This window comes from Prionailurus viverrinus, chromosome B4 (assembly GCF_022837055.1).
Source record: "Prionailurus viverrinus isolate Anna chromosome B4, UM_Priviv_1.0, whole genome shotgun sequence".
Classification (NCBI taxonomy): domain Eukaryota; kingdom Metazoa; phylum Chordata; class Mammalia; order Carnivora; family Felidae; genus Prionailurus; species Prionailurus viverrinus.
In genome coordinates, this window is record NC_062567.1 from 32,810,290 (window position 1) to 33,787,741 (window position 977,452).

The 977,452-nt window shown below is 39.8% G+C and overlaps 6 protein-coding genes, 2 non-coding genes and 4 pseudogenes across 20 annotated transcripts; 7 read left to right on the forward strand and 5 right to left on the reverse strand.

Moving 5' to 3' along the window:
- The first annotated feature begins 6,204 nt into the window (after nt 1-6,204).
- Nucleotides 6,205-117,828, forward strand: CACNA2D4 (calcium voltage-gated channel auxiliary subunit alpha2delta 4). The gene is made up of 38 exons (XM_047866840.1): nt 6,205-6,380; nt 10,160-10,241; nt 12,019-12,135; nt 17,645-17,704; nt 19,858-20,020; nt 20,383-20,514; nt 30,450-30,510; nt 31,170-31,320; nt 33,064-33,138; nt 34,049-34,138; nt 34,248-34,361; nt 34,838-34,916; nt 36,391-36,524; nt 38,269-38,346; nt 39,135-39,215; nt 39,793-39,867; nt 42,972-43,058; nt 43,599-43,670; nt 54,710-54,771; nt 56,043-56,110; nt 58,368-58,413; nt 58,507-58,604; nt 60,897-60,990; nt 69,084-69,179; nt 71,229-71,356; nt 75,001-75,081; nt 101,976-102,037; nt 103,018-103,062; nt 103,227-103,289; nt 110,288-110,358; nt 110,746-110,821; nt 111,345-111,397; nt 111,752-111,807; nt 112,123-112,143; nt 114,662-114,779; nt 116,417-116,529; nt 116,852-116,934; nt 117,722-117,828. Exons 1-38 carry the CDS (start codon nt 6,205-6,207, stop codon nt 117,824-117,826), a joined length of 3,366 nt encoding a protein of 1,121 aa, XP_047722796.1. The 3' UTR covers nt 117,827-117,828.
- Nucleotides 78,485-87,126, reverse strand: LRTM2 (leucine rich repeats and transmembrane domains 2). The gene is made up of 4 exons (XM_047866841.1): nt 87,060-87,126; nt 83,850-84,440; nt 80,420-80,897; nt 78,485-79,420 (listed from the first exon to the last, which is right to left on the reverse strand). The coding sequence occupies exons 1-3, from the start codon at nt 87,124-87,126 to the stop codon at nt 80,443-80,445; spliced, it is 1,113 nt and encodes a 370-aa protein (XP_047722797.1). The 3' UTR covers nt 78,485-79,420; nt 80,420-80,442.
- A 4,390-nt stretch (nt 117,829-122,218) lies between the features above and the next one.
- On the reverse strand, nt 122,219-201,908 carry ADIPOR2 (adiponectin receptor 2). 4 transcript variants are annotated; one of them, XM_047866675.1, is made up of 8 exons: nt 201,518-201,908; nt 160,347-160,603; nt 137,926-138,045; nt 133,078-133,249; nt 129,573-129,759; nt 129,128-129,315; nt 126,857-127,050; nt 122,219-125,073 (listed from the first exon to the last, which is right to left on the reverse strand). In XM_047866675.1, exons 2-8 carry the CDS (start codon nt 160,515-160,517, stop codon nt 124,945-124,947), a joined length of 1,161 nt encoding a protein of 386 aa, XP_047722631.1. In that variant the 5' UTR covers nt 160,518-160,603; nt 201,518-201,908; the 3' UTR covers nt 122,219-124,944. The 4 variants fall into 4 exon arrangements, with proteins under 4 accessions (XP_047722631.1, XP_047722628.1, XP_047722630.1 ...); XM_047866672.1 differs by lacking the exon at nt 201,518-201,908 and adding an exon at nt 199,319-199,492; XM_047866674.1 differs by lacking the exon at nt 201,518-201,908 and adding an exon at nt 199,252-199,492.
- LOC125170546 (protein SDA1 homolog) lies at nt 192,369-197,150 on the forward strand (annotated as a pseudogene).
- A 61,831-nt stretch (nt 201,909-263,739) lies between the features above and the next one.
- On the reverse strand, nt 263,740-369,661 carry WNT5B (Wnt family member 5B). The gene is made up of 5 exons (XM_047867898.1): nt 369,060-369,661; nt 277,344-277,501; nt 275,868-276,115; nt 270,156-270,448; nt 263,740-265,140 (listed from the first exon to the last, which is right to left on the reverse strand). The coding sequence occupies exons 1-5, from the start codon at nt 369,063-369,065 to the stop codon at nt 264,682-264,684; spliced, it is 1,164 nt and encodes a 387-aa protein (XP_047723854.1). The 5' UTR covers nt 369,066-369,661; the 3' UTR covers nt 263,740-264,681.
- Nucleotides 307,391-313,579, forward strand: LOC125169773 (RNA transcription, translation and transport factor protein-like; annotated as a pseudogene).
- Nucleotides 313,003-320,274, forward strand: FBXL14 (F-box and leucine rich repeat protein 14). 5 transcript variants are annotated; one of them, XM_047867897.1, is made up of 3 exons: nt 313,005-313,920; nt 314,022-315,029; nt 316,422-317,776. In XM_047867897.1, the coding sequence occupies exons 2-3, from the start codon at nt 314,095-314,097 to the stop codon at nt 316,507-316,509; spliced, it is 1,023 nt and encodes a 340-aa protein (XP_047723853.1). In that variant the 5' UTR covers nt 313,005-313,920; nt 314,022-314,094; the 3' UTR covers nt 316,510-317,776. The 5 variants fall into 5 exon arrangements, with proteins under 5 accessions (XP_047723849.1, XP_047723850.1, XP_047723853.1 ...); XM_047867893.1 differs by having other exon boundaries at nt 313,003-315,029; nt 316,422-317,774; XM_047867894.1 differs by lacking the exon at nt 316,422-317,776 and adding an exon at nt 320,080-320,274 and having other exon boundaries at nt 313,004-315,029.
- Nucleotides 369,662-399,041: 29,380 nt separating the features above from the next.
- On the reverse strand, nt 399,042-931,309 carry ERC1 (ELKS/RAB6-interacting/CAST family member 1). Of its 6 annotated transcripts, XM_047866438.1 has the most exons (20): nt 901,291-901,301; nt 900,220-900,226; nt 889,990-890,617; nt 837,977-838,393; nt 821,235-821,309; nt 814,499-814,654; nt 813,159-813,242; nt 809,417-809,584; nt 787,936-788,103; nt 753,079-753,216; nt 751,569-751,709; nt 749,527-749,667; nt 739,256-739,449; nt 700,860-700,995; nt 680,747-680,878; nt 636,689-636,849; nt 532,523-532,667; nt 492,696-492,794; nt 444,585-444,773; nt 399,042-404,684 (listed from the first exon to the last, which is right to left on the reverse strand). In XM_047866438.1, exons 3-20 carry the CDS (start codon nt 890,491-890,493, stop codon nt 404,547-404,549), a joined length of 3,186 nt encoding a protein of 1,061 aa, XP_047722394.1. In that variant the 5' UTR covers nt 890,494-890,617; nt 900,220-900,226; nt 901,291-901,301; the 3' UTR covers nt 399,042-404,546. The 6 variants fall into 6 exon arrangements, with proteins under 6 accessions (XP_047722394.1, XP_047722392.1, XP_047722391.1 ...); XM_047866436.1 differs by lacking the exons at nt 900,220-900,226; nt 901,291-901,301 and adding an exon at nt 931,148-931,309 and having other exon boundaries at nt 889,990-890,814; XM_047866435.1 differs by lacking the exons at nt 900,220-900,226; nt 901,291-901,301 and adding an exon at nt 931,065-931,309 and having other exon boundaries at nt 889,990-890,814.
- On the forward strand, nt 467,606-467,956 carry LOC125170156 (40S ribosomal protein S26-like; annotated as a pseudogene).
- Nucleotides 707,436-707,542, reverse strand: LOC125171372 (U6 spliceosomal RNA). Its single transcript, XR_007154291.1, has one exon. It is a non-coding gene; the product is annotated as a U6 spliceosomal RNA (small nuclear RNA).
- Nucleotides 931,310-933,165: 1,856 nt separating the features above from the next.
- Nucleotides 933,166-933,268, forward strand: LOC125171402 (U6 spliceosomal RNA). Its single transcript, XR_007154318.1, has one exon. It is a non-coding gene; the product is annotated as a U6 spliceosomal RNA (small nuclear RNA).
- An 11,803-nt stretch (nt 933,269-945,071) lies between these two features.
- LOC125170547 (WD repeat-containing protein 31-like) lies at nt 945,072-946,154 on the forward strand (annotated as a pseudogene).
- The last annotated feature ends 31,298 nt before the right edge of the window (nt 946,155-977,452 follow it).

Here is a 977,452-nt window from a genome sequence, read left to right on the forward strand (position 1 = left end):
CATTGCTCAGACAGGAAGAGCCCAGAGATGAGTGAGCTCCAACCTAAGCTTAGTCCTTGAGGAGCTAGTGGACCAACTCCACAGGGACAGTCACCAATAATGTAAAGAAAGTGTGTGTGGAGAAGAGGGGGAGAGTGGGAGTGGGGAGGCAGGGAAAGGGGACAAGGGAAGAAGAGGGCAGGATGCACACCCTAAAGAGGAGAGCTTGGGAATTCTCACTGACCAGTGCTCACTGAGCGATAGACAAAGAAGTACACTTGTAGTCTGTGCACAAAGGAGCTTAGCACAGATACATGACTCTTTTATATCTTTTTCTTCCCTGTTTCTTTTCCTTCCCACCCCCCTGTTCCCCTGTACTGCCACACCCATAAATCGGTACTTTCCAATAGATGTGGACTTGCAGCAGGGGAGATTTGAGTTATATTTTAGAAAGAACTAATATAATCCCTTCATAATTTAGGTATAATCTAACTTTTCTTCAGCCTCATCTCCTACAGCACCTTTCTCACCTCACTTACCCCCAACCCTTCCACCCTTGCCATCCTCCCTTATCCCTCACCCTACCACCCTCACAGTGGTGGTTTTAAAACATGTCTGCAAATTTTTGACCCTCTTGCCATTGAGAGGTAGGGTCTGTGTCTCCTCCCTTTGATAATTAACTAACCAATAAAACACAATTGAGGTGATGCTCTGGGACTTCCATGACCATAAAAGACAATACAATAACCAGTATATTCTCTTGGGATTCTAACTCTTGGACTCCAGTCACCATGCTGTAAGGAAACCCAAGCTGTCCACGAAGAGGAAGTCTGAGCAGCCATGTGGAGGAAAACTGAGTCTCCTAGCCCTCAGCCTGAGCTGGGTTCCTAGCCAATAGTCGACACCGACTTGCCACCTTGGAAGTGGATCTTCCAGCCCCATTAAGCTGTCCTGCTGACACCTCATGGAAGAGTCTTCCCTGCTGGGCCCTGCCCAAAATGCACATTCATTAACTAAATAATATATTGATTTATTTTAAGCCACTAAGTATAACTTAGTATACAGTTATGGATATCTGATATTTTGACTATTTTCCAACAAGTGTATACAACATAACATGACCATGGTTTCCTACTCTTGTTCCTTCTGTTTCTTGTATGCTGTCTGTTCCTTATAACTATCCATTGAGTAGTCTCCAATTGGTGAACTCTATTCATCATTTAAAGCCCAAGTCAAGGGACACTTGGCTGGTTCAGTTGGAGGAGCATGCAACTCTTAATCTCGGGGTCGTGAGTTTGAGCCCACGTTGGGTGTAGAGACTACTTAAATAAATAAAACTTTAAAAAAATAAATAAAGACTTGGGAATGCAAGCTGGTGCACTCTGGAAAACAGTATGGAGGTTCCTCAAAAAATTAAAAATAGAACTACCCTACGACCCAGCAATTGCACTACTAGGTATTTATCCAAGGGATACAGGTGTGCTGTTTTGAAGAGACATATGCACCCCAATGTTTATAGCAGCACTATCAACAATAGCCAAAGTATGGAAAGAGCCTAAATTTCCATCAATGGATAAATGGATAAAGAAGATCTATAGATATAGATATAGATATAGATATAGATATAGATATAGACATAGACATAGACATAGGTATAGATATAGATAGATATAGATATAGATAGATATAGATATAGATATAGATATAGACATAGACATAGACATAGGTATAGATATAGATATAGATATAGATAGATATAGATATAGATATAGATATAGATATAGATACACACACACACACACACACACACAATGGAGTATTACTCAGCAATCAAAAAGAATGAAATCTTGCCATTTGCAACTACGTGGATGGAACTGAAGGGTATTATGCTAAGCGAAATTAGTCAGAGAAAGACAAATATCATATGACTTCACTCATATGAGGACTTTAAGAGACAAAACAGATGAACACAAGGGAAGGGAAACAAAAATAATATAAAAACAGGGAGGGGGACAAAACATAAGAGACTCTTAAATATGGAGAACAAACAGAGGGTTACTGGAGGTGTTGAGGGAGGGAGGATGGGCCAAATGGGTAAGGGACATTAAGGAATCTACTCCTGAAATCATTGTTGCACTATATGCTAACTAATTTGGATGTAAGTTTAAATAAATAAATAAATAAATAAATAAATAAATAAATAACGCCTAATTCAAATGCCTCTTTCACTGTGAAGGCTTCCCTAAAACTTCCCTCCTCCTTTTTCCCCACCATAAGGAGAGAATAATGTCCCCTCTACTACATTGCCAAATACTTCGCTTATGCATCACAGCACTTAGCTCCCTAAGCTGTTGTTTTGAGATCGGCCTTCCTGTAAAGACTCTGAGCCCTATCTCATGAACCATGTCCAATCTTCATGCCAGCTCTATGCATCATATCTCCAGTGCCTGGTGCCAAGATGCCCCAGGAAAGTGGGTTAGGATGGATTGATTAAATTGTGGGGGGTTTGATATGAAACACTGACCAAGAGAAAGTTGCAATACTCCTTCTCTTATGGCCCTTAAAAATAAAGCCACGGGGCACCTGGGTGGCACAGTTGGTTAAGTGTCCAAGTCTTGATTTCAGCTCAGGACATGATCTCACGGTTGTGAGATTGAGTCCCATGTGGAGCTCTGAGCTGAGTGTGGAGCCTCCTTGGGATTCTCCCACTCCCTCTCCCTCTGCCCCTCTCCCCCACTTGCTCTGTCTCTCAAAATAAATAAACTTAAAAAAAATAAAGCCACAACATCAGTTCTCTCCTAGCCAGCATGAATATGCCATCCTGGCCTGCAGCTAAGGGATGAGCCCCTGAAGGTTCTGAGTTTCAAACATCTGTCTTAAGGACTGATCATTCCCTTAGCTCTATGCTCTGCTCCCATGCTTCATTTTATTCCTACTAAGACATCTCTTCTCTGGAGTTATTCGGCTCCCAAGTCCTCTGCCCTCCCTTACTCCCCCGCTCCCACCACAATCCGTAGTGTTTCCCAATATCATGCAGTATACCTCTGGGTCATAGTCCTAATGAGCAAAATGGGCCAGAGTAAACAATGATACAAAGCAATTATTTTAGAGTTATTTAAAAGGTATTTTTCTCTAGACAGCTGGTTAGGCACTTGCAGAGTGAAATACCTCAGTAGGTTATTCAAAATACATCACTTTCAGGAGCACTGATGCATAGGGCCACTTGTACCCCAATGTTCATAGCAGCACTCTCAACAATAGCCAAATTATGGAAAGAGCCTAAATGTCCATCAACTGATGAATGGATAAAGAAATTGTGGTTTATATACACAATGGAATATTACGTGGCAATGAGAAAAAATGAAATATGGCCTTTTGTAGCAACGTGGATGGAACTGGAGAGTGTGATGCTAAGTGAAATAAGCCATACAGAGAAAGACAGATACCATATGGTTTCACTCTTATGTGGATCCTGAGAAACTTAACAGGAACCCATGGGGGAGGGGAAGGAAAAAAAAAAAAGAGGTTAGAATGGGAGAGAGCCAAAGCATAAGAGACCGTTAAAAACTGAGAACAAACTGAGGGTTGATGGGGGATGGGAGGGAGGAGAGGGTGGGTGATAGGTATTGAGGAGGGCACCTTTTGGGATGAGCACTGGGTGTTGTATGGAAACCAATTTGTCAATAAATTTCATAAAAAAAAAACCATAATATGAAAAAAAAAATACATCACTTTCCTTTACTCACCATTGTAACATCAGTGTTTTTCTTTACAAGAACCTTGAGGTCTTCCCAAGCAAATCTAAAGGGCCAGGTAGGACCTGGGCCACTGTTGTATCTGTGAAGTGAGCAAAAGTTTCTATGTAGCTCCATGCCTATCCCGTTAGAAGAAGTCAGTGCCTTCAGTGAGCAGGTGCCACAAAGGGGTCAGGGGCCAGATGCTGTGGGGTCAGAAGCTTGCAAAATTTCGGGGTGGTTATCTATAGAAAAGGAATGCAAATTATAAATACAAAAATAGATATTAAAGTGAACATTTATTTAGAATGAAAAAAATCACTTGAAACTACACATTTTAAGGTGATGAATACTACAGAAATCATAAACCTAGAAAAAGTACGTGTTCTTATTTATTAATTGTCCCGTAAGCCTGTGTAGTACTTTTTTCTAAATTTGCTATGATTTGTATTTTTTAAATGTGCAAACTTCATCTGAAATTAGGCATTCATAGAAACAATTCAAATGCGTTTAAAAATCGTCTGCCATGTTATGTTGAACCAAATAATTGCGTAACCAGATTACTCTGATGCTACAACATTGACTTATTGATAAATCTGTGTAGGAGTTCTGTCACTAGAACACTTGCTTCTTCAGGCATTTCTCTGCGTTGGTGGCAATTTTGTGTGCCACTTTGCTGGAACCCGCAGATTTTGTCAGGACAAGATGTATCAGATCCACTAAGAAGCACCGATACGTGTTCTGTGTAAGCTGAGACTTCACATGCAGTGCCCGTGTAGCACCAGTACCAGACTGGGCCCACAAACACAACAGTTTTGGTCAAATTATGTTTTGTGTAATCCCCATCAGAAGAGAAGACAATATAAGCTATATTTATAATTACATACATTCAACATTGACTACTTTCCTAACAAGAGAGAACTGTTTTGGCCAGGCCTTGATAAGAACCAAATCCTCTTCTGGCAATTTTACTTGTTTGATCATTGGAAGAATCTGCAAGACTAGCTTCTGGCTCAAAGTATTTCCAAACCTTATTTTTCCCTCCCCTCCCACATACTTCCAATGGTGGGTGCTGTAGGACATTCACACCATGATAAACTTAGGCTGCACCTGCACATCCTGATGAACAGTGTAGGCACTGGCAGTGATGAGAGTGTTCCTGGAAACCATTCCTATACCCGGATGGTTGCAGATAAGTTATCTATACATGGAAGTGACAGTGAGCTACAGAAATATATCTCTCTAAGCCCAAATTAAATGTTTCCCCAATTCAACTTCCTCTTAGCTGGATCCCCGAAATGCCCACAGGCACTCAAAACATCACCCAACTAAAGGAAAATCAGACAGAGAAGTTGGAATGGAAAGAGACAGAGCTATTAACCACTTGTACTTGGACAATCTTACTTTTGCATATATTAACGCAACATTTGGGTACAGGAACATGCTGCCCCTCAGGGAGGGGCCCTGAAGCTTCATCAGCTTCCCAGCTTCCCAGCTTCCCTGGTCCTTAGCCTAGGACCAGGAGCACATGGGGGAGATGGGGGCCATAGGATATTGACATTATCTATGACCTCATCAAAAGGCAGCAGGCCTGGAGCCAGAGTTACAGTCTCAGCTCCGTCCCCAAGCCTCCCTGTGCCTCAAGAGCCCCCTGAAAACAGGGATGATGACACTGAACTCCCAGAGTGGCTCTAAGATTTAAAACACCAATTTGTTACATCTTTTTTTTAAGTTTATTTATTAATTTTGAGAGTGGGGGGAGGGGTAGAGAGAGGAGGAGGAGGAGAGACAGAGAGAGAGAGAGAGAGAGAGAGAGAATCCCAAGCAGGCTCCATGCTGTCAGTGCAGAGCCCAGCACAGGGCTCAGTCTCACGAACCTGAGATCATGACCTGAGCTGAAATCAAGAGTCAGACCCTTAACCAACTGAATGACTCAGGCACCCAATTTGTTCCTTCTCTTGATAAGTAAGAGCACTGGACAGATGCCCCCTGTTGTTCTCAGGCCAGTGTCACAGTCTTCTCCTCCCCTTGGGTCCAGAAGAAACAAGTCTACAGGAACAGGGCTGTCTCTTTAAAGTTCTGGCCCCTAATGGAATGAACCCAGTCCTGTCTTCTCAAATCAGGGTAATCCTGCTGAGGTCATTTCTGCCACCTCCTCCTCCCTGCTGTCAGGCAGGGGATTAGAGGAGAGGCCAATGGATTAACGGGTTCATTTTGTCACAACCACCCCCCTCAGACCATCAGCCCCCTCCTGGAGCCTGCTGGTCAGGTGGGGCGGCTCCTCTGTGCACTGTACTCTGTAGGCAGAGAGAAACCCCCACCCCTGCCAAGCGTTGCAGCCAAGACAAGACAAAGCTGGGAACCCCAGGCTTGCCAGGAAGGCAGAAGGCCTGGGGCTGTCCCAAGGATCTAGGTGACAGGCAGACAGAGCTGGCGGTTGGAGACTGCTCTCTTCTCTCCCTGCCTTCACCCCGAGCCCAGCAGAGACACCATGCCAGGACTCCCCAGGTTCCACTTAGACACCAGCGCCCCCCACAGCAGGAGGCCCTGCCACCAATGGCCAGGGTCCTGGGCCTCCTTGCAGAAGACCGTGGTCATCCTGTGCCTGCTACTCTCCAGTACTTCTCTGTCCCCCACACACGCGCAGACCGAGATTCCTCTGGAAACGTAAGCATCAAGTTCACCCCAACCCTCTAAAATCTTCTGGCCCTTTCCTCCCTTCCTTCCCCCTGTAGAGCTCAATCCTCTGTCCACCTTCCCACCTGGACCTCTAGCTTCCCTCAGGGCTCCCCCTGGGGGTTTCCACTCTCCCTTTCCCTCCCTTCTTCCCACATTCTGCCATTCAGGAGCCCCACCTGCCACTCCTCACACCTGCTGACTTCAGGCAGAACTGAAGTGAGGGTCCTCATTCCTCTGGTTGGCAAGCAGCATCTCAAGCTCCTGCAGGCCCGATGGATGCTCCTTCCAGGATAATCGCTGCCATTACGCCCCTGGCAGTGGGAGATGTGCTAGCTCAAAATGATCGTCGTGGCTCCCCAAGGATTTGTTGGGAAATTTGTGTTTTGACATTCTGAAAGGGTAAAGCAGTTCTAAACCAACAAAATGGCTCATGCAACCGGGAGCTGAGTAAAATTGGACTTTGGTCACCTTAGTCTTCCCTTCTGCCTCCTTCCAGGCCCCCTTCTACATTCTGTCAATCAGCCCAGCTCCAGGAAAGAATCTGCTCTCAGTCATTTACATTTTGGTATAAAGTTTAATTGCTGTGCAACCTCTCTGAGAGTGTCTAGTTTTCTGTCCTTTGATCATGTGGTCCTATTAAGAAATGCCGATGTATGTGGGGAGCAGAGAACTCTAGAGTAAAGGGGGCAGCTTGCTCAGTCCATATCTAAGCCCAGCTACTCACGACCAGCAAAATAGGCTACCAGAGCCAGCTGTCAACCTCATTTCTTAACAGAAGTGGAGACAGGGAGGACAAACAATGCACATTATGTCTAGCTTTGTTGAGCAATGGATTTGAGCAGCCTTGTTTACACTGGATTGTATAACCTCTACTTTTTCTATGCCTAGTACAGCATTAGGTGCTTTATAAATAATATATTTACTCCACACAGCAATGCAATGAGGTGGGTGATAGCTTCCCTATTCTGTACTTGAGGAAATAAGCTCAGAGAGGTTGGATGACCTCCCCAAGTTCACACAGGCAGTAAACGGAAGTGCCAGAATCTAAACTCAAGTCAGTTTGGCCTGTGCTTCACCTGTTGCTGGGCTATAAGACTATCTGTTGCTGAGGGAGATGTTGAGAATAAGTTTCAAGCCCCAGAATACACAACAAAATTGTAGAAGGGGAACTCCAGGAATAGGCTGAGTGCTGAGTAAAGATGCTGGAATCCAGGTCTTTGTTGAGGAGAATGGCAGACTGGACCATCTACTTAGAAACCTCCACGTTGGCTGAGATTATTAGCCCTCAAACCTGCCTGTATCTGCACCTGCCTCTTCCTGGGAGCTGGACCTCTGCCAGGCCCTTGACAAAACCCCACCTCTCTCTCCTGCTGAATCCTCTTCCACCCCGATGACATTTCATCTCCCTTGTGTCCAGCTGTGCCCTTGCTTCCTGCTCAGCCCTCAGCCTCCACCACCTGCCCAGGCTTCTACTGCCCTCCCAAAACTGTTCCCATCGAGATCTCCAAAGATCTCTTCCCTGCCCAACCCAGTAGACATTCCTGGCTCCATCTCCCTGGACTCTCTTTTACTTGAATCTCAATGCCTCAACTTCCATTAACATTGTGCTCCTCTGGGACTCCTTGGGCACCTGAGCTGACCTTCTGTCCTCCTCAAGCAATTCTTTCCCTTTTCCTGCCCCCCAGATTGTTGGTGCCTCCCAGGGTTTTTCATCAACTCACAGGTCTTCTCATGCTCCACACTCTCCTTGAGAGAGCCCATATACCTTCAGAGTTTCAACTCTACCTATGTACTAATGACTCTCAGCCCTATCTCTACTTGTTAGACTCACATACCATTGCCTGTGGACAGCTCTTTCTAAATATCTTGTGAGGTTTTAAGTTTAAGTTTGTGTCTTCCAAGATATAATGCAATTGGTACCTTCTGGAGTTGTGCAGTGCACAACATATCCTACAGCACTCAGTAGCTTTGCAACAGGAACCTCACATTTATATATCCCAAGAGACACTCATCACCTTCCACCCTCTCAAACTTGTTCCTCCTGATCTTCCTGATAATTCTCAATAGCACCACCATCAGCTCAACTACCCAAGCTAGAAACCTGAAGTCATTTTTGACCCCTCCAAGCTCTTCTATACTCTCTACCTAGAAATCTCTTTGGCAGGCTAAACTCTCCCAAACTTCTTTTACTTTTCTTTCTTTTCTGTGCTTTTCTTTCTTCCCTCCTTTCTTTCTTTCTTTGGGTGACAGGGAGAGTATGAGCAGGGAAGAAGGGCAGAAGGAGAGAGTGAGAATCCTAAGCAGGCTCTACACCCAGCACAGAGCCCAATGTGGGGCTCGAACCCTTGCTGTGAGATCATGAGCTGAAATCAAGAGTTGAATGCTCAACTTACTGAACCACCCAGGTGCCTAAACTCTCCCAAACTTCTAACACTGAACTCAGATCCCACTTGTCCCAAGAAGCCTCCTGGTACCACCACTACCCTCCCCAGCCCTTTGCAGGGCTGGGATCAGCCCTGCAATGGCACCCCTCCCCTTCAAACATGTATTATGCTATCTGTATATGGAGGGGTGTCCTTCTAACTGAGGGTTTTACAAAGATGAGGAAGGACCGTGATATGACTGCAGTGCTGTGCACAATGGCTGGCACACAGTAGGACCTTAATAATTATTGGTTGAGTGATTGAATTAATGTGGACCTTGACAGGATCATGAGGGTAAGCTCCTTTTGCTCCATCTGGAGAGGCTCTGACACAGTCCTATGTATTCTCCCCAGGATGCCACCAGCCTGCCCAGGTGGCAGGATCTTGGTGCACTTCTGGGGACGGATCAGAGGTCAGGGCTTCTCTACTAGGCTGCCTGCACCCAGGGTGAGGGGTTGCTTCCTCACACCCTCCCTGTCTGGCCTGCTTTCTGCCCCACAAAAGCAGCTCAGAGCCTCTTCCTCTGTCCCTGGCCTCATGTCCCCTCTGAAGTTTCAACAGAGGATTTGGCAGCCAGTCGTGACCTTGAGCAAGGCACACTGAAGGGCACAGCCCATTAAGAAGCTGCAGTGGTGCCGGGGCGCCTGTGTAGCTCAAGTCAGTTCAGCATCCAACTCTTGATTTCAGCTCAGGTGATGATCTCAAGGTTCCTGGGATCAGCCCTGCAATGGGTTCTGTGCTAATGGTGCAGAGCCTGCTTGCAATTGTCTCCCTCCCTCTCTCTCTCTCTCTCTCTCTGCTCCACCTCTGTGCTCTCTCTCTCTCTCTCTCTCTCTCTCAGAATAAATAAGCATTAAAAAAAAAAGTTGCAGTGCTACCAAACAGTTCCTGTTTCCACCCTCAGTATTCTCCCCACCCTGGTCTGGGCCTGTCCATAACCTCTTCCCTTTCTCTCCTCTCTGTTCTCCACCCACAAACCAGAACCCTTAGGGGTTTGGGATCAGGGTTTGCTTCCCAGTTCATCTGCCCTGCCCTGAGGGCAGCTGCTGTGCCCCCAAAAGGTCCTCTAGGTCTCCTGCCTGGACCAGGAGGGATGGTAGCTCTTTGTGGGTGTTTCTGGGTGTAGGTGGTGTGTACGTGCATCCATGTATGTATGTGGGTCTCTCTATGTGCCATGTGTGTCTCTGTGTGTGTATCAGCGTGTGTGTGTGTGTGTGTGTGTGTGTACACGCTGGTGTTCTATGTGCATGTGTGTGTGCATATATGTGTGTGCATATATGTGTCTCCATATCTGTGTGTCTGTGTGGTGCATGTGTATACACATGTACTTTCATTCCCCGGCAGAGTGAAGCTGTGGGCAGACACCTTCGGCAGGGACCTATATGACACCGTGACCAAATACTCGGGCTCTCTCTTGCTGCAGAAGGTCAGTAACCCCCTTCCAGGGAGCTCACAGGGGGCAGTCAGTCAGGGACTTCCTCCTGATGGAGAAGCAGAGTTCTCAAGTCCCCAATGTCCATGCTGTAAGGGGTCTTAGAGATTAATCCATTCACCTCATTTGCAGATGGGGAAACTGAGGACCGGGGAGGGAATGATTTGCCCAAGTCACAGATCAAGTCAGTGGGGGCGGTACTGTGAAGTGGCCAAGAGCACAGTGTAGTGTCAGCTCAGATGCCCCAAAGGCTGATGCCAGCATGCTGTTAGAGAGATGGGGGTGTGTGGCTATGAAGAAGAAAAGGGAGAGGGAGCAGGTGTAGGCAGAGTGGGATGCTCGCCTGACTGTGAAGGGTATGCAGAGGAAGGAGAAAGGGGTAAGTATCCTGCAGGTGCTTGGGCAGTAGAAGGAGATGAGAGGGCCTATGGCCTCTGCAGACAGAGCTTCCCTTACCTCCAGTTCTCAGGACCTCCAGCCCTGCCGCAGCGCTGCCAACCGCCCACACCGGCCCTCGCTGAGGCCTAGCCCGTGCATGGCTCAGGGCGGGAAGCAGTGTCTGATGGACAGGATGTTGCACCAGCTCCCTCTACGCCTTTATTTATTAATTGCTTTTTGAGCAGATTGACACCAAGCTTGTCCTCTCATTGGATTATAAACAACCTCATTCTCTCTAATGTTTATAACTTCCAGACTGGTTTTAGTAATAGCTTGCCATCCTTTATTATTACCATTTGCTAAGAGCTTTATATTCACGCTTTAATTCATTAGGTGAGTACGATCTTCACCATTTTCTAAATGTTGCTAAGAGTAAACCCCCAGGGTTTTATGCCTTCGCAAGGCCACGCTGCAGCCCTTTCCTCCGGCCCGCTGGTCCTTGGCTGGCGGGAGTGGACCGGACCGGAAGTCCTGCGCTCCCTGCAGGCCGCTCCAGCAATGACAACTCAGACCCTTTAAGCTCACTTGGAGCTTCTACATTGCAAAGCACTTTACTCATTTGTGCCTTCCAACCCCGGGTGAGGGAGATACAGCAGTAATTACGTCGCCTCGCCGTTTTGGGTAAAAGCATTCTAGAGCCTGCTCTAAAGCCGTGCAAATGTGACGTTTTGTAGATGAGGAAACTAAGTAACTCGACTGTCACATGACCACTAGCTGGCCAAACTGGGTCATTAGACACACGCCAGGTGAAAGATTATCTCCTGCGGGCCCAGAGAGTAGATTTGATCCCAGCTCTCTTAATTCCTAGGCCTACTGGCAGTTCTTTGGGCAACCTGCAGCTGCTGCCAAGCTCTGCCCCAGCAGTGAGAATCTCAGTTCACATGGATGTGAGAAGGGGCCACACTGATACCACTAGGTGTCAGGGAAAGATAAACTGATGTCTCACAGTCCCTGTGAGCAGCCCAAGGGAGGCAGCATGACTGCACAAAAAACATGGAATTCTGGGCGCTCTCCAGAATTCCAGGATGAGGTTCTCCATTCACTAGCTGTGTGACCTTGGTCAAGTTTGTTGACCTCTCTGAGCCTCAGTCTACTCCCTTTTAAGGATATTAACCACAACATCTCCAGAGTTCCTGGAACAGAGAGGACATTTGATAAGAGACAACTATTAATGTTAGTGGGGGAGATTATACAAGAAGGGGAGGGCCTGTCCTTGCCTCTAGTCCAGTCAACAAGACTTCACAGGTGTGAATACACTAGTTGGGAGGTTGGAGGCCACACATAATCATGTACAAGACCACAGGTGCCCATCTCTCCCACTTCCCCTACACAGAAATACAAGGATGTGGAGTCCAGTCTGAGGATCAAGGAGGTGGATGGCTTGGAGCTGGTGAGGAAGTTCTCAGAGGACATGGAAACCATGCTACGCAGGAAGGTGGAGGCTGTCAAGGTACTCCAGGTCCTATGATTTGTGGGGGTTCCATCCCAGGGCCCGTGACACCAAAATGACACTCAGTGTTGTGGCCCTGCATCCTCTTTCCCACACCATCCTCTTCCTACCTTATGAGTGTCTGCTTTGTATCCCCATGAGCCTAAAGATCCTTGTAACGGAGAAAATGATGGCAAGCAAGGGGAGCGAGAAGGGGCCTGAGATTTGAGTTCTGCCTTAGGGAACAATGTCCAATACAATAGGATCAACCTACAGTGTTAAGAGGGACTCCGCATCACAACCTCACATTCAGAGACTGGCAAAGAACAGGTACAGAGTGAGGTCTTAGGAGTCAGCTGCTGAATGAACAGGTGGATGGCTGGATGGCTAGTGGGTGGGAGGGAATATAGCTAGATGGAGAGCTCAAAAAGCGAAGCTCCTTCATCTCCTCTCCCTTCTGTCCTCTCCCCTTTTCTCCTTCCCCTACTCCTCCCCCCACCTTCTCCTCCTCTGTATGCCAACCCATCCGCCATGGCTCTCGAGTGCTCAGAGGGCCATCCAGACAGCAGAAGTACTTATAGTGCTGGGCCTCATGCACAGGTGATTCCCTCACTGCACATCCACCAAGCCTGGCTTGGCCCTGCTAGAAACAGAATGTGTCCCTTCCCTAGCATGAAGGGACTGCCCTGATATCTGTGGGGATTTGGTTGCTTGGAGAGACATAGTTCCTGATCCACCCATCCAGACATCTGGCCATCCAAAACCAGTGTTGTCCCCAAAAGGACTCCCTTTGGGGAGCCAGGAAAACAAGGAGAGAGGAGATGGAGCTTGGTGGTAGGTTGTGCAGGAGAGGCTGAGGACAGGGGTTAGGGAGAGATCTGGCAGTGCTGACAAAGCAAGCTGCAGCCTGACCAGGGTCCTGCCCGGCTCCCCACATCCCCATCAAAGCCCACTGCCTGGGAAGCATCAGTGTCAAAGTCACTGAGAACTTCTTTCCCACAAGTGACAATTTGCAGCCTCTTTTCTATAGCTTAGGGGCAAGGGATCTCAGCATCAGAGAAGATACTTGGGGACTGGAAAGCCCATCCTGGACAGTAGGGGGACAGTGACCTCACATACAACCAACGTGGGCAGTAACGCTTGCCTCCTTCCATCTTCAGTGTTGTTTAAAACATCTCTCTGGGCACAGATGTTGGGCCCTTCCATGGGGATGCCCTGTGGAATTTCTTCATCACATCCTAGGATTTGGTGCTTGAATTATTTGACGCAATATACAGTTATATGAATAGAGACCCGGAGAGGCTTAGTAACTTGCCCCCTAAAAAAGCCAGAATAGGAGCTCAAGTCTTTTTTATTCCCCAGGTTTATTGAGGTGTAATTGACAATAAAAAATTATAGGGGCGCCTGGGTGGCGCAGTCGGTTAAGCATCCGACTTCAGCCAGGTCACGATCTCGCGGTCCGTGAGTTCGAGCCCCGCGTCGGGCTCTGGGTTGATGGCTCAGAGCCTGGAGCCTGTTTCCGATTCTGTGACTCCCTCTCTCTCTGCCCCTCCCCCGTTCATGCTCTGTCTCTCTCTGTCCCAAAAATAAATAAACGTTGAAAAAAAAAAAATTAAAAAAAAAAAAATTATGTATATTTAAGGTGTGCAACCTGATTACCCAATAATATACATATACATTGTGAAATATTCACCTCAACCAAGCCAACCAACATCCATACCTCGCACTTTTCCTTTCTCCCTTCCTCCTTCCCTCCCTTTCTGCCTCTTTGCCTGCCTGCCTTCCTTCCTTCCTTCCTTCCTTCCTTCCTTCCTTCCCCCGCTCCTTTCCTTCCTTCCTCCCTCCCTCCTTCCTTTATTTATTTATGTGTGATGAGAACACCCAAGATCTACCCTCTTAGCAACCCTCAAGAATGCCAACATTCAAAACTGCCAACTAAAGTCATATTGCTGTACATCAGTTCTCTACAACTTATTATCTTGCATAACTGAAACTTTATACCCTTTGACCAACATCTCCCCATTTTGCCTTTCCCCCATCAGCTCTTGGTAACTGTTTCTATGAGTTTGATTAGTTTAGATTCCACATATAAATGATATTATACAATATTTGTCTTTCTGTATCTAGCTTATTTCACTTAGCATAATGTCTTTCAAGTTTACCCATGTTGTTGCAAGTAGAACGGTTTTCCTTTAAGGCTGAATAAAGATAGAATAGAGAGAGAGAGAGAGAGAGAGAGAGATCACGTTGACTAACATTTAGGTTGTTTCCCTATTATTGGTATTATCTTCAGTGAAATGGGAGTGCAGATATCTTTTTGAGATCCTGATTTCATTTACTTTGATATGTACTCAGAAGTGGGATTGCTGGATCATATGATAGTTCTATTTTTAAGTTTTTGGGGAATGTCCATGCTGTTTTCCATATGGTAGTACCAATTTATATTCCCACCAACAACGCAGGGATTCTCTTTTCTCCGCAGCCTCACCAACACTTGTTATCTTATGTCTTTCTAATAACAGCCTTCTAACAGGTATGCAGTAGTATCTCATTTGTGGTTTTGATTTGCATTTCCCTGATGATTTGTGAAATTGAGTACCTTTTCATATATCTGTTGCTCATTTGTATGTCTTCTTTGGGGAGCGCCTATTCAGGTCCTTTGACTTTTTTTTTTTTTTAACATTACTCAGTGCTCATCAAGTTGTACACTCTTAATCCCCTTCACCTATTTTACCCATCCCCCACTCACCTCCCCTCTGGTAACTGTCAGTTTGTTTCCTATAGTTAATAGCCTTTTGTTGTTGTTGTTGGTTTCTTTTTTTGTTTGTTTGCTTTGTTTCTGAAATTCCACATATGAGTAAAATCATATGGTATTTGTCTTTCTCTGACTTATATCACTTGGTATTATACCCTCTAAGTCCATCCATGTTGTTGCAAATGACAAGATTTCATTCTTTTTTATGACTAATATTCCATTGTACACACACCACATCTTCTTTATCTATTCATCTATCAGTGGACAGTTGGGTTGCTTCCGTATCTTGGCTATTGTAAGTAATGCTGTAATAAACCTAGGAATGCGTATATCATTTTGAATTAGTGTTTTTCTTTTCTTTTCTTTTTTGAGTTCTGGAGGTGGATGGTGGTGATGAATTAGTGTCTTTATTTTTTTTTTGGTAAATACCCAGTAGTGGAATTACTAAATCATCTGGTAATTTTATTTTTAATTTTCTGAGGAATCTCCATACTATTTTCCACAATGGCTGCACCAGTTTACACTCCCACCACCAGTGCACAAAAGTTCCCTTCTCGCCACATCTTCATCAGTACTTGTTATTTCTTGTGTTTTTTATTTTAGCCATTCTGACAGATACAAAGATATATCTCATTGTGGTTTTAGTCTGCGTTTTCCTGATTATTAGTAATGTTGAGCATCTTTTCATGTGTCTGTTGCCCATCTGTATGTCTTCTTTGGAAAAATGTCTATTCAGTTCTTCTGCCCATTTTTAATTGTATTATTTGGGTTTTTTTTCTGTTGCCTTGTATAAATTCTTTATATATTTTGGATATTAAGCCCTTATCAGATATCATTTGCAAATATCTTTCCCATTTGGTAGGTTGCCTTTTTGTTTTGTTGATGGTTTCCTTCACTGTGCAAATCCTTTTATTTTAGTGTGGTCCCAATAGTTTAATTTTGCTTTTGTTTCACTTGCCAGAGGAGACCTATATAGAAAAATGTTTTTGTGGTGAATGTCAAAGAAATTATTCCCTGTGTTTTCTTCTAGGAATTTTATACTTTCAGGCCTCACATTTAGGTCTTTAATCCATTTTGAGTTTATTTTTGTGTATAATGTAAGTGGTCCAGTTTCATTCTTTTGCATGTAGCTCTCCAGTTTTGCCAACCATAGGTTCACTCTGTTGATTGTTTCCTTTGCTGTGCAGAAGCTTTCTGGTTTGATGCAATCCCCTTTCTATTTTTGCTTTTTGTCTGTGTTTTGGGTGTCACACGCTCCCCCAAAAGACCAGTGACAAGAAACTTTTTCTCTATGCTTTCTAGTAATTTTATAATTTCAGGTCTTGCATTTAAGTCTTTATTTTGAGTTGTTTGTATTTGGTATAAGATAAGGATCCAATTTAATTCTTCTGCATGTGAATATTCAGTTTTCCTAACACCATCTATTAAACAGACTATTTTTTTCACCATTGTGTGTACTTAGCACCCTTCAAGATCAGTTGTTTTAAATGCTGGATTAGAGGTGCATGTGTATTAAGTGTCTGACTTCAGCTCAGATCATGATCTCATAGTTTGTGAGTTTGAGCTCTGTGTCAGGCAGCCTGGAGACTGCTTTGGAATCTGTGTCTCCCTCTCTCTCTGCCCCTCTCCTGAGCTTATGCTTTCTCTCTCTCTCTCCAAAATAAATAAATAAAACATTTAAAAAATTTTTAAATAAATGTATGGATTTATTTCTGGGCTCTCTATTCTCAAATTATTTCATTTGTCTATATGTTTTTTCTGCCAATACCAACTGTTTTGATTATTGTAGTTTTGCAATATATTTTGAAATCAGGAAGTGTGATGCCTCCAGCTTTGTTCTCCTTACCCAACATTGTTTTTGGCTATTCATGGTCTTTTGTGGTTCCACATGAGTTTTATGGTGGTTTTTTTTTCTGTTTCTGTAAAGAATGATATTGGGATTTTGATAGGGGTTGCACTGAATTTGTAGACTGCTTTGAGTAGTATGGACCTTTTAACAATATTAATTCATCCAATCCATAAAAAGGGATCTTTCCATTATCTGTGTCTTCTTTAATTTCCTTACTTCCCATCATGTTCTGTAATGCTGACATCCTTCTTTAAAAAAAATTATGGTAAATACACATAATATAAAATTTACTATTTTTACCATTTTAAAATGTACAATCCTGTGGCATTAGATACACTCTATGCATCTATGCAACTCCGATCACCACCGAGTTCCAGAACTTTTCATTACTTCCAGACTGAAACCCTATACCCATTAAGCAGTCACTCTCACTCCCCAGCTCCCAGAAACCACTAATCTGCTTTTTGTCAATAGATTTTCCATTTGAATATTTCACAAAAATGGAATCATATAGTATGTAACTTTCTATATCTGGAGTCTTTCACTTAGCTTATTATAGGTCATACAGAATAGCTTTACTGCCCTAAAAAATTGTCTGTTTTCTGCCTATTCATCTCTCCCTCCCCCAAACCTCTGGCTAACACTGATCTTTTTACTGTTTCCATAGTTTTTCTTTTCCATAATGTCATAATGTCATGTAGTTGGAATGCAGCAGGTAACCTTTTCAGACTGGCATCTTTCACTTAATAACATGCATTTACCTTATGGCTATTGTGAATAGTGCTGCTACAAACATTTGTGCACAGGTTAGTGTTTGAGTACCTGTTTTCAGTTCTCTTGGGTATATTCTTAGGAGTAGAAATTGTTGAAGACCTACTGGCCTTGTTTTGCCCATTCATTCTCCCCTTTGTGTTTCCATCCTTCAGAATCTGGTAGAGGCTGCTGAGGAGGCTGACCTGAACCATGAATTCAATGAATCGCTGGTGGTGAGTCCTGCTCCCAGAGCTGCTGCTGGGAGGGTATGATGACTAATCACTAAACCCCCGCCAAGAGCCAGGGTCCCTTGGGTATAAGATACAGAGGGGTGGGGGAAGGTAGACAGTCCAGCACCATCTTTTAATGTGCATAGGATATGTATGACCATATAATAGCTTGATTCTGAAATACTCTCCAGTCTTTTCAGAAGAGATTTATGGACCAGATAGGAGAGAAAATTTTCAAGACTTTTCAAGACTTCCATAAACATTTTTTGCCCAACCACCATGTGCTAGCCTCTGGATAGATAAAAAGTCAAGAAGCTCATAGACCAAATAACTCTAGCATGAGGCATATGTAACAAGTCCATGAGAGTTGGTAAACAGAGTTACAAGAATGCAGAAGGGAAGGAGTAGAGGCTCAGAAAGTCCTGCAGACAGGGTGGCATTAGGACCAGCCTCAGGCTGAGTGGGATTTGAACAGGAAAGGCATGGAGAAGCTGAGGGAAAAGAAAAGACACTGAAATAGGAAAACACAAGATAGAGGAAATTGTGAATGGTCAGTTCTGTATGTCCAGGGGATGGTGAAGTAGAAAGTGACTGTGGACAGATAGGAATCTGGCCTCAACTCAGCCTGGAATGTCACAGACTGAAGGGTTTGAGCAGGGGAGGGACACAGCTGGATTTGTGCTTTAGAAAGCTCTTGTACCAAAATGATTCTTCATCCTGATTTGGGACATCAGTTCATTTAGTCGGCCCTTAAACTGGGTAGGTGCATTCAGTTCACACTGAATTGTATCTAGCTGAACTCCCAACTGCTCTTCATCAGCTTGAATGGCATACCCACTCTTTCTCTGAATTTCCTGTTTGATTAGAACCTGTAAAGTTCTATGGGAAAGGTCCATGAGTTTCCTCTTGTATTGTGCAATTTTGGCCATAGTTGTGGTTTGATTCTTCTGTAATTAGCTAATCTTCAGATATGATATCTAATCTGGTCTGCTGTTGCTTAGTCATCTGATCTTGAAACTTCAGTCTTCGAAGAAGTTTTTTGAAACCCACCATGAGTACCAGAATTAACTTTTCAGAATCAGGGTTATTCACCTTGGCTTGTTCCCAGATAATAGGATCAACACCAGCAGGAGGATAAATGTATGTCAGTTTTTATATATTTGTGAATTCATCTGTGGGAGGAGTAAAGGAAATCCAGGAGTATTTAATGATTGTGGTTTTCATTCTATAAAGATTTGAAAATATTTTTTATATTATTTTACTTATTTGGAATTTACAGAACACACTTAAGCAATTAGGATATAACAAAACTACATTTTATCATTTTTTCATTTTTGCAACTTTTTTGCTTTAAAAAGCAAATCTGTCCTTAGACCTTTTTATTTCTAAAAAAATGATGAAAACTTAAATCAATTATCGATTGTAAAAAAAGAAAGAAAGAAAGAAAGAAAGAAAGAAAGAAAGAAAGCTCTTGCAGTCAGCAGTATTGTGGTGTGGGGCAAGACATAGGGTGCCCTGAGGGGGCTGTTCAAGATGTGAACCAGGTGGTGTAGAGGGAGTGGGGTAGGTCTGATCATGGCTCTAAGTGTGGTATTCCAAGTAGACCCTTTAACACTACATGCTAGAGGCAGAGAGCACACTGCTGGCTCCTCAGAGGGACACGGGGGCCACAGACCCTGCCTCGGGCCCAGGCTGAAGGCTGTTTTCTAAAGAGAGAAGCCTCACCTCTCAGGACCCACCACTCTGGGTTCCTAGGAGCCCTCCTACACTGGAAGAAAATTGATGGTGCCCATGAGGCTGCCCCTGTCTCTTTACTTCACCTTGGACCTCTACCTACCCGTCTCTGGCTCTGATCTGGTCATGCCCACACATGACAAAGTGGAGAACTGAGGCAGTAATCTAGACAACTTACATCAAAAACCAAGTGAATCAACCATGCTCTCCAACTGTCTGGGATCTGTATTTGTCCAAATGTGTAATACAGGTCACTGCCTCAGTTGTCCATGGATGTTGCTTGTATGGATGCTGTCAGCCCGTCTGACCCCACCTCTTACATCTGAGCGCTCTGATCTGTGCCATTTCTCTTTCTCTTTCTCACCTTGTATGTCTCTTGTGTCCACACTGTCTCTGTGCTGCTATTTTCTTTCCACCCCTAGTTTAACTATTACAACTCTGTCCTGATCAACGAGAGGGATGAGAATGGCAATTACGTGGAGCTGGGGGCTGAGTTTGTCCTTGAATCCAATGCGCACTTCAGCAATCTGATGGTGAACACCTCCATCAGCAGCGTGCAGCTGCCCACGAACGTGTACAACAAAGGTAGCTCCTTTGCCCCACCCCGCAACCTGGCACTCTCTCTTAACAGTTTGTAGTTGTTAGGTGGTACTGGTGAGTTTTAAAGATTTGCCTCCATTTTCCTGAGAAGACTTGAGGAGTCTAATCTGATTCTCCAACCTCCTTGACTGGGGAGAACAAGAAAAAGTATTCTACGCCAGTTTCGGCTGGAAGAAAACTCAGCATTCCTGGATTAGAGGGTGTGAGTGTGGCTCGCCAAATGCAATGTAGCAGAAAGTTGTAAACAACAGCACTGCAGGCTGCGTGTGTGTTTGGCAGGTGAAAGATGGTCACTGTTTCTTCTGATTTAGTTTCTCTGCAGTTCTTTCTATAATTTCAACTTTTAGACCCAGACATTTTAAATGGAGTCTACATGTCTGAAGCTTTGAACACTGTTTTTGTGGAGAATTTCCAAAGAGACCCGACACTGACATGGCAATATTTTGGCAGCTCCACTGGATTCTTCAGGATCTATCCAGGTAGGGATATCAGGAGGCATCTCCGTGGTCTTCTGAGCTTTTCTGGGACAAAGGCAATAAAGACATTGAAGATGGGCCCTGGCACTCAGATCCCCAGTAAATGGACACCCCTCCTGTCCAAAAGCATCTCCAACCCACATTTTGACACCCTTCACAACATGATAAGCACATTTACAATAAATAGCTGTTGAATGAATGAATGAATGAATGAATGAATGAATGAAACTATCAAACACCATGGTAACTAATCACAAAATGCCCACATTAAACTCTTGTCCTATGAAAATCACTGTGGAACATGCAAAGGAAGATAAAACAATTCTGGATCTTAAGAAGTTTACATTCTAATTGGAGAAATGGAGCATATTCACTTGAAGTTTTCAACAGCAATGCACAAAGTGTCACCAGTTAGTATGTGATTAGTGGCAAACTTAATAGATGGCACGGGAAAAGTCCCTTGTCCATCAATAAAAGTAGAAAACAGAAACATCTACCACGAGGTTTGCATTTTACTCCAACCCATTTTTATATTTTAGCACACTCCTGAAAGTCTTGAAGTTGCCCTGTTTTTCTGAGACAGGAAATCAGAAGTCCTAAAAGACCCTTCTGTGTCCCCAGGCTGGAAAAGCTAATTCTTCTGCAGGAAGACACAGGGATCTTAGAACTCACACACAGGGTTTTAGCATGCCCCTGTTTCTCTGCCCAAATCCACAACCAGTCACTTTCTTTCTCTGCTCTCTGCAGCCTCAACAAGCAAGCTCATCCCTCTTCCTTAGAACAGCCCTTAAAATGCTTGAAGACAACTCACATGTCCCTCAGGTCTTCTTCAGGGTCCAATTCCTGCACATTTCTGCCACATCCAGAGACATCAACTTGTGTGCAGACAAAACAGTCCAGATATGGCCCATCAGTCTATGAAGAGGGGAGGCAACTTCTCACATCCGCACCCACATTTATAGATATATATCAGCCCTTAGGTGCACAGTATTGGGGTGACCATAATCCATGGTCATGGTACACTGTTCTCATGGGTCCATGCAGGCCTATTTCTGTGTTTTTTTATTTTTATTTATAATACAGTGAATGCTTGTATTTACATCACCAACGCAAAAACTAGAATGTTACCAAACCTCTATTTACTTATGTGCTCCTCCTCTGGCCTCTGCCCCTCTGACTTCTCCCTGATTTCACCCCCTTCAACTGACCAGGTAACAACTATTCTCCACTTTGAACTTATCCCTCTATTTGACTTTTTTGGCTCTCTGCTTAGTTTTATATCATTTTTACAAACACACAGACATCTCCCTAAACAATATATTGTTTTGTTTTGCTTGTTTTTAAAATTTATTAAACTGGTTTTGAGTATAGACTTTCAGAGTTTGCTTTTTCATTCAGTATTATACTAGCAAGATTCATCTGGACTGTCACATATGTCACATATGTACTTTGTCATTTTTTTCTATATCATATTCTTGTGGGCCAATATGGCAGTTTATTCATCCTCCTGATCCTATCTGGGTTGTTTGCAATTTTTTGTTTTTCTTCTCTGTTTTTTTTTTCCTTTTAAGAACAGTGTTGCTATGAATGTTCTTATACATGTCTCCTGAGACATATTCTGAGAATTTCTCTTGGGTATGTACCTAGGAATGGAATTGCTAGGTTATGAGATATGTGACTGTTCAACTATGACAAGAAAGTGCAAAATTGTTCTCCAAAATACTTGTACCAATTATATTCCCACCAGTCATGAATAAGAGAGTCTGTTGACCCACATTTTCTGAAATCCTGGGTATTGTTAAACATTAAAAGATTTTGTTAATAACCCTTTAGTATAAAATGGTATTTCACTGGTCTGGCATTGCATTTGGCTGATCAGTTGTGAAGCTGAGTATCTCTTTCTTCATATGTCATGTATTGTATGTATTTCTTCTTCTGTGAATGCCTATTATGGCATTTGTCTAATTATCTATTAACTTTTCCAATGTTAATCCATCCTTACATTGATATGAAAACATAACTTGATCATAGTAAATTAGTCTTTTGTGCATTGCTGGATTTAGTTTATTAATGATCTTGTTTGGGATTTTTTTGCACTCATGAGTGAAATGGTCTTGTAAATTTTTTTTCTTATACTGTCTTTGGTTTTCAAAATTATAGTAGGTTCAAAAAATAAACTGGGAAGTATTCCTTCTTTTTCTGGTTCTTAGAAGTATTTAAATAAGTTAGACTGATCCTTTCCTTGAAAAGTTTGTTAGGATTCATCTATAAAACCATATAGACCTGATGTTTTCTTTATGGGGATATTTTAAATTACCACTTCAATATATTTAATACTTGCAAGACTCATAAGATTTTCTATTTCTTCTTACTTTGGTAAAATTCTTTTTCTAAGAATCCATCCCTTTCATCTGGGTTTTCAAAACTATTTCCAGGAAGCTATTATTCTATCATCTTTTTAATCCCTGCTGTATCTATAATTATGTCCCCTTTTATCTATAGTATTACTCATTTTTTTCTTCATTATCCTGCCACTGGTTTCTCTATTTTGTTAGGTAGGAATCATCTTTTGTCTTCGTGGACTGCTCTCTATTGCATCTTTGTTCTCCAAGTCATCTGTTTCAGCTCTGAGCTTATCTCCTGTTTTCCCTTTCCTTGAGTGTGTTCTACTGTTCTTCTTTCTAACTTATTAAATTGGACATTTAGCTTTAATTTTAAGCCTTTCTTTATGTCTAAAATAAGCATTTATGGCAATACCTTGGCCCTAGAAGCTCCACTTTTGCTGCATCTCACAGGTGCAGTTAGTAGTGGTTTTTAAAATTTTTAATCATGGTAAAATACATATAACATAAAATGTGCCACCCTAACTTATAAAATGGAATTATGATTGATATATATTATATTAGTTTCAGGCATACAACATAATGATTCAATATTTTTATACATTATGAAATGATCACCTAGAAAGGTCTAGTTACCCTCTGTTACTATACAAAGTTATTACAATATTATTGACTATATTCCCTATGTTGTACATTACATACTTGTGACTTATTTATTTTATAATTGGAACTTTGTACCTCTCAATCCCCTTCACCTCTTTTGCCCATTTCCCAACCCCTTCCCTCTGGCAACCACCAGTTTGTTCTCTGTATCTATGAGTCTTTTTCTGGTTTTTGTTTGTTCATTTGTTTTTAGATTCCACATATATGGTATTTGTTTTTCTCTGACTTATTTCACTTAGCATAATACTCTCTAGCTCCATCCATGTCTTTGCAAATGGCAAGATTTCATTCTTTTTATGGCTGAGTACTATCCTATTGTATATATACACCACATCTTCATTATCCATTCACATATTGATGAACACTTGGGTTGCTTCCATATCTTGACTATTGTGAAGAGTGCTGCAATGAAAATAGGGGTGCATATATCTTTTCAAATTAGCATTTTATTTTCTTCAAATAAGTATCTAGATGTGGAATTGCTGGATTGTATGGTAGTCCTGTTTTTAATTTTTTGAGGAGCCTCCATACTGTCTTCCAGAGTAGCTGCACCTATTTACATTCCCCGCCGAGAGTGCATAAGGGTTCCCTTTTCTCCATATTCTTACCAGCACTTGTTATTTCTTGTCTTTTTGATAATGGTTATTCTGGCAGGTGTGAGGTGGTATCTTACTATGGTTTTGATTTGCACTTCCCAGATGATTAGTGATGTTGAGCATCTTTTCATGTGTCGATTGGGCATCTCTTTGGAAAAATGTCTGTTCAAGTCCTCTGCACATTTTTTAATCACGTTGGTTTTTTTGTTGAATTTTGTAAGTGTTTTTGATATATTTTGGATATCAACTCCTTACTATATATCACTTGCAAATATCTTCTCTCATTTAGTAGGTTGCCTTTTGTTGATGATTTCCTTCACTGAAAAATTTTTTTATTTTGATGTAGTCCCATTTTTATTCTTATTTTTTTATTTTAGAGATAGAAGGACCACAGGTGAGCCCAAGTTGGAGAGAGGGGCAGAGGGAAAGGATGAGGGAGAATTTCAAGTAGGCTCTATGCTCAGTGCAGAGCCCAATGCGGAGCTTGATCCCATGACCCTGGGATCATGACCTGAGCTGAAATCAAGAGTTGGACACTCAACCAACTGAACCACCCAGGTGTCCTGATATAGTCCCGTTTTATTTTTATTTTTGTTGCCTTGCTGAGGAGACCTATCCAAAAAAAATATTGTTAAGACTGATGAACTTATTGCCTATGTTTTCTTCTAGGAATTTTATGGTTTTAGGTCTTACATTTAGGTATTGAATTTATTTTGAGTTTATTTTTTTATATGGTGTAAGAAAGTGGTCTGGCTTCATTCTTTTGCACTTATCTGTCCAGGTTTCCCAGCACCATTTATTGAAGAAATCATCTTTTCCCCATTGTATGTTCTTGCTTCCTTTATTGTAGATTAATTAACTATATAATTGTGAATTTATTTCTGGGCTCTCCGTCCTATTCCATTGATCTATATGTCTATTTTGTGTCAATGCCATACTGTTTTGGTTACTATAGCTTTGTAGTATAGTTTGAAATCAGAGCAATTGATTCTTCCAGCCTTGTTCTTTCTCAAGATTGCTTTGGCGATTTGGGGGGTCTTTTGCTGTTCCATACAAATTTTAGTATTATTTGTATTAGTCCATCCTACCTACCTTTAAGTGTATGATTCAGTGGCATTAAGTACATTCATAATATTTTGCAACTATCACCACCATCCATCTCCAGAGCTGTCTTAATCTTACAAGATTGGAACTCTACCAATTTGAAAAAATAACTCACCGTCCCTTTTTCCTCTCAGCCTCTGGCAACCACCATTCTTCTTTCTATCTCTCTGAATTTGACTACTCTAAGTATCTTGTATAAGTGGAATCCTACAATATTTGTCTTTTTATGCCTGGCTTATTTAACTTAGTGTAATGCCCTCCAGATTCATCCATGTTGTAACATATGTCAGAATCTCCATCCTTTATAAGGCTGAATAATATTTCATTGTATGATAGATCACATTTTATTTACTCATTCATCTGAAGATGGACACTTGAGCTGCTGCTTCTACATTTTAGCTATTGTGGATAATGCTACTATGAACAGAGATGTACAAATACCTGCTTGAGACCCTGGTTTTGGTTATTTTGGGTATGACCTGAGAGGTGGAATTCCTGGGTCATATAGCAATTCTGTTTTCAATTTTTGGAGGAACATCCATACTGTTTTCCATAGTAATTATACCATTTTACATTTCTACCAAGTGCATAAGGGTTCCAATTCCTCCCCATCCTTGTCATGTGAAAAAAAAAAAATTGAGAGTAGCCATCTTAAGGATATGAGTGGTATTTCATCATGGTTTCGATTTGCATTTTCTTAATGATTAGGGATGGTGAGCATCTTCCCACCTGCTTATTGGCCATTGTGTGTCTTCTTTGGAAAAATGTCTGTTCAAGTCCTTTGCCTATTTTTGAATTGGATTGTTTGCTTTTGTTGTTCTTTAGTTGTAGTTCTTTATATTTGGTAGATATTAACCTCTTATCAGATAAATAATTTGCAGATATCTTCCATTCTGTGGTTCTCTTTTCACTCTATTGATTGTGTCCTCTCATACACAGAAGTTATTGCCTGTGTTTTTTGTGTTATGGTAGTGTTTAAATTATCATTTGCTTCTAAATATTGTTAAATTTCCTTGCGATTTCTTCTTTGATCTTTTAGTTATTTAAAAGCGTATTATAGGGGTGCCTGTGTGGCTCAGTCAGTTGAGCATTCCACTCTCAATTTCAGCTCAGGTCATGATCATGGGGTCATGGGATCAAGCTCCATGTCAGGCTCCATACTTAGCATGGAGCTTATTTGGGATTCTCTCTCTATATATATATAATATAAAAATTTTTTTAATTTATAAAATTTCTAAATATGTAAGTATTTTATACTTATCTTTTTTAAATATGAAATTTATTGTCAAATTGGTTTCCATACAACACCCAGTGCTCATCCCAAAATATGCCCTCTTCAGTACCCATCACCCACCCTCCCCTCCCTCCCACCCCCCATCAACCCTCAGATCGTTCTCAGTTTTTAAGAGTCTCTTATGGTTTGGCTCCCTCCCTCTCTAATTTTTTTTTCCTTCCCCTCCCCCATGGTCTTCTGTTAAGTTTGTCAGGATCCACGTATGAGTGAAAACATATGGTATCTGTCTTTCTCTGCCTGACTTATTTCACTTAGCATAACACTCTCCAGTTCCATCCATGTTGCTACAAAAGGCCATATTTCATTCTTTCTCATTGCCAAGTAGTATTCCATTGTGTATATAAACCACAATTTCTTTATCCATTCATCAGTTGATGGACATTTAGGCTCTTTCTATAATTTGGCTATTGTTGAAAGTGCTGCTATAAACATTGGGGTACAAGTGCCCCTATGCATTAGCACTCCTGTATCTCTTAGGTAAATTCCTAGCAGTGCTATTGGGTCCTAAGGTAGATCTATTTTTAATTTTTTGAGGAACCTCCACACTGTTTTCCAGAGTGGCTGCACCAGTTTGCATTCCCACCAACAGTGCAAGAGCGTTCCCATTTCTCCACATATACTTATCTTTTTATTATAAATTTCTAATTCAATTTATTTGCATTCAGAAAACATGGCATATGTGGTACTGATTTATGTGAAGTTAGTTGAGATGCCATCAAGTACGTCATCAAACTTTATAAGTATTCCATATGTGCTTGAGAAGAATATGTGTGCTCTAATTGTTGGATGAAAAATTCTGCATATGTTGGTAATCAAGCTTGTTAATTGCATTGTTTAAATTTTCTATTTCTTTGCTGATTTATGTCTGCTTGACTCTCTTTAGTCCCTTTGACGCTTTTTGTTTTAAACCTATTTTGTCTCATATCCACAGAGTGATACCAGTTTGCTCTTGGTTAGTATTTGGGTAATACATATTTTTTGCCTCCTTTTACTTCCAACCATCTATGTCATTTTCCTTTAATCATATGTCTTGAAAATAGCTCATAGCTTTTCAATTTTTATCCAGACTGACAATGTCTTTTACTGGTTGGCAAGTTAAACTTGTTTACATTTATTGTATTGAAATTTGTAAACATGCTATTATATGATATTTAAAATTTTTATTGGTTCTTCTATTTTTATGTTTCCTCTTTCCCCTTTGTTTGTCTTTTTCAGAGATTGGCATTTTTGATAAATATCTCCTTCCCTCATTACTTCTCTATTTTTCTATCAGTTTAGAACTTATCCTTCTGTTTCTTTTAGTAATTACCCCTGAAATTTTATCAGGCATACTTAACACATGATGTTAAAAGTAAATAATATTTTTACTCTTCCTCCAGTCACAAAAGAGCTTTAGGACTCGTGCTTACGTCCACTTCTCCCACCTTGGCTTCCATTCTATTGTCATGTAATATATCCCTTTTTTGATCCCCACAAATTAGATACTATGCTGTTACTTGAGACAGACCTGCCTATTTGGAATGGACTCTTTGTTTACTATTTTATTTGCCCACCATTCCTTCATGCATCCCAAGCTGTCTTTTCAAGATCCTTTTCCTTCTTGAAGTAAATGTCAGAAGTTCCTTTCCGGTGGGTCTCTTGGTGGTAAATTGCTCCTGCTTTGTTTATCTATAACCGCTTTATTTTATCCCCACTTTTTTGTTTTGCTTTTTAATTCATCCTTTTTTATTCTTAGGAGTTACACAAATCATTTCCTGTTGTCATCTCATTTAAACAGAAAAGGCCAAGTCTTTTTTTTTTTTTTTTTTTGGAGAGGAGTGACTAAGCCTGCATTTGATGACACACCCCTGAGAAATAGCACAGAGAAACTAGAAACCCCCAAGCAGATTTCAGAAAACACTGTTGTTCTCTATCAAAACTGTTGTATTCTCTAATGATTGTTTGGCTGGGAATGCATTTCTAAATTCACAATTATTTTCTCTCAACACCTTAAAACTGTGTTTCTACTGTCTTCTGACTTCCATTGATGTTGTGAAAATCTGCTATCAATTTAACTGCTGTTCCTTTGTAAGCATTCTCGCTTTTCTGGCTGTTTTCAAGGTATGTATGTATGTATGTATGTATTCGCCCTCGGAGTTATGCGGTTTCACTACTATGTGTCTACATGTGGATATCTTATTTATCCTGCTTGGGATATGCTGTGCCTTCTAGATCTATGGATTCAGACTGTTTCTCAGTCCTAGAGCATTTGCCAACATCAGTTCTGTGACCATTGTTTTTCCTTGCGCTCTCCCTTTTCTCTTTCTACAGCCCCAGCCAGATATATATTAGACCTTCTCATTCTAGTCTCTGGGAGAATCTTTCAAATGCATGGATTTTCTCTTATGCAGACCTCTGTCTGCATAATTCGTTATGCATTTTTTTCAACATTTAGAAAAATGTTCCATATTCTTAAGGCTGTTTCTTTGTTCCTAATCACTTCTTGTTATTTATTTTTCCTGATGATTTCTCCAACATAGCTATCTTCTACTTTGTATTTGGTAGTTTCAATACCTGTAATCCTTGGGAGGATACAGCTGATAGTTCTTGCTTCTGCTGACTCTCACTCACACTGCCTGTTTCTTGTGTTTTTGGTAATCTTTACCTGTGAGACCACACCATTTCAAGAGTCAAGCTTCCCCCCAAGAGGACCACTTCTGTTTCTTCTTGGAGTTGAGGGTACCCCCACCAGGACCACTAAACCCCTCTTCCAAGGTTTTGGTTCAGAACTGAGAACCTTAGACACAGTTTCTCCTCCTCATTATTGTTCTAAGGATCAGATTCCCCACACCTGTGCTTCTGCTATAGGAATGTGTCCTTTGGAAAGCCCTACTTCTCACAGCTGCCTTCAGGTCTACATAAGAGCCATTGTTACTCAAGCTGTCACCATGCTGTGGTCCTGTTTCTTCCTTCCAGGCCTTGGCTCCTGGCTGCCCGGGCCCCTGCCTCTCACTCTTGAAACTCGGCTTTCACTTGTTTGGTTTTGGGGGCATGATCACTGAAAACATCTCCTACCTTTGAGACAAGCAATGCTTCAGAGGGTGTACCTCATCTGAAGTCTAACTGTTATGGAAAAGGATGATCCCTTGGAGCTTCTAGACATTCGTGATACTGACACAACCTTTTTTGTAGCCCAAACATAACCAACTACACTTTCACCTGTTATTTTTAATCTCCTTATTTTGAACTCACTATTCCCAACCATTAAAATCTTTCAAAAGAGATTCTATCATTGGTCATGTCAGTGTTATCTGTGCATTGTGTACATTTATCCAAGTTTTTGATCAGATGAATAAGACAAAAGCATTCTGTGAGTGCTCAAGGTAAGACCTTTCGTACTCATTCATTCATTTTTCATTCAAGTAACAAACATTTATTGAGCATCAACTCTGCTAGGTACTATGTTAGACACTATACTAGGCCCTGGAATCCTTGACTTCAAGGAGCTTACAGTCTTATAGCCAAATCACTTCTCCTAGCGATCTTAATTAAGCTGAGTAAAGCGGGTGAGCTAGAGAACAGAGTACCTGGCTGTTTATCGCTCTGTCCATGTTTTGCTGATGGTAGTGGATGTTAACTGTCATACCTCCTTCAAGCTTCCCCTTCTACAACTTGATGTGAGGTTCAGTCACAAATGGGTCCCAGGTATCACATTTTGAGGGGCCTGTAAAAGTAACCCCAACTCTGGGTCTGGGCAGTGTTGGTGGTAGGTATCCCTCCATAAGTTGCCCTTCCTCCTTGCCTGCTGCCTCAGTTTACAGGGTGTGATCTAGTGGTCCCACACCTGCTGTCCAGGTCCACTGCTGGCCCTGCCTTGGGGGTGGCCAAACTGGACATTCTGTGCTCTTTACTGAGTGCTCTTTATTGAGCTGGTAAAAGAACCAGCCCTTATTTCCCCAGGCATCAAATGGACGCCTGATGAGAATGGAGTCATTGCCTTTGACTGCAGAAATCGTGGCTGGTAAGAGCTCCAGGGGAACGGTGTCTGGTGCTGGTATCTCTCTTATAACCTTTGGGTTCTGCCCAGTTCTCCTCCAGTCACTGCCCAACCCCCACCACCAGCCAAGGGCCTCAGGTGTGTAGAACCTGAACCCAATGCAAAAGCAGGAAGAGTTGCCAGCTGTATTTCCCTTCTCTGCAGCTGCTCTTGCTCTAGGATTCATCACATTTGTCTTTCTTACCCCAAACCTCCTTCCAGCACATTGAGCTGTCTCCAAATCAACCCTCTGCCACACTCTCCCCTCCCTTCACACCCCTCCTCTGGCAGATTTGTAATGGAATCTGAGGGTGAAATCCAGCTTTCTCCCTTCCTGCTGCCTGTCCCTCCAGGACCCTGGCTGGTCCAAAACAAAAAGGACAAGGGTTACCACCGGGAATGAACCTTCCTCCCACCTGATACATCCATTAGATGAGCACAGTCCCAACTTTTGACCCCAAAATGGCTTTAGAACTGTGCTGAGTGGTTATGGGACATGATAAAAGCTAGCATTGATGGATCATTGCCCTGAACCTTGGGTACACCTGAGCCACAATCTGAATAGAAATAACAAGAGATTCAGTTGGGTGGCTGTTCTGGCTTTAGTTTTCCCATTATTGGCCTGTGCTTTCTTTCTGTTAAAGGTATATACAAGCTGCTACTTCTCCCAAGGACATAGTGATTGTAGTGGATACGAGTGGCAGCATGAAGGGGCTGCGGATGACTATCGCCAAGCACACCATCTCCACCATCCTGGACACACTGGGGGAGAATGATTTTGTTAATATCATTGCGGTAAATGTGCCTTCCTATTCTAGAATAGCTTTCCCCAGAAAAAAAAAAAACCTTTCTGCCTGCACTAGAATGACCTATACGTACAATCACTTGATGCTTCACACTGTAGAATGATTCTCTTCTCTGAAGCTGGGGCTTCTAACCTAAACTGGACCAAGGGTGGGCTTTAAGGGATCCACAGAGTTTCTGAAATTGTGTGTAAAATGTGTGCATCCACTTTTCTGATTCCACAGATTTCATCAATTTCTCAGATGAGTCTGAGAATAAAAATTAAGAGACACTTGCCCTGAGCAGATACTTAACTCACCCCCATCCATGTGCTCTTGACTGGTACCCATCACTGGAACAGCCTCTCCATTATGCTTAGGATGAGTGAGCCCTGCGCTCTTGCTTTTTACATTCCCAGTCCCCCATCTTCTTCGTCCCACCAAATCCAGACACATTAGAAGGGGAATGTAGGTAGTGGACGCTAGAAAGGGACCAGCAGACCTTGGTCCTTCTTGCATGGCAAATCTTCCTGAGGATAGCTCTAGACAGGATAGGTCTTCCTGTCCTAGAAAAATAATGAAGGAGAGGGATGAAGCAGAAAGAAATGGGAAGATAACAAGTCAGAAGAATGCTTTCAATGCAATGAAAGAGCAGACCAGTTCAGCCCTCCAAGGAGGCAGAGTTGACTGCCACCTTGGGGGCATCAATTTGAAGGCACCTGATCCAAAGCTTTCCCCATCATTCTGTCACATTGCTGAAAATGCTTGTCTTCAATGGAATTTATATATCTAGTAAAGAAATACCAAGGCAAAATGGTCTAACTTCAAAATGTTCATCCTGGAGGCATAAGAAGGGCCCCTCCCCCATCTCCGAATTGCTCCCCTGAGGCCTGCATCATTTACCCACCCACACCACCCCTGGACCTCGCCCTCCCCAGCTCCACCACCATTCCATCCCTAGACATGACCTGCAGCAGTGACAGGACAGTTACAAGGACAGGCCTCAGTCTTCCACAAGAGTGGGAGTGTGCTCCTCCTGCAGAGCCTGCCCCACCTTTCTCCCAACCCTTCTCCTGCTTTTGGGGAGGAGAGGCAGGAGAAACATTTGTTCCCTACATTCCCCAAGAACACCCCAGCACTTGCCCTAGAATCTGCCTGCACTCCTACCACCATGTCACCATCATCTCCCTTTCTCTTCCTCTTGTATTTAAACAGAAGTAGATTAAAGACATCTTCAAGATTTGAATTCTAACTATAGGGAAATGGAGAGATTAAGAAAAAGAGGGCAGTAGTCATTCATTTCCCCCCTTCCCATTCCCTGTTGACAGCTAGAGGATCTTGATCATAAATGCAAGACAAAAGGTAAAAGAATTCAGTTCCTAATGCCTATACCCAGGCATTGGGGAGGGGTCAGAACACAGAAGAACTAGAAGGCTCTGGGATTCTTGTGGAAGGCACTTTGTCTTGTCCTAAGGGCGGAGACCAAAGGAATTCTCTCAGTGCCTTCAGGTTCTCTGTGTATTCTAGGAGATGGACATCACTCAGCCATCTGAGAAGACCAAGACCAGGATTTGAGGAGAATTTTTAGAGTTAAAGCCCCACTGTTCTCTGTACCCCCTTCTCTCTACTCAGAAAAACTGCCAGAAGCATAGGTACTCCAAGATAATATTACACAGGTGCCAAGTTAGCCTGTGAGTTTCCTGAGCTTCCAAACTGATCATATCTGTTCTGTACCCTCTGCCCTCTGCAACTACAGTACAGTGACTACATCCATTACATCGAGCCTTGTTTTAAAGGGATCCTTGTCCAGGCAGATCGGGACAATCGAGAGGTGAGTGTCCACCATAGGTGAGTGCCTGATGCTTCTGAACCCCTGCTTGATTAGGATGGTGGGCAGTTACCTGAACAGACCCCCTGATGGCCCCCTTTACTTATTCCCATTGCACTTGGAAAGAGGGAAAAGCAGTTACCCATGTAAATACCCCCAAGAAATTGCCTCATAAATATGCTGCCTGCTTATCAGAATAGTGAGCAAAGAGAGACCTCCCATCCAAAGGAAATCTCACTTATTCAGAACTGCTTTTTCACTCTGTGGATTATCCATGACTCAGTTTCCCTCTTTGCCTCCTCTGTGGGTCTTTCCACTGTATCAGTCCTCATGAAGAACTTCCCCAAAAGGAAGAGAAGTTCAAACCCATTGGATTGAGTCTTTCTCAAAGGCCAAGGAGGAGAGGATGTGGTAACTTTTTTGAAAGGAAAAGTTTGCAGGTCACAGATCCTTCTTTCTGTGACTGGAGAATTTGAGTTTGGCTTCTTCTTGAATCCCAGCCTCGGGTTGGACACTGGAGCCCCTGGTGACCTCCATGGTTTCTTCTGTGAAATGCTCACCATTGGGTTATGTAGGTCTGGGTGCTGAGGATGCTGGGGATCTGGGCATTGGTTCCCAGCAGGTCTGCCTGAACTGTCCTCCCTGCTCTGGATGGGCTCACACTTGGCATTTCCTTCCAGTAGTGGGGATGTGTTTGCACCTAGCCACTTGCACTCTTTCTGTTTATCTTGGGGGCATTTAAGAAACATCTGTTGTAGGGTCCAGCCATGAAATTAGCTGGATCATGAAGAGATGGATCCTGTAGTCATGTTCTGGGCAAATAGCTCTAAACAGCCTCTGAAATTAAGACCACAGATGAAGGTTCCTTGGCCATCAATCCACTGACTCTCCTCTAATTTCTTACCCATGATAGCATTTCAAACAGCTGGTAGATGAGCTGATGGTCAAGGGTGTGGGGGTCGTGAACCAAGCCTTGACTGAAGCCTTCCAGATCCTGAAGCAGGTACCGACACCTGGTGAAGCTCCAGGAGAGTAAAGGGTTAGGAGACGGGGTGGAGGTGTGGGGGGGACAGTTGGGCTGTAGTCATGTTACCTGTCCTTTCCCCACACAGTTCCAAGAGGCCCGGCAAGGAAGCCTCTGCAACCAGGCCATCATGCTGATCACCGATGGGGCTGTGGAAGACTATGAGCCAGTATTTGAGAAGTACAACTGGCCTGACCGCAAGGTTACCCTTCTGGTGGAAGTCAAGGGGGCAGGGGAAGGGGCCAAGGGAAGCGTTCTCTTACTGCCTGCATAGGATAACCAGTGGTGCCCAGAAAAACCAGGCCTGCCCTGAGTTCAAATGTCCTGCTCCATTAGACACATTAGTAAATGTCCCAGATTGGTGTTCCAAAATTATGGTGACCCTAGGCACAGAGGACTCATGTGAGAAAGTGTTCTGGGTGAGAGACCAGATGTGGTGTTCAGATGAAAACTGTCAGGCTGTGACCCTCCACGCTATACCTGGCTCACATTACCATGGTCCTGGCAAGTCCCATTGCTGCCTAGGCCTCAGGGTCCTTTCTGGTCAAAAGGATGAGAGTGGAGAATTCAAAGTCAGCAAAATGCTTGACCTGACATCCAAGGCTCACATAAATAATATTAACACTACTTATGGCCAGGATCTATGTCTGCTGAGTGCATCTGTGTCTTGTGGATTAGGTTCGAGTTTTCACTTATCTGATTGGAAGAGAAGTGACTTTTGCTGACCGCATGAAGTGGATTGCATGCAACAACAAAGGTAGGTGGTGTGTGAGCACAGCTGCTTGCAGCCTGCACCCAGTCATTGGAGGTTCTGAGCCATGGTTCCTGTATTGGGGCCTTACAGAGGTACTGTGTCAAGATAACAGTATCTGCCCCTCCTTCTAACTTGGAAAAATCTAGACAAAATGTAGATTGCCCCAGGAACCCTTGAGTAAATACATGATTACCCCTGCAGGACTCTAACTTATAAAGTCACCTGAAATGAAACTGAGAGGTCACCTGTCCAGTGTTTGCAGAAGAGAAAATTCTCTCTTCAAATAAAGCCTGTATGAATCATAATACAGACAGAGTGATGCAGGGGTGAGACCTACAGTTTAAATGTCAGTTCTTTCTGATGTCTAGCCTCCATTCCTCTGTTGCAAATTAAGTCCATTTACTCTGGTTCTGCTTCCAGACAAAGCAGAGGGTCATAATTTTCTTTAGAATAATGTTTTGGGTGCAGTCCTCATCTGTCTCTGGCCAGAGCCAAAGATCTGGGCTGTGCAATGCAACTTGGTCCCTATTGATTCGACCAAAGTTTATTGAGAATGTACTGTCATGCCTGGCAAAGTTTCCAAATTGTGGTCAGGATGGACTCAGTCTTGCTCTTGTTGCTGTCCAGTAGAGCAAACAGACAAATCAGCCATCAGTGGTGATATAAACTGTAAGGGCAGAGCCCCTTACAGGGGCTGGGAGAGTGATGGGAGAGGCACTTCCCCCATTTGGAGGTGGCAGGGAGGGCTTCCTAAAGGAAAAAGTGTCTATGCTGAGATATAGAGAACGGTAGGAGTCAGCCAACATAGAGAGCATTAAAGAGTGTTCCAGAGAGAGTGAAGATCATGTTCAAAGGGTGTGAGATAAGAGCATGCTGGGAATGGAAAGCAGTTTCACTTTTTGGAGGGTGGAATGAATGTTTTGTGGGAAGTGATGCACAATGAGACCAGACAGGTAAACATGTACTAAGGCATTCAGAGCCTTATAAGCCATTTGCTCTTTTAAATATCACTGTGGCTACAACCAAAAGTCTATAGCACCCCTCCCTATAAACAAGGAAGGACAGTAGTCAGAGATAGGGGGGGTTAGGGGACACCAAGCTACTGTCTTAGACTGGACCCCAATACAGAGCTGCCTGCAGGAGGGGGTGCTCTTGGGAGGTGACCCTGTAAGGAACTGAGGAGGGCATAATCATGAGAGGGAAAAAGAGCCACAAGGCCCCTGCTGCTCCTGTGGCATTTCTGGACTGAGAAGTCCCCCCACAGTTCTCCCAGATTAAGGCAGCACCACTGGCCTCCAGCTGCCCGCGGGAAAGGACACAACCTTGGGGGAAGTAGTTCCCTGTGGCCCAGGGCAGCTCCCAGTGAGAGCCCAACCTGTAAGCTGAGAGCAGCTGGGGGAGCATTTGTGGGCCCTGCAGAGTGATTCCAAGTTGAACCCCCAGCTTTTCACAACCACACAACCCTTTCCTCTGCCAGGCTACTATACACAGATCTCCACACTGGCAGATGCACAGGAGAATGTGATGGAGTACCTGCACGTGCTCAGCCGCCCCATGGTCATCAACCATGACCATGACATCACCTGGACAGAAGCCTACATGGACAGCAAGGTGGGGGCCTGACCCTGATCCAGAGTTAGGGGCCCCAGGTAGTAATAGGTAACTTCCTGGGTCAGGAGAGGGGTGAGCAGAGCACCTCCTCAGGAGATGGCATGAAGGGGTGAATACCTTCAGCCCACTAGAAGACCCATTGTCTGTATGTTACCCCCAAAGGCCCAGAAACCCCGTGAGCAGACATGCCCAAGGCTATTCTCCATGGATAGAACCCCTTTTCTCCAGACTTGTGTCTCCCTTCTTCCCATTGTCCTCACCTCCCTCATTGTTCTTCTCTCCTACCTGTTTCAGGAAGAAAGGTAGCCAACCAGTAATTCAAGATACTATGGCTTCATCAGGTGCTCCCCTTCCTGCACTTTCAGAGACTGCCTGTGGGTTGCAGTGATTTACACAAAGGAATAGATAGCCAAAGTAGATGAGATGTGTGGGGGCAAGAGGGACCTTCCTGGCACTTTTCAAATCATATCACATACATAGCCACCTGCTTCAGTGGTAAAGTCTCAGACTGGGATTGAGAGAGACCTGAACATAGTGGCTTAAATAAGAGAAAAGTGTACTTCTCTCTCATGTAAAAGAACTTTAGAGGTGGCATCCCAGAGCTGATGAGGAACTTCCTGGTCATCAGGGACCCAGGCTGCTTCTTGCATCCCCTTGGTCAACCCCAGGGTCCTCCTGGTTCCAGTAGCTACTAAAACATTAGTTACCTGAAACTACTCACTTTCAGAAAACCTTACTTCCAAACTCTAAAGTGAAAAATCAGATGATGAAGGGGAAGAGACTTGATGGTTAATGATCTATGCATAGTATAATGAATATAGACAATATCTTACTATAATTATGTAATGTAAAATACATCACTACAATGGCAATCATGTGACAATATGTAAATGTATCAAAGCAACACCATAAGTTTACACAATATTATATGTCAAATATATTCAATTTTTTAAAAGTTATTCATTCTCCAAGAAAGTATACTATAGACTTCCATGGCTCAGCACCCTCCTTTGGTTGATCCTGATGAAGATCACACATATTAAACATACCTGTGCATGCCACCTGTGAGGACCTATCTTCATGATAAAGTGGGGTGCTTGTGCAGAGCCCCTTCCAAGGAGGCTGAAGGAGGCTGCACAATGAGATGAGGCAGTCAGGGAGGAGGGCCATTTGGGAGGTGTGGAATGATGTGGCTCTGGTGTTCTGAGTGACGAAGAGGTTGTGGGTCTGTCCCATGTGTGTTGGGAGTGACCCTGAGGTCAGCTACAACTATGCCTGCCCTTGAGCTATGCTTCCTCATGCATGTGCTTGTGTTTGTAGGTGGCTCTGTGTCAATGTCCTTCTCCCTCTTAACTGCCCTGGGCTGTCATTTGGATCCATAGCAGAGATTTCTGGGCATGTGTGTGATGTGCCCCTTCCATGGCTCATGCTCATCGTTGGCATGGCCAAGACAAGAGTACTTCATGAGCATGTTTGGGACCTGGGTTGTGGGCTCTGGAGTTTTGACACTTGTCCTGGTTTAGGACTATCATTGCTAAGAGACACTGGCCTGGTCCCCTTTCCAGCCCACCTCTCTCCTTCAGCATTTCTGCCAGCTGTCCTTTTGCAGAGAAGGGGAACCTCACTTGTGGTTTCGTCTTCCTGTTGGAAGGTGACACTTCAGCAATAGTTGACATTGGTGACTGTGGGTCCTCCACACTATGGACTCTGAGATCTCTGTCCTTTGCTCTTTCCTCCCTGGCAGTTATTCACTTCACAGGCACAGAGCTTGATGCTCCTCACCACTGTGGCCATGCCAGTCTTCAGCAAGAAGAATGAAACGGTGAGTGGCTGCTCTCTCAGAAGTTCCAGCAGATTTTAAAAGTTGGGGTCCCTGGCTGGCATCATTAGACCAATGGTTCTTGATTGGATGGGCATCAGAACCACCTCAGAAGGGTTTTATATTCAGATTCCAAGCCCTATGCCCAACCATTTATATCAGAATCTCTTGGTTGGGAGGGGAGTGAGGGTGGGAGGTGGAGTGGGGTCCATACTTCCCAAACTCACCCCTTGATTCTGCTTAGTCATTTTGGGGTTGTCTTATTTTTATGCACGTGGGACCACTGTCCTGAGGATATAAGGCTATAAAAGTCACCTGCCAACTTTCTGGCAAAACAACATTTAGCCTACCAGTTTGGACAGCCTCTAATTTGTAAAGGCCTCTGGTAAAGGACTTTCTAGAACCTTCCATCCTCTATCTGGTCAGAAAATGTTTCCTTATAGGCCTTGTGTGTTCAGAGCATCCATAGATTATGGTCCTTCAGATTCTGATACTCAGCCTCTGCTATGAAAATTAATATTTTATTCAACTTTGTATTTCTTTTAAATATTATGATTTAAATATTAATACTGGAAATTAATCTTCCCTGCAGCTGAGATTTCTCCTGGGGCCTCTTCCAGTAGGTTCTAGATTTTTATTCCAGAGAGCTCAGCCTAAAATCCAACTGCAGAGGAAGGGTCATATAAGGAAGTGGCTTATATCTTCCAGGTTCTGGGAAGGCCAAGGGTCCAGTCCAGCCTTGTGCACAGGGAAGCCTGGCCTCCCCCTGAACCAGGTATTTTTCTTTCCAGCGATCCCATGGCATTCTCCTGGGTGTGGTGGGCTCTGATGTGGCCCTGAGAGAGCTGATGAAACTGGCACCCCGGTACAAGGTGAGCCTGGATAAGATGCCTGAGTGGGGGGTCACAGGCTCCCTGGGAGCTGTGCTACCAGGCTCAGGAGTCTTTTTGCAGGCATTGCAGCCAAGCCCAGAGTTGGGATGGGGCCCCTCAATCCCACCCCACAGAGAAGTACAGGCACTGAGCCTGGTGGCAGTGGTTTGGATTTCTGGGACCCTGTGTCACCACCAGCTCTGACTTGCTCTGTGGGCTTCAGAAAGTTCTTTCCCTTCCTGGTGCCTCAGTTTTCAATCTGCTCCTCCATGCCATGCAGTCCTGTTTGGGGAACAAATGAGATTAAATCATCAAAGCACCTAGATAGAGCATGTGATGGGGAAGAGGCTGAGTAATGATATGCATTATTGTGGCTGCTACAAACACTAAAACTTAGAAAGGAATTCAGAATCAATGGCTAGAAGCATTATGCTGGCTCAGTTATATTCTTATTTGAAAAACTCACTGCTGTGAGCTGCCATCTTTAATAGTCCTGCAATCCAACCCTCACCCAGCTCCAGTTCTCCAGCCCAAACAACAGGTCTGACACCCCTCAATCCCTGTTGTTTTTTGGCAGCTCGGAGTGCATGGATATGCCTTTTTGAACACTAACAATGGCTACATTCTCTCACATCCTGACCTCCGACCCCTGGTAGGTACAGATCTTACTTGCATTGGGATCTTAACTATATGGGATTTGGGGACAGTTCATAAAATCAGTTAAAACAATGAACATACATTGGGCTCCATTTAAGAACCCAATGGATAAGAAAAAAAATTTAAGTCATGGTTTCTGTCTTCAAACTGTTTGTAATCTAGCAGGAAAGACAAAACAAAAAAATAGGTGAACTGATTAATGAACAGTCCAGAAAGCATATAATGAAATGTGCAGTTTTCCCTGAAGGACAAGCTTCCACTTACATTCCTGTCACTGCCTCAGTTGCTCCACACTCCTCTTGGAGTCTTACAGTGGTATCAGCAGAACTCCAGGGACTGCCCCCTCCTCAAGGGGGTGTGAACATTGAGTTAACAATAAAAATGGCAAGGGAAGAGTCTCATGAGAGGTGGGGGGGAGGGGCAGTAAAGCTGAGGCTCCCCAGAGTTTGTCTTGGGATGATATGTTCCTTAGCACTCCTGCCTCCTTCCTAGCTTGCTCCATCTTGATGCATGGGGCTGGGAACATTTTCACATGCATTCAACAGAACAACTGATGACCAAAAAAGTTGCATCATTCTATCTAAAAGTTCTGCCTCCAGGGCTAGGGGCTCCCTGATGCCTCTGGTCTGGGCACTTGGCTGCTATTGATGACAATGGCCACACCTTTCAGTGTGATTGTTCAGGGAAGTAGGAAGAAGGCAGTTAAGTCCTACAGGAACCTTAGCCCTTTCCCCTTAAAGTCTCACACTAAATTGAAATGGCAGCTGAAGACAATACCAAGCAGAGCATCTTTGTGAGAACTTACTAAGGGGCTCATCTGCCCCAGGTACCACTTGAAGAAATCATTCTAAGCCAAATTCCATTTCAATTTGGTTCAGATAGATACTGAGTGTCCATAAAGCAAATGACTGAGCTATTGAAGGCAAAATATAGAAGTTCATAGTAGAGATCAGGGCACACTGGAAGCCATGTTGTCTTCCCAATTCAGACTCTACTGGGCAAGCATCTGAACCCATAATGGGTCACTGACCTCTACCAGTGGGTTCTATAGGGAGCATTCCCAGTGGCAATAAGATGATTCACTAGGAAAAAAAAATAATATGTCAATCATGGAGCTGACTTGTAAAATTGAAGGGCAATGGTCAGAAACTCATCAGTCACCATCTATATAATCTAGATGAATATAAGACTTCACCCAATCAATTAATATTGTGGACCTACTGGGTGCCTGACCTTATAACACTCTGAGAATACTATAAACAGAAGGTTATATCTAATTAAGGAAATAGAGTATACACAAATAGACTTGAACAAATGAAATGATTAGAGAAAAATAGTATGTAGAATATTATTACATAACAAACATTATTATGTAAAGCCACCATGATGAGATTCCTAAGGAAAGCACTATCAATTTGTGGTAGGTATTAAGAAGAATAACAGTTAAGTTAAAAAATAAAAATAATAGAGGATTTGCCTAGTAATAAACTGAAAGTGGATCAAGAGCCATACTTCTGGCCTGAAATCTCTCTGTCTGTGCTCCAAGTTATACAAAGTAGAACTGTGGTTTTAATAAAATGAGCTAAAGATGATCTTTCATGTATCATCAGGAATTAGAAAATAGAAATGAATGACGAGTATTGCACCTTACTCAAAAGAAACAGATCTGGTGTAAAATATGGCAGGGCAGGGCTGTTTGCTATAAGCACAGCATCACCAAGGCCAAGAACAGAAGCATCATCCAAGCATGGGTGCAGAGAAAAAGAGAAGAATGAAAGAATACTACTGGGGCCATCATCATGCAAATCTCCCAGAAATAAGGTGACACTTTCTTGAAAAAAGAAAAAACTGGCAGAAGCAAGATACACAGTGATAGGGGACTTCAGTCTTTTAAGCATCTTCAGGGCCCCATTCTGCTAAAAGTAGACCCTCTGATTAATTCTTAATTTACCCTGACAATAAACCATCCTGTTTCCTTTTTTGACCTATTATTAAACTAAACCTGGAAAGTGCTGCCAACCTAGTAGCAGATACCTTGACAATATCTGTCTTGGTATCAGAGAGAGGGTGGCAGGGAGAGATGGAAGTCAGGGCCAAAAAACAACAACATTCAAAGACTTGATTAATGGCTCTATGTCAAGCTGGAGGGAGGTCTTTATTAGGCAGTGTAGAATCTGCCTGTCCTTGGCTTTGTCCCATTCAAGAATTCAATCAACAAGATGAAAACATAGAAATCAGATGACACCAAGTCTGGAAGGTGTGGATAATACATTAAGGGAGGAAATTAGTATTCAGGCAGTATTATAAACAATGGACTGAAACTAACAAGATGAATATATTAGGATGCATGGAAAGTTCTGCAAAATATTCAATGCTCAAGCATAATATTGAAAAGATGCAATTTAACAGTGTACCATGTGAGGAAGGCCAAGGGCACTTAACTGACTGAAAACTCTATTTGGGCCATTAGGGCAGTGTAGCTGCCCTGAAAATCCAGTAGAATCAGAGGCAGCAGTCAAAGCCATACGATATTTTGGTCCACACAGGTCACACCCACACTACACTGGTCAGAACCCCATCTAAAATATTGACTTTCGTCCTGGGCACTTCATTTTGGGAATGGCATGGACAAAGTAGAGCATATTCAGAGGGACCTGAGGGATCTACAACCTGAGAATGTTTAGCTTATAGAAGTGAAGTCAGGAGTAACAAGCACCTTCCAAACCTTAAGAGTTGTCAGGTGGAAAACATTATGTGCAGCTCCAGGGAAAGAATAAGACCAATGGGTAAAAGTAACAAGGAGCCAGATTTCAGCTCTGTATGGGGAAGAGCTTTCTAACGATTTAGAGCTGTCCAAAACCAAAACAGGCTGACTCACAAAATAGGGAGCTCCTCATCATGGGAAATACTCACTCAGAGGCCGTGAGACCATCTGTCACAAATTTTGGGAAGGGAAATGCTGCATCAGCTGGAAGGTTGACCCAGATAACCTTTAAAGAATCACTGAGATTCTTTGATTTTATGAATATATCTGTAAGGCTTTATAGCAGGGTCTTATGTTTTAACCTCATGTCTTTCTTCATGACCTGCCCACTCCAGTACAGAGACGGGAAGAAACTCAAACCCAAACCTAACTACAACAGCGTGGATCTCTCTGAAGTGGAGTGGGAAGACCGAGCTGAAACCGTGAGTGGGGAAAGCAGGAGAAATAGAAGCTGGTGTAGCTCTACAGCCAGTACTCAGGCCAGCTGTGGGGCCATGAGCTCTGAGACCACCCTGTTCCTCCCCATGGAGGCTTTCCAAGTCCAGACCAGAAGCAGTTCTGTATTACTGCTGTAATAACATAGCAATATCTTACTGAATCCCAGGGGGTGCTGAGGCTGAATGAGCCATGTCTGGAGCACAGAGGCTGAGCTCCAGTGGTATTTCATTCTGACTTTTGGGGTCAATAGCTCATTCAGAAAAAATTGTGTCTCAGTAATATGGCACTATGTTCTCTCATACATCAGTGTACTTGGGAGCATTATCTTGGTGAATGTCTGGAACTATAAGCTGAGTGGAACCTAGAATCATATCTATGTTCCCTCCTGTGTATTCTGCTTAAAGGAAAAAGGGAAGAACTGAAACTATTCCTAGGGATCACCTCCAGTCTGGTCAATAAAGCTCAGTGCCTTCTGCCCTCCAGTGTGAGCCAGGGAACTAATACCATTATCTTTCCTCTTGAAGCTGAGAACAGCCATGATCAATGGGGAAACAGGGTCTCTCTCTATGGACGTGAAGGTTCCACTGGACAAAGGGGTAAGGTGCTCGAAGGAAAGAACCAGGGTCTGGTACCAGGAAGGCAGCTTCCCAGTTGTTTGAGATTTGGGGAGGTGACAAGGGACTTTGACCTAGCTTAATTAGAGCTTAAGTCTTGAGTGCTTGCTGTAGTCTATGGGGCTTGACTAGAGAGTATATCCAAAATGTGCATCAACCCCAGAGAAAACATCAGGCCACAAAATGATCAGTTCTTTGGAGACTACCAAGAGAAGCAGTAGGTTTAGCTCAAGGCATTTACAGCGCTTTTTTCTTCCTGATGCTGCCTGCTATTTGGCTCTTTTGTTGTTTGTTATGGAAAGGGGAAAAGCGACAGTTAATTTTATAAATTGTTAGCAACTCTTGAAATCGTGTTATATGGGAAGAGGTTGAAAATAATTGCCACTCCTTAGAGCTGATTTTCATCCACTGTAACCACAGATAGTCAAGAATCAATACACTCACTGATGCCATTGCTGTCTTCCCAGATCTACACATCATTTATAAAAGATCATTTCATCTTCTCATTTAAAAGGTTCCACTGCATTTGTGGTGAATTTTCATTGTCCCTTGACATATTTACAAATGTCACCTCCTCCCTCACAACCACCCCCACCTCCTCCTCTTGTTGCCCATCTGCCTCAGCTAAAAGAACACAGGCATCTGTCTGCAACAATTAGACCCAAGTTCTTCCACAAACACAAACCTCCATGGAAGCCAAACAAGAAAGCATTGGAAAGGAAAAGCAATTCATTGCATTCCCTTTAGACACATGGGCTGAATTTCACTGGGACCAGTATCTGATTTCTGTGGCAGTTGCCTGCTTTTTATAAGCTCTCGGCTGAGAAGAGCCTCCTTTAGGCAGACTGGACAATATCAATGATGTCACCAGTTATAGCAGCTCTTTCTCCTGATCCAAAAGAGTAAAGGTTTCTTCCATGTACCTCCACCTTTATCCCAACAGACTCCTGCTTACATGCATGAAGGAGCTCTTCCTTAGCCCAGCCCAACCAAAACATTTCAGGTAGCTGTAATGAAAATTTTAACATGCACATGGCAGACAGCAACTCCCAGATAGATTGGAATATAGCTATACTATATCTAATGCAGACTGACTTACAAAGTAGGTACAGTGTGTCTTCTATTCTTTCCTCCCAATGCCCAATGTTCTCATGCTGCCTTCACACTTCTCAAAGCCACCAATTGAGCAAGAGTTCTAACCAGATCCAGACAGTCTGAACTTCTCCTCAAATTTCTGCCCATCCCTTTGAAATGTGTCCATTGCTGATAATAAACCATCCAGGTCAAATGTGCTATTTAACAAAAGCTTCCAGACATGTGGGTGCTTTAACATGAAGTAGGGTGACGCTGATCATGATCATGATATAATGCACATTTCATAGCACATAGGTGTTCATGCCTTACTACTATTACTACTAAAAATAATAGTGGTAGCTAACATTTATTTGAAACTCGACTAAGCATGTTATAAGTATTCACTTAACATTCACAATCCTATGAAGTATATAATATCCTATCCCCATTTTATAGATGAGGAAATTTAGAGAGGCTAAAAACTTGCCCAGTCATCTAGATGATTAATTGCAAAGCCCTCATGTGTCTGATTCTAGACCACATGCTCTTTTTTTTTTCTGAGAGAGAGAGAGAGAGAGAGAGAGAGAGAGAGAGAGAATCTTAAGCAGGCTCCGCACCCAGACTGGAGCCCGACATGGAGCTTGATTCCACGACCCTGGGATCGTGACCTGAGCTGATTTCAAGAGTCAGATGCTTAACCAACTGAGCCACTTAGGCACCCCTAGACCCCACACTCTTAACCACTAATGTTTAAGGCTTTTTTGTAGGAGTAGCCCTGAATTCTCTACTCACTCTCCAGCCTTAAAGACTTCCCAAGAGTCTCTTTAGAATTCTGTTTCCATCTTTAAAATTCATTGTCTTCTCCTATCCCTCCACCTCATTATATCATAACTCAACTCTAATCTTTCATCTCTTTACTTCCATGCTCAGAAGCCATCACACCTGCACTGTGTGTGTAGGACATTTTGCTATGTGGCCACTACTGTGGTATCCAGCCTCCTGCTGCTCTGATCTATTATGAGGCCACTCTGCGATGTTGCTACATTTTTTTCACTACCAATTGCTCTGTCTGCCCAATGTGTCTTCTCTTTTTAAGAGTCACAGACAGTTCCATTGTTTTCTCGCCTGCCACTCTATCCCATCCTTCGCAGCTCAGTGGTGTGTCTCACCTCACAAACTCGTTCCTCACTAGAAACACTCTTCATATCTAGGCCAAGGAAAGCTTTCTTAAAGCATTGTGGGAATATCTGTCATCATTCAAGCCATCCTTCTGGCAGGTGTAGTTTGTTTTGTTGTTTTCTCTAGGGGATTTTACATGTATCCTTACTTCCCATGGATCAATTTAGACCTTTTTTCCTAAACACCAGACAGGTAAGTATGGTGGCATTCACAAGACAGTAATGGCAACCCAGCAAGATTTAGAGCAGGGCTCACAAACTCAAAAACCTATGGGGTCAGATAGGCTGTGTTCAGAAATGTGAGTAATAGAGACAAGCCTCAGTATTTGTGGTTCTGGGAACTGAAGAGTTACATGTATCATCTAAAGGAGACAACTAATAATCTGTATTTTTTAATGTGCATTTAATTCCAAAAATATTGAAAACACAATCTGGGCCAATATCTAAGATATCAAATTGAAAGGAGTCCAGCTTTGGCTTGTAGGCCTCCTATTGGCCATTTTGATAGCTGTCTGTTTTCCCCAAAATGTGGACCAGTAATAGGTATCATAATTTCTAAACCATCAGTAGCATCCTGGACAGATATCCTAAGACATCCTAAGAAAAGACAGGGACACCTAAGTGGCTTAGTCAGTTGAGTGTCCAACTCTTGGTTTCAGCTCAGGTCATGATCATGGGATCAAGCCCTGCATCAGGCTCCTCACTGAGCATAGAGTCTGCTTAAGAGTCTCTCTCTCTCTCTCTCTCTCTCTCTCTCTCTCTCTCTTTCTCTTTCCCTTTCTCTTTCTCTCTCCCCCACTCACACACACACTCTCAAAGAATAAAATGAAGGAAGGAATGAAGTTCATTAGTTTAATTTAAAACTTTATTTTAAAAAAAAGAAAAAGAAAGAAAAAACAGGTAAAATATCCTGAAGTATCTTATCTGGCACGTTTTATCATTTTCATCTTGTTTGATAGTTTAGAACAAATAATTAGCAGTGGGAGAGGAAGAAAGACAGACAGTGTTCTTTACTAGCCTTTAGATTTTTCCAAGTTAGCCCTGCTGATGGGTGCATGGTGTATACACACACACACACACACACACACACACACACACCAGCAACTGACATAGTCAGTTAGGACAGATTTGCCGCATATTCCTCCAGTACCTTCTAATCCCTATGCACTGGATTCAGGGGGGTAGCTCTGTAGCACTTTCTCATTCTCTCTGTGTGTTACACACTCATTCACTTTTTTTCCAGCAAAGGAAGGCAATCTATTAAAGGAGGAGATTGTTCTGACACCTCTTTACTCATATTTTCCAAACCTCTCCAATTCTTTCTTTCTGTTAACAAGATTCAGAGACAGCACCACTCCTCTCTTCCTTTTGCCTCAGCCTTAAAAGATTATCTCAAAGTTATGATTCTAGTTATGAGGGAGCAGCTTGAAATAGACTAATTCTCCAGTATATAACAATTATAAATTTGAACAAAATATTAAAAAACAAACATTTAAGGACATGCGAAAGTGGCCAAAAGCAGGCAGAAGCAAGGGTTGAAGAAGCTTCAACCCTTGAATCAAGAGAACTACACTGGGTTAAACACACATTTATGTGTTTTTTTTTTCTTAAGGGATGCCCCAGTCTGTTTAAATGAAATAGCTATAATTCAAGCAGAAAGCTATAGTTACCATCTTGAAGTATCAACTAACAGAACTTGGGCTCTCAGAGTGTATTGAAATTAAAGAAAATACCCTAGAAATAAGGGATCCTACAGGTGGGCTGGCCCTAATATATGTAAACAAACTCCTCTCAAATTCTTGACTGACCTTAAAGTACATATACGCAGGGGAGACTCTACCCAGGGGAAAGCAACAGTTGAAAGAGTTGAAAATCAGAACAAGGATTTCAACTGTTGCCTATGGTAATGAAGACAGTTTGGAGTCTAAGTCACACCAAGGTGAAGAGGCATGGTAAATACCTCAGGATTTTCTTTGAAAGCACAGAAGAGTTATACTTTAGGAGCAAAAACTATGTCCCAAGACCAAGAGATTCACTCTAGACCTAAAGACAAAGTTGAAACAGACCCACCCTAACAAAAATGTAAATCCAAGCCTCCACATGCTCAAGGTGATCAGCTAATTATTTATCTGCTGATTAAAATAAAAATCAACACTTGTCAGAGGAAAACAAGGTATCTCCAACCTATTCTTTACAATAGCCAGTATAGCATAAAAATTAGCAGGTGCATGAAGAAAAAGGAAAATGTGGCACATAGTTAAAAGAAAAAGCAGTCTTAGAAACTGACCCAGAGATGACCAGTTGTTGGATTAGAAGGACTTTATAGCAGATATAACACATTTGCACAAGGAATTAAAGAGCAGTCAGAATGAGTGAATAAATGGAGAGTCTCAGCAGAGAAATGGTTGGGGTTTAATCAAAGTAGGTCCACTACAAGTGATATGAATATAGGGTTTTACTCCAGGGGTTAAACATTATGAGATTGTTATTGCTGGTAAAGAAGTTTGTAAGGCTGGTGTCTCTGCATCTAGTGGTGAGTTTGAAGTCATCATAGGTCAGTAGGACTAGCGATTTAAAAGGAAAGCTGGATGAAATGGTGGGGGGGGAGGTGGTGGTGCAGGAGAGGGAACAAGAACAGACTGAAACCCATGAGGAAAAATAGGAAGCATAAGCACAACTAAAACCCACATCTGTCTCTCACTACCTCTAATCTCAAGGATATGGGCAATCTGCAAGAAAGAGCTAATGCCATTCTTGTGGAGCTGCACAGTCACCAGGCTCAGATCTCAGGAAAGCTGAAGGAGGAGATCCGGTGGCAGCTGGGGAAAGTTTCTGTTGGGAAAGCCCAGAGATCAGAGCAAGCTGCAAGTGCTCGATATGCTATACTTACCTTTAGCGTGTAAAATGGCTGCTACTTCCCTTCTGCCTTACAAATCTCATGCAAACTTCTCTCTTGGCCAGCCCTAACTTGGAACCATTCAGGGAAGTAAGTCTGGAAATGTAGATCCAGCTTAGTTAATTTGACACAGTATATAAAACCACCACAGAACCAAGTGGAAATTCTAAAACTGATGAGTACAATATCTGAAATGAAATTTTTACTGGATGGGCTTATCAGCAGTTGGAGGAAAAAAGGACAGTGAATTTGAAGACAGATAAATAGAAATTATCCATTCTGAAGAACAAAGAAAATTTTGAAAAAATGTTTGAAAAAAAATTATCCCTCAGTTACCTATGGTCTGGCATTATGTCCTTAGAATCCCAGAAGAAGGGAGAAGGAATGGAACAAAGGTATTTGCAAAAAAGAATGCCCCAGATATCTTGAATTTGGTGAAAAACATCACCCAGAAGATATAAAATTTTCAGCAACCCCCCAAGCAGATAAAAAGAAAAAGAAACCACATCTAGGCTCACCATAATATACCAGCTGAAAATCAAAGATATAGGAAAGTCTTAAAAGAAGCTAGAGGAAAGCAGTAATAAAATTATGGCTGACTTCTCATCAAAAACAATATAAAATAAAATGTTTTAAATGCCAAAAGGAAAAAAAAAACTCTCAACCCAAATTTCTATGTATGGAGAAAATATCCTCCCAAAAGATGTGTATTTAGACATTTTCTTATAAAAGAGAACAGAGTTTATCACCATCAGATCTGCCCTATAAGAAATGCTTAAGGAAGTTCTTGAGGCTGAAGAAAAATGACACAGATGGAAACTCAGATCTATATGAGGAAATGAACAGCACTGGAAATGGTAAATGTGTGCACTAATATGAGACTTTTTTTGAACTCCTCAAAAAGACAACTATTTAAAGCAAAGGTTTTGACATTGTATTGTAGGGCTTATAATGTACCCAAGTATAAGATAAATGGCAATGATAGCACATAGTGGAATTATCCCAAGAATGTAAGGCTAGTTTAACATTCAAAAAAGTCAGTCAATTAATGTAATTCATTACATTAACAGCATAAGGGAAAAGCGCCATATGGTCATCTCAATAGATGCTGAAAAAGCATTTGACAAAATTTAACTGGAAACAAAAGGAAACTTCTTCAATCTGGTAAAAGGCATCTATGAAAAGGCTAACTTTAAATGGTGGAATATTAAACACTTTCTCCCGAAAAGTGTGAACAAAGGAAAGATGTCTGCTTTCACCACCTCTGTTCAACATTGCACTGGACCCTGCAAGGATCTATCCTTACAATAGGTAAGGAAACAAAAGGCACAAAAATTACAAAGGAAGAAGTAAAACTGTCTTTATTCATAGACAAGATGATTGTTTACACAGAAAATTCCAAGAATCTGCAAAACAACTACTAGAACTAACAGATAAATTTAGCAAGTTGACAGAACACAAGATCAATACTATAAAAATCAATTGCATTATATATATCAGCAAACAATTGGAAATAAATTATTTTTAATTTCAAATTTCAATAGCATCAAACAACATAAAAAACTTACGAATAAATTTAACAAAGTCATATATGACCTCTACGCTCAAAACTGCATAATGTTGCAGAAAGAATGTCAAAAAGTTAAATTAATAAAAAGATATAACCATGTTTACAGGTTGTTAGTCAATATTGCTAAGTCATCCATTCTCCATCCATCAGACTTACCAGTAGATCCAATACAATCCCAATCAAAATTTGAACAGACTTATGCTAGATATAGCATAAGAAGTGAACAGGAGAAGGTGATTCTAAAACCTATATGAAAATGTAAAGGACCTAAATAATGCCCAAAATGACCTTGAAAAATAAGAACAAATTTAGATGTTTCGTACTATGTGATTTCAAAACTGACTGTAAAGCTATAGTAGCCAAGCAGGGTGGTATTGACATAAAAATAGACAAAATAGGGGCACCTGGGTGGCTCAGTCAGTTAAGCTCCTGTGACTCTTGATCTCAGCTTAGGTCGTGATCTCATGGTTCATGAGATCGAGCCCCACACTGGGCTCTGCACTGACAGCACAGATCCTGCTTGGGATTCTTTCCCTCTCTCTGTCCCTCCCCTGCTTGTGCTCTCTAAACAAACAAACAAACAAACAAAAAGAACCCAGAATAGACGAAGGGATAGAGAATCCAGAAATAAACTTACATATTGTCAACTGATTTTCAACAAAGCCACCTTGTCAAATCAATGTAGAAAGGAAGGTCTTTTTAACAAATGGTGCTGGAACTACTAAATAAATGTATGAAAAAAATAAATAGTGAGCCATATCTCACACCATAAAAAAAATTAACTTGAGGGGCACCTTCATGGCTCAGTCAGTTGAGTGTAGGATTCTTGATTTCAGGTCAGGCCATGGTCTCACACAGTTCATGGACTTGAGCCCTATGACGGGCTCCAGCCACTCTGGCAGTGCACAGCCTGCTTGAGATTCTCACTCTCCCTCTCTCTCTGCTCCTCCCCTGCTCTCTCTCAAAATGAATAAACTTAAAAAAAATTTTAAAGAAAAATTAATTTGAAATGGATCATAGCCTCAATGTAAAAGCAATAATTGTTAGTCTTCTATAAGAAAACATAGAAGATCTTTATGACCTGAAGTTATCCAAAGTTTTCTCTTTTTTTTTAAGTTTATTTATTTACTTTGAGAGAGAGGGGGGTGGGGAAGAGCAGAGAGAGAGGGAGAGAAAATCCCAAGCAGGCTCCACACTGTCAGCATAGAGCCCAGTGTGGGGCTTAGTCTCACGAACTGTGAGATCATGACCTGAGTCAAAACCAAGAGTCGGAAGCTTGACCGACTGAACCACCCAGGCACCCTTATCCAAAGATTTCTTAGATAAAACATGAAGAACACGAAACATAAAATAAGATTTGATAAATTGTATTTCATCAAAAGCAACAAGTTCTGCTCATCAAAAGGCACCATTAAGAAAATGAAAAAGCAAGGCTCAGACTGTGTCCAGAATACATAAAGAACTTGTACAGATTGTTAACAAAAAGACTAACAACCCAATAAAAAATGGGCAAAATACTTGAGCAGACCCTATTCATCCTTAGTCATCAAGGAAATGCAAACTAAAGCTGCAGTCAGATTCCATTCCATACCTTCTGCTAGAATTTAAAGGACAGATAACACCACATCCTGGCAAAGATGTAGAGAAATTGGAACTCATATATTGCTAGTGGAAGTATAATAAAAACAACTTTGGAAGATTGTTTGGCAGTTTTTTATGAAGGCAAACACTTTTAGCATATCACCCAGAAATTCCATTCCTAGGTATTTATCAGGCAAAATAAAAACATGTCCACAAGAAGACTTGTCAATAATATTTGGAGCAGCTAAAGCTGCTCAGTATAGCCCCACACTGGAAACACTCCAGATGCCCATCAATAGGTGTAAAGGCAAGCTGGCATGCCCACACACTGGAGCGCTACTTAGCAACAGAAGGAAACACACTGCTGATACACACAACAACACGGGTGGTCTTAAAGATGTTATGTTGTGCAAAAGAAGCCAAGCACAAAAGGTACACACTGCAAGGACAGACAAACCTAATGTAAAGTGATAGAATTCAGAACAGAGTTCACCCTTGGAGGGGTGGGGTGGGGATGGGCTGGAAGGAGGCAAAGAGATTTTTAGAAGATGCAAACATTCCATATCTTGCCTGGGGAGGTAACTACATGGGTATATATATATATATATTTATCAAAACTAATGGAAGAATATACTTAAGATCTGTACATTTTGCCTTTTTCTTTAATAAATCAAAAAAGGAGGGGCCCCTGGGTGGCTCAGTCAGTTAAGCGTCCGACTCTTGGTTTCAGCCCAGGTCATGATCTTGCGGTTTCATAAGGTCAAGCCCCGCATTGGGCTCTGCACTGGCAGCATGAGGCATGCTTAGGATTCTCACTCTCCCTCTCTCTCTGTGCCCCGCCCCAACTTGCACTGTCTCTGTCTCTCTCAAAATAAATTTTAAAAAATCAAAAAAGGAAAAATTTTATTTTTTTTCAATATATGAAGTTTATTGTCAAATTGGTTTCCATACAACACCCAGTGCTCATCCCAAAAGGTGCCCTCCTCAATACCCATCACCCACCCTCCCTTCCCTCCCACCCCCCATCAACCCTCAGTTTGTTCTCAGTTTTTAAGAGTCTCTTATGCTTTGGCTCTCTTCCACTCTTCCCTCTTTTTTTCCTTCCCCTCCCCCATGGGTTTCTGTTAAGTTTCTCAGGATCCACATAAGAGTGAAACCACATGGTATCTGTCTTTCTCTGCATGGCTTATTTCACTTAGCATCACACTCTCCAATTCCATCCATGTTGCTACAAAGGGCCATATTTCATTCTTTCTCATTGCCACATAGTACTCCATTGTGTATATAAACCACAATTTTTTTATCCATTCATCAGTTGATGGACATTTAGTCTCTTTCCATAATTTGGCTATTGTTGAGAGTGCTGCTATAAACATTGGGGTACAAGTGCCCCTATGCATCAATACTCCTGTATCCCTTGGGTAAATTCCTAGCAGAGCTATTGCTGGGTCATAGGGTAGGTCTATTTTTAATTTTTTGAGGAACCTCCACACTGTTTAAAAAAGGAAAAATTTTAAAGGTAATCTCCAGTTCTGACGCTCAAGCCAGCCCCATCTTGGAACACCGGGCTCCTGAGGCCACCACAGCCCTTCCTGGCCCCTGACTGCCCCAGCACCACTGTGAGGGAGGCTCTGACTGAGACAGTGGAGGCAGGAACATTGTGGGATGAGGCTGGTGCTGGAGAACTGTTCATTCAGGTTTGATCTAAAGCTGGTTTCTTCCAGAAACAAACTTTTTTGCCACCCAAATTCCACTGCACCCCCTTCGGACATCTTATTCTAAAAGCCAGAAAGAAGTGAAGGGAATAAGAACATGTGGCTTTCCCAACAGCATAAACTTCTCATGGACAGGACAATCCACAGGACTTCAGACCCCAGAGCAAATCCTGCTCTTCCCTGGACCCACCCCTATCCATTGAAGTCACACTCACCACCTCATGGCAGCCTTATGCATGGGGTGCTATTATTAATCCTGATTTACAAATGAGAATTCTGAAGCTTAGAATTGAAGTGAAACAGCTCACCCAAGAGCACACAGCTTGTAAGTGGCCTAGCTGGCTCTAAATCCAGGTCTGCCTGATGCCCAGCCCAGGCCCTGAACCACCGTGTGAACTACCTGATGCCCTAACTTACACAATTCTACTGAAACTGAAAAGATGGCAGCTTTGAAAGGAAAAAGAAGTTGTAAAAGAGTGCCGTAGCCCTGGGAAGGGGTTAGTGGAGGGAATCATGCTCCCTCTCCCTCGGCTGTATTCCAGAAAGGGGGAGGTTGTAGGTGGGTCATACACAAATGAGCTCCAGAAGCTTTTAGCACCAGCTGGTCCTGTATGAACCCTAGCATCGCTGTCCACACCTGCACTGTTCAATACAGTAGCCACTAGCCATGCTGGCTATCTAAATTTATATGAACTCAACTAAAACTTAAAACTTCAGTCCCTCAGTTGCACATTTCAAGCACACAATAGCCTCACATGGCTAACAGCCACTTCGTGGGACAGCAAGGGTGTAGACATTGGTCCTTTAATCAGGCAGCCCCAAGGCTACAGCCTGCTGGGCCTGGTGGTCAACAAGGTGAGGCATGCCCCTGGCAGTCAGGGAAAGGGGTCAGAGGTGAAGGAAGTGGCACAGAGACAATGAAAGCCAAGGGCATTAGGTGAGGAGGTAAGTGGCATGGTCAGGCACTTCTCTCTCCAGCAAACCTCCTTTTCTTTTCTCTCTTTCAGAAGAGAGTTCTTTTCCTGACCAATGACTACTTCTTCACAGACATCAGTGACACACCTTTCAGGTGAGGGACCCATGTTTTATTTGGAAGGGAGAGGTGGGATGGCTGGAACATAAATTCCAATAACTCCAAGCAGAAATTCCAGGTCTGGGGAATGAATTTACTCATATTTAGTTGGCAATTTTATGGTAACAGAAAAAAACCCCAGGCTTGCCTTCAGGAAACTTGAGGTCTAGACCTGCTTTGCCAGTGTATCCTACTTTGCAGGGTCTGGAGCCAAACTGCCTGGGTTTGGGTCCCAATTGCACCCCTAGCAGGCTGTGTGACCTTAGTCAAGTTACTTAACTTCTCTTTGCCTTTGACTCTTGTTTGTAAAATGAAGGTAAAAATAGTAACTACTTCTTTGTGGTTTGTAGGACATAATCTACTTAAAGATCTTAAAGCGATGCAATGTAAAAGATTGTAAGATGAAAGATCAAATCTGAAAATCTCTTTGGTTCCTTCCAACTGTTGTCAACATGAGGCATTATACAGCTTAGGAAACAAATAGCCCTTATCTCTGAATTACCTCATTTCTCAATAAAGTGTGGTGCCCAACCTGACTGCTCATTAGAATACCTGAGGAATTTTGCAAAACTGTCAATGCCCTGGCTCCATCCAAACAAATGAACTCAGAATTTCTAGGATATACCTGTAATTCAGATATTCAGCAAACATTAACAACAGTGTTCTACTAGGAGAGAGAGGAGGGCATGGTGGTGTTCACCAGGCAGGAAAGCAGTCTCCTATTTGTGAAAGCCTGTGAGACATAGAAACCTCTCCACATTTCAGGAGGTCCCTGAGAGGTTTTGGATGAATCTTGTCTAAAATGGTAGGTGATGGGGCATCTGGGTGGCTCAGTTAGTTGATCGTCCAACTTCGACTCAGGTCATGATCTCACAGCTCATGGGTTCGAGCCCCGCGTCAGGCTCTGTGCTGACAGCTCAGAGCCTGGAGCCTGCTTTGGGTCTGTGTCTCCCTCTCTCTCTGTGTCCCTAACCCACTCACATTCTGTCTCTGTCTCTCTCAAAAATAAGTAAACATTAAAAAAATTTTTTTTAATAAATAAAATTAAATGGTAGGTGATGGGGCTCTTGACCTACAGAACTGAGAGTCCTTCTCAGGAAGAGAGGTTGATGGAAGCATAGAAGTGCTGCTTTAGTTCTAGAGGAGACAACTTGTGAGGCCAGGGGCAACATTCATAGAGTCCAAGTTGCTGAAGGCCAAGGAAGTAGGCTGGACATTGTTTGGCCCTTGTTGTTGTTGAGCACTTGTGTTCTCTGTTCTCCCCATAGCCTGGGAGTGGTGCTGTCCAGGGGCCATGGAGAGTACATCCTCCTGGGGAACACAACTGTGGAAGAAGGTGGGTCTGTGCCCAGTACTGGTGGGCAGTGTGGGAGGAAAATGGATTCTCCTGGGACACTGAGCAGGGCCAGCCTGGGGCAGAGCCAGAGTCTCCCAGGTCCTGGACTTGAGCAAACTCTCAGAGCAAGGCTGCCTGGTGAGAAGGGGTCTGTGTGTCCTGTGTGCCAGGGCTGCAGGATCTGCCAGTCGGTTGTCAAAGCCGGCAAAGCCTAGGACTTGCCATTGTGGAAAGCTTTGGTGGACCAGAAGAGGTAGGTCAACGGTTTATGTTTCTTCTTTGAACAAAGCTGAATTTCACCTAAGTCATGACAAAGGAGGCCGGAAAGAGTAAAGGAGCAAATCTGTAGCCGTTGGATAAGGCTAACAAAACAAAGTACCACCAACTGGGTGGCATAAGCAAAAGAAATGCTTTCTCTTGCAGTTCTGGAGGCCATGCCCCCTCCAACACCTCCAGAGCAGGATCCTTCCTGGCCTCTACCTCCTGATAGCCCCAGGCATTTCTTGACTTGAAGCTACAGTTCTTCAGTCTCTGTCCTCACCATCACATGTAGCTTCTCATCTGTGTCTCTCTATTTAACCTTGTACAAGGACACCAGTCATATTGGATTAGGGCCCACCCTAATGACTTCATCTTAACTTGATACGTGCCATGACATTATCTCCAAATAAGGTCACATTCACAAGTACTGGGGTTCATACATCAACATATCTTTTGGGGGGGACACAGCTGAACCCATAGTAGGGAACTTATGGGAAGTGAACTGAGAGGGACAGCAAGGAATGGTGGGGAAGGATGGGGGACAAGGTCCCCACCCTCCCTAACCCAACCTGTTCTTTACTTACAGCTGCCTGAGCACGTTGAGAGAACAAAACTAATATCCGGGATTCAGGGATATCTCAGGAAGTCCTGGGATGGTTTGGTCACAGTTCCATTTAACACCCACATTCTGTCCATTCTTCCTTTATCATCTCTTGAGTGCATCTCATGTCTCCATATCCCTGCCATCACCCTAGTCATTGTCACCTCTTTCCTGGATAACCACAGCAGCCTCCAACTGGTCTCCCTGCCTCTCTCTTCCTGTAAATCTCTGCCAGAGAGATCCATCTAGAAATGCCAGATCAGATTGTGTCACCACTAAATGACCTTTAATGGCCTTCTAGGGTTTTTTTCTATTTTTGGTCATTTCTCCATGCACTAAGCTTTAAGATCTTCCCATGTGCTTTGCTCTCCCCTGAAATGCTCTCTTCTCCAGTGCCCACCCTCTTATCCCACCTAACTTGGACCCACTCTTCATGTCCCAGTGTAGATGTCACTTTTCCAGCAGCTGTCCTTGGCAGACCCCCGTGCCCAGCCACATGCTCCCATGTGACCCCTGCATTCACCCTTTCACAGCATACATCCATGGCATTAGACCACACTCCTTCCCTGTCTTCCACTGTCCCCAAAACGATCAAACTCCCTGGGCCCCCATGGTGCATTCTCTCTTCCTATACTTTTCTTTCCGTACTTAGATATTCTCAGGGCACATTCCTGCAGGGGACAGGGGACAGAGACCAACTTCCGTGGGTGAGACCAACCAGTGATCCAAGGACTTGGAATTATGGACTCAACCAGGCTTACTGTGGGGAAAGGAGCATCACCCTGTAGCTATTTGCCTTATGTCTATGTCAGTCCAGTACCCATTTTAATGACTCCACAAATTTCCCCTTGGTATTCCTATCATCCTTTCCTTCAATTTAACAAACCTCAATTGAGCACCTATTTTTGAGGACTGAGTAGGTGCTCAGTAGGGCAATTGTTCATTTACTCATTCAATCAACAAACATACACTGAGCACACGGTTAGTGTAGGTACAGCAAGAGGCTACAGAGATTACACAAAACATACTTGGCCCATCTCTGAGTTCTACTTTTGACTGGCCACTTAACTCAGTTGGGTACAATGCAGACAATGAAGCAAAAACCACTGGTTTCAAAGTATCAGCTCTTTGAGAGATCCAAATAGGTGGGATTTGGACACAAGACAATGGGAAGAGAAAGCATTTCAGGAAGCAGGAGCAACATGGACAAAGGCATGATTTGTACAAACCCAGCACCATCCTATGGGTTGAGTCCCTACTCCGAGCTGAGAACAAGGAAGAATAAAACCCAGTCCTTCCCTAGAGAAGCTTCCTGGCAGTTGTTTGTAAACAATTCAGGTGCACATTCTCACAACAGTGGCTGAGCACCGTACTGAGTGTGAACTCTGGTTTCAGGCCTGCATGACTTGCTTCACCCAGATCTGACCCTAGCCAGTGACTGGTAAGTGGGAAATTCGCTGTTCACGAAGAGTAGAGAATGGGAAGGAGAAAGGTGGAATTTTCTTGAGGTAACATTGATTCTCCTGGGCTCCAGGATCTACTGCATCACAGATATCGACCCAGACCATCGGAAGCTCAGCCAGCTGGAGGCCATAGTCCGCTTCCTGACAGGGGAGGACCCAGATCTGGAGTGTGAGTGCTGACCCCACCCACTGAGGACTTTCTTTTTTCTTTTTTTCTTTCTTTCTTTACTTATTTATTTACTTTATTTATTTTTTTAATTTACATCCAAGTTAGTTAACATATAGTGCAATAATGGTTTCAGGAGTAGAATCTAGTGATTTGTCCCTTATGTATAACACCCAGTGCTCATCCCAACAGGTGTCTTCCTTAATGACCCTTATCCATTTAGCCCATCCTCCCACCCATAACCTCTCCAGCAACCCTCAGTTTGTTCTCTGTATTTTAAGAGTCTCTTATGTTTTGTCTACTTTTTTCTTTTTTTAAAAATTTGATTACATGTTTTAATATGCCATTTATCAAAAATAATATAAGAAATTTAAGTGAAATAAAAAAAAAATACACTAACCTTGATGGGTAAGGTCTTGACGTGTGGTTTTTTTAAAGTGTTGACTTGTTGACATCTTATCACATTCATTATCACTGTCAACTTTTTTTAGTTCTAATTAACATAAGTATTATATTAGTGTCAGGTGTACAATATAGTAATTCAACAACTCTATATATTACTCAGTGATCATCATGATAAATGTACTCTTTAATCCCCATCACCTATTTCACCGATCCCCCACCCACCTCCCCTCTGGTAACCAAGTTCTCTGTATTTCAGAGTCTGGTTTTTGTCTGCCTATTTTTTCTTTGTTTTGCTTCTTAAATTGCATATATGAGTGGAGTCATGTGGTATTTGTCTTTCTCTGGCTTATTTCACTCAGCATTATACTCTCTAGATCCATCCATATTGTTGCAAATGGCAAGATTTCACTCTTTTTTATGGCTAAGCCACTGAGGACTTTACTTACTGCCAAGCTTATCCCTGGAACTTACCCATGGCTTAGGGAGAACAGGGAGATTTTCAAAGAAAAAGGCAGAACTAGCCTCCCTATGGGACCACGAAGTTGTCTAAGTTCCTGGCACTGTGGCAGCATGAGTGTGTCCCCATGTCAGGGACTGAGATTGCTTTAAGCCTCTTTCACCAGGCACTGTTAAGCCTTCAGAGAGACACTCACACAGTGTAAGGGCATCAGCAGCCTGCCCCTAGATCTGTCCCTACTACCATCTAGCTGATACTGATGCTCTGTACTCTAAAGTCCTCATCTCAGCAAAGTAGAGCATTTGGCCAGATGGCATCTTGTAGCCTGTGGTCTGTGAGAGTTTTCCAGTGCCTGGCTCTCAGGCTAAACTTAAATTCCCCAACACAGATGCAACTGGTGAAACCACAGGGCCACACCCTCAGCAGGGTCCCTCTTCTTCCTCTTTGGAAGAGGGACACACAAATGTCACCCCTAAGACAGGACCTTGCTTCCATGCTGGCCCAAAAGGGCACTCATTTGTGCATTCACTCACTCCATCAGTAATCAGTACTGAGCATGTACTTTGTGCCATGCCTGGGGTAGGCACTGAAGCTACAGAGATGACCCAGATGAGTCCCTTATTCTCATGGAGCTTGTAATCTAGTGGAGAAACCACACAACAAAGAAGCAAGCATGTGTGTGTAGGTGTAGGTTATTCCAAATTGTGGTAAGTGCCATGAGTAGGATACTGTATGGGATCCTATAGAGCGCCCAACTCTGTCAGGTAGTGTTACTTATGCTGAGGATAAAAAAGAGTGACCCGAGTGCCTTCACAGGTACAGGGTCTGTTTTGGGGGCGATGACAGAGGTGATGACTGCACATCATTGTGAATGTACTAAATGCCACTGAGTTGTATACTTTAAATTGGTTGATTTTATGTTACATAGATTTCACCTAAATAAAAGTAGATAATTTTTCTAAAGAGAGAGGGAAAAGAGCCACACATGCAAAGAGTTGGGGGAAAGCATCCAGACCAGGGAACAGCATGCAGAAAGGCTCTGAAGCAAATTCACGTGCACAGAACTGGCAAAAGGCCAGTGTGTTGGGAGGGTGATGATCAAGTTGCAGACTGATGGCAGCAGAAAGGAGAGGTAGCCTGGGCTCAGGGCAAGGTCTGATGTCCCTGAGAGATTCTAATCTCACGGAATACCAGAACTGGGAAGAGCCTTAGAAATCAGTTCTGCTCACATGTTGTTTGGGATTGAGGATGTGAAGGCTGAGGGAGACGACATGATTTCTTCAAGCTCACATAGATGGTTTTATGTGTCCCAGATACATGTTTATGAGACACATCCCATTCCCTGAAGTCGGGATTCCTTACAAAGGTGGATGAGCTGTATTCAACATCATAGAGGAAATAAGTGGTTTGGTCTCCTTTTATTTTGTCCCCAGGCGATGAGGAGCTGGTGCGGGAGGTACTGCTTGATGCGGTGGTGACGGCCCCCATGGAAGCCTACTGGACAGCGATGGCTCTCAACACCTCTGAGTATGTCAGTCCAGGGTGGGGCTGAGGGTTCTGTGGAGCGAAGCAGCTCCAGCCCATAGGATTCCCTTGACTGAGTCAGGGTCCCTCCCACTTCCTGGCTGGCAGCTCAGGAGACAACTGGGTCCAAGATGAAGGTGATGACAGTGGGCAGACATGGGAGGAGTGAGAGCTTCCTTCACATGGGCCCCAGTAAAGCAGGGACTTGGCACAGCTTCCACATCCCACATGTGCTGCTGCTCTCCCCTCTGGAAAAGCACCAAATGTGGGTCCCCCTGGCATAGCTCCAGATCCCCCACCCACACTGAAGCAGCCCCGTTCCAAGAACACCTCTCTCTCGGGGCTGGTCTGTAGCTGTGTAAGCCTGTTTGCCAAGTACCCTGGAAAGAGTGGTTCAAGCAGGACCCAATTTCCAGCACATAAGGTCAAGACACTATGAAGTACAAACCTGGCCTTTACCAGTGCCTTAGATTTCCTCACTCCCTTTGCTGATATTTATCTTGTGCTATCAGGTTTAGTGAATAGGTAGAAAGAAGAAATGAATGGTGTGTGTGCGCGCACGTGTGTGTGTGTGTGTGTGTGTGCTTGCGCACGCATGTGTGTTGGGAGGGTACAAGATATTAATGAGGTTAAGAATACAGTGGACTACACCTTGTTCCTGAATAGGAAGATTCAACGTTAACATCATGAAGATGTCAAACTCCCCTAAGACACTCAAGTTAATTAATGCTCTCCTAAAGAAAAGAATAGAATTTTGTATGAAACAACCACTTATTTAAAAAAGCAAGATGCAGACTACTGTGTACAGTTTGAAACCATTTCTATAAAAAGGAGGGAAAACAGTATATCTGTACGTGTGTGTGCGCGTGTGCATGTGTGTGTATAAAGTCTATGAAAGTCCAAATAAGAAATAGTTCACTGTATAACTTATAACAGTTTGGTATAATTTTGAACCATGTAAATGTATTACATATACAAAATTAAATGAGGCTAGAAAAAATAAAAAGAATATAGCAGGCCAGGCACTAAGTACTTAGTGTATATTAACCTCATAACCACCTTCCAATGTAGGTACTATCATTATCCCCATCTTACAGATGAGGAAACCAAGGTAAGGTGTGATAAACAACTTGCCCAAGGTCATATGCCTTACAAGTGGTGAAGTTGGAGTCAAACCAGGCAGTCAGGGGATTGGATCACTGGTTTGGCGAGAAGGGGCATGATCTTCATCTTTCCAAGTTCAGAGATTAACCAGAGACATTTTTTAAAAAATTTTTCTTTAATGTTTATTTATTTTTGACAGAGAGAGAGAGACAGAGCATGAGCAGGGAAGGGGCAGAGAGAGAGGGAGACAGAGAATTGGAAGCAGGCTCCAGGCTCTGAGCTGTCAGCACAGACCCGACACGGGGCTTGAACTCACGGACTGTGAGATCATGACCCAAGCTGAAGTCGGACGCTCAACCGACTGAGCCACTCAGGTGCCCCATAGCCAGAGACGTTTTTAATGTTGAGAAACACTGAAGAATAAATATTCTTAACCAAGGTGTATATTAGAAAAGAAGACCTGGAGAATTAATATAAAATAGCATATTAATAAAGCTAGGGTGATAAGTCATATAATCACTCTCATAGATGCAGAAAGATATTTGAACAAATGTTAATATCCATGCATGTTTTTAAAAACTAATCAATAAAGTTAAAATTGACCTAAGCATGAAAGTCAACATCTGAACGGGGCTAGAGGCTCTCTTAACTAAAGACAAGACTAAGATAGGCATTCCCATATCCTTATTACTATTTAACAAGGTCGGAAGGTATTAGTCAGTGCAACCAAACAAGAGAATGCACCTAGAAGCAATGAGAAGGGAAAGGGAGAAGTAAATTATCTCTAAGAAGGTGATATGATTATATTTCTGGAAACCCCAGAAGAATTTATAGGAAAGCTAGTAAAACAATAACAGAATTTAGTTAAGTAATAGTTTATAATATGAACATCCAAAAATTAATATCCTTTACCTATAAAAACAAAATTAAACTTAAAATATCATTAGAGAACTCCTATTTAAGAGGGCAAAAAATAAAATGTAATCAAACACCTAGGTATAAACTATAAGAAATATCCCAAAACTTACATAAGGAAAATATTAAAACACTCCTAGAAGACACAAACATAGTCTTGAACAAATGGGGAGGTATTCAGTGTTTTTGGATAGGAAGAATCAACATCACAAAGACATTGATCCTCCTTAGATTAATTTGTAAGTTTAATGCAACCCCAATAAAAACATAATCAGTATTTTTATGGATCCAGATAAACTGATTATAAAGTTTATTTGAAAGAATAGTCAAGAAATTCCTGAAAAAGAAAAGCAACAAAGGAAGTTTTGTGCTCCCAGGGTATTAAAACATGTAATTTATGAAGTGTAGTACTGACACATGAATAGAAAGGCAGACGAAGAGGAAAAAATAGAAAATCCAGAAATTCATCTAAAGGCATGTGGAAATTCAGTATATGACAAAGACATCATGTCAAACCAGTGAGAGGAAAAAAATGGACTCTTTAATAACTGATTTGAGAGCCATCTGGAGAATGATAAAATTGTATTATTTCCTCACACCATACACCTGGACAAAGTCCAAATGACTCAGAGATTTAAATGTAAAAAATGAAACCATATAAGTACTAAAAAAAAAAAAAATGAGCCAGTTGCTCTAAAATCTAGGAATTAGGAAATCTTTCCCAATGATGACTCAAACTTCAGAAACAAGAGAATGACTGATAAATTTAACAACATAAAAATGTTTATTTGGCAACAATAAAAACATAAGCAAAGTGAAAACATAAATGACAAACCAGAAAAATGTTTGCAACTTAAAAAACAAAAGATTACAATCTTTTATTCTCAAAAAATGAAGAACTTCGAAAATAGAGAAGTAAAAGACCAACCACTTTATAGGAAAAATTACCAAGGTATATGGACAGTTCTGAGAATATATACAAATAGTCCTTAAATATATGATAAAATGGTCAATATAGCTCATAATAAAAGGAATTCGTATTAAACGGTACCAAGATTATATTCATCACTCATCAGATTGATAACCATCTAAGTTTGTTGACATGCACTACCGGCAAGGCTATGGGGAATCAGGCTCTTGTATATTGTCAATGGGTATACACAATGTTTCAAGGGCTATGGAGAAGAACTTGGCAATATCTAACAAGTTAAAAATGCATTTACACTTTGACTCAGCAAGACCACTTCTAGGAACATATTCCAAAGATACACTAATAAAAATAGGAAAAGATATATACATGAGCTTTTTGTTACAGCTCCATTTAGTGAAAGATAGGAAATAACCTACATCCATCAGCAGGAGCCTAGTTAAATAAACCATGGTAGATCCACATAATGGAATACTATGTAACTGTAAAAAATGAGAAATCTATAAACGGTTATGGAATGGTCTCATCAATGGAGAAAAGTGTGTATAACACTTCCACTATTTATTTAAAAAGAGGAAATTCAAATATATTTTCATAGTTACACATATATAAACATAGACACATGTATGTACATATGCACACATGTATGTTTAATGGAACAATAAACAAGCAAACAAAAGTTACTTTAGGGAGAGTGAAAGACAGGCTTATAAATATGCTTTATTTTGCATATTTGACTTTGGAACGATGTAAATGCTTTATATCATTATAAAACAAAATTAAATTTTAAAAAATGAGCTCTAGGGGCACCTGGATGGCTCAGTCAGTTGAGCGTCCAACTTCAGCTCAGGTCATGATCTCACAGTCCATGAGTTCGAGCCCCGCGTCAGGCTCTGTGCTGACAGCTCAGAACCTGGAGCCTGCTTCCAATTCTGTGTCTCCCTCTCTCTCTGCCCCTAAACCACTCATGCTCTGTCTCTCTCTGTCTCAAAAATAAAAACATTAAAAAAATAAAATAAAATAAAAAATAAAAAATAAGCTCTAAAAATTGAAAACAAAAGAAACAAATAAACCTGTGTATCAAGTTCATGAAATAACTGTACATAGATGAATTCCCTCAACGGACTTAAAAACACACACCATAAACAATAAATAAAATCATAAACCATGCTCAATAACCACATTGCTAGAAACAACATTGGCACTGTTATTCTCAAACTATATAGATGGGTAGGGCAAATAGTATTGTGTTAATGTCATTAGGAACCAAGGTTTTCAACAAACAAAAAAAGAGATGCAAATTTTTTAAATCAAAGAAGTTAAGATGTACTGCTGAATACGAATTGGAAATATCAATGAACTCATGATTATTTTCTCTGAAAGAAACAAAAAGGATATCCTAGCCCTGTACACTGAAAAGACCAACCTCAGTGAGCATCCCAGACCCAGATTGTGGACTTTCAATGTGCATATTAAGAAATTCTTATTAAAATGAGTCAGCGATCCTTGGAGAAATGTCTGATTTCAGGACAGTGACAAATGTACAAAATGAGCCAGGAGTATCTTGTCATAACCAGAAGCAAGAAGTTACTGAAGACTATAATGAGATTGTGCCAGTGAGACCCCAGAGCCAACTGGAAGCGACTCTCACTGGTTAAAGGTGGAAAAATTAGAGCAGCAAAAGCAATGACAACTGTAGTGGATTAAAACATATTAAGTATGCTAAAATCCTGTGTTCACAATGATACTGGGGAGAAAAAAAGACTTTTGGTCATCTTCAGAAGATGTTAGGAAACCAACTCATTATTCTAAACTAAGTAAACAGAGAGACAATTATTTATCCTGGCTCTCCTGTAGAAGCTGCATCTCAGGATAACCAAATATTGATGAGGAGAAGTCTATCTTTAATCAAGTATTTCAGGTACAAATAAAATAAGGAAGAATCCTGTCTTGCAACCTCTGGTCAATGAGAGAGTGCGCCTCTTGACAAAGAACACAGCACCTATAACTCAAACCTATGTCAAACCCATAGCTCTAACTGCTAGTTTATAAGAAATACATGGGACAAGAGAGCATGCTAAATAACACCACAGCATCATGATCAGCTAAACCCAGAATGCAGAAACTCTACAGAACCAACAACCTACTTCAGCAAATAAATTGCAAAGAGAAGAAGAGAGGGAAAGAAGAGAAAGGAAGGTTGAAAGTGACTAAACATGACTGATAACAAGTATGGGGTTCCTTTTGGGGATGATGAAAATGTTCTAAAATAGACTGGTGATGGCCATACAACTCTGTGAATACACTAAAAACCGTTTAATTGCACACTTTAAATGGATGAACTGTATGGCAAGTGGATTACAGTTCAATAAATATCTAAATTGAGATTGAGAAATGAGAGAGAGAGAGAGAGAGAGAGATGAGAAAAAAAAAGAGACATATGAACTGTGGACCTTAGTCTGATTCTTATACAAATAAGCTTTAAAAAAGTCATGAGGATTGTGGATTATTGGATTATTTGATGCTATTAAGGAATTGTGGATTTTTTTAGATGTGATAATGTCATTAATGATTTTTTCCATTCCTTATATTTTAATGATAGAAATTAAAATATTTATTAATGAAATGATATCTGAGATTTGCCTCAAAATAATCTGAGGGCTGCAGGAGGCTGTAGATGAAACAATATTGGCATAGACTGGTAATTGTTGAAGCTAATTTATGGGTGCAGGAGTCTCATTAGACTATTCTGTACTACTTTTGAGTAAAAAATTGCATCAGGCAGATTTTCAGAGAAAGAGTCTCTTGGGCCCCACCCCTGGAAATTCTGGTTACTACAACATCAGAGGTGGGCAGGCAGTCCCATCTGCATCTCCAGACCTTGGTGCTTTTCCAGAATGTAGACCAAGTGTTTCAACCCAGCTCCAGGTACTATCAGTTGATATTGCATGGTGCAACCTTCTTCACAACATTCCTTTAGGGATACCCTAATAGCCATAGAGCTGAGCCTTGATTAAAAAAAAAAAAAAACCCAGGGTGCCTGGGTGGCTCAGTCAATTAAGCATCTGACTCTTGATTTTGGTTCAATCAAGATCTCAGCATTCAGGAGTTCAAGCCCTGCGTCAGGCTTGACTACTTTATACACTCACTAAAACCGCTAATCTAGGTACTAAGAGAAATTAGGTAGTCTCCTGCAGCAAATTGGGCTAGGCATATGAATATTAATAAAGTTAGAAGTAATTAAATAAAAACCATATATAACAAGCCCACAGCTAATAGCATATTCAGTAGTAAAAACGATGAAAAGCTGAAAGCTCTTGCTCTAAGATCAGGAACAAGGGGCTCTTACCACTGTTACTCAACATAGTAGTGGAAGTCCTAGCCAAGCAAGAAAAAGAACAAAATGAAAAGGCAGCCTATGAAATGGGAGAAAATATTTGAAAATTATATCTGATAAGGGGTTAATAACCAAAATATATTTTTAAAAACTCACACAACTCAATAACAATAAAACAATCTGATTTTTTTAAAAGGGCAGAGGAACTGAATAGACATTTTTCCAGAGAAAAACCTACAGATGGCCAACTGATGCATGAAAAAGTTCTCAACATCAGTAATCATCAGGGAAATGCAAATCAAAAACACAGTGAGGTATCACCTCACATGTTAGAATGTTATCAGAAAGACATAAGACAAGTGTTGGCAAGGATATGGAGAAAAGGAAACCCCTGTGCACCATTGGAATGTGAATTGGTGCACCCACTATAAACAACAGTTTGGAGGTTCTTCAAAAAATTAATAATAGAACTATCCAGCAATCTCACTTCTGGTTATCTATCCAAAGGAAATGAAACCATTATCTTGAAGACATATCTACACCCCCATGTTCATTGCAGCATTATTTATAATAGCCAAGATATGGAAACAACATGTCATCACTGGACGAATGGACAAAGAAGATGTGGTATATATATATATATATATATATATGAAGATATATTATTCAGCCATGAAGAAGAAGGAAATCCTGCCCTTTATGACAACGTAGATGAACCCTGAAGGCATTATGCTAAGTGAAACAAGCCAGACAGAGGAAGATAGATACTACATCATATCACTTATATGGAGAATCTATAAAAGAATAAAATAAAGTCAAACCCATAGAAACAGAGAGAAGAAAAGTGATTGTTGTGAGCTGGTTGGGTGAAGATAGGTCAGTACAAAGTTTAAACTACAAGCCACATAAGGCCTCAGGATCTAATGTAAAACATGGTGACTGTAGTTGATTAACACAGTATTGTATAATTGAAATTAGCTAAGAGAATATTCTCAAATAATCTCACCCCCCCAAAAAAGATAAAAATACCTAATATGATGGATGTGTTAATTAACTAGATGGGAAGAGTCCTTTCACAATATATCAAATAACCATGATGAACACTTAAAAATTTTACAATTGTATATCAGTTATACCTCAAAAAAGCTGAAATTAAAAAAAAAAGAGGTGATGACTCCCACCCCTGGTGCCATCATCGCAGAAGTATGGCTTTGAGACCATAAGAAAAACTAGTTACACTCCAGCTAGCGAATGGATTTTCTTTCTCAAATCTTGCTGGCAAGGTTATAAAGTTCACTGGGTTCCCATAGGTAGATGTAGACAATCTACAATTCTTTCACAATTCAATAATAAGGTAAACATGTGAAAAGGGCTTTAAAGCTGTGAAGTGTCATGTATGTGTCAGTCATGAGAAGTTCCTGTTCCTGAGGTCCCAGGACAAAATCTCTGTTCCTGAATTCCTTCTGTCCTCCAGAGCCAACTCCCCTAAAACCTGGATGGACAAATTAGGAGCAAAAAAAAAAAAAAAAGCAGAAAGGCAGAGGCCCAAGGGACCCCATTAACAAGGGAAGATGCTGCCCAGGGGAGCCAGGTCAACCAGATGTAACAAACATGATGCTCACAGAGGATGGCCAGTGCATGTGTGTACAACCCCCTGAGCAAGCAACGTGTCTGTCCATTTCATGCTCCCCATCCCGAAGATCAGGCCAGGAACTAGGAGAGGCCCACAGGTCTTCCCGTGCCCCCAATGCCCTCTTCTTAGTCCTGTCACTGCACTGCATGATAATGACACCTGTTCTGTCTGCTTCACAGCGAGTCCGAGCAGGTGGTGGACATGGCATTCCTGGGCACCCGGGCTGGCCTCCTCAGAAGCAGCTTATTTGTAGGCTCCGAGAAGGTCTCCGACAAGTGAGTCATGCTGGAGAGGGAGCGGGATCCCCGAAAGGTGTTCCTGTGGCATGTCGTCAGGCTGACTCTTGGAGTCCAGCAATGCAGGGAGGGTGGAAAGGTTATGGCTTGCAGATTGGGAGGGTCAGAAAAGTAACTCTTCCACCAGGTTTTAGATGCATCCTGGAGGTATCCCCAAGAAAGAAGGGACAGCAGCCCAGTCAGAGAAGAGAGTGGATGAGACTAAAGTTGGAAGGGTTAATCACTTCCATAAAGGGAAAACCAGAAGTTGTTTTTCCCACTGGGACCAGTGTCTATGTGACAAGCAAAATTATTTGGCTGTGTCCCCTTTTTTGTTAACAACTTACATATCCCCTAAACCGGGGGTATTTTCCCCCATCCCCACCCCAGGGACATTTGGCAATGTCTGCAGACATTTTTGGTTGTCACAGTTAGGGGATGGGGGCTTGCTACTGGCATCTAGTGGGCAGAGGCCAGGGATGCTGTTAAACATCCTCACAACAATTATTTGGCCTAAAATGTCAATAGTGCTGCTCTCAGCAAAGCCTACATTTTGGGAGACCAGGTTGCCAGGGTGTCCTCCCCACCAAATACTGAAGCAAGGGGAGGATGGGAGAACAGAGCCACCTGCCACTCCACAAACCACCAGACTCAAATAGGCAGAGGCCACCAGGCACTTGGAGGAGAACAGTGAGGAGGCACCTCACAGTCTCCCATCCACACATGGCTGCTCTCACTGAATCCAAGCACACTGGGCCGCAGAGTGCCATCTTTAAGCTTCTTCCAGGACTCTGACAGATCCATACTTGCTTGAAAGCTGAGGCCTTCTAGGAAAACAAAGTTGCTTCTCCCTCACCCACTTCCCCTCACTCCCAGAGAGGTGAACAGAGGAGAGTGCTGTCTCGCTAACCCTTTCCATGGCCCTGTCAGAGACACAGCAAATGACTCAATGGACCAAATCTAGTAGGTAAACTGTAGATTCACTCTAAGGCCTTGAGCAGTGTGGGGAAGTGACCTCCCCACACTTACTACCCCTCCTGCTCTCCACCCACTTGTACTTCCTCATCCGCTTACACTTCCACCCCCACACAGAAAATGACATCCATGTCATTGCTGGCCAAAGTTGGACAGGGTGAACCACACCTGGCAGTAGGAAGGGAATAAAAGCATCCTTCGTATTTCCCTAAATCCTCTCTGAAAGGCTTCTATGAATGGAAGAGGAAAATCTCAATACAGAGAGACCCTCCTGGCTTACAAACACAGCCACCACAAATGGCCGCATGGGCACCATGCAACTCCAGAGGTCTCCCTTCACCTAGACCATGATACACCTGGCCGCTCAGGAATTGTGCAGGAGAGCTTCTTTTGAATATGTAAGCCAAGCACTCTTAAAATCAAACTTCAATTATCCACCTTGTGGGTTATCCACAGTGTCTTTTTTAATCCACAAACCAGCTTTTCTCCCTGCCTCCCACTCTGCTTCTGGACCAACACTCCCTTCTGCTGGCTGCTGTGTGTTCAGGGAATGCAAAACCATAATTAGCAAGGTAAAGCTGTTCAAAAAAAAAAGATAACTCATAATGCATTCTAAACCCTGGAGGCAATGACTTTTGAAGTAACCATTTGGGGGGAATCTATGCCCTTCTATTAGTGCAGTGATAGAATTGACTATATGGTTTCCCCATTCAGACATGCTGATTAACCAGACAAAAGGAAATTAGGCTATATCCCAAAGAAATAAACCCTGCAGGCAAAGGAGTTTTCATTAAAAAAAAAAAAGTGTTCTTTCACAATACAGGCTCTATACCTCCTCCACCTACTAATATGTCATCAGGTACAACAGCATTTGATTCTGGAAAAGGCAGGAATTGCTGGGGAACATTGTGTGGGGTAAAACTAGTTTAGGGGCTAATGTTTTCTACCTGCAACTCTACCAAGGCAGAGATGAATCTCTCTTCTTGGCCCAGCCAAGATGACCTTGTGTAAAAAGAAAGAGGGATGAACATATTCCCAGATTTAGGGGGAGGTACCAAATCTTTCTCCTTGCAGAAAGTTCCTGACTCCTGAGGATGAAGCCAGCATATTCACCATGGACCACTTCCCTCTGTGGTATCGACAGGCTGCTGAGCATCCTGCTGGCAGCTTTGTCTTCAATCTCCGATCAGCAGAGGCACCAGGTGATTGGCACCCCTGTGCTCCTGGGGCTGAGCTGGGACCAGGGCATGTCTCTTCCTGAGGCTTTTGGTGGGAAACAGGAGCAGACATGGAAAAGAATGTCCACACCTCGGGGTCCAACCTTCCCTCCTGACACCTGTCAGCAACTTGGGAAAGCTTACTCATGCCTTATCACACAATTGGCTTCTACTCTGAATATAGGACAGATCATTTTATCTCCTCTCCAGCAGCCAAAGTTGGTCCCTAAAAATCCAGCATGGCACAAAGGAAGAAATTTGACCCAAAAGTCAAGAAGAGCTGGATTCTAGCCCAAAGTCCAAACAGGTGGATATTAGAAAAGTTTGTCTTTAACATTCTTCTATTTCTAAACATCTATTTTTGAAAATGTCTTAAACCACCCAGATGAAAGTAACAGACCTTATTCCATCAGAGGACTTCTGTACTTACCAAGTTCACTGCCCCCATCGCACTTCTGCCCAGAGAAAGCAGACTGATCTCCACTCCCTTGGGGTCTCCCAGGAAGGGCAACATTGGGCTCCCCGTCTGCTCCTCAGGAACTCCCAGTAATAATTGGGTGCCTCCTGGCTGGTAGGCCACTGGAGGCTCAAGGGGTAGGAAGCGTGGCAACTAAGATTGGTCCCATGGACCAAGCTACAAAATCCCTACTCGTCCAAGGCCCAGGAAAGGTTTCAGAGCTGCAGGCACCCAACTCTCAACCCCCAGACCCCACTCTGAAAAATAGCCCAAGAAAAGTTAAGTGACTTTAACAGAGCACCAAGAAAATTGCAAAATGTTTAGAACAGAAAGGGACTTTGGAGGATGCAAGGCTTCACTTTCTTAATGTACACTCAAAGGATTCTATGGCCCAGAGAGGTTAAGGGACTCATCCAGGGGTCCAAGAGTCTGCAGCAGAGCAAGCTCTCCACCAGGTCACCTTGGGGGAAACTGACCCTAGCACAGTGGAGCAAGAGGGCCTAGAAATATCCATGTCCAGGTCAGAGTGCAAAGAGATAGAGAAAGAGAGGGAGGAGGGGGAGGAGAGGGAGGGAGAGAGGGAGGAGGAGAAAGAGAAGGGGGAGGAGGGGGAAAAGGGAAGGAGGGTGAAGGAGAGGAGGAGGAGAAGAAGGGGAAGAGAGAGGAGGATGAGAAAGAGGGGCAGGGGAAAGGAGAGAAGGAAGAGAAGGAGGGGAGGAGGGGAAGAGGGAGAGGTAGAGAACTCAGCTGAGTCCACCTGGAATGGAAATGTCCTTTCACCAAAACCCTCCAGCCACCACTTCCACCAAAACCATCCTCAGCTTCCTGATGAAGAAATTCCCTGAGCTGACAGCTGGGGAGACCCAGGAGGTCCACCTCTATGTCCTTTTGACTCCTTCTTCACCTTGTGCCTAAGCTCACCTCTCCATCCCATGCCTGTTCCCCTCACTGAATGCAACACTAATAGGCTTTACAAAATGTTATAGAGCATATAACTCATTTAATCTGCACAACTCTGTAAATGTTGTTATTCTCTTCTTGCACAGGAAAAATTTCAGGCTCAGAGAGGTTCTGTGACTTGCCCAGGATCATGCAGCTAGAGAGCCACACAAGCCAGGCTAAACCCAAGTTCTACCCACCTTAAGTATAAGCCAGGAGGGGTTAGAGGAAGGGAGTCCCAGTGAAAGCTTACAGGGGAGGCTCACAAAGCCAAGGTGATGGTCCCCTCCCCACATTGCCCCCCAGAGCCAGAAAGAGGCAGCTCTTTCTTCCTGTCGCCTTCTATAGCAGGATCAAGGGCTCCCCAAGGAGGGCTTCCTGCAAGGTCCTGGGGAGGTTCTCTAGAGTGAAGCTCTGGCCCCCCACCCCCAGTCCATGATGATGGCTCCCTCCTACCAGCATTGTCACTGGGCCCATGCCTGAAGGCTGCTGGGGTTGCTTTTTGTGGCGGTGAGGTAGGAGGGCGGTGGGTGGGGAACCAAGCCGCAAGGAGAAGAGAGGGAAGCTGGCAACCCAGAAGGGGGGACGGTTGAGTAGGGAGGCAGGAGCTTGCTCTCTTTTCACACCCTCGCTTGCTGCTTTAGCTCCTGCCTATGCTTAGAGACACGTGGACACCTCTGCACACTCCATTCTCCCCCAAGGGAAAAGACAACAACAGCTTCATTGTAATGGGGAGTGGGTACCCCGAGGAGGTGGAGGAGTCCCTCCAGGGTGAGTGGAGTCTTCGCTCTGCCTCTGCAGGCTGACTCTGTTGCCCTTTGCCTGAGGCCTGGTGGGCTGAGTTCTGCCCACACAGAGCCATCCTTTGCAACCAGTCCCTGAGAAATCTGCCAGCACAGAGCAGTCTCACCAATGCCCAGGTGCCTCAGGCTCATCACTCCTGCTTCTAGACATTTCTAGAGGCAAGGTGAGGAAGCTGACTTTTGTGTTTATTGTGGTTTTATCATGGCAAATTCCTCGGATCAAGGACAACGCTACATATTGTAAGTTGCTAGTATCAGAGTAATTTTGGGTTTCTGTGCGATATTTGATTATAGCGAGGTGCAATAGATGAGCTTAGCAAAAGAGATATGAGAAAACAGTGGTTAATTTAAGTTCTGCTATAGCAGACGATTTCCACACGAGCTTCTCATGACCTATTTGTTTCGAGCAACATTTGATATATAAAGACATTCTAACAAGATAGCACTTGATAAAATTTTTCCCCTTTCTTGGAATTTTTAGTAATGGAAATTGGCCTGTGGACAAGAATGCTTTGAAAAGCGAAGCCATGTCCCTGGACTGATGAAAATTAAAAAGCCCGAGGTCAGATACTAGCCCATGTCTTGGAGCCAGAAAGCTCTGTTTTAATGTAGAGTTGAAACTGCCACGTGAATTTTGCACCTGTGGTGGCCAGATTCTCTTAGAAAAGGTGGGGGTAGCAGCTCAAGGCAAGCCCCTTGCCCTTCAAGAGCCCAGCAGAGTGTCCCAGAAGCACACCAACCATCTGCAAAGCGAAAGACATGGCTTGATAACGGGGTGGTGGTGGCAGGTTGGCCACCAATGACCAGGATTTATGGAGTGCCTCAGAGGTGTCAGGCACTAGCCAGCCTTCTGTGCCTGGTGCAGCCCTGGCATCCGGCCTCCAGAGGGGCTGGCTGTCAGTGTCACCCTGACTCATGTGACTGTTGAAGGACAACCCAGGATCAGCCACTGCCGAGTCCTGGAACGCAGCCTGTCCTTCTGCTAGAAAGAATCATTTGACGCAAGGCAAGTCTTCTGAGTGGAGCATGTGCTGAGAGGGTCACAGCAGTGTCCCTGAGCTCAAGCGAGGCAACAACCAGCAGACAGTTGCTGCCCTGAGACAGAGCAAACTCACAGTGTCCTTGTGACATGGACAACACTGCATTGTCCAGGTGGGCAGGGGCTGTGGTGTATTTATCTGTCAGGTTCAGATCCGCACAGGAGGGGCAGTGCCTGACACTCAGGAGGCGCTCTGCAAAGACCAGTGGTTGATGGTAACAGAGCCACCATGGCAACAACTTCCCCAAACACTGCCCCCTTTGCCCCAACTTATTCAAGGAATGCCCTCACCTGGTATTTATGTTGTCTTTTCAGCCTACCCAATCACTACCCAACGACAGGCTCTTCCTCAGGTACTGAGAACTTGACTTAGCAATTTTTGTTTCCCCAGAAAGTCCAGGCCAGCCAATGGTAGTAACAGCAAGCACTGCTGTGGCCGTGACGGTGGACAAGAAGACAGCTATCGCTGCAGGTAGGAGCCGCCCTTTGCACCACCATGGTCGAGGAGCTGTGAGTCAATTTCAAGAATATGGCACACAGTAATAGCAAGAGGACCCTACCTATGGTCTGCAAGTGACACAGCCTCAGCCCATAAGTTTTCCCAAGTGAAATGTGGGACTAAGGGAGAAAGGAGTCCTCCCAAGCCATTTTGGTTATAAAACCATAAAATCTTAGATCCAAAAGAGTTTAGGAAGTAAAATGAAGTTCAGACAGGTTAAGAGATCTGCTCCAGGTTGCACAGGACAGAGACTGCAACCCAGACCTCCTCACCACCCCTCTCTGCTACTTCCCGCTTCCATCACCTTGGGTCTAGCATCCTTCTGTGGAGAGAGCTGGGCCTGTGACTGAGACCCTAAAGTAAGAGCCCGGGACGCATGCTCAATATGTGCCAGGCACCTCGGAAACTGCTTCCTGGGCGCATCTCCTTCAGCCCTCAGGGTGGTCCAATGAAGCCGATACTTTTGGCTTCATTTTACAGATAAAGAAACTGAGACATAGAAAAATTATTTGCCCAAAGTCACCTAGCTAATAATTAATGAAGCTAGAATTTGAACTCAGGTTGCCTCTCTTTAAGCCCCAGCTTCTTACCCCATGTTGCCATTTGCCACAAATGTGATGAGAGTACCCAATGACCCTCCCACACTGCCCTGACTTGGTAGTTTCTTGGTATCTAAAAGAGTCCTTTGCATGGGTGCCTCCTTGCCTGAGTGCCGTCAGGCCTGTGTGGTGAAGCCCTCAGCCCTCAATATAAATCCTCGCTTCGGTTTCCATGTCTCAGAGCCAGCTGTGTTCTGCAAAGCTGTGCAATCCAGTGGGCAGTCAAGCATCAGCCACCACAGGTCCTGTCCTGCCTCACCAGGGGCCCAGAGCCATGTGAAAGGGCTCCAGCAGCTAGAGCAGGCAGGGGCAGGCAGGGGTGGTGCGCCTTGTCCCTCAAAGTTGGATTCAGGGCAAAAGAGGTGGGAGGAGCAAGCTAGGGTCTGGCAGAGATTGTCCAAGCCTGTCTTACTGCCTGAAGAAACACCAGCACCACTACAGGTGGTGGCCTTCAGGATGTACCGCTACAGCATTTGGAAGGGGCCATCTCAGCCACCTTTTTAAACTCAGGCCACAGTGTGCTAACTCCAGACCCATTTCTAGGCCAAAACTGGACCTGAACTTGTCTCCCTAAAGACTATTCTGTGGTCCCAGCTGAAATCTGTGCCTGTCCTGCTCCCTGTGATATGGACCTTCTAGCTCCTGCTAGACTTGAGAGTCTAGAAACCACAGGGGACAGGGGTCAGGCTGCCGGCTGCATTCTCCTGCACTCTCCAATCATTTGGTATCATTTTTAACTCAGAGCTGAATCAGAGCCTCCAGGGGTTGCCATAGAAACTGTGTCCTGGTGCCTCCGGTTTAACTCACTGCAGACAATGGCTCTGATGCTCTGGGATGCATGGATTGATAGGAAAAGAGTGAAGCACTGGAGACCTTATACTTCAACTTTTTGGGGAGTGTCTCCTTTTGCAATTTCCCTTCCATGGCAAATGGCTCAACCTCCCTGATACTGGGGCCAGAGGAGGCCAATAGTTGAAAGCAGAGTAGGCAGCTTATTTGCTATCCTGACAGTTTCATCCCTTGGAAATAAGTGGCACCATGTGCATGTGAGCTGCAGGACCAGGTGAGCAAGGTGGCTGCCGGGCGGGCTGCATGTGTGATTTTGCACACTGAGCAAAGGAAGAAGGTAGGAGACAGGTACTCAGACCAGCTACGGGGACCGGCTACATGCCAGATGTATGCATAATGACACGGGTTCACACAGAAGGGCAGATGAATAAAGAGGGATCATTTTGATCTTAAGCAGGTGGTTTATCAACTGTTTATGCAGAAGTTCTAGGAATCTTTTTGATCAGGATCCAGTTTCGATTTCCCATGCCCTCCAGACCTACTTGGAGAATATTGCCCAGCATAATGATGGTGGCACCATAAATTGCAAGTGTGTTTCTCTAGCACGTGTCCTGTAGTACACACATGCCCCTGCCTAGAGGCCTTTAGCGACGAGCCTGCTGTCTGGAGCCGCACGAGGGCTCCTCCACTTACTCTGCCTACATGCAAATAGGCCTAGCTGTCAGACCTGTGTGTGTACATGCACAGCAGTGACGTGCATGACACACCTATGCATTCCCCAGGCCTGTGCCAGGCTGCTGAGGGACCTTGGTCTCTGCTTCTGCAGCAGGGCTTGGGGAGTACTGTCTCTTGGGTCTGATACACCTGTTAGGCTTCAGGAGGCAGCACCCCACAATTATCACTGCCTCTGAAAAGCAAACAGCCCGGCTCTGCTGGGAGTCCAGCTGAATGCCAGGAAGGGGCCTGGATGGCTCACTTCTCCCTAGGGCTTGCTCCTGGCTCACTGGGATATCATCCAAAGGAAAGCTCCTAGGAAGAAGAAAATTCTGTCTTGGTCTCTGATGACTAATGAACCATAGAGCCCAGGCCCAATTAGCCAGAGGCCGGTCCAGGCCGGAAGATGAGTCACTCCAGCTTGGGATGGATGAACAACCCCAGAGATCTGGCCCTCTGGCTCATCTCCCCTCCCGGTCTCCCAGCCCCAGCCTCCAGTTTATAATTCTGGTCCTGTCCCACCACTGAACCTGCTCAGTCCTGTGGAAGATCATATTTGTAAGCTCAGAGTGTCATCTGCCTGTCCCTAAAGTCAGTCTTGAAGGTGCAAGAGGATAATAGTTTAAAAGGGATTCCTCTTTCACGTTAGCAACACCCCCAATCTCACCAAAGCTGATAAAACCTAACCAATAGCTCTTGGAGAGCCCTGCCCCCACCTCCCATCACACAGTGGTGTCCTCTGGGCAAATGCATGCCTTCCTACCACATCCACTCATCTGTCCTTGACTGTCACAGTAGATGAGCACACAAAGGGCTCGGAGCAGTGACAGGTCTCCAGCTGACCTTCACTGCCCGGTGCTACATGGAGACCCAATCTGAGGCTCACGTACCCATACTGTGAAGCCAGCACATGGGTGACTTGTCACACTCGGCTACAGAACCCATTCTAACCCAGGACTCAGGACCCTCCACATCTCTCCTGGCAGTGCCCCAAGGCATTCCCTCAGGCAGGAGTTTCCTGTCTGTCTTATGGAGGTCTGGACACTGGGGTGACATCTTGAAGCAATTTTTGCAGCTGCCTGGGGAGGTCAGGGCACAGGAAGCCACTCTCCCAGCACCTACATGCCCTCCCCACCCAAGGAAACCAGGAGGTACGTAGGAAAATACAGTCTTTATTGTTCTTCTGAAACAACAAACCAGAAATATAATTTTGCCTTTAAAAATCTTCTGTCTCTGGCTGAAGGTACCACCATTGACAACACCCACCCCTCCCCTCTCTTTCCCTTAGAAAATGCCTAGATCTGGTATTAGCTGGAAAGAAGGAAGACTGTGCCCCCAGCCTCAGGAGACATGTTTAGCAGCCTGCTAAGCAGCATTCCCTGCCTTCCCCCACAACATCCTTCACCTACCATGGTCCTCTATGAGGTGGAAGGATCGAGGGGTGCAAGGCAAGGTGGACATGCCCTGTCCTTCCCTGTTCCTCTTCAGACCCTTGACCTCAGTGTTCCAGTGGCCTCTTCCCAGGCCACCACCAAGACTCCTGTCTTGGAGCCAGAAACCAGCCTGATGCCTCCCGACCCTCCAAAAGCCTTGGAAAACTTGTGTCCAGCAGAGGGAGACCTAGTACTCATCTGAGATCAGACTTGCAGGAGGGCACAGACCTACAAGAGGGTACTAGTGACCCCCAAACCCCATACAGCCATCTTCTCACCTGCCGCCCCTTTTGTGTAGGCTGCTAGTAACAAGCAGGCCCCCTGGCCCATGCTCTGGTTTGGAGCCCAGTCCAGGTGCAATTAAAACCTCCAGAAAGCCAGACTGAGCACGTAAAACCCTGGGAAAGGGACCCCACAACTGAGGCTTCTGAGCAGAATGTGGCAGCCCTCTCTCTGCCCCTGGGGTCTGCTTGGAATATGCTGGCAGGCAGTGAGCTTTGGTGAGGGCCACCTGCTTTCCCAAGATGCCACCAATCATGACCCAATCCCCGCCCCAAGGTCCCAGGACTAGAGCTGCTTAAGATGGAGGGGTGAGGGGTACAGAGCAATGGTTCTTGGGCTGCAGGCTATAGGAGTGGAACTGGTGGGTGTCCCCATGGGGCCTGGCAGTGATGATGTCCTTAGCGCTGAAGAAATGCCCAGTGGTATATGTGCCTGGGCTCCCGGGAGGCTGCCATCCACACATGCTGTAGCTTCAAGGCCTCTGGGCCGGTGTCCCTGGAAAACCCAGCAGGAGAGGTGTGAGAGGGTTACCATGGTGACAGGCAGTCTCATCCAGCAGCACCACTTTGGCCCACTTCAGAGGATCTCAAAGGAAGCCTTGTGTTGTCAGTGTGTGCTTCTCCCCCTGTTGACTTGAGAAGATTGCGGTGAGCAAGCAAAAGGTTCTGTGGCCTGAGGGCTAGAGATCCAAGGGGAAACATGTCTCTACTGCCCAAGTTCTCATGACCTGTGTCCATGTGATTCTGTGTGTGTATGTGTGTGAGAGAGAGAGAGAAAGAGGGAGAGAGAGACAGACAAGACAGAGACCAAGAAAGAGAGAGATTTCCAATAGATATAATTGCGCTGGTGATGCTGAGTGTGTGTGAGAGTGGATAAGTGAATCCAGGAGCAATGCAGTCGGTGTGGCCTATAGCAGATAGAGAGACCTAATGGCTTCAGCAGAGGGGGTGTGTTATAATCATGTTTCTTAGAGCTGGGTCCAGATGCCATGGCTGGTGTGATTGTACATTAGTACTAGCAGTTGAAAGCCGGACCCAACTCCGACACTAAGGGCAGCTGAAAATATATTCCTGGCTTAGAAGAGGGTCACAGAAGTTGACCCTTGGCCCCCCTATCACTTCCTCCCCACCCCTAATGCAGATGAGGTGCTATGAGCAGGAGGTAGGGAGAGTCACCCAGTCTACAGACAGGGCAGGAAGGGCAACAGGGGAACACTGAGTCCAGAAGCCTCCACTTGCACACATATCCTTTCTTCCCTATGGCCAGAAGCTTAGGGAGATCCCTCAGGTGTTCCAGAGACTTGGCTCAGAAAGGAGCATGAGCAGGAGCCTTTAGCACAAGGGTGGCTTCCGCAGAGACTTGGAAGTTCATGGAGACAGCTGCACTGTGGCTTGTTTGCTGGAGGGATGGGGAGGAGGGGGGGGGGGCTATGGTGGAGGGAAGGGCAAGCCCTTACTGAAGCAATCCCCAGCGTGCTCTCCCAGCCCATCCTACCTAGGCCAAGTGGGGCTGGGCTCTCACGCCACAGAAGAGATCTGCTTCTGGTCTTCATGCTCACCCTCCGGGTCCCCCATTAGGGGCTGCCTCTTCTTGAGCTCCCGGTGGTACTTGGCCATAAGGGAGGCATAGATGCAGCCATAGGCAGCAGCCACCACCATCATGATGCAGACAATGCCACAGACAACCCCCGCGATGATCACCGTGCCGATGGCCCGCCTCACGCTCACCGGCCGATACCTCTGCTTCTGGGGGCAAGCAGTGCTGGGCTCGGGCTCGGGCTCAGCCCCTGGCTTCGGTTTAGCAGGTTCAGGGCTTGCCTTGGTACAGGGTGGCCCAGGAATATCCAGCCCAGCTGAGCTATTCTCATCCTCCAGCTGGGAGCAGTAGTTGAACATCTCCATGGGGACCACACGCATGTCCTTCCCCCTCAGTTCCTTAGGTAAGGTGCAGGCAAGCTGGTCCAGGCGCCCCCCTGCATCCAGGGAGAAAAAAAGGAGGAGATGACGAGACGTGCAGAACCTGGACTCCCTCTCCCCATCCCCAGAAAGCCCAGAAGGTCTAGTTTCTATCAGGAATGCAGTCAGTCCTGAAATCACATCAATAGGAGAGGAAGAGAGAAGAAAAACTAGCATTTATTAAGCCAAGGATCATGATAGGTGAGGTACATATATCATGTCATTTCATCTACACAGAAGCCATATGAAATGGATATTACCATTATTCCCATTTTAGAGCAGCACACAACCATTTCAGTCAAGCCTGCTCCCTCCAGTGTCAAACTGATGCACAAGAGTAAGGCAATGCTTATATATGGAGGTACTCAGGGAAGAGTTGACAATGCAAAGATAGAGCCAAGAACCCTGCCCAGGCTATAATTCTTCTCTTCTCCTTGCCCCTGAATCTGCCCGTTCACTATCTGTAAACCCAGGGCACTGTTCTCCACAGTATCTAATTACTCCAGAGCTCCTCCCTCTCACAAACAGGACAAGTTAAAGCCACTGTCACAGTGACCACGCTTCCATGCAGAACCTTTTGGTTGCCCAAGACCACCTATTTGGAGAAAAAAGGTCGGGTGATAATGTTTTCCTTTTCCTTTTTAAGAGCAACTATAACCCATTAGCACCCCAACCACAGCATCTCTGAGTGAAGCAGCATCTTGAAAGGAAATCCTGAAAACCCATGAGGGCAAAGGAGAGAGGGCCAGTGCTAATGAGGGGGTGTGGGCAGCAATAGGTGCATGGGCTAATCACAACAATAGTGATAGCCACACAATGGTGAAGTCCTGAGGGCATGTAGATGAAGAACATGGGTGGGGTAAGAGAGAAAGTAGCTGAGGAGAATCCCCTAGGATGTCAAAGTCAGATTTTGGCATTCTATCCACTTCCAGGCAAGGGACACCCCCCCCCCTTCTAAATGGCTCCTGCTAAATGTGCTCCTGCCAGTCCATCACTCCCAGGTCCATCTCCCAGCACAGCTGCTGCAAGCCTTCTCATACAACAGATATGCTTCTCCTGGGATGCTGATGAAAACACCCTGGGATTTTTTTTTAAAGAAATGCAAGGTTGAAAACAACTATACTATTGAAATTTCCAAAAATATATATTCCCATTCCATGCCTTTTTGTGCTGAGAATTTAGTTCCTGATGACTATATGAAAGGACAAGGACATTCCCTTGGGATAACACATGGGTCTGAAGACACCTGGTCTCTAGTTCCCCTATGCCACTGACTGCCTGGGTGACCTATGGCAGGTCTTACATCCAGTGAAATGTGTCTAAGAGCCACCTTTGTACAGGCACGAACTGGGTGCTGAGATGGGGACAACCTCACCTTCCTGCTCCAAAACCTGAGGTTGAATCATCTTGCACAAATTATTTAATTTAATTGCATTTGAGTCTTGTTTTCTTGGCCATAAAATAAGAACAGCTAACTCACTTAACTGCTATAGGGATTAAACAGATAATGTACATGAAAAAATATTTGTAAACTGGAAACTATATTAATTATTTCCCAACTCACAAAAATGGGAGAAATTATCATAGTGACTAATATTTTATGGCACTTTACAGTTTGTAAAATTTAATTAACTAACACATGAGAATATCACCCAAATAATTGAGATGGTGGCTGGATATGAAACAAAAGGAGTAAGACTGAGGAAAAGCATTAACACTCTTCATATTGATTCACTCATTCAGCAAATATTCATGGAGCGTCTACTTTGTGCTGGGCACAAATTATGTCTTATTAAGTCCATTTGCTATTATGGATATTACTAACAAATGAACAAATAAGTGAATAGGTTTCATGGAGGACTTACTTTATGCTAAGTACTTGTCAAGACACTTTTTGTGCATTACTATTTAATCCTCACAATGATTCTATGAGGTAGGTGTTATTTGCCCCATTTTACAGATGAGAACACTACCACAAAGAGGTTTCTCAGGATCCCACAGCTAGTAAGTGAGTGACAGGGCCACACATCAAACCCAGATCTGGCACTTTTAACCATTATGCTCACTTCTTTGCCCTCCTTTTCCATTCCATTTTATAGTCATTCTAGAACTTTCCCAGGTTAACAAAAAGGGGAAGGGAAAAGAGTAAAACTAAAGATAGGTGGGGGCACCTGGGTGGCCCAGTCAGTTGAGCATCTGATTTCTGCTCAGGTCATGATCTCACAGTTTGTGAGTTTGAGCCCCGCATTGGGTTCTGTGCTGACTGCTCAGAGTCTGGAGCCTGCTTCAGATTCTGTGTCTCCTTCTCCCACTGGCTCCTCCCCCACCTGCACTCTCTCTCTCTCTCTCTCTCTCTCTCAGAGATAAATAAACATTAAAAAAACCTAAAGACAGTTGGCTTATTAAAGCTTTGAATATAAAACTTCTTGAGACAGAGAGTTGAGATCATCATCAAAGTGAAAATTTGGTTTTATCTGTGGATTTAAATTACATTCCACACTCCTGAAACTGTAGATATTTAAGAAGGTATTGTATTATTCAGAAGAGCAAGGGTGTTTTTTCTTCCTCCTATCATGCCGGGGAAGCCCAGAGGCATACCTGGTGGGATGCAGAGAAAAATTATACTGAGTCTTTAAGTTGCCTCATGAAACCTACAGAAGTGAGATCAAGTTACAGTGAGTCAGTCTAAAAGAAAAAGAACAGGAAGGAGGCTGGGAGCTGGGAGGGGTACACAGGGAAGAAAGCGTATCAGTAGAACAGGAGGGAAAGCAGCACGGGCCTCTCAGCCCTGCTGATGATTTGGAACCGAGGCTGAGACTCTTCCAGCCAGCCCTGCTGGTAGAGAGGTAGGACCACCCCCTTCTCCCTGGACCTCAGCCCTGAGTCAGCGCTCAGCCTCCAGGAAGTGTGTTGGGCCAGGGGGTGACCCTCCCAATTCCTCACACCCAGGCAGGACTAGCTGTGCTTACCTCGGTAGGAAAACCACTCCATCCAGTGCTTGAAATCACGTAGGTTACAGTCGCATTCCCAGGGATTGTCCCCAACCTGCAGCAGCTGCAGGCTTGCGAGGGGTTCAAATGTCAGCCGGTCCAGGTTCTGCAGACGGTTGGAGCGAAGTGATAGGGAGCGCAGAGCCGGGAGTCCATCGAAAAGGCCAGGGGGCAGCTGGGCCAGGCCGTTGATGGACAGGTCCAGGTGGCGAAGCAGGGGCGAGTGCTGCAGCAGGTCCCTGTCCAGGGTCCTGATGCTGTTATTGCGCAGCTGCAGCTCTGTAAGATTCGTCAGGTCCCGGAAAATGGAACGGGGCAGCTGGTCCAGGAAGTTGTTGGATAGGTCCAGCCGTTGCAGGCTGGACAGATTGGCGAATGCCCAGCTAGGCAGGGCACTCAGCTTATTGTTCAAGAGTAAGAGGGTTCGGGTGGCAGCGGGCAAGTCCGGGGGCACCATGGTGAGGCCTAAGCCACTGCAGTCCACCTCCAGGCTGCGGCTGTCACACTTACAGGAGAAGGGGCAGGCAGGGAGGGCCTCCACAGCATACAGGGTGATCCAGCAGGTGATCCCTGGAGGGGAAGAGAACAAAGAGGTGGAAAGAAAGCAACAGGCTGGGGGTTATCACCTCCTGCTTCTATGCCCTCCTTTCTAATTTGTATCATAATGGCCTCTTGACTTTATCTGTTTTGGCCCAAGCCACAGTCAATACACAAACCTTTACTGACCACATAAAAAGATAATTAACAAACCCAAAGCAGGTCTATTTTATTGGACATCACACAGTGTCAGTAGGGCTTCTTGCCTCCCAGCATATCTGGCAAAAGAATCCCTTTAGTGGAGTACAGTCCTGCAGAATGGCAGACCTGAGTCCAGAAGACAAGCAATGTTGTTCCACAAAAATGTCCCAGCTTGCAGGGCCTCCCATGGTTGATCTTCTTGGGAGTTTGGGCCCACTGACACCATAGATGTTGACAAAATAAAGGATCTAGTAGTCAAAGAAGCCTCCTCCCTTGTTCCTCTCCCAGTGTCACAGAGAAGGATTCTCTTTCCAAAAGAAAATGGCCACACTACTGCTTCCTTCTCCTCTGTACCCCCACCCCAACTTGGAGCTGTACTAGGCTAAGACATGCCATGCATGGAAGCATGAAGACCAGAAGCTTGAGCCCATCTACAGTCCCACTCCAGAGACCACTGTGGAAATGATGAGGATAAGATGCACAATTCCACTTCCCTGCTGAGGAAGACTTGGGCACAAGCCACTTCACACCATAGGTCCAGAAGTTTCCTATTTATTCTCATTCTAAAACCTGCCATGAACTTAGGCTGGGTTCCTGTTCCTAAGGGCTGCAGAATGGACCCATTAACAGCATTCCATTAGTGGTCCCATATTTTGCCCAGGACCCCTCTGAGTAAGCTCAGAGCCTAGTCTGGGGAAGGGCTGGGGGGTGGGAGAGGGGCCTAAAAGAACAATCACAACAGAGCAGTTCATCCTATTGCCCAGCAGCCCTTTTTCAGAGTGACTGCGAAAGTTAAGTGTCTTCCTGAGTATCAGAGAAGCTTGCTCACTGTGAAAGAGTTTTCTCTTTCTCATCCCTGGGATGAGCTCAAAATAGTTCAACTTCACTAAGTCAGCACCCGGTCTGGCAAATTACTGGCCCCATCTTGGATGTGGGATTCATGCATATCTGACAGCACGTGGGAGGCTGTAGAGGGCCAGGGGTGGGAGTGCCCTTTTGTGCTCTCTCTCTTCCATTCATGGCATGTCTTAGGCTAGTGCAGCTCCAGGTGTAGGGGTGCAGAAGGGAAGGAAGAAGTAGTGTGGCCATTTTCTTTTGGAAAGAGAAGCCCAGAGGAAAGACCCTAGCCAGGGAAGTGGCAGAGAAGTTCAGACCCAGTTCGTGGCCCAGGTGGCCCCACCCAGACAGGCAGCAGCCACCCTGACTTGAGTGCCTGAATGAATCTGTGTCTGGTAGATGTCCGACTGTCTGGTGTCCTTAAGAGCAGAGCTTGAAGGAACAGTAGGGGACTGCCCACCCCTCCACACACACACACACACACACACACACACACACACATACCTGCAGGGTCACTGACAGCTGAGAAGCAGACTGCAAGGCTGACACCTGAGCCTCTTCATTCTCAGGGGGAAATGAGCACAGTCATGGCCATGGGAGCCAACTGGTAACCCTCCCTGGCCACATGTGGACACCTGCTGCTACCTGTCACCCTCTTACCCCTCTGAGTCCATCTGCTGCCAGGTCAGCCTGCCCCCACACTCCCCCCACTATGCCATTTGAAAATCAACATTCTTCAGACTTTACTTTCCACAGGAAAAAATTCAATCCATCCAGCTTCCCTCTCAAAAGGATCAACATAACCAGAAGCCATTATTCTCCCCACCCCTGAGAAATTCAGGGTGACATAAAAGCTCTGGTGACAAGAAAACATAATCCTGTATTGCAAGGTGTTGAATGATTCCAGAATGAGGTTGAAAGGGGATCTGAGCAGCTCGGGGATCAGCCATTCTCACATGATGAATAATTCAGGCTGCTTATGTAGTGGGGCAACCACATCACAGGACTGACCTTACGAGGGGAGAAGTCAGGCAGAATAATGTCTTTTAGGACTATGTCTTACCTCTTAACCACACAGCCTTGGGCAAACTGGTCCTTACAGACCTCAGCCCTCTCCCTCATGTGACGAGAATTCTCAGGGCTTCTTTCAACCTGACAACTTAAAGCCTTTCTTATGGGAAATGGACGCCTCAGTCTCCTCAGAAGGAGGGGTGGGACCCAACCTGTAAGGTCCTTCCAACACCACGACCCAGGAGCTCTCTAGCTCCCTCCATTTCAGAGCTGGGAAGTCTGAGGCAGAAGAGAAGTCTCCAGGCTCACCCAGCCAATGGAAGAAAAGAGGGAGACTCGCCATTAGAACAAAAGGACTCTCCTAAACTGGACTTCTGGGCACAGGAACAGACTCACCTAGGAAAACAGGTCCACCCATCATGGCCTCCAGCTCCCAATGTAACCACTAAAGCTCTCAGCGTCCACTCTTCCTTTGCCACAGATGCGTAGCATGGGCAAGATTTTAGAGGGCAACCTCTGGCCGCCAGAGCCCCCTGCAGCCTGGCATGCATCCCTGCACGCCAGGCTAGCCCCTGCCGCTTGCCCCCACCCCATGGTACTCACAGTAAATCTGCCTCCACAGCACGGCAAGCCCGGTCCTTTGCTCGGGGCCACTGCCCCGGGCCAGCATGGTGAATGCCACAGCTCTCAAGGCCCTGAACCTCTGGGGAGAGAGGAGCCTCTCGGTGTGTGCTGTCAGTCCTGAGAGAGAGAGAGAAAGAGAGTGGTGAGCAGGCACTCGAGGCCCCATTCCAGCCCAGGGGTTAGGGAGAGGGCCAGGTGTCTCTTTACACTCCTTGTCGTCCCCTCTCCTGTTCTTCTCAGCTCAGCTATGGTTCCCTGGGGGGTGGGGGTGGGGTGGGTACGAGGGGCAGGGAAGCCAGGAATCCTTCCACTTCCCTGGGTGACTGGGGAGGCAAGGAGGGCAGGCTCCGGCCTTTGGCATAGCACTGGGCTCCGTGTGTGGGACTCTTCTGCATCCTCTCCCCTGTCTCTCTTGTTGTCTCTCTGGTGTGTTGATCTCTAAAATGTTTTGGGAACATTTTATGGTCTCCTTTGTGGGCTTTCCCCCATGTCACAGATGGGGAAATTGAGGGATCTGTCTACCAGGTAAGCAGAGTGAGGCCATAGTGACACTGTTGCCAGGCCCGGTGCTGCTCTTACCATGGCCCCCGAGGAGGCAGAGTCTGCTGCTGAGTCAGGTGTGCAGCCTGGGCCTCGCTCTTGCTGCCGGATGGCCTCCTGCTTCCCCTCCACCTTTGCCTGAGAGGTGAGGTGCAGTGCTCTGTCTTCCGCCCGCTGGGCTATAATAAGACTCATCAGCTCAGGGAGTTCATGCAGCAGCTGTCTATGCAGGAGACAGGGGCAGGAAGGAGAAGAGGAGATTTTGGAGCACAGGGAGGGCTAGGAGTGGCCCTGGGGCTGCAAGAAGGCAGATTTCTCTCGCAGATGATGAAAGAGGGGTACTCACCCTGTCTAGGGTCTCAGGACCTGCCCTGCCCCAACTCTATGGCTAATAAGAGGGATACGGGCCCTCCTCTGGTCCTCATTTCCTTCCAGATATGGCTAAGGCCCTTAGACAGAGGCCAGAGCCTCCACTCTCCCAGCCCCAGCAGAGGAATGGGAGAGGAGACTGTGGTGGGCTGCCCTGCAGCAGGATGGGACAAGGTGGGGAAGGGGACAGGGGAAGGGAAGACCCTGCCCACAGCCCAGCCCCTCTGGCTCCCAAAGGGCACCGTCCTCTCAGCCCACTGCTTCTGGCTGGCTCCTCTGGTTTCCTGCTGCAGCCTTCCCTCTCCTCGCCCCCTCCCCTGCCCCCATCCTCCGGAGCCAGGGGCAGAGTTAAGCAGGCAGCTGAGGAGGTGGAATGGGCTGCTGGGAAGCTAATGCGTTCAGCTCTGAAGTCTCTGCACCCAGTGAAGCGGGTTTCCCTCAGGCATTTCAGGTCCTGCTGCAGCTCCTGGTGTCTCTCACTGCCTCCCCAGCTCCCACTCTTGAATCCAGCTGCCTCTGGTGACAAAACCCACATAAAACACAGCGACCCCTGCGAGAACTTCAGCTGTACTACCAGCAAGAGCAGCCTGGTGTGTGGGGGTCTTGGCTTTGCCTTCCCCCCACCGCTCCACCGGGGTGGGGGGGGATTCCAGGTTGTACAGGCCTCCCAGAAGCTGGCAGAGACAGCCACAAAAACTGGCCCCTGACATGGGGCGTGGGGAACAGCCAGATTCCCCACACTGCCTCTTGGCTGAGGTGTGAAGAAGCCTAGAGCAGCTCAGGTATCTTCTCCAGCTGTTCTCTCAGGGCCAGGCCCCCATAGGCTCCTAGTTCAGAAGCCCAGGCAGGCAGAACTCCTAGTTTCCTTCTGGTCCATCACTCCCTAGCTGTGCAACCTTAAACAAACCCGTACACTCTCTGAGCTCCAATTATCTTATCTCTAAAAGTGGTGATCGTAATACTTCATGGGCGGAATCTCTGTGTGGATCCATTTAATTAAGGGAGGAGAGTTAGCATTTACTATATTTAGTACACATTACCTTAGGAGAGAATTCAGGCGAATGTGCCCAGCTTGGACTTGAGCCCATGATAGATGTGAGGAAACACCAGTTCCCTTCTTCTGTGGGTAGGGGAGAGCAGCTTGCAACAGCTCTAGGTAATGTCTCCTTCCTGGTCCCACCAACCTCACGCATGTGTTTACTTCTCTATTCCTGAGCAGATGGGCCATCACATGATGCTCATGGCCAGACACCCCACACACACAGGCTTCACAGACTTCCATTGCAGATGACAGTGTCCAGCCTCTCTGTGTCCCTCAGGCCCTGACCCTCAGAACGATCTGTTTCTCCAGCAAGAACCCTCACATCCAGAGCTCACAGCACCCACACAATATTAGGCAGCTTGGTGGCCATCCAAGGCACAGAGATGAGGACCAACTTGCTCAGGGTCACACACTAGATCAGAGATAGGTCATGGGCTTCTGAGTCTGGCTGCTCATCCACTCCCTGGCAACTGTGGGGTCTTAAGGGAAGACACATATGTCAGGGCAGGGTGCACATAGGCTCCCAGACACGTGTGTGGAGCTTCCAACATAGCACCTGGTGCAAACACACACCCACAGAGAGCTGTGCAGTTAGGCACGTGCTCACACACACACACACACACACGCACACGCGTGCACACACACATGCCCTGCCAGCAGCCCTCCAGCCCTCCTCTTCAGATGCCAACAGTCAGCACAGTGAGATGCCTGGCAGGTCCCAGAAGCCCCCAGCGGACAGATGTACAGGGGCACCTACAGCCTAGAAGGGAGGTCTAAGGAAAACCCTGAAGGGCAACCTCTACCACAGGACTTTTTCTATACCCAGACCCACAAGGGTGCTGGAGACCCAATCCAGGCCTCCGCTCTGCTCTTTCCAGCTTTCTGCAAGGAGACAGGTGGCAGAGAATCCCTCTCACCCAAGCCCAGGCCCTATGTCCACCTGAACCTCCTCCCCTCTTTCAAGCAGGTTCTCCTTTTCCACCCCACTTACCCCTCCCTGACCTCAGTGTCACCCCCATGGTGAGCCGAGGAGTTGACCAGCAAGCACCCATCAGTGGAGACAGTGGCCTGGAGTAGGTCCTGATGCCCCATCCCCAGACTTAGACAATGTCACCTATACAAGGCAAGTCAGGCAAGTTGCCACAATGCAGACCCATAGACATCATCTTTCGAGGTGGCAGGGCACTGTTGACCCTAGTATCTCTGGAGATACGTGATGAAAACAAAATCCCCCAGGCCCATGGGTGGGGGATGGGGGCTTCACCTGTGCTCCCTAGGGAGCTGGCCCTGCCTCCGTGGGCACCATGGAAGTGACCTTTAGGCAGATTTGGGGCTAGAACCCAGCACTTCCTGGCTCCTTGGCCTTTTGCCCACAAGCACACCTCCAACCAGAGAACCCCTTCCTACCCCCAGAAGTATCTAGCCTCATCAAGAAAGGGGGTGACCTACATTAGGAGAGCAGCTGCTGCAGCAGGCGCTGGCCGGCTGCTGGAATAAATTTACACTGTCTGAGAGGGAAGTCCCACCCAGGATAGAGAATGAAGGACAGAAGAGAGCAGGGAGGTCCTGCCAGAAAGATCTATCTCCAAGTCCTACAGCTTCCTGGCTCTGGATGCCAGACCTGCTCCTAATCATCATGGGACTCACTGTCCCAGTCCCAGAGACAGAGACACCAGAGAGAGGGGCTGGGCCCCAGCAGGAAACCCCTGCCTCCTTTGCCAGCCTGTGCTGAGAGAACCAGGATTGGAGGATGGGGCCAAGGAGCTACAAGCAATCAGACGGAGAACCCCTGAGAACCCTTTGCTACTCGGCATGGTCCATGGGCCTCACCTAGGCATTTCTTAGATGTGGAATCTCAGGTCCCACCCTGGTCCAAATGAATTAGAATCTGAATTTTAACAAGATCCCAAGCTTGAGAAGCACAAGACGAGATTGCTTCTCCCCCAGCAGGCCCCAGCACCTCCCAGGAGGCCATGCCAGTCAGTCTCTGGAAGCCAGGCCCCATCTCGGAAGCGTCAGTGACCTGGGCCGAGTGGGGAGGATACTGACACTGGCACCCCCTTCAAAAAGCCTCTGTATGGGAAGAAGCGATGACCATAGCCACAAACGTCTGTGTATAGTGTCCTTGGTCGTCATAACAACTCTCTGAGGTTGGTATTACTTTTAACACCATTTTTGCAGATGGGGGAAACTAAGGCAAAGGAAATTAAGTAATTTGCCTCTGGATAGGCCCTGGAAGAATGAATACAGCTTTGGGTTCAAGCAGTCTGGTGACAAAGCTACTAACTCAGCTGCCTTTATAGGCTTCTCAGGCTGTTCTGTTCCTGGTCTGTTTACACACGGAGGTTCCGGGTATAAGAAGGAAAAGGCAGAAAAGGGAGATGCAACCTTTCACTTATACAGTACTTCACAGTTTACACAGCATTCCCTCACCCACTGTCTCACTGGATCTGAGGAGGCAGAGGTTTAATGCCCCTCCTCCTGATGAAGAAACAGGGTCTGTGAGGTCCTGGACTCAGACACAAGCCCAGTCTCCCCCTCCCAGCCCCTCCTTCCAGTAGCATCATAGATGTAGGGAGAAGCCCCAGGTGGCCAAGATCTTAGGAAAGGAAGGGAAGGGGGCTTTCTAGAAACCTTCCGGCAGAAGGTTGGGTGCTGAGGTGAGGAGGGTAGGCTGGGAGCTCCAGGGAAGCCAGGGGTGGAGGATAGTGATAGAATGAGAGGCAGCAATAAGAGCAGAAGGTTCCACGTGCTCCTGCTGAGCTGAGTGGGTGCAGCATCCCCTGGAGACTGGGAGTGGGGGCTGCTTCCCGGGTGGGGCACCTCACCTCAGCCCCCTGGGCGAGGAGCAGCCAGCCAGAGCCCCCAAATCCGAGTGCTCAGGTTAGGTCGGTGCAGAGCCATGGCCTCTCTGTGCTTCTGCCCCTTCAATTCCTCCTACAGACAGAGATAATCCTCCAAGTGGAGCTGCCTCAGACCCCAGCTAGAAATCTCCAGCACACCCACCAGCAGCCTGGTGTCCACACCCTTCCCCTGATGCCTCTGTCACGTCCATCTCCCCAAGTCAAGTGTCCAAACCATACAACTGCTTAATGCCTATTGTACCTCAACCCAGGGTTCCTGACTCCTGGGACATCATGCTGTCCCTGCCATTCACCTCCACTGGTATCTCTCCCTTTGGTCAAGTATCCCTAGTTGAGGACAAGGCTTCTGCACGCCCTCAGCATCCAAGACTCACAGGACTTACAAGCAGAAAGGGACTTCGTAGTCGCCTGTGCACCCACTTCACTCTGCAGAAAGGTGAAGGTCACAGGCGGGTGAGAAGCACCAAGAGGGTGAGAGGCACCTGCACCGCAGAGCGGCCTGAGCTGAGCCCTGTTTGGTGGGGACTGTGCAGGGCTGGGCTCTGCACCTGCTGCCTCCAGTCTGGCCATCTGGGCCCTTCCAAGAGACATTCTCAGTCTCTTCCTGCCTGTCACCCCCATAACATACACTGCCCAGGCAGCACGGAAGCAGGTTTTTTTTAATCTCTCTATCTGTACTTGGAACAGGCAAACCTTCCTGGTTCATTTCAAAATGCATACCCCATTCTCACCCCCAGCTTCCTGCATCCTGGTTTCCTTGTTGAATATTCCTGATCCCAAACAGATCCTCTGCTAATCAGAACAGAAACACCCCCTGAGTCGTTCCTCACCGGAGCCCCTCTCCGTTGTGAACAAACTAAGCACGTTCATTGAGGTCATGGATCTGGGCTCAGGCCATGGCCTTGGGTCCATTGAGGTAATGGATCTGGGCTCAGGCCATGGCCTTGGGTCAGGGCGGTGGGGGTGGGGAGGGGGACAGAAGAGGCTTGATCTGGGCAGAAGGAGGGAGAACCCAAGAAGAGAGACTGCCTCCGCTCCAAGTCCTTCCTCCCCAGACACCCCAACATTACATAAAGGCCCTCCCCTGCCTCCTCCCCATGATACCCATTCCACCAAAAACAGCCCAGTAGGGCCCCTTGGCTTTAGTGCCTAGGAAATGGGAATAAGGTTTGCTTATCTGGGCCCCAGACACAGCTTCCAGCCAAACCCCAAAGAAACCAGATCGGTTGCTTAAGAAACCTCCCTCCTTCTCCTGCCACCCCCAGGCTGGCTTTCCTGGGCTCCCTCTTTTGGCAGTGCCCGAGACTGAGACTGTGGCAGCGGGGAGGTGGGGTGGGAAAAGCAGGAAGCTGCTTCGGGTTTCCCTCCTGCTGGACTTCCCCCGCCCCCTCCACGTGCTCACCCTCCCCTCCCCTCCCCCAGCCTATGTAGTTATCTAAGCTGCCGGGTGTCAATCTGAGTCATGCCAAGGCAATGCCCAATGCGCCCTGACAGCCAGGTGCCACCCTCACCATCACCCCCAGAAACTCTGAAAAGCTTAGCTCAAGGAAAAGACAAAGCAGTCACTGGAACTGAGCTGGGTGGTCTGGACTCCTGGTCAGACTACCCTCTCTGCATTGTCAAAATGGGCCTCGGGGCTGCTGAGAGCAGCTTTCCTGATACAACTCAGGGTGTCTATGCCCCACTGGGTTGGGAAACCAGGTAGGAATGGCTTGGCAATATACCACCCTCTCCCCCTAAGCTGAGTCCACAATTCCCACCATGGCATAAGGCTTCTGAACCCATTTATGGATAGAGGACCTGGTGTGTAGCTGGGGGACACCCCGAGCGAATTCTCACAAGCCTGGATCCATCCCCTGCCCCTGGGACCCTGGAGGGCTGGGAGCAAGGCCTCAGGCTCACCAACGAAGAGCTGCAAGGCTTTTCTCCATCGTCCACTCCCAGCCACGCCCCCACCAGGGAGGCTTCCCCCACAGCCGCGTGGACCCATGTCCATGTAGGGAAGAGCTCCACTGCACCCTGTACAAGGGCAGCTTCCTGAAGGCCGACAATCCCGTGCTGAGGGCATCCTGCAGAGAGGCTGCCCCAGGTCTATTCCCAGACCTCAAACAGCATAGTCCTCCAGCCTGCCATCCCCCCCCACCCCGCCCCACCAAGCTGTCCTCTGTACCAGCCCTGTCACCAGCATCCCTTTCCATAGCACCCAAGCTCCTCAGGCTGTGTCCGCGAGCCGGGCAGGCAGACGGCACAGGGCTCTCGGCTGGCACTCCCCGTGCTGCGGGGATTGGTTTCTATGCCCCCCAGGGCCTGTCATCTGGCACTGGCACTGCCCTCCTCTCCCCTCCCCTTCCCCAGCTGCCCCCTCCCCAGCAGAATCCCAGCTCACGTCCCCAATGCTGTGATGTCAGAGTACCCCTGGGTCCTGTATCTTTGGGTTGCCCAGATGTCCGGTACTGAGCACTTCCCCAACCCCAGCCATCGCTCCCAGGCAGCAGGCAACAGCCACTGTCTGTGCAGGGCCAGGAGACCCAGCAAAGATGGGCCCTGTTCCCTGTGACCCAGCCACCCTGCAGCCCCACCTGCCCTTCATTCCTTCTCTCCAGAGGACAGCACTTACCTTTCTTCACCCTGACCGCAAGCTCCTTAAATCAGGTAGCTCTTAGCCGTCCAGCGAGCCCCTCCTGGGATTCCTGGAGAAATCCAGACAGCACTGCCCAGCGGAGCGCTGGGGGCACTGAGTCTCCAGTCGCCCGGCCGGGAGCAGGGACCTGGCACGCAGCGCACAGCACGGGGGAGAAGGAATGCCTGCCGCAGCTGCCAGGGGGACGGGGCTGCTGGGTCAATAGCAAACTGAGAAGGAAAGAGGGAGGGACAGAGGGAGACCGATAGGAAAGGGGAAGAAAGGGAGAGGAGGGGAGCGCGCGCGTGTGCGCGCGAGCGAAGAGACGGAGCAATGGAGTGACAGCTGGGGGTACATCTGTGATGACAGCGACAGTAGCACACACAGGCGCCGCGCGCACAGGCGCACACACACCGGAGGCGCTTGCGGCCAGAGGGCAGCGCTCACCCTTGAAATGCTCACATTTCGGTGGAAAAAAGCACCTATGGATTAACCGCTTCCAACTCGAAAGGAGGAAAGCTGTTGAAAGCCCTTGTACCCTGTACCTCCATCTTCCTTCCCCAATGTCCTCCAAGCTCTCCCTGCCCCGACCGCCGCCCCCCTCTCCTGTCTCTCCCCTTCCCTTTGGAGAAAGAGGGCCAGGACCCAGAGGGCAGAGAGGCCCCTAGGAGGCTGGGTCTGTCTCCCGTTCAGAGATCTGCAGGGGATCCATCCTGCCTGTGGAAAAGGAAAAACTAAACCCTTTTCCCGGTCAAAGGGTGATTTATTCCAGAGAGGGTCATTGGAGGGGTGCACAGGACAGCCCATATGCCTGGCAGTCCTCCAGAAAGGGGCCCTGAGCCACACAGAGCTAGTGTCATGGTCACACATAGATCACTGAGCTTCAGTGACCCCAGACTAGGGCTATTTAAGGAAGTAAAATGCCAAGGCTGACAGGCTGAGAACTAAGGGGACTGGAGCTGGTTGACAGGTTGTCTGTAGTACCCTGGGGTGAGCCCTGGAGGAACCAGGGGTAAATGCAGCCCCGCCCCATCTGACTTGGCTTCTTTAGGCTCCTTGTTCTTATCTAGATGAGGTAGGCTTGCAGAAGGGAAGAGACTGGTATTCAAGAACTCAGAGGCCTCGTTGCTAACCAATCAGGACAAAGAAGTTGAGGAAATTGATATTCCAAGAGATGGCAAGTGTCTGATCCAAAGGCAAAAGACACCAGCAACTAAGCCAGAGGAGGAGTCCCAGCCTGGGGCACAGACCCCTAAGTGACCCTTCCTTGCATCTCTTAAAATCTGCCTGACAAGCAGGTGGCATGGCACATTGATAATATATGTCAGGGGTATCCCGGTGTCCCTCTTCCACTTTACCTGTGTTCCTTGGGGGATTCACCATCAGGACTGGGGCAGAGGTGAGGGTCAGGTCGAGAAACCCCCAAGATGCCTCTGACAGATGCTCCTGCACCATCTTTTCTGTCTGCCCTGCTGCACAACACAGCAGCAGAGGCTCAGACCACTGTTCCAGGAGGAAAGAGGGCATCTTCTACCTGGGAATTCACCTACACAGAGGTCAAGTGCATCCTATCCTTCAAGGCTAACTGCACCCACTTACCTCTAAACAGATCTTGGCTCTCCCAGCTCCTTCCCTGAGTCTGAAACACCCTCCGTCCCCATGGGTAGCCTCCCCCTTCTTAAAAGCTCAGCCAGAAAGTCACCACCTTTACCAAGTTTCCCTGTCCGGTCCACAGACTTGACCTTCTCCAATCTATGGCCTTTCTTTGGGGCACCCTTGCGGTTCATATCACAGAAAATGTACAGCAGCTTTCTGTGGGATGGCTTATCTTCTTTCATATACTATGAGCTGTATCAGAAAATGAACTCTGCCTCTCCCACACCCCAGTACATTCTTGTCAGCTGAATCAGGGCTAGAAGGGAAGAAAGAGCCCAAGCCTAGGCATCAGGAGACCCAGAGTCTAGACTCTGCTGCTCATTAACTAGCTATTAGCTAGTTAATGAACCTGACAGCCCTGGGCCTTATTTTCCTGCTCTATAGAATGAGGAGGGAGAATGATTGAGATCTTGGGTCTCCCTTCTGTTACTGGCACTCTATGACCTTGAGCATCTGCTGGAAAACCAACCTGTAGGGTAAAAGATGGGCCCCTCCTAATCTCACAGCTCTTGATCAGTTAAACGCTCTCCAGGCTGAGTTATCAAGGCAGAGAGGGGGGAAGGACAAAGTAGCTATGAGAGCTAGGGGGTAAAGTGTGGAGGTGCTGGGAGAATGGCTCCCAACAGGGATCATTTCTGTGTGTGTGTGTGTGTGTGTGTGTGTGCACAGCTGCTTTGTTTTGCCATCTGTAATGACAAAGCAGCACTGAGGTGACAGCCAGGACCCCGAGCAGATAGGTACATCTTGATAAGCCATCTGCTGCCTGTGGCCTTATTGAGGCTTTTTGTTAGGTTGTCTGACAGTCAAGGGAATGTTAAAGAAAAGCTGCTTCGGAGGAAGGCACAAGATCATTGTGGAGGAGAGATCCTTGTGCAGAAGCAGGGGAGAGAGGAAAGGCAGGAGGAGGCCAGGGGAGGGAGAAGAATAGGCACGGCTAGGGGCAGGAGGAAGGAGCATCATTTCTCTGCCTCTGTCAGGTTGTAGTGGGACCTGGGGTCCAACATCTGTCTCTGAAACAGGGACCAATCACGCACAGAAAAGAGGGGGTCTCTTAATAACCCACTGGGGGTGGCAGCCCAGAGAGGCCAGTGCTGCACATTCCCATGGCCCCTTTGCTTGGATTTCTCTTCACCACTAGTTCTGTGCCTGCCTGCAAACATAATACCATGAAGTATTATCTCCTGCACACAGCAGGCTTATAGGAGGCACTAAGAGGGGGGTGACCCCCTGGTGCTCCCCTGAGACAGGCGTCCAGTGAGGTTCTGACAGTCGACCACCTGAGCAAGCAGAACAGGGACCCAAGGGCCACCTTGGCAGGTCTCCCAGGAGAGAAGCCTGGACTCTCGCAGTGTCTGGGGTGGAAAAGTACAGTTTGGGTTGTAAGGCAGGAATTGAACAGGATTTGAAATGATGAACAGCAGAACAGACGATTTGTTGTTGAAGATGCTCCCGTGATCCTCACTACCTCCCCCACTCTATACCAGCCCCTGCTGTCAGGATCTAGCAGATCCTACCATGAGGAAGCTCTTTTTGTCTCCCCTAAAGTCCCTGTTTCTTAGTGGGCTCCCTCCTAGGCCTTCAGGGGAATCAGAGCACAGCTAAACCTCTAGGGTCTCAAGTCCAGATCTGTAAGAGGCCAGGCTCCATATGGGAGGAAGGAGCTCAGCTCAGTCCTAAGCCCTAAAGGTAAGGGATGAGATGGCAAGATCTTGTAGAATTTGCTTCCCAGTCAAGTGGCTGACTCAATGGAATTCACAAATATTTACTTAATTCAAAAAATAGTTATGGTGGGGAGCCTGGGTGGCTCAGTCAGTTAAGCATCTGACTCTTGGTTTCAGCTCAGGTCATGATCTCATGGTTTATGAGTTCGAGCCCTGCGTCGGGCTCTGCACTGATAGTGCAGAGCCTGCTTGGGATTCTCTCTCTGTCCCTCTCTCTCTGCCCCTCCCCTGCTCTCTCTCTCTCTCTCAAGAATAAATAAAATTTTTAAAAACTTAAAAAAATGTTTATGGACGGGCGCCTGGGTGGCTCAGTTGGTTAAGCTTCCTACTTTGGCTCAGGTCATGATCTTGTGGTTCTGTAATTTGAGCCCCACATTGGGCTCTGTGCTGACAGCTTGGAGCCTGGAGCCTGCTTCGGATTCTGTGTCTCCCTTTCTCTTCCCCTCCCCTGCTTGTGTTCTCTCTCTCTCTCTCTCTCTCTCAAAAATAAAACATTAAAAAAAATTTTTTAATGTTTATGGAGCCCCACAGTATGTTAAGTATTATACTAGGTGCAGGGATCAGAACTCACTCCCTCTTCCCTACTCTTAGCCCCATGCTAATAAGGTGAGGCAGGCAATAAATGGGAATAAAATAAATCTGTTGCTGAGAAACTAAAAGTGATGAAATAGAGAGTGGAGGGTGAAGGAGTGGTCTGCTCTGTCTGGAGAGGTCAGAGAAAGCCTCTCTAGGAGGCAATGTTTGGGCTAAGATCCGATGATGAGAAGGAGCCAGCCATGTAAAGTTCTAGGGGAAGAGCATTCCAGGAAGGAAGCACAGCTTTGATGCACAGCCATTTAAGGGAGAAGATGATTCAGGTTGAAATCAGAGAGAATGGCAGGGCAGGCTCCTGTGGGGCTTTGAGGCCATATTACAGAGGAGTTTAGATTTTGTTCCAAAACCAGTGGAAAGGCACTGGAAGGTTTTAAGCAAGGGAGTGACATGACTTGATCTTCAGAAAGATCATTGCTATGGCTATTGGGGAATGGAGGGCAGAGAGGCAGGGAGACTGCTTAGGGATCTAGCACATTAATCCAAGTGAGGGATGTTGGTCTGGCCCAGGGTGGTAGCAGCAGAGGGTGGAGTAGATAGACTTACAGTGTTTTGGAATAAGGGCTGCCGAACTTGGATGGAAGAAGGGAACATGAGAATGATTAAGTGGAATATGCCCCAAACGGAAAAGTCTCAAGGAAGGTCACATTTGGGGGAGGAAAAGCCAGAGTTCAGTTGTGAACATGTGAAGTTTGAAATGCTTCTTGGTGACCCAAGTGGAGATGTAGGCAGTTGGAATGTCCTCAATTCTGCAAAGGACACCCAGATGCAAAGGACCTGGAGCTCGCCTTAGAAGAGCTTCTGGTCCAGTTGTGAGACGGAACCTAGGGGAGAGACAATCTGCTTGGTTCCCCACTCCTCCCATTTCTAGCCAAGAGCCTCAAAAACCTGTTTCATTAGGGAAAAACTAACTCCCACCCTCTCAAGCCTCTCTGTGTTAGAATCACAGAATTTCTTCTGGCTCTGGAATGTCATGATTCCATGAGAATTGGCTCTGAGCAGGCAGGTAGAAGGGCAGGGTCTTCCTCTAGGAATCGTCTGAAATCTCTTTGACTATGGAAGCCAAGGACAAGGGTCAGTGGCCCAAAGATCTGATCATTCTAAGCATTAGTGTGACTCCTCTCTGACAATTTTTAGAAAGTTTCTTCCTTCACTCAGCTTTCTTTTGTTGGTGAAAGAAATGGTCTAAAATGAATATCATGGGTGGTCTTAAAAGGAAGAAAGGGAGAGAAAGAAGTCACCTGCAAGTTTAGAGGGAAGCATGGAAGGGAGGATAGGGTGTGGTCACCAGCGCTGGACTCTCCAGCACAAGCCTCGTGTGTTGATCATGTGCTGTGTCAGTGCATCTCTCGTCTTTGTCATGACCAAGAAGTGGGTGTGCCTGCGCCCTTCCCACCCCTCCTCTTAGTCATCAGACCTTGCAGCCCAAAGAAGTGCACAAAGAACTCAAATGTTCCTATATCATAGAACCTGTTCCAGAAGGCTAGCCAAAGTTCCAGCCACAGAAGTACCATGAGACTCCAAAGAAGGGGAGGGGCTTCTCGGGGCCTTGGTTTCATCATCTGTAAATTCATGTATCTAGAATTGCATTGTCCAGTATGGTGGCCATCAGCCACATGTAGCTATTTAAATTTAATTAAAATTAAATTAAAAATCTAAAATTCAGGCCCTCAGTCATACCAGCCACATTTCAAGGGCTCAATAGCCACATGTGTCTAGTGGCTACTGTATGAAACAGTGCAGGTCCAGAACAGAAAGTTCAATCAGATAGCATTGCTTTACAACAGTGGTTCCCAAAATATGGTCTCTGGGCCAGTAGCATCAACATCATCTAGAAACACTTTAGAATTGCAAATTCTCAGGCCTCACCCCTCTCATACCTCACCCCTCTCAGGCCTCTCAGGCCTCACCCCTCTCACCTCTCATACTAAATGAGAGACTCTAGGGACAGGGGAAAACCTTCCAGATGATTCTAATGCATGCCAAAGTTTGAGAACCAAGGCTCTAGTGTAAAATAATATTCTCCTCCATTATCTGTTTGAGCCTCAACAATCTTATACTCATTCTGCCTTCCTAGGGCGAGTATAATCATGGCTCATTTTGTAACTGAAGAAACAAATCCAAAGATCACAGTCTTGGCAAACCCAGGGCCAGAACTCTGGCCCCTTGACCCTTCCTTGTCTCATTTTTTTTTTCATAATATTTGTCTAGGATCATTCCATATTGAAAAAACAAAAAAATACAATTCTGTATCTTTGTGCCATTCTAGAACTCCAGCCCATTTAGAAGAGCCTGTTGCTGAGTTTTGGCAAGTCAGAATGGTCACAATGGAAGATCTCTCCAATGAGTGGTCATTGGGGTGCCTAGAATGTCTCATGAATATAGTATAACAGTCAGGAGCTCAGATCCACGCCCACTGTGCTGATGAGGGGACCGCAGCCCCGGGTGGGAGAGTGCTTGACTAGAGAACAAACAGTTAAGAGTCTTAGGAACAGACCCAGCTGAGTCCCGGTTCTGCCTTTAGGGGCTGGGTGACTTAGGCAAGCACATCACCTCTGCAAGCCTCCATTTCCTCAGCTGTGAAGTCCGAATAAGAATAGAACTGGTCTGCTGTGTGGATGAAATAAGCTCATGGATGTGAAGGTGACTGGCACTCAAAATTTTCAATATTATTATACCAGACGGTAGGAAGTCGACCTAGTTTTTTTATTCCTTTTCTTTTCAATATAACCTGCCTTTTTGTTATGCTCTCTGACCTCAGATTTCTCTTAGCATGTGAGCTCCAGCTCGCATCCTCTGAGCCTGTTTGGGAACCAAAGAGGCACAGGTGGCCCTTGGATGTGGCATCATCAAGAGTAGCTTTTGCCAGTTGGTAGCATCTCTAGTTTTCTGGAACCTACTTGGGTAAACCTGATCGTACCTTTCAGCAAGGAAAGAGACTTCTTACAAAGTGGGGGAGACCCTGAGCAGGAATGGGGTACAAGACAGGCTGTTATGTCAGGCTTGAAATCTAGAAAGCTCCATGAAGGGCGCTGAATTCCAGTCTCAGCCTACCACTTCTGGTCCGATGACCTTGAACAAATGGCTCAGTCTCTCTGCCTGTTTTTCCATCTGTGGGAAAAGGGAGAATGATGTGCCTAGTGCACCTGCCTCAATTTTCCCAAGATCAGAGGAGAGTGCTGTCCTCATCGTTCTGTAGAACCTGGGACTCATCTTTCTCTTGAGCATTTTCTGGTGTTGCCTGCTGTGGAGAGACAGAAGCCACCAGCCGGTCTGCTTTTCTCCCCACTCCCACTCCACAGGAGCCTCAGCTCTCAAGCACACTGCCATCTGACTCAGCTCGATGCTACCTCTCCCCTCAGTTCCTGCTGATGCACCTCCTCTCTCTGACTTGGATCTATTTTTTTCTCTCACTGTCTCTTCCCTCCCACCAACCCCCTCCCCAAAAAACACGCCCATGGTCTTGCCCTCCCTCTTCCCACTTCCTTGTAGCGGTGGGAGTCCAAATGAGGCTGGAGTTCCTACAACGCACGTTCTGGGCAGCGACCCGGCAGGTGGGTGTGAAGGTGCCAGGTCAGGGCCAGAGGATTGGCCGACACCTTGGGATGAGGAAGGCCCGCTCCCTCGGGCAGCCCCCACCGCCTCTTGGCCCACCTCCTGGGCCCTCAGTCCGCTGTCCCAGATCCCTTCCTTCTCTGCCTGGCTCAGTTCCCTGCACCTCAGCATGTGGACTCCTGACCTTCCTCACCAGGGGCTCTGTCTCAGCTCAGACCCAGAGAAAGGGCAGGACACAATGCTCCCACCTGCCCTGCCCCATCAGGCAGAGGAGAGAGCACCCCTCGTCCCTCCAGCCAAGACCCAGGCTTTGACTGCTGTCCATCCTGTGCTTCCCACTCCACCCCATCCTTCCCCACCTCTGCTCTTCCTCCCCGGAGCCTGGAGCCCTCGCACTGGGCTCTTCCCCCACTTCCTGGGTCTCCTCACTGTCTTCCTCAAGCTCCTCTGGCCAGAATCTTCCCCTCTGTGCCATGGCCCCCCCATCTGTGTGTTGCTGCATCCTCCCTTTGAGTGGGTTTAGGAAACCACAGAATGAAGATGGAAGGGATAGGAGGGGAAGGGGCACCAGCCCCATAACCTAGCAGCACCCTTCACATCAGGTGGGATCACAAAGAACAGGAGCCTCTGAAGCCACCCCATGAGGCTTCCAGTGCCCCCCTCACACATGGGCTGCAGTGGCCATGGCCCCTCAGACAAGGCTGAACCCGCCAGCAAGGGCCTGCTTCTCCTTGCCCTGACCCCACTAACACAGCTTCACACGTGCATCACACCACACGTATACACCACACATGCACACATGCACACTGCACACAGACGCCCTACACATACAACACACACACGGCATACATACCACATATACCATACACACACACCAAACACATACAGTATAAACCCCACATCAGTATACGAATATAACACACACACAACACCATACAGATGCACATACACAGTTTACAATTTCTCCTCTTCCTTCCAGTGTGGCACTGTGGAGGGGCCATGCCCAGAGAGCTGCCAGGACAGTGTAAGTTCTTCCACGGACCCCCCAACCACATCCTTCCCTGAAGTGCTGGGCCACACTGCGTGCCTCTACACTGGACACGCAGGCCTGCCTTCCTGAACGCCGGGACGGGCACATTACCCAGGGGTCATGGCCCAGCCATGACCTCCTCCTGGGTTTCTCTCCAGCACCTGGACTGCTTCGTCATCGACAACAACGGGTTCATCCTGATCTCAGAGAGGTCCCAGGAGGTAAGGCATTGGGAAGTAGAATTAGGGGGCAATCAAGTCATCTGGCAGCCAGGACAGCCAGGGGAAGGAAGTAATCCTGGCTTAGAGCATATGAGAGTAAATGGTCTGAAGAAAACAGAGTCTCTTCTTGAAACCAAGTCCATATAGCAAGATCACAAAATTCAGACACTGTTCCACTTGGGTGGTCAGAGAAAATGTTACTTCTTATTTTGTCTGTACCTCATCTGGCCTCATCCCATGGTTGGTAGAGAATCTGCCCACATGATGAGGAGAGGCAAGACCAAACTCCACCTCAGGGTAGCGTGTATCCTGTGCCGAGGCCGTGCCGCTGACTCCCAGAGTCCACACACCCTTGTACTGCCCATCGCCCCACTGCCCTCCGTCATGTCCCCTCCCCGCTTAGTCCATTCAGGCCACTGCAACATGAACAGACTGTGTGGCTCATCCACAGCTGGAATTTATTTCTCAGGGTTCTTGAGGCCAGATGTCAGAAGCCAGGGTGCCCGTGTGTTCAGGTGAGGGCCCTCTTCCAGGGCACAGATTTCTCATGGTATCCTCACATGGCACAAAGGGCAAGGGAGCTCTGGGGGTCTCTTTGATAAAGGCACTGATCCCATTCCTATTCTACCCAGATCACATTTGCTCACAAGTTGGTACAACTTTGGATATTTGTAAAAACAAATAGAGACATATTTTATAAAGTATGTGTTTATTTAGCTTATTTACCCCTATTTTCTCAACTATTATAACATTGTATGTACTTTTAAAAGCCATCCCAAATCCTTTATAGAATGAAGCAGGGTGTAAATGAAATGAAATTTAATCTCATAATAGGGTTGGGACCATCCAGAAGCTCCTCCAGAGCCGCAAGCCCCCAGTGTGTTTGGTTACCCCGGCCTCTGACACTCCGGTGCTTCCACTGCCTCCCTTCCCCCACTTAGGGGCCCCACACCACCGCCACCATCATCTCTGGTAGTGGTATTAGTCTCATTTTGTCCTGGAGTTAAAACTGAGGCTGCAAGGTGAGGTTAGCAACCTGAAAACCAACAGCTGCAGAAAAGTCAGACTTTGAGCCTAGAAATACGAGTGAAGGGCAGTGACAGTGACCAGGGAGATAAGGCCTTCTCTGGGGGGGCGTGGCAGACCGCAAGCCCCAGCCTCCGGGTGGTCCTCCTGTGGCCTGGGCACCCACCCCAGGCTGCTCTGTTACTGCTTGGGGCAGAGTTCATTCACTTTGCTGCGCTTGGCTGAGTCTGATGGAATTAGGACCGATGCCTCTAGGACGCTGAATGCCAAGGCCAGGCATCCCAACCCCCAGATTAAACTCCAAGGCTGGTGCCAGGGCTCTGGGAGCAGTGTCTTGACAGAGCTCCTCTTTCCTCACTCTGGACAACTCTCGCCCTGTGACCGGAGCTGTGTCAGGTTAGGAGAGGGCCGGAAGGGAGGCACCAATGGTATAGCAGCACCAGGCACAACACACACACCACACACACCAGGCACAACACACACTTGGTTACTACATGGAGAATCAAACTGGCCTAAAGGTAAGAGAGGCCTGGAAGAAGCAGGGACTGGGCTGGAAGGTGAGTGGAAACACAGTGGTGGAAAGCGGGTGCTGATGCTGTAGATCAGCTCTCTATCCATCCATTTTTGCTTTTTGTTTTAACTCCTCCATTCAACAACTCTATAACAGTTATCTGTTGCATGTAACAATTTACCCCAACATGTAGTGGCTTAAAGCCACCTGACTTACTGTCCCACAGTTCTTGGGCGTGGCTTAGCTAGCTGATTCTGGCTCAGGGTCTGTCATACAGCTGAAAGGAAGGTATCAGCCAGGGCTGTGTACTCATGTCAAGGCTTGGCTAGAGGACGGTCATCTTCCAAGTTCACTCACATGGTCAGTTACCACATGGGCCTCTCCACAGGACAGCTCACAACATGGCAACTTGGTTCATCAGAGTGAGCAAGCCAAGAAGAGCCAGAGACAGAGAGAGTGAGAACAAGGTGGAAGTCACTGTTTCCTGGAACCTAGTTTCAGATGCGACATCCCATCACTTTTACTATATTTTATTCACTAGAAGCAAGTTACCATATCCAACCTACCAAGGAGCCATTACAGAAGTGTTCTACCATAAACCCCTTCCCCTTCCCCAAACACACCCAAGTGCTGTCAAGGACCACATGGTCTGGCCCTTCATCCAACTCATTCATTTCCCCCCCCCCCTTTTACTCCTAAGCCTCCAAGTGTTGGGGGTAGGGGTACTGGAAGCAGCAGCAGCAGAAATACAAGTTAACAGAAATACAAGTTCTCGGGCCCTACCCAGACTAAGGGAATCAGAAAGTCTGGGGTGGGGCCCACCAACTGCGATGTGACAAGGCCTCTGATGATTCTGATGTGTGATAAAGTCTGAGAGCCACTTCCTAGGCCTTAATGCCAGCTGCTGTTGATCTGGATGCACTTTCCCAACTGGGCTAATGTGCCAGAAGGTCCAGACTACTCCTTGTCCCTGCTGAGGTCCATCCAGGGACCGGAGGAGAGAAGACTGTCACTGCTCTGGATGCAAAGATTCTTCCCAAAGTCCCTCCCAGCCCTTCCTCACTGCGGCCCTCCTGCCCAGCAAATAATGTGAGTGCAATGCCCAAAGGCACCATCTGTGGTCTGCCTGAGGGAGGGGCAGCCTGAATCTCTCCTGGCCCTGGTGGTGTTCCAGTCCTGCTGATTAGACATTTGGTCCCACTGAGCCTCTCTTCCAGCTCAGGGCTCATTCTTTTAATAAAGAACTACAGATGACAGGATTACAGCCCTCTGTTGGGGCCTAGAAAGAGAAGCAGACAGCTGGGGCCAAGAAAGTGACAACAGCTCTATAGATCTTTGTAATGTTTACACTGGATCTGTCACCCTGGATTTGGGGACTACAAGTCCTGTCATTTGCCTGTGGGTAGCACCCACAGAGGAGAGCTTCAAAGTGGACCTCAAAGGGACAGCAAAGGTAAAAAATCAGATGCCCCATCATGATGTCTTTCCCTGAGGACTTGAATCTCTCAGAAGGAATGCGCCCCTCTACCCCCAGCCCAAAATGCTGAGCTTATCCTCAGACCAGGGCCTCTGATGTGCCTGTCTTGAGCCTCAGCTCCTGTTTTCCTTGGCTTCCCCTTCTCCTTCCCTGCCTTCCTACACACCTACCAAGAAAGTGCTTCCCACTGTCTTCCAGTCATACTCCCAGTGCAGTGGGTACGGTGGACACAGTGCAGGAGAAACCTCCAGCCTCCCTGCCTGGCTCATGCTTCTGACCGTGCCGCTCCAGCCCCCATCCCTCACCACCTGCCTCAGCACATCCCAGGCTCCCCCAGGCTCTGGCAGCAGAGCCTTCCTGGGGTCAGGGCAGCCTCATTTGGGCAGCTCAGGCTGGGTGTCTCTAGAGAAAAATTCAGCTGGCCACCTGCCCCAGAGATGACCCATCACAGCAGAGGACCTCTGGGTGCCTCTCTCCAAAGTGGTGCTAATGGCCACTCCTCCACATGCTTCCCTGGTCCCACTGTGGGGCCAAAGGTACTTGTCAAGAGACTGAGAAGCTCAGAGGAAACAGGCAGGGCTGTACAGTAGTAAGGAACAAAAAGAAATTGGTCCTCATGAGGAGCCACACACAGTGACTTCACTCTGGTAACTCATTTAATCCTCACACCCTTTAATTTTTTAGCGAAGAAACTGAGGCTGTCCCTGGGTAAAAGGCTGTGAGACATTTGCCCCATTCCAGAGTCAAGGGCTCCCCCACTCACCCTCTGGCCTCCCTTCCCTCTGGGGATAGTAGCTTCACACAGGCATGCAAATTAGCCTATGCACAGGGCTGCTGCTCAGTCAGCAGGAATACTCATCAGTTCTGCCCCCTCTGCCACCACCTGCCCCATCTGCTTCCTGCTCGAGGCCCTGGGTGGTACCTCACAGGACCCCATCTCACTCCAGCCTCATAACAGACAGGAAACACAGAAAGCCCCAGGCCCTTTGGATGCAGTCCCAGAGCTCAGGCAGTCCAAAGGACATTGCTTATCTGTGGACTGTCCCCTGTACAAGTGGAGCCCTGAACTGCTGTGAGCAAACCTAGATGGCATGGGGACCTGGAGCTTCCAGAGACCCTGTACTGTGCTGTGGGTGGACAGAGGCAGGAGACCCTGTGCTGTGCTGTGCTGTGCTGTGCTTTGGGTGCTATGCCACAGTCAGTCTGGGGGACCTAAACTGACAAGGGTACTCAAGTTTGAGTGTTTCAACTTGGGCTTTGCAGGGTCAGGAACTAAATCAGTTTACCTATTTGAGGCACTGATTCACTCTGATGAAGCTCAAATGAAACTATCAGCACAGAATAGTGTTCTGCTGTCAGGAATAGTGCTCCCACTACAGTGTTTTTTATGTGGGTTTTTTTTTAACTTATTTTTGAGAGCAGAGGAGAGGCAGAGAGAGAGAGAGACAGACAGACAGAATCCGAAGCAGGTTCCAGGCTCTGAGCTGTCAGCATAGAGCCCACTTGGGGCTTGAACCCAGGAACTGCGAGATCATGAACTGAGCCAAAGTTGGCTGCTTAACTGACTAAGTTACCCAGGCGCCCCTACAGTGTTTTAAACAAATTAAAGGTTTATTCTCTCATGTGAAAGAATAGAGAAAAGTAGCCCAGGCCTGGTATGGTGTGGTCACCAGGTGTCCCCATCCTCAAGATCACAACATGGACATAGGGGTTCCTGCCTTCTTGTCCACTTTCCAGACAGGAAGAAGGGGGAGGTCAACAGCCATGAATGAGGTGCTTCAGCAGATCTCCCTTTAAACAGATTCCCAGAAGTCTCACCCAGGAACTTTGCTCACATTTCATTGGCCAGCCCTAGCTGCAGGGGAGTCTGGGAAATGTAGTGTTTTAGCGAACACATTGCTACCGTAATACAAGTCAGGATTGCCTTACCTAAAGAAGAAGGGGAGGATGGATATGCTCTGCCAGAGTGACATATCCTAGAAAGTCACTCTGTGTATGTGTAGGTACAGAGGAGGACACGTTTTTCCCAGTGTCCAGGAGCTTGTCTTCTCAGAATCAAGTGTCTGAACAACAAAGAGAGATAAAGGGACAGCCTTGTGGGAATTTGGGCCGGCAGCTTCATCAGGAGCCTCTTTTCCATCCCGCTGCACTTTCCTAGCAAGAGTACTCAGATCACTCATTCATCCCCCTGTCCATTCACTCACACATTCCTTCAGCAAATACATGCTGAATAGTGACCATGAACAAGACACTGTGTGGTCTATGAGAAGCCAGGAGGTGGATGTCTGCCCTGGAGGATCTCGCTGTCTAGTAATGCAGGAATGCACAGACACCTGGTCACTGGAACAGCAAAATTTAGCAAACCGCAGCTGACGGAGAGGGATGACTTGAACTGGAGGGACTCCAGGTGGGTTCAGGGCTGCACTGTGAGGAACAGCAGGACTGGATGCCTCTCACCTTTTCACTTGCTGTTCCTTCCCTTAAGTCCCTCAGCCCCTCTCTGCTGTCCCCTGTGTTCTGGCCTCAGAACACAATGAGCCTCTGGCCAAAGAAAGCACAGAGCTCAGAAAAGCCTGAGTGTCTCATTGTATCCAGCTCTCTCATGGCTACTGCCTCACGCCTTAGTCATTAGCCTCTAGGTTTCCAAGTGCAGAGGAGGGATGCCATCAACTTCAGCTGGAGAGGGGAGAAAGAAAGACTTCTTAGAGGAGGACAAGTAAAGCTCCTTGGAGTGGGACTGAGGAAGGGTCATTGAGGCAGAGAGAAGAGCCAAGGCCTGGAGCATCTCCTGTCATATGGCCACCACATACAGAGCACTCACTGTGTGCCAGATGCATGGTACACATTATCCCCTAACCTACCCATGGCCACACAGTGGGCAGTGCCAGAGCCAGGATCTGAGTCAAAATCCAGTGCCTAAGTCCAGACTCTTTCACTCTGCCATGCTGAGAAATCGGCAGAAGAGGCCAGGGCAGGTGAGGAGGTCGGTGTAGGGGTGCAGCTGGAGGGCAGTCTGGAGCCAGAGCACAGCAGGCTTGGGTGTCAACCAACGTGGGGGGACTTTGCAGGCTTGGAGGATACCGCCTAGCCTGGCACACTGGCACATTGGTGCTCACCAGTGCTGGCTGATTGGGTAATGGAGGGACGGAGCAGGAAGGAGACCAAATCCCAGCTGTATTTGAGAAAGGTTGTCTGGCAGCAGGGCTGGGGACTGGGAGACAGCCCAGTTGGGAGGGTGGAGTGAGCTGCCGTTGACAAAGGTCTGGGTTAAGTCACTGTCCACGAGTCAGAAGGTGAATGACAAACCTGCAGGGCACACTGGTAACTGGAAAGGTGGGGGGAGTGGGGAGGGAAAATCAAAGGCAGCTCCAGAGTTCCGAAAACAGGATTTGGCCGAGTGATAAGGATGCCAGTGTGAGAGACAGAACTCTGCTTTTGAGCCTTTTTAGACCATGATTCACAGAAAGAAATACATGTTACATCTGATCTAGGACATACACATGCACCAGATACAACAAACCAAATTTCACAAAACCTTGTTTAACCTGACTGCATGCAGTTCACATGAAATTGTTCAAAAGAATTCTGTGCCTAAAAAAAAATCAGACTGCAACCCCCATATTGATTTCATGGCCAACTAATGGATTACAACTTAGAGTTTAAAAAGGACTGAGAATATGGCAGGGGAGCAGGTTAAAGAGGGAAGGGCCAGGTGGAATGGATACAGTTCTGATTATATTGAAAGGAATCTGAGGGGAAACCCAACCAGCAACTAGTCTGGAGCTCAGAAATGAGCCTGGCCTAATGTGGGGGACCTAGAAGTCCTCATCCAGCTCCAGCTCCCTCCCTCCTCTCACCACCCATCTCTCACGCCCCCTCCTCCTCCATCTTTTCCCTCCCCTTGTTCTCCCCCTCTCTCCCTCCCTCCCTCTCCATCCATTCTTTCCTTCCTCTCTCCCTCTCCCCCCTCTCTCTCCCTCACAGATGGGAAGATTCCTGGGGGAGGTGGATGGCGCTCTCATGACCCAGCTGCTCAGCATGGGGGTGTTCAGCCAGTAAGTGGGACATGCTTCTCCCCAGACTGAATACACACAGAAAAGGCAGGAGCTGATGCTAAATGGTCCCGACAGATATCGGGATCCTGACCTCAAAAACCCATAGTAAAAGCCCCAAAGAGCTCCCAAAGCAACCTTTCTGAAGCCAGGGACTTGACATGAGGTGGAGAGGGGTATAAGGTCATATGGGCCCTTAGAGGGAAAACCAAATTTGCTGTTCAACTTCTTTAAAGCAAAGTGCCGAGATGTAATTTTCTGATCTGCCTATCCTAACCCATGCACCCTCATGAATCCTGGTGAATGAAAACCCTGCAGCAAACTTCCCCTGGGTGGGGGCAGGGAATAGGGGAAGGTCTGGACTCCCCAGATTCTGTTTCTGATTTTCAGAGTGACTATGTATGACTACCAGGCCATGTGCAAACCATCAAATCACCACCACAGCGCTGCCCGGCCCCTGGTCAGCGTAAGTGTTACCCCAGACTTTCCTCCCACCTGGTAGCCCCAGGACCCCACTCTTGACTCTGATCAGAAAGTCCTGTCCAACCTCTTCCCACACCCCTGCTCCCTGTTCTCAGCCTGTCCCCTGCCCCCAGGTCTTCTCTCTGGGGCTTCAGGGAATTGTTCTGGCAGCTCGTGAGATAACCAGGGATCTCTGGCAGAGAAAGACCACATAGCTCCTTTCTTGCTTTGTTCCTAACCTCAGTTGCTAGTGCTTTCACTAGCACCAGAAACCTAATTGGCTCATCAGGAAGAGAACTTCACTAGTCTTCTAGATGGGCATTGTCTAACCCCAAGTGTCTGCCCTACAATAGAAATTTATTGGATAACTCAGTTATAAATGTTCCCTCTGCTGGGAAGGGGTGGGGGGTGGTGGCAGCAGGAGGGGGATCCCCCCCCCTCCGTGGTCGTTAATGGTGGTGCTGAGGGGAGCCCTCGCCAGGGTCCTGGGTTCCTGGGCTTAACTGTGTGTCCCCTTTCCTTCCCAGCCAATCTCTGCCCTCCTGACTGCTACCAGGTGGCTAGTGAATGAGCTCTTGCTGTGAGTGGGGTCTGCATCTGGGACAGGGGGTGGGGCCCTGGGGGAACTTCATGCAAGTGTGGCTTATGAGGGAGCCCTTTGAGCAGGAGCTGTCCAAAGTCCCCACAACCCCAGAGGAGGCAGGCAAGATCCCTGGGTGGAACTGGCCGGGGATGTATGATGCTTGCCTCCTTACACTCTGCTGCCAGAGGTTGTGAGGCTCTCTGTTCACCTACGAGCCTCAGGCAGGGAGAGGGTGTCCTGGAGGAGAGGGGCTTGACCAGGGGCCATCAGGGAGCTCTGGTGCTCCAGCCGGCTGAGGGCCCAGCTGGGGAGGACATGCAGGTCTCTGGGATTCTGCTCTGCATCTGACAGGCTCCTGCTCGAGTGGAGTGCCTGGGGCTCCTGGCGTGCAGACAGCAAGGCCGAGGGTGAGTATACAGGACCACAAAAGGGAGTGCTTACTATCAAAGCCATTTCAATAGAATCTGCCACTTCTGGGCGGATGACAGAGGGGATGGGGACTATGGAAAGTCCATTGCTCACCTCTCACGTGCTGGGCCATCTCTCACTCATCACCTCCCTGTCACTCCTGGCTCCCCTCACCTCTCTGTGTGACATCACACCATCTTGGGACACCCACTGCTCCATGTGACATCATTCATCCCATGTGACATCACCACCCATGCCATCCTGCCCTCATGGAACATCATGCCCACCCTGTGCTGGGCCTCACATCTGGACAGCCAAAGCGGTCTTCCATCAGTGTAAGTAGCATTCACTGGGGAGCCTGGGAGTGTGGGGGGTATGGGAGGGACTGCAAAGGGCCTGTCTTCAGCTCTCCATCCCAGGCGTGCATTTAAGAAAGGCTGAGCTCTCTTCACTGGGGACACCCTAACTCAGAGGGCCTCTCCCAACCTAAAGCCCCATTCCTCACGGGGCAGCGGGACAGCCCAGATCTTATCCCACACAAGTACAGTCCTACCCCAGGGGAACCACCTCCTTGGGTAGGAACATTTATGATTCCAAGTGGAAAAGGATGAGCAGCCACCAAATCTCCTTGCAGAGCAAGAAACAGTGATGCCTCCAGCTCAGGTGTCCACCGAGCCCTCAGCAGCGCTCAGGGTTGAAGGCATGGTAGGTGGAGGCCTTGGTCTGGTCACAGGAACACTCTGGGGACAGTACATCTCCTGTGACCTTGTATCTGAGGACAGTGTCCTCCAAAGGCCTGATCACAAGTCAAAGATCAGCTGTGACTCTAGACTGCCCCCCTCCCAGGAGAGTGCAGCCACTTGATCTTTAAATGCAAAAAGGAAGCTAGTGGCTTCCACTTGCCTGGCTAACATGGGGTTCCCCTACCACACAGGACTGTCTTGCTTTAGCCAGTTTTACTCAATTCTCCATGTTAATAGAGCCTTTGCCATGGGGTTCTGGAACATTGCCACTGCCTGGGCTGCACTCCCCACCCCATTTTTGTTAAGACTTTGGCTTCCTGATGGTGTCTGTGACAGGAACCAGGAACCATGTGTCACAACCCATTTAGAAACAGGTCCCTCCTCCCCTCTGCATGGGAACACAAGGTGAGGGACACAGCTCCCCTCCTTATATTTCTCTCTCTGCCAGCAGCTGCATCTTGCAAAAACTGGGAATGATCTCCCTCAATCTGCTTGTTCAGAATTTTTCATCTTCAGGGCAGCTGTCCCTGGAGCTTCTCCCTCCTGCCTAGGAGGCCTGGTCTGGCCACTCATCCATGTCCTCAGTGAATAGCGCTGGACTTGGGAGTCCAAGGACATGGATGAGTGAGGCCCTGATGCCCTTTCCCGGCTGCATGGGAGCCACTTCACCCTATTGTGGCTGGCATTGTTACTATCATTGTCACTGAGATAACCTACCCACACAAAGGGGCTCAGGTGACAGGCTTAGGGGACAAAGCCAGTGCAACTGGCCCCTGGAAGGAGTGGAGCCAGTCCTGAGTCTTCTGCAAGCTTTAGCCAGAGCACCCACTCTCAGATTCCAAGGGGGCCCAGACAGCCACACTGCCCAGCAGGAGCCCTTGAAGGTCTGGTGGAACCTGACCGAATATATAGACACCCAACTTCTCTGCCTGCAGACTCCCCTCCCCTCCCCTTCAAGGTCTAGTGGGAAGTTTCTGGGTCTGGGAGTTTAGGAGACCTATAGCTCTCCTACTAACCCTGAGACCTACTAACCTATGTAATCCTGACCTAGGAATCTATCAAATGGGAGTGATATTGCCCACCCCTACCCCCCTATTTCACAGATAGGCCCTGAGAGCAGAAGGAAAGGCATGAGAAGTGCCTGGAAGAAATAGAAGTGCGGTTAACAAAACAGTGCTGCTATTTTGAACAGAAATAATGTCACTCAGCCTGTGAACCAGCCTTGTTTTGCTTTTGCTCACCTCAGGAGCAAATGTGGGCCCTTTAGGACTGGGCTTCCTGGGCCTCAACTTTTCCTTTTGCAGAGTCCTGTTCACTCATCCTTTGTCCCCTTCTGAGTGAATTCAAGTGTACCACACAGATACTAAGGAGCCCAAAAGGCTGTGGCTCCTGGGCTTAAGCAGCTCTGGGCACTGGAACCTCCCCTGCCGGTTCTCTCCCAGTCCCCGGCAGTCAGGCACTCAGCCCTTGCTGCTCTGCTCATAACTGGACACAGGGGTAAGACAGCAAGCCTAGGGCTTGTCCGGGAGCTGCATATGGAGAGCACTGTAGCTAGACTTGAGAAATGTCACCTGTACACAATGGGAATGGGAGGGCTGATAGCATTAAGGGACCAAAGTCTCCCGCAGCCACCCCTTGGCACTCCTACTACTCACCTCTCGGACCCTGGATGTCAGTGCTCATGGGCACCTTCAAGGGGTCCACTTCCACCCCTCCTCCCAACCAACCAGCTTACATTGAGGATCAGGCTTCCAAAGAGAGGAGGTGGTTTTTTCCAAGGTCACAGGGCTAGTTTGCTAATCACACACAACTGAGAGCCGAGGCCCCCAACGCCTTCTCTGCTGCCCTTTCCACTGTGATATCATTTGCTCCATTTATTCTGTTCCTTTTCCTTCCCTGTCTTCCTCCCACCCAACCTCTCCTCTACAAGCCCTGAGAACTTCTGACAAGGGGGCCATCTGCATGCACATGGACAAAGGGGCGTTTCATTGCATAGGGACTGCACCTGCCCTGGCAGTGCTGAAGCAGAGACCCCCACAGGCATGGCTTCTTGAGGCCCTCCCAATTCAGCAACACCCCATTACCCATGTGTGACTCTGTCTCTCTGCAGCCCACAAGCACAAGAAACAGGACATGCTGCAGCCCTGTGACACACAGTACCCCGTGTTTGTGCACCAGACGGCCATCCAGGAGACCAACGGGGCCATCGAGTGTGGGGCCTGCCAGAAGTAAGACCCAAGGGCAGCTCCCAGGGTCCCCAGCCATGCTCCCAGGGTCTTTGCCTCTCACTTGCCTTAGTGAAGGAAACACAGCCTGTTGCAGAGGGCAGGCCAGCTGGGGGCGCTGATCGGTTCTGTGTGCTGCTGTCTTAGGGAACCTGGGGAGAGCTGGTCCAGAGGCCAAATCCAGGCCCACCCACCCCACCACAGCCTCCCAAGTCATGCCACACAGAAGAAAGGCTCCCACAACCTCTCTCGGTGACCCCCTCAGTGTGGATCTCACTCACACCTGCATAGCCCACAGCAGCTCAGTGTCAGGGCCAGGCAAGCTTGGCTGCATCTGCAAGCCCTTGGAAGTCAAGGATAGCTTTGAGGAAAGAAACCAGTCAGCTCTCCCTCAGAAATCTCTGTGCAGAGAAACTGGCAAGCTTGAAGGTGTTCTCAGGAGTGGGTGGGCTAGAAGAGGGCTTGTAGCGTTGTCACCTGGCCTCTCCACTCCTGGGCCTGGAGCCTGTGTGTGGTCCTGCCTAGACTCAGGCCTTCTCCCCTGTACAGACCACTAGATCTGACCAGCTCTGCCAAGCCCTGGCCCAGGAGGGCAGGAAGGCCTGACAGAAAGTTCTCTCCTGCTGACTCCCACCCCGACCTCAAGGACCTCCCAAAAACCCCTGCCATTACCAGGGGCTTCCCAAGATGTACCTTAGAGCCCTAGACCTCAAGCAAATTATTTTATAGTGTAGCACCTGAGACTGTGGTGTGAGATAGTCAGACCTACTAGTGTGCAATGCCTGGGATTTTAATCTCACCACAGCAGCTTTCTTGGAAATATTGTTATTTATCTCAAAGTCTTGTTATGAGGATAAAGTAAAAGGTATGGTATAAGGCAAAGACTTTATAGAGTAGACAGATTTGAGTTAAAAAACTAACTCTGCTACTTCCTAGTTGTGTAATCTTGGGCAAGTTATTTAACCACTTCTAGCCTGTTCTCTCAGCTACAAACAGGAATAATACCAACCTCATACAGAGTGGTGAAAGTTAAATATATATGCGCGCGCGCGTGTGTGTGTGTGTGTGTGTGTGTAAAATCATCCACCCCAATAGGAAATGCTCAAGAAGTGGCAGCTACTGTTATATAATGTGCCAGGCCTAGTGCACAAGCTTTCCCTAAACCTTCACTCCCTCCCTCTGGTGGGGCTCCGGGCTGTGTGCAGGTGTGCTGTGTGTGCCACCTTGTGGCCAAGCCTGAGCACTGCATCTTCCCAACAAGGCCTGGCCTCCGCCGTCATCCAAAGCAAGGACAGCCACACATCCCTATTTGCTTGGGACAGTCTTGATTTATGCTTGTTGTCCCTGCATATATTAATAACAACTCCTTTCACTCTCAAAATGTCCCAGTTTGGACTTCCTCACCTTTGATCTGCTAGAAAGGAGCAGTACAACTGCAAAGGCTTGTGGGTAAAATAAGCCAAAAGTCCTGAGTTCCTTGCCTAGGACTGTCCCTGCAGTCATGATCTGACCTGCCTCATGTTTCTGTTCCTTCCTCTGCCAGCCCAACTCCACACTAAGTCTCCAGAAATTCTCTCCCTAGAAACTCAATGTGATGCTTGCCATAGAGAAGTTTCATGACCCATCTCTCTCTGCTGCAGGATATTTGTGATGCAACAGATTCCCAGTAGTAACCTTCTCCTCCTGGTGACAGACCCCACCTGTGACTGTAGCATCTTCCCACTAATCCTGCAGGAGGCTACAGAAGTCAAATATATCCTTCCAATCCTCCACGATATGCCAGCTGAGGGAAGGGTGGAGGTGAAGGAGACGTCACTGAGGGGCTCAGATTTTGAGAAGCCGAGGCCAGCTTCCCTCACCGTCAGCATCCCACCCTCCCCCACAGAGCATTGTGATTTGTTCTCCAGCCTTCCACCCCACTCCGACCCCCCACCCCTGGGTGCTGCCTCTGACCTTAGAAGCCACTTGCAAGACAGCTGGTCCCACCAAGGGGAGTTTCTTCCTGAACTTAGTCTCTAGAATCTCCAGAATCCATTCCTGTCATGAGGTGTTCACCTTAACAGTGAATTCTTCACATAATGCCTCTGTCAAGTGTGACAGGATGCGCTCCCAGAAGCTTCGCAGGAGACCAGATTCCTGCCATGCCTTCCATCCAGAGGTGAGGGCTGGAGGGGAGATAAGGGGCGGGGCTTGGTCTTCATCCCCAAATCCTCAGCTCTGGGACTGTGCCAAGGCACTTGCAGATAGGAGTGCTTCTGGACACTTATGAACATAACCGTACACGTGATCTCTGTGGAATACATTTGTGCATGTGCATTTACATTTAGGCCCCTGTGTCATTCAAATACTAAGTCAACCAGGAGCCAAGGATACTCTTACAAGGAGGGCCAAATTTCCCAGGGTATGGGCCCTCAGTGGTTTAAAACCCAGCTTCCCCATATTGCCGTTCTTACTACTGCACTTAGCTCCAAATGATCTGATCAAATAGAAGAAACCATTATATGCATAATACTAATGGTGACCAACATTAATTGAGCACCCACTATGTAAGGTGCTTTTAGCTTATGGCCTTAACCTGGGTGCTTTATACATAGTATTGTCTTTGCTGAATATGACTGCCACAAATTATCCACCTCAAAGAAACTTCCAGAGTTGATGGCTTCCCTAAAGTCATTCTTAGGCATGGCCCCACAGCCACTCCAAGACTAGGGACAAGCAGAGGCTTGAACCCAGTTTTGGTCTGAGTGTACAGACTCTACTTTTCCCTACAAGGCAAACAGCCTAAAGGTGCCAGTGCTTCCTCCATTTTCTGGAACTTCCCTCTTACTCTAGGTTTTTGGTTCCTATTAGTCCCAGAGACCCTCCTCCCTACTCCTTGTCTCCTCTGGTGGGGATGGTTGCCTCATCTTGAATGCTACCCTTTCATCTCTGCTCTGGGTTCACAGGAAAATGCCCAGGACTGTGGTGGCACCTCGGACCTCTCAGCCTCGCTCCCCACGCTCCTGCTGCCTCTGTGTGCCTGGGTCCTTCCACCCCAGTTGCTGCGGTGACACCTGCCCAATCTGACCTCTGTTTTGATGAGATGGTCCTTGCAGAGATATTCTAAAGAGTCAAAAACTGGTGTGGGATCCACCTCACTACACCTGGGTTATCACCCAGGTCACTGTTCATCTCAATCTTAGGCTAATGGTCCCTGCCTCCTGAGCTTCCTGGACAGAACCAGAAACCACTTCTCAAAGACCTTCCAGGGTGTCTAGTACCATCCACCCCAAGTCTCGATGGGCATCCTCCCATCCTTCCTACCTCCTCTTCAGGAGCCCAGCATGAGCTCAACTTGGACGAAGACAAAAGAATTCAATTCCATCTATTTTCCAGAAGTCCAGAGCCAGCCAAGGGTCAGCTGTTTCTAATGAACCTGGTCGGACTTTGGAAGAATCCAAGAACTTAAAGGTACTGAGAAAGAGGGGCAGAATGAGGCCAACAGCAGAAAATGAGATGAAGAACATGCTTCATCAACCTGAAATACAGCTTTCTCAAAATGAGATGCATGGTAGAGGGTAGCTCAATTTCCTAGCTGCTACTCAAAAAAGTTGTGTGTGCGTGTGAGAGAGAAACAGAGAGAAAGAGAAAAAGAGACAGAGAGAAGGCAGGAAAGTAAATAGTAATGGGAAAAACTCTTTTCCTACAGGTATTAAATCCTTTTATATTACTGTGGTATATGCAAACTATTGCCATTAAAAAACTTCTAAAAATGTCTTTACAAAGCTCTAACATACAGGAACTTTTGTATCTAAGAAAATGCCAATAGGGTAAAATATACAGCTGCTGCACTAGAAGGTGATGTAAGTGGCGTAAGTATAGATGTAGCTGTAGCCAAGCATAGAGGTCCCAGAAAAAAGAACAGTCCTTCACAGTGGACTGGTGAGGGGTCTCCTGAGGGGTAGCTCCAGACTCCGCAGGAGGTCCAGGTCCCATGGCAGTCTTTTTCTAGCCACTAATCGGTGCAAGACATTACCAGACTCTATCCCTCGGGTTGGAACTTCGGGGAACATTCCAATATGCAAAGCAAAGTCCACTGAGAGGGGAGCTCTAGCTAGCTAAGAACTTATCCACATGCACAACTCCCCGCAGGAGTCTCAAGGCCCTGGAGCTTCCTCCTCCTTCTCCCTCAGACCTGGCTCCTGAGAGACAGCAGTCTCCACTGTGAGAGCAATATTAAAGATAGAACCATGTAGAAATCTTTAGGTGGCCTCAGATCTTTAAATTTAACCAACCTCCAATGAGGAGGTCCAGCCAAATCCCATGACAGGCACAGACAGCATGCAGGGCCTCAGGGAACCCTTCCTTCCAGTCCTCCAGAATTCAGAGTACAAGCTTCCCACCAGCAAATAGTGCCATTTCCCTAGAGTAGGCTGACTCTGTATGGCCTTGTTCATGCAGTGTTTGTAACATGCCTTGTATTATTGATTACCTGACGTTGTTTTCACCATTTAGTCTCACAAGCCTGCGAGGTAGGCATTAACAGCCCCATTTATAGTTGAAGAAATCGAGCCTCAGAGAAGACAGTGACTCAAGCTCACTTGCTCAGCCAGTTTAAGTGGCAAAATAAATAATGCTAGGAATGGCCAAGGCTTACAGGTACCTGGTAACAGGTATTGACTCAGTTAATCCTCACAACAACCCTCTGAAGTAGGTACTGCTATTAGCTCCGTATTATAGAAGCACAGAGTTGAAAATTGACTGCCAATTACTGAAAGAGGTTTATGAAGTTTGAGTACGATATTCATGTAATGTGCTGGGCATATAGTAAGCATGAATTACATGTTAACTACTATTATTCTATTCCCTCATTTTGTGAAGGTGGGGCCAAGATATGACACTTTGGATGCCAAGAATAACATGCAAAGATCACAGGTGTCTGTCTGCCTGGCACAGGTGGTTAAGAAAGCATCAGGGAACCCTTTCTCCAGCCCCCTCGATTGCCACCACCTTCATGATAAGACTTCACTGTGACAGGCATGGCAACATGAACACTTCCTGTTGCTCCAGCAACACCCCCCTGCCCCCCCCCCCCCACCCAACCAGGACCCATGGCCTTCCCTCTGCCTTTCTTTGTCTGTTTCTGGCCTCCAACAGGATCCAACCTCTACTACCAACTCCCAGACACAGGCTGCTTGTCTTTCTCCCTAAAACAGCAAGCCTGTCTTTTGAAAGGCCTGTCTTCCCTGCCCAACCAGGGAGAGCATTTTCAGGCAAATTTATCAACCATCTCAGCTCTGTAATTTAAAAACCAAGATTAGAAGTACTGGGGCAGTGGGGGTGAACAGGTGGCTCAGTTGGTTAAGTGTGCATCTGATTTCAGCTCAGGTCATGATCTCATGGTTCATGAACTCAAGCCCCGCGTCGGGCTCTGTGCTGACAGCTCAGAGCCTGGAGCCTGCTTTAGATTCTCTGACTCCCTCTTTCTCTGCCCCTGCCCTGCTCACGCTCTCTTTCTCTCTCTCAAAAATAAAAAAAATTAAAAATTAATTAAAAGAAAAAAAAAAGAAGTGCTGGGGCAGCTCCTGGCCTTGTTTTGTCTGCTTCATCCCCATGCCTCTGCATGGCCAAGAGGAGACCATAAAATTGGGAAATCACTTTTAGAACCAATGGAAGGAATGAACTACTTCTGATAACTAGCCTTGTTCCTCGCCTGGCAGAACAGAATGTTCTCTTGAGCTCCTGAGGTCAAAACTATTCCTTTCTTCTTTTAACAGAATAAAGGACAGCAGGTGGCAGCCTAGCCCAAGCTAAAGAGCCATCATTTTGATTTCAGAGGAACAAAGTTAAAACCAAAGTCATTTAATAAAGAACAAGATTCTGGAAGACAGAATCTTGACATTTCTTTACAATGTTGCACGCCTTTGGATGACCAGTAACTCAAAGCTGCTTTCAGATCCTTTCTCAGTACCAGTGATACATTAACTAGTAGATCCACCTAATAATTTTGTACATTTTAATAGAAGTGCTTTCAGGTTAAGAGTTCACTACTTCATAATGCTAAGTGAAGTTTTGGTTTAGGAGGACAAGGAAATGGACATATCTTAAAGCCAGAAAAGTAAATACAGGGAAGAGGGTGACAAAAGGGAGGGATCAGATTAAGAGTTTGGCAGAAATGCCAGCCAATCACTATGTAAACTTTGAGAAATGTTAATCTCAGTGAAAGATGCAAAGAATAGAAGCCCATTTTAACAGGTGAGAAAAGGTGCATTAGGAAAATAAAACGACTCTTCCTAGGTCACTGGCAAATGGCAGAACCTGACTCTGAACTACCTCTTTTTTCAGGTAAGCATAGCCAAGGCAAGGGATGGTAGTGGGCCATAATGAGAGGCTTTCATGTTCGTGCAGCTAGATTTCCTGTTTCCTCAGTTTCCCCTAGGCCATCACAAGTAGAAGTTACAAGAGGCAAACTGACCTTGTTTCCACCAAGTCAAAAAGTTGAAGGCAGAAAAACTTTGCACATTAGGAAACAGGGAGCAGTGGTCAACAGTTCATGACCAGTGAGGGAAGGAAAATACAGAATGTGCTGTAACTGAAGCACAATATTCTAGAGACAAGGATATTATTTCTGGGATAACTTTAAAGCAACATTGCCAGGAGCTTCTTTAGGGAACTCAGAGCCCTAGCAGTCTGTAAAGTCAAAATTCAAACTTACCCTTTATTTCCTTTATAATATCCACAGAAATCACCTGAGAAAGGGAGCATATAGACCGTTTTCAGCAAAAGACTAGGAAAAAATCAAGTGTTTTTTTTTTTTAAAGGCCTCAGAAGAGAATGCAATCCAGTGTTCTATACACAGATAATATATAGGGAAACCCTAAAGTTAGATCTATACTTAAAAACGAGAATTCAAATATTGGAAATTCCCCTTGCAAAACAATTTACCCAAGGCAAAGGGGTTGGGATTCCTCTTTTGTAAATTACACAAAGGGTTAACAAATCCCAAAACCTTTAAGTCAACATACATGAGACTATTTAACCCAAACTTTCTTCTTATTGTGAAGAGTGCTGGCACAAGAGACTCAGACCTGGCCTTTCTGAGCTTCAGTCTCCTCATCCAGGAAATGAGGGAATAATACTGATCTGTTCACAGGGAGGTGGTTACAGGTATCTGAGATGTCAAGAGTCCTTCAACAGAAACTTTCCCATGAAGTGTCCATTATGTTAGGTATTATTCTTATAAACTTTAACCATAAATTGAGAACTGGCCTTGGAGTTAGCTCTCCCCTCCATTCTAACCTGGTCCCAGTTGTCATGAAAGTTTAAGAAAGGTCAGGAAAAGTGAGTTGGGCATACTTTGACTTATACACTGAGAATGGGAAGTCTCTGAAGATAAGCTTCAGTGTCTAAATTAAGGCTTCAAGGGAGGTAAGCTGAACCAGTAAAAAAGTACACAACAAAAGTTGATATTCCATTTGGTTCTTTTTATTAGAAGTTGAGAATACAGCAAGTAAGGGAAATCCCATGATGAATGGAACCATCACACAGAGGCCTCTCTGGAACGCCAACCTTCTATGATCCCCAAAAATGTGCTTTGTGGCTTCAGCAATTTATAAAGGGGGAAGGGGAAAATACTGAAAAAGGCCACTATTTAATGGTGAATGAAGCTGCAGAGGTCCTAACCAGCCTAGGGCCAACAAAGAAAATTAAAAATCTGCACAGAGCAAGCAAGCCTCTGATGCTGAGAGTAAGGCATTCAGGCGCCAACCTGGTGAGAGTTCTCAGCAAGCACTGTGAAGACCAAGTGCACAGTGAGGCTACTGGTAGTGAGTTGCACATAGACACACACATATAAATGGGCGCACACACCCACACACGCGCGCACACACACCCTAAAGAGGGAGATTTTTACTGAATTATGCATCATTGATGTTAATTTCATTTTTCCTAACAGTTTGTGCTATATTGAACCAGATTCAGCTCCTCCTTTGGGGTGTGGGGTGACTGGGCCCGGAAACTGCTACTTCTGTTGGTGTTGTTACAGGGCTGCATCTTACACCCTGTATCCCAAAGTGCATGACCGAAGAGCAAATCTGGCTTCTGATATGTGCTGTTGCTTCCATGAGACTAAGTGAGCTTTCTTCCCGATGGCCACTGACCTGCTGGGCTGTTCCCTCAAAGGGAGTAATACTGTTCTTTATGTTGTCAGGCACTGCACCAATCTTGTCACCCACTCAGTCTTTTGCTGGGTCCCCTAGCACCCAGGGCAGTTACCTTATTCAGAACCAAAACACTCAAGTTCCTTCCAAGTTCTACCAGTGGAGTCCTTCTTCCTGGTTCCCAGCTTTTACTGGAGATTGGAAGGGGAGAGAAAGGAGAATAATGACCAAGGAAACTCATTACTGAAAAGGAGGCCCTCCCCATATTCCCAAGCACCTATTTGGTGCCAGTCCCTGTGCTCAGGGCCTCAACGTTTCCCTCTAAAGCCCACAATCCCCAGGGTGTAACTCAATCACCTGGAGTCTTGGATGATAGCAAGTAACCTAAGACTCAAGTGCTATTTCGGTGGTTTGCCTATGAGCCAAGCTCAGGGTTCTATGAACCAGAACCTTCCCCTACCACTCTCCCTGAGGGTACCTCTGGGGCACGAAAACTCATTTTTCTATTCCTGGTAGCTCTTTAAAGATACAGATTAAGGACTGTACCAGATTCCCTGGCAGTAACAAACAACTTTCTTTTAAAACTTCCCATCATGCTATCCCCCAAAACTGGGGTTCAGAGAATACTGAAAACTCCATGGAGGGTACTGGACTTTGCTTTTATAAGAGTTCCAATGGCCTTCTTGTTCGAAGGACAGCTGATATGTGTATCACAAACTAGGCTTACTAAGCGATGCGAGAGGTGAAATTCATCTTTCCTGATCTAAAGGAAGCATTCTCCAACCTATGTAAATGAGCTCAGGAGGCACCTGGACAAGTCAGAATCTCTTTTGTAGCTGGCTCCATGCCAGAAACTGTGATGCCAGGGAAAGGTCCATTTACATTCCCAAGAGGAAGAAAGGTAGTTAGGGCAGTGACTTTAACAGAAGGAAATTTCTAGGGCATTCCAGAGCTCTATAGCAAGGATATGGAAAACTCACATCCCTTCAATCAGATAAAAATCACCACAAAATTGAATAGGATGCCAGGAAGTAATCAGATCAGGACATTTCCAGAGCTCCTCCTACTGTCTCCACTACCCCTTTGCTGGCATAACTGATTTTCCCAAGTAGATGGCTCTACTTTTTAGAAGGGGTCACTATCAGCACAACCAGTCAGTCTCTCAAATGATACCTTAACTAGAGCCTTTATCTAACACATCCTGTTAGCCTCACGTGCTGCTTCCACTGAGAAAACACATACAGCTTCCCTCTACCACAGGACTCTCAAAAGCTCTCAGACATGAGAGTGGTCATGTGATCACTGGGTTAGGGCTGTACTTTCTGCCCCCCAGGGTCCAAGGTATGTCAGCCTTTAGAAGGCACCTTGGTGTACCAGGGCATTATACATTCTGGGGCCATCACCTGAACCTCCTACAGTCACCTTGTGCAAAATTGAAACAGTGTGTGGTACTTGCATGTTTCATTCTATACAAAAATTCCCTTCCCTCCCCTACCCCTATGTTTTAAACATTTATATAAATTCTTATTTAAACAGTAAGTTAGAAATCTTATTTACATTAATTTCTTTGTTCTCCCAAAAGAGCATCTAAAATCACATTCCCACCCTTTAATAGGATACAAATGTTCACCTAAATTTGTTTGTATTACTGATTTAAGGAGAGAGAAAGGGAGAACAAACCACCAGCTAAACTGTTTTCCCATCTTCTACAAATAAATATGAACACGGATCAGAAGCCAGTTTGCCAAGGGTCTTGCAGAGCCCTCAACTGATAGATCCCAAGTATAAGTCAAGGTCTGGGCCATTTCTCCTTTTCTCCAAATTGATGCACTCCATCCTTTGAGGTATGATTTATTTTTGTTTTTCTCTTCTGAGCCATGTACCAGGTGGAGCCCCAGGGGCATCACAAAGCCCATGAGGCTGTCAAAGTTTTGGGGCTCCTCTGGCACTGGCATCGATGGCCAGTAAGAGAGGCCTGCAGGTACCACAGGCCTTGGTTCAGGGTCACAGTCCCTGGCTTCTGGAAGGTGTCACAGTGCATCTTCTTCACTGCAGCCTCCGCCGATCATGAAACGGAACTCCTGGAGGTTTGAGACACCGTGGAAGTGAACGAAAGCGCCAGCAACCACAAAGATGTGAAACAGCTGATGAGAGTGAAACTGGAGGCAAGGGGGAGTGGGGAGGGGGAGAGAAATCCATTCGTTATTAAAGTCTGCTAAAGAGTTTTCAGATCATTTGTGCTGAGCAGGGCAGGGAATGGAGGTGACAGAGCTCAAATTCGAAGTGTCCACAAATCTTGGAACATCCATTAGGCATATCACATTCTGCTGAACTGAAGGCTAGCCATCCCCAAAGAAATCAAGGTGCTGCCACTAAGTTTTAACCATGATGATTTGCACACATAACACTGGAGTATCTGGTGAACTCAGAGGCAAATGACATACACATACTCTTGCCAACAGACATCAAAGGCCCAAGGATTCCTCCTTGCCCAGCAATGGACTGCAGTTAGACATGGGGAGGTTTTTCTCATTGCTGATGGAGATTTTTATCATGGACTGAATAAAGCACCAGAGCTATGGCCATTTAAATGTTGCTCTCTCCCAGAAAAACTACAGGGATTTCTAGGATTAGGCAGAAGGTCAAAACATATGTCTGCTCAGCTCTAAGAGTCTGGAATTACATGAACATACTGTATCAAAAGACTAGGGAAGCCAGGGCCTTTTAATTCCTTCTCAAATAAGAAATTGGTCTATAAGCATGTGATGTTTTTTTCTGACTTAATCTGTTCTTTTGAATGCTAGTTCATTTCTTAAAAGGGGCTATCAATTGCTCAGTGCACCAAACATCACTTCAAAAATTACACTATTCTCTCATTATACTCTCAAAATGAAAAAGTACAGTTGCAAAAACAGTATTCATCAAGGGAAAGATATTGATTTTAAAGGTGTAAACTAGAAGTACCCACAAGTCACATCCCAAGAAAGGTTTCCTAGGAAACCAATGGGGATTCATTCTCCCAAAAGTGGGGGGAGAATTATCTCCATAATCAACATCAAAATGACAATGAGGCAATCTCCAAAAGATAAATTAACTAATTTGAACCTGAAAGATTGCCTAAATTAGTATTATCTTCATTTTAGGAGGACTAAATTAAACTCTGAAGACTAGGTGATCAACTTAGCCTACAATAATCAGCAACAGGTTTGAGGAACAGAATTCCAAAGGTCAGACTTCATATCCAACAACACTCCAATTCTATACCTATTGAAAATGTTTCAGGCCAATTTCAGTTATAAAATTTTCCATCTGTTGGTCCCTTCTATTTCTTTTCATCCCTTTTTCCTTCTCTCTTAACCACAATCTAGTTAACTCTACCTCCTATTGTAACCAAACACACATATACACACTCAATCTCTCATTACAAATCACTGCGTTTTAGTATCAAAAAGGACTCTGGTAAAAACTCTAGTCCATCACCCTCATTTTACAAATGAGGAAACCAAAACAAACTAAATGCATGGCCAATTCAGTGTAGTATACAGGAGCACAGATTCTGATATCAGACTAGCCTGATTCAAATTCTGCTCCTACCACCCAGGAGTAACTTGTCCTAATGTTGCTAGTCTCCCTAAACCACATTTCCTAATCTGTAAAATGAAAACATTAATAAAAGTTGCCATACCTTATACGGCCGATGTATTAAAATGAGGTAATCTATGTAAAGTGCTCACCCAGTACCATGCCAACACCAAGTTAGTGCTCAGTAGAAGTCATCACTGTACTTATCCAGAGAAACACTAATGAGGGATAGTTACAACTAGAATACAGGTCTCTCAATTCTTAGTCTAAAACTTTTTCAATTATTTCACTCCCCGGTCTTCCAATAACAAACTAACAGATATGTATGTATACACACTAACTGCCCCTGATCATACTTACCCAGATATCACACTTTCCGGGAAAGAAGCGTTCAGGGATGCGGGCAGCATACAGGGCAGCGCCTGTGATATAGAGGCTGGCCATCAGCATCAGCCAGCCAATCTGCCCAATGGTGGCAGCCTTCAGGAATCCCTCCGAGATGACATAGTGAAAGGTAGGAATGATTCCACTCAGGCCAAGGCCCAAAAACACTCCTAGCAATCATAAGAACAGAATAAAGCAAAAATGCAGAAGAGAAATAAGGAAGAAGAAGTCAATATTAAAATACAGTACTAGTAATTCTACAAACAATATTTCAAGTATGATGCAACACTGGCTTCTTGTTTGAAAGGAAAAAGGTTCTTCAAACTCTTGGACACTGCCACACCAGACAGCACAGCTAAGTTCTAAAAGACAGATCTATTTACAAATGCAAGGAGCCTCCCGCTAAGAGATGCTTAGTTTAACAAGTCAGCAGTCCTCAAAGGGTACAGAATTGTGTCGCTAAGGGTTTCAGGAATAGACAGTTCTAGGAGTTTGTTTAAACTTCCCTAAATGTTGCCTCTTTATAGACAAAGATTGCAAAACAGAGCAGTTTTACATATTTTATCTTCCCTGCGAAACACCAGATATTCCTGGCGTTTAAGCAGAGTGAAAGGGTGGAGGTGGCAACTGGGCGGAGGGGAGGGCACGACTGCTCCTGAAAGCTCCCAGGCCCAAAAAGTACCAATCCAGTACAGAAATCTATCAGAATCACTCCACCACAGCCCTACTGCTTTCCAGATCATTTATAGCAGTGTTTTTCAAACTTCTGGATAGGACCTAGGTTATAAGATCAACTAAGTGATCTCAATCAACAATTTTTTTTTAAGTGAACTAAAACAAAGTAAAAATTACCAGACTGTCATAAATAGAATGTTAAGTAAAAGTCTGTAAAAAGCTGAGTAATTGATATGTGTGTGAACTTATGAATATATACACAAATATGTGTCCATCAAAACACCACAGGAACACCTCTCAGCAGCCAGTAACTGCTCCTACATTTTGACACAGTTAAAAATGATCTTTAACTCTCAAAATACAAGAGGCATATTGCTTGCTTTGGACATTACCAAATACACTGCTGGTGCGCAGCAATATATGTATACACATACATCTCTAAGAGAAGAGGAAAATGGCAATACTCCTCACAGAAGAAAAATCATCATGATCCTGTTTCACTTGTTATTTCCCTCTACGTGTTAAATAAAGGCTCTACTGGTCTTTCCTATCATTCTTGGAAGTCAGAGCCTCAGGAACTTGGTTCTTCTGATTTGTATCACAGCAGAATGTTTCTTATCTCACATGCTTAAGCAGGCTTAGCACCACAGTTAAGTACTACTGGACGCCAATCCTGACCACTGGTTATCTGCTCATATAATCACTTAAAAAGGGAAGTTGGTAGACTGTTGCTAACAGTGGTCATTAACAAGAAGTTAAATTCTAACTTCTAACCTTCTAGGTAACCGTAGAAGAACCGCAGCTTGGATTTTAATACTCAATGTTTTGTTTTTGTTTTTTTAAAGGTCAAAAGAAAACATACTCCTTTTACTACTAATTGTTCATTCTCAGCACCAGGCTTGGCACTGTGGATAGAAAACTGAAGACATGGTTCTGGCTACAAGGAGTCCCCAGGCTACTGGGAGACAAAAACATGTCTCTCTGAACTCCACACTTCTACAGGAAAGCTCAGCCAAGGCCTTTTGGCTTTCCATATGATCTCCAGCTAAACAAGCCATTATCCTAAATATAAAAAGCCTCTTTATCCTTACATCAGAAGAGATGTATGGTGCCTACTTGAGTAGAATACAATCAGTATGGAGTGAAGTTTTTATTTACCTAAGCAGTACACATGTTAGAATAAAAATATAAAACAAAACAAAACAAAAAATGATAACAACAACAAAAGAACAAATCACTAAAAAAAAAAGTATACTCCAAGCTGACAGACTAAGAATAATCATTGTTTTACAAAGGTTACAGAGCCACTTGCTGCCTTATGGACAGCATATAGTCATAAACTCAAGTGAATTACAAAATATATACATCAGCTCATAAAGCTCACAATACCCTAAACTCTAGTGCTTTAAGATAACTGATGAACACTACTACATAAAAAGCCCTCGAAGAATAGAAACTATGACTTATTTATATTTGCATCACAAGTACACAGCATAAGACTTGCCAAGTAGGCCTTTAATAAATGACTGGTAAATAAATCAATGTCCAATGCAAAACTCCCGTATCTCTTACCTGCTCTTACTCCTCGATACTGAGGGGTAGCAAACATGTCCCACTGGGAAACTATGATGGCCGCAATGCCCAGCACACAGATGACAATCAAGTAGATGAAGCAAGGTTGTGGATTACAGTAGAAAGAATAATACAGCCATGGAACAAAACTTCCCATAATCAGAAGAGCAATACCAGAGTAATCCAGTCTAAATTAAGAAAAAAAAATCCATTTGATGTTAAAAAGTACTGCCCACTACAGGTTCCAATTAATCCCCTATGACATGAGCTAGCAGTAACAGCCAAGAGGCAAACTAGGATGCTTGCTTTAAATTAAAAACTAAATAAATAATTTTTTTTTAAGTTTTCTTCAGATGGTATCAAGAATTCTGCCTACTCTACTGGATGTTTTTCCCTAACCACTGACTCTAATATTTGATTACAATGTAGGCTTTCAGATACGTACTTAGAGAAGAGCCGGGAGACCCCTTCTGAGTGGCAGTAGACTGTGTGGAAGAGCCATGAAAAAGAAAGGCAGAGAATGGCCCCCAAGAAGAATAATCCAAAGACCACCTTCTCTTGCAGAGGGGCCACAAAGGAGATGTTTGGGCGAAACATATAAAAGATCCCCAGGCACAGGAAGAATACACAACCTATGAAAAGAGTGTGGGGAGAGAAAAGATTATCCTTGTGAAGAAACAGTGCTGTATATTCATTAGGCTTTCAGTCCTTCACAATCATAATGATATCTAAATCAAAAGTTCCATAAGAAAAATGTTCCAAATAACTGAGGCTTATCCAAAATTTTGGTCTACTTCATACATGGTTGGTTGGTACCCTATACTCCTCAGCCTCAAAAAATGAGTTTGTAGAATACAGTAACTTATTTATCTAACAGCATAATCAAAAAAAAATACAATGCTGCTACTTCTTAGAAGGCTAAATTATTCCACTTCTACCTCTAGATCTAGTATAAAATTTCATTTAGAAAGTTTTTGGTGGGGCACCTGGGTGGCTCAGTCAGTTAAGTGCCTGACTGCTGATTATGGCTCAGGTCATGATTTCATGAATTTTGAGTTTGAACCCCATGTTGGTCTCTGCACTGACAGAGCAGAGCCTGCTTGGGATTCTGTCTCTCCCTCTCTCTCTCTGCCCCTCCCCCATTCACATTCTTTCTCAAAATAAATAAACTTAAAGAAAGAAAGAAAGAACAAAAGAAAGAAAGAAAGAAAGAACAAAAGAAAGAAAGAAAGAAAGAAAGAAGAGAAAGAAAGTAAGTTAGTTAGTTTTTAGCACATATATTGGAGTCCAGCTTTCAAAGGTCCATTTTATGTTTGCTTTGCAATGAATTCTAATACCTCCAAACCCTGGCAAGACATACAGCTTTCCTCCACCAACAGGTGTCAAGGAATATTATGCTTCTCTGGTCCTGTCCATTGACCCAATAGATTCAAAAGTTAAGGACAATAAATTATGCCCATTTATGTTATTTCATAACCAGTTTTTCAACTGCTCTTTTTCACAATGAGATACATGTTTTTATTACTTAGGGAAAGGCCACTTAACACAAGGAAGGCACAGAAATTAAGAAGTTAAACATCTGCTCCCTCTCTCTCTGTCCCTCCCCCACACATGCGGTCTCCCTCTCTCTCAAATATAAACAAACATTAAAAAAAAGAGAGAGGGGCGCCTGGGTGGCGCAGTCGGTTAAGTGTCCGACTTCAGCCAGGTCACGATCTCGCAGTCCGTGAGTTCGAGCCCCGCGTCGGGCTCTGGGCTGATGGCTCAGAGCCTGGAGCCTGTTTCCGATTCTGTGTCTCCCTCTCTCTCTGCCCCTCCCCCATTCATGCTCTGTCTCTCTTTGTCCCAAAAATAAATAAAAAACGTTGAAAAAAAAATAAAAAAAAAAATAAAAAAAATAAAAAAAGAGAGAAGTTAAACATGTGCTATGTGACTGACTATTCAATCTATTTAATAAATCTTTTACCCCTGAGTTGGAAGTCAGCAACAAGCTGGATTTGATTCTCTATTCCACTCTTACTACACTAGCAGGCAGGAACTTGGAGACACAATGGAAGCCAAATGTGTGATATGAAATGCAAGTCAAATCGGGTAAACCAGAAAAGATTTAACATATTCACAATGTTATGCGACCATCACTATTATTTAATTTCAGAATATTTTCATCACCCCAAAAAGGAGCCTATACCTATTACATTCATCTCCCACTCCCCATTACCCCACAGCCTTAGACAACCACAATCTACTGTGTCTGTGGATTTTCCCATTCTGGGCATTTCATGTGTATGGATCATACAGTCTGGCTTATGCCACTTAGCATAATGTTTCAAGTCTCACCTATGCTGCAGCACATATCAGTACTTCATCTCTTTTTACGGTGAAATAATACTTCATTTGTATGGATATACCACATCCTGTTTACCCATTCACCAGCTGAAAGATGTTTGGATTGTTTCTACTTTTCAACTATTACAAATAATGTTGCTAAAAACATTTGTATACATGTTTTTGTATGAACATGTTTTCAATATTCTCGAGTACCTAACTAAGGAGCAGAACTGCTAGTGACTCAGTTTAACTTTCTGAGGAAGTGCCAAACTGTTTTCCATAAAGACGGAACAATTTTACATTCCTACCAGCAATGTATGAGAGTTGTAATTTTTCTACATCCTTGCCAAGATTTGTTATTTTCCATTTTCTTGATTATAGCCATTCTAGTGAGTATAAAGTGGTATCTCATTACATTTTTCAAAGTTTTTGATTTGCATTTCCCAAAATGACTAATGATGTTGAGCATCATTTTTTTTTAACTGAAACAGAGTTGACACTTCAGCATCTTTCCATGTGTTTACTGGCCATTTGTAGATCTTTGGAGAAATGTCTATTCAGATGCTTGTCCTTTTCTTGTTTAGTTGTAGAAAGTTATTTACTAGATCCTCATCAGTTGTATGATTTGCAAATATTTTCTCCCATTTTGTGGGTGATCTTTCCACTTTCTTGATAATGTCCTTTGACATACAAAAGTTTTTAACTTTGAGAAAGTCCAACTTATCTATTTTTAATTTGGTTGCCTGTGCCAAATTTAGGCATCAATTCTAAGAAACTGTCACCTAATTCAAGGTCACAAAGATTTACATCTGTGTTTTTGCCTAGGTTCTATAGTTTTAGTTTAGGTCTTTGATCCATTTTGAGTTACTTTTGTATATGGAGTGAGGTAGAGGTCCAACTTGATTCTTTTACATATAATTACTCAGTTTTCCTGAATACCATTTGTTGAAAAGATTAATCTTCCCTCATTGTACCCTTTCTTTAATATGCAATCATGATGGGAAAAAAATTATAGATCACATTCTACTTCAAGTGAAACTAAAATTGTGAATATTTTAAGTAATGACTTTGAAAAATCAGGGTTTTTTTAAATGTTTATTTTTATTTTTGAGAAAGACAGAGACAGAGTGCAAGCAGGTAAGGGCAGAGAGAGGGAGACACAGAATCCAAAGCAGGCTCCAGGCTCTGAGTTGTCAACACAGAGAGCAACACGGGGCTCGAACTCACAAACTGTGAGATCATGACCTGAGCCTAAGTTGGACGCTCAACTGACTGAGCCACCTAGGCTCCCCCAAAATCAGCTTATTTCTATTAAATAACCACCCTCCTCACATTGTTCATTAAAATATTATACACATTTTGTATAGCAAAATGGCCTTGGCCTGGTTCAAGGACACTGTTGACAATCTAAGTAGAGAAAAATATGACTCAGCTATAATAAAATCAAAGTGCAAATTAGGATAACCACAGAGTAAACCAATAAGAAATTATCATTAGAAATTCAGAAAACAAAATGGCAAGTCCCAAATACATTTTAAGTTTTATCCTTAACCCTCAAATACATGGGGGGAAAAAAAATATATAGTGAATCACTAATTCCTGACACCATTGATATTACATACCCAAGAGATGGGTCCAGATGTTTCCTGTCTCTGTGTGTATTCTGAAAATGCTCTTAAAACAGGCCCGGAAAGAAGGCATTGGGGGCCGATGTCCATGTAAAAGGAAATCATTATCCTTGAGCCAGTCTGGTAGTACATCATGAGGGATTACTCGCCATCGGCCTTCCCATACCTGGAATAAGAGTATCAAATACGTATGTGGTTGTGTCAACATAGCAACACTGGTTGCCCTAAAGGAGTGGTTTCAAGCTTGGTTTCAGTCTGGCTAAAGGCAGGGTGAGAGGTCCACATATACAAACTCTCCTTCCTTCATTATCCACAACAAACTTTACCTCTGAAAATTCCCTGTGGTATCAAATATGACCGTTCTTATATTTAATATTTCTGTTGGTGGAAAAAAGAAGTACAGTTGCCCCTGAATGTGGGTTTGAAATGCATGGGTCAACTTATATGCAGATTTTTTACAGTACAGTCCTATAAATGAATTTTCTCTTCCTTATGATGTTCTTAGTAACATTTTCTTTCTCTAGCTTACCTTATTGTAAGAATACAGTATAGTTGAGTTTATGTTATTGGTAAGGCTTCCAGTAACAGAACCCTATTAATAGTTAAGTTGGTATACAGAATTGATGTAAAGAACAAAGGCAAAAGAAAAAAGTAAATTTCCTTACAACTTACAGCCCACTGACAAGTACTTGGGACAGGCAGAGTGGCCTTCTTCCCGGAACTCACTGATCTCAATGTTAATACTTTGCAAGAGGCAAAAGGCAACCTTAACTTGACATTAGCCTGAACTCCAGGATCCTATAAGTCTTCTTTAACATATGAAGATCCCTTTGGAAACTTTATCTTTACCCACTCTGCAAGATACATATTAGCAATCACCCTCCAAGCATATGGCCCACTGATATATATCTGAAGGGTCTCATGACAAGTGGTTTTACTAGGCAGTAGTAAATGATCTTTTCTTAATAGCAGCTAGTCCCTCAAGGTCCTGGAAATCTTGCTCCCAAATTCCTTAGAGACTTATGCTATCCCTAACCTCCTCCCAACTTAAAAGTATATAATCAGTCACTCATAACCCCAATGCAGCTCTTTCTGCCCACAGGTCCTATCCCGTGCTTTAATAAAACAAACCACCTTTTTTGCACCAAAGATGTCTCAAGATTTCTTTCTTGAACATTTGCTCCTGGACCCCAACAACATATCAGAATCACTTTTGTGTCTTCTGCTAAAATCTCTCCCTCTCCCTTCTCTTCCTACCACAACAAACACGATGAAGAAAGAGCACAGCAGTCAAAATTTTGGATCTCGGTTATTAACTAGTTGAAGGAGCTTTAATCAGAAAATCACCAAGGGGTGCCTGGGTGGCTCAGTCAGTTAAGCGTCTGACTTCGGCCCAGGTCATGATCTCACAGTTCGTGAGTTCGAGCCCCGCTCTGTGCTGACAGCTTAGAATCTGGAGCCTGCTTTGGATTCTGTGTCTCCCTCTCTCTCTCTCTCTCTCTACCCCTCCCCAGTTCAAGCTCGCACTCTGTCTCTGTCAAAAATAAACTTAAAAAAAAAGAAAAAGAAAATCACCAAGCTTCAGTTTCCTCATTTATAAAATGAAGGTAACAATACTTTGATTACTTCCTAAGGATCAAATGAAATAACCCAAAGCAAGCCCCAGCATCCACCCCACAGGTGGTATGTAATCCTGACCATCCCCAGAGGGTATTTATTACCTACCTAAGAGTTAGTGACTAATCCACCCTCAATCATGCTGGAGAGATGGCAAAGAAACTCAACCTTCACTGCCCTTCAAGTCTCGTCACCACCTCCCCTTCTCCCTTTTTCTTCACTGTCCCTCCCCCAAAGACTCTAACAGGAAAGGGTCAGGAATTTGGTACTCTTCCTTAAAATAAGTTTGTCAACCTCTGCACTGTTTCTTTTAATGTCTCTCAGCTCAGAGAGCACACATCACAAGGATCACTTAATCCTGAACTAACTTTATTTCTACTAACCAGAAGGATACAAGGAAAAATGCCAGGTACGTGGTCGACCTACAGGCTTCAGGTTCAGACAATGACCCCCACACTTATCCCCCAGGGTTCTTGTGACAAATAACACGGCTATGCTATACAAACTTGGCGCGCTCTCTCTCTCTCTCTCTCTCTACTATGCAAAATGACTTTTGTTCCACATCTTCCTGTTCTCTGCTATCCTTAATCCTTCTTACTGAAATACATTTATAAAAGAACTGATCTTCTGTGTAACTCCAAAGGAAATGAGAACAATTTAAGAGTAGACGTGGCCCTCTTAACACTATTGAAACTCACTCACTCTCTAGCCTCCCCACTTCCTGTCTCACCTTCTAACTCAAACTGTGAGGCCTGCACTTACGGGTGCAAATCTGACCATTCCATGCTTGTTCATAACATACAGTAAAAAAATAATAATGCCAAAAGACTAATCTAGATTTTTAATGTCTACTGGTATAAGGACTTTCTGGAGAGAAAGAGAACATTCCAAGATACTGAATTTCTTTTATCTAATTTTTACTTGAAAAAAGATAGTTACTGTTAATGTTAACTTTATAAGATGCTACTCTGTTTCACTTTGGGAGAATTTTATATTCTAACAGGGAGAGAAAAAGAGAAATCAATCCTCACAACTGCTCCGTAGTTCACAATATGCAAACAGCTCTGTGTGACCATATGAAAAGTGCTATTGTGTTATCCCACACAGTCAAAATGAACACTTTCTGCAGTCAGAAAGAATATGTTGAGTTTCTTACTAGTTGTATTTGCATATAATATCAATTTTTTTCTCCACTGTTTCTAAACAAACATTCTAACGGACTAAACTGAGCCAAGGTGATATACTTTCATAATTATACTGAAATTAGTGTCATATTCAACTGACATTGCAACCTCAATTCTCAACTTGGGAGTCCATCCAAATGCCAACCCAAACAGGCATCCTCTTTTACCTCTCCATCGTAAAAAGGATAGGATCACAGCTTAGGCAAATACATATTCATTTATAAGCAGAACAAAGGCACTGCATATAAGAAACATCTGAGCAATGGTCCACTGGATTCGTATTAGACCATTAACGCACAAAACATTTATTCTTAATTGAAGGCTGGGAAAAAAGAGACCATGATCAAACTTGGACACTCAATAAAGATTTTATGATTTTATTTCCCCTATTCCTATAAGAAAAGCTTTTCCAAAAGGGATAGTAAGTATACGAGCAAGGCCACAGGACACTTCATTTAACTACTGTTTACTTGCTTCCAATACAAGAAAAAAATTTTTTCTAGTGTCAAGTACACTCAGGTGCACTACGGCAGCAGGTGAAGCAAGCCTGGAGAATGTCATGTCACAGGAAGCCCCTTCAGACCACTCTCACAGACAAACTCTAGAGGGTGATAAGGGAATGGTAATAATTTTTGTGCTCCATTCAGTTTTCTTCAGTAAATCATAGTTTGGAGCAAACAAATGCCCTAGTTATTCTCCCATTAGCTGTTACACTGTAAGTTTTATTTGCTTTATTCTTTACTTAGTTCAGAAAAAGAGAATAAAAAAGAATAAAAGAGAATAGGACCCCACTGATCTATAAATATTAAAAATTCCTAATGGCCCAGACACTATCCAACTTTGAGAGATTTACCATCAAATTTGCTTGTTGAAAAACAAAATGTATCTTCTATATACTTTTGTATTCATTCTCCTAAGACAGCAATCACTAGAAAGAATGCATTGTTTTGCTTGGCTTTTTGCTATGGTTTTGCTTGGTTTTTTCTTCACCAATTTTCAAACACTGATTAAAATTTCCTAGGCTCTAAGTAGACCCATAAATATTTATACCCCTCCCTCACCACTCTTCATCCATCCCTTTATCTTAGAAGGGGTGTCTATAATGTCCTCTTCTCATCCTCTTCTCCAAAGGATACTGTTCTAGAGTCAACTGGCCCCAATTATTTCTACCACCACTGTGAATATAAGCAAACCTAATTTAGTTTTCAGGATCCAAGACCACAGGCATAAAAAGTCTTGGTTTCATGAAACCCATGAAAAAGCTAAGAGTCACAAAAATTTCTCTCTAAATGATCAAGAGTTCTCCAGAAATATTTAACAAATGAATTTATTTACACATACAATCATAAATTGACTTATGACTTTAGATCTGTCAGAGCCCTATCTAATGATCAGATTATCAAGTAGCTGTAAATTTACCAGTGTCCCTATTTTCTCTAAGAAAGCACCCCCAATTCCAGTTACCGATTTAGAAGGAAAAAAATCCCCACAATAGGTCTTAAAGAATCAGATAATGTGTTAGAAGAAAAACTTTAGAGACTGAAAACATGCCAGCTAAATTGGAAATCCTGGATGTTCATGAAAACCAGGAAATTTCTATCTAAAGAGTAGTTTGATTAGCCAAATAATCTTTAGCAAAATTAGCACATTTGCCATCACAGTCAAATAACAAAAGAGATTCAAGGCACTTGGGACTTCAGTATCTCTAGGCATCATCTCCAACCCCCCCCCCCCCCACACACACACACACAACTTTCATCCTGTCTTATCTAAACTATCAACAAGACATCTATTCTGTTAACTTACATCAGGAAACACTTGTTAATAGATGGATATTCTAGTTTTATCACAACCTTATCATGGCTGCTGCAGGCAAACAAATGTAATTTGTCTTAAAAAGGGTTAAAGTCATGATATTGTTTCTGTCTCCATTTTGCTACAGATTATCCCCAGAGTAAACCAAAGGCAGCTCTCCTTAAAGGTTTCTGTTTGGGAAGGGTTAAATATATAGCATAGGAATAACAAGAAACTGTCATCTTACCTTACAAACAAATTCTTCCATTCTTTCCATAGCATGATGTGCTTGTAAAAGAGGGGATATACCCATAAACCCCTCATCTTCCTGAGAAACCTCATCATTGCACTCATGTTCCTCAGAGATCTGTAAGGCAATCAAAGAAACAGTCAGGGACAGAGACCAGGACCAAATGAAAGAATCAATACACTTTCTTTGAAAAACTATAAATGAAATAATTCTCTCTTAAGGTCAAAGCAAAGCCTCAAACAAGTAACAATATAGGAAGTAAAGTCAGTTTATTATAGAATTAGGACTATTAAAAATGAACAACAGTTAATTCTTCTCTAACAGACAAATGAAATACAAGAGCATTCCTATGTTTGTTTTAGTAGCGAATTCCTGGGGTAGCTTGAATGGTTCATTTTTTGTTTTAAGAATATATTCACAGTTCACATATTATGACTATAAAATTGATAAATTACTGAGGGGAAAATCTCCAGGAACCCCACCTAGTGTATATAAAATAAATAATTGTAATGCAATGTGCTAAGTGCTCTAGAGAGAAAAAAGGGGAAAAAAAAGAAAAAAATTTTACTCAATTCTTAAGATATGCCAAGCATAAAAGAAAGGACTTTATAAAGGCCATCTAACTTAATCCTGACAGCCACTTTATCATTAGATAAGTTTTCTTATCCCCACTTAACATATAAAGAACATTAGGCAAAAAGGTTAAATAAGTTGCCTAAGGTTAAGACTAATAAAGTGAAAAAGTAAAAACCCCCCACCCACTGCCTTTCTACATTCTTGACAAAATGAAGAAAGAAATGATAATCTGGTTAGACCTTAAGAAATAAATCACTAAAATTAAGACTTCTGTTTCCAGATGAAGCTTCTACTAGACAGAAGGATACTGTGAGAAGGGCAACTGACCAGAAGTCAGAAGACCTAAGTCTGGTTTTGCCACTAATATCCATGGAACTTTATATAGGTCTCTCAACCTTTCTGAGCCTCAAGTTCCTCATTTCTAATCTAAAAGAGGAGTTTAAAACTAAACAATCTCTACAGTTTTCCCTATTCTCTAAAATTCTGATATTCTGCAACTTCGTGAATAAATGAAAGCACAAGAGAACGGTAACTCCATATCTAATAAGTCTGCTAGATACATAGTACTGCTAACATACCTGCATGAAGAAATGAAATGACCTTCTACCTCCAGTCAGAAAACTGGTAAAGGATGAACATGTAGGCACAATAGGTAATCTACCACAACACTTGAATTTGGACATGTTTAAAATGAAATCCTAAGATTTTATTTTCCTACTCTTTACTCTTCAAGATAACTAGGGGCTTAGTATTAAGACACATGTAAGACATGTTACATACCCAATCTCAACTGTTAAAAAATTATCTTCTCCAAGAAATCTATCTTGACTCTGCTTCTCTACAATTCTTACTTATAAAACACCCTCTCTTCATTACTTACCTAAACCTTATTGTCTGTCCTTCGGTGCCCAGTTTCTGATGATTGCCACTTTCCCCCAAGGCACTTTTAGTTTGCTTCTCCCATTCCCAGAAAATTTTATTAACCTAGATATACTACATGTTTATGTGCTATGGCTCTTCGGAGGGCTACAAACCACTGTAATATTTAAGGCTTTTTCAAATCCCCCTCAATCAAGAAGCAGTTTTCACCAGAGAATGTATATGCCCTAATCCATAGCAACTGCCTCCCTTTCTGAACTTCTCTAACACTTGAAGGCTGCAGCTCTCATTTGACAACGAATATAATATCTGATTTACAGCTCGTCTCATTGACTTATACTGTTTTATTTCGTGTTTGACTGGATTTTACTTTTTTAGTGTATCATTTCCTAAACAAAACTTTAAGTGTCTTTGTGGTCTTCTTTCCCATGGCCCCGAGAACAGTTCTCTGTAATATGTTATATACTTCATGGTGGCCTCAATTAATTAATTAATGCTTTAAAATTTTTTCAACAAAAATTGTTAAAGGATTGTGCCTAATAAAACATAAGATTAAAATGATAAACTTCATTAAAACATCAAATACAGGGCACCCAGGTGGCTCTGTCGGTTAAGCGTCTGACTTCAGCTCAGGTCATGATCTCTCGGCTTTTGAGTTCAAGCCCTGAGTGAGTCAGACTCTGTGCTGACAGCTCAGAGCCTGGAACCTGCTTCAGATTCTGTGTCTCCCTCTCTGTGCTCCTTTCTCGCTCCCACTCTCTCTCAAAAATAAATAATAAAAAAATGTTTTTAATCAATTATATGAAAACTGAAAATAGATAATAGTTTAAAATGATTGGCAGACTGATTTTAAAGTATAAAATATAAATTTATATATAAAATGTAAAACAGCTCAAATATTTATACATGTTCAACATGTATTTAATTCTTCACAAAGAGTAACAGAAACAAAGATTCAGTCTGGACTTTCTCACAAATAAATTATGCTAGCAGTTTCTAATGAAACTACAGATGAGCACATAAAGTAGAACTATAGTTGAATGTTTCCTGTACTATCATAAGTAAAATCCTATGAAAAGTTGTAGACCTGTCTGACATATCAATGGGATTACTTACAACCAGTTAGTTTTGAGTATCAGGCTAATAATGCATTTGGATCCACAGAAGACTACTGATAGGAAAAGGTAAGCCAGCCTCCCTGGCAAACTAAAATCATTTTACGCACTTAATCTTAAATTATAGACTAGATAAGAAAGAAATGAGGATAAGGTGACCTTTCTCCATAGGTACTCACCACTATACCCATATACAGAAAAGAGAGATGAATGGTTCAACTTCCCAATCATGGGGAGGGAAGAGGAATAATGACCCTGTTGCTGGGGAAGAAACAGGTTCACTCACATCTTCAGTAAAGCTAATACATGTTTACTGAAAGAAAACAAGTACATTCAGAATGCAAGATGTATGGTCTAAGTCAAATACCAACTAGTGTACAAAAACACTGTTTATACATTTAGTCAAATATTTTTTTAGGAAAAGGTGGCTTGCCATAATGGATTAAGAGTGAGTCTGAAGTCAGCTAAACAGTGACTACTGATAAATTCTATCATCTTTGACAAGATTATATTTAAAGCATCAGTTTCCTTACCTGTGAAATGATTTTAACAATATTGTACCTACAATACAGAAGTTTTCAGGATCAAAGATAATAAATAAAAAGAAACTATCACAGGGCCCAGGACTCAGAAGGCAAGAAATAAATGATGGTCCTTACTATTATGATGATGGGCTAGGTACTGAGAACATTAAAGTTAGTTATCACAACCTAGTGGAGAAGCCATGCATGTAAGTAAATACAGCAAGGAACTAATGAACAGTATGAACTGTATGAAAAAGGTCTGATGCAAATAGAAAAATATTTAACTTTGGCACTGCTGGGAAGTTTTCTAGAAAAGTAACATCTGAACCAAGCCCTGGAAAACGTGTAAGAATCTGGAGCAGAGGAAAAGTAGGACAACCATAAAGGCTGTTCTCTTTATCTGACTTAATACCTTGAAAATTCAGAGACCTGGGAGCACGGCGGGGGGGGGGGGGGGGGGGACAAACACAAAACTAAAGTTCAGGGCAACCTGGTTTCAAATGTCTCTTTTGTGATTTTTTTTTTTTGTCTAAGGAAGTTTACAAAATGCTTAACTATATACTTCAACAAATACAGTTAAAAGAGTCCAGGTTTTAGAGTCAGAGGCCTGGAAGAAATGGCCTATTCATTTCAACCAATACACCATATTATACATTTCAAAAAGAATTTTGGATGATAAAAAATATTGCACCAGGACTCTAGAGATCTGCATTTTAGGCCTCAATCGTCTAGGCTTACTTACTACCAAACCCTCCACTGCCTTGTACCTTTGACCCTTCATTCTAGCTATGCTGAACATTTAACAGGTTTAGACACCAGTACACACCAGTACATACTCGATACATGTTGGCTATTATTGGTACTATTCCCTAAAAGCATCATGCTATTTACTTCTGTGTCTTCACATCTGCTGTTCCTTCTGTCCAGAATGTCCTTAGGCTTTTCTCTTAGTTAACTCTGAAACTCAAATTTTACCTCCCTAGATGCCCAGTTGAAATTAGAGTTGCTCCCATAGTACACTCCACAATCACATAGCACTTAGAATAAATGTATCAATATACTTGTCTGTCCTTCTGACTAGAGTGTCAGCTGCTTAAAGGCAGACACTATGTCTTATCTTTGTATTCCAAGAGTGCTAATACATACTTTAAAAAAAAAAAAAAACCCAGAAACATCTGCAGAAAATTGATGCATCTTTTTAAAAAATTTTTTTAATGTTTGCTTATTTTTGAGAGACAGCGAGAGACAGACAGAACGAACAAGCAGGGGAGGGGCAGAGAGAGAGGGAGACACAGAATCTGAAGCAGGCTCCAGGCTCTGAGCTGTCAGCACACAGCCCCCACAAACGGTGAGATCATGACCTGAGCCGAAGTTGGACGCTTAACCGACTGAGCCACCCAGGCGCCCCAATTAATGCATGTATCTTTACTAAAACTAAATGACTCTTGGTATTCCCTCCATTCTGATATTCCAGGAACCAAGTTTAGGTACTTGGAAGAAAGTTGGGACTTTTTTTTTGAGAGAGAGAGAGAGAGAAAGAGGGGGCATATGGGGTGGGGGGAAGAGGGGATCTCACAAACCGTGAGATCATGATCTGAGCAGAAATCAACAATCAGATGCTTAACTGATTAAGCACCTTAACCAGGTGCCCCAGGTGGGACTATTTAATAGGAAACAGTAGTGTGTCAGAAGGAAAAGCTTACGAGGTAGGGGGCAGGGTTGGGGTTGTGGGGAAGCAGGCTAAATTAGTTCAGTTTGAAGCAGTTAAAGGTCCAATATAGAGGTCAGTACTAAGATGACAGATTTAGAAATCACTTTTGTGAAAAGACTACTGAAGTTGAAGTGGCTGAGATAGAAGAGTAAATTCAGGATGTGTTTACCACAATCTATTGCAACTACTTGGGCATTATTACAAAGTAAGGACAGCAAAACAGAATCGTTACTTATTGTGTACTAACCACATCCCAGACACTGTACTAAGTGCTTTCACAAATTAAGTAATCAAATCCTCAACAACTTTCTGGGATGAGTATTTCCATCCCCATTTTATGATATGGAAATCCAGACCAAGTGTGGTACATAAAGAAATGGAATCTAAGGGAAGTTACACAGCCCTAAGTGATACCCTGATTCCCAACCTAATGACATTATCTTACATAGATGAATTAAATTCCTTGTCAATTTCTATCATGCATTTTTTTTAAACTAATATTACAAATATGGCCATCATGTGGGGGTCTGTTAAATGTTTCTGATGTTTAAAGAAGGAAGGGGTTATTCTTGAACCAGCAAGTCCATTCCTAAGTATACAGCTAACAGAAATGTTTCTATATGTTCACCAGAAGTACTAGAATATTCACAGAAATACTATTTATAATAGCCTGAAACTTGAAACAACCCAACTAGCCTTTAATAATAGAATAAAGGTGTTATAGTCACACAAAGAAAAGCTATAGATAGAAAAGTAAAAATGAACAAACTATAGCTACACAAAGTACAAATGAATTTAATGTACATAATACTGAATGAAAGAAGCCAGATACAAGAGTACATATTGAATGGTTCAGATGACATAAAGTACAAAGACAGGCAAAACTAATCTATACATTAGAAATCAAGATAATAGTTACCTCTGGGAAAGGGATAGGCAGGCATCACTATGATGGAGGGAAGGTATTAAGGGGGCCTCTAGGGATACTGGTTACACAAGTAGTGTCCAGTTTATAAAAATTTACTGAACTACTCACTTATGACATATCCACTTTTCTGTATGCATATTATATACTTCAATAAGGTTTTTTTTGTTTTTTCTTTCTCAAAAAATTTGGGAAATGATGCAGAAGGGATTAGACATTCAAATCCAGGTCTCTCTGAACTCAAAACTCTGGGTTTTGGGGTTTTTTTTCCCTTTTACCGAACTGCTTCCTTTGAGATTATCTACTGAAGCACAGAAATGGCTTCACTAAATAAAACCAAATTTGGTAAAAGTGATAAAAGTAGCTATTAAGTAGGGCTATTTAAGCAAAGATACCTAATTAGGTCAATCTATGAAAAACTAATTATGACCCTCATTCAAGTTTTATCCTCTAACAAGAGTTAAAACTACAGGGGGGTTGAGGAAACTTTAGATATCACCTAGTTCCAACAACTTCATTTCAATATTAAGAAAATGAGGCCCAAAGAAATAAAATTGGCAAAAACCACACAACTGGCTGGCAGCAGACCAGGACTAAAACGCAGGTTCAATCATTCATTCATTTTTTTTCCTTACTTACTGAGCAAATACAATATTCCCAGACTATTTAGGTGCTGAACATAGAACATAGACATTCAGGGCGCCTGGGTGGCTCAGTCTGTTAAGTGTCCAACTTTGGCTTGGTTCATGATCTCATGGTTCGTGAGTTTGAGCCCCACATCGAGCTCTGTGCTGACAGCTCAGAGACTAGAGCCTATTTCGGATTCTGTGTCTCCCTCTCTCTGCCCCTCCCCTGCTTGTGCGCTCTCTCTCTCTCTCTCTCTCTCTCTCTCTCTCTCTGTGTCTCTCTCTCAAAAATAAACATAAAACAATTACAAAAAAAAAAAAAAGAACACAGACATGTTCAGGTTAGTGAAAACATAACAAAGTCAATTTTTTTAAAGATGATTACAAAGTCTAATAAGAACAATATCCAACAGATTATGTCCTGTTCTTTGGATTGGGCAATCTTCCTTTTTAAGGTGAAACTTAAGCAAATCTTTTCTTTCTGACACAAATACAGGCCTCCAGTGATGTACCGTATCCAACATTTGTAAGTACTTTCCATGTACCAGGCATTGTTCTCACTGCTTTACAGGTCCTATGCTCACTACAACACTGCGAGACAAAGTACATGTTATCAGATACTCCATTTACAGAAAAGGACACATTTAGTTACTCTGGGCCAAGGTTTACTCTGCTGAAGTTCCATCAGTCTAGAACTATACACATGTATCATGAAAAGGAAAAGGCTATAATCGCTTGTTCTCAAATTTTAAGTGTGCCCCAGAATCATGTGAGGGAGTTTGTGAAAACTAGATTCCTATTGCAGAGATTTTAATTTTAAAGTACAACCGGGGATGAGGCACTGACCTCCCACGTAGTCAAAAATCCTATATAACTTCTGACTCCTCAAAAACTTAACTACTAACAGTCTACTATGGATCAAAAGCCTTAAAAATAACATAAACATTTGACTAACACATTATTGTATGTTACATACTGTATTCTTACAACGAAGTAGGCTAAAGAGTTATTTAAAAAGAGAATATATATACATTTATAGTACTAGTACTACATAGATCAAAAATCTCTATATAAGTGGACCCACACAGTTTAAATCTGTATTGTTTTTCTTTTCTTTTCTTTTTAACATTTACTTATTTATTTTGAGGGAGAGAGAGTGCAAGCACAGGGGAGGGGCAGAGTAAGAGGGAGAGCGAGAATCCCAAGCAGGCTCAGCACTATCAGTGCAGAGCCTGATGTGGGGCTTGATCTCATGAATGGGGAGATCATGACATGAACCAAAATCAACAAAGGGACACTTAATCGACTGAGTCACGCAGACGTCCCTAAACCCGTATTGTTTAAGGGTCAACTGTATTTGATTTCCAGTACAGTCCTCTTTCTTTTTTTTTTTTTTTTTAATTTAAAAAAAAAAAAATTTTTTTTTTCAACATTTATTTATTTTGGGGACAGCGAGAGAGCATGAACGGGGGAGGGGCAGAGAGAGAGGGAGACACAGAATCGGAAACAGGCTCCAGGCTCTGAGCCATCAGCCCAGAGCCTGACGCGGGGCTCGAACTCCCGGACCGCGAGATCGTGACCTGGCTGAAGTCGGACGCTTAACCGACTGCGCCACCCAGGCGCCCCAGTACAGTCCTCTTTCTTAAACCATTTTGCTTCTTAAGGAATCAAGCAGATTAACCTCTCCATTCCCTCAAATAAAGGACTCCCATAAACAGGGAAATGAATGTAACTGTGCACACAGATATTTCAATTGACGCTAAGAGTCAATTCTACAATTACAATGGATCACTACCACTTGTCAGTCTCTTTTCCCACAATTTTGACCATCTATGAAAACAGTGTCCTTGAAAATGTATTAAAGGCAAATAAGCAAACTGCCAAATCACACTTTTGACAATAAACCAGTGAAAAGAAAAACTCCAGCCCCTGTGAAGTATGTGATCCTCCAATAAGAGTCCCTGTGTATTAACTCACATAAATTCAATGGAACCTCAGTTCCATCACCTGTAAAACAGATACTATTAATACCTACTCTATAAGGCTCCTCTAGGAATGAATGAGATATGTGCAAGAGAGCTTAGAAAGTTGCCTCATACATTACATAGGCTCAATAAATATGAGCTATCATTCTTCTGATAAATAATAAGAATGCACTTATTTTATCAAAGATTAAATAAGTGTGTTAACTAATTTTCCCTGATCATCAAAATAGCATACCCCAATATTCTCTTTCTATACATCTCTTTATGGAAACTACTTGAGACAATTTAGACCTAGAATGCTATATTGGCTACTGATAAACTCATTCACCTATATGTTATACGCCTACCATGGATCAAAAAGACTGGTCTAGGATCTGAGGATGGGGTGAGCAAAAGGCAAGATTCTTTCCACTATGGAACACAGTCTACAAGCAAAAATAATTACTAAACATCTATCTAATGATAGAAATACATAATTACAAGCTGTGATATGTATTGTGATGAAATATAAAAGTTAGGATTAAAGATAAGAATGGGAAAGATGAAATAGAATAAATTAGGGAATAGAGAATTTGTGAAAGGTTTCTCTAAGGAAATAATACTTAACCTGAATACTAAAGAATAAGCAGCAATTAGCCAGAGGTGTGGATCTACAAACACCCCAGGCAAAGAAAACAGCCATGTTTGAAGACTCTCAAGCTGGAAAGAGCCTAGCCTGTTTAAGGAACTGAAATAAGGCCAGTGTGGTTGAGGCTCACTGACCAAGGAGGAGAACACTGTGAAATAAACTTAGGCAGAGAGGTGAGATCATCAGAGTCCTGAAGATTATGGAAAAGAGTGGGGTTTTTGTCCTAAGTGCAATGAGAAGCAAATGATTTTCTAAAAATGGAAATGGCTAATAAACTGCATTTTTAAGAGTTCTCTTAGGGGTGCCTGGGTGGTTCAGTCAGATGAGTGTGCAACTCTTGATTTCAGCTCAGGTCATGATCTCAGGGTTGTGGGATCGAGCCCCACATTGGGCTCTGCACTGGGCATGGAACCTGCTTAAGATTCTCTCTCTCTCCTTCCCTCTGCCCCTCTCCCCTGCTCACACTCTCTCAAACAAACAAATAAATGAAAGCATTCTCCTTTGCAATTGTGTGAAGAATACACTGGACAAGAACAAACAAAACAGAAAGCCCTGTTAGAAGATCTAGCCCAATATTCCAATATTCCAGATGGGAGATGACAGAAGCTTAGTGACAGTGTAAGTGAAAAGAAATGGATCATTAAAAGTTGAACAGACACAACCTGAGTTTTGTAATAGATTTGAATTCGGTTTCTACTTCCAAAGTCTTCAAAGAGGTTAAATAATTAAAATCTTCAGCCACAGCTAACCTAGGAAGGTCTCCTGATAAAAACTCAAGAGTCAACTGTGACCACAATGAGATGCCACTTCACACCCACTAGGATGGCTATATTCAAAAAGCAGATAAAAATAAGTGCTGGGCAGGACATGGAAAAAATGGAACCCTCAAACATTGCTAGTAGGGATGTAAAATGGTACAGTTGCTATAGAAAACAATCTGGCAGTTCCTCAAAATGTTAAACAGAGTTAACACATGGCCCAGTGAAAAATCACTCCTGTGTCTATACCCAAGAGAAATGAAATCTTATGTGCACACAAAAACTTCTACATGAATGTTCATATCAATATACTCAATAAAGTATAATATGTCCATACAATGGAATATTACTCAGCCATAAAAGAGAATGAAGTTCTTTTTTTTTTTTTTTAATTTTTTTTTTCAACGTTTATTTATTTTTGGGACAGAGAGAGACAGGGCATGAACGGGGGAGGGGCAGAGAAAAAGGGAGACACAGAATCAGAAACAGGCTCCAGGCTCTGAGCCATCAGCCCAGAGCCTGACGCGGGGCTCGAACTCCCGGACCGCAAGATCATGATCTGGCTGAAGTCGGACGCCCAACCGACTGCGCCACCCAGGCGCCCCAAAGAAAATGAAGTTCTAATATGCAAACAACATAAATGAATCTTGAAAACATTATGCTAAGTAAAAGAGCTGGTCATAAAACACCACACATCGTGTGATTCCATTATATAAAAAGTTCAGAACAGGAAAATCCATGGAGACAGAAAGTAAACTGGAAATTAGCTGTCTAGGCTTGGGGTGTGGGAACAGGGTATAACAGCTAATGGCTAAGAGGTTTCTTCTAGAGATGATAAAAATGTTCTAGATTAATTGTTGTGATGGTTGCACAATTCTGTGAATATACTGAAACTTTTGAATTATACACTTTAGGATGTTATTTATATATGAATTATTTCAATATTTTTTAAGAGTCAACTGTGAGTAAGTGTGACATTTTCCTTTAACAAACAGCAAATAAATTCAACTTGATTTCCCAAATATTCCTCGGAGAACATGTATAGATTTGTCTTTTTGTAAATCATGTTTCTGAGAAGTTTTTAGTACATTTTAAGTAAAACAGAACTATAACTTTAGGCACTAGTTTTTAAACAGAAGTGAGCATCTTAATCACTTGTGAAGCTTTTAAAAACTACATTCATCCAGGACCCAAATATGCTGATTTAGTAGGTTAGAATTAAATCCTGGCATTTGTGTTTATTTTCCTTAAAGGGCCATAGGCGATCAGATAAGCATTCCTAACAGATTCACTGACTTAAAGGAACCTGTTGATATACACTTGAACATAAAGACATATCACCCTGTAATGGATTACAACTGCCTTTAACCCATTTTTTTTTATAAATTCAGAATTTCACTTTTTATTTTAAAAAAAAAGACACTCCTGTTATCTTTTCTATTACATTTTTATTCTTATGCACAATTGGCATTTAATGTACGTAGAGAGTCTAATGGAAACTGCCACATTTTTTAAAAGCCTATGCAATCTATTTAAGTTGTACATCTTTAAAAGAGGGAACATATAGACAAAGAAAATAATGCAAAATTATCAGAAATGTGGAAGACCGCACCATGATAACGTTAGGTTTATTTAATTTCAAAGTAAGCAAAAAAATCCATTGAAAGGTTAGAATGCATCTGAGAGGCAAAATTGTCCTGGCCTGACAAAAAATAAGGTGTGTGCAACAATTCTGTCAAAATACAAGTACCAATAGTTGAATCTAACCTCTGGGTTCAACATAAATACTCAGGCAGAGTTTGGAATTGAGAAATATGAAGTCAACCTGCTGCCAATTTTTATAAAGGCAGCTTTGTTCAGAAGAGAGTGCAGAGGACTAATTAATTAGCACATGCTCTCGTATACATGTGACCTTAGACAAATTACTCTTAAACTTTCTAAATCTTACTTTTATCCACTTTTTAAGAGATCATATCTGTTCTTCCTATTTCAGAGGGCAATCTTGAGAAGCAAATTAGATGTTTGTGAAAGTGCTACATACAAATTTAAGGCACTATCATAATTTAGAAGGATACTCTCCATCTGCTAACAGTTCACATACTTCCACTTCAAAACTGGAAATTTCAAGAAATTAGTCCTTCCTTCAAAAACAAACAAAAAATTAGTGTATGGAAATCATTAAGTCCCTTGAAGATATTAAGTTAATATTTTGTGTTTAATTCCAGTCTCAAAATTACAGTTTTCTGTAACTCTACCTTCCTTCTTTTCTAATTCCCATGATTATTCTATACTAATAACCCTGAAATTAGCAGCAAGGAACAGTGCTGTATATAGAGCAATGAATGAAGAGGAAGGGCCAAGGGAGAACTAGCACAGCAGAAAACTTTTCATTGCTTAAATGATCCACTAAGTTTTCTATCAAAACTATCTCCGAAGTAGGTAGTACCTACAGATGGACTGGTTTTTTCAGAAACCACCTTCTTTTTTTCAGCAAAGAACTTCTACACCAAAGCGAAATAATATATAAAGGGCAAAGGAACAAAAAGACACAATTTCCTCATTAGTAAATTGAGGAAGGTAAACAAGATGGCTTCAAAAGAGACTGTAACATTCCACAATCTATGGATCTGATTCTCTCAAATCCATGATTCCTCACAGAAAATCTGTTACAACAGATAGGAAGAAAGAAATGGTTTTGTTCAGGCTATTGGCTTCTGGATTAACTTAGAGTAAAGGAAAATGAAATACAGGTTTTCAAGGCAATAGAATGAGTTCATTCATAAGGATGAAAAAAAATCACATTCACTTAATTATCTGTTAATGAAACAAAGAGCACAAACATTGTATTTAGAAGATACCACTCTATCAAATGAAGATGATAAACAAACATACATAGTATAATGAGAAACAGATAACCACTGTGAATCTGACACAAAAGGGCAGGATGGATAAATTCTCAACTCTAAAAACATTTTACTGTCTCATAATTAATATTATAAACAGAATTTTGTTGCCATTCTTAATCTCAGTCAAATTGGCTAGTCTGAAATTCCTTCTAGTTTTACAATTCCTTAGCTTCAATAAGAACATGCATCAGTTTTAAATATAGTTAAGAAAATAATAATAATTTTAAAAAATAAATATAATTAAGAAACAGTGGTACATTAAAAATCATACAGTGGTACAGCTACTGACAATTCAATTATCTCTAAGATGACTAAAGAGAATCTCAAGTCTCACACTCTAAAACAAAAGTCTTGATTCCTCCCCCACTTTCAAAAAGTTTTTTATTTCTTTATTTTAATGTAATCTCCACACCCAGCGTGGGGCTCAAATTCACGACCCCAAGGACTGAGAGTCACACGTTCTTCCGACTGAGCCAACCAGGCACCCCTTGATTCCCCTTTTTAAACCTGCTCACTTTACCAATCCCACCCAGTTTTTGCTGAGTTAAAATATCCAATAATCATCCTTGATTCCCCTCTTTTCCTCACTGTCCACATCAAACCCACCAGAAAGTCCTGCTGACTTGACCTCCAAAATATATTCAGAATTTATCCACTTCCATTTCTGCTGCTACTATCACCCTGTTTCAAGCTAACATGGAATACTGGAATATATTCTCACCTGGAATGTTCTATAGGCTCCTGTCCTTCCATTCTGTCTTTTCACAATTCATTCTCCACAGTGAGTCATCTTTTCAAAATCATCAATCCCGGGACACCTGGGTGGCTCAGTTGATTAAGCGTCTGACTTCGGCTCAGGTCGTGATCTAACATTTGTGGGTTCGAGCCCCACGCCAGACTCTGCGCTGACAGCTCAGAGCCCGGAGCCTGCTCTGGATTCTGTGTCTCCCTCTCTCTGTCCCTCCCCTGCTCATGCTGTCTCTCTCTCTCTCAACAATAAACAAATAAATAAAATCACCAATCCCTACCCCCTGTTTAAACACCCCAAAGGCTGCCTACTTTCTGGTGGATTTTATTAAAATAAAATCTAAGCTTTTTCTATACACCTATAGAATCCTGGTCCCTCTCTGGCCTACTGACCTCATTTCACTCTTCCTTCTTGCTCCTCATGCTCTAATTGCACTGGTCTTTCAGTCCGGGGGGGGGGGGGGGGGGAGGAGGAGGAAATAGGAGGAAACAGCAGAAGCAGAGGGAGGAAAGGACCTCTGTACTAGCTTGTTTCTTCTATCTGGAAATACTCTTCCCCTAAGGTCTTTGCTGGTTCCTTATCATTCAGGCTTCACTTCAAACACGCTTTCCTTAACTATATCTAAAGAATTGCTGGGGGTGGTGGAGGGAGTAGGTAGAGCACAGAGGATTTTTAGGGCACTGAAACTATTCTGTATAATATAATGATGGATATATACATATCATTATACATTTGTCCAAATCCATAATATATACAATGTCAAGAGTAAACCTTGGGTAATTACAATTTGTCAATATAGGCTCATCAACTTTAACAAAGGTAGCACTCTGGTTGGGGATGGTGACAGTGAGGGAAGCTATGTATATGTGCAGGCAGGAAGACGGCAGGAAATCTCTATATTTTCCCCTCAATTTTTCTGTGAATCTAAAAACTATTCTAAAAAAATAAAATCTTAATAAAAACTAATTCTTTTAAATCACCTCACCTCATTACCTTAGCATACTTTTCTCCTTGTAGCACTTATCACTGTTTGTAATTATCTTATTCATTTATGTGTTTCACGGATTTATTGCCCATGTCTTCCCTACCTCTGCACTGGCACCATGCAGGGAAAAATTGTGGCTCTGACCCATCACCATATTCCTAGCACTTAGAAAGGCAGCTGGTCCAGACAGGGCCACCATATTCTACCCTCTAGGCTGTACACAGCACAACTTAAGATGGATCATTCACATGGATTATGATTTGATGAAAATCTCTTGGAGGTTTGCAAAAAACCAGACCTGGATCTGAAAAATGTATTCCTACAATACTTCCATTAATAAAACTATAATATTTCTAGATATGCTAATGCAACAATGTGCTACCAACGTAGCCAGAACATAGGTTAGGTTTCTCAACCTTGGCACTTACGTACTTGGCTAGGTAATTCTTTGCTGTGGAGGCTGTCTATGCATTGTAGGATGTTTAGTAGCATCCCTGGCCTCTACCCACAAGATGCTAGTAGCATAAATTCGCTAGTTTTAACAACCAAAAATGACTCCAGACACTGCAAAATATTTCCTGGGAGTCACAACTGCCCCAAATTGTAAACCACTGGAATGGTCACTTGGGCTTACACCATCTCAGTTTTCTCATCTATAACACACAAAGGCTCAACTTATCAAAGAGGCTCAACATATCATAGTCAGTTCAACTGTACACACTCGTTTACATCATCTGAAGAAACCTCTGGATATTTACACAACTAAGTTTTTTTTGTTTTTTTTAACCCAATGCTCATTATTTGAATTTAGGGCAACAAAGTGGTATAGCAAAGCAAGCATCAAATCTAAAAACTAAAAGAATTTTCACAAATCTTCACATTATTCATACAACATGCATATAGAAGATATACACAATGTTATTTTGCTCTTTTCCAAAGAAACTGATGCACTGAAAAATTCTGCAAAGTCATAATTAGGAGTTCGATAAATAGAAGAACCTAGATCTTCCAATTGTCATTCCAATATTCTGTGGTACAAGAAAATTATCTCCAGCATGTGGCGCAACACTGAAAACTTATTATATGAAGTATGATAACCTATATAAAGATACTGGGATAGGGAATGCCTTTTTCCTTTAGAAACTGTGGCAGATCATATTAAAGTTCTCAATTATTCACTTACTCCTTCCCCTCAGAGGAATATAATCCCACCCCATTGTCATTGGACCTAGCTACATGACTGCTTTGGCCAATGGAACATAAGTAAATGTAACACACATCATATATGAGCAGGAACTTTGAATGCAAATGCAATTTGGTTTGTTCTCTGGGACTTTTGCAATCTGCCACAAGAACATGTGCCAACCAGCCTCCTTCAACCTGGGTCCCAGAATGGATTCACAGAGCTGACCTGCAACAGACCGGCAACACAGACTAGTAACATTTTACCTACTGCCCTCATGTATGTTTGTATTGTTGTAAAATCACTGAACTTCTGGAGTATTTAGTTTCTGCAGCAAAAGCAGACTAACACAGGGATGTACTTTTTTGAGTACACAAACATTAAAATACTTACATAACTCTGAATTTCAGTGTATAGGACCTTATAAGTTGTTCCCTCTCCCTCCCTTTCTCTACACACACACACGCACACACACAGAAACTTTTGCTTTTCTTTAACATTATTCAATATACATATTATGAATGTTTTCAGAGATAAAAAAATTATCAGAACATCTGTCTGCACTGAAGACAGTTGTTTTAAAATTCTCAATTCACATTTCAATATTTAAATACCACAAAGATGGCTCAGTTGGTTGAGCGTCCAGCTTCAGCTCAGGTCATGATCTCAGTTTACGAGTTTGAACCCCACATCAGGCTCGCTGCTCTCAGCCTATCAGTGCAAAGCCCACTTTGGATCCTCTGACCCCCTCTCTCTGCCCCTCCTTGGCCTGTGCTCTCCCCAAAATAAATAAATAACTAAAAAATAAAAAAATAAATACCACAAAGATAAGCATAGTATAACTACCAAGTACACAGAATCCAGGAAAAAGTGTTCACAAATCTAGAGAGTTGGAATATAGTAGGCCTGTGTCCTCCAAATTAGTCTTACTATTCCTTTTATAGTCAAAAAAACACCAAAAAATAAATACTTGTATCTACACGTTTGCCATCAGCAGACTAAAATGTACTCATTTATAAAAGGAATAAGCAAAAAATTAAAGGCTTTATGTAATTTTATTATTATTCTATATGGGAAACCAGAAAGTTTAAAATAATTTCAGCACACAGGAAACACACTTGGAAAAAAAGCTCACATGTTTTTTTACATGACAGAGAAAGGACTGCTTAGTACACATGCCATTGAATACTCATCACCTGCTATTCACAATCTGACCTACTCCAAGGTCTGGCTTCTGTTCCCACTCCTCCACCAAAACAGCTCTTAAGTTCACCAATGACCACCATGTTGCTGGAACCAGTGGTCACTAGCCTATACTTTTTGTCCACGATTTCTTTAGCAGCAGTAGAAATAAACCAATCACTGCTCCCTTCCCTCCTTCTTGAAACACTTTTCTTAATTTTTGTGATATTACACTTTCCTGAGTTTCCTCCTACCTTATAGGCTTGTTGTCTTTAGCTTCCTTCCTCTACTTGCTTTCTCTCTTTGAAATGCCCTGTGAATGCTGGTGTTCTTCAAGCTAGATCTTAGGACTCTTAAGTAACCTTAACCATTTCAACAGTTTTAAATATCAGCTACACTGCAGCTACTTCCTAAATAATTACTTCAAGCCCAGGCCACTCTTAGGAATGCCACACTCCTACCCAACTATCTTCTAGACACAGCCAGTAAGATGTCTCACATACATTTCCTATTTTTTTTTTTAATTTTTTTTTCACGTTTATTTACTTTTGAGACAGAGAGACAGAGCATGAACGGGGGAGGGTCAGAGAGAGAGGGAGACACAGAATCTGAAACAGGCTCCAGGCTCTGAGCTGTCAGCACAGAGCCTGACGCGGGGCTCGAACTCACGGACGGCGAGATCATGACCTGAGCCGAAGTCGGACGCTTAACCGACTGAGCCACCCAGGCGCCCCCATACATTTCCTATTTTTTTGTAAGTTTATTTATTTTGAGAGAAAGAGAATATGAGCAGAGGAGGGGCAGAGAGAGAGGGAGAGAGAGAATCCCAAGCAGGCTCCAGCACGGAGCCCAAAGCAGGTGAGATCGTGACCTGAGCCGAAATCAAGAGTCAGATGCTCAACTGAATGAGTCCCTGCGTTTCATATTTAACACAGCCAAAAGCAAACTTGATCCTCCCATTTATACCTACTTCACCTCTAAACTTATCCTCTAGTTCTTCCCATCTCAAAATACAGATTCTTACCTCAGCAATCTAAATATTCACATCATACCCCAGACTCATTCTTGTCATTTCCTTCTCTTCTCCCTTAACCCATCACATCCAATCTACCAGCAAACTGTCAACTCTATCCCCAAGGCATAGTTCAAATGTATCCACTTCCTGCCAACCAACAATCACCATCAACCCAGACAGAATAAGCTACTCTCATGAATTTCTGTAGCAGCCTTCTGACTCATCCCCAAGTTTCTCTCCCCACCAACAGCCCCCAAAATCTGTCTTCACATCAGAGCCAAAAAGTGATCTTTTCAGAACGTAAATAAGATTCTATCACTCCCTTGCTTAAAACTTTCCAATAGCCTCCAATGTACTTTCTCCATATCATGGTCTACAAAGGTCCTACTACATTTTTTCCTCATCTCTTACCATCCTCCCCATTATCCACTGACCACACTTCTTAAATATGCCAAGATTTTTTTCAGATTCAAGGCGTTGAACACACTACTCCTATTATTCGAAATGCCCTATACATACTTCCTCCTTTCCTCTTCCCTCACTTTCAACCAGCCTTTACTAAGCATTCAGTTACATAATCACTTTTAGAAACTGCCAGAGGTACTACTTATCACCATCAGTTCTTTAAATTAGTTATGGGTATATTCCAGATTAGTTCGATGTGGGGCACCTGGCTAGCTCAGTTGGTAGAGCCTGTAACTCTTGATCTTGGAGTTGTAAGTTTGAGTCCCACCCACATTGGGTGTAGAGATTAAACATAAAATCTTAAAAAAAAAAAAAAAAAAGGCATAGTTCAATGTGTACATTCTAGAAACCCTTGAGAATATTTCTTAATATCAAAAACTTGATAAAAATGTAGAATCCTATCACAACTGGAAATGAAAACAGGCATCAACTATTATCCTATTATATATGACAAAAAATAAATCCAGGCAAATTAAATAACTTGCCTATTTTATAAGGCTAAATGATAGGTCTTCTGACCCTGTGTTCAGTAAACTAGTCAACCCTCTTCCAATTCTGTTTATGACATTTCCACTTTCTTTAAGATAACCTCAATCATTAAAAAAAAAAAAAAGTCCTGAAATTCATATGGGATGACAAAGGGCCTCAAAAGTCAAAACAGTCTTGAGAAAGAGCAAAGCTGGAAATATCCCACTTCCTTCAAAACATACTACAAAAGTACAGTAATCAAAATAGTACGGTACTGGCATAAAGACAGACATATATATAAACCAACAGAACAGAATCAAGAGCCCAGAAACAGATTCATGCATATGTAGTCAAATGATCTTCAGCAAGAACAGCAACACTATATAATAGGAAAGAGACTATACAATCTCCTCAATAAATGGTGCTGGAAAACTGTATTACCTACATGCAAAAGAGTAAAACCGGACCCTTATCTTACATAACATAAAAAAAACAATTCAAAATGACTGAACTCAAAAAAAAACTTAAATGTAAGACCTGAAACTACAAATTTCCTTGAAGAAAATATAGAGAAATAGTTTCATAATATTGATCTTGGCAATGATTTCTTGGGTATGACACCAAAAGCACAAATAATAAAAGCAAAAATTAGACAATTTGGAGAATGTCACACTAAAAAGCTACTACACGGCAACAACAGAAAAATCAACAGAATGAAAAGATAACCTACAGAATAGGAGAAAATACCTGCAAACCATATATCTGATAAGGAGTTAATATCTAAAATACATGTAACTCAGCAGGGGGTAGGGGGCCTCAATCACTTTATACTGGCTTAAAAAAATGGGCAAAGTATATGAACAGACATTTCTTCAAAGACACATACTGGTATATGAAAAGGATGCTCAACATCACTAACATCAAAGAAACCTATCACAAAACTACAATGATGTTCCACATCACATCTGTTATGATAGCCATTATCAAAAAAGAAAATAGTAGGTATTGGCGAGGATATGGAAAAATTAGACCCTTTGTGCTCTATTGACATGAATGTAAAATGATGCAGCTCCTATGGAAAACAGTATGGAAGTCCCTCAAAAAAAAAGTAAAAATAGAACTCTTATGACCCAGTAATCCTACTTCTGGGTATTTATGCAAAAGAACTGAAAACATTATTGGTAGCATTATTCACAATAGCCAAGACATGGAAAAAAACCTAAATGTCAATCAGTGGATGGATGGATAAAAGCAATGTGGTATATACCTACAATGGAATATTATTTAGCCTTAAGAAAGAAGCCTCGGGGCACCTGGGTGGCTCAGTTGGTTGAGCGTCCGACTTCAGCTCAGGTCATGATCTCATACTCTGTGAGTTTGAGCCCTGCATCAGGCTCTGTGCTGACAGCTCAGAGCCTGGAGCCTGCTTCAGATTCTGTATCTGCCCCTCTCTCTGCCCCTCCCCTGCTCATGCTCTGTCTCTGTCTCAAAAATAAATAAAAACATTTAAAAAAAAAAAAAAAGAAAGAAGCCTCATCATATGTTACAACATGCACAAACTTTGAGGATATGATGCTAAATGAAATAAGCCAGTAATAGAAAGCAAGATACTGTATGATTCCACTTATACAAGGTGTCTAAAGTGGTCAAACTCATAAAAGCAGAAAGCAGAATAGTGGTTGCCAAGGGCTAGCGAGGGCAGAGAAAAATGGGGAGTTGCTATTCAATGGCTATAGAGTTTCAGTCATGTAAGATGAAAAAGTTCTAGAGATCCAATGTGCATATAGTTAGCAATAATGTACCATACACTTAAAAAATGTGTTAAGAGGGTAGATTTCATGTTGTGCTCACTATAATAAAAAGAAAAAAAAAAAAAAAAAGATAACCCCAGTCACTCATCCAAGCTTAGTAACATTGCTTAGGCCTTAGCAGCAAATGAGGAAAACAGCTGGCTCAGCTTGGATAGGGAAGTCTTAGTTGCTAGTACTTATTACAGTAAAATGGCAGCAAGAAGGCAAGGTCTTAAGTGTTGATACAAGTTCTTGACCCAGATTATCTGGTCAACTTTTTAAAAAAAAATAATAATGCTGGCTTAAAAGCCAAATTGTATCATATGTAGTGTAGGCAAACAGCTTTTTTTTTTAATCCTACTAATCTGTCCTGTGTATGTATGGGTATATACACCCACATGCATGCAAATAATCCTTCACCATAGTACAACCTAGCCAAGAAGATAAAGCTGACTTATAAAGAAAGTGTTACCAAGAACAGAAGAAATACTTTAAATTTCCTATTCTGTACCTATACTGCTACAATGCTCTGATGAAATTCTTATAAAAGACCTGAAAGGACAAGACAACCCTCTGGAGTTCAAACCAACACCACTATTACCCACACAACCAATGTATGTCTTAGGACGGTACAGATGCAATTTGGAGTAGAGGCTTTCAAAATGTTTTTAGCTACAACTCACATGTATGTATTTTTCATATCTGTATACATATCTATATAAAACTAAACAATTTCATCAAATAACATAGTTTAAATGAACATTACTACATATATGCACCTCTTTGTTCTATTTTGCTGCTTAATATTTTAAACACAGTGTACAGTACCAAAATTTCACAAACCACTAATGGACACAACCTAGTTTTAGAAACATTGTACTAGAGCCACAACACTGAACACATGCTACGTGATTCAAAGTTACAAAGCATATAGCTAAATATCTATAATAAGGGCTTATAGTATACAAATATTTTACTATATTTTTTAATAGTTATTTATTCTTGAGGGAGAGAGAGCATGAGCAGAGGAAGGACAGAGGATTGGAAGCAGGCTCTGCACTGAGAGCAGAGAGCCCAATGCAGGGCTCAAACTCACAAACTGTGAGATCGTGACCTGAGCTGAAATCAGATGGTCAACCAACTGAGCTAGCCAGGTGCCCCTATAATAAGGACTTTCTGATGCTGTTCACAAACACTTATGCCTTCGCTCTCTAGGTAGATGTGCTTAAATAATTTAAAAGCTGCTCTTTTCTCTGGGAAGTAAAAGGAAAGATTAAAACCTACCTTCTGTTCCCAGAATTCTAATGACTCCCAAGGTATGCACTGGAGATAAACCATATTTGGAGAAGCATTTCCAGCACAGAGTTAGAATTTCTCAAAATTTAAATGATAATGTCGTAACTAAAATACAGTTTATGGGTGTCTGGGTGGCTCAGTCAGTTAAGCAACCAACTTCGGCTCAGGTCATGCTCTCACGGTCATGGGTTCAAGCCCCACGTAGGGCTCTGTGCAGACAGCTCAGGGCTTAGAGCCTGCTTCGGATTCTGTGTCTCCCTCTCTCTCTCTACCCCTCATCTGCTTGCTCTCTTTCTCTCAAAAATACATAAAACATTTTTAAAAATTAAAAAATAAATAATAAAATAAAGTTGAATTATAAAGACTAAATAGTAACTACAAAAACCCATTTCCCTTCTCAAACAAAATAAAGCAGATAAAGTATGATTTTAAGTGTCAGCAGAAAAGGATTGTAAAATCAAAGAATACCTAGCCAATTTAAAAATGGGACTTCAAATCATCTTGAACAAAAACAAAAACAAATATGCTCAAGATTCCTTTTCAAAACCCCATCCTCTCTCCAGCAATGTCCCATACATTTTTTTTAATATCCTCCTTCCAACCACATTCCCATAAACTTTGTTTTACTTACCATCCTTCCCCCTTTAACTTACTTTTTTATGATACGAAGAAAGAACAGATGCCTCTAAAATAGGCTCCAAATTTCCTTGGTGGTTGTCATTATCACTTTTCCTTGTACCATCAAGTTGGTGCCCTTTTCTGAGCCTTATATCTGGCTCTGAAGTCCTGCTGCACCCCAATCGGTTTTCTGCTGTCTGGTTCATGGGACAATCAAGCCTTTCTTACAAAGAGATGTTTCTTTCTGTCCCTTCTTCTTGGGAGGATGGATTTTCTGGATACTGAGTTGACTCTAAGGAGAGGAAAGTTATGAATTAACATATTTTAAATAAACACATTAAATGAGTGCTGGAGGAAGACACAGGTTATGTTATTATACACTCAAACAAAAGAATGCTAAGCAATCATTAAGAAAAATAAAACAATGTATATAATATCTAGGAAAGATTGCCAAAATCTATTTGTAAATAAAAAAAAGCAGTATACAAGACAATGCAGATAATGTTCCCAGAAGTTATAGAACTATAACTGTATATGTACACAGAGTAATTATTGGAAAATACTCAAAACTGTGCTTGGTACACAGAGAAGAACTTATGGTCTCAAGTGAGAATTCAAATTGGACTAAAAATCGGCCAACTATTTGTTTAACAAATCATTTTGTTCTGTCTGCATTTTTTTTTTTTTTTACAATATGCCATTACTGTTTCAAATATACTATTTTACAATATACCATTACTTTTTCAATGAAAAACATACCTATCTGCAGAAAGAATACAGCTGGGTCTTACATATCTAATCTCATTTAAACATCACAATGACCCTACAGGGTATATTTTTTGTGTTTCTACTTTTCAGGTAAGGAAACAAAAATTCACCATACTTTGTATGAAACAGGACAAAGTCTGTGACTTTTATAGCACATATTATTGGTAATATTTTGCATATAAATTGCTTAAACGTCTGACATTTCAGTATTTGAGTTGTTTTGAATTCTAACTAGACTACTCTGGAAGGCAAGAAACTCAGGACCAGAGAAAGCATACTCCTTTTACATTCCTTGAGTTCCCAGAAAGTACTATGCACATGAATGTTTAATGAATATATGATAAATAATATTTAAATGTTCTTTGTGTAAAAACACTTCCAGAAATCATCACTATCTCTCTAAACTAGACTGTAGTACGTTTCCTAGGTGCTAAATTATTTCAAGTCCTTGACCCTCTTAACTCACACGCAAAACTTAATTTAGACATGTAGTTATATATACTAATAAGGTCATTATCACAGCCAATCCAACTAGAAACACTAAAACATGATAAAGCGAGGGTATGTGTTATGCTATAAATCCCATGAGATTCAAAGTTCTTACTGGGGAAAAGGAGGAGTAGGGCAAAGTGGAAGGGCCTGGATATTATAAAAAGAAGGTAAAATGTGGATCTGGTTTTCATATATATGGGTACTAACACTAAGAATCAGTCCTAGAATTCAAACTGGACTAAAAATTAGCCAACTATACGTTTAACAAATCATTTGAGTTTGCTTCAGGATTTCTCTAAGGGCTTTCAAAGTTCTGGAGCAAGAACAAATACAAATCTTTAAGATCACCAAAACTTAGCACGTTCCTATCACATAAGGACCTAAGCAAGCATATTAATAATATTGAGATTATAAACTATGCTATTAATGCCAAATTCTGAAAGAGAAAACAATGTTAATGATTTCTGTTTATTTATGTACACTTCACAAAGCTATTTCACACCCACCATTTCATTTGGTTTCAGGGAAGAGGAAGCTAACATTTACTGCAGATCAACAATTCAACAAAGTTAAATTCCATACCAGAGAATTTACATGTGGTATCTCACATAACCCTAATATATAGCCCCCTGGGATATTTTATCTCTCATTTTATAGATGTGGAAACTGAGACTTGGAGATTAGTTAATTTATTCAAGACCATTAGTCAAGAGGAGCAGCTGGAATTTATATCCAGGTCTTTCTGGCCTGCACAATATCCATGTTCTTTCTATACCCAAAAGATTAAGATTGGGGGGGAAAAAAAAGATAAAAACTTGAACCCTAAAGTCATTTGGCTCACATGGCAAGTAAACTACAGAATCAGAATCTTTATTCACAAATTGTAGCAAGTAAAATAAAGTTTACTGCAAAGTAGCCTTGAAATATGACCACACTAAACTTCTCATAAGTGGGAGCTATACATGGAGGAGTATTGCTCATTTATGAGAATATAAATGGAATGTTCTATTAAGTTAGAATTGTTTTGTAATCCACAACTCAGAAAGAAAAAAAAAAAGCAAATAATAAGAAATAAGTTTTCCAGGGGCACAGTCGACTAAGCTCTCTGATTTCAGCTTAGATCATGATCTCGGGGTTTGTGAGTTTGAGTCTTGCGTCCGGCTCTGCACTGACAGTACGAAGTCTGCTTGGGATTCTCTTCTGTCTCCCTCTCTTTCTGCCCTTCCCCTCGCTCACCAGCACTCTCTCGCAAAATAAATAAACAGAAAAGAAAAAAGAAAAAGAAAAAGAAAAAGGAAAGGAAAGGAAAGGAAAGGAAAGGAAAGGAAAGGAAAAGAAAGGAAAAGAAAGGAAAAGAAAGGAAAAGAAAGGAAAAGAAAGGAAAAAGGGAAGAAGGGGAAGGAAGGGAAAAGGGAAGGGGAAGGAAGGGAAAGGGGAAGGGAGAGTAGAGTGGCAGGAGCAGGGAGGAGGAAGAAAATCTTAGGTCTGTCCCACCAAATATCTTATAGATCTTCTGCTGCATGGCCTTCATAAAAGAAACACCATGACAACTGGAGTTACTCCTAGAATGAAAGACTAGTTCAATACAGGTAAATCCATCAATGTAATACATCACATTAATAAAATGAAGGAAAAATACATAAGCATCACAACTGATGCAGAAAAAACACTTGACAAGATTCAACACCTTTTCATGATAAAAACACTCAGTAAAACAGGAAGAGAAGGAAATGTTCACATAAGTCATATATGAAAAAAACCATAGCAAACATCATAATAGTGAAAGACTTAAAACTTTTTCTCTAAGATCAGAATTTTGTACTTCGTGAATCTGTTCCAATATAAATTTAATAATTCTAAAAATTAATAAAAAATGAAAATAGTCACAAGCACTAAATATAGTTTTTACTACCAAAATCATTAAGTATAGGTACCTTTTAAGATTTTCCAAGTATTCAGGGGTGCCTGGGTGGCTCAGTAGGTTAAGTGTCTGGCTCAGGTCATGATCTCACAGTTCGTGGGTTCGGGCCCCACACTGGGTTCTGTGCTGGCAGCTCAGAGCCTGAAGCCTGCTTTGGATCTGTGTCTCCCTCTCTCTCTGCCCCTCCTCTGCTCATGCTCTCTTTCTCTCCCTCAAAAATAAGTAAACATTAAAAAAAATAAAATTTTCCAAGTATTCAGAACATAAAAGAAAATTAAGCATTCCTTTCTGCATTTTTTTTTTTAGAGAGAGAAGCGCACGCACTTACAAGCAGGGGAGACAGGCAGAAGGAGAGAGAAAGAGGGAGAGGGAGAGGGAGAGGAGGAGAGGGAGGGAGGGAGGGAGGGAGGGGGGGAGAGGGAGAGAGGGAGAGAGGGAGAGAGGGAGGGAGGGAGGGAGGGAGGGAGGGAGGGAGGGAGAGAGAGAGAGAGAGAGAGAGAGAGAATCTCAAGCAAGCTCGACACTCAAGTGTAAAACGCTCAATCCCATGACCTTGGGATCACGACCTGAGCCAAGGTCAAGAGTCTGACACTCAAACGAGCCACCCAGGCACCCCACCTTTCCATATTTTATATAAACTGTCCTATAACCTCTGAGTCTGAAACAATTATAAAACTGATCATGAAATGACAACTCCAAAGGTCACATTTTTAATGTAATAAAAAAAGTTACATTATTTTATATATATAACTTTTGTACATAGTATAGCCTATTCATCACATACAGCTCTTAAGCCAGACCTTTATACAGATAGAAATCACCAAAAATGATCAATTTTTAGTTTTAACAATTCAAAATAACACCTACCAATAACAGTATGTGGATATCTGAGTTAGATGTTTCACAGAATTTGAGCTATTGCCTGCCAATGCCACTTGACAAATTTGGGGCTGTCATAAATCTCTTTCAACAAGCAGTATTTTTTAATGATTTTCTAAGAGCTGTACTTTGCAAATGCCTTTAGAATTGCTATAATCTCCAGGGGAGGAGTCAACATGGTGGAGAAGTAGGGGGACCCAAAGTTCCCTCATCCCTCAAACACAGCAATATTAAGGCCAGAAGACTGGGAATTCCAGGAATCTGGGCTACAGTGACAGAAACATCTCCAGGGACCCATGGGACAACTAGGCAGGCTATAGGTGTGTGATTGCAAACTAGGAGAGATAAAACGGGTGGCACAGGCACAGACGGGAGGTTTCCCCTCGGTGGAAAGACAAAAGGAAGAGAAAGGGAGGCTGTGGAAACGTAGGACTGTATTTGGACAAGAGAAAAACCACAGACCTGGGAACAGAAAAAAAAGAAGGAACCAATTTCTACCTCATTCTAGGGTGGCAGGGCTTTCTCCAGACTGGAGCCACCCTGTGCACGCACCTGGGGAGGAGGGGAGCCAGCCCCAGTCTCCGTAGCCAGCTCAGAGGCACAGTCAGAGACAACAATCCTCTCCCTTGAATGCTGTGGGAAGAAGGCAAAAAGCCATTCCAAGAACAAAAGACTCTGCAGGTTCCTGCCAACCAGAGGCCCCTTACCAGCTGAGCAGAGTAGTGCTACCCCAGAACTGGGGCGCAGAGCAGGATCCTTTAAGACGTCCAACAAACCTGCTCACTCATGCCCGCCTAGCACTGTGAGGAGCCAGAGGCCCTTTGTTGGCTTCTGGAGTGGCACTTCCCCAGAACCAGGGCACTTGGAGCGGGATCCTTTAAGATATCGGGGTTTGAATCCCAGCCAAGCACTCTGGAGGTGCAGGAGACTGTGGAGCACACTTGCCCAGCACAGTGAGGATGGCCTGAACAGAGTGGTTTGGGACACCCGGTCCAGGGGGAAAGAGACTGGGATATCGCCATTTTTCTCCCCATCACCAACAAGGTGGGGCTTCAGGGAACGGATGAGGGGCCCACAGTGGAGGCGGGACCACCTACACCAAACCACACCCCTCTGGGCCTGGTAACTGCATGTCTACCTGAGCAAGATTGACAATGACCAGACCAGACAGACCCTCCTCCAGACCAGCACTGCCACCAGTTCCAAGGCACCATCAGATACCAGTCCAGCATTTTTGCATTTTCTGATTTGATTCTTGCAATTCTTATTTTATATATACATATAAGATAATATGTATCTTTTTCCTTCTTTCTTTTCTTCTGCTTATTCCTTCCCCTCTCTATTCTGGTTACTAAGGTTATTGAGTTGTTTAAGCAGACATTTTTAATCTATTCTTTTTACACCTCTTCTGTATCTCCTTCTTTATTTTCCTCTCTCTCTCTCTCTCTCTCTCTCTCTCTCTGTCTGGATTAAGCCATATAGTTTCTCTGATTCTCTGCCTGGTCAACTTTTTTTTTGTTTGTTTTCTTTTTCTCTACCCGTCATTTCTCTTTTTGTATGGGATAGCCTTCTTCTACCACACCCCCCTTTTTCTTTTTTTTAAATTTTTTCCAGGGCTACTTCGATGAACAAATCAAAGCTTACCTGGTGGAAGGCCCAAACCACCACTACAAGTAGGAAGATAAAGCACCCAGAGTCACAACAACAGACAGCACTCAACACACTCCAAAAACACCTCCTAAAGGACCAGGCCCTGGATAGTGTATGACCCCATTTTAATATAATAGTGCTTCCAGATGTAGGACACATAATAAGCTTTTAAAACACATAAGGTACAGAAAACTACCCAAAATGAAAAAATGGAAGAATTCTCCTCAAAAGAAATTCTAGGAAGAAATGACAAGAGAGGAAGAAATGACAGCTAGAGATTTTAGATTAATAGTCATAAGATTAATAGCTGGGCTTGAAAAAAGTGTAGAAGACAGCAGAGAATCTATTGCTGCAGAGATCAAGGAACTAAGGAATAGTCACAATGAATTCAGAAATGCTGTAAATGAGGTTCAAAATAAACCAGACGCAGTGACATCAAGGATGGAGAAAGCAGAGGGGAGAATAAGTGAAATAGAAGATAAAATTATGGAAAACGATGAAGCCAAGAAAGAGATAAGAAAATACCATACCACAAGGGGAGAATTAGAGAACGAAGTGATTCAATGACACGTAGTAATATCCATATAAGAATTCCAAAAGAAGAGCAAGAAAAGGGGGCAGAAGGTTTATTTGAACACAATTATAGCTGAGAACGTCTCTAAGTTGGGGAAGGAGGCAGACATCCATATCCAGGAGGCACAAAGAACTCCCTTCAGATTCAACAAGAATAAGTCTTCTCCAAGGCATTTCATAGTGAAATTGGCAAAATACAAAGATAAAAAGGTAATTCTGAAAGCAGCCAGACACAAACAGCCCTTAATCTACAAGGGTAGACACATAAGGGTAGTAGCAGACCTGTCCACTGAAACTTGGCAGGCCAGAAGGGAGGGGCAGGAAATATTCAATGTGCTGAATAGGAAAAATATGCAGCCAAGAATCCTTTATCCAGCAAAGCTGTTATTCAGAATAGACGGAGAGATAAAGGTTCCCAGACAAAAAATTAAGGAGTTCATGACCACTAAACCAGCCCTGCAAGAGATCCTAATGGGGACTCTGTGAGTGGAATGCTACAAAGACCACAAGGGACCAGAGACATCACCACAAGCATTAAACCTACAGATAACACAATGACTCTAAATCCGTATCTTTCAATAATGCTGAATGTAAATGAATTAAATGCTGCAATCAAAAGATACAGGGTATCAGAATGGATAAAAAAAAAAAGATCCATCTATATGCTATCTATGAGACTCATTTTAGACCTGAAAACACCTTCAGATTGAAAGTGAGAAGATGGAGAACCATTATCATGCTACTGGAAGTCAAAACAAAGCTGGAGTAGCCATACTTAGACAAACTAGATTTTAAACTAAAGGCTGTAACAAGAGATGAAAAAGGGCATTATATCATAATTACAGGGTCTATCCATCAAGATAAGTCAACAATCACAAATGTTTACACCCCCAACTTGGAGGCACCCAAATATATAAATCAATTAATCACAAACATAAGCAATCTTATTGGTAAGAATACAGTAATTGCAGGGGACCTTAATACTCCACTTACAACAATGGACAGATCCTCTAGGCAGAAAATCAATAAAGAAATAATGGCCTTGAATGATACACTGGACCAGATGGATTTGACAGATATATTAAGAACTATTCATCCAAAAGCAGAATACACATTCTTCTCAAGTGCACATGGAACATCCTCCAAGATAGATCATATACTGGGTCACAAAATAGCCCTCAATAAATATAAAAGAATTGAGATCATACCATGCATATTTTCAGATCACAATGCTATGAAACTTAAAATCAACCACAAGAAAAAATTTGGAAAACCCCCAAATGCATGGAGGTTAAAGAACATTTCTTCAGAAAAAGAACCAAGCAATTAAAGAAGAAATTTAAAAATATACGAAAGCAAATGAAAATGAAAACATGACAGTCCAAAGGCAGTCTTAAGGGGAAAATACATTGCCATCCAGGCCTATCTCAAGAAACAAGAAAAATCTCAAACACAAAATCTAACCATACACCTAAAGGAACTAGAAGCACAACAGCAAAGAAACCCCAAAGCCAGCAGAAGAAGAGAAATAATAAAGAGTAGAGCAGAAATAAATAATATAGAATAAAAAAAAAAAAAAAACCAGCAGAACGGATCAATGAATTTAAGAGCTGGTTTTTTGGAAAAATAAACAAAACTGATAAACCCCTAGCCAGAATTCTCAAAAAGAAAAGAGAACCCAAATAGATGAAATCACAAATGAAAGAGGAGCGATCACAACCAACACCACAGAAATACATTAGAGAATACTATGAAAAAGCATGCCAACAAACTGGACAACCTGGAAGAAATGGACAAATTCCTAGATACCCACACACTACCAAAACTCAAACAGGAAGAAATAGAAAATTTGAAAAGACCCATAACCAACAAAGAAATTCAATCAGTTATCAAAAATCTCCCAACAAATAAAAGTCCTGGGATGACTTCCCAGGGGAATTCTACCAGACATTTAAAGCAGAGTTAAATCTCTATCTTCTCAAGCTGTTCCAAAAAAACAGAAACGGAAGGAAAGCTTCCAGACTCATTCTATGAAGCCAGCATTACAGTGATTCCCAAACCAGAGAACCCACTAAAAAGGACAATTACAGGCCAATATCACTCAGGAACATGGATGAAAAAATTATCAACAAGATACTTGCAAATCGAACTCAACAGTATATTAAAAGAATTATTCACCATGATCAAGTGGGATTCATTCCTGGGCTGCAGAGCTGGTTCAATACTTGCAAATCAATCCATGTGATACATCACATTAATAGAATAAAGGATAAGAACCATATGATCCTATCAACAGGTGCAGAAAAAGCATCTGACAACATACAGCATCCTTTCTTAATAAAAACCCTCAAGAAAATCGGGATAGAAGGAACATATATCATAAAAAGCCCATGAAAAGCCCATAGCCAATATCATCCTCAATGTGGAAAACCAGAGTTTTCCCCAAGATCAGGAACATGACAGGAACACGGCAGGAATGCACTCTCACCACTGTTGTTTAACATAGTGTTGGAAGTCCTAGCCTCAGCAGACAACAGAATGAAATAAAGGGTATCCAAATTGGCAAAGAAGTCAAACTTTCACTTTTCGCAGATGACATGATACTCTACATGGAAAACCCGTAAGACTCCACCAAAAAGCTGCTAGAACTGATATGTGAATTCAGCAAAGTCACAGGATACAAAATCAATGTACAGAAATCAGCTGCATTTCTATACATCAACAATAAAGCAACAGAAAGAGAAATCAAGAAATTGAGCCGATTTACAATTGCACCAAGAACCATAAAATACCTAGGAATAAACCTAACCAAAGATGTAGAAGATCTGTATGCTGAAAACTATAGAAAACTTATGAAAGAAACTGAAGACACAAAGAAATGGAAAAACATTCCATGCTCATAGATTGGGAGAACAAATATAGTTAAAATGTCAATACTACCCAAAGCAATCTACACATTCAATCCCAACCAAAATCGCACCGGCATTCTTCTCAAAGCTAGAACAAACAATTGTAAAATTTATATGGAACCACAAAAGACCCCGAATAGCCAAAGTAATGTTGAAAAAGAAAACTAAAGTGGAGGCATCACAATCCCAGGCTTTAGCCTCTACTACAAAGCTGTAATTATCAAGACAGTACAGTATTGGCACAAAACAGACACGTAGACCAATGGAATAGAACAGAGAACACAGAACTGGACCTACAAATACATGCCCAACTAATCTTTGACAAAGCAGGAAAGAGTATCCAATGGAATAAAGACAGTCTCTTCAGCAAATGGTGCTGGAAGAACTGGACAACACATGCAGAAGAATGAAACTGGACCACTTTCTTACACCATACACAAAAACAAACTCAAAATGGATGAAAGACCTAAATGTGAGACAGGAAACCATCAAAACCCTAGAAGAGAAAACAGGCAACAACTTCTTTGACCTCAACCGCAGCAACTTCTTACTCAACCCGTCTCTGAAGGCAGGAGAAATAAAAGCAAAAATTAACTATTGGGACCCCCTCAAGATAAAAAGCTGCACTGCAAAGGAAACAATCAACAAAACTAAAAGATAACCGACAGAATGGAAGAAGGTATTTGCAAATGACTTATGGATAAAGGGTTAGTATCCAAAATCTATAAAGAACTTATCAAACTAAACACATGAAAAATAATTCAGTGAAGAAGTGGGCAGAAGACATGAATAGACACTTTTCCAAAGAAGACATCCAGATGGCCAACAGACACAAGAAAAGATGCTTAACATCACTCATCATCAGCGAAATACAAATCAAAACCACAATGAGATACCACCTCACACCTGTCAGAGTGGCTAAAATTAACTCAAGAAACAACAGATGGTGGCAAGGATGCACAGAGAGGATCTCTTTTGCACTACTGGTGGGAACACAAACTGGTGCAGCCTCTCTGGAAAAGTGTGGAGGTTCCTCAAAAAATTAAAAATAGAACTATCCTATGACCTAGGCAACTGCACTACTAGAAATTTATCCAAAAGATACAGGAGTGCTAATTCATAGGGCCATTTATACCCCAATATTAATAGCAGTACTTTCAACAATAGCCAAATCATGGAAAGAGCCCAAATGTCCATCAACTGATGAATGGATAAAGAAGATGTGGTTTATATATACAATGGAATACTACTTGGCAAAGAGAAAGAATGAAATCCTGCCATTTGCAATGACACGAATGGAACTGGAAGGTATTATGCTAAGTGAAGCAAGTCAGTCAGAGAAAGAGATATTATATGTTTTCACTCATAGGTGGAACTTGAGAAAATTAACAGAAGACCATGGGGGAAGGTAAGGGGAAAAAATTGTTTCAAACAGAGAGGGAGGCAAACACATAAAAGACTCTTAAATACAGAGAACAAACTGAGAGTTGGGGGGGGGGGGGGGGGGACAGAGCAGAGATGGAAATGAGTGATGGGCACTGAGGAGGGCACTTGTTGGGATGAGCACTGGATGTTGTATGTAAGCAATAAAGCACGGGAATCTACCCCCGAAACCAAGAGCACACTGTATACAATGTACGTTAGCTAACTTGACAATAAATATTTAAAAAAAAAAAAAAAAAAAGGAAAGAAAGAATTGCTACAATCTCCCTGAATAAGAAAGTAACACAACTAAACCCTTCAATTGCCTACTTTTCATAAGGAAAGTAAAACAAAACTTGGTGGTCTTGAGATAAAGAAGGCTGCTATCATATTAACCTTACTTTTGTACATTCCATTCAGAACCTCGAATTACTAAATGCTTTCTTCTAGTAGGTGCCTATCTTATGGCTGGGGGACCTAAGCCTCAGAGGTAGAGATCTAACAACGGAAGTAAGTAGCAAAAATCAGATCCAGATCTCACAACTGACACCCAATGAGTTCAAATTCTTGGTATTAGAATGTTTCAATTCTCAAAAAGACCATCTTAATCTATTAAAGCTCATCTTTACCTATCATTATGTTATATACCATACCTACTTTCACCTAAGGGCTGTTCCACTTTAAAAACATTTACCTTGGAATAAAGAGCTCTATCTCTAAAGAAAATCACTTAATGGCATTCATGGTCATTCCATTAAACCTGACATTTATTATTTTATAAGACTCTCCAAGGCTTTTTAGTTCCAGACAGGTTATTTGTCCCAAAGGTACACTTTCTGGCAAAGTATGAATGCCCTACATGTTTTCTAGTGATTCCTAGCCTGTCAGTTGGCCACTGAATTAAATAAACCAAACCACTGTTTATTAACCTTATATTTTCCTGCTTAATGATTTAAGGCTTTACCTTTCTAAGTTATACTCTTCAACTTGCTGATTCAACAATCAACTTGCTAATACTATAGATTTACTTGCCTTAGAGGATAGTATTACACAACATTATTGCTAAAGATATTCCTCCCTTATCTCAAATCGCCATATCCAATCCATTAGCAAATGGTATAGATTTTACCTCCAAAATACCTCTCAAATTATTTCCATTTCTTTTCCTTTCCTCTGTCACACTTCTTAAGCCAGGTTATCCAGTATTCTCTGACCAAGAACACTTTTGATAGGGGCACCCAGGTGGCTCAGTTCATTAAGTATCCGACTCCTGATTTCAGCTCAGGTCATGATCTCAGGGTTCATGAGTTCAAGCCCCGCATTGGTCTCTGTGCTGACAGCACAGAGCCTGCTTGGGATTCTCTCTCTTCCTTTCTCTCTGGCCCTTTCCCACTCACGCTCACTCGCTCTCAAAATAAATAAACTTAAGAAAATAAAATTTAATTTGAAAAAAAAAAAGCATACTTTTGATAATCCCCTAACGGGTCTCCCTGTCTTATACCTACAGTCCTCTATACAATGGCCAAAGTGCTCTTTCAAACAGAAAAATCATACCAATTATCCCACTAAAATCCTTCCAGTACATTTTATTCCTTGTGCAAAGGAAAACCAAAATCTTTTCCATAATCTCCACAAGGTCCTTCATGATTTTGCCCCTGTCAATCTCTCCAATTTAACTCATAAAGCTCACTCATCGGTTCACTTACTCTTTTAATCCTTGTCTATACCAATCTTGATCATCTTCAGGACCTGGAAAAAGACCTGATCCCTAGAGTCACCTTTTGTAAAAACTCTTACATGACCATTCTTACCTAACACAGCATTACCCCATCCTCCATACCAGTCACTGATAGCACTTTACACTGTTTAATTTCCTTCATAGCACTTCCCACTCTCAAATCATATTTTTACTTGTTCCCTTTTTTATTATCTATCTTGCCCCACTAAACCATCAGTTCCAAAAGTGTTAAACCTGGTCTGTCCTGTTCACCACATGTATCTCTAACAGTGTCTGTCATATAGTACACCCTCAAAATTTATTTATTTCTCTTTCAACTCAATTACTGCCCCTTCCCTCCCCTCCTCCCCAAAAGAAGCCTTTATGGAAGTTATTTTCCCCACCAAAAAAAAAAAAAAAAAAAATTTTTATGGCAGTATAAAATTAAACAAGAAATCTTGAAGAGAATCTCTTTCAAAAAATGTTATTCTTTAAAACAAGTGACCTACCCCCAAATATATTTGAGATGGGTTTTTTATTGTTACTAATTAATGTAACTATTTATTCTTATTTTTAAGAAAAATATTCCTTTGCTCTTAAAAGGAAATATAAATCTGAAGAGTTAGAGAAAAAAATCCATGAAAATGGCTTCATCATTCAACACAGAAGAAAATCTCATCTCTTAAATGTACCCACTCCATTAATAAGCATGCTTATGAAGCTGCCAGATAGTTTTGAGTAGCAGAGTTTATCCACCCTCAAAAGGTGATGGTGGGAAGAAAGGAGAAACCAGCATAACTAGCAATTTGAGATAAGATGGTTTCTGCTGGCTGGAGAATTCACCTAATATAGTATTTTATTCTTTTAGGTTCTGGAATTCTTCCAGACACACTTTAAACAAAAACAGTAAGAGAGGGAGGAAAATACAAACTCCCTAGGCAGGGGGAGAAAGGGTTGTTTTGTTTTCTCTAAAACAAGAAATGACAGAATTGGAGCTTTATTGGCTGACATGACAAATTAAATACAATCTGTAAATAAAACAAAGTAATAAAACTCATCAAGGTGTGCCCATAAGGGAATAACACATTAAAATCAAGTAGTGATAATACTCTAACATTTACTTCCACCACTGAATAGGAAAAAAAAAAAAAAATTTAAGTGAATTTGACACCTGAAAACTCTAATAAGACACTGACCAAATCTTAAATTCCAAGTATGAATATGGAAAAGTGTTGGAGTAATGCTGTCTTTAAAAGTCAGTATAACAAACCGTGTTTTTTGCATTACAGGAAAACTAATCACTCACTGACTTCTTTAAGGACCCATACTTCTATTTGGTAAACTTGGAAATTATTATAACTAATACCATGAAGACAACTAGGTACCAACTCTAGAGGGAATGGACTAATTTTGAAACAATTCAGCAGAAAACCTAAAGCCTGGTAACAAACATACATTTTCTATATGACAAATTATTAATACTCTTTGCTTAAAAAAAAAAAATCCCCAAGTCTCTTGGGTGCTCTCTTTAAAAACAAAAACAAATACAACTTCAACTATGAAAAGCACACTGAAATATACTTAAACGATCTGTCTGAAGAACAAGTATTTAGACATTGAATATCTAACAAAAGGAGACCACCATTTCAAACAGAAATATACATTATTTAATATAAACATATGTTGTCAAGTATCCTTTATCTGATTTATTCTTCATAACCACTGTAAAGATTCAATACTTCCCATCTACAGATGAGGAATCTGAGGCTCAGACAGGTTGAGCAGGTAACTCAAAGCCTCACAGCTGGCAAATGGAAAAAGAGAGTTCAAACTCAGGTGTTTCACACTTTCCAGTCAGCTATGGTGCTCTAAGTGGAAATGAAAATAGACCAACAATACGCACAGTAACTCTGACCAAATTTTTTGTGCCAAAAATAGGGTGCAAGGTTTAACTAGAAATATATTTTCCTGATTTTAAGTTTATTTAGTTATTTTGAAAGAAAGAGAAAGCACACATGGGGGCAGGGTAGAGAGAGACAGAGAGAGAGAATCCCAAGCAGGCTCTGCACTCAGCAAGGAGCCCAAGACAGGGCTTGATCTCACAAGTGTGAGATCACGACCTGAGCCGATATCAAAATCACACACTTAACCGAATGAACCACTGAGATGCCTCTGTATTTTCCTAACTTTAAATTTCTATATTTGAAATGCAGCTCCAAAAAATCTAATAACCTACAAAAAAAATTTTTTTGATTCAGTAATTCTATTGATATTGATATTTAAAACTTGCAAAAAAAGAAGTTAATGCAGGTCTCAAGAGTCTAATTACTCTTAGGGCTATCTCCAAGAGCATGCTATCTCAAGGAAATCCTGTTTCCCCACCTATAAAAAGCAGTATTTGTGAAAAAAATCTTATTTAATTACACTAAATGCACATTTAGTGTTCTAAAGTAATCAAGAACAGAAGATACAGATAACAAACATCAATTTTTGAACAAAAAAACCCACAGTATCATCACTTTCTTAAGGGAAACCATTGAGAAGCTTAAAAGCTAAACAGTTAGACCTTAGAATTACACATAACCTGGTATTACTCTTGTTTAGATAGCAATATAAACTGCAGTAAACCTCAAATCTACATAGAACAAGACCTGCAGACCTAGTTATATACCAAGAATTATCTAAAAAACAGCCATGACTCCTTGACCTAAAATCCTACTCTTTCAAATTTCTCTTTGAAACTGATACTAAAGCAATACAAAAACAGGAAAATCCATATGCACAAAGGTATTTATTTTGGGGAGAAAAAAAAGCAATTAACCATTCTTGTGTTTTTTTATTAGAATATTAAATAACATTTAGAAATGTATGAACAGTTTATTTATGGTACCTTAAAATTAAAGAACAAGATAAAATGCTTATCACAATTAGATAAAAATAAGCTTTACAGCTATATAAAAATGTGTGTGTATAATACAAAAGTTTAAAAGGCAATTTACAGGGGCGCCTGGGTGGCGCAGTGGGTTAAGCGTCTGACTTCAGCCAGGTCATGATCTCGCGGGCTCCGTGAGTTCGAGCCCCGCGTCGGGCTCTGGGCTGATGGCTCAGAGCCTGGAGCTTGTTTCCGACTCTGTGTCTCCCTCTCTCTCTGCCCCTCCCCCGTTCATGCTCTGTCTCTCTCTGTCCCAAAAATAAATAAACGTTGAAAAAAAAAATTTTTTAAAGGCAATTTACCAAAATGAGTTGAAAACTTACATCCATGCAAAAAGCTACACAAATAGTTTATAGTAGCTTTATTCACAATTGCCAAAAGTTGTAGCAACCACATGTTCTTCAATAGGTGAATAAACTATGATACATCAATACAACAAAACATTACTCAATAAAAAAAAAAAAAATAAGCTATTAAGTCATGCAAAGAAACTTACATAGAGGAAATTTTACTAAATGGAAAGAAGCCATTCTAAAAGGCTACATACTATATGATTTCAAAGCTGACATTCTGAAAAAGGCAAAATTAGGGAGACAGTAAAAAGATGAGTGATTAACAGGAGTTCATGGGAAAGAGAGATGAATAGGTGGAGCACAGGACATTTTTAGGGCAGTAAATTATTCTGTATGATCCTGTAATGGTGGATACATACACACATTTGTCACAACCCACACAAAGAATAAACCCTACTGTAAACTGTGGAATTTAGTTAATATTAACATTTATATTGGCACATCAAACATAACAAACATACCATACTAATGAAAGATACTAATACTAGATGAAACTGGAGGAAATGAGAGGGTATATGGGAACTCTGTATTTTCCACTCAATTTTTCTAAAAACTTAAAATTGCTCGAAAAAAACACAAGGTACTAATTTTTTTAAAAAGAAACTTTGACAAAAACAAATATAAAAAAACTAAAATCATTCAGATAGAGTAGTGGATTAATCAGTGATATTTTTTTCCTTTTAGAATTGGTTATTTTCATGTATTATATTTAGCAACACATAAGCCATGAAATATAATTCTAGCAATGTCTGAAGTAGCTGCCCAGTCCCCAAACAGAAATCAATTCACTCCTAGTTTTACCTACATAAAACTGCACACAAATTATCCATCTGTGATTTTTTTAATTGTCCTCAATTTGGAATAAAAAAAAAAGTTGAGTGGCAGCTTTCAACTATTACACCACATATTGAGGGGTAGAGGGGGAAGATGTGAGGAATCTATATAATTGCCAGCTAATTTCAGTCACTTAGTGACTACGAATGACTAATGATTTCAGTGGAAAGTGAAGAATTTGATGTGAACAGTAGGGACATATGCCTCCCTCAAATTTTTAAGACTTTAGAAGAAATGTCTTAAACTTAAACTTTTACTCATCTCTTACTTAGTTTATAATTACCACAAAATCATCCACAGACTACAACTCAACTGATGACAAGATACCACATAGTTATGATGAAAACCAACACTGAAAATAAATGTCCAACTTGGTCTATCACATTTTTCAAAGCTAGAGATTTATCTCAACACCACTTTAACTGTTTTCTATAGATAGGACTTTATACATCAATTTCTTAAAAGTTCAATATAAAGTCCAATCTAAATCATTGTAAACATTTCCAAAATCATTTTATTATCTGAGTTAACATGATCAGTTAAGTCATGCAAACATCATGAAAAATCTTACAATCTAATATGTTGCTTAAAAAGGAATCGACAGAGAGTGATATCAACAAGAAGGAACAGGAGTTTTCAGCACTCATTTCCCACGAAACAGCAATTTTGATAATTGCCCATGGACTAGAGTACCTTTGTGGGAACCCTGGAGTCCCAGAGAGGTCTCATAAGCTCTTTGGAAGAAAAAAATCTGCAAGTAAGTACACTGAAGAAAGTAAAAAGAACAGTTACAACTTCACCAATGGCATACTTTCCCTAAAGCAGCACAAATCAGTGCCAAGAAAGAATCCTTCCACCTGTGATTTCTACCACAGGGGAAAGTGAGAACAAAATGAGCACCCACTTCCCCAGATCTACAGGATGCTGCTCAGGGGCCCCTTCATTCTCATTCCACCCAGAACACTGAGACAAAGCAGGGAAGGGAAACAGGGCTCACAGCAACTAGGGCACAGAATTCAATAAAGTGCCATGGATGTTACTGACCACTCACAGGCTCCAGCAAGAGGCCTACCGACAAACCTCATAAGACACATTACCTGAAGATAACCCCAACTAGGCCCCATGTGCCCCCAGCACTCCATGTGCTGTTCCCCAATGAAACCAGCTCACGCAAAACACTGAAAATCATAGACAAAGCAATCACAGATGGCTGGCTCAACTCTCCTGGATTGAAAGATGGTACACGGCCTTCAAAACTTCAGGGCACTGCCCTAGGAAAAAAAAATGGGAGCCTTTCAGTATAAACAACAAAATTGCTTTTTAAGGAAACTCAGTGACCTACATGAGAGCACAGATAAACAACTCAATGAAATCAGAAAAAGACATAAAAACGAGAAGTTCAACAAAAATATAGAAATCACAAAAAATAATCCAACACTAATTCTGGGGCTGAAGAATACAATAAATAAAATGAAAACTGCAATAAAAACTTCAAAAGCATATTCAATCAAACACAACAAAGAATCTCTGAGCTCAAACATGTCATTTCAAATTACTGAGTCAGAGAAGAAAAAAGAAAAACAAGTGAAAAACAATGAAAAAAACTTACAGGAATTATGGGCTACCATCAAATGAACCAAAATACCCATAGTGGGAGTCCCAGAAAGAAAAGAGGGAGAAAAAAGGCAGAAAACTTATTTAAAGAAACAATGGCAGAGAGGTGCCTACGTGTCTCAGTTGGTTAAGCGTCCATCTCTTGACTTCAGCTCAGGTCACGATCTCACAGTTTGTGGGTTCAAGACTCCAAGTCAGGCTCTGCATGGACAGCGCAGAGTCAACTTTGGATTCTCTCTCTCTCCTCGCTCTCTGCCCCTCTGCCATTCGTGCACATGCTCACACTCTCTCTCAAAATAAATAAATAAACTTAAAAAAAAATTAACGGAACAATGCCTGAAACTTCCCGTATTATGGGAAGGATATAGACCTCTAGATACTTGAGGCTCAGAGGTCCCCAAATAGGACCAATCCTAAAATGATTACACAACAACACATTATAACCAAATCTCAAAAGTTAAAGACAAAATGAGAAGTTCGAAATCAGAAAGAGAAAAGCAACTCATGATATACAAGGAAACCTCCATAAGGCAATAAGCAGATTTCTCAGCAGAAACTCTGCAGGCCAAGAGAAAATGGGATGACATATTAAAAATGCTAAAAGAAAACAAAAACAAAAAACCATCTTCACCAACAATACCCAGCAAAACAGTCCTTCAGAAACAAATGAGAGATAAAGACTTTCCCAAACAAAAGCTGAGGGAGTTCTTCACCACCACACCTGCCTTACAAGAAATGCTAAAAAGAGTTCTTCAAACTGAAATGAAAGGATACTAATTAATAACATGAAAACATATGAAATTATAACACTCACTGGCAAAGGCAAGTATAGACTCAAATACAGAATACTCTAATAGTTTAATGATGTTGTGGGCATCACTTTTAACTTTAAAAGTTATAAAACAAAACTATTAAAAATAACTCTAGAAGCACCTGGGTGGCTCAGATGGTTAAGTGTCAATTATATTAATATGTAATATTAATATATATTAATATTAAGTGTCAATATATATTAAAACATAATATTAATATATATTACATATAATTATAATAACTGTTAATAATTACTTGACATTATGTTCAGTAAAATAAGCCAGACACAGATCAACAAATATCGCATGAGCTCACTTAACATTTGTCATCTAAAAAAGTCAAACTCAAAAAACAGAAAGAATGGTGGTTGCCAGGGGCTGGGTAGTACAGGACACAGAGAGAGGTTAATCAAAGGGTGCAAAGTTTCGGTTACATAGGATGAGTAAGTTCTGGAGATCTAATATACAACACGGTGATTACAGTTAATAATGTTGTATTGTATACTTGAATATTGTATACTTGAATACTTGTATATATACTTAACATTGTATATTAAGACGGTAAATCTTAAGTGTTTTTACTAGACAGATAGATAAGGGAGGGGGAGGTAACTGTCAGTTGATAGATGTGTCAATTACTGGACTGTGGTAACCACCTTACAAAATGTGTATGTGTGTATACATATAAATATAAAGCTAAAGGAGGGCAGAGAACAAATCTACATAGCAGGACTGGTCACAATGGGTGAAAAGCTAAAAGAACAGACGAATGGATAAACAAAATGTGGTATAATCATAATATGGATTATTCTTCAGCCATAAAAAGAAATGAAATTCTAATACATGCTATAACATGAACCAATGTTGTAAACATTATGCTATGTACTAAATAAACCAGACCAAACACAAAAGACAAATATTGTATGGTTCCACTTTCATGAGGTTACTGGAATAGGCAAATTCACAGAGACTGAAAGTAAAACAGAAGTTACCAGAAGGAATGGAAAGGAAGGAGTAGGAGTTATTAATTGGTACATATTTTCTTAGGATGATGAAAAAGTTCTGGAAATGGTGGGGATGGTTACACAACATGTAAATGTATTTAATGAATTGTACACTTAACAAAGGGTTAAAATGGGGACATGTGGGTGGCTCAGTCAGTGTAGCGTCCGACTCAACTTCAGCTCAGGTCATGATCTCACGATTCAGGAAATCAAGCACTGCTTTGGGCTCTGCGCTGACCTGTAGAGCCTGCTTGCAATTCTCTCTTTCCCTCTCTCTGCCCCTCCCCCAACTTGTGCTCACTTTCTCCCTCTCTCTCAAAGTAAACATTTTTTTTAATGGTTAAAATGTAAATTTTATTTTTTTTCACAATAAAAAAAAAAAAAGTAAGGAAGTACTGACACATGCTACAACATTTCTCCCAAAAAAAAATGTTCAAGGTTTTATAGAGGGGGTTTGCCAATCACAATAGATGAAAGGTATTCTGTGCAAAGAGCATATGCAAACAAGAATAGTAAGGTCTATTCAAAAATTAGAGGACAAGGGACAGATTCAAGATATACTCAGTAGAGAAATATCAACACTGGATGACTGATTAAATGAGGGTCAATGAAGAATACAAAGACATTAGATGACTCAGGTTTTTTGCTTAGGCAGTTAAGTGTATTTAGAGAATACCATTCATTGAGATGAAGGGATGTTAAAGGGGAAAGTAATGAATTTGTTTTTGGAAATGAAGTTTGAAGTAACAAATATTCAGCTGATATCAGGAAGCACAAATTAAGAAAAGAGAATAAGCTTGAAAATAGTACTGGGTGTTAACCAGTAACAAAAGTGATCTAACATAGTTACCAGCCTAACAACAGTGGCCAAAATCCTTTAAAAAGAAGTGAGGGACAAAAATGAAAGTGAAGAATCCAGGAGAATACCAAATATTACATGATGGACTGGAACCTAGATCTCTTGACTCCCAGGCAAATGTACTAACACCAGGTTGCCTTTCTAATGGAAAAGCAATGGAAAATTTTAAATTCCCACTTCATAGACTTCACTTTCCCTTCAAATAATACTGCATAAAGTTATTACACTGCTTAAAAACACCGAGGTTACTTACATGAACCTCAAAAGCAATTTCTTCTACCTGAAGAAATTGCTAACTTAATTGTTTGACACTTCAGGTCTAGAAATATAACTCTATTCTAGGAAATGTATTTTTTAAAAAACAGTAGTTTGCATGTTGCATAAGGGCAAGGATTCCTGTTTTGTTCACTGCTGAAACACAAATTGCAAGATATACAGGAGACATTCAATATAGGTTTCTTGAATGAACGAATAAATGTCCCATTCTCTAGGGGGACAAATGGAAAAAAGAAAAGGATTTAAAATTATTTATATTTAATCATAAGTTGGGCTTGTTATTAGATATTAGTATGATGTATTACTTCACCTATTTTGTGATTTTGATTTTTATGTTGCCCTCAACTTTAAAAGAACAGGCAAGATGTGGAAAACAGTATGGTAGTTCCCTCAAAAAAATTAAAAATAGAATCACTATATGATCTAGCGATTCTATTTCTGGGTATACACTCAAAAGAATTCAAAGCAGGGTCCAGGAGAGACATTTATACACTCATATTCATAACAGCGTTACTTATAACAGCTAACACATGGAAGCAACCCAAGTGTCTTATCAATGAATCAATAATATAGTCTATACATACAAAATACTACTTAGCCTCAAAAAGGAAGGAAATTCTGACACACACTACAACCTGGATGAACTGTGGCATTTTGCTAAGTGAAATAAGCCAATCACAAAGAACAAATGCTACATGATTCTACTTGTATGAGAGAACTTATTAAAGTAGTCAAAATCACAGAGAGAGAAAATAGAATGATGGTATCCAGGGTTTGGGGGGTGGGGGGGGACAGGGAATTACTGCTTAATTTATAGTTTCCATTTTGTAAGATGAAAAGAATTCTATAGATAAATGGCTGCACAAAATGTACAACATGACTGCACATTTTTAAAATGTGTAGTAAAAAAGACAGTAAATTTTACATACATTTTACAATTTTTTAATTAGGGAGAAAAAAAACAATCCCAAAAAGTAATACACTGTATGATTCCATTTTTATGACATCCTTGAAATAACAAAAATACAGAAATGGAGAACAGACTAGTGGTTGTCAGGACTTAAGGAAGGCATAGGAGTGAGAAGTGGATACGGTCATAAAAGGTCACCATGAAAGATCCTTGGGTTAACAGAATTGTTCTGTATCTTGGGGCGCCTAGGGGGCTCAGTCAAGCGTCTGACTGTTGATTTTGGCTCAGGTCATGATCTCACAGTCGAAAGATCAAGTCCCATGTGGGGCTTTGCGTTCAGCATGGAGCCTGCTTAAGATTCTTTCTCTGCCCCCTCCCTGCTCTGTAAACTAAATTTCAAAATTAAAAAAAAAAATTGTCCTGTATCTTAAAAATGTCAGTATCATAAAAAGAAAAAACAATGTCAGTATCATGATTACAATATTACACTAGATATAGTTTTGTAAGATTTTAGCAGTGGGAGAAACTAGGCAAAGTGTATGGGGATCTCTGTATCATTTCTTACAACTGCACATGCGCCTACAATTATCTCCAACAGAAAAGTTTAATTCAAAAAAAAAGAGAGAAAGCAGGCAAGTCCAGCTCCACAGTTTTATACATAATACTCCACACCAGAAATTTCAATGCAAGGAGTGGAAAATCATGCAAATAGTTTCCGATAAAAATACATACCCAATGCTAATAGCACCTCGGTAGTAATTTCTAAAAAAAAATCTCATCAATACATTTCACCAAATAATGGCGACCATAATGATAATAAAAACAAGAGTAACAGGTTCCTCAAAAGTTCCTCAAAAAGGTAAACAGAATTACTGTGATTCAGCAATTCCACTCCTGGACATATACTAAAAATTGAAAACAAGAATTCAAATAGATACTTGTATACCAATACTCCCAATAGACAAAACATGGAAACTAGCATCCATGGACAAATGAATGGATAAACAAAATGTAATATAAACACGTAATGAAATGGGGTGCCTGGGTGGCTCAGTCGGTTAAGCGTCCGACTTTCGCTCAGGTCATGATCTCCAGGTTCCTGAATTCAAGCCCCATGTCGGGATCTGTGCTGACAGCTTGGAGCAAGGAGCCTGCTTCGGATTCTGTGTCTCCCTCTCTCTCTGCCCCTCCCCCATGCGTACTCTCTTCCTCTCTCTCTTTCTCAAAAATAAAACATTAAAAATTTTTTAAAAACATACAATGAAATATTAAGCTATTAATAAATAACAAAAGAGGATTAAGTTTGGATTCATGGTTCAATTGACAGAACACAGATTATCAGGGCTAGTGAGAGGGGGTAATGGCGAGTTATTGCTAATGGTTAGTTTTTGTTTTAGGTGATTCAAAAGTTTTGGAATAGTTACTGGTAAAGGTTACACAACATTGTAAATATATTAAACATTAATGAAATATAAACTTAAAAATGCTCAAAATAGTAAACTTCATATGTATATTTTATCACAGTAAGAAAAATGGTAATAGCAACTACAGCTTATTTAGTGTTTACGATACACCAGGCACTGTGTCTTTTAAGTAATATACAAGAATTAATTCAGTTAAAACTCTGTGAGATATGAGATGGGTACTATCAATCCCCACTTTATAGATGAGGACATAAAGCAAAACAGTCTGAGTAACTAACACACAACTAGTAACTGGTGAGCTAAAATTTCAATCTAGTGCTCTAGTGCTCTTATTAATCAATGCTACTTCTATAGTTTTATTAATAAATGATTAATATTAGCAAAGAGAAAGCTCAATTCACTGATCCCTACTTGGGGAATAAATGAAAAGAAATTTAAAAATTGTAAGTCAAATTACCATTAAAAACTGGATGAATAAAGAAAATAGAAATATATTTCAAAAAAACATGCTCAGCTTAGAGCCCATAAAGTCCACAGCCTGTAAAATATAGAAAAAGGTACCAAATTAAAGTTTTAAGAACTGTGAAATAAGATGTCAAGGCTGCAATCCAGAAAAATATACTACAGTACTGCATTGCCTCTTTGCTAATAAACTTTTTATTGATGTAAAAAATACATTCAAGAAAGCACATAGAGTTCACAAAGATCACAAAGCATAAATGTCACATAACCAGCAAGGAACAACATTCTAGTATCCAGAGGACACCTCTCCCCCATCACTGTACTGTTCTGTAAGTATTAATTTTAAGAGATCAACCACTTTCCCTGCAGTTAGTGTGACAGAAATCTTCCATCCGAATTCTGTAAAAACTTAAGCCAGTCAAGTAACACACATCAGTAGTTCATTGATAGTGGTTAAAAAGGAAAAAGCTAAGGGTCAAAAGAAAATTTAGCACCTTTAATATCCTTACTGATCCTACTGATGGAATAAACTATTCCATCCTAAAAAATAATCCCATTCCATTAGTTGAACAACTAAATCTGAACAATTTGTATCCACTCACTATATTTTACTTCACAATGAAGTCTGAAAGAGGAGGTAATAAGGGACACAACATACCAATACTTCCATGTAGAACATTTTGTACCATTCAGGTTTCCAATAAAGGAAAAGCATGAATTTGATATCAGGAATCTCATTAACCATGCACCAACTTCAAAGGCATACCTCAGTGTGGAATGATAGACCACAGAATAGTTTCAGTATACAACTTTCCAGTCACTTTGAAATTGGCTACTTTCACCTTAGAGGAAGCCAACAAAAACCTGGGGACATATTTGGCAGCCTGTCCTCTACCACTGAATAATCTAATTATAGAACTAGAAAGTGATGCTCCTAGATTTCAACTATTACACCCTACTCACTGTGTCCCAACTAATACAAAGAGACACTGCACTACTGGCCCTCAGAATCTGAAGACTTAATATACTAATTTTTAACAACTTCAAAGGTCCATGGCAGATAGCAAATTAATGTGTAAAAGAGTCAACAATCTCCATGTCATGCATAGTTGTGAGAACTGAATAAGCTAACAGAGGCAAAGCACCAAGAATTAACTTAAATCATGCCCTGTGAGGTTGGCAATAGAATGAGATCACTAGTGAGAAAGCCCAGCTAAATACCACACACCAAGTGGCGATAGTCATATTTGAAGATTGTGAAGTTTCTGGTCACAACAAACACTAATGACAAACCAGTATTAAAAAGACACCTTAGGGGTACCTGGGTGACTCAGTCAGTTAAGCACCCGACTTGGGCTCAGGTCATGATTTCTTGGTTCGGGAGTTTGAGTCCCGCGATGGGCTCTGTGCTGACAGCTCAGAGCCTGGAGCCTGCTTGATTCTGTCTGTGTCTCTCTCTCTCTCTCTCTCTCTCTCTCTCTCTCTCAAGAATAAACATTAAAAAATTTTTTTTAATTTAAAAAACCACCTTAATGCCATTTCATTAAATTTGTGCATTTCTTTCTGCCATTTTTTTATTTGGAAGATGAGGTACCCATAGTATACAAAAGAATTAGCTAAGTATAAATGTAGTGTTTAAACTAAATGGCGGAAGCCCTAGCTTATAACCACATAATGAAATGCAAAAGTATGGAAATAACTAACCAATACCTACTCTTCTCTCACTAAGCAATATAAAGAATCAAACCCAATACATAATTTCAAAATATGTGATGGGTTCAATTCTTTATACCAAGTGGAAATCATTCAATAGATTCTCAAAGGTCTCCAAAGATGAGGCTCTCCCACAAGCATTTCTTCAAATATTTAATACTCCTTAAGGTCTAGAAATCCATAGTATTCAGGATGAATATCAAAAGACATCATCATTTTAGTTTTCCACAATGATAATATCCATTAGTTTGCTGCAAATCATTATTGTTAATTCAACTTTGACCAATCCAGGCTAAATAATTCTTATTCATTAAGCTTTTCCATAAAGGACTCATTTTTTAATTTCTGATCATTTCCTGGAGACTTTACTAGACTCTATCCAATTTTTTCATATCCTATCTAGCATAAGAAGCTCAAAATTAGATACAATATTATTAAAATGTTTACATAATACTCTTCACAATTATTACCATGTGATATGTGATGCAACATATACCTATAAAACATTATTTAGGCACCAAAGAACGTAATAAGAGCTGTCATAATACACTCAACAAGTCCTACTAATTCAGTCTTCAAAACATAGTCCAAATCTACCCATTTCTATTACTTTCTGGTTTCAGCCAGAAAATAAAATCTCTCTCACCTGTCCTAATACACTAGCCTATAAAGATCTCCTTGGTTCCATCTTTGTTACCCAACTATCCCCATTCCTTATGCTTCAGAATCCAGAATCCACTACTCACACAGCAGTCACAGTGATCTTTATCAAAAGGCACCCCCTTGTTTTGAGCCCTCCAATAACTTTCCTTTATAACTAGAAAACCTTTATCCTGGCTTACAAAACCTTAATTGATTTTAGCCCTACCTTTGACCTCTTCTTGTACCACTGTCCCCCTTGCACACTACATTGCATCCACTGACCTGTCCCTCTAACACTCCAAAAGCTCAAAGGGCTTTATGTCACCAGGTTTCCCAAAGCCTGGAATGCTCATCCCTCTGATCATCCCCATTGCAGGCTCCTTCTACACATGCTGATCTCAATTTAAAAGTCACCTACTCAAAGAATCCTTCTGTCTACACAATCTAAATTGGCACCTCCTAACTCAACTTACTCCTTACCACATGACCTTTTAATCTCTTTCTTGTCTGTGAGATTTTTGTTTACTACTGCTCTTTTCCCATTAGAATGAAAGCCCCTGAGAGAACAGACATTGTCTTCTTTATTCCTATATTCCTAGCACCTAAAACAGCAACTGGCACACACTAACTGTATTCAAAAAAAGTATTTGCCAAATAAATGTATAGGGAATTACTACTCAAACTTTGTAAGTTCAGGGGCAGAAATTAATTTCCCTGACCTCCCCAGGCTCCTAACACTAACTCCTTTATTCTTATTAATGTTTTTATTATAGCACCTGTCACAATTTACTGCATTTATCCATTTACATGTTTGCCTTCCCCTCCTGGAAACTTCTTAGGGTCAGAAAACCTTTAGAATCCATTTTTGTTTCATAACACGGATGCAAAGTAGGAACTCAAAACCTTTGTTGGATGTGTAGGAGGAGGAGAAAGAGGAGGAGAAGAACAGGAGGAGAAAGAGGAGGAGTACTTACTACATGCAAAGAACATTTCCCATGAATTATCTCTTTAATCTTTACAATAATCCTGGGGGATAGGTACAATTATTTCCTCCATTTTGGAAATGACAAAACCCCCAGGAAACTTCTAAATAACTTGCCTGAGTTAACTATATTTACAAGTGGCAAACTAACCTACCTAATCAACCTACTCTGCCTAACACCCAAGTCAATGCTCTTATTCACAACCCTCTGTTTCCATGAAACATAAGCTCTACTAAATGCATACTACTTAAATGCCAAAATCAGGAGTTTGAACACTGATAATATGTTGTACTTTACAACAACGTTGAAAATATTAAGAAAGTCAAAAAATAGGGAAGAACATAGAGCCTTGCTACATACCAGAACCAATGAAACGACTGATTAAAATTGGAATTCTTCCCCAGACACTCAAAACATTTCTGAGTAGAAAAATGTCAATAAAACAAAACTGGAATGGGGTCGGTGGGGGAAGTGACTGATAAAATGGGAAAAGTTCCCAACATATGCTACTGATACAGCCCTTAAGAAAATGGTACAGCTGACAACTGAGAAGAAGAAATATCTCAATTTTTAAGATAAGCATTCTCAAGCCTTCATGTTCATAAAACCTTAACTGCTATAAACACAAAGAAACATTTCAAATCAAACAGTTTATTTTTTAAAATTTACTTTGAATAGGGGAGCCTGGGTGGCTCAGTTGGTTAAGCATCTGACTTCAGCCCAGGTCATGATCTCACAGCTCGTGGGTTCGAGCCCTGCATCAGGCTCTATCTATGCTGACAGCTCAGGGAGCCTGTTTTAGATTCTGTGTCTCCCTCACTCTTTCCCCCTCCCCCACTCACACTGTCTCTCTCAAAAATAAAAACATTAAAAAAAATTTTTTTTAATTATTTTGAATATATAAAGACAGGCAGGGGCGCCTGGGTGGCGCAGTCGGTTGAGCGTCTGACTTCAGCCAGGTCATGATCTCGCGGTCCGTGAGTTCGAGCCCCGCGTCGGGCTCTGGGCTGATGGCTCAGAGCCTGGAGCCTGTTTCCGATTCTGTGTCTCCCTCTCTCTCTGCCCCTCGCCCGTTCATGCTCTGTCTCTCTCTGTCCCAAAAATAAATAAACGTTGAAAAAAATTAAAAAAAAAAAAAAAAGACAGGCAACACTTTGAATCATTTACACTACTTTTTTTTTTTGGCCCTAGCATGAAGTAGGCCAACTTTTAAGTAAAATCACATGGAACCTGTTCTAACTGCCATATCCCACTTGACCAACTTTCTTGAGGGGAAAAAAAAAAAAAAACCAAATCCCATCATCATGTGAATGACAGTTGGGGGAAAAGTCAGTGGAGCAGACCACACAACTGGTCTATTGTTATGCCTAATGCAAATCTTCCTATAAAGATTTCTAAAGTGATAAAAAGATGCCAACTTATTTGCTGCACTGCTACTTTATAGGCCTTTCCACTAGTTATCAAGTCCACTTTGGCATAAAAAATCCTTCAGCAATGTTTGCAAAAATTCACAGAACTGTACCTCTAAAAAAAGGGTGAATCTTATAGAGTGTAAACTATACTCAATAAATTTGACTTTTTAAAAAGCTAAACCATAAACATGACCAAAAAAGTTTCTACTCCTCAGTAAAAAAAAAATCTGAATTTATTTTGTCAAATTCCCAAAATATAAAGTCAAGTTCTAAGCCTTTAAGAAACAGAATTGGAGGGAAGACACTGGACTTATGCTATATGTATTATATACTGTACCATTACAATAAAGTAAGCTAGAGGAAAAAAAAGGTTATTAAGAAAATCATAAGAGAAAATACATTTACAGTACTGCACTACAAAAAATTCACGTATTAAGTAGACCTGCACAGTTCAAACCCATGTAGTTCAAAGGTCAACTATATTCTGAAGTTTCAAGTATCAAGATGTCAATGGAACACCTGCTTATCTGGTTTCCAAAGTCTGTGGATATTAACCAGCAATGCAAAAGACAGAAATCTGTTTCCTCAAAGTGTATCCTTAAACTGCACACCAGTTCTATTACAAAAGTGGTTGAGAAAAATGACATGGGTGAGATCTACAAATATGCTCTGTATCTATCTACTCCTCTAGGTTGTACTTCTGAATCAAGTAATCGCTCAATCATTTCCTCTTGCCCAGAAGTCACAAACTTGAACATGTGAAACAGCCTGAGTAAAGACAAAGGCTGTTACTGTGTTGAACCAAAACTGCTTAAATGATTAACAATTCAAATTCTAAAACACACTGTTAAATGGTGCTGTAATAACTGATTATGCATATAAAAAATTAGATTAAATCTGTAGTAACTGATTATGCATACAAAAAATTAAATTAGATCGCTGCCTCCTATTATATAAAAATACCTTTTTTTTTTCAGGCAAAATATTCAAAACATTTTTTCAAAAACTTTTAGAAATATGGAAGACTCTTAATGACCTTGGGGTATGGAATAGATTTCTTAAGACACAAAGGACACAAATAAGGAAAATGGTGATAGATTTAATAATCATTTATATTCAACAAAACCATATAAAAAGTTAACAAATAAACCACATAGCTTGGAAGAAAATATTTGCAATTCATTTAGCAGACACAACTAAAATATTTAATAAGCTCCTATAATCAATTTAAAAAGACAAAGGAATAGGCAGGACAGGTAGCAGATAGTCAATTCAAGAAATGGAAACTTGAATAGTCACTCAACAATTGAAACATGTTCAATCTCATAATTAATCAAGAAAAATAAAGATGATATGATACTTTTCTGTAAAAATATCTGATTTGTAAACACATAAACAAATCTGGCAATGCCATGGATCCTAATGATTTGGAAACAGCAAATTCTCATATTCTCGTGCTAAAATAAAGTGGCACAATTTGGGAGGATAATTAGGCAATCTATGACATAGTTAAAAGTTCCCATAATCTCCATAATCTCCAATCCAATAACTTCATTTCTGGGTAATTTTCACTTCATTTCAAACTTAGTAACCACAGGGGCACCTGGGTGGCTCAGTCAGTTAAGTATCTGACTTCAGCTCAGGTCATGATTTCCCGGTCTGTGAGTCTGAGGCCTGCATCAGGCTCTGGGCTGATAGCTCAGAGCCTGAAGTCTACTTTGGATTCTGTGTCTCCCTCTCTCTCTCTGTCCCTCCCAGCTCAGGCTCTGTCTCTCTCTCTCAAAAATAAATAAACATTAAAAAAAAAAAATTGTAATAAACTTAAAAAAACACTTAGTAACCACATAGATACACATACACAAAAAGAAACAAAATTTTCACAAAACATTTTATCCATACTGCCTGTAATACAACCTAATACTTTTCTATCCTATTTTAATTCCTGATTAAAACTGATTTCAGAACCCATTAATGGCTTCCAACATGCAGTTTAGAAAACCTGCCAAAGAGCTGAAATATGTGCACAAGGATTCCTAATCAGGAATGTTCAACGTAGCATTGTTTTTAAAAGAGGAAAAATTGGAAACAACCTAAATACCTATCAACATGATAAATTAAAAATGGATGTATTCATATAATAATGTAATTGTACCCCAGATAAAAGTGATGACTATAATTAGGCTGAACCACAGGAAACTGTCATTCTTGTAGGTCAAAAATGGTAATGTATCAACAGTTTCATATGAATCTAAAAGACATGTTTCATGGGGTGCTTGGGTGGCTCAGTTGGTTAAGCCTCCAACTTTAGCTTAGGTCATGATCTCATAGTTCATGAGTTCCAGCCCTACATGAGGCTCTCCACATCGGGCTCTACGCTGTCAGCCCAAAAGCCCAATTTGGATCTTCAGTCTCCCTATCTCTCTGCCCCTCCCACACTGTCATGCAGGCTCGCTCTCTAAGATAAATTTAAAAAAATTAAAAATAGGGGCACCTGGGTGGCTCAGTCGGTTGAGCATCCGACTTCGGCTCAGGTCATGATCTCGCGGTTTGTGAGTTCGAGCCCCGCGTCGGGCTCTGTGCTGACAGCTCAGAGCCTGGAGCCTGCTTCGCATTCTGTGTCTCCTCCTCTCTTTGCCCCTCCCCTGGTCATGCTCTGTCTCTCTGTCTCTCAATAATAAATAAACGTTAAAAAAAAAAATTTTTTTTTAATAAATAAATACAGACATTTCATGAAAAACAAGTTACAGAATATGCAGAACGTTGTTTACATCAAGTTTGAAAATATGCAATATTATGATTTGTTTATAAATGTATTTCTATGCAGTTATTACATAAAAATTGGCATTAGGAATGATCAACACCAAATTCATGATAATCATTACTTCTGTAAAGAAACTGAAATGTAATCCAAGAAGGTGCTTCAACTGTATGTGCAATTTTTTTCTTAAAAAAATGGAAATGAGAAAAATGTTAAGATTTAATACAGCTGTAGAGTAGATACATGAATGTTAATTATATTGGTCTCTGTATTCTGAATGTTTGAAGTATTTTGAAGAAAAAAAAATCTGTTAGCCAAATAAAAAACACATGTGCAGCCCAAATTCAAACCAAACCCCATAAAAAATTTCTTCCATTGGCTTGAAATGCTAATGCTTGGTCCTAGCCCTTTAACTAGGGCCTCTAGCAAAAACAAACAACAAACAAAAAATTAAAGAAACAGCTTTTTATGTAATTCCCAATTTAAACAGTTCTTTAAAATCTGTCAAGAGAAGATTTACCCCTGGAAAATTGGTCTTATTCCTCCTTCCAGTTTAGTGCTATGTATTTTACCATATTTCCATTTTTACCTTTGCTGCCAAGAAAACCCAAATCCAAATTTTATTCTTAGTCATTGAATTATGTTTCCTCCTTTTCCTCCTTATATTTTATTACATTTCTGGATGAAATTGGATATAAATAAATTCCAAGAAAATAAAAGTAACCCTCTTGTTCCAACATGGTAAAGATTTTACTACCACCACTTTCTTCCCTGACCCAAGGAATGTACAGATACAATTATGTATATATGCTCTCACTAAAGTAAGATTTCGGGGCACACAGGATTAAAGTGAATATGCTGCCAGTGAAAAATAATCAGCAATATACTAACAAAAAAATGCATACAAAAGGTCTAGCTGGCCAAAATTTAATAAGGTAATTAAGTTTGTCTCTTCGAGACCATATGCTTTATATGCTTTGTTTTCTAGTACATAACGTGGAAAATACAGAAGTCCAAAAAGAATATGCAATACTGTAAGTCAGCTATTAAAAATATCTTATTTTTCTGTGCTCTTACATCAAAAAACTTCAATTGTCCTTTCCCACAGTTATTTTCCGCATGTCTGAAGACATTCTGGCGGTTTCCAGAATTTAGCTTCACTTTTTCTTCTGTCTGGACACTTAAAATGTCTGAGTAAGTCAGGCTATATAATCACTTAATCAGCATACATCCCTTCTAACGCATGGTATACTACGAAACAGAAAAATCAAAACCATGGGTCACGTGAAACAAATCCTCTATTTAACCCATTTAACTTCCAAAACTGAATACTAAATGTACTTATTAAATAGATTAGGTTAATTATTCCTAACAAACAGGTTCTAGGATATCAATCAGCCTTATTTCATTTTAGAATTAAAAGAGGAGATAAAGCTGCAATTTTTCAAGTTTGTATTTCACAAAGACTTTGAAAAGGTTATTTTTAACAGAATTGAAGCACTTCACTTAGCAAAAGAATACAATCCAATTTAGGTTTTAAAAAGACCATTTACTCCCTACTTGCTATACACCAAGACTGCTGTTTGATATAAAGAAAGCTATCCTCTCTTTACCCTCAAGAAATATATAATCTACTGGCCATCACTCAGATTTTTTTAAGAGGGGTGGCAAAATCACACTGCTTTCAAGGGCTAAGTAGGAAATCTTAATAGATGAACAGATCTAAGAAAGTACTAGGAAGAGTAACTACAGAATGTAAGCACCACCTAAAATAATTCTAAATCAACTTCAATGCAAATCTCAGTAGAGATTTTCAAACTGCAACCAAATAAACCCAGCAAAGAACTGGCAAAGTTGGTGACGTTTATGGCACCAATTGGTCACTGCTACCCAGAACATCTAGACAACTTTCCTCAAGAGTTGAAAGATCTGCTCTCCTACAATTACACTATCTTGAACACAGATCTTCCAATAACATTTTGCAAATCTTTGATCTCTGGGAGAAGAATCTGATCAACCCATCAAGTTTGCTCTTTTTTTCTTTTTGAGAGAGAGAAAGAGAGCAATTAAGAGAGAGAGCACACAAGAGTGAGCAGGGAAGAGGCAGAGGGTGGAGAGAGAGAATCTTAAATCTATATGCCTAGCACAGAGCCAATGTGGGGCTCAATGTCATGACCATAAGATAATGACCTGAGCTGAAATCAGGAGTTGGACGCTTAACTGCCACCCAGGCACCCCACTACTGTTCTTCTTTTAACTTCTACATTGCCATATAAGCTTCTAAGATTTTATACACTCATTTGTAACAGAATAGAATAGAACTGTGAAATACTGGGGCATCTGGGTGACTCAGTTAAGCATCCAACTCTTGATCTCAGGGTTGTGAGTTCATGCCCCTCATTGGACTCTGCACTGGCCATGATGCCTCCTTAAAAACAATAAAAGAGGGGTTTTGGGTGGCTCAGTCAGTTAAGTATCAGGACTTGGCTCAGGTCATGATCTCACAGTTCATGGGTTCCAGCCCTACATCCAGCTGTGTGCTGATAGCACAAAGCCTGGAGCCTGCTTCGGATTCTGTGTCTCTCTCTGCCCCTCTCCCACTCATGCTTTGTCTCTCTGCCTCTCAAAAATAAATAAGTGTTAAAAAAAAAATTTAAAAAAAAAAAGAAAAAAGTGTAAAATACAAGAATACTAGATGGCTCAGTCGGCTAAGAGTCCGACTTTGGCTCAGGTCATGATCTCATGGTTTGTGGGTTCGAGCCCCGCATCGGACTCTGTGCTGACAACTCAGAGCCTGAAGCCTGCTTCAGACCCTGTGTCTCCCTCTCTCTCTGCCCCTCTCCTGCTCATGCTTCTCTCTCAAAAATCAACAAACATTAAAAAATTTTTTTAAAAAAGAGCCCGACTTCAGCTCAGGTCATGATGTCACAGCTCGTGAGTTCCAGCCCTGCATGGGACTCTCTGCTGTCAGTGCAGAGCCCACTTCAGATCCTCTGTCTCCCTCTCTCTCTCTGCCCCTCCCCAACGCTCTCTCTCTCTCTCAAAAATAAACAAACATTAAAACAAGAAGAAGAAGAAAGTGAATATACTATTGCAGAATTCCATATGCACATTTTAAGAGACAGCAATGCAACTGTAGCCAAGATATCTTTGAAAGTGATGACTGAACTCCAGAAGAAACATCTGAAATGATGCCAAGACTGCCAGTGTTATCACAATTCATGCTTCTCTAAGGTCACCAAAGTATTAGTTGCTACCTTGACCTTCCTCCTAGGAAAAAAAGAACAAGAGAAACAGGACAGTGACTAAGAATCTTAGTGCAGTATGCCATAAGGAAAACAGGCTCCAAATACAAGGAAAGGTTGAAAAGGTTACGGAAGTGCTTAGAAACAAAAGAAGAGAAAAAAACAGAGGTGTTTAACTTCTCAGCTATCCATTTGAGTCCTGATTCCCCAAGGTTTTGCAGAAATACTATTGCCGCTAAGGAGCTCTAAAGAGATACTCTACAAACTTATCTCCAGATTGGTGGGAATTCATGAGCTTTTTCTAATTTCTATCCCTTTGTGCAAAGGTTTCTATAGCAGCACCAAAGAGAAGGAGCAAGATCCTTCTGTTTGTGCACAAACATCTCATAAGCTGGTAGTCCCAGAAATCAGTCATTGCTCATAATTGAGGCCACCCATTTTGTTGTGGACAAGAACTCTGAGGAAATCATGACAGTAGGAATCAATGAAGGAGATTCTAAGAAAAAGATAACCGCTCAATGACTCCATTTCCCCAAATCCTGGCCTAGTATAAAACACTCAAAGTAAAGAATCTGATGATGTCTGCTGCAACTTTGACTCAGTTCTTCTGACCAATGAATTTCTCAGATGCAGAAGAAATTCCAGGGTAAGACTAGATAAAATCAAGAGTACAAGGATATGGAGAATTAGATGCTAAAGCTTATATTCTAGGAACAGAAGTGTTGGAAATTGAGAAAGAGGAAGAGAACAAAAAAGATGCATGGGGAAGTAGCTGTCTCAGTGAGGCAGAGAATGCTAATGGTAAATAGGCTGACGTGTTATCACGCTTCCAACGAAGAACAGCAACAAAATCTCCAAGAAGCTGAACAGCTTCAAGGAGGAGCCAGAATGTCCAATCAAAAAATAAGCATTCCTTCAGAGAAAAGCAACTGACACTATAACATAAACTTTTGAAAAAGAAAAAAACAGAATGAAGTAACTTTCAAGCAACTCTTCCATTCCAAGAAGACTGTTAAATATGTGTCATTAATCTGAAAATTAGTGAAACAATGATGTTCATTTGCATTAAAAAGTCCGGAAGCACTGTATTTTGAAAACCACAAAGCACACTATAGAACAATGACTGGTTGAATCCCTTTTTAAAAAACAACTCTGCAACACAAAGAGGAGCCCTATTATAATCAGATTTTAATTAATGACAATGTAACAATATTGGTTCATCAATTGTAACAAATATGCCACATTAATACATGTTATTAATAAGGGAAAACAGAGTAGGTGATATGGGAACTTTCTATACCATGCATAGAAATTTCTGTAAACCTAAAACTTCTCTAAAAAATGAAGTCTATTAATTTTTTTAAGACCTGCACATGTGGACAGATTTGGGAGTAAACATTTGTATAAGCAGACAAAGAGGTGGCAATCTCTATATCAAACTATTAACAGTGGGTTTCTACGGAGAGTGAAACTGAAATAAAGTGTGTAACAAATTTCTACATCATGTACCCCTGGACTGTCTAAACTTTCTACCCTGAGCAGAAAGGCTCTGTAGCATATTGGGAGCCTGGGTCCTAAAACCAGACTGCATGGATTTAAATCCCAACTCCACTATTAACTAGCTGACAAACTTGGGCAGTTAATTTCTCTGTACCTCAGTTTCCTCATCTTCAGATATGGATACTAGTACATGTCTCTACAGAGCTGCTGCAGGTAAGTTGATACACGTAAAGTATTGGAAAAGTACCAGTACACCAGAAGTGCTCCCACCACCACCATCACCATCAAGCATCTTTCATTCTTGATTTTATTTTTATCTTAACTGGTAAACAAATTAGGAAAACCTGGTTCATCCAGCCCCTTTCCGGTGAGCTCTTTGATGCAGAAGTACAAATGTATTCAATAGCGATGTAACAATAATCTGAGTTTGGGGGCACCTGGCAGGCTACATCGGTAGAGCATATGACTCTTTATCTCAGGGTCATGAGTTGAGCTCCAGGTTAGGCATGGAGCCTACTTAAAATAAAATAAACAAATACACAAATAAATATAAATAAATAGACAATGAGGGTTTTTTTTAAACCAGATTACAAACCAACACTTAACAGTATGAGCCCATTTATACAAAAACAACTAACAGATTCTATAAGAATAATCACAAAAACAAACCCTTCTGAGTGGTGTGATTCTAGACAATTTTTGCTTTCTTCTTTATACTTTTCTGATTCATTTTAACTTTCTATACGGGGCGCCTGGGTGGCTCAGTCGGTTGAGCGTTAGACTTCAGCTCAGGTCATGATCTCGCGGTCCCTGAGTTCCAGCCTTGTGTCGGGCTCTGTGCTGATAGCTCAGAGCCTGGAGCCTGGAGCCTGCTTCGGATTCTGTGTCTCCCACGCTGTCTGCCCCTCCCCCACTCACACTCTGTCTCTCTCACTCTCAAAAAATGAATAAATGTTGAAAAAAATTTTTTAAAAATTTTCTACATTACATATGCATGATTTTTAATAAAATAAACTAGGAGTCAGCAAGCTTTTTCTATTAAGGACCAGAGAATACATATTTTAGGCTCTGCAGGCCATACGAGTCTCTGTCCCACTACTCACTCAGTTCTACCCTTACACTGCAAAAGCAACCACAAACAACATCAAAATGAATACATACAACTATATCCCAATAAAAACTTAATTTACAAAAACAGCTAGCAAAAGTTGCCCCACAAGCCATAAAGTCTGTTCCCGGAGATAAAAAATAAAATTGTTTTCATTTTGGAAAACCTGATGTGATTTATACCAAAGAAAGTGCATCAGCTAAATTGATACCATTTGTGGGGAAAAAAAAAAAAAAAAAAAAAATCCACCCATTTACTTATTCATAGTCTAGGAATAGAAAAAGACAAACTCTTAGGCTCTGGAAATCCTTTTCTCATCCCTAACATTCAGGTAAGAAGAGAAAATTTGCTACTAAATAGCCTATAAAGTGTAGATATAAACATATACTGGTGGGTATGTAGTTACAAATAGAAGCTAAAAGAAACGTCTTTCATATTTAAATCAATCTGAAATGTTTTCAAAGTTTGCAATAATTCACCACCAAGCAGCTGCCAACACATGTGCAGAAGTCCCAACTACTGATGAAATTATTTTAGTTACAGATCATCACAGTCAGCACTCTGACATATTTATGAGAAAGCATGAAAATATCTATGAACAACAGCAGTAGAAATGAAATTTCTATAAAATAAATACTATGGATGAAAATTTTCATTTCTATGAAATGAGAAAGTAGAAAAATCTATCAAATTCTAACAAAAAAAGTCAGAGGGTGGTAAAAGGAGACATAGAGGTGGCCTTTGGATAAGAGAACACTTCAAACTTCAGAAATAAGTTTAAGATCTCCCCTCCAAAATTAAAGCTTTGCGTTGAAGGAAATTATTTTTAACATTTCACTGAAAAGTTCTGTGATCAAATTATTTTAAATGTTACAACAGATTTCTTCAAATTTTAAACAGTTTCTTGGGGATGGGGGCACTGTTTTTGGAAGAGATTTAATGGGGCTAACATAAGGCTGAGAAATCCAGCATCTAAAAATAAAAATATTAAAAGGCCAGTGTACTAAAAAAAATGCCAACAACCTGCACTGAAGTCATCATACCCAGTAAAATTCCAATCTGACATTTGAATCCTTCTACCAAAAGTCACAGTTGGGCCGTCTCATAAAGTCAAATTCCAGAGACAAACGTATTTGTACTTAATGTCAAAAACCAAAAAGAGGAAAAAAAAAAAAAGTTACCTGACAGTTTCCAATCCAAACTCTCTCATGGACCCCTAGATGAACTGATTTAAACCCTGTTAGCATCAGTTTTAAAAGAAGCAATGACAGACGAAAGGCCAAACCAGTTTTGGGAAAACAGGGCCCAAGGTACTAACTATTCCAAGTAGGTTGCCTGAAGCGCCACCAAAGAAAAGGTAAAGAAAATCTTCCTACCCCAGGGACTAGAAAAGTAGCACTAAGCAGATCCCATTCGAAGCCTGCCACCAAAGAAATTCCTAGAGCTAATAAGAGACAAAAATGAAGAAAGGGAGGGCAGATTCTCTCGGTGGGCAGTAAGGCAGGGCAACTGCACGCGAAGGGGAGAAGAGCTGAGACAGTGCTCCGGACGCTGTATCAGGAGGGGCGAGGCAGGTGGTGGGCGCCAGGCGCCACAGACAGCGGTTGAAAGGAGGGCGGCTCCAGGCCCCTCTCGGTCGGTCCCCCCGGTCACAGCACAGCACGCCGTGCAGGGCGACAGGTCAGGTAAGGAGGCCGAGTTGAAGGCTGGGACGGAGCGCGCGCTCCCCGGCCCGCGCCGGGGACACTCTCCCCCTCAGAGCCCTCACCTCCTTCTCGACCCCGGGCTCTCCCTCTTCTCCCCTGAAACGGCGCTCACACTCCAGAGACCCTCACCCAGAGCTTGTCGCCGCCTCGCCGCGCGTCTCGGACTCCTCTGGAACCAGAGCTGAGGGGAGGGGGAGGAGGGGGGAGCGGAGGAGGGAGGGGACCGAACCCGGGGTAGCCGCGCCGCTGCCGCCGCCGCGATACCGCGTCTGGGATCGTGCTCGCGCCGCCGCGACCGCCGCCGCCGCGTCTTCCCGCCCCCACGACTGCACGTCGCCGTGACGCGCATCGCACGAGGCGGTTCGAACCAATAAAGTCAGAGCTAGTGCGCAGGCGCGCTGGCCAAAACCGGAAACTGCTCTTCTGACCGCTCTAGAACGTGGTGGCATCTTGGGAGTTGTGGTTCGGCCAGGAACTCAACGAAAACAGTACTGAGAAAGTGCTCCGCGGGCGCTCACACAAATCTCCTTCGTTTTCTTTCTCCCATAGAAAGCGGAAGCATTTAGATCAGAAGAGGCAGGGGCCCGCCCGGCTAGGGGACGCTTTTTCCGGTCTCTATGGATACGGGCTACACACCTTGGGCGGAAGCCAAAATTTTGGGATTTTTAGGGTGGTTCGTGTTTCTGCCAACGGCCAGTATATTGCTAGGCGTCGTCTGTGAGAGCTTCCGAAATAAATCCGAAAGTATTAGCCAAGTCTTGTGCAAGACAATAGCGTTTACCTTTTATTACCTTGTTAAGGTATTACGATTTATGCCTTCTAAAAAACAAATGTGAACCCACTCACTCTTAAAATACATGTAATTCGGACTAATTTGTAAAATGTTTTTAACGTAATAGCAGATCACTATAGCAGAAATGTAATAGCAGAAACTAATCTGGCATTAAATACTGTGTCTATTTCCCAGAATGAGTGAGTTTCTATTGAGCTCTAACTTCTAAGAAACCAAGAATGGTTTGGTTACATACTTATTCTATAAGAAAAGAAAGTAAAAGCTCCCCACCCCCCAGCCAAAAGTTCGCTTTTTCACTAACCGGAAAAATTAAAAAAAAAAAAAAAAAAAAAAAAAAAAAGGTTTTCGCTTTTCCGAAATGGTAATTGTTTCTTTGTTTTTGCCTTGGCTTTGGAAAGGCTTCAGTGAGAACACTGTACTTTCGGATAGCCAGGTGAAATCGGTTGGCATAGAAAAATGTGTTTCTCACGTTCAGTTATAAGATGAATTTATCACACTCTGAAGAGGTAATTGCCTTAACTGTCAAAACTCTTGTTATTGATATAGAGGAAATCCATAAGCTTTCAAGAACACTTATGCCCATACCTTGCTTGTCCTTCCCTGAACCACAGCAGGAGAAAACAAAGAATTCTGGAAAAACCTGCACAGACCTCATAACCAAAAGGCCTAGAGTCTAATGTATGAGGAACCCGCCCCTAAAAAAAATAGGGAACTCTTCAAGCCTGGAAATGTAAATTCTAAGAAGTGATTAAAGTCACTAAAATCACGAGGAGCATGAATAAAATGCTCTTAATACGATAAATTAGGCCACCCAGTTAAGGTTGCAAGAGATAAAATTAATGCAAATAAGATTATAGAAATTAAAAGAATAAATTCCCTTCAAGGAGTAGTTTACACTGAAAATGTAAATTTTTTAAATTTACATATTTTTTAAATTTACATAATTTGTAAAAGATATAACAGTAATGACCTGTTTTTCCAGGTAAAGACATAAAGCTTTTGAGATTGATATCAAGGAAGACATTGATACACTTCCACAGCACATTAGAAATGAAACACAGACACCTTTGGATGGCAAATTTGACCCGGTATACCAAATCACATAGGGAAAAGATGAGAAGAACAAGAGCCTGAGAGTTAATAAAAGGTCTGCTAAAGGGAACAGAGCTATATAAAAAAGACAATTAGAAAAGATCCAAGATCTCAAATTTTTTCTCAAAGCATTCTTCTCTTTTAATGATTTGCTTTGACAAAATGCTCAACTCAAAGAAACTTTCTCTGGAACAGTCCATTGTGTGCTAAAATATGTGAGAAAGAGTGTTATTTTCCCACCAAGATTTTACCTCCCATTCTCTGTCACCTTGATCCCATTCCCAGATCACTACTGCCAATTCTTGATGTTCACAATGATAAACCACTTCATTTCCTCAGAATGCTCACACCTTCTCAGCTATTGAGGGTGTTGCCAACATACTTCACCTGAGTGACATTCCCCTGAGGCCCATGTCCATACTGGCTTCACCCATATCCCTTACCTAAATGTCACCATTAAATGTTCCAAAGCAGATTTCTCAGGACTCTCTCCCAGGCTGTACTTCAGTTGCTAATCTTTATATATTATGACTCGCTGTCCAAAAACCAAGGAGAATTCAGGACAATTCTGTGTCTTCAGTGTCAGCTGTGGATCTTTAGAATCTCTGCTGTCTCCATTCTTAAAGTGTCACACTTCCCCACCACAGGAGAGTGGAGTTCTTCATCTTCCACAGCACCAAGAAGAGTCCCTTCCACCCCTACTCTCCATACCAGTCACCAATGACACAATAGTGCCTGTGGCACAGCTAGTCTGATGTAGTCATCTCAACAATTATCAGATATTGTTGACAAAGAGAATGCATCACTGGGTGAGTAACGTTCATAATCTAGTTGTAGCCATCCCAGAATGAGGCTTGAGTGACATTACAATATGTTGCCAAAATGTTGATATTGGACTCGTTGGAGGAGCAGGCTTAGGTTCCATTGTGATATGTGAGTCAATAGCCAATGGGAATTGAAGTTGTATCTAAAATGACAAGCAAATGAAGGTACAGCTTTCAAATTCTAAAGGGTAAGAAAAAAGTACTCTACACTCCATTGTGAACTTAAACTTGAGTTCACAACTGGTTTTTGTTACTTCTATAAAGAAAAGAAGAATTATTTCATTCATTATTTTCCTAATCAGAACAATTGCTATTTTCAAGAAGAAAAAAGGCCAAATTATCTGCTAGAGAAAACCAAAATTAGCAGTCTTCTTTGAGAGAACTGTTTGTATGACTTTCCCCAAAAGATTACAAAGGAAATCAGCTTCATTATTACAAAATACCTAAAACCAGCTAAACTCTTCTTTTGTCCCTCAAGATCTATAAGCTTTTGAAATATGAACATTAGAACTGAAGGAAAAAAATCTGGACAATATAGAAGTTGGACCATAAAAAAAAGGATAAACCAAAAGTAAATGCAAGACATGTCAAATCAGTCCCTGTGTCTGTGTCATATACATGTTGTAGGAGAGGAGAGATTGTCCTCTTATGTTCCATGGCTGGCATATGAATTAAACTGACATAGAATAGATTAGAAGGAGAAAAGTATGCAAATGTATTTAATATTTTTCATGTACACAGGAATCTTCAGAAAGAAAATGAAGACCTGAAGATGACTTTAGACACAAAAGCTTATATACTTTTTACACAAAAAATGAAGAACTCTAGGGATGTAGCAAGATCAAGGGGCTTGCACTAAGAACAATAAACTGTGGGAAAATGACTAGGAACTGTAGTGGAGAAGCTAAGGGTTACTTTAGCAAGTTGTATATGTCCACTTGGGCATTGAATCCCGATCTCTGATATGAACTTAAGTGATGGATGTCAACTAAACTTTTCGTGGTGATCATTTCGCAATGTATACATATATCCAATCATTATGTTGTGCACCTGAAAGTTATACAATGTTAAAATGTCAATTATATCTTGATAAAACTGGGAGAAAAAAAAAGAATGTTCTCTTCCTGGTACAGAAAGACTACCTTTCTCATAGGAAATTTATGGCCTGCTTTTAGGTTAAAAGGGACAGGGTAGAGTGCTTCGTTCATTTGCTGTTTCTCAAGTACTCTCAGCTCAAAATAATCAACATGCCAAAGTTTCATATTTTGGAGTGGCATGTTCTGAACCCCTCCAATGCAAAACAGTCAAATGCAGCCAGCTAATTGGAGTTTGAAGCATTAGGAATCAATGGTGTTAGTTGCTTTAAAAATTATCTAGTAATCTAGGGGTGCCTGCATGGCTCCGTCAGTTAAGCATCTGACTCTTGATTTCGGCTCAGGTCATGATCTCACAGTTTGTGAGTTTGAGCCCACATCAGGCTCTGCACTGATAGTACAGGGCCTGCTTGGGATTCTCTCTCTCTCCCTCTCTGTCTGCCCCTCCCCCACTCATGCGTTCTCACACTCTGTCTCAAAATAAACATTAAAAAAAAAAATAAAAATAGGGGCGCCTGGGTGGCTCAGTCGGTTGGGCATCCAACTTCAGCTCAGGTCATGATCTTGTGGTTCATGAGTTCGAGCCCCACATCAGACTCTGTGCAGACAGCTCAGAGCCTGGAACCTGCTTCTGATTCTGGGTCTCCCTCTCTCTCTGCCCCTCCCCCATTCTCTCTCTCTCTCTCTCTCTCAAAAATAAATAAACATTAAAAATTTTTTAATTAAAAAAATAAGAAAATAAAAATAATCTAGTAATCTATATGGCAAAATTAGAGTGAAAAACAAATATCTGCATTCTTGCTTAATTACAATTGAAATGATATCAAACATTTATTGATAAATATCACATTAGTCTGAAAGTTTTCAAGGAGTCCATTTTAAACACTTAGAGAAACATCACAACACACTAAATTCCCATTTAAGCCACATTTTTGTAAAGTTTAAAACTGAGGATAAAGAGCAGTATAAACGTCCTCATAACTACATAAATTACGATAGAAGCTCCACAAACACAGGTTAGGTAACATAGTCCTGGAGAATGAGCATATGACTGGGAACATTATTACCAGCTGTGCTGCAAACTGACTCCCTGTTTAACTATGACCTATACACAGTTCTTGTCAAGCTTTGATATCTTCATTAGTAAAATGAGGATGTCTATTAATACATTTTATTAATGGACAGAGAAAGAAACATACAACTTTATGAATGTGCTTGCTGGTGGGAAGGGGTGGAAAATAGATCTGGGAACTAAGAATTCACCTTCATTGGTAATAATTCATTTCTCCTATATGGAGAAAGATAAAGCAAATGACAAAATGTTTAACATTTATTAACCCTGGGTCGTGTGCGCGTGGATGTGTGTGAGAGTCTTCTTTAAACATTTTTTGTAGTTTATAAAAATCAACTTTATTGAACTACGCTTTACATACAATAAAATGCACCAATTTTTTGTGCACAGTTCAAATAACGGAATTTTTTTCAGCTTTATTGATGTATATTGAACAAATAAAATCATAAAATATTTAAAGTTTACAACCTGACAATTTGATATACATGTACATTGTGAAAGGATTCCCCCACACACACAGTGAGTTAACACATACATCACCTCACATAATTACGTGTGTGTGTGCGTGCGTGTGTGTGTGTGTGTGTGTGTGTGTGTGTGTGAAAAGATTTAAGTTCTATTCTCTTAGCAAGTTTCACTGATATAGTATAACAACCGTGGTGACCATGTTATAATTTAGATCCTCAGACCTTACTCATAACAGAAAGTTTGTACTCTTTTACCAACCTCTCCCTATTTCCCCTACCCTACAGCCCCTGGCAACCTCTCTTCTACTCTATGATTTTACAAGTTCAACTTTTTTTAGATTCCACGTGTAAGTGATACCATGCAGCAGTATTTGTATTTCTCTGTCTAGCTTATTTCACTTAGCATAATGAACTCCAGCTTTACCCATGTTTAGCAAGTGACAAGATTTTCTTCTTTTTAAGGCTGATAATATTCCATTGTGCATGTGTTCATGTTTGTTTATATATACATATATATGTATATACATATATATACCACATATCCTTGATCCATTCATCCATTGATAGACACTTAAGTTGTTTCCACATCTTGGCTACTGTGGATAATTTTACAATGAACACAGGGGTGCAAATATCTCTTCAAGATAATGGTTTTGTTTCCTTTGGATATACATCCAGAAGTGGGATAGCTGGACCATATGGTAGTTCTACTTTTAATTTCCTAAGGAACCACTATAATGATTTATATTTCTACCAGCATTGTACAAGAGTTCCCTTTTCTCCATATTCTTCACAGCACTTGTTAGCTCCTGTATTTTTGAGAATAACCATCCTAATAGGTGTGAGGTTATATCTTGGAGTTTTTATTTGCATTTCTCTGAAGGTTAGTGATGTTGAGCCTTTTATGTATTTGTCATCCATTTGTATGTCTTCTTTGGAAAAATGTATATTCAGGTCCTTTGCCCATTTTGAAATTGGGTTACTTTTTTTTTTTTTTTTTTGCTATTAGCTTGTAGGAGTCCCTTCTATATATTTTTTAAGTTTATTTGTTTATTTGAGAGAGAAAGTGCACACAAGCCAGGGAAGGGCAGAGAGAGAAGGAGAGAGACTCTCAAGCACGCTCTGCACTGTTAGGGTGGAGCTGAACACGGGGCCAAACCCACAAACCACAAGATCACGACCCCAGCCGAAATCAAGTGTCAATCACTTAACCTAGTGAGCCACCCAGGCACCCCTATATATTAGATATTGGCCACTTATCAGATATGTGGTTTCCAATATTTTATACCCTTTCATAGGTTGCCTTTTTATTTTTTTTTTTTAAGTTTTTTTTTTTTCCAACGTTTTTTATTTTATTTTTTGGGACAGAGAGAGACAGAGCATGAACGGGGGAGGGGCAGAGAGAGAGGGAGACACAGAATCTGAAGCAGGCTCCAGGCTCTGAGCTGTCAGCACAGAGCCTGACGCGGGACTCGAACTCACAGACCGCGAGATCGTGACCTGGCTGAAGTCGGACGCTTAACCGACTGCACCACCCAGGCGCCCCTGTTGCCTTTTTATTTTGTTGGTGGTTTCATTTGCTGAACAGAAGCTTTTTAATTTAATGTAATCCAACTTGCTTATTTTTGCTTTTGTTGCCTTTAGTTTTTGGTGTCAAATCCAAAATATCACTGCAAAGACAAATGTCAAGGAGCTTATCCTCCATGTTTTCTTCTAGGAGTTCTATGATTTCAGGTCTTATTGTCAAGTCTTTAATACATTTGGAGTTGATTTTTCTATGTGGTGTGAGATAATGTTCCAATTTCATTCTTTTGCATGTGGATATCCAGTTTTTCCAACTTCATTTATTTTTTTTAGTTAAAACTTTTTTTAAAATTTATATATATAGAGAGAGAGAGAGAACGTTCAAGCAGGGGAGAAGGGGAGAGGGGGAGAGAAAATCTCAAGCAGGCTCCATGCTCAGTGCAGAACCCCATGCGGAGTTCGATCCCACAACCCTGGGATCATGACCTGAGCCAAAATAAAGAGTCAGTTGCTCAACCAACTGAGTCACCCAGCCACCCTTCCAATATATTAGAGAGACTATCCTTTTCTCCTTGTATATTGGCTTCCTTGTCAAAAATTAATTTAGCATATATGCATGGTTTTTTTCTGTGCTCTCTATTCTGTTCTATTGATCTATGTGCCTCTTTTTATGCCAATACTATACAATACTATATAGCTTTATCATATAGTATATATTATATGTAGTATAATCAGGAAGCATGATCCCTCCAGCTTTATTCTTCTTGCTCAAGACTGTTTGGCTATTCAGTATCTTTTGTGATTCCATACAAATTTTAGGATTGTTTTTCTATTTCTGTGAAAAATGCCATTGGAAATTTGATAGAGATTATATTAAATCTGTAGATCACTTTGGATACTATGCACATTTTAACAATATTAATTCTTCCAATCTGTAAGCATGAAATATCTTTCAATTTATTTGTGTTGTCTTCAATTTTTTTCATCAATGCCTTACAGTTTTCAGCATATAGAACTTTTACCTCCTTGATTAAATTTACTCCTAAGTATTTTATTCTTTTTGATGCTATGAAAAATGAGATTGTTTTCTTAATTTTCTCTTAGTTTATTGTTAAGGTATAGAAATGCAATTGATTTTTGTATACTGATTTTTTTTATCCTGTAAATTTGCTGAATTCATTGATTAGTTCTAGCAGATTTTGGAAGGAGTCTTTTGGATTTTCTACATACAAGGTCATGTCATGTACACATAGAGACAATTTCACTTCTTCTGGATGCCTTTTATTTCTTTTTCTTGCTTAATTGCTCCAAGACTTCTAGTACTGTGTTGAATAAAAGTGGCAAGAGTGGCATGCTTGTCTTGTTCCTGATCTTAGAGAAAAGCTTTCAGCTTTTTACAATTGAGTATGATGTTATCTGTGGGCTTAATAATGGCCTTTATTATGATGAAGTACATACCTTCTATACCAAGTTTGTTGGGAGTTTTGTGAAATGTTTTTTCTGTATCTATTGATACGTCATATGATTTTTGTCTTTCATTTTGTTAATGTAGTGTATCACATTGACTGATTTATGGATGTTGAATCATTCTTGCAACTCTGGAATAAATCCCACTTGATCATGGAGTTTGATCCTTTAAATGCACTAATTTGGTTTGCTAGTATTTGTTCAGGACTTTTGCACTTACATTCTTTAGTGATATTGGCCTCTAATTTTCTTTTCATGCAGTGTCCTTGTCTGGCTTTGGTATCAAAGTTATGCTGGCCTCATAAAAGTAGGGAACTGTTTCTCCCTATAATTTTTGGAAAACTTAAAGAAGAAGAGATATTAATTTTTCTTTAAATATTTGGTAGAATTCACTAGTGAAGCCATCTCATCCTGGATTTTTGTTTACTGGGAGGTATTTGATTACTGATTCAATCTCTTTAGAGAGATTGGTCTCTTCACATATTCTATTTCTTTACAATTCAGGCTTAAGAATGTATCCATTTCTTCTAGGTTGTCCAATTCATTGGCATATGATTATGATTACTCATAGTAGTCTCTTTTTTATTTTAAAGTTCATTTTTTTTATTTTGAGAGAGAGAGAGAGAGGGAGAGAGACAGAGAGAGAGAATCCCAAGCAGACCCACACTTGGTGCCCCTTGTTCATAATAGTCTCTTATGATCCTTTGTATTTGTGTGGTATCAGTTGTAACTCCACTTTTATTTATAATTTTGTTTGCACTCTCTATCCTTCTTATGATAAATATAGCTAAAAGTTTGTGGATTTTGTTTATCTTTTCAAAAAAAAACAGCTCTCAGTTTCATTTATTTTTTCTGTTATCTTTTTAGATCCTTTATTTTCACTGTGATTTTTATTCCTTTCTTCCTTCTACAAAGTTAGATTGTTTAATGGAGAGCTTTCTTTTTTCTTTCTTTTAAAAAAAATTTTAACTTTATTTATTTATTTTTGAGAGAGACAGAGAGAGAGAGACAGAGAGAGAGAGAGAGAGTACACAGAAGCAGGGGAGGGGCAGAGAGAAGGAAAAACAGAATCCCATGCAGGCTATGCACTATCAGTGCACAGCCCGATGCGGGGCTCAAACCCACAAACAATGAAATCATGACCTGAGCTGAGACCAAGAGTTGGATGCTTAACCAACTGTGCCACCCAGGTTCCCCCTTTCTTTTTTCTTACTATAGGCATTTATCACTATGGATTTCCTTCTTAAAACTGCTTTCTGGGGCGCCTGGGTGGCGCAGTCGGTTAAGCGTCCGACTTCAGCCAGGTCATGATCTCGCGGTCCGTGAGTTCGAGCCCCGCGTCGGGCTCTGGGCTGATGGCTCAGAGCCTGGGGCCTGTTTCCGATTCTGTGTCTCCCTCTCTCTCTGCCCCTCCCCCGTTCATGCTCTGTCTCTCTCTGTCCCAAAAATAAATAAACGTTGAAAAAAAAAATTAAAAAAAAAAAAAAGAACTGCTTTTGCTGCATCACATAAGGTTTAGTGTGTTTATTTCCATTTTCATTTGTCTCAAGATACTTTTTAATCTTTATTTTTGAGAGAGAGAGAGAGAGAGAGAGAGAGAGAGTGAGGAGGGAGAGGCAGAGAGAGAGGGAGACACAGAATCTGAAGCAGGCTCCAGCCTCTGAGCTATCAGCACAGAGCCCAATGAGGGGCTTGAACCCACAAACTGCGAGATCGTGACCTGAGCCAAAGTCAGACACTTAACCGACTGAGGCACCCAGGCACCCCTCATTTGTCTCAAGATATTTTTTTATTTCTCTCTTAATTTACTTGATCCATTGGTTGTTCAGTAGCATGTTGTTTACAAGACCAGTGCTCTAACCCCTGAGCTATGGAGCCCAGTAGCATGTTGTTTAATCTCCACATATTGGGTTAATTTTCAGTTTTCTTCCTGTAATTGATTTCTAGTTTTGTACCATTATGCTCAGAAAAGATGCTTGATATGATTTAAATTTTCTTAAAGTTTTTAAGACTTGTTTTGTGGCTTAAAATAAAATCTACCCTGGAGAATGTTCCATGTGTGCTGGAGAAGTTCCATGTGCACTGTGTATTCTGCTGCTATTCAATGAAATGTTCTGTAAAATGCCTATTAGATCCATCTGATGAAATATATAGTTTAAATCCAATGTTTCTGTATTGATTTTCTGTCTGGATGTTCCATCCATTGTTGAAAGTAGAGTACTGAAGTTGCCTACTATTATTGTATTGCTGCTATCTCTTTTTCCCTTATTAACATGTTAATATTTGCTTTATATATTTAAGTTCTCCTATGTTGGGAGCATAAGTATTTACTAATGTTATATCATCTTGATGAATTGACCGTTTTATATAAAAGGCTTATATATAAGCCTTTTATATAAAACAGACAAATTTCCAGAAACAGATGTAAATGACACTACAGAGAAAAGTAATTAACCTGATCAAATTCAAAATAAGGGTCATAAAGATGCTCACCAAGATCAGGAGACTAATGCATGAACAAAGTGAGAATTTTAACAAAGATTTTTAAAATATTAAAAAGTACCAAACAGAGGCACCTGGCTGGCTCAGTTGGAAGAGCATGAGACTCTTGATCTCAAGGTTGTGAGTTCAAGGCTTATATAATGGCTTATGTCTCTTGTTACTGTCTTTGGTTTAAAGTCTGTTTCCTGATATAAGTATAGTTTAGCTCTACTTTCTTTGGGTTTCCACTTGCATGCAATATCTTTTTCCATCTCTGCACTTTCAAGCTATGTGCGTCCTTAAACTTGAAATGAGTCTCTTGTAGGCAGCATAGAGATGGGTGTTGTTTTTATGCATTCAACCAGTCTATATCTTTTGATTGGAGAATCTAGTCCATTCACATTTAAAGTAATTATTGAAAGACAAGAACTTACTATTGCCATTTTGTTCATTGTTTTCTGGTTGTTTTATAATTCTTTTATTTCTTTTGTCCCTTCCTTTGTGTTTTAATAATTTACTTTTTAATTGAAGTATAGCTGACATACAATGTTACATGAGTTTTCAGGTGTACATGTGATATAATTATTTTCTATCAGCACCATGAATATGTCATGCCACTCCCTTCTGACTTGCAAAGTTTCTGCTGAAAAATCTGCTGATACTATCACGGGGGCTCCTTTGTTCATAACAAGTTGCTTTTCTCTTGCTGCTTTTAAGATTCTCTCCTGTCTTTAACTTTTGACAGTTTAATTATAATGTGAGTTGGTATGGGTCTCTTTGGTTTACCTTTTTGGAATGCTCTAGGTTTCCTGGATCTGGATATTCGTGTATTTCTCCAGGTTTGAGAAGCTGTTAGCCATTATTTCTCTGAATAAGCTTTCTGACTTTTTCTGTCTCTCTTCTCCTTCTGGGACCCCTATTATGTATATATTAGTCTGCCTGATGATATCTCATAAGTCCTTTAAAGAATCTTTACTTTTTTCATTCTTTTTTCTTCTTGCTACTCTGGATGAATTCCACTGCCCTGCCTTCTAGTTTTTCTGATCTTTTTTTCTATTTGATGTAATCTTTTGTCAAACCTCTCTATTGAAATTTTCAGTTTAGTTATAGTATTCTTCAGCTCCATATTTTTTGTTTTGTACTTTTATTTTACTTTTTTAGTAATCTCTGCACCCGTCATGGGGCTAGAACTCACAACCTTGAGATCAAGAGTCTCATGCTCTTCCAACTGAGCCAGCCAGGTGCCTCTGTTTGGTACTTTTTAATATTTTAAAAATCTTTGTTAAAATTCTCACTTTGTTCATGCATTAGTCTCCTGATCTTGGTGAGCATCTTTATGACCCTTATTTTGAATTTGATCAGGTTAATTACTTTTTTCTGTAGTGTCACTTACATCTGTTTCTGGAAATTTGTCTGTTTTTTTAAACATATTTCTTTTTCTTCATTTTCCTTGATTCTCTGTGTTGGTTTCTGTATATTAGATAAGACAGCCACCTTTTCCAATTTTGACAGAGTGGTCCCATGTAGGAAGCCAACCTTGTCAATCAGCCTGGCCTGAGCTCCTGGTTGTCTCCCAAACCTGTGTGATTATCCAAGCCACCTTCTTTGTTCTTAGTGGCTCCCAGCAGTTGAGAGTGTGCCAAGACCCATCAGTGCCCCAAAGGGGAGGATCTCATTCAGCACCTAGATAAGGGCTGATTGGGAGCCAGACCCTCAGGCAGGAGATAAAAAAGTATGTAGTTAAGGGGTGCCTGGGTGGCTCAGTTGGTTAGGCGTCCAACTTTGGCTCAGATCATGATCTCACAGTTTGTGAGTTTGAGCCCCACATCAGGCTCTGTGCTGGCAGTTCGGAGCCTGGAGCCTGCCTCAGATTCTATGTCTCCCTCTCTCTGCCCCTCCCCTGCTCATGCTCTGTCTCTCTTTGTCTCTCAAAAATAAATAAACACTTAAAAAATTAGAAAAAAGAAAATATGTAGTTAAGCCCCTTCCAGGGAGAAACTAGGATATGGGCATTTTTGTTTGCTCCTTCTGCACTGGGCCCAAGTCTAAAATTACAAGGAGATAACTCTTGCACCCATGAAGAGCTGCTTCTTGTTTGCTATAGTCCTGTGGGACTTACAAATGTAAATCCCATTGGCTCTGAGAGTCAGGTAATCTAGACACCTGTGCCTTGGGCAACAGCTGAAAAAGTTGGGGCACAGTGTGTACACACTGACTCAAGGGGAATACTGGTGACTTGGAGGGGGCTGGAGAGAGAGAGTGGGGGAGGTGTCCACCAGTTTCCCTGGTCTCTGGGGAGGTCACAGTCAGCCTCTAGATGTGTGCTAAATTAGAAGCTTGACCCTCAGGAAATAGCTTTCAAAGTATACAAATGGACCCCTTTCAGGAAAAGGCTGATATATATACAAATTTTTGCCTTTTTCTGCTCCAAGCCTGGGGGGATAGCTGTTGAGTGCTAACTGCCAGTTAAGACTGCTTCTTTGTTTGCTATATTCTTTTTTTTTTTAACGTTTATTCATTTTTGAGAGATAGAGAGAGACAGAGCATGAGTGGGGAAGGGGCAGAGAGAGGGAGACCCAGAATCCGAACAAAGCAGGCTCCAGGCTCCAGGCTGTCAGCACAGAGCCTGATGTGGGGCTTGAACTCATAAACTGCGAGATCATGACCCAAGCTGAAGTCAGACACTCAACCAACTGAGCCACCCAGGCACCCCTGTTTGCTATATTCTTGAGGGTTTTGTGGATGCAAGCCTCATTGGCTTTCAGAGCTAGGTGCTTTGGGAGCCCATCCTTCAGGTGGAAATCTTAAAAGCTAGGGCACTAAATGTGAAGTCCAAATCCTTTGCTCTTCAGGGAGAAGCTAGAAGTTGGGAGTTCCCTCCCCATGGTGTAATGTTGTGCTGGGGGTGAGATTAATAGTAAGAGTGTATTTCGCCCTTACCTGCACATTCTGATGTGAGTATTTTCTCATTCACCCAATGTATAGGTAGTTTCTGGATTTCTTTCAGTCGTATTGCTCTGTGTGTAGCTATGCACTTGGTGTGTCCATGAGAGGAGAGGAGTTCAGCAGTCATCCAGTTCAAATGAGTTTTGACAAAGGTATACACTCATGGAAGCATCACTTCAATCAAAATATAGAATGTTCCAACACCCCCCTCCCAAATTCCCTCATTCCCCTTTGAGTCAATAGCCCCCTCCCAAACCAGGCAAGCACTGATCTTTCTGTCACTGCAGATTAGTTTTGCCTCTTCTAGAATTCCAAATCAGTGGAATCCTGCAGTATGTATTCCTTTGTGTCTGGCTTCTTTCACTCAACATAACGTTTTGGAGATTCATTCATGTTTTTGTACGTATCAGTACTTCATTCCTTTCTAGTGCTAAATAGTATGCATATATCACAGTTTCACCTATTCACCCATTGATGAATGTTTGGGTAATTTCCAGTTATTGACTGCTATGAATAAAAGCTGCTATGAACATTTATATATAAATCTTTGAAAAGACATATGCTTTCACTTCTTTTGGATAAATACCTAGGACTGGAATAGGTGAGTTATATGGTAAGTTTGTGTTTCTTGCATAGAACTTCTTTGCCCAAATAAAAAGCAAGCAGGATATATTTTTTAAGAATTTCAGGGTTACATAATATTCCAAAGTTACAAAGAGTTGTTTTCATTTAGTCTCTCATTTACTGTGAGAATGGAAATAGAAACAGAAAAGTTTACATTACTTTAAAAACATAGAGTAATATGAGGCACCTGGGTGGCTCAGTCCGTTGAACATCCAACTCTTGATTTCTGCTCAGGTCATGATCTCACAGTTTGTGAGTTTGAGCCCTGCATCAGACTGTGCACTGACAGCATGGAGCCTATTTGGGATTCTCTCTCTCCCTCTTTCTCTGCCCCTTCCTTGCTCAAGTTGTCTCTCTCTCAAAATAAATAAAGTTTAAAAATAAATAGATACAAAACATAAAAACACAGTAATAAAGCTCTGTGTTAAAAAGCTACAAATACTGGAGGGAGGCAGGACAGGAAACAGAGGTAAAAAATCAATAAAGATAAAATTAATCTCATAAGTGATTTAGACACAACTGCTAGTAAAAATCTGTCAGCTTTTTATTAAGAAAAAATTCAAGACAACATCTGTTCTGCTTAGTGACTACTTAAGCAATCACCCACACAGAGAAAACTGCAAGCCAGTAAGAAAAAGAAAAAAGAGCATTTATTGTGCTAAAGGAGGTTTCTTAATCTTGAAATATCTTGATGATGTACAGTTAAACTCAGAACTTACAACCAAGTGCTTAGGGTAAGTTGATAAGAATTCTCTCATCAGGTTACCCAGTATGAATTCCCGAGCCCTTGAGGTTGCAATTTAGTGAAGAGACATTTTGCAGAAATAAGTGCCAAGAACTGACAGGCATTTACCATGAAAGAAACAGGACTGATCTGGAATTAAATTCCAATAAATGTGATCAAATAGTCACTGAGAGTGAGGCTGGAAATTGGGGGTTGTTCTCACAGCATTGTTTCTCAAATATTTTTCTTTTTCTATTTTTTTGGGTTTTTTTTTTGTTTTGTTTTTAAGTAAAAGCAAACTTAGTAAGAAAAGGGGGCTCTGGCAAAACACACACACACACACACACACACACACACACACACACAATCCCTACAGAAAAAGTGCCTAAACCATTGAAAGTCTTACTCACTCTTCTCAAATTTTCTCTTTGTTTAATAGTTTCATATGCTTTGGGTATCATCAGCCAAGGTTAGCCATGCCTGGCATACTACTGACAGGCCCCAAACAAATGTAGAATAGAAGAACAAAGGGAAGAAAGAAAGTAAAGAGAGAAAGAGAAAAGAAAGCAAAAAGAAAAGCTGAAGGTGGTGTAAGGTAGCCACCTCAGGTAGCTATCAAGGCAAGTAAGCCATATACTTTTAAAAGATAGAATTGCTTTCTTCTTTCCCAGCAAATGAAAGAAATAGGTGAAAGGTTATCAGTTTTGTGTGTTTGTACATAATTAACATTGGAGAGCTTCTTAAGAATGTTGATTCACAAACACTATCTCCAGAGATTCTATTTCATTAACTCTCTGGTAGGCCCCAGAAATCAAATTTACCAGTCAGATACCATATTTTCTGATGCCATGGGCTCCACACAGGCTTAGTCTCATGGACATACAGCCTGTGCCATTGCACAGGGCTCTGTGCTCAAAAGGACTCTTCACTTGTGTTTAATGCTCTCTTGTAGCTGTTGAAATTCTTACTTTTGAACAAGAGACCCTTCCCACTGGGTCTTGACAATTATGTAGTTGGTCCTGTCCCCATGGACCACACTTTGAAAAACATGCAATAGAGTTTAGACCTTAGGCTTCAATCTTTCACTACTGAAAATATTCAGGCAACTATCTATAGGTCTATTGGATTTTAAGACTGACAGATACCCAGCATCTGAATAAAATCGCTTTACACAATTTCTACTTGGCACTCTTGGATCAGGGGTTCCTAAGTGGGTTTGTTTCCAGAGGGACAGCCCAGGGAGAGAAGTAGCCATTATTACAGGAAGCAAATTCCTGGGGGCAGTTGTTACAGATATTGGAAATTATTTGCTCAAGGAAGAAAGAAAAAAAAAGGTAGAGACCTCAAAAATAATACAAGGAGAACATCACTCTCAGGCATTTGAGGGGAGGCAAAATTGACCCAACAAAGGTGCACAGATAACCCTGAGATTCAATTGTCAAAAGAAAACTTTGGTCATCAAAAGCTAGAAAAAGTTAAAGACCTTTGGAATAAATTTTCATCTAATCTAATTCACCTAACCCTTTCAGCAGTAGAGATAAGTGGGTAGAGATGGGGACTTAAAGAAAATGTTTGTCAGATTGTCACAGTATTTTATAGGAGCACTGGGACCAAAAAACTTTGACTGCCAATCAAAAGTTCCCATTTCCCCATTCAATGTTTACTATTGGTAAACCATCAACAATGCACATTCCATGGGGTAAAAAAACAACCGAGGCAGTGAGTCAGTTCCATTCCAGGCTAAAAAATAGAACCAGTGCACATGTTAGTTAAATCTAAGAGTCAAAATGCAACTTGAATACACTCATCTCAGCTGTCAAATAAGATTACCCAGGCTTAAGAGCCTAGCTATCCTTAAAGTAGAATGAGAAAAGCTGTATTAGCTTCACCCAAAATGGTCAGCTGGTTATTCAACATTTCTTATAGTTGCTCATTTTTATTCACTCTTAAGTGGCTTTGGGAAGATATAAGTCATCATGATTTTCACCATCGTTATCATCAATGCCACATGCATGTAATAATTATAAAAACAATAGCTAATATAGATAGACTATGTACTATGTGCTGAGCATTTTCTGAGCTATTTATACATATATATTATATATTTTACATATATATTAATATACATATGTATATATTAATATATATATATTAAGTCATGTAATCCTTACCACAACCCCATGACACAGTACCATTGTTATCTCCATTTTACAGATGAGGAAACTGATCACAGAGAGGTTAAGTGACTTGTTTAAGGTCACACGGCTATTACATAGCAGAGCCAAGAGTCAAACACAGGGACTATGACTATATTACTCAAGCACTTAACCACTAGACAAAGTAGCAAAGAGCACTAGTCAGGGAGCTTAATGAAGCAAAGCAAACAGAGTTGTTTGGAACATTTTTGGGGTTATGGACTCCTTTGAGAATCTATATCCCTCAGAAAAATAAATATATACAGCACATATTTACAAACTGTCAGAGGACTGCCTTTGTTCCTCCAAGACTATACATTTACCTTTATGACTCAATCTCAGGCTAAAAATGCCTACTCCAGACACTAATTATTTAAAATTGTAAAATAGCTATAACTGCCAAAGACAAAAATAAATTAAAAATCTAATGGTGGGGCACCTGGGTGGCTCAGTCAGTTGAGCAATGGGCTCTTGATTTTGGCTTAGGTTATGATCCCCCAGGGTTATGGGATCGAGTCCCACATAGCGCTTTGAGTGTGGAACCTGCTTAAGATTCTCTGTCTCTCTTTCTGTGTGTGTGTCTCTCTCTCTCTACCCCCTTTCCTCCACTCACGCTCTTTCTCTGTCTGTAAATAAATAAATAAATAGAAAAATCTAATGGTTCTGTGAAGTGTGGACTCAGACCATTAATAAAACTGTAAGCCTTATGCTTGTACCATATCATCAAATCCAAGAACAGCCTATTTTTAAATAACAAACTTTTTTTTAGTGTTTATTTTCAGAGAGAGAGAGAGAGAGAGAGAGAGCCCGCATGTGCACACAAACATGGGAAGGGCAGAGAGAGAGAGGGAGAGAGAGAATCCTAAGCAGGCTCCGTGCCATCAGCTCAGAGCCCAACACGGTGTTCAATCTCACCAACTGTGAGATCACAACCTGAGCCAAAATCAAGAGTTGGACACTTAACCAGGTGCCCCTAAACAACAAACTTTAAAGCTTTTTATCAACTGCCAAATTATCTCAAAATGAAAGAACAAATCACTGTAATTTCTAGCATGTAACATGGTACTTACCTATACTAAGTGCCAATAAATGTTGATAGAGAAGAAAAGGGAGAAAAGGAAGGTAAAAGTATCTTAATGTTCCTTAGTAGTGTAGTAAATGTGATTCCAAAATATCATTCAACTTTTTTTTTTTTAAGATTCTTTTGAAGTAATCTCTACACCCAATATGAGGCTCGAATTCACAACCCCAAGATCAAGAGTTGTATGTTCCACTGGCTAAACCAGCCGGGCACCCCTCAGCTCCTTTTTAATAGTATTCACCTATTCAAATATTTATTTAATAAGATTTGTTGAATATTTATTATGTAATATAAACCATGCTAGGCATCAAGGGTATGAATTTAAAAGGCACTGAGGAACAAACACACCAAAAATGTGAAATCTGTGAAATGCAAGTTGTCACATGATGAACAAAGCTAGCAATTAGAAAAACACACAAAAGAATATATAAAGGTTGAAAGCAAAATCTACATAGGTGTTGCAAATCTGGTAAGGGAACATCAATGTTTGCCTTTACTTTCCAAGTTCTTTCTTCCCTCAGTCCACACCCACACCTTGACAACTCATTCTCACAATTAAGTTATTTGAGTTTTGCTCCAATAAACTTCTTAGCTTGATAGTTCTATTGCTTTTCATTAGTTCACTCATTAATTAAATACTAAATGTGGCATTTCTGAATAGCAGGTGTCCATTTAAATTTAGCCAATTAAGGGGCACCTGAGTGGCTCAGTCAGTTAAGCGGCTGACTTTGGCTCAGGTCATGATCTCGTGGTTTGTGAGTTCGAGCCTTGGGCTTGCTGCTGTCAGCACAGAGCCTGCTTCAGTTCCTCTGTCTCCTTCTCTCTCTCTGCCCCTTCCCTGCCTCACACTCTGTCTCTCTCTCTCAAAAATAAATAAACATTAAAAAAATAATAAATAAATAATTTAAAAAATTAATTTAGCCAATTAAAAACCAAGTTAGAAAACAACCCACAACAATTTGGGGAAGGGAGACTCATACTCAGGACACGTGTATGACAATAACCTTAGAATATACCAGGGTATTGAGAAAACAAGTGCAAACCAAGACAGTTTAGGTTGTTATCATGCCAGCTAGACATATGACCCAGTAGAAACAGGTGATTAAATTGGCCTGCTAAGAAATTTGGTGAAGAAAGTCCAGATCAATGATTTCAGAAGATCTTGTTAACAATAGAAGCAAACAACAGGGGACCCCTTAAAACTCTTACTGCTGATGCTAAGAACAGTTGTTTATACTCTGTAGAGCAATGGATCTCTCTGTTTCGCTCTACTTTCCCTGTTTTTTTTTTTTAATTTTTTTTAATGTTTATTTTTGAGGGAGAGAGGAAGAGAGTGAGCAGGGGAGGGGCAGAAAGAGATGGAGACACAGGCTCCAGGCTCTGAGTTGTCAGCACAGAGCCTGACGTGGGGCTCAAACCCATGAATCATGACCTGAGCCAAAGTCAGATGCTCAACTGACTGATCCACTTAGGCACCCCTCTATTTTTCCTGTTTTAAAACTATTTTTCAAGCTGTACTGATGCATGTTTTTCAAGTCTGGGTTCAATCACAGGAAAGCTCTAACTAGCTCAACAGGCTAATGAGCAGACATTTTATAAATAGCATGTCTGAGAGTTCATAATCCTACTCCATTGGGAAGCAACTTAGCTCTAGAGAATGCTATCATTTGTCTATAACAGCATCTTTTGTCAGCCCCAATTTGGTTAATAACTACAATTATGCTTTGGTCATTTCAGCAGCTCTGAGTCTTTGTCAGGCCTTACCCCTATTATGTGCCTTCATACCTTCTTCTTGGGCTACTGCAATAAGTTCCTAATTGGTCTCTCTGCTATCAGTCTCACCACCCTCTAAACCATTCTATATGTTACTGCCAAGAGTAACCTTTAAAATGAACCAAGTTTGAAAACTTTCAAAGACTTTCAAAGTCCAAATTCCCTTAAGCTGACAGCCAAGGCCCTCCACATTCTGTCACTAATTTACTATTCCAGAAATTTGCTCACATCATTTCCTGTACCATGTACCGTGTATTCCCAGACTATGTCCTCCACTCTCTGCCTCTCTGCCTTTCCTTCTTTTGGAAAACCTTAGCTTCCTACTAACTTATTAAGAAGTCCTTTCTAATACTGCAGCTAAAAATGGGCACCCTTTTTGCAGTTTTACCCATCATTAAAAGCTAATTCATAAATTTTATGGTATGTATTTTACCACAATTCAAAACTTGTTTAAATTAACACACATACACACAGTTAATTAATAACCTTCAAATTTGGCAAGTTGGCAGACTAGATGTCCTGAAATTTCTCCTGTGAGGAATACCTAGAACTGCTGAATAAATTCAAAAGCTTTCTTTTAAATGCAACACTGAATACTCAAGAAAGAAATTTAATTACTCAGATTTCACAAAGGGAATGAAAACCACTGTAGTAAATGTGAATTAAAGCTTAACTTTCCCCTGAAGATAGGGAACAGGGAAAAGAAAAAAGTCTTCCCTGAGAAATTAATAACCTTACAATAACCATGTAAGCCTAAGATTTAAATGTAGAACAATATTATTGATGCTAAAAAATAAGCATTTTAAAATTATAAACTATCTAAAAGAAAAATGTAAGAACAATAATAAATGAAACAAGAACAAGTAGAAATGCAAAAAAATAAAATTTCTAAAAATAATAAACAATCATTTAGTGAATAAGTTGAACAGCAGATTAGATATAGCTAAAGAGAAAATCAAAAGACTGGCTGGATTAACCTAGAAGACATCACAGATGAGAGAGAAAGAATAGACTTTTAGAGAAAAGAGGAATATATGTTCATTATAAGTCTAATAAAAGGTGATCTAGAAGGAGAAAAGGGAGAAGAGAAGATGGTGGCAGAGTAGGAGGACCCTAGACTCACCTTGTCCCATGAATACAACTAGATAACTACCAAATCATCCTAAATACTCTAGAAATTGATCTGAAGACTGGCAGAACAAACTCTACAACTAAAGGTAGAGAAGAGGTCACATTGAAGAAGGTAGGAAGTGCAGAGATGTGGTTTGGGAAAGAAACAGATTGTGGCTGCTGCAGTGAGGAGGGAGCTATGGACTCAGAGAAGGGCAAGAGATAAACTAGCACACAAAGGAGCACACAAGGAAAACAAATCCCTGTAGCAACTGGCCTGGAAAGAAAGAGAACCCAAATTTTGCAAATTCTTGCAACCAATGGGGCTTAAAGCCTGGAGTTTTAAAGGTCAGTGTGCTTGGCTCTAGGAGAGCTCAGAGGCTATTGGGGCTGTTCTTAGAGAGAAGGCAAGCAAACAACCCATGGACATACAACATGGAAACAGCAATCTGAAGAGTATCCCAGGCACACAGTGGTGAGGACAGTTGCTCATATCGGAGCATGTCCCAGAGAGGCAGCATACATAGAGGGACCCCTCCGGAAACAAAGGAGCTAGCTGATACCATTTCCCTCTCCCCCAACTCAGCATAAATACAGAGCCACCTGCAGGTACCAGCACAGTGCCCACACTTGCTACCTAACTTGCTTACACCAAGCCTCTTCCCCCATGCTCCAGAAAACCACTCTTCCCAGTCAGACCTGCCTCAGTCCCAGTGTGGTGGGACCCTCCCCCAGAAGACCAGCCCACACCCTTCCCAACACAAAGTCTCCTGACTCAAGAGTTTTGTGAGCCCTTTGTTGTGGTGGTAGCAATGGGTCTCATTTCACAAGCTGACCAGAGCACACATAGTTAAACTCACCATATTCAGGCCAGGGACCAAACACTGCCCACACAGGCAAAGAGAGCCTCTGCAAATGACTGGCCAAAAGGATAAAGTGGCCAGGACACAACAGCAGAACACATGCAGCACACATTGGAGGCACCTTCAGAAGTGTCAGGCCCTGTGGAAAAGAGGACATTACACTGCAGGGCACTAGAGGACCTCTTCTTCATAAAGCCATTAAACTCAAGAACAGGAGATGTAACTGACTTTCCTAACACAGAGAAACTGGCACAGAGATTTAGACAAAATGAGAAGACAGAGGAATTTGTCCCAAACAAAAGAACAGGACAAAGCTGTGGCCAAAGACCTAAGCAAAACAGATATAAGTAACATGCCTGATAGAGAACTTAAAGCAATGGTCATGAAGATACTCACTGGACTTGAGAAAAAGTGGAGAGCATGAGTGAGACCCTTAACACAGAAATACAGAATAACAGGGGCACCTGGGTGGCTCAGTTGGTAAGTGTCTGACTTTGGCTCAGGTCATGATCTCACTGTTTGTGGGTTCAAGCCCCACATTGGGCTCTGTGCTGACAGCTCAGAGCCTGGAGCCTGCTTTGATTCTTTATCTCCCTCTCTCTCTGCCCCTCCCCCATTTTCTCTCTCTCTATCAAAAATAAATAAACATTAAAAAAAAGAAATATGGAGTGACAAAACACAGATAAAGGACTCAATAGATGAAATGGGAAACATACTTGATGGAATGAACAGCAGGCTGGAAGAAGCAGAGGAACAAATTAATGACCCAGAAGACAAAGTGATGGAAAATAATCAAGCTGAATGAAAGAGAAGAAGGAATTATGCAAAACAAGATTAGACTTAGAGAACTCAGCGACTCCATCAAATGTAGTAACATTCATATTATAGGAGTCCCAGAAGAAGAGAGAGAAAGCAGGCAGAGAATTTATTTGAAGAAATAACAGCTGGAAGCTTTCCTAATCTGGAGAAGGAAACAGATATCCAGATCCAGGACTCACAGAGAACCACTATCAACACATATTGTAATTAAAATGGCAAAAATATAATGATAAAGAAAAAAATATTAAAAGTTGAAAGACAATAAAGACAGTAACATGCAAAGGAAACTCCATGAAGCTATCGGTGGATTCTTCAACAGGAACTTTCCAAGCCAGAAAGGACTAACATGATACATTCAAAGTGCTGAAAGGGAAAAACTTGCAGCCAAGGATATTCTATCCAACAAGGCTATCATTCAAAATAGATAAAGAATTCCCCAGAAATATAAAAACTAAAGGAGTTCATGAACACTATCTAGCCCTGCAGGAAATACTAAAGGAGACTCTTTTTGAGAAGAAAGACCAAAAAATGACAATATGAAGTTGGAAACACAAAAGCAGTAAAATGAATATTTCTGTAAAAAATCAGTTAAGGGACTCACAAAATAAAAGGATGTATAATATGACAAAATATACCTAAAACATGGAGAGGAAAGGAGTAAAGAATGAGTTCAAACTTCAATGACCAACAACCTAATATAGACTGCTATATGTAGAAGATATTGTATACAAACCAAATGGTAACCACAAATCAAAAACCAGTAACAAATATGCAAAGAATAAAGAGAAAAAAATCCAAATATATCACTAAAGAAAATGAGCAAACCAGGAAAGAGAGAAAGATAAGAAAGGGTCAGAGAAAACCTTCAGAAACAACCATATAACAAGTAATAAAATGGCAATAAATACATATCTATCAATAATTACTTTGAATATAAATGGACTAGGTGCTCCAATCAAAAGACATAGGATGACAGAATAGATCAAAAAACAAGATCCATCTCTATGCTGCCTACAAGAGACTCATTTTAGATCTAAAGATACATGCAGGAGCACTTGGGTGACTCAGTTGGGTAAGTGTCCAATTCTTGGTTTTGGCTCTGGTGATGGTCTCACAGTCGTGGGATCGAGCCCTGTGTTGGGTTCCACACTAAGCACGGAGCCTGCTTAAGATTTGCTCTCCCAGGGGCACCTGGGTGGCTCAGTTGGTTAAGTGTCCAACTCTTGGTTTCAGCTCAGGTCATGATCTTATGGTTTTGTGAGTTTGAGCCCCACATCAGGCTCTGCATTGGCAGTGTGGAGCCTGCTTGAGATATTCTCTCTCTCTCTCTCTCTCTCTCTCTCTGCCTCTCCCCTACTCGTGCTGTCTCAGTCTCTCTCAAATAAATAAATAAAATTTAAAAAAAGATCCTCCCCCCCAAAAAAAGAAAGATTTTCTCTCTTCCTCTCTCTTTGCCCCTCACCCCCCTCTTCTCTCTGTCTCTCTTTCTCAAAATAAATAAACATTTTTTTTTAAAAAGGAATTTAAAAAATACATGGAAACAAATGAAAATGAAAACACAACAGTTCAAAAACTTTGAGACTCAGTTGGTTAAAGGTCCACCTTCAGCTCAGGCCATGATTTTATGGTTCATAAGTTTGAGCCCCGCATCAGGCTTTGTACTGTCAGCTCAGAGACTGCTTGAGATCCTCTGTCTCCCTCTCTCTATGCCCTTCCCCATTCATGATCTCTCTCTCTCTCTTTCAAAAATAAACAAACATAAAAAAAACACCTTTGGGACACAGCACAAGCAGTTCTAAGAAGGAAGTGTTTAGCAATATAGGCCTCCCTCAAAAGGCAAGAAAAATCTCAAATAAATAACCTAAACTTACACTGAAAGGAGCTAGAAAAAGAACAAAAACAACAACAACAACAAACTAAAACTAGCAGAAGGAAGTAAATAATAAAGATTAGAGCAGAAATAAATGATATAAAACTAAAAAATACAATAGGACAGATCAATGAAACCAGGACCTAGTTCTTTGAAAAAAATCAATGAAATTGATAAACCACTACCCAGACTTATCAAGCAAAAAAAAAGACCCAAGGAAATAAAATCACAAATTGCAGAGGAAAAATAACAACCAACACCATAGAAATACAAACAATTATAAGAGAATATTATGGGGGCACCTGAGTGGCTCCAACTCTTGATTTCAGCTCAGGTGATGATCTCACAGTTCATGGGTTCAGACCCCACATTGGGCTCTGTGCTGAGAGTGTGGAGCCTGATTGGGATTCTGCCTCTCCCTCTCTCTCTCACTCTCTCTCTCTCTCTCTGCTTCTTCTCCCACCCTCAAAAATAAATAAACTTTTTTTCAAAAAAGAGAATATTATGAAAAACTATATGGCAACATATTGGACAACCTAAAAGAAATGGATAAATTCCTAGAAACATACAAACTACCAAAACTGAAACAAGAATAAATAGAAAATTTGAACAGACCCATAACCAGCAAATAAATTGAATCAGTAATCAAAACTTTTGAAACAAAGAAAAGTCCAGGGCCAGATAACTTCCCAGGGGGATTCCACCAGACATTTAAAGAAGAGTTAATATCTATTCTTCTCAAACTTTTCCAAAAAATAGAAATGGAAGGAAAACTTCCAAACTCATTCTATGAGGCCAGCATTACCTTGATTCCAAAACCAAACAAAGACTCCACTAAAAAGGAGAATTACATGGGGTGCCTGGGTGGCTCAGTCAGTTGAGCGTCCGACTTTGGCTCAGGTCATGAGCTCACAGTTCGTGAGTTCGAGCCCCACGTCAGGCTCTGTGCTGACAGCTCAGAGCCTGGAGCCTGCTTCGGATTCTGTGTCTCCCTCTCTCTCTGCTCTTCCCCTGCTCACATGCTGTCTCTCTCTCAAAAATAAATAAAGATTAAAAAAAAAAAAAGGAGAATTACAGGCCAATATCCTTAATGAACATGGATGCAAAAATTCTCAACAAGATACTAGTAAATCGAATTGAACAGTACATTTAAAAGAATTATTCACCACGATCAAGTGGGATTTATTCCTGGGCTGGTGGTGTGGTTCAATATCTTAATCAATCAATGTGATATACCACATTAATAAAAGAAAGGATAAGGACCATGTGATACTCTCAATAGATGCAGACAAAGCATTTGTCAAAATATAGCATGAATTCTTGATAAAAACCATCAACAAGGTAGGGACAGAAGGAACATACCTCAATATCATAAAGGCCATATATGAAAGACCCACAGCTAATATCATCCTCAACAGGGAAAAAATGAGAGCTTTTCCTCTATGGTCAGGAAGAAGAAAGGAATGTCCACTCTTACCACTGTTATTTATCATAGTACTGGAAGTCTCTAGCCTCAGCAATTAGACAGCAGAAAGAAATAAAAGGTGTCCAAATTGGAAAGGAAGAAATCAAACTTTTCACTATTCACAGACAACATGATACTCAATGTAGAAAACCCAAAAGACTCCACCAAGAAATTGCTAGAACTGATACATAAATTCAGCAAAGTTCCAGGATATAAAATCAACATACAGAAATCTGTTGCATTTCTATAACCAATAATGCAGCAGCAGAAAGAGAAATTAAGAAGGCAATCCTCATTTACAATTGCACCAAAAACCATAAGATACCTAGGAATAGACCTAACCAAAGAGGTAAAAGATCTGTACTCTGAAAACTATAGAACACTTATGAAAGAAATTGAACAGGATGCAAAGAAATGAAAAGATATCCCATGCTTATGAATTAGAAGAACAAATATTGTTAAAATCTCTATACTACTCAAAGCGATCTACACATTTAATGCAATCTCTATCAAAATACCACCAGCATTTTTCCCTGAGCTAGAACAAACAATACTAAAATTTGTATGGAACCACAAAAGACACTGAATAGCCAAAATAATATTGAAAAAAAGCAGGGGCGCCTGGGTGGCTCAATTGGTTAAGCGTCCAACTTCAGCTTAGGTCATGTTCTCACGGTCTGTGTTCGAGCCCCAGGTTGGGCTCTGTGCTGACAGCTCAGGGCCTGGAGCCTGCTTTGGATTTTCCCTCCCTCTCTGCCCCTCCCCCACTTGTGCTCTGTCTCTCAGAAATAAACATTTTTTTTAATTATAAAGAAAAAATATTTTAAAAAAAGAAAAGAAAAGAAAATCTGGAGGCATCACAAGCTGTAGTCATCAAGACAACATGGTACTGGCATAAAAACAGACACATGCATCTGTGAAACAGAATAGAATACCCAGAAATGGACCCACAACTATATGGTCAACAATCTTCAACAAAGCAGGAAAGAATATCCAGTAGAAAAAAGACAGTTTCTTCAACAAATGGTGTTCAAAAAACAAACTGGACAACAACATGCAGAAGCATGAAACTGGACCACTTTCTTATACCACACAGAAATATAAATTCAAAATGGATAAAAGACCTAAATGTGAGACAGGAAACCATCAAAATCATATAGGAGAATACATACAACAACCTCTTTGACCTCAACCATAGTAACTTCTTATTACACACATCTCTAGAGGCAAGAGAAACAAAAGCAAAAATGAACTATTGGGACTTCATCAAGATGAAAATCTTCTGCACGGTGAAGGAAAAAATCAACAAAACTAAAAAACAATCTATGGAATGGGAGAACGTATTTGTAACTGACATATCTGATAAAGGGTTAATATCCAAAACACATAAAGAACTTATCCAATTCACCACCCAAAAAATAAATAATCCAGTAATAAATAGGCAGAAGTGGGTCACCTGGGTGGCTCAGTCAGTTAAGCATCTGACGCTTGGTTTTGGCTCAGGTTGTGATCTCAAGGTTCATAGGCTCAAGCCCCACATTGGGCTTTGCATTGGCAGTGTGGAACCTGCTTGGGATTTTCTCTCTCCCTCTCTCTGCCCCTTCCCTGCTTGTACCCATGTGCACATACTCTAAATAAATAAATAAATAAATAAATAAATTTTTTAAAAAAGAAAGAAATAGGCAGAAGACATGAACAGACATTTTCCCAAAGACATCCAGATGGCTAACAGACACATGAAAAGATGCTCAACATCACTCATAATCACGGAAATGAAAATCAAAACCATGATGAAATACCACCTCACCCCTGTCAGAATGGCTAAAATTAACAACACAGGAAACAATAGATGTTGGCAAGGATGTGGAGAAAGGAGAACCCTCTTACCCTGCTGGTCAGAATGCAAATTGGTACAATCACTCTGGAAAACAGTATGGAGTTTCCTCAAAAAGTTAACAATAGAACTACCCTATGACCCAGTAATTGCACTACTATGTATTTACCCAAAGGATACAAAATACTGATTCAAAAGGGTACATGCACCCTGATGTTTATAGCAGGCATTATTAACAATAGTCAAATTATGGAAATACCTCGAATGTCCATGGACTGATGAATGGATAAAGAAGTGGTGTACATACAGACACACACACACACACACACACACACACACACACACAGTGGAACATCACTCAGATATCAAAAAGAATGAAACCTTTCCATTTGCAATGACATGGATGAAGCTAGAATGTATTATGCTAAACAAAATAAGTCAGTCAGAGAAAGACAAATACCATATGATCTCACTCATATGTGGAATTTAAGAAACAAACCAGATGAACATAGGGGGGAAGAGAGAGAGGGAAGCAACCCATAAGAGATTCTTAACTACAGAGAACAGACAGGGTTGATGGAGGAAGGTGGGTAGGGGATGGGCTAAGTGGGTGATGGGTATTAAGGAGGGCACTGGGTTGTGATGCCAGTTGTGATGTTGTGATAAGCACTGGGTGTTATTGTAATTGATTAATCACTAAATTCTACACCTAAAACCAATTTTACTGTATATGTTAACTAACTATAATTTAAATAAAAACTTGGGAAGGGGTGCCTGGGTGGCTCAAGTCAGTTAAGCATCTGACACTGGCTCAGGTCATGATCTCACGGTTCATGAGTTCAAGCCCCATGTCGGACTCTGTGCTGACAGCTCGGAGCCTGCAGCCTGCTTCAGATTCTGTGTGTCCCTCTCTCTGCTCCTCCCCCACTCATGCTCTGTCTCTGTCTCTCTCCTCCTCTCAAAAATAAACATTAAAAAAAAAAACTTGGGGAAAAAAATCCCAACAAACAAAAATCTAGGACCAGATGGCTTCACAGACAAATTCTGCCAAATATTTAAAGAAGAGTTAATACCTATTCTTCTCAAACTATTCCAAAAGACAGAAAAAGAAGAAAATATCCAAATTCATTGTATGAGGCCAGCATTACCTTGATACAAAAACTGGATAAAGGCACCACATAAAAAAAGAAAACTACAGGCCAATATTTCTGAAGAGCATAGATGCAAAATTCCTCAAAAAAATGCTAGCAAACCAAACCCAACAATACATTTTAAAAAACATTCACCATGATCAAGTGGGTTTTATGCCTGGGTTGCCAGGGTGGTTCAATATTTGCAAATCAATCAATGTGACACATCACATCAATAAGAGAAAGGATAAGTATCATATGATGGTGGGGCACCTGGGTGGCTCAGTGGGTAAAGCATCTGACTTCGGCTCATGTCATGATCTCACAGTTTGGAAGTTTGAGCCCCGCATCGAGCTCTGCACTGACAATGAAGAGCCTGCTTGGGATTCTCTCTCTGCCTCTCTCTGCCCCTCCCCCACTTGTTTTCTCTCTCTCTCTCTCTCTCTCTCTCTCTCTCTGTCTCTGTCTCTCCCCTTTTCCCTCTCTCTCTCACAAAATAAATTAAAAAAAGAGAATTGTATGCTTGTTTCAATAGATACAGACAAAGCATTTGACAAAGTACAACATCCATTCATGATAAAAACCCTCAACAAAGTAAGTTTAGAAGCAACATACCTCAACATAATAAAGGCCTTATAGAAAAAACCCATAGCTAACATCATCCTCAATGGGGAAAAACTGAGAGCCTTTCCCCTAAAGTCAGGAACAAGACTAAGATGTCCACTGTCACCATATTTATTCAACATAGTACTGGAAGTCCTAGCCACAGCAATCAGACAACAAAAAGAAATAAAAGGAATCCAAACAGGCAAGGAAGAAGTCAAACTTTCACTATTGCAGATGACGTGACACTATATATAGAAAACCTCAAAGACTCCAGCAAAAATATACTAGAACTGATAAGCAAATTGAGTAAAGTCACATGGTACGAAATCATTCTACAGAAATCTGTTGCATGATTGTATACCAATATTGAAGCAGCAGAAAGAGAAATTAAGAAGACAATCCCCATTTACAGTTACAATAAGATACCTAGAAATAAACTTAAGCAAAGAGGTGAAAGGCCTGTGCTCTGAAAACTATAAAGCACTGATGAAAGAAATTGAAAACGGCACAAAGAAATGGAAAAATAACCCATGCTCATGGATGGGAAGAACAATTGTCTATATAACCCAAAGCAATCTACACATTTAATGCAATCCCTATCAAAATATCAACAACACTTTTTACAGAACTAGAACAAATAATCCTAAACTTTGTAGGGAAACACAAAAGATCCTGAATGGCCAAAGAAATTTTGAAAAAGCAACGCAAAGCTGGAGGCATCACAACTCCAAAATTTAAGTTATGTATTACAAAGTTGAAGTAATCAGAATGGACATATAGGTCACAAAAACAGACATATAGATCAATAGAACAGAATAGAATAGAAAGCCCAGAAATAAATCCCTGATTATGTGGTCAATTAACCTTTGACAAAGCAGGAAAGAATATCCAATGAGAAAAAGACAGTCTCCTCAACAGATAGTGTTAGGAAAACTGGACAGCAACATGCAAAAGAATGAAACTGAACTACTGTCTTACACCATACACAAAAATCTATTCAAAACGGATTACAGACCTCAGTGCAAGACATGAAACCAGGAGCGCCTGGGTGGCTCAGTTGGTTAAGCCTCTGACTTTGACTCGGATCATAATCTCACAGCTAATGATTTTGAGGCCTGAATCGGGTTCTGTGCTGACATCTCAGAGCCTGCTTTGGATCCTCTGTCTCCCTGTCTCTGCCCCACTCATGTTCTCTCTCTCTCTCAAAAATAAATAAACATTAAAAAAAAAAAAAGACCTGAAACCATAAAAATCCTCAAAGACAGCACGGTCTGTAATTTCTCTGACACTAGCCTTAGCAACTCTTTTCTAGATAGGGTCCCCAGAGGCAAGGGAAATAATAATAAACTATCGGGACTACAGAAAAAAAAAAAAAAAAGAAAGAAAGAAAGAAAGAAAAGAAAAGAAAAAGCTCAGTGAAGGAAATAATCAACAAAACTAAAAGGCAACCTTTGGAATGGGAGAAGATGGTTGCAAATGACATATCTGATAAAAGGGTTAGTATCGAAAATATATAAAGAGCTTGTAAAACCCAATACCCAAAAAACAAATAATTCAGTTAAAAAATGGGCAGAGGGGCACCTGGGTGGCTCAGTCAGTTAAGCAACCTACTTCAGCTCAGGTCATGACCTTGAGGTTTGTGAGTTTGAGCCCCTCGTGGGGCTCTGTGCTGACAACTCGGAGCCTGGAGCCTGCTTCGGATTCTGTGTATCCTGCTCTCTCTCTGCCCTTCCCATGCTCATGCTCTGTCTCTCTCTGTCTCTCAATAATAAATAAACGTTAAAAAAAATTTTTTTTTAATGGGCAGAAGACATGAATAGAGCAGCAAATTTTGGGTAGCCACACACCCAGAGGCTACAGAAATGCTCTCGGGGAATGTAGCCCGGGGATGCCATCTTTGCACTGTCCCTTGGCCTTGCTACAGTTTTCTGGTACTTCCCAGAAAGGACTCATCTGGAGTCCTGATTTTTGCAACTGTCTCCAAGGAGACACTTTCAGATTTCCTGATCTGGAGGCCAGCAAGGTTAACCTTTATGGTACCACAGGACTGTATATATTTGCATACCTTTAAAGCTGCTGCCTGAGGGTCTACTTTCCAATTAGCCTGAAATTAGGGGCTGAGACTGTCCCTCTGGAACTGGAAGCCTCTCAATAACTGGGACCTATCAGGAATAAATCAGGTTGGGGTGCCTGGGTGGCTCAGGCAGTTGAGTGACCGATTTCGGCTCAGGTCATGATCTCACGATCTGTGGGTTCGAGCCCCATATTGGACTCTGCTAGCAGCTCAGAGCCTGGAACCTTCTTCAGATTCTGTGTCTCCCTCTCTCTCTGCCCCTACCCTGCTTGCACTCTATCTCTCTCTCTTTCAAAAATAAACATTAAAAAAATTTTTTTTTAAAGGAATAAATCAGGTTGCTTAGACAATCACTAAAGTTGGAGAAACAACCAAGAACTAAGGCAAAGTTAAACGATAGGTTTTCTTTCCTACAAAAGGCCACTCCTTTAAGACTGGAAAAGATAGCTGTTTCACCTAATGTATAGAAAGAGAGAGTTAAGCAAAATAAGGAGACTGGGGTATATTCCCTAAAAAAGAACAGGATAAAACCCCAGAGGTGAAAAATCTTAATGAAACAAAGATAAGTAATTTACCTGATAAAGAATTCAGGATAATGATCATAAAGATGCTCACTGAACTCAGGAGAAGAATGGATGAACACAGTGAGAACTTCAACAAACAGACAGAAAATATAATAAAGTACCGAACAGAAGTTACAGAACTAAAGAGTACAATAACGGCACTGAAAAAATACATTAGAGGGGTATAACAGCAGACTCGATGAAGCAGAAGAAAGAATCAGTGAGCTGTAAAAGAGGGAAGTAGAACTCATCCAATCAGAGTAGCAAGAAGAAAAATTAATTTTAAAAAGTGAGACAAGGAGTTGCAGCAAGATGGCGGCTTAGGAGGACGCTGGGCTCACCGCACGTCCTGCTGATCACTTAGATTCCATCTACACCTGCCTAAATAACCCAGAAAACCGCCAGAGGATTAGCAGAACGGAGTCGCCGGAGCCAAACGCAGACGAGAGGCCCATGGAAGAGGGTAGGAAGGGCGGCGAGGCGGTGCGCGCTCCACGGACTGGCGGGAGGGAGCCGGGGCGGAGGGGTGGCTCGCAGGCCAAGCAGAGCCCCCGAGTCTGGCTTGCAAAAGCGGAGGGGCCGGGTAGACTGTGTTCCTACAGCAAGCGTGACTTAGCGTCTGGGAGGTCATAAATTAACAGCTCTGCTCGGAAAGCGGGAAGGCTGGAGGACAAAGGGAGGGAGAGCTGCTGAGCCCCCTGACAACAGAGCTCAGTTTGGTGGGGAACAAAGGCGCTCGCCAGCGCCATTTCCCCCGCCCATCCCCCAGCCGAAATCCCAAAGGGAACCGGTTCCTGCCAGGGAACTTGCTCGCTCCGCGCAAACACCCAACTCTGCGCTTCGGCGGAGCCAAACCTCCAGCAGCGGATCTGACTCCCTCCCGCTGCCACAGGGCCCCTCCTGAAGTGGATCACCTAAGGAGAAGCGATCTAAGCCTGCCCCTCATGCCCCCGAGCACCTTGCCTACCCACCCCAGCTAATACGCCAGATCCCCAGCATCACAAGCCTGGCAGGGTGCAAGTAGCCCAGACGAGCCACACCACCCCACAGTGAATCCCACCCCTAGGAGAGGGGAAGAGAAGGCACACACCAGTCTGACTGTGGCCCCAGCGGTGGGCTGGGGGCAGACATCAGGTCTGACTGCGGCCCCGCCCACCAACTCCAGTTATACACCACAGCACAGGGGAAGTGCCCTGCAGGTCCTCACCACGCCAGGGACTATCCAAAATGACCAAGCGGAAGAACTCCCCTCAGAAGAATCTCCAGGAAATAACAACAGCTAATGAGCTGATCAAAAAGGATTTAAATAATATAACAGAAAGTGAATTTAGAATAATAGTCATAAAATTAATCGCTGGGCTTGAAAACAGTATACAGGACAGCAGAGAATCTCTTGCTACAGAGATCAAGGGACTAAGGAACAGTCACGAGGAGCTGAAAAACGCTTTAAACGAAATGCATAACAAAATGGAAACCACCACAGCTCGGCTTGAAGAGGCAGAGGAGAGAATAGGTGAACTAGAAGATAAAGTTATGGAAAAAGAGGAAGCTGAGAAAAAGAGAGATAAAAAAATCCAGGAGTATGAGGGGAAAATTAGAGAATTAAGTGATACACTAAAAAGAAATAATATACGCATAATTGGTATCCCAGAGGAGGAAGAGAGAGGGAAAGGTGCTGAAGGGGTACTTGAAGAAATCATAGCTGAGAACTTCCCTGAACTGGGGAAGGAAAAAGGCATTGAAATCCAAGAGGCACAGAGAACTCCCTTCAGACGTAACTTGAATCGATCTTCTGCACGACATATCATAGTGAAACTGGCAAAATACAAGGATAAAGAGAAAATTCTGAAAGCAGCAAGGGGTAAACGTGCCCTCACATATAAAGGGAGACCTATAAGACTCGTGACTGATCTCTCTTTTGAAACTTGGCAGGCCAGAAAGAATTGGCACGAGATTTTCAGGGTGCTAGACAGAAAAAATATGCAGCCAAGAATCCTTTATCCAGCAAGTCTGTCATTTAGAATAGGAGAGATAAAGGTCTTCCCAAACAAACAAAAACTGAAGGAATTTGTCACCACTAAACCAGCCCTACAAGAGATCCTAAGGGGGACCCTGTGAGACAAAGTCCCAGAGACATCACTATAAGCATAAAACATACAGACATCACAATGACTCTAAACCCGTATCTTTCTATAATAACACTGAATGTAAATGGATTAAATGCACCAACCAAAAGACATAGGGTATCAGAATGGATAAAAACACAAGACCCATCTATTTGCTGTCTACAAGAGACTCATTTTAGACCTGAGGACACCTTTAGATTGAGAGTGAGGGGATGGAGAACTATTTATCATGCGACTGGAAGGCAAAAGAAAGCTGGAGTAGCCATACTTATATCAGACAAACTAGACTTTAAATTAAAGGCTGTAACAAGAGATGAAGAAGGACATTATATAATAGTTACAGGGTCTATCCATCAGGAAGAGCTAACAATTATAAATGTCTATGCACCGAATACCAGAGCCCCCAAATATATAAAACAATTACTCATAAACATAAGCAACCTTATTGATAAGAATGTGGTAATTGCAGGGGACTTTAATACACCACTTACAGAAATGGATAGATCATCTAGACACACGGTCAATAAAGAAACAAGGGCCCTGAATGAGACATTGGATCAGATGGACTTGACAGATATATTTAGAACTCTGCATTCCAAAGCAACAGAATATACTTTCTTCTCGAGTGCACATGGAACATTCTCCAAGATAGATCATATACTGGGTCACAAAACAGCCCTTCATAAGTTTACAAGAATTGAAATTATACCATGCTTACTTTCAGACCACAATGCTATGAAGCTTGAAATCAACCACAGAAAAAAGTCTGGAAAACCTCCAAAAGCATGGAGGTTAAAGAACACCCTACTAACGAATGAGTGGGTCAACCAGGCAATTAGAGAAGAAATTAAAAAATATATGGAAACAAACGAAAATGAAAATACAACAATCCAAACGCTTTGGGACGCAGCAAAGGCAGTCCTGAGAGGAAAATACATTGCAATCCAGGCCTATCTCAAGAAACAAGAAAAATCCCAAATACAAAATCTAACAGCACACCTAAAGGAACTAGAAGCAGAACAGCAAAGGCAGCCTAAGCCCAGCAGAAGAAGAGAAATAATAAAGATCAGAGCAGAAATAAACAATATAGAAACTAAAAAAACTGTAGAGCAGATCAACGAAACCAAGAGTTGGTTTTTTGAAAAAATAAACAAAATTGACAAACCTCTAGCCAGGCTTCTCAAAAAGAAAAGGGAGATGACCCAAATAGATAAAATCATGAATGAAAATGGAATTATTACAACCAATCCCTCAGAGATACAAACAATTATCAGGGAATACTATGAAAACTTATATGCCAACAAATTGGACAACCTGGAAGAAATGGACAAATTCCTGAACACCCACACTCTTCCAAAACTCAATCAGGAGGAAATAGAAAGCTTGAACAGACCCATAACCAGCGAAGAAATTGAATTGGTCATCAAAAATCTCCCAACAAATCAGAGTCCAGGACCAGATGGCTTCCCAGGGGAGTTCTACCAGACGTTTAAAGCAGAGATAATACCTATCCTTCTCAAGCTATTCCAAGAAATAGAAAGGGAAGGAACACTTCCAGACTCATTCTATGAAGCCAGTATTACTTTGATTCCTAAACCAGACAGAGACCCAGTAAAAAAAGAGAACTACAGGCCAATATCCCTGATGAATATGGATGCAAAAATTCTCAATAAGATACTAGCAAATCGAATTCAACGGCATATAAAAAGAATTATTCACCATGATCAAGTGGGATTCATTCCTGGGATGCAGGGCTGGTTCAACATTCGCAAATCAATCAACGTGATACATCACATTAACAAAAAAAGAGAGAAGAACCATATGATCCTGTCAATCGATGCAGAAAAGGCCTTTGACAAAATCCAGCACCCTTTCTTAATAAAAACCCTTGAGAAAGTCGGGATAGAAGGAACATACTTAAAGATCATAAAAGCCATTTATGAAAAGCCCACAGCTAACATCATCCTCAACGGGGAAAAACTGAAAGCTTTTTCCCTGAGATCAGGAACACGACAAGGATGCCCACTCTCACCGCTGCTGTTTAACATAGTGCTGGAAGTTCTAGCATCAGCAATCAGACAACAAAAGGAAATCAAAGGCATCAAAATTGGCAAAGATGAAGTCAAGCTTTGGCTTTTTGCAGATGACATGATATTATACATGGAAAATCCGATAGACTCCACCAAAAGTCTGCTAGAACTGATACAGGAATTCAGCAAAGTTGCAGGATACAAAATCAATGTACAGAAATCAGTTGCATTCTTATACACTAACAATGAAGCAACAGAAAGACAAATAAAGAAACTGATCCCATTCACAATTGCACCAAGAAGCATAAAATACCTAGGAATAAATCTAACCAAAGATGTAAAGGATCTGTATGCTGAAAACTATAGAAAGCTTATGAAGGAAATTGAAGAAGATTTAAAGAAATGGAAAGACATTCCCTGCTCATGGATTGGAAAAATAAATATTGTCAAAATGTCAATACTACCCAAAGCTATCTACACATTCAATGCAATCCCAATCAAAATTGCACCAGCATTCTTCTCGAAACTAGAACAAGCAATCCTAAAATTCATATGGAACCACAAAAGGCCCCGAATAGCCAAAGGAATTTTGAAGAAGAAGACCAAAGCAGGAGGCATCACAATCCCAGACTTTAGCCTCTACTACAAAGCTGTCATCATCAAGACAGCATGGTATTGGCACCAAAACAGACACATAGACCAATGGAATAGAATAGAAACCCCAGAACTAGACCCACAAACGTATGGCCAACTCATCTTTGACAAAGCAGGAAAGAACATCCAATGGAAAAAAGACAGCCTCTTTAACAAATGGTGCTGGGAGAACTGGACAGCAACATGCAGAAGGTTGAAACTAGACCACTTTCTCACACCATTCACAAAAATAAACTCAAAATGGATAAAGGACCTAAATGTGAGACAGGAAACCATCCAAACCTTAGAGGAGAAAGCAGGAAAAGACCTCTCTGACCTCAGCCGTAGCAATCTCTTACTCGACACATCCCCAAAGGCAAGGGAATTAAAAGCAAAAGTGAATTACTGGGACCTTATGAAGATAAAAAGCTTCTGCACAGCAAAGGAAACAACCAACAAAACTAAAAGGCAACCAACGGAATGGGAAAAGATATTCGCAAATGACATATCGGACAAAGGGCTAGTATCCAAAATCTATAAAGAGCTCACCAAACTCCACACCCAAAAAACAAATAACCCATTGAAGAAATGGGCAGAAAACATGAATAGACACTTCTCTAAAGAAGACATCCGGATGGCCAACAGGCACATGAAAAGACGTTCAGCGTCGCTCCTTATCAGGGAAATACAAATCAAAACCACACTCAGGTATCACCTCACGCCAGTCAGAGTGGCCAAAATGAACAAATCAGGAGACTATAGATGCTGGAGAGGATGTGGAGAAACGGGAACCCTCTTGCACTGTTGGTGGGAATGCAAATTGGTGCAGCCGCTCTGGAAAGCAGTGTGGAGGTTCCTCAGAAAATTAAAAATAGACCTACCCTATGACCCAGCAATAGCACTGCTAGGAATTTATCCAAGGGATACAGGAGCACTGATGCATAGGGCCACTTGTACCCCAATGTTCATAGCAGCACTCTCAACAATAGCCAAATTATGGAAAGAGCCTAAATGTCCATCAACTGATGAATGGATAAAGAAATTGTGGTTTATATACACAATGGAGTACTACGTGGCAATGAGAAAAAATGAAATATGGCCTTTTGTAGCAATGTGGATGGAACTGGAGAGTGTGATGCTAAGTGAAATAAGCCATACAGAGAAAGACAGATACCATATGGTTTCACTCTTATGTGGATCCTGAGAAACTTAACAGGAACCCATGGGGGAGGGGAAAAAAAAAAAAAAAGAGGTTAGAATGGGAGAGAGCCAAAGCATAAGAGACTGTTAAAAACTGAGAACAAACTGAGGGTTGATGGGGGGTGGGAGGGAGGAGAGGGTGGGTGATGGGTATTGAGGAGGGCACCTTTTGGGATGAGCACTGGGTGTTGTATGGAAACCAATTTGTCAATAAATTTCAGAAAAAAAAAAAAAGTGAGACAACATCACGCAGAATAACATCTGCATTAGAGGGGTCCCAAAAGGAGAAGAGAGAGGAGAAAGGAGCAGAAAATTTCTTTGAAAAAATAATAGCTGAAATATTCCCTAACTTGGGGAAGGAAACAAACGTCCAGGTCCAGGAAAGCCAAAAGACTTCCAAAAAAGATAAACCCAGAGAGAGCCACACCGAGACACATTATAATTAAAATGTCAAGAGTTAATGGGGCGCCTGGGTGGCTCGGTCGGTTAGGCGTCCGACTTCGGCTCAGGTCATGATCTCGCGGTCTGTGAAATAGAGCCCTGCGTCGGGCTCTGTGCTGACAGCTCAGAGCCTGGAGCCTGTTTCAGATTCTGTGTCTCCCTCTCTCTCTGGCCCTCCCCCGTTCATGCTCTGTCTGTCTCTGTCTCAAAAATAAATAAACGTTAAAAAAAAAATTTTTTTTTTTAATGTCAAGAGTTAAAGATGAAGAGAAAATCTTAAAAGCAGCAAGAGAAAAAACAAAGCACAATGTGAAAAAGAAATGCTGTGCCAGAATGGAGTGTCCTGATATATTCAAAAGTGCTGAAGGGGAAAATCTTCCAACCAGGAGCACTCAATTTGGCAAGGTTATCATTCAGAATTAAAGGAGAGATAAAGAGGGGCACCTGACTGGCCCAGTCAGTAGAACCTGTGACTCTCAGTCTCAGGGGGGTAAATTCAAGCCCCATGTTAGGAATGGAACCTACTTTAAAAAAAAAAAAAAAAAAAAGAGTAAAGGAGAGATAAAGAGCTTTTCAGACAAACAAAAGCTAAAGGATTATTTCATCACCACTAAACTGGTCCTACACGAAATGTTAAAGGAATTTCTTTAAGCTAAAAAAAAGGGGGGAGGGGGGCACAAATTAGTAAGAAGAAAACACACGAGAGTAAAATTCCAATATAAGTATATAGTAAAGGTAGTGGGTTGATCACTTACAAAGCTAGCATGAAGGTTAAAAGGCAAAAGTAGCAAAAATAACTATAACCACAATAATTAGCTTAGGGATGTACAAAATAAAAAGATGTAAATTGTGATGTCAAAAAGCAATCTATTTTAAGTTGATAACAAGTTTGAATGCATTCTAAAACTCTACATTCTTAGTCCCTCTCCATAACTTTTTATATTTTTGATGTCACATTTTGCATTTGATAGCAAAGAAATACAGGGAATCATAAGACACTACTATGAACAATTATATGCCAACACATTTGACAACCTGGGAAAAAACAGAAACATTGTTAGAAACATATAGTCTTCCAATACTGATTCATAAAGAAATAGAAAATCTGAATAGGTCAATTACTGCAAAGGATTTTTTGAAGTGGTAACTAGACATTGTGGTGATCATTTTGCAATATATACAAATGTCAAATCATGTTGTGTATCTGAAAACTAATATGTTGTACATCTAAAAACTATACTTCAATTAAAAATTTTTTTAACATTTATTTATTTTTGAGAGACAGAGAGTGAGTGGAGGAGGAGCAGAGAGAGAGGGAGACACAGAATCTGAAGCAGGCTCCAGGCTCTGAGCTGTCAGCAGAGTCCAACAGGGGGCTTGAACCCATGAACTGAATCAAAATCATATGCTTAACCGACTGAGCCACCCAGGTGCCCCTGCTATAAATTGCAAAACATAATGTGTTTTGAGGTAAGCAAGTTACAGTAGAATACATTCAATATGATCTCACTTACACAAAAGTTGAAAAAAAATAGATCTCAAAAACACATAGACTAGGCAAACCATAAGAGACTCTTAAACACAGGAAACAGAGGGTTGCTGGAGGGGTGTTGAGTGGGGGGTGAGCTAAATGAGTGATGGGCATTAAGGAGGACACTTGTTGGGATGAGCACTGGGTGTTCTATGTAAGTGATGAATCACAAAATTCTACTCCTGAAACCATTATTACACTGTATGTTAACTAACTTGGATTTAAATAAAATTAAAAAGAAAATAAACATATACTATCAAAAGAACACACACGTGGGCACGCCTGGTTGGCTCATAGTTAAAAGTGTCCAACTTCAGCTCAGGTCATGATCTCACAGTTTTTGAGTTGCAGCCCCGCAACAGGCTCTCTGCTGTCAGCACAGGTCAGCACAGCTGTCAGCACAGTGTCTGATCCTCTTTCCCCCTCTCTCTGCCTCTACCCTGCTCATGCATGCTCTCTCTCTCTCACTCTCTCAGACACATACACGCACACACACACTCACACACACGAACTAAAACCAAGTGGCAAAACAACCTGAACAGTAAAATGGCATTGATTTGAATTAAAAAGAACTTATCTGCTCATGGGATGGAAAGGGAGAGGGAAAAGAACTAAGAGTCATGGTTAAAGGGACTTTAGCTACATTCATAATGTTTTATTTCTCTGCAGGAAAAAAGATAAAGCACGTAAGACAAAAATTTAACAGAAATCTTGGATTGTGAGAGTAGAGGTGTTTGTTATACTATTTGTGTTTTCTATATTATTATCTGTGCTTGAATTTTAAAAATATATTATAAATGTCTGAAAATTATATACGTGTTTTAGAAAGAAGAATTAGGGAGTCTAAAGAGCAATCTAAAGTTTTGGCCTAATGTCATCTATGTTCTATAAATAATCCTTGCTAGCATGTGGATTTTCTTGGAGCTATCCACCTGCTCCATGGGAGGACATACACCAATTTTGCTCTCCATCCTCCTATTTCTAGATTCTGACCAAGTTGATCCACATTTTCAGATTTCCTCTCCTCACAAATTTAACTCCAGAATAGAATTCAGGGTAAGTTAGAAAAAAAACATTCTATTTGCAGTGCAAAGATAACATCACGAATTAAGGTGAAATGTTTATCTTGCACTTATTTTTTATATTTGCTATACTTACATTGTCATAGTAAAAGTGTATTCTGTTTCAGATATGTAGGTTTGTGGGCAAGAGTACAGCCAAGTGTTAAGTAGACCAAAGGAACTGAAGAAACAGATCCAGTGACAGAGGCTGGATCTAAAAAGGGCAGCATCCAAGGGTTAGGGCAAGTTCAGCTGTAGTTAGGACAGATATCAGCCCTTAGGACAAAGGACAGATGATTATTTGGCAGTTGGAATACACCAGCTCTGTTAAAACTGTTGGGTGTTGGGTCAGATTAAAGGTCAGGCTGTGGCAATAGTGCTATTGCTTGTGATCTGACCACTTACATCAGGATGCTAGCAGATATACAGAACCAATATTCTGAGGGAGTGATTTGGTAAGGACTAGTGAAGATTATAAGACTATATCCTGCGAGCTTACTAAGGATTTTTGCATTGGTTGGGACCTGTTTAGTGCCTAATAATAGAAACTCACATAATTGGGTGGCATTAACTTCAGATGCAATGTGATCAAAGGTTTAAATGATACACTCACAACTCTTTTTCACTGGCCATCTATGTTAGTCACTTTTGCTGTAAACATGTTTTGTAGCAAGTTAGCCCCCTCACCTCAATGCTATGTAACAAGTAACTCAAAATCTCAGTGGCCTACAACAATGAAAATTTATTTCTTGCTGACAAGTCTGTAGATTGGCTATGTTTAAGCTAATATTGGCTGGTCATGGATGGGCTTAGCTGGATTACAGTCTTCAGGTTAGCTACAGATCTGCTCCATGTGTTCATCCTGGGACCAAAGCAGAGGGATGAACAGCTATCTGTTCTTTCCATGGGAGAGAGCAGAAGATCCAAAATTGTTGGTGGAAACTCATAAGGCCTCAGCTTAGAATGGGCGCACTGGTCATTTCTTTCTTTTTTTTTTTTTTATGTTTGTTTATTTTTGAGAGAGAGACAGAGAGACAGAGTGTGAGCAGGGGAGGGGCAGAGAGAGAGGGAGACACAGAACTCAAAGCAGGCTCCAGGCTCCATGCTGTCAGCACAGAGCCTGATGTGGGGCTTGAACTCATAAACCATGAAATCATGACCTGAGCCGAAGATGCTTAACAGACTGAGCCACCCAGGAGCCCCTGCACTGGTCATTTTCATCCCTGCTCTACTGGTCAAAATAAGTCATATGGCCAAGTCCAAAGTCAATGGGCACAGATGTAATTCCATTTACTCTAGTGGGAGGCAATGCAAAGTCAAATGGCAAAAGATTAGAGAGAGAGAGATGGATAGAGATAGATGATAGGTAAATAGATAAATCTATCTCTCTCTATATATATATAATTTCAAATTAAGCATGAAGATTTGGAAGCTATAATCCAATCCACCACTCACTCTATCTCTGAACTTTCCTTGCCTCTGCTTGGCTTCCCTAGCATGTAGGCTCTGTTGCCAAAGTCAAGATGGCTGTTAACTGTTCCTGTCTCACTTTCCCCAAGCTCAGCAGTCCTAATGGATAGAGAACATCTTTCCAGGTAACTTTAGTTAAAAAAAAAAAAGTCTAAGAAGAGTTCTGATTGGGCTGGCATGGGTTTTATCTATTCCTGAACTGACTGCCACCACTAAGGAAGATAGGGCCCTCTGATTGGCCAGCCTAGGCCACACACCTTTCGCACTTTATTATCCAGGGATTAGGAGGAGGTCTTCATAGCCTCACCAGGATCACATAAAACTTTAGAGGGGTCCTTAAAGGAACCAATATGGAAAGACAGACACTGCAGTCTTTAATCTCAGTAGGAAACTAGAAGCCTAGACAGGGAAACCAAGTAAAAACCCAGCCCTATGGCATCAATGTGAAAAAACTAGGAAGGAACAGCAGACCCTTGAGCACCAGAGTTACAGCAATGGGACTTAGGCTGAAGCTTCTGTGTACTTCTTATCCCTACTGTGGACCTGAGATAGGCCTGGTAGAGACATAGAACTCCAGGAACATCCAGCTTTAGGAGCAACTGGGAGGAAAAACAATGTGTGTTTAGCTGTATTGGTAAAGTTAAAATGCTGGGGTTTTTAAAGGTGAAAAAGTACATCTGAATCTTAGGGAAAAGCTATACTGTGCCAGCTTCAAGATTCAGACATTGGTGCCAGTGAGAACCACAGGGTAAAATGAACACTGCACTTACAGGTGTAAATACACTGGGGCCAACGTGGCAGACCTTTTACCAGATGTCAGGAGTAGACTTGTGACTCACAACACTGTCCTGAACACTAGTAACACACCAACAACTTCATACTGCAAAACAAAAGAAAACAAAACAAACCAACTATAATTTAGTTGAAGTGAGAAACTTAACAAGCAAAGTCTTTCCAAATGAGTTGTAAACTATATCATTTCTTAAATTAATGGAATGAAGTCTAAACCTCCAGTGGTTTGTAAATTATGTGCTCAGCAAATATAAGGTGAATGAATGAACAAATCATCAGGATTCCCTCCGTTAACCGGTTTTGTGGAAGACCTGTACCAGTAATGAGAAAAATGTAGGGATAAAAATAGAGAATAGGGGGAGAGAGTGCCTGTCTGAGGGACGTTATAAAGAATTGCTTGCAGTGGAAACAAAGTCCGGCACTATTAGCTTTGGAAGTGAGTGAAGAGGAGGTGACAACTGTGGTTGCTCCAAGATAAAGAGGCTTTTGCCTCCAGGCAAAGTCTTCAAGGAAAGCTTTAAAGGGCCCAAACAGGTCCATGAATCCCCTTTCTGGTTTGGTTCATTCTCCCTCCTTAAGGAGCTGATTCTCCTCCACCCTCAAATCTTCAGCCCACAGGAGATGTGATATTAGTACTTGCCTCTCCATGTTCTTCAGAAAGAGAGTCGGATTGGAGTGTGGAAGAAGCCAAGTATCCCCTGTAGCCTGAATGTTTGGAGGTAGTAAGAGTATAGAATGAGCCCTGTTTTTTCTAACACCAGAAGAAATAAGATGTGTTGAGGGGTTCTTTGGTCTATGAAAGCAAAAGCTTGTGATGTTTCTGATAATTAGAGATTATTTGAAGGTAATACGAAAACAACAACAACAAAAACAAAACAAAAAGAACAAAAACACAAAAAACAAAAAAGCTAATGTGTCAAGGATTCAAATTGTACCCAATTGCTGTAATAGTCTGTTTCTCCCCAATCCTCCTCCCTGAGCCAGAGCTCCCATTTGTAAGACAAATAAACGCCAACTGAAATAAAAGTTCTTTTTAGACAAGGGTCAAGGCAGATTAGAAATATTCTAGCTAGGTTTCCCAATCAAAGATGGGTATTTCAATTTCTCTCTAGTCAGAGTCCAATGGCAGGGATGTTTCCATGCCATTAGGCCATGTACGGATCCCGTGGTGCTGAGTGGGAGGCTCAGGGACCAGAGCACAGGCCTGGGCTGGGCACACCAAATGGGCCCTGTCATTGGTAGAGGAAGTATAGGGTGACATGCCACAGGACACCTTGGCTCTCACTCAGACTGTTATTTTGAATAACAAGAGCACAATAAAGTGGGCTAATCAGTGTTGGGGCAAGCAGGGATTGGGTCATGGCTACACAAAGTTACAAAACCAGCATTTGGCTGGCATAAGTAGACAGCAATATCACTTTCAGATACCAGACTCCCTCTGCCCTAGTTCTGTTCAAAGTCCAGAAACCAGGACTCTCCCTAAAGTCTAGAGCTTGAGATATGCTCACTCACACATATTATGACACTGTCTTCGAAAGGAAATTCAGTTAGGACACTGGTGGAAAGGTCAAAAAGCAGTGAAATGTCATTCACCTGAACATTACCAATGGATAGTTGCTGTGTGGAAGGAGTGAGGGGCCGGGGGGAGGTCCTCCCACAGTTGCAATGTTTCTCCCCTCTTGGCCATTACAGAAAACAGAAATGGTTTCATTTGGTTCATCCAATGGTTCATTGGATGTTTCCACCTGTGTGAAGGAAATCTGAGTAAGGCTCACTGTCTTCATCACTTAAGAGCTGTTTGTTTAGTTTAGTTTTGTTGTTATATATATATATATATATATAGTTATGTTAATAGCTCACGCATGCACGCCTGTTTATGTCTGAATGTCAGAGTTGTAACTCACACTCTCATCAAAAAATTTATAGAGAAAAAAATAAAGGAGGGTTTGGTTAAGGTTCATGAGGCAATAATAAGACCGGTTAAGCATTGCACCTTTTTTTTTTTTTTAAGTTTATTCATTTACTATTTGAGAGAGAGAGAGAGGAGCACACAAGTAGGGGAGGGGCAGAGAGAGAGACAGACAGACAGACAGACAGACAGACAGAATCTGAAGCAGGCTCCAGGCTCTGAGCTGTCAGAACAGAATCCTATGTGGGTCTCGAACTCAGGAATGGTGAGATATGAGCTGAGCTGAAGTCTGAGTCTTAACCGATGGAGCCACCCAGGTGCTCCACATAGCACCTTTAATGACTAGTTAATGGTTTTATGCTTGTCAGGACTGTCAGCTCGGTAGGCAACTTCTTTTTTTTAATTGTCGTAAAATGTACATCACATAAGATTTATCATTTTAATCATTTCTAAGCATACAGTTCAGTGCAGTAAGTACATTCACATTGCCGTGACTCCATCACCACCATGCATTTCCAGAACTTTTTCATTTCCAACTGAATCTCTGTTCCCATTAAACACGAATTCCCCATCCCCTACTCCCACCTCATCCCTGGCAACCTGCAGTCTACTCTCTGTCTCTTCTGACTACTGTAGGTCCCTCATAGAAGTGGAACCACATGGTATCTGTCCTTTTGTGACTGGTCTGTTTCACTTAGCATAACGTCTTCAGGGTTCATCCATGTTTGTCATAAGGTTTTCATAGTTTATTTTCCATTGATTAGACTGTTTTGTTTTCTTGCTGAGGACTCTGACTTGAAAACAGAATAACTATCTGAAAGTTTGCCTGGCCATGGGCTTCCTTTTCACTCCCTAAAATATACTTGTCTTTGCCATACTGGACATTTTTCAGTGTTTTTTCCTGCCTGTGCACTACATAACTGGTGTGGTAATAGCTGCTCCCGGCTCTTGGCAGGGGTTGAGGGTGTGCACCCCATCTTTCCCCTTCTCTCTCTCCTCAGGCAAAGACTTCAGAGAACCAAAAGATGCCCTTTCTTCTCTTGGTAAAGTCGAGGCAACTCCAGATCTAGAGGGCAGGCAATGCTTATCTTGCTCTCTAAGCAGAGCTGGCTCTTAACACATGCTTTTTGTTTGCTCTTTATGATTATTAAGTAATACACTCACATGGGTAAATATATACAGAGTCAGAATGTGCAGTGAAAAATTAATCTCCTTCCCACCCCTCACCCACTTCCTTGTTCCCCTTGCCAGCGATCAACCATTGTCACCTTGTCTATCTTTCCAGAGATGGTTCCATGTAACCAAGCACACAGGTGCCTTTTTTTTTACACAAAAGATATCACCTTATACCCACTGATCTATATCATGCCTTCTGGAAAAATACAGAAAAGTAGGAGGCAATACACAAAGTTTCAGAGCTGATGAGAATGCTTAGTCATAACGGTTTTTTTTCTTACATAAATGAGGTAAAATGTTACAGAGAAAGTTGAAATAGTCTAAGACCAAAAAAAAAAAAAATTTCTATGATCTTCACAGTCAATCCTGCCCTCCTCCTCCCATCCAGTGCTATCATGAATTTGTTATATCCTTTCAGTAAGCTTGTATATTTTCACATGCATTCATAGATATGCCCATGAACCATTTTGTGTATTTTTCAATTTATATAATAGCCATGTTTAATATTCATTCCCTCTATTGATAGGCATTTAGGTTCTTTCAGACTTTTCCTCCCCAAATAATGATGTAAGAAGGTTTTTTGTGCAAACATCTTTGTATACACATATGTTTAGGATAATTCTATAGAGGTGGGTTCACTGGATCAAAAGATGCGTGTATTTTTATTTTGATAGATTATTCCAAAGTTGTGGTACCAATTTTTACTCCAACTAACAATGCATGGAGTACCTGTTTCTCCACATCCTCTCTCACACAGTGATTTATCAAAAAATTGTTCATCTTTACTCATCTATTAGGTGAAAAATTACATCTCTTATAATTTGAATTTACATTTCTTTCGTTAAAAATGAAGTTGACCAGGGGCACCTGGGTGGCTCAGTCAGTTAAGTCTCCAACTCTTGACTTCAGCTCAGGTCATGCTTTCACAGTTCCTGAGGGTTCAAGCCCCCACTTCAGGCTCTACACTGGTGCTGTTGGCACGGAGCCTGCTTGGGAGTCTCTGTCTCCCTCTCTCTCTGCCTCTCTCCACCTCGTGCTCTTGGTGTCTCTCTCTCTTAAAAATAAATAATAAATAAACATTTTTAAAAATGAGGTTGATCAATTATTTATGGTTTGAAAGCCATCTGTATTTCTTCTTTTATGATTTTTTGAAGGTCCTTTGCCCATTTTTCTTTTGGTTTTGTCATGATATACACTACAAATATTTTCTCATTTATTGTGTGTGTTTTGATTTGCCTTCATTATTTTTGCCACATGGAAATTTTAATTTGTATGCAATCAACTTAACAATCTTTATGACAGCTTTAAAGTGATGATACATTTATTGCTTTCTCTTCCTTCTCTGTCTCTCCTACCTTCTCATTTTGTCCAAATACCAAAATTAATCTGATACCAGTCTAACCAAAAGCTCACCTCATATTCCTGGGTCTAGGGTTAGATCAACAGGAGGAAGTCACCCAGAGTTAAGCCATGTGAACCCTGGAGGTTTGACATAATCACAGAGGCACCAGTTGGCTTTGGCTCAGCTTTGCCCTGGTGTGCATTTAAAGGGTGTCCTAAATTGGGGCGCCTGGGTGGCTCAGTCGGTTGAGCGTGTGACTTCGGCTCAGGTCATGATCTCGTGGTCCGTGGGTTCAGGCCCCGTGTCGGGCTCTGTGCTGACAGCTCAGAGCCTGGAGCCTGTTTCAGATTCTGTGTCTCCCTCTTTCTCTGACCCTCCCCTGTTCATGCTCTCTCTCTGTCTCAAAAATAAATAAATGTTAAAAAAAATTTTTTTTAAGTAAATAAATAAAGGGTGTCCAAATCAATCTGAAGCACTGACACATCTGGGACTTTTTACAATCTGGGGGTGCACCCACAGCCACGCTGGTCTGCTTAGACTGCTTCTGCCCTAGTCTGAGCTACGCCCTTGCAGGCGTTACAAGGAGGCTGACACGGGAGCTAGGATCGTGGTGACCCATTGCTTCTTTTTTATTCTTTTCATTGGAGCCAGTTTCTCACTGTCAGAGAAAATGAAAATGAACTTTATGGTGTTGACTGGAATTGGAATATGGCTATCAATGCAAACGCGCAATTTCTAATTCCTAGAGAAAGCCATAAAGGTAAATACAGGTGTACAGGTGAGTGCGCAACTAGGAATTTGCTTTAGTGTATTCTTTGAAGGTTTCACCCACACACATCCTTTTCATTTTTTTCGTCAAATCCTTCTTCCCTAGTTTGTAAAGACAAACTGCCCTGGTCAGCTATTTCCTTTGCTCTTTCCATATCTCTTCTATCACAAATACAAAGGGCTGCACAAAACATCATTATTTAAGCATTGAGTATTAAAAAATAAGACTGAAAAAAAAAGATCATTAGTTGTTCTGGACTGAGTGGTGTATTCCCTCATCGTTCTTGCCTTCAACGGCGCTTCTCAGTAGAAGGTTCCAATCTGGGGGCGCCTGGGTGGCTCAGTCGGTTAAGCGGCTGACTTCGTCTCAGGTCATGATATCGCAGTCTGTGAGTTCAAGCCCCGCATCGGGCTCTGTGCTGACAGCTCAGAGCCTGGAGCCTGTTTCAGATTCTGTGTCTCCCTCTCTTTGACCCTCCCCTGTTCATGCTCTGTCTCTCACTGTCTCAAAAATAAATTTAAAAAACGTTAAAAAAAATTAAAAAAAAAAAAAAGAAGGTTCCAATCTGAACCTTCTACTAGCCCTTAGCATGGCTGCACCCTCCCTAGAAATATTTACCCCTAAGCAACTTCCCTCCTCCTTTCTTTCTTTCCTCCCTCCCTTCCACAAATGTTTACTGAGCTTTTAACATGTGTCAGTCACATGTGCCGTGAACTGGTGCTGTATCCAACAGATCCAAGCACTGTCTTCAGCACCTGTACAATCTAGCAGACATAACATAATGAATCACTGGGGCACCTGGGTGGCTCAGTCGGTTAAGCGACCGACTTCGGCTCAGGTCATGATCTCGCGGTTTGTGAGTTCGAGCCCCGCGTCGGGCTCTGTGCTGACAGCTTGGAGCCTGCTTGGGATTCTGTGTCTCCGTCTCTCTCTGCCTCTCCCCCACTTGTGCTCTGTCTCTCTCTATCAAAAATAAGTAAAGTGTTGAAAAAAAGTAAAAAGAAAACACCATAACAAATCACTAAATAAACTTCCTTCCAGTAGCCAATCCCTCACTGGAACAGGGGTTATTAGCAGGTCCCAACTGTAGCCTCAAGATATACAGACACCTCCACTACACATGATGAGGGGGATCTAGTGGAGGTGTGGACAAAATCCCATTGGGACCTTCCTTGAATTCTCTCTTCTCCACAGTGAAGGCTGTCGGGGAGGAAGAGTGAAGTTAATGGACAATTCTGGAGGGAGAAGGGGTTGCGAAATGGCAGGAATTCGTGTTGCCCCCAGTCTCAGGGCCAGGGCAGAGCAGCATCAGCGGAGAGGATGAGGACACCAGTGGGGGGGCAGTGGGGGGGCAGGGGTGAGAAACCGAAGAGGGGAGAGGGGCACATCTGAGGAGAAGAGAGGTCCAGCCACAGGAGTCTGTCTGAGGGCGAATGCCTAGGTCTGTGGTTTTTCTGCAGCAAACCACAGCAGGAGAAAGGAACAGAGAGAAATCAGACAGTGGGTGGCCAAGGTAAGGAGTAACCATTCAAGGTCATGCCCCGGGAAAGCACTTTGAGCATTTGAAAGCTGTTTTTATACAGGTGCAAAAGACCCTTTCTACCCTGCAGGGGTCAGGAATTGGATCTGAGAAGGCTCTTTGCCCCAGTGGGAGAGAAAGTGAGGTGTATTTCCTCAATGGCTGGATGCCACCAGCTCACCCCTGTAAGTCACACGCTGCTGAGTGCTGCTTCTCAACAAGATGGCCAGTGGAAGGTGGAATCTGAGGGTGCCGGTGGGGTGGGGTGCTCATGACTGGCCATGAGGTTCTGAGAGCAGAAAATGAGGGCAGGCGAGGGCAGACAGCCAGGAAGTGTAGTAATGAGAGCACGGGGCACGTTTGGAAGCCATGAGGGCGAGGCAGGGGAGCTGGGGCTCAGGGATCCAAAGGGATCTAGGCTTTGAAACTGCCAGATAATACAAAAATCAGGGGACAAGTTCCACAGGTGTGGCCAGCTTGTGAGTTGCCAACATGGCCCAGCTTACTGTCAGGAGACTGGCTGGGAGGAAGAGGTAGCCATGTGCCTCAATCCCACTGCCTTTGCAGAGGAACCCCCAGGTGCGGAGAGGGGAAGGTCTGACTGGAGGTTTTGCTGGCTAGTTCTGAAATTGTGGGGTATGCATGCAGCACCTCCCCCTCCTCAAGCCCCTTAGCATAGGGGCATGAGAGAAAGAAGAGCCTTTACCCTAGAAAGCTTTTCTTTCTTTCTTTCTTTCTTTTTTTTTTTTTTTTTTTTTTTTTTTTTTGATAGAGGGCTCAACTGAGCAAAGGGCAAAGAGAGAGAGAAGGAGAATCCCAGGAGAGGCAAAGAGAGAGAGAGAGAGAGAGAGAGAAGTGGGGCTCCCCCAAAACAGAGCTGGAATTCACCTGATGGGGACTTTAACTCACGAACTGTGAGGTCAAAACCTAAGCTAAAGTCAGATGCTTCATGCCTGAGCCACCCAGGCACCCTAGCAAGTTTTCAACTGAGGACATTGTCAAGGAAATTCCAGAATTCACTTAAGGCAAGAAGGAGTGAGAATGTTTTACAAAAAACAACTTAAGCCTCTATAAGATTTTCATGGAATCTTCTGGATGCTTTCCCTAGAACCAGAGTGAAGTTTAAGCTTCAGGGTGTCTCTCTTGCTATTCATAATTTGGTATTCATAATTTTTTTTATTGTCTCCCCCACCTCCATTGTATAGCCTTTAACTCCCACAAAAATCTTAATCTATGTCTGCCTAGAACTCTACAAATTGGGATTTGGAAAAAGCCCGGGTTCTATAAATGAGTCCTGGGGACGTAATGACAGCGTGATGGCTGTGGTTAACACTGCTCTATGCGGTTCATCTAAAAGTTGCTAAGAGGGTAGATCCTAAAAGTTCTCATTATGAGGAAAAAAAGCATTTTGTCTTTTTCTTTCTTTCTTTTTTTTTTTTTTTTTGGTATCTATCTGAGATGATGGGCGTTAACTAAACTTACTGTGGCAATTATTATACAACATAGGTAAGTCAGGTCATTATGCTGTATACCTTAAACTTGTACGGTACTTATGCCAATGATGTTTTCTTAAAAAGCTGACATAGAAATAAATAAAACTCTCTACATGAAATGCAAAAAAGAAAGAAAGAAAAGAAAAAGAAAGAAATGCAAAAAAGAAAGAAAGAAAGAAACTCTCTACATGAAATGCAAAAAAAAGATAACCTCAGTGTTTTGATTTCCAAACAGTTTCTCTACTCCTGTATTGTCAAAAGACAGGAGAGGGGTGCCTGGTTGGCTTAGTCGGTAGAACATGCTACTCTCAATCTTGGGGTTGTGAGTTTGAGCCCCATGCTGGGTGTAGAGATTACTTAAAAATAAAATCTTAAAAAAAAAGATAAGGAGGAAAAATGATAAGTGTGCTACGTGGGAGTTAATTTTTTCTAAACATTGTTAGCCTGAATAGTATCTGAAGGTGTGCTACTATGACCTCAGTGGAGGTCACGGTTACCCAATATTCTTCAGCTCAGAGCAAAGGTTAGGTGACACGTAAGGACGTGTGGCTGTCACATGCACAGGCCATGTTCCTCTGGACAGGTCTGGACCTGTCTTTTATGTTTATGCGTCCCTAACAAACACTAGGAGTTGAGTTTCTAAACACACCCCACTCTGTAGGGGTGACATGCTAACCACCTCCCTGTCCTGAGAATTGTGACAGCTGAACAGCCATTGTTTGTACAGAATGTCCCCAACTCATGAATGGGCATTGTTTTCAGAAAGGGAATTTGTAAGTCAAATGTTTAGAATTGGGAGGCATTTCCCCTAGATAAACAAGGGAATGTGTAATCTTAATTATTCAGAACAGCCCAAGAGAACTTCCTGTGTCCTTGAAATCATCATTTGTACAAGGGTAACACAACCTCCCCCACCCCAGCCCCGGATAACTATCCCTCTGAGGGATAACTATCCCTCAGAAAATGCCTTCCAACGTCCAACCTGAGATCCTGAGAATCTTCTTCCCCCATCAGAGAACTTTTCTGGAGGGTGGGGGCACTTCCCAGATTCTCAGCCCTCTGTGTGACTGCCACAGCGTGGGATGGAGGCCACAGAAAAGAAAGAGTTATGAGCAGCGTGGCCAGAACCTGAAGAAGGTAGAGTAAATCCCACAATTCCTCTGAGCATCTGGCTCCCCGTCCACATCTTCTGAGAGCCCCAAGGATAACCCTACTTTCCTTCTGCTTCTAGTCCAGGTTTCTTGGTCCTTTTGAGGTTTCCTAAGGTCTTTGTACCCCAGAAACAATGGTAAGCGGACTGGAGATTTAAAAAATGGCTCCCTTTTGAAGAAGAGCGGGTTTTCTACTTAATTTTGAATTTTCACGTTTTTGAAATTCTAATTTATAAACATTCACTTATTTTTCAGTTAATGACCCTCTCAGGAAAGACCAAAGTTGACACAGGAAAGAACGGTGGATTTCCGGGTATACAAAAGACTAAAGAAATCCAGGTGAGATTCCTTACAGATGTAGTTGGCTTCAATCAAGAGATGATTCCCAAGATCTTACATGTCATAATTCTGTACTTTTTAAAAATCATGCTTTCTTTGCTTTTGCCTCGATACAGTCTCAATGTATCTATACCAATATCTCAATCTCTCAAAGGATTATATTTCACAAAAGGTTTTCACATCCATTATCTTATTTGAGGTAAAGATATTATTATCCCTGTTTTATTGCCAGGGAAACTGCATGAGATCACTTAGCTAGTTGCTTGGGAAGCCAAGTATCTGCACCAGATCTGTGCCCTTGCTAATGTTTTTTTAGAGGTTGGCTAATTCCCTAAGGGAGGCAGGACTCACAGAGTTGAGTAGCTGAGCTGAGTCTCCAGAGTGTGTCTGGTTTTCTCCCTGTCCCCAGATTGTACTAAATTCTCCCAAACATCTAAATGTATCTTATTTTCTTAACTTTCTTAGGGAATGAGATCTATAATTCTCAGTTACCTGTCCTGGTGACAAATAGCCTCTGTCTGGCTATTCTATATCCACCTTGGGATTTTTTTTGTTACAAAAAAAAAAAAAGTTTGTTTGGCAGAAGAAGTGTTTTTTACTACTTTGTTGGGAAAACGCAATAGAAGGCTTAGAAACAGGGATTGGGTCAGTTCACAACACTCCACAGCATAACTGAAATAACTGACACCAGAATGGATTGTGTGCATTTTCAACATTACTTCCTCATCTTCTGTGGCAGCTAAGCCTTACACAACCCCTGAGTGGTAGGTAGAGCTGGCCAGGAGCTGATAAGCAAGCTAACGCCTGGAAGCCTGATGTTTTTGTCTAAGGTTCTTACACAAATTGTCAACAGAGCTGATGAGAATTCTGGTCTCTGGCCCCGGGTTTCCATGCCCATCAAAAGTTCATATTGACTCTACAGGTTAACCAAGTTTTTATCGGGGTGAGTTCTTAATTTGGTGCCAAACCCAAATTCAGGACTGCTGAAACAGAAACAGAGATGCTCCCTGGGGACTTTGCTTAGAGAACACAAAGCCCCAGTTGGCTTCTGCCAGTCGGTCCTGGGGCAGAGCCAGCCAGTGTGTGCAACTGTTCAGTTCAGCAGAGCTTTGCCCTGCTCTGGCCGGCATGGGAACCCACAACGTTCAGAGGCTTCTCTTGAGCTCTTATCTCTCAGGTCTGCCCAGATCTGCACACAAGGCGCGTAGTCTTGTACAATCTGAGAGCAGTGCTGCTTGTGCATGCTGTGTCTGGTGCAACTCTCCAAAACTAGGGGAGTCAACTGACCACAGTAGAGATTAGAAACAGGTCTAGGAGGTTACACTTACACATCTTCTCATGTAGGAGGATCTGGGGACAGACTGTACTGCTCTTAGTCTCTTGGGAGATTCTAATCCGGGACAGTTTACCAGTCTCCCTCCCAGTTCACCCTTTTTCTTTCTCTTTTTAGGCCTTTGTCAAATGTAGGGGAGAATTCTTTTTTTTAAAGTTTATTTATTTTTGAGAGAGAGTGAGAGAGAGCACATATGTGCAGGAGGGATGGAGAGAGAGGGGGAGAGACAGAGAATCCCAAGAAGATGTGGCACTGAAAGCATGGAACCCAATGCGGGACTCGAACTCAGGAACCACGAGACGTGACCTGAGCCAAAATGAAGAGTCCGATGCTTAACTGACTGAGCCACTCAGGCACCCCTCCCAGTTGACTCTTGAGTGTGTAGACATTGATGATTGACTCTGAATTCCCATCCTCAGACCTCTAACACCCTGGGACTTGGGTCACACTTCTAAGCCCAACTGTTCCTGCCAATAGCCAATCTTACTGCATGGAACACTTGGGTGTAGTCAGACATGGTAACCTATCAGCAATTCCCAAACCTTGCTGGTGAGCACAATCACCCCAGGGGTTTTTTTAAAACACAGGTTCCGAGGCCCCACCCCAGATTCACTCAGCGGTATCCCTAGGTCTAGATCCTGAGAGTCCCAAGTTTTCAATTCAGCCAGATCGAGGGCAAGCAATGAGGAACCAGTGCCTAGCAAGCAATGAACTCCCTCCTTACCAGCACCACCAAAAGGGGAACATAACTGCTTATTTCACTGTTTCCACACACTAGAGAGAGCATTGCTTCAGACTGAACTCAAAATAACCAGCTGCAATCCAAGCTCTGCTCGATGTCCGTTTCAAGCTTCCTCTCCTGTGACACTAAACCCCATCTTGCTTTGACCAGGGCTCCTTTCTCTCCGAGCAGCTGGATGATGGGGAACCCCAAGAGCTGCTCACTCCACAGCACTCCCCTACTCTTGCTCTGAGCCCAGATGCCCGGGTGAGCCACTCCCTTGGGCACACCTGGCAAGTGTGATGAGAAGAGCTCCACGTTCTCACTTGGCATCAAAACACCCTCTGTGTCCTGCCCTCAGTGTCCTGCCCTCAGTGTCACTGTCCCCACAGTGCCTCTGACCCCATTGTGGAGCACACAGCCTCCACGCTTTGACTGGTCTGGTCAAGGGCCAAGGCTATACTGGGTTTGGAGATGGGGCCTTTCAAATGGCTGAATGGGTCACGTAATTCAAAAGTATTTCAGATTGTCTCCTTTCCTTGTGATAGAAATTACTTCTTTGTGAAGAAGAATTAAGTCCTGGCATAGAGACTGGACAGCTGGAAGAGCACCTGGGGAACGGAAGTTCAGAAGCTCAGCTCATGGTTTTGTCTGTTTGCCATCAGACATTTTTAGAGCCCTTGTGAATTGTAAAGACCACTATTATTCAAAACCTCAGACTCCTAATACCTGGGAAAGGCAATGGAAAGAGAGTTTTCCTTTGGGTAAATACAGGGGAAGCAGCAGAGAAGAGAATTGCCTCCGAGGCCCCTTCCTGAGGACTGGCCAGATTTCCACCCTGCTGGTAGGGAAAGGACATTTCTGCCAGGAGACTTGGCTGCTTTTTGACTGGAAAGGAAATTCCTGGAGAGAGACTTTACTGTTCCAAGGCTTTTGAGATACAAGGGAATCCCAGTAACCAAGGATCATGGGGAAGGCCAGAAAGCTGATGCATCCAGTCCTGAGAGCTCAGGCCATCTCCTCAAAGGAAGAGATGCTGCTCTGGCCTTGGGGGATGAAGGCCAGCACAGGGACTGACTCATAAACCCGGGAACTGTGTGACTCCCCTTCCCACCCCTGCTCTCCCACCAGCCAATCCCCATTCTTTCCTCTGTTCATAGACCCTGTAGGTCCATAGAAGGGCAAGCAATGAGCAACTTGACTTGTCCCCTTCCCCTCAGACCTGTCCTTAATAATTGAAAGGAAGGGTATTTTTTTCTTTTAAAGCTCCACATTAAGGCTGGTACAGTTCCTCCTCTCCCTCTTAGCACTTGGGATTTGACACATGAAACCTACCCATTGTTCATCTGTACGGCTCATCCCCTTTCCATGAAGAGTCCATCTCACCGCCTCCTGCCAGCTTGGTGCTTTCTCCAAGGGCCACAATGTCTCACCTAGCCTGAGGGCTTAAGTCCTAATGCTGTGTTACTTACATTGCCAGAACAAATTAAGATTCACAAAGAAAAAAAAAAACTGGGGTGCCTGGCTGGCTCAGTTGGTACAACACATGACTTGATTTCAGGGTTGTGAGTTGAAGCCCCATGTCAGGTGTGGAGCTTATTTAAAAAAAAAAAAAAAGCCACTTCTCTTGTGTACAATGACCCCACCACAAAGGCAGCTCTGTAATTCATACTGTGAGTTGCCTAGTTAGTTGCACTGTCCTAGACATGTAACTCCCCAAGTTCAGCAATACACAGCTCTCTCTTTGCTTCAACACGTACATAAATATACTCTGGTCATTTTGTGCCTGATTTCCTGTAATTGGCTCTGTATGCTTTGTCCTTTTACTTTATCTTTTCAATTTTTTTTAAAGATTTTATTTTTCAATACTCCCTGCACCCGACATGGGACTCAAACTCACAACCCTGAGATCAAAAGAGATCAAGAGTCACATGCTCTACCAACAGAGCTGGCCAGGCACCCCCGTCCTTTGACTTCAGATTTGAGATCACCAAGTTCCTTCCACCGTGTGCCCCATCAAAAGAAATTTCCTCAGTCGCTCTTCTCATCCAAAATTCATGCTGGCTAGATGAGGAAGATTACTGTACACACCTTGAGACTTAAAAGGAAATAGGCACCTCTTATTTCAGGTGACTAGATGCTATAATTACCCAGAAACCCACTAAGGAACCAGAAAGAGCTCTGGTGTCAGCATCAATTATTAGCTGTGTGAGTCAAATGATATTACATAGCCTCTCTGAGTCTTAGTTTTGCCATCTGTCACATGTGGATAATAATGCCTAGCTTACAGAGGTACTGAGAGAATTATGTGTAATATATATAAAGCAGCCAGTATACAGTAAACACTAGATAATTGGTAGCTATAATTATTCCCCACGTCTATAATGATAACCTTCAAGCAAAGCATGCAAAGTATTTCGCAGCACAGAAACTACTTAAGAGCAAGGAATAAACTTTGGCTAAAGGCATGCCCAGTATGCAACCACTTCCCTGACCCACACTCCATTGTCATCACTCAAGTTCAGTGGCCCAGCCAAGCAGGACTAGGCATTGTCCTCATAGTTTCCTTCTCCCTCCCCCAATGGTTGCTTGATTTAAATTTTTTTTTTTTTTACCAGTGGGGAAGAGGGGCAGAGGGAGAGAGAGAAAGAGAATCCCAAGCAGCTACATGCTCAGCACAGAGCCCAACATGGGGCTTGATCCCACAAGCCTGTGATCATGACCTGAGCCAAAACCAAGAGGTGTACATTCAACCAACTGAGCCACCCAAGCAGCCCGGTTGCTTGATTTTTTAATCTCATGGTTTCCTTAACTCTATTACTTTCCACACTCATCTCTAAAAATAAGTAAAATAACACCTCTTTCCAAATTGGTTCAAACAAACAAATAAAAATCTAAAAGTCAGATTTCGTTTGGTGTTCAGATTTCGTTTCTGCCATTAATTCACCAGGACCCCATTGCCCAACTGTTGAACTAAGGTGTGAGCCATGCAGACGTCTGGCTAGAACTGGTAAAACAGCGACCCCGTGTGGTCAGACAGAAGCACAGCCCAGCGCCCAGAGGGAGCCTCATGAGCCCACAGTCTTGGCGCCGGCGGATGAGCGTTAGATCTGTCAGTCAGAATGTCAAATGAGGCAGGAAACATAGCACCTTGCAAGTGTGAGAGGAATTACTTTCTACCTTACAAATGGGTCTTCCCTGTCCGCAGCTCAAGATCTGAAGGCTGGATGGCTTGTGCTCTCAAAGCAAAAAGGACAAAAGAAGGCTGGCCACAGGGCATGGGTAAAGTTTGAGATGTTTGCTGTGTCACTTCTTGGGAGGTATGGAAGATTTACAGAAAAATCTTGTAATCCTTATCTCTCATACGTATCCTTTTTGTTTTTATCTCTTACATGTTCTTTTTGGCGTGTACTTAGACTTCGAAGAACTAGGGAAAGTATGAAGGAAGCATTTGACATTGTAGTTACACCACCAAAAGGAAGATATCTTTAAATCATTAACAGGAATGGCTGACTCTTCAAATAGAGTTCAGTGTAAAAAAAATTGCTACGTCTGCGGGATGGAATGTCAGCCAGGCGTTGTCACTGAGTCTCATCTAGTCATCTGCTTCTTACCATCCTCATCTCCTCTGTGTCTGTCAGACACATCAATGGGCATCCATCTCATCCCTGCAGTGATTTAGGGAACAGGAGCCTTCCTCTTCACACTGTTGGGCTCAGGTTTTTACCTCTTTGAGAAGAGTCTCAGGACTTGTCCCATAATTATGCATTTCCACAGATAAAAGGGCGAATTGCCTAGGTTATTTCAGAAAAACAAACAAACAAACAAACACCTAGGTATTTCCATGCACAACAACAAGCTAGATTATACATGCTGTCTGATCTGTCATCAGGGAAATTGATGGAGGAAGGAGTGGCTTCTCCTGCTTGGATGAATTCCTTTTTTTTTTTTTTTTTTTTTTTTTACTTTTAAAAAATATTTATTTTGAGAGTGAGAGAGAGAGCAGGGGAGGTGCAGAGAGAAGGAGAGAGAGAATCCCAAGGAGGCTCCACACTGCCAGCACAGAGCCTGATTCAGGGGCTCAAACCCATGAACTGTGAGATCATGACCCTAGCTGAAATCAAGAGTCCGATGCTTAACTGACTGAGCCACCCAGGTGCCCCTTGGATGAATTCATAAACTCCTCTACTTCATTGACCCTGAACCACTGTAAGGTCACAGGATGGTGGAGAGAGCCCTGGCCCAGGAATTTGGCATAAGGTTTAGGAGAGATTCAGAGTCACTTCCCATGGCTGGAGCTGGAGCTTGTTAACTCAGATTCTGTTGGCTGCCACGTTTCCCCATGAGGGGCAGAGGAAGCTGGTCTGCAGAGGCACAGAGGAGAGCAGACCACAGAGAAGAGTGAGGAGGAGGGAGAGAGAGCCAAGGTATCTGCCTTCAGCCCCACAAAGACCCTGGAGTCAATGAGACTCTCCTAACTCTTATACTACCTGACTCCCTTTAAACTGATTCAAGTTGATTTTTGCTGCTTACAACTGTGAGAGCACAAACTACACAATGGCCTGGGCAGTTAATCTCATCTGTTCAGTAAGAATCATCATTCATTCATTCATTCAGAAAATATTTACTGAATATTCCTCTGCGCTAGGCACTTTTTAAAGTTCTGGGAGACATAGCTGGAAGCACGGGAGATTTTTCAAAATCCTTTCTTCATGAAACTTCTCTTCCACTTAAACAGTCTCTGGAAATGGTATAAGTATATGAGAGAAGATATAAACTTCAAATCATGTACTAGCCAAAGGACTGATTGACCCAACAGATAGGGCACACGCCAGGCATCTTAGAAAATGTACTGGAGGGCCAGGGACACTTAAAACAATATTCATTCCTTTTAGCTTTACAATATGATTGGATTAAAAAAGGTTCACCCTTGCCATTTGCAACTACGTGGATGGAACTGGAGGGTATTATGCTAAGCGAAATTAGAGAAAGACAAATATCATATGACTTCACTCATATGAGGACTTTAAGATACAAAACAGATGAACATAAGGGAAGGGAAGCAAAAATAATATAAAAACAGGGAGGGGGACAAAACATAAGACACTCTTAAATATGGAGAACAAACAGAGGGTTACTGGAGGAGGTGTGGGAGGGGGATGGGCTAAATGGGTAAGGGGCACTAAGGAATCTACTCCTGAAATCATTGTTGCACTATATGCTAACTTGGATGTAAATTTAAAAAATAAATTAAATAAAATGGTTAAAAAAAAAAAAGCTTCACCCTTTCTATAGTGTCTTTTCTTTTACATCTTAGGCCCTTTCCGATGCTTTGCTGATAGGCCCCACACCTAGACAAACTCTCTTGATAGATACTGTGATTTCCTACCTGCTTTGGCTGTGGACAGCTTCAGTCTATTTTCAGTTATCATGGGGAGCAGCAGATAATACACATAAGTGACACATTAAATTCACAGATAATTTTAAAATCTAATTTTAGCCACTCCTTTTCCCACTCATTTATCAAAACTACTTAGGAGGCCCAAATGAACTGATTTGGTTCTATCTTCTGTTGCTGCCTCTGGTAGAGTTGCAAATGAACAGATTGAAGAGCAAAAGGCAGGCAGCAGGAGGGAGAAAGCAAAGAATGTGGATAATCTACAGGATGAATGCCCAAACTCTCAATCTAGAAAATTAACCGTGGGAGAGCTCAGTCTTCCCTGTTGCCTGTCTGACCCTCATATCTCCCTACTTATGGGCAAATTACCCATAGTTCTCATGTAAAACCAGGAATGAAAGCAGCCTTTACTTATTGTTTTGGTATAAATACAGCACAGGGATTCCTTCGCTATAAAGGAGTAAGAAAAATATTTAGCAAGCATGTCTCTGGTGGCCCTTCTCAGCTTCCCAACATCCCTTCTAGAGATAGGAAGTTTGTCATCACTAGCCAACCAAGGCACAAAGATTTCCAATAAAGATGGACAATCCACATCCTGCAACATCTCAGCCAGAAAAAATGATGGTTATTTTTACTTTTTTTTTTTTTTTACAGCTTCCTTGCCTCAAGTGCCTCCCCATCTCTCTTCCCAAATTAATGAAAAACATTCATTCCTGTGTGCATGGGTGTGCATGAGCACGCATGCACATGCCCACACACCCACCCACAGACACACATACACACACTGAAGTTCTCCCAAAATACATGTGACCAGTGTCAGTGGGGTCTGGCTATGCGTCAGAGCCTGTTTTAAGATGGAAATGACTATTTTCTTCCACCTTCTCTGGATCGTGTGGCTCTCTGCCCAAGAAATAGATTTCTTTTTTGATAAGCTACTGCAGCTGTGAGATCTGTATCTCGTGGAGCAATCTCAACCACAGATGTCTTGCTAGCTCCTAGAACTCCAGCAAATGACAAAGCTTAAGTAAGACAGTGAGCAGAGCAGAATTTCAGAAGCAATAACTAATTTGGGGTTTTAATACAAATAGCAGGTTTTGTCTCTGACCTCAGAGGATAGGCAGCGGATGACCACTGAGTTCTCCAAATTAAGGTTTCGAATCCAAGTTCTTGAGAGACTTGCATCAGAACGGTTTTATGAATGTAGGCCCACCCTCATCTTAACCCTGGTTGTGACTGCGTTCCTACCCTCTTATCTACTTTTTTAAAAAATGTTTTTTAATGTTTATTCATTTTTGAGAGACAGAGAGAGACAGAGTATGAGTGGGGAAGGGGCAGAGAGAGGAGACACAGAATCGTAAGAAAACTCCAGGCTCTGAGCTGTCAGCACAGAGCCCGACGCAGGGCTCAAACTCACGAACTGCGAGATCATGACCTGAGCTGAAGTTGGACACTCAACCGACTGAGCGACCCAGGCGTCGCCCCCCGCTTATCTACTTTTAAGTGGAGGCAGTCAGACATACCTTTCTCCGAATTTTATCTTGAAGACAAGGTGAATACATGCAGACAGTTAAGCAAATATGACCGTACTATATTTGTAATAGATCTGTAGGTTTCCCCCGACCAGTCCTAGGCAGAAGAGGGAGGTAGAACATCCCAAGGCAAATCGGTTCTGCTCTATGCCAGAATGTTCTTTCCCCTCTCAATAAAAAGGATCCCTGAGATGGTTAGGACTGCTTGGTCCAGGCATTACATCCAATGCAGTACACTTTCAGTTAGACTCTAGGTTAACCATAATAAATTTCAGGTACCAGGAAATAATCCTGCACAGCGTTGCTGAGACGACTCAGATGCCCGTCTCCCTGTGGATGTTGGGCTCGCTTTTACTGACCGTAGGTCCAGTGTAGTGTCTGGAACACCAGCAGAGGATCCCCTCAGGGTCTTGTTAAAGGTTCAGACAGTTGTTCTGGCTCCACTCCAGACCAACTGAATAAAAATCTCTGATGCTCGAGGCCCAGGCCTCTGCATTTTTACACACACTAGACTTTGGGACCTACTCAAGATTTGGAGGCCCTTATCTGGAAACCCAGGAGCAGGAGATCTGACTGCCACCTTCTGTTCCTGCTCGAACACTGTGTGGTTCTGAGCAGAATCTCACTTTCTTAGGTTGGTATTTTCCAGCCACATTCCTACAGCATTACTGGTCACAACACAGACAACCGCCAATTCATCAGGATTTAACAAGCATGTAACTATTACTCCATCCCAATCTATTTTGAAGGTTAAATCTTTCCTAACCTTGGTGGTCAACGGGTGCAACAGTCACATTGGTATTGGAACATATGACTTGCTTTCTCAAGAAAACATTTAATATTTACTCAATCCCCTTGCCATGACTCTGCAGGAAAACCTCAACACAACAGGGACGATCTATCTCCTTTTCACGAACGTGAAAGTCACTTTTTGTGGACCAGTCACTCTCACCTAATTTCCTGAAGTTTCTAAAGATGAATTGGATTTCAGCTCTTAGACACTTTGAGCACCTGACATAAGGTAACTCTCCAGGAGTTAAAACAGTGATGTAGGAAATAATGCCAGCCAGTGTTTCAAAACCCTTATTGTTATGGCTGGTCTGTGTGACCACGTTAGTTTGGCTAAATGCCAACTAATGAAGATGAGGACACAGCGTTGATCTTGTGTATGCCAGATGAGTTCAATCTCTTTTTCATGGACTACTCATCTTGAAAATGTCAACCAAAGGAATCTGAGTAATAGTGTGAGGAGCAGTTACTAGTGAAATAACCCTAGGTCTGGTGTTCTTTGATGTCGAGTCAGAAGGTTCTTTAGGTACTGAAGATACAAGCAGTATACATGGCCATGAATACCCTCAGACAGAACCTCTTTTACATTGTTTTGCAATATAATTTGTTCATTACAACCCAAAACTCCTTTAATTCCATTATTTCCCCAGAAGTAAACTTTTCTAGAATAAAACTGGTGTTTTTATGTGGTTACTTACTGGGTCACCTGCAGGCTAGCCACTCCGTTGCACCTGGATCAATGTGTCTCCCATAACTACTTCCTCCTGTTCTAGAATACAACATCTCCCTTTGTGGATCACCCCTGAACTCTGTCTCCCTCTCTCTCCCGTCTCCACATCCTGGAGTCCAAGACAGGAGATCGCAACATAGAGAAGGCTGCAGAGAGTGTCCCCATCACCTGTGCTTTACCAAGGACCCAGTGACCAAACCAGGGATAACTGGGTGGGCTGTAAAATGGAAGAAGGGAAGGTAGACATGAGGTTTAAACTGAAATCTCTGAATTCTTTGCTTATAATTGTGATATTTTTTTTCATAATAGTAATGCTAATAGCTATCATTTATGAGTATTTAACTTTGGGCTAACCCTTGGGGAGAGTGCTTAAATGCATAAACTTACTTAATTTTCATACTATTCTGTCTCCAACCACCAGGCTAGAGTTCTAAAGCATTTCCATACCCTTACCTTCTCCCATACGTGCACCGTGGAGCAGGGTTCTAAGGATCAGATCAAACATAAAAGGAGACTCATGAAACATAATCGCATGTCCAAAAAGGAAAGGGAGAGAAATTCCAGTGAAGGGTATTTAATATCAGAGAGAAACTGTACATCTGGGGCAGAGATGAAAAGATGGTGCTGGGCCAGCGGAGCCTGACTTGGCCACGTGCCCTGTCATTGGTGGGGCCCCCGTGATGGAGGAAGTGACAGCAACACCCCAGCTGCCCCTCCCTGCGGGAGCACAGTGCAATGTTTGCTTGGTCCAGTTACGCTCCTGGCTCTCTGCAGCTGTGGCACAAATACTCCGTTCACATCTCTCCTAACAAGTCAGGCCAAGGGACTCGCTTTCCCCTCGGCGCAGGGAATGGGTGGCAGGAGCTAGTGAACTGTGGAGGGAGAATAATTCTCGCTGGAAAGTCAGGCCCAGGAGTCTGGGGAGATGCAGGTCTACTTCGTGGCCACCGGTCAGAGATGACATAGGACCTGTCCTCGTTCCTGTAACTGTGGATTCTGCAAGGGTGCACATAAACCCAAGGGTAAGCAAGCCCTGGGCCTCTTACAGAAATGATCGGTTTTCTGGACAAGACCCTGAGGATGCGATGGTTTGAGCTGAGTTCTGCCACCTTGCACAGGGCCTCCTGGCTAACGACGGGGGTCACAGGGCGGCTGTCCACCCAGCAAAGACTCCAGACTTCAGACAAAAGCATCTTCTCCATGTAACCACCATGAGTCTCCTCGAGGCCGTGGTGGCCTGACAGTGAATATCCCCGAGTCCCTACCCACTGCGACGACCCACCAGAGGGAGGGGGAGAATCCCCTTTCCCCACCCACCCAGAATAGAGAACCAGCACAGTTCAATCCTCAAAGGTCTCCAGCGTCTCTTAAATAAGCTTTCCTTTCCATTTTCTTCTTTTAATTATTTATCATCCATCCATTTATTTATACAAATATAAAATAGATTTATATAGATTTCTATAATATAAACTTTGTGAGGCAGAGCAGAGGCGAGGCCAGAGGAGTGGGCCCTCGCTGGCTATTTGCACACATACTGGTCGACGATCTCAGTGCATTTCCTGCACTTGACGAAGCAGCACCAGTGGAACTTGCAGTGACAGCGCTCCACCTGGACACTCTTGAACTGGTCGTAGCCACGGCCACAGCACATGAGCTCGCAGCCGTCCATGCCCTCCGAGGTCTTGTTGCAGAGGCGGCCCTGAGTGCCCAGGGAGCCTGTGGTCTCGTTGCGCAGGCAGTAGTCAGGGCTGGCGTCCACGTAGACCAGGTCCTCCGGGGTGGGCTGGTTGAAGCGGCTGTTGACCAGCTCCAGCTTGCCTTTGCGGGTGATGCGCATGGCGGCCGCGCTGTCGTACTTCTCCTTCAGCTGGTCCCCCACCTTGCGGAACTCGGCCAGCTGCAGCCAGCACGTCTTGAGGCTGCAGGACCCTGAGACGCCGTGGCATTTACAGGCCACGTCTGCCATCTTATACACAGCCTGAGGGGAGGAGAAAGGAGGCAATGAGAGGGAGCATGCTGCTGGAAGATGTCAAGAGGGTGGCTGGGGGTGCCACAGGCCAAATACTGAAGATGGCTAATGGTTGGGGAGGTGAGGATTAGTTTTTCAAAAGTATAGAAAGATCTTTCCAGGATCCTCAGTCACCCAGATCGAAAGTGGATAAAGGGAGCACCGCATAGAAAAACACAGGGGAGGCAGTGTCTGTGTCTGATCAGCTAGAAGGATGGCATCTGGTGCACTTGCCCTTTCTACTTTGCCCATTTCTTTTTTGTGCTTTTTTTTTTGAGAGAGAAAGGGGGCATAAATGAGTGAGGGGTGGGCGAGGGATGGAGAGACACAGAAGTGGGGCTCAAGCTCACAAACCGTGAGATCATGACCTGAGCCAAAGTCAGATGCTTAACCAACCGAGCCACCCAGGTGCTCCCTTTTTCCCATTGCTTATTACTTGAAACTTGTTATGATCAATGTGTCATCTTTACCATCAGGAAAACAGGGATATTTCTATCTTGACCAAAGTCTCAGACAAACAAACACAAACCAGCAAACAGTGTCCAGCTTTTGCATCATATGGAATACAATCGGGGAAAAAAAAAATCCAGTCGTACTGCTAGCCTGTCACAGAAACTGCTGGCATGGCCCTGGTTAGCAAAAAGCTCTCTCTGACTCTGCCAAATCCCCTAAGAACTAAACAGTCCCTTTTTCTGTGTTAACATTTGGTCCTCAACTCCACAGTCACAGGGGCCTCGCCACACACCACACGGTGTTTGTGAACAAGACCGTTTTCTTGCACCACAGCACCCGCAGACCCCCCCCCGGAGGGACTGAGTGTGGAAGCAGAGAGGTAAGGCCCTGTGCACTGCAAGTGTAGGTCAGTGGGCCCACTAACAGAGGTGATGTATTTGAAAACAAATCCCTGAAGCCACTGAACCACAACAATGTGGAGTGGATTTGAACTTGGGTTATCCCAAATCAAAATTTTAAAAGCAGGCGCAGACCAAAAAGCTGCTTACAAAGTGCTTTTCAATGAAAGCATACTGATGCATTGTGTCCAATAGCCCTGGAGGCAGGCCCGGGTGTACAGATGGCAAGATAAAAATGCAAGCCCGCTGCAAAACATTTTCTTATGCCACAGCTATTGTCATGGACGGAGTCGGGACTCATTTTTTCAAGGGTTTCTCTAGGATTTCTTTTCAAGAGTCCCCAGATTGTGTCTTTATTCAGCACTGTGCAGAGACCACTGCAGGTGCAAGAAATAGCTTAACCATCATCAGCTCATCTTACTTTTGTCAAAACTCTTCCTGATTTTTTTTCTGGTGTGGAATTATCCCCACTATTTTGTGGTGGAGGAACTGAAGCTCTAGAGAGGCTCAGTAATTTGGCCAGGGCCACCCAGAAGGGAGTCAGGATGACTAGCACTTTTGCACTCCAATCTTGGGGCTTAAAAACAGCTTAGGGTGGAGAAGGAAGGAGCCTCCTCCCCAGCGTTAAAGGACCAGCACTTGGCTGGCAGCTCCAGGCCCAGGGCATAAAGGAACCAACACCCCATTCCAACAGGCACTTCAAAGACAGGGTCTGCAATTACCCTCTTCTGGCACAAATCCCCCAGTCTGAGCCGGGGCCTGACATTCCTCTGGAAATGGTCCTCGGTTTGGAGAGGGAGGTCAGGCATCTGGTGCTGCTGGAAAGAGGAAACATTAAGGGCCTAAAACCGTATACCCCACCACTAAGTGACCAAGGGAACAGGATAAGCATCTCTACTGGAAGCAAACACTTAGGGAGATTTGGGGAAGGAGAGCCGGAGACGACTCCGCAGAGTAAGAACGGAGCTTTCGTAAAACAAATCCAAGAGGAAGAGTGTCACGGATCTTCACTATGCAGACATTCATTCCACCCTTCATCTATGGAGACACTGTAATATTTGTATATTCAAATAGTTTACTATTGATAATATATATAAGCTCCTCTTACAGGAAAGGGGGGGGGGCGGAAATCTCAATGTTTAGCCTTTTCTGCTAACTGAAAAAGCAACAAAGTTTTAAAATATTTTCTTGGTTCTACATCTTGCTCCTTGGCAAAGCCCTAAGTCCCTCTTCTGCACTAATGGTGTGACTGAGCTTGGTAACTGATAGGAATGTCACAAGAATTAGGCAGCTTTTATCTGGAAAATGCTTAAGCCCTTGAGTGACAAGGCAGTATCAACCCACTGCTCTTGCCATCGATGTCTAGAATGGGGTTACTAGAGACTCTCAAAGGCCAAGAGAAATTGCTTGCAAAGTATGCCCAAGATTTATTCTGTGGCCAACATGTCAGATCCTAGATAGTCTGTTAAAAAAATGGTTTGGGGCTCCTGGCTGGCTCAGTCGGCGGAGTGTGCAACTCTTGATCTTGGGGCTGTTGTGAGTTTGAACCTCATGTTAAGTGTAGAGATTACTTAAAAGTAAAATCTTTAATTGGTCGTAGAATACGAGTGCAGGAAATTTTCAATCCCTGCCGCCATTTTAGTCTTTCTTAAGGAACTGTTTGTGTAGGTGTGAGAAGGTGGGAGGTGAATACCTTTGGCCTCAGATGGTGATTGATGGCAGAGGCCTGCTCCTCAGAGAGGGGAGAAAAAATAGAGAGGGACAGGAATTCCCAACCTGGAGCAGACAGGAGCAAAGGGAGAGATAAAGGCTGTGGAAGAGGTGTGGAGACTGGAGGAAGGGGGCCCAAAGGCAGGGAGACAGACAGAGGAAGACAGGAAAGGTGTGTAAGTGAGAAACAAGGCAGATGGAAGGAAGGTTTGCCAAGATAAGGGCCAGAACAAACAAACAAACAATTAAGGGCAATAAAATGAGGAGCCAGCAGAAGTGGGGTCAAGACTGTGACTGAAATGGAGTCCAGATTAGGATGAATGCCTAGTCACCTCAGCATCTGCCACAATGCCCCAAGGATAGCACAGAGCAGAGACGGGAAACAGCCTTCCATGAATTTGACCTCTTCCTAGGAGGCAATACGGGGGCTTTGCTCTGCACATTTGCATGCGCCCACTCATGTAAAGCACAGTGAGTGTTGTTTCAAAGAGCTATAGATGGAATCCCTGTCCTCAGGAAGTCACAGCCAGTGGGATGAGGTAGAGTAAGGAATACCTCAAGAAACATAGCAACTGCTCTACTGTGGTTCAGAGGCAGAGAGACTACTAATTATGGGGGGTGGGGAAGATTTTAAGGAGTAGGTGCTGTTCGAAGTGGGATCTTGAAAAATGGATAGAATCTGGGCATTCAGGAGATAAAGTGAAGATCCTAACCTTTTTTGCCAAATGTCTCATGGTAGATACGCAAAGAGTGGCAAGCAGACTGCCAAACAGAGACAAAGTCCTGGGGGACAGTGGAAGGAAGTGGCCCTGGAGATGCCCTGAGAATGGAAGATCATCTAAGACAGTGCTGGTCTCTCTGCTCTGGTTTGTACTGGAGCAACACCCAGAATTCCTAACATCACCACAGATTAATACCACCCCCCACACCCAGATCCATAACCACCCCCCCAACCCCAGATTCAGCCTCCGGGTATGGGCTTTGTAAGAAAGACAGTGGCCAAGTAACCAATTCTAATTTCAACTTGACATCACACTATTGATGATACTAAGTTTACACAAGTGCACCATGTTCTACCAAGCCAACATCACAGATCCCAGTTCCTATAAAAGACATTTCAGTTCCGTTTATTGAATATGTGTTCCTATGAAACATGAGTTGATTTTTTTAAGTTGATAAACTTTTTAAGAAATACATCCATATCCTATTGCTGAATCACCAATGAACCAACATTAAATTTCTCAATTTATTTCTTCTCAAGAAGCTGCTGGCCCCACTGTTTAATGGGTTCATCTCTGGTGTCCCTACAGTACCTTGCAAACTGGCTTGATGCAGACCTGAGTGCAGACAGAGCTCCCAGAAAGAAGTCTGTGTGGTTTCCTAAGAGGTCTGCAGTCCCCTCGCCCTGTGCCAGGAGGGACTCCCACCACCCAGTGCTCAGACCTCAGACCTCTCTAGGAGGAGACCTGGACGCACATCCACACTCCCCTGCACACGGGATGTACCAAACCAGCAGAAGGAGAGCTTCTGCCCCAGCGAGCCCTCTGGTTTCCTGCAGCAGAGACAGATCATGTCGGGAGCAGCAAAGGGAAGGGGAGGCAGAGCATGTGCTCAGCGGTGAGGCCTTCATGAGCGAGGGGCAGGCAGAGAAGGCCCGTGCTCCTCAGCACACCACAAAGGAAAGCTAGAGCCATCGCCCAGGTATGCTCTGCATGTGCAATAAACCACGCTCACCTCAAACCCCACATTATAGTTTCCACTGAAACGGAGGCTCACCCAGGTATGCTCTGCATGTGCAATAAACCACGCTCACCTCAAACCCCACATTATAGTTTCCACTGAAATGGAGGCTCACCCAACAGTCACGTCTCACATCACATTGGTGACACAGCCTTGAGAAGGTGGTTACCCATCCTGCTTCCACTCATGCACAGAACTGTGTTTGATGTTAGCACTTGCACGTGCTTTTGGATTGGGCTTCTGGATACGCATGGTGGCAGCTCTTAAAAGTCAGCTCTGCTTTTACCTGAGCCTCCAACAAATCATAAACCCTTGGCTAGGTCAAATGGCCTAAACTTCCCACCATCCTATCTGCTCACGTTACAAAGGAAGGGCAGACAAGAACTCTACTCTGTATGCCTGGAATCCTGATGGCAAGGAGCCTCCTAAGTCCCATAGGGACAGATGTCCTGTGAAAAATAAATGAGGTTTATAAAAATTACACCTGCATGTGTCTGTCGGGAAACAGAGCCTTGTGAAATGGAATGGGGCATTAATGCAGGAATCCAGGTCAGCCACGGTAGGTAAGAATCACCATGGTCAGACCTACCCCCTTTTTCACAGCCAGGCCACTGTTCCTGGCTCAGCCCAGGAAGAAGCCAGGGACCCCACGGTATGTGTGGAGGTGGGAGAGCTCCAGCTTACCCTCCGACCCGCCTCATTGTTCTGCAGGTTCATGAGTACTCGGCCCTGCTCCTCCGACCCCTTGGCAAAGTTCTTCTCCCGCTCGCGGGCATCCACGAACTCCTTAGCAAAGCGGTAGCCATATTCCACATTGTCCCCACAGCCGCCCCACAGCCAGTCCCGGGGAAGGTCCTTGGGCCGCGCTGTCCGGCTGCAGCCACACGTGGAGAGCTCACCCTCGCGGCAAGCTCGGCTGATGGCGTTCACCACGCCTGCCGCGCTCACTGCGTAGGTGAAGGCCGTCTCCCGGCTCCCTGCAAGAGAAGGCAAGAGAGGTGGTGAAGGATGCCAGCTCTCTGGGAAGGCCCCTTCCTTCCTTCTGTCTCTCCTGGACCCAACACCATCGCCTGGGCCTTAATACTCCAGGGGAAATGATGTCAGGAGAAGCACCTTTCACTTCCCATGGCTCTAATGGTCAGAAACTTCTCCTGATAATGAGCATAAATTTGCCTTCTCGGCCCTGTGAACACACACAGTAGAATGAACCCCTCCAGCCTTGGCCCACACTAACATCCATTCCAGGGAAGGGTACATAGCCAGCAGATTCCTAGGAGGCAGACCTAAGTGGAGGGGACAGTGGGCATTAAGGAGTTTATAGAACCTGTGGGAGGAAGATGAGACAGAGTAGCAATCATGGGACCAATAGTAAGACTGTATCCTAACACAAACCTCTCCCTCACAGATGCCAAGTTCTCACCACTCTATGGGCCATGCATCTGCCTTTTTTATTGCTGCCACTATCTAGTTAGATAGTGGCAAAGACCAGGAGTAGAAGTGAACCCAAGTTACAATGTCCAGGATCATCCAAGCTGTTTCCCTCTGTCTTCTATGGGGTCCACACTGCCTCCCAACTCATGAGCACTGGGAAACCACATCTATAGGATCCTCAGCATGGTCTCTCCAAATATCCAAATCATTCCCAGTAGAAAATCTGAACTGTATTCCTCTAACCACTTAAAAACTCATATGATGTAGGAGCGCCTGGGTGGCTCAGTCGGTTGAGCGTCCAACTTGATTTCGGCTCAGGTCATGATCCCAGGGTTGTGGGACCGAGCCCCACATCAGGCTCAGCATGGGCTGTGCACTGAGCATGGAGCCTGCTTGGGATTCTCCCTCTCTCATTCTCTCTCTGCCCCTCCCTCACTTGCATGCACACTCCCCACCCCCAAAATAAATAAATAAACTTAAAAAGAGATCATGGGGCGCCTGGGTGGCGCAGTCGGTTGAGCGTCCGACTTCAGCCAGGTCACGATCTCGCGGTCCGGGAGTTCGAGCCCCGCGTCAGGCTCTGGGCTGATGGCTCGGAGCCTGGAGCCTGTTTCCCATTCTGTGTCTCCCTCTCTCTCTGCCCCTCCCCCGTTCATGCTCTGTCTCTCTCTGTCCCCAAAATAAATAAACATTGAAAAAAAATTAAAAAAAAAAAAAAAAGAAGTTTAAAAAAAAAAAAAAAAAAAAAAGAGATCTTACTGAGATTAACAAAACAAAACAAAAACACAAAAAACTCCCGTTATGTTCCACTTCAATAAAAAAATGTTATGAAAAAATAATATTCAGCCACTAGGGAAATGCAAATCAAAATCACAGTGAGATACCACTGTGCACTCATGAGGATGGCTATAATCAAAAAAGCAATAGTAAGGTGCCTGGCTGCCTCAGTGAGTACAGCATGTGACTCCTGATCTCGGGATTGTAAGTTCAAGCCCCACAGTGGGTGTAGAGATGACTTAAAAAAAAATAAAAGCTTTAAAAAAAAAGGCACTAGTAACAAGTTGGTGAGGATATGAGGAAGCTGGAATGCTCATGTAGTCCTAGTGGGAACCTTAAGCTTTGGAAAACAGTCTGGCAGCTCCTCACAAGGTTAAACACAGAATCACCATATGACCTAGCAATTCCACTCTTAAGATATATCCAGGATAAATAAAAATACACTCACACAAAAACTTATACATGCATGTTCAATGAAGCATTATTCATCATAGCCAAAAAAATGGAAAGAGCTCATATTGTCCATCAGTGGATGAATGGGTAAACTCAAGGTGGCATTATCCAAGCGGTGGAATATTATTTAGCCATACAAAGTAATCGAGTGCTGGTACAAGCTGCAATGTGGATGAACCTTGACTCATTATACTGAGTGAATCACTTAACATTTTTTAAAAGATTTTATTTTTCAGTAATCTCTACACCCAACATAGGGCTGGAACCCACAACCCCGAGATCAAAAGTCACATGCTCCACCAACTGAGCCAGCCAGGTGCCCCTAGCATTTGGCATCTGTACTAAACCAGATACAAAAGACCACATAGTGTATGATCTCATTTATATGAAATGTCCATAATAAGAAAATTCATAGAGGCAGAAGATTTGTGATGGCCTAGGGTTTCAGCAGAAGGGGAAGGAGGGAGAGTGATTACTAACGGGTATGCAGGTTTTTTCATAGGGTTACAAAAATGTTCTGGAATTGGACAGTGGCGATGGCTGCACAATCCTCTGAATATACACCAACCTGTATGTACTCTTTAAAATGGTGATTGTACAGCATGTGAATTCTGTTTCAGTAAGGCTGTCATAATAAATACCACTCATAAAAACTCAGGTATGGAAGAAAAGGGCTAGGTTCTTAGCAAGAATCTGAGATCCAATCTTGATCTCAGGGATTAAACTAGGCAGAATCTTCTGTTCTCCATTTCCTCCTCTCTTGAGTCTTGTGGTCAGAAGCAGACATCCCATAATCCTGTCTTGGCAGGTGGACAGGGAAGTGGCCTGCATTCATCAATAGGTCTAGAGTGATCTCTCAACTTTGCCCTATTTCTCAATTTCTGGGCAGGACACGGTGAAGCTTGCAACCAGACCAGACTGGGCAAGTCAGTGTTTCTCAAGTAACCAGGGGTCAGCTTCTGGTCAGATGTGGACTAGGAGCCACGCAAGAAAAACCCAGGTGATGCAGGAAGTCACTCTCATGATTCAGCCATCAAGCTCAACATGTAGTCAGTGCTGAAACCACTGGAGCTTTATCTAATCTAGGGTAGTCAGACTATGAGAATGAGCAACCAGGATGCTAGGGTGACCAAAAGGCCTTTAGGGAGGAGGGCCTAGGCCCCTCTTTGAGGGATCCATGTCTAAGAAGTCTTGCTAAAATGGAGCCTCAAGCCCCTGACTGGGCCTTCTGGGACAGGAAGGAGCCTCTGATCTGCAGCCCAATGACAACCCACCCACCGTGAGTCTTCCTTTCATGCGTTTTTCAGGGGAGCAGGCTGGATTTTCAAGGCAACCTATCCCATCCCATCATCTATTAATGACTCTACTCACCAGAATATTCTTTCTTACAGTAAGTTGAAAAATGCCTCCCTATAACTTCCACCCACTGGAGCTACACTGTCTAATCCCTTTCCGTTTGACAGCCTTTCAGCTTTTGAAAACAACTGATACGCTTTTTATGTTTTCTCTTTTCCAGGCTACACGTCTGATTTCTTCCTCGGTTTTTTAGGAAACATGCTTTTCAGAGCCAAATCACTCCTCCCAGAACTGCCTTTCAAAATAACGTACCTGCAACTGAGCGTAATACTGCAGCCACTATGTGCTCTGATGGTCCTGGTCTGTCCTGATGGTTTCAGATCCCAGTCTGTCCTCAAGTGGATTAGCTGTCCTTGCAATTACTCTGCCTCTTTTGGTTGGGGGCATCATTAGGTACTGAGTGTGGGTAGCTCCGCATTCAGGGGGAGCATTTGGGTCCTCCGACAGGCCTGGTTAGTACAGACCATAGTGCCATTCCAGAAAGCAAGACATGATGCAAGGCTTCAGAATGGACGAGCAAGGTGGGGAGTTTCTCTATATGTGGAACAACTCAGAGTGGAAACTCAAACCATCTCAAGTAAAAAGTCTAAGAAACCAGCAGCCATGGAACTGCTGGAGATACCTGCCATCTATTCCCTAGAAAGAGACAGCAGGACAGTTCCATGCTCTCTGTCTCTGCTCCACACCCACTGCCAGGAAGGTGCCCCCATGTTCCCCTGACCAAGGCTGGGGGCAGTGTCAGTAGCTCCCTCCAAGCTACTCTGCTGCCCTCTGCTGGTGGAGTCTTGCAGCAGCTTCAAAAAAGGCAGGACTTTCTGGGAAGTTGTAACACAAGATAGCAGACAGAAGACTCACTAGGAGCCACCCTGGGCCCAAGGGGATGACTGGAGGATAACTTCCTGGGTAGTATAAATCTGTCTGCAGGGAAGCTACAAAAAGAAACTGTGGAAAGAAGGCAAGCGGAGGGTTCCATTTGTAACAGAATAGCATACAGAGACAATGGTAGGATCTGCTTTCATAGGTCATTCCCCCAATCAAATCTGGATTCTTTCCTGAAGTAAAGCTCAATTCTTGGCCTTCACTCAAACAAAATTACACATGAAAAGGATCTAGCCAATGTCAGGCACACATGAGGTCCCAAAGAAACAGGAGTTCCCTTACAGTGATTAGTGGATGCCTCTCTCTATACCTGGGTCTCCTACTTTCCTCCCCCAGAACCCAGAGCAGGCAGTGCTGCTAAGACTTCACCATATACCGAGTGTATTTAGAAGAATCAATAAACTACAAACAATTCTCACTTAACCCATTCTTTTTTAGGAAAACTGCCTGATAAGACTGTTGCAGGAACACATGAGAATTCCTTGTATGGCCCTTGAGTGAATACTGAAGGAAGGAAGAGAACAGCAAGGTTCAGAGCATACTTTCCCCTGGTCCTCGCTTGTCAATATGGGGCAGGAGAGGTAGGGAAAAGGGTCAGGAAGGAGAGGTCTTCCAAACACCCTGCTTGCTGCTAAAAGCATTCTTTGGGGGAAAACTCAGCCTCAGGTAATTCCGGAATGCCATCCTTGGAGGAGAAACTTTTTTGGGAGAATGGCAGACAGAAGAATACAGTGCTCTAACACCTTCCTTTTATGGCCCTGGGGATCAGACCCAGTAGAATAGGGCCGGATTTCTCAATTTCTTGCCAGGGAGAGGAGGATTGCATTTCAAAAGGACCTAAAACAATTAGACCCCAGATCACACCTCCATCCATGCAATAGGGCAGCCAGAGGGTCCAAGTGGGAGAGGGGAAGGGACAGGAATCCAGGAAGAGGTGGCCTCTCCTCTTTCTTCTGGGTCTGTCCCCTTCCCCCACTTTCACACACATCCCCTTTGGAATGAAAAAGCCAGGACTGGATCTGGGTCAGGTTAATGATAGCTATCAGCAATTTGGCTCAAAGTGTCTATCTCTCTCAGGGTCCAAGTGGAAGAGGCAAAAGTCATACAGGCTTTTTTGGTTTTCTACCCAATGCTGCCACCAGAGCAGGAGCACGGGAGCTGCCCTGTGCTGGGGCGAAGGGCAGTGGTGGCAGGCAGTCTTGCTAATCCACTCTAACTCAGCTCGGCTGTTCTGCCACCTTCCTCGAGTGAGGAAGTTTGGTTGTCCCAAACAGGATGAGGCCAGCAGCGGAGCACCAGCTGAGCACTGAGCTGTGCCACCCACACATCATCCGAGACTCTGCTTCCTGAGTGCTTCCCCGTCGCCTTGCACACTGCTTCCCAGCCTCGAGAGAACTGGACGCTTGTGAGGGCTCTCCGCACCAGTCCCGAGGTACTTGCACCCAGGCCGGGTGAGCCCAGTTCCTTTAGCCAGGGAGGCCTGGCTGGGAGGCCTCTTACCTATCTGCATGACTCTCCCGAAGACAGACGTGTTGTCCACGATGCTGCAGTTCCAACGCCTCTGCCGGAACTGGTACTGGCACTCCTTGATGCCTGTCTTGGCTCCCTCCCCTATGTAGGCCATGTGCTCCTGGTACAGTTGGCACAGCTTTCTCTGGCCAGGGGACAGCCCGGGAAGCTGGCTGCACACGGGCTGGGCACCGATGATAAACACCTCGGGTCTCTGCACCGGGTTCACAGCTAATGACCTACAGCAGAGATCCAGAAAGCAGAAAAAAGGCCAAGGAGTGAGCATATGCCATGTGCAGCATTAAGTCATTCATTCAACGCATTTATCACACACTTTCTTTCTGTGTACAGGGCCCTGTACTAAGGGCTTGGGAAGAAAAATTGGTAAAACAGAGCACCTGCCTTCAAAGGGCAACGGAGGAAAACTGAGGCACGGCCACAGATGACGCGTGAGATGTCAAATGCCAAAGGCAGACTTGAACTTCTGCATCCACAGTGATCAGATAGAGAAAGAGCTCTTACAGCTGGAGAGAAGCTTTTACAAGGTGATGGTGTGAACCGGGTCTTAAAAGGGGGAGGGCGGGGGACAGGCAGAGAAGGTGACAGAGAGGGCAGAGGACATTGATTCCAAGCAGAGGACAGAAACGGCCAAACCTCAACAGGAGAGCACGTGACTTGTTCAAGGGGTAGGGGCGACTTGTTCACTTTAGCCCAAGTGCAGGATATGTGATGGAAAGTGAAAAACTCCTTGAAATAGAACTTCCCTTATGCCTCGAAAACAGAAGCCAATTTTCATACATCACAACATAGTCTAAATGTTTTCACTTCCATATCCCACCCACAAATCCCCTAACCCACTCTATCAGTTCACGGGCTCTCCCTTTGGCTCCATCCTCTACCAGATATAGTAAAGTGTTCAGTTAAATTTGCCATCAGAATAAAAATGTGAGCGGGGCGGGGGGGGGGGGTTCAGACCATGCAAAATAGGTGGGGTGTGCCTGCCATTTCCATGTTGACTTGCCAATGACATTAGTCTTCAAAACAAAAAAGAAAGCCATGCACAGTCCTGCATATCTCTCAATTTCTCATCTGGTCATCAGACTTCTAAAATAGGAATTCTATTCTCCTTGCCCCCACCAGAAAAAAAAAAAATCAATATCCTTATTGATCCAAGAGCAACACAAGAGCTATTTCTAACAACCCATGAGGACGGAGGAAGGTCCAGGAAAAGGGGAATGCAGACAGGATCAGAGGAAAACACCAGATGAACTAATCCTTTATTCTTGGTGAACCTTTACCTCTGGGGGCCTGTGAGAGAAAAAGCTGTCCTAGTTTTCCTGGGATAAAAGCAGTCCTCAGGATTCCTACGAATAAAGGAATGATCACAACACACGGTGACCCTTCTCCACATTTAATTACCAAAGGAGGCGTAGGTTGTAGAGAAGGACTTCAGCCCCTCTCACTCACCACCAGGAGCTGGCTTCGGCCGGAAGCTGAGCCCAGCTGGACAGCAGTGCAGCGGCGAGCAGCAGCAGACTGGGCATGGTCGGCCTCGGCCTCGGCCTCGGCCCTCCCCAGTGCCCTGGGAAGACCCCGGGGGCAGTCGGCTTCTGAAATGGGGCTCCCTGGAGAAAGCAGAACAGAGAGAGAATCAATGTGGAAATGGAGCAGATGAGGCAGGACCAGGGGAGAGGAGGAGGGAAGCACAAAGGATGAGCTCTGGGTGGGTCTAATGTCAAGTTCTGCTCTCCCCCCCCCCCCACCTCCCCCAAAGAAATTCAGCCTCTTTCCAACCTCCATTTCTTACTGCTACTCTGCTCACCATAGGAGCCTCCAAGTCTCTTACCCCAAACTGTGGGAACCCTACTCAGGACCTAATTCCAAAGGAAACAATGAGCTGAGAAACTAGAAAAGAGAAATAAAAACAAGTCATTCCAAGAATGGTGGCTCCGTGCACCATGAAGGAGGATGCTTTGGTTACTGCAGCAGACACCTGCCGTTCCCCAACATCCAAAGAAACCAGGGTATCCATCGCCTCCTCTCTCTATGTCTCACTGCAGTCAGAGGCTCTCCTTCGCGGGCTAAGAACAATTGGTCAGTTGGATTTACCTATAGCCAAATAGGTGTCTTCCCTCCCAATCTGTACTCTTCTCACTCCAAGAAAGTTCCCACATTCCAGCATTCCCACATTCCCATTACCAGGAATATAGCAGACAGAAGGGCGAGGATTTTGCACCTTCTCAAGACAACTTCTCTGAGAAATGTGAAAGCCACAGCTAGCCGTGTGCCCCTAAAGCTCCTGCGGATGAGGCGGTGTCTTCCTGGGTGGCCTCTTTCCCCTCCTGTGCGCTGTGGCCCTGGAAGGGCAGCCAGGAGCACAGACAGCAACAGTGGGGCACAGCCAGCTTTGGTCTGCAACTTTTGCCTCAAATGTCTGTGCCCAGGATGCATCTTCCAGAAGCAATGACCCCTTCCCTAGTAGCTCAAGAGCTTCCCACATCTTTGCCATATTTTTTGTAACTGACGCCTGTGCCTGTATCCGCGAAAGAACACCTTTCCTCCAGCCCTTGGAAACATACGAAAAATCGTTGCTTCTGGATCCTGGAGTAAGTCTATAAAAACACACCCCCTCCCATTCACCCCCCACCCCCATCTCGTTTCTCCCTTAGCTTCCATCCAGGGCGTGACCCCACATCCCCAATGAGTCTTCTTCCCAGGACCCCTTAACACCTCCGACTCTACACGCGCAAACACACATCGGCGCGTACGCTCCACGCCGCCCCCGCCTCATCTCACCGCACTGCTCCCGCAGCCCTGGGTCTCCAGGCTCTCCGGGAGGGGGCGGCAGGTGCTTCGGGTCATCAGCCTAGGAGATATTTTTGTCCTGGGGCCACCAAGAGAGGAAGGTGGCCTGAGCAGGATCCAGGGAAGCTGGGCCACAGCCTGGTCCCCACCCCCTTTTGGTTTTCCTTCTTGAGATCTCAGCTGGGGCGGGAGCACCAACAGGCAGGTGTGTGGGGCCGGCAGGGGGCAGATCAAAGAAGAAACTTGCTCCTTTCCCCTTTGTCATGCAGAGCCAGCTCGGAAATGATCCGGCCTCTAGCCCGCTGACTAACAGCTCCCCACACCCTACTTTCCTAACAGACCTCTCCTCCTCTAAAGGATGCCCCCTCCCCCTCTCCCCTCTACCCCCCATAAATCCTCCCCCTCCCTCAGGGCAGGAGGTCTGTGAATGCACCGACTGGAACCAAGAGAGATGGAGCAGAGATAGGGCTGGCACCAGAAGCTAATGGCTTTATGGAGGGGAGGGAACCAGGTCCAGAGTGGGGAGGACCAGAGAAGAGCTTCAAAGAGTTTCCTTGTGCAAACATCCTCAACTCCACCTACCAGTCCTTCTTGGGGACTGAGGAGTCAGAGCTGCCCCCATTCCCTGTGGTCCTCCTCCCTCCCCCAACCCCGCCTTCCCACCGCCCTGCCTTTTGCAAAGCCCCTGCTCCTGCCTGCCCCACATACATCCTCATACATTTCCACTGCCAGAGTGCTCAGTCGTGTCTCCCCACGGGTGACACTTCTTATCCCCAGGGATGCCCCCCTCATACCAGCGTCTCTCACTTCTGTCACACCTTTTCTTCAAGCTCCTGTGAAATCTTTCTGGTTCTGCAAATCCTAGGTTCAACTGAGGCCATGGCGGGGGGGGGGGGGGGGGGGGGGGGGGGTACTGTTTCTGAGCCAAGGACAGGAGTCAGTGCCTGCTAATGGTCACTGTGGCTTTGACTCCCCAGTGACAGGCCAGCTAAGGCCAAACTTCCCAATAGCTTCTAATCCCGCCCCTCGCAAACAAGAGCTGAGACCGGACTCAGACACGGACTGAGATAGGACTCACTGCTGACAGCTGTTCCTACCACCCTGCGCTCTCCATCAAACTCTCAGCTCATTAAAAAAAATATATGTTAAAAACTTGAAAAAGAAAAGAAAAAAGATGGTAGCACATGTGGGGACTTCTTTCTCTGTCTTCCAGATACATGACACCTGAAACTGAACCCCAACGCCCTCCCCCCAGGATGCTCTCACTCAGGATGCAGGCAGACGTGAGCTGCCCTCTGCATGGTCACAAAACTCCAGGGCCACTCTGCCCTCACTTACATTCTTTGCTTTCCTTGTGCGGAGCTAGGAGGAGAAGAGAGAAGATTGGGGATTGGTTTCATCAGCATGGGCAGCATAGAAACTTCTGCCTCAATCCCACTGGGGTGGAAGGAAGCTGAGCAGGGACTCATGGTTTGGTCTTAATGAGTGAGACACATTGAAAGCTCGGTTTGTGGGTCATTGGTGAGTTTTACAGGAGGACTCAACCAAGGGATGCTGTCCTCTGCATAGGAAGAAAGAGCTAGTAAATACTGAAAAGACAGGGAAGGGAATTCCTTGTGCTGCCTTTTGTCATAACTACAGATCTCCTCAGAGAACCAAAGCAGCTCCCCTTCCTAGGAGAGGTGAATGTCATGTCAAACAACAAAGTTAAGCACGAGAGAATCCAGGGTCTCTGTCCTTCAGTAGTAGAGGTTCGGGGATGGGAGAGATGCTTCCAGAGGGCCAGAAGGAGCTGGTCAGACATCTGCTCTGCCCTACTTCTTCAGTCAGTTATTCATTCATTCATTAAAGTCATTAATCAGATGCACACAGGGGGCCTAGTATGTGCCAGCTACAGCTCTAAGTGCCAGGGATATAGCAGGGAACAAGTGAACACCCGATGTGTTAGGGGACAAGGATCAAGAATAGTAAGGGGTGATGGCTTACATTATTTAGGGTCCTTTATGGAATCTAAGGAAAGCCCTACTCTGCAATGTCTGCCCAGCCCACCTCTCTTCAAACTGCTATGGGGACAGGCAGGTGGCGAGGGGGTGGGGGTGGGAGAGACGCCGCTGCACATCCCAGACCCTGCTGTGCCATGTCTCAGGTCCCTTACTGAGATGTGATGCCCACCTTTACCCAACCAGAGGGGTGCATATTTGAATACAGGGCTCCAGGTCCTCTTCCTTTTGCTGGGTGGACTCAGTCACCAATTTGCATTCCTTTAAGTGGCCACATGCAGTTAGTCCAGAGATAGGAGACCAAGGAGAGAGACGTGGGCAAGGGGGCTGACCCCAGCCAGGCTGTCCTCAAAGGGACACCTCCGTGCTTCCACACACACACCTCAGAGCAGTCAGCAAGGGCTGAAACCATGAGAACCCCATCCAGTTGGCAAGGGTTTGACATGGTCATGAGCTGTTCACAAAAGCCACCACCACCGGGTGTTCAGGACTGACCTGCCCCAGAGCCTGAGGACTCAAGTGACATACAGGAGTCGCACATGAAATGGTGTCACATCCCACACCTGCCCTCTTGCCCCAGACAGGCACCTCACACCTAGAAACCTACCCAGAAATAACCAACAGCCTCCATGGGAGCCTTTTCCTGGTTGCCACTGGCTAATTCTTTCTGTGTGACCCAAGGAGGAGCTATGGAATGTGTAATTACAAAATACATTTGCAGGGTGCCTGGCTGGGGTCACTAGGTAGAACCTGGGACTCTTGATGTTGGGGCTGTGAGTCCAAGCTAGAGTGTGGACTCTACATAAAAAATACATTTATAGGGCGCCTGGGTGGCTCAGTCAGTTAAGCATCTGACGTCAGATCAGGTCATGATCTCACAGTTCGGTTCGTGAGCTTGAGCCTCGCATGGGGCTCTGTGCTGACAGCTCGGAGCCTGGAGCCTGCTTTGGATTCTGTGTCCCCCTCTCTCTCTGCCCCTCCCCCACTTGCACTCTGTCTCTATCTCTCTCTTTATCACTATCTATCACTCTCTGTCTCTCTCCAAAAAAATTAATAATAAACATTAAAAAATACATTTCCAATGTTGTTAACATTCCTGACATAACAAGAGAGACCCTCTTAACAGTCTTTGGGAAGGGAATGCCTCCTTTTGTGACCTTCTAGCTGCACTCATGTCCAGGTATCTGCCAGTTATTGGATGATCTCCATGGCGGTGCAGGGGTGGGGGAGGGAAGGGACAGGAGTGATAGACCCTTCTCCTCTCCCCGTGGCTGCTTTTACCACTGTAGAGAGAGATTCTTTTTTTTTTTTAATGTTTATTTATTTATTTTGACAGAGAGGAAGAGAGAGGATCGCAAGCAGACTCTGTCAAGCGCAGAGCCTGATGCAGGGCTCTATCCCACAAACTGTGAGATTATGACCTGAGCTGAAATCAAGAGTCAGACCATTAACCAACTGAGCCACCCAGGTGCCCCTGTAGAGAAAGATTCTTTATGGATCTCGAAACACTTGACAAGCACCTCCTAAAAGGCACTTGGTTCGCATATTTCCTTTCCTTGTTTTCAGTAAGTGCTCACCCTCCTTACACAGACCAGTTCTCTGTGGTCTAACCCATGGCTCCCACATAACCCATGTTAAAATACTAATCCTAAAATACTAATTGTGCATCTTAGTATTCCCATTTGAGGACCTACAGTGGTTCCCAGGTCTTCAATCATTCTAAACTTCCCAGCCTGGCATCATTTTATATTTCATCCTTCTCCTGAAATTCCTGCTATGGGATATCTTTTCCAGTCTCCCTCTGCTCCTAGAATAAGCCCTCTTTTCTCTCAAGCCCTCCTACTGATCCTCTTCCCAGGATGCTTTCTCATCTACAGCAATACTTCCAAATCCGTGCTCAAGATTCACTTCCTCCATAAAGCTGTCTTTGATTAATCCCACGCCATGAAAATCTTTCCATTGATTTGGGACTTCCTCAGCACCTGTGAAGACAGGGAACTAGTCTGCAGCACCCCATCCCACACAGGCTGTCTTGGTACTGTGCATATTTCTTCCAGTAGATCCAAAGCTCCCTGAAGGTCAGAACTCACCTCCCCTACTTTCCTGTATGCCCCCATTGTGGCTGGTATAGTTTTACTAGATAATAAAAAAAAGGCTCTTGGTTGATAGCCTGTGACAATACTAAATATGAGTGAACACTTACTGACACTTCCTACATGCACTGAGCCAAACATTTTACATCCAATTCTCCCATTTATTCTTCACTAAAATTCTATGTGGTATATGCCATTATTATCCTCACTTTGAGTATAGGGAAACTAAGGTATAAAGAGGTTAAGAAACTTGCTCATACAGCAAGTGAAGGCTAGACCCTGGCTTGGAATCCAGATCTTTCTACTTCTCCCCAAACACAGGCAAATATATCCCATGCTTGGTAGTTACCCTGTCACTGGAACATAACACCTCTCCGCTTTGTTTTTGTTCTTTCCACCATTGTCCTGCTACTGGGGCTGTGAACAGTATGACTGTCAGATCACAACATCCTGATATATAGGAAGTAGCACAAAAAGGAATGTTTATCAAAAAAAGGCTGATTGCAAAGTTACTAGTATAAGTGTGCACACACACACACATACACACACACACATACACACACACAAAGTGTGTTTGGGGGGAATCCAGACTTCTCTTCATCCAAAATGATATCTGGATTGTGAATAGGTCTGGCTGTTTAAAGTTGGAGATACTAAAATAGAAAAATAGAGGCGCCTGGGTGGCTCAGTCAGCTAAGCATCTGACTTCAGCTTCATGATCTCATGGTTCTTGAGTTCAAGCCCGGCGTTGGGCTCTGTGCTGACAGCTCAAAGCCTGGAGCCTGCTTCAGATTCTGTGTCTCTCTTTCTCTCTCTCTCTCTCTCTCTCTCTCTGTTTCTCTCTGCCCCTCCCCCACTCACACTCTGTCTCTCTCAAACATGAATAAACGTTAAAAGAAAATTTTTTAAATAAAATAAAACAGAAAAATAGTTTTTAGAGAGCTGGAGTTTATGTATATGTTGGGTGGGAAAAGACAAACCAAGAGATAAACGTCAGGAAAGACGGCATGATGTGAGGTGCTCATGGGAAACCCTGGCAGAGGTGAGGAGCAGAGTGGTTATGTGAAGAAATGTAAAGTTCGGAGAGAGCATGGAAAGAAGTTTTAGATGCCTCATAGCAGAGAAGCTAAGGGGCTATGTCTATTTGAGAGCATAAAATTGCATTACCTTTCAATGACTGTAGCTACCTAGAAGCTCCTTTCAAAACTCATATTTGACCATGTGACTCCCCTGCTTACAACCCTTCAAAGGTTCCCCACCTCCTAAAGGATGAAATCAAAACTCACCACATTATGCAAGGCTTTGCAAAAATCTGACCCTTGTCAACCTTTCCATCCTATTTTGGTTTTCACTTTGTGCTCCAGAAACTGCAAACTGCTATGTATACTTCCTTACCCACCCCTCATGCTGTTTCTCCCCTCTGTGCCTTGCTGACTTCTGGGAATTGTTCCCTTCTCTCTGTGCAGATCAGGCTCCTTTGTCCTGAGGTCACACCTTCAAAGAAACTTTCCCTGCCCGTCCTATCCAGAGAATGGCTCCACCTCCATCATCCTCTCCCTAGCTTCTTCCATGTTTTTGTCACAGCATTTACTATAAGGCGGCATAATTTGGCATGCTACCCGTTTATTTGTATTTTGTTTCTTTCCAACGGTCTTGTTCACCATTTTCTCCCCGGTGGTTAGGAGCATACCCCAAGGGTAACTGGAAGGTGCTCAGTAAGTCTTTGCCAACTGAACAAGAAAAGCCCTCTTTGGCTCCCACGAAAATAGAAGGCAGGCCATCAAGGCCAGCCTCTCGTGGAGACAAAGGAGCCCTTTTGGCTTCCATATGGCCCAGCCCACAAAAAAGCTGTTTCTACTGACGTATCTATCCCCTTAATTGGGGACAGAAAATTTCAAGGTGCTTTGAGAAAGGTAGGAGAGGTACTGCAATAAATAAGGACTTCAGAGGCTCCCGTGTGGCTCAGCTGGTTAAGCATCTGACTTTGATCTAGGCTCAGGTCACGACCTCATGGTTCATGGGTTTGAGCTCTGTGTCGGGCTCTTTGCTGACAGCACGGAGCCTGCTTGGGATTCTCTCTCTCTTTCTCTCTGCCCTCCCCTGCTGGTGCTCTCTCTCTCTCACAATAAAAAAAAAAAACAAAAAACAAAAAAAAACACATTTTTTAAAAAAAGAAAGAAGGGCTTCAATGATTTCCAGTGTTCTCAGAATCATTCTTATTCATTAAATTTATGTAGTCCCTCTGAACACGGTTACTGAATTCCCACTAGGCATTCATTATCAATGGCCCAGGAAAACTCTCCTGATCTCTGGCTTCTGGTTTCACCCTGCAAGAATGGGACCTGAAGGCAATAATCAGTCACCTTTTGACAGTGAATTGATGGTTGGGGAAATCCTCCCAGAGAGTCAAGAAGCGCAGAAGTTGAGACACGGATAGACCACCCTCTTCTCTTCTTTCATGATCTTGCTCCATCTTGCTAGTTCTCTACCAATTCTCTCCCTGGATCCAGGCCTAGAATCTTGCTGCCCATTTTGACTCCTCCCTGTCCTTTACCCTCCAGGCCAAACCAATTGTCAAGTTCTCTTGACTGTGTCTCCATAGTATTTACAGCACATATTTTCTCCTCTCTTTCCTGCTGTCAGACTCTGAGCTACTACAAGGACCTGTGAATTGCCTCCTTTCCCTTCAACAATTTGTAAGTGTCTTTTTCCTAATTCTTATCTATTTAATAATGGAATGAATTCCTTCTGCCCCCAGTCCTCTAATTTCCAAGGTAATAGCCAGCTACCAGAAGTACGGTCCCCAGACTAACAGTATCAGTATCAGTTGGAAACTGATTAGATACACAAATTCTCAAGCCCCACCCAGACCTATTGAATCTGAAACTCTGAGGGTGGTGCCTAGCAATCTGTTTAAACAGGCCCTCCAAGCAATTTTTTTTAAGTAGGCTTCACACTCAGCGTGGAGTCCAGTGCAGGGCTTGAAAACTCTCCATCCTGAGATCAAGACCTGAGCTGAGATCAAGAGTCTTAACTGAGCCACCCAGGCACCTCCAGGTGATTCTGATGGACAATAAAATTTGAGAACCACTGCCCTAAAGCAGTCTGTAGTACTATGGAATTAATTAACGCAGCAAATCTTTCAAGGAACATGTATCTATTTTAATGACAAATTTCTACCTGTCAGTTCCTTAAAGCAGTGGTTCCTTACCTGGGGGGCCACAGAACCACAGAACATATGCAAACCAAGCATTACCTCTGGAATGAATAAATATGTCCACCTACTTTTACTGCAATGGTCTACATGTATGTAGACCCTTGTAATTAATCAAATACTAATTCATTTAAAAGTGTTACCGATGGAGGATCCTGGGTGGCTCAGTCTGTTGAGCATCCATCCAACTCTTGATTTTTTTCTCAGGTCATGATCTCACAGTTTCATGAGTTCCAGCCCCATGTCAGGCTCTGCCTGGCCACATAGAGCGTCTCTCTCCCTCCCTCCCTCTTTGCCCCTCCCCTGCTCGTGCTCTCTCAAAATAAATAAATAAACAAAAAAAATTTTTAAGTGTTACTGATGATTGTGGTAATGGTTGCACAACTCCAGGAATATATTATAAAACACTCAATTGTATACTTTATACAAGTGAGCTGTATGGTCAATAAAACTGTTACATTTTTTTTTAAATTTTTTTTTCAACGTTTATTTTTTTTTGGGACAGAGAGAGACAGAGCATGAACGGGGGAGGGGCAGAGAGAGAGGGAGACACAGAATCGGAAACAGGCTCCAGGCTCTGAGCCATCAGCCCAGAGCCTGACGTGGGGCTCGAACTCACAGACCGCGAGATCGTGACCTGGCTGAAGTCAGAGGCTTAACCGACTGCGCCACCCAGGCGCCCCAACTGTTACATTTTTTAAAAAACATTCATTTATTTTTGGGAGAGAGAGAAAAAGGGAAGGAGGGGCAGAGAGAGAGGGGGACAGAGGATCCAAAGTGGCTCCATACTGACAGCAGAGAGCCCAATGTGGGGCTCGAACTCACAAACCGTGAGATCATGACCTGAGCCGAAATCAAGAGTTGGACACTTAACCAACTGAGCCACCCAGGCTCCTCAGTTACCATTTTAAAAAAGTGTTCCTGGGGCTCCTAGGTGGCTCAGTTGGTTAAGTGTCCAACTTCAGCTCAGGTTATGATCTCATGGTTCGTGGGTTCAATCCCCGTGTCGGGCTCTGTGCTGACAGTTCAGAGAGCCTGGAGCCTGCTTCGGATTCTGTGTCTCCCTCTCTCTCTGCCCCTTCCCCACTCACACTCTTTTTCTCTCTCTCTCTCTCGAAAATAAATAAACCTTCTAAAAAAAAACAAACCAAAAAAAGTGTTCCTGATGAGGCAGCAATTCCATTTTCCTGGAGACATCTGCCCACGTGCACACCAGGACACATGTCAAGAATAGCTGTGCTATTAGCAGTTTCATACTGGAAGCAACACACATATCCATCAACAATGGATGGACCAATTAATTGTGATATATTAACACAATGAAATATTAGGCAGTGATGAAAATGAATGAACTACAGTTCCATGCAACAGCATGCATGAATCTTACAAACATCATGTTGAGAAGAAGCAAAAGGATATATAACAAAAGGATATATAAACTATGATTCCATTTACAGCGAAACTATATTGTTTAGGGACCCATACATGGGTGGCTAAGCCAGAGAGAAAAGCAGGGAAACAATTATGGTAACTGTCATCAAGAGAATGGTTTCCTTAAGGGTGGAAAGGGAATTGTGAGGAGAAGAGGACATAAGAGAATTAATTTCTGGAGCACCAGCAATGTTCTATTTCTCAACCTGGGTAATGGGTACATGGCAGTTCCCTTTATAACAACTTAAGTTGTGGGTATACACTCCATGCACTGTTCTGTATAGGTTATGTTATACAACAAAAAATATTGTAAGATAACAAAAAATTGGGTGCCTTGCTGGCTCAGTTGGCAGAGCATGTGACCCTTGATCTGGAGGTCAGGAGTTCAAGCCCCATGTTGGACCTAAAGGGTAGTTTTTAAAAAAATAAAATAAAATGAGAAAAAAATCTCATTAATACCTAATGAGGGGATCTTTATGTATTTTCTTAGTGGAAAGTACAACTATAGTCTCATGGGGCACATGACCTTTTGGTGGGGAGCTTAAAAGAGGGTCCTCATACTCAAAGAGAAACCTCTGCCTTAAATGCATGTTCAACAATTTAGGCACAGAGACAAGCACCTAGGATAACTATTTGAGGGAGGTTCAGTGCAAACCACATGGGTACTGTACACGGAGTACAAGGCCTGGATTAACTATACATGTAACAGCAGCTGCCATGACCATGCCAGGGGCTGGCTCAGCATTTTGTTTCTTCTCTTCTCACTCCAGGAAATGCAGATCTGGCAAAATCACCTTCTGGCAAAACCAGCGCTGTCTCCTCCCCTTTTATTTTTTCTTCCAATATTTACCATTTAGTCCTATAGCTAGCTGTTTCTCTTATATGGATTTTTTAAATTTATTTTGAGAGAGACAGAGAGAGCACAAGTGATCGGGGGAAGGGCAGAGAGAGAGAAAGAGAGTCTCAAGCAGGTAAGCTGTCAGCACAGAGCCCGACGCGCACGTTCAAACTCACAAACTGTGAGATCGTGACCTGAGCCGAAGTCAGATTCTTAACTGACTGAGCCACCAGGTGCCCCCCAAAAATATATTCTTAAAGTAGTGATGAAAGATGAATGCAATTATGTACCCAAGACTTGATCAGACAATCCTGCAACCTCTCAAAAGAATCCCCAGGTGCTCATCTTTCTTCTCAGCTCAATTAACATAGCCTTTCCCCGCCAGCCTTAATTATTTCTCCCAAGGGTCTCTCTCTCTCTCTCTCTCTCTCTAGGTGTCTCTAGTTCTTCCAGGCTTTTCTCAATGAATCCTCTCAGCCCGAAGTCAGAGCATTCTTTTGTGTGATCTACTTTCCTGAGGCTTGGTAGAGATGAAAATTAAAAAATATTTTTGGGGGGGCGCCTGGGTGGCTCAGTCGGTTGAGCGTCCAACTTCAGCTCAGGTCATGATCTCGCGGTTCGTGAGTTCAAGCCCCGCGTCAGGCTCTGGGCTGAGGGCTCAGAGCCTGGAGCCTGTTTCAGATTCTGTGTCTCCCTCTCTCTCTCTGACCCTCCCCCATTCATGCTCTGTCTCTCTCTGTCTCAAAAATAAATAAACGTTAAAAAAAAAATTTTTTTTTTTTTAATATTTTTTGGGGGGCGCCTGGGTGGCTCAGTCAGTTAAGCGTCTGACTTCGGCTCAGGTCATGATCTCACAGTTTGTGAGTTCCAGCCCCGCGTCGGGCCCTGTGCTGACAGCTCAGAACTTGGAGCCTGCTTCGGATTCTGTGTCTCCCTCTCTCTCTGCCCCTTGTCTGCTCATGCTCTGTCTCTCTCTGTCTCAAAAATAAATAAAGCATTTAAAAATATATATTTTTTTGGAGCAGGTATCCCAGCTACCAACATATTGCTCATCTCCCAAATATTGTGTGTGTTTTGTTTCTCTCATTTGCAGGAGAAATAATGCCCTGGGGACGGGGGATGAAGGGGATTAGAAGGGGGCAGGAGCTCGATGAGATTTTAATTCTAGCCCTCAAGAAAAATGCAAAACTGCCCATCCTCAAAACTGTGTTTGCCATTCCCGATGAGAAATTTCCCACAATGTGGGAAATATGGAGCAAAATGGATGCAATCACAGCACAGGATGACAAGGACACAGAAATAGATCCTGAGGCCTCCACACTAAAATCTAGTTCTTGATGTTTCAGAGAAAAATGATTCCTGAGTCTCCAGTTTCTAGTGTCTGGAGAAGTGTGAAAGTGGCCTCTCCTACTGGGCGAGAATAACCCCACACCCCAGGCAGAGCAAATCCCAGAGACTTCAGGCCCTGTGTGGTTCCCAGATGTGGCCCATCCCAGCTGACTCTTCCTCATCTGTTACAGTTGGGGGGGTGGGGGTGGGCAGAGGAAATCAGTCATTTCCCTGGGGACCAAGCAGAACCTCATCAGAAGTCTTATTCTGCACAGAAGATAAGAAAGGAATTTTTCCTTCTCCTAAATCCTGAATAATTTCAAAAGATGTTCTAGCAAAGAAGGCAGAAAAGGTATAGCCACAGATCGGTGTGGTACAGGAAATTGTTCAAGAAGCATGGCAGCCATGGGTGTGGACTTTGTTTCAAGAGACTTAGGGAGTTGAGGCGAAAGCTGTCTGGATGCACTCATCTTTCTTCAAAGTAACCTATTTTCACTGGGTCTGGTCCTATGGGGAAAAAAATTTTCCTGGGAAATTGCCACCCACTTCTGCAAATTTCCTGGCTTGGATAGTGAAAGAAGCAAAGAAATAGAATTCTGGATCCCCATCCTGGGCGGGGTGATGACCTCTCTATGCCACAGGCTAATGAGAATAAAAATGTATCTTGTGCTGTTAAGTAAACGTGTTCCTGTTTTTGCAAACTGAAGTGTATTGTAAAAAAACCTGGGGCAATCTTACTGTTTAAAAAAGCAGGATCACCAACTGGCAGACAACAAAATCTCTTTGGCCAACACAATATTTTTAAATTTGGGGAATATGACTGCCTCGGTGAGTGGGTGAGAGGTACACAGCCCTCCTCATCTCCCCAAATCCCTGCTGTTTTCTATTGCATCTCTCCTGGCTGCTTCACAAACTCATCCTGCTTGTCAGGTGCCCAAAGGCTTTTAAGTATGCCACTGTTAGTTAAAGGAACTGTAATATGTGTATTATATATTATAATTATATATATTACATATACAACAGTCATTTTACTAATTGAGTAGTCATTCTGAACTATTTATAAATCTGGATTTGCACACATGGAGTTTTAGGAACACAGTTATTCTAGTTCTTCTTTTCTTCTAAACAGTTCTGTAATTTCATCCCAGGAACTAAGTTTGGATGAGAATTTATTGCCTCACCTCATTCTAGTCTTCTTGCTCTCTTGGAATCTTACTGAAGCTGCCAACCTTAGGCTTCAAAAATTGGCAATTTCCAAATGGAAAATAGGATAGTTACTTCGTTTTTTATAAACAAGTGGGAGGTGACTATTACAGTGGAAAGAACAGCAGAAGCAGCCGCCCTAGATCCAGAGGCCTTGAGTGGTGAGTGCCAGGGCCTGTCTTCCAGCTGTCCCGGGTCAGGTGTGCCCGGAAGGAGGAAGGACTGGCTGGCAGGGCTCCAATGGCAGTGTGGGAACAGACAGACTGCAAGCTAATTCCCCCCCAGAGCTTACTGCTCATGCAGAAATGACACTTCGACGCTTTTTTTTTAAGTTTATTTATTTATTTTGAGAGAGAGACAGAGTGAAGAGACGGGGGAGAGAGAGAGAGAGAGAGAAAGAGAGAGAGAGAATCCCAAGCAGGCTCTGTACTGTCAGTGAGGAGCCTGACACGGGGCTCAAACTCACGAACCGTGAGATCATGACCCGATCATGACCCCAGAGAAATCGAGTCTGACGCTCAACCGACTGAGCCACCCGGGCACCCCTACACTTCGTTTTTATGTGGGGGGAAACCAATAACTAACTTATGCGGGTCTACCTATTACTCACCCTAGCTGTTATTCCTGCGTTTCAAACTGACCCTTAGGTGGTGCTGTGGCTCAAAGGGAAGAAGTGCCAGGCAGCTTTCTAATGAAAACCATAGACAGAAATCCTTCAGTCCCTCTCAGATGCAACCTCACTTCCTTCCTCACCAGGTGAGAAGCCACGCCAGCCACCTTTCTCACCTCCGCTGATGCTGAACACATGCCCATCTCCTTCACCACCGCTGGAGTCTCTGCCAGCCGTCTTCAGGCCACGTTTGTGGGCCTCACAGGTTCTGATTTGGGGAATTCAATAAAATCCAATTCTGAGGCTTCTTCAGGAAAAAGCATGATCACCAAATTCAGGCCTGGGCATGTTAAAGAGGCTTTTGGTTTACCGCTGAGATTCTTTCATTTCTTTTATGGCTCTGCCAGGCCTCTTTCACAGAGCTCCAACCCTCTTGCTAAATGGCTCCCAATTGCTGCCTGCTTCCCTGGTGAAGGTTGCAGTGATGGACGCCAAGCCTCAGGGTCTGGGCCACCTCAGCTCAGGGCTCCGCAGAAAATGGAGGCAATGCACAAATGGCCCCCGGCAAGCACCCTGAATTCAGCAGCCATTCGATGAATGTTAAATGTTCATCATTTCACACATATTTATTGTGGGCCTGCTGAGCACCTAGCACTATATAGGAGATTATAATAAATTATTAAGATGTTACTCTCCCAGGAGCTCGATATCACTGTCTTGTCCAGTATGGTAGCCACTGGCCACATGTGGCTTTTCAATAGGACATTTCCATCATCACAAAAAATTTATGGATGGTGCTGGTCTAGAGTGGAAGCTAAGCAAATAAACAAATTATTACTCATATGAAACCAAAAGCTCCATTTGAAGTCTACTATTTAAGGTTGGCACAACAAAGGCTGTAATAGAGGGAACATGTAAACTATGGGCACTTGAGTCAGGGCAACTAACTCTGGAACCCATGGCCCAGGACCAACATCCCACCTACCAGCTAGGGATATAGACATTTTCTACTTCAATGACAACCTCCACTCATCATCTTTAGAGTTGTCATTAGGAAAAGGAGACAATGTAATGAAGCAGGAAACAATTTTTCATGATCAGAACTAAATGAGTAGCTATTTTACATTTGCTACTCAAGAAAAAAGGAAAAAGTTCAGACCCAGTGAAAATGCCAGAAAGTAATGTAAATGGAATTCTTTCTGTGACTCCAATTCAAATCAATAATATATATTTTTTAATGTTTATTTATATTTGAGAGAGAGAGTGCGAACAGGGGAGGGGTAAAGAGAGAGAGACACAGAATCCGAAACAGGCTCCATGTTGTCAGCACAGAGCCTGACACGGGCCTCGAACCCACAAAGATCTCGAACCCATGAGATCATGACCTGAGCTGAAGTCAGATGCTTAACCAATCGAGCCACCTAGGCGCCCCCAAATCAATAAATATTACTGAGCACCTACCAGATCTTACTCAAAGAGTAAGAGAAATTGTTATAATCTTGTAGACTTGAGACAAGACATGTACGAGTTACAATATTTAGACGAGTGACATGTTACAATGGAGATACCAACTGCTATCCAATTGTTATGCTAATATTTGTATCCAAGTATTAGTTCTACAATCAACTTATTAATTCCAAAGGAGGGCATTCTTCATGATAGAAGTGGTATTTGAACTTGTCCCTAAGAGGACAGGCAGAATTCCCACAAGTGGAGATGGAAGAGGGAGACCCTCCCATTGGGCAAAGGTGCAGAGGCCTGAAAACACATGACACATTCTAAGAATGAGAATTACATCACACAACAATTTCATGTCCACAGAGAAAGGGAGAGAGAGAGAGGGAGGGAGAGGAGTGGGAGAGAGAGAGAGAGAGGGAAAACAAAGCCAAAATGCAAAGAAAAACAAATCATTAATTTTTGGTGAAGCAGGACCTTCATACTGGGACTTGCCCATGGAAGACTTTGAGGTCCCACCTGGGAGTTTGGGCTTTATTCTGTAATCCTAGGAACCATCAAAGGCATTTAAACAGAAGAGAGGCATCATCAGATCTGTATTTAGGAAAACTGCTTATAGTTTGCCAGCAATAATGATTGATGGAGTATAGAGGATGAGAGTCTAAGGGTTGAGAGCCCAGCTGGGAGGACTAATCCAGCAGAAACATGATAGAAAGAGGGGCAGAAAGAGAACACTGTCAGCCTGAGTGGAAAGAAGGGGAGGAGGTGTGGTCTGTGCATTATGCAGCCATGAGAATAATGAATGTTAGTGATGGAATCAACCACCAGTACAGGCCCTCAGACCACTTGCCTTTGGTCACTATTGAATTGAAATAAAAAATACTGATGATAGTATATGTGCATGTGGCTTTGGGGAGATCCCACTATTTAAAAAAATTGTTTTTCAATATTTATTTTGAGAGACAGAGAGAGATAGAGCGTGAGTGGAGGAGGGGTAAAGAGAGAGACACACACACACAGAATCTGAGGCAGGCTCCAGGCTCTGAGCTGTCAGCACAGAGCCCAACATGGGCTCAAACTCATAGAGTGTGAGATCATGACCTGAGTTGAAGTCAGATGCCCAACTGACTGAGCCACGCAGGTGCCCCAGAACAGTTTTGATATCCATGAAATCTGGCCATCTTGCAAATACATGTCATTGATCAAAAAGTCACCACTACTAAAGAAATAAACAGCTTGAGGTATGTATAACACCTCGAATGAGTCTGCAGAAATACCTATATCAAAATTAACAAAAAATTATAGTTAATAGTAGAAATAGGGGTGCCTGGCTGGCTCAGTTGGTGGAGCATGTGACTCTTTATCTCAGAGTTGTAAGCTTGAGACTCACATTAGATTAAGAGATTCCTTAAAAATAATTTTTTTAAAGTTCATTTATTTATTTTGAGAGAGAGAGAGAGAGCAAGAGAGCAGGGGAGGGGCAGAGAGAGAGGGAGAGAGAGAATCCCAAGCAGGCTCCATGCTGTCAGCGCAGAGTCTGATTTGGGGCTCCAACTCACACACTGTGAAATCCGACCTGAGCCAAAACCAAGAGTCAGACACTTAACCGACTGAGCCACCCAGGCACCCCTTAAAAACAATCTTTACAAAAAATAGTAGAAATAATTATCAATAACTTCTACACTCCTGGGTTTGTGTGTATATACACATATATGTATATTTGCCTAAGAAGATACTTCACCCCATATGCTGTCTTCCTACTTTGGACCCTCAAAGTTATTCATGGCAGAGCTCACTTAACAGTCACCGAAACCGCACATGGCTTGACTACATCCTCCAGCCTCCACCGCACTAAGATGCCATCATGTGATTGGGTTCTTTCTAATGGAATGTTAGAAGAAATGATGTCTACCACTTCCATGCCTGGCCCACAAAATCCACCCACAAATAGTCATCCATGCTCGCTTTCCTTCTTTCACCTTGATGCAGATAAGCATAGTGGCTTTCTATTTTTTTTTTTTTAATGCTTATTTTTGAGAGAGACAGAGACAGAATGCGAGTGGCTTAGGGGCAGAGAGAGAGGAAGACACAGAATCCAAAGCAGGCTCCAGGCTCTGAGCTGTCAGCACAGAGCCCGATGCGGGGCTTGAACCCACGAGCTGTGAGATCATGACCTGAGCCGAAGTCGGACGCTCAACCGACTAAGCCACCCAGGCGCCCCAAGTATAGTGGCTTTCAAAGTGAGAGCTAAGGGTAGAGTCACAAGACAGGCCCTAAAATTACCCCTTGGAGAACTGCCTGCCAATAAGGAACATGCATTTTGCCTTTTACTTGGGCTAGAAACAAACTTTGATGGTTTTAGAGCCAACTTACATTGGGGTGTTTGTTCATTACAGAAGCTAACATTTACCTTAACAGAAACTCTGCCTGATGTTAGAATCATCCATATACTTTTAAAATATCCCCCTTTTGGACTGTAAACATCTTATTTTTATTTATAATTGCTCAAGTGGTTTCTAACTAAGACTATCAAAGGGACTTCAATTACAGATAGATTACTATCCTCATTAAAAATATATAGAGGTATCCAGCCACTCAGTCACATAAAGGACAGATTGAGTGAAGGTAACAATGCCTGAATTCCTGTTCTTTGAGGTCTATGACATTTTGTCTGCCTAGAAAGATAGTAAAGCACAACATCCTTGAGGTATTAAAAAAGACAAAAAAAGTTGAATCCTGTATTAAGCTCTTTATCTACAGCAAGGTCTAAATAACAGCCCATGATATTTTACGAATGCAGTCCCAGCTCTTCATAACTGTGCGACCCTAGACAAGTCACACAGCTACTCTAGGTCCCTGATTTCTCAATTACAGAATAAAAGGTTGAACTGTACGATTCCTAACGTCTTTTGCAGCCCCTAACATCTCTGGCATCTATTGGCCAGTCCACCAATCCAGCTAAATTGGCTCATTAAGTACATTGGGCAATTTATTGCTCTTTCAAAATAAACTATTTTTAAGATTTCCAACCTTTAATGAAAATAAAGCCTAATAAAATACTAGACTAGGTTATAGTTTTAAATGACAAAAGGTAATTAAGATATTTAGATAGTGTCATTAAAAAAAATCTTTTCTCATAATAGGTGAAAATGCCTATCTGATTTTAAACTGCATTTCTTTGATTATTAGTGAGGGTATATACACTGTTAGATGGTTATAGACATTTGTATTTCCTCTTTCATAGGTCATTTAGTTTTAAGACTAGAACACTGGCAGTAGGATCACAGAAGAGGATATTATTGCCGGCATCTTTCAGCCAGTGGCCAACTAAAGGGGCATAAAGTGTCTTGCCCACAACTGTCACCAGCTCAACCGACAGAACTGTAGGGCTCCTCGCATTGGTTCAGCCCTATGCCTCCCAGAGTATGCCTGCCTTTTATTATGTGTCCAATTCAATGGAATAAAAGTAGCTGCAAGCATAGCATTGTGGGGTTCCATATTTATTCTCTTTCTGTGACAGCCGCATCCAATTTTCTCAGTTGAGAAGTCAAAGGGGTTACAAATTCCACTCAGGACCTGGAAATCCAGCTGGGCTGTTAGAGCTTCTTTCTACTTCTCCATGAATAAAGATTCTATGGAGAGGCCCTAAACCAACAATGCTGCTAATGATGTATGAGGCAGATGGGTCCTCAAACTCAACTGGCCAAGGAGACACTGGCTTTGCCCAGCAAACTCTCACACAAAAATTTGTTTTTGCCAAAAGAAACCCTGTAACTAGATATGTGCTAAAGTCACACAGAGAACGGAAGTGTTGAATCAGAAGGCATTTTTTGGCTCCGCTGCTTTCCTGAGCGTAACCAGGCTCTGTGGCCACAGCACTGTCCTGACATCACCCTTCTGTGTCCAGGTGATACAGTACATGTGCAGCGATTCAAATGATGGAAAAAAACAACTCTCTCCTGCCATCTGGGTTCTATCAGCAAAATAAAACAACACTGTGGGTTTCAAAAGCATTTAGAGATTTTGTTTAAAAAACAGATTTAAAACACTGACACAGAGGGGAATTCTAATGAGGATCCTCTGCAAAAAAATGCCCAGTAGCCAGTGCCACCGAGCTCAAATCAAGAAAACATTAGCAGGAGTGCTGTCGGATCTCAGCCACTGGAGCACGAATAAGGGAGGCGTGTCCTTGATATTCTGCAAAAGGGCCTTGTCCTTGTGGATCTCACTGTCTGGGATGGCGGTAATAGGCAAAGACAGCTGGACCTGAAGCTCTGATAGACCACAAACAAATGTGCGTTAATAGCACACAATATTACCATGGTTCCCTTGTCTTCTTGGCTGCATCAGAGAAGCTGCATTTTTCTACTTACATGTAGCACATCCACCACACCACAGAAAGCCTAATGCCATGGGTGGCACACAGATGAAAGCAAGAACAGGAATGTGAAAACGTATCCCGAAGACAATTTCCAGCTTCAAATGACCAGACCCCTAGGAAAATTTCAGTGGTAAATGTGTTCATGTTTGTGTCGAGAGAAACCACACACCAAACCCTAAAAGCCAATATCAACAACCAAAAAGTCAATGAAAAACAGCACGGGATAACATAGCAAGTATAATGTGGCCTGATTTGGTTCGTAGGGAACAGCATGGAATGGTGTGCAGCAAATGATAAAACTATTGCATTTTTTCAACATTAAGAAAACATTCTCAAAGACTGAGGCAAAACCAGAAATGTCTGTGTGTTCTCTATTCCAGCTCCTGCCCCCACCCCAGATTGCTTCCCACAATACAGATTCATTCACTGATCTATTCTTTAAAAAAACAGCTTGGGGCGCCTGGGTGGCTCGGTTAAGCCTCCAACTTCGGCTCAGGTCATGATCTCACAGACAGTTTGCGGGCGCATTGGACTCTGTGCTGACAGCTCGGAGCCTGAGCCTCCTTCCGATTCTGTGTCTCCCTCTCTCTCTGCCCCTCCCCAGCTCGTGCTCTCTCTCCCTTTCAAAGATAAATAAATAAACTTTAAAAATTAAAATACTTAAAACATTAAAAAAAACCAGCTTCCTCTTCCCCTCCCACTCTGGTCCCCACCCCCAACACATATTAACCAAAGAAAATGATCAAAATTAGAGGCAATATTTGTTGAGTGCAGACTGCACACACTGTACCAGGGGCTGAAGGATGGGGATGAGGCTTGCAGGTGAAGAGTAACAAAAGAGATATAACTCTCGCCCTAGTTCTGGAGTGAGAGCAGCCAGGTCAGGAAGGTCCAGGGTGGGAGTGACAGTTACAAGCAAGACAGGGTTGTGGGGTTGAGGGGTAGGGCCGAGTTCCCATCACAGTTCACATCTAGGCAGTTCACATCTAGGCAGCAGCTGCTGCAGAATCTCTACCTGTTTGGTTAGCCTGTTGAACAAACAGAACTTGTGATAATTTGTATGCACAGAAGTAAACTTTCCTTGACCCATTAAACCCCCTTCTGACTTAAACACACAAACAGCTTTTTTAAATTATTATTACTATTGAGACAAAACAGAAAAATGCACAAATTTTAAATATACAGCCTGATGAATTTTTTACATTTGTATACACCCATGAAACCATCACTCAGACCAAGAACCATTTAACCATGAAGCAAATCAAATTGATATGCTACAGAAAAATGCAGGAAGAGAATCCAGTTGGATCTCTAACATGCCTTTCAAAAATTGTTTTATTGTTGTGGATTTTATTTGGATGTTAGAGATAGTTTACTCTTTTTTTGTGAGCAGGAGAGACATTAAAAGGAGGTCCGCTCAGCAGGATCTAGGACCACAGACACTCATTCAAAGTAGAATTTTCTATTTGTTTGGGAATCTTTCAGGATCCTTAACATTTAAGAAATGTTTAAGAAAACATTCAGGCTTCAACCTACTGCTGCCACATATTTGCATATCCCTTATGTTTAGGAACAGGGTGTGAAACAGTTTAACTTTTATATGTAATCTGGATGCCTTCTCTTGCATAACACCACAAATTTAATTCCTGCCAACCTCCTTTTTTTTTTTTTTTTTTTTTTTTTTTTTTTGCACGCCATTTCTTTTCCATGGCAGAACAGCAATGGCAGACAATGTTGTTTTCAGGTCTTCAATTCTCCTGTTTCCAGCTTTGTCTTAGAATTTAAATAAACAGAATTTTAAAACTTAATTTTTTTAATTTTATTTTTAATTTTATTTAAATCCAAGCTAGTTAACAAATACTGGAGTAATGGTTTCAGGAGTAGAATTTAAACTTGATATTGTTAAAAAACAAAACAAAACAAAACAAACAAACCCCTCAGTTTGGAATATGATCTATGCATTAGATTGAAAAACCAGTTCTCTCCCAGAGCCATGGAGAATTTAAGATGATCTAATGTTAAGCATGCGATTCTTTACGTTGGTCAAGGATTAAGAAATACTCAAATTTTAAGCACTTACTATCTTCATGCTACAGAACACAGAAAAACTTTAGTTCACATATTAATTCATGTAGTAGTTGCAACTATCTACCAGTTTAGGCCACCTTACAGAATTTTTTTTAAGTTTATTTATTTATTTTAATAATCTCTATACCCATTGCACAAGGGCTCAAACTCATGACCCCAAGATCTAGCATCACACACTCTTCCGACTGAGCCAGTCAGGAGCCCCCAGAAAGTTTTTAATAAATGCTATGTTTATATTGAAAATTATGATAATTAGGATATTAAGGGTAGCATATGACAGCTGATATGCCATCTGTATAGTGAAGCATTACAGACTAAGGCATGTTGCTGATGAAAACACAATGCAAGCTAATTCACTTGCGAGCAAATCTCTTAGTCTTCATATTGTTTTTCAAACTATGCCAAACTTTTAAAATCTATAGCGTTAAAATCAGAAAAATGGAGGACTAAGATGAAAAAGGATTCCAAAGATTGTTTTCTATTTTCCCAAAGCACTTTGTCAGTAACATGGTTGGGTGACACGCATAATCACTCTTTCTAAAATAAAATGTTCACTTGTCCTCCTTTATTGTAGTTAAATCAACTGGCAATCCTAATCACTTAGTAGCATAAGTGATCAAATTTAATTCTATGTACTTCTGCCAATAACTGATTATGCTTCCCACGGCATATGAGTTTTCTTGAAACATCGCGTACAGAGTTGATCCTGAGTGCGCACCTGAGTGAGGAATTCAAAGATGCTCGCAGGTCAGAGGAACGATGCACTCAACCTCAAGGGTTCCCAGGACCCTGAGAAAATCCCTTCTTTATTCTATGCCTTATTTTCTCCATTTGCAAAACAAACAAATAAGTGCTGTCATCAAATGTCTACACAGTGCTCTCAAAGCTTTAAAGGGAAGGTGTCACCTAATTACTAAGTTTTGTTATTATGTCAGAATGTTGACAACTCCAATTTCGGGTCATGCCCTCACCCAGCTAAATCAAAGAATTCTTGATGGTTACAACAGATCTTTTGAGTAAGTTACTTGAACACTTTGGCCTTAAATGGTAAGTGAAGTTTAAAAATAAAAAGTAAGGGCGCCTGGTGGCTCAGTTGGTTAAGCGTCCGACTTCGGCTCAGGCAGGTCATGATCTCACAGGTGAGTTCGAGCCCCGCATCAGGCTCTGTGCTGACAGCTTAGAACCTGGAGCCTGCTTCGGATTCTGTGTCTCCCTCTCTCTCTCTGCTCCTCCCCCACTCATGCTCTGTCTCTCTCTCTCCTTCAAAAATAAATAAAAACAGGGGCCCCCCGGGGGGCTCAGTCAGTTGAGTGTCCTGAGCGTCTGACGCTCGAGTCATGATCTCACAGTTAGTGAGTTTGAGCCCGGCATCGGGCTCTGTGGGGACAGCTTGGAGCCTGAAGCCTGCTTCAGATTCTGTGTCTCCCTCTCTCTCTGCCCCATCCCCACTCATGCTCTGTCTCTCTCTGTCTTAAAAATAAATAAAACATTTAAAAATTTTTTAAATAATAAAAATAAAAAGTAAACAACAAATAAACTTCACTGCATTCTAGGTCTCAAAACTAAGAGAAGTTGTTTTAACTTTAGAAAAAATTTGAACAGGGGCGCCTGGGTGGTGCAGTTGGTTAAGTGTCCGACTTCAGCCAGGTCACGATCTCGCGGTCCGTGAGTTCGAGCCCCGCGTCAGGCTCTGGGCTGATGGCTCAGAGCCTGGAGCCTGTTTCAGATTCTGTGTCTCCCTCTCTCTCTGCCCCTCCCCCGTTCATGCTCTGTCTCTCTCTGTCCCAAAAATAAATAAACGTTGAAAAAAAAATTTAAAAAAAAAAAAAAGAAAAAATTTGAACAGAGTTTTTGTACTGTTTTCACATCCCTCTTTGAAGAGGGGAAAGCCAGTGCTTGGTGTATTGGCAATTTGGGGAATGACTGGTATCCAGGAAAACAACAGTATCACATGATGTAAAGATTTGCTTTTTATCTCTTTTTTTTTCTTTTAATTCTCTCTTTTTTTTAAATTTTTTGTAACTATCTTTTTTCTGGGGTGTGAAGAGTTAATTCTGGCTATTTTCTAAACCTTTAACCCTACCCTCTTGGCAGAAAAGGGAAGCTGGCTGTGAGCTCTGCAACAGAGCTGGTGCCTCAGACTCCTCTGAGTCTGGCATTATGTAAGAAATGTAAATGCTTTGGTTCATCCACATAGAACTTTCCAGAAAAACCTGGCTCAGCCCCAGTACCTTTTCAAAATAGGAATAACCTTCAAACTCTGGCTCAGTAAGGTTTTAGACAGCAGAGTTCCAGACCCGATGTGGAGTTACAAACCAATTCTGAGGAAGATTGATCGTGATTCCATCCTTGCCTTTTGAAATATTTATCAAGATATGACAGATCTATGAGGATGACCTTCACTGGCAGAGAGAACACAGCCTCAGGCTACGGAGAAGGAGGAAAGTTAGCTGTCCATTCCAGGGTGGTGAAAACCTGGAAAGTAGCCAGCCTTTGTTAGCCCCACAGTCTGTGCTTACTTCCCTTGGAAAAGAGAATTGAAACTGGCTAAGAATATTCCTTGTGTAATCCCACTTCAGCCCTCAGTACTGAAGCTCTGGAAAGAGCTCTAGATGCACTAACTGTCCCATCCCATAAATACAAATGGTACTGGGTGAAAAGTGATATCAGGACTCTCACTTGAGCCCATCTTCCTTCCTTCCCCCCCTTGCTCCAAAATGTTCTGCCTTTCCTGCCTCCCCTTCTTCCCCTGCCAGAAGTGAACTACTGGTTATTTCCAGTGGTGCGTTCCCTTCCTTCACACTCTTCCTCTCTCTTCTTGCCCTGGGCCATGCTCCCCTTCTCTCAGCCCCTCCGTGCAGTCTCCCTCAGGTTCTGCTCACTGAGTCTCATTTGGAAGAAGCACTGACACGGAGTGGCGGTTTCATGGAGGAAGGCCTAATGGAAAAGTAACCACTAGAGGGTGACATAATTACACACAAGTGCATTCCTTGGGGACACTACAAGGCCAGAGCCAGCCAGGCATCCAGCTGTAGGTCTGGAGATGTAAAATGGATTATCAACATATCTACCCACAGTGTGCACATCACACAGGCTTGCACATGTTCTCTCTCCCTCTCTCTCTCTCTCCCTCTCTCTCTCTCTCTCTCTCCCCCTCCCTCTCTCTCTCTCTCTCTCTCACACACACACACACACACACACACACACACATACAGGCACACAAATACCAACCTACCTTGGCTAGCAAATCAAACAGTGTCTTCAAGCGTTTTGTGTGAAAGCCACACCTTGCCCTGGCCCAATATTGCTTACAGTATAGTCACTATCTCATCCACTGTTAACAAATTTTTTCCTGGACCCCTTCTTCTTTGATGTCATACAGAAACCACATCCTAGCAAGGTATAATGATGTTCAGTATAATGAAAGTTCAGATTCCAGTTCCGCTACCTGTTTTGTCTTGAGCAAGTTACTTCTCTGTGCCATAGTTTCCTCATCTGTAAAATGGACTTTTATTCTTAGTTCAGATTCCACTTATTAACTGATTAGCTGTTGCTAGCCTGTACTATTTAGCTGTTGTGAAGAATAGATAAGTCCATATATGTAAAGACCTTAAAAGAATGATTAATACACAATAAATGTTCAATAAATATTAGCTATTTTCATTATGGTCAGGAACTGTACTCTCACAAAACTCCCAAGATACAAAACTCACTAGTCCCATTTCATAGTAAGAAAACCAAGGCTCCAACTGATTAAAATAATTTGTCCAATGTCACAGAAGTAATAAGTGATAGAATCAAGATTTTAAACCAGAATCTGACTACAAAACCTATATTCTTTTCACTCTATCACTGGGGAGAAAAATTCAGTCATCATGAGCTTATGATCTAAAAGATGAAAGATGAGTGGTGGGAAACATCGTTTTTTTTCTTCTGTGAATTATTTTTATTTTGCTAAAAAGGGAGAGACTTTAGGAAGTATCATTTAATGGAAGTCTTTAATTTTTTTTTAATGTTTATTTATTTTTGAGAGACAGAGAAACAGAGTGTGAGTGGGGGAGGGGCCAAGAGAGGGAGACAAAGGATCCAAAGCAGGCTCCAGGCTCCGAGCTGTCAGCCCAGAGCCCAACGCAGGGCTCGAACCCACAAATTGCGAGATTAAGTCAGATGCTTAACCACCCAGGCGCTCCTTAAGAAGTCTTAAAGCAGGAGAAAGAAAACTGGGTAGTAGGAAGTTCACCAGGGTTGTCAGTGCTGTGATCCCAGTCAACAGCATTGACAGCACATGGGATCGTGTTAGAAATGCCAATTCTCGGCCCCACCCCAGACCTTCTGACTCAGAAGTGTTCAAAGTCATTCGGCTCAAGTTTGAGAACCGTGGCTCCAAGCAAGAGTGTGAGAGTTGGTAGTGAGATCATACATTGAAGGCAACAGGATGGATGTTGTTCTGGCAGAAGTGGTCTGGGACCATTTCTTGGTGACTGAATGGAATCTGCTGCTCTTCCTGACTTTTGGAGGAGAAAATGAGATGGAGAGAGATAGATGGCTTGCTCTAACTGAAAGATCATTTTATTATGTTCTTGCACTTTTGCTGTGTTTCCACCCTTTCAACCTGCACATTTCTTAAAAACAGGAAATAACGTTTAAAAAAATGTTCAACTGTCAGCAAATGTATATCTGTACAAATGGAGGGCACACCTGTGTGGGTTTTTCTTTTCCCCCACAGTGCATTTATAAAAGAAAACCCAAAACACAGCATTTATTTGATCTCTACTATGTGCCAGGTCCTACACTAGGCCCTTCCTTTCCTGTGGATTGTTTTTTCCTCAGGGAATTTGGACAACAGCTCTGTGAAAGGAATTACTTTCACTTTATAGATGAGGAAATTGAAGCTCAAAGAATTTCAGTCACTTTGCCTGAGGCCATGTGTCTATTATAATAGGAGAGCTAGGATTCTAATGCACAACTTCAGACTCCAAATCTGGTGTAGATTAGCTCATGATGCTATCTTGGGAACAGAGGTGACCTCAGGGGCTGCCATGTCGCAAGCACTTACGGGAGACACACGTGGGAACCACCTTTGCACCTTTTAAGGGGCCTTTTAAGGGGCCAGGCAGAACACTGAATGGCTCCTCTTCTCCATCCCTGCCTGGATGTGTACTATCAAGTTCTATTGTCAGAGAGCAGTGAATTGGGCAAATGAGGAGAAAGACTGCCAATCAAGAAAAAATTTTTTTCAGGGCAATCAGGTTTGTAAACACAGCAGAAAATCCAAACCATGAGCTAAAATTTTCTGACTTCAGATACTGAATTCTAATTCCAGATGAATAAGAATTAAAGTTTCCTGGGGCGCCTGGGTGGCTTAGTCGGTTGAGCATCCAACTTCGGCTCAGGTCATGATCTCACCATTCATGAGTTCGAGCCCCGTGTTGGGCTCTGTGCTGACAGCCGGAGCCTGGAGCTTGCTTCGGATTCTGTGTCTCCCTCTCTCTCTGCCCCTCCCCTGCTCGTGCTCTCTCTGTCTCTGTCTCTCTCTCTCTCTCAAAAATAAATAAACATAAAAAAAATTAGAAAAAAAAGAATTAAAGTTTCTTTATTCTTGAAGGGAAAAAAAGCCAAAAATTCTTTGAAAAGATGATTTTTAAAATTAACCTGGTGTCTCAAAGGGGAAGAACCGTAACAAAGTATGACAATGTATGGCTGCTGTTACAGTGTTCTTATTTCTTTCCAAACAAGTAAGGAAAAATTTCAGCCTGTTGTCTAAACAAGTTTCTACTTGATGTAATGACATTCCTTCCATCAAAACGATTCATAAATTCTAGGCTTCCCTATGGTTACCCTCTCAATGGAAACATTTTATTTCTATCACTCTGTCGCCACTGTAACACCAACAGACACATCACTATGAGTAGGCGTTTTCTAGCTCATTGCTTGGTCTAAATCGTTAAAGACAGAAACATCACTTCAACATCTTTGTCTGCTTCAAAGCACCGAGCAGTGCACAAAAATTGTTTCAACATTTCCTGAACTACTGAATGAGTGAAAATCCACCTTTTTAGGTGTTCATTGCCTTGGAAATAGCTATATTTACAACACAGGTTTGTTTTGTTTTGTTTTTTCGAAGATGCTATCTGCTTTGTAACAAGTAGCTAAGGTTTTTGTTAATATTAACAAATAATAGCTGGTATTCTATCAAAGTATTTCTTTTTTTTTTTAAGTTTATTTATTCATTTTGAGAGAGAGACAGAGTGCACGAGCAGGGGAGAGGCAGAGAGAGTAGGAGAGAGAGAATCCCCAGCGGGCCCCACACTGTCACCGCAGAACCCAACTCAGGGCTTGATCCCATGAACCCGTGAGATCATGACCTGAGCGCAAATCAAGAGTGGGATGCTTCATGAAAAGATGCTCACTGTCACTCCTTATCAGGGAAATACAAATAAAAACTACACTGAGATATCACCTCATACCAGCCAGTCAGAGTGGCTAAAATGAACAAATCGGAGACTATAGATGCTGGAGAGGATGTGGAGAAACGAGAACCCTCTTGCACTGTTGGTGGGAATGCAAACTGGTGCGGCTGCTCTGGAAAACAGTGTGGAGGTTCCTCAAAAAATTAAAAATAGATCTACCCTATGACCCAGCAATAGCACTGCTAGGAATTTACCCAAGGGATACAGGAGTGCTGATGCATAGGGGCACTTGTACCCCAATGTTTATAGCAGCACTCTCAACAATAGCCAAATTATGGAAAGAGCCTAAATGTCCATCAACTGATGAATGGATAAAGAAATTATGGTTTATATACACAATGGAATACTACTTGGGAATGAGAAAGAATGAAATATGGCCTTTTGTAGCAACATGGATGGAACTGGAGAGTGTTATGCTAAGTGAAATAAGTCAGGCAGAGAAAGACAGATACCATATGTTTTCACTCATATATGGATCCTGACAAACTTAACAGAAGACCATGAGGGAGGGGAAGGAAAAACAAAAAGTTAGAGAGGGAGGAAGCCAGACCATAAGAGGCTCCTAAAAACTGAGAATAAACTGACGGTTGATGGGGGATGGGAGGGAGGGGAAAGTGGGTGATGGGCATTGAGGAGGGTACCTGTTGGGATGAGCACTGGGTGTTGTATGGAAACCAATTTGACAATAAATTTCATATTAAAAAAAAAAGAGTGGGGTGCTTTTTAAAAAAAAATTTTTTTTAAGTTCATTTTTGAGAGAGAGAAACAGAGCATGAGCAGGGGAGGGGCAGAGAGAGAGAGAGAGAGAGAGAGATGGAACCCAAAGCAGGCTCCAGGCTCTGAGCTGTCAGCACAGAGCCCGACATGGGGCTCGAACTCACGAACCATGAGATCATGACCTGAGCTGAGGTCGGACGCTTAACTGAGCACCCAGGTGCCCCAAAAAAGAGTGGGATGCTTAACCGAAGCACCCCACTATCAGAGTACTTCTAATCCTTTGGTTAGGTGCCTGAAAATATGAAAACATACATTAAAGTTAATACTCAAAAGTTGCAAATTACAACTTACAAATGGCAACCCCACTTCCAGGGTAGAAGGAGGGAGTGACCATTCATCTGGGGGTGATCATTATTGGCAATCCCTTTCACTCTCATGAATTTTTCTAGTTCAGACAATAGAGTGCACGGTCACCTTTCATGGTGGTGGCGACAGGCCGAGAGTGCCCCACGAAGGCCTCGGGCACCCTGCAACGGTCCAAGGTGGTGGGGGTTGGCCTGCCCACCCCCAGTGCAGCACTCAGCCCCTCTATGGCCAGGGAATCTTTTGCACCTAATCATATTGGGACCAAGCCCCCCCTTCTGGTACTTTGTGTCTCAGCTGAGGAAGACGAAAAAGTCTTCAGGCGCAACTGTCTGCTGCAGACAGGGGTGCAAGAAATGCCCCTTGTGGGGGAAGAGCTTCAGAGCCTGGCTGCGCTATGACTCCAGCAACGGCACCCACGGCACGTACCCGAAGTATGGGGACCGACCACTGCAGGCTCTGGCACCCGGTGCTGTCCTGACATAGGCACTGGCACAGCGCTCACTCGATCCAGATCATGAAGGTGAGGACTGCAGCCAGCAAGGGCAGCCCACTGGCAGCCAAGCAGTTCCAGGACTCCAAGATCAAGTTCCCACTGTCCCATCTGGTCCTGTGGCCCCAGGGAGAGCCACACTTCACCACCAAAAGGCCCAACATTTTCTTTCAGATGCAAAGCTTCCCTGTCCCCACGTTGGCCCAAATAAATTCCTTGGGAAACCTCCCTCTGCCCCCCTCAAATAATAATAATAGTAATAATAATAATAATAATAATAATAAAGTGCACAGCTATCCTAATGAGAGGGCTCTAGCTACCCAGACCCCAAGTCCTTATTTTTATTGTGGTGGATAAAGCCCATGTTTACAGGATATAGCAAATTAATAACCTAGGAAGAGTAAACAAATATTTCAGGGTATTCCTGGCAATTTGTTGATATGAGAACAATTTTCACCGATTTTTTCCTTTTATTCACATCTTTATTTCAAAATGTTCGTTCTGTTTAATTTTTTTTTTTAAGTAGGTTTCATGCCCAGTGTGGAGCCCAACGAGCTCGAACTCACCATCCTGAGATCAAGACATGAGCTGAGATTAAGAGTCAGACCCTCAACCGACTGAACCACCCAGGCACCCCTATGGTAATTCTATTTTTAAGTTTTTGAGGACCCATGATACTAGTTTCCACAGGGGCTGAACCATCTACATTCCCACTAACCGTATGCCAGGGTTCCAGTCTCTCTACATTTTCCCCAACTCTTGTTATCTTCTATTTTATTAATAGTATCCATCCTAATAGATGTGAGTGGTATCTTATTGTGCTTTTGATTTACATTTCCCTAACAATTACTGATGTTTAGCATCTTTTCATATGCTCATTATCCATTTGTATATCTTCTTTGGAGAAATGTCTGAGAGATGCCCCAAGAAACTCTCATTTAGTAATACAGTAAAACCTTGGTTTGCGAGCATAATTCGTTCCAGAAACATGCTTGTGATCCAAAGCACTTATATATCAAAGCAAATTTGAAGAACCATTGGCTCAGTTATGATCACGTGACATTCGACCTCGCATACTACTTGTATTGCAAGACATAGCTCTTTTTATCAAGTTAAAATTTATTAGAAATGTTTGCTTATCTTGAGGAACACTTGCAGAACAAGTTACTCGCAATCCAAGGTTTTACTGGACTAGGAAGGAATAGAAAGAATGTTTCCATCAAGAAATCTTGAAGTTGGGGGCGCCTGGGTGGCGCAGTCGGTTAAGCGTCCGACTTCAGCCAGGTCACGATCTCGCGGTCCATGAGTTCGAGCCCCGCGTCGGGTTCTGGGCTGATGGCTCAGAGCCTGGAGCCTGTTTCTGATTCTGTGTTTCCCTCTCTCTCTGCCCCTCCCCCGTTCATGCTCTGTCTCTCTCTGTCCCAAAAATAAATAAACGTTGAAAAAAAAAAGAAAAAAAAAAAAGAAATCTTGAAGTTGGAAAGTAGTTGGAAAGGTACCATTTTATAAACCTCAGATGTCCGTTGCTATTGGTTGTCCAGATTCTTGGAGACGTTTTGATATGCATGAAGTCTTTCATAAAGATATTATGTTATTACTGTTCTCATTCATTTCAGTTCAAAAACCTTTACAGAGTGTCTACTACACAGTAGTGCCATGGATACTTTAGAGTTAATACAAAACACACACAACATATTTTAACTCCTTTGATCCAACACTTACCAGCTAGACTCAGGGTCACTAGTTTTGGATCTATATTTTTTTGAATGACTTTAAAAAGCTGCAGATCTCTTCTGATCTTTCCTGCCAGATCTTCCTTCTCTGAACGAGGAAGTACACACACCCTTAAGTAAGCTTGATATCCGGGTTGGGCCTCTCAATTTTCCCAGGCCTCACCCAGATGAAAAACACACCCATCTGAAAATCTAGTTCCTTTAAAATTCTTGATAAAGTTTTGGAGAGACTTCTTATACAGGGCTCTCATTTTTGTTTCTATACAGAATAGCTCATTCAGAAAAAAACTCCTTTCTGGTTGCAACTTATTGAACCATATACGAAAATCTGAACAAGTCCTTAGAACACGAACAGTGCCTGTGCTGCCTGCCCCTCCTTGCCTCCCCTCTCCCAACACACGCCCAGGGAACCAAAGCAAGAAGCAGGGACCAAGGCAAGCTGATGGCCCTCAACTACCACAACCCTGCTGGCTTCAACTGAAAAACTGAAACAGAATTTAGAAACCTTATTGTTTGACTTGAAGACCAGAAAATCAAACACCACAAGATTGAAGGCAGAGGTAGTTTAAGAAACATCCACAGCAGTGACTGGTCCAAGTCCTTTGAAAAGTATTTCAGACATGTTAACTGTCCTTTCAAGATTCAAGATCAACAAGAAGTAATTGGCTTCTTGGTTTAGCTGTTAGACTTGAGTATGGAGACAATGCTGAAAAATACAAGGGTTTGCTACCTGATAATACAAAAGATGCTGACAATGTAGAGGCACTGATCAATTTGGATGTAAATAATCCTGATCTTAAGGCTGGTGTAATGGCTTTGGCTAACTTTCTTCAGATTCAGCATCTTAATGGTTACCTGGTAATGCTTAAGGCAACTCGCATTTTGGTCCAGGAGCACCTGAGCAGGATGCAGTTGCTAAAGAAATCAAACAAAAGAGGGTTTGCCTGTTACTTTAGATAAATATATTCTTGGTTTTGACACTGGAGATGCAGTTGTTAATGAAGTGCTCAAAATCTGTAATTGCTGCACATAGAAGAGCTCAGAGACCTACAGGCAAAAATTAATGAAGCCATAGTAGCTGTTCAGGCAATTACTGTTGATCCAAAGACAGACCACAGACAGTTGGAAGATGTACATCTTAGGATTTCAGCTTCTCACTGACAAGTATAGTTGGGAACCATGTACACTCTAGCATGTGTTTGGAAATCAACTGTCATATTTTTGAGGGGAGAATCCCAGAAAATTGACTATGTTCTAGAGATTTACCTTCGCTTTTGCTTTAATAAAGTTCAGCAAAGTGGGGGGGGGGGGAATGAACAGCTATCCACAGGATTTTCTACATTGGTATCCATCTTTCTCAGATAATCAAGGTCTCTGCTCTCTAATATGCTCCGTCCATTTTTGTGTCCCAAATCTGAGCCTAAACCAAAATCCCCAAGGAGCCATTGCATGTGAAAATATTTTAAACTCTGGCCTGTCTTAAGAACAATGTGCAAGCTCCAGGGTTGAGAAGCCAGTAGGACTAATCTAGGCTCATGGTCTCCCAGGGTGTTAATACTGGAAAAGTCCCTGAAGATTATCCAGTCAAATCACCCTACTGTTACATAAGGAAACTGACACCCAGAAAGGGGAGACATTTTCTCAATGCTATAAAAAGTCACCATATCTCCAGACAGCATAGGGCTCATTTGATGCCACACTTCCTTTTCTCCACTAATGTTCATTTTCTGAGATGCTTCTTGATGTTTATTTTCCTATTTGTTGAACATGAAAATAATCATATTACTGCAAATCCTTGAAATATGTTTGAACGTCTTCAACAAAAGGCTCTGTATTAATAAAACTCAGGAAAAAGTTTTGGTAGAACTAGGATCAAGTGGCCAACTTCTAGAGAAAGTGTTTCTGGGCATCACTGAATGACTCTTCAGAATTGAGAACAATACCCTGTCTAGAGGAGGAAAACCAGTAAGCTCCTTTTCTTCAGGTCATGCTCCCAGTTTACAAATCCGCTCCCCCTACCCCGTGTGTGGTCTAGCACTTTGTTTTGTGTTAAGTAGGATTAAGTTGTTTTGGACTGATACTTTGACATCAATACAAATACATCTACATCTATAGAACGACAAAAAAGTGACTTTCATGTAGAGTTTAAGGTAAAAATTTAGTCATAAGTGACTGAGACAAACATAAGGCCAGATACACTCTAGGAGAAGAGTGTTGGCTCAGGTATGGCCTGAAATTATTTCCTCAGCACATCTGGATCATCTATGTGACTAACAGTACAGTCCATTATTTCAGAGAGGTTATAAAAATCTATGGGCCTCACATCATGTGTAATGTGGGTGAGGTGGCAAATGTGTAAGAGTTTTTGCTTCTGCATTTCCTGATTTATAGACAGGAAAGGTAGGGGCACCTGGGTGGCTTAGTCAGTTGAGCGTTGAGCCTCTGACTTTGGCTCAGGTCGTGATCTCACAGTTTGTGGGTTAGGGCTCTGCACTGAGGGTGCTGAGCCTGCTTAGGATTCTCTCTCCCTCTCTCTGCCCCTCCCCCACTTGTGTGCACAAGGTCGCTCTGTCTCAAAATAAAGAAAACTTTAAAAAAATTTTAAGAAATAGGAGAGGTGGATGGGGTGTGTGTAATATATATTATGCCTATTAGTGAATCTGTATGCACTTGTATTGGTCTCTTGAGCAAAGAGAAGTGGCCAAAAGCTAATCTCATATACTGAAAATGGAGCCCATTCAAAATTTTGTTCAGGTCCTCAAACAATCAATGAAACCATTTTCCTTTTCCGATAAACAGATCAGGTTGTCCTGTATCAAGTTGTACGGACCCATAAGTTCATTAAAAATAGGGTCATTTTCTCTGATGCAAAGATTCATGGTTTGGGGATAGTTAAAAGGAAACTCTGAAATCCTATATTCAGTGTGGCATTTAAGACTCAGGAGCCACATTGTAGAAGAGAGCACTGCCCTGGTTCAATGAAACAGTTGACAGACCAACAGACATTTGCTTGGAGCATTTTAAACCAAGCCCAATAGTCATTGTATTTTATTTAAACAGTATCTTTGTGTTTGTACATACAAATATACTATCATACAACTGTCCGTAAAACTGTATGTAGTCTAAAAGGCTGGGGAGAAAGGAAAAGATCACAAAACAAGGCTTAGGGACGGCTGCTCCCTCCTAAGTGTAAAGCAGGCTGAGGAGATGGGAGGACATCTGTGGCGCTCCCGACAGTTCAGTTCACAGTTCAGCAGCCAAGTGCGGAAGTGGAGGGAAGTTTTGATGTATAAAGTACTCACAGAGGCGTATGGACACAACCAGAAGACGCTAGATGGAAGCAGTAATGGATACTTGTAGCATGAGGGCCGGAGAGGGTCAGTGATAAGCTAGGGCAGAGATGAATAAAGTCGAGTTTCTTCATAATTTGAGGCACAAGACTGCAGAGAAAGGAATCGTAGGAAACAGCCCCGTTGGAAGAATTGGGAGTGTGATAGCAGAGACATGTTAAGGGGCATTAAGGACAGTAAAAGAAGGAAGGAGAGTCGGAGTGATGATTATTGAGTACTACCACTGGGAGAGGGTCTTGCAAGGATAATAAAGGGAGAAGGGTGTAAAGTAGGGGTCAGGAATTGCAGGGGTAAACTATGGGAAAAGACTGCGCAGACGTCAGCAGCAAAGAAAAAGAGAAGGAATGGGGTTGGGGCGTGGCCCAGAAAGGGAATGGCTCAATAGCGGGCTACGGGGTGAAAAGGAGAAGGGTGGGGAAGAGCCTGGCTGACAGCTGCTCTCAAATGGCGCCTACAGGGTTAAAAATCGGGGCGGCCAGACTAGGAAGAACTCGGTTTCCAGGGTAACGGCTCCGACAGTTCCGGCAGCGCAGGCTCGTACCATTGCGCGAGAGCGCGCGGGGGGAGCGCGGCGGGAGTGAGGGAGGGGACGCGCGAAGGAGCAGTTGGGCAGAGGGGTCCGGCCCGGACTCTACCAAACGCGCGGCCCGCCTGCTCGCTCCGGGCCCGGCGCTGAGCCGCGCTCCGGCCGCGCCGGCCGCGGCGTCCTCCGTGCCCGGGCCGGCAGCTCCCAACTGGCCGCGGACGGCGGGGGGGAGAAGGAACGTGCGCCCGGTGGCCCGGATTGGCCTCCAGGTCCCCCCGCCTGGGCGGCGGAGTGCGGGCGGCCCGGGCTGGGAGGTTTGAAAAGCGGGCGAGAGACAAAGGCAGCAGGAAGCCTCCTCGGCGCCCGGAGCCCGTGCTCGCAGCCCCCGGGGCCCCCCGGCCCGGAGCAGCAGCGGCGGCGGCCGGCGGCGGCAGTGGCAGGAGGCAGAGGATGCGGCAGGGGGCGTGGGAGCGGCGGCGGAGCGGGCGGAGCGGCGCGGCCCGAGCGCGGCGTGGTTAGACCCGAGGCGGCGGAGGCGGCGGAGGCGGCGGCCCGGCCGGGCTCGGGAGTGAGTGAGAGGGCGCCTTCCCCGCCCGGGATGTGAGGACCGAGCGGAGCCCGGGGCGGGGGGAGGGAAGGGAAGGGAGGCGAAGCCGGCAGGAAGGAAGGAAGGACGGACGGACCAGGAGGAGGAGCGGCGGCGGCGGCCGGAGCCGGAAGGCGGGGAGGAGCCGTCCGTTGGGCCCGAGGCGGCGGCGGCAGCGGCCGGGGCGAACCGCTCTTGTCGCCTCTCGGGGCAGGAGCGGCGGGGCCCGCGCCTCCTCCCCCCGGCGCCGCGGAGGGGGGAGGAGGAAGATGGAGACCCACATCTCGTGCTTGTTCCCCGAGCTGCTGGCCATGATCTTCGGCTACCTGGACGTCCGGGATAAGGGGCGCGCGGCGCAGGTGTGCACGGCCTGGCGGGACGCCGCCTACCACAAGTCGGTGTGGCGGGGGGTGGAGGCCAAGCTGCACCTGCGCCGGGCCAACCCGTCGCTGTTCCCCAGCCTGCAGGCCCGGGGTATCCGCCGTGTGCAGATCCTGAGCCTCCGCCGCAGCCTCAGCTACGTGATCCAGGGCATGGCCAACATCGAGAGCCTCAACCTAAGCGGCTGCTACAACCTCACTGACAACGGGCTGGGCCACGCGTTTGTGCAGGAGATCGGCTCCCTGCGTGCCCTGAACCTGAGTCTCTGCAAGCAGATCACCGACAGCAGCCTGGGCCGCATAGCCCAGTACCTCAAGGGCCTGGAGGTGCTGGAGCTGGGGGGTTGCAGCAACATCACCAATACCGGCCTCCTGCTCATCGCCTGGGGCCTGCAGCGCCTCAAGAGCCTTAATCTCCGCAGCTGCCGCCACCTCTCGGACGTGGGCATAGGGCACCTGGCCGGCATGACGCGCAGCGCCGCCGAGGGCTGCCTGGGCCTGGAGCAGCTTACGCTGCAGGACTGCCAGAAGCTGACTGACCTTTCTCTAAAGCACATCTCCCGGGGGCTGACGGGCCTGAGGCTCCTCAACCTCAGTTTCTGCGGGGGCATCTCGGACGCGGGCCTCCTGCACCTGTCGCACATGGGCAGCCTACGCAGCCTTAATCTGCGCTCCTGCGACAACATCAGTGACACTGGCATCATGCATCTGGCCATGGGCAGCCTTCGCCTCTCGGGGCTGGATGTGTCGTTCTGTGACAAGGTGGGGGACCAGAGTCTGGCTTACATAGCTCAGGGCCTGGACGGCCTCAAGTCCCTGTCCCTCTGCTCCTGCCACATCAGCGACGATGGCATCAACCGCATGGTGCGGCAGATGCATGGGCTGCGCACGCTCAACATCGGACAGTGTGTGCGCATCACAGACAAGGGCCTGGAGCTGATTGCGGAGCACCTGAGCCAGCTCACTGGCATAGACCTGTATGGCTGCACCCGAATCACCAAGCGCGGCCTGGAGCGCATCACGCAGCTGCCCTGCCTCAAGGTACTCAACCTAGGACTCTGGCAGATGACGGACAGTGAGAAGGTCAGGTGAGGGCAGCAGCACCTGCTCCCCTTGTCCCACCCTGTTCATCCTCCGGTCACCACCACACCTCCCTCCCCCCCCCCCCAACACTTGACATGCACACTTACACATAGATCATTGTAGTGGATGAGATGGGGGCAGTGACACGAAGCCTCAGGCTCATTTTCTCCCTCCTCCAGCACCTCGGCCCACTATGCACCCATTCTCATTGCATCTGGGGTTCCTCTGCTACCCCTACCTTAACTCCCCTCTCTTTTTCCCTGAGGATAGAGAGATTGAATCAGCTACTTACCCACCCACTCCTCTCGGCAGGGGGATGGAGGACTGTTTGAGCTACTGTATCCCCCACTGCTTTGCATTTGGAAATGGGGGAGGGGGTGGGGAGTGACTAGTCCTTAAAACCCTGGGGAGTTGAGGAAAATGTCTGCCTTCACTTAAGCTTTCATTTGAATACTGTGATCTGGTTTTTATTTTGAAATGTATAAAGAGCAAACCCAACTACCACGGCCTTTTCACCCTTCTTCCTTCCACTTTGTAACTAATCCCAGGCTCTTCTCCTTCCTTCTCCTACAGTGCTCTGCTATTCACGTTCGTTTCCTTTTTATTGTCTTTCTTTTTCTTATTTTCATTTTTTAGAGAAATTCGAAATCACGGTCCTTTTTTTTTTTCTGCTGAATATAGTCTATATATTATATATATATAAATTATATATATATACATATATATATGTCTGGCTACCTCGTTTTAGTTTACTTTTTTCTCTGAAGCCCTGGAATTCTACAAGAGAGATATTTTGAGACTGAAACATTTTTGTGCCTAGACTGGAAAGATGCCCATTGGGTTTGTACGTCCATTTTGTTTTGGCTTCTTCCCAAACCCCATCCATCCAGTGTATCCACTTCCACATTCTGGCTAGAATTTTTTCTCCCCGTCCATTGGGATTTGAGGGCCCAATGGTGTCCATAAATCTTGACTTAATTTATAGCACAAATGTGTGGAAGAAATGAGAGTTGAACTTTTGTTTGTTTGCTTGAGACGCAGATTGTGTCTTGAAAATGATTATTATATATGCAAATTCTGCCCTACCCTCACCCTCTTCCAAGTTTCCCCACAAAAAGGTCACACAGTGAGGCTTCCTGTTGGAAGCAGAGGGGCAGAGTTGGCCTACGGAGCCCCTGGGGCTGTAACGTGAAGGGGAGGAGACTGAAACTCCTGTCTCATCTCTGTTCTGTTCATAAAATGGGAGTTTGTGGGTTTTACAAAAATCTGTTTCTAAATGGAGGAATAGATGGCTTTCTTTATTTTGGTGGGGGTTGGGACTCGTGGCTTTAAAAAAAAAATTGCTTTTGAGTAGGATGTATATTTCTGTTGGAGTTTTTGTTTGTTTATTTTTTTAGAATCCTCCACAGCAACCTGCGAGACCATGGAGTTAAAGAAACCCAGAGACCTTTATCAATTAATTGTACTGTTTGTGAATTTGTATAAATAATAACAAAGATCCTCTTAAAACGTTTATATTCTTACAGTAAAAGGTTAAACTGATATTTATATAATAAAAGAGGAAATATGAAGTATGTTTTTGAAAAAAAAAAAACAAAAACAAAAAAACCTTGTATCTGTGAATTATTTTGAAGGCAGTGTGTGTTTGGGCCCACACCAAAGTAGGAGGTGCTGTTTGTGTACTCTAAGAGGAAATAAGGTATAGGGTTTGGTGCATCCTATGTGGTGTGAGTAAGCTCACGGTTAAACATTTATTCTGTGTAAGGTTTACCACTGACACCTAAATGTTTTGTTTCTAGAAATGTGACTGGACTGGAGATTGGTAAAATTCTTGGTTTTAAACTGTCAACAACATGGAAATTTTAAAAAGCTGAACAAAATGGAACTTTTTAAAAACGTGATCTGTAAGAGTCACGGTTTCCCCAGGGTGGAAATGAGATCGAGGGGTCCTGTTGAAAAATGGCTCATGGGATGTGGAAGTGGGGGAGAAAGAGGGGTTTCTTTCCACTCTGAGTGGGTGTGGGGAGGATGTGAAATGGTGAAGGGTGGAGGGAACTGAAGCCATTGTTCAGAAAGTTAAAAGAGCGCTGTCCTTGCTCGCTCTCTCTCTTGCTCACTCATGCATGCTGAATCTCACAGTGTGAGTGAGGGTCCTAGTGGAGAGGAGGAAGGCAGTTCAGCCCCTCTTTTTAACATTCTCCTCCAGGCCTGGCTGTATTTAAGCACTTTCCTGGGGGATGGGGAGGTTGGCCAGGAGTTCTTGCACATTTGCATTTTAAGCACTTCCAGCTCTGAAGCTGGCCACTCGATCCACTGTGGTGAGGGTTCTTAGAATTCTTCAGTGCAGATAAATGAATACCAACAATTCTAGCAAAGAGTTCCCTTTGGTAGACATTAACTAAATAATCGACACCCTGTGGAAGTGGAAGGGTATAAGTGCTCAAACAGTGGAGCAGTGCATATTCCTGGTTTCACATAGGTCTTGTTGTTTCTGAGATTTTTTTTAAACCAAAAATACTGATCCCAGCAAGAGCTAGTAAGAGTGGTATAAAACTTTCCTGCAAAGACACCTCTTTCCAGGAAGAGAGCTAGAACCCAAGTTTCTCTCGGGGTAAGGTTGTTTTGTAAAATTTCCAAGCTTTCTGCTGGAGCCTATCACAAAAGCTGCATTGTTCCTTTTTGGAGAGCTATCACAATTGGGTCTAATTGAGCCTGACACTAGATCCATCTTCCTTTTCTTTGGGGAAGGTATGGATCTCTTTCTTCCCTCTTAGGTTGCAAGTGCTTATGGCCCGGGGCGGGGGGGGGGGGGGGGGTGTGATGTGTGAACCCTAATAAGAAGTCTGGACTTGGAATTAGGGTCAGCTTTCTGATTTGGCACTATAATGCATGAAGGTTCCATAAGCTCTAAGTTCTTAGAGGATCTTTCTTTCTCCCAGACTGCATGACTGTACAGATTCAGTCCATCAAAATTTGAGCACCTCCTAAGTCTTAGACTCTGTGCTCACATTCTTCATTTTAATACACAGTCCTACCAACTAACAGGAAGTTTTCCACTTTTCTGTTTGGTTTTGTTTTTTACTTGCAAGGCTAAATAAATATAAGCCTGATTAAAGGTCGGTGAATGAATGTTTGAAAGTTAAGATCATGGGCCTACTGTCCTCATGCTGAACTGGGTATGCTTAATATATCTGGAGTGTCTCTGGAAACGATGAATAAACCATTTACTTTCATCAGTCAAGGTTAACTGTTTATCTCTCAACCTTCATGGGTAGAAAGAAATGAATATGTGTTGAGAACCTATGGTATGCTTTGCATGGTACCTGAATATTTCTCCTTTAGGCTTCAAAGCAACCTGTTGAAACAGGTATCCTTATTTCCAGATAAGGCATACTACTTGCCTTAAGTCACCCAGCCACTAATTGAGGGGAACCAGGACTCAAACCAAGTCCAGTTCCAAAGTCCAGCTCCCTTCCGTACCTAAGAAGGTTTAGTTACTAATCGTACCTTGGTTTCCAGTAAGGTGACCTCACAGAAATGAGTGGCAACTGATTGATCACAGCGTGGACAAGCTCATGCCACAGGGCACTAAAAGGGAATATGGGTGGATCTGATCTCCGCCATACCTACAGGAATTAGAAGCACTAAAGAAAATAAGATGTTTTGTGGGCGCTACAAAAGTTAAAAAGCACTTCAGGGCAACTTTTAGAATAACAGGAAAACCTGGTTCAGGTATTTGCTGAAACTTCAGAAGTGAAAAACCAAAACAGGACCTTAGTGTAAACTTTATCATCTAGAAGTAATAAACCTCATAGAAACTGGGTAGTGGTGAGGACAGGGCTCCACATACCTTTCTTTTCTGAGCCTCATTGGGCAATAGCCCTTGAAGTCTGTCTGGAAAAGATTATCAGTGCAACCTCACTGGGGTCCAGACAGTTTCTGCAGCCCCATAAGGACCATGCTAGGCCTCTAGCTAGAAGTGCTGGGCATTGTTGCATGATGCTCCCTGCTGTGGACTCCCTCCTGTGGGATTCCTCAGTCCTAAAGTGGGGGAGCCCCCCCTGCCCCACACCTGATTTACCCCACATTTGGCAACAGAGACAGGGATGCTTGCCTAACTTACAGCCTGTCTTTAAATAGTTTAGAAAATTCAAACTGATCATATTCTTTCCTGATTCAAATCAACAAAGATCTGAAAAAGCAAATGTTTCTTTTATTGGAGTTTCCTTTTAAAGGTAAGGACTTTTCTCTTTAAAAAGGACACTTGATATGGAAACTGAAGTATGGCCTGTTCCCTAATTCCTGGTGCTTTCCTGCAGCAGTTACTAGATAGACGCCGGTCTCAGAATCAGTAAAACCTTTTTTACTTTTGACTTAGAAAATGTGAACTCAAGTTTTCAAAGGGGAAAGGTATGGCCCCCAGAGACCACTGTGTTTTCAAGGAATAAGAACCTCTTGATTAAAAGATCAGATTTGTAAAACAAAACCAAGACCTCATGCAGCCTCTGACAACTGTCTTTTGCCAGTCCCCGGAAAGGGGGAGCCCCTGGCCTCTGCTCTCAGCTGCCCTGCTAGAGAAAGGGAGGCTACAGTAAGTCATGTATCAGTCGCCCTCTCTGGTGCCCTTCTCTTCCCTGCATCTCACATCAGTCCCTTTTAAGTTCATTCTATCCACTTAGTAGAGGGCAAGGCCTAAACTCTGTATGCCTCTGAACTCCTATGGAGGCAGGGGTGAGGCTTTCTGTTGAGATAATGTGGAGCACAGGATTAGAAACTGGAAAGCTATGGTCAAACACAGGCCTATGCTTGGGTCACATATCTTGTTTTTGTTCCAATATGATGTAGCAAGTTAAAATATTTTGAAAAGTGGTATCAAACAGATAAGACATTCATATTTGGGTCACTGGCAACTACTAGTTTAGAACTTAGCAAAGGTAAGTGCACAGCTGGAAAGAGCATGTACTTTCAGGTCTTGCATAGAAAACAAGTATTTCTAGACAATGATAAATTTAAATGTCCACAAATGATCAGTTTCAGTCTTTTCCTCTTTTCCAGGGATTGCTCTGATTTTGCCTGGTGGAGTTGCCTGTACCAACCCAGAACATTTGGTACTATGTAAAGTCAAGTCTTCCTGTTAAGGTGGAAGAGAAAGTAAGCTTGAGATCTTAACTGCAGCACTAGTGTGGGGGTATGTTGAGCATCCCCACAAATAAAACAAAACAGAAGTGGAATTCCTCTGCTTGCTGTTTGTTAACCCAGAAAATTGCACATTCTTTTCTTAAAAAAAGACTTCTGTTTTTATTATCTCATTGTGCTTAGACTATAATTGTGTAAAACACAAATGACACATATCCTTGTAAGTTCACTTTTATTTGTGATGGTGGAAAATAGTGTCAGTTGCAAAGAAAAGAATGAGGTCTTCTGCAGCAGCAAAGAAACTTAAGGGGGGACAGTGTTAGGGATGTGAATGCAACCTGCTGGAAGAATTTAGTCATGACACAGTGTTCACTTTCTGTCTCAAATGTTTGTTTTCACAAATCTGGTTGATACTGCACACTTAATTTTATAAATGGGGAGAGAGGCTTGACAAAGGTAAGGTTTTGCCACGGTGATATGAGGAGTACTTATCAGAACCGACTGCTGCAGACTTGACTGACCACCTCAGAGGGTGATAAGCATGCCGGTAAGCTCTTTGATCTTTCCCTGAGGTATTGTAAAGGGCCACCCTAACCCCTGGCTTCAGAAAGGTGCTAAACCAGGGCCTGTTTTCATTGGGAGTAAGGAAAAAACAAAAACAAAAACAAACCCCACCAACTGCTGAAAGTTACTACTATTTAATATGTATTATTACATTGTGCAAACTTAGATATGTCTTGTCAGCATCATATATAGAGTTATTTGAGAAGCTGGAAAACTAGTGCAAGTTGGTAAATGGGCTCTAGGGTACTGAAGTAGCTAGTAGTGTTAAATCTGTCCCCTGTTGTCCTCAGAAGAATTGAGCCAGTTTCCAGAACACTGCTTTGTCACAAATAGTGATGCGAAGTACGAATGCTGTAAGTCTGTGCTGGTGTTAAGAGTTCGCACATGTTCAGCACACTACAATGCCTGTCACACAATCCTTATAAAGTAGAATCAAGTTGCAGGATCACCAGCTATTTCCTCTTCATTCAAAGGTAAAAAGGCTTGACTTACCAGATGTTTTAGTTACAAGTCCCTCTTGTCCAGAAAGAGTACAAGGGTCTAATTTGTTAATATCAGGCACTCTGTTATGTTTATTGCTCCTCAGTTTATGTAATCCACACTCCAGAAGGACGGGGCCTCACACACAGCTGTCTGTCAGTAATTACTACTCATATCATGGATTCGAGTCACTGGACCTGGCCTGTGGGAAAATCATTCTTTGAGACCAGATTAACTTGTTATAAATAGCAAGGGATAACTCAGCATGGCTTGCAAGTACTATTTTCCTCATCTGAAAAGAATATGAAAATATTTGCAAACATCCATAATAATATTTCTCCTTAGGAAATCCTTACCCTAAACTGGCATTTTAATGCACACATTTGTGTGCTACCATTTGCTTTTTGAGAAATGGTCTCTAAATAGGGAGGAACCAAAAGAATTAGTCATAATATTCCTAGACTCTTTAGTAAAATCTCTGAGGCTAAAAGTGGACAGATGGATGAAATAAGGGAGGAATTAACAACAGTTATGCCTCTCAAATTCTTACTGTTCTTAGATGGAAGGCAACTAATTTGCACCTTCCATTATACTTCAGTGTTTTAAACCTTAGCTTCATAGCTCAAAAGCTCACTACTGTGAACCAAAAAAACAACAAAAAAGAGGACCAGACCAGTAGGTGTGTCCAAAGGAAACAACATGGAAATGAAAAAATTAAACTGATAATTTCTAGCTCTTCTAGTTCATTCCAAATGCACACAATTTCGAGAGTTTCAGGAATACTCTGTAAAAATGGTCTGACCAGATTCTCTGATGTAAGCTTTATCAGGCTCACAGCTTGCTGCTGCAGGAAGCAGACAAGGTCTCCTCATTCTGTGAATCTGGAATAGATGACTGGCTCTTCCAGCCCTAGCTGACGTCTGTGCACTTTAGCCAGATGCCCTGCCATTGTACTCAGAGTCAACTGGCGACAATTAGAGCAGCATGGCCCAAAGGAAGACAGCTGCCCTATCTTCTTCCCACACATGAAGGTCTAAATTTCAGTGGACTCACAAGAGGAGCCGCAGAAATTCACTTGAGTAAGTACGACACAGGATTTAGCAGCAAACAGCCTCATTACTACTTAGTTTAGAAACAAAAATTGAGTCGGTAGAGCATGCAACTCTTGATCTTGGGGTTTTAAGTTCAAGCCCCATGTTGAGTATAGAGATTACTTAAAAATAAAATCTTTTTAAAAAATTGAAAAAATGCATATATGCGAGTTAGAAGACAGAAGTCAAGCACTACATTTTACTGAAAGGCAGGGGTGGAAAATAAATGTTGACTTCTTCTACATTGCTCCTTGACCTTTCCCCTCCCCGCAAAAAACAAGAAACCTTTCCCTCTCACCCAAGACTGATCCTCCCCACTGTGACGCAGCTATGAATCAGGTTTACACCAGTATCAGAGGTAGCTGGGAGTCCAACCTTGTATTTTTCTTTCCCGCTAGTCTACTAAGATGATTTTAAGATCCACTATAAGGCAGAAAAATAGAGCATAGTTACTACAAATGAATGGAAATTTGTTTTCCAATGTGGAAGATGGAAAGTAGAAAGAGGAAACGTATTTATCCACAAAGCCTGCAAGCCCTATGTTTTGTCAGCAGGCGGCAGCATTGTCTGCGAATTGGAGGTTATTTCCAGTGGGGCGCCCAAACCTTCCCCCTCAGACAAATGCCCTCCAGTCACCACCCCCACCCCATCTTCCCCCCAACCCAAAGAATTTCCCCAGGGTCTAAGAGCTGACAAAGGAGGGATTATTACCAAAAAGATGAAATTAAATTTTAAAACATCAGTGAAGCTCTTCAAAGGAGCCCAGGTGTACAGCACTTTGTTCTCTGAGCAAGGTAACAGATGTGACCTCAGAAAGGTTCCCTGATTTAGCTCACAGTGCTCTGCTTTTGGAGGCCGTGGGAATCAAACATCAATTTCTAATTTTTCTTAAAGACCATCTTGTACAAATCTGGTTAGATTGTCATATTTGGGAAGTTTGGGAGAACAAATGGGCTGAAATTTTAGTCATACATGGAGAGAGGTTTTTTTTTTTAATTTTTAAAAATGTTTTTATTTTTATTTTTGAGACAGAGAGAGAGCATGAGCAGGGGAGGGGCAGAGAGAGAGGGAGACACAGAATCCGAAGCAGGCTCCAGGCTCCCAGCTGTCAGCACAGACCCCGACGCAGGGCTCGAACTCATAGACTGTGAGATCATGACCTGAGCTGAAGTCGAACGCCCAACCGACTGAGAGAGGTGCCCCCGTGGAGAGAGTTTTAACAGCAAGAGTAGAAGTTCTGGCTTTTTTTATGGCAAAAAAAAAAAAAAAAAAGCGCATATCATCTGTAATGAAAAATTCTAGAGAGCCTTTGAGGAAAAACAAAAGTATTTTTAAAATTTTAGGAGTGTCTATTTTTATTACAAAATGAGCATCTTTATTACAGATGAAGACGTTTTCATAAAATCTAAAGGAGTCTATGACATTGAAAATGTTTAAGAGCCTGATAAAGGTGTGAGGTTGCTCACATATCTAAATTCTTCCTATGGAAAACAGACATTAGGAAAAGGTAGGAGAAATTAAAACAAAAAGAAAAGAACTTCTAAGCCAAGTTGGCCAGATTCCATAAGCCACACAATAAGGGGCAGGCTGAGGGCTGGAGAGGCCTGAGGGCTCTTGCTGTCCAGGTGCTCCGTAGTCTGGCCTCAGGGAATCAAAGCGTGGATCTGAAGAGCAGTTGGTGCAAACATGGAATGAAAATGTGGAAGGTGGAAGGTGGATATCCCCCATGGCTACTTCTACCAAGCTGCATTCACTGTGGAGGGCACAGCTTTATTAGCTAATACAGAGGATAGTTTGGGTTGGAGAAAGAGAGAAAAGGAAAAACTTCTGGAACTCAGGGCCCAGCCACGAAGCAAATTAGCAATCCCGGCATCATCCACGAATGTCTTACAAAAGCAGAAAATCTCCCCAGACAGCTCTACGGACATTGTAGCTGAAATATGCCATTGTTAGTGACCATGCCAAACACAGCCTGAGGGACAGCAGCGCAAATAAAGAAAAGAGGTGGTAGCAAGGCCGGGGAGCCTGCATCCCTCCACATGAGGCTGAGGACAAGACAACACGGGGCAGGCTGAGGAGCCAGAATAACCAAGAGCGATTGCAATGAAATTAAGTGAGGGAAAGCACAGACTATTTAAAGACTCGCAGTTTCTCAGGACGGTCGTTGGAAGGAACTAGCAGGGTTGCTCTTTGATTCACAGCCTCCAAGAATAGCTCTCCTGGGCTAGCCACATCTTCAAGAAGACAGGCCCTCTTGCTTTGTGTGAATCCGACTTGAGACAAACATTCCGGCTACCAGGCCACCAGGCTGGCCTGAGGTGAGCCCGAGGCTGAGGATGTGCATGGAAGGTGACGGTCCTGTGCACCTGCCAGCATCCTGCTCCGACACAGGGGCCACCCCACCCCCCACAGCCGTCAGCGTCTGCGGTCAGGAGAGCGGTATGTTCTATCCTGCATCCTGGTTGTACAGGGAAAGCAAGCTAGGGAGACAGTGTACACGGGGAGAAACAGAAAACAGGCGTTTCCAGGGCCACTGGCGAGTGACATCCCTCACACGGGCTCTGCAGGCAGCGGTTGGCTCCAGTGGCCTGAACGCTGCCTACCAGCTGCCTACCAGCTCCACGCGGCTCAGCTTTGCATGCTCCGTTTCAGCAAAGAAGGTATTGTGACAACTCTAGTAACCCAAGAAGACAATTTCAGGTAACTCCGCAAGCCCTGACCCAAGAGGGCTGCCAGTCCACACAGCCAGACTACTTATTTGCACACAGGGCAGTCACTGCCGCTGCTCTCCTAACCTTCTTCTGTCCCCTCTGTTGCTGCCCCACAGAAATAAAGGTGTCTACACACACATCCACGTCCTTAATTTAAAGTGATCCAGGGGCGCCTGGGTGGCTCAGTCGGTTAAGCATCCGACTTCAGCTCTGTGGGTGATCTTGCCCTCTGTGAGTTCGAGCCCCGCATCAGGCTCTGGGCTGACAGCTCAGAGCCTGGAGCTGCTTCCGATTCTGTGTCTCCCTCTCTCTCTGCCCCTCCCCCGTTCATGCTCTGTCTCTGTCTCAAAAATAAATAAACATTTAAAAAAAAATTTAAAGTGATCCAGCACAGCCCCTTCCAGGCTCCTTGAGTTCTGGTTGCCCCATCTACAGAGAGTGTAAAGAGGGGCCCAGAGAGTGGTGTATGTGTGTGTGTTGTGGGGGGAGGGTTCCAGGTGACATAGAGGCACATAACCTACAATGAAGCACGTCTGGGGCCTCTCATATACCACCCAGCAGGTACCCTGCATTTTCTTGCAATCCTCCTTCATTTGGGTTGCCTCGCACTTGATGCCCTGGAGGTAAAGCCCCATGGACCATTCCTGAGCCCGGCAGCTCCCACTCCTGTGCCCACTCCTGCCTCTACACCTGCCAGGGAATTGCAGAGAAACCACAGCACTTGTGCGCAGGGCTGCAGACACCTTCCCACCCCTCCACCAGTGCCCAGAACAAGCCTGCTAATGCTAATCTACCCCCTCACTTGCAGCTCAACAGCTTTTCTCCTTTAAGCCCCTGATAATGGTTTTACTAAAATCCCCTTTTGATGGAAAAAAATCCCAGCTGGACATTTCAGGCCTCAGCACAATGTACAAGGCCGCGGGTCCCTTTCCCGACCTCACAAAGGCCTCTAATCAAGTGGAAAATGTGCTAGAGGCCAGAGGTTTGGGTCTGCAATTATTTTTTAAGGGATTACTAGAGAAGAATAGGGGGCAGCAAAGGACTCCCCCCCCCACTTTGTTTTCCATTTGTTCCTTCTCTTAGACATATTGAACCAGTACAGCCGTCCAGTTCCCCAAGCCCAAGAGCCCCATGCCTCCCTTCCCTGGTGGAAGGGTGTCATCTCTGAACGCCATCACTTCAAAAAGATTTAGAGGGTTTGGAAGCAATACACAGGTCCTATTCTGACCCCATTTAAGCCCTTATTTATAAAACCACCATAGAACAGGATCTCATGGGTGAGGAGAGCACTCATTCATTAACCTCTAACCCCCACTCTGTATGCAGAGGGGAGAGTTCACACCATGTCCATACACTGCTAAGATTGGGAGCATTCACTAGGGCTTCCCAGGCTTTGGAGGGCAAGAGGTCATGTTCCCAATCTTGCCAGATATCCTTCTTCTTATTTATATACATTGACCCTTCCCCTCAACACAGAGCAAATATCCATGAAAGTCCTAATGCAAAACATAGATGAAAATATAAAACCCCAACCATTCTTATTAGCCTATTTTAAAAAGTACACTATGGAAGACAGTTTTCTTCTCTCTATATTTTCATGCTACATAAATGCTCATTAAGGGCTAACTGAGAAATGAACATTTCAGGTTGGTCCTAAATTCACATCATTCTATTTCAGCACAGAGAGACTGCTGCTCATCCTTCTAAACCTAGCTGGTGAGTGATGTATGCAAATACCCAGTAAAAAGGAAATGATCACAATCCCTAAACTCATTCTGGGATGATCAAGGATTAGGCTGGTCAGCTCTGAAAGTTAGAAGTCAGCATATGTTGCAAAATAAATACCAGGCTGAGTGATAATTTTCAGGTCCTTTCTTCAAAGTCCCTAAAATATCCCTAGTCAAAAGCAAAAACCAAAAAATCCCAAACCAAACCAATAAACAAAAACCAAAAAACCAAAAAAACAACTCCTGTCTGTTTTCATCAGTATAAATGCCTTATTGATATATTTTGCCTTATTGATTTTTCAGTTTTCCCTAAAACCCTAAGCAATAGAGAACCAGATGGATAAAAGCACAATTATTATATTTAATTTATTACATTTAATACTAACACATAGCAGTACATTATGTTGGCCTTCATACTTCTTTTGGTGGGTGTTGCAGGAGGAGGGGGCCATATAGTTTCCCTAAAGAAACTCCACCCTCTGGAGTCCTCTCACCAGATAATGACAGACAGGCTTGCTGAATCACTTCTGCTGGTTATCAAAATGTTGTGACAGCTTTCTCCAGGAGCGAATAATCTTCACCCTGCTTTACATGAGGATGAACTTGTTCAGCAAGGTGAAGTGATACATTCAAGGGCATCAGAGAGGACAGTGGACTGTCTCTAAAGAAGAGTCTAAGTGGGCCTGGTTCCTTAAAGAAGGAGCAAATCATGAGGTAAGTCTGCCTTATAGGTAGAGTTGTTCAAAATCTTCCTCTCCCGGATACGCTTCCCGAATCATTACTCAGAATGCCTGTTTGCTTCTTTCCTGGGCTTATCAGTATTATCTTAATACTCATCACTATTCTTATGCTTCTCCACCCTTTTAACATACTATATGGAACAAAGTATGGGTTGTTTCAGAAGTCACTCTTCCTACCAAAATCAGTTTGGGAAAGGGTAAAATAGCAATTTGAAAACAGTAATTTGTTAAAACAGTGATGACAATGCATCTCCGATTTTTCAGGGCGGTTGAATATTGGGATGTAAACATCTTTCAGACTCTTATTAGATCACAAAAGTATGTAAAAACCAACCTAAGACCATTCAGAAAAGAAGATGACCACAATTAGAACTAAGAAGTACAAAGTATGGGCTTTCAAATTAACTAACAGAAAATTTTGTTCAAGGCCTCCTGAGAGAAGGAAATTATATCTTGAGGCTGAAATGTTATCGGTCCAGAGTTCACAGTTTAGCTGGCATACCTAAAATAGTTGGGAAGTGCCCTTGAATCGATGGAGAAAATATGAAGTATTCTTCAGATTGCACCAGGCAGGGTAGCCAACGGGGAGAAATGGAGCCTCGTTTCTCTACAGTGTTTTTCTCTAGATCCTTCTCTCATGCTCTTAATAACCAAGATCTGTACCTAACTCCTGCTCAAATCACCTGTGCTGTATTGCTTCTTATTTCTGAAATTCTCCCTGTGCACTCATTTTCCATTATTATGGGCACACTTATCATCTGGTTCACCTAACTCCCTAAACCACCACTTCCATGCCTAACAATCTGGTTTCAGCAACCACAGACCCTGCTTGGGATTGCTGTGCACCTGACTCTGGTTCCCTGCTTCCCCTGCTCTGCCCCAGCACCTCCCAACAGCTATGGAACTTTCCAGAATCATCCAGATTGTTGGTGGCCAGATGAGTGACAACTGCCATGACTATATTTGATTGGCAATCTTGACACCACAGTTATTATTTTTACTAAAATATGCCTACTTAAAATATGCCTGCTGTTCTTAAAAGTGATACATAAATCCTTATCTTAAAAAATCATCCAGAATAGAAAAATCTGGATGACAAGGTAAAATTGCCCTTCAGTCCCCATTTAATACCATCTCCCTGCCCCAAGATGCCCTAGGAGATGGGGTGGTCTGTGTCCTTTTGGACCAACTCCAGCTTTCAGAGTTGCCAACAGCAGTGAGGTGACAAAATGCCCCAAATTTGGATCTGATGCAGAATCTTATCCTTCATTTGTATAAGATCTTGAAATTAACCTTTTGTCAGAATACGTTAAGCCCCCAAAGGGTCTATGGTAATGAGGCAACATTAAGAATCTCTCTCCCTTGGTTTCCTGCTTAAGAATCTCTTAAAAAGTTCCTCTCTGGGAACTATTATGAGTTTATCTACATAGTGCTGACAGTCAAGTGGCAGGACTGATAAAGCTTGTGCTTGGCTTTATCAGTTTTAGAGCTAAAACTACTTTGAGAGCCCATAAAAATGCTAACAAATATTCCTTCTGCCCAACCTACAATAACGGCCCTTCACAATCACAAGATCCTGTTGGCTTATTGGGATTAATTGCCAACTAATAGTTAAAATGCTAGAATTTATGAATGACTGTTCAAAAATACAAATTAGTGTGGATTCAGGCTTTCACTTAGTAAATATTTATTTGGCAGCCACTATTGGCCAGAATCCTGCACCCAGGTCTCGGGATACAGAGTAACGTCTTACACTTACTTGTATGGAGGTCTGAGTGGGAGAGAAAGAAGTGGAGTTTCACTGGGAACTGCTCCCAACCCACAGCCTGATTTATCTGTGCCGCAGCCTGTAATCTGGATATGCCCATGGGAGTGTGCCTCATGTGTGTTTTAGGGGGAAAAAAAAGAAAGTTGGGGGTTGCTGCTTTACAGAGTTCTCTGCGCAGGAGGAACCAGCCAGTGACAGATAAGGAGGCAGAACTGAGGTTTGTAGACATACAACACTAAATTCTTTCCAGCTTCCCCAGAGAGTGACAGCCTAGTCCGACTCCACACCGGAACTACTCTCTTCCTCATCTCTCCTGACCTCCTGGTCTCTCCCCCACCTCCTGGAGGCTGCCCTCCATGTCAGCTTCAACTTGATTTCAATGGGACAAAAATATTGAGTGAGGGGCCAAATGAGCCACAGTGGCCTACAAGACCCCCTCCCCCCAGCCTCTGGAACAGCCACTCTGCCTATCACTCAGGTCAGCTTAGCTTGCCTGGCCTTTATTAGCACAGCACAAGCTAAAACGTCTCCAAGGGAGGCCGAGCCAAACCAGGTCCTTGATTTAAATGACTGTTTTAATTATTCCCTGCTTTATCTCCAGTAATTTTATTAGAGAAAGGGTTTGTGAGAAGAAAAGAGACATTTAAGGTTTCCTCTTGCTGTTCAAAGCTAGTTAAATGTAAACAGAAAAAACCTGTTGGTCTGTGTTGAGGCACTGTGTACACTTTGTCATGTGCATCTCAGTGTGGACACAAACACACATGCCCGCAGGCTTCACAAGCAAGGGGAAGTTTCCCTGAGTTGCCTTCTTAGGACGGGACCTTCTCCACTGAAGACCCTGTGAAGGGAGGAAGTTCAGAGTTTGTGCCCAACCTGCAAACCACCTTGTTTATTTGTTATTATTTTTTATTAAAGGAATGTTTTTAAGTAATCTAACCCAACCTGGGGCTCGAACTCACAACCCCAAGATCAAGGCTTGCTTGGTCTACCTACCGACTGAGCCAGCCAAGTTCATACCACTTTGTAATAATTCCCCAGGACCCAAGTACAGACAATTCCCCAAAGACACGCCCACAGAGATGGTAACCCTCTGTGCGCTTCCTCCAGTGCACATGTGAAAACTGACCACACACTCTCCACTCACTGTTTTCCTCCCGACCAACCACCAGGTGCCTCCATAAGCTCCCACGACTGTCAGCTCTAGATGCTGACACAGCGTGGACAGGAGCCAAAAGCAACTCCAGGGGCAAGGATCACAGTGTGCCAGGCAGTGGGGGTGGCGAGGTGCAAGGGATGTGATTTGGATCGCAAAGAGCCCTCCACGAGCTTCAGATATGGGTTTTTGGATGGGGGTAGAAGCGGTGAGCACAGTATTCTCACTGACCAATGAGGAGGATGGCTTTTTTCCTGAGTGGCAGTGTTAGTATTTACTCAAAGTGCCATTATCCCAGCCACGCACGAAGTTCTATGCTTATGGCTGGAAGATTCAGGGCCAGAGATAGGTAGGCAGGAAGGTAGGTAGGTAGGTAGGTAGGTAGATAAATACATAAAAATACTTTCTTTTTGTTCAACTCTTAATCAGCATCCCCTGAGAAACTGAAGTACTTTTATCTCAAAGTGGAATAAAGGGACCCCAGTGAGCAAAGGATAAAGCTGTGGGGAATCTTTATTTTTATTTTAATAGAAGTTTTTTCTCCCTTGGGGTTTTGCTTAGCTGTCCATATATGTCCACAGAAAATATTATTCTTAGAGTCCAGAGTCTGTTCATGTTTGTTTGTACAGATTTTTAAGGGCAAATAAAGGCAAGTGGAGATACTTTTGATACTGTTGTGCTTAGATGATGTCCTTAGATCTTTCCCATCTAGTTCAGGAGCAATTTGTTGGTCATTGCTGGCAAAAAAGTACCTTTGAAATACACTGTTAAGCTCGTCAAACATGACTTATAAAGAAGACCCCTGCCTTTTCCAATGAACTCCTACCAAAACTTTTCTGACAGGAATAATCATGCTCACATTAGACTAAAACAGTCATCAGAACACCAGGAGCTGTGACCAGATTACGTCTGAAGTAAGGTAGGATCCTTCTGGCCGTGTCACCAAGGTTTTCTGCCCACATCCGACCACTAAACCATGCCTGTGGCAGGACCACAAAGTGTCGTGTGACATAAGCATCACTGATGCTCTAGGCCCTAGGAGGCCCTGAGTTTTAGATGCCTCAGAAGAGGGTTCTAAAGGCTCCTCTGGATGACTAGCTGGCCCTCAGCTCCCAGCAGACTCCTGCCTGCCTCCCAAGGCACCTTTCCCCTCCCCCCTTCTCATTCATCCCACTGCTTCTCCAGGTGTAGTCTTGTGTTGACTTGTGGAAGAACCACCTGGGTGCTTGGTGCTTGCCCAAAATGCATTCTGCAGGGGGAGGGGTTCACAACCTCTCTACTCTATCCCAGAGATTTCTTCCTAAAACTGGAATCTGATCATATGGCTATCCTGCTTAGAGACCTCCACTAACTTCCTGTTACATTAAGAGTCAAGTCCCAACTCCTCGCTATCAGCTGCCATAAGCCTGCATGGGTCCCAGTTACTCCTCAAGCTGCATTGCCTGCAAGTCTTCATCCTTCCAAATTCCAGCCTCTTCTGCTGGTCACATGCAACCTTTTCATGCTTTTGTGGCCTTGTGTATTTTGTAGCCCCAGGCCTAGAATGTTCTTCCCTCCCAGCTTGAAGAACTTGTCCTCACTCCTCAAGGCCTGGCTCAAGTGAACTTTGTAGAACCTTCCATTACTTTCTGCTATGCATCCTTACAACACCTTGTATGAGGCTCTGGTCTTAGTGCTTCTGGCCTGTCTGGTAGTGTCCTCTCTGCATCACTCCCTCTCCCTAGAAGGATCTCCTAGTCATGGTGGTTCGGGAGACATTCAGCTGACAGGCATGCAAATATGTGTTGAGTTTCTACTAGGTGTTCTGTGAGAGGGGCTGAGGATATAGCAGTGAACCAACCTTAGCACCAGTGTCACAAGCCTATATCCTTGTGGAGAAAGGAAACAATTAGTAAGTAATTACCAAAATGGGGAGTGAATGTTTTTTTTAAAAACATTTTATTTTTTATTTTAAAGAGAGAAACAGAAAGAGAGCATAAGCAGGGGAGAGGGGCAGAGGGAGAGAGAAAGAGAATCTCAAGTAGGCTCTACTCTCAGCATCGAGCCTCATGTGAGGCTCGATCTCACAACTGTGGGATCATGACTTGAGCCAAAATCAAGAGCAGGACACTCAACTGATGGAACCACCCAGGCATCTCAGGATGAATGTTTTGACAGGAGAAGTACCTTGTATAGGTTGGGGGTGAGAGACTCAAATCAAAAGGCCCTAACCTGACCTAGGAATCAGAGAATGCCTCGCAGGCAATGCCAGGACTTACCTTTGCTTTGCTTTTCTAACTGTTGCTTACACATTGAGACAAGAGTCAGACAGCCTACTGAGCCACCCAGGCACCCTGAGTTTTAAAAGGCACGTTATTTGCATTAAAATGTTTGCAAAGGTACAGGAGGAAACTTTGGGATGAAGAAAAGTTCTGTATGTTGATTGTGGTGGTGATTTCATGGGGCATACGCCTGTCAACACTCACCATATTGTATACTTTAAATGAGTGCACTTTGTTGTACATTAATTAGATCTCAGTAAAGTTGTTATAAATAATGTTCCCTCCAGGGGTGCCTGGGTGGCTCAGTCAGTTAGGCATCCAACTTTGGCTCAGGTCATGATCTCGCGGTTTGTGGGTTTGAGCCCTGAATCGGGCTCTGCACTATGGATCCTCTGGCTCCCTCTCTCTCTCTCTGCCTCTCCCCCACTCATGCTCTTTCTCTCTCCCAAGAATAAATAAACATTAAAAAAATGTTTCCTCCATCAAAACCATTGCATGCATTGTCATACCACCACCTACACTGCTCTATCCCTGCCTACCTGCCTGTAAATCTTCCTTTCCTCTTTGCTACCTCCATGAAGCCTTTCCTGACTCCTCCAGGCAAACTTGGCTGTCATTTCTCTTGTTCCCTACAGTTTGGATCATCCCTCCCCATCCTTGATGGTGAGGTCTCTGAAACCCCCTTGGTAAAAGCATTTCCAGTCATGGAGCTTAAGACTTCATAGAACCACCAGGCTCAGGGCGGTGAGGTCTCATGGGACCAAAGCGCAGGAACTGTCTTCATCCTAGTGGCCCCTATACTCAGGGAAGTGCCTGCTATGTTGCAGGTGTTCAGTAAATATCTGAGGAACAAGTGGAGTAGAAGACACATACTTTGCACACTAGGTTCAAATGATTTTGACTTGAAGGAGGCAGATGAAGCCTTTAGTAATGACTACAAACTTGCACTAACCTAAGTAGTGAGATATCTATTAAAAGCCCAGATTTATTAATAAGTCATTCTTTGATAACTGCTGTGTCCCTATCCCAAGGTAACCACTTCAAAGTCAAAGCAACAACATAAGATGATTAGAATGTTTCAAGGATTTTTTTTTAAGTTTATTCATTTATTTTGAGAGAGAGAGAGAGAAAGGGAGAGAGGGAGTGCATAAGCAGGGGAGGGGCAGAAAGAGAGGGAGAGAGAGAAGCCCAAGCAGGCTCTGTTCTGTCAGTGAGGAGCCCTATGTGGGGCTCGAACTCATGAACCATGAGATCATGACCTGAGCCGAAATCAAGAGTCAGATGCTTAACCGACTGAGCCACCCAGGCACACCAAGCATCTGACTCTTGATTTCGGCTCAGGCCATGATCCCAGGGTTGTGGGTTTGAGCTGGGCCCGCACTGGGCTCTTTGCTGGATATGGGGCCTGCTTAAGATCTTCTCTCTTCCTCTCCCTCTGCCCCTCTCCCCTGCTCATGCTCTGGCTTACTCGCTCTCTCAAAAAAGGCGAGAAAAAAAAAGCAAGTGTTTCATGACTACGGCTATACAAAACATGCTTTGGGAGATATACACAAGTATATCTAAAATCTAAGATATACACAAGATTCAAAAACTGTGATTGAAGGACTGTCCAGTCAAACGGTCATGGCAATGACTGATCATTAGTAATAAATGCCACACGGTACGAGGACTGTTGACAATAATGTCATATTTAATGTGCCACTGTCTTGCAGGGATCTCTCACTTGATTCAGCAGACAGGGGCAGAGGAGCTGAGCTGTGACAAGGCTGGCGTCTCTCCTTGCCCCTGGCGCCACGACTCCCCCCAGCATTACCACAATCACTTGGGAGACCACTGAAGGGGTAAACATCAAGAGAGACAGAGGAGAATTAATACCATTTGGTCTCCATGATCCTATCGTCAAAGATTTATTGAATATTTAGTGTATGCTCAGACTAAAATAAGTGAAATTGTTAAGAAACTTGGGTTCTATTCTGCTTTGCTCACTTAGTCCTTGGCTTAGCTTGACTGGCCTTCCCTTGCCTCATTTTTTTTCACTTGTAAAACCACACAAAGTACAATACATAATCCTTGCCATTAGATCCAGGAAAGACTGTAGGGAATCACAAAGAGTGAAATACAGAACAATTCAGCAAATACACATTGCAGGTGTAGAGCACGCAGCTGGTGCCCACCCAGGCCCCTCCCCTCCACACTTCAGGACACAGAAGCCTACCTTTTAACTGCCAGATACCACATTTCTTAGCAAAGCTCTCTTTGCCCATACTGGTAGGAATTAGGCACGGGGAATTAAGGGCTCCCTGGGATGGCCCTCGGCCACTAACAGGAGTCCCTGGGCCGTGTGTTCCATTCTGGCTACGTTCTCCAGAGGATTTAACCTCAAAGGCCCCCAGCCTTTGAGCAGCTCACCTGCTCCTGGCCGCCTTCCTTCCCCCGCTTACTCTTCCACTCCCTGACCAGTGGCTCCCTCACCACACAGACGATCTGCACAAACCACCACTACCTTTCCTCAACTTAGAAAGAGAAGAAAAATAAAACGGAGAGAAATGCTAAGGCAAGACAAAGAGATGGGATGAGCTCAGGCTATCGCATTCTTTGACTTACACACAGTCTCCATAAATACATATACATTTGCACATAAGGGTAATACTGATTATATTAGCAAGTATAGAGATAAAGATGCATCCTTTTCTGTTCTGTAGTTCTTTACACCTCATCCTCATGAAGATGCTTTTAAGATTATTATGATTCCATTATAAAAGGTAATTCTAGGTTATTCTTTTTTTAAATTTTTTTAAAGTTTATTTATTTATTTTGAGAGAGAGCACTAGTGGGGAGGGGCAGAAAGAGAGGGAGACAGAGAATTCCAAGCAAGCTCTGCACCACCAGTGCAGAACCCGACACGGGGCTCGAGCCCATGAAACCGCGAGATCATGACCTGAGCCAAAACCAAGAATAGGACGCTCAACCAACTGAGCCACCCAAGCACCCCTATTTTAGGTTATTCTTAATGTTTCAGGACTACATTTTGTACTGCCCAGCCCAAAAATGACCTCAAAGAAGCAGACTTTAATTATATATATGTTTATATATGTACATATATATATGTGTATATGTATATATGCACATATATACATAAAATTATGATACATACAATGATGACATATATTTCTGAGAGAGAAAACTGAGATTACACAGTGACAGCTGACACACAAGGAATTCACAACCCCCACCCCCACCCCCAACAGCATCTGGATGGTCTGCCTAGCAATTCCCCATGGAGTATAAGAATGTCTCCATTTTTCTATCCCTGTTCCTTCCCTGAAAACACTTTCAGTCATGTGACAAATCATTATCATTCATTAATAATGTTTCCTGAGTGTCTATATGTGAAAGAAATTCACCATATATTTCACAGTTGCAATGGTCTTCCCCATGGAGCTTTCGTTTTAATGGAAACTACAGAATACGTACGTCTTCCTTTCACGTATTCTGTATGGGTTTGTTGTTTCTTGTTTTTCTCTCTTCTCTCTCTCTGGTCCAGAGGAATAATTTCCCGGTTTACAATCTAAATTGGATCATTTCACTTCCATGAGTCAGGGAATACTTCATGAAAGAATAAACATTTAAGAGGACTGGGGACAAGGGGTGGAAGGAAGTAGAGTAGAGGCAAACGAGGCAGCTGAGCAGTGATGGCTGCACGTTCTCAGTACAGAAGAAGGTTCCTGGTGGCGGGTCATTGTAAGCAGGGATCAAGGAAGAATCACTGGGGACAGAATATGCATACACCAAGGGGAGGCCGGGCTGATAACAAGAAAGAATGGTCCCATTGTCACATCTCACATTGCCTTTTCTCAAATTACCTTGTCAATTTGATGGGACCAAATTCTTCTGGTCCCCATCTCAGAGCCAAAGAGACTGATTTACATACTACACAGCTTAGGAAGTCCGGAGAGGTGGAATCTCAAGTTCTCTTCCAAGTTCTGCTTTAGTCGAGCCAGGATGGCCAAGGTGTTGGAGAACGTTGTCTCTTATGATTGTTCTAGAAACTGCTGCCTATGCCCAGTATAAGGACACTGATAAGAATCCTCTCCCTGCTGTCCAAAAGGACCTCCTGGCTTGGACTCTAGTATAAGGACCCCAAGGTATGAGTTTGAATACATGGTGAATGTGGCTGACTTGTGCTTTTGGTATAGAGACCCTTCCCAAAAACATGAAAGTAGGGACACCTGGGTGGCTCAGTCGGTTAAGTGTCTGACTCTTGATTTTGGCTCAGGTCATGATCTCACTCTGTTGAGGTGGAGCCCTACATCGGGCTCTGACAGCACAGAGCCTGCTTGGGATTCTCTCACGCGCTCTCTGCCCCTCCCCTCCTTGTTCTCTCTCTCTCTCTCTCTCAAAATAAATACATGAATAAACTTTAAAAAAAAAAACATGAGAGGGGCACCTGGGTGGCTCAGTTGGTTAAGCGTCCAACTTTGGCTCAGGTCACGATCTCACGGCTTGTGAGTTTGAACCCTGCATGGGGCTCTGTGCTGACAGCTCAGAGCCTGGATCCTGCTTCAGATTCTGTCTCCCTCTCTCTCTGCCCTTCCCCCACTTGCACTCTGTCTCTCTGTCTCTCTCAAATATAAATAAACATTAAAAAATATTTAAAAAAAAACATGACAGTACTATCCAGTGGTGTAGACAATTTGATGGGTAGACCTATTTATAGTGCATCACAAAGAGAGAGATGGTGATTATATACTCTAGTGGCTTTAAACTTTTTTCCCCTAAGAAATAGAACTCTGCTTTTCCACCAAAAATTGTATGTTGAAGCAAAAGAAATAAAAGCAGGGGTGCCTGGGTGGCTCAGTTGGACACTTAAATGTCCAACTTTAGCTCAGGTCATGAGCTCACAGTTCATGGGTTTGAGCCTCACGTTAAGCTCTCTGCTGTCAGTGTAAAGCTGGCTTTGGATTCTTTGTCCCCCTCTCTCTCTGCCTCTCCCCTGCTCATGCTCTCTCTCTCAAAAATAAATAAACATTAAAAAAAGAAAGAAAGAAAAGCATTTATGCAGTTGAACCTTGGAGAGGGAAAGGATCTCCATACGAGTTCCTTAGTAAGAACTCTCAAAAACCACTTGTGCAGCCCGGTCCATCTACATTATAGGTGACTAAATGGGAACACAGAGAAGTTAGGTAGACTACCCAGCATTGCAGAGCTAGGGACCAATCTACTTTCTGGATGCTTCATCTCTTGCTCTTTCTACTATAGCATCCTGTCTCGGAGAATCCATTCTGAGCCTACAAATTTACATGCGGCAATACTGAGCCACAAAAATTACTGACTTGATGCTTTCATTACTCACTCCTGTTCATATCCTGAGGTTGAGAATCTTGGGGTTCTCTGTACCACATTAACTTCAGTGGTTAATTCTGAATTCCCTTGTGGTGGAAGTAATATAGGTCAGATTCCATTTAACACATATCACTACAATAAAAAAAAATTAGAATCCAGCTCATGGTCTACAAACTCCAGTAAGATTTAATGAGCAAGAGCTTAGTACTGTTCTACAAAGAAATGGGGATAGTGTTTTGGATTTTACTGTAAAAAGACTTTGCCTATAGTGTAAATATTGGCCTTGTGGTGGTAGATCTGATAACTCAGATAGCAGATGGCTTCCAAGTCCCTCACCATAAAAGGGCCATGTATTCCACAACCCAACACTGAAACACCACTCCCTGGGATCCCTGACTTCATTCAGCTTCTCCAGGTAGTCAGACATGATATGCAATTTGCTATCCTGGCACAGAGAAGAGGAAAGGAACCGTCAGCACTCCCAAGGCCCACCCATGGCCTCAGTGGGACCCCTCCAGGAGTGCGCTCTTGATCCCAGCTTCGTCAGTAAGGAGCCTTTATAAGACCAGAGTCCTTAAAGTAATTATGTTCAAGTCCATTAAAATGAAAAGAGGAGGGGCGCCTGGGTGGCTCAGTCGGTTAAGCATCTGACTTCGGCTCAGGTCATGATCTCACGGTCCGTGAGTTCGAGCCCCAAATCAGGCTCTTTGCTGACAGCTCAGAGCCTGGAGCCTGCTTCGGATTCTGTGTCTCCCTCTCTCTCCGACCCTTCCCCATTCATGCTCTGTCTCTCTCTGTCTCAAAAATAAATAATAAAAACATTAAAAAAATTTTAAATGAAAAATAAGTAGGAATTTGAATGAAATTAAGTGAAAAATTTAAATGAAAAATAAGTAGGAATTTGAAAGAAATGTATGTACAGATTTCAAAAATTCAGGGACAGAGGGGAAGTGGGCTTAGAAGTAGGAGGAGGTAGGGTATCAGAGTGGAAGGCTGGCCCCTCTGGGAAAGAACCTGCAAATGGGCTTCCCGTTTACTCATTCCCACACCTCTGAGGTTGGGTGGGGGAGGGAAGATGTTGCAGCCTCAGAAAGGATGGTCACGGAAGTAACAAAGAGGAGGCCACAAGGAACGAGGAAACTGTCGACATGGAGAATAGACTCAAGGCCAAGATCCAAGTAAAACATCAAATTGGAAAGAAAGAAAAAAACAGAAACATTTCAGATGACAGAGCTGAAACTGTCTCTGGGATGTGGCTACTTAGGTTTCCCTCTCATGCCTGACAGCTAGGATCAGAGTGCTGCCATTTCTAGCACTGAGTCCTTGACATGTGATGCCTCTGGTACAGATGGAACCCACTCACCACGCAAGTGATCTGGGCAGGGGACGGGGTGTGTGGAGCCAACTTGCACCCCCAACTCGGGTTTCCCAACCATTAGTTTGTATTTGAAACCTGGCATTAGAATAGTTCATGCTGGGACACTCTCTGAACTCTGCTTGCCCTGGTCCTGGCACTTCTGCCCTACAAAGGGAGGGGAATCTTAAAAGCATTTTTTAAAAAAAACAAGGAAGAGGATGAAACACTTGTAAAAGCTTTTGATAGTACTGAGTCACACACACAGAAGCAATCAAGTGGTCAGGGTACTGTATGTTCTGTAACAGACACAGTAAAACTCTCAGTGTATCAACCTTTCATATTACCTCATGGGGCAGCAAGGCTGAGCTACAGCTGAGAGCTACACTGAAGTTTCTAAACATCTGGGGTTTTTAAACACCTTTGCACTAGATATTGGTTTGGGGTGACGTACAGCTTCGGCAGAGAGCTGAGCCCTGAGTGAGTGTAAATTCTGCAACACTGAATACAGAACTGGGGTTTAAAATTCAGTTATGTCAATTATTGGCTGCATGACTCTGAGCAAGTTATCTAACCTCCGGTCCTCAGTTTCCTTATCTGTAAAATGGGAGTATTAAAACCTACTTCAGAGGGTCATAGTTGAGATAAATGAAATGAGATGATATATGCAAAGCATCTACTATAGTGCCTGGTAGGTGGTAGATGCTTCGTTCATTCAACCAATATTAACTGGGCACCTTACTATTTTCCAGGCACTATGCCAGACGCTGCAAATACAAAGTAGCAAAGACAGCCTTGGCACCTGTCCTCTGGAAGCTTTCAGCATGGCCACTAGTCTAGTCACCTAATAGTAGCACTTACTGTGAATTGCTCGTTTTGACTGATGTATGTGGATGGTAGTATGTAGGTTACAGAAATAAGAGAGGTCCAGGCTTTGTTCCTCAACTGCTTCCACTTGACTGAGAAGGTAAGAGAACCATATAACTGGATGGCTCTGCTACTAATTATGTGACCTTGGGCAAGTCATTTAACAATTTTGGAGCAGGGCGCCTGGGTGGCTCAGTCAGTTAGGCATCTGACTCTTGATTTCAGCTCAGGTCATGATCCCATGAGTTTGAGCCTCATGTTGGGCTCTGTGCTGGCAGTGTAGAGCCTGCTTGGGGCTCTCTCTCTTCCTCTCTCTCTGTCCCTCCCCAACTCATGCATTCTTTCTCTCTCTCAAAATAAATAAATAAACTTAAAAAAATCTTTAAAAAAAATAATTTTGGATTTCAGTTTCCCTGTAAGTAAAATAAGGAGCTTGGATTGGATGACTCATTCTCAAACTTGACTGGGTATCAGAATCTCCTGGAGGAGCTTTGGAAGTATAGATTCCAGACCCCCACCCACACCTGCTGGTCAGAATGTGGGGCTCAGGGATCTATCATGATTTTTTAAATGTTCCCAAGTGATCAAATGCAGACATCTTGGTTTTGGTCCATTTGTAAGATCCCTTTTAACAGGAGTAAAGTTCTGTGATACCTCACTGCCACACGAAGCTGAGCTAACAGAGCCACAGAAGAGGCACCAGCACAGCATTATGAGCGAGGGTGAGGAGAAGGTAGACAATGGCTGGGCCAGTGGCAGCACGGAGTGAACTTGAGATGGGCCTTGGCTGAGGGCTAGAATCTGAACCTGGGAAAGGGAATAATAGCAGGGAGAACAGAAGCCAAAAATTGGGCCAGAGGACAATGCGCTTGAATGGGAATGATGGGACAGAGGTTGCCAAGTTGGATTAAGACCAACTTCATTCATTCATTCATTTATAATGTGACCTCATTCAGAAATAGGGTCTTTACAAGGTAATCAAGTTAAAAGTGAGGTCATTAGGGTGGGCCTTAATCCATTATGACCAGTATGTTTATAAAAAGGGGAAATTCAGACAGAGAGACATTCATGGAGAGAAGACTATGTGCAGAGACACAGGGAGACTGTCATGTGAAGAAGGGGGACTGGAATGTGTGTGCAGAGGCCAAGGGATGCCAAAGATTGCCGCTAACCCACCAGCAGCTGGGACAGAGGCATAGTACATTCTGCCTCACAGGCCTCAGAAGGGACCAATGCTGCTGATGCCTTGATTTCAGGCTTGTGGCCTCCAGAACTGTGAGATAATACATTTCTGCTGTTTTAAGCCACCTAGTTTGTGGGATTTTGTTACTGCAGCCCTAGGAAACGGACACATGATGTAACAGAAATAGAGGCAAAAGAGCTGCGAGAGACTGTGGATTAGAGGCTTGACAATTCATTTCCTGGAAAGGTTGGATTAACCCACTAATTATGTACTGAGAATGTTGGCACTCACCGTTTGGTATCATCCAGTATCAACAGATATTTGCTGGGTAATTAATGAGATGTTGGGGGTCAAGGAAAAGAAAAGATGGATTCCTGGGAAGGACGGTGGCAGGTGGGAAGAAATGTAGGTGTCGTGTCAGACATGTGAACTTCTCCAGATAGAAATATCTAGAGGCAGCTGGAACACAGAAGTGAAGCTCAGGAGAGAAGTCCGGGCAGAGATTAAGCTTTGGGAATCACCCATATCGAGAAAATAGGTTAGATGCAGTGAGAAAAAATTATCTAGGGAAAGAAAAGACAGCTAAAGGCAGACTCACCATAAGTTAGGGTCTCCAAAGAGTATGGAGAAAAAGAGGAAATAGGAGAATCTGGTGGCTCAGAAGCCGGTCATGGGGGAGCCCTAGCTATGGCAGAAACAGAAAAAAAGGCATGGATTTTGGCATATTTCAAGGCATTTTCTTTCCATATTACATCAGGTCCTTTTTTTTTTTTTTAAACATAAATCCATGACAAGTCTTGAATGGTTTTAAATGGAGCAGGTTTGAATTTCTTAAATTCAAGTAGAGGTTCTGGGGAAAAAGAGTGTTAGTGTTGATGTCTTGAGTGTTTTCAATAGCAATTTTAACCTGAAAAGCTCAAAGAGCATTCGATCAGGCAAATGATCTAATAGCAAGTACGATGTCCCAATGTCACAGATACAAAGGCTCGGAAAAGCAAAGATTTGTAGCTCCATTTGCCCAGAACATCAGGTTCAAGTGAAGAGCAGGTTCTGATTCAGGGGCAAATGTTCAAATCTAAGCACCAGCCAGTTCATCCATTTATCCACTCATTCAACACATTATTGATCACTGCACTGCACTAGGAGCACAAAGATGAATAAAATCATCAAGGAACTTACAGTCCAATGGGCAAGAGAAACATATTATCAGGTGTTAAACATCTTAACTAGAGAAACTTTAAAAAACAATAATGTTCAAACATGGATGACCAGATAAACAAAATGTGGTCCAGGGTGCCTGGGTGGCTCCGTCGTAGAGCATCCAACTTCAGCTCAGGGCATGATCTCACCGTTTGTGAGTTTGAGCCCTACATCGAGCTCACTGCTGTCAGCATAGAGCCCACTTCGGATCCTCTGACCGCCCCCCCCCACACACACTCTGCCTCTCCCCCACTCATTCTCTTTCCCTCAAAAATAAAATAAACATTTAAAAAAAAATGTGGTCCGTGCATACAATGACACATAAATGAACTTTGAAGACATTATGCTAAGTGAAATAAGCCAGACACTAAAGGACAATTATTGTATAATTCCACTAACATTAAGTACCCACGGTCGTCAAATTCATAGAGGCAGAAAGCAGAATGGTGCTTTCCAGGAGCCAGAGGGAAGGGAGAAGATTGGAGAGTTAGTGTTTAATGGGTTGAATTTCAGTTGCGGATGACAAAAAATTTCTAGGGGTAGATGGTGTGATGTCTGCAAAGCAACATGAATGTACTTAAAGCCACATAAGTGTATACTTTTTTAAAATCTTTATTTATTTATTTTTGAGAAAGAGAGAAAACAAGCAAGGGGCAGAGAGAGAGAGAGAGAAAGAGAGAGAGAATCCCAAGCAGGCTCTGCACTGTTAGCACAGAGCCTGACTGAGGGCTTGAACTCATGAACCATGAGATCATGACCTGAGCCAAAGTCGGACGCTCAGGCGCCCCCACAGAAGTGCAATACTTAACAGTGGTCAATTTTATGTTGTATACACTAAAAATGTTGTTACTGTGTTTGAAACAACAACAGCAACACAGTAATGTTTGTGACCCTGTCAGACAATAATTGAAAAATTAAAGGTCTTTTTCCATGATTCTGATCAGAACATACATCTTCTTCAGCTCAGTGAATAGCTAAGTCTGTATGCCACCAGATACAAAGTTGGGTTGAAAGGAGAATGTCCCACTTCTATTGCCCAAGTTGATAGGTAGCAGCACCCCAAGGATCAAAAGACACATGGAGGCCTTCTTGACTGTGACCTCATGTGTAATCCATTCTTACCTCACAATCAGGGATCCAATGGACCTGATATAATGTTCCAGGGGTTCAGGAATTGTTGCCCATCATCAGGGAGAAATAAGGACTCTCTCAAGTGGCCTCCTCTCTCCCACTGCCACAGAAGTGAGATTTTGACCACAGCCCTCTCAGAAAGAAACCAAACTCAGACTGCAACCAGGGGTACTGTCATTGAATTTCAATGGCACTTTACCACTGGCATTAACTGTTAATATTTGTCTTAATAGATGGCATTCTAAATTTCTTTTTTTATGTTTATTTATTTAGGGAGGGGAAGGGGAGAGAGAGAGAGGAGAGAAAGAGAGAGAGAGAGAGAGAGAGAGAGAGAGAGAATCCCAAGCAGGCTTCATGCTGTCAGCGCAGAGCCTGACAAGGGGCTCGATCCCACAAACCATGAGATCATGACCTGAGCCAAAAACAAGAGTTGGCCGCTTAACTGACTGAGCCACCCAGGCTTCTCCTAAATTTCCTTTTAATACACGGGAAAGGTATGGAGAAGCTGGCTGCCAAATATTAAGTCAATGTCAAAGTCAAGTAAAGAGCAGGTCAAATCTGTTATCCCAATACATACTACATGTTTTCAAGTTTTATTACAATTATTTAGCATTTGCATACTTAAAAGTAACTTTTTGGTTTTATTTTATTATCTCTTTACTTTTAGAAATGTTAGAAAATAAGAAATAGGGAGAAATAACGCTTAAAACTCTACCATTTAGAACTTTTTTAAAAATTTGATCTTTTTTTTAAAGTTTATTTTGAGAGAGAGAGCACAGGTGCACAATTGACAGTTGGGGAGGAGCAGAGAGAGAGAGACGAGAGAGAGAGAGAGAATCCCATGCAGACTCTGCACCTGTCAGTGCAGAGCCTGATGTGGGGCTTGAAGTCATGAACGCTGAGACCATGACCCAAGCCAAAATCAGACACTTAACCGACTGAGCCACCCAGGCGCCCCTAGAGAGAACTATTATTAACACTTTGGTGTAGCATCTTTTAGCTGAAAAATGTCCTATATTCATTTTTTTAAGTTCAACCCTTTGTATGGGAATTTGCAATTCTTCCTACGTACAAATGGCAAAGAGTGATCTAGAAGAAAGGATCAGGTGGCTTTCCCAGCACCTCACGGCCTGTCAGGAGGAAGGTCAGAATTAGAATTCAATTCGAACTCGGCCATCCAAGGCTCTCTGACACTCCAGTAACTATCAGGATGATTAGAGTCATTGCTTACCACAGCCAGAGCCCCTGGCTAAAAATACACCCTCCTCTGAGATGGTTTCCGTTATTTAAATGTTTGAGAGCCAGCCAGAGCCTGCCCTGGGCACGGAGCGAACATCTGGGCAAGGGATTGGCCAGAGAACCACCCGGCAGCTGGAGGCCATATGGGTCCAGAGCCTCCCCAGCGGGCAAGACCTCCCTCCACCTCCCTTCACCTCTCTGCACAGCACGTTGGGCCTTCAAAGCCCTCCACCTTCTCTTTTGCGAGATCACAGCTCTCCTTTGCTCCTCTGCCCTACCTCACTTCCCCACTCTGTCCAGGAGAATAATTTCTTCTGCCTTCTTTGTTCCTTTTCCCTGTCATGCCTCCATTGACTTCCTTTTCCACTCTACCCTGCACCTGGAAGAGTTTTTCCCTCTCTCGCTTGTCAGTCTGATGGTTTCCTCCAAGTGCCTCCTCACAAGCCATTTGTCTCTGAAAGGCTTCCATGGATTTCCCACACTGGTGGCTTTTCTGCCACTTCCTCTGACTGGTTAGCCTCACCAGAGAGGGATCATGCATTTAACCAAATTCACCAAGATCTATTCTGGGTCAAGCACGGTGTGCTTCTGCAGGCACAGTAATGAATGGGAAGAGGTCTCTGCCTTTAAGGGCCCAAGTCCAGTGAAGGGAAAGATGAATACAAATAGTTAAAGGGATGTGCTAGATGTGTGTTAGAGTTTGGGGGGACAATTTTGTTAGATTTTGGGAGCTTTGAGAAGAAAGCAACCTTGCCCATGGAAGTCAGGGAGGCATGAAAAGAGCACCCCTCTGAGTGAATCTAGTGGTAAAGGTCATCATTTCACGGGTTTGCAAGGTGCAAAGGGGCATTGCCAACAGTGGGGAGGGCATGTACAAAGGCCCATGGGCAGGCTAACTCAGGCAGGAAGGGCTTGGAACTCCACACTCAGGAGTGAGGGTCCAGCTCCTCGTAGGGCCTCACTGTTGCTCCTGGGTCCCTAATAAAAGGGCTTAAACTGGCTGTGAGCTCTTCAGAATCTGTGGCTAATTCTTATTTTCAGTTGGGAAAGTTCAGAACAGTTTTCCCCAGACATCACAACAGAGTTAAAACCATTGCCACATGCATTGTCAGAGGTTCATAAACATCAAGGAGTGGCCATGATAGAGTCACTGGAGTCTACTGGAGGCAAATAACCTCAGTGATGTCAGATTCTCAGAACTTATGAGTTGGCTCATCTACTAAATATGGTGATGGACGAGGGCAGGGACTTGCTCAGACAAAAGAGGGTTTCACAGTCAAGTAAGCATGGGAAACGCTCCCCCTCCTGAGGGATTCACATTGCATATGAACACATTAAAGTTCTGTGGTAGGGGGAAACAAAAGTGTTTAATTTGGTTGAAACCAGCATTTCTCAAACTTATGTAATCATGCAATTCTCCACCACCCCTCTCCCCCCGGACCAAATATCTATTAACCTCTAGGGAGAAACACATGTGGGAAAGTGCTGGATGAGATGGTTTCCAGCCTGCCTTTCAGCCATTAAAACCCACTGCTGAATGGATTGAGAATAAGTAGTCGGGCTGGAACTAGAGTAATCGAAATACAATTGGGTTTTTCTATACACTGACATTTATTCTAAGAAGATAATGGAACTAGAAGCAGGCGTGACTCTGAGAAAGGGTGTGATACTAACGATGAAGGGTCATGCGGGAGGCCCAGAGTGAGCAGAGAAATAATACAGAAAGCCTGAAGAAGTCCCACGGGGAAGACAAACTGGTTAAACGCTGAAGCCAGGAAAACTTCGATCAGAAGGAAAAAAGGACCCAATAAGTTAAGGAAAGTTTAGAAATCCCACAGAGGTTCTTTGGGCACCAAGAAAGGCTGAGCTAGGGATCAGGAGAAGGTGGGGGGGGGGGGGGAGGGATGGGCTAAGTGGGTGATGGGCATCAAGGAGGGCACTTGTTATGATGAGCACCGGGTGTTGTATGTAAGTAATGAATCATTAAATTCTACTTCTGAAACCAATATTATACTTTTATGTTAACTAACTAGAATTTAAGTAAAAATTTGAGAATAAAATTTTAAATAAAAATTTCCTGTGAGAGGGAAGCTCGGCAGCCCAGTAAGGGTATGCTTTCTCCCAGTGAGAAAGCATAGCATGATCACAGGTAGGAGGGGAAGAATCAGATAACCTTGGGGTAAAAGAGCTACTGAATATCTGGGGCTGAAGGCTGCTGGTGACCTGTAATCTACAACCCTTCCCCTCCCCAGGCCTCTGGGACCTTGCTCCACTGTCCACACTGGTCTCTCAAGTATCTTATGCCCCTTTCTGACCCACCTCCAAGTTATCTTTACCTCTGCTGACCCCTCATGTTACCCTCAGTTCCTGACCTCCACAGCTCAACTTGAAAGGGGTTCCAGGGCCGTATTTATGACTTCCTGGATAGACTAATCACCTCCAATTCAACATGTCCAAAAGTGAATCCTCCCACTTCCCCTCAGTCCAGCCCCTAACATCATCATTCACTTGAGTGCCACAACCATGTTCCAATCAGGCAGACTTCAAGTAGACCAAGTCACTGCCCATGACTACATAGGTGACCAGTCTTATCAAATCTATCCCTGTGCCACACTTGGTGGAATCTCATTGTGCCACCTGACCCCTATCATAGTGGTCTTCTAAATGTTCTCCAGACTCAAACCCTGGGAGGGCAAATCGTCACATATAGGCCCCTCTCCCTCTAACTTTACCCAGACGCCAATCATAAGACATCAGGAATGGATCACGGCAATCTTTCCTGCTAAACCCACACCTGGCCTCACAATCTTTCTTAACAAAGTATACAATCCAAGGAAGCCAGCATCAGTCAATGAAAGTTGACACTTAAGCACACATTTTATCATAGTTGAACAACTCCGAAATCTGCATGCAAATGTCAACACTGCCAAACAAATCTCAATGTTGCAAATTATGCCATCGTGACACAAAACTGTTATCACCTCTGAATGGCAGAATTGGTCACAGTTCTTCATATTGTTGTCACTTCGTGTGAGTAATGTGACTGAAGAAATGACTGAGTTATTCATTCGTTTATTTATTTATTTATTATTTTTAATGTTCATTTATTTTGAGAGAGAGAGAGCATACTCATGCAAGGGGGAGAGGGGGAGAGAGAGGATCCCACGCAGGCTTTGTGCTGTCACCACAGGGCAAAGGGTGGAGCGCCAGAATCACTGAGCAGGTCCTGGGACGGCAGTGGCTCCCTGTCACCGCATCAGAGCCATTGTCTGATGCTGGACCCTCCGCGGTGGCAGGGCAGGGCATCTGCCCCGGTGACTGGTGAATTGACTTCAGTCTGTGGAACCCAGAGCTGCCATCATGATTCTAAGCATATGTGCACCTTCACCGTAGGACTTCTTCCACGACAGTGCCCTGAGGGGCCCCAGCGTATTTCAGGACACCCGATTTGCCTTCTGCTAGAACAACCGGACACAGTAAAATCCCAACTGTCTACACTCAGCTTAATGCATGGGTGTGAGCCACATGGCTCAGTTATCTGTCTTAAAAAGGGTTTTTATTTCCCCTCTAGAGAAAGATCCCCTCTGAAGAAAGCACAGCGTATGTTGGAGGGAAAACGGCTGTCCACAGGAATTCATTTACTTCACTTCACCTCATGTACCCTTCTAAATCCTGAAGCTGAGGCACGGATGCATGTTTGATATGGGGTGGCTGACAGAAAACGTGTCCCCAGGGAAAGAGCCAAGAAGGAACCATAAGGATTAAATGGATCTGCCGTGCCGCCATGCTGACAAGCCTCTGCAGCTCTGAAATGACAGCAAGTTCAGAACACAGGATTCTCAGATCTCCCGAGACCACAGAAATCACCTGGGGGAAGTGACACGTGAGACAGCCTAGTAAACAGGACTGTACAGAAACAATCTGGGCCCACGTTGTCCATCGGTTTGGAGAACTCGCAAAAGCCCCAAAGTGGGAAGTTCCCCCATTCCTTGTCCCGGGCCTCCCGGGTCTCTCTCAATGCCCATTCTGATGTGGGCAATCTGTGCAACAAGGTGGCCACCGACAAAAAGCCCTAACAGTGCCTCTCGTGATCCTTCGCATCTGAGGACAAGAGGGCCATTTTCTTTTCTTTTTTTTTTTTAAATGTTTATTTATTTTTGAGACAGAGAGACAGAGTGCAAGTGGGGGAGGGGCAGAGAGAGAGGGAGACACAGAATCTGAAACAGGCTCCAGGCGGTCAGCACAGAGCCCGACGCGGGGCTCGAACCCACGGACTGTGAGATCATGACCTGAGCCGAAGTTGGACGCTCAACCGACTGAGCCACCCAGGCGCCCTGAGAGGGCCATTTTCAAAGTCCCCTCACACATCCCTGCACTGATCCTCACAACACCCCAGGGAAGTGGGGGCACACACATGAGCTCCTCAAGAAACTGTTCCTCAGGAAAGGCAAGTATCGGCCTGAGGGCAGATGGTGAGCTCTCCAATCCAGACCTCTCCAAGTCAGGACCTGTCTATCTCATCTTTAATCCAAACACCTCAAAGCCTTCTTACTACCATACAAATGGGCAAATGGCAGAGTGAAATGATTTGCCTGAGGTCACACACACATGTAAAGCATTATCGTATTATCACCTGCTCTGGGAAAATGATTCCCATGAACTACAAGCTTGCTAGTTGATGGAAAGAACAGGCTGGCGTGGGAGACTTGACTCACGCTCAATGATGGACATGCCATTGAAATATGACTCCTAGAAATACTTTCCAAAATATTTAGCAAGATGATAATGTTCAATTAGAATCCTGTGTTATCTCTAATTAGCTCCAATTATCTTAAGAGGTGTCATGAAACACAGAACTAAATTAATTTCAATTCACATTTAACAGACACACACCATGTAGTATTTTGTGGGAACGGAGGAAGAATTCTCACAACACATAATGATACATGCTTCCATCACAAAAAATTTACTTTTATTTTCAGGGGACTTTCATTCACCTATAAGCTTCTAAAATTATGCAAAGACACTATGGACATAAAGCTCAAGTTACTGTGGAATTTGGACATTCCTAAGATCCCTGAGCTCTAACTACTAGGTGCCTCATTCAGCCAACACTCCTACTCAACAAGCCAACTGTCAGATGGGGCTTTGATGCACAAGTCATCTGTTCTAAAGGAAAGTCCCTAGGCTTCTGAGCTCCTGGAACCTTAACAATATTAGTGACAATTACAGGATTTTCTACTTATTAACAACATTAAATACTCTCTCTATATAAGCAATTTGTATTTTGGCAATTTATCACAGCTTAACCAGCTTCTCTCAACACGTTCAGGTCACTTCATCTATTGATAACAATGCAGGATGCCTCAGAGACCTGTATTAGCTGCTCAATATGTTTTGAACTTTCCTCTTTAGTGGTGCAAACAATGCTCCCAAGAGGAAGCAACCCACAAAAGAGGAGAAAATGTGTGCAAATATAAGATCTAAAAAGCCATGACATATTAACAACACTCACAACTCGGGGTGCCTGGGTGGCTTAGTTAGTTAAGCGTCTGACTCTTGATTTTGTTTCAGGTCATGATCTCACTGTTCATGAGTTTGAGCCCTGTTGGGCCCTGCACTGACAGAGTGGAGCCTGCTTGGGATTCTTCTCTCTCTGCTCCTTCCCCAAACACAGGTCCACGTGCTCTCTCTCTCAAAAATAAACATAAAAAGAGAGAGAGAGAGAGAGAACACTCACAACTCAATAATTAAAAGACAATCCAGTTTTCCAAATGGGCAAAGGATCAGAATAGACATTTCCCCAAAGAAGATATAAAAATGGCCAATAATGCAAATCAAATCAAACCCATAATGAAATATCATTTCAAATGTGTCTTAATCTGCTCAGGCTGTCATAACAAAATACCATAGACTGGATGGCTTAAACAACAAGAATTTATTTTCTCACAGTTCTGGAGGCTGGCAGTCCAAGATCAAGGTGCAAGCATGGTTAAGTTCTGGCGAAGTCTTCCTTCCTATTTTGTAGACAGTCACCTCCTCAACAAGGCAAAGACAGAGTATGTGCATTCTGGTATCTCTTCTTATAAGGACACTAATCCCATCATGAGAGCTCCACCCTTATGACCTTCCAAAAGGCCCCATATCCAAATCCCATCATACTGAGAGTTATGGCTTCAACATGTGAATTTGAGGGGAACATAATTCAGTCCATACCAATACCTACTAGGATGGCTATAATAAGAAAGTCAGATAATAACAAGTGCTGACAAGGATGTGGAGAAATGGGAAGCCTCATACATTGCTGGTGGCACTGTAAAATGGTAGAGACACTTTGAAAAGCAGTCTGCCAGTTCCTCAAAAGGTTAAACACAGAGTTACCAAATGGCCCAACAATTCAACTCCTAGGTCTGCCCAAGAGACTCAAAAACTTGCATACAAATATTGGTAACAACATTGTTCATAATAGTCAAAAAGTAAAAACCCTAATGTCCATCAACTGATGAAAGAATACAATGTGATATATCCATACAATGGAATATTATTCAGCCAGAAAAAGAAATGAGGTGCTATAACATTGATTAACCTTTAAAAACATTATGCTAAACAAAAGAATCCAGTACAAAACACCACATATTGCATGATTCCATTTTTTGAAATGTCCAGAATAGACAAATATGTAGACAGAAAGCAGATTGGTAGTGGCCTGGGACTGGTAGGAAGACTGGGGAAAATGGAGTGACTACAAATAGGGATGGGGTTTCTTTGAAGGGGGGAGGATGAAAATGTTCTAAAATAGATTGTAGTGATGGTTGCCCAACTCTGTGAATATAATAAAAAACACTGAATGATACACTTCAAATAATTGTATGGAATGTGAATCATATCTCAAAAAAACTTTATGTATATGTATATGTATATGTATATGTATATGTATATGTGTATATATGTGTATATATATAGTAAGTGGTAGTTAACACCCCTGGAATCCAGCTGACACATGCCATACAAGTAAGGGCCATGCCCTACAGTAAGACTTCTTCTAGACTCAATCTAATAAAGTCCAAAACTGAGCCCTAGGGAACTTGGGTGGCTCAGTCAGTTAAGTGTCCGACTTCAGCTCAGGTCATGATCTCACTGTTCATGGGTTCAAGCCCCAACATCTGGCTCTGCGCTGACACTGTGAAGCCTGGAGGATGCTTCAGATTCTGTCTCCCTCCCTCTCTGCCCCTCCCCCACTTGTGCTCTGTCTTTCTGTCTCTCAAAAATAAAATAAACATTAAAAAAATTTAAAAAATTTAAAAAATTTAAAAAATTAAAAACGCTGAGCCCTAACAAGACCTGCAGGAAAGATGAAGTTACAGTTTGAGTCCTGCTACATTAAAATTTGTGCTTTCTACAGATCCTCACTAACAAAGTGTTAAACCAAACCTACATTGGCACAGTGATTAGCCAGCAATTTAACTGTCTGCCAAAACAGGAATCAACACACTTCAGAGAATGCTAACAAAATCCAGAGTCTTTAAAACCTATTATCATCTAATATTCAATAGAAAATCACCAGACAAAAATAAACAAACAAATAAATAAATAAATAGGAAAATTTTGAGACAAAATAGTCAAAATAAATCAAATTTGACAGGCCTAGGTGTTCAACTTAGCTGACAAAAACTTTGATGTTGCTATTATAACTACATTTAAGTAAGCAAAGGAAAGTATGTTCAAAGAACATAATAAAAATGTGGTCTTAATATGGAAATAAGGGAATCTCAGCAGAGAAATAGGAACTATATAAAGAACCAAATGAAAATTTAAGATCTAACGAGTACAGTAACTACAATGAAAAATTCACTGGATAATCTTCACATCACATTGGAGATGGCAGAAGAGTCAATGAGCATTAAGACACAGCAACAGAAACTAAATGCAATTAAAAGATAACAATAAAAGGATGATAGTGGGGCATCAAAAAAAAAAAGAAAAAACCCATCAGAAGAAATAATGACTAAAATTTCCCAAAGTTGATGAATCCTGCTATAACTGATGGATCTAAGAAGTTCAGCAGATTCCAAGAAGGATAAACGTAAAAAGAACCACGCCTAGGCACATCATGGTCAAAATTCTGCAAGATAAAGATAAAATCTTGAAAGCAGTGGGGACTGGGGCTTATGGAAACACATTGTGTCCAGCAACAAAAAACGTTTAAAAAGCTAGCCAACTTCTCATCAAAAACAGCAGAGGTCAGAACACAACGAAACAACAGCTTCGATGTACAGAAAGAAAAAAAAAATTATACCCCGCAAAACTAGCCTTCAAAAACAAGGATGAATGAAATAAAGGCATTTTCAGATAAATGAAAGCCGAGAGAATTCACTTTCAGTAGACCTGCACTACAAAAAAATACTAAAGCATATCTGTCAGGCTAGAAACGTGGATCTGCAGGAAAAAATGAAGAGCAACCGAAATGATAAATAAGACTGTAAAGTAGAAAAAACTGTTTTCCTTCTTCTCATAATTTACCTAAAAGACAACCGACTGTATAAAGCAAAAGCAATAACTATAAATAGGGGTTTGTAACCCTATAGATTAAATCTATAGGTAAAATATCAACTCTGTAAAGTGTGGACTGTGAAGAGGTGTGATGTTGATTCTAAACAGACCCTGAGAAGCAAAGGATGTTTGCAGCCGTAGAGGACCACCAAAACCAAACAATAACAACAACAAAAATGGGAGGAGATCAGTGGAAAACAAATAGCAATATGGTAGACTTTAATCAAACCATATCAAAAATTAAATGATTAGGGGTGCTTGGGTGACTCAGCCAGCTAAGCCTCTGACTCTTGATTTCAGCTCAGATCATGATCTCATGGATCCATGGGGTCCATGCTGACAGCACAGAGCCTCCTTGGGGTTCTCTCTCTCTCTCTCTCTCTCTCTCTCTCTCTCTCCTCTCTCTCTGACCCTCCCCCACTTGCTCTCTCTGTCCAAATAAACTTAAAAAAAAATTGAATGATCAAAAGTTAACATCACCTGTAGTAAGAAATACTAACTTTATGTACCTTGTGATATGATGCATTGAGAAGGACACAGCATCACGTCTGTAGTATTCCTGCCAGAAATGCATAACCACAATCTAATCCCGAGAAAACATCAGACAAGCCCAAACTGGAACATTCTTTAAATGTGCACATCAAAAATGTGAAGGTCATGAAAAACAAAAGAAACATTGAGGAAGTGTCACTGACTGGAAGTGAGATACTGGGTTGAATCCAGGGGCAGAAAAAGACAATAGGAAAAAAAATAGGCGAAATTGGAAGAAGATCTGTGAATTACTTACGAATACTCAAACGATACTAATTTCTTATTGTGGACCATTGTTCTGTGCTTGTGTAAATTTTTTGTTTTTAAGAGAGAGCACAAGAGTGGGGGAGAGAGGCAGAGGGAGAGAGAGAAAATACCCCAAGCAGGCTTCATGCTCGGCATGGAGCCCAACAGAAGGCTCCATCCCATGACCCTGGGATCATGACCTGAGCCAAAATCAAGAGTTGGACACTCAACTGACTGAGCCACCCAGGCACACCGGTTGTGTAAAATGTTAATATGAGGGAAATTAAGGGAAGTATATACAGGAATTCTCTGAACTATTTTTGCAGCATTTTTGTAAGTCTACATTGATTTCAAAATAAAAATTGTAAAGATGGAACTAAATGCAAAGACTAAATATCTCAATTAAAATCCAGATTATTGGGGTGCCTCAGTGACTCAGTCAGTTAAACATGATCTTTGGCTCAGAACATGATCTCACAGTTGTGAGTTCGAGCCCCACATTGGCCTCCCTGCTGTCAGCACAAAGCCAGCTTCAGATCTTCTGTCCTCTTCTCTCTCTGCCCCTGCCCTGCTCTCCCTCTCTCTCAAAAATAAATAAGCATTAAAAAAAAAAAAGGTTGTTATATTAACCAAATATCTAGAATGATCCAAATATCTACCAAAAGGGGATACACTGTCTCATATTCATTCAATAAAATACTACTCAGCAATAAAAAGGAAGGAACTACTAATACCTCAACAACACGGGCACATTTCACAGATACTGTGCTAAGCAAAAGAAGCCAGACACCAAGAAAAAACTGAGAATTCTGGTATAATTCTACTTGTGTGAAATTCTAGAATAGGTAAAAGTGACTTACATAAATCAGATCAGTGTTTGCCTGAGGTGGGGGAGGGGGGGGGGAGTCTGTGGAGACTGCAAGTTGCCAGCGGACTTTCTCAGGAAGTCAAAATATGATTGGGGTGTGGTTGCATGGTTGTATATATCTGCCCAAATTTATTGAAGTGTGTGCACTCACAACCTGTGAATTTTATTGTATGCATATTATATCTCAATAAAGTTGACTGAAAAGGAAAAGTAAGCATCGCTGCTGCTCAGCTGTGGCAACAGAGGGTGGCATGTGAAGGAACAGGGCAGAATGTATGAAGTCTGAATTGGGGCACTAAGACTTTTCCCTAACCTGCAGCTATAAACAGACTGTGGAAGTAAGTTCACGGTATTTTCTCAGAAGCGTGTGTCCCCTAGTGAGCCAGACATCTCAGCCGGACACCATCTCTCCACAACTCCCTCTCTGAGGGCAGGCATTGCAAGCTGTTGTGTTTTTTTAATGTTTACTTATTTTTGAGAGAGAGAGAGACACAGTGCGAGCAAGGGAGGAGCAGAGAGAAGGAGTCACAGAATCTGAAGCAGGCTCCAGACTCTGAGCTGTCAGCCCAGAGCTCAATGTGGGGCTTGAACTTGTGAACTGTGAGATCATGACCTGAGCTGAAGTTTGATGCTTACCTTGACTGAACCACTCAGGCACCGCCAGGCATCGCAAGTTTTTAAGGATAAAAAATGCCACTTAAGGCTACTCCTCAGCACATGGATGGTTAACAGGACGCTTCAAGAATCTCATATGAAAGAAAAATATTTAAAAGCTGCCTGGTAAGCTTTTGACCAGGATTCTCTTGATTTGGCTACAGTGTAATACACTGTCCGTATCTGAAAATGCAATGTTATTGAGGTCAGATAATTGCTGAATTGACATGCTTGTGTAGCTTATTAAAGCCCATGCTTAACTATGAAAATAACACCAACTCCGTCCCTTCTTTCCAGACACAACCAAGCTTTAGATAGTGTCAGCAGAACTAGTTACTGTGACTGCACAATAGCATTTCTCATGGTTGTTCAGGAGCACAATTAGAGCAAACATCTACTGAGTGATTTCTATGCGCAAGGCCCTGCTAAGTGCTTTCCAAGCATTCTGTGTAATCCTCACAACGGCCTTTTAAGGGCTTCAGCAGATGACAAAACTGAGGTCAAGTTTGTGGGTAACTTGCTCAAGGTCACCTCTGTGCGATATTCCCACTCCTGGTCAGTTTTGGGGCCAGGATTGGGCCAGTACCTTTTGGGCTCAGAATTTGATTTCTTAAGCACTGTACGTAAGAGATTAGATTTACTCTTTCATGAGAAAGATATTTGTGTTAATATTAATGATACTTTATCTGACTAAATTTCCAATGTCAAGGCAGTGAAACAGGAAAATACGAAATGGAAAAAAAGCAAAAAAGTGCATATTCTAGTTGTAGGATGTTACTTCTCTTTGATCTTTTGGGATACTATTTTACCTCACCAGACAAGCTTCTGCAAAGTTTCAAAGATTCTTTCCTAGAAATAAAGAAACAAGACAAGTGCCAGGTATGAATCACTGCTGAGTCACCTAGAGCTGCATTTTGTCAGTGGACTTAAAAAAGGCTCTGTCTGGGTCACATTTCCACTCCACACATCCTCCTACAGGTAGGCACAGTGCCTTACATTGGTTAGAAACCACTTTCATACACACTGTCTCAATCCTAATAACTACTCTATGAGTTAGACAAGGCAGGGGTACGTTATAAACCCATTTACGGATGAGGACAGGGAGACTTGTCCAAGGTATCTTCTGCCCAAGATCCCTGGTAAACAGGGGCAGAAACCACAGACTTCTGATTCCCAAGTGACTGCCTGGGAGACTGAGAGTCCTCGAACACCAGCGTCCAGGATCCACGGGACATCTGGTCTTTGCCTAATATTTCCTATCTCAGTTTTAACTCTTAGTTGGTAGATGCTCAACATGAAGGTGACTCTCTAACTCTATTTGGCAAAATAACAGTAGCACATTTCCAAGGGAGCACTAAGGTGGGTACCAAGAAATGACATCAGGTCATCTTAGTAAATAGTGATCAATGACATTACCTTATTTATGAGATGCTACGGATTCTAAATTGCAAAGTTCTCCCAAATGAACTATGACACATACTGATTTTAAGTTGCATCCTACAGGCACCTGGGTGGCTCAGTCAGTTAAGCATCCAACTTCGGCTCAGGTCATGATCTTGAGGTTCATGGGTTGGAGCCCCGGTTGGGTTCTGTGCTGACAGCTCAGAGCCTGGAGCCTGCTTCAGATTCTGTGTCTCCCTCTCTCTCTGCCCCTCCCCTGCTCACACTCTTCCTCTCTCTCAAAAATAAACATTAAAAAATGTTTTTAAGATGCATCATAATCTCAGATATATGAAAATGTATCTTAGTATTGATGATATAAGACAATTCAAAAAATAAAATAAAATAAAATAAATTAAAAAAAAAAAGACAATTCAAGACCAGCTTTCTTAAACTGGGGATTATAACCTCTTTAGAAGCCACCAGCTCAGGGCACCTGGATGGCTCAGTCATTTAAGTGTCAGACTTTGTCTCAGGTCATGATCTCATGGTTCATGGGTTTGAGCCCCACATTGGCCTCTGCACTGACAGTGTGGTGCCTGCTTGGGATTCTCACTCTCCCTCTCTCTCTGCCCCTCTTCCACTTGTGCTTTCTCTCTTCAAATAAATAAATAAACTTAAAGATTGCTTTAAAAAGATTGAAAATACCAGCTCACTAATTTATCAATATTATTAAGCAAGTAAAAACAGTGCTGAATGCTGGGACTGTCACTGGGAAGAGAGAAGCAAAGATATGTAGGGTATCATTTCTGCTATTCAGAACCCACCTCTCAGATTGGGTCCTCATGGAAAATTCCAAAGAGCCAGGAGCTGCAGAGCTTTGAACAGTACTTTGATAAAAAGTTGCTGGCACATAAGTGAATTTTCAGGTCTCCTTTGCCTCCTCAATGTTGAAACAAATCAAATTATACAATACTCAATTCTCCTGTTTTTTTTTTAATGTTTATTTTTGAGAGAGAGAGAGAGAGAGAGAGAGAGCGCAAGCACACACATGAGCAGGACAGGGGCAGAGAGACAGGGAGACACAGAATCTGAAGCAGACTCCAGGCTCTGAGCTATCAGCACAGAGCCCCACGCAGGGCTTGAACTCACAAACTGTGAGATCATGACCTGAGCCAAAGTCAGACACTTAACCAACTGAGCCACCCAGGCACCCCAGCTGATACTCTGTTTAAACAAGTACATAGTAAATAACAAAGCCTCTTCTGGCTGGGCACCCGTTTAATCAGTAGGATGGCTGAGGGAAATCACCTGAGGTGATTTGGGTACATATAGTCCTAGCTGCACGTGGGAACTCACCTAAGTTCTTCTACCTGAGAAGACAGCTTAGCCAACCACATAACTAGTGGTGAAAATAAGACCCCATCACAAGTAATTACAATATAGGGCAAAGTGTGAAAAGGGCCATTATAACAAATGTCTCCTGATATAACAGCTCTTCGGGAAGCCAACTCCAAGCCACAGAAAGATCATTTCTGACAGAGGTGGCCAGGGAGGTAGCATCTGAGCCATACCTTGAAGAACAGGTAGGTTCTTCAAAAAGGAAGGGAAGGGGTCTGAGAGGAACAAGAGGCATGAGCAGACCCTGAGAAGTAGGGGAAGCAGTAGGAGAGAACTCTGGAAAGGTGGTAAGTTAGGGTAAGATTTTGAAGGGCACTGACCAGCAGAGTAAAGATGTCTGTTCAGTAGGCAAAGGAGGAGTCACCCAAGAATTGTGAGCAGGAGAGGGACCTAGAGCGAGCAGGGTGAGGGGTGGCCTTGTGTGGGTAGACCAGGGCCAGACAGCAGGTGAGAAGGCTGGGGCGATAATTCACATCTGATGCATAAAAACTCACACTCAGGCAGTGGCACAGAAACAGGATGCAAGACGAGTGACAATTCCAAAGGATTTAGGGGACGTGGAAACAAGGGAGACAACAGAGACACTTTAGGACAGTGGTGCTTAACCAGGGGGAGGTTTTGCCCCCACAGGACAGCTGGCAATGTCTAGCAACACTCTGACTTAGCACTACCGGCATCTAGCGGGCAGGGGGCAGGGATGCGGCTAAACATTCTGCAATGCACAGGACAACCCTCCTCAACCAAGAATTATCAGGTCGAAAACAATCAATAGGGGTGAGATTTAGACATACGGTTTTAGAACTGTAAGGAAACACAAGTGGTAGAGATGCTACGCTGGTCCTGTGGCTCATGAGACGAAAAGGCAAAGAAACCCAGGGCCTGGCTCCACACAGACTACAACTGCTCACCAGGTGACAGACCACACACTTGTTCCTCGGCCCTATGCACACCTGCTCGGGCCAGGCCCTGTGAGGTACTGAAGGGGAGGGGCACGGGCACCATCCTCATCCTCAAGGTGTCACCATTGGGAAAGGAGCAAGCACGTAAGGAACACACACGTCTACAAACACATATGTGCCTGTACACGTATGTGCAGAGAAGACTGAAAAGGAATGCTCCAAAATATTATCCATGATTACCTCTAACTTGGAATTAACGTTTTTATTTTTCCAATATTTTTCCCTGAAAATATGAATGGATTGAAAAAAATGAAAAAAAAATTCTGTTTTTCAATGAACCTGTCTTAATTTCGTCAGTTAGAACAAAGAGAGGTATGACACACAGTCTCACCAGCTGCCCCGTGTCTGCCCTCCAGTGAGGGAAGGGGAAGAAGAATGGGGAAACCACAGAGCCGAGGAAGGACCACCTCTTCCACTTGTAGTCCTTCCATGTGATGTGAGAGACCCTCACGGTTCTTTCAATTCCTTCACCCACTACGAGTCAGGCATTGTTCTACATAACAAAACAGACAAAATCCCTGCCCTTGTGATGTGTATATTCTAGAAAGAGGAATCAAAGAACAAATATGTAAAATATATATAAATATGCACGTCCAATGGTTATAAGTGCTATGGAGAAAAGTAAGGCAGAGAAGGGGGTGGGGAATAGGTAGGAGGTTTGGGGTTTATACAGTGGTCAAGGAAGATCACAAGCACATGACATTTGACGGAAGGCCAGAGGAAGGAGCAGGAGAGTGGGATGCAGTGCAGGTAGAGGGAAAGCAAAGTGTGGAGCCCCAAGGCAGTTGCGTGCCTGCTGGGCTCACAGACCAGCAAGAAGGTCACCGTGATGCAGCAAAGGGAGAGAACAGAGGTCACGGAGGGAAGCAAGGGTCAGATCGGCCAGGCGAGTGAGCTGTCGTAAGGACTCTGCATTTCTCCTGCACCAGATGGAAGGCCAGCGGAGGGCTCAGTGGTACAATCTGATGTGGTTCAACAGGGAGACCAGGGAGGAGTCCGTCCATCACTGTGATCCCACAGAGAGCTGCTGGTGGAATGAGACAGGAGAGGGGTGGGGAAGGTGAGAAACAGTCAGGGATCTGAGTATCTTCTGAAAGTAGACTTGGCAAGATTCCCTGGTGGGTTGGATGTGGGCAGTGAGAGGGAGAAATCAAGAACGACTCCAGGGTTTATGGTGGAGCAACTGGAAGGGTGAGGAGAAGAAGCCTGCGCGAAGAGCAGGTTTAAGGGAAGAGGTCAGAAGGTAGGCTGGGATGCCTCTTCGACTTCCTAGACGAGACACTGTTTACGCCGTTGGGCACACCAGTCTGAAGGTCAGGGGAGACCAGCAGGCAGGAGATTAAAACGTGAGATGGGAAGGAAGGGGACAGTACTTACAGCCATCAGAATGGATGCAGAGGAGAGAAGAGGTCTGAGGAGATAAAGGAAACCAGGACAGCCGCTGCCAGTGACAGAGAAGGGAAACTAGGCTATGACACATCACAGGAGGTAGTGGTACAGTTGCCTGTGGCAAACTAGAGAGCTTTTCCTATCAGTTCTTTTTGAAAGATACTCGATATGGCTTTCCTGGATGCTTGTGCTCAGCAGTCTAGGACCAAAGAGATGAGATCTAGTAACTTATAGATGGTGCCAATCTGGAATGACTGAGTGCCTGGGATACAAGATACCCAGGGAACTCCTAAATCAGTTTCTTCACTGTCTCTCAATCTGGTCACACACATGGGTGAAAAATATCCCACCAGTAATGGCAGCATGGAGGGATGTTCCAGATCCCCCTGAGAGCAAGTGAGGACCCAGCTTGAGCAACAGGTCAGGTCAGTGCTACAAGTCATGGATCTACCATTGGGCCTCGACGGCTTCCTCTGGCTTCCTGTTCCTTCTGCATTTCCGCCCTCTACTGCATCCCCAAACTGCCTGTGATGCGCACGATCAAAGATGGGTCTAACGCATAGGCTGTGGGAGAATAAAAGAGTTGAGAGCTTCTGAAGTACTGCACACTTGCTATCTGCATGCAGCAGAAGTTTCTAGAACAAAAGCTACTGAAGTTCAGGAACTATGTCTTATATCTCTAGCACCTGGGACATGCCTACATCAATATTTGTTATATGAATAATTCAACCATCATCAGAAAATCAGTAAGGGATGGCATACTTATTAGGCAAAATGGGCCTATTTCTAGCAATGAACATGCTACACAATTCATTGCCCTCAGATCAACAGTAACAAATATAGCTTGACTATCTTTTAACCTCAGACACCATTCAGACACTGTTTTCGCTCTGAGGATGCAGTGCAGAACAAGACAAACGTGGGGCAGGGGCAGACTTTTAACAAGAACTAATAGGGGCACCTGGGTGGCTCAGGTGGTTAAGTGTCTGACTTTGGCTCAGGTCATGATCTCGAGGTTCATGAGTTTGAGCCCCACATCGGGCTCTCTGCTATTAGCACAGAGCCCACTTCGGATCCTCTGGCTCCCTGTCTCTGTACTGTACCTCCCCTGTGAGAGCTCTGTCTCTCTCAAAAATAAATAAATGTTTAAGAAAAAAAAAAAAAAAGAATAAACAGGAGAGTTACAGATGGTGGTAAGTGCTCCAGAGGAAACAGAGTGCCTGGGGGCAGGTGACAGTTCTGCTTGGCAGGATCTCTCTGAGAAACTGAGACCCAAATGGGTGGGTGGGGGGGGGAGGAGGGCATGAGCAGTCCAATCAGAGGGAGCAGCAGGTGCAAAGGCCCTGAATGAGGTGGGGGTGGGGGTGGGGGGGGGTTCTGTAACATCATGCACACCTACGTGTGGCAGGAAGTGGATGTGGAGAGGGAACTGCTGGAGGCTGTGGTGAGCTTGGGAGACCTTTGTGCAGGGCTGGGTTGTATTTCTTTCAAGTTGCAGTGAAGGTAAGGAGGGTATTCTCTGGGAGGTGTGAGAGCTCCCTGTGAATATCACGAATGATACACAAAGTCTATAAGAAACCCCATTTGTAATGGCTCTGTTTCTGACACCTCTGAAAGAAGCCCCATTCTCTTTGAGAAACTGGGAGATTAGGTTAGATTAGGACTAGGGATGGGTAATCCCTGGGTTTTGACAAATTAAAGGACCCAATGCAACCCTCTAGAGGCAGCCTCACGTCCATTCTGGAGAAGGGATCTTAGCTGGGAAAGCAAGGGGGTCCCTACTTGTCAGCCTGAGGCTCCCTAACACAGAGAGAGGTGTTGGGAGGGTTGACCATGAGTTTAAAAAAAAAACATTTTTTTTAGTTTATTTATTTTGAGAGAGCGGTGCATGCACAAGGACGGAGCAGAGAGGGAAAGGAATCCTAAGCAAGCTCCACACTATCAGCACAGAGCCCAACGTTGGGCTCAATCCCATGAACCAGATCAGGACCTGAGCCGAGATCAACAAGGGTCGATGCCTAACCAACTGAGCCACCCAGCCCTCCCCCCTCCAACAAAACGAATTTTAAATGTCTCAATGGAATGCCTTTAAGTGGGAATACGCTCTCAATTTGCCACAGGGAACTCTCCTTCACTCACTATTGTATTACAAACTCTCAGCTCCTCCCTCATGCATTCTGGCTACCTGCTTGGCCTTTGGGGACACAGGAGAATGAGACCCTGAAAGTGTCTCTTTTCTAAGTAACTGTACTATTTGTTCTCACGGTGGTAGACACATCCAGCCCAGGGGAAAAAGGAAAAGTCTCAAATCTGATCTTCCCCTTTATATTTAAAGCTTATTTGAGATTTGGTATCACAGAGGTTACCTTTTTAAGAATAAGAAAACACAAACGTCAAGAATTTGAGTGGTTTCAAATACAGGGAATGTTTCAGCATCTGCTTAGTAAAAACAACAGACTTTTTGAGATGGGGTCAGCAAGACCCCTTCCCTCTCAGCTGGAGACTTGTTCAGTCCTCAACTCTACAGGACCACATCAGAATCCACTCTCCTCCTAAGAGTGCCCCACTTTTCCCTCCCTTCACGACAGCCACCCCTGAACATCTATGCTCTCCTGTTATGGGTCATTACACAAACAGGGACCCTCAATTCCCACTGATGCGACGATCAAAACATCTATGCCTGATTGGACAGGGTCGGTGTTCTTCATGAGGCTCCCTGGAGAACTGGAGGGCACATGCTGACTTAAGCAATGAGTGTGCTGCTAATGTCCCACACAAAACAGCCTCCATCTTTAAATGCAGAGCAAGTAGGGGGCAGGGGCCAAGTAGTTCTCCCTGTCCTGCCAACAGGCCTTCATCAGTAGCATGGTAACACTGCACTTCTACAGTCCTACAAAGTCCTGGACACAGTTTTACTGCTTTATATACACTAATTCTTACTACATCCCTCCACACAGTGAACACATAAGTATCATGTTACTGTTTCTACTTTACAACTGAGGAAACTGAGGCACAGAGAAGTCAGGTAACCTACCTGGCCGGAGGTTCTACCTGTGCTGGGGTTCCACACCCAGGCAGCCTGACTCCAAAGCCCAGGTCTTCATTGTTTTCGCCTTCTATAGCTTCAGGTCTCAGGGCATAATCTGATAGTGCAGTCTAGAACTCCTCCCCATTCTCTTCTCCCCTCCTCCCAGCCTGAGTCCCATTCACCAGCTCCTGCTCCAGAGTGCGACCTGGAATTTTCCAGTTTTAACCTTATATACAAAATCGCTCTAAGGTTTAATTACCTTGATTGCAACTCATGCACCCCAAACAAGATCTGGGTGAAATATTTAGTAATTCATTACTCCGTTTTTTCCAGTAGAACTTTCTCAATGAGTATAGGTGAAGTACATAATCTTAGAGATGATCTATGAGGAGACTCCTCTGAACTGCAGCCCCCTACAGCAATGGAAGACGGATCACGTGGGATATTTGCTGGAAAGAGAAACGCAGGAGGGTGCAGGAGTCCTGGTTCAGACCCAGGAGATGCCCCAAGTGCAGGGAGCCGAGCTCCCCTTCTGTGGAAGGAGAGCAAAGGACCCTCAGCAGCACACCTGATCACCCCCAGCTAGTGTCAGAAAAGCTTTGTTACCGTATCTCTTGCTCTCCCAGCAGGAATCAGCAAATCTACCCACTGAACATTCTAGATAACTCCACAGTGACCTTTGGGGACTAACGTTTGCAAACCAAAAACTTCTAACCCACTGCCTTTTCTAACTAAGCTTTCCCAGGCCTGGGGAAATCCTCTCCTGACCCTTTATCAATTAGTCAGACAAGAGCAACCTTTAAGGGGTTCGCATTTCTGGGGCTCAAGGGGGCTGTAGAGGAGAGAGGGTTGGAAACCCAGCCTCAAGTCACTCGAAGCTGGAGACGGAGCCTCGCGGTAATCCTCTCCTCGGGAGGCCGACTAACCACAGAGGCCCCTGCCAGGCCGGAGCCCAAAGCCAGGAGCACAACCAGAGCCTCCGGCGCGACCACAAACCCTGTCTGCGCGACCACGGTTTGTGAAACAGTAACTCTGTGAAAGCAGCCGGCCGGCCCGCCCCTCCGGTGGGAACGCACCTCCTCTGATTGGCGGCCTCCCCTCCCCAGGCCCGGCCAAGGCAGAGGGATTTCCGAAGCGGAATCGGCTAAAGCTGTTGAAGACGACAGAACGCTAGCACGGGAAAGGGCCTCCAGCGCCCTCATTTCATGGAAGAGAGAGCTGACACCTCAAAAGGAGAAGCTGCAATGCACCTCGCTCCCGCCCCTCTCCCCTGCTCCCCATCCCCACCAGGGTAAATAACCTTCCCTGCAACACCACAGGAAAAGACGCTGATGCCAAGAACCGGACATACAGACAGGTTGGGATCTAAGGGGGGCCGGGGGCGGGGGTTGGAGGTTTGGGGGTGCAAAAAGAAATTGAGAAAACACTCCTGTGCCTTTAAGGACTGCAACTGCCGCCAGCACTGTACTTGCTCTTAGGGGGTCCCAGACCAGGCGGGCGGGGCTGGGTAGTGGTCAGTCAGCACCGGCAGCCCTGGGGACCTTCGGTGACAACATGTGTCTACGTGTCCGTCCTAAAACCTCCGTGCGCGGCACTTGGAGGGTCTCCCTCGAGGACCAAACCAGGTTCCAAGTCACCCAAGAGGAAAGGAGTTGGGAAGAACGCCACATGGGTGGAGAAGCAGGGAGGAAAGAGACCAACTTTAGAAAGTCTGGAAGAGGATTCATGCAGCACGAAACGACCCAACTGCAACCGCAGGGGCAAAGAAGTCAGGAAATGCTGCCGGATCAGCCAGCCCAGTGGCCAGACCGCCAGCCAGAGGGTCAAACTGGGATGGAGGGGGCGGAGGTTTAAATTTAGCCAGGTAAACAGAGCCTCTGCGGGGGGGGGGGGGGGGGGGGGGGGATAGGAGCGGAGCAGTCACCTGCTCTGCGCAGTTGGGGGACCTGTCTCTGAAGGAAGGGCACAGGAACTACCCCCAACAGCAGGTGGGCTCCCAGGTTGGCTCCTGGCTCCACCAACAAGCTAGAAACCATGCCCCTCAGAGTTGGATAGAAGGTTATTATTACTTTAAAAGGTGGCTCAGTTTGGAAACAACCAGACCTTCTCATCTCTATCATGGTATCTACTCCCAACCCCTCTGCTGGATTTTTCTGGATTCCTACATACAGTTTAAAGATGCTCAGTAGAAACCAGGCAGGGATGCCCAGATGAGGCTGGGGAGCTTCCATATTCTCTCCTCCTTAGAGGATCTTTATAGCTTAGTGCTGTTGTGAGTCTTAAAGAGACCTGAAGGAGTTACAAACACTCAGGATTGTGTTCAGGTGTGGGGGTGAACAAAGGTGGAGTCTGAAGGAAGACCTGTTTAGAAGACTACAGAGATAAATGGCAGGTAGTTTGAAAAGGAGCTAGGGAGGACCAAACCAGAAGAGTGAACAGGAAAGCTTTTGTGGACATGTTGTTTTTTTATTTCAGAGAAGGCAAGGACTATCACCTCATATAAAAATTTCCTCCCCTGCTGGAGATGCCAGATGTGGCAATCCAGAAACCAACAGAACTATCTTAGAAGTAAAAATTAGAACAGACTAGCCTAGTCCTCTGCCCTTCTTGAAGAAGAGCAAACAAAAAAATCTTTCAGCTGCCACTAGAGTTAAAAGGGGGGGTGGATATTCAGGTGAATAACAATCCCAGATTTTTGCTTTTCACAGCATATGGCGCCCAGCAATTTGGCAGTATCCCTTTCACTTACGCTTTTGGGCTTTAAAAAAATTTTAGAAAACTTTTTTTTTCAAGTCAGTGAGATACCCTTCGAGATATTACAGCCACCAAAGGAACTTAAGAGGGGACTGGTTTCAGACATCCTGAGCAAACACCTAACACACACACACACACACACACACACACACACACACACACCCTCACTCACCCTCACTCATATATTCATACTCAAATACATAAGAAGCGAAAGCCTGGGAAAGTAGGAAATCCACGGATGGAAGAGGGCCAGCAAGCTCTCCAAGGCTGACTTCTGCACCCCTGGCAGTCAGAAGCCCCCGCTTCCAACGCCCTCAGTGTGCCACACACCCTCTGTCTGATTTTCTTCAGGAAAGAAAGAGGAGCTGTCTCTCACAGCTGCCCTTAGGTATTTATCCACCACTGTCTTTTTAGGTCCTTGTATTCCATTCAGCTTCTACCCTGGTGTGAGTTCCACCTGCATGTTTGAGTGTGGAGACAGACCCCCTGTTAAGTCTGCTTCTTCTCTTGGGCTCATGGACTTGGCATCACAATGAAGGGCCCAGCTACATTGCTCCTGGCTCACAACTGTGCAAAAGAGGTCTCTTGGCATTGCCTTTCCTTCCCAGGAGACACACCTCCCTCTTGCTATTTATAACCACAAATCTTCTGTGTCAAAGAGAGAACAGACACTATTTTGAAATGGAGAAAAACCACCACTCATAGGTCGGTGTGTTTGCCAGGACTTGTGTGTGTGAGCCTTGGACAGGCGTGTGGGCACAAGCTTGAGGCCTGGCATCCACTCATCCCTGGCTGAGATTGGGAGTCTTGCCTTTGATAAGTAAAGCCCACAGCTGAATCAGACAGCAGGAGGTGTGGCTGGGTCCAGGAAAGGGTCCTCACGCTTTCTGAGGGTGTGTCTGCTGCTCCCAGGGCCCTATGTTGCCTTAGGGGCCAGCCACAGAAGGAGTCACCCTAAGGGTCCACCCACGTGTGCGCATTAAGTGCTGGTGTTTGGCCTTGCCCTGCTGGCCCAAGGTTTTCTGCACCAACATGGATGACATGGCACAGATGCCCCATGACACCTCTCTGTCAAGTGCGCACATTCCTGGGCTACTGTAGCAGTTCAAGGGACTGGTAACATGATCCTGAACCTTTCTCTCCAGGTACCAGGTTAAAACTCTGCCCAGGGTGGTAGTAACTGAAAGCTATTGCCAATGTGATCAGGTGGCAAAGCAGTGAAGGGGTGGGGGGGGGGGGAAGGCGGGCAGGGACAGGGTGGAGAGCAAATGCCTCCATTCACAGCTGGGTAACCAACCCACGGCCTGAGCCACCTCAGTTTCCCTCTTGCAAAACAGAAGCAATCATGCTCCAAGCAAATTGAATCATCTCTCACAGTGATTCGCAGGATGGAAATATCTAGGAAATGTGGCTCTGACTAGAGTGCATGGCCAAATATCCACTGAGGTTCCACGAGAAAATGGAGAACTAGGGCACCCTCCCCCCACCCACCCACCCGCCTTCTCCCAGGGCTGGGATGGATGAGGCACAGGAGCGGAGGAGCAATGAAAGAAAACAGAAAGCTCCCAATTCCACTCAGCGCCTTACCTGCTCTGAGGCTTAGGCAGGAATTCGGGCACCAAAGTAACCCGCTCCTGGGGGTTAAAAAAATCCAGATGTAGTCCTCGTTCCAGTCTGCTGATGCGGGGCGCAGACCTCAAGCACAGAAGTCCAGCTGGGCCGACCAAGCCCGGAAAAGTGACCAAGAAGCTCCAAGGGGCTCGCACTCAGCAGGGACCAGAGACGGTCCTTGGGCGCGCCCGGGGGTTACAGCTGCCCCGGCCCCCTCCTCGGTCGCCCTACCCTGGGGAAGGACTGCGGCGGGCGCCGGGGCTGCAGGGGGAGGGCGAGCAAGCCCTAGCCTACCTGCCCGCAGCCAGGAGCACGCCCTCGGTGCCCAGCCCCGCACGCTCACCGGAGGCAGTCGCGCGCGGAGAGTCCGTCGCCCCAGCTTTGTTCGCGGCCGGGGCACTACGCTTTCCCCGGCGCTCCCTGCCCCCCACCTGACCCGGGGCCGCCAGCTCGAGCCAAGCGCCGCGAGGTTCCCCGCGGAGCGCAGGGCCCCGCTCCCCGGAGCCTCCGCGCCGCGCCTCGGCCCTTCCCGCTGCCGGGAGCCGAGCGCAGGCGGACGCCCAGGGGGCCGCTAAGTCGGGGCGCTCCGCGAAGTTTCGGCCGCCGAAGCCAGGACGAGGACGCCTCTCGGGCGGCGACAGCCGGGGGCCAGGGTCCGGGGGCGGCGACGGAGGCCCGCCGGCTCCCTTTCCCACAGCTGGCAGCCGGGCGCTTACCTGCATGTCCCGCCGCCTGGCAGGCCCGCGGGCTCTGGCTGGCCGCTCCGTTCGGCCCGGGTCTTCCAGCGCCCGGCTGCGCTGGGTGGGCCGGGCGCGCCGGCGTGCGGTCTGGAGGGCTCTGCCCCGCCGGGGACGCCCGGAGCAGATCCTACCGGCTCCTCTCAGCGAGCGGGCCGCTCAGGCCCCCGCACCGGACTCTTCATCCGCCGCCCGGCGCGGGGCTGGCGGCGTGGACCCGCGCGCTCCGCTCCTGGGGGCCCGCCGGGGCGTCTGCTCTGCCCCCCAGACGCTGGAGCCAACTCCGCGGGGGCCGCGGAACCTCCCCTCCCCCGGCGGTCCCGGGTCTCGGAGTCCGCGCACCGGGCTGCCGCCGGGAGGGCTCCCTGCTCGGCGCCCGGGATCCCCCGAGCTCAGCGGTCGGGGGCGGTCGGGGAGCGGAGCCCGCGGCCGAGCCGGAGGGAGGCCCTGGGCCCGGGGCGCCTGGCTCGGGCCGCCGCCGTCGGTCGTCGCAGGGCTGCGCGCTCTCCTCCGGAGCGCGGGACCCTAAGAAGTTTCGGCCCCAAGTTGGCTGCGGGGCGGGTGGCGGCCGCGGCTCGGAGTGCAGAGGCCGGCGCTGGGCGAGTGGATCCCGGGGGCTCCGCCGCCTCCGCCCCGCCTCTCGCGCCTCCTCCCCGCCCCCCGGCAGCCGCGCCGGCCCCTGGCTCGCTCCTTCCCACCAGCGGAGCCCGCGACACCCCTCCCCAGGGCTCCTCCCAGGCGCGGGGACCGTGAACTCCGCACCTGCCTCCCGCCCCACGGGCGCACTCGCCTTGCCCCTCCGCCCCTCGGCAGAGCGGCCCCGGGCTTGGACGCGGGGGTGCCGGGGGGTGGGGGCCCGCCCCAGAGGCCCGCCGCCCTCCCCCTTCCCCCGGCCCAGCACAACCGCGGCCTCCTCCCGGAACTCGACCTGGTCCTCTGCGAGGACCTGAGGGACTCACCCTGTCCAGCAGCCCCCTCGGGGCACCCCGCGCTCCTGGCTGGCGCTGCGGAGCTGGAGGCGCTGAAAGCAGGGAAGGTTCTGGCCATAGCTCCTGAATTTACATCAGCCACTCGCACGCGTTCGTTCTCCTTTGAATACCCCCAGAGAAGATCTGTTATATCCGCTTTACAAACTCAAGTTATCCCCTCTTGATCTTGGACCGCCCCCCCCCTTCTCCTACAGCACCCAGCAGAAATCTCTGGGACTAGGAAATCTGGTGGAGGAGGGGGTACACCAAGTAAAATGTTTCCAAAATGGGAAATGCATTCTCTGATGGCTTCTGCGACAGCTCTGGGGCTGAAATATTCGCCTGCCTTTTTATGAGGAAACTGAGGCACAGAACATTGGCACGACCAGTCCATAATCACTGAAGGGAGTTAGTAGCCTGAAAAGTCACTAGAGCCCAGTTTTTAGCCTGAGCTCAGACCGAAGTTTAAATACTTTCATTGAGGTCCCCAAGTCCTATTGGTAGATTAGCTCATAGCACCTCTGGGTGAGCTGTCCAAGGAGTTAGCGAAGGCTTCCCAGGAGGCGGGAGCTCCAGCCCCAGCTGCTGGACCCTAGTAACAGGGCACCAACAAAGAGCAGCCAGCAAGGTTTGAGGCGTGCCCTCCAAATGCCTTTTCTTTTACATTCTGAGACCCAGTCTCTTCCCTGAGTGAGTAGGAGGTCACCCTGCTAAAGAAATTGCCTTTGAATGCAGTACAGTGAGGAAACAAAACAAAACAATAGTAATAATCGAAGGCTTTGCCTTTTCTTAATTAGTAACCAAACAAGGTAACAGCCTCCCCTTTCAGTGGGGGAAGGGGCCACAGGGAGCGTGAGGGAATGAGGGACCAGGAACCCACCACACTGGCCTGGCTATAAGGACCTATTGTCCTCTGGCTTTTACAATAAGGAAAGTAAGAGCTGTTTTAGCAAATACCTGACTAATTAGAGGGAAAGGCTTCCTTGGAATTGTGCTGCCTTGGGCCGGAGGTTCTCTACGACTTTTCTCACCTCACAGTGAATGGGGTTTATGAGACCAGGTCCAGCAACTTTAAATGAATAGCCTATAATTGCCATTGGGGGGGATGGTCCTGCATTCACTGAGGGGAGCTAGTTCAAGGCTTTATCTTTGGGGACAGATGGAACTGGGAGCAGAGCTGGTCTAAAGCAGCCATAAAAGCTTTGAATCCACTTTGTCAAATTACAAATAGGCTCAGTTCCTCTCCTCCTCAGAAGAAAGCATCAGTTCCGGGGGTAGGGTCTTTGCAGGAGGTCAAGGGAAAGTCTCGTCCAGGAGGCTCCTATCACTCTGGACTGCAACCTGGGGGGATTTGGAGGTCCCCTTCATGCATGCGTTTATTGAGCCCTTAACACACAAAGATGACTCAGACCAGTTCCCAGCCCAGGGAAGTTTCAATCTAAAGGAGTGGGGTGGAGTTAGGGGCCAAACTTCTCATTTGGGGCGTAGAATGAGCACAAGAAGGGACACCTTTGCTTGGTCCCCAGCTGATGACCCAGGAGAAGAGCAGGTGACAGATGACAGCACTCCCACATGAATGCCGGTACCTACGTAGTCTCTTTCCTCCTACCGTAGTCTCTGTCCAGGATGAGTCAAAACTTGTGGCCCACAGAGGAAAGCTGCAATGGCCCCAGGAAAGGGGCTTGTGGCCCAGTAACTGGGAAAACATTCGAATGAGGAGCCAGCAGAGTCCTGGGCCAGATTCCCAAGGGAAGTGGTGAGCGCCCCATCGCTTGAGTCACTGAACTGCTGGGGAGTCTAGAGCCAGCCCTGGAGGCAAGCTGATGGGAATGCGGACAGATCTCACCCATGTTTTGTCTGTGATTGCTGGGTGGGGTCTCTCGCCTTCTCCCCCAAATAAAACATATCCTGACTTGGCATTTGTGGTTTAAACAAAGAAAGAAAAAACAAATATTTGGGCCTATGAAAACGTATACTGATTCCTGCACCATTTGTTGGAGACACTGCCCCCTCCCCCTTCCTGGCCATGCCCTCACAGGCCACCAACCACCCCCAGAGGTCTCTTCCAAGCCAGATGGGCTAACAAAACCTCGTCGGAAAGAGTCAGAGAGGAGCCAGACTCCATCTCCTAAGCTCTCTGTGGCTTTCCCGTGGGGGTATGTCTAGGGCTGACCTCTGGCCCTTGGACTGTGCATTCTTAGGGCAATTGCCCCCTTACCCGCCCCAGCCCCAGCAGGAAGGGCTTCAGGTAGCACTGCTGCTCTGGTTCCTTGGCGGTCCCTGTTGCTGGAAAGTTCTTCATTCTGCCCCAGTCTGTTCTCTGGCCCCTTTCAAAGGATTTATTTGGGATGCACCGAAAATTTCTTGGGGAACCAGCCTGATGAGTGTCTGCAGTCCCAAACAATCATAGAGGCAAAGCTAGTGACCTTATATCCTGACAGCTGGTTCATGGTGCTGTACCTCTGCTGTCTAAGCTACTCAGGGCTCCTTTTGTGCTTGTTATCTGGATGTTTTTTTAGGAACAAGGGCTTAAAAAACTGATAGATTCTTTTTTTTTTTTTTTTAATGTCTTTTGGGGCACCTGAGTGGTTCAGTTGGTTGAGCTTTCGACTTCGGCTCAGGTCATGATCTCACAGTTGGTGAGTTCGAGCCCCAGGTCACACTCGGTGCTGATAGCATGGAGCCTGCTCAGGATTCTCTCTCTCTTCCTCTGTCTCTGCCTCTCCTGCATTCTCTCTCTCTGTCTCTCTCTCAAAAGTAAATAAATAAACTTTTGAAAAAACAACAACCCCTCCCCAAGAATCATGCCTTGTGTGGTATATGCTCAAAAAATATTAATAATAGTCTTTTTACTGTTAAATAGACATGACTTGATTTTCCATTTAGATAGTCTAATGTTGCTCTTGGTTCTTGAACTCTTGGATTTTAATCCCCATTTTTTTCACCCAAGAGAAGACAGAGTCCTAAATTGTCCCTTGAATGAATTCCTGCTTTACAAATATCTAGAATGAAGGAGGTGAAGGTGTCACAAAATCGGCAAAACCCAGAGACCCCCACTGACTGGTACGGAAAGAATTTCAAGTCAGTACCACCTGTCAAGGTCCAATAAAGGGACAACCAGAAGGGCTAACGAATGTGGTCCTGTTAATAAGCTGCTCCAGGGGCACCTGGGTGGCTCAGTTGGTTAAGCGTCCGACTTCAGCTGAGGTGATGATCTTATAGTTTGTGAGTTCTAGCCCAGCGTCAGGCTCTGTGCTGACAGTTCAGAGCTTGGAGTCTGCTTCAGATTCTGTGTCTCCCTCTCTTTCTGTCCCTCCCCCACTTACATTCTGTCTCTCTCTCTCAAAAATAAACATTAAAAACAATTTAAAAAAATAAGCTGCTCCAATGCTTGACCAAAAATGAGGCAATAATTGGAATTGTTATCAGGAAATGATATTTTTCCTTGTGACAGTTTAACAGTGCCACGTCCCTCCTGTTTTCCCCTTCTCAGCTTTGACTGAAGTCCTCTTGTGTATTCTGTACTGAGGAACCCACTGAGGAAAGGGGGACAGAGCACCGCCCTCAAGGAGCTTTGCTCTAGTGGTGGGGCCGGGGTACAAGCAGACAGAAACAAAACAAAGGACCAATGCCCATGCCATATACCCCTAGGTGCTGAAGCCGTAGCAGCTTACGGCCATCGGGACCAAGGGTAGAGGCCTGGGCTGTCCCCCCCTCCCCCCCCCCCCCTTCCTTCCTTGAAGAGCTCTTTTACCCTGGACACTTCATCTCCTCTCTCTGGACCTCAGTGTCCTCACTGCTAAAGAGCATGGATCTCACTAACTAATCCCTAAGATTCTTCCAGAACTAAATGAATCTATGGTTGAGTCAAAGGGGAAATGGAGAAAAATGGAAGTGTCGGTGGAAGATCATGAATTTGACTGCAACATTTTGTGTTGCAAAATGTGTGTGTCAGTAGGGCCATCAAGTGTTGACAGCAAGAAATAGAGAACGGGAAGGAGGGTTAAAGGTCAGGGTGGTGGGAGATGGGGTCTGAGTGAAGGGAGCTGGGAAATAGGAGAGCGGGTGTGAGGGTCAAGGCTGGAGGAGCTGGCAGAGCACTTGCTCAGTAGGTGTGGATAATCCTTGCAAGTTTAGCTAAGGAGGGTGGGGGAGGGACCAGACCGTGTGGTGGGGGCGGGGGGGGGGGTGCATGGGGTCAAGTGATGTGGTTTTCACGGTAAGGGAGCCCTGGACACGCTTGAAAGCAGAGAGAAGAAAAGCGGGGAGGGTGGGATATCCCTGCCGTTAGAAAGGGAGGGGGCAGGGCTGGAGCAAGATCCCACTCCCTGGGAGGAGGGAGGCCAGGAGCTCAGCTGGGGGGGGGGGGGGGTAGCATTCCAGAGCCTGAGGGGCCCCTTCTTCCTTCTTCTCCAGAGACAGGACGCCAGGAAAGGCAGATACCCTGAGAATGAGGGGGGAGGAAAGGAGGCTGCGTTTGCAGTGAGGAGCACTGAAGTGGCCCCAAGCAGGAGACACACCTATGCCAGTGTCAAGGTCACTAGCTCTGAAGTAGCTCCTTGGGAGGCTTCCTAGGACACTGATGGGTTGAATTGCTGGTTTATCAGAATTTCTCAGGAAAGAATGTATGTTAAAACCAGATTCCAGGCGGCACCTCCAGCCTTCTACGTATATGTGGTTGCAGTCTGTAACTGTTAAGGCCCCACAGATGATTTCGGATCCTCAGCTCAGTGTGAGACTCAGTCACAGGGTCCCAAAGGTCCGGCACCCAGCCTACAAGGTGGAGAGGCACTTGCTGGAATGTGTAAAACCCTGGGGAAGGCTGTGGCCACCCCCAAGCCTCAGGAAATTACTAGTTAAGTCCTCTCAGGCTACACTGCAGTGGTGGTAGAAAGAAAGGGGGTGGGGTAGAGGTCAAATCTAGCTGGTTTTCCACCAGTCTGGTTTCTTCCTGCATTGGCCTTGGCCAGGTCTAGCTGGGGTGCGCTCTGCGCACTGGATGACACTGGATTCCAGGTTCTGCCATCATCACCGTGTTTGAGTTAACTTTTGCTAAATGGTACTAATAAGGATGATAAAGGAAATCCACAGGTAATCCAAACATCTCAAGGTAAGTAACAGTTTGTCTCCTGACCTGTAATTATCATCAAAAGCATTTATAAACTCCTGAATTCCGCTCCATGGGGCTGGGATGCTTTGCTAGGCAGTTTCCTATCTGAAGTGTTTGTTGGGCTTGAGGAAAGTGGTTGTGCCCCAAGAAGCGAACAGTGACAAGTGAAAACATATCATTGTAATGGACAGTTGTTAAGGTTAAACTTAACATATGTAGTTTAACACCCTTCCTTGTTCTCTGGTTTTCACTATGCATTTATGCAGCCGCCTGGGTCCTAACACAGAACTAGCTTGGGCATCCTGCATTAATTCTTGAGGTTCTTAAATATTTTGGCCAATAGGATCACCTACATCTGACTTTGGCTCAGGTCACGAGCTTGCCGTTCATGAGTTTGAGCCCCGTCAAATCCCGTGCTGATAACTCAGAGCCTGGAGCCTGCTTGGGATTCTGGGTCTCCATCTTTCTCTGCCTCTCCCCTGCTCACACTCTGTCTCTCTCAAAAATAAATAAACATTAAAAAAATTAAATTTTTTGATTAAAAAAATGACTCCTAAAAAATAGCAACCAGCTCCATTGTGAATTAGATTTGAACATTTCTCCAGTCCTGAAAGTCCTTGAGACTTCATGTGTCTCCATAAAGACACTGAGATCCAGGGGCACCTGGCTGGCTCAGTAGGTGGAACATGAGACTCTTGATCCCCAGGTTGTGAGTTTGAGCCCCACACTGGGTGTAGAGATTAGTTAAAAATAAAGTCTTTAGGGAAAAACAAAAAAGACACCAAGGTTGAGAAAGATGGATCAAAGGAGACAGAGTGCGAATTTCCTTTCCTGCCAAGTTTCAACTATGGGCCTTGAACACCTTGAGATCTAAAAGGAGAAGGGACAGGGGCGCCTGGGTGGCTCAGTCGGTTAAGCGGCCAACTTCGGCTCAGGTCATGATCTCACAGTCCATGAGTTTGAGCCCCGCGTCGGGCTCTGTGCTGACAGCTCAGAGCCTGGAGACTGTTTCGGATTCTGTGTCTCCCTCTCTCTGACCTCCCCTGTTCATGCTCTGTCTCTCTCTGTCTCAAAAATAAATAAACGTTAAAAAAATTTTTTTTTTTTTTTAAAGGAGAAGGGACAGATAAATGCCAGTGGTTTTTACAGGTTTAGTAATGTGCGGGAGGTGCTGACTTGCTTTTCCCAAGCCTGAGTAGGAAGGAGGGAAACAGATAAGGAGAGAACAGGGCAAGAGGCAACTGGCCCAGGGAGGGGAAGAGCTGGTAGTGACCTCACCCTCATGCAGAGTGCTGAGGTCCTCCTTCATGCCTGGCCTCCTACCTCCCCCTTTAATTTCCTTTTTGCCTTCTTGTAGCCTGATAACCATACCTGTATCCCCACCTGCCTATCTCATTCTTGGGCTGCCGTCTGTGGTGTGCTTTAACAGGAAATTCTGGAAAGAGAAGATCCACCAGATCCACAGCAGATGATTCTCCAGTGGTGGAATTTTAGGCACTGAGATCTCTGAGTGCAGGAGATATTTCAGGGCCCCAGGGATAGGTAGGGGGACCCATGGGAGCCTCCCCAGTGCCTCTGGGTCTTACCACCCAGGCAGCTACTTGCCTCTGTTGGCTCCCCACTGCCCCAACCACTGGCAGGCAGCCAGGAGCTGCTCGCTTGGCTTCCTTAATTTAAATGTCCTTTTGGGGGTAGCTCAGTGGGTTAAACGTCCGATTTCAGCTCAGGTCATGATCTAACCGCTCATGAGTTCGAGCCCCGCATCGGGTTCTGTGCTGACAGCTCAGAGCCTGGAGCCTGTTTCCAATTCTGTGTCTCCTGCTCTCTCTGCCCTTCTCCTGCTCACACTCTGTCTCTTTCTCTAAAACATAAATAAACCTTAAAAAAAATTTTTTTTAATGTCCGTCTGGCTTTGCAGTAAGTTCAGGGTCTCCAGAAGCTAACAGTGAAGGCCCAGGTAATTGAAAGCTAAGCCAGGCAACCCAGTCCTCAAGATTTTCCCTCCCTGGGAGGGGTTTTGAGTGTGTGTTTCAAAGATGCCTTCATTCTGCCAAATAAAGGATCCGAACAAATCTGGTCACAATCAGTATTTTAAAACCTTCCCCCTTTGCACTTAGAGAATTCTCGGCCTGGCTCTGCTTGCAATGATGGCTGATGACAGTGACCCAGGCAGACAGAGGCCACTCATTTGCTCCAAATACCAAGCACATAAATATTTACTGCGGTCCAAGCCAGATCCGTGTGCCTTTTATGTGGTGGGAAAGATGAATGAACCAGGTAGACTGGCAGTTGGGCCGGGAAAGGAAGAGGAAGGGGAATTTCTTCTCTGGGGAGCAGCCATCTAAGAGCTGGCAGAAGTAGGAGAGGGAGGTGTGCAGCCAGGGCTACTTGGGCATGGGGTGTCCTGAGAGGGTGCACAAGAGGGGAGCCTGCAGGCACTGTAAGGACTGAGCCTCGCCTGAGAGGGCTTTGGGTCACTCTTAACAGCAGATGCCAGGCCTGGAGGGGCCCCTGCGGCATTCTCTCCACTGTTTGAAACACTGTGATCTCAGCCTTGTCAAAGGGCCAAAGACAGAAGGAAGGAAGGGAGTCAAGGGAGAGTATTGACCACAGGCCCTTGCTTCCTGCCCCAGGCCAGCAGTGCCACCTGCTGAGGACTGGGTTTCAGAGTCCATGCTGCTAAGAAGGTGGTCCTGATGTAGGTCGTGCCAGAGATGGTGTGTCTTCCCCTACACGAGTAACACTAACACCGCACTCACACCCCAGCCCCCAGGGTGAGATTCACAGAACCCACTGCAACTTTATTTCCAATCTCATTGGGGTCAGGGAGGGGCTGGCTGGGAGCAGTAAAGGATGTTCTGAGCAGCTGACCTCACAGGTAGAAACTCGGATCCCGGAGCCCCAGGATGAGATACCGGGCAGCCCCAGGGTGCCATCCTTTCTGTCCACTAACTCCTCCCCACACAGGCTGCTACAACAAGGGGAACCACTTAACCCGGGGCTGTTTCTGGGACTTCCCACTTGACCTCTGCTCTGCTCCAAAGGGTGGCCGAGAGAGACAGAGCAAAGCCGTGAAAGGAACTCCATTCGGCCTCTGTTTCTAACTAAAGGAGGTGTCCATCTTCTCCTGAACCAAGCCCGGAAGCCTCCTCCTCTCTGGTTCCCCTTCAGGGGCCCAGGCATGGTGGTCGGGGTGGAGCTGAGGTCTTCTGTGGGTGGGGGAGGGAACACCTTCTCCAGCAGAACCCAGCATTAGAAGCACAGACTTGGTAGCATGGATTCAGGAGTTCAGTCCTCAGGAAAAGTTTTTGGATTAGGATAGTTTCCATGGCTGCTGATGAGGGGGGCACTGTCAACTGTGCTGTACCGTATAGATAGTTGTTCATTTTTATAAATATTCTATTGGCCTTTGGTGTGAGAAAGTATGCCTTAGTCCAGGACTCACTTCTGCAGGAGAATTATAATAATACCAGCACAACAATAATAACGACCTGTTCTAATTAAGCACTTGCAGTGGGCTAAGGGATTTAATCCTCACAACAACGCTATGAGGTTGGCGCTTTTATTATCCCATTTTAAAGATGAGAAAACTGAGGTAAAGTTACCTACACGCAACTCCGTGGCTAGCAGAGATCCAGGTCAGCTGCACACTGGCTGTAGAAGAGCCTGTCTGGAGAGAACCCTTGCAGCTGGTTGGGTCAAACTCCCTGCCCCAGACCACCACAGACCAGAAGTTAGTCTCCTTTCCTACCTCTTACAGTCATTCAGGGACAGGAAATCTACTCTGGCCCTAATTCTATAAATCATGGGAGAGGAAGAGGGGGGCCAGGGAACTTGAGAAAAATGCCGAAGATAAAGTGCTTTTTATATATATAATCTGTTCAAGTTCACAATGAGGCGGGAAACCAATTTTCCCCAAACTAAGAATTGAGGAAAGGGCAGTTCTTTGATTCTTACCTCAATCTTTCACCCCTGGGGGCTCAGACGTGTTCCTTTTAATAAAGCAATTTCGAGGGTGTGTTTGGAACTCCAGGGAACAAAAGCCCCAAAGTCTGCCGAGGATGTGAATGGGTCAGACCCATGAGAATTGGCCTCTGAGAGCGTGGGAGGGCAGCCATTTCCTTCACTGTAGTCTTACCGTGTCCTTTCTCACCTCCACCAAGCTGCAAAGGAAGACCCCACCAAATCCCAGGGTGGGGAGCTCCCCCTAGTGGCCCAATGGACCCACTTGCTGATGGCCCCTGGGGTCTTGAAAGGAGAAGGAAGCAAATGTTTGAACAAGTCCGGAGTCAGGCCTAAGAAAGAATGGGCCACTTGTAGGTATTATGCCCAAAAGAACTGAAAGCAGGGACTTGAAGGCATATGTATACACCAAGGCTCATAGCAGCAGTATTCACAAGAGCCAAAAGGTGGAAACGATTTAAATGTCCATTGACTGATGAATGAGTAAAAAGGAACATTATTCGGTCTTAAAAAGGAATGAAATTCTGATACGGGCTACAATGTGGATGACCCTTGAAGATGTTATGCCAAGTGAAAGAAGCCAGACACAAAAGGACAGATATTGTACAATTCCACTTACAGAAAGTACCTACTTAAACTCTTAAAAACAGAAAGTAGACTTGTAGTTGCCAGAGGCTTGAGGGAAGAGAGAGTGGGTTTTTAGTTATTTGATGGGCACAGAATTTGAGTTGGGGATGATGAAAAAGTCTGGAGATGGATGGTTACATAACCATGTGAATATACTTAATGGCACTGAATTGTACACTTAAGAATGGTTAAGAATGAGCCCGGTAAGGGATCAGTCAGTTAAGTGTCCGACTCTTGATTTCAGCTCAGGTCATGATCTCACAGTTCCTGAGTTCGAGCCTCACATCAGGCTCTGCGCTGACAGCATGGAGCCTGCTTGGAATTCTCTGTCTCCCTCTCTCCCTCCCCTCCGCCCCCCCCCCCCAGCCCCTGCTCCTGCTCATTTTCTCTCTCTTTCTGTCATAAATAAATAAATAAACATTAAAATAAAATAAAATAACTAAAAAGTGGCTAAAATGGGGCACCTGGGTGGCTTGGTCGGTTAAGTGTCCGACTTCAGCTCAGGTCATGATCTCACGGTCCGTGGATTCGAGCCCCACGTCGGGCTCTGTGCTGACAGCTCAGAGCCTGGAGCCTGCTTCAGGTTCTGTGTCTCCCTCTCTCTCTGCCCCTCCCCTGTTCATGCTCTGTCTCTCTCTGTCTCAAAAATAAATAAACGTTAAAAAAATTTTTTTAAGTGGCTAAAATGGTAAATTTTATGTTGTGTATGTTTTACCATAATAAGAAAAACAAACAATAAAAAAAGAGAAAGAATGGGTTCACTCATTTTCGTGGAAAAAACACACCTTTTTACAGCTTCCTGAAAAAATTTTCAAATCACCCCATTTATGTGGAAATTTCCTGTGCCTGGTCTCAGCCTAATATGAAATCTAAGATGAATATTGTCTTAAAATCCACTCAGTTTCAAAGAATAAAGTGGGAGAAATTACTCTACTCGATGTGAAAACTTACTATATAGTTAACAGTAACTGAGACAGTGTGGTCTTAGTGGAAGGACAGAGAACCCAGAAACAGATCCCCACAAGTGTGCCCAACTGACTTTTGGCAAAGATCTAAAAACAATTCATCTTTTCAACAAACGGTCAGTGCTGGAGCTACTGGACATCCATAGATTAAAAATGTGAACCTCGATCTACATCTCACACTTTATGCAAAATTAATGTGTGTGTGATTAACTACTAGGGAAATGCAAACTAAAGCCACTATGAGCTATCACTACACACGTATTAATGAGTAGCTAAAGTACAAATAAGTGACAATGGCAAATGCTGGCAGAGTGTGGAGGAACTGGATTTCTCATAGATTGTCAGGGAACATATGAAATTGTACAGCCACTCTGGAAAGTGGTTTGGAAATTTCTTAAAAACCTCAACATACACCGACCACACAATGCACAATTGCACACCTGGCCATTTATCCCAGAGAAATGAAAACTTATGCTCACACAGAAACCTGTATGTGAGAGTTCATAGCAGCTCTATTTGTAATAGCCAAAAATTGGAAACAGCCCAGATACCCTTCAGTAGGTGACTGTTTACACAAACTGTGGCATATCCACACCATAGAATACTATTCAGCAATAAAAAGGAACCAACTATTGGAACATGCAATGATTTGGATGGATCTCAGAGGCATTATGCTGAGAAAAGCCAAACTCAAAAGGTTGCCTGCTCCATGATTCCATTTATATAAAAGTCTCAAATGGATAACATTATAAAAATGAGAAGGGATTAGTGGTGTCAGGGGTTAAGGATGAGGTGGGAGGGAGGAGGATATGTGTGGCTATTTAGGATAGCATAAGGGGGTGGCAATGAAGCAATTCTCTATCTTGACTGACAAGAATCTACACGTGATAACATTGCTTGGAAACACGCATGCAATGAGCACACTGGTGAAATCTGAGTAGGGTCTGCAGATTACACCATCTCAGTTTCCTGGTTTTACTACTGTACTATAGTTATGTAAGATGTGGCCATTGGCAGAAACTAGGTGAAGGGTAGAGGGGACGTCTCTGTATTATTTTTGTAACTTCCTGTGAATCTATAATCATTAAAAAAAAAAAAAAAGACTGGAAAAAAATGCACTTAGCTCTTCAAGAGACAAAGAAGAAAAGGGCCAAGTAAGTGTGATGGAATATTTACCCTTTGTCCAGACCTGAGCCAGGCACTCTCCAAGGATCAGCATTTGACCTCCTCATGGCCCTGCAAAGTGTGTATTATCCCATTTTATAGACAGGGAGACCAAGGCCAAAAGTGGCAGAATTGTGTTGCAAACCAAGTCTGTCTGACCTTAAAGCCTGTCCTCTTTTAGGGAGCTGAAATGCATATGAGCTTCCGAGGTTGAGTGTGAGAGGAGGAGTAAATGATCATCTTTGCTTTGCCTGCCAAAGCACTCAGAAATGAGCCCTGTGCACATATTGCAATTATTGTGAATTGAATGGCTCACTCCTCAGGCTATCCTGTTTGATGGCATCCATGTAAGCTAATCAGAACAAATCCTTGCCTTCTGAAAGCTCATGAATTTTCTTCAACACCACTTTTGCATGTTACTCTCCTGCCCATAAGTCTAGGTGGCCACTGAGAATGAGAGCTGAATCTTTGACTTGGTGCTTGGGCACTTGAGGCCCTGACCGACTGTCTCCTTAAGAAATGTCCAGGGGGCGCCTGGGTGGCTCTGCCGGTTGAGCTTCCAACTCTTAATTTTGGCTCAGGTCATGATCTCACGGGGTTCGTGGGATCAAGCCCTGAGTTGGGTTCTGCGCTGACAGCACAGAGCCTCCTTGGGATTCTCTCTCTCTCTCTCTCTCTCTCTGCCCCTCTCCCACTCACATGTGTGTGTACATACGCACACACACACTCTCTCTCAAAATAAATAGAAAACTTTAAAAAAAAGAAAAAGTAATGTCCAGTGGTCCCTCCCGCTGCTGTCCATATGGACTGTCTCCTCCAGCTGAAATATTTTATGCCTCCAGACTGACTTACACACATCATTGTTTCCAGAGATCCTTTTGCTGTCCTTAGCCTATCTAGATTCTATCCATCTTCACAGTCCTCACTGTCTGCGAAGCCCACTCTGCTACCCCAACACTCAAGAGCTTTTGTCTCTACCTAGCACACGGGAGGCACTCAGGTGTGTTGAAACAGTGAATTATGATCTTATCACATATGTCCTTGTGTTGACACTGAATGTCTATTTATATGTCTGTTTTACCTTTCTAACAGGATGGTGAGTTTCTTAGCTAATTAGCCCGCTTTGTATTCTCAACAGCCCTTAACCCAATTGGTTAACTGATTTTAAAACAGCCACTAAGGGTGCCTGGGTGGCTGTCAGTTAAGTGTCCAACTCTTGATTTCAGCTCAGGTCAGGATCTCACAGATTCCTGAGTTGGAGCCCCACATCAGGCTCCACCAGGCTGTGCACTGACCACACGGAGTCTGCTTGGGATTCTCTCTCTGTCTCCACCCCTCCCCTCCCTTCTCTCTCCCAAAATAAATAAATAAACATTTAAAAAATAAATAAAACAGCCACTAACAATGAGAGCTTATTCTCACACCCACGACTGGATATCCATCTTTACCCCTGGTCACCTATTTGGATGAAACTGTCTCAGACACAGTCACCACAGAGCATAGAGGTGGCCTGAGATACAGCCGCCAGTGATGTTCTAATTTTTTCTTCTTCTCTTCTTTCATGGAGAATTCTGAGTTGCAAAGGTCCCAGATGTGCAATATCTTCACCATAACCCACCCCCCCCACCCCTCTCCTCATGATTATTTCCTTCAGCAATTATAACCTTCCTTGGGGGGTTGACTTGGCTCCTTCAGTTTCAAGACATGAGTCTGGAATGAACTCAGACACCAGCACTTAGCCGCGGTCATCCATCTCTCGGGATGAGCACATTAGGAGGGGGCCATAGAACGTGTAACTGAAGAAGAATTAGTGGCTGGGGAAAGGGCTGGGCTGTTACTGAGTGGGCCTGATCTCATCGCCTTTCATAACATAAGTCAAGGCTGAGGCTCTGAGGGAGACAGGCCAGCAGGAGGAGGGTGTTTGTGAAACTCAGATGCCTGGAGTAGCAGCTTGTGTCAAAGGCAGTGAGTGGGAAAGGCCGCCTCTCCTTTCTGTCTCCATGTTCTTCTTGGAGGGTTCTTGAGCCAGTAAGCTGTAGTGGACATCTGCTCAGGGATGCCGTTAAGACAGAAGTTCTGGGTGTTCCTGAGCCTTGATGCTCTGGGGCCAGACTGGTGTTCTGCCATCAACATCGCTTCCCAGAGAAACACATGTAAGATGCTTTCAGGAAGGATTCAGCACATGTGCTGACACTGAGGTCTCTAGTGCCCCTCCTGTTCTCTGATCAAGCAGAAGAAGCAGACCCAACATCAAAACTTAGAGACTAAAGTGGCTTTGTAGGGTGAGGGAGGTGGAGTGGTGGCTGAATCTGCATCTCTACTTTCATTGGTTGGGTCAGATCCAGGGTGTCAGAAGGAAAAGGTGAATTCCCTGGAAAGGTATTCCCAGAAGGTACATTTCCCTCCTCTCCACCATGATGCAGACACACACAGCTCTTAACTGATAACATGCCATTCCAATATGGCGGCATAGTAGCATGACCTGTGTGTAAGCCCAGTAACTTCCCGGGAATCCTAGCAAACATCTGGAATTTCAACAAGAGGAAAATGGCGGTCTCCACAGATTTTTCTCTAGACCAAGTGTTGGCCAACTATATCTCAGGGGTGAAATCCAGACTACTACTTATTTTTGCATGGCCTACAAGCTAAAAATGGCTTTTACATTTTTAAATGGTTGGAAAAAATTTTTTTGAAGACTGATAGTTCATGACATGTGAAAATTATATGATATTCATGTTTCAGTGTCTACAAATAAAGCTTTATTGGAACACATGCAATTATTTACACATTGCTTATGGCTGCTGTAGTGCTGCAGCAGCTTGGCTAAGCAGTTGTATTAGAGACTACATGAACCTGAGAGCAAGCATGGCTACCAAATTTACCGTACAAAGTGAAAATGTGTGGCCACTTGTTAAAAAATTATTAAGAATTCCACGATGGCAACAATAGAGCATTAAACCCAGTGTGATGGCCCCTCTAAAGGCAGAGTCCTGTGTGACTGCCCATGAAGCCAACACTGACTAAAATATTTACTTTCTGGCTGCTTTCAGAAAAAGTTGGCTACCTTCTGCTCTAAGGATTCAAACACCAACCTAAACAAAACAAAACAAAAAAAAGATTAGGTCCCCTGGGTGGCTCAGTCGGTTAAGCTTCCAACTTCAGCTCAGGTCATGATCTCATGGTTTGTGAGCTCAAGCCCTGCACTGGGCTCTGGGCTGATGGCTTGGAGCTTGGAGCCTGTTTCAGATTCTGTGTCTCCCTCTCTCTCTCTCTTCCCTTCTCCGTTCATGCTCTCTCTCTCTCTCAAAAATAAACATTAAAAAAAAGATTAATGTTATTCTCCAGCAAAACATTTAGAGAAAATTACTAAATTATTTCTGGACACTTTGAAAATAAATTATTACATATTAGGACTCAATTTAGAGTCACTAAAAATCATTCCAAATTACACTCATTTTCTTTTATTTTTTTTAATGTTTACTTATTTTTGAGAAAGAGAGAGAGAGAGAGACAGAGTGTGAGTGGAGGAGGGGCAGAGAGAGAAGGAGACACAAAATCTGAAGCAGGTTTCAGGATCCAAGCTGTCAGCACAGAGCCTGATGCGGGGCTTGAACTCATGAACTGTAAGATCAAGACCTGAGCGGAAATCAAGAGTTGGAGGCCTAACTGACTGAGCCACCCAGGTGCCCCAAAAGCATAAATATTTTTTAGTCTTCTTATTTCTCAGATACCACGATAATTCTTTTTTTTTTTTTTTAATTTTTTTTTCAACGTTTATTTATTTTTGGGACAGAGAGAGACAGAGCATGAACGGGGGAGGGGCAGAGAGAGAGGGTGACACAGAATCGGAAACAGGCTCCAGGCTCTTCAGAGCCTGACGCGGGGCTCGAACTCACGGACCGCGAGATCGTGGGCTGAAGTCGGACGCTTAACCGACTGCGCCACCCAGGCGCCCCTGATAATTCATTTGAAAGACTATTCCAAATACCTTTATAACGTTGGAAAGTTAATTCTGAAAGTTATTTCAAAGTTATTTGGGCTTTTTTTCCTCAAGCCATTTCAGGAGCTCTCTGTGAAGCTGAATATATATTAACATTTTTTTCAGATACAGAAATTGAATTTGGTGCAAACCTAGGTAGCAGATATAGTTTATGGTTCCAAAATGGAGAAGGGGTGAATCCCCATCTAATCCCCAAAAGTTCGTATCTACTGACAATTTTAGAATCTAAGTGAACATTATAGTTTGGAAGCTGCACACAGTGTTTTGCTGTTTCCACTAGATATCATCAGCTTATTAAATAAATGTGAGCTGCAGTTTCCATAAGAGGCCCTGATGGGGTATCCATTTCTAGGTGCAGTAAATAATATTGATCTTTGCTATTTCTCGTAGAACAGATTTATTCTTGTTGAGGTAGAAAGAAAGGGCTGGGGGATGGTATCCAGGCTCAGGCTGTGTCTCGCCTCTAGCAGACTGGCTCTTGGGTTAACCTCAGGGCAGATGTGCTCTTCATTGCCTGTGGACAGGGAGGTTCCCTGAGCAGGGAGGCACGTTGTCGGGCTACGGCAGGAGGAAGAACTGGCTGTAGTAGGGGAACTCTAGCCAGTGTCTAGTTTAGCTGGAGCTGGGTCACCCCAGCTCAGAAGTCTTATGTGCCATGCTGGAGGGAGCCCAAGGCTAAAGAGCAGGGGCCTGGGTGTTGCCGAAAGTGGGATCTTGACCACATTGCTTATTATTTCTAGACCCTCTTATGTTTATCTTTATTTAGTTTTTCAAGTTTATTTATTATTTTTTGAAAGAGAGAGAGAGAGTTGGGGAGGGGCAGAGAGAGGAGATAGAAAATCCCACGCAGGCTCCACACTGTCAGCAAAGTCCGAGGTGGGGCCCGAACCCACGAAACCATGAGATCATGACCTGGGCTGAAACCAAGAGTCAGACGCTTAACCAACTGAGCCACCCAGGCTCCCCTCTTCTGTTTAAAATGAAGAGAGTGGACAGGATTATTTCTAAGATCCTTTCCAGCTCTCGTTATCTATGAACCTCTAAGGAAGCGTTTTCTAACATACATATCTGTTCAAAAATAGAACCGGCTGCTTTAGAGAGTAAGAGGGGAAGTTAGGGCAACCCCCACTGTTCTCTGACGATGCCCTTAATCGAAAGCAGCCTTTCTTTAATAGAAAGTGAATTCCTCAGGAGCATTCTGCTCTAAACCAAACAAATCTAATAAAAGGTAGTTGTTTCAACCTCCTAGTGCCCTATTCCCCATTTAGAAAATGGAAGAAGCCCTCAGGTGTAGTTTTAGAGCAGACAAGAGGGAGCAAGAGTGGCCAGACAGCCTGGGCATCAGGGATGGAAGCCCCTGGGCAGCTTGGGGAGATGGCCGGGGCTGGCGTGGTGCTGCCTGAGCCATTCACTATTCCAGAGACACTAGCTTTAAAGGGGCCAACGCTGAGCAAAGGAGGTGGGAGGCCTGACGAGCAGTGACCAGACCAGTGGAGAGGCCTTGGTGCCAGGCTGATGAGTTCAGGCTTTATCCTTGGCTAAAAGGAGCCTTTGAAAGATTCTAGTCGAGAGAGTGACAAGGACCAAGTCGCTTGGACCAAGTGTCCAAGACCGTAAGAATCGGGTATGGGAGCTGCTTTTAAAATAAAAAACATAATTGTGGTAAAAAAATACATGACATAGAATTTATAATTTTAACCATTCGTAGATATACAGTGCAGTGGCACTAAGTATCACAATGTTGTATAACCATGGAGCACAGTCTACACCTAAAACTTTTCCATCATTCCCAAGAAAAACACTAAATTAACTCTATTCTATTTTCTGTTTGTATTTATTATTGTTATTTAAGATTTTATTTTATTTTTTAAAGTTTATTTATTTATTTTGAGGAGGGGTTGCAGAGAGAGAGGGAGAGAGAGAGAGAATCCCAAACACTGTCAGCTCAGAGCCCGAGGGAGGGCTTGAACTCACAAACCATGAAAGCATGACTTCAGCAGAAATCGAGGGTCAGACACTTAACTGACTGAGCCACCCAGGCGCCCCTAAGATTTTAATTTTAAGTAATCTCTACACCCAACATGGGGCTCAAACCCACAACCCCGAGACAAGAGTTACCGGCTCAGGGAACCTGGGTGGCTCAGTCAGCTGAGTGCCCGACTTGATTTTGGCTCAGATCATGATCCCAGCATCATGGGATCGAGCTGAGCATGGAGCCTGCTTAAGATTCTCTCTCCCTCCCTCTGTCTCTCTCCCTCTGCCCCTCTCCCACCCTAAAAAAAAAAGAGTCACATGCTCTACTGACTGATCTAGCCAGGTGCCCCCGTATTTATTATTTTTAATTAAATTTTATTATGATAACATTTAGATAACATAAAAATGACCATTTTAACCCTGTTTAAGCAGCTCAGTGGCATTAAGCACATTCACATTGTGGCCCCACAATGGCCACTATCATCTCCAGAACACTGTTCATCTTCCCAGATTGTAACTCTGGGCCCATGAACCACCAACTCTCTTTCTGCCCTTCCTCCAGCCCCTGGTAACCTCTAATCTACTTTCTGTCTCTGTGAATTTGCCTGCTCTAGGTCCCCCATATAAGAGGAATCACACAACATTTGTCCTTTTGTGTCCATCCTAATCACTTAGCATAATGTCTTCAAGGTTCAGCCACATTGTAGCATGTGTCAGAATTGTCTGCCTTTTTAAGGCTGAATAATATTCCACTGAGGGATATTTTGCTTGATGCATTCATCCATTGCTGGCCACTGGGGTTGCTTCCACCTTTTGGCTGTTGTGAATGATGCTGCACAAGTGTACAAATATCTCTTCAAGACCGTGCCTTCAATTCTTTGGGGGATAAATACCCAGAAGTGGGATTGGTGGATCATATGGTAATTGTATGTTTAATTTTTTTTAAAGTAGACTCCATGCCCAGCGTGGGGTCCAACATGGGGCTTGAACTCTGTTACCTGGGCTGAGATCAAGAGTTGGACGCTTAACCGGCTGAGCCACCTAGGTGTTTAATTTTTTGAAGAACCACCATACCGTTTGGGGGAATCTTTGAAAGAGCCCCATGAGCTGCATCCAGAGAAGATGAGGAAGATCCATGGAAGGCGGAAAGGAAGGAGCCTGGGCTGAGGGCCAGGCAGGCGTAGACCGCTATCCATCTGGTCATGGCCAGGATGCAAGATTCCACATAAGCAGCATCCCCCTCTGTGCCCCTGTTTCCTTTCCATTCGTTTATGGAACACATTTTTATTGAACACCTAGAATGCTCCAGCCACTCTTCTAAGCACGAGGATGCACTGATGATAAAACAGATGTGGGCCGTGTTCTCGTTCAGCATCTGTATAAAACGTGGACAGTGATCTCAGGAACATATGAAGGGGTTCGCTCAGTGTCTGACTCATCATAAGCACTTAATAAAGGCTTCTTTCCTTCCCTTTAACTCAGCAGCTGGATGATCAAGGATGCTGTATGTTCTCATATAAATAACCTCCTGTTGAGGTATTCGTATAAATAACTCTCTTCTAGTTCTCATTTTTAAGATTCACAGAGGGCCACTGTGAACAACAACAACAACCCCAAGGGGTGCTTTGTGTGAACTGAGAGCTGTGTGTGGTGAAGGGGAGGAAGAGGCAGGCACTGGTGGCCTCACCAGTTTGGGTCAGCTTGCCACCTCTGGGCTGGGAGGTGTTAGGAGGCGCAGAGGGGAGCTGGCGGGGCCCAGGTTTGCCCTGGTAACTAAAGTTACCCACAGTCAACAGTGGCTGACGCAAACCTGGAAACAGACACATATCAGCAAACCTCAAAAGGCATCCCAAGAAAAGCTGGTGAGAGGCACAGAACGTAAATGATGGAGTTTCTCCACCAACCTGGCCCAGCTGCCAACAGCTGGGATTCTGTGTCCTGGAGACTCAGGACACATTCCTTCCCAGACTTGCTGGGATCACCTCAGACCTTGAAACCATCCCTAGTCCGCACCTGAATATAGTGACCTCCAGCTTGCAGACCAGCGTAATTCCCAGCCCCTGTGTTTTCCTAATCTGGTTGCTACATATGGAGGAAGAGAAGAAAACAATTGTGTGTGTGTGTCTGTGTGTGTGTGGTGGGATCTTTTTAGGCAAAGGGGGAAATGGAAGAGAAAGAAAATAAGGGCAGCTGCTGGGAAAGGCTGGGCAGGTTTGGGTTGGAGAAGCTGTCCCCACGTGGCAGATTAGTGGCAGGTGTGGGTGAGGAGGGCTTAGGTAGAGCAGCCCAGCCTTCCTTCGGTCACGGGCTATCTCCCAGCTGTCAAGAGGAAGTGTGACCCATCACTACAGCCTGTGTGAGCCACCTCTGGGCCCTCATTTCATATGCGGGGCTCGAGGCACACACCTCTCTTTTCTTCCTCTCTCTCTCAGGAGGGAGAATGCAAAGAAACTCCGGGAGGAAGTAGTTACATTTAATAGAAGCCCTGCTTTGCAGACACAGATATCCAGGCAAGAATATTTAATCGCTATTTACAGAGGCACCCACAAACACACATACATGGGAAATTGTGCCGAGGGGATTAGATGGAGTCCAGCTGGACCCACCCCCACGTTTTAGATCTTTGAAGGTTGCAGAGATTCTGGGCAAAGGCCCTCGGTGCTCCCAGGAGATTACATGAAGGAGACTTAGAAGAATGCTGTGGCTAGTCCCCAGCTATGATTTTTTTTTTAAGAATACATTTTATTTTATTATTATAGTAATCTCTACACCCAACGTGTGGCTCAAACTCATGACCCCAAGATCAAGAGTCTCTGTTCTATTAACTGAGCAGCCAGGTGCCCCTGTGCTGGAGATTTTAACACGTTATAATAAAACCAATATATATATATATTTTTAAATTTTTTTAAAGGTTTATTTATTTTTGAGACAGAGAGAGACAGAGCATGAAGGGGGGAGGGGCAGAGAGAGAAGGAGACACAGAATGGGAAGCAGGTTCCAGGCTCTGAGCCATCAGCCCAGAGCCCGACGCGGGGCTCGAACTCACGGACCGCAAGATCGTGACCTGAGCTGAAGTCGGACGCTTAACCGACTGCGCCACCCAGGTGCCCCTAAAACCAATATTTTTATTAAGATAGGAAAGATGGCTGAATTCTAGCTGATCAGAAGAAGACCAGTGTGGTCCTGTGTCTACTGACCATAGCTCCTTGCCTTCCTGCCCCCACCAGTGTTGCCTGTGGGTCCTCACCAGCCCCCTCAGATCAGAGATCCCACAGGGGCCAGCTCAGGGATGGAGGGCTTATGTCATGTATAGAATGGGATGGCTTATGCCAGGCACCACAGGGCTCTGCAGAGGCAGGCTCTTGTCCTTGGCTGGCTTGTGTTAGAGACAGGAGATGAGACTCTTCAAGTTCAATGACACAAAGTCACAAGAGACTCTACTGGTTCAGAGATGTCCTCAGAGCTGAAACAGATGGAGGATGGGAGCTGGGCTAAGTGTTAGTGAAGTGCCCGGGGTTGGCAGAGCCATTTTAGGAAGACATCTTGGAGCTGAACTTGAGCTGGAGCTAAGAGTGGCTCCCTCTGCACTGTAAAATCTCCTCCTCTTGGTCCCCTCCACTCTGATCCCATCCTGAGTTATGCTGCTCACTGCTGATTCATGTCTTTGTTCTGATCCCTCAACTGGATTCAGAACTCCTTGCACACAGTGATTTTGCTTATATTTCTGTGTCTTGTGGGCATAGCCCCTGCCCCCAGTAAAGGGCAGCTGATCTTTGGAGGAGGGAGGCTGCCTCAGGTTGGGTGGAGAGGGGCTTGGTAGCTGAGCAGCTGGGGCTTCCCTTTCCGGCTTGTCTCTCAAAGGCTACTCAGTGGGCAATTTGGGCCAGTTCTGGGACTGGCTGGACTACAAGTTCTGCTGCCCTGCCATAAGTCCTTCAGGTATAAATGAGGCTCCATTTGTTAAGGAAATGGTAGGAAAAGTAGAAAAAAAATCAGTACCCTGAAGGCCTTACCTGGGCTCCGGCCGCATCTCCTCACTCAGCCAGGGTGTGTGGCTGGATCGGAGCTGGCAGCCCCCACTCTGCCTTCCATAGGTTGGATGGCTTGGCTCACTCCCACTCACTGTCTTCCTCTACTTGATTCCTTCTGGATTAGCTCAGTGTAGCTTTACCCCAAAGACTCTGTCCGAGTTGGCAAGAGTCACACATTGGGCTGTTTGGCTTTTAATAAAGTTTATGATTTAAATCTTGTGCTCTTAACACCTTCTTTGCAAGCCTCAGAGGGAAACAGAAATGTTGAGGTTGTTTACTTATTTCCTTCATAACATGGAGACCCTCACACTTGGCCAGAGCCTACATATATGTGTGTGTGTGTGTATTAACATACAGTTAGGGTGCATGGCTGTATGTATACACATACTCAGAGGGACAGGAGGAACCTTTAGAAAGACTGGCTGCATTTCAGTCCTTGGCAAGTTCCCAAGACTTTAAATGAGCCCTTCAGCATGAAGATTTTCCTCTGAAGAACTAATACCTGCATTAGATTCTGAGTCTTTGCTCCCTCACCAAGGTCAGTGAGGTCCAGAAGGAGCCCTTATCAGACTTCTTAAGAGCCAGTGGAAGGAAATAAAAGCTCAAAGACACCAGAGGACCCAAGCGAAGAGTTCAGCACAGGGGAGAATAGAAAGGCCCTGGTAAGACCCTCAAACGGGATCTCGAGGCTTGGAAGTCAAACGCGAGCTGCTTTTCTCCCAGCTGTTTGTGTCTGAGATGCAATAACAGGGAGCCTGCTGCTCCCTGGCCTGGCCTGGAAACAAATAATCTGACAGAAGACAGCCGACGGGACTCCCCATGACATCAAGTAGCTCTGGCACAGGCTTGTTCTGACCTGTCCTGCCCACAGGGGAAGTTGGGTTCATGACAGATGTCTGTGTGAATATTTCGGGGATTGATACATTTCCAGTGACATAGGCTAAAACCTGGCCAGCTGTGGAAAAGCGTATCCCGGAATACAAACCTCGAGGGAAGCCGACAATGGAGCGAACCAGCTCAAAAGGCTTCGTAAGCTCTGGAGTATGTGCTATGGGCCTGCAGGGGAGCCAAAAAGGAGGCAGACACATTTCCTGCCCTCAGGGGCCTTCCCGGCAGAGGGGACAGGGAGAAGAAGACAGGGACAGAGCAAAAGGAAATGGAGGTCAAAGTGTCCTGTCACTTCTGGGGTTGAATGGGGACAACTCGAGTGCCTTTTGCAAGTTTTAGTCCACATAGGAGAGCTCAGAGGTATTGGACCCAGGGTTTGTTTGCACGCTGCGGCCTGGACTCCACGACGTGACGTCCTGGCCAAAGAATCCAACGTTGGGCTCCAGTCTCCCTGGGTCTCTTTTGTCACAGTGACTAACAGGCAGGGCAGACAAAGCTTGCATTCAAGAGCCCATCCCTGCAGGAGGATAACACGGCCCCAGCTGATGAGGCAGGCACATTGGCATCCGGGGTTTTTTTTCCTCCTAAAGCAGAAGCAATATGATTGTTGGCATCTGGCTCCCCTGGGGGAGGGCACTGCAGCCTAAGCCCGGGGGCCAGACTCCCAGAAGGCAGGCCCAGAGCTGTCTGATGTGCTTTCCTGAGTTCGGGCAGGGCTGGGAGGGAGCCTGGGACAGGGGGAGGGGGTGGAGGTGGGTGGCGATTCCCCCACTTGAGACTCCCCATTCCAGGCCTCAGTTTTCCCACCTGTAGGATTCCACACAGTGGGAAATAGCACTTGTAAGCTCTGGTCAGAGTGAGATGAACTTTTAAACAGGTGATGGTTCATTTTCAAGTCTTGAGGCAAAACAGTATGTAGATTTACTCATAGGCCACGGGGATAATTCTACCCTACCATTGGTGGGTGCTGCCCAGCAAGCGGTTCCCAAGCAAGGGACAGCCCTCCTCCCCCCCACCGAGCTTATTAATGCAACAAATAGCTGCTGGGTGCCTCTCCTGCACTTTCCTGTGTGCTATCTCACCTCACTTCACCATGCACCTGTGAAGTAGACACTGTTATTTCTATTTAAAAAATGAGGGGCACCTGAGTGTCTCCGTCGGTTAAGTGACTCTTGATTTTTGCTCAGGTCATGGTCTCATGGTTTGTGAGTTCCAGCCCCGCATTGGGCTCTGGGATGGCAATGTGGAGCCTGCTTGGGATTCTCTCTCTCCCTCTCTCACTGCCCCTCCCCTGCTCTCTCTCTCTCTCTCTCTTAAAATAAATAAATAAATTTCAAAGAAAAACACATTAAAAAAGTGATAAAACTGAAGGCCAAAGAGGTCTAGTGAATTCTCCAAGGCCACACACCTAATGAGCAGTGCAAATAAGACGAGAACTTAGGTCTCCTTTCATTTTCAAAGCCAAGGTTTCCACATGCCAATCCCTACATTGCCCTTGTTCTCTACCCAGTAAGAGGGATAAGCATCGTGTTCCCCACAGCCATTTGGCCCCACAGACACTGTACTTGGGCAAGGAGCTAGTGTGGCCCAGAGACAGCCTCCCTGGGGTAGCACAGCCTCTCCTGGACAGGTGTCCTTTCAGAAGCTTCGTGTGGTGGGAATGTCCAGGAAGATAGACTGGCTTCTTGAGTTTTCTTCTTTCCTAGAGTCAGATGACTCCTAAAGCTGTAAGATCTTCCTGACATCCATACTCATGATAACGATCAAAGAAAAACTTCAGTCACTCATTCACCCTGGAGCCTGCCCTGTGTTTCCAAGGTTGCTGCCTTTGTCCACTTGGTTCTCCATTTACCTGGATGCCCAGCTCGCTGCCATGGGAGGGACAGCAGGGCCGTAGCACGTCACACAGAAGCTCTCATCGCTGGGCTTTGTTCCCAGCACATCTATGCCACACAAACACACAGTAAGGAGTTCAGGGATGCCACCCCATTAAATTGTGCACACAACTCCAAGATTGCAAATGGACTCCCTCCAAAGCTTCATTTCCGACAATGCTAAAGAATACAATCATAATAGGGGCACCTGGGTGGCTCAGTAAGTTAAGCATCCGACTTCGGCTCGGGCCACAATCTCATAGTTTGTGAGTTTAAGCCCTGCGTCAGGCTCTGCTGACAGCTCAGAGCCTGGGGCCTCCTTTGGATTCTGTGTCTCCTTCTCTCCGCCCCTCCCCAATTTGTGCTCTATGTCTCTCAAAACATAAATAAATGTAAAAAAAATTTTTTTTAAAAGAATAAAATCATAATAAAAAAATCAAGCCCAAGACAAACCAAAAAGGAACCACCTCTTGAGTGTGAATTCCACCAGGGGCCACAGAGGTGGCTTTTTGGCATGGAAACTCTGCGGACATTTGGTGGACATTTTTTCCTCGTGTCCAACACTCCCTCTTAAATGAACATGGTTCAAGTTCTTCACCCTCACAAGCAAGGATGAAGGGCTGGGGGCACTGAGACTGAGAGACGGGAAGGAGTGTTAATGCAGGAAGGGAAAGATGAAGGTCAGCATGCTGTCATGGCACAGCTGGAAGCAAGACGGAGGACCAATGTGAGGATGTGCGGATCCCTCAGTCACCCTGTGAATGTTGCTTCTGGTGGGGCAATTACTTCTTCCATCAGACATGGCAAGGGAATGGTCTCTGTGGACAGGGAGGGCTGACGTGGTATTACCAAGGCTTCAAACCTCATTTCTTTCCCATCAAGGGCTGAGAGCATTCATAGTGCTTCATTGCCTGATTCTTGGGGAAGAAATGGCGCCCAGAGCTTAAGAGCACAAAATCCTGTGTGACTCATCCATCCTGCTTGTGAAAGAGCAAGACACATTATTTTCCTCTTCCTTCGAACACCCGCAGCCCCCAGGCTGGCCTCGATGCCTCACACCCTGCAAGGCTAGCAGGGAGTCTCCTCAGAGTCCCGGATCCCACAGAGCCTTCTGGAGAAGGGAACCAAGGACAAAGATTGGCAAACAGACGGACCCAGGTTTGACCCTAGGCCCATCACTTCTTGGCCTTGTAACATTGGGTGATTTCCCTCCAACAGCTCCAGCTACAGCCTGCTCCTATCTCCAGCAGCCTCCATGGTCACTAGGACTGGAGACTTCCTGGAGTTGACCCACCCAGGTGCTTTTCTTTTTTTTTCTTTTTCTTTTCTCTTTTCTTTTCTTTTCTTTTCTTTTCCTTTTCCTTTCCTTTTCCTTTCTTTCTTTCTTTCTTTCTTTCTTTCTTTCTTTCTTTGTCTTTCTTTCCTTTATTTTTCTTTCCATCCTTCTTCTTTCTTTTTCTTTCTTTCTTTCATCAGCTCTTGTTGTGGCTGTAGTTATGATCACTGGTGGTGTGGGTAATGCTCTACCTTGCCTTCCTTTCCAGGACGGTAGAGATCTCTCACAGTATGGGCCCATCCAACCTCCTTTTAAGCTATGTTTGCGGCCTCCCTGTCTTCTCCTCCATGGTTTTGAGTCAAGCAGTATTTGACCTATTGACATTAGACTGCTTGCTATCCCCAAATACATGGTGTCCTTTTCCACCTCCCTGTTTTTGCTCAGGCTCTTTTCTGCCTCCTCCATCCTTGAACTCCTTTGCTGGCAAAATTCAGTTTATCTTTCAAGGTCAAAGTTGAAATTCTGTGAAGAGCATTGCCTGCTCCTCTGTGTTCCCACAATTTATTGGGATTCGTCCTGTACTGACTGTGAGCTCCTTAAGAGAAGTGGCCACAGGAATGGGCTGAAAAGCACAAGCTCTGGAGACAGGGCTGGGTTTAATCTCCAGCCCTACTACTTGCAGGCTGTAAGACCTGGGGAAAGTTGTTTAACTGGCCCGTGCCTCATCTGTAAAATGGGGGTAACAGCACCTACCTCATAGGATTGCTATGAAGAGGAGATAAAACGTGTGTGGTGCTGAGAGCTGAGCCTGACACATGGGAAACGTGCCCCAAGCTGGTATTACTTGCATGGCTGGTACCCAGAACACAGCAGAGCATGCACACTGAACTGAGTGCTCTGCTGGCAATTTGTGAAGGTGGGTTACTTGGAACCTCGGGGAAAAGGTGCATGTGTGATGACTGGGCAAATATAATTGGAGGATGTGACTCTTGAACTCAGGAAAATTCCCAGCACCCACAATCACAGAATGGTATAATGAAGCCGGTGCACCCAGCCCCCAGCTTCAACAGTTACTGATTCGTGGCCAATATTTCTGTACTTATAACCTGCTCCTCACCACCTCTCAACACACATACTGGATTATCTTAAAGCAAATTGCAGACAAGAAAAAAGCAATTTTATGCTTTACACTCTTAAAGGAGCTTTCAAAAGGGAAACACATAATCATATATTATCCTCATTATGGCTGTGGCTTGTGACCTCGATGAAGGCGGCCTTATTTTCAAGGGGAAGGTTGAAAAGAGGGTGAGAGATCAAGGGGCAGCCAAGGACTCTGGGCTGGGAAACCAGGGCTTTTTCCAGGACATCTGGGAAAGCTCGTGGATCTCAAACCAGCTCAGAACACTCCCTCACCCCCGGATCTAGCTAGTTTTTAATCATCTTTGAGCCAGCCTGGGACATTCCACCTCAAAAATCAAATAATAGCAGTCTTTTCCCAATTCAGAGAAAAAAAAAACCAAGTTAATGGATGGAATTCTCAATTGCAAGTTCTCTTCTCACATATTTTCCTTAAACCTTGTGGTCTCTGTGTCCATTTGTCTGCAACTGAGTGCTGGTAGACCGCAGAGTGAATAAACAAATAGTGAAATAAGATTAATGGAAAACCCTGGAAACAGCTGACCAGTGTAATCTGACAGCTTCCTGTGGACACATCTGCTGGTGGTTGGGATTTTATATCCTGCAGTATGATACACGTTCTGCAAGTGGAATCACTCCTGCTTTGTGACGAAATGACGAGCAACGTCAGACTTCCAGTCCTGCAAATAGCACGGCCTCCCAGGTGCTCCTCCACCTGGTGGGACTTCTCAGCAGCTGTGCCAGCTGGAGGCAGGCAGGGCTAGAGCCCAGGTGCTGGGAGAACCTGCCAGGAGGGGCGACGTCTGACTCTCCTGTCCAATTCCCAAGTGCCAGAGCACAGTGGGCAGCAGTTTCCATGGGAGAGGGAGTGCATGCAGCAAGCAGAAACGGAGCTAAGTAGAAAGTGAATTCTCACAAAGAAGTCCCCCAGAGTAACTTCTTATTGAGCGTAAGACCAAGACAAATACCAAAGCTGGGGAATTTTCAAACACAGGTTCTCTAGCTCCTTGACTCTTGGTATTGGCACTTTCTGTTGGTTCCTACAAACCCCACATCCCTGAGCTAATACATCAGATGCACCCCTGTGAAGCCCGAGTCCCAGTTAAAAAAAAAAAGTTCATTCATTTAGAGAGGGCAAGTGAGCATGAGCAGGGGAGGGGAAGAGAGAGAGAGAGAGAGAGAATGAGAAAGATCCTCAGTAGGCTCCCCTCTGTCAGCGCAGAGCCTGACTCGGGGGATTGATCCCACAAACCATGAGATCATGACCTGAGCCAAAATCAAGAGTCAGACGCTCAACTGACGGAGCCGCCTGAGCGCCCCCTTAGTCCCAGTCCTGAATGAAACCACCTCAGCTATGCCATGGCTGCTCCTTCACCTGAGTACAAGCTCTGGAAATGCAGTTAGATGCGGAACGGGGAAACTGGCTCAGGGCCTAGCATGTAAGGGAGAAAGGAAGGTGGAAATTGACTTTGAAAAGCAATTCAGGGGGCTCCTGGGTGGCTCAGTTGGTTCAGCATCTGCCTTCGGCTCAGGTCATGATCTTGCGGTTCATGGGTTAAGAGCCCCACGGCAGGCTCTGTGCTGACAGCTGAGCCTGGAACCTGCTTCAGATTCTGTGTCTCCCTCTCTCTTTGTGCCTCTCCCGCTCACATTCTCTCTCACTCTCAAAAATAAACATTAAAACAAAATTTTTTTTTAATAAAAAAAAAAAAAAAGAACTCAGGGGCTGCCAATCCAGAGTTCAGATGGGAGCCTGAAGGAGGCCTACTCATTTGGGGGCATCACCCCGCCAGACCCTTCAGGACTGAGCCAGCCTTGGGCTCCTCTGGCCCCACCTTAACCTGGAGCCCCACTTGTTCTTGGCTTACTTACCAAAGCGTTAATCTCTGGGAGACCACTGGCTTCTCCCTGCTTTTCTGGCATTTGAGGACTAATCTCACTTGGAAAATCAGGCTGAATGAGACTCAAAGAAAGACACAGCACAAAATTTTTAAATAACTTTATAATTTCCTGATGGATTTAGTTTGTGAATAAAAAAGAAAAAATGGACAAAGTGTTTACAATAATTATCAAGGCAAAGTTGACTATAACACAATTTCTTTGTAATGTCATTATCCTGTCAGTAACATGACTCTGGCCATCACACACACACGCAAACACACACGCACGCACACACACACACAGTTGAAGGCAGCAGGTGCATCTGCATCACAGACACCATCATTGCGGCTGCTACTGTCACCAAAAGGAACTCAAGCTAGGAGTCAGTGCCCAGTGCTCCTCAGCTCCTCACTAAAGTGCAGCTCCCCTCTTCCAAAGCAGAGGGGGCGAGTCCCAGGGAGACCCCCGAGTCCCCATCCTGGACATCCCAGTGTGCTCAGCAGGTTCCTGGACCTAGTCGGCTAGTCCTGCGTGGGCAGACAGGCCAGAACGGATGGTGTGTTGCCCTCAGGTAGGTCTGGCTACATTGGAGCGTGAATGCAATACTGGTGCGGTGTGGAAAGAAGGGCTGGGCTTAGAGCGCTTGTTCTGGCCCGGGGCGAATTCTCTGGCTTCAGCAGGATTCCCGTCCTTTCCTGATCAGGGCATCTCTAGGGCCAAGAGAGACAGCCTGGGCCTGGGAGATGTAGGGTCTAAAAAGCTTAAAGGGAAGGAATCTAGGGACTGAAGCCAGAAGGAACTGAGATCTGAGTACAATTCATTCACCTGGATTGCAGGCTCCAGGCTGGCCACTGCTTGGCCCATAGTGGATGAGTCACTGGATGATATAGCACCAAGTGGGCAGGAAAGAGGTTCTGTGGCCTGTACAGGGCTGCCGGGTGTGGCGCTTCCGAGTCAAGCCTAGGTTACCACACAGTATTAGGCACACTGAGCTGGGACCAATGTGGGTTTGAGGGTGGTTATGGGATCACAAAATTTGAAACCTCTACCCAGGGGTCCTGAGGATGTATAGGAAATCTCTGGCACAGTGGGGACTCTCTGAGCCCCAGATTCCAATTCCTTTTATGCAGCAGTTGTCTCTTTCACTCAGGCAGTCCCCTACCTAGAGTGTGGTCATCGTGTTTCCCAAGTGGCTAGCCCAGGTGCCACCTAAGCCAACTTGGGAGGAGGGGGAGGAGTTGGGCTGCCCCATAGCTTGAATTCCTTTATTAACATGATATCATTTTGCATTTTTAAAAACACAGCTCTTTAACTTTTCAGTTCTACAAACTACTTTTTAATATCTTAATAATCTCAACAATGGACACAATGTAACTGCCCCAATGCTCTGAGCCACACAGACAATATCGACAAGCAGAGAAACAAAGAGTAGGTGGGATGGGACAAAAATCCGCTCCCCCCAAATCAATCCCTAAAACCACCTTTCCCCCAAAAGAGTCAGAAGAAATACCTACAATAGGGTCACAGCACTCACCAAACACGTTGGAAGAAATCAGGAGACGCTTGGTTACAGTTTTGACACTAAAAAGTTTGGAAACAGTTTTTGCTTAAAAAGAGTAAATAAAGACAGCCATTTTGTTCAGAAGGATTTCCCTGTAATGTGTGTGTGTGTTTTTGCCCAAACATTCCCCTAGTCCGCATGGGGAAAATGCCAGATTCTTTTTAGAACATGTCTTTGACCAGTTCAAGTCGCTGTTCTGAGAAGCCCAGGGACTGGCAGTGATGGAGGGGTCGGCCTTGCAGGCTTGCAAAGGGTAGCATCCACACCACATCTACTGGTCTCCTTACCTGCTTCTCCAGTTCTGAACTCCTGCAGGAGGGACATGAGGCTGGGGAGGCAGACGTGGGAGTTACTGATATTGCTGACACAGGGCCCATGGTAACTTAAGAAGTGCCACGTGAGGGTCACATTTGATGCGACAACATATTCTTTGATTTGCGCTTTCCTCAAACCCCCCTGAGAGGGGAGCCAGCGGGCCTATGCTTCACTGCTGGGGTCAAAGGGGAGGGCAGGATGGTTCTGGGATCAGCAGCAAATCCAAATGCCAATCCTGAATGTTGCAGGGGAGGGATGACTAATAAAACTTTGTAATGACTTCCTCTTCTCTCTGGGGAGTGGGTGAGCCAATGAGCTCCTGTGGAAAACCAAACAGACTTTTACTGACAAAAGGTGTCAAGTCCCACTGCTACTACTGACACCAAAGGCAGTCTTGGGTCCAGTTTGCTTCACTAATATTTCTAAAGACCAACTGTAAGGAAGAGAGAGAAGCACTTCGATCTTTGTTAGGTTATAAGGTACTAGGTTAAAGGTTAGAGCTGAGATGGATTTAGGGATTCCCATTCATATTTCTTAATGTATTAAAGCCTATTTAAAATCTTTTCCATTTCAAATAGTATCCAAGTCTTTGTAAATCTCAATTCAGATACTTCATCAAGAACTCAATGAGTACCTGGAATAGAGGTATATGAAAAGATGAGAAAATCACATTGTATTTCTTCAGCCCCACATTGGATTCCACTCACTCTTCTTCATCTTGTCCCCTTTCGTGATGACCTTGATTTGGGGTACAGATCTTTAGGTGCTAAGGGGCAACTAGACTTGCCAATGGAATGGATGAGTTTGGTGAACATAATAGGCAATGTGCAGTGAGCTTTCAAGGCTCTAGACCTTTGGCAGCAGTTGAGTGACCTAGTGAAACCATGAACACCAGAAGAGTGTCATGCAATGATAAGTCTTTGTGTGATGGGAATAGTGCATTTAGTAAAAGTTGGCTCAATGAGTTATCTCAACTCAAGAAGATACTCTAAGTGCTGGACACTGTATTAATTTTGTCCCTATAACATACAGTCAGGTCATGTTCACTACTAAAGTTTAGCCAGAACCTACTTTCATCTAGAACCAAACAGTCCCCAGAACCATTTGAGATGCTAGAATGACCACCCAAGAGAAATCAAGGAGATCCCTGCTACGGTTCACAGAGACCACACAGATAATGTTTGTCCCAGATATTTTTCTTACTAGAAGTATTTGTCCAGAGGACTTCAATAAAGTTTTGGAGAAGAAGCAACAAGAAGGCTTTAAATGAAAAGGGGAAGAAAGGAAGTGCAGTGAGAGTCATGCACCAAGTGGGCAAAAGTGACAGGTATTGTATTTGACAGCAAAGACAGAATGAGCAGGACCCAGGGAGACCTGCTGATGCCTTCCCTTGCCAAAGCTGCTAGAGAACAGCCAGAACCAGGCCACTTCTTTGTGGATGGCCTCTTCTCCTGCCTTCTCTGTTCTGCCGTAGTCCTGTGAAGGCTATTATCATACCTCAGCTCCTTGCATTATGGTAGATAAAGTGAGATGCTAATACACCAGGCTTAAAATACTGGGGGCTATCTACATGATTTATGGGCAGTGCAATAAATACATGGAATTGAGGTGATTGACCACAAACGACCACCACTTACTATCTTACCCCTACATCTCCCACTTCCCCTGCTTCTGGCCAGCCTGGCTATCAGGAAGCATCTCAGTAAGAAGTTTATGAGCAGAGTCCACTTAAACCTTCGATAAGAAACAGTCTACAGCTTCTCATAGGAGAGGCTGTTTTACAGCAGGGAATCAGGGCAGCTGGAGATATGACCATATAAGTTAATGGGACAGTCAAGGGCTGCTGGTGGGAAGATACTGGACTGAAGGCTTGTGATGACTTTACAGGCAGCATCATTCTTTGGGTGAGTAACTGGGGAGGGGGAAAGGACAAAATGCAAGACAAAAGCATTTAGCCCAGCAACTCTTATCAGAAGATGTGAGTATCTGGTGGGCGTCTGGCTGGAGAGGTGGTTAAAGGCTACATTTGGGTTAAGTGGTCTCTTTCTTGGTGCCTGATTATTTATTTATGACTGTCATTGTCTAAGCCTGGGAAAAATGCCCCTCAAAATGGCAATACCTTCAACTTGATTTGCAACTTTAGGGTCAATTTTTTGATCTGCAACATGGAGCTGGCCAAGTTCCACGTGGTGTACACAGATGTGTGAAGAAAACAGCAGCCCCCCTAAACTACTACTGCAGCCCCCCTAAACACTATACTCTTGCAGGGTAACGACGACAAATAAAAATCCCGAACCACCAAATAAGATCCTGCAGGCAAGTAAGTGACTCAGCTCCCTGCCCCTGAACTCATCAATTACATTATAGTGAGAAATGCTCATCTGTAAAACATTTTTTTATGAAAAAGATAACTTCTACTCAGAAGGAGGAGGGAGAGGATAGGTATACCTTTTACTGCTTTGACTCAAACAAGGTATGTCTCAGAGTCCTTTACATTTCTCCCTCACTAAAAAGAGACTTTTTTTCAAGGATGGATACCTAACAGTGACTTGCACATAGTAGGCATTTCATACATGCTATTTGAATGAAAGAATGGAGGAAGGAATGTGTGTGGGATGAGAAACATTCATTTGTGCCAGAAGGGAGGTTCCAGACAATGCACGAGGCTATGGTTATGGGAGTGCACATCAAGAGTAAAGCTAAAAGGGTAGAAGGTGGGTCATAAACTTCAGCAACTGCTGGGGCGCAAGAGCATACAAAGAACATGGATGGTGGGAAGGCAGAAGCATTCTTTAGGGGCTCAGGGGACTAGAATGCTGATGAGGGAGATGTTTAGGAGAAACCAGCCTGGGCCCAAGGAGCGGTCATCTTCTACAGAAGCAGAGCAGCAGGTGGTTGATGGCAAGGTTCGTGTCAAACCCCTCTTCTCTTTCAGACTGAGACGTATAATCTGACAGATTAAGTATAATAAGGTCAAAGGTCTTAAACAAGAGGGACTGGGGGAGAACTGTTCACACCATCTTCTTATTAACTGGTTGAGAAGAGCAAGGATGAGTGAGACAAACAGGACTGGGTGAAGACTCCAAACTTGTGGTATTAGTGTTCACTAAGCCCTCATAAGGCCTGCTTGCAGCTCCCCTGCATAAAACATTACATGTGAAAGTGAGTGAAAGAAACAGTAAGAAGAGTCAGATTCTCTTTGTCCCTGTTCTCTCTTTTCCCCCTCTCTCTTTTTAAGATTTTTTTTTTAACCCTCTTAGGAGAAAGCACCTGTTGTGATATTAGAACACTCAGCTCTCTGGTCCATTGGGAAGTTTCTTTCAATATGTTGAACTCCAAGGAGATTCCGGATTTAGTTCTCATGTCAAGGACAGAAGGTAAACAGGCTACCTACTCCATGTCCCACTGTAAGGGCAGAACCACCAGCTTCCACAGTCCTCTACTGTTGATGACCAGATGGCAGTTCTTCACGGAAACTTGGCCACTTACCTACCCTGGACATCAAGAAAATTAGTGTAGAGACAATATCCAAAGTAGAAAGGCAGAGTTAAGATGAGAGCTATAGAAAGGGTGCTGGAATCATACTTGAAGGACCAACCAAGATGGGATACAGTTTGTAGTGTTTGCTGGGTGCCAGAAGCTCCTGGGAGCCTGTGCCTTCCAGCTCTTCTTTCTTGGCACCTGGATTTACTATAGCAGGCTGCTGGGCTGGCTACTCCCCATAAAGCAGGGTCAGGATGACTCTTCCAATGCGTTGACCACTTGCTCCAGGATGTCGGGGCAATGATCTGCTATCTGCTGGAGAATGGCATTGGCAAACTCCTGCAGTTCTGCATTGTCCCGCTCACCTTTTTCTAGCTCATTCTGAAGCTGAAAGGGAAAGAAAAGATGGATTTCAGATAAAATAAAATTATCCTGTTTGCACTGGGTTAAGAATTATTGTCCATGAATAAAGAAATTGCATTTCCAACAACATGGATGAACCTGGAGGGCCTTGTGCTAAGTGAAATAAACCAGACAGAAAGGCAGATACTGCATGGTATCACTTACAAGTGGGACCTGGGGGGAAAAAGTCAAACTCACAGGTTGCTATCAAGGGCTGGAGGGTGGGGGAGATGGAGCAGGTTGGTAAAAGGGCACAAACTTTCAGTTATAACATGAATAAGGTCTGAGGATCTAATGTATAATACGATGACTATAGTTGATAACATCATACTGTAGAATTAAATTTGCTAAGAGAGTAGAACTTAAGTGTTCTCATAAGGGGAAAAAAGGAAGTATGTCAGATGACAGATGTATTACCTCGACTGTGGGAATCTTCACAATGTCTATCAAATCATCATGTGCACTTAATAGATCACAATTTTGTCAATTAAACCTTAATAAAGCTGAAAATTAAAAAAAAAAAAGAGGCACTTTCTATGTGAAGTCTTCCTGCATCAACGTTAACAACCAGGAAAGTATAAACGTTAACATCAAGTGTTTGTTCGTGAAGGTGTGACTAGTTCACCAGTAATCTGCAGAGCTGGAGCCCCAGCTCCAGTCCCCTCATTCCAGGTGGAACATTCTCTCCACTGTGTCCCAATGTCACACCTCTGTCCAGGATGGGGAAAGGGATACATGCATGACCTCAGGTAGGATCTTAATCTTGTGTAATGGTTCTCATCCTAGGGAAACTTACAATTTAAAAGACTTTCCCCATTTGCTATATACCACTTTTGTTCAGTACATTAGACTATCTGCTCATATAGCTAAAGAGATTATTTTGAGAAACATTTAAGATGCTTAGAAATATAATTCTAACTTCCTGTTGTTTCAAACACTCTCTTGGACATTCCTTCAAGCATTAAAACAACATTTATTGAGGGCCTACTACTTGCTGAAAGATGGAACGGATCTGGTCTTTTCCCTGAAGATCCACTTGGGTTAATGGAAGAAAACACGCAAACAGATCATTACAACACAGGATGGTAGGGGCCATGGCCGAGGCTCAGACATGCACTGTAGTGGAAGACATAATAGGGCTGTTTGCATCCTGGAGGAGTGTAAGAAGATGCTACTGAAGGCAGTATGTGGTGTGAATCTTGAAGGCTGAGCGGGAGTTTGCTGGGAGGTCAAAGGCAGAAGAGGCTTTCAAGCACATGAAACAAGGGCAGGTGTGTAGGGCTAAGAAAGGGCGTGGGACCTTGGGGATGAGGGAGCTTCTCAGCATGGCTAGAGCATAAGGTAAGGGGGCTGGGCAGAGAGTGACAGAAAATGAAGCTGATTATGCTAACTAATTTGGATGTAAATTAAAAAAATAAAATTAAAATAAAATAAAATAAAATAATTAAAAATAAATTAAAAAAAGTAAATGAAGATGAGGACACAGACAGGGCCAGACTGTTTGTAAAGCTAAGGAGTTCAGATTGAATCTGGTTAAAAAACAAAGAAAGAAACACCCACAAAAAGGAAGTCCAAGAGTTTTCAAACAGTGTAGTAACATGGTCAGCTTCATTTTTTTAGAAGAGACCTGTGAAGATAAAAACACGTTAGCCTGAGTGGAGGGAACACTAAGCTAAAAGAAGTTTTGTGGCAAGCCCAGGTGAGAGTTAAGGAGGTCTAACATGGGGGCACCTGGATGGCTCAGTCGGTTAAGCATCTGACTTTGGCTCAGGTCATGATCTCATGGTTTGTGGGTTTGAGCCCCGCGGCGGGCTCTGTGCTGACAGCGCAATAGATTGAGCCACCCAGGTGCCCCTGTTTTAAGGACTGAATGAGCTATTTATATAAACTGCAGTACAATACCTGACACACAGAAAATTATGTATGTTAGATGTTGTTACAATTATTGTTGAATAGGTAAGATTACCTAGACAGAGCATGTAGATTAAAAGGCAAATAGAACCAAGTTTTTTTTTTTTTAAGAACCAAGTTTTAATTACACTGCTGACAGAATCCACATGCTGTGAGCCAAGAATTAGCATGCTGCGTCTTCAAATATATCAAAGAGTTGGGAACAGATTTTGCAATCTTTATTCTGTTAAATGTTGACTGAATACCAGGACATGCAAGGACCAGATTTAGACTACTCTAAGTCTTGACGCATCTCAAGGTCTGACTGTGTCATATGAATATGAATCTCTGAAATGGGGAAACCAAAGAAGTAAAGTGCCTTTTAAATACAGCTGCAAAGAATATAACCCAGAAATACTGCTAGGTGAAAAGGCCACTATTCTCAAATCTCTTGAACAGAACTGAAGTCAATCACACAAAGTAACAGAGGAGGTTGTGAGGTTGTATTGCTCCAGTTTCCCATCTCAGTCCTTCCTAGGAATATTGTGAACATCTTTGGTTTATATTCTGAGTCGGATATCTGCACTTTACTCTCTACAAGTCACATATTCATTTCCTATGAAATATTTTTCTAATTTGGCTTCTGCTAAGCAGATAATCACGAAGTTACTTAATGGATTCATTTTAGTTTAAAAATTTTCAGGTTTTTTTTTTCTAATTCAAAAAGTATTACGCATGCATTGTAGAAAAATTTTAAAACAAAAACACCAAGAAAAAAAATCAACTGTAATATTAGCATCAGGAGATAACCACTGCTACATATTTTGTCATATATTCTTTGAGACTTTGTTTTATTACACACACACACACACACACACACACACACACACACGTGTAATTTTAGAAACAAAATGGCAATGATAGTATATAGATTATTTGTGAGCTGATTTTGTTTTCACCTAAAAATATACTATAAATACATTTCAGACCAAATCCCAAAGGCTCTTTCAGAGCTTGCTAACTAATTCTAAAATTTATCCCTATGTATAAATATACAACAGGAACCAAGAAAATATTTTAAAGGAAGAAAAACAATGTGTGGACTGGCTTACCAGATTACAAAACATACTGTAAAAAGCCACGAATTAGAAGAGTATTGTACTGATGAAATTAGATCAATGGGATTTAGAATATGATCAGGAGGCATTTGAAATCAATTAACTATATTAGGTCAACTGGGCCCAGTTGTGGTCAGATTCTTGCTCATATCATACATAAACATAAATTTGAAATTACCTAAAGATCTAAATTTAAAAATTATACTGTGAATTCATATTCTTCTCATGTGCATACAAAACATTCTCCAGGATAGATCATATGAAAGCCACAAAACAAATCTTAATAAATTTAAGACTGAAATCACATCAAGCATGTTTTCCAACCACAATGATATGAAACTAGAAATGTTACAAAGTGAAAACAGGAAAATTCACAAATATTTGTAGATTAAACAACATGTGACTGAAAAACCAAAGGGCCAAGAAAAAAATCAAAAATTACTTGAGGAGCGTCTGGGTGGATTAGTTGGTTAAGCATCTGACTCTTGGTTTTGGCTCAGGTCATGATCTCATGGTTTGTGGGTTCGAACCCTGAATCAGGCTCTGTGCTGAGAGTGCAGACCCTGCTTGGAATTCTCACTCTCTCCCTCTCTTTCTGCCCTCCCCTGCTCGCACTCTCTCAAAATACATAAATAAACTTAAAAAAAATTACTTGAGACAAAAATGAAAATACAACATACCAAATCTATGGGCTACAGTAAAAACAGTTCTTAAGAGGGAAACTCATAGTGACAGATGCCTACAGTAAGAAGCAAGAAAGATCTCAAACAACCTAACTTTATACCTCAAGGAATTAGAAAAAGAACTAAGCCCAAAGTTAGCAGAAGGAACAAAATAACAAAAAAGACTAAAAAAACAATAGGAATGAAATTGAGACTAAAAAGACAATAGAAAAGATCAATGAAACTAAGAGCTGGTTTTTTGAAAAGATAAATAGACCAACCTTTAGCTAAATTTACCAAGAAAAAAAGTAAGAGAACTCAAAATTGGAAATTAAAGATGAGATGTTATAACCTGTACCAGAGAAAGACAAAGAATCAAAAAAGATTACTACAAAAAATTATATGCCAACAAACTGGACAACCTAGAAGAAATGCATAAATTCCTAGAAACATACAACCTACATAACTGAATCATGAAGAAATAAAAAATTGGAACAAACAGATTTTTAGCAAGGGAACTGAATCAGTAATCAAAAACCTCCCAACAAACAAAAGCCCAGGACCAAATGACTTCACTGGTGAATTCTATTGAACATCTAAAGAAGAATTAATACCAATCCTTCTCAAACTCTTCCAAAAAATAGAAGAGGAGGGACAGTGCCAGACTCATTTTACAAAGCCAATATTACTGATACCAAAATCAGAAAAGATACCACAAAGAAAGAAAATTGTGGCCAATACTGCTGATGAACATAGATACAAGATCCTCAATAAAATATTAGCAAACTGCATTTAATACTACATTAAAAGGATGTACACCATGATCAAGTGGGATTTATTCTAAGCATGCAAGGATGCTTCAACATCTGCAAATCAGTAAAATGTGATAAACTACAGTAACAACATGAAGGCCAAAAGTCTTATGATCATCCCAACAGATGTAGAAAAAGGATTTGATAAAATTCAACATCCATTTATAACAACTCTCAACAAAGAGGGTATAGAGAGAATATACCTCAACATAAATTAAAATAAATAAAGGAAAAAAAGACAAAGGATTGGGATCAATGTATTATGAAAGTATTAGGCTTGTATACAAGCCTAATAATAGAAAAATGGGCAGAGGATATGAACAAAAAAACTCATTGAAGAAAAACAAATGGCTAATAAGCACATAAAAAATACACAACCTCACTGAGTATTAATAATTACTAATGAGTAGTTAAAGAGATACAAATTAAACAAGATAGAGTTTTGTTCCCCCTATCACACTGGCAAAAGACTGTTAATCCGTGTTGGTATAGATTTGGGGAAGTGGGTACTTTGATACTGCTAAGGGATGGAAGGACTTTCAATTTTACTCTCTATATGTTTTTTTTTTTTTAATTACAGTTGACACACAATATTACATTAGTTTCAGGTGTACAACAGAGTGATTGAACATACCTATATGTTTATGCTATGCTCACCACAAGTGTGGCTACCATCTGTCACCATTACAACACTATCACTATACCACTGACTATATTCTCTACGCTGTACCTTTTATCCTCATGACTTATTCATTCCATAACTGAAAGCCTGTATCTCCCACTCCTCTTCATCCATTTTGCTCAGTCACCCATCCCCATCCTCTCTGACAACCAACAGTTTGTTGTCTGTATTTATAGGTCTGTTTATGCTTTTTATTTGTTTATTCAATTGTTTTGTTTTTTAGATTCCACATATAAGTGAAATCATATGGTGTTTGTCTTTCTCTGACTTATTTCACTTAGCATAATGCCCTCTAGGTCCATCCATATTGTTGCAAATGGCAAGATTTCATTCCTTTTTTACGGTTGAGCAATATTCCATTGTATATATGTGTATGTGTAGATACGTCTCTCCCTTCCTCCCTCCCTCTCTTTATCTTCTTTATCAATTCTTTATCCATTCATCTATTGACAGACACTTGGATTGCTTCCATAATTTGGCTATGGTAAATAAAGCTGGAATAAACAGGGAAGAATGCATCTTTTCAAATTAGTATTTTCATTTTCTTTGGGTAAATAGCCATTAGTAGAATTACTTAATCATATGGTGTTTTTATTTTTAATTTTTTTGAGGAGTCTCCACACTGGTTTCCACGTTGTACCAATTACATTACTTCCAAGAGTGCACAAGGGTCTTCTTTTCCCCATAGCCTCATCAACACTTGTTACTTCTTGTCTTTTTGATTCTAACCATTCTGACAGGTATGAGGTGATACCTCATCATGGTTTTGATTTGCATTTCCCTAATGATCAGTGATGTTGAACACCTTTTCATATGTCTGTTGGCCACCTGTATGTCTTCTCTAGAAAAATGTCTAGTCCTCTGCCCATTTTTAATAAGATTTTTAATTAATTAATTAATTAATTTATTTTTTTGGTGTTGAGTTGTACAAGTTCTTTATATATTTTGGATATTAACCTCTTACTGGATGTATCCTTTGCAAATATTTTCTCCTATTCAGTAGATTACCTTTTTGTTTTGTTGATGGTTTCCTTCATTGTGCAAAAGCTTTTTATTTTGGTGTAATCCCAATAGTTTATTTTTGCTGTTATTTCCCTTGCCTGAGGAGACAAATCTAGAAAAATGTTGCTAAGGCAAAAATCCAAAGAAATTACTGCCTGTGTTTTCTGCTAGCATTTTTACAGTTTTAGGTCTCAGATTTAGGTCTTTAATTAATTTTGTTTACTCTATATACTTCTATATTATTTAATACCACAAGCAGCATCAATTTTATAAGAAATTTGGATAAAAAGATATAATATAAATATTCAAAGCTGCATGTGTTTTTAAACATGTAATTCTGATATTCCAAGACTGAAAAGGGGCAAACAGAAATGTATAAAATATTCATTCAAAAAGTATTGATTGTTTTGCCAATGAAAAGGAATTTAGTTCTGATACATGGTATATAACATGAACCATGAAAACACTATGCTGAGTCAAATAAGCCAGTCAACAGAAGACCACATACTGTATGATTCCATTTTTATGAAATGTCCAGAATAGGCAAATCCAGAGTCAGAAAGTAGATTAGTGGCTGCCTAAGGCTGGGGTGGGATGGGGTAATTGGGAGTGATTGCTAATAAATATGTGTTTCTTTTTAGAATGATGAAAATGTTTGACAATTGATGTGGTGACAGTTGTCCAATTCTGAGAATGTACTAAACCTACTGAATTGTACACTTTAAATAGGTGAATTGAATGGTGTGTGAATTACAGCAAAATAAAACTGCAAAGACAGAAAAAAAGGAAAGAAGGAAGAGGAAGTTTCTTGAAGAGTGTGGCTGTTGAGATGAGGGCAGGAAAGAGGGTCTGGAGAAATAGTATGAACTATTCACAGAGGCACAGAGGAGGAAATGTACTTGGCTGTTCACTGAAGTTCAGGAATACAGGAATTACTGGGTCTTGACAGAAGCAGTACCAGTTCTTTGAAGGTGACAAAAGGTCCTTGGGCTGGCTAGGCTTGGGCACTATCCCTCAGAGGACCCTCACTCTATTACATGGTTTCAGTGAAGCCACACCTAGGGCACTGCGTTCCATTTCAGGCACCTTATTACCAGAAAAATGGAGACAAACTGGAATGAGTTCAAAGGAAAATGGCAGGCATGACTAAGAAGCTGAAAGGATCATTTTATGGGGCAGGATTAGAACTAAGTAGTAGACCTGAACTAACTGAAGACTAAGCGAAGGGAATGCGATTATTACCTACAAATGTCAGGAGGGTGTACACAAGAAGCTGGAGGAGTGGTTTAGCAGTGGAGGAGAAAGTGTAAGTAGAAGTGGTAGAAAAAGATTAGGGGGAAAAAAAAACAGAGGCAGACTATAGGCTATGCTTTTTCCAAGGGCTAATGAATGGTTTGCCTGGGAAAAGGTGTTTAAAAAGAGGATCAGAAGAATCAAATAGTTCAGAGAAGGAAAAAAAGAGTTTAGAGAAGGAAGTGTTCCTTCATTAGCTGGAGTTGCTTTCCATCTGGTGGAGCTTTCTCTATTCTCCAGGGATTATGCATGGTTTGCGTTTTATCTGAAAGCAGTATTAGATGTGGGCATGGCTGAGCAGGGAGAGAGTTTATTGGCACTTGATCCAATATATGCTAAAATTTCCTGTCTTGAAAAAAATCTCAAAGATCATTTTTTTGTGTGAAACCTGAATTACATTTAAAATGAGGCTTTTTATTTTGACTTCGAAATGCAAAGCTTTAGTCATTCTGAAGTCAAAGGAGTGCAGGAATGTGTGAGAGAAAAAAAAGACCACTTAGGAAAGAAAGGCAATGTGAAGCCATCAAACTAAAAATGTAGACAGATGTGTTATACAGCACAGGTGTGAAAACAAATCTTGAAATATATTAGTACCTTGTTATTTTAAAATATTTCTTTAGCATACACATCGCATGTTTAAAAAAGGAAGTTTTTATACGGTATCAGTATGTAGTGGGTCCTATGGATAAATTGGGAAAAGTGTGTTCTAGCTTCTGAAGTATAATTTACCAGATATCTCACTCTTCTTGTTCCCTCTACCCCTGCCCACACCCTGCCCCTATGCCTGTCTATTCAACTCTCACCTCCTCCCCAAAGAAGGCCCCTTTAGATTTAACATCAGAAAAGAATTTCCCAAAAAGTACAAACATGTAATATTTGGGGTTTAACGTAAATTCTTATTACACCCTAGCTGCTAGGAATTAAATCCTTTACCCTCCCCTCTTTCCCTTCCTTGTTAAAGCTACATATCCAAACTTAGTGGATATTAAGATTGAGTAATCCAACAAGATCTTCTATTTCCTATTCTCTACTTTCTAATATTGGCAGGCTAATTCCACCACTGCAAGTACCGAGGTGAAAAATACTGTCTTCTTGGTTTACTTTCTTAAAACACCATAATTATATGCAGCACCTAAGTTTGCACGATGCCCTCTCTAGATAGAAAGATGCAATTTTCTATGTACATATTGAAAGCTTTGCATCTAAACCAAACAACAAACTTAAAAACACTTCCAGTGTAAAATAATTTCTACAAAACTGCAAAGTGGATTTGTTCCCACGAATCCCGCAAGCTCCTGCTGCAACTTAAGCATTAAATCCCTTATCTCAGCATCCTCGTTTCCCTCCATATATAAAATATCACTACAAAATCTTCCTCAAATCTCTTGGGTACCTCAAGATTGAGTGGAAAAACCCAATTCTACTAAACCTTAATTTGATGAAGATACTCTGAAGGAAGAGATTATTGTAGTAATAGATGAATAGGTATGTACAGTAGAGAAAATATAAAATAACATGCTTTGTTCAATGAAATAGGGATTTGAAAATGTGGATTAGGGATGACTATGAGGGCAACAAGTCTTGCTGCTCCAAACATTCTGCACATGGGGTCTGGGGCCATTAGTGACCAAGAGCACAGCACTCATGATGGGTTAGTACCATTCACTGAATAAGCAACCAGTGAGTCGGAGGAAATTGTTACTAAGGTAATGCAGACATGAAACACACTACACCTCAAAACAATCTCACAACACTCCTTGTTCCTAATCTATTTTCCAGGTACCCTGTAGCCACCCTTCTATGATCCTGTCCCTTCAATTAACTCTGTGTTTCCAATCTCTCCTCTCCCCTGGTCTTTCACCATGGCTTCAGAGGGCACTCTCATCCTGAAATGACCTGTTGAATCTGCTTCCCTCACAAGCTAGTCCCAATTTTTCTCTTTCTTTCACTACCAAACATCTCAAAAGAACAGTCTATATTTGCTACCTCTGTTTCCTATTTTCCTCCTTAGCATCTAAGAATTTAGTTTTTGCTATTCACTGAAACTGCTCTCTCAAAAGGTTACTAAGCTAAGACTCCCACACTGAAAACTGTAAAATATTATTTACAGAAATAAAAGAGATCTTAAATGGAGGAATACAATATGATCATGGATCAGAAGACTCAATAGTATGAAGAATTAATTCTGCCCAAACTAATCTACAGATTCAATTCAATCCAAATAAAACACTCTGGCATGTGTGCATGTAAACTGACAAGCTAATTCAAGGCGTAAGTGGAAATGCAAAGAACCAAGAAGAGCCAAAGCAATCTCAAACAACAAAGTGATAAGAACATGAACTATGTTACTGTTATTAGCATAGCTTGCTATTGGCACGAGAACAGGCAAACAGACCAATGGAACAGACAAGGGGACCCAGAAAAACAGCCCAAATCTGGGAATAACCCCAATACCCACCAACAACTAGGTGATAAATTGTGGTATATTCATTCATACAATGGAATCTCATACAGCAATGAGAATGAACGTATATGTGTATCATAATAGACACATTTCATAAACATGACATTGAATGAAAGAAGCTAGACACATACTCTGTGATTCCAGGTATATAAAATTAAAAAACAGGCAAAATGAAGTGTTAGAAGTCAGGTTACCCGTGGAGGGTGGAGTAGTGGCATGACAAGAGATTTCCGAGGTGCTGGTAACTTTCTGCTTCTTCAGGTGTTCATTATAGGAGTGTGTAAAAACTCATTGAGCTGCATACTTACGATTTGTGTAGTTTCTGTATGCATGTTATAAAAAAACAAACAAACCAAACCTCAAGGATTACCTAACAGCACAATCCAGTGGTCTTAACTGTCTTACCCTTGAACTCCTCTGTGATACCTGTTCTGATAACACCTCCTTCTTTTTTTTTTTTTTATTTTTTTTATTTTTTAATTTTTTTTTTTCAACGTTTATTTATTTTTGGGACAGAGAGAGACAGAGCATGAACGGGGGAGGGGCAGAGAGAGAGGGAGACACAGAATCGGAAACAGGCTCCAGGCTCCAAGCCATCAGCCCAGAGCCTGACGCGGGGCTCGAACTCATGGACCGCGAGATCGTGACCTGGCTGAAGTCGGACGCTTAACCGACTGCGCCACCCAGGCGCCCCTAACACCTCCTTCTAAAATCTCTCTCCCACTTGACTTTTCTGGCTCTTCTCTGCCTGTCCCTATATTTCTTGTCTGTCTTGCTGCTGTTCCTCTTCTTTCTGCTTCCTCCCACACATGCAAAACCTGAGTTTTAGGGGACATTCCTCTGTTCTTCGTCTTTTGTCCTCTGCTTAGACTGTTTTCCTTGAGCTTCATTTATAAAGTGGTAATAATAACAGCAACTAACTTACTGGACATTTATTGTGGACCAGGTATTATTCTAAGTGCTTTAGTGCATTGACACAATCTACTTTCTTTGCCCATTTTATGATTTCTTTTGGGGTAAGTTTTTGTGGGTTTTGTTCAACTTTAAGCATAGAAAATTTCACACATACACAAAAGAAAACAGTAAACGAACCCTCACGTGACCTAAATTTAAGGATTATCAGGGTATGTCAACATAATTCTAATTCCCTTCTCTCCTGAATTTGACTATTTTTCAAATGCTTAGTAAATACTTCTTTGTGAATGTTCCACTTATACATCAACTCGTACTGTTCATACTGTTTAATAAACTGATGTTTTCACTTAATTACTACAAGGAGTTTTTCATGTGATTATAAATTCTTCTAAAATACAACTTGTATTTTTATTAAAATTTTTAAAAAAATATTTATTTATTTTTGAGAGACAGAGAGAGACAGAGTGTGAGCAAGGGAGGGACAGAGAGAGAGGAAGACACAGAATCCAAAGCAGGCTCCAGGCTCTAAACTATTAGCACAGAGCCTGACACAGGGCTCAAACCCCCAAGCCATGACCTGAGCTGAAGTCAGACACTCAACCAACTGAGCCACCCAGGCGCCCCTAAAACACAATTTTTAAATGGGTCATATTGTAATCAAGTTTATTGATGTATTTTAATTTAAATAATTCCATTATTAGAAATTTAGTTTGTTTTCAATTTTTTCTTTTTATAAATAGTGACCTGTTGAGTTTGCTACTACATAAGTCTTTGCGTATTTATGATCGTTTTCTTAAAATTCCTGGATCAAAGGGTATACACCTCTTTAAAGCTTTTGACATCTTACCAAACTGTTCCAGAAGAGCTGAACTAATATTCAGCCCACAGACAACAAATATGGGTGCTCATTTCCCCACCCACTCAATATAGCGGGGCAACACACATGCACACATGCACACACACACCCTGATCTTGCAGATATGACAGGGCTATTTTCATTTGCAGTTCTTTGTAATTCTTTTCATTTATAGCGAAGCCAAAAATTGAGGCAAAACATTCATAAATATATTTATTGGCCATTTCTTCTTCTGGGAAATTCCTGTTAACGCCCTTTCCAGGCTGTTTCTTTTGGTTTAGTTTCTTCCTTGCTGATCTCACGGTTACTACCCTAACACAAGCTATCTTATCCTAGATCTTTTGCTTATTGTAATAGCGTCACAAAGGGGCGCCTGGGTGGCTCAGTCGGTTAAGCGGCCGACTTCGGCTCGGGTCATGATCTAGAGATCCGTGAGTTCGAGCCCCACGTCGGGCTCTGTGCTGACAGCTCAGAGCCTGGAGCCTGTTTCAGATTCTGTGTCTCCCTCTCTCTCTGACCCTTCCCCGTTCACGCTCTGTCTCTCTCTGTCTCAAAAATAAATAAATGTTAAAAAAAAATTAAAAAAAATAAACAAACAAACAAAAAAGTAATAGCGTCACATGCACATCAACCCTGGTTTTAAGAGCACTCTTTCTAAAAACATGTTGGATTAGGTTCCCTTCTCCTCTTCCAACGTCTTAAATGATTTCCTACCTACAAAACGGAGGCCAGTCTCTTTGGCATGGCAACCACAGTCTGGCTCCATCCTACTGTCCCAATTTCATCCTCTGTTATAGCCTTCCCACGTGCAAATAGCCTCCTGGTATATGATCTTGTCTTTGCTTTTACTTTGATGTGGTTCCCTCATTCTAGAATGTGGATAATCTTCCCTCCTACACACCTCTCTTCCCTGTCTTACTCATTCTTTATGATTGAGCTCAACTGGCTCTTCTCTCTATGAAGGTAGAGGTAAATATTGCTGTTCTTCTCTGTTCTCTTCAGAGGTAAATATTGCTGAAGTATTAATTTTGTCTTGAGTTTCAAGAATTGGCTATTTAATTCCCCAACTCGTCTTCAAACTCCTTGATGGGTTCTTTTTTACATATCAATGCTGCCTAGCAAAATACCCTGCACATAACTAGCAATTGAGAAACGACTGGTGTATAGACGGAAGGAATGCATGCTAATCCTGGATGGGGGAGGGGGACACTGATAACTTTCCAAAGAGTTTTTTTTCTCTAAGTTTGTTTGTTTGTTTATTTGTTTAGAGAGCGTGCTAGCAAGGGAGTCGCAGAGAGAGAGGGAGAGAGAATCCCAAGCAGACTTTGCACTGGCATCAGGCCCAACGCGGGACTTGAACCTATGAACCATGAGATCATGACCTGAGCCGAAGCCAAGAGTCAGGCGCTTAACTGACTGAGCCACCCAGGTGCCCCTCAAAGAGCTTTTTAAGATAAAATGTGAAGCATCTCAAAATCAAGACTGTGTGATGATACAGACCTTATAGCAGGGCACATAAACCATATACTGTAGCATCTCACTTTGTTTAAAGTTCTCAAAAGAAGGAGTATGGGCCAAGTAAAGGATACTAAGGTGGTCTCTGGCAAGAATTTTCTGGCTTTGTCTGCTGAATGTTATTATAATGTATTCTGTTCCTAGTAGCTATTCCAGCCCTCCCTGAACTCAGAGTAGTAATATGATTTCTAGAGGGACTCGAGCCAAGAATCACAAACGCAAAAGCAACTCAATCTGAATGCTCGAAGCAACACAAGCTGGAAGTGTGTGAATACAAGGGCAGGAGAGAATGCTTCAGCCTCCACCACTGCTCAGGGGACCAGCAGGCAGTGGAAGCTCAGAATGAGGTTTGTCAGAGATGATGTTCTACAACCTCACACCCACCAAAAATATTCTTATGAAAGCCTAGCTGTAAGGGAAACCAACCGAGTTCCCTTTCTGCCTTCAATGTTAGGACTGTTCTCTGTAGGAGAACAGAGCTGATGGTATGAAGAATAATAAGGAACATAGCTGGACTAGATGGAGGAACAGAAGTGCAGCTGAGGGATGGGCGGATTTGTTCAGGGAAGTTGCCCCTGCTCTGCACAGGTCATGATTTCAGAATAACTACCATATCTCTCCATAGCCAAGTAAAGGCATAGGGAGAGCTAACAAACTCACTAATTTGACAGTCTTAAAGGAGAGAAAATAGCCTCATTTCAAGCTAAACAGCTCTATTCACAGTCATAGGGGATGAGGTGAAAGAAAAGGACGTATGGATGGATATACAGAAGGGATGGTTACAAGAGAGGTAACTGAATAAATTCAGTTGTGGTTGGCAGTGACTCAGATTAATTCCTTTCCGGAGATAGCTTTGTGGTGGGCAGAAAATTATACAGAGATGCTTAGTTTGGTTTAAGCAGACAAGAATCTGAACTTGAGGTTTTTAACAGCTAGGTCTCAGGATGCATGGGCCATGAGGTCTGAGCTGGTCACCGGCATGATAATTGGAGCCTTTCACCGGTGATGGATCAAGCTGAAACAGTCCTCCACCCTGGCCAGATCTGGGCTAGAGTCCCCCAGCCCAAATCAGCAGGCTGTTCAACTACATCTGCTTAGGTGATATGAAGACATGAAATAACTTCTGAGGTTGGATTTTTGAGAAATGAGAATAAAATGAAACACATTTTTTAAAAGAGTCCTTCACTGTTTTGGCATCTTTTTTTTTAAGTTTATTCATTTTGTGAGAGAGAGAGAGAGAGAGAGAGAGAGCGCGCGCGCGAGCATGTGCAAGCAAGTGCATGCACGGGGGTGGGGGGAGGGGTAGAGAGGGAGGGAGAGAGAGAATCCCAAGCAGACTCTGTGCTGCCAGTGCACAGTCCAATGTGGGGTTAAAACTCACAAACCAGGAGATCATAACCTGAGCTGAACTCGAGTCAAATGCTTAACCAACTGAGCCACCCAGGTGCCCCTAAAATGAAATGCATTTTGCCATAATATCTATTCATAAAATACAAAATGTATGTGGTCAGAGGGATCTGAGCACACAGTGGGTATTTCTTGCCTAGTTATTTACTTTTCTAGAGGTATCTGGCCACTTTTTCACTCTGTAGAATCCCTCTAGCATTTAGTAACAGGGAAAACTAAAGTTGTTCTTGAAGTATTTGTCCTATGATTATTTCCCACAGATTAAGACCAACTCCACGGGTGCCTGGGTGGCTCAGTCGGTTGAGCGTCCGACTTCAGCTCAGGTCATGATCTCACAGTTTGTGGGTTCGAGCCCCACATCAAGCTCTGTGCTGACTGCTTGCTCAGAGCCTGGAGCCTGCTTCAGATTCTGTGTCTCCTTCTCTCTCTGCCTCTCCCCCACTCACGCTTTGTCTCACTCTGTTTCTCAAAAATAAATAAATTAAAAAAAAAAAAGACCAACTCCAAAACCTTCTCTTCCCTGGTATTCCAAGTCTGAGCTTGCAGCCTAAATCTCCCAGTTTTCTTCCTAAAGTCTCCACCCGCCCCAGTTGCTTGTCATGTTACAGCCTAAAGCAACTGCCACCACAGCCCTAGGCTCTGTGTAATGCTGAGTGGAAGTGGTAATGACCATGAGGTTGCTACTGGGCCTTCTCCTTCTCCTTAACTTGTAATGAACTCCTTTGTCAGGCAATATCTGATTTTGTTCTCATAGGAAAAAAAGGCTTTTGCTGCTTAGGCCCAAAGTAAACAGATGCTGCTGCTCCTCCATGACTAATCTTAAACAAAATGGCATAATAAAAATAAGAGTTTAGCTCCATTCCAGCAAGGGGACCTGCATATACATCATCCAAACTCAAAATTCCACTCCTGAACAGTGTGATATTCCAAAGTGATCTCCCCAAGATTCCTTTGGTTTTATATCACTAAAGGAACTTCCTCCTATCATTCCCTTACGACAGAAGCATCAAGGTAGGAGGGAACTCCAGGTACTTAAGCCTTTCAGAGCAAGAAAATCATAAATTACAGCCTACTATTTTCTAGTACTTTCAAGAGCATGTCATCCCTGGCACATATGAGGTGCTCCCTAAATATTGATTAAATGAATGCATGCCATTTGCCTTGGGGTAGCTAGATTTTTCAGTGTAATATCATCATGTATTTTTACCTTTAGTTTTCAAAGGTTAAAAAGAAAACAAAAACAAAGAAACTAAAAAGCTGCTCTCTTTCTTAGCTACAGCTCTGCAAATTCTGCAGTTCTACCCTGGCAGCTCCCCAACTTTGAAGGAAATAAAGAGTTAAGATTTTTAAGGAGTCTATATTAATACAAAGCATAAAACTTAGTTTTCTACACTAACACCCACCAGTTCAATTCTCTAACCTTGTAAGTAAGACAACTACAGCCTAAGGTGATAAAGTGGCCAGTATAATTTAGATTGACAGAAATGTCTGCCTCAGGAACACTTATGCATCATCCTTCCAGCCCAACCACTGAGTAGCTAGGGGATCAAACTCTACTGTCTCCAGATGCACAAGGTCTCCATAGAAAAGAGGAAGTCTCCCCTGCCTCAGAGGAAAATCCTACGAGAAATTTGGCCTTGCTAGCTAACTATCAGACATCTAAGAGTTGTCATATTACTCACTGTTGCTTATTATTCTTTTGAAAGTTAGAATGAGTCATGATTTTGTGAAAGGCAACAAGTGAGAGGTCAAGTAGCCCAGGTAAAATGAATTGGGGTCAGTGGCAATCTAAGGGACCAAACACTTGTTGCTAACACCTGCCACTCTAAATTAATCTCCTTACACAGAGCAGGAGCTGGAACCAGGCAAGTACAATGGATGTAGCAATCCAGATTTAGAAAGTTATGTGTACATAAACCAGCACAAACTTCTGCTTTCTGATAACTCTAACTCTAGTTTGTATTTGCAGATGTCACTAACATTTTAATTTCTAAGCTACTTACATCTAAACACCTCAAAAATGCTGGCTGCTGCTTTCCTGCCTGAAGCATTCTTCCCGCTGAGATAATTTGAGTTTTTTCTATGTGGTATTCTGTGCCTGTAAGAACCTCTCAGGTTACCAACTTTCCTACAAGACTGTATCTTGATATAGGTGTTATACCTTCTCTGTGCAAGTGAAGGGAGTGAACAGAGAAAGAGTAGGACAAGAAAAAAGAAGACGTGACTGCAAAAGGTAAGAGTGGAAATAGAAAGCCCCCCAGGAAACCCAATAGGAGATTTATATTGGTCTGATTGGTCTCTGATACAAGAGAATGGGATATCATCTTTAGTGTAAAAATGTTCCTGGAACATCAAAGGAACTGTGATGTATCATCCCCTCAAAGAATAAGCCTACAGTTGGTAACACCGTATTGTATAATTGAAATTTGCTAAAAGAGTAGGACTTAAAAAACAGTAGATATGTGAAGTGATGGATTGTTAATTAGCTCAAAGGGGGGAAATCCTTTCACAATGTATAGGTATATCAAGTCATTACATTGTACACTTTAAACATCTTACAACTTTTTCAGTTATACCTCAGTAAAGCTGAAAAGAAAAAGAATAAGCCAGTTACCCATCTGGGTAGAGTGCTCACATGAAGCACACTCCTAAGGCAAAGAGATGGATAGGTTGGTCTCCACAAGGCTTTACCAGTCCAAAGACTTGTTGAGGTAAAACTTGAGGCTTGAGAAAGTGTAGAGTGTTATAAACAAATAACCATATTTTCCACTGAGGCAGAATTTTAATATGGCTGCCTAAGTTGATTTGGTAGTATCTCACATTATCTCTTACAAATCTGTTAAGTGAGGTGAATAGAGACATTAATATTAGGGGTCTGTCATTATCAAAATGGAGAAAAATTTCCCTCTTTGCCAAAGGGATCCATCAGAACAGCAGCACAGTTCTGGGAATCTCAGACACAGACAGGCCGGCCAGCCCAGTGTGTTTGGTTTGGCTCTCAGAAAAGAAAAGTGTCAAAAGGGAGAGAGTAAAAAAACAAAACAAAACAAAACCCAAACAACTAATAAGAAATCTAATGCCGCAACTGTCAGAGTGGTCAAGAGCAGGGTTTTGTTGCAGCTGAGATTTTAGTGCTAAACCGGCACAGTGCCTAATCCAGTTCCAGAGAATCTCTCTGGCCAAGCAGGAAGAGAGAAGGAAATTTCCTCCACCACAGTGGCAGTGGCATGTGATCAGTGCACACTCTATGTTCAGGACTGTTGTGTGTTGTTTCCAGCACATGGATCGGATTCTGATGAGACTGTGGCAGGGAGAGACTGGAAAGCCTCCCACAGGGAACTGTGGATCTTGCTTGAGTTTTTCTTTTTAATTTCTTTAATTTTTTAAACGTTTTTATTTTATTTTTTGAGAGACAGAGCATGAACAGGGGAGGGGCAGAGAGAGAGGGAGACACAGAATCTGTCAGCACAGAGCCTGATGTGGGGCTCAAACCTATGAATGCAAGACCATGACCTGAGCCGAAGGTGGATGCTCAACTGATTGAGCCACCCAGGCACCCTAAGTTTTTCTTTTTTTACTGCCAACCTGACACATTCCTTGGGTGGTGTCTCCTGATTCCTTGGTGAGATGACAGAATGATTCTTTGTGTGGCACAAGTTCCTGGCCCAGTAACAAGGGCCTTGGAAGGGGTGCTATTACTGACCAAGGCTCTGGAGTCATGTGGGCTGTTCTGAGCGACTCCCCTGGGTACACATGGCCATCTTATGGAGGATCATGAGCAGTGGTGAGAGGCAAGCGTAATACAATGATATGGCAAACTGGGTCTCATGTGACGTGGAGAAGGTTGAGGATGAGGTGGGGGTCTGGAGTTGTATCTTGTGGCTCAGTCGGTTGAGCGTCTGACTTTGGCTCAGGTCATGATCTCACAGTTTGTGAGTTTGAGCCCTGTGTCAGGCTCTGTGCTGTCAGTTCAGAGCCTGGAGCCTGCTTCAGATTCTGTGTCTCCCTCTCTCTCTGCTCCTCCCCCACTCAAGCTCTGTCTCTCCCTGTCTCTCAAAAAATAAATAAACGTTAAAAAAATTTTTAAAAAATAAATTAAAAAAAAAAAAAAAGAAGGGTGAGAATGAGAGGCTCCAGGGCCATCTCCAGGCCAGCCCGGCTCAGTGAATGCTGAGGTTCACCATGTTCATGAGCACAGTTCCCCCAAAATGTGAGGGAAAAGCCATAGCAGTCCAGAGCTCAAATGGCCTCACCCAGCTTTATTTCCACATGGAAGGAATGACCAAGCTTGTGAAAGAAAGTCCACACCACAGCAAGTACTTCTGGGAAGTTTCACCTAGATTATCGAAGAGAAGGATCACCAGACCTTTTCTCTCTACTTCTCTTCCTGAGAAAGCAGCTGGAGGGAGGTGAGCTCAACCTTCAGAAGCAGCCAAGTGAGAAAGTGAGTTCTTCAAGAGAAGATGGAGAAGGCATAGGATCATCCCACCCCACACAACCTAAGGAGGCCAAATAAATAGCCCCAGTATCTCCTGCATGTGGCTCTTTCCAGTTATGCCCAGTGCCTACAGGACTGCTGCCTGTGGGCTGCAGTATCGTAGATGGTATTAAAGAGATAAACACTAAGGGTTCAACTGAGTGTGCAGGGCGCAAGAGAGGTGGTGGCAAAGATACAGCCCTCAAGGAAGTTAAAGAAACTTAATAGATATTTTAAATTATCTACTATTTACTTTTCTCCCCCAAAGAAAGTCACAGTGCTTAGTCTGCACACAATGCAGGAACAGACATGCATCTACGTGCTGTTATCTGTTGCTGACACATACTCTGCTTGGGCTAGAAGGCAAATGGCCTTGCAGCGTCCTGCAGATTATTTAATATCACTATAGGAGAATACAGTTATTACTAGAGCTTCCTCTGAGGGGCTAAGAACATCTTCTTCCAAAGAGGGCTACAAGGTGCAATAATGGGAAAATGTCTGAAATGGAAGGAGACGTCCAGTCCCAACTGTGCCACTAAGCTTTATCATCTTGGGCAGGTCACTTCACCTCTCTGGCCTCAGCTTCTTCATGTACAAAAGAAAAAGGTGTGTGTGGGGGGATCCAAAGATCTCTAAGTTCTCTCCAGCTTTAATCAATCCATGAATAAATATAGCTCATTCCTGATATTAAAATAATATTAGAATAGTGATCCCCAACTTAAAGCCTGCAGGCTATTTCTAGTTAGAGGAGTTTTTCAGCTCTCATGAGTATTTCTCATTGTGCCTTCTGTGTGTCTCATCATAGGATGCTTGAGAAAACCCAAGCATGCAAATGTTGCAAAAGTTTCTTGCATCATCTTTCTGATGATTCCCTACCTTCCTGCTAGGTGCATCCTCACATCCAGCTGTGGTGAACTTCCTTCCTTCCTTTCCTTTCTTTCTCCTTTCCTTCCCTCCTTTTCTCTCCCCTCCCCTCTTCACCTCTCCTCTCCTTTCCTTTCTTTCTTTTTAATGCTTATTTATTAATTTTGAGAAAGAGAGAGAGAGAGAGAGCACACAAGTAGGGGAGGAACAGAGAGAGTGGGAGAGAGAGAGAATCCCAAGCAGGCTCCACACTGTCAGCGTGGAGCCGGACACCGGGCTTGAAACCACCATGAGATCATGACCTAAGCCCAAACCAAGAGTTGGATGTTTAACCTTCTGAGCCACCCCAGTGCCCTGAACTTTTTTTTTTTTTTTTTTAAGGAATAGTATCTGTTGGCTCGAATTTAGGCTAAAAGCTCCTGAAAGGTTGGTGTGATTTCCCACATACTCTTGATGTATCAAATAGCTGAAAATCAGAGAATTCAAAGTATAATGATGCTTTATCACCAGGCCTGGGTTATGCTGAGGAGATTAATGTTTTTTTATTTTTTAAATTTTTTAACGTTTATTCATTTTTGAGAGACAGAGACAGAGCATGAAAGGGGGAGGGGCAGAGGGGGAGGGGCAGAGAGGGAGGGAGACACAGAATCTGAAGCAGGCTCCAGGCACCAGGCTCCGAGCTGTCAGCACAGAGCCCGACATGGGGCTTGAACCCAAACTGCAAGATCATGACCTGAGCCGAAGTCAGATGCTTAACTGACTGAGCCATCTAGGTGCCCCTAATCTGGTTTTTAATCTGGCAATTTGGTCTTTTTTGACCTCTTCTGAGTTACTCACTATTCTAATCATTCCGGTGTTCAGATACCCCACCAGACATGCTAGGTGGTAATGTCAATGTGCTATCCTTCCTAGAAATTCCTGCATTTAAAAAGGCAGTACTTTGGTGGGATACATGATTCAAAGGAATAAATTGAACAGTGAAATTTAAGAACAGATGAAATCAGGCAGGAGCTTTATCAAACATCCTATGATACTACTTTTAAGCCACTACCATATCATGCTTTTCTGTTAAGTTGGCAACAGGATGTTAGCGTCTGACCTTTGGCTTAGGGTTTACATAAGAAAAGGGTAGGATTTTTTTTTTTTTTACTCTGATAACGTTAAAACCTAATCTATCAATCAAAACCTAATCTTTAGGGCTTCTAAGCATCACTACAATTTATAGCAAGATCTGTTCAGTGTTAAAATTAAAGGCTCCCTTTCACCAGGACAGCATATGCTAGATAGGGAGATATGCCTAGGTGGTCTTTTGTATAAAAATTAGTAGACAAAGCAATATGATAGCATTCATACAGTGTAAAACACCTCCAAAAATTCCTGATTTGATTCATTCACTAAACAAGTGTCTACTTTATGTTTGGTGCTTTTATATCTATTACACAGCTTTTAAAGAAAGGTCCAGTTGCTAAGTTCTTTTCATAGTATTCTGGATTGAAGTCACCAGTACGCCCTGCAACTCCCCTAAGGGAGTATTTTGTAATTAGTGGGTGTGAGTAACAGATTGTGCAGTACCCTCCTACCTTTTAATAGGCAGGGCCCCAGGATTTATTTGGAATGCCGTTTCCAGAGTTTGAAAGTCAGTTGTTTGAAACCCAGAAACAATTACCTAAGTAGTAGTTAGGTTCCCCAGTAGTCCCCATGAGACTACTGACCCATAATGTTTGTTACAGGCTGAATCATGCTCCCTCCCCCAACTCACATGTTGAAACTCTAATCGCATATCCTCAGAATGTGACTGTAGGTGGAGATGTGACTTAAAGAGGTGTATTTAAAGAGATAACTGAGTTAAGATGAGGCTGTTAGGGTACGTCCTATTCTGATGACTGGGTGTCTTTGTGAAGAAGAGGAGGAAATCTGGACAGAGACATCAGGGATGCACATACACGAAGGAAAGGTCACGTAGAGATATGGTGAGGAGGTGGCCATCTGCAAGCCAAGGACAGAGGCCTCAGGAGGAAGCAAGCCTGCCAACACCTTGATCTTGACTGCTAGCTTCCAGAATGGTGAGAAATAAATTACTGCTGTTGAAGCCACCCAGTCTGTAATGTCTTGTTATGGCAGCTTTGCAAACTAATACAATATTGTTGGTGTAAGGAGTCACAGAACTTAACCACCATTCATAACGTTTTACATACTGCAAGATGCCTTCTGGGTTCTAACTCCAGACATCAAGAATACATCTTCACTTGCCCCAGTGGCAAGTGAGTATGGCCTAGTCCCACCTTTCTGACTTAGCAGAAAACCTCACTTCTATGGCAGTGGCTCCAGCAAACAGGCTGTTCTTATAAGGGGTGCAGGAGGTTCTCTTAGAGACTCAGGGAATACAGCAGTAATAGCTAGTGGCTGTTGTGAAGGGCTAGGTCATTCGAGTAGCAGGGACTCTTCAGACTAGTGAACAGTATAGGAAAAGAGGTTGTGGTAGCATTTCCCCTGTACTTTCTGGGGGAAGCAGGGCTTTACGTTATGGGGCACAGGAGAGCCAAGTCAAGAATGGCGGTACTGTCTGTATGGAAAGACTGCTTACATTTTATGGTACCCTTTTGATTTTACACCTAAGAGGTCATGTCCCACTGGGAGAGGGGTTTGGTCCCACACCTTTTGTCTTTTCTTAAGTTTAAACAGGTCTCCCTTAGAGAATTACTTTTGTACCTCGCCACCGTTACTATAGGAGCTTTGAATCCTTTTGGTATGCTGGGCCAGAAACATGGCTGTGAGTCCCTGGCATACACCAGAGGAGATACTCTGCCCATAAAAAATTTGTTACTTCTATTTCTGGACTGTCCCACCAAACCTTTGGTAAAGAATTAAATAGTTTGGACAAAAACTAAGGACCATTTATTTCAAATGCTCTGACTAGCCCAAAAAACTGTCATTTCCAAGTTTCCGTGCCTATGCTGGTCATGTTTTTTTTTTTTTTTTTTTTTTCCATCCACAGCATTAATTTTCTTCTTTGCTTAGTTGGAGGAGCATTATCTCTGCAAGATGACATTGGAGACGACAGACCCGTGTTTAATGTACTGGACTGTAGTAATTGTTAAGACTCATTAAAATTCCAAGACGGTAAATAATTGCTCCTGTAGGAGCTCTACAGAATCAGGAGTGTTAACCTCTTCTCCCATGGAAATACTTTAAACACAAAGGAAAAAATGCAATTAGGGCAGCTAGAAAACATTAAGATCTCTATAAATATAGAGCTTTGTAATTAAAAAATATTCCATATTCATATTTTAGAACTCTAAAGGGTCCAGTGCAAGACTGAGGTAATAAAAACTGAAAAAGTTTCTTGCATTTTTTTGCTGCAAAGCCAAGGACACGTGAGACCTGAATTCAGAGTAGGTGTTTTATGTTCACTTTTATTTAGTCCAGGCTAGTTGGAGGTAGGCACCAGTAATGGGGACCAAGAGCTATCCTAGGCAAGAAGTGGAGGGCAAGATCTACAGACAAAACAGAAACAGGAGAATTCCCCTTCTCTGAGGCAAATTAAAAAAGGAAATGGTTCAATGGATCCTTTCTATCAAAAAAAGTTTTGGTCTAGCAGGGTCTCTTAACCTCTCTCTCCACAAGCAAGATTATTCTACATTCTGCCCCAAACCTATAGTTTTGTCCCTAGTTAACTGAAGCCTTTCATGTGCACACCATAAGGCTACTCTCACATTGAGAGCGAGCTGCGGATAATGCTTAATATCTGTGTAATTTCAACTATGTAAAAGAGGTCCTTATTGCTTTTATATTCAAATCCTCATTTCCTCTTCCTTTCCCCAACTCAGCTTTTGGGGATTTTATCAGCAGTTAAGGCAGCAGTTTTGTGTGCTATGGCCCAGCTTAGTACCCTGTCAGCCCCTGTCCTCTCTCGTGGGGTCTGCCCAGCTCTTCCCTATCTTTCTTTCCTTTTTTTTTCTTTTTTTGAACAAGCTTTTCTCTGCCAAATTTTCAACATCCAATTGGCAAGATACTCTGCTCTTTGCACAAAAAGGTTAATGGCAGCTGTCAGAAGGAGGAGAAAGTGCCAGACTGTGTGAGAGCAGATAGGAGAGAAACAGTGAGGCTACTCCACAGGATTTTTCTCATAAATTTGTTAAGACACACACGAGCGCGCGCACACACACACACACACACACACACACACACACACACACTTCTCAAGCCCAGTCCTGATACAGGCACACATTTATCTTCGCAGCTCTGCAGTTATTTTTGCTGGATTGCTAGTCTTGCCTCTCTCAGCCTCTCACACTCTGCTGCTCTTAGTTTTTTGGACAAGAGTTCAACATTGGAGGTAAGGAAACAAGTTCAAACATCACAAAAAGAAGAAAACCAGATCAGAAACATTCAGGCTGGGAACCAGAACAAAGTTTGTTGCCCCACAAAGAACCATTCTTTTTCTTTCTTTCTTATTTTCTCTTGCTGTTGCCCCCTGTCCCTTGCCCCCCAACAGCTCCTAAGTCCATTTGGCTCACTTCTGTGGTACAGCAATCTGTGCAGATGCTAAAACAGGAGGATGAAATGTCATGTTGTGACTGATGACTGATGCACTCCCTGAGTAGGGAGAGGACTTTTAGGTCCTGTGCCCAATACTGGCCCCAGCATTTAACCCCCCGATTCACCACCTTGAAAAGAGAGGGATACATGCCAAAGAGTGATTGATCAAAATCAAGAAAACAAATGGAAGAAAGAATCCAGGGAGAGGGCAAGGTCTGAGCCAAGTTTTGGAACAATACTTCCCTGGAAATTAAAAAATGGGACAGAGTGCTGGGAAAGGGAGATGGAATCCAAAGCTCCATGACCCACAGAACAGACTGGCTGATACAAGTTCATTCCAGTGTGGTCGGGCCCCTGATGGGAGGCTGGCATTCATGGTGGAGAAAAGGAATTTGTACTCTAGGGACAAATTCCATCTTAAGTTTTAGCAGGATCTGCTTATCAGTCCAACTTCTTCAAAAAGTTAAAAAGGAGCCTGGCAGTGGGGAATGATTTTTCAGTTTTCATTTTTTTTATTCAAGTTTTTTTTAGTTTATTTAATTTTTTTTTTTTAGTAATCTCTATACCCAATGTGGGGCTCAAACTCAAGACCCCAAGACAAAGAGTCACATGCTTGTCCGACTGAGCCAGCCAGGTGCCCTTCTGTTTTCATTTTAATTTAACTGTCATTGACATATTGTGAAATGCACAGATCTTTAAGTGTACAATTTGACAAATTTTGATAAATACATATATCCATACAACCATCACCCCAACCAAAACACAGAACATTTCCAACATCCCAGAAAGTTTCTTGTACTATCTTTCAGTCAATTCCTACAGGAAACCAGTGTTCTAATTTTACCACCATAGGTTAGTTTATTCTGCTCATACATTAATTACATTTTATTTTGTATCTGGTTTCTTTTGTTTGATATTGTGTTTTTGAGATTCATTCATAAAGTTGCTTGTATTTAGTTCATTGTTGTTTACTGCTTAGTAGTATTCCATTTCATGATATAAAATAATTAAAAATACCTGTTTTGTTAATGAACATGTGGACTGTTTCCAGTTTTGGACGTTTACAAATAAAGTTGTTATGAACACTCTTGTACACATCTTTTTGTGGACACATCTCTTGAGTAAGTAAGAAGGGAACTGCTGGATTACAGGGTAAGAGTATATCTAATTAGGAGTATTAGAGTATTTCTAATTTAATAAGAAACTGCCTAATGGCTTCCCAAAGTCTTGTACCACTTTAAATTCTCACCAGTATCAGAGTTCCAGCTGTTTGACACCTAACAAGTGGTATTACCAGTTTTGTCAATTTTAGCCATTTTTGTGGGATTATAGCACAATCTCATTGTGGCTTTCATTTGTGTGAGCATTTTTCCATGTGCTTAATTTGTGTATCTTCTTTGTGAATTGTCTATTCAAGTCTTCTGCCCATTTAAAAATTGTATTGTTTTGTCTTTTTGTTACCAACTTTTAAAATATCTTTGCGATAGAAGTCCTTTGCTCAATATACACACACGTGTGCACACACATATAAAGTGAATGTTCTGATGAGCACAAGTTTAAAGTTTTGATAAAGTCCAATTTTTTTTTTCATTTTTCTCTTATGTTTAGTGTTTTATGTTCCCTATGTCTGCCAAATTGGGGGTAATTTTAGCTATCGATGGGCCATTTGGCGAACATCTGAAATTAAAAAACATTTCTTTATTAAGGCTTAAAAACAACTACCCATTGCTAATCCTTGTTTACAAAGGCTCAATTTTGGAACCAAAAACACTGGCTTTACCAAAATTCCAGGGCTACTAAAGTTTTACAAATGAAAGGTTTACTTTCAAAAATATTTGCATTCAACATACAGGTCATATATACCTACTGACAGCATGAGATGATCTATATCAAATGGGCACAATATGATAAATGTGATGGGGTTAGGGAGGGGGGCACTAAGTGTCTGGGACTCAACTTTAGTTTTTAAATCTCTCTGAAAGGAAATTCTACCACATCCCTTTGAAATTTATTCCATGTCCACAGATTTTTCCCTATGTTTAACTGAAACATATCTTTTTGTAATTTAATATACTCTATCATTCTGCCCTTAGATGAATAGAAAAAAGGAGAAACCTGGGCCCTCACCATTTAGACAAAAGCCTTTACCCTATAATTAATTTCTGTACTTTTAATTTCTCTATGTAAGCTGCCCTTTTGAAACAATTGTTTATTTTAAAACTATTCCTACCTTCTGCTTTTCAAATCTTTTACCTAATTTATTTTTTGAGTTTGAGTTACAATGTCATATTCAAATACAGTCTTAAAATTTTGGGGGCTAGGGCTGTTTACATTCCCTTTACACTAGAATGACAAACAACCAGGATTGGGGGCAGGGGGGAAACATCCTGGAAATAATCTGACTCAAATAATCTCCAAATGCTGAATTCTTTCATCCTTCCTTCCTTCCTTCCTTCCTTCCTTCCTTCCTTTCTTTTTTAAAACATTTCTTTTAAAGTCTTATTTATTTTTGAGACAGAGAGAGACAGAGCATGAGCAGGGGAGGGGCAGAGAGAGAGGGAGACACAGAATCTGAAACAGGCTCCAGGCTCCGAGCTGTCAGCACAGAGCCCGACGTGGGGCTCGAACTTACGAACCGTGAGATCATAACCTGAGCTGAAGATGGACACTTAACCAACTGAGCCACCCAGGTGCCCCAATACGCAAGTGAGCAGGTTCTCCAAGAAAGAACTAATTTCCTATATGGCTATCCATTTTTTTTTTTTTTTTTTTTTTTTTTTGGTTGACAGATACAGAAGTTTTTCTTTCTGTTAAACTAAAGCTGCCTTATAATGTCTACCCACTGGTTGCGGGGTTACACAATTAGTCTATATATAAAACGTTCATTCTTTTTTTTCCCCACAATTTTATTTATTTAAGTGATCTCTACACCCAATATGGGGCTTGAACTCACAACCCCAAGATCAAGAGTTGCATGCTCTTCCCATTGAGCCAGCCAGGTGCCACACCCCCTGCCCCCAACCCAATTTCATTCTGTAAAGGGTTGCATCATCTTGTTGCTGCCTATGGGTAATATTTTGGAGTCGTCTAGACTAATACACTTCTTAATATTTTCAATACTCTAAAGCACCTCCATTTTCATAAGACGATGAAAATCTGAACCCCATATTTACTGACTTAAATTTTTAAAACTTTTTTACTTTGAAATAATTTCAAACTTACAGAAAAGTTGCAAGAATACAAAGAACTCTCCAACCCTTTATCCAGATTACTTAACTGCTAACATTTTGCTATCTTTGCCTCTATCATTCATTTACTGTATCTCTATATAACTTTATATGTTTCCTAATTGTTAAATTTAGATTACATACTGTGTAGCAGAAAAACACCTGTGTTCTTCTCAGTGCATATAATCAGAAAGCATGTAATGTTGATTTGTACCACTAAGGGTGATGTTAAACTTTAGTTACTTGGTTTAAATGGTATCTATTGGGTTTTTCCAATGCAAATTAACTAAAAGAATTTTGTGCTAATTAAGTGGGATAGTTTTTTTGTGAAGAGATACTTTCAGACTATGTAAATACAAACTTCTACCTACTGTTTTTCACATTTATTGATGATTCTTGCCCAAAGCAGTTACTACTATGATGGTTGCTAAATAGTGATTCTCTAATTACATCATTCCTTCCACCTTTACTAGCTCACATTCTACTATAGGATACAGCTTTTTCCTTTCTCCCCCATTTGTTTATTCATTCATTTCTTCATACCAGTATAGATTCACAGATTTCTATTTTATTCAATGGGTTATAATCTGCTACTATCAATATTTATTTTGCTGCTCAAATTCTTCAACATTTTGCCATTGAGAGCCCCATGTCCTTCTGAAATATACCATCGCTCTGGTATAACTATAAGATGTTCTGGATTTATGCTGTACTATTGCCACACATAGCCTTAGACTCTGTCATGGCTCCAAGGAGTCCTGAATACCTGAGTACTTGGGCAGCAATATTTAGGGTCTCCTGAAAATAATTTCTGTTGAAATGAACTCTGGTGTTATGATATTGTTGAGATGTTAAAGAAAAAAAGACTATGAAACTCATTCATAGTAGTATATACTGGAAAGACGATAAAGATGTTGCTTGTAATTTGATTCTGTATGAGCACCCATGGGGGCTCCTGGTATGTTTTAATCTTTCAGGATACTACAAACTGCATAAGTAATCAATTTTCTCTGCTGACAGTGCCTGAGAGTTCACTCCTGGATTCACCTTATTTTTCTCTAACCTCATTTCCCCTTGATTATTAGAATCACGAAGATGGGAATGTAGAGTAGAGGACAGTTCTTTGGGAGATTCTGATATCCTCTATCATTTCAGAGAAGCGCTGCTCCAGAAGTATTCACTCAATTTGGAGTACAGTAAGGTGTACGACTGAGTTTCTGGTTATTCATTCCATCCTTTTGGAACATGTTTCCCTTTAACCTCAATGCTGAATGAATACAATATTGTGACTATAACTTCTAATTTTATATGATAAGAAGTAAAAATGAATAATGTGAGTTAGAAAAAAAATTACCTGAAAGATAAAATACTGGATGTTCTTTTGTGTACCCAAGATATTTAAAAACAAGGCTTCTCTGGCCATAAACTATCTCAAATGTGACCTGTACCAAATTTACTTGGTTGTTGGAACTTGACAAGATCACAGCTAGAGACGAAATAGCCTTAATTTCACTATTTGAACAATTTATGCCTGGTAAAGTGTAGAGATAAAAACCCAAAGGAATAGGACCCAAGTCTTAAAAATATAATTTCCATGTATCCATTCACTTGCAAACCAAAATACTGAAAGTGTATATAATTAACTATAGGTGTTCCCAAATGAATCAATTTAGTCTTTGATGATTATATTGATTCTGGCCAGTGTGCATAAAATCACAATACACACAATTTCTTCAAACCAGGATACTTTGACCCATGAACAATATTATGCTCCAACCTGGTTACCACATTCACTTTATATGAGCCATTGTGCTGGTGACAAGTTGAAAAGCTGTTCATTGTTGCAGGGAAATTATGTTATACAAAACAGAAGTGTATGAATAAGAGAGTCATAGGAGACTTATAAATGCTTCCTGTCCTCACTGTAAAGTTGAACATAATCACTTGCAGCTATGTTATACATAGGAGTGTGGTCTTTCAGATATCTGTACCTACAAATATCTGGAGTGTCCCACCTTGTTACATCTTTCTGAAAACAAGGAACTGTTATGTAGCAATATAACCTTTAAAAAACATATATAATACTTATGTTAAACTCATTGTTATCCCTCCCAAATACACCAAGACCCAAATTCTCAAGCTCTATTGAAAGTAAGTTTGAAAACTTAAAGTCTCAAATTGTCTGCATATACAGAAAAGTTTTAGTTGAAAAGTTTCCACAATTTTCCCAACAGTTCTATAATACTTGCCCCAAGAACCAATAATCCAACTCCTTGAGTAGATGTTAGTTATATGTTAGCTAGTATCAATTCAGTGCTGGATTTATGGAGACACTAGCAAGATTTCCTGCCTAAGAGCTGGCAAGAGGACTTGGCAAAGAAATGAAGGCACCTGGGGTGCCTGGGTGGCTCAGTTGGATAAGTGTTCAACTTCAGCTAAGGTCATGATCTTGTCATGAGTTCGAGTGCCGTGTTGGGCTCCATACTGACAGCTCAGAGCCTGGAGCCTGCCTCAAATTCTGTGTCTCCCTATCTCTCTGCTCCTCCCCTGCTCATACTCTGTCGCTCTCTCTCTCAAAAAGAAAGAAACATTAAAAAAAATTAAAAAAAAAAAAAAAGGAACAAAGGCACCTTATGTAGGAGAAGAAGATAGAAATGTAGTGTGGGAAATACAGACCTGCAATTTCCATTGTGAGCTGCGATACTGGAAGATAACAGACAGTGGTCAAATATGGGACTAAAATAAACAGAGAAGATGTTCAAATCTAAAATTGAACTTAATAAAACTTTTTCTTAATGCTAGGCACTTTGTAACATAATAGCATTCTACTTTGACACTATCAATCTATTTTTCAAAGACAGCTTCTTTAGGGCTCCAGAACCATATGTAAAATGGTAAAAAATGTATATTTATTTGAACAAATTTCAACAATGTCTCTTTTTCCAATACTAAGTGACTAGAGAGCCTGGGAATAGTAAACAATAAAGAACAGAAAGATGGTCTAAGTAGTATGATGCCACTTATTTCAAATTTGTATCATACTAAATCATATTGCATATTGTTTATGGAAACAAATATGTACATTATTAAAAAGGTAAAAAAGTAGACTGCAAAAATGCATACCAATTTTGGATAGCAGTTGCCACTACAGATGAAACAGGAAAAATGCAACTGAGAAGGGGTATGAAGAAGACTTTAACTATATTTAGCATTAAAAAAAGCTCTGAAGGGGTGCCTGGGTGGCTCAGTTGGTTAAGTGTCAGACTCTTGATTTTAGCTCAGGTCATGACCTTACATTTCATGAGATCGAGCCCCACATCAGGCTCTGTGCTGACAGTATGGAGCCTGCTTGAGATTCTCTCTTTCCCTCTCTCTCTGCCCCTCCGCCATGTTCGCTCTCTCTTCCTCTTTCTCAAAATAAATAAGTAAATACTTCAAAAAAAATTTAAAAGCCCTGAAGAACCCTCTTACATGTTGGTGGGAATGCAAACTGGTAAAGCTACTCTGGAAAACAGTATGGAGATTCCTCAAAAAATTAAAAATAGGACTACCCTACAATTTAGCAATGGTGCTACTAGGTATTTACCCAAAGGATACAAAAATACAGATTCAAAGGGATACATGCACACTGATATTTATAGCAGCATTGCCAACAATATCCAAACTATGGAAAGAGGCCATATGTCCACCGACTGATGAATGGATAAAGATGATGTGGTATATATATACAATGGAGTATTACTCAGCCATCAACAAGAATGAAATCGTGCCATTTGCAACAACATGAATGGAGCAAGAGCATATTATGCTAAGTGAAATAAGTCAGTCAGAGAAAGACACATGCCATATAATTATACTCATATGTGGAATTTAAGAAACAAAATAAATGAACGTAGGAGGGAGAAAAGGAGGTAAACCATAAGAGGGAGACTCTTAACTATAGAGAACAAACTGAGGGTTGATGGAGGGAGGGGGAAACGGGCTAAACAGGTGATGGGTATTAAGGAGGGCACCTGTTGTGATGAGCACTGCGTATTATACATAAGGGATGAATCTCTAAATTCTACACTTGAAACCAGTATTATACTACATGTTAACGAACTAGAATTTAAATAAAAACCTGAAACAAAAACAAATAAAAATTAAAAAAACCTAAAACAGATATAACAAAGTAGTGTTTGTTAATTCTGAGTATAAAGCTGATGTTATATTAATCTCTATGCTTTTTCTGAAAGCTTGAAATGTTTCATTAAAAATAATTTGGTATAACCACAAAGAAGAACATGTGGACATAAAAAATGGCAACTATAGGTTTTCTCAATCTTCTGCAAACCATTTTTGTGATTCCTAAAATATCTATACTTAAGACTGCTCTCTTAGATCACAACATGGATACACAATGATAGGAAGCTTGAAATTAAGAAAGCACAGGTATAGCTAAAGATTTAGGGTCAGACTTTTTCAAGCTCAAGATTCTAGAACAAGGCAAAATTCCAAGGTTGATGTGGAACTCAACAGGAAGTCTTAGTAAAATATTAACCAAAAATAATGAGCATGTAAACAGTAATAACTATCATCTACCATTTATCATCTCCCATGAAGCTGACACCTGTAGCACATGACACTAATGTATACATGCTTGCCTGTCATGCATGTCAAGTTCAATCCAATCAAAACTAATATATCACACACAAAGACAACTCCAAAGAGTATAAAATTTGGGGGCAGACCTACAAAACCTCAGAAATTAAAAGTCACTGCTATGAACAATTTCAAGGTAGAGCCTAGAAAGAATATATCACATTCTTCCATCTAGCTATTCTATAATTATCATTAAGCTACCAACCTATTGATTGATAGGTTGAGAAAAAACTTTAATAGTTCTATGGGTATACATAATATTCCACCTTTCAAAAAAGGGATGTTTTTATTGGAGTAAGTCCATGCCAGTTCTGTGAACATAGCACGAGGAGTAAAAATGACATCAATCCTCGTATTTCCTAAATGGACCGTTAGAGAATTCTGTACAATGTTAAGACTTTACTTCCTAATTCTATTGGCTGTTACAGTGTGTTAGTTAGAAAGATTAGGGACAGAGTGGGAATCCCAAGATAGCCCTACCTCCATGGTACAGGAAGTGGGGTCTGGCAAGGTTTGAGGGTAGAGCAGTAGCACTACAGAAATCTATCCATACTTTAGATGCTGTCTGAGCACAAGTTGCAATGCCTGCCATGAGAGGACAGGTACACAAGACCCACTTGCACCCTGGACTCTTCTTGGATATAAAGCAAGAGTAGTGTGCTAGGGGAGGCAAGAAACCTTTCAGTGCCTAGGGCCTGATTCTGCTTTGACAAGAAAAGCAGTGTGTGCTGGGGGCAGGGCAGGAACCCTGTTCCTAAAGACTGGCTGCCACTGCAATAGTAAAAAATCTATCCTATCTTGCATTGACACTAGGCAAAGGAATCTATCACCAGAGAAGAGATAGGGAGTCCACTATGCCCCCAAATTCTGAACTGATTCAAAGCAGAAGTCTGCTGCTTCTGGAGAAGAGAAGGAAATCTGCCTGCAGTCTAGACCTTGAGAGTAGGGAGAATTGTCTGTCACTGGGGTGGGGCAGGAACACTGAAATGGAGGCTGCCTACGACTGAATCTGGAGCAAAAAATGAAGAAGCCTCCCCTGACCCAACCATGAACTATGGACTGAGTAACAAGAGCAGTCTGCTACTTGGAGAAGGGCAAGAGGATAAAGAAAGAGCCCTCCATGACACAGGCATGAGGAACGTACTGAAAGCTGAGAACAAAGTAGGAAAACAAAAAAAAGTCAATACTCTAGAACTTATATTAAATATATGATAGTGGCAATTTGCTGGAAAATTTAAAGCCTGTGTGCAACGAAGTAACTACTGCTAAAACAAAACTCAAATCCAGCTCAATTACTGACTTACTTGACTCAGTTCCCAACACTAATGGCCTGATGGAAGAGGCATGCCTATTTCCAGACATAAATATTATTGACTTCAGTTTCAACTGTTCTTTTACATATAGCATTTGCCATTTAAATTTTTTTTTTTTTTCAATGTTTATTTATTTTTGGGACAGAGAGAGACAGAGCATGAATGGGGGAGGGGCAGAGAGAGAGGGAGACACAGAATCGGAAACAGGCTCCAGGCTCCGAGCCATCAGCCCAGAGCCCGACGCGGGGCTCGAACTCACGGACCGCGAGATCGTGACCTGGCTGAAGTCGGACGCTTAACCGACTGCGCCACCCAGGCGCCCCATACATATAGCATTTGCCATTTAATAAAAAAAATTATGAGACACACAAAAAACGCAAGTGAACTTGAAGACAGATCAACAGAAATCACCCAAGTTGATAGTAGGAATCTCTAAATATAACATGAAAGACAAAACAAAACAGATATCCAAGAAATGTGGGACATGATCAAATGACCTAACAAATATACAACTGTAGTCAGAGAAGAAAAAGAGACAGAGGCAAAGACATATATAAAGAGAAAATGGCCAAGAATTTTCTAAAATTAATGAAAGACAACAAAATGCAGGTCCAAGAGACTCAGAGATCCAAAACAGGATTTTAGTCCAAACAGGAAATACAAAGAAAAACACAAGTAGGCACATTAGTTTCAAATGGTTGAAAACAAAAGATAAAAAGAAAATCTTGAAAGCAGTCAGAGAAAAAAAGAAACATGACAAAGAGAAAGTATATATATGAATATAAAAGACTTTTCATATGAAACTTATGTAAGCCAGAAAAAAATGTAACAGCATCTTTAAAGTATTAAAAAACAGAAGAGTCAACCTAGAATTCCATATCCAGACAAGAATAGCTTTCAAAAAGAAGGCATATTAATATGCAAGGCTGCCATAACAAAATACCAGACTGGGTGGTTTAATAACAGAAATGTATTTTCTCACTGGTCTCGAAGTTAGAAGTCCAAGATCAAGGTGTTGGTTGGGTTGGTTTCTTCTGAGGCCTCTCTCCTTGGCTTGCAGATGACTGCCTTCTTTCTGTGTCTTCACATGTTTTTTTTTTCCTCTGTGATCACAATACCCCTAGTGTTTCTCCATATGTTCTAATCTCTTCTTTCTTATATGGAACCAGTCAGATTGGATTACGGCCTGCACTCTCAGTCTAATTTCAACTTAATTACTTCATTGAAGGCTCTGTCTCCAAATACAGTCACATTCTTGGAGTTTGGGTTTCAATATAAAAATTTGAGGGGACATAATTCAGCCTGTAATACCCCACCTCCATGTGTTTCTCACATGCAAAACACATTTACCCCCATCCCAATAGCTCAAAAGTCCTTTTTTTTTTTTTTTAAGATTTTATTTTTAAGTAATCTCTATACCCAACCTGGAGCTCAAATCTATAACCCCAAGATCAAGAGTTGCACACTCCTCTGACTGAGCCAGCTGGGCATCCCCCAACAGCCCAAAAGTCTTAACTCAGTTCAGCCTCAACTCTAAACTACAAATCTCATCTAAATATTATCTAAATCAAATGTGGAAAAGACTCAAGGTATGATTCACCTTGAGGCAAAAATTCCTCTGTAGATGTGAACCTGTTGAAACCAAATTATCTACTTCTAAAATACAATGGTGGGACAGGCATAGGCTAGCCAATCCTATTCCAGAAGGGATCATGGGTCCCAAGCAAATTCAAAACCTCACAGGGCAAATTCCACTAGATTTTAAGGCTTGAGAATAATCCTCTCTGGCTGGATGCTCTGTCCTCCAGGCCCACTGGGGTGGCAACTCCACCCCTCTGGCCCTGGGTGATAGCCTAGCCTATTGAAACCTAGGAGGTAGCCTTGCCCTCTGGAACCAAGGAGGAAGAGACAGCCCTTCTCCCTAGACCTGTGCCCTCTGGGTTGGTGGGATATATACTAGACAGTATATACCTGTGACAAGAAACTCATTTCACATATAAAGACATAGATAGCTTAAAAGCAAATATATGGTAAAAGATATACCATGCACGCACTAACCTAATAAAAGTTAGAACGGTTATGTTAATATCAGGCAAAGCACATGGAATACCATCAGATTTCAAGAAAGACACACAATGATAAAAGAATCAATTCATCAAGAAGATATAATAATCGTTAATGTATATGCACTCAATAACAGAGCTTCAGGATACATAAACCAAAACCAGTGAGTAAAAAAAAGAAATTCCAGGAACTCTTATAAATAAATCTTATAAATAAGATTATATTTCTATAGGCCAGGAGGTTGTAGATTATAGGATTATGACTCAGGATGAGTCTGAAGGGTTCCTGACATCAATAGTCAGACTATCCAAAGCTACTGAATGGCACTGAGAAAACTGTCTTGGATTGCCAAATAAATAATCAGCTAAGTATAGTAAACATTCTCTATACATGTAGGCACTTTATTCTCTATACATCTAGGCACTTTAGAAATATAAGACATGGTTCTGGCAGTGAAGGATCTTTTGTAGTTGGAGAAATAAGAATCTCAAATATGAAATACAAACTAGTAAACTACGCAGAACTCACTAGAATTCACTCACTCATTTAAGTTACTGAGCAAGTGGTACTTGTTGATGTGGTGCTAATTTTAAGATGAAAATTATATAGCTCATGTCTTCAACAGACAGAAAGCTTAAAATGGGAAGACAGATATGAAAACAAGTAAGTGTAAGTGTTACAGGTACTACAAAAACCCTAAAGAGGGAGCAGCACATTCTGCCTGGGGTTTCAGGAAAGGATGCATAGAAGAAATGATGTCTTAGCTGAGCTTAAAAACACAGATTCCTGGGATGCCTGGGTGGCTCAGTTGGTTAAATGTCTGACTTCGGCTCAGGTCATGATCTCACGGTTCATGAGTTCAAGCCCTGCAAGGGGATCTCTACTGTCAGTGCAGAGCCAGCTTCAGATCCTCTGTCTTCCCTGCTCCCTCTCTGTCCCTCTCCTGCTCACACTCTCTAAAAAATGAATAAACATAAAAAAACCCCCCAAAAACAAAAAACTCAGATTCCTATTTAGGTACTGTGCAGGGAGACAAAGTAGGGAAGGGCACATTAGGCACAAGGATCAATATGAGCAAAAGGACAGAAGTATAGAAACTGTAAATAGTTTAAAACGAAATGGCTGGGTATGCTTCACGGCTAGGATGAGAAGGGATGTGTATTTAATAAATAAGCCAAATGAAAGAAAGTCTTGTAGGATGTGATAAGGAGTACAGAATTTACCCTACTGTCTTCTGTGTCTTATTCATGCAACAAATATTTACTGAGCAGATACTATACGCTAAGCATCTTTCTTGATATAGACAAGATTCCTGTCCTGTCCTCATGAGGGTGTTACTGGGGACAGTGAAATACACTGGACACACAGATTTGGATAACAAATGTCAGTTGCAGAAGACTCTACATCCCCAAAACAAAAATGTAAACAGAATACATACACATAAAATAAACCAATGGGTGTATCTGGCAGTGATTCATGTCATATGTTTCTAGGGCTTCAAAAAGTAAAGTCAAACCTTGAACATAATACTTTCATAGACAAATCATTTTGTAGTATTAAGGGTCATCTTTCTCAATAGCCTGCATTGTTCCCTTAAATTCTTACTTGTGGTGAGGCAGAAAATTGATTGGTTTCTCCACCAATAGAAGGTGGTGTTGGTTGCTGTATTCTTTTACAGATAACCTAAGTCCCCTGTTTCCCAGGTTTTCCAGGGAAGCCTGCTAAAGATACAACTTCACACACTTCAAGTAATAACTTCAGTGACTGAAGCACATTCTCAATCAAGAAGAAACATATTAACACAATTCATGTATATGAGCAAAATTGTTTTGATGTTTACAGTAGCTTGATTTTAACATAACGTGTAATGCAAGTCTATTAGTGAATTCCTGGTTTCATTCACTCAAAACTTTTTGAAAAATTCTTAGTTCGAAATTTTCGATTTTGGTCTCATCCTGGAGATTTTTTTTTCCCCTTAGAGAGACTGAGTTAAGCCCATTCAAGCATATTTGAAAAATGGAACTAAGCTAAAATACTTTCTTCATTTCAAAGACAGGCTGTTACACAAAGAAATAATTTAATGCTGGTTAAACTTTGATACATTACTATGGTCAGTGCTTTAAGAAGCATTGTTCTTCTGTAAAATTTTGAAGTAAAAGTTTTTTAAATAAAAAAATTTTAATGTTTATTTGAGAGAGAGCGAGTGAGCACGAGTGGGAGAAGGGCAGAGAGAGAGAGAGAGAGAGAGAGAAAATTTGAAGCAGGATCCAGGCTCGGAGCTGTCAGCACAGAGCCTGACGTGAGGCTCGAACTTCTGAACCATGAGATCATGACCTGAGCAGAAGTCAGACGCTCAACCGACTGAGCCACCTATGTGCTCCTGAAGTAAAAGTTTTGAAAATTAACCAGCCATGTGTTCTGCTTCCAGTGGGCTTTCAGTTGCATCTTCACTACATGGTTATTAACATCCAAAGGAGCTACTCGGAATCCAATTTCATTCTGTCCTTTGGATTTTTCTCTTTCAAGAAGAGAGAAATAAAAATTTCTATGGCAACATGCTACATTTGAGAGGCAGGCCTTACCTTTTTACTAATTAAATAAGTGAGGTAGATAACTAATTAGGCTGTTAAATATGTGTTCTTTGAGGCAATATCCATATCAGGGGTAAGTAAGTACGGCTCTACAACTCCAGTCTGCATTTCTTGATCTGTGGGTTAATACTGCTGTCTTCAACATTATACCATGGAAGTATCTGTATTTAACACAACTTTCCTTCACACATTGTAAGTGAACAAATAGTGCTTAACAAATAGCAAGGATTTAGCTGGACAACAGCATACTGCTTCAAAATTCTGCAGAATTTTAGTAAATTTACACCACCAGTGCAGTTAAGTCTCTTGGTTAGTATGATTATAGCCTAGTTAGGGATATCATCAACCCCATCTATAAACTAGGAACAAAAGGAGCTTAGACTTAATGTTTTAAAAACTGTTCTCTTTCTCTGTATTTATTCAACTTTTCTTTCCTTCACTTTCTATGTCTGCTCTCTATAGCTCTCCTCATTCATTTTTATGTTTCTTTTATTCACAGTTTTTCTGTCCAGAATAGCCTTTCTCTATTAAACAAAGGAACAAAAAATAATTCATATTCACAATATGAATAAAAGAGAATCACTGGGTATTTTACAGGCAACAGTAGGCAGAAAATGTAGCATGGGAAGCAACATAAACTAATTCATCGAATGGTTCTTTTACTTAAAAACTTAAGTGTGTTGTAACCCACTGTTCCCTAGAGACAACTGAAGATATATGCTACTGACTTGTCAAGAATCCTTTATCCAAGTATCCTTAACTCAGATTTTCCTTCAGTACCCATAATTATCAGTGGTCATCGCTTCTATGAAACAACACATGGCATATGAGCAGACTGTCCTTAACCCTCTCTTTTCTAAGCAGCCCTTTTTTTCCTCCCAATATATGAAATTTATTGTCAAATTGGTTTCCATACAACACCCGGTGCTCATCCCAAAAGATGCCCTCTTCAATACTCATCACCCACCCTCCCCTCCCTCCCACCCCCCATCAACCCTCAGTTTGTTCTCAGTTTTTAAGAGTCTCTTATGCTTTGGCTCTCTCCCACTCTAACCTCTTTTTTTTTTTTTTTTCCTTCCCCTCCCCCATGGGTTCCTGTTAAGTTTCTCAGGATCCACATAAGAATGAAAACATATGGTATCTGTCTTTCTCTGTATGGCTTATTTCACTTAGCATAACACTCTCCAGTTCCATCCACGTTGCTACAAAGGGCCATATTTCATTCTTTCTCATTGCCATGTAGTACTCCATTGTGTATATAAACCACAATTTCTTTATCCATTCATCAGTTGATGGACATTTAGGCTCTTTCCATAATTTGGCTATTGTTGGGAGTGCTAAGCAGCCCTTTTTGATACTTGAGCAAGTCACACTGAGGGAAGAATAAAGTGGTACTTTTGCAAATGGTAATTCCTATTATCTGTTGAAGAACTACCCTTTGCTAAGAATCCTGAATCTGGACACTGAGTTTCCAAAGGTAGCTCCTACTGCATCAATCTAAATAGCAGCTGAATTTTAACAGTGTCTTGTCAAAGTTCAAGTGAGAGACTTACCTGCTCCTGGGTCATCTTCTGCAGCTCATTCTCCCAAGCTGCCTGGTCATCGTCCAAGTTATAGGAAGCTGGTGGAGTGAGTCCACGAAGAATCAGGGGGTCTCGGTCATGGCAGAGGGCTGTCAGGTGTCCAATATACAACTTTAATTTGCTTCTATTCTGGTCAAGTTCTAAGAGGGGCTGGATGATCTGAAGTGAAAAAATTGAGGAAACTCAAGGTCAATCTGAAACAAGAAGTTCAAATATCTTTGTCTTCCAAGTCAAAGAAAACTGGCCAAAGACTCAAACTGCTCTAACCACCACTGAAATCTTCAGGATTATAAAAAGATACAGTTCCACACACTTGCACATTTACACTGTCACATCTAAAGCCCCTTTTGGGAGACAGGTAGGGAATGCTGGCTTAGTCTATCAAGATGAAACTGAGAGTTCCGTACTTAGGCAGGGGATTAAACACAGGACTAACTTGTTTTTACCACGATGACATTCATGATACAGAAAGACTCCAGTTACCTCATGATTTCTCTTCCCGTTTATTTATAAGAGGTTACAAAAAAAAAATGCTAGCGAAATTTGCTCACTGAAAGCCTGGACAGCATATACTTCATGTGTTCCTTCACCTCCCGGAATGGAAGAAAAATTCTGTCTCTGGAGAAGGTGCAAGTTTTTCTTGGCCATGAGATGTGATGAGTGAACTCATTACTAAATCTGCCTCATCCTGGCTTAAGCGCCCCTCATTCATTTCACAGAGGTATCCAATATTCTTTTTAAACAGTGATTGATAAATTCTTATATAACACCAAACACCTGACTCACAGCCAAGGACTCTCTGAAATTCTCTCAGTTGTAACACTGGTTTGATGTTTATCTTGAAAAACAGTCCTGCACTTTTTTTTTTTTTTTTTTTTTTTGGTATTCCCTTTACCCTGGATGAATAACTATCCCTTGATTCCACTTGGAAGCACATGACAGATGACTTCTACCCCAGAATTTCATTTGACAGCTCTCATGACAATACTCTGGTCAGGTACTTGGTAGTTGGTCAAAGCCTGGCGTGTTTAGGAAGAGTTGGGCCAGATCTCACATCTCAGAACGAGGAAATGTTAGAGCAGCACCTGCTTGATACATAGCAGCTGTGAGAGTTGCGAAGCTCCACCAAAATGCTGGCAATTCTCAAAATGTTCCCAGGGCTTAAAAGGCAGAGGTCTGCACCTGTTACATGTCACTAGGCTGGCATTTTTCATGTACAGGACACCTCTAACCCACCTAATGAATAAAGGAGCTCAGTAATCTTCTTTACAGAAACAAGGACTGGCATTACTTTCAAAAGTGACACTGATTTCTCCCTGGCTCCCGAGAGGCCTGCTCCTGCTGCTTTCCTTTATTTCTCTTTAAGAGTTTTTTTAAATGAATAAAGTTTTACATATTTTATGAAATTAATACATATTTACTCTGAAAAATATGGGGAAAAAGTATAAAAGAAGTGACAAAATAGGCTATAGGCATTACCATTTGCAATGTTGGGTGATTTTCTTCTAAGTCTTCTAATAAACTTATATAAACCAACTTTAACAGTATCACACTTCATATTTTGCTTGATACACTGTTTATCCATTTAATGTTATAAACATTATGAGTACTATTCAAACATTACCTATTCCTGGAAAAACATGGTTTTTAACGGTGGCTTTATAAATACATCACATTTCCTGTGTTTTCTAATATTAATTCCATGAAATAATTGAGAGGGAAGAGCCAGGGGCAACTGGGTGGCTTAATCGGTTAAGCATCCACCTTCAGCTCAGGTCATGATCTCATGGTTCGTGAGTTCGAGCCCTGCATCGGGCTCTGCATCTGGACAGTGTGGAGCCTGCTTGGGATTCTTTCTCTCTCCCTCTCTCTCTGCCACTCCCTAACTTGTGCTCTCTCTCTCTCAAAATAAATAAAAACTTAAAAAAAAAAAAGAGAGAGGGAAGAGCCAGGGCATAGTGACTAAAACAATCTTTAGCTTACTAAAGAGATCAGAGTTCAGAGGTTAGGCCTATCTAGTATTACATATTATAGAAGTTGAAGCCTGGCTAGACAAACCAGAGAAAGTAAATCAACTTAGCATTATTTTGTTTTTTAAACTCATACACACAATTCTATAAGGATAAAGGTTAAACACTTAGGTGCTGGTATGGAAAGCTCTTGGGTTCTATAAGAAACCCCTAATCAGCAGGCTCATGGTACCAGTTTGTGCTGGCATTTCCTACCTATGATAGACATATTGGCCCTGCCAATCACAGAAGGAAGGGACTCTTTGAATAAAGCAGAGGATTTAGAGAGTGGGGAAGTTGGACAATTTTTCACTAACATCACCAATCTCTCAAAAAGAATTGTATTTTATTTCTGGCCACAAACGCATACTCACTGCAGAAAATTTTATAAAGAATTCCAAAGCATAATCTTTAAAAGCAATATAAAGGCAATATTCCCTTAAATGCATGCACACTTTGCACTTCAATAACTAAACTGCCTAGTCATGGTACTAGAACCATAACACACCACATCCCTGAGGCCTCCACACAATGTAGCCCTATTTCTTTTCTTTCTTTTTTTTTTTTTTTTTGGTTGTTGTTTTTATTTTATTTATTTTTTTTTTCTGAAAGTTATTGACAAATTGGTTTCCATACAACACCCAGTGCTCATCCCAAAAGGTGCCCTCCTCAATACCCATCACCCACCCTCTCCTCCCTCCCACCCCCCATCAACCCTCAGTTTGTTCTCAGTTTTTAACAGTCTCTTATGCTTTGGCTCTCTCCCACTCTAACCTCTTTTTTTTTTTTTTTTCCTTCCCCTCCCCCATGGGTTCCTGTTAAGTTTCTCAGGATCCACATAAGAGTGAAACCATATGGTATCTGTCTTTCTCTGTATGGCTTATTTCACTTAGCATCACACTCTCCAGTTCCATCCACGTTGCTACAAAAGGCCATATTTCATTTTTTCTCATTGCCACGTAATATTCCATTGTGTATATAAACCACAATTTCTTTATCCATTCATCAGTTGATGGACATTTAGGCTCTTTCCATAATTTGGCTATTGTTGAGAGTGCTGCTATGAACATTGGGGTACAAGTGGCCCTATGCATCAGTGCTCCTGTATCCCTTGGATAAATTCCTAGCAGTGCTATTGCTGGGTCATAGGGTAGGTCTATTTTTAATTTTCTGAGGAACCTCCACACTGCTTTCCAGAGCGGCTGCACCAGTTTGCATTCCCACCAACAGTGCAAGAGGGTTCCCGTTTTTCCACATCCTCTCCAGCATCTATAGTCTCCTGATTTGTTCATTTTGGCCACTCTGACTGGCGTGAGGTGATACCTGAGTGTGGTTTTGATTTGTATTTCCCTGATAAGGAGCGACGCTGAACATCTTTTCATGTGCCTGTTGGCCATCCGGATGTCTTCTTTAGAGAAGTGTCTATTCATGTTTTCTGCCCATTTCTTCACTGGGTTATTTGTTTTTCGGGTGTGGAGTTTGGTGAGCTCTTTATAGATTTTGGATACTAGCCCTTTGTCCGATATGTCATTTGCGAATATCTTTTCCCATTCCGTTGGTTGCCTTTTAGTTTTGTTGGTTGTTTCCTTTGCTGTGCAGAAGCTTTTTATCTTCATAAGGTCCCAGTAATTCACTTTTGCTTTTAATTCCCTTGCCTTTGGGGATGTGTCGAGTAAGAGATTGCTACGGCTGAGGTCAGAGAGGTCTTTTCCTGCTTTCTCCTCTAAGGTTTGGATGGTTTCCTGTCTCACATTTAGGTCCTTTATCCATTTTGAGTTTATTTTTGTGAATGGTGTGAGAAAGTGGTCTAGTTTCAACCTTCTGCATGTTGCTGTCCAGTTCTCCCAGCACCATTTGTTAAAGAGGCTGTCTTTTTTCCATTGGATGTTCTTTCCTGCTTTGTCAAAGATGAGTTGGCCATACGTTTGTGGGCCTACTTCTGGGGTTTCTATTCTATTCCATTGGTCTATGTGTCTGTTTGGTGCCAATACCATGCTGTCTTGATGATGACAGCTTTGTAGTAGAGGCTAAAGTCTGGGATTGTGATGCCTCCTGCTTTGGTCTTCTTCTTCAAAATTCCTTTGGCTATTCGGGGCCTTGTGTGGTTCCATATGAATTTTAGGATTGCTTGTTCTAGTTTCGAGAAGAATGCTGGTGCAATTTTGATTGGGATTGCATTGAATGTGTAGATAGCTTTGGGTAGTATTGACATTTTGACAATATTTATTTTTCCAATCCATGAGCAGGGAATGTCTTTCCATTTCTTTAAATCTTCTTCAATTTCCTTCATAAGCTTTCTATAGTTTTCAGCATACAGATCCTTTACATCTTTGGTTACATTTATTCCTAGGTATTTTATGCTTCTTGGTGCAATTGTGAATGGGATCAGTTTCTTTATTTGTCTTTCTGTTGCTTCATTGTTAGTGTATAAGAATGCAACTGATTTCTGTACATTGATTTTGTATCCTGCAACTTTGCTGAATTCCTGTATCAGTTCTAGCAGACTTTTGGTGGAGTCTATCGGATTTTCCGTGTATAATATCATGTCATCTGCAAAAAGCGAAAGCTTGACTTCATCTCTGCCAATTTTGATGCCTTTGATTTCCTTTTGTTGTCTGATTGCTGATGCTAGAACTTCCAGCACTATGTTAAACAGCAGCGGTGAGAGTGGGCATCCTTGTCGTGTTCCTGATCTCAGGGAAAAAGCTTTCAGTTTTTCCCCGTTGAGGATGATGTTAGCTGTGGGCTTTTCATAAATGGCTTTTATGATCTTTAAATATGTTCCTTCTATCCCGTGGTTGTTGTTTTTAGCTTGGCCTTGTCTTCCATTGATAAAAAAAATTTGGCGGGGGAGGGGGAATTCACTTTTGGGACTACCACTTATTCTGTGTGTGTGTGTGTGTGTTGGGGGGGGTACTATAGATGTTATCACATCTGGGCTGCAAGGCTGAAAAAGCTGATATTTTAGGTAATTACTGTTTGAATAAGCAAACTGGCATGAAAGAATATGACCACAGAGGAAGGGGACAATGTGATAAATGGTAGTAATGGAAAAGTCAAATTTCTGATAGTAAATGACATTTAGAAAAATACTACCCCATTACTACATGACTTGAAATGAAAAAACTTATTTTTCAGGTCCTTGTTCTTAAAGGTAAATTTAAATTGATTTAAATGCATTTCATGTTGAAGTGCTAACTGACTAAAAAACATGATAGTCTTTTGCACTCTATAATTCCTCAAAGTCCAAATTGAAAAGTTAAAAAATGATGGAATTTGAATTTCTTTCCAGAATAAAAATTCATCTATGCAACAGCCCAGATGTCTGTCCTTTCTTCCCATGGCTAAAGGAATTGCTTTAACAAAACAAAACAAAAACCCCATAGGGCTTACTATGTGAAGGCATAGGAAACAGCCCAAGTAGCACAGCTCTCAAATCTACCCTCTTAAAAAAATCACTTTGGCCTCTCTGGGACACATTTAACCACGTCAATCATGTGGGAAATGCCCTTATCTCTTCCTTTTCCCCCTATCTGACTTGGGCAGGCCACTTAGAAAAGAAATTGCATTTCCCACAAGGTAGAACTGCCACTGCCTAATCTCAAGAGGCAAAAGGGACGCTTGTCAAGTGGAATGAGGATGCCTTACAGGATCTGTAAGTTATGTCTTCTGTCCACATGCAACCTCAGTACATTGGCAAGAAGTCCTACCAAAAACTATCAGAAATGTGGTCAGGCTTAATTCCATAGCTATGCAGAAAAATAGTTATACATCTTTTTTTGTCAAAATGAAGTTAAAAAATGAACTTATCAAGATTAATTTCTGCTTGTATCAAATGTAATGCCAAAAGGCAATGTTCCCCTAGTCTTAATATTTACCAAATTATTAAGGAAAAGAATTTAAATTACAAAAAGGGATAAGATATTTTTGGTTGACTTACTGATAGCTTTGTTTCTTCTCTAAAGGATTTATTTGCTTATGTACTAGATTCTCAAACTGACTTCAGAGGCCAGCATTTGATGACATATGGTGACAGAGGACAGTGATCTTCTGAGATATTTATTTTAACCTCCTTTCCACTTAAGTGAGATTAGATGGGTAAAGGTCTTTTGGAAGACAGATGAATTGCTCCTGTATTGTTCAGTGTAGACTGTGAGTGAAAATTCCAGTTTTCCATTTCTGCAACCCGTGTATCTATGATATCTGAACACACTTTCTTAGACCGTTTGACTCTTCAATACCAGGATGGAATGTGCACAGTGAAAGACTTTTAACTAGTCCATTATTTAGCCTCCTTTTCTCTTCTCCCTCTACTGTTTCTTTGTCAGACACTTTAAGTATAGATTAGTTCGTTGTAACACATTCTAGGCACTGGTTTTATTTTTTTAATTTTGTTTTTTATTTATATCCTTATTTATTTTGAGAGAGGATATGAGAGCATGATCGGGGGAGGGACAAAGACAGAGAAAAGAGAGAATCTTAAGCAGGCTCCACACTGCCGGCATGGAGTCCGACACCAGGGCTTGAACCCATAAACTGTGAGATCGTGACCTGAGCCAAAATCAAGAGTCAGAACCAACCGAGCCATCCAGCCATCCACCCTAGGCACTCATTTAAAAAGGAATGGTGTAGCTTCATCATAAAGGCTGAGTGAATAGGTACTCAATATTATTTGGAACTTAAGATTTTGGGGTAACTAGTATTTTGCTGTTTGGAAGATGCCATTTGTTATTATTTATTATTTATTTATGTTAAAGTAGTCTTCAGGCCCAGTGTGGAGCCCAACATGGGGCTTGAACTCATGACCCTGTGATCAAGACCTGAGCTGAGATCAACAGTCGGATGCTTAACCAACTGAGCTACCTAGGCACCCCAAGAAGATGCCACTTTAAAAAATATTTTATTTTTGAGAGAGAGAGAGAGAGAGAGTGCAAGCATGAGGAAGGGAGGGAGAAGGAGAGAGAGAATCTCAGCCTCCATGCCCAGCACAGGCCCAATGTGGGGCTTTGAGATCATGACCTGAGCCCAAATCATGAGTTGGACACTTAATGGACTAAGCACCACCCAGACACCCCAAGAAGATGCCATTTTTAAAAATGTTTATTTTGGGGAGAGAGCGAGTGAGTAGGAGGAGGGGAAGAGACAGAGGGACAGAAGATCTGAAGCAGGCTCTGCACTGATAGCAGACAGCCCAATGTGGGGCTTGAACTCAAGAACCATGAGACCATGACCTAACCTGAAGTCAGACACTTAGTTAAGTGACTTAAAGTTAAGGGTGACTGAGCCACCCAGATGCCCTGAAGATGCCATTTTTAAAAAAGCTAACATTTATCCATCATTTACTGTGTTCCTGGAAAATTATTTTTACATTTGCTGTGATTCTTCTGTGGCTAGCTGACTACCCTTAATTGTCTATAAAATCTTCTTGTTCCTCTTTATATCTGCTGCTGAAGTCTTCAGAGACAGGTTCACCTGCCCATATATTAATGGCAAAAATGCTAGTGGTAGTTTTGATTTCTCACTGGGTTATCATTACACTTCTGTCCCCCAGTGTAGGTGTATCAAGAAAGTCCCAGAACAAATAACAGTAACTGCCTAGAGACATTAGTCTCTTAACTGTATTTTTGTCTAGAGGCTCCAGCAGAGGGCTAACTCTAAAAAGTAAAAAAAAAAAAAAAAAAAAAAAAAAAAAAAAGAACCAAATAAATAAATAAATAAATAAATAATATTAATCAATCTAGTCTCAAAGTCTTTTTTCCTTCAATAACTAAGTTTATCTTCTTGGCCAATTATATACTTCAGGATAAGAAAGATGAAGGCTAGTGTTAAGTTTCTTTACAAAAGTCTGGAATTTTGTGTTATGTTCTTACTTAAATGCAGTTATTTGTGAAAGAATAGAGTTCTTTCAAAAAATATAGTATATCAAATGACATATATTGAAACTAAAAAGTTATATAATTCACTTAACAAACATTTAGTGAATGGCTTTGTGCCATGCCATATCTAGTTTTAGCTGGTGGGAATATTAAGAATAAGGTGTGGTTCTACTCTACATTAAAAAAGTCATGAAATAATGGAGCTAATGTGTTGAGTGTATACAAGAATTAAAATGCATAAATTCATGGTTTATCTTCAAGTTTACTTTTGAAATCAACTTCAGGCAAACAAATTGCTAAATAAACCTCTGTGCTGTGCTGTGAAGCTTAGTTTAACTTTGTCTTCATATATACGGTTATAAAATTCAAGTTTTTTCTTCTTTAAAAGAATTTTTTTAATGTTTATTTTTGAGAGAGAGAGAGAGAGAGAGAGAGAGAGAGAGAGGCAGAGAACAAGGGAGACACAGAATCCGAAGCAGGCTCCAGGCTCTGAGCTGTCAGCACAGAGCTCGATGCGTGCTTGAACTCACAAACCTCGAGATCATGACTTGAGCTGAAGTCAGATGCTTAACCAACAGAGCCACCCAGGCACTCCTCAAGTTTTTTATTCTTAATGGTCTCTGAGATCCAACTTCTTAATTAGCTTTCTCATTTGAAGCCCGAACAGAAGGAAAATTAATGGATTCCCTAAATGTTTTTGGTGGTACAGTCTTACCCATTTTTAACCCTACCAAATAGAAAAAAATATACTTTTGAGAATGGCCCTCACTAGACACTTCTCCTGCAAGAGAGAGAATAGCTTTAGACTTACTTTGTACTTAGAGGGCTAGTAACTGAAAAACAATTCTAGTATAGCATAGCTGCCTTTCTTTTAGGGGTAAGTTAATAAACTTCCAAAATTCCAGGAAAAATTAACAGATAACCTAAAGTTAAAGGCAAGTTAAAGTTAAGGGCTCCAAATCCTAACCCTTACTTCATTAACTATCTTTCATGTTTAACTATTTGACTCCCCAAATTTTATAGAATGTGACTTTCCTGTATTTGTCTCCTAAACCAAAAATAAAAATCATGACAAAAGCAAAACAATCATTTATATCATAAATATTTTCTAAGTACCTAAAATAGGTGTGTTATAGGAAGTAGAATCTGTTCTTTCAGCCTCCCTTACAGATGACCTACTATTACTACTATAGTAAATGAAATATTTGGACTGGGGAATCACTTAGGCTCACTTAACCCTCTCATTATGTTATCTATCTATATACTGGTGGCAAAGATTCTCACCAAACTTTAGTTAGGTTCTCCCTGAACTCTCTTCTCAACTGGCCCTAATTTTGGGCTCATCTCTACATTGTCTAGCTCTATCAAGAATTCTGCTAAATTGGTTTATCAAGAATCTCTCATCCTTGATATCTGATTACTCTCAATATATGATAAGGTTCCTCATCCTCCCTCATTCTCCAGGTGATCGCTGGCCTGCCTTCAGCAAGGATCTTATTAGGTCAGTTTAGCCAGAATGTGCCCTTATCCCTGGTGTTTTGTCTTGGTAAGTGTCCATATACTGATCCCAACCCTGCTTCTTGGCCATGAATTTCCAGTTTTCCTTACCGTATTCAGTTCAAAGATTGTTAAGCACAATCTTTCTCCCCACTGAACAACTCCATTGCACTGCTTCCTATCCCTATCACAGTTGTCTTGAATAAAGTCTGTCTTACTGTTTTAAAAAGGGAATGGATAATTTTTTTCTTTAACACTGAGTAAAGGAAAGGAATAGTAAATACTCAGTTACACTAGGAATTCAGGTTCAGGGACTATTGGGTCACTGAGATGAATAAATGTTAATCAGAAATCTTACTACAGGGGCGCCTGGGTGGCGCAGTCGGTTAAGCGTCCGACTTCAGCCAGGTCACGATCTCGCGCTCTGTGAGTTCGAGCCCCGCGTCAGGCTCTGGGCTGATGGCTCAGAGCCTGGAGCCTGTTTCTGATTCTGTGTCTCCCTCTCTCTCTGCCCCTCCCCCGTTCATGCTCTGTCTCACTCTATCCCAAAAATAAATAAACGTTGAAAAAAAAAAAAATTTAAAAAAAAAAAAGAAATCTTACTACAAACAGAAATATTTAGTTCTTAAAGTAAAAACTGTCTTCAAAGGTTTTAGATTTTAAAAAGGCTTTATGGTTTGTTAAAGTTTAAATGTGTCTATCAAAATTGCCAAAGGCTACAGGTTTTGAAGTACAAACAAAAGTGGTAATCATTTTATAAAAAACTGGGGGCTCAGTTGGTTAAGTGTCTGACTTCAGCTCAAGTCATGGTTTCACAATTTGTGGGTTCAAGCCCTATGTCAGACTGTGCTGACAGCTCAGATCCTGGAGCCTGCTTCAGATTCTGTGTGTGTCTCTCTCTCTGCCTGTTCCCCGCTCATGTTCTCTCTCTCTCTCTCTCTCTCTCTCTCAAAAATAAACATTAAAAAATTTTTAAATAACATGTGGTCATTTCCTCTTAGTTTCATGGCTCAGAAATCCGTTGTCAACTTTTCTTTAAGTATATACTACCACTTCAGCAAAACAAAACATTTTCTACTTCTTGATCTGGATAGAGAGAGAGAGAGAGAAAAAATCTGTACTCAAAGTTGTAAGGAGACAGGAAACAGGGTACAGAATAAAATGAATCTTGAAATCTGAACTACAGAGCTGCTAACTATATTTTGCCTAGTTACTCTTCATTTAGTTAAAACCTATCCTATTTTATGCAGTATAATAAATGCTACTCAAATACAGCAGAGTGTTGCGGGCCTGCCCACTGGTAAGGGAAGGGCATCTCCCACTGGGCCCTTTTATTCATATGCTCGTGGAGGATGTTAAAAGCTGTAGGTATTTCAAGTACCTGCTTTAACACTTGGAAATTTGTAAGATACGTGAAAATAAGATCATTTACCAATAAGGGGGCAGACAAGTATGTACAAATGAAGAAGTGCAGATAAATGGACATTAGGTGGAGAGAATGCTACTATGAGGCACAGAAGCTACTACAAGCTAACCAATCAGGGGGACACATAGTAGGCACCCTGAAGATATGGTCAGATGAGAGAAAGAGAACTAGATTCAAGAAAACCACCCACTCTGCTAGATTAAGAAATGCTAAGAATAGGTGCATGCTCCAAAATTCTTCCTCGCTCTTAAGAGCTAATAAAGATGGGAAAGCATCTTCAATTCAGTTCTTGGCTGAAGGCTTGCCTCTCCACAATAAATCATTTATTGTATTTTAGTGAACAATGTAGGGGTTAAGTATTTGTGTGTACACCTAAAAGTGTACACAATAAAACAGGTAAGTGACCACCCCATTCTATACTAAAGTTCCATGGCTATTCACTCATGAATGAGAAATTACAGGGAAAAAAATCCAGGCATGGGGGAGAAAAATGAGGCAGAAGAGGGAGAAAAGAGGTTCACACTTTTGGAACATGTGAGCCAAATGAATACTGATGCTGCATTGAAAAGGAAAAACTAGTTAGGCAGTTGGCCGCAAGCAAAAATGGTGGCCTCAACTCCTTGCATGCCTGTGCACCTACCTGAGTGTTGAAATTAATAACTCACACTCCATTCTGATCCTTTGAGGTGTGGGGCCTAAAGTACTCCTGCTATAATTGTTTGTTGCAGTCATGCACAACAACACTTCTTGGCATTATTACATGTCTGCTAGACAGATGGATCTGAAAAACAGCAACATGCTTGTTGCCTGCTGGGCAAACCACAATAACAACCTTATCACAACATTTCATTTTCTTCTCTTTCCAATGCAATGTACCAACTGCACTGGAAGAGGAAGAGAAAGCCAAGTGGAGGTACCCAGGGTAAACAAAAGGAACCTCCTGGCTTTGACAGTCTTTCAATAAATAGGGAATGATCTAACAAAGAATGTACATTATAGGGAACACATCCACTAGCTCCTTCTCATAGTCTAGTCTACAGGAATATGGAGAAGAAAAGGGCCAAGTATGATTATCTAGTAACTATGCGATTTGATAACATATCTGTATAAGGGCTCCCAGAGGCCAGTCTCTGGAGGAGACTGTTTTGTGATTAGCTTATTTTAAGGTCAGGTTAAAGCTGTGTGTGTGTGTGTGTGTGTGTGTGTGTGTGTGTGTGTGTGTGTACACACCTAAAAGAGTTGGAGGAGTAGACAGAGATAGTTTGCCATTAGTCACATTATTATTTCAACTCTAGTGTCAAATCAAACACAGCAGGACCATGCAGATATTTAGAAGTCTACTATAGAATGCTCACTGATAGGCTGTGGCCACTGAGGGGCTCATTCTATCTGAAGACAGACATGGTAGACATGGCTCCTCATCAAACAGTGCTTAACAAGAATGTACCCCCTACGAGGGTACAGGTGGGAGAGGAGAGTTTATCTACCATTTGGAACGCAGGGGAAAATATCTATAGCTGTGGAGAGATATCAGAAATGGGTATTTCTGCTATTTAGAGAAGAACTAATTTTCATATAGGAATTTGATCTCTTAATGCTAAAGTTAGAAATAACCAGGAAACAAACTGTGACAGGTTAGACACATGATTTGGTGTGTATAAGAAGGCACACGGATATCCTTGCAGTGGGAAGAGGACGGCAAGGGCAAGATGGAAGGAAAGATCTGAGCAAAATGGCCCTTAGCCATTATATTCAGGTTTAGCACAGCTTAGAAATCTGCAAACTGAGAGGATGGAAGTGTTTCTGAATATCATAAAAGAGCACTTCAAGAACTGAAACCAGTACCAGGACAGGAGACACAGGGTGTCTGTCTCTTTAACTTCTCCTTCTCAGTAGTATACATTAAATAAAGCTAGGCCCCCCGTGAGCTAAGGCTAATTCCAGGAAAGGTGCCCTATTTTAGCCACAGTAGCACCATCATTCTCTTCCTTTCCTCTTCTACCTCTCTCTCCTCCTGACCTACCCACACGAAGAATCTGTATTTCCACTCCACACATACATACCAAAAAATGTCAGATATCTGAGAATTGGAAAGGGATCTTGGCTGCTCTGACAGAGCCGTCCTTCCTGGATTTATGTCTGCCGTAGTCAATCAGGAAATCATATTTAAAAAGCAAATTCTTTCTGAAAATCTTATACACCGTGAACAAATCCCATGGATTAATGATTTCCAGACATTACCCTTTTACCTTGGGAGTAACCCAGGCTTTGGGTGGAAAAAAAAAAAAGGATTTGGGAAAAACAAAAATTAAGAAGATGGTTTTCTCTACCCATTTTCTTTAGTTCAGAATAAAACCTCCCAAATAGTCACTGAATTAATCTCCCCTCCTCCTCCTCTCTGAAAGTTAAAATTGCTTAGCAAAGCACAAACTCTGATAGATATCACCATTACATTATTACTAGTAGTTGATGCTTAAGCAAAGCTGTTATTATTTGAGGATAGAAAAGTTACTATGACAAAATACCAGAAATCCTGTTATAAGTTAACAGCCAGAGGAATTCAGGATTAAGTAACCTGGGGCAAATCAAGCCTTTTTGTGTATATATGACCCAATTTTTGGAAGAAGGATTCATGTGCCCAGATTCCCTCTGATCCAATACAGAGTTCAGTAAGTGCTGACTGAAGATCAGCTCTGAAGTACAGTGGCAGAGTGCAGCAGTCCCACTGGAAACTGAGGAACAGAGGAAAGAGCAACACACTCTGTGACACAGCTGACAGATCCTAAGAGAAGAGCAGCGGAGTACTTGCAGGTAAAAGAATGGAGTGCCAACAGACCAAGGGAGAAAGTTCCAAGGAATTAGAAATGGGGGTGTATCTAGACTGCAAGAAGGTAAAGTTACACGATATTACAGAGGAAGGAGGCTCTTAGTATAGTTATAAAGTGACTTGACAGTGGGGGAAAAAGGTACGTTTGTACAGAATCTTCCTAATTTGTTTCATCTACAAGCCTCTAGCTCCAGCTTTTGGTACTCATGATAAAGCTACCATACATATGGACCCACATCCAATTCTATAGCAGTTTTCATAGGAAACACAAAGGACAGAGACCATGTTTCTAAAATAATCAGAGTACCTAATATTTTATTGGGCTTAGAAAATAGGAAACAATGAAAAAGTGCAGTGGAAACTCCAACTCTGAAAATCAACCAAAGAGGAAAAGCAACAAGAGAATGTAGAACACACCTTTTCTTTACCATGTTAATCTGTTCATGTCACTAGTGCTTTTCCTTGGTCTCTTTCCAGGGAGTATACTTTTTTTCTCAACTATTTTATTTTATTTTATTTTATTTTATTTTATTTTATTTATTTTTGGGACAGAGAGAGACAGAGCATGAACGGGGGAGGGGCAGAGAGAGAGGGAGACACAGAATCGGAAACAGGCTCCAGGCTCCGGCCATCAGCCCAGAGCCTGACGCGGGGCTCAAACTCATGGACCGCGAGATCGTGACCTGGCTGAAGTCGGATGCTTAACCGACTGCGCCACCCAGGCGCCCCAGGGAGTATACTTTTAATGTCATAGACTTTCACAGCAACTAACAGGAGGAACAGCTCTCTCCACGCTTCAAGCAATCTGCCCAAATATATGCATCCCTCAATTCTGGGGGATTCTTTACACTAAGTTGCTTTGTAGGCTTCAGCAGCTGTAATCTTCTGTATGAGATGCTATTGCTGACAACAATTAGAAAGCCCTAGATCATCCACAGGCAGCAAGGTCTCTGCCATTCTCACCTAAACAATTAAGTCTCAAGCCATTTGGTCTGGTGTACTTCTGTATTCATCTATCTAATACACCATCCATATACCATTTCCCAGATGTACCATTTCAAAGAATACTGCAAAGCCATCCTAAGGCTGACATTTGTGTCTCAGACTATCTTGTGAGTTCAGTGCTGTACATTCTATGTACCTGAAGGTTTTCAGCTCTGATTTAATTAACATGCCCATCTAAACAATCATACTTTTTTTGTGCACAACAATAGAGCATCAGGTTCACATGTTACACATGCGTGCGTGTGCGTGCGCGTGCGTGCGCGCACACACACACACACACACACACACACACACACACACACAATATGCGGTTTGATTACAGGGGCCAGGCTCCTCTAAACTAGAACTCTTGCATCCCAGTGTCTCCTGAAGCAATTACAACTTGTACCTTCTAGGAAAGCAGAGTTGTTTGCCTGGCTGCTTGCCTTATCTGCTCTCATGTTAGTTACTTCACTCATGAAATTTTTGCTAATTAGCCATGGAATTAAAGTAACTTAGATGGTCTTCTGTATCTTACGATCTTACTAAGAATCTTATCGACTTGAATATTTCTCCAGAAAAAGCTGCTAGGGCATCTTATACTTTATAGCACTATAATCCAAGCAGACACAGTAGTCTCCATTCTTTACTGCCAGGGAAGGCAATGTAGCTGGCTGTGGCCACAAGCATGACTCATTCAAACACTGCAGCCATAAGCATGTAGGCTCTTGGCTGGTAATGTTAATTACTGGGCATCCAGTTTCAAAGACTGGTGAAAAAAGGCTTTTTCACCCAGAGGCTGTCCTCACCAGAAAGACAGATTTGTATTCCTCACATTATGTGGCTATAAAATGTCTGCATTGTACCAAAAACTCTGTGAGGAAGTACAGAACTATGGAGCAATACTGTGCAGTAGTTAAAAGCATGGGCTCTGGAGACAGACTGGTTTAACTCCAGGCTCTGCAACATTCTAGCTATGAGACCAAGGACAAGCTACTTTGGGGACAGTGTATTTTATGTGATTGTAATGATCCATGTGTCTACCACAGAGGAAACTTGTTCAATAATTATTAACTATTATTATTTTTTTTAACTATTACTATTTTCAAGAATCTGTTTCATCATCTATAAAATAGATCTGAATAGATGTAAAATACAAGTTATTCTTGATAATTTTAGCTGACACTCTGATCCCTAAGACATTTTAACCCTATCACTGTGCTTCGCTCCACCACCAACCGTGGATGGTGAGACAACCACGGGATGCGGAGTAATGAGAAAAACAAAGAAGAGCTGGATCAGCAATAGACCAGAGGCTGGTAAATTACAGTCCGTGGACCAAATTTAACATCACTGCTTGTTTTTCTGTAATCCATCTTCTAAGAATGGGTTTTACATTTTCAAATGGTTGAAAAAAATGAGAGGAAGAATATTTGGGTGACATATGGAAATTACATACAAATCAAATTTCAGCATCCATAAATAAAGTTATATTAGATTGTGAGTCATGCTCATTTATTTACATATTACCCATGGTTGCTTTTAATCTACAAACCTTTACCCAAAACTTTGCCAATCCGTACAATAGATCAATTCCAGACAGTGGGGTAACTATAATATTAGGAAATTCTTATAACTGTCTCACAGATTAGTTAAGAAATAAATAATAACTACCATTAAAAAATTCAATTCATAACTACAATGAGACATCACCTCACTCCTGTCAGAATGGCTAAAATCAAGAACACAAGAGACAGCAAGTATGGGTGAGGATGTGGAGAAAAAGGAACCTTCATGCACTGCTGGTGGAAATGTAGCCTGGTGTAACCACTGTGAAAAATAGATGGAGGTTCTTCAAAAAACTGAAAATAGAACTACCCTACAATCGAGTAATCACATTACTGGGTATTTATCCAAAGAATACAAAACCAAAACACTAATGCAAAGGGATACATGCACCCTTATGTTTATTGTAGCACTATTTAAAATAGCCAAATTGTGAAAGCAGCCCAAGTGTCTGAAAGATGAATGGATAAAGAAGATGTGGTGTATATATATACAATGGACTATTACTCAGCCGTAAAACAGAATGAAATCTTGCCATTCACAGTGACCTAGATGGAGCTAGACAGTATTATGCTAAGCAAAATAAGTCAGTCAGAGAAAGGCAAACACCATATGATTTCACTCATATATGGAATTTAAGAAACAAAACAAATGAGCAAAGGAAAAGAAAAGAGAGAGAGACAAACCAAAACAAAGACTTAACTATAGAGAACACATTGATGGTTACCAGAGGGGAGGGGGTAGGAGGATGAGAAAAATAGAGGATGGGGATTAAAGAGAGTACACTTATCATGATGCAAAAAAAAAAAAAAAATATATATATATATATATATACGTATATATATATAAAAGAATCAATTCATAATGAATATTATTTGCATCAATAGTGATATTAACATAAAATAAAACGTTGATGTTATAGAAAAGTGAATTTGGCAATAGGCAAATGGAAAAGAAAGGATACTAAAATGATTCAGCAAAATACTAGAATAAGAATATTGAATAAGAATATTGAAAACGTTAGCCATTTTCAATTACATGTATGGAACACTGATAAAGAAATTAAATAGAATTAACTTAGTTTCAGCTCCCGCAAAAATTCAGTGAAAATTCCTTGACACTGGTATATCCTGATTTAAATGTTTGTGAATAGGTCAAATATTTCTATAGAGTCAAACATTCTCAAGGTTAAACAAGCGTGAAACACTAATTGGACCAAAACAGCATCTTGTACTCATTTTCAGTACAGAGCTAAAAGATGGGAGGAATTTTAAAGATCATGTAGGTAATCTATTCCCCTTCTCCTTGCCCTACTTTCTAAATGAAAAATTCAAGACCTGGAGAGGTAACCTGACTTGTAAACATGGTTAGGAGCTATGTTACTCAGCTAGTGGCTGTGGATCACAGCTTGATGCTTCTCCCCTTGGCTTTATTCATTGCTTTTTATTTGAATAGTTCCTGTGGGCAAGTTAACTTCCTAAACCATAACTGGGCTTTTATACTACGTTCTCTATTTTCTAACCCAAAGAAGATTGGAAACAGTTGGAGACATTTCTTAGAAGAACCAAAGTTTCTTGATAATGAATATATTCCCACTTTACTAACTCTTCCATCCTTGCATCTATTCAGGCCTTCAGCATCACTCTCCAAGACAAAATAAGAAGCTAATCTTAACTGACCTTCTCGTTTCCAGTATTCTCTTTCTGTCCATCCTGTACAGATTACATGGCATACTAAGGTCTTCATGATCTACCTGCTGACTGCACCAGCTTTCATGGCTTGCCCTCCTCCTACCCTGATACTCTCTGGTGTTTTAAAATAACTCTACAAATTCTTTTGACATGCCTCTCTTCAAAAAGTAGAGCCTGAGATACTCTGCTCCATTAAATGTGGGATGGTCTTAGTGACTTGCTTCTAAGAAACAGAATATGGTAAGAGTGCTGGTATGTACCCTCTGATTCTAGGTCACAGAAGGCATTTGTGGCTTCTTCCTTATTCTCTTCTCCAGATTCATTCATTTTGGCTGAAGTTGGCCACCATGTCACGAGGATATTCCAGCAGCCTTATGGAGAGATCCATACAGGGAGGAACTGAAGGCTCTTGCCAACAGCCAACATGAACTGTAGATGAGCCATCTTGAAATTGAATGCTCCATTCCCAGTCAAGCTTTTGGATAACTGCAGTCCCAACTGACATCTTGACTGTAACCCCATGAGACTCTAAGTAAGGACTACCCAGCTAAGTGGCTCCTGAATTCCTGACCCACAGATACCTCTGAGATAACAAAGGCTTATTATCTTTTATGCTGACAAGTTGGGGGTAATATGTTATGTAGAAATAATTAATTACACCTTAAGCATTATCCACAGTGAACTACTAAGAGTATACCAAATTTGTTATGCTGTTTATGCTTCCTTGTCTAAAATTATATCTGTTTGGCAAATGAGAACTGCTCCTTCAAGAGGCAGCTCACTGTCACCTTCTCTGTGAAACCTTGAGTTTCTTGGAGAGGCCTGGGTTTTCCTACTGTACCTTGTAAAATTTTTTCTGTTGGAGAAAATGTGGTTTAGTATTTGTTTTACTGTCTTGAAACATATATTTTAATCCATATACCTAGTGCAGTATTTGGATTGGAAGTAGACTCCCAAAAAATATTTTTGACTTTATTTTCTCATTTCAGTCAGTTTTAAACCAAACAATAAAAACCTCAAACCACACTTATGGAATTATTCTATGTGAACTTAGGACCCAGATGTCAATGATAAAGGAGTATGGAGAATGTGCTTTTCAGCTTATTAAAACATGAAGTGAGGGATAAACATTCTGATTCAATTTCTGGAGGATATAACAATATGAATGTTAGATTCTAAATAGTGACCCACCAACAAAATGACTATGAAAATTTAAACATTTAAGATGTTTTCACTTAATATCCAAAATGACAAAAGCAAAATTTGAATAACTTATTTTATATTCACATGAAAAGGAACGCAGACAGTCCAAGTGCTTTCTAGGTTTGCCAAATCCCTCCTCATACAAAAAGTTTGTAATTCTAGTCTTGAAATTGAGGAAGAAAGAGTGGTACATATTCAATGTTGACTATCTTTCAATGAAAAGAAATGAAGTCTTGCTAACAAGTGGTTTGCCTTAAAACCTGAATTTTCACCAAAAAGAACCAGCCATCTGTTTCAAATATTTTAAAGACTAAGCCCCATTTTGTGCTCTGCTTTGATCTCCCAGGATAATAGGAAGACAGTGATATAGTCCAGCTACACCTCAATCAAGTGTGCTCATTTAATTTATCCCAGAAATGTTAACTGCCAAATCCAGCTGGAAACTTTAGCCTCGTCATCTTCGGATCAGGAAGAAGGAGGAAGACACATCAATGGAGAATAACTCTTTTGTTTTGGTTGATGATGCATTTTTGTATTTCAGAAAATATTCCTTTAACCCAAAACAGATAGTAATCCTAAAGACAGAGAGAGTGTATAGAAAATAACAAATTAGTGAGAAGCTGAGGACAAGTTAATGAAAGGAATACTGTAGAACCCTATTGTAACAAGATTGTTGTTTAATAGTTCAGATAAAATGTGATTCAAATCATGTCCTCCAAAACATAACTCCACAAAATAAAAATGTGATATAATAGGCAACTGCTAAGCCTGTCTTCCAAAACTATTAAAAGGGGACCCTATCATATGGTAACTGGTGGGTGTGCATGGTGAACTTAATGGCATATTCTAGAATGTGCACTAGATACTGACTGGAGCTAGATCAGTCTGGAAAACTGATACACATGAATAGAGTCAGATTATAGGATAAATAACCTGTTAAGGTACAGAAGAATTTAAAAGATTAAAAATATCTGGTACTAATGTATAAAAACTTAAACAAATTATATGCAACTTCCCTTTATGGTAAAAACTCACCAGCTTTTTCATTTGATAAATATATACTGAGCTCTGCAGGGTCTCCACATTTTCAGATGACTGTGAAAATCAACTGAGATGTGAAAACATTTATTTTGCACAAAGTGTAAGGGTATTTTTATTGTCCAGGAAGAATGTCTCAATCACAAACTGCACCTCAAACAGGAGAAAGACAGCTCTTCCCCATTAGTCAAATGCTCATAATCATTAAGATAAGGACCAATGGTGGGGCACCCATGTGGCTCAGTCGGTTAAGCGTCCAACTTTGGCTCAGGTCATGATCTTGCGGTTTGTGGGTTTGAGCCCCACATCAGGCTCTGTGCTGACAGCTTGGAGCCTAGAGCCTGCTTTGGGTTCTGTGTCTCCCCCGTGCTCTGCCCCTCCCCCCACTTGCATTCTGTCTTTCTCAAAAAAAATAAATAAAACACTTAGAAAAAATTTTTTAAAAGGATCTGAGAGCATATGTTCCAGAAACATTTAAAATACCGTAGTTCTGAGTCTAAGAAATAAATCACATGAGTCACAGGACAATGTCACCTTAAATCATTCAGCAGAAACTATAGAAATGTAGGATGTACCTATGGAACAGTATAAATGATGTCTTAAGAATACATCAAGAGAAAGGTTTCTCTCCCAAATTACTTACAACTTTCTCATGTAGTCTAAGAGGTCTTTGCCTCTGTGGAACTTACGTAATTTTCAAGTGTGTCCAGAATTACTTTAGACTCCAGTATAGAGGTGGTGGTTTCTACTTCTTACTATTGCCTGAAAATCACCTTCAGGTCAGAAAACTCCAGAAGAAGAAGTCACCTGCCATCATGGGGTGCTCCTTAAAGGTAATCAGGTCTGACTTAATATGTATGGCTAACATCCCATGCCTTGAGGCCTTGGAGAGGTACCTATATTGTTGCTCAGGCACTACTGGTAAACTTTAACAATTCAATTAGAGATTCAGAAAAGAAGATTAATTTCTTTTGCTGCAGGAAAAAATAATTACTAGGATTGTGGGTTACCTGTGCAATTAAAGTAAAGTTACTCTAGGGGCGCCTGGGTGGCTTGGTTGGCTAAGCGTCCGATTTCGGCTCAGGTCATGATCTCACGGTCCGTGAGTTCGAGCCCCGCGTCGGGTTCTGTGCTGACAGCTCAGAGCCTGGAGCCTGTTTCAGATTCTGTGTCTCCCTCTCTCTCTGCTCCTCCCCTGTTCATGCTCTGTCTCTCTCCGTCTCAAAAATAAATAAACGTTAAAAAAAAAATTAAAAAAAAAAGTAATGTTACTCTATTAGGAGGCAGGAAAAATCTATAAAATAAATAGTAGCATCAATGGATCTCATAAATATTCCAGGGTTGTATCACAGCCACTAAGAATGTCTTTGCTACTGTCATTTATTTAGCACTTCCTACATGCCAGGCAAAGGGTTAAGTGCACTAAATACCTTATTATATTTAATCTGCACAATAGCCTTTGCTGCAGGTTTTATTATTGCCATTTAACAAATGAGGAACACTTAGAGAAGAGGTTAAGTGATTTGTGGGAAATTACATAGCTACTGAGCAGCATTCAAATTAGGTCTAAAGACAAACACCCTTTACCACCAAGGTAAAAGGCCATAAAAATAATATAACTGCCTTATAAAGGACACAAAAAAAAAATATTTTGTCAGTTTCATAGGTGGGATATAATAGTACATTTAAAAAAATTTTTTTTAACATTTATTTATTTTTGAGACAGAGAGAGAGCATGAACAGGGTAGGGTCAAAGAAAGAGGGAGACACAGAATCTGAAACAGGCTGTCAGCACAGAGCCCGATGCGGGGCTCAAACCCACGGACCGCGAGATCATGACCTGAGCCGAAGTCGGCTGCTTAACCAACTGAGCCACCCAGGTGCCCCATAATAGTACATTTTTAAGAAAGTAGAAATTTTTTTCTTTTTTTAATTAAAAAAATTTTTTTTCATTTATTTATTTTTGAGAGACAGAGTGTGAGCAGGGGAGTGGCAGAGACAGAAGGAGACATAGAATCTGAAACAGGCTCCAGACTCTGAGCTGTCAGTACAGAGCCCCACGCAGGGCTCGAACTCACAAACTGTAAGATCATGACCTGAGCCAAAGTCAGACACTTAACCAACTGAGCCACCCAGGCGCCCAGAAAGTAGAAATTTTTAAGTGCACTAATGTGCATGTATCACAGTTATGACAATACCTAAGAAAGAAATACCTAAGAAAATACCTAAGAAAAACAATAACACTGGACTATGAGACAAGAGAATGTTAACTGAGATTGCATCAGAATGGTGGGATTATGGGTAATTCTTTCCCTTTCGAAGTTAAGTGATTAGTGTTGACTACAAATCCAATTTTTCTCAATCTGCCTTCCTTAAGACTCCTAGTTCTCACACAAAGAAAGTCCCCACACAGTCATTTATGCACAGAAGTGTGCATTCTGACAAGTAGAGAGAAGAGAGTATATATAACTCTAGGAGACACAGTGAGACCTATTCCTTTCCTGTCTGCTGCTGGAATGGGGAAATGGGGCTGGGCATGCCTCTATCTATCTTCGTGGTCATCCAGTTCTGGAAGACTGTCGTCTAGGGTTTAAGGGAAAAAAAAAAAAAAGTGAAAGGCCAGGGAGGGGGGAAGTTCTGAGATACTTCTAGGTTGGTGACCAGTTATCAGAGAAATCCTAATCGGGAAGAAGATGTATAAATTCACCAGGAGTACCAGTGTGTTGTGGCTCCTGGGGGCCTAAATACCCTAGTGGGCTTTTAGAAGGAGAGCAGAGGCAGCCATCTTGAAGGAATCCCAACAGTTATAATACCTCTACAGCAGAAAAATGTTTTCATGAGAAAAAGCGGAGCTCTTGGGTGCTTGCTTCCAAGATGACCATGGAAAGAAGAAACAATTATCATGAAGAAAAGGGCCGCCAACATTATGTGCAGCTTGTTCATTGCACCCGCTGTGCCTGATGTGTGCCCAAGGACTAGGCCATTAAAACGTTCATGGTTTGAAACACAACAGAGGCTATAGCTATCAGGACATTTCTGAAGCAAGGGTCTTTCACACCTTTATGCTTCTCAAGCTCTAAGTGAAACTACATTACTGCAGGAGTTGTGCCATTTGTAGCAAGGTAGTAGGGTATGACTTTTGTGAAGCCCAGAAGGACCAAACATCCCCCAATGGGATTTAGATCTGCAGGTGCTACCCTATCACCTCTGCCAAAGCCAATGTAAGGAGGTGAGTTTTTAAGTCTGAAGAAAAGCTATCCTCTGGAAAACAAATAAAATGGAAATCATACTTTAAAAAAAGGAAAGAAAAAGAAAAACATTGAAGATAAAATCTGGTTCAGTCACAAATCATTCTAAATCATGAAGGAAGAAAGAATGGTAAGCTGAATTTAGAAGTACAAAGGTACACAAAACAGTGAAAAAACTGGGGAATGATTACAGTTAGTAAATAAAAGCAGTATTCTATTTCTATGATAATGTTGATAGAGCTTTCATATTGTAGCTAGCATGCATTACTTTATCTTACTATATCAACTATTACAGTCCACAAAGCGTGTAACATAGTTGTAGTCTGAATTTGGCAAAAACTGTAGTCTAGAGCAAAGGTTCTAGAATTCTGAGAGTATCTGCAGGCTATCACAAAGCACAGTGACTTCAGAAAATGTTGACTAACGCTAAAAATACAGAAAGTTGGTGTTTAAAATACAGAGATTTGGTGTCAAACAACTATATCCTTTTCCCATCAGCATTCCTTTGATGTATCTGTAAAAAATGTTCTAAAACTAAAAATGAAGACTGCCTGTGTTACACTTCAAATACCACACAAAAGCTATCTGAAGTGAATGCTGGCTGTGCACCTACTATTTGCATAGCAGCTTATGGACTTATAAACACCTTTCACACTCACTACACTGCCTTAAGAGAAATAGGACAGTTATCATCACACTTATTTTAGAGATGAATAAACTAAGGATCTAAGAGGTTAATGAATTACTTAAAATATCTGACCTTCATTTAATGTTTTTTTAATTATACAAACAGCTGTCTACATTTTTCTTGGATAATTCATGTGAAACAGAAAAGACATATTTGAAGTTTGAGGAATTTAATATCTAAGGGCCAGAAAAATGATAGTTGATCCTAACAGTCTGTCAGAGAAAAAACAACTTTGGCAGTTGAAAGGTTGTGCTAAAAACCTAACAGCTCTGTCCAAGTCATATAAACAGATCAACATTGTCCCACAGTTATTCTGGAAAGGCCAAAACACATCAAGGAGGAATGATGTGAACCTTTGTTCACAGAGGAGTGATTATTTTTGTGACGAATTCTTTTTGTTTCACTCTTTGCTGTGAGATAAGGCTGAGCAGGTATAGATGACTGGCACCTCTCTTAGTTGAATAAAAGAGTCAGGATCTGGTGAGGCTGGTGAGAACACTGGTATACAATGCTTGGTTCTCCGCTCTGTTTATCAAGGGCTCTTATAAGTTTGGGGGAAAGAGGACAGCAGGAAGTAGAAGCGGAAGCATCCACTCTTGCAGGAAAATATTACTATCCCCACAGGAGAAGTAGCAAAATCACATACCAAAAAGTACTCTCACTCCCAACTATTAAACACAATTCAGTGTAAGTGCCTTAACAAAATTATATACATGTACCCTTTTATAGAAGAGAAATACCACTTTGAAAGAAATAATTCCTGACAACAAAAAATCTTAATTTTCCTCTAGTCTAAGCAGAAAAGTGCTATTCCAAAGCTAAAAAGAGATTAACAACCAATTCAACAGAAAGAAAAGAAAAGAAAAGCTTCTTAGGTTTTAAAGATTCAAATAAAAGCTTCTTGAGGTCCCAAGCCATTCTGGTATTTTCTCTGGCTATGGGTTAGTGAGTTACTGTTGACCTGTGAAGTATATATATCATCAGCTCTTCTCATGACCTAATGTTTCAGCAGATGGCCAGTAAAGAAAATCACAGGGGACTACTTCAATGTTTACTTTATTTCTCTTTAAAATGTTAAAACCAATCTAAGAGGGAAGTTCATAGTGATAAATGCCTACCTCAAAAGACAAGAAAAGTCTCAAATAAACAATCTAACTTTACACCTCAAGGGGCTAGAAAAAGGACAAATAAAGGCCAAAGTTAATAGAAGGAGGAAATGCTGAAGATCAGAGCAGAAATAAAGGAAATAGAAATCAAAAAGACAATAGAAAAGATCAATGAAACTAAGAGCTGGTGTTTTGAAGTGACAAACAATAGCTAGACTCTCCAAGGAAGAAAAGAGAGAGGATTTAAATAAATAAAATCAGAAATAAAGGAGGAGATGTTACAACTGATACCACAGAAATACAAAGGCTCATAAGAGACTACTAGGAACAATTATATGCCAACAAATTGGATAACCTAGAAGAAAAGGATACATTCCTATAAACGTACAACCTATCAAGTTTGAATAATGAAGAAATAGAAAATCTAAACAGACCAATATTGAGTAAGGAGATTGAATCAGTCATCAAAAATCTCCCCAAACAGAAAAGCCTGGGACCAGATGGTTTCACTGGTGCATTCTACCAAACATTTAAAGAATTAACAGCAATTCTTCTCAAACTCTTCCAAAAAACAGAAGAAGGGAAACTCTTGAAAACTCATTTTATGAGGCCAGTATTACCCTGATACCAAAACTAGAAGAAAACAGAAATGCCACAAGAAAGAAAATAATTATAAGCCAATATCTCTGATGAACATAGACACACACACACACACACACACACACACACAAACCTCATGAAAATATTAGCAAACTGAATTCAACAATACATTAAAAGGATCACATCTTGGATCTGGTGGGATTTATTCCAGGGATACAAGGATACTTCAACGCCTGCAAGTCAGTCAATGCAATACACCGTTAACAAAATGAAGGATAAAATGATGATAGTCATCTCAATAGAGGCAGAAAAAGCATTTGACCATATTAAACATCCATTTGTGATAAACTCTCAACTAAGTGGGTATAGAGGGAACACACATCAACATAATAAAGGTCATATATGACAAGTCCACAGTTAACATATTCAGTAACAAAAAGCTGAGAGCGCTTCCTGTAAGATCAGGACAAAACAAGAATGTCTATTTTTACCAGGGCTCCTGGGTGGCTCAGTGGATTAAGCGTCCGGATTCAGCTCAGGTCATGATCTCACAGTTTGTGAGCTCGAGCCCTGTGTTGGGCTCTGCGTTGTCAGCACAGAGCCTGCTTCGGATCCTCTGTCTCCCTCTCTCTCTGCCTCTTCCTAGCTTGCACACACACTCGCTCTCTCTTAAAAATAAATAAACATTAAAAAAAAAAGAATGTCTATTTTTACCACATTTTTTTTAGTATTGGAAGGCCTAGCCAAAGCAATTAGGCAAGAAAAAGATATAAAAGCCAACCAAATCAAAAAGGAAGATGTAAAACTGTTACTATTTGCAGATGACATATTATGTATAGAACACCCTAAAGACTGTGCAGAAAAATTGTTAGAATATATGAATTCTGTAAAGTTGTAGGATACAAAATAAATACGCAAAAAACTGTTGTGTTTCTATACACTAATAATAAACTATCAGAAAGAGAAATTAAGGAAACAATCTTGTCTACAATTACATCGAAAAGAGGGGCACCTAGGTGGCTCAGTTGGTTAAGCATCCAACTTCGGCTCAGGTCATGATCTCACAGTTCGTGGGTTCAAGCCCCGTGCCGGGTCCTGCACTGACAACTCAGAGCCTGGAGACTGCTTTGGATTCTGTGTGTGTGTGTGTGTGTGTGTGTGTGTGTGTGTGTGAGAGAGAGAGAGAGAGTGTGTGTCTCTGCCCCTCCTCCACTTGTGCTCTCTCAAAAATAAATAAATGTTAAAAAAAAAAAAAGAATAACATACCCAGGAATAAATTTAACCAAGAAGGTAAAAGACCTGTATATTGAATACTGTAAGTCATTAATGAAAGAAGTCAAAGAAGACACAAATAAATGGAAAGATATTCCATGCTCAAGGACGGGAAGAACTGATATTATTAAAATGTCCAAACTACACAAAGCAATCTAACCTATGGATTCAATGCAATCCTTATTTAAATACCAATGACATTTTTCACAGAAATAGAATAAATAATCTTAAAATTTCTAAGGACCCATAAAAGGTCATGGATTATCTAAAAGTAATCTTTTGGGGCGCCTGGGTGGCTCAGTCGGTTGAGCGTCCGACTTCGGCTCAGGTCACGATCTCGCGGTCCGTGAGTTTGAGCCCCGCGTCGGGCTCTCGGCTGACAGCTCAGAGCCTGGAGCCTGCTTCTGATTCTGTGTCTCCCTCTCTCTCTGACCCTCCCCCATTCATGCTCTGTCTCTCTCTGTCTCGAAAATAAATAAACGTTTAAAATATAAATAAATAAATAAAAGTAATCTTTTTTTTTTTTTTTTAACATTTATTCATTTTTGAGAGGCAGAGCATGAGTAGAGGAGGGGCAGAGAGAGAGGGAGACACAGAATCCAAAGCTAGCTCCAGGCTCTGAGCTGTCAGCATAGAGCCTGATGCAGGGCTCGAACTCATGGACCGTGAGATCATGACCTGAGCTGAAGTCAGACGCTTAACTGACTGAGCCACCCAGGCGCCCCTATCTAAAAATAATCTTGAGAGGGGTGCCCAGGTGGCTCAGTCAGTTAAGCATCCGACTCTTGATTTTGGCTCAGGTCATGATCTCACAGTTCAGTTCGTAAATTCTAGCCCCAGGTTGGGCTCTGTGCCAACAGACAGGAGCCTGCTTGGGATTCTCTGTCTCCTTCCCTCTCTGACCCTCTCTCTCTCTAAAGTAAATAAATAAACATTAAAGAAAAGAAGAAAAGCAATCTTGAGAAAAACTAAAGCTGGAGAAAGTCAATATTCAAGAAGTATTCATTGAATGCCTGTTAATTTGCCAGACAACACTTAAGTGACCTCTACTGTCACTTTACATTGCTCCCTGTTGGTTTAAGACTAATAATTTAAAGACAAAGGGCATTATTAGAAATAAGGATATTTCATAATGACAAGAAGAATAGTTTAATAAGAGTACAATCATAAATGGGTATGCAAATAATAACAATGTCAAAATATATGAAGCAAAAATCAAAGAATTCAAAGGACAAATACAAAAATTCCAATTATACTTGAATACTTTAATATTTCTTTCTCAGCAACTAATAGACATCTCCATCTCATACGTTTTTGGTAAAGTCATGCAATTTGTGAGCAATTTTATCAACCACCTGGACCTAACTGATATTTATAGAACACTATATGCAATAACTAAAGAATACCATCCCTTTCAGGAGCACGTGTATTTTCATCAACATGGACTGTATTCTGGGACATAAAATGAAAGCCTCAGAAAATATAAAATATTGAAATAATACAAAGTATATTCTCTGATCACAATGAGATTCACCTGGAAATCAATAAAAATATGACCCAATTTGCAATTAGACACTTTAGCAAATCTGTAGGAAGAAGAGAAAATATTTTAAACTAAATAATAATAAAACTGCCAGGATAAGTGAGGTAAGCAAAACTGTAAGGTATTTCAATATAAAAAACAACAACTGTATTTTTATATATTTGCAGCAAACAACTGAAATAAAACATTGTAGATACAAGTTAAAGAAGATCTAATTAAATGGAGAACTATACTATGTTCATGGTTTGAAAGACTTAATAGTGTTAAAATGTCAACTATCCCCAAACTAGTTTACAGAATCAAGGCAATCTAAATACCCTCCCTGCATGATTTGTCATAGAAACTGACAGATTAAAATCTATATGAAAATGCAAACAACCTGAAATAACTATAACAACTTTAATAAAGACTAACAATTTGATGCGGCACCTGGGTGACTCAGTCAGTTAAGTGTCCAACTCTTGATTTTGGCTCAGGTCATGACCTCATGGTTTGTGAGTTCAAGCCCTGCCTTGGACTCTGCCCTGACAGTGTGAAGCCTACTTGAGATTCTCTCTCTTCCTCTCTCTCTCTGCCCCTTCCCCACTTGAGCTCTCTCAAAATGAATAAACTTAAAAAAAAAAGATTAATAATTTGAAAGACTTACACTACCTGATTTTAACATATTATGAAACTATAGCAAGCAATTAAAGCAGTGTGGTAATATAAAACAGAAGAGGCACAAACATAGACACATATTTACATCTTTGACTTTTTTACAAAGGTGCACAGGAATTCTATAGAGAAAGAATAGTATTTAAGAACAACTGGATATGCATTTGGGGGAAAAAAGAAACTTGACCCCTTACCTTACCAAAATATATCAAACTTAGAGGAGGATTACAGAACTAAATGTAGACACAAAATGATAAAGTGTCTGGAAAAAGGAAAAAAAAAACCCAGAATATTTTAGTTCTTATGTGTTAGGCAAAAGTTTCTTAGAAACTAGAAAGCAATAACCATTAGAAACTGATAAATTAGACTTCAGTAAATTAAAGACCTGATAATGAAAAAATACCATTAAAAAACTGAACACACATGCCACAGACTAGGAGAAAATATTTGCAAGATATGTATTTCAAAAAGGACTGGTATCTAAACCATATAAAGAATGCTTACAACTTAATAAAACAAAAATTCAATTAAAAATAAAAATGTGAACAGATGCTTCAGAAAGGAAAACATGCAAATAGCCAGTCAGCACATGACAAAGTGCTCATCACTAATCAGTGACAGAATTAAAATGAAAACCACAATGAAATACCTGTATACAGCCATAAAAATGGTCAAAATCAAAAAAAAAAAAAAAAAAAAAAAGGAAAGTATCAAATGTTTAGAAGGATGTGGAACAACCAGAAGTCTCATTTGTTGCTGGTGGGAGCAAAAAATATGATATAACCACTTTGAAAAAGTGGCAGTTTCTTATAAAACTCAAGAGATACCTATCAAATAACAAAGGTAAGTCCATTTGTAGGTAGTTACCTGAAGAAATAAAGGCATCTGTCCACCTAAAGATGTGTTTAAGAATAGTTTTATCCATAATTGCCCCAAACTGGAGACAGGACAGACATCAAAGAGATCTAAATGAACTGTGAACAGGGGAGTTGCGGCAAGATGGCAGCTTAGGAGGACGCTGGGCTCACCGCACGTCCTGCTGATCACTTAGATTCCATCTACACCTGCCTAAATAACCCAGAAAACCGCCAGAGGATTAGCAGAACAGAGTCACCGGAGCCAAACGCAGACGAGAGGCCCACGGAAGAGGGTAGGAAGGGCGGCGAGGCGGTGTGCGCTCCATGGACTGGCGGGAGGGAGCCGGGGCGGAGGGGCGGCTCGCCGGCCAAGCAGAGCCCCCGAGTCTGGCTTGCAAAAGCGGAGGGGCCGGGCGGACTGTGTTCCGACAGCAAGCGCGACTTAGCGTCTGGGAGGTCATAAGTTAACAGCTCTGCTCGGAAAGCGGGAAGGCTGGAGGACAAAGGGAGGGAGAGCTGCTGAGCCCCCTGACAACAGAGCTCAGTTTGGTGGGGAACAAAGGCTCTCGCCAGCGCCATCTCCCCCGCCCATCCCCCAGCCGAAATCCCAAAGGGAACCGGTTCCTGCCAGGGAACTTGCTCGCTCCGCGCAAACACCCAACTCTGCGCTTCGGTGGAGCCAAACCTCCGGCAGTGGATCTGACTCCCTCCCGCTGCCACAGGGCCCCTCCTGAAGTGGATCACCTAAGGAGAAGCGATCTAAGCCTGCCCCTCCTGCCCCCGAGCACCTTGCCTACCCACCCCAGCTAATACGCCAGATCCCCAGCATCACAAGCCTGGCAGGGTGCAAGTAGCCCAGACGAGCCACCCCACCCCACAGTGAATCCCGCCCCTAGGAGAGGGGAAGAGAAGGCACACACCAGTCTGACTGTGGCCCCAGCGGTGGGCTGGGGACAGACATCAGGTTGGACTGCGGCCCTGCCCACCAACTCCAGTTATACACCACAGCACAGGGGAAGTGCCCTGCAGGTCCTCACCACGCCAGGGACTATCCAAAATGACCAAGCGGAAGAACTCCCCTCAGAAGAATCTCCAGGAAATAACAACAGCTAATGAGCTGATCAAAAAGGATTTAAATAATATAACAGAAAGTGAATTTAGAATAATAGTCATAAAATTAATCGCTGGGCTTGAAAACAGTATACAGGACAGCAGAGAATCTCTTGCTACAGAGATCAAGGGACTAAGGAACAGTCACGAGGAGCTGAAAAACGCTTTAAACGAAATGCATAACAAAATGGAAACCACCACAGCTCGGCTTGAAGAGGCAGAGGAGAGAATAGGTGAACTAGAAGATAAAGTTATGGAAAAAGAGGAAGCTGAGAAAAAGAGAGATAAAAAAATCCAGGTATGAGGAGAAAATTAGAGAATTAAGTGATACACTAAAAAGAAATAATATACGCATAATTGGTATCCCAGAGGAGGAAGAGAGAGGGAAAGGTGCTGAAGGGGTACTTGAAGAAATAATAGCTGAGAACTTCCCTGAACTGGGGAAGGAAAAAGGCATTGAAATCCAAGAGGCACAGAGAACTCCCTTCAGACGTAACTTGAATCGATCTTCTGCACGACATATCATAGTGAAACTGGCAAAATACAAGGATAAAGAGAAAATTCTGAAAGCAGCAAGGGGTAAACGTGCCCTCACATATAAAGGGAGACCTATAAGACTCGTGACTGATCTCTCTTTTGAAACTTGGCAGGCCAGAAAGAATTGGCACGAGATTTTCAGGGTGCTAGACAGAAAAAATATGCAGCCAAGAATCCTTTATCCAGCAAGTCTGTCATTTAGAATAGAAGGAGAGATAAAGGTCTTCCCAAACAAACAAAAACTGAAGGAATTTGTCACCACTAAACCAGCCCTACAAGAGATCCTAAGGGGGACCCTGTGAGACAAAGTCCCAGAAACATCACTATAAGCATAAAACATACAGACATCACAATGACTCTAAACCCGTATCTTTCTATAATAACACTGAATGTAAATGGATTAAATGCGCCAACCAAAAGACATAGGGTATCAGAATGGATAAAAAAACAAGACCCATCTATTTGCTGTCTACAAGAGACTCAGTTTATTTTATTATTTTTTTTTTAATTTTTTTTTTCAACGTTTATTTATTTTTGGGACAGAGAGAGACAGAGCATGAACGGGGGAGGGGCAGAGAGAGAGGGAGTCACAGAATCGGAAACAGGCTCCAGGCTCTGAGCCATCAGCCCAGAGCCCGACGCGGGGCTCGAACTCACAGACCGCAAGATCGTGACCTGGCTGAAGTCGGACGCTTAACCGACTGCGCCACCCAGGCGCCTCTACAAGAGACTCATTTTAGACCTAAGGACACCTTTAGATTGAGAGTGAGGGGATGGAGAACTATTTATCATGCGACTGGAAGCCAAAAGAAAGCTGGAGTAGCCATACTTATATCAGACAAACTAGACTTTAAATTAAAGGCTGTAACAAGAGATGAAGAAGGACATTATATAATAGTTACAGGGTCTATCCATCAGGAAGAGCTAACAATTATAAATGTCTATGCACCGAATACCGGAGCCCCCAAATATATAAAACAATTACTCATAAACATAAGCAACCTTATTGATAACAATGTGGTAATTGCAGGGGACTTTAATACACCACTTACAGAAATGGATAGATCATCTAGACACACGGTCAATAAAGAAACAAGGGCCCTGAATGAGACATTGGATCAGATGGACTTGACAGATATATTTAGAACTCTGCATCCCAAAGCAACAGAATATACTTTCTTCTCGAGTGCACATGGAACATTCTCCAAGATAGATCATATACTGGGTCACAAAACAGCCCTCATAAGTTTACAAGAATTGAAATTATACCATGCATACTTTCAGACCACAATGCTATGAAGCTTGAAATCAACCACAGAAAAAAAGTCTGGAAAACCTCCAAAAGCATGGAGGTTAAAGAACACCCTACTAACGAATGAGTGGGTCAACCAGGCAATTAGAGAAGAAATTAAAAAATATATGGAAACAAACGAAAATGAAAATACAACAATCCAAACGCTTTGGGACGCAGCAAAGGCAGTCCTGAGAGGAAAATACATTGCAATCCAGGCCTATCTCAAGAAACAAGAAAAATCCCAAATACAAAATCTAACAGCACACCTAAAGGAACTAGAAGCAGAACAGCAAAGGCAGCCTAAGCCCAGCAGAAGAAGAGAAATAATAAAGATCAGAGCAGAAATAAACAATATAGAAACTAAAAAAACTGTAGAGCAGATCAACGAAACCAAGAGTTGGTTTTTTGAAAAAATAAACAAAATTGACAAACCTCTAGCCAGGCTTCTCAAAAAGAAAAGGGAGATGACCCAAATAGATAAAATCATGAATGAAAATGGAATTATTACAACCAATCCCTCAGAGATACAAATGCCAACATTTGAGATACTTATATCTCTTATGCCAACATAAGAGATACTTATATGCCAACAAATTGGACAACCTGGAAGAAATGGACAAATTCCTGAACACCCACACTCTTCCAAAACTCAATCAGGAGGAAATAGAAAGCTTGAACAGACCCATAACCAGCGAAGAAATTGAATCGGTCATCAAAAATCTCCCAACAAATAAGAGTCCAGGACCAGATGGCTTCCCAGGGGAGTTCTACCAGACGTTTAAAGCAGAGTTAATACCTATCCTTCTCAAGCTATTCCAAGAAATAGAAAGGGAAGGAAAACTTCCAGACTCATTCTATGAAGCCAGTATTACTTTGATTCCTAAACCAGACAGAGACCCAGTAAAAAAAGAGAACTACAGGCCAATATCCCTGATGAATATGGATGCAAAAATTCTCAATAAGATACTAGCAAATCGAATTCAACGACATATAAAAAGAATTATTCACCATGATCAAGTGGGATTCATTCCTGGGATGCAGGGCTGGTTCAACATTCGCAAATCAATCAACGTGATACATCACATTAACAAAAAAAGAGAGAAGAACCATATGATCCTGTCAATCGATGCAGAAAAGGCCTTTGACAAAATCCAGCACCCTTTCTTAATAAAAACCCTTGAGAAAGTTGGGATAGAAGGAACATACTTAAAGATCATAAAAACCATTTATGAAAAGCCCACAGCTAACATCATCCTCAACGGGGAAAAACTGAAAGCTTTTTCCCTGAGATCAGGAACACGACAAGGATGCCCACTCTCACCGCTGCTGTTTAACATAGTGCTGGAAGTTCTAGCATCAGCAATCAGACAACAAAAGGAAATCAAAGGCATCAAAATTGGCAAAGATGAAGTCAAGCTTTCGCTTTTTGCAGATGACATGATATTATACACGGAAAATCCGATAGACTCCACCAAAAGTCTGCTAGAACTGATACAGGAATTCAGCAAAGTTGCAGGATACAAAATCAATGTACAGAAATCAGTTGCATTCTTATACACTAACAATGAAGCAACAGAAAGACAAATAAAGAAACTGATCCCATTCACAATTGCACCAAGAAGCATAAAATACCTAGGAATAAATGTAACCAAAGATGTAAAGGATCTGTATGCTGAAAACTATAGAAAGCTTATGAAGGAAATTGAAGAAGATTTAAAGAAATGGAAAGACATTCCCTGCTCATGGATTGGAAAAATAAATATTGTCAAAATGTCAATACTACCCAAAGCTATCTACACATTCAATGCAATCCCAATCAAAATTGCACCAGCATTCTTCTCGAAACTAGAACAAGCAATCCTAAAATTCATATGGAACCACACAAGGCCCCGAATAGCCAAAGGAATTTTGAAGAAGAAGACCAAAGCAGGAGGCATCACAATCCCAGACTTTAGCCTCTACTACAAAGCTGTCATCATCAAGACAGCATGGTATTGGCACCAAACAGACACATAGACCAATGGAATAGAATAGAAACCCCAGAAGTAGGCCCACAAACGTATGGCCAACTCATCTTTGACAAAGCAGGAAAGAACATCCAATGGAAAAAAGACAGCCTCTTTAACAAATGGTGCTGGGAGAACTGGACAGCCACATGCAGAAGGTTGAAACTAGACCACTTTCTCACACCATTCACAAAAATAAACTCAAAATGGATAAAGGACCTAAATGTGAGACAGGAAACCATCCAAACCTTAGAGGAGAAAGCAGGAAAAGACCTCTCTGACCTCAGCCGTAGCAATCTCTTACTCGACACATCCCCAAAGGCAAGGGAATTAAAAGCAAAAGTGAATTACTGGGACCTTATGAAGATAAAAAGCTTCTGCACAGCAAAGGAAACAACCAACAAAACTAAAAGGCAACCAACGGAATGGGAAAAGATATTCGCAAATGACATATCGGACAAAGGGCTAGTATCCAAAATCTATAAAGAGCTCACCAAACTCCACACCCGAAAAACAAATAACCCAGTGAAGAAATGGGCAGAAAACATGAATAGACACTTCTCTAAAGAAGACATCCGGATGGCCAACAGGCACATGAAAAGATGTTCAGCGTCGCTCCTTATCAGGGAAATACAAATCAAAACCACACTCAGGTATCACCTCACGCCAGTCAGAGTGGCCAAAATGAACAAATCAGGAGACTATAGATGCTGGAGAGGATGTGGAAAAACGGGAACCCTCTTGCACTGTTGGTGGGAATGCAAACTGGTGCAGCCGCTCTGGAAAGCAGTGTGGAGGTTCCTCAGAAAATTAAAAATAGACCTACCCTATGACCCAGCAATAGCACTGCTAGGAATTTATCCAAGGGATACAGGAGCACTGATGCATAGGGCCACTTGTACCCCAATGTTCATAGCAGCACTCTCAACAATAGCCAAATTATGGAAAGAGCCTAAATGTCCATCAACTGATGAATGGATAAAGAAATTGTGGTTTATATACACAATGGAATATTACGTGGCAATGAGAAAAAATGAAATATGGCCTTTTGTAGCAACGTGGATGGAACTGGAGAGTGTGATGCTAAGTGAAATAAGCCATACAGAGAAAGACAGATACCATATGGTTTCACTCTTATGTGGATCCTGAGAAACTTAACAGGAACCCATGGGGGAGGGGAAGGAAAAAAAAAAAAAAAAAAGAGGTTAGAATGGGAGAGAGCCAAAGCATAAGAGACTGTTGAAAACTGAGAACAAACTGAGGGTTGATGGGCGGTGGGAGGGAGGAGAGGGTGGGTGATGGGTATTGAGGAGGGCACCTCTTGGGATGAGCACTGGGTGTTGTATGGAAACCAATTTGTCAATAAATTTCAGAAAAAAAAAATAAAAAAAAAAATAAATGAACTGTGATCAGTCACCACACAATGGAATACAACTAAGCAATAAAAATGAACTACATCTACAATTAAAAAAATGAATGATTTTATTTTTTATTTTATTTTATTCCAGTGTAGTTAATGTACAGTGTTGTAATAGTTTCAGGTGTACAATACAGCGATTCAAAAACTCTATACATTAGTCAGTGCTCATCATGATAAGTGTACTCTTAATCTTCACCTATATCCTCTCACCCATCTCTCTGCTGGTAACTACCAGTGTGTTCTCTATAGTTAAGGGTCTGTTTTTTGGTTTTTCTCTTTTTTTTCCCCCTTTATTCATTTGTTTCTTCAATTCCACAGATGAGTGAAATCATATGGTATTTTTCTTTCTCTGGCTTATTTAGCTTAGCATAATACTCTCTAGATCCTTCCATGGTACTGCAAATGATAAAATTTCATTATTTTTTTATGGCTGAATAATATTCTATTATATATATATACCATATATTCTTTATCTATTCATCTGTTGATGAACACTTGGGCTACTTTCATAATTTGGCTATATTGTAAATGTTGCACTAAACACAGGGGTGCATAAATCCCTTTGAATTAGTGTTTTGTATTCTTTGGCTAAATACCCAGGAGTGTGATTACTGGATTGTAGGGTAGCTCTATTTTTAATTTTTGAAAAACCTCTGTATTGTTTTTTACTGTGGGTGCGCCAGTTTGTATTCCCACCAACAGTGCATGAGGGTTCCTTTTTTTCCCACATCCTTCTAACACTTGTTATTTCTTGAGATTTTGATTTACCTATTCTAAGAGGTGTGAAGTGATATCTCATTGTGGTTTTGATTTGCATTTCCCTGATAATGAGTGATGTTGAGCATCTTTTCATGTGTCTGAGGGGCATCTGGATGTCTTCTTTGGAGAAATGTCTGTTCATGTCTTCTGCCCATTTTTTAATTGGATTATTTATTTTTTTAGTGTTGAGTTATGTGTAAGTTCTTTACATCTTTTGGATACCCCTTATCAGATATGTCATTTGCAAACATCTCTCATTCGGTAGGATGTCTTTTAGTTTTGTTGGTTGTTTCTTTGCTGTGAAGAAGCTTTTAATTTTGATGTAGTCCCAATAGTTTATTTTTGTTTTTATTTCCCTTGTCTAAGGAGACATATCTAGAATGATGTTGGTACATTCGATGTCAAAGACCTGTGCTCTCTTCAAGGACTTTTATGGTTTCAGGTCTCACATATAGGTCCTTACTCAAAAAAAACGAATGAGATTTAAATGTATTATGCTGAGTAAAATAAATCTTACACAAGAGGACAGACTGTATGATTCCATTTATATGTGGTTCTAGAACAGGCAAATTAATTTATGTCAAGCAAACACACAAACGTTAACTGTGTTTCCTTTTAGGTGTGAGTACGTAGGTACAGACTGGGCAACGACAAGAGGTGAGAGAAAATTTTCTTGGGAGATGTTAATATTCTGTATCAGGGCCTGGCAAACAACAATGACCAAATGATCTAAATCCAGACAGCCGTTATTTTTGCATGTCTATTGGCTAAGAATAATTTTTGCACTTTTTAATGGTTGGAGAAAACTATTTCATGATATGTAAAAATTCTATGAAATTCAAATCTCAGTGACCATAAATAAAGTTTTATTGGAACAGAACCATTCTTATTTAATTACTTATTGTCCACTAATGCTTTCTCGCTACAGTGGTAGACTTAAGTAGCTGCTACAGAAACCTAAATATTTACTATGTAACTCTTAAAAAAATATTTGCTAACCCCTTTCTATATCTTAATAGGAGTTTAGGTCACACAAAACTCATAGAATAGCATAGCTTAAGATTGGTGCATTTCACTAATAAAAAAAGAAACCATAAATTTTTGAATTTTCATAAAAATTCATAAAATTTTGAATTTTCATTAATAAGCATGGGGTGATGGATACAAGTGTCTCTTACTTTGAAATGCATGAAAAAATGAGACCGTTTGACATACAGATGGGAAGATGTGATAAAGTAAACATAACAAAATCTTAGAGACTCTAGGTTTAAGACACAATTTTTTTCAACTTTCCTGTATGTTGGAAAAGTTTCATAATAAGATGTTGAAAAAAAAAAAAAGCAAAGATCCCATATAATTGAAGTTGGTAAAATTACTTAGTGTTTCAACTCGCTTAAAAACTCAGCATGTAGCTGCTAGGTTGGCTACATAAAGTCTTGGTAGTAAGTATGGGTTGTGTACCTTTGTTAAAGTAAGCCCCAGTGTGAACATATTTAAAAACAATAAATTATGTAAATGATCCTTTTGGAGGAGCTTCCTATCCTAAGTAGTTCAACTCACGGAGCCCCGCAAACAGTACAAATTCTTTAATATGCTAAGAGATCAACTACTAAAATCAATAGCTCTGTTCCCAAGTAGAGAACAAAAAGCTAAACAAAAGCTCAAAGGCAGTCCTTTTCCATTTCAAAACTTTAAGATATTTATCTGGGAAAGAAGGGTGCCTCTCTGTCTTACTTATACAATGTTTCAAATAATAGTGCATATTTTGAATACATTTTGCCAGAAGATCACCATTAGTTGTTTTTCACTAAAAACATTGTTTAAATTGTGGCAAAAAACCCCCACAAAAAAACAAAAACCTGTAGTAAAACACACATAACATAAAAATTTCCATTTAACCATTTTTAAGTGTACAGTTCAGTAGTGTTAAGTATATTCACACTGGTGTGCAACCAACCTCTATATTTTTCACCTTCCAAAACTGAAACTCTAAACCCATTAAACAACTTCCCACTTCCTTCACTGCTTCTGTCTAAAAAAAATTTTTTTTTTACTTTGAACAAAATCTGATTAAAAACATAACTTCCATTTTGATATGGAAAATTAATTGAAAAAAATGAGTTTCAATGCAGAAATTTATTTTACAGAAGACAAAATTACCCCCAAGAATAGGACTCTTCTTTAAACATGGAGATGACTAAATAAAATAACAGGATGTGAGTGCCAGGTTTAAAAAGACCTTATAATTTTGGAGTCTTTCTCTAATATATGTTAGCGATATTTAAAGCAAGCAAGGAATATTGTATCTACATAAAGAAATTTATCTAGGACTTATAATTTTTTAAGGAAAATGCATTTGTAGTCTACTAACTGTAAGATATATTATTATAAAGATTAAGGTAAACATCTAAGAAAGTAGTTACATCAGAGGGGTTAACTGATAAATTTTACCCATTTTCCTTAAATGGAAGAAATTACATCAATTCTCTACAATCTCTTTCAGAGGACAGAAGCAGAGGGAATACTTCTTAACTCACTCTATGAGGCCAGCATTACCCTAATACCAAAACCAGGCAAAGACATCAGAAGAACAGAAAACTACAGACCACTATCTCTCATTTACATAGATGCAAAAGACCTCAACAAAATATTTGCAACTGAATCCAACAATGCATAAAAAAAAAATTATACACCAAGACCAAGTAAAATTTATCCCAGGTATGCAAGGCTGGTTCAACATTTGAAAATCAATTAGTGTAAGCCATCATGATCATCAACAGGCAAAAGAAGGAAAAATCACATAATTGTATTAATAGATGTAGACAAAACACCTGACAAAATCCAACACCAATTCATGATAATAGCTCTCAGTAAACTGGGAATAGAGGGGGGAACTTCCTCAACTTGATAAAGAATGTCTACAAAAATATATATATAAAGCTAACATCATACATAATGGTGGGAAATTTGAGGCTTTCCCACTAAGATCAGGTATATACAAGGATGGTCCCTGCACCACTTCTTTCCAAGATTGTACTAGAAGTTCTAGTTAATGCAATAAGACAAAAAAAAAAAAAAAAAAAAAAAAAAAAAAGGAAATAAAAGACACACAGATTGGGAAGGAAGAAATAAAACTGTCTCTATTCAGAGATGACATTATTGTCTAGTAGAAAATCCAAATGACTGAAGAACATAACAAAAACTCCTGGAACTAATAAGCAATTAATTACTGTTAGGATGTCCTTGGAACCACAGTAGAGGGGATAGCCATCTTGCCAGTGCAACCCAACGAAAAGCCCCTAGTGGCTGCCAGAACGAATTGGAGGTCAACCAATCACTGAGCAACAGCACCACCTGACGCTAAAAAGGCCCACCCAGACCTAAACCCTGAACAGCTGCAGCTTAAAAACCCCACCCCACCACACCTGGGTGCGACTTCCCTGACTCCTCTCTCTCTCCCTGAGTCACCGAACCTCGCCCGAGACCTTAGTTCCCAAATAAAGCCTTTGACTGCTAAAATTTTCTAGCCTCTGACTCCTATCTTTACCCTGCCTTACGCCTGACCCTAACAATTACAATAATAAGGTTGTAGGGTATAAGGTTAATATAAAATCAATTGATTTCTGATATACCAACAATGAACAAGTGGAATTTGAAATAAAAAACACAACGCCATTTACATAGCATCCCCCCAAATGAAATACTTAAGTATAAATCTAACAAAATATGTACAAGATCTATATGAGGAAAATTACAAAATTCTGATGAATGAAATCAATGAAAAAACTAAACATGGAAAGACAGTCCAGGTTCATGGATAGGAAGACCCAGTATTGTCAAGATGACAGTTCTTTCCAACCTGATCTCTAGATTCAATGCAATCCCAATCAAAATCCCAGCAAGTTATTTTGTGGAAAACAGAAAACTGATTCTGAAGTTCATATGGAGTGCCAAAAGATACAGAACAGTCAACATAATTTTGAAGGAGAAAACAAAGTTGGAGATCTGACACTACCTGACTTCAAGCCTTACTATAAAGCTACAGTAATAAAGATAATATAGTATCGACAAAAGAACCAGCAAATAAATCAGTGGGAAAGAACAGAGAGCCCAGGGGCGCCTGGGTGGCGCAGTCGGTTAAGCGTCCGACTTCAGCCAGGTCACGATCTCGCGGTCCTTGAGTTCGAGCCCCGCGTCGGGCTCTGGGCTGATGGCTCAGAGCCTGGAGCCTGTTTCCGATTCTGTGTCTCCCTCTCTCTCTGCCCCTCCCCCGTTCATGCTCTGTCTCTCTCTGTCCCAAAAATAAATAAACATTGAAAAAAAAAATTAAAAAAAAAAAAAAAAAAAAGAACAGAGAGCCCAGAAACAGACCCACATACCTAGAGTCACCTGATCTTTGGCAAAACAGTATAGGCAATAAAATGGAACAAACACAGTCTTTTCAAAAAATGATGCTAGAACTGGACATCCACATGCAAAAAGATCAGTCTAGGCACAAACTTTACACTTTTCAAAAAATCAGCTCAAAATGGATCATAGACCTAAATGTAAAATGCAAAGCTATAACATTCCTAGAAGATAATATAGGACAAAACCTAGGTGATCTTGGGTATGACGATGACTTTTTAGTCACGAAAGGCACGATCCATAAAAGAAATAATTGAAAAGTTCAACTTCATTAAAATAAAAAACTTCTGGGGGCACCTTTGGTAGCTCAGTCAGTTAAGTGTCTGACTTTGACTTAGGTCTTGATCTCGCAGTTCATGAGTTCGAGCCCCATGTTAGGCTCTGTGCTGACAGCTCAGAGCCTGGATCCTGTTTCAGATTCTATGTCTCCCTCTCTCTGCCCCTTCCCCTTCGCACTCTCTTTCTTTCAAAAATAAAAAATAAACATTAAAAAAAATGGGGTGCCTGGGTGGCTCACTCAGTTAAGCATCCAACTTTGGCTCAGGTCATGATCTCCCAGTTTGTGGATTCTAGCCCCGCGTCGGGCTCTGTGCTGATAGCTGGAGCCTGGAGCCTGCTTTGGATTCTGTGTCTCCCTCTCTCTCTACCCCTCCCTCACTCCTGTCACTCTCTCTCTCAAAAATAAATATACATTAAAAAAAATTAAACATTTGTATTAAAAGTTTGTCTTAACAGTGATATCTCTAAGAAAGAAAAGTTTCATAACATACTGGTCCAAAACATGTTTTGAGATGCTATAGTGCTGATCGAATAGTCAGGCAACTCATTTTCAGATTTTAGTTAGTGGAATGGTCTTATTCCAAGACCAAATGCTATGTCTCTTGACAAGTACATCCTTTATTTGAGGGGGTCTGCTGCTAGTTTACATAAAGCGCTTCCACAGAATGAAGTATACAAAGAGCACATGGCCATGGTACCTACTATGCTCCAGGTTCTTTCTAATGGCTATGAGTCACAGGTTCTAGGAGGAAAGTTTCTACCCGAAAGATGTTCAGTTTTCAACAGAAAATATTTCTCAATTATAGTCAACTCTTTTTTATTTAGAATGAAATTATGGGAGCCTGATTCTAGGGCTTAATTATGGCTTTCCTTTAAATTCTTAACATTTCTCTGTACAGGTCTTTTGTTTCTAGACACTTTTCCTATCTTCCTTTTCAAAACTTCCCTTTCTTGTACTGGTAATGCTGACATTAAAGCTAACAGCTAATTCTATGCTCTTGGTTTCAGTGTAAACTTTACTGTTTCTTCTCTGGATTTCATGAATTCAAAAGTTAATTAATTTAATATAAACTTACTGAGGGCCTACTATATACTAGGCACTATTCTAGACGATAGAAATATACATTTTTTTTTAACGCTTATTTATTATTGAGAGACAGAGAGAGACAGAGCATGAGCATGGGAGGGGCAGAGAGAGGGGGAGACACAGAATCTGAAGTGGGCTCCAGGCTCTGAGCTGTCAGCACAGAGCCAGATGCGGGGCTCAAACTCACAAACCGTGAGATCATGACCTGAGCTGAAGTCAGACACTTAACCAACCGACTGAGCCACCCAGGTGCCCCAAGATGATAGAAATAGAAAAGTAAACATATTGAAGTCCCTGCACCCATGGGGACTACTTTCTACTGTAAGGGAAAAACAAGAAAGAAGAAAACACAAATTAAAGGGATGGAAAATAGTGGGAACACATTTCACATGGATTTCCTATAGGCTGAGGGGAGAGAGAAGGGACTCTCATGTTTTCTTTTTAAATACATTTAAAAAAAAATGTTTACTTACTTCTGAAGGAGAGAGAGACAGAGCATGAGTGGGGTAGGGGTAGGGGTAGAGAGAGAGGGAGACACAGAATCCAAAACAGGCTCCAGGCTCTGAGCTGTCAGCACTGAGCCTGACACAGGGCTCAAACTCACGAACCACGAGATCATGACTTGAGCTGAAATTGGACACTTAACCGACTGAGCCACGCAGGTGCCCTGGGACTTTCATGCTTTCTAACTGGAGGTAACACTTGCTTTATTCTGTGTGTCTGAGGAGGGTTTCTTGACAGCAAACTCTTTCAAAGAAAGTTTCAATGAATAAATCTCTTTTATAGAAAAATTCAAGGTGTTTTCTCGAGGGAAAAAAATTCCTCAGCATACAAGAGATTAAACTTTTGGTGACAGAAAGGGAGATATAATCATCAATATGTCTTAGATTATCTCTTTCACTGTCAGCTACTAGTTCCTCTTTCCATACCACAGAAATGCCTGGGGGCTTTAATGGCGTATCTAAATCTTTTTTTTTTTTTTTTTTTAGCACCCTTACAATATAAAATGAGGGCACTGGAATAGATACTAATAAAAATAGTAACTGACACTTACTGAATGCTGACTACTTCCTGGAGGTGGATTCAAGTTAATGATGACAGCAGCAACAACAAATATAATAATATAAGCAGAGTACATGGTGGAAGACACTGTTCAATTCATTTTACATACATTAACTTATTAATCTGTCCAACAACCCTACAAAGTAGTCCATTAATAAACCCATTTTTACAAAAAACTGAGTTAATTTCCCCAGGCCACGAAGAAGGTGGAGGAGTCTAGATGCAAAGCAGTGCTGTCTGACTCCACAAAGTTTATGCCTCTCACAACTCATCTGCTTCTCACAACAACACCCATTTGAAAGATGAAGAAATTGAACTGCGGGGAGATTAAGTATCTTGTCCGAAGTCACAAGTTAAATATGTGGTGGTGTTAAGATTTCACCAGAGACATTCTGCTCCAAAGCCTAGAGTCTTAACCATCATGTTCTGCCACTTCTTATGAAATTACTGAGACCCCTCTCAGCTCCGTACTTCTATGATTCTCTTCCTGAGTATTGATTATATCTAGTAAAACCTAGGTTTTGCTGTTGATATGTACTGTGTTTTACAAAAGGTTTGAGATGTAAAGTATTATTTATATTCTTAAGTTTTATAAGGTAAATCATCAATTTCAGAAGTTTAAAGTTTTGTTAGGAAAAACTTCTCTGCAAGAAAACAAGTGAGGAAAACTGGAGGTCAAGTCATTACATCTGCAGTCACTCACGCATTTCTTATGAAACCCTTATGATAATATGACATTTATAGCACATTTTAGAAAATTGGAAGTATTGTATCATAGGAACTCCACTTAAGACCAGCAAATTACAACTCCACTGTGTTAAACCAATGGTAGTTAATATTTTAGTGCAGTAAGCTGTACTTTTATTTGGAAAAAATAAACTTTTGGAATAAACTTATTTGGAAAAAGGAAACTTTTATTTGGAAAAAAAAATTAATAGCATTTCAACTCTCTGTAGGAGTTATTCTACTAGGGAAGTAGAGAAAATACAGTGGAGACTTTAGGAACAAGTGTATGTGAAGGTTTGTTCATTTTTCAGTCTCCTGGTGAAGTTATATATGGGCCTTCTTCCTGTACCACTAACTTGTTTCTTCTGATTGGCTAGAAAAAGGGTATACAATCAATACAATCCTATTCATATACATCAGGTACGTGCTTCCTGCTAAGGCATGCCAAGAGGCTCCTATGTTCTGCCAAAATAGACATGGCAGGTTCATTTAGAAGGAGGGGACTGGTAAACTGTATTCAACTACTGTATGGCCCCCACATCCTTCACGATGACAAATAGCTACCCTTACAGGGGGTAGTGTAGATAAAGAGAATTAGCACACTAATTTTCTCAGCTTTAGCTTTGTCTGGCATGCAACACTCTAACTGAAAGAGGTTTTTGGCTGGTGTACATTTCGCCTTTTACACCCTCAGGATAAAGTCATTTGGAAAGCTTCCCATCTTCACAGTATATGCCCCTTTCCACAACTTACCTCATCATCCTTCTTGGCTGTGTTTGCTAGTGAGAGGTCTACACATGTTCTCATCATTTTAAGAAGTATAACACTAAGACACAGAATTTTCAGGGAGAACTGACTCCAAAAGAGTGAGATCACCAATAAGCAAGGGCAGTGAATCCAGGGAGTGCAAGGCCACCAATATGTGTGAACTTATTAATTGTAATTATTTTTTTTTCTAAGAAAAGGATTTCCTTAGTCAAACCTCCAGGGCATCAGATCAAAGGGAGATACTGCCACAGCTGGACTGTGTTTTCCAGCCAATTGGCCTGGAAAGGAGAATCTAGACAGTGTCCTGGCAACTGTTTAACACAGCAGCAATCCATAAAAGAGAGGGAAAGAATTCTTTAGACCGATTTTTCAAAAGGTCTTCCTTTACTTCTTTACTTCTTAAAGGACAGTTTGAGAGTAATGTCAAAGCCCTAGGGGATGTAGGCACTCTGTAAGAACCACTGACCCTGGGAATTCAGAGCATCCTTCTACAGATAGAAACAAAAAGTTTTAGTTCACAGCACAATTTTTTTAAAGACATATATTTATAATTAATTATCATAAAAAGTATATCCCAAACCTACTGGCAGAATATTTGAACAATTTTCTACTTCCAGTTTGATGTAAGTCACTATGAACCTTACCAGGACACTGCTGAATCACACTAGATAAGGTAGTTTATTAATAAAATCACAAAAGGAGAAATTTATTTATATGCCCTGGAAGTTCTCCCAAAAATGTACATAAAGAAATTATAAAGGTGACTATTAACACACAAGAAAAAAAGCCACAAAACCCAACCACACTATGTCAGAAGCATAGCAATACACACAGGAGTCATGTGAAAATGAGAACACAGAAAGCACACCAAACAATTTCATGAATTACAAAGAAACAAGATGTGAGAATGATTGTGTAAAAAAAAAAAAAAAATGAAAGCAAACAAACAGAAAACATTTCTATAGTTAAGGAAAGGTGTTTCTCACCGTTCTGAACAAAATGGCTGAACTAAGAGCATCTGATTGGCTATGCCCATATACCCTCCTCCTCATCCTAGGGGAGAGAGTTGACAAAGGGAACAATGTCCCAGAGCAGCATGGGAATGAAAAAGAGTTGGTTAGTATTTAAAACAAAGACATAAGCATAATGTAGTAGAAGAAAATGGTCTCTAAATTCTTGACTCTTCTTATATTAGATTCTAATTCCCTAAATTCCCTAACCTACTCAAATTAGTAATTAGTTTGTTGTTACACTTCTACTCTTCCTACCTTTCCAGGATACTGTCTCCATTTCAGAGCAAGATCTGGGCAACATTATCAGGTTGAAGGCTTTTCTTTATTTTTGCCTTTTCTTCAAACTTTCCCCATTTCTGTTTGCCTCCCACTACTCCCAGGCATCCAATTCTTGTATTTATACATTATCAAAACCTATTTCAAGGAAAGAATCTAATACTCATCTTATATGCACTGGCATAAATTTAATTCTGGGTATCAAAAACAGGCAGAGATAGCAAAAGTATTTCTTGGCAAAGAAAGACTGCTGACCTCAGACAGACAGTTCTCCATTCTGCCTACATTAAGATTGGTATTGTTTTCCCTCTAAAACATAAGGCTTGCCTAAACTGGTTTAGTAAATGTCATCAAACTATGACTCTGCCTTCTGTATCTTACAAAAAAATCGCAATTTGGATATTATTGCTGCTTTCATCTGCAATATTTCTTCTTCTAAGACAATGCCATGGCTATCATTCAGTGGAGATGTTTAGTGGGGGAGTTTCCCTTGACTTTTTAGTCATATGGATGTAATTACTTAACTATTATTATTATTTTTTTCCTTCAGCTATACATTTTAAGATTGAATGTGATGGAGATGTTGAAATCTGATTTTTGGCAATGGGATATGAGGTAATCTGTTCACCACTCTCTCCCATCCATCATTTTCAAGATCTTGGGAGAGTTCAGTTCTTCCAAAAGACTGGAGTTGAATATGGCTCCCTTTAGACTCATCAATGCACCTTTTGCATTGATGAGAAGCTGAAGGCAATAATTTTTCTTAAGAATGACAAATACTGGAGGGATCAACCAAGGAAATGAGAGAGAAGAAATTTTCACTCTTTATAATGGGTGATGATCAGAGATTTTAAAATTTGCAACTAAACAATAGTTATCTCTAAACAGAGTTGTGCCTTATTGAACTCAAAAGAGTTTTTTTTATAAGGCATTGTTTTAATAAGAAAAGTAGGACATTTACAAATTAGTATATATCTGTGAGATTAATCTTTTTTCTCAACCCAATTCAATGATTTTTTTATAGTCCTCAAACTTTCAAGTATCTCCTCTTAAAATATTCAGAATCACCCACCACCACCTTCCTATACAAAAACTGAATCTGTGTTTAAAAACATGAGTGAAGGAGATATCAGAAACTGATGATTTAATTTTATTTTTCTAACTTATATTCTGGAATTTGTAACATGCTAGTATAAAATATAAGGAAATAAAAGCGCATTTGTTTCTATAAAACATTCAAGAGCAGTCTTACCTGGTCTGGGGAGGGCTTGTGATTGGTTTGATTGGAACGGGAGGACATGAAGCGGTCATCCTCATAGTTGTCCGCCATTAGCTTCATTCTATTTTGTGTCTAAGAAGAAATGGTTCATGAAGTTAAAATGAAATAAAAATTTCTATGATACACTGAAAAGTAACAAGTACCTTAAGAATGTCATAAGAAACAGGGATGCCTGGGTTGCTTAGTCGGTTAACCATCTGACTTTGGCTCAGGTCATGATCTCGCGGTTCGTTAGTTCGAGCCCTGCCATCAGGTCAGCATCAGGTCAGGCTCTGTGCTGACAGCTCAGAGCCTTGAGTCTGCTTCGGATTCTGTGTCGCCCCCTCTCTCTGTTCCTCCCCTACTTGTGCTCTCTCTCTTTCTCAAAAATAAATAAGCACTAAAAAAAATTAAAAAAAAAAAGAATGTCATAAGAAACGATAAAACTAATTCTGTCTGAAATAAAATGAACATCAGATTTCTGAAGATATCAGGGAAAATTTAGGCACTGCACTGAACTGAATTGTGCACCCCTCCTCTGTCTCCATTCATGTTGGAGTCCTAACCCTCAATGTAAGTATATCTGGCTAGAGTCTTTAGGAGGTAATTAAGGTTAAATAGGGCTATCAGGGTGGAGTCCTAATCTGATAGGGCTGTGGTCTTTTAAGAAGAGGAAGAGATCATTCTCATTCTCACTTTCATTCACCACCCCCCCACCCCCACTATAGGAGAAAACATGAAGTTGGCTTCTGCAAGCCAGGAAGAGAACTCTCACCAGGAACTGAATCAGCTGGCACCTTGATCTTGGACTTCTCAGTCTCCAGCATTGTGAGACAAAATAATTTTGTTATGGCAGCCCAAGCAAACTATGACAGGCACCAAAATTAGTATAGAGATTTTAGAGGGAAAGAGTAATCTTCCCAAATTAAGCCCTCTATGCAGTGCTTGCTTTATTTTTTATTTAAAAAAATCTTTTTAATGTTTATTTATTTACAAGAGAGAGACAGAGACACAGCATGAGTGGGGGAGGGGCAGAGAGAGAGGGAGACACAGAATCCAAATCAGGCTCCAGGCTCTGAGCTGTCAGCACAGGGCCCGATGCGGGGCTTGAACACACGGACCATGAGATCATGACCTGAGCTGAAGTCGGATGCTTAACTGACTGAGCCACCCAGGTGCCCCAGTGCTTGCTTTATTTTTAAAAATAAAGACTGGAATGGTGTGCCTGGCTGGCTTAGTCAGTACAGCATACGACTCTTGATTTCAGATTCATGAATTCATTGCCCCACATGGGAGTAAGGCCTACTTAAAAAAAAAAAGGTTTACAAAAAATAAAATAAAGACTGGATTATATTATATCTAGGATAGGACTCTGTAACTCTTTTTTCACTTCATGATATGTATGACCCATATTTCCATGTTACTATAAAAACTACTCATTTTTTAAACAACTATTCAATTTGGGGGCATGTTATATTATATACAGACCATAAACATTGGGGGGGAATAGTTCTGTAAGTGAAATGACATACCTACAAAATCTAAGAGAATCAACCAAAAAACTTACAACTTATAATAAAGTTCAGTGAGATGATTAGACAGAAGCTACATATATAAAATTCAATAGCTTTTCTTTACACCATCAATAAGCATTCAGTTTTTCAAAATAAATCACATCTCCCAACCAGAGAGTTCTATAGGGCCTCAGCTCTGGTGGAGCTGGTGTCAGGTTTTATTTCACAACCAGACCAGAGTATACCTGGCTAAAACTTGCCACAATCAGGCCAGGGACCAAACACTGCTCACAGCAGGCAAGGAGGAACCTCCGCAGATGACAGATCAGCCAAAACACAAGAGCAGAGTGCATGCAGCACATACCAGAGACATTTCTTAAAGTGCTAGGCCGGGGCACTACATGACTCCTTCTTCCTAAGGACAATAGTTTGAGGAGCAGGAGACATAACTGGATTTTCTAACACAGAGAAGAAGGCAGAGACTTAGACAAAATGCCATGATGGAGAAATTCATCCCAAATGAAAGAGCAAGATAAGGTCACGGCCAGAGATCTAAGCAAAACATATGTAAGTAACAGGCCTGATGGAGAATTTAAAGTAACAATCATTAAGGATACCCACTGGGCTTGAGAAAAGAATAGATGACATCAGTGAGACCCTTATCACCAGTATAAAAGAGTTAAGAAAGAATCAATCATAGATGAAGAATGCCATAAATGAGATTGGAAACAGGCGTGATGCAGTGAACAGCAGGCTGGAAGAAGCAGAAGAATGAAATTAGTGACCTAGAAAAAATAATGGAAAATAAAGAAGCTGAACAAAAGAAAGAAAGAAGAATTATAAAACACAAGAACAGACTTAGGGAACTCAGTGACTCCTTCAAACATGGTAACATCCATCTTATAAGAGTCCCAAAAGAAGAGACAGAAAAGGGGGCAGAAAATTTATTTCAAGAAATGATAGCAGGAAACTTCCCTCATCTGGGGGAAGGAAACAGACATCCAGATCCAGAAGGAACAGAGAACTCCCATCAAAATCAACAAAGCAGGCCAATACCAAGACATATTGTAATTACATTTGTAAAATATAGTGGTAAAGAAAAAAGTCTTAAAAGCAGCAAAAGAAGTCCCTAACTTACAAAGGAAAACTCAAAGCCTAGCTGGACATTTCTCCACAGAAACATGGCAAGCCAGAAAAGACTGGCATGATATATTCAAAGTGCTGGATGGGAAAAATCTGTAGTCAGGAACACTCTATCCAGCAAAGCTATCATTTAGAAGAGGAGAGATAAAGAGTTTCTCAGACAAACAAAAACTAAAGGAGTTAGTGACCACTAAACCAGCCCTGCAAGAAATATTAAAGGGGATTCGTTGAGTGTAAAGGACAGCCCAAAAGTGACAAAGACAAGGAAGGATCTGAGAAAATCTCCAGAAATAATGACAAAACAAGTAATAAAATGGCAATAAATACATATCTACTTATAATTACCTTGCATGTAAATGGACTAAACACTCCAATCAAAAGACATAGGGGGTCTGAATGGTTAAAAAAACAAGACCCATCTATTTGCTGCCTATAAGAAGACTCATTTTAGACCTAAAGACACCTGCAGATTGAAAGTGAGGGGGTAGAGAAACATGTACCATGCAAATGGATGTCAAAAGAAAGCTGGTGTAGCAATTCTTATATTGGGCAAACTAGATTTTTTTGTTCTGTATTGTTTTTATCCTGCTTTGGTATCACGGTGATGCTGGCCTCATAGAGTGATTTTGAATGTGTTTCCTCTATTCCATTTTTTTGTAAGATTTTGATAAAGATTATCTTTATTATTTTTTTGTGATACAGAGTGAGAGAGAGAGACCTGAGCTGAAATCAAGAGTTGAATGCTTGACTGAGCCACCCAGATTGTCATTATTTTTTTTTTACTTATTTTTAAGTTTATTCATTTTTTTTTTTTTTTTGAGAGGGGAGGAGGAGGCAGAGAGAGAGAGGGAGAGAGAGAGAATCCCAAGCAGGCTCTGCACTGTCAGCACAGAGCCAAACTCAGGGCTCAAACTCATGAACCGTGAGATTATGACCTGAGCTGAAACCACGAGTCAGATGCCTAACCAACTGAGTCAACCCAGGCACCACTGTCATTATTTTTTTTAATGTTTAAAAAAACTCTTTTAAGTTTATTTATTTATTTTGGGAGAGAGAGAGAGAGAGAGAGAGAGAGAGAGAGAGAGAGAAAGGGAGAGAGAGAATCTCAAACAGGCTCTGTACTGTCAGTGATGAGACCCATCAGGGCTTGAATTTGCAATCTGTGAGATCATGACATGAGCTGAAATCAAGAGTCAGACACTTAACCGACTGAGCCACACAGTAGCCCCAGTTTTTAAAAATTTTTTAAAGGTTTAGTAGAATCCACCAATGAAGCCACATAGTCTTGCACTTTTCTGTGCTGGGAGATTTTTGATTTCCTAATTCAACTTTCATTCTTTCAGGTTATTGGTCTAAGAAGATTTCTTATTTTTTTGGAGTCAAGATTCATGATTCATTCTCGGTAACATGTGTGTTTTTAGGAATTATGTTTTTTCCTAAGTTATCTGATTTGTTATTATTATTGTTTACAGTAATCTGTTATCACACTATGTATTTCTGTGGTTATCTGTTGTATTATTTTCTCTTCCATTTCTCATTGTGGTTTTTGAGACTTCTCTTTTTTTCCCTTAACTAATGAAGTTAAAGCATTGCCAATTTTGTTTATTTTTTTTTTAAACTGGTCATTACTTTCAATGTTATGTTATTGTTTATTCTGGTCTCTATTCTATCTATTTCTGATTTTTTCTTTGTTATTCCTTCCTCTACTAAATTTCAGCTAAGTTTCTTCTTTGTCTAGTCCTTGTGGTGTAATGTTAGTTGTTTATCTGAACTTAAAAATTTTTTTTTAAATTTTTTTAACGTTTTATTTTTTGAGAAACAGAGTATGAGCAGGGGAGGGGCAGAGAGAGAGACACACACACACAGAATACAAAGCAGTCTCCAGCTGAGCTGTCAGCACAGAGCCTGACACGGGTCTCAAACCCATGAACATGAGATCATGACCTGAGCCAAAGTTGGATGCTTATCCAACTGAGCCACCCAGGTACCCCAATGAATTTTTAAAAATAGAAATAACAACATAAAAATCAGGTTCTTTGAAATTAATAATAGAATGTTCAGCAAAACATGTCAAGAATAAAAGACATAGACCCATAATAGAAGGAACCAAATTGGAGGGTATAACTATAGACAGAAATTTTAAAAACCATCAAATACTGTATTTATTCCAATACATTTGCATACTTAGGTAAAGGGGATACTTTTCTTAAAAAATAACTTACCAAAAATGATGCAAGAAGAAATATTAAATATTAATAAATCAACAGTAAATGAACTCTCTCATTTCACTATGTAGGTAATGCAAACATCTTGCATAATGGTAGAAGTTTTGAAGTGAAAGCATTAAATTGAAGGACAAAAAAAAACTATCTTTTACCACTGCTCCAATTCAACATTATTTTTTAATAAAAAAGTTTTTTTTTAATGTTTGCTTATTTAGAGAGAAAAAAGAGAGAGAGAGAGAGAGAGAGAGAGCAAGCAAGCAGGGAAGGGGCAGACAGAGCTGGAGACACAGGCTCCAGGCTCTGAGCTGTCAGCACAGAACCCAATGAGAGGGTCAAACTCACAAGCGATGGGATCATGACCTGAGCTGAAGTTGGATGCTTAACCAACTGAGCCACCCAGGTGCCCCATCCTATTCAACATTATAATGAAAGTCCTAGCCAGGGCAATAAGGAAATCAAACGAAATCAAAGATATAGAAATTGAAAAGGAAAAGATAAAACTTTCAATATTTGCATTATCTCACTGCCTAAAATATCCACAAGATCTACAAATTATGAGACAGAGGACAGTTAAATGTAAGTATTAACCAAGTAAATATGTAATATGAAAAAAGAAAACATAGCAATAGCTAGTAAAATATGAAGAAATTAGGAAAGTACGTATTTTTCTAAACAAAAATGATCTGTGAATGAAATCATAAAATAGTAATTAAGAGCACCAAAGAATAACATCAAATGGAAAGACAGAACATGTTTTACAAGTCATGATACCCTTCACATAAAGCTTAAAAGCATATGAAATAATGGGATCAGCTGCTCTGGAGTATGTACATATACAGTACAAGTGTACAGAAAAGGAGATATTAGTGGTGTGGAAGGTGGGAAAGGGTAAAGGACTGATGTATGTGATCAGGAATGGGTGACACAGTTATCTCTAGCAGTTTCACATATGTTTTTTTCTTAATCTGTGTGGTGAGTATATGGATGGATATTACTATTTTCTGTACTGTCACAGTCCTATTTATTTTATGTATCTTATTGTTCTCTAAGCTATTTTTTTATTACATATGTTTTATAGTTTAAAAATATTCATGGAACAATGTGGTCCTTCTACAGGGTTTAAAAATTACAAGCAAAAAATGTGAGTTATAAAATTTTTAAAAGTCAGTAGGCTGACACACTCATTATATTAAATTTATTCCTGCAGTGAAGAGGGAGAAAAGAGAGAGAGAGAGAAACAAACCAAGAAATAGACTCATAACTATAGAGAACAAATTGATGGTTACCAGAGGGGAGATGCGGTGAAATAGGTGATGGGTGAAATAGGTGATGGGGATTAAAGAGTCACTTATGATAAAAACAAAAGAACTGAAAGCAAAAAAAAAAAAATATTATTCTAAAATCTAATTTTAAGTGGCTGCATAGTATTCAGTTGAATGGACACTGAGTCTCATATAGTTGGGCATTTAGGTTCTCCACATTTTTACCTAACAATACATGCACATTAGTAAGTCGTTTGCTCTCTCCAGTATATAATGTCAGCAAAGAAAATACTTAACCAAATTTCTCTTTTCTGAGATGACTTAGGGCAACCTTGAAATATGTAGGGTAATTTTTCTTATGTCATGTGGTATTTCATGACAAATGGAAAGTTTTCTACAAAGTAGCTCTTGGGAGACAGGAGAGAGGAAAGGGCAAAGAGGTGTACCCGGAAAGTGAGCAAAACACTTGCTCACTTTTGGTTAAGAATGTGGTTAAGAAACTTTTTCATGTTGACTTTAGTAGTAATGCACACTGAAAATAAACTTGGCTAGTTATTTTCTTAGAATACAACACAATCTTTAATATGTGATACCCAGTTTAAGTTTAAAACCAACTTAAAAGAAGTGCTAATAAAGAACATACAAATCCACTTTGAAGGCAGAATGTATTTCATATATTTCTTAGGAATGAATATGAAATCCTCCCAAAGGAATTGATCACCAAAGATTACTTATTAAATACATGTAAGTGAATGAAGACATAGTCTTATGACATAGTCATAAGAACTTAGCTCTCCATTTCTGTAAGACATAAAGATAATCAAAGTCTAGTGTTTCTATGTCTAGTATTCAGAAATTTGATTTTTAAGTTTGCTTCCTGCATAGTCATGAGGTTGAGCTCTAAAATACTGACAGCTCACAGAACATTAGAAATTATACAGATTGTATAAATGATTCTGTGCTCCTAAGGAGCTCTTGTTCTATGCTCTTCTAAAGATAAGACCAACAAGCAAAAGGAAGAAGTCTTTTATGTTTTACTGACATGAAAGATATTGTATACCCAGATATTTTCCCTCTTAAACCATGCCATGTGCATGTGCAGATAGTTAAATTCCTCTGGTCCTAATGACATACAGAATAAGATTGTCTGAAGGGAGAGAAAAAGAAAGGAAGAAACTTACTAAAATAAAGTTCTGTAGTTGTAAATGCATATCCATGAATATAGGCATACATACTCACTCAGAGGAAAAGGAGTTCATTATTTATTCTGTAATCTTTTCTTTTAAGATTAAGATGCCAGTGCTCAAACAAGGTATTAGAGAAACTGTATTTCACAGAAAAATACTTAGTTAAGGTAAGAAATGGTGTATATTATCTGAACCCAGATAGTAAAAGAAAAGGTTTGAATTCTAATCAGTTATCTAGTTCACTAATCTTTGCTTTTCAGTTTGTGATATTATTAACCTACCTAAATAAGTTTTAGAAATAATAATAGTTGGAAATATTTTGATATATTTTAGAAAACATACTGTGAATAAATTTTACCCTTACTAATTTGGGTTATTTCCAATTATAATTATTAAGAAAATATTAAAATTACTTCTGCATATATTTGTTGAGCTTTGGCAATAATTTTATCATAGTGAACTGTAATTAAACTTTAGTTATATTGATATCTGATACACAAAATGAAAAAAGCATAACTCCTAACAATTTCAGTTAGGTGTGTCAAATTCAGTGCTGGTTATACATTTAACAAAATCTCAACAGATTACCTTCGAGCTTTGTTTTAAACTTCGTTTCATGAAAAAATATAGATTAGTCATTATTATTTTTTTTAATTTTATAATTTTTTTAGTAATCTCTACACCCAACGTGGGACTCAAACTTAAAACCTCAAGATCAAGAGTTGTATGCTCTAGCGACTGAGCTGGCCAGGCGCCCGTCATTAAGTATTCTTGAGTTGTGCTATATATTTGTCTTTTTATACACAAATGACTGAACATTATCTTTGTAGTTGGGAAAATTTCTTTTCCACTGGTTGAACAGCTTTTGAAAGAACAATGTGAGGCAATGTAATAGGAAGGGGATGGCAATAAGATTAGAAGAATCATGTGCTGAATTTAGCCCAACAGCTGTCATAGTCAGATTACCTTTACATCCTATTTTATTTTCTCAACTGGCATTTAAGTTCTATAACAGTGAAGTGTATTTTCCACTGATTCCGTTTTGACTCTTAAATAAATCGGTTTGGTAGTTTAATTTTGGTCCTGATTACTATTTTTAGTTTATTGATGAAATCTTGATGCTTATTATCTGGCAAGCACTTTCTATTATACACCAAGAAAAATGAAACCATAAAGAATCTCAGCTACAGAAACCCAAACTGACCAATTCTCCCCATCACTGCCTTGTTATTTTAAATAACTTAATTATTATTCTTTTGAATATTTTTGTACATTTATGTGATACAAGAATTTACAACCATAAAATTATGTCTACCTCCTACTCCTGACAGTTCCTCTTCAAGGGGCTACCACAGTTACTAGCTCTTTGTGTATACTGCAAAGATTTCACGACATTCCATGGCTATGTAACTGCACAGCCACGTGCGCGCGCGCGCGCGCACACACACACACACACACACACACACACACACACACACACACTTGCCTACACTGACCCAAACTAATGTCTAAAATGAGGCTGTTCAAAAACAAAGTACGACTGAAATTTTATTCCCGATCACTACCTTACTTTCTAGCACATATTTCCTCATCCTTTAAGAAGCCTAAAGTAGCCCTATTCCAGTTTTAATATCATCATGATCATTTCTGCCAGCTATATTTATTCTCAAAGATATGGTCACTCTACATTCTGGAAAGCAATCAGAATGTTTAAGGGGAATATTAGCTAGATACAGTGAGAATCACCATAATACCTAAAGAAAAAAAGAGCATGTAGGCAGTTGTTTTTTATTCTAGGAATCAACAAAGGCCAGGATTTGGGAACATTTACCACAGAGTTTTATCTATGGCTAAGGCTATCTGGGTGGCTGAGTATAAGTTAAAATTTTCTAGACATAGAAGGCCAGGAAAAAAGAGAAGTGACACTAAATTTCTTCACATGTAATCGGAAAGACACTTAAAAAAAAAAGCACTTTAACATCTAAAGGAACCAGAAGCAGCAGAACAGCAGAGAAACCCCAAAGCCAGCAGAAGAAGAGAAATAATAAATATTAGAGCAGAAATAAACAGTATAGAATCCAAAAAAACCAGCAGAACAGATCAATGAATCTAAGAGCTGGTTTTTTGAAAGAATAAAAAAAATTGATAAACTCATATGTGTAATTTGAGAAACTTAAGAAAAGACCATGGGGGAAAGGAAAGGGGAAAAACAGTTTCAAACAAAGAGGGAGGCAAACCATAGGAGACTCTTAAATACAGAGAACAAACTGAGGGTTGATGGCGGTGGTGGGGGGCATTGAGGAGTGCACTTGTTGGGATGTGCATTAGGTGTTGTATGTAAGTGACGAATCATGGGAATTTACTCCTGAAGCCAAGAACACACTGTATACACTGTATGTGTATATTATATTAGAAATTATATTAAAAAACCACTTTAGATCATGTGAATCAGAAATCCTTAAAGTAATAGGTTTTGAGGAAATTTTATGTTTTCTTTTTACAAAATCATGGTTCACGTGTGGGAAAGTAAGGAATGAAACTGACTCAAAATATAAGTTATTTACAAATTGTACACTCAAGTATATGTACACGGAAGTATATTTAAATAAACCCAGGGGATATGAAAGTATTCAGATTCTTACTGGAAACCATTCATACTGAGAGCAATTGACATTAAGGCCAAAGCTTGCAATACCACCTTTTCTTCCTATTCTGTGAGAATTCAGTATGAAAGGCTTTCTCTGTACCTATGTGATTGTACAAACTTTTATATGCGGGTAAATTGTTAAAACTGGTATATGATGATTCTTGGTGCCCTCTCCATTCTCCCAAGTTACTTCTTAAATTACAGAGAAGTACTTTAAAATGATCTTATATATTTATGATTCAAATAATTCACTTACAATTTGATAAACTCAAGTATCTTAAAAACTTTGATTTCTAGGGGCAACTGGCTGGCTCAGTCGGTAGAGCATGTGACTCTTGATCTTGGGGTTGTAAGCTTGAGCCCTACTCTGGGTGTAGAGATTACTTAAAAATAAAATCTAAAAGAAAAAAAAAGCAACTTTGATTTCTAGAAATAAGAAGCCGCAGGTATACAGATACTAAGAAGGAATGGATACCGATTAAGGACCAGTGAGAAGAAATTAGACACTGAATGAATTAATGATACTAGACGGCAAAACTTGTCTGCTACTAGAAGTAACATTTACTAAGACACATAAATATATGACTGGGGCTGGGGGAAGGGTAGTGATGAAAATTACAATTCTAAAAACACTGGATTATCTAAAATATAAGCGCTACTGGGGCGCCTGGGTGGCGCAGTCGGTTAAGCGTCCGACTTCAGCTCAGGTCACGATCTCGCGGTCCCTGAGTTGGAGCCCCGCGTCGGGCTCTGGGCTGATGGCTCAGAGCCTGGAGCCTGTTTCCGATTCTGTGTCTCCCTCTCTCTCTCTGCCCCTCCCCCGTCCATGCTCTGTTTCTCTCTGTCTCAAAAATAAATAAACGTTAAAAAAAAAAAATTAAAAAAAAAATTCCTTCTTTGGTCCACATGTAGCTCCTTCCCATTTAGATTTATGACAATAAATACTAATTTTATCAACTCAGTAATTTATCAATACATTAATATTTACTTTTATAACTTAAAAATTACTTTACTAATTTTTAAAGTTGTTGACTTATTAATCAATGTTAATGGACATTTGGTGTTTACTATATAATTGATTTTTTAAAACCTATTAATTTATGTTATTGGGGATTACACTGTTTTAGAAATATGCAGAAATTTACTGGCTAAAGATCAGTTCTAATTATATCAAGAGATAGGATCATCAACAAACACGCTGACTTATCTCTGTTAAAATGTTTTTTAATAAGCCATTTACTATTCATAATATAGAATTTTTATTATGATTAGAAGGAAATAATTTACCAAAAAAAAAAAAAAAACTTCTACTGGTATTTTGAAGTTCAACTATCTAAATATATCAAAGAATTAAATGGCACTTAAAATGAATAGGTTAACCGGCCCAAGAGTATAAACAAAAGGACATTTCATAGTTTTGCTAAGGAATCAAATGCAGAAATATTGAAAACTTAAGACGCTTTAAGAGAAACAAAGAAAATAACCTGCAACTGATAGGATTTGGACTGAATTATTTTCTTTAAGGAATTTCTTTGGCCTACATTTATTTTACCTCTTTGAAATATTAAGTGTAGCATTTATACCCTCATCCTCCTTGGGACATATTAAATTTATAATGTCAAAACAGTGAAATGACTATGGGGTACATAATATCACAACTGCCTGTGATATATTATGCCATAAATGTTTGAGGCATTTTTAAGACATACAACATGGAAAAAAGGTCTTAAAAGCCCTGAAATCTCATTAAAAAACTATAGCAGTTCATATCCAATAAAGTAAATTCTGAAATTAGTTAACAATAAGTTGTATAGTGGGCACATGCTCATTGAGTTATATTATCTAAGGATGAAAAGAATAGGATGTGTTAATTAACATTTTAATATAAATCTCAGAAAACAGTAAAAAGTAAAATGTGCCTGTATTTTCTCTTGAATAAGGTAATCTATTTTTATGGTGTTAACTATAGGCATTTCTGTTTTGATGACTCCAAAATATCTAGCTCTCATCTTTATCCAAAACATCATACTTATCAGTCTAATGGGCTTCTTGATATCTCTACCTGGGTATATCCCATAGATACAATACATTCAACTCTACTAAAAAGCAATGTGACATATTCTCCTCCATATATGGTCTTTCTTCTGGAATAATTGTCTCAACTAGTGGAACTACCTCCACTTACTCACCCAAAACAGACATTTGACTGGCGGATGGTGTGTGGGTAGAAGTACCTCAGGGTTTAAGCATAGAAGAAACAGCACTCAATCTTCCAGCTGTCTCTTCCTTTGCCGCAATGACTAAGGAGACTTCATAGTGACAGAGTTAAGATATAAAAACTTGGGGCGCCTGGGTGGCGCAGTTGGTTAAGCGTCCGACTTCAGCCAGGTCACGATCTCGCGGTCTGTGAGTTCGAGCCCCGCGTCGGGCTCTGGGCTGATGGCTCAGAGCCTGGAGCCTGTTTCTGATTCTGTGTCTCCCTCTCTCTCTGCCCCTCCCCCGTTCATGCTCTGTCTCTCTCTGTCCCAAAATAAATAAACATTGAAAAAAAAAAATAAAAAAAAAAAGATATAAAAACTTAAGTAGGTTGAGATCACTGAATTGCTGCATGGAGAGCAACACCTCAGAGTCAGCAAGAAATGCAGTAGATTCTACATAACTGAGAAATTAACTTTTACAGTGTTACACCACTGAGATTACGTGGTGTTTGCTATCATGTTATAACCTATGGTATATACTATCTCTTCATCTCAACCGCCCTATATTTTTAAAAAAATTTACCTTAAGACCTTTTTCTTTTTTTATTATGGTAAAAGATACATAAAAAAGTGTAAAACCATTTTTGCACTTACAATTCAGTGTTATTAAATACAGTCACACTGTTGTGCAACCAATGCTACCATCTAATTTCATAACTCCCTTTATCTTGTAAATCTGAAACTCTATACCTATTAAACAATAAGTGCCCAATATCCCCTCTCCCTAGTGCCTGGCAATCACCATTATACTTTTTGTCTTTATTTATTTTGATTACACTAAGGACCTCATATAAGTGCAATCATACAGTATTTGATTTTTTGTAACTGGTTATTTTTATTTAGCATATTGTCCTCAAGTTTCATCCACGTTGCAGCATATTACAGAATTTCCTTCCATGTTAAGACCAAATAATATTTCATTGTACATACAGTTGACCCTTGAACAACATGGAGATTGTAGGCATTAACCTACCACACAGTTGAAATCTGCATACAACTTTTGACTCCCCCAAAATTTTACTAGTAACCTACTGGTGATCTAAAGACATATTGATAACACAAAGAGAAGATTAACACATATTTTATATGTTGCATGTATCATATACTGTAGTCTTACAATAAAGGAAGCTAAAAAATGTTAAGAAAATCATAAAAATATATTCATAGTACCATATTTACTGGAAAAATTCATGTATAAGGGGACCCATGTAGTTAACACCTATGCTGTTGAAAAGTCAACATTATATACCACATTTTACTTATCCATTCATCCCCTGACAGACACTAGGGTTGCTTCCACATTTTAGCTATTATGAATAATGCTGTTATGAGCATGGGTTTACAAATATCTCTTTGATGGGGCGCCTGGGTGGCGCAGTCGGTTAAGCGTCCGACTTCAGCCAGGTCACGATCTCGCGGTCCGGGAGTTCGAGCCCCGCGTCAGGCTCTGGGCTGATGGCTCAGAGCCTGGAGCCAGTTTCCGATTCTGTGTCTCCCTCTCTCTCTGCCCCTCCCCCGTTCATGCTCTGCCTCTCTCTGTCCCAAAAATAAATAAACGTTGAAAAAAAAATTAAAAAAAAAAAAACAAATATCTCTTTGAGATCCTACCTTCAATTCTTTCGGGTATATACCCAAAGGCAGAACTTCTGGATCCATAGCTGGATCACATGTTTTTCATACATTCTGCCAATCTGTTTTTTGGAGAGCTTAATCCATTTACATTTAAGGTAATTACTGATAAGGAGGCACTTACTTTTGTCATTGTGCTATTTGTTTTTCATATGCTTTATAGCTTTTTTATTCTTCAGTTCTCGTATTACATTCTTATTTTGTGTTGGCTTATTTTTGTTCTGTAGTGAAATGTTTAAATTCCTTCATCATTATCTTTTGTGTATATTCTATAGCTGTTTTCTTCATGGCTACTATGGGGATTACATTTTAACATCCTGAAGTTGTAACACTCTAATTTGAATTTATACTTAACTGCAGTAACTTAAGAAAACTCTGCTCCTTTTCAGCTGTGTCCCCAAGCTTTTCAGTTTTTGATGCACAAAATTACATCTTTATATGCTATGTACCTTTGAAAATATAAACTAGTAATTTTTTAAAATTACTCATCTCCTTGGGGCAGCTGGGTGGCTCAGTCAATCATCTGACTCCTGATTTCAGCTCTGGTAATGATCTCACAATTCCTAAGTTCAAGCCCTGCATTGGGTTCTGAGCTGACAGTGTGGAGCCTGCTTGGGATATATTCTCTCTCTCTCTCTCTCTCTCTCTCTCTCTCTCTCTTTCTCTCTCTTTCTCTCTCTTTCTCCCTCCCTCCCTCCCTCCCTCTCTGTTCCTCTCTCTCTGCCCCTGCCCTGTCCTGCTCTCTTTCTCTCAAAAAATAAATAAACTAATAAAAAAATTTTAACTCATCTCCTAAATTACACAGAAAACAAGATGTGGAGTTACAAACCTGTTAGAGTAATATGAGCTTTTACATTAATAACTGTTTTCTGAAAGTGTATTAGCCCTTAAATCATACAGAAAACAAAAGTACAGCCACAAACTACTGTTACAATAATACTAGATTTAAAAGTCCCCTTTTATTTACCTATATTGAAATCTTTATTTCTCTGTAGGGTTTCAAGTTATGTCTAGGGTCCTCTTATTTCACCTTGAGGACTCCCTTAAGCATTTCTTGTAGGGCAGGTCTGGTGGCCATTAACTCGAAGCTTTTGTTTAATTGGGAATGTCTTCATTTCTCCTTCATTTTTGAAGGCCAGTTCTACCAGACAGAGGATTCTTTTTTTTTTTTTTTCTTTTATCTCTTTGAATACATTGGACCACTGTCTTCTGGCTCCAAAGTTTCTGATGAGAAATCTGCTGAAAATCATACTGAAAACCCCTTGTATGTGATGATTCACTTCTCTCTTGCTGCTTTCCAAGTGCTCTTTTTATCTTTTGAAATTATAATATGGCTAGGTATGGATCTCTTTGAATTCATCCTACTTGGAGTTTGTTGAGATTCTTGCATGCTTATATTCATGTCTTCCATCACATTTGAGAAGTTTTAAGCCATTATTTCCTGAAATATTCGAATCCTTTCTCTTCTCCTTTTGGGACTCCTCTGATGCATATATGTTCATTCATTTGTTGATATCTCTTAGGTTATGCTCACTTTTCTTCAATCTTTTTTCTTTCTGTTCCTCAGCCTTGACAATTTCCACTGTCCTATTCTCAAGTACACGGATTCTTCTGCCTTATTGTACTTATTATACTACAAAAGTTATTGTACTTTTCAGCTCCAGAATTTCTTTGGTTTCTTATTATATATTCTATTTACTGATTGATATTTCCATTTTATTCATACTTTTCTGGACTTTTTCCACATCTCCCTTTAGTTCTTTCAGCATCTTTAAGACTACTGGTTTAATCTCTTTGTCTAATATAGCTGCCATTAAATGTTTTTCAGGTACAGTTTCTGTTGATTTATTTTCTTCCTTTGGCACACACTTTGCTTATTTCTTTGTGTGCCTTGTGATTTTCTTTGCTGAATACTGGACATCTGAATCTAATGCAGTAACTCTGGAAATTAAATTATTCCACTTCCCTAGGGTTTGTTTTTGTTTTTTTATTTTTTAATTTTTCTATTTTAAAAATATTTTTTTATTGACTGATCGTTGTAGGCTGTGTATGAGCACGAGGTGTAAACTTAAGGTCTTTTCAGGTCTTTTCTGAATGCATGGTCATTTTCTAATTTTTCCTGTATATTCAATTGTTTTTGATGTCCTGGTCTTTAAAGTCTGGCTCCCAATAGTGAAAAATGCAAAGAATGAAAGCGGGGAGAATGGTGCTAGCTGGTTAGGTCCCCTAGAAGACATTTCAGCTAGAGGAGGAGGGCCTTAGGACAATGGGGGTAAGGAAGAAACAACAACAACAATAGCTACCTGCTTCTTTGTCAGCACCTCCGTGATCAGAAGCAGCAATCAGTGATCAGAACACAGATCCCAAGAATTTGGAGGACGGGGCCCGTTTTGCCAATCCTGTCTCCCAAAAGCTGTGTGCAAGCTGCTCCAGGAACACATGCACATCTGCTTGCCACATGGCTGGTAGTGGAGGATGGGTAGCTGTTAGTCTGCTAAGAGCTGAAATTGACTGTAATTAACCATAATTTACCAAGTCTTCCCCTGGAAACTGCAAGCCTTCAACAGATTCCAGAGTTCCAAAACAGTTACACTGACAGATTCTGCCAGTTCAACTGTTTTGGTGGGGATTCCTGGTGCTTCCTACTATGCCATCTTACCAGAATCCTCTTGATTCTGCCTTGTATTCTTAGTTTCATCATATCATATCTGGATAAGTGGAAAAGACTCTTAATCTTCCTGTTTTTAACCTTACCATCCTCTTATCACTTCAGGCTCCCTCCAACTTCTATTAACTGCCATAGTGAATTACCTCAATATTCTGAAAACATCAGTGAGACTAAAAACCTCTCCACAGGTTGGCATTACCTACATCAATTCCAAACTAACCTCAAGCATTGTTAATACAAGGCTTTCTACGATATTCTTTTCTAGTTCTAGAGTCTCATCTTATGTCACTCCCATGAGCAGTATATACTTGGTAATAATGAATCTCTTATAGTTCTCTGATCTCATGATGCTTCATGCTTTCAGCACTCCCGGTCATGTTGATGCTTCTGCCTAAAAAGGATTCTTTTCCAGTTTTCTTTTTCTTCCCATGAAGCTACCTCTTGTTAGTCTTTTAGGATTCTCCTTTCTCAGAAAATATTATTTGACCCAGGCTACTTCCTGGTTGTCTCAACAAGGCCTACTGATAGAATGCATACCTCTATCATTGAATGCTAATCATTACACAGAAATAATGTATACTTCTCTTTCAAATAAAGAGCAAACCAAACGCATTCGAAGTCAATAAATTTGTACCATTCATCTTTGCATCCCTACACCTAGAAAAATGCTTGGCACAAAATAAAAGGTTAAACTGAATTCCTATTCCACATCCCAGAGTAAACTTGAGACAAAATAAAATTCAGAATATAAGTGTTAGAAGTTCTATATTTTGGGGGCGCCTGAGTGGCTTAGTCAGTTGAGCGTCCAACTCTTGATTTTGGCTCAGATCATGATCTCACGGTTTGTGGGATTAAGCGCCACACTGGGCTCTATGCTGGCGGTGTGGAGCCTGCTTGGAATTCTCTCTCTGCCCTTCCCCACATACACGTGCTCTCTCTCTCTCTCAAAATAAATAAACATTTAAAAAGTTATATATTTAGAGGCGCCTGAGTGGCTCAGTTGGTTAAGCATCTGACTTCAGTTCAGGTCATGATCTCACCATTCCCAAGTTCGAGCCCTGTGTCAGACTCTGTGCTGACAGCTCAGAGCCTGGAGCCTATTTCAGATTCTATGTCTCCCCCTCTTTCTCTGTCCCTCCCTGACTCCTGCTCTCTCTCAAAAATAAATAAACATTTAAAAAAAGTTATATATTTTTATAACCAGTTCTATTTATATATTATAGAACCCTGAAGATATAGGAGAATAAAACTGTTAATATGAAGGACCCAAGAAGCTATATCGTGTACACCCAAGTATTAGTTTCCTAAAGCTACCATAACAAATTACCACAAACTTGGTGGCTTAAACTAACAAATTTATTTTCTCATAGTTTTAAAAGGCAAGAAGTCCGAAAGCTGGTAGGGCCATACTCCCTCAGAAGGCTCTAGGGGAGAATTTTTCCTCATCTCTTTCAGCTTCTGGTGGCTGCTGGTATTCCTTGGCTCATGGCCACATCACTCTGGTCTCTCTGCCTGTGCCTTCACACCACTTTCTCCTGTGTCTGTCTTCTCTTCTGAGTCTTATAAGGGCTTGTTATTGGATTTGGGATCAACCCAGATAATCCAGAATGATCTCATCTTGAGATCTTTAAGTTAATTCCATCTGCAAAGACTACTTTTCCAATTATTTGGAAATTACTTGGACCTGATGGTCATTTACAGGTTCTAGGGATTTGGACATGGACATACGCTTTTAGGGAGTACCATTCAGCACATTATAGCATGTTCTCTAGCCCCCCAAAATTCATATCCTTCTCATATGCAAAATACATTCACTCTACCCCAACATCCCCCAAAGTCTTAACCTATTACAGTATCAATTCTACCTTTAAAATCTCATGTAAATACCATCAGCTCAGGTCTCAAATCTCATCATCAAAATCAGATCAAGAATACTCTGGGTATGATCCATCTTAGGGAAAATTCCTTTCTATCTGTAGACATGTGAAACTAAAAACCAAATTATCAGTTTTTTCTAAACTACAATGCCAGGACAGGTATAGACAGGATAGACATTTCCATTCCAAAAGAGAAAAACTGGAAGTAATAAAGAGGTGATCAGTCTCAAGCAAGTTTGAAACCCAGCAGAACAAATTCCATTGTTTCAAGACCTGTGAATAAGCCTGTGAGGCTCAAAGCTCTGACCTCTGAGCATGAGCTGGCTCTACTCACCCTTGCCTCTGGGCCCCCCTACCTGAAGCAGCTCCACTGACATAATATCTTAAACTTAAAATTTTGATTTTAAGGTAGAACTAATCAATACCATTAGAAGTCAGGAGAGCAATTACTCTTGTAGGTCTAGGCAGAGGACAGTGCCTGGAAGGGAGAATGAGGGTTAGTTTTTGGGGTGTTGGTAGTTAATGGTCTGTTTTTTAGATGTGCATGTTGGTTACGCGAATATGTTCCTTGGTGAAAATTCACTGACAAGTACACTTATGATGTGACTTTTCTATGTGCTAAATTATATTTTAATAAAAAGATTTTTTCAAAAGGTTGTATCACAAGAAGCTTTAAGCAAGAGAGGGAATAATCTTTGATGGAGAGTCATTTCTTTCAATTATAACTCATGTTTTCTCTTTTCTGTAATTATAATACTATGGTAATGTAAAGATGCTAAGTTATGACTACTCTCACCAACTGACATAAAAGTGAGAAACCCATCTTAGTCTCAGATTAAAAGATGTAATTTAGCTTTCTCTCCTATTATATATTAAGAGAAAAGTTATTTCACTGCACAGCCATAGGAATAGCTGCCAGGGTGGTAGCTAGTAATATCGTTACTATTCAAGATGATAATCTGGGATTAGGAAATACTGCTATGACCATTGTTTCAATGTCTAAATACAGTCAATGATGGCAATCAGCTGAAGTGCAACCAGCAATGAAAACTGGTTTCCTGTACCGTATAATTCTGCTTGGTTATTTTTTCTAAATAATAAGGCAGATAGAGAGGCAAGTGTGGGAAAACCATTACAAAAGATAACTTGATTTTAAGAAGCACCTATTTAGCAATGACTGATATTAACAAATGTTGAGCACAGAGTAGAGGGATATAGTATAACTGTGTGCTTTCACTGGTTTCAGGCCAGTGACTGAGAGCCAATGAAGAGTCAACTAGGCTTCTAAATATGTTCATTGTGAGTCTTAATAGACAATTTGGTATTGGTTTCAGGTACGCAATTTGGGTAAACTTGTTAAGAGAACATCTATATAATTAAACATAGTACTATCAATACAATCTCTCTTGTATTTCTGATGAATCAGCTAGTTAAAAGCTAGGGAGGTCTAGAAGGTACATGATCAAAATTGTTTTCAGAGATCCCATAATTTTAGATTTGGCCATTAGTAGTTTGTAATTTTATACAAGTCCAGGAAAACCATCATATCCAATTCAAAATGCCCTATTCAGAAACATGACTGGTGATACCATAAACTTTAAGCACTGAAAACCAACTATCACACATACTTTTTTTGTACTAAAGCTCACCAATTTACTTAATTAAACTCTTAATTTTGGGGTTTCAATAACAACTTTTCAGTCTCTCATCTCTATGAGTTCTTCCTGAGAATGCAAATTTATTGTTAAATCTAAAAAATTTTGGTGAACAAAAGCTATTTTAATAAATTCTGTGTCATATTTTGAGGCCAGATTTCCATGTATAAGTATATATGGTAGTAACAGTATTTTAATACCAGAATTATTTGTGATGGTAATTTAGGGTTACTTTTCAAACTGGGCTATCTGATTTCAAATACTCTCTGAATCAGAACTCTCTGACCTCTAGCTTTCATTAACCTAGTCAATAATTTCTAAGATTATTGCTGAAATGAGAAGACATCTTTTGATATAAGATGGGGAAGAGATCTTGACCTGTCAAGATTCTGAATAATTTTTCAAAATTGAGAGAAGTCCTTTATGGTAATTTATATATTTTTACTGTAATTTAAAATAAGAGATGATTACTCCAAACAAACAGAAGTCGAGGACCAGAGGGCTCCACAGTGAATTCTACCAGACATTTAAAGAAGAGTTGATGCCTATTCTTCTCAAACTATTCCAAAATATAGAAGAGGAAGGAAAGCTTTCAAATTTATTCTATGAGGCTAGCATTACCCTGATCCCCAAACCAGATAAAGACACTACAAAAAAATATATAATAATAAAGAGCATAGGCCAGTATCTCTGACGAACACAGATGCAAAAATCCTCAACAAGATATTAGCAAACCGAATCCAACAACACTAAAACAATCATTTACCACAGTCAAGTGGGATTTATTCCTGGGATGCAAGGGTGGTCCAATATTTGCAAATCAATCAACATGATACATGACATCAATAAGTGAAAGGATAAAAATCATATGATCATTTCAACAGACGCATAAAAAGCATCTGACAAAGTACAACATCCATTCATGTTAAAAACCCTCAATAAGGTAGCTTTAGAGGGAACATACCTCAACATAATAAAGGTCATATAGGAGAAACCCACAGCTAGCATCATACTCAATGGTAAAAAAACTGAGAGCTTTTCTCTATGGTCAGGAAGAAGACAGAGATGTCCATTCCCACTACTTTTATTCAACATAGTACTGGAAGTCCTAGCCACAGCAATCAGAAAACAAGAAGAAATAAAACACATTGAAATTGGTTAAGGAAGAAGTAAAACCTTCATTATTTGCAGATGACATGATACTATACATAGAAAACCTTAAAGATTCCACCAAAACACTACTAGAACTGATAAATAAATTCAGTAAAGTCACAAGATACAAAATCAATCTACAGAAATCTGTTGCATTTCTATACACTAATAATGAAGTAACAGAAAAATAAATTGAGAAAACAATCCAGGGAACTTGGATGGCTCAGTCAGCTAAGTGTCTGACTTTAGCATAGGTCATGATCTCACAATCTCACATTTCATGGGTTTGAGCCCCATGTCAGGCTCTCAGCTGTCAGTGTGGAGCCCACTTGGGATACTCTGTCTCTCTCTCTCCCTCTGCCCCTTCACTGCTCCTGTGTGCACCCTCTCTCTCTCAAAACTAAATAAACATTAAAAAAAGAAAACAATCATATTTTAATTGCACCAAAAATAATAAAATACCTAGGAATAAACTTAACCAAGAAGGTGAAAGATATGTACTCTGAGGGGTGCCTGGGGGGCTCAGTCAGTTGGGCAGACAACTCTTGATCTCCACTCAGGTCATGATCTCATGGTTTGTGGGTTCAAGCCCTGCATCAGGCTCTGTGATGCCAGGGTGGAGCCTGCTTGGGATTCTCTCTCTCTCCTTCTGTCTCTGCCCCTCCCCTGGCTCGCGTGTGAGCATGCGCACGTGCTCTCTCTCTCAAAATTAATAAACTTAAAAAACAAAAGACAAGTACTCTGAAAACTATAAAATACTGATGAAAGAAATTGAAAATGACACAAACAAATTGAAAAATATTCCATGATCATGGATTGGAAGAATAAACATTGTTAAAATGTTTGTATTACCCAAAGCAATCTATAGACTGAATGCACCCCCCATCAAAATACCAACAGCATTTTTCACAGAACTAGAACAATCCTAAAATTTGTATCGAATCACATGAGACCATGAATAGCCAAAGAAATCTTGAAAAAGAACAAAACTGGAGGTATCACAATCCCAGATATCAAGTTATACTATAAAGCTATAGTAAACAAAACAGTGTAATACTGGCACAAAAACAGACACATAGATCAATGAAACAGAATAGAAAGCCCAGACATAAACCCATGACTATATGGTCAATTAATCTTTGACAAAGGAGGAAAGAATATGCAATGGGAAAAAGACAGTCTCTTCAACAAATGGTGCTGGGAAAACTGGAGAGCTACATGTAAAAGAATGAAACTGGACCACTTTCTTACACCATACACAAAAACAAATTCAAAATGGATTAAAGACCTCAATGTGAGACCTAAAACCATAAAAATCCTAAAAAAGAATATAGGCAATAACTTCTTTGACATTGGCCAAGAGCAACTTCTTTCTACATATGTGTCCTGAGACACGGGAAACAAAAGCAAAAATAAACTATTGGGACTACAGCAAAATAAAAAGCTTCTGTACAGCAAAGGAAATAATCAACAAAACTAAAAGGCAACCAATGGGATGGGAGAGATATTTGCAAATGACATATCAGATAAAGGATTAGAATCCAAAAAATGAATAATCCAATTAAAAAATGGGCAGATGACATGAACAGACATTTTTCCAAGAAGACATACATACAGATGGCCAATAGACACATGAAAAGCTGTTCATCATTGCTCATCATGAGGGAAAAGCAAATCAAAACCACAATGAGGTATCACCTCATACTTGTCAGAATGGCTAAAACTAACAACACAAGAAACAAAAGGTGTTGGTGAGGATGTAGAGAAAAAGAAACATTTGTGCACCGTTGGTGGGAATGCAACTGGTACAGCCACTGTGGAAAATAGTCTGGAGGTTCCTCAAGAATTAAAAACAGAATTACCATATGATCCAGTAATCGCACTTTTGGGTATTTACCCAAAGAATACAAAAACACTAATTCAAAGAGATATATGCACTCCTAGGTTTACTACAGCATTATTTACAACAGCCAAAGTATGGAAGTAATCCAAGTGTCTATCCAATAGATGAAATAATAAAGAAGACATGGTATGTATATATACCATGGAATATAACTCAGCCATAATAAAGAATGAAATCTTGCCATTTGCAACAACATGGATGGATCTAGAGGGTACAATGAATATAAGTGAAATAAATCAATCAGAGAAAGACAAATGCCATATGATTTCACTCATATATGGAATTTAAGAAACAAAATAAATGAAAAACAAACAAACAAACAAACAAGAGACAAGCAAAAACCAGACTCTTAAGCACAGAGAACAAACAGGTTGTTGCCCGAGGGATGGGGGGGGGGGGGGAGGACGGGGGATGGGTAACACAGATGAAGGGGTTAAGAGTACACGTATCATGATGAGCACTGACAAATGTATAGAACTATTGAATCACTATACTGTACACCTGAGACTAATAAAACACTATATGTTAATTATACTGGAATATAAACAAATAAGTAAAAGATTATTAAAGTAATATTTATCACAAGAGAATTATAGGGTCATTAATAATGGCTGACAGCTACTGAAATCTCTAACCAAAAGCACACAGTGATGGGAACATATTTTGGTGGAGTGATTAGTAGTGTCAGCACTGGAGTAATAGCATCTGTTATGATTCCTAGCTCAGTCACTTACTAGCTATGTAAACTGGGGGAAATTACTTAACATCTTTCTCTCAGGATCTCCTTAGTAAAATGAGGATTTCTACTTAACAGCGTTGTTGTAAAGATTACTTAATTCATGTGAAGCACTCAAAACAAAGCTTAGCTCGATAAATGTTAGATATTATTATCTGTAAAGTGACTAATGGCATGAGTACTGTTTTTTTTCTAGTTTTTTAAAACATTTATTCATTTTTGAGAGAGAGAGAGAGTCCGAGCACGAGTGGGGGAGGGACAGAGAGACAGGGAGACACAGAATCTGAAGCAGACTCCAGGCTCTGAGCTGTCAGCACAGAGCCCGACCCAGGGCTTGAACTCATAAACCGTGAGATCACAACCTGAGCCGAAGTCAGTGCTTACCCCACTAAGCCACCCAAGTGCCCCCTTAGTACTGTTTTCTAGAGAACCATGTAGCAGTACAGATGATTTAATTGGTTGTATTAACTACCCATGTAAAGGGCACTCTGTGATAGCAAATGTTGTAGTTTACCTAATACCATTCTTCCTGTTCTTGAATATAAGTATCATTCAATTCCACATTCACTTAAATATTTTTTTTTAAGTTTTTATTTATTTTTGACAGAGAGAGAGCAAGCGTGATCTGGGGAGGGGCAGAAAGAGAGGGAGACACAGAATCTGAAGCAGGCTCCAAGCTGTCAGCACAGAGCCCGACATGGGGCTTGAACCCACGAACCATGAGATCATGACCCGGGCCAAAGTCAGACGCTTAACCGACTGAGCCACCCAGGTGCCCCTCCATATTCACTTTTAATAAGTATTCTCATTAGTTAAAAAGAGACCAAAAGAGGCAGTAGGAATATTCTCTGTGGAAAATACTGGTCTGACTGATTCCTACCAAGAAAAGTTTAGTAGAGGAAAGGGGAAACATTCTCAAACCAATCTTTCTAAATTCTACTTATGCTTAATGAGATCCTCAGACCAAGGTCAATGAGCACAAGAAACAGTTATAAATCATGCCACCTGACAGACATAGACCAAGAAGCAGGAATAGGAGAGGTACAAGCATGGGGACAGGAAACCTAGGCTGATTTATTTGCATTGAGACAATTCAAGAGGGATCAGGAAACTCAGAAGATTTATAAATTCCCTGTTGCATCATAAAAGGCAGCAGTCTGACAATAGGGCAAGTTAGATTTGATGCTAGAAAAAAAGGGAAGAAAGAGTCTTATCAAATTTTTGTGAAGAATTTTCCTACATCTGGAATTGATGACAAAAAAGATGGAACAGATGGATGAAAGGAGACTGGGAGGAATCCAGATTTCCCCATATCTCCAAACCTCTGGACTTCACTTAGCTCCAAACAAGCAAAACTCATCAAAAGATGATCTATTTCTTTGTAGAATACAAAAAAAGGCTTTAAAGGGATACTAAGTAACCAGGATTTTTTAAAAAAATTCAAAATGCAATACTTACTACTTTCATAAAGTAAGCAAATCTCTATAGACAGATTTAAGCAGTCTGTTTTCTTATGCTTTATAATTGCATCTTTTAAAAATATTCCTAATGTCAGCAATTAGCAGATATCACTCTAAGTAATTAATTTGTCAAAACATGGAAAATAAAGAACTTTTAGACTTCAAAACTTCAAAATTAATTTTATCTATCCATACAGTATTATAAATGAGGAAGATAAAACATAGAGAGGTAAGTTAGGCAGCTTATGGCCGGCTTATATAAAAAACAAAAAAAATTAATTAAATGCCAACATTCAGGTATTGAGAGATTTATAGGTGAAGAGGGTCAAAAAAAATACAAATTTCTCGGGGTGCCTGGTGGCTCAGTCAGCTAAGTATCTGACTTCAGCTCAGGTCATCATCTCACGGTCCTTGGGTTTGAGCCCCACGTTGGGCTCTGTGCTGACAGCTCGGAGTCTGGAGCCTGCTTCAGGCTCTGTGTCTCCCTCTCTCTCTGCCCCTCCCCCACTCATGCTCTGTCTCCCTCTGTCTCAAAAAAAAAAAATAAACATTAAAAAAAAATTAAAAGAAACCACAAACTTCCAGTTACAGTATAAATAAATCCTGGGGATGTAATGTACAGCATGGTGACCACAGTTAACAATACTATGCTGTGTATTTGGAAGTTGCTGATAGCAGGTCACAAGAAAAAAAATGTGTAACTAATTGTGTGATGGATGTTAAGTAAACTTATCATGGTAAACATTTCACAGTACATACATATATCAAATTGTGCTCACACCTAAAACTAATATGTCAATTATATCTCAAGAAAAGAGATTTATATAAATTTGTGGACTCTGAAGAAAAGAATGGATGCCTGTGTAACACAAAGCTCACATCATGTATGGCCACAAGTTGGAATTAAAACGTGGCAGCTTTTACTACTAGGAATTTATCCAAAGGATACAGGAGTGCTGGTTCATAAGGGCACATGTACCCCAATGTTTATAGCAGCGCTTTCAACAATAGCCAAATCATGGAAAGAGCCCAAATGTCCATCAACTGATGAATGGATAAAGAAGATGTGGTTTATATATACAATGGAATACTACTTGGCAATGAGAAAGAATGAAATCCTGTCATTTGCAACAACGAGGATGGAACTGGAGGGTATTATGCTAAGTGAAATAAGTCAGTCAGAGAAAGACAGATATCATATGTTTTCACTCATATGTGGAAATTGAGAAACTTAACAGAAGACCATGGGGGAAGGAAAGGGGGAAAAATAGTATCTAACAGAGCTGGACGCAAACCATAAGAAACTCTTAAATACATAGAACAAACTGAAGGTTGATGGCAGGGGGTGGGGGAGAGGGGAAAATGGGTGATGGGCATCAAGGAGGGCATTTGTTGGGCTAAGCACTGGGGGTTGTATGTAAGTGAAGAATCATGAGAATCTACTCCCAAAGCCAAGAGCACAGTGTATATACACTGCATGTTAGCTAACTTGACAATAAATTATATTTAAAAAAAGAAAACATGGCTGCTTTTACAGAAAAAGCATTTGGCCCCTAGTTAATCACAGAGTCTCTCTCTCTCTTATTGTCTTACACACTTTATTCACTTCTTTAACTTAACGATATTTGCCTGGCCCATTTAGCCACAGGGTTAGGTGCTCTAAGGTATTTGACTAATACTTTGTAAACTGTAAACTGTGCATATTAGATGGTATTACTATGGTTTAAGATTATATGCTTAGCTATCAATAGAGTTGGAGCTAGAGCTCAGGTCTCTTGACACTCAGTTTGGTGTTATTTCTACTGTACCACATGGCTTCATACAACAAGAAAACCAGACAGCCACAGTTACAGAATGGGAATTCCTATATTTGAAGAAACAGCCACACCAATGAGAATAATTTGTCTTAGAATACATAACGTTAAAAACAACTGTAGTACAAGTGAATAATTTCTTTTTCTTTTTTCCTCCCCTCCCATGTTTCAACTCATATCCAAAGGAGGATGAATGTGTGAGTGAAAAAAGGCACAGAATGAATTTGCTAATGGTTAAAAAAAAAAAAAAAGAAAAAGAAAAAAAGATTTCATGGCTAGGAAATTCCAAACTACAAAGATGAGTCTTGAAGTGAAGATTAAAGTAGAGATTAAGACGAGGAAATAGAAGGCAATTCCAGAGGTGAGGACAGTGAATGGAAAATGCTTTGCATCCAGTTCCTTTCAAATAAATCTGGATATCATCAGTAGGAAAAATCTAGCTGATCTTAATGTTTGTAGTGGTGTAGAGAAAGAAGTATGTATACTGAATACCTAATACAAAACAACAACAACAACTAACCCTAGAATTGAAGGGAGATAGGATAACTAAAAAGAGATTAACATTTTTATCTGACCAAATCAGAAAGGGCCACTGAATCATTAAATACTGACTGAACTGCAATCTTCTATTCTGGCAATGTCTGAATACTGTGTATTTTAACTAGACAGAAGGTTTTCACTTTCTCTGATCATAAAATAACAGTCACTATCAGGAGATAATGTCATACAGGACAGCTGAGACGTGGACATGTGTATACGGCCAATACAGGAGAAAGCAGGCACACTCAAATGCAACATCAAGGGGTTCTCCAGCAGTGCCTAACGTATATGTCTTCTCAGGAATGCCTGCCCAGTCAAGCAAAAGATACCTGGCACTATATATGTGTGGTGGACAAGTGGATACGTGAATGCTCTCTTGGGCTGGTCTCATCATCAAGAATTTAAACTGCTTAGTGAGACAGACAGATGCCTACTAAATTCTGCTTTTCACCAACAGCTACAGAGTAGCACTTGAGTTACTTCAACACTTGCTATTTATTTTCCCCTTTGTTCATTAACAGCTCAGGAGCTCTTTGTAGCTTTACCTTATTAATGTTCTCTTTCTAAAGAATGCAACACAATTTTATTGTTCTCTCTCCAATTTTAGATGCCACTTTTAAGCTAGTTTTAATACTGTGATGAATGGGTTTTTCCAGCTATTCCAGAATTAGTGACCAGGGACCAAAGCTGGGGACAAAGAAGAGCTAACCAAGCCATATTATATAGAGCTACTAAGAGGTGGCAGAAAAGGCATGACTGTCCACTAGTTCAACACGTCAGCACATACCTTTTCAGCCTGAGACAGCTAGGAGTGTGGTGCCAGGACTGGCAGAGTAGTCTTGATGGCACAGGGATCTATGTAAGTGTACACTAGGGTCCCTGTGTCCAAGCTAAGCGAGAGGGCTCGAAGATAAGTCAATCCTAAATCCTAGTATATTCAATCCTAAACTCTGGGTAAGAGTAAAAGAAAAGGAAATTGGCATCTCGTTCCTGTCTTTGGTACCTCCTTAGGCATCAATCAGCCTTGTTGATTTGCCTTGTGCTTATCCGAGAAGGAAAAAAGAAACTGGCGATAGATGAAGAATGGACAGGGAAGTACTGAGGCAGCCTATAGATTCTCACTCTCACTATCTGGCATGGCAAGGATATAGAACTTTCCTGTGAGTCAAGTAACATTACAGAAAGCAGCCAGGTTTGTGTCTTTCAGTTACGGCTTTCCTCAAGGAATTGGGGGCCAATGTTGGTCAGAGAGGCAGCATCAGCACTGCCCAACACCAAAGGAAGCGGAAAAAAAAAAGAGAGAATGGAACTTGTTCCTTTCCCAATGTAGGCCCCGCTTATGAGTCGAGGTAGGGAAGATGAAATCAGTTCTGCGTTATTGTCTTACCTGTTTTCTGAGGTCATAAATTAAAAGTCTTTTCTAGAGTTTAATATAAATATGGAATATTCTTCTGTCTGGATTCTTTTGTTCAGTTGTGTTTTTGAGAATCACCCGCATTGCTGTGTTTGTAGTTCATTCCTATTTATTGTTGAGCAGTATTTCATTGCATGAGCATACCACAAATCGTTTATTCATTCACTTGTGGTAGCCAACCTTCAAGACAATCTGCAAAGATCCCTGTTTACAGTTATTCACACCACTGTGTTGTTCCCTCTCACATCATAGACAGTTGGTTTATGTAATTAATAGAATAAGGTTGAAGTAATGGTATGTCACTTCTGAGATTAGACTACAAAAGACATTGTGGCTTCCGTCTTTGTTGCTCTTTTCCTCTCTCCTGGATCACATGCTCGGGGGAAGCCAGCTACCATGTACTGAGTAACCTTCTAGAAAAGCCTTAAATTGTGTAGAGCCAAGAGTCATATGGGTGAATCTGGAAGTGAATCTTGTAGTTCCAGTCAAGCATTCAGGTAGACCCGGCCAATAGCCTGACTGCAAATTCATCAGGGATCCTGAGTCAGAACAACCAGCTAAGCTGCTCCCAGATTCCTGACACTAAGATACAATGTGAGATAATAGATGTGTGTGTGTGTGTGTGTGTGTGTGTGTGTGTGTGTGTGTGTGTAAGATTTTATTTTTATTTTAAGTAATCTCTACAACCAACATGGGGCTTAAAGGTACAACCAGAGATCAAGAGTCACATGCTCCACTGACTGAGCCAGCCAGGAACCCCTAAGTGTTTGGTGTTTTAAGACACTAAATTCAAGGTATTTTTTATGCAGTAACAGATAATAGATTTTGGTAACTGCCACAACAAAAACCTAAAATGTGGGAATGGCTTTGGAATTGGGCAGTGGGGTGGAAGCTGGAAGAGCTGGAAAGATTTTGAGGAGAGTGTTAGTGAAAATGTAATGTGCCTTGAATAGACTGTTAGTAGAGATACAGGTTTTGATGAGACTATCAATGGGGTCTTCAAAAGAAGTGAGCCACATGTTATGGGGATCCTTGTTAAGTAGGAGCAGAAAGTTCAGCAACAACATTACCAGCTGTAATGTGAAAAGTAAAAAACTGCACTTAACGAACTGAGTGATTTAGTTAAGGAGACTTCCAACTAGAGGCCTGAAGGTGTATCCTTGTTCGTTCTTGCTTCTTATGTAAGAGGAAAGAAAATCAATCATGTTTCCACCCCAAAGACAGCTTGGTCCTTTTTTGTGTTTATTGGGAACTTAACAAATAATAAACTTACTGGCAACACACTTCCATGACAAATTTCATTCCTATGGAAAAATCTTTAACATGAGTAAGGACCCTACTGAAATGTCTATTTTCTTGGCTAGTTAAAAGGATTTTTCATAATTTTTTTTCTTTTAGTAAAAGAAAAGATAAATCCAAAGTCATGGCTTTCACCAAACTGAGTTCATATTAATAGATGATTAGTATGTCCTCACATTATTTTAGCTCTGTTCAGAAACAACTATGCATACTACAGAGAACCAACAATAAGTCTGAAAAGAATCCAATTATTGATTATCATGCTCTAACTCAGCAGTTCTAAATGTCACTTCAGTAAGTGGGTTGGGGCCTGGGGCTAAGAATATGAAAACCAAATCTGAGTTGATGTGTTTTTTTTTAACATACCTGACCCATAGTTTCATTTTTCAGAACAAACTTGAGCCAGTTCTTCCCAAAACTTAGTAAATAAGAAGCAATCACATTTTTACATACAAAGCAATAGATTTACATTCTTTACTCAAAACTATGAGATAGGTAGAGGAAGACACTTCAAACAAAATAAAATTATTTAAGCTTGGCTTACATAGAATCAATATTGAAATAGCATTTTCTTTCATTGAAACTGTGATAAAAACAAAACAAAACAAAACATGTGCCTCAAAGTTGGAGTTGGAACAAATGATATTTTTTTGCACCCTAACCCTCAGTACCAAATAAAAGGAATTTACTGAACTTTCAAAAATTTATTCTCCTTTGGACCATGGATAAGCATGAGAAATTGAATCCAAAAGATAGTTTATTTGGAAACTTCCAAATGCCTGGAGTGGTTATGAGAAGTACCTTTTCAACTATAACTTCACAGTTAGCATATCATGCTACTATAATGGTAGCCTTCAATGCTATGAGGAGGAAGAGATGACATATCTCTCTTTGTCATCTGGGCCAATGGTCAGCCTTATAACATGAGAAAAGGGGTCTACAGTCAAAATAAGAACGGTGTTAACCTATACACACATTCAGTTTACTATTAACAAAAGTAATAAAATAACCCAAATAAAGGAAGCAAAAGAGAACAAGTCTATATTATAGAATAAGTTGTTTCTGAGTGAGCTATGTGGATAGAACATTGAATACTGTCATTATCAGTAACCAGCATTCTAACAAGGATAAGGAAGTCTGAAGAATGTATAGATACGGGTTTACAAATGCATGAAGGTATAATGCTAGATGCAGTAAGTGCCAATTCAAAGCACAGGCCAGTTTCCTGGGCCTAATTAGTGGCTGTCAAAGTCCTTAGCACTATCCAATAAAGCAATAAATAAAAGTATCATGCAAGGTATCACATATGTCACATGTAGCTCCTTGCAAGAGACTAAAAATCTTATCTGAGAGTGAGCAGAACTGAATAAAAGACAATTACTTAAAGTATAATTCACTTCAGATAGTTTTCATACTGTGCTTCTTGAAAATACTTGGAGCAACACTGAAGAAACTCATTTCCATCAATAACTTAGAGACTAGGGAAATAAAGTGGTCTTGTGAGGGTTAAACAAATAAAATACACACAACACAATAGAAAAGTAAGAAAGTATATGGAAACACTTGACTGAAGAGTATAGGATTACCTCCAGTATCAATAGGGATCACCTGGGTGTAACTGCAAGGCAGCAGAACTGGGACAACTGGGAAAGGTTTGTGTGAACAGAAAGGGATATTCAAACTGAACAGTGAGAAGAGATCAGGAGCAGGCTCTGGTCAGCTGAGCACTGTGCAGATGAACCTTGGCATTAGTATCTGTCTGACAGCTAGCTTCCCTGAGTGATACATCTATCTGTAGGTATATATACACATCACACAGCTCTGTACTTATGTATTACTGTTCTCCAGAAGATCTTGGTTCTAACTCATCTTCAAACTTCCTGAACAGAAACAGGAGAGAGATAATAATCATTTTACTTGGGGGAAATAAAGCACAGATACACAGCAACTTATCCAAGGTTTTTCTGTATCCACTAAAATATGTATATGCATTATTTATGATTCTTCACACCTACTCAGCTAGTGAGTAGCTAGTGAGTAGCTACTTAGCTATCCTTAATCTATTTATAATTCTTCTATTTGAGCATGTTGGAAACTGACAATTTGTTGAGAATATATAAAATAAGGACAAATTAAAATTAGTTTAGAGTTCTTAAAATGAGACAGATTGAACAATCTGAAATTGTGGGACAAATCACTGATATATGTTTTTGCTCAATTTTCTTGTGTAGTGTGAAAGAACAGCAACTTCTTTGCCACATTAGGTGACGTGAAAATTCTTGTGTGACAAAATACCTAGAAATGCCGAAGTAGTTGAACATACAATAAAGAGAAGTCTCTAAGAGCCATGTTTGCTTGCACCCTTCTATCACCAGCACCTAGAAGAGGGCTTGGTACATAGTAAACACTAAATAATAATAGGCAAATGTTGCTAAAATTAATTTAGGTGAGTGTCTAGAAGGATCTGTTAACTGTAAAGGGTGTGGGTCAAGGAAGAAGAGATTCCTGGACAGCAGGGAAAATGTTAAGGTTGTCTTGAATTATAGCCACAGAGTTCCAATTAGGAACACTGATATGACGGTGTATGCTATCTGTGCTAAAGTACAGATCTACTCTTCTTATAAGCCTTTGATACCTATAGGTGATTTATGCTGTTAGCTGGTCAGTGGCCTTGATTTTACCTTCTGTGAAATGGAACTACACTATTTTTTTTTAAATGTTTATTTTTGAGAGAGAGAGAGAGAGAGAGAGAGAGAGAGAGAGAGAGAGAGCGCGCATACAAGCAGGGGAGGGGCAGAGAGAGAGGGAGATACAGAATCCCAAGCAGGCTCCAGGCTCCGAGCTGTCAGCACAGAGCCCGCCATGATGCTCAAACCTACAAGCTGCGAGATCATGATCTGAGCCAAAGTTGGATGCTGAGCCAGCCAGGCGCCTCTGGAACTACATTATTGTTATTTTTTGTTGTTGTTGTTACTGTTTTTGTTTTCCTGGGGTAGGTTTATTTTATATGAAATTTATTGTCATATTGGTTTCCTTACAACATCCAGTGCTCATCCTAACAGGTGCCCTCCTCAATGCCCATCACCTACTTTCCCATCCCTCCCACCCCCCATTAACCCTCAGTTTATTCTAAGTTGGAACTACATTATTAATAACCTCTTCTCCTCACAGGAGATGTTGTTAGAAAATGATGACAATATTTTGCGAAATTTTTCTTCCAAAGGGGAGCAAGATGAATGTTCCGCATCACATATAGCCAAATATGAGGGTATAATAAAAGATGTGAGGCCATTCTGACTTTATAAAGATCTTTTAAAAACTCAACTGATTTTTGATGTCAGTACACCACACAGGACATTTCCTGATAGTTGTCTTAATACAACATCAATGAGAATAGTTCAGGTCTTGCAGGAGAATGAGAATATAGAAGGTATAAAGAATCACAGGTTTTTTTTTTAATTTTTTTTTCAACATTTTTTAAATTTATTTTTGGGACAGAGAGAGACAGAGCATGAACGGGGGAGGGGCAGAGAGAGAGGGAGACACAGAATCGGAAACAGGCTCCAGGCTCTGAGCCATCAGCCCAGAGCCTGACGCGGGGCTCGAACTCACGGAGTGCAAGATCGTGACCTGGCTGAAGTCGGACGCTTAACCGACTGCGCCACCCAGGCGCCCCAAGAATCACAGGTTTAATGCTGACAATGATTTTCATAATAAATTATGAATATGAGAAATTAATATTTGAGAAGAAAAGGTTAAACCTTAAAACATTTTATGTGATATAACTCAAAAGCAATGATTGATTAAAAAAAAGGAACCAATCAAAATTCTGTGCTTCTCATTATGAGTGAATTGACTTGACTACTTATCTTACTTAGACCTAATTTAGCATTATCCTATTATAGAAAGTAGAGCATTTGCCTACAGAACTCAAGAGTTGAAAAGTTCACAGTGGATAACATCAAGTTTCCAGGGTAATCTGTGATTATGAAAAATTAATATTTTAGAGGTAGCTACTACAGATTATTTTTCTCATTTTTGTTTTCTTCAAAAAGAAACTCAACCCGAAAAGCAACTAAATTAATTCTGTCTAAATCTCAAGTGGGTGATCAGCTAAATATTCTTTAAGAACAATAGTTTTAAACCCATAGGACCCTGAAATGACTACTATGACTGTCTGCTCTTAGAAGGAACCTGTAATTGTTCTTTATTTCATGCATGTCATGTTCACACATGATAAAGGCAGGGATAGCAGAGCTTATGTGGGCAATTTTCTTAACCCCACATAAAGGCCAAACAAACTGGCCACAGAGGCTACCTGCTGGACAGCTGCAGGGTTAGAATATCTCTTCACTACCAGTACACTGGTCAGGGATCCAGGGGACCAAACACTTTTTTATAAACACTCTGAAGTTGGAAAGTCTCCATATATTCAGGGTGGTCAAAGTCTCTGAGAGGCTGGCTCCCAGCTGGTGCTTTTAGGAGCCATTTGCAGATGGTTCAAAGAAGGCAGGACGTGAAAGTGAAGGTGCACTGTTAGAACAACAGCATGTTTAGTCTTGATAGAGTACTGCCATCTCCAAAGACAGAAAAGAAGCTAAATTATACCTCACCGTATTTTTGCAGCTTCAAGTTCATATCATTTCTCTTAGTAATTTGGAGAACAGAGTCAAATCACACCATTTCTTTTTTGTTTCAGGTTCTTCAGAGGAAGAGAGGGGAAGTATTGAAATATAAAAAATACCCTTTCCCATCTCTCAGGGGAACAAACAACTGTCATAAAAACTTAAAACAACATTGTTTGTATTATTCGAATTGCAATACAACTTTCCTAATTACCAACTGTCTGGAATTTCCATGTAAGATGGAAAGAGTAAGAAGAGAATGAACTCTGGTCCTTCCACTTAGTCCTTGTGGAAATTTAGCCAAGAATTTAATCTTTTGGGATCTGAGGTGCTTCATCTACATAATGGAGATAATACCATACAGGACTGTGGTGAGGATTAGATATGATGTGTATAAAGCAACTATGCCCAGCATATTATAGTCACTTGATAAGTGGTAGCTATTTTTGTAGTTATCCTATTTTCACATATTTCTGAGAACTTGTATGAGTCAGGGTTAGAAGAGGCATGTATGCAAGCAGAAAGTCACAGAACTAGAGAGTGAGAATACATGTTTGGGTGTGGTAACGTTCCTAGCCCTGACAACTTCAGGCAGGTGGGCGTTTAAACAATGATCTTCTATGATGAAACTATAAGACTTAAAAAAGATATATCAGAATTATTTTTGAAAAATGCTGTATTATAGTTCTATCACTGAAGAAACAGGTAAAAAGAAAAAGGAAGGATAAAAAGTACCACTTATTCTCTTAAGTGCTCTGAGAAATATGTTCTTCCTCACAGGAGTAGAACACAATGTGCTGGCTATATAATTCTAAATACAATAGTCATACTGAAAAGTAAACACCTATCAGAGATGACTGAGAAGGAGAGCCATAGTTACTGAAGCTCTCCCCTCCCTCAATGTAGCATGTATCACCTAGAGATAGCACAGTTCTCACTGTGAAACAGGGATCTCTGAAAGTGGAAATCTAAGTGCTATGGGTTTGCTGTGTTCTTTAATTTCACACCAACCCTGTGAGGCAGGTAACATTATCCAAATTCTATAGATGAATCTCAGAGAAATAATTTGTCTCTTTGGTAAAAGAGACAGCTAGAGAGAGGTACAATCTAGGTCTGATTAGCTTTCTGCCAGGTTGTTAACTAGGAAGACATTCATTTTCCATTTATACAATATTTGACACACAGTAGATACTCAAAGAATGTGAAATGAATGGGCAAATAAATCACGTAATTCAGGGATGATTTGCTGAGACTGTCAGCAGGAAATGATGGTAAGACTACTTTCTACAGAATGGTTTTGCCAAATGTTTAGAACAACTAGTATTTTAAGCACTACCCTGTGAGCTTCTTCTTTAAGGCAAGTACTGTGTCTTTATATCCCTCATGCCTAGACAATGCTGGAATAAAAGAATATACTGTTGACATTTTATCCTAATGCAGAGGATTCCAAAATTATAGTTGTAAATGAGACTGTCTAGATTCAAACCACATCAGTTTAAGTTTGTAGCATTTACTCATAAAGTTATAGTTGACCTTTAAAAAAACAGAAACAAAAGAAAGCAAAACAAAACAAACCCAACCATGTAGCTTGTCTCAAAAAGCCCAATCTGCCCACGGCACATCTGCATAGAGCACACACAGGGGCAGAGCCAGACTTCACACTAACAGCAAATACAATATGGAGGCTATAAAATTCTTGAGGTGAAAAGAAGAAAATAATGCTGAGAGAAAGGCCATCTTGTGACAGCTGCTGTGGCTCAACAGATTGTGTTAATGCTTTCCAGGGTTCCATGTGAGTTTACATTAAATCCAGCGTGGGTGCTTGACAATCACAGCAGGGGCTTCTTCATGACTTATAATCCGAACACACTGGTTGGCACCCACCACAGCACATCTGGAGTTTGTTAGACAACCTTTAGGTTTTATTTTTTTCATTGGCTCTGGCCCCTTCCTCTGATGCAGCCTCTCCAAGTGCTGCTTTGCCATGAATGAGTCACGGAAATAAGTTACCCTGGGGTGGGTATGTAAATTGGGACCATCTTAGAGGGTGACCCCCAGATCTGTAAATCCCTTGTTGCTTCATCTCTTTCTGACAATAGGAACTGCCCATGAATGCCAAGAGCCCATCAGGCAGTGGCAGCTCCATTTACTGGAAAGCCCGGTCAACGTTGCCTGCTTCCTTGTTAGGAAATGGCCTTTAGATTGAGGCACATTCCAGCAAGTCAAGGACTAGAAGCTTTAAATTAAAACAATATTGATGCCATATCCGCTTTCCAAAAGGCCTCTCCCTTGTCTAAAAGTTAGTACACACACTTAGAAAAATTAAAGAATCAAATATCTTTGGCAAGACCAGTTCCTTCTTGCTCATAGCATCCTAGATACTCTTTGAGACAGCAGGAATATGAAACTTTACATGGAAAGGAGACAGGAAAACACTGTTAGGAAGGACTCCCAAGAACTACATTTATCTTTCTCCTTACATAGATCACATCACTATAGAATACCCAGGGCATATAGTTAGATGTAAAGGCATTAAGCCACTATTTTTAAAGATTATAAGTTCATATCTTCAACTTTCACCTACTGAAAACATATAGCCTTGAGAACCAAGTAATCAAAAGCTACTATGAATGAGATGCAGTACTCTAGTCTGCTAGACATTTTATAGATATAGTGTGAGCAGGGGAGGAGCAGAGAAGGGGAGACAAGAATCTGAAGCAGGCTCCAGGCTCTAAGCTGTCAGCACAGAGCCTGATGTGGGGCTTGGGCTCATGAACCACGAGATCATGACCTGAGCCAAAGTCAGATGCTCGATCGACTGAGCCACCCTGACACCCCCAGATGTCCTTAAAATTAAGCACATTCTTCCTGCTTTACTTAACTGGTATCCAAATACTGGTTGATGTCCTCTTCTTATGACAAATTATTTTAGGACACTGGAAAAGTTTCTTTTGCTTATAAATGAGCAGTGGGTTGGGTTTTCTTGCTGGTCATCTATCTATCCTGTAGAAAGGGACATCCTCAGAGAAAGACAGATACCATATGTTTTCACTCACAGGTAGATCTTGAGAAACTTAACAGAAGACCATGGGGGAGGGGAAGGGGGGAAAAAAGAGAGGGAGGGATGCAAACCATAAGAGACTCTTGGGTACTGAGAATAAACTGAAGGGTGATGGGGGGGTGGGTGGGGGAGAGGGGAAAGTGGGTGATGGGCATTGAGGAGGGATGTAAATGTAGCATGTATGAACACTGGTTGGGATGAACACTGGGTGTTGTATGGAAACCAACGTGTCAATAAATTATATTTAAAAAAGAAAAAAGAAAAGAAAGGAAAAGAAAAGAAAAGGGACATCTTTTGGTATTTTCTCAGCAAAGTTGGCCACAGAAACATAAAATCTAGTTCTACACAGTTTTTTTTTTTTTTTAATTTTTTTTTTTCAACGTTTATTTATTTTTGGGACAGAGAGAGACAGAGCATGAACGGGGGAGGGGCAGAGAGAGAGGGAGACACAGAATCGGAAACAGGCTCCAGGCTCTGAGCCATCAGCCCAGAGCCCGACGCGGGGCTCGAACTCCCGGACCGCGAGATCGTGACCTGGCTGAAGTCGGACGCTTAACCGACTGCGCCACCCAGGCGCCCCATAGTTCTACACAGTTTTAATAATGGCCCACAATTATTTTTATTGTGTAAATACTGATTCTTGTTAATTTGAACATTAAATATTATGTAAAAATACTATCAATTAATGATCCCCTAGAGTAGAAAAGAAGAAATTCCTTCACTTGAAAAACTCTTTCCCAGTCTTATTACTTCAGACAGAAGAGCAAATGAAGGCAGACACAACGCGCAGAAAATGTATCTGAGAATAAAGGAGATGATACTAGAAGACATGACTTGTGGACACTGCAAACAGTACAAGAATGGCCAGTGAAGAGCATTAAAGATAAAGAAGGGGACTTAGATTCAGCTTTCTGTTTATTTTCAAAGATTTTCCCCCCAGTTTAAAAATTATGGTAAAATATATATAACAAAAAATTTATCATTTTAACCATTTTTAAGTATATAGTTCTGTCCACTAAGTACATTTACAACATTGTCCAACCATCAACAAAAGGGAAGTGTTTAGCTTTTATTTCCACAGGTTTTACATAAATATTAAGCATTACATTTGGGGAGGGTTTAGGTTGGAAAAGAAAAGGGCAAAACTTTGCCCTTACCTTCAGAACATACTTAGCTCTGAATAGCTAGAATTGTTTAAGTAAAAATATGCCTTCTACAGTGGGACTCTGGTTGGATCATTCAAAAGAAATGAGCCTTTTTCATTTCACCCGGGCAGAATTTCATTAATTTCATCCAGCCATTGCACAAGTTAAAAAATGCTCTCAGGAATGCCTGGGTGGCTCAGTTGGTTAAGCAACCAACTCTTGATTTTGGCTCAGGTCATGAGCTCATGGTTGTGGGATTGAGCTCCAGGTCGGGCTCTGTGCTGGGTGTGGAGCCTGCTTAAGATTTTCTTTCTCTCCCTATGTTCCTTCCCAGCTTGAGCATGTGCACGCTCGCTCTCTCTCAAAAACAAAACCAAAAAAACTTTCTCATGAGAGACTTGTGACATCTCTAATTCCTAGATATAGCCAGAGATTTGTGAAGATTAAAGTCTCTGCTTATGAAAACTAACTAGATACAAAGATCAGGTGTCTAATATGAGACATGAGACCTTAAAATACAAGCTGGCAAAGATAAAGGTAGGGAACGGTGTGAAAGCTAGACCTACTGACCCTCTATGGTGGGGCCCTCCCTGGCATTTAGTTATACCTGCTGTTTGAGCTGCTGTACCAGACGATCCTTCTCCCGCTTCAGTGCAGCCACTTCCTCTTGGGTCTTTTTCTTAGAGGATGAAAGCTCCAGAAGAGCTATGTTGGCATCTTTTTCACTAATGGCAGCCAGAAGAGCTTCTTGCCTACAAAATAAGGAAAATTCCAGGGCTTTCATTTATCCTGAAAACAATCCTTTGAAGTTACTATTATTATCACACCATTTTATGGGTGATGAACCCAAAGCTCCGAGAGCTTATATAGCTTGCCCAAATTCACACCAAGTAATGGTGCAGCCAGGAATCCCACTCAGGTTTCTCTGATTGTAATGTCTTTATCACATGTTATACAGACATCTTAATAAAGAGCTCCTATAGTTATAGTTAAACTCGAAAAGTAAACAAAACTAACGACTTTTAAACTAAGAATAATACTGTCACCCATACATTTGACTCATTTAACTTATTCTTTTGATAAGCATTTGGTACCTTCCAGGCAAATTGAGGCATTACTGAAACTGAAAACATTTTTATGTACAGAGTGAATAACAAATTGTAAACATTAGTAGATAGGATTTAGAAAATCAGCCATCTGTTCTTGGAGCATTCTAAACATCTACCATTCTCTTTCTCTCATCAATGCAAATACGTTTCCAGTCATGGCTTTATTTGGCAATGATCTGTGCACTTTGAAACAATAACTTAAACCTTACAGATTCCTTGTGGTTTGGCTAACGACTTTTTGGTTCACATCCAGAGGAAAAGAAGGTGGGATTTAAAAGAGGGGTGAACAGGAGAAATTTACAAAATAATCAGAATGAAGTTGGTGAACAATTAGTCTCACAGTCAAAAATGCATTCCTCAATAGCGCATCTTTTATTTAAGTCATCTCTAAGAAGGCAGATTTGACTTACAGGAACTATTTAAGTGGCCTGAGCTTTTGACCTAAGGAAATGCTGAATCTGAGAATGAACTGCCCAAGTTTAACCTTGCTTCTGTCTTTTGTTAAGATAATTATGCTTCAATAGCAGTCATCTGGAAGAGTTTTAGTTTAGCCACAAACTGGAAGACTATCTTTTGCATATTCTGACAAGGATTTTCTATTTTCTGGATGGGTAGGTCTGGAGAACTCTGAACAAGCAGTACTAACAAATAGAGGATATAGATCAGCTTACATCATGGAAATGAAGATTTGTTTAACCAGTCTTTGCTGTTGGAAGGAAAGAAGATTCTCAGTGACCCCAGTCTAATTTTCCACTGTCCCCACACTCTATATAATTCTAAAAAAATGGCAGATGGCTTATCTCGTGAAGTTCTAATCAACACCAAAGGGATAACAATAGTCTAAATATATCCACTGACCACTTGAAAAAAATGTTAAGTGGTGAAATGAGCTTAAAGGTGGAGGAGTTCAAGTTGGTCTCACTATGCACAATTTCCTGCTGATTGCTGTCATCTGTTCCCTTTGGGGAAGCTCAAAGACTGACAAGGCTGGAATGAGAAATGTGTTTTCTCAATAAGGGTGCTGCAGCATTTCTGTGCACCAATAGTCAGAATTACACATTTAGCAGCAGGCAAATAACAGAAGATGAATGAAAGATAAATGACTGTATGCAATTAGATCAAGTAATAAGCATCTTTGCAAATGCGAGATACAAAGGTGATGGGATCTGAGTTCCATTCTGTGCTCAAGGAAAGCCTCATAATGTGAAATAGTAAACATTATTCTACGTTGGTGAAGCATCTTGACCGAATTCCAAATTCTTTTATAAATGATATGCTTGGCCAGCTAGTGCGGTACAGTTAATCTCTGGGGTAAAATGTCACATTCCCAAACTGCAATATGATATAACAGGTGACAATTCAGATTCTAAATTTTAAAATAAAGGATGTGGCACTAGAGTGTGAGCCACTACAATAATGCCTTTTTACTAAGATATATCATTTTAAATCTTTTTCTCCTTTTATATAAAATTCAAATTGAAATTTTATTATTTCATTTATGTTATTTTTTATTAAGCATTGATAATATGCTACAAACTGCACAGAATAAAACTTCATCTCCCATACCCATTGCTCACAATCACTGAAAATTCCCTAACAGTTTAACATACCATTGTCCTTTCCATTTTAAAAGTATACCCTTGATACTGATAGTCCAGAATAAAATATTTTTATTATATATTGCACATATATATTCGGTAATGTCACAATCTTTAATGAGTATATTAGTTTTTAGGTTTTTCTTTTGTTTTTGGAAAGAAAGAGATAGTATTGTTCTCTTGTCTACAATTTTGGTAAATTTGAAATGGACAACTATAGGGGAGAACAACTTCATTAAAAATTCAGAAGAAAAAATTCCAAAGAGAGGCAAGAATATTAAATGTAATAAATAGTAACAGCCATCTAATTTTTGGGAATAAGAAAAATTGTTGTTCTCTCAATACATCTGGTAGTAAAGACCATGTGGTATAGGTGAACTTACGTGGTTAAGTTTTACAGAGAGCACTCAAAAGTGTCAAAACAAAAAAATTTTAGCCAACACCCTGCTTTTCAGAGGAAATGGAATTTAGCGTGGGAAAAAAAAACAAATTACAAAAATAATCTTATTTCAGTAGCCACTTAACTCTTAAATATAACTGGTTCTTTGGGAACAAAAAGGGTAACTTTGATAAAAGTAATTTGCATTCATGGAAGAACTGGAAGATACAGAAAACTATAAAGAAGAAAATAAAAATACCAGAAACAGCTCCTTTTTATTCAGAGTCAATTGCTTGAGATGTGGAAGTCACCTATTCAAAATCAAATATGGCTATTTTAAAGAAAATGAACCTCGATGGGGATTAATAATTACTGGTTTTAAGAGTCTTACTAACTCAAGTCTATCTACAGAAGAGGAAGACTCGCTAGTGAAGCACATTCTGACTTCATTTCCCATGAGCCCCGAGGGAGTAATATACGCACATATAATATGAAAGGTAATATATGTATGCCACAGCCCAGAGCAAAATAAGAACTGCAATGCTCTTCCTGCTAAATTACTCTCCTTGTTCTTCTGTTAAAGTCTTTCCCTCAGTTAAAAAAAAAAAATGTATACACAGAACCTTTCAAAGTGATTAGTGACCCCCTACTGCTTGACTAACATGCCATATTACTTGCATAATGAGTGGGTAGTAGCAGAAACCCAACTTTAAGTCATTAAAGAGGTCTTTTCACTCCATCCCTGGTGCTTTAAACTACATAACAGTTGAACCTGCCCTTTGACCTGAAAAATCTAATAGAATCAAGATGTCTCTAAAAGTACTCTTCTGTGTCATTTGAGCTTCAAGAAATAGTAAGACCACCTCCTTCATCCCCTTCTCCCTTCTGAGAAATTTTGGAAACAGGAGGCAAATACTCAAAGCAAATGGAGCTCAAAATCTTTTTGAAAATGCCTGAATCCTTGAGAACAACAAAACATTAGACAGCTATCGCTAGTAAATAAGAAATATAATCAGTGTTGGAATGATGGTGGTTAATTTAACAGTGAATCCCAAATATGTGTTTTTAGTAGAAACACCAGACAGAAAAGGAGTGTGGATGAAGGGATGCCACCAAGGTTTATTTTTCCCTCTTCCTCCAACTGGATATTTCAAATTGAATGATTACACAATCAAGTTTCACAAACTCCTGAAAACATTGGGAGATCAGATGAAAGCAAGAATACGTCAGTTGCTTTGGATGTATTATTGTCATGGACAAGTAAACATAGTTTAATCTACTTCAATTTTAAGATAAATCTGAAATCTAGATTCTCATCGATGTCTCCTTGATTCTAATGCCTCCTTTACTTGTTATTTAGCCATTTAACTATCCAGAGTTAGTAAACTACTGTGATATCTCTTCCACTCTTCCATCAATGAGACGAAAAAAAAAATCCTTTTGATTATTATTTTTTCCAACTTCACTTACAGAGGTCTCAGAGTATGGCACACACACTACCTTAATTAAGCTCAGTAAAAACCAGTTTGCAGGTGAGGCTACTTGGGCAAGCCTGACTGAAATGCCTGACCTTTCAAGCTTCGGTCAATGTCTTATTATCTCCACTGTAGGTACCCAGAAATATCTTTAATGTAGAATGTCAACACTAAATAAAATTTTCCATCTACCATAACAAATTTCTCTTTCAGTGTTAATTAAATCACCATTATTTCTAGATCCACTAACTGACAACATCTAAATAATTTGAGTTCTTTGCTTTTCATAACCAATATTCACATTTTGCTGGTTCTTCCTTTCTAATAATTTTTAATGATATCGTGGCTTTGTATCTCCAGATTCACTATCATAGTCACTACCATCCTTTTATCATGGGTCAATATCATTCTTGAACCCATTCTGATTTCTCTGTCCTTGTATAATGTCCAACTCTCCCAATTCATTTTAATCTGGTTTCTTACCACATCAAGTGCTTTGGCTTAATATTTAACCAGCTACAATTTTCAACCCATTTCTTCTTCACTGTCCTTCAAGGACCCTATATCACTGAGTTACCACTTTTCACTCAGATTTATGCTATGCTTTCTACCTGAAATGCCTGTAGCTTTCTTGCCTTTAAAACCGGACTCCTCACTTGACTGCTAACTTTTCTCTATTTAGCATTTCCTGTCAATTCACAGTTTAAATGATACTAACAGGTATGTGCTCTGTAAATATCAGTCAATTCATCTACATGTGCAGGGCTGGCTTCCCCAACTATATTATGTTTATGGCTTATATCTTTAAATTTTTCTTCTAATGTTTCTATGGGTTTGTTGGTCTTTCAATTTATTAGCTAACTTAATTTTTTTTAAGTTTTTATTTTTAATTGTGATAAAATACACATAACAAAAAGTTTACCATTTTAACCATTTTTAAGTTTACATTCGGTAGTGTTCCATACATTCACACTGTTGTGCAGCCAATCTCCAGAACTCTTTATCTTGCAAAACTCAAACTGTAGCTGTTAAACAACTCCCTATTCTGCCTCCCCAACCCAGCTCCTAGCAATCACCATTTATTTTCTGTCTCTATGAATTTGATCTCTCCAGGAACCTCATATAAAGGGAATCCCACTGTATTCGTATTATTGTGTCTGGCTTACGTCACTTAACACAGTGTCCTCAAGGTTGGTCCATGGGTAGCATGTGTCATAATTTCCTTCTTTTTTGAGGCTGAGTAATAGTCTACTGTAGGTATACACCACGTTGTTTATCCATTCATCAGCTGATGGGACTTTGGGTTGTTTTCGCCTCTGGCTATTGTAAATAATACCCCTATCTTTAATTTTTAAAATACACTATTTTCCTTCTAGAGTCTTAATTCATGGCTTTGAACACCAGAAGCTTGTAAGCATAATTAATTTTCTGTATTTCATGTGCCTAAAAATTTACAATTTTTTTCTTTTATTTGGTATGAGTTACTCTCTATACTTTGGTATTATTATTCACCAGTGTTCCTTTTTGCCTAAAGCCTTTATTTTGAAATAGCTGGAATGCAAGCTCCATAAAGGCAGAATCTTCATCTGTCTTGTTCACTAATATACCCCAAGTGCCAAGAATAGTTCCTGGCATGGAGTAGGTACTTCACAAATGTATTCTGAACTAATACCTCTTTCAACTCTGACTCCATTTCTATCCAATGTGGTGGTTTGTTTTCCCAATTATTCCAATGTATTCCCTTATTTTAAAGCTATGTTTCATTGTATTTTTAAAGTGGGTTTTTTTTTGGGGGGGGGGGCGGGCCCCAGTACCATGGAAGGCAAATGAGCAGTGAGAACAGGGAAAAATTTGAAAATATGAAAGAAACCAAGACTGGAAAGAGACACTAACTTTGGCTAATTTACGTTTCATTTAAAGAAAGATTTGTTTTACTCTAAGTAGACAGATGACAACTAGAGTTGTAGGCTCAATTCTGGATGACATAATTTTTTTTTTAAATTTTTTTTCAACGTTTATTTATTTTTGGGACAGAGAGAGACAGAGCATGAACGGGGGAGGGGCAGAGAGAGAGGGAAACACAGAATCGGAAACAGGCTCCAGGCTCTGAGCCATCAGCCCAGAGCCTGACGTGGGGCTCGAACTCACGGACCGCGAGATCGTGACCTGGCTGAAGTCGGACGCTTAACCGACTGCACCACCCAGGCGCCCCTGGATGACATAATTTAAGATACAGTGTTAGAGGGTATCCAAAGGAAGGTGACAGGATAGGGTTATAAAAGGGCATGTTAATCCAAAAAGATTTATCCATACAACATGATTAAGGCTGTCCGAATAACAAGGAATAGCAGAAATAAGACATTTAATGTGTACTCCTCTAGAGGGCACAAATGGCACTGAAGGGAGGAAAGTCACAAAGAGATTTCAGTTTATATAAAATGAGCATCTAATGTGTTAACTCTTGTTAATAAGTAGAATTGGGAGGCCTAAAAATTGGTAGAGCTTCCCATGACTGGGTGTTTGGAGAGCTTATTAGAGATACTGTATAAATGGTTTTGTTTTTGAGTGGTATGTCTACCCTCTTTAACTGTAAGATTTCAATATAACTAATAAGATGAGATAATAAATGGTAAGTGCCAATAAATCATATGGGTAGTGGATGCTCAAGGAATACAGTAGACAAAGAAATCACCTTAGGCCGAGGACATAGGAATTGAGAGGGACCTTATTCTGACAGAGATAATGAAAAAGACAGAAAAAGTGGCAAGTGTAAAAGCACAGGCATATGTGAGGACACATGGCGTAACTGGATTAGAGGGTTTCTATGGGGAAAGGAAACAATGAGAGAAGCTGAAAAGGTGGCTTTGAATCAGAGTAGAGATGGTCTGGAATAGCAGAAAGGAATAAACATGGATTATGAAATCCTTGAGGGTTCGGACCAAAACTTGACATATAGGGGTTACTCAAAATACTGAATAAAGAGTAACTTGATTTTGATAAAATGGAAGCACCAAAAGTACTAGAAAAGTAAAATAGAGGTTTAGAAAGACTGATTCAGAGGCAAAGAGGGGAGACTGGAATGGATGATATTCAAAGCAGAAAGGTTAGGATGCTATTGCTGGAGATTTATTACGAATCAAATTCCCATATTACAAGAATAATTTTTAAGGAACAAAGAATAAAATTATGTCTAAATTTTGGATTCAAGATCACATGTGGGACTATGATAAACTGATATATTATACAATGTATATGAAATATAAAATAAATATCACATTTATGTTTTGATGCTGGAAAGTAACTTTCAAATGTCACCAAACAGAGACTATCTTAGGGCATTTGATCCAATAGTGTCTGCCGGGGTTCTGCCTTGTGTAATCTTCATACATTACAGTAGCCAGGCCTTTGCCCAGAACAATGTGGAATCTTCTCAATCTTCTCTTGCTTTATATCTACTGCCTGAAATAAGGGAAGAAAACTGATTTATATTAAGAAATACACTGACATAAGAGTGGGTAGAGGAGCTATCCCAATACGGACTACCTTATTTTTCAGAAGTCCTTGAAAAGAATCAAAGTTAAAAGAAACTGGTAGTAGTTATAGCTTAGTAAATACGGTTGATTAAACAAAATTTTGCAGGGAAAATCTGTATTCAGTTTTTCTCCTCACTTTTTCTAAAATATGAGGGTTTTGATATCTCCACACACTACAGATTATGACAAGTTTGGAAAATTTAGTTCGACTGTGACATTATTGACACTTCTGTTATCGAGCTTTGCCTGCTTCTCAGACTGGCAAAAAACTTGATGTTTGTATCTACATTTGTTTGAAAAAAATAAAAGCTCGTATCTTTTCCATTTGTTTTAAAAAATAAAAATTAATTGTAATCTAATCCACAAAGAGAAAGGAAATCAGAGGTTCCCAGAGGTTGGAGCTGGGGGCTGCAGACTGACTAGACAGGGAAGCAAGAGAACTTTCTGGAAATGTATTATAGCTTGACTATGGTGGTTGTTACACAATGTATACATTTGTCAAAACTCCTATACTGTACCCTTAACATGTATACATTTTATTGTATTGATATTGTAACTTAATAAAGTTATTTTTAAAGTCATTAAGATTTTCTAAAAGAGGAATGTTACACAGCAAACACAACAACAATAAGCACAATGTATTTTTTCATTATGGTAAAATATACATAACATCAAATTTGCTTTTTTAATCATTTTTTAGTGTATGATTCTGTGGCACTGTATATTCACAATGGCCTGCAACCATCAAAATCATGATCTTTCTCCAGAACTTTTTTTTTCCAACTGAAAATCTGTATCCATTAAACACTATCTCCCCATCCCCTCTTCCCCCAGCCAGGGCAACTACCATTCCACTTGCTTCTCTACAAATTTAACTACCCTAGTTAACCTGATAAGTAGGACCAGATAGTATTTGTCCTTTTGTATTTGGCTTATTTCATTTAGCATAATGTCTTTAAATACAATGTATTTTTATTCCCCCCAATTTAAGTGACCTTTAAGATAAAATATAAACTGTTAAGTATTTTTCCCAAGTCTTCTTTCAAACTTCTTTTCTTTACTCATGTTTTGAAACAAGAAAATCAGATCTCTAAGAATCTATGCCTTTTATTCAGTCATTGTTGGACTAGGAAGTGGCGGTGGCAAGAGGCAAAATCTGACGGACTGAACAGATGGGGAAAGGTCTGAGGTGGAAGCACTGACAGGACTTAGTGAATGAAACTGGCCTTCTGCTCTCCCTTATTAAGTCTAGTTTAAAAGTATAATATAGAAACATGGTTTCAGCGCTACATCTACAGACTGGAAGTAACTTAGAATTTCTGTGAAAAAATTGTTTTCTGTCAATGTTAACAGTCATTTACAGTAATACTAAAAATCTGTTCAAGAAATAGAAGGTAATATTTATAGAAGTTCTACTATTTGGTTAAACTTGAAATAAATATTAAATTACACAAAAGCTTCTCTGCAGCTACAAGACAACACCACCTGAAAAAGTACTAACAACAGAATAAAACAATCTGGAGATAAAAGGTCTAATAAAGAACTTCATGCAAAAATAGAATGGCTTCCTTTTAAGAAACACCAGAATCCAGCTCTTCCTCCATGAATATTTTAAGTAAAATGCAGCTTCCCTGACTGTAAATAAGGTCTCAATAAACTCTGGATGTTCTTTCTACTCTTTCTCCCCTTGTTTCGTAATGAAGAATCAGCTATTAGTTTCATCCTTTATGGGGCTGATTAGCTGACAATAAGTAAAAAGTTCAAAAACTACACCTTCAACTCAATAAATAATCACAATCATATAAATGATGCATTATGTGGTGCAACACTCCAGAGTTTTGCTTTCCTGGAGACACTTTTATAAAACCAATTTCATGAAAATTCCAAATAGTAAAATAGACCATATACCTGGAATCTAAAAACTAGAAATTAAGAGATCAGAATTAGTCTCAGAATATGTATGTGTGTATATATATATACACACATAACACACACATATATGTGTATATATATATATACACACATACATATGTATATATATATACATATGTATGTGTGTATATATATTGTTTATTTATATTAGAGTGTGAGCGGGGGAGGAGCAGCGCGTGCGCGCTCTCGCGAGACAAAGAAGCTGAAGCAGGCTTCAGGCTCTGAGCTGTCAGCACAGAGCCTGGTACTGGCTTGAACTCACAAACCCTGAGATCATGACCTGAGCCAAAGTCAGCGCTTAACCGACTGAGCCACCAAGGCACCCAACTCAGAACACATTCTTTAAAAAAATGCTAGAAAAAAAGGATTACTTTAAGATAATATCTACTCATTTAATGTGTCATTTTACTTGATTAGAATATGATCCACTAAAAATTTACAGAATCCACACTAATTTGTAAAATAATGGTACATAGTACCTATCTTTAAAAGAAATCTAGAGGGGTGCCTGGGTGGCTCAGTCGGTTAAGCGTCCGACTTTGGCTCGGGTCATGATCTCACGGTCCGTGAGTTCGAGCCCCGCGTTGGGCTCTGTGCTGACAGCTCAGAGCCTGGAGCCCGCTTCAGATTCTGTGTCTCCCTCTCTCTCTGACCCTCCCCTGTTCATGCTCTGTCTCTCTCTGTCTCAAAAATAAATAAACATTAAAAAAAATTAAAAAAAAATAAATCTAGAGCTATAAATTATTCAAATACCAAACTGTATATAAAATGCATCTACATAATCTCCATATTAAAAGATTCTAGTGAGTGATGTATTTTTTTGTGATATCCAGATATGCAGAGATCAAAACTCCCTTCAATATTTAATGCAGTTGGTTGAGCGTCTAACTCTTGATTTTGGCTCAGGTCATGATCCCAGGGTCATGGAATGAAGCCCCACGTCAGGCTCTGTGCTGAATGTAGAGCCTGCTTAAGATTCATTCTCTCTCTCTCTTTCTCTCTGCCCTTTCCCCCTGCTCATGTTCCCGCTCTTAAAAAAAAAAAAAAAAAGTGTACTTACCACAATGACATTAAAATGAACTACAACTTATAATGAAACAGATACAGAAAGGAAAACAATATCATTTAGGTAAGAATCTTAGACTTTGTTCTTTATGTAGTCACAGTTCATTAGAGTGAGTTGTCCCTATCTCTGGTTCTGTATAGAAGTGATTTCTACCTAATGTCCAGCTATTTCCAGAGAGAACTCATATAAATAAAAACATATGTTTTATTTGATCTAAAATGACTCACTGTTCATGCTACAATTCCTCATGCTACAATTATTGATGTTCATCTTAAAAGAAAAAAAAAAAAGACTCCACCGACCCTACTTTTCCCTAAACTTCTATGCCTTCTCTTTTTCCCTCCTGGTCAAAATTAAAAAAAAACTCTAATAGAGTTCTAATTAAAATTTTGGATTCCTTATTTCAAGATGGCAGACCAAAAACCTCTCAGCTCCCTTCTCCTTTAGAAAAATCACTCTCAAATATCAGGATAACAACAAATAGAAACAAATCCTAACCTTGAAAATACAAGAGTTATGGCAAAGTGTAATATAAAGAGAAAATGGATAAGCAAATTCTTAGAACATGAAAAGCAATCCAAAGTGTCTACTGAGGAAAACAGCTATGAGAGGGAAATAGATTTACCTGCAAAACCCAAGAAGAGCTCAAGAATGATTAGGTCAATAGCTGTGGAAAGTTGTATAACTTTTAAAAATGTTTCAGACTTGCCTTACAAATAATGGTTCTCCATTATTTGGTTCTCCAACATAAAATAAATTATTAAAAATGTGAGTTTCTGCTCTACTGCTGACCTACTACACCTGAATTTCAAAGGATGGGCATCTATAACTTTTAAGAAGCAGTCAAGGTAATTTTGAGACCCACTACTTTACAGAAAGATGAACTAATTTAAAAGACCAACAGTAAGGTATTACCCCTGATTCCTCACATGCTTGCCAAGCCTCAATTTTTATTTAGTATTTGCATTTACTGTTCCTAATTCAATAAATACATAAAAACCTTCTAGTTCTATAGTGAAAATAACCAGTTATTTTATTTTATTTTATTATTTTTTTTTTAACGTTTATTTATTTTTGGGACAGAGAGAGACAGAGCATGAACGGGGGAGGGGTAGAGACAGAGGGAGACACAGAATCGGAAACAGGCTCCAGGCTCCGAGCCATCAGCCCAGAGCCTGACGCGGGGCTCGAACTCCCGGACCGCGAGATCGTGACCTGGCTGAAGTCGGACGCCCAACCGACTGCGCCACCCAGGCGCCCCCAATAACCAGTTATTTTAAACTCTTAAATTCTGATGATACTGCAGACATTAATAATATTGACCATCACTGGACTCAGAAATATCATGCAGAGATGACTTCTGCAGTGTAATTCTACCCAACAGATTATTTGAAAAAAGGTTTAGGCAAACATCTCATAATGCATTCATAGGCAAATTTCCTCCTTTATGGCAAGGGCCATCACAAGACAGACAGGTGAACTCAGAATCTTCTACTTTCTAAATCTCTGTCTTTAAAAATAGCTGGCAGTCAAGGGAGTTTTTGTTGGGGATTATTCAAATCCTATCAAAATCCCTAGTGAATTATGTTCTTAAACCCACTGATTTCTGCTGGAAGTGCTGGGGGTGGGGGGAACAGCTTAGCATGAGCCTCAAGAGATGAAGCTAAGTGGTGGGTTCACAGTAACATCTGGGGATGATATGTACAAAAAGATTTATATTGTTTTTTTTTAATTTTGTCTTTACTGTTTCATAATAGTATGTCTGTTCTGCCTCAAGGTTAATGGTGTAATATGAACAGAAAATTTCAGAATATGAACCTCTCTTATAATGATGTAGTCCCTTCAAAATAAGGCACACCTGTTATTGTCCTACTCACACTTTCAGGCTATACCATTTATTGTGTCTTCTTAAGGATGTCTCTATTTCCAAAGGAAAATAAACTCTTAACATTGTTTCTCAGAATTCAAACTCCAGCATACCTCCATTTATTTAGATGTCTGTTTTAAGAATTATTGAACGCTTTAAGCAATTAATCCCTGTACTTTGTCACTGTCCCACTGTTTAGTTAACCTTTTCCAGTCATAGATGGATAACATGTCCATACCAGCTGTCCACACTATGCTACCGTGGAAGCTTGCTTTTTTTTTTTTTTACGCTTCCACTGCATTCCAAGTCTGTTTGCTATGACATTTGCTAGAAGAATGCCGATGGTATCATGGCACTCATTTCTCCACCTTGCAGAATTATCCAGAGCTAAGTGTGTCTTGATTTCACAAAATATCCAATATCCAACATTATACATAACATGTAACGTTTGAATTGTTGGTGCACTGCCTGAAAAAAGTGGGTACTGTTCCCATGACTAAATACTCACAATATTCCTCAGGTTATAGATGAAATATATAAAATTTGCAGGCATATAGATTAGTAATGTGAGGTGTGCTGAGAGAGGACTAGAGACACTGGTGTTGCTAAGATCTTGAAGGCGATCAAAAGCATTTATTGGCCAAAATAGACGAAAACAAATTCAGTAATTTATTACCTTCCTCTGTTAATTATTCAACAATTGTATTATCCATCTGCTATTAATTTGTTGGCAAAAATTGTAAGACCAACTCCTCTCCAACACAGCTTTAGAATGAAACATCTGGTGGAGAAATTCTATAGGCATGGGTAAGGAGTTGTGCCGGCATTTGGCAGATGAATTATTATTGTTGCCAGCTTGGATGATCCCACCTTCTCTGCATCTCTTCTTAGGTTCTAGCTACTTGTAAAATGCCAAACATAATTTGAAAAGCATGGTTATTATACCTAATTTTTCATATATATATATATGGCATATGATTACAGTAGGCATAAAACAATGGGAAATGCAGAATTTTCTGATAAGTGTTTTTTGACATTTTCTGCATAGCAATGGTATTATTTTTAATAGGAAAAATATTACTCAAAAGTAGTAAAGCAATAAACATCACTGCTTACTAAGTCACACATTTACTTCTCAAAGATATAGGAAAAAGACCACTGAAAAAATATATTTTTTTTAATATTTATTTTTGAGAGAGAGAGAGACAGAATGTGAGCTGGGGAGGGGCAGAGAAACAGGGGAACACAGAATCTGAAGCAGGCTCCATCCAGGTTCTGAGCTGTCAGCACAGAGCCTGACATGGGGCTCGAACTCACAAACCGTGAGATCATGACCTGAGCTGAAGTCGGGACGCACAACTGACTGAGCCACCCAGGCCCTGAAAATATTATTTCGAAACAAGTTTTGGGATTTTACTATATGTAAACTTAAATAAAAAATTTGGTTCGGGGGCTCCTGGCTGGCTCAGTCAGAGGAGTGTAAGACTGTTGATCTCAGAGTTATAAGTTTGAGCCCCATACTGGGTGTAGAGATTACTTAAACGCAAACACACACACACACACACACACACACACACACACACACACACACACACAGTAAAGATTTTAAAACTAGAGAAAATGATAACTATAACTGATTATATTTGTTTATAGCCTCTGGGCCTCTTCCTCCTCAATTGAATATTTTATTTCTCTTAGAGTCCCTCTACTTTGTCTTATGTTATAGCAATATATGCATTTTCTCTATTTCTGAAAGCTGATTGATGGCATAAATGTTATCAAGTCTACCTTCAACTCAGCCAATCTGACTTGGCTATAGCACCTAACTGGTGCCTTCCTTATAGGGGGTAATTCCATTTTCCATAGTGCATCCTCTCTATGACTGGTTAGCTCACCTGATCAAAGGAGTAATAAAGACAAGATACCTTCTCTTATTTCCAGTCTGTTCCACAGCCCCAAAGTTGTTCTTTAAGTCAGTATTTCTCAAAAGTGTATTCCACGGAAGTACGGAAAGAGATGTTAACAAATGTCCCATGAAAAAAAGATTTCCATGGTCAAATAAATAGAAGGAACACTGGGCATAATAGTACCCTGGTGAAGAACTCACAAGAGCTTTTTATGGTGTAGGTTACACATCTTTAATGGGAGGCTACATTTTAAAGCAGGGGTAGCCAAACTACTGCCCACAGGCCAAATCAGACTAACCATCTGTTGACATACAGCCTGTAAGCAAATAGCTTTTACATTTTTAAGTGGCTGAAACCACAAAAAGAAAATTATTTTTTTCTAAATGGTTAATTTTATGTTATGGGAACTTTACCTTATTTTTTAGATGTTTATTTATTTTTGAGAGAGTGAGAGCAAGTAGGGGAGGGGCAGAGAGAGAAGGAGGTGGAAGATCCAGAGCAGGCTCTGTGCTGACAGCTGAGAGCCCGACATGGGGCTCGAACTCACAAGCCCTGAGATCATGACCTGAGCCGAAGTTGGATGCTTAACAGAGTGACCACCCAGGTGCCCCCCCAAAATACTTTTATGACATAATGTAATTTGTAGTATATTTTATGAATATGATTTGAAATGCAATTTTCAGTGTCCATAAACAAATTACAAATGGGAAAAAGCATATCCATTTGTTTATGTATTTTCTATGACTGCTTTAGCAAGGCAACAGAAAATCAGAGTGGTTGTGACAGACACCAAATTGTCCCCAAAGTTCAACATATTTACTATCTGGTGCCAACTCTTTTATAAGACATTTTCCAAACCTAGGTGATCACGGAACCCTACTTCCTCAGTTTCCTGGGGAATACCAATAAACAACTGTAGGAATACCAGTATTCCAAGAAAACAGTTTGGAATATGATGACTTAACAATAAGCCAACGATCTCAAAAGAATGAATAAAAGAGTATAAATGCACTGGGAAAAAATTCACCATGATCAATACAGCCAACTTGATTACCACAGAGTTGGCTACTCTGTTAAGCATTTTAAATAGATTAAGTAATTTAATCCTTACAATAACCCTATGAATTTGAGAAAAGAGATATCTAGTAGGCAGTTGTACTGATGGGCCTGGGGCCAGGCCCTGAATTATAGATGGATGTGGAAATGGCCAGTAAAGAAGGTAGCTCAAATAATGAAACCACCAAGATCAGAAGAGAGGCATATAGCACTGGTAGAGTAACAGTCTATAAAAGAACTAAGGGGGAGGGGGGGGGAGAACAGTCTTAGAGGAATAAGAAAACAAGAAGACAGTGGTATCTTGAAAGCCAAAGAAAGTATGTTTCAACCAATAAGAAGTCATCAAATACTTTAAAGTGTTTATAAACAAGTCAAAATAAGGAATGCAAAATTTCCATTTGATTTAGTTTTTAGAATATTTCTAGTTACTGTGGAAAGCAGTTTCATGGCTAGGAGTAGAAGCCATATTGAAAAAGGTTGAGGAGTAGAGACACACACACACACACACACACACACACACACACACACACACAGTGAAATACTACTCTGCCATGAAAAAAAAGAAATCTTGCCATTTACAACAGCATGGATGTACTTCGAAGATGTTATGCTAAGTGAAATAAGTGAGACAAAGAAAGACAAATACCATAAGATTTCATCCATATGTGGAATCTAAAAAAATCAAAACAAATGAACATAACAAAATATAGAAAAACTCATTATCTATATCTATATTGATATATAGATAGATATAGGTAACAGATTAGTGGCTACCAGAGGAGGAGGGTGAAAGTGGGCAAAATGAGTAAAGGGATCAATTATATGTATGTATGTTTGTATGTATGAATGTATGTATGTATGTATGTATGTATGTGTATGTGTGTGTACACACATACACAATATTTTCTTTATCCATTAACCCATCAAGGAACATTTAGGCTGTTACCATTTCTTAGTTATTATAAATAATGCTACAATAAACATACCTCTTTTTAATATACTTTTTCAAATCAGCATTTATGAGTTCTTTGAATAAGTACCCAGAGCTAGTTCATATGGTAGTTCTATTCTTAATTTTTTTTTATTAATCTCTACACTGTTTTCCCTAGTGGTTATACCAATTTTACATTCCCACCAAGAGTGTATCAGATATCTTTTTTCTCCACATCCTCTTCAACATTCGTTATTTCTAGTCTTTTTGATAACAGTTGTAATAGCCATTTTAAATGGTATGAGGTAATATTGCATTATAACTTGAAGTTACACTCTCCTAATCATTAGTGACATGGAACAACCTTTCATGTGCCTGTTGGCCATCTCTATGTCTCTTTGGAAAAATGTCTTTTCAGAACGTCTATCCATTTTTAATTATTTTTTTTGTCGTTGTGTTGTATGAGTTCTTCATATAATATGGATATTAATCCCTTGTTGGATATATGATTTACAAAAACATTTCCCATTTAGTATGTATCCCTTTTGTTTTGATGATGGTTCTTTCACTGTGCAGCTTTTTAGTTTGATATAATCCCATTTATTTATTTTTGGTTGTTTCCCTTGCCTCTGGAGTCAGATCCACAAAAATACCACTAAGACCAATATCAACATTTATCAACTATGTTTTATTCCAGGTATTTTATGTTTTCAAGTCTAACATTCAAGTCTTTAATACATTTTGAGTTAATTTTTGTGTATGGTGTAAGATCATGGCCTAGTTTCACTATTTTGCATGTGGCTGTCCAGTTTTCCTAATATCATTTACTGAAAAGATTGTCCTTTCTCCATTGCATGTTCTTGGTGCCTTTCTTGTAAATTAGTTGTCCATATATGTCTGAGTTTAGTTCTGGGACCTCAATTCTTTCTGCTGATCTGTATATCTGTTTTATGCCCTATATCACACTATTTTATAGCTTTGTAGTATTAGTTTGAAACTAGGGAGTGTGATTTTTTTCAGCTTTGTTATTCTTTCTCAAGATTTCTTTGGTTACTCAAGATCTTTTGCGTTTCCATACCAGTTTTAGAATTATTTCTTCTAAAAAAAAAAAAAAAAGAGGTTAGAGTGGAAGAGAGCCAAAGCATAAGAGACTCTTAAAAATTGAGAACTGAGGGTTGATGGGGGTGGGAGGGAGGGGAGGGTGGGTAATGGGTGATGGGTATTGAGGAGGGCACCTTTTGGGATGAGCACTGGGTGTTGTATGGAAACCAATTTGACAATAAACTTCATATATTGAAAAAAAAAAGAATTATTTCTTCTAGTTTTGTGAAAAATGCCATTGGAATTTAGATAGGTATTGCCCTGAATCCATAGATTCCTTTGGGTAGTATGGACATTTTAATAATATTAATTCATGCAATCCATGAGCATGGAATATCTTTCCGTTATTTGTGTCTTCTTCAATTTCATCATACAGGTCTTTCACCTCCTTGGTTAAATTTTTTCTTGGTTATTTTATTCTTTTTGATGTAACTGTAAATGCAGATGTTTTCTTCTCTTTCTGATAATTCATTATTAGTGTATAGAAATGCCACTGATTTCTGTAAGTTGATTTCATATACTGCTATTTTGCTGGATTCATTTATTAGTTTTAACATCTTTTGGGTGGAGTCTTTTGGGTTTTTAATGTATAGTATGGTGTTATTTGTAAATAGTTTTATTTCTTCCTTTCAGATTTGGATGTCTTTTATTTCTTTTTATTTGCCTAATTTTTATGGCTAGGACTTCCAATACTATGTTAAATAAAAGTGGTAAGAGTGGGCATCCTTGTCTTGTTCCAGATCTTAGAGAAAAAGCTTTCAGCTTCTTCATCAGAGTATCATGTTAGTTGTAGGTCTGTCAGATATGGCCTTTATTATGTTGATGTATGTTTATTCTATACATAGTTTGTTGAGTTTCTGCCATAAAAGGATGTTGAATTCTGTCAAATGCTTTTCCTGCATTTATTGAGAGGATGACATAGTATTTTTTCATTTTGTTACTGTGGTGTATCAAGTTGATTGACTTGTGGATATTGACCCATCCTTACATCCTTGGAATAAATCCTATCTGATTATGGTATTTGGTCCTCTTAACGTATTACTGAATTCAGTTTGCTAATATTTTGTTGAGAATTTTTCTATAAGTGTTCATCAATGATACTGGCCTGTAATTGTGTGTGTGTGTGTGTGTGTGTGTGTGTGTGTGTGTGTGTGTGGTATCTTTGTCTGATTTTGGTATCATGGTAATGCTGGCTTCATAAAATGAGTTGGGAAATGTTCTTTCCTCTTCTTTTTTTTGCAACAGTTTGAGAAGAGTAAGTATTAAATCTTTCAACGCCTGGTAGAATTCACCAGTAAAGCCATGTGGTCCTGGACTCTTGTTTGTTGGTTTTTTTGATTACTGATTCAATCTCTTTATTAGTATAAAGATTTTCTATTTCTTCATGATTCAGGCTTGGAAGATTGTATGCTTATAGGAATTTATCAATTTCTTTAAGGTTATCCAGATTTTTGGCATAAAATTGTTCATAGTAATCTCTTATGATTCTTTGCATTTCTGTGGTGTCAGTTTAACTTTTCCTCTTTCACTTCTGATTTTATTAAAGCTTGTTCTATTTTTTTATTGATTAGCCTAGCCAAAGGTGTGTCAATTTTGTTTATCTTTTCAAAGAACCACCTTAATGTTTTATTGATCTTTTTCTTTTGTTTTTGTGTGTTTCTTTGAGTCTCTATTTCATGTATTTCTGCTCTGATCCTTATAATTTCCTTCCTTTGACTGATTTTGGACTTCATTTGTTTTTCTTTTTCTAGGTGTAAAGTTAGATTGTTTGAGATTTTTCCTGTTTCTTGTTAGATCTTTATTGCTATGATCTTCTTTCTAAGAACCACTTTTGCTGCATTTCAAAGATTTTTATATGTTGCATCTCTGTTTTCATTTGTCTCTAGGTAAGTTTGATTTCTTTGATTACCCACTGGTTATTCAGTTGAATGCTGCTTGATGTCCACATTTCTGTGGTTTTTCCACTTTTCTTATGATTCATTTCAGATTCATACCACTGTGTTCAGAGAAGATGCCTAATATAATCTTCTTGAATTTATTTAAACTTGTTTTGCAGTCTAACATGATCTATCTGGAGACTGTTTCATGTGCACTTGAGAAGAATGTGCATTCTGTTGCTTTTGGATAGAATGTTCTGTATAAACCTATTAAATCCATTTGGTCTAATGTGTCATTTAAGGACAATGATTCTTTAAATGATCTACCCAGTGAGGTAAAGGAGAAGTAAAGTCCTTTATTGTTGTATTGCTGTCAATTTCTCCTCTTAGGTCCCTTGATATTTGTTTTATATACCGTAGTACTCCTATGTTGGGTGCATATATATTTATAAGTGTTATGCCTTCTTGTTGGATTAATCCCTTTATCATTATGTAATATCCTTATTTGTTTATTATAACAGTCTTTTTTTATTAAAAAAATTTTTTTAATGTTTATTTTTGACAGAGAGAGAGAGAGACAGAGCATGAACGGGGGAGGGGCAGAGAGAGAGGGAGACACAGAATCCAAAGCAGACTCCAGGCTCTGAGCTGTCAGCACAGAGCCCGAAGCAGGGCTCGAACTCACAGACTGCAAGATCATGACCTGAGCTGATGTCGGACACTCAACCGACTGAGACACTCAGGTGCCCCATGACAGTCTTCTTTTAAAACCTGTTTTGTATGCTGTGAGTATAGCTACACCAGTTTTATGTTTCCATTTGTATAGTTTCTACATCCCTTCACTTTCAGTCTCTATGTGTCCTTACTTATGAAGTGAGTCTCTAATAGGCAGCATAGAGATGGGTCTTGTTTTTATTTACCCATTCATCACTCAATTTTTTTTCTTTAATGTTTATTTTTGAGAGGAGCTGAGGAAGGTGGGGGTTGAGGATCCAAAGTGGGCTCTGTGCTGACAGCAGAGAGCCCAATGCAGGGCTCAAACTCACGAACCATGAGGTCATGACCTGGGCTAAAGTCAGATGCTTAATCGACTGAACCATACAGATGCCCCTCACCACTCAATTTCTTGACTGGAGTTTAGTCTCTATATTTAAAGCAATTAATGGGGTGCCTGAGTGGCTCAGTCAGTTAAGCGTCTGACTTTGGCTCAGGTCATGATCTCACAGTTCATAGGTTTGAGCACCACATCAGGCTCTGTGCTGTTAGCACAGAGCTTGTTTTGGATTCTCTGTCTCTCTATGTCTCTCTGTCTGCTCCTTCCCCACTATGTCTCTGTGTCTCTTGAAAATAAACATTTATATAAATATAAATACATACACACACACACACGCATATATATGGTAATGATGTAATTATTGATAGGTATGTACTTACTGCCATTTTGGGAATTGCTTTCTGTCTGTCCTTTCTCATGTGCTTTTCGGTATTTAAGTCTTTGTTTTGTGGTTACTGACAAGTTCACATATAGCTTCCTATGTACAGAATGATCTATTTTTTTTAATGTTTATTTTTGAGAGAGAGAGAGACTGAGTATGAGAGTGAGCGGAGGAGGGGCAAAGAGAGAGGGAGACACACAATCCAAAGCAGGCTCCAGGCTCTGAGCTGTTAGCATTGAGCCTGATGCAGGGCTTGAACCCATGAACTAGAGATCATGACCTGAGCTGAGGTGGATGCTCAAGCGACTGAGCCACCCAGGTGCCCCTAGAACAAAATATATTTTGAGTTGACAGCAAGTTAAATTTGAACACACTCCATAATTTTACATTCCTGCCCTCTTGCCCATGCAATCTTTTTTTGATGACACATTTTACATCTTTTCATTTCTGAGCATCCCTAATGCCTAAACTTAACTAATTATTGTAGTTTTAATTTTCCTATTTTTGTCTTTTAACCTTCATATTTAAGTGATTGAGCCATTACTTTTACTACATATTTACCTTTTCCAGTGAGATTTTTAGTTTCTTATGTTTTCTTGTAATTAATTAGTGTCCCCCCTCTGTCCCCCTCCCCCAGTTTAGAGAGGTCCCTTTATCATTTCTTATAAGGTCAGTTGAGTAGTGATGAACTCCTTTAACTTTTGCTTGTAGTAATAGTCTCAAAAATCCTTCTCTTCATCAGATCTTTGATTCCCCTGCAAAGCTTTTTGGTCTCTGAGCTTGAATATGGAGCTTTACTCCACCAATAATATGGTATTCTTGTTGTAGTGCACTCTGAAGTTCTTCTGAAGAAAACTGAATCCAACCCATGCCTCTGTAAAATCCAGTCTCTGTCAAAAGATACAGTGCACTTTCATATATGGCCAAACTGGGCAAAGTGTTCTCTCAGCTCACTCGAGGCTGCGGTCCAGGAAATTTTTCTGACAGAAGCCACAGGAGGGCTAGTACTCATGCACAGTGCCACAGAGTCCCTCACTAATGAAGTTGCCATCTTTAGATCTGTCTGGAAAACTCTTAATCTCTCCCTCAAGTCTGAATGATAATTTTGCTAGGTTGAGAACTGTTTGTTGGATGCCATTCTCTTCTGGTTTCAAAATCTCTGCCGAAAAATCTGATGGCCTTATGGAGTTTCCCTTGTATATATTAAGTTGTTTTTATCTTGCTGCTTATAAGATTCTAACTTTGGGGCGCCTGGGTGGCTCAGCTGGCTGAGCGTCTGACTTCGGCTCAGGTCATGATTTCGCAGTTCATGAGTTCGAGCCCCGCGTTGGGCTCTGTGTTGACAGCTCAGAGCCTGGAGCCTGCTTCAGATTCCGTGTCTCCTCCTCTCTCTGTCTCTCCCTCCCATGCTCATGCTCTCTGTCTCTCAATAATAAATAAATGTTAAAAAAATTTTTTTTTAATTTATTAAGATTCTAACTTTTACCATTTTAATTGCAATATGTTTGGAGCCTGCTTTGGATTCTGTGTCTCCTCCTCTGTCTCTCAACAATAAATAAATGTTAAAAAATTTTTATTAAAACTTATTAAGATTCTAACTTTTACCATTTTAATTGTAATGTGTTTGGTGTGGATTGCTTTGTGTTCATCTTTTTTGGAACTCTCTGGGTTTCCTGGACCTGTATGCCTGTTTCCTTTCCCAGATTAGGGAAGTTTCCAGCCTTTATTTCTTCAAATAGTTTTCTAGCCCTTTCTCTCTTCTTCTGGGAGCCTTATGTTATTCTACTTGAAACTGTCCCCAAAATGAATTTATCTTCATTTCTAAAAATTCTTTTTTGTTTTGCTGCTTTATCTGGGTATGTTCTACTGCTTTGTCTTCCAATTTGCTGATCTTGATCTTCAGTTTCACCCACTGTGCTGTTAAACTCCTTCTAGTGTACTTTACAGTTCAGTCATTATATTCTTCAGCTCTGTAACTTGTTTGAAGCTTATGTTTTCTCTTTGTTGAGGATCTCACTGTGTTCAGTCATTCTTCTGCTGAGTTTGGTGAGCATCTTTATGACCATTACTTTGAACACTTTACCAGGTGGATGATTTATCTCCATTACATTAATGTCTTTCTCCAATGTTTTGTCTTGTTCTTTCATTTGAGACATTATCCTCTGTCTCATTTTGCCCAACTTTGTTTCTATGTATTAGGCAAAAGATATATCTCTCCCAATCTTAAAGGAGCCACCTTTTTAAGGAGATGGTACATGGATCCCAGAAATGTAATCCCCTCTGACGACCAAAGCTAGGCACTCAAGGGATGTCTCCTGTGTGGGATGTGCACTCCCATCTACTAAACGTGGCCATATCTGTTGTGTAGTGGTTGGCAAGGTTATTGCCCAGCCCAGCTCCAATATATGACTGGCATTGGAAAGTAGTTGTGGGCTAGGCTGTGACACATCCTTGCACGAGGATGTGGGGCAGAGTTCTCAGCAGGGCACACTCACTGACTCCAGCAGGGTAGAGGGACAGTTCCAAAATGGCATCTACTGGCTGTGACAATGGAAAGGCAGGATGAAATTACAATTGGATCTGCCAATGATTCCATCCATGAAAAAAGTCCCAAAAGCTTCCTACCTCTCCAGTAGGCATTTTAAGATTAGTAAGTGAGTCTCCTCCACAACCGGTCTGCATGCTTTTCAAATTGGTATTTTTGAATTAGGTTTCAGGGAGAATGAGTCTGTGAGTGAGCCCTTTGGGGGAGGGGAGGTCTCTGCTCCCTATAAATCTACGGTTTTCATAGTCCTTGTTTTTCAAAACCTGGCATTTAGGGGTCTTATCTCTCTTGTGCAGGATTTAAGAGCTGGCATGCCTGATATGGAGCATCATGAGAGAATAGTTCAGTATTTTTGAGATCCCTCATGACTGTGAACTGCTCCAAATAGGATGGGTCTTTTTTGGCAAGACAGTGTCTCTGCCTCTCCTACGCATCTTGATGCTGTCCTTTTGTGCGGGGGCTCTGCTCATCCAGTTTTCTGGCCTTTTCCAGAGGAAATTATTCCATATGTAGCTGTCCAAGGGAGTGAATTTATGAACTTCCTATGCCACCATCTTGAACTCAACTCCCTTTCCCTGATATCTTATTTAAAGCAATCTGTAAGCTGTACATGTATAAAGCCTATTCTTACGATCTCAATTAAACAATAGTTAATTGATGTTGGAACTCCTCCTTTGGTTATTTTGGAGAACAGAGTAAGGCTTAAGAAATTACTATAAACAGTACAAAAAAACAAATGTGCCTCTTCTATGGCTCTTTCATGTTTAGACTATACTATTAAATTTTGTGGAGATTAAAATATAACATTATTGGGGAATGTTCTTGCTTGAGTCAGAGGAGGCAAAACGAAATAACTTCTAGTGAATTGTATAACAGTTGACAGAGGGGCTTATTATTATCTATTGATTGGATTGGAGTTGTTATCTGCTCTATGGTAGTTTCTTTTTTTATTATTTTTTTAATGTTTATTTATTTTTGAAAGAGAGAGGGAGAGAGGCAGAGTATGAGCTGAGTAGGAGTAGAGAGAGAAGGAGACACAGAATCTGAAGCAGGCTCCAAGTTCCAAGCTGTCAGCACAGGGCCTGATGCGGGGCTTGAACTCATGAACTGAACTGCGAGATCATTTAACCAACTAAGCCACCCACGTTCGCCTATTGTAGTTTCTGTTACATTCTCTGCAGAGGAGGAATTCTGTTTTGTTTGTTTGTTTGTTTGTTTTTTAAGTGGGCTTCACACCCAACATGGAACCCAATGTGAGGCTTGAACTCATGACCCTGAGTCAAGACCTCAGCTGAGATCATGAGTTGGATGCTTAACCAATTGAGCCACCCAGGCACCCCCAGCGCAGGAATTCTTAATACATTTTATCTCTGCTACTCTTCTAGCAAGATAAGAAAATTAAAAGCTTTTTGTGAAGTTGTAAAAACAACTACAACAACATTATAACATTATATATTAATTTATAGTTGATTATTTGATTTGCCCAAGTACACATCTGTGTAAGAAGACTTAATTGCTTCTCATACCCTAGAATTTTATCATGATGAGAACTAAGAGACTGGATTGAGTACACGTGTTGAATTGGCATTTAATATTACATGTGAAAAAGAAGGTATTTAAAAACAGTTCTATTATAAACACACATTGTCTTACACAGGAGATGATGAATATAAGAAGTTTTATTCAGATGTACTTTGAAAAAACAAAAAGAGAGAAAGCAACAAAAGCAAGTGTAATAGTCTCAAAAAATATTCCAGATAATCTCTAATTATGTGTTTCTAGTTTTTGCAAATTTCTGTGAACTCTGGTTGCATGTGCTAGTACACTTGAGGATACTTGCTTTAACAACCCAAGACTGAAGCGGGGGGTGGGGGGGGGGTGGTGCCTGGGTGGCTCAGTTGGTCAAGCATCTGACTGGCTCAGGTCATGATCTCACAGCTTTGGAGTTCAAGCCCCACATTGAGACCTGTGCTGACAGCTCAGAGCCTGGAGCCTGATTCGGATTCTGTGTCTCCCTCTCCCTCTCTCTGCCCCTCCCCACAAAAATAAATGAACATTAAAAAAAAATTGGAATGCAAACTGGTGCAGCCACTCTGGAAACAGTATGGAGGTTCCTCAAAAAATTAAAAATAGAACTACCCTATGACCCAGCAATTGCACTACTAGGGATTTATCCAAGGGATACAGCTATGCTGTTTCGAAGGGGCACATTCATCCCAATGTTTATAGCAGCACTATCAACAATAGCCAGAGTATAGAAAAAGCCCAAATGTCCATCGATGGATGAATGGATAAAGAAGATGTGGTATATAGATATACAATAGAGTATTACTCGGCAATCAAAAAGAATGAAACCTTGCCATTTGCAACTACATGGATGGAACTAGAGAGTATTATGTGAAGCAAAATTAGTCAGAGAAAGGCAAATATCATATGACTTTACTCATATGAGGACTTTAAGATACAAAACAGATGAAAAGAAGGGAAGGGAAACAAAAATAATATAAAAACAGGGAAGAGAACAAAAACATAAGAGACTCTTAAAGATGGAGAACAGGGGCGCCTGGGTGGCGCAGTCGGTTAAGCGTCCGACTTCAGCCAGGTCACGATCTCGCGGTCCATGAGTTCGAGCCCCACGTCAGGCTCTGGGCTGATGGCTCGGAGCCTGGAGCCTGTTTCCGATTCTGTGCCTCCCTCTCTCTCTGCCCCTCCCCCGTTCATGCTCTGTCTCTCTCTGTCCCAAAAATAAATAAAAAAACGTTGAAAAAAAAATTAAAAAAAAAAAAAGATGGAGAACAAACAGAGCATTACTGGAGGGGTTTTGGGAGGGGGGATGGGCTAAATGGGTAAAGAGCATTAAGGAATCTACTCCTGAAATCATTGTTGCATTATATGCTAACTTGGATATAAATTAAAAAAAATAAATTAAATAAAGTTAAATTTAAAAAGAACCTAAGACTGAAGGAATAGGAGAATGAGAAATTATGAGAATCTAGTGACAGATCTCAATCGGACGTTTTTTGGATTAACAATATAAATTCTAAATATCTTCTAGCTATAAAAATTCACCATTCTATGTAAAAGTAAGTACACAAATTTACAAGCTACACGACAATCAAACCATTCACAATTTGGCTACAATCCAAACGTTCCAGCATGATGCTTTAGTCATTTGAAAATTTCATGTTTCCCAAACACATACTTTCCTTTCTTAGTGCCTTTTTCATCCGTTTCACTTAAAATTCAGTCTTCTAATTCCTCTTGCCCTTGGTGGTTCAGCTCAGTTCAGTACACATTCACTAAATGTCTTGTATGTGACAAAGGTCACATTAAGCACTGAGCCAAGATAAGGCCTCCATCTTAAAATGTTACCCCGAGAAATCTAGGTAACTAGAACATGGGTACATGTGAAGTCTGTTGGTAGACTGAGCCTGGAGTGCCCTAAGAACTCTGTGAAACAATAAAGTAGGTTGAAGCTTTAGGCCTTTTGAAACTCCGGGGAGAACAGGGAATTTCAATATGTTGTACTAGGTTGAAATTGGTGGCCTAATGGATTTTGAGGCCTTTTGAGGCAGTGCACACTAAGTAGTAATTTATTTATCAGCTCTTCAATTATATTTTAAAAAGGAATTGCTTGTTTCCTTCTAAAAAGTTATCTGTAAATGACACTTATAAAATTGGAAAATAAACTCCAATTTGGTTAACATGTGTATCTAAGAATTACTTCTTCTACATTTCATTAATATTGTCTCTCCATTAAAACAAAAGAATCTTAAATTATTTAATTTAAGCAAATAAGTCTGTATTCTGGATACTTATGTTATAAAATAAGCATATACCATTATTTCATAAAACACATGTGTTTAAAAATTTCAAGTATCAAGAGATTGGGAAGACAAGCCACAGACTGGGAGAAAATATGTGTAAAATAAAGAAGATATATATATGAAAAAATGTTCAACATCATATGTCAATAGAGAACTACAAATTAAAACACTAATGAGGTATCGCTACATACCTATTAGAATGGCCCAAATCCCAAACACAAACAATGTCAAATGCTGGTGAAATAAAACGGACTCTCGTCATTGCTGGTGGGAATGAGAAACTGCACAGCCACTTTTGAAGACAGTTTGGCAGTTTCTTGCTCAAAAAACTAACCCTTACTCTTACCATACAATCTAGCAATCATGCTCCTCAGTATTTATCCAAATGAACTGAAAACTTATGTTCACATAAAACTTACATCCCAAAACCTGGACAGGGATGTTCATAGCAGCCTTATTCATAATCGTCACAATCTGGAAACAAGTAAGATGTCCTTCAGTAGGTAAATGGATAAATTGTGGTAGATCAAGACAATGGAATATTATTTGGCACTAAAAAGAAATGGGCTATAAAAGCCATAAAAAGATGTGACAAGAACTCAAATACATATTACTAAATGAAAGAGCCATTTTGAAAAGTGTACGTACTATAAAATTCCAACTACACATTTTGGAAAAGGCAAAATTACGGAGACAGTAAAAAAAAAATGGCTTTCAGGGGCAAGGGAAAGAGAGAGATAAATGAGAGCATGACGATTTTTAGGTCAGTGAAACTATTCTATATGATACTACAATGGGTGATACATAACATTATACATTTTTCAAAACCCACAGAATGTACAAAACTATGAGTGAATTCTAATATAAACTATGGACTTTGGGTAACAACAATGTATTAATGTAGCTTCATTGATTGTAACAAATATACCCTGGTACCCACAATTGATGGGGGAGATTGTGTATACATGGGGATGGCAGTGATGAAGATTCTTTGTACTTTCCACCCAATTTTGCTATTAACCTAAAACTGCCCTAAAAAATAAAATTAATATAACAAATATATTTAGTAACTAAAGTCATGGTTAAGAGTCTCTGTTTAGAGGGGCGCCTGGGTGGCGCAGTCGGTTAAGCGACTTCAGCCAGGTCACGATCTCGCGGTCCGTGAGTTCGAGCCCCGCGTCAGGCTCTGGGCTGATGGCTCAGAGCCTGGAGACTGTTTCAGATTCTGTGTCTCCCTCTCTCTCTGCCCCTCCCCCGTTCATGCTCTGTCTCTCTCTGTCCCAAAAATAAATAAACGTTGAAAAAAAAATTTTAAAAAATAAAAAATAAAAAAAGAGTCTCTGTTTAGAGAATGATACAGACTCGGAGAAAATATTTGCAAACCACATATCTGACAAAAGAGTAGACTAAAGAACTCTCAAAACGCAACAATAAACAAACTCTCTAATTAGAAAATGGAAAGAAGACATTAAGAATTATTTCACTGGGGCGCCTGGGTGGCACAGTCGGTTAAGCGTCCGACTTCAGCCAGGTCACGATCTTGCGGTCCGTGAGTTCGAGCCCCGCGTCAGGCTCTCGGCTGATGGCTCAGAGCCTGGAGCCTGTTTCTGATTCTGTGCCTCCCTCTCTCTCTGCCCCTCCCCCGTTCATGCTCTGTCTCTCTCTGTCCCAAAAATAAATAAAAACGTTGAAAAAAAAATTTAAAAAAAAAAGGATTATTTCACTGAAAAGAATATACAGATGACAACCACATGAAAGGATAGTCAACATCATTCTCCCTTAGAGAAATGCAAAGTAAAAACCACAATGAGCTAGCATTATACAATTATCAGAACTGCTAAAATAAAAATAGAGACAACACCAAATGCTAGCAAGGATGTGGGAAAACAGGATCACTTACACACTGCTGCTGGGAATGTCATATGGTGCTACCAGTCTGGAAAACAGTTTGACAGTTTCTTAAAATATTAAATATGCAACTACCATATCATCTAGAAACTGTACATCTGGGCATTTATTCTAGAAAAACAGAAAACAAGTTATACAAAAACCTGTACACAAATGTTTATAGGTTTTTTTCCATAATAGACAAAAACAGGAAACAACTCAGATGTCCTTCTACAGGTGACCGGTAAAACAAACTATAGCACATCCATACCATGGAATATCACTCAGGAATAAAAAGGAATGAACTACTGATAGATGCAGCAATCTGGATTAATCTCCAGATAACTATGCAGAGTAAAAAACAATCTGAAAAAATTATACACTGTATGATTCCATTTATATAACATTCTTGAAATGAGAAAATTATAAAAACGGAAAACAGATTGGCTGCCAAGAACAAGGAAGGTGGGGTGAAAGGGAAGTGGGTGGGTGTGAGTACAAAAGGGGATCTCTGTAGTGATAGAAGTGTTCTGTATTTTGACTATATCAAAGTCTATATCCTGGTTGTGATACTGTACACAATATCACATCCTGGTTTTGTAAGATGTTACTGCTGGGGAAACTGGGGATCTCTCTGTATTATTTTTTACAACTATATGTGATTCTACAGAATCTACAATCATCTCAAAATAAAAAGATTAATTAAAATAACGTGATTTCATTCAGATTAAGGTGAAAAATTAATTAGTACCTTGTCCATTTTGGCTCAATATCTGACTAGCCATACAAATCCTAAATACAATTCTAAGAGCATCTCTTTATTAGTGCTGGGAATCAAATGAAGTTCAAATGCTAGGTAAAATTCTAATCTTGTTGCAATACTGGCAATCACAAGCATAGATGCAGAAGATGATGTAAGTAATAAATCCAAGACTGGATGGACTAAAACATAGCACACAAAAAGCCCAAGGACACATTCCAAACAAAATGCTACACTTACCCAGTTCTAGAACTATACATCACTATAAAATAGGAAGAGATCTCTTGGACATGACATGAGCTGCGGCTGCTCTGCCCTATCTCACTTTATGGATTTATGACAGTTTTCCTGTTAAAGAACCATCCCAGAAACCATGTGTGCCTTACATATTTGCCATTCCTACTCTGGTATGACACAAATAAATCATGGGGCTTGGGTCAGTACAGCCAGCCTGTAAAGTGATTCATGAGGCCAGCAGTACCATCCCCTAGGACTGTGTACTTTATTACAGTAAACCTCAGAACAAGATACAATTTCCTGACTCAAGAAGCAGCCTTTAAATCAGGACACCTGGACAGCCCTGGAATCACTTAAAAATACAATAGATCTCAATCCACCATTGTTACTCAATGCTGGCCTGCACTTGCCCCAGCTCTGTTCCTTTTAACACTAAATACGAAATTCAAAATGAATCCCCTCTGAGTGAATTATTATGGTAACAGAATTACAGAATAAATTTGAATGCATCGCATCCTTTTATCTCTTTTGTTCCCTGTTTTTCCCTAACTTTATTCACCCATTCAAAAAATAATATTCCCCGTGTCAAATTTCCCAGGCTTTAAAACTCATAAAGCAAGAGCACCATTCGGTACCTAAAACAAAAAAGCAAATGACTGAACCTGGTTTCCCTCTAGATAACTCAATAAGGAACACCATTTAGAGCAACCCTAGAGACAAAGTTGCCAGGGCATTCTTTGGGCTTGGAGACCTATTCTGCAATCAGTATGATTTATATAGGTATCATGTATACTTTAAACCAAGACTGGCAATAATTCCATACTCTTGTTTGGGAAAACTGGAAATATAACCAGTTGTAAAAGGCATGATTTTTGAACTCCTAAGGGCTTTTTACATTAGCATCTAAATATAATCATCAAACTATCTTTTTATGTCCTCAACTCTTTGAATAAAATGCTTAAAGCCACTAAAACAAACAAAACCACATTCCCAGTTATCAAAAAGAACTACTTATGAGTAAGATGCTGAACAGTTTATAGCTAGACAATCAATATCAGTTTGCGAATTTACTGAGGCTTCCAAATCAAAGGCCCATCACATACTAATATTATTTTATACTTCTTGAAGAAATCCTGGAGAAAAAGTGTTGGGGCTCCCCATGATGGCCACAGAACTGATCCCAACACCCTGATTTTCTGTGATACAACTGAGGCAAATTTATTTTTATTCAATAAAGACTTACTTTGTTTATGTTTTGGGCACATGCAGCCAATAGGTACAAAAAGCTGCAGTGCTCTACTACATTGCTCTGCAATAAGAATCAGACTAAGAGAAAATACGGAGTCTTGCTCCTTAGCCTCTTCACACCTTCCCAAGTCATCAAAATGACTGGACTGTACACATGCATGAGGTGTTCAAAAATTTGAGCATGGCAACTGGAGATCAAGGCAAACTAAAATAACAGATTCACAGACCTATCGAGGCAAAAGCTTTCCAGTGAATCAAAAAGAGAAAAAAGAAAGGACTATGGGAATTCTCAGCAACTACAAACAAACTACATGTTGATGATAATATGACTGCTCATAAATCTTAGGGGACACAGGTCTTTGTAAATCTTGTCATATTATGTTTTAAGACATTACACAATTTTTTCCTTAAGCTGATACTTTACCACTGACCATACAGTTGAACAAGTTTCCTAGAAAGAATTCAATAATAAAAGTTCTTTAATTAATAAATATGAAAGCTTCAGTAAACAAAAGGGGCAGATATGTTCCTTTTTAATGACCTCGGGCTCACTTCAAGCATCTGTGTCTTGCTAGAAAAGACACTCAAATCAGGAAGAGGCAGTTGGCAGATCACTTACATCAGTCATGCATGGAGTTGTTTCTCACTAGGAAATGCCACAAGCCTTCATGGCCTGCCAGACAGTATAAATAAACACTGCAGATAAGCTTTAAAATGGATCACCCAAAATATTCTTTAAATACAGAGGACAAACTGAGGGTTGGTGGAGGTAGGGGAGTGGGTTAAATGCGTGATGAGCATTAAGGAGGGCACTTGTTGGGATGAGCACCGGGTGTTATATGTAAGTGACGAATCACTGGGTTCTACCCCTGAGGCCAAGACTACACTGTATGTTAACTAATTTGAAAATAAAAATAAAAAATAAATAAATAAAATGGATCACACTCTAAAGAATCAACATATTGGAGAAATATTTGAAAAATGTCGAAAAGTTCTCTTCTAGAAAAGCCTTGAATTCTTAACCTGACAACAAATGAATACTTTCTGGGGTACTGTGAAACTTGATAACAATCACAAAATTTATTTAATATTTTGTAGGAAATACTTCTTAAGGATTATCAAAACAGACATTTTGAGTTTTACAGAATTTCTCTACCTGGAAATTACCATATTACTTCAATTTCCCTCTTCAAGGTAGTTAATTTTGATTTGGATGCATTTAAAGACATTTTTGGAGGGGTGGGTGCCTGGATGGCTCAGTTGGTTAAGCATCCAACTTTGGCTCAGGTCATGATCTCACAGTCCATGAGTACAAACCCCAGGCCTGGAGCCTACTTCAGATTCTGTGTCTCCCTCTCTCTCTGCCCTTCTCCTGCTCGCACTCTCTCTCTCAAAAATGAATAATAACGTTAAAAAAATTTATTTTTGAGAGAGAGACACAGAGTGTGAACAGGGGAGGGGCAGAGAGAGGCAGACACAGATCCAAAGCAGGCTCCAAGCTCTGAGCTGTCAGCACAGAGACTGACGCAGGGGTCAAATTCACAAACCATGAAATCATGACCTGAGTCGAAAGTCAGCCGCTCAAGGGACAGAGCCACCCACGCGCCCCTTGATTTGGGTGCATTTTAAATTGACTAATAAGGTAAGCACAGTTTGAAAAAGTAAACTGTGGCTCTAGTACACTAGTACTGGCACTAAAATATAACCTAGTATTTCAATGATATATTTCAAAAAATACATTTGAAAACTGCCAAGAGTCTACTGAAAGATGAACAATTGTGCTTGTCTCAATTCTAAACTATGAACTATAAAATACCATCCTCAGTTGATTCTGGCCCAAGTCTAGAAAAAAAACACAAAACAAAAAAAACAAAAAGCAAAAAACTTCAAAACTATCTAGCTATTAAAAAAACAAATGTCAGGGGCATTCACGTTCGAATGTCCCCTCTGTAAAGAGAGCTTTCATACTATTTTTACTTTCTAATCTTATACTCTAATACACTTTTTCCTACTGCTCAAAAAATAACAACAAAATCCCACAAATGTCACAACATACTCTGTTTCCTGAGTATCAGCTGACTGATAATATCTACTTACTGTTAGGGTCAATCAATCAGTGATTCTCCTAGAAATGAAAGGAGGATTGTCAATTTTTTGAGTTGGGTCATAGCTAAGGTTTTTAATTGAAACATGAAATTCCTCCTGTCATTAAGGATTATGATCCCCTTTAAAGTTTACCAAGTTTTACCCTCTCAGTTTCCTCCTTTGTAAAGAGGGACCTATATTAAATATATATGAACATTAATAAATATTTACAAATAGCATTGAAGAAATGTAAAGGATATAATGTAATATGAAAAAAGTACAGGTTTTCACCTAAGAAAAACCCTTTCAATATTCTCTCCAGTATTAGTGATTTCTACAGATTGACATGCAGCTACACAAGATGACAAACCTATTCTTGTCACTCAGGTCCACTTCTCACCCAGACTATTTACTGTCACTGATTCTACCATGAAGATAAGCCAGATGGGGTGCCTGGGTGGCTCAGTCAGTTGAGTTGTCAGACTTTGGCTCGGGTCATTATTTTGCGGTTCGTGGATTCAAGCCCCACGTCAGGCTCTGTGCTGACAGCTTGGAGCCTGGAGCCTGCTTCAGGTTCTGTGTCTCCCTCTCTCTCTCTACCCCTCCCCCACTTGTGCTTGCTTTCTCTCTCTCTCAAAAATAAATAAACATTAAAAAAAAAAGATAAGCCAGTTACTGTGCAAAATGTAAGGCTTTTATTTACATGTGTAAAGAGAAAACATAAACATGTTATGTATAATATGAGCTTATCAGAAACGACATTTTTCACAATTATATGGAGGAATCAGAGTCATTTAATGTTTAATGACAAAAAAATATACGGGGTGCCTGGGTGGCTCAGTTGGTTAGGCATCTGCCTTAGGCTCAGGCCATGATCTCACAGTTCATGAGTTCGAGCCCTGCATCAGGCTTTGTGCTGACAGCTCAGAGCCTGGAGCCTGCTTCAGATTCTGTGTTTTCCTCTCTCTCTCTGCCCCTCCCCCACTCGCACTCTCTCAACAATAATAAACATTAAAAAAAAAGTTTTTTAAATATTTTTTTCCTCCTGTGATCTCTAGACATCATAGAGTAAATGTGTTCAATCTGCAATAAAAAATTAAGCAAGTACTAAATAAACATTAAGCAGACTATGAAAATAAATACACAGGTAAAAAAGGAAGACCCAAATTCTTAATTTCATTTGGCTACGTTGAACTTCTGTACACCTTCAATAAAACAGCTGTAGGTGTTGGACACTATGGATATAAGTTGAAAGAAACACAATCTCTGCACTCAAGAATTTATGGTCCAGGGACTGGTAAACTATAACCCAGGAGCCAAATTTACCTGCTGCCTATTTTATTTTGATTATAATTAGTAGTAGTAGTAGTAGTAGTAAAATGTACATAAAAGTTACCACTGTAACCATCAAGTGTAAGATTCAGTGGCATTAAGTACACCGCAGTGTTGTACCACTACCACTATCCATTTCTGGAATGTGTTCATATCTTTAAACAGAAACTCTACACCCATGAGACAATAATTCCCCACTCCCCGCTTGCTCAGCTCTTGGTAACTTCTATTCTGTATTCTGTCTGTATAAATCTGCCTATTCTAAGTACCTCAGATAAGCAGAACCATAAAATATTTGTCCTTCTGTGTATGGCTTTTTTTCACTTAATGATTTCTTTTTTTTAAAATTTTTAAACATGTTTATTTTTGACAGAGAGCATGCGTGGGTGCGCGCGTGCAAATGGGGGAGGGGCAGAGAAAGGAGGAGACAGAGAACCTGAAGCAGGCTCCACACTGTCAGCAACAAAGTCTCACAAGGGGCTCAAACTCATGAACCACAAGACTGTGACTTGAATCGAAGTCAGACACTCAACCCATTGAGCCACCCAGGTGGGGACCCCACTTAGCATAATAATTTCTAGGTTCACCCATGTGGCAGCACATGCCAGAATTTCGTTTCTTCTCAAGGCTGAATAATATTCCATTGCGTGTATACACACACAAACCACATTTTATCCACTTATTTGTTGATAAATACTTAGGTTGCTTCCACCTCTGGCTATTGTAAATAATGCTGCAATGAACAATGGTGTACAAATATGTGTTTGAATTCCTGCTTTCAATTCTTTTGGGTATACACCTAGAAGTAAAACTGCTGACACTTGTTTTTGTAAATGAAGCTGTCCTGTTACACTGCCACATGTATTTATTTACATATTATTTATGCTTGCTTTTACACTACAATGACACAGTTGAATAGTTATAAAACAGACCATATGACCTACAATGTCTAACATGTTTTCTATCTGGCCCTTACAGAAAAAAGTTTGCTGACTCCTTTTATTGTCTATCGTCTTATGATGTGGAAGAGGTGGAGAAGAAGCTAATTTTGTCTTGTAAAGTTATGTGGACTCTGTGTGTGGGGGGGAGGGTGGATGTACACGTGTGTGTGTGTGTGTGTGTGTGTGTGTGTGTGTGTGTGTGTGTGTATTTTGGAGGGGGTAATGGAAATGGTATCCTAAGATCCTAACAATACTACCTTGGAAAAAATTATTTATATTTTGTTTTCACACTGAGGGTAGGGTTACCATATAACTCACTAAATTAAAGCATTTAGTTTAGGCTTTCCAAACTATACTTCAGAGCTTCACTGAGCTTCTCATTTTAATGATTATAGGTTAGCTATACTTCCTTGTTTTCTCAACACTATATTCTCCCTTGGCTTCCTTAAAATCATACTTTGCTGGTTTACTATCTAGGTCATAACATTTCTTCTTCATTTTGCTGGGTCATTTCCCTCGCATCCACATGTTGAATTCCCTAGTGATCTATCTTACGGTCCTCCTCTCATTTTATACTCTTATTCATTCCCTTCTGTTTGAACTTCAGACCTACGATATCCAAATGTCTATTGGCTATATCTATCTTACTGTCCTGCATTTCAGTGGACCAATATCCACCTATTTCTCAACTCAGATACCTAAGAGTCATCCTTAACTCCTCTACTTCCTCCCTCACCACAACCAATCAAAACCAATAAATTATTATGTCTTTTCTTTCAAATATTTCTCCATCTCTTAGATCTCATAAGCACTGCTTCATTTCAGGATCTCAAAAACTCTGGATTACTACAGTATTTTCATGACTTTAATTTTCTCCTCTATACCTCATTCTTCACAGCAGAATCATATATGTGAAATGCAATATAAATGTCACTTCTACGCTCAAAACACTCAATAGCTTTTTATAGCTCCTAGGATAGGATAACCAGCCTCCCAATATGGCCCCCATTGATCCCCACAATCTGGTAATCATACCCTTTTGTACCTTCTTTCTACATGATACCAATGGTGATCTGTGTGATCAATATAAGATGGTAGAAGTGATGTAAATCACTTCAAGATCATGTTATAAAAAATACTGTGGCTTCTGTCTTCAGTGTCCCCTCACCCAGGGATCACCCACTCTCTGGGAAGCCAGCTGCCATGCTGTGAGCATCCTACAGAGAGGCCCATTTTGTGAGGAAATAAAGTCTCCTGCAAATAGCCAATGAAAAAATGAGGACTCTTCTCAACAGCTACATGAGTTTGCCATCCTGGCCAAAGTTTTTGATACCACAATCGAACTTCAGATGACTGCAGCCTCAGCTGACATCTGAACTGCAGTCTCGTGAGAGGTCTGGTATCAGAAGCACACAACTAAGAGGTTCCCAAATTCCTGACCATCAGAAGCTGAGATAATTTTTGTTTTCGGTAATTAAATTTGGGATAACATGTTATGTGGAAATAAATAGCTAATATAGGATAAAGGCTAAATTCCTTAGTTATGGTCCATAAGGCCTTTCATGAGCTATGATTATGGCTCTATCTCCCTCCTCACCCATTTTAATTTATGCTTCAATATTACTCAGTTACTTGTAATTCTCTATGTCTTATCAACCGTTACCCAGCTTTCAAAATCCTTTTCTGACATCATAACCTTCTAAAGCTGTCACTGCCCATCAATTCCTATGTCCCTTCTCATGTAATTTGATGACGGCCAGAATTCTGTACTACTTTTATACATGGCCAACTGCACAGTACAATTTGAGTTGTTGTCAATATGTGAATGGTACAATGTGGCCACACACAACCATGTATATGTTTCTATTTTTTATCTTGACCATGCTTTAGTGTATTTTATACATCCCTCCTTGGCATCTAAAATAGGTATTTGGTAAACACTTATTGAATTAACAGACTTGTGTTAAATTTTCAATATAACCAGATTACACAAACACTTAAAATATGTAATTTTAGGGGCACCTGGGTGGCTCAGTAGGGTAAGTGACCAACTCTTGATTTCAGCTCAGGTCATAATCTCACAGTTTGTGAGTCTGAGCCCCACACTGGGTTCTCTGTTGTCAGCACAGAACCAGCTTCAGATCCTCTATCTCCAGCTCTCTCTGCCCCAACCCCTCTCTAAAATAAACATTAAAAAAAAAAGTGAGGTAACAAAATGCTGAGGATTCTGATTAACAACTCCAAATTTGGAGAAAGTAAGATTGAAGGGTGAATTGACAGCTCAAGAAATGAAAATCAAGAAAAATACTTATTTACAGAAGCCTCAGTACAGGCAAAAAAACCCTACCAGGATAGGTTGTTGTTTGGGGATCACTAAAGAATTTCACAAATGATTTGAACTCTCCTCACTCCTACCAAAGTGAGTATGTGATATTTTATCAAATTTCACAAGACAAAAAAACTGAGCCCAGGTTGTCCAACAAAGACTGTGCAGGGCCCTAGCTGAGGGCTGTGCCTTCTCCTTATACCCCTCAGGCTATAGAAAAGCAGAGTGACTCCATTTGGAGCCCTTAGGCTACCGTCTACAGGAGGAAGCAATCAGGTTTCAGATAAGGGGGGGGGGTAGTAGGAAAGGTATCAGGGGACACTCACTCCATGTTAGAAAAATATCCAAGAATTTCATAACCAGCTAAATAATTCTTTAAGTATAATGGCAAAATTAACATCATCAGGCATGCAAAAACAAAAACAAACAAAAAGAATTCAGTATCCACAAATCTTTCCTGAAAAAGCCAATTAAAGATAAAATTCGATAAACAAACAAAAAAGAAACAAAGCAAAGAATTTAGGAAAGTAAAGAGAAAATGTGATAACGGTTGGTGGTAAGCACTGAATTTAAATGTAGAACCCAGACTTAAGTAAATCTGGGAATTAGTTATAAATTCAAATGTAAATGTTACAAACCTTGGTGAAGGTGAAATGAAAAAAATCTTTATATACTGGTAAGAAGTGTTAATTTCCTAATTTTTTAGAGCACAGGGTGAATTAAAACTTAGATTAAATGTTGAAAAACATGACCCTAATCTCTTAATCTTTTTTCTTACCCTTGAGAGGGTATCTTGGAAATTCTTTTCCTGTGTGGTAAAGAAATACTCAGTTGAAATTCCATTTGCTCATTCTGTTAAAATTAAATTCAACTTATATTCAAGCTGGAGTGTTATTATGGTTCCATTATGTTCTCCCTATTTTCCCTTTTGTATATGTGCATAGATATATGACAAGAATCAGTACTCGCCTACTTGATTTCTTTTTTGTTTATTGAATTTTATCTTTAATTGGCTTGTTCAGGAAAGATTTATGGATACTGAATTTTTTTTTGTTTGTTTTCTTGTTTTTGCATGCCTGATGATGTTAATTTTGCCATTATACTTAAAGAATTATTTAGCTGGTTATGAAATTCTTGGATGTGTTTTTTCTAAGGTGGAGTGAGTGTTCACTGATACCTTTCCTACCCCCACCTTAATCTGAAACATGGTTGCTTCCTTCTTCTAGACAATAGCCTAGTACAAATAATGTTTATTTCCTAAGCACTTTACTTTGAGCTAATTTTTGCCTTATTCTTTCTACTTTTGCTCTAGCTTACACTTTCAAAAAGAATAACAAATAGAGAAATAAAAAACTCTGACTTGAGGTACACTATCAGACACAATAGCAGGTGCTTTGGACTTCAATGTTGTCATATACTTCCTGTGTGACTTGAGACAAGAGACTTCTCGAACTTCATTTTTCTTATCTATAAAATGGGAATACGGATTCTTAAACTTCCCAGAGTAGTTGTTAAGACTGAGGCAGTTACAAATAATATGCTTCATTACAACTGTGAATCTGGCACATGGTAGGAACTTAACAAATATTAATATTCCTTACAGAGTTTGGGCTGTGAGAACAAAAGCAGAAAGAAGAAACCCAATTATAGCCTGTGTTTTATATTTGTTTCCAATTATATCTTTTAACCTCTAGTCAAGTCATGAGTCTTATTTCCCTAGACTCGTGTGGCTAAGGACTGTTTGCTTTGTTACATTACAACACGATGACCAAAATGTACTGTAGAAGGGTTTCAAAATATAAACTATCATTTGGTTCCAGAGTCTTTCCTCCTGCTAAGAAATCTGTATCTTCTTGATTCAAAGCAAAGAAAATATTATTTTTAAAGTGTATTAAAAATCTCTTTTCCCCATTGAGATGCTGACAGGATCTACTGCATCCTGAAAACAAGGTCATGATTAGCAAAAAAACAAAACAAACCACACGCACACACACATGCATACGCACGCACACACGCGCGCGCGCGCACACACACACACACACACACACACACACACACAAAACAACACATAGGAGTGGATCAGTGAACTTAAAAAAAAAAAAAGAGACAAAGAAAAAAAGACCTTCCCCTAAAAGTGGACACTCCCCTGCCTTTGGTTCTATGAAACTATAGTTACATGTTTTATTTATGAACAAAGATAAAAATGTTTTTACACATGAAATCCATGATTAAAAGATAAGCTTCAGAATACAGGCTTTTTAAGCATATTAGCATGTAGTTTAGAAGCACTATTAAAGGGAAGCCCAGCACTATCATGAATTCTATATGAGCTGATCTTTACCACTGCAGAGAATGAAATATTTAAAGTATCTGAGACTTGAGTTGGGAGAGAGTGAAGAAGTTGCAAGACACAGATATGCAGAGAGGGTAGAAAGTAAGTGATGGTAAAAAAAAAAAAAGGTGATGAAAGTAATGAGTTGACAGTAACCCCATAACTTCCTAAAAAATAACTCAATATCAATACCAACATAAATAAACTCTAAAGTTATAATCTGCTTCAAGGAAGAATAGACATGTAGTTTCTATGCTAGATACGACGCTCCTGATGTAGCTTATAGGAACCTTTTAAATTAAAAGCAGCATGATGACTGAATGTGATATTTTCATGCCAAAATGATGAGAGGCAGAGTTCTGAAGCTATAAAATACAAAGACTGGTATCAAAGCTGATGCAATTTATTATTTTTTAAAATTTAAATGTCCCATGAAATACTTTAAAATCAGTGATACAGGTAAAAGGGGAAATACTAGTTTTAACAAATGGTACTTTCTTTGGAGTGATGGAATCTATAATGGAAAAAAATGGTCACTTGCTTATAAAGCTTATTTGCACAAGGCTCTGTTGATCTCGTGTTGCCTACATGAGAAATCCCCAGAGGAGCTGTAAAGTCGCCTTTAAGTCCAGGTGCTCCTATTCTTGTCTGTCAAAACAGGGACATTTTCTTAACAAACATTTCAAAACTGTCTAGTGGCAGGACTGGCGAGTTTAGGGACTGGAGGGAGTTATAGACAACATGAGTGATACTCAAAAAAGACTACATATATATGGATATTTATTTCATTCAAATTCTATGAGTGTGCCAATTCCCAAATTTAGAGAGTATTCCCTTCTGGACCCATCTAATGGATTCCTTACTGGTCTTTCTCCATTGTTAACAGAGCCAGCATTATCTTCCTGAAATTTGGATTGGATCATGTCACTTTCCTGCTCCCTAAGCCTACAGAATAAAATTTAAAATTAGTGGTGTAGTACCCAAGGTCCTTCCAGCTTTATCCTTCAGAATTCACCTTGAATATTATTTGTTCCACCTTGAATATACCTTAATATTTCACACCTTTGTGACTTTTCATCTTCTATTTTCTCTATTAAGAATACAGGACTTCCACTGCTTTCTTCTCTCAGTTCTCCTTAAGAAATAGCAAAAGGGTCTATGAAGCCTACCTCAATTCCAGGTAGACTTGGATGCCTCCCACTCTTTAAGCTTCCATTGAACCCTGTTTATATCTCCATTATATTTATCATAACAATATATTATGATTTCCTCTTTTCCATGGCTTTCATCTATGAATTCTCCCAAAAGACAAGTAACTGGCAAACTGTTTAACATTCTGTGAAATATAAGAAGTTCTTATAAACATTTTTCAAAAGTTCAAAGTTTGAAGTATCTATTCTGTGATTCAGAAATAAACGTGTCAAATAGAAATACCTACAGTATGCCAAGCTAATCTCAAATTCCTAGCCTACTAAAAAAATATAAACCCTGTCACATGCTACAACATGGATGAATCTTGAGGACATAATGCTAAGAGATACAAACCAGTCACAAAAGACAAATATACTGTATGACTCTACTTATTCTTATAGTAGTTAAAACCATAGAAACAGAAAGTAGAATGGTGGTTACCAGAGGCAGAGAGGAAGGGGAAAAGAAGTGCTTAATGCAAAATTAAAAAAAAATCTGGAGATCAGTTTTACAACAGTGTAAATATACGTAACACTAGGGAAGTGTACATTTAAAAATCACTGAAATAGTGTATTTTATGTTATGTGTTTTTTATCTCAGTAAAAATCTCTTGAATTAAAAAGACAACTGCAGGGTGCCTGGTAGCTCAGGTGGTTAAGCATCCAACTCTTGATTTTGCCTCAGGTCATGAGATTGAGCCCCTCATGGGGCTCCATGCTAAGTGTGAATCCTGCTCAAGATCCATTCTCTCTCTCTCCCTCTCCCTCTCTCTCTCTCTTCCTGCCCCTCCCCTGCTCGTGCATGCTCTCTCTCTCCCCCCCCAACCCTGTCTCTCAAAATAAATAAACTTTATTAAAAAGACAACTGCAAGCTAAAAAAGATAAATATAATGACTACGAGAGTCTGCTTTAGAGCAACACCTGATACATAGTAGACATTCAACAGTTTTAATGATTGAATATGTTAAATAACTGTTAACTGTTAAATAAATTTCTCTAGCAGATAATGTGTATTTCTGGGAGATAGGTTTTAATTCTGAGAATCTTCATTCAATTCACAAATTCTGTCACATATTTCATATAGCATAGAATGAACAATTTCAAGGGAAAATAGAAATGTTAATATCTAATGTTTTAAACCAATATGTATTTGTTCCTCTGGAAGAGCAGTAAAGACAGAAGTGGAACAAAGTGTCAACACATCACTTAGAGTAAAAATAACAGGAAATAGAAAACATAATATCCTTAACATAAGGGGGCCAAAACAATAATTCATGGTATATCATTTAGAGAAATATTATGTTACCAGTGAAAATAATGATATAGATCAACATTAGTTGATTTTAAAAGATTTTTTTTAAGATTTAATTTTTTAAAAGTAATTTCTGCACCCAACGTAGGGCTTGAACTTACAACCCCCAAGATCTAGAATCACAAGCTCCACCAACTGAGCCACCCAGGCATCCCTGAAAGATTTTCATATTTATTGCTAAACTGGAAAATTCTTTTCCTGAAGACACAGAATGAAGTCTGAACAGTTGTATAACAATTAATTAGCTCTAGATAGGATTACAAGTGATTTTCATTTCCTCTTAAGATATTTATCTTGGACTTTAAATATATCACCACTCTTTTATAAAGAGAACATTTTAACAGCATTATAGTCATCATATTGTACATTACATTATATCTCCAGTACTTATTAATCTTATAACTGGAGGTTTGTATCTTTTGAACATCTTAACCCAGACCAATTTCCCCATTCCGCACCTTTGGAAACCACATAATTTCTCTCTTTTCTTTGAGTCTGGTTTTTTAGATTCTACATATAAGTGAGATCATAGAGTATTTGTCTTTTTCTGACTTAGCATTATGCCTTCAGGGTCCATTTATGCTGTTGCACGTGACAGAATTTCCTTTTTTTTGAATCGCTGAATAATATTCAATTGTATTTTTATCTGCCACATTTTCTTCATTTACTCATCTGTCAGTGAACACTTAGGTTGCTTCCATGTCTTGGCTATTGTAAATAATGCTGCAATGAACATGAAGGTGCAGATATCTTTTTGAGAAAGTGATTTTGGGTTTTTTGGATATATAGCCAGACATGAAGTTGCTAGATCATATGGTAGGTCCCATTTTTAAGCTTTTGAAGAACTTCATACTGTTTTCCATAATGGCTGCACCAATTTACATTTCCACCAACAGTGCACAAGACAAGACTTTCCTTTTCTCCACATCATTCCCCACACTTTCTATTTCTTGCCCTTTTGATGGAACCCATTCTAACAGACATGAGGTGATATCTTCTTGTGGTCTTGATGTGCATTTCTCTGATGATTAGTGATGTTGAGAATCATTTCATATATCTATTGGTCATTTGAATATCTCCTTTGGAATAATGTTTATTCAGGTCCTGTACCCATTTTTAATTGGATTATCTAGGTGGGTTTTTTTTTTTGCAATTGAATTGCATGAGTTCTTTATATATTTTGCAAATTAATCCTTAACAGACATATGATTTGCAAGTATTTTCTCCCATTTCATAGGTTGCTCTTTGTTTTATTGATGGTTTCCTCTGTAGTATAGAAGATTTTTAGTTTGATGTAGTCTCACTTACTGATTTTTGCTTTTGTTTCCTTTGCTTTTGGTATCAAATACAAAAAATCATTATGAAGACCAATGTCAAGGCACTTATCCCTATGTTTTCTTCTAGGAGTTTTATGGTTTCAGGTCTTATGTTCAAGTCTCTAATCAATTTTGAACAGATTTTTATGTATGATAGTGGTCCAGTTTTCCCAACACCATTTATTAAGAGACTGTGCTTTCCTCAGTCAGTATTATTGGCTCTCTCTTTTGTCATAAATTAATTGACCATATATGTGTAGGTTTATATATGGCTCTTAATTCTATTCCAATCTTTTTGTACACCTACATCATACTGTTTTGATTACTATAGCTTTGTAATATCATTTGAAATCAGGGAGTGTGAGACTTCCAGCTTTGTTCACTCTCAGGAATGCTTTGGCTATTCCTAGTCTTTTGTACTTCCATACAAATTTTAGGGTTGTTTTCTTCTACTTTTATAAAAAAAGGCCATTGGAATGTTGGTGGGTATGACGCTGCATGTATAGATGGCTTTGGCTAGAATGGACATTTAACAATAGTAATTCTTCCAACCCATAAACACAGGATATCTTTTCATTTATTTGTGTCTTCTTCAATTTCGTTCATCAGTGTCTGGTAGTCTACACTGCAGAGATCTTTCACTTCCTTGGTTAAATTCATTCTTAACTATTTTATTGTTTTGATGCTATTGTAAATGGGATTGTTTTATTTCTCTTTCAGATAATTCACTGTTAGTGATAGAAATACAACTAATTTTTATATGTTGATTTTGTATCCTGTACTGTACTGAATTCATGGATTATATCTGTTTTTTGGTGGTACCTTTAGTATTTCCTATATATAAAAGTATGTTACCTACAAATAAAGACAATTTTACCTCATTCGTTCCAATTCTGATGCCTTTAATTTCTATTCCTTGTCTGATTGTTTGGGCTAGGACTTCCAGTACATTGCATAGGAAGATTTCCTTAAGTTGATTTTGGTGACTTATACAAGCTTCATGAACTTCCATATCTATACTCTTCTCATATTTTGGCAGTTCTGTTTTTATTTCATTAAATAAACTTCCTGTTCCCTTCTTACACTCTTCTCTTTCTGGAAATGCAATAATTCACAAATTGGTCCTTTTGATGGTATCATATAGATCATGTAGACTTTCTTTATTCTTTTTTCCTGTGTTCTCCTCTGACTGGATAATTTCAAAGCTCCTGTCTTCATTTTCACTGATTCCTTCTTCTGCTTGATCAAGTCTGCTATGGAAGCATTTTTCAATTCATTCACTGAATTCTTCAGCATCAGAGTTTCTGTTTAGTTCCACTTCATGTTTCTATCTCATTGTTAAACTTCTTGTTTTGTTCGTGCATTGTTTTCATGATTTTGCTGAATTGTCTGTGTTTTCTTGAATTTTTCTTGTAGTCCACTGAATTTCTTTATAACAGTTATTCTGAACTCTTTACATCATAAATTGTAGATCTCCAATGTAGATCTCTTTGGTAACTGGAAGATTACCACGATCCTGTGGGAGTGTCATGTTTACTTGATTACTGATGTCCCTTTGAGTGTTATGCTGTCTTCACATTTGAAGTAGGAGCCATATCCCTCACCAGTATATACAAATTCACATTTTGTTTGTTCCAATGGAGTACTGCATTCTCTGTGTACCTAGACTTCCACAAAGGCCTTCTTTTCTGTTGGTGACTAAGTTAGTGTTCTCCGAGGGCTCCCACACCTCAGTTAAGAGAGGCTGGAGCTGATTCATGGATCACTTCAGTGTCCACAGGCAGGAACAAGGTCTGTCTGCCTATTACATGATACATGGGTGGGCAAGATTCTTTCCAGGTCCTTTGGTGTACAGTAGGAAATCCCATAGCTCCCACCAAGGGACTTCTGTTTGTGTATGGATGCCAAGTATTTATTGTTGGGGGTATGCGGGAAGGACTAAAATGAGAAACATCTTACGCAGCCACAGCTGATGTTACTTCTCTGTCTTTGCACTCTGCCCCCCACCCAACCTCAAGAACTGAAAAAAATTGTAGAGAGATATCAGAAATTGTGTCCTGTGGTATAAATATGGTTTCCTGTATTTTTATTTGCATGGCATTTGTTTTGTTTTTCAATGAACTGGAGTACCTTAGACTGTCCCACTTCGATTATTATATTATGTCTCATTTCAGTAATTTATATGATCCGTTTGGTCCTTGAATACATCTGAATTTGCTTCTATAGGCTTACAAGATTGAAAAACTGGAGCAAACAGCCAAGGCAGAATCTTCTTACTTATGTGGACTTAACAGTGCACTCCTTACATTCACATACCTTCTTAAAAGTTTAAATTCAGGGGCGCCTGGGTGGCTCAGTCGGTTAAGCATCTGACTTTTGGCTCTCATAGTTTGTGGGTTGGAACTCTGTGTCAGGCTCTGTGCTGACAGCTCAGAGCCTGAAGCCTGCTTCAGATTCTGTCTCTCCCTCTCTCTCTGCCTCTTCCCTGCTCATGTTCTGTCTCAAAAATAAATAAAAGTTAAAAATTTTTTTCTAAATTAAAAAAAAAACCATTTAATTCAAAAACATGACAACTTGGTGGGAAAAGACTAGTTCCAGCATACTGGTAAGCCCATAAGTCCTTATGGTTTCACCCACCCTGGATATGCCAAATAAATGTCTGAAAATTTGAGTGTAAACTAGAAATCTTGAAAGTAGGGGTCACCACTATGGCCAGAGCAGAAATCTCAGCCACCCAGGGCACAGCACCACAGGAAAATAAAGAGCATTCCTAGAACTAAACAGGATCAATTATTCGAGACAAAAATAAATGAGCCATTCTTGATTCCTTTGTTTTCTTAATCCCCAATATTCAATCCATGAGAATGCCAAAGGCTCAATCTACAAAATACATTCTGTATCTATAAGCTTTAAAACCATAAAATGGACCATGCCAAACCCCATTTAAAATACTTCAATGGCTTCCTATTCCACTTAGAATAAAACTCAACCTCCTTTAAAACCTTAAATGACCTGGGTGTTTCCAACCTCTTTGGACACATTTCCTATGTACTATTTCCTCTTTGGGTACATTTCCTATGAATCCCCTCTTTCACTATACTCAATGGTCATTTTTTCTATTTTTCAAATAGCCTAAGCTTAATTCTGCCTCAGGGATTTTGTATTTGCACCATCTTCTACTGGGAATGCTCTTACCCCAGATATTCACATGGCTAATTTCTTTTCAACATTAAGGAGACAAAATTCAAGAAAGACTTAAAGATGGTTCAAGAGTCACAAATCAATCAACATGACACATCACATTAATAAAACAAAGTATAAGAACCATATAATCATTTCAGAAGATGTAGAACAAGCATTTGACAAAGTATAACACCCATTCATGATAAAAATCCTCTCAAAGTAGGTTTAGAGAGAACACACCTTAACATAATAAAGGTTGTACATGAAAACCCGCAGCTAATATCATTGTCAATGGGGGAAAACCGACAGTTTTTCCTCTATGATCAGGAACATCAGGGATGTCCACTATCACAACTTTTATTTAACAGATGTACTGGAAGTCCTAGCCACAGCAATTAGATAACAAAAAGAAAAGGCATCCAAGTCAGCAAGGAAGAAGTAAAACTTTCTCTATTTACAGATGACATGATCCTGTATATAGAAAACCTGGAAGATGCCACCAAAAAAACTGCTAGAACTCATAAACGAATTCAGTAAAGTTGCAGGATACAAAATCAATGTACAGAAATCTGTTGCATTTCTGTACAGCAATAATGATATTCCATGCTCATGGATTAGACAAACAAATATTGTTAAAATGTCTTTACTACCCAAAGCAATCTACACATTTGATATAATCTCTATCAATACCAAGAGCATTTTTCAGAGAGCTAGAACAAATAATTTTAAAATTTGTATGGAACCACAAAAGACTGTGAATAGTCAAAGCAACCTTGAAAAAGAAATTACAAAAGTAGAGGCATCACAAAATGGACTTCAGGTTATATTACAAAGTCGTAGTAATGAAAACAGTATGGTACAGGAACAAAAACAGACACACAGATCAATGGAACAGAATAAAAAATCCAGACATAAACCCACGATTATATGGTAAATTTATCTTTGACAAGGCAGGAAAGAATATGCAGTGGGAAAAAGACAGTATCTACAACAAATAGTGTTGGGAAAACTGGACCACCATATGCAAAAGAATGAAACTGGACCACTTTCTTACACAATACACAAAAACAATTTCAAAATGGATTAAAGACCTCAAGATGAGATAAGAAACCATAATAATCCTAGAAGAAAACACAGGCAGTAACTTCTTTGACATTGGCCATAGCAACTTCTTTCTAGATATGTCTCCCAAGGCATGAAAAACAAAATAAAAAATAAACTATTGGGACTATATCAAAATAAAAAACTTCTGCACAATGAAGGAAACAATCAACAAAACTAAAAGCAAACTACAAAATGGGAGAAGATATTTGCAAATGACATATCTAATAAAGGGTTAGTATCCAAAATATATGAAGAACTTCTAAACCTCAACATGCAAAAAAATGAATAATCTAATTAAAAATGGGCAGAAGAGGGGCACCTGGGTGGCTCAGTTGGTTAAGTGTTGGACTTAGGCTCAGGTCATGATCTCACAGTTCGTGAGTTTGAGCCCAGTGTTGGGCTCTGTGCTGACAGCTTGGAGCCTGGAGCCTGCTTCAGATTCTGTGTGTGTGTGTGTCTCTCTCTCTCTGTCCCTCCCCTGCTCACGCTCTGTCTCTCTCTTTCTCTCAAAAATAAATAAACATTAAAAATTTTTTTTTTCTTAAAATGGGCAGAAGAACTGAATGGACCTTTTTCCAAAGAAGATATAGAGAGTGCCAACAGACATATGAAAAGATGTTCAACATCTTTTTTCATCAAGGAAATGTAAATGAAAACTACAATGAAAAATCACCTCCCATCTCAGAATGACTAAAATCAACAACACAAGAAACAATAGATGTTGAGGAGAATGTGTAGAAAATGGAACCCTCTTGCACTGTCAGTGGGAATGCAAAGTGGTGCAGCCACTGTGGAAAACATTATGCAGGTTCCTCCAAAAGTTAAAAATAGAACTACTCTACAATCCAGCAATGGCACTACTAGGTATTTACCAGAAGAATAAAAAAACACAAATTCAAAGGGATACATGCACCCCAATGTTTACAGCAGCATTATCTGTAATAGAAAAATTCATTTACAACAACATGGATGGATCTAGAAGGTATAATGCTAAGTAAACTAAGTCAGAGAAAGACAAATACCATATGATTTCACTCATATGTGGAATTTAAGAAATAAAACAAATGAGTAAAGGGGAAAAAAAAGAGAGATAGAGGCAAACCAAGACTCTTAAATATGGAGAACAAACTGATGGTTACCAGAGGAGAGGGGACTTAAATAGGTGATGGGGGATTAAGGAGGGTATCGTTGTGATGAGCACCAGGTGATGTACGGAAGTGTTGAATCACTATACTGTACACCTGAAACTATTACACTGTATGTTTACTAACTGGAATTCAAATTAAATTTTTAAAAAATGCACTAAAAGCTTTCCTAGACCTAAAATTTTTTCCTAGATCTAAAATTTTTCCCAGTACACTATCAAACTGCTCTAGTAGTCTATCTTCATGAAAGAACTCTTACAGTTTCTTCCTGTTACTTAATCGTTGCTAAAACTATTTAGTTACTTATTGTATTTACATTCTCCCCACTAAAATGCAAACTCCATAAATACAGGGACCTTGTGTATATTAATCACTTGTATATCTCTTGATATTAGAACAGTTTCTAACACATAAAGGATATATAATAAGTAGTGAATGAATCAATTGGTATTAAATAACCGCATCATTTGTCACTAGTGATATGAACTTTCCAATTATCTCTTTTGGCTTGGTGTCTGAAAGCTCTTCTACTCCAATGGAGACCCCATGGATATAATACTAAAGAAATACAAAAGGTAATAGCTTTTCTTTTAGGGGTTTATTTTGTATTTGTATTTCTTTAGTATTAATATCAGATGGGGGAGTTCAACACATTTCTGGAAGAAATAACAAGAAAGCTAGTAGGCTGACAGGAACAGAAATGGCGGGATTCACGCAGTAGAGGACTAATGTTGAGATGTGAGCAGATCTTCCTCTGCAAAACTCCAAAGAAATTCAGGATTTGAAATCCACATATGTAAGGGATAGAAATGAGAAGCCAAAAATAAGGGATTCCATTCAAAGTCTATCTGCTGAATAGCTGTAATGCTCCTCCTCACTTTCCTATCCTCTTTTTTGGACAAGCACCTTGTTATTTTTCCCACCTATAACACGCAGGCCAAGAAATCTGAAGAGATCTTCTCTATGATACTAAATAAACTAGCTGGGGAGATACAAGTTGCATATGGGTTGGTGGCTTTGAGTAAATTTTTCATTCTTGGATTTGGGGATAACCTCCAACCGAATAGCTGAATCTACACCCATCCATCCTAAACTGATCTCTGCCAGTTGACAAGTTCAGCTTAAATATATGAAAGTACATATCAGCTAAATCATTCAGAGGAGATATCTAGCAGAGAAATAAACCTACAAATACCAACAAAGGAACCTCAATTCATCCACCTACTACAATCAACTCAGTTCTTCAATATAAATGACAGTTAAGGATCATCAGATATATGTGATAAACCTCTAAAATGAGAAAAATTTTTAGATGTTAATAATTGAGGTAGGAGGAAAAACAATTCAGGAAACAATAGTTTTTAAAAAGATCTAATTCCTTTTCTCAGAGAAATTCAAGAAGATATTAAAGCTACAAAACAAGATTTCAGAGGCTGTGAAAAAAGAACATTCAGATTATAAGAAAGTCAGAATTTCATTACCAAAATAAAAAAATTCAAAAGGAGGAAGCTAATGTCAAGAAAATAAAACCAGAACTGAAGGAAGAAAAAAAACAAAGAGTTAAAAATGTAAGAGTAATGGAGGATTAATCTGATGAGATCCCAAATCCAACTACCAGAGGCTTTAGAAGGTAAGAATCATGAAAATAAAGGAAAGGAAATGGCCAAAGAACTAATACTAGAACTATTCTGAGCTTAAACAAAGGGGGAAAAACAGATATGGATATACTCCAAAACCCAGGAATCTTCAAAGAAAGACTTCTCTTCATGATGTTTTACTAAATTCATGCTTTCAGGCATAAAATATATGGCAGTGACAGATAAAATAGAGAGCGGTCTAAAAAGCTATGGCTGGGATAAAATACAACTTAAACATATGTGTGGATCAGAAATGGATCAGAACTATAAAGTGATATGCAGGGGCTGGATACACAGCCTGCCTGGAATATGGATCAGCAAGTAGGCTGGGGTGGTTGGAATTTGGCTCCCATAGGATGATGGGTCTAAAAGCAGTTTATGGAAGATACAAGTTCATTATTTAAAGCTAGAAGCCAAAATTTTCCATCCCTCACCCTTCCCAATAATTAATTGCTCTCTAGCATCAGGGCATAGAGAATCAAGAAGACAGACTCAAGAACAGAAACAGAACCAAGGCATTTACTGGCTCTGTGACTTGATCTTTGCAAAAGCTTCAATATCATGCTGGGTCAGGAACCACCATTATACTGGACATGTTCCTGGCACCACTGTTTTTAAGTGCCCTCAACTAAATAATCTATGTCTCCATCAACACTACAAGAATTATTAGACAGATAAGTGCTAGATAAAGAAGTGATACAGTCATACAATGTAATAAAATAGCATGAGACTGGAAGAACTATTAACTACATGGAACAAGCTGAATAAAAATGTACAATGAAAGAACTCAGACACAGTATTTACATTATGATTCCATTTTATGTAATACAAAAACGGGTAAAATCGATACATGTTTTCAGAAGTCAGAACACTGGTTACTGAGGGGAAATGTTACAGATTGGAGGGGAACACAAAGATGGCTTCTGAAATACTGGTAATATTGTGTTCCTTGAACTGAGACCAATTTATATAAGTTGTCAACTTGTGAAAATGTAGTGAACTGAACAAAATACATTCTCCTATAAGTGTAATATACTTCATAACAAATAAGTTACTGAAATTAAAAACAAAATCTAAATAAGTGTGAGACTTACCACTAAACACAGTTTAAGGACAGAATAAATGAACTGGAAGACAGTATTAGGAATTCACTCAGAACACAGAGAGGAGAAATAAAGAGATAAACACAGGTAGAGAAATTAAGAGACTTGGAAGAAAGACTGAGAGACTCTCATATAAGTCTATTAGGAGTTGCAGAAGAACTCTCGAGAGACTGGGGAAAGAATATTTGAACAAGTAATTGTTGCTAATTTGCCAAAACAGAAAACAGAAATGAGTTTTCAATTTTACAAGTTTTTAAAACCTAATACATTTTTAATTAATATATTTTTAGATTTTTTTTTTTAATTTAAATTTTTAGAGAGAGAGTGCACAAGCAGGGGAGAGAGGTGAGGGACAGAGAGAATCTTAAGCAGGCACCACATTCAGTGCAGAGCCCGATGTGGGGCTCCATCCTGCAATCCTGGAATCATGACCCGTGCCAAAATCAAGAGTCAGACACTCAAGTGACTGGGCCACCCAGGTGCCCCAAGTTTTCAACTTTAAAGTACTGCTGTAGGTCTTGATAAAATGAATAAAAATATAAGTTCTACTGTCAAAATTTAGGAGCTGAAAGCTAGATGGGGAAAGAAGTGGAGACGAGTAGATGTACTGATGAACTAATTTTGCATAGTAGCTCATCAGAGAGCCTAGGAGACGTTGATAGAACAGAAATTAGAGTTTTAAGTGTATAATTCAAAGCAACACAGGCAACAAACAGCAGTGCTAAAATAATTATTATGCTAGTATAAACACTGGGAGAGTGGGGGAAGGAGGGCAACAGTTTGAGCTAAATTTTGACCTTTGTAGCAAGGAGGCAGTAAGAAAAAAATGGTACTGAGCATGGAGTGATGAAGAGACTTCAAAATGAAAACATAACAGACTCCAGGGAGTGGGACTAGGGGCAAAAAAGGCAGTATTGTTGCTTTTCCTAAGTGCTTTTGTACTAGTTGATTTTGCACCAAAGTCATACACCATGTTAATTATATATCTCACAAAAGAAGATAATAGAAAATAGCAATGGTTTTTAATTTCCTATAAAAAGTGAAGTTGCTGTTCCTAGCTACATTATAGAGGATATTGATTCTCAGCCATAAAACAAAAGATACTACTTAAAATTTCAGCACTGAGTCCACTATCCCTGGTTCTAGGATTTAAATATCTCCATCTCAGATACATGCACCCCCATTTGTAGCAGCATTATTTACAATACCCAAGATATGGAAGCCCAAGTGTCCATCAATAGATAAATGGATAAAGAAGATGTGATGCAATGGAGTATTACTCAGCCATAAAAAGAATGATGCTGCTATCATTCTTTCATCATCAAAGCTAGAGAATACAATGCTAAGTGAAACAAGTCAGTCAAAGAAAGAAAAATACCATATGATTATTTGTTTTTAAGAAAAAAAAATGAGCAAAGGGAAAAAAGAGAGAGAAAGAGAGACAAACCAAGAAACAGACTCTTAACTATAGAGAACAAACAGATGGCTACCAGAGGGGAGGTGGGTAGGGGGAAGGGTGAAATAGGTGATGGGGATTAAGGAGTGCATTTGTCATAATGAGCACCGGATGATGAAAACAAAACTTAAAAAATATATATATAGAAAGAGTAAAACTACAGTTCACACAAAATTTCAGTACTTTGTATTTGCTAGAATCTTACTACTGAACACTGACTACTGAATTTAAATGTAATAGATATTGAGGCAAAAAAGACAAGAATTAGGACTTGAGGGTTACAGGAGACAGAAAAAGATGATGTCAGATATGGTTTTCCAGAAATGGGTGACACACATACTGAGTCTTAATGGAAAAAGAGTTAGCTAGGCCAAACAAGGAAGGGCACCTTACACATTTAGAAAAGGAGAGCAGCATACATAAAGACATAGGGAAAAGAGTGCTTTTCTTTTATTTTAGAGAGAGTACGAGTGTGTGTGGGGGCAGATGGGCAGAAGATGAGAGAGTGAATCTTAAGGAGGCTATTTGCTCAGCATGGAGCCTGATGTGGGGCTCAAGCCATGACCCTGGGATTATGACCTGAGCTGAAATCTAAAGTTGGACGCTCAACTGACTGAGCCACCAAAGTGCCCAGGAAGTGAGAGCTTAATATACTCAAGAAGAGCAGTATCCACTAGAACTTTTACATAATAATAGAAATGTTCTTTATCTGTGCTGTCCAATACAGCAAGTATTGGACAAGTTGAGGAACAGATTTTACTATTTTATTTAGTCTTAATTAATTTAAATTTAAACAGCCAAGTCTAGGGGTGCCTGGCTGGCTCAGTTGGTACAGCATGCCACTTTTGGTCATGAGTTCAAAGCCTTACATTGGGCACAGAGATTACTTCAAAATAAATAAGTAAATAAATAAATAAAATGTGAGGATATTAAAAAAAATAAACAAACAGCCATATCTAGGAATTGAAAAAGTATGGCAAAAATAATGTGAAGAAAGGGCAATGTAAAAAGCTACAGAGATGAGCACAATGCAGACACTGAAGGGCCCAGCACATACTGTTGCCAAGTAGTTAATTTTTATCTTGAAAGTCAGAATGAGCCAGGCTAAGCCTTTAAGCAGTCAAGAGACAGGATTAGCTTTACACTGAGAAAAGATCACTCAAGCAGCAAGTGATATACTGAACTAAATGGGAAAAGAATAAAGATAGATTAGAAATTTGCAGAAATACAGCAGAGAAAAAACAAGAATGTAAGTTTAGGCAGAAGTTTACTACTTAAGAGAAAGAGCATGGCTTTGAGTGATGTAATATGATTAAGTGGAAATATTGATTAAATGGTGACACAGCTTCATTATTTTAAGGTGTGGTTGAGAAGAGTACTGATTTCTGGCTTGAGAAATTGAGAGAATAAGCATTCATTGAGACAGGCTAAATAATTAAATAAATAAATATTTTCATCTCAGGTTTTATAATTTGCTTCCAGTGGGAACTGTTAAACTCTTCTCCAGTCTCTTTATTTACTTACATTTTTCAACATTTATTTATTTTTGAGACAGAGAGAGACAGAGCATGAACGGGGGAGGGTCAGAGAGAGAGGGAGACACAGAATCTGAAACAGGCTCCAGGCTCTGAACTGTCAGCACAGAGCCTGACGAGGGGCTGGAAATCACGGACCGCGAGATCATGACCTGAGCTGAAGTCGGACGTTTAACCGACTGAGCCACCCAGGCGCCCCTTCTCCAGTCTCTTTAAAGGAGAAACCAAGCACACCAGAACAGTGAGGTCAAAAGTCTTGGGACCTTTTAGCTTAAATCATCTTTGACTCCTCCCTTTCTTTCAGAGTCCACACATCCCTTTGTCATTAAATCTTCTGTTCATTCTGCCTCCTCAAATTTTCTTTATTGTCTCCCTCTAACACAACCCTAATTCATTATCCCTTCCCTGGATTACTTTAACGTCTCCTTTATCAGTATCTTAGTTATTCACGTTTTCCCTATTCCTCAATAAGGTAAGATTTATAAGGGTGGCATTAGGTAGCAAAAGGGAACCAAAGTTTTAGATCTGTTCCTTTCCATTTCTTAGTATAACTGGCAAAATTACTCTCACTTTATTATACCCTCAGTTTCCTCAGTCATAGGAGTACACTGAAGGCAGCTTTCTCACAGGCTGCTGTGAGGCTTCCATAAATTAACAACACAGTATATATTCAGAAAATGTGAAATAATCTAATGATATTATCATTGTTGTTGTTGTACTTATTGCATCTTTCTGCATACCAAATAGGATTTCATTCATAGAAGGCTATCACTAAATATTTGGTTTAGGCTATTATAAAATTATTTTTTTAAGTTTATTTATTTATTTATTTATTTAAATTTTTATATTTTTTAAATTTTCATCCAAGTTAGTTAGCATATAGTGCAACAATGATTTCAGGAGTAGATTCCTTAATGCCTCTTACCCATTTAGCCCCCCACCCCCACAACCCCTCTAGTAACCCTTTGTTTGTTTCTTCATATTTAAGAGTCTCTTGTTTTGTCCCCCTCCCTGTTTTTTTAGAGTTATTTTTGAAATATTAGATGTATATACAGAAACTGACAAAAAAATAAAACTTTTTCTAAGATTTAAAAAAAGTTACCTTTTAAATAGACATTTATTCATGTATCAAATGAACTCTTGAGGAGTTCCAAGAATGAAAAAGAACTCTCCCTTCCTCCTTCAGAACAGCGATTGCATCTTATTCACAGTTATACTGCCAGTATATAAAACAGCTCCTAACACTACTTCAAGATGTTTACAATTTAATAGAAAAGAAAACATGCATACAGATAATTTCAATTGGTGGTAGAAAATGATAAAACAGTAAGACAGGTTCATATCAAACTCAGAAAATGGTGAGTATTCCTGCTGTGGTACCAAATTGAAAGAGAAGGATGGGTGAAGGGAGAGAGAAAAAAGAAAAACAGAGAGAGGAGTTAGGGAGGAAGAAACAGGATGAAAGTAAGGTACTAAGGGCCCTGCAGTGGTGAACAAAAGGAAAGGGTCAGATTAAGAACCCTGAATAACATGCTAAGGAGCCTAAATTTTATCATGAAAGCAATGAATAGTCTTTGGAAAATTTTAAGGGGAAATAATATGACCACACATGTATTTTAAAAAGTATTAATCTGGGGCGCCTGGGTGGCGCAGTCGGTTAAGCGTCCGACTTCAGCCAGGTCACGATCTCGCGGTCCGTGAGTTCGAGCCCCGCGTCAGGCTCTGGGCTGATGGCTCAGAGCCTGGAGCCTGTTTCCGATTCTGTGTCTCCCTCTCTCTCTGCCCCTCCCCCGTTCAAGCTCTGTGTCTCTCTGTCCCAAAAATAAATAAACGTTGAAAAAAAAAATTTTAAAAGTATTAATCTGGAGGAAACAGAAGAACTAGCAAAGGAAAAACTGGTTAGAGGGTCAATTAATTAAGCTGGTGTTACAAAAACAAAAGCAATAAAATATGAGAAACATTGCTACAGGGAGAAAAGCAATGTCATGTGGAGATATAATTCAAAGGATCAATAAGACACAGGATTGAAAAAGCTGTTGGGGGAAAGAGAAAGTAAGTCATTAGTACTTATTTACTAGTTTCTGCCTTGAACAACTGAGTGAATGGGTTACGTTTATTACTACTGGATATACTGGAGTAAGAGTCGTTTTGTTGTTGTTTTATTTTATTTTTTTAATGTTTATTTATTTTTGAGATAGAGAGAGAGTGAGAGAGGGGTGGGGGCAGAGAGAGGGAGACACAGAATCCAAAGCAGGTTCCAGGCTGTGAGCTGTCAGCACAGAGCCCAACATGTGGCTGGAACTCACCAACTGCGAGATCATGACCTAGCCAAAGTTGGACGTTTAACCAACTGGGCCAACCAGGTGCCCCGTTGTTGTTATTCTGTATTAGAGTAATCTCTACTCTCAGTGTGGGACTCAAGCTCCCACCTCCGATATCAGGAGCTGCGTCCTCCACCGACTGAGTCAGCCAGGAAGCCCAAAAGTGTTTTTGTAAAAGAAAATGAGTATAATTTTAGCCACGATGAGATTGTTGGAATGTTTAGTAGGTCATTTACAATTGATTGTTGATACAAATGTCCAAAGCCTGGAAGAGACACATGGGCTGGAGTAAACAATGTGTGTGTATCTATTGGTACTTGGAAGTCATCAGTGCATATAGATGGTAGAAGCCATTAAACAGTTAAAATTACTTGGGGAGAAAATACAAGGGAGGAAGTAGAAAAGAACTAAAAATGGACTCATGGGGAGCATAAACCTTAAGGGAAAGAAAAAGGAGCCTTTAAAAAATGGCCAAAGAGGTAGAAAGAAAATCAGGATAAGTAATTAAAAGAACCAAGATCAATCTTCAAGCAATGTGAAGAACTTTCTATTGAAGAATTTATTCAGGCTAGGTATCATTTAATGCTTTATATTCATGAAGGTAAAAGGCCTTTAAATGCTGCTCTAAGTAATTTAAATACTTGTGAGTATACATTTATTGTGCTAAAAATAATCTGTAAGAAGTTCATTGTTATAAAGATATGAGAAATGCTTCTAAAGTGATAGGTCCACAAAGACATGTAAAAATCATTTTTGTTACTTTAATAGAAACATCTTATGGTTTCCTCTCCAGAGTAACTGGCCCTTAAAAAAAGGGGGAGGCTATATATTGAAGTAATATGGCAACTAGAAAACTTAGGACACAAGATTTAGAACTAAAACCACGCCATGAAATAATTTTAAACTGTGTTGATTTTCAACATTAGATATAAAAAGAGCAAAGAAAAACCCCAGAATTTATGGACCACTATAAATCAGTTAACATGATAGGTGCTATGCAGTTGTTACCAATGGAAATAATTTAGTTTTAGTAGACTGTAGATAATCTTATGTGTCATCCACAGACTTATGAAATTAATTAAAAAAAATAGCACAGTAAAAGATTATTGAAAAATTGAGCCTGGAGTAATGTGACTGTGCCATATTTTTCATTTTGGAAAAGGACATCTAGAAACAGGAAGTTTTACTTTTCTGTTGGCAATCCCTAACCTTTTCAAGAGGGAGAAATTATTTTAAATGACTGAAGATATTACTCTATGAATTATTCATAAACAGGAAACAAACCAAAAAATACATGGATTTTTAACCAAAAACATTTGCTCTTCTAAACAGTTCCTATTAAAATTCATGGGAGAGTTTTTGCTCTACATCTAAAATCTCACATTTCAAACACAGAGAATTACGGCACCTAGCCTGTCCCAAGTTCTTCTGGCGTATAATCTTTCTGGGTTTGATAAAGAATGTTTTAACAAAGTTCAATGTGGAAACAGTACTATCATGCAGGACCAGAACTTAGTTTGCACCCTTTCTGGATTAATTGCTTTTTTGCTTCAAACGCAGTATACTAAAGTGACCTTTTATTATGAATACTTCTGGCTTTATAGATTCAGGATCATCCCAAGGCTATCTAGAAGTTATCACGTGATGATCAGGCAATTTAGGTGGAATAATGGGATTTAATGAAGTTAGTTCTTCAATCTAATTTGTCAGGCCAAGGACTTGTTAAACCAAAGTCTGACATACTCCTTTTTAACTAACAGGCTTTGAGTAAAATGTCTTGCTTCTAACCTTATTCCACTTTGCCACAGGTTACAGATCAGTATAGTGAGGCTTTTTCTACCTTACTTTCATAAAATAAGGATTCACACCATATATGTAAAAAATTCATAATTTAAGGAAATTTAAGAAAATAATTTAAGGAAAATAAATAAATGTAGTTTTAGGACTGACGCCATATTAGCTTTGGCCTCATTTTCTCCAAAAAAGAAATGAGAAGCCTTTGGATCATGAATATCAAAGTAGAAGATTGATTGTTTCATATCACAAGCAGGTCCCTGAAACTGAGAAGGTTTATTTGACTTCAGTGTGATTTTGCATATTATAAAATTAAAGCAAATAATCAAACTGAAATAATTGTATCCTATAGTTATAATTAATAATGAAAAAACAAAAGAAAGAAAGAAAGGAAGAAAGAAAGAAAAAAAGAAAGAAAGAAAGAAAAAGAAAGAAAGGAAGAAAGAAAGAAGACACAAAGAAGCAAGCAGGCATGGGGAAGTAAAGAGGAATCAGTAGACAAATTTCCATATACTAATTTCCATATACTATGAAAGAGATAAGGAATAAGCTATATTCATGAAAGGAGAAATGCTGAGTCAAAACTATTATCCTTATTCTTTAACGTCTACACACTTTTGTTTATTCATTTTTTCCCAAGAAGGAGGAACAGGTCAATTATAAGAACTGTAATCTTTAAAAATCAAATTGAGCATCCGACTTCAGCTCAGGTCATGATCTCACAGTCTGTGAGTTCAGCCGCGTGTCGGGCTGTGTGTTGACAGCTCAGAGCCTGGAGCCTGTTTCAGATTCTGTCTCTCTCTCTCTCTGCCCCTCCCATGCTCATACTCTGTCTCTCAAAAAAATGAATAAACATTTTAAAAATTTTTAAAAAGCAAATTGAATTCATAGAATTGGAGAAGTTAAAATTGTAATATTCTTTTTACTGAATTGGCTTTTCCAACTATGCCCTTCTAATGTTAAACTATACAGAGTTCTATGAAACATGCCCTCATTTAAATGCTTGACAATAAAATCAGTTGTTTTGGCTTCTGAGGTTTTCCTATGGTAGAAAATGCTAATTAAATAGAATGAGACACAAAGCCAAACTCAGGGGTTACTGGACAAGATCAGCAACTTTGACCAAACCTCCAGACACAGTCGGCATTTTTTTCAACCTCTAATCTAGTTTAAAATGGTACATTATAGGTTCCTTGAAGTTTATCAATGGAAGCTAAACAAGAAAGGCCCTGACATTTTCTGTCTGAAATGTGCATTAGACTCCAAAAACACTGATGCAAACTCCTTTTCTTCAGAATATTTTCTTTTTAAATATGTGGTTTTTCTGTTTCTTCTTTATCAATCTCCTAAACTGCTGGACCACTACTGCAGATTAGGGAAAAACTGGATGGGTATTAAGATATTTTTTAATAACTTTCCAAATTTCATGTTCTGCCTAAAATTGAAAAAGGGAAGCCAAAGAGCTTCTCTACAAATACCAAAAAGGCAAATTTTTCATTATATGGTAGGACATAGTTCTATCAAATATTTCTTGAAATCCGTGGGCCAATTTTAAGCCATTGATGAATCTTTTGATTACTATGATCATGAATGCCACAACTACAGACAATAATGATAATAATTTAATTTTTACAACCCAAAGAGGTAAGTATAATTATCTTCATGTTAGAGATAGGAAAGCCATAAATAAGTTAATTAACTTGTTCACATTTATAGAGCCAAAAATGTGGCAGAGATTTTATCTCTAATATTGACCTATGTCTTTAAATACCAGCACTACCAGCAAGAATATGATTAGTGAAAACAACAATTGAATGGACAGGCCTATAAATCTAAGAATCAATGTACAGAAAATACTATGGAAGAATATGTTAAATGTCTTCACAGTGATGCAATTAGCAAACTCAAGAATGCAGAGCTAAGAACTTGTTTTTTTTTTCCAACAAATATATTGAAAGAGGTAAAAAGATGGAAGGGTAACTTAAAATACAATTAAGAGACCCATGACCTAACTGAAATATATAGACTGATTTTGATGCCAAGCTCAATAAACTATAAATAATCAAAAGGACAAACCATTTAAGGAAGAACCTGGGAAATACTAACACTAACTTTGGTGAGAATAAAGAATTACTGTTAATAATTTTTAGTTGTGATAATGGTACTGTTGCTATGTTTTTAAAAAGAATTCTCATCTTTTAGAAATATATATGGGAAGATTTAGGATAAAAATAATATGATGTCTATAATTTGCTTCAAAATAAAATAGAATGGGAGAAGTGAAAATAGAGATAAAATGAAATCAGCCACAAGTTGATAACTGTTGAAGTTGATATGTAAATACAAAGATTCATTGTTCTATTTGTTCAACTTTTGAATATTTTTAAAATTTTCCATAGTAAAACAAACAAAACATCCCACGTCTTAAACATTCAAATCACATAAAATGTTATTGTTTGAATTATACACGAAGTATCAGAAATTTTAAAACTATCTTATACTTTCATTTGAGTGGCTTATTTAAAAAAAAAAATCACAGTTGCCAAAGTAAAGGAAGAAACATATAGCTCTTCTTGTCTAGTAGAAGGTGACATTTCAACTCATCAGAGAAACTTTTCCTATTGTAAAGATATTTTATTACAAGAGTGTTTATAAAAGAAATATTGAGTAATACAGAGTATCATACATTACAAAAATCTTCATATTTGTACTACAAATAATTGAGATTTTTAAATTTTAGAGACTTTCAAAGTCCATCAATATTTCATGTTTAGTTACATATCTAATAGTTAACTTAAAAAATTTTGGTACATTCACTTCAAGTTGCCTACTGTGTGGGCTACAAAGCACATGTGTATGAGGTGCTGTTCCCAGTGGAGGAAGAGTATGTAAACAAGGATAGAGGTATAAGATATTAAATATTTCACTGTTGTGAAACCTGAAAAAAGGGGGGGGTGAATGGAAGTATAAACTGAATTTGGGATTATAAGAGATTCACCAGCACTCATAATGAAAACAAAACTAGAAGACTTATTTTAAATATTGACATTGTTTTGAACTGATTTTGGGATTGTTAGAAAACATTTTCAGAAACTGAATATGAGTAGCTAATAATTCTGATGTCTTATTTAGCATACAATATGTATCAGATAACTTTTTAATGTAATGAAAAGATATACAGATTTATACATGTTATAATATCTTACAAGGGTATTATACTTATAAAGGTATATACTTATAAAGGTATCTTATATGGTATAAAGCTTCCATACAGTATGGAAGCTCAAAGGAAGAGTCGGCTCATTGGGAATCTGAAGAGGGAAGATCAGCATGGAGATGATATACATATTTATCTCAACCACCTTGTAAAATGTGGCCAGTGTTAATTCTTTGCAACTAATTCTCTTTCACACACATGCGAGCACGCGCGCACACACACACACACACACACACACACACACACAGTTAATCAAATCCTACTTACAATGTTTTCTCTATGACTAGATTACCCCCAGTGACTGTGACTAAGACCTCTGACTTGCTAGGTCCAGAGTAAGATAACATATCTTTGGTATCCATGAATGACAAGTTACATTTCTGACAAGTATCCAGCAAAGTCTACCTGTTAACTTTGAAATGCATTCTATTAAAAAGGAAAAATCTTGGCAGGCTCCAGAGTGAGTCATGCCTACTGTCTGGGTTCTTTTCCCACTCAGGCGCTGGTCAGACTTTTGAGTTCATCATCACCTCATCAGTATGTCTGTCAGCTGCCAATGGTAAGAGAAGACTAAGCCACTCACCAACAGCCGGACTTTCTGACTTCCCTAAAGCAAAAGCAAATCCATAAGTTTTTAAGCTTACTATACCTTATTTATTAATTTTAATTTATTGGATTAACTCAACTCAAAATAGGAAATGACTAACACTAGAGATGCGATTAAACAGGCACCAAATACTCTATTATCAGAACTAAGAGCAAGACAATCAAGATGTAAACTGGGGGAGATAACAGCACTAACCTACCTTTGATATAATGCTAATACTTGGGTTCAAGTCTGACAGAGATTCAGAGAAAAGATTCAGAAGGTAAAACAGCAGAAGTGAAATCGTAGGAAAGGCAATGAAGTATCTTAGGAAGTAGAAAAGCTAACAATATAGGCTTCAAGAAAATAAGTGGTTACATGTTGCACATTTAAAATGAGGAGTATGTGTGGATTTCTGGTTTGTTTGTTTTCAGAGAAGAAAACAAAAGCAATCATTCCGTCTAAGCAAAATATTTTCCTAATGCCTTTTCTATCTTGGAATGTGGGTTCAAGTTTTCAGTTTTTCTCTGGGTAAAATGTAGCCATAGTTAATAACTAATCTAATCTCTAACTAATTTGCTACATTTTCTGCCCATACTTAGAAAACTTATTTAAAGAATACTGAAAAAACATATTTTAGAAGTATTCTAGATATGACTGTTTTTCTTATACAAATATAGCATATGATTCCCAATGTTTACAATATGCATGGAACAATAACCTTTGAAGTCTTTTTCAAATGGTGTGGCAGTAAAAGAATAAAAAACATTGGCCATATTTTACACTGAAATATAATTGTTTATTTACATATGTATACCATTAGTATATAAAAGTGCTTTGAAAAGTTACAATATGTAAATGGAAGAAGTTAACAACTTACCTTGGCAGGAGGGAAAGCTAATCCTTCAAGGGAAGGCACAATACATGACCAGTAACTATAAATGTGATATCTTTGGTTGTAAGCTTTCATTTTTCTATCACCAGCCTTATAATTCGAGTCATCAAGCACGTTTACATCAAAATTAGAATTATTCTATACTTCACACATGTCCAAAATTATTTGTCAAAAGTTAAATATTCACAATCCTCTTTAAATATGTACTATTTATCAACTTGGGCCCTTTTTAAAAAAAAAAATTTTTTTAACGTCTATTTATTTCTGAGACAGAGAGAGACAGAGCATGAACGGGGGAGGGTCAGAGAGAGGGAGACACAGAATCTGAAACAGACTCTAAGCTCCGAGCTGTCAGCACAGAGCCTGACGCGGGGTTCGAACCCACGGACCGCGAGATCATGACCTGAGCCGAAGTCGGCCGCTCAACCGACTGAACCACCCAGGCGCCCCTGGGCCCTCTTTTTTAAGATACAAAATTACTTTTCAAATATAATTTTCCTATTGTGATGCTGAAGAGGCCTGGCAATAAGAGAGATGCAAAAGAGAGTTGGGTTTCTTAATTCCTCGACTTTTCTTTTTATCAATCTACTATTAAGGCATACAAATTCACATTAAAATTTAACCAGCAAAACTAAGGAAAACCAGATGTGAAAAATGAAGTCATATATAATTGAATTAATCTAGCAAAATCAGGGATAGTTTGGCTCTTCTAAAATGGGCAAACTGAGTTTAGCAAACTGGAAAACCAAGTTAGAAGTAAAAATTTAGAAAATATAAAATTGGAAAAATGACTACTGAGCCAGTTATAGCACCTTTCACTAAGGATAAAAATTCAGATATGGACAATTTCATCAGTTGAGAAGAGGTGAACCTAAAAAAAACCTTCTGAGAATTATGGAATTATCATCAGTGAAGATGATTATGCGGGAACTCAACACCCACCTTTCTGGAATGGGGTTAGTATAATGAATGCTTAATCTTAGCAATTTCTACAAGTACTACTAGATCTTATAAAGAGGGAAAAAAAGATAAACCAGTTTTTGTTTTTTCTCACTGAAAATTGTACACATGAGAATAAATGAATATGGATGTTGTTTGATATAGTGGAAAGAATCTACAGGCAATCAAAGTTGCAGATCTAGTAGTCCCAGTTCAGTCACTAAATTGGCCTTTTGACCGTGCACAAATTACTTAGCCATTCTGAATGCCTGTTTCCTTAAATGTAAACTAAAAGAACAGAAAAGAAGAAAGGAAACCAACATGCAGAGAGCCTACTATGTACACCATGCATTTGTAGTTTTTTTCACATGTTGATAATACTCATTTTATGCTTACAACATCTTTGCGAATTGGTTAGTATTCTCATTTTCGTAAGTGATGAAAATTGATTCAGAGATGAATTTGCCCAAAGTCACACCTATAGAATTGTGTCCAGCTCTATTTGACTCTGAAGTCCGTGATTAAAAAAATATGTATGTTACATGCTTCTTAACACCCTCAAAAGGTATCAGTAACCTTATTTCTTTAGGAACATGCCATCTCTTTTGCCATTTTCTTACTGAAGACTTTTTCTCTGGCATAATGTACTAGCTCCCTGACAGATTCTTCCTGCCCCAATCTCTACTCTCCTTCTACTTCCCATTTTGTGACCAGAGTGATCTGCCAAGGAGATACAAGCTTGTTTTTACATCCTTGCATAAAAGCTCAAAACACAGAGAAAATGCCAAGATCTTTGGAAACACATATTAATGTTTTTATAGCATGCTTCTAACTTTCCCCCCAACCTCATTATTCTGGTCATAATGAGCTACTTACTATTGCCCATTGTCAAAGGATTAAAAGGAATAGAAGACAAACAAGAAGTTTGTATCTCATAAAAGTGAGGTATCATACAGTCAAAGGGAGGAAACAGCTTCAAGGAAAAAAAGGGGGTGGTAGGAATTAGCAGGGTAACAAATACTATAGAGCATCCACACAGAATGAGGACCAAAAAGATAATAGTTTGCTCCTCAACTTTTGTAAATAAACAAATTCTGCAATTTCATACTGAAAAGGGTGGTGTCTCCAGTCAGGTATTCCCCTCCAAGTGTAGATTAGAAATTCCCATAATTCTAAACACTGGATATGTCTAATTCAAGTGTCAAATACTTTAACAGATGGGGGACTTAGATCACTTAATTGAAAAGTAAGATATCAATTCAAGTATACAATCCTATATGAGCACAGGGACATTTATCCCCTCTCCTATAACAAACTTGGAAGAAGATGACTACATCTCAAAGCATTAAAACACAGAAATTGCTCTGATCATTGGTTCTAAAAGGATTAGCATGGCTGAACATAATACAGAAAGAAATAACCCCTTATTTCTAGGAATATCCTATTAATATGGGAGTGAATCTTCATCTTTAATTTTCTTAGCAAAAAAGGAGAGAAATGCTTAATACCATGCAATTGGGGACAGTGGGCTCAATAAATTTATAGAAGAGGAGTAGGAAATGTTAAAGGAAGAGAAATATGTATTATACAAATACTCAAGTGTTATTTATAAAGGCTTCTAAGGCAACTGCATGTTTTCCCAGTATATCACCTAAAACCATGTGTAAAAAATATTCTGATTTGAAGGACCCAGAGAGAACATTCATCAGGAATACAACACGTTTTAGAGGTCTCAAGTTTCTAGGAATGAAGCTACTTTGCCTTGAAATTATACTCTGAAGTAAAACAGAATTCAAAGCAGAAGCTGCATTTTCTATGCTGACAATTCAATGCATAATTGATTAAAACCATCACTGACAATCAGGCTCCACTGGATATATGTACAGCAAGCAACTCCTACTTTTACAAGAGATACCTGTCCCATATGAGACTATGTAGCAAAAGAAATTTAAGCTTGAGATTAAGTTACATATATCAACAGCAAAGTGAAGGACAATTGTTTTGTAGTAAGTGCTAAAGGAAAAAAACTGAGAAAATAGGAATACATTTAGCTTGATGACAGTATGAGTAAAAGGCAATCAAGTATAGTTAATATTCCTTATTTGTAGTAATTATATTGTATAAAGTAGCTGCAAACACTGAAATAGCAAATACTGAAACTGTGCTCCTAAGGGAAATACAGACTTAGGACTGGTGAAGCTTCTGGTTGCAACATTTTCATCATATAACTGTATTTTATGTGTGTTCTTGTTTACAGGTATCTTACTGAACATGAACATACACATACTGACAATTAAATGTATAATTGATTAAATAAAACCATCACTGACAATCAGACTCCACTGGGTATATGTGCAGCAAGCGACTGCTAGTTTTAGAAGAGATACCTGTCTCATATGCAGCAAAATAAATTTAAGAACATATATATGTAAGTATTTAAGACTATATGTGTGTGTATATGTATATGTGTGTGTGTATATATATATATGTATATATATATAAAAGAACATATATGAAATATATGTAACTTTATCTCAAGCTTAAATTTCTTTTGCTACATATTCTCATATTCATATATATATATATTCATTAACATTCAATAACACTAAATTCACCACCAACAGCACTGTATCTCATGCCTGAATGGAGGTTCACTAACACACATACTTTCTCTACAAGGTACAGCATAGCCTTTGTGTCTTAGGAACACTAAACAGCATTTCGTGCAAAAATGTGAAACATGTGACCTAAACAGAATGTGAAAATGATACTTGTTTACAGCTTCGGAGCTACACAAGAAGGCAAAACATCAGTTCAACCTCAGCTGGTGATGGGCATATAGGGTGGTTCATAAAGTTTCGCCACTCTGTCCATGTCCACAAATGACTATGAAAGTGTCACGAGTACTGATTTTGGATTTACAAGTAAGTTTTAGTGAGCAGGTAAATTGGCAGAATCCACAAATGAGGGTTGATTGTATTGTTTCTCAAATGTATTAAAGGCAAACAAACTTTTATTTTCTACCCAGTTACTCAATCCTGATTCCTATTAGAGTGACTATGATCTGAAAGGGTTACCTTTTTTGCCTCAGTTTTCACTTTTAGTTTGGAAAACAAGCAATGTAGCAGCATATCAAGAAACTAAATCTACAACAAAATAGCTATTCACTATGCTTCAATCACATCATCATAATTTCCTGAATAAGAACATGCAATACAATTATGGATAAAGTTAGTAAAGACTGAGTTTATGAATGGATCTGAACAAGAAACTGGAATTCATAATTCTTTATCTCCTCAGATTATAATCCATGATAAAGATTCTCTTTTGCTAATTGTAAGGTTAATTCATTCATTCCTAGTGGATTCTTGGGATGGAAATGTTCAGAAAGGTGTAGATTTGATTCCATGTCATCAGTATTCTTCCAGCAAATGTAACAGCTTAACTGTATATATGAATATTCTACCAAATTTCATGTAGACAACTCTGTCTCTAAGAGAAATGAAATGTGCTCAATAGTCACAGAAGGAGTGGAAGGTTTACTAAGTATAGATATGGAGAAGTGGCATCTTAATAAATCCCTAAACTTTTTAAGAGATACTCAGAGTTTGCTTCTCCATTACAAAGGCCTAAGAGTGAACACAGCTGCAGTAAGGAGCCTGAGAAATACAGGGCAGATTTTTTTTTTTTTTTTAACTACCATTCTACAAAGGTCAATGGTATTGTCTGATTTGTGTTACAACAGTAGAGTAACCTTCCCCCTCCCTCTCTCTCCATTCTTTCAAAATCACTTATAGCCATGCAATGTGCTAGAAATGTGCTGGAAATTAGAAAGATAAAAAGAATATATGGCTTTAATAAATTCAGTATCTATATGGAAGAGATTATAGGTAAAGAGGCAAATAAAACATGTGTTTTACCTGTATTACCCCCAAGCTGGAAACAACCCAAATTTCTAACTATGGTCGAATGAATAAATTGTGCTATGACGTGAATACTACATAGCAATGAGTAAATGAACTTGAACTACATGTAGGTATGGCAGAAAGCAAGAAAGAGATCATGAAGGTCTAAAAACACCATGCTAAGAAAAATATTTTTGTGTGTGAGGTATATGAGGAGAGGAGATAGAGACATCAAAGAAGTTTAAGTAGAAGATTCAGCATATCTGAACTATTATATTAGGCATTATAGCAGGCAATATGAGGCATGTATTACAATGAGACAAATAGACCATGTAGGAGGCAATTAAGGAAACTCAAGCAAAAATCATCATGAAGGTACAAATTACAGTAGTGGCAGTTGTGCTAAAAAGAAGAGGACAAGAGAAAGCAAGTATATTAGAGTCAAAAGGACTCAGAGCTAAAATGATTGTGACAGAGGGACGAGTCCAAGGTGAATCGCAGAATCATTCTGGAAAGAGCAGGAGGCATTTTATTCTTCACAGTATTTTTTGTCATTTTAAAGACTCTTTAAAAAAAAAAAAAGGCAACAAACCAACTCTTTATTGTTAGCCAAGCTTTGCAGCCACATGAAAAAATTCTGAAATAGGGGCACCTGGGTGGCTCACTTGGTCGGGCATGCAACTATTAATTTCAACTCATGTCATGATTTCAAGTTTCGTGGGATTAAGCCCTGCCTAGGGTTCTGACACTGACAGCACAGAACCTGCTTGAGATTCTCTCTCTCTCTCTCTCTCTCTCTCTCTCTCTGCCCCTCCCCTACTCGTGATCTCTCTCTCAATATAAACTTAAAAAAAAAAAAATTCCGGGGGTGCCTGGGTGGCGCAGTCGGTTAAGCGTCCGACTTCAGCCAGGTCACGATCTCGCGGTCCGTGAGTTCGAGCCCCGCGTCAGGCTCTGGGCTGATGGCTCGGAGCCTGGAGCCTGTTTCCGATTTGTGTCTCCCTCTCTCTCTGCCCCTCCCCCGTTCATGCTCTGTCTCTCTCTGTCCCCAAAAAAATAAACGTTGAAAAAAAAAATTAAAAAAAAAATTCCGAACCAGAAATTGTGAAAATTTCCCAAAAGTGTTTTCAAATGTTCTATAAATTGGATGGTTCTTCCATAAGATATAGGTACAATGGTATACAAATAGAAAACTACAGACCTGCTGCATAGTTGTGTATGTTGTAGTCTACATGTAGAAACTATGCTTGTAAGTAAGGCAGCTTATGTCCAGACTGACCTTACAAGGAAAATACTTGAAAGCCACTGAGGTGTTACAATATCTTCAAAGAGTTAGAAATGCTGGTCACCAGAACGTGTGATAAACAAAGTAAAGAACACAGTAATATATCCATTAATTTAGTGCTGCTCTAACTGTATTAAAACAAGTGAAAAAAATATAAAATATCAGAATGCTCTGCATTTGAAAATGAAAGTATCACTGAATAAAATTATTTTCAATAAGATAGAATGCAATGTGTGTATGTATTACATGTTTAGATATTTTACTGAATTGGCAAAGGTCATCCAAAGACTTACAGGAAAAAAAGGAGAAAGCAAGTTAATTCTACAATAAGTTACAGTGCTTGAGTATGCCTCTGAATATGAATTCTTATAACATTTCAAAGGAAAGTTTAGAGAATAGTTAGATTAATATCCTGCCGAGTCAATTTAAATCACCTAAAATCATTTTCTATTCTCTTAAGTATAAAAAGAGAGACTTGCATAGCTACACATTTAGTGGTGTTAGTAAATAATTTATCTTTTACAGTTGCTGACCATCCAAAGTGGCAGAGGGTGGACTGGGTAATCTGAAGCACTCCCAAGCAAACCAAGGCAGAGAAAAAAAAAAAAAAAGATGAAAATTAGTGTATAGGATACAAAATTTTAGGAGGAGCATAAAGAAAACAACAACAACAACAACAACAACAACAACGAAGAATTGCATTTAGGACTTCCTCAATTCTTTGACATTGGAGACTTATGCCCAAGGCATAGAAATAAACTTGTCAGCAATCTTTTCTAATTTGACATCCCTGACAAGAAAAGTTTTATGAAGTCTTTGAAGTACAAATGATTTAGAAGTAAAAATTAATGAAGTGAATCTGGAAGAAACATAAGACATTTAAACATATTGTAGTGATAATATGTAATACTTGTTATTTTATGTATATATGTATGTATGTATGTATGTATATGTGTATGCTTGTATGTATGTATGTAATCTCTACACCCAACGTGAGGTTCGAATTCACAATTCTGAGATCAAGAGTTGCATACTCTACCAACCGAGCCAGGCAGGCACCCCTGTAGTACTTGCTATTTCAAAAAACTGATACTCTTCTACTATGGGTATATACACATCACTAATTCAAAATTTATTTTTTTACAGAATTTCCCAGAAGTTATCACTGGCTAAATTTTAGTGGCTCATAAGCAGCTCCAGTTCACACACACACACACACACACACACACACACACACACACACAAATGTAAGACTGCAACATACATGCCTGATAACATAAGAACCTGGCCTGAGGACTGCTTGCATCAACCACAGCTCCTGAATAAGTGTGTTACTGAAAGAAGCACTGAACAGCTCTTACGTATGTGTGTATGTGTATACATGTTTCTTAGTTTCCCATTCACATTCATTTTTTTCACCATCTTATAACATGAAAAGCCACTGTCAAAAAAATCAAGCCATGGTAAAGGCCTCCTTCCTAGTAAACTAAATGGTTTGCCTCTGCCTCTATGTTCACATTTAAATAAAGTGGAATCGGGTGCCCAGATGTCTCAGTCGGTTAAGCGTCTAACTTCAGCTCACGGCATGATCTCACAGTTCATGGGTTCAAGCCCCGCACCAGACTCTGTGCTGACAGCTCAGAGCCTGGAGCCTGCTTCAGATTCTGTGTCTCCCTCTCTGTGTCTCCCCTTCTCTCTCTCCCCTGCTCACATTCTGTTTCTCTCTCTCAAAAATAAACATTAAAAAAATATATTTTTAATACAGTGGAATTGACAACAGACATTCTGTGACTAAGTTTCATCACTCTAGACATTACCTCTCAGAATTTCATATTGCAGGAATAACTCTGGCAGAAGGAGTAAAAGAAATCTAAAAGACCTTTCTATTTACTTACATGTGTCAAGTGCTGGCCACTGTGTATATACTCTTCCATACAATTTCTTATTTCAGTTTCCTAACTCTACAAGACAGTTTTCACTCATTTCATATACATATGCAAGGAATCCGAGATCCAGAGTAAACTAAATGCCTAAGGTCACACAGTGTACATTTAAACTTAGTTCTAACTTGAAAGCTCAGGCTTTTATCACTATATTAAAAGATACTTAAAATATTATATAGGTAATATATTCTCATGGTTAAATTGTTCAAAAGTGTGTGTGTGTGTGTGTGTGTATACACACACATATACACACATATGTGTGTATATATATACATATATAGTGAAAAATATCCCTCTAACCCTTGTCCATCATTCTGTCCTCCATTGACCCAGAAAACAATAAGTATTTGTGCCTGCATATGTATATTCTTATGCCTCCCGCTTTTAAACAAATGGCAGTATGCTATGCACACCGTCTTCCATTCTGCTTTTTTCATTTAATAATATCAACTAGAATTACGGACACATATGCCATCTAATCCTACAATTCCACTTCTGGGACTTCATCCTACAGATATACCTGCATACAGGCAAAATATCTTTTGTACTGGGTTTTTTGTATCTTTATACAAATTTTGTATTACTACAAATTTATTATTATTTTGTAACATTGTATGTAAAATAGCTAGGTATTAGAAGTAACTTAAATGCCCAACAACAGAGAACTAATTAAATATGGTACCATGGAATACTACACTACTAGAGAAGAAAGAGAGTAATGATATGGAAAGATATCCTGAATATAAAAATAGGTCAGCAAAAGTTTAAAAGATAGATCACACACAGTGTGCCCAACAGTGTGGGGAAATATATGTTCTCATCCACAGTTGGCAAAAGCGTATGTGGTAGACTTTGTTGAGAACAACAAGAGATACCAAAATAAATATATATTATGTTTTGACTCAACAATTCCATTAAAGAATCTATTCTAGAGAGAGATGCTTACATGTGAAAAGATGCAAGTATAATCACGTTCTCTGCAGTACTGTTTGCAATACTGTAGAACTGGAAATAATCTAAATGGCCTTCCGCAGAGAAAGCATTTTAAAAAACAATGTAACATCTATATAATGGAACACTAACCAGTTGTTAAACAGAATATAACAGATCTTAATATTGATGTTAAAAAATAACCATGACATATTCTTCAGTTAAAATACAAACAGCAGAACAATGTACCTAACATTCCATTTACATACAAAAAATCAGAAACACAAATGTAAAATAAAATGAAACAATAACCCTACCCCATCACAAAAACATAAACAGATACACAAGTATCCTATATGCTTTTCCATTTCTACCAAATCTTCAGCTACTTTGAACATGAAAATGTATAATAATTAAGTAAAGAAATGCAGAATTTAAACACACAAGTATATTTTTGTGATGGCCAGAAGTTTAAAAACAAGAATCAAATTATTAAAATTCCAAGTCTTTTATTTTCCAATGATAAAACTCAACTTGTGATGTTTTAGTCATATATAAAAATGTAATATATAGGAACCTAAACGGAAAGATGAAATCTGAAATAATACCTCGTTACAATAAATTCTTGCAACAAAACCCAAGTGATACTTTTAGTAACACAAGTTTACGGGACTAACCAGCTATAAGTATACGAGGCCGTTAACTGGTAAATTACTTGAAAGAAAAGAACAGGTATATCATACAGCACCTCACACTGTTCTGAATACACTAAGGGCTTAGAACATAAATGGCATGGGGCGACTGGGTGGCTCAGTGGTTAAGCGACCGACTCGGGCTCAGGTCATGATCTCACGGTCGGGTTCAAGGCCTGTGGTGGGCTCTGTGCTGACAGCTCAGAGCCTGGAGCCTGCTTCTGATTCTGTGTCTCCGTCTCTCTCTCTGCCCCTCCCTGACTCTCTCTCTCTCTCTCTCTCTCTCTCTCTCTCTCTCAAAAATAAACATTAAATTTTTTTTTCAAAAAAAGGAACATAAATTGCAAAAAAAAAAAAAAAACACAAAACCCAAAAGCGTAAGGAACAAAAATTCTGTAATACAGAAACTCAGTCTGCGTCATGTAATAACAGGCAATCATCTGTTTTGAGGCTTTCAAATCAGTAGTCAGATCAGAGACAGAGTAAATGATTTAAGATTTTTCTATTTGGGATGTGAAACAAAGCAGAAAGTTAACCAATAAGACAAAATGTTATCCTTAAAGCACACATACAAAAATATACCCATCTATAACAAACAATAGGGGATAAACATCAAAATTGCTTCTTAAATTATAATCTTAGAATAACTGGATAATATCACTGCTGACTTAAAAATAGGCAAAATGGACACTGACTTGACACTAAGGGATGAAAAATTAAGAAGATAATCACTGTGGAATACAAAATAGCAGAAATAATAAGACAGCAATCATAAAGCAAGCATCAGTAAGTTCAGAAGAAATATGGGCTCAAAATTCTCTTCTTTGGGAATTTTCCTCCTTTTCGTTGGGAATAACATATTCTGACAATTACTCCCACAGAGGAAATGCTTTTCTATAAACTCTTTTTCAAAATTACAAAGAGCTGAGAATTACACAGTAGATTTTTGGCAGTTAACCTTGGAGAGACTGTTGCTTGGAGCTGCTACACCCAAACACTAAGCTTCTCAGCAAACAGGGCCTGCTGCGGCCCATAAACTAATCTCTATGGAGGGCCCCACTGAGAGACCCACATGTTCTACAGCTAGTGCCAACACCCTTTTCAATACTCCAAAGGTTCACTTGCAACTCTGCATAAACTGCCAGTTTCTCTTGGCTCCAGAGACAGCTTCACCTGCAGGGTTTCATTTTTCTGCTTGACACCTTAATGTTGATTTTCTTATATACTACAAAAGAGCCCTCTCCAGTGCTTCTCACACAATTACACAATCACTCCATTGTAACTCAGGAGAGGATTAATGATTGGGTTTTATTTGATTGTAGTTTTGATTAATCCCGACTTTGTTTAATTTGTGACCTTTGCTGGAATCCCAAGGGCTGGGAATTAGAAAATGCACACTGTACCACTGTATTCTGAGCAGTTTGAGCTTGCCAATTTATTTCATGCCTCATTAGCTACAAAAGCTATGAAATCTTAGTCCAAAACAGCTTCACATTTTTTCAGGGCATGGGTACAAAATTCTGTAAGCTGTTCATTCTGATTTAAATATAGTAAGCCAATAATTAAGTCTATCCTGATTATACCCATAGAGTCTTAATTCCAATTGGCAGGTATCTCAGTAAAATATCAAACCTAGGCAAGTCATATCATGATGAAGCTGTCCTGACTTCCCAAGGATTAGAATTACTTTTTGTGAGAGTTGAAAAAAATATTAGAATGTAAAAAATTAAAATATCTGTGGATAAATTCGTCTTTGGAATTCAAACTAAATCCATACGAAAAAAATTAGCCTAGTTTGTAGTACATCTTAAAGATATTACATCACAGAAAAGGTGCTGTAGGTTTTAGTTATTTATCATTTCAGAATCAGGTATTTATAACATTTTTATCAATAATTTATACTATACAACATTCTATATAAAAACTTTCCCTTTTGAGGTTCCCAGAATCAACAAATTATTTATAAGAAACTATACAAGATGCCCTTTTATATGACACTTAATTCTGCTTGTTGATTTTTAAAAAGTTCACTAAAGAATGGAAAAATTATATATATAAATGTATACTGCTTCACAAATTTTAGTTGTAGCCAAGGTCCAAAGCTCTCACCATATGACCCATTGACCTAAATTGTGCACTTTTTTGTATTCTGTCCAGTTCATTTTGTTAAAGTAGGACTAGAATCTAAAGATATTTGAAAGCAATTTCAGTTTAAAACCTGTTGATTTAAAAAATTCTCCCAATATGTAATAATTATTTCACTTTTAACCTGATTCAACAATGATTCTTACATGCCTTCCTTGTATCCTCTTCCCACAATATTTAGCTTCAGTTTCTTTTTTTTAAGTTTATTTATTTTGAGAGAGCGAGTGAGCACAGGGAGGGGCAAATAAAGAGGAAGAGAATCCCAAGCAGGCTCCACGATGATAGATTTCACCAATTATGAGATCATGACCTGAGCCCAAATCAAGAGTCAGACACTTAACCAACTGAGCCAATCCAAGAGCCCCTAGCTTCAGTTTCATAAAAATATTTGGTCTTTTAAACGCCATTTGTTTCATGTAATAATAAAAACACTTATTCCAGTTATTGATACTGTAATTAACAATATATTTTTTAAAATTTATTATTACTTTTTTATTCTAGAGAGAGAGTGCAAGCCAGGGAGAAGAGCAGAGGGAAAGAGAATCTTAAGCAGGCTCCACATTCAGTACAGAACTGGACATGGGGCTTGATCCCACAACCCTGGGATTTATGACCTCAGCTGAAATCAAGAGTTGGACACTCAACCAACTGAGCCACCGAGGCACCCCTAATTATATTCTTGATATACAGGCAAACAAACGTAACAATCATACAACTCAAAAGATTAAATGAGATATGCAGAGTATATTAGAGAGTAGTCTAATAGCTGTTCTGGTATTCTGTTAGTATCTTTAACAGAGTGAAAATAAAGGCTCAATCTAACAAGTATGTCAAGGGTTAAGGGCAAATTGATTACAAGTGTTTCTTATATATTTAACAGTGCTCAGTTGGTCTCAAAGTGCCTATTAGCATAAAAAAGAGGTTTACCATTTAAACTGTGGATTTGTGCTTCTGGAGATAATATAATAATCAATTTTATAAAGTGATGAGAAGTAGGAGCCATGATTCACCTTCCTTTCTGTAAACTACATTACAACGTGTTTCTTATCTTTCTCTGTCTCTCAATATACCTAGTCTAGAATGTAAATAAATAGAATATTGTGCAGGTAGAACAGCACCAGGAAAGGAAAAACCTTATCTATCTATCTATCTATCTATCTATCTAGTATAATCTAATTGTAACAGGGTATTATGTCTGTTGTTAGATGTTTGAGAAAGACATCTTTTAAATTAAATTTTCCTTTGTCATAAGAGAGGCTTAATATTTTTAAAATAGTTTTATTGGCGAAATGCATTTCCACTTTTGTGCATTACTTATTTATGTTTTTGCCTACTTTTGTCTCAGGACCAATGCTCTCATTTCATAGATAAAGAAACAAAGGATGGAGCACCTGGGTAGCTCAGCTGGTTAAGCATCTGACTCTTGACTTGGGCTCAGGTTATGATGTCACAGTTCGTGAGTTCCAGCCCCACATCAGGCTTTGCACTGACAATGTGGAGCCTGCTTGGGATTTGCTCTCTCTCCCTCTCTCTGTGGCCCACCCTTGTTCCCTCTTTCTCTGTCAAAATAAGCTGGAAGGAAGGAAGGAAGGCAGGCAGGCAAGGCAGGAAAGGAAAAAGAAAGGCAGGCTCAGACAGGTTAAATAACTTCCTCAAGGCTCTACAGTGAATTAAACATATCCATGAAGTTAAAATGTTGGCATCTTTCTAATACAACAGGTATATAGGAAGTACTGCTGAAATACTGGTAGGCAGTAAGCTTAGCATGTAGGCTCATTAACACCCTCCAGCCCAACGCCACCACCACAAAAAAGGAAAAAAAAATGTTTTAAAAATAACATTTGTTATTTTTGAAAAAATACTAAAACAGTAATGGGAAACATCAGAACATTTTTGATCCTTTTTTCACATATTTTGTTTAGTTTATAATAAAATTTGAATTACATATGGGAGGCAATTACCCTCTTTATGCTGAGTGGTTTACTGCCTCTAAATGTCTGACTCTGGTCTTCCAACTCTATCTCAGCTGAAGACTCTAATATGCCAGGCAAAATGGAGTGATTTTTCTGAACAGGAAACTTTGGTAGACACTGTTATAGTCACCTGTTCAATATCTATTCCATCATCTTTGTTTACTAATGGAATCTAGATTTTGAATCAGAGAGTCCTTGCCCAATGAAAACATGATTTTCTAAGCTCCTTTGTCAGTAAGAAATAAAAGGAAATCTAGCGGGTGGGTCTTTAAGTTAGACTCAGTTGGCAAATGCCTTTTGCTGCTTGTATGTCTTTCTTCATCATCTGCAATATGCATGCAAAGTCACAGTACCCAGCCATTTTGCAAGCATAAGGAGAAAAGCCATGTACAAGAGAACAGTGGAAAACAAACAATGAGCCCAGACCCTTTTGATATCATAGAACCACAAAAGCTGTATGAGACTGCCTTCCTCCATAGTTCGTGTTAGGGGAGAAAAAAAAAACCCTGTTCTATTAATATTTTCTTATACTTTTATCGAAATAAGGGCATTATTTGGATTTTCATTAAAAAAGAAGACAATGCTAAATTACATTAAAGTACTGTCAAAAGTAATTATTGAGAAAAATCATTCCAGCATTTATATGTCAGATAGCTTGGAGTTGAGAGGAGAGTTGGGAAGATGGGTTGCAGTTATTCAGGCAGGGATAACAGGCTAAATGCTAAAATATAAGTGGCTGCAGCAGAAACAAAGGAAACACAAACCTAAGACACTCTGCAAGTAAAATATTTCAAAACAAATTCAATTCATGTGAAAGAATGGACCAATTCATATATATGGTAGATGGTTCAAGCCTAAAAATAAATGTAATTTAATAGAAGTAATTATTTTAGGACTGAGGAAAGAATCTACCAAATCAATATATTAAATGTTTCTAAAAAGAACAACTACTTTACTTCTCTGAGAGACAAATAAATTGGAGAAGTCATTACCACCCTCAGTGTGTTTGTGGGTTACAAGCAAACATATCATTCTCCCCCGCAAATGTTTTTTTCTATCACCTTTCAGTCGTAAGACCAGGGGTGAAGATTGAGGTACTAAAAGTACTTTCAGCAGTACTAAATTTACAACAAAAACTCTATATGGGGATATACAATCATATCCGTGATTACAAATAAAGAGCCCCATTTATTCCTGTTACTGATGAAATAATACAAACAGTAGCCATAGACAGGAGAAAATGTACTGCTAAGAGAAGGAAATATGCCATCCAACCTTTGAACTGAAATGCAAAAGACGAAATTATGTTTTGGGGGGTAAAGGGGTATATAGTCCTCAAACAATGCAATTATGTATTTTGGGAAGCATAAATAATATTTGGCTTAATCTTCCATAGTACAAATTCAATCATATAAACCAACAGGAAAGTTTTCAAATTACTCACACCTAATGAAATACCATTCTATTCAGCTGTTGAAAACACTTATTTTGGGCTATATATCTCCAGAGAAAACAGGATAGCATGGCTAGTTCAAGTGCAATAGCCAGAAGGATAACTGATAACTCTATATATGAAAGCAATCACTCTTTTTTAAAAAAAAATTTTTAATGTTTATTTATTTAAAAAAATTTTTTTAACGTTTATTTATTTTTGAGACAGAGAGAGACAGAGCATGAACGGGGAAGGGTCAGAGAGAGGGAGACACAGAATCCGGAACAGGCTCCAGGCTCTGAGCTGTCAGCACAGAGCCCGACGCGGGGCTCGAACTCACGGACCGCAAGATCATGACCTGAGCCGAAGTCGGCCGCTTAACTGACTGAGCCACCCAGGCGCCCCAATGTTTATTTATTTTAGAGGGAAACAGAGCGCAAGCAGGGGAGGGGCAGAGAGAGAGAGAGAGAGAGGGAGACACAGAATGGAAGCAGGCTCCAGGCTCTGAGCTGTCAGCACAGAGCCTGACACGGGGTTTGAACCCACAAACTGCAAGATCATGACTTGAGCCGAAGTTGGCTGCTCAACCGACTGAGCCACTCAAGTGCCCCGAGAAAGCAATCACTCTTTTTTGAGTAAAAAAAATAAATAAAATAAAGTACAATAGTGCTTGTAAATTTTCTGCCATGGATACCAACCATTTCCAAGAATTTCTAGTCTAAAATAAGATCATATCATAAGCAAACCAATAACCGCTGCCACATTACACTTACAATAACAATAATCAATCTATTACCCAGTATGTAGCTGAAAGAAATAACTTTATTTATTTTTTATATGAAATTTATTGTCAAATTGGTTTCCATACAACATCCAGTGCTCATCCCAACAGGTGTCCACCTCAATGCCCATCACTCCCCTTTCCCCCTCCCCCCACCCCCATCAACCCTCAGTTTGTCCTCAGTATTTAAGAGTCTCTTATGGTTTGCCTCCTTCCCTCTCTGTAACTTTTTTTTTCTCCTTTCCCCTCCCCCCTAGTCTTCTGTTGAGTTTCTCAGGATCCACATATGAGTGAAAACATATGGTATCTGTCTTTCTCTGCCTGACTTATTTCACTTAGCATAACACTTTCCAGTTCCATCCATGTTGCTACAAATGGCCATATTTCATTCTTTCTCATTGCCAAGTAGTATTCCATTGTATATATAAACCACATCTTCTTTATCCATTTGTCAGTTGATGGACAATTAGGCTCTTTCCATAATTTGGCTATTGTTGAAAGTGCTGCTATAAGCATTGGGGTGCAAGTGCCCCTTTGCATCAGCACTCCTGTATCCCTTGGGTAAATTCCTAGCAGTTGAAACCAATAACTTTAAAGACTAATTTAATTCCAAATAAAACCAGAGGCTTTTCACTGTGTTTCTTTTTTTTTCTAAATTTTTTTTTTTCAACGTTTATTTATTTTTGGGACAGAGAGAGACAGAGCATGAACGGGGGAGGGGCAGAGAGAGAGGGAGACACAGAATCGGAAACAGGCTCCAGGCTCCGAGCCATCAGCCCAGAGCCCGACGCGGGGCTTGAACTCACGGACCGCGAGATCGTGACCTGGCTGAAGTCGGACGCTTAACCGACTGCGCCACCCAGGCGCCCCTCACTGTGTTTCTTAAAGAACAAAGTTTCAAAGGGAAAATGGGAAAGGAAGTGAGAAATTATTCAGAAATAGTGCATCCATGTAAGTGAACACATGTTACATCAAACTTGTAAAATTCAACATTAAAGATGGAGCAGGAAACTAAAACTAAGCCAATTCTCTCAAGATTTATGCGTAAAATCCTTGACCCAGGCTAAAAGATCCCACATGATGTAAGTCCTGCCATCTTCACATATCTTGGATATTTTCAAACCCATTGTCTACACTTCCCACACTAGCTTTCTTTCAGAACCTCAAATAAACTAAGCTTGTTGCCACCACTGGACCTCTGTTCATGTTGATTCCTTTGCTTGGAATATTCTTCTCCTCTTCTAATCCTTTACTGGCCCCCTAGTAATATGGCACTCCTACTCATTCCTCAGGTTTTTTTTTTTTTTTATCTGAATCTTTAAAAATTTACTTTAAAAAAGTTTACTTTCTTCAGCTTACTGAAATATCGGTATATAACATATAAGTTTAAGGTGTACTACATGATGATCTGACACATGTGCATACTGCAAAATGATTACCACACACAAATACCATTCTAACTCATTTCTATGAATTCAGTTTTCTTAAGACTTCATAAAAAAGTGAGAACATACTGTGTTTGTCTTTCTCTGTCTGACTTATTTCACTTAGCATAATGTCCTCAAGGTCCACCCATAGGATCGTAAAAGAGAGAATTTCCTTTTTTATGGCTGAGTAATATTCCACTGTATATACCTATACCATATGTTCTATACCTAGTCCATTGATGGACATATTGTTTTCCATGTCTTGGCTATTGTAAATAACACTGCAATGAACATGAGGATATGGATAGCTCTTTGAAATAGTGTCATTTCCTTCAGATAACACAAAGAAGTAGGATTGATGAATAATATGGCAGTTCTATTTTTAATATTTTTGGGAATCTCCATATTGCTTTCTATAGTGGCTGTACCAATTTACATTTCTATCTATAGTACAAAAGGGTTCCCTTTTCTCCATAGACTTGCCAACACTTGTATGTCATCTTTTGTCTTTTCATTAACAGCCATTTTATCAAGTATGAGGTGATATCTCATTGTGTCTTTGATTTGCATTTACCTGATGATTAGTGATACTGCACATCTTTTCAGGTACCCATTGGCCATTTTTGTCTTCTTTGGAAATGTTTATTTCAATTCCTTTGCCATTTAAAAACTCAGATGCTTTGTTTTTGGGGGATTGTTTTGTTTGCTGTTGCATTATATGAATTCCTTATGTATTTAAGCCCTTATCGGATAGATGGTTTGCAGTATTTTCTCCCATTTCAAAGGTTGCCTTTTCACTTTGTTGATTGTTTCTTTGGCCATAAAGAAGCTTTTTAGGTTGATGTAGTCCTAATTATTTATTTTTGCTTTTGTTGCTTTAGCTTTTGCCATCACATAAAAAAAATCATTGCCAAGACCAATGATCAGGATTTCACGCTCCCCTTACCTATTTCTGCTAGTAGTTTTACACTTTATGGTCTTACATTTAAGTCTTTAACTCATACCAAATTAATTGTGTGTGGTACAGATGTCCAATTTCATTCTTTTGCATGAGTATATCCAGTTTTCCCAACCACATTCACTGAAGAGACTAATGTTTCCCCATTGAGTATTCCTGGCACCCTTGTCAAATATTAGTTGACTGTACTGTGCGGGGGTTTATTTCCAGGCTCTCAATTCTGTTCCACTGTTTTGTTTGTCTGCTTTCATGCAAGTACCATACTGCCTGTGCTTGGAGGAGGAGTGATGGGAGTAGTGTGAATCTATCTTTTCTACCCTCCTCAGTGTGTCTTTTCTTATTTCTGTGTTTTATGCAGATGCTATAATGCCTCACATGAATCCTTGGTTCCTGTGAAGGTATTTTTGCACAGAGACTGTTATTCAAATTGATATTTCTGGCAGGGGTAAGAGTGCTAGAAATTCCTATGCCATCATTTTGCTGACATCAGTCTCATTCCTTAGGTTTTAAATGCCACTTCACAAGGAAGATCACTGCAGATTAGTTCAGACTCTGTTATAATTTTCATTTAATACTACACTTTTTGTTAGTTAGACATCACAATCGTAATTAAATTATTTGTGTAATGTGTACTCTCCTCACTAGGGTTTTAGAGACAGGGACTGAACACATCTTGTTCAAAATTATATTATTAACGTCCAGTATGGTTCCTGAGACATAGGTACTATTCCAGACATTTATTAAAAGACAGGAAAAAAAACCACAAAGAAACAAAGAAACAGGGGGAAGAGGGATGGCCATGGTTGTTTCAGCCCCCTGTGCCCTCCTTTCCTCTGATTTGTCTATGTAGAAAGTCATCCTGTTCTGCTCTCTGCCATATAGTAAAATGTAGTTATTCAGCTGTGCTAATGGGTAGATCTAATTCTGGAGTAAAATATTAGAAAGGCCCCCTGGCTGCAAATATAAAGTCATGTATTCTGATCAGCTTTATCAGTATAAACATTATTTTCATCTCCCTTTTATGAGTTCTCTCTCAACTAGATCCAAACTCAGAAAGGTAAATGCAAAATATCTTTGGTAAGTGCTACAAAATTTATCTGCCTAGGAGTAAAACCCAGAAAAAAACTTGGTCTTTTAACTATATATAGTACCATTTTTAGAGGTTGAAGCTACTAATGGTTTTCTTCTAATTCCGTAATGTACTAACCTCATTAGGCTATTTGGGGATTATTCATTGAGATTATTCAATTAATATTTTAGTAATAAATAATACATCAGTAATTAATAGCCAAAGTCTGTTTGAAGTGTTTCACATACATTTATTTAATCCCCTCAACACTGTAGATTATTAATTCCCATTTTATAAATGAGGAAACTGAGTAATTGAGAGGTTAAATATCTTGCTCATGGCACAGATAGGAAACGGTGAAGGCTATTTTAAAACCAAACCAGGTCCCAGAGTCTTAGTAAATGCACTGTTTTGTTAAACGCATGTTTCAGTTAAGTGTGTGTGTGTGTGTGTGTGTGTGTGTGTGTGTGTGTGTGTGAGAGAGAGAGAGAGAGAGAGAGAGAGAGAGAGACGTGAAAAGTGGGGAGGAGCAAGAAAGAAGACAGAACGGGACAGGGAGATGTAAAATGTTTTTGTACTGGGGTCAAAGTCAAAGGAATTTGAAAGCCATTGTTCTTAATTAATATGTCATGCTGTCTCCCCATAGGTAGATGAAGAGTCTGTTAATTGCAAGTATACAATTTACTCACTTCCCCTACAGTTTGGCAGGCATAGTTACTCTTGAACTAATAAGATGCCATCAATACTTATTATTAGCTAATCTTACTCTTTATGATACTACCACAGTTCCCAAAGCACCAGGTGAACTCACAGGTGCACTGCAAAATATTTTAAATTTCTGGGGGAAACATAGTGACATCTGTCAGACAATGTGAAAATTACTAGCTCAACGTAGTTTATAGTTTCAACACTAGATGATGATATACCTTCTCATGACAATCTATCTTTGTGAAACTGAGTTTTTGATGGTTATTGTGATTAAAAGCAACTAAGATGTGAAAAACTGCAGCACCCAACAAGCACACACCCCATTAGTAAGTTAAAGTGGTGATTTAAGAATGAAATTAAAATGTTATTTTTTCATTCAAAGTATCTCTATTATTTTTTAAGTAATCAATAAGTTAAGTAATTAGAATACAAATATTTAAATTGTGTGAACTTAATCACTATTAGGAACTGTTGGGTATTTATTTTGGCCAAGAAGTCATGAAAAATTTACTCATTATACTGAAACCAAGAGAGTTTGGGAACCTCTGCCCTACTATAAGTAAATGGACTTCCTTTAAGGATGTTATAAGATCATGTCTAGCATGTAAGTTTGAAGAAATATCAAGTACTCAATTTTGTGCATGTGGAACAACATAAATGGTCTTTGTTTTTCATTAAAAATTCCTCATTTTAATATAATTGAAAGTGAGCTCATTTTAAATCTCAGGTCTTTATCAGCTTCTAATCTGCTGCAAAACTGTGATCCAAGGGGAAACTGCCTATGAAGTGATCACTACCATTCATGGAAAAAAGCTTAGAAACAGAGCTAAAACAGAAAAAGAATCTCAACTGCAAAACTATCATAATTCAGCAGCCACTCACCTCCCATGTTCCCTCTATCCCTGTCAGAGGCAAGAACATTGCCCTACCTTATGAGCTATACCGCTATTTTTTAAATAATGAAATAAGGTCTTGCATATGCACAATGAGCCTTCCCACAAATGTGACCTTTGGGATTTATCTCCTGATATTTTTAACCATGTTGTCAGTATTCAGAAGGGATTTACAATGAATCAAAGCTACTACTGTTCACACTACATTACATCTACAATAGAATGCAATAAGATACCATAATATTTTCATTTGGTACTTTTTATTAGCCTACAGTTCAGTTCTAGTCAATGAAATACACAGTGCTTTCTAAGTTGAAAGCCTCTATTTATAGCACTTCTTTAAGAAGCTGAGATGAAAAAGGAATAACACAGATGACAGGATTCCTCTGACCTAAAAAGCAAGTAAATTACTAACTGCTCGATTTTAAATAAAAATCTTGGGTGGAATAAAGGAATCATCAACTTACCTAAACGGTGACTGGTGACTATAGGGATACTCTGGTGTTAGTTTAAAATAAAGACCAAACACAGCTCTGGAACTATCTTATGATTTAAAACTGAAAACAAAGATGTAATTATTAGAAAGATGCAACAGGTAACCACTAAAGCTAAAAAGTGGTAGGATGAGAAGAAACTCCTTCAACTGCTGGTGACACCCAGAGTTAACTTCAAAGGGAAGTCACTTTATTCGAAACTCAGTGTGTAAATTCTACTCAATCCCAAGTACTAAAACATGATAAACACAATTCCTGGGCCTATGGACTCACTAAAAGCATTATGTTCAAAACCACAAAGAGGGGGATGGAGGAATGGAGAGATTTGGGGGGTTGAAAAAAAGGAAGAAAATACCTCAACTGAGAATCAAATAATAAGGAACTTATTTTATGAAACACTTACTAAATTTACCTATTCCTTCTGTATTTATTGGCTCAAAATTAAGTGACCCGATTACCTGCACAAAAACAGAATTAATTTATTTTTTATCCAAAGAAAGTGACAACAATTGCCATTTGCTAAAATAGCTCTCAACTTAGTGATAAAAGAGATGGGTTATAAATGGTCTCTAGGGCTTTTCTTGCTCTGGAGTCCATCAGTACTTTCCAGGATGGTGACTGGGAAGAAGAGGGTATTTACCCACACTATCCCTATATGAAACCTCCCCTAACACAACCATGTCAAAATATTTCTATTGTTTACATATGATAAATGCATAAAAGAGTGAGTGAGTGTGTGTGTGTGTGTGTGTGTGTGTGTGTGTGTGTGTGTATGTAGTGCAATTATTTGGATACTTTCTAACCAATGGAGTAACAATAAAATGAGAGGAAAATACTCTTAATTAGCACAGACCCAACTAGAATATGTGTGTTTGTTTTGGTAAAGAAACACTCTGATTAGTCTCTCTTGCACATCTGGAAATTACTGACATCTTTGAACAATATTACTTCACTCCTAGCGAGAAGAGCTGTAGAGTCTATTTAATAGTGTAACAATTTAACCCACCTCCTGGTGTCTTAGAATTTTAATACTGAGGGTTTTAATTACAGTAAGCCTGCCAACAAAATAAAAGTAAAACAAAAAAATCAGACCTAGAAATAACAAGAAAAGTCCTTAAGCACATTTTTTACATGGAAAGATAGAAATACACAAGCACAGTGTGACTGTCTTATCTCTTCAGGAAATTAGTAGCCAAAAAGGTTCACTCCTCCAGTTTCTACTTCAGTATTAATGGGTTGAGCAATTACCACATGGAACAAACCCCTTTAATACCACCTGGTCTACTTCCCAGCAGTGAATTCCACTCCCAGGCTTGTCATGGCTCATTTAGATAGTACAGTAAGTTTCCTCTGTAAGTCGGCTCCTAGAGCTTACAGAATTTAAGATATAATGAGATACGAAGGTGTTTATCATGAGGTAGAATGGAACTCTGAGCCAAAGCAACAGGAGTTGGATATCATGAGCAGGCTGGGAACAGAAAGGTTTTTTTTTTCCTCTAAAGTATATTGGAAAAATAAACTATTCCATAAGACGCACAAAGTTTGGGTAAAGATGAAAGTTTTTAAGCAGAAGTAAATCTCTACCTTATAAAAACTTAAAGAGAACAAAATAACATTTCAGAAATACAGATCAAGAGGGGCGAGCACATCTTTCATCATCGCCTCTTGCTACCTTTCCACATAAAATTTTGGTTCGAGAGAGTTGTAATCTACTCCATCCCTTAAGAAAAAACAAAATTTTTGAAACATATAATATGTCTAAAAATTAGCAATCAAAACTCTTGTTATGGATTTCGAAGACTTCAGCAAGGAAAAGTATGTATACAAAAATAAAGGCCAGCAAAAATTAAGAGAGAAGGAGAAAAAAAACTACCATATTGAAAATAAATTTAGTTTAAATGGAACTTATAATTCTGATTAACATTATGAACTAAGCCAACATAAAAAGGCCCTCCCCTCGTGCTCCAAATTCATGAAATCACTCATAAAACAGAAAATAATTAGGTATCAAGCACGAGCTAAACCAGAAATGCCAATAATGAAGACCAAACTCAAAGCCAAAGCACTGATGGAGTTTAAGTGAAATGGCTCATGAGGGGTAAAAAAAAAAAAAAAAAAAAAAAAACAACAAAAAAAAAACAGGTTAGAGACCTTAATAGCTAAGGACTAGGGAAGAGATTCCAGGATTCAGGCTCAGGAAGAGATGGAAATGATCTATATGTATAAAGCTAAAGAAAGTCACAAAGGTTTGTTCCATCTGTAAAATGGGGACCAGAAAAACTCTGCCTACCAGGCCAATGGAGCAGCAAAGAGTCTACAGTTATGAGTGGGAAAACAGTCATCCGTGAAAAATCATTAGGTTCACGCGACACAGAATTCCAAGCACAGCGATTCATATAAAAATTGATCCAGAAACAGTGAATGTATTTGGTCCCTGCACAAAGTCAAAGCTGATCTAAAGAAATAAGACTTCTAAGAAAAGTAGTCCCACAGAAGATGAGTTCATTATCAAAAATTACAAACCTATATAAGAAAAATTCTCATGAGAAAAACTTAAAAGTTACAACAAACTGTAGAATTCACATTGTAAAAATTGGAAATAACTGAGCTGTGTTAAAGGGCATTTAAAAAGAAATAACAGGAGGCGCCTGGGTGGCTCAAGTCGGTTAAGCGTCCGACTTCAGCTCAGGTCACGATCTCGCGGTCCCTGAGTTTGAGCCCCGTGTCCAGCTCTGGGCTGATGGCTCAGAGCCTGGAGCCTGCCTCCGATTCTGTGTCTCCCTCTCTTTCTGTCCCTCCCCCATTCATGCTCTGTCTCTGTCTCAAAAATAAATAAATGTTAAAAAAAAAATTAAAAAAAAAAAAGAAATAACAGAAGCTCTCCTAACAGAATGCCATGTATCATCCTCTTTATCCCTTCCAATCAATTTGCTGATGCTCAAGGCATACTGAAATGAGGCAAGTAGAAGGCAATTGTAGAAGACTATATTGGGATGTCTGGGATGTCTAACCAACATCCATACTACTCCTACCTCTTAGCTTCTTCCTTCCAACATTTTTAATGTATTCACTTCTTCCACAGTGTGGATCAAAGATAAAGACCCCATCTCGACCTCAGAGGTAGATTCTAATTAAAACAAGGTAAAAATGGTAATCCTATTTTCCTTTCCCAATCACTTGGCATATGATTCAGGCTGGCCAAATGAATGTCGAAGGGAAGCCTGTATGGAGGAGGCGGGAGAAGACTTCTGAAAAAGTGGTTCTTATATCTAAGGAACACCTGAAAATGGTTGGCATCATCTTGATAACAGCCTGAGGATACAATCAACATACAATCTGAGGCCAGTATACCCATTTGGTGGATAATTTTAAACATTTCTACTGTAGCTATATTTATGTCTCCTTTGCTTACCTTTTATAGATTATGCTTTCTCACTACAATGCAATAATATTGTGAAATCAACACTAAGTACTTTCCCTAATTTCATGAAATGAAACTACCCTACCCTCTATAACACATGGATTAAGGAGAAAAGCTCAGGAAACCAAAAGACTATTATAATACAAAATGAGAAATTTTTGTATATCAAAATATGGATATAGCTAATGGGAGTCTTAGAAAAAAATTTATAGCATTCAATAATAACTAAAAATATTCAACTCAAGTAACTTGTGGGACGCCTGGGTGGCTCAGTCGGTTGAGCATTGGACTCTTGATTTGGGCTCAGGTTATAATCCCAGGGTCATGGGATTGAGCCCTGCATCAGGATCCACTCTGAATGTGGAACCTGCTAAGATTCCCTCTTTCTCTCCCTCTGCCCCTCTCCCCTGCTCATGTGCGTGCTCTCTCTCTCAAAAAAAAAAAAAAAAAAAAGGAAGAAAGAAAGAAAAAGAAAAAAACGTTTTAAAAAAGAAGAAAAGAGTAACTTGAAAAAACCAAACATTGTAAATGTAAGAAAAATAGAAGAAATTCATAATAGAAGAGAATCTAGTGGAGTAAAATCAAATAGATATTGAACAACATCCAAATCTGGCTCCTTAAAAAGAAATATAAAGGAGTCAAACTTCTAGTGACATCGAACATGGTGGGGGGGGGGGGAGTCAAAAAGTATATGAATGAAAACAGGACATAAATACAGTATAGATTTTGAAAGTACCCACTAATCATAAATAATAGCACTGAACTGTTAGGTAAGTGAGAAATAAACTTTTATTGTGTTAAGTCACAGAAAGTTTGGGGTGAGTTTTTTACAACAGCTTGTGCTACTCTAACTAATAAAACTAATAAAGGGGTAATAGGGTATACAATAGCAACATCTGCTTTAAAAAAAAATAACCCTTTTGCACACCAGCAATAAAAATCAGAGCATTTAACTGAAAAAAAAATAGCATTAATATGAAAAGAGTAAGGGTTCCAGACAATTCAGACACAGAACACTGAATAGAGATTGGTTCTGCCACTACCAGAACTTAAAAGTAAAACGGTAAATAAAATCATAATGAACTAGCATAGCAATAACAAATAAGTGAATGGAAAATTGTACAGAGTCCAGAAACAGACTCAAGCTATGTTATATGGATGGCAGCAGAACCGACTTTCCAAAGGGGAAAAACTAAAAACATTTTCCTCACACCAAACAATTCAGATATATTAAAGACTTACACGTAGAAACAAAACTTTCACACATATAAAACCAATTCTTTTAAAACATATGATCTCCTCCAGAATGTCTTATCAAAGGATGCACCCCACTCATACTGGCCATTTATTTTTATATTCACCCACAGAACCTTATGCCTCATTCTATAAAAAACTCTGTGTTCGGGGCGCCTGGGTGGCTCAGTCCGTTAAGCGGCCGACTTCGGCTCAGGTCATGATCTCGCGGTCCGTGAGTTCGAGCCCCACGTCGGGCTCTGTGCTGACAGCTCAGAACCTGGAGCCTGTTTCAGATTCTGTGTCTCCCTCTCTCTCTGACCCTCCCCCGTTCATGCTCTGTCTCTCTCTGTCTCAAAAATAAATAAACATTAAAAAAAAATTAAAAAAACAACAACAACAAAAAAACCTCTGTGTTTAAGTCTATAAGCTCTGTAAAGTTAGGAACACACAAACACATATCTCAATGAGTACTTTATCCACCATATTTAGCATAATTTCAGAAATGTATTAAGACTAGAAACAAGGCATAAATATTGTAAAATGCACTAAAGAAACAAAACAGAGACTGAAGTTTAGGGGAACTAGGGCTGACAAACAAGATTATGCAGGTTTCTCTATAGCCAATGTGATCTGGTGTAAGCCATGAGAAAAAAGTAGAACCATAAAAGGCAGAATTATGAAGAAAGCATTTAAGACTGAAAAATGGTTTTAGCAAAAGTATTTAGGGAAGGAGAATATAAGGTAAATTTGAATAATTAGATGTTTCTGGAGAAGGAAGATAAAAAGTATAAAGGGAAATAAAGCCAGAAATTTATCTAGAGACAAAATTACAGGTTTGATTGAATATGGACCTTCTAAAGGTTTTTAAAGACAAACCTGTAAGTACAACATAATTAGATATAAAAGTAGGAATAAATAAAATAAAAATAGGAATGCTTATAAATAAATGTTTCAAGTAGAAGCCGGGATATTAGGAGCACCTGGGTGGCTCAGTCAGTTGAGCACCCGACTTTGGCTCAGGTCATGATCTTGCGGTTCATGAGTTTGAGCCCCACACTGGGCTTGCTATTATTAGCAAGGCAGAGCCCGATTCAGATCCTCTGTCCCCTTCTCTGTGCCCCTCCCCTACTTGCCCTCTCTCAAAAATAAATAAACATTTTTAAAAGCACCTGGATATTAGAAAGGTCATGATAGTACTTTTATCTAGTTCATATTCAACTCAGTAATATGCATTATACTGGTCACTCCCTAAGATGAAAAAAAGAAAATGAAAAGAGTAACATGGAACTTTATTATATTTCATGTTATGGGAGCAGGGAAATGAGTATTTCTAACATCAGCCTTTTGACAAAAGAAAAAAAGAACAGTGAATACAGATCTTGATTATTTTTAAAAAATAATATCCATAGAGCATATCTGAATCAATCACACTTTTATAAGAGAATCCTCTTATTTGCACTGTCTTGCTCTTTTTATGATTTTAATGCCCAATTCCAAATTTAACCATTAGATAAAGGCAATTTGATAATCCTAAGGATTTCAAATGTTTTATAAATAAGCTAAGAAAATGCATATACAAAGAAAAAGAAATGAGAGCAAAACAAAAAACGAAAGAATCCAAAAACCCAAAAAACAAAAGGCAACCGAAAAAACCAAAAACCAAAAGAACAAAACACAAAGAAATAACAAAAGAAAAGGAAGGTTGTATGAGGTAGGCGTACCCAAAGACAAAGGAATACCAAAGGACTGCTATATTTGTGGGTACTTTGAGCTTGAAAGCTAACACCAAACATGGCGCCAGAGCCCTAAAGAGGGAGATATATTTTGGTAAATCCATTCTAGATGTGTACATTACCACCTATGAAACTCAAGTTCAATTTCAAGACCAAAAGTGCTTGCTATCTCTAATAGTTAGTAACCAACCACCTAGCTCTAAAAAGCAACAGTATCTCTAACCAGAAAATGCATTGGTCAGAAACACACTGAGAAGAAATAACTTCATTCTGAGTGGAAAATTATACCAGTGTTGATGGGGTATTATAAGAATGTCACTATGTGGAAGAAAAGACAAAGAATGAATCCAGCCACAACTGCTTTCATATGCACAGCAAAGATATCCTTTGTTAAAATAAGAGGTTCATCTGTTTTCCCTCAGAGAATGACTTAGGTCTAAAATTGATGTGTGTATCACAAATATTTTCCATAGCAACAGTTCCTAACCAAACAAAGATCTTTTTTAAAAAAGTAAATTCCACGCCCAATGTGGGCCTCAAACTCACAATGGCGAGATCAAGAGTCTGATGTTCTACTGACTGGGCCAGCCAAGAGCCCCCCAAATAAGCATCTTTTATTTAATTTCCTAGATTATTAAACCAGAGAGAAAAGATGAATCCTGGGCTAAACAATGTTAAATGTGTCCTGAAAATCTAACTTGTAGAAAAGACAAATAACACAAAGGCTATTTTAAAAAGTTATTTGCCTTTATATTCTCTTAGAATACTTTCACTTTGAAGATAAAAATAATTTAGTACAATTCAAAAAATATATACTGTGTGCCAGTTATGTGTTGGGTACTAGGCTTATTTCCAGAGATCCAAAATAAGCAACACTTCTGAATGTCAGGTGTCTGGAGGAAAATAAAGCCTGCAAAAAAATGACTTTAACACAATGGGGTAAATCCTATAGAAACACACATGCAGGGGCACCTGGGTGGCTCAGGTGGTTAAGCATCCAACTTGGGCTCAGGTAATGATTTCATGGTTTGTGAGTTTGAGCCTTGCATTGGACTCTGTGCTGACAGCTCAGAGCCTGGAGCTTGCTTTGGATTCTGTGTCTCCCTCTCTCTCTGCCTCTCCCCTGCTAGCTCGCTCGCTCTCTCTCTCTCTCTCTCAAAAATAAACATTAAAAACAATTTTTTAAAGAAACACACAGGTAATAGATATTTAACATCATTTGTAAAGTTCTGTACAAAATCCTTTACACATATATACCTTTTATCTTTAACATTTAGTTATTTCCATTTTCTTAATGGTGTCTTTTGAAGAACAGCTTTTAATTTTGATGAAGTCCAATTTATCAATTTTTTTCTTTTATGGTTGGTGTATTTTGTATACTGAGAAATCTTTGCCTACTCCAAAGCTTCCTGTTTTCCTCCAGAAGATTATGGTTTTACCCTTTAAGTCTAAGATGCATTTTGAATTAATTTTTGCATATAGTATAAGGTTTTTACCTCATATTGACCCTACAGACATCAATTATTGAAAAGATGTCTGTTTCTCCATTGGTGCCTTTGACTATTAATAGGTAAGTCTATTGCTATACTCTTTGTTCTGTTTTATTATTTTATATGCCAGTCTTCATGCCAATACTACATTTTTTTATTACTGTCATTTTATAGCAAGAGTTTAAATTAGGTAGTACAAGTCTTCCAACTCAGTTCCTTTCAAAATTGGATTCACCCTGCCATATTCATTGCAATTCCATATAAATTTTAGACTCCAATTGTCAGTTTCTATCCAAAAGCCCCCTGTGATTTTGGCTGTGATCGAGGTGCAAATATAAATCAATTTGGGGAATATGGGTATGTTAAGGTTTCCTTATTCAAATCATAAACTAGATATATCTCTATTATGTAGGTGTTTTTAATTTTTCTGAGTATATTCTGTAGTTTTTAGAGATCTTATATGATTTTTGTTAAATTTATTCTGAAATACTTTATGTATTCTGATGCCATTATAAATAACATTTTCTAACATCTCAGTTTCCATTTATTTGCTGCCAGTATATGGAAATACAACTGATTTTTATGTATTGCGCTGCTTAGATAATCACATTATCTGTGTATAAAGAATACTGTACTACCTTTTGAATTTCATTCTTTCTTTTCTTGACAAAATTACGTAACTAGGATCTTCAATGTAATTATGAACAGTGGGATAAAAGTGGACATCTTTTTTTTCCATTTATCTATTTAATATATTGTCAAGTTAGCTAATATACAGCATATACAGTGTGCTCTTGGCTTTGGGGGTAGATTCCCATGATTCATCACTTATAAAAATGGACATCATTATATCCTTTGCAATCTTACAGGGAAAGTGTTCAACTTTCATCATTAGGTGCGACGCTAGCTGTGAATTTTTCATTTGTTTTCTTTATTGAACCGAAGAAACTATTTTCTACTCCAAGTAAGTTAAGAGTTTTTATCATGAATGGATGTTGCCTTTTGTCAAAACAGGTTTCTCAATGTACTGATAATTGTATCATTTTTATTCTCTTAATGTAGTGAATTTAATAAATTCATTTTTGATACCTGAACAAACCTTACATTCCATAAATAAGCCTAATTTGGCTGTTAATATGTTACCTTTCTTCTTATGTTAGATTCAATTTTCCAAGACTGTTGGGGACTTTAATGTCAATGTTCATGAGGTAGACTGACTTGTAATATTCTCCTTTTATCATGTCCTTGCCAGATTTAGATGTGGGGCAAATTCTGGTCTCAAAGATGAATTAAGTATTTCCTTCTCTATTTTCTGAAAGAGTTTCTATAAGACTGTTATTATTTCTGGGGTGCCTAGGTGGCTCAGTCGGTTAAGCGTCCGACTTCGGCTCAGGTCATGATCTCAAAGCTTGTGGGTTTGAGTCCTGTGTTGGGCTCTGTGCTGATAGCTCAGAGCCTGGAGACTGCTTCAGATTCTGTGTCTCCCTCTCTCTCTGCCTCTCCCCCACTTGCACTCTCTCTCTCTTAAAAATAAAGATTAAAAAAAATTAAAAAAAAATTATTAATATTTCTTACTTAGACGTTTAGTGTAACTCACCAGTGAAGACATCTGGGCCTGGAGTTTTATTTGTGGAAATGTTTTTGATTATAAATTCAGTATCTTTAATAGATACAGGCTGGTTGATTTTATATTCCTAATTTTGAGCCAGTTCTGATGAACTATTTTTCAAGGAATTGGTCTATTGTACCTAAGTTATCACATTTATTGGTATAAACGTATTCTAAATGTTCATTTAAAAAACACTTTTTTTTAATGTTTGTTTATTTTTGAGATAGAGAGAGAGTATGAGTAGGGGAGGAACAGAGAGAGATGGAGACACAGAATCCGAAGCAGGGTCCAGGCTCTGAGCTGTCAGCACAGAACCTGACGCGGGACTCAAACTCACAAACCATGATATCATGACCTGAGCAGAAGTCAGACGCTTAACTGGCTGAGCCACCCAGGTGCCCCTAAATATTCTTATTGTCTTCTCAAATGTCCTTAGAATCTTGAATGATACCCCTTGTTCCCTCTTTCATTCCAAATATTGTTAATTCTTGTGTCTTCCTTCTTCCTTGGATGAGTCTTGCTAGGGGCCTATCAATTTATTAATTCTCTGACAAACCATGGTTGATTTTGTGAATTTTCTGTGCTGTTTTCTATTTCCTTGATTTTTGCTCTTATCTTTATTATTTCCTCCTTTCTATTTACTTTTGTTTACACTTTGGTCTTTCTTTTTCTAATACTGTAGTGTAGAAACTCAGATAACTGAATTTGTACTTCTTTTCTGATACAGGCATTCAAAAGTGGAAGTTTCCCACTTAAGTACTAGTACAACTATATAACACAAAATTTAACATTTATATTTTCATTAAGTTCAAAATGATTTCTCATAATCCTTATGATTTCTCTGAGCCGTGGTATTTAGAACTGTATTATTTAATTTCCAAACATTTGAGAGCCTTCCCAGATATCTTATTAATTTCTAACTTAATTCCATTGTGGTCAGAGAACAATTCTGACATATTTAGTCTTCTGAAATTTATTAAATTTATTTTTATGGTCCAGCATATGGTCTACCTTGGTGAACATTCCATACATATTCAGAAAACATATATGTCCTTCAGTTGTTGGGTGTACTATTCTATAAATATTAAATAAGTCAAGTTGATAGTCTCAAATAATCTGTATTTTTACTGCCTACTTTTTTTTTTTAACATTTATTTATTATTGAGAGACAGAGAGACACAGAGCATGACAGGGGAGGGGTAGAGAGAGGTAGAATCTGAAGCAGACTCCAGGCTCCCAGGAATCAGCACAGAGCCTGATGCAGGGCTCGAACTCACAAACTGCGAAATCGTGGCCTGAGCCAAAGGTGGTCACCCAACCAACTGAGCCACCCAGGTGCCCCTACTGCTTATTTTTTTATTCACTTACTCTATCAATTTCTGAGAAAGAGGGGTTATAATCTCCAGTGATGACTAAGGGCTATGGATTTGTCTGTTTTTCACATTAGTTCTTTCAGTTTGCCCTTCATGAATTGTGAAGCTCTGTTATTAGGTATATACATTATGTAAAGAACCGCTGTGTCTTTCTAATGAATTGTCTACTTTATCATTATGATAAATCCTCCTTTAATTCAGGAAGACTCTTTGGAAGTCTCCTTCATCTGATATTAATATAGCCATACCAGGTTTCTTTTGGATTACTGTTTACAAGGACCATCTTTTTCCATTCTTTAATTTCAAGATCTGTGTTTATAACAGTATATGTCTTACAGACAACATTGCTTCTTTTTTTAAATTCATTCTGATAATCTCAATCCTTAATGTTTTAGCCCATTTCACTTTGACATAAGTATTGATACACTGAATTTCTATCCATCATACATTTATCCCTTCTATTCTTTGTTGCTCTGTTGTTCCTTTCTTGCCCTTTTTTTTCTGAGTAAATGAAATAATTTTAGTATTATGTTCTATTTCCTCTAGAAATAGAGGAATTTTCAGGGAAGGTTGTTGTTTTTTTTTAATTTCTGTTTTTGTGGTTAACTTTTTGAAGTTGCCTTACAGCTAACAATATGTATCCTTAACTTACCACAGTCCATTAAGATCAGAAATTATAAATCTTCACAACTGATACTTCCTACTTTCTATTTCACAAAGGTAACAACCTTAAAATATAAAGTTTCTCCCCAACCTCTTGTGCTATTATGGTCATATTCCCTTTTATATACATTATAAACTCCACCAAATAATGCTGTTACTTTTGCTTTAAATAGTCGGTTGTCTTTTAAAGAATGATAAAAAAAAAAAGTTTCTATAAATCTCAACTAATTTACCAGGTTTGGTGTTCTTTATTCTTTCCTACCGATTCATGTTCCCATCTGGTTTCATTTCCTCTCAGCTAGAACATCCATTCATAACTTCTTACAGAAGAGTGTGTCTTCTAGAAATGAAGACTTTTCATGTTTGTTTATATGAAAATATCTGTATTTAATCCTAGTTTTTTAAGAGTCTTTTTATTTGGCCATAGAATTCTAGGCTAATAATTTTTTCTCACTACTTTAAAAGAAGCTCCATTTCTTTTGATCTCCAATTTTTTTTTTTGAGAGAGAGAAGGGAGGGCCGGAGAGAGGGGGACATTCTTACATACAAACCATATATATTCATGGGGCAGAGAAAGCACTGTAAAAGCTGAAAAAGAGAGGTACTTTGGGAGCCTTTATCTGTAAAGCTCAATGCTTTACTTGCTACTTAGAGATTATTCCAGTCATTTGAGGCTCTTCACATGAAAAAGATGATTAAGAAGAATGATTTTTTTTTTTAAGAATATGGTTTCTTCTGTTTAGAAGTTACATCTGGGGGCATCTGGGTGGCTCAGTCGGTTGAGCATCTGACTTCGGCTCAGGTTATGATCTCACCGTTCATGGGTCTGAGGTCTGCGCTGACAGCTCGGAGTCTCGAGCCTGCTTCACATTCTGTCTCTCTCTCTCTCTCTCTATGTCTCTCTCTCTCTGTCCCTCCTCCACTTGTGCTCGCACCCTCTCTCAAAAGTAAATAAATAAACATTTAAAAAAAAAAAGTTACACCTGACTCTAAATGGCAAAAAAGTGGATTAAGGCTTTAAGGGAGGAGAAAGGCATGGGATATTTGGGGTTATTTGTAACTGATTCCAATTCAGGTCACAAGAAAATAAAAAGATTTGAGAAAAACATTTGTAATACACATGCCGTTTTGTGAGAAGCTGAGCATCATGATCAAAGTTTAGGAGCAGAAAGAGGTAAAAAATTCTAATAATTACTACATCCATTAAAGCCATTTCTTCCACTGTTCTATAACAACTTAGAGCCCCAAGTAAACTATCAGTCTGATGAGGAAAGACGCCAGTAACAGTTAAGATCATTCCATAAGGTGGGTATATAAGTGAGCTGGAGATCAGGGCTGAAAAAAAGGGGGCAAAATTAAGGAGTTAATCAAGACTAGAGAGGAAAACCCAAAGTCCCAAGGGATAGTTGATTATAGACACACATCCTGCTTTATCATTTCAACAAGGATGGGTCCCACCAGTGTTGTTGATGGTTATGCTATACAACATACTTTGTTTCCTTTTTCAATTCAAGTATAGGAAATTTTTATATTTATGTGATTTCCTAAAGAATATTTAAACTTCTGTATTTTAGGCCGCTGTGAAAAATGCTTCCAACTTCACCATAAGTCTTTTATCATAGGTCTACTGCTTCCAAGATAGGCATCTGATGGAACCATAGATAAATGTGGCTTTGCAAAAAGTACACATATTCTTATGTAACTTAGAATGCACTTCAATTGGTTACTAGGGTATAATTGTTCCTGGGATATAATTTGTGTAACTCCCCAATTTTGTGGTTAATTTGGAAGATTGTCATCAATTTCCAAATGGGATTTTTTTTTTATGTCAGCAACTTTACGATAAATTTAAAAATGAAATACTACAGGGTATCAGAATAAAAATAATTAGTAATACAAAAATAATTTATAACACAAACTAATTTTAATTATTCAAGGTATAACAGATTAACACCTAACCTATACTAGCCCCAAAGTATTAGACAAAAAAGCCTGGACTCTTTTGAGTAACCATTTTCTATAGCTTAAATTCTAAACATATTCTATTTTTCTCACTTAAAAGGCAAAGATTCTTTAAATGTCAGAACTTAGATTATATTATTGGACTCCTTCTAGGTACATGCAAAAATTTATTTTATTTGTGGGAAGTCAGATCTTTCTTTAGCCAAAAGGCATCTCAAGAGTATATAATTTAGCCCCAGAAGTTTGAATTTCTCTGCCAACTTTACTAATGGAATGCTACTTATCAAACAACTCTGGATTCTCAAAGAAACTAAAGAGGTTTTCCACCACTTCCCGAAATAAACCTGTTCTCAGGGTAGTCATATTCATAGTTTAATAAAAATTTTTATTAAAAATGAAAAATTAGTCTTTTTATTCATAGTACTGACATAAGGTGAGACAGCAGCAGGAGTATGAGTGTGAGGCAGCAGAGGATGAACCATATCTAGATCTTACTACTCAAACTCATGACCTGAATTGATACCTAGCATTTATTATGGTTATAAGCATTGTTATTTTATTATTTTTTCCCTTCTCCAATTCATCCTTCATTTCTTAGGGAAAGAGACTAATATAAAAGCAGAATAAAAAAATAATGGCTAACAAAACCACAGCATAAGTAAATGAAGAACCAACATGGGATCTGCCAATAAAAATGCTCCTTTCAAAGCTGGCTAACCAACTCAAATGTTTCTACTGACTCATTGGCATGCTACCAAGTGAACAGTTTCATATGTCTCCCAAAACTCATGGCCACCATTTGTTTGTAACAGATGCTCAAAAATTACAATCATAAATTCTAGGGTTGGAAAAGAACGATTAGGTCATTCCATTTGGTCTGATGTGGTCAGGATTATTGCAAAAAACTAGACTATTCTAGCGCTTTGCTAACAAATTTTCTGTATTTTTTTATATATACAGGCCGGCTGCCTTCTTCTCAGGGGAGACTTTTCTTACTCTAGATTTGAAGTCACACATATGCATGTTTCAGTCTCTTGTACATCGCATTCCTCTCATATTTCTTCTGCATTTCAAGTTCTCTGGTTATAGTGAACAATTCTTTTCATGTATTCAATGATCAATAATTAAACACTGTAAACATTTAAAATGTGGTGGGTCCTGCCATGATTACAGTGAAGAATCTGGTTGTCACTGTCAATATCCACAGGTAAGGTTATTGCCTTTTTCCTTTTTAATTTCTTATTTTATTGTCATGAAAATTCTATGAAGCAGAAGCAATTATTTTTGCCATTTTTTTAATATTCATTTTTGAGAGAGAGAGTGCAAGTGGGGAGGGGCAGAGAGAGAGGGAGACACAGAATCTGAAGCAGGCTCCAGGCTCTGAGCTGTCAGCACAAAGCCCGATGTGGAGCTCGAATGCACAAACAGTGAGATCACGACCTAAGCCGAAGTTGGACACTTAACTGACTGAGCCACCCAGGTGCCCCATTACTTGCCATTTTAAAAATGAGCAGATTGAAGCACCAAGAGGTTAAAAACTTGCTGAAGTCATAGAGCTAATAAGTTCTGATTCAGGCTCTTTTATTCCAGGAAGTATGTTCTTCCTAGTTGCCACAAGTAATTAGAGGCAGATATCATGTAGAACTAGTTGGATGTAGTAAATATCTTACAAATTGACAAAAGAATGAAGTAAATTCTGAGCAAAGTTGTAGAAACTGAGATAAGCTCAAATGAGGACAGATTAGCAGAACTTGCTCAACATATGGAGAAAAGGAGTCCAGAATATAGCAGAAGAAAGGCTATTGTCTTGGTTAGCTATACAGTGAAAACGAATCAAAAGCTCACTGCATTAGAACCCACTATATGTCAACCATAGTGTTTTGTGTACAATTATACTTAGGTTGTAGTTTTCAACTGAGGTTTTATGAATCATTTATAAGTATGCCATACTTTGGAAATCTACATTTTTAAAATTTATTTATTGAGGGGGGCGGGGAAGAAAAAGAACAAGCAGGGGACGGGCAGAGAGAGAGGGGGACAGAAGATCTGAAGCAGGCCCCATGCTGACAGCGGAGTCCTATGCAGGGCTTAAAACTCACGAACTGTGAGATCATGACCCAAGCGAAGTCAGCCGCTTAACCAACTGAGCCACCCAGGTGCCTCTGGAAATTTACATTAAAAAAAAAAAATAGGGAATTCAATTCACTGTTCTAGGGGAAAGAATAAAATACCTGCTGCCTCACAGACTTGGTAGTGCCATGTGGGTTGGCTTACAGGGCAGTGCAAACAGAGAGGATCTGCTAATAAAACCTCCACTCTCTTAACAATATTTGGATAGAGGATTAGGTTTAATGTGCTGAGAGAACTTATTAAAAGGAAGGTATTAAACAACAATTTTACTAACATATGAACTAAAAGACAACAAGGGGAAATTTAAGTGCAAATTAAAGCAAGGACTACTTTTAGAACTTTATGTTGGCAAATCCGCATGACACAAAACTTATGAAAAAACTGACTAAGAACATCATGATACCACAGAATATATTCTGAGCAATGGAAGAAGGTGATTTAAAAGATAGAGGTCATGGGGCACCTGGGTGGCTCAGTCGGTTAAGCGGCTGACTACGGCTCAGGTCATGATCTCGTGGTCTGTGAGTTCGAGCCCCGCATCGGGCTCTGTGCCGACAGCTCAAAGCCTGGAGCCTGTTTCAGACTCTGTGTCTCCCTCTCTCTGACCCTCCCCCATTCATGCTCTGTCTCTCTCTGTCTCAAAAATAAATAAACATTAAAAAAAATTAAAAAAAAAAAAAGATAGGTCATATAAGGGTGCCTAGGTGGCTCAGGTGGTTGAGGGTCCAACTTTTAGCTCAGGTCATGATCTCACGGTTCATGAGTTCAAGCTCTGCATCGGGCTCTGTGCTGACAGCTCAGTCTGGAGCCTGCTTCAGACTCTCTCTCTGCCCCTCCCCTGCTCACGCGCGTGCTCTCTGTCTCTAAAAATAAATAAACATTAAAAAAAAAGAGAGGTCATCTACCAGAGCCAGGTTTTAGCCCTTTATTTCTAGAACTTTCATTTAATGTGTACTAAATTTCAATACTACTTACAAATTTCTCTACATACTTTAATCTTTTATGCCTGTCTTATTATGTGAGTGCTTGACATCACCAAAAATAGTTTTGCTAATCACAGTATTTTTCAGAAATGTAATCTCTGACCTGCTTTGGAAAGTGAAGTTCAAAACAGAGTGTAGCACTGTGGTACCAAAAAAGAAAAAAAAAATGACAACTTCTTTTTCATAGCTTGAAGTCAAACATTCTTTTACAACTTCTTTCATGTCTTTGCAAGGTCCTAATTATTAATAAAGGAAAATTTCTATACAAATACATCACTATTTTGCTATATACAGATTTGTACTTAGTAGGAAAGATCTGACAGGTGAAGTCAAGTACATGGAGACAACAAAACAAAACTTACACACTGTTACTTTAGTGAGGGCTGTTTCTGCTTTGGAAGATCACATGTGATACTTGGTTTTCCACAACATTATATCCATCATTCGTCCATTTCCTTAATTACTTTGGGCTCTGATTTAATTTGCTTCTCAATTCCTACCATGTTTTCAGTAATGGGTCCCAGATCTCTTAAACTCAAATGAGTATGCTTTATCACCAAAAGTTACCTCTATTATTCCATCTCCAAAATATCAGGTTTTGAATTTTAACCACCAGTGACAAAAAACTTGTCTTATATTTCCTTCACTAACTGCTCCCTAAGAAGCATATTCACAAACTTTTATTCTCCTGATGATACTCAGAACCCTAACTTCTCTCTCCATTCTCCCAAGCATGTCGATTTATTTCTGGCTTCAAGTATGCATCACTTCCAAGAGCAGGTCACCTGTAATGCTTTTCTAAAAGGTTAGAATCTCTTAACATTGCACTGTGGTCTAAAAATCCATAAATGCAGGTGACACCACAAGAATTTCTTCCTTGACTCTTATGTTGCTATCAGAATATCACATGTGCCGTGGAAAATTCACACTAAGGTATAATGGTAAGGTCCTCTTCTAGTCTATAATTTGGATATTAGCCTAAAGCAGAAGTTTGTTTATCGTAGGTCAAAGAGACCCAGTATTTATGGAGAGAAGAAGAAACTAATAGAAAGTGAGCACAGATTATATGAGAGAAAATTAACAAAGGAAGGCTGCAGAGCTGTGGACCTGGGCTTAAAATCTGTGACAGAGACCAGAAGCTGCCCAGACAGCTGCCAGAAGCTGCTGAAGGAGAGAGAATATCTCTTCCGAAATAGAAGGGAAGACAACAAAAATACAGGTAGCTGTTGAGGTAAAGAAGGTAACCGAGCTATCCCAGGATAAATTTTTCATAAAACCTGGGAGCAGGATGATGACGCAGAGGTGAAGGTTGGGAATAATAAAGGAGAAAGTACTACTGAACTCTCAAAAGAGAGATATTTGTTTTAAAGAGAAAGAAACCAGAGCTCCAAAGTTCACAATGAAGGAAAAGAAGCATCTATTGTGTACCAGCAGACATGCACATGCTTCACTACAGATTATCTCAGGAGACTAGTAGGAAAATGATGTACAGCAAAGTTCTGTTAAAACTGACGACTTTGTAAAAATTGACTGGAGAATGTGGCAAACTATTAGCTCCTAAATATGGAGGATAAGTACATACGGGCTCATTATACTATTCTCTCTACTTTTACATACTTTCAGAAGTGGTTATAATAAAAAATGTTTTAAAAAAGTCCCTAGCTATCAGGTGACCTCAGAACCAACAGTCATGTTCCTCAGTAAACTCAAAAATAATGGCTGAATTTTCCATACAATTTTAGAAATTTCAGAGATGCAACTGGATATGGTTACACACACACACACACACACACACACACACACACACACACACGAGGACTTTAAAATTCAATGAAGAGGCAAAAATAATTCTATTTTGACCAGAATTTGTTCCAAATTTGTTCTAGGGAAAAATACAAGTTTACATTAAAATTAAGCTAAATGTGTTAGGAGTAATAAGTAGGGCCAGAGGATGAAAGTAATGAGAAACAGGTTTTCTACTATGCATATACCTGAAAAGGAAGATTATAAACACTTACTTCATCTCCAGAACTTCCTCTAAGTGTTTTCTTCTCTCCGCCCGAAGATTGGTCAAATGAGTTTCCTTTTCTGCTAGAGACTGTTGGGTAGAGGACAGCTTTGCTTTCATGGACTCCAGTTCCTGCTTTACTTTCTCCATAGCCATCAGTAACTCCTCCACCTATGGTAAGTATGGAAAAAAAAAAACCTGAACATTTTGATTAATTAAAGACAGAGGAGCAAAGTAACGGGCAATTCCTGGGTCTACAAATTACAAACACACACACACATCAAAAATTCTGTCCTCTTTCTGGATCAAACAAATATATTAAGAATATACCAGGTAAAGAAATAAATCTCTGGTCTTCCCTCCACTGTAATTCCTTTCAGGTTCACCAAAAAGAACTTCATTTCCTTTTTGATAAACACAATTGCATACAAGGCATCAGTTCAAGAAGTCACACTCTGCCCCAGTCAGTCCCTTTTGAAGATTTGAAGATTTGTGGAAGTGGTCCACAAATACTCATGAAAATAACAGTATAACACAGATAAAAATAGAGGAACAAAATCACAGAAAATATTTCTATAAGGATTTTAAGAAATAAACTTGACTATAATAACATTCAGTATAAACATACATAAGTCATTTTTATTCATCCAAAAATTTTTCTGTTTACACCTTTAAAAAAATTTCTTTTTGAAGAAATAGCTAGAATTCAATCAGACAGTTTCTTGCTCTAAAGCCAGGTAGGTAGAGTTTTCTCAAGGAAGGCAGGAAGAAAAAAAGAAAAATACATAACCACCTAGAGAGAAGACAGAGGAGACCGAATGCTTTAAAAAGATTTGAAAAAAATCCTGAGGGAAAGAAGACAGAACTCTAAAACACAAGGAACTAAGAGAACACAGTATGTACTTCATCCATCTTTTCCACTCAAGCTGGGTGGTGTCCAAATCAGAATTACTTAAATAGACATGTTCATTTTAATTCGGAAGGAAAATATATGCTGGCAAAAATGTGTTAATACCAAAAATCAACCTGAACCAGGTAATCAACCAGCCAACTGCACCAATCACAAGAGTTTATGTCAGGTTGCTGCTTGCCAAGAAATAATTTTGGTGACAACAAGCCTTTTCAGAGGAAGAGGTGGGGGATTTGCCATTCACTGACTCCTACATAAAACCAACTTGTGTGATACTAAAACTGAGAACAGTGTAGAGACAAAACTGCAATATAACAAATCAGAGTTGTTAACAGACCCCAGGATGTTAGTGCCTTATACCCAACCAAAGTTTCCACATTGATTGGTAACAGCTGCTAAACAGTGATAGCAAACAGACACATTTAGTGTTTTGGCACCTGAATCACCTTACTTTGTGCATATTTTCAGAAGTGATCAAGTGAATTCTCAGCTAATAGCTGTGAAAATAACTGTTGTAAGAATATATATGAATTCACATATCTACAAGCTTTACATAAATATAAATCACTATCCACCCTTTAGAAAACTACCAGTAAGGATGATTCCATTTTAATCAGTTTAATTCATGTAAAATCTTATTTAAAACTGAAATGAAATGATATACCAAGGTACGTTCTTGTAACAGAAAATCAGTAATGGACAGCACCCTTTATAGAAGCTCTAATAAAGTGTGGTACGTGTCCATCTATGATGAACTCACCTTAAATCTCAAAAAAATCTCCCTCTCATCTTTCACTACTCCAAGCAAGGCACGGTATCAGTTTCTTATATAATTTAGATATTATGTATATACATAAGCAAGCATATAAAAACAACTTATTCCTCCTTTTCTATACAAAAAGGAAGTCCACTTTATATATACTCTAAAATTTTTGGTAAGCTTTTTATTGAAATACAACACAAATACAGAAAAATCCATAAATGAAAAATCCAACTTGAAGAATTTTCTCTAAGTTGAACACACCTGTGTAATCAGAACACAGACTTATAAACAGAATATGAAGAGTTCCCCAAAAACGCATCTCATATCCCCTTTCCAGATGAAGAGTAGCCATTATTCTAGCATTCTACCTTAGTATTGCTTATTCGTTTATACAAATGGAATTACACAGAATGTAATTTTAAGTACAGATTTTCTTCACTCATGTGTTATGTCTATGAGATAGGAATTCCACTGTGTGAAAATAGCAAAATTTACTGAAGGAACTTTTGATTATAAAAAAAAAAACAAAACTTTTTTCCAGTTTTACGGAGAAATAATTGACATACATCAATCCCTGTGTAGTATTAAGGCACACAGCATGATGGTTTGATTTACATATTTATATGTGAAATGATTACAATAGGGTCAGCTAACATGTATCGTCACATATAAATACAATAAAAAGAAAAGAATGAAAAAAACTAATTTCCTTCTTTTGAAATTTTTTTAATGTGTATTTATTTTTGAGAGAGAGAGAAACAGAGTGTAAGCAAGGGAGGGGAAGTGAGGGAGGGAGACACAGAATCTGAAGTATGCTCCAGGCTCTGAGACATCAGCACAGAGCCTCACACGGGGCTTGAACCCGCGAACTGCAAGATCATGACATGAGCCGTAGTCAGATGCTTAACCGACTGAGCCACCCAGGTGCCCCGATTTCTTCCTTTTGACGAGAACTCTTAGGATTTGCTCTCTTAACAACATTCCTACATTTATCATAGAACACTATTAGCTATAGTCATCATGTTGTACACTACATCCCTACTACTTATTTTATCTTATAACTGGAAGCTTGTGCTTTTTGACTACCTTCCTCCACATCACACTCATCCCACCTCCTACCTCTGGTAACAAGACTCATGTCTTTTTCTGTGAGTGTGTATTCATTTTGTTTTGTTTGAAATTTCACATATAAGTTAAGATAACACAGTATTTGTCTTTCTCTAATTTATTTCACTTAGCATAATACCTGGAAGGTAGGTATATCCATATTTTAATTTTTTAAATTAAAAATAATTTAAAAACTAGTTTTTAATATTAATGGGGTTTAGCTAACTAATTTTTTTCATTTATATTTCTCTTACATTCAGAGCTTTTTGTATACTGGATAAGAAAATTTTGTCTACCACAAGATCATGGAAAGATTCTTTCTTCTAAATCTTTTATTAAATTACATGTTTCACATTTAGAGGTACAATATATATGCAACTGAATAAATACAGTTGCATGGTCAAATATTATTTTTATCAATTTGGATATCCAACTAAGCACTCTGAACAGTAGGAGGACTTTTACAGCCACGATAGTAAGGCACTTTCAGCCTACTGGCAAAAGATCTGAAATTAGTGAAAACTACTTACAAACTGTAGAAAAGATAATTTGACAATGCTTCATATTGTTCATAAACACCTTAAAATTTAATGAATTAGCAATGTGAAATGTTATATGTATATAAAAAAGGAATATGTATATATTCCAGAACCAAGAGCAATACACCCATCTATATACTCACTATCCTTTATACTTTATATCTTTTATACTCACTAGCTTTATAAGTGCAATTATCCAACTGTATCCCCCAAGTCCCCTATGATAGGTCATTACTATTCTTTTCTTTTTTTTAACGTTTATTTATTATTGAGAGACAGCGAGAGACACAGCATGAGCAGGGGAGGGGAAGGGGGAGAGGGAGACACAGAATCCGAAGCAGGTTCCAGGCTCCGAGCTGTCAGCACAGAGCCCGACGTGGGCTCCAACTCACGAACCGCAAGATCATGACCTGAGCCGAAGTTGGATGCTTAGCCAACTGAGCCACTCAGGCACTCTGGTCATTACCATTCTTAATTTGTTACTTAATCTCTTCCATTTCTTTATTTTTGCCTTTCATATGTATTTAAAAATAAATCACTGCTTTATTCTATTAGTTTATGAACACTGTATAAATGGAACCTCCTGACTTCATTTCATCCAACATTATGTTTTTTCATGTAAAAAAGGGACCTATTCTATGTGTGTATTTCTGAACCAAAAGGACAACATACACCTATATAATTCACCACTCAGGAATTAAAAGCAATGAGAGCCAACAACTTTGAATACCACAGCACCCAGGCTATAGTTTCCCACTAAACTGAAAGGGCTCCTTAAAAATACAGCTGATTCTAGATTTGGGCAAGAAATGTACAAAAGGTGAACTTTACACAATTTAGGCCAGAAAGCAAGAGAAATGGGAATCATGGCAAAAAGGGATCATGACACAGAAATCCTTATGAGAAAACAAGAAAAATATATCACAAGAAAGGAAACTACATAAGAATATACCTTCTGAATACAGAAGGTATTCAAAAACTAAAATCAAACTAAAATACTAAAAAATCAAACCCAGTAAGATCTAAAAATTGAGATTTATCCTAAGAATGCAAGGTTGGTTTAACACATAAAAAATAAATGCAATAAACCATATTAATAGAATATAGGACAAAAACACCATATGATTATCTAAGTAGATGTAGAAAAAAAGCATTTGGCAAGTTCTAACAACCTTTCATAACAGAAACAGTCAAGAAATTACAAAGAACCTTTCTTTGGGTGCTTGGGTGACTCAATCAGTTAAGCATCCGACTCCTGATTTTGGCTCAGGTCATGGTCTCATGGTTGTGAGATCAAGCCCCATATTCGGCTCCTTCCTAGGTGTGGAGCCTGCTTAAGATTTTCTCTCTTGTTCTGCCTCCCAACACCTCTGCCTCTACACACGCTCTCTCAAAAACAAACAAACAAACAAAAAACAAAAACAAAAAAAAACCCAAAAAACAAACACTTTCTCAGCCTGATAAAGGGCATTTATGAAAAACCCACAGATAATATACTCTTTAATGATGAAAAACGTAATGCTTTCCCTCTAAGGCCAGCACCAAGAACAAGACTAGAAAGAATGTCCTTTCTCACCATTTCTGTTTAATATTATACTAGAAGTAATAGCCAGGGAAATTAGAATACACAAAAAATTAAAAGGCACCCATGTTGGAAAGGAAGACAAAACTTTTTCTGGTTGAAAATGACATAATCTTATATAGTGAAAAATGCTAAGAAATCCTCTAAAAAATTATAATCAACAAGTATACAAAAGTTGCAGAATACAAGATCAATACACAAAAATCAATGGTCTATCCATACATAAGCAACAAACATTCCAAAAATGAAATTAAGAAAACAATTCCATTTAAAATAGCATCAGAAAATGGGGCGCCTGGGTGGCTCAGTCGGTTAAGCATCCGACTTTGGCCCAGGTCATGATCTTGTGGTTTGTGAGTTCGAGCCCCGCATCAGGCTCTGTGCTAACAGCTCAGAGCCTGGAGCCTGCTTTGGATTCTGTGTCTCCTTCTCTCTCTGCCCCTCCCCCCTTGTGCTCTGTCTCTATCGAAAATAAATAAATGTAAAAAAAAATTTTTTTAAATAGCATCAAAAAGAAGGAAATAGCTAGGTATAAATTTAATTTTTAAAATGCATAACATGTATAGTGAAAATTCTAAAAGATTACTGCAAGAAATTAAAGAAGATTTAAATAAATGGAAAAACATCACATTCACCAATTGAAAGACTTAATATTGTTAAAATGACAATACTCCCCAAAATGATCCACAGGTTCACCATAATCCCTATCAAAACTCTGTCTTTTTTTGCAGAAAGTGACAAGTTGATCCTAAAATCCACATGAAAATGAAAGGGAGCCAGAATAAGAAAAGTTATCTTGAAAAAAATAAAATAAAATTGGGAGACTCTTACTTCTTGACTTCAAAACTTACTACAAAACTTCAAGGTAGTGTCGGCATAAGAATGGAAAAAGAGATAAAAAAAAAAAAAAGAACTGAGAGTCAAGAAATAAACCCTGTTATGGGAATATGATTTGACAAGAGTGTAAAGGCAATTCAATGAGGAAAGGATATTCTTTTGACTCAAAGGTGCTTGGACAACTGCCATATTGCTTAACATTTTTAATTTTCCATGCCATTAGCTTCATGACAAAATTGAGTCACATATCCTATATCCTATAGAATGCCCACATACTGGGTTCAGATGGTTATTTTTTCTATGGTGCTATTTATGCTGTTCCTCTTGTTTTCATGTTTCCTATAAAATGAAAGTTATATCTAAAGTCTTCATTAGATTGAGATTCAATTTGTCTTTTTAACAACAGTACTCCACAAATAAAGTTGTGTACTTCATGTTATAGCATATGAAGAGACACATAATGGTTCTCCAACTTTTAGCAACAACATTGATCATTGGGTGCAGATAGCAATAACCTGATTTCCTCTTTATAAATTTCTCAAGAAATATTTTATCAAGTTCTTTCATCACTTCAATAATAACCAGTATGGTTAAACATGTTTCATTTGTTTAGGGACCATATGTGCTGCTGCTTCTTTGCCACTCAAATCTTTGCCCCTCCCCCTGCCTCCACTGGCTTTTCTTATTCTCGTTGATTTGGAGGAATTTTAAACATATATTCTCAGAAACCAACATTTCATCAATTAAATATTTAGGAAATTACTTCTCCCACTTTGTACACTATGTGTTCCTTTTCATTATGGTATCTCTGTATGATCAAAAATATCTTAATATAAACAAATTCATTAAGCCTTTAAGATTTGTGACATTTACATCCTGTTTAAGAAATCCTTCTTCTACCCAGGGTCATACGATATTCCCCACTTTTATACTGCCTTCAGTAGACTGAATTAGCGGTCCCAATTATTCATTACACTACACTATTAGTATTCATCCACATCCTTCCCATAGTATCATGATGGGCAGAGTATACTGCCTTTAATGACCCTTATTCTGGCTTGGCAATATAACTTGCTTAGGCCATTGGGATGGCAACTCAGACACAAGCTGAGGCTCTTCATACATGTAGCTAGGTTGTAGTTCTACCGCTGCCAAAAAAACCCAACATTCTGAGTAGCTGCTACCTTTCAGTTGGGTCCTAGAAAGAGCCACGTAGGCACGGCCAACCCAGTCAAGGACTAAAGCAAAGCCAACTCTACTAACCTTCCAATCTTTGTGATTAAGAAATAAATGATTATTATAGGTGTGCTAGAGTTCTGAAGAGAAAGAGAAGCAATGGGATATACACTGAATACAGTATGTGTGTGTACAGACATACCTTGTTTATTGTGCTTCAAAGACCTTGTATTTTTTACAAACTGAAGTTTTGTGGTGACCTTGTGTCAAGCAAGTCCTTCTGTTGCCATATTTTCAATAGCATTTTCTCAATTCACATCTGCCACATTGTTATTCTCCCAGTATTTCAAACTTTTTCATTATTATTATTAAAAAAAAATCTTTTTAATGTTTATTTTTGAGAGAGAGACAGAGCATGAGTTGGGGAGGAACAGAGACAGAGGAAGACACAGAATCCAAAGCAGGTTCTAGGCTCTGAGCTGTCAGCACAGAGCCCGACACGGGGCTCGAACCCACAAACCGTGAGATCATGACCTGAGCCAAAGTTGGATGCTTAACCGACTGAGCCACCAGGCACCCCACTTTTTCATTATTATTATTATACGTTATAGTGATGTGTGATCTGTGATCTTTGATGTTATTACTATAATTCTTTTGGGAGCACCATAAACTGCACCCAAATAAGACAGCAGACGTCATTTGCCAAATATTGTGTGCTCTATCTGCTCCACCAACTGGCTATTCCCCTGTCACACTCTCTCTCCTTAGGCCTCCCTATTCCCTGGGATACAACAATACTGAAATTATGCCAATTAATAACCCTACAATGGCATCAAGAGTTCAAGTGAAAGAAAGAGTCACAGATCTCTCACTTTAAATCGAAAGCTAGAAATGATTAAGCTTAGAGAGAAAGGCATGTCCAAAGCTGAGAGAGGCTGAAAGCCAGACCTCTTGCACCAACAACCACATTGTGAATGCAAAGGAAAAGTTCTTGAAGGAAATTAAAAGTGCTAGTCTAGTGAACACACGAATGATAAGAAAGTGAAACCACCTTATTGCTCACACGGAGAAAGTTTTAGTGGTCTGGACAGAAGATAAAACCAGCCACAGTGTTCCCTTAAGACAAAGCCTAATCCAGAGCAGAGCCCTAACTTTCTTCAATTCTATGAAGGCTAAGGGACGTGAGGAAACTGCAGAATAAAAATCTAAAGCCAGCAGAGAACTATTCATAAGGTTTAAGAGAAGTTGTCTCCATAACATAAAAATGCAAGGTGAAGCAGCAGTAAGTGCTGATGTAGAAGCCACAGCAATTTATCCAGAAGATCTAGCTCTGATAATAAAGGGGGATACACTAAACAACAGATTTTCAATGTACATGAAACAGCTTTCTACTGGAAGAAGATACCATCTATGACTTTCATAGCTAGAGAGGATAAGTCAATGCTTATCTTCAAAGCTTCAAAATATAGGCTCTTTTATTATGGGCTAACACTTCTGATGACTTTAAGTCGAAGCCAGTGCTCATTTACCATTCCAAAAATCCTGAGGCCCTTAAGAATCATACTAACTGTGCTCTGTGTTCTATAAATGGAACAACAAAGCCTAGATAACAGCACATCTGTTTACAACATGGTCTACTGAATATTTTAAGTCTACTGTTGACACTTACTGCTCAGAAAAGAGATTCTTTTCAAAATATGACTGCTCGTTGGCAATTCACCTGGTCACTGAAGAGCTCTGATGGAGATGTACAATGAGATTATTGTTGTTTTCATGTCTCTAAACCAATATCCATCCTGCAGTCCATCAAGAAGTCGTTTCAGCTTTTAAGTCTTATTATTTAAGAAATACATTTCGGAAAGGCTACAGCTGCCACAGATAGGAACTCCTCTATGGATCTGGACCAAGTAAACTGAAAATCTTCTGAAAAAAATTCACCATTCTAGATGCCAGTAAGAACATTTGTGATTCATGGGAAGAGGTAAAAATATCAACCTGAACAGGAATTTGGAAGCAGTTGATTCCGATCCTCCTGGATGACTGTGAGGGGTTCAAGATTTCAGTGGAGGAAGGAATGGTAGATAGAATAAAAACAGCAGGAGAACTAGAATTAGAAGTGGAGCCTAAAGATGTGACTTAATTGTTGTAATCTTATACAATTTGAACAGATGAGAAGTTGCTTCTTTTAGATAAGCTAAGTAAGTGGTTTCTTGAGATGGAATCTACTCCTTCCTGAAGATGCTCTAAAGGCAGGTGAAATGACAATAAAGGATTTAGAATATTATGTAAACTCAGTGGATAAAGTAGCAGACTTTGAGAAGACTGACTCCAACTCTGAAAAAATTCTACTGTGGGTAAAATGCTACCAAACAGCATCATAGGCTACAGAGAAATTGTCTGTGAAAAAAGAGCTGATGTGGCAAACTTCACAGTGTTCTTATCTGAAGAAATTGCAATAGGTAGTGGGCGAAAAGAGCAGACCTCAGAGAGCTCTGAGCAGCTCCACCAACTCTAGCCTAGTCACCATCAACATCCCAGGAGGAGCTGCAGCTGCCAAAACCAGCCCCGTCACCATCACAGCAACCATGAGCAGCAAAGTGGAGACCTTCCAGTCACCCAACCACTGCCCCTGCCCCACCACTGCTGATGCCAAGCCTGACCCCACAGCTGATGATGGTGGCCTCCCATCAGGGTGCCCACCAGCATGTACAAGAAGGTTTTGGTAACAGTAGGATGGTTCAATGTAAGAAATGGATATGGTTTCATTAATAGTAATGCCACCAAGGAAGATGTATTTGTACACCTGACTGCCATAAAGAGGAATAACCCCAAGAAGTACCTTCATAGTGTGGGAGATGGAGAGACTGTAGAGTCTGATGTGGTTGAAAGACAAAGGGTGAGGAGGTAGCAAATGCTACAGGCCTTGGTGGAGCTTGACTACAAGGCAGTAAATATGCATCAAACTTTAGCATTATAGACACTATCCACAGTGCAGGGGTCCTCCATCAATTACCAGCAGAATTACCAGAACAGTGAAGGTGGGGAAAGCATGAGAGATCAGAGAGTGCTCCCAAGGCCAGACCCTACTGCAGGCAAGAGTTCCCATTTTACTCATGTGGAGACCCTGTAGGCATCAACCACTGTCTTCCAATCTCCTTGTGCAGGGAAAAGTGCTCCAAGTGCTGACAACCAGAATTCAGGAGAATAGGTAGACCAGTGAGACAGAGTATGTATCAGGGTTATAGACAACAATTCCACAGGGGGACTCCTCAGCAGAGACTGTCTAGAGAGGACAGCAATGAAGAAGTTAAGGAAATCAGGAAGATGAGACCCAGGGTAAGCAGTCACCTCAATATTGCTACCTCCACAACTTCAGTTACCTACACATATGCCCAAAAAACCCCAAACGACAAGGTGGCAAGAGACAAAAGCAGATGATCCACCAGCTAAGAATTCATCTGCCTCCCCCTGGGCCCCTGCCCCACAGACTAGGGCAGGGCCAAGTAAATGCTGGTATAGCATCTCTACCATCATCTGGGTTAGTCATCCAACAAGAAGAAATGAATAGGATATTCCGGCAATAAGAAATGAACAAAGGACTGGAGGGGAAGATTTTAAGTGCTTGCTTTTTGCCCATTAATCAGATAACTTGAACTATCAGCATTATCTATGGAGCATTACAGGGTTTTTATTATTCTTGCTGAAAGACATCTCTTTTTAGTAATGGCAAATATGCAAAAAAAAAAAAAAGCCTGTTTTTTTCTCAATACACCTTTAAAGGTTTTTAAACTGCTTCATATCTGGTCAAGCTAATATTGTTAAAAGCCTCATTCCTGTTTGTAATAAAAGATTACAACTTGATTTTTTTCAAAAAATGTCAACAAACAGCAAGTACCTGTTAATAAAGGTCTTAGAAAGTTGTCCAAAAAACACAAAAAAAATAGAAAGAGGAATTGCCACAGCTACCCCCACCTTCAGCAACCACCATCCTGATCAGTCACAGACATCAATATCAAAGTAAGCAATCTCCACCAGCAAAAATATTACAACTTGCTGAAAGCTCAGATGCTAGTTAGCATTTTTTAGCAATAAAGTATTTTTTAATTAAGGCACAAACATTGTCTTTTTAGACATAATGCTATTGCACACTTAATAAACCACAATATAGCATAAACATATTATATATATATATATGTTATATGTATATGTTATGTGTTATATGTTATATGTTATATGTATATGTACACACACACACACACACACACACACACTCTAAGAAACCAAAAAATTTATTTGATTCGCTTTATTGGCATATTCACTTTATTGTAGTGGTCTGGAACCAAACTGGCAATATCTCCAAGGTAGGGCTGTATATGCATGCATATACATACATACACATACACACACACATTTCATTCAATATGTCCCAACAGTTTTGTTTATCTGTGGGAACCTAACCAATAAATAAATATACATAAAAACTATATTAATGTTAATAAAATTAGATGTAATTACATTAATATAACACACTATAACTATTATACTAATATATAAAATGTTACACATATATTAAGATGTGCATTTTATAAGAAATTATATATAATGTGTAACATTCATATTATAAAACACACACACACACACACACACACACATATATATATATATATAAAAATATATAAAATAAGTAATTGGCTCAGGAGATTATGGAATCTGACAAGTGCCGAGATTTGCAAACTAAATAAGCAAGCTCAAGACCCAAGAGAGATAGCTGTGAAATTCTGGTCCAAAGACGGGCGCCAACTCAAGACTCAGGAAGAGCCAGTGTTCCAATTAGGGTCCGAAGGCAGGCAAAAGCCAATATCCCAGTTCAAACACAATCAGGCAGGATTTACTCTTACTTGGGGGAGGGGAATCAACTGACCAGAAGGCCTGAATAAAACAGGATGAGGGCCACTCACATTAGAGAGGGCAATCTGATTTACTCAAGTGTATCAATTTAAATGTTAATCTCATCCAAAATACCCTCACAAAAACATGTACAATAAAGTTGACTAAATATCTGGGCACCCTGTGTCTCAGGCAAGTTGACACACAAAACTAACCATCACAATTTGCTGTTGTTTTGTGGTTGTTATACACTATCTGACTGAAAAGCTATCTAAGAGTGTTAAGTATTGTGTTTAACATCTGGTCTTTAAACTCCTTGAAATTGCTTTTTTGTGTATGGTGTGAGGTAGGGGGCCAATTTCATTTTTCCCCATAGGGACATCCAACGTCCATTTTTAAACAATCCATTCTATCCTAACCTTTGACATGTCATCAAGTATTTTCATAAGTATGGGTATGTTTCTATGCTATTATGATCCACTAGTTTGTCCATTCTTACACCAAAACATTAATTTAACTATAGCTTTATAAGGCTTAATATCTAGTAGAACAAGTCCTTCTCTTCTCAGAAGCTTAACTATTTTTTAATTTCTGCAAAAAATATTATTGAGTCTACCATAGGCCAGGCACTGTTCTACAACAGTTCATGAAAGAGACATAGATTTAGGACTATAACATATTTCAAAAAGTTTTATAATTTTCACCACAAAAATCTTGAACATTTTAATGATATTTATTCCGAGGCACTTTATATGATTTTCTTAATGTTTTAGTAAACAGCACCTTTTTTTAAAATGTAAGTTTCTCTTTGATACAGGTTATAGAAATGCAACTGATTACTATATATTGATACTGTCTCTAGTAATCTTCTTAAATGCTCTTATCTATAGGTTTTTAATTTACTATTTAGAAAACCACATCATATGTACAATAAGAAAACAATTGTTTTCTTTCCTTCCAATCTGTATATTTGTTACTTTTGCTTGCCTTTCTGCATTGCCTATGTCTACCACAATGTTGAATAGATATGATGACAGTGTGTACTCTATTTTATTCCTCATCCTAAAAGAAATGCTTTAACAGTTTTATTTGTATAAATTATAGTATAAATTATCTGTATAAATTAAATTATAGTATAATTTTTAATAGATATGTTTAATAGATATTTTTTTATCAGGTTAAGAAGTTTCCTTCTTAGACATTTTTCCAAAAAAGACATACAGAGTGTCAACAGACACATGAAAAGAGGCTCATCATCACTTATCATCAAAGAAATACAAATCAAAACTACAATGAAGTATCACCTCACACCTCTGAGAATGGCTAAAATCAACAACACAAGAAACAACAGGTGGTGGCAAGGATGTGGAGAAAAGGGAACTCTCTTGCACTGTTGGTGGGAATGCAAACTGGTACAGCCATTCTGGAAAACAGTATGGAGGTTCCTTAAAAAAAATTACAAGTAAAAGTACCCGATGATCCAGTGATTGTACACTAGGTAGTCAAAGGGATACATGCACCCTAATGTCTACATTTACATGCAGCATTACTCACAATAGTCAAGTTATGGAAACAGCCCAGTGTCCATCAATTAATGAATGGATAAAGAAGATGTCATGTGTGTGTGTGTGCATGCGTGCGTGCGTCTGTGTGTGTATACAATGGAATATTATTCATCCATAAAAATGAATGAAATCTTGAAATTTGCAATAATGCGGATGGAAATAGAGAATATTATGCTAAGCAAAATAAGTCAGTCAGAGACAAATACCATGTGATTTTACTCCTATGTGGAATTTAAAGAACGAAACAAACAAGCAAAAGGAAAAAAAAGAGGGGATGGGGTAAGCCAAGAAACAGACTCTTAACCATAGGGCACAAACTGATGAGTATCAGAAGTGAAGTTGATGGGGGGTGGGAGGGATGGGTTAAACAGGTGATGGGGATTAAGGACAGTACTTGTTGTGATGAGGACCAGGTAATGATGTATGGAAGTGTAGAACCACCATATTGTATACCTGAAACTAATATTACACTGCATGTTAACTAACTACAATTTAAATAAAAACTTAAAAACAATTCTATTGCTAGTTTTAAAAAATTAAGTAAAGTTCCTACATTTTTGAGATGATCATATGACTTTTTCCTACCAGCTTTTAATGTCATAGACTATAGTAATTAATTTTCTAATGATATCAATCTTGACTCCTGGAATAGGCCTAAAATGTCTTCATGCATATTTTTCTCTTTCACATACAGCAACTTTAAATGTTTACTTATTTATTTTGAGGGTGGGTACAGGCAGAGAGAGAAGCCTAAGCAGGCTCCACGCTCAGCATGGAGCTCAATCCTAGGACCACAAGATCATGACCTGAGCCAAAGTGAAGAGCCGGATGCTTAACTGACTGAGCAACCCAGGAGTCCCCACATACACTAACTTTAAGTTGGCAATATTTTGTTTAGAAAATTTTCATTTATGTTCACAGTTGAGACAGGCCTAAATTTTTCCTTTCCTTGTATTAACTCTGTCAAGTTTTGATATGAAGTTATGCTAATCTTATAAAGTATGTTGGTGATTAATTACTCCCTCTTTTTTATTTTCTGGAATTCTTTCTGTAAAACTGAAATTATTTGTTCCTTGTATGTTTATTAAAACTCAGCAGTATAATGCTCCAGGCTTGAAATTGGTGGGAAAACTTTATTATGGACTCATTTTTTCAGGTTTTCTTTTTCACATTTAGCTAGTCTTGCTAAGTTTCATTCTTTTCATTCATTCATTTTCTCATTTAGTCTAAATTTAAAATGTATTGGCAAAAATATCCTTGTATCTTTTTAATACTTGCAGGACTTGTAGTTAGGAGCTCTTTATCACTTCAAAAATTGTTCACCTTTTAGTACCACCAAAGGCCAGTCAATTTTCTTAATGTTTTCAAAGGACCAATTTGGGGCACTGTGCATTGTTTTTAAAAAGGGTCGAATGGGGGCGCCTGGGTGGCTCAGTCAGTTGAGTGCTGGACTCCCGATCTGGGCTCAGGTCATGGTCCCAGAGTCATGGGATCAAGCCCTGTGTCAAGCTATGCACTAAGCATGGAGCCTGCTTAATATTCTCTCTCTCTGCCTCTGCCCCTCTCCCCAACTCAAGCACACTCTCTCTCTCTTTAAAAAAAAAAAAAATGGATGGGGAAGTTGGTTGTCTACTAGGCTCTCTACCTTGGGCTGCCATGACCTTTTATTTCTTCTGCCAAGATACAAAGCCTAATGTTCGAGTACAACAGCTTATCAAGTACTTATATTTGAATTTCCTGACTAATCATCTCCTGAGAGTTTCTTACTTTCTTGCCAATTTATGATACATATTTTATCAACCATCTTCAATTTTTTTTGTGGCAGTTATTTTCCCAGCATCTAGTCTGCTGTGTTTACAGACATGTTTTAACTTCCATACTTTCACTTATAGAATTTTGCTTGTTAGTAAAATGTAACTTTCTTAAAGGTTGCTTAACATTCTCGGCCATTATAGTGCCAGACCCACAGGGTATTCCTACTTCAGATTATATATACAACCAAATAAGTTTTAAAACATTTTTGTACTTAAGGCTAGAGTGGTATCACAGACCAGGATTTCAAAATAATTATCTCATTTGTGCTTGGGCTCCAGCCAGGGAAATAGTTTCAAGGTCAAATTGAAATACTCTGTTACTTTTCCACAACCCAGAGAACACATTCAACTACCTTCATTTGGGTATCTATTCCATCACACGCCTACCACACAGCGGCTATACAGTTTTAGGTATAGTCACTGAGAGACAAAAGCTGAGTAGAAGAAAAGAAGAGATATATACCACACTAAAGAGCGAAGAAATTCTCCACCATTTAAAAACATGCTCCAGGTCACAGTATGTCTTCAAAAACATATGTTTTAAGACACAAAAAAAGTCCAGGCCAGAGCTGGGATTCAAGTATGTAACTTAACTGCCTCCAGTAACATATTAAGAGAAAGCACAGGGCTTGACAGTGTACAGTGCCAGCAGGACCAGATGGTTTGCTTAAATCACAAGCTAATAAACTTTTACTCAGAATAAGAAGAAACAAATTATGGCTTTACCACAGACCCATTTTCCTTAAGAAAGCAAAGCAATTAGGTGCTTCAGGTGTTGGCAGAGACCGCATCTTCAAGTTTCCCACCTTCTTCTGTTCCCCAGCCGAGGGGAATATACTCCTTTGCAGTCTCCAAGATGCTTGTGGAAAATCTTGCTATAGTTTCTTAGGAGGGTAAGAAGCATAAGTCTCCAAAGGAATGAAGTGATTAGAAGAAAGGAGTGCACGAAAGAAGTACCTAGAGGTGAAACATTCATCACAGAAATCATTTCACTTGAGAAGTCCACTCACTCTTTTGATTTCAAAGAAATTCTAGATTATGACCCACTCCATTATACAATTAACAAAAAACATTTTTCAAAAGAAAAAACTGTTACCAAGCTCCTGAGTTGAGAAGCATTTTTGAAATATTAGTGAGAGATTACTTACATGCATACATATATACTTCCTACCATCCTCTCCCAACACACACCTTAAGGTATCACACAATCACTTCTGTTGAGAATTTAAATTTACAGAACTTCTGAAACAGATATATGCTAGCATTTATACTAGAAACCTTCTTTTTCCTGTTATGTTCTTTTTGTCAATGTATGGTAATTCTTTGACAAGATACACACCAATAGTACAGTATTTTATGAACAGGGAATAGCTGGAGCTATTGTAATAATAACAGTAACAACTTACATTATTTGAATAGTTTGAAGTGTTCTAATAAATGCTTTACAGATACTGTTTCATTAAATCCTCATAATGATCCTATGAGTCTGGATATTAGGTATTATTATTATCTCACTTTTACAGAAGACAATACAGGTTTGGAGGGTTAAAGTACCTTATTCAAGGTCATACAACTAGAGGAGACAGAACCAGGATTCTAAGCTAGGCAGTTAGACTTCATTGCATTCAGAGTTAATGTTGCCTTGCTACAATACCAGTCTTCTAAAACAGTTTTCCATAATTATATCTAATAAATCATTCTGGGAAGTGTTCCCAGGCCCAGTCCTGCATCTTTCCATTCTCCCTTCTCCCTCTTTTCTCCCATCCCCTGAACATTTAATTCCTACCCTGTGCAGGTACTATGTGTTAGACATTGAAGGTGCAACAGAAAACAAAACAGATGTATTTCTGTCTAGCCGTTGAGCTCTGAGTCCACAGTCATTAATTAATAAAATTCATAAATATTTAATTATGAATTGTGTATAGTGTTATGTAGAAGATATATAACACCATGAGAATAAGTAACATGAGGCTTTGATCTATATTTTGGGGGCCTAGAGACTTTCCCCCAAAAAGTAAAGAGGAGATGGGGACAAAAAGGGCATTCCAGCTTGTAGAGTAGCCTTAAAGTGGGAAAGCACATAGAGAAAAGATACAAGGTCTGATAAAGAGGAGAAGGGTGCAAATGTGGCAGGAGAGGGAGGAAGGGGCTAGGTGTAGAAGAATCTTGTAGGGCATTATTAGGAATTTTGGCTTTTATCCCAAAATGCAACAAGAAGGTACCAATGGGATCTGATTAAATAAAGGAACAAGAGGATTCAGAATGTGAAAATGAGAATTACTAAAATAATGGAATAAGGAATATAAACTAAATAGAGAGGGAAGAAAAGACAGGGAATACAGACGGAAGGAAAGACGAGGCTACTGGATTACAATTAAAAAAGGGGGGGGGAAAGAAGTTCAAATGAACAAGAAAGCTGAAATAACAGGCAATTGTGTTTAGAGAGGAAGGTACTGTAATCAGCGAATGTGGAGGTGGGCTAGATTACAACAAGGTTTAGAATGCCAAATATGGGATGAAGAAAGTCAAGGGAGACAGGCTACTGGTCAAGAACCTGAAAGGACAAAGTAACAAATTATCTATGCAGATTCTGAAGTCAGTGAGATAACAAGTCTTCAATGAAAGCCTTCAATGCTCTACCTGCACAGCATGAGACTAAAAGAAGTAGGGGTTCTAACCTTAAGAATGTGATGGAATAATGCTCTGAAGGTAGAACAGGAAACAAGAAGGATGAGAGTCCTACATTTAACCCCAAGGTTCAGAATAAACACGTATTTAACACCAGAAAGAGTTGCTGGAAGTTGCCAGGGGAGAGGCCAAATTATACTCCAGACAAATAAGGTGAAGGCAGGCTCAGGAAGAAAAAGAGAAAGTCAAATACAGTACGATTTCACTCATACGTGGAATTTAAGAAACAAACAAACAAATGAACAAATGAGACAAAGAAACAAACTTTTTTAAGAAATGTAGACATTTCTTTTTCTTTTAATTTTTTTTAATGTTTATTTATTTTTGAGAGAGAGAGAGCATGCAAACAGGGGAGGGGCAGAGAGAGAGGGAGACACAGAATCTGAAGCAGGCTCCAGGCTCTGAGCTGTCAGCACAGAGCCTGAGGCAGGGCTCGAACTCACAAACTGTGAGATGACCTGAGCCGAAGTCAGACGCTTCACCAACTAAGCCACCCAGGTGTCCCAGAAAGAAACTCTTAAATACAGAGAGAACCAACTGGTGCTTGCCAGAGGAGTGTGTGTGTGTGTGTGTGGGGGGGGGGTGGGTGGAATAAAGGGGGTGACGAGTTCCCTTACCATGATGAGCATTAAGTAATAGAAGAATTGTTGAATCATTATACTGTATACCTAAAACTAATATAACATCATATGTTAATTATATGAGGAGTAGGAAGAAGTTAAGAATGTATGTGCCAGGGCCTGGCACAGAGTAGATAATAACTATGTGGTGAATCAGTGAATGAATGAAGACAAATGAATTTGTGACTTTTAGTACCTTAGTAGGAAGATGTAGAAGGAATAACAACAGTTGAAGAATATGTTAAGGCAAGAAAGTACTGAACAGATAGGGAAAATGGTGCAGTATAGACGACTGAAAGCTTATTCTTTGGGCAATGTCTAATGAACTATAGGATGAAAGGCACAGTAAAATTAACTCTACTAGGTTTTTTCAAGAGGGTGGACACTGGTTCCATTGGACCAGAATTTCAAAATAAAGCAGATGATACCAAAGTAAGAATTATGAATTATTTTCTTTTAGTCCTCATTTAAATGCATAGGACTAGGGTACCTGGGTAGCTCAGCTGGATAAACATCCAACTTCAACTCAGCTCATGATATCACAGTTCATGAGGTTGAGCCCCACATCAGGCTCTCTGCTGTCAGCACAGAGCCCACTTTGGATCCTCTGTCCCCTCTACTCTCTGCCCCTCCCCCGCACATATGTGTGTGTGCTCTCTCTCAAAATAAACATTAAAAAAAATAAATGCATAGGACTTATATGATAGCACGTGATTATAATTTTCTGTTTTTTGAAAATAAGATATTATAAGTGATACCTGAAGTAACCTAATGGTAACAGATACCACTGAATTTAGCAATATATTCAAGTTAGGAATTGTAAGCTATTACTGCCATCTTTTACTCCTGACTTTATGAAGAACCCAAATATGAGTAGGAGTCACATATATAGCACTAAAAAAGAAACCATATTTCTACAATTCATCTTAGGAGTCATTAGATTTCTTGACTTTTCAAATAATGGTGCATTTCTCTAATAAGTCACCATGTCAAAGGTTTTTGAGGGCGAATAAAATCAGCAAATGACACTTTAAATAATCAATGTGCTCCACGGGTGAAGAATTTACAAAATGTTTTTACCATCCCTCAAAATATGGTTCACATTCCCATAGGACACTTAACAATGCTGGGTATTTCTATAAAAGCCTTATGGTTTATAAGAATCCACAGAGTTAAGACTGACTTTTAGAGGAGGTAAGTGCACATTGATTGACTACATTTCTTCATTGCCAACTGCCTTTAAGTTTCCAGTAATACTGTGCTATGGTAATACATCTTCAGCTGAAGATAGTATTTTTTTTTTTGAGGTATAATTGACATACAATATCCTTTTAGTTTCAGCTGTACATCATGGTGACTCAATTATTTTTACACATTATGAAATGATCTGCACAATATGTCTAGTTACCATCTGTCACCATACAAATATAAAGTTATCACAGTATTATTGATTATATTCCATATGCTGTATATTACATCTCCATGACTAATTTATTTTATAACTGGAAGTTTGTACCTCTTAATTCCCTTCACCTATTTCACCCACTCCCCTCAAGTCTTCCCTACTCTAATAACCAATAGTTTGTTCTCTGTATCTATGAGTCTGTTTCTGTTTTGTTTTGATCACTTGTTTTGTTTTTTATATATAAATGAATCCATATAGTATTTGCCTTTCTGTGACTTATTTCACATAGCATAATACATTCTATGTCCACCCATGTTTTGCATATGGCAAGATCTCGTTTTTAAAAATTTTAAAAGAGACACAACAATGTGAAAGAAATGCTTTTTTTCCCCTAAGCCATCTCAATTTCTCTTTTTTCTTTATCAACTCAGAAAGCTTAGGAAGATAAATCCTATAATAAGCCCTCATCATTCCTAAGGGGAGCTTTAAAAATCAGACATCAATAAAATGTGGGTGCACATTTTCAAAGCAAAGCAAATGTCTCCCTGCTGCTATGAATCTCATAATTTGTGTCACTGAGGTTGGAAAGCGGCTTTAAGAAGGGCTAATGTTTATCTTAGTGCCAATTCCAGTTAGGTGATTTTTTGGTAACAAAGCATCAAGACGAAAAACTAAAAATCTGAATTAAACTCCAAACTATTTTTTTTTAATTTTTTTTCAACGTTTATTTATTTTGGGGACAGAGAGAGACAGAGCATGAACGGGGGAGGGGCAGAGAGAGAGGGAGACACAGAATCGGAAACAGGCTCCAGGCTCTGAGACATCAGCCCAGAGCCCGACGCGGGGCTCGAACCCACGGACCACAAGATTGTGACCTGGCCGAAGTCGGACGCTTAACCGACTGCGCCACACAGGCGCCCCTCCAAACTATTTTTTAAAGAAAACTGTTACTTGATTAATATCTCCTATAATTCGCTTATTTCAGCAACAAAGAGTTCATACCAGAATCAAGTAAAACAAAAATAATTGCCTGGGTTGACACAGACTCCATGACTCTACTCCTAGAAGAAAAAAGGACAGAAATAATCTAAATAACATCACATTTTCTTTCTCCAGCAGCAGTAACAAAGATGTGGCAGCCATCATTTTACACTCTTCTGCATCTGGGTCTGAGACCTCCTTATATCTCATTAGAATTTGACAAATGAGTATATCAGGGAAATACAAATAGAGATGGGATGACAAGACTTTCCCTCGAACTTCGGGCTCTAGTAAATTCTCTTCTGAAAAAAGTTTGGGTTTTTTTCTGAATTATTAGGAAGCCAAGACAACAGGATAAAGTACATGGTAGGAGGGCTGTACAAGCTGTCCAGTTTTTAAAAACAAATTTCCTTTGCAGTTGAAATCATTTGGTCATTTCACACGGAAAAAACATTAACTTCATTTCATCACAGAAAACAACAATCCCCTCAATAGCATAAAGTCATCAACAGAGAACAGAGCATTTAGGGCTTGAGCCCTTTTTCTAAGATCAAATGAGTAATTTGAATAAAACAGCTTCATACTCTTTCCTTAAGTTTTCAACAATGAGAGTTTGGAGAAAACATTATTTCAATATAACCCCTGGAAAATGGTTACCAAAAAAAATGGCAAATTAAATGAGAGCTATTTGACCTTACCAAAAATTTACTACTAGAGAACAAAAGTAAAAGGGTGGGATTTAAGGTCTGGAAACCCAAGGATACCAAGAGAGATCTCGTAAGTATCACATACATGTGTATGTACACACACACAAACACACACATGATTATTTCGGTCATAATAATAATGCTCAACATTTGTATACTGCTTTTATAGGCTACCAAAGCAAAATTATTGTGGGGATAAGAATTTACTTCACTCTACTACAGAGGCTTAAAAAGATTATGAGCCTTACCCTAAATCACAGCCAGTAAACAGAACTAGAACCCATATCACTTGACTTCTGGTTCAGTGCACTTTATACTAGCCTTTATTACCTCTTATTCATTCATTTAAAAAGGTAGAGATAAGAGGAAAGGACAAGTGAATGCCAAAATAGAGCCCAGGACATGCCACACACAAAAACTATCTGTTGTGTAGGATAAATCCTGCTGTGCATATTTCTCTAGGAAAATATGTTTTATTGAAAACATCCAGGAAGGTGCAGCCAAGGAGAACATAAACTGCATATAAAAATCAGTGGGACGCCATCTGGCTTTCATGACTTCACCTTCAGCGATATCTTGGATGACTGCCTCTATCGTCAATAACTTGGTTTATCAAACTTCTCAGTAGGAGATAACAGAATAAGGGCCAAACACCCCAAGAACTCATTACAAGCAAACTAAATATCATCTGTTACAGATCTGCCACATAGATTCCAAAAGGGCTTCCCAGTGCAGTAGTGGTTATGCAGTTTAGTCAGAAAGTACAAAAATATGTCTATTTTGAAAACCAGTATCTATAGACTCTGGCACTCATCTCTGTGGTTCAATTTTGGGGTGTGCCAAAGTTTTATTTCTTTTCCACTTCAGTTAATTTTTCATTTGATTATAACTTCTGAAAACACAGATGTGGTCCTTTTGTTGAAGGAAAAGGAAAAACTCAAGCCAAAATTTAGAAACATAGATATTTCTTGAAGTTCTGGGATAATATAATCATGTACTATGTTATCAAATAATTTTCAAGAGTAAAAACCTGTAATAAAAAAGGCAAACACAAAAGCATTACTTTAAAAACTACTGTTACAAACCACTCATGTGTAAAAAGATTTTTTTGGTCATGTGGTTATTTCCTGGGAGCTTCAGTCTCCCTTCAGAATTTCTTGTTGTCTACTGACCCCATCTGGCAAAATTATAGAGGAAGTTATAGTGACTAAAGCTACTGCCAAGCCAACCCTTTTATTTTATCTAAGGAGACATTTTAAGAGAAAAAAAGAAAACAGAAGATCAGGTAAAATAATCTAAGGATTCTTAGCTTGATCCCTCTATAATACATAGGATGATAGGGAAAAACATGTAATATTAAAAAGGTCATGCCACTGAGTTTTAATGATTTTAAATTATTACAGGCTAAGCTCTACTCCCACTTAATACCATATATAGAATCTCCATATTTTCACTGCTCTGTTATTTATCTGTCTTCTTTTTCAAGTGTACTACATATGACTCCAACAAATGAACATCTTTCAGGGCTATCAGTATTCTAAATGACAGAATTCGTGTGCTGCCTTTTCACTGTTATTCTTCAAGATGCTTTTTAGTATTCTGATCTTTTATTGGAAAAGTTTTATTAAAACTCTGAGATCTTCTCCTTGTTTAATACAATGATAAGGTAATTACTTCAAAATCATATCCAACAAAACTGGATGAAAACATTTTAAACAATACAAGGTAGTTTAAAACTTCAAGTACGGAGTTACTAAAAGGGGAAAAATGTCTGTTTAACCTATGCAAATTGGTCTTGAGACTACAGGTTTTCATTGTCTGCCATTCTTACTATCAATATTCAGAATATGATCCTACCAAAGGGGATAAAAAGGAGAAACTGAAGGAGAGTTTTAAAAACACATTGAGAGCTCCATTTTATTCACCATCTGACTTATTCCACATTTGTGAAAGTGGCTACAACATTAATACGAAGTTTCAATTCTTCTTTTGAACATTCCTCCTCTGAGACATTTGAGTTTTTAGACCTACTGTTATTTGAACATATTTGGGTAATTTCCGTTAATAAGTGGATTGAAATGCAGAATAACACTGGGTTGCCATTGCTACAGACTATATCATTCCCCTAACTTAAAGCCCATTTCATACATCTTTCTAAGATCAAAAGAAGGAGAAGTCTAAACATGGAGATTTCTGCTATGGCAGGGTATAGCCATTTAACTTCTTCTTTCAACAAGCCAGAGATGGCAGAATTCTCTTTGAAGTGGCAGCCCTGTTGGCCTTTGAAGTCCCTTGTCAATTGCAGAATGGCTCTGGTGGGGTTTGTTTTGTAGCCAGCTGTCACCATGAAGGCAGACATGACGTATTTCCAGCAGTCTCACTTCAGGGTCTGTCAAGTGACTGATTTCATAACCAGTCACCATAACAAAGGAGATTCAAACTCATTGACATTAGAGCAAGAGTCTACAATGAAACTTACTAAGTTCCCCTTGACAGAGCTTGATTTAAATACTGAAATGATTACACAAAGCCAATGAGAAAATGATTGTCAATTTAACTGTCACCATCTAAGATTCTTAGAATATTAATGTACTTTCCATAAGTTTATCAATGAAGTGGTTCATTAATAATATCTTGTTTTAAATGAAGCATCTTTGAACAATAGTACCTTCAATCTGCACTGACTAAAAACGATGACTTCTGCAGAAATCAGTAACCTGTTTTAAAAGCAGTTTATACTGCTAATTTACAACTGGATTTACTTCTAAGACTGAATGATTCTATGTAGTTCTGAGAAACATGTTTGTATTTATAATACTTTTAGACTGTTCAGCAACTTACCTCAAAAATCCCCAGCACTACCAACATAGAAAACAGTTTAAGACATAAAAGGATAAACAGTGGGAAAAAAATGGTAGGTTAAGAAACTTCTATCAACCATAAATGCAGCCCATTAGAGTACTACATATAAGGAAACAATCTTAAATTACAAAACCATCTTTAAGGCAGGAGAGATGAGACAAATCTTGAAAAACCTAATGCCAAGTTCACCAATGATAATCAGAAGTATTAGTTCCACTGGAAGGAAATAAAGCAAGATCAAAAACATTTTCATCCTAATTTAATCACAGTTTATATCTGTTCTGTAGAATGTTTTGATTTTTCTTCTTTGAGAGAGAGAGAGAGAGACAGAGAGAGAGAGAGAGAGAGAGAGCGCGCACGTGCAAGCAGGGTAAGGGGCAGAGGGAGAGAAAGAGAGAATCTTAAACAGGCTTCATGCCCAGGGTGTAACCCGACACGAGGCTTGATCTCACAGCTGTGAGATTATGACCTGAGCTAAAACCAAGAATCAGACACTCAACTGACTGAGACATGCAGGTGCCCCAGACTGTTTTGAATTTTTACATGTTTTTATGACATGTAAAAACCGCTATTTCAGAGTTGAAGACTACATAATACAGAATACCACTTTTAGGTAGCTCCTACTATCTGAAAGATCAGCCACAATAGGACAGAGTACTGCACATTCATCCCATGAGACATAATAAGTCCTCTTATTTCCCACCGAAGGACAGGTCATGGATAATGAGGATTTCTATATTTTATTTTTTCCATTCTGGCTACCATGCTTTAAAATCACGCTTTAAAAATAACTTTCAAATAATATCTATTCTAGTTCTTTAAATCTACAATTGTGAAATCTTTTGAGTTCTTCTGGTCAGATGACAAAGTGCTTCATCAAATCCTGTAGATAAGAGTTGAAAGAAAGAATAAAAACAATTCAAAATATTTTTGTAATAATTCAACATATTTTTGTAATAATTCAAAATATTTTTTGTTAGCTAATGTAAAACTCATAAAACTGCAATTAAACTTTACATTGTTTAGTAAATAAAGCGACACTTCTATTACCAGAAGCGTAAACATTCAGGATGTCAGAATAAAATTTCACTCATTCACTCATTAATTAATTAATTCACTCAACAAGTCTTCCCTGAATGCCACTATGTATCAGACATAATGGTAGGTATTCAGGATACAATAGTAAACAAGACACAATCCCTGCCCTCAAGGAGCTTTCATTCTAATAGAGAAGATGGAAATAGTCTCTTAAAGTGACAGACAGGAAATAAGTAATAATAATACAGTGTTGCCAAACAAACAGTACAGGGTACTGCTGAAAAACACGGGAGAGACATGTAACTCAGACTCAGGAGATAAGAGAAGGTTTTATGGAAGGAGAAGTAGGATTTATCCAGGTAAGAGAATGAAATAAAGATGAAGACACTGCTTCATCCACAGGTGACATGTAGTTCAATAAATGCAAACTATTCTTCGTTCTTCTGCAAAAGGACTCAATGAGCACTGATGTTCTTTTTCTCTCCAGGAAACATTAATATATCTAAGAATTTCGTTAAGTGATTAAATACTAGTATTTATCATGATGACCAGCAGTTAATAGGCAAGCAATAAATGTCAATATATCAAGCCTTGTAATTATATTAAGAGTAAAATTCTATGTACTTTCACTGTGTCACGTTTTCTAGTAATAATAGAGAGTAAAGAGGTACCTCCTCAATTTACGTGTATTTGAGAGTGACTGGTTTATAGTTTTTAGCTCATAGCACACTTCTAAGCTAAAGCCATGTATCCAACTCCCTACTGGACAACTTCATGGGAAACAGGGCACAGGTATCTCAAATTTAACATACACATAGTTGAATCCCTACACTAAACTCCTCCTCCTCCAGCTTTCCCCATAGTTCAATAAACACCACCACCATCAACTTAGCTTTCATGGCAGACAACACGGGCATCAGCCCTGCCACCTCCTTCTCCTTCATCGTCCACATACAAAACATCAGCAAATCTTATTGCATCTACCTCCAAATAAATCTCTCCATTTTCACTGCCAACACTCTACTATGTTCCTGGATTATGCAGTATCTTCCTAACAGGTATTCCCCTTCTACCCTTATTTATTTTTTCCCTATCCATTTTTCATATAGTTACCAGAATAATCTTTTCAAACTATAAAATGGATTTTCATCATTCTTCTGCTTAAAATGATTTAAAGGTTAACCATTATGATTAAGATAAAACCTGAAATCACTGATGTGACCATCCTACATAATCTGGTTTCTGCCTACCTCTGCAGTTTCATGTCATAGGATCTGTTCTCTTACTCCTTCATTTGCTCACTCACTCATCTACCTACCCACTCAGCCACCAACTCACTTCTACTCAATTATTCTCCACTAACTGGTGGTTCTCTTTTTGCTCTATAGCATGACTATACCATGCTCTTACCATTATTAAGGTGTCCACACAAGTGGTTTCCACTGAAGTAAATTTCTTGACATTTTGAATCTAATTCCTATTGACTTTTCATGTGTCAATTTAAATACCAGTGTCTTAGAGATGCCTTCCCTGAGCATTTATTCTAAATAAGTTCCCCTTGTTATACTTTTTATAATACTATACTTTTATTTGGCTATATCACAATCTCAAAGAGTAAGTTTATGCCTGTGATCATGTGATTAATCTCCATAACATATAAACACCAGGGGGAAAGGGACCATATTTTTTTGGTTCACTAATGTATTTTCAGTTTCTAACACACAGTAAACTCTCAATTAGCATTAATAGAATGTATAACAGAGTAATGGACTAAATGGTATCTTGGAGGCCATTAAACTATTCATGCTGGGATGACATATTCTCTCTGTGGACAAACACCTCTTTCTCACTTCTATAACCTTTCTACTCCTTTTTCCTATACTAATTCCATCACACATGCTATAAATTGAAGTGTCTAGTATTATACAAACACGGGGTAATACACACACATGCACACACACACACACACACACACACACACACAATTATGGTATCACTTTGAAAGTGACCTAGTCCTTTACTAATCTAAAGGATTATTTCACCATTATTTCTTAAAGGAATAATTACTTTTGACAAACAGGTTTGTAGACTACAGATGTTTTCCCAAAAATAAAAATTAAAAAAGGATCAACTACATCAGTGCTTGTCCTTCTACATTATCAGTACTACAAAACTCTGTCAGGCTCAGGAGGAAAAATTAAATGGTAGTTTCTAAGTACATGTGTATATATGGAAGTATCTATCCATCCAACACACTATGGAGTTCAGCCATCCAATACAGTAGTCACTAGCTATATGTGGCCATTTAAATTTAACTGAAATTAAATAAATGTAAAAATTTGGTTCTTGGGGCTCCCGGGTGGCTCTGTTGTTTGAGTGTTCAACTTTGGCTCAGGTCATGATCTCATGGTTTGTGAGTTCAAGCCCTGTATCAGGCTCACTGCTATCAGTGCAGAGCCAGCTTAGGATCCTCTGTCCCCCTCTCTCTCTGCCCCTCCCCTGCTCATGCTCCCTCTCTGTCAAAAATAAACGTTAAAACAAATTTGGTTCTTTAGGGGCTCTAGCCACATTTTAAGTATTCAACAGAAACATGTGGCTAGGAGTTGCCATACTGAACAGGAGAGATATAAAACATTTCCACTTGCTCAAAGTTCTACTGGATAGTGCTGGTATAAAGACTACCAGAGACTTTGGTAACAAATAAGCACCTATGAATAAAAATGTATATTCCTAGAATTCACTTAATATCAAAAGAAAAAAAGTAACTTCTGTTTGGAATTCAAATCTTTTTAATAGGGAATGGTATTGAGATACCACATCTGAGCACCAGAGAGGGTACACTGCAACTGAAATAATCAACTTTTTTAGGTACTTTCAGTACACAGGAAATGTGTGTGCATATGCATCTAAGTGTTTAAGAGAAAAAAGACACGAATATTAAACAGATATTTCCGGACTTTCGGCAAGATGGCGGCTTAGGAGGACGCTGGGCTCACCGCACGTCCTGCTGATCACTTAGATTCCATCTACACCTGCCTAAATAACCCAGAAAACAACAGAGGATTAGCAGAACGGAGTCGCCGGAGCCAAACGCAGACGAGAGGCCCGCGGAAGAGGGTAGGAAGGGCGGCGAGGCGGTGCGCGCTCCACGGACTGGCGGGAGGGAGCCGGGGCGGAGGGGCAGCTCGCCGGCCAAGCAGAGCCCCCGAGTCTGGCTGGCAAAAGCGGAGGGGCCTGACGGACTGTGTTCCCACAACAAGCGCGACTTAGCGTCTGGGAGGTCATAAGTTAACAGCTCTGCTCGGAAAGCGGGAAGGCTGGAGGACAAAGGGAGGGAGAGCTGCTGAGCCCCCTGACAACAGAGCTCAGTTTGGTGGGGAACAAAGGCGCTCGCCAGCGCCATCTCCCCCGCCCATCCCCCAGCCAAAATCCCAAAGAGAACCAGTTCCTGCCAGGGAACTTGCTCGCTCCGCGCAAACACCCAACTCTGCGCTTCTGCGGGGCCAAACCTCCGGCAGCGGATCTGACTCCCTCCCGCTGCCACAGGGCCCCTCCTGAAGTGGATCACCTAAGGAGAAGCGATCTAAGCCTGCCCCTCCTGCCCCCGAGCACCTTGCCTACCCACCCCAGCTAATACGCCAGATCCCCAGCATCACAAGCCTGGCAGGGTGCAAGTAGCCCAGACGAGCCACACCACCCCACAGTGAATCCCGCCCCTAGGAGAGGGGAAGAGAAGGCACACACCAGTCTGACTGTGGCCCCAGCGGTGGGCTGGGGGCAGACATCAGGTCGGACTTCGGCCTCGCCCACCAACTCCAGTTATACACCACAGCACAGGGGAATTGCCCTGCAGGTCCTCACCACGCCAGGGACTATCCAAAATGACCAAGCGGAAGAACTCCCCTCAGAAGAATCTCCAGGAAATAACAACAGCTAATGAGCTGATCAAAAAGGATTTAAATAATATAACAGAAAGTGAATTTAGAATAATAGTCATAAAATTAATCGCTGGGCTTGAAAACAGTATACAGGACAGCAGAGAATCTCTTGCTACAGAGATCAAGGGACTAAGGAACAGTCACGAGGAGCTGAAAAACGCTTTAAATGAAATGCATAACAAAATGGAAACCACCACAGCTCGGCTTGAAGAGGCAGAGGAGAGAATAGGTGAACTAGAAGATAAAGTTATGGAAAAAGAGGAAGCTGAGAAAAAGAGAGATAAAAAAATCCAGGAGTATGAGGGGAAAATTAGAGAACTAAGTGATGCACTAAAGAGAAATAATATACACATAATTGGTATCCCAGAGGAGGAAGAGAGAGGGAAAGGTGCTGAAGGGGTACTTGAAGAAATAATAGCTGAGAACTTCCCTGAACTGGGGAAGGAAAAAGGCATTGAAATCCAAGAGGCACAGAGAACTCCCTTCAGACGTAACTTGAATCGATCTTCTGCACGACATATCATAGTGAAACTGGCAAAATACAAGGATAAAGAGAAAATTCTGAAAGCAGCAAGGGGTAAACGTGCCCTCACATATAAAGGGAGACCTATAAGACTCGTGACTGATCTCTCTTTTGAAACTTGGCAGGCCAGAAAGAATTGGCACGAGATTTTCAGGGTGCTAGACAGAAAAAATATGCAGCCAAGAATCCTTTATCCAGCAAGTCTGTCATTTAGAATAGAAGGAGAGATAAAGGTCTTCCCCAACAAACAAAAACTGAAGGAATTTGTCACCACTAAACCAGCCCTACAAGAGATCCTAAGGGGGACCCTGTGAGACAAAGTCCCAGAGACATCACTACAAGCATAAAACATACAGACATCACAATGACTCTAAACCCGTATCTTTCTATAATAACACTGAATGTAAATGGATTAAATGCGCCAACCAAAAGACATAGGGTATCAGAATGGATAAAAACACAAGACCCATCTATTTGCTGTCTACAAGAGACTCATTTTAGACCTGAGGACACCTTTAGATTGAGAGTGAGAGGATGGAGAACTATTTATCATGCGACTGGAAGCCAAAAAAAAGCTGGAGTAGCCATACTTATATCAGACAAACTAGACTTTAAATTAAAGGCTGTAACAAGAGATGAAGAAGGACATTATATAATAGTTACAGGGTCTATCCATCAGGAAGAGGTAACAATTATAAATGTGTATGCGCCGAACACCGGAGCCCCCAAATATATAAAACAATTACTCATAAACATAAGCAACCTTATTGATAAGAATGTGGTAATTGCAGGGGACTTTAACACCCCACTTACAGAAATGGATAGATCATCTAGACACACGGTCAATAAAGAAACAAGGGCCCTGAATGACACATTGGATCAGATGGACTTGACAGATATATTTAGAACTCTGCATCCCAAAGCAACAGAATATACTTTCTTCTCGAGTGCACATGGAACATTCTCCAAGATAGATCATATACTGGGTCACAAAACAGCCCTTCATAAGTTTACAAGAATTGAAATTATACCATGCTTACTTTCAGACCACAATGCTATGAAGCTTGAAATCAACCACAGAAAAAAGTCTGGAAAACCTCCAAAAGCATGGAGGTTAAAGAACACCCTACTAACGAATGAGTGGGTCAACCAGGCAATTAGAGAAGAAATTAAAAAATATATGGAAACAAACGAAAATGAAAATACAACAATCCAAACGCTTTGGGACGCAGCGAAGGCAGTCCTGAGAGGAAAATACATTGCCATCCAGTCCTATCTCAAGAAACAAGAAAAATCCCAAATACAAACTCTAACAGCACACCTAAAGGAACTAGAAGCAGAACAGCAAAGGCAGCCTAAACCTAGCAGAAGAAGAGAAATAATAAAGATCAGAGCAGAAATAAACAATATAGAATCTAAAAAAACTGTAGAGCAGATCAACGAAACCAAGAGTTGGTTTTTTGAAAAAATAAACAAAATTGACAAACCTCTAGCCAGGCTTCTCAAAAAGAAAAGGGAGATGACCCAAATAGATAAAATCATGAATGAAAATGGAATTATTACAACCAATCCCTCAGAGATACAAGCAATTATCAGGGAATACTATGAAAAATTATATGCCAACAAACTGGACAACCTGGAAGAAATGGACAAATTCCTGAACACCCACACGCTTCCAAAACTCAATCAGGAGGAAATAGAAAGCTTGAACAGACCCATAACCAGCGAAGAAATTGAATCGGTTATCAAAAATCTCCCAACAAATAAGAGTCCAGGACCAGATGGCTTCCCAGGGGAGTTCTACCAGACGTTTAAAGCAGAGATGATACCTATCCTTCTCAAGCTATTCCAAGAAATAGAAAGGGAAGGAAAACTTCCAGACTCATTCTATGAAGCCAGTATTACTTTGATTCCTAAACCAGACAGAGACCCAGTAAAAAAAGAGAACTACAGGCCAATATCCCTGATGAATATGGATGCAAAAATTCTCAATAAGATACTAGCAAATCGAATTCAACGGCATATAAAAAGAATTATTCACCATGATCAAGTGGGATTCATTCCTGGGATGCAGGGCTGGTTCAACATTCGCAAATCAATCAACGTGATACATCACATTAACAAAAAAAGAGAGAAGAACCATATGATCCTGTCAATCGATGCAGAAAAGGCCTTTGACAAAATCCAGCACCCTTTCTTAATAAAAACCCTTGAGAAAGTCGAGATAGAAGGAACATACTTAAAGATCATAAAAGCCATTTATGAAAAGCCCACAGCTAACATCATCCTCAACGGGGAAAAACTGAGAGCTTTTTCCCTGAGATCAGGAACACGACAAGGATGCCCACTCTCACCGCTGCTGTTTAACATAGTGCTGGAAGTTCTAGCATCAGCAATCAGACAACAAAAGGAAATCAAAGGCATCAAAATTGGCAAAGATGAAGTCAAGCTTTCGCTTTTTGCAGATGACATGATATTATACACGGAAAATCCGATAGACTCCACCAAAAGTCTGCTAGAACTGATACAGGAATTCAGCAAAGTTGCAGGATACAAAATCAATGTACAGAAATCAGTTGCATTCTTATACACTAACAATGAAGCAACAGAAAGACAAATAAAGAAACTGATCCCATTCACAATTGCACCAAGAAGCATAAAATACCTAGGAATAAATGTAACCAAAGATGTAAAGGATCTGTATGCTAAAAATTATAGAAAGCTTATGAAGGAAATTGAAGAAGATTTAAAGAAATGGAAAGACATTCCCTGCTCATGGATTGGAAAAATAAATATTGTCAAAATGTCAATACTACCCAAAGCTATCTACACATTCAATGCAATCCCAATCAAAATTGCACCAGCATTCTTCTCGAAACTAGAACAAGCAATCCTAAAATTCATATGGAACCACACAAGGCCCCGAATAGCCAAAGGAATTTTGAAGAAGAAGACCAAAGCAGGAGGCATCACAATCCCAGACTTTAGCCTCTACTACAAAGCTGTCATCATCAAGACAGCATGGTATTGGCACCAAAACAGACACATAGACCAATGGAATAGAATAGAAACCCCAGAACTAGACCCACAAACGTATGGCCAACTCATCTTTGACAAAGCAGGAAAGAACATCCAATGGAAAAAAGACAGCCTCTTTAACAAATGGTGCTGGGAGAACTGGACAGCAACATGCAGAAGGTTGAAACTAGACCACTTTCTCACACCATTCACAAAAATAAACTCAAAATGGATAAAGAACCTAAATATGAGACAAGAAACCATCCAAACCTTAGAGGAGAAAGCAGGAAAAGACCTCTCTGACCTCAGCCGTAGCAATCTCTTACTCGACACATCCCCAAAGGCAAGGGAATTAAAAGCAAAAGTGAATTACTGGGACCTTATGAAGATAAAAAGCTTCTGCACAGCAAAGGAAACAACCAACAAAACTAAAAGGCAACCAACGGAATGGGAAAAGATATTCGCAAATGACATATCGGACAAAGGGCTAGTATCCAAAATCTATAAAGAGCTCACCAAACTCCACACCCGAAAAACAAATAACCCAGTGAAGAAATGGGCAGAAAACATGAATAGACACTTCTCTAAAGAAGACATCCGGATGGCCAACAGGCACATGAAAAGATGTTCAGCGTCGCTCCTTATCAGGGAAATACAAATCAAAACCACACTCAGGTATCACCTCACGCCAGTCAGAGTGGCCAAAATGAACAAATCAGGAGACTATAGATGCTGGAGAGGATGTGGAGAAACGGGAACTCTCTTGCACTGTTGGTGGGAATGCAAATTGGTGCAGCCACTCTGGAAAGCAGTGTGGAGGTTCCTCAGAAAATTAAAAATAGACCTACCCTATGACCCAGCAATAGCACTGCTAGGAATTTATCCAAGGGATACAGGAGTACTGATGCATAGGGCCACTTGTACCCCAATGTTCATAGCAGCACTCTCAACAATAGCCAAATTATGGAAAGAGCCTAAATGTCCATCAACTGATGAATGGATAAAGAAATTGTGGTTTATATACACAATGGAATATTACGTGGCAATGAGAAAAAATGAAATATGGCCTTTTGTAACAACGTGGATGGAACTGGAGAGTGTGATGCTAAGTGAAATAAGCCATACAGAGAAAGACAGATACCATATGGTTTCACTCTTATGTGGATCCTGAGAAACTTACCAGGAACCCATGGGGGAGGGGAAGGAAAAAAAAAAAAAGAGGTTAGAGTGGGAGACAGCCAAAGCATAAGAGACTGTTAAAAACCGAGAACTGAGGGTTGATGGAGGGTGGGAGGGAGGGGAGGGTGGGTGATGGGTATTGAGGAGGGCACCTTTTGGGATGAGCACTGGGTGTTGTATGGAAACCAATTTGTCAATAAGTTTCATAAAAAAAAAAAATAAAATAAACAGATATTTCCAATTCAAGATTATGAGGATCAAACACAATTTTCTTTAATCTTAAATTTTCTGTATCTTCTTACTTCTAGAAATAAGCTCCAAGCATAATGTTCTCAAATCCACATTTTGTTTTAAATCGTGCTAATGAGAGTGTTATTTTTCTTTCCCTCCCTACGTTCCTTCCTAAAGGAAACCACAGAGTAATAAATGACTTTGTAAAACTGAAAGATAGCATTAGGATTCAATTTCACAGTACGTATTTGTAGCTGTTAACTAAAATCACTAAAATTATTTTTACGAGGAGAGCCTAAAAGAAAATTGGAAAATAAAGGACAGACTAAGATCCTGAATTAACCTAAGACAGACTCTCAGAGGATGGATAACCCAGTGACAAGAACGATACCTTGTTGACCGACTTACTAGTTGGCTATGGCATTCCCAGGCGATACAGATATTACACATTTTAGGCTGAGCAATGGATTAAAACTTGCAACTTAACATCACAAGGATTAAAACTTGATATATGGAAATGGGAACTTTTAATAAAAAGCATGTTATCACCAGTACTGAATCGACCAGGTGGGTCTGTAGATACTAAATTTCTCTGGGGCCTTAAGCCTTCCTTTAGAGCTATCAAGAGTCATGGTAGTAATAACAGAAGCTTCAGTCGTAGCTAATGTTCACTGGGTGCTTACTATATGCCGACTTTAAGTGCTTTATACATACCACCTCTCTTTAGTGTGGCAGATATATTTAGTATCTTTGACAGCTCAGGGAACCAACACAAATAACTTGCCTGGGGGCACTTGGGTGGCACAGTCGGTCAAGCGTCCAACTTTGGCTCAGGTTATGATCTCACAGTTGGTGAGTTCAAGCCCCATATCGGGCTCTCTGCTGTCAGCACAGAGCCTGCTTTAGATCCTCTGCTCCCCTCTCTCTCTGCCCCTTCTCTACTCTCTCAAAAGTAAATAAACATTAAAAAAAAAAAAGTAACTTGGCTACAATTACCATTTTTAAGTGATGGAAGCATAATTCCAACCAAGGATTCTAACCCAGAACCCACTTTCTTAGCTATGTAGTACAACTTCTGTAAAGTTCTGGAGTAGCTTTATACTACAGAACCAGAGTGTACAATCTATGTACCTAACCTATCACTTCTGCCTTTCTCAGACTTGCTTCTCCTAACACTCACCATGACTAATTTCAACTTCATAGAATAAGAGTGTTTTGTCACATGAGATGAAAAAGCCTGAGGGAAAAACTGGTTTGAGGCAAGGAATCAAGAATTCTGGATTTGGATGGTTTCAGGTTGAGAAGTCAATGAATTATATGAAAAAAGGTATGAAGTAGACATGTATACAACTGTCTACTTCATTAGTTTGGACCTCAAAAGAGAAAAGTGGGCTGATCATAAATCTGATATGGTAACAATTTTATTACTTACACTAATGTAGCTATCATTTCTTTAGCATAATTTCTTGGTTTTTATCCTCAAACAAGTTTTTCCCTCAGGCTTTCTCCTCTCAGAAAATGGAACTACATCTGCCCAGCTGTCTAGCCAGAAATCAGAGAATCATCTTTATTCTCTCCTTCATCCTTATCCACACATGCAATTTTATTTAGCTCTATTAGTCTTTTATTTAGCTCTATTTCCAAAAGACATTCTAAATCCATCCACTTTTCTCCATCCCCACTGCCACTATGTAACTTACTCACCTATTACCTAATTTACAACTTCTTGCCTAAACCAGAAGCCTACATGATTTTGCTTGTACACCCACTAAATGTTTATATTAACTATGCTTTTAACCTGGTATCTATTTTTTTAACGTAAGTTTAAAGAGTTGCAAAGAATGTGATTTCTTAGGAATTTTTTTTAATGTGTATTTATTTTTGAGAGAGAGAGAGAGAGCATGCTCATGTGTCATGCAAGCGGGAGGGGCAGAGAGAGGGAGAAAGAGAATCCCAAGCAGGCTTCTCACTGTCAGCGCAGAGCCCCACAAGGGCCTCGAACCCACGAACTGTAAGATCATGACCTGAGCCAAAATCAAGAGTTGGACGCTTAACCAACTGAGCCTCCCAGTTGCCCTGCTTTCTTAGGTATTTAAATTTTATTTTTAAAAAATGAAGCATCACTCTTTTTCAAGAAAGTATCCAATTAAATGTAAATTATGGAGACTTGATATCTTTTATCTATTTAAAAACTAACTGTAAAGACAAACTGTTCTTAATTAATTAAAAGTTTTTATGTTCCTTTTTCCTCTTTGACCTTATGTTTCTGTTCCATTTCTTCCTAAAATTTTATACTGACATAATTTATTTTATGCTAGACTGTTTGTATAGATCCTGTCTCGTACTTCTGCACCAAAGATATATATATAAATTTAAATTTCTTATTTATAAAATCTCCTGTGGTCATAACTCTATTAGTAAATTATTTCAAATTGAGTTATCATTATAACTACTATAACATAGAATCAATAGAAACTAACATACATATTTTACATTTTGAAAAAATATTAAACATAAAAAGTAAAATTTTATTAAAAATGTAACTTATCACTAAACATTTATCTTAATGAAAGTAATGAAACTTTTATTAGATATTCCTTGATAAATATTTCTTATTGGAAAAAAGACCTAGGATTCAGTACCAATTCTATTGTATGTTTCATTTCCATAGGTGTAAGCACTAAGAAACCTTTATATAAATAAGTAAATAGGAATGGAAGGAGCTTTTTGTTATAGCAATATCTCAAAATTTTGCACTCCTCAGAATTATATGCCCCAAATCACATATTAGCCCATCATTAAAAATTATTTATAATTATCAGCTGGCAACTTAATTAGGTTATCCTTCAATTTTATTGGAAACAAAGAATTATAAACAATCTGAGGGTTTTTTTTTTAATGTTTATTTAATTTTGAGAGAGAGAGAGAGGCAGAGCATGAGCAGGGGAGGGGCAAAGAAAGAGGGAGACACAGAACCCAAAGCAGGCTCCAGACTCTGAGCTGTCAGCACAGAGCCCGACGTGGGGCTCAAACTCCTGAATGGTGAGATCATGACCTGAGCTGAAGCTGGACACTTAACCAGCTGAGCCACCTAGGCGCCCCCTGACTTTTCTGATCCATCTTCTTAACACTAATATTTGGAATTATCCATTTGTTACTGTTCCAGGGGGTTTTTTCCTCCTAGAGGAATATAAAATACTAAGATTCAGGAGAGGTGTGCCTATTGTAAAGTGAGGGATGCACACTGAAAAGAGAAGTGAAAAAAGAGAATCTACACATCTTAGATCAATTTGAAGGAACAGTATGTTTAGAAGCTGAAGACCTGTGCCCGTACTCCTTTTTGGAAAATGTTCATGCATCTTCAAGTCTATGTGCACCTCAGTTTGAAGACCTCTGGCCCAGGCTACTCTAACAACTCATCTGATCTTCTTATTAAGTCCACTCAGCCTTATTGAATCCATTTTCCAACCAGCAGTCAGATGACCTTTTAAAAACACAAATCATCGGCACCTGGGTTGCTCAGCTGGTTAAGTGTCCGCCTCTTGATTTTGGCTCAGATCACGATCTCACAGTTCATAGGTTCAAGACTCACATCAGGCTGTGCACTGACATTGTGGAGCCTGCTTGGGATTCTCTCTTTCCCTCTCTGCCCCTTTCCCACTCACATGAGCACTCTCTCTCTCAATAAATAAACTTAAAAATTTTCTTTTAAAAAACCCCACAAATCAAAGAATGCCATGCACTGATTAAACCTGTTTAACTGCTTCCACCATTCTAAAAACAATAACCCTGACTCCTGGCCACCCCTTACATAAGACCCTGCACACCTTACACTGCTCCCACCCCCTAGTCATACCAGTTGTCCTCACACATGTCTAGTTCTTTTCACCTTCCTGCTGTCGCAACACTGATTTCTCCCCACTATTCACATGGCAGGCTTCTCACCCTTTAAGACACAGATTAGGGTGTCTGGGTGGCACCCCAGGTTAAGTATCTGACTTCGGTTCAGGTCACGATCTCACAGCTCATAAGTTCAACTCCTACATTGGGGTAAATCCTGCCCTTCTCTTTCTCTCTCTCTCTCTCTCTCTCTCTCTCTCTCTCTCTCTCTCTCTGTCCCTTGCTTACTTGCTCCCTCTCCCCCTCCCCTTCTCAAAAAAAAAAAAAAAAAAAAGACCCAGGTTAAATGTTACTTTCTCAGAGAATGCTCCCTGAGCATTCAATCAAAAATATGTGCTAACCTCTCCAAATTCACCAAATTATTGCCTATTACAGAAAACCTGTTCCTATTCTTTACAGACCTTCTGACAAATTGTAATTTAAAAAAAATTTTTTTTTTTTTGTTTAGGATCTGTATCTCTCTGCAGACTATAAGCTCTCTTAGGGGAGAGACCACATATTCATCACAGTATATCACCCCAGACTACCACAGCACCACTGGATACTCAATAAAGATCTGTTGATATGTTGAATGAATGAATGAATGAATGAGCAAGCAAACCCATGAAAAAAATATTATCTGCTTAAATTCCTTCAATAGTTTTCCACTGCCTTGAACATAAAATGAAATGCTGGAGTAGAACATGAGACTAAATTTGCTTAAGCATGATCAGATTGCAGGCACCTCCCTATCCCTCCCACAGTTCTCCCTCCCATAGATCATGCCATACATATTTATCCTAAATTATAGCTACTAACCACTATTTAAAGTTTCCTGGATGCTTCACTTTTCACATATGCTGATCCCTCTGCATGGAATATGGTGAATATCCTTCCACATCTTTTTTGCTTAGTTCTTTCTTTTTAAGACTCAGCTCATGCATTGGCCATCTCCTCCAGGAAGCCTTCTATAGATCTCTCCAATCTGGATTGTATGCCTGTCCCTCCTCTTCTTATTCAGATCACTACCACGGCACTTACCAAACTGAACCATAATTATAGGTTCATTCTTCAGTCTTTCCAAACAAACTATGAACTTCTTGAGACAGAGGCTATTTTTATTACCTTTTTATTTCCAGTGCTTACTATAGAGTCTGGAAAACTACAAGGTATTCAATAAAAGTTTGCAGAAAGGGCAGCATAAGTAAAAGGGTCATTATTTTATTTTCTGAGCATTACTGCCACTTAATTTAAAAAATGAGAAATATAACTTACTATAAATATTCAGACCAGTACAAGACTATGTTTATATGACCAAAGAATAAACTGTCAACTCTGGGAATAGCTAAAAGTTAATAAGGCAATGGAAAAGTTTGAAGAGTACAATGATAGTTTGATTAGCATACATCACCTTCTGTAGGCTACCCAGTTACTAGTGATGCTTCAGTAGTGGCAACTGTTCTGTTTGAAAAAGTATTTGGGTATCATGGTGATAAATGCTGTGTAACTGATTGGATAGATATGCAACCAATAGGGAATTTATATATCTTTAAGAATAAAACAAGAGATGGGACACTTGACAGTTGCCAGTTGCAGACTGGGCCCCATTCACTCATGTGCCTTGCTCCACTTCCTCCACAACTGTGTCTGACAAACCAGACATGACTGAGGATAAGAAATTTGATTAAGTCAAAATTGAAGAAGTTAGAAACACAAGAAAAAATACACTGCCTTCAAAAGAAACAATGGAACAGGAGAAGCAAGCGAATCATAATGAAGCAAGCATTTGTCACCAATATGCACTGTACATTCCATAAGCACTGCCTTCTTATTTTACTTTTTTTTTTTTTTTTTTTAGCTATTTAACTTTGCAAAATGCAAAGAAACTGGATCAAGTTTAAATGACTATACTGCCCATTTTCACAATAAAGAATCAAGAACTTCTGACAGGGAAGGCCAAAAGCCTGTCTTTCCCACCTGCCTGTCTAGCTGGCAGGAAAGGAAAAGAACTTGGATGTTGAAGGAAGAAGGTGGATAGTACAACTGTGAGATCCAGAGTAAAAACCAAGCTGGCCCAAGGTAGGCTGTAAAATGCAGTTTAATCAAGAGTGCCATTTTTTGTTGTTCAAATGCTTTTAATTACTGGAATGCATAATACCCGGGAAAAAATTTTTAAGATGTAATCCTAAAAAATGCTCATTAATCTATAAGTACCTGCATACAAATCACAGGTATAACCTTATGATCTTCTGGGTCAAAAATATAAACTTAACATACAAGCCAAATAATATCAAAATGGCAATTTAAAAAATGAATACCACTATTAAAAATGAGATTTTAAAACAAAAGTCAGAACTCGTGTAAATGTTAGTTATATTGAGAGGATATATCTTTATCCCTCAAAACATTAAAAAATGCACTTTAGGAACATATAAATCCAGCCTACTGAGCCACAAGAAAATATCTTACTACGTTAGAGGGTTTTTTTAAATCCTTGGTTAGCAATGTAGTTGTAAAAGACTTCTTCAAAAAATAATCTTAGTGAAGATATTTAAAGTATTCTTTTCAAGTTAAAAAAAAAAAAGCATTTCAAAAATTTAACCTTACAGCAGCACTGCTGAACTAAAGAAATTGCTCCCTACCTCCTCACAATTATGAGACTTAAGACAGCCAAAATTACTCTATTCTCATTTTAGGAAAATGGATTCTCATATTCAACAAAACACAAAACCTGCTAAAACTTGAGCAGAGAGAAGTTTCAGAAAAAGAAAATCCATGTGGAAAAGCACAAAGCAAAAGTAAAAGGAGCCCTTGGGTTTCCCTCCATGGGATTATATTCACTTTCACTTCTCCATTTGCCAACACAGGTTATAGGACATCTTCCTTCACTGGATCATTATATTTTTATATTTATATTTTATATTTTTATATCATTTATATTTTATATTTTTATATCATTATGTATCTTTATATTTGGGGGCATAGGCTCAATATGGAACAGCATGTATTGGGAATAAAGAAACTGTAACGGGATCCTGTAAGAAGAAATGTTTTCCCTTGACCCTTTTTTGCCTCTCAAACTTTAAAAGGCTCTGTATTTTATTTTAGTAAGAGAGACTGTTCCCAAACAATTTTACTCTGCACTTTAAGAAATCAAGAAATGCAGGTATTCTCCTTCTATTAGAGGGTGTTATTTCTTCTCAGAGGCTAAATTTAAGAGACAGAAATGTCCCTAGCCAAAAAAAAAAAAAAAAAAGCTTTACCCATTTAAGATGTTTCAAATGAATATTTCTAGATTACCCTGGTGTATACAATTAATACATATAAGTAAAATTAACAGCAGAGCTGAAAGACAGAAAAAGATAAAAATAAAAGAACAGAAGATGACAGCAGGAGGGGACAGTGGATTAAGATTATATAGCCTCAGAAATACAAACATAAAAGAGGCTTCTTCATACTTTAAACCACTGAGAGCTCAAATGACTGGTCTCATGCAATATTTTACTCAATAGCTTCAGATAGGCAATGAGTAGCAGCATGGTAGAAAAGAAGAAAAAGATAAACAGGGAGGAGAGAAAGAAAAAAGCATGTAATTAAAAGCAAATTAGATATAGCCACTTTGGAAGACAGTTTCACAGTTTCTCACAAAGTTAAATATAATCTTACCATACAATCCAGCAATTCCCAGGTGTTTACCTAATTGAGTTGATAATTTATGTCCATAAAAAAACCTACACACAATGTTTATAGAAGCTTTATTCATGATTGCCAAACACTGGAAGTAAATCTAGATGTTCTTCAGTAGGTAAAGGAATAAACAAATTGTAGCACGTCAATAAAATGGAATATTATTCAGAAGTAAAACAAAATGAGCTTTCAGGCCACAAAAAGACACAGAAGAACCTTAAATGCAGAGGCTAAATGAAAGAAGCCAGTGTGAAAAGGCTACAAACTGTGTTTCCAACTATATCGACATTTTGGAAGAGGAAAAACTAGAGAGACAGGAAAAAGACCAAGGATTACGGAGGTGGAAGAAGGATGAATAAGTGGAGCACAGGGGACATTTAGGGCAGTGAAACTATTCTGCATGATACTGTAATGGGGAATACATGATATTATACATTTGGCAAAACCCAGAGAAGTGAACAAGATGAAGAGTGATCCAAAATGTAAGCTATGGACTAGTTAATAATGTATCAACACTGGCTCATCAATTTTAATAAATCTGTCACACCAATGTTAACACTAGAGAAAAGAGGTGGAGGAAGGAATATATGGGAATTCCATGAACTTTCTGCTCAACTTTTTTGTGAACTAAAAAAAGAAACTGATCTAAAATAAGTCTATTATAAATAAACAATACATAAACACATAAATTTATAAATAAATCTACCCCCCCCAAAAGCAAATTATAACTAGGTTCACACAATAATACGTTTTAAAAACACATACCAGTTTACATGTCATAATGACAGGATGTATTATTGTCAACATTTCTATGATTCCCAATACGTAAGACTTGTCATTATATAATGATTCCTAAACAGAAAAAAAATCTTCACAGAAAGAAAAAAATGGGGTCATTTTGAAAATAAAGGTAAGAATGTACAAAAGGTAAAATCAATAAAAGAAAACACCTCTTCACCCTGGAACAATGACTGTCACCATCCCTTCTCTGAAGCTCTCCACTACCCAAGCTCTACTTAACTGTACATGAGGAAATAGTCAAATTACAAGTGGACAAGGCATTTATGTAGGAACAAGGCACTGAAAGACACGAAAAGTTCAATCTCTGCTAATAAATATCAGTTTGTCTTTCTACACTTAACATTAAAGAAAACATATCCTCATACTAACAGTTAAGAAAGGACCTCCTTAAGGCGCACACTACACCATGCCTGCTTTCAGAATGCACCTTCTTCCTTGTTATGCAACAGTATACCTTAACTCACAAGACCACTGGTGGTCTCATCATGGGGGTTCCCAAAAGATTCAGGTTACTCTCTCAATGAACTCTTTTTACCATATTTCTCCAACAAAGAAATGGAAAGGAAACAATAACTAAAAAAATTAAATGTCACAATCTCTGTGTAAGGAAGATTCAAAATCTCTATTCATATTCTCAAAATGGAAACTGATATTAGAGACTTCACTTGTTAAAACCATTTTTCCATTCACATTTCCCATCTTTAGTTATTCCTCCTAACAAAAAATTTAAAAGCCACTGCACAGGGATCTAAAAGATGTAGAAAAATATATAAAGCAAACACCACACACAGCAACAGTAGAACTCTTTAATAAGTCACCTCAGGGTTGAGACATACTGATTGGTTAGTCTCAAGTGTCATGATATCTATGTCCTTCATACTTGCTATTCACCTTTACTTGTTATAACTTTAACTGCTCTCTTGAACAAGGTAGGGTATAAATAAACTATCTGCTATTTAAAATTAACATTTTAACGCAGATCTGTTTGTGTTTTCCCATTCAATTTAAAAGCAGGATTGTGACCAGTCTTGCAACACACAGACAAGCTCCATTTCATCTCAACAGATACATGAGCATATGCTACATAAATATATGTGAAATAAGTCCCAAATTATGAATGCAGAGATTTTTAACATCATAAGTCAATTAATATGAGCCAAGTCTTATGCAAACATAAGAATTCCAATTCTTATTTAGGTCCAAATACTTGTACCTGATGAAGTGCTTCTGAAACCCTATAAACATATGCAGAGTTTGCCTAAACTATACTGGTTGGGTTTTACCTTTTGTTTAACCAGCAGCATTGCCAGTAACTGTATAAAATTGCAGACCTGTTTTTCAGCACTGGTCCTGGCTGACTCCTCTTGTGCTAGCACCATTTCTCGCTCTGCAGTTATCTGTACACTTTCTCTTAGTGCTTCTTCCAGCTCTTCAATCCTGTCATCCTTCTTACGGAGACTGTCCTGGAAAACGATGGAAGACCAGGTGAAGTAGACTAATTAGTTAACCCAAGAGAGCCTATTTATCAAGAAAGGTTATTTGCTTATTAAATATTCTTCCCTTCAGAAATAAATCCAAGCCAGAAAGATATCTTCACAGAGGAAAGAACAAGGGAAGAAAAGAAGTCTAATAGGAGGTTGAAGAAGAATATTATTAAGAGCAAAGCATCAAGTTAGTTAAGCAAGAGAAACTTGTGATGGATTTGTTCTCTGTAACACAGAGAATAAAACCGTGTTAAGCAGCACACACAGCAAGGGCTTGATTACTTAAAAACACAAAGTTGTTTTTGAACTACTCTCTAAACTGGGCTTTAAGCCAGCTTTGATGAAGCCTAAGTAGTAAGACACAATACGAAAACATTCTCTCTCCCTGAAAAGTTCAGCCTAGATGAAAAAGTTAGATAAACAGCATGATTTTTCAGACTATATTCTTCATATAGACACTCATTAGCAAACTAATTTAGAAAAAAAGAAATGAAAGTGATGTTTCCTAATGATTTCAAGACAGCAAAGTTTTCTCTTAATTTCATATGAGAAAACTAAAAATGATAACTGGATAGAAGTGATCTGGCTAAGGATGAGTAATTTCATTAGCCAACCAATTCCCACTAGCATTGATATTCTAAATAAGCTGAAAAATTAACTCCTGGGAAGGTAAATACGGATTTCTATCAGAAAGACAAAATCCTATAGGACTTTAAGAACATGTAATAAAGGAAAGATCTTAAAATAAGAAGGATAAATGAGGCAAAGACCAAGCAATATTAAGAATTAGATTCATCAGATTATAAGCATTTCTTCTTTAAATTCTTCTAGAACCAAAAGATTAAAAATAAAGTGCTGCCTTTTATTAATACAATTAAATTAAAAACACAAGAACAGGAGTTACTAAAACATTCTCCAACTTTCAGAATACTTGCCATCAGTAAAAGATATGAAAGGATTTTGTCCTTTTTTGTGCAACTCTCACTTAATTAGATTGTAGTTCACTTTTATAAGTGCAAGGCACAGAAAGTCCTTCCTAACAACTTTGTCTTCAAAAATCCAGAACTTGAAATCTGTCAAAGGTTAGTCAGATTTTTCTTCCAGCACTAAAAGAATAGCATCTTTAAAAAAAAGAATATTCACATTTCAGTAATGCATGCCATGTCCCCCCCCCCCTTTTTTTTTAAGTGTTCATTCTTCTAGTAGGAAATGTTATAAAAAACCCTGATTTGGTCCTGTAAGTAAGGTTCTGCCTTGTACAGGACAGTTTAGCTCTATCAAAAAATGCTTTCTTGAAATCTTAATGCTTCCAGGTGGCTTGCCATGAGTAGCAGAGTGCAGCTTCTAAAACCGTTGAAGCTTCAGCTGAAGGTTCCTAAAACAACGCCAGGGGAAATGAAATGATGCCAGTAAAAACAAAGGCCAAGGTAGTTTCAATTCAAAGAAAATGAAATGTAACAGAAGGATTATGTAGAAAGAGACAGATCAGTGAGTTCAGTCCTCTCAAAATGTCTAATGAATAACTTTATTTGTAGTAACATGGGATTTTGAATTACAAATTGTAAGCAAAAAGAATCACTAATGTTTCCCATTATCAACTGGTTGTGAATAACTCAGAATTATGTTTTTGGGGGCGCCTGGGTGGCGGAGTCGGTTAAGCGTCCGACTTCAGCCAGGTCTCAATCTCACAGTCCGTGAGTTCGAGCCCCGCGTCGGGCTCTGGGCTGATGGCTCAGAGCCTGGAGCCTGTTTCCGATTCTGTGTCTCCCTCTCTCTCTGCCCCTCCCCCGTTCATGCTCTGTCTCTCTCTGTCCCAAAAATAAATAAACGTTGAAAAAAAAATTAAAAAAAAAAAAAAAAAAAGAATTATGTTTTTGTCCGGTCAGTTATTTTCTTCACTCTTAAGCTGTCTTTTGAAGATCTCCTGAGAGGCTTCTGTTATTCTAATCTAAATTATCCCAAAGAACTTCCCAGAACCTATTTCAAACAAACAGGCTTATCTGCATTTCTGCATGGACTGCAGCTTTGCAATTTTATCAGTAAAACTTTTTTAGAGAGAGTTTACTTAATAATTTATCATAATGCAGATAATCAGTACAGGTTTTCATACTGAAAGTTTCATCAAAACCAGTAAGAAAATCAGTCTACCATATGAGCTCAGTGAACCAGGCCATTTATTTAAGCAAAGTTTTCCAGAGGGGGCACCTGGGTGGCTCCGTCGGTTAAGCATCTGACTCTTGGTTTCGGCTCAGGTCATGATCTCAAGATTTGTGAGTTAAAGCCACACATTGCGCTCTGTGCTGACAGTGTGGAGCATGCTTGAGATTCCCTCTCTCTGTCTCTCTCTCAAAATAAACTTAAGAAAAAAAAATTTTTTTCTAAAAGGTTTCTGGACTTTGTGGTAAGCAAAGCCTTGCTCAAAATCTGTGTCCATAATAAGGACAAAGAACAAAAGCCAAGAAAGACCATAAATAAAAAGAAGAAAACTATTAAACAATATTCATGAAATACGAAAAATTACATAACTTATACTATCTAAGATCAATGTAAAACTAAGTATGGAACCATTTGCTCTAAGGAAGCTGTAATAAACCAGGGTAGTAACAGAAGAATGAAGACACCAAATACCCTCATCACCTTCAAAACCAACACCAATAAAGTCCATAACTACTTAATCCGTCTAGTGAGTAAAATTTGGCTCCAGCTTTATTTTCAGAATCTTAATAGATGTTTGATAAGGTAAACAAGGAAGTTTCCTTTGTACTGAATTACACACCTTGAAACTGTTTCATTTAATAAAATATTAATGAGTTTTTAATAAATTAATAAAATATTAATAAATTTTCATTTAATAAAATAAAATGAATCTGTTTCATTCTCTAAAGAACCAAAAGCCAAAAATGAATAGAATCTTTCAGTTCTACAAATACTGGCACACTGGCACACCTAAACACACTGACAGATCATATTTATAATTATCTGTTCTTGTTGTTACACTTTCGGTGACATTTTCTACACTTAGACCATAATATGGGTATTCTCTCTCTTTTTTTTTTAAGTTTAGAATACTAGAGAAAAGATTTTTAAAAGTCTGGAAAGACCAAAAATGATCACCCACAAAGAATAAAAAGTTGGAAGGTACTGGAATTTTTTATTGGAAACACATTAGGGAACTAGAAGACCACTGAAGTAATACCTTCAAAACTCTGAAGGAAAGATGCTTTCCGATCTAAAATTCTATATCCGAACTATCATTCAAATGTAAGGGAAGAATTTACTTCACACCACAAACTCTCTCAGAAAGTTAGTAGGAATGTGCTCCAACAAACTTAAGAAGTAAACATACAAAGAGGAAGACATGGGATCCAGAAAAATAGGAATCTACCACAAATGAGTGGTGAAGGGAACCTAGAGGTAATGACAAACTTAGAGAATAACTACAATTTGGAGGAGAGGATAGATACTCACGGAACGGTGTTTCCAAGAAAAAACGGTGGATGAATAGATTACCAGGTTAATAAATAAGGGCTGATGTATTCTACAATAGTACCAATAATGAAAGGAATGTTAGAGTAGGAGAAAGGAATTTGGGAATAAGCTGGTGATATGTATACAAACACATAATGAAACAAATTTAAAAACCGAAAGCTGTTGTTATCAACAGGAAAAACTAAAGGTAAACTAAAGGAAATGTAATCATAATATACTACGTGCTTGAGACATAATAAGGTAAAACTTAATAAACTACGAGATGGAAGGAGGGAAGTGTGTGTGGTAACTTGCATTAAAAGGCTAATTCCTTATCATTCACGATAAGAAGTCAGTAGGTAACTAATGTCCAAATAAGGAAAATAAGAAAACAACAATATAAGAATATTATTTGGAAAGGGAGAAGTAAACAGAAGAAACAACCAAAACGGTGAAAGTACTTGTCTCAGGGGAGCAGGAATCCAGGTTAGACAAGAATGAGGTTGAGGGCTATCACAATTAATTGTCAGCCATGTAGCATTATTTCACTTTGTAAATGATATAAATAGGTATTGTTCAGAAAAAAAAAACAATATCAAATTTAAAAATATGTTAAAAGAGAAGCACGTAATGCAAATAAATTAGTAAAAATACAAGAATTTCTGGCAATAGTTATAAATATGGTAACTATTTCAGGTACGGATACTCTAAACATATGGGTTAACTATATACTATGGAAAGAGAACAGTCTGGGCAAATATACTGCAAGATAGTGCTAATGGTGAAAAAACACATACGAATTTTAAGGCACTCGTCCTCGTTTTTTTATTCAAAAGTTGAATTTTTTCATGCCAATAATTTGTATAGCATGTCAAAATTATCAGAAATTCTTTTCCGGGGTGCCTGGGTTGCTCAGTCGGGTAAGCGTCTGACTTCGGCTCAGGTCATGATCCTGCAGTTCATGAGTTCGAGCCCCGTGTCAGGCTCTGACAGCTCAGAGCCTGAAGCCTGTTTCAGATTCTGTATCTCCCTCTCTCTTTGCCCCTCCCCTGTTCATACCCTATCTCTCTCTCTCTTTCTCTCAAAAATAAAATAAATAAATTAAGAAATATTTTTAAAGAAATTCTTTTCCAGTCATTAGGTAATGATGGTTTATTTTAATAAGAACATTTTTGAGATAAAAGTTTAAACATCCCAACAGCATATGTATGTGTAAGACACAGCACCAAGCCCTAATTCAAATAGCACTAACTATTCTGCCAACAGAGAAAAACAAACTATGGATTTAAAGGAAAAAGAATTCAGCATATGGCATATCACTTTAATACCTAAGATACAAAGTGCCTAGTATTAGCTGTTTATTGTAATATAGTAAGTTGCCTCAAAACATAGCTGCTTAAAACAACAGTGAACATTTTTTTAATCTCACACAGCTTCTGTGGGTCCGGAACTCAAAAACAGCTTAGCCAAACAGTTCTGGTTTCTCATGGGGTTACAGTCAATATGTCAGTCAGGATTCAGTCCTCTGCTTCCATTTACATGGTTGGCAAGTTGGTGATAGCTATTGGCAAGGGGTCTCTGTTCCTCTCCACAGGGCTGCCTGAGTGTCATTACGATATGGCGCCTAGCTTTCCTCATAGCAAGTGATCCAAGAGAACAAGGCAGACACATCAATGTCTTTTATGATCTAGCTTCAGAAGTCACATACTATCACTTCTGACATTTTCTACTGTTCACACAGACTAATCCTGACACAATGTAGGAGAGGTTACACAAAGGCTCAAACACCAGGAGGTGACAATGATCTGGGGCCATCTTGGAAGATGATTATCATAGCATGTTAGAGTATACCTTTAGTATAAGAAAACTGAATTATCAAATGAAGCAATGAAGCATGACAACAGTGAATATCATAACTGCTTGAGAGTAGAATACCTGTTAGGATAACAGGGTCTTACTAGAAAGACATAGCTTTTGCTATGAGAGTATATTAAAATGGAACCAAATTAACACTAGATTACCTAAAATGTAAAAGACAAATATTAAACAGACTTCACAAAATTGGGATATCCATTGGCTATCAGCAAAATATACATTTTGTCAACAATTATTCAGAATAAAACTCATGATGGGATTGAGTTCTACTGAAATATTTGTTTTATAAATTTTTTAAAATGTTTGTTTCTGAGAGAGAGACAGAGACAGAGAGACAGACAGAATCTGAAGCAGGCTCCAGGCTCTGAGCTGTAAGCACACAGCCCAATACGGAACTCAAACTCACCAACTGAGAGATTGTAACCTGAGCCGAAGTCGGAGGCTTAACCAACTGAGCCACCCAGGTACTCCTCTAGTGAAATATTTTCTTATGATTATGGTAAAAATTAAAGTAATCCAACTTAATTTGTTAGTAGTTCAGTACTAAGAATACTCAATATGCCAATCAATCAAAGGTCAACTAAAAAAATTACAGGGCAAATGTTTAAATAGCTATATGTAATAGAGAATACTAATAGGTTTAGTCCTCACATTTTAGTTAAGTTTCTTTCTTTTGGAAACAAACCCATTTTTAAGGAAATTGGCCCTCACCTATGAATTCCCTATGAATTTTCATTATAATTGATTTTACTCTTAAGGGGGAAAAAATCACAGAATTTAGCAAAAAAAAACAGTCTAATTTAAAATTACATAGAGAGGAATTATTTGTACTATTTGGAGTTAGCCAACTGTCTAGCCCTCACTATTTAGAAAAACGGTAAATTGGCAGGGTGGGGGGAAAAACCACATAGAGGAAGAAACTTCAATTTCATTCACCTGCTCTAACTTGGAATTTCACTCTATTTAACGAATTTAGGCAACCTTAAATTTAGAATGTACTGTATACCACAGACAACTCACTTAAAAGCCATCTGGAGACAGGAAAGGAACATGCTTTACCATTTTAAATAGTTTGTATCACTTAAAATGAGAGCAATATCTTTAGAATTTTACTTCAACTGCTGTAAGTTATGTTTGCACTCATCAAAACTAACAAAGACCAGTTTTCCTACCATGAGATTAGGTGCTGAAGCCTACTTACTATGACAACTACACTTATCAAATAAGGTCAAATAAGATCAAATAAGATCACTTCATTTACAGAATATAGGGTTCAAAGCAGGGGGTGTGTATGACTAGTTTTGGGGGTATGGTAGAGGGAGAGAGGAAGTGGGAAGCTACTAAAGAACTCTTCATATCCTTAAATAAGAAGACTCCTATAGTCGAATGAGATTAGGGCAAAAGCTGTGGCAGCTGTAACTTGAGGCAAATTAACAAGAAGACCAGATTCTAGCAAATCCCATACTACTAATTCCCCTAATAGACTCATCTGAACTTTGCTTCTTGACATCAGCTCTGTCAACATCAACTATATACCACTGCAGCTCTAAGACTCTAGTCTCCACAGCCTTTCCTTCAAATCAAACATTCGTTAAGGACAGCAAAGGCAAACCAAACAAAAAAAAAAAACCCAGCAATTAAAAATAATTTTTTGTTCTCTTCAAACATCTTCCTCACAATTAAAAGGAAAAACGGTACAATACTACAGTACCATAAAAAGAAGTCACCTGAGGAGCACTTGGGTAGCTCTATCAGTTAAGCGTCCAACTTCGGCTCAGGTCATGATCTCATGGTTTTTGAGTTCAAGCCCAGAATCAGGCTCTGTGGTGACAGCTCAGAGCCTGGAGCCTGCTTTGGATTCTGTGTCTCCTTTTCCCTCTGCTCTTCCCTCCCTCCCTCCCTCTCTCTCTCTTTCTCAAATATAAACAAACATAAAAAAAAAAAAAGAAAGAAATCACTGGATAATGACAGATCTTCTTAAGCTTCTCCCTCTGTCAACAGCAGAGGGAAGGTCACTGCAAATCTCACAAAGATTCTCCAAGGTAACCCAGCCTCCCATGTTCACTCATCACTTTCCCAACTTGAACTCTGCCTTGGTTATGGAGGTCATTTATTTGGGTTAATAGTAAGAGTTGCTTCTTTGGAATAAACACCACTTATCAGAGAAGCTTTAACATGTTCTGAAAGATATTAATGTTAACTGCTATCCATTATCATTAACATAAAGAGACAGTAATTTTTTATTACTCTCAACCCCACTGCTTATTCTTCCTCTCTTTTCCCCATCCTCCAAGCATACAAACACATGCAGAAGATTTCATTAGAATCATTCAACATGTCAGAATTCAATTACCAACTGCTTAGATGCAAACTGGGAGAAAAAAATTGAAGCTAGATGCACTGATGAAGTCAATTTTATGAAAAGAAAGCCACCCTAACACAGAGACAGAATTTGGTTATACACCAACTATTTTTTATTTTAAGGAAATGCTTTGGCATAAAATTTAAAGGTATTTTCTTCCCCCTTCTGTCCATAGTCCCTCAAACATCTCCCGCACTCAAAGTTGAACTCTGTTATAACCTTAATTTTTAAAAATCAAAGTCAAACAAGAGCAGATGCATTTCATGAAAGAAAGAGAAATATATACATATACAATGGTGCTTATTTATTTATTTGAGGGGGAAGGGCAGAGAAAGAATCCCAAGCAGGCTCCGCACTGATAGCATGCACCCCTACATAAATTTTACAGAATATATAGTAAAAATATTCCATGTAGATGAGCCAGGTTTTTATCTTAAAAATTCTGGTATCAAAAACTTGAGCAAGGACTTAGGGTTAGCCTAATCCTAGTACATGTCTCCTCTGATCAATAATGCTTATAGAGGGGCACAGGGGTAGTTGACTGAGTGACTGACTCTTGATTATGGCTCAGGTCATGATCTTGTAGTTTGTGAAATTGAGCCCCACATTGGGCTCTGTGCTGTCAGATTCCTTCTCCCTCTCTCTCTGCCCTCCCCCTGCTTGTGTGCATGCTCTCTCTCTCTCTCTCTCTCGCTCTCTCTCTCTCTCTCTCAAAAATAAAATAAAATAAAATAAAATAAAATATAATGCTTATTAAAAGAACAAGCATAAATTTTCAAAGTCTTTACCAAACATGCCAAAGATAACCTTTTATTTAAAATAATGAATAACTGATGTGCTCTATAAGAGGATGACTTTTGCCTTTGAGGTCTTAGCAAAAGGGATATATAAAGCCTGCTTCTGCTCTCTCTTAAAAATAAGAATCTTATTACAGACTTCACTTTCCAAATACAAAGGAGGAGTTTCCACAACAACACAAAGGAAAGGATTAAACCATTCATTTTACTGAGGTGAGGATATAGTACTTGTAAGAATTTTAGTGCCAAATGTAACTTTAACCAGCCATTATTTTATGGGGAGCATTCTTATAATAAGCTAAAAGGATGTGGCTAAAAGTTCCCATAGAATAGGGCTAACCTTTGGGCACCTGGGTGCCTCAGTTGGTTAAGCGTCTGAGTTCAGCTCAGGTAAGATCTCAATGTTCATGAGTTCAAGCCCTCCATCGGGCTCTGTGCTTATAGCTCAGAGCCTGGAGCCTGCTTTGGTTTCTGTGTCTCCTTTTCTCTCTGACTCTCTCTCTCAAAAATGAATAAATATTTAAAAAAAAAAAAAAGAGAGAGAGAATAGGGCTAACCTTAACAGTAGGAAGCATCTTAGTAGACTACACATGAATATTATCAATAAACATTCTTTCAGTAAATTTCACTGGCAATCAAATAGAACTGAACTTTGGCCAGAGAGAAAAGTATCTGCAGAGTCTATTTCAACCACTGTAGAGTTCCTTAGAATAAATTTATGACTTGTTTTTTGTTTTCTAAATGGTAAAAAGCAGCACAGTTTGGGCTAAAACCTTTTAAAAACTGCACACATGCCAAAAATTTGAGTAGGTGCTTCACCTACAGGAAAGCCAAATTTTCAACTTAATTCCAGCAACTATGCACAAGGTTGTAAAAATGGACCTAATCTGTATATACTTTTCCAGTGTGATCCCTAAGTCCATTTAATATTTCTTGAGAACACCATAAACACCCACCTATGTCCATATTCTAGACAGAAAAAGACCTATTTTGCCAAAGAAAAAAAATTAAAGAGGAAGAAATGACATAGGATTAAATCTTTAAATAGGTCAAGGAGAATATTTGTTAAGGAACCAAAATTGATTTTTACAAGAACATCATTAATATATTACAGGTACCTAATATATTAGGTGACACATCACATACTATTTCTAGAAAGAGATCAGAGAATCTTAATTTTTTTAATGTTTTCTTAAATAATTACCCCCATGGTCAATGTGAAAACCAAACATAAGTAGTCTTCATTTCAGAAAGGAAAAACATCTCTTACCCAAATGGAAGAATGTTTGCTTTTGATACTGCAAATCCAATTAATTTTTTAAAAAAAACACAAATGTTTCACTGATAATGCTTCTGAAAAGAGAATATGTCTAAATATACATAAAGTTTTCCTGTCACTATTTCTATTGTTTTTGTTTTCTTTGAACTTTGTTGTTAATATTCATTGGTCTCAGGAGAGCTGACTCACAAGAGCCACAGTGTTCTTTCAGCAGTCCCATTAATCTCTGTGACAGTACCCTCTCTCAAGGTTAAATTCAAATACTTATCTTTGTTATAAATAAAAACAAAGCACCAAACCACTATCAAACCAAGCTTCATCCCTACCCACCTTCAGTCTACTTTGTCTTATTATTAGAATATGACTAAAACTTGTAGTTTTGTCAAAAGACAAAGTGAGTGTTACTACTTAAAAAATAAAAACATATAAGGTAAATATTCTCAACTAACTGCAGATAACATTTCTTTGTTAAAATATTTGAAGTCCTGGGTGCCTGGGTGGCTCAGTTGGTTGGGCGGCTGACTTCAGCTCAGGTCACGATCCTGTGGTTCATGGGTTTGAGCCCCGTGTCAGGCTCTTTGCTGACAGCTTAGAGCCTGGAGCCTGTTTCGGATTCTGTGTCTCCCTCTCTCTCTGCCCCTCCTTTGCTCATTCTCATTCTCATTCTCTCTCTCTCAAAAATAAACATTTAAAATATGTGTGTGCGTGTGTGTGTGTGTGTGTGTGTGTGTGTGTGTATATATATATATATATATATATATAAAGTCCTTAAAGAGTAATCTATGAAATTTTAAAGACTACTAGAATGCTAAATATTGTAGCATCATACAATTTTTTTTCAATTTGTAACTTAAATTTTATTATAACAATTATAGCTGCAGTTAGTCAATGGCTGCCTATGTAAAACAATATTTAAGAAAGGCTGAAAAGATATGTTTAAAACAGCCCTTAACCTAAGGCAGATATAAACTAGCACAGAAGAGAAAGTGATTAAATCATACAAAAGCAATTATATTAAAAAGTATAAAATGACAAAGTATAATTAAACATATAGGCTGAGGAACAATAGATAAGACAATAACAAAACAGGGTACAGATCATAAACAAAGATTAATTTTAAGCCAGAATGTTTAGGTGGTAAAACTGGAAATCCACCGGGAAAAGATTCTGTGTAAGAAAAAGAGCATAGATTAGAAAATCAACAAATTGTATTTATGAAACATCAACACTATAGCTTCTCTAGAATATAGTAGCTATACTAGGAAGTATCTCACCTAAAAATGAGGTTAGAAATACTTAAAGGTTTGGTTGATGGGAGACTCCAAAGGCCAGGCTAAGATGCTTGTGAATGAGTGTTCTGGACATGTATCAATTCAACTGAAATCAATAAACACTTTTAGAGAGAACCAACTATGTACAACATACCAAGACCTAATTCCCAAACTCAAATATATGGGGGAAACAACACACAAATTATTAGTATGTAATATAAAGTAGGATAAAACAGATATCAAAGCAGAAACAAAGTCTAATGGAATTACAACAGAGGCCTGATTAATACCAACTGTGAGGATTTGGGCAGGCTTCACAAGGGAGGAAGCATCTGATCTGAACCTTATGAAGATAGGCAGCCTTTCAACAAAGAGATTTCCTAATCGCAACATCACCATCAGTCAAATCAGCTAAGATTATGCTTTCATATAATGTTTATTTAGGAGGTCCTTATTGCTGGGATTTGCCTAATTTCGTTTTTTTATACAGCAATTACTTACAAATTGCACTATAACACACCTTTTGACAAAAAGAGCATATCACAGCACTCAGCACAGTGACAATTCCATAACGGGCACACAATAAATGTTTACTGAGGACAACTACAGATTATTCTGAAATCTTATTTAGCCAATCAAGGTGAAATACAGCTTAATAAAAATATTAATGAAACAACTCAGAACTAAATTTAATACAGAGCTAAATTCTTGAGTAAGGGAAACAAAGTTCAGCAAAATTAAATGCAGACTATCAAGAGAAGAGGCATTATAATGAAAAAACACGATAGCAGAAAAGGCTCATCACCAATATGCGTCATCACCAATATGTGCAGCATTGTTTTTATCATTCATGTACTTTATTCATGAATATTGAATGGAATTGTAAAATAGTTTAGATGTATATATGGATCATACTAGAAACACTTTAAGTAACCATTGTATAATCAAGTCTTAATATCAGTCACATATATACCTAAAGATAGACATTACAAAGACTTTGTGAAGGGCAGTGAATTTTGGTGAGTGTGTGACAGAAAAACTGGTCAAGGCAAGTGTATAGATCAGTATAGGACCATCTACTATCTCCAAGGTCAATAAGATAGAATGGAAGACATTTATCTACCTTAGCCCAGGGAGATCACTGCTCTTTCTTGACCATTTTGAATACACTGGATCAGACCACTCAATGATGCTGTCCTCTTTCTCAGACTCTCAGCACCATTACCATGATGTACTTACTCCCCACTCTGGAGACCATCTTCTCTCTTGCCTTCTATAATGCCATATTCTCCTTTTTCTCTCCCATCTCAACTGGCCTTTTCATTTTAGTTTCTTTTCAAACACCACCCTCTCCTACCCAAACCCATCTCTACCTACTGAGGATTCCAACAGCTCAGCTCTAAGTCCAGGTTCTTCTGTTAATATTTTACCTCTAGGCAATATGACTGATTCCTACAGACTTCAATGATGATTTTTAAACTCAAGTCCCCAAAATTAATTTCTATGGACTTTTTATCATTATGTTACATTGTCTTCCCCATAAGGCAATATGCTCCAGAGGCTGTAGGGAGCATGGCTTTTCACTACTATATAATCAAGTCTAGCAACAGACTTTTACACGTAGAAAGCATTTGATAATTTTATACTGAATAAATAAAAGACATCAAGTATGTCTAAGGAAAATGAGTAAAAATTAAGCCTGGTATCTTGGAGGGATATAGACTAATCAAAGTACATCAACTCTAATAAAATAGCCATATTTTCATATCATAGCTTTATGATTTAGGTCAGATTTTCAGAACAATCAACTTGTTCAATTAAGTTCTAAATTAAACTAAGGCTTTAAGATATCAAACAATATGGAGAACACAGTAATATCTGCTTTGCGAATTTATAAATGGTATATGAAAAAAGCCCAAGGTATCTATCCTGTATCATTAAGCTTGGAGGTAAGATGTTTTTGAAATTCACAGCTCATTTATTTCAAGGGAATGAGAACATGAAGTGGATAATTAAAAGTGCTGATGGGGCGCCTGGGTGGCGCAGTCGGTTAAGCGTCCGACTTCAGCCAGGTCACGATCTCGCGGTCCGTGAGTTCGAGCCCCACATCAGGCTCTGGGCTGATGGCTCAGAGCCTGGAGCTTGTTTCCGATTCTGTGTCTCCCTCTCTCTCTGCCCCTCCCCTGTTCATGCTCTGTCTCTCTCTGTCCCCCAAAAAATAAATAAACGTTGAAAAGTGCTGAGATGGGTGCCTGGGTGGCTCACTCGGTTAATTAAGCCTCTGACTTCAGATCAGGTCATGATCTCACAATTCGTGGGTTTGAGCCCCACATCAGGCTCTGTGCTGACAGCTCAGAGCCTGGAACCTGCTTCAGATTCTGTATCTTCCTCTCTCTCTGCCCCTCCCATGCTCAATCCTCTATCTCTCTCTCTCAAAAATATATAAACATTTAAAAAAAGTGCTGAGAAAAGAGTCAATGACAATTTGAAATAAATTTTTAATTCTGAACTAATTTTAAAAATACAGAGAGGCTGCAAAATTAGTACACAGTTCCCATATACCCCTCCACCCAGCCTCCTCTAATGTTAAGAGCTTACATAACCATAGTACAGTGATCAAAATTAGGAAATTTACATTGGTACAATACTCTTCACAAAACTAAAGACCTTCTTCTAATTTCAACAGTTTTCCCCTAATGTCCTGTATCTGATTTAGGATTCAATCTGGGATCCCACAGTTCATTTAGTTAACATTTCTTCTAAGTGCCACTCCATCTACAATAGTTTTCAGTCTTTGTCTTTCACAATCTTGACACTTTTAAAGTGTACTGCATAGTTATTTTATAAAAATGTTCCAGAATTTGGATTTGTCTGGTATTTTCTCATAACTGGAATAAGATTATACATTTTGGAGAAAGAGCACAGATATGAGATTGTCTACTTTCTCAGTACATCATATCAAGGGGACCATGATGTCAATATCTGATTACTGCTAATGCTAACCTGAATCATTCTGTTAAGGTGGTGTCTATTAGGTCTGTTCACAGAAATGTTAGTCTTCCCTTTACACCTAATAAACATCTCAGGGAATATATTTTGAGACTATTATTCCTCAAATGTTCACCCACTAATTTTCACAACCATCACTGGATTTGGTCTGCAACACTTATTACTGAGGTGTTTGTTTCGTGGTGATTTTTTTTTTCTTCAACGTTTTTATTTATTTTTGGGACAGAGAGAGACAGAGCATGAACGGGGGAGGGGCAGAGAGAGAGGGAGACACAGAATCGGAAACAGGCTCCAGGCTCTGCGCCATCAGCCCAGAGCCTGACGCGGGGCTCGAACTCATGGACCGCGAGATCGTGACCTGGCTGAAGTCGGACACTTAACCGACTGTGCCACCCAGGCACCCCTCGTGGTGATTTTTAAAAATCTGCATCCTTCTACACTTACTAATTAGAAATCTTCTTCGGGAAAGAACTGCTCTCACCCCCCTACTTACTTATGCATTTGATTATTTATATCAGTATGAGCTCATATTTATTTCATTCTATGGATTAAATTCAAATATTACCATTATTTATCTTTTTACTCAAATTGTTTTAACATGAGACATTAGGTGCTCCTTCAGGTTGGCTCCTATGTTCTTTCACAAGCCTGCATTCTTTTGTTGAGCATTTTCCTATTTTCTGGAACCACAAAGTTATCCAGGCTCACTGCATATTTTCCCTGCCCCAACCCTGAAATCAACCATTTCTTCAAGATGCCTTGGTTCATCTTACTGAAGAAAGGTGTATAGAAACCAGAATCTGGGTGTTAGGTGTGCTTCCTACTTCTAAGCCCTTTTGGTGGACAAAGAGGAAATATAAGCATATATAACAACCCCATACATATATACATATCAGTATTTCTATATTTATTTGCATATAAATTAAATGCCATGAATTCATACTAATATCTCTGATTCCAGTACAATGCTACAGGGTTTACTTAAGCCTTCCCACTTCACTTATTTATAACTTCTTGCTTGAACAATGAAAAGCTCGCCCTCATTATATTTACTTGAATTCTAGTACACATATCAAGTGCTCTCAGAATGGCTAGCCTATCCTTTGTGAGAAACACATTTATTACTAGATTACAACATTTATGTATAGTTCTTTGTCTTTAGCTTTCTAGCATTCAGCCAAGACAATGTCTTCCAAAACTATTTAGGTTAGTTCCTTTCTTCCCCAGCCCTTTGAGGGTGTTTGTATTATACATTTATAAAACAAGTTTACCTGTTAGTGTTTGTATTCTCTTTGGCTTTTCCCCCCACCCCACCCCACCCCACATCTTGATTGGTTTTGTTTACCTAGTTTTTAGCATATGTGAAATAGTACTATGGTTCGAAGAGTCAAAGTCTTTATTACATAACAGAAGGTTCTCCTCAAACCTACCACCCCAATCCCATTTCCCCTTTCTTTCCACTCTTCTCATCACTCCCATAGATAACTGGTCTCTTTAGTTTCTAGTTTATCCTTCCTGTTTTCTTTTGAAAAAGAAAAAAAAAAGATGAGATATAAGTGTATTTTCTTATACCAAGAGTAGCATACTATAGATAGTCTTTGTGCTTCCCCCCTCCCCCCAACTTAACAGGATGTCCATATCAGGTCATTAGAGATCTTCCTCACTTTTTTTTAAAGCTGCCAAGTCTCCAGTTTGTGGATGTACCATAGAAGACTCAAGTACTCTCCTACCTACAGGCAATTAGGTTGTTTCTAATATTTCACAATTACCCACAATACTGTAAAGAACCGTTTATATAAGTATTTTTATATTGCCTGAGCTGTATCTTCAGATACAACAAGATGATGGATAGCTGAGTCAGTAAGTTAACTGCATATGTATATATGGTAATTATAACCTACATTATAAAATCATGTTTTGAACTTTAATAATTTTTAAGAGTAAAAGGGGGCTTCTACAACCAAAAAATCTCAGACAAGTTAATATACATTAACACAAAAGTACAAACAGAATACAATGGAATGTCAATGTCCTACATTAAGAAAGGGCACTCGTATCTAAGGCCATAATAAACAATGCCAAGGTTTACAGTCTGCAGGATTCCTAGGTTCTCTCCACTTTCAGGTATCATTTTCATTTCATATGTAAGGAATTTGTTTAATATTTTTAGAACATTTTTAATGTGTTGAACCAAAAACAAGGAGTAAAGTAACAACTTATTTCCAAACTCACGTTCTGCCAAAAAGGAATACTTTTAGTTCCATCTGAATATTCAAAAAATGGAAAATTGAAAGAAATGAAGTTATCTTTTCAAAACACTTTTAAGATAAAACATGGGATTTTGAATTAAAAAAAAACAGTACAGCAAGGACATCAAATGTGCAAATGCTACACTCAACTATCATGAATAAACCTCATATGTGATACTGAACAAAAGTCACAGAATAAATATGATGACTCATTTACATAAAATAAAAATATGCAAAACTAACCTATACTTATTTAATATATACACAGGTTGCAAAGAAAAGCAAAGAACAATAAAAGCCAAAATAATAATTTCCTCTAGAGGAAGGGAGGAAAAAATGATCAGGAAGGAATATACATATGATTTCTGGGATGCCAGTAATCTTCTAATTTCTTGAGATGATCACTTTACATGTATTATTTACATTGTGTGTATATGTGTATTTTATGTACTTCTTCTAACGTATTTAGTCTTGCAGAATAATGAAAGACAAATTTAAAAAGTAGTATCACTGCTTTGTGGCAAACTGTAACTTCTACTAGGAAGAGTGAAGACACCAATGAACTACCATAACTGGCAGTCACTGAATAACAAAAAGTGAAAATTAACTTTCTTGTCTTAAGCCAGGTTTTAATCTTCACAAACAAAAGAAAACATACTATGTATTTACTAATATCATCAGTAGAATTAAACTTTGGAAGGCAAGGTGGCACCTGATTAAAGATTATTCATTATTCATTAAATCTGAAAAAATTAAATATACCATATTTTTAACATGATAAAGAATATACTTTAATCCTAGAATTATTATGCCTATAGTGGAAATACTAAAATAATTCCTTCCCTCTACATTTCCTATTTCACAAAAACATCAACAGATGAACCCAAATATATATTCAGAAATTTAAAACACACAAAAAAATTCAGGTATTAGAACTATTTTTAATACAAGTCCAAAATCAATTGCTTTTCTACTATTATACTTTCATGAATTCTGATTAGCCATTTCTCCAAGATCACTAGCTTTTTTCAGTGGAGATTCATATTTAGAGATCACAATCTGGGTGCTAGGGATGTTGACTACCACTGGTTGTCATTTACAACAACATGGTTAAGAAGTGAGTGGCAGAGCTAGTTAGTACAAGAGCTGAGATCACATGGAAAATATCCTAGTTGTAACCCTATACTCTTTTCACTATATTTAAATGAACTACATCCATGTGTATCTTGCATATGGCCATGAGCTATCATTTGTCATTATTTTTATATCCATCACTTACTGAGACACCTTGGAAAAGTCATTCATCCACTCTAAACTAGTTTTCTAGGTAATATATAAAATAAATAATCTGATTTCCTTATTTCTCAAATCATACAAAGAGTAAATAGGAGATTACATGTGAAGGCTCTTTTGATAATAACATAAAAACTGACAAAAGATTAAAAGGGCATCTTTCGGTTTATGCAGACAGACTGGTAACAGAAAACATTAAAGGGGTGGAGGACAGAAGACAAATGAAAAAATTAAGGAGGTAACATAAATAAGGGCCTGTCTTATAAATTAAATATTTTCAGCAATTAAAAACATTGTGATACTAGTTCAACAAAGGAGGCTGAATGAAATCCTAGAAATAGCCTAATTGTTCAATGAAATGAGCAATGAAATAATATCCTATCAATGATCTAGTTAAATTGTTAGCAATGAAGAAAAATAAGACCCTCACCACACAAAATATCCTAAAATAATTTAAATTAAGAAGGTAAAAAATGGAAGTCCAGAGCAACTTAAAAATATTTATAGGCAAATATTTATATGTTCTCAAAACAGGGATAAACAAACCAAAAAAATCCTTGGGGAAAAGGCCAACACGGAAGAGAGATAGCATTTGATTTATATTAACAAATGAATATTTAAGACATGAATAAATACTTAGCCTCACTGGTAATCAAATAAATGTAAATTAAAACAAAAATTAAATATTTTCCGGGGCGCCTGGGTGGCTCAGTCGGTTAAGCGTCTGACTTCGGCTCAGGTCATGATCTCATGGTTCATGGGTTCGAGTCCCGCATGGGGCTCTGTGCTGACAGCTGGGAGCCTGGAGCCTGCTTCGGATTCTGTGTTTCCCTCTCTCTCTGCCCCTCCCCGACTCGCATGCTGTTTCCCTCTGTCTCAAAAATAAATAAACATTCAAAAAAAATTGTTTTTAAATTAAATATTCTCCATCCATCAGACTGGCACTTTAAAAAAAGGGAGGGGGGGCACCTACATGGCTCAGTCAGTTAAGCGTCCAACTTCGGCTCAGGTCATGATCTTGCCATTCCTGAGTTCGAGCCTCATGCCAGACTCTGTGCTGACAGCTCAGAGCCTGGAGCCTGTTTCAGATTCTGTGTCTCCCTCTCTCTCTGCCCCTCCTCTGCTCGCACTCTGTCTCTCTCTCTCTCTTAAAAATAAATAAACATTAAACAAACAAAAAAAAACTTTTTAAAAAGGAGGAAGAAAATTGATAATATCAACTACTGTTGGCAACAGTGAGGGAAAACCGGTACCCTGCTTCTATCCAAAGGTGCTGCATTTGAAAAGATGTGTATTGTTTCTATAAGGACCATGCACTGTATAATAAAATTTATATAAAACAGGAATGAAAAAAGAAATTAAAAAGTCAGATTTTTGTGTCTGAAATGGATCTGTTGTGAAGTCTAAAAATGTCCCACAAATCTCTTCAGTAAAGATTGCATGATAATGCAATTGTGGCATAAATACTCTCTCAAACCAAATTAAAAGTTTCAACGAGAGAAAAACAAAGTGGCGGCAGCTTAGCAGAATTAGCAGATATGCTTCTCTAAAATTTAAACTTCATTCTGACAGGTTACAGATCCAGAAAGTCTCAGGTAAAATCATGGCTGAGCCACTTACAGAGCTGTGTGCATTCAGGTAAATAATTCAATTTCTCGGAGTCACTTTCTTACCTGTAAAACGTGCACAAAACCACCTGCCCCACAAGATCAATGTCAAGGTTAGAAATAATGAATGACCAAAGGCCTGAGTTCAAGTAATGGGCACATAACAGGAACTTACCATATCATCACTAGTACTGTTATGGAGTTTAGTTACACCTAATTTTTGAAAAATTATCACTCCACTGAAGTGAAAAAGTATAGTTTATACATCCTGTATGACTGTGAAATATGCTCTCTAAAGTGAATATTTAAAAAGGAGGGAAAGAAAGAGAGAAAGGAAAAAGCAGAGAGAATAAAGGTAAAAGAAGAATAAAAAAACAGAATGAAGTTAAACAGACGTTAACCAAGATTAGCAATGTACTCTAATGAAGGAAAATGGCAAATAGTAATACTGACCACCCTGAAGCTTAAGAGAACCTACTCATTAAACTGACGTTGAACTTACCAATTAAATGCGATCAACTTGAAGATGAACTTTCTCCTATGCTGAGGTGTCCTCACAAAGCTGTGGAATAAAACTTGCCTTTTCTATTTAAAGCCATTCCTTTATTGCTAAACAGTTGGTCTCAGAGGAAGGCAGCAAGCAGGGTTAGAAAGAGAAAAAAGAGGAGGATAAAGATGAAGAGAAAAACAACATGCAATCATGGATCAATCTCTTCACCCGATCCTTTCAGATTCTCCTCAGGTTCTAACCTGTAGTTGTTGGGAGCTATCATTGAGGTTATCCTCCCTCCGTCGAGCCTCTTCAAGCATCTGCGCACTCTTCTTCTTTTCCACCTGTTCCTTGTGCTTCAGATTTGCTACCTTCTTATTCTGGTCTTTCACTTGCCTATTGATAAGGGAGGAGAAAAATCAAGCTTTTCATATATCTGCATAAAAAAGAATATTTTTATTTAGAAATATATAGCACTTATGCCAAAAACTGGCTGAAAACCAACAAAGAATTTCTGCTGCAAAATTTTTCTAACAATTCAAAATTCTTTCCTACCAATGGAAACAAATTGGTAACAATGGTGTTTCAGAAACATGTGTTCAAGCACGTACTTTATGAAGCACAAAATTATAAAACAAAAGAAAGACATAGGATAGTCTGAAATAGCAGAAGAAAAGAAACCAATTCAGAGATTTATGTTGGAAATAGGGAAAGGCTACTGACATCAATGTTATGAAATATTTTCTCTTTTTTATTTGCATATCTATTACTGGTTTTTGACTTGCAATTAACATTAGGTTTCTACATAACATCTTATGCATATATCAGCCTATATTAAGTTGATGGTCACTTAAGCTTGAACCCGTTCTTTACTGATAGAGAATTTAAAACAATGGACAAAAAGATATGCACTGGACTTGAGAAAAGAGAGTAAGACCTCAGTGAGACCCTTAACAGAGAGATAGGAAACATAAAAAACCAATCAGAGATGAACTCTGTAAATGAAATTAAAAATACACTATATGAAATAGACTGGAGGAAGCAGAACACCGGATCAGTAACCTGGAGGACAGAGTAATGGAAAACAATCAAGCTGAACAGGAGAGAGGAAAAAAATAATAGTAACAAATGCAAAGAGACTTAGGGAACTCATTGACACCATCAAGTGTAGTAACATTGGAAATATAGGAATCTCAGAAAGCAGTGAGAGAGAAAAGAGGGTAGAAAATTTATTTGGAGAAATAATAGCTGAAAGCTTCCCTATATGAGGAAGGAAATGGAAATCCAGATCCAGGAAGCCCACAGAAGTCCACAACAAAATCAACCCAAGGAGGTCCACACAAAGATACACAGTAATTAAAATGGTGAGGAGTGACAGAGAATTTTAAAAGCAGCCAGAGAGAAGAAAACAATCATATACAAGGGGACCCATTAGGCTATCAGCTGATTTTTCAGCAGAAACTTTGCAGGCTGGAAGGGAGTGGCATGATATATTCAAAGTGCTAAAGGAAAAAAACCTGCAGCCAAGAATACTCTACCCAGAAAGGATGGCTCCCCAGAGCTGATTAATACAACAAACAGCTGCTGGGTGCCCCTTGTGCGTTTTCCTGTGTGCTATCTCACCTCACTTCACCATACACCTGTGAAGTGGGCACTATGTTATTTCACTTCACCATACACCTGTGAAGTGGGCGCCTGGGTGGCTCAGTCAGGGGTCCAACTCTTGACCTCAGCTCAGGAGATGATTTCACAGTTCGTGAAATCAAACCCCACATTGGGCTCTGCACTAACAACACAGAGCCTGCTTGAGATTCGCACTCTCCCTCTGTCTCTCTGCCCCTTCCCCACTCATATGCGTGCACACTCTCTCTCCCTCAAAATAAATAAAAACACTTAAAAAGTAGTAAAAATAGAAAATTTATTCAAAATCAAACAGTAAGTTAGTCACATAGATGGTAAAATAAAAGGTCTGATGGAAGTGCACACTAATAGGCTATGCTAAGGTCACATTTCAGGTCTGTACTTTCTGCCATCTTGAATATCCACAGAAATATTTAGCCACAGAGAATAAAAACAGATACCAGTAAAAGAAATAAAAATGCAAATCATGTTTATATTTGATTCTCCTCACTATATAATTTTCTATGCTAATGTTTTGATTTTTTTTAATTTTTTTTTTTCAACGTTTATTTATTTTTTGGGACAGAGAGAGACAGAGCATGAACAGGGGAGGGGCAGAGAGAGAGGGAGACACAGAATCGGAAACAGGCTCCAGGCTCTGAGCCATCAGCCCAGAGCCTGACGCGGGGCTCGAACTCACGGACCGCGAGATCGTGACCTGGCTGAAGTCGGACGCTTAACCGACTGCGCCACCCAGGCGTCCCTGTTTTGATTTTTTTTAATCTGATATCAATTATATCCTAATGGAAAAAAACAGATTGGGACCTTTGCATTAGAAAAGACCAAAAAATGAAGCAAGATTTTTTTCATGAATCAAATTGCTCTTTCTCAAAATTAAACTTCTCATAACGTTAGTTTACTGATACAAATATTTGCTGTTTTTAGAGTGAAAAAAATTTTAGATGGTATATAAATTCTTTTCACCCTGCATCTGTGGATTATTCCAGATGGTGCTAGCAACCACTAAAGCCATAGCAGTAACCTGGTTATTTGGAGCATTATGACACATGGAGGAAGAAACCTAATTAAAATCACCTGTGTATTTTTTGGTTAGCAGGCGAACCTTAAAGACTCAACTGTTGATCCAATCAAAACCCTTTTCATTCTTCAGTACTTTTTATCGTTATTATTATCTGAGAATGAGTGGTTTATTTTCATCCTGACTTTACCCGCAAGCCATAGAACTAGGTCAGGGTGTTTTTAGTGGTGTTTCAGAAAAGAGAATAAAAAATCCCACTGCCCCTATCCTATCCCAATAATCATTCCAATCCAACTTGTAGTATGCATTTAAAAACCAAAACTGTTTGTGGGTGCCTGGGTGGCTCAGTCAGTTAAGCGACTGACTTTGGCTCAGATCATGATCTCTCAGTTCATGAGTTTGAACCCACCCACCCCCCCCCCCCCCCCCCCCCCCCCCCCCCCCCCCCCCCGCCGGCAGGCTCTGTGCTGACAGCTCAGAGCCTGGAGCCTGCTTTGGATTCTGTGTCTCCCTCTAACTCTGCCCCTCCCCCCACCCTCACTCTGTCTCTCTCAAAAATAATTTAAAAAAACCTTTTTTTAATGTTTGTGGCACCTGGGTGACTCAGTAGGTTAAGTTCCAACTTCAGTTCTTCAGTTCAGTTCATGAACTCACTGTTTGTGGGTTCAAGCCCCACATCAGGCTCTGTGCTGACAGCTCAGAGCCTGGAGCCTGCTTTGAATTCTGTCTCCCTCTCTCTCTATGCCCCTCCCCAGCTCATGCTCTCTCTCTCTCTCTCTCTTTCAAAAATAAATAAACTTAAAAAAAAAAAAAGATAATTTTAATCTTCAAAATATGGTCATAAGATTTTTTTAATGATTATCTCCATCAACTCCAAAAAGACACGACAAAATACTAAGTAATAAATACAGAATACGAAGCTGAGGGGTGCCTGGGTGGCGCAGTCGGTTAAGCATCCGACTTCAGCCAGGTCACGATCTCGCGGTCCATGAGTTCGAGCCCCGCATCAGGCTCTGGGCTGACGGCTCAGAGCCTGGAGCCTGCTTCTGATTCTGTGTCTCCCTTTCTCTCTGCCCCTCCCCCGTTCATGCTCTGTCTCTCTCTGTCCCAAAAATAAATAAATGTTGAAAAAAAAAAATTAAAAAAAAAAAAAGACAATATTTAAAAAAAAAAAAGAATACGAAGCTGAATACAAAGCATGATCCTAAACATATGTGTGCATACACACATACATAACTGAAAACATTAAAAAGGAAAAACTTAGGATGTTTTTAATGTTTCTTTTAATGGTATTCTGTAGTTTCTAAATTTTTTAAAATAGACAAAATACTTTTAAAAAACATTTTAAAATTATGTTTTTAAAAATGCGGGACACCTGGGTGGCGCAGTCGGTTGAGCGTCCGACTTCAGCCAGGACACAATCTCGTGGTCCGTGAGTTCGAGCCCCACGTCAGGCTCTGGGCTGATGGCTCAGAGCCTGGAGCCTGTTTCCGATTCTGTGTCTCCCTCTCTCTCTGCCCCTCCCCCGTTCATGCTCTCTCTCTGTCCCCAAAAAAATAAACGTTGAAAAAAAAAATTAAAAAAAAAAAAATGAGATGTGGTTTTACCTCAAAATAGGATCTTCATCTATATCAGACTAACAGAAAGTAGTCCAGTATGGCACATTTAAGTTTCCCTTATTTTTTTTGGTCTTTAATTTTCCACTTCCAACTCCATTTTCTTTTCATGTTTTCAATTTCTTTTCTTTAACTTAGTTTTCTGGCTTTAGCTCTACATTTTCATTCTATAGACTAAAGGATAATTAAATAGGAAAATAAAATGATTTTATCTAATAAGTCAGGCAACCAAGAAAAGTATAGAAAATTTTAAGAGTATTAAATCAATATATCTCCCATGGTCTCTCCTACCCCACCTTCTTGTATAATGTTTACGTGCACATGCAACACAAATATATGGAAAGTTCTGAATTCACAAATTAACTAGAGTGGATGAATACAACCAACTTTCTTGTCTAATATCCTTTTCAACACTGTTTCTTGGGCAAAGAACACAAAAAGCAGTATTATCACAACATACGTGATAAGTAAAAGGAAAGATGTAACTTGAGGAATTGCTTGGGAATAAATATTCTGAGACATAACAGAATCTGTGAAACATGAAATTACTTTCTCTTATAAATAGATCAATATGTAATTTGATTTAAATCTGGGTAGACAAAAAAACCCAAATATGTTAGTAAACCCATACCTTAAACAGAAAGAAAAGGATTTAAATGGCTTAGTATAGATTTTTTTTTTTTAACTCTCTTAGACTGCTATTAAGCCTGAATTAATTAACTGGGGTTAAATTCAAAGTGAACTTATATCCTTTAATATCCTTCAAGCAAGAAAAGGAGAAAGGAGATTCAGAAATGAATTAATCCTTTAAAATGTGATTCTCAATTGAGGAGTTCCCAACTATTATAATAATAATGAAATAATGAATGAATGAATGAATGAATGAATAATGAATGAATTTAACTCTCCATTCTCACACAGATATGAATAAATTAATGTGTAAGAAGAGAGAAATGCAAAAATGGAAAAGAAGAGATTTATCTCTACTGGTCTCTATCACAAGAAGTTTTATAAGATGTGATCTACCACCTTGCTATTCAAAGTATGATCCATGAACATACATCATCAGCATCACTTGGGAGCTTGTTAAAAATACAGAATTCTCAGGCTCACACTAGATCTACTAAATCTGCCCCTATTTACTTTTTTACTATTCCCTCAGCCTCTGTCTCTTAAAATCCAAACTCAAACTTAGGTAAACCTCTTAGGTCATAACTACTATTGGCTCTCCTCAGCTCCCATAGTCATTTTAACTAAATATATCTTAGGACATGTTAGTTTGTTCCTCATATTAGTGTAATCCACATGTATATCTCATTATACCTATGAAAATGCCTTCCTAGGGGCACCTGGCTGGCTCAGTCAGCAGAGCACACGACTCTTGATCTTGGGGCTGTAAGTACAGAGATTACTTAAAAATAAAAACATCTAAGGAAGGATGGAAGGATGGAAGGATGGAAGGATGGAAGGAAGGAAGGAAGGAAGGGGAGAAAATGCCTTCCTAGAGGTTATGGTCCATGTCTGATACATTTTCATAACTCACAACTCATAGCATAGTTCCTCCTTGTGTGTAGATACTCATTAAATATTTGTTAAACACACGCATAAAAAGGAAACTACATCCCCTCTATTGACAAATTTGCCCAAAACATGGCTCTGAGGGAAAATACAGTTTAACATTACAGAACAATGTAAGCACTGAAAAATGAACATCTTCCTTATCTTTAAGTAACTAAGAAAGTTTATTAGGAAAGGACTAGTTCTTGTTCTCCTTCAAAACTTACATTCTATTAAGACACCATCATACTTTTTTCAGAAACTACACTCCTAGTGGCTTTTTGCTTTGTCAAAAAGACAGATACATAATGCTAGTGTAGTAGGTCACCCTACCATAAAAATCTCCCAAGCACATTTAAGAAAAAAATAGAATGCTACCATTGTCAGGTTTAAGGAAATACTAAAAATCAAATCTGACTCAGCTATGTGTGTTTTCATTAGAGAAAAGCAGTTTAAGCTAGAAAAAAAAAGGTTAAAAATACATTAATTTCAAGCAAAATATTGTTCAAGTATTACATATTAAACATCTTTATTATGCATAAATGTTTACATATAGAGAGAATATACAGATATTGCATGTGCATGCACACACAGACACTCCCTCTCCTTCAACCTTCCCAGGAACACCCTCCATTGACACTTAACATAAAAACTAAGACGTGAAATTTCATAACACTACCTGAATACCTACACTTGGCTTAAAAAAAGCAATTTCATATTATATCATCCCCAAAAGTATATAAGAAACTAAAAATAATATTTTTTACATATTCTATGTCTAATTACAATGTTTTGGGTTATTTAAGAGCTGCTTTAAATAAGGATTTTTATTTTCATGGCACTGTATCCCTAGCAATCTAATGATAATAAGCCATACCAAAAAAAAAGAAAATATTTCATTATAGAATATAAAATCACTAACAATTTGGAGTTTTATATAAACACTTAAATTCTACCAAAAAATGCTTTAGTTATCAATTCAACAGTTTTTGTTTTTGTCTTTTTAAAATCTGGAACGCTTCTCAAATTTGCCTGGCATCCTTGTGCAGGGGCCATGCTAATCTTCTCTGTATTGTTCTAAGTTTAGTTTATGTGCTGCCAAAGCAAGCACCAATTCAACAGTGCTCTTCAAGCACTTCAAGAGAAGAACATATCTAGTCCCATCTTACATTTAATTTCATTTATTTCCATGTTTGTTCTCACTACCACACTGATCTCCTTGTGGGCAAGGACCTTGGATTATAAATCTCCACAGATCTGAGGCAAGGCCTATCTCATAGCAGTTACTCAAAGTTAACTGAATTCAAGTGTTTTGACAGAAAACTCTTTTTTTAAGGTTGGTTCTCATAATAACTCTCATCTATTACCATTAACTCAATGAATATTTCATGAAAGCTTCTATGTGCTAAGTATTATCTTGGGAATATGGCAGTGAAAAAAAATGACAAAAATCTCAGCCCTCACTGAGTTTACAGTCAATGGGAAGATAGAGAATATAAGTAAAATACACTGTATGTCAAATGGTGATAAATCCAATGGAAAAAATAAAAGAGGAAAAGAGGAGCGTGGGAATGACCAGTGAGACTGCAATTTTAAATGAAGTGCTCGGGAAAAACCACACTGCTAAGGTAATATTTAAGTAAAGATGTAAAGGAAATGAGGAAGTAAGCACAGCTATGCGCATATTGAAGAGAGAGTGCTCCACACAGAGGAAACAGCAAATCATAGATCCGGATAGAAGAATGTGCCTGGCCAGTGTGATCAAAGTAGATGGAGAGACACAGCATACTGGCAGATGAGGTCACACAAGCAATGAAGGGCCAAACCCTCCAGCAAAGGCAAGCAAAAATTTTTTTTAATCTTTTCATTTCTATTTATTTCAGAACAAAAAGTCACAGGATGTGGTTTTCACTGTCCACCTTCCCCCACATCCATAAACTGGTGTTTAATTTTTGATCTACAAAAGAATAATTCATTTTTTTCTTTTCAATTTTTTACTTAAATTCTATTTAGTAACAGAGTGTAATATTGGTTTCAGGAGTAGAATTCAATGATTCATTACTTAGCTGACTTTTTTATGGTAAAGGTCCAGATAGTAAGTATTTACACTTTGTAATCCATATACAATCTGAGTCACACATTCTTCTCTGTTTTTTTAACTATTTTAAATACATGAAAACCATTCTTAGCTTGCAGGCTATATAAAGGGTACAGGAGGCCTGTAGTTTGCTAATCCTTGCTTCAGAGCTTTGTAGGTTACTGAAAAGCCTTTGCTTTAGGAAGCAATTCCTTGGTATCATAAAGTACTAATAAAAATAACCCAATAAAAATTCAAATTTCTATCAAATGAGAAAGCTACATACTTGTCAATAATTTAAAACTAGCATGCATTCTAAACCCAACCGTGAAATTTTCTAAGAAAGCATTAGCCTCCACTTAGCTATTTGGCAAATATTTACTGAATGCCAACAAGGGGTACATAGCTTTTTTTCTTCCTTCAAATTTTTATTTAAGTTCCAATTTGTTAACATATAGTGTAATATTGGTTTTAGGAATAGAACTGAGTGATTCATGACTTACATATAACACAGTCCTTATCACAAGTGCCCTCCTTAATACCCATCATCCATTTAGCCTATCCCCCACCTACCTCCCCTCCATCAACCCTGTTTGTTCTCTATAGTTAAGAGTCTCTCTTTTCTTCCCTTTCTTTTTTCCCCTTCCTCTGTGTTCATCTGTTTTGTTTCTTAAATACCACAAGTGAAATCATATGGCATTTGTCTTTCTCTGATAGACTTATTTTGCTTAGCATAATACACTCTAGATCCATCCACGTTGTTGCGAATAAGGGCTGCTTCTCTTTTAAGGAACAGAATACAACCTCACTGCCCTCAGGAATTTATTGTTGAAAGAGGCAAAACAATTTCAACTAACAAAGAATCTGCATCACACAGCACAGTGGCATGTCCTATGGGAAAAATCAAATGGAGCAAAGTAATAGAGATGCTGAATGTGATAATAGTTTATTTAGCTACAATGGTCAGGGTAGACATCACTGAGGAACTGCGATGAAGGATGTGAAAAGCAAGCCATGTAAAGGCCTAGGGAAAGAGGGAGAAAGAACATAAGTACAAATACTGTGAGGACAGCAAAAGCTTGGCAGATTTCTTTTAAAAGTCGATATGGTGGTGTATTACAAAGGGTAAGTAGTAAGTGGTGAGGTCACAAAAGGAGCAAGAAGTCAGATGATGCAGAGCCTTATAAACCATGGTAAGGAGTTTGGGTTTTATTCTGAATATAGAGGGCAGAGCAAGGTCTTAAGGAGTGACAGCATTTACTGTATGCTTTAAGAGTTCAGTCTAGCTGCCATGGAGAAGAGACTAGTAGAGCAAAATGTAGAAGCAAGGGTACCAGTTAGAAAGCTACTCTGATAGTATGAGTAAGAGATAATACTTCATAGGAGGGCATGGAGAGAAATGGCTGAATTTCAGATATATTTGTGACGTACGATAGGACTTTCTGATAGATTTAATATAGGGAGTGGCAGGAGAGAAAAATCAGGAATTAGTTGACTTATTTCTGAGCAATGAGTGAATGGTGATACCATTTACTGAACTGGGGAATACTGAGGAAGAAATTTTGAAAAGAATGGAAAAAATGAAGAGATCTGCTCTGGGTAAAGTTTGATATCTAATTAAAGACATCATGGAAATAATTAGTATATTACTCTGGAGCTCCTTTGTGTACATGTAGACATGTGTATATACATGATAGACATGTCCCACATACACGATAGATGGGAGCTATAAATACATAAGTAATACTGAAAGCCACAAGGCTTGAAGACATCTTCTGAGAAAGTATATGTAAAAATGACAATAGGGCTGAGAATGGAGCCCTTCAAGCTTTAGGGGAATACGGCAGAGCCAGAAATGACAACAGAGTAGGCATGACAAGTGAAGGACAGAGAAAATAAGTAGAATCTGCCATCAGAAATGCCAAAAGAAAATACCTTTCAAGGAAGGGAGTGTGTATAATGATGCTGAAAGGAAAGGCAAGATGGTGACAGTAACTTTTGGACCTGGCACCTGAAAATATACCACCGTAAACTCTGGCAAAAGCAGTTTCAGGGAAGTGATAAAAATAGATTAAAAAATAGATAAAAGAGAAGTCTGACTTGGTAAACTTGAAGAAAGATGAAGAAATGCAGACAGCAATTATACACAGTCAATTTTTTAAACAAGATTTGTTAAGAAGGAACAGAGAAAAATGGTGTGCCAGCTAGAAAGACTATCATGTCAAGGAAAGGACTTTCAAAGATGGAGGGTGGAAATGTTAAATCATGCTTATGATAATAAACTAGGAAAAAGTAAAGTTTTAAAAATAAAGCAGAGAGAAGGATAATTGAGAAAGCACCATCCTTGAACTGGGTAACTAGGATAGGATTATGAGAAAAAGTGGCAGAGTTGAACTTAGAACAGTGAACCACTATAAAGAAAACACACAAAACACACCTGTACAGATGCATGTAAGCCAGGAGATCTAAGGGTGGGAAGATGCAGTAGGTAGCATCTGATTCCTATTTTCTCAATGTAATATGAAGTGAAGTCAGCAGCTATGAGGTGAAGGCAGGGATTTTGTGGATTTGACAAAAGAAGAGCGAGCAGGATATAATCATCTCTGAAAATGTAAAATCAAATTTAACAGGCATTTGTATTAGAACTGCCTGTATAATTGGGAGCACATTTGAAATATGTGGCCATAAATCTGCAGTGAGACCTGTCAGGACAGTTGTGTGACTTTTTTTCCCAAGAAATATGCAGTATCTCAGTGCAGAGGCTGTAGAGTATAGAAGTGGTGGTCAGAGCTGCACTGTACTTTGCAGCATACTAAGCCAAGGTGTAGAATTCCAAAAGAAAACAATCAACTCCACATACTTAAAGTCACAGGAGAGAAAAGAGGGAAGCTTTATGCTGGCCAGAACAGGTATACAATCCCCCAAAAGCAAGAAAAGACACTGCTTAAGAATGGAACCAAAACAGAGGAGAAAAGAAAAACAGAGAACCCATTCTCACATTTCTTAGTATAATTTGTGGAATTGTTTTACTACAGTGGTTGATGCCTGTTCCCCAAACTGTATAAAGATAAGAATCCATGACTGTCGGTATATTTAAAATCAATTTATAAAGTCTAAAAAAAAGCAGACCAAGGATATGTCACAGTGCTATGACTGAAGTGTGCCAAGAAATCTGAATATGTGCTAGAGAAACAGAGAAACAAAAAAAATTCCTGTCTTAAAAAACTGACTTGACTTTTTGGATCTGTGACAGAATAAATACACTGTCAATTGTTTTTATTCTTTAAAGAAAGCTGCTCTGTGTTGCTCACTCTGGATTTCTCCTTGATTTATTGATAATGACAGAGGAAAGCACAAGCATTTTTATGGAGAGCATCCATTTATTTTATGCATTATCTTAATGTCTATCATCTAAAACAGGACATACAACTTTATACACTTTTGAGCAAAATTTTGGTACTAAGAGATATATACATATCCTCATGTCTCTCTTCTATTTTTTTCTCCCTTTTCAATTTTATTCTTCCCCAATACTCCTACTTTATTTAGTTTTCTTCTCCCTTTCATATATTTTCTGTTTATATGCCTCAGGCCTTACAGAATCATCCAGAGATTCAACCATTCTTGGTGGAAGTCAGACCTAGGAGAATGCTGACCCCATGACCTAGGAAAAGTAACATTCTAGCATGAACAGAACAATGAAACAGACAATATAGCTTTTTATTTCCTGCTATCTTGTTTCCCTCTTTATGTCTGAAAAGTGCTTTGTAGATACTAATGAATGCAATTACTTTCAGTACCCCAAGCCTCTGTCAGTAATGAGCACTGTGAATGCTACAGTTTAATCACACCACAAAACAGTATACTAAGCTATGTGTGCAGAAAGAGTATGCTGTTTGTACTTTTTCACCTGGTGGTTTCACAGGGAGCAGTTTAAAAACTAATTTAACTTGGACATTTCTCTATAACATGCACATGGAGAGGTAATAGCTGGAGGCTACCTTGGGAAACAAAGCATTAATAAAAAGCAGATAATAAATTAGAAAGTATATAATGGTAACAGTTTTTCTCAGGTGCATATAAATGCGAGTAATCAGCAAACTCCATAAGTGGTTTTCTTCATAAATTTTGGGTAAAATACAATGAAAATCATTAAATCAACTGGGGAGAAGATTATTAATCACTAAAGCATTCCAATGAAATGAGAAAAAAGAATAAAGTTTAGTTTCTGATTTCATTAATAAAGCATTGGCCTAGGGGTGCCTGGGGGCACTCTTGGTTTCAGCTCAGGTCACGATCTCACAACTCATGAGTTTGAGCCTGCATATGGCTCTGTGCTGACAGTGCAGTACCCTCTTGGGATTTTCTGTCTTCCTCTCTCTCTTCCCCTCCCCAACTTTCTCTCTGTCTCAAAAATAAACCTAAAAAAAAATAATAAATATAGTACTGGCCTAATGGAAGAAAGGGAGGCAAAAAAAAAAAAAAAAATCAAAACTGTAATCTATGAATCTGAAATTTTACATTGTATTTTCATCACAAAAATATTTAAACTACACTTCCAAGGGGTCTTTAACCAATAAGGATATGACTACACACAAACATAATTTATAAAAACTCAGCATGCCGTAAGTGAATTATAAAAGTTTAGTTTACATTTGCCTGCTTTTTGTTTTTGTTAGAGACATACTGACCTCATAATAAAACTCAAGCTTCCTTAATTAGCACCAAAGGCCCTCAAGAATCTTTATTTCTATCACTCCCTCCTGCCGCAGGTTTTTTGTTTTGGGGTGTTTTTCTTTTGCTTTGGTCTCTTCAGTTGTCCTAATGTCTTTACACTATCTCTGCCTAGCATACAAGTACTCATCCTTCAAAATGATATTAAAATGGCAGCATACTGGCAAAGCATTCCAGCACCCCCTGAGCAGAAGTGCTTCATCCGCATGACTAAAGGGTCTGTACCTGAACTATAGTATGGTACCTTGTGTAAAGGATGTAAAGTGTAAAGGAAAGTGTAAGGAGTGTAAAGGAAAAGATTTTCTAGATTCTCTGAATCTAGAAAGTGTAAAGGAAAAGATTTTCTAGGTTCTCTGTTCACAAATTATAATATTTGAAATATACAAATATTCTAGAGCTACAAATTAAAGAAAGACTAAAATATACAGTGAAATTCAAATTGCCAATATTGATTTAATATACAGGTAAATCACTGATCACAGTGCACTTAAGGTATTTACTACTATGGTCCAAGTACTTTTGAAACATAAGAAAATTAAACTGTCCCAAAACTTTTCTTTGTCAAATTGGTAAAAACAAGTTTGCTTCCCACAGCACATCATAATATCATCTGAACTTTGCTTGAAATTAAAAGACCATTATTAAGCCTACCACCTCCTTTTTTCATTGGCCCATCGCAATTACAGCAGTTAATCCTTGATAACAATATCATAACCACAAAGCAAATGCTTATGGATAAATATGCCATTTAGTTACAGGATTTCACCCAGATGATCCAAAATATGTACATAAATTGTGTTTTACATTGTCACTGAAATGAAAATACAAAATAATAACCCATCAGCATGATAAACTCGTAAATCTCAAAACATATTCAAAGTCCCCAGGGATGTGAGAGCCCCTGATAGGAATACTGTAATGAAGAGGTTAAAAACAAAGCTTTTAAGAGTTGGAGAGCTCTGAATTAAGTATCTGATTTACTATTCATCACCTATGTGATCATTAACCTCTTTAAGCTTCATGTTTGGTTTTTGTTGTTTTTTAAACTTTTAACTTGTGATATGGGAATAATGCCCATCTCTCATAGAGTCGTTATGTGGAATAAATAAGATAACGTATGGAAAATGCACAGCATAGGATTTGGCACAGCAAGCAGCAAGAAACATTACTTCCCACACGCATATGCATGCATACAAACACATATCTACCTTATTATTTTTTTTAGAAAAACTGTCCTTTAATACAAAACAAGATAGATAAAGCATTCCTTCTCTATTGTATTTTATCACATAAATTTAAATACCTAAATTCCCCATCATCAACTTGCACAGAATCACAGAATATGCTTTTTACTCTGCAGGTGGTGGGAAGGGTGTGTGTGAGATTGAATACTCTATGTTTGAATGTAAGTCTAGCATTATGTTAGATAAAATAACTATAATAACCACCTTTGTAAGTTTCTCACCATATACCAACCACCTTAATGTATATCATCACATTATCTCTTTTGTCACACCTTATTCAAAAGACTTTTATAAGGCTTTATTATTTATTTATTTTGAGGGGAGGGAGAAGTGTTTTAGTATAAGTATGTCCCAGTATTTGTATATTAATACTAAAAGAGTATCCATTGCTTATCTGAAATACTAATTTAACTGATATCCCATATATATATTTGCTAAATCTGGCAACCATATACAAATTCAAATTTTAACTAACTGTAAATTTAATCTTTCTTCCTTTCTCTACTGAATTTATCATGTTTAGCTACAGAATGCCAGATAATAGTCTATAATTGCCACCATGAAAAGCTACATTTGCCACTTCTCAATGCATGATAGCACAAAACTCAATACTTTTCAGTAGAACAGTTAGGTAGATCAGTACAGGTATGTGTTCACACATTTTTTTTTTCCTACCAATGAATCATTCAAAATAATAACACTATATTTCAGGAGAAGGTACTTATGCAGGCTGTGGCTACACTGTGCTTGCGTGACCCATTACAAAAACACTAGGCAATATTATTGCTTGAAAGGAAAGAAAATAAGGAAATACACTCTTCAACAATAAGGCTGTTTAAGAAAGCCAACAAGGGGCGCCTGGGTGGCTCAGTCAGTTAAGCCTCTGACTTCGGTTCAGGCCATGATCTCGCAGTTCACAAGTTTGAGCCCCACATCAAATAGCTCTGAGCCTGGAGCCTGCTTTAGATTCTGTGTCTCCCTCTCTCTCTGCCCCTTCTCTGATCACACTCTTTCTCTCTCTCAAAAATAAATTAAAGAAATTTTTTTTTAATTAAAAAAAAAAAGAACGCCAACCAAATGACAAGTAAAAAAGGCAATTAACAACAGATCATTCTCCTAGATTACACTCGTGTCTATAAATCAAACTCCTTGTAAATAGATCCCACAAGGTCAGAAATGCTCTTAGGCCTATAAAGTTCTGAAGACTTTAGCTAAAAAAAAAAAAAAAAAAAAAAAAATGAAGGCTTCAAACTATAGTTCTCTTTTTGTGAATGACATGAGGTTTTAGTGCCTACTGTCAGACAACAATGAAAAAAATTCTAAGATGTGCAATCAGAAAACTGGCTAGTTGACTTAGACTTTGGAAATCAATGTAGAACCCTTTCATCATATTAGATGAAAGAGACTATATAAAAACAGGAATGCATCTGAGCAAGGCATAAAGTATTTAGCTTTTATTACATAACAATAGAGGTACTCTGGTCTAAATGCTGTTGATACAAAATATCCCACAGATTCCAAACATCTGTTTTAAAGATAAATCTGCAACAGGCACTGTCAAATAAAATAGGGGTAATAATAATATTGAGCTCAATTTGTGTAAACTAGGAAGTAAATGAAAGGATATTTATAAGCCTCACCTACTGAATGTCTTGCCTTTAGCCAAAGGTGCTAAATCAAAAGTAACAATGAATTATGAATGAAATCATATATTTTCATCTATTCATGGAATCATTTCTTTGTATTCTTTCTCTGGGGATAATGTCATTGAATAATAACTAAAGACATGTATATATGTTTAAGAACAGAGAATGTGAATCTTCACTCATTATCACACTAAATGAAATCTCTCTGTACTAAATGGAAGCAGGGACAGAGGAAAGGCAGTAAAGGACAAGAAAGAGAAAACAAATAAATCTATACAAACCAAGAAAGCTTAGAGGAGGACACTAAAAAGTAAACACTACAGTTAAGTGTCACTATTAACACAAAACAGGTGGTTAAAACAAACACTTAAGGGTTAAGTATCCTGCCCATGGTCCCATAATGAAGTTATCCAAATATCCAGTCCAATCTCAAGCCATCAATATTCTCTTAATGATCTGTTCAACTGGACTTGGCAAAACCATAATTAAAATGGTGAAATGCTTCTGTATAGAAAAAAGTACTGCACTAAATTCCAACCTGGAACAAAGAAAACCTTTTTTACATACTACAACCAAAATGATCTTTGCCACTGGAAAAACAAAACCTATTTTGTATATCTTGGAAAATAAAATTATTGAGAAATAAGTATAGCTTAATGGCATTTGCTACTAGAGTAACAACTACTAAAATGAACCAGCTAACAACATTATAATTAACATAACCTGTAACTCACAGAATTATGTATACAATAATGACTTTCACACACAAATGCTTCTGGGGCTTTTTGTAGGGCTTTGTTTAGAGATACTTAGATCAAAACCTGTCACACAAAAGACAAAAGCGATAAAACTTTCCTGTAAAAATATGTCCACCTGATGCTTAAGTTAGAGATGAAAGTTCTCCAAACACAAGGCAAAATCCTTCATGGTATTTCATTACTAAAGCTGAATTGTGTTCAGACTGTACCACTCTCAAAATTACTTAAGTGGTACCCATACTGCTTTACTATAATGTGTGGAGAAAATGTTTACAGTAGAAAATGGGAAAGTCACTTTTTAAATTTTTTTTTTAACGTTTATTTTTGAGACAGAGACAGAGCATGAATGGGGGAGGGGCAGAGAGAGAGGGAGACACAGAATCGGAAGCAGGCTCCAGGCTCCGAGCCATCAGCTCAGAGCCCGACGCGGGGCTCGAACTCACGGACCGCGAGATCATGACCTGAGCCGAAGTCGGAGGCTTAACCGATGAGCCACCCAGGCGCCCCGAAAATCACTTTTTAAATGCAGTATTTGTGCTTGCTATTTTTATTGCAAACAATGTAAGATTTGTTCTGTAATAAATATGGTTTGAAATAAAAGTTCCATAAAAACCTGAACAAAACAAAATAAATAAAACTGAGTCTTTGGTAGTAAGTAATAAGGCAGGTAACCAATAATGTAAATGAAAATGAAATTTTTAAAAAGAATATGAGAAATCCCAAGAGTTAAGAAACATGTAAAAGAAGAAAAGCAAAACAGACTGAAAAATGTCAATGAGGTGGTACCTGAGCTAGCAGAAAACAGTATCACATAAACTACAAAAGAAGGGTTCCTAGAAAGAAAAGAGGTAATTGATAATATCTAACACCCCAGAAAGGTCAATAGACCCAAGACAAACAAAGTTACTAAACTTGGCAACCAGTATATCACTGAAGCCATTTTACCACAGCAGTGAGAGAAGAATCCAAATTACATTTGAAAAATAAATGGAAGTGTGGAAGTGGAGGCAGCAAGCATAAATGATTCTTTCAAAAACTGTGCAAGTCAACAGAATAAAAAGGTAAAATGTAAAATTAAGATGGTGTACTGAACTAAGGCCAAGGAAAAGATACTGACAAGGATTACATTTCTTTTTAAGGATGAGGGGAAACTAGTACATGTTTTATGTTTGGGAGAATCTGTGGAGAGGAACAGAATGGAAATAAAGAGAAGGAGAACTTAACCTATGGGGCAGGGGTTTAAAAACTGATAAGAAGGAAGTAAAAGAGAAAAGGAAAATTTAGCCTTTGAAAAGAGCTGGGCCATTAGTTCCACAGAAACAAAAGGAAGGTCAATATCAGTGAAAATATAAACTCAAAACTGTGGATACCCTAAAGGTCTATGTACTTGGCAAAGGAGAGGTGGTCCTCTGTTAATAGAGAAGGAAGAGGATAGTGTAAATCTGACTGACAAAGTCAGATCAATATAGGGGTGGTTCAGTTGGTTAAGCGTCCAACTTCGGCTCAGGTCATGATCCCACAGTTGGTAGGTTCAAGCCCTGTGTGGGGGTCTGTGCTGACAGTTCAGAACCTGGAGTCTGCTTTGGATTCTGTGTCTCCCTCTCTCTCTGCCCCTCCCCCACTCCACTCTGTGTGTGCGTGTGTGTGTGTGTGTGTGTGTGTGTGTGTCTCAAAAATAAATAAGCATTAAAATTTTTTTAAATTATATCAGTATAAATAATTATGAAAGAAGGGTTTGTTTTTTTAATGTATTTACAACCCATACAAATTACTTTATTCTTAAATGAGTCAAAGGTAAGGAGGGGACTTTTTCAGAAATATCATTTAGGTCATCAATTTAAACACTGAGAAGAAATACCAGGGAGTAGAAATGGGAAAGAGAATCTTTTTCCTAAAAAGCTTCAACACATATTTTACCTATAGCAGAAATTTAGCGCCTGAAAAGATAAGTGGAGTCTTAACAAAAATATCATTACAGAAGAAGTATCATGTTTTCTCATTTTCTACACATATATAACTTTGCATAGGGATTCTACTTTGCACTTTCTATTAACAGTGGTATGAGTCAATAAGGAACGGTATAGTGTTTTAAAGAACCTGAAATATATCACATCATGCTATCATATCCTGGATCAAACAGGACTCCACAAAAAACACAAAAAGGAGTAATCATAATAGCTCTATATATTGATTGTTTACTCTGTATCTTCTAAGCGCTGTTCATATGAACTCATTCAATGTTTACAACAACCCTTTAGATAATTATCCCAAATTTACAGATGAAAAAACTACAGATGAGAAACCTAAAAAAATTCAAGTTATCTAGGGCTCTATAGCTCACACTCTTAATTCCTATGGTAGAGAGCACAGAATACATAAAGCCCTGAGGCCAAAATGAGATCTGGCTTCAAATATAAATTCCATTATTTATTCACTGGTTGAGCCTACAGAAATCATGGTCCCTAATCTTAGTTCCTTATCAGAATGATAATCTGTGCTGTTAACTTCTCTTCATAATAAAGATGGACAAATTACTTAATGGGCTGGGTCGGCCCTTGTGTTATTCACCTAAAGAGTGGAAATAATCAATCTCTCTACATACTTGTTGGGAAGATCAATGGAAATAAAATATGTAAAGGTCTACCACAGTGCCTCTGGCACATATAAACAGAACTAGGGGTGGCTGTTTATATTCTCATTTATTCTACCATTCAGCAGAATCACAAAACAAAACCAAATTTAAAGGGTGTATAAGTTTGTGTATATAAAATAATTTCAAGTTTCTTCTAAAAACCCACAGACTACAGCACTTTCTCTCCAATATTCACGCTACATTTTATGTCTCTGATGAAATTTTAATGACATTAAAACCATTTTTCTTCTCATTCCCCTTGTGGCTCCTTTCATCTTCATTTTGCTCTCAGTCAAAACATGCTCAGTCCGATTCTTGATTTCTGACTACATTTGAAGCACAGAACTTTGAACCTACTCTTCATCTATATCTTATGCACTCATAACTAGATTTCTAGACATGTCTTTCCTGCAGTAGTAAGTGCTGTCATTTCAGTTCTTTATTAGAGTTCAAGATAAAGATAAGAGCATGGTATACTAACATTGTTTTAGTACAAGCATACTGACCTTGAAGTGAGACTGAAGAAAACAGCAAATCCAGGAAGAAAATGTGAAAGAGAAAGTTAGAAAGAATTATTAATAAGGACAATATTCAGGAAATAATGTTATTCATAGACACAGACAAAACATAAAGCACAGGATTAGAGGAGGGAAAGGTATAACACACATTCTGCACAGGCATTAAAAATTAGTAATTTCAAATTTATAACGCTCAACAAGTGTGTTTTCATATTAGATTACACCATTGTACCTTAATGTAAGTTTCAAAGAAAAAATTTAGTCTAAAATTTACCATTTCTTGGAGCAGGGGAAAAAAACAAACACGAAGAAAAAGAAGAGAAGGTCAGCAGCTCCCCTTTTCATTTAAGTAGCAAAGTGTGATCTCACAACTTAAATCATCTTAATTTTATACATATCCACCTTATAACTGACTACTCCTTTACCCACCCCACTCCATTTCTTGGATCCAGGTTATCTATAACAAAAGCAGAAAAAAATCAATAATTTCATTCTGTAGAATACAGAATTCTAGTTTATTTCACTAGTGGAAGTGAATTGTTCCCAAATGTGAAAACAGTAACAATTTTTTCCTAATTAGAACTTAATTATTTTCTCATTCTGAATCTACCTAAACCCACCTCAAATGGTGCAATCTAAAAGCAATAATGAACAAGAATACACAGCTTTATAAATATCAATCTGTTTCTAATGCTGCTCAGCAGTTAGAGATGCGAAGTTGCCATGCTTAATATTGCTATACAGCATGTAGCCCTGGTGGTTCATTATTGCTTTTTTATAATTAACAGGCAGTTTTCCCTTTCTAAAAATTAATCAATTTCACTGAAGTTAGTCTTATCCTCCAAATACTCAGACATCGAATGGCCAGTGCCATCCAGATTGTCTTCAGGATCTAAATTTTACTTATTAAGAATCTAAAACAAAAGGTTTATTTCTTGAATGCAAGCACCATTTCAATTTGTACTTTGTTTTCTAATGTTTCAATACTTAAAACCAGGGATTTTAAAAGTCACTATGAAAATGGTGAAAGGTAAGCATGACAAGATTTATTATTCCCATTATGTGAGATAAAGAGAAATGAAAAACAGAGAATAAAAATGACTTCCTCACAATCACACAGTGGGTAAGTGGCAGATCCAGGATAAAAATGTAGTCTGCTGACATCTCCCTGGGCATATTTACATGTTCTGTGAGACTTACAGATTCCTAAAGGAAATGTATAAAACAAATCCATGGATCTTTGGCATATATAAAACAGTAGAGAATGCAGATAATGTTCAAAGGCAAAAAAAAAAAAAATAGACCATTCTCTAAATGATTGTTTCCAATTACCTTTTCTATTTTGTTGGTTATTACACAATAAATTAGAATAATTTTACATTAACAATGACATTAAGTGAAATTTTCTATAGTTGCAAGGCTTTAAATAAGACTTGGGTAAATCCATGGGGGAAAAAATTAAGCTTAGTCCTTTCAACAGTGAGCAACTTCTTACCCATTTTATTGTTCATGAGTCATACATAGTTCCTTTTGGCATCAAACTATATAGCTCTAGGAAAATTAATTTTGAAGGAAAAATGTGCATGTAGAATAACTGTATATAATTCTAATATTTGTACTTTTAAGTAAAAACTTAAGGTAACTACTAAACAAAAATTCCTATCAAGATTGTAGTAACCAATGATGAGGTGCTGTGCCCACAAGAAACTTTGGGAAGATGACATAATAGAACTATGTAACGCTGTGTAATTTATTCTTCTTTTAAATGAAATCAGTGAAATTCATCAAGGAGAAAGAAGAAAGAAATAAGCAGCTTCCTCAGAAAGCAAGCTGAAGCAAGCAGGATCAGATAAAGAACCAGTCATCTTCAGTTACAATATTCTTAGTATCTTTCTTTCCCTTTTTCTTTTTTTTTTTTAAACAGTCCATTCTCCCTCAAGCAAGAACACACAACCCCCAAAGCAGCAGTAGTCATTTCTCTTCTGTTCAAACTACAGGAAGACCATATGCTCTGACACTGAACTTCATGGGTCAAAGGTACATAACCATGAATTTAAAAGTAAGGAAATTCTTCCCTAAGGAACCATTTTCCTCATGAATCACATGCTAGTTTATGCCAAAGCTATATATAGCTTAATATTAATTTCTATACAGAAGATCTCTGAAGACATTGAACTGAGTATCAATTTAGCATTTCTTTACCAAAAAAATTTTACAAATATGAAGACTAAATATGTGGGTAATCGTTGTTAGATTATATTGTGTAGATGCCTAAATATACTATGATACCAATATAAAACAATCAGAAACACAAAGTACATTTTTCCAAAGACAAGGTCCAAAACATTTTTAGGTTGACCTACATAAATAAAAAGGAAGTAGGTAAAACAGTCAAATATCTAATTATGATAGTAAATGTATTCATTTGGCTGTACACACATTTAAAATGGGGTACAAAAGAAAGTAAATTTGGGAATACTTTCTTTCACTCCCATGTTCTCTGAAACAATTTTATTTCCTCTTTGCATGCATCTTCAGTATCAATTCAACAAAGACAGAAGATGTGCCATTACTTTATGTATCACTCAGAAAGAAAAAATTATACCAATTAAATTATGCCATGCCATTATTTATACATGTATCTCAGATTCAGAGAGGTTAAAATGTAAAAAATGAAAGTTATAGTTGGTATTTCATTATGAAAAAAGAGGAAGGAGGTTATCTATATTTCTATGTAACATACAGACAAAAAATAATCCCCTGGATTATACTAAATTATATAAAAATATTTTATAGATATGAATTTACTTATATTCTTACAGAAGGTAAAGTATATGCACAATTGTAAACACATTACAAACATACAGAAAAAAATGAATAAAATAATATTTGCAATATAACTAACAAGTGATAAGGGACAAAAACATCCATCTGTTTGATTGATGAATGGTCTGAATATACAGGTGACAGATTTAAAAAGGGAAGAAATGTGGGATGATCAGATAGTGAAATGAGAAAGGAGCTCTGTCTTTAAGTATTAACATATATATTGATTAGACCCTCAATAATGTATAGTCACAGGAAAACATGATAGACACTATAAGAATGGCACACATAAAGGAAAGAGAAACTACTATCTCAGAGAGGTCAGTATAGCTGGCTTTCTTTTCCAAAGAGATAACAGTTAAAAGGGGTCAGATTCCCACAAAAGAATATGAAAAGAGAACATTTTAGTCAAAGAGAAAAGAATAAAAGCAGCAAACAAAAATGGACTCGTCTAATTTTGAGGTCCATTTTTTCTGAAAAATGAAATAATTCTACAAGACTACCAAACCAAAAATTGAAAATAATCATCCTGTAAATTAGTTCACATTTGTCAACATATGTTAGAATATTTATAAAAAATAAAAACTCCATTTTCATAACATAAAATTTCAGACACTAGTAATCTTTAAAATCAAATCAAAAACTCAAAAGGCCAAATCCTTGAGCCATGAGATTTAAGCCTAGCAACTACCTTCCCTAATTTCTCCAAATACTACCAGAAAAGTTCTTTCTCTTACACATACACACATGCAAATAACACCCCAGATTATATCTCACTCTTGGAAGGATAGGAAAACAACCCCCTTCTTTCTGTTCAAGCTCAGCTCAGTACATTGACCTTAATCTACCAAAGTGCAGACTTACCTCGCTTACTAAAATGAGACTGAGTTACTACTTTAGCAGCTCAGACAGCTAATTCAGGGGCTGATTACCTTGAGCCTAAATTCTGAGCAAAGCGAGAACACAAAATCAGGGATAGGGGGACAAAATCAGTTAAAGTAACTCCAAATGTTTGACTAGATCATATTCCACTTTTTAAATAAAGCCAATTGTTAATGAATCAGAATTTAATTCCCTTGGAAATAACATTATATATGTAGTTTAGGTTTTCTTGCTAGCCCATAAAATTTAAGCTTAGTCATGATGCAAAAGCCTAAAACTAGTAGTTCTAGATGAGGTCTAAAAAAAGATGGTTACCAAAGAAAATACAATTAACCATCAAAAAGTAAAGAAAACTAGAAGCCTCTGGGTGGCTCACTTGGCTAAGCATCTTGATTTAAGCTCAGGTCATGATCTCACGTTTGTGGGATTGCACCTGTGTCAGACTCCACACTGGGCATGGAAGCTGCTTAAGATTTTCTCTCTCCTCCTCCCTTTGCCCCTCCCCCAAGTGCTCTCACACTCTCTCATTTGCTCTCTCTCAAAAAAAAAGTAAAAAAATGAAGTTTCCTCCATTATAATTACTTATATAACTGGACTGATAATGTGTGTGTGTGTGTGTGTGTGTGTGTGTGTGTGTATACATGAATGAATGAAAGAATGAATGAATGAATAACAAAACTTGTCTCTGATTCTCTTGCTTTCTTAGAACAGTAGCAGTAGTAGTATCCTGGCTTTCTCTGTTTCATGTCTCTACCTACACAGAGTTCTAGGGTCTGAAATTAAAAATCCAGGATCCAAAATTATCTACTGGTCTTCACACCAAACAACCTCTCAGCCATTATCATTCAATATTGATCTTAAAAATTAAAAGACCACACTTAAGAGTACAAAGTTCAACAAGAAGTCCCTTGTCTATGATAATCCTATATCCAAGGGTACATATTAACTGAGTAGGTTAGGGAGCATGTGCATGGCTCAGTCAATTGAGGGTCCAACATTGGCTCAGGTCATAATCTCGTGGTCCATGAGTTCGAGCTGACAGCTCAAAGCCTGGAGATTGCTTCACATTCTGTGTCTCCCTCTCTCTTTGCCTCTCCCACACTCATGCTCTGTCTCTCTCTCTGTAAAAAAAAATTTTTTTTAATTTAACTGAGTATGTTGAGTATTACTTCGCAGGACAGTTCAACCAAACCTCAAACTGAAACCTTATCACTGAAATTTCCAGCTACTACATAAGCCATGGAAAGATGCCTGTGCTAGCATCATCACAAAGGAAAAGACAACAGCTGCTCTTTGTTGGGAGTCTTAGTTTTCTGGGGCCAGAAGTATCTCTTTAATGAGTCTAGACTGACAGAATGGCTAACAGTCAGACATGTGACTGACACCTGTTGGCACCTGGCAAAAAGCAACCCACATGCCAGTTCCAAAGTGCCTGTCCTCTAAAGACAGCATCCCAGCACATGGGAAAAGCCTTTGGCCTCAGCAAGATCATCAAGTGAATAGCCTCTGAATCATCTAGTTGTCTCTGTCTTCCCCTTCTAGAAGGTAAGCTCATTAATAAAAACTTGAACACAGAGAGGAGGGGGGAGGAGGAAGGAGAAAGAGAATAGAGAAAGGAAGGGAGGGAGGGACGAGGAGAAGAAAAAAAGAAAAAGACTTTGGAATTCTTAGGTACAACTCTATTACCACCAACATGCTTATGTGATACAGGACCAGTCATTTCATCTGTCTGCACCTCAGCTTCCTTATCCATATTTTTAAAATCTATATAAGAACCCTTTCCAAAAACAAAACAGTCATGAGACAGAAGGGGCAGCAAAAATTAACAAATGCAACTATTAAACAAATTACATTAAAATTTTTGGGACATCTTTCTTAGAAAAATAAGATCTACCTGACACATACCAAAAGAAGACCTATAAGGCTTGCAGAGTTCCTACAGGAATTCTCCACCCACAATATATGCCAGTTTGCTTTTTAATGTTTTTACTAAAGTAAAGAAAAAGAACTGATCATTGAATACAAATGAGGTAAGAGTAATGCCCACATTTCAAAGGAAATAAGGCCATTTCTGTCACAATAAAAATTTGTTTTGGGGGCACCTGAGTGGCTCAGTTGATTAAGCATATGACTTTGGCTCAGGTCATGATCTCACAGTTCATGAGTTCAAGCCCTGCAGCAGACTCTGTGCTGTTAGAATCCTCTGTCTCTCTTTCTGTCTCTCTCTCTGCCCCTTCCCTGCCAGCATGCACACACATGCACGCACTCCCTCTCTCTCTGCCCCTTCCCTGCTAGCATGCACACACATGCGCGCTCTCTCTCTCTCTCTCTCTCAAAAATTAATACACGTTAAAGCTGGGAGGAGCCAAGATGGAGGAACAGCATGGAAGTTGTTTTTGCATCTTGCGCCCATGAAATACAGCCAGATCAACACTAAACCATCCTGCACACCTAGAAAACTGATTTGAGGATTAACACAACAATCTACACAACCTGAACCACAGAACTCAGCAGGTACGCAGCACAGAGAGGTGAACTAGAGGAGAGAGAAGCCACGGAGGGCAGGGAGCTGTTTTTGCTTGCGGAGAGAGGACAGACAGGGGGAGAGTACCGGAAAAGCACCCCCTCCAAAAGCAGCCGGAGAGAAAGTGGAAAGTGGAAACAGCCACAGGGACTGAACTAAAAAGGGAGAAAGGAGAAAGGAGAGGGTTTAAATTCCACTAAGACTCTATAAACGGGGGTTGGGGGGGGTGGGGCGCAGAGTCTGAAACTCCATAGCTCGATACCTCGCGGTGCTCTGGTGGGAAGGGCAAATCCCCAAGAGAGTGAGGTCTGGGGCTCCTTGGGCCACATGGGGAGAGGCAGTTCCCCTGCTGGAAGGACATTTGGTAGAGGCGGTGTGGCCCACCCACAGGCAAAGGTGCCAGCAGACCCCAGAGAACAACCACATTCACTGGTGCTGGAACAAGGTCATTAAGGGTGAAGCCTGGTGCCAGATGTGTGTTGAGATTTTCCATAATCCCTGAAACGCTGCTGCTACACGATCACGTGAACATTTTCTGGGGCGGGCTGGCACGCAACCACAGTCTCTGGGCATCGGCACCAGCACAGTCCTGTGAATATTCCTGGGTGCGACCGGCACCCAGCCATTGCTTGGTGAGACCCTCCCCCAGAAGGTCTGAGGGGGACAAAGCCACAGTCCCTCAGAAGTGAGGGGTTAGGAAACACAGCTGAATGTGAGATAAAACTCAGGAGGGAGGTGCCACCTGGCAACCTGACAGCTTGATCACCAACAGTGTAAAAGCAGGGTGTGGACAGAAGCCAAAGACAAAGGACAAGTGCATGATTGCTGACCCAGGAAAGCAGAGTTCCAATACTAGAGACTGGGTAGCTGGGTGACATTTTTCACCCCTCCCATGAATGCACATACACACCTACAAGCACCACAACAATCCACCCCAGTAAGCTAAGCAGTGCCATCTAGTGGAGAACGGAGTCGTTACACTAAGCCTGGCCCAACTGGGCCAACCTGGCACTTCAGGAACATCACAAGTCTCTCCGCATGCTTAGTTTATGGACTATAAATTGCTTTACAGTTTGTCTTCTAGGGGAAAACAAAGTAAATTCAATCGTATTTCAGTCTGTTCCCTCGTCCATCTATTCAATTTTCTTTTTTTGTCCCTCTTTTTCATTTCTTTTCTTTTTCTTGAATATAGAAAGAGAAAAAGTTTATTTTTATTTTCAATTTTTATTAAAAATATTTTTCGTTAATTTTTTCTACTATATTTTATACTTTTAGTAAATTTTTCAAATTCCATTTTACTTCCATCATTTCATTTTATTCTATTACATTGTATTCATTTTTTCAAATTTTCAAAGGTTTTCCTTTTTTTCCTTTTTTTTCCTTTTTTTACCTTTTTTCTCTAATCTATCAAGCTCCTTTTCAACAACCAGACCAAAACGCACCTAGGATCTAGCATCATTTATTTGATTTGTGTGTGGTGTGTGTGTGTGTGTGTGTGTGTTGTTTTTAATTTTTTAATTTTAATTTTTTTTACCTTATTAATTCCTTTTCTCCCGTCAAAATGATCAAACAAAGGAATTCACCCCAAAAGAAAGAGCAGGAAGAAACGACAGCCAGGGACTTAAGGATACAAGGAAGATGGATACAAGGAAGATGACTGAACCAGAATTTAGAATCACAATAATAAAAATACTAGATGGGGTCGAAAATAGATTAGAATCCCTCTCTGTGGAGATAAAAGAAGTAAAAGCTAGTCAGGATGAAATAAAAAAAAATGCTATAACTGAGCTGCAATCTTGAATGGATGCCACAGCAGCAAGGATGGATGAGGCAGAACAGCAAATCAGTGATATAAAGGACAAAATTATGGAGAATAATGAAGAAGAAAAAAAGAGGGAGACTGAGTCAAAAGAGCACAATTTAAGAATTACAGAAATCAGTGACTCTTTAAAAAGGAAGAACATCAGAATCATAGGGGTCCCAGAAGATGAAGAGAGAGAAAAAGTGATAGAAGGGTTATATGAGCAAATCACAGCAGAAAACTTTCCTAACCTGGGGAAAGAAAGACACAGACATCAAAATCCAGGAAGCACAGAGGACTCTCATTAGATTAAAAAAAAACCTGACCATCAACAAGGCATATCGTAGTCAAATTCACAAAATACTCAGGCAAGGAAAGAATCATGAAAGCAGCAAGGGAAAAACAGTCCTTAACATACAAGGGAAGACAGGTAAGGTTTGCAGCAGACCTAGCCACAGAATCTTCACAGGCCAGAAAGGAGTGGCAAGATATATTCAATGTGCTGAATCAGAAAAATATGCAGCCAAGAATTCTTTATCCAGCATAGCTGTCATTCAAAATAGGAGAGATTAAAAGTTTCCCAACAAAAATTAAAGAAGTTTGTGACCATTAAACCAGCCCTGCAAGAAATTTCAAGGACTCCTCTCTGAGGGGAGAAAAGACAAAAAAAAAAAAAAAAAAAAAAGATCAAAGCAACAGCAAAGACTAGAAAGGACCAGAGAACACCACCAAAAACTCCAACTCTACAAGAAACATAATGGCAATAAATTCATATGTTTCAGTACTTGCTCTAAACATCAATGGACTAAATGCTCCAATCAAAAGACATAGGATAACAGAATGGACAAGAAAACAAGATCCATCTATATGCTGTTTACAAGCAACCCACCTGAGACCTAAAGACACCCTCAGACTGAAAGTAAGAGGATGGAGAATCATCTGTCATGTTAATGGTCAACAAAAGAAAGGTGGAGTAGCCATACTTATATCAGACAAGCTAGACTTTAAAATAAAGACTGTAACAAGAGATGAAGAAGGGCATTATATCACAATTAAGGGATCTATCCATCAAGAAGACCTAACAATTGTAAACATTTGTGCTGCAAATGTGGAGGCACCCAAATATATAAACCAGTTAATCGCAAACATAAAGAAACTACTTGATAATACCATAATAGTAGGGAACTTCAACACCTTACAGCAATGAACAGATCATCTAAACAGAAAATCCACAGGGAAACAATGGCTTTGAATAACACACTGGAACAGATGGACTTAACAGATATATTCAGAACATTTCATCCTAAAGCAGCATTCTTCTCCAGTGAACATGAAATATTCTCCAGAATAGATCACATACTGGGACACAAATCAGCATTCAACAAGTACAAAAAGATCAAGACAACACCATGCATATTTTCAGACCACAATGCTGTGAAATTTGAAATCAACCACAAGAAAAAATTTGGAAAGATAACAAATACTTGGAGGCTAAAGAACATCCTACTAAAGAATGAATGGGCTGACCAAGAAGTTAAAGAGGAAATTAAAAAGTACATGGAAGTCAATGAAAATGATAACACCACAGCCCAAAACCTCTGGGACACAGCAAAGGCAGTCATAAGAAGGAAGTATACAGCAATCCAGGCCTTCCTAAAGAAGGAAGAAAGGTCTCAGATACACAACCTAACCTTACACCTTAAAGAGCTAGAAAAATAGCAAATAAAACCCAAAAGCAGCACAATCTGGGAAATAATAAAGATTAGAGCAGAAATCAATGCAATCAAAACTAAAAAAAAAAAAATAATAGAAAAGATCAATGAAATCAGAAGCTGGTTCTTTGAAAGAATTAACAAAAATTGATAAACCACTAGCCACTTTGCTCCAAAAAAAAAAAGAAAAAAAAAAAGGAAAGGACCCAAATAAATAAAATCAAGAATGAAAGAGGAGAGATCACAAGCAACAGAAATACAAACAGTAATAAGAGAATATTATGAGCAATTATATGCCAATAAAATGGGCAATCTGGAAGAAATGGACAAATTCTTAGAAACAAAAACTACCAAAATTGAAACAGGAAGAAATAGAAAATTTGAACCGACCCGTAACCAGGAAAGAAATCAAATTAGTAATCAAAAATCTCCCAAAAACCAAGAGTCCACGGCCAGATGGTTTTCCAGGGGAATTCTACCAAATATTTAAAGAAGAGTTAACACCTATTCTTTTCAAGCTGTTCCAAAAAATAGAAATGGAAGGAAAACTTCCAAACTCTTTCTATGAAGCCAGCATTACCTTGATTCTAAAACCAGACAGGACCCCACTAAAAAGGACAACTATAGACCAATTTTCCTGATGAACATGGATGCAAAAATCCTCAACAAGCTATTAGTCAACCAGCTCCAAAAATACATAAAAAAAATTATTCACCAAGACCAAGTGGGATTTATACCTAGGATGCAGGGCTGGTTCAATATCCGCAAAACAATCAATGTGATGCATCACATCAATAAAGAAAGGACAAGAACCACGTGATCCTCTCAACAGATGCAGAGAAAGCATTTGACAAATTACAGCATCCTTTCTTGATAAAAACACTCAAGAAAGTAGGGATACAAGGAACATACCTCAAGATCATAAAAGCCATCTATGAAAGACCTATCAAAAAAAACACCAGCATTCTTCACAGAGCTAGAATAAACAATCCTAAAATTTGTATGGAACCAGAAAAGGCCCCGAAAAGCCAAAGCAATCTTGAAAAAGAAAACCAAAGCAAGAGACATAACAATCCCAGACTTCAAGCTGTATTACAAAGCTGTAATCATCAAGACAGTATGGTACTGGCACAAAAACAGACACTCATATCAATGGAACAGAATAGAGAACCCAGAAACGGACCCACAAACATATGACCTACTAATCTTTGACAAAGAAGGAAGGAATATCCAATGGGATAAAGACAGTCTCTTCAGCAAGTGGTGCTGGGAAAACTGGACAGCGACATGCAGAAAAATGAACCTGGACCACTTTCTTACACCATTCACAAAAACAAACTCAAAATGGATGAAAGACCTAAATGCAAGACAGGAAGCCATCAAAATCCTCATGGAGAAAGCAGGCAAAAATCTCTTTGATCTTGGCCACAGCAACTTCTTACTCAACACGTCTCCGGAGGCAAAGGAAACAAAAGCAAAAATGAACTACAGGGACCTCATCAAAATAAAAATCTTCTGCACAATGAAGGAAACAATTGGCAAAACTAAAAGGCAACCAGCAGAATGGGAGAAGATATCTGCACATGACATATCAGATAAAAGGTTAGTATCCAAAATCTATAGAGAACTTATCAAACTCAACACCCAAAAATCAAATAATCCAGTGAAGAAATGGGCAAAAGACATGCATAGACACTTCTCCAAAGAAGTGTCCAGATGGCCAACTGACACATGAAAAAATGCTCAACATCACAGAAATACAAATCAAAACCACAATGAGATACCACCTCACACCTGTCAGAATGGCTAACATGAACAACTCAGGCAATAATAGATGATGGGGAGGATGCACAGAGACAGGATCTCCTTTGCACTGCTGTTGGGAATGCACACTGGTGCAGCCACTCTGGAAAACAGTATGAAGGTTCCTCAAAAAATTAAAAATAGAACTACCCTACGACCCAGCAGTTGCACTACTAGGGATTTATCCATGGGATACAGGTGTGTTGTTTCAAAGGGACACACACACCCCAATGTTTATAGCAGCACTATCAACTATAGCCAAAGTATGGAAAGAGCTCAAATGTCCATTGATGGATAAATGGATAAATTCACACACACACACACACACACACACACACACATATATATACACACACACACACACACACAATGGAGTATTACTCGGCATTCAAAAAGAATGAAACCTTGCCATTTGCAACTACGTGGATGGAACTAGAGGGCATTATGATAAGTGAAATTAGTCAGAGAGGGACAAATATACAACTTCACTCATGTGAAGACTTTCAGATACAAAACAGATGAACATAAGGGAAGGGATGCAAAAATAATAGAAAAACAGGGAGGGAGATAAAACATAAGAGACTCTTAAACACGGAGAATAAACAGAGGGTTACTGGAGGGGTTGTGGGAGGGGGGATGGGCTAAATGGGTATGGAGCATTAAGGAATCTACTCCTGAAATCATTGTTGCACTATATGCTAACTTGGATGTAAATTAAAAAAATTAATTAAATTAAAAGAAAAGAGAAATTCCCAAAGAACATGCCACCAAAGTTACAGACTCACACTAAATTGCTCTCAGACATTGTTTTATTCTCCACATAATTTTGTTAGAGTGATCATTTAGTAAAACCAAATTAAGCAGACAGAAAATAAAAGTTTGTATACATAATTTTGAAAGTGGCTAAATATAGTCTTCTCTAATTTGAGATTATCAATTTAAGAAGTATTTTGCTAAATAAAAAACAATTTCTAAAACCAAAAGAAAGAAAGAAAGAAAGAAAGAAAGAAAGAAAGAAAGAAAGAAAGAAAGAAAAAGAAAGAAAGAAAGAAAGAAAGAAAGAAAGAAAGAAAAAAGAAAGAAAGACACGTTAAAAAAATTTGTTTAAGGTCAAAATCTATCACTCTTTAAAGTAGTTGTCTGATTGAGGGCAAAAATCTCTTGTATAATGCCCTTTCCAAAAGTGAAGGGACAAGGTCTGTTCCAGGCATTCAGGTGGGGATGAAGGAAGAGAAGAGACAAAGAAAGAGAGGACTAAAACGAAGGTAACAAAGGACTGAGAGCTGTGTGCACATATCTGAAGACATCAGCATAGTAGAATAATTTGTAACTGCTTTAACTGGTATCCTTGAAGTACTGCCTTATTTAAAAGAACCAAAATTGTCATAACAATTTAATCACCCCTGATTTGAGGCACTAAGTAAAACAGTGAGGAAGTTAATTTTTGATTCATAAAGTATTAGGTAGAGAAAGACAGCTCAACCTTGGTCAAGGTCCCTAACCTGTGTCTGTCTTAACACTTCCAATGCTTGTTTAACTTCTCAAAACTTTAAATCTTTTCAAAATGGTTGCTTCTACTATAGAAACATTTTTAAAAGAAAAAGAGGAGGAAATAAGTTTGTAAATAACTGTAACAGTTTGAAATCTTTGGGTGTTAAATTACAGAAAATCTTATTTCAAAATAGCTTAAACTTTTTCTAATTTTTTTAAGTTTATTTCGAGAGAGAGTATGTAAATGAGGAAGGGGCAGAGAGAGGGAGAGACAGAATCCAAAGCTGTTAGCTCAGAGCCTGACACAGGGCTCGAACTCATGAACCATGAGATCATGACCTGAGCTGAGATCAAGAAGAGTTGGATGCTTAGCCAATTGAGCCACCCAGAGTAAAACCCCAAAATAGCTTAAAATTTATGAAAATACACTCTCTCACAAAACATAAGTCTAGTTTCAGAAATACTCCTAAAGTGAGTTCAGGAATATTACTGAACTGAAGATGGCAGAAACAAATGAAAAGATATAATATGCTCACGGCTGAAAGAATATTGTTAAAATGTCCGTGCTATCCAAAGCAATCTATATTCAATGCAATCCCTATCAAAATACCAATATATTTTGCACAAAACTAGAATAATCCTAAATTTTGTAAGAAGCCACAAAAGACCCTCAATAGCAAAAGCAATCTTGAAAAAGAAATACAAAGAGAGGTATCACAATCCCAGATTTTAAACTCTACTTCAAAGCTAATCAAACCAGTATGGCACAGAAACAAAAACAGACACACAGGTCAATGAAACAAGATAAAGATCCATGAAATAAACCCACACTTGTACAATCTACAACAAAGGAGGCAAGAATACAAATAGGGAAAAGACAGTCTCTTCAGTAAATGATGTTGAGAACACTAAAGAGCTACACAAAAAAAGAGTAAAACCACTTTCTTTCGCCATATTAAAAAAAAAAAAAACTCAAAATGGATTAAAAACCTAATGGTCTGACCTGAAACCATAAAATTCCTAAAAGAAAATATAAATATCAGTTTTAGCAGTATTTTTTTTTCTGGATATTTCTCCTCAAGTAAGGAAAACAAAAACAAAAATAAACTATTGGGACTATATCAAATCAAACAGCTTTACACGGCAAAGGAAACCATCAACAAAATGAAAGGCAACCTACTGAATAGGAGAAGATACATGCAAAAGATATATCTGATAAGGGGTTACTATCCAAAACATATAAAAAATTCATACAACTCAACAACAACAACAAAATGATCAAAGGGGCACCTGGGTGGCTCAGTCAGTTAAGCCTCCGACTTCGGCTCAGGTCATGATCTTGCAGTTGGTGAGTTTGAGCCCCGCGTTGGGCTCTGTGCTAACAGCTCAGAGCCTGGAAAATACTTCAGATTCTGTGTCTCCCTCTCTCTGTCTGCCCCTCCCCCGCTTGTGCTTTGTCTCTCAAAAATAAATAAACGTTAAAAAAAAATGATTAGAAAATGGGCAGAGGATGGAATAGACATGTTTCCAAAGAAGACACAAAGACGGCCAACTGACAAAAGATGCTTAATACCATGAATCGTCCAGGAAATGCAAATCAAAACCACAGTGAGATATAACCTCCCATCAGTCATAATGGCTAGTATCAAGAAAGACAAGATATAACAAGTGTTGGTGAAGACATGGAGAAAAGAGAACCCTAGTGCACTACTGGTGGGAAAGTAAACTGGTGCAGCCACCAAGGAAAACAGTATGAAGGTTGCTCAAAAAAATTAAAAATAGAAATACCATAAGATATCTATTTCTGGGTATTCACCCAAAGAAAGCAAAAAAAAAAATTCAGAAAGATATATGCACCCCTATGTTTGATGATGCATTATTTACAGTAGCCATAATAGGGGAACAACCTAAGTGTCCATCAATAGATGGATGAATATGATGTTGTATATATATTTATAATGGAATATCACTCATTCATAAAAAAGAATGAAATCTTGCCATCTGGGACAACTGGATAGACCTAGATGGTACTATGCTAAGTGAAATAAGTCAAATAGAAAAAGACAAATACCATAACAAAAAAACAAAACAAATACCAAAAACACAACAAACAAAAAAAGAAACAGACACATAAATAAGAGAACAGACTGGTGGTTGTTAGAAGCAGGGGCAGGGATGGGGGGAGGAGGAATGGGAGAAATAGGTAAAAGTGAAAAAGAGGTACAAACTTCCAGCATAAAAGAATTAAGTCATGGGGATGAAAATCACAGCATAGAGAATACAGTCAGTAATATTATGATAACTTTGGTGACAGTAACTACACCTATTGTGGTGAGCATTTCATAATGTATATATAAACATCAAATCATTATGCTGTCTACCTGAAGCTAATATAATATTGTATGTCAACTCTACTTCAATTAAAATATATACACACACAAAGAAAAACTAATTCATAGATACAGAGAACAGATTAAGTGGTTGCCAGAGTTATGGGTTGAGGATGGGTGAAGATTGTCAAAAGGTATAAACTTTCTGGGGATGTCATGTACATGAGTATAGTTAACAATACTGTAAGGTGTATTTGAAAGCTGCTAAGAGAATAGATCCTAAAAGTTCTCATTACATGAAAAAAAAATTCTAACTTTTTGCAAATGTTAACCACAGTTATTGTGATTATTTTGCAATCTATACAAATATTGAATCATTATGTTGTATACCTGAAATTAATATAATGTCATATGCCAACTAGACCTCAATAAAAACAATTTCTTTAATTAAAAAAAAATTTTAAACAATTATTGCAGAAGTCTGAAAAGATAGTAAACCAGAAATCTGAAAAGATATTAAATCAGAGTTCTATCACTCTACAATTACTCTTCTCTCAATATTTTAAACATTATGCCAAGATAAGCCTCTCCATTATAAATCTAAATATAAACTCTAATATAATCACTTTAGAAAAGAAATTCTCAATTACAATCAGGGTTTCTAAGGCTAATCTAAATTGATCTACTTACATAAGGACAGGTAAAGCTCTAGGGCTTTTTAATTATTATGTTTTTTTCTCCCTTAAATTGAGCTATAAAGGCTATCCAAAATCACTAGGTGAAAACTTTTTTAAATGTCAACTTGGCTAGCCTAAAGTGCTTAGTTACTTAACCAAACACTAATTTGGATGTTGCTATGAAAGTTACAATTCATCTTCAAAAAATAATAATAATCAATGAATCAATCAATCTTCTAATCCATTTAAGCAAAGGAGATTATCCCAGATAATGAATAGGCATAACTGAATCCTTTGGAAGGCTCCTAAAAACAGGGCTGAGGTTTTCCTAAGAGAGAAAAAAAATTCTACCTGTGGACTTGGCTGAATTTTTGCCCATGCCATGGGATTTCTATCTTGATGCTGATGTTCTCTTCCTGTCACCTTGCCATCCAGATTTCAGACTTCCTTTGCCAAGTCCCACACAATCATGCAAAACAACTCCTTGCAATAAATCTTTTAAATCTCCTTGTATAAACGATATATAGATATATATAGATATACAGATATATAGATATATATAAATGAGATTATATATCTCTCTATATATCATTTATACAAGGAGATTTAAAAGAGGAGTTGTTTATATAGATATACAGATATATATATATACCCTACTAGTTCTGCCTCTGGTTGAACTCCCAATTTATATACACCACAGTTTAGAATATTAATTTAGAAGTAGTATCTCTTACACTTAATTGGGAAGATATTTTGTATGTCCAAATATATGGGTGGCCTTACATAATCCTTTTAAAAACTGCAGTAGGTCAACAGAACAACAGTGGTACAACACTGAATCATCCTCTACAGGAGCTACTATTGTTCTACAAGAGCAATGTAGGGGACTATTCATTTTTATCTAGGTCACAAAGAAAAGGCCTAGGAATTCTTTATGATTTAATCTAAACCTTTTAACATTGGAGATTTTTACATAAATACTAGGAAATTTGCAAAGAACACTAGGAATTTTCTCTAGTTCAATGATCATAACAGTCCACTTTTTTTTTTTTTTTTTGCATTTAGAAGGTTGCTGAACACCCTTTAGAAATGAATTCTATATCCTGAATTATGTGTGGAACTACCATCACATTAAGGGGCCACAACTTAAAGGGCATGTCAGCATTGGAACAACCACATACAAGATGGGCTAGAAACAAAGACAAAGACACTCATAATCAACAATATCTGAATCTTACCACAGAGAACACATACTTTATCCTCAAAACAATGTCCCAAGAGGTACAGTTCAACTGACCTATACTGGCTGTTCTTTAATTCTGATCAAGCAAAATTCCCAGCAAGCCTCAGCAGTAGCAAAAGCAGCAGTAGCAATTCAGTTTATTACAGAACTGTAGCCTTACATAACACTCACTTTCCCAGGAAGTCCCAAACAAACCCCCCTGACGGTGCAGGGACAGAAACCTGGCGTGGAAGGTACAAATTGCGGGAGACTGGCTTTCTGAGAAACAGCATGGCCAAGAGGGAACACACATAAAAAACACACAGAGACCAAAATCCCAATGGATTAGGACCATGATAAAACAAATCAAAAGAAAGGTGAAGAAATTCAAATGATAAATTATGGGGAGACAGACACCCACATATAGGAAATAGTGGAATGGCAACACAAGAAGCAAATGGTTAGTAAGAAACACAGCAGCCACACACATGCATCTCTGTACTAAATATGGGAACAAAAGGCATAAATAATATAATCCTGACTCTCTTTGACTATTATTCAAATCTTAAACTGTATTACTGAACAAGAAATTATAAAGCCCGTAACAAAAAGTGAGTTTTAAAAACTTCCTTTTTTTGGTAGCCAAGAAACCTTGTGTCAAATCCTAAAACAAAATTACAGTGCTACCTGGCGAGAGGATAAAACTGTAGTGCTTTTCAACCATGTAGATATCTAATACAAGAAAACAAACGGAAAAATGAAACTTTATCAAGGAATTTCTTTTCTGAAATACTAAAATATTTAGTGGGAAGTCACTAATCCATCAAAAGTATTGTATTTTAAAACCTATGCAGTACTGCTGCTGATTTCAGGCCAACACAGAGCAGGGAGGCATGTATCCATGTGAGTATGTAAATGTGTGTGTGTCCTGGGGGGGAAAGTGCAGTGCAAACATGAAAAAAGGCACATAATCTCATCTTGAGACTCTAGTAATTTCTTAATTCTGACCTGAAGAATTCTATCCATTCATCTTATCCAGAACCAGAAATACAAATAGAATTAATATCAAAGTAAAAGGAATCTAGCGAGTATGCAACCAGCTATGTTATTAACACTTTCAGTATAGTGAAGAAAAATTGTGAGGATTAAACTTTATTGTTTTGGTTTCTTGAAACTCAAAATTCTATGGGTACAGAATAGGAGAAAAATTAATTCTAGGGGAGTATTAAGTCTACCAGTCACCCATAAATTTTAAACTTAATACAATTTATGAAAGTTGTCTCAGATTTCCCAACCTTCAAGAACATGAAAATAAAATATTCCTAGAAATCAGCTCCAAGAAGCTACAGAGGTTAGTGACTTCACTCTATCACTGTCATCTCTATTTAAAAGAACATGGATGGTTAATGAAGTTCTACTAGAAGAACTGCTTCTATGTACGTGTAAATTTATGTTAAATACATGCTGTAAAAGAAGAGGTCAAAAAACAAATACATAATCTTTAGTATAAAACACTCTAATTAGAGGGAGAAATAAAAGAGCTGTCTAGCTAGATCTATAAGCACAGCTCATTTTAAAGAATTCATCTACTTTACTATGTAGATAAAGTAATTAAAAAGCAAGTAGCTATTTGTACTCTACTGATTAGCCAGTAGAAAACTTCAATTTCTCAATCAATGAATACTTCCTCACTTTCCAATTAATGATGCTGATGTCCGGAGCTTCCTAATATATTTCCATCCTATGTCACCTTTTAGATGTTGCAGCAATGAATTTACAATGACTTATAATAAAAAGCAGATTAAAAAAATAACATAAGCACTCAAGAACCTAAATTCCAAGAGGCAGATACACTGAAAAAGTACACCCCCAAAAGTATACAGTTTTAAAAACATACTTTAATCTTTCTAACATAGAGAGTCCATCATTCAGCTTCCCTTTCCTTACCTTTCCAACTCTGCAATCTTCTTATCTTTGTCATTCTTCTCATTTTCCACTTCTTTCAAGATTTCCAAGAGGCGGTCAACTTCTGCCTGGGCCTTGCTAGATTCATCTTTGTACCTGGAAGTCTCTCTCTCCAATTGCTGTATTCGGTCATTCATCTCTGGACTGGCTCTGGCTTCCAATGTTGCCTCATGTGCCTACAAAGAAAAGTGTTCAAATTCCATGATTCACATATAGTGGCAGTGAACACTACAGTTCCAAAGCACTATCTACATTTCAAATTATTTATTTTTTAATGTTTATTTTTCAGAGACAGAGCGTGAGCCGGGGAGGGGCAGAGGGAGAGGGAGACACAGAATCTGAAGCAGGCTCCAGGCTCTGAGCTGTCAGAGCCCAACACGGGGTCTCAAACTCATGAACTGGGAGGTCATGACCTGAGTCAGAGTCAGACACTTAACTGACTGAGCCACCCAGGAACCCCTACATTCCAATTTAAACATAGCATTATCAAATATCTAATAGCTCATCTTCAATTTATAAAGTTTTTCTCTGCTTAAATATTATATAAATAAAATATTAGTAATAAGTTGAGAAATAATTATCATGAATTTCAAACAGGTTTGGGTTTATATGTACTACTGTACATCTCTGAATATTTATTAGGCCAAAAATCATCATAAGACAAGAGATTTTTCTGAGTCTAGTGATGCAAACAAGGCATTAGACTACTATTGACCTCTCCAAGATAATTTCTCCAATCTCTCAAAAAGGGATCACCAGAGATCCACTGCTGATGTTACTATAACCACTGCCAATGCTGAGATCAAATTCGCACTTGACCCTTACTTTCCTTCCCTTTTCCTATATACTGCTTTATCAAACATGTATGAATCACATAGAGCATACAGAATCACATAGATTCTGCAGATGAAATATTTCCATGAAAATGAAGTTAGGTTAAGAAAATGGCTATCCGCACATAGGTACCTTCCTAAGGCAAGAATTCAGGGTTTTACAAAGTAACATGGAACAAGCAAAGTTAGAAGTCAACGATCACCTTCAGAACCAAGAAGAAAACTTTTATTCAGAATCCTGTTGCAAATGCCAACTAATAACTCCAATGCATTTTGGAATGCAAAGCAATTTCAATAATTAAAAACTAATTATCAAGTCTTCAATTTTCCTTCTGAATATGTATAATGTATTTAATGAAAAGGTCATGGTGAAGATGTTTCATTTTCCCTTATTTAACAGACAATAGAATATACTCAGTTCTTTAAAAAGGTTTGAAAAAATACTAAAGGAGTAAATATATGTTGTTAAGAAATAATCTGGAAAGTTCTGAAAACTAACTTGAGAAATGTTTCCACAAATTGGGCTAAATGCTTTGTCAAAGCAAAAGCTGTACTTCTAAGATTAAAATCCTGACAACAATTTTTGTTTCAGGTGTAACCAGTTTTAAAAATCCAGTTACTAACAGTGGCCTTTAAAAAAGAGTCCACTAGGGGCGCCTGGGTGGCGCAGTCGGTTAAGCGTCCGACTTCACCCAGGTCACGATCTCGCGGTCCGTGAGTTCAAGCCCCGCGTCAGGCTCTGGGCTGATGGCTCAGAGCCTGGAGCCTGTTTCCGATTCTGTGTCTCCCTCTCTCTCTGCCCCTCCCCTGCTCATGCTCTGTCTCTCTCTGTCCCAAAAATAAATAAACGTTGAAAAAATAAATAAATAAATAAATAAATAAGAGTCCACTGGAGTACTTGGGTGGCTCAGTCAGTTAAGTGTCCGACTTTGGCTCAGGTCATGATCTCACCGTTCATGAGTTTGAGCCCCATGTCGGGCTCTGTGCTGACAGTTTGGAGCCCTGGAACCTGCTTCAGATTCTGTCTCTGTCACTCTCTGCTCCTCCCTTGCTTGTGTTCTTTCTCAAAAATAAACACTAAAAAAAAAAAAACAAAAATGTTCACTGGAAGATGTATTTTAATGAGTTAGCAAAATTCTACCTTAAACTGGTGGTGTTAAAAGCCACAAGATAAAATCTAGCATAAAGATAGGTAGGGCGCCTGGGTGGCTCAGTTGGTTAGGTATCTAGCTCTTGATTTCAGCTCAGGTCATGATCTCACCGTTTGTGGGAATGAGCCCCTTGTGGGGCTCGGCACTGACAGCACAGAGCTTGCTTGGGATTCTCTCTCTCCCTCTCTCCCCATCCCCTGTTCACGCTGTGGTCTCTCTCAAAATAAATAAGCATTTATAAATAAATAAACAAATAAATAAAATGAAAAGAAAGGAGGAAAGAGAGGCAACTCTGAATCAATTAATCATTAAGAATAAAACAAGGCAATGGGGACACCTGTGTGGCTCAGTCAGTTGAGTGTCTGACTTGGGCTCAGGTCATGATTTCACTGTTGACAAGTTCGAGCCCCCTGTCAGGCTCTGTGCTGACAGCTCAGAGCCTGGAGCCTGCTTCGGATTCTGTGTCTCCCTCTCTCTGCCCCTCCCCCACTCATGCTAGGTCTCTCTTGTCTCAAAAATAAACAAACAAAAAAAAAAAAGAAGAAGAAAACAAGGCAAAAGCAGCAGAAATGCAAACACATCTCAAAGCCTGGGATGGGGGGGGGAGGAATTTTGATCTCAGAAACTTTTCCACTTTGTATTCACTCCAAATCTATACTTTCTATGCTTTAGAAAGGAGTCATTTTAGAAAGTCTATAGAATTCCTACTTGAGGAAGGGAGAGAGAAGGTCTTGTGCATTCACTTTTTTTTAGAGTAGTAAAAAAACCTCTCATACAAAATACAGAAAAAAACATCTACCTAGGCTTTATGGCACTACTCTGTCATGTCACTTACTGGTCTGAATGGGTGGCTTAAAACTATTTTCAGGACCGAAAAGGAAGAAGAGTCAGGAAGAAAAGAAGAGAAAAAGGTAGAATGAAATGGTATAAGAATAGAACAAGCAAGAGAAAAAAAAAGTAAAAGGTTAAAAAGTATAATTTAAAAAATTAACAATAAAAAAATTCTCTAGGAAGAGAGATTTCTTCCCAGAGGAGAAAAAAAAAGAAGTTAGCACTTTTTACAATTCTGATAATTCAGAAGTTGAATTTCAAGACTGTTCTTAATAATTTTAAGGTCATTATCTCATGCTGAAAACATAAAATACCCAAATTCATATCTAGGATATAAATTCCTAAGCTAGAAGTAAAAAATGTCTTGAATTTATCATTATCTCAAGATTAGTTCCCTTCTACTACAAACAAAATAGAGAAATTTCTTTGAAAATTTCAATAATAATCAGAGCCTTATGAATAAATATAAGTTAGAACTCCAACCTTATGCCACTTACGGTTTTTAGCAAGAAAATGTGCCAAATATCACTTCATATCAACCTACAAATAAATGTGGGTTCATTTCTGAATTTTCTATTCTGTTCCAGAGCATGAATGGAAGTGGAGCAGAGAGAGAGAGAGGAGACATGGAATCCAAAGCAGGCTCCAGGCTCTGAGCTGTCTGCACAGAGTCCGACGTGGGGCTTGAACCCATGAACCATGAGATCATGACCTGAGCCAAAGTCAGACACTTAACCAACTGAGCCACCCAAGCACCCTTCAGAAAATAGATTTTAAAAGTTTCCACAACCGGGGTGCCTAGGTGGCTCAGTCGGTTAAGCATCCAACTTCAGCTCAGGTTGTGATGTCACGGCTCATGAGTTTGACCCTCACATCGGGCTCCCTGCTGTCAGCATAGAACCAGCTTCAGATCCTCTGTCCCTCTCTCTTTCTCTGCCCCTCCCCCTTTTGAGAGCACTAATGCACGCTCTCTCTCAAAAATAAACAAACATTTAAAAAAGTTCCCACAACCAAAAAATAAAATAAGCTGTATCTATGTAAAAAAATAAAAATAAACCTACTAGTAAGCTATAAAACAACAAAACGTTAACACAAAAGACAAAGATAACAAAACCCTAGGCCTAATAAGCTACTAAGAAGAATTAAAACTGTAGCAAATTAAAAAAAATATATATATATATGACAATATTTGGTTCTATTTATTTTAGATGAAATTGACATATTAGTTTCAAGCATACACCACAATGATTTGACTATGTACAGCATATTGTGAAATGGTCACAATGTACCTAATTAACATCTATTACCACAAACTTACAAATAATTTTCTTCTTGTGATGAGAACTTTTAAGATCTACTTGCTCTCAGCAACTTTCAAATATACAAAAAAGTATTATTAACTACAGTCACCATGCTGCACATTACATCTTCAGGACTTATTTATTTTGTAACTGTAGGTTTTTACCTTTTGAATCCCTTCCCCATTTCACCTATACACCACCACTTCCCACCCCCGGCAACCACCAATCTGTTCTCTGTATCTATGGGTTCAGGTTTTTGTTTTTGTTTTTACATTCCACATGTAAGTGATATCATGTGGTATTTGTCTCTGTTTCACTGCTCTGATTTTAAAATGTGCAAGGGAAGTATTTATTACGAGAATGAGATAAAAATTGTTCTGAGTCTTACATTTTATTGCCTAACTCTTATCTCAATCGTACATTGGAAATACTCATTTACTCTAAGACATATTTTAAGTCAAAATTGTCTCTTTTTCCTTTCTTGAGAAGTAATTTCCAACGTAAATTAATGACTTTAGAAACACTTTGACAATATATAAAGTATTCAAGTTCATCTGACATCTAGTAGAACTAAAAAAGCTACATAAGACATGTATATTGTTAACTCAGACCTCTGTGATATACTCTCAAATCCCCTGGGAGAGGTAACCTACTGATTCCATAAATATTTATGTATTAATTAATAAAACTAAATCTGATTCCCAAATATAGGCAATAATTGTATTTTTACTGCAGGTTTATTTTAGATGTTATTCTAAATGGCAAAACTCACATATATAACTTCATAAAACAAGAATGAGTAAGTCTGTTCTATATGGAAAACAGCTATAAATTCAGCTCCAACATGTAAAACACTTGGAAGTCACCACTACCATTCTTAAAATAAGAAAAAACTAAAAAACCGAATATGAGTTACTTTTCTTGGACCTATCAGAGAACTGAGGGCAAAGGGCAAACTACAACTCCAAAATCAAGAGACACAGGCAAATCCAGGGGGTCACAGTTGGGATCTACTTACCCAGAGCAAAGCTGTTGGCAGAAACACTTCAATTGGTAACTTTGAGGAAATACTAGAGGCTGAGTGTGGACAAGCATGAGAGTGAGAAAGCCCTAGAAGCTGCAGTTTCAGGGCAGACCCACCACTCTTTCACAGTCTTTACCCCCAGGAACCTCACCAAGTTCTCACAGTGAAGAGCTCGCAAAAATCCCCTTGTGGTTCTGGTAAGGGTGTGGAGGGGTAATAAATGCCCAAAGCATACTCTACCCAAAGGCAGACTCTCCAGGAGCAAAGATTTTAACAGAGTTTTATCCCACCTGGCAGATGGGCATTCCTCCCGTTCTAGCCCCCTCTAGCTAAGGAGAAAACCTTAGTGAAGGTCACAGCGAGGGACAGAGACTCATAAAAGACCAAGACTTCATCATCAGATTATAGAAAGTTTATCTTTTCCCACATCTTACCACCACAACAATAGGGTTCTAGTATGATAACAAAGGGTAACAGCTGAAAGAGCTACAAGATGCAGACTCTCTGAAGACAGAAGCACAAAGTCAACAGAGACAAGGACACTTAGAGGAGACTGAAGCCTCTGGCACCTACAGCTACAGCAAACATTAAATACAGCTCAACTTCTAGCCAGATTAAAACCTCACACATAAGCCTATTTACCTCAGTTTCTGCAGGTACAGTTTCTACCTGATACAGTTTCTCAGTTTCTACCTGATACAACATATCTGGCTTTCAACAAAAAAATTACAAGGTGTGATAAAAGACAAGAAAAGACACAGTCTGAAGAGATACAGTAAGCATCAAAATCAGACTCAGATATTTGACAGAAATGTTGGAATTAATCAGACAGGGAATTTAAGACAACTGATGAAAAGTTAAGGTCCCTAATGGGAAAAGAGACAATATTCAAGAACAAATGGGTGATATAATCAGAAAGGTGAACACTTTAAGAGTCAAAAGGAAATTCTAGGTATAAAAAACCTGTAAGAGAAATTAATGCCTTTGATGGACTCACTAGTAGGCTGGATTTGGCTGAAGAAAGAATCCGTAAGCATGAAGACAAGTCAATAGAAACTTCCCAAAACAAAAAGATTTTTAAAAATGAAATAAATAAATTAAAAACCAGTAGAGAACATCCAAGGAACTACAGAGTAATTTCAAAGGTGAAACATATAGATAATTGGAATACCAAAAGGAAAAAAAGAAATATATTAAGGGCACCTGGGTGGCTCAGTCAGTTAAATGTCTGACTTTGGCTCAGGTCATGATCTCACGGCTCATATGAATTCAGGCCCCACATGGAGCTCTGTGCTGACAGCTCAGAGCCTGGAGCCTGCTTTGCATTCTGTGTCTCCCTGTCTCTCTGCCTCTCCCCTGCTCACTCGCTTGCTCTCTCTCTCTCTCTCTAAAAAATGAACATTTAAAAAAATATTTTAAGTAATTATGGCTGAGAATTTTCCAAAATTAATGACATGCACCAAATCAGGAAGCTCAGAACACCAGGCAATATAAATACTCAGCATCTACATGTAAGTGCATGATATTAAAACTGTAGAAAATGAAAGACAAAGAAAAAAGGTTAAAAGAAGTCAGAGGGGGAAAAAACACCTCACCAGCAGAGTAACAATGTTAAGAACTACAGTAGACTTCTCATCAGAAATCGCGTAAGAAGACAACAGAGTGAAACCTTTAAAGTGTTAGTAAAAAAGCCCACCAACCTAGAATTCTATAACCATTTTTAATATCTTTCAAAAGTGAACAAGAAATAAAGACTTTCTTAGACAAACAAAAACTGAGAAGTTCATAGCCAGTAGACTTACCCTGCAAAAATATATTAAAAGAAGTGCTTCATGCAGAAGGAAAATTATATAGGTCAGAAACTCACATATACATATAGAAAGAAAGAGAACTGAAGAAAGAATAAAGCTAAAATTTCACCTTTTATTACTTTTATTCTTCGTCTAAAAGGTAACGATTTTAAAGTAAGGATAGTAATGTATTGGGGTGATTATCACATAAGGATAAATGAAATGAATGATAACAATGTCATCAGGGAAGGGAAGAAGGAATTGGGAGGATTCTGTTGTATGGTACCTGCACGACACAAAGTGGGATAACATTTTCTGAAAGTGAACTTTGATTAAAAATGTTTACTGTGTGATTTTTTTGATAGGACACCAGAAACACGGGCAACAAAAGCAAAAATAGAAGTAAAAAGCTTCTATATGAAAGTAAAAAGTAAAAAGCTCCATCAAAGTAAAAAGCTTCTATAAGAAAACTATCAACAAAATGAAAAAGCAACCTACAGAATAGGAGAAAACATTTTCAAAACTTATAGCTGACATATTCAAAATAAGTAAGGAACTCATACAACTTAATAGCACAAACACAAATAATCCCATTAAAATGGGTGAAAGACTTGAATAGATAGTTCTTCCAAAGAAGAGAGAAGACAAACTATGGCCAACAGGTACATGAAAAGTAGCTGAACATCACTAACCATCAAGGAAATGCAAATCAAAATCACAGTGAGATAACACGTAACACTTGTTAGAATGGCTATCATCAAAAAGACTAGAAATGAGAGTTGCCAAGACTATGGAGAAAAGGGAACCCTTGTACCCCACTGATGGGAATGCAGATTCATACAACCATTATGGAAAACAGTACAAAGCTTTCTCAGAAATTCTTAAATGGAGCTACTATATGATCCAGCAATCCCATCCCTGGATATATATCCAAAAGAAATGAAATCAGTATCTCAAAGAGATATCTACACTCTCATGTTCACTGTAGCATTACTCACAAGAGCCAAGATATGGAAAGAATCTAAGTACCCATCAACAGATGAATGGATAAAGGAAATATGTGTCTCTGTGTGTGCATATACTATATATATATGATACATATATATCATATATATCATAAATATTATTTAATCATAAAAAAGAATTATTTAATACTAAAAAGAAGGAAATCCTGCCATTTGTGACAATATGGATGAACCTGGAGGGCATTATGCTAAGTGAAACAAGCTGGACACAGAAAGACAAATACTGTATGATCTCACTTATACGTAAAATCTAAAAAAGGTGAACTCACAGAAGCAAACTAGAATGGTAGTTGTCAGGAGCTAGAGGGTAGAGAAATGAGGAGGTGTTGTCTACAGCCATACCACCCTGAACGTGCCTGATCTCATCTGATCTCGGAAGCTAAGCAGGGTCGGGCCTGGTTAGTACTTGGATGGGAGAAATGAGGAGGTGTTGATCAAAGGTTACAAACTTTCAGTTTTGAGTAAATTCTGAGGATCTAATGTATAGGATAGTGACTATACTTAATAATACTGTATTATATACTTGAAATTTGCTAAGAGAGTATATTTTAAAAGCGCTCTCACCACAAAAAAATAAAATAATAACTATGTGAGGTGATAAATGTGTTAACTAGCTTGACTGTGGTAACCATTTTGCAATGTATACATAAATCATCATGTAAACCTTAAATATATACAATTTTTATTTGTTAATTATATCTCAATAAAGTTGGGAAATAAGTAAAAAATGCATACTGCAAACTCTAGGGCAATCACTTGAAAAAACTGAAGAAATACAACTGATATGCTTAAAGGGGCAAGAAAAATGAATTACATAAAATGCTCAATTAAAACCAGAGAAGGTAGGAAAAGAGGTGAGAAAAGGCAAAAAACAAACAAAACAAATAAAAACTACACAAATAACCTCCTTGTTGGACTTGGGAACTGTGGAAGCAGTTTAAAAGGAAAATATCAGTAATGAACTAAAATGAAAAGAAACAATGATCCAGAATGAAACAAAGAAAAATATGAAAAGAAAAATGGCTATTACTAAAACAGATAATAAATCAAAGTAGAGGAAAGCCATCAGCCTCCTCTACCCAAAGATAACTTTATTTTTTCTCATAAACCTACAGATAAAGCCTAAGATATAAGAGGCCATGATAACAAGAAGATTAAAAGTAAACAAATAGAAAATGTGGGATTGTCACAAACAGGGGAGTTTAGAATATTAATGAATAACATTACTCTTGATAGTTCCTGCTCTGTTTTATAACTCTGAATACATGTAACAGCTTCACCTTTGATATTCAGGTATTAAATAGAAAATTATTTCCACCTTTCCAGTGAGGAAAAAAAAGCCAACTATCAAATGTGAATTGGTTATAATCGGAGTCCATAATCTCACAAATAGTATTTTCCTACTTATTCAAAAGTAACTATAAGATACTGGATTTTCTTCCTCTCTTTAGCTTAAAAATGTGATTTTGCTTTAGACATACTCTACATGAAATATTCATTATAAGGATATCATGTTGAATACACCCAATACATAGAAAGAGAACATAACTTAAAGTCTTGGGGAGCCTGGGGAGCTCCATCAGTTTAGCATCTGACTCTTGATTTTGGCTCAGGTCATGATCTCATGGTTTGTGAGATCCATGTTGACGTATTGACAGTGAGGATTCTCTCCCTCCCTCTCTCTCTGCCTTTACCCCACTCGCACACGTGTGTGTATACACGCTCTTCACTAACTCTCAAAATAAATAAACTTTAAAAACAAAAAACATTTTAAAGTCTCAAGACTAGGCTGTACCTGTTTTAATTAGTCATCATATGAATTGAACCCAGTTAACTGTTCCAATACTCACAGAGTTGACAGCTCGGAGATTATAAATATGAAAATGTTTTGAAACCTACAAACTGCCATATAAATCTTAGAAATAAATCAGAGAAATGGACAATAAATATCTATATCAATCCTAATACTCACCCCTATGGGTGACTATCACTGCTAAATTATCTCCTAGGAAGCCCGATGCTAATGGAAGAAAAATACCAGAAAAATTAAGATTTTTACATTGTGGTCTTATATTTTACTCTTCCTCTGAACTGTCAATTTTCTAAGAATTTGAGGATTTTCAGTAGTAAAATAAAACAGGGTAAATACACTAAGAGAACTGATGAAGGTATAAATGACATGTTGAACTTTAGGGGATTATTACATCATTGGTAATTTATTACATATGAACCCTGTAGAGCTTTCTACTATGTTCTTATTTAAAGCAAAGTAAGAAAAGTATAAAAATTTTCTTTAACCTTTTTCAACTGAGATTCCATTTTCAGACACTCCTCCTTCTTCTGTTCTAAAGCAATCTCCAGTGTCTTAAGTCGTGAATCCTTTTTCAGTCCTGAGGAAGCCAGGGAAGAAGCATGCTCTTTCAGATCCAAAAGTGAAGCCTAAAAAAAGCAATACACATCTAGAATAAATACTAATTACAAACAAAATGGAAATAAAATTTTTTAAATTTATTATCTTGGTGGCTTATATTTTCTGTTCATTATTATATACTGAAGTTTCCATTTCAAGAACATTCATGAAATATAAAACAATGTTAGCCTCAGCTTTCAAGTCCCAACTAAAATAAGTTGAATTCCCAAGAAATACCAATTGAATTGTGATTTAAGAGTTCTATCGGGGTGCCTGGGTGGGTCAGTCAGATGGGCGTCTGACTTCAGCTCAGGTCATGATCTCACATGGGTTCGAGCCCTGTGTTGGGCTCAGTGCTGACGGCTCAGAGCCTGGAGCCTGCTTCGGATTCTGTGTCTCCCTCTCTCTCTGCCCCTCCCCCACTCATGTTCGCTTGCTCTCTCTCTCTCTCTCTCTCTCTCTCTCTCTCTCCTTCAAAAAAAAATAATAAACATTCAAAAAAAATTAAAAGAGGGGCGCCTGGGTGGCTCAGTTGGTTGGGCATCCGACTTCAGCTCAGGTCATGATCTCACAGTTTGTGGGCTTGAGCCCCACGTCGGGCTCTGTGCTGACAGCTCAGAGCTTGGTGCCTGCTTAAGATTCTGTGTCTCCCTCTCTCTCTCTGCCTCTCCCCCTGCTTGCTCTCTCTCTCTCTCTCTCTCTCTCTCTATCCCCCTCTCAAAAATAAATAAACATTTAAAAAAAATTTTTTTAATTTAAAAGAGTTCTATCAATACATATCCATTCCCACAAAATAAATGGAAGGAGATCAAGCTTTGTGAATGAAAGTAGTCACTAGTAGTAGGAGTCACTACTAGTTACTGTGGTAGCTACACCAACATAAATATAAAACACTTTTCCCTTTTAGAAGGGAAGTTCCACTAGAAATAAAAATTACCATAAATTTTTTCCAAATGTTTATTTTTGGGAGAGAGAGAGAGAGAGAACGAGTGGGAGAGGGACAGAGAGAGATGGAGACACAAAATCTGAAGCAGGCTCCACGCTCTGAGCTGTCAGCACAGAGCCCAATGCAGGGCTCAAACCCACAAACAACGAGATCATGACCCGAGCTGAAGTCAAACACTTAATTGACTGAGCCACCCAGGCGCCCCACCATAAATTTTCTTAAAAGATATAAGAAAGAAAACCCAAGAATGTTTCTAAAGCTCATGTATTATTACATGATCACAAAGCATTAGGTATTTCTACTATTTAGGTCACATTAACAGGATCCTCCCAAAGCAAGGCTACTAAGTCACCCAACTGGTCAGCAATCACTTAAGATTTCTCTGCCAATACTGAGATGTACTTAAGAGGTACCATAGGGGTGCCTGGTGGTTCAGTCACTTGGCCATCTGACTCTTGATTTCAGCTTAGGTCATGATCCCAGGGTTGTGGGATTGAGCCCTGTATCAGACTCCATGTTAAGTGTAGACCCTGATTAAGATTTTCTCCCTCTCTCCCTCTGCCCGTCTCTCCAACTCCTGTGCTCTAAAATAAAATTAAAAATTAAAAAAAATTTTTTAAGAGCCATTGTAAATAAGTTGTCCTCCATTTGCATATTCTTTTCATCTATCACCCTTCTTACCATTAGCACAGTATTTTTCCATGTGTAACTGCTTCAGTTTTTTAGAATCTATAAAAATGTCATTAACAAGAAACCAACTCATAACATATTGAAAGAGAGAAGACTTAGGAAATGAATGATCCAATCTACTACACCTCTGCAAAGCTTTCCAAAATACCCCTTAAGGTCTTCTGAAAAGGCATACTATAAGAATATTAAGAAAACCTTTTCTCAAATACATTTTTATATGCATTACATAAAGACCATCAACATATACATACAATGCACCAACTAAACAAATCATTCTATTTTGGTGATCTTAACCTCTTTTTCTGAGAGGTCGCCTTGCAATAAGCTGACTTTTTCTTTCAAGTCTTTAAGATCTTTTTTGTAGTTATCAATTTCCTCTTGCTTCTCTCGCTCATCTCTGTCCCGCTGTTCCTTTAAGCGTTCAATTGTCCGCTCCTGATAAGAGAGCACATCAATACATAAGAAAATTCCTTTCCTACTTATACCATATGAGTGTAATTCAGCTTTTAGCTGATAAAATTTCACACTCCCATGCTTCATTCAAAAGACAGTGGTAAGTTGTTAATAATTTACTTTTTAAAGAAGTCATACCTCCTACTCATCTTGCTATAACAAAGATGTGGCCTTGGTCTTTTGACTCCCCTGGGTTTCTGTTCCTATAATCTCAAATAGTATTAGAATCCCCTAAAGTATTCTTTTGGAAAAGCCCATTTAACTCCCAAGTATCCAAAAACTTTACACACGGGCACATGCATGCATGCATGCATGCGCGCGCACGGACACACACACACACACACACACACACACACACACACACACACCCACCCCTACCTTAAGGGCAACAGTCAACAAATACTCCTTTTTGATATGTAATTCACATGTTGCCCATAAGGCAATGGAAACAACTCACAATTCACACACCAAAAAAGGAGGAGGTTGGGGAGATTATGACATACTGAGCTTAAAGCATAAAAAAGCAGGGTAAAAGAGAGGAGCCGTTAAAACTTGTCAACAGATACTTAGGAAGTCTAAAAGTTGAAGCAATTTAAGCATATTTCTGGGTATTATTTCTGAATTTATTCAGGGATCAAGCCTTGATCCCTGGCATACAGTCTGAAGCATTCTGAGTCCAAGACGCTTAAAAAACAGTGACCCTATTCCTTTAAAAAAAAAAATCCAATTAAAACGCCCCACCAAGATTCCTTAAACCTCCTTCCAAGACATAAACACTTGTCCGGCTGGGCCACTTATTTACTTAGTCAACCATTCCTGAAAGATTAGGTTTGCTCATAAACACAAAATGCAGTAGCAAGGCCAAGACTAGAAAAATAGCAAGTATGTATTAATGCATTAATACTAAATGTATTAATACTAAAATCCATGACTATATTAGGTACCAGTGTGGTATAGTAAAAGAGAACTAATAATATAGTGCTTCCTGATGGTCAATGTCTAATATTCTACATCCCCAAATTCTAGTTGATGAGATAAATAAAAAGAACTTTTCTTTTTTTTCAGAAGATAGTAAATGGGGAAAATATGGCTTACTGTTTACAAAGTTCAGCCACTGCCCTCTACTGTGGAATCCATCTTGCCTAACAAGAGATGCTTAAGTTGACAAAAACAGAGTGATTTTCTTTCCCCTATACTATCTATGTCACCAACAGTACAGAAATCTCTTTTCTCTTTTGCCCCAAGGGACGTCTTCTGCCTTTTATATCCAAGTCTCATTACTAGAGAAAATTTTACATTAATGAGAAAGCAGAGGAAATGTGTCTATGAAGAGTCCAAACCAGTCACTCACTTTCTCTGCAAGGGCCTCTTCCAAAGTTGTCAAGGCAGTGTCGGTGTTGGTAGTGTCAGCCTGCAAAGATTTGACTCGTTCTTTCAAGCTGCTCATTTGCTTTTCCTTATCTCTAAGTTGCTCTTGAAGATTTTCAATCTGAGCGGGGGGGGGGAGGAAATTAAGAGAAATATAGTCACAATAAAAATAATTTTAAGTTGAAAACAGGTAGATCAGGGTTATCTCTGAGTGTGTTCCATAGAAATAATTTAATCCTAAGGGTTTCAAAACTGCATGCAAAATTTTAAAGTTAGAATTTATATCCAGAACAGAGAAAAGATGCACATACACATATATTTAAGTCTCTAAAGAAATAAGGAAAGTAGCTAGAGAGAAAAGACCCAAGATATAGAGATGGGATGGAGAGAGGAATTATAGAGAGGAAAGACATGAGAAATTGGATTACTTCAATAATGACATTGTAAATCACAGTGAATTGAGGATTAGAACAAGCCAGTAAGACAGACAAATTAGCTGTATAAAGAAAAACTGTTCTTAAACACTAGTGTTAAGATATAATCTTAGATCTTCTTTTATCCAAACAGGAAGCATTTTCAATGAAATTCCTTTTGAAATTATTCATTCCTTCATATACATTATGGAGCTGAATGCATGCTATGGATGGCTCTGTGTGTGATCTATACTAGACAGATTTTATTCTAACAGAGGACAACCATTAGGTGTTTTTAAACAAAGAAATGGTCTGGTCAGTTCTGTCTTTTAGATATATAATTCTGATAGCTATGGAGAAATAATTTAAGGGGACTTACATGGAAAACAAATAGAGCTTATCAATTCAGGTAAAAGATTTTCAAGACCAGATGAGCTAAGAGAGATGGAAAGGAGGGAGTAGGTTTGAGAAACATTATGGAGATAGCATGTTATCATAGGAAACTCAAGTACCCATAATGAAAGATACTGAGTAAAAAAATAAATAAAGGGATTATAGAGAGATAGCCTTTTTAAAAAAAAAATTTTTAATGTTTATTTTTGAGAAAGAGAGTGAGTGGGGGAGGGGCAGAGGGAGCTAGCCTGAACACACAAACCGTGAGATCAAGATCTGAGCCAAAGTGAGATGTTCAACCGACTGAGCCACCCAGGCGCCCCAAGAGACAGCTTTAATAAACTAAAATAAATAATAAGGCAATTACTGTAGAACTCACAAATTTCATTCATTCATTCAACACATACTTGAGCTACTGCTATAGGCCAGAAACTTTTCTAGGTGTTGAGAATACAGAAGTAATAAAAACGACAAAAATCCCTATCCTCAAAGAGATTACATCCTAATGCAGTAGACAATGAATGAATGAAATAAATATAGAATGTAGGATGGCAATAAGTTCTAGAGAGAAAAATCAAGCTGCAGAATATGATTAGTCTCTTGAGCTAATACTAGAACTAGCTGGTTTACTTTACATGGCTTTCAAAAAGCAACATAAAAGTTATCTCCTTTGAAAAGATTTCCTTGCTTTTACCTCCATGAGAATAAAACGTTCTTTGTATTTTATTACACATATACATGTTATATATACATACACATACACACATGTTCTCCATTCTTTCATATATCTATGTGTTTGCCACATTTATCTCTATTCTCCCATCTGTATATACACATTGTAACACTAACCCCTGACCATATTATAATTCTTTGTTTGATACATGTCTTCACAAGTAGACTGGATCCTACACCTCCACCCCAATTTTCTATCATCATATCTGGCACACATTAGGTCTATTATAAATATTGGTTCATTAATCAGTAAATGAATAATATATAAGCTCACACTTTTAGAGACTGTATTTAGGCATACACATAAACTCCTGCCAAGAAAGTAACTATAAAAGAAGCCTAGATACAATGTTCAGATAACTTTCTGCAGTAATCAATTTAATATAAGCTCTTTAAGGAACTTCCTCATTCTACAGGGGAAGAAAAAATCAACTCCTTCTCTAAAGTCAATGAGAATTCCACAAGCAGAATAAATAAGCTATGCAAAAACATTTGGTAAATTTAGAGTAAGGTACCCTAAATACTGTGTAAGGCTTAGATTTTTATTTATTTATTTTTTTTAAGGTAGGTAGGTAGGTAGGTTGGTTGGTTGGTTTGGTTTGTATGGTTGTTTAGTTAGAGGGGGGAGGGGGAGGGAGGGAGGGAGGGAGGGAGGGAGGGAGGGAGAGAGAGAGAGAGATTGAGAGAGAGAGAGAGAGAGAGAGAGAGAGAGAGAGAGAGCGCACGCACGCAGAACAGAGGCAGAGAGGGAGGGGGAGAGAATCCCAAGCAGGTACCATGTTGTCAGACCACAGCCCAACGCAGGGCTCGATCTCACAAACCATGAGATCACGACCTGAGCCAAAATCAAGAGACGGACACTTAGCTGACTGAGCCAACCAGGTGCCCTTAGATTTTTATTCTTTAACAAAGAAACAATCATACAGGTAAACCACTGAAATGCTTGAAATGGGTTCCAGTCTTTTCAATGACATTAAAAGTTGAAACCTACTATCAGAAAAAGACCACCACAAATGAAAACCATTAGTCTACCTTAAATCAGACACTATTATTAGAATCTCATATGGATCACCACTTAGGTATACTCACAACCACTAAAGAGAATTTTGGCACTCAAAAATATAATACTCCATATGCAATAGAGAATGCAATGCCCTGCTTTTTACATGTTTAACCAGCTATGCATGTCATTCTGGTTGTTAACATACAAACCTTATTAAACAAAGAAAAGATATGACCATGCTATTAATCAGACATTCTTGTCAAGAAAGAGCATACAAGAGCCATTATTTAAAATGAAATTTCACAGAAACAACCAAGTTTTACATGCAAGAAAATAGAGATTTGTTTTAGGAGACCACCTAATATACAAATAGGCCTTACAAGCATCATAAGGATATCTTTCTTTCTCCCCTATCATCAGCATCTAAGAAAGAAATTAAGAAGTTAAACTGCTAACAATACCACTCCTATAATTTATACATAGTAAAACTATTAAAGGAATCCATTATTCTTTGCTGGCAAAAACATTTCATAAAATACTCAGGTGCAGAAGCTGCTAAACTTGGTAAAATCCCCATTAACACGTTCTCCGTAAGCTACTTTCTTTTTCAATTACCCAGCTGTCTAAACAGATTGTTGAGTTGGAGGAGAGGAAAAGAATGGCTATTCACTTCTAAGGAGGCGGAATAAACATTCCATACTGAAAAGAACTGACAAAATGAAGGACGATGGACAGTAAAATTGCCTCCTTTGGGCAAGCTGCCATCAGCAAAGAAGAGTTGAAAAAGACATAGATATGTGCAAACTAGCCACATATGCACTGAATAAACCCAAAAGATGCTGTGTGTGGTATCTGGGAGGAGGAGTATGTACAAAAATACTTCTCTTTTAGTTTACCTAGCAACACGATGGATAACATGAAACATACTAAAAGCTGCTGTTATACACCCTCACTTTGGTTGTGATTCAAAATCGTGTTCTTACCTAATGTTGAAGATGTAAAAGCTGATCACCCAGATAGTCCCATTATCATGTTATTTCAGTATTTATTTGGCAATTTCTATAAAATACACAGTTTCCTATTTCTATACTAAATTCAATTATCCACAGGATCTAAAATAAATGATTTACAAAAAGTTTGGAATACAGTCAAGGAAAAAACTAGAATACAACAGCCAAGAAAAAAACTAGATCAGCTGTGCACATAATTGAATATGAACAATATGGATATTTGGAATCATGTTAAGTAGAAAAATACTCCCCTAAATATACTCAGACTATCTACAAAAACAAAACAAAACAAGACATCTCCACTGTGTAGGAATAGAAACCACAGAATCCTTAAAATAACAAAATAATATAACAATAACAACAAAAATAATAATAAGGGATGCGGGTGGCTCAGTTGGTTAGGCGTCTGACTCTTGATTTTGGCTCAGGTCATGATCTCACAGTTTATGAGTTCGAGCCCTGTATTGGGACCACGCTGACAGGGCTCCTCCCCTGCATGCACACGCTCTTGCTTGCTCTCTCTCTCTCAAAATAAATCAATAAGCTTAATAATAATACTAACGATAATAATTGTGGTGGTGGTGACAAGGAGGAGGTAGTGGTGATAAAAGGGACTACTAACGCTTAAAAAGAACATTGTAGGGGCGCCTAGGTGGCGCAGTCGGTTAAGCGTCCGACTTCAGCCAGGTCACGATCTCGCAGTCCGTGAGTTCGAGCCCCGCGTCAGGCTCTGGGCTGATGGCTCAGAACCTGGAGCCTGTTTCGGATTCTGTGTCTCCCTCTCTCTCGGCCCCTCCCCCGTTCATGCTCTGTCTCTCTCTGTCCCAAAAATAAATAAACGTTGAAAAAAAAAATTAAAAAAAAAAAAGAACATTGTATATGAGGTACTGTTGTAAGAACTTTATATATAACAAAGATTTAAGCATCACCAGAAGACTATGAGATAACTACTAGGCAATGCACCTCTAGAATCCTACTCTTAATAACCATGCTATAAATAATATGTTCTGTGATTAAAAAAAAAATCAATCATACAAATGACTCAAGCCATCTTTACAGAAACTATCCCTTATTATTAGGTAGTGTTTACTAATAGACATGGTACATTATTACTGTGGTCACTTATATCAAAATCTTATCCCCTACTGAAGAAAAGCATGAATGGTGGAGATAGGAAACCATTGCAAATGCAAAAGTACATCTTCCATGTAAGGAACATATATCCAAATACAGTACACTAAAGCTAGTGGGCAGAGCCAAAGACACTTGATAATCAGGACTTTAGTATCATCATACTACTAAAATAGTCAGTTTAGCCTGACTTCCAAGGGGTAGAAGGAAGCTAGTTTGGACTAGAAAGCACTTGACAATGAAATTGCAAAAAAAGATTTTCCTTCACTCACTTGTTTTTAATTACATTGAAAATGAATAAATGATTGTTGCAGAAAATTATGTATTTTATAATTCTATGGGCTTTTTTTCTACTTTCCACAAACCCTATCTGATATAGAAATAGATCATGAAGTACCTATTAGTGTATATTCAATTGCTGCATGAGTTTAAATTCTGTAGAGATCAAAGGAATTGCTGTTTATTCTATATATCTATGTCCTTGATGACAAATAGGGAAGAGGGGGATCACCCAGGTTTATACATACAGTTTTTTACCATAAAGAACAATGAAGAATTCAAGATTTTTTTAAAAATAACTATTCACAAAAAGATGACATTGCCCTCTCTAATCATAGTATAGCTCTGTCAACTGGGTTGAAGAAAGAAAGAAAGAAAGAAAGAAAGAAAGAAAGAAAGAAAGAAAGAAAAAGAGAAAAACCTAATTATTGTATTATACAGAACCTTTTTCTCCTCATACAATTTTTATTTTACAGAGAAAAAAAATGTATGAAATCAGAGAAAGACTAATGCGAAACGCATGCTACATGTGAATTCATCAAATCTGCATACCAATTCCACATTGGTACAGATTTCTTCACATCTTTTGTTTTGGCTTTTATCAGCATTGCCAGTTGTCAGGAACTATCATGTTTCAATGTGAATGATTTATTCCTAGTCAAGTGGAACTGATTACTCTGCCTCTGAGGTTCTAATCACTGAGTAAAGGTAGAAGAGACTTCCTCTAGCATACAGTTCTAAGGACAAGGTATCCAAAAAAACACTTCTTGCAATCACCTAGCTACTTTAAACATCATTTAAAGAATATTTTTGATGATGTCTCCACAGTTGTTCTAAGTAGTCATCAGCACTAATTTACTATGTAAATCAAATTATTCAGAAAGGCTCTGACCTTCACCTACTAGGTTAATAATACCTTTCAATATCAATGACAGAAGTACAGTTTACATGAATGATCATAATCAGGAGCAAAGAGGGATCTACAGTAATTAATAAAATATAAAAAGGAAAAATTCACTAAGTCCCCTAATTTCTAGGCAATTGTCTACTACCCTATGATCTGGCAAAAAGTACCAACAAGCCCAAACTATACTGGCCTTTAACTTTTACTTGTCCAGGAATGTGTTTCTAGTGATTAGAAGACACAACAAAATCATGAGCAATTCTAAGCAATGTTTTCAATTAGTTTAGGTTGTGAAAAGCTTCCATATCTATATTGTTAATCACTGTTTATGGTCTTTAATAAGTCCAGCAAAGATTATGGATGGTAACCAATTATTTCTTTGGTTGAGTTTCCTTCTCAACTGTACTGTTCTCTCATCATGAGTTAGAGTAGATTACTGTAATGAAAAGATAGCTAGCTACATCATACTGGGAAAGTTACTTGATCTTTCTAATTATTTTATCTGTAAAACAAAAGAACACTAACATTCCTTCAATTCTAAAATACAACTATATTCTCAGGGGGAAACTGAGAACATTTAAAAAGTAATAAATTTCATTAGAGTACTACTATATTTTATTTTAAAAACTGTTCAGTTCGAACTATACAGAAGGTGTAGCTATGATCTTTAGGAAAATACATGCAGAATCCACTGCTCCTGACAGATTTCATTAATTGCTAAGAGGGAAAATAAGTTTCCTGATAAACCTGCTCTGGGACAGATAATGGAACTAGGGACCTCTTGCATTAAAACAACTGGATAATATGGAACAAAACCTGGGGAAACCAAAGGTCACTGCCAGTTAAGATCTGCTTGGTAGACAATTATATAAATGTCTCAAATACTTCTTTTTTATCTGGCAGGCATATATAAAAATTTGCCTGACCTTCCTGTGCTAAAATTGTTCAAACAAAGAGGATCCATAAATGTATAACAGCAATCCTTCTGTTAACAGTGACACTTCGCTTAGGAACTCAATTCACATCATCCATACGAATGCTACCCCTTTAAGTTGTATAGTAACAATGGCTATCTAGATAAAACAGTCTTGGAGCACCAGGGGGGCTCAGTCAGTTGGGTGTCCAACTTCAGCTCAGGTCATGGTCTTGGAGTTTGTGAGTTCAAGCCCCGCCCGCGTCAGGTTCTGTGTTGACAGCTTGGAGCAGGGAGCCTGCTTCAGATTCTGTGTCTCCCTCTCTCTCTGCTCCTCCTCTGCTTGCACTTGCGCTCTTGTTCTCTGCCTCTGTCTCTCTCTCTCTCTCTCTCTCTCCAAAAATAAACATTAGAAATTTTTTTTAAAAAGTCTTACATCTAATAGTTCACTACATTTTAGTGATAAAAGAACTCAATATTTTTAAATAACTAATTAAAGCAAACACACTAGGCTTAGTTTCAAAGAAAAAGCAATCATTCTGTGTTATTTATTAACAATAACAAAGTAGAGAAAAATCAAATACATAACAATAGGTGGCTAAGTTACATACGATCTATTCACTGAATGTAATATTATGCAACCATTACAATTCATATACTTAAGGATTAAGTGAAGATGTAGAAACCTGCTTTTCATATACTATTAAGGAAAAAGACAAGTTATCAAAAAGTATGTACAATATTACCCCAATTTGAAGGAGGGAAAAGTTTAGTTTTACACAGAATTTTCCTTGTTATAAGGTTTTCCATCTTTCAAATATTTAGAATACATCCTTTCAATGATAATAATAAAAGCAATAATTTTTTAAACATTGTCCAAGAAAGAAATCTTAGGATTTGTGGAAGGAATATGACTAGGATCCTAACAAGAGGAGTTCCCTTATCATATGTACTTATCAACTTGAGAAACCTCTAGGGGTTTCTGCAGGACGTGTGAGCAACTCTTTACTTAACCCACATCTTTCACAGGCTCATACTGTGTGGCAAACAAACCAAGCCGTCAGAGATTTTGGCGGTTTTCTGCAAGGTCAAAAAAAAAAAGAGTGGGAGACAACTAATGAATTCAAAGAAACCTAGATTTCCAAAAACCACTGGAGATATAAGGTCTGAAGGAATACTGATAAGATGCTTCACATATTTTGAGTCTAAATTAAAGTTCATCTCACTGAACTTTTTTTTTAATGTTTTTATTTTTGAGAGAGACAGAGTGTGAGTGGGGAAGGGGAAGAGACCGAGGGAGACACAGAATCTGAAGCAGGCTCCAGGCTCTGAGCTGTCAGCACAGGGCCTGACACAGGGCTCGAACTCAATAACCATGAGATCATGACCTGAGCTGAAGTAACCGGGTGACTGAGCCACCCTGGCGCCCCTCACTAAACTTTTATTTTAGCTAAGCCTCCTTTCATGGCCTGTACAATAACTTGTACTAATACTCAACCCTAATGTGACAAGGCTGGGTTTCCCAGGAAGCAGACCTTGAGACAGACTTTACTTGCACGAAGTTTATTAGAGGGTGCTCTTAACATCAATACAGTGGAAAGGAAGGTGGTAGGGAGAGAGCCTTATTGTGCAGAGGGAGAAATTCAGATGCCACAAAGTCCCAAAAGATTCAGATGACCCAATGAGGAACTCTGAATCTGGGATGATCTTTCAGAGTTGTCTCAAGTCAGGGCAATGGATTCAAACCCTTATATCCTCAGAGATAAATCTAGGACATCCATGGAAAGCGGTATGCGTGTATGCAAGGGAGGTCTCTTTAGCCCACAGGGGCTAACAAGTAAGGACTATGTCAACAGTACTTCCAGCACCTGGGCGAATACATCTTTAGACCCTCAAGGGGAATATAGGTCACTCACCACAGTATCCACTATATCCAGCAGATATATTCTTTCTAGTTAAATAACAGTTAACATGAAATTGTAACTGACCTCAACTTACCTTGTATTTGAACCACATACATAATTTTATGGTTTTGTAAAACCTAGAGACTTTTGTATCTCAAACTTGTCTGTTTCATGGATGGTGGGCATTTTTTTTCTTTTTTTTTTTTTCTTTTTTTTTTCAACGTTTATTCATTTTTGGGACAGAGAGAGACAGAGCATGAACGGGCGAGGGGCAGAGAGAGAGGGAGACACAGAATCGGAAACAGGCTCCAGGCTCCGAGCCATCAGCCCAGAGCCCGACGTGGGGCTCGAACTCACGGACCGCGAGATCGTGACCTGGCTGAAGTCGGACGCTTAACCGACTGCGCCACCCAGGCGCCCCATGGTGGGCATTTTTAATCAAGAGTTCATGGATGACCTGGATGTATGATGTCCCCCAAAATGAGCTATGCGCATTTTTATATGGAGAGAACCCACGGCTTTCATCAGATTGTCAAAAGGGTAGAGGAAGTTAAAGCTCATTCATCAGTGGCATTCTTTTACCCAGAATGTTGTTTAAAATGAATACACACTTCACTTAAAATTCCTCACTTAGCTGCTTTATAAAAAATACTATGTTACTGGGGCACCTGGGTGAGTCAGTCAGTTGAGTGCCTGACTCTTGATTTCAGCTCAGCTCATGATCCCACAATTGTGGGACTGACCCCACATCAGGCTCTGCTGAGCATTGAGCCTACTTAGGATTGACTGATTCATTCATTCATTCAATCATATTCATTCTCTCTCTCTCTCTCTCTCTCTCTCCCCTCCCCACCCCCGTCCCTCACCTGCACTTATGCACACATCTCTCTAAAAAGAAAAAGAAAACAAAACAAAACAAAACAAAACCATGTTGCCAAATTTGTTGTATATAAAATAAGAGTCTGGCCTGGATGACATGCAGGGAAAATAGATCCAAACAACGGTTCCTGGTGTATATGCAATGGAAACCTAAGGATCTTACCAGATTTAATAAATTTTCCTTGGTAGATTTGGATGAATTTTCTAATCCAAAAAACTCCTCTAGGAAAAAAAGGATTAGGAGAAAAAAGTAACCAGATCTGGCAAGTACAGGAAAACAAAGGACAAAACACATGTCTGATGCTTGAAGCTATTTTCTAGTTAGGGTGTACATATTGATATGGTAGAAAGAAGAAACAGCACAAAAAGCTACTCCATCGAAGTCTGATTTATTTAATAACTTCTTCAGGTGGTTAATTATTTCAGCTTCTTAACTAAAGTTGACAGGTACCTGGGCATCTATCCAAACAGCCATTCCCACAGGTGAGAATGCAATGCAAGTTAATTCATGTCCAATTATAAGCAGTTCTTAAGCAGAAGAAAATACTGACTGTGCTTCAAAACTTTGATCAGGTATTTTTTTTAATCCTTTGTCCCTCTCTAGATACTTATCTATCTATTTATTACTCTGACAAGTTCCTGCTACAAGGTCTCCTGAGAGACCTGTAAGAATAATCTTTTTCATGATAGAGATCTGACCCTTTCCTATTTGCATGCTAACTACAATTTTCCAGTTTAAAATGTGTGCTCAGTCAAAACAGGGCACTCTGAACTAGAGCTTGTAAGACTCTGAGAGTATTTATATGGCACTCTATCAACAGCAAATGGACCCAGATAAACATAGATCTTCAAGTTATTCACTAAGTATTCAAACACAGTTAAAAGTCAAAGGAAACAGTATTTTAACAAAAGTCAAAATTACTTCTATATTTTACAAAGCACTACAGTATAAGCTCTTAAATAGCTCTTATTTATATTAAATTACAACACTTAAAAATAAAGCATTTATCCAAAGGTTGTATTCTCTCAGGTCCACTGCTACTGCCAACATGGTAATTTTGGTAGAATAAGTTTCCACAATTCTCCAGATGAGGACAAGGCTATTTAAAATCACATCCATCCCTATCCTAGGAATGCAAGGTTGGTTCAAACATACAAAAATCAATCAATATAATGTACCATATGAACAGAATAAAGAACAAAAACCACACAGTCACCTCAATAAATACAGAAAAAGCATTTTACAAAGTACAACACTTTTTGGGGCACCTGGGTGGCTCAGTCGGTTAAGCGTCCAATTTCGGCTCAGGTCATGATCTCACAGACCGTGGGTTCGAGCCCCGCATCGGGCTCTGTGCTGACAGATCAGAGCCTGGAGCCTGTTTCAGATTCTGTGTCTCCCTCTCTCTCTGCCCCTCCCCCACTTGCACTCTGTCTCTCTCTGTCTCAAAAATAAATAAACATTAAAAAAAAAATACAGCACTTTTTCATGATAAAAACACACAATAAACTAGGAACAAAAGGAAACTTCCTCAACATGATAAAGGGCATCTATGAAAAAATCCAAAGTTAACATCATACTTAATGACGAAAAACGAAAACCTTTCTCCTAAGATAAAGAACAATTCAAGGATACAGGCTTCACTACCTCTATTCATCATCGTACTGAACAACTTGGGAATAGCAATTAGGAAATTTGAAAAAATAAAAGGCAGCTACATTGGAAAGGAAGAAGTATAACCATCTCTTTGCAGGTGGCATAATCTTACATACAGACAATACTAAAAAATCCACTAAAACACTGTTAGAGCTAATAAACAAGTTTAGCAAAGTTGCAAAAGACAAAATCAATATACAAAGGTCAGTTGTGTATCTGCACACTAAAAATTAATAATCTGCAAATGAAATGAAAACAATTCCATTGATAATGGCATCAAAAATAACAAAATATCTAGGAATAAATTTAAAGAAGTTCAAGATTTATAAATTGAAAACCACAGAACGTTGATAAAGGAAATTAAAGACAACCTTGAGAAGTTGAAAGATACTCTATGTTCATCAACTGAAAAACTTGATATTGTCTGGCAATACTCTCCAAATTGACGAGCAGATTCAACACAGTCCCTACCAAATTTCCAAATTTCTTTTTTACAGAAATGGACACACTGATGTCAAAATTCATATGGAATTAAAAGGGACCCCCAAAAGCAAAAAACAATCTTGAAAAGGAACAAAGGTAGAAGATTCACAATTCCCAATATCAAAACCTACTAAAAATCTATAGTAATCAGGGGTGCCTGAGTAGCTTCATCAGTTAAGTATCCAACTTTGGCTCAGGTAATGATTTCATAGTTCGTGAATTCAAGCCCCATGTCGGGCTCTGTGCTGACAGCTCAGAGCCTGGAGCCTGCTTCAGATTCTGTCTCTGCCTCCTTCTCTGTTCCTCCCCCACTCTGTCTGTATCTCTCACAAAAATAAACATTAAACAAAAATTTTTTTAATCTAGAGTAATCAAGACAGAGTGGTATCACACATGGATAGACATATACACCAATGGAATAGAATTAAGAGTTCAGAAATAGAATTAATGTTCAGAAATGAACACACATGTCTACAACCAACTGATTTTTAGCAAGGGTCCTAAGACCACTCAATGGAGAAAGAACAGTCTTTTTCTTTTTTTATGTTTATTTTTCAGAGAGAGAGAGAGAGAAAGAGAGAGAGAATGAATGAATAGATGAGCAGGGGAGGGGCAGAGAGAGCAAAGACAGAATCAGAAGCAGGCTCCAGGCTCTGAGCAGTTAGCACAGAGCCCGATGTAGGGCTCAAACCCAAGAACAGCAAGATCATGACTTGTGGCCAGAGTCAGACACTTAACCAACTGAGCCACCTGGTGCCCCAAGAACAGTCTTTTCAACAAATGGTGCTGGGACAACTGGATATATCCACATACAAAATAATGAAGTTGGACCCCTACCATACACCAAGAATTAACTTGGAATGGTCAAAGATCTAAATATAAAATCTGAAACTATATAAACTCATAGGGGCACCTGGGTAGCTCAGTTGGTTGAGCATCCGACTTCGGCTGAGGTCATGGTTGCATAGTTCGTGAATCCAAGCTCCATGCTGGGCTCGCTACTGTCAGCCTGTAGGTGCAGAGCCTGCTTCAGATCCTTTATCCCCTTGCTCTCTGCCCCTCTCCCACTTAAGCTCTCTCTCAAAAAATAAAATATTAAAAATAAATAAATAAAACTATACAACTCATTGAAGAAAATGTAGGAGGAAATCTTTGTGACCTTCAATTAGGCAAAGGTTTATTAGATAGGACACCAAAAGCACAAGCAACCAAGAAAAAATCAGATAGATTGACTTTCATCAAAATTTAAAACTCTTGTGCACCAAAGGACTCTACCAAAAAAGTGAAAAGATAACCACAGTAGGGGAGATATATTTGCAAATCCCATAACTGATAGGGGTGGAGTCTCCAATATATAAAGACTTTCCAGAACGCAACAATGAAAAGATAAATAGCTCAATTTAAAAATAAATAATATGAATAGGCATTTCTCTAAAAGATACACAAATGGCCAAGTACATGAAAAGATGTTCAACATCATTAGTCATTATGGAAATGCAAATGAAAACCACAAAAAGATACCACTACATATCTATTAGAATGGCTATTTATAGAAGAAAAATAACAGATGTTGATAGGAATGTAAAATCATATAGCTGCTTTAGAAACAGTTTAGCAGTTCCTCAAAAAGTTAAACTTGAAGTTAACATCATTTCCATTCCTAGATATATACACAAGAGAAATGAAAACACCAGTTCATACAAAAACTTGTATATCAATGTTCGTAGAATCATTATTCATAACAGGCAAAAGGTGCAAACAACACAAATGTTCACAAACTGAAGAATGGATAAACAAAATGTGGTATATTCATTCCAATTCAGCCATTAAAAAGGAATGAAGACTGATGCCTGAATAAAGTACAACAATATGAATGAACCTAAAACCCATTACCTTCAAAAAGCCAGACACAAAAAGCTGCATGCTGTATTATTACATTTATATAAAATATTCAGAACAGCCAAGTCCATAGAGAAAAAGGGTAGGTTAGACATTGCCAGAGGATAGGGGTTATGACTGCTAACAGGAATGGGTTTCTTTTTGAAAATGTTCTGGAATTGAATAGTGGTGATGGTTACACAACCTTGTAAGTATACACAAAACAACTGAATTCTACAGTTTAAAATGGTAAATTCTATGTTATGTGAATTATAGCTCTATTTTTAAAAACCCATTTAATTAACCCATAGTGCTGGCTTAAAAGTCAGAATTCCACAACACCCATCAATGAAGCATGAAACTTCTCTAAGCCTGAGAGGTATTCTGTTTTACTCCCCAAATAACACAAAACAATTTAGCCAAGTTTCTCTATTCTTAACAGACTTTAAAATCCTTTTGCATTCAATGTATCATCTACACACATATTCAGTCCAATTACCTTCTAGATGGCACTATCTTCCACATTAGAGCACTAATACGCAAACTTTTCATCTAGAGAGCTGTACTTCTCACCTGAGGTGAATCTTTAAAATAAATGTGTAGCATTAATTTACCTTCTGCTATGAGTCCACCCTTTGTACCTTTTTTTAACACCTTATTCCTTCATACTCTTTTTTCATATTTTTATACCCTGTGATAATTCCTGAACTTGGTAAAAAAATTTCAACTGCTTAGAATTTTTTCTGATTTGAAGGAACTTGTTAGGAACAATGGATGATAGTAGAAACTCTATGAATAACAGATTAAAACACTGAGTAGAACACAGAAACAGAAAAGTTCCTCTTCCATTATGATTAATAAAGCTGCAACATCAAAAGACAACAAAAAAGAGAGGAGTTTTATCACCATATCTCTCTCTCTCACACACACACACACACACTCTCTCTCTCTCTCTCTCTGTCTCTCTCTCTCTGTCTCTCTCTCTCACTCTCATATTCTCAATCTCTTATTCAACATTTTTATTGAATTGGAGCAGATATTTTCCAAAGATGGCCACAGCAATACCTCCCACCTTACATGCTCTTCTGCAATGTGGCTTTGCCATGCCTCCATTAAGAACTGAAGTCTATTTCTTGACCCCTGAATCAAGATCAATCCTGTGGCTACTATGACAAACAGAATACAGCAAAAGGAATCCTCCCACACTTCCAAACCAATTCACAGCATATAACCCTTAACTCATCAGACAGCTTCTGCTTCTAACACCTGTGACTGTAGAAATCAGGTGGCACATAAGAAGTGTGACTACTCCCATCATGCTGTGGTATACCCAGGGCATATGCAGAAGCCCTGAGGCAAAAGACAACATGTAGCCATGTAGCCAGAGGCCAAGAAGTACCTACGCAGAATGTATGCAAGTGAAAAAGCCAGCTTGGCAGTGGATCATCCAACTGCAGACACCCCTAGCTGTCACCAAACAAATCAGGGACAAACTACTTGAGAGCCCTTACTAAATTCATGATTCACAAATAAGTAAACAATCTGAAATGGTACTTTAAGTCACTAAGCCTTAGAAATAGTTCATTTATATAGCAATAGGTTTTTCTCCATCTATTGTAAAGCAATGCTATTGCTGTTTTAATTGCTTATATCTGAAATTTATTGTTTCTAGATTATCAGAATTATCAGAATGTAGGGTGATGGGTGCTGTGTTTGTTTTATTGTTTTCATTTTTTCAGATAAAAATGTTCTGGAAGGAGAAGCGATGGTAAGCAGGAATATTTCATAACTAAAACAATTTATAACACGGTAAACTTTCCATAGGGAATAACGCATCAATCATTACAAAATGTCACTTGTATAAGATCAACATCACTTAAAAATAGTTATCTGTTGACAAACTGGAAGTTAAATTAGACTTTCCAAGTTTAGCTGTTGACCTCCTTAAGGTTTACTTGAAAAAGAGGTGGCGGGGTGGGGAAAGGGAAGGTTATATGAAGACTGACTTTGTCTTCTCTTAATTTTAGCTTCATTGACAGCTGGGTTGTGACTTAAAAATAACATTTAGAAAACACTGCAATTAATCCTTATTAAAAATAAGATTTTTTTTAAGGATATTAACTTTCTCAGGACGACTGGCTGGCTCAGTTGGTTGGGTGTCCGACTCCAGCTCAGGTCATGATCTCATCGTCTGTGAATTCAAGCCCCGCGTCGGGCTCTGTGATGACAGCTCAGAGCCTGGAACCTGCTTCAGATTCTGTATCTCCTTCTCTTTCTGCCCCTCCCCCCACTCACACTCTGTCTCTCTCTCTCTCAAAAATAAAACAAAAACATATACATAAATAAAATATTAACTTTCTCGGAGTAAAATTACTACTAAATGTTGTTTTTAGTATAAACCATATTCTCCTTTCCATTTTAAGGAAAAAGTGAAGAAATGAACACTACCTTAGTCAATACTATGAAGAAAACAAATAAAATATATTTAAAAACCTATTCTTTCTGACTTGCTACCCAAAACTTTCTCTGTTACCCAGTAGCAGAGAAAATTTTAAGAACCAATCTATGACCAAACAAACCAACTGCAACCTTCTAATTCTATATATTAATTAACTTTCTGCTACTCTTAAATCTAAACTCTACACACCAAAACCAACAAAACTGGAGAAACAAGTAAGGCAAAACACAGAAGTTACAGAAGCACAGACGGGAATGATGGTAACATCTGCATCAGCAAATTAAACTCCAAGCAACATTATCATTTATAATCAATCAAGCAAGAAGCTGTACAATTTTAACACAGATTTCTGAATGCAGCTCAGATTCAAATGCTCAATTACATTTTCCAGGTCAGTAATTTATTATAAAGGTAAGAAATTTACTGTAACACAAAACTACTTTAAACCACAGGGGAGAACCCTGAGAAGGAGGAGCCCAATGCTAATCCCATTGTACAGCATGCCTAGCCATCTGCTATTGTCCCATTTTATTCTCTGAGCACAGGGCTATTCCAGTGCACACAAATACATAAACTACCTAGAGAGTTAGAAGATTGTGGGTGGGCAGTGGTGTCTGAGACAGAGCCAAAAATAGTGCAGAGTATGTGACTCACAATCCAGCCACTATCACAGCTGCTACTATTCTCAGAAAACAATAATTTTTTAAATGAATATCTAATATGCCAAAAGTAATGCCAAAGTAATATGCTTCCTGGCATTCCTTCTTAAATATTAAAATATTTAAATATTACTTAAACATACCATTATAAATATTTGTGAAAAAAAATGATTACAAAATGCAGATGTCAGAAATAAGAAAAAAGATGAAAGCAATTAACTTATCCCTCTTCCTTATGGACTAAGTCTCTGTATAAAGAAGCAAAGTAGGTTAAGTGTGCAGAATTAAGACTTTGCTCCAAGAATAGCTGACGTTCTACCTGAAAGGTTGTATCTCACTATCTACTGCAGATAAATTTCTAGTTTTTGACAGTAAATATTCAAGGCCAGAGAAAAGTGGAACTCTATTCGTTTCCTAAATAAACTAAAAGGAAAATAAAGATGAGTATATTCACTGAAAACTTTCTCCTTATGTAAGAACGGGAAGTAAGTGTCCCAGTGACCAGGTAATAGGAGAGTTCATAATAAGAAAGAAAGGTCATTTGTAGACAGTGCTCTACCAGAACCTTGTAAGAATTCCTATTACAAAATGTTTGAAGAGCAAAGGCAGAATTCCAAGGCATGACAATGTGGAAGAGAACACTATTTCATGTTTTCATTCACACTGCTCTCTTAGCTTGGGATGTCTCACTCCTTTCCCATCTGCTTAGCAAATATTCATTCAATTTCACACAAGCTCAAATCTAAAATTCCTTGCTTTGTACCCCACTATATACTATCTGTATCACCACTTCTTTGACTCCCAGAAATCTAAGACTTTAGATTTCTAAAGTCTTTCTAAAGTCTTTCTGGAGAGCAGAAACCACATCTTATTTGTCTTTGTACTTAGCACAGTGCCTACTATATAGTAGAAGGTACTATGCTGAATGGATGAATGAAGACAGTTTAGGAATACTGGGAAGCCACAAACACAATTTGACTATGCAACTATAAGTGGACATGGTAGTGAAGAAAATGGAGAAACAGCAAACAATATTCCAGTGTATATAAACATATACATTGCTTAGAAATCTAGAAAAATGTATGGGTAGTGGTCCTGAAAAAGCCAAAAACACTTGAGTGTATCACTGACTCATAACCCAGACATCACTATAAGAAAGAATTATACAGAGTGATCTCTCCAATTAACTCAGATTTTTTTTAAGCTTATTTATTTTAAGAGAGAGAGAGAGCGCGCGTGCGCACGAGAAGGGGAGGGGCAGAGAGTGAGGGAGAGAGAGAATGCCAAGCAGGCTCTGCACTGTCAACACATAGCCTGATGTGGGGCTCAAACTCAAGAACCATGAGATCATGACCTGAGCTGAAATCAAGAGTCAGATGCTTAACCGACTGAGGCACCCAGGTGCCCCAACTGACTCAGATTTTTAAGACAGATGTGTAAGAGTCTGAATGAGAAAGAGAAAGAAGAATCTTTAAAATGGCTAGACCTGGGGCAAGATGGCGGCTTAGGAGGACGCTGGGCTCACCGCACGTCCTGCTGATCACTTAGATTCCACCTACACCTGCCTAAATAACCCAGAAAACCGCCAGAGGATTAGCAGAACGGAGTCGCCGGAGCCAAACGCAGACGAGAGGCCCACGGAAGAGGGTAGGAAGGGCAGCGAGGCGGTGTGCGCTCCACGGACTGGCGGGAGGGAGCCAGGGCGGAGGGGCGGCTCGCCGGCCAAGCAGAGCCCCCGAGTCTGGCTGGCAAAAGCGGAGGGGCCTGACGGACTGTGTTCCCACAACAAGCACGACTTAGCGTCTGGGAGGTCATAAGTTAACAGCTCTGCTCGGGAAGCAGGAAGGCTGGAGGACAAAGGGAGGGAGAGCTGCTGAGCCCCCTAACGACAGAGCTCAGTTTGGTGGGGAACAAAGGCTCTCGCCAGCGCCATCTCCCCCGCCCATCCCCCAGCCAAAATCCCAAAGAGAACCAGTTCCTGCCGGGGAACTTACTCGCTCCGCGCAAACACCCAACTCTGCGCTTCTGAGGAGCCAAACCTCCGGCAGCGGATCTGACTCCCTCCCGCTGCCACAGGGCCCCTCCTGAAGTGGATCACCTACGGAGAAGCGATCTAAGCCTGCCCCTCCTGCCCCTGTGCACCTTGCCTACCCACCCCAGCTAATACCCCAGATCCCCAGCATCACAAGCCTGGCAGGGTGCAAGTAGCCCAGACGGGCCACGCCACCCCACAGTGAATCCCACCCCTAGGAGAGGGGAAGAGAAGGCACACACCAGTCTGACTGTGGCCCCAGCGGTGGGCTGGGGGCAGACATCAGGTCTGACTGCGGCCCCGCCCACCAACTCCAGTTATACACCACAGCACAGGGGAAGTGCCCTGCAGGTCCTCACCACGCCAGGGACTATCCAAAATGACCAAGCGGAAGAACTCCCCTCAGAAGAATCTCCAGGAAATAACAACAGCTAATGAGCTGATCAAAAAGGATTTAAATAATATAACAGAAAGTGAATTTAGAATAATAGTCATAAAATTAATCGCTGGGCTTGAAAACAGTATACAGGACAGCAGAGAATCTCTTGCTACAGAGATCAAGGGACTAAGGAACAGTCACGAGGAGCTGAAAAACGCTTTAAACGAAATGCATAACAAAATGGAAACCACCACAGCTCGGCTTGAAGAGGCAGAGGAGAGAATAGGTGAACTAGAAGATAAAGTTATGGAAAAAGAGGAAGCTGAGAAAAAGAGAGATAAAAAAATCCAGGAGTATGAGGGGAAAATTAGAGAACTAAGTGATACACTAAAAAGAAATAATATACGCATAATTGGTATCCCAGAGGAGTAAAAGAGAGGGAAAGGTGCTGAAGGGGTACTTGAAGAAATAATAGCTGAGAACTTCCCTGAACTGGGGAAGGAAAAAGGCATTGAAATCCAAGAGGCACAGAGAACTCCCTTCAGACGTAACTTGAATCGATCTTCTGCACGACATATCATAGTGAAACTGGCAAAATACAAGGATAAAGAGAAAATTCTGAAAGCAGCAAGGGGTAAACGTGCCCTCACATATAAAGGGAGACCTATAAGACTCGTGACTGATCTCTCTTTTGAAACTTGGCAGGCCAGAAAGAATTGGCACGAGATTTTCAGGGTGCTAGACAGAAAAAATATGCAGCCGAGAATCCTTTATCCAGCAAGTCTGTCATTTAGAATAGAAGGAGAGATAAAGGTCTTCCCAAACAAACAAAAACTGAAGGAATTTGTCACCACTAAACCAGCCCTACAAGAGATCCTAAGGGGGACCCTGTGAGACAAAGTCCCAGAGACATCACTACAAGCATAAAACATACAGACATCACAATGACTCTAAACCCGTATCTTTCTATAATAACACTGAATGTAAATGGATTAAATGCGCCAACCAAAAGACATAGGGTATCAGAATGGATAAAAACACAAGACCCATCTATTTGCTGTCTACAAGAGACTCATTTTAGACCTGAGGACACATTTAGATTGAGAGTGAGGGGATGGAGAACTATTTATCATGCTACTGGAAGCCAAAAGAAAGCTGGAGTAGCCATACTTATATCAGACAAACTAGACTTTAAATTAAAGGCTGTAACAAGAGATGAAGAAGGACATTATATAATAGTTACAGGGTCTATCCATCAGGAAGAGCTAACAATTATAAATGTCTATGCGCCGAATACCGGAGCCCCCAAATATATAAAACAATTACTCATAAACATAAGCAACCTTATCGATAAGAATGTGGTAATTGCAGGGGACTTTAACACCCCACTTACAGAAATGGATAGATCATCTAGACACACGGTCAATAAAGAAACAAGGGCCCTGAATGAGACATTGGATCAGATGGACTTGACAGATATATTTAGAACTCTACATCCCAAAGCAACAGATATACTTTCTTCTCGAGTACACATGGAACATTCTCCAAGATAGATCATATACTGGGTCACAAAACAGCCCTTCATAAGTTTACAAGAATTGAAATTATACCATGCATACTTTCAGACCACAATGCTATGAAGCTTGAAATCAACCACAGAAAAAAGTCTGGAAAACCTCCAAAAGCATGGAGGTTAAAGAACACCCTACTAACGAATGAGTGGGTCAACCAGGCAATTAGAGAAGAAATTAAAAAATATATGGAAACAAACGAAAATGAAAATACAACAATCCAAACGCTTTGGGACGCAGCAAAGGCAGTCCTGAGAGGAAAATACATTGCAATCCAGGCCTATCTCAAGAAACAAGAAAAATCCCAAATACAAAATCTAACAGCACACCTAAAGGAAATAGAAGCAGAACAGCAAAGGCAGCCTAAACCCAGCAGAAGAGAAATAATAAAGATCAGAGCAGAAATAAACAACATAGAATCTAAAAAACTGTAGAGCAGATCAACGAAACCAAGAGTTGGTTTTTTGAAAAAATAAACAAAATTGACAAACCTCTAGCCAGGCTTCTCAAAAAGAAAAGGGAGATGACCCAAATAGATAAAATCATGAATGAAAATGGAATTATTACAACCAATCCCTCAGAGATACAAACAATTATCAGGGAATACTATGAAAACTTATATGCCAACAAATTGGACAACCTGGAAGAAATGGACAAATTCCTGAACACCCACACTCTTCCAAAACTCAATCAGGAGGAAATAGAAACCTTGAACAGACCCATAACCAGCGAAGAAATTGAATCGGTTATCAAAAATCTCCCAACAAATCAGAGTCCAGGACCAGATGGCTTCCCAGGGGAGTTCTACCAGACGTTTAAAGCAGAGATGATACCTATCCTTCTCAAGCTATTCCAAGAAATAGAAAGGTAAGGAAAACTTCCAGACTCATTCTATGAAGCCAGTATCACTTTGATTCCTAAACCAGACAGAGACCCAATAAAAAAAGAGAACTACAGGCCAATATCCCTGATGAATATGGATGCAAAAATTCTCAATAAGATACTAGCAAATCGAATTCAACGACATATAAAAAGAATTATTCACCATGATCAAGTGGGATTCATTCCTGGGATGCAGGGCTGGTTCAACATTCGCAAATCAATCAACGTGATACATCACATTAACAAAAAAAAGAGAAGAACCATATGATCCTGTCAATCGATGCAGAAAAGGCCTTTGACAAAATCCAGCACCCTTTCTTAATAAAAACCCTTGAGAAAGTCGGGATAGAAGGAACATACTTAAAGATCGTAAAAGCCATTTATGAAAAGCCCACAGCTAACATCATCCTCAACGGGGAAAAACTGAGAGCTTTTTCCCTGAGATCAGGAACACGACAAGGATGCCCACTCTCACCGCTGCTGTTTAACATAGTGCTGGAAGTTCTAGCATCAGCAATCAGACAACAAAAGGAAATCAAAGGCATCAAAATTGGCAAAGATGAAATCAAGCTTTCGCTTTTTGCAGATGACATGATATTATACATGGAAAATCCGATAGACTCCACCAAAAGTCTGCTAGAACTGATACAGGAATTCAGCAAAGTTGCAGGATACAAAATCAATGTACAGAAATCAGTTGCATTCTTATACACTAACAATGAAGCAACAGAAAGACAAATAAAGAAACTGATCCCATTCACAATTGCACCAAGAAGCATAAAATACCTAGGAATAAATGTAACCAAAGATGTAAAGGATCTGTATGCTGAAAACTATAGAAAGCTTATGAAGGAAATTGAAGAAGATTTAAAGAAATGGAAAGACATTCCCTGCTCATGGATTGGAAAAATAAATATTGTCAAAATGTCAATACTACCCAAAGCTATCTACACATTCAATGCAATCCCAATCAAAATTGCACCAGCATTCTTCTCGAAACTAGAACAAGCAATCCTAAAATTCATATGGAACCACACAAGGCCCCGAATAGCCAAAGGAATTTTGAAGAAGACCAAAGCAGGAGGCATCACAATCCCAGACTTTAGCCTCTACTACAAAGCTGTCATCATCAAGACAGCATGGTATTGGCACCAAAACAGACACATAGACCAATGGAATAGAATAGAAACCCCAGAACTAGACCCACAAATGTATGGCCAACTCATCTTTGACAAAGCAGGAAAGAACATCCAATGGAAAAAAGACAGCCTCTTTAACAAATGGTGCTGGGAGAACTGGACAGCAACATGCAGAAGGTTGAAACTAGACCACTTTCTCACACCATTCACAAAAATAAACTCAAAATGGATAAAGGACCTAAATGTGAGACAGGAAACCATCAAAACCTTAGAGGAGAAAGCAGGAAAAGACCTCTCTGACCTCAGCCGTAGCAATCTCTTACTTGACACATCCCCAAAGGCAAGGGAATTAAAAGCAAAAGTGAATTACTGGGACCTTACGAAGATAAAAAGCTTCTGCACAGCAAAGGAAACAACCAACAAAACTAAAAGGCAACCAACGGAATGGGAAAAGATATTCGCAAATGACATATCAGACAAAGGGCTAGTATCCAAAATCTATAAAGAGCTCACCAAACTCCACACCCGAAAAACAAATAACCCAGTGAAGAAATGGGCAGAAAACATGAATAGACACTTTTCTAAAGAAGACATCCGGATGGCCAACAGGCACATGAAAAGATGTTCAGCGTCGCTCCTTATCAGGGAAATACAAATCAAAACCACACTCAGGTATCACCTCACGCCAGTCAGAGTGGCCAAAATGAACAAATCAGGAGACTATAGATGCTGGAGAGGATGTGGAAAAACGGGAACCCTCTTGCACTGTTGGTGGGAATGCAAATTGGTGCAGCCGCTCTGGAAAGCAGTGTGGAGGTTCCTCAGAAAATTAAAAATAGACCTACCCTATGACCCAGCAATAGCACTGCTAGGAATTTATCCAAGGGATACAGGAGTACTGATGCATAGGGCCACTTGTACCCCAATGTTCATAGCAGCACTCTCAACAATAGCCAAATTATGGAAAGAGCCTAAATGTCCATCAACTGATGAATGGATAAAGAAATTGTGGTTTATATACACAATGGAGTACTACATGGCAATGAGAAAAAATGAAATATGGCCTTTTGTAGCAACGTGGATGGAACTGGAGAGTGTGATGCTAAGTGAAATAAGCCATACAGAGAAAGACAGATACCATATGGTTTCACTCTTATGTGGATCCTGAGAAACTTAACAGGAACCCATGGGGGAGGGGAAGGAAAAAAAAAAAAAAAGAGGTTAGAGTGGGAGAGAGCCAAAGCATAAGAGACTGTTAAAAACTGAGAACAAACTGAGGGTTGATGGGGGGTGGGAGGGAGGAGAGGGTGGGTGATGGGTATTGAGGAGGGCACCTTTTGGGATGAGCACTGGGTGTTGTATGGAAACCAATTTGTCAATAAATTTCATATATTAAAAAAAATAATAATAAAATAAAATAAATGGCTAGACCTACAAATTACAAGAATAAAAATTTTTAGATGACAAAAAGAGCTTTGAGAATTGTTTTGAGAAATAAATCTGACAGATGTACAGTATACCACAAAAGTCTTTTCTGGCCCTATTCAATATATTATCACTTATATGAAAGTATAAAGAATATGCTCACAGATGGGTAGAAGGCATAAAATTGAAGGAGACAAACTAAATAAATCAAGATTCAAAAAGATCCTCAAAGATTAATTGGCTGAATTTAGCAAAGTAAAATTGAGTAAGAATAAACAATATTAACACCTTATATCCACAGTGTGTAACACTTTATAGGTTCCAAGGTACTTTCATACACATTACATCATTTAACAAAAACCTCCTGAAGTAACTATTACACCCTATAAATGAAAAAACTGAAGGTTAGTGAGTTTCAGAGAGTTGCCAATATCACGTATCAGCTAGGACCAAGAACAGAATATTCATAATGTTCTAATCATCTCTCTTGCAATTAGATCCAAAATTCCAACTGGTCAAGTAAAGTATGGGAGAAAAATAAGTTCAGACAAATAACTCCCATCAGAAAAATTAAGGGCAAATGAGAACATTGAGAGGAACAGAAATATTTCACCTAGGAAAATAAGATGTGAGGGCTGTCCAAGAGCAAGCTCCCAATATCTAAAAAGTCATCCTACAGAAGGAGAATTATACTTATTCAATATGCCCCCAAGTTAATCTCAATCAGCAAACACTGTAAGTAGCCAAATTCTGGTTCAAGGATAAAGGATCAAACTGTCCGAGTCATTAATTCATCATAATTGGATACATTTGACCATAAGATGAATAAATCCACTTGCCAGAGAATTCATACAAAAAATTTTAATCAGACAGCTGAACTTCATCAAATAAGCCTCTACATCTGTATCAGACACTGTTTCAAAATGTACAAATGAACTTCTAGAGAAAGATGGCTCTAATTTTAGAATTATAGAATTAGGAACAAATTTAAAGTGAAATATATGAAAAGTTTTTTCTTTTTTTTTTAAAGATACTTTACTCTCTTTTTTTTTTGTTTCATGTTTATTCATTTATCTTGAGAGAGAGACTGCAAGCTAGGGAGGGGCAGAGAGAGGGGGAGAGAGAGATCCAAGCAGGCTCCACACTGTCAGCACAGAGCCTGATGAGGGGCTCAATCTCACAAACCCATGAGATCATGACCTGAGCCAAAACCAAGAGTCAGTTTTTCTTTTCCAAAGAAAATACAGATATATACAAAGAGAGATGGGGTTTTTCTTCTTAAGCCTTTTTTAAGTTAATATTCAAACAAAGGGAAACTAATAAACACCAATGTACCAACCATGCAAGTTTAACAACACTTAATCTGCTTAGTTATTTTCATTTATGTCAAATAATATTTATTATATACATATATGTTATGAAGTATGTGAATAATAAGTGAAATACATACAAACTCATTCCCTATCTTAAGATAGTTACATATCCCTCCTTATGCCATTTCCCTTGCCTTCCCTACATCTAGAAGAATGACTCTGCTGAATTTTTATCCTAAACATTCCTTTACCCTAAAATAAGAGGCTCCATTGTGTGACTATACCAAATTTACTTACTCATTCTTCTCTTAATGAACATTTGTAGACTGTTTCCCAGTTTTGTTTTGTTATAGCCAAACAAGGCTACTATGAGCATTCCTACACGTATACTGGAGTTCATCTAAGGTATCTGTATTGGGGAGGGTATGCTTATGTTTAACTTCATAACTCCTTCCCAAAATATTTGTACCAATTTAAAAATCCAACAGTGCTCTTCAAGAAAACCAGGTGCCATATTTATTGACACTTGATACTGTCACAGACTTCTTAATTTTCACCAACAGAGCATAAAAGTACAGGTATAAAATTGTATGTTAATCTGGTCTTATTTTACGTTCTCTTGGTTACAGTCAGGGTAAATACTTCTCATATTACCTATGTTTTACTTATATATACATAGGTTATAAAAGTACAAAAGTATACATCCTGATCCAATATATGAGGGCATTCTTAAGTACCAAAATTAAGTGTTCAACTCTGGGACAGAATGGAGGACAATACTATCAAGTAAAGATATGCCAAGGAACATAAACTGTATTTGAATTTTCACTTCTTTTTTTTAAGTTTTTAATTTATTGTGGGGGAGGTGGTGACTAGCAGAGAGAGAGAGAATGTCAAGTAGGCTCTGTGCTGTTAGCACTGAGCCCAACACAGGGCTCGATCTCACCAACCATGAGATTGTGACATGAGCTGAAATCAAGAGTAGAGTCAGATGCTTAACCAACTGAGTCACCCAGGCACCCCTGAAGTTTTAGTTAAGCTGAGTAACTACCATTACTCATTATTCTCTATATTCTTTGCATCTCTGTAACAATTAGTTATAAAATGTAAAGACGATAATATAAATAACATAATAAGCAAGAACATAGAAAATATCATACCTATGACCTTTCTTGAAAACCTATTCAAAGGAATTCTAGGGCAATCAAGAATTAAATAAAAATTTAAACCTTGGGGTACAAAGCAGGAAGATGGCAGGGAAGACCCTAGGCTCACCTCCTCCCATGAACACAACTAGATAACTATCAAATCATCCTAAATTCCCCCAAAATCAACCTGAGGATTGACAGAACAAATTTCACAACTAAAGGCAGAGAAGAAGCCACATCCACTGTGCAGCTCCTGGACAGAAGGCAAGCAAACGACCTGGGGGCAAACAGCATGAAAACAGCGATGTGAAGAACACCTGAGGTACACAGTGCAGAAATTATTCACTCTTCTTGGAGAGCTACCCTGAGAGGCAGCATTCATGGAGACACCTCTCTGGGAACAAGGGAGCTTACGAAGCCATTTCCCTCCCCTACCCCCTCATCTTAAACACAGAACCACCTGCAAGAGGCAGCACAGTGCCCAAAGGCTGACTAACTTGCTTACACTAAGCTCCATGCCCCTGGGCTCTAGTGGAACTGCCCTTCTCAGTCACCCTTGCCCCAACCCGAGCATAGCAGGCCCCTCCCCCAGAAGACCAGCACAGAGCCCTGCCCATACCACATCTCTGGACCAAGAGAGTTTGGCAAGGCCTCAGTTACACTGGATATGATGACAACTCTCATTTCACAAGCCAACCAGACCACACCTAGCTAAAACTCACCACATTCAGGCCAGAGACAAAACACTGCCCACAGGAGGCAGTGAGAGCCTCTGCAGATAACTGACCTGAAGGACAGAACAACCAGAACACAACAGCAGACTGCACAGAGCACACACCAGAGACAGTCCTGAGATGCCAGACCCTGGACACTACCTTAACTCTTCTTCGTAAATCCATTACTTTCAGGAGCAGGAGACATTAACTGGCTTTTCTAACACAGAGAAGAAGACAGAAACTTAGACGAAATGCAAACACAGAGGAATTTATCCCAATGAAAGAACAAGATAAAACCACGGCCAGAGATCTAAGCAAAACAGATATAAGGAACATGACTGATTAAGAATTTAAAGCAACAATCCTGAGGCACCTGGGTGGCTCAGTCAGTTGAGCATCTGACTCTTGATTTGATTTCTCCGTGCTGAGCATAAAGCTTGCTTAGATTCTCTCTCTTTCCCTCTGCCCCTCTCCCCCATTCACATACTCTCTTTCTAAAATAAAAAATAAAATACACATATCCTTAAAAAAACAAAGCAACATCATAAGGATACTCGCTGGGTTTGAGAAAAGAAGACATCAGTGACACCTTTACCACAGAGATAAAAGAGCTAAAAAGAATCCATAAGAGAGAAGAGTGTAATAAATGAGACTAGAAACACACCTGATGCATTGAACAGCAGGCAGGAAGAAACAGAGGAATGAATCAGAAGAGAAAGTAATGGAAAGCAATGAAGATGAACAAAAGAGAAAAAATAATTATGCAAGAACAGAACAGACTTAAGGAACAAAGTGACTCCATCAAATGTAGTAACATTTGTATTATAGGAGTCCCAGAAGAAGAGAGAGAAAAGGGGGCAGAAAAATTACTTAAAGAAGTAATAGCTGAAAACTTCCCTTATCTGGGGAAGGAAATAAATATCCAAATCCAGGAGGCACAGAGAAATCAACAAAAGCAGGCCAACACCAAGACATACTGTAATTAAATTTATAAAATACAGTGATAAAGAAAAAACTTTAAAAGCAGCAAAACAAAAGAACTCATTAACTTACAACGGAAAACCCAAAAGGCTAGCTGGAGATTTTTCAACAGAAACTTGGCAAGCCAGAAGGTAGTACCATGATATATTCAAAGTGTGAATGGGAAAAATCTGCAGCTGAGAACAATATATCCAGCAAGACTATCATTCAGAATAGCATGACAAAGAGTTTCCCAGCCAAACAAAAATCAGAAGAGTTCATGAGCACTATAAGCCAGCCCTGCAGGAAATATTAAAGGGGACTCTTTGAGTAGTAAAAAGAAACCAAAAGTGACAGTATGAAGGCAGGAAAAACAAAAGCAGTAAAAATGAATATTTCTGTAAAAAACAGTCAAGGGACTCACATACAAAGGATATAAAATACAATAACATATACCTATAAATGGGGAGGAGAGGAGAAAAGAATCGGTTCAAACTTGAATGAGCATCAACTGAATATAGACTGATATTTGCAGAACACGTTGGTAACATATATATATACAGACCTAATGGTAACCATACATCAAAAACCACTAATAAACATGCAAAGAATAAAGAGAAAGAAATCCAAATATATCACTAAAGAAAATCAGAAAAACATAAAAAAAAGAAAAAAATGAAAGGATCAGAAAAAATCTCCAGAAACACCCACAAAACAAGTAATAAATTGGCAATAAATACATATCTATCAATAATTAGTTTGAATGTAAATGGACTACATGCTCCAATCAAAAGACATGGGTATCAGAATAGATTAAAAATACAATATCCTTTTATGTGCTGCCTACAAGAGACTCACCTCAGACCTAAAGACACCTCCAGATTGAAAGTGAGGGGAGAAACATTTATCATGCAAATGATGTCAAGTAGCAGGAATAGCAACACTTATATCGGAGAAACTAGACTTCAAAACAAAGACTGTATGTAACAAAAGACGGAATGGCACTATACAGTAATGAAGGAGACAATCCAACAAGATATAACAATTATAAATATATATGCACCCAACATTATTATAATGGCTTATAACACACTGGACCAGATGGATGTAACAGATATGTTCAGAACATTCCATCCTAAAACAGAATACACATTCTTTTCAAGTGCACATGCAACATTCTTCAGAACAGATCACATACTAGGTCACAAAAGAGGCCTCAACAAACACAAAAATTGAAGTCATACAAGAACCTTTTCTAACCACAACAGTATGAAACTAGAAGTCAACCACAAGAAAAAAGTCTGGGAAGACCAGAAATACATGGAGGTTAAACAATATGCTACTAAACAATGAATGGGTCAACTAAGAAATTAAAGAAGAAATAAAAAGTACCTGGAAACAAATGAAAATAAAGACACAATGGCCCAAAACCTTTGGGATGCAGCAAAAGTAGTTTTAAGAGGGAAGTTTACTGCAGTACAGGTTTATTTTAAGAAGAAAAATCTCAGATAAACAGCCTAACTTTACGCCAAAAGGAGCTAGAAAAAAGAATAACAAATGAAGCCTTAGGGTCAGCAGAAGGAAGGAAATAATAAAAATTAGAGCAGAAATAAAATGATATGGAAACTAAAGAAAAAAAAAATAGAACAGATCAAGGAAACCAGGAGCTAGTTCTTTGAAAAAATTAATAAAATTGATAAACCTCTGGCCAAACTTGTCAAAAAGAAAAGAGAAAGGACCCAAATAAAATCGCAAAAAAGAGAGGAGAAATAACAACTAACATCACAGAAATACAATTATAAGTGAATATTATGAAAAAATATATGCTAATAATTGGACAACCTAGAATAAATGAATAAATCCCTAGACTACAAATTACAAGAGCTGAAACAGGAAGCAATAGGAAACTCGAATAGACCGATTACCAGCAAAGAAACTAATAATCAAAAATCTCCCAACAAACAAAAGTCCAGGACCAGATGGCTTCACAGGTGAACTCCAGCAAAAATTTAAAGAAGAGTTACTATTCATTCTTCTCAAACTATTCCAAAAATAAAAACTTCCAAATTCATTCAATGAGGCCAGCATTACCCTGATACCAAAACCAGATAAAGACATCACAATGAAAAGGAACTATAGGCCAAGATCCCTGATGAACGTGGATGCAAAAATTCATGATAAAAACCCTCAACAAAGTAGGTTTAGAGGGAGCATACCTCAACATCATAAAGGCTATATATGAAAAACCCACAGCTAATAACATCCTCAGTGGGGAAAACTGACAGCTTTTCCTTTATGGTCAGGAACAAGAAAGGGATGTCCATTTCTACCACTTATATTCAACTTAGCACTGGAAGTCCTAGCCACAGCAATCAGACAACAAAAAGAAATAAAAGGCATCCAAATAGGCAAGGAAGAAGTCAAACTTTCACTATTTGCAGATGTCATGATATTATGTATAGAAAACTTAAAAGACTCCATGAAAAAGACTGCTAGAACTGACAAATGAATTCATAAAGTCTCAGGATACAAAATCCATCTACAGAAATCTGCTACATTTCTATATACCAACAATGAATCATCAGAAAGAGAAATTAAAGAATCAATCCCATTTACAATTGCACCAAAAACAATTAAGATACCTAGAAATAAACATAACCAAAGAGACAAAAGATCTATACTCTGAAAAACATAAAACATGGATGAAAAATTGAAACACAAAGAATGGAAAGACATTCCATGCTCACCATTCAGAAGAACAAATATTGCTTTTTTTTAATGCTTTTTTTTTTTTTTAAGAGAGAGAATTTGAGCAGAGGAGGGGCAGAAAGAAAGGGAGACATAGAATCCAAAGCAGCTCCAGGCTCTGAGCTGTCAGCACAGAGCCCAACATGGGGCTCGAACTTCAGGGAACTCTGAAGTCAGAAGCTTAACCAGCTGAGCCATCCAGATGCCCCAGAACAAATATTGTTAAAATGTCTATGTTACCCAAAGCAATCTAAACATTTAATGCAATCCCTATCTAAATACCAACAGCATTGTTCACAGAGCTAGAAAAACAATCTTAAAATTTATATGAAACCACAAAAGACCCTGAATGCCCAAAGCAGCCTTGAAAAAGAAAAGCAAAGCTGGAGGCATCACAATTCCAGACTTCAAGTTATATTACAAAGCTGCCGTAATAAAAACAGTATGGTACTGGCACAAAAACAGACATACAGATCAATGGAACAGAATAGAAACCCCAGAAATGAACCCACAATTACATGGTCAATTAATCTTCCACAAAGCAGGATAGAATACCCAAAGGGAATGTCTCTTCAACAAATGGTGTTGGGAAAATTGAACAGCAACATGAAAAAGAATGAAATTGGACCACTTATACCATGCACAAAAAGAAATTCAAAATGGACTAAAGACCTGAATTTGAGACCTGAAACCATAAAAATCCTAGAAGACAACACAGGCAGTAACTTCTTTGACATTAGCCATAGCAACTTCTTTCTAGATACGTTTCCTGAGGCAAAGGGAACAAAAGCAAAACTAAACTATTGGGACTACATCAAAATAAAAAACTTCTGCACAGCAAAGAAAACAATCAACAAAACTAAAAGGCAACCTATGGAATGGGAGAGATATTTGCAAATGAAATATCTGATAAAGGGTTAGTATCCGAAATATATAAAGAACTTATAAAGCTCAACACCAAAAAAATGAATAACCCAATTATAAAATGGGCAGAAGACATAAACAGACATTTTCCCAAAGAAGCCATAGAGATGTCCAACAGACATATGAAAAGATGTTCAACATCACTTATCATCAGGGAAATGCAAATCAAAACCACAATGAGATATCACCTCACATCAAAATGTCAAAATGGCTAAAACCAACAACAGAAGACACAATAGGTGTTAGTGAGGAGGTGGTGAAAGGAGAACCCTCTTGCACTCTTGGTGAGAATACACTGATGCAACCAGTCTGGAAAATAGTATGGAGGTTCCTCAAAAAGTTAAAAATAGAACTACCCTAAGATCCAGCAATCGTACTACTTGGTATTTACCCGAAGAATACAAAAGCACTAATTCAAAGGGATATATGCACCCCTATGTTTATAGCAACCTTATTACAAAAGCCAAGATATGGAAGCAGCCCAAATGTCCATCAACTGATGAATGGATAAAGAAGATGTGGCATATATATACAATGGCATATTACTGAGCCATAGAAAAGAATGAATCTTGCCATTTGCAATGATATGGATGGAGCTAGAGAGTATGCTAAGTAAAATAAATCAGTCAGAAAAAGACAAATATGGTATGATTTCACTCATCTGTGGAATTTAAGAAACAAAATAAATGAGCAATGTAAAAAAAAAGAGAGGGGGGTGGGGAGAGAGAGGGCAAACCAAGAAACAGACTCTTAACTATAGAGAACTGACAGTTACCAGAGGGGAGGTCAGTGGAGGGATGGGTAAAATAGGTGATGGGGATTAAAGAGGGCACTTGTAACAAGCACCGGATAATGTATGGAAGTGTTAAATCACTACACTGTATACTTAAAACAAATATTACACTGTATGTTAACTAGCTAGAATTTAAATAAAAAATTTAAAAAACAATTTAAAAAAAGAAAAAAAATTATACCTTGGCAATAGTTAGCTGTGACACTGTAAAACTAGTAACAAACATTAAATTCACTTAAACACAGAAGTAAAAGCTAAACAATATGAATTATAATTATAGTAAAAATGTCTTTCCCCCTTGAAAATCAACACATTGTAAATCCATAAAGTATTATGGATTCAATAAGACAACAAAGCTTACCAACAAAAATCAAGATGGGAGAGATCATAAGTAAACTATTTTTCATAAAAAGTAGTCAACAGATGCAGATTTTTAAATTTGTTAAATAAAAAATACTAATTTGAAAATATATATGCACCCCTATGTTTGCTGTAGCATTATTGATAATAGCCTAATTATGGAAGCAGCCCAAGCGTCCCAACAATAGATGAATAGATGACTGGTGTATATATACATACAATGGAATATATTCAGCCATTTAAAAAAATGAAATCTTGCCATTTGCAATAACGTGGATGGAGCTAGAGAACATAATGCTAAGTGAAAAAAAAGTCGGAGAAAGACAAATACCGTATGATTTCACTCATACGTGGAATTTAAGAAACAGAACGAATAAAAAAAATACAGACTCTTAACTGTAGAAAACAAATCGATAGTTAACTGAGGGGAAGTGTGTAGGGGATGGATGAAATAGGTAAAGAGGATTAAGAGTATACTTATCACAATGAGCACTGACACAGGTATAGAATCGCTGAATCACTATATTGTATACACTGTATGTTACCTATACTGGAATTAAAATTTAAAAAGAAAAACTAAAAAATAACAAAAATTATTTTAAAAGTAAGCATGTCAGGAGAAAGAGTGATGAGGAGATTATATGCATAATAATTTAAATAATTTATCTTGTTGACAAGATACAGTCAACAGATATTTAAAGTGATCAAATATTTATGGTTACATACAGGAAGCAAATGAAAACCAAACTAATATACTATTGGTAAAATACAGGACATGGTCTTCTGTACTACAAAGAAAAGGTGAGGGACGCCTGGGTGGTTCAGCTGGTTAAGGGTCCAACTCTTGATATCCTCTCAGGTCATGGTATCATGGTCGTGAGATCAAGCCCTGCATTGGGCTCCAAGCTGAGCATGCAGCCTGTTTGGGATTCTCTCTCTCCTTCTCTCTCTGCCCCTCCCATGCTCATGGGCACTGAATGAATGAATGAATAAATAAGAACTGAATGTGAGGTTTAGTAAAGAGAGTTTTATTCCTTGGCTATTGTTAGAGGTTAAAAATTAAAAAAAATTTTTTTACATTTATTTATTTTTGAGAGACAGAGAGAGACAGAGCAAGAGTAGGGGAGGGGCAGAGAGAAAGGGAGACACAGAATCCGAAGCAGGCTCCAGGCTCTGAGCTGTCAGCACAGAGCCCAACGTAGGGCTCAAACCCATGAACCTTGGGATTATGACCTGAGCCAAAGTCAGACGCTTAACTGACTGAGCCACCCAGGTGCCCCAGGTAGAGGTTAAAAATAAACTGGAACAAGATCGAATATTTCTAATCTGTCATCTCAGTGGAGATGAACAATAAATACTACTGTCTACTATAACTGTTATCTCAAGAGTATACCTTACTTAAGCTTAAAAAAAGGGAGGGGAATAATTATTGATACTTTTCTTATTTACTCCAGAGTTAGCTTCCTACAATCATGAGGAACCTACAAGTAACCTACAAAGCGACCTATGAGGCACTTTTCAAAAACAGCAGCATCAAAAATACTATGGACACTAAGCGCATTTACTTTAAAAATTGAATATGCAGAGCAGTTTTAACAATCTACCTACTGCAACAACACTTTCATTTACTAACCATAAAAATATAAACAGTGGAATAAGAAAGAAACTTTGACAGAATTTAGGTATAACTTAGTGGTAGGAATGGGGATGTATGGTAAGTGTAGGAAACTAAACTCAGAACACCTGCACCTTACCTTCTTCTGAAGAACATTAACCTTTCGCTCCTTCACATCCAGCATGTCCTTGAGGTCATGTATCTCTCCAGCTTGTGTCCCCTTCTCCTCGGCCATATCCTGAATTTGTTTTGTCTTCTTATTCAGCATGGTTTCCTTCTCTTCCAAACGCAATCGGAGAGCATCCACCTAAGAATGTGACATTTTTACAAATGATTAAATGAAAAGAAAGGAATGTAATTCCTTCCAAATAGATGTGTACAATTGCCCAAATGATACTTATATAGTAAGTGTTCATTAGAATCAATAAAATACCACTCTAAATATAATCATTGCTATTTAGAAACTAAACCATAAACCTTATGAGCAGTTTTGTAATAAAAATAAAATTTACATTAGTTAAATATACGATATAGCAGGATAAATAGATCTGAATCAAGGGACAAAATGGAGACTTGTTATAAAGAGACTGAGTTTTGCCACTTCTATAAAAGGAGTATAATCTACAACTATGCTTCTCAAACTTTAGGTGCATTACAATCATCTGGAGGGTTTAAACAGATTGCCAGGCCCAGCCACCAGAGCTTCTGATTCAATGGGTTTAGCGCTCATGAATTAGTTGTGGGGTTTTTTTGTTTTTTTTTTTTAATGAATTAGTTTTTCCAACAAGTTCCCAAATGATTCCACACTGCTTTAGAAATCTAAAATTAGAAAGAAAACCCTAAGTATCAATCACCAAGCATGACACTTACTGTATCACATAATACAAACTAATGGTAGAATATGATGCTTTTTAGACAGACAATCCCATAATGCACTGAGACATCTGTACAAAGGAAAGCAAAGGTCTATTTTCAGACCCCAAGCCTAGTCAGCTGAAGCCTAGCATCCAGTTACCTTTATCCCCCCCAAGTTTAACACTTCTCACTAAATATAATTTTCAAATAACTAGAAACCTAATAATAGTGCATACTTTTAAATCCACTCAAAGCAAATTTTATCAAGCATACTCACACATTAAATTTATTTTGGGTTTGTTTCTTTGTTTTGCTTTTCCACTAGATTTAAAGTTCAGCAAATAGTAACACATCTATTATAGCAAACGAGGGAGGTACATTTCTTTCATTTTAAGACAGTGTGTTGTTCAACAGAAATATGTTAAGTCCTATGCAAACCACAATGAAACTTAAGCTTTCTAGCAGCTACTTTAAAAAATAAGAGATAAAATTAATTTTAATACTGTATCTTGTTTAATCTATCTACAATACTGTCATTTCAAACATGTAATCCATATTAAAAACTATTAATGAGCCATTTTACTTTATATTCTTTGTTTCATACCAAGTCTTAAAAGTCCAATGCATATTGTAATTTTTATTTACATCATATCTCAATTTGGACTACCATATTTCAAGTCTCAATGGCCACATGTGAACTGGTGGCTTCCACAGTGAAAGTGCAAATCTAAGACATCAAGTATATTTCTATAAAACATCTTTAACCTAGAACTTGTCCTATATTATTTTTCCTGGCTAATTAACCAGCCCACAAAGAAAAAACAGGTAGCATGAGTAATGACTCACATTTAAAGTACACCAAAACTCTCAAGGACAATCTAATATTATATCTAAACGATAAGGTATTTGAGACCCAATACTGTGTATGGTAATACTTAATGCTAAGTATTATGGAAAATATCCTATGAGACTAGTCTCATTTGAGACTGCTATAGTTAAGTCATTACATACTTACAAATTATGTTGGTCTGTGCTGGAAAGGAAAAACATGTAAATAAACCAAATTTTACTCTGCTAAACTACACTTCTACCAACCACTTCAATGTCACTAGTCCCACCAAGCCAGAAATTGGGGAAGTAATCTTTTTAGGCTCCATTTATAATTCTTTACCACAAATTCTACCATGTCCCTTCAATAAATACCTGTCATTTCTAAGTTTCCTGTATTCTATTTTAATAGGAAATATGGTAACCTTATTATATTCTGGAAAGGTCCACCTAAGAACTTTCAAACTCTTAAATTCTTATTTCTGAAACACAACTGTTTTCTTTCTTCTAGCCTACTAAGTCGTCTCTTTGTGCACAGCATAACCTCTGATATAAAATCTCTTTTCTTGGGGCGCCTGGGTGGCGCAGTCGGTTAAGCGACCGACATCAGCCAGGTCATGATCTCGCAGTCCGTGAGTTCGAGCCCCGCGTCAGGCTCTGGGCTGATGGCTCGGAGCCTGGAGCCTGTTTCCGATTCTGTGTCTCCCTCTCTCTCGGCCCCTCCCCCGTTCATGCTCTGTCTCTCTCTGTCCCAAAAATAAATAAAAAAAAAAAGTTGAAAAAAAAATTTTTTTTAATAAAATCTCTTTTCTATCATTCATCCCTATTCTGGTTTTACTTCTTTTTCTCCCAGCCTGAACAACCATTCAACACAGCCTCATAGCACCTCCTTTTTATTTTAGTCATATTCATTTTACACATCTTTTCTTCTCTATTAAATGGTTTTCTTCATTCTACTCTCAGACTTCTGAACCTTTCTGCATACGGTCATGTATGTGCTTGCCAACCATACCTACGGTAAATTAAAAATCCTCACAATTCTATCCTCAAGCATCATATCTTCTTCACTTGCATTCTCCCTGTGGAAAACTTCACTCTCCCCTGGCGACCTGGAAAACTGGGACTGAGAAAAAGTAGCTATAAATGAACAATAGCAGGAATTAAGATTAACTCGTCTGTCTCCAGATCCTCCAATCTTAACCACTAATTCTGTAATATACTACCTCACTAACAACTAGAGAAAAAAGAGTATATATGATTTCATATATGTAAAATTCTAGAGAATGTATATTAATTACAGTAATAGAACACTAATAGATCAAGGTTGCCTGGGAAGAGGAAGAGGGGGGAGTAGTAAAGAATATCAGGGAAAAGCAAAAGAAAGGAATTACAAAGAGGTACACGAAAATCTGTAGGACATATTCATTATCTTGACTGTGGTACTGGTTTCACAGGTGTGTGTGTGTGTGTGTGTCAAAACTCACGAGACTGTACATTTTAAATATATGCAGTTTATGTCAATAAATTTTTTTTAATTTTTTAATGTTTATTTATTTTTGCAAGAGAGAAAGAGACAAAGCGTGAGCTGGAGAGGGGCAGAAAGAGAGGGAGACACAGAATCCAAAGCAGGCTCCAGGCTCCAGGCTCCAGTGGTCAGAGCCCGATGCAGGGCCTGAACCCACGAACTGTGAGATCATGACCTGAGCCGAAGTCAGAGGCTTAACCGACTGAATCACCCAGGTGCCCCAATAAATTTTATTTTTTAAAAAGCAAAAGCAGAAAGTATGGTATTTATTAAGAAATAAACCAACAGACCTTTGCAAGAGAAACGGGAGCCGAGCTCACAGACCCACACATACAGGAACCCATACATATAAAAAACAGAGGTGATACTATAATCAGCAAGAAAAAGACAGAGTATTCAATAAACTGTCTTTAAACAACTGGCTACCCATACTGATGAAGGGGGTCAGATCTCTAACTCATACACAAAAATAAATTCTAGGTAAATTAAAGATTTTATATTTGAGAAGCAAATCTTTAAAACTTTTAGAAGGAAAATATACGAAAATACTTTTAAATTTAAATTTAAATTTAAAACTTCTGCACATCATGATACTATTTTAAAGTGTTTTATTATTTAATCTGTATTTTATGTGCCTGAAATATTTCATTCTTAACAATAATACTAAGGAAAATATGGAATATTGATAGTTGCTTTAAAAATGTAGATATTTTATAAGCTGGCAAAATTAAATAGGATCCAATACTGAATTTCAATTTTCAAAATTTATGACCATTTACAATCACTCCAAAAAAATTTAAATGCCTAGGTATAAGCCTAACAAAACTTATAAAGGATCTATATGCTGAAAATTACAAATAAGAAATCAAAGAAGATCTAAATGTGTTCTTCCCTTGAATACTTTATGAAATGTAAACGACATGTGTTAAGATAGCCAGCCTATTTAAAATTTTTCTCAGAGATATGGAAAACGAAAAGATTAAAGTGATTTTAAAAAAAAATGTGTTTACTGACAAACAGTAGAACTACAATAAATAAAACCCAGTGAATCCAAGAAATATAACAACTAAAAATATACAGTTTTGGTGCCTGAATTCAGCACTAAAGACCTCAGAGCAAGAATTAAAATTCAATGCAAAAAAGATTAATTACATGATTTCCCCAATAGTCCTTTCTAAAGTGCAAGATGACAAAAGTCTTTACATTTCCTTGGTTTTCCATCACCAACCTATTAAAATCAGAAACACTCTACCATGCAAAGAAACAAAAAAGTCCACAAGACAATGTCAGAACTGAATATTGATTCAATTTGAAGAAATGGACCACCACCACAGAGCAAAGACCTTTGTGGAATATGAAATTCACAACCAGGCTGCTTAAGATGCCAAAAGAGCCCATTGACCCTTATCCACTTGGCATTCAGGCACAGCTCAAGCTGGCCTGTGTGGCTACTAATCCTATTTGACAGTATCAGATTTGGTTCCTATTAGCTGAATCCATTACAGGGCATCAGTCACGGTGATTCAAGAGGGTGCTTATTGAAATCACTGACCCTTCTGCACAGTTAAAGAGGTCAAAGTCTTAAAAAAGTACACATGTCAGAAAATTTAAAAATAAATCATTTGCACCTAATTTCTACATTCTCATTTGTATTTTGTATACTGCATATTCTACTTCTCTCTTTTTTAATGCTTATCTATTTATTTTGAGAGAGGGAGAAAGACAGCAAGCAGGAGAGGGGCAGAGAGAGATGGAAACAGAGAATTCCAAGCAGGCTCTGCGCTGTCACTGTCGAGTCCAATGCAGGGCTCAAACTCATGAACCATGAGATCATGACCTGAGCGAAAGAAGTGGGAAATTTAACCGACTGAGCCACCCATGTGCCCCTGAATATTCTACTTCAAACACATATACTATATATCCCAATAAACACAAGCAAAGACAAAGCAACCTCCTAAAAGACATTTCACTCAATATCCCTGAAATATATTACTGAATTCTTATTATAAAGGCAAAAAGTCCAGACATTTAAATTTGTAGATAAGTCTTAACTGCCTAATTTGTCTCTCAGTTCTTCTCAGCATTAATTTCAGAAAAATGAAATGTTTTCCTTCTGTGGGTAAGAAATCAGAATACAGCAGAAATACATCCCTCAGCATTTCTAAATGTTTCTCATTCTGTTGGTACCAAAGTCTCATAGGGCAATAACTATAAGACTTCATATTTCTGCTTCTTTACCAAAAGTACCTAGATATCCTAGCTGCATTTGTACATTAGATCCCTCACTCAGCTAAGTGACCTTGGAAATGTGCCAGTGCTAACCAGTCATAGATACCTGCATGCCATTTTGAGGGAATGTCAGGTATGAGACCCACAGGAATTGGTGACTGAAAAAAAGTAAAAAATGAAAACTCTTGTATTAAACATACAAACCTTCAGTGTAAGAGTAGCTGGAAATGCAGGCTTTGGTATAAAATAGATCTCATATAACAAATATTAGGTACAGAAATACTCAAGTCCATAGTAATTAGAATTACTAAATGATCTTGTCTTTACTAAGTATTCAACTCGAATCACTTACTGTAATACACTTTTTCTTGGTCTACTTTTTTTGTGCAATGAAGAATTTAAATGTGTTTGTCTGGAGATCTAAGATAAAAATAACCACAAAAAACACTCTGCTACTACTAGATTAATTGCTCTGAATTCTACATTGATCTTTTTGGTTTGGAGTGAGCTAAGTTCATAGTACAATTTTGTGTGAGGTCCATATTTTGCAAACCACAAAAAAAACACATTCAGGAAAGCCCCTCAGAGACGAGCTGGACACATAATCATCACCCTAATACCATTCCTGGTAGGAGGAATAAGACCTTGTTTATTCACATCAACTGCACTGGAGGAACAGCATCCACCTAGCTTGCCAAGCGTCAAGGTCTGTGGCAAACAGGTTATGCCAACTTCAAAAACACAGAAGGTTTTTCTCCACAAGATTTTCTCTACCATTGGACATGAACAGAAAAATGGCTACCCGGCTCTTCTGGACTCACTTCTGATCAAAAGCTATCAACTCTCTTAAGCTATCTTATTTACATCATGAATCTAAATACACAATAGCAGTAGTAACTGCATGGATACAATAGCTTGTTTACTAGAACTCCTATCTTGGCTTTGCCATGATTCACTCCTTTCTGATTCTCTGACCACAACTTTTCAGTTTTCTTCGCTGGCTCCTCTGTCATTTTCCCCTCCTCACATCTCACTTTATATAACTTCCTCTGGAGAAACCAATTCAATCCTAGACTACAGACACCACATCCATTATGACAGCTTCCAAATCTTTATTCCTAACCTCAACCAGTTCTAAAACCCTGAGATTTTAATAAAATATTCTACTTAACCCAGATTTCCACTGAATATTTAGTTTAGACTGAGATTTTGGAGTGCCTGAGTGGCTCAGTTGGTTGAATGTCCGACTCTTGACTATGGTTCAGGTCATGATCCCAGGGACAGGGGATCAAGCCCAAGTCAGGCTCTGTGCTAAATGTGGAACCTGCTTGGGATTCTCTCTCTCTGCTCTCCCCCTGCTCACACTCTAAAATGAATACAACAGAATAGAATAGAATAGAATAGAATAGAATAGAATAGAATAGAATAGAATTTTTTTTAGAAACTTTTCCTTTAAAGAACCTTTAAAGATCCCCTAATGAGGTCAAACATTAATGTAGATTAAATCTGATGGTGTTTACATTACTTTCTGCATTTCTTTCTGTATTTGGCGGTATTTCATAAACTTTTTAAAAATTACTAATCTAAACTCTGTATGTTAAAGCTGATGAGGGGCACCTAGGTGGCTTGGTCAGTTAAGCATCCAACTTTAGCTCAAGTCATGATCTCGCAGTCCGTGAGTTCAAGCCCTGTGTCAGGCTCTATGCTGACAGCTCAGAGCCTGGAGCCTGCTTTGGATTCTGTCTCCTCCCTCTCTTTGCCCCTCCCCCACTCATACTCTGTCTCACTCTGTCTCTCAAAAATAAATAAATGTTAAAAAAAATTTTTTTTCAAGCTGATGAATCAATGCCCAAACTAAGTGATTTGCCCAAGATCACGAAGTATAATTTCCTATCACCACATTTCTCATTAATCTCATCTAGAATGGAGGCTGAATGAAGGACGCTGGACCACAAGACTGACAACACCCACAAGTAAACGTTTTTTTAAAAGGCTATTTTGGCAAACAGCATTGAGCTGTGTAAAGCCTTATACCTGACAAAAAGTTGAAGAGCTCAGAGAAACATCAAAAAGGCCAAGGATGTAGATGTGCCTTTCCACAGTACATAGTTTATTTGTACTTTACTCACGAAGACACACACACAGAAAAGTTGCAAATTTAGTCTAAAAAACCAATGTCAATAGTCTCCACCTGAAAATTCATAGTAAAGACAACACAATAACAACACACAAAGTATATAGTAATAAGCTATATTCAGCTATGTAGCCTCAGTAGAAATGTTAATGTTGGTCTCTGCAAATCTGATAATGCAGGGCAGTTGGCCAATCTAGTTCTTCTACCCTGACCCCTCTAAGCCAACATATCTGTAACACTTCCTTATTCTGGTACCAGACTAAAATTAAGTAAACCTTATAATCGTGCCGGAAACCCTTAGAATCACAGAAAGAGACCATTTCCTCATTGGAAGGACCTGGTAAGCTTACCTGATTGAATCTCTCCTCTAAATCCTGGGTCTCTATATCCCTTTTAAGCAGGCTTTTCTAGTATCTGAACACCTCCAGTAAAACTCAGATACACAGTTCCTCTCCAGAGGCTGCCCATATTCTGCTTTTACCAGCCATAAAAGCTATCTCTTATCCAGTTTTAAAAGAAAAGAAAAAAAAAGAAAAAAGGCTTTTTCTGTACTTTTATCCACTGGCCCAAGTTCAGCCCCTTAGGCCAGATGCTCTTCTACGTAATAGCCATTCAGATACATGCAGACTATCATGTACTCCCAAGAGCATTTCTTTTCCAAGCTACCCTTCAACTATTCCTTAATATGCCATGATTTCAGACTCTTTGCATCTAAACATGCTTAAATGTGCCAACATCCTTTAAATCACTGTATCCAGAACTCAATATTTTACGTCTGATTACTTTACCCTTATATCTAGGCACTTTCAAAACAAATGAAGATTGCATATGGTTTTTTGTTTTTGAAGGGGTTTTCTGGCAGCCACTATACAGATGCTTTTGTCAGTTTTTATGGGTTTGGTAGATTGATTGATTGATTGATTGGGCTAGCTTTTTGTTGGAGAGAGGGAGAGATAGAAAATTAACAATTTTTACAGTCATCCTTTTAAATTTTTGTCCTGCTTGGTTTAGCCCATTACTCTCTTTAAAGATCTTTCGGAATGCTGAATTTCTTATCTAATATGCACATTACCCATCCTTCCTCCATACTTTTTTCCATCTGATTCATTAATAAAAATATTTAATAAGGAAGAGTTAACATTCGAGGGATACATAATAAATACTACCAGAAATTTTTATGTAAGTTAACATACATCATTAAACATCACCTTTTGGGAAAAGTAAATTTAAGGTTATGAAGAAACCTAATTACCATCTTATCCAGCTTCCATTTCTCCATCTTATTTACACTGCCTTGCCAGTGCCTTGAAGAGGTATAGGTCTACTACATTTCTCATATACTCCTGATCTTCCAGACTGGAAATCCTAGATATAGGATAATAAACTATAAGATATATCTTATATATCTTACCAGATACAAGAATAATATAAAATTAGCCTGAGATGACCTAATTTTTTTTTTATTTTTTAAATGTTTTTATTTTTGAGAGAGAGAATGCAAGTGGGGCAGGGGCAGAGAGACAGGGGCAGAGGACCCAAAGAGGGCTCTGCACTGACAGCAGCAAGCCGAATGTGGGGCTTGAACTTGTGAACCCCAAGTTCAGGACCTGAGCCAAAGTCAGATACCCAACTGAATAAGTCACACAGGTATCCCTGAGATGACCTAGTTTTAATGTTGACTTTCAGTAATGACCATTTCCACCTCAAGATCCTTCAATATTCCATTCTAAAATAGCACTTAGGGGGCAGGACACCTGGGTGGCTCAGTCAGTTAAGCGTCCGAATTTGGCTCAGGTCATGATCTCACAGTCTGTGAGTTTGAGCCCCAAGTCAGGCTCTGTGCTCACAGCTTGGAGCCTGGAGTTTGCTTCGGATTCTGTGTCTCCCTCCATCTCTGCCCTTCCCCCACTCATGCTCTGTTTCTCTCTCTCTCTCTCTCAAAAATAAACACTAAAAAATTTAAAAAAAATAAAATAAAATAGCACTTAGGAAAAAGCTTAGGTGCACAGAGGTGGCAATCCTCTTTGTTCTCTTGTTTGAAAATCATAGTGCCATTTGCTCAAAGCCAATCTTAAAAACTGCTATCATCTTCATGATTCCTAAATGATAATCAATAACTGATTAGTAATTTAATTTGCACCTGGGATTTAAACTGTCCTAGCCAAAAACAAAACAAAACAAAACATTTTACAGCACTTTACAGACTAAGGACGCTTAAAATGTAGACTCTGATTCAAATGTCTAAAGTATGACTCAAGATTTTGTTTCCAATAAGTTCTTAGGCGAGTAGACACTGTTGATCTCAGAATCACACTTTGAATAGATCTCTTGAATACTTTCTTATAATTTCTCTTCTCACACATCTTGGGTATTCATTTTCATTTTTCCACTATTAGAATATACAACCTACTCTTTTCAGTCCTATGATATTCTTCTGGATGGAGAAGACAAAAGCAATCTAGATGCAGAATTTCACCTGCTCTATCATTTAGCAACCTCATACCAACAAGGAGAAGCAAGTGACAAGCTCTACCTTTTATGATCTTTCTCCAAAAGTCTTCACTTTTACTGGATAACCTTAACTAATTTTGGAGTTCTGGTATTAATGACACTATTGTTGTTAGGTTTGTGCCAAATTCTTACATTGATACTTGATTGTTTTTTTTCTTACTTGTCACATTAATATCCCTTTTCTACTATTGTCTCTTGAATCTCACCCATTCTTTGTAGAGACAATTTTTTCTTTTTAGCAGTTCTTTCTATGTGATCCATAGGGAGTAAACTCTCAGTCTGTGGTAGTCTGGAAAAAAGTCTTTAATCTACGTCGAGTGATAAATGATAGTTTCACCGGCTTCAGAATTATGAACTGAGAGGGCACCTGGGTGGCTCAGTCAGTTAAAGATCAGGTCATGATCTCACGGTTCTTGAGTTCAAGCCCCGCATCAGGCTCTGTGCTGCCACCTTGGACCCTGGAGCCTGGTTCAGATTCTGCATCTCCCTCTCTCTCTGTCCCTCCCTCTCTCTCTCTCTCAAAAATAAACATTTTTTTAAAATTAAAAAAAAGAAAGAAACTGGAGTTGTCTAAGGTTTTCACTGAACTTTGAAAGTTTTACCCTACCATATTCTCTCTTGCTCCTATTGTTGCTGTTGTAAAGCCTACTGTGGGCCTGTTAATCCTTCATAGGTAAACCATCTTTCCTCTCTCATGACTTTTGTTCCTTAATGTTTATTTATTCATTTTGAGAGAGAGTGAGAGTGAGTGGGGAAAGGGCAGAGAGAGAGGGAAAGAAAGAATCCCAAGCAGGCTCCACATTGACAGTGTGGAGCCCAACACGGGGCTTGAACCCACAAACCATGAGATCATGACCTGAGCCAAAATCAAGAGTCAGACATTTAACAGACTGAGCCACCCAGGTACCCCAAATTTCTGGTGGCTTTTAAAATCAGTTTATCTATGGTTTCATTGTGATTTTTGGTAGGTGAGGATATCTTCCTGCTCAAGAATTATTTGCTCCTAAACAGAAGGTCCATTCCTATCATCTGGTCAGAAATATTCTCAGCAATTATCTCTTTTAAAATTGCCTCCCATTTCCTCTATCCTCCCCTTTTGAAACTCCCTTATATATGTTAGATTTCTATTTCGACAGACTTCTCTTTAATTTCTATCTTCTTATGTGTCCTATTGCTCTCCGGATAACGTCTCCTCAGATGTATTTTCCAATTCACTGTCTCTGCAGCTCTACTTTGCAGTTTACTACTACATTGTTCTTCCACTTTAGTTATTATGTATTTCTTTTAATAGTTTTAATTAATTTATTTATTTAAGAAAGAGAGAGTGCATGGGAGGGGGAGAGAGAGAGAAGAGAGAGAGGGAATCCCAAGCAGGCTCCACACCATCAGCATGGAGCATGATACAGGGCTCGAACTCACAAACCATGAGATCATGGCCTGAGCCGAGATCAAGAGTCAGATGCTTAACTGACTGGGTCACTCAGGCACCCCTAGTTATTACATATTTCATATCTAAAACTCTGTTTTGTTCTTTAACAACCTGCCTGGTATTATGTATAGTGTTTTGCCCCTTGTTCATGTTTTAAATCCTTCCTTCATGTATGTAACAAGGTAGTATTTATTGAGTGCTATATGTGCATGCACTAACTCTCATAACATTCTAGAAGGTAATGCTATTCTCACAAATGAGGAAACTGAAGCACAGAAAGTATCAACTTACATTAACAAGTAACTGGCAAAGCCAAGATTAAAAGACACTAAACAACTACAGCTAGTGTTGCCCTTTATTACACTGCTCAGCTTTTACTCTCAATGGTCCTGAAACAACAGCCCAATAAGTTGTATTTTTTTCTTCCATTCTAAAGAGTGCTCCTATGCTTACTTCTCCATACTTTAGTTTAATCATTTCATTTATGGTCTCTTTCTATTATCCAACGTTCCTAAGGGTCTAATCATTCTTATTTGTTCTTACTTCTGATGTTGGTTCAGAATAAATTCCATAGGTGATTAACTAATTTGGGGTAGTAAGTTCATTCTAAGCAGGGCTCTTACCTGTGGGAATCTGTATGGACTAGGCTGAAATGTTGACAGCAGCTATGCATATTCAAACTCAAAGCTCATGAGAAGACACCTTTCCTCCAACTCTAAAATCAGGTAAGTCAGTTTCTAATATTGTCAATTAATACTGGTAGGATTAATTTTTTTCTAATCCACTTTTTCTCACAAAACTCCTAGATTTACTCGGTTTCAAATCTGTACCCCATTTAGGGCCAATGTCTGCTCTCCACATGTCAGCATTAAAATATAAGCCCCTTAGTTACCAAAAAGAATAACCCTTCAGAACAACTGTAGAGTCCTTGTTGACAGACGCTCGGTGTTGGAAGGGATGAGGAAAAAACAGAGACATCTGCCCTGTCAGAGAGATAAACCAAACAACTCTGAGAATCAATGTGGTAAATACACCATACCCGACATACCTCACAGTAGTTACACAGTCAGAATTACTGTTTTCACACTTTCATCAACTTGGAGAAAGAAATAAATTACTCAATCTTCAGTTCACTTAAAACTATCATTGACCCATGCAAAGTTCTATTGTGCCTTATTATTTTTCCATCCACATCCAATATCCATTCCTCCATCAATATGCAGCCATTCTAATATATTTAATATGTAACTCAATATGCATTAACTTAAAAATATAGAGGCTTATTTTTTATACATATTTTTTAACTCATATGAATGCTATATACCTCATTCTCTTACTTCTAAATATATATATATCCATGACCTTATGATTACTTCTAAGATCACTGCTTTTGACTTTTACATAGTATTCCATGGTATATACCCACTATATTTTACTTATCCAACCCCTCTAGAAATAACCGTTGGGGCCGCCTTCAATTCCTTGTTCTACAGTGAGCACCCTTATAATATATGTTCTTCTGTGAGCCAGTGGGAGCCAACTATGCCATATACCTTACAAGCACTGAATATTAACTCAATTTCTAATTTTTACCAATTTGAACAATGGAATATATTTCATTGTCTCCAAAATTGAGGATCCCATGCTATATTTATTTGCTAACCCTTAGGCTTCCTTGTTTGTTAATTGCCTACTTAAATCCTCTCTCTCACCCTATAGTCTCTTTTTCTTACTGATTTATAAGCATTGTTTTTTTATTCTATATTCCAATCTTTGTTATTTTGGGAGGCAGTGAAAATATCTTCTAATCAGTCACATATTTGTTAACTTTGCCAGTAGAGTTCTTTCTTGAATGGAAATACTTAAATTTGGGGCGCCTGGGTGGCGCAGTCAGTTAAGCGTCCGACTTCAGCCAGGTCACGATCTCGCGGTCCGTGAGTTCGAGCCCCGCGTCGGGCTCTGGGCTGATGGCTCAGAGCCTGGAGCCAGTTTCCGATTCTGTGTCTCCCTCTCTCTCTGCCCCTCCCCCGTTCATGCTCTGTCTCTCTCCCAAAAATAAATAAACGTTGAAAAAAAAAAAAAGAAATACTTAAATTTGATGGCGTCATTTAAAATGTATCTTAAATGTATCCTACCTAATATACATTTTCATTAATTAGGCTTATAGGTTTCCCTTTCACACTGAGGTCATATGGAGTCCACTGTTTTATCTGGTAAGTGATAGGTGGCCAATTTCATTCTCTGTATGTCAATTTTCTAACACTCTTTTAATCTGCACTAGTTTATGATGGTCCCATCTATATACACGTCTAAACTCTCTTTTTTCCCACTGGTCTATTTGCCCATTCCTTTGCCAGTACTACACAATTCCAGGGTGAATATTCAGGTTGGTTTATGGCTCTGTGGTATATTTTCAAATCTATTAAGGCAGATCTACCCATCTTTTCCTCTTTTTCTTCACTTTAATGTTAGTATAGCTTTATTTGTCAACGTAAGTTTTAAAATTTTTCAATTGTGGTCAAATACACATAACATAAAATTTGCCATCTTCACCATTTTTAAGTGTATAAGTCAATGGTGTTCAGTACATTCACAATGCTGTATTACCAATCTCCATAACTCCCTTCAACTTACAAAACAAAAACTGTTCCACTTAAAAAAAAAAAAACCTTCTCCATTCTCCCCAGCTCATAACAACCACCATTCTCCTTCTATCTTTATGAATCTGACTTTTCTAGGTCCCACATACAAGTGAAATGATACATCTTTTGTGACTTGTCCATGTAAAACTTAAAGTAAAATGAGTTTCTAAAAAAATACTGCTGAGTATTTTCATTGGAATTGAAAAATATGTAAATACTAATTTCGGGAGAACTGATATCTTACAGTATTAAATCATACCACTTATTGATAACAACAGATCTCTGAATTTATTTCTTTTTCCTTGTATCCTCTTGTAGAGTCTTGGGCTTTCTTGCTTCTACTTTTTGGAAAACATTAAATATAAAAAATGATTATTTTTTAATGTTTTATAAAGCTCTCCTGGCAAGCCAAGTCACAGGATTTAGAAGGAGATAGGGTTGAGGCTGAATACCATTTTAATTTTCTATAATGATTACTGTTCATGTTTTCTATTAATTCTTGAACCTACTTTGTCACATTTTCCAGAAATGTATTCTTTTGTTCTGTCTTTATAAGCTTATCAGAATATAATTGCTTATAAATGTCTTTTATTATTTTTAAATTGTATGGTGCTAGTAGTTCTTTATCATTCTGTAAGAGACATTCCTATCTGATTAGCCTTTTTAAAACAACACTTAGTTTATTTTATCCTCTACTGATTGCTTACTTAGTATCTGTTACCCTCCATTTTACTGTTTCTTTGGTTTTGTTATTTTTTTCCTAGTTTCCAGACTTACATACTTAGCTTATTTGCATTTATTCTTTATTATTTTCCAATAAACATAAAAACTAGACATTTCCCTCTAGATACTAGAGGATTAGTTGTACCCCACAGATTTTCTTTTGCTTTCTGTTCCAGTCTCCTTCAACCCATGGTCATTAAGTAGTATATTTTCAACACTAATTCAAAAAGATACATGCACCCCTATGTTTACTGCAGCATTATTTCCAAAAGCCCAGATATGGAAGTAATCTAAGTGTCCATCAATAGACAAATGGATAAGGAAAACATGATATGTATACAATGAAATATTACACAGCCATAAAAAGGATGAGATCTTGCCATTTGAGACAATATGAATGGGCCTAGAGAATACTATGCTAAGTGAAGTAAGTCAGACTGAGAAAGACAAATACCGTATGATTCCACTCCTAAGTGGCATTTAAAAACAAAAAAATGAATAAATAAAAAAAGCACAATCAGGCCTATAAATACAGAAGACAAACTGATGGTTGCCAGAGGGCAGGGGAGTGGGGGGTTAGGCAAATTGGGTGAAGGGGAGTGGGAGGTACAAGCTTCTAAATATGGAATAAATAAGTCACAGGAATAAATGCACAGCATAATGAATACAATGATATTGTAACAGCAACATAATGGGACAGATGGTAACTATACTTGTGGTGGACACAGCATAACATAAACAAATCACTGAGTTGTACACCTGAAACTTAATGTAATATTATGTGTCGATTATACTAAAAAGTACTACATTTTCAGATTCCAAATTTATTTGTTTTATGTTGCAATTCTTCATTACTGATTTTTTTTTTTAATTTATTTTTGAGAGAGAGTGTGTGAGTAGGCAAGGGGCACAAAGAGAGGGAGACACAGAATCCAAAGCAGACTCCAGGCTCTGAGCTGTCAGCACAGAGCCCAATGTGGGCTTGACCTCATGAATCATGAGATCATGACATGAACCAAAGTCGGACATTCAACCGACTGAGCCACCCAGATGCCCCTTCATTACTGATTTCTAATTCTGCTACATTGGCGTCAAAGAACACAGTCCAGGTGACTTTAATTCTTGGGAATTTTGACATATCCTCTGTGGCCTAACACATTTGATTTTTATGACTATTCAAGAAGTTCTTAAAAAGTGTTTTCTGTATTTGTTAGTGCAATATTTTACAGAATACCTATTTGAGCTTATTAATGTTATTGAAATTTTCTGAATTGTTTTTTACTTTTGTTTCTTTGATCAAGTTCTGAAAGCAATCTGTACTAATGAGCAACTGCAACTGTTGGTTTCATCTATTTCTCACCACTGTTGTTTTACACATTTAAAGGCAATGTTGTTAGATGCATAAATGTTCACAATCATCTTATTTTCTTGATCTACTGCTCTTTTTATCAGTACATAACATCGCTCTTTGTGCTTTATAACTTCTTTGCCTTAAAAGATAATTTAATTAATGTTAAAATAAGTGGGAGGGCATATTTTCTTGATAAACCTTTTATTTTATTTTTTAAATTTTATCTATTTTTTTTAATTTTTTTTAATGTTTATTTATTTTTGAGATAGAGAGAAACAGAGCATGAGCAGGGGAGGGGCAGAGAAAGAGGGAGACACAGAATCCGAAACAGGCTCCAGGCTCCGAGCTGTCAGCACAGAGTCCGACGCGGGGCTCGAACTCACAAACTATGAGATCGTGACCTGAGCCGAAGTCGGACGCTTAACCGACTGAGCCACCCAGGCACCCCAAATTTTATCTATTTTTTATTTTTAATTCTGCTATTTTTTTTGTTTTATGCTTAACTCTTACTGACAGGATATTTCTGTATCTTATTTTTTAGCCCAATTGAGGTCTGTATTTTTTTAAGTTTATTTATTTCTTTAAGTTTATTTATTTATTTTGAGAGAGAGAGGGAGACAGTGCAAGTGGCGGGGGGGTGGGGGAGTGATAGAGAGGGAGATAGAGAATACCAAGCAGGCTCCACGCTGACAGCACAGAGCCCAGTGCAGAGCTTGAACCCACGAACTGTGAGATCACGACCTGAGCTGAAACCAAGAGTTGGATGCTTAACTGACTGAGCCACCCAGGCACCTCGAGGTCTGTATTTTAATCTACATTTAACTCATTGCATATATTGCCTTTCCCATATTCATACAATTTTGGCCAACATTTTTGGTGTCTACATACCATCTTGTTTCTCCCCATCCTCACTGCCTCATTCTTTTCTATTCTCCACTAGATAGACTAAATTTTATACTGAACATTTGAAATTTATACACTGTTTTTATTCTCCTAGTATATTAACAGCAATACTTAACACTTATGTTTTCCTGGCATTTTCTCAAGTTTATCATTATTAGCATCTCCACAAACAAGACACGTTCACCACTGTGAATGGTGCTAATTCACCACTGGAGTTGGGAGACTGGTGGTGGTGGCAGGGAGCCCCCCAGATCTGAAAGCCTCTGGTATAATAATATGTACCTCTACTCTGCCAACACTCTTTTCCTAAAATGATCTTCTCAGGTATAGAGGGAATGAGAAGGAAGAAGGGGCACTCAGAAGCTAGACAGGCCATCTTCACAAGCTCACTTGAATACCACACCAATGTTATACTGCAGTACCTGCCCCCACCACTACCCTATGACTCATACCTGGCTAAACACTGCTCACAATGGTAATGGAACAATGATCCACCTAGAACACTGGAAGAGAAACAGTCACTGAAAAATATCCCAAACCACCACATGATGCCAAATCCTCCTTTATTCTGAGTTGTTTCATATATACACATATATTCAGATTCCACACAAGGAGGCATTATAGCATTATGATCAAGAACATAAGTTTCGGAGTTTCAATTGATTAGACTCTGAATCCCAGGCAGTAAGTCATGTAACCTCCATCTCTCCAAGCTTCAGTGTGCCACCTATAAAACATTATGACAATTCTTATTTGCTAGAAGATTACTGTAATGCTAACTAAGAAAATGAAAGAAAGTATACACCCCTGCATGATACGCAGAAAGCATTTAATGTTAGGTATTATCAAGTATGTTTTTTAACTAGATTATCTCTCAAATGCACTCTAGCCCTAAGGGTGTATTACTAACTCTAAGTATACTGGGGAAGTCAAAACTCTAGTTTGAAGAGCACAGCATATTGGGGCGCTTAGTTGGGAATGCAAGCAGAAGGTGCATGTCAAACAACAATGCCTAAGCTCCAGTGCCTAAACATGCTAGAGCCTGGGCAGTTCTTTACTTTGTGCTGGATGCTGAGTCTCTGACCAACTCTGAAAGAAAAGCCACTTCCTATAAACTGTCAGTAAGAAATGGATGATACCATTCACCTATAATAAACAGAACTCTAGGGACGCCTGGGTGTCATCTGATACTTGATTTTGGCTCAGGTCATGATCTCAGAGTTTATGAGATCAAGCTCTGCACTGAGCATGGAGCCTGCTTGGGATTCTCTCTCTCTCTCTCTCTCTCTCTCTCTCTCTCTCTCTCTCTCTCTCTGCCCTTACCCCGCTTGTGTGTATGGGCATACTCTCTTTCTCTCTCTCAAAATAAACATTAAAAAAATAAAAAATAAATAGAATTCTAAAATTAAATGTTCTGGAGAAGAAAAAAATTGTACTACTTTGAGGCAGTAAGGCTTCCATTATTTTAACATACTGATAAAATCAGCTCTGCTCATTGAGAACTCAAACAAAATAAATTCATTGTAAGGTCTATGGTACGTCATCAAGACTTAGAAACAAGAAAGTGGGCATAAAATAGAAAATTTATTGAAAATATTATATTATAATTTCCTGAAAGTCCCAGGGTATTAGTGAGAGTGGCCCCAAGTGCCAATCAAAAGTAATGTGCTAATTTAAAACTTCATGTAACTCTTAACAATAAAAACAACAATCTTTATCTTACCTAATCCATACCATTAATCTGAGGATCACATAAAACAACAGAGATCAAATAAAAGTGCTTATAAATATTTAAAAATATTTGAAATCCACTGACATTTAATAATTCCCTCTAAATTCAGAGGAGAGCTACATAATTAAACATCTATTCTAGCCACAAAAACCTTAGGAAGCTGGTACTATCATTATCCTCATTTACAGATGAGGAAATAAAGGATTAAAGAGGTAAAGTAATTCATCCAACATCACATAACTAATGAACACAGACAGTTGCATTTCAAATTTAGGTCTGACTCCAAAGCCCATGCTTTTAACCACTATGTTACTAGATCCAGACCACTTCTATGAAGGTTAACAGATTAGAAGAGATGTTCATAAAACAGGAGCAATTCCAGAGATACTATATATATTGTACACTGCCCATCACAAGAGGGCCTCATTCCCTGGACCATGAACAGGAAAAAAAAAAAAAAAAGAAAAGAAAAAAATCAGGTCTTTTCCCATATCCCCATTTTACTTTAAGGATTTTTAAAAACTCCTTGATCCATGTTCTTTTTCACACATGCTTAGTGATGTGAGCATTAGATCAAAGTCCAAGACAGCTGAAGAAATGAGAACTAGATCAGTTAAGAACAAATTACAGAAAATATATGAGAATTTGTTCAAAGAGCTGGTTCAAACTGCCTTTTATTGGGCTCTCATGAGAAAGATGCTTTGGAAAAAGTGACCCTGGTCAAATGTCACCAATGTAATTTGAGAAAAAAAAGTACATGCTAACAAATAGGCATATCACATTCATATAATCATCCTAGATTCAAAAGGACATTAGCTTTTACACTGTCATCCTTTTGGATGAGATAGTCGTATTTGAGCAATTTGTCCTAGTAACTTATAGGGGTAATCACTGAAACTCAGTTACTTCCATAATGGCTAAAAACAAATATAAGAACCATTCAAGAATGACCACAAATAGTCTTTAGTCTCTATGGTACAAGAAATCAATCACAAGCCCATCTGTGTGAGACCTAGCGAATAAGAACATTATTTGAGAGGGGTACAAAGAAAAGGATGGATTGCCAGGAGGAAAAAGTAATTTATTAGACTGTGACAAGCTTTTAAATGTTTGCATTATCATTAACCAACTGCCTGGTTCTCTGATTCACACACCTGCCACCACCAGCCAATGCTATCACAGTAGTAAACTTGGTCGTAGGCTCACCTCTAAAACACTGGCACCCTCTTCTGACCTTTATGCAGTACTGCATGCACACCAGTTACTGGGGTGAAAAATTCTAATAAAGCCATTAGTAATTTTGCAGGTAACATTTTCCAGATAATTTTATATTTGTAATTCCCTGGATGAACATAAAATTAGCTTAATAAACATATGAAAGAGCATATCTTCTAAACAAAGTTTATGCCAATGAAGAGAAAACCAACTGTGTTCTCTTAATAATTTCAGAGATTATATATTAGCTGATTTTATTACAATAGCAATAATGATGACAATAACGAATAGACAAAGATTTTATTGCGTGCCAGGCACTAGGCTGATGAGGCAGACACTCCTACTCTTGTCATCTTACAGATGTGGGGAAAGTGAGGCACAATGAAGTTAAATAACCCAGGATCATGTACCTGAGAATAAGTGGTAAAGCTGAATTTCAAACTATGGCCCTGCAGCCAAAACCTAATTTTATCCAAAATATCCCCGTGAGGGAAAATGAAGTTATCATGATAACATGAGACATGACTGAAATAGAAACAGTATAGGTTATAAGGAAAATTACAAACATATCATCCAAATCCCTCATTTTCAGCGAAGTCCCAAACTGTACAAAAATAAAATATTACATGAAAGAGTTTTGGCCATTTACCCATTCCTCCTCACTTGAAGATTCTCAATCTTCTGGGTCTATGTTTTTATACCTTCTTTTTACTCCTAATTCCTCTTTTCCCTTTTCCCTAACTATGCCCTTATTTACCTATCTGGTTCTTTAAATGAAAAGAAAAAAACTAATCCACATTGTATGCCTTTTCTTCTATAAAGCAGAACTACTTACCTATTTCTACCTAAATTCCCTATTTCACTATATCTTTAAAAAAATATTTAAGATAGTAAATCAAAATAACATCATCAATTCCTTCTCTTTGATCATTACAATTATAATAGATTCTCATGTGTATGGAATTATTTAGGGCATTCCTACCTAAAATCAGGGCTGAAAAACTAAATAATCTAAGATCTCTAAAAATAATAACTTTATTTTCAAACAGGATATGAAGGCACATCATCTAACAATCTATGATTCAAAACAAGATCTAAAACACTTCTAGATTCTGCAGTTTGCCTACATAAAGCTATTCATTATATCAAAAATTAAGAACACTTAATAATCTAAACACAGGGTAACCAAGGTCACTGTCATTCACGACTAGAAAATTCACATGGGTCAGAACAAAATACTCGTTTAGATTTCTTTTTAACAACTATCGTTACATTTCATAATGTTAGAAGCACAAACTTAGGGAACGTCTAAAGAATTAAAAACATGCACAAACTGCACCAGATTTAATTTATTAGATCTAAGAACTGAAACAAGATAGTTACATTTTTACTACAGTAACTGATCACACTGCTAAAGAATTAATCATTACATTATTCATATCTCCCAAATCTAACAAAAACAGCACAGGTAAAGGTGCCAAGGAATTGGCACGTGAAAGGTGCCAAGGAATTGGCTCCCTGAAAATTCCAGAATTCATTTTACCTCGGTCTGTAGGATGGCAGCCCTTTGTTCTTTAGCAGTCAAGGACTCCTTCAGCACTTCAATGTGTTGCTTACTGTCTGAAAACTGGTTTGTGAGTGTTTCTAGCTTTGTCTGTAGGGCTAGTAGTTCTGTGTCCTTTCTGGACAGCTCCTGCTTCACCTGACCAATCTAGAGGAAAAAACAGAACATTGTAAGTAAAAAAGAAATGAAACAATCACCTCTGATCTGAATCTTTTTGACAGATCTGAGTCACAAAATACTAACTATAGCATTAGTTTTATGAGAAAACACAATTTATCTTTTTGTATCACTTAATCTTGGATAACCACCCACCATAAAAAACAACAACAACAACAACAACAAAAACAAGTTTTCAACAAATAGGGATATCCCAGTTTTCAATTATTGTGTTTCCTAAATACTCTTCAAAATCTCTTAGAAAAAGAATAGACAGAGAAAAATCCCAATTCAATTAGACTACTATGAGATAGCAGGAAGCACCTGAATACTATTGTGCTGATCAGTTTTCATTTTATTAAGTCAGACCTCTTAAAACATAAAGCAGGATTAGTGTAGATGTAAAACAGAAGGAAAAAAGAAAACCTCCTAGCATTGCCATTTAAAGCGAAATTCGAAAGCTGCTGCTAGTATACTTTTTATTTTTTCATTCACAAACAAAAGTTTACATAAAATCCTTATCTTAAAAAGCCACCATTAGTGTTTTAAGGCATTATAAACCTGTGCCTTTTAGAAACCACATAATTTTGAGGAGTTAGAGATACTGACCTAAAAAAAGATTCCACCAACAAAGTTCTATCATCTACAACATGTCGTATGAACTAAATGGATAAAAGTAAATGCATAAAAGCTCAGCCATAAGAATCTACATGTGTAATTTGAATCTGAATTATCTGACAGAAAATCCATAAGTCAAGAGGTGTCCATTCATTCTCCCATAAATTTCTCATCTTAACTTTAAAAAATTTTTATTTCAAACATCTTATTTACATCTAAGAATTTTCTAAATAGTCTGTTATTGTAAATGTACAACAAATAAACAAAAATCAGAATTGCTTTTACATTCTGTCTAGTGCCTAGCAAGGTAGCTAGCTGTGCACTAACAGATTAATGACCAGAAGTATAAATCCCATAAGAAGTCCATAATTTATTTCAGCATTACTGATGAAATGAAAAGTACTTTGTATTTTTTTACATCTACAGAATCTGTACTATAATAATCTGAGGTATAAAGGACAATTTTGAGAACAACTTCACATGAGGAAGTGTGAAATAAATATTACTTTAGTTAAAATTAGACTTTTGGGACGCCTGGGTGGCTCAGGCAGTTAAGCGTCTGACTTCAACCCAGATCATGATTTTGCAGTTCATGAATTTGAGCTCCATGTCAAGCTCTGTGCTGACAGCTCAGAGCCTGGAGCCTGCTTCAGATTCTATGTCTCTCTCTCTCTCTGCCCCTCCCCCGCTCATGCTTTGTCTCTCTCTCTCTCTCTCTCTCTCTCTCTCTCTCTCTCTCTCAAAAATAAATAAAAATATTTTAAAAATAAAAAATAAATTAAAATTAGACTTTTAAGGAGCACTAAAAATTAATTTCTAATTTACTCTTCTTGCTTAGCGACAAGCCTTTTCTCATATGCATGAAAATTCTATTTGCAGATTTAATTAATTATTCATTCATTCAACAAATATTTCTATATGTTTATTGTATGCAAACTACTATAGGATAACTAAGAATGTCAGTGGAAGATAACTGTAAATGGCAGCTATCTTCATCCTGAAATATACAGATGTACCCTGAGTTACCACATACTGTAATGCTGTGGCATCTTTCATGACATCCCTTTCTAACAAAAAACACATATTAGTATTTTTCTATCCTTAACATACAGGTTGCACTAAAAATACACTTATGGTATGAATTGATTAGGAGAAATGTTTAAAATTTTATCACTTTTTCAGCTCAAGAACTATTACGGCTTAAAGATTACTCAAATTTCCAACTACTTCCAATCATGTGATTAAAAATAAATATAAAATCCTTGTTTCCTCAGCATCTACATTTTTAAATGATCTTCAAATATTACTATATTGACCATAAAGAATGAAAAAGGAAGAAAATATTCTAAATGGAAAGCAGAGTTTAGAAGCACACATTTTCCATAAAAGTTAGGAGCACAAGGCTTTGCAATCACACCTGAGGATAAGTGTGTCTTTGAGTAATTACCTTTCTAAGTCTCGTTTTCCTAATCAGTAAAATGGAGCAAGTAAACTAATGTTACTGTATTTAGACATTAAATAAAATAATGTATGGAATGTGCTTATCCTGTTGTTTGGTATAACAAAGAAATATTTATAATAGGTAAGAAAAAAAAGTAAAGTTATAGATCAACTACTCCTCTAGATAATACAGTTACTGTAAACCAAAACCAAATTAGTCCCTTTTAGACAAAATATGTCACTTTATTATCTGTATTATAAAGTGGTCCATAAATAGCAAAATATCAAATTAGCACAAGTTTTGTTTTGTTTTGTTTTGTTTTGTTTTGTTTTGTTTTGTTTTAATAATGCTGCATTCCTGTCTTATCCCACAATTACTTTCAGGAGCAGTTTTTCCTGACATTTGTGTGACATATGTGCACATGGCCTAGCCACAGAGCAGTAAGTAGACTGAAGAGCTTACCAGCACGGGTTCTGGAATCAGACTGCTTACATAAAAATCAAACTCTGCCTCTTACTAACTGTATTTCTTTTTTTTTTTTTTAATTTAAATTTTAGTTAACATACAGTGTGATACTGGTTTCAGGCACTAGTTATATTTCCTAAGCACCACTCTGTTACCTCAGTTTCCTCATCTATAATTTGGGGGTGATAATATACCTACCTTAGCAGGTTATAAATGCTTACATGTTAGCTACTTTATTATTTTTTTATTATATTTTGAAATGGAATTTAAGTTCTTTAAACAGAAGATTAAACTAGATTTAGACACTTAAAGTATGTTTCATGCTAATTCTAATTTACTAGATAACTCTAAATAAGCAAATCACTTTCTATGTATCTGTTCTAAAAAAAAGTAACATCTGTTGTAAAATCACCTAATGGTGACTTAAAGATAATACATATGAAGTTAAAGCACTTTACTCAAGAATTTCAAATTCTACGAGAGTCGATATTAAAAGTTCTCATCACAAGAAGAAAATAAAATTGTAACTATGCATGGGTACTATGTAGGATGTTAACTAGACTTACTGTAGAGGTCAGATAGATAGATATATCTCAAATCATTATGTTGTACATGTATCAATTATACCTCACTTTTTAAAAAAAGAATTTTAAATTCAGATAAACACTACAACCTAGAACATCTACATATTCTTACACCAAAGAAGAGAGATCATCATTCATATAAACAGCAAGTATCTACAAAAGGAAAGGACTTAAGAAAAAACAAATTTTGAAGTACAATCCATACAGTGACAAAAGCAACAATAAAGAACCAGATATAGGGCTTCCAGAACATGTGAAGGCTCACTGCACACAAAGTGACATATGGGTCAAACTGGTGAACATGAGTCGGTTAAAGAGCAGAGCAGGCTGGTTAGTGCTAGTATTGGGCAAAGCTGCCAACCAAAGAGAATGAAAGTATAAGCCACCCAGAAGCCAGAGCCAGCAGGGTCCCACTGTGGGATCACTGCTCACAAAGAGTAAATCTTACGGCAAAGACCTCAGCCTGAAGACCAGCCGCTCTCTTTTTCAGCTCCTCCCCTTGAGCCTCTTTCGAACTTAGCTCCTCCTTCAGTTGTTCTACCTGTCACGACATTGTTATTCTTTTTCACTTATGTGTCAATTTAGGTATTATCTGCTTTTCAGCCAGAGCAGTAACTGGAAATGACAATAATTTAAATAACACAATCAAATCTGTTCCCTTAATTCCCTCTTCAGGGCACCCTAGATGATTCTCTATTTTCATTCACAGGATTTTTTTAAATGGACTCAAATGTGCCCATCAGCAAATGGAAAGCAGAAATTATACTGTAGCATATTTTGTTCTCAAATTAGCGTGAAAAATACAAACTAACAGAAAGTTGGATATGTGAACTGTTAAGTTCTAAAATTAATATAAATTGTCAATAGTCACTGATAACAGACTCTTAAAATAATAAAGGAATATTTTACAGACTTTTATGCCAGGTATGGATACCACAGCAAGAAACTAGAAACCAGAGATGGAGTTAGAATAATGGTGTATCATTCCTTTATAGTTTTCTGTTCTGAGAAACTGGGGAACTAATACAATTGGGATGCAGGAGGTGTTTATTTTCTAGCTAATATTTTATCATCACAATTAGGTTTTTAATTAAACCAAAACAAACCTGGCAAATTGATAGCTGTAATAAACTAGATCTTCCAATTTGCCTAAATAGGTATAGAATCAAACTAAATGGCTTTGGATCTAAGGAAAAAATATCGTGCCTAGTTAATACATATGAACTGACATGTCTCTCTGGTATGTATCCTACTATAGATATATCAGAAGTACACATGGGAAACAATAAACCTGATACAAATGGATCTTTTCTAGGGAACGGACCAAAGGGCCTTCCTTTTTATGTAACTGTATTTGAAGGGAAAACATGATTTAAGACATTTCAGGGGGTAAAAAAAAAAAAAGGTAGGGGGACTGGGTTCAGCCTCTCAGGGTTTGACTATTAAAATACAACTACACAAGAGGTAAAGAACTTGGTGTCTCATGTTGTGAGAAAAACTCAATTTGATGGAATTTATTGAATCACCTCTGAAGTACTAACAGATATAAATGTTAAACTGTGACAATACATATCAGCATTATACGATGAATAATTTTCTTTTAAGGGAAAACTTGAAATAACTATATATCAGTAATTCTGACTTTAATTCTGGGAAAGTTCAATTCGAAAGAATTATAAGTCTTCTTCCCTGAAGTTTGATAAAACAATGTGAAGCTCTTCATCATCACTAAGGAAACAGAAATATGCATCAACTTCTCAAACCTCTTTTAAAAATTACAGTATCACACACCATTACCTTATTTTTCATAAATTTAGAATGGCTCCGATAGACCTCCATTTGTTTCATTTCTTCCTCCCGTTCTTCAGTACTCAAGGCTCCATTTGATTTCAGCATCTGAATTTCCTCTTCCAAGTCTCGGAGTCCACGCTCCATAGAGGAAATTTTTGAATCCTGAAGACAATGGAAGATTTAGACATTATTCACAAAGAATCAGAGAAGTTGAAAATCTCAGTCTTTACAGATGCTGGATTTAATAAAGATAAATATGCAGGAAAACTGCTGTCTAGCAACTGGTGTCTTGCTTCTGAATTAATATATCCTTTATGGCCACTTGTGAAAGGAAGATAGCTCGTATCTATAATATGATTTTTCCTCTGTCTCCTCCTCCAGTCTGCACCCTTTTGTTTAAAGTTGAGAGTATACGGGCGCCTGGGTGGCTTAGTTGGCTGGGCATCCGACTTTGGCTCAGGTCATGATCTCACAATTCGTGGGTTTGAGCCCCACGTCAGGCTCTGTGCTGACAGCTCAGAGCCTGGAGCCTGCTCCGGATTCTGTGTTTCCCTCTTTCTCTGCCCCTCCCCTGTTCAAACTGTATCTCTCTCTCAAAAAATAAACATTAGGGGCACCTGGGTGGCGCAGTCGGTTAAGCATCTGACTTCAGCCAGGTCACGATCTCGCACTCCGTGAGTTCGAGCCCCGCGTCAGGCTCTGGGCTGATGGCTCAGAGCCTGGAGCCTGTTTCCGATTCTGTGTCTCCCTCTCTCTCTGCCCCTCCCCCGTTCATGCTCTGTCTCTCTCTGTCCCAAAAATAAATAAACGTTGAAAAAAAAAAATTTTTTTTTAAAATAAACATTAAAAAAATTTTTTTTAAATAATAAACATTTTTAAAAAATTTAATGGAGTCCACCCTCTCAAACCCTGCTGCTACTTTATCAACTAAGATTATGTAATATTCTAAATACTTGGTTGTCATTTCAACAATCTTCATGGCATCTTCACTAGGAGTAGAGTCCATCTTAAGAAACCACTCACTTTGCTCCTCTATAAGAAGCTACTCCTCATATGTTCAAGTTTTAGCATAAGAGTCAAGAAACTCAGTCACATCTTCATGCTCCACTTCTGATTCTAGTTCTCTTGCTATATCTACTCCATTTGCAGCTCTTCTTCCACTGAAGTTTTGGACCCCTCACAGTCATCCAAGAGGGTTGGAATCAACTTCTTCCAAACTCCTGTTCAGGTTGATATTTTTACTTCTTCCCATGAATCACAAATGTTCTTACTGGCATCAGGAATGGCAAATCCTTTCCACAAGGTTTTCAATCTACGTGGCCCAGATCTTTCATAGGAATCACTATCTATGGCAGCTGTAGCCTCACAAATATATTTCTTAAATAATAAGACCTGAAAGTCAAAATGACTCCCTGATCCATGGGCTGCAGAATGAATATTTTGTCAGTATGCATGAAAACAACAATAATCTCTTTGTACATCTCCATTAGAGCTCTTCAGTGAGCAGGTGCATTGTCAATTGAACAGCCATATTTTTAAGGCAATCTTTCTCTCTGTAGTAGGTCCCAACAAGCGGGCTTAAAATATTCAGTAAACTATGCTGCAAACAGATGCGCTGCCATCTAGGCTTTGTTTACAGAGCACAGCCAGAGTAGAATCAGCATAATTCTTAAGGCCCTCGGAGTTTTTGGAATGATAAATGAGCACTGGCTTCAACTTAAATGTCACCAGCTGAGTTAGCCCCTAACAAGAGAGCCAGCCTATCTTTTGAAGCTTTGAAGCCAGGTACTGCTCCTCTAGCTATGAAAGTCCTAAATGGTTTCTTCTTCCAATAGAAAGCTATTTCATATAGGGGTGCCTGGGTGGCTCAGCTGGTTAAGCATTTGACTTCGGCTCAGGTCATGATCTCACGGTTTGTGGGTTCAGGCTCTGCGTCAGGCTCTGTGCTGACAGCTCAGAGCCTGGAGCCTGCTTCAGATTCTGTGTCTCCCTCTCTCTCTGTCCCTCCTCTGCTTGTGCACTCTCTCACTCTCGCTCTCTCTCTCAAAATAAATAAGCATTAACAATTTTTTAATTAACAATAAAAAAAAAGAAAGTTGTTTCATTTACATTGAAAATCTGTTGTTTAGTGGAGTCACCTTTATCAATGATCTTAACTAGGTCTTCTGGATAATTTGCTACACCTTCTCCATCAGTACCTGCTCTTTTACCTTGCACTTTTATGTTATGGAAATGGCTTCTTTCCTTAAACCTCATGAACCAACCTCTGTTGGTTCAAACTTTTCTTCTGCAGCTTCCTCATCTCTTTCACCCTTCACAGAACTGAAGAGACTTAGAGCCTTGTGCTGGATTAGGCTTTGGCTTAAGTGAACATTGTAGCTGGTTTTATCTTCTATCCAGACCACTAATACTTTCTCCATATGAGCAATAAGGTTGTTTCACTTTCTTATCATTCGTGTGTTCACTAGAGTAGAACCTTTCGTTTCCTTCAAGAACTTTTCCTCTGCATTCACAATTTGGCTGTTTGGTGCAAGAGGTCTGGCTTTCAATCTATCTCAACTTTGGACATGCCTTTCTCACTAAGCTTAATCATTTCTAGCTTTTGATTTAAAGTGAGAGATATGAGCCTCTTTTCACTTGAACACTCAGAGACCACTGCAGGGTTATTATTTGGCCTAATTTCAATATCGTTGTGTCTCAGGGACTAGGGGGGCCCAAGGAGAGGGAGAGAGACGGGGGAACAGCAGGTCAGTGGAATAGGCAGAATGCACACATTTGTCAAGTTTGCCATCTTATATGTGCACAGTTTGTGGCACCCCAAAACATTCAGTAGTAATATCAAAGACCACTGATCACAGATCACCAGAACAGTAATGAAAAGTTTGAAATATTGGGAGAATTACTAAAATGTGACACAGAGACACGAATTGAGCAAATGCTATTGGAAAAACAGTGCCAAAAGACCTGCTTGATGCAGGGGTGCCATAAACCTTCAACTTGTAAAAAATACAGTTTCTGCAAAACACAATAAAGTGAAGCAATAAAACGAGGTAGGCCTGTAAACTATTTCAATTGCACTATCTGAAAATTCACCTTTAACATTATAATAAATCTTCCTAGAAAGATCAGGATGTAGTCCCTTAAGAATAACTAAAGAAGCACCTGGGTGGCCCCGTCGGTTGAGCATCCAGCTCTTGATTTTGGCTCAGGTCCTGATCTCACAGTTTGTGGGATCAAGCCCCACATCAGGCTCCATGCTGACAGCACAGAGTGATTCTCTCTCCCTTTCTCTCTGCCCTCCCCCCCCCTCAAAACAAATAAACTTAAAAAAAGAATAATAACTGAAATACTAGGCATACACATGCGACTAACCTGCAAATGAAATGTGTTACCTCTGACATTAGTTTGGGGAGGGGAAGATGGATAATGAAAGGGAGCCAGTGGAAAGAAGGAGTGTATTTCTAGCATCACTGGTGCTTCACACAAGACAAAATCACCTTCAGCAATCAACTCAAGCTCCACACATCACACAGACAGCCTCTAACTCTACAAAGCCGCCATAAGGCCCCCAAGACACATTATCCATTTTCTCCTCTAACTCCAACACAAACACATGGGCAGCTCTTGACCAAATCAGCACCCTCACTACCAAATCATGTCCCATAAAAGCTTCTCCCCAAAAGGGACCAAACTGTAAATGAAAGTCACGAAGAAGGCACTGACTGCCCAGATAAGAGACTGTCAGGCTACTCGCTGAAATCAGGACAGAAAAGTAGTATCTGATACGCTCAACTAATTCTAGCACCAACTCAATCAGACTGAGACTGGGTTTATTTGAGAACAGTCCTTCCAACAAGGTTTCTTACTCCTACAATGTATAATAACTAAGTAAATAAGTTCCTTTTCATCTTACCACTCTGTACTTGCCCAGCTCTGGGTCTCCCCATCATTAATCAGCCAATTCCACTAACCTATTGAAATCCCCTGTTGCTTGCTAAATTTCCCAAATCCTCACTTTTTCTTTTTCAAAAGTTGTCTCCCTACCCCAAGTAAAACCTGGCTTTCCAAAAGGATGTAATTTCCCTGAACTCTCTCCAATGAGGGTCACTAAGCCCCCAGTACCAGAAAGGAGCAGGTCACATTTTCTCCCAACCTGTCAGTACAGTCTGAATTCTCTTCCTTTCTATCCACACTACATTCTTGGACTGATCATGCAAACTCCTCTCTCACCATCATCCTCAATTCATGTGCATTCCAATAATTCTGCCATTATCTACCCAGCAAAACTGTAACCTATAGCAGTACAGTAATTCTTCCCTGTTCCTCCACTGTGAAAGGAAAAAGAAAAAAAATTAGAGGAGGAGGAAGCAGAAGGGGAAGTGGAGAAGGAGAAGATGGAAGGAGGGAAGAAAGCAAGAGAAGGAAGGTGAAGGCAAAGATAGGAGGAAGAGGAGGAAGAAAAGGCAGAAGAGAGAAAAAAGAAAACTACATCACCTTGAAGATAGTTGGGCTCTTTTACTGTCTATCAATCATCTTCTTTTCCCATTCCCCCCCAAGACTATTCTAGATCTTCATAATTCTCTCAGGATCATGCCACACTCTCAGCAACTCAACTATTTCAGCTGTGATTTCAGGATAGCATCCACCTGACCCAACTGGGCCACCATTATCTCAGGCTTTCTTAACAGAATGGCCGAAAGTTAACACAACTTAAAATAGCTCCACTGCCTGTTAATTATTACACTTCCACATTCTATCAAAAGGCAAGTAAAAGAATTTTGGAAACATAGGTATATTCATGTGTTTTATTCTTACGTTTCAACAGGGCTCAGGAAATAAAACATACAAATAGATTTGTGGGAAATAAGAACATACAATTGAACCTTTCTAAAGACTCTTTACAAGATTATGTTCAAGACTACTAATTGCCTAACTACAAAGAACCCAGAATTCCACTAATTCAGAATTTGTTTGGTAAATCTTTCCCCACTGGAAATAAAAATACACACAAATAAAATTTTAGAATGAAATCATTTAAATTCAGAGAGAAATTCTTATAACCGTACTTAAAAAGCATCTCTCTACATAAAACTATATACTAATAACCAAATATTCTTGTCATACCAACAACTATTGAATAAAGGCCCACAAAACGAAAACAGTGTCAAACTTTTTAGGGAATAGGAAGAAGCTAAGATTTAGGGAATATGAAGAAGCTAAGACTTACCTATAAGTCTTTCAGCTTTTGTAAGAAAGAGTATGTTGTTTAAAAAAAAAAGAATATGTTTTTCATAAAAATAATAACAGGAGCAGCAGCTAACAGTTTACTATATGCCAGGTAGTATTCAAAGTGTTTTACTTGCTATAACTAATTTAAACCTCAAAACAACCTATGGGATACATACTATTACTATCGCCTTCTAGCCATAAAGAAATTGAGGCATAGAGAGGTTAGGAATTACTTGCTCTATTGTCATACAATTGATTCAAGTAAAGCCAAATTTTGAATCCAAGGAATTTAAGAAGACAAGTCTTAATCAACCTAACATAAAGCCTAAAGATTTCTACCTATTCATTAACTTAAAGCAGAGGTTTACAAAGCATGGTCCATGTTCTATGTTCTGGATCCCCCCAGACCTTTTCAAGAAGTCTGCATAGTCAAAACTATTTTCATAATAATACCATGATTTGATTTGCCCTCTCCACTATGTTACCATTTGCACTTCAGGTATAAAAGCAAGGGTGGGAAAAAACTGCTTGTGTCTTAGGACAACAGGCAATAGCACCAAACCACGCTAGCAGTGACTGCACTCTTCAGTATCGGATACTCACAGGAAAAAAAAAAAATTTATTAAAAAAAGCTTTTTTTTTTTTAAGTAAGCTCTAGGCCAAATGTAGGGCTTAAACTCATGACCTCGAGGTATCTCACGACCTCGAGGTCAAGAGACATGCTCGACCAACTGAGCTAGCCAGGAGCCTCAAGAAATAAAAATTTTAAAAGACTACTTCCTTGGGGGGATGCCTGGGTGGCTCAGTCAGTTAAGCGTCCAACTCTTGATCTCAGCTCAGGTCTTGATCTCAGGGTCATGAGTTCAAGCTCCACACTGCACTCCATGCTGGGTGTGGAGCCTACTTAACAATTTTTTAAAAAAGACTGCTTCCTTTGAGAATGTCCTTAATGAAGCAGTAAAAATTATTACTTTTAATTAATCTCAAACCTTAGGAACACATCTTTTTAATATTCTGTGTGATGAAATGGGAAGGAGCTAGGCATTTCTGCACATTGAAGTATGATAGTAGTTTCTTAGAATAGCACTTGTGTGCCTCTTTGAATTGCAAGCTGAATTAGGTAGTTTTTTCATGGAACATCATTTTTACATGAAAGAACAATTGACAAACTATGGTTACTAGAGTTAATATTAGGCAGACATTTTCTAAAATAAATGAATGAGCTTGTCATTTTAAAAGAATAAAAGGGTCCTGAGATCAAAAGGCTTAAACACAGCCGATTTAAAGGAATTCTGGACAACTTTTGGTCCCATCTGACTTATGATCTATAACTAAAAGGGAATAAAACCAAAGTTCTTTCAAAGTGTCTTTTCATTGTCTTACTATTTCTTCTTAAATCTACAAAATAAGCAAAATATTGTTACATACCACTTTCTAAAACTCACACATGAAAGTATGTAATCACTTCAAAGTGTAAACTGACTCATAAGCTTCTTTGGAGACTCTTACTTACCTTCATTTCAATAACAGTTTGCAGAGCTTTTGTTTTGGCAGAATCAGGAGCATTCTCAAATCTCCGATGCATCTCCTATAAAAGAGAAGCAAAAGAGAGTAAGTGTCTCCTTTTCACTCTTATTTTTGCTCATGGGGAGGGTAGGGAAGGACAGGGAAGAGGGAATAATTGAGTAAAACAGATGATAACCCCAGACCCGTGTGACACTTTGATCCCTGTCTACCAGACCTTTCCCAGCAGATCAGAGAAGGCTAGGGAGGTATGTGGGTCAAATACACAGGCACGAAGAGTCCCCATCTCGAACACCTAGTTATTTAAATTTAGTCACAGAGATGACATTAGAACAACAGATGAAAACTACACCACAACCCCACATTGGTGTATCAATCCTCCACATGACTCTAAGATATACAAATCAGAACTCCAAACAATCCAAAAGGAAGATTAGAAATAGTCTTTTTTCAAAGGAGAAATAAAGGTAGTCACAATCAGTCTGCATCGCACAAAGCTGCTTTTAGTAGCTTTTAGCATTTGTGTTAACCACATCCTTTCCATAACATACACACCAGAGTAACAACCTGGCTACCTATGATGAAAATCTCTCTCCAATAGGGCAACAACTGGGAAGAAAAAAGAAGATAAGGCTGTTGGACAAGTTTCCTAAGTAGTTCATATTTAAATTTATAAAATGTCATAAAAACATAGCTATTCTTTTTAATCTAAATTTTAGTGAGTTCAGAATCAGGAAGAAAGGAACTGATGGTAGTAGTATCACATTCATGGCCTTCAAGGGTTACAGCAAAGTTATTGGACCACCTCAGGCTATTTCCTGTCAGATTTTGTGAATGTCTCTGAGTTAATCAGTCAACATTTTCAAAATACTCTGGGACAACTTCTAGTGACCCAAGAATACACAGATGAATACTTTCCATCTGAACCGTACTTAACCATAACAAAAGGAATGTATAATACTTTAATTACACGTTTCACCTAATTTATTCATTCTTGCCTGACCAGAAAGAATGGTTTGAGAAAAAGAAAACAGAACTGCACACTTCACTGAGTTACCTCTTTCTGAAAGACCGACAGAAAGAACTGATAAAAGTTCTAAATTATAAACAGTTTAAACACCAGTTTAAACACCAGTATCTTCTTAACATCCACATTCACACCAGCTGGCTGCTGAAAGTATAGTGCAAACCACTATTAATACATACCACCCTTTCTGACCACGCTTTCTGCTACTTTTCTCCCTAACTCCAGCCTTAAATATTCAACAAGGTATTCCATCCACATGTGTGACAAACACCTCAAACTCTCCAGGCCCAAGAGTAAACTCTTGGAGGTGCTCCAAAAGCTGTTCCATCCTTCCACATACTCAAGTGAAAAACCTGAGTCTTCTTAATGCCTTCCTTTCTCCTTCAAGTCAGTCAATCAGGAAATCCATTTAACTCTACCTTCAAAACATATCTGAAATGCAAGCACTCCTTGTCATTTCCACTATGACCATTTGGAGCGAGCCACTAACAAAAATATATCTTCTAATCCAACGACAAGCTCCTAATTAGGCCCCCCTCTCTTTATCTTTCTCCCCTACATTCTATTCTCAACAGAGCATCCAGAGTCACCTTTTTATTTTTTTTTTTAACGTTTATTTATTTTTGAGACAGAGAGAGACAGAGCATGAACGGGGGAGGGTCAGAGAGAGGAAGACACAGAATCTGAAACAGGCTCCAGGCTCTGAGCTGTAAGCACAGAGCCCGACGTGGGGCTCGAACTCACGAACTGTGAGATCGTGACCTGAGCCGAAGTCAGACGCTTAACTGACTGAGCCACCCAGGCGCCCCCAGAGTGACCTTTTTAAATATAAATTTAATTTTATCAAATTAATTAATTTTGACAAAATTAATTTTGTCCTCTACTCAAAACTGTCACAGCTCTCTGTCTGACTCACAGCAGAGTCAAAGTCCCCTCACAGTGGCCTACAAAACCTTATCTCTTACCACTCTTCCCTCAGTCACCATGCTTCAGCCACACAGGACTCCTTGCTGTTTCTCAAATATGCTAGGCATTGTCCTGTTCCTTAGGACCTTTACACCAGATGTTCCCACTGTCTAAACTCTCTTTCCTGAGCTCATAGAGAGGACTTTGTGTCCTTCAAGTCTTGACTCAAATGCCTCTCCTGTATTAGTAGGTTTATGAGTTGTGATAATCATATTGTAGTTATACAAGAAAACGTCCCTATGTTTTAGAGATGCCTACTACAGTGTAAAGAGGTAAATTACATCGTGTCAGGAATTTTTTTTAAATCTTTGGTAAAAAAAAGAAGAAAAAGCAAAAATAGGACACATGAAGCAAGTGTGGCAAAATTTTGGTAACTGGTATATCTGAGTGATAAGCATATGGAGATTCATTATGCCATTCTCATTACTTTTGTGTAAGCTTGAAATTTTTCATTATAAAATTAATGTTTAATGTTAGTGTAATGTGAAAATGTAGTGTATTTGAAAACTTAAAATGGACAAAAAAGAACCCATATGTCCTTTTCCCTCTACTTTACTCAACTTTTTCTTGTCCCATAGCATGTACCCTCTAACGTATGTTATGTGCCTCTATAAGAACATAGAGGGCCAGGGTCTTTGTTTCATTCACTGTTGAATCCAAAGTGCCTAGGACAATAGCTGGTACATCAGTAAGTGCTTAAGAGATATTTAAAGAATGAATGATGAATGAATGAATAATGAATGGATATCAAACTTTCAAGAATTAACTAAAGAGGGAATCTTCTCATGGGCTGAATTATGTACACCTCCTCTTACTTCTACAAAGCCCTCCTCTAACACTTAGTACACTCTATTTGGAATAATCTTCTTCTCTAACATACCGGCCTGTACACTCCTTCAGGGCAAAATTGCCTTTTGTATTCCAGACACTGTCTGACATGTAAGCAATCATTAAAAATGATTTCTCCCCCACATCCATTCCTCTTTGGCTAGATGAAGGAAAGACTGAATAAATGAATAAATTATCAGCTAGTATTCACCTTCATCCCTCTATTGGAGCACTCTCTCTAAAGTATCAAAAAAGGATCTCCTTATTTCTAAATCTAAGAGCTGTTGTCCATCCACATCTCTTCTGAACTTTTCTGAACTCCATGTACTGGCTGACTTTTTTTTTTTTTAATTTTTTTTTTTTAACATTTACTCATTTTTGAGAGAGAGACAGAGCATGAACGGGGGAAGGTCAGAGAGAGAGGGAGACACAGAATCCGAAACAGGCTCCAGGCTCTGAGCTATCAGCACAGAGCCCGACGCGGGGCTCGAACTCACAGACCGCGAGATCATGACCTGAGCGAAGTCGGACGTCCAACCGACTGAGCCACCCAGGCGCCCCAGTAGCTGACTTTTTTAAATTAAAACAGAGAGAGTTAAGGGAGAACATCTTTAAGATTTCTAACTGCCTTCCATTAATGAATTATCCTAGCTCTAAATGCTTATTCTCTGCCCTTTCTCCTATCCTAAGCACAGACATTTTCTAAGTTCCATCTTTGGAACTGTTCTCAATTCTATTGCCCCAATCCAGGGACTCCACTAGCCCACAGAGAAACTTGAAATGAATTAGACAATAGCAACCCCTCTGGGGTAGATGCAACCTCACCATGAAGCACTGATTGAGTTTTAGGCCACATCTGCTCCATCAGCAGGAAGCTTTTGTTTGGTTGAACAATGTGCACACCAATCATACAAGGAAGCCCTTCCCCAGTCCCACAGATTCGACTACAGTTGATCTCTGAACAACAAGGGTTTGAACTGTAATGATCCACTTATTTTTTTTAATAAATACAGTAAAATACTGCAAATGTGTTTTCTCTTAGGATTTTTTAATGACATTTTCCTTTCTCTAGCTCATTTATTATAAGAATACAGTAAATAACATATAACACACAGAATGTGTGTAAATCACCCACTTATGTTATCAGTAAGACTTACAGTCAGTAGTAGGTTATTAGTAGTTAAGTTTTGGGGGAGTCAGGCATTCTACACAGATTTTCAACTACACAGGGGTCAGCTCCCAACCTCCTCATTATTCAAAAGTCAACTGTATTACCTTTCCATGGATGCGCTGGAAAATATATTTTTCTAGTCTTGTAGTGGACACCTATCACTTTTTCTTGCCATGGTATCTAATCTCCCTTCTACATTTGGGGATTCCACATTTTAAGCCAAGAGTCCTCCTTCTGCAAAAGAAGTTAAAAATGCCACCTACTTTTTTCCCCAGCCTTTCCTGCAGTTAAAGCCCAGACACAAGACCTAATCTCCCCAATGAGACACATACATCACTTACTTTGAATCAGAATCTTGTAACAGAAGCAGGGACATGAATAGAGACAACTCTGTCAATGAGTGGCAGAGGCAACAGCCACCTCAAGTTCCCAGTCTCAGGAATGGCAGATATTCCAAGGGTAGGGAGCAGTGTCAGTGGTGTCAGCCAAACAACCTACCGTGTTTGTGTCCTGCACCAGGAGCACCACTGTCTAGACCAAACCAATAAAGGAACATGATGAATTTGAGGCTATTTTTTGGCTATATAACTTCTGAACCCAGACTCTTCAGCGCTCCTAGAGATTATGGAACCATCATCTCTAGCCTGGATTACAGCAACAATCTCCCAAAGTTGATCTCCTTAGTAACACAATGGAAGACTGTTACTTTAATTATTTTAATTAATTCTTTCTCGACCTCCCCAAACAATTCATCCATATCACTAATGAATTCCAGGGTGTCAAATCTAGTGGACCCCTTTCTGTCCTCATCTTCCTAGAACTCTCAGAGGCATTCAAAGCAGTGGGGCCACTCCCTCCTATATACACATTTTCTCTTGACTATTATGACACCACACTCTCCTATTTTTCTTTTTCTCCAAGGGCTCCTCTATTTCTCTTACAGGTTCCTCCTTCAAAATTAGACCCCTAGATACTATAGTGATCAGGTGACCAGTCCCTAAACTGTCTCCTCTTTTCCATCAAAACTCTCTAATCTTCTACACTGCTTAAAATTCAATTGAAATGCTGGTGAATTCCCAGGCCTGTCCTCTGCTCTGATTTCAAGACTCCTTTATCCAACTGTCCGTTTGACATCTCTATTTAGAGGTCTAGTAGATAATTTAACTTTTATTATCTGTAACAAAACTGAATTTTACCTTCCTTAATCTAGCTCTTCATCTGATGAGTGTGACGAGAGGTAAGTCTTCTCCATCTCACTAAACATCACTACCCTCCAGTAGCTCAAGCCAAACACCAGTCTCTCCTTTCATTCTTCCCAGATGTTCAAAATTCAGTAGCAGGCAGTGATTGTTCCATCTTCAAAATATTTCTTGAATTATTCCACTGTACTCCATTTCCAGCTCAGTTTAACCCCACATTACTACAACAGCTGTTCATTTCCTTCCATTTCCTCTGTCCACTCTCAAGAGAGCACCAGAGTAGTCTTGATAAAGCATCAACAAACCATGGGAGTTTGGTCTGCTTTGAATCTTTCAACAAGTTTCCCATTCACTTCTCATTCTCTACAAAATCAACATGATCTGACCAAAATGAATAGAAGACTGGCCCTCCTGTTGTACTCATTTTAAACTATTTTAAAATTAGATAAAATGCATGAAATAACTGTTTTCAGACACTGGAAAAAGGCACACTGATCTATGATCCTTGAAAGAATAGAAACAAATGTGATGGCCCAAACCAGCTCTTCAGAATATGATGCAAGGAGAGAAAGCCAAACAGAAAAGAGCAGTCATACAGAGCTCAGAAGACAGATCAATGGATAAGACTCCTAAAGACAGTGAAAATGTGCAGAGTATCACAGAGAGGGAAGCTAGCCATAAAAGCAGCAGTATCTAATTTGACAGGGGTCCCCTTGAGTATTTGGCCAAATACTAAGTGTGTACCCACAGGGCAAGACTCCACAACATCAAACAACAACTACTAAGGATAGAACAACTACCCAGAGAGCTATGAATTGAGCAACTACCTGAACTCACATGAGGCTAAGGAAATTTTAGTTCCAAAGGGCCAAAATAAAGAAAACATCAGAGGCATTTAACAGACACACCAGAAAGTCCAACTCTTAGAAGTCGCAATCATCTGATGAGTGTGATGAGAGGTAAGTCTTCTCCATCTCACTAAACAGCACAGCTCTCCCAGTAGCTCAAGCCAAACACCAGTCTCTCCTTTCATTCTTCCCAGATCTTCAAAATTCTCTATATAGAAATTAAGGCCTCTAGAGGAAAGGCTATCTAGATCAGCTCTAACAGAATTTAAAAGCAAGTCCTATAAAGATCAAGTTAATCCACAACACTTCATTTAAGGAAGACAGTAAAATCCAGAACACACTAATGCAGGACAAAATCTCAACATGTTAGTTTAAGCCATAATAATTTCTCACCTACACTAAAACAACAACTCCACCGGCTTCCTATGAGCCTCGAGTTTGTACACATTTAACCTATTCTCCACACTGTAAATAAGATGACCAACTGGACACACAGCAGATATTTAGTAATATTTATTCAATAAAATGAGTGTACATATAGAAAAATAAAATGAATCCTACTAATTGTAAATAATCTTCATCGATTAATAAAATCCTATAACCTATACATTTCTCATTTGGTATTTCTATATCTACTTGAAAATATTAAAACTGCATTTCCTTGATACCTCACAATTCAGATACTGAACAAATTAATTTTATCTGACTTCTTTCCTTTTACCTAATTCCAAATAAGGTCAATTTCCAAATGTTTTATAAAGTTAAATTATAACAATTTTACTTTAAATCCTAGCAACCACATATGCAAAACATAAAGAAAATAGAAATCCATTTGAACAAAAAATCCTCCTTTGCTAAGGAACTAGGCTGCATTTTAAACCATCCACAGGCATAAAGCTTTCCTATTAAGACATTTGAAAAACCTATCATTCGTAACAAATTTCCATTCAGAGGCCTGCACATTAAAACTCATTAAGAACACATCTTGCAGTCAGTGAGCTGATAAACTCCCCTTTCCAACTGAGTACATCAAGCCTCTGACTCATGCACTGTTAATAAAGAGACTGGAAATAGAAATGAATGTACTATTCAAATAAATATAAGAACTAGAATATTCTATTTGCTCACTCTATTTCACTCCATTGGCCTGAAATTTCTCATCCAAAAACAATTAAAGTACAGGTAGAATTATCTGGATCTTGTTACACTGTCAACTGTGGTAAACAACAGAAAATATGTTCATTTTCTCTCATTAATTTACCAGATAATAACTAACCTAGAGTTAGAAAACAAGCAAGTTAGGAATAAATCTTCGTATTTTTCTCTCTTTGGCAGTTTCTTTTAAAAAGTCAACTTTTACTTACACGACTGAGAGAAAGAAGTATTTGTGACTGACAAGTAGTACTTATGTCTGAAATTTCTTTTTTCAAGTTTCAGGTTTTAGCCTCCAGCACCCTTGGTTCAAGGGTAGAAGCTCCAGATTACTTGTGAGGCCCCTTTACAGATTCAATCTTCCATACAAGTTCTGGCTTTAGTGTACTCAAAACACAGAGGAGACAGAAATAAAGAAGAAGGGGAGAATAAACGGAAAGAATCCTCACTGTTTTCTGTATCTCTCAGACACCATTGTACTTTAACCCTTTACCACCTCTAGTAATGGCATTATTCTGAGAAAACATCATCTTCTTGTCAAAATAGAAATAGGGCACAAATGACACAAAGAAAAGGGAAGGAATAACCTGAATAAATAAGGTATGCAACTGTCCTCATTTTCCAAAATCACTGCAAAGCAGCAAACTAACTTGGGGCCCCTTTTTCTTTTCAAATTCTTCCTATGCTTTGTCTGTTGTTTCTTTTTTTTCTCTCAATCTCCTCTGCTTATACCTTACAACTGCTAATGATAAAAACAGGCATCCCTCAGATACACTAGTTAGATTCAGAATTCCTATTCTGGAACCTAGTCAAATATTAATACTTTTAACCTCAAACATTTCTGGAAACCCCAACATGATAGAAGTTATACTAATAAGGTTTGTTGACTGAAATATTAAAGAGATAAAAACCAGCATGAATGTATTAATGTTTTAAAACAAATTTATATTTTATTTACCACAATAGCATTTACACTTTTAAAACTGAGAGCACATATAGGTATATAAATAATGTGTTTAGTTGGCCAACAGATAATGTTTGGTAATGCAGATCCGAAAAAGTTCATAGTCAGCTTAGGTGTGTTCTGCCAACAGACTGAGAACCAAAACTGGGTTTTCAAACTATGTTGTCTAACAGAATTACCTGTAAAGCTCTTTAACACTCTGTATGCCCAAACCCCAAGCACAGACCAAGCCAAGTCTTGACTGTAGTTCAATGTTTGTCCACCACATGTCTTCACTATTCTACCAATCAAAGGAAAGGTACTACAGTAAACAATATAAAATCTAACAATAAGTAGTCCCACAACAATGTAATTTAGTATAAAGAAAACACAATGCTTAATTTAAATTTATTATTTTCTTCTTTGGCTTTTCTTTGATGGGATTATTTATCTGTTATCTACAGAATAATTTTTTTTTTATTTTTTTTTCAACATTTATTTTTGGGACGGAGAGAGACAGAGCTTAAACGGAGGAGGGGCAGAGAGAGAGGGAGACACAGAATCAGAAACAGGCTCCAGGCTCCGAGCCATCAGCCCAGAGCCCGACGCGGGGCTCGAACTCACGGACCGCGAGATCGTGACCTGGCTGAAGTCGGACGCTTAACCGACTGCGCCACCCAGGCGCCCCCAGAATAATTTTTATAAACAAAATAGAAAACTAATCACAAATGCTACTGGAATGCTATTTTAATGTTACAGTATTTCATCAAATCTAAGATGCCACTGATTATAATATATACTATTGTTTTATGTACTGGAAAGAAAGGGGGGAAATGCCTCCAAATAAATAATTACACAAAGCTTTATCATCCAGAATTTTTATTTTATACTGAGTATAAAGTAGAACTTAGAGTTCTCTTTTACTTATTTAACCATATTTTAACTATATGCCATTTTGAACTGTTTTCATAACTTTCCCCATGCCAGCAACTCTGGTGTCAATGCTGATTCATCACATGATATTACTGATGACATACTGAACAATTAAAGTTAACATGAGAAATACCAACAAAACTCACACCCTCAACTACAGTGGTAACAAACTGAGCAGCTATGATTGAATGCACAGGCAAACAAATCAGCACCACTACTGCCTTGTTGACAGACTGTAAGATACTGCCAAGGATAAAATTTAACTCAATGCCATATTGCTAAAGTAAGAAAAACTGTGAGTCTTAGGATTGATGAAATACTTTTTCTTTAAAGATGAACACGAGGGGCGCCTGGGTGGCGCAGTCGGTTAAGCGTCCGACTTCAGCCAGGTCACGATCTCGCGGTCCGTGAGTTCGAGCCCCGCGTCGGGCTCTGGGCTGATGGCTCAGAGCCTGGAGCCTGTTTCCGATTCTGTGTCTCCCTCTCTCTCTGCCCCTCCCCCGTTCATGCTCTGTCTCTCTCTGTCCCAAAAATAAATAAACGTTGAAAAAAAAAGATGAACACGAAATCCAATAAATAACAAAACCTATGGATATCCTGGTATTGCCAACTCACAATTCTTTTTGACTTCCTTGATCTACTAGTGCAATAATGTGCAAAAGTCATTTCAAGTCACCACTCACCTACCCTAGATTAGAGCTGTTAAGTTATTAGACTTCCTTGTCCACTCTTGACTCTCCCTCCCCTATTTATTTTCAACACGACCAGAGTAAATTGTAAAAAGCAAACCTAATCTTAACATTCCCTTGGTTAAATACTGGAATGGATTTTTCTTGCACTTTGAATATAACTGTTGCATTACCTGCAAGGATCATGAAGGCAAGTGCTTTGTCTCCCAGAGGGCATGTTTTGTTCACTATTTCCCTAGTGCTTTGTACATGCTTAGTGCCAGTAAATATCTGAAGAATGAAAGGAATGGATTTGTCCTTGGATACCTCTTCACCCTGTCATCTGATGCCAGCCTTCACCTTATACAATTTGCTTTTGCCCTCTAGCCTCCTTGTTGCTCCTTCAAAATTCCTTCCCATCAGGCCTTTCGCAACTTTTAACCTTTATTCATGAAACAGTTTTATCCAAATGTTCAGCATGACTTTCTCCTTGTCTTTCCTCAAATCTCCTTACCTCAGGGGCACCTCCTCATACGAGCTTATCCTATTTACAGAAATCCCCTCCCCCAACAAAATTAGACTCCACCCAATCATGTAGTTTCATCCCATAATTATCAGTTTACTGTCTCCCACTAGATTTTTAAGTTCTAGGAGGGCAGAGACCATGTGGTCTGACATAAAAAAATGTATACCCATGCCCATCCTAGGATCAAATACATATCAAAGGCTCAATAGTTATTTGTTGAATAAATAAAAAAGGAAAAGTGGTGCCTCTAGTCTCTTGTTTTAGAAACAATCTTTATGTATCAGGTTAGCCATACATTAGAAAACTTTACCCCAAATCATCATTTTAACTTTTTGTTAACTGTAATTTCTAACATACACGAATTTAATTCTTTTTTTTTTATTTTTTATTTTTAGAAAGAGAGAGAGCATGCATGAGTGGGGGGCAGGCAAAGAGGGAGACGGAGAGAGGGAGAGAAAGAATCTTAAGCAGTCTCCACACTCAGCATGGAGCCCAAAGTAGGGCTTGATCCCACGACCCTGGGATCATGACCTGAGCTGAAATTAAGAAACGGACAGTCAACCAACTGAGCCACCCAGGCGCCCCCACAAATTTAATTCTTTAAGGTTCTTCCTATGGCAGTGAAAGATGCTTTCCTCTCTCAAAATTATATTAAAAGCGTTTTACTTACATTTTCTTCTAGTTTTTTATTTTTTATAAAGTAGCTCTTTATTTCATCTAGAATTTGATGTAACTATGTAACTGTTTTCCAAATGGATGGCCACTATTTAAAACATCCATCATATACTTAAAACTGTATTATTTCTGGGGTGCCTGGGTGGCTCAGTTAGTTGAGTGTCTGACTCTTGATTTTTGGCTCAGGTTGTGATCCTGGGGTTTTGGAATCGAGCCTGCTTTGGGCTCTGTGCTGAGTGTGGAGCCTGCTTGTGATACTCAGTCTCTCTCCTGCCCTGCTCCCCTGCTCTCTCTCTCTCTCTAAAACAAAATAAGATTTTTAAAACCATATTATTTCTGGTTTCTATTTTGTTTCATTGATCTAGCTATCCACTGCTGTGCCAGTACATTTTAAGATCACTGGGTTTAAAATACATGTATCATGGGGCACCTGGGTGGCTCAGTTAGTTGGGCATCTGACTTCGGCTCAGGTCATGATCTCACAGTTCATGGATTCGAGCCCCACATCAGGCTCTGTGCTGACAGCTCAGAACCTGGAGCCTGCTTCAGATTCTATGTTTCCCTCTCTCTCTGCCCCTCCCCGACTCACTTGCTTTCTCTCGCTCTCTCTCAAAAATAAACATTAAAAAAATTTTTTTTAATAAAAAATAAAGGGGCACCTGGGTGGCTCAGTCAGTTAAGCACCCAACTTCAGCTCAGGTCATGATCTCATGGCTCATGGGATCGAGCCCTGCGTGGGGCTGGGCTGACAGGTGGGAGCCTAGAGCCTGCTTCAGTTTCTGTGTCTCCCTCTCTCTCTGCCCCTCCCCTGCCTGCTCTTGTTCTCTCTCTCTTTCTCTCTCTCTCAAAAATAAACATTAAAAAATTAAAAAATAAAATAAAATAAAAATAAAAATAAAATATGTGTATCATGATCTGCTTAAGCAAGTGTTCCTACACTGTTCTTCTGCAAATAAACTACAACATCATTAAGGCATGTTTGAAAATCATTCCCAGTAGGATTACATTAAATTTACAGATCTGGGGTAAGGTGACATCTTTATATTGATGTTCCCATCTACACTATAATGAAAATTTAGCCTTTTCCTCTCCATTACCATTACGGATATTATTTATTACATTTCCTTATCTAATTGTACCATGTAACACACCCAGAATAATGTTAAATACTGATGAACCCAACCATCTTTGACCTCTTTCTAAAAAAAAAAAAATTTTAACGTTTATTCACTTCTGAGAGACAGAGAGAGACAGAGCGTGAGTGGGGAAGGGGCAGAGAGAGAGAGGGAGGCACAGAATCCAAATCAGGCTCCAGGCTCTGAGCTGTCAGCACAGAGCCTGACACGGGGCTGAAACTCACGAAATGCAAGATCATGACCTGAGCAGAAGTTGGACACTTAACTGACTGAACCACTCAGGTGCCCCTGACCTCTTTCTAACTTCAGTGGGCATTTCTAGCATGGCACAGTAAGCCTGATGCTGGCTATTAGTTTGAAATGTGGTTATTATATACATTTATTATGTTATTATTTATTTAAATCTTATTTAAAAGTATTCAATTCTTATTTTTAGTTCATTTTGTTTCATTTTCAATCAAAATTCTGTAACATTTTATCTAATATATTTCAGACAGCCATCAAATGCCACAAGATTCTCTTTTCCTTTTATCTAATACAAATTGTAACTGTGTATGATAAATTAAGCCATTCTGGCATTGCTGGAATAACCTCCTTTTGGTCAGAGTATTATCCTTTTATCATAATGCTGATTCTATCTGCTAATATTTTATTTATAATATGTATAACTAAACTCATAAGTAAAATTAGTTTTGAGTTTAACTTGTTTTCCAAACTTCATCAGATTTGAGAACCCAGTGGTTTCACTGGGGGAAAAAAAAAACTTGAAATGCTATCCTTCTTTCTGTAAATTCTAGGTTTAAATTTTTTGGCCTACATTTCAACTTACTCAACTAACATTTCTTGAGTACCCACTGTGTATTTGATAGACACTGGCAAAATAAGGATTTTTTTTAAAAACATGTATCTTTGAGGGCGCCTGGCTGGCTCAGTCAGGGGAGCATGCAACTCTTGATCTCCAGGTTGTGGGTTCGAACCCTATATTGGGTATAAAGATTACTTAAAAATAAAATCTTCAGGGGCACCTGGGTGGCTCAGTTAAGTGTCTGACTTCAGCTCAGGTCATGATCTCACAGTTCATGAGTTTGAGCCCAGGATCAGGCTCTGTGCTGACAGGTTGGAGCCTGGAGCCTGGAGCCTGGTTCAGATTCTGTGTCTCCCTCTCTCTATCTGCCCTTCCCCCCATCATGCTCGCGCTCTCTCTCTCTCTCTCTCTCTCTCTCAAAAATAAATAAAAATATTTAAAATATATATATATACATATATATAATAAATAAAATATTTAAAAAATGTATCTTTGATGCAAAAAATGAAGCAAACAATGAAGAAACATACAGGTAAATATAAATATATTATCATAGGATTGGTTCATCTACATTTAAGTATACAGCTACACGAGAAAAACTTCAAAGAACTAAAATTTGGTCTAAGTCTTGAAGGTAAATAGGAGAAACAGAAAAGAAAACTAGAATTCTAAACATTTGTTTCTGAAACAATCATTTCCACCTGCTCTCAAGTAATTTTAATTTGTAAGACTGTGTTTTCCTGTAAGATGATGCTATGTTACTAACAGCAACGAGAATTGTGTGTTGGTACGATTGATAAGGCCTACCTATATTTCTTCCACACTATGTACGTAAGCGGGACTTGATTTTGTAGAGCTTGTTAGTTGAAAAATCAGTCTTATATTCATGTTTTTTTCTACCACTTTTTCAAATTCACCACATCTCTGTTCTCTGCCAGAGTAACAATGTAGCTTTTCACACTCCTTAACTGTTCACCATTTATTAACTCCAAAACTCAAAAGTAAATAGGCATAATAAAAAAGAATGCAATCTAGCCACTTACGACAACATGGATGGACTTAGAGGGTATTATGCTAAGTGAAATAAGTGAAAGAGACAAATACCATATATTTCACTTAAATGTGGAATCTAAAACACAAAATAAATTAACAAAAAGCAGAAAGAGTGTATAGAGGACAAACTGCAAGAGAGGAGATGTGTTGAAGGATAGGCAAAATGGGTAAAGAGGAGTGGGAGATACAGAATGAATAAGTCACAGGGATAAAAGGAGAGCACAAGAAATATAGTCACTGGTACTGTTCTAGCACTGTATGGTGACAGATGGTAGCTATACCTGTAGCGAGTACAGCACAATGTACAGAGGTGTCAAATCACTATACTGTACACTTAAAATTAATGTAATGTTCTGTGTCAACTATACTTCAATTTAAAATGCTTTCAAATAAATAAATGGGCATAGGTTGAAACACTCAGAACAGAAGCACTAAAAACATAACATTCAAAATTCATGATGCTGGGAAACATTTCAGGTTGCATGCTGTGTGAGATTATTACAACTTCTCTAACAAAAGTCTATGGCCAGGCTCTAAGTAATCTCATTAAAATATAAAGTCTTTAATGTAAATTGAAACAAACTCAGGATGTGCCTGTAACATACCAGTTGACTGAAAATTTCCTAAAATATTACAGTCTGATAATTTGAAGAGCCTAAAATGTACATAGCTGCTGATTAATCCTAACAACATGTTATATACACTGCTAGGAAGATAAACTGGTCCAATCATTCTGGAAGATGAGATTATTCAGTTTCAAAAATGTACACACCTTTCAAGCAAATTCATTTCTAGGAATTTATCCTAAGGAAAAAAATTAATGTACAGAGATATATGGTTAAGGATATTCAGCACAGCAGTTTTATACTACTGAAAAATAGTGGTCTAAATTTTCAATATTCAATCGAACGTTATAAATTCATCTGAAATTACAAAACTCTACATATACCTGACAAAAGATGGTCAAATACATTATCAAGAAAAGCATGTGACATTACATTATGCATACCTACACTAACACAGAAGCCACAAGCTGCACATAGATACTTAAATTTAAATTTGATTAATTAAATTTAATTCCAGATTAGTTATAGTGAAATAAAATTTAAGTCAGTTCCTCAGTCACACTAGCCACAATTCAAGAGCTCCATAACCGTATGTGACTAGTGGCTACCATAATGAACAAAGCAGATACAGAACATTTCCATCATCACAGAAACTTCTATTAGACAATACTAATGTACAGTATTCTATCTTTTTTAAGAGAAAGAAATACAGAAGGGTGGCGAGCTGGGTGGCTCAGTCAGTAAAGCATCCGAGTCTTGATTTGGGCTCAGGTCATGATCTCACAGTTGTGAGATCAAGCCCTGCATCAGGCTCTGTGCTGGCAGCAAGAGGTCTGTTTGGGGTTCTCTCTTTCTCTCTGCCCCTCTCTCACAATAAATAAATAAATAATTTTTTTAATGCAGAAGGAATGTATACATAATAAAAATGACTGGAAACATATGCATAACAGTTATCAGTAGGTAATGATACCTGGGATTTTAAGTTTTTGCTAATTTTACTACAATAAGCTACCATGAATTTACTATGTAATAAAATCATGTTTTTAAAAAACACTGAATTTCCTCTTTATCAAAAATAAAATGTCCTCACTGTAAATATTTCATATTCCTTACAAAAGGAGAAGTTATAGAACTACAAATATAGAAGTATCCTTTTACAGTTACTATTTTGCTGCTTTGGGAATATTCCATGCTTTTAATTCCTTTCCTCATACTTCATTCAGATTGACAGTAACACAATTCTGTGATTTTTTTTTCCCTATCCAAATGGGAAAGTTATCTGAAGTCTCTGGCCACATATAGAGAATTACAGCTGTCAATTTTTTTTAATTCAAAGGAAGATGTATTTTTCATTTATGTTTTCTTAAAATGAATCATTACCTAGAAAAGTGAAAGATTATCAACAGTCACAGTGGCCAGCTTAAGTCTGAGTTTCCTCTATAAAAAATAACTGACAGTGTGCTCTATATCATTCTTTCTCACTGTGCCTCCATGGCAGCAAATGATTTTTATTACATATCTTTTAGAGCAAGGCAAGTTTCTATGGCAACCACAGAGCAAACATCCATTACTACCACCAAGGACTATACAAGCACATCTAAACTGAGGTAAACACTTTTTCTCTTAATAATATTCTGAAATTAAACAATAATTAGGTAATCTGATTCTGTTTTTGCTGTGTGTGTCTCTATGAACAAATCAAGAGATCAGTAACAAACTAAGAAAATTCTGTGTCCCTCTAGCAATAAAATGTGTCTACAGAAACCAGATTGGGGGCGGGGGACAGAAAGATCCAGAAATTTATCAAGCCAGTATACATACTAGTCAATGCCATCTCATACAAGAGAGCAAATCAGAAATCAGTGAAGCACTTAAATATCAAAGAAGGGGCGCCTGGGTGGCTCGGTCGGTTAAGCGTCCGACTTCAGCTCAGGTCATGATCTCACGGTCCGTGAGTTCGAGCCCCGCGTCGGGCTCTGGGCTGATGGCTCAGAGCCTGGAGCCTGTTTCAGATTCTGTGTCTCCCTCTCTCTCTGACCCTCCCCTGTTCATGCTCTGTCTCTCTCTGTCTCAAAAATAAATAAACGTTAAAAAAAAATTTAAAAAAAAAATCAAAGAAGAAATTCCCTTCGGGCTAATTCAATGGAGTATGTAAATTTATCTAAGCCAAGACGCTAACTAATGCGGGGTGGGAGAGACAATCAGTTAAGTCAAGACAACTGAAAAAGCACTCACCTCTCTCAACATACTGTTCTCTTTTTCCTTCTGCTCCAAAAGGCTTTCTAGGTGGTGGACGTGCATCTCTGCCTCTGCCAGTCGTCTTGTTCTCTCATGATCTTCTTCAGTAGCCTTAGCAGAAAGTCCTTTGCTCTGCAACATCTCCAGAAGTTTCTTGATGGATTCATCCCGAGCATTTAGGGTTTGCTTCTGAGTCTCAATACGCAACTCCATTTCCTCCAAAGTCTTTCGAAGAAGAAACAGCTCTTTGGCCTGCCGCTCATGCTCAGCATGTAACCTCTGAAAGTTCTCCTCTGTCAGCTCTGCCACAAAAGGTTCACCAGTCCTACTGCTACTATCTTGCTGAAACAGCTGGTTCAGGTCCCTCTGGATCCGCAATTCATCCTGGAGAGCCTGGATTGTCATTTGCATGTGCTAGAACCAAGACAAAACAGAAAACCCCAAGTCAGCTTCCCTCCTCAAGAAGAAAAAATAAAGCAGACTGGGAAAGTCAGAAAGTAGCTACCAGGGCTCTCAGAACTTGAATTTAACAAATTAGAATTCATGTTATTTTACACTGTCTTAAAATATGATTGAGATAATCTATAAAATGTCAATCATTTAACCTGTATTACTCCCAAAAGGAAACAAGAGAAGTATGGCAGAACTTCACTTTGCATAAGCCATGACAAAATAAAGGCATTGTTCAAAATTAACAGAAATATTCACAGAACTAAAAGGGAGGGGAGGAGAAAGGGGAAATCTACAGGAATACAAACACATCACACAAAAGTTTCACCAAATAATACAAAGGATATCAAAACACAAAATGACTTTTTAAGTAAGTTTACACATTAAATAATACTAACATTTAATGAGTAGCATCTACATGCCACATACTTTTTATGTGTTGATTCATTTAATCTTCATGACATGTGTACTATTAATTTTTTTACTACTTTTTTACTATTATTATTATTATTCTTACCGATGATGACACTAGTCTTGGAGATTTTTCGCTGTTTATTTTTTTTTAATATTTTTTAATGTTTATTTATTTTTGAGAGAGAGAAAGAGTGCAAGTGGGGGAGGATCAGACAGAGAGGGAGACAACAGAATCAGACGCAGGCTCCAGGCTCTGAGTTGTCGGCACAGTGCCCGACACGGGGCTTGGACTCACGAGATGTGAGATCATGACCTGAGCCGAAGTCAGACACCCAACCGACTGAGCCACCCAGGCGCCCACTACTGTTTATTTTTGAGAGAGAGAGAGAATGAGAGAGCGTGCAAGCCAGCAGGGGAGGGGCAGAGAGAGAGAAGGAGACACAGAATCTACAAACTCCTATCTCCAAACTGTCAGCACAGAGCCTGATATGGGGCTCAAACTTAAGAACTGCGAGATCATGACCTGAGCCAAAGTCTGTCAGGTCTTTTTAAATCTAGAGATTTAAGTAACTTGCCCAAGATCACACAGTAAATGATGGACTTGTCATTGAAATCAAAGGAATTTTCCCAGCCCACAGAAACTAGTACTACCTGAAGAAAATAACATAACTTGAAGCTTTCATAAGGGGAGGAGAAGGAGTGCCTGGGTGGCTCAGTTGGTTAAGCTCTGACTCTATCTCTGCTCAGGTCTTGATCTCACAGTTTGTGAGTTCAAGCCTAGTGTCAGGCTCAGCACTGACAGCACAGAGCCTGCTTGGGATTCTCTCTCTCTCTGCCCCTCCCCTGCTCACACTCTTCCGCCACCCTCCCCCGCCCCCCCCCCACCCTGTCAAAATAAATAATTTTTTTTTAAAAACTTTAAAAAAAAACCAGGGGGATGGGGAAATACCTCACCATGTGAGCTTTCCATACAGGGAAGGATAATAATATAGGTGAGTAATTAAACAAAGATGTTAATGCAGTTAAATTACAAAACATTTGAGACAGCATATCTTTAGCCTGTACACCTAATGAAGGTATATGAACCTTTAATCTGAATGGAAAATTTCCAGCACGTTATACAAAGAATCTAAAAGTATTCACAAGATTCATATTTTTAGAAATGAAGAAACAACAACAACAAAAATCACTCTTTGTATTAAAGGTTTAAAGACTGGCAGTATGCCATAGTGGAAAGAACACTAACCCACAATCAGAAGACATGACTTTTAGTTCCAGCTCTCACACTAACTGCTATGCAATTTTGGAATACAATGCCACTTTCTGCATTTCAGATTCCTCATATTTAAAATAAGGATTTATATACCTGCACAATTTTTTCACAGAGATTTTAATAATATCATGGAAATCTTTGCAGATTATAAAACATACATTGTTGAAAAATTCTGGCAGACTACAAAATAGCAGCATAGTAAATATCTCAAATAAATGATCTGGCAAGGATACAAAGATGTATGTACAAAGATACTTATTCTTATTTATAATAGTGACAAAATTAGAAACAACCTAAATAGATATTTATAGGTGATGAGTTACAGTAAATGAGAAATGTCCACATAATTTAATACTATACATCCATAAAAAATAACAATGTAGGGGCACCTGGATGGCTCAGTCGGTTAAGTATCCAACTTTGGTCAGGTCACGATCTCACAGTTCGTGGTTCAAGCCCCGCAACAGGCTCTGTGCTGATAGCTCAGAGCCTGGAGCCTGCTTCTGATTCTGTATCTCCCTCTCTCCCTGCCCCTCTCCTGCTCATGCTCTCTCAAAAATAAATAAACGTTAAAAAAAATAACAACAACAATGTAGATTGGTATTTAGTGATTTAAATCTATCATCACAATATACTGTTTTAAGTGTAAAAAAGCAGACCACACAAGACTAAGTATAGGATGATCTCAATCTAATTTTTAAAAGTGTATATACATCTAGAGTAAAGTCTAAAAGGATACAAGCAATTAATTACCAATGACTATCTCTGGGTATGAATAGCTTTTACATTTTTTCTTCATACTTTTTTGTACTAGCTAACCATGTAATCCTTTTGTAATTAAAAAAACAACAACAACAAAAACCACCTTTTTACCTAAAAATAAGAGAAACAGATTTCAGAGATAATTGCTTGGGTACAGAAAACCGTGTTCAATTTACTACCACTTTTGTTAAAGAAAGGGAATAATATTTACTATCTACTGTAAGTAAAAAATAAAAAATTCTGAAGAAATAAAAATATTTCTGGAAAGTTACACAAGAAATAATTTTTTAAAAAGTAAAACTAGAATAGCTGAAGGACAACTTATAAGAACACTTTATTAGAAATTTATTCTATTCCTCTTGAAATTTTTTTATTCCTCCAGAAATTTTTAATTGAAGTATAATTGACATTGAAATCTTCTTAGTAACAGCTTTATTGAAATATAACTCACATATAATAAAGTTCACCTGTTTTAAGTGTATAATTCAGTTTTCAACATATTAAAAGTTGTACATCAAACACACATATCTAATTCTAGAACACTTCCATCACCCCTTAGTGAAATCCCAGGCCTATTAGCAATCACTTCCCATCTTCCCTCTTCCCAACCTTCCTCTTAAATTTGAACGAAATAGATGTGCTGCCCCACTCAAAAATTAAATTTAGGGGTACCTGAGTGGTTCAGTCAGTTAAGCATTCAACTTTGGCTCAGGTCATGATCACCCAGTTCATGGGTTCAAGCCCTAGCATCAGGCTCTGTGCTGACAGGAGCCCAGAGCCTGCTTCATATTCTGTGTCTCCCTCTGTCTCTGCCCCTCCCCTGCCTGTACTCGGTCTCTCTCTCAAAAATAAAAAAAAGATTTTAAAAAAATATTTTTCAACTTAAAAAGGGTGGCTGGGTGGCTCAGTTCGTTAAGCTCAGGTCACGTTCTCACAGTTCTTGGGTTTGCATCCCACATCAGGCTCTCTGCTGACAGCTCGGAGCCTAGAGCCTGCTCCAGATTCTGGGTCTCCCTCTCTCTCTCTGCCTGCTTGCACTCTCTCTTTCAGAAATAGATAAAATTAAAAAATAATATAAAAATAAAATAAAAAAGAAATTTTTAAAAGTGCTTACAATACTTTTCAAACTTAAAAAAGAATGAAATTCTGACATGCTACAACATGGATGAAACTTGAGGATAATGCTAACTAAACCACAAAAGACAACTATTATATGATTCCACTTAACACGAGGTATCTAGATTAGTCAAACATATGAAGCAGAAAGAACGACAGTGGCTGTCAAAGCCTGGAAAAAGCAGGGGTTGGGGAGGGATGGGAAGTCACTAACAGGTATAGTTTTACAGGATGAAAAGAGTTCTGGAGATGGATGGTGGCAATGTTTGCACAACATAATGTACTTTATGCCAACGAACGATACACTTGAAAAGTAGCTAAGATGGCAGATATAAGATGTATTTTACAGTAATAAAGAAAATGAGGAAAAATGATACCTGCCATAAAATTCCAATTTATGGATATTAAATTATTTATGACTATTGATAAATATTTAGGTTGGTTCTGTTTTCACTATTACAACAGGCACCTTCATATATATATCTTTGTACATGTATCCAAATTTTTACTGGGGATAAATTCTCAAAGGGGAATTGCTGAATTGGAGGATATGCAATTGTAATTTTGATTATATATTAAAAATTATCTCTAAAAGGGTCTGACACATTTAAACTTCCACCAAACAATATCTGGGAGTCGCCACTCCCCCATATACTTGAAAACTGTAGGTATTTTCTTTTTCTGGCATTTCTTTGATTATAAGCACAGCTAAATACCTATTCACATATCTACTGGCACTTTGTATTCCTTCCTTTGTTACTCATCTGTCCTGGTTCTTTGCCCATTTTTTAATTTTCCTAATCCACTTAGGAAAATAAACTTTTGCCTACTGTGTATGTTACAAATATATTTCCAAGTCCGTCATTTTTCTTCTAACAAATTTTATGGTGAACCTATCAGAGATCACTATGAGCTAGACTCGTGAATCTTTAATATGAAAAGAAAGTATTTTAATTTCTATCACTTTAGAAGGAAGTCGGTGAGAAATTTAACCAGTCTAAACCTCAGAGACTGAGGAAAAGCCTCTAAGGTAATTCATTTCTTATAATCATCAGTCTACTATTCTTTCAGTTGATTACAAGGATTTATTTTCTGTGCAGCAAAGTATACTGTAAACTATCAACTATTAACCAAACCCAAGTTCTCAGATTAAGATACAACACACCAGAATTCAAATGGTTAATTAAATTACCCTTATGTTACGCTCATTCTCTTCTAAAAAAAGACAAAGAGTGAAGATAATGAACAAGCAATTATACCAGAATTCTACCAACTACTCTCCACTACTGAATCCAGGAAAAACGTAGAACCTCTATCTTTATGCTAGTACAACCCAGAATGGAAGTTAAAGAATAAATGAAAATGCTATCAAAATAAGTTGACCCTTGAATGAACAACATGGGTCTGAACAGCATGGGTCCATTTACACACATATTATTTTCAATAAACAGTACAGTAAATGCATTATCTCCTCCTCATGATTTTCTTTCTTTTTTTTTTTAGGGGACCTCATGATTTTCTTAATAACACTTTCTTTTCATCTAGCTTGCTTTATTGTAAGAATACAGTATATAATACATAATAACATACAAAATATGTGTTAACTGACTATGTTATCAGTAAGGCTTCCAGTCAATAGTAGGCTATTAACCGTTAATGGGGGGGAGGGGGCGGTGAGGGAGAGTCAAAAGTTACATGCAAATTTTCAACTGTGCAGAGGACAGTGTCCCTAATCCCCACATTCCTCAAAGGTCAACTGTACATTTAATATTTTATGACCTCAGAGATAATCAACAATTCAAGTAACAATAAACTGCTTTTAGTACAAGTCCTAGAAATTCCAAATTGCTTTTAGATACCCAAGCACCATATTATTTTTTACCCCTTAACTTCTACTTATGTGATCTCCTCTGCCCTTTCCCTCTTTCACTCCCAGTTTAATCCTACTTGTCCTTTTATTCGAAGCTCAGGCATTATCTCCTCCAGAAAACTGTTCTGATTTCCCCAACTAAAAGAAAGACAAAAAGAGGAAAGAAGGAATTGGTGAATGAAGCACAGAAAGAAAGGACAGTATCCCAAACCAGAAATTACAATGGTAAAAATATGGGGCGCCTGGGTGGCACAGTCGGTTAAGCATCCGACTTCAGCCAGGTCACGATCTCGCGGTCTGTGAGTTCGAGCCCCGCGTCAGGCTCTGGGCTGATGGCTCGGAGCCTGGAGCCTGTTTCCGATTCTGTGTCTCCCTCTCTCTCTGCCCCTCCCCCGTTCATGCTCTGTCTCTCTCTGTCCCAAAAAATAAATTTAAAAAAACGTTGAAAAAAAATATTATGCTAAGCAATATCAGGATTGAAGAGATTCATTTCACTATAAATGACATCAAAATAACTGAAAAAAAAAAATCTTCAAAGTAAAATCGACCAGCAAAGAGATCCTAGGACAACTACTTCCATTGTATTTAACTTGAGAACACTCAGCAGTAACAATGCAATGGCAGAACTATAAGCAACCAAAAAGATAGTGTTCATTCCAGCAGCATTTCAAGTATCAAACTCACTTCTTTCTTCATTCTCTACAACCCAACAGTTTCAAACACCTGAAACAAAGGTAAATGAAATCCCCAATCTTGGTCACAGAAATACTGGTATATGAATCAAAAAGAAAGAAGAGTAAAGAACAAAGAGTTAAGTGATGCCAATCAGCTATGAAAGTGATATAATCTTGGCAACGCTGCTTTGGAGAGTAGATTTTGCTGAATGAATACACACAGAAGGCAAGAAACTTGGCCATCTGAAGGGAGTCCCTGCTGACATTCAGCTGCACACAACGTAAAGCTGACAGGGCCTAATGTCTGTCCCACAGAGCTATGTCAACAATGAAGTCACTGTGTACCCACAGCTTATCAGAAACTATAGAATTTCACTCTTCTTCCCCCACCTTTTCCCCCAGAGGAAGAGAAGCAAGGAAGACTGATATTGAAGGTACAAAAAGATCATAACCTTACAGTCTTAGAGAAAAGCATTCATTTAAACAGTACTACTGTTTAAGATGTTTTGACATACACGATCACCAAAAAATTTCAAAATGAGATGAAGCCAAACAAAATTACTTGTAAAATTAATTCTGTCTGGAGAAAATTACGTAAAACATATACAGAGAACATTAGTAAACTAGAGCAAACCAACCAAAATTATTCATATCTTATTTCAATACTTATATTTTTATTAAACGTGCTTTCCTATAAAAATCAAATCTAGCTATTAAGCAAATCAGAATGAAACTGAATACAGGCAACTGAGAGACTGCCATAGTCCACTACTGTAATTTGTTCTAGAAATACTAAGAACAAGTGTAGTAAGATGAGAAGACAATAAAGGGTAGAAGAATTAGAAAAGAAGAAACAGTCATTATACAAAGATTTTATGATGAAAATTCAGAAGAAATTACAGACGAGACATCTATATCATTAAGAGTTCAGCAACCTGGTAAACGTAAGATCAACATGTAAAATTTAACTGCATTTCTCTACACAAATGTTTTAGAAGTGTAATTAAAAAGAGACAGAAAGAGAAGCTTGATAAGAACAAAAAGGCACCTGGGGATAAAAACATGAACAACAACAACAACAAAAATATGACGCTTTTATAGATAAAATCTTGAATCTCCCCTGAAAGTAACTGAGATATAAATATAAATATTTATTGTACACAATCCTTTAATAATTTCCATGGCAATCATCAAACAAGGTATGTCTAAGACCCTTGCACATGCTTCTGTAAAAATGTTAAGCAGATAAAAGAAATCTTTAGTAATTAATCAAAATTTTTTGAAAAATTAATAAACAGAAAAGAAATGAATTTAGGTAGTAAAGAGATAGTATTAAAGACTGCTTCATGATTCAGCGGCACTGTTAAGAGCAAATGAGAACACCAGATGGAATCTTCATGGGGTATTTAAAGGGAAAATAAATTTGCTTTCCTGACTCTCACCAATCCTATCATACAAGCCCCAATAAATGTATTTGTGACCATTATTTTCAAACAACTATTTAACTCCTGCACCCATATTTGCAAGGAGTTTACTTACCACATCATATTTGCATTTGAAGTGATCTTCACCATCACTTCATCTCCCTGCATACTTTTAAATAAAAGATATTGAGATATCTATGTTAGAAAGCACACTTGGTATAATTAAAAACTGACAGGGCTCCTGCGTGGCTCAGTCAGTTAAGCATCCAACTTCGGCTCAGATCATGATCTTGCTGTTCATGAGTTCGAGCCCCGTGTCAGGCTCTGTGCTGCCGGCTCAGAGCCTGGAGCCTGCTTCTGTGTCTCCCTCTCTCTCTGTCCCTCCCCTGCTCATGCTCTGTCTCTCTGTCTCAAAAATAAACAAGCATTAAAAATAAATAAATAAACAAACAAACTGACATACTGGACTTAATCAAAATAGAATTTTATCAAAATTTTTCTCAAAGTGATCATTATAAAAATAAACTGATAGGCCACATACTGGGAAAAATAGTAACTGTCAAAGGACTTGTGTCCTGAATATATAAACAACTCCTGAAACTCACAAATAAAAATAAACAACTTAAAATTTTAAAAATGAGTGAAAGATACTTTGGAAATCTACAACTAGCCAATGTGGAAATGAAAAACTAATATCACTAGTAATTAGGAAAATGAAAATTAAAACAGAATGAGACACCACCACACACCCACTGGAATAGCTAAAATTTAAACAACACCAAATGTTAGCAAAGATGTGAAACAACCAGAATGTGAAACTACATCAATGCTCTGGAAATTAGTCTGCCAGTTCCTCATAAAATTAAACATACATCTATCTATGTATACAGCATGATGACCCATAGATACATCTATGACCCAGCAACGATACTCCTAGATATCTCCTCAAGAGAAATAAAAACATGGCCACAAGCACATGTGTATAAAAATGTTGACAACAGCTTCATTCAGAATAGCCAAACACTAGAGAATGTATAAACTGATTATGCAACATCCATATAAAGAAAACTACTCAATGTTAAAAAGAATAACTATCGATACATTAAACATGGATAATGTAAAAACAACACACTGAAAAGAAGCCAAACACAACAGAGTACAGACTAAATAATTCCATTTATACAAAGTTCTACAACAGGCAAGACTAATCTAAGGTGAAAGAAATTAGAACACTATTTGTTGGAGGGCAGAATACTAACCAGGAAAGGGTGCAACGAACTTTATGGATGATGATAATGTTGTGTCTTTATAAGGTACTGGCATTTGTCAAAATTCATAGAATTATGATGCTGGAGTATTTCCTGTATGTACACTACACTCAAAAAAAAACATTAAAAACGAAAAAGATACAGGTTTGAAAAGGAAAAAATAAATATTCAAGATAATTTAACAACTAGTAATGACTTCACTTAAAAGAACAGTAATTTAGGAAATTTAAGAACTTTTCCAGTTCTAAACATGCTTTGTAGGATGCTCTATCACCTAATTCAGTGGTAGCCATACATTCTTAAAAAGGTAAAAGAGAAAAAGACAGAAGCTTAGGGTTATAAAGATTCATTCAAACATGCAACAAAGTAAGGAAATCACCATCAACAATTTGCCTTATTTTCTTCAGATCTCTCTCTCTCTCTCTCTCTCTCTCACACACACACACACACACACAAAATTACTTGTTTATAATTCACATAAATGATGTCATCTGTACATGCTTCTCTTTGCAACTTTGTTTTGTTACTCAACTTAATGTGACTGAGAACGAAAACTGGAGCAACCACTATGGAAAACAGTATGAAGTTCCACAAAAAATTAAAACAAAAACTACCATATGATCCAACAAGCCCTCAATTGCTGAGACTATGAACCATTTCTTTATTCTCATTTAATGTGAATACTTCCAAGTTTCACCACAGATACATTATTAGTATGTTGGATTACTTAGTGCTGCCCAACACAAATGTAATATGTACTGGATTACCCCTCAAAACCTGGAAGAATCTAAATTTCAAAATACATCTGACCTTAGTATTTTGGAGGAAGGGATTTTGTACCTATATTCCATATTATGAGTAAATACCAATTTGTCCACTGGCCTACTGAGGAAGAGTTAGGTATTTTTCCACCTTCTCACTATTATACTAAATGCATGTATATCTATCTCCTTGTACACATGTGATGGAACTGCTAGGTAGCAGAGTGTGTTCTTTAACTTTACCAGTCATTTAGCTTTTTTAATTTAATATACAACAAGCTGCATAATACAGATGATGAAAGGGTACAAATATCAAGCCTAGAATTTTCATACCTATAGAGTCATTAATCATACAACACTTTCCATTACTCATATAACCACTTTCCTAGGAAGAAACTTTTGGTAGAAATGGAAGGAGTTGCTATTTGAAAAAAACAAACAAACAAAAAAAAAAGAGCAAAAAGCCAAATGATTATGTATTCAATTCCACCCATAAGGAAAAAACAGAGTATTCTCAAAGTTTTTCATTATGAAGCTGGAGAATGGAAGGCAGAGCAGAATGCCTTCATTCTGAGGCATGAGAATTCTTTAAAAATACACATACATTCTACCCATAGAACCTTCTGTCTCTGAAAGAAAAAAATGAGAAAAGAAAAAGAGATTGGGAAGAATTCTAATTTCTCTCTTCCTCTCACCCTTCATCTGAAAATGACATCTTTCTCTGAGAATCCTCACAACAGGAAACTACTTTAATCTTAATACTAAAATTTTGATCTCAAAGATTCCTATAAAATCATCTTTGACATGAGGACCCTGAAAACTTGAAAGCAACAACAATCAACAGTTTCAACAGTTTCCCTATCCTATTCATATTTATTGCAAAAATAAACAAACACACAAGGTTTCCTTGTATCAAGGATACAAGTATTTGAAAATGTCGAGATACCTATTGATTACTAATATTTAAAGCATTTTTAAACAATATATGAACAGGAATACATGCCTATATCATTTTTTTTAACTTTTTTATGATTTATTTATTTTTGAGAGACCAAGACAGAGCATGAGTGGGGGAAGGGCAGAGAGAGAGGCAGACACAGAATCCAAAGCAGGCTCCAGGCTCTGAGCTGTAAGCACAGAGCCGGATGTAGGGCTTGAATCCAAGAACCAAACCATGAGATCAGGACCTGAGCCGAAGTCGGATGCTTAGCCACCTGAGCCACCAATGTGCCCCTATATAATTGTTTTTCTTGACAGATTTTCATAACAAATTCTTTGATCCACATATTACAGGGAAAATTCGCATGTTAAATAAACTTACTTGTTTAAACTAAGATATCTAAACAAAAAAAAAGGAAATAATTTTTAACATAGTGTTATATTAGTTTAAGGTGTAAAATATAGTGATTCAACAATTCTATACATTAGTCAGTGTTCAACATTATAAGTGTACTCTTAATCCCTATCACCAACTGCACCCATCCCCCCACCACCTCCCATCTGGTAATCTTCAGTTTGTTCTCTATAGTTTAAAGTCTGTTTCTTGGTTTGTCTCTATCTTATTTTCTTTCCTTGCTCATGTGTTTTGTTTCTTAAGTTCCACATGAGTGAAATCATATGGTATTTGTCTTTCTCTGACTGACTTACTTCACTTAACATTATAGTCTCTAGCTCAATCCATGTCATTGCAAATGGCAAGATTTCATTGTTTTTTATGGCTGAATAACATTCCGTTACATAATATATACCACATCTTTTTTATCCATTCATCTACTGATGGACACTTGGGCTGCTTCCATATTTTAGCTATAGTAAATGATGCTGCAATAAACATAGGGCTGTGTATATCCTTTCAGGTTAGTGTGTTTGTATTCTTTGGGTAAATACCCAGTAGTGTGATAGCAGATCATAGAGGACTTCTACTTTTAATTTTTTGAGAAACCTCCAAACTACTTTCCACAGTGGCTGTACCCATTTGTATTCCCACCAACAGTGCACGAGGGCTCCTTTTTCCCCACATCTTCATCAACACTGTTTCTTGTTTTTGATTTAGTCTTTCTGACAGATGTGAGGTATGATTGGCATTCCCCTGATGAGTGATGTTGAGCATCTTTTCATGTGTAATGACCATCTGTATACCTTCTTTGGAGAAACGTCTGTTCATGTCTTCTGCCTATTCTTTAATTGGATTATTTGTTTTTTGAGCTATTGAGTTGCATACGTTTTTTACATATTTTGGATACTAACCCTTTATCTGATATGTCATTTGCAAATATCTTCTCCCATTCCACAGGTTACCTTTTAGTTTTGTTGACTGTTTCCTTCTCTGTGCAGAAGGTTTTTATTGTGATATAGTCTCAATAGTTTATTTTTGCTTTTATTTCCCTTATCTGAGGAGACATATCTAGAAAAATGTTGCTATAGCCAGTGTCAGAGAAATTATTGTCTGTGTTCTCTTCCAAGATTTTTATGGTTTCAAGTCTCACACTGAGGTCTTTAATCAATTTTGAATTTATTTTTGTGTGTGGTGTAAGAAAGTGGCCCACTTTTCATTAGCTCTCCAGTCTTCCCAAAACCATTTGTTGAAGAGACCGTCCTGTTCCCATTGCATATTCTTGCCTCCTTTGCAGAACATTAATTGACCATATAATTGTGTGTTTATTTTCTTTTAATTCTGTTCCATGAATCATTTTTTGTGTCAGTACCATACTGTTTTGACTACAACAACTTTATAATAACTTAAAATCTTGTGATACCTCAAGTTTTGTTTTTGTTTTTTGCTTTTTGTTTTTTTGTAGGATTGCTTTGGCTATATGGGGACATTTTGGTTCCATACAAATTTTAGAACTGTTTGTTCGGTTCTGTGAAAAATGCCATTAGTATTTTGATAGGTATTGCATTAAATCTGTAGATTGCTTTAAGCAATATGGACATTTCCACAATATTTGTTCTTCCAATCCATGAGCATGGAATGTCTTTCCACTTCTTGTGTCCTCTTCAATTTCTTTCATCAGTGTTTTACAGTTTTCAGAGCACAGGTCTTTCACTTCTTTGGTTAAGTTTATTTCTAGGTATTTTATAATTTGGGTACAATTATGATTGTTTTTCTTAATTTGTCTTTCTGCTGCTTCATTATCACTGCATAGAAATTAACAGTTTTCTGTAGATTGATTTTGTATCCTGTGACTTTACTGAATTATCAGTTCTAGCAGTTTTGGTGGTGGGACGGGGAGTCTTTCAGGTTTTCTATATATGATATCATGTCATCTGCAAGTAGTGAAAGTTTTCTTTCTTCTTTGCCAATTTGGATGCTTTTTATTACTTTTTCTTATCTGATTGCTGTGGCTAGGACCCAGTACTGTGTTGAATAAAAGTGATAAGAAAGGACTCCCTTGTCTTGTTACTGACCTTAGGGGAAAGCTTTCAGTTTTTCACCATTGAGTATGATGTTCACTGTGACTTTTTCATATATGGCCTTTATTATGTTGAGGTATGGTCCCTCTAAACCTACTTTATTGAGAGTTTTTATTGTTTAGTATCACGTTATTTAACCTCCATGTATTTGTGCTCTTTCCAAATTTTTTGCTTGTGGTTGATGTCTGGTTTCATAGCATCGTGGGCAGAACAGATGCATGATACATCTTCAACCTTTTAAATTTTGTTAAGGCTTGTTTTATGGCCTAATATGTTATCTATTCTGGAGAATGTTCCATGTACACTTCAAAAGAATATGCATTCTGTCATTTTAGGATGGAATGTTCTGAATGTATCTGTTAGATCTATCTGGCCCAGTGTGTCATTTAAAGCCATCATTTTTAGGGGCACCTGGATGGCTTAGTTGGTTAAGCGTCCCGCTCTTGATTTCAGCTCAGATCGTGATCTCATAGTCTGTGAGATCAGGCTCTGCATCAGCCTCTGCACTGTCAGCACAGAGATATTCTCTCTCCGTTTCTCTCTCCCCTCCCCTGCTCACTCAGTGCACATGCTCTCCCACTCTCTCTCACAAAATAAATAAACTTCAAAAAAAGATTAAAAATGAAGCAACCATTTCTTTGTTGATTTTCTGTTTGGATGATCTGTCCATTGATTTAAGTGGGGTGTTAGAAGTCACCTACTAGTCGTGTAGTAAGTTCCTTCATGTTTGTTATTAACTGTTTTATGTATTTGGGTGCTCCCATATTGGTTGCATAAATATTTACCATTGTTATATCTTTTTGTCCCCTTTATTACTATATACTGTCCTTCTTCATCTCCTGTTACAGACTTTGCTTCCAAGTCTATTCTGTGGGAATGCAAACTGGTGCAGCCACTCTGGTAAACAGTATGGAGGTACCTCAAAAAATTAAAAATAGAACTACCCTACAACCCAGCAATTGCACTACTAGGTATTTATCCAAGGGATACAGGTATGCTATTTCAAAGGGACACATGCACGCCACTGTTTATAGCAGCACTATCAACAATAGCCAAAGTATGGAAAGAGCTCAAATGTCCATCCATGGATGAATGAATAAAGAAAATGTGGTGTATGTGTATATATATATATATATATATATATATATATATATATATATACACATACATATATATATATGTATATATACACACACACACACACACACACACACACACACAATGGAGTATTAAACTCCATTCAAAAGAATAGAGAATCTTGCCATTTGCAACTACGTGGATGGAACTAGAGGGTATTATGCTAAGGGAAATCAGTCAGAGAAAAACAAATACCATATGACTTAACTCATATTAGGACTTTAAGATACAAACAGATGAATATTAGGGAAGGGAAGCAAAAATAATAGGAAAACAGGGAAAGGGACAAAACATAAGAGACTCTTAAATATGGAGAACAAACAGAGGGTTATTGGAGGGGTTGTGGGAGGGGGGATGGGCTAAATATGTAAGGGGCCTTAAGGAATATATTCCTGAAATCATTGTTGCACTATATGCTAACAAACTTGGATGTAAATTTAAAAAAAAAAAAAAAGTAAAGTAAATAAAGTGTATTCTGGGGGCACCTGGGTGCTCAGTCAGTTGAGTTGTCTGACTTCAGCTCAGGTCATGATTTCATGGCTAGTGAGTTCAAGCCCTGCCTTGGGCTCTGTGCTGACAGCTCGGAGCCTGGAGCCTGCTTTGGATTCTGTGTCTCCCTCTCTCTCTGCTCCTTCTCCACTCACACTCTGTCTCTCTCTCTCTCTCTCTCTCTCTCTCTCTCAAAAATAAATAAAACATTTAAAATAAATAAATAAATAAATAAATAAGTAAGTAAGTAAGTAAGTAAATGAAGTTTACTTTGTCCAATATAAGTATTGCTATCCCTGCTTTCTCCAACCTCTCACTTGCAATCTACAGGTGACTTTAGGTCTGAAAGGAGTCTCTTGTAAACAGCATATCATGAGCCTTTTTCTTTTATCCACTGTCACCCTTTTGTCCATTTACATCCAAAGTAATTGCTGATAGATATATATTTATTGCCACTTTTGTTACTTTTATAGTTTTTCTCTGATCCTTTCTTGCTCTTTTTCATGGTTTGCTGGCTTTCTTTAGTGATATATTTGAATTCCTTTCTCTTTATTCTTTGCATCTCTTTTACTGGATTTCAATCTAGGCTACCAATAGATTTGTATATAACACTTTCTGCAGGTAGCAGTCTATATTAACTTGATGGTCACTTATGTTTGAACCCATTCTTTACTCCTGTCCCACACCATGTTTTAAGTATATGGTGTCATATTTTACATCCTTTTGTGAATCCCTTGACTGATTTTTACAGATATACTTATTTTTATTGTTCTTGTGTTTCCTACTTTTCATACTCTCACTTATGGTCTTTCCTTTCCACTCAAAGCGTCCCCTTTATGAATTCTTGTAGGGCTGGTTCAGTGGTCATGAACTCCTTTAATTTTTGTCTGAGAAACTCTATTTCTCCTCCTATTCTGAATGATAGCCTTGTTAGGTACAGTATTCTTGACTGCAAATTTTTCCCTCTCAGTACTCTGAACAGATCATGCCACTCCCTTCTGGCCTGCAAAATTTCTACTCAAAAAATCCACAAATGGCCTTATGGGGGGTGCCTTGTTTGTAACAGTCTTTTGCTGCTTTAAAAAAATTTTATCGCGGCGCCTGGATGGCTTCAGTTGGATGAGCATCTGACTTCGGCTCAGGTCATGATCTTGCAGTCTATGAGTTCAAGACCCGCATTGGGCTCTGTGCTGACAGATTTAAAAATAAATCTTTTATCAATACTTTTTGCCATTTAAATTACTATGCGTCTTGGTGTGGACCTCTTTGGGCTGATTTTGTTGGGGATTTCTGTGTCTCCTGGATCTGGATATCTGTTTCCTTCCCCAGATTCAGAAAGTTTTCAGCTATTATTTCTTCAAATAAATTTTCTGCCCCTTGCTCTCTCTTCTCCTCCCAAGATCCATATTATGGAATCACTCAGTTCTCTAAGTCTGTGTTCATTTTGCATTTTTCCCTCTCATTTGCTCAGCTTCATTACTTCCCATTACTCTTTCAGGTCATTAATTTGTTCCCCTGCTTCCTCTAACCGGCTATCTATTCCATCAAGTGTATTTTTAATTTCAATTATTGAGTTCTTCATCTCTGATTGGTTCTTTTTTAAATGTGTTACGGGTTTCACTGATATCCTTCACACTTTTCTCAAGTCCAGTAAGTATCTCTATAATCATTACTTTCTCTATCAGTTATATTACTTATCTCCATTTCGCTTAGGTCTCTTGCTGTGCTTTTTGTCCTGTTCTTTCATTTGGGACATATTCCTCTGTCTCATTTTGCCTAACTCTCTGTGTCCGTTTCCATGTGTTAGGAAAGTCAGCTAAGTCTCTTGCTCTTGAAAGGAGTGGGCAGGCATACACTCTTAACAAGGTGAGGCTGGTTCTCTTCCACAGGGATAAGCAGCTGCTGCTAAGATCAGACCAGCCAGGGCTGCTCCACAAAGTGCATGCACGGGCAGCAGGTACAGCTTTAACAAAGTGTGGTCATCCTCTGCAGGATGTCAGGAGACATAGTGTTGGCAAGATTTCCGCAGGTCTTCTCTAGGTGTGGACACACAGTACTGACTGGAATTGACACAGGCCAGGTTGGAGGGGGTGGTGCATAGTATAAGCAAGTTAGGTAGTCAACTCCAGCACAGCTCTAGTTTATGCTGGGGGGGCAGGGGAGGGAACCAGTGCCAGTCAGTTCCTTTCTTCCTAGAGAAGTCCCTCAACAAACTGAGTTTAGTAAACAACTCTCCCTCCCATAGCCCCAGACATTTTTCAAACTGCTGATTCTAAGCAGCATCTCCAAGGGCTACTTGTGGTGCTGTCTCTTTAAGAGTGGGGCCTCTGCTTCCTATTGCCCTCCAGGGTCTCCTGGAGGTGAGTCTGCTGATTTTCTAAAGTTCCAGGCTTTCCCGTTGGTTGTAAGAACTCAGAAAATTTGGTCCCTCTGATTTTCAAAGCCAAATGCTTTGTTCCCCAGTGTGCTGCTAGTCTATTTCTCATCCCTCTTCACACCTACGGCTCCCTCCCTCCAGAAGTCAGACCCACTGAGTCCTCAGCCTTCCTACCCTCTTTGATGTGGCCTCTTCTCTATATTTAGTTGTGGAGTTTATTCAGCCAGTCTTCAGGTTGTTTTCTGGTTAATTTGCACTGATGTATTACCCAGTTGTATGTACAGGAAAAGGTGAGTTTAGGGTCCTCCTATTCTGCTATCTTCCCCAGAAGTCAAAAACGAGAAAATTTAAATGAGATGTTTGCAAAGGAATATTTAATGACTTTAGCGAACCTAAAATATTTCATATTTATTTCTAATATAGACTTAAGCAAAAGAAAATTTTAATTCCAACCTATAGAGCAGTGCCACAAAAACACGAAACCCCCAGCAACTCAAGACCAGTACTTTATCATAGCAAGAAAAACTAACCCCTAACCTATTTCAATACCAGAAGAATAACAGATCCTGAGAAGAACAACTCTGGCCACCCTAGGACTCCTCACTATCAATAACAAGAGTTAGTAATTAACATGAATGAATCTACATCAGACAGTTTTGCCTATAAAGATAAGGAGGCGGTACCATGGAAAAAGAAACTTAACTAAACAATAAAAACTATAAGAAAAAATACTAAAGTATAATCCCGCACTGATGGAAGAAATATTTTTAGTAGCTAATATGTATCCGGCATTATGTTCCTTGCTAGAGACACAATGGTAAGTAGGAATAATAAACATGGTCTGTGTCCACATAAAGATAGGTAAGATGGTCATTAATCAAAACACGTACACACATGCATGCACATACGTATACACAATTATAAATGCAAACAGGGAGAAAAGCTACAAATTCAAGGAAGTAAGAAAATATATAACAAAGAGACCTTACCCACCTTGGGAGGGTCTCAAAAAGTTCGCCAAAAAAGTGTGATTTGAGGACTAAATGAGATTTGAACAAGTTAACTTACGTTAATTAACTATTTAAAGAAATGACACTTATTCTCTGAAGAGAGGACAACTTACGTGAAGACCCTACAGAAGGATGAGGCAGGACACATTTGAGGAACTAAGGAGACTGAAGCACCAAGAACTTTAAAGGAAGTGTGGCAAGAGTTTTAATAGACTTTAAGGGCAACAGGAAGTCACTAAAAAGTTCTGAGCAGAGTACTATCATCATCATCATCACTAATATTTACCAAGTGCTTACCACACACCAAGCACATATTATGCCATTAAATTACAATAGCTACATGAGGTAAGAATTATTATAACCGTTTTACAGGTGAGGAAACTAAGGTTTGGAGAGACTAAGAGGTAAGGAGAGACTAAGGTTTGGAGAGACTCACATAACTAGTGAGTGTGAAGCCAGGACTCAAACATCACTAAAAGTTAAAACTGGCTGCAATGTGGCTACACATTATGGGGAAGGAGAAAGACTGGAGAAAATTGGGAGATTGCTGCAATAATCTAGCTAACGATGATGACCAAACTATGATGGTAGTGGCAGTGGGGGTGGAAAAACAGACGGCTTAGAGAAATATTTAAGAAGGAAAACAAATCACCAGAATTTGAATGTCCACGTGAAGAGAATCAAGGAAGCCTCTAAAGTTTATGACTTAAACACCCTGGACAAGTGGTAGTACCATAAATAAAAATGGGAAAAAATAGGGAAGGACAAGAATTGAGGAAAAATCATGAGCTGAATTTAAGGAGCCTTTGAGATACTGAGAAAAGGTTTCAAGAGACCAACTGAATATGTGGGTCTGAAGCGTGGAGGAATGACATGAAGAGGGGAGGAAGGGGAGGAAGGGAAGGAAGAGGAGGGGAGGGAAGGGAAGGAAGAGGAGGGGAGGGAAGGGAAGAAAGGAAAGAGGGGCACCTGGGTGGCTCAGTCAGTTAAGCATCCAACTCTTGATTTCAGCTCAGATCATGATCTCCCAGTTCGTGAGTTCAAGTCCCACATCACCTGGGATTCTCTCTCTCCCTCTCTGCTCATGTGCTCGTGCACTCTTTCTTGCTCTCTCAAAATAAATAAACTTTAAGAAGAAAAGAAAAAAAATAAACAGGATAACATGGCAGGTTAGGAGCAGGTGGTCCTACTTTAGATAGAGTGGACAGGAAAGGTCCCTTTGGAGAAGTAACATTTAAGCTGAGACCTGAGGCAGCTAGCATGTAAAAAGAGTGGGGTAAAAATATCTGGCAGCACATAAGAATAAAAAGTTGAGAACGCAAATATTTACATAAAGGAAAATTTTTCAATGCCAAACGAGCATTAGTACAATGTAGTACTAGAAAAAGAATATCGACAGGCTAATGGAAAAGATCTTACAATAATTAAGCACTTAAAGAAAAAGGAAATGCCACAACCAAAATCATTCAACAATTATTAGGAAATTATTAGGAATTATTATTAGGAAAATATCAAAATAAGTATGCTATCCTCACACAAAATTATAAAATAAATTTCAGGGAGATTAAGGAAATAAGTGTAAATTCAGATTAGAAAATAAAAAGAAAATATTGGGGCACCTAGGTGGCTCAGTCAGTTAAACTTCCAACTCCTGATTTCAACTCAGGTCATGATTTCAGCTCAGGTCATGATCCCAGGGTTATGGTTTAAGATTCTCTCTCTTGCTCCCTCTGCCCCTCTCCCCTGCTCATGCTCTTTCTCTAAAAAATTTAAAAAAAAAAAAAAAAAATTTTTTTTTAATTTGGCCTATATGTAAAATCTGCTTCCTGGGAAAATCCCTTCCCCACCTAGTGTCATCAAGTTTCTAACCAAGTTCAAAATTCACACTAGTGTTAAACTTAGCAAATAACCTGAAATCAATACATAAAGCTCCATTAGACAACATAAATGTAATCTCTAGACTCAAGTGAAATTCTCATCTAAGCAATACACAGAGTTTACAGACACAGACAGAAATAAAGAAACTGTAAAATCATCTTATGCTCCAACAAAGCACTAGTAAGAGTTTATGTCTATCATTCAGAAACTCTGAAGTCACTGCTTGACATTTGGAACAAGACTATAATAAGATCTTTGAAATTGAAATGTCAAGCTAACACAACCAGCTATGGCAATTACTCTAAAAAGCAGGGGCTAAAATGGAATACAGTCAGAGCGGCAAACTCCAAAGGACACACATACAGTCTGTTTTGCTATAAACTATGTTTTTATATTATGTATTAGCTCATACATAATTATGATAAATAGAGAACTATCATCACATCAAAGCTGTGTTGATTCATAAGCAATTTTTCCTAGGCAAAGAAACAACAAAGGGCAGAAGCAGAATTACAGCCTTCAGCAGAAAGGAAAATGCCCTCAGCTTGGCTGTTGCATAAACAGGAATCCTTTCTGCTCTATTTTAGGAAAATTAAAAATGAGCACCTGCAGCCAGGGCACTCCCTTCCAACAGGAGCACACCCCTAAGCACTCCTGGCTCTCTGCTCAAGGCAGGCTGCACTTCCTCTTGTGCTCAGAAATCCACTTCCATCTGCATTGTCTCAGCACTGCAAGCAAGCTTGTCTACTCAATTATTTTTATGAGTTTTCAATAGCTGCTGGAACAGCCTCCAGCCAAAATGACCTGCCACCTGGAGCTATCCAAGTTATCTCCTGAGGTACCATTTATTATTTCTGTTAATTGTTATGGTTACAAAGTTGCATATGTTTTGAGTAGTCTCCCCCAAACCCTAACCTTCCTAGAGTGAAATTTTACAGAACCTGATGGTGTCCATGTGATAGAAGAAACACGATACTAGTGATTTTCAAGCTGACTTGTTACAAAATGAGTTGTAAAATCAATTTAGTGGTTGCCAACCAACATTATTTTCTCAGGAAAAAAAAATAACATTTAAAATATCTAAGTACAGGGGCGCCTGGGTGGCACAGTCGGTTAAGCGTCCGACTTCAGCCAGGTCACGATCTTGCGGTCCGTGAGTTCCAGCCCCGCGTCAGGCTCTGGGCTGATGGCTCAGAGCCTGGAACCTGCTTCCGATTCTGTGTCTCCCTCTCTCTCTGCCCCTCCCCCGTTCATGCTCTGTCTCTCTCTGTCCCAAAAATAAATAAACGTTGAAAAAAAAATTTTTTTTTTTAAATAAAATATCTAAGTACAATTCCCATAGATAGCAAATGTTTTATCATGAAACTTGTATTTTTATTTAGGCATATATAGGAAATATGACATATCTCTACAAATTATGACCAAAAAAGCATTTAGTTTATGTCAAATTAAAATACATATCGCTAAAATGATTCAAAATTTTAGAACCACTATGGCTTAAAAAGAAATATTAATGTTAACGCCTAAATGTTACTAAAATTTTTCATAAAAATGACCACCAGGGGGCACCTGGCTGGCTCAGTTGGTAAAGCATTCAACTCTTGATCTCAGGGTCATGAGTTCAAGTGCCACATTGGGCATAAACCTTACTTAAAAAAAATTTTTTTCATGAGAAAAATGACCACCAGTTTTTAAATTCAAAGTGCTACTGAAGGAGGCAAACTTTCATTCATACACTGTTTTCAATGGAATAGTCATGCCTAAAACATCAGTATCTGACAAACACTAAAAAGTATATTTAAAATCAAGATTTAGAACTAGGTACAAACAAACAGGGACACCTGGGTGGCTCAGTCGGTTGAGCGTCAAGCTCTTGATTTTGGCTCAGGTCATGATCTCATAGTTCCTGGGTTTGAGCACCATATCAGGTGCAGAGCCTGCCTAGGATTCTCTCTCTCCCTCTCTCTCTCTGTTCCTCCCCCACTCACTCACTCTCTCTCAAAATAAATAAATAACATTTTAAAAAAATAAACAAGGCAACAAAAAAAGAAAAGAAATGGACTACCGAAAAGGAAATCCAAGTTTAAAAAAAAAAAACTAATTTACTATTTATTTTAAACATGCCATAGAACACATATTTTTACTAAATTCTTAACTATAATTTTCATAGTTTCTTTTAAATAAAGAAAACCGAACTTCAAATACAAACTTCTATGGCAAAAAGAAAACAGCTTTTCAACTGCAATATTGAAAATTAGAAGATAAAACACAATTCAAAGAACTACAAGTTCATAATCAGCATAATCAGCAATTTCCAAAGTATCAAATTCATACAACAAATCTAAACTTATGACTTAAGATGCTCTAAACATAATCAGAGCAAGGTTAAGTAACAAGAGTGCTCCCTACTGGCCAGTCTTTGATTAGATTTCAAAAGTTCACTCTATTTGATTGATAAACTAGGTTTAAAGTGAGTCAATGTCAGTATTTTAAACTGTAAAGATTTTTTTTAATCCACTAATCGAGGTGTTTTCTTGTCCCTAACATTAGAACCAATGTATGTGAAGCCTTCAGCCCATAGTAAATAAATCATCATCATCTTCATAGTGAACATCTGTTGTATTAATGGCTGTTCATAAGCTTTTTAAAAAATAATTGAGAGGGGAAATTCACATAACATAAAATCAACCATTTAAACTGAACAATTCAGTGGCATTTAGTATATGCACAATGTTGTGCGACCACCACCTCTAATCTAGTTCCAAAATACTTCCATTCCTCCAAAGTAAAACTCCTTACTCATTAAGCAGGTTCCGTCCACTACACCCTCCCCACAACCCAACAATCACCAACTGGTGTTCTAGCTCTGCAGATTTGTCTATTATAGATATTTCATAGAAATAGAATCAAACAGTATGTGACCTTTTTTATCTGCCTTCTTTCACTTAATATAATGTTTTGGAGGTACTCCCACACAATAATAAGTTATCAGAATTTCATTCCTTTTTACATCTGAGTAACATTCTGTTGTGTATATATACCACAATTTGTTTATTCATTCATCCACTGATGGATATGTGGACTGTTTCCAACTTGGCTTATTGTGAATTATGCTGCTATAAACAGGTATATATACGTAACTTGTTAGAATGTCAGTTCTCTTTTTTTTTTTTTTTTTTTTGGCACGTATACCTAGGAGTGAAACTGCACGGTCATATGGTAATTCTATATTTAACTTTTTCAGGAACTGCCAAATTGATTTCCACAGCAGATGAACCATTGTACCTTCCCACCAGCAATGTAAAAGTGTTCCAATTTCTCTACATCCTCACTTGTTATCCTTTTTTTTTTTTCATTATTATGCATTATTATAGCCATCCTAGTGGACCATTTTTATTTGCATTTTCCTAATGGCTAATAATGTTGAACATATTTTCATGTGCTTGTTCTCATAATCTTTCCAGTAGCCTTTGTACACAAGTCCTGCTTCCCCAAGGTAAGAGTAAAAACTCAAATTCCCACACTCTTCTGTAGCTAGAACCAGGCATGGACCTGGACCCTGCCACTCAGATGTATGCATATAAGATTGACATGGAATTGAGTAACAAAAAGAAAGAGGCTCTATTTCCATTTTTACTGGTGCAGACGGTGACAGAGGAATCCAAGTGGGAGAGATGCAAATAGCAGCAGTTTCCCAGTGATTACAAGGTCAATTCTTGGCCATTAAGTGGCATCAAAACATCAGCTGAAGAATTTCCCCTAGGATCCGGTGAAGCAATGGCAGCTTTTCTTTATGGCCCCAGTATACAGAACATGGTAGAAGCTAAGTCTCACAAGCCTGCCAGCAATTCTGTAAACTACTCAAATATCCACTTGATAAACTCCTTTTCTATTATATCATTATCCTGGAATAAGCATTAGATTTATCCTACCTAACTCCAAACTGAAAACCTACAATAAATGTCAAGTAGTTACAGAGGCAAGTACATCTAGCTCAAAGAAAACTTCCTAACATTTAGAGGTCTATCAAAAAAAATTTTTTTTAATTGTATTCAACCTTAAAATAGAGTAAACCAGTCACTGCAAATTTAATGTTGGTATTGCACCTGCCAGGCACACTCTGAAAGAGGTGGATGGAGAATTGAAGAAGACAGCCTTTAGAACTTCTTCCCCTCTGTATTCCTACCATGTTTCCTATACTAAATTGAGAATAACTTAAAGATAAAATCATACCCTCATAGCCCATTCAATACCACTCAAATATTTACTAGTTCACTAGCAAGTAAATGAAAGTCTAGCTTTCATTGTATAACAATTCATATGAACATTCAGACTAAATCTTATTCCTCATTATCTTTTACTTTATAAGCATGCCCATCATAAGAGGAAAAAAAGGAATTACAGATAAACAAAAAGAAAAAATCATAATGCTACTCATCAGAGAAAATCACTTAAAATATTTTGGTGAGTATTCTTCAAAAGTTTTTCCTATGCTGAATTTCACCTTTTTTTTTTTTTTTCTAAATTTTTTTTTTTCGACGTTTATTTATTTTTGGGACAGAGAGAGACAGAGCATGAACGGGGGAGGGGCAGAGAGAGAGGGAGACACAGAATCGGAAACAGGCTCCAGGCTCTGAGCCATCAGCCCAGAGCCCGACGCGGGGCTCGAACTCACGGACCGCGAGATCGTGACCTGGCTGAAGTCGGACGCTTAACCGACTGCGCCACCCAGGCGCCCCTGAATTTCACCTTTTAAAAAAAGATTATTGGGGCCACCCAGGCGCCCCTGAATTTCACCTTTTAAAAAAAGATTATTGGGGCCACCCAGGCGCCCCTGAATTTCACCTTTTAAAAAAAGATTATTGGGGCCACCCAGGCGCCCCTGAATTTCACCTTTTAAAAAAAGATTATTGGGGCCACCCAGGTGCCCCTGAATTTCACCTTTTAAAAAAAGATTATTGGGGTGCCTGGGTGGCGCAGTCGGTTAAGCGTCCGACTTCAGCCAGGTCACGATCTCGCGGTCCGTGAGTTCGAGCCCCGCGTCGGGCTCTGGGCTGATGGCTCAGAGCCTGGAGCCTGTTTCCGATTCTGTGTCTCCCTCTCTCTCTGCCCCTCCCCCGTTCATGCTCTGTCTCTCTCTGTCCCAAAAATAAATAAACGTCGAAAAAAAAAAAATTTTTTTTTTAAAAATAAAAAAAGATTATTAGGGCCTGTGTCACTCAGTCAGTTAAGTGTATGACTCTTGATTTCGGCTCAGGTCATGATCTCAACAAGTTTCATGGGCCCCACATCAGGCTCTGTGCTGCTAGCACAGAACCTGCTTGGAATTCTCTCTCTCTGCCCTTCCCCCACTTGCACTATCTCTGTCTCTCTCAAAGAAATAAAATTTAAAAATAAAAAATAAAAAAGATTATAATAGGGGCGTCTGGGTAGCTCAGATGGCTCAGCATCCAGCTCTTGATTTCAGCTTAGGTCATGATCTCACAGTTATGAGATCCTCAAGTTGGCCTCCACACTTAAGATTCTCTCACTCCTTCTCTCTCTGCCCCTCCCACCCCATGCATGTGCACTGTGTGCATGTATTCTCTTTCGTTCTCAAAAAAAAAAAAAAAAAAAGATTATAATAAAAATAAAACAGCTAACATTTAATTAGTGCTCACCACATGCCAGTCTGTATTTTAAACGCTCTATGTATTTTATATTTTAACTCATATAAAACTCGCATATCCCCCATGATGCCCTATTATTATTTTAATTTTACAAATAAGGAAACCAAGGGGTGCCTGGGTGGCTCAGTCAGTGTCCAACCTCAGCTCAGGTCATGATTTTGTGCTTTGTGGGTTTGAGCCCCATGTCAGGCTCTATGCTCACAGCTCAGAGCCTGGAACCTGCTTCAGAGTCTGTATCTTCCTCTCTCTCTCTGCCCCTCCCCTGTTCACACTGTGTCTCTCTCTCAAAAATAAACAAACATTAAAAAAAAATGTTTTTAAACAATTAGGAAACCAAGACACAGAGAAGAAGAGTAACCTGCCCTAATTCTCTCTCTCCCTCTCTGCCTCCCCTACTCACAGGCTCTCTCAAAATAAATAAATAAACATTAAAAAAAGTAACCTGCCCTAAATCACCTTGAGAAGAACGACCCCAGCCCTACTCCATACTTCGTGTGCTTTTAACACTATGTTATGACTCCACACTTCTTACAAAAACTTATATACCATATATGAATACCCCTCCATTTCAGTAACTTTTTTAAATCCTGAAATTGTGAAATAAATAAATAAATAAATAAATAAATAAATAAATAAATAAATCCTGAAACTGTGGGAAATACACTATGTATTTTAAGATATAATAATTATTTTAGATCTATAAATTCCAAATTTAAGGAAATTCTTAACAATAAATAATATTCCACTTACATAAACAAGTGGCACCTCAGTGAAGAAACAGCTTATTCTTATGAATAATTCAAATCTTGAAGCTGGTCTAAGCCAAAATACTCTAGAATTCTGCCATTCCTAAAACTCATCTTTATGAAACCACAGAGCATATATATTTCATGACAACATGGTTTTAAACTCCTCACAAGCATGCCTGTTTCTCTTTCTCCCCACTCCCCTTTTCTTAAAAAAATCACTCAAGGCACTCAGCATACTACTGGGCATTCACAGTAGGCACTCAATAAATATTTATTGATAGACTGGTTAGACAATGGTATGTTGAAGTAGAGACTAGTAGAAACAAAGGTCATCTTGTGACAGTGAATGCAGCTGGACCAGCTTTCTTTCATCAGGAAACCACAGAAGACCCACAAAGCATTCCATCCCATATAATGCACAGTGACATACCAGAGAAAAACAGTTAACACTGCCACCCGCTTTGCCTAAATGCTGAACTTTGACTGCACCATCTAAGGTCAGGTAAATATATAAAGAGACAAGGTACAAACTAAGTGATTTATTTTTAAAAAGGGTGTTGGGGCAAGAATCCTAGTGACACATGAATGACAGGCAAAAACGAATATCTTAAAAGTGCTATTTCTAACCAAATGTAGTTGTTTTGTAATGTTCATCATAAAACATACCCAGGTCCTAGAAAATCATCTGGCTTTAGAGCAGCCCTCTACAAGGAAGGCAGTCAGCTAATGAATGACTAGCCTTAGATTTCAAAGTTTGGCTAATTCTCATGAACTGAAAATTGTGATAGTTCAAACTTTGAATACCTGTATTTCTACAGCATATAATATGTAAAATAATGTCTTCTTTGTGAATTTTCAGATCCTTATCCATGAATATGGGAAATTCAGTTAAGAAAAAATGATAATACCCTATTTTTTTTTCTGAATCCAGAAGACCAGGAAACCAGAAATACAATAAGTAGTGTGCTTTGACACATTAGTTCCAATTACTACAAACACTTGAAAAATAATCAAATAACTACCTAGGAAATCAAGGCTGGCTTAAAGACCACACTCTCATTTGCCAAAAAAAAAAAAAAAAAAAAAAAAAAAACAAAGAAGAGGCAGTTTCTGCAGAAAAGAGTAAATCCTCAGATTGTACGAAAAACTGAAGCAAACATCTCAGTAATCTGTATGGTCTCTGCTTTTATCTATCTATACGTGCACATACTTACTATGTGAGCTGCAAATATAAGCTAGCCTCCCTATTGAAAGAAAAATGGAAAGCATTATTTTCCTAAGGTATACTCTATGACTGAATATAAAGAATTCTAGGAAGAAGGAACAAATAATCTAAGAAGGAAAGCAAACAGGAAAAGAGTCTGGAACGAAAGGAGAAAGAAACAAGTGTGTCGAGATTATAATTACAAGACATACTGTGGTATGACGAATGAATGAATGGACAGATGGATGTATGGATGGGAGGAAGGGAGGGAGAAAGGAAGGGAGGGAGAAAGGAAGGGAAGAAGAGGAAGGGAGGGAGAGAAGATTGCTATTAGATAGTAAGTCCATACTTTACAAAGCTATGCACAAATCTTTACTACAAAAAGTGGTGAGGGAAATTCACAGAAGCTAGCAAGTTTGGGGAATCCTTACATTAACTCCAAGATGTAAAAAAAAAAAGGTGATTTTTTTTTTACAGAGGTGATTAACAATGTCCTTCAGAAAAATATAAAAACAGCATCATAGTTATCTCACAAAACTAACTTGGCTGGAGAGATCTGTACCAAAATGAAACATCTATTTAAAGCATGACAAAAAGCCAGGCAATGAAAACTACCATAACTGTTCCAGAATCAAGTCGATGGCATGGCACTGATTATGAATTTGTGTTTACTAAATAAATAACACCCATCAATACTCTTTCTTCTTGACATTCTTTGTTCAGAATGTCAGTTATATTTAGGGAGAACATGCTATTTTAGAACTGAACAAATGATACAGTTATCCCTTTAGGTTCTGAGTTCCTGTTTTCACAACACTGTCAAACTTCTTATACCACCATACATAACAGCTTACCCTTCCTTCTCCCAGGTTATAAATACAGCTTATTAATTCTGTAAACTATTCAAATAAATAATAAACTATTTAAATAGAAAAATACAGCTTAACGTAAAGAGCACTGATCTTAAACGCAGAAAAATCACCATATTTTATTCCTTGTACTATAGCCTGTAATGACCAAAAAGGGAATATTAATTCATAATAAATACTTCTCAACATACCATTAACATCTGCTAATTCTAGGTAATGGAAACATGAGTTTATATTTGTTTTATCATTTTTTTTAAGTTTTCTAGATGGAGAAAAAATAAGTCCAAGTCTAATGTTCCAGATTTCTAGCCCAGACAGTCCAGCAGCATAAGCATCACCTGGGATACTGTCGGTACAAATTCTTAGGCCCCCTCCAGGCCACTCCAGAAATTATGAGGGCAGTGGGAATGCAAGCTGGTGCAGCCACTCTGGAAAACAGTATGGAGGTTCCTCAAAAAACTAAAAACAGAACTACCCTACAGCCCAGCAATTGCACTACTAGGCATTTATCCAAGGGATATAGGGGGTGCTGTTTTGAAGGGACACATGCACCCCCATGATTATAGCAGCACTATCAACAATAGCCAAAGTATGGAAAGAGCCCAAATGTCCATCGATGGATGAATAGATAGAGAAGATGTGATATATATATACAATGGCAATCAAAAATATATATATATATATATGATATATATATACTCAGCAATCAAAAAGAATGAAATCTTGCCATTTGCAACTACGTGGATGGAACTAGATGGTATTATGCTAAGTGAAATTAGTCAGAGAAAGACAAATATCATATGACTTCACTCATATGAGGACTTTAAGAGACAAAACAGATGAACATAAGGGAAGGGAAACAAAAATAATATAAAAACAGGGAGGGGGACAAAACAGAAGAGACTTATAAATATGGAGAACAAACTGAGGGTTACAGGAGAGGTTGTGGGAGAGGGGATGGGCTAAATGGGTAAGGGGCACTAAGGAATCTACTCCTGAAACCATTGTTGCACTATATGGTAACTAATTTAGATGTAAATTTAAAAAAATAAAAAATAAAATTAAAAATAAATAAATAAATAAATGAAATGAAATGAAATGAAACAAACATTAAAAAAAAGAAATTATGAGGGCAGGCTCCAACAATTTGTGCTTTATCAAACCCTCCCCATGTATTCTTTTTTTTTTTAATGTTTATTTATTTTTGAGAAAGAGAGAGAGGGAGACAGAGGGTGAGCAGGGGAGGGGCAGAGAGAGAGAGAAGCACAGAATCCGAAACAGGCTCCAGGCACTGAGCTGTCAGCACAGAGCCCGATGCAGGGCTCGAACTCACGAACCCATAAGATCATGACCTGAGCCGAAGTCGAATGCCCAACTGACTGAGCCACCCAGGTGCCCCTCCCCAGGTATTCTGATACACACTCAAGTTTGAGGGCCGTCTGACTAGATTAAAAAAAAAATCTTACCATTCATCAAGAATAGAAAAGAGGAGAAGTGGGGTGCCAGGGTGGCTCAGTTTGTTAAGTATCCAACTCTTGGTTTTGGCTCAGATCATGATCTCATGGTTCATGGGTACAAGCCCTGCATCAGGCTCTCTGCTATCAGCATAGAGCCCACTTTGGATCCTCTGTCCCTCTCTCTGCCCCTCCCCCATTTGTTCGTTTTCTCTCCCCTCCCCCAAAATAAACTTTTTTAAAAAATAATAATAAATTGGGGCACCTGGGTGGCTCAGTTAAGTTTCCAACTTCACCTCAGGTCATGATCTCACGGTTCATGGGTTTGAGCCCTGCATCTGGCTTTGTGCTGACAGCTTAGAGCCTAGAATTGACTTCAGATTCTGTGTCTCCCTCTGTCTCTATCCCTCCCCCATTCATGCACATGTGCATTCTCTTTCTCAAAAATAAACATTAAAAAAAAGATTCTTTCAATAAAATATATAGACTACATATATAAATATACATTGAAAATATATATATATATATACACACACACACACACACACACACACACACACACATAAATGAAACTCTAAATTCTCAGCCTAAAATATACCTTATGATTACCTGAGAGAATGCTTTAAAAATACTGATGCCTAGCTCCTATCCTATACCAGCTAAATCAGATTTTCTGGAGGTGGGGACTGGCTAAAAGTATCTTAAAAGCACCTGTGTGGCTCAGTCACTTCAGCATTCAACTCCTGATTTTGGCTCAAGTAATGATCTCAATTTGTGGGACTGAGCCCTGTGTAAGTAAGGCTCTGCACTGACAGTGTGGAGCCTGCTTGGGATTCTCTCTCTCCTTCTGTCTGTCCCTCCCCGACTCACGCAGTGTTCTCTGGCTCTTGCAAAATAAACATTAAAAAGAAAAAAACAAAACCACCACAGGCAATTCTAGTGTGCAACCATAGCCGAAACCTACTCAGTCCAAATGAAAGTTTTTGTCTCTATTTGATATATTTCCAAATATAATGAGAAACTGCTATATCAGAATCACTACACAGGGGACACCTGAGTGGCTCAGTCAGTTGAGCATCCAACTTTTTTTGTTGTTGTTCATTTATTTCTGAGACAGAGAGAGACAGAGCAGGAGCAGGAGAGGGGCAGAGAGAGAGGGAGACACAGAATCAGAAGCAGGCTCCAGGGTCTGAGCTGTCAGCACAGAGCCCAATGCGGGGCTCGAACTCACAAACCGTGAGATCATGACCTGAGACGAAGTCGGTCGCTCAACTGACTGAGCCACCCAGGTGCCCCAAGCATCCAACTCTTGATTTCTGCTCAGGTCCTGAAACTGAGCCCTGTGTCAGGCTCCACACTAAGCATGGAGCCTGCTTAAGATACTCTTTCTTTCTTTCTTTTCTTTCTTTTCTTTCTTTCTCAATCTCTAAGATACTCTCTCTTTCTTCCACCCCCCACCCATTCCTTGCTAACACTCTCTCTCTAAAATGAAAAAAAAAAAAAAAAGAGGGGCACCTGGGTGGCTCAGTCAATTGAGTGTCCAACTTCAGCTCACATTATGATCTCACAGTTCGTGGGTTCAAGTCCCATGTTGGGCTCTGTGCAAACAACGCAGAGGCTGGAGCCTGTTTCGGATTCTGTGTCTCCCTCTCTCTCTGCCGCTACCCTGCTCACACTTTGTGTGTGTGTGTGTGTGTGTGTGTGTGTGTGTGTGTGTGTGTGTCTCAAAAATAAATAAAATTTAAAAAACAAAAAAAAAAGAATCACTAGGCAGACACTTCTCAAAATCATATTCAAGATAATCTTCAGTGATAACATACATATACAAACCTTTTTTAAATAATTGTGTATTGGGGCGCCTGGGTGGCTCAGCTGGTTAAGTGACTGACTCTTGATTTCAGCTCAGGCCTTGATCTCATGGCACATGAGTTTGAGCCCTCCTTGCTATTAGCCGTGGGGAGCCTGCTTTGAATGCTCTATCTCCCTCTCTCTCAGCCACTCCCCTGTTTGTGCTCTCTCTATAAATAAGTAAGTTTTATTAAATAAAGTTATGTATTTACTTTTACAGCTTTTTGTTAAGTCCAAGTGATATGTTTTCCACATGTATCAGTAAGGATTTCACAAATAAGATTCCATTTTTTTAAACTGAGTCAATTTTTTTAAAAATTTAAATAAAGAACAGTTATAAGAAATAAGGCAAGCATTGTGAAGAAGGTAAACAAAAAAAGTCTGGTTAACTATGACCAAGGCACTTATTAAAAATACAGACTTAGAGCCCTATCCCAGCAGTCCTGAACCATAAATGTTGGAAGCAGGATCCATAAATGTAAAGGTGATCCTTATTCACTAAAGCTTGAGAAATGCTCTAATAATATGAGGTATTTCAGTCTTTTGCCACTGGGCAGAGAACAAGTTTGGATGTGAAAGGGAACCCTCTCATTCCATTCATTTCACTACCATCACTTCCTGGTCTCTAGAAGGGTAAGCCCCGGCTACACCTGCCCAGTGAGGAAGAAGTACAGTTTCTGCTTCAACACTTAGATCCCATCCAGACTTCCCAGTCCATCCCCTTATTACAAGTGGCCCAGAACCAGAGCTCATTCTGATTTTACTCTGTTCCTTTCACCCGTCTCATCTTCTTTACAAGAGCCCCATGCCTTGGGTATTCCCACTCCAATATGACCACCTCTTGTTCCATGCTCATTCACCTTTCTAATTACCCTGTGAAACTAATTCTTTCAAAATTTCACAAAATACTTGGGGCACCTGGATGGCTCAGTCGGTTGAACATCCGACTTCGGCTCAGGTCATGATTTCTCAGTTCACAAGTTCGAGCCCCACATCAGGCTTGCTGCTATCAGCCTGTCACAGCGCACAGCCTACTTCAGATCCTCTATTCACCTCTCTCTTCCCCTCCCCTGCTTGTGCTCTCCCCAAAATTAATAAATATTAAAAAAAAATAAAATTTCACAAAATACTGGCACAACTTAATCACCTCCAGGTTACATTTATACTCTCAATTTGCAATGTTAAATATACTCTGTCCAAATTGTAAGTTATTTTTAAATGTTCAAAGATTACGGTATATTTATAAACCAACTCACTGGACAGAGGATTGAAAAACAGGTTTCAGTTCAAGTTATCAACTCTTATACATTAGTAGTATCCAGAGGTTCTCAACCTTAACCAAATATGAGAATCATCTAGGGAGCTTTTAAAAATCTCCACATGGAGGCCATGCTCCAGTCCCATTTAAATCAGAATTTCTGGATGTGAGGATGAGACTAGGCATCTTTTTTTTTTTTTAATTCCTCAGGTAATGCCAATATGCAACCAAGATTGAGAACCACTGAGCTAGCTAGGTTCAGCTAGAAAGATCAACAAGTTAGATAGATTTAGAGGCTGTCTGCCATGGGTGGACAATACGTTTGCCATTATTACACTAAATTTACTCAGCCAAATACAGGAGACTCTTGAGAGAACAGCAACTTCTGAGGACAGAAATTATAAACTTCAACACTAATGACAGGAATATGCAAGTACTTGTTTATAGTTTCCTTTTTTTATCAAGAAATACCCTGTATTTGTTTACTCTGAGCTAGAAGGTGTTTTTTTAAGCCAAACATCATACCTCCAAATATGAATAGAATTTTTACAGATTTAAATAGGCTCAGATTAAACTTACAATTTTCCTCAGTGCCTATAATATCTTTTATTTCTATTTATTTATTTATTTATTTATTTATTTATTTATTTATTTTTGAGAGAAAGACAAAGTGCAAGCAGGGGAGAGGCAGACAGAGACGGAGACAGAATCTGAAGCAGACTCCAGATTCTGAGCTATCAGCACAGAGCCCGACGTGGGGCTTGAACTCATGGACTGTGAAATCATGACCCGAGCCGAAGTCAGATGCCCAACCAACTGAGCCACCCAGGTGGCCCCCTACGATATCATTTATATCCACCAATGAACTAGAGAGGTACTAAGCAAGAAAGTTAAAATGAACAGAAACTGTTGCCCATATGTACCACAAAGCATATTCAAATATAGTTCAATACCATCAAAGTTCAATACCATACATCACAAACAATTTCAATTGTTTTTGGAGTCTCAATGATATAAATCCCTTTCAAGATTATATTTATTATACTCAGTAAAATTAGATCTATTCAATATCTTGTACAAACAGACTGCACTCTATATCATGAATCTTTGAGTATGTGAAATTCAGCTGAAAAACCTATTTTGTAATAAATATACCACCAAATATTATTTACTATTCATTATGAAGTAAAAAGTATATCCAAAAAGTAATAATAAAAAAAGTAATAAAATTCACTTTATTTTTTCCACTTTACTCTTGGTATGACAAAGAAATAATGTTTAATTTTAGGAAGCTACAATTCTTCTAATAAATGAACACCTGGCAAAGAGAGTCACAGTTGTATCCACTTCCTGCCATAAATGCCAGCAGCAAGTACATCCAATTTCAAGTTCCTCTGAAGCCAATGAGTGGGCAGAAGATAATCACAGCCAAAATGGAGAACACATGGCATTCATTCTTTGAAAAAAATCAGCCGTGGATTACAACCAGGAGGGGAAGCCATCTGTCACAAGAAAAAGGTGGCAATAGCTGTCAAGGACTATAACATGCCACCTTAACCTGGGCATAATCAAGCATTAGATTTTAATTCCAGCTAACTCTTGTAATAAAAAACATTTTTTCAAACTTTTTAGTGTCAAATCATGAATGGAATGGGTAAGAGGAAGAAAAGCCACCAACACTCTATAATTCTTCCAATACTGTGATTCTTATCTCACTACTAGGAAGAGTAACAACACAGCAGGTATAAACCATACACATGCAAAAATTTAGAAACAAATTCAATTCAAATTCTACAGAAAGCACTGGCAGTTTTATCTGCATTACATTTCCAGCCTATGAACATTTGCCCAAAATTTTAAAAAAAGAAGAAAGAAAGCAACTTCCCAAATACGGAGGTAAAGTGAACCACAAGGCAAAATTCAACCTTTACCACTGCCCCACCCTTCACCTAACAACACCCCTCCAACCACCCTAATCCCTCTCAATCCCTGCAAAACACTGTAATGCAACATTTTTAAGATCAATGTGAGCAAAGCATCCTTTTTAGTGACATATACTTATGCAAAATTCAGCAAAAAAAAAAAAAAAAAAAAAGAAAAAAAGGACAGCACACAAATTGTTTAAAATAAACCTGATGGGTAAATATAAGCATTGTGTTACCCATTCTCAAAAAATCTCCACCGCCTTGTTGAAGGTTAAGTCTTCTTCATACAAAGGCATATAGTTTAAATTATTTATGGACAGTTTTGGGTCTAACTAACCAGCCAGGAACTCCACCACAAAAAGAAAACAGAGCAGTAAAAAAATTATTTCCAGCAGTATTACATTCCTTTTGGGAAAGCACTCTATAATTCATGGATGAGTCATTATGGAAATAAAAATGTTAAATAATGGATATGACTGTAACTGAAAATTCTGAGCACTAATTACCCTACTCAAAGTTCCTGGTAACTCCTTCAGGAATATTAAGGCTATACTGCCAGTGATTAGTTATCCAAATGAAACTTATTATCTATTGTGACCCACTTTCCAGAAAAACAGAACAGATCCCACGCTACAGTTTCCCTTCTCAGAGCAGACTATAAGGTACATTGTATACTTCAAAAAGTGTTATACAATTATTACTTGTATTGATGAAATATTTGACTCATTCAACATCTATTGCATTGCATACCTATTATGTCAGGTAACCCTGTCCATAACTTTACACGTATTATCTCCTTTAATTTCATTTACTATCACAACCATAACAGCATTTTTTCCATTTGACAACTGATAAAACTCCATGAAGGTTCTCTGTTCTTTATATACAAGCATTAGTTTTATGCTGCCTACCTTGGAAAGAACATCAATAATAGTCAAGTACTTCTCATTCCCAGAAGTGCTAACTTGGTTATATGAATCGGTCTTAAATTAGGGCATTATAATCAAGGTGAAGAGACTACTAGAGAACTCCATTCAAATGACTGACAAAAATAAAAACAGATCATTTTACAAGACACTCTAGAGACCACCTGTCCAGCTCTCTGGGTTTTACAGAAAAACTGGGTCCAAAAAGATTAAACAACACACCTAGTTACTGAATAGCAAGGACAGGACCAAAAGAAGAATGCAAGTCTCCCCCTTTAAAATTCATTGTCCACCACACCAGTGATTCTCAAGCTCATCAGACCCAAAGCCACCCCTTCCCTTTTAATAACAAATATTTTGTGATGTGCCCTTTACTATTCCAAAATGAAAATTCATAGGATAATAAGCCCATCCTCACAGAAATCAAAAAATATAATGCTCTATGAAAAAAAAGGATTTTATAATAAAATGTGTGTTAATATGTCAATGCTAAGTGTGTGTGTGTGTAAATGCTGTGGCACAGCTACACCCAGAGACACATGTACTCCCAAATAGGGACTGAATAAGTGGTTGCTTCCAACAAGGCAACGCTGCTGCTAAAGTGATTTTCCAATAAGAAAAACTCTAGGTAAATGTTCCAAACAAAATACAATCTTCCATCAACTTACACAGTAGTCCCACTGATAGAAAATTCAGCATATGTTGAAGCCATTCAAAAAACGTTAATATAATTATGTACATATTTATGTAGTTAGGATCTTAAAAACAGATATTTTACCTACATAAATTTCTGGCAAGACATTTGAAAATCATGGAATGTGGGGGAATTTTTTAATACGAAGGGCTATCCTAAATGTCACAGGCCCTCTCTACCCTAAATCCAAAAAATATCTCCTGCCTCCAACTTATTTGAGAAGCCAATGTTAGCATAATTTTCCAACAACTGAGAACCAATACACCTCATCTTGAAAATAAGTACCTACTGTCAGAAATACTAAGAGAAAATCAGGAATTTATCTGCTATCATTTAAATAGATTCCTTCCTTATCTGCCTCATCTACTGAAAATGCTCTGTACTGTGGATAACACACTTTCACAGAGAAATAAGAAATATACCCCAGGAAACTACAGGAAACAATGGAAACACTCATAAAAGTGTGCTTCTCTCCTAAGAATCCGGCACCTATTCTAAGTTCCTATGCCCATGAAGAAGAGCCATGTGGCAAGAGTTAAGTTACTAATTATTCAGGTGATCAATCTATGAAAAATAATCAAAGAATGTTTTCTGAATATATTCTTACAACTTCTCAGATTTTTTAAAGTTTATTTATTTTGAGAGAGGGGGAGAGTGTGAGCAGGAGAGGGGCAGAGAGCAAGGAAGGGAGAGGATCCCCAACAGGCTACGCACTGCCAGTGCAGAGCCCAACACGGGGCACAAACCCACAAACCATGAGATCATGACCTGAGCCGAAATCAAGAGTCGAACACTTAACCAACTGAGCCACCCAGAAGGCCCCCAACTTCCCAGATTTTAAATCTCATACAACAGTCTTCACTTTGCTCCCAATAGGTTTATAATGTAAACATACATAATACAACTGTGTAAAGTTATTTTCAATATTATGCTTAAACAAATATTTATCTGTGAACAGCTAATTAAAGTTTTACTTTCATTTTAATACCATTATCTCAGACCAACAACAGCAATGATACTGGTATACAAAGAAAAACAGAGAGAGATGGCTGTCCAAAACTCGTTACTCCAAACTATAACACTATTTATATTTTTTTGACAATGAAAATACCTGAGTTACAGATATTTCCCCTAGATTTCATAAAACGTGTAATAAAAACTCAATATAAACAATGAAGAAATCTGAAAAAAACACTTCCTTCAGTTGTGCTTTTAAAATACTATGAAAATTAAAAACAGGGGTGCCTGGGTGGCTCAGTCAGTTAAGCATCCAACTCTTGGTTTCAGCTCAGGTCATGATCTCGTGGTTTTATGAGTTCAAGCCCCGCATCCGACTCTACTGGCAGCACAGAACCTGCTTGAGATTCTCTCCCCCGCCCCTGCCCCACTCACACTGCCTCTGTCTCTCTCAAAATAAGCTTTAAAAAAATGAAAAAGTTTCTTCATCACGGAATTTTACAGCATGAAGGAAAACTTACATGTTAACCTGTCCAATTCTCTATTTCAGGGCCAAAAAACAAAAAAAAAACAAAAAACAGGTATTGTGTAGTAAAACAGTGACAACTTCTCTTCATATCTTATGCCAGCAGCATTAGAAAATAAAAATACATAATTTCTCTTTTTTACCATACAGAGAATCTAAAAACCAAATCAAAATGAAACATACAGAATTAACAAGCCTAAACATATACAATGTAACTTCAGCAGAAGGCAGCATAATCATGGGCTCACTGTTCAAAAACAGTCCCTTATTTTAAGTTTAGTGAGAGAAAAAAGATATTGTATTGCTCAAGTACGAACTAAATAGTAAAAGTTACACTAAAAAAAAAAGAGAGAGAAGGGGCGCCTGGGTGGCTCTGTCAGTTGTGCATCCCACTCCTGATTTCAGTTCAGGTCATGATCCCAGGGTCATGGAATTGAATCTCACTCACACATCAGGCTCTGCACCGAGCACAGAACCTACTTGGGATTCTCTCTCTGCCCCTCTCCCCCACTAGCATGCAAACACTCTCTCTAAAAAATAAAATACAGGGGCGCCTGGGTGGCGCAGTCGGTTAAGCGTCCGACTTCAGCCAGGTCACGATCTCGCGGTCCGTGGGTTCGAGCCCCGCATCAGGCTCTGGGCTGATGGCTCAGAGCCTGGAGCCTGTTTCCGATTCTGTGTCTCCCTCTCTCTCTGCCCCTCCCCCGTTCATGCTCTGTCTCTCTCTGTCCCCCCAAAAAATAAATAAACGTTGAAAAAAAAATTTAAAAAAATAAATAAATAAAATACAAAATAAAAATATAAAAAAAACTAAAAAAAGACACAAACCAAAAATCAGACTTTTAACTATACAGAACTGATGCTTTACCAGAGGGAAGGTGTGTGGAGGGACAGGTGATTTAGGTGAAGGGGATTAAGAGTATACTTATCTAGATGAGCACTAAGTAATATATGGAACTGTTGAATCACTATATTGCACACCTGAAACTAATATAATACTGTATGTTACTACACTGGAATTAAAGTTCTTAAAAAATATTTTTTTAACTAAAAAAAAAGTTATATAAAATTTTCCATGAGTATGGCTTAATATACATTGCCTGCCAATATTCTTAGTCTTTAAAACTGAGCTCGCTCTCTTTCCAAATTTTACAATGCATTCCAATAGCTAAGCAATGGTAATACAGATTCCTAATATCAAGAAATTCTCGATGATTTGCTCTCTTCTTTTTTGGGGCAACAAAAAAGAGCTCAGGCACTGCTCATGAGATAATTCTGTGGACTCGTCTATGGTTTTGCCATAGCTTGGCCAGCCCCAGATTGCAATTCTCTGTTATTCCCAAATAAACCTATCTTTTGCTGGTTTAAAAAAAAAAAAAAAAGCTAATTTTTAAAGTATGCAGTATTCTTGAAGAATTTAGGTCTTCTTTCTTTCAGGGTTATGGATATAGTTATATTAAACAAAGTCACAGAGTGAAGAACTAAATTAAAGTATTAGTGTGAACACAATTCCAACCAAAAATATATCAATATATACTGTCCCCTTTTTAACTTCTTTACAGTAAAAATTGGGTAATTGATGAGACAAAGAGGAATCCTTACCACAAAACACTCAATAAGGAGAATAGTTACTGATTATCCACCTGTAAAACTAACTGGCTATTAAGAAAGCCTACCCAAGAAATCTCAAAGAACAAAGAAATATATGCTATCAACAAACAACAACAACAACAAAACACTGGTTCTTTTGGCCTTTTTCAACTTGTTGCTCTTTCTTTCACTGATGCTTCTTCTAAAGGTTACTATATATTTCTAGAAATCTATTATCTTCATATCCATTTTACCCTATAAAATAAGACAATGTTTGAAAAAACTCCAAGAGAAAAATGTTTGTATTCTTTGCACATATCCTCCAAATCACTAAAATTACTTTAATTTTAATGTGTTAATTCAGGAGTCTAAAAAGTCAAGGCAACAAGTTACCACCTTACCAAGTTTTCACACTGCTTTCAGTTTTACTTCTAGTTAGGGTAGTTCACCAGAAAAATACAATGATATAAAGTAGATGCCCAATATTTGTTAAATCAAAAATAAATAATAAGTAATAAACATTAAAACTAGCATTTAATGGGGCACCTGGTTGGCTCAGTCGGTTAAGCATCCAACTTCAGCTCAGGTCATGATCTTGCAGTTCGTTGAGTTTGAGCACCACATCAGGCTCTGTCCTAACAGCTCAGAGGCTAGAGCCTGACCAGATTCTATGTCTCCCTCTCTCTCTCTGCCCCTCCCCTGCTCATGCTCTGTCTCTCACTCTCTCTCTCACACACACACAAAAATAAACATTAAAAAATTTGTTTTAGGGGCGCCTGGGTGGCGCAGTCGGTTAAGCGTCCGACTTCAGCCAGGTCACGATCTCGCAGTCCGGGAGTTCAAGCCCCGCGTCAGGCTCTGGGCTGATGGCTCAGAGCCTGGAGCCTGTTTCCGATTCTGTGTCTCCCTCTCTCTCTGCCCCTCCCCCGTTCATGCTCTGTCTCTCTCTGTCCCAAAAATAAATAAACGTTGAAAAAAAAAATTTTTTTTTTTTTAAAATTTGTTTTAACTAGCATTTAATAATAGATGAATACTTAAAAGCAAAAATGAACTACTGGGACCTCAACAAAATAAAAAGCTTCTGCACAGCGAAGGAAACAATCAGCAAAACTAAAAGGCAACCGATGGAATGGGAGAAGATATTTGCAAACGACATATCAGATAAAAGAGTTAGTGTCCAAAATCTATAAAGAACTTAAACTCAACACCCAAAAAGCAAATAATCCAGTGAAGAAATGGGCAAAAGACATGAATAGACACTTCTCCAAAGAAGACATCCAGATGGCCAACTGACACATGAAAAAATGCTCAACTTCACCAATCATCAGGGAAATACAAATCAAAACCACAATGAGACACCACCATACACCTGTCAGAATGGCTAACATTAACAACTCTGGCAACAACAGATGTTGGCGAGGATGTGGAGAAAGAGGATCTCTTTTGCACTGTTGGTGGCAATGCAAGCTGATGCAGCCACTCTGGAAAGCAGTATGGAGGTTCCTCAAAAAACTAAAAACAGAACTACCCTACAACCCAGCAACTGCTCTACTAGATATTTATCCAAGGGATACAGGTGTGATGTTTCAAAGGGACACATGTACCCCAATGTTTATAGCAGCACTATCAACAACAGCCAAAGTATGGAAAGAGCCCAAATGTCCATCGATGGATAAATGGATAAAGAAGATGTGGTATATATATACAATGGAGTATTATTTGGCAATCAAAAAGAATGAAATCTTGGGGCGCCTGGGTGGCGCAGTCGGTTAAGTGTCCGACTTCAGCCAGGTCACGATCTCGCAGTCCGTGAGTTCGAGCCCCGCATCAGGCTCTGGGCTGATGGCTCAGAGCCTGGAGCCTGTTTCCGATTCTGTGTCTCCCTCTCTCTCTGCCCCTCGCCCGTTCATGCTCTGTCTCTCTCTGTCCCAAAAAATAAATAAACGTTGAAAAAAAAAATTAAAAAAAAAAAAAAAAAGAATGAAATCTTGCCATTTGCAACTACGTGGATGGAACTAGATGGTATTATGCTAAGTGAAATTAGTCAGAGAAAGACAAATATCATATGACTTCACTCATATGAGGACTTTAAGAGACAAAACAGAGGAACATAAGGGAAGGGAAACAAAAATAATATAAAAACAGGGAGGGGGACAAAACAGAAGACACTCATAAATATGGAGAACAAACTGAGGGTTACGGGAGGGGTTGTGGGAGGGTGGATGGGCTAAATGGGTAAGGGGCACTAAGGAATCTACTCCTGAAATCATTGTTGCACTATATGCTAATTTGGATGTAAATTTAAAAAAATAAAATAAAATGAAATTCTCATAATGAAAAAATAAAATAAAATAATTTAAAAAAAGAAGGCAAAAAAAAATAACAGATGAACACTTGCATAGCTTGGCAGGAAAAGGAAAACATTATCAATAGATCTCAAAGCAGGACTTTTTATTCAATTACATAAACTCACTCTAAAACTCTGAAGTACTTTTTTGGCTTTCTAGACCAGTGAAGCCTTCTCCTTCTATTTAATTTGTCTGAGCTAAATTTTGACCTATTAGGTTTTACCCAGTCTTTTCCCATTACTCACTATGACTGAAGAAATAGTATAATTTCCTAAACAATGACAAAGAAGTTAAAGTCTTGCTGATGTCAGCAAAAGTCTATGCTGTCAGCAGAGCCCACTTTGGATCCTGTCCCGGGTGCTCTCTGCCCCACGCGCTCTCTGCCCCGCGCACATGCGCATGCACTCTTTCTGTCTCTCTCAAAATAAATAAATAAACTTAAAAAAAAAAAAAGACTATAACATCTTATTATAACATTGAACAGACAAGAGAACAGGAACATTAAGCTAAAGAATAAACAAGTAAAGAACCTGAGCGGCAACCTCTTCTCAGAGTCAGAAGATCCCTAAGGCCTTTGGAGTGTTTGTCCCTTCTGCCTGTAATATTTTACCCCAGTCACATCACTCAGGTCTCTCTTTGCTCAAGTAACATATTCAAAGAGGCATAAAGCACTTTTGCTGCATATTGAAATACAATGGTTACATCAATGAACATCATTTTAATGTAAAAGACTGAACTGACAAACTATGATTATTTAAACTCATCCATGGCTAAATTTTTCTCAAAAATTAATGAACCAAACATGTCACTTCAAAAACAGTAACTGACAACTTTCTTGCCAATAATAAAATCTGAATTTTCAAGCAAAAATTAGAATTTTGAAAAGCTTCTATTTCCTGTCTGGTGAGCTTCACAGCTTACCAAATCTTTTTGGATGAGATAAGAATATTAATGAATGTAAATTTTTTTAATTTGTCTAATGAAATATTGCAACATTTGGAAGATCTGCACAACACAATGAACCAGTATCTTCCAAATGACCAATACATAATGTTTCAAGTGTTGGAGAAAGTATATGTATTCATGTGCATCCTCTACATATGAAAATCTGCTTAAAGTACAAGACAGACCAATTTATTTTAATGTAACAAAATATGGAAAACTCATTGATAAGATTTCAAATTCCACAGTGCAACTACCACTTGCTAATGAAAATGTTCTATAACTGTATTATGGTTATGGTTGCAACCTCAGTAAATTTACTTTAAAAAAGTCATTGAACTATACACTTAAATGAGTTTTATGGCATATAAAACATACTTCAAATGAAGTATCAAGAAAAAAAAAACTACTACTACTATTCGTTGAATTTTGGTGTGGTTTCAAAATATATCCATAATTATCTAAAAAGGCTTTTAAAATCCTCCTTTTTCCAACCGCATTATTTATGTGAGACCTGATTTTCTTCAAATACTTTAACCAAATAAAAACTACAATAGATCACTGAAAGCAGCAGCAGTTATGAAAATCAGCTATCTTCTATGAAGCCAGACATCAGACTCACAAAACTATTTTTCATTAAAAATGTTACTTTTGCTAACATTTAATGGGTTTACTTTTAAATATATTAATAATAAGTTGTTTTAAATTTCTATTTTACTCTCTAATATAGCAAATATTGATAAAGCCCACAGAAACAAAAGTTGATTGGGGCTCAATAACTTTTACAAGTATACAACATCCTAAGGCCAAAACATTTGAGAACTGCTGCTAAAAGGGATCATACAAGTGTCTTAGGGGTCATCCAAGACCAGAATAGTTATCCAAAGGGTGATTTCAAATGAAATAGGTCTCTGCATATCATAAACTCTAGAAGTATATAACCCACCAGCTGCTGCTAAAGGATGGTACAGTGTGCATATCAAAGTTGAACTACTTCTCACCTTAGCTCACAAGGCCTCCACAGATGACTGTAAAAGCTAGACAGGTGTCACTTCAACCCAGTATTTTCCATTAATTGTCAAAATGTAACAATTTACCATGAGCCTAGTAAGGAGGAAAGAGTGCCAGAACAAAGAGAAAGCAGTAGTTTCAATTAGCATTACTGCGAGTAATATGAAAAAATTATGACAGATCTCTTAAAAACTTCCCAACTCCAAGAAAAAAAATTGGTATTTTTAGAGATGCATATGGCAACACAGAAAAAGAACAATACAGTTCAAAAAAGCATTTTTAATCTTGTCCATAAGACGAGATTAAGGACAACAACAGGACATATAACAATACAAAGTTAATCATCTTCTCACTGAAAGCACATTTTCTGCAATATTTCCCTTTTTGACAAATGTACTCTAAATTCATCATGCAAAGCTCATGATCTTCAATGAGCTTGTTAACTAAAATAAGATAAAGGACATCTATTACTGAAGTTTGTTTATGACAGGAATATCAACCATTATCACCGTTTTTTAATGAACAGTGATTTTTAGGAATTGACTCACTCAAGTTGTCTGCCTTCAAAGAAAAATACCACAATAAAGAAGATCAAAACACAAAAATAGCTCAGTGAGAACATACATATAAAACATAAACCATTTAATAGCTTCTCTCCTCCTCTCCACTCCTTACTCCCACAAGCAGAGTTTGTGATACTGAACTAACTAGATCAGTAAATTTTCCAACATTAACAAGCATACACAAAATAACATCTATGTGTATGGACCTAAGGTCAAAGTCATTAGTCTCTTATTTCCAAACACGCTTTCCAGTTCCACTTTCTAATTTCTATCCACTTTTCATCAATGGCAAAAACATTTCCCCCATTTCAATACCACGGTCCATCACAGTCTTCTCTTGCCATAATAGTCTATATCCGAATATTCATTTGAAAATACCCCATGATTATGCACCTTCTTCTCCATTCCTATTACCCACATTAATCCAGGCCTTTTGCAACAAAGTCAATTTCTTTCCCTGCCTTTCTTGATTCAATCCATTCTGCTGACAACAATAAAAGCTGCACCTAAATAGTACTTTTTGTTATGTCATTCATTTCCTTGTTCAAGAAATCCCTGGGGCAACTTCCTATTACTTTCTTCAAACTCCTCTTCAAATAAATCCCAGATTAAGAAAGAAAAATATTACACACTTTAAAGGATGAACTGAATTGTATCTCAATAAAGCTATCAAAAAGAAGAGAGGGAAAAAGTAAGGGAGGGAAGGATTAACGGGTGTGGGAAGATGGGGAGTGCAACTCCCTAAATGGTTCTTCACAAAGTACCACTTTACTCTACACCACTTCAGACATTCTGAAGAGCTGATAGACTAAGCACACCCACACAGTTGCCAGAGACATTCTGGCTTCCCTGTAACCAATTCTAGTGATGGTCAAGCCTTACTTTCTGAAACTGACTCTTCCAACAAACGGATATAGCTTTGTTAGAAAATACAGTATATTCTTCAATGGAGCCAGAAATCTATAACCCTCTTGTTTGCACTCATTTTTCTAGCATTGCCTTCCCCCCCCAAAAAGTAATGAAAAAGAAAAAACACTCCCTTCTACATGGCTGCGTATCAAATACACAGCTTATAAATAAAATGTCGTAAGTCTTCCCTTCTTTAGTTCTCTCAACCACCTCTTGTAAGCATGGTTTCTAGGCCCCTCCAATACCCTTCTGGGCAAACAGGGCACCCATAACATGATGTCAAGTTCTAGGAGCGGTATGATTTTAAAAAGTAAAAGGGGGGGGGCGGTGCACAGCCTGGGTGGCTCAGTCAGTTAAGCATCTGACTCTTGATTTAGGCTCAGGTCATGATCTCGGCTCAGATCATGATCTCAGGTTTGTGAGACTGAGCCCCGTGTCAGACTCTGCGCTAACAGCCCATAGCCTGTTTGAGATTCTCTCCCTCTCTCTCTCTTCCCCTTCCCCACTCATGCACACTCTCTCTCTCAAAATAAACAAACTTTAAAAAAATAAAATAAAAAGTAAAACTCTGTCCTCCCTTATTCAACATAACTAAAAAAACCAAGTTCATTTTCTGGTTTCTTTGACATAAGAAAATCAAAAGTGGATTTCCCAACTCATATTTAAGCTACTATCTGCAAAGTTACTATAAATTAACAAATCCCTAAAAACTATTCTGTCACTGAGATGAAATCACTCGACTGCACTGTGAAATGCAAGAAGAGAATGTGGAGGGAAGAAGCAGCTGAGATCCTCTGGCAAATTCCTCCTCACAAATAAGCCTTATCAGATATTTGCACAACATTTTTTATTAGATTCACTGAATCATTTTTCATAACATTTCACTACATTCCAAGTACAGCAAATTTACCAATTCTGCAACAAGCCAATTTCCTATCCCCACCTCATACTTCGGATATGACAAAATCCAATGGAAAGGTAGCTTAAATTTGTAGAAGCCAAACATGAACAAATTTTCCTTCTCAAAATAATTAACTCCCCCAAAGGAACGTATCTATTTTACATCTGACTTAATTTTCTCAGGGCATACTACATAGTTCCTTTAACACATCTCACTTTTGAAACACCAAAAAAGATTACATCCAGAAAATAGATTCGGATATACCAATTTATCCACAATAAATAATTTTGCTTTATCATTAATAATTCATCTCTATGTTAAAACAGAATTATCAAAAGAAAAGTTAAACAGTTTATCTCTCATAATTCTGCTTTATCATTCATAATTCATCTCTATGTTAAAACAGAATTATCAAAAAGAAAAGTTAAATGAATAGTCCAAGACACAGATTCCAGATTTTAAGATCAGACTTTAAATGAGAGTAAAACAGGGGCGTCTGGCTGGCTCAGTCAGTAAAGTGGGGGACTCTTAATCTCAGGGTAATGAGTCCAAGCCCCACACTGGGCATGGCGCCTACTTAAAAAATAAATTAATAAGTGACAGTGAAATAATTAGGAACCTCATGAAAAAGCTTATTTAAATTCAAATAGCTTTCAGAGAGCCTGGGTGCCGCAGTTGGTTAAGCATCCTACTTCAGCTCAGGTCATGATCTCACAGTTCGTGGGTTCGAGCCCCGCGTCGTGCTCTGTGCTGACAGCTCAGAGCTGGAGACTGCTTCAGATTCTGCGTCTCCCTCTCTCTCTCTGCCCCTCCCCTGCTCACACTCTGTCTCTCAAAAATAAATTTAAAAAAAAAAAAAAAAAACATTAAATTCAATAGCTTTCACCATGTGACAAATCAAGGTACAACCTAAAACTAAAAATGTTAATAGCCACCAGCAGCCTAACAATGAGAACAAATGACCAAAGATTTATATAGGGTTAGTTTATCTTTTTGTATTTCTGAACTTGAAAGTTTTCTTGATCCTTAAATAAATAAAATCAAAATTCAAAAATCAAAGTCCTGAATAAAATCAGAGTCCAAAAACAAAAAAAATACACAAAAACATTAAATTCACTTGCCACACTAGAGTATTAGAATTTACTCTCACCACACAAAATCCCAATGAAAGTGCTTTAAAATAATTATTTTCAAAACTAAGCTTCCAAGTGAAATCAACATAAGAGAAATATTACAAGGCATAATATCAAAAAAAGAAGTATGACAATATCTTGTTAAATGTTGGTTAGATAAAATAAAACATAAATCATCCAAAGCCTTAGCTCTGCAATTCAACCAAGCTCATAGCTGGACTTTTATTCTTCACCAAACATACACTAAGAAACTTCCTCATTCTCAATTTAAGGAAAGAAAAAGAAAGGTCTTTCCTATTAAAACATGTATTGTCCCAGGGCACCTGGGTGGCTCAGGAGGTTAAACGACCAACTCTTGATTTCAGCTCAGGTCATGACCTCACGGTTTGTGGATTCGAGCCCCAAGTCGGGCTCTGCACTGACAACATGGAGCCTGCTAGAGATTCTCTCTCTCTCTCTGTCTCTCTCTCTCTGCCCTTTCCCCACTTGTATGCTGGCTTGCTCTCTCAAAATAAATAAACTTAAAAAAATGTTTTTAAATAAAAAAATTAAAAACTATGCATTGTTTCGTATCTCTAGCCACCAACATTTGAAAGTTCAGTAACAAAAGGAGTATGAGATATAAAAACACCTGGGTATTTATTTTAGAAACAATTTTCTAAAAGGACTCCATAATAATGAACCATACACATTAAGCAATTTTTAGCAAATGTGTTTTTACATTTGACAGGATTCTAGAACAAATTTCTGTGGCCCAATCAGATCAAACATTTAGAATGCATCTAAATCCCCACTCTCAAACTGGAATGAGGAAATTTGTTTAATTACTGTAAATCCTATTAAACCAATCTTCTTTGTAAAGTGGAAAATGTCCGACCTCTCAGGGCTCTGGAGGGTATAATGAATGCAGAGTTTAATTAGGGCCCACTGTTGGCTCACTATAATCTATTAATTAGCATTCCCAGTTCTCTGTATCTCACTGCAATGTCTCACTTTACTTTAAAATTGCACCCTTTGCTTTTTGGACCAAAGTTATACAATTTTAGGATTGTGTGGTAATTACAGAGGGTACAGGAAGAATATATTCCTGCCAGCACTGGTGCTTAATTAGGGCAAGGGGCGGAATCTAGATAAGGCTGTGTTCACCCTCCTTCAGTGCATATGGTTTTTTTGGCATCATAGCCTGTGGACTGTTTCACTTCCACGGGACTGAAGTGCTGAGTCCCCACTACACTCTTTGCAGAAGACTCAAATACTCTGCCTTTCAATGTAGCTTGGTAATTAGAAAGGATATTGCTTTTTACCCACACAGCTTTCAAAGGATAGGCATAATTAGCTGCCTCAATTATTTGAAAATAAAGACATATACCATTAATTTTTTTTCCTGTTAAAATGGACATTTCCAAATTGTTTGATAATAAAAACCATCTTGGTGAAAGGCATATTTTCAGCATCATCAAGAAAGGTACACGGAAGCTAGCTAATTCAACAATAAATCCAGTAATCTCCATTCAACTTCTATCAAAATCCACTTTAAATTATATATACATTTCCATTTATACACATTACATTTATTCACACAAACACACTATCAATATATTCTTGAAAGGTAGAAACTATAAAGGGAACTGTTCATTCATTCACTATTTATAACAATAAGTTATAGCTCAGCCACTTTTCAGGTAAATGTAAGTAAACTGATTTTTATTAACATTTGAGATTAAATAATACTCAAGTATCATGCACTATGACTCCTGTCTAAATACAAAGTACCTCATATTTGAGCATTGATATACTATTAGTACGTACTCCAATTTATCAATCTGATTTTTACAAATTAAAAAAACCTAGTACCTACCCTCAAAATACAGACCCAGTTTTTAAGACCTGTGCTATATTGATACCTTACCACAAGACCAAATAAAGCAAACTTATTTTTTCTCTCTTGATATTTATCATTCAACACCAAACTGTAAAAACTTTCAGAATGTTATCTATCATTTCTTATTTAGGAATGATAAACTTTTGGTGTTGTACTTCACTTTCTGAGAACGTAAATGTGAACTGAAGAAAATGTGTTTCCCCATTCTATTGTCATATATCACCTAAATATTTTATCTTATACATTAATGATTCTCAAGGTGAGGAGATTCTCAATCACCTGGCTGGCTTTTTTTTTTTAATAAACATATCTAATACCTAAGATTTTAAATATTTTTTTTTGTACACACATTCCTTCTACTAAGGGTCACTGTCACAGTTAATAATCATTATGTATAGGAGTCTGTCACTACCCTGAAGTGGAGTAGGCAGAAAAAAAGGTTGAAAAGCATCAGGCCAACGGTCCCTTGTTTCTTTTCCCTTCTGTCACAATTGAGCTCAAGGATGACAGGAGAATCATCATAAATTCCCTATGGCTAGACTAGTTAAAGAATTAGAAGTACTCCATTCTAAAGATCCCAAACTTGGGGCACCTGGGTGGCTGAGCCCCAGGTCAGGCTTGCTGCTAACAGCACAGAACCTGCTTCAGATTCTCTGTCCCCCTCTCTCTCTCTCTGCTCCTCCTCTGCTCGCATGCCCTCTCTCTAAAATAAATACACATTTAAAAGAAATAAAAAATAAAATATAGGTTGCTGGATTCTATCTCCAAAGCTATTTATGAAGCAAGACCAGGATATCTATATTTTAAATAAATTAATATATCAGAACCAACATTAGAAACCCTGTCCTTACTTTTAAGATCTAACACAGGGGTCTCTTTTAGTTCTTTTCTTTCTTTTCACGTTGTTAAAGTCTTGAAGACTCAAACTCAAGAAAATTCCTAGGAAATACTTTTTAAAGGACATTTCCTCTTTTTCAAAAAGGTTGGGTTGCTAAGAGATTTAAGTATAATTATAAAACATTCAGATTGTGTGCAATGACAAATTACATTTAATCACTGGTTAAAAAGTAAAAGCAAAGTAGTTGAAATTATAATATATCTCACAAAGAAGAAAATTCTCATACTTTCTAATTATTTTGAAAGCTCATTCAAATGAATTAAAGGTTTAGTTTTTAATTCATATTGTACTATCAAATAAATTTGAAACATTTTAACTGTGATGTTAGCTTAACTAGTACACGCACAATATATAGGCATTAAAATAATGATTCCGATATACATCACAGGGCTTTAATATACAGCAGAAATGTTGGCTAAAAAAGGTCAAAATGTTAACACCTGTAATATTCTACTTGTATAAATTTTATATGTGTATATGCACAGAAATAGTTCATTAGGGAGAAACAACAAAATGTTAATGATGGAAAAACAAAGTTATAAGAGGATTTGAGATAAATTTTGATTTCATACCTGTGTTTTCCAGTACTATTTTCATGATCAGAGAAAAGCGATTTTTATTACTGAGAAAGTAAGTTTGGGGCTTTAAAATACAAAACAATACAACTAGCAACCTTCTTCAAAAACCAAGATTTGGGGCACCTGGGTGGCTCAGTCAGTTAAGCATACAACTTCAGCTCAGGTCATAATCTCATGGTTCATAAGTTCGAGCCCCGCATAGGACCCTGTGCTGACAGCTCAGAGCCTGGTGCCTGCTTCGGATTCTGTGTCTCCCTCTCTCTGCTCACGCTCTGTCTCTCTCTCATAAATAAATAAGTAAACATTAAAAATAATAATAATGACCAACACAGCAGATATAAATGCCTGAACTGAGTATTAGTAATAGAATGGTAAAATAATCAACAGAAATCTTAAATCAGATTTACATCATCAAAGACAGATCATTTCTAATTCCTTCTTTAATTCTTAGTATCATTCAGGAACACTAAAGAAATCCAAGTAAGTTTATCACTTCATAATTTTTTACTAACCCCAAAATAAAGTATAAAATCAACAATGAGGTGGCTACTGTAAAACTCTCCTTTAAGGGGCACCTGGATGGATCAGTTGGTTGAGCATCTGACTATTAATTTTGGCTCAGGTCATGATCTCACAGTTCACGGTCTGAGACCTGTGTGGAGCTCTGCGCTGGTATCTGCATTGATAGCACAGAACCTGCTTGGGATTCTCTCTCCCCCCGCCCCCTCTCTGCCCCTCCCCCATACACATGTGCATCTTTCTTAAAATAAACTTAAAAAAAAAAAGAGAATAGCTTATTTCATTTATATACATGAATCTGATCAATAAAGGTAAACATATATATATATATAAAACTAACCTGGTTTTCCTCCTGCACAACTCTATACTGTTCCTTCCAAATAGTGATTTTGGAAGCTTCATCTTTTCTCAGGGCTCGTTCTTTCTTCAGCTCTGGGCTCCAGAAAGTCTTGATGCTATTCATTGAAGAACTTAATTTGCTCTCCTTTACTTCTACATCCTTCCGCAAGAGATCATTTTCTCTCAGTACTTCCTTCAGCTGTGTCTGCAGATCCATGATTGTATTATCTCTTGCCTGACGAAGAGAGTGAGGAACAGTAGATGCCATACTCACAGGAGGGAGGTGATGTTCTCCAAATGCTATAGTGTCACTAGCAACCCCACTGCTAGCTATATTGGGGCTACTGCCCATAGCTGTCATCCTGACACCATACGGCAGACGTCCCCCAGAACGGCCAAGCGTCATGGTGCTTTTAGGTGTTTCTGAACCCACATTTTCATGGTCACTTAGGTACATAGGGCCAGATGTGGCATAGGCAGCATTTAAGGATTGAATATTCTCCATTGAAAGGGTTTTCCCACTGCCACCTCCAACACTGCTTCCAGAACTCCCTCCTGTACTATTGGTTCGACGATGACCCAAGCGAGGGGAACGTGGAAGCCTAGGTGAACGCCCAGGGCTCTGGTTGCTTGGTTCCACCTTCCCAACTGAGCGAGCACTTCCATACATGGTTGCAGGTTGAACGTAGGTGCCAAGAAAGATATACAGCAGAAAGCAAAATATGAAATTCTGTGAGGTTTCTCAGTGGCTATAAGTCTGCTTAAGGCTAATCAGAAATAACAGGTCTTCAGCTGTCCAGTCTTGAAGAAATACCTTACACCATATCTGCAATGAAAAGATCACACATTAAATCCTCCAATAGTAAACATTTCCCTCTCAGAAACTTTTCTTGAGATTTCCCTATCATCTATTTATTCATTCATTCAAAATTTGTTTATAGCGCATTTCACTGTAAACATTTTAACAGTATTTTGCATGTCTCAAAACTGAATACTGAAACCATACCATGCAAATGGAAAAGAAAAAGAAATAAGAGGTATAAAGACTAGCAATGGAAAGATAAAACTCAATGTATGAATATATGATTTTCTAACTGGAAAACCCAAGTCATCAACTGACAAGTTATTAAAATAATAGAACTCTACAAATCAGACACAAGATCAATATATAAGTATCAGTACTTTCCTGTACATTAATCATAACAATTAGAAAAATGCAATTTTTTTAAACCCACCAACAGTAGCAAGAAAACCATAAAAACTGGTATAAATCTAATAAAAATATGCAAGCATTTTTGGAAAAAACTGTAAAACTCTACTGAAAGAACACCTGAACAAAAGGAAAGTTATCCATATTCATGGACAAGAAAATAATGTACAAGTTGTCAGTTCTTTCCCAAATACTGCAAATCCCAATGAAAATCTCCCAGAATTCTCCATATATCTCAACAAGCTGACTCTAAAATTCAAATAGAAGAGTAAAGGTGTAAGAATAACATAAACAATTTGCAACAGAAAAACAAAGAAGGAAGATGTTCCCTAAATAACAAGATAAATTACAGGTCCATGATCCTTTACCTGTTATGCAAAAATCAAAAAAGCTCTAAAAGTAAGTTTTGTTTCTTCTTAACTCACTTAGCAGTAAAACCTAACCTGATCTGGTATGAAGTCGCTACTGTTTATAGGTTATCTCATTTAGTGTGATTATTCATACACTCATTGAGAAAACAATGTATATGATTACAGGATACTGCATAATGCCCACTGGGTACTGGGGGTAGGGGGGAATCTGGACTCCAAACCACATCTGACTGACCCCCAGGATTTCTCATAAAGACTTACAGCCCCCCTCCATTTTTGTTTTTGTTTTTGTTTTTAGAGAGCGAGCGAGAATGCAAGGGGGCAAAGGGGGAGTGGGGAGAGGGGAAGGGAGCCAGGGACAGAGAGGGAGAATCTCAAACAGGCTCCATGCTCAGCACAGAGCTCAACACGGGGCTCAATCCCACAACCCTGGGATCACGACCCAAGCCGAAATCAAGAGTTAGATGCTCAACAATCTGAGCCACGCAGGCACCTCAGGACTTACAGCCTTTTAAAGCCATAGTATTTAAAATTGTACAGTACTAGCCCAGGAATACGTCTAAATTATATATGTAAGTTTAGTATATCCTAAAAGTAACATTTCAAAAGAGTGAGGAAAAGACAAATCATTCAATAAATGGGGTTTGAACAACTGGTGTTCTTGGAAAAATAAATTATATCCCTACTTCACATAATGCACAGAAATAAATTCTATGTACATTAAAGATATAAAATTTTAAAACTATCAAAAGTACTAGAAGATCCTTGTGAACTTGAGTTAAGGTAGGGCTTCTTAAGTAAGAAACAAAAAGCAAAAACCATAAAGAAAAACAAATAATAGATTTGATAATGTCAAAATGGCAAAGTATTATACCAAAAAATACTATAAGCAAAATTAAAAGAAAAACCAAAAACTAGGTGAAAAATGTATCTAACATGGGGCACCTGGGTGGTTCAGTTGGTTAAGTGGCCAACTTTGGCTCAGGTCATGATCTCATAGTTCATGAGTTCGAGCCCCATGTTGGGCTCTGTGCTGGCAGCTCGGAGCCTGGAGCCTGCTTCAGATTCTGTGTCTGTCTGTCTGTCTGTCTCTCTCTCTCTGCCCCTCCCCTTGCTCATGCTCTTTCTCAAAAATAAACATTAAAAAAGGTTTTAAAAACATTATATATACACACACACCTATCATATGTATAAATATCTATACAAAATATATAAAAAAATTCTAACAAGGGAAATGCCAAATTTGAAAACGTGCCAATGCCAAATGGGACTAGCGGAAAGTAACTTGTATTGTAAGGGGAGATTAGGAACAAAATGTTGGTGGAGACTTTAGGTTCACTTTATATTCATATTACAATAAAACCTGAATTATTTAAAAGGAAAATATGTTCATATTCTACAAGTATAATTAAAACACGTATCACAGATATCTACTTTCTACACTTCTCTCAAAAATAAATCAGGGGTTGGGGTGCCTGGGTGGCTCAGTCGGTTAAGGGTCTGACTTCAGCTCAGGTCTTGATCTCACGGTTCGTGGGTTGCAGCCTGGCATCAGGCTCTGTGCTGTTAGCCTGCTTTGGATTCTGTGTCTCCCTGTCTGCCCCATCTCCACTCACACTCTCTCTCAAAAAATAAATTAAAATTAAAAAAAATTTTTTTTAATTTTTTGTTTCCAACGTTTTTATTTTTATTTTTGGGACAGAGAGAGACAGAGCATGAACGGGGGAGAGGCAGAGAGAGAGGGAGACACAGAATCGGAAACAGGCTCCAGGCTCTGAGCCATCAGCCCAGAGCCTGACGCGGGGCTCGAACTCCCGGACCGCGAGATCGTGACCTGGCTGAAGTTGGACGCTTAACTGACTGCGCCACCCAGGCGCCCCATAAAATTTTTTTTAATAATAATAAATCAGGGGCACCTGAGAGGCTCAGTTGGTTGAGCATCAGACTTGATTTCGGTTCAAGTCATAATCTCATGAGATCAAGCTCCATATCAGACTCTGTGCTCAGCATGGAGCTTGCCTGGGATTCTCTCTCTCTCTCTCTCTCTCTCTCTCTCTCTCTCTCTCTCTCCCTCACCCTCTCCCTTTGCCCCTCTCCCTGACTCACACTCTAACTCTCTCTCAAATAAGAAGTATTCTTCACTGAAAACACTACCCAAGAAACTCACAGTCAAAAATATGATTTTAAAGAATCCATATACTTTAGTCAAACTCCAACAGGTTATTCTTTAGAAATACGAATACACTGGCAGTCTCATCTTAATAAAGATAGCCCTAGGGTAACAACAAGCAGAAGAGAAAATACACAGAGCCCAAATCTTTACGGTTCCATCTCAGAAATAGCAATAGTACACCAAGTTCAGAAATTGCAACATTTTACTAGTAATGTTAGGAAATTCTCTCCAGGACTAACCTTAGCTCAAAAAGTAAAAATTTCTTTTCATGATTTTTTTTTTAAAGTAAGCTCTATGCCCAACATGGGGATGGAACTCACAACCTGAAGATCAAGAGTCACATGCTCTACCAGCTGAGCCAGCTAGGCACCCCTCCTTTCTCATAATTTATCTGGACTGTGAGGTAGGTGACAAGTAATTACCTATATATTACTGTTTGAATGAATTCTATTTCAAGATCAAAGAGGGATGCAAATCTTTTTCTTTTTTTAAGTAATCTGAATATTGCTTAAAATAAGAGACATTTATTACCCACAATCCCTTCAATAATAATAACAAAAGCTAACATTTAGTATTTACTGCATGTCAGGCATTATGCTAAAAACTTATATTTAGCTTAATTTAATATTTAACATTAAGATCTAATTTAATATTTAAAAGCCTCCCTTGGGGCACCTGGGTGGCTCAGTCAGTTAAGTGTCCAACTTCCAACTTCGGCTCAGATCACAACCTCACAGTTCATGGGTTCAAGCCCCAAGTCAAGCTCCATGCTGCAGCTCAGAGCCTGAAGCCTGCTTTGGATTTGTGTCTCCCTCTCTCTCTCTGCCCCTCCCCCACTTGTACTCTGTGTCTCACTCTCAAAAAATAAACACTTAAAAAAAATTTATAAAAGGCTCCCATAACACAGGTACTGTCATTATCTCCATTTTAGAGATGAAGAAAGTGAGTTTTTTAGCTGTTAAGTGACATCTAAAGTGGTAGGGTGAAGATTTGAATTAGGGCACCTAATTCCAGAGCCCTGGAAGCTCTTACCTACTGTACTTAACCACAATCATCTGCTGATGAGAACATCTCAACTGTCCATAGAATATTAAAGGCTTCCACAGTTTTATGGCAGTATGTCCTGCTAATCTAGTACTCTTTGGGGCAATTTTAGGTTTTCCAGGTATAAAGCTTAAATAATCACATTTACCTTTCTATTAAGGAAAAAGTCTTTTTTAAAAGATGTTGGGCAAAAGAACAAAGTAAAACTAACAAAATAAGGAGGAATAATTCAGTCTCAGGAATCATGCCATCAGAACATTAAAATGCCACATTCAAGAAAAAAATTCCCAACTGTGCTTTTGTTCAGAATTCTTTTTTCATGTAATCATATCACTAAATCATACTGAATAGGTTAAGATCCAATAACAAAAATTCCCATCAAGTTTTCAATATTAGAAGGTGCACTCTTATGTCCAAGTCACTTTCAGATCCAAAACGGTATTTGCATGTGGAGTCTTTGTTATTATCAGAACTATATTCATATACACAACAAAAGAAAGAAATTTACTAGTTCTGAATTCTTCATACTGGCTTTTTAATCTCATAAGCTTCAGAGAAGATAGTGTTCAAAAAAAAATCTTTTTTAATATGCCAGGCATACAACCACAAAATAATAATTCTTGCACTTTAAATAACTGACAAGAATTCTGACCCAAAAAAAGTTATACAGTATGATTCCAGGTATGTAAAATTCTAGGACTAACGTATTATGACAGAAAGCAAATCAGTGTGTGCCTGGGGATGGGGTCGGGGGAGGCATGGATCAAAAAGGAGTAGGAGGAAACTTTTGGGGTGATGCAAATGTTCATTATCTTGACTGGGGTCACAGGTGTATACATGTCAAAACTCATCAAATTATATATTTTTTTAAGATTTTATTTTTTTAAATAATCTACACCCACCATGGGGCTCAAACTTACAACCCCAAGATCTAGTCACATGCTTTACTGACTGAGCCAGCCAGGTACCCATCATCAAACTATATACTTAAATACATTCAGTTTAGCGTACATTAATTATACCATGAAAGTCTGAAGAAAAAAATTTCACGCTCCAAACTCCCGTCCTTGATTAATCCAAAAGAAATACCTTCATTGATTATACAACTGGAATCCTGATTGCTACTGGAGAAAATCATGCAGCTGTACAGTTTGAGTCCATAACGTTGTCCCCAGGGTTCTTTAATTAGCTTCCTATCCATATTTTCTTAGTTCCCTATCTAGTATCTGTTGTGGTTGTTTCAAATCTCCCTCTGCTTATCAGACAGAACACATGAGTCTCCTGGTTCAGAGACAAAAACAATTTATTACTCACAGCTCAGCAAACAGTATAAGCATCATGTCTACATTGGCTCACTGTTACCCCGAAGTCCCACAAATAGCAAGAGGAACTCAAAGAGATGCTACACATGCAATGGCTTTGCGTTGCAGCTGAAGACACTGAGTTTAGGGAGTCCACCACTCATAACAAGCAGTAAACCTTCTCTGTCCTAGTGGAAAACATTACCTCATTCCTCAATTTGGCTTGCTACAAACACAATCCTGAGAAATGGCCCAGGTTAAGAGCACTCAGGGCCTTGTATACTTAGCATACCCAGCAAGGCATGCAGGAAAGAAAAGACTCATGAATGACTCACTCTCCTGACAAGTACTGTGATAGTTTTAAGGTATCTCCATAAATTCTTTGATACTACTCCCTTCAAGGGGGAAAGCAAAATTGCTCTCTCTCTGAATATGAAGTAGACTTAATAATTTGCTTCTGATGATGTTATCACTTTCAAGGCTAACTCATAAAGGACAATGGTGCTTCTGTCTTGGGTAACTCTCTTGGATCACTCACTTTGTGAGGAGCTAGCTGTCATGTTGTAAGGATATGCAAGCTACCCTACACAGAGAGCCACATAGTAAGAAACTGAAGCCCCCTGCCAACAGTCATGTGAGATAGCTTTGGAAAAAGATCTTCTAACCCCAATCAAGCCTTCAGATGACTGCAACCTTGTGAAATACCTTGAGCTGGAACCCTGAGCCAGCTATGCTCTACATAACAATTGTGAGATGTTTGGTTTTTTAATCTAGTAAATTTTAACTTTTAACACAACAAAAGATAACTAATACAGAATTGTTTCCTGAAAACTTCATTTCAGGTAGCCATATGCATACACATGTGCATGCTCCATCACAACTGAAAATGTGTTGCTTTTTGTAGGTTCTAAACAATTCTCAACATCATTGCCAGAATCTTTTTTTTTAAGTTCATTTACTCATTTTGAGAGAGAGAGAGAGAGGGAGGGAAAGGGTAAGGGGGTATGGGGGGGGGGGCAGAGAGAGAGAATCTGAAGCAGGCTTCACACTGTCAGAGTGGAGTCTGATGTGGAGCTAGAACTCACAAACCACGACATCATGACCTGAGCCGAAATCAAGAGTTGGACACTTAACCGACTGAGCCACCCAGGTGCCTCCAGAATGATCTTTTTTTTTTTTTCATTTCATTTTATTTTGTTTTTACATTAAAAAAATTTTTTTCATTTACAACATCCAAATGATTTATATTTTTTTTTAATTTATATCCAAGTTAGTTAGCATATAGTACAATAATGATTTTAGGAGTAGAATCCAATCATTGATTCTTCCCCCACATACAACATCAAGTGCTCATCCCAACAAGTGTCTTCCACAATGCCCCTTGCCCATTTAGTCCATTCCTCCACCCACAACCCCTCCAGCAACCCTCTGTTTGTTCTCTATATTTGAATCTCTAATGTTTTGTCCCCCTCCCTGTTTTTATATGATTTTTCTTCCCTTCTGTTCATTTGTTTTGTATCTTAAATTCCACAAGTCAAGTCATATAATACTCATCTTTCTCTTAATTTCGCTTAGCATAATACACTCTAGTTCCATCCACATTGTTGCAAATGGCAAGATTTCATTCTTTTTGATTGCTGAATAATAGTCCATTGTATACATATGTACCACATCTTCTTTATCCATTCATCTGTCAATGGACATTTGGGCTCTTTTCATACTTTGGCTATTGTCGATAGTGCTGCCATAAACATTGGGGTGCATATGCCCCTTTGAAACAGCACACCTGTATCCTTTGGATAAATACCTAGTAGTGCAATTGCTGGGTCATAGGGTAGTTCTATTTTTAATTTTTTGAGGAACCTCCATACTGTTTTCCAGAGTAGCTGCACCAGTTTGAATTCCCACCAGCAATGCAAAAGAGTTCTTTCTCCGCATCCTTGCCAGCATCTGTCATTGCCTGAATTAATTTTAGCCATTCTGACTGATGGGAGGTGGTATCTCATTGTGGTTTTGATTTGTAGTTCTCTGATGATCAGCAATGTTGAGCATTTTTTCACATGTTTGCTAGCCATCTTGGTGTCTTCTTTAGAAAAGTGTCTATTCATATCTTTTGCCCATTTCTTCACTGGATTGTTTTTTGGGTATTGAGTTTGATAAGTTCTTCATAGATGTTGGATACTAGCCTTTTATCTGATATGTCATTTGCAAATATCTGCTCCCATTCCATCAGTTGCCTTTTAGTTTTGTGGATTGTTTCCTTTGCTGAAGCTTTTTATCTTGATGAGGTCCCAATAGTTCATTTTTGCTTTTGTTTCCCTTACCTCTGGAGATGTGTTTAGTAAGAAGTTGCTGTGGGCGAGGCCAAAGAGGTTTTTGTCTGCTTTCTCCTCTAGGATTTTGATGGCTTCCTGTCTTACGTTTAGATCTTTCAACCATTTTGAGTTTATTTTTGTGTATGGCTTAAGTAAGTGGTCTAGGTTCATCCTTCTGCATGTCGCTGTCCAGTTTTCCCAACACCATTTGCTGAAGAGACGGTCTTTATTCCATTGGATATTCTTTCCTGCTTTGCCAAAGATTAGTTGGCCATACGTCTGTGGGTCTGTTTCTGGGTTCTCTATTCTGTTCCACTGATCTAGGAGTCTGTTCTTATGCCAGTACCACACTGTCTTAATGATTATAGCTTTGTAATACAGCTTGAAGTCCAGAATTGTGATGCCTCCAGCTTTGGTTTTCTTTTTCAGGATTGCTTTGGCTATTCAGGGTCTTTTCTGGTTCCATACAAATTTTACAATTGTTTGTTCTAGCTCTGTGAATTCTGGTGTTATTTTGATAGGGACAGAATGATCTTTTAATACAACGATTCCCCAAGTGGGTCAGGAGCCTCCAAGACTCCCTAAGACCCTTTCAGGACAGCAAAACTATTTTCACAATACTATGATATTATTTGCCTTTTTCACTACACATTCTTACAAACGTATAGGAGTGTTTTCCAGAGGCTACATGACATGGGGTATATCCCACTGACAACTAATGCAATGTATGCCGGTATACTCTAATGCTTTAAATTTTTCTCAGTTTTACTTTCCAATATAGTAAATAGTAATAGATACAGCCTACATAAACAAAAGCTATTTAAAGTCCTCATTGATTTTCAAGAGTATATAGGGATATTGGAACAAAACAGCTTAAGAACCGCTGCTCTAAAAATTAAATATGACATGAACACACCTACATACTTCCTTTGATGGCTTTCCAAAATAAGAATCTAAATTCTTTGGCAGTGTATATAAGATTTTTCATGATTTCGGTCTTGCCTACCTCCTGAAGGCAGCTTACTTAACCACTCTCCTTTTCCATATGACAACCATGATCAAGTACGTGCAATTTCCTAAAATATCATGCCCTCTTCTTGCTTCTGTGACCTTCCTCCTCCCCAGCAACTGGCTAACTACTTACTACTCATTGAGTACTTACTACTCATTCTTCCAAACTAAATTCAATAGTCACGGTCCTACACAAACCCGTAAATCCTTCAGTCTAATTTAGGTGCCCCTCTTATGGAACCAAGAGCTTCTAAAATAATGTACTTACTATATTTTGGTTAATTAATTGCTTCTTTAAAAGCAAAGGAATGTCTTATCTCCAAAACCTGGCATAATGCCTAATACATATCAAATATGTAATAAATGTGTGCTGAATCCACAAGTTAACATAAATCTGAATACAATTCATTGAGATAGTTCTTATATTCAGAAGGTGGTAGTAAGCTTGAAATTCATTTATGGAAACCGCAACTAAATGCAATGTAAGACAAATTCCATAAATTGACAACCTCCTTCTCTATACGCATTGCTATATATTTTTGTCTTCTAACATTATGCCTGAAAATCATAAAGAAACATACTGAATGGTCAAGATTTCAATTTTTTAAGGGGCACCTGGGTGGCTCAGTCAGTTAAGCATCCAACTCTTGATTTTCAGTTCAGATCATGATCTCACAATGCATGAGTTCAAGGTCCATGTCAGGCTACACACTGACACTGAGAAGCCTGCTTAGGATTCTTTCTCTCTCCCTCTCTCTGCCCCTCTCCGACTCTTGTGAGTGTGTGCACTTGCCTTGCATGCACACACGGTCTCTCAAAATAAACTTAAAAAATTTTTTTAAAGATTTCAATTTTTTAAGAAAACTGTTCTTCTTGGGACCCCTGGGTGGCTCAGTTGGTTAAGTGTCCAACTTTGGCCCAGGTCATAATCTCATGGTGGTGAGACCAACCCCTGCATAGGGCTGAGTGTGGGGAGCCTACTTAAGATTTTCTCTCTTTCTCTGTCCCTCTCTCTGTCCCTCTCTCTCTCCCCCCACCACCCCTTCTCTGTGCACATGTGTGCATGTGTACCCTCTTTCTCTCTCAATTAAAAAGAAAATACACATATATACACATGCACAAGACAATCAACATTTAAAATCATTAGGTTTACTTTTGGGGCACCTGGGTTGCTCTGTCATTTAAGCATCTGACTCTTCGTTTCAGCTCAAATCACAATCTCACAGTTCATGGGTTCGAGCCCTACATCTGGCTCTGCAGTGACAACGTGGAGCCTGCTTGGGATTCTCTCTCTCTCTCAAAATAAATAAATAAACTTCAAAAAAATGATGGCGGGGCGCCTGGGTGGCTCAGTCAGTTAAGCATCTGGCTTCAGCTCAGGTCACGATCTCACAGTTCATGGGTTTGAGCCCCGCGTCGGGCTCTGTGCTGACAGCTCAGAGCCTGGAGCCTGCTTCAGATTCTGTGTCTCCCCCTCTCTCTGCCCCTCCCCTGCTCATGCTCTGTCTCTCTCTGTCTCAAAAATAAATAAAAACATTAAAAAAATTTTTTTAATAAAAAAATGATGGGAATCATATAAAAAATTAAAATTATTAGGTTTATTTTTAAAACAATAAGTGTCATTTTTTAAGTCAGTTTTTTTAATTCCCCAAATGAAGTGCAATGGCAAAAATTAAAAACAGAATTCCAAATCATCAAGCAATAGTGTTCAGAATACATGGACATAATTTTTATATTATCCTCCTTAACACTGTTGCCCTTTGTATTAAGGCATATCAGTAATACTATGCCCAACCAGGAAAAACAAAAATGAGACCTGAAATCTTTTCTGGGGAATAAGTATAAAAATATGCAGTAACAAAATTCAATACACAGACCTTATACACATTTCATCCCAACAAGCTTCTTGTGAATTCTTACCGTGCTCCTGAGGCTTAGTCATGCAGTAACTAGTAGGAAAGGCTTGGGTTGGTTTCACTCCGCTATTTAAATGTGTAAGGTTCAACAAATAAATACATCTTTTAGACCCTCAGTATCCTCATCAATAAAATGGATGTAGTATCTTCCTCAAAAATTAGCTATAAGGACCAAATCAATGAGTGAGTAAGTATAAAATATCTATGTAGTTCTTGGTAAGTTTTCAATAAATGTTAGTCATCAAATTTCTAGGAATTCATCTTACACATATTTTCACACAAGTGGGAAAACTGAGTAAGAAAAAACTGCAGAATTCTTTGAAATAACAAGACTCTGGTAATAGTCTAAAATTATAGTAATACTGTGCAGCTATTAAAAAGAATAAGGTGGGGTGCCTGGGTGGCTCAGTCAGTTAAGCATCCAACCCCAACTCAGGTCATGATCACATGGCTCGTGGGTTCGAGCCTCACATTGAGCTCTGTGCTGACAGCTCAGAGCCTAGAGCCTGTTTCAGATTTTGTGTCTCCCTTTCTCTCTCTGCACACCCCCACCTCATTCGTGCTCTCTCTCAAAAATTTTTTTAAAAAAAAGGTAAGTCTGTATGAAATAAGAGATACAAGATATACAAGATACGTTCTTTAATTTAGAAGAAAAATACAAGAAGCCATGAGGAGACATGGGTTTTTACATTATTCTTTTCTACACTGATTGAGGTTGTAACAGGAATATGAATTACTTTCATAATTTAAAAAGTAACATAGAACCACACATATATGGACAACTCATTTTTGACAAAAATACAAAGGCAATACAGTGGAGACAGTGAGGCAGTTATGCTACCCACAACAGGAGATCTGAACAGTACAGTCCACCCCTTGCACTGCAAAATTATTTGTCCACACAGGAAAAGGAAGCAGCTTCTCCATGATTTTCATAAGCCTCTGTTTTTGAGGGGAATCACAGAAGAGGAAGGTTACTAGAACAAACTACTGCTGCTATCAATCTCTCAAAAACACAAATCGTACTCATCTTCTCCCTCCTGTACTAATTTCTCCCTGTTTACAGTTCTTAGTGACTTATCTGATAGCAACATCAAGTTTCATTCCCAAAGGGGCCTCAGCCCTTGATCATCATATTCATCTCAGGCCAGGACTGCCACACATGTCCATCCACTGTTTAAGATGGGGCAAGGGAGAGCCAAAAGGTGCCCAGCTGGATCACCTGGGTTCTATTGCATATATTATTTTCTGTCCCCATTATGTTCACAATAGTGAAAAGTTACAATCTAAATATCCAACAATGGGGCATTGGCTATATAAGTTAAGGTAAAACTATAAAATGAATTACTATCTGCAACAAGTTGAATAGTGTCACCCCAAAATTCATGTCAATTAGGAACCTCAGGGTGTGACCTTATTTGAAATAGGGTCTTTGCAGATATAATCAAGTTAAGATGAGTTCATACTGGATTACGGTATGCCCTAAATCCAATGAATGATGTGATTCTATGAGAAAAGAAAAAGAGATTCAGTCATAGAGAGACACACAGGAAAGACACACATGTAAAGATGGAGGCAGAGACTAGGGTCACACAGCTACAAGCCACAGAATGCCAAGGACTGTCAGGAGCCACCAGAAGCCAGGAAGAAAGCAACCAGGGATTCTCTCTCCAGCCTTCACAGGGAGCAAGGCCTGCCTATACTGACTTTGGACTTCTACCCTCCAAGACTGTGAGAGAATAAATTTCTGGTTTTTTACATCACTAAGTTTATGGTAATTTGTTATAGAAGACCTAGAAAACTAATATACCACCTCATTATAAATGATGATGTAGCTCTATACTTAATGATACAGAAAAATGTTTGTGATCCTATTGTCAAACCAAGGAGAAAAAAGAAAAAGTTATAAACACAGACACCACCAAATTTTTTTTTTTGGGGGGGGAGGTTTCAGCAGGATGTACAACCCTGGGTAGTAAGATTTCTGGTGGTGATCTCACTTTCTCACTAAATTATAGATTTTTCTCAAGCACATACTATTTTTATAATCAGGACAAAAAAATAAAACTTTTTCAGGAATGGGTGGTATAAAGATATCCAACAGAAATACATTGGCATGAGGCCCTAGGTACTATAAACTCTCACTACCACTTCTAGGATAAAGCCAGAATGGTTTCCTTATAGCCAAAACCAACGGATTCTCTTTACTTTCACTGCATTTGACACTACTGACCACTTCTATCTTGAAACTCTTACCTGGGTCTCTCTGATACTACTCTTCTGGTTTTACTATTTCTCCAAGATAATCCCTCTTTCATACATTTTATTGGCTCCTCTTCCTCTATCTTTAAAACACTGTTATACAGCATACAGCTCTATCCCTAATCATATTGTTGTCTCTTGCTATTTTACTTTCCCTGGGCAATCTTATCCACAACCACTGTCTCAACTTGCTTCAACTATCACCTATTTTAGGTAGGTGCTTACTTTAGTTTAGGTTTTCTCAATCAATATTCCCAACTCTTGCTTCTCCCTTGGCCTGCAAACTTGTATGACCAACTACTTACTATATATGTCTGCCAAGATTTTCCATAGGCAACTCAACACCTCTAACTACACATACATCTTCCCTAAGATAAGCGCTTCTCCTCCTATGTTCCCTACTTTGACAGAATTCATTTTGACTCCTTTTTCCCTCCTCCATTCAACTCTCATTAATTAATCAATCACTGTGTACCATCAATTTTTATCTTTCTAATATATTTCATTTCCCTACAGCTACAACCTCATCCTGTCTGGCCAGTACTACTACAACAGTCTTCTAAACAGCCTATTGCCTATACAGTCTTGCCTCTTTCCAAGCTGCTGATGCTCCTTAATTTTATTTTCCCAGCCCAACATATTTAAGGGCTATGATACATTATCATCAACAACAGTTCACTGATAGACATTATCAAATTGAAAGTGGGAGACATACTAAAAAGGCCAGATGGTCATTTATTTGATAAAAGCCCCTTATTCTAATACCCTTGTTTTTCTCCTTCCACGCTCCACTGAGAAACAACATACTTTTCTTTGTATGCCTTTCTATTTTTATTTCAACATCTTTTAATTGATGTTAATTTGATATTATAAAATTCACAATTTTAAAGTGTACAATTCAGTGATTTTTAGTATAGTCACAAGGCTGTACAACTATACCATTAACTGCAGAATATTTTCACCACTGCAGAAAGAAATCCCACAAACCCATAAGCAGTAACTCCCCATTTCCCATTCCCAGGCCCTTGCAACCAATATACTTTCTGTCTCCATATGTTTGCCTACTGTGGATATTTCATATACATGGAATCATAATAATATGAGGCCTTGTGTGTCTTATTTCTTTTCATTAGGATAATGTGTTCAAGGTTCATTCATGTTGTAGCATGTATCAGCATTTCATTCCATATTATGGCTGCATAGTATTTTATTAAATGGAAATTCTACATTTGCTCATCCATTCATCACTTGATAGACATTTGGGTTTCTGCTATTATAAATAATTCTACCATGATACATTCATGTACATATTTGTGTGGACATATGTTTGCAATTCTCTTAAGTATATACCACAGAGTAAAATTATTTGAGCAATATGAAAACTCCCTGTAACATCTGAAGGAAATGCCAAACTGTTTTCCAAGGCATCTGCAACATTTGACATTTTTTTTAAGTTTATTTATTTAAGTAACCTCTGCCCGCAACCTGGGGCTCAAACTCGTGACCCCGAGATCAAGAGTCCCTGCTCTTCCAACTGAGCCAGCCAGGTGCCCATGCAACATTTTACATTGTCAGTCGCAAAGTATAAGAGTTCTAATATTTCCACATCTTCAACAACACTTGTTACTGTCTATCCTTTTTACTACAGCTGTCCTAACTGGTATGAAGTGTTATCTTGTGATCTTGATGTTATGACTTTCCTTTTAAATAATAATCTTCAGGGGTGCCTGGGTGGCTCAATTGGTGAAGGATCTGACTTCAGCTTGGGTCATGATCTCATGGTTCATGAGTTCAAGTCCCACATCCAGCTCTGCGCTGTTAGTGCAGATCCTTTAGATCCTGTCTCCCTCTCTCTCTGCCTCTCCCCTGCTCATGCGTGCATGTGCTCTCTCTCTCTCCCTCAGAAATAAACATTTAAAAAAGAAAGAAAGAATAATCTCCAAAAAATTATAAGCATATTTGCAGTCAAATATATTTGGTGTCCAATTTGGTACTATATATTTATAGCTATAACATTAAATATTACTATTAAACAGCACATGCACGTAGAAATAAAAGTTCAAACAATAAAAGTTAAAGTCTCTCCTCCTCAATCCTTCTCATTACAGATAACCACTCTTAACCATTCTGCTTTTAAGTCTAGTGGCTATCTCCATAATTCTAAATTATTTAGCCTTTTCTACATAGCTTTTATTACCACATATTATGCAATTTGTTTCACCTCACCATTTTGATACTATCAGTCTCCTTCACTAGACTGAAAGAAAGTTCCACGGGACACCTGGGTGGCACAATCGGTTAAGTGTCCTACTCCTGATTTTGGCTCAGATCATGATCTCACAGTTCTTGGGATCAAGCCCCACGTCAGGCTCTGTGCTAATACCGCAGAGCCTGCTTGGGATTCTCTCTCTCCCTCTCTCTCTCTCGCTCTCTCCCTCTCTCTCAAACCCTCCCTCTCTCTCAAAATGAACTTAAAAAAAAAAAAAAAGATAGGGGCGCCTGGGTGGCTCAGTCGGTTAAGCGGCTGACTTCGGCTCAGGTCATGATCTCGTGGTCCGTGAGTTCGAGCCCCACGTCGGGCTGTGCTGACAGCTCAGAGCCTGGAGCCTGTTTCAGATTCTGTGTCTCCCTCTCTCTGACCCTCCCCCGTTCATGCTCTGTCTCTCTCTGTCTCAAAAATAAATAAACGTTTAAAAAAAAATTTTTTTTAAAAGATATATTTAGGATGAAAGCTATATGAGGCCAGTAAATTTTCCCTTTTCTATTCACTGTTGTACCTATGCACTTAGAATGGGGCATAGCATATAAAAGATAGGTGATAAATATATTAGATGAATGAATAAGCATTTATTTGTTGATTTATCTAAACTTTAAGCATTTTCTTGAGTCTCTCCCCATAAAAGACAAGGAATTTTGCTCCTAACCACCTTTTTCCCAATTTTTATTGGGTTACAGTTTATTTTTAATTATTCTAATGGTTACCTTTATAATTTTAAGTAATATGCTTTGTTTGTTTTTTTTCCTCCACCAAATTTAAACTCTTAACCTCCCATCACCTATCTCAAGGTAAGATGAGGAACCTAGGTTTCCAGTACACCCAAGTACCTCACATGCATCACCCTAATCATTACTTTTACATCATATAGGTGTATAACATTTATTTTCTGATCTACAATTGTCTTCTTTGGTCTACAAATCAATTCTAAAAACAGAAAACCAATAAATAGTTTAAAATATGATGATAATGTAAACATTACTCACTGCAGAACCAAGTAGTAATAGGAACTGCAGAGAACATGTAATTCTGCCTGTTCCCTTCCTAGAATGTACTACAATTTATGAATATACTTTATGTGTTTTGTCTGTATTTCTTACTATACCATATACTCTATGAAAATAGTATTTTAGTACACACACACACACACACACACACACACACACACACACACCTCTTACCCATTAGCACATCACAGCATGCATTCAGTCACTGTATGTTTATAGACAGATGGATAAAGTTGGGGAGAAAAGAAGTGGGAAGGTCAGGCCATCAAGAATATGAAAGCCATTCTACATCTCTGTATAATATCCATTCACCAGCATCAACTTGAGACAGAGTTGAGGTGGAAGGAAATGAATCTATATACTACATAAGCTCTAACCAGTCCAACAACTATCAACTAAAGATTAAGTTAGAATAAGAAAGTAGCATCCTGTCTGTAAATTTATAATTTTTACAATAAACATGGACTGCTTTTAACAAACCATTTCTCATATTTTTCTATATGGGGGCAGGTGAGATTTGGAGTTTTCCTCCCTAAGTTCTTTTAGTAAAGTTCCTTCAGGAAATTTTCAATTTTAACTCCTCCTAGGAAAAGTGTTTTTTTCTATCTCTTAACCAGAATATACAGATGGCCACAAGTAAAGTAGTAATGATGGGGATGCCTGGGTGGCTCAGTCAGTTGAGTGTCCAACTTCGGTTCAGGTGATGATCTCACAGTTCATGAGTTCGAGCCCAACATCGGGCTCACTGCTGTCAGTGCAGAGCCCACTTCATATCTTCTGTCCCCCTTTCTCTCTGCCCCTTCCCAGCTCGCATTAAGAAAACATTAAAAAAAAAGGGGGGGGGGGGCAGTAATGCTGAAAATAATGCACTTCAAAGCCTCCAAAAGGAACCAAACTGCTGCTGAGACAAAACAGAAAAACATGGAAGGTGAAAGAGACATAGCTTGTGGAGGTCAATTCTTTGTGATCTAGGGTTTTTCTTAACATGCTAAATCCTACTTCCCATATTCACTACCAAATCTCTGCAAGGTCTTAAAACAACAACAAAACTCAGTTCAGACCTGTGCGTTATAAATACTCACCACACAAAGCCTGTGAACTAAGTTAGGAAAACCATAAAGAGAAGAATACCAGAAAGTCTCAGAATCATTTTTCCCTATAAGAAGAGCACTGGTACCAGTATCTATATACATCCTGAGAGAAAACACACCCCAGCTGGGCCCCACCCCACAGACACCCATATACACCCTCTCAGAATCCTGGAGTATACCACAGGCCTAAAAATAAAAAGGCTTCCACACACAATGATTGTATGTCAGCCTTTAATTCTCATTCATCCCACAAATAGCTACGAGCATAACATACAACTTACAAATGGTAGTCTCAACTCTTTCCTCACAGATTAGAAAGATAATAATAGCTCTCTACAACCTGAATCTCCAAAGGAACACCAAATATTCATAAGTCTAACAAAAGCATAAAATCCTTCAATAGCAACATAGCAACCTACTTCAAATTAATTACAACTGGATAGGCTGCCATAGACTTGCTATGAGTTATTTGTAAGGTGAACTAGAAAATATATCACCCATTAGCTATTTAAAGCATTATATATGAAACTATGACTAAATCTCAAAATTACTAGTCCAACCTACTGTGATGGGTTATACTCATCACTAATTAGCATTTATTATCAGAAAATGAATTGAATATTTTAAACACTGTATTTAAACATCTTTAAGATCCTGCTCATTTTGTTAAAGGGTTATACAAATTTACTAGGGGCAAGATATATGCTGCTGTCTTAAGCACTCCATGAAAAGATTAACAGATCAAAATTGTAAAATCCCATTCAAGTTTGGGGCACTTGGGTGGCTCAGTTGGTTAAGCATCCAACTTCAGCTCAGGTCATGACCTCGCAGTTCATGGGTTCAAGCCCCGGGTCGGGCTCTATGCTGACAGCTCAGAGCCTGAGCCCTCTTCAGATTCTGTGTCTCCCTCTTTCTGACCCTCCCCCACTCATTCTTTCTCTTTCTCTCAAAAATAAATAAAAACATTAAAAAAACCTTTTTAGGGGCGCCTGGGTGGCTCAGTCAGTAAGCGTCTGACTTCAGCTCAGGTCATGCCTGGAGCCTGCTTCAGATTCTGTGTCTCCCTCTCTCTCTGACCCTCCCCTGCTTGCACTCTGTCTCTCTCTCTCAAAAATAAAGAAACATTTTTAAAAAATGGTTATTTTTTTAAATCCCAATCAAGTACAATTTGGCAGAATCTATCAATAAATTTTAAGTGTGCACACCCTCTGACCTAGAAGTCCCACTTTAAAAATTTCACAGGTTTAGGGGCACCTGGGAGGCTCAGTCGGTTGAGCTTCCAGCTTTGGCTCAGGTCATGATCTCACGGTTTGTTGAGTTCAAGCCCCGCATCAGGCTCTGTGCTGACAACTCAGAGCCTGGAGCCTGCTTCGGATCCTGTGTCTCCCTCTCTCTCTGCCTCTCCCCTGTTCATTCTCTGCCTCTCTGTCAAAAATAAATAAATAAACATTAAAAAAATAAAAATAAAAAAAATTTTCACAGGTTTGGGGTGCCTGGATGGCTGTTGGTTAAGAGTCCAACTCTTGATTTTGGCTCAGGTCATGATCTCCCAGGTCCTGAGATAGAGCACCACATCGGGCTCTGTGCTGACAGTACAGAGCCTGCTTGGGATTCTCTCTCTCTGTCTCTCTCTGCCCTTCCTCCACTCACGCGTGCACTTGCTTTTTCTCTCTCTCAAAATAAGCATCTTTTTAAAATTTCACTGGTTTAAGGATATATGTGCAATGATGTTCATTATTGTATGATTTGTACCAGCAAAAAGAGAGAAAACAAGTTTCTACCAAGAAGTTAAATATTGATATCTCAAATCTATAAAATACTGCTATTAAAAAAAGTTCTTAAATCTCTGTATCTGACCTCTATAAAGACATCTATGATATGTTTTGAGGGAGTAGAGAAAGGAAGTTACAGAAGAACTGTATAATGCAATCCCATCAGTATACAAAAGGTTACACATATGTATGTTTGTATACACACAGAAATGATGAAGATAGTTAGACACTATTTCTGAAAGGTCAGATGGAACCACTTTTTCCCTTGCACATATACTTTTCTTTTTAATTGTCTAACAGTGAGCATGCATTACTTTTATACACACACACACACACACACACACACACACACACACTCCTCACTATAAAGATGTAAATTAGGACCTCAACCATTCAGCACTATTATACACTAATTAATGGGTTAGGTCCCTGGCTGATAAAGTAGGTTAAAAGTAATAATAATAATAATAATAGTGGCGCCTGGGTGGCTCAGTCTGTTAAGAACCTTGATTTTAAGAACTCTTGATTTCGGCTCGGGTCATGATCTCATGGTCGTTAGATCGAGCCCAAGTCTGGCTCTGTGCTGGGCAGGGAGCCTAAGACACTGCTCTCCCCCACGGCCCCTCCCCACTCATGTGCACACTCTCTCAAAATCATCATCATCATCATCATCATCATCATCATCATCATCACCACCACCACCACCACCACCTATCAGTTAAAGAAAGCACAAATGTCTCTGCTTCCAGCCTCAGTACATGTATAGCTTATCAACTGTGTTAAACACCATGCATCAGGTTGTATAACCTTAATCTGATTCTCCTAGAGAACAAAAATTACAGAACTATGTGGCTATAGTAGCACTGTTTTTAATGACATCCCTAGCCAAAAGCACCTCTGCTGGCAGCAGCGATAACACTTAACACTTATCACAGCTGCCATTTCATTATTCCTTGTAGAAGGGTGAGAAGGTGATTAACTCAGTTATAGTCAAGGTAACTGTGGTTTTTAATAATTCTTATCAATCAGTTAATCAAGTTAATTGTAAGGTCTATCAAAGTTCTCACCATGACAAACACCTTATCAAACAGATACTTACAAGCATATACAAGGTTATTAATCATAGTTGTTCTCTACTTATATCACAATCTGTGCCACTTAGTCAAAAGAGTCCAGTTCTAGGTTGTATAGCCTTTCCAAACCACTTCAGCCCTTACTGATATTCTGATATCTTAAAATCCTAAAATATTAAATTGTTTGAATTGTAACCTTATTACCTTTCACTTTATACATCTCATACTACGCTATGATCAGTTCAACAGAAAGATGAACAAATCCTACAAGACTGATTAAATAATAAATACAGTGAACAAATAGATGCACATGTTCATAAGTCCTTATTCACAAACCTGAATTCCAAAAATCTCTGAAAATCACAAAATTTTATAACCAATTTGGTGGCAAAACCACACCTGAACAGATGCAAAAACACCTCTGTGTTTGATGAAGGAACTGGAAGATGCTCCCTCAATCTTACTTGGAAAATTAGACAACATATAGTAAGTATATGCATCATATCCCCTTTCTAAAATCTGAGAATTTATGAATTCTGACCCAAAAAAATCTTGTATTTAGACCTGTATGAGTGGAGAAAATTAAATATCCACACCATTGTTGGTCAAGACATTTATAATCAGTGAAAGCTACACAAGGAGCCTTGTTTTTTTGAGAGAGAGAGAGAGAGAGGGCACAAGTGAGTGAAGGGCACAGAGAGAAAGAGAATCCTACAAGGGGCAGAGAGAGAGAGAGAGAGAGAGAGAGAGAAGCAGGGCTCACTTGAAGCAGGGCTCGACCTCACCCAATGAAGAATTCAAACTCATGAACCATAAGATCATGACCTGATCTGAAGTCAGACGCCTAACTGACTAAGCCAACCAGGCGGCCTACACAAGGACCTTTTAACTCTACACTATTTTATTTCTTAAGCTAGGTGGTGGGTACACAGGTATTAATTACACAATTCTATCTTTTTGCATGTCTGAAACATTTTGTAAATGTTAAAAATTAAAGTGAAAAATTGTAGGCACCCAATATTTGATTTTTTCCCTAAAATAATAGAAGCATGTGTATTCAAAGTACTTTGTTTCCTAATATAGATGCAAAATGTCCAATATTATTTCGGACCTGAGTATACAGGAACTACAGTGAAAAAGACAGCAAGACTTCCTAGCACATACCAGGTATACAACACACATGGGGTAAGCATTATAAAAATGTTTCTTATCAGTAAGTGTCCAAATTCGGCTTGGATCATGATCTCACAGTTTGTGAGTTCAAGCCCCACACTGGGCTTGCTGGCAGCGGGGAGCCCGCTTCGGATCTTCTGTCCCCCTCTCTCTCTGCCCCTCCCACACTCATGCGTGTGTGTGTGTGTGTGTGTGTGTGTGTGTGTGTACACGTGTGCACGTGCTCTCTCTCTCAAAAATAAAACATTTTAAAAAAACGTTTCTTGTCTTCTCAGTACACCTGAAAAATGGCACACTGACAGATGTAATGGGCAAGATGGGACTTAAGGAAAAAAGTTGAAAAAAAGAATTTGTGGAGCTATTAAAAACATAATTCCTTTCTCTTTGACCTGGGAGAGTCCATTCTGCTCCTGTTACCACACTTCTCTGAATAAACTCTACCAAGGGTATTTAATCATAATTCTTTAAAAAAAATTTGTATTAATGTTTATTTTTGAGAGAGAGAGAGGGAGAGATACAGCATGAACAGGGGAGGAGCAGAGAGAGAGGGAGACAGAATCAGAAGCAGGCTCCAGGCTCCTAGCTGTCAGCACAGAGCCCGACGCAGGGCTCGAACCCACAAGCCGCGAGATCATGACCAGAGCCGAAGTCGGACGCTTAACCAAGTGAGCCACCCAGGCGCCCCTAATCATAATTCTTTACATGTATATACACAAATGAAGAATTACAGACCCTTAAATTCTATAGATTTAGCCTAGAGTACTACAAAATCATAAACTTAAGAGTATCCAAAGAGACACAAGCAGAATTCAACAGTTCCTGGAGTAACTAAAACAAAAACTTAGACCATAATACATTTCAAAGTTCCAGAATTAAAACAGATTTTCTATTACAAAATCTGCTTATGTGAAACTTTACAACAGAAATATGCTACACTGCATTTTTAAAAGCTTTTCAGATCACTGAGGCACCTAGGTGTCTGACTTCACCTCAGGTCATGAACTTGCAGTCCATGGGCTCAAGCCCTGCATCAGGCTCTGTTCTGACAGCTCAGGGCCTGGAGCCTACTTTGGATTCTATGTCTCCCTCTCTCTCTGTCCCTCCCCCATTCATGCTCGCTCACTCTCTCTCTCTTAAAAATAAACATTAAAAAAATAAAAACTTTTCACATCATGTAAAGCATTCAACATAGCATGTGGATCATAAAGAGTACTCATCAGTATGAACAATAAGTATCTCTATTGTATTTTAAGATATATATTCTTTCACAATTTAAAGTTTCTGAAATTAGGATTCAGCTTATATCAACATGTATAATTTTAATAAATTATTAAATTGATGGTACACTCCACAAGAAAGAAATGGCAAGTTAAAAATGACACATGGTATTACATGTGGTAAATACTCATCACAAATTCTTCCTTTAACTTTTCCAGCAAAGCTTTCAGGGGAAAGATTTTATTGTCCCATTTCTACATGAGGAAAATAAGACTTAGGAAGGCTCAGTAAGTTGCCCGTGATCACACATCTGATTCTAAAGTCAGACTCCTAACCACTACAATATGCTGCATACTCATCTTACTATTTTACTCATACCAGATGCATTTATAGATTTTTATAATGAAGCACAGAAAAAGTTAATGTTAGTTTGTCCAAATCATAAACTTATTTTTTATCTCCTTCTTCCTCAGAGTCTCTGCCATCTAGCTATGTCTATACCTCTTTCCTGAGCTACTAGACCTGAATTTCCAACCATCAAGTGAATGCACTTGGTTATTCCAGAGCCGCACTCCTCAATATGGTAGTCACTAACCACATGTACTTACTGAGCACTTAAAATGTGGCTAGTGAAACTGAGGAACTGAACTTTTCACTTTATGTCACTGTAATTAAAAGTTAAATTTAAGGGGTACCTAGGTGGCTCAGTCAGTTGAGCATCTGACTCTTGATCCTAGCTCAGGTCTTAATCTCAGGGGTCCTGAGTTCAAACCCCACAGTGGGGTCCATGTCCAATTAAAAAAAAATGTTGGGGCGCCTGAGTGGCTCAGTCGGTTGAGCGTCCGACTTCAGCTCAGGTCACGATCTCAGCGACTGTGAGTTCGAGCCCCGCGTTGGACTCTGGGCTGATGGCTCAGAGCCTGGAGCCTGCTTCCGGTTCTGTGTCTCCCTCTCTCTCTGCCCCTCCCCCGTTCATGCTCTGTCTCTCTCTGTCTCAAAAATAAATAAACGTTAAAAAAAAATTTTTTTTAAATAAAAAAAAAAGTTAAATTTAAATGCTGATAATTCAGTTACTAGAAAACTTTTAAGCATATTTGGGAAAAGTTGGATATGTGTACCCACTTTTCAACTGTAAATTTTATGAAATCTAAATGCAGATTAAGTATTCAAGTTTTTATTTATTTTGAGAGAGGAAGAGAGAGAGAGGGAGAGAGGGAGGATGAGTGGGGGAGGGGCAGAGAGAGAGAGGGACAGGATCTGAAGCAGGCTCTATGCTGACAGCAGAGAGGCTGACGCCAGGCTCAAACTCACAAACCATGAGATGCTGACCTAAGCCATAGTCAGGCACTTAACCGACTGAACCACCCAGGTGCCCCAGATTAAGTATTTCTAATTAAAAACTTAGCATATGAATTAAGATATGCTATAAAACTATACAATTGATTTCAAAAACTTAGTATGAAAAAATAATGTAAAATTGCTCATTAATAGTTTTTCAAATATGATGTTTCAACATATTGAAAATGATATTTTGGATGTACTGGATTAAATAAAATGTTATAAAAATTATATAAAATCTAATAATTTTACTTTATAAAGTGAATACTACAATTTTAATTACATATGTGGCTCACATTTCTACTATGCAGCACTTTCTAGAGGTTCCTGTTGCCCCTACCACAGCAATCAATAGCTCAATCACTATCCCTCTAGCTCAGTGCTCCAACAACAGCCTTCTCTGATTATGGAAGTGTTCTATATCTATCTGATGATGAGTGGTTGTTGGTGGCAGTGGTGGTGATGACTGTGTGAGACTCACAGAATCCCTTAAAATGTACTGTGGAGCCAGAATTCTTGGGAAACTTGGGCAAATACCACCTGTTATTCTGACTTGAGGGGAAAAGGTAGTAAGTACCAAAAACTGCAGACCAGTGCTGTACAACAGAACTGTGACGATGGAAAAGTTCTATATCTGCATTTTCTAATATAGAGGCCACTAGTCCCACATGGCTATTAAGCACATGAAATATGGCTAATGCACTGAAGAACTGAATTTTAAATCTTATTTCACTTAATTTACTTTAAATTTAAATAGTCATATATGTCTAGTACCTACTAAAACTAGACAGCACTATTCTAGCCTACCTGCTCCATCTGAAAGTCTGAAAAATCACCTTAGTCTCCTCCCTCCCCATCAACTGCCAACTGTCCTTTCCCCCCACAAAAGTGCATGTACATATGTACGTACATGTACACACACCACACACACACACACACACACACACACACTGATTCTGAATTACCCAGTCCTGTGTTCTTTAAAGCTTCCAACTCTGTATGTGTCTCTATTTCCACTTAACACTATTTTGGTTTTCAACCTTTAATGGGATTAAGGCCACAGCCTCCTAGTTGGCCTCCTCACTTAGCTTGCTCCTACATGCTCTTTATAAAATGTAAATGTAAGTTTATATATACTTTATTCAAAAGTCTCCAAAGCCTTGCCATTGCCCCAAGGTAAAATGCCAGACTCTAACATGATTTACATAGCTCTTCATGATCCAAGCCCAATCTCCAGCCTCATCTTTCACCACTCCCTTCTACTCCAGTTCTTGTCCATATCATTAACACTTATCACGCTCCATTAAAATTGCCTGTTTACTTGTCTTCCTTCCCAGTCACTAGCATTCTGAGGACACAGAAAATGTTTCAAACATTGTATTGCTAACACAGAACACAATATACATCATAGTACATGAATAAAGTATATTGGAGTTTACATAAATTTCTTTTGAATGAGGGAAGAAAGGGGAAAAAAGAAAAAGGGAAATAGACACATACTCTTGAACAACTATGAAAATAAAAATTTGGTAAAGGAGATATTTCTGTTATGCTATTCAAAAGAATTTTAACATGAATTTGTTAAGAACCAATCCACTTTTGAATTTTTCAAGGAAATCCTGACCAATACTTTAAAAAATACACATAATAAGGGGCACCTTAGGTGGCTCAGTTGGTTAAGCATCTGACTTCAGCTCAGGTCATGATCTCGCAGCTTTTGAGTTCGAGCCCCACGTCGGGCTCTGTGCTGACAGCTCAGAGCCTGGAGCCTGCTTCTGATTCTGTCTCCCTCTCTCTCTGCTCCTCCCCTGTTCTCTCTCTCTCTCTCACAAAAATGAATAAACATTAAAGAAAAATTTTTTAATAAAAAATACACACATATACTTGCTATGTAGAACTATTTATACATATATAGTTGTGACCAAAAATTATATTATACATATATAGCTGTGACTATAAACCCAAAGAATTTATATCCATTTTCCATTAATTTATTTTTTAACTGTTAATATTATATATTAATATATGTTATATAATTTAGTATTTATTATATATAATTATATATATAATATTGCTCATTAATAGTTATTATATATAGTTATATATTATATATAGTTATACATAACACATAAATTATATATAGTTATATATTATATATAGTTACAAAAGTTATGTATAATATTGCTCATTAATACATAATATATGTAAATTATTTATTTAATATATATTATATATTATATTATTTATTAATAAATATTATATAATTTATTTTTAACTTAATATTATATTAACACATATAGTGTTATATGAGTTTCAGCTGCACAACATATTGATTCAACAATTCTATACATTACTCAGTGCTTACCAAATGTTATTACAATATTATTGCCTATACTCCCTATGCTGTACCTTTCATCTCCATGAGTTACTTATTTTATAAAGGGAAGTTTTTACCTGTTAATCCCCATTATCTATTTCATCCATCCCTCCACCCACCTCCCCTCTGACAACCACCAGTTTGTTCTCTGCATTTAAGAGTCTGTTTTCAGTTAACTTATTTTTACTAACCAGAAAAACAGATAAAAATTGCTGCTCTATTAAAATTAAAAAATACCAAGCCCTAAGCATAAGAATAACCAAATTATTTCAAAATGGACTCAGCAACATGGCAATACTATAAAATTAACCACAGCAGACCAGTAGAAAAGCCACCAGAAAAATTGAGGGAAACAGTCAAGAACTCTACTTTCTCTACTTACAAGAACTTTCTGTACTTATTTTCAACTTATTGAGGGGAGAAAAACATCAAGCAAAAGTCCAGCCCAAATTTAAGACAGCAGTTTAGAAAAGGAAAGCAGAACTATTTGAAATACTCAAAATTATCTGCCACTAATGAAAGTGAAATCAGTATTGCCATAAAGATAGAAAAGTCACCTGTGTAACATCTGTATGGATGTATCCTAAAATATCTGCAGGGATGTACTCAAAAAGATGTAAAACATAGCTATTTCTTGTTTCATAAGAAATCCTGTGAGTCTCTTCTATCTCTAATAACTTCTTATTGATTAATCATAAGTTCATATTAGTCTTTCTTCCTTGGAAAGGTCAGCAACAGTAAATTCTATATGTACAAGGACAAAATTACATGTATACTTATGGGAGGAAAAAAGGCAAGCAGCCAAAGAAAGTCTCATCAACAGTTTTTTTTCCAAATAAGTGAAGGCTAATAAAGGAAAACAAACGTTTAGAAACTCTTTACCCAGTAAAAATTCTATTTCAAAATCATGTAATAAACCACATTAATACATTAAAAAAAATTCTTACTGTCTCAATAGATATGGAAATGCATCAGGTAGATTTTTAGTATTAATGATTAAATACTTCTATTCTTACAATAGGAGTAAAAGGAAACTCTTAATCTAACAAAGAATATGTGCAAAAGCCAACAACAAGTATCTGTAGGGGAACAGTTCTGCTATTCCATACCGGGCAATTTGGAGCTTATTAGAGTCTTGGCAGAACGCCCTGTGATCCCCCAAATCAGGAAAGGATAGGAGGCCCATAAGGAGCTGCTACCAGGCCATCTCCCATCACTTCCCTATCTCCCTTGGAGGATGACATGAAACAGTTTCTCATAACTGTCTGGATTCTGATGAGGCATGTGACTTTCAGCCTACCCATCTCAGAACAGAGCTACAGATTGCAGAACCCTTTTGTGTCAAATTAGAACAGGCCCCTCCATCAACAGGGTGTCTCACAGCTCATAGTGTAGTCATTGGCAATATTTTTGATCTGGTGTTGACTTTTTTGATGTGTGGGACAAGGGTCACAGGGAGCTGGCACCTTTGGCTTATTCATCTTTCCACTGCCCACATAAGTGATAAACTACTTAAATCTACCAAGTTCCATGGTTCAGGTTGTACAGATTGTTGTGTTAATCCTCAAATCAGTTTTCAGGTGTGCAAGATGGTTTAGTGTTGATCTTGCTGCATTTCAGGGACAAGAGACGCAAAAACAACTTCCATGCTGTTCCGCCATCTTGGCCCCTCTCCATCAACTGCTTAAATCTGAAGGGCTCATTATACCAGTCAAATCAGTAAGGACCTATCCTACCTTATGTGTATATGCTTGACAATATCATACTTAATAGTGAAAACTTAAAAAAAAATTCCCTTTGAAACGAGAAAATAACAAGGATCTCTCCTATCACCAACCCATTCAACATGCCAGAGATTCTAGCCAAAAGTAAGGCAAGAAAAAATATATAAGAATTGCAGGAAAGACACAAAACAGTAATTATTCACAAATGACATGATTATATACATGGGAAAGCCAAGAGAATCTACAGATAAAATTATTAAAAATCATCAGATTTGGTCAAAACCTGGCAAAATAGACTGAATATTCAAACTCAACTTTATTCCATCTACCAACAACAAATAGAAAATAAATTTTAAAATCCCACTTATAATAATACCATCAGAAACCTAAGACTAAATCTATGAAAGATATGTAGTACTACACAGAAAACTATAAAACATTACTGAGATGTGAAATGAAAAATATAAATAAATAAAAATGCCACATTCAATGATTCAAAGACTCCACGTTACAAAGAAGTAATTCTACCCAAATTAATCAATGGGGTGCCTGGGTGGTTCAGTCGGTTGAGCGTCTGACTCTTGATTTTGGCTCAGGTCATGATCCCAGCATCATGAGATGGAGCCCAAAGTTGGCCTCCACACCGAGCATGGAGCCTGCTTAAGATTTTCTCTCTCTCTCTCTCTCTCTCTCTCTCTCTCTCTCTGTCTCTCTCATCTGCCCCTCTCCTCAGCTAGTGCTCTTACGCACTCTCTCTCAAAAAAAAAAAGTTAAAACCAAAATAAGCTACAAATGCAATGTAATTTCAGAGTCCAGAGTGCTAACCATTACACAATGCAATGTAATTTCAAACAGAACACCAATGTTTTTTTTTAACTTGACAACTGATTCTAAAATTTATATGGAAATACAACAGGCCAAGAATAACCAAAACATTATTTTTTAAAAATAGTTTTACTGGGGTGTCTGGGTGGCTCAAACACTAGACTCTTGATCTCAGCCCAGGTCATGATCTCACTGTTCCTGAGATTGAGCCCTGCATCAGTTTCCATGACATCAGCATGCAGCTTGCATGAGATTCTCTCTCTCCCTCTCTCTGCCCCTCCCCTGCTCATGTGTGCATACACATGCACTCTCTCTCAAAATAAATAAATCTAAAAAAAAAAAAAGCAAAACTTTTTTTTAACTTTGATAAAGGTTAATTTGTCAATATTTTTCTTTTATGAGTCATGCTTTTGGTGTTATATCTGAGAAATCCTTCCCTAACCCAAGGTCTCAAATATTTTCTCCTGTGAGGTAAGGTCTGAGGTTCACTTTTTTTGCATACTGGTATCCAATTATTGTACTACGTTTTGTTAAAAAGACTATCCTTTCCTCCATTGAATTACCTTGGTACCTTTATTGAAAATCAACCAACCATAAATGTGTGGGTTCATTTCTGGACTCCCTATTCTTCTACTCTTACATATAGCTATCCCTATGATGATACCATACTATCTTGATTACTGATTATGACACTGAATGTCAAGAAGACATTCTCGGGGGTGCCTGGCTAGTTCAGTCAGTAGAGCATGCAATTTTTTTTGTAATTTTTTTTTTTTTACATTTATTTATTTTTGAGAGACAGAGTGAGACAGAGCACAAGCAGGGAAGGGCAGAGAGAGGAGGAGACACAGAATCTAAAGCAGGCTCCAGGCTCCAAGCAAGCGGTCAGCACAGACCCCAATGCAGGGCTCAAACCCACAAACTGTGGGATCATGACCTGAGCTGAAGTCGGTCACTTAACCGACTATGCCACCCAGGCGCCCCTAGAGCATACAATTCTTGATCTCAGGGTCATGAGTTTAAGACCCATGTTGGGCCTACGGCTTACTTTAAAAAAAGAAAAAGAAGACAACAACCTTCTTGGGAAAGAAAAAAAAAAGAAGGGAAAAAAAAACGTGAAAGCACTTCAACAGATATTAAGACTTACGATCCAGTTTGGCACTGGACCAAGATAGAGAAACCAGTAAAACAGAATAAAGAGCCTTTATTTATTACAGAGCAGTTTTGAAAAGGAAAGAATTGTCAATAAATGGTGCTGAGAAAATCAGCTAACTATATGGGGAAAAAAAAAACCACACGCATACACAAAAAAATCAACTATAGACAGACTATAATATTAATAGGCAGTGCTATATAAGAAAGGTATGACTTCATGACCTTAGGGTAGGAAAAGATTCCTAATATAGACATAAAAAGCACTAATAATAAAAAAAATATTAGCTAGAGTATACTAAAATTAAAAATTTTATTCAAGGGGTGCCTCGGTGGTTCAGTTGGTTGACTGCCTGATTTGATTTTCAGTTCAAGTCATGGTCTCACGGTTCATGGGATCGAACCCCAAATCACGCTCTGCACTGACAACCAGAGCCTGCTTAGTATTCTCTCTCTCTGCCCCTGCCCCATGCACATGCACGCACACACACACACTCTCTCTCTCTCTCAAAATAAATGTTTTAAAAATTTCAAAAACAAGAATCTTGTTCTTCAAAAAACACTATTAAGAGAGCAAAATAGCAAGCAGAAGAACAGAGTGGAATATTTGCAACACAAAAACCAACAAAGGGCTCATATCCAAAATATATAACTCCTATAAATTAGGACAGAAAAGACCAACAGAAAAATTGAGCAAAGTATTTTAAAAAGCACTTCACAGGGCGCCTGGGTGGCTCAGTCGGTTAAGTGTCAACTTCAGCTCAGGTCATATCTCACAGTTTGTGAGTTCGAGCCCTGGATCTGGCTCTGTGCTGACAGGTCAGACTGGAGCCTGCTTCAGTGTCTCCCTCTCTCTCTCTGCCCTTCCCCTGCTCATGCTTGCTCGCTCTCTCTCCCTCCCTCTCTCTCAAAAATAAACATTAAAAAAAATTTAATGTAAATAAATAAATAAATAATAAAAAGCACTTCACAAAAGGTCTCCACATGACCAAAAGACATAAAGTTATTCAACTTCACTAGTAATCAGTGAAATGCAAATCAAAACAATGAGATACCACCATAAATCCACCAGAATAGCCAAAATCAATAACACTGACAATATCAAGTAGTGGCAAAGATACAGAACAAAAGGACTCTCAAATATTGTTTTGGTGCATGTAAGTTTGTACAACCACACAGGATTATTTGGCAATTATCTATTAAAATTGTACATATGCATACTCTATGACCCAGAAATTTCACTCCTGGCTATGTAGTCATCAGAAATAATGCACCAAGAGCACCTGGGTGGCTAGGTCGGTTAAGCATCTGACTTTGACTCAGGTCATAATCTCACAGTTCATGAGTTCGAGCCCCGATTCAGGTGAGCTCCAGCCCTGCATTGGGTGAGCCCTGCTTCTCTCTCTGCCCCTCATGGGATTCTCTCTTTCTCTCCCCACCCCCATCCTCTCTCTACCCCTCGCTCACATGCACCCTCTCAAAGAAAGAAAGACAGACATGCACCAAAAAACTTGCACCAAACAATGGCCATAACAGCATAATTCTTAATGATCCAAAACTGGAAACAACCTAAATATTCATCATTGATATTTGAATTGTGGTGTTTATACAATGGAAGACTATTTAGCAATGAAAATAAACAAACTACAGCTCCATACAGCAAATCTAAATCTCGCAAACAAAATTTTAAGTCAAAGCAGCCAAGCATAAAATACATACAATATGATTCCATGTATAAAAAATTGGAAACAGGCAAAACTAAATACAGGTTTATATAAAGAAAAGCAAGGAAATGATTCCCATAAAAGTCAAGGCAACAGTAACCTTTCTGGCGGAAAGAATAGGTTGTGATTGGGAAGAGGCAAAGAAAGTATCTGGAATGCTAGCAAGGTGCTAGTGTTTGATCTAAACGATGGTTATTCAAGTATTTATTTGATACATTTGTGAAGCTACACATTTGCTTTATATACTTTTCTGTATGTGTGTTACATTCAAGAAGGGCTTCAAGGGCATCTGGGTGGATCAGTCAGTTAAGCATCTGACTCTTGGTTTCAGCTCCTATAAATTAGAACAGTTCATGAGTTTGAGCCCTGCATCAGTCTCCTCACTGACAGCACCAAGCCTTCTTGGATTTCTCTCCCTCTCTCCCTGCCCCTCCCCAGCTTCCTCTCTCTCTCTCTCTCAAAAATAAATATATAAACATAATTCTAAAAATTAAAAAAAGGACTTCTAAGAGAAATTAATTCCTTTACTTGATAAACTATATTCCTATAATAAAATTATGTTTAAGGTCCAAACTTATTTCTTGAAATATTTTCACAATTTCAGAGATATTTAACTAAAGTTCAGACAATCTTTTTCCATTAGTTACCTAATTTCCACACAAAGGGCCTTCACACCAAAAGTAAAACAATAAGTGAAAAATGAAAATGTATATACATAAAGGACTGTCTGATGAAAACTACTGTCCATTCGTCACAAAGCACACCATAATAAAGAAAAATAAAAGGAATATAGGATTAGTTTTATTCTTGGTGAACCACTAAAAGTGAAAGTTCATATGGACTTCAAACCATAATGATGTGTTGATCAAGGCTCATCAATTTTAACAAACGTACTACTCTGGTGGGAGATGTTGATAATGAAGGAAGCTACGCATGGGGGGGGGGGGGGGGGGAGGGGCAGTCTGTGGGAAATCTGTACCTTCCACTCAGTTTGGATGTGCACCTAAAATTGACCTAAATAACAGTCTTTTTTTTTTAATGCATTCAAGAGTTGCTACATCTCTAAAGCACACCTCTGATCATGTGTTTCTTAATCAAAACTCTGCACCAGTTGCCAACACAGCCTCAAAACTGTGGAAGGAACCTTAAAAATCACCTAGCAAACATTCATTCAAAGCTTGGAATCTAACAAGGGATGCACTACCTCATAAAAACATTTACACCATCACTGGACAGCAATGACTTTTATAAAATCAACAGGAATAGTAAAACAGAAGGTAGAGGAATGAGAAAAATCAAAAATACTACACACATTTCTAGCTTGAGCAACTGATAGTGTCACTTAATTAATTAAGGAACACCAGAGAAGGGCAGGAATAATACATTTAGTTTTGGCTGTTCTGAGTTTAAGGAGCATCCAAATGGAAATATTAAGTAACAATGGTCCTTACACTCAGCAAAGAGATAAAAGCTAAAGTCAGATAAATGAATACTCAGCATATAGATGAAAAATGAAATAGAAGAGGAGATCACTCATAGAAATTCAAACACTTAATGAATGGATAGAGAAAAATTCAACAAAGGTGACAGAAAGCAAGTCCAGAAAACCAGAAAAAAATATAGAAGCATGATCTGAAGATGCCAAAAGTGAGAGTTATAAAGAGGAAATAAACTGTATCAAATGCTGCTGTGGTAGGCAATCTTGAAAATGGCTCTGAATGATCTCTGCCTCCTTGTATTCATGCTTTTGTGGAATCTCCCTGTGCATATGTTGGACTTTAGACACTCCAATCTAATGAACAGAATAGATCAAGTGACAGAATGGCACTTCCGAGATTACGTTACAAAAAACTATAGCTAATATTTCCCATCCTTCTCCACAGAGCTCTCAATCTAGAAGCAAGGTGCCATGTTGCAAGTACTCGTCTGCAGAGGCCCAAATGGCAAAAACACTGATTTCTCCAGCAAACAACCAACAAGGACCTCAGGCCTGCCAACAGCCACATGCTTGAGCTTGGAAACAGACCCTCCCCCAGTGGAGCTTTGAGATGACTGCAGCCTTATGAGTGACCCTGAATCAGACACACCACACCCAGATGCCTGACCCACAGAAACTGTGAAACAATAAATGTTTGTTGTTTTAAGTTAAGTTGGGGGGTAATTTGTTGCATAGCAATAGACAAGTAGTACAGCTAACAGGTTAAATAAGAGGATAAAAAATAGCCATTGGCTTTAAACACATTAGTAACCCAGCAAAACAGTTTTAATGAAATTGTGGAGACAGAAACAATACAGAAATAGGGTGAGAAGAGAGTCACAGGTGAAAAAATGGAGACATATAGCAAATGTAGACAAGTCTTTCAAAAACCTGTAGCTATAAAGCAGAGAACAACGAAGAGAAAGTATGAAGAAAAGAGATTTTTGTTAAGACAAGAGACATTTTGTTTATTTTTTTTTTTTTTAAGACAAGAGACATTTTAAAGTTTAAGTGATGGGTGCTGTTGTCAGCCTGTCAGCATGGGGCCTGCTTCAGATCCTCTGTCCTCCTCTCTGCCGCTCCCTGGTTCATGCTCTCTCTCAAAAACTAAATAAAACATTTTTAAAAAACAGGTTCTGGGGCGCCTAGGTGGCTCAGTCAGTTGAGCGTCGACTTCGGCTCAGGTCATGATCTCTCGGTCTGTGAGTTCGAGTCCTGCGTTGGGCTCTGTGCTGACAGCTCGGAGCCTGGAGCCTGCTCCCGATTCTGTGCCTCCCTCTCTCTCTGCCCCTCCCCCTACTCATGCGCGCAAGCGCGCGCGCGCGCGCGCGCGCACACTCTCTCTCTCTCTCTCTCTCTCTCAAAATAAATAAACTTTTTTTTTTTTTTAATTACAGTAAGAATAAGTAACAAGGGGCGCCTGGGTGGCTCAGTCAGTTAAGCATCCAACTTCAGCTCAGGTCATGATCTCACAATTTGTGAATTCAAGCCCCCCAGTGGACTCTCTGTTGTCAATGGGGAGCCCACTTCTGATCCTCTGTCCCCCTCTTTCCCTGCACCTCCCCTGCTCGTGCTCTCTCAAAAATAAACATTAAAAAAAATAAGTAATAAATAATAAAGTTTAAGTGATGATAAGAAGCCAGTGGATACTCAAGGAAATTCATTCCATCATGAAGAAAGTCTTCTGAAAGTTCTCACTACCTCTCTCACTTAACTGGCTTTCCCAGGACACCTTTCAAAGCAGCCCTTTCAAACGTAGGTTATCAAGTCTCTCACACTCCACACCCAATATTGGGAAATGAGACTGGCACCCCTCTTTCTTAATGCCACCTCCAGACCATATAAAATCTTGAACCCCCATGTAAAATCTTTGTAAAAGCATGACTTTCATGTTTTTCAGCAACACAGACTTCTACCTCTGCCTTTTCACTATCAGCTAATGACCACCTGGACATCCTCCACACTCAGTGAGGAGATGTTAGCACCTAGTTCACACTGCCACTACCTTTTTATACCACCACCCCTGGGTTATTTCAATATATACATGGATCTAACAGCAGTTCCTCAAACCCATCAACACTCTATTCTCTGGGTATAGCCATTCACAGCCAGTTGGGAATTCACTTAATTGTAGTCTCATCTATTCATTCATCAAATATTTAGCAAGTATCTACTATTTGCTCAGTAGAAAACACATGACAGTCCCTGTCATAAAATAACTCATATTTTCCACAAAGGCAGCATGAAAAGATCTAGCTGAAGTCTAGATATCTTATAACTACTACAAATCCTTTATTCATCAGTTTAGGGACCATGTCAATTCTAGAAAACTAGAATTGTTGTCTGAAGTGACCTCGTAAATCCACGTCTTATCCCAGTGATCACTGTATCCCTTAACAAGGCTTCTAAAACTATCTTTTAAATAACGTATTCTAAAATACTGCCAGAGTACAGTATTAGATTCATCAATCTATAAATGTATCAGTGTGCTGCCAAATATAGTAGTCACTAGTCACAGTGGCTATTTAAATTAATTTTAACAAAATTAATAATATTAATTGTTACTCAACAATTACACTAACCACATTTAAAGTGTTCAGTGGCACATGGGACTAGTAGCTACTGTATCGAATGGTATATAGAACATGACTATCATCACAGAAAGTTCTATTGGACAATGCTGGCCTAAAGGTTTCAGGATTCACTTCCTTCCTCCTAGAAAAAAAGGTCTCGTTTTCCAGACTCCTGAGAACTCCCTGAGGTTCCATAATATCCTAAAGGAATTCCACAAATCAGGCATCATTATCACCATCACCACACCCTATCATCACCATCAGGGCAGCTGATTTTTATGGAGTACTTACTATAATCCAAGCACTTTATCAAAAGCTTTAGGAGTAATAAATGAAGGAATAATGAAAACAAGACACTTAATCACATTTCACAAGTATGTACTCAACCAAATAAAATGCTAAGTTGACTTTTACACAAACTTATGCACAGAATATTTAAAAATACACACTAAGTGGCTTAATTGCCATTTAGTTGGTAATCAAGTATTTCACAAACATTTTCCCCCCATGATGTACAAAACAATACTTAAAAATCAAAAGTCAGGGAAGTGACTGCTAATGGGTTTGGGGCTTATTTGGAGGATGAAGAAAATGTTCTAAAATTGATTGTAGTGGTAGTTACACACACCAGAAAACTGAATTATACACTTTAAATGAGTAAACTGTATGGTGTGTGAATTATTTCTCAACAAAGCTGTTAGAAAATAAAAACAAAAGGTATGCAGTAGCTAGACTTAAATTATGAAAATACTAAGGTGGAAAAAAAAAACCTAGAAGATAAAATATTTGTTCTATTCATGCGATTTTAAAATAGTTACACCAGATGGGGCGCCTGGGTGGCTCAGTCGGTTAAGGGACCGACTTCGGCTCAGGTCATGATCTTGCAGTTTGTGAGTTTGGGCCCTGCGTCAGGCTCTGTGCTGACAGCTCAGAGCCTGGAGCCTACTTCAAATTCTATGTCTCCCCCTCTTTCTACCCCTCCCCTGCTCACGCTCTGTGTCTGTCTCTCAATAATAAACAAACGTTAAAAAAAATTTTTTTTAAATAGTTACACCAGGGCGCCCAGGTGGCTCAATTGGCTAAGGGTCCAAGTTTGGCTCGGGTCAGATCTTGTGGTTCATAAGCCCTGCATCAGGCTCTGTGCTGACAGCTCAGAGCCTGGAGCCTGCTTTGGATTTTGTGTCTCCCTCTCTCTCTCTGCCTCTCCCCTGCTCTCTCTCTTTTTCTCTCTCTGTCCCTCAAAAATAAATAAACATTAAAAAAATAAAATAAAATAAAATAAAATAAAATAAAATAAAATAAAATAAAATAAAATAAAATAAAATAAAATAAAATAAAATAAAATAAAATAGCTAAACCATATTACTGCACAAAATTTCACTGGTTAGGAAAAACAAGAAATTAGAAACAGTGATTGCCTTCAGGAACAACGTGATGGGACAGGAGTCTTACTCTTTTCTACCTATATCTTATGATTTGATAAGTGTATTACCTATTTTTTTAATGAGTATAATAGTTAATATATTTAAAAAACAAAGTTAATAAAAGATCATATCTGTCCTTAGTATTATACATTCATAGACTGCCTATTTTGTTCTGAAAAAAATAGTGAAATATATGTTTTTAAAAAAATCAATCTAGGTAAGTTAAAAACTGACAAATTCTTACATCTGTGTCACCTCATACTAAAAAGCATTTAGTCATATTTCTATTAGACACAATAATCATGCAAAATCCTCCCTTACCCAACACTGACACATCTTTAAACAATGACACGCTTGATCATGCCCTCCTCCTTGAAAACTTATTTTCTTTCACTTCTAGTAAATCACACTCTCCTGGTTTTCCTAACCCAATAACCTCTTATCAATCTTCTTTGCCAGGTTTCTCTTCATTTCCCCAAAAGGTATCTGGAAGGTAAGTTCCATGAAGGCAGGGATTTTTGACAGCTTTGTTCACTACTGTATCCTCAATGGCTAAAAAAAGTACCCAGAAGCATACTCAGTAAATAACCATTGAATGAGTCAGTGTCCCAAGGCTCGGATGTTGAAGACTTAGAGAAATAAGTTATATTCTACATAACCTTGATGCTGTTTATTACATTATATTTGTTTGAAAACTGATAATCAATGTACGGATTTGGTGAACCAAAATACTTCATTCTCTGGTCTTCCTCCATCAAGGTGTTTGATACAGTATGTGAAAATGCACATTTAACAGCTCTTTTACTCCTTATAAAAGCATTAACTGAGAGTAGAAAAAGAGCAGCTGTTGCTACAGAACCTTCACTTTTATCCTGCTCCCAGTATTAATGTTGAATTAACACAGACATACCTACCTGACTTTAGTAAAAAAGGGGGCAAGGGAGACTTCAGTAGATTCAACAAGAACATCACAGTAATGACTAGCAAGTGACTTTTCTTGAAAAATAATAGGTAGTGTTTTTTCTGGCATAAAAAAAACTCTAAGGAGAAATAGATCACTTCTACCTTATACTTTCCCCCAAATCCCATGACTGCATTCCTACAAAGAATTGCATCCCACTGTCAACAATGTAAATGTCATGTTAGCAATATATACAGTTTCACCTGACATTTTAGTTCACATTTGTCCTCATGCATACCCAATTAAACCAAAGTATAATTTAAAAGGCAAAACTAGATATGTGAATTTTAATTTTTGCTTCTAAGTAATCCAAAAGTATTCATTTACCAACTTATAATTTGACCTGTCTGAATACATTTAATTGAATCTTTTCTTTAGAATTACAAACCTGACACTCTTTCTCACTTAATATCTATTATATCATCTGTTGCCTGTAAGTTTCTTCAAGCAGAACTATTTTCTAGAAGATAATAGTCTGCTCATTAATTAGGCATGTTAAAAAAGGCAATGATCTACAACTACTGACACTCAAATCTGTATATTTCTCTCTTGGGTAACAGGAAAGCACTTCTCTGGCTATGTTCCCAAATAAATTGAGTAAGCCTTGGGAAAGTCACTGCTTAAATTCCATTTCATGACGGCTGCTCTTCCTCCATAAATGAATTATTGAGAATCATGCCTACTTCCACCCATTACATAATACATGTATATCACAGGACCTATTTTCTAAGCAAGAAACAGTTTAAATGACACTGATAGGTAAGGTCAGTGAATACTGTAATCTAATAGGGAGCAGGAATTGAGAAGAGATTCTGATTTAATGTATAAAGTTGTGAAACACTGATGTGAAGAACATTGAATACTGTTTACTCTTAGTAACATCTCTCCATGAAGTGAGACACATGCCCCCAAAATGTTATTAAAGAGCATCTTAAAAGCACTTGACTCGGGGCGCCTGGGTGGCGCAGTCGGTTAAGCGTCCGACTTCAGCCAGGTCACGATCTCGCGGTCCGTGAGTTCGAGCCCCGCGTCAGGCTCTGGGCTGATGGCTCGGAGCCTGGAGCCTGTTTCCGATTCTGTGTCTCCCTCTCTCTCTGCCCCTCCCCCGTTCATGCTCTGTCTCTCTCTGTCCCAAAAATAAATAAACGTTGAAAAAAAAAAATTTAAAAAAAAAAAAAAAAAAAAAAAGCACTTGACTCCAAGAACATTTCTCAGAAATTGAGGGACCTAGAAAAAAAAACTATTTCAGTTCATTTTTAAAGTGTCTAATAGCATCTGCAATTGAGAAATAAAAATAAGCACGAATAATTGTGCTGAACACAAAATGCCCAAATGTCAAAGTCTATTGAAAAACAAGTTGTAAAAGACAGCTGTGCTTTAAAACATGTAAGTATTTTTCATATAATTAGCTCCAAAAGAACTGTTCAAATTATCCATCCAAAGCAGTCAACCACAACCACCTGCAACCATTACTCAGAAACGTGTCTTCCAAAGCAACCACCTGATTTTCAGGCCTTCTCTTAAGAGGCCAGGATAAAGCTTGCAAATAAGGTGGTATAAAGTGATCTTTTAGGCACAGAAAAAAGACTGGAAGGTAACACCTTTAAGGAACTAGGTGTAATGAGACCTATTCCCTAATGTTGCTGCCAGAATGAAGTTGTCTTAATCCAAGACCTCACTCTTCTTGAAGGGTGTAAAACTTTAAACCCAGCCACCCTCACCAATTACCCACCTGCGCCAAAAGCAGAGGGATTCTCTGCCCTTCCGACCCACCCCGCCAGGAAGAAGAAAAATAATAACCATAATAACCCTAAAGTAGAAATGTGAGACCTAGCAATAGCTTCTCCAACTGCCTCAAAGGCAACATCCACAGCTCTTCTTCCTTTTGCAATACAACCCTTCATCTCCTATCTTACCATTTAACAGAAGGGGAAAAAAAATCCTCACCTCTTTCAATATTTTACATCAGTCGCCTAACCACACAGATCCACCCTGACCGCACCCCAACCTCCTCATGGCTCCCCAATTTCTCCATCTCGCCACTACCTCGCCCTCAACATCACGTCTCAGAAACCCTCCGTTCTCCAAGCACCCAGAACCCCTATCTCCCACCTCCCACCTCGGGTTCCCCTCATCTACCGCTTCAGCTCCCGCCCAATCCTGGAGTTCTGTGGGGTGGAACCCGCGGGTAGGCTGGGGTGGGCTGGGGTGGGGTCCGCCCCTCCCCGGACTTTCCCATCCCCCCTCCCCCGGTAGGCAGAGGAGGGGGAGGGGGTCTTGTAGCCTCACCTACAGCTCCGCCCCTCCCCGGGGGCGCGCTGCCCAGCCCTAGCCAGGGCCGTGAGGAAGCAGGCTAAGAAAAGGCAAAAAACCTCAGCGCCAGCGGCAGTCGGGAAGCTCTCGGTCCCGCCCGACTTCCGAGCTGCCGCCACGGCGGCCGTCTCACCCTCCTCAGGGCTGCTGCTGTTGCTGCTGCTGCCTCCCGGGCGCCGCCGCCACCGCCGCCACCACTACCGCCGCCGCCGCCACAGCCACAGTACGGCCCCAGCGCCCGCCTACGTCACTACGCCCCGCCCCCTGCGCGAGACACCTAGCCCCGCCCCCGGGCCCGGGCCCGGGCCGCGAGACACTGCGAGCTCCGCCTCCTCGTGGCCGGGCCACCTAGCTTTCCTGCACTCTCCTGGGAGCGCGACTTGGCAGCCCGCAGGCCTCCGGCGATTTCCAGAGGAAGACGGGTCAGGGGCTGAGAGTGGGGTGATTCAGGGTTCCGGCGGCGGCTGTGCGCCCCAAGCAGGGCAACGGGTGCGGGGCGTACACACCCCCCACGCGCAGCCCCTGCGGCCACGGGAAGGGAGAGCGGGAGCCGGCTACGGGAAGAGGCTGTAGGTGGGAGCGAGGCAAGGCGCCGTTTGTCTCCTTCTGCTTGCCGTAGGAAGTGGACCGGCCAGGCCCGAAGAGCGGAATTGTCGCTTTCACAAACCTTGGAGTCGCCCAACCCCCTCCTTGGTGGGGCCCGTTACACCAGCCCCAGGACAGTCACTGCTGTTGAAAGTTGGTCTAGAATTGTACATTCCGGACTGTGCTCCCGCGGCCGCGGTGGGAACTATTTGTCGGAGGGAAATTGGATTTTTTTTCGCCCTCACCCTTAGCTTTTGCGAATGTGGCCGTGGGGCTGTCCACTGGACCTTAAGGAAAGAACTTAGGCGTCGCGGAAGACCCACGCCAGTGTACGTGGTTTTTGAGCGCAGCGGGAGAGGAGAACGTGGGCGGAATTTGAGGTCCACTTTCAGTTCCTGCGATGTGCCAAATGCGGTGCTACGTTGTCTCACTTAGTCTTCACAGCAGCTAGGCGAGTCGGCCAGGCAAATGGTACCTTATTCAGGAAACCCAGTTTTCTTGTGCTGTCTCGTAGATTTTCTTTTGTTGGAGCTATGCAAAGAGGGCAACTGCATCCATTAATTTAAGAATTTAGGTAAACTGTCCCTGAACCAGAAAGAAGGAGTGATGTAAATTATATTTGTTCCCAGCCTTTTAGGTTGCATTGAATAATTTAAAATGACATTAAAAGAAGTTGAGTCCTCATTTGCCCCTACTTATTCTCTACAATTAACCAATCCACACTCCTTCATAATCCCACTAACATTTTCCCCTCCCTCCCTCAGTATTCACATTCATTCATTCACCGAATTCTGTTTCATGCTGCCCAGACTCTGTTTCCTCCCAGATCACCAAGCACTTGGATTATTGCAGTTCCCCGTCCTGCTGTACAGTCGCCCCCTTCAGTACATTCCACATATGCCTACCAATTGTCAGACTGTGCTGCCAGAGAAGATTGTATAGCTGCCAAGTAAGCATCCGAAAATACTTCTTTTTTTTTTAGACATATGGCTTTTTACCCCCCAAAAAAATCCATGCTATGTCGATTATTTTTCAAAATCTTCCTCATCTAACTGCTGATCTGCTCATCCTGTTACTCCCCAGAAGTGTGATGAGGTAAAAGGAAAGTAGGAGTCACATCCTAGTGCCCCTTCTGCCACTCTCTATTTGTGTGACCTTGGGAAAATCACTTCACTTCTGAGTTCTGCTTTTCTTAACTGTAAAATGGGGTGTGAACTAGATGTCTGAGATCCAACATGTCACTAAATGTGTGGATCTGAAGCGTTTCTGTGCTAAGCCCTAAATTATACATACACAGGATACTATCAATATCACAGACTCAGAATTGTGGTAGTATGTTTTTCTGTGTTTTGGGAGGGAGTTGTTTGGTTTTTTGCCATTCCACTAGTTGTTTTTTCTTATGTCCTACTCTGCTCCACTTGTCTTTTTTTAAACTTACATTTAGTATTTTTTTAACTTACATTTAGTATTTTTTTTATTAAAGCTTGGGTGAGTATTCCCTTTGGCAGCACATATACTAAAATTGGAATGTTAGAAGTTTAGCCTGTCCCCTGTGCAAGGATGACATATAAACTTATGAAGTGTTCCATATTTGCAAACTAATGTAACATTGCTTGTCAACTTTACTTAAAAATATATATAAGCTAGCTAACTAAGCACATGCATTCATTACCTCTTCTTCCTGAGACCCCATTAAAATGCTAATAAAGGAATTTAAAAATGATACAAACTCATACATAATAGAAAATGAGAATGAGACCACCAAAATTTTTTAATTTTACATACCAAGTGAGTGCAGTCTGACTAAACAAAATGAAAGAAACCATAATGTAGAATAGGTTCAGATGGTGCTGTAGCCAACAGGGAGATTAAATAAAGATCTCTGCATAGAACAGAAGAGCCCTCCCTTATCTCAGATACCGTAACCAGGCATTTATCCCAGGCTAAAAATCAAGAGTTCTCATAATCTCTGGGGAGGAGTTGGGCAGCTATTTGAACATTTAATGACTACAGCAGTCTTCATTCTGGCACAATAGCTAGTTTTCTGCCCACTCACCCTTGAGTGAAGTTGTGCAAGTTGGCAAGACCTTCCCAAGTTCACAAGATTCCTAATCAGCATTCCAATTACCTCATCTTAAACATGAACAGACAACCAAGGATTAGATAATTAGATACTCAAAAGAAGTCTCCAATTTAGGGGGCGGGGGAAGGGGAGAAAGATAAACAGAGAATGGCCATAGAGGAAATAGAGAAACTTCAGAGAACTTTAAAAATAATAACTGGGATGCTCCTAGACTTATTACACCTAGGAAACAAGAATAGTATACCAGTATACCCAGATGAAGTAACAATCCAAGAATAAAAAGTAAGTCTTAAAATTAGAAAGAAGAAATTGCCAAAATTATAAATTCACTTGAAGTGTTAAAAGATTAAGCCAATGAAATTTTTTTAAATAGAAAAAATATGCAAAGAGATGGAAATTGCAAGAGAAAATATAAGAGTAAGAATACAAAAGGACTAATAATATTAAAAAAGAGGAAAACAAAGTAAATAGAAGATGGAAAATTACTCAAAAATCCTGGAAGAAAATCTGCCAGAGCTTAACGTGTCTACTAGTACAGAGCAAAAACAAATAAAAAACAACCTTGTAAATATTACAAATGCAAAGACAAAGAGAAGATCCAGATCCTAAATTTCCAAAGAGAAAAAAATAAGTGACCCATAAAAGAACAAGAATCAAGCTTACATTAGAATTCTTATCATCAACACTAAATGAAAGAAAACAGACTTTCAAGTTTCTTTTTTTTTTTTAACGTTTATTTTTGAGACAGAGACAGAACATGAACGGGGGAGGGTCAGAGAGAGAGGGAGACACAGAATCTGAAACAGGCTCCAGGCTCTGAGCTGTCAGCACAGAGCCCGACACGGGGCTTGAACTCACAGACTGTGAGATCATGACCTGAGTTGAAATCAGACGCTTAACCGACTGAGCCACCCAGGAGCCCCTGGACTTTCAAGTTTCTGAGGGAAATATTTCTTGACCTCAAAACCTAAGAAAAAAATTTAATTTTCAAAAAAGTCCCATTCCTACCTGAATCATCATTAAGTAAAAGAGCAGAATGAAAACACTTTCAGATAAGCAGGGACTCCTAAAGTTAAACTCCCACATACCCCCTTTTTTTTAATGTTTATTTATTTACTTATCTATTTTGAGAAAGAAAAAGAGCACAAGCAGGGGCGAGGCAGAGAGAGGGAGAGAGAGAATCCCAAGCAGGCTCCATGCTGCCAGCACAGAACCTGACGTGGGGCTCAAACCCATGAACCATTAGATAACAACCTGAGATTACAACCTGAGCTGAAACCAAGAGCCAGACACTTAACCAACTGAGCCACCCAGGCACCCCTATACTCCCACATAACCTTTTTTAAAAAAGAGTTTCTTGAAGATGTGCTCAGGCAAAATGAGGTAGAAAACAGCGTATTTGACAATACATTTAGGGGTCACTAGATCTAATTCAGGAGGACAGGGAAGATCTAATTCAGGGAAGTCCCAAAAGCTTAGGCTACTGGGAGAGAAATCTGAAGAAAAGAGAATTCAACTGAATGACTGTGATAGAAAGCTTAGAAAATGCTGGTTTCTGGTGTTCAACTTTTAGACCCAACATATTAATAAATTATAAATAACTTGACATAGTTAAAGCATAGTTTATAAAGTATACTGTTGTTGACAATATAAAGGTAAAAATACCCTTTTACGGTATTTGAACTTTAAGATGTGGAACATAGGAAGGAAAGGTAGAAGATAAAAGCATTCAAGAGATTATGTTTATTATTGACAAAACTTTTCTGGTTGTTAAAACGTATTGTCAGAAGTAGGAAAAGTAACCAATGGAGGAGCGAGGAATTGTTAGTCTATATTGAGAGGGTAGGCAGACACACGGTACAGGATTTATAAGTAAGTTAAATCATCAATCTAGATAGTTCATCAAGAAATGGTGGCAGAAGATTTAATAGTATTTAACTGGCAATATTCCCCTATTTTTCTGCAGATTCTATACAATTCTATCAAAATCTCAGCTGCCTTTTTCCCCCCAAAACTGACAAGCTGATCCTAAAATTCACATGGAAATGTAAAGGGTCAGGATAGCCAAAACACTTAAAAAATAATAATTAGAACAGGGGTGCCTGGGTGGCTCAGTCAGTTAAGCATCTGACTTCAGCTCAAGTTGCAATCTTGCAGTTCGTGGGTTTGAGCCCCACATCAGGCTCTGTGCTCACAGCCTGGAGCCTGCTTTGGATCCTGTGTCTCCCCCTCTCTCTTTGTCCCTCCCCCACTCACTCTCTCTCTCTCTCTCTCTTTCAAAAATAAACATTAAAAAATTTTTTAATAAAAAAATTAGTCATTCTTCAAGATTTCAAAACTGACTACAAAACTACAATAATCTAGATAGTATAGTACTAGAATAGTGATAGACATATATATCAGTGAAATAGAATTGAATGTTAAGAAATAACCCATACATTTATGGACAATTGATTTTCAACAAGAACTTCAAGATAATTTGATGGGAAAAAATAATCTTTTCAACAAAAGGTGCTATAACAATCGTATATCCACATGCAAAAGAATGAAACAGGACCCCTACCTCACATATACCAAAATTAATTTAAAATGGACCACAGACCTAAATATACATGCAAAAACTGTAATACTCTTAAAGAAAACATAGGTATAAGTTTGTGTGACCTTGGATTAGGCAATTGTTTCTTAGCTGTGAAACCAAACCTATAGGTGACAAAAGAAAAAAAATACGAAAATTGGACTTCACCAAAATGAAAAACTTTTGTATTATTCAGCCTTAAAAAGGAACGAAATTCTGACACATTACAACATGGATGACCTTGGAGATATTATACCAAGTGAAATGACCCAATCACAAAAGGACTGTATATTATATGATTCCATCCATACGATAAACCTGGAGTATTTGAAGTCATAGAGTCAGAAAGTAAAAGGGTGGTTGACAGGGGTTTGGAGCAAGGAGAATATAACGTTAGTGTTTAGGAATTAGAGTACTTCCCAAACTTCAGTTTGGGGAAAAATGAAGTCCTGGAAATGATAGTCATGATGATTGCAGATCAATGTGGATATATTTAATGCCACACAACTGTATAGTCAAAAATGGTTCAAATAGTAACTATTATGTTGTATTATATTTTATTTACCACACACAAAAAAATCTTTTGTGCTTCAAGTATACTGGTTTGGACTGAATTGTGTTCTTTCAAAGTTCCTCACCCTTTCCCTTAACCCTCAATTTATTTGGAGAGAGGCCTTAAAAGAGGTAATTACAGTTAAATAAGGTCGTAAGAGTGGGAACCCTAATCCCATAGGACTGATGTCCTTGCAAGAAAAGGAAGAGACACTTGGGGCATATGCACAGAGAAAAGGCCACACAAGGACACAACCAGAAGATGGCCATCTGCAAGCCAACCAAACATGCTAACATTTTGATCTTAGTTAGACATTCAGCCTCCAGAACTGTGAGAAATAAATTTTTGTTGTTTAAGCCCCCAGTCCCTGATGTTTTGTTATGGTATCTTTACCAGACTAGTACAGATTTTGATACTGAGAAGTGGGATTTTGCTGCAACAGATACCTAAAAAAATGTGGAAGTGGCTTTGGAATTGGATTATGAATAGAGGCTAGAAGAATTTTGAGGTGCTTGTTAGAAAAAGCCTAGATAGGGGCGCCTGGGTGGCTCAGTCGGTTGAGCGTCTGACTTCGGCTCAGGTCATGATCTCGCAGTCGGTGAGTTCGAGCCCCACGTCGGGCTTTGGGCTGACAGCTCAGAGCCTGGAGCCTGTTTCAGATTCTGTGTCTCCCTCTCTCTCTGACCCTCCCCCGTTCATGCTCTCTCTCTGTCTCAAAAATAAATAAATGTTAAAAAAAAAAAAAAGAAAGAAAAAGCCTAGATTGCCTTCAAGAGAGGCTGTTGGTACAAAAATGGATGTTAAAGGTGATTCTGATGAGATCTGGGGCAGAAATGAGGAGCATGTTACTGAAAACTGGAAGAAAACTGACCCTTATAACACGGCAAAGAAATTGGCCAAATTGTGTTCTAGTATTTTGTGGAAATAATTTAAAAGTAATAAAGTTGATGGGGCGCCTGGGTGGCTCAGTCAGTTAAGCCTCTGATTTCAGCTCAGGTCATGATCTCACTGCTCAAAAGTTCGCAAGTTCAAGCCCTGTATCCAGCACTGTGTTGACAGCTCAGAGCCTGGGGCCTGCTTCAGATTCTGTCTCCTCCCCTCTTCCAGCTCTCTCTCTCTCCTTCTCTCTCTCTCTCTCAAATTAAAAAAATAAAGTAATAAAGTCGAATATTTCTAAGCAAAGTGTTAAAGGTGCAGTCTCATTTCTTCTTACTAGTTATAGTAAAATGCAGGAAGAGAGAGATAAATAGAAGGTATTATTCAACAAAAAGGAACCAAAGTGAAGATTTGGAAAATTCTTAGTGTATCTGTGATATTATGATTTATATTTGGTCATTCAGAGGACCAAAAAATATTTCTCAAATATGTTCAGTCTTTGTCCACTGTTCCTGGTTCTCAGTTCCCAAAACCCTTGGCATTTCCTGAACAATAAAAGCAATGGGAACATCTTTCGTCATAATGTTTGGTCTCCTGTCTTCAGTTCCTGAAATCACTTCAGAGACATAAAGGTGAAATAGGTGTCTTGTTATTCATAACAAGTCCCTTTCCACCACAACTGAGATTATGTTAATGAAGTGACTTTTGGAAAGCACCTGAGGATGAGAGCTGGTTACCAGGGGAACCAAACAGGAATAGAGGTTTGGAACTTTCAGTCTCCCCACCAATCCCCAGCTCTTGGGAAGAGAGAGGTGCTGGAGTTTGAATCAATTACCAATGGCCAATGATTTAATCAATCTTGCCTACATAATGAAGCCTCCATCAAAAACCCGAAAGAATGAGATTGGAGAGCTTCTGGGATGGTGAACACAAGGAGGGTATGAGTAAAGTGATGTACCTGGAGAGAGCATGGAAGTTCTGTGTCCTTTTACCATGTTTTTACTGTGCCTAATGCCTCTCTTCCATCTGGCTGTTCCTGAATTATATCCTTTTATAATAAACCAGTAATCTAGGAAAATGTGTCTCTGAGTTCTGTGAGCCACTCTAGCAAGTTAATCAATCCCAAAGAGAGGGGCATGGGAACCTCTGATTTATAGTCAGTTGGCCAGAAGCACAGATAATAACATAGGCTTGCATCCGACATATGAAGGTGTAGGGAAGAGAGGGGGGTGACAGGAGTCTTGTAGGACTGAGTCCATAACCTATGGGATCTGATACTATCTCTGGGTAGATACTGTCCACTGAGTGGAAATGTAAGATATACAGCTGGTATCTGGAGAATTACTCCTTGATGATGTGGGGAAACCCACCTCCTTCCCACAAGTTGGAATTGGGTGCAGAACCCAATTACTATCCACATTAGAAATAAGAAAAGGTATATTCTGGAGAGCACACTAAGGGTGTGGCTAGAAAAATCATTTGATAAAGAGATCATAGGTGCTGTAGAGTCCAAGGACAGGCTGCCCTAGGATGGGCCACTTTAGCATGAACATTATTTTGAATTAAAAACAAAACCCAGCAAATTCAGAAAAAAAAGCATTTTACCTCCCCCTCAACTGCCTCTTTGTACCAGGAAGAGAGTTATTAACAGAGATTTCTCTTTACCTAAGAAACTTATCTACATATTAGAGTAACCTTGGTTTTCCAAACATCTTTCACCTTCCTGCTAGTAGTCTTTTCTCCCCTTTATATCCTCAGATACCTCTTTTTTAGCTCATATAAGCATCATGTTGCCTGAATGTCTTTGGAATTTCCTGTCTGTGTGGATTCCCTGTATGTACGCAATTAAATTTGATTTCTCTTGTTAATCTGTCTCATATCAATTTGATTCTTAGTCCAGCTAGAAGGACCTTGAAATAAGAGAAAAAATTCTTTCTCCCCATAGTGTGATTCATGGACTTAGCCATCTCAGAAGTATCCAGGAAAGAAGTGAGATTATACCAGAAGAAATACTGCCAGCTGGGAATAAAGGGGATAGAATCAACAAAGTAAAGGTATCTTGTCAGACTTCTGGGATTCTACAGGATAAAACAATAGAGTTCTCTGGCTGCCAGTCCCCATTATCCTCAAGAAAAGGGAGGAATAACACCAAAAGCTATTCAGAGATCAGCAGGGCTGTATCACTCCAACCATGAACTCAGAGGATACAGGTCTGGGGTGGCAAGGCTGTATCCTTGGCTTCAGTAGGTCAGGCTGCTACCAACCAATCTCTCAGGAACAAAACTGCTGCCCAGGACCAAGAGGATAATGCTGCTACCCCCTTAAGCCCAAAGGGCAAAACACTGAGCCAAAAAAGACTACTTTGAGCCTTAAAATCTAATGGAATTTGCCTTGCTAAGTTTTGGACTTCCTTTGGACCCACCCCCTTTCTTCTTTCTGATATCTTTCTTTTAAAATGGGGATGTCTAGGGACACCTGGGTTGCTCAGTCAGTTAAGCACCTGACTTTGGCTCAGGTCACAATCTCATGGTTCATGGGTTTGAGCCCCGCATTGGGCTTGAAGCCTGGAGCCTCTCCCTCTCTCTCTGCCCCTCCCCCCACCTGCATTCTGTCTGTCTCTCAAAAATAAATAAACATTAAATTTTAATTTATTTAAAAAATTAAAAAAAAATTTTTTTAATGTTTATTTACTTTGAGAGACAGAGACAGAGCATGAGCCAGGGAAGGGCAGAGAGAGAGGGAGACACAGAATCTGAAGCAGGCTCCAGGCTTTGTGGAGCATCCGACTTTGGCTCAGGTCATGATCTCACAATTTGTGGGTTTGTGCCCCGCATCGGGTTCTGTGCTGACAGCACAAAGCCTGGAGCCCCACTCATGCTCTGTATCTGTCTCTCAAAGTAAATGAACATTAAAAAAATTTTTTTTTTAATTTTTTAAATAAATTAAAAAAAATAAAGTGGGAATGTCTATCCATGCCTATCTCACCTTTCTGTCTTGGAAGCACATAATTTGTCTCACAGGCTCACAGCTGGAAGAGAAATTTTGCCTCAGCATGAATCATATTTCAAGTCTCATCCATACCTGATTTAGATGATATTTAGATAAGGCTTTGGACATAGATTTGGTTCTGAAAGAGTTAAGAATTTGGGATTGGGGGTGAATGTATTTTGCATGTGAGAAAGGTATACCCAGAAGGCAGATTGTTTGGACTGAACTGTGTTCTCCTAATTAGTTATATGTGGAAACCTTACCCCACAACGTGGCTGTATTTGGAGACAGGGCCTTTTATTTATTTTCTTTTTTAATGTTAATTTTTGAGAGAGAGAGAGCTTGAAGGAGGGGCAGAGAGAGAGAGGGACAGAGGATCTGCAGTGGACCCCACGCTGATACCACAGAGCCAGATGCAGGGCCCAATGCGGGGTGCAGTGTGGGGGCCCGAACTCAGGGAACCACGAGATCATGACCTGAGCCAAAATCAAGAGTCCGACACTTAACCTTCTGAGCCACCCAGGCACCCCCAGAGACAGGGCCTTTTAAGAGATGACAAAGGTTAAGTGAGGTCATATCCAGTCTATGGGATTTTCATATGGCAGCCCTAATAGACTAACTCAGACACTGTCAGAAAAGTGAAAAGACAACACACAGAATGGGAAAAAATTTTGCAAACCATATATCTGATATTATAGCCAGAATATATAAATAACTCTTAAAATTCAACAATAAAAATACAACCCCATTAAAAAATGGGTCCAAATTATGAATAGATATTTCTCCAAAGAAGATACATAAATAGCCAAAAATCACATGAAAAGACACTCAACATCATTAGTCATAAGGGCAATGCATATTAAAATCATAATGAGATATCACTTCACACCCACTAGGATGGCTATAATAATTTTTTTTAAGACTTATATTAACAAGTGTTAGGATGCAGAGAAATCAGAACACTCATACCCTCCTGGCGGGAACACAAAATGCCATAGCCACTTCGTAAAACATTCTGGCACTTCCTTGAAAAGTTAAACATAGAGTTATGATAAGACCCAGCAATTCCACTCCTAGGTATATACCTGAGAGTTTAAAACGTCCACAGAAAACATGAAAATTTGTATATGAGTGTAATAGCAGCATTATTCATAATAGCTGAACAGTGGGAAATAAATCATTAAAAAACATAATTTCAATAAATTGCTGGCTTGCAAGAAAACAAAAGAATTGTCCTCAAATACTCAGTGCCTTATGAATAACAAATACTTATTTCTCACCTAGTCGGAAATTGACAGCTGGAGGGAGGGGCAGTTCAGCTGCTGTGTCCCTGATCTAAGTGCAAGTCAAATTCAGTCAGTCTCACATGTCTCCCATTCAAGGATTGGGACATAAGGAACACTAGTCACCTGCGTTATATTTTCCTCATGATGGAAGGCAGAACACAAGAGGCTGAGCCACAAAAATTCCTTGAAGGGGCACCTGGAGCTTGCTTCAGATACTGTCTCCCTCTCTGCCCCGCTTGTACTCTGTCTCTTTCTCTCAAAAATAAATAAATATTAAAACAAAAACAAAAACCTCTGAAGGCTGCACTCAGATGTGTCATATGTCCCGCCTGCTCACATTATATTAACCAAAGCAAAAGTAAATCGCATGACCAGATCCAAAATAATTGTGGGAAAAGTATACTCTTCTCATGGAGTAGAATGCGGGAAGACAAGAGAGAAGGAAAAAGACATGACCTTACCTTTATTTTATTTATTTATTTTTTAATGTTTATTTATTTTTGACAGAGAGACAGCGAGCATGAGTGGGGTAGGGGCAGAGAGAGAGGGAGACACACAATCCGTAGCAGGCTCCAGGCTCTGAGCTATCAGCACAGAGCCCAACGGGGGGGTGGAGCGGGGGCTCAAACTCACAGACTGGGAGATTATGACCTGAGCCGAAGTCAGACGCTCAACTGACTGACTGAGCCACCCAGGCGCCTCTTGACCTTACCTTTAAAAAATTTTTTTCTAAAACTTGTGCACACCACTTCTGCTTATTCCCATGGCAAAAGCTCACTACATGGTCATTCTTTGCTCAAGGACAAACTGGAAATATAGCCTTTATTGTGGATGGTCATGGACCCATCAAAATTAAGAAGTTCTATTACTGAAATAAGGAGAAAAGGGCTAGTGAGCGACAACTATCACTCTCTGCCACAAACCTCTACCTAGAAAGCATCACAAAAACACAAGGGAATGAAAATGTGACAGGCTAAGGACATGAAGGCAGTTTCCTAATTTAAATCTGCCTAAAGTCCCCAAAAGAGAATTGAGAGAATGGAGGTGAGCTTATAGGCATGTAATGGGTGAGGACTTTCCATATGTATAAAAGACATAAATCCACACATTAGAGGTCACTAAAAATACTAAGTAAGAAGAAATCTAGCCTAGAATATTGACTGAAACTGACAACATAAAAGACAACACTTTTTTTTTTTTTTGGACAACATATTGTAAAATCAGTTGCATTATTTTCCTAGGGCTGCTGTAACACAGTGCCACAGAGTGGGTGGCTTAATATATGAGAAATTTATTGTCTCATAGTTCTGGAGTCTAGAAGTCCAAAATCCAGGTGTCAGCAGTCATGCTTCCTCTGAACTGGAGGGGAGAAGCCTTCCTTGCCTTTTCCTAGTTTCTGATGATCTGTAGCAAACCTTGTCTGTCCTTGGCTTGTAACTGCAGCACTTCAGTCTCTGCCCCCATTATCATATGATATCTCTTCATATGTGTGTGTCTCTTTTCCTCTCCTAACAGGACACCAGTCATATTGGATTAATGACTTCTCCAATATAACCTTATCTTAACTAATTATCCACAATTGCCTTATTTCAAATAAGGTCCCATTCTTAGGTACTGGGGCTTAAGGCTTTAGCATATCTTTTTGAGTGATACAATTCAACTCATAACATCAGACAAATAAAAGATCAGCTTACTTACAAAGGCACAGTAATTAAAGTGACAGCAGACTTGTTAACACAAAAGGGAAGGCAGAAGACAGAATAATATCTTCAAGTGAGGAGAGACATCTTGGAATTGTGTATATCTTAAAATTGTGCTATTTTATAAGACCAGGGACAAAACAGAGACATTTCAAATAAACAAAAGCACAGGGTTTATTACTAATTGATCTTCATTAAAGGAAAATATAAATGATATTTCAGAAAAAAAATAATCCTAGGGGCACCTGATGACTCAGTTTGTTGGGGGTTCAACTCTTGATTTCAGCTCAGGTCATGATCTTCCAGTTGGTGGGATGGAGCCTCAAGTCAGGTTCTGTGCTAACAGCGTGGAGCGTGCTTGGGATTCTCCCTCTTGCCCCCCCCCCCCCCCCGCCCCTGCATGCACATGCACTCACTCTCTCTCTCTCAAAATAAATAGACATTTTTTTAAAAAGAGAACAAATCCTAGAAAAAGTTCTGAAAGGAGTATGGTAATCAAAGAAATTAGTGAACATGTGGAGATATCTAGAAAAATATAGTTTATAACTTCCCAAAACTGATCGAAGAAGAAATAGTAGGCCCAAATGTTTCTATAACAAAGAAATTTTCTTGGTATTAAATATTAAAAACTCTTGCATTAAAAAAAAAAGTCCAGAAGGCTTTACAAATCAGGTCTACAAAATATTTAAGGAACAAATAATTTTAAACTTATTTTCAACTCTTCTGGAGAATTTATAAAAAATAGAGTTAGAAAATGCCCCCAATCCAACTCATTTACTGAAGTTAATAAAACATTAATACCAAAGTCAGACAAGGACAATATAAGAACGTTGTTACAGAGTAATAATACTCATGACTAAAGGTGCAAAAATATTAAGTAAACCAAATGCAACAATATATTTAAAAGACAGTGTATTATAATTCGGTTGGGCCTACCCAGGTGTACAAATGTGATTTAATATTAGAATATCAATTAATTTACTACATTAAGATATTAAAAAGTTATATCAAAGATTCACAAATAAAATAATATTTGATAAAATCCAGTACCCATTTATGATAAAAACTCTTAGCAAAACACCTCGTGTCCTAGCGACGCGCCTCGTTGCTAGGGGCGGAGGCCTGTGAGGCTGTGGAGTGTGGTGGCTGTGGACCCCTCCACCCCGCCCGCAACGGGTCTCAGCTCCCAGCCTGGCCAGCCCGCTGTAATTACAGAGATTAGGAAGTGGCTGCCTGAACTATTTTCCAAAGGATAAACATTACAAAGCATTGAATGGCAGCCTCCCAAGAAAATGCTATTGGTTTGGGAGGAACACAACTTCCAGCCACAAGGAATGCTGCTGCTCAGGCGCCATCCAAAGCAAGCTCCTCCTCAGAAGGCTTTGTGTGGGTTCCATGCAGTGATGGGGAAGCTGCAAAGCAAACCCAAACACAGCGCTTATAAATACACAGGCTCGATGGAATTGTAGAAGAGAGAATTCAAACTAAAACTTGTCGGGAGTATAGCCCAGCCCACATGGATACTGTCTGTCTCTGTTGTTGCTGCTCTGAATTCATACTTGTATGTCTCTGCAGGAAAGATAAGACAGTTGTGGCAACTGGAAAACTAGAAATGTGGTTCAAAGGACATTAAGGAGGAATCATTAAGATAGCCTGTATTAAAAAACCAAGCCAGGTCTTCAGCCTGACAGCCATGACAGGATGGTCATGATGTAGGGCTTGGATGGTGCCCTACAACCAAGGCAGTGGTTCTCTTGCCATCACGCTATGGTGCTCACTGGATTGGTTGTGAGTCTAGACTCATCACACCTGTGCACTGGCTCTCAGGACAACACCCTTCTTCTGTGGGATGTTGGGACTGGACAGTGTTCAAAGAAAGCTTCCACCTCCAGGGACCTGGTCACAGACCTGTTCTGGGTCCCCCCAAAACCATACAGGCTTCTGAAGATAAAACCATTAGATTATAGGATGGTCAAGGGTTACAGGTAGCTCATGTATTTCCTGCAAAGAAGCATATTCAGACCTACTGCAAGCTCAGTGAGGACAAACACAAGTATATCTCCTACAGCAATGGCTTTGGAAGGCAAGGCTGTGGAACTACACTGTGGGACCTAAGGCAGATGCAAACAGAATATGAATATAAGGAGCATTTCCTGTTGCATCCTGTGTCTTTCTACCAAGACCATTGGCCTTGATGTCTATAACTGCTACCTCATCACATGACTGCAAAGTGAAGATTTACTGGAGCCTGCCTGTTCACCTTATCCCTGGATGGATCAAGACCTTTGACTTCCTTGGCTGTTGCTGACAGCGTCTTCTCACTGTATGCAAGTTTTAGCAGAGGAATTCACCTACTCAGATACATAACCATATTGACAAAAATTTCATTCAAGTTACTTCTGAACATAGCATGCTGACTATATACCCTTAATGATATATAGTTGAGCACCTGGGTGGTTCAGTCTGTTAAGCATCTGACTTTGGCTCAGGTCATGATCTCATAGCTTGTGAGTTTGAGCCCCGCATGGGGCTCTGTGTTGACAGTATGGAACCTGGAGCCTTCTTCAGATTTTGTGTTTCCCTCTCTCTCTGCCCCTCCCCTGCTTGTGGTTTCTCTCAAAAACAAACATTTAAAGAAATTAAAAATAATATATAGTCTAATAACTACAAAAATATTTGAAAGTTACTTAGATTTATTGTTAGTGGCATCAATGGAATAGTAATTCTGAAACTATTTATTTTTTTAAGTAGGCTTGGGGCTTGAACTCTGGACCCCAAGATCAAGACCTGAGCTGACGTCAAGAGTCAGATGCTTAACCAACTGAGCCACCCAGGAGCACTCCCCACCCCTCCCCCCATCCTTTTAAAAACTAGATCACATTATTTCACCTTCATGCTCAAAGCACTCCAGTGGCTTTCTACCTTGCTCACAGTAAAATCCAAATTCTTATAACGGCCTTTTATTCCTACACGATTTAGTTCCCTCTGACTCTTTGACCTTATCTGCTATTCTTCTTCTAGTTCATTCTGTGCCAGTTGTACTGAGTTCCTTGCTGTTTCTCAACCATGCCAAGCATGGTCTTGCCTCAAGACTTGCTCCTTCTCATGGGCACATCTTCTGCCAGATGGCTTCAAGGGTTGTTTTCTTACTTCCTTCAGGTCTCAGTTGTAACCATCCCTGAAGCCTCCCTGATTCCCTATGCAGAACAGCTATCTCTCTACATGCTGGGGCAATAAAACAAAAAACAAACAAACAAAAGAAAAGCCATCTTTCCATGTCCTCCCTGCCCCCCCCCACTTGTTTCATTTTTCTCCATTTGACATACTATATATATAGATATATATGTACTATCTGTATCTGTATATATGTACATACAGATACAGATATATATGTATATCTACATATACATCTATATATGTATATCTACATATACATCTATATATGTATATCTATATATACATATGTAGATATACATATATATCTGTATCTGTATGTATTATGCTTGTTTATTTATTTTCTATCTCCTCCTCTGAAATATAAGTTCTATGAGGGAAGGAACTTTCTTTTATTCCCTGTTTTATGCCTAGTGCTTGGAACATAGTTGGCACTTAGGAAAAATTGCTTAATGAATAAATGAATGAGCAAATAATATTGGACATTTGGGTTACTTCAAGCTTTGTGTTTACAAAGTTTTGTGTATATTCCTTCCATATTTTATAATTAATTCCTTTGTATATATTCTCAAAATGAGATAATTGAAAAAAATATTTTTTGGCTTTTAATAAAAGTTACCAAATTGCTTTCCAAAATAATTAATATAATTATGTAGAAGATACTAGTTATAAGATGTTCCTGTTAGGCATTATACTTTTGAACTTTTCCACAAATTTTATAGGAAAAACTAGCAAATGTGATTATTTTCCCTTTTTTTAAAATTTATTTATTTGGTTTTTTTTTTTTTTTAGTAACCTCTAAACCCAATGTGAGGCTTGAACACACAACCCTGTGATCAAGAGTCAAATGCACTCCCGACTGAGCCAGCTGGGTGCCCCTCCATATTTATTTATAACTATCATTAGTATATTTAAATAAACAAATACAATACAAATAAAAATGATACTTTTAAAAAATTAAAATCTTACCCACAGGTTTTGTCAGGTTTATTCACCTTTGTGGCTTTGACCTATCTAACTGTACTTAAAGGTGAACTTAGTAATAGATTCTAAACATTACTTTCTGAGGTGCCTGGGTGGCTCAGTCAGTTAAGCATCCTGCTTTGGCTCAGATCATGATCTCATGGTTCTTGAGTTCAAGCCCTGCATCAGGCTCTGTGCTGACAGCTGGGAGCCTGGAGCCTGCTTCTGAATCTGTGACTCCCTCTCTCTCGGCCCTTCCCCCCACTCATGCTCTGTCTCTGTCTCTCAAAATAAATAAATATTAGAAAAAAAATTTTTAATAAAAAAAATAAACACTGCTTCCTATTTCCTCCATTAGGGGTTGTACAGGATTCTAAATTCTACTTATTAATTTTATCTTAGTTACCAAATCTCACACTAGAGGGAGAGGTAGTTTTTCTGCCTTCATGACAATGCCTTTAAAAAAAAAAAATACCATGTCCCTCCCCACAATGGCTTCTGTACCCTGTAACATATGAATGTATACATATGGATTATATGTCTCTGCTTGAGTAACTTCCTACAATTATATTTTCATAGAAGAGAGTAGTTATATACAGCCATCCAAAGTCTCAGCAAGGGATATGCTTGGCTTTGGTTTTTGATGAGAAAAGTATTTAATATAATGTTAAAATTGCTATGATACCCTACCCAAAATAACTCATTTGTCAGTTCACTTTCTTCAGATAGCACCTTGTCTCATGAACCACCTACTCCCAAATGTTATTCTCAATTACCATTTGCAACCGCTTCCTCCTAATGCCCACTCCCAACTGCCTTTCTAAATCAATGTTTCACAGTTCCTACTTTGTTGCTGTTCTTTCCAATTGTTGGAATTTTTTTTAAGATTTTATTTTTTTAAGTAATCTCTACACCCAACATGGGACTCAAACTTACAACCCTGAGATCAAGTGTTGCATGCTCTACTGACTGAGCCAGCCAGGCATCCCTCCAGTTGTCATTTTAACCAAACAGCTAATTATCTTTGTCAACCATAATTGCTAATAGGCCAACCTTTCTTTTTTTTTTTTTAAATTTAATGTTTTTATTTATTTTTGAGACAGAGAGAGACAGAGCATGAGCAGGGGAGAGGCAGAGAGAGGCGAAGGCACAGAATATGAAGCAGGCTCCAGGCTCCGAGCTGTCAGCACAGAACCCGACGCGGGGCTCGAATTCACAGACTGTGAGATCATGACCCGAGCTGAAGTCGGACGCCCAACCGACTGAGCCACCCAGGCGCCCCTAGGCCAACCTTTCAAACTACAAGAATTTCAGGAAGAATTTTGGTTAAAAGAAACGTTCCTTTATTTTTGGCTATAAATATCTTGCTTTTTTTTTTTTTTTAATATAATCTACAGATAGCTTCTTGACTATATTACATTGTGCTATGTAAGAATCCAAAGCCTACATTAATCAGCAAATGAGATAATAAAACAATACCAAAAAAGAATGTGATTCTGGAAATAAAGACTAAATTAAGATTACATCACTGGAAGAGTAGGTAAGTTATATGAAGAAGACATTTCTCAGTTCTCACTAAGGGACCCAAGCTCCAATTTTCCCACTTTGCTATCTTTAGTTCATGGTTTCTAATCTCAAGATCCCCTCAGGTTCCAAGACAGACACTAATAAATCCAATAGTAAGTAGGTAGAAGAAAAGCAGAATACATTTTTCATATTAAGGAGATTTCCAGAAATTCCATACAACACTCCTACTTAAATCTTATTGGTTGGAAGTTAGTCACCTGTTCAGATCTACATATAAGGAAAGTTGAGAAATAAAATCTTTTATCTGGGGGCGCCTGGGTGGCTCAGCCAGTTAAGCATCTGACTCTTAACTTTGGTTCAGGCCATGATCTCATGGTTTGTGAGAGCACCCCACATGGGGCTCTGTGCTGTCAGTGCAGAGCCTGCTTGGGATTATCTCTCTCTGCCCCTCCCCTGCTCTCTCTCTTATTCTCTCTCTCTCAAAATAAATAAATAAACAAATTTAAAAATATATATCTAACTCTTAAAAAAAGTTTGAGCAGCTAAAATTTGGAATTCTGTTCATAACAAAGAGGGAGATAATAGATTTGGTAGGCAACTAGCAGTCTCTGCAAGAGGGACAATAATCAGGAAGCAAAAAGACTAATTCATGTGTATCAGGAGGCCTTGAGCACGACATAACCATAGTATATAATAATACATACACTAATAATAGGTGTTAATAATACAGACCCTGAGACAGCAAGAAAATATTGAATTATGTATACCAATCTTCTGTAAAGAAAGCAAAGGTGTGTCTAACACATTTTCTGTAGATGTCTATCTAAAATATTAAATATTTAAAACTTGGGGCATATAAAGTTTAATAACCTATGTAACTCACATTGTACTATAATGCACTAATACTTTTTTGCTTTTTTCTTTCTTTTTAAAGTAGGCTCTATGCCCAACATGGGGCTTGAATTTACCATGAGATCAAGAGCCATATGCTCTACCAACTGAGCCAGCCAAACACCACTAATCTGCTAATATCTTTAAAAAGGAGATTGATTATATATGATACATATATATATAACAGAAATTTTCACTCAGAATTTGCTCAAATTTAAGTTTTCAAAGCAGCTATATTTAATCCTTTCAGGATTCGTTTGTAAGAAAAAATGGAAAAGAGGTGAAAATCTGTCTTTGCCCCATAAAATTCAACTTTGAGGCAGCTGGGTGGCTCAGTTGGTTGAACGTCTGACTTTGGCTCGGATCGTGGTCTTGCAGTTCATGAGTTCGAGCCCCACATTGAGCTCACTGCTGTCAGCCTGTCAGTGCAGAGCCCACCTGGGATCCTCTGTTCCCTTCTCTTAGCCCCTTGCCCACTTGCATTTTCCCCAAAATAAATAAATATTTTTTTTAAAAAGGAAAAGAAAAAGAGGCCAACTTAATAGCAGCAATATGAAAAATGAATTTAATAAATAAATAAATTTAGTTTAACAGCTTTGCCTAGACTGATTTGGACATTTTTCTCAAATGCTAATAACTCAGTACATTTTGTAGAGCAAACAATATATTCCTTAGTGAATCCTTGGGCTTGTTAATTAAAAAAAAAACCCCTTTGGCTTTATAAACAGTAAATGCAAACATTATTTCAGGAGCTCAGCAGTAGAAAACCAAGTGACATGGATTGTGCTAACACATATGTAATAAGTTTGACTAAATTGCTTTGGTTCTAATAGCTGAATAACCCTCTCAACAACTAAGAGTACTATTTATGATTAAAACAAAAATCAACCTGAAATTTTTATAAAGTTAAAGAAAAATTCTTGACTCCTCTCTTGCTCCCAGCCCATACCCAATTCATCAGCAAATCTTTGAGTTACACCTTCAGAAGTTATCTAGAATCCAACTACTTCTGTCCAACACTTCTATTTCCAGCTCAGGTCACTATCACCTCTCATCCAGGTTATTGAAATAGGCTTCTAACTAATCTCCTTTTATGACATCCTTGCTCCCATTAGTTTGAACACAGAAGCTAGTAAGATCCTTTTAAAACTTACATAGGTAATGTCACTCTTCCACTCAAAATACTTCAATGGCTTTCCTTCTTACTCAGAGTAAATAGAATTACCGTATGATCCAGGAATTTCATTTCTGGGTATATATCCAAAGGAAGCAACAACACAAACTTGAGAAGACATACTCCCCCTCCCCACCCCTATGCTCATTGCAACATTATTTACAACAGTCAAGATACGGAATAAACCAGGGGTTGCTGACAGCCTCTGTGGCCTCCCCATATACTCAGAGGACAGCAAGCCTGTCCTCTGTGCCAGTCACCCTCTGTTTGGTCCCATGGGGACTGAGGTAGGCAGTTGTAAGTAAATGCCTTGTGGCTTTTACTCTCAAGTCTTAAAAAAAAAAGTCCAAGTATAAGTGAAGCCAGGCAGTTCAACCCCATGTTGTTCAAGGGTGAACTGTACAAATAAAATGGAATATCATTCAGCCACAAAAAAGAGAAGGAAATCCTAACATTTGTGACAACACAAATGGGCCTTGAGGTCATTATACTAAGTGAAAAAAGTCAGAGAAAGACAAATACGTGGAATAAAAAAAAAAACCTAAACTTATGGAAACAGAGTGGATTGGTGGTAGAGGGGACAGGGACAAGGATGGCTGAGGGTGCTCAAAGGGTACAAACTTCCAGTTATAAGATGAATAAGTTCTAGAGGTGTAATGTACAGCATGCTGATTCTAGTTAATACCATGTTGTATACTTGAAAGTTGCTAAGAGAACATATCTTAAAAGTTCTTATCACACAGAGGCACCTGGGTGGCTTAGTCAGTAAAGCATCTGACTCTTGCTTTCGGCTCAGGTCATGATCTCTGTGTCAGCACAGAGCCTGCTTAGAGGTCTCTCTCCCTTTCTCTCTGTCCCTACCATGTGTGCTCTCTCTCTCAAGGTGGATAAACTAAAAAAAAATTTTTTTTAAGTTCTCATCACACAAAAGATAACTTGTGAGGTGATGAATGTGTGAACTAACCTTATTGTGGAATTATTTTACAGTACATATGTATATCAAATTTATCACATAATACATCTTAAGCTTACACAATGTAATAAAACTAGAGAAAGAAAGAAAAAAATATAAAAATATGTTGGTTTCTATCCTTGGTTCCTGGCCCAGAGTTCCTAAAACCCTTATATTTTCCAAAGTGATGAGAGCACTAGCAGTTATCATTTGTTCTAATATTTGATCTTTGACCCTGGTTCCTGACACAGAGATTTAGAAAACTTGGCATCTCCTGGGTAATAGAAGAATCTCTTGTTTTAATAAAGTAATTCTTGGTGGGCTTCTAAATAGCTTCAGGATGGGGGCTGGTCACCAGAAAGATCTTTCATTCCATCTCTCATTCTCTGGGAAAGGGAGAGGGGCTGAAGATTTGAGTTAGTGATCAGTCATATCTATGTGATGTGGCCTCTACAGAAACCTCAAAAGTGGGGTTTGGAGAGCTCTTGGGTTGGTGAACACATCCATGTGTTGGAATGGTGGCACACCCCAAGTGCATGAGGACATAAGTTCTTATGCTCCGGACCCTTTCAGCCCTCTTCATATGTATCTCTTCTTCTGGTTGTTCATCAGTATCCTTTATTATATCCTTTATTAGATAGTAAACTAGTAAACATAAGTGTTTCTCTGACTTCTGTTGAGCTGTTCTAGCAAATAATTGAATCCAAAAAGGAAAGTTACCGGGAACCTCTGCTTTTGTAGCCAACTTGGGCAAAAATGGTGGGCAACCTGGGGACCTTCTACTTATAATCAGAGTTTGAAGCGAGGGGCAGTCTTATGGATTGAGCCCTTAGCTTGTGGGGTCTGCCTAAGTCAGGTTAGTGTCACAAATGATTTGAACTGTAGAACACCCAGCCAGTGTTGCAGAGAATTGCTTGATGTGTGGAAGACCCACACATCTGGTATCAGAAGTGTTGTGAGTATGACAATATCATGAGAGAAAAGGAGACAAACAACAGGAGAAAGAGTGTAGTTCTCCCTATACCCTCTCACTCATTTCATTTAGTTATTTGCAAATGTCACCTTATCTGATGGCTTCCCCAAGGAATCACTCCATCTAAAAGAGTGCCATTTCTGGGGTTTCTGGTGGTTCAGGTAGTTAAGTGTCCAACTCTTGATCTCAGCTCAGCTCTTGATCTCAAGGTCACAAATTCAAGCCCCTAACTAGGCTCCACACTGGGCATGAAGCCTACTTAAAATAATAATAATAACAACAATAGTAATAGTAATAGTAATAGTAATAGTAATAGTAATAGTAATACCATTTCTGTCATCACTCTCTAGCTTATGCCTCATTTTTTTCATTGCACTTACTTCTACCAGCCATATTACATGCTTATTTGTTTACTTATTATGCTTCTGCCTTCTAGAACACAAGCCCCATGAAAGCCTGGACTTCTTTGGTTCTTTGCTCTATCTTCCATGTCTACGTTGTATCTTCCACAGATATCTTAATAGGAGTATCTTAATAGATATCTATTTAATGAAAGGTGAATACATGAATGAATGAGAAATGTTAACTATTACTGTATACTATAGGATCCTGTAGCTGGTAAAACATTTGTTAACTGGCATTTTATACAGCACTGTATGCAAAACAGAAAGAACCCACACATTTCACATGGAAGCATGAGACTTAAGCTAAATAAATGAAATGTTTTCTTTAAAAAAATTTGCTCCTCTATTTTTGTTACAGTCTCATTCATACTCCTTAAATCTCGGAAGAATAAGCCCAGACAAACCTGCACTAACAACTGTCTTAAACAATATCTTCCTTGACTTCACATTGCCCTCCATCTACACCCATTTCTCGGATTACCTTCCTGACACTTCTTGAAAGTGTGGTCCATGGGGGCCATTTCAGCTTCCTCATTTCCCATTTTGTCAATTCCACTTGGGTTTCCACAGACCTGTTCTTTTCAGAGTCATCAAGATATCTTCTTGATCATTTCTTCACCCTTATCTCATCCTGACCCTTGTCAAGGTCCTACACAGCTAAACTTTCCCTCCTTCTCAAACATGTTCTTCTCTTTATTTCTGGAATAAAATACCTTATTGCTTTGCTGGGCCTGCCATCATAAAATACCATAGATTGGGAGACTTAAAAAACAGAAATGAATTTTCTCACAGCTGTGGAGGCTAGAAGTTCAAGACCAAGGTGTGAGCAGGTTTGGTTTCTCCTGAGGTCTCTCTCCTTGGCTTGCAGACGGGTTCCTTCCTGCGGTGCCATCACTCGGTCCTTCTTCTATGTTTGCTCATCTCTGGCATCTTTCTGTGGGTCTCAATTTCTTCTTATAAGGACTCCAGACAGATTGGATTAGGGCCCAGTCTAAGAGCTTCCTTTCAACTTAATTACCTCTTTAAAGGCCTTATCTCCAATGACAGCCACATTCTGAGATACTAGTGTTTAGGGCTTCAACATACACATTTTGGAATAACACAAATCAGCTTAAAATAAATAACTTCCTGGCTTTCCTCACTGGCTATTCTTTTTTTTTTTTTAATGTTTATTTATTTTTGAGAGAGAGAGAGTGAGTGCCAGCGGGGGAGGGGCAGAGAGACAGAGAGAGAGAGAGAGAGAGAGAGAGAGAGGGAGACACAGAATCTGAAGCAGGCTGTAGGCTCTGAGCTGTCAGGGCAGAGCCCGATGTGGGGCTCCAACCCACAAGCTGTGAGATCATGACCTGAGCTGAAGTCAGACGCTCAACCGACTGAGCCACCCAGGTGCCCCATCATTGGCCATTCTTTTTCCTTTTCCTTTCCTTTTTCCTTTTCTTTTTCCTTTCTTTTTTTTTTTTTAAGTTTATTTATTTTGAGAGAGAGAGCGCTCACACATGCAAGCAGGGAAATGGAGGAGAGAGAGAGAATCCCAAGCAGATTCCATGCTGCCAGCACAGAGCCCAATGCGGGTCTCAAACTCACGAATTCATGAGATCATGCATGACCTGAGCCAAAATCAAGAGTTGGACACTCAACCAACTGAGCCACCCAGGCACCCCTCATTTTTCTTTGTTTATTCTTTCTGTCTTGCCTCTCCATGTTAGAGTACTCAGAATTCAGTCTTGGGGTTCCTTCTCCTCTTTCTATACACTTAATTCTTACATGATCTCATCCACTTCCAGGCTTTAAATATTTTATATATATATATATATATATATATATATATATATATATATATCAATGACACCTCCTGATTTCCTCCAAACATGCTCCACCCTCTGTGTTCCCCATTTCAGTAAATTGCACCATCACCTACTCAGTTACTCAAGCCAAGAACCAAGTGTGATCCTCAGTTACTTTCTTTATCTCCATTATTCAAACTATGGTCAACTGCTATAATTTGGAAATTTGGATTGTCTACAGATTCTCTGTAAACACATTTCCCAAATCTGTTATCTTTTCTATAGCTTCACTAAACCACCATCTATCAGTTCCAAACCAGTCCTTTTCATCTGCACTTACTCCCCTACAGTCCGTTCTCCACACAACTGGAGTGATGTTTTTTCCCAGAACAGATCATTTATCCTCTTCTTTTTTTAAGTTTATTCGCTTAAGTAATCTCTACAACCAACATAGGACTCGAGCTCATGGTCCCAAGATCAAGAGACGCAGGCTCTTCCGACTGAGGCAGCTAGGTGCCCCAAATCACTTATCTTCTTTAAATCTCTGAAGGACTTCTCCTATCACTTAAGATAAAGTCCAAAATCTTTACCCTGCTTATAAAGCTTGCATAATCTGACCTCTGTGCACTTGCTCCCTACATCTTGTACCAATTTCCCATTGGATTCCCCCAAATCCTTCCCACCTTTGGACCTCTGTATTTGCTGTTCCCAACCAGAATTGCTCAGTTTGCTCCCAAACTTAGCCACGTCTTCCTTCTTCCAGTTACACAGGTATTGACACCAAGTCATCATCAGACTTCACTCTCATTTAATGTCATCTTAACACCTCAACTGGCATGTTATTCTCTTCCCACTAGAAGTAGGTTCCATGACAGAACACACTATACCTGCTTTGTTCACAGGTGAATTATCATGCCTGCAAAAATGCTAAGTCACCATAGGGCCTAACAAATGTGTTAAATGAATAAAAATATTTATTTAAACATAAAAGGAGGGTAGAGTTAAGAGGCACTGGAATCAGACTTGGTTTGAGTTGCTATTCTGATACTCCCTAACCTTGCCAATTACCTCACTTCTCTAAAATGCACTTTCCTTAACTATGAAATAGCAGTGATAATAGTGCCTAGTTCTCAGAGAAGTTCTGAAAATTAAATGAGATAATGCATATTGAACACTTAGTGTACTGTTGAATAAACAAGGTTAAATTTTTCATTTCTTCAGGATTCCTCTGTGAAAATATTAAACTATAAGCCTAAATACATCTTTCTTTGGTGAATAGAGTAGCAGTGACTCAGTAAGTAGTGTAGCTGCCATCATACAATAGACAAGGACAGGAAACAGAAAGAATGCTATGTCCCATGGGGATCATGGAGAATTCAAAGAAACAGAATGTTATTACTGGATTTGGAATCTGGCCGAGTTACTAATACCCACATAGTGATGTTTGAGGAAAATGCCAACCAATCTCCTGAAGCCAGACTCTATCTTATCACTGAAGTACCCCACCCACCTTCATTTTATGTAAAATAAAAGGACTTCTGAATCACTGCATCAATTCCACCCCCCACCCCCAGGCAGATTCTTCCATTTTCAGCCTGAGTTAAATGTAAAGTACATGATGGGTTTGCCAACCACTTCATGTCCTGGCCCGAATCATTACTATTCTGTGGCAGATAGTATTTGCCAAAAATGGAATATCTCCCATTTCACACATTCTTCTTAAACTGTGACTTTGCCACTATCTCATTGAGAGGCGAGGCTATATTTTCTCACATAAGCACAGCTTATCGTTTCCAGGTGGATGTTATGTGACTTCTAAAGCTAGGTCATAAAAAGCAACACACGTTTCTGCCGTTCTGGAATGCTTGCTCTTACAGTCTAGTCATAGGCTGTGAGAAATCCTAAGCAGTCTGTGGAAATGCCCATCTGGAGAACAATCTAGGCCCCCAGCCTCTATCTACAATAGAAATCTGAGTTGAGAGCCAGCACATGTGAATGAGCCATGTTGAAAAGCAACTCCTCCAGGCCCCAGTCGAGCCATCCCAGCTGAGGCGCAAAGAGCAAAGATGAAGCTGCCTTGCCAAGCACTGCCCAAAATGAGAGCAGTGAGCAAAATAAATAAATGATGGATCCCTCTCCAAACAAATATTATTTATAACAGGAGAAAATGAATGGGATAAAGCCCATTTTTGCCAATGTCTATACCAAAATGGTAATTCTTAATAAGTAAAAATTGTATTTCATTCTTCAGATTCTCTTAATTCTTCAATTTAAACAATGTTATCTACTTGTTAGCCTCTGAAATGTTTGTTATTGTTGTTGTTGTTGTTGTTGTTGTTGTTGTTATTATTATTATTGAGATCTGAAGGCAATTTTCCCAAGCAAGGACTTTGATCTGCATGGAATTCTAATGCTTTTATCAGGTGGGCATATTGTAAGGTATAGAACTGAGAACAAATGTAACAAACATTACTGGAAGATCTATTAAATATTAGATATGAAGCTGTGTGCTTCACACTTTAACTCATTTAATCCTGAAACTCTGACTAGAGTCAACTGTTCCCATTTTAAGAAAAAGGAAACTGAAGTTCAGAGGCTTAAAGCAAAATGCTCAGGTTGTACGAGCTGCCTGACTACGAAATTCATGCTCTTTCCATAATTTCAGTCTTTATCTTTCTGAGGTGAGAATCCAGTGATGTCTATTAAAAAAAATTTTTTAAGTAAACTGTGCATCCAACATGGGACTTATACTCATGACCCCCAAGGTAAAGAAAGGCTCTGTATAGACTGAGCCAGCCAGGCACACCAGAGAATCCAGTGATTTTATTGGAAACATTGTTATAGGTAAATCTTGCTTCAAATTTATATATTGTATCAAAATGTGTTTAGCTGCAAGTAACAGAAAACCCAACAACAGTGCGCTAGTCCACAAGATACTTACTGTTAACAAGAATTTTGGAAATAAGAGATTCCAGAATTAACATTGTCACTCCAATTGGGATTTGCTACATAATTTATGAGGCCCAGTGCAAAATGGTAATGCATGGTCTCTTCTTAAAAATTATTCCTAATTTTAGGACAATGACAGCAGAGTACTAAACTAAGTATAAGTTTGCTCTAAGTGCTGAGGCCTGTGTGACTGGGCCCATGAAGCTGAACCTGGTTCTGATGATGTCAGGACTCTGGGTTGGCAACTGTAATTTTCTTGTCCTTTCCCATTTGGACACAAGATGCCTGGTATAGTGCCAAATAGAAGTGAATAGACAGAGAAGAACCCAGGAGATGTTCACTGGCATTTTGTTGTCCAGAACTGAGTCATATGGCTACCTCTTGTTCAAGGGAGTCTAGGAAAGTATCAGGCAAAAGGGGACTGAATTGCCACAAGAAACTTAGATCAATCAAGATTCATTGTCATCCCAAATCGGGGTTCTGTTAGCAAGGTGAAGAGTTGGGGTAATTGCCATTGGGCAATTTGTCCTCTACAAATACTTTTTTGTGTCCAATGGTTCAAATATGGCACATTCGTCCAATTAGGACACAGTCCTAATTTCCTTCCCTTGGATTTTTATTGTTTTTTTCTACTTAAAAGTCACTACACATATAATTTCTTATGTGTCTAAATCTTACCCATACTTAGTCCATTGAAAATGTCATTTCTGTCATGAAGAATTATCTGATTCCTCAAATAGGGTGCAACTGTTCCTATATCTGAAGCCTAAATAACTTTTAACTTTAAATTCTAATTAATAGGTACATTTATCTTATCGCTTCTTTTTTTTTTTTTTTTGAGAGACAGAGAGAGAGAGAGCAATTAGGGGAGGGTCAGAAAGAGGGAGAGAGGATCCAAAGCAGGCTCTGTGCTGATGGCAAAGAGCCTGAGGTGAGCTCAAACACATGAACCGTGAGATCATGATCTGAACCAAAGTTGGATGCTTAACTGACTGAACTACCCAAGCACTCCTTATCTTACCACTTCTATAGTTGACTATTGTTTTGTCTACCTAGCACTTGATGAGGCATCTTACTAATTGGGCCATAATAATGGGCATTTGACTCAAGCTAGTCAATCAGAGTCTTTCTCTAAAAATTTTAGAGGAAACATTGGATCTAAGAATCTCTTGCCCTATTAGTAACAGAATTAAGAAGCTGCAAATCTGGAATGCTTTGGTCACATCCCTCATGGATCCTTATAAAATACTGCATTTAAGGGAAAATTCTAGATTAAAGACTAAATATAAAATATTACACTATTGGGACACCTAGGTAGCTCAGTCAGTTCAGTATCTGACTATTGATTTCAGCTCAGGTCATGATCTCACAGGTTTGTGAGATGGAGCCCTACATTGATCTCTGTGCTAGGAGCAGACAGTCTGCTTGGGATTCTCTCTCTCTCTCTCTCTCTCTCTCTCTGCTCCTTCCCTGCTTTCTTTCTCTCTCTCTCTCTTTCTCTCAAAATAAATAAACATTAAGGAAAAAAAGAAAATAAGATGTGTTTAAAAATTGTAGGTCTAGCTTCCACTATAGGAACTAGAAAAAAAGAAAAAGGAAATTCAAACTAAAGTAAGCAGGGCCTGGGGGCTCTGGGTGGCTCAGTTGGTTGAGCAGCTGACATGATCTCATGGTTCATGAGTTCAAGCCCCATGTTGGGCTCTGTGCTGACAGCTCAGAGCCTGGAGCCTGCTTCAGATTCTGTGCCTCCTTCTCTCACTGCCCCTCCCCAGCTTGCATTCTGTCTCTCTCTCTCTCAAAAATAAATAAACATTAAAAAAATTTTTTTTAATTAATAAAGTAAGCAGGGGCTCCTGGGTGTCTCAGTCGGTTAAGCCTCTGACTTCAGTTGAGGTCATGATCTCGTGGGTCTTGAGTTTGAGAACTACATTTGGCTCTTTGCTCTCAGCACAGAGCCTACTTCAGATATTCTCTCAGTTCCCCTCTCTCTCTGCCCTCCCTCCTCCTCCCCTGCTTGCACTCTCTCTCAAAAATAAATAAACATTTAGGGGCTCCTGGGTGGCTCAGTCAGTTAAGTGTCTGACTTTGGCTCAGGTCATGATCTTGTGGTTCATGGGTTCAAGCCTGGTGTCAGGCTCTGTGCTGACAGCTCAGAGCCCTGAGCCTGATTCAGATTCTGCATCTCCTCTCTCTCTGTCTCTCCCCCACTTGCACTCTGTCTCTCTCTCTCTCAAAGATAAGTAAATATGAAATAAATAAATAAACATTGAAAAAATTAAAAAAAAAGAAAAACCAACTAAAGTAAGCAGGAGAAAGGAAATGATCAAAGAGTAAAAAAAAAAATCAATAAAATTTAAAAGTAAAAAAAAATAGCAATTAATAAAACCATGAACTGGTTCTTTGAAAAGATCGATAAAATTGATAAACCCCCCAGCTAGACTAATGGAGAAAAAAAGACACAAATTACCAAAATCAGGAATGAAAGGAGACATCACTACAGGTACTACAGATATTAAAAGGATGAAGGGGAATTACTATGAACAACTTTATGCCAATAAATTTAACAACTTAGATAAAATGAAAAAATTCCTTGGAAGGCAAGCCTACCAAAGCTCACTCAAAAATAAACAGATAAAGCAAATATATCTACATCTCTAAAAGAAATTGAAGTTGTACTAAAAAACCTTCCCAGGGGGTCCTGGCTGGCTCAGTTGATAGAGTATACAACTCTTGATCTCAGGTTTGTGAGTTCAAGCCCCACATTGGGTATAGAGATTACTTAAAGATAAAATCTTAAAAAAAAATTTTTTTTTAACCTAACAAACCTTGGGTGCTTGGGTGGCTCAGTTGGTTAAGTGTCTGACTTTGGCCCAAGTCATGATCTCACAGTTCCTGAGTTTGAGCCCCAAATGGGTCTCCACACTGCCAGTGCTCTCTCCTCTAGCTCTCTCTTCTCTCTCTGCCCATCCCACACTCCTGCTTTCTCTCTCACACAAAATAAATAAATAAACTTAAAAACAAACAAAACAAAAACAAAAACAAAAACAAAAACCTTTCCAGAAAGGCAACCTATTGAAATGGGGAAAATACTTGTAAAACATATATCAGATAAGGAATTAATAGCCAAAATATTTTTAAAAGCCTCATATGACTCAATAGTAACTAAACAACCAAATCAAAACAAAACCAAACCCAACTGTTAATAAAATGGAAAGAGGAACTGAATAGACATTTTTCCAGAAAAGACATACAGATGGCTAACAGATACATGAAAAGATGCTTGACATCATCAGTCAATAAGAAAATGCACAATGAGATATCACCTCACACCTGTTATAACGGTTATTATCAAAAAGACAAGAAGTAAGAGTTGGTGAAGCTGTGGAGAAAGGAGAATCCTTGTGTTGTGTTCTGTTAGTGGGAATGAATATTGGTGCAGCCACCATGGAAAACAGTATGGAGTGTCCTCAAAAAATTTAAAGTAGACTTACCATATGATTCAGCAATTCCACTTATGAGTATATATCCAAAGAAGGTGAGGGGTGCCTGGCTGGCTCAATCAGTAGAGCAGGTGACTCGATCTCAGGGTCAGGAGTTTGAGTTCCATGTTGGGTGTAGAGTCTACTTAAAACACACACACACACACACACACACACACACACGGTGAAAATACCTACTTGAAAAGCTATATTCACCCCCATGTTTACTGCAGCATTATTTACAATGGCCAAGACATTGAATCAACATAAGTGTCCATTGATGGATGACTGGATAAAGAAATTGTGACACACTAACGCACACACATATGAATATTATTTGGCCACAACAAAGAAGGAAATTTTGCCATTTGTGCCTACATGGATGGACCTTGAGGGTATTATGCTAAGTGAAATAAATCAGATGGAGAAAGACGAATATTGTATGATCTCACTTACCTGTGGAATCTAAATAAACAACAAATAAACTCATAAATACAGACTGGTGGTTGCCAGAGGCAGGGGATGGAGAGTGGGTGAAATGGGTGAAGGTGGTTAAATGGTACCAACTTCCAGTTATAAAATAAATAAATCCTGGGAATGTAATGTACAGCATAATGACTATACTTAATAATATTGTATTGAATATTTGAATGTTGCTAAGAGAGTAGATCTTAAAAGTTCTCATCATAAGAAAAAAATTCATAACTATGTGTGGTGATGGATGTTAACTAGACTTATTGTAGTGATCATTTCACACTATACACAAATATATAATTATTTTGTTGTACACCTGAAACAAATATGTTATATTTCACCTATATCTCAACAACAACAATAATAATAATAATAATAATATTTTCAGAAATAAAATTTCAGCCTTTTCAGAAATAAAATTTCAAGCTCAGATGACTTCACTAGTGAATTCTGCCAGTCAGTGATGAAATAATATATATTCTCTGTAAACTATTTCAGAAAATCAAAGAGGGAATACTTCCTAGATAGTTTTGTGTAACAAGTTTCAACCTGATACCAAAACTAGACAAATATAAGAAAACAATATAGACCAATATCTCTCATGAACATAAATGCAAAAATCTCTAATAAGCTTTAGCAAATCAAATCTAGCAATACGAAAACCATCTCATGACTCAGTGAGGTTTTCCCCAGGAATGAAAGATTGATTTAACATCAGAAAATAAATTAATGTGATTCATATTAACAGGCTAAAAAATAAAAATCATATGATTTCTTAATAGCTTCAGTAAAAGCATTTGAGAAAATTCAACATCAATTCATGATTAAAGCTCTCTGTAAAGTAGTAATAGAAAGGAACTTTCTCAATCTGATAAAGTACATCTATTAATAAAAAACAACCAGGGGCGTCTGGGTGGCTCAGTCGGTTAAATATCTAACTCTTGATTTTGGCTCAAGTCATGATCTCATGGTTTATGAGTTTAAGCTCCGTGGCAGGCTCTGCACTGAAAGCCTGGAACCTGCTTCAGATTCTCCCTCTCCCACTCTCTCTGTCCCTCCCCTGCTCTCCTTCTTAAAAAATAAATACACTAAAAAAATAATAATTTACCAAAAAAAAGAACAACCAACCTACAGCCAATTTTAGGTTTAATGATGAAAGACTGAAAGACACTAGATTGAGAAAATTTTTAAGAATGTCTGCTTTTTCATGTTTATTCAACAGTCAAACAGGAATCCTAATCAATACAAGAAGCCTAAATAAACAAAAAGGCATATGACTGAAAAGTAAGACATAAAACAGTTTTTATCCACAGGTGTGACATAATGGTCTATGTCAAAATTTTAAGGGAACTACAAAAAAAAAGCTACTAATTAGGGATCCTGGGTGGTTCAGTCAGTTAAGCAACTGGCTTTGGCTCAGGTCATGATCTCATGGTTTGTGAGTTCAAGCCCCATGTCGGGTTCTGTGCTGACAGCTCGCTCAGAGCCTGGAGCCTGGTTAGGATTCTGTGTTTTCCTCTCTCTCTGTCCCTCCCCTGCTCATGCTCTGTCTCTGTCTCTAAAAATAAATAAACTTTAAAAAATTTTTTTAAATAAAAGCAAAACAAAAACAAAAAAGCTACTAATAAGTAAGTTTAACAAGGGCAGAAGATAAAAAAATCAATTACATATTATGTAGACTAGTAACAAACAACTTGAAACTAAAAAAAATACCATTTTAAAAGCATCAAAGATATAAACTATTTAGGGATAAATTTAATAAACTGCAAATATTGCTGAAAGATAGGGGCGTCTGCATGGCTCAGGTGATTAAGTGTCTGACTCTTGATTTCAGCTCAAGTCATGATCTCACAGTTGTGAGTTCAAGACCCATATTGAGCTCTGCACTGACAATGTGGAGCCTGCTTGGGATTCTTTCTCTCTCCCTCTCTCTTTGCCCCTCCCATGTCTGCTCTCTCTCTCTCTCTCTCTCTCAAAATAAATAAACCTTAAAGAAAAAGTTTGTAAAAAAAAAAAAAAAAAAAAGAATTCCTGGGACACCTGAGTGGCTCAGTTGGTCGAGCATACAACTTTGGCTCAGGTCATGATCTCCTGGCTTGTGAGTTCAAGCCCCCCATCAGGCTTGTTGCTGTCAGTGCAAAGCTCACTTCATATCTTCTGTCCCCTCTCTCTGTCCCTCACCCACTTGTGCTCTCTCAAAAATAAAGTGAAAAAATAAAACATTAAAAAAAAAGAATACCTAAATAAATGGAGAGATATACCATGTTCATGAACCAGAAGTATTGTTAAGATAGTCTCCCTCAAATGGATCTATAGATTTGACATAACCCAAAGTGAAGTTCTGGCAGGATTTTTTTTTTTGGAAGAAATTGACAAGCTTATCTTAAAATTTACATAATGCAAAGGACCTAGACTAGGCAAAATAATTTTGAAAAATATTTAGAAAACTTAAGGGGCACCTGGGTGGCTCAGTCAGTTAAGCATCCAACTTTGACTCAGGTTATAATCTCACACACACAGGCCCATGAGTTCGAGCCCCATGTCAGGCTTTGTGCTGACAGCTCAGAGCCTGAAGCCTGCTTCAGATTCTGTGTCTCCCTGTCTCTCTGCCCCACCCCTGCTTGCACTCTGTCTCTCAAAACTGAATACACATTAAAAAAACTTTTTTTTAATTTAGAAAACTTAAGCTACTTATTTCAGAACTTACTAGAAAGCTGCAGTAATCAATAATCAGTAATCAGTAATCAATGGTGGTATTGTTGTAAAGATAAGCATATAGACCAATAGAATAGAATATAAAGTCCAGAAATACACTGTTATATACTTGGTCAATTATTTTTGTTGTTGTTGTTTGTTTTATTTTATTTATTTATTTAAAAACTTTTTTTTTAATGTTTATTTATTTTTGATAGAGAGACAGAACATGAGCAGGGGAGGGGCAGAGAGAAAGGGAGACACAGAATCTGAAACAGGCTCCAGGCTCTGAGCTGCCAGCACAGAGCCCGACGCAGAGCTTGAACTCACAGATCGAGAGATCGTGACCTGAGCCGAAGTCAGATGCTCAACCGACTGAGCCACCCAGGTGCCCTGAGTTTATTTATTGATTCTGAGAGAGAGAGAGTGGGAGAGGGGCAGAGAGGGAGGGAGAAAAAGAATCCCAAGCAGGCTCTGCACTGTCAGTGTAGAGCTGACACAGGGCTCAATCTCAGAAACAATGAGATCATGGCCTGGGCTGAAATCAAGAGTCAGGTGTTTAACCAACTGAGCCACGCAGGCAACCCTGTTTTGTTTTATTTTTGACAAAGGTGTCAGTACAATTCAACGGAGCAAGGATAATCTATTCGATAAATGGTGCCAGAACAATTTAATACACATATGCAAACAAAAAGAATATTGACATCTAGCTCACACCGTATACAAAAACCAACTTGAAAAGGAACATACACCTAATACAAGAACTAACACTAAAAGAGTTATTGAAGAAAACATAGGAGGAAATCTTTCTGACACTGAGTCAACTAAAGATTTTTTAAATAGACATAAAAAGCACAAACTATAAAAAATTGATAATACTTTATCAAAATTAAAAATGACTTTTCTTCAAAAGACACTGTTAAAGGATAAAAGGCAAACCATACTCTAGGAGAAAATATTACAAACAATAAGACTTTATAAAATAATTACACTTCAATAAGACAATCTAATTTCTTTAAAAGGGACAAGTTAAAATAAATAAATTACATTAAATTAAAAAAAATAAATAAAAGGGACAAGTAATTTTATAGGCACCTCACCACAGAATATACAAAGATGGGAAATATACACATGAAAAGATGATTGCCATCATTAATCATTAGGAAAAAACAAGTTAAAATCACAGTTAGAGAGAGCGAACTGCATACTTACTAGAACCGCTAAACTTAAAAAGATTGGTAATACCTAGTGTATATGAGGATGTGGAACAAGAACAAGGCTAACTTCCATGCATCGCTACTGGGAAACCAAAATAGTACAACTGCTCTGGAAAATAGTTTGGCAGTTTCTTATAAAGTTGTAAAGTTATAAAGTTGTATCATTTCAATGACATAAATCAAACTGATTTTTTTTTAATTGAGATATACTTGAAATATAACATTATGGGTATGTATGCTTGGCTGGCATAGTAGGTAGATCATGTGACTCTTGTTCTCAGGGTGTGAGCTCAAGCCACATGTTGGGCATGGGGCCTACCTGAAAAAAAAAGAAAAGAAATATAACAGTATGTAAGTTTAAGGTATATAATATGTTGAGTTGACACACTAGTATTGAGACATGATTACCACTGTAGCATTAGCTAACACCTCCATCACGCCACGTTATTATCATTTCTTTTTTTTGGTGAGAACATTTAAGATGGGGTCTCATAGCAACTTTAAAGTATATAATACAGTATTGTTAACTATGATTACAATATGCATTAAATCCCCAAAAGTTATTCATTTTCTAACTGCAGATCTATCACTAACACTCCCTATTTCCACCCTTTGCCCCAGCTCCGGGTAACTACCATTCTACTCTATTTCTACAGATTCAGGTTCTTTAGATTCCACATGTAAGTGATATGCTGCAGTATTTGTCTTTCTCTCAGTACAATGAGTGTACTCATTATACTGAGAGTATACTGGGTATAAAACTTAGTATAATGTCTTCAAAATCCACTCATGTCACAAATGGCAGAATTTCCTTATTTTTTTTTTTTATGGCCGAATAACATTTGATTGTCTATCTATCTATCTATCTATCTATCTATTTACCTATCTATCTATCTACCCACCACATCTTCTTTATCCATTCATCCCTCAAAGGACACTTAAGTTGTTTCCATATCTTGGCTATTATGAATAATGCTGCAATGAACATGGAAGTTCAGATATTTTTTCAACGTCCTGTTTTCATTTCTTTTGGATAGTTACCCAGAACTAGGATTGCTGGATTATATGTTAATATTATTTTTTTTTGAGGAATCTCAATACTGTTTTCTAATTAACATTACCACCAACAGGGACCAAAGGGTTCCCTTTTCTCCATATCCTTGCCAAAACTTGTTATTCCTTATCTTATTGATTACAGCCATTCTAACAGGTGTGAGGTGATATCTCATTGTGGCTTTGATTTGCATTTCCTGATAATTAGTGAGTGATGTTCATCAACTTTTCATGTACCTGTTAACCATTTGTATGTCTTCTTTGAAAAAAACATCTGTTCAGTTCCTCTGCCAATTTTCTTTCTTTCTTTTTTAATGTTTATTTCTTTATTTTGAGAGATGGAGACAGTGAGTGAGTGGAGGAGGGGCAGAGTGAGGCAGAGGGGGCAGAGAGAGAGCCCAACACAGGACTTGAACTCACAAACTGTGAGATTATGACCTGAGCCGAAATCAAGAGTCAGATGCTTTAGAGCCACCAAGGCTCCCTTCTCTGTCCATTTTCTAATTGAACATTTATTTCTAGTGAGTTGTATTAATTCTTTAGAATTCTGGATATTATCCCTATCAAATATATCGTGGGCAAATATTTTCTACCATTCTATAGTTTGCTTTTTCACTTTGTTTCTTTTGCTGTTCAGAAGGTTTTTAAGTTTGATATAGTCCCATTTGTCTATTTTTGCTTTTATTGCTTGTGCAAGTTGATTCTTTTAAATGAAAACATAACTAAGGCATTAAAGGGACAATTTATGAAGGCTACCTTTAAGATTCTGGACTGAGAGATAAAAATACTTACCTTGAGGATGCTAGGTGGCTTAGTTAGTTGAACATCTGACTCTTGATATCACTTCAGGTCATGAACCCAGGGTTGTGGGATTGAGCCCCATGTTGGGCTCCCTGCTGAGCGTGGAGCCTGCTTAAGATTCTCTCTCTCCTTCTGCCCCTCTCTCTTGCTCAAGCGTTCTCTCTGTCTCAAAAAAACAAAAAACAAAACAAAACACCCAAAAAAGCAGAAACAACAACAAAAAATTTACATTAAGTCATCTATCCCCACCCTCCGCCCCTACTCCCCCCCGCCCCCCACAGTAGCTATTTATGGGTAACCTGCTCTGTGCTTAGCACCACACAAAATTCCTACCAGGAATTCATAGTCTTGAGGAAGATACATACAAGTAAACAGATAAATTAAAGTCCAACACAGTGAAAGCCTTATGTAGATAAGGAATTTGTCAACAAGAAAGACTGAAATGATACCAGGCAGAGAGCCCAGATTCTTGCAGAAGATTTCTTTCAGAACTTAAACAATGGTGCCTGTTTTTATTTCTGCCATTGATATGCAAATTAGTTCCTCCAAGACTTTCATTAGCTTAAGAACAATTGCATACAACCAACTTTTGATTTTACTTGGCAACAAAGGAAACTGATATTTCATGAACAATGAAAATCTACAGGAATTCCCAGGTTACATTGAAGGCAATAATCTCAACCTAATTTACCTAATGTTTTGCCAGAATTGCTATAGCAAAATAGGTTATAGTTCTCTGCCCACTTTTCAGTAGGAGGATTAATGACTTGTTGAAAGGGCCAAATTCAGTGGGGGAGGGAAAGCAGCCTAAATAATCCAAGACTACAAATCTGTTAGTCCCAGAATAGATAAATAAGGAACACCTCCTAATATATATGTAATAAATCAGTTCAAATAATAAATTACTGATATTCAACCGTTTTGGACCTGTAAAAAAAGGCTATTTCTTATGGTTCTAACTAATATATCAGGCAAAAGAAGAAACACATCAGAAATAAGGAAGAGGGGCGCCTGGGTGGCTCAGTTAGTTGGACGTCTGATTCCTGATTTTGGTTCAGGTCATGATCCCAGGGTTGTGGAATCCAGCTCCAAAGCGGTGCTGAGCTGAGCTTAGATCCTGTTTAAGATTCCCTTTCCCTCTTCCTCTTCCTCTGACCCTCCCTTGCATGCGTATGCATGCTTTCTCTCCCTAAAAAAGAAAGAAAGGAAAGGAAGGAAGGAAGGAAGGAAGGAAGGAAGGAAGGGCTAGGTCAAATTTGCAGAAGTCTTTCACTCTGCCTTCTAAGGTTTATTTATATATATTACAGTATGGAGCACCTACTCTGTGCCAGCCTACCATAGTTTGGTCAAATAGTGCACAGTGTCAGAGAAGACAGTGTCATGGCTCAGCTGTGAAATGGGACAGGGGTAAGAAGCACCAGGCCTTCCACATATAGCTTTTCTGAATTGCTCTTGTTAAATCATGAAATTCCAGTGTTGGAAAGGGACGTTGGAGGACATTTAGTCTCAGGCAGTAAATACAGAACGAGAGACAATTTCTTAGGATATAGATTTTTTTTGTAATAAATGAGGTAATAAAGTTACTGTTGATCACTGACCCTCTAAAACAATGAAACCAAAGGGCAATCCTTCTTGACTATTAAAAGCCTTCTCTCAGAGGAACAATAATTGAGTTAATGGATACAGAACTAGATTTATTCTCTGTGGAAGCTATAAAAATGCAGTAAAAATAATTGTTTTACATTTGTAGAGAGCCCTATAGCTTATAAAGCTCTTTTCAGTAGCAGTAATTATGTTTTACATTTGTAGGAAAACTTACAGTTTATAAAGCTCTTTGACTCACAAGACTTTATTTGATCTTTCTCAAAATTATATGAAGTACATAAGCAGGTATTACCTCCACTGTAAAAGCATTTCATTTTAACATAATTTCAGTCTTAAAGAAAAGTTGTGGTAGTATATGGAATTTGCATAGACCCTACACTCAGATTCTCCAACTGTTGACATTTAACTACATTTGCTTTATATTTGTTTGTCTGTTTTCTGAACTATTTGCAAGTTGTAACCTTTTACCGCTAAATATTTCAATGTGTATTTTCTAGAAACAAGCATATTCTTTTATACAACCACCACATAAATTTCAAAATCAGGACATTAATATCAATATAATTCTGTTAGCTAGTTTACAGGCATTATTCAAATTTTGACAATTATCCCAGTAGTACCATCTATAGAAAAAGAAGAAACTGCGCTGAAGGCTCAGAGCCTGGAGCCTGCTTCAGATTCTGTGTCTCTGTCTCTGTCTCTCTGCCCCTCCCCTGCTCATGCTCTGTCTCTCTCAAAAATAAATAAACATTAAAAAAATTAAAAAAGAAAAAGAGGGGCACCTGGGTGGCGCAGTCGATTAAGCGTCCGACTTCAGCCAGGTCACGATCTCGCGGTCCGTGAGTTCGAGCCCCGCGTCGGGCTCTGGGCTGATGGCTCAGAGCCTGGAGCCTGTTTCCGATTCTGTGTCTCCCTCTCTCTCTGCCCCTCCCCCGTTCATGCTCTGTCTCTCTCTGTCCCAAAAATAAATTAAAAAAAAAACGTTGAAAAAAAAAAAGAAATTTTGAAATCATAGATTTCATTCAGTTTTCACGTCTCCTTAGTGTTCAAGTCCTCAGTTTTTGTTATCTTTCATGACTCTGGGTTTTTTTTTTTTAATGATTATTAATTTTTGCAGGAGCGAGAGAGAGACAGAGCATGAGAGACCGGGGAGGGGCAGAGAGAGAGGGAGACCCAGAATCTGAAATGGGCTCAAGGCTCTGAGCTGTCAGCACAGAGCCGGACTCGGGGTCTGAATTCACAAATTGCGAAATCATGACCTGAGCCGAAGTCAGATGCTTAGCTGAATGAGCCACCCAGAAGCCCCGACTCTGGCATTTTTATGAGTACAGGCTAGTTATTTTGTACAATATCCCTCAATCTGAGTTTTTCTATTTTATTTCCATTTTTTTTAAGTGAGGAAAATAAGACCCAAAGTTTGAAAGACGTAAATAAATGGAGGAGGTAAGACTCAAATTTGGGTCTTTGATTTCAATATAATTGCCCTCTACGGTACTTCCAAAATAATAACTTAGTTCACTTAGATATATGTAGAACTTACCTTTGCATACATTATGATAATCGATCAAGACAGATGTTCAAACACTGGCTGACTTGTTTGCCTTGACTATTTGCTTGACTATTTGCCAGTTAATTTAAGCTTTGAATGGGGAGTGGGGAGTGGGGAGTGATTTTCAGATTGTTCTGCAGAGGTGCATTAAGGCTAAGAGAACAGGGCTTCAGGTTCCCAGACCAATTTCATTAGGACAGAACCACGGTATTTTCTCTGTTGATTATATTTACAATTTCATTCTTTAAAATGTTTATTTATATAACACGGGGCTCTAACTCATGAGCTGTGAGATCATGACCTGAGCTGAAGTTGGACGCCCAACCAACTGAGCCACCCAGGTTCCCCTCAATTTCATTTTTTAAAAAAGGATACTTTTTCTAAGATTTTGAAAAACATTAAATGAGATGATCCTTAAGCTTATTTCAAACAGTAATGAATGGAAGAATGGAAGAATAGGTAAGAGAAGTAGAGGTAAAGACCTATTCATTGTTAAGCAAGAGGAAGAAAAAGAAAAAAAAAACCAAATTACTAAAATTACTTCAGAAAAAGCATTTCCAAAAATTTAATAAACTTTAAAATAATGTTCCTAAGATGTTACATTAAGAACAGTGTCTATCCTTCTACAGCCTAAGTTCTGATATCAGTTCAGACAGATACTAAATTCCAGTTCACATGTTGCTTCCTCCATGAAGTCTTCCTGGTGACTCTTTGGAAGTAACATCTTCATTCACCTCAAATTCCATTATCTGGACCTCTTATCATTAGTATTTTTAGACTGTGTAGTAGTTATTTCTGTATATATCTTATTTCCCTACTACATTGTAAGCTCCTTAAGAGTAGGTACTGTTTTGGGGCGCTTGGGTGGCTCAGTCTGTTAAGCGTCCGACTTCAGCTCAGGTCACAATCTCGCGGTCTGTGAGTTCGAGCCCCGCCTCCGGCTTTGGGCTGATGGCTCAGAGCCTGCTTCCGATTCTGTGTCTCCCTCTCTTTCTGCCCCTCCCCCGTTCATGCTCTGTCTCTCTGTCTCAAAAATAAATAAACATTAAAAAAAAATTAAAAAAAAAGAGTAGGTACTGTTTTTCATTCTCTTTGTATTCTCTACAGTTCCTTGCATGTTATTTTGAACATAATAAATGCTCATAAATACTTGTTGAATGAATGCAGTACAACCAGTCCCCTCCTTATTTGGGAAAATAAAATGAAAACACTGTCATATGAGAGAGGCATTCAACTTGTTTTTTGTGGTCTCAAAGAATGAATAAAGAAGGACAAACGTTTGATATAGAAGCACTTTCTTCCAATTAAAGTCAAAAAATAGATTTGCTGACTTGTGAGACAAGGTTTCTTACCTTGTGTGGTTTCTACTAGCAGAAATGGAACGATTGTTATTTTAAAAAATTTTTAAATGTTTATTCACTTCTGAGAGAGAGAGAGAGAGAGAGAGAGAGAGAACGAGAGAGAATGAGCAGGGGAGGGGCAGAGAAAGAGGGAGACACAGAATCTGAAGCAGGCTCCAGGCTCTGAGCTGTCTGCACAGAGCCAGACACGGGGCTCAAACCCACAAACTGCAAGATCATGACCTGAGCCAAAGTCAGAGGCTCAACCGACTGAGCCACCCAGGTGCCCCAGAAATGGAATGATTATTGAAGATGCATAAAGTATAATCTTATTCAGCTCTGAAAGTCTCTTGGTGGCCAGAGCATTAACTCTGAAGCCAGACCACCTGAGTTCAAAGTTGGGGCTAAGTCACTTACTACCTGGGTGGGTTTTTGGTAAACCACTAAATCTCTGTGCCTGTATCTGCAAATTGGGGATAATTTATGTGATTCTAAGATACAATTATTTTAACATTTCTGAAATCAGGGTGCTTATTTCAATTAATGTCACCCAGATGGCAATTGTGACATAATTGTCAGTTCATATTGTTCATACTTGAAATGAGCTATATGCAATCTTAGTACACCAGATGTGTCTTTCAAAAAATTACAGTATAAATTGGCATTGAAACTAAACATTTTTGTACATGCAAAAAGGCAAGGAAACAGAGTAATGGGGTGTAAGTTTCATATTAGTGAGCAAGTATTTATCATTAATTGTAAATTTTTTCTTTTCCTTCTTAATGGTAAATAAAATAATGGTAAGTCTTTTTTTTTAAATTTTTTAATGTTTATTTTTTGAGAGACAGAGAGAGAGAGAAGGAGAGAAGGAGTGGGGCAGGGAAGAGAAAGAGAGGGAGACACAGAATCTGAAGCAGGCGCCAGGCTCTGAGCTGTCAGCACAGAGCCCGACACGGGGCTCGAATTCAGGAACTATGAGATCATGACCCGAGCCAAAGTCAGAAGCTTAACCAACTGAGCCATCCAGGCACCCCAAATAATGGAAGTCTTAAACTTGACATCTTAGATCCAGTGAATCTGTTATCTCACTGGTTATCTCCTGAGGTTGTTGTAAAGGTTGTAAGATTAAACATGTTAATACATGTAAACTGCTTAGAACAGAGCCTGGGACAAAGTTAGCACCATATAAGTACTATAGTTATTATATATTTTATCTATGTAGTCACCGTTAATTTTAAGAGTTGCACTCTCGAAACCAGCTTCTAATGGGATGTCATAAGTGGTAAGGTCATGGGGATTGCAAAAGAAAAACTAGGGGTTTCTTCAAGGTGAAAATATAGCTTTGGAAATTAGGAATTAATGCCCTTAAAGTAGAGGAAAGTCTCTGATAATACAATAAGTTCCTGTAGAGCCAGACTTCTTAAACTTTTTTCAATGAAAATGAAGAGTCTGGAGACAAAGACAACAGGTTGTGGTGGTATCTCCTGCCTTATCTCTCTTTCACACTCTACAGTGTCTGTGCTGTCCATTTCCCAAGGCATAGCTGCCTTTTTGAGATTTCTACTTCTTATCGTCTCAGAAATTTCACGGCCTTTCTTCTGTGTTGGGTCCTGTTTCCTAAATCCTATGCCTTCCTCTTTCTTAGTTTTGTTTTACATTTTGATGGAGATAGTCTTCTCTCCCTGCTTAGAAAAGGTGGGCAACAAGTAAAAACAAATTTTTTTCTGAGGATATGTTTGTCTAAAAATATCCTTACTTTTGGGATGCCTGGGTGGCTCAGTTGGTTAAAGTGACTTTGGTTCAGGTCATGATCTCACAGTTATGAGTTCAAGCCCCACCTTGGCCTCTGTGCTGACAGCTCAGAGTCTGAAGCCTGCTTCAGATTCTGTCTCCCTCTCTCTGGCCCTCCCCTGCTTGTAGTTCGTCTCTGTCTCAAAAATAGATAAACATTAAAAGAATTTTTTAAATAAAAATATCTTTACTTTTACTCTCAGTTTATTGATAATTTGGGTATTGAATTCTAGGTTGGAAATTGTTTTCCTTCAGAATTTTGAAGGCATTGCTTTAGTGTCTTTTAACTTCTATTGCTGTGCTAGGGAAGTCCAATGTCATTCTGATTCCTGATACTTTTGATGTAGCTGGATACTTTATATGTAATGATACTTTTTTGGTTTTCATTCTGGATATTTTCATTTAAGATATTTCCTCCACCTCCTATGATCTAAAACTTCTCAGTGTAGCTCCTTTTTCTTCAAATATTTGTTTTTGTTTTATTATTATTATTATTTTAGTGTGTTTATTTATTTAGAGAGAGAGAGAGTGCAAGCAAGCACATGTGGGAGAGGGGCAGAGAGAGAGAGGGAGACAGCGAATCCTAAGCAGGCTCAGCACTGTCACCACAGAGCCCATGGGGCTTGAATTCATGAACTGCGAGATCATGACCTGAGCCGAAATCAAGAGTTGGATGCTTGATCGACTGAGCTGCCCAGGTGCCCCTTTCAGTGTAGCTCCTTTTTAATTAATCATACCCAGCCCTAAAGTGGGTCCTTTCAGTTTGAAGATCTATGTCTTTCAGTTCTGAAAAGTTCTTCTGTGTTTTTTTGTTGTTGTTGTTAATTTCTTCCTGGTGTTTTGTTATTCTCCTTTTCCAGAATAGCTATTCATCAGATATTGTATTTCTTTGATACTTTAATTATCTTACTGTCTAATATCCATTGTTTTGATCAATTGTCTGGAAGATTTCCTTGACATTATCTTCCACACTTATTAGCAAGGTGTTTATGCTAGCTGTCATATTTTTAATTTTTAAGATCTTTTAAAATGTATCTTTCTTTTTCCTAGAACATACTATTCCCTTCATGAATAGAATACAATATCTTGTTATCTGAGAATATTATTTATGTTTTTTTTTTGAAAAAAGTATTTTTATTTTAAAGTATTTTTATGCCTTGTCTCTTGGGTAGCTTTTGCATTTGTTTGGATAGCTTTTATGTCAAAGATATTCCTTGGATCCTTTACTGCTCTCACGTTTAAGAATGAGGTATTAATCAGTTCACTGGAAACTTTTGAGGGTATGCAATTGATTTGCTTCATTGTACCCAAGCTTTTAAAAGTTATTTTATTTTAATTAAAAAAGTTTAATTGTGGGGCACCTGGGTGGCTCAGTCGGCTGAGTGTCCGACTTCAGCTCAGGTCATGATCTCACAGCTTGTGAGTTCAAGCCCCGTGTCGGTCTCTGTGCTGACAGCTTGGAGCCTGGAGCCTGCTTCAGATTCTGCGTCTCCCTCTCTCTCTGCCCCTAACCCACTCACATTCGGTCTCTGTCTCTCTCAAAAATAAATAAACATTAAAAAACATTTAATTGTGGTAAAATACACATAATATAAAATTTGCCATCTTTATCATTTTTAAGTTACAGCTCAGTAGTATTAACTACACTCACATTGTTGTACGACCAGTCTCCAGAACTCTTATCCTCTTGCAAAACTGAAACTCAATATCCATTAAATAACAACTCTCCATTTCCCCCTTTTCCCTCCCCTGGTAACGTTCTTCTACTTTTTGTCTTTATGAATTTGACTACTTCAGGTATCTCCCATAAGCAGAATCATACAGTATTTGTCTTTTTGGGATGGGCTTAATTCATTTAACATAATGTCCTTAAATTTCACCCATATTGTACTATGTGTCAGAAATTACTTTTTTTTTTTTTTTTTTTTTAAGTAAGCTTCATACCCAGCATGGACTACAACATGACCTGAGATCAAGACCTGAGCTGAGATCAAGAGTAGGTCGCTTAACAAATTGAGCCACCCAAGTTCAATTGGTTACCTTAGAATTTACTTCCTTTTTAAGACTGAATCATATTCCTTTGTATGTACTTGCCACATTTTGCTTATCCATTCAGCTGTCAGTGGACACTGGGGTTGCTTTCTCCTTTTGTCAATTGTGAATAATGTTGCTATGAACATGGGTGTACAAATATCTCTTTAAGACTATGCTTTGGGGGCACCTGGGTGGCCTGGTTAAGTGACAGACTCCTGATTGCAAACTCACAGTTTGTGGGTTTGAGCCTATTTCTGTGCTGACAGCATGAAACCTGCTTGGGATTCTCTTTCTGCCCTTCCCCTGCTTGCACACATGCACTTTCCCAAAAATAAATAAACATTAAAAAACAGAAGACTATGCTTTCAATTCTTTAGGGTATATGCCTGGAAGTAGAATTGCTGGATCATATGGTAATTCCATTAATATTTTGAAGAATGACTATACAATTTTCTGTATTTTACATTCCCACCATTTTACATTCCCATTTTACATTCCCACCAATAGTGTACAGGGGTTCCAATTTTTCTACCTTTTCATCAATACTTGGTATTTTCTATTAAAAATTTTTTAATGTTTATTTATTTTGAGAGAGACAGAGTGTGAGTAGGGGAGGAGCAGAGAGAGAGGGAGACAGAGAATCCAAAGCAGGTTTGAGGCTCTGAGCTGTCAGCACAGAGCCCGACACATGGCTTGAACCCACGAACTGTGAGATCATGACCTGAGCCAAAGTTGGACACTCAATCCAACTCAATCTATTTTTTTTTTTTAAACTTTTTTTTTCAACGTTTATTTATTTTGGGGACAGAGAGAGACAGAGCATGAACGGGGGAGGGGCAGAGAGAGAGGGAGACACAGAATCGGAAACAGGCTCCAGGCTCTGAGCC

What these genes read in the sequence shown, in the direction of transcription:
- CACNA2D4 (XM_047866840.1), top strand. Translation starts at nt 6,205, where the DNA reads ATGCCAGGACTCCCCAGGTTCCACTTAGACACCAGCGCCCCCCACAGC. An exon ending in AAGCCTACATGGACAGCAAG is followed by an intron (nt 36,525 to 38,268) that starts GTGGGGGCCTGA and finishes CCTCCCTGGCAG; the next exon opens with TTATTCACTTCACAGGCACA. An exon ending in GAAGACAGCTATCGCTGCAG is followed by an intron (nt 75,082 to 101,975) that starts GTAGGAGCCGCC and finishes ACTTCCTTGTAG; the next exon opens with CGGTGGGAGTCCAAATGAGG.
- LRTM2 (XM_047866841.1), bottom strand. Translation starts at nt 87,126, where the DNA reads ATGCTGGCCCGGGGCAGTGGCCCCGAGCAAAGGACCGGGCTTGCCGTG. An exon ending in GCTGTGGAGGCAGATTTACT is followed by an intron (nt 84,441 to 87,059) that starts GTGAGTACCATG and finishes CTTCCCCTCCAG; the next exon opens with GGATCACCTGCTGGATCACC. An exon ending in GGAGTGGTTTTCCTACCGAG is followed by an intron (nt 80,898 to 83,849) that starts GTAAGCACAGCT and finishes CCCTGGATGCAG; the next exon opens with GGGGGCGCCTGGACCAGCTT.
- ADIPOR2 (XM_047866675.1), bottom strand. Translation starts at nt 160,517, where the DNA reads ATGAACCAGACAGCAGAAAACCGATTGGGGTGCAGCAGGACTTCAGAG. An exon ending in TTTCTTCGTATCATAAAAAA is followed by an intron (nt 138,046 to 160,346) that starts GTAAGTTAAAGG and finishes ATTGCCTTACAG; the next exon opens with ATCTCTGAGGAACATGAGTG. An exon ending in TGGAAGAATTTGTTTGTAAG is followed by an intron (nt 133,250 to 137,925) that starts GTAAGATGACAG and finishes CTCTTATTCCAG; the next exon opens with GTATGGGAAGGCCGATGGCG.
- FBXL14 (XM_047867893.1), top strand. Translation starts at nt 313,831, where the DNA reads ATGGAGACCCACATCTCGTGCTTGTTCCCCGAGCTGCTGGCCATGATC. An exon ending in ACGGACAGTGAGAAGGTCAG is followed by an intron (nt 315,030 to 316,421) that starts GTGAGGGCAGCA and finishes TTATTTTTTTAG; the next exon opens with AATCCTCCACAGCAACCTGC.
- WNT5B (XM_047867898.1), bottom strand. An exon ending in GCCGAAGCCAGCTCCTGGTG is followed by an intron (nt 276,116 to 277,343) that starts GTGAGTGAGAGG and finishes TCTCTGCTGTAG; the next exon opens with GTCATTAGCTGTGAACCCGG. An exon ending in CGGGAGAGTCATGCAGATAG is followed by an intron (nt 270,449 to 275,867) that starts GTAAGAGGCCTC and finishes CTTCTCTTGCAG; the next exon opens with GGAGCCGGGAGACGGCCTTC.
- ERC1 (XM_047866436.1), bottom strand. Translation starts at nt 890,658, where the DNA reads ATGTATGGAAGTGCTCGCTCAGTTGGGAAGGTGGAACCAAGCAACCAG. An exon ending in CTAAATTTATGAAAAATAAG is followed by an intron (nt 813,243 to 814,498) that starts GTAATGGTGTGT and finishes ATGTCGTGACAG; the next exon opens with GTAGAACAACTGAAGGAGGA. An exon ending in AAGAGGCCCTTGCAGAGAAA is followed by an intron (nt 751,710 to 753,078) that starts GTGAGTGACTGG and finishes CTCTCTTATCAG; the next exon opens with GAGCGGACAATTGAACGCTT.